Source organism: Parasteatoda tepidariorum, chromosome 1 (assembly GCF_982258835.1).
Source record: "Parasteatoda tepidariorum strain Cologne lab strain chromosome 1, Ptep-v5.0, whole genome shotgun sequence".
NCBI classification, from domain to species: Eukaryota; Metazoa; Arthropoda; class Arachnida; order Araneae; family Theridiidae; genus Parasteatoda; species Parasteatoda tepidariorum.
In genome coordinates this window covers 78582321-79705110 of record NC_141755.1, presented here as the reverse complement: position 1 = coordinate 79705110, position 1122790 = coordinate 78582321, and the positions used below count along the sequence as shown (strand labels likewise).

General features: G+C 30.2%; 10 protein-coding genes, 4 long non-coding RNA genes and 1 pseudogene across 21 annotated transcripts in view; 8 read left to right on the top strand and 7 right to left on the bottom strand.

The window, feature by feature from the left end:
- The window catches only part of LOC107453545 (orexin receptor type 2-like), a 102068-nt gene extending 89227 nt beyond the window's left edge, over positions 1-12841 (top strand). Inside the window, exons 3-6 of the mRNA XM_043048897.3 lie at positions 3281-3674; positions 5019-5187; positions 10458-10570; positions 12355-12841. Coding sequence (XP_042904831.2) covers positions 3281-3674; positions 5019-5187; positions 10458-10570; positions 12355-12515 — 837 coding nt within the window. The 3' untranslated portion in view covers positions 12516-12841. The remainder of the gene's footprint in view (positions 1-3280; positions 3675-5018; positions 5188-10457; positions 10571-12354) is intronic.
- A 121962-nt stretch (positions 12842-134803) lies between these two features.
- LOC107441817 (WD repeat-containing protein 55) lies at positions 134804-142815 on the top strand. 2 transcript variants are annotated; one of them, XM_016055201.5, is made up of 2 exons: positions 134804-134951; positions 141617-142815. In XM_016055201.5, the coding sequence occupies exon 2, from the start codon at positions 141620-141622 to the stop codon at positions 142748-142750; it is 1131 nt and encodes a 376-aa protein (XP_015910687.1). In that variant the 5' UTR covers positions 134804-134951; positions 141617-141619; the 3' UTR covers positions 142751-142815. The 2 variants fall into 2 exon arrangements, with proteins under 2 accessions (XP_015910687.1, XP_015910693.1); XM_016055207.5 differs by having other exon boundaries at positions 134809-134956.
- Positions 142816-148781: 5966 nt separating this feature from the next.
- l(2)k10201 (zinc finger protein 511 lethal (2) k10201) lies at positions 148782-151309 on the bottom strand. Its single transcript, XM_016055109.5, has one exon. The coding sequence runs from the start codon at positions 151033-151035 to the stop codon at positions 150334-150336; it is 702 nt and encodes a 233-aa protein (XP_015910595.1). The 5' UTR covers positions 151036-151309; the 3' UTR covers positions 148782-150333.
- Positions 151310-151546: 237 nt separating this feature from the next.
- Positions 151547-184408, top strand: LOC107441714 (Phosphatidylinositol glycan anchor biosynthesis class N). Its single transcript, XM_043047734.3, is given in 27 exon segments — positions 151547-151963; positions 153968-154188; positions 154990-155093; positions 157421-157545; positions 159428-159555; positions 160622-160738; positions 161636-161736; positions 162589-162737; positions 164557-164578; positions 164656-164712; positions 166158-166237; positions 168454-168641; positions 169137-169209; positions 170212-170314; positions 171475-171567; positions 174334-174425; positions 176578-176628; positions 176712-176790; positions 176867-176975; positions 177874-177976; positions 179187-179274; positions 179378-179476; positions 181062-181117; positions 181238-181313; positions 183091-183207; positions 183991-184147; positions 184150-184408. Coding segments are annotated over 27 exon segments (2829 nt in total). The 5' UTR covers positions 151547-151742; the 3' UTR covers positions 184170-184408.
- Positions 184409-187337: 2929 nt separating this feature from the next.
- On the bottom strand, positions 187338-189146 carry LOC107437005 (general transcription factor II-I repeat domain-containing protein 2B-like). The gene is made up of 2 exons (XM_087156830.1): positions 189044-189146; positions 187338-188947 (listed from the first exon to the last, which is right to left on the bottom strand). The coding sequence occupies exons 1-2, from the start codon at positions 189144-189146 to the stop codon at positions 187338-187340; spliced, it is 1713 nt and encodes a 570-aa protein (XP_087012956.1).
- A 9767-nt stretch (positions 189147-198913) lies between these two features.
- LOC107441729 (ADP-ribosylation factor-like protein 8B pseudogene) lies at positions 198914-200539 on the top strand (annotated as a pseudogene). The gene has a single exon (XR_015435020.1). The product of XR_015435020.1 is annotated as an ADP-ribosylation factor-like protein 8B pseudogene (transcript).
- Positions 200540-205635: 5096 nt separating this feature from the next.
- On the top strand, positions 205636-213089 carry LOC107441707 (UPF0462 protein C4orf33-like). Its single transcript, XM_087167404.1, has 5 exons — positions 205636-205846; positions 207822-207879; positions 208004-208055; positions 211200-211390; positions 212921-213089. Exons 1-5 carry the CDS (start codon positions 205666-205668, stop codon positions 213024-213026), a joined length of 588 nt encoding a protein of 195 aa, XP_087023530.1. The 5' UTR covers positions 205636-205665; the 3' UTR covers positions 213027-213089.
- A 1654-nt stretch (positions 213090-214743) lies between these two features.
- On the bottom strand, positions 214744-227662 carry 128up (GTP-binding protein 128up). The gene is made up of 9 exons (XM_087167394.1): positions 227495-227662; positions 226488-226653; positions 225853-226053; positions 223802-223971; positions 222779-222964; positions 218797-218909; positions 217321-217443; positions 215894-215989; positions 214744-214810 (listed from the first exon to the last, which is right to left on the bottom strand). The coding sequence occupies exons 1-9, from the start codon at positions 227534-227536 to the stop codon at positions 214804-214806; spliced, it is 1104 nt and encodes a 367-aa protein (XP_087023520.1). The 5' UTR covers positions 227537-227662; the 3' UTR covers positions 214744-214803.
- Positions 227663-229075: 1413 nt separating this feature from the next.
- LOC107441798 (uncharacterized) lies at positions 229076-236514 on the bottom strand. 3 transcript variants are annotated; one of them, XM_016055179.4, is made up of 2 exons: positions 236392-236514; positions 229076-233462 (listed from the first exon to the last, which is right to left on the bottom strand). In XM_016055179.4, exon 2 carries the CDS (start codon positions 233455-233457, stop codon positions 231469-231471), a length of 1989 nt encoding a protein of 662 aa, XP_015910665.3. In that variant the 5' UTR covers positions 233458-233462; positions 236392-236514; the 3' UTR covers positions 229076-231468. The 3 variants fall into 3 exon arrangements, with proteins under 3 accessions (XP_015910665.3, XP_042903688.2, XP_015910661.3); XM_043047754.3 differs by having other exon boundaries at positions 236375-236496; XM_016055175.4 differs by lacking the exon at positions 236392-236514 and adding an exon at positions 236066-236339.
- Positions 236515-246135: 9621 nt separating this feature from the next.
- On the top strand, positions 246136-246600 carry LOC147816561 (SCAN domain-containing protein 3-like). The gene has a single exon (XM_087156824.1). It carries the CDS (start codon positions 246136-246138, stop codon positions 246598-246600), a length of 465 nt encoding a protein of 154 aa, XP_087012950.1.
- Positions 246601-260719: 14119 nt separating this feature from the next.
- LOC107441771 (protein tiptop) lies at positions 260720-669991 on the top strand. Of its 3 annotated transcripts, none has more exons than XM_016055156.4 (2): positions 260720-260904; positions 662263-669991. In XM_016055156.4, the coding sequence occupies exons 1-2, from the start codon at positions 260865-260867 to the stop codon at positions 665703-665705; spliced, it is 3483 nt and encodes a 1160-aa protein (XP_015910642.1). In that variant the 5' UTR covers positions 260720-260864; the 3' UTR covers positions 665706-669991. The 3 variants fall into 3 exon arrangements, with proteins under 3 accessions (XP_015910642.1, XP_015910649.1, XP_015910633.1); XM_016055163.4 differs by lacking the exon at positions 260720-260904 and adding an exon at positions 647524-648160; XM_016055147.4 differs by lacking the exon at positions 260720-260904 and adding an exon at positions 647668-648164.
- On the bottom strand, positions 450102-458505 carry LOC122270437 (uncharacterized). Its single transcript, XR_006225796.3, has 2 exons — positions 458362-458505; positions 450102-450579 (listed from the first exon to the last, which is right to left on the bottom strand). It is a non-coding gene; the product is annotated as an uncharacterized LOC122270437 (long non-coding RNA).
- A 361-nt stretch (positions 669992-670352) lies between the features above and the next one.
- On the bottom strand, positions 670353-746201 carry LOC122270441 (uncharacterized). Of its 2 annotated transcripts, XR_015435340.1 has the most exons (4): positions 745787-746201; positions 718654-718853; positions 699371-699449; positions 670353-670892 (listed from the first exon to the last, which is right to left on the bottom strand). It is a non-coding gene; the product is annotated as an uncharacterized LOC122270441 (long non-coding RNA). The 2 variants fall into 2 exon arrangements; XR_015435348.1 differs by lacking the exons at positions 670353-670892; positions 699371-699449 and adding an exon at positions 713136-713431 and having other exon boundaries at positions 745787-746191.
- Positions 746202-750872: 4671 nt separating this feature from the next.
- Positions 750873-796184, top strand: LOC107441792 (uncharacterized). The gene is made up of 3 exons (XR_006225804.3): positions 750873-751065; positions 782934-783036; positions 795999-796184. It is a non-coding gene; the product is annotated as an uncharacterized LOC107441792 (long non-coding RNA).
- Positions 796185-797777: 1593 nt separating this feature from the next.
- LOC122270444 (uncharacterized) lies at positions 797778-826859 on the bottom strand. The gene is made up of 3 exons (XR_006225802.2): positions 826748-826859; positions 800297-800338; positions 797778-798215 (listed from the first exon to the last, which is right to left on the bottom strand). It is a non-coding gene; the product is annotated as an uncharacterized LOC122270444 (long non-coding RNA).
- Between the last annotated feature and the right edge of the window lie 295931 nt (positions 826860-1122790).

Genomic DNA, 1122790 nt, shown 5'->3' with positions numbered 1-1122790 from the left:
TGATAATATAAGCATAATAGTTACCTATCAATATTAAATATACAGTTTTAAAATAAAATTTAATTTTATTGAAGTATATTTATTATTCTTTACCCAATTTTAGCATTCAGACTCCAACATTTTGAAAAACGAAATTGTAACCTTAGATAATTAATCAATGCTCTCGCAATCCCCTATATTGATAATGTTTAGAAAATATAATTTAAAATAGCATGTTAGCCTGTTTTTTTTTCTTTCTTCTTATTTTCTTTTTTACTTTCTGCAACTGTACGACCTGACTACTCTACTCTTGGAGCCTACTAAACATTTGTTTTACTAGCTTGTTTTATTAGCCCCACCCCCCTCAAAAAATGTATTTAAATTTCACTACTAAATGGAGGCATTTTCAAAGTATTCCGTAGGCATCTTCCAAACCTTTTTAGCAATTTAAGTTTACAAAAATTTAAGAAAATGTTACTGTGAAATAAATAAATCATGCACTCAAAGAGTTAATAGCGACAGATCTTTTGCATTGTGATCAATTTAATTCTTAACTGTGACCATTCTGTGAACTGTTATAAAATGCCCCATAATGGTTTGGATAATACCGAAAGTACATTGTTTCTAAATTCTTTGTTCCTTTCTCCCAATTACGAAATGATAAATGAGCATACTTGAAATTCATTTCTACTTCTGTAATCAATTATAAACGAACCATAAAATTAGAAAGGTGGGGAAGAGTCGCATTTAACATAAAAGGATACTCCTGTTTTAACTATGAAACTCCTGCCATAAACATACCTTTGAACGTCTGCTGTGAAAGCAGTTATTTTACAGTACCATTGTTGAAAGATAAGATCCATGGTGATGTCATGGATCCATATGTCATATCAGTGGAAAACAAAGATAAACACCTTTTATATTGTCATTAATTCACCCTTTTATAACTCAGTACCCAATGTTCTTCCGATGAGTGGTTTCTGTGAGGGCCTGTTTTTGATGATAGTTGTTCATTGTCAAACAATTTGCATGAAATCAAACAAAACCGATTACTTACAAAGATATTTTTGTTCGTTTCAATTTCTATAATTAATCAGCAAACTCTGTGTATAATTTTCTCCCGAACTATCTCACATTTTTAGCTTGCGAAATGAATGTGAGGTTCATAGCATCGTTTGTTAATCTTTAAATTCCAAATAGAAAACACTGATTAGCATATACTTTTTTTGTTAGAGACTTGAAAACAAAAGTTATTTTTCCCACTTTTGGTCCTTTGAATATAAACACAGGGATGAATTAATACTTTCCGGTTAACGAAAATAAAAATTTCATTCGTCACATTTTAAACATCCTAAGTATAAATGGATTATCTTTTTTTTTAAAATTAGCCCAGTAAAAAATACCATTTGTTACCTTTCAAACTTCAAATGCACTTTTTTTAAAATTGGGACAGAAAAATTAAACGCCATTTATCACTGTTTTAACATCAAATGTTTAAGGGGGAACAAGTCATTGGTAAAAAAAAAGGATTTTTTTAATGAATTTGCACCGATTGTGATAAATAATTTATCTTATTGTACATTTTATCATTCTGCAATTACAAAAAGTAAAAAATTAGAGCTTATATAATACTATATTTATGATTTATTTTTAAATTATCCATAAATTGCTGTATTCAAAAGTTGAAACAATCCTCTAAATTTGATTCCGTTTTGATTGTTTTTAACAACATGAATTTAGTTTTCGTAACACATAGGAAAAAATAATTTTTTTCACAAAAGGGCGGAATTTTAAAAAAAATTCAAAAAATTACAAAAAAGTTACATTTACACGGATTACTCAAAACCAGTCTATCCAATAAAAAATTCCTACTTGCAATGCAAATTATATTTATTGCAAACATTAATCAAAGTTTGAAGTATAACAGCTAAATAAGTTACAATTTTAACTAATTTTATTGAAAATACCATTAATTCTTTTTCTTACATAATTTAAGCAAATTATTTCAATAAAATATTTGAAATAATCGAACGTTCCTAAAATGGTTTGATAGGAGTGAGCACACATGTTCATTTATTAATACATGTCACACTCGTCCCGCGTCTGTGACTTTTACATTTTTACGAAAAGCAGATCAATATCTTGATAAAATAATCTTAAGAGGATTATCTATCAAATTATGCTATATTTTTGTTTTCATTCTTTGAAAATAATTTTACTGTGTTGTTCACCCTTGAAGAATTACCATTTTTTGAAATAAGCTAAAAAAAAAGGAAGCGTAATTTGTTACCCTTTTAATTCCAATTAATCTTGTTCAGATAGATGAATAAAATTTAAATAATTATTTTTTATCGCCTTTCAATTTTTACACATAAAATTAAAACTGTTGCCATTCACCATATATTTCTCGATATATAAGTACGTGTACTATTTGTATATATGTTACGATGAAACACCGAAATCTGGAGAATGTCGACGTTCACCGGTGAATGTCAACATTCACGTAGTCGCTTGGTATATGTCCGAAATATTTGCTAAATACCCTTATTTCTGACTCTCACCGGTGAATGTCAACAATCACATAGTCGCTTTGGTGAATGTCCGAAATATTTGTTATATCCAATTTTATATTAATTTATTCGTTAATATTATTATATTTATTTGATATATTTATATTTATTCTATATTTTAATACTTACTGACAATAGATTAGGAGAAACATCAGTGTTTGGAGTATCGGACAAATATATACCGGGCAATGGCACTTGACCTTAAAAAAAATCAGTGTAGGGTATACCGGGCAAATGTATACCGTGCAGTGGCACGTAACCTTAAAAAAACATCAGTGTAGGGTATAACGGGCAAATGTATACCGGGGCAGTGGCACTTAACCTTAAAAAGATATCAGAGTAGGGTATACCGGGCAGTGGCACTTAACCTTAAAAAAACATCAGTGTAGGGTTAAAATATCGAATAAATGCAATTATATCCACGAATAAATTCATATCAAATCGAATGTAATAAATATTTCGAACATTCACCAAAGCATATCTGTGGTTGTCGACGTACACCGGTGAGGGTCCGAATGTACAAGAATGTAATGAGATATTCGATCTTTCAACGACGCATTTGGTGTTTGTCGACATTCACCGGTGAAAGTCAACAACCACCGATTTCGGTCTTTCGCCGTGACATGTATAAAATTGAAAGTGTTTCTGAGGTGACTGTGACTTCAAATAACGTGTTTTTTTTTTTTTTTTTTTTTTTTTTTTTTTTTTTTTTTTTTTTTTTTTTTTTACAGAGTGTTTCAGTTAGTGTGTCTGTGCTGACTTTAACCTTCATTTCCATTGACCGATGGTACGCCATTTGTCACCCCCTGAGCTTTAAAAGCACAGCAGCACGTGCCAAAACACACATCTTCCTCATCTGGTTAGTCTCATTCCTGGTGGCGTCTCCAGAAGCCATAGTTCTGGATACAAAAAGGCATCCAATCCCTTTGGAGACAATATATTTGACAGACTGCACATACACATGGAGTGAGAGCAGTACCAGAATATATCAGCTCTTTCTGTTGCTGTTCTTGTATGTTGCACCATTCGTGCTGATGATTGTAGCCTACTATCAGATTGCCAAAGTGCTCTGGAACAAGAACATACCGGGATCATCGGAAATGAATCATCATCCTACTCATACAAGTAAATCCAAGCCTTGTTTATACTGTAATTGCAGTAATATAGTGGAGGGTTAATAGTATTAAGAAACGTGCTTAGTGCACAAAATGGAACATCTAAATGAATTTCGATCTAATAATAGAATCTTCGTGCATTAACACTCAATCTTAATGGTCTGAGGGTCTTACCTTAAACTTGCAAACAATCTTTATCCTGCGAAATCAAACACAAAAACTGACTATTTTTTCTGAATAAACATGCCTTTTTTCAAATTCAGATTTTCGACCCTCAAAAATACGGGAGGGAAGGGCTGTAAGCTGGTAAATGTGATTCAAATTCTTAAGAGTTTAGTCAGGAAATAGTTGACCCCTAATTTCTATTTTCTTATTTGAGCGTATTTCACCAAATCTGATGAACTACTAAAGCAAATTAGAAGAAAAATATAGATAAATAATAAAAACTATATTAGTGAATGATAATTCTATGCAAAAAAATTGTATTTTATAAATATTTCTTATTATTCAATTTAATAAAAAGTTTGTATATTAAGGCACATTATATAACATAAGGAATAATATATAATATAATATATAATATAAATATGTAAAGTATAATAGATAATAAATATATAAAATTTATATAATCTTAAATGGATAAATCCATAATTTGAACGGAATCGGTTGTATTGTTTCTCAGGAAATAAAAATTTTTCAAAAAATATTCCTAAAAGCTTTAAAGCTCAAAAATTATTCAATCGATTCCTTTATATATAATTACGTTTATTCTATAACTACGTAACATACACTGAAATAAAAATTATTATACCTTACAATTCTGACTTCACATTATTAAATTTCATATTATTAAATTTATTAAATTTCATATTATTAAATTTATTAAATTTAATATTATTAAATTTATTAAATTTAATATTATTAAATTTATTAAATTTCATAGTAAATTATTAGTCACATGATTAAATTTCATAGTAAAAAATAATAAATATAATTATAAAAATTCCTTTTTTGCATCTTCGGATAAATGTGTTTCATAATTGTGTACGCTATTTTCAGGGTGGTGTTAGTAGTTCTAAACATAATCCATAAAAGAAAATAGTACTAAATAGTCTAAAAATAACACTGTTCTCACTTAATTATTGAGTAATATTTTTCTGTTTGCCACTACCTCCAATACCATATTTTGTGGGTCATAACAAATCCGTTGAGAGGAAATGACTAAACTTAAAATATCGCCTGCAAAAATTAATTATGAATGAATATTTATTATACAAAGAAAAATTAAATAAGTTTAAAATACACTGTTTCAATTCATGTGCAATAATCTCAAATCATTTTTTTTTTGTTTCAGCTATTTCTAAACACAAGGGTAAGAATGGTACCACAGTACGATTAATTACAGTGAATCCAAGTTGCGAGGGACAGATCCAATCTCGCCGAAAAGCTGCAAAGATGCTAATAGCAGTCGTAGTTATATTTGGATTATGTTATCTTCCTGTGCATTTGATTAACGCTTTAAGGTAAAAACAAAATGCTTCATGTGTTTAAATATTTCAAAAATATTTTATTTCACCTTTTATATTATTAAATTCGGGAGCTATATTATAAGATTCATGAACTACGTCAATTATTTCTTGGCATATATTACAAATTCCGTGAACTACATCATAAACTTTGTGAAACAATCATAGATTTTAGGAGCAATATTATGAATCTCATGAGCAACATCCTGGCTTATAATATGAAAGCGGTGATGAGCTATTTTATGAATTTCATAAACGTTACTGTAAGTTTCATTGTGTGTATCATAATTGTCATGAGATATATTATAAAGTTCATAAGCTGTACTGAAAATCCCATGGCTTATATCAGGACACCCGAGAGCTATATGACCAACTTTTATCGTCATATTTAATGACTTATAAAATCATAAGCTATATTAGGAATTCTCTAAGTTGTAATGAAATTGTTCATGAGGTAAATTATTGGTTCTGCATTAGTGTCGGAAAAGTTTTTGACTTATAATTTTTGTAACGAGAATTTTTCACGGGTACAATTCATCTCACGTATAAGTAGCTGAATTACTTATATTGAAAATAATTTCATGAAAATAAGTTTCCATGATGCTAAGTCATGCTAGATACTTTATATCTTATAGTTACCGTAGAGTAGAGAGGAGCAGGCATAACGTTTCGCAGTGCGGTTATACCATAGCCACCGTTCTTTGCCATGAACATAGCCATATTGAGTTATCTCGAGGGCAAGGTCAAACCAGAGAGAGGGTCAGAAAAAAAGAGATGGAGAGTTATTTTTAAGAGCAGCGATACAGTTACAGAGTTAATACGATGTCATGTTCCGCATTTAGAAAGCTCTGACAGTAAATTCGTATTTCAATGTTGTTTTTATTGCCTGATTAAATGCAATAAAGAATACCATAAATATTTTAATACTTGTTCAACAATGCTTTTTCCACTATTTACTTTGATTCATTATAATGCTCCTGATATTAAGAGTATTATAATGGAAGAAATTAGAGACATAGTTTTAATAAATTTGCTCATTTTTTAGGAAATACAGTTCCTTGCATTCGGAATTTTTTACCGGTTTTTACTATAAGTCTTCACACTTTTAGAAAATTTTTATTAACATGTGAGTTCAACAAATTATTTAAGGAAAGGATTTTTTTTTCTATCTATGCGAATATTCAAATCAAAATAAAGCGCTTAAAACATACAAATTCAAAATATGTATCCAAAAATATTAAATGTATTCAAAATTTTAGGGAAGCTCTGAAAAAGTTCACTCTTAGAAAATATCTGTTATTCTAACTCCAACTAAAAGAATTCGTCTTTTGTTCAAAGATATCATGCATAATAGAATTGCATAATTTGCTTTCTTAATTCCAATATTTAGTTGAAAAAATTAACATTAATAATCCTGAAATTCTTGACTTAAATTCTCAGAAAAACATGAAAATGTAAGACCATAAAAAAACACATTTTGCTTAGTTAATAAATGATCCAACTTTAAAAATATTTATTTTATAACTAATCTAATATTTTTTCCCCTTTTTTTTCTCAAAAACTCTCATTCTTGAGTTTGATAAATGCACTTAATTAATTTTAATTTACTTTCCCGCAAAGATTTGATGCCAAATTTTATTTTAAATATGAAACAAAATTTCAATTTAATCCCTGTTATCCACGATGTTTTAAACAAAACTTGTTAGATGAAAGATAATAAGTTTATTAAATGAGTTTCATCTTTTATTTAAACAAAAATTCGCGTCACTTTGAAGTTGCCTTGATAGCTCCTATCAAGAATCCTTATTCAATGATATTTTCATTTTTCGGTATTTGTATTAGTTAATTATTACAAACTGAAAAATTTAGAAATAAAAATATTCATTAATTAAATTCTTCATTAGCTCAGCTATGTATCGACTCTCTGGTGATAAAAAAAGTGACTGTTTTCTTCGCTGACATATAAAGGTACAGTTATTTTCAAGTAGAAAAAAATGTTTATCGCATGTCTTTCTGCGATAATTAACTGACAATCGAATTAAGAAACATTGTAAAGATAATTTGTTATCTTATGAATATTAAAATTGAAATTATAAGACAATACATTTTATTATTTATCCTTTTACTCATGTCAATACTTCACTTACATTTGACACGAAAGAAATTTATTCAGGGAATATTTTTAATATATATTCTTTATTACGCTAAGAATGCATGAAGGACAATCTCTCCTGTAAAATATTTATCTACTAGCATTTCAGCTAGAGTTGAACACTGATTCGATTATTTGAATCACAAACTTGAAGCTGATTCAAATCAGAAGCAGTCATTTGATTAGCTGATTTGAATCTGTCGCAAGTTAGTGGTACGTATCCCCTATTCAGTGATTCAAATCAAAGTGAACTAATTCGATTATTAACATTCACTTTAATTACTCGTATTCCCCAACGAATCATTGAAGTGATTCGACGACTCCGACAGCTTCAAAGCTTTCCGCTCACTTGAGACGTTGTGTTGATTCCTCTTCATCTATATCATAATTACTGATACACTTATTGCTTATAGCGAAATCTAACTATTGAATTATGAATCTTCAAATTAACTCTATTGCATTATTAAATTATTTTATTTTGATATTACACCGTTGATATCGATATCAAAAATCATTGCTTTAATGATTTAAATTATTGAAACCACCTAATTTCAGAAATTGTTCCATCTATTAAACTGTATTTTATTTGTTTGAAAAAGTATTACACAGCTTTGAATGTAAGGAGCTTTCAAATCATTTAAATTAAATTATAATCATATAGGATTTCAGAAATAGTAGTAGTTTTTGAGTTTGTAGTAGTAGTAGTTCAGTAGTTTTTGAGTGTCATTCAAATTTTATTATATTTTTAAAAACGAAAGCTTTTGAATATTTATGGTATTGTAACTACGCATAGCTCACTTCACCCTACCATGGCCAAACAATTAATTTATGATGCATTGTATAACCATAAGCAATGGTTGAAGCTGTGTGCAACTTAATTTACATGGTGGACATATGATGTGGTCAGTGACTATGGTATTCATAATATTAACACTGTAAAAATAGAAATTTTTCAAAAACCAATAAATTAAATATATGCCAGTGGTTACAGATATACACCGGATCTTTTATCTGAAATGTAATAAATTGTCTTTCAATTATTTTCTAAGTTGAAGATTGAATTTTTGACTGCAATTATAACCATAGATCCACTTTAATAACAAATTTAAATACACAACATAAGGCTGGAATGTACTCAGTATCGCTTTTCTCCTCTTTCTGAGAACAAAATTTTCTTCATAGAAAATCAAGTTATAAACCAGAGTAAAATTATATAAGAATTAAATCATAAAATGTTAATTATTTACTTTGCTTTATTTAAGCAACAAAATTTATAGAAATTCACATTATTTGATTTGCACAATTCAATCTAAAACTAACTCATACAGTTCTAGTTGTATTGTTATTCAAGTTAAAAAAGTCGCAAAAGGTGAAATATTTAGTTTACACTTTTCAAGCAACTATATTCATAAAGGATTAATTATTTTGTTTGCACAATTCTATTAAATTAGGTATAGCAAATAATTTACTTAGTTTTTCATATTTATAAGTGGAGGGGTTAAATCAACAATTAAGTTTTTTCCATCGAAAAATCTAAGCATTCATTAAATATCACTTCAAATAAAGGAGCGAGGATAATAACTCCTATGTAAAAAAAATTCGTTATAATAAGAAACATCCAAAATGTAAAAATATGCAAGAAAAGAGAAGTTAATTTCTGATGTAATTACTTTTAGATTATAGCTTTCCCTACCAATCCTATAGTAATTTACGAAAAGCTAGCTTGATTTACTTCAGTATTCATGATTTTAGGCAAGATGCTAACAGCTTTTCCATCTTGCCACGTGACATCTGGCATGACTCATTGACCAGTGTGTAATTTCTATCTTCCTACGTTCTACATCCACATGAATGGGGGAGGTTCCTCTGAGAACAAGATTCCACTCGTAGAATAATCATTGTAGATTTCCTCTCTCGAGCGAAATCAAAAGAAACGTTAGAATGTAAAAGGGTAAAAACCGTAACTTTTTCGTAATCTTAGAACTCATTCCAATGTTGGTTGCCATAGAGCCTGACAAGAGGGAAAAGTTGTTGGTAACTGACCTTACTTTTAGTTTTGTCGGCATTACTTTAAGTTTACTTACTATAAGTTCTTTAGAATTTCTTTTCTATTGATGGTCCTTTAGATAGACCAGATCGAACGTCCTTACCCAGGAAATAGTCTAGGAGTTGATTGTCAATGCTGCGGTTGGTGAGGAAACAATAACTATCTAATAAACAAAAACCATATATTCCAAAGCTTGAAAATACCGAAATAACTGCTTAACATTTTCTGGTATGCACAGACAGTGCTTTACTTGTAACAGTAAAGGATTCAAATCACGCAACATATAAAAGAGTCTGGAGGCATGGTAGCATCTTTCAAAAGTAGACGTGAGTGAATATTTCTCTCTTTCTTTCTTTAATAGTGGTAAATCTAAGAAAGTTCATTTTAACTCAAAAATATAAAAATTATTTAGTAGAAGTGGTTCCATGAGTTAAACTAACAATTTGGATTGTTATTAAATTTCACTATTGAGAGCTTTGATACTGTTTCCAGATACATTCCTCTTCCAAATTTAGTTCCATTCATAGGTAGGACCAACTGATTCTCCTATCATATGCAGCCGACAAAAAAAAAACTCAAATAATCTTCAACAACTGTTGAATTCATACTTATAACTGTTGAATTCATACTTGTAACTGTTGAATTCATAATTCAACTACTTGTTGAATTCATCTGCTATAACATAAAAATAATAGATGGTCAGCACACTATTAGATGGCTACTGAATACATTTCTATAAATTTAAGTCACTAATTGCTATCTTTTGTTTACCTATTATGTTTTGTTTGTACCTATAGATACACAGTTGGACTCCCACAAAATCCAGTTACCACAGCTGCTTCTCTATTATCGCATTGGCTATGCTACGCAAATAGCTCCATCAAACCTATCATCTTTCTATTGTCGAATCCATCCACTGAAGAATTTCAGATGTGATCAAAGATAATAGGTGATCAACTCAGTGTTTGATGGTGTCCTAAATGTTTTGGTTACTGAGTACATTCCAGAAACATAACTCACTAATTAATATTACCGTTTATTACAAATAGATAATTACTTATCCTATAGGTATACAGTTGGACTTCCACAAAATCCAGTTACCACAGTAGCGTCTCTGTTATCTCATTGGCTGTGCTACGCAAATAGCTCCATCAACCCAATAATCTACAACTTCATGAATGGTAAGCAATTTATTAAAAAATATTTGTTAATTGTTCTAGTATGAAACTGTACAGTTATTTTGATTTTAAAAAAATTGTATCCATGACGACGTATGGGCTACGATGAGACTTTCTTGTATAGTGTAAAAAATTTCCATTGATTATATTTCCTAAACATTTGATCAAATGTTTTTAATAATTTTACTCAAATCCACTTTTTAATGACTTTTTTGTGGGTTCATTAATTTAAAACTATAATTAATCATACCATCTGTAATGCACTCTATTTAGGAAATGCATATTGATTTTTTCGTGGTCTGTTCAGTCACTTGAGCATGAGTTGTGCTAAAGCATCTATTTAGTAGATCATAATCATAAATGGTTTGATAACCCAGGGTGGTTCATAGTCTTATCCATAATTGTTTTCCATCTAAACATGGTCTTGAGGGGTACATCGCTACCAATTAACTAATGTGATAGCCTTGTAGATTGTCTCAACACAGTCAATGTACCTGATCTTCCTGTTGAACATTTCCCTAATGATCTAGCATTAAGAATTGTAAAAAGGGTGCTTTCGGTTGGCACGCAGACCACATGACCAGCTGATATCATTCTATGTTGTTTTACGAACTTTAACATGTCATTCTTTTCTTAAAAATATTGCAAATATTGAAGATTTAGTGCTTTTCATCACAAGCCATTATCTCCTGGTACATTAAAAATGTTTAGGACCTTTCTTTAAAAAATTGCTAAAAGACATTCATCTTTTACGATCATGGTAATAGTTGTTTCCAATTATTTATGCTTCCAGTTAAATTAGTTAGTTAGTTAATTACGGCAATATAAATAGCACTACGCTAGTAGAAATGCAGTTTTCGATATACGAATGAAAGATTGAGTTCTCTTTTATTTAATGATTAAGTTTCCATAAAATTAACAAAGAAACACCTGCTAAACGTACGAATTCATGACAAAATATTTCCGTGCATTTCACGCCAGTTTTTTTTAATCGTTTCGATTGTATAAAATAATTCAACTATTTCCATACAAACACTTTCAAAGGCCCGTATTTGAAAGACTTTGAAACTTCAATTTGGAGAGATCTAAGTGATCCTTGGACCCATTTAGTTTGTTTTTTTTTACCCATCGTCAAAATGGGTGTTGTTTTGGGATTGATGGCGTGCGCACCTTATTGGACGTTACCACACTTTTCAACTGTGTTAAGAGTAATTGTCAACAGCGTGCATGCGTTGCTATCGCTGCTGTTTGATAATTTTTTTAGAATTCTTTTTTACGCTTATAATTTTGTTATGCATTAAGTTGGTGAGTTTATTTTTGAGATATGGGACCAGAGAGATCCCATAAATACTTCTTGAGTTGTGAATAAAAGAGAATTTCATCATTTGAACGATATTTTTGTTTTCATTGTTTTAATTAAGAATCAGAAATTCTAACCTACAGTTCAAACTGGATCCTATTACAGTTTAACTGGAACTAGACAACAACCATTTTGCCGATGGAGAACCTGTCATCGCCTTTCGACAATCACAATTTTTAAAATTTTGTTTTAATTTTTTTTATTTAGTGTTATAGTTACATTTCACATGGTAGTAATAGTAATGAATAATAATAGTAATGAAACGTTTTTATTAATGCAAAAAAGCGTGTCTTAAAACTGTTTATTTTTTTTATTCATTTTTTAAAAAACAAAATAGAGGAACGATAATAAATGTTGCATAAATTTACAACATAAATCCGGCAATTTATTCTCTGTGTTTATATTCATTTCCCCTTTTTGTTTTCAGGAAAATTCCGGAAAGAGTTTAAGAACTTTTTGTGCTGTTATTGCTGCAAAAACTCTTATAGAGGATGGAGAGGAGAACGCATGACAGGAGCTAAATACAGATTTTCCACGTCTGTGACGCAAATGGAAAATATAAATCTGAATGCCATTGATAAATCATGACGTTTACCTAATTTTTTTCGAAAATCGAATTTATCCACATGCAGGAATAGGCGTACTCCCTCACCAGCAGTGATCAAACCTGCTGAAACGGTGATTAATAGGTTGCCCTGATGAGCTGATATTTTTTGGCATTTATTTTCCTGTTCCTGAAACTTTTACGAGCAAGTTTAATAACAGAAAAATAAAAGCATTTATCAATTAGAGTTTGCGAGAAGTTTTATTTTTACCCGGTACAACTGGTCAGGTGGAAAAAATTAATATGTTTATAAATATGTAAAATCTTTTAAAGTTTATGAGACTTTTTAAAGAAAAAAGAAAAAATTATTTGTAACTTAATATCATTGACTGATATTCAATTTAACTTGTGTCATATATTATTGAAATTTAAATAAAAATGATTAGTTGCATATGGCGAGCCATGCATTAAGCTAAAATAATTTATAAATACAATTTTAATTATGAATGGTTAATTTATAAATAAAATATGCATAAATTATTCCTGATATACATATATGTTTTTGTTTTATACATTATTACAATATATACAATAAAAATACAATTTTTAAATTCTAATAAAATGTACTTTTGCTGCAGATGTTTCAAAGACATTTTAGATTTGATAATGTATCGTTATATGTATATATAAATCAATCAGAATGTTTATATGTGTGTGTGCATGCATTTGATACAAATTCGCTATTCTGAATCCATCCGCACTAAATTTGTTGTGTACATGTTGAAAGATACTGATTGTCTACTTTAAAACTCTCACCGATGACTGATTTGCGCACTACATCCCAATGAATGAATTTTCCATAGAATTTAAAGCATATTTTGTGACATAAGTGATTGCAGCGGTAATCAAAAATTAGTTTTATCGAACGTTCTTATGAATTCTTTATCTTCTGTTTCCTACGTTAAGTAACCACAAGTAAAATCAACGTTAATAATTTTGCAATTTATGGAAATGACGTCAGCGAATTCATAGCTCAAAAGGTATGTATCGATATAAGAATCACGTGTTTCTTATATTGATACTCTTTTTAATTGTGTTTCTATAAATTCAATTAGTGGCAACTCAGCAAGAACCAATGAAATAAAATTGAAGTTATCTTTTAAGCCATAAAAACAATACCGTAAAATCTAAATATCACATTTATAATTATAATATATGGGTAAAATCCTAGAATAGCACTCCTTTTGGCTACTTTTTGAAATCTCGCTAATTTGGTGATTATTACTTGGATCACTGTTGGGGTTTTATTATTAAAAAAAATTTAAATTATTGCATATTAAAATATTTCCAATAAAATAAAGTAAAAATTGGTTGCAACATACCTCCGCGAAATATCTTCGAGAAACTCAGTTTAGCGAGATTTCAAAAAGTGCTTGGCGAGATTTAAAAATATCGCCACAGGGTGGGCTACTCTAGGATTCACCTACTATATGTATAGTTAATCATTCTTTTAATGAGTTGAAGTAACTCAGATTATGGTTAATTTTATAGTATAAAGTCGCACCGGAGTATACAATAAATAATAAAAAAATAAAGGTTATACATTAGGTGGTTCAATGTGATACTTGGTGATACTTGGGTACTTATCCGTTTCGGAAGGAGGTAAAACTTTATTTCCACAGTAGTTTACATTACGCATCTTTAATATTATCTCATTGCCACAAAATTCAGAATGACAATACCAGAATTATTTAATTCCTGATTTAACTAAGCATTACTGCGTCAATAATAGTTTTAGAGAATTTTTTACGGCATTCAAAATAAGTACCAATATTAGTTCGTTCGCCAAAAATTATTATAAAAATATTCGTGTCATTGGTTATTATTTTTGAAAATTACGATTGACTAATTTTAGTTGTTGTTGTTGTCGTCGGACTTTAAGACAGAGGGGTTGTTTAAAAGCTAAATTAATGGAGAAAAGATGCTTCCTCATTTAGAAAAATCTTAAAAAATCGCTTTATTGTTATTGACTCTAATGATGCTTAATTTTAGTAATGGGTATACTATTACTATTATGTTAATTGGTGTTTTCTAATAAATATTAAATATACTAATGTAGGTACCCAGATACCTCTGAGAAAATAGGTTTTTACTGCCCACCGAAACGGATTTGTGCAGGAGAAAATTGGCGATTATCGTAATTTTTAATTATCAGGAGTTGACCACAAGCAATAGTATTAAGCCAAATGATACAGAATATAATTATTTTTATTTTGAAGGGCTGAACTCTCCTTGAAACACGATTAGCTTAATCTAATAACATAAAGCCACCGGGAAGAGCAACAAATACTAAAATTTAAAAAAATGGAATTGTTTTAACTTAATTAATTGTGTCAGTATGTATGTCATTCAGTTTTGATTTTGTAGTGTTGATCAATACTTATTTATTAGATGATTTATTTTTCTTCTTTTCTTCACCCCGTAATAAGAACGGGTATTAAGTTAGTCTATATAAAGAAAATAGAATGTTTTTATGTATATGTGTCTGTATGTATATGTGTATGTATGTATATGTGTATGTATCTACATGTGTATGTATGTATACGTGTATATATGTATATGTGTATGTATGTATATGTGTATATATGTATATGTGTATGTATATGTGTATATATGTATATATGTATGTATGTATATGTGTGCATGCATGTACCCTATGCAAATCCACAATTCTGAATCTATCTGCAACAAATTTGATGTACATATGTTCGAAAACACGTCGGACTCAATTGCCTACATTAAAACTTCACAGAAAACCGAAAGACCAATACTAAAAACCAATTCATGACGAAAATTGAAAATTGAGGTTAATTTTTACAATCATGGTGAAAAAATACGTATAATATGTTTATTTATGTAAATGTAAATATGTAAAGTGAAGTATTTTAGCTACTTAAACTCTTATTTTTTAAAAATGTTACGAGTTGGAAAGATAATAGAAAAGGACTACAAATAACAAAAAATAAATATTTTGAAGTACCAGTTCATCGAGATAATTTGCAGCAGGGCTAAAATATATTGCAGTATTATGATATTATTTCTAAAAAAATGATTAATGCCATTCGATTAGTGCTACTGGTTAGTATAGTCTCAGGAGGCATTAAAAAATTACCTAACTATTATTGACACGAATCGTATTAGTTAGTTCATGTGGTGATAAATGCATACAGAACTAACATTTTGTTAATTCAATTTTGGAAGCTAGTAAAAATTGTCATGCCTTTTCAATATGGCTTTCCGAAATGAAGTAGTACCATGATTATTTTCATGAATTACAAGTACGGCTTGGTAATAGTTTACAATTAGCGTGTTATTATGTTTGGTGATTTGAAAATAGACATACATATGAAAATGTATCAATAACTAATCACGTAGAGGTAAACAAAAGTTGTGGTTACCCGAAGGTGACATCTTTAAAAGCAAGAGCCGCGATGGCTGAGGGGATAGAGCGTTCGCCTTCCAATGAAATGAACCGGGTTCGAATCCCACCGACTGTTGGTCGATACGAATTCCTCATCCGGTTTGCGCCGACCACAGAGCTGACGTGAAATATCCTCAGTGGTAGACGGATCATGGGTTAGAGTCCCTTTGCAGTCAGGCTAACCGTGGGAGGTTCTCGCGATCTTCCTCTCCATGTAACGCAAATACGAGTTAGTTCCATTAAAAAGTTCTCCAAGAGGACAAATTTCTCCCAATACTTGATCCAGGAGTTTCCATGTCTTCTGGATCGGGTTCAAAATTACAAGTTTAAGGAGTTGAACATTAGTAGTCGAAAACCCAAAAAACTGGGTCGGCTGTTCAGCGAAGATTATAAAATAAAGTTAAATCATTAAAAGCAAAGAATATCACGGTAACAAAAAAACGGATTTTCAACAAAATTGAACAAAAATTATCATAAAACCAAAGGGCCCTCATTTTGACTCATTAATCTTTACTAAATTTTTTTACTTTCTTAAAATGACCGTTATTTAAAATGGCCGTAAAAAAAGCTTATTACAACTTGTACTTATATTAGTATATTAGGTAGTTATTACCACAACTTATTTCCAAAATTAAGCATCTATGGCGTGAATTGGCAATTTTTTAAGCTTCCCTGAAACTAAATAGTTCTGTGAAATCTTGACTCTTACGACAGTACTGTAAAACAAAAATATTAAATAACATAACAAAAATATTAAAACTACGCACTAAAATGCCAAAAAAAGCTAAATCGACAATTTATATTTAAGCATAAACCGTTACCTGCATTAATTAATTAACTTTATAAAACGAAAAATTGAAAAACACTATGAAATATTGTAGATGTTTTTAAATTATCTATCGATTACAAATTTCTAATTAACTTTGTTCTTTTGACTTACTAATCTGTATTCTTTAGGACGTAAGAGGTACTGTGGTAATAGGCTTTTTACATCTCCCCTGCAAGCCATGAACTGAATAAGTATAGAATTGCGCGGTAAATTTTGAATATCATGAGTTAGCGCCTACCAACGACACTATGCCAGATGATACTGAAAACAGTTAAACGTTATTTCGATGGCATGAAATTCTAAAAACATTTTTTCCTTATTCTCACAACGTAAAGTCACCAGAAAGGGCAATAAATAATAATATATGAAAAATATAAGAGCTATTTTATCTTCATTATTTGTGTTGGTATATGTCTCTTAGTTTTTTGCATGATTTAATAGTTTTGATAAATGCCAATTTATTGATGATTTATTTTTTTCAACCCGTATGAAGAACGGGTATTCAGCTAGTTCGTACATTAAATACATTCTCTTAAAATGCAGTACAATAAATGTGGTAAACGTCATGATTCGAATAAATGCTAATTTATGGACACACAATAAACGATTTTTTGCTTTAATTATTTTCTTTGAACATAACGTAAGAATATGTACTTCTTAAATAAACGTAACTAGTAATATAGTTTTATTATTATACTTTTATCTCATTCAGGCAGATAAACAACCAAAGTCTGTACAATGTTTTCCCATCATCCCATAATATATAAATATATTGTTGATATATAAGTATATTTTTGTGATTTTAACAAACATAAATAATTTCCAAAGATTGTGTCACCCATGATGTCATTTGCACGCATACCTGAAAAAAATACTTAATAACACATGATTTTATGTAAAATGGCAAAATGTATTTTACACGAAACTATTATTGATGTGAATATTGTATAAAAATGTATTTCCAATAAAATTTTGTTTTGTAAAACAAGGATTCTCTTGAAACTTCATAAACTTAAGTAGAAACACCACTATATTTTTTATTTAAAAAAAAAATCTTTTTTAACATTTGCTACGTAGTTTGACAGCATTGTCTATAGCAGTTCTTAAAAAGTAAAGTGTGATCAAAATGAACTAGGCGTTATTTAGAAACTTTAAGCTTCGATTCTATAAAACGAATACGAATTAAATTACATTGTAAGAACAATTGGTGCTTAGTTGCCACTATTTTTAATGTTAAGGTACACTAATTTTTTTTTACCGTGCATGCAGTCACTGTTATAGTTTTACTTATCTATTCTTTCATTTTTGGTTGCTTGATTACTGATAACACAGATTTTCATAAGCATTAGGATCAATTTATAGCTTAACTGCGAAAACATTTCGTTTTAAAAAAACTCATTTTTAGTAATATATTCTCACTAATTCCTTCAAACAACTGATATTTTGTCAATTTTGTATAATGTTTTGTGCAGTAACTAAAATTTTCTAATTAAAAACTTATTTAGCTTACCTTTACACCAAAAATTTTTTTACAGCGTACGATACGCTATTTAGATCATGTGGCCGAGATTTCCATCCGAAAGCGAGTGTTCGAAATTTTTTTATCGATTGCACTGTACTACTAAAACAATATGTAAATTATGCAAATATGCAAGTATTTGCGTAATGTTGACCACCAAGGTATGCAAGTAGGGCATACTTTGACGGTTAACATTAAACAACGCTGTCAATGGTGCTGAAATTAATGAAATATTCTGTTTTTCAGATTTCTAATTATTATTTTTCTTTTCACTGCATTATGTGTCCTTGTTTGCGAAATGTTAACAAAACAAATTCTGATGTAAACCTTGGTTCTATAATCTAAATAATTTACATTTAATGTTTCATTTCGATCCATTAAATAATTTAATTGCCACGAGGCTTTAAGTACAACCGCACTGTAAAAATTTCCTGATCAAAATAGGGTATTAAGTACCGGCAGCACTTATAAAATCCATTTTACCGTAAGATATTATGATATAATTTTTATTTGATCTGGAATTTTTTTACAAAGCAGTTTCATGTTGAACATCCCTGTATAAATATAAATCCACACAATTCAGAAACATACATCTCTAATAGATGAAACAAAATATTATACACTTGAAAACTACGCTTTTTAAAGTCCGTTTTGCTCGCAGTCTCGATAACTTAAATTTCTATCAATTTTATTAAGCAGTACATTTTTTATTAGCAGTATCTATCTTCTTATTATATAAAACGCTAATACGTACGTATGTGTGTATGCATCAATAAAACCGATGATATTTCTTTTCTCGCGCTGGCAACAGTTTTCATTTTTAATTGATTGGATTCGGCGCGCAAGAGCACGTAGTGAGCAACCAGATAACAATAACCAGAGTGAGCATTATCAGGTTGTTCAATTCAGATTCATGCACTAAAAACATGACAATATTTAATTTAAACTCAATTAGGAATTAATTAATTAAATGAAGTGAAAATGCTTTAAAAGGCCGCTGTTGAATTGATATTTTTCTACTGCGAGCTACCTAAACGTCTAAAAAACGTTTAAGTGTTTGTATTGAATGCATTGAATTTTTTTATATTTCGCGTTTATTTATGGATTGAATTTTCGCGCTTTAAAATACAGAATATTAGTGAAGCAATATTTGATAATTTATTTTGCTAATATGTTTCTTATTTAGCTAATGTTTTGATTTTTTTCACCATGTACAATCTAAATAGCTAATATACTTTTTTAAAATCCAATAAGAACATTGATAGAATTCTTCTACATAAGTACAATTCTATGTCTTTGATGATAAAATACTATGTCTTTGATGATAATATATTATGTCTTTGTGCTAGAACATTGTGTTTATTGGCGAGCGAGAGCAGCGAGCCATGGTTCACGGCGTGAACCACATAGGATTGCGTAGCAATTCTCGGGGGATGGAGAGCGTTAGCGAGCAGGGGGCGGAGCCTCCTAGTATATTTTAATAATTAACTTTTCGTTGCTATTAAGCTTCTTGTGAAATTTTCAGTTTCCAGTTAATTAAATTGTAACATTTTATTTTCAAAGCATCTATCGTTCAATATTTTCACATTTTTCAAAAAAAAAAATATTCCACATGCAACAAAAAAGACACAACATTCATGCAGTTAAAAATTTAAGTAAATTGGGTTGAATTAGGTGAGATTTCTGTTCATTGTAGGTTGATGTGTTACGTCGTTGGTCATTTAGTTTCACAAAAAAAAATTTCCACTACTTTTAATGTATTTTACAATTTACGATATATTTTTTTAATTAATTTGTTTAATTGAAAATGTCGAAGCTATTGCTTACTAAAGCCATAGTCATGTTTTGTTTTCATAAAGTTTTGATTTTAATTGTAAGTTTTTATTTTTATCTTTATAATATTTCAAAAAGAAATTGCAAAAACTATAAATATTTAAAAGTTTAAATTATGTTTTTTTGCACATACGTTTCTTTATGTAAATAATTATTATGAAAACCTGAGCAGTTAAATGTCGTTTTAAAGAAGATGTCATATTTTTTTAAGTGGTAAGTTATTAAGTTTCAAAAAATATTGCAAAAAAATGGAATTTTTAATATTCTCATTGATTTAATGAATATTTTAGATTTCATTTTTAAAAATTCCATTGAACTTGAATCATTAAAATATTGGGTTAATTTTCAAAATTTTTTACTGTTCAGAAAAAAATCAATTATTGATCGCACTTACATTTTTTTATCTTTCGAACAAAAAAATGTCAGATTTATAAATTGATATTCATGCAAATAGATGCAAATAAAGGGAAAAAAAACGCAAAATTAGATGCTGAAAAATTACAGCCGCAAGTCTGAAATATTTTGAAATAACATCGTGTGTAACCCTTTCAAGCAAAAAAATTTATTAAAGATATTTTTCATACTTTTTACATTATTTTTTGTTAATTTAAATCTAAAAAAGTAAAAATATTAAATTTAGAGTTCTAATAATTTATGGCTGTGAAATCTAGCATGGAACACCGGTGTTTTTTTTTCTGCGTAAAAGTGAAATCTTCCAAACACGACTGGCTTACTTCCAAACAATATTTTTTCCAATTTTCTCATAGTTACTATTATTTATATCTAAAAGAAATAGTTATGTATCATTGAAATTTATTGAATTTACAAAATCAAATATTGATAACTTTTTGAATATGAACTCTTTTGGTTAGATATTATATTTTAGTACAAATATAATTCCGATCATCTAACAAATCTTTTTGGTAATTTTTAAACTGTTTTTTATTGTTAAAAAGTATCAAATATATTTATCAAATATATAAAATATATTTTCCTTGTAATTCGAGTGTTAGAAAAGACATATAAAAGTAACACCACTGTTCAATCTGTGTCAAAGAGTTAAGACTCATAAATTAATAATGTTAGGTCACATAATTTGGTTTATAATTGTATTGCAATTTATAAGTTTATTGGAGAGATATTTAATGAAGAAAACAGAAGAAAATTTAAATCTCAAACTTTATATTGCCCTTTGACAACTAGGATTAGAAAAAATATTGATTAACTTTTTCAACGATTAATTCCCAATCTCCATAAAATTCAAAAATTACGTAATGTAAATCATTTATATTCAAAACTATATTGATACAATACATTACCTGCAAACTGTTTTTCATATTATTTCTATAAAGGTTACAGTGTTTTAAAAGAACTAGAAATTCAATTATTTAAGTAAGTTCTTAAGGTCACTACTTGAAACTGTCAACTCAACAAGTCATTTATTTTCATTACACCGTGTTACATGAGCAAGAGTTTTTAACTAAAATTAATGACCACAGTTAATGCTACATTTTAAAGAAGTTTTTTTTAACACAGATTAATAGCGCTCATTTTTATTCTTTTAGAAATGATTTTTTTCTTCGATAATAAAAATTAAAATGTATATTTTTTTCTCAAATGCTAACTAAAGTCTAACTTAGTTTCGTTCAAACTTGTGAGTCCCGTTTTGAGAATTTTAATTTTGTCAGAATTGGTTAACAAAATAAAATCATTAATTTAGAGTCTTTGTCAAGGATTAAAAGAAAACCAATAGATAATAGAAAGCAATCCATAACAAAACAAAAGAAAAATACAGAAAAAGTTCTTTATGTTTTCTTTGATGAAATATTTCCAGGGATTAAAAGCAAATACAAGATCAACAGAACATAATTAATGGAATTTATTTTTGAAAAATGCAAGTCCCATTTTTCTTCTACATTTTACAATTCCTACTATTAGTTAACACTCTCCCTATATCTTGTTCAAATTTTCAATCATTAATAAAATACTTTTTAATCATCCACTCAAGTTCAAATACATTTTTTTGAACTTGTACTAGATGACACTTGATGTTAATACAGTTTTTTTCCTAACATTAATTCATTAATTAAATTAGGATGAGCAAAAGACGAAGTGGAATTTTCTTATTGGTTATGCGTTAGTCGTTGTTTTAAATTTTTCTATAGGCGATTCAGTTTTTCACATACTTTAAAGCTAACATCAGTGATAATTTCTAACTTTTATCTCTAATTGAACAAAAAAAAAGTTAATTTGCACATTTGAATATTTAATTATTCGCGTCCACAACGCTTGAGTACGCCCTCTAGCGGGAACCTGAAAAAACCCGGCATTAGTTCCATTATAACCATTGGCAATGACGAACGCCATTTCCTTAGCAGCAAATAAGAAACATAATTTCCCTAAGGAAAAGGCAGAAGAACTTGAAAAAACTAACCAGAACATGCCAAACATTGAAGCAGAACACGCCAAGCATTTGAAGAACAATTTCTCAATAATTTTTACCTTTCTATTACCAACAAGATAACTTCCGATTTCATGATCATTTGCTGTTACAGATGTGTGTATTACGGTAAAAAAAATTTCTGTCTTCAATTCTTTACAAACTAAAGTGGAGTCAACATTGCTTTCGTCATTCCAATGAATAAATGTGAATTCAGAACGTACAGAATTGTAATAGTTATAGAATATTCTTCTTCGTTATAGAATAGTACATATTTCTGTATCTATATAATTCGGAAAACAACAATAAAGAATCATCCGAATTACTCTAAATAGTATCATTTGTGCTGATAATTAATAAATTTTTAATCGTTTTCTTGGTAAGTATTTCTTAGTTTTGATAGAATAATCTCAACTAGAATCCAGCTATTCTGTTTTTAAGCTACATATTCAAATTCATATCGAGATCTTACAATTACAAAATTTTGCTGTGGTATGTCATCTTAAAGTAATGAAGGGATAAACTATGTACATATTATTTGAAAATAAAATTTTCAAACGAAGAGCATTTGATTTGGAATTCTGCGGATTTATAAAACAGGTGAGTGCTATGATTTTTATAATAAAAAATTTGTTTGTAAAAAGTTTTTTTTATCTGATTTGATGATAGTTCTCTACAGAATGGGTTTTACGAATGATTAAGAACTATAAGAATAAGAAAACAGAAACAATATGAAAGTTTTTCTTTCAATATGAGGAATTTTTAAAATGATTTTTTATCCTAAAAATTCTTTATTTTACGTTTTTTAATTTATAATTTTTTGATAAAAATGGCTACGTAAATAGTGGAAGTCGTCTGCAAACAGAAACATGCGGAGAGCTCTTTACCTCGAAGTGCCACTTATAAGGGCTCAAATAAGCAACTTCAAATATGCTAATTAATTACTGCTAACTATTAATTAGGTTATAGAAAATATCATAAACGTCTTTTTTTTTAAAAAAAAAAGGAAAAAAAATAGTGTATGGAGTCCCTTCGCGCGGAAGAAGTGAAACTTCGTAATGTGGAAATGAAAATAGGAAGGGGTCGAAATTGATTTTTAGTGAAATCATATTGTTTCTTTAAGACAAACTTTATTAACATTGCTTACAATTCACAATTGATCGCATCTTTTAATTATCATTTTCGAGTGGAGAAATATCTAAATCTATAACATTTACAATGGGATTATGATAACTAAAGTAAGATACGAAATGTTTGAGTTCTATTTCTTCAATATTTCTTGCTAAAACTGCATCAATGGTAGTTCCCCCTTTGGTTGTTGGATCATTCCTACCATTTATCATTTCCAATCCAAATTTGTCTTTAAGGAAGGTTAATAATGTTTCTGCTTCAGATAACGAGAAATTCACATTAAAATCTCCTGCAAGGATCACAGTCCGCTCACAATAATCAATTTCTTCACCAGTAACGTCTGCCAGAGCTTGTGAACCTGCAGTGGATAGTGGCTAGAGTCCCTGAATTAGTATAGTTGCTAGAGTCCCTGAATTAGTATAGTAGCCTTAGATAGTGGCAATAAATATGTTCCGTCATCAATAAACAGTTAGTTTGAATTAGAGCCCCTGAATTAGACCATGTATAGGAGTATAGGATAGTATAGGAGCCTATTGTTTTAAATCGTCTGCTGATGTAATAACTGCAACTCTAGCTGGTTGCTAGGCAACCAAACGACTTTTTCTTGTTATTAATGTTTTGTTTTGTTTATCGTTGCGTTAAACGTTTAACGCAACCTTGTTAGAAGTCGCATTAGAAGTTTCACTTTAAAAACCGCATTTTTTGTTGTTGATGGATTTGACGTTTTTACAATCAAACAACAGGCAGATAGCTACAATTCGAAAATAAGATCCCGATAATTTAGTCAGGAAAAGTGCTCGAAAGTTTAGGCTCCTTAATTTTAATTTCACTTTTTACATAATTTGCCAAATATAGGGAAATTCTCGTAAATAATCTGAAAATTTTGCACACAGTTATCGAAAAATACCATAATAATCCACAATTATCTATATAAAAAATAATTTATTATTATATTTTCATAATTTTAGTTAATAAGTGGCTAGGAAATATCGAATTGTAAGTTATATGCAAATTTTTACATCATTTTAAAGTATAGAATTTTAAATGGCAAGGAACAAAATTTGAATTAAATTAGCCAAGTAATTCTTGATAAATAAAATTTTCAGTAAATAAAATTTTTAAATAAAATTTTCTTTTGAAATTTTATAACTCAGAATCTATTCTACCGATTTCGCAGGTTTTGTAGTTAGAAGTAAGCGACAAATCGTTTGATAAATCTATATATCAAAATAAATATTCGTAGAAATGTTTAAAAAAGTCTTGGTTCATTCAAAACTCAATTAACATATTGCATTACAATAAAAAGAAAAGATAATAATTTGTGAATTTTTACAATATTTTGTAATATTTAGTTTTTTCAAAACAAGCTACATTGAGAGCATATATATTGCTAATATATGCTGCCAGGTTGCAATTTTTATAATTTATTACAATGAGAAAATCGTTTGTGATTTGCTTTATATTATAAAATGAGAGTCAATATAAAGATATACCAAGAAATATAAATAGAAAATTTTTAAGAAAAGGGTTGTTGAGTCCAAAAATACCTACACTGAGAGCTTATATATCTTTAACATAGAGGCGGACATTTCCGAATTTCTTATAATTTCTTTTACTGAGTAAATCCTCTGAAACTTGTTTCATATTAAAAAGAGCACCTCAATTTGAAAGAAAATACAAAGATATTCTATGAAATCTATATAGAATATTTCAAAAAGGTTTGTTTCGTCCAAAACACACAACATTGAGAGCTTATCTTTAACATAGAAGCAGGCATACTGTTTGAGAATTTCATGTAAATGTTTGCAATGAGGAAATCGCTTGAAAAATGTTTTAAATTAAAAAATGATCGTTAACTTGAAAGAAAATACAAAACTATGTTAATAAATCTAAATAGAAAATTTTTAAAAAGGTTTGTTTTGTCCGAAACACACAACACTGAGAGCTTATCTTTAACATAGAGGCAGGCGTACAGCTTGAGAATTTTATATAAATTTTTGCAATGAGGATATCGTTTGAAAAAAATTTTAAATTAAAAAGTGATCGTTAACTTGAAAGAAAATACAAAACTATGTTAATAAATCTAAATACAAAATTTTTAAATAGGTTTGTTTCGTCCGAAACATACAACACTGAGAGCTTATCTTTAACATAGAAGCAGGCGTAATGTTTGAGAATTTCATATAAAAAATTTTGCAATGAGGATATCGTTTGAAAAAAATTTTAAATTAAAAAGTGATCGTTAACTTGAAAGAAAATACAAAACTATGTTAATAAATCTAAATACAAAATTTTTAAATAGGTTTGTTTCGTCCGAAACATACAACACTGAGAGCTTATCTTTAACATAGAAGCAGGCGTAATGTTTGAGAATTTCATATAAAAAATTTTGCAATGAGGATATCGTTTGAAAAAAATTTTAAATTAAAAAGTGATCGTTAACTTGAAAGAAAATACAAAACTATGTTAATAAATCTAAATAGAAATTTTTTAAAAATGTTTGTTTCGTCCGAAACACACAACACCGAGAGCATATCTTTAACATAGAGGCAGGCGTACAGTTTGAAAATTTCATATAAATGTTTGCAATGAGGAAATCGTTTGAAAAAAATTTTAAATTTAAAAGTGATCGTTAACTTGAAAGAAAATACAAAACTATGTTAATAAATCTAAATAGAAATTTCCAAAAAAGGTTTGTTTCGTCCAAAAATATTTATCGATACAAGAAGAAAATAATTTTTTTTAGTCAATAGTTTTCATGTCAAGTTCAGTTTAATTATGTAGCAAATAAAAGGGAGATCAATTTGCAATTTTTTTTATACTTTTTCGCAATGCGGAGTGAATTTAAAACTGGATTACTGTTAAAAAGTGAGAATCAATATGTTTGAAAACATCAGAAATATTTATAAAAAATTTCATAAGTAAACTTGTTTAGTCCAAAACATGTCATGTTCAGAGTAAGCGTATCTCTAACGTAAAATCTCTGTAAATTCTAAATAATTTTTTACAACTCATTTAAACTGGTTTCATATTTAAAAACAAATGTCAATTTGTTTGAAAGCACCTAGATATGTCAAGAATCACTTACAGATATTCTTTTTTTAAAAAAAGAATTTGTTTAGCCAATGACCGGCCAAGTTCAAAGAAATTAAATAGCGAAGAAAAAGGGGATCATTTACAGTTTTTTTTTAAATTTTTCGTAATGCGGAATTAGTTTCTAACTGGTTTCCTTTTAAAAAAGTAAGCGTCAATTTGTTTAAAAACACCCATATATGCCAAGAAAAATGTATAGATTACATTGAAAAATGAATTAGTATAGCCGATGACAGGAAGAGTTAAGCTTGAATACATATCTAACAAAAGGGAAAAGCCCTTGTGAATTATAGAAAATACTTTTCAGTCAGAACTCGACTAATTTAGAGTATGTGTATCGCTAACATAAGGATGGTCAGTTTTTGATATTTTATTAAACTTTGTAATGCGAAATTTATTATTGACTGGTTTCATATTTAAAAGGGACCCTAAATCTGTTGGAAAAACATTCTATAAGCCAGGAAATTATTGTAATACATTTAAATTGAGCTTAAAAACACGCCAAATTCAGAGTATGAATATCACTAACATTGTAACAAACCAGCATTCGTGAAAGTTTTTTTTTTCGTGGACTTCATAGATGACGCGCATTTGCATTATATAGAGAGAAAAACCACGATCTACGCATCACAGTTGATAGTTTACATTAGCACTGTGGTCCGTACAAGCCAGAAGCAGTATTTGAATTAATTGACTAGCCCATTTCAGTGCGATGTGAGCACTCAATTCCCTGAGCCAATGTATCTCGAATTTCATTTCTTTACTTCCACTTATCCTGCCTTAAACAATCGATGTACTTTTTTATCTGCTAATTACGATATATTTTTCTCCTATTGATAGCTAGTGGATACGAATTTTGCACCCGGATCGCACCGACAAGAGTGCTGACTTAAAATATCCTCTGCGGTAGATGGATCATGGGGGAGAATTTCCTTGCGTTCGGGTAACTGTGTACGGTTTCTGTGGTTGCTCTCTCTATGTAACGCGAATGCGGGTAAATTCTAACAAAAATCCCTCCTCTAAGGCTAGTTTGTTTCAATGCTTGATCCAGGAGTTCCCTTGTTTTCTGGGTTGAGGTCAAAATTACCAGACTACGGAGTTGAACATTGCTATTCGTTAACTCAAAATTGGGCCGACTGTTCAATGCTAGCAATATAATCGATGTATATTTTATGTTTTAAGCCTATCAATGTACATATCCTCGAATTTTGAACCTAATCCAAAAGTCAGGTGAACCCTTGGATCTAGCTTTATGACAAACTAGCCTTCTTGGAGGACTGTTTAATTGTAATATTTAATGTAAAATCTTTAAATCCCTGTAACTGATAAATATTACTGCAAAAACTACAGTATAAAATTTTACGGTAAATATGGATTTTACGATAAGATGGACTCAGGTGCCATTATTTTTTACAATAAATTGATCCGAGATTTTTACAGCATAGGACAAGGGCGTAATTAAATTTTTTATTTGTGTTTTGCTACACTCCTTATCTTTAGGTTTTTAATTTGGATATTTAAAAATAATTTCTATATTATTCAAAATAACTGAGACTTAAATTATTATATACTATTTATACTTTGTAACTATTTATACTTTATTAAATTTTATCAATGAAAAATTAAACAAAAATTTTAAAGTGATAATTAAAATAATTTGAAATAATTGAAAATTTGTTCCAATAAGAGTTTTTTCTTCTTGTAAAAGTGAGAGAAAATTTAAAGATCATTCACTTTCGATTTTTAAAAAAAAAATGACAAAATTACTTCCACACTCGTTAGTTCAATTTTAGTAATCTATATGCTGCATTAAACTTACTACTTTTGATGAAATTATAGTCATCAAATATGTGAAGCTCCTCTTTTCATTAATTAAGCAAAAGATTTTCTTCAATCAATTTCCAGGAAAAAGTTTCATCATACGTGAGATTTGAGTATCTATTTCTTATAGTATTGATAAAAATTTTAAAGTGTTCTGAAGTATAGATGCGGTTCAAACTCCCTACAACCTTTAATATTTAGACAAGTAGAATCATATCGTTTTTCAAAAATATGATTACACGATAATATTTGTTTATGTCATGGCTAAATTTAGCATTGTAATTAATATCGCAGCAAATTGTAACTCTCTTTCTCTCTTTCTTTCTTAACCCGCAACAAGTCACACTCTTAAAAAATTTCGCAAAATTCTGAAAGTTGGTAGACTATTAATTTATACTAATAAATTCCTCTTTCATAAAAAAAGTTCGTTACCTATTTTTTATATTTCACATTTTATAACCGTCGTTGAGCAGCCGACGAAATTTTTGGGTTTACGACTGCTAATATTCAACTCCGTAGCCTTGTAATTTTGAACCCAATCCAGAAGACAAGGGAACTCTTGGATCAAGTATTGGGAGAATTTTGCCTTCGTGGAGGACTTTTTGATGGAACTAACCAGCATTTGCGTTACATGGAGAGGAAGACCACGAGAACCTCCCACTGTTACCCTGACGGCAAGGGGACTCTAACCCATAATCCGTCTACCACTGAGGATATTTCATGTCAGTACTGTGGTCGGTGCAAGCCGGATGCGGAATTCGTATCTACAAGCCATCGCCTGGATCGAACCCCGGTTCACCTCATTGGAAGGCGAACGCTCTATCCCCTGAGCCATCGCGTCTCCTTCGTTACCTATTATAGTAACGATCTTTCTCAGCAAAATTAGAAGAGTTAACCGTTGATTTATGCGTCCAGCTTCCTTCTTTGAGATAAAAGCACAGTGACCGTAATTTTAACTAACTTCAGCAAAATTAGTAGAGTTTACCGTTAAATTAAACAACTAGTATGATAAAGCTTCCTAACTGAATAGGAGGTGCACGTTACTCCCCTATAGTGGTTCCAACAGAACGTTACGTAAACAAAGATCATGGGTTCGAACTCAGCCGGCACCAAGGAAAATCTCTCTCGCATTTCCTCCATATTGGTGACAACGGACAATTATCTCAATCCTCGACAGGTGACTACACTGCACTACTTTACCTCAGTTCTCATTCGAATAATAAATCACCTATTATCAAACAACATAAAAGTCCTAACTGAAGATAATTTTTACGAGAATAATGTTAGTAAATGGTCACATATTTTATAAGAAAAAATTTACAGGCGGAACTGTATTTTATGGTCATAATTTTACATGTTTCACTTTTTCGGTGAGAGACAAGTATGTTAGAAGTTGCTAGACAGTTGGTTAGAGTCTATGGTTAGAAACTAGACTGAGTATAAAAATTCATCTTTACAGTTCGAGACTGGAACACTTTTCGTCTGTCACTGACGGTTATTCAACGGTGATTTTTTTTTTTTTTTTGCATTATATGGGTTTAATATTGAACCAATTCTTAAGCCTTCAAAAGAAGTTTACTGGTGCGCAGAGCCTTATTATTTATTATTATTTCCAATCGCACGATTAATAATAAAATAATTTATAACAAAGAAAACTTTCACTTAGATTAGCTTCAAATAGAATTTCGCAAGCTATTTTTAGACCTTTGAACAAGTTTAAATCGAATTTTCGTTCTTAAGAAATTCTTTCCAAAACAGCATTTGAAAAAACGGCTCTACTTTATTTAAGTAATAGTTTCTTTATCAAAAGCTTTCTTAAAATTCTTAATCAAGTTTAAGTTTTAGATGCGAAGGGTAAAAGCAAAAAACATTACAAGCTTTTTATTTTCCTAACTGAAACTTTTTTCTAACTTTGTTTTAGTTTGTTTCCTTCCTATTGTGTAATTATTTGTCATAAAAACCACTGATTCAAAAGCATTTTTCATATAAATCATAATAAACAAGATGTTTTTCTCATTAATTACTTTTTTTTTACCTGTTTAAAATGTGGCTACAGCTGATCAATGCTGCATAAATGTATCATTTTTCCCTTAAATGGATTCATTACAAGGATTTAAAATATTGTCTACACTATATATATATATATATATATATATATATATATATATATATATATATATATATATATATATATATATATATATATATATCTTCCTAGTTTCTTTTTAGAATCACCAGACGAGATTCTTAAAGCAAAACTAAAATTCTTAAAATTCAAGATGTCCTCCTTTGCCATCTTGGATTTTTGCTTAAATATTTTATTTTAGTGTCCTTAAATTTTCTTTTATCCATGAAAAAACTTTTGCTGACAGATTATCAAATGTGGGAAAAGCAGGTGATAATAGAAGGATTATTAATTATTAGAAATATCCAATTTTTTAAAAATGTTTTTCATGTGTTTTAAGTATTTCTATACAGTGTTTGATGCGTTTAAAGCTTTTCTGAAATACGTAGATTTCCTAAATGAGAGTGAAAATGTGGATAATCTATATAAAATACTTCCGATATGTTTTTGGCGCTTTGAAATACCTCATAGAGATTCTTGATATGATTACACTGAAGAAAAAAGTATGGTCTAAACTACCAGAATATGGTAAAAGGTACTGTGTACTGTAAAGGTACTGTTCTGGCTCTATGGGAACATCAAAAAGCTAGGTGCTCTTTACTGCGGAGATTTCGTAATGATTTTGGGTAAAACTGATAATCATTAGTGGTAAAATTTAGATAATCATGATGACTTAAAGCATGACATAAGAAACTATTCATTTGCTTAAATTCACGTTTGTTGTTTTACTAAATCTGGGGTAAAAAAAAAAACTAGGATTTTGGAAACCATTTTTTCCGGTAAACCATTGCCATATGAACAGAAGCCGTTACCATTTTAATGGTTTAAGTAACGTATACTTCGTTTTTATTACCAATATTATGTTTTTTTTACCAGAAATATCATTACCATACAGTACGATAATTTTACCAGAATTTTTTTCACCTCGTAAAATTTATCCGTAATGTTTTTGATGGGAGTGGAGCGTGAAAAATTTTCTGATTTTTGTCTTCATATGTTTAAAATACCACGCTTCAGAAACATTTAGAAAATACCGTTCCAAAAATGCTTCATTGTCAATCAAAATTAAACTTTCATTAGCTTATGCTTCAGCAAGATTTCTGAAAAGTATATAGTATTTTCTGATACATTTTCAAATGATTTAGAACGCAATTGCTTGGGCTGAAAATTATAAGCAGGGCAAATTAGAGAAATTATTACTGTTACTAAAGTTTTTCCTAAGTAATTTGCTTATAAACTACTAGTTTCAACTTTTTAAAATTTACTTTATAACATATATAATTATTTATAATATATATATTACAATTATATATATTATTTATAATATAATTACATCAATAGTTATATCATAATTATTGATACCTAATTTTTAAACAAATTTAGCAACTCGTTGGACCAAGAAAATGACTTTGCCTTGCAGAAGGAATCATATTCGTTGCAAATTGCACCACGAAAAATTATGTTCTACAGCATACCATTAGATATACTATAGCATAGTAGAGTGAGTAAAAAAACTTGACGTTGACAGCAAAAAAATTTTTTTTTGCTAATTATCAAATAATCTATCAAAACTATTATTATATAATATTTGATCTCAAAAACATACCCTATTTTGACTATTTGCAATGCCGCTAGTATCAATTAATAATTAATAAGATAAATCAAGCCCCGTTCTTGTGCGATGAATTTTAGTTGTATGTTCCCCAAGGCGGGTTAACTATGTGCAAACTATACATCAATTAAATTAATCTATCAAAACATATCAAAATAAATTATCTAATTATTTCTTACTTTTTTTAAACTCAGGGAAATTATTTGTGCCAATTATGTACACAATACACAGGATTTCTAATTAATGCTTTTACATTTTGTTTGATTAAGAATATAGTGAAATAACTATTTCAGCTATTTAAATAAATATAATATAAATTAGTTAGTTATTAAAGGCTCAAATTAAATTAGATACTGTCTTGAAACTGAATTTTCGTTAATAGAATAAAGAAACTTGTAAAAAACAGATTTTGAATAGTTATGAAAGTAAACTATTAGTATTAATAGATTAGTAAAAGAAAGGACAATTTTTATGATAGTACATTTGATGATGAAATAGTATATGATACAGTATATGTAAATGACGGAATTTTTAAATTTAATTATGAATAAAAAGTTTTTTTTTTTTATCTTATTAAATCAAAAGAACTCAAAAAGTTTAGGAATGACTAATTCTTCTTATTCATTAATCTAACAAAAAAATTTTAATCAACAAGAAATATTAAAAGTTTTAAAATGACTCTACCTTTAAAAATTATAAAATACATTCAAAAAAATTTTTTTTTCCGAACTCAACCAAAGACTCTGTACCTGTTGATTTATAACATATTACGTACACTAAGAAAAAATTCCTTAAAAGAACAAAAGTCAGCACAGTTGCCTGAAGTTTACCGTTCTGTTAAATAATTTTCCATGCCTTTACAGAAATTCCATTTTTTATTTTTCCGTTAAACTATATTTCTTTTTTTTTATTTTTCCGTTTCCTTACAGAAATTCAATTTTTTATTTTTCCGTTAAACTATATTTCTTTTTTTTTATTTTTCCGTTTCCTTACAGAAATTCCATTTTTTATTTTTCCGTTAAACTATATTTCTTTTTTTTTTTTTATTTTTCCGTTTCCTTACAGAAATTCCAGTTTTTATTTTTGCGTTAAACTATATTTCTTTTTTTTTCCGTTTCCTTACAGAAATTCCATTTTTTTATTTCTCCATTTGGTCATTTGTCCCTTTTGCATTTTTACGTGTCCTTACAGAGATTCCATTTCTTAATTGACAGCTAGTGTATTTTCCTATTTTGTATTTATGTGTGCAAGTTCCGTTTCTCATTTAAATGCGCTTTTAATGAAATTCTATTTCTTTTTTCCATTGACTGATTCTTTCATTTGTCATTTTTTTCTGTCATTATTCAGTTTTCTGAGGATGGTAGATGCTAAAATTAAATATCAAGATTTTTTTTTAAAAAATTAGAATTTCACATGGAACTAATTAATATTTAAAGAGAATCTTAAACAGGAATTCAAAATTTTAAAATTAAATATTTTGATTTTAAAATATTTGTAAAATAATTACAAGATTTGGGTTTTCATTTCATTAAAAATGAAAAACCTTAAAATGACGTCTGTTTGATATTGTCTCGCATACAATCTTGAAATATTGTTTCCTATTATATATAAATTATTCAATTATTTTTAAAGGAAATTTATCATTATACTACATATATATATATAAGGAGATACTGCATATATATCATTATACTACATATATATAAGGAGAGGGTAGAGAATCCTTCAAATGAAATCCTTAGAACTGAACAGATGAGGGACACAACATAATTTAAGAAGTTAAAGAATTAGAAACTTTATCAGAATCCTACAAATCTATATCCTCAATTCAGCAAGGATGCATTTAGGACAAATCATTTTATTTATTGGATAAATCTTAAAAAAGTTGTAAAAAATATAAAGACAGTTTATTACGACGGTTTTACAATTTTGTCATACATGTCAAGAAAGGAAAATATTTTGACCAGTTAGATTCTTCTTGAACTGTGATGAATGGTACCGAATTTTGACAATCTAAACAATCCTTGAAAAAACTTTTAAAAATTGAAAAAATGCTTTTAAGAACATCAAAAGCTTCCTTTTGAATTCGCTTTTGATAAATATAAGAATTAAAGCCTGAAGAAAGAATTAAAATCTGAAAAGAGTAAAAGAATTTAAATCTGAAAAATTTCCTTCCTAAATTGTTGCATTAAAAAGGTATATTAAGAGAAATCGAGATGTAATTTTCATTTAAGTTTGAATTTAATGTTAATTAAAAAAAATGAAAAAGAAAGAAAACTATGCACTCTGATAATATGTAAAATTTATATGTATTTTGATATAAATCTAAAGTATAAATTTGTGAGATTTTAAGAAATCAAAATTGCATTTTATTCAATGCTTTTTTATATTTTCAAATCTGAGAAAAAAATCTTTCGTCCGAAATTAAATTTTAATACCTGGAAGAGTTTCACACCTACAGATATTATTGGTACATATTTGAATACAACTAATTCACTTACTGGAAGATCTTTCATATTGATTGAATGTCATAATACTTCTCTAAGAGCTTGTTTTAGTACTCTCAAAGAGATTTTAAAAAAAAGTGCCCGAATGATATATATATATATATATATATATATATATATATATATATATATATATATATATATATATATATATATATATATATATATATATATATATATATATATATATATATATATATATATATATATATATATATATATATATATATATATATATATATATATATATATATATATATATATATATATATATATATATATATATATATACTAATAGACTTACAATAATAATAATAGAAGAAAAAGAGGTAACAGTAAAAATAAAATTAAATATAACTTAAAAGATTTTGATAATGATTGCATTAATTGCTATGATCAACCCAATGCTATTAAATCTATTAAAACTAAAATTCTAGGGGTTAAACTTAATTTTCACAACAAACTTTTAAATTTTTTAAAGTTAGATCAAGTAAAAATTAATTTAAAACAATATTTTTCTAATTTTTTAAACTTAGTTGAAGATCTAGCTAGATATAGGTTTAAAAATAATTATAAGCACCAGGATTTACCCAAACCAGATTATTTTGTTTTAGATTTTACCAATAAAATTCTTAATAATCTTAACATAAATGCAATTATAGGTAAAAATAAAAACCCTCTACCTATCCAACTTAATTGTAAACCAACCTTTAGATACACTAAGAGTCTAAAAAATTTAATCTGTAATTATAGGAATTTAGCTACAGATAATTTAAACTATGTTTGTAATTGTGATGAATTTAAAGATACTCCTTTTTTTGATAACTTCCATAAACACGTTATTACAGGGGATTTAGATATTATTGATAATGATAAAATTAAAAAATTTATGTCTTTAGGTTCAAAATCTAGACCATCTTTTCCAACTTCTAAAAACAAAGTTATTTCCATTTTTATTAAAAATCTGGATGATTTTATTTTAAAATTATCTTACAAACATAATTTCCCAATTGAAGGTTTCTTTGAATGGAGAGAGAATATTATTAAAGATTTTAAAATCAATATTAAAAGGGACAAATTAGTTTTTCATAAGGATTTAATTTTTAACTCTGTTCTAAGACAAGATATTAAAAATATTCAAAATAAATTTTGTATTACCACTGTTGATAAAGCTAGTAATAATTCTGAAATTATTTGAATTTTTTTTTACAAACAACTTCTTTTCAATGAACTTAATAGCAATATTACCTACAAAAAACTTAACACCAACAGTGATATTATTATTAATAAAATTAATGCTATCTATAAAAGACTTAAAGTTAAACCAAATAATATTAACAATTTTCCTTTTCTTTTTGCCAATCCAAAATTCCACAAGACTGCAACCAAATTCAGGTTTATTGCAAGTGGCGTTAATAGTAACATGAAAAAAATCGGTATTTACTTTGAGAACATTCTTAAAAAAGTTTATAACAAAATTAATAAACTTACTAAAAATAATAACTATTTAAATTGGAATATTAAAAATAGCATTCAGGTTTTAAATACACTGAAAACTTTAAAAAATGTTGATTCAATTCACTGTTTTGATTTCGTAAACCTATATACTTCCCTTCCAACAAATAAAATTCATGATGACCTTCTTCAAATTCATAGCATGTTTAATCTCAGTGATATTATTAATGAAGATAACTGGAACTTTCTAGTACATATTAACCTTAACAACAATTATATTCTTTTCAATGACCACCTTTTTCAACAAATTAATGGTATTCCCATGGGAAATAATTTTAGTACTAACATCTACAATATTTTTCTTTTTCTACAAGAATATAGATGTGTAAAATCACATATTAATCTTCCAATTAATTCTCTCTTTCTCAGATTCATTGATGATCTATTAGTTATTAATTTTAATGATTTCGATATTCTAGCAAAACATATTTATAAAAATGAATTAATTCTTAATAAAACAAATAATAGTAATTCTTCAGCAAATTTTTTAGATTTGACTCTTAATATTAATGCAGATAAAAATATTACATTTAAACTTTTTGACAAAAGAAATTATTTTAAATTTCCAGTAAAAAAATGTATTGATTTTAACTCTAACTTATCCAATAAGGTTTTTTCTAATATTATTGCCAATCAAATTCATAGATTTTACAGGAATAATTCTAACTATAACGAATTTTTATTAAATACTGATATATATAAAAACGATTCAATTAATAGCCATTTTCCTAGTTCATTTCTTAAATTCTATTTTAAAAACATCTTAAAAAACTTGGTACATTAATTTTTAATTTTTATTTAATTTTTCTGTTTTAAGAATGAGCTCTGATTCTTTCAAGGTAGGAACTAACTATGATAAACTATTCCTAAAGCCACTGGACGGAATGGTTTGGATGTATGACCCTTTATACTGGATTAGTTAAATATTTTTTAGTTACTTTTTAATATTTATAGCCTTTTAAAATTAATTTAATTTTAATTGCCCAGTATAATAAACAGTTTATTTATTTATTATTTTTGTATAAGTGTAATGGGCTCTGGTTCGTAAAGAACCACCCCAAATGAATGCAGGTGATACGTGTATACTTTAAAATTATGTAAGGTTGTATGAATGAAGGATAAAACCTATAAACGGTTTTCTATTCCTGTATGCAGGCTCTGATTTTTAAATAAGTCACCCTATGAACGATGGATATGTGTATTCTGTAAAATTATGTAAGGATTTTTGAATGAAGGATAAAGTCTATAAACAGCTTTCTATCCAATTGTACAGACTGACTTTTAAATTAATTTCCCTATGAATGATTTTTTTTTTTTTTACTTTGCTAATTTAATCAGTCCGTTAAACTTTATTATTATTATTTCTATTTTATTACATTTTTATTAATTGTTTCTCATAGATGGCAGCACTAATATTTTACATAAAAAAAAATTTTTCTTCTTCTTCGATCAAATATATATATATTTTTTAATTTTATTTTATTCGATTCAAGCTATAAGCACAACTTCCAATATTTTACATCTTCGCGATTTTTGTTAACTGTTTTATTATTGTACTTTTGAACCTAAACCGCGTTTTAATTCACGCCGGTAAGTTTGATTTCTTCTTACATTTTTCTTTTATTTCATGATTTTTTTCAACATAAGGTTTTTTGCGATATCGACACATATAAAGAATAATTTTTATCATAGGATAATTATTCTTTATTCAGAAATATCGCATTTATAGCAATAGATGTGTCTTGATAACGACTATCTGCTTTTACCATTCTTGTTTCTCTACAATTTAGTTTTTTATTTTATTCATGTTTTTCATGTTAATTTGTGTGTATATATATATATATATATATATATATATATATATATATATATATATATATATATATATATATATATATATATATATATATAAAGAGAAAGATAAGTTCTCGAATGCAAAATATACAGAAAAATCCAACACTCATCTAAATCAGGGACACAGCGCTTAATATTTATATCTATAATGCAAGCATAATTTTTGTAATTTTTAAGAAGAACAAAAATTTATTACAAAATTAATAATATGCATAACAAACTCAAAGTTGGTTAAACTTCGGCTAGCTAAGGCGATACAATTAAATCCAATAAATCAGATTATACACGAAATTGGGATACGATTTAGTTAGCGAATTTGGAACAGAACGTTGTCAAATATAATCCTAATATCTTCTCAACAATGGCTAAGAGCCTCATAACTACTTCAAGAGAGTCCTTCAAAAGATTTAAAACTCAATCGTGAATCATTCATTAGAAGAGCATATGTAAACACACTCCCCACAATAAGTGCTCCTACAAAATCAAATTGTGTTCTAAGAACATTTTTTTTCCTTCGAGATGAGTATTGTCATTAGCGGTACAAGGAGGAAGGTTCGAAATGAGCTGAAATACAAAAGCTCCTGTGCTGTTGACTTATTTTTGAAAGCTTCAAGAAGAATTTATAATTAAAAGTTCTCAAGGCATGTGAATGAGTTAAAAGTTTAAAAGTTGAAAGTTTTGGAATATACGAAGAACATAATTACGAAATTTCTCTTGAATAATGTAGAACAAATTGTTAGTTTCAACCATCAACGAAAAGAATCAAGTATTTTGACTTAAAATCGTTAAGCATAGTTCCTAATAGTGACAGCAAAAATATTGTCGCAGTTTTGTCCTAATAATTATTTACAAACTGTGTTCAAATTGCTTCTAACATAGTTTTGCAGTAAGTGATAATAATAGTGTAAAAATTGGATTATTTCTTTAATTGTTTCTAACTTAGTAAATAGTGATTGTTATAGTGAAATCAATCGATTATTATTTTTTATAACTTCTAATGTAACTTGCAAATAGCGATAGGGATAGGAGCATTAGATTATTTTCTCAGTTGCTTCTTACATAGCATATAAAAAGCTTGTGACAGGACTTTTAAGAAAGCAAGGCTGTCAAAAGCAAGAAAAATCATGAAGCATGCAACGCAGTATTCGCGATCGCAACGAACTATAGGGGGCGTTGTTGTATGAGACGCTTACCTGCGATTTCCATATGAACCGTCATTCAGTTACTCTGGAGACGTCGTTAATGTAGCGTGTAGCATTGCAACGTTCCTTCTTTAATGTGGCTTATTAAATTTAAAAAAGAAAAATGCTTGATCTTCTTTCTTGTACAACCGAAAACAAAATGGTATCTCTTTTTATTAGAGAAGGAATATCCAAAACACATCGGAAAAATATTTGTACATTAACAGAAAAAAATATGTATATTCTTATAAGAGTTAAAACCTAATGCCCGAGAAATAGTATTACTAAATGTAATGATATAACATGAAAGGCCCATTTAAACTTTACATTCTATAGTTTTAAGAATCATATTAGTTCAAAAATTAAAATGAACAAAAAGTATACATAAGCCTCATAATTTTATGAAATTTAATTTTGTAAACAACGTTTTTTGACAACAATTTTTATCAAAAAATTTCAAGTTTCAATAAAAATCATTATTTAGAAACTAAGAAACGTAAAATAAAGAATGCTGACGAAACAAAAACAAAAAATCAATTCTTTTTTGTCGCCATTTTTAGTGCTACGAATATTCGTCTTTGGGATTTGCCAAAAACAAAACAAGATGCAATTTTATTTTTTCAGGAGGGAAATATTTTACCGAAAAAACGAAAATGTACCAATTCCCACAACATAAAACTTTATCTTGGCAAACGTACGTTTTGGAAATGTTATTTCATTTGGAATCTTATTCATCAGAGTTCATATGGCGATATGATTGTTTTGAATCTATGCTAAACTCTATATCGGCTCATTTTCCACCGAAATCCAATTAACTATTTTGATTTTAAATAAAGTGTTTTATTTTATGAACTGTCGCAAAAATTTTAAGTGTAGATTGGCGGCACTTAAAAACCGCCAAATCTGTAGCGGCGGTGGCGTTAATACGTCGTAAGTACCGAATTTTTATTCCATACTTTTCTGAATCATATTATTTCAAACATTGGAATATACAAGAAGTATACATAAACACATAATGTTATACCATTTAATTTTTCAAAAGTATTTTGAGAACAATTTTTATCAAAAAATTATAAACTAAAAAACGGAAAATAAAGAATTCTTAGGATAAAAAAAACGATTTTAAGAATTATTAACATTGAAATAAAAACTTTCATATTGTTTCTTTTTTTATTATTCTTATAGTTCTTAATCAGACGTAAAAAACCATTCTGTAGAGAACCATCATCAAATGAAAAAAAAATATTTACAAGCAAATTTTTTATTGTAAAAATCATTGCACTTACCTGATTTATGATTCCCGGAGAATTCCAAAATGATAAGTTCCTTGTTTGAAAACTTTATTCTCAAATAATAGATACATAGTTTATACCTTCATTACTTTTAGATAACATACTACACAGCAAAATTTTATAATTGATATGAATTTGAATATGTAGGTAAAAACAGAATAGCTGAATTCTAGTTGAACTTATTCTTTCAAAATTAAAAAAAACTTACCAAGAAAACGATTTAAATTAATTAAGAATCAGCACAAATGGCACTATTTCAAGTAACTTGGATAATTTTTTATTGTTGTTTTCCGAATTATATGGATACAGAAATATATACTATTCTATAACGAAGAAGAATATGCTATAACTATTACAATTCTGTATGTTCTGAATTCATATTTATTCACTGGAATGACGAAAGCAATGTTGACTTCACTTTAATTCGTAATGAATTGAAGACAGAAGAAATGCATTTTACCTTAATACACACATCTGTAACAGTATCCGAAATCGGAAGTCATCAGTTGCAAGTTTGTTGATAATAGAAATTAAAAATTATGGAGGAATTTTTCTTCAAATGTTTGGCGTGTTCTGTTCCTGAAAGATTTACCAATATTCTGGAGATTTTTTTCAAGTTCTTCGGCCTTTTCCTTAGGGAAATTTTGTTTCTTATTTGCTGCTAAAAAATGGCGTCTGATTCAGTCAATGACTTTGATGGAACTAAAGGAAAACGTGATAAATTAATGTCCGATATTTACAGGCTCCCGCTAGACGGCGTACTCGAGCGTTACGATCGCGAATCATGAACCTCAAGTGTAAATTTTATTTTTATTTTGATATTTAAATTTTTTAAAACAGAACAAGACTGGCGTTAGTTTGAAAAGATTGCAAGCTATTTTTAAATGTAATTAGTGTGGTTTAATATATTTTTTAATTGTCTCTATTTCCATTTACACCAAATCAAATTTTTAAATAAATTATTGGTAATTCTGCTAGTCTAGACCCAGACGTATCGGCAATATTATGAGAGTTCAATAGTGTAGTTTTATAGCTTCTAACATAGTTTGTAAATAATGATAGTAATATTACACTGTAAAAAAAAAGTTTTCTCAAAATTGAATAAAAATGTTACGAAATAACTCCGAAAAATATATAGACGAATTTGAAACCCCATAGTTTAGTGAAAATTCAAACAACATGTGAGTGGCGTAACTACCACTACATTATTAAACATCAATTCACTAGTATATAAGACATACTAACTTAATTCAATCTTGGGATATCTTTTCACAGATGAAGGTTGATATTGTAGGTAACTCCATTCCCCACATTGGTAACTTGCGGACGTGATATGATCCACACATTAATTCAATGGATGGTCCACACTTAATAGTGGACTTGCTAATTGTGACTGCGTCATGGTAGTCCTCACGCTGTTGCTTCTCAGTCTCATTTACACACAACTGGTTTCCGCACACACACGACTGCTGATAGCAACACAGGAATGACCTCACACACAACCATTAACTTAATATAGCTCTCATGTCGAAAGCTCAAAACCCGGTGACCTTAATCCAGCTCTCACGATCTTTCACAAATACAGCAACTAGTGGTATCCATTCATCGAATTCCATCTCTGATAAAATTCTGGTTGAGGAGTATTGTGGCGTAACTACTACTACGATTATTAAACATCAATTCACTAGAATATAATACAGACTCAAAAAATCTGTAAAAGGAGTAATGTGCGAGAAAAATGTTCATTGACTGCCGTCAAGATTCGAACCAAGGACTTTCGAGTTCATAGAAGGGTGTTACCACCACAGTTGTACACCCTAGCCCTGGGAGAATTAGCAATATTTATGTAGTAACCGCTTCAATGACAAATCCTGACATATTAATTTCCGATTTAAGTGTTACAAAGGATTGAAATTTTAGACGTAGTCTCAATAGCTTAGTCAGGAGATCGGTAATTTTAGTTTCACTTTAAGAATATTTTGCTTTATCTTAAAAACTATTAAGAGAATGGGATGTATGTTCTTTTTACTTTCATCTAACATTGTAGTTCATTTTTTATAATTGATACAACCGTATTCTAAGTTCATGAATAACCAAAATCTTTTTTTTCTGCAATAGTGATTCGTAATAGTAATAATGATAACGATATAAATTATAATGGTATTCGTAATAGTAATAGCAGAATATAAGTGGCAAAAATATTGTCTTATTTTAGGTCTAGTAATTCAAAAGTCAAAAATCACTAGTTTTTGATCATTGATGTAAATAGATATAATGATAAATAATTGCGAGGTTCTTAATAGTGATAAGAGCAGATATGGTGTCCTATTTTTGTTCTAATAATTATTAAAAAACTGTGATAATCATTAGCTTGTTTTAATTGATTTTAACAAAGTTTGTAAATAGTTTCAGTGATTGCATGATCATTAAATTAATTTCTAATCATTCATATCTGTCAGAAACCTCTATTTTCTTAAAAAAACCAATTAGATTTTGTACTTTTCTCCTTAGTTAGTTAATTAAATAAACAAGAAAGTTTTGATTTTTTCTTAAGTAAGGTTATTCAAATAAAAACATGCACTTAAATATATCCAAACTTAAAATATTGTGAGGATTAGTTATTGCACTCAGTTACTTAATTTAATACTTGCAAATAACTTCACTTTTAAATATTTTCTTTTCATATTTTAAAAAAACGAAAGCTAGAAAAATAAAGAGATTTTATGTTTGTACATCAAATATTTACTTCAATAAGGCTCTTTAATATTTTTCATTTATTTAGAAGACTAGTGTCAGGTTTATATCAAAACGATTGTCAATAAAATATTATTTTCAGAAAAATTTCTAAAAATTCTTCACTTTCCTGTAAATCATTTTCGGTTCTCTCTAACATTAAGAAAGGAAAAGAAAATTCAATACTATATGAAATTTGTAAAAAATTTTTTTTATGTTTCTTTCCTGAAGTCCTTATTTTTGAAAGAAAAAATTATTCCATTCTGACGCAATAAAGAATCGTTTGACGTTCTATTCTTTCAACCAAGCGACATAAAATTCCCGACGTAATGACACATTCGAGAGGCATACCTATCAAATCAAATTTCATCGGAACCTGACGTTTAAATGTATCTTAACCGGAAAGAAATAAAGAGAATATTTTGTGAAAATTGGACTTTATTTGCGTAGGAGTTAATAACATTTATGTGGATCATAACAATGTTTTTAGGAAAAAATGTTGACAGTTTAATAAATAAGGAAGTAGAAAATTTTTTTCTTTGCTATCTCTCTAGCTTTTCATAAATAAACTGCATCAAAATAAACGAATTTTTATTACGTAAAAAACTGGAATAACAAATATGCGTTCTCTATGTTTAAAAAGTAACTGTTTTTGATTTGGTAATTTGACACACATATACACGACTGCATTTTTATTTTACTTAGAAACGAGGAATTTGAAACACCATCATAAAAACGTACATTAAATAAATTAATCTGTTTTTTTTTAAAAATTAATTTGAGAATTATTAATTGGTAAACTGATAAAAACATCTATCAAGCAAAGGAAATTTAAAACTTAGAAATACATAGTGAACACACGAAACTTAGAATATGTAAACATTTTTTCCTGTGTTTCGTATAACGGAGAAATTATTATGAGAAATAAAAATTTTTAAAAATAATTTTAAAGACAATTTTTTTTAAAAATAAGAATAGTTGATTCCTGGAAGAGTAATAAGATAAACCTGAAAAGATAAAAATAAGATAAACCTCTAAAACCTGAAAAAAATTCAGTTATATACATGGAATTTACACAGAAAAAAGGAGGAATTCATTAAATTGTATAATGGTGAGGTTTTTTCTAAGGAAAAAAAATTGTGAATTTTATTGAAATAAGAGTTGTTGATTCCTAGAAGAGTAATAAAAGTAATTATTCAGCAAACTCTAAAATTCAGTTAGCTACATGAAGTTTATATAAATAATGATAATTTTTCATATGTATAACGAAGAGATTTCTCAGAGAAAAAAAATCGCAGATTACATTTCAATAAGAATTGTTGATTCCTGAAAGAATATTAAAATTTAGCATGCTCCAGAACAAGGAGGAATGCGCATAGATTCGTAAAGTTTGGTATGTATTAAATAGGATTTTTTTTAATACATATACACTGAAAAAAAAATTCCGTATCAAATAACAGTAAAAAATGCCGGCACTCAGGGCGACGATACTTTTTTTGATGAATAAGTACCTCGATGAATAAATGCCATACAAAACTAAATTTTCTTTCTATTACCAAATTTGTACCGATATCCAAAATTAATTAGGCATCATTGGTGCGTCAATGAAAACTTGGCAATTTTATATATTCTAAACTCGAATATATATATATATATATATATATATATATATATATATATATATATATATATATATATATATATATATATATATATATATATATATATATATATATATATATATATAATATATATATATATATATATATATATATATATATATATATATATATATATATATATATATATATATATATATATATATATATATATATATATATATATATATATATATATATATATATATATATATATATATATATATATATATATATATATATATATATATATATATATATATATATATATATATATATATATATATATATATATATATATATATATATATATATATATATATATATATATAACTTGAGTATCTTAAGTGTGCTAATGATAACTTGGCCATTTTTTATATATATTCGTTCTCATATACGAATAAGCACCTTTTCTTCGTTAATTTAGCTTTATAACGCGAAACTTTTTCTTATTTTAATTTGTACCTATTACCAAAATTAATTAAGCATCATTGGTGCGTCAATGATGACTTCGCAACTTTATATACATAAATTCGTTTTCATATAAGAAATAAGTATTTTTCCTTCATTAATTTGGCTTCATAATAAAAAAACTTTTTTATTTCAATTTATTTCTATCATCAAAATTAATTGAGCTTAATTGGTGCGTCAGTCATAACTTGCCTATTTTTACACACAGTTATGCTTAATTAATGTGGTATAAAATGCTACACGTATTGCCGTTCTAAGTACTGTGATAATAAGAAGCTATTATACCAATATAGATGTTTAATATAGGTTCAGTGATAATAAGTTTTTTTACCTCACTCCAAAACAGATAAATACCCTAGTATCATCATACTACATTCACAGCTTTTAATGCACAACTTCAGTCTTTTATTATTTGTTATATATTCAGATAGGGCTTTATATTAGATTTACATTACTGTGAATTAAGAGTTGAACTCACCAAAAGAAAGATTGAATTTGCATATAGTATGATTTAAAATGTGATATTCATAATGTACCATAATTTTGCCGTGGTTTTATTGATAACTTCAAATTTATTTTATTTTTTCTTACTGAGTTTCAATTAAGGTAATTACTTCCATTACTTATAAGAAACACACAGTTTCATATACCATTTAAAATACGAATTCTGTGACTTCATTACAATACATCGTAAAATTATTAACGTTGATTTGTCTTCTGATGACGTAACGTCGGAAACCATAGATAAATAATTCCTAATTTTTGATTGATTTGAGCTGCAAGCAAGAAAATCACTCATATTATAAAATTTTCAATAAATCCTATGGAAAAAGCGTTCTTCGGGATGTAGCGCACGTACCTGAGAGAGTTGTAAAACAAACAATCAGGTCAGCCTTGTCTTTGAAGGTATTTTCTTCAAATTTGGAACGGATCAGTTCAGAATTGTGGATTTGTATAAGGAACATACACACATACATATAAACATTCTGCTTTAATAATATAGTTGAAACCTATAATTATAATAAAAGTTAGATTTAGACTGTAACTATTATCTAAAATATTTTTGCTGTTTATTTAGCCATTTTAATTATAATAAATTAAAAATAAATAGTATAAATTTAAAAACATAAATTCCTATATTCCGTCTTATTTAAAGTATCTAAATGTTTGAACTTGTAAGCAAACAATTAATGGAAATATAATAAAATGATAAATTAAACAAGCTGGTTACATGTAAATATTAGCTCACTTAAAGTTAGAGTGAAAGTTTAAATATTTAACTTATTTTCAAAACTGGCCTTCGCAAACCAAAACATTTGACACAATCACCCGATGAATTAATTACATTTCGTTTATCCTACGTACGTCAGAATAAAATAGTAATAAATAATTCATTATTTAGCTTTATTACGATACTTAAATTTCTTCCACGCCATAAGCTCATTCATAGGAAAACTTAAAATCATTTTGAAATAGTTTCAATGTAGCTAACGTCAATATATACTTAACCGTGAATGTTGGAAATCTACGTATAGTAGCAATTTTCTTTAAAACTTAGTAGTTATTAATTTCCTACGTATCTAGCTTTGTAAGCAAATTGTGTGCGTTATAATCCTGATGAGACATTTAGAAAATTAGTAGCTTGAAGCTATTGATTACATATCGAAATGTCAACAAACAGAAGTTTGAGGAGAAGGATTCTATTTAATAAGTATAGGTATAAGTTATAGTTTTGGGGAATTTGGAAGAAGATATGCGTTCTGTAGACTTATTAATTAGTATATAGCTAGGGTTAACTTGTAATCTGACATTTCTTTTAATTTTTTTAATATACTTAAGTGCCATTCCTTGATTATATCTTCTTGAATTATCTTAAATAACAATTGGAAAGCAATCGGATCATCTGCAGATTGTTTTGTCTTTTCAAAAGTTACTAAAAAGACGACGCCCCTAAAGGAATTTATCCAAATGAGCCACATCACATTACGAATTTATTTGTTTTTATTGCGAATTTATTAAAAAAAGGAACAATACTCATAAGAGAAGTTCGATAAATGGGGAAAAAATACCTCCATTCTGTATAAGTACTCAATTCCAGTTGTGTCCATTTTCTTAAACACGCATTTCCAGCTGTGTCTATTTTCTTAATCAAGTATGTTGAACTGCGTTCATTTTCTAAAAATACGTATTTTGAACAATGTCGTTTTCCTTTAACAAGAATTTTGAGCTGTGTCAATTTTCTTAAACAGGCATTTTGAACTGTATCTATTTTCTTAAATACGCATTTTGAACTGCGTTTATTTTCCTAAACACGTATTTTGAGCGGTGTCCAGAATAAAAAGCCTATCGACGACATATTATTACTTCAAAGATTGTTTTTATTTAGTCGAATCCCACATTAGTCTAAATTCCTCCAGTTGTAGCTAAAGCCTTGGATACGTAGCTTAAGTAACGACATGCCGCCATATTGGTGACTGTACTTCTCTTGTAACCGCAACTCTCAATGTAAAATTCGGGAATTTCGGTTCTTAAACGCCACTTTTTATAGATCAAAATTTTCATATTCTATTCAGTGAAAATAAGTTAAAATTTTCGTAACTAAACTTTATAAGTTAAAACTTTCTCATTTCGTCTTCCATAATCTGTTTAAAAAAAATTTCTTGAAATTTGTATTTAATTTAATCCTTTAATAATTTTATATTTTATTAATGAGTGAAAATGTTAATAACAAATCTTTAAATAAGAAAATGTTATGAAAGTATGATTTCATTTAGCCACCGTTTATTGAAGTAGACACATTATTCTTTTATAAAATAAAACGAAGCAATTCAAATTTTCATTATGGACATTTATAGAAATATTTCTTAAAAACTAAAAAGACAAATTTCCACGTAAACAAGCAAAATAGGGAGCAATTTAACGAGACAATTATTTTTTTAGCTTTTCTTAATATAAATTTTATCGTATTGAGGTACATTTATCCCTATCAATTCCATGCAGCCATAATTTCCGTCGTTCTTTATTACCATCTCCAGCAAGTAAATAATATAATTTATAGCCTAATTTGAAATGCGATGACACTTCACTGTTCAAACCAGTCAACAAAATGGCGACTGTTTAACCATGTGATTCGCGACAGCCAATCAAAATCGAAAACGGCACAAAAGTCGCAAGGAAAAAGAGAGACGCTACTTTACTAAGTAATCTAGGGCTTTAGTTTTTGACAGTAAAGACAACTAATTGATTATCCTTTAACCTTTAATAAATTACAATTCAATGGCTTTTGGTGGCTTTGGAAATCAAAATTTCCAATTTGTGACAAACAAACAAAAATTAACACGTGATAATAAAATTTCACTGTTTTTCCTGAAATCAACATCTAAAAAGGTATTAGAATCAATATTTGGTTTTGAAACACTGTTTTGGTTATAAGCTTAAATTATTTAAATTTCTTTTCGACATGTTTTCCTTCAAAAGGGAAGATTTAAATTTATTCAAACAAAGAAAAAAAACTTAAACAGTAAATTCGATATGAAAAAATGATTTGCAGAATAGAGACCTTAAACTAACACATTGGAAAAGTAAACAAGGGACACACTATAGTCGCAACATGCATAAATTCCGAACCTGTCAAATTTCGAAGAAATAAATGTTTACAATTCTTAACTCAATATATATTTGTGTGAGAGCTTTCAAATCACTAAATAATATTTTCTTAATATACAAAGAGACATGTTATTTTCATGTAAGTTTCTTTTAAAAAAATATTTAGACTACACAACTTATATACTAAAGGCAACGCAACTTAAGCATTTCTAAAGAATATATTTCGAATTCCAGATAAAAATGGAAGAACTTTATGTCAAATAAAGTTCTTTATGTGCAGATAAATCCTCAGGCGCTAATATCGTTACAAACTATACTTGCGCAAATGTTTATTTTCAAGTCTAACTTTAGAGAACTAAAATGAATTTTATAAATAGTTTTAAGAAAGAAGAAAAATATTTAAAAGTTATTGAAGTAACATAACATGCTGATTGCCGGAAAAGGACTAGAAATGTCGGACATCAAATTTTTTTTTTATCTAAATACTCTTTGAAATAAATTTATATGCAAAAAATGGCATGTTTCGGCATAATTAATAACATATTTACTCTCGATTATTTAGATTTCAATCTATATATTAAAGATTCTAAATAAAATGCTTTCGCCAAGGAAAAAAAACCACAAGGCCAGTTAGTGTGGAAAGTTCTAAATTTTTGAAATTAGTTGAAATCGTTAACTCATAATTAAATTTGATAATTGAATAAAGGAATGAAATATTGCAGCAGAAGTCAGAATTTATAAAGAAAATCAGTAGGGGGTATCATTTTCGTAATAAGCTCCTACACTGTTAAAAATTTATCGGTCGAAATGGTTTAATTGCAATTTTTTTGTTATTTTACCATATTTAACCAAAGGAGTCAAATAACCATAAGAAAGTTTATATTCAAACTGTTATGTGTGGGAATTTTTTTTAGATTTTTTTTTACCTAATATGATTTAACAACCAGAATTCTATCAGTGCATACAAGACACACCGTATGAAGCCGTTTTGTTCCATGCAGTTGGGTACATACTGTAGCTGAGAGAGCTAATCGGTCAATCTCATGACCGGCTGAACAGGGGCTAGAATCTCAGCGTTGATACCATAATATTTCTTTTATTTCCTTCAATATATGAAAAGTTTCTAGTATTCTGCACTCTTCAATCGGTGATCCTAGACGATTAGAATACAAAACTATCCTTCACGCATAAATGGCGCTGCACTCACAGTGCTCCAATATCTGTTTTATTTTTACGGTTTCTAAATTATGCAAGTTGTAAATGGTTACAAAACCGTAAAGTTTTGTACTCACGGATTTTAACTGTAACAGTTGAAAACTGTTTCCAAACCGTAAAGGTAAAGAAGTGTTCCTAACTAAGCTCACCGGACAAAAAATTATAGTCACCCTAGTGAGCAAGCACTGATAAATCCTTAGGTTTCTTTAGATGACGCAGTGGCCAGGTGACGTGCTCAACTGCAAACACACTGCTTCAACCTGATCAAAGACAAGTAGCTATCAGTGAGATATCTTTGTTTGAAGCGGAAATTATGTGTAAATATGGGTAAGAGTAAAAATGTGATAGAGTGGCAAAAAGGGGCAATTGTGTTTGGCCGTGCCAATGGTCATATGGTGAATGAAGTTGCTAGATTTGTTGGCGTTTCAAAGCTGACTGTTAAACGTGTCTACAAACAGTTGTGTAATATACATGGTCACGAAAGACGCCACCAGAATTGTGGTCCGAAAAAGATCCTGCATGAAAGTGACCGGAGACGTGTTTCACGACTTTTCAATAAAAATCGCTTCCAAATTGGACAGGAATTGCTTCAGTTACTAAAGGAAGATCCATCCCAGCCTTTTTGTGAGAAAACATTGCGAAGAGAGCTGCATGCAATGAACATATGCAGTCGAACATCTCGTAAGAGGTCATTGCTGACACGGGCACATAAAACTACTCGACTTCAGTGGGCTAGAACTCACCGAACGTGGACAGTTGCTGACTGGCGGAATGCAATATGGTCTGACGAATCACGTTTTTGCATTTATTCAAAAGACGCACGTCTGCGAGTGCAACACAGACCAGATGAAGCATTTCATCCTGACTGTGTGCAAGCTCAGGTTCAAGCCGGAGGAGGGTCAGTCATGTCTTGGGGGTGTTTTTATTATTGTGGATTGGGCTCCCTCACTGAGGTGGCCACTAGCATGATCCAACAGGTTTATTTGAACGTTCTGGAAAAGTAGGAGTTGCCTCAGTCACCCTCTTCATGCAGAGTGTGTTGTCGTGATCCTCAACGAGGGGCTTAAACTGGATTCGACGTACTTGCAAAACCTTGTGAGTTCATTTCCTAACCGAATCCAGATGGTTATCAAATCCAGAGGCGTTGTTACACGTTATTAAATGATCTTTTTCATGATTCCTCGGGTGACTAATTTTTTGTCCGGTGTGCTTACAAACTTTATAGTTTATCGGATGGGTAGACTGCTGCCAGTTATTTTACCGTTTATTCTGGATGAAAATTCTAGCAGTCTATTACCACACCATGAATTTATAGGACATCTTACATTTTAAGTTTTACAAAAATGAAATTGTTTTCTTTTTTTTCGATAAACTTTATAGTTTATCGGATGGGTAGACTGTTGCCAGTTATTTAACCGTTATTTCAAGATGAAAATTCTAACAGTCTATTACCACACCATGAATTTATAGGACATCTTACATTTTAAGTTTTACAAAAATGAAATTGTTTTCTTTTTTTCCGATAAACTTTATAGTTTATCGGATGGGTAGACTGTTGCCAGTTATTTAACCGTTATTTCAAGATGAAAATTCTAACAGTCTATTACCACACCATGAGTTTATAGGACATCTTACATTTTAAAATTTTCAAAAATGAAATTGTTTTCTTTTTTTTCGATAAACTTTATAGTTAATCGGATGGTTAGACTGTTGCCAGTTATTTTACCTTTTTTTCAGGATAAAAATTCTAACAGTCTATTACCACACTATGAATTTATAGGACATCTTACATTTTAAGTTTTACAAAAATAAAATTATTTTCTTTTTTTTTTCAGTCTAGTAGGAAAACGTAGCTTTTAAAATTTTGGATTTACTTTATTATTCTGGATTACCACTTTTCCACTTCAATTAATAGAAATACTTAATCCATTTACTTATATTGCACTTTCAATGTACAATACAGGCGGTTGAATTTATTTACCAAGAAGTTATAATTTTATTTGAATATCACTTAAGATTTTCCTTTTTAAAAAAGATCGTGAAAATAAAATTGATTTAAGAACAGCTGAGAGATGAAATAAAATAGCCTTATTGAAAATATTGCTTTTATCGAAGTTTGTGTCCAAAAATAGCATTCTTTTCAATATCTTGATTTATGGTTCAGTTCATAGGAAGATAACTATTAAATGCATTTGTCAGAGTTAGTTTTAAAGAAATTACTGTTCTTGAAATATTTGGAGAAATCTATTCAAGATGCATGATAGAATTTATTTCATCTTAACAAGTTTATGGTATTTCTCTAAGCCTTATGCGTTTGTAATAAATTCTTACAGTATTTCGATTTCAGACACATATTTGAAGATAATTTTCAGATATTTCTAACCGCATCTAGAAATGTTTTTTTTTTAAAAAAAGAAATATACCTTATGCAGAATTATACTTTTTTATTTTATTTATTTATTTGCTTTTTTGTAAATCTCTAATCATTATAATAATGATTTGTAAAATGCATGCATAAATGAATGCTTTGTTATATCTTTTTTATAAAAAAAAAGTAAAAAACTAAAGAACACTGTTCTACGTTTTACTATTTTGTTATTCTTATTCTTTAGGTATAAATATAGATAGATAGATATTTTTTTAAAAGTCCTATCCGTTGAAAATAATTATTTGTGAAAATACATATACATATAAATGTTATATAAATACTTGTATTTGATGTTGAAAATAAGAACTTAAATATAGCTATTGTACGTTTGACTATTTTGTTGAAATTATTCTTTTAAATGTACTCTTAGTTATTAACTTTTTTATAATTTATTTTTATTAAAAAGTTTATAAAAAAATAAAGAAGTCTGTATGAAAATTTTATAAAAAAGCTTATAAAAAGTTTTGTAAGAAAGTCTATAAAAAAGGTTTTATAAAAAAAACTGTAGAAAAGTTTTTTTTTTTTTTTTTTTGCCGGCCAGATGCCCGAGCGGTCAGCGTACCTGACTGTAAAGCCAATGGTTGTAGGTTCGAATCCATCTCATGGCATGGATGTTTCTCTCTGTGTGTTGTTCTCTATTGTGTGATGTGTGAATGTCCCCCCACCCTATAATCGGGTATCTGAGGCAGTTTGGCGTGCGTTATGTTGCTCGCCCCAGTGACTTAGGTTCACCGGTACCCAATAGGTAGCGTTTAAAGAGCAACACTTCCGTCATCTTCAGAGTGCCTGCCGTTCAGTGCCTGCTGTAGAAAAAAAATAATTTTTTGAATCAGAAATTATTCAGGCTTACACTTCTTCATTCATTATGCAATCGTTATGTTAATTACCTTAAATAGAACCCTACGTACAACTTATACGTTACATTAATTGTTTTAATAAATTGATTGATTGATTGTTGTTGTCGTTGGCCATTAAGGCAGACGAGGAGATTGTTCTTGTTTTTCAGTAGCGCCATCTATCTATGAGAATTCGACTTTCGCCACACAATTTTTACCTGAAGAAGAGAACGATCAATCTTCAATTCAGGTTAATAACTCGTTATGGAAGCATGGATGACTTTGTGACCCGACAGATTTAACGTGCACTAGTCTCCATTTACTACAAGGGAAGCCTTCGGCCGGTAGATTCGAACTGCAGTTCTCGCGAAAGTGAGTCCAGCGCTTTATCAACCAGGCTATCCCGGCCCAATAAATTGATTAAAATAAAATGAAAAAAAAAATTGAAAAACCTTTTTTTAACTTTTGTATAAATTTCCATTTATTTTTGTGAAAATTTAAGATTAAATAAGCGTGTCTAAGTGCATGTTGCGTTCAAGCGCATTTGAATATTTCACGCACTTTAACACGCACGTTTTCATATCGCCATTAAAGGATTCCTTCAGAAAAATGTTTAACTTATTTTCGTAAACTTGTTCAGTCTTGCAAAATAGTTTTCGCTAACATGTCGAGCAAAACATGTAGAATAATCTATTGCTATTCTTCAATTTACTCAAGCACCTTCAATTTATAAGTATAGTTGACTTCCAAGGCCACTGATGACCATCGATATACAATTGTGCAGGCATCGAGCAGCTATCAAGGATAGAACCCCAGTCCTTTACTAAGGCATCATCAATTTTTAAGAATGGTTGACTTCCTAAGCAACTGATGACTATCAATATAACGACATCGAGCAGCTATCAAGGGTAGAACCCAAGTCCTACACAATTATATTTCAGTGTCTTAACTATGACGTGCATTGATTTATCCAATCCAATCATTTGATGGACTTAGAAAAACAATCATTTTTAGGAAATTCACTTCTTTATATCAATTTTCTGTTTTTTTATTTTTTATTTTAAAGTGTGATTGGAAATAATCTCAAAATCTAACTTTACACTCAGAATTTCTGTAAAAACAAAATAAAAAATATATTATTAAAATTAGCTTTCAAATCTTACTTAAATTTAAAAATACAAATGTAAAATTGTTTATAGTATAAATCTATTAATTAAAACAGAAACAGAGAGTTTCTGAACAAATAATTTTATGAATAATTAATAAGGATAATTTTAGTGTTTCAACTAATGAGAGTAGTAAAAATGATACAGATGAGGATATTTTCATAGTTAAACTTACGTTTTTATTTAAAATTTAATACACTAAATATTTTAGTGAATATAAATCGTTTTGCAATACTATTTAAGCTAAATCTGATTGCAAATTTAAGCATTTTTTTCCAGAAAGAGCAATGAAAAAATAATCTGTATTTTAATTGCCGTAATAGTTCGGCGCATTATTTTAATGAGCCAAATATTTCCAATTCCTTAAAGCTACACTTTTGACATATTATACTTAGATTATTATTTAAATGAAGTATAATTCTTCGTTTTTCTTACCCCCCCCCCTAATTACAACTGCCAGCAAAATAACTTATACAATAGATAGTGAATTCAAAACTAAAATAGAAAACAAAATTGTTTTTTTCTTCTTGCTACATAGCACACTTTAACATGACAGATTTTAGAAAATTTCAGTTAGTTAATAACCATATTTATTATATAATTGCGTTTACAAATTTTAAAACCTGAAATTTTGTTTATTCTTCTGCAACAATGAATAATTGAAAAACACTGTTAGTTCAAAATTGGATCGTTTCACTGTTAACTGGGTCTCAAAGCAGTCTATGAACAAAAGTTTGAAATCCCCTGATCTAATATTTAAAATTTGCGCAACAGCTTTCTACTAAAAAAAAGGAAGAAATCCTTATAAATAAGAAGTTGAAATTTAAAAAAAAAATTTAGAAAATAGAGAGTAAAACTGAAAAAACTGGAACAAGTTTTTGAATTTTATAGAAAATGATACGTGCGCAAAATATCTTAAAAGAAAATGCGATTTCAATCTATAAGTTGAAAAAGTAGTTTTTTTAAGAACTAGCTGCGGCTTTCTCCAAACGTTGTTATTTGATTTGCTTCAGATAACAACGTTGGATAAGCAGAAATGGCGAAAAAAGTTAAATGTAAGCGTATTTTCTTTCGATAGTGTTATGATTCTTTTTTATAACTAGCAGCTTTATTTTTTACTCAGGCAAAAAGAAAATCGAAATAAAACTTTCACACTTATAAAATCAACGGAAATATATTTTTGAATTAGCAAAATTTTAATTTAGTGAGGTGCAAGACGTATTTTTTTAGTTTCCTTTTAATGAAAGTACTTTTTTTGATATAAGCTTTTCTTTCCTTAATAACTATTAATCTAAGATCGGCATTTTACTGTAAAAATATGAACATTTTGTAAAAGCAAACAATGTTTTTCTGTGGCCGGGATAGCCTGGTCGGTAGGACGCTGGGCCCGTGTCCGAGAGTTCGTGGGTTCGAATCCCGCCGGCCGAAGGCTCCCCGTGTAGTAAAGTGGCTGAGGCACGTTCTGTCTGTGGATAAATGAGTCCATTACGGTCTGTGGATAAATGAATGGATGTATGAATGGGTCCGCCCTATAAACGGGTGTGACGTATGGTTTGGCAGAAGTCGAATTCTTGACTATAGATGGCGCCACTGAAAAACAAGAAACGCTCACTCTGTCTTAAATTTGCTCGGTTTCACCAAGCAGACTTGTCCGTGTGGCAAGTGACATTAGAAACAACAACAACGTGTTTCTCTGTTACATGTTTCACGTTTCTTTTCTGAACAAAACACTGTTTCTTTTCTAGATAGAGTTATGGTTTTTTTTTCCAACCTTTCATTTACCTTTACTCAGTATTTTAGTCTGTCCACGATGTCGGTACGCTATGTCGAATCTTTTATATTTGTCGATTCTCATTTGTGCTTGGGTACTGAAATTTGAATATCGGCTATAAAGAGCGATTTCAACCTCCGATTCTAAAAATCATTTTAAAAAATCTTACTAGTCTGTTAGAAAGAGATATTTGAAAAACGACGTTTTCTCATTGATTTAGAATTAGTCGGTATTATAAATGAAACTGTAGACGATTCTGTTTAAGAGTTTATTTTTACGTTCACTAATGTTTAATTATTTTTTATTCAGTTCATTGATCGAAAACCGTTTTCTGAAACTATGTGTTTATTATGCTTATAGTTCTGGTTTCAAAACGTGTTTCCGTAAAGCTAAATGATTGAAAATAAACGATAATTAAAATAAAGAAAAGTAAGTAATGTACTATATGTAAAATCAATTTTTAAAAAAATGTACTGGTTCATTAAGGGGTAGCGTAAACAAGTCGCTATAGACTAATGCCTAATTAATTTAGGCAATTAGTACTACTGGTGGGTGGCAATCGGTGCGGTTTTTAATGGTTACAAATTATACTATTATAGGTACTACTGTACTGTGGTAATAGGGTTCCACAGTTCACCGAAAGGAATAAGTACGGGAGAAAATTTCTTGATTGTGTTCAATTTATGATTTGTGATTGCGGTTGATAGAGAGACTTCTATCATGAAATGTTTTTAAGCAACAGCATCATGCCAAAAGATACTAAACACACACAGAAAAATAAATTTTAGTGAAATTAGCATACTATATGGTAATGATATTTTTGGCAATAAAACCTATAAGCCTAAACCAAAACCTAAATCAAAATATACGGTATTTAAATCATTCATTTAGTAGTTTTTCCTTTCATATGATAACGGTTTATCAGAGATTCTGATATTAGTATTAGAAAACTATGCTTTTTTGTAAGTTTTACCAAATTCATTACCAAAGTGCTTCGGGTAAAAAAATTACCGATCTTCTTGGTGTGCCAATTGAGCCAGAAACACTGTAAATTTCGCTCCATTCTGGTAGTCTTTACCATATTTTTTTCTCGGTGCAAATTTATGTTCAGGAGATAAACTTCGGAGGAAAGTATTATACTTAATATAATAACGTAAATTTATCGGCAACGACAATAAATCTGAAAAAATGAAAACATTTTAACTTTATTAATTTATTTCATACAAGATTTAGCTGATAAGTTTAGTTGTAACATTTCTGCAGACAGTATTATTAAAAATTATTACCTTTCACACATGCGTTCTCAATTTTGATTGGCTGTTTTGTGCGTTTCTAACCAGAAGTCTTCTGTGATTGGCTATGTGTTATCATTCCACTCTCTTCTTATATTATATAAAGATATGCCTTTCTGTTTTGTGTATAGTGTTCATTAGAGCTGTGGTGTCGATAATTGAAATGTTCAACTCCAACTCCAGGGGCCCTATTACCAGCTTCACGGAATCTGATTCCGATCGAAATGAAGCTCCCGTGACGTCATAAATCCGTGAATGTCAGTTAGGCCGTATTACAAGCTCTTGATTCCGATCGGAACTAAATTCCGATGCGAAATAATTACGAATCCGATTCCGGCAGGTTTAGAGCAAGCGAAATCTGGATTCCGATAGTAGTTTGTTTATTTTAGTGATCAAAATGGCGCTGTTTTCTGTCATTGCAACCGACTAAAGCCAATTTGAAAAACATTTTTGTAGTTTTTTTTTAGCGTGTAACATAAAATTTGATAAAATACAATTTAATTTAATTTTGATTTAATTTTTATTTAAAATAGGATATTTTTATAACTTTCATAAATATAATTGTATTTCGATACTTAAATTGCGGCTTATTTTGTTTTACGGATTGAGTTAAAAAGAAGAGCTTTCGTTATATTCAGAAAGATGATAACTTATCTATTTCATAATTTTATAACCGTCGTCGAACAGCCGACCTAATTTTGTGTTTACGACTACTGATGTTCAACACCGTAGTCTAGTAATTTTAAATCCAACCCAGAAGACAAGGAGAGTCCTGTATCAAGTATTGGGTGAAATTTGCCTCCGTGGAGGACTTTTTGGTGGAACTAACCCTCATTTCCGTAACATGGAGCGGAAAACCACGAAAATCTCCCACGGTTAGCCTGACCTCAAGGAGACTCCAGATCTTCTGAGCCACAACGGCTAGGTCTGATTAATAATAAAAAATGATTGCTTATGAAAAAATAATTTCAGTGAGATAATGATGAACATTTAGTTTAAATCCAATTACCGCCAAGCAATCTGAAAAACATTTTCGTGAAACATTTTCTCAAAAACATTTTTCTTTGCGTGCAACGCAATATTTGATCTCCTTAATTTCAACTTAATCACGGTTAAAATAAATTATTTTCGTAACTTTTATAAATATTGTTTTTCGCCGATACTTAAATTGCGAGTTACTTTGATTTTTGGGATGAGTTATAAATATAAATAAAAAAAAAATATAAAGAGCATCTCATTATATTCACAAATACAATTGGCTGTCTGTCAAAGATGCTAAAAAATGATTCATTATATAAAAAAAACTTCATTACGAATCTTGAACATTAAGCTGGAACTCTTTAAGCGTCAAGCAATCTGAAAGATATTTTCGTGGTTTCCCTTTACGTGTAACGCAAATTATGATTGTTTTCTTTAAAAAAAAAAAAAAAAAAAAAAAAACATAAAGGCAGCAATGTTTAAATATTTGCATAAATTATGAGTTATTTTATCTTTCTTCCTTGTTAAAACAAAACAAAATGAAGTGCATTTGATTGAGGGCAATTCATTAACAGGGTAGATAGTCTTTTGTGGACGTTAAGAAATGATTTGGCAGATTTCTTCATAATAAATGCTACAAATAATTATTTTCATGAAAAAGATTTTTATTTTTAATTCTCATAGGAAAATTTAACAAGTTTACAGTTACATTATAATAGAACTAGACGCTTCAAACTAGTAATTATGGTTGAATAAGCAAATATCCTTCCTTCGGTTTTAATTAACCCAAAATTTTAATTAATCCCAAAATTGCTTGCAATGAAAATAATTATAGGCAACCTTGATTTTCTTTCTGAAATTTTATTGTAATTGCATTCAGTGGTTGATATTGCTGGCGAATATTCATTTTTGTATGGGAAGCCATTTTTTAAAATAAAACATATGAATTTTTAAGTTTTCAGTTCTAAGAAATGCGATTTTAGCTCGCATAGAAGAAGAGAAAACAAACATATCGTTGCCAGATTAATAAATTATAATTATAGTAATTTTCTAATTGGTAAAGTTAGTCCCGCCTACAAACTCCAATTTCACCGGAATCGTGCGTAATGGCGATTTCGATTCCGGATTCCGATAAGCTCATGTTGCGGCAAAGTGGGTTTTACGAAATTGGCAATCCGATGAAAGCTAGTTTCCGATCGGAATCGTTTCCGAGCGGAATAAATTTCGATGAGTTGGTAATAGGGCCCCAGACTTCCTAGAAACCTCTGAATGCGATTCCGACCTATACCAACACCTCCTAGCACGGATAAATTTAGTAGTCCGATGTGACGAAGTTAACTGCGCAGTAGATGAAAAATAAGAAAGATTACTTTACGTTCGGGTTACTAAGCTGCGCAGTGGTTGAAAATACGAAATATGTCATTACGTTTGGACTACTAAGGGATATTTATGGTAACCCGTGCTGAGGCCTGCTCTTTTCTAGGAGGTGTTGCCTATACTCACTTATACCTATATCATCTATGATATCATCTTTATAATATTTATTGTAGTGTTACTCATTTGACACTATTAGTTTAACTAATAATTTTATTGCTATTTTATCAACAAAAACCTCTACCTTTAGTTTCCATCTACACTATAAAAGTACCCGTTGCTTTTTTTTTCGAATTTCTGCGTATATTTAACGGTTTCAAACCGTTTTGCTGACAAAACAGTTTTTCTCCGTTTTTCATTCTAATCACAAATGGATTAAAACCGTAAATTGAAATTCTAGTCTTTGCCATACAGTTTTGCATTCCGTAAGATAACTTTACCTTTTCTCCAATCATTTTATGATTATTTTCTATACTTTTTAGCAATTACTTTATGGTTTTGAACATCGTATATATAAAACCACTATTCGATTTGATTATCAAATTGATATTATATATTATCAAATTGATATTATATATTATCAAATTGAAATTCTCACTATCATAATTTCTTCATAATAAACGACTTAAGCCACAGTGACTCAGGGACCAGAGCGCTCGCCTCCCAATGAAGTGACTCAGGTTCGAATCCCTGTGATAACCGATCGTTACAAATTCCGTTGACATAGAATATTTACATTTGGTACGAGTACAGATTTACTTCAAAACCTTTACAAAGAAAACTTCTTCTCATATGGTAAAAGTATGTTGAGACAACAGATTTATATCTGTTGTAAAAACATGTATTGTTATGGTTAAAAACCCAGTCTCATTTCGGATTTGCTTTGTAATTTTTAAAGACAAAATTTGTTCTTAAATTGTCAATAACCGTTATGGTTACGAATTTACTTCATAGACTTTGCAGTATTGCACAACCAACCCAGCGGCCAGTTTAAAATCCTAAATTTTACGGATCTTTTTTTACAGTGCACTATACCTAATATATAAGTACCTAATATAATAATAAAGTGCCTAAGCAGATTTATATAAGCTCTTCACTCTAGTTATATTCAATACAAAAACATCTGACGTCATATCGAATTTTATGGGCAGTAATAAATTTACTCTCCCGCAGTGGATTCTTCGTAATGACACAGTTTCCAGTTGAACACTGGGGTCAAGCATCACTTGCTGTGGTCAGTAAGCGGGTGGGTGACCACTTTGGTCAGCCTTCGTTGAAACCGAGAGTGCGGAGCATCGGCTCTTGTTAAACTATTCTACCGCAAAGTAAACGAATTCGCAAGCAGGAAGTCGGGCTACCAAAACGAGGAAAACCATCCCCTATGCAAATGATTAAAATTGCGATTGCATGTCTTTATATCACCCTCAGAGATTTTTCCTAGACCTTTGCCAATAGCCAATAGTGGGCCGTGATGTCTCAGAGAATAGAGCGTGAGGTGAACCGGGTTCGAATCTCAGAGATGGCTGGACTTTACGAAGTCTGCATCCGGCTGCACTGACCACAGTGCTGACGTAAAATATCGTCAGTGGTAGACGGATCAAGGGTTAGAGTCTCTTTGCGGTCAGGCTAACCATGGGAAGTTTCAGTGGTTTTCCTGTCGATACCGCTTCTGCTCCCGGTTATAACCGACGAGAGTGCTGACTTAAAATATCCTCAGCGCCAGATGAATCATGGGTTAGAGTTCCCTTGCTGTCTGGCTAACCGTGTAAGATTTCTGTGGTTGCTCTCTTTATGCAACACAAGTGCAGCTTAGTTCTGCCAAAATTCCTCCACAAAGGCCTATTTCACCCTAAGCTTAGACCAAGAGTTCCCTTGTCTTCTGGATTGAGTTCAAAATTACAAGGCAACGGAATTGAACATTAATGGTCGTAAACCAATACATTGGGTTGGCTGTTCAGCATCGGTTATAAAATTTACAGAGATGACTAAATTACTGGGGGAAAAATGAAGCTCAATTTTTCAAATGACTTAATCCTAAAATAAAAAAGTATAAAATAAAATAATTTCAAAGTTCTTTAAAAAAAAAAAGCAAAAACGTTTTTGAGATTCAGCGCAAAATATGTAAAAAATTAGAAATACTAGTGGGCTGCGCCCCCTGCTTTCTTACTCTCGCCAACCGGGGAGTTGTAATGAGGCGTTTTTCTGTCGCCGTGTAAGAGAAATATATATATAGATTGCGTATAACGTGTTGATATAGCTTCAGTTAATTTTCCAGGTATTATGTTCATTTTATATAAATTTTATCTTAAAATGCGTCGAAGGAATTTTTTATAAATTTTTTAAAGAAAGTTGGTGGTTTATTTGATGTTATCACCATCATCCGAAAGCCACAGATTTTTCATGGTGATGATATATTTTCAATATACAGGTACATCACCATCAGCGATTTATTTCAACATAACAAAATTGTAATCTCTTTCAGGAAGGAAGCTTCGTGAATCTCTTATTACAGAAGGGGTGTATGTTTGTTAAATCTCGAATATTCTAAGTTTAATCTTGAGATGAAAATCAATTTAAAAGAGGAATTTCAATTTAGAATGTATAATTGGTTGGTTTATATTCTGGGAGCTAGAATTATATTTTAGAGAGATACTCGCCAAGCAGTGCAAATTGAATTTAATTAAGCGTACAGTGATAGTTATTCCGAGTAAATTTATGAAAACTGCCTTGTATCCCTAGTAATTAGTATTTCACATTATTACATTTAATTACCTTTGGTTAAAAAATAAAATCAAAATTTTATTACATTAAAACTAAAAGATCAAATAGAAGAAAATATTTTTTTTTGTCTGACCTGAAATAAAAAACACAGGGTGAATCACTTTTAAAAATGAAATTGTTGAACCCTGAGGCTGCAGTTCACAAAAGGTGTTCCTCGGAGCCCTGGGGCTTCGAAAGTTAGAATTTTTTTTAACCAGTAATGATAACATTTATTTTTCATCAAAAATTCATTATATTTTGGTTGTTTATATAGAACTATTTATGTAAAATGCCAATAAAAAAAGCAGCAAAAGTTTATAAAAATATCTTTTTCTATAACAATATATTAAATGAATTATTTTTTTCAGTAAGAATATACTGCAAAATTACGAAAAAAATATGTATTTATAAAAAATAAAGTTTTTATCATTAAGCTTTTCAAAATAAAATAACTAATTACAAAAATAACAAATTGCGTTTCAAAGAATTAATTTTCAACGCTCATGACGAATTTTTTAATTCCTTTTAACTAACACTCACATACTTAAAGCAAAATTCTTCATATTAAGTATTTTCATAATAATTCGTAGTTTTTGTTGTTGTTAAAACACGGTTAGAAATTTCTCGGAAAAAATGGTTAAATAACAATTTATTTAATAGTTATTTCACCATATTTAAACAAAACAGTCAAATAATCATAAATAAGATGGTATTCAAACTATTAAATGTGAGAAAAACCGCTTAACTGCTTTCACAATACAGTTAAACAACCAAAATTTTATCGCACCAAATACACCCAACTAATGAAGGCTAATCTGGGAATCTCATGATCTAGAGAACGAGGATTCAAGTCCCGACCTTGACACCACAATATTTCCAGCACCCTGCACTCCCCAATTTGTGACCCTGGACTGTTAGAATACGATACTTTCATTCACGCATTGGAGGCAGCACCATGAAGCTGCTAAACTATCTTCAATGTCCAGTTAAGTTTCTTTTTTACGATCTTGAAACCGCGCTTGTTGTAAATACAGTCAAACCCCGCTATAGTAAACACGGCTTATTGTGAACTCCTGGATATAGTGAACGAAATGCTCGGTCCCGTGCCTTGCTATACACGTATAATGTTATTTTCAGTGGATATAGTGAACCAAAAAAGTGAGGAAGTTGGATATAATGAACTTTTTTCTGTCTTCGACTGATTTCCAACCCATTTTCTTTGTAATAATTTTGAAATTTCTACTTCAAAATAAATACATATACCGATTTTCAAAACCATCTATAGAAACTACTTTTATGTGCTCGAATGGCAGGTTAGACAGGTTTAAAAAGCGGAATAACAGAAATTCAGGAAAAATTATCTGAGAGTCGGGAAGTGTTTCCATATTTGATGTTGAGGATTGCTCATCAGCTAACGATTACTAATTTATATTTGTACGCAACACGAAGAGTGATGAAAAATAACACATTTTTTGCTACTACATAATATTTTTCAGTCATTTATATGAATATAATGTAATAAAAGGGAGGAGTTTGGGAAACATTAGTGAAATTGCCTGCGTAACGGATATAGTGAACTCCCGGTTATAGTGAACCGAAATTTCGGTCCCTTGAAGGTTCAATATAGCGGGGTTTGAATGTAGTTAAAAAAAGTTTTGCATTCATGGTTTTTTTAACCATACAAGTTGCAAACGGTTTCAAAACCGTAAAGGTAAAAAAATTTTCTTTATCGTAAACTTTACGGTTAATTGTATGGACAGACTGTTGCCGATTACTTTACCATAATTTTAGAATGAAAATTCTAACAGTGTACATTCACACCTACTAATGAACATTTTTATGATGCCAAGGTTCAACTAAAAGAAGCTCGATCATTTAGGGTTCCGTAGCCGATATAAATTGGGAACCGCAACCCTAAGGTATTGTTAGTATTAAGTAGTATTAAGTATTAGGTTAGTAAGAGGGTATTGTTGAACTCTAATATTTCTGAACCACGATGACTCAGGCACTAGCTTACAACAGGTTGTGCTTTACTTTTACTCTGTATTCTTGTTTTGGGCGTGGCAAAAGTAAAATTGTATCTTTCTTTTTAATCTGCTTGAAATACGTAGATCTTATTTTTTTCTTTATTATTTTCTTCTTTTTTTAAAATTTTGTATCTGTTAGATGGAAAGTGGTTGAAACTTGGAATACCACATTAGTTAACGATCAATTCTACAAATTTTGCGGAAGTTCATTACAGTTACGGGTTCCACACTATAATATTTCCGGATAAAATTACGGTAAAAAGTACCGGCATTCGACGTGCCAGTACTTTTTACCGGAATGCAATTTTATCGGAACATGTAACGGGACAAAAATCTGATGCACCGAAATTTTTGCAGTAATAATTATCGTAAAATCACTGAATCACTCTAATTACATAAATATCACTGTAAAAATTACGGTTTAATATTTTACGGTAAAAAATGAATTTTACTATTAAAAAAATGCTATGGATGATGTATCCAAATTCGGCATTTTTCTCGACAAAAGGAAATAAATATAAAGTAACGGCCAATTCTCCAAATTTTACGGAAATTACTCACAGTGTAATAAAAATAATTATTACTGTCAATGATTTGATACCTTGAAAATTACAGTCCGTTACATATACTTCTCATAATTTAAAAAATATACTCTAAAAAATCTTCGGTATTCCAAAATCATACAAAAGTGATATGCACAGATATGAATTCAATAATGAGCATAAGTTTATTTTAAATTTCAGCACTATAGGCCTTAAATTATGCTAAAATGTTGCAAATATTTTCCATTGCAATACAGTTTAAATGTATGTTAAGTTATACGGTAGTTTATAGCTTTACGTTAAAAATTATCACTTGTTAAAACATAAACAATTTTATTATTTCCAATTTTTATTTTAAAAAAAAGTATTGATTTTATTTTTATATTAATGTTATTTAAACCTGTAAAAATTTTATTTTAAAAAGCCAAATAGTTTCTGAGTTATCATACGTGCAAAAGTTTCAAATTTCAAATTTTCCCATTCAATATTTTTTTTATCATAATAAATTCTTTTATTGTATGAAATTGCCAGAGGTGTTAAATTATTTTGAATAATATTCATTTTTGGCATCTAAAAGTTAATTTTATTTGATTTTGCTAAGAAGTAGCTGTTGTTTGTCCCTTTGATGAAAATTAGGAACTGGTGTCCCTTTTACACATTTTTTTCTGACGCTCTAATTACAAGCAAAAATATATTTTGGTGCTTTTTAATTAAAAAAAATAGCCTAGTAATTACTAAAAAAATCAGTTGGATTATCGGAACTATTAAAATATTTGTATAAACTCCAAAAGAGTAGTTTGAAAATTGTTTTCCCTCCATATTTCAAATTGATCAATAACTAATTTTGTAAATTAAAAAAAATTTCAATGATGAATAACTACTTCTGTTAGATCTAAATAACTGCAAATAAGTGCAAATGGGAAAAATTATTGTTTGAGAGTGAGCAGTGTTTGGAAGATTCTACCTTTAATGCAGAAAAAGACACCCGTGTTTTAGGCTATATTTCATAATCATAAATTATTAAAATGCTAAATATTTTCCACTTATTTTAACCTAAATTAATACAAAATAATGAAAAAAAATATCAAAAAATATATTTAATAAAAATTCTGATTCAAAGGGTATTTCGTCTCCTTCTAGGTTTAAACTTAAAATATCAAAAATACTGAGTAAAAAATTCAAGAAAGAATATAAATAAACAACTATATTGGAGATAAAATTCAAACCAAATGCCTAACTAAATAAAAAAAGCATAGTAAATTTGTTTATTATTATTTTATCTAATGCTACACTACCGAAAAAAAGTTTCTTTTTTCATTTCCAATGGCAGAAATTGACAAACTAATTAAAGAAGCATAGACCGAACAAAAGTACATAAAATAACTCTTATATTGTTCCGCTTTTGAAAGAAGAAATCTATTTCATTTTAGAAAGAATGAAATACAAATAACACCATATATTTCTTTACCAAAATAATTTATGTCCCAGACGAGTGCCAGCAATATCGAGTTTTTAAAATAATGGATCTGTCCAACTGGTGCCAAGAATGGGTCTGTTTGAGAGGGTGCCACGAATGAGATGGACAAAAACCAGATTTATATTCCCAATTACATTCCTTGAAACGTATTACTATATTATTCGTAAGCTATTGCTGACTTTAAACCCTTAAATCTTGCATTCAAATCTTGAGCTGAAATTGGCTTTCAACAAAAGAATTCTAACACAAATTGTGCCAATAAAAGTTCAGTAAAAAGGATTGAAACTTTTGATCTCGTTTTATTTCTATTGGTGTTTGATTGTAATGTTAAAGGGGTTATTTATTCTGAGACTTAAAAAATTGAGAAAGAAAACATCTTTTGCTTAAATCGTTTCATATGTGAAAGTTTATAAGAAAGAAGAAAAATACTTTTTGGTTGGAATAATATCTAATACGCTTTTATGCAATGAAATTTTATTTAAATCAATTGTCAAATTGTCGGTAAGCATTTAATTTTGGGAAAAAGCTCAAGCTGCTTGTCTGAAAAATGAAAATAACTTAAAATACTTTTTCGAAATATAGAAACTCTTCAAAACGCATTTTTAAACGACTTAACATAGCTCAAAAAGAGTTTTTAAGGAGATTGACTTAGTTAACAATCTGTTTTAAGAGAAATGGGCATAGCTCAAGCGTTTTTAAGGAAATGAACTTAGTTCACAATGCGTTTTTGAGAACCAGGGCATTGCTCGAAATGTGTTTTTAAGAAAATCGACATAGTTCAAAATACGTTTTTAAGGAAATAGACTTAGTTCACAAAGCGTTTTTAACACTAAACGTACCATAATCGGTCAAACGACCGTTTAAGAATTTTTGCATCGAAAATGTGCTTATAATCTTATCGTCTTTCCATATTTGACTTCATGACTTTTCCTAACAATTGTATACAGGTAATATTCTATTATTATTATTTTTTTGTAATTTGTTTGTTTCTGATAATACTTGTAGTATACCAATTTCTACCACAACCGGTCATTTGACCGGGAGAACAATTTATTGCCTTATAAGGTTATCGGATCAGAAATTACGATGTAATGCGTGTTCAACGTATTGCGTTCGCTTAGTTGCACATTTCTGCGAAGACTGTTGCATAGTTAGTTCAATCAGAATAACTGTGAATTCAAATTTCTGGAAAGTACCTAAAATTTTAGATTGGCACTTTTGTGTAGGAAAAAGTGACAAAAACTAAATGTTTTGGTAAGTAGCTTATATTTTATTTTGATGACTTTACTTCATTTCTAACTAACTGTAGGTTTTTACCCAGAAAAATGTCGAAACAATCAAGATAGCACAAATTCTTAGAAGAAATAATATCAATTATAAGAATTATAATTCTTGCATATTCTTATAATTACAGTGGAGCATCGTTTATACGACGATCACTTATACGACGTTTACATTTATACGACGTTTTAGTGTGGTCCCAAATCATTCCTATTCATTTTAATGTAAAAATATATCGTTTATACGACGCACAGAATCGGTTATACGTCGGTTTTTAGATTTTGTTCACGTTTATTTAATTGTTTTCTTTTTTCTTGTGTATTTTAAAAAAGGGCGTAATTTGCCAACATGAATGATACAGAAAAGGGTGCCAACAAGAATGCTTGGATGACGACCGTAATTTTTACTAGATGACTGAATAAACTAGACAATGTTATGAAGAGGCAAAAACGAAAAATTTTGCTATTCATCAACCAATGTCCAGCGCACCCATCGATACTAATTATTTTGGAAAATGTTAAAGCTCTCTTTTTTCCTGCAAATTGCACAAGTGCACTTCTGCCATTAGATTTGGCCGTGATTAGAAATCTACAATTGCATCATACAAGTAGAAAGCAATAAGTTCAACTCGCTATTCAAAGCATTGTAGAGACTAATAGCAAGAAAATATAATTAAAGCTAACATACATTCAAATTGCTCACTGCAATTTTTCTTCTTTGGTTATTTGTTTGTTTTGATTTGTCTAATTTAGAAATTTATGTAAATCATTACGTTAAACATTAAAATTAACTGAAAACAGAGTAAGTTTCAGTTTTAGAAGTAAAAATCGATTATACGACGTTTTTCGGTGGTCCCTTCGGCGTCGTATAAACGATGTTCCACTGTATTAGCATAATTATGCGAATAATTATAAAAATTATAGAAATAATAATAATTAGAAGAAATGTGTTTGCGGAAAATGTACAATGGAAAAAATGTAAAAAATGCGTTGAGCAATGAATTAAAAATTCTTATTATTTGTGTTTGTAATACATCAAAATTGGAAGTATACAATTTTGTTTAATTATAATAAAGTTTTTTTAGTTTATTTCCTTCCTAACATCCATATTTCATGCATTCAATCAAGAAACATTAAGTCTGGTCATTTGACCGATTATGGTAGAAATGGGTATACATTAAGTGTTGGTATGTTTAGTGTTAAGAGAAAGGACATCGTTGAATTGGGCTTTTAAGAAATCAACATAGCCCGAAATGGGTTTTTAAAGTAATAATAAATTTTAATTTTTATCACATTTTATATATTTTAAGACTTTTATAGAGCATTTCGTCAAATTTTTGTCATGAAGCGCAACCCTTTGAACTGGATTAATAAGATTTTATTTCCGTAAAACTAACCACATGATTGCTTCAATCAAACTTCTAATCTTTCGATTAATTTTTCCATGTATTTGAAAATTCCGACTGATGAAAATTGTATTTTTAAGAGGGCAATCTCTTTGTAAAAGCATACATGCAAAAAAAAAATCTTAAACTATTACTTTTTAGATGATAAAAGTATACACAATGTTGTATTGTATATCTTGGTCTGAGGTCCCCACACTGTAGTAAAAAGCGACTAAGGAAAAATCTTTTTAAAAAAGTTGCTTTCATTCCTGAACTTACGTGCCACCTTTTTTAAATCAAGAAAGAATTTCTGAAAACTTAATATTCAAAGCATGACAATCATCAATTCAAGGATTTTCATAAGTTCCAAACGTATTTTTAAAAGTTTCCAAAGAAAAGTTTCTCTGATACTAGAAGGTTTCTAAGGAATGAATTTTTTTTTTTCATTCTCAAGAGTGGCATCAATCTTTTACGACGCATTATTTATAAAAAAAAAAATTAAAAAACTTACCATTCAATAATGTTGAAGTTAGTTCGATGTTTTTGACAACTGCCAGGTAAATAAGACTTGAGTAATGCTGCAATTTATAAACAAATATAGTTCGTTCAATAGGAGATGGCACTTGGCTCCGCCTACATCACGTGATATCCGACGACACTATTTCGCTATTTTTGGAAGAAGGATGTGAACAATCCTTATCAAGGTTGCTGCTTGGCGATCGTATGACAAAAATATTTATTTCGCAATCTTTATGTTTTTTGAGACATTTTGCTGGGAAAACACCAGTTTTTAAATGTAAAATATTTTTAATTAGCTAGAGTAACGAAAGGTTCAATAGAATTCCCTGTTTGCGTTTGGCACGCATTAAGGGTTTTCTCAATTTCAAGCGCGGAGATGTTTCTCCTCATACTCCCGCGGTGAAATGAACTCAGCGTCCATGGAGGTGGAGCCAAATGCCAACACCTGTTGAACGAACTATTTGAGTTTTTCTACCCGAATTCCACCTTCGACTGGCATTATTTGAAGAAAATATATTTTTACATTCACATAAGGCAGTGTTTCCCAAACTTATCACTTTTGTGTACCCTTTCTAAATGTTTCGTAACGCTTTGTACCACTAATAAAAAATATGAGTGCATTTCTTACATGTGCATTTTTTACAGTGCATTTTTTTAGTGCATTTATATGAGTGCATTTTGCACAAGATTTAAAAATCACAACTGACTGTTGACACAACTCATTATTAACTACTAACTCTGCAAAAAATTGCCAATAGAAAAATACTTAATCGTAAATTTTCATTGCTAGCTTTGTTTCTAAATAATTTGTTTTGAAATTTTCGTTTGTTGCAAGATATTTCGCATAACAACGCGTACCCCCTCTAAAATGTTCCCGTACCCCTGGGGGTACGCATACCACACTTTGGGAAACACTGAAGGTATCTAATGAACATTCAATTCACCAGTTTGTCACTCTGGTTAAGGGTCACAAAATTTAATTACGAAGGTTGTGAAACTATATACATTTCATTTACAAAATATTAGGGTTATATTTTAAGTGACACAAATGTTTCATACTAAGCCTACTTTAAACGGCATGATTATTGTATATCATTAATTGATAGTGAAATTCACTTCAACATTTTGTGCATCAGTTAAACGTAAAAATAAGCATCACAGAATTTAATGTGAATGATTGAATTAATTTGATGTTGATAAAAAACAAAAAATAAGGAAATTAATTTGGAAAACTGGATCTTATCATGCGATTTTCTATCCGATTGCCTTATGCAGTTTTTATCCTGATATGATGTGCCTTAAAAGTTTGTTGCAACATTTATGCAACCCCTGTTTTATATAACGTTTTTTAAACTTGTACATTTCGACAAAAAATCAACTAAAAATGCTATTTATGAATAACTTTAGCTTGAGGAGAGAAACTGAATGCAGATTTGAAATCAACTATACGAAGTATTTAAGATTTGTTAAAAAATCTCGTGCAATAGAAAACAAAAAAATAGTCCCCAGTGTAATTGATAATGATTATTTTCTGTATTTAGCTTCAAATTCTGCATAATGTTTCAAAAAGTTCATAAATTTTAAATAATCGGAAAAAAAACAGAATCGTCTGTAGTATAATTTATTAAAATGCCTAATGTCAAACCTATGATTGAAATTCATTTTTTAACGCATTCATTCCACCTTAATAGATTAATTGGTCCAATTAGTCCTAATCAATTGTGAAAAAATCAATTAGTTCTTATTTCAAGAGGTTAAATTCAATGGTTTCATCAGTTGATAAGAGAAAAAACGCATACAAACATGTTCATAACTATTATTTAAGATGGATATAGCTTCTTACAATAAACAACATAATTTTTAAAAATTACTTTTGAAAGAAATTAATATGAAATGCTTTATTAGCAGAATTAAAATACTCTAAATTTTAAGCAATTAATCATAAATTAAAGTGCCTTGTGTTTAATATTCAAAATACCACTGATATATTTCTGTTTTAGCTTTCAAACTCATTTTGATCACAAAACCTGCTTACATAAAATCCCTAAAAATTTATTTTAAATTATTTGCTGCTGGAAGCAAAATCACGAAAGCAATTAATCCCTTTTTAAACACAGTTTAAAGCAACAAACTCTTATCGACCTTTATTTAGAGTATAAAAATAAATACAAACCAAAATTACTCAGCAGAATAATTTGCCAGAAATATTTAAACCTTATTTTCAAGTTAAAAGATTATTTTTTTAGTATAAATATGAAAACGAAACGTGCGCGAAATGTAAAATTCATTTTTCTTAAGAATTTTTCACGTGAAAACAAAAGACGTTTATCTTGACTGACAAAAATTTTAAAGTTTATGTTTAGCTCAGTATATTTAAGAATTATACTCCCACGATACGTTAAATAAAAGTTCTTTTGAGAACTCGTGCCTCCCTCAGGAAAGCCTTCCATTCTGCTGAGATCTGGGCTTTATATTTACAGTTCTCAATTTTAATCTTTTTCGGATCTTCGTCAACAACTTCTATCCATTATTTTTCTTTTTTTGGTTTTCTTTGTGGCCTGGGGTCACCATTTTCAGATTCGAATACCCTTTTCACATTTCTTTTAGTAACCATCCACTGAATGCGACCCAATCTCTTTAATCTCCTTATCAATATGCTGACATTGATTGCATTAAAAGTATGATATCAATGTCTCCATACTTTTTCATCATTTCCAATTTTTTTTTTTTACTGATTCCCCATATTCCATTATCATTTAAAGTTAGAAATAGCTTTGATCACATTCTAAGGGCCATTATAGTTTCTATAACTTTGATTATCATCCTTTATTTTCTTCAAAATATGATGAAAGATTTTTTTATATGTATTTTTGTTTGTTTGTTATATTCTGCAAGATTATCATCATTCATTTTCTTTAATTTTTTTTTTTCAAAATTGATGAAAGATTTTTTTATATTTATTTTTTTTTGTTTTTTATATTCTGCAAGATTATCATCATTCATTTTCTTTAATATTTTTTTTTCAAAATATGATGAAAGATTTTTTATATAATATATATATATATACATATATATATATATATATATATATATATATATATATATATATATATATATATATATATACATATATATATATATATATATATATATATATATATATATATATATATATATATATATATATATATATATATATATATATATATATATATATATATATATATATATATATATATATATATATATATATATATATATATATATATATATATATATATATATATATATATATATATATATATATATATATATATATATATATACATATATATATATATATATATATATATTCTTTATATATATATTTCGACTGTTCGTGTGTATGTCACTGAACTCCTCCTAAACGGCTGGACTGATTTAAATAAAATTTTCTGTGTACCTTCAGAAGGATTCGAGAATGGTTTAGATTCACAATAGAACATTCTGCCACAAACCGTTCCAGCGGTATCAGCGAAAATCGAAATGGAATTTTCTGATTGGTTAAAAGTTAGCCATTGTTTTAAATTTTGCTGTATACGAATCAGTTTTCAAATATCTTGAAGATAACAACAGTGATATTTTCTATCTTATAGCTCTATTCTTTTAGAAAAGTAAATTACATATACTTTAATATTTAATCATAATTCGGTTCTTTATTTCAGGTGAGCACAAGCACGTAAAATCAACGAGAATAAGTTTCGTAATTATTGGTCGTATCACGGATTTAGTATTGTGAAAACTGTTTAATAAAAATCAAGGCAAAAGCAAATTTTATTCATCTTGCACGCTTTTAATAATTATTTATATTTAGTATGCAATTTTAGCTCAATTCAGTATGCAATTTTTCATTGCTGACAGTTGTCATTTGAAAACTATTAGATTGTCTATTATTACAAAGTTTGCGAATTCACATTCATTTTAATTATTTCATTTAAAAAATAGGAGTAGACTATATTTGAGGGTGCCCCTTGACTCTCACCAAGTTGTGATAGCGGTTGATCTCCAAGCTGGCCGATGTTGAATCCCAATCGTGATTCTGATTCGTTTAAATTTCAGCGTTATTTTTAAATCTTCAACGGTATATGTAATTTCAGAAGTCCGTTAGTTCTATGTTGGATACCGGCTGATTAGGTTACTTTTGCTTCTGATCAATAGGATCGAAGGTATGTGGGCAGTCATAAAAAAAGGACTTTAGAAAAAAATGTCACCGCCATTCCGATACCACAGACGCCATTTTCAATTCGTATTTCGCCGAATTTATGTGGCGATGGAGGAACACAGATTCTATTCATGATAAATTTAGACAGTATCTAACTGCTATTAGAGAATTCTGTGCACCTAAAACTGAGGAAATTCAAGCTTAATGAATAAGTGAGATGTTTTTTTTTCCTTTTCTTTCTGTGCTTACTCCATTAATTTTTATTTCGATTCAAAATGCATTTTATTGGATTTATTAATTTTGCTTACATTGGGTTCATTGCAATTTTATAAAGTTTTGGCCGATGTCTTGCTGAAATTTTCCAATGTATTATTAAAATATCATTATGTTTCGGCAGCCATTCCTGTTACCGCGGTGTTCCGTGCAAACAGGAATGGTGATAAACATAAGTTACCAATTTCGTCAAGGAGCACCCACAAGTATATTTTTACCAAAAATAGATTTTTGTTTTAAATTTTATCATTATTATATTTCTTATTTAATTTATTTCCTTTTTATTGCTTTTTTATTATTTAAAATAAATACGTGAATTTTCGAATTAGCAAATTTGCGACCACTGTCAACTTCTACATTTCTTTTTGTTTGAAAGAGAATATTTGCAAAAATATGCCGCCTAAACGAATCGCTCTTAGTCGATCAACATCTCAAGCACGCAAGAAGAGAACTAACCGTGTTTCAGAAAAATCGGAGCAACGGGAAGAAAGACTTGAAACTAATCGAGAACACAATGCTTTAGCCCGTTCCTTAGAAACGTCTGAGAAACAGGAAAGAAGACTTTTAACAAATCAACTACGCACTACTCAAGCCTGTTCCTTGGAAACATCAGAGCAACGGGAAAGAAGACTGTTAAAAAATCAACTACGCACTTATCAAGCCCGTTCGTCGGAAACATCAGAGCAACGTGATGCAAGAATAAAAATCAATCAAGAACGCACTTCGCTATTCAGACGCTGCCAATACTCTGATTCGAATCTGAGTGCATTTCACTATGATCCGACAACCAACTATAGTCTTTCACCCAAGCGTCATCATCGGAAAAATGGATCAATTATGTATGTTTTGTAGTGCTCTCAAATTTAAGAATGAAACAGCTGGAATTTGCTGTTCTGGAGGCAAAGTATAACTACCAGATTTAACGTCGCCAGCCGAGCCATTATCAACGTTGCTATCGGGTCAAGCAAATCAATAGAAACTTTTCTTGGCGAATATAGGTCAGTACATTCGTGTTTCCAAATGACTTCATTCGGTGCTGCTACAAGTATCGGTGCGCATATGGACAGCTAGAGTTATTTATTACATTCACATGCAATCCTGCTTGAGCTAAAATTAAAGAGCTTTAGTAACTTAGGCAAACATCATCGGATCTTCATGATACATTATCACACGTGAGTTAAAACAAATATTAAGCTCTAAACTTGGTTTTATTGCGAAAAGTCATGTTTTTAGAGAGACACGGTGTTTGATGCATTTTATTGAACGGCAGAAAAAGAGAATTGCCACATGATTTGGCTTATTGAAAAACTCACACCAGGACAAATTGGTCAGCTCATATCAGCAGAAATATTCATGACGCCATTGATCCAGAATTATTTCAGATCATCATCCAAAATATGTTTCATGGTCGGTGTGCATCACCATACATGTCTGTTTGAAAATGCACTAACGATATCCTGGAGAATTAACTGTTGAGACTATCACTGGTTTTTTCACCATTAAATAAAATTCTCTATTCAAATCATAATCACAAATCCACAAATCTCATTTACACACTTAAATACAAAATTTAAATTCAAACTGAAAGCGTTGCAACGCACGCAGGGTACAGCTAGTATATATATATATATATATATATATATATATATATATATATATATATATATATATATATATATATATATATATATATATATATATATATATATATATATATATATATATATATATATATATATATATATATATATATATATATATATATATATATATATATATATATATATATATATATATATATATATATATATATATATATATATATATTGCTTGTTATATTCTACAAGCCATTGCAATATCGAAAACATAGATTGCAACTGGAAAAAATATTTTATATTTCTGTAGTATGATATCTTTAACAGTTGTTGTAGTTAAGTTACGTCACGCTAGAGCTGCACAATAAATAGACCATTGGCGACGGTTTGAAAAACATCCCTGAGGATGATCCGAAGACAGCCATCACAATTTTGATTCTCTGCAGAGGGAATGCACCCCTGCTTCGGTAGCCCGATGACCTACACGCGAAGTCGAGCACTTTACGGTAGAGCAGTTTAACGAGGACCAATACAGCACACCCTCGGTCCCTACGCAGACTAATCCAAGTGGTCACCCACCCGCACACTGACCGCAACCAGTGATGCTTGTCTTAACGATCAGTCCATTCTGATTTTTAATCATTTTCCTTTTGGAAAAGATCGATTTTCATTAATTGTTTCGAAACATTTATATTCCAGAATTTTTGTTTAGTTCTTTTATAAATTTGAAAAGTACTATTAGCTCAGCTGGTTTTGATATCATTCGGATGGTGTTCGTTAATTTTGGTAGAGGAATTTTTTCCCTTCTTTTAAAAATTCAATAACTGTTCTTGCTTGAACAAGTTTAGATATCATCTGGATGATTTTTAATAGTTTTGGCAGGAAATAATTTAATACTTTTTAAAATTCAATAAGTGTTCTTGACTGAGTTGGTTTCGATATCATACGGATTATTTTATTATTTTTGGAGAGGAATTTTTCAGTTCTTATAAAAATTCAAAAAGTATTCTTGATTGAACTGGTTCAAATATCATCCGGATGGTTTTCATTAATTTCGGATAGGACTTTCTTTTTTCATTTATTACTTTTTGCTCTCATAAAAAGTTTTAATGAATGTCCAATGAAAACAAGAAGAATGAGATGATTCTGGTTTTTACTAGATTGTTTCGGTAAATTATTTTAATTCTTATAAAAATGCAAAAAGTATTATTGACTAAGCTCATTTCGATATCAACCGAAAGATCTTCGTTATTTTTGGTTATTTTCGCCATTTTGGTTTTTTTTTTAAGTTCTTGGAAAATAAAGGAAATCCAAATAAAAGGACTAGGCTGATTTCATTTGTAACTTTATTGTTTTTGATAATTTTTGTGAAGAATAGTTTTAGTTCTTATAAAAATTCAAAAATTATTTTTGACTAGTTCGGTTTCAACTGAATTATTTTCAATAATTTCAGTAATTTCGTTTTGTTCTTATCAAAACGCAATAATTGTTTTTGACATAACTAGTTTCGATGTCAACCCGATGATTTTCGCTAATTTTAGCAAGGAATTTTTTTTAGCTTATAAAAATTTAAAAACTATTTCTGACTGAGCTGGTTTCGATAGGCCTTGTTCTTGCTAATTTTGAATTTGCTTAAAATGTCAAATAAAATACTAAAAGAACAAAATAAAATGAATGAGATAAAAAAGCATAATTATTTGCATTCAATGTCGGTGATTTCAAAGCTACATTGCTTAGTGCTATTACATTTAACTGCAAATCAAAATTAACTCTTAATTGTTCTTCATCAAAAATTTTAAAATACTTTTTACTAAATTTAATTTTAGCTTTTAGCATAAGATCAATTATGAATTACGTAAATGAAATTTGGGTAAGGAAATGAAAATTATGCAATTTTTTAGATCTGAAACTCAGGAAACTATTACTGGAGAGGAAATAATTTTTAAGATTTTGCTTTAACGAAAAAAAAATTTCTTTTGAATTAGTAATGTTCTTAGATAAAGTGATGCTACAGTACGCTATTTTTTTATATAATTTTTTCCAGTAATGACTTCGTTTCAGGAACACGTTTTTTATTTCCTGAAATAAAATCATAAATAAATTCTCTGAATTAATTTGTGTGTACTAAATATAGTAAATTTTCTTTAGAAAAGAAGTACTGTAATATGTAGCATGAGGTATTTAATTTTTTAAAATTATTTTCTTCATTTTTACGTGTAATGAATGTTTGTTTTAATTAAAAACGCATAAAACACAAGTCAGGTTATAACAATTTACTCAAAGTTAAAAAATTATTTTCGAATTACATCAAAAACAGCTTGATTCAATATACTTTTTTTTTATTTTAAATAACAACTAAAGGATTTCACGTTTTACGTAATTAAAAATTTTTTACATAAAGCTTGTTAATAAAGACGAAGTATGAATAAAATTTGCTTATAAAGTATTTAAAGCTAAAAATAGTTTTCTTGAAAATAGATTGAATAAATGTTTAAGCAATTTTCTCAGAATAAATTTCTTTTTTTTAGAATTGCATCAAAAACAGGTTGATTCAATATACCTTTTTCAGTTTACATAACAACTAAAGGATTTCAAGTTATGAGTCGATAAAATTTGTTTACATAAAACTTGTTAATAAAGGCGATGTATACATAAAATGTGCTTATAAAGTAGTTAGCACTGAAAATGATCTTTTCAAAAAACACATTAAAAAGAAATTAAAATTATTTAAAATATCCTACTTTTAATAAATTTATATCTACATGCAAAACTTAAAGAAGAATTTCTAAATGTTAAAAGTGCTTTTAAATTATTGTCTTTAAAATGCACTCTAAAAATAAATTAACAATTAAGTCTTTTACTATGCATGTTAAAAGCAACACATTAATAGTTTGAAAAAAAAAACAAAGAAGAAATTAAAATTACCAAAAACCACTTCATTTTTTCCAGGGAGATTCTGTAATGTATTCACCTTTTGCTATGAACTGTCTCTAATTTGCATTCTTCTTTTAATTTAAGATAATTTTTAATTAATAGTGATTGATCAGGATTTAAAAATAGATAATAGTTTAAAGTTAAAAAAAACAGTTTTAAAAAAAAGGAATTAAAATGATTAAAACCCAATTTATTTTTTCTAGTACGACTCAGCAAATTGCTCAGTGTTTTTTTAGGAACTGCTTTTGAGCTTCATTCTCTACTAAGCATAATTTAGATTATTTTAATTGAATTCTATTCTTAATCTTATTAATGATTCGTCAGAGTTTGGTCGTATATGTTATTTTCCATTTAAATACAGATTTAGCACAAATGAAAGAGATGATTTCAAGAATCGATACTTTGAAAGCTATTATGCATATAACAATGAATGCTGCAAAAACTAACGAAAAACGTGTCAATTTTTTTAGATGCAAATGATTGATGTGTGAAACTGTAGTTGTACGACTAAACATAATAATCTCTTGTTAATTCATTCCCCACATTTTGTAGTTTTCTACAGTCAGTATTTCCTAATATTTTATAAATGCGTTCTTATTTGATGTTTTTGGCATCAGTGGTATATACACCGAAGAGCCATTACATTATGATCACCCTGCTAATAACATGTAGAACCACCTTCAGCCCTCAAAACTGCTAACACCCGCCGTGGCATTGATTCTACAAGGTGCTGATAGGTAGTCTGAGGTATCTGGTACCAGGCGCTCAGCGACTGGTCCTGCAATTCCCTCACATTGCGAGGGGGTAGCGTGGCAGCACGAATTTGGTTTTCCAAGTAGGACCACAAATGCTCTATTGGATTAAGGTCAGGTGAATTTAGGGGCCAAGACATGACTTGAAAGTCACTGGAATGTTCCTCGACGATACAACCCTTATGACATGGTGTATTTTCCTGTTAGTAAACACCATCCCCCGCAGGAAAAACTGTTGCCATGAATGGGTGAGCTTGGTTTGCAACTATGTTCAAGTAGCTTACAGACGTCAGGGATTGTTCTATGAGAATTATGGGTCCTAATGTGCCCCATGAAAACATTGTTCCTGGGCGAGAGACCATGAAAACCTGGGCGATCCCATTGTTATAGATGGAGGATGGTCATAATGTAATGGCTCTTCGGTGTATATAATGTCTTATGGAAGCGAGTAACAGTGCTTTACATTTAATATGATTACCAAGCTCCCCTGCCCTTAAGCGATATAACTTCACGATTCAAAGTCACGTCACTATTTGTGTTTATAAACCACCGAAATTAAAAACACTGAAAAAAAATTTAAAGGAGACTTTAAGGCTACATTAGGGTAGCGTTGACAGTGAGAAACTACAAAATGCTTGAAACGAAATTGATTATAGATTAGATATTTCCGGTGAATCAAAAAACAAACTAGGCCTACCTAAGGAAGACCCTCAGCTCCCTGCAACTGGGTACATATCATAATCGAAAGGACTTAATCTCTCAATCTCATTTCCGATAGAACGGGATCTTTGAGTCTCAGCGTTGGCATCACAATATTTCCTTTATTCCTTTCTAAACATTAAGAGTTTCCAGTGTCACGCACTCCACTTTGTGACCCTGGGCTATTGCAATATGATACTCTCGTTCAAGCCTAGATGGCAGCACCATAAAGTTGCATTACACAAAAAGGTCTAGTATTTCCATGTTAGTTGTAAATGGTTAAAAACCGATTCGTTTTGTATATATGGTTTCTTAACCATACTAGTTGTAAGCGGTTTTAGAACCGTAAAGGTGAAAAATCTTCTTTACTGTCTTTTAAAATCTTCTCTTGGATAGGCACACTGCAGTCAGTTATTTTACCGTAATTTTAGAATGAAAATTCTAGCAGTGCAGGTTGACCACTGAATAAAGTTGACTACTAAAATAATACACCACAAGTGGTTAAGTTACCCAGGTTTCAACTGCATATCATTTATTTTAAAGAACCAAAATTATAATGTATACTATTCCAATAAATCTTATTTCTATTCTCTAAAAGTTTATAAAGGAATTAGACTTATCAACACAACTTTACTCACAACAAGAAAAAAAATAGTTTTTGACATTTAAAAAAATATATTATACTCAAATTTAACATTTGTTGCATTTCCTTAGAAATACAAATGTAATCATTGCGAATTCTAGCACTCAAATTCAAATATGAATACAGTTATTTAATGGCAATGAAAGCAAAAGAAGTAATAATGTCTTATTCAGGAAAATTTATTTAAAAGTTTACCGAAACTAGCAGCATGATTTTTTCTTTTACTGTGTTCTACTCTCTATAACGTTTAAGGCTACAAAAAATATTTTATGTATCAGCAAAGGACCTCAATAACCATAAAAATAGTAATATACAACATTCTGAAAGCTTTAATTTTGTAGCCGAAAATGTTTATTATAATGACTTCTTTAAACATGTCAAGATAAAATTCAAAGAAAAACTCTTACGCTCGAAAATACGAAGGGAACCGTTTTATTTAGAGGACATAAGCTAATAGTAAAAATCATGAATACTACATTTGTAATGGCTTAATTATGCAAATATATTTTGCACTTGCGGTTTCTGAAGAGAAGTGTTATCGATAATTTTTATAATTTCTTTCATTTACTTTTATTTATTTATTTATGTATTTTCTGGGAATATTCTCCTTTTACACTGCTTGAAAGCTCCAACTTTCTTTCTCTCCGCTCTCTAACCCAACTAATTGCTACTCTTTCATTATTATTTTAATAATATACAGCGATAACTTTATGTCATTATATCAACTCATCAGAGTTGATTTTATATTTCTTGAACTCTTGAATTAAGTTTTTTATATATATTTTTAAAATATTAAAATGGCGAATAACTCCAGAACAGTGTGTTCTATCGCCCTAAAATTTTAACAATGTTTCAAAAGGACAATTTTAATCCAAAATCCCAATCCTAAAATTCATCTTAAATTTTCAGTTAGATCGCGCGGGAGTGCCATTTGAAAGAAAGAAATTTTCTCATTGGTTAATCGTTAACCTTTGTTTAAAATATAGCTGATTCTATTTCTTTTTTCAAATATTTCAAAGATAATATCAGTGATATTTGCTAGATTAGCTCTATTTTATCAAAAAAGACCTTATTATCCATACTTCAATATATATTTTTTATTCATTACGTCAGATAAATTCATTGATTAACTTTGACGTGATAGCATCCATCTCACCAGACCATCTCACCTGACCATCTCACCAGAATTATATTTCTAAAATTATCTGTAACCACGTGTTTGTGGTATCTCCTTTCAAATGCATTTCGATAAACTAAATAATTTAAAATCACTGTTAGTTGAAATGAGAAAAAAAATTCTGCATTGAAAAACAAAATTCCTGTGAAAGTAATTCTATTTCGTTTAAGAGAAACGTAAAAATCACCGTACTATTATCAACGCTCATGACGCTTAATTAATTGTGGAAGTAGTTATATATCGAAAGTAAGCAATATACAAAAAAGCAAAATTAATGGAGTAAAAATACTCTTTTGTAAAGCGAAACCGTAAAAAACTGCCATTATTTATTACTTCATTTTGGTGATGCGTACAAAAAGTGTTATGGCAATTGCACTCTAAAAAAAATCGCGAATATTTACAGCCAGTTGTCTACAGTTACAAGTTGCTGGCATCGAGATTGCCAACAGGTGCTATGAAATTTACTCTAAAGTTGCTGCTTCGAATATCACAGTAAAACTGATGTCAAATTTTCAGCTAAGTTGTTTTTTTTTCCACAAAATTTCACAATGTAAATTTCAATAGTAAATTTCCCAAGGTGCTGTGAAACAGCTGTTGCGGTCTCAATGTGCTTTTTCTGAGATCGCTGTAAATATAACAGCACATTGCCAGCAACAGCACGAATTGGAATTTACATAGGTCTGCTGAAATATTTACAGCATTGTTCAAAACAGCAACTATTGTTTAATAATTTTACATTTATGGCAATATTTTTAGGAATATTTCCAGACATTTGGTTAAATTCTTTTATTTAGTATATTCGCTTATACGGAGCTGTTCATATTTCATGATAGTACGAGTAAATTGAGGGTCTACTTTAGCAATATAATTTATAATAGAATATTTCAGCTATACTTCGGAGCGTCAACACTTGCTGCATATAAAAGTGATACATACTTAAAGTGCAGCATGTTTATATAATTTAATTTACAAGTCATTGCAATAAAAATATTAAACTAATTTTTTGAAAAAATATAATGATGACGAATGTCTACTATTATCAAACGAATATATCAAATATGATATGATATATATCTAATAATTTATACGTAATTTCATAAAATATAAATAATTATATAACAATCGAATTTAAGCTGGGGATCTAGCACATGTGATTGTTTCATGAAATTAATAAAATAAATGTATGGAATAAAAATACAAAATATTTTAAATAATATTCCACATGCTTTCAAATATTACTGTAATTAAATATACTATACAAGTTAACTCACCGCATATACAAGCACTACATTCTATATAATAAATATTAAAAACAATCGATACAAAAATAAAAAAACTCACTTGACAATCTGTTCAGTTAGCAATAAATTAATTTCGATTTCTTAAATATATTCTTCTCATAGCGATATTTAAAATAACAGTTGTTCTTTTTTTAAGTTTTAGACCTTAATAAATTAAATGTTTGTTTCAAAACCACTAACTTTCATCAGCTTCAACAAAATGTATTAGGATTTCAACCTGTACTGCTGCTGTATAATAAAAGTTACTGAATAGTTGGTAAAAAATACAAACTAACCTTGAAGAATATTTTAAAACCAACCGAAAATGGTGACAAACGATTTCAGTCAGCAGTAATCGCTTTGATTGGTTATCTGGCTCACGTGACAAAAAACAACCAAACGTTCACAGCAAAAAGTGCTTTTATTAATCGTTACAAATTAGATACTGTAAAAAATGCAGCAGAAGTGTTTGTGAAAATTACAACAATTTTTTACAATGAGGTGCAGTTTTAATAAGAATTTCCATTACGGATTGTCCGTTGCTTCAGAATTAAAAGAACTTTTTATCACCTCTACTTATAAATATTTTAAACCGTATATTAAAGGTAAGTATAACAAAATCATAAAAAGGACAAAAGTAGTTTAAAAATTTCATATGAAATAAATTAGGAAGCGTTTCTGAGGAAACTATAGAAGTTTAACTTATAGCTAAACTTAAGGTTCTCTTTTTACATAAGAGAATGCGGGCATAATTAACGTTTATTAAACAGAGAAGGGCTAAAATTTGCTTTTGTATTAACCTATAATTTTCAAACTTTGCCCCCTTTAGAATTTTAATATTAATAAACATAAAAACAGAGCGCAGAATTATAGACGAAATAGAGGTTGCAATACGAGGCTTAATATGGTTCCATTTTGCGCCCAATACAAAGCTGCGACTTAGAAGCTTGATTACCGTTAAGCCAGCTATATTTTCGTGGTCCCGTTGGTTGGTACAAAGCACAAAACTACTAATCCCAAGAGAGTGAGTTTGGATCCTGGAGCGGTCTTTTGTATCGTATGTTGAAAAAAAAAGGCTAATAATTTATTCTTTTTATACAAAATAAAAAATCGTTTTTTTTTTTATCATTTTTACAATACAAATACTAATCCTTTCTTTCTTAAAAAGAATTGAAAAAAAATTCTTTTGCATATTTTTTTACTTTATGGGATTTTTAATACATTATTTTAAATTCTCAATATTTCTCAATATTCTTTTTCGCAACGAAAGTGTCGGACATTATAAAAAAATTCTTGTGTTCAGTGAATATACAGAAGGCCATAGAATCTGATTTTATATCGACATATAATGTTCAAGCTTTGCTCGATTTCTTTATTTCAATATGAAAAAAAGAACTACAAGGAATAGACTCAAAATTATAGACGAATACATTGGGGCACGAAGAGGCCTAAATGAAGTATCAAACTTTTTCTTTCTGTTTGTGTTCTCTGCATATACATAAAAAATGACATTTTGCGTTTATTTTAACCCATAGTTCTCAAACTTGGCCCATTTATTATTTATATTTATTATATTCACGGTACCCAGTGGGTACCTATGAGCCAAAGTCACGGAGGCGAGCAACATTACCCACGCCACACTGTAACAAACTCGTTTAGACGTTGGGCCACATTCACACATCACACCCAACAGAGGACAACACAAAGAGAGAGAAACATTCATGCCCAGAGCGGGATTCAAACCCGCAGCCATTTACCTCAAAATGTCATCAGATAGCAAATAACCGAAAGCACATCATTTCGCTCTAAAAAAAAGTTAGATTTTAACCAAGTTTTACTGCTAGGATTCTAAATTGCAATCTTTCACACAAACAGTTCCATATAATTTTTGGAACAAAAAGAAAGAGATTGTACTTCACTCATCAGGATAATACAAAACCAAAAATTTTAGACAGCTTCTTCAGGAAGGAAATCCGTATTTTGTCACCAAACGAGTAGTCATTCTGTTCAGCCCACCACAAAGTAAAATAAACGAATCTTTCAGTGCTAAAATCATCTAGCGAATAAAGATAAAACCTCGGAAACCATTGCCTCAAAAAACCATGCTGTCCAAAACACGTTTTAGAGCTCTTCTGCACTGAATCTTAGATCCTTGTTGGAAATCGTTATTTTAACAATACCAATTTCTTTTACCCCCCCCCCTCTTAAATATCTTAAATAGCTATGGCTACAACAAATTTAGTTAAATTATCAAGCCACCGAAATTTTTTGTTTTTCGATGTTATGTTTTTATACAATCGTTTAGTCTGACAAAAAACGACTAAACGAAAAGTTCCATAAAAAATTTGCCAAATACAAATAATCAAAGTCTCACAATTTTTTTTTTCTGAATCCGCCTTTTATGAAACTTTAGCCTATACCAGCTAGACCTTGCTCTATCTACCATAGCTAAAAGAAGTTAAACTTCTAACTTAAACTTTTAACTTAAATTTTTCTCGAATTTCTCTTAAACATTAAATCGAAGAATGGGAAGCTGGCATAAAAATTTCGAATTTTGCAACAAAATATTATTTTCCCTTGAAAAAGGTGTGGCAAAAAAAAATTTATGAAATCCTAAAAAAAGTGAATTTTTGCTCTACAATTATGCTCATTGCTGGTGATCGTAGTCTTACCTTAACCTATTTTTCTTAACACTCCCCTAGAAATATTATACCCAAAGCAAGACTAAGCTAATTTATTGTATTACTAAACTAAGCTCAGTGGAGCGACAGCCCATAGAGGGCCAAGGCCTACTGTGCCCATCTCAGTTTTCTTGAACTTCGGCTCTGGATTGCAGAAGCAGATGTTCCGGTCAGGTGGTCAGCCGAACCCGGAATCCCCAGTGTTTAGTTCCCAAGCATGCTTGGTACTCATTTATCGACCCACTGAAGGGATGAAAGGCTGAGTTAACCTTGCCCGGCGCAAGGATCGAACCCAAGACCTGTGGCATGGTAGAGCGAAGCGCTACCACTCAGCCACCAAGCGTAATTTATTGTATTAAAACTCAAAAAATGAAACGTTGCCACCAACTATTAGCCTGCCTAAAATGATCTAGATATGATTTTGCTCATAACGGTTGCTCATTGTTTCGAAGAAAAAAGAATCTCATGGCCAAATTGAACTTAAAATAACCCATCATAAGTAATTGCTAACCAACCAATAATTGTTTGGTTTTCTAACCCACCGTTAAAAGCATTTATTAAAAAATGTTTTGTCTAAATTAGACCCCTAAAAACAGAAGAGAGTTAGCTACCACTGAAATTTCAGATTATATGAAAACATTTTTGTCCAAGCTAGATAATCGTTTGCCCAAACAAAAGTATTTATCACCTCCATTTAATATGCTCCATTTAATATTCTACTTATAGGCTAAAGAAAAAAAGGGAGAAAATTAAGAAAATTTTTTCTGAAAACAATGCATTTCATGAATTTGACGTAGACCTGCTTTTATAAAATAATTCCTTAGTATTTTCGATTGAACTTTTTAATTCAAAATAATAAAAAAACCTAAATATAACTTTACAGAAATGTTTTCCTTGCAACCATTTTCAACATTTACAACAGTTCTCTTTAATTTTCATTTCATACGAAAACCATGATTCAAATCTTTTTATTCATTTTAAAATGATGTATATGCTTAAAACAAATTTAAACTAAGTGGATGCCCCTCCAAATCCACATGTTCAACTGCCTGGTATAAAGCCAAATTTTAAAAATACTATTTATAAGACGATGAGTTTTTATTTTTTATTTTTAAATAAAACTCTTTCTATTAAATGTTTTCAAAATAATTAATAGTCTTACTTTGGCTATCATTCATGCATTTGCTTGAGAGCTTTATTAAATAGGGATTCCTCTGAAAGTAGGTCGATCAATTAGGATTCCATTTCCGAAAAAAGTTGAGAACAGCTGCGTATCCTCTCCCAGTCATCTTTTTCTTTTTAAAAATAAAAACTTTTAAAATCATTGAACTTCTAATTTAAATTTTTACATTAATCTGAAAAATGATAAACTAACATGCACGCACATTTCGAAATGTACCACAAAATGTTAACCCAATGTTAATGTTAACCAACTGTTAGCCCAACGGAAAAATTTGCCGTTTCCACTAAAAAGCATTAAACTAAAACATGCTGAAATCAGTACCATCAGGACAGCTTCTTAGATAAAAATTAAAATGGTTTTCTAGAATTAATTCATGTGCATCAAGGAGGACAAATTATTTTAAAAAAATTATTAATATTCTGTTTTAGTTAAAATAAAAACTCAATTTTCAAATTTAACACTTTTTGTTACATATTTTTCAAATTAGTTTTATTTTATATTAATGATAGCCATGATCAATGTTAGAAATCTTGGTATCTATCTTAAATATAAATATTTTCCATGAGTTAGGTGCTGAGGCAACAAAAAAAATTCATGAAATATCCATCCACTCAGAAAAGCATTTTGTAAAGCTTTCAGCAACTTTTGAAACACTTATTAAATGCTTAATTTCATTCGATATATCATTCGGATTATACAAAAGAGTTTACAACTATCAATATTCCACACAGCCTTCTAACCTAGCATAAATTGAGTACTCAGGCCTAGACTTAAGTGGCATTAGTAAAAAATGACATCAAAAATATTTTTGCTCATTTTATGTAATTAAAATGTATGCGTGGTGTGTGTCGCTATTGTTCCACCTCAGCTTACAAGCATCCTTAAATTTTAACAAGCATAGAATTTTTTTTCGAATGAATCTTTTCACATAATGATTTAGTAAATTTTAGTAAAATATTTATAATATATTATTAATAAATGATAAATATATTATTTATGAATGATACCTGAAAATTCTCTTGCTTAATACAAAAAAAAATTTTATTTGTGATTATTTACGCATCTAAAATTGCTACCTACAAAATAAGACATTGTTTTTTATGTAGTTTGTATCATTTCTTACGTTGTTTTTTATGTAGTTTGTATCATTTATTGCGATGTTTTTTGTGTAGTTTGTATCATTTATTACGTTGTTTTTTATGTATTTTGTATAATTTATTACGTTGAATCGAATGGGACTGTACAAGAATGAATAGTTTGAACGTTAAAAGCGCTTTATGTATAAAAGTACTACGCTTTTACATTGCATGTGAGGTGCATTTTCCAATGTAATTTTTTATGTAAAATTGAATGAGATAAAATTCAAGTAGTTAGGATAAATAGCTTTGGATTTCTTTAAGGATTTCATAAGGAATTTCATAACAAGTACAGCTCAAAAAATGGTACTCTTAATTTTAAAAAACTGTTGCAACTTTTGTAATATTAGTTCTTTCCTTTTGAATAGTTTGAACGTTAAAAGCACTTTATGTATAAAAGTACTACACTTTTACATTGCATGTAAGGTACATTTTCCAATGTAATTTCTTATGTTAAATTGAATGAGATAAAATTCCAGTCGTTAGGATAAATAGCTTTGGATTTCTTTAAGGATTTCATAAAGAATTTCATAACAAGTACAGCTAAAAAAATGGTACTCTTAACTTTAAAAAACTGTTGCAACTTTTGGAATAATAGTTCTTTCGATTTGCGTTTGTTTTCAAGCAACAAAAAATACACAGAAAGCAATGCCTCACTTATCTGTATGGCTAGGTGAGATGTGTATATAGTAAGTGCATATACAAGATTTTAGTTTTTGTATATTAAACTCTTATTATCTATACCTAGTCAATTCCTGTTTTGTTTTATTTTAATCAATTCATCATAAAAAAAACTTACGTAGAAAAATTCACCTTACAAATAGAAAAAATTCAGTTCTTTCCTCCTTCTCCCCATTTGCGCCGAAGAAAAAAAAAGGAGAAAGCGATCAGAAGAAAGTATATAAGAATTTAGGTATCATTTTTGAGAGTATAACAAGGTTTCCTATGTAGAAATATTATTAGAAATATTGGGTATTAATTTTTATGAATAAAATGCTCAATTTTACAGAAATACCGATTTCTGGAGACTAAACTCTTCTATTGTTTATAAAAGCTGAGAAAATATATAATTTGTGGTCGTTTAAATAATACGAAAACACTTAAAGGGAAAAGCTTTGGTGATTTGCTTTTTTGTTACTTATAAAGGGGCGGCGAGATATTAGCAATGCTGGAGTAAAACACTGAAATCCACTTATTTTTAATTTATTTTAAATACAGAAAGTGTAACAAAAAATTTGGAAAGGTATTAAACTTGAGAAGTTTTATATTTGCAGATAAAGTTAAATTAGGGATTGGGTAAAGAGTTGAAAAAAAAGTTGCTTTAGCAAATTTTAGAGGCATTATTTTGGAATATACAGTAGGAATTTTAAAAATAAAAGTATAATTTTTCTTTTGTTGGGAAAAACATAGCTTTCTCGTTGGTTGAACATGCATTATTTTATGAGATAATGTGTTTAAATTGTAAGAAGGACTCTTTTCTGCATTAATACCTGGAAAAAAATTAAAATGCATTCGTTTTAAACCTTTATCGTATAATATTGGTCATCTAAACAGCAGAAAAGTGCATTTTCCTAATAACAATTCTGTCGTAAAGGAAAAAAGCTAGTCATTTTCAACTCTTTATAAATATACATTTTATGTATCTTTAATATTAGAATTTAGACTATGACTTGGAAATGAATCGTAATAGTACGTAATAATTTACGTAATTGTAGAATTATCGTAATATGCCGTACTCCTAATATCGAGATTTTGCTGTGTGTGTTCATATGATTTCATAATTTATCCACCGAAGTCAAGCATCACTGGCTACGGTCAGTGTGCGGGTGGGGGACCACTTGGATCAGTCTGCGTAGGGACCGAGGGTGTGCGGTATTGATCCTCGTTAAACTGTGCTACCGTAAAGTGCTCGACTTCGCGCGCAGGTCGTCGGGCTACCGAAGCGGGGGTGCCATCCCCTCCGCAGAGGATCAAAATTGTGATGGCATGTCTTCGGATCATCCTCCGGGATGTTTCCCAGACCGTCGCCAATAGCCCATTGTGCAGCTCTAGTGCGACGTAAATTAACAACAACAACATAATTTATCCATCACCAGCAGCGTTTAATTAGCTCAATTTAAATTTTCCTTGAATCATTGAGATAGCACTATTGTGAGTGTTTTTCATATTGTTTAAAAAAGTTTTTGTTTTAAACTTTCATTTTTTCCTTGAAAAATCCCAGTTTCCACGAAGAAATGCCGATTGTTTCTATTGTAAAAGTTTTCAAATTCTGTGTGAGGTAGCTAATTTTAATAACCTTTTTTGGACTCAAAAATTACAGCTGCAAAAACTGAAATTAAATGTAGGAAAAATAAGAAAAAAATTAATAAATATATGTTTTGTTGTTGTTGTTGTCTGAAGCCACTTATCAATACTGACAAGCCTATCTATTATCAAGCTTCTTTAAAGCAGAGGGGTGTGCTTCCTCTTGTTTTCTAGTGGCGCCAACTATGTAGCAATATTTGATTTCTACCACACACTTACTTCACATCCCGTTTTACAGGGAGGACATATTCACACACTATCCACTCGCAGCTCATAATTTTGACCCTAACCAGAGCATGATCAATCTCCGATCTAGTATCCAATGAATTAATGAGGGAACTTGGAGGACTTTGTGACCCCGACAGATTTAGCGTTGCACCAATCCCTAATTTTCGGTACAAATTGTGACCGCTGGGGCATTTACCACATTCCTTGGAGGTGATACCTTGGCTACATCGGGAAACTAAACGCGCTTTAAAATTTAAACTTAAGGAGCATAATAGATATGTCCATTATCAATAATTCGAGAAATCTTCATGTCCAAGAGTTCGTGGGTTCGATCCCAGCCGACCGAAGACTCCCCGTGTAGTAAATGGTGATTGATGCGCGTTAAATCTGTCGAGTCACAAAGTCCTCCATGCTCCCATAACAAATCAATACCTCTGGGGGTACTGATCTAGGAGTTTCCTTGTCTACTGGATTGGTTCAAAATCACAAGGCTACGGAGTTGAACATCAGTAGTCGTAAACCCATAATATTGGATCGATTGTTTAACGACGGCTATAAAATAAAAGATATGAAAAAATTTCATCATATTGTTGTAATCTTGAGCATAAATTCAATTTCTGCAATGCTAAAATTGTTTCCACCCCAACTACATACTCTCATCTTGATGCTCTGGAATCTTGTTTTATTCATTTGAATGCTAATTCCCTTGTTAATGACATTAGTTTCTTTCCACCTCTCCATAACGCATGGAAGTGCATTTTACCCTGATTTGGCTCTAGGCTTCTGTGATTTTTCTTGTTCTGTTACTCTTTTTTTTTCTCTCTCGTCTGTGGTTTTTCTAGCTTTGTTTCTCGCCTTTATTTTCCCACTTTTCGTTGGCAACTTTACGTTTTTATTTCAAATCATTTTTGATTCTTTACTTTAACGTCTATCAAGTCTTGGTAATGGGCGCCTATTTTTGAAGCCCTTGAAACATTTCTTATTTGCTTATTTCTGAAGTGAATGAAGTTTTCAAACAGGTAACAACTTTATTATTATGCTTTTTCGAAATTTTTCTTATCTAAATCAAGCAAAATACGGTACTCTAATGTATATAATATTCCCTTGTAAAATTGATTTCATTCATTATTATGCTGTTTTGAAATTTCTTCTTATCTATATCAAGCAAAATACGGTACTCTAATGTGTGTAATTTTCCTTGTAAAATTGATTTCATTCATTATTATGCTTTTATGAAATTTTTTCTTATCTAAATCAAGCAAAATACGGTACACTAATGTATGTAATATTCCCTCGTAAAATTGATTTCATTTATTATTATGCTTTCTAGAAATTTTTTCTTATCTAAATCAAATAAAATACGGTACTCTAATGTGCGTAATATTCCCTTGTGAAATTGATTTCATTCATTTCTATATCAAACAACGTTTGTAAGAAATGCAAAGAAATCTATTAAACAGATTATCTAAAACATATTTCAGATTTTAAAAAAATTTAAAGCAAGGTTTTGAGCATTTCATTATAAATAAAATTCGCCTAGCGTTAGGCAAATCATTTGTTTAAGTGCATCAAGCATATGAATAGTCTTACTGTAAGTCAGAATAATGTGTTACTCAATGCATTTAGAATTACATTGAATCCTAGACTTTCGATCAATTAGACAATGTAATTAACAATTGTGAGGCTTTTATTCCTTCTAAAGCATTGCTTAACAACGACACTCCACATTAATAGTTAACTGATTCCAGTCGATTCTGTTCTACATTATCTGATCTGCATTTTCATTAAAACGCCACTTTCTTTATCTGCGTAAAATATTGCAAATTATGAAATTTAAAATACATTCCTGAACTATTATGTTACCTGCATATATTAATAAGCATAATTGAAACCAAATTATTGTTCAGTTTATTTTTTTATACTAACTGTTTGCTTTTAACTATTCTTTTTTGCATAACGTGCAACTCGATTTCTTTCAACTCTTTGTTGCCAAATCCGGAAAAAAAATTTCATCTGTTTTGCCGACCGACCTGTGTAGGGGTTAGGGAACTGCCCTTGCATCAGAAAGATTCTGGGTTCGAATCCCGAGCAAGGCATGGATGCTCTTTCCTTCTCTGTTCTATCTGCCTTTACTGTGTGAGCAACGTTGGCCCACCTAATATGGTGCCCCTGAAAGAGAGGCCAACAAAAAACTGCCCTGTAAATGCCTGAATTGACGAAAAATATTAACACAGCATTGGAAAAGAAAAAAAAATTTCATCTGTTTTATGACAACACAAGTATTTGTGCTTAATATAATATAGATAATGTTTAATTCTCGGAAGAACATTTTAACAATTTAAATTAAAAATAATGACTAAAGAAATACAAAAGTAAACAAATAAAAGTTAAATGAATAAATATCACAAAATATACAAATCTAAATATAAATATTTTTCAATACACTGTTATCATTTAACGACCCGTCTATTGTAAATTAAAGATTTACTTAAACTTTATAAAGTTGTCATGAATACATGAAATTTTCAGTTAAATTTAAAAAGTTGTGATAAGCAATACAAAAGTAGATTCTAAGTAATATTTAACTTAGTAAACTTTTGCTCAATAATATTTTAATGCTTACTAACAAAATCGTTTAACTTTTGGACGGTAGAAAATGTTGTTTCCGATAGTATTGTTACTATTTTATGAATAATTCATAAGGCTTGCTTGGAAAGTAGTTTATTTTCGATGAATAAATAACTGAACTTCATCTATCTTTAAATAGCTTCCGAAGGACTTTTATAGAGGAGAGGATATCTGAAAAGTTTAAATATTCTTATGTTATAATATTGCAACGTATATTTCTACCATTATGAATAAGGAAATCAAAGCATTTGTAATTTTTCCGGAACAATTATGCAAATGAAATTAATATAAGGTGTGACTATTAATTTCCTGGACTGATCTTCTGAGAATTTTATGCAATTTATATACTCATTTAACGTTACTCTTGGCTATTAATTATCCTTAATTTTGAAGCTATACAGCGGAATATTCTGGTTCACCAACATTTAAGGTTGCTTTTAGAAGGCTTCGTCTTCGTATGAAATTATGCCTTAAAATATGCTATTTTCATAACTGCTATTAGTTTGCAACAATTACTTATGACTGTAAGGACACATTTAGCCTATCTAAAGCTATAGCTGCTTATCCTGTAAATGGCTCAAAATTCCAGTAAGGGGAAAAGCGACAGTTTTATGGAAATAAAAAGCGTTTGTGGTCTAATTTTTCAATATTTAAAAGCTTCCCCCAATGCTGCATTTTCTGGGTCCCAAAAAATTAGAAAAAACTGAGAAAAGAACAGTGATTTTGATAATTTGCATCTAGGAGAAAAAATTTCGCCAAATTGGTGATTTTTAAAAAAGTTAATAACTTTTAAAATACTTAAATTATTTGTCCGTTTTAAATCCCTGGTAAATTTTTTCAGTAAGATGATATATAGTTAAAAATCATCGTTTTACTTTAAGTGTAAGGCACTTAAATTGTGACTTTTTTTATTTTCCTTGGCAACATAGCTTCGAAAAACCATGTTTAAATGAAGAAAACCCTAGCAAAAACATCGAGGTGTTTTTGAGGTATAAATGAAGTATTTTTCAAAGGTATGAATGAGGTTGTTATTGAAATTGGTCGTTAGTTTGAAAAGGGTGCAAATGAATACCTCAAAATTTACCCGAAATATACCTCCAGAGGTATATATGCGTCAACCTGAGGTGTTTCATTTTCCATCTGAGAAGAGTTAAATATTTACTACTTTAAGGTATTTCGTTCTCAACCTTAGGTTATTGCTTATCAACCTGAAGTATATTTTTTACACCTGAGGAAGTATTTATTCAACAACCTAAGGTGTTTCATTTAACACTTCAAATTTTTTTGGATCAACTTCAAGGGTATTTTTTGACAGTTGTAAAGGCAATTTTTTACTAACGTGAGGTGTTTTATGTTCTACCTCAGGTTATTATACTTCAACCTCGAGTATATATTTTTATGCTTGTAGAGGTAATTTCTTACTAACGTGGGGTGTTTTATGTTCTACCTCAGGTTACTATACTTCAACCTCAAGTATATATTTTTATGCTTGTAGACGTATTTTTTATCAACTTGAGATGCACCATTTTACACATAAAATTATTATAAATCAACCTCAAGTGTATTTTTTGACCGTTGGATAAGTTGTTTTATAGGAACGTGAGGTGTTTGATGTTCTACTTTAGGTTATAAGTTTTAACCTTAAATATAGATTTATATAGTTATTGAGGTATTTATTTATCTACCTAAGGTGTGCCATTTTACACTTCTGGTAATTATAAATCAACCCCAATGGTGTTTTTTGACGGTTGGATAAGTTGTTTTTTATTAACGTGATCGATGTTCTACTTTAGGTTATTAATTTGCAACCTTAAATATAGATTTATATAGTTGTTGAAGTATTTATTTATCTACCTACGGTGTGCCATTTTACACTTCTGGTAATTATAAATCAACCTCAAGTGTGTTTTTTGACACTAGGAAATTTTATTTCTGATTAAGTTGGAGTGTTCCTTGTTCTACCTTAAGTTATTATTTCGTAGCCCCAAGTATATATTTTTGTATTTTTAGAAGTATATTAATTTATCAACCTAAGATGCGACATTTTACACTTCATGCTTTTATAGTTCCACCTAAATCTGTTTTTTTAATTCTTACGAAGTTAATAATTCACAAACGTGAAGTGTTATAAGGTCCACCGAGTTTATTAATTTTTAACCTCACTATTATATAAAGATATTATGTATATTATATAAAGAATAATGTATATCTTTACTATTTATCACTTGTAGAGATCTTCATTTATCAACCTGAGGCTTTTAATATTATTATTTTTATGAAGTTTTTAGTATTAATTACTTCTTTTGTTAAGTCAAAAAAGAAAGTTTCAAATGCATAATTCTTCTGTTATTTTAATAGATCAATTAAATCATCTTGAAATGATGTTTATCCGAATTCTACAGTTAAAAAAATTATTTGTGGGAAGTCACATTTTTATAATGACAGATAATAATCTAAAAAAATGTCTAAGGGGCATGAATTTTTAAAGCTATAAAACTGCAAATTTAAATAATTAGTCAGCTGAAATTCAAAATACTTTTATTTAAAACTTAAATATCATTTTTTTACAAACAAACGAAATTATTTTAAATATTGAATCTGTCTCCCTGTTGAAACTTGGAAGTATTGGAACCTAAAGGGGAAAAAATATGAATTAGTAAGAAAGTCATATTTACAATAATGGCGGTAAGTTTTAAAATATTAAAATATTAGAAATTGTTTTTTTCATGATTTGAATTAACTGGATGAAATTAATTTTATTTTTCAGATAAATGGCATTCCCCTTCTGTCATTTCTATTCAATACTCGTAGCTAAAAGCGTTTAAAAGTGTGACAGATGCTACAGCCTCAAAATAAAATACTCTGAAGAGAGTACAACAGTTAACAACAGTTAAGAATTATATATTTCACAGAAAGTCAAATATATAATTCCGATCTTTCTAGGAAATTTTAACACTTTTTATTTTCCCATAATTGAACCTACATCTTTCATTATGGTACTTGTAAGTTTGATAATTAGATTTTCTTTCCTTTTTTCGTACAAATCTTAACACAAACTCATTAAGTCTAGTCTATATTTTTAAAATTTTTGTCAGACTTCAGAAAAAAAATAAGTTTTTAATATATTTTTGCCGCTGATTCTGAAAAGGACGAAACTTTTCGATGTTCCTTTTAATCCCTACTTCTCTCTGAGCAATTGACTCAATTCAAAACAATTTTGATGTTTTTAAGAATGTCTTTCTTGTTAAAAACTTGCTCTGTTTTCTTGCTTTAATATTAATTAGCTTTCTCTAATATGTTATTTTTTTCAATAAGCTTTTGACAAATGTTTTAAAAATGCATATAAATGGCGATGATTGAAGAAGATCCTTTAAAAATACAACATATTCTTTGCGTATAGGCGTTGAAAACCGTCATTGATTTTGAGATAAAATTAAATTATTAATTAATTAATTAATTAATTATTAATTGAATTGATTAATAAATTAATTAATTATTAATTAAATTAAGTAATAAATGAATTAATTATTAAATTAATTAATTAGTTAATAATTATTTAGGTTAATTAATAAAATAAAATTAAGCATTTTATGCCATAAAAATGCTTTTACCATTAAATTAAGAGCTGGGGTTCGCGTATCTAGCCCTCGCTCCACATAATATTCCTATCCTTAAATGGTTCGTAGATTGGCTGGCAGTGGTATACTTCTGTGATTTCCCACACTTTATGATATCAATTCGTGTTAATATCCCTCAAGCAAGTAAAGTAGACTTTGTCCTTATAAATTACTGTAGAGGCGTGACTACTCAAAGAAAAGAGCGTTTGCCTTCGAATGAGGTGACCCAAGTTCAAATCCCAGTGGAGACTGTTAGGTACGAATTATGTTCACTGCTCGCACGGACCCCAGTGCTGTGCTGATGTAAAATATCCTCAGTGCTACCACTGGATCATGGGTTAGAATCCCCTTACCGTCGGGGCAGGTGGTTTTCGTGATTTTTCTCTCCGTGTAACGCAAATGCGAGTCAGTTCCCTGAAAGAGTCCTCTAAAAAGGCTAGTTTGTCCCATTGCTTGCTTAATGGGTTCCCTTGTTTTCTGGGTAGGGTTCAAAATTACAAGGCTACGGAATAGAATATTGATAGTCACAAACTCAGAATTGGGTCGTCTGCTCAACGCCGGTTGTAAAATTAAATAAATTACTATCGAATTTCTTTCTTCTGAGTTGGCTTCAGAGTAATAGAGTTGGCTATAAAGCTTCCGTTTTTTTTCCCTTCAAAATTTCGAATGCCATTAAATTTTTTGGCATAAAGTTTTAGATCATTCGGAAAAAGATATTTTGTTCCACCAATATCTTTTTTTTTTTTTTTAGTTCGAGTTATTTTATGTTTATTTCAGATTATTGAGTGAACTGTCAAGATGAGAAAAAGTAACTTTTTCAACATCTTTTTCTTCTTTTTTTACTGTTTAACAAGATTCTATGTCCAAAAAAAATTGCTCGTGACATTTGTGCTGTGTATGAAGAGAGTGCCAAAGCTGAATAAACCACTCGTGATTGGTATGCAGAGCTTAAAAATGGTAATGTCACCCAGTTGATTTCGATGAAGAGCGATTGAACCAACTTTTACACGACAATTCTCATCAAACGACAAGAGAATCGGCAGAGAAAACAAAAGGCTTTTACACTTCAAACATTAAAAAAATAATAATAATGAAAAAAGAGCGGAAACTTAGTTGCTAACCTAACATGGCGGGTAAGCACTTTTTACATTAAATTCCTTACATCAGTGTTCCTTAACCTGGAGGTCTCGACCCAGGGTCGGTCATGGTAGCAAATCAGGGGTAGAAAAATTAAAGGCAATGAATTTCTAAATAAAAAAATTTTAAAAAAATAATAAAAAAAAAAATAAAAAAACATTTTCTCAGACGCATATTTTAAGAAAATGACAAAATGAAATTTTTCGGGAATTTTTTTTCCTTTTTTTAAAAATAGTTTGGAGCAGGGGATCGCTAAGTATCCATTTTTATTTTATTTATTTATCAGCATTTAAAAGGTTGAGAAACATTGCTTTAAATGGATTATCTATTGAATAGATACAACACTTCAAACAAAATAGCTTTTAACAACAAATAAGGACTTATTTTACTTATTTTAGAACAAATTTTCAGATTAATAAATAAATAGCAAAACAGAAATGAGTCTGCATGCACCACATTTACTTTTAAAGTTAAAATACTCGTTTGTCGCATTAATTAACACTTCTATTACTTCATTTGAAAAATAACTCATATAAAATTTAAAAGCATCTCTTAATTTACTTAATGATTAAAACTCTATATTAATTTAAATAATTAAATAGAACTTATTTTCAGATCTTTTAATCTAATTACATAAATTTATTTCGAAATTCAGTCTGGATATTATTATTAAGATTTTTCGCAACAGCAATGTAAATTCTATTATTTTTCACGCCTACATTCCTTCAAGCACCCAATTACGATCTAAATCTTCTTAGAAAGTCTTAAGAAAATTAATAATAGAAGCTATACAGTTTAAGAAGGTTGGGAAAGTAAGTTATCTGTATTGATTTTTTAGACGAGGAGAATTTTTATACAAATAAAATAAATCGTTTTCCTTTAAGCAATATACAAAGTTTTAATAAGAATGCATTTAACGCGTTATTTTTTTTTCCTTTATCGCCTACACAGAGTTCAATACATTCTTTAACTCTGATATTCTATTTCTAGATATAATCCGGAAATGCACTTTTGTAAAATAATAATTATCTGTAGGGGAGAGTGGGGTCAATTGTAACATTTTTTACTTAACCATTTTTAACTAACAAAAAATCCAATATATTATTAGTATTAATTGACAGACGAGTAAAGTAGACTATCCTCTACCAGAAAAAATAAACAAACATCTGATTTTAAATGTTATTATATTAGTTATTAACAATTTTTGACAGTCGTGCACTTTTGTCCCCACTTACGGGGTCAATTGTAACAGTTCATAAATTCAACTGAAACATAGTTAATTATACATATTATCATAGTTGTGATATATTTTTTTATTGATCAAAATAGTAGTGATAATTTAGGAGTAAAAATAATAATGAGCAGAGACCTAAAGGGTTAAACTTTTAACTTTAAGGGGTTAAAAATTTTAATTTATGCTGTGAAAGGCGACAAATAAAATAATGCACATGCAACATAATATAAATGATATAGGAAACTATTGGTGGTTCTTAAAGAAATAAGTAATGGTTTGCAAACATAAGATTATTTATTTTCAGCTGTTACAATCGTCCCTTTACTTATTGCTACAATCGTCCCCAAGACGCCATTTCTGCTTCATTTGTTAAAAACAATGCTAGTTAATTAGCAAAACTAATCTTTTTTTGATTGAAATGTTAATTAAGGTGTCCACTTACATATTCGGTTACTAATTTTTATTTGTTTAAACAAAATTACTTTGTTTCAATATAATATTCTAATACCAAAAAAAGTACTTGCGTAGCGTGAAAAAAGTACATTAAAATTGTTGCCATCAGGGGTGTACATGTAGATTTATTAAATACACCTTCTGCGCCACCTAGGAAACAAATTTAGAACCCGATACTCGAAATTTTTGCTCTGTTACAACCGTACCCTGTTACAATTGACCCCACTCTTTCCTATACATTTCCTATTCATATCCTTTATGTGGCATCATAAACTCTGATATTTCTCTGTCTATTGGCAACACTTAAGTTATAATTCCTTTTGTTACGTTGCCTTAAGTCAGTGTTTCCCAAAGTGTGGTACGCGTACCCCTAGGGATACGGGAACAGTTTAGCGGGGGTACGAGTTCTTTGCGAAATATCTTGTAACAAACGAAAATTTCAAAAAATTTTATTTAAAAACGAAGCTAACCATGAAAATTTACGATTATGTATTTTTTGCAGAGTTAACAGTAAATAATTAGTGGTGTCAACAGTCAGTTGTGATTTTTAACTTTTGTGAAATTTTTTATGGTAAAAAATACATTCATTTTTTACTATAAAACACAGCGCTACGGTACACAGCGTTACGAAAAATTTAGAAAGGGTACACAAAAGTCATAAGTTTGGGAAACACTGCAAGTAATAATTTAAGTAAAGTTAAAAATTAGTTATACGTTATGCATTAATTTAAATTCATTTTGCTAGGTTGACTTAAGTAATAATTTAAGTAGTGTTGAAGAGTTAGATGTACATTAAGTATTAATTTCGAATAATTGTGTATTTTTATAGGTATAGAAACTTAGTTCTGAAGTAATTATTTAGATTTTTGATATTTTATAAAATGACTGCAGAAATTTAAAATGATGTCGAATACTATCATACCAATTAATGGTGGCGGAGCTTGCCTTCTTCTAGAAATAGCATATTTATTTTATAAGATAATTACGGTTCAATTTGCGGTTCGAGAGGTGTGCGAGGAAGTAGTACAGCTCGTGATGGAGCATTGGGATGAGTTTTCTATTTTATCTCACGAGACAGAGATGCTAATAATGGGATACCTGCAAGTGACGTAGTGTGGGTATCTCGATTCTGATTGGTTGTTGAAACTTAGCCTTTGTTTACGTACTGTTCTTTCCATTCTATTTAGAGTAAGCTGTTTGATGCCAAGCCCGTCAAATATCAATTCCCTTAAATGACACATTCTATTTTTTTTCCACAAAGATTTCAATTCCTTCACTATATATTTCTTACTTAACACAAAGACAGGCACGAAGCCTTGGGAAACATAAACAAACTAATTATGCGTGGAAAGTGCCAGGTACACAAAACAAAAATATATCGCTGTTACAATAAAATACACAAACAAATAATAAATCTGAGTTTAGTAAAAGTGGTAGAAGAGAAAGAATTCTATTTCAACAAATTTGATGTGACTTTTTTACGAATAATTTAATGAAATTTGATGCACCGTGTTTAATTAACTTCACGTTAATTGACATTTTAACTTGTGTGGATAAATTTATCTCAACTTTAACACTCCAATTTGCTTATAAACGATCAGCTGACGCCATAGGTCACATGTGTGGGTATCAGTGATCTTCTTCTCGAAATGCAAGCTACCAATTTTAATATTTCTGCTGCCTACTGTGCGGAAATGTCCCGAACTCATACTTAGAGTTTCTTATGCGATTTTATAACTGCCAGATGGGTTTTAAATTATTGCTAAAATGCAATCTATAAAGAACTTTGACAAAATCACGCAAATCTCTTGAAAATAGTCAAAATTAAAATCAAAGTACTTCCGTGTGTGTAATCCCTTGATCAACAGCTTGACTTATCCTCTTCTGTCTTGAAGGAACGTAACAAAAAATTATTTTGCAGTACTGAATTTCTATTTTTTTGCCATAAGTCATAATAGGATAAACAAAATAGTGTTTATACTGCCAGGAGGACAATAATTTTAGGTACATATCCGTTTAACTAAGCAAACGAAAATAAATATTTCAAATGTTAAATTGTGCCTGAAGTGGGAACAAACATGCATATTATGCTCTGTTTAAATACAATGATGAATAGATTTAAGCATTATTTAGAAGAAAGAAAATAAATTAAAAAATATCTTTACATAAGCACAAAGTTTTATCTAAGTACATTGCAATACAGCATTAAATCTCAGTTTCAAAACTATTTTAATTATGCAAACCAGGAAAACTAAATTATTATAGAAAAAAAATCTAGCATTAATTGGGTATACTATAGCTTACGTCACAGGTTGTGTTATTCCTACTAAATTTAACCCATGAACGGCATTTTCCGAGAGCCTAACTTCAAGCCACAAATAAACAAACGAAGTGTTTGATCGTTTAAATAGCTGCTCGCCAGATTTTATTGCATTATAAAGAAAAGTAATTGATATTCGATTTTTGATTAATAATTGATTTATGTGGATAGTGGCATTTATGTGGATAGTGGCATAGAATTTAGCATTGCGTCATGGTAAATGTTATTCCTACTAAGTGGAAGTAGTTGTGTTTTTTTTTATATTATACCCAATTATAAAAAAAATATATTTAATTCTTGGGGATAAAATTTCAAAGTTATGGCGGGAAAAAACACAAAAAGTTCAAGTTATTAAATATATGCATGTGCGTTAACGTAAAACAATTAATTAAAATGCGCATAAAAATATTACTAAATATACATAACAAATTATACATAATAATTATACATAATAATTAAAAATATTAAAAAATATACGTAAAATATTACTTATACAAACCTCGTAATACTATGAGATTTCACTTGACTATTACGCTGTCATAAATTTCGCCACACATATACCAAGGTACACATACATGAACCTGCATTTTCTTGACTACATTATTTTTAAATGAAGTAAATATAAATTTAAAAGCTTCATACAGACCACATAACTACTAAATCAAAAGAAGAAAAAAAATTTTAGAATAATTATATTATTTATATAATATTTACAATTACTTACGTTTTGAGCACGTGAATTTAGTTTCATTTTTCGAAAATCACTTCTGTTAATGCGTAATTCTAACAAAACATGTACATAAACCATGGGGATTCCATATCTATTGGAATCCCCAGAAAGCTTAAACATCCAAAAATGTTTCAGTGAGAGTAAAAGTATAAATTCACCTATTTCGTGTTTTTAGAAGATAAGAATAGAAGGTCCACATATGTGGACCTAGGTAATGGGTAATGAAGAGGTTCAGCGCTCAGAAACCATTTCTTCCTTTTAGGATCATTTAGCTCCAGATTTAATCCATTTCAAAGCTATTCGTGTAGCATCGGTTGAGCTGATGATGAAAACATTTGGTACATACATTATATTTAAAACTTATAAGATGCTAATTAGAATATTGTGTGGTACATTCGGCTTGGTTATCATCAAAGTTTATACATTGTGCAAAATAACTCCATAGCCGCAACTCCACAACCATATCCCTCCAGTTGTAATCTTTGCAACACAAATAGAATTATCATGGAAAACTTCCAATCCAATCGCTTACTCAAAATCATTTTACAAATCAATCAGTTTATCACAGGTAAACTATCACTAAAAACTAAACTTCTTGGTGAATTTGAATAGCTTCTGTTTGTCTCCCACTAATTGTACAGTCCGCAAAAAAAAAAACGAATCACCCTGAATAACTTTCGTTCTAATGATCGGATTTTCACGAACTAAGTGTCAATCTTAATGGTTCCTGGGGGTGACCTCAAATATGTTAATTAATTAGTGCTAACTATTAATTAAGTTACGAAATCAGACACAAAAACGTACTTTCTCTGAATAAACATATAATTTTTTTTACATATTTGGAATCTAGACCCTTGAATTAGTGGGGGTAGACAAAATTTTAAAAAAATTGGGTGGTAAATTGGGCCGCAATAAAGGTTTATATATTTGGCGATAGTCCAGAAAGCCGCCAAAAAAAGTCGCCTGCGCAAATAAATATTTTAAGATAACCCATTGACTAATTCAAAAGAGGAGTGCTTAATTTTACTAGGTTGCTACGCAACCAAACTATGATAGTAAAAAAATTGAAATAATGTTCAGTGATTGCTCGGAGGGGCTTAATTTATTGTTAATAGAAAATATCTCGAAGTTTTCAGGCCATAAACAATTTTTTTAGGGGATTTCTGTCCAAAAAGCAAAAAAAATATTATTTTAATCTCCTTTGAAAAGCAAATTTGAATCGATTTATAAATTATTTATGATAGTTTTTAGAATTTAAATACATGAACTTTTTATCTGATATTGTTTAGATTACACTGTTTTTACTATTTTTATTCGAGGATTTTATACTAAAATAAAATGAGCATAACTTATTATAGCTATATACAAAATTTTATGGATAATCATTTTTAGTTTTAATCGAATCTTCTAGGCAAGAAAATTTGAAGAAAAAAAAAGTGCTTGAAAAATAAAATGTAGATTGTATAATAATTCTAATGCACATTCACAAGGCTTTCTATAATTTACGATATTTCTTTTTTCTATAACTCAAGGAATTGCTGAATGTTTAGTGGCATTTTAAAAAGATTGAAATATGTTATGTTTAAGAATAAGATATTGAAATAATATGTTGCAAATTGTAGGATTCATTGCTTAAAAAATCGTTTCATTCTACTAGATATTTAGGTTACATCGTTTCCTTTGGATAAAGATGATTAGCAAATAGCATCCTCATGTTTCGACACATTCTGAAACTTATACGTTCGCAAATTCACCATAAAATGTCGCACAGCATATTCTTCAATTACGATAAGCTACATTTACCACCAAATACTGCTACTATGGTTATTTTTGCTTTCTTATATATATCTGATGATCTCTTTTTAAACAGAGCTCGTAAGATCCTTAAGATACTGAAATGGGGGCACAAAAACTTAAGAGATAAAATATTTAATTTCATTAACTCAAAATATCTGGTGTCAAAATGTTAATTTTTAAGTTAAATATAACTTTTACAATATTGATGTTCTTACATTTTTAAAGACCATATGAATCCTGATAAAATATTAAAATGCATATGTTTACTTTAACTAGTGTAAAATCCTTATCAAAATAATGATCAAGACAAGACCCAAATGTAAAACAGTATAATTGACGATAAAAACTCAACTGGCTTCAAAACATATGAAGAGGGAAGTAAAAGTCGATATGTTTCGAGTTTTCAAATATAATCGCCCATTCTCAAGACTTGTCAGGCATGGATAACTTGTGACTTTTATTATTGGACGCTCAAAACATGTCTATTTTTATTATCATCTATTAATCTCCTAATAGATGATAAATTATTATTTTTTAAAATCAATGAAGTTTTTATATTTTCGATTCAGTTTCTTGGGATTATCCATTTAGTTACACAACATATTAAATTATTTCACTCGATATTAAAATAAGTTTTACATATGTTATAAGCACAGGTTCTTAGATTGAAAAAATAATAATTCACTACTTTGTAAAAAAATTAATGCAGTAAAAAAAAAAATTTTTTTTTGCTGCAAGCCTTAACATTTTAGTTTAAGGTCATAAAAAAATTCCGTTTACAATTGAAATTTCAAAAGTCGAATGTGAAAATGGAATGTCCCCTATTACCAGGAATCGAAATTAAATAGTAACAAGGACAACTTTTTTAAACAAGTTAGCGTTTCCGTCCTACTCGAGGTTGTTTGAAAAGGTATTTTTTATATATCGATTCCAAAGTTTATTCTACATATATTTCAGGGTATACTTTCGGAGTATTTCGATCGAGTTTATTTTTACACCCTTATTTGCTTAAAATTATTAAATAATTTACTTAAAATAAATTATTCAAGCTACATGATTTAATGCATTTATAGTATAATAATAAACGGAGCTTCCGACGCATATCCTTAACCTTAATACCGCTATCATTAAATAAATGGAATATGCTTAGATAAATAATAAAAGTTAATTTTTCCCTCGTGTAATTTTCAAGGAATAATATGTTTCGATCAAACAGATTTCATTCTGGAAATAGCGAAATTATTGAGTAGGTCCCTTGGAGCAATATCATTCTTATCCTCTTTTGAAGAAATATAGGAAAAATTAGTTTTCACAGTTTCTGTAAAAAGTATGTTAGCCTACTTGACACGTTTTTTTTAAATTTTTTTTTTTACTAAAATAAGGTCGGAAATTGTGTATTGTGTGCACAGCTTCGGAATCCTTACAAATTTCAATTTTTAGTATTTCCTGATTAACAAAATAAGGCATTTTCCTGATAACAAATTATACTACAATAATATCTTGGAAATCATGCTAAAGTAAAAAATTAAACAAAATAGTTTAGTATATTATCAGAAAAAAAATCTACTTGGTATCATAAAGAGTAAAAGATATAATGAAATAATTAGCGAATCACACGTGGTCAGATAATTAAAAATTTAATTTCACAACTAAGATAGTAGGACGACATTTAAGATACTGAGATATTTTAAGACACTAAAAAAATTGGTTACGTATTCCACAGCTTTTTTTGTTCGGTATCTTTATTCACTTTGTAGTGACTTATAAAACATCAACACTATTTTAGATAATCTAAGTTGAAGTCACAAGAAACAAAAAAAAGAAGACAATCAATAATTTATATTCTTTTTTCAAAAAAATAGTATGCTAAGTAAATAATCAGCTGTTTTGCATTAAGTAATTTTAAACAGCTGAATGTTTTTAATTTCTTAACAAGGTTTTATTCTTAGCTAGCAGACAATAATTCTTTAAAAACAACTTGACTATAATTTGAAAAGGAAACCTAAATTAAAGAAAATCTAAATTAAAGTTCTAAAAAAATTATTAGTATATTAATGAAGAAATAATAAACGTAAAATGGAAAAGAATAAGAATTTTAAAATGTTAAAATTTTATTAAATAGTTGGTAAAATAGTTCTGCGATACACTTCCGGAAATTTCTTTTAAGATTAGGATGATATAGGGTAAACCAACAAATGAAGGAGCATTTCATAGATATTTCTTAGAAATAAGATTTTAAACGTTTTAATTTAGATTGATTGGTAAGAGTAGCTTACTACCTAACAATAGGAAGTCCTTTAACAATGCATTTAGTTATCTGGTCTTTGAGTCTTCTCTGGAAAAAGTTTTGAATTTGTTAGTATCTGTTCAACGCCTTGTTTCTTTGACAAAATTATAAGGTTAGTGTTTGTTGTTATCCGTTTAAACTACAATTAATTGCATATAATAATGCTTTTTCTTTTCATTGTGAAAAAAAGAATTCAAAATATGGTCATTGAAGTTACGTTTTATTTATTTTAAGCATCATAACATAAGCAAGTACTGAGATTAGGGGGTGTTTATTAACTGGATTACAGAACAATAAAAAACCAATGTATAAACAAGTGTTCCTTTACTGGGATTTTTTCGAGTTAATGAAAATAAAAGAAAAATTTTAATTTTCATGTATTTTTTGTCATATTATAAATCAAAATTATGTTAAAAATAAAAAAAAACAACTTCTAACCAGTGAAGGAACAGGCATGTTCCTTCACTGAGAATAGATTTCCCAGTGAATGAATAGTATGTGTGAAATATGATTTTACTTGGATAATTAGTAGTTCAGCGACATAGAGGACTCCTAAAATTCAGTTAAATGTTGTATGAATAGTTCCTATAACTATTTCATTTAAATATGCAAATTTAATTGCTAAATTTATTTAAAGAATTATAATAATAATTAATTTATTATTTATCTTTATAAATGTAGTGATTAGTTATTACATCATACCCTAGACTCCTTAATAAACTATGTTTATTAACTAAATATAACAACTAAATATAATAATAAAAGCTTGAATGGAATCTTTGCAGGATTTTGTGCCAATAATTAGCTAAATTATTATCCTATTGTCGTCTTTAATGTCCTAACGGGAACTGGTAGGAAAAATCCATTTAAAGACAATTATCTAGGTGAAAAATGGGTGAAGTTTTTTTAAGGTGACATCCACCGATAACTCAGTGCAATGCGAAGATAATTTCAAAAGGCAAAACTTCCCTTAGAGAATAATATTCGAAATACTGGTTTTAAGAACTTCAGAGAATATTTAGGAGGGAAGTAGCCCTGGCATCCTTTTATAAAGTGATTGCATTTACAATGCGAATGAAACAAGAGTTGAATACTGCCCTTAAACGGGAAAAATCTGCGGCCTTAAAAATTATAAGGATTTATATTCTGAAGTACCTAGGAAAGAAAAAGTACCTCCATTGGTAGTTTTTCCTTACAGAAGAATTCGTAGAGATATTACAGAATCAGTCCCTGCTACATATTTCATTGGAAAAAGCTATTCATGAAATGAAACGATGACCGCAGCAACATTTTACAAATATATTGCAAATGTTTCTACCCATGGCTAATTAAAAATGCAATCAAATTCCTAATTTTGCTTCTTCTGGATAGGTATAAATCTCATATCAATTTAAAACTGAGCAAGTTTTGTTCCTCAAAACAAATTTTCTGGTTTAGTTTTCTACGTAATTCTTGGAAATCTCGTTAGATCTTGAAAACAAAAGAATTGTAAAACAATATGTCTAGAAAATTTTACATCCATTTTTAAATAAGATTTGAGGCATCAACTGATGAAGTTAAAATGCTTTTATGAAATGCGATATTTTTTCATTCGATGTAGAAAACGTTGACTGTAACAAATGCATGCAAAACAGACACCAAGAGTTAATGAGCAGGACAACTTATCAACAAAACACATGCTTCCAGAATAACGATGTGCTATTTTTTCAGAAGCTTGAGAAGGAAATCTCACAAGTTATGTTGCAAATTTTTGAATGAGCATTGACAGAAAAGTTTAATCTCCTAAATATCCAATAGCCTGCGCTTTTCTCAATATTGAAGAATTTATTTCAAAAAGAACAATTGTATAATCAAATTTTGGCTCTGAAGCTGAGACAACTAACATTAATAATGAAAGTATCTTGAAAACCGATTTTGAGATAAGTCCTCTTGAGGCATTGTTAGTTGCAAAAACGATTGGTTTCATAAGTAACTACTAGATATAAGTCACTGAGAGATGGGTTTTACTCAAACTTCGAAACTCCTTTTTCTCATTTATTATCCAGTGAGGAATTCTGGAAATGGAACTGGAAAATCAAAAGAAATTTCGAAGATACATTTACATTGGTCAAAAATTTGGAAAAAAGAGGAAGGTTAAATCAAAAGAAAAAGATATAAATTACTCATGACGAAGAGAAAAAAAATACTTAAGAAGATTTAAAAAAAAACTTAAAAAATATGAGGAAAAGATTAAACAAAAAAATGATCGAATTATAATAATAATAAAAACATCATCAGATTACACAATGATAAACATTCATAATTTAGAACGGACTATTAAACTGTGAGAAAAAAATGAAAAACATTTTTTTTAAATTATGTATTCAAACATATTTTACTTTCCATTCCATGACTGAAAAAAAAAGTAAAATTTTCCACATTAACTATGGTTATATGTCGTAATTCCAAGAAAAATCTTGTTTTTAGACATTTGTGTGGCCTATGGATTCCTAACGAGCATCAAACATTATCAAAATTAAGTGTTCATTCTCTGGAAAATTTAGTGTTTATTCCCTGGTAAGAACTGTTCCTTCACTTAGTCATCTTACTACTTATTATTTAAACCACCAAAAGCTTAAAACAATATTATGTAAGTTATCTAACTTTTTTTTTACATAATTTGCATTTAATAACAAATATGTCGAAACCATCATTTAGCTAAAATTACAAATTTTGAAATTTTTATGAATTTTTTTTAAAGGCAAGCTAAGCTTAAGTGTTCCTTCATTGTTTAGTTTACCCTATAAGATGTTGAGAAATTTGTGATGTTGTGAGAGATGTTTAAAAATGTTGACTGCGTATTTTTATAAATATTTATAAAATATATATTCAAGAAATTGATAAATATATTATTCCAAATCTATGCATACGTATATATATTATTGAAATTGTATCAGTTATTGAAAAACAAAATAAAAAATAATCACATTAAATAAGCACAATCTGGTGTATTCTATCAGAAGCACGCTTTTTTAAAACTAGACATTTGTTGAATAAAGTGTTTTTTATTCAAAATTCTTTACTAAATTGCAAATAAATTATTAAATGACTAAAAAAGAAACATCGTATTTTATAGTGTGAAAGAAATAAAAATAAAAAGATTAGCAAACGATTATTAGCGAAAAAAATATGAATGAAATTTTACGCTACGCGCGCGAAGTCAAGTTCCTCCCAAGTTTATCACATTTTAATATTAATCGCCCCTATTGGTTATTTCTTTATTGTCGCCAAATTATTTTTTTAAAAATAATTAATTTTAATTTTTCTCAGCTTCTAATAAATAAAAACAGTTGAAACTTTAGATTTTTCAATTGAAAAATATGTAGATTAATATGGTATAAAAAAATTCATACCTTATAATTCAATATTTTTTCATCATCACTTTAATTAAATAATAAAAAATAATAAATAATTATTAAAAATTATTTTTTGCATGAAATTATCTTTGGGTAAATGAGTTTTATGAGTGGGTGCAATTTTTTTGGAATTGCTTTATTAGTTTTGAAAATATGACTGAAAACGCAAAAAGCGAAATTAACATTAAGGGGTACGAACTTTGAATCGCTCTCCTGACCAAACTATGGGGACCACATTTCCCAGATTGCGGCTACCCCCTATATTTTGAAGATAAGAAATCCAAATATGTAAAAAAAAATGCATGTTTATTCAGAGAAAGTACGTTTTTGTGTCTGATTTCGTAACTTAATTAATAGTTAGCACTAATTAATTAGCATATTTGAGGTCACCCCCAGGAACCATTAAGATTGACACTTAGTACGTGAAAATCCGATCATTAGAACGAAAGTTATTCAGGGTGATTCGTTTTTTTTTTTGCGGACTGTACTATTTTTTTTAAATATGTAGGCGAATTAGTCTCAACTGATGTTATGAGAAATTGCGAGTTAAGCTAGATTTTGTTGTATGAAAGGATCGTACACGGATTAGCTTCCGGTAGTTCGTTAGTTAACCGGGTTTTATAATGTTTATTATTCAAGTAAAATATCTGCACTAACCAATGCAAATATTATTTTTTATACTTATTGTGAAACTTTTCTAAAAAGTACCTAAACATTCTGGGTAACCTAGAATGGCATTTATACAATTAAACATTACCGCTATCATAAATCAATGTTTTTACATTTTCCCCATTGCTCGTTAAAATGAATGATATTTATTTAGTGTCCCAAAAATAGCCAAAAGTTTTGAAAACCAGTTAAAGAAAAACGAAAGTATATTGGTAAGCACTGCCTGCTTAGAAAATCAATTATTTATTTTCTAAAAATTCCGGAATCAGTAAGAAAATGTGTCCGAAAAAAAACTTGTAATGCAATATTTTTCTACCTATGAGACTATAACAAATTTCATATTTACATATATACGACAGTTAAATTTGCTTATATTAACTCAGTAACTAATTAACTATTAATTCTTTACGTTGTTGCTGAGAAGCGTTGCTGTTTTGAACGCATTAAGCAGTGTAATCTGTAGACACATTTTTAAACTAATTTTAAAACTTGGTGAGGTCAAAATCACGAGTTTCCTAGGCAGTCTCCAGCAAACTGTGCATTTCTATCTTCAATTTATAATTTTTTTTCCTATTCAAATCATCGGTCATTTTTAGACCATCTTACAATTTTTTTTCTTCTTAATTAAATGCTTGATTGCTCATGTTGTTGTTGTTATTGTTGCACGCCCCCATTGGCCAGCAGTGCTAGACCAGGTCCATGACGTTATACACTCTCAAAAAATCCAACACCGTCAATGGGTCATCTGCTAAATCCTGTTTGGTGAGCCCCAGGCACGCGAGGATGTGAAGAGGCGAAGCCTGGTCTGAAGAACAGTTGGTACAAATTTCAAAGATCTTGGATCCTTCCGAAAATTTCATTGATTTAAGGTGACCACATCGAAAGCGGGCAAGAATAGTTTGTTCTTGTCTATCAAAACCTTGGGAAAGGGAGCCTCCAGTTCGAGAACACTGATACCATGGGTGCTTTGGGGGGACAACGGCACAGAGAACTCACAAGCACCAGCTTTAGCCAAAGTGTCCGCAATCTCGTTTCCTTCAAGATCGACGTGGGAAGGAATCCAGTGCAGATGAATCTGATGCGAAATGGAAATTGATTGCTCATTCATGCCCGCAATAAAAATTTAATTCAACCTATTTATACGAGGCTTTGTTTCAACTTGTAGAGTTCCACTTCGCTAGATCGAAGGTAATGCCGAACCTGCAACCTGTCATAGAGCACATCCTGATTTTTTTCTGCTGTCGAAAATTAACTGTAACCGACTGCAGGATACAGATGTCATTTTTGATATCGCGCACTTTTCCCAGCATATATAACTCTGTGAAATCACTTAGCCCAGCGGTTCTCAACCTTTCAGTATTCGCGGCCCAGTTTTCAATCATAATATTCATCGCCCCCCCCCCCACTTACAGTAAAATGTATACAACAATAATGTATATTGAGTATTTTGAATTATGTCGTTAAAATATTTTTAACTAACTGCCAAAACAAAAGTAAAGTAAAAGCCAGCAGCAATTGATATTGCAGAAACTATGTTTGGAGTTAATTTTTCAAAAGAATTACCGTCCTCTTTCAAACGATACTGTTGCTCCTCGAATTGGTGATACAGCTGAAAATGTAGTGTCAGCTTTTCTCGATGTTGCGTGACAAAATGTTTTCAATACAGTTTGATGAAGCATAATAAAAATGCTCATTTAATTGTCTATGTTTGATTTTGTGATAATATGTCAGTAGTAAAATTACTTTTCTGCAAATCAATAGAACTCAAAACAACAGCGCTAGCATTATTTGCTATTTCAAATGAAGTTATGAAAGAGGCAAACATAGAATGCAAAAATTGCATCGGAATATGCACCGATGGTGCTCGTTCAATATCCGGAAGGTTCGAAAGTATACAAGCACTTGTAAACTTGTAAAAAATCGCCTCCATGCGTCTGGACACATTACATGATCAACAGAGAAGCTTTGGCTTCAAAAGAAATGCGTCCCTGGTTTTAATTTTTTGTTAACTATGGTTGTAACGATTACAAATTATATAAAAATGCGAACCCAGAGATAAAGAATCTTTTCCGCTCTTTGGGCCCAAGGAAGTCACTAAAAATTATTAATTTCTTTTTTAAATTAAGTATGATTTGATTAAGTGAGGTGGATAAGCCAAAGGTGGTCAGTGCTCCTAACGTAGCCCACCCCCCAAAGTAAAATTAAATTTATTTTGAATCATAAGACGTCCCTGCTGCATTGTAAATCTTGTATTTGAGGTGCACGAGGCTGAATTGAGAGATATTTTCTTGAATGGCCTCCACTCTATGAAGTGATTTAATTTTTTGCAGTTGTTCTAATTTCCGGATGAGAAGATATTGTAATTTATATGAGTTCAAATTCTTAGAACTTTGAAAGTTTATTTCTTTTTCTTTAACCACATTACTTTAATTCTAATTAATCTATCAGATTAATAGTTTTAAGTCGTGCAAATGGTGACCATATGCATGTTCCCAAGGTGGCCCGACACCGGTGCTATTTTGGGGACACAGGGGACACCTTCGGAAACAAACGTGAAGTCTATAAAAGAGTTAATTATAAATCATTACGTAGCATATTATTTCTCAAAGAGGAATGATTGAATTGAATGCCAATTGATTTATTTCATTTTAAGCAAATATGGAACTTTGGTATTTTTTAAACTTTTATAATATTTTGACGTTCTCTGCATTTTAGCAGAAATTGCGATAGTTTGTTACAAGTTTTTTGTATTGTTTGCATCTCAAAGTAATTTTTCAGGTATTTTTTTATTTTTCTGGTAATTATGAGTGTTTTTGTGGTCGATTCTGGTATTTTCTTGTAAATATGGGTATTTTTATACTAGTTATGGGTTAGGTTAGTTAACTCTAGTATGGTTATTTAATTCTTGTTAGTTAATCCTTTTGAAAAAATTAACTCAGTAATAAAGATTAAAAGAATCGCTAGTGACTTCACATAAGAACTATCAATGTGAAATCAATAAACAAATTATACACTCTGAAAAAACAAATATCTTTTTCAAAATCGGGAAACTTGTTCCTACCAACAAAATACTTAAAGTGCCTTTTTAAAAGATGTTTGCCAGTCTAAATGTTTTTTCCAAGGATAATTTGAGTAAGTGAAAAAGTGATTTCAATATATGGCTCACCTTTGGAACCTGTGGGAAGCTTTAGGCGCAGAAGCTACAATTTTGAAATTGTACTATAAAATAAATGAAATTTTATTTTACAATTAAAAATATACGTGATATATATTAGAGATAGGTGTAAGATGTTACAAAAAACATTTCAGCCATACAGACTTAACCAGAAAATTAGGAAAAATCCTCAAAGCAAAGCCATTTTTGGCTCCCTACCTTAAGTTTGGATTCAATAAGTTGTTTCACTTTAATAAGTTATTAAATATGTCGAAACGTATTTTCTTTTCTATGTGTTTGAGCGCTTTCCTTTTATACAGTTAATAATTTTTTTTTAAATAATATTTTCTCTTGCATATTCTCGCGCCACCCCTCTAGTGTTCTCGCGCCCCCCTAGGGGGGCGCGCCCCACAGGTTGAGAATCACTGACTTAGCCCATTGTGCAGCTCTAGTGCGACGTAAATTAACAACAACAACTGTGAAATCACAAAGTATTTACTACTACTCAGTGTGTTATGCACTTTTGTATTTTAATTAATTTTAAGTTAGTCACTCAGTTTTCTGACTGCACCTTTTTCCGGAAAATAAATCTTTTATTTTTATCCTCTGATTTTAATCATGTTGTCTCTGAATACACAAGTGGGCGACCTTTGTGCTAAAATACAAACTAAGGTAGACAACGTTAAAGAGCACAAACATATTATTAAAAGCAGACAGCTGTTTCGGATGCTCAAAGGGCAACCTTCATCAGTGCAGCAGAGATGCACTGATGCACTGATGAAGGCACCTGTTGCACTGATGAAGGTTGCCCTTTGAGCATCCGAAACAGCTGTCTGCTTTTAATAATATTTTTGTGCTCTTTAACGTTGTCTACCTTAGTTTGTATGTTGTCTTTGGTTCCCTCAAATGTGAGAACGTTATATTAGTTCTTACAAACTATTGCTTTTGACAAGTTAGGTTATTACTATTACTAGCAAAAACGAAAAAACTGGCACTAGCTATTATAATCTTCCCATTAAAATCGAAACGAGACATCAAATATTTAATTTTAACGTTGTAACACATAAATAGTAGTTCTGCAGTAAAATCTTCAAAACAAAATATTTTAATAAAATCATTTAAAAAAGTTAAATTGTTTTTATTAAAGATGTCTAAGTCTTTTACTTTCTTTTTAAGTCTTTTATTATTGCTCAGTATGATACCTGCATTTTCGATTAATTTCAATTACTAATATAATATCAGCTTCCCGTTATAAAATAAAAATAGTTAATCTAATAAAATAATTGTCAATGCTAATTTAAATCGGAAAACTAATTTTGTACATCATTACATTTTAACTATTTCTTATCGGAATGTTTTTGCATTAGGAATAAAAATTATTTGAGTTCTTATAAAATTAAGTTTTCATGGTTTGAAATATTAGTTTTACTGAATAAAGGCTGAATTAAAAGCATTTTATCTTTCCACGTACTACATTATAAAACAACTAAAATGTTGAAAATAAATTTAATGATAAAACACAATTAAAATTCCCAATATTTTTTTTCTTTTTTTGCTTTTAAAATACTTATTTTGAAATATCAAAAACTCGAATCGCATAAATTTATAATTCTTACGGTTATAATTATTCTAAAATTTAAATCGATCAGAAAAAAATTTAAAAATAAATAAGCATTAAATTGTGATAAGGCATGCGTGTAGTTAATTTCTAACTTTTTTGTGCAAAATCATTTTTTTTAACGACAGGCACTGAACTTATACGTTCTTCGCCTAGGAAGATGCCGGAAGTGTTACTCATTTAACGTTACTCAGTGGGCACCTGTGAACCTGTCACGGAGGCAAGTAACATTACCCACGCCACACTGCCACAGATACCCGTTTTACAGGGTGGGCCGTATTCACACAATAGAGAACAACACACAGAGAAACATCCTTGCCCTGAGCGGGACTCAAACCTGCAGCCACTGGCTTCACAGTTAGGCACGCTGACCGCTCAGCCACATGGCCGGCTTGTGCAAAACCATAGAAGAATCGTTTTCTTTTTTTTTTAATTGTTTTACTGTTCAATTCTGAAACCTTTGTTTAATATTTTTCCACTCCAAGTTTTATGCAACGTTCAGGGACTTATTAACGCAAGGGCCTGGGACCCGGGACACAGTGTCTGAAAAGACACTAAATGTCTGTAATTAATCTATTTTAACAGGATTTATTTTCCTTTTCTATTGGAGGATTTATTTTATTTCTTCAATATTTAATATGTATATTTTTGCATTTTGTAAAAAAAAAAAATTCGTTTAATTTACTATCAAAATCCTTAAGAAAAAAAACTTTCGGTTTCAATGCTATTTACATATCAGGTTTCGAGGTTCTTGCCTATTTTTAAGAAATACCATTAATATTCTTTACAGGATTTAAAACTTCTTCATTGCATTAAAATATAATATTTTTAAGATTTATACAGGTCTTGCGAACATTTTGGATTCTTTTAAGAAAATAATTTGACGTTTTTAACGGAGACATTTTCACTTTGAGAATTCAAAACAGCACATTTCCAAAGGAGCCACTGTTTCGAATTGATCTGATTGGCGAAAAACTTCTAACATGTTTTTATAGCAATCAAACGTTGAATTAAAATTTACGGAACAATCTTGTGGGAGAAATTCAAACCGCAGCAGAGCATATTATTATAAATGTTATTCTGTGGAACGAAATCTGTGTTGATACAATAAGAGATTTTTAAAAAATTTGAACTTAATACTTTTTAGCTCTGATATATCAATCACTTTATAGTAAGGAAACAAAAATGATTGCAAAGCAATCGTGGGAGTTAGTGTGCAAGGGGAGGAATCCCTCAGTTGCCAATTATTTTATGAAACATAAAACTCCACAGTCAACCATCATTTTATGGTGAAAGTTATTGCTCAAACCCAAAGTGCAGTGTAACATTTTAAAGACCGGTCCTCGTAGAAACTATTTATGTCCTAAAAATATAGGTTCCGTGATGAAACCTAGTGAAATTAAGTTTTAAAGTGCCCATTGTAACGTTAAAAGTTTAGCCACGTTTTCAAAAAAAAAAAATCTTGCTTTAAAATATTACTAGCAGAGCAACTTTAGAGTAAAACTGTAACATTTTAAAAAAAAGTAGCCGAAATTTTTGTTTCTCGGAGACCTCACCCCCTGCTTACTATGCTCACCAACCCCCTCATTTGCTTCTCATTCATTTTTGTTAAGTTGTTATTTTGCTTAAAAGTTGATATTTAAAAGTTGTTATTGGTACTTAAAAGTTGATATTTTCCATAAAAACAAAGAACATGTAGTTATTAACTCTAGATTGCCCAAGGAAGTCATTTTGACTGCTTTTTAATTTCAATTAGAAAAACAATGACGTATATAATGACACAATTTCTTAGAATTTTGTGACTTTTATAATTATTTTTATTGTTGATATTTACTAATAATTTGCTATATAACTAAAAATAATATCAAAAATTAATTTTTAACAAATTTCTTTGTAAATTAGTTATTCTTTCACAATGCAGTCATTTTGACTGCTTTAGGGCAATATAGGTATTTCAGTCTTTCTAGTATTAAACGTGTTAACTATTATAATTTTGTGTAAAAATATTCTGTTAATATGTTCTAATCATATCAAAATTAATGAATGGCGGGCTTAGAAAAATAACCGAATGAACTCGAAAGAAAAAATTAAACTTAGTAAAGATTATACGAACTCAATTCGAATAAATAAAGGAGAAGTATATTTTACTAGTTAACAAGATTTTTATATCATTATGACGGTTTGAATGGAAAACGGCTTTTATCCTTTAAAAAAGTTAATAGAAATGTTACGATTTATATCTGGCAACGTCTAATTTCTTTCTTTCCATCTCTCCCTCCCTCTCTATCTCTCACTCTACTTACTTTCGACATCAACTCAAGCACAAGCTTATGAAATAAATTTTTCGAGAGAGGCAAATAAATTTTAAAACAACCATAAATAAATAGTCCTTATTTAAAGCAAAAAAGTAAGAATAGATTCGTGAAAAAAGCGCTTAAAATTTTAATAATTTTCAGGTAAAATGTGATTTTGAAAAAACTCTCGTATAATTTTTAAGTGAAAATGGCCTTTTCAGCACCTCAAATTTTAAATTTATATAAATATTATATTTATATAAATTTATACAAATATTGAATTTATAGTTGCATTTCTGGGGTCTACAGAGCTGCTGGCATGGTATTTTTTATTACAAGTTAAATAGTTAATAGTTATCAAATGTTAAATTTTTTTTATTCCATCGTACTCCCTGTACATTTTTCTTCACACCTTCTTAGTTTCAAATTTATAAGTCTTTTGGGTTTCAGATTAATATTCGATAATATTCGAGCAAAAATTAATTTCGAAAAAACTCTCGCATAGTTCATGATTAAAAACTGCCTTTTCAGCACCTCAAATTTTAAATTTATAGTTGCATTTCTGTGGTTTACAGACAGCAGACCGACTAGCAAGGTATTACTTATTACTAGTTAAGTAGTTAATAATTATCAAAGGTTATATTTTTTTTATTTTATCGTACTTCCAGTACATTTTCCTTCACATCTTCGTAGTTTGAAATTTATAAGTCTCATTGATTTTTGACTATAGAATAAAATGTGACGTTATTCCATCGTACTCCCTGCACATTTTTCTTTACACATTCTTAGTTTCAAATTTATTAATCTTATGGATTTTAGATTATAAAATAAAATGAAGCGTAAAATTTGACATTCAGAACAGTGGCACCCCTCACGTGTTTTTAATATAAAAAGAATTCAGGTTGTTTGTAAATTAACACAAAATATTTATTTATTTATTTTCCAATACTGGCATTGCTTTTATATGTGCGATGTTAATATTTCCAAACAGAAATAGTTCTTTAGAGTGTGTTTCAAGACTTAAAATTAAAGTCTTATCAAAATTACAATAAGAAAATATGCAAGAATATTTCTAATGAATTTCAATGATTTAAAGATAATTGAATAAAAAGAGTCTTTTGGTAAAACATATTGATATATTATTCCTTTTTTTATGCATTAACATCGTATTCTGAAAAAAAAGTATCTCAAAACATTAACCCCTTAACTTGTGCGCTTGAGTTGATTTGAGCACTCCAAACAGGCCAAACTATGCACACTAGAGATAATTCGAGCAGCGTTGTATTTTATGCTGCTATAATTTTTCACACTCGAATATAATTGAGAATTGAAAATAACAATGTGAAAGCTAAGAAAAAAAATCGTTCTATTGATATTTATCATTTACATAGGATTGTAAGCTATAACACTTATTTATTCAAGAATAAAATTCAGTCTTTTTACCTGGAACAAAAGCGTAGTACATCAAAATTGTCCACCAAAAGAAAAGTTGAACCATGAGAGGAATAAATTTTTTTCCATAAAAAAAAAGATTTTTTTGGCCGGTTTTTTTCAAAAAATCTGTGCGTTAAAGACAAAGAAAAAAATAGAGCGTGGAGTCCCTCCGCGCGGAAGAAGTTAAACTTAGCAACTTGCGACGTTAATTGTAGAAGAATCAGCAGTCGTGGAAGGATCACTAGTTTTATTTAACGATTCATTTTCCTGCTCCGCTCGCTTCCGTGCTCTGTAATCACGGTAATATTGTGCATTTTTCCCTCGTGGACCTCTTGAACCAGTGGAAGTGTTTGTGGTTGTCTTATCGTCTCGCCCTGGAAAATGTATTTGTATTAATAATGTATGTGAATGCGTCATAATGTAATTTCAGAAGAGAAAACCAAACAATCAATTGATATTCACAAGAGACGTACCTTGACATAACCTTAAATCCGTCGCATTGTCCGTTGTTTTCACTCATTTTTTACAATTGTTATCCACTAAGTTTGAAAGTAAAAAATACTACCCTATTAAATTATACTAGTCCTTAATTCCCATATTGGATCTGAATGAGACTGGATCATTCCATTTATTTCAAGGGTGGGGAAAGTAGAATTTACTTTCATACGTAGTATTTTCAATAATATTAATGGCAAGTATTGTTTGACTTAAAATAGGAGTGTGGTATTTTTCGTAGTATTTTTTTAAAGTGTTGTACTTATGCTTTTGTTTTTTAAATCAATTTTTATATCTGTTACCGACAAAGTATGATATCCGGCATTATATATAATGCCTAAAACTAGCCGGCAAAGTATGAAATGATTAATATTTCACACATTGCCTAGGCATTATATATAATGTCAGATGTTATTTAGGCAAAGTATGAAATAAACGTCCTGATGAGGTTATTATGTGAATGATGCGCATGTTACTGTGAATGACCGAAATCGGTGGTTGTTGACAATCACATACTCGCTTTGGTGAATGTCCAAAATATTTATTACATCCGATTTGATATTAATTTATTCGTGGATATAATTACATTTATTCGATATTTTAATACTTACTGACGATAGATTAGAAGAAACATCAGTGTAGGGCATACCGGGCAGTGCCCCTTGACCTTAAAAAAAACATCAGTGTAGGGTATACTGGGCAAATGTATACCGGGCAGTGGTCCTTGACCTTAAAAAAACATCAGTGTAGGGTATACCGGGCAGTGGTCCTTGACCTTAAAAAAAACATCAGTGTAGGGTATACCGGGCAAATGTATACCGGGCAGGGCAATTCTATACTATGATTAATCTTTCTAGATTTTACTTAGATTTTCTTACCTCAACTTCATAAAAATACATAAAGAGATATAAAAAATATTTCAGACACTATATGAAATCAGTTACGATTTAAAAAAATGTAATCAGAGTGTAAAAAATATTATCTTTAAAAACATCTGATTAATTTAAAACTTATTAGAAATGTATAAGTTGATGTATTTATAAATCCAAATTGGTAAATGGCGCCATAATTTTAATTTTAAAAATCTGCTTGCAGAAAGAATAGGAGCTTATGTGTCTTCAAAGAAAATATTGCAATCGGATTCACTGTATAGTTCCTGCGCCGAAATGATGCGCAATAAGTTCTACTTTCCCCACCTTTGAAATAAATGGAATAATCCAGCCTCATTCAGATCCAATGTGAGAATTAAGGGCTACTATTAAACTATATGTGTATCAAAACAAACTGAAAAAATATTTATAGAAAAACAATACTTTTATGACTTTTATTATTTTCATGCTAGTGAGAACCAAAACAATATGGAAATGAATGAGGGAAAACTGGATCCTACCACGTGATTTCCCGGCCAATAAAAATGTAGCGTTAACGTTTAACGCAACCTTGTTGGAAGTCGCATAAGAAATATAACTTCAATAAAAAAAAAAGAGATCGATTATTTAACTGATATTTCCATTTTATACAAAAGATTAAAATACGAAAATTATTTTCAGATTTACGAGCATGAATATTAAATATCAAAATTTAAAACATAACTACATGTAAAATCTGTTTCAATAGGTATTAGGGTTCGTATATTTTAAATACATTCGCATATCCATACCAAGGAAACGTAGAAATCTTAAACTGAAGAAAAATTTATTATATTTTTAATAATTTCTTTTCTAAATAACGCCAATCGAAGGAAAGCAACAAAACAAGATTCTATTCAGAAAAATATAACCAAAGTAATAGACTTTTTTAACATTCCAAAAATTCTTATAGTTTACAAAATTGCCCTAAGAATGTACTTTTTTTTTTAATTTTTTTATTGCTGAACTATTTGAGGAATCGGGTTTGAGTATGTTTACAGTTGAATACATGAGAAGTTTTATGCCTCTTTTTTATCAGAGTTTTAAAAAAATATAAGATTTTGTCAAACTACTTTCAAAAATAACATAATATATGTCAGTGGTTTGTTGTCTTTTGACTTTATGAATATTAATTAAATGTGATATAGTTCGAAAAGCAGAATTATTTTGATTGGTGGTAGACTAAGTAAAAATGTAAAAAACTTTATTATTCTTAATTAAAAAGTTGATCTTTCACACCTACAACTGTGTGTGTTAAACCTTAATGTATATTTTTACAATCGTTGTTAATAAAAAGTAAAAAAAATGGACATTAGAACCAAATTAATCTCAAATCAAGGACAAAACAAAATCGCCATCGAAATCCACGAATCACTAATGAAGAAGGCAAGTTAAAAAATATCGAAACTAGTTTGATTTTCTAATCCAACTTGGCAACTTGGACGTAATTCGAAATATTGTTCAATTCAATCTCTCTTTCTTTCATCCAGCAAGCAAATTGGTTTTTATGTTCTAAACCTCGCCTTCCTCATAATTCATACGTTAAGGTTAAATAGCGTTTCTTTTCTCACTAGCTTAAATAATAATTTGAGATATCTAATATTTTTTCACTATGATTTTAAAAATTTACATATTAAGGGCAGCCTTTACGGGACACGATGAAAATATTAAATAAACAATCCCATGAAACAAAAGAGGTAAGATATATTATTGATTAAAAAACTTTATTCTCTTCAAAAATATACAAATTGGAATTAACAGTCAACACGATTCAAGTGCTCAAAAACGGGTGCCCATTTTCAAGACTTGCCAGACGTGAATGAGAAGAAATAAAAGTGATATTTTGAATATATGATTATAATCCTGGTTTAAAATCAGTTCAAAAAAGTATGTCCCGCAGTGGACTGATCGTTAAGACACGGTTCCCAGCAGATCGCCGAAGTCAAGCATCACTGGCTGCGGTCAGTGTGCGGGTGGGTGACCACTTGGATCAGTCTGCGTAGGGACCGAGGGTGTGCGGTATTGGTCCTCGTTAAACTGTTCTACCGTAAAGTGCTCGACTTCGCGTGCAGGTCGTTGGGCTACCGAAGCAGGGGTGCCATCCCCTCTGCAGAGGATCAAAATTATGATGGCTTGTCTTCGGATCATCCTCAGGGATGTTTCCCAGACCGTCGCCAATAGCCCATTGTGCAGCTCTAGTGCGACGTAAATTAACTACAACAACAACAAATCAAAAAAGTATACCCATTAGGGTTCGCAAATTAATATTCGAACGATGAAAAAACAAAAACGCTATTGAAATCAGTCGAATCACTAGTGAAAACATCAAAATTCGTTTGATTGCTTGATGAAATTTGGAGGAGTTCTAATGATTTCCTTTCGACTCTTCACACTTTAAACCGGCTATCGAACAGAGGTTTTAGTCCGGATTTTTTTTCTTCAAGATTTTAATTTGCAGCCTCTAATGTGTGTATTTTCCGTTAATATTTTTGTTACGGATCTCAAATATCTGTATTAAATGTTTTGATTTCGGAGCACAATGTAGTTTAAAAAAATTCTCTTCAAATTCGATTGAAAGCTGCAGTAAATAGCTAACCTATACTTTTTGAATTAAGATTCGACATGGCAAAAAAGAACAAAGTTCGAAGTCGAGAAAATTTATTGAGGAAGTGTCAATAAATGTTGTTTACTAGAACCCGATCGAAATCGCAGAAAGTGAAAAACTTTCAAAATTTTTTTTTTCTTTTCATGAAAACTTCTCATTCTTTTGAACTAGTTTTTCCCTCAGTATCGAAACAAAAAATAACTCTTTGCGTGTAAACAAGATCAGCTTTTATGTATTCTTTCAGCGTCATACCAACGCTTATCATGTTTAAAAAGGAACTTTCTAAGTCGAAGCGTTCAAATAACATTTAAGTTCAATATATTTGAATGTGAAACTTATGAAAATTTGAAATGAATGTTTTTCAGAATGGGATAAAAAAAAAGAAATGTGACGAAGTTTAAAATTGTTTTCGTGAAGATCCATTTGTGTTGTTTATCCGCATATATATATATATATATATATATATATATATATATATATATATATATATATATATATATATATATATAAACAAAGATGTAAATCTTATGTGTCGAATACGCATGTGCATGCGCGTGTGTGGGCAGAGCTAATAGAGGAATAGACTTTAAATGCGCGCATGGCAAAATCTGCATTTCGTTCACTCCCACATCTTGCCGACTTTTTTCTTTTTTTTTTTCTTTTTCTGCAGCAATTTTAACCAATTCTTTTAATTTAATTTCAGACAACAAAAATGAATAATCACCAGATGTTCGGATGAAAGTTCGGGGAAACTTGAAGCAGGAAAATTTCAAACCCAGATTTTACGACAATCGTTGAACAGTCAACCCAATTTCGGGCTTACGACTTCTAATTGTCAAATTCGTAGTCTTGACATTTTGAACCCAATCCAGAAGACAAGGAAACTCCTGACACGAGTATTGGGAGAAATTTGCCGTCGGGAAGGACTTTTTGATGGAACTAACCCGCATTTGCGTTACATGAAGAGGAAAACCTCCCATGGTTAGCCTGGCGGAAAGGGGACTCTAAACCTGTGGTCCGTCTACCATTGTGGATATTTTACGTCATCATAGTCGTCACAAAAAAAACTGGGTCGGCTGTTAAACGACGGTTATAAAATGAAAAAATAAACAGATTATTCCAAATTACGTATTTACACACATCACACTTATTTTTTTTAATATTAACCCTTTGTATCACCGCGTTACATATCTGCAACATACATGAAAATTCTATCCTCTAATGAGGTGGATTTACCTATAAAATCGAACTAAATTCAGGTAAGGAAAATATTGCAAACTCGGGGGAACCAAATCTTGGTGCAGCTACCAATATTATAATGCGTTTAGCAAGAATTGTTCCACGACATAATTGCAGGATATGCAATTTTTTTACAACAATCCCCTTGATTGATGGCTAAGGAGGAATTGAAAAATGTGGTGTGAGACTTTGTTACCATTAAAAACAACAATTTCAAAATTTTTCACATGAAGTTTTAAATATATTGGAATTTTTGTGCTATTTTTCACGATATTGGAGATGTTCAACAAATGCTTTTTGTCAATAAATTTTTAATTTTAAGGTGTTAATTTTTCATTATTTTTACACGCTTAATATGATGTATTCTAACATCCGCGTAAATATTTCTTAAATCAGAGTTGTTGAGTTACAAAGGGTTAACTCTGTAACTAATTAACTATTAATTCTCTACGTTATTGCTGAAAAGTGTGGTTATTTTGAACACTTTATTTAACTGCTTTCTCATTTTACAGCGTTACATCTAGGCAAAGTTTTAAACTAATTTTAAAACTTGGCGAGGTTAAAATCTCGAAATAATCACTAGCATTCGGATGAATTTTCCCCATAGCGAAATTCTAAATTAAAAACGAAACACGTTGAAACTTAATGAAATATTCTTCGTTACAATTAAATGCTCGAGTCGCTGTGTGTATATTTGCTATCAGAAGCTCCTGCAATACTAATGAATGCTACAAATTTGACAGAAGAAAGCAGCTAAAATTTATTTTGTGATGAGACGTTTTCATAACATTAGAAATTTTTATTTAAGCTCTTAATATTTTAAATATTCGTGTTTTATGTACTGTCAAACTTTGATTTCTTAGATTTAATGAGAAAAACGACAAAAAGCTTCAAATATTGAAAATTCGAGTTATAAAAAAATCTTATATCAAACTCTGAGGGAAGAAAGAATTAAAATTTCCTTACATATCTTTACAAAAATTTATTCATTTTTTTAAAATTCTCAAGAAAATGTTATTTAAAAAGGATTCTATTTTTAGTTGCTAATGAGAAGAGAATGATATTTTATCAGACACTTCCGAAAAAGAAAGTAATTTTAACCCTTTAAGCTCGTAGAAAGTATGCTTTCAATTAACTGTATTAGTTTTTAGAGGTCGATTGGAAGCTATTCCCTTCCCTATGACTTGTGCAGCCAACTGCAGATAACTTCCAAAAATGAAATCTTCAAATTAAGAGCTTTATTTGCATAAATGTGAGTAACAGTAAAGGCCAGCGAAGAATAAGTGAGAGAGGCCCTTCCGAAAAAAAAACGATTTTGAACGAAATGAATCGATTTCCGATAGTTTACCACCGATAAAAAACGATCTTGTAAAATGATAAAAAAAAAACAAAATCAGCAAAGCAAATGAGGATAGTAAACTTCATTCCAATCAACAATGGTCTGCTAGTGTTTTGATAATTTTTTAATCCCTTCTGTGAAGAACTGTGGCATGCGCGAGTCCAGAAAGCTATTGACCTCATTTATGACCTGGTCATTTGAATGGAAAATTGTGCCATCAAGATGCAGGTGCAGATGTGAAAACAAATAGCGATTTGAGGGCACTATGTTTGGGCTGTATGGTGGATGTTTCATCCAATCTCATTCCAGAGTTTAGAGCGCACAGCCTGTCATCGCACTAACATGCGGCCGGGCGTTATCTTGATGAAAGAGAATCACCTTCTGAACTCGTTTTTTCGTGAATGGCATGGCTAACTTTATTTAGTATATCATATTGTACTGTTGATAGCCTTCCCGCTTTTCAGGTACTTCTTAAAGATAATTCCACGACAATCCCACCAGATACCGAGAATCAGCTTCTTGTTAGTTAACGTTCGTCCGAACCTTCTGATTCCTCGGGGGCTGACCACTCTCCTTTACGGCGTGTAGTACACCCATTTTTCATCACAGGTCAAAATTCTGTCCAGAATGTTCTCTTTTTTTTTTTATCTCTAAGCAGGGTCATTTTCTTGCTCTTGTCTTCGGCAGTCAATTCGTGGGGCACCAAGCGGCTAAACTTAAACATTAGATTTATGCGATCAAGAGCATTAACTATTGTTTTTTTTTTTTTTTTTTGGCAGATGTCAAGCTCTTGCACAGTAATTAATTTTGAAAAATTTCTGTACTGATCAATAATTTGCTTTTACTGGTTCCAATCAACCTCTTTAAGGCAGTCGGAACGTGGTTCATCCTCAATGTTGAAATCAACTACTTTTAACTTTCGAAACCTATCTTTTACTGTATCATACGAAATAAAAAATTTTACCGTACCGTATAAATATACCGTATAAAAAATTTTAAAATCAGCAAATATTTCCGCTTACGAATTGTACTTAAAATTTATAAGAACTTGAAGAAAAAAATCACTCCTCTTTTAATTTTTTTTTTATTTTTAAGTTGGCCAAAACTTTTGGAATAAAGACGCTTTAGTTCCTTACGTTTGCTTGATAGTTTGAAAAACGTGAATAAATTAAATTCTGATCAATAACTTAATTTTGCACGTTTGCAGAAGGTTTTAGGGGAAAAAATCACGAGTTTCATTGTGTAGCTCTTCACTCATTACCATTCAGAAGAACCACTATAAGTTCTATTTATACACCCTTCCTGACAAACCACCCATTTTTTTTGGTGGGGTATTTATATTGTATTTAAGACTATACATAATGATTTTTAATAAAGTAAGATTCTTAGGCTTACTGCATTTTAAAGGTTCCTTTTTAATACCTACTACATACATAAATTCTGGTCTTTCTCAGAAATGTTCTCAAACCATTTATTAACAATAGGTTTATTACGTTAGGCATCTAAAGCATTCCAAAATTCAAGGGAAAAAAAAATTTTTTTTTTCAGCCCATATTGTGTTAAGAAAAAATAGTTTGCTTGAAAACTCCTGACATTCCATTTAAGCATAAGAAGTAAAATTTAAATAAAATCGTGAATTTAGACGAATGAGTTACCAAAACATCAATAAATTGCTTAAACTAAACTCAGTGGCACGACAGCTCATAGAGGGCCAAGGCCTACTGTTCCCATCTCAGTTTCTTGACCTTTGGGATCTGGAGTGCAAGAGCAGATGTTCCGATATGATGATCAACCCAACGCGGAACCCCCATTGTTCCCAAGCATGCTTGATACCCATTTTATCGACCCACTGAGAAAAAAAGAAAGGCTGAGACAAACTTGCCCTGTCCGAGGATCGAACCAAGGACTTGTGGCATAAATTGCCTATGAAACTATTTTTAAAAACACTTTCAGGGTCAGAAAATTCTTGTGATTTTCGTTAGAAAAAGCGAATTTAAAGGAAGGAGAAATCAAATGTGATGGAAGCTAGAATTTTGCGCGATTTCAAAAACTTATTTTGGAGAAGAACTGATTAAAGTTGAAATAAGATATCAATGGTGTAGGTTATGTAAAGTTTCATTCCTTATTATAACTCTTTTTCCCACCTACAAAACTTTTGTCTCCTTATTCTTTAAATCTTATTTAAGCAAAAACAATGAGATTAACACTTCAACAGAAAATTGTTTCTAATTAAAATTCATTTGATTTCCTGCATATCTTTTAACTTTTTTCATTTATTGCGTTGGAAACTATTCAATTAATGATGAAATTATAAGATTGTCTTACAATCGGAAATAAAGGAAAAGAAGACCATGGATTGAATAAAATTATTTATAGTGTTTATATAAATTAATTTAATTTAGAAATTGTTTGAGAATAACAGGAAATTAAAGCCATTTTTCTTAATAAAATATTATCGTTTTGATGTGCGTAGCGGACACAATTTTGTAATATTTCTATCTGTTGTTTTTGGATCCATGAATTATTCGGTGTCCATAAATAGAACAATCTAAATTAGTTCGAAACAATAAATCTATTTATCTTTATCAAATAATAATCGTTGCAATGAAAAAATTCGATTTCTATTTTTAGGAATGCAACGGCCTCTTTAAACACTATCTTGTTCATAAAAACAACCATCATTCGTAGAAATGAATCGGGCTGTGAAATTATGTCTGCCTGAAAACATATATCTCTTTCAACATATAATTAGATTAATTTTCTTAAAAGCTTCTTTGTAAGATAATTATCATTTTATCCATTTTTATGTTTAATATAATCAGAGTAAAAAATAAAAAAAAATTTTTTTTTTTTCGTTGGCAGATAAAATTTTTTTATTCATCATTCTCAATTGGGAAATTCTTATCCATGCATGCAATGCTAGAAAAAATTGCTAAGACCACACCAAAAACTAATAACTTTTAGAAGGTAAGAATTTTGAAAAACTTGGCACAATGCAGAAAATTAACAAATTTTAACATTTTCTAAGAAAACGCAAACATAATTTGCAATTTTGTGTTAAAAAAAATTCCTCTTTCTTCTTTCTACGCGTAAAATACTTAAAAAAATAAGAAGAAGACAAACATCAAAAACACATAATATTTTCTTTATAAGACTTCATAATACAAAAACTTTTTGTCCATCAAACTAATCATTAATATATAAACCAAACAGAAGGTGCAGCACAATAGTTTTAACAAAAAAAGATTACAAAATGAAACAGAAAACGGAAATTATATATATTTGTCATTACGTATATAATTTCCTTTACAAATATTTTATTTAAAAACCGTCGTTGAACAGGTAACCCAATTTTGAGTTTATGACTACCTATGTTCAACTCCGTACCCTTGTAATTTTGAACCCCATTCAGAAGACAAGGTAACTTCAGGATCAAATATTAGGAGAAATTCGCCATCAATGCAGTATTTGTAATGGATCTAAGTCATATTTGCGTTACATGGTGAGGGAAACCACAAAAACCTCCCAAGGCTAGCGTGACGGCAAGGGGATTCTAACCCATGATCTAACCCAGGATATTTTACATCAGCACTGTGGTCGGGGCAAGCCGGATGCGGAATTCCCTTTACAAATATAGTCGTATTTCAGCCATCCATAACATAGTTTGGTAAATTATAAGCTAATGAATAAAATAACAGCGTAAGCAAATAGAGGGCGCAGCCCGATAGTTTTAACAAAAAAATTATAAGCGTATTTTGAGATGCTTTATTTCCAATTATTTTGAGTATCAGCTTTACTATTATCCAGTTATTTGAGTATCAGCCAATTATTTTGAGTATTTGAGCTTATAACAGTACAGCTACAATTTTGCCGCTGTTTTTTCCATAAACATCAAGCAAAAAGAAATGCTCAAAATTAATACAGCGCTTATTTTTAAATCATTTCGAGAATTTTAAAAATTACATTACATTATTTTTAAAGAATAGTTAATATATTGTTCTTCCAATTTTATTTTTCAGTTTTAGTAGAGCATTTTAGGGGTTTTTATACCTTTCTCAGTTTACGAACAGAAACGCTTTATATAGAAATGCATATCTAGTATATCTAACAAAATATTTTTCACTCAGTTGAGGGGAAGATAATGCACAGGGTGTTCTGTCTGTAATGACTACCCCCTATATATCAATATTGAAAATACTTGTCAAAAAATGTTTCAAGAAATTATTGGGGCGAGTGTCGAGCCTTAGATCATATCTTCTCGGAACCAGTACTGTTAGAGATGAATTTTTGCATTAATTTTTTATTGTTAAAGCCCCTACTATGGACTGAACAGGAACTATCTTCTGTGTTAGCCACCGTTTCAGATTTTTCCCGGTTTGTGTTAGAGAACTTTTATGATTTTCTATTTGCTGAGTAATTTTTTCCCATTCTGTTTGATTTGATAACAAAGCCAATTAAATGTTACATTTCATAACATGTCATTTATGTCAACATGTCTTTCTCTTTAAGATTTTTTTCCCAATGCCCACCTGGATAATTACCTAGGTCATACAAGCATCTGAAGGCAGATTTGTTGGCCACTCTCGCAGGGACACCATATTAGGTGGGCCAAATTTGCTCCCACAGTTAGGACAGATAGTACAGAGAACGAAAGAACATCCATGCCTTGCCCGGGATTCTAACCCAGAACCTTTCTGATGCAAGGGCAGTTCCCTAACCCCTACACAGGCTGGTCGGCAGTTTATATAATGTGAAAAATGTCATTTTAAAATTCTCCTTGCTGGTAATATACGAAAACTAATTTAGAATGACATAGGATATTCTTAGATTATTGTAGATTTTTACCTCTGACTTCATTTTGTTTTTCAAATAGTGCAGACTTTTTAACTAAGTGAGTCGGACAGGCGAATCTGTAAGATAAAATATCAGTATATTTAGAGAGAAAAGGTTAATTTCTGTTAGGCTTCATAAAATCAAAAAGTGTATGGGTGTTGTACTTTGAACCAGTCTCAGTATTGTATTTTGGACCTGCGCAAGCTGTGTGCAGCACAAATATCTTTACCTGGTAAATGGCATTCACAATTCGCAAAAAACTTTAATATTCTTAAGAAAGCTGAACGTTTTTTAAATAATACAGTGATACATTTTTTCTTATTATTTATATAGTTAATTTGATTTGTTTCACTATACAAAATACCAGATAAGCAAATTTTCATTCCATGAATATCCAAATTCAATCAATTGCAGCATATCTGAGATAATGTTATGGTAATTCAAGTCATATTGTACCTTGAACCAATTTTTCTTCCTTCGAAAAAAACTTTTTTTGAAGTGTAAGAATTTTTTCACAGAATAAGTATACTGATAATACAAACGTATATTTTGTATTTCCCGCTTTAATCTCTAATTTTTTCTTTAAATTATTCATTTAATTTCGACATAAAAAATTTAAAACTGATCCAAGATGTAACAATTTCTCCCTTGAGCATAAAGAGTTGAAAATGTAAGCAATGTTATACAAAAAAACCAGGAAAGTCAGTGAATTTATACTAAGGAAGGTGGAACTAAAAATCTGTTCGAGTACTGGAAAAAACAGAGTAGTTGAAACGCGAGTCACCTACTTTATTTTTCTTCTGTTTTCGGTTCAGGTTTGATTGCTTTATGCTACAACTTGATTGCTACACCTTCAAATTTCATGAGGATATAAAACTAATTTTATATTTTCAGATCCATCTTCCTCAATAGAGATACGCTAGAGTATAAGAGTAGTTTTTTTCTATGAAATACTTGTTTTCAACCCTTTATATGTATACTTTTTTGGATTCATTTTTGACAATGATTCTGTAAGTATTGATTAAAGGGGATCAGAAGGAGACATGACTGTTCAGAACAGAAAAGTTTTATTGTTTTATTTTCTGTTGATGAAATTATTTTTTCTTTTTTTCTCACTCTTATATTGTTTATCAATGCTAGAACTACTAGTATAATCCAGCGGATCCCAATTTTTTTTCTACTATGTACCTTTAAATTATCAACCTTTTTTCAACGGAACCCCGACTTTATTAATAAAGTATATAGGGTCGTGGTGGCTCAGGGGATAGAGCCCTCACCTCCCAATGAGGTGATTCGAGTTCGAATACCATCGATAGTTGGTCAATTCAAATTTCTCATCCGTCTCACACCGACCACAGTGTTGACGTAAAATATCCTCTCCTTTCCAAGTAACGCAAATGCGGGTTATTTCCATCAAAAATGACCCTCCAAGAAGGCAAATTTCTCCCAATACTTGATCCTGGAGTTACCTTGTCTTCTGCATTGGATTCAAAATTACAAGGATACAGAGTGAACATTTCCGCCCAGCTAGTTGTGGGAGGTTTTCGTGGTTTTTCTCTCTATGTAACGCAAATGCGGGTTAGTTGCATCAAAAATGTCAATCAAGAAGGCAAATTTTCCCTCAATACTTGATCCAGGCAGAAAATCCAGGCTTGATCCAGGCCCTTGTCTTCTGGATTGGGTTCAAATTACAAGGCTACGGAGTTGAAAATCTGTAGTCGTAAATACAAAATTGGAAAAGCTGTTCAGCGACGGAGATAAATAAATAAATAAGAGGAATGAATGACAAGGTGGCTCAGAGGATAGAGCGGTACTGTTTACGATTGGTTGGTTAATTATGGTATTTTTATGGCATTAATATGGTATTCTTTGAAAGGAATTGCTATAAATTTTGAAAATGTTTGTTAGGGAACATATTTCTTTATTAACGAATATAGTTATTTTTATTTGAAAAGCACGAAAGAAAATACTTATACAAATTTTTATTAACACAACTCCTTTTCATAATTTATTCTACAAATTGATAGTAAAAAATATATATATGTTTGCTTCATTAAAAAAAATTTTTATCTAAATTTACTACTCCTTTTTCATTGGCATTTTACTTTAAGTAATTTCATAAAGGCGCCGGAAATATTAAATAAATAATGGATTATTCATTGAATCTAACAATAATTAAAGTTTTCCAAAAGCCATTATTGAGTATTTAAAAAAAATTCTTACTCTCAGAACCACTTCAACCCATTAATGATCACATAATTTTGAAGAAAATGAAGACAAAAGTAATTATCTTACTATCTATAACTTACAATCTAAGCCACAATAAAGAAGGGACGTTATCATGCTACACGAAGATTTCTCCAGTGTAGCATGTAACGTTCCTTCTTTATTGTGGCTTATTAAATTTGAAAAAGAAAAATGTTTGATATTCTTTCTCATACAAGATAATATTTTTTTTTTTTTTTTTTTTTTTTTTTGAGAAGGAACATCTAAAACATATGAGAAAAAATATTTGTATATAAACAGAAGCAGACAAAAATATTTATCTTATCATCTTATTAGAGTTAAAACCTTGTGTCTGAGAAATCGTTCTATATTTTCGCTAGATAATTGGTAAAATATATAACAAAATTTTTTAATTGTAAGATCTCGATATGAATTACAATATACAACTTAAAAACCGAATAGCTGATTTTTTGTTGAAATAAATCATTCAAACTTAAAAAATACTTACCAAGAAAACAATAAAAAATAATTATTTGTTATGATTCCTTATTGTTAGATTCCGAATTATATAGATACAGAAATATATGTCATTCTATGAACAAGACGAATATTCTATTACTATTACAGGTCTGCTCGCTCTGAAATCACATTTATTCATTGGAATGAAGAAAGCCATGTGGACTTTATTTCATAATGAATTGAAGACAACAAAAAAAGTTTTACCGTAATACACTTATCTGTAACAGTTTACAAATCTGAAGTTATCTATTGCAAGTTGGTTGTTAATAATAGTTGGTCGTTAAAACATTTAAGAAATTATTAATCAAATGTTTGGCGCGTTTTGTTTCAGAAGGATATACCAATGTTCTGAATCATCTTTTCATGTTCTTCTGCCCTTTCTTAGTCAAATTTTGCTTCATATTTGCTGCTGAATAAAAGCGTCCTACTCTGCCAATGATTCTGATAGCCTAATGAACCTAATAAATAGGTTTATCGCCTGAAAACCTAATAAATAGCCTGAAAATATCATCCCACTAGAGGGCAGATTCGAGCGTTAAGTTTGTAAATTGCAAAAGTTCCTGTGCCTTAGTGCATATGAGCTTTTAAATAAAAGAAATAGGCAGTCGGAAACGTTATCTGCCATTTCCAATTCATTTAATTATTGTTTACTATTGACGTCGTTCACCAAACAACGTGCCGTTAAAATATTAAAGTTGAAAATTGCTATTTAGTAAGGTTACATATTTCATTCAATAAATTTTATTTAATTTTATAATACTATAGGGAAAATTTTTATATTCTTGAATAGCTTAACTAAATGCATATAATATGTGCCTACAATTGCTTAATAATATCTTGATTAAAATTTACTATGTATTTAATCGTATTTATAACTCGTAGCCAAACATGAGCAAATCTGTACAGGCTTTTTTTTGCAAGTTTAAAATCCATTTGGTGCCTTGGCAGTTATAGTGGATGCAACAGATCATGATATCCCCAAAATTTTAAGTATAAAACTATTGTTCTTACTGAATTCCATGCATTCTTCATTTTGGAGACATTTCCCGATCATGATCTGTTGCACCAACAACCCTCGCCAAACCGCCAAGTAGATTTTAAGCTTGTAAATGGTTTTAAAAAAATCATGATGAGGTTTTCCTGATAGTGTGTAAAGAGTTATTCCCTTTTAAGTTGTCCCCTTTTGGGATTTTTTTTGTTTCCTGTGGCCTGCTGGGGGAGATTTCCGTATCGTGATCTGTGGCAGAATAATCGCCAAGTCTTGGAAACTTCGGGCAGTGGCCCGCAAGAAACTAAAAAAACATCACAGAAAGGGACCAACTCGAATGGTCTAACTCGTAGTAACCCCCGGGCAAACATCTACATGATTTTTATAAAAAATCTTCAAGTTTAAAATCTATTTGGCACCTTGGCAATTGTAGTTGGCGCGACAGATCACAGTATGAAAATATCCCCGGGCGCTGCTCGGAAGTTACCAAGATTCGGCAATTATTCTTCTACAGATCATGATACGGAAATCTCTTTAATTTGTGAGTAGCCTTATACTAGCAAATATTTGTATGGGACATTCATAAATCTTCCCTATTAACTTATCCCAGGGGTGTTAAATCTTTTACACTTTTAGGAGAACTTTAAAGGAAGATTTACCGATCATGATCTAAATGAAAATAATCAATAAACCTCCAGGCAGTGGTCTGCCAGGGAAGAAAATATCACAGAAGGGGACCACCTTTAAGGGTATAGCTCGTAGCCAACCACATACCAACCTCTACATCATTTTTTTAAAGCAAAATGTGCAAATTCAATGTTTATTTGGTGATTGTAGTTGGCGAGACAGATCAAAATCTGTCATGCAAACTGCAATTACCAAGAAGTTATATGGATTTTAAAATTGCAAATTAAAAAAATATATATAGTGGTTTACCCAGGGAAACTTTGATCACAAAAATACCTCTTTTAGAAAATTTGATCACAAAAATACCTCTTTTAGAAAATTTGATCTCAAAATATCAAGATTAGATAATTTTTCCTTCCTTAGTTTGAAAGTTATAAATTTCCTAAGTTTTGAGAAATTATTAAGATGGTTTTGACTCCTTCCCACAAACTCTTTTCGACGTCTGTGGAAAGAAGATTCAGCATGAACAAGAACATTAAAGTTTTAAGAATTTTTAAGTTATGTATCCTATATTTTGTCGTGAAGTATTTACAATAATATAATAAAATGTAGGGGGCTCTGGGAAGTAAAAATAACCAGAGAAATGGTTATTTAATGTAGCAGTACACTTGCCCAGTATAAAGTGTATTTAGAATCTCAAAAGGCTAGAGAAAAAGAAAGGAGAAAAAAATATTGGGCTTAAAAAAGAGTAAAATAGATTTAGAGAAAGAAATCGAAAATTGTACAAAGAAACGAGCAAGCTGGTTCACCGAGCAGAAATAGAAAGTTCTCTATATTCTTATCCCTTATTGCAATAAAGTGTTCTCCTTATTTTTATACTTGTAATTATTCTTATCAAGCTACTGATTTATCTTATAAAAGCTGAATATGAAATTATTTGCTATGAAAATTTTCCGTTTTTAATGGCATACCTTTCTCTTACTGAAAAAAAAATGATCTGATGCTCAAATTAAAATTCAATTTAGTGTGTGCGCTACAAACTTTTTCATGAGCAGTGTATACATCAAATATTTTCAGTATCTATGTATTGAATTATATCAGTTAAGTGAGTAAATATCACACAGTTGTTATATGATTGAAATCAAAATACCATTTTATTATTTTAACAAGAGAAAAATATTATATCCTGCTTAATATACATTAAATATACTATTCATTCAACTAGAAGAAATTATATTCGTTTGGTTAAGTCATTTGTGATGTCATTCTATCATTTAAAATTATTTCAAGCATTTATGAAAAGCACAATAAAGTGTTGTCTTTCATAAAAGAATAATTCAACACAATCACTAAATGAAATATTGTCATTTTTATACCATATATTCAAAGGAAACAAAATCTATTAAATAATTACTCTTTTAGAAAACTTTTAGTAAATTTATTGATTTTATTTTAAGGTTATAATTTTAACCAGGGTTGGCAGGTTTTTGACATGTGACAGTTTTTGACAGTTTAAACCATGGTTTAAACCGTCACGTCAAAAACCTCACTGTCAAAAATGTCGAAAATGTCAAAAACCTATATTCATATGTGAAATTTAATTAATACATAAAATTTATATATTTTTTATTAGGGATAGTGTTTCTAAATATGTTCTAGAAAAAATAAATTTAAAATTTTGAACACTTATATTTTGAGTAGTAACCAAAATCTTGTACTTAAAACTCACATCTTATGTAATATTATGTATTCATTTTCATGTGTTATTGAAAATCTGCAGTGATATTATTAAGAAATTTATTTATAACCAAATTTAGCGTATAGTATAGATTATACTAAAAATTAGACATTTTTAAAGATAAACATTAGCAGTTTTGTACATTAGACATCTTCTTTTAAAGAAAAATCTTTTTAATATTCTTTTAAATCTTCTTAATAATCTTTTTAACATAAGACAATACAAATTTAAGTGCTTTCTGTTAAATACACCGAGTAGTTAGTGTCGATTTACAGTATATTCAGCCTATTCATTTACTATGCTGAAAATTTAGTTTATCCAAATACTTGTGAATTTCATTTTGCTGAATACGATATAGTTTTGTTGAATATCTAAATATTCAGCTGTTGAATAATTACTTCTTGCTTTCAAGATATGCATTATTTGCATTAATACAAGTGGAGAAAAAAAAAATTAGGAGATAAAAATTGTTTTAAAATGATAAGTGTAATAATTATAAATAAATATAATAAACAATATGAATTATATTTATCATTATTCATAAATATAACTACTTTTAAATTCAAATTAACATACTGGATAATAAAGATATTCGGTATAACATTAAAAAAAAATTCATACACTTGTATCAAGTTTGTATTTATACAACATAACTTGTAAGTTCTTTATAAATATTAGTTATATGTTCCTTATATGTCAAAATTGCATAGTAATAAACTTTTAATTTTCGTAAGTATCAACAAAAAAAATTTTTTTTTAAATATAAATATTTAAACAATTTTTGTGCAAAATTTTTCTGCACATGCATTTGAATATAAATTTCTGAGATTTTAAATCTGTTATTTTATCTTAATTTTAATTAAAATATATTTTAAAACCTGCTGATTACCTATAGTATAATTAAATTTCAATCTAATGCATGGCAACTGTTGGTAGTTTTGAAGTTTATATATTTTCTTGGCAAACTTCAGTTTTTGACATTTTTGACGGGTTTTTGACGGTTTAAACCAGTATTATACCCTTGTCATGTCAAAAACCACTTTTTGACGTCAAAAACCCAACCCTGATTTTAACCAAAGTAGATTTTATAGAATAAATTCTTCATTAAACTCGATCACCTATTATATATTTTAAACCACTGAGTTATCAACAAAAAGTTGTTAGTAAAGTATTTTTATATATTTAACATGATTAATCATAACTTTCTCTATGATAAATCTTAGTTTATTGATCAAATCTTTAAAAATAAATTCAAATGTTGCAAATGGAAAATGCAGCAAAAATTGAAAAAATATATATTATGCATCATCAGAATAAAACACTTCACAACAGGGTGTATAAAAATCATGATTTTTTTTAAAAAATCAAAAAAATCGGATTTTTTTTATTTTAATCGGATTTTTTTGATTTTAGTCATGATTTTTTTATAATTTCAATTCTATGGAATATAATCAATTTTGTGTACCATAGATTTAAAGTTGTATTGTATTACTATTGTTACTTATGGTATACATTGGAAATAAACATTACTAACCATTATCAACAAAATATTTCTTAATAATTTAAAAGCAAAAGGTGAAATAAGAAATAAACAAAAACAAAGTGATTTCAAACTACAAATCAAGAAAGAAATTGTTTATCAAACAATATGTGATAATTATTAATTCTACATCTACAATATCAAATTATTTAAACAATCATTTAATTAGTTTTATTTAAAGATTTAAACATAAGGACTAATTTAGCTGCCTTTTCTACACCCAATTGATTCCGGAGTTTAGTATGTACAAGTCCAAAAGTGGAAAACATCCTCTCTATCCCTGCAGTTGTTCCTTTTGCAGTACATAACAACTGTATTGCATCAAACTCTTTTTGACCTACACAGTTCTTAAGAAGCGCAATTGATTTCCACCATTCCAAGATGTTTAAAGATTCTAGAGATTCTTTATCAAACAAAGTTCCATTAAACGGAGGAGAGCATACAATGAATTTTAGCAAAATACTTAATAAGGAGGTTTCTCCATACTTTTCCTTAACAAAGTTTACAGCTTGATCTTTTTCATTTAGTGTTAATGTAGTTTAGTGCAATCATATGTAAACTGTTCAGTGAACTATAAATATAATATGTAAACTGTTTTTAAAAGCAAATGAGTCACATTGAAAGTAGAAATGTTGAATTATTTGAGTGAGATCTGAGAAATATATAGAACAGTCTACTTACTTGTTTATGTTTGAAACTTAGAAAAATATACAAAAAATGTTCAAGACTATACACAAAATTGTTTTTTTTTTAATTAAAATCAGTGATTTTTTTAAAAAAATCATGTGATTAAAATCATGATTTTAATCATTTGATTAAAATCATTTACACCCTGCTTCACAAAGTTGAAAAATGTGTGTGAAAGAGAGTATAAATTCAAAAACATTCCTTAAACCAGTGTGCTGGATTATCTTCTATTTCTTTTAATATCTAAGAAAAGTTTTAAATATAGATAATAATGTATTGTGTGTTCATCAAAAAAAAGTAATAAAAAATATTCGACGGCAAAGAAAAGTTCAGTGATTTTTTTTTCTATGCTTATTTCTTCATTAAGAGCACAGGCGGGACAAGAAGTCTACTCTTAACCAGTAAATCTTTAGTAAGGTAAAACATAAGTCCAATGACAATGGGAAAAGCAGACAGTTTAAGAAACTGTTGATCAAGGAAACTGGAGAGAATCATAAAATCATCCTAATAATGTTCTGATTTTTTTGTGTGTGTGTGTTGGAAAGCCATCTTTATTATCCATGTCTAGGCACCATGTATGTGAAAATAATTTTGTAGTTGGTGTTGATAAATATTTGAAGTAAAAAGATTTGTTAATTGTGGCAGAAATGACAAGTTGATGGATGATACTTCACATAGCAATTGTAAACAAAATATCATGAAAACAAAATAGTTAATGATGAAAATGGGATGTTACTTAGAAGGAAGCTTATTATTTGGAAGTAATAACAATGAGCTCAAGCTGCAATATTAAGAGGATGTCTTATCCAAATAACATTTTAAGTAAAAGAATACATTTTGATTGATGATATCATTAGGGGCAGGCCATGGGAGACAAATCCTCCATGATCATAATCCAATTCATAAAGTGAGTACTTAATTGGCACTTTGTAGTACATGAGAGTTCCATTACAGTGACGTTGTTGAAAAGGGATTCTGCCAAAACTTATAAGCTAATTCAGCTAACCATACAATATCTAATGTTAATATATAAATGAAGGCCAAAAAGTTTGTTAGAAATTAAAGTAAACCTAATTATGTATTACTAGTGTTTAATGTGGTTGAAGAAAGAAAGTTTAAAAATAATAGATTTTGATACTCAGTTGCGACATTAAATTATAATTTATTGCTGTTGCATTTATTAAAGAATTAAAATATTTGCATTTGCTCTTTATAAAATTGAATAAAAATTAACTACTTCGTTTATTTAAAAAGGAATTAGGATTGATTAAATATGTATATGATTTTATAAAATGAGGGAAATTTTAAAGCTAGGAAATATATCTAACTATAAAGGTCTGTCATACCTATAATGGTGTGACAGACCCGCTATCACTCATAAGCAGAGTTGCTGCTCTTTCGAGAGGGTTGGTATTATTTTCAAATAGAATCTTCCAATTTTTCTTACAAATTTGAATTATCGAGAAAAAAAGTATATCAATTCTTGGTGGTTTTTTCATTTTAGTTTGCTAGCAATCTAGGCCTATAACCAGCAAACTAAAACTGTGCTAATTGTTTCAAATCTAAATAATTCAAGAAATGCTCATCAGAGCAAAAATATAAACACAAGCATATTCGATTTTCTTTTTTTAAAATTAAAAAAAGAGCCCAATTGCTCAAGAGTATATACTTCCCATTATTTTATGATCTAATTCTTAAAAGCCATGACCATTTATTCATAAAATTCTGTTTCTAAAAGTTAAAATGACGAAATATTTTTTTTGTCCCTTTTATCTCATGTTTCTATTTCTTTTATAGACAATGTCTTCTAACGATGATGAGCTTGCTGACAACCAGCCAGATGTCTCTGGTGATGACAGTTTTGATGACTCTGATTTATCGGATTCATCTGACGATGAAGAGGGTTTTCATTTTGATGAAGATGATACAGGAGATATAGAGCAAAAGAAAGAAGTTCCTAAAGATATTGATTTCAAATATATGGTAGTTGGCATTTGTTGTCATCCAAAGAAGGATTTGGTAGCCGTAGGTACAATTAGTGGTCCAGTCGATTTATACTCCTTCAGTCGAGAGAGTACTAACAAAGAAATCCTTTCATATGTACACCATAAACATTCTTGTAGGGCAGTTAAATTTTCTGAATCCGGTGAACATTTATTTACTGCCTCCAAGGATACCACTATATGTGTTGTAGACATGGAATCAAATTCAGTGTACCGTAAGTTTAGCAGAGTGAGTGGACTACCTATCTATTCTCTGCTTCCGATTGATAATTACCTTTTAGCAGCAGGAGAAGATGAAGGTCAAGTGGTGCTTTGGGATTTCCGAATGCAAAATCCTATTCAAGTATTTGAAGATTGTGAGGATTTTATCAGTAGCATGGCGATGAAGAAAGAAAAAAGGGTCGTACTTGCAGCCAGTGGTGATGGAAGAATTGTGTCTTACAATCTTCGGGCCATGAAAATGGATAAACAGTCCGAATATCTTGATGTTGAGTTGTTAAGTTTGGGAATTTTTAAAGATGGAAGTAAAGTTGCTGTTGGAGGAGGTGATGGAGCTATAAACATCTTCAATTTTGGTGAATTTGGAAACATCAGTGATAGATTTCCCGGTCATCCAGGCTCTGTAGATTCAATGGCTGTTCTTTCCGATGATGTTCTTTGTACAGGATGTGAAGATGGAAAAATCAGAGTGGTCCAGTTATTTCCTAACCGCTTTTTAGGAGTTTTAGGGGGACACAAAGGATTTGCTGTTGAAGGACTCTCACTATCTCACGACTCTTCTTTACTTGCCAGTTGTTCTTATGATCAGAAAGTCAAATTTTGGGACTTGTCCAGTGTGAATGAACTAAAAGAGCAAGATGTAAAAGAAACTAAAAAGAAGCATCAACAGGTTAATAAACAAGTCAACAGCTTTTTTGATGATTTGTAATTATGTTTCATGGACACTGGACTCATTTGTAAAAATTAGAAATATTAAAAGAGTTTTAAAATATATTTTTTTGTTGTTGTTGTTGCCTTAATGTTTGATAAATTTTATATAAGTGTGCAAGACAGTTATCAATCAATAAGCATATTTTTAACGCCTACGATAATTCTTTTTACTAACTTTAATTTTTTAGGTTGCAAAAGATACCAAGTATTGATATAGCTTTTTCTTATAAATCAGTAAGTTTTGAAAAATATAATTTTACAATGAAACTTAAAATGTTTTCTTTTCTGCAGTATAATTTATACTAGTGATGCAAAGAGCTGTGATTTAGCATAATAATGGACTGCTAAATATGATTCATATATTCTAATATTAGTGATATCATCAAAGTTCTTAGTAAACATGTTCAGCAAACAAGATATAAGTAGTACTAAAAATTTTATTTAGTATTCATTTTATTAAAATTAAACAAATATTGTGACTTAAAAAAAAAATGGTTTATCAGAAAAAGCTTTGTATTATCACTTTTAATGTAATCTTACCAACTTATGAAATGGGTCTTAATGGGCTCTTATTCAGTTATACTTCAGTTTTTAGAGAATTTATTACTTTATTTTTACTTTAAAATATTTTATTCATAAAATTAAAAATTATAGTTATAAAGTTAGATATAATATTAAAAAATATATTATTTATTACTTTATTGTCTGAGGTCAATTAAGTAAAGCTTTTCTTTTCAGCTATTTTGAAATAATTTTTCTGTATATTTATATATATATATACAGGGTGCGTAGCGTTTTTAGAAAGTGTTTATTTTCGTTTTTTAAAAGCCTTTAAAGGTGCATTTTTCATTGGGTGTTTTTAAAAAGAGCTTAATTTCCCTTTTCCAAAATGATATTTTTTCCTTTACCATGTTGATTTTCGCTACGAATTATGCAGAAAGACGCTGTTCACATTGTTCTATTCAACGTTTTCACAATTAAGTCAACCCCAATCTATTTCTGCTTATCATCAGTCCGTATCGTATGAAAACGCTATTCGATTTACATGATTTAAAAAATTTGACAATTGTAAAAAACAATGCTGAAAGTTTTTTTATGTATTTTTTAATATGACGGTTAAAACCGTCAATCATCAAAAACTTTTCAATCCTACCTATTGTATGAGTGCTTGAAAAGTGCTTAATAGGTGCTTATTTTTTGTTGAATAATTTGGCTACGCACCTTGATATAATTGTTCATTTTTATGTTTCTGAAATAATTTCCTGAAAATTATTCCTTTAATTCTCTTAATTGAAATGGAACAAATATTTCTTTTATAAATAACCTTTCCCTTAAATATTTTCCTGTCTTACATTTTTTTAATTTAAAATACAATTATTTTATACAATTTTTCATGTATTGCACATTAAATAAAATCATGTTAAATTCGTTATTATAGAAATAAAATGTTATAACAAATTTAATAAATATTTTTATTGTGCAGTGCTCAAAAAAAAAAATAATAAAACCACCCTGAATAACTTGATTTAATGATTGGATCTCTACTTACATAAACTCAATCTTAATGATTTGAGGGGGTAACCTCAAATATGCTAATTAGTTTGTGCAGAGAATATTAAAGTTAAGAATCAGTCACAAAAATGTACTTTCTATGAATAAACATAGTTTTTTTTTTAAATGGAATTTGATTTCTGGCTCTCAAAATCTAAGAGGTTGCTACAATCTGGAAAATATCTGAATAGTTTGTTCAGGAGAGCTATTCAAAGTTGATACACCTTAATGTTAATTTAATGTTTCGCATATTTAGCCATATCTGGAAAAAATTTTAAGAGAATTGATGAATTATGTTCTTACAGTCATAAAATTCATTTATCCAGATCATTTCACGCAGAAAATAATTTTTCCTTATTACTTTATTTTATATTGTCAAAAAAACTTTTGAATTGCAATGTATACAAATTTTTACATTATTTTAAAGAATGTAATTTTATGTGTCAAAACTTGAACGAAATGTTTTAACAGTTCCTGAGAAATTGAATTTTAATTAGAAGACTTCTTTAAAATTTGATTTCTCAGGAACTATTGATTTTGTTCATATTTTGACTTATAAAATTACATTATTTTAAATGTCAAAATTTGTATACCTGACAATTAGAAATTTTTTCAACTATGTTAAATATAATAATTATTACAAATTGTTTTTGAACAAACAAATTTTATAATTGCACGCAAAAAAATTTGAGATATAGAGAAATATGCAAAAGGTAAAATTAACATTAAAGGCTCCAAACTTAGAATTGCTTTCCTGACCAAATTATTCGAACCATATTTCCCAAATTGTGGTTACCTCCTATATTTTGAGGATCAGCAATCCAAATCTGTCAACAAAAAAAACGGTATGTTTTTGAAGTTTTGTTTTTGGGCTAAATGTTCCTTGCATCCCTAAATCATACTTTTAGTGATGAAACAATGAACTACGATTGCTCAGGCTCAGTGATTAAGGTACAGAACTGTCTTAGTGAAGAACTGCTGTTTGATCCCCAATGGCGGCTTGAAGCCCATCCAGCTTCGTATGAGTGGGCATTAGCTTGTCTGGGAAGTAAAAGCAGCCTGCTGTCGCTCAATGCTGACCACATTTGTCACAATCATGACGTTGGCCACAAAATTGTGGAGCCTTAACCTTACTGCAGGGCTGATTGTGCTCCGGAAAAAATCCGGATTTCCGGATTTTTCGCTAACTGTGATCCGGAGGTCAAATTTTCAAAGGTGGAACTTATAAACACAGTTTATTTTATTAGTTTGTAGGGGAAAGCCAGATACTTTATAAGCTTATATTCAAGATTAATATTAATTTTTTATCAATAAATAGTTATTATAATCACAAACTCAAGAAAGAAAGACATATTTGTGAATTTCAATTACTTCTCCAGGTCATCATAGGTATGTGTAAAATTTTAAATATATTTTAAGTAAACTAAGAAATATTGAAAAAAAGGAAAAAACCTTGTTAAATTTTTTTCTAAGTTTCCGATTTAAACTTTTTTTTTCTTCTTTTTTTTTTTATTTAAGAAATTTTCCGGAATTTTGACTTGGACTCACAATCACCCTTGCTTACTGGCCTACAACGAGCTGTAGCATAAATGTTTCAGTGGTGAAAGAAAAAACATTAAAATGTGTAAATGCTTAATGGTACAGAAACCATTTCAAAATTGGTTTTGATTTAAACTTGAAAGGTTAAAATTGCAAAAAATTAAAAAAGCTTGAATCATCTCATATTTTGACCCAGATTAATTTTCGAACCCTCATATTTATGTTGTAGTAGGGGTGCACAGCCTATGACATCCTACTTTCTAACCAGAAGTTAATTGGATAAAACTATTTAATGAGAAAAAAGTATTTTCTACAAAAGAAATTTTATAACTTTCCAAACTAATTTCAATAAGCTTAAAAAAAATTATAACATTAAAATTCCAAAATACAGAGTTACTTATTCAAGCTGATAGCCAAGACGGTTTAGTCAGGTTTAAACTATAATACACAGTGCGAGTTAAGCACTTTTTGTTGAAAATTTTATCCATGCGTGTTAGGGAAAGAGTTAAGACCATTTATAAAATGATTTTCCAGTGTTTAAACATATAACCATGTGATTATTAAGTCTTTGTTTAAATTTGAATTGTTTATATGTTATGTTGGTCAGTGGGACCGCCATAAAACTTTTTTGAATAGGGTTTTAAAACTGATAACTATCTATAAATTTTCAATGTGTCAGTTAAAATATGAAAAATTTTAAATAATAAACTATTTTTTATATAATTCTTGAATTATATCTATAAATAATTAAGCATTAATAGCTATATGAAATATTTAATAAATGCTATATCATGATAAAAGTAATGAAATAAAAATTCATTCTTGTTTCTCAGTGAGTTGATTTTAAACATATTTTTCCGATAAATTTATTTCCTTGTAAGAAAATACAGCAATTTAATCAGATATAGAATATTTCAGAAATGACTTCAAAATTTTTAACATCGAAAGTGTGTTTTTATTTTGCATGTCCTAGGTCATAAACAAGTGTATTTCAGATGAAAGACTCTAGCTACTACAGCTAAATACTTATCTCCCACTTTAAATTTTGGTTCAAAGTCCAGTTTATTTTACAATTATTGTACCTGGTGAAATGTTCTAGTAATATCAAAATGATGCCCATCTCAAAACAACTGGAATTTCTATTCCAGCTGACTTAGCTAAGCTGAAGCCAGGCTGAAGTTTATCGCAGATCCCTTCCTCATTGATTAACAAATCTTAATTTCATATTTTGAAGAGCCTTAAAACAAAATTGTAGTTTTTATATTTTCTCGTAGAAGTATCAGAGGATTCTCTGTAATCTTTTAGAAAATTACATGAAACACACAATATTTTTTGACAAAGGCACCTTAGCAGTTCCATGCCCTGTGACAGTTTTCCACCTTGAATATGGCCTTGTCTGTCTGCTAGACCAAAATTAATCTGACAATCACTGTGTTAACTATGCTACAAAAAAATTACTTTAAAATTTAGTATCAGTCAACTTGTAAAGTAAATTTTCATTGTTGTAGAGCCATTGAGTCAAGTGCTTGGTGAAATCAAAGCTGAACAAAAATATATCAATTTTACATATTGTGTTTAAAAACTATTAACTATATTACAACACATAATAATGACTCATTAAATTCATGGGGAAAAAAATTAGTCTAGATAAGTATAGTTTTAAAGAGTCATGCAGGGGTAATTATGAGCCCAATTCAAAAATCCTGAAAATGTCTCGAAAAAAATCATTAATAACCCATTTCAAAAAATTGTCTTTATAAATTTAAATCATTGATATTTTTAAAATATGAAATTTCAAATAAATTATATGCAGCATAATTTAAATGAATAATTATGTATAAGTTTACTTTTATAGCTAATCACATTTATTATTCGACCAAAAAAATATTTACAAATGAAAGAGATGCCAAGTATAAATTCCAGTTCTTATATTTTTAAATAAAATATACAAGGATTTTTATACATAAATGTGATTGATTATTTCTTGAAACTTCTGGATCGCGGTTAGCACAATCATCTCTGGTCATATATGTCAGAGGTCTGTTTAGAAGAATAACAGACCCTTCACAAAATATCTTTTCATAAAAACGGACCCTTCACAAATTTGTTTATCTTCATTATTGTTTTGTTAATCGAATAAACCCTTCCCGAGGGAGAGAAAGACGGTTCGAAACGAACTAAGTTTTCCAAGTTTCCGTAAGTTTAAATTCCACAAGAAAATATATTTCTATATTTACACACATCCGTGTGCACATTCTTATTGATACTAAATTATTATTTTTTTTTTGTAAATAAATAATTGACCAGTTTATATTTATTCATAAAATTAATTAATAGAATATTATGTAAATAAAAATTTATTTCTGGCAATTTTTCAAATAAAATATTATAAATTTAAGAATTGTTTAAATTTACTTAATGCTTAACACATTAAAATTGATACATAACTAAGTTGTGTTATTTAAAATATGTCAATTGGAATTATTAAAAATGTGAGTGATTTTGTTTCCATTATTTGTCCGAAATGAATATTCTGTGTTGAGCAGTGTAGACTAAAATAACAGCAATTGTAGAGCAGAATCTTTTTACATTTAAAAACTTTTTAAAAAGGTTTTTAGCAATTTTTGCAATAACAAGACCCTATTTGCACAAATTCACAAAAGCAGGACCATGGTTGAAAGAATGTGACTTAACGCTTATTTTATGTTCACAAATTATGAGTAGTTTTTTCACAATTTTAAAAAACAGGAGCTTTTACAAAATGTCTGGATCGACCCCTGTATGTATAAATCATAAAATTCATGACATACCAATGTGAAGAAGTAGCATTAACTCGAATTGCACTTTTTTCAAATGTGAAAAAAAACAGCTGGGATAGAGCATGCTAAGAAGACAGCATAGGTTCATTTGATGGACAGTGGAGACTGATGAAAACTTCAAAGATTTTAACATATTTTTAATGAGGAATGCGATACAATGAAGAATAAATGACATAACATCAAACATTGTTAACTTATAAACTTATTCCAATGATGGATGCAAGACAAATAAAGACATTCACAATAACACATAAAAACAATGGTGACAGAAACAGCATGTATGAGGTAAGGTTTATTTATATGCAGCCTGATATGCATAAAGTCTATGCAAAGACAATCTAACCAAAATAAACTAATATATAATTAACTCTAAACTTAAAACAAATGCAAAATTTCAAGCTATAATGTTGCATCTGGCAACTCTATCCCTCGGTGACATATGACGTGTTCACTATAAATGAGTAAATAAAAAATTCTAAAGTAAGCAAGCTTAAGAATTTGATTGGAGATGTCATCAGATCGGCATGTTTGAAGTCATCTATCGATGGAACATTATGAAATATAAATTATATAAGATTCAAAGCAAATCCTAGAAGATTTCCTTATCTACCAAAAAAGTCACCAACTGTTAAAAAAAAAAAAAAAAAACAGAAGAAATTTTGCAATAAACTAAAAAACACATCACAGAATGGCTATAACTCAAAGCGTAATATTTGCAGCCACTCCCAAGCAAACCATTACATATTTTATGTTTAAACTTTACAAGTAAAAATTCCTTTAGCGTCTTAGCAATGGTGTGGACAGTTACTGAGATGAAAATAACCCGACAAACCCATCAGAAAATAAGTTAGTTTTAAAATATAAACAGCAAAAAAAATCAAGGTACTTTTCGGTTAGCCAGACGCAAACTAAAAGTCACCAAAAAATGTAGACGTCAACCAACTTTTTTTAGTATTTTACCTTTTTTTTTAAATTTATTTTTTTAAACGCAGAATAAAGAAAAATATTCACAAAAAATAAAATGAAAAAAAGCAAAAAATATATATACATATACGAATTATCTTGCACCCGGCTAACCGAAAAATACCAAAATTAGTATATTATGTACCTATTATAACATTTAATTAAACATTATCGGTATTAATAATAGTTTTTCAATTTTTCAGGCTTTTTAAAAATGGAATAGTATCTCAAATTTTAATAATGTTGAATAATACACAGGGTGCATAGCCAGATTTTTCAACAAAAAACAAGCACTTTCCAACAACAACAATAAAAATCATAATTAGGATCTGTGCAGTAAGAAATTTTTTTTCTCACCATTTAAAGTTCTTAATTTATAAACATAGTATAAATAAAATTCCAAAACGTTTCCAAAAACTTTACATAATCACGATAGAATAAATAGTTTCTGATAGATATTGTAGGGAAACGATAGATATTATATTAGATAGATATTAGAACGACAAAAAATCTTTTTTCAAAAAGATAGAAAATTAAGCACTTTTTACAAATCCTGAATAAAAAAAAGAACCTTTAAGGACTTTTAAAAAACGTAAATCAAAGATAAGCACATTTAAAAAACGCTACGCAGCATGATACAATACAACAATTAGAAATAAATTATATATCAGAAATTTATTTAAGAAAACAGTTAACATTTCAATTTATTCTATAAGGCATCTCCTAATTCTTTCATAGAAATATCACGTACGTAAGGTTTTTTGTTCTTTTTATTAAAAGCTCTTTGAGAACCCTGTCCAAAACATATGAAATGAGGCACTTTCTTTGACCCAGAAGCCTTAGCTTTTGTATTAGTAGAAGTTCCAAGTTCATCACTTTGAGACACGTCCATAGCTTCGAAATTCCTTTTTGAGTTCTTCAAGGATTGGAATTTAAAATCGGGTGGGTATTTGTGCACTCCAATTATATGTTCATTGCGCATTTCAATTGAAGAAAATTTGTGGTCACAACCCTCAACAAAACAGTCATACAGAGCAACACTTTTGCATGCAGCAGCTTCGTGATAAGAATCATGTTTTTCAATTATGTGTGCGTCAAGCAAATTATACGATGGAAAATTCCGTTTACATTCCATACACACAATGTGATGTACACTGTTGTAATGAATTTCATAATCATGAATAGAGGAAAATACAGCACGACAACTATCTTTACCACAAGGAAATTCTTGGAACGATCTATGAAGTAGACTCTCATCATCAATATCAATCGAAAGTTGCTTCTCTCCAACTTTGCAATATTTATTCCCTTCGTGAAAATAGCCACTCTTTATGGAATAAATTATTTTCTTGGGTTCGAAAGGATATTTAAGTAAGGCTTCAAAATCACTAATGTCTTTTATACAATGCATTCTTAATAGAAATATATAGTTACAATGTTTAAAAGAAATATTAATCAATTAATTTGCGGGTCACTAAATGTCTTCAATGAAGCACAAACTTTGTTATTATTTAACCTATTTTGACAGATACTAAGATCGACGATATTGAATTCTAATACGGTATAAAAAGTTTTCGTTCTTTATAGTACAACTTTCAAATGCAAATTTTTATCAAATACTCCTCAAACACAACCAAAATATTCTTTCAGTTGATAATTACGAACGAATGTGATTCTTACTTCTGGTTGCCTCAGAGATTCTTTGAAGTTTAAATTTCTTGCTTATGTTAACCTGAATATTATATTTCCGAAAGTCATAAATGTAAACATTTCTTGATTTTTCCTTATTATTTATAAAGAAAATATTTTTGTAAGAAAAATATATTAATTTAGAAAATTTTCCTACCCTTTTCCTCAAGCGAATTTTCCGAAAAGTTTCCTTGCTTTTTAAATTTTTGGATGCCAACTAAAAATTGAAATGAATTTAATAAATTCGGCTGCTTGCTGACAACTGGAGAAATCGAAAACACGCGTGAATTTTTTGGAAATACTAACATTTATCTATCTAAAGAAAGGAAAGACTTGTTGATCGAAGATTATGTCTTAAAACATTTAAATTACTTTTGTGTGAATAATTTTTCTTTATGTTTATGGAATAACTAGTTTCATAGTATCAAAATGATACTCTTTGGTATTTTAGCAATTGTCTTCCATACTATATTCTTATATTCAGTATTTGATATCTATTTTAAATCCCCCATTATCCATGGTATGACCCCATATTCTACACCTCTTTCACCTCCTGCTAAAAGGCTTGTTCTCTTTGTTGCTGACGGTCTCAGGGCAGATAAATTTTTTGAACTCAATAATGCTGGTGATACTAACTCTCCATTTTTAAGGTAGAAATAAATGTGTCAATGATTAAATGAATTGTTGATATAGTTTCTTTTTCTAAAACTTCATATTAATTTAACATCATTTGCTTAATAGTGCTTAATTGTATAAGCATGATTTAAATTTAATAAACAATGTTTTTACTCTCTTGTATAAATCTGATTTAAAAACCTCATGTTTCTATGACGTGAGCTTTGCTATTCTGTTTGGAAAAGTCTCCGAGTAGTTGCTTGCGCAAAAATAATCTCCAGGTCAGTAATCGGAAAAACTACATTATTTTTGTAGTTGCTGCAACTACTCCGTTTCAAACGTTGTTAATTATAACTACTTTTTTTTTATTGTAGGGACTAAAAAGTTTTCGGTATTTTAGTAACTACTTTAAGGAGACTAACTTTGCTGGAGAACTTAATTTACACCTACGTTTAAAATAGTTTTGAATAAGAAATTGACTTACATTAAATGTAAGGGAATAATTAAGAAATACTTATTGATGCTTACAAGAACAAGCTTGTTATTCCAAAAAAAAATTTTCAAATTTTTTCATTTAGCCTTCAACTCCTTATGCTATTTGTGACAACAAATATATAATTTAAGAAATGCAAAATTATCAAATAATTGGGATTTTTTAATTGTTTGATGCTTTTTTATTTCCTTCAAAATTAAGTGCACATCGAAAATACATTAAGTTTCTTTGAAATAACATGAGTGTGCATTCGAATGTGAAAGTGTGACCAAAGTTATTAATTATCTATTTTTCGTAAAAGCTACTTTAAATATTAGTTATACGTTATGTGATTTTAAAAACGTAATTTCTGTTGAAGCTCATAAGTGCAGGTTCATTTTCATTGATGTACCTACGAAGCCATCAAATTCGAAACATTTGTTATGATAGAACCGTGATTCTTTTCTAAACTAACATTAAAAGTAGTTGCCAGGAATTGCTAAAAACTACTGTTTTTTGTATTGCACCTCTCACTACACTACTTTTTTTAAAAAAGTATCGCACTACACAACAAAAAAAGGTAATGACTACAGTAGTTTCAAAACTTGTAGTGCGCTTCTTCCGACCACTGAACCAGTCAGTAGAGCATGAGAAATTAAAAATAATCAAATAAACAATACTAAATTGGGGTGAACTTAAAAATTGTAACCTCTTGTTAGCATGACCTGTTTACTTTTTTTTAAATTAATTCCATACATAATACTGTAGAGTTTTAGTTATGGTACCTGTATGTGCCAACTACATTCAAGTTTTTACTAGCAAAAATTTAAATTATATTAAATTTTTGTTATCAAAAAAATATGTGATCACACATTGAAAATTGAAAGTACTCCTAAAAAAATTAGTCAGGTATATTTTCATCCTTTAATTTTTTTTAAAAAAAAAAAAAAGCAGCATTAAAATTAAAATTTTTTTCCTCTGCTCGAAACACCAATAGATCAGTTGCCTCATCAAACTCCACTTTATAAAGGACAGTATCCATGTCAACTGCTATATTTGAAAGAAGGTTTTCTATCCTAAATAGCACAAAAAACTACTAAAAGAAGCTGACAGAAAAACTGTCAGAACTAGGACCTGAATGTATAGAACCAATATTGTTTCAAGTTTGATAATGTTGTAAAACCGTAGAAGGTGAAAAAAAAGAGATGCTATTGAAATTTTAAATTTAAGTAATAAACCACCCACTCTGTGACATTTTTGTGTTGGGTGAATGTAAAATAAATAATATGTATGAAAACAAGGTGTATACCATGAGCTCCTCACGTTATTTATATTTTCTTTATTAAAAAATTTACTATAAATCTCATTTGAAAGAGTAAAGTAAAGGTATCTCTTTATCCAAAGCTAAGTTTTGCTTTCTACAGCTTAAAAAATGTAAGACTGTATTTTTTTTTCTCCAGATTTTCAGAATTTCGTAAAAAAACTCTTTTATTTTGACCCAAAAGCATACTACAAGAAAGAAAGAAATTTTTTAATGCTTGTTATTAAATATCCTTTTTTGTTTCAGAGAAATAATAACTAATGTTGGAGCTTGGGGTATATCTCACACACGTGTTCCAACCGAATCTCGTCCTGGCCATGTGGCTCTTATTGCTGGAATTTATGAGGATGTCAGTGCTGTTACCAAAGGATGGAAGGAAAATCCTGTTGAATTCGACTCAGTCTTCAATGAGAGCAGGTATACGTGGGCCTGGGGAAGTCCAGATATTTTGCCAATGTTTAGTAAAGGTATGTATACAAAAAAATCCTCAAAATATAATTGTATTTATTTAATTTTAATATTCTTACTTGCATAAATGTACATTTCTCTTTATCAGTGAATTAAAATCAATGACTTGATCATATGGCATAGGTTTGAATTCATGACCTAACAATTTCTTTTGAAATTGGAAGTGTAAAATGTTTGTAGAATTTCAGGCAATGCTTCTAATGAAAGTTTTTTTTTTTTTTACATCAATCAATTATTAAAATGGGCGATTATTATTTAAAACTAGATATATAATGGTTGTTGCTAGCAGGTCTAAGATAATTAATTAAGCTTAGTTGTAATTTTATCTTCCTTCTTAAAACTTTTATAATTTGGTTGCCACTTGGACGTCGGAATTTGCATCTGGTAACTAGCAAATAAGTACCCTGTGTAATTTATAAAAATAGTTGAAAATAAATATGAAATATTTCATTCAAAGTCGGCCAGATATAATGTGTTGAATAAAAGCTGGATGAATCTACAATACTGTTTTACAAAAGAGTAAGGAGGGTTCTATCTAATTTCATCTAAATCAATAAATTTGTTTTGAAAATGCTTTTAGTTAGGCAGAAATATGGTTTTTCACTGTAACTCAATTAATTACTGGAACAATCAAAACTTAAGTTAATTATATGAATTTCGTTGAAATATTATATTTAAACACGAGAAATGTTTAAAATAATATTCATTTCAGATTAATAATTTCCTTGTTTCAATTAAACTAACCTGTATCTTCTTAAATTCTTTCTAATTTTATTTTTTAATTAAATTGTTTATTTTAGGAAAAAAGAAAAATGTTCTCATCGATATGTATTCTCCAGCTGAAGAAGATTTTGCTTCTGCAACTCCACATCACCTAGATGAATGGGTTTTTAAAAAACTTGAGGTTTGTAAACTGGTAACTAAATGTTTTGAAAGTGTTTTTTTATTTTATTTTTTATTGAAAATGAAGCCATCTAGTAATGAAATACAATTACATTTGTTTGTGTACAGATGTATCTATATATATACATATATCTTCTTATCTTTTCTTTATCATATCTATATATCTTCATGTATATATATATATAAATCCTGTTGTGTTTTAAGCAATTTTGTTTATCGTTATTGATCTAAATTTTATACAGTTGATAACTAAGGATCTCATCTAGAACAGTACTAAAAAATGTTATGCAGAGAGTTATCAAATCAGGACCAGTCTGTGCTAATTTTCAATTATAAGCAAAAATATTCTTGGCGCCTCCCTACTTTAAGGATAATAATAAATGTATGCAAAGTAAAATAAATTTTATTCATAATTTTAAAAATAAGTTAATCTACAAATTTTATTTATTTATTTTTTTTATAAAAATGTGGTACACACTACATATATAATGTATTTTTATTTAAATTCCATAGAGCAAAAAAAAAAAAAAAAAAATGTCCTACCCTAAGAAATTCCAGAAGAGCAATCAAAATAATAGATATCTATATGCATTTACATTTTTACCTACTTATCATTTATGCCTGGTATTCTGAAATGTAAGAAGTATTGTTTGCATACAATTATAAATCTTACCTATTTATATTTTGAAATTTATTTATTTCATAAGGATCAAAAAATTTGGATAATAAATTATATCATTTTGTTTTGATTTATATTTTAACACAGCAAAATACAAGACATGAACAAAATATTGCAAAGAACTTAATATTGCTCAAAAGTATGCTCATTGGATTATTCAGATGTATACAAATGTTCTTACTTGATTATGTGAATTAACTGCTAAATATATATAATAAACATTAGTACATTTCTTTGTTTGAATAATCATGTAAAATTGAATGAATAAAGGTAGGACTATTTTAATCACCCATCATAATTAACCGACTTTACACAATCAAATTTCCATGTATTCTGATCACTGTAACATTTCAAAAATACCTCTTCCTAATATTTTGCTCAAGAATACAAATTATTTTCATCAATCCAACATTTAAATTTTGTAGGCTGGATAAGCCAAAGATTTCTGATAATGTGGACATTTCTATCATTAATTAAAACAAAAAAACTATTTAAAATATATTGTACAATTTAATGTAATAAATATATTAATTTCCGGTACACCTAATATATAACCCAAAAAAATTTATTTTGAGACTTATTGAATAAATAAAACTTAAAAATTAAAATTTATGTGATGAAGGTCTTAAAAAGTAATGTCTTAAAAATAAAGTCAAAATTTGAAGCTTTTAAAAAATTTCAAAATTTTTATAGGATAATAGAAAAAAAACTAAATCATTTATATTAATATTAATTTATGTGTTATAATTTTTACTTTGTTAATATTTTAAAAAATTTTAAAAATATTACATTTGAAATAAAAACTTTTAGAAAGCAAAAATAAACTAACTCAAATATAAATGTAATCGCTAAAATTTAAAACTGAAATAATGATAATTAAAAATAAAAAAAACAATACATTGAAATTTTTAAAAAAAAAAATTTTTCCATATATTTAAGATTTTAATTTATCGATAGGAGAGGTTATAAGCAATATTACAATTTCTAATTTTATTCAAATTTGACATAAATTTAAGTTAAGTATTGAAAAAATTACAAGCAGGGAAAATTAAGACACAAAAAAACACAATCACAAAAAAATAAAAGAAAACCCAATAGATAAAAACAAAAAACTAATTTAATAATTAATTTTAGAAAATCTATGTTCATCTAACTAGCCTGCATTATTTCATTCTAATTAAAAGTAAAAAAATTTTATATTTTTGAAATTTTTTTTAACTAAAAATGAAGCATTGTTAACAAATTATATACTGATAAAGTAAAAGAAAACAATATGATTATAAAGCTTTTAATTTAAAATTACATTTTGAAAAGTGAAAATTAAAAAATTATTATTTAATTTTGAGGAAAGTAAAAAAATTTTTTATTTACTTTTAGAATGAAACTAAAAGTAACTTGAATCTGAAATTAATGTTATACTTTAGAATTTGAAAAATTAATGAAATTTTGGATGGATGCTTTCTTTAAAAGAACTCTGCAGCTGGAAATTCAAAGAGTCTCTTTCTCTAACATAGTAATTATTAATTTTTCTGTCAAATCTGAACTACCTGTGCTTCTTATTATAAATTCTAAGTCACTATTTTTGTTATTATTGCTATGCACTTTTGTCAGAAAGACAATATTATAAAATATGTGTCTTCTTTGTTTAGGAATTTTTGGAAAGGTCAAAAACTGATTCAGCATTGAGAAGCATGTTGGCTCAAGATAAAATAATCTTTTTCTTGCATCTGCTGGGAATGGATATTAGTGGTCATTCATATAAGCCTGGTTCCCAGTAAGTTTGAAGCAAAGCTACCTCATTTTCCTTCTTCAACTTATTTATCAGTTACATACATTTTTATCACATGGTACAGCTATTTACTTTCAAAACTAATCAGACAGCTCTTGAAAATATTATTTAAATTACATTTCCATTTAAATTGTTTTGAAGTAACCTCCACCTGCTGCAATGCACTTCTATTTAAGGTTCTGTTTCAAAATGCTCTTCATCTCTAATATGGATGGTGTTTTCAACACTATGGAACGATGCAAGCTCGATGCCACCTAAATTTCCGGGTTACTGTTTCCGTTGTATTTTAAAGCCATTTGGCATCATTGTGTTTTGAGATTCTTGCAAACGTGGTATTTGATTACTTGTGTTTAGAATGCTGACAATACTTTTGTGTGTGTGTTAGCACTAGCGTAAGATGGTGCACAGCTTGCAACACGAACAAACAATAATAAACAAATGGAAAGAGGCCAAATCAGGACTGCCAAAAAGCTAGTTGTTCAAAATCTAGCAACCATGTCACCTTTTTTAACTCTATATCTATAAATAACTAAAACAAATTTTCACTTTAAACTCACCGAAATTACTTAATAACATTAATATCTTATGAAATACGGCAGATTTGAGGTCAAAAATTATCTAATTTATTTCTTTTATTGAAAACAAAATTATCCGTTTGAAAATATCGCCTCGCAGAATAGCATGTAGTAAGCAGCTGCAAACTTTCTAACCGGAACTACAGCAGGCATACAGCTCGAGATTGTTATTGTTTACATTTCTGCTGAAAACACCATCCATTGGGGTTCCTTTAATGCTTTCAACATTTTTAAATCTTGTTCCGTTTATAAATTTTCCAGTTTCGGAAATGAAAAGAAGAAAAATTGTACCAGAAATTTTTTAAAGTGGGAATTGTTTCATTTTCATTACCTCCAACACCAAAAATATGCACAAAAAAAAAGTTTAAGAATGAAGATTTTCTAAGACAGCTAAAGATTACTTTGAAAACTTATTAAATGGGTATGTTATTTAACGTTTTCAGGAGTTACTAAACCGGTCCACCAGTCCTGGAAATTAATAGCTGTGCATTATATTTTGTTTAACTGTTAATTTACTTTTATGAGAAAATATTTATCTTTTTTTTTTCTTTCATTTACTATACAATGACCCCTCATTATTATGAAACGTCTGTTTGGAGGTAAAGGGATTGTTATGTTGAGCATCAACTACAACTCGGTTGTTTAAATTGTTGTTTTTATGATGTTATAAAATGATCTAATCACTCAAAAATTAACCATATGTGCGGAAAAAAATCTGTACTAATACCACCTTTAAGTAAACTTTTGAGTCTTGCCCAACTGTAAAATTTGCTCTCACAGTTATAAATTTCTGTAACTGAAATATATTGTTTCAGTTTTAAAATTTCTTGATAATTCTAAAATTTAAAGCAATATATTTCTAAAAAATTTTTAAATTGTCATCAGTTGAGAAAATCAAACTACTGAAAAATTTTTGTTTTGAAATCTTAGCAAATAAAATTGCTTTAATGGTAGTTAACTGGGATTGAATACAATTATTATTATTTGTATATAAAGTTATTTCTTTGTCCTAATATTTATTAAAAAAAACTGATTATTTCTTGCAATATAGTGATACTTTTAATTTTGCAGTGTATGTTAATGTTGCACTAAAAATAAAGCATATATTTTTAGGAAGATGCTTATTTTATTATACTTTTTGTTGTTGTTAATTGTGTTTCTCTAAATTTATGTAGAAATTACTTCTACTCTACTATCATTTTCATATTTTCTTCATTACAAACTATGCATTGTCTAAATGAATAAGGAATCTAAAAAAATTTGAAGTTGTATTATTTATTTATTTTTTATAGAGAATATATAAGAAATATTAAAGTAGTGGATTCTGGGATTGAAAAATGTGTCGGCTTGATTGACAGCTATTTTAATGATGGCAGAACTGCTTATGTGTTCACATCAGATCATGGAATGACTGATTGGGGTAAGTTATATAATATTTCTCTAAGTTATTTATGTTGTATAAAATTTTTCTGATGAATAATTTCTTAGAATTGAGCATTATAATAAAGAAAACCTGTTCAGCCATTTAAAAACAGTCACTAACTTTTAAACTTTAAATATGCCAATATGTATATAAATAAATCTTCTTAAATTTCCGTTTTTCGTTCCTTATTTATTACCTCATATATATATACAAATTATCTTTTACTTTTTTGTTTTCTGATTTATTTTATTAAAATTAATAATTGTATATCCCTTGTTAGTTTTCTGTAAACAGAAAGTGCAAAGATATAATAAATGGTTTTTAACAAATTTGTAGAAATAATAATACTGTTCAATTAAAACGTCAAATTAAATAGTATTATTATCATATGAGCATTAAACAGTATTATACCTGCAATTAATAATTCTAAGAACGCTGAAGCGATATTATGTACTTGAAAATTAAAATAATTAAAACGGAAGAATGGTCAACATGTTTCGGGCTCCTGAAGCATGAAGTTTCTGATCATGATCAAATTGTTATCTATCTGTTCATTTATAATTAATAATTAATTTGGAATTTTGGAACTGCTGTTCGAAATATGAAATATTGTTCTTGTTTAAAAAATGTTACTAGTTTTTACCTTGAAATTATTTTCATTTAACATAATTAAGTATTCAACGCAGGAAAGGGCATGCTTTGTGCTATGTAGACTAAATTAAAAACCATATGGATGAAGCACAAATAAAAGTACATAAATTGACAATACTATAGTTTCAGTTCGATAAACAAGAACCTTCCTCAGTACCTAAATGTCAAATGCAACTTTGCTATTTCCAATTTACATACTTTCATTTGTGCTTTATTCACGCTATTTTTTGCTTTAAAATTTAGTATTATTTTAAGTGTTTAGTTTGATAGAAAAATAAAACTTTGTAATAAATTAATGAATTCAACATTGTTCTTATTTAATTGGTATTGATAGCTGTTTCTTCCCTGTAGCATTGTTACAAGTATTTCTCGATGTTATAATTGTTTTGTAACTTATTTTGATATTTTTCAGGTTCTCATGGTTCAGGTGATACTCAAGAAACCTACACACCTTTTGTTGCATGGGGATCTGGAATCAGAGGTCCTATGGGTGAAGGCAAAGATATTTATCATGATGGATTGTCTGAAGGTTGATAATATTGCACCTTCACTCTGTTATATTTAATTTTGACATATTTAAGTTAACTATAAGTTTAACAATAATGTATTTGATATTTCTCAATTATTATTTGGCCCAGAAATTTTTTTTATTGAACTGCTTGATTGAAAGTAACTAAGCTTTTATTTTTTCGCATTGTCATAATTCTCATGAATTCCACATGGATAACCCATAATAAACCCATTATAACACAATTTAAGTTAAAGTTGGATATACAATTTCCTGAATTATAACAGGTTTGGATTTGAATGACTGCTCACGAAGATCGAATTAGAGTTCTTCTTTTGTAAACTGTCATATTGTAGGCTTTGTAGCTGTCCTGATGAAAAATATTTTTTCCTTAATTGTCCTGATTTATTGCTTTTTATCCTGATATTCATGATTTTCATAACTATATTTTTTTCGACACTATGACTTCTAAAGTAACAAAATTTATATCACATAAAATATTTAATGCTGTCTATCAGTTTTTTTTCTTTTTAATTGCGAGTAAAATTAAAAGTGCATTTTTGTTAAATAGTTGATCATAATTTAAAAATAAGCAATAAAATTTTTTTTCATATGACGATTTATCATTAAAAAAATATGACGTCAAGTTTTAAAATGAAATTTTTTTATGGAACATATCTATATTAACAGATATGTTCGATTCACATCTTTGACATATCATTTTAAAGATGTTACACTTCCACATGCTCTTTTGCACAATAGCGGTTAAGGAGCGTAATTGAAAAAGTAGCTAATTTAGATGTTTATGTACTTTTATGTATATGTGCATGTTATAGTAGAGTGAAAATTTTCAATTACATTACTTGTTTTGATTGTTAAATTAAAATGTAGAACAAAATTTTATGTCCCCTATTTCAGAATGGAAACTTGCCCAGATTAAAAGAATCGATATCAATCAAGTGGATATTGCTCCTTTGATTTCCACTTTAATTGGAATTCCTTTCCCTATTAACTCATTGGTGAGTTATTATTTTATTAAATACTCTTGCAGTTTGTGTTAGTCTTAAAAATACTTGATCAACAAAAAAAAAAATTTTTTTTCATATTGCTATTTAATTTACTAATTGATTAGACATGTAAATTTAACTGAATTGAGAATCTAATATTTGTCTCTATTTCAGAGAAACATTTCAGATTTTATTTGATTTAGAATTTTGACTCAATTTACATAAGTTCATATTCTTAAAATAAAGTAGTTGTACAACTAAGCTAGTACTTTATTATCAGGGGTCTGTCCAAGCCAAATTTACTACCATTTAGAGGTACCTTCACAAATTCAACTTTAGGAAAAAACGGTAGTTTCACAAAATACTTTTTCTTCAAATTTTATTTTTGTGTCTCGTAAGAAATGATAAATCAATGTTTTAACCATATTTTTGTGTCGATTTTTTAATATGATTTTTAATTTTCACAAATTATGTATAAATTTTCACAAAATAGGTACCTCACAGAAAAACCTAGACGAACCCATGATTATTGCATTTATTGGTTCAACGTCTTTGTTTAAAAAGCATTTTAAATATGTTTCTTTTATTTTAAATTATTGTTTTTAGATTTTTAAAAGAATTAAAATCTGAGCTTTTTCTGTATCATTAAAAAAAGTCTATACAAACTTGATGATGGATTGCTCATAACAGAATTGTATTGAAATATTTTTATTCTTAATCTGAAATGATCAAAATTTTCCCAATCGTTATTCATGAATATTTATTTTTAAGCATTGAAAGTTTCTGCCCTGTCTGTTTCATCATTTATGAATACAAACATTTATGAATTTCAATTGTTTTCTTATGTCTGTTTTATGCTTTTAGGGAATCTTACCTGTTGAATATTTAGACACAGAGTGGCCTCATAAAGCCCTCTCTTTATTAACAAATGCTCGTCAAATTCTTGCTAATTATCAAAGACAGATGCAGTTGAAGAAAGAAAATACAATACCATTATTCTTTTGGAGCTTTAAGTGAGTTGTTATCTAAGTTTAAAAGTTCTTGATCAAAATAGATACTTAGATGTTTTGGGGGTCATAAGAAAATCATAACAAATATTGATGCTGGTGATGCTTAGTATTAGTAATAATATTATAGATACTGTGACTATAAATTTTTATGATACCTCAAAACAGATAAGTTTTGCAAACTGTTCAAATACTATAAGGCTTATGAATATAAATTCATATACTATTCTAGAATTTTTTTTTTTTTAATTTTTACAGTAGGAGATCTTTATAACACAAAGCTTCACGTTTTATTTAAAAGACTTTTAAGTTTCATAATGCAAACCTTAAAATGTGAAGCTTTGCATAAAGTTTTGTGTTATATACAGATCATTTTTTCACATATCTTTAAACTTACCTACTAAACATGCTAATATTTGTTTTGAACAGATCAATCTTAAAAGACTTTTAAATAATATTTAGTTACAAATACTTAAAAACACAAAATTAAGTATTTATTATTTAGAGAAAAAAATTTACATTTTCTAGAGCATTATAACTAATAACAAAAATATTTATCAATTTTAATCTGCTTAGATTTTTGAAATTGTTACCTATTAGTAAATAATGTTAAAAGTTAAGCCCAGTTATAGAGATTTCTTAACTGCAATTCTTATTGTTTACACACAAAATTATACACTTTATGGAAAAATTTAGTTTATTATAGAATTGTATTATACAGATCTTCTACTATATTTGCAAATAAATTTTAAAATTTTACTTAACAAGCTTTCTTGTTGTGTAGAATTTAGAATTGTTATATTTTTTCTTGCTAATTTCATTTTTGTTTATGACAAGGAATTCTCGGTATTTCTCTAATTTAATTAGCATTCCTCCATGTCTGCTTAACAGGCATGAGAATTTTAAGAAAGGTGTAATGTGATTCGTTTCATAATTTTTTCATGTTTTTTTTCTTCTTTTTTTTTTTAATGGAATCTAGTGCAATGCTCTAGCTAAAAAGCAAAAATGTCTTGTTCATTTTTGCATTTTTTTATTATTTATTAATTTTTTCATAAATATTCTAACTGAAACTCTGGTTTTCTTACGAATTTCAATAGAAAGATCGTAATAATTTTAATCAAATAAAAAACTACCCAATTTCAACTTTGTATTTATACTTACTTCAAGCAAATTAATTAGATGTTTTATTGTTTTTAATTTCCATCAATATTGATATCCAAGCTTAGATAAAATAATAAATTTTCTGCGAACACAAAATCTAAATTTTCAAAAAACCTTCTGAAAACAATTTTTCTGACTCTTGTAACTAATTTTAACAAATATCACTGATTTTTTTTAAAAGTGTTTTAATTTTTATGAAACTCTATATTGATTCCTACATATACCACCATGCCAGCATATATCTTTTTAATTTATCAATTTTTTGATGATATAACACTAGTTATTGACTTACTTCATTTTACCTCAACCTTGGATTTCCTTGTATATCTAAAATTTGAGTTACTCAGAAACATTTCAATGCAAACATTCAACAAATATTTTTTTAAAACTCAGCTGCTCATTCAATTTTCAATACTTGAAAATCAAATGCAATTTCAGCCGCTTTATATATAATGAGTAGTACTAAAAATATTTCTATGAACAATCCTTGCGCTTTCATGTATATTATTCATATCTGTTAATATCTCTGTTTAAAAAACGTTTTTTTATTTTTTTTATTATTTAATTTTTTTTTTTTTATATATATAAATTATTTTTATAAGTTATTAATTTTCATTCTTATGATTTCATTATTTACTAATAAATGATTAAATTTTTCTTTTAGAGATCTTTCGACTGCTCGTCAGGTAACTATTTCCATAAAGATATCTCATTTTTATTTTTATTATACTATTATATAAACCTTTATTTTTTATTCTTATAGGGAGAACTTATGGCAATGGTGGACACTCTTTTGAAGCAAAATCGATATAAGGATGTTGTAAGCTTTATTTCTTAAAGTTGAACTATGTCATTTTCACTTAATTTTTCACATTAGTTTTTTTTCAGTATTTATATTTTATTAGTTTTAACAAACAACCCAAAGCATTTTATTGACGTGGTTTAACTTTCAATTATCTAATACCATTTATTATTGCAAGATTAATTATCTATTTTTTCTAAATTCTCATTTGCTTATACCTTTTTATTTTTACTGATGATTAACTTAACTTAGTAAATTCTAATATCTAATTGAGGAGGGAAAGATTACTTTTTAGTTTTTAACTTAATAATTATCTAATACTTTTTGCATAATTGCAAAATAATTTACATATCCTTTTCTAGCTTAATCTTTTTTCTAGCTAGTGTTGAAACTTATTATCTTGTATTTGTGTAATTCCAGGAAATGTTACAAATAATCTTTTTATCCTAATTTAACTTTACTTTTTCCTTTATGAGGAGGTACATTTAATTAATTCAATAAAAAAGGCATACTTTTAAGTAAGTAATAACTTTTAACTTAATTTGTTAAGGATATTACTTAACAAATTTTCTTTTAAAATGAACTATTGATTTAATAATTATATTTTCACACATTAAGATATAATCCAAATTCATGGAATAAAAAATATCTATATTTAGAGAAAGCATGTTGTGCATTGTATGTAATAGAAAGTGGACTGTAGTGGTTTGATTTAACATTTATTAAACAAAACTTAATAAAACAAATTAACTATGTACACGAAGAAAATTATTATGACTGCTGCAATAGACGTAAACAATGAAAGGTAGCTCAGGAGAGAGCTGGCAAGTGAACTTCCTTGTTCGAATTTCTTGAGTGAACGAATGCTTGCCTCTCTGACAGAGATGCAAAGTGGAGTGGGGGCGAGATAAGGGTAAAACGCGTAGGCGTATATTTTTGAGATCTATAAGATTTGAGATAAATAAAATTGTGTGTTCACAGAGCAGCACTTCATCAGGGGATTTTTAATATTAATTTTATTTTAATATTATTTTTACAATATTTTTTTAAAAAAAATTTTAAATCATTTTTAAGTAATTTTATATTGCTACTAGTTTATATAATTTGAATTTGGTTTTAGTTGCCTTGTGCGCTGTTCTAATTTGAATTAGTGTAGTAATGGTTATTTATTTTTCCTACCTCCTGTTTAATAATTTTGACTTAAGAATTTGAATTTATACATGTTTTTTTTTTTTTTTTTTTTTTGTCTGATTTCTTATCTTAAAATATCATGTATACAAATATTTTATCATACTTAAGGTTAATTTCTCTAACAATTAAGATTTATATCTTAGAAAATAAAAATCCAATCAAAAGATATTAAAGTTATCTTTTTTATTTTGCACACTGTGCACAAGCTTTACTTCACAACAGAGACTAATTATCATAATTCAAATAAATAATTTTATTTATTTCTTCCTCAGATTCAAGTGGGTTTAAAATTAATTGAATTGGCTCTAAAAGGGTTAAATTATTACCAAAGACATGACAGAATAGCACTCTGGTAAGTACTTATTTTATTGTTATTGATTAATCTACAGAAAATTATGGAAAGGCATTAGCTATTTATTTTTCATTTTTTCTGCAAAGAATTAAAATTTTTGTTACTTGAATATTTTTGAAGTTAATATTAAGTATTATTTAGAGAATTCTCTAATTCATATTTTTAAAAAAGATTCAGTATATTTTAACGCTTTTTAAATTATAAAAAAAAAGGTGAAGTTTTTTATAGTTATCACAAAATATGCTTTGGAAACTAATCTCTTTTGTTTGTTTATTTTAATTTTTATTATTACTAAATTTTATTATTACTTTACTACTAAATTTTACGTCTAATTTATTTTGCTATTTATTACTACTAAATATAATTTTTCATTACTATAATTTTTGAATCCATACCCAAATGGTGTGAAATTATAATCATTTTAAACTTTTGCTTTTAGGTTCAGAATTAAGACATTTTAAAAAAGCATTTTATGAGATTTTACTATACTTTACTGTTTATAAATGGGTTATGCTGACATTTTAATAGCTTCATTTATAAGCTATATCATCTTTATCAGAAATTCACTTTTTAAAGAATATAAAAATTCATTAAAAATGTAAAAATTGAAAACTAATTTAGCATGTGACAATGATGATATTAACTTTGAAGTGAATTAATTCTTCTACAGAATGAATGGGCTGTCAAAGATACTATTTATAAGATACTATTATTAGTTGGTAGCATATGCCAAGTTAAATATTGAAATCAACCATATATGTGTTTATAAGTAAAGTTTACAGATTATCTTATTTTACATTATGTATATAATTTGTTTAAATCTATTTAAGTAACTAAAACTACTTAAAATTAATTTAACAGTGCATGCTTTCTAAGCTACAAAAAGCTTAAAAGTGCATGCTTACTAAGGATGGATCATTAGCTACAGCAAACATTGGTTAACCTGGAAACTATCAGCAAGTGCTTTTGATATCTCTCAGAGCACTTTTACATTTAAACTACTCCAAAACACGCTTTTTACTCATTACTTCTGTGCTGTACCCTTTAAGTAACATTCCACTCATTTTTGTTGCTGTTTTATTTAATTTGAAAATAACTTTATTTCACTTGGCTATTATAATTTTAACGATGGTAGTCCTAGTTGTCGTGTCTCATAATGCATGTGCACAACATCCTAGCCAGCTTGCTTATTCTACTATGGAGCCATTCACCAAACTTTTTGAACATACCTTGTATGATAATATGATAAATTCTCATTATAAAACATATTAAGATAGGTAGAACTCCAACCCACTCCAGGGAGATATACGGAGATAAAAAGTAAAATTATTACATTAAAAAATTACCCTAAAAACTAAAAATACAGTAAAATTTTGCCAAATGACAGTGGTAGTGATCAGTTAAAAGTGAATTAACTAAAAATATTGACAATTAAAAACGTGTTTTCAAAGCAATAAAAGCTAAAAGCGCCGGTGTAAATGTCGAGAATTAAATGATTATAATAATAAGGAAACAAGAGATGAAAATAAAATCTCAAAACTAAAATCAATGAGAACTAAAAGTCCTATCTGTAAATGTCTAAAAGTAAAAGTCTGAATAGTAGTCGATGAAGTCTAGAATCACAAGTAGATAAAATTTCAAAATGTAGGCTAAAAGTTGATCAGTATAAAATGATGATGACATCTTCTATTGTTGGGGTTCATGACTGGGGTCAATTGATCTGGGGCTAAAATGTCCTCGAGGGTTTGTCTTATTAATTTGAATCACAATTTTCCTGCAACCCAATATAGCAAAGAATTGGTGTTCCTCTTCGTAGTTATTCATGCTGGTTCCACAAAGTGCCTGGATAGTGCTTAATTAGATGTTTAATGTCCTGTCTCACTCCACAGTTATTGCATGAAGCTGATTTCCTAAAATATTTTTGTTGATAGGTCCATGACCAGTAAGGAGCTGGTTTAAGTAAAAATTGGCCTGCAGGTGCTTTATGCTAGGGTCTTTAAAGAATTTATAGGTTTGTCTTCCCTTGTAACTAGACCTCCAGTCATCTCTCCAGTGGTTAAAACTGACGTATTAAACAAAACTTATTAAACAAAAAACGCTCTTAATGTCCTTACATTTTAAAATGTATTCTCTAACCATTTACTTACACTTCTGGTCTACTTGTTATTCTAGCAAAAGTTCAATGACTGTTTTCTAAATAACATCTTTTCTTCTAGCATAAGTATATTTCTTGGCTTTATTGGATGGATGAGTTATGTCATCGTGCTGCTAATGAGAGATTATACAAACTTTGGTCACAAATCCATTGAATCAAGTATTATAAACGAGGAAGAAAACTTCTTTACTGTCAAATGTGTTCTATCATATGGTTTTATAGGATTTCTCATATTTTTCCTCCTGTATGGTATGAATTTTTCCTGCTTATTGTTATTTTTAAAAAATGATTGAAATTACATAGATATAATAGCTGTCTTTATTATGCTGATAAAAATATACATTTTTTAAAAAACTTGATTTTTTTTATAATTAGTGGTCTTGAAATATTAATAAAACAAATGATATTTGATTCTTTTTCTTAATAGTCAATTAAAATTTATAATATTTAAGTTAAACAAAAATTTTAAATGTACAAATTATTTAAATATAAATATATTCTTGTTTTCAAAAACTGTTTTTAAAGGTTGATGATTTTTTTCTCTTTTCAACAATGATTAAAAATTCATTATAAACTACACCTACAAGTTTTTTTTTTATAGAAATTTGTTTCAAAATATGAAAATATTTTAGTTATTTATTTAGTTAGTATATATAGTTTACCTAAACTAATGAAACACTTCTTTATTATTATCCATATGATATTATTTTTTGTACTTTAATTGCTTTATTGTACTTTTTTTAGTTCAAAATTCTCCTTTCATGTACTACATTTATTTCTTGATTCCTGTTTTCATCTGGCTTATGGTCAATTTGAAGTAAGTTTCATTTCCAAAATGTGTTTTTATAATAGATGTTTGTTTTATGGTGTTGATTTATGTGCGAGCCATCCTTAATTAGACTGGCAGCTTTCAAAAAAAATATAATGTTAAAGCAGCCTTGACTTTTAAAAAAAATTAAGGTTACGGGACATGATTTTTTTAATTTTTTTATCTAGAGTTGTAGTTTAAGTTCAAAAATTTTCTATCAGATGAAACTGCAATCTCTTTAATTTGATTGCTTTTTAATTTGGTTCTCCAATTAAGGACTTTTATATCCAGTTAATAAGAGGCATTTCAAATATATTATAAATAAATTTTTATTCATTAAAAGGTTTCAGAAATGATGTGATTTTCAATTTTTCTCTTCTTAATTTAAAAGTTTTGTATGTATACTCTCATCTGTTAAAAAAGTTTGAACTAAAACAAGTATTTCTGTAAGCAGAAAAAAATTTAATGTGCTTTGAATCTGCTGCAAAAATTGCTATTTTTTAAATTTTTTGACTGTTTGTAAAGTTTTTGAATCCGTCAGGCTAATTTAGAACACCCTGTAGAACCTATATTTACTTTAAAGGTGAGCCTAAATATGCAATGGATTAGATCTTTCCACCTAAACTTAATAGATCTTTGTTTTATCAATAATCTTTGCAAAAGAAAAAAAAGACTTCTTGTATATAAAATAGCAGCTATTTATTAAATATTACCTATTCATCGAAGTTAATGTTTTATTCACTTCAAGGTGAAAAGGTAGCATTCAATTTACCATTAAAATATAACCTTTTTACAAACATATATAGTACCTTTACTTGTTAAGAAAAAACTTCCTGGATATTTTTATTTGTGGTAGCTTTCCACTTAATTTAAATTTTCAATTTATGATAATTTATGTTGCTTGTGCTTGTCTGCAGTATTTTTTTTAATGTAACATTATAAAATAAATGCTACTTGTTTAAACTTATTATATTGTTCTTTTTGTGTATAATAAATATATTATTTTTGCAGCTTGGAAATATTTTACTCTGCCAGATTGCATCTTGAACGTCGAAATACATTCTACAAATTCATTGGATTTTTAATTATCAGCTTAATTGGAATGGAATTTTTGGTAAGAATTCACTTTTAGAAGTATTCTTATTAGTATTATAGATATGCGTATTATTATGTACAAAAATTATTTCTTAATTAAAAATTATTAAAATTATTTCTTATTAAAAATTATTTCTCTATTTATATTTATAGATGATTTCATATTTATAGGAAATACTTTTTAAATGAAATGACACTATGATTGTCATATAAATTTAATTATGTTCTTGTCATTACAGCTTGTTGAGAAAAGCCTATATATGCTTAAAAATTTGACTTTTTTTATTTATATTGTTTTCATTATTTTTATCTTCAATAATATATTATCAAATTTCATTAAAATCATTATCTTATAAAATCTTAATAAAAATGATTTTAATATTTAATTCAAATAAGCTACATGATATAATTTACTTTTGGGTCAAACTTTCTCAAAAATTTGAAGCTGAATTACTACTTAAATTATTGTTTTTGGTTTGAATTTCATTTTACTTGAATTGCTGTTATTTTGAAATTTTCCTTTTGATATACCACTTATTTTGTTATGTATGACCCATTGATAAGCGACATTAAAAAAGGCTTACCATCCTATGCACACTTTTAAAGGTGATCTATATCTTTACTAAGGACCTTTACTATAATGAAGACAATATTATGTATGAAGAGGAAGAAAAATTTAGTATAGAAAGTATTTAAGTCTTGATGTGATGCAAAAAGATATCCCATTGGATGTGTTTAAATTTTGCTAAATATTCTGCTCGAATGCTGATTAGGAAGAATTTATGATACTTTTTTCCTTTTGATGAATTAGTTTTCTATTGTTATATTTTTGTAGAATCACTGCACTGCAAAAGTATTATATTTTTGTTATTGTAAAAAAATACACAATAAACTGTAATATATTTTTATATTCCTTTCATTGCGGATTTTTTTTTTTTTTTTTTTGAACACAGTATTTATTTTTGCTGTTATTATTGCTTGCCAAAGTTTCACATGTGTTGTGGTAGGACTTTATTAATTTTATGACATTTTATTCACATTGTGCAATGTTTTAGTTGCTTGTCGCTAATAATTTCTCATTACTTGAATCTAATACATAGTTATTAGGCATTGTCTTAAAATTTGGTATCCATAAATTACTTTAACACTAATCATAAATTAAATCATTGATTCATCTAGGTTATTTCTTTCTTCAAAAGAGAAATACTGTCTTTCATTCTTTGGGCTATTGCTTTTTGGCCATTCATGTCTTCTGAGTTGCATTGTCCTAAAGTAAGATACTGAGTTTTTAATAACTTTAAATATTTAGTGTTAATAGATTTTTATTTACTTATTTATTTATTTTTTATTAAGTAGGTATATCTAATTTATTAATTATGAAATAAGTTCACATTGTATTATTTTCTATGTTTGTACCTTGTTTTTTGTTGAAACATCTTAAAATATGTATCTTTAATCTCCAGTAAAAGAAAACTCTTAAAATTAAATGAAATTAAAAAAAACTTTATAAAATTATACAACTTTTAAAAAAAATTTATTTCAAATAAAAAAATGTACTAAGCTGCTCACATTGTTGAAATGAATGAAAAAAAAAAGTAAATATTATTGATTTTAATCCTTTAGCTTTTCGGAAAAGAGGAAGGCCAAATTAAAAACAGCTTGATTCTGCGTCATCAGACTTTAGAGTGATTGGTGTAAAAAACTGACAATTCAAATTAATTGTTCTGGAAAAATCTTTAACAGAAGATCTTATGACCCACCCTGGGATGTAATGTAAATATTATGATAAATGAGCTTTATAATTCTCATGTCACTTCTATTGCTTTAATCTCAAGTCCTTATGTACATGTCAGGAGTGTAGTGAAGGGGTACTTGGAAGGGTGACATGTTTCCACTGGGTTTTCTTTTCTTCAATTTTGCAGTTTTTTATTAATTGTAAGTTTTATTTATTTGTGTCACTTTTTTATGTACTGTAAGAAAAAAAATTTTCAAAATCAAAAGTTCTGCGTTGAGTAAGTAACTAGAAAAAGAAATTTCATCCCACAATAACTTTGTTTTAATGATTCGACTCTCTATTTTCAAGAAAATAATCTATATTTTTCAAAGGATTAACTTCTACCATTGTGATTAATCGATTAAATATAGATTACTATATAAATGTTAGAGATCACCATCATCATCATTTTTTGGTAAACTTATTCTTTCTTCAATATCACGTTGATTATTTAAAGTATCAAACCAATTGTTTGCATCAAACTTCATAACCTTTAGTAAAACCTTTTCCTATCACCACTATATAATATAATTCCAGTTTTAAAAAACTATATCATGGATGGAAACCCAAATTCCGATGATTATTTTCTTGATTTTTCTCTAATTTTCTATTTTTGTCTAGTGTTGACAGAAATTCTTCTAAACAGCATACATAAGAAAACAAACTGAATGTTTTACTAAAATGTGTGTTAATGTAACTAGCAGGCTATTAAAATATGGTTAAACTGAACACGCTTTTAAATATAAATCATTTTTGTTAAATCTCTGCCATTTACATATTGAAATCTCTATTTTTCAAATAGCATATATAAGGAAAATGTGCCATTAAAAGCTCTTATAGGATTATGTTAGGGCAAAGTTCTATAATAAAAAATACCTTAATACAACTCCTACTATCTTTGTGAGTAAATATCCTTACTTGGACCCAGATAGCCTAGTGGGTAGGGCACTGGGCCCATGTCCAAGAGTTTGTGGGTTCGATCCCTGCCGGCAGAACATTCTCTATGTAGTAAATGGCGACTGATGCATGTTAAATCTGTCTAGGCGCAAGGTCCTCCATGTTCCTATAACAAATCAGTACCCCTGGGGGTACTGATCCAAAAGATTCCTTGTCTTCTGGATTGGTTCAAAATTACAAGGCTACAGAGTTCAACATTAGTAGTCGTAAACTCAAAATTGGGTCGGCTGTTCACCGACGCATATAAAATATAAAAATAAAAAATATCCTAACTTAAGGATTCTCTTATTAACTTTTTCAAATTTTGCTGTGTTTAATACTAATGAATTAAAGAATAGTGTTCTTAAATCATCGATCAAGGAAGAAGTATAATCTATCTTCTGCTGTAGAGGACCTTGAACAATCTAAACTTTAGTTGCACCTAAAAACAACCTTAAACTGTTTTTCCTGCTGAGAAACCAGTTTTCTTCTATATTATTCACACAAAAAATTAATAAATAATTTCTTTTTGCAATTTTTCTATACAAACTTACACATATATGGAATAGTTGGTCTATTAAGTTCTATGCATAATTTTACTATTTGAAATTACATACTTGTATTTTTATTTAAAACCTAAATGAATTTTTGGTCAGGTATTTGGACAAATAATAAAGATTCCTTTATAAAATGAAAAAGCAAATTGTTTTATGATTAATTTAGTTATAAGGCATGCTTGTGCATTCCTGATATAATATGTTGTTTGAAATATGTTGTTTGAAATATCCTGTTATTATGTAACATTTTTTCCCTTTATTTGTTAGAAATTTTCATTAGCTGTTAAAAATTAAATAGAATATTAATTTAAAAATTTTTTACTTTGCAAGCAGCTATAATTATTAAGATTGTATCTAGAACATTTCTGTAGTAAATGCTACTAAATATTTAATTTTCTTTATTTTTCAAATGAAATATTGTAAGAATAAAATAATTTTATGATATTTTAATTAAATTTCACTTTAAAGACAATCTAGTTTGCGCATTTAAAAAATATAATTAAAAATTGCTTAGATTTCTTTTGTAGCTATTTTTTGAAGAAAACATTGCATTTACAGATTTATTTCAAGCTTTTATTGTTTTTAAGTTAAAATAATAGTTATTCTTCTGCAGCTGTCCCAGTTTTTGGTCCATGTAGACTTTTAAAAAAATATTTGTAATTTTTGAAATGAATCATTATATTCAAAGCTTTTAAAAAAAAACTTTATTTGACTCGATTTGTACAGATTATATTTATATGAATTTCTTATAGATATCTTTTTTTTTTTTAGAAACTTAGTCTCGCATGGTGTTTAAGTTCTTTTGCACTATCAATATTTCCTATGATGCCTGTCATTGGAAAAGATACTCATTATAACTCTGTGTAAGTATTTGAATTACAATGAGACAGTGAGAATAATTCTATTTATAAAATGCTGTTTTGTGCTGAATTTAAGTTTAAATAACTCATAATTTTATAAAATTTAAATTAAAAAAATTATATGTGTGAGGCATTTTATATTAAAACCAATTTATCTTTTTTAGTATTTTTATTGGAGAAAAACAAAGATTACTTTAATAAACTTTTAATTCAAATCAAGTTTTTTATTGTCTTAAGAAAAATTGGATTCTGCAATTTTTTGTAGTTTATTTTTTTAAAAACATTTTAGTTTTTATGTAAATCGTATTGTTTTAAAGTTATTGGCCTAGTTTGTTCAGTTGTTTTCATTTGAAAAAGAGCGAAGTTTTAATATTAAAAATTATGTAATTTAATTTTCATATAGTCATTTCACTTAATTGTTTTTATTAGTATAATGTTGTAAAAAGATGAATTTATTATGTGAAACATTTGTGGGAGAGTAGATATTGGCAATGTCAACCTTCTTCTTTAATAAGGTACCCCAACATAGAATCGAGTTAACGTGTCTTATATACTAGGAAATTGCAATTGTATTTTTGTAGTGGTAGATATACACTTTTTCTTTTCTTTTCTTCCAAACGTGGACACGTACCTTGGTTTGCAAAACCCTTAACCATATAGTCCACGTCTGGACAACAGTCTAGCTCGCACAATACGCGTCACATAAGAAAACCATATACACTACTGTACTCCCCCACAAGAATTTTATCTGTGATAGAATTCGATGAATGGGATACCACTAGTTGATTCATTGCTGTTTTGTGAGAAGCTGAGAGAGCTGTATTAAGAACACCGTACTTTTTGAGTGCTGATCGTGACAGCTGTATTAAGTTAACTGTCTTGGTCGCTCCTATGTTGCCTATAGCAGTCGAGTGTATACGTTGTGTGTAATCGAGACTGAGAGGCAACAGCGTGAGGAGTACAATGTCACAGTCACAAGTAGCAAGTCAACCCTCCAATGTGGACCATCCATCGCATCCGGATCACCAATGTGGGAGAGTAGATATTGGTAATGTCAACCTTCTATGAAAAGGTACCCCAACGTAGAATCGAGTTAACATGTCTTATATACTAGGAAATTGCAATAGTTTTTTTGTAGTGGTAGATATACTCTACACATTTTTTAAATAGTTCTTTCTCCAGAAGCAGCTGCTGTTAGTCATTCTATCTCAAGATGCCTAAAGTTCAGTTATATAATTTTCAAGAAATGAAGGGGAAAAAATAGTTTTTTTTTTAAGTATATATATTAAGATTGTGCTATCATCTTTTAATTTCAGTCAAGAAAATGGTTTTATAAAACCAATAAAAATTGAAAAAACATACTGGAATTCATTTTTAAAGTACAAGAAATTTTTTTTTAAAAAAAATCATAAAAGAAAAAAAATCTTGGTCATAAAAAACACAAATCAATATCTTAAAAATCAGCAGCTCAAAAAACAGCACTGAATAACTGAAAAACAGCACTCTATAACTTTTTCATGTATCTTTTCTTAATATGTACAGTAGGTATAATTAGTTTCTTATTTGGCATGTATATTTACAAAAAAATGTTTCTTCTGATTTTTGTTTTTTTCTGCCGTATTTTTTTTACTATAACCTAATTTAAAAAATTGAAAATTAATAAAAAAAATATGCTTGAAAATTAATTATAAAATTTTAAAAATAAATTCATCCAAAATTTGGCAAAATAAGGGCTGTACACTTTAAATACGTTCGAAGGATGTAACTAAAGTGTGCAGCACTAATAATATATTATTTATTCATTGTCGTGGATCTCGTCATACTTTTTTTATTGTGAAATTTATAGTTCCTAACATCACAATTTTGAAATTGAATAAATTCAATTATAGTGTTTTCAATGGTTTCGTATTATGACAAGACACACACACACAAAAAAAAAAATAATAATTATGTTACTGATCAATGATAACTTCTGAAAATTAACATCTTAAGATTTAAAAAATCTTTATATTCATTGAGCTATTTAATATATTATAAATTTGCATTATTTAACAGTATTTCATTGGGGGTGTTTTCTTCCTGTTTTTGGCACTTGAATTATGTAAATAAATACATAAGTTGTTTTAATTAAAAGTTGATTTATTTTGTGTTTTAGGCTCTTAGCTGGATGGTTGTTTGTGTTTGCTGTTGCTTTCTGTGCTAGAAGGTAAATTTCTAAATCATAAAGTTTGCTAAATTTTATCAATATTATGTTAAAATTATATTTTACGAAACCTATTATTTATGTAGGCCAGAAACTGGATTAATTTTCAATAATCGATTGTCTAAAAGAGAGCCCCATAGAATTGTTGTTTTAACTGCAATGCAGGTAAAGTTCACTTATAACCTTTTTTTTTATATCATATTATTTTTTTTAGAAATAAATTAATTTAATTCTAATTTAGGTAGTGATCCTTTGCATTTCTACCTTTACTGTACAAAGTACTTCTCAAAGTATAGCCATGAAAACTGGCCTACCATTTATAAATCAAGCAGTATCCTGGCTCATATTAGGTGAGTCATTAAAATTTATTAAGAATATTGATCTTGTTTCATTTTTTTTATTTACTTTTATATGTTATTTGGTTGTAATCATTTGATTCAGATTTGTATTATATTGAACAGTAATTTCAGTCCTTAAATATATCCATTATTTGAAAAAATTTTCATTTATAGTTTTATTTGCAGTAGCTCCTTTAATATTTTTTAATTCTCAATATCAGCGTTATTGAGGCAACAGCCTAGCTTTAGAACAATAGGTACCATCTAGTCTAGGAAGTAAAAGCTAAGGGTGTGCTGTTGTTTAAAAAATTATAGAGCTTTAATCCCCTGACCGGCTTACAATTGACTGTTGCAGAAGGCCTTTTTGCTTTGCTAAAGTTATATATGGCTGTTCTCTTCTAAAGTTTATAATTGTAAAAAAAAAATTGGAAAAAAAACTGCATTCATATTTATTAATGTTAGAATAATTTATTATCCAAAAGTTTTATTTTCTTATTGAGTAACATTTAGGGGTGAAAAAGGGTGCTCTTTTTTTTGCATATTTTTTTAAAATTATTTATTACCATGCAATTTTCTTTGATAATTATGTTTTTGAGTAATTCACAGTATACTAAGGCTAAGCTTGTGGTTTTGATTTGTTTTACAATAGTTTATGTGTTGCTACTTGCTTTAAATATTGTGATGGTTTGTAAGTTGTGGAGTATAATTTCTAATAGAAGATGTAAAGGTTGCTTATACTTTAACATTTGATAAAATAATCTTAAATCCACACTACTAAAACTATATAAATGTTACATATTTGTGTTAAAATGAATGCATTTTTTGAAGTTAAAATTTTAAAATTGTTGTTCATATTTAACTGTTGTAGCTTTATGAAGTATTGTAGCTTAAAATATATATTTTTTTATAGGTGCATCTCTATTGCTTCCGTTGTTTGGTTCTCAATCAACACTAACGCGTCTCTTAAATGTTTCCACTTCTTTATTTGCCCCTTATATACTTCTAAGCATTTCGTATCCTTTACAATCCAAAATTGTTTTTTGTTATACTTTGTTTGTACAAAATGCACCATAGCATTAAAACTCATTTTTCAGAAACTACAGTAGAACCTATCTTAAAAATTCACTATCGAGATAGTATCCTATATAAAATCTTGCCGTAGAGAATTTAGAAAAGTTTTGCAATCATTTAGGTAAATGTTGCAAAAAATGTTTAGGGGTAAGTTCAGAAGAAAAAAAAATTTTACTTTTAATTAAGAATAAAATAATGCATGTTATATGTTATATAAATCTAAACATGAAATTCTCCTATTGTTATGATTCTTCAAAATTATATTATGGAAATCTAATTTTTCTGTTTTAACTTTCTTCAAAATTGACAAAAATTTAAAAAAATATTATTCTATATTAACCGCTTTGTTATATGGAGCATGTTTTAAATAATATTTAGCATTCTAATTAAAAATTTCTTTATAGAGAGATTCCCTTGATCGGGAGACTCTACTGATTTTACAATCTTTGTTTCTCTCTGTTACAAAAGTACTTCTAAAGCAAATAGATAATAAAATAAAGAAATAAGAGAATATATATTATAAAAATATAACTTATTCATTAAAATCATAGTTTTTCTTAAGTTTTCTAATTTTGTTTTTAAAATTACATTTTAAAATTGTTTTGTGTTATATTAAATTAAAGATATTGTCTCAGTACCTCTGCAAAAGTAGAGAATAATGAGTACAAAATTATTTGATATATTTTCTTCAGCTCCTAGTAAAATATGCATCTAATGACTTTTTTATAACTGATTTGATTTTTTTTTTTTTTTTTTAAATTTTTCAATTGTCACGTAAATCATTTAACGCTGATAAAGGCAAAGTAACAGTAAATCCAAATACTGGCAAACTAGCAGTTGTATCCAAACAATGTCTGTTTATCCAATACTTTATAAAATTATATTGATTTTCTTTCTATTGCAATATATCTTATTAAACTTATATAAATTATCGCTCAATATTTTTTAACTAAAACTAGTCATAAGAATTTACTTTGCTACTTCCTTTTATTTGCCAGTGGTATCCAAGTTTCATTTGTGATTTTTAAAATAATTTAGCACTTTGTACATCTATTTTTTTTCATAAAGGCATGTTGATGGTGTTTTAGTTGTAATAAATCTAATGAATTGCATATGTTATCACTTGACATGTTATCTTTAATTATAAACTAGTCATGAGGGATTATTTTGTTTCCTACTTTGTATCCAAATGGCATTGTGGCTTACACTTGAGCACTTGGGCTCTTGCAATTATGTGAAGGTAAAGAAATATTTAAATTAAACCAACTTATATGCACTTTTACATGTTTGTCAATAGTATTAAGAGTTAAAACCAGCATTTCTTTGTAATTCTGCTTGTTTAGTTACAGGACATGTGCTTTACACATACTGCTACTGACTTATCCAGAAAAGCATTAAGTAAACAAATATCTTTTGGTGATTTGAGAAGAGCTTACTTTTTTGTATCCTTTTCCTTGTATAAGTTTTAATTAATTTTGTTTTCAGTTTAATTTTGCTAGTTGCTAAGGTTTAATATGATTTAAAACACTTAATGAAATCACAATTTAAATCAACTGTTTTTAAAAAAAAAATTGATTTAAAAAAAATCATAGATGACTGTAGAAAATATTTTTCTACCGTCTGATTTCTTTAATATTGAGGATTTTTTGCAGAGAAATATTGCCTAAATTATTATTCGGTGTTTAAAATAGACTAATAAATAGAACAAAGTGAAGATAAAAGTACAGTGAAACTTTTATATTTTAATTATACGTAAATTGTTTATGCAAAATACTTTACTGTTTGATAGACATACAGCTCAATTATAATCCATTTAGTTTTATGGTTATTAGAATTAAACAGACTTCCTTTAAAATTTAATAAATATGTAGTTAGCATTTATGAATAATTAAGATGGACTTGTTCCAGCAACGTGTACTTCAAAATAATTTATTATTTTATGTTTCCTAATTTAAATTAATTTATTTTTCATTTGAAATGTAACTGGCAAATTCTGCTTTGTCATTCCCATTACATGAGGATGTTTAACCTAAATAAAGATTAATATGATTTTTTAATTAGTGGTTAGTTGTAAGAATAATTTTAACCATTTTACTGAGAAATATTAAATATTTTAGTTATAATATTTTTTTTCGATAATATTTTGCATTGCTAATACATTTTATCAGTGTTTTTAATGTTAAAAGACTCTGCTTTAAATGTATTAAAAAATCATGATTTTAGCCAATCTAGCTTGTTGTAACATTTGTCTTTTACCTACTTGAAATAAGAGTGTTTCAAATATGATAAAAATATATGATCATGCAAATTTCAGATATTCATAAGGAAAAAGGACCTATTTATTAAATTTCTTAAATTAAAATGAATATTATGCTTGTTACAAACTCATTGAAATGTCAAATTCTGTGTTATATTTTTTAAAATAAAATTCCTTTTGCTTTTCTATAATCAATATCTAAATTTAATCTGGCTATAATTCTCTACTTAAAAACCACAGTTTTTAATATTGTTTTGGTGTACTTGTGAAATTAAAAATTTAGCCGAATACCTTTAAATGCAATCATGAATTTTTTTAAATGTTTTTCTATTGCTACTTAATAAGAATCTCAAAATTTTTATCGATAAATTTAAATATTTAATTTAAATAATCTTTACTAATCTAAGTTTACCCAACCCAGTAACTAGAATAAATGTGGCACAGTGGAGGGCACTTCATTTATTTTTGATTTTTTTCCTTTCAAACAAATATTAGTAATTACAATCATCTTATCACAGATGCAGAAAAATTATAGTATTTTTAAATAGTGTTGAAAATCAATAACGAATTTTTTACTATTAAGATACCCAAATAAAATTACTGTAATTTAATTTTATAATTTCCAAAAAATATACTTGATGCATTAAAATCCAATTTAAACTTTTTGTTGTTTGTTAGCAAAAATATGTGTTTCATTTGTTTAATAACTAACTTGAATAACTAAGTCGAAGCTTTTACTGAGTTTTTATAGTTCCTTAATGTTTTGACAGATGTTTTTCATTTTACTATCCTTTTTTGGTACTGGAAACATTGCAAGCATCAATAGGTAGCTGAATTTTGTTATTCTTCTTCAATTTTATAATAATTTTATTTAAAGATTTGTATACCTATGCAATTACATTTTTAAATATATATATTAAATATTGATGCAATAATTGTTTTTCAGCTTCAATCCTACGAGCATTTATTGCTTCCTCACTGTGTTCAATCCATTTGTTATGGGCATCCTCATGCTTATAAAGGTAGTTTTGCTTTTAATTTATTTGTTTATTTAAATTATATACTACAGTTCACTCTTTTATTCAAAATCAAAGGAGAACAAAAAATTTGAACTATTTTAAATCTAATATAAAATTATACCTTATTGGAAAATACAAAAAAAAAGTGTTAACTTTATTTGAAGTAAAGTATTAACTTATAAGGATTTTAATTATATTAGTTGGTAGTTATACTTTTTCATAACTATATATTTCATATTTTTAAACTGTGTTACTTTTCTTTTTATGCCATTTCTCACTTTAAGAATTTCCATTTCCTCTTTGAAATTTATTATCTTTTTTATTGATTTCATTCTATTACTTCTGCTCTTTTTCTTTAATAATAGCTTTCCAAGACCTTAAATAAAACTGATGTCTAACTAATTTTAAAAAAGAAATATTTATTTATGAAAGCCTATTTATAACAGCATTGATTTTTCATTTTTGTCTCATCTAAATTAAAAGTTTAAACTATAAATTTTATGAATGAATAAAATTTGTATAGTTTTTTTTATGTTTTAAGTTTTATTGTTGTAAGGAATTATTTATTCAATCATCAAAATAAAATTAATATAAACAAACTGTTATTAATATGCACTTATATATCTCTATTATTGCTGACTTAATGACTGTTTTAATAACCAAACCGTTTTATTTCATTTCAGCAATATATTTGTTCATTATTGAATACACTTAGCACCTTTATTCTTTTTTCATGTACGCTAACGAAATTCAACTTAAATTAAATAACTCTTAATTATTGTCTTTCCTCCAGTATAATGTTTGTGTAAATATAAGGGTAGCCACAAGTTGGTTGTATGGCGGCTTCAAAGCGTCAAAGGGTCATTCTCCATGGTGTTAATTTGCTTTTTCACTCTCAGTGATGTCTTTCAAATTTCATTGTGTAGAAATGTTAATGGAAAGTTTATTTACTTGAAGTTGTTTTCACATAAAAACATTCTCTATTTATTAATTGTTTTATTATTTTTATAATGTTATAAAATTATAAACATAAGATTACAATATTTTTTATAACATGGTAGTTGCACTCTGTTGAAGGAAGTATAGGACGTGATATAGTTTTTATGTATACTATATTTTTTATTATTATTATTATTTCCAATGGCTAGGCAAAAATAAAAATAAATGAACAGGAACAGAAGTAAAGATGACACAACAATAAATTGACCGAAGTCATTGCCTCATAAGTTCTCTGGCCTTCCAATAAAGCTCAGTCTCGGAGTCGCCTCTAAGGACTGCACAGTGGTGGAGGTGGTGTCTATCCATAGCGGGGGGGCAGTAAGGGCTTGAGAAGATCCGAATACGGTGAAGGTGATCTGCAAGGCAATCATGTCCGGTTAGTAGACGGAATCGGGCCACACCGTGCCGACATGGACTGCCAGAAACCCTCAAAAGATCTTCAGCTTTCCAGCGCTTAGATTTTACTCTATTATTTATTTGTTTACTGAATTGCCCTTTAAAGTTTGCTTTAAATAAAGCTTCACAGAATGAAAAGAAAGTGGAGAGGAACTCGATTGAAGAAGCCTCGAGCCCTTTTTTTGTATACTATATTAACATATACAATTGATTTTCATATCTTTTTTTTTATTTGTGAGATGCCTTTGACATTATTTGTGAGATGCCATTGACCTTAAAAATCTATCTTGTAAAATAAAGTGTGTACATTTTGATTTGCAGAAATGTATGCAAAAAAAAAATGGTTCTTGTTGAATAATTTTGGTATGTATTCTTATTTTTGCAGATTCTCATACCATTTCTAATCGTCAGTTGTGTTTTAAGAGCAATTAACATAAGTCTAAAGGCATCACCCAGAGCACTCTTCTTACTAGTGCTGCTCATGGGAGATTTTCTAGGTTTGGTGAGTATCACGTCAATAAATTATGTAAATTTTATATTTATTTTAAATTTGGCTGCTGTTTATTGACTTGCAAGTAGGCATATTTTAGAATATGGTTCAACTATTTTTATATTTTTTAGCATTTATTTTCTGTTTTAAATTTTTATTTTGTTAAAAATCATGGGCTCTACAATGAAATCTGGGTGAAGTTTCACTAACAATGCTCCTCGAACCGCGTGATAATAAATAGAAAGAGGAGTTTCAAATTAGGTAATAGTGTTGTTTCCTAATCTTGAAAAAGAAAGTCACTAACCTGAGAAGACAAGAATGGGGAATTCTCATTATTATTTTTTCAAGAAAAGAAGGAATCTTTTATAATTGCCCTTTGTATTTGTTTTAGTGTCCCTAAGCCGTTGAGTTTATGTTCTTTAGACTTTATTTTCTGTAAATTACATGAAATCTTAATTTTTGCTAATTAAGAAGTTTTTGTTTACTTGTTTAATTAAAATTCTGAGAATGCAATGGCTTTTAGAATTATTATTTATTTTCATCAGTGAAGACTTAGATCGAGATAAATTAATTTAAATATGATTTTTTTTTCTACAACTTGGATTGCTTTCCTATATATTTAATTTAAATAAAAATGATAATTTTATGTGTCCAATATTGTAAAAGGATTTATTTTTCTGAATGATCATTTGAACTTTTTATATTCAGTTTACTTTATTTCGAAGATGTACTTTCTTTTTTAAAGTTTTGTTTTTCACTGTAATATTGTTAGAGATGTTTTTTTTTATTTTTCAGCATTTCTTTTTTATGGTTAAAGACAGTGGCAGCTGGTTGGATATTGGAACTTCTCTGAGCCATTTTATTATTAGTATGACAATGGTTATTTTCATAATGTTCTTGTATGGAATTACTTGGGTACTTACATCTGTGTCTTTAACGTTGCCATCTTTAAAAGAAAACGACACTTCTTATGATTATTGATTATGCTAAATGAAAATATTTGTAATATCATTACTCACTTGATATTTGGAAATAGCTCAATACTTGGGCACTTCTCAAAATGTGGGAACAATAATGTTAGCAACAGCTAATTACGAATTTAATTTATGTTCTATGCACAACAATAATGTTAACAACAGCTAATTACGAATTTAATTTATGTTCTATGCACTAAATATTTTTTACTTATGCAATAAATTTTTCTTTTTAAATAATTAATAACTTTGAATATCGGATTAAAATTACAAGAAAAACTATTCCCTCCATTATATGATTTAGACAATGCTATATTCACGTGTTAGAAAATGACATTTTATTAGAGAAATATTTTATAAAAATATTTTAAAAATTTAATAAATAAGTTTAAGGGACTAGCATCAAAACACTTATTTGCTTTTTAAAAACACTTCCTGACAGTAAAATATATTTTATTATTGCTGCATCTTTAAGGGTGTTATCAAGTAACTGTCCTTTTTAAACTCTATATTCTTAATCTTGTTTTTAATGATCAAAACGCTATGTTTCTAAAACAATTTGTAATAATTTCACTAAATAGAATTATAATTTATTCATGGTGCATAGCGTTTTTAAAAAGTACTTAAAGGTGCTTATTTCCAACTTTCATTTTTTACAAGCCCTTAAAGGTGGTTTTTTCATTGGGTGTTTTTAAAAAGTACTTAGATTTTTTCCTTACCATGCCGATTTTCGCCACGTATTAAGCAAAAGCATGCTTTTAACAGTGTTCAATTCAACGGTTTCACAATTCATTCACTCACCATCTATTTCAGCATTCCCGTATGAAAGCGCCAATCATTTGCATGTTTGATGAAATCCTTGAAAGTCCATATGTGCGTCTGCTGAGCTAGGGGGTTTGATGAGATTCTTGCACCTCCCATGTGCAACTCTGCTTCATTTTGAAAGATATTCTCAATTTCAGAATGCATTTTCAACCGTCTGATATCGAACAGAAAAACTTCATCTTTTTATAATGACTAATATAATCAAGAAAAGATTTATTTGTCAGAAACTGGTTGTTTTATCATGATCATGTAAAGTCTTTGAAAATTATTTTGCACTTTGTCAATGTATATAGTGCTTAAAAATATTTGAGTGCTTAAAAAGTACTTAAAAGGTGCTCATTTTTTGTTGAAAGATTTGGCTATGCAATTTTAATTGACAGAATTTAAAATTAAGATCTGTGTTATGCTCCCTTTGAGAACTGCCCACTTACATCTAAGATCGATGAAAAATTCTCTTATTATTCTATATATTGATTTTCCAAAACCGTATGTTCCAGCTTTATTTTGCCATTGTTCTTTTATACAAATATCGATGTCTGTTTGGCTTCACAATGTTATTGAAAGGTATTCGATTTTAATGCACTTTGTTACCAGTGATATCAACTTTGATATTTACAATTATGTATGTATGAAAATTTTTGTTCATAAATTATGTATAAAATTAATAATTTTTGAAAATTCAAAAATTTTCTATGAAAACTTTTTGGAAATTTTTTAACTTTCATTTTTAAATTTGTTTCAAGGTGAATATTATCATTTCCCATATTTCTATCCAAAAAAAATTCTATATTAGTTATTCACAAAACTGGGCAGGAAAGTTATTCTACAAACATATGTATATATTTAAACAATGTTATATGTCTTAGGCTATAAACACAATATTTTTCATTTTTTCAAAAGATTTTCACTTTTGTTAATTATATACCTTTGGTATTTATTTTCTTATTCTTTACTATCTATTTATTTTCTATACCTTTCTGTATTTGTTATGATATTTGTGTAGGTACCAGTTTAAGACATTTTACTACTATAAATAATGATAATATTAATTATCGTAAAGATTTTTATAATTCAATAATATCATTAAATTTGAAATTTTGAAAGTTAAAATTAAAAAGAATTTAAAAAATTATATTACATATTTATTTAGTTTGCAAAACAAAAAATGTTATCAGTTTATATTTATGATAATGTTTTTAATTTTTATAATCTGTCCAAAACTTTCAATCACAAGGTTGTATTATTAAAATTCATTTAACTTTTCTATTTAAGTTATTAAAATAATAGTATATAGAAATTTGATGGAAGTTGTAGATATATTCTTCTAGTCATTGTGAATTTTGCACAAGTATTTAAAATGTTTATTTATAACTAGTTTATTAGCGGACTTGATGCCTGTTATTTTGTTATATGTTTTTACTATTATTAGATCTGAGTTAAAATTGGAAATCCGAAAACATTTCATTGTGATTGTGTCCTTTTAAATTTGCTGAACCTTTCTGAGTTTCTTGCAAAAACTTTGCGTTTGTTATATTTCATGCATGCTTTAAAAAATTATATATTTGTTTTCATGTTTCTTTTAATGTTTTTATATTTTTCTCTAATAATTGAGTTGTTGTTTTTTTTAAATGCTTTTTTGTAGTGAGTGCATTTTTAATTAAGTTTGAAATCAACTATATTAAGTGAAGTGCCATAGAATAATAATAATTCAAAGCATTCCCTACTATCAAATCTACAATATATTTTTTATTTGGGATTTTTAAAAAAAATGTCGTACACATTAAATATTCAAACTTAATATTTTTTTTTAAAAAAGTTTATACTTTATTATCAAAAAAGTTTAATGAGTTCACTATTAAAACTATTCTGACACTCATTAACTTTGTTCAGCATTTTAAATTAGTAAAAATACATTTCAACCATTTAAGCAGCATAATCAGCAGTTATAATTTAATAATAACTGCTGTAACTTTTTAATATTTTTCTGTATTTAATTTTTATTACTATTTCTCAATGTTGCTTACATATTTACTACAGAACTTAAGAGGCAAAATAAATAATAATCTATTGAATAACCTCTCTTGGTATATGTCAGAGGTGGGGAACCTTTTTACCATTAGAGGCCACATTTAAATTAGGCAGCAATAAGAGAGGCCGCATAAGCTGATTGACCTAAGAAAGTGACTTTTGTGAAATTATTATAGTTTTTCTATAGATTTAACAATTTATTGCATTATATAGAAAAAATAAAATATAATACTACAAAATTTTAAATATATACATATAAAATAATATAAAAATATTATAAAAAATACAATAAAAAATATTTTTTTATTCACTAAGTTAGTGACTTATTTGGCTTTGTTTTTTGTTTGACAGTAATTGTATATTTGGATCAAGCTTCGTAACACACAGTTTTAATTGATCCTCTAAATGTGCATCTGTAATTTGCGTTCTTAAATTTGTTTTTATTTTTGACATGAGAGAAAATGTTGTCTCGCAACAGTAGGTACTTCCGAAGCAGGAAAGTAAACGGCGAGCATGTTCTCGAAGGCATGGATATTCAACAGCATTTTTCCAGATTTCTATGGGATCCTTTTTAGCGTTAAAAAGGGATTTGATGATACTATCTTCCCCTAAATCAATTAACTCCATTTGTAGTTCTGCAGGAGCCTCGGATATATCTATTAAATGTGGTTCAAATGCCAGTTTCATAGCAGGAGTGTGCTCGTCAAAATCAGAAAATCTTTTAGTATACTCTTCTATTAAACAATCCAAGACACCTACATATTCATCGAATATTTTATTTTCACAGTTCTGCTCATTTAACATTTTAGCTAGCTCCGGGAAGTGTTGTGCAGATATTTCCGATCGACAAAGCAATGTTTTGAAAAATGATAATTTTTTTCTAAACGCTTGGATCTTTTGCCACATTTCATAAATATACCTCGTTTCACCTTGCAGGCAAATATTTAAATTGTTTTGTTTTGTCATCATATCAGACAAAAATGCAAGGTTTCTGAGAAATACTTCATCTGATAGATCACATTCTTTTCCTTGTTCTTGATAAAAGTTTAAAATTTGTCGTCGTAAAGACAAAACTTTTATCAAAACCTGACCTGTTGATAGCCAGCGAACCTTGCAGTAGTATGGTAGGTCAACACTATACGTTTCCTCATCTAAAGAGAGCATCTGCCGAAATTCACGATGACGCATTGCATTTACGCGAATATAGTTGACAATGGCAATGGTTCTATCCAGAGTGTCTTGCAAAATGGTAGATTTTGCGCAAAGATTTTGCTGATGCAAAATGCAGTGAAATGATATCAATTTTTTCAAGTTTAAGTTTTCCTTTTTTAACAAAGCAACGAATCCTTCTTTTTTGCCTCTCATGGAAGGTGCGCCATCGGTGCAGACACTGACTAAATTACTGACATTCAATTGTAATTTATTACATACTTCTTTGAAGTTTTCGAAAATATCGGCTCCGCGAGTTCTTCCAGTTAGTGTACCCAACTCAAGTAGTTCTTCGTAACATTGAAAATCTTTAGTTATAGCACGAATAAAATATAAAACTTGTGCCGAATCTGTTTTATCAGTGCTTTCATCTAAAGCAATTGAAAAATAAACATCTTCATTTTGTATAATTGTATGAAGTTGCTCTGTTACATTTTGCGCTAATTCGTGCTGTCGATCTGTTACAGTTCTTCTTGAAAGAGGTAATTGTTTGTATTTGTCGAAATTTCTTGGATCTAACATACTCACTGCTTCAACAATACATTCTTTAATTATTTCAATGTCACTAAATGGTTTGCCCCTTTTTCCAAGTATATGTGCTATTTTATACGTAACAGCAACTGCAGCGGAATTTTGATTTACAAAGGCACTAAAAGATGCCTGCTGATGATGCTTCTCATTTTTCAACTTTTGAAGTGCAGCTTTTCGTGATTCACCTTCTAAAGCGAAATATTTATGTTCTTTATGAGTCAAATAGTGTTTATTTGCATTCGCTTTTTTTAAAGTATTTAAAACTGTATTGCACAACAAACACATCATTTTATCTTTCTCAGCAGTAAAGAAAAAATCTAACTCCCATTCTACATTAAATGCTCTGTTTTCATCACCTAATTTTCTTCTCTTACTATTTGACATGATGGATAAAAAAACGAATATCAAATAATATCTTCAACAACTGTTATAAGCCGTGTAACTGTTATAAGCACGCACTGTTAACTACAGTTTGCTGAAGATCGCAACAGGGAAACGTTGAGAGATGCGAGTCAGAGAAGCCAAAGCAAGGTGTGACACTCAAATGGGAGATCTGAAACCAACAAATTTCGTAAATAGTATTTTGTAATTTTAATTTATTTTCAAATAAATATTACATAGAACATTATTCGTTTCTTTTAGATATGTAAATTGCATAAACATTGTGGAATTTTCAGTAAAGAAATTTGTGGAATTTTCAGTCTTTGGCGGGATTTTTCGCGCAACTGTCATGGCGTTGATGTACAATAGTTGTTTTTTGAAACGAACTCTACCATTTTGTACTAGGTGGCAAAGGGCCGCACAAGAACCTCGCAGAGGCCGCAGGTTCCCCACCTCTGGTATATGTGTTTGGTCCTTAATATACCAAAATACTGATGCAAATAGTCTTAAATATTTAAAAGTTACATTTAATAGTTATATTAACATATGATATTTAACATATATTTTTAATAACACATTTTATTTTGAATATTGTTTTGTGAAATATTTTCTTTTTATTAAATCATTTATTTGACTGAATGCTGACATATATTGGCTGTAAAAAAATTTTATAAATATATTATCAAAATAAATATAACTTACCTGAAAATTGACTAACATGTTAATTGTATAGTGATTTAAAAGTGATTATTCAGTGTGTTTATTAATAAATGTGCAGTATTGTAATATTATTTTATAATATTATAAAGAAACATCATTTTTAGTTTTTAACTACTAATTTTTAATAAGACTCATGGTTGTTACTTAACATTTTAATACAAATGTAACAAAAAATAGTTGAAATGACAAAATAAGTTAAATATTAATAGTTACAATAAATTCAGCAAATGTTTATTAAAAATCTCTCTAATCAAAATAGAACTGCATAAATACATTGTTAATAAGAGATAAATCGATAGATAGATAAAAAATAAACACCATTATAACTTATATCAATTTTATTTTGATTTCTGGAACTCATTTGTTAATTGAAGAGCCATCATGTGATTTTTTTATCCAATACGAATGCACTGACTGCAAAAAGAAATAGTTTTCGACCATTATCTTTTTATGTTATATAGTAATGTTTTTCTTCAAGTAATTATTGTTGTTTTAAATCTTAGTCTTATATTTGTTTTTATTCAACCAATCTATATCATTTATTTTAGCTTAAACTTAGGTTTCAATTTTATTTTGTAATTCTTACCTGAAAATAAGAATTTCCATTATTTTTAATATGCTTAGATATTAAATAATCATCAACTTTAATATTAATTCTGTGTTCACACTTATCTAAATATAATTTAGATAAGTGTGGCTTTTATTTCTCTTTAATTTGTTTTTTCTTTAAATGTAGTAAGTAGGTATTTTATTTACCTCACACTAGAGCTGCACAATGGGCTGTATTTACATTGTTTAAAGAATTAATGTAACATAAGTTTTATTCGTGTTTGTTTTTATCAGGCATAATAAAACGATTAATTTTATACATAAATAGCAAATATAAATTTATAATATTGGTTATCATATTTTTTCTGTTGATTTTAATATCTAATAAAGTACTTAACTAACTGATTTATAACCCAAACTTGAGGCAGGTCCAGGCTAAGATGGTTTGACGGTATTAATGAGAATTATAAAGCTGTGAAAGTAAACTACTGGAACTCTCCGGCAAGGAACAGAGCAGAACGGAGAAAAAAATTTGAGGAAGGGCTTGGTCTATAAAGCTTTTTTATGTCAGTAAAAGAAATACTTAAGTGTGTTGCAATTTTTATACATATTTATACAGTTTACTATTCGAAAACAATAATACGTTTTGTTTTAATTTTATTTATTTTGAGTGTATTTTTAAAGCTAATGAGTACTTAACTAATTTTTGACATATATTAAAAATTGTTTTAACATGGTCTTTTGCTTTAAAGAGTATAACTAAACTGTTATAAAGGATTAAAACTAAGAATATAATTAGAGCAGCAGAAATTTATTTTTATATCTTTTTATCACTGCTACTAAGATTTTATTTTTCAAAATAAATTTTAACATTTTGAAATTCTGAAGGTAATAAATTTTTAGCTCATAAAATCAAAAATATTTAGTATTTCAAATTCTTTTAAATAATTCATTGACACATTTCTTGTAGCTTTCTTATAAATTATTTTATAGTTAATTTTTTTTTATAATCAATTTTTGATTAAAAAAATATTTATACTTAATTTAATAAAAAGTTAAGATACTGTGATTAATTATTACTCTAAGCTCTTAAAGATTTTAACGGTAAAGATTCTAATGGTATTTGAATAGTTTTAAATATGTTTAACTATGTATTTTTTAATGTAAAATTATGGGAAGATAATATAGATTTATGTAACTTCTTAACTAAAGTGTAAGTCTTAGGTAATTTATCTAATCATTCATATGAAACATAATCCAGTCAACTCTCAATTAACCAGGATTTAATTTTCCTGGACGACACCTCCCCCCCCCCCCCCCCCCCGAAAAGAAAAACTCATATTTTTTAAACTTGTCCATTATCCGAACAGTAAAAAAGCTGTGAGATTTTACACAAGCGAAGAAAAATCTTAGGAGATTTAAGAACGTTTTACTGTTCTAAACATATTTTAAGAGTATCTTCTGCACATAGGACTGTTCTTCTTATCTAAAAATGTAGGTTTAAAAAAAGATTTGACATTGAAATGCTGTGAAATTATAAGTGGTGATTATATTCTATCCTGAGTAAATTGCTAAGTAGAAACGAGTAATTTGAAAATTGACCTGAAAATGATCTTTTAATTTAATTTAACTAATAATGTATTTTACATTTTCTTTCCTTTTTTTTCATAAATCAAGTTATTCTGGATATTCGCTTATTTGGGACAAAGCTTTTCCCGACCATCCTGGTTAATTGAGAGTCTACTGTATCATATGAATATTTAACTATATTACTAATTACTTATTAATAATTATTAAAAAAATTTAATTGATAACTATTTATAATTATAAAGAACAAGGGAGCTGACATTATTTTGTTTCAATTGAGTCATGTTCAAATTTAATCATCTCAACTTCATATGCAAGTTGCCAAGATATTAACCAAGCATATTAATATTTTTAGAATCCTTGACTAATAAAACTTGGATCTGTTCCTTCCTGTTTCCTCCTGGAACCAAACAGGTTTTGACATGCTCAGTCCCTCTTTCCTTACTTGTAATTCCCTAAGATTTTAATTGCGTTTTTGTTTTTTTCCCTCTTAAATATTGATTTTCGACCACTAATGTGTATAATTTTTAATTAGGATTTTAAAAGCTTATGTTAAAGTTGATCATGAGAAAACACGCTTTATTTTTAGCCAACAGGCATGCATACTAGGTTCAATAACAGTTAGTCTATTTTTTCCCTCCCCTCGAAAAAAAATTTTAATTTATATAACTCTGTAAATAATAATAAATAATATATCTATTAGTTAAAATGCTATAATTGATTTCTTCTGATTCACAAACTTTGATTTTCTCTCAAACTTTAAAATAAATATCAGCTTCCTTGTTTTTCTCTAAAAATCACAGATATGAGGCAAATAGAAGGCCTACATAGTCTATATAAATTTATTTAAAAACGTACTGAGGCTTAATTATGTGTGCCAAATACTTAGTAGTAAAAATAATTTAGGTAATATTTGTATTTCCAGGGGTCTTAAAAACCTATAAGAATAGTACTATTACTGTCACAATGCCTATTACCACAAGTAGGCATCTATGGTATCAATAATAGTTAGCCGATTTTTTCGGCCTCCTGAAACAGTTCTGTCATTTATATCACTTGTAAATAATACATAAATTAGGCAATATACTTGTAAGTAGTTATAATCTTTTTTAACTGCATTAAAAGATCCAAATTCAGAATTTTATAATTCGTTTTTGCTCTAATATGTCGTCTTTACTTTCCAAACTTTCTCTATCTGTGATTAAATCTATGCTTGTGAATATGGTTCCTATTTTTATGTATTTCCCATTTCTTGATAGTCTATTTTAATCAAGTTGGGTCTCACTTGCTATCTTTAGTACAGGAAATTATTTAAGTTCAGTTTTACATGCAATTGTCTTCCAACTGTGTAATTAGTACTTTTCTGTGTGTGAAATTGCAGTGCCACTTGTTTATTCTGTCCATGAAAATAGTAATAATAAAATCAAAAAGTTTCAAATTAATTCCTGTTTTAGTTTTATTTATTCTTAATTCTTTGATGATTTAAAAGACAAATTATTTCTTGACATTTCTAAGTAAAATTTTAGGTATAACGTAATCAATTTGAATCGTTAAAAAAGTGGATTAATTATTATAGCTGTTTATGTAATTCTAAATTTACCAATTCAATACATTAGGGTTGTAGCTTCTGTTAATTCTAAAACTTCATTGTTATTACATTTTGTTTGCGTTTTTGAAACTTAATTAAAAAAATAAGTTTCACAAAAACTGTTAATGAAACTTGAGTTATCATTAGCAGACTTTTCTTGTAGTAATATTAATTATCTTAACAGATTTAGAAATTCCTTAATAAAAAATTTATTATTAATTTTAAAAAATTTCATAATTTCAGATAAAAAGAAGTTTGTTAAAAAAAATCAATCTCTATAATAAGAAATGTGACAATAAATAGAGTAGAACTACGATTATCCGACACCCGGGGTATATTCGAAAATTGAAATTGTTGGATAATCAGGAGATCTTTTTTAAATCAATTTTGTGAGTATATTAAACATTGCACTACACTATGAGTGATATTACTCAAGGCAATGACTAAAAAAAGTTTAATTGAAACCCTCATTTGTTTTTTACTTTTTTTAAAAATTGATACAATATCATGGGGGAAAAAATCATTGATAATTTTTTGTTCTCTTTTTTAACCCCTTCTCTGCCGGATTATTATTATTTATTTATTTTCGAATTTCTGACTCAAAAGAAAGCACTTTTATTGCTGAAAATTAATTTATGTTCTATCCTAAATTCGAAAATGCAAAATATTTTTGTCATCAGGCAGTTTTTTGCTTGACCTATTGATGTCCCATCAACTGATCTCCAGTTTTCCTGCAATTCACCCAAGTTTTATCTTAAAAAATACACTGTTATAACATATTTATTAACTCTATTGCTTTAAGTAGTTTAAGATAAATATCTGCTTAAAATAATGATTAAAATTTTGGAAAATAATTTTCCAACCTTACTGTTAAAACAGTTTTACAATTAGTCTTCGGCATCAGAGCGTGCAAATCATATTTATCACAAAACTATCATAACTATTTTGACTTGCAAAAGCAACACTAATAAAAGCAAAAATACAAAATGATATTGATTTCAATTCAAGGCTGAAAATCTCACTGCGTAAATTGTGAAGAAAGAATTAGAACTAGTTGCGCCATCTCTTAGCAATAATCAGAAATACAAAAATAATTGTGGGATTTAAAGCGACGTATAAGTAGCAACGAATTGAATTTTAAAGATTCAGTTTTTCTGTTCGTCGCATGACATGCGACGCCGACACAGCAGGGGTTAATTGAGATATCACCGCAATATCCTGGCAGCAGCCAGCTGGACAGCTTACGCGATTGAAAATTATCTGAAATTTTTTTTAAAAAAAAAGTAATATTAAATTTTTTTTTTTTACATTTATTCTATGATTGCAAAATTTTATAAAACAATAAGAGCTTTCGAAACAGATGTTTAAAATCACAAAAACGTTCTGACTTCAAATTATTTCGTACTCAGAACTTAATAATAATATATAGAAAGAACCACTCGGAAAATAATATCAAAAGAAAATAAAAGTGGGCACGTTTTAAGAATGTCTCGAGCTAAAATTCCACCGGTAGCCTCCCAGATGGTAAAAGGAAAAGAGGAAGACTCATAAAACGCTTTTAAAAAAAAAACAAGGAGAACGATAGGAACCAGACTGGGTGTTCAGAATCGATGGAAAACCTAGGTGATCTCTTTGTGTGCCAGTAGGCACGAAGAGGTTAAGTAAGTAGGTAAGTAAAATATTACTGGAGTATTTTGAAATTATTGAATACTAATAAAAACCTTTGTCCGCCAGCCTCGCTTCGCTCACCAATTTCTGCGACTGCTTTTCAATCATTTTAAACTGATATCTGAACTGAATTCTTAAAACAGATTGTTACATTAACATTAAAAATTATTTAATTGAAAATATCCGAAAATTTTCTTTCAATAGAAATTTAGTTCTACGGCTTCACTTTGTGATTCTGTTGCCGCTATAGCTCGAAACCCGTTGCTATGTACCATTATTTAACTAATCACCAGATTACTTGATTTGCTCCAACAAAGTGCGGAATTAAGAGTCTTCACATTTTACCTAGGTAATGTGCACATTACAGCTTTCATATCTTTAAAATTCAATAGTTTGTTTCCCTCATTTTCTTATAATATTCTCAATAATTTATTTATTATAATATTTTAAACCGTTTGATTTTATGTAATATAGTTATTTAAATGATTGGTGATTGATTTTATCAACTAATTTGTTGATTGTTTGCTTATATTAATTTGATTCGTTAGATATCGAAAAATAAATAACATTATATTAATTTAAGCTTACAGAAACATCGCGTTCTTTTTTTTTTTCATGGTATACGTTTGTATTTACGATTTTCAGGTTACTATTCTCTAAATACTATTTGCCTACGCTAATTCTGGGCGACAACCGTAAAAACGTCGTTTTGTCTTTAGCTACAGTTTTGCGACATTTTTCATGGATGTAAACGAGCTACATATAAATTTTTATGACATACCGTATTAAAATTTATAATGTTAACAGGATTACTTGATAAAATTACGAATTTTAACAAGAACCATTTTTAAAATAAATAAGCGAAATCGAAAATATATATATATCATAGCAAGTACAAATCTATGTATTAAAAAGAAAATCAAATGAGTGCAGCTTTATTAGTTTTCTGCTAATGACAGTCTAACATATTTGTAGCTGTTTTGTTTTTTGAAAATATCACGTGAGTGTTCTACTCTAAGATAATTCGCGATCGCAACGCTCGAGTACGCCGTCTAGCGGGAGCCTGTAAATATCGGACATTAATTTATCACGTTTTCATTTAGTTCCATCAAAGTCATTGACTGAATCAGGCGCCATTTTTTAGCAGCAAATAGGAAAAGGCCTAAGGAAAAGGCCGAAGAACTTGAAAAAAATCTCCAGAATATTAGTAAATCTTTCAGGAACAGAACACGCCAAACATTTGAAGAAAAATTCTTCAATAATTTATAATTTCTATTATCAACAAACTTGCAACTGATGACTTCCGATTTCGGATACTGTTACAGATGTGTGTATTAAGGTAAAATGCTTTTCTTCTGTCTTCAATTCATTACGAATTAAAGTGAAGTCAACATTGCTTTCGTCATTCCAGTGAATAAATATGAATTCAGAACATACAGAATTGTAATAGTTATAGAATAGTATATATTTCTGTATCCATATAATTCGGAAAACAACAATAAAAAATTATCCAAGTTACTTGAAATAGTGCCATTTCTGCTGATTCTTAATTAATTTGTATCGTTTTCTTGGTAAGTATTTTTTTGTTTTGAAAGAATAAGTTCAACTAGAATTCAGCTATTCTGTTTTTAGCTACATATTCAAATTCATATCAATTATAAAATATTGCTGTGTAGTATGTTATCTAAAAGTAATGAAGGGATAAACTATGTATCTATTATTTGAGAATAAAGTTTTCAAACATGGAACTTATCATTTTGGTATTCTCCGGGAATTATAAATCAGGTAAGTGCAATGATTTTTACAATAAAAAATTTGCTTGTAAATATTTTTTTTCATTTGATGATGGTTCTCTACAGAATGGTTTTTTACGTCTGATTAAGAACTATAAGAATAATAAAAAAAGAAACAATATGAAAGTTTTTATTTCAATGTAAAGAATTCTTAAAATCGTTTTTTTTTTATCCTAAGAATTCTTTATTTTCCGTTTTTTAGTTTATAATTTTTTGATAAAAATTGTTCTCAAAATACTTTTTTTGAAAAATTAAATGGTATAACATTATGTGTTTACGTATACTTCTTGTATATTCCAATGTTTGAAGTAAAATGATTCAGAAAAGTATGGAATAAAAATTCGGTACTTACGTATTAACGCCACCGCCGCTACAGATTTGGCGGTTTTTAAGTGCCGCCAATCTACACTTAAAAATTTTGCGACAATTCCTTAACATAAAACACTTTATTTAAAATCAAAATAGTCAATCGGATTTCGGTGGAAAATGAGCCGATATAGAGTTTAGCATAGATTCAAAACAATCATATCTCCATATGAACTCTGATAAATAAGATTCCAAATGAAATAACATTTCCAAAACGTACGTTTACCGAGATAAAGTTTCATGTTGTGGGAATTGGTACATTTTCGTTTTTTCGGTAAAATATTTCCCTCCTAAAAAAATAAAATTTCATCTTGTTTTGTTTTTGGCAAATCCCAAAGACGAATTTTCGTAGCACTAAAAATGGCGACAAAAAAAGAATTGATTTTTTGTTTTTGTTTCGTCAGCATTCTTTATTTTACGTTTCTTAGTTTCTAAATAATGATTTTTATTGAAACTTGAAATTTTTTGATAAAAATTGTTGTCAAAAAACTGTTTACAAAATTAAATTTCATAAAATTATGAGGCTTATGTATACTTTTTGTTCATTTTAATTTTTGAACTAATATGATTCTTAAAACTATAGAATGTAAAGTTTAAATGGGCCTTTCATGTTATATCATTAAATTTAGTAATACTATTTCTCGGGCATTAGGTTTTAACTCTTATAAGAATATACATATTTTTTTCTGTTAATGTACAAATATTTTTCCGATGTGTTTTGGATGTTCCTTCTCTAATAAAAAGAGATACCATTTTGTTTTCGGTTGTACAAGAAAGAAGATCAAGCATTTTTCTTTTTTAAATTTAATTAAACACAATAAAGAAGGAACGTTGCAATGCTACGTGCTACATTAACGACGTCTCCAGAGTAACTGAATGACGGTTCATATAGAAATCGCAGGTAAGCGTCTCATACAACAACGCCCCCTATAGTTCGTTGCGATCGCGAATCTACGAAGCAGGCATCATTTCATTGGATTCTTATGTAAAGTTAGATTAACCCCTCTATGGATAAACTTAAATTATTAGTTTGAAAAGAAATAATCTTCTTAATTTCAGCTGTAAATCCTATATTGAACTGAAGTTAGATTTTAGGAACTCTAATTTAAGCCAACGAACGATTTTTAAAATCACAAGTTTTAATTTTTTCCGTTACCATGACGACCTTTTCTTCCTTTTTTAATGTATCACACCAGTGCGTTTTTTCCTATTTTATTCAATGTTTGTTTAATATTTTACGCATAGTTATTTTTAAGATTGTTACAAATTAAAAGCCTAGCCAAAGAATATAGAAAGACCTAGCTATCATTTATAAATAGCATATAGCTGAAACGAATTGTGATTCTTGATTTTGATGAAACTACTACATGTTTCCAGTTACATATCCAAATCAAATAATACATGTTTTTTTTTTTTTTACTGAAATTTGCAAAAATGTAATGTTTTTTTTTTTTAAAAAAAAAATCGTTTTTATTTTCAGAAGTTATGATTCGAAAAAATTTCTTTAAAAAAAATAGTGCGTGGAGTCCCTCCGCGCGGAAGAAGTTAAACTTCGCAACCTGCGACGTTAATTGTAGAAGAATCAGCAGTCGTAGAAGGACCACTAGTTCTATTCAACGACTCTTTTTCCTGCTCCGCTAGCTTCCGTGCTGTGTAATCACGGTAATATTATGCATTTTTCCCTCGTGGACCTCTTGAACCACTTGTGATTGCCTCATCGTCTCACCCTGGAAAATGTATTTGTATTAATAATGTATGTGAATGCGTCATAATGTAATTTCAGAAGAGAAAACCAAACAATCAATTGATATTCACAAGAGACGTACCTTAACATAACCTTAAATCCGTCGCATTGTCCATGGGATTGTTTTCACTCATTTTTTACAATTGTTATCCACTAAATTTGAAAATAAAAAATATTACCCTGTTAAATTATATGTGTATCAAAACAAACTAAAAAAATATTTATTGAAAAACAATACTTTTATTATTTTTATGCTAGTGAGAACCAAAACAATATGGAAATGAATGAGGTAAAACTGGATCCTACCACGTGATTTCCCGGCCAATAAAAATGTAGCGTTAAACGTTTAACGCAACCTTGTTGGAAGTCGCATAAGAAGTATAATTTCAAAAATATTTTCTTGAAAATTAAATGCTTTTATTTATATTTATTTGCTTATTATGAAGACGGATAAAATTTTCTATTGTTGTGTTGTGATGTATATTAATTAAACACTCTATAGTTCAAAAGTTGCCTCAAGCACTAGGTTATTTTCGCTTGTGCTTGGAACAGTTAAGTTATTGATCTAGTTCAGCCTTGGCATAATTTCGCTTCCAAAATATCCTTCTGGTAACTAGATTTGAAATCTGAAAATTTTAGTAACATGTTTGAGTTTATCTGGCGATTGTGGGAATGGCTGATAGGCCTTTTTTGGCAAACTGAAATGGAAGTTTCCGTAGTTGGTTTGCACAAAGCTGGCAAGACAACGTATGTGAACCTAATCTCCAAAATCGACTGCACTAATACCATTCCAACTGTGGGATTCAACATGAGAAAGATAAGGTGTGGTAATACCTCAATCAAAGTTTGGGATCTTGGTGGAGAGAGGAGATTTCGTGGAATGTGGGAAAGATACTGCCGTGGTGTGAATGCAATACTTTTCATGGTGGATGCAGCTGATGGCGAAAAAATTTTCGAAGCCAGGCATGAACTACACGAATTACTGCGAAAGCCTCAGCTGACTTGCGTTCCTATTTTGATCTTGGGCAACAAAACCGATTTGCCTCATGCTTTCAGTCAGGCTGAGCTTATAGACCATCTTAATTTAAAAAGCATCGAAAATCGAGAAGTTTCTTGTTTCATGGTATCTTGTAAATATCGTGAAAATATCGATATTACATTACAGTGGTTAATTGCCCATTCTAAGCGACCCAAATAGTTCTTATTTTTACTAGTGAGTGAACTAAGTTCGTTAAGTTTTAAATAAATATATGAATAAAGTAAAGCTTATGTGATTTGATTATTAATGAATTTGTGTTAAATTTTATAGTTCTAACACCAAGGCTTTGTAATTTCACCTCACTAAACTAGAATAAACGATTTAAACAACAAAAAAAATTTTACTTTGTTAAACATAACATTGTGGTGTTAGGGCGACTTTGGTGATTTGTTTCCCTTTAAATACCTGTTTTTAGTAGTAGTACTTTAAATGTCTTTACAATCCATAAATTATGCAATTATAATTATCAGAAATAGAGCCGTGATGGCTCAGGGGATTGAGCGTTCGCCTTCCAATGAGGTGAGCCGGGTTCAAATCCCAGCAATGGCCGATCGATACGAATTCCGCATCCGGCTTGCACCGACCACGGTGATGACATAAAAATATCCTCATTGGTAGACGTATTATGGGTTAGAGTCCCCTTGCCGTAAGGCTAACCTTGGGAGGTTTTCGTTGTTTTCCTCTCCGTGTAACGCAAATGCGAGTTAGTTCCTCGAAAAAGTGCATCACGAAGGCAAAATTTCTCCCAATACTTGATCCAGAAGTTCCCTTGTCTTCTGGATTGGTTTCAAAATTATAAGGCTATGGAGTTGAACATTAGAATATTACTTTGCATTGATTTTAAAATATGTAAAACCAAGAATGGTCGAGGAAAGTAACACACTTAGTGACAGTTTTTTAAACTTTTATGATTCTTAAATATTTTCTTTATTTTAGTTTTTAGCCCGTTAGTTAATTTTTTTTTTTTTGTCGAAAAGTATAAGTAATTAGTTCTGCCTGTTGCGATCAAGAAAAGATGAAATTTATATTGTCATTTCGCACTTAATGAAATTTGAAGACTCTAGCTAGTCGAAAAATGGTCGAAATTTCCATTGCGAGTTTTGCCCCTTAAAAACGAACACGGGAGGGATTTAAATATAACGTAGTAAAAAGGATGACAATTTTAATAGCATTCCTTAATTTCGTGTGTATGAAAATCATCAATATCATTGACGCGACAGCTTCGGATGGTCCTTCTCCAGAATATTTCTCCATGCTGCTCTTTGTCGCCAGATCTTGCCTCTTCAATACCATGGTTGCTTGGAAATCCACGTTCATGAGATCCAGCTGTTGAATAATTTTTGGACGTCCTCTAGCTCTACTACCAATTGGTTTATAACTGAAAATTTGATGTGTTTAGCTAGTTGTGGCAAATGTGCCTTTCAAATCTGTTCAATCGTATTCCCTAATTTCGTGTTCGCGTGTATAAAAATAATGGGATAAAATTGAATTAATCGCGATTGCTCAAAATCAAGGTATTAATAAGGTTTGGTAATTTTTCATGCGAATATGAATACAAATGTACGCAATTCTGCAAAAAGAAGTTTTAAAAATCTTTTTTGGAGAATTATCTATTACCCCAACAGAGCAAACAACTGTTTTTTAAAATGTTAGTTGACCAAAGAAATCGGAAACTTTCTACTTAAAAGCAGATAATTGATTTTAAACTCAATAATTTATTGAAACGCTAGCAAAAATTAGTCCAGCATTGGATTACCTTTCGGAGAAGGACAGTAAAAAATCACTTTTCTCAGTATCTGTATTAAAACTGCACCAGTTACCTTTATACCAGTAGTATCTGTTTCCAAAATTAATTAAGCAGCATTGGTGTTAAAAAAAGTATGACGATTTTCGACTTCTCTCCTAAATGAATTAGTATCTTTTCTTCATTAACTTAGCTTTTTAGTATGAAGCTTACTTTTTTTTATTTCAATTAGTACCTGTTACCATCTCCAAAACGAATAAATACAATTTCTACAGTTTTGTTTTTTAATACGTAGCTTAATTTTTATTTCAATTAGTACTTATAACCAATATTAATTAAGCATCATTGGCGTCAGAGTTAGCATTGTGAGTTTTTATTTTTCTCTGAAATGAATTAGTACCAACCTTATTTTATTGTTTCAATTAGAAAATTTTACCATCATCATTAGCGTCGTAATAAGAACAGTTATTTTTCGCGCTCCTCATAAATTAATTAATATTTCTCCATTAATTTTGCTTTTTCGTACATTAATTTTTTAGTACCTATTACCAAAATTAATCAAGCAACTACGTCAGTAATGGTATGGCAACTTACGTAATTAAATTAATCTTTGTTATTAATCCCTTGATTTTGCTTATCAGTGCACATGTTAATTTTTTTTATTTCAAAAACCATTGATTTTAAATTATTTACTTTTATAGAAACGCCTTTTTAAAGCATAACTGTAAACAAAATAAATGCGTGGTTTCGTATAAGTTTAGATATACTAATTTAATGACGCAGACCGCCTTTGTCACCTCTTTCATGGTTATCATTCAGTTTGAAGACTCTCCGTGTAGTAAATGGTGACTGATACACGTTAAATTTGTCGAGTCACAAAGTCCTCCATGTTCCCATAACAAATCAATACCTCTGGGGGTACTGATCCAGGAGTTCCCTTGTCTTCTGGAATGGTTCAAATTTAAAGGCTACGGAGTTGAACATTAGTAGCCGTAAACCCAAACATTGGGTCGGCTGTTCAATGACGGTTATAAAATTAAAAAAAATAAGGAATGCGCAATAAATGCCTTTTTTTTTAAATGAGAGCTATAAGCTAACGAACAACACTGATGTCAACTTTAAAATATTTGGAAAAAAAAACAGAATCGTCTGCAGTTTCGTTTATATCAATTGCTAGCTCTAAACCAACGAAAACATTCCATTTTTCAAACATCCTTCCCAAACGATATAATTGGATGCCTGAACGTGACATCATCGTAAGTGTTTCGTGGCATTTGTCGGTTCAGAAGCTAATCAAGGTCGACACATACGAGTAACGTCGCCTACAGGTATCCAATTAAATCTAATTTAAATTTCATTGTTAGGGATAATAACTTTACTTCTCTTATTTTATAACGGTCGTTGAACAACCGACCTAATTTTTTGGGTTTACGACTACTAATGTTCAACTACGTAGCCTTGTAATTTTGAACCCAATCTAGAAGACAAGGGAACTCCTGGATCAAGTATTCGAAGAAATTTGCCTTCGTGGAGGGCTTTTTTGATGGTGCTAACTCGCATTTGCGATACATGAAGAGGAAGACCACGAGAACCTCCCACGATTAGCCTGATAGCAAGGAGACTCTAACCCATGATCGCTGAGGATATTTCACGTCAGCACTGTGGTCGGTGTAATCCGGATGCCGAATTCGGTTCACCTCGAGAATAAAATTGCCACTTGTCATCCACTGTTCAAATTTTAGGACGCTAACATGAACAGTTGAGTTATAAGAGAGTGATACATTTATTCATTTTATTATCATAGGTAATTTACTACTGATGAAGGGAAATATCGATACTACTTATATTTTCAGTTGTCATCAGCATGAAATTATTAAAAAGTTAACCTTTTCAATCTTGTTTATAAAGATTAGAAGATTAATATTATAAAAGTTAAAGCTTAAAGAGGTATGTCTACTTTTCTACCATTTTGTAAAATATTAAATCGATTTTATTTATAACAAATTTTACATTTAACCCTGTGGCCAGTCGTAACGTGGATTTTGAATGCTATAAAATAAGTATATTGAAGTTCATAAGGATTCAGTTTTATCAATGGTTTTAAATAATTATATTGGTGATAAAACATATAATAAACAAAAGGCAATTAATGTAACAGGCAGTTGCTTGGATGAAGTTACTGAGACTATATTTTTTTACTATGACCATTTTTTGATAAATGGAGTTTTTAAACCATAAGTAAATTAACCAAAATTATGGTAAAATTACTGATTTCGTTCGAAACCCTCTAGTATATGTAAAAAAAAAAAAGTAGCAGTTTTCAGAAGTGTCTGATTTTTAATCGGTTTCGAAAACGAACAGTCGTCATAATACTGAAAATGTTAAATGACTCGCGTTGTTATCAAGGACTGAAAAAAAATTTTTATTAATGGAAGTATGGGATAAACGGTAAACTTTAAGTAAGCAACAGATTCGCATTGATTATAGCAAAGTAGAATGTAAATGAAAAAGGGAAAAAAAAAAGAATAAATGAGGGAGTGATGATAAATTGTGTCAACAAAATTATCTAACTAATATGAAAATAAGAGTAGGTAAAGTCAAGTGTTTTGGAAGCGAATAGTACTTGGGTGAAATATTCGAATCAAATTCACTTATGTGAAATTCGAAATAAAAAACAAAAATCTTAAATATTGTAAAATCACAATTGCGAAAAAATTATTTTTTAAACATAAATTAATTTCAAATTTTTTAAGTAATAAAGAAAATCGTAAGCCTTGTCAAACAATGTTGTAAATGTGGCAAAAATTAACGTAAGATGTAATTTATTTTAACTTTTTCTAAAAAAAAAAAGCAAAGTTGAGAAAAAGAAATACTGTATACAATATAGGGTTATAATGTATGGGATAGTGATGGGGGGAATAACTTAAAAATATAATGGAATGTCAAATTGAGAAAAATAAACGGTTTTTTTTTCATCTTTATTATAAGGCTTTAAAAGAAGCTCGTGAAATTTGTATTGTGCATGGAGAGGTTGCCATAGCTTAAAAAAAACTGATTATAATTTGCAGGCTGTGTTTAAAAAATGGAAATTTTGACCTAAAGACGCATACACCTCGTTTTAGCCTTCCATAAGTTCCATCATATTTTGCAGTGGCCCCCATCCCCCCCAAGCTCTTGGGCTCATTCATCCCCCCCCCAAAAAAAAATTTGCTAACTTCCCCCTTCCATGTTAGCTTTTTTTATTTATGTACTTAAAAAAAAACAAATTCTCTCGTCTAAATTCCCCTCCCCCAAACTATCCGTTTTATTTAGTGTAAAAATCCCCCCCAAGCTTTAAGTGGGCGCATCGTGCGCCCACCTTCCCCCCTGATGGGGCCCTTGATAATCTGCACAAAAATTCCAGTCAAAAGACAAGGGAGCTGGCAAGTAAAATAAAATGCTCTTACACTTGAACCTTACAAAAAAAAATTAAATAAAAAGCGGGAACTTAGTTTTAGTTTCCAACTTAAGTAAATCCAATTAGTCCTCGGATGCCAACCCAAACAGTGGTCGGCAAACTCAGTTCCAAAATCTCGTTTGCCCGCGTTTAATTCAAAAAGAAGCTGCTGTCCATTTGAAAAAATACCACATGCGAATCAAGAGCCAGTTTGCCGACCATTGGTCTAAAAGTATAAATTTTTAATGAAAAAAATTATTACCAAGAGATAAATTTTAATATAACAGGATGGAATTCTCGATATTAACAACTTGGGATGATAAGCCAATCGATCATGAAGCGACTATTATAAAATTGCATTCTGAAGATGATGTTGTGATTATGGAAATAAAAGCTCCATTTTATGATGATCCACCACCAAATCCCAGGGGGACTGATAAATCCTTTAACAAATTGTGGGATTATGAAGGTAAACTATGTCTTTATTGCACTTAATATTTCCGGAGTTCAATGCTATAATTTTTTATCAATATACTTTTGTGTATTTCAAACATGACTATCGATTTGAAAAATCAATTAAGGAAAAACGAAAGGAACCAAATGCTACGTTCTGCTTAGGAAACTAGTATTTATCCTCAAAGCTTTTATAATTAGTTACAGTAGTGTTGCCAAGTGAAAGTCCTAAAAGTAAGTTTTAAAATAATCACTGTTTTTAACATAAAGCACACTCTGAAGGTCAGAATTAACAAACTGTTTGTCAATAATGAGACATATCGACGGAGAGTAAGCTTACCACTAACCTGAACCACTTAACGATCTCTATAGATTACAGTATTGCTGATACAGAGTAACTTGAACTGTTAGGCTTAACTCTTAACACCCCGAGGTTAGGCTTAACTCTTAGTTCGAACGATCTAACCCTTAACGATCGGTTAATTTTCAAGAAAACGGTAATAAAAGTGCCTATTTTTTGGCTTTTGTATTTGTATTACGTATGTGATTAGTGCTGACATCTAGTTTAAAATAAACTGACTATCTACAATTACCATAAAAATATCCTGGTGCTGCCATCTGGTGTGTAAAATGAGACATAATTTTTTTCCGGGCAAACGAAATGAATTAGTTTTCTTCTTATTGGCGCGTTACTACTGAACACTCCATCCCGTCAATATCACGGGAGGGAGAAATAGAGGGCGAAACTTCACCTCGTCATTTTCACGGTCTATTGGCGATCGAAATGGGCTGCAGGTGGCGTAGAGCAGAACTCTTTTCCTATGGCAACACTTCACATGCTTTCCCCATTAGCGTGTGGAAAATCATAGAGGAAAGAAGTACGTTAGGTTCTCTCTTGATTTTCATATAGATTGAAATCTTTTAACTTGAAAAACTATATGGAACTGAAAACTACATTAAACATAGTTCTAAAGAAAATTATATGGAAATTTTAAAAAATATTCTTATTAAATAAAAAGGAAAAATATTAAGAAAAGGGAAAATACCGTAGTACATTCCTATACAACTGAAAAGAGGAGGAGAGGGAAGGGAGAAGGGCTAAAGGCATGAAACCGGTCTCTCCCCAGATGGCGTATTCGAGTGTTGCGATCGCGAATGGTCGTGATCGCGCTCATAAAAAATATTTTAAAAATGCCGAATCGTTTTCATTTACTATAAAAACAATAACCGGTTTTTAGGTAATTCTTATTAAATTTCTGTATAATTTTACTACTGTTAAAAAACATTAAGATTCGCTCTTATTTATTGTTAGAAGTAAATTTTGTTCAATAGTTCTAGAATTCTCGGCAACCTACGCTTCTCTTCACCGGTTCTCAACCACAATGGGCTTAAAGCATTGAATCTGTTATTCAGATACCTAGTAGAGATCAATTCAAGCTTTTTCAGTGTTTACCTCATAACAGATATAGTTTGTCTAATGTAAGAACTCCCCTAGCTACTCGTCTGGGCCCGTGGTGGTGATCATGGTAACGAGGTAAAACTATTTCACATAGGGGTGTGAGATCACTGTTTAGGACAGGTTTTGGCTCGGGTCGGCGAGCTAAAGGGAATATTTTTCTTCGGTCTATTGTGTTAGTTCTAGAGTGAAGAGAAGCTACTCTCCCTGAAATACGCTATTCTTGTTTCCAAAGCAGCAGAGACGATCTCAGACTTAGTGTCGAGGGGAGTTCTTACCGTAGACAAACTATATACGCCAAGCAAATATTTACAATTGTGAATGCTCTGACATGCAGTTTAAAATATTGTTTTTTAGTCAGTAGCACCATCTGTTGACACTGATTTCCAAACTTTTGATGAAAAGAGGTTTCTGATTTCTTAAGCAGAACTCAGCTAACCATACATTTTTGTCTCTTTCTGATTGATTTTTCAAATTGTAAGGGCATATTTAGGATACGCAGTAATTTAAAATGCATGTTTTTCTTTTTGTATAGTCGTTGAAGCATTTTTTCTTGGAAAAGCTGAAAAATACCTTGAGCTAGAGTTTTCTCCGTAAGTTATTAAACTTCGACTAATATAGTATTAACTAGGGATATATATAGTCTTAATTTATTGATGCAATGTATAATAAGTATATTCTGATTTACTTATATCCATAAATTGTGATTCCTTACAGGCATGGATTTTATTTTGTATTGCTGCTCGCAGGGAGAAAAAATGCAATTAAAGTAAGATAGGCTCATATTCATTCAAATTTCATTTATTGGCTAGTTTCATTCAGCATTGTTGTAAAAAACTATTTGATCTTCTTAAACCCAGAGTCCAATATAGTTTATTTTTCTCTTAAAAGATAATATTGTCTTTACAGATAATATTATCTTAAAAGATAATATTGTAAAAAAGATAATATATGTCTTTACAAAGCGATTGTCTACGTAAAAATATCAATGGATTTACTAATTTTTCCAAAATAGAGGCAAAAATGACTAATTTTGCAGTCAATTGTGCAAAAAATTAACGACATTTTCAATAAATCAATTCGCGCTTTTCTTTTTCTCGCACAGTTTTAACTTAACCATATTTTTATTGGCGTAATTTCCTCTAATCTTTTAATCACATAGCTGTCATATTTAATTTGGAAAACTGATCCATGCCGCAATCGAGCTTAAAAAGATCGCTATTTTATTATTTTTAATTCGTAGCTATTTTTTTTTTTAAGTTTATAGTAATATTTATTTAAATGACATATTATTCATGCAGGGCCAGATATATTTTATCTCTACAGTGTAATTGAAAATGAGCTCTACTATTCTGTTATATTATCCCCATGTGAAGCAATATATGTGGGAAGAAATCAAATAGATAATTATTGATCAAAAATTTCTGTAATTCTTGAGGAGAAATAATTATTCAGAAAAGAAAATTAAAAAATATTATGAAATGCTCATTAGTTTTAGAATATGCCAATTTTTTATTTATTTAACGCATTACAGTTTATAACTCTTAATTTTATCTTCTTAAGTTTATAACTCTTTGTTTGAATCCAGTAGATTCTACTTTATTACCACTAAAAATATTCAACAATATACAAAAAAAAAAAATCGTAATAATTAAAAAAGTCAAAAAATTTTGAATCGAATTAATTAATTTTGTTGATTAATTTTAAAGCTCTAGTTTCAGGAGGTTAAATTAAAATTGTTAGAAGGTGAATACTAGTTAAACTGTTTGGTTATAAGTTAACTCTTATTTACGATTAAGATTTAATCTTTCCTGTAACTATATTGTCTTGTACTACATTGTTCACTCAAGATCCCTTAAAATGCCGAAAAAATTCACTAAATTCTACAGAAAGAATTATCTAAGCTTAGTAAGGATTATAGTAAGGATATAAGTAAGGATTATATGTTAAATTTAGAAATACATCATAAAAATTCTGCCCCCAGCTAACTTCGCTTACCAACCCCCATGATTGTTTTACTATCATTTTTGTTTTGTATCATAAATTGATACATATTACTTTAAAAGATCCAAAAAATATTTTTATTGTTTATTAACAAAAATTAGGCTTAACTGATTTTGAAACCTTTTTTTCTTTTGCTTTTAAACCATTACGATTTCATCCACAAACTTGATTTTTAAATTCGTTATAAATTATTGGCAGATATAAAAATTTGTTAAATGTTTTTCTACTACAGAAATAATTTAGCAATTGTGCAAAAATTTAATTTATAATTTTTTACCATTTTGTATTCATTACTAGACGGCTCATCGCCAATCCCCGTAATTGATTCTCATTCATCATTGTTTTATCCCCCTCCCCTTTAAACGTTAATATTTTCCACATTTTGTTTTCAAAATAATACAATTATTGTAACTTTTTGTAAGAACATTTTGTTAATATGTTAATCGTAACGAAATAGACGGTTTACTAGATTCGAAAAATAATCTAAATAGTACGGATTGTGTGATTCAAATAGAAAACGACTTTTATCCCTCTTTATGAATTTTTTTATTTTTATAATCAATGTTAAGATTTATATCTGGCAACAACAATCTCTCTTTCTTTCTTTTTTTGCTACATTTGATTGAGATCTATTGGAGCACGCCTATAAAATTAAAGATCTCGTCAGGAAAATATAAATTCTCAACAATATATATTAAATAGTTAATATTCACAATAAAAAAACAGAAAAAATTACGAAAAAGCACTAAAATTTGCAATAACATTCGAACGAATGACCTAAAAATCACACATTTTGAAACACAATTCGCGTTAAGCTCACAAATAAAAATGGATCTTTCAGGTTTAACTAAGTGGTTGCATTACAGCGGACTACAGATCGACCAAAACATTATTTTTTCCTACAAGTTTAACAGTTGATAATTCTCTAACTAATAATCGAATCTATAAGTTTTTTTTCCATCGAATTTCTTACACATTTTTTTACGCATCATCGCAAATTTGAACTTTTTAAATCTTATAGTTTTGGCTTTGTAAAACAAAATGCATCTTTAAAAAAAAAGTGCGAAAAAAATTCGTGAAAAAGGCCTTGCAGAGCGGCTCGTACGGTATTTTTTACGTCCAGTTTAACAGTTACTAATTCTCGAATTAACTATGGAATATTAATATTTTTTATTCTATCGTTCTTCGTACATTATTCTACAATTCTTCGTAATTTCAAAGTCATAGTCACTTCGCAACGAAGCAAAATGAAACATCAAGTTGAACATCCAAACAGCGGCGCCGGCCCTTACTATTACGATTAAAAACGGTGTAAAGTGTTTTGATTATTAAATTTAAGGTAATTCAAAAAGTGTATCGATTTGACTTTATTTTGAGTGAATCGCTCAATCGTTAATAAAGAAGTTGAAACTTATTTCTAGTAATCAACTTTCAACTCCTCTGTTTCTTCTCTCAATTAATCCAGTATTGTTGTTTATTACACTCCCCTTCCTATACTATGATTTATCAGATTGCGATGGCTTGTTGGTTAAATATTAATTTGCGACCCCAAATGCGTATAATTATATGCTCTCGTTTTTTATTGGGATTACAAAAATACTTATTAAGGGAGGTGTTTATGGAACAACTTGCATAAGAATATATAACCCTGTATCAGCCAATTAGTTAGGCATTAATGTTTTTAAGTGTTGGTAATTCAGCTTATTTTTTAGAAAAACTCCTCCTACTTGTTTTTTTGTAAACTCTTTTTCAACAACTGTACAAGCTGGCAGCTTACAGTTGTTGCAATTATGCTAACTGAGATACAAGTAATCTGCTACACAAGCAATTATGCTAAATGAGTGTACAACTGCTTTTGCAATCCTGACATGTCAAGTTTTTCCTATTCAAATTGTATTCACTATTTTAGGTTGGTCTGCCTTTAGTTTATACTGCAAATATTGAAGGAAATAGTTGGACAGGCATAGCAAGAATACCAAAATCATATTTCCCTCCAAATGTAAAACTTTTCAATGCATACGCTATTCACGGTTCTGGTAAGAATAGAACGTATGAGGCATTAAACCCTGTTCCAACTGGGCAGTTTCAAACTCCAGATTTGTATGTATACATATTTTATTTAGATATAATATAGTTCTTAAATAATTTTGTTAAAAAATAATCTTCACATCATGTTATTAAGTTTTAAAAAGATAATTTTCTTATAACTAAGGAAAAAAGGTACTGCGAGCCAAACAATACATCTTGAGACTAACCACTGCTTGACAGAATCATTAAAAATGGTACCTACTTTTAGGTTAGAGACACGCAAAAAGCGATTATACAAACGAGCGATTTATCATTGTTTGCGTGTATAATAACGTACTGAGATTTTAAAAACCATGTAGAAATCCATTGTAGTAATAAATCTGGAAAAAATGATCGACAAGATTATTGGAATTTAGGAAGGTATAGTTACGAATCGAATCCACCCAAAAGTTGAATATTTAAAAGTGCAATTTGTAATATCAGTGCTGTAATATAAACGTTTTAAAAAGTATGGGAATTTTACAAACCACAAAGAAATCAGTAATTATAACGATGGAATCTGCTCAAACTGAGAGTATTTTATTTTCATATATTAAGTCTGTAACATAATCGCCACTTTTAGCGAATAGGGTTTGATATTTTGGTAGCCGTGTTCTATATAATTTTCACTAGTTGGTCACTGGCAATCGCAAAATGAAGAGATATTACCTTTGTTACAGTGACTTCTTGTAGATTAGCATTTAGTTTTAAACGTTAGTATTAGAAAAGAATATATACAGCATGTTTAAGGTTAAAAAATACTTCTTTTTTATTATAACCCATATAAAAAATTATTTTTACCATGAGCCCCCCCTCCCCAAAAAAAAAGGATATTACATGGAATAACTTTAGTTATGATGATTAGATTTTCATATTCTTAGTTTTTCATGGACTTGATTACCAAAAAGATAATCTCATGCAAAAAAATTTTTTGTTAATTATTTAATTTAATAATAGTAGATAAACTTTTGAACTGTAAGGTGCTTATAGCTAGTTAATTTTAACTGAAAAAATTGGAATAAAATCACCCCAACAGTTGCGTTACAAAGTTTTTAATAAAGTTCCACTATAAAATTTTCTCAAGAACTATGTAATTGATTTTATTAAGAAATATTTTACAATTTAAAATTATCCTAACAACTTTTAAACAAAATAATGATTAAAAATTATTTTTTTCATTCAGTTCAGTTGCTTAAAAAGTTCACCAAGATATGGAAAAATATGCAAAAGACATTATTAATTGACATCAAGAAAACTTAACTTGTGACTGCTCTCCTAATAATTTGAGAAAATACTTTATAGATTGCAGCCATCTCCCATTTATTCAATATCAAGAATTTGAATCTGCTGGCAAAAAAAAAAGAAAACTACACTTGAAACTTAAAATATTGACAGCACAAATTAGAATATACACCTTGAACTATTCATATCGGGCATTTGATACATGAAAACCCCATTAATTATGAAAAGTTATTGAGAGTACTTTTTTTCCTCGCTTACAATATAATATGCAAGTTTAGCATTGTGCAGAATATGTCATTAATTTCATCATTTATTTTACAGTCATAGATTGGAATACTTCCGTTACATTCAGTTTGAAAAAATTTTGGATTTTGGAGATAGGCTTTCGGATGTATGGAAAGCAGCTCTTGAGGAAAAAGGTATTTAAATAGCAATAGGATGAAAATTGTGCTTAGTTGGCAACGTCTCTGAAGAATATGAGAGAAAAAAAAATTCATTTTGAATATTATAGATAAAATTCAAATTAAAAAAAGCTTTTAGAATTATTCCAGGCTCCTGTTTTTAAAGCTTCAAAGGAAAGAAAAATTTAGAAAAGAGATGGTTTTGATACCAATTTAACCCCCAACTTAATGTTTTAATGATTCACCAGACAATGACTTTTATATGCAGAGGCGTATTTACCACTTCAGCAGCATAGGGGAGGCACACTTCGAAAATATAAATAACTCTGGTTTATAATAAAAATATTTTTTTAATTCAATTTATAAATAATTCCTCTACATTGAACATTGAATATAACTTTTGAAAGATAGCGTGCTATTTTTATGTATTATTAAAATAAATTTCATTTCAATGTGATAAATGTATACAATGTTCACGGCAATTACAATTTTTACTATCCTAAATTACAATTCAATTAATGATCATAAGTACCTGAATATACCTTTACCAAAAGTCTAAGAGAGGGCCTGAGAATTTTGGGAAGGGATGTATCGAAATCTATGTACAGTAAGCAAAAAAAAAAAAAAACAAAAAAAAAAGGGGATCACTCTAAATAATCTTTGGTCTACTGATCACATCTTTACATTCCAGGTCTCAATCTTAATGGTTCAAAGGGTAAACCCCAAATATGCTAATTAATTAGTGCAGACGATATTTTAAATTACAAAATCAGATACAAAAATGTTCTTTCACTGAATAATTTTACTTTTTGCGTATTTCACCATTTCTCGAGAACTTTTTAAGAAAATTTTGATTCATTTATCCTAAGATAGTTCCATGCAAAAAATAACTTTTAGTAAATATTTATTATTTTATTTAATAATAGCAAAAAATATTTGAATTTTAAGGTATACAATTTTCTTTACATCATTTTGTGCGGCAAAATAAAAATTGAGAGAAATCTGTCGAATAGTTTCAGAGAAATCAAATTTCAAAATTACTACTTTTTAAAATTTCATTTTTCAGGAATTATTTGATCAGTTTCTTTCAAGTTTTGCCATGTAAAATTACATTTGTTAAGATGTCAAAAATTGTATATCTTAAAATTCAAACTTTTTTCTACTATTGAATAAAACAATAAACATTTACTAAAAGTTATTATTTTATTTGCATGAAATTATCTATAGATAAAAAAAAATTTAGTGCAAAAATTTTTCCTTTCGCTTAAAAATTCTCAAGATATGCTGAAAGACGCAAAAAGTAAAATTAGCATTAAGGACTCATAACTCTTGATAGCTCGCTTGCCTTAACTTGTAACACATTTGAGTTTAACCCTTTGAATCATTAAGATTGAGTTCAAGAAATTGGAGAAAAGTTAATCTGGACTGCTTTTTTGTGTGCACTTTACACGACTGATTATAAGTTACAATACATTATATAGCCATAAAACTAGAAAAGTGCATACACAGAAGAAACAGAGGTAATATTTTGCAGGATGCCATTTTAAATTAGCATAAAGTGGAATGGTGTCATTGCTTGAATTTTCTTGTAAGGCAGCGTTATTTTTACAGTATAACAGAGATGGTTTATTAGTTATTTTCACACAGTTATTAGTTATACTCATTTCTTAACTGTTGTACTTGTATTGGTTCAAATGCATTAAATTAAGAGAAATACACACATTTTGTAATAATTAAGACAAATTAAGCAGTGAATATAAATTTCACTTTATTACAACATTTCTTCCTCCGCCGGAATCTCTTTCAAACTCTGCAAAAAAATAAAAGAATACATATATAAAATCGGTAAATAAAATAAACAGACCTAACATTGAAGCAATTTCTAGAAAGATTTAATAGAAGGAAAACTTTTAATCATAAAATATCTAATGAAAAAATATATTATGTAGTTTGAACTAAAAAAAAAGGAATTTATGTTGGCGAGTTTTTAAATCTTGACAAAGCTTGAAATGCTTGTTTATGAAAATAGATACTTCTTAAATTTTGTTTAGGAAAATGGACACAGTTATTAAAGAAAATGGATACAGCATTTGATTTTGTTTTCCAAATTTCTTTCACGAGTATTTTAAAGAATAAACTAATGAATTTAAATAAATTGGAAATGCATCTATTCGCATAAACCTTTTTTTAAAAAAAAAAAATAAGTCAACAGTCACATCGACTCTGCAGTCTAATTATGCTTGGTGATAAAATATGTAAGGTAAAGTAAGCAAGCATATACAAAAGTCAAAATGTGTCGAGTGCTCAAAAATAGGCACCTATTTTGAAGACTTGCCAAATGCGAACAAGAAAAAACAAAAGATATTTGAAACAGAAAATATGAAGTTGCAAACACAAAAAATGGAAAATAATAAAGAAGAAAAACTGATTTATAAAACTTGCAGTAGCCAAGGGTAAAATTGAAAATGTAAAGTACTAACAAAAAATGAATAAATAAAGTTAAAAATCAAAATTAGAAAAACAGTGGCCAAGAGAGGCAAATCAGAGCAGTATAAAATTTCACAAGCTAAAGAGAGGTGGTTAAGAACTCATATCGTGAACAAAGGAATCAGCATTAATATGGAGGAAATAAGATCCCAGGATATCAAGATGAGCTGCAACAGTGTTTGAAATAATTTGTCATTAAAAGAATTGTTTTACACTAATTTTATTTTGTCTTTTGTTTTAAATCTATTGTTTTCCTCATTTACACCTGGCAAGTCTTGAGGATGAGCATCTATTTTTGAGCTCTCAAAATATGTCTACTTTTTCCACTTTTACAATTTTTTGAAGTAAATGAAATCTTATATGTAATAATCACACATTTTTTAATACTACTACTAATAATAATAACCTTTTAACAACTTGGACTACATCTTCATCATTTAAAACATGATCTTTTCCAACTTTCTGAGGATTATACTTTACAGATGAACCCCAAACTAAAGCACTATAAAATAAATAAAAATTCTTTTAGTTACAAAAAAAAAAAAAAAAATGACACATATAAAGCACTTAGAAACACAAAATTTCCGGACTTTTTTTTAACAGATGAGTATTAATAGCTACCATTCTTAACAATAAAATATTATTTACATATAAAAAAAAAATATCAAATATATTTCACATTCTACAAAAATATCAAATATATTTCAAATTATTCGAATTAAATATCATTTGAGCGAAAGATAATTTATTATAAATAATATAATTACGTAACGTAATGCAAATTTGATTAAGACTTGAACAATGCTATAAAATTTATGAGAAAAATAGAAAATTTGGAAAAACATAAAAGATATTCCTGATAAAATTGCTACACAAAATTGGATAAGTAGATAACATTAACCCTTTGCTTATGGTGTACCATTACATGTGGTCCACATGTTGCACCAGCCCTAAGCAAAAGGTTAACAAGCAAATCAAAAATCATGAACATAAAATTTCAAAAATTAATGATATTGAAACTAAGCCTCATATGCTAAAAATTTGTTTTTGCTTTATTAATGATGCACCAAAGCGATTTTAAAAAAAAAAACAATGAATATTCAAATTTCAACACAAATTTGAGAAACTTTGTAAAATGGAAAATACTTTTAAAGAAAATATAAAAACTGCAAAATGTCTTTAGTAAATAATGATAAGACAAAGATAATGTTTTATTTTCAAATTTAAGTGGATAGGACAAGAAAAATGTAAAATATCATAGAAAGGAGAGTTTATTAAATAATGAAAAAATTGTCTTGCTCTTCATTAAAAAAACAACAACAATTATTTAAGTACTATCATATGCACACCTAAACCAATTTTTTTCAGTGTTTCATCATTCCATTGCAAGTAATCACTGATTTTTTAACCTTAGCTAAATACTGGTTCAGTAAATATAGTTACTAACTATATAGAATCAATTTTTCCCCCCTTTGTTTTGTAATTATTTACTCTAATTGTACAAATTACTTTTTGACTATCAATTTGTAATACACACAAAAGTAAGGTTTCCTAATTAAATTTGAAATATAGAAACAGGCTTGTCTTTCCATATTTCAAATTTACATTTCTTTTAGCATTGGTTTCACAATTGAAAATTTTTGCTCGGCACATGTAACATGCAAGGGAGATTTTCTATTTTCTCTCCACAAGAAAAAATTCCTACTTTTTGATGAATGTTAGAAAAAAAATTGTTTTAAAAGCAGAAAAAAATGAACAACATCAAGGAGAAAACTGCAAATCAGCAAATCCCTGATTATAAAAGAAAACATCATGCAAATAATTGATACCCACTATTTAAATTCTTTCATAATTGTTCGATGAAGCTTATTACAGAAGGCTTCAACAGTACATCTATCATGTGTTAGAATAACAGGAGATTCATAATCGGGTAACTGTCCTTTAGGTTTAGTGTATCTAGAAAATAAATATAGCTTTAAGCAAGAGGGAAACAAAAAATAATAAGATAAAAAATATGTTAATATCAATTTTACAATTCTAACAGAAATACACAATAATCGAAAGAAATACAGAAGGTATTAAGATAGGCAATAAAACCTAAAAATGAAGTTTCTTAAACATGTAACAATAAATCTTGTTTTGGGATAAAAAAGTCAATGACACATAAATATAATTAACAACATATATATTAACACAAACATAAATCAATTGTTTTCTGTTGCTCATACATACACCGCAGCTTAACAATCTTAGAAATATTGTGCTTCGAAATTGTATGTATAGATATATATATGCTATTTGGATCTTCTTGAACTTAAAACTATGATAAACTTATAGTTAAAGAACAAAAAAAGAATCGGAAAGGATTAAGGTTAGGAAAAGTTAAATTAAAAAAGTAAATTTGCAGGACAAAAAATAATTCTTCAACCGAGAACAAAAAATGGAGAAATTGTTAAGTTTCCCACTTTGTTAACTGCCCACTCTTATAGATTTTAATTTTTATTGGTTAACTTTAGATCAAAAGAAGAATATAAGAACAAAGAAGAATATAATATAAGAAACTTAACCTTTCACACGTCTGTGGATGTTAAGCTTTTTATAGTTATAATAAGTGACAATAATAATAATAAAAAAATTGATAATAACTTTAATAATTCATTATAGAATCCCTTAACAAGACAAACAAAAATTTTATGATTTGGCTGAACTGATATTAGTTTTGATGTACAATTAAAAATATTAAAAAAAAAAAGGATGAAGTAATTGTTTGGCATTTAGTTAGGTATTTTTTTTTCTAACAGAACCTTAATAGTTGATAAAAATAATAGATGTATTAAACATATTATGGTAGCTTTTATTTTAATAAGAAATCAATAAACGAACACATTTGTAAATAGTTAGTAATCGAGGTGTTTTTACTTAAATACAATTAACATTCCGGCAAGTGTATAAAAAATATTATATGTTTATAATTTTATGTTTCCAGATTGCAACAAAAGTAAAATTTGACTGATATCCAATTTATTACAGAAAGGAAAATTATTTCACTCACAAATTAAGATTAATGCTCAACAGCCATAAATGTGTTCATTATTTTCTTTTGAGAATTTTTATTATTTCTCCCCCTTTTTCTGATTTGTCAATTCCTATTAATATAAAAATCAACAAATTACATTTGAATAAATTAAGTCTTTTTTCTTCACACCACAAAGCAATCAGCCCTGAAGAGATTATTTAATATTAAAATCAGATTTAATTAACAGGCTGTTAAAATTTACAGGATCACTCACTATTGGAAAATCGTCTTACATTCTAATTAGCTTTAGGTATTCCCAAGTTTTCTCCAATAGGTCATCAAAATTCCATTTATGATGAGCTGATAATGGAACTGTATGGGGTATTTGATAAATTATGTCCAATTCCTATATGAAAGAAAAAGAATAAAAGATCAAAATGATTAAAATTTTAAATGTAAATATACTAAAAAACCACTAGTAAAACAATAATGGATTGTAATTCAAATTCAACAATTATTTCACAATTTATTTCAGATGTCTATTGATATTACACTAAGGGTTTCCACTCAATTTTAGAAGCAAAATTTCCTCACTTTCCCATGCTTTCCAGGATAACTTCAAAAAATTTTTAGATTATATTTTGACTAGGCACTGCAATATTTCATTAGAAATATTTTTTTTAATAAAATACACAATTAAACTTTTTAATAGAAAATTTATTAAATGATACATATTGTAAAATATTAAATTTCATGAAATGAAGCTTTGATAAGTAGATTTCATAATACATAAATTATTGATAGAAGCAATGATTTGCATGAAAACCAAAAAAGTTTTAATAAAGCATAGTTTATTCGAGTTAGATTTGTCATATAGTTACAGGGTTCCCACTCTATGAGATTGAAATTCCAGGACTTTTCAAGGACCTCAACAAAATTTTCAAGGACCTTAATCTAAGACCAATTTTAAAAATTATTCTCTTCTATTTTACTAGAAGCAACAATGCTTGTTGTGGCAATAATTAATTTCAAATATAATACCTAAATGCTTTGCCTATATAGAGAGAAGAGAGTATATGTATTATGGACTAAAATTTATATTTTTTTAAAAACAACCCTACTGGTTTTGCATATTAATTCACAAAATCATTTTCAGCACAATCTATAACTAATGGTAATGAGGTGTTAATGGTGAAATCCTTTAATCATGTGTATTTCCATGTGAAGGCTGCATGAAAGACAGAGCTAAATCTTAGGTATTCCACATTCCATGACTATTCCATTACCCCCTCCTCTCCTCTATTAAACATCGTTTCTGAAATTATTCATCCATAATTTACACAACCTTCTCTAAATGTTATGCAGCAACAATTATTTCTGAAAATAAAAATTAGAAGGAACATATCCCATTTTCACCATGTTTAAAAGCATTATTCGTTATGTGTAATCCAAAATTGCCAATGAATATGACCTGGTGGGAATATTTCTCTTTTAATTCAAACTGAAGCTTCTAATAGAATTTCCAATTGACATAGGGTTCATCCATGGATAATTGAAGTATTTTAGAGAGCTTCTAACCATCATCCATGCATTTGTAAAAAGAGGACAAAATATTTTCTGCAGTTCCATGACCCATAAATTGGGAGGTAAGATACTCAGTGCAAACTTTATTATCAATTCCTTACCATAATGTCCATCTGCTTAGATTGTAGAGACTGATTTAACGTCTCATCAAAGAGTACAGTGTAGCAATCAACATTCTTCAGCTCATTTATAAGAATCCCTTTGAAGTATAGTGCCAATCCAAAGGAGCCCAAATAGGCTCACTTTGTGGCACTACAAAAAAATTGTTTCACTATACAGCTATCAGCAAACATTTTGGAGAACAATTTACTAATCCCTTCACAGGAGTTACATGAATAATTATTAGTGATGCACTTCAGACTCCAGAGAATTTCAGCATCAAGCACATTCCTTTTGACCAGATAAGAAGACAATGTTACCTCGGCCACTAAAGTTTCTGTTTCACATGGGGCACACGATGTTGAAGGAGTATTTACACCAGATGAATTAGATGTTGATGTCTTTGGAAAAAGAGAACTCAGGGCATGAGACTGCTTTTTTGTTTTACCTTTCTTTCATGTGTGATTTCAGAGCAGATTCTTCCATTTTCGCGATATCGATCTCCTTCATGTATAATCGGCACTTGGCTCTGAACTTCTTTTCGGGCATCGATAAAATCCATTCTTTATAAGCTTTATTATCCATCCATTGGGGATTAAAATAGCACTTCCCAGGCATAACTAATCTAAACTACATAACACAAATACGAAGTCGTGCCTTTGCGAATACGCTTTACAATAAAGTTTTGAAATGACGCAAACGTAAGGACAAGTGCGGATGGTAAAACGGCAAATTTATTGAAAACTACAAGGTACATATTGTTACGAAATTCGAGAGTATTCCAGTTTCGATAAGAAAAAAGAAGATCTAAGCATATGCGACAGAAGATGAAGTGGAGTTTCGCCCCGAACGCATTGATTGTCTGCTGTGCTCTGCGCGCTTGGCAGACACCAAGACGGTAGGCCCGGTTAGAAACAGTGGCGTAAAAAACCACGTGAGAGAGCTCGGGAACAAAACAGAAAGAACGAGAAAGATCCGCGGGTGTTTTATAAAAAGGGCCGTCGGCAGTATTGAACAAATTCAAGGACCTATCAAGTTTTTCAAGGACCTAAGACGTTTTTCAAGCACTTTCAAGGACCTAAATTTAGCAACAAAAAAATTCAAGGACTCTCAAGGACCGTGGGAACCCTGAGTTAGCTATCTTATATCTTACTTGTGAAACTTGTTACTTGTAAAAACCATTATATATATATATATATATATATATATATATATATATATATATATATATATATATAAATTTCACATTTAGTAAAAATAAAAGCAATAAATTGAATTAAAATTAGCTACTTACGCCAAATTTTAATCAAATAATTTTTGCAGTAATTGTAAAATTAATTTATGCATGCATTCTATTTGCAATGTGTTCTATTACAGAATTTTGATAAACGCTAATTTAATGCTTCTAATGTATAATAAATTAATAGACGTAATCTTTATCCTTAGACATTAAAATAACCATACATCCCACTGTATAAAATGACCCACTATTTTTAATTAGAAGATAAGAAATTTATGGATATGTCGGGTGTGTATGATTGCTGAAGTAACCAAACATAAAAATTTCTAAATTTTAAAAACAAAAATTTAGTAAACAAAAGTAGCTTAATAGTAAAGTAAAAAGTAGTTTAGTAGCTTTTTGTAAACAAAAGTCGCCATCCCTTAAAAACACTGCCTTTTTAGTCATATTTCATTTCAAAAAGAATTATTTGACTGTTTAAATAATAACTACACATTGGTAAAATTATCTGTGTTTATAGGTATAATTCTGATTACAATTACAGTATTTACTTTGTTAAGATTATTTTTAACTGGCTAAATTTTTATAATTATCTTTTTTTTCGGAGTTTGTCAATATATATCCCACACTGATGATTTTTTAAGGTCAAGTGCCACTGCCCGGTATATCCTACACTGATTTTTTTAAGGTTCAGTGCCACTGCCCGGTATACCCTACACTGATATTTTTTTAAGATCAAGTGCCATTGCCTGATGCTCCAAACACTGATGTTTCTTCTAATCTATCGTCAGTAAGTATTAAAATATCGAGTAAATATAATTATATCCACGAATAAATTAATATCAAATCGGATGTAATAAATATTTCGAACATTCACCAAAGCGATGTGATTGTCAACATTCACCAGTGAAAGTCAACAACCACCGATTTCGATCAATCACATCATTTACATAATAACCTCATCAGGATGTTTATTTCATACTTTGCCTAAATGGCATTTGGCATTCTATAGAATGCCTAGGCAATGTGTGAAATATAAATCATTTCATACTTCGCCGGTAACATATATATAAAATAGTATAAGAGGGTAATTTAAAAACTGTTGAGGATCAAATTCAGTTATTTCATAATATTGCACATTTTGATACATTTCTACAGTGCTAAGTGATTGCCCTTTCAAGATTCAAAGTGCCCTTTTGTGACAGGAAGTGCCACTGCCCTTTTTATTTCTAAGGAGACCTCTGCAGTAAATATGCATGTATCAATCATTCTTTTAAAATTATAGAGTATGTCACAATATTTAAATTCAAAATAATGTAAGACATATTTTAAACTTCAAAATATTTACTTACTTCTATAGATATTTGATCAATTTTATTCAACACATAAATACATGGGATGTAGACTCTGTTTCCTTCAATAACATCAATAAGTTCATCAGAAGTACAATCGCCTTTTAAAACAACATCTGCATTGTGAGCTCTGTATTCTGATAAAATAGTTTTAACTGTCTCCAAATCCAACTCACTTTGAGGCACCTAAAGGAGAGATTAAAAAAAAAAGAATATACAGTCAATTAACCAGTCAAGATATCTTACAGGATTTACTCTTTTAAAAAAAAAGGGCATTTTTGTTTTTAAAAAAAACGCCATTAATCCTGCCTATTTGAATTAATGTTTATCCCAGCACCTTATTCAATGCAATTTAAATCAATCAATTAAAAGAATAAAGTAATTAGTTCAATAAGTTAAAAACTTGATAGTTGAGGACTGTAAATAAAGTAATGGCAAATTGCTCCTGGAATATACATATATTTTTTACTGAACGTACAAGCAAAACTACTTTATATTTCTTCAGTGTACTTAATGACTAGCAAAGTTTTGTACCTCTCTCATGATAGGTACTTTATTTATGCCGAGCTAGAGCTGCACAATTTGCTATTGGCAATGGCCGGGGAAACATCCTTGACAATGATTCCAAGACATGTCATTGCAATTTTGCTTTGGTAGCTGGATGAATTGTGTGCAAAGTTGAACACTTTCCACAATAATATCTCTTTGAAAGGTTTAAATATTTTAAATGTTTAGAAATAAATGGAAATATGTGATAAAGTTATTAAATAAAAAAATATACGGTTGCATGTTAGTTTAAACTAAAATCTATTTTGTTAAAATGTTAGTATTTTTGTGTTGTATTAAATGTTTTTTTTTCAGCATAAAACATTTTTAAATTGTTGCATAAACTTTAGAAAAAGAAATTGGCAAAATATCAAGAATTTCTAAATGGAAATTAAAAAATTATGAAAACAAGAACAAATAAAAACTAAATGAATAACATATTTTTAACGAAATAAAAATGAGAAAGTATAGTTTTACCATGGTTTGAAGATTAATTCCACCTTTGTCTTTTTTTCTTAAAACCATTTGAGGCAGCTCTTTATTTAGCCTGATACCAAAACCTTCTAATTCATGTTCAATAAGTTTTTTGTGAAGTAATGGTTTCAAGACATCCAATACGATAAAGATTAAACTGCAGGTACGTGCCACTGAAATACATAGACCAAAACTATTAGTTGATACAATAATAAACAATATTAAAGAATGGAAAACAGAAACAATAATAGGTAGGATACATGAAGCATAAAAATGACAATCACTATTTTCAAATATTTTAGAAATTCTGAGGGGGGGAAAAACAAACATAATTCCAAAAAGATTTATAAACAAATTTTTTAAGATTACTAAACATCCTATACATCAGGTGTTCTGAAAATGACTAAGGAATTCAAAAATCAATATAAGAAAAACAGAAAGAAATAAAAAGACACATTTTGCTAATTTCTGCTTAAATAAACCAGAGAATTATTAAAGTTTGTCAACAGATGTCACTGCTAATTAAGAAAAACTATTAAAATCTTTTTTAATAACTATAATTTGCAGCAACCATAGTCTGAGGATAAAATTAACAGACCTTGGTACAAAAATTTTAATTATTATGATGATTTGATATGCGAAAAAAAAAAATAACATAGCTAGCAACACTTTTGTAGAAATTTACAACTAGATTTGAAATTTTGTAACAGTAAATCATCTGATTTCTCAACAGAACGTAGAAAACTGTGCATTTTTTTTTCTTTTCTTAAATCGTCTTTTCAAACCATTAGTAATTTTAGGAGTAGGCAATATGATTTTACTTTTTAAACTTAAATTCCCAAATTAACTTTAAAATGGAATTTTACTCTTCAAAAAGGTTCTCACCAGTTATACAGCCTACTTTATTACTAAGAAAAATGCATACTCTTAGCTCATACTCTCATACTAAACTACAAATTCTTTAGTTTCTTAAGAATAACCAACATGCAATTTATTATTCCGCACATTGGATTATACAGTATTGGTAGGATAGCCAGCTTGTAGTCAGAAGCCAGATTTGTTTTATTTTTCCAACAGCTACGCCAATGTATTTATGTGCTATTTTACTACACCTAGTGGCTGAACTTAAAACCCCCCAAAAAATATGAATCAACAAGAACTGATAAGGAAGAGAGAAAATTTATCCATTTCTCTTCTTTCAATGGAACAAGGAATAAAGAGTCAACGCTGATAGCAAAATTTGGTTGAATGTGCTGGCTGGCTGACAGAAGCATCAGCGACAACTAACCTGGCCATATACTAGTCTTTATTCAGTAAATCTAGAGAGCATTGATTCAAGAAATCACAGAATAAGATAATTCATAAACTTTCTCCCTGGTTATAGAAGTAATATCTGTCACGTAAGAAAAATACGGAATATCAAAAAGTATTAGCGATGATGAGTTTATTTATACTTAAAAAGTATTTATGGTAAACTGGCACTCATAAATATTAAAAATAAAACATAATTTTCAATATTTTCATTATGTCAATGTGTATACGTTCCCTTGAAACTTATTTGATAGATAACACTGTTTAATTTGAAAACCACTATAACAGAATAAGCTTAGACCGTCCTATTTCTCGCATTGTTTGAGCAGCAATCCTAACTGGAGTTGCCACTGGCAATTAATTTAGTGATCGGTCAAAAAGGCTATCCTCAAATTGCACTGATATAAAATAACATATGCATGGAGGTTATCAAAGCTTACTCAGTAAATAACAGCCTAATCAGTGACACATAAGCAATGCAATCTATTAAAAACTAGATTTATTAATAAGTAAGAAAACAAATATTATGAACTTAAAAATATAACGAATTATGACATTTCAGTTAGAATGAAACAAATATTTAAAATTAAATATCTTTAAACATATAATTAGATATTTATTGCTTACATGTAATAAGTAACAATAATTGGTTAAAAACTTTCAGTTTCTACAGATTAAGAAAATTTCTGTCAGTAAATCTCACATATCTTCTCCAAAATCTACAACATTTATAAAGATCTTACCAGCTATTACTTGTCTTCCTCTACCTTTACCATCTTTTGCACCTTCTATAATTCCAGGGAGATCCAAAAGTTGCATCTTTGCCCCTTTATACTTAATAACACCAGGCACCGTAGTCAATGTTGTAAACTCATAAGCTGCAACTTCAGAAAAGACACCAGCTAAGGTATTCATAAGCGTTGATTTGCCAACAGAAGGAAATCCTACAAATAGAAACATTAGTTAGCTTGATCTAAGGTTTTGCCATTTTTATTTGAATTCTATTAAACATAAATATATTACCAAGTAGAAAAGTCTTAAAAATGATAAAGAACCGCAGAAAGAGCTATCATCTAATAACATAAAGTCACAATAAAGTAGTTGCATACTAAGTGTGTCAAAACACTCAAATTCATATCATGTAATAACAGAGTAGCAAGAAAATCCACATTAAAAAAAAAAACAATAAAATAATATAAAAGTGTTAATTTTTTAACACTTATTTCGAAAAAAAAAAAAAAAAAGCTTTAAGCCCAAAATAGGGACTAATGTGTTGGATGTTATGATGCAAAATTAAGTCTTTTTAAGGCACGCATGAACTTTTTTGAATACTTTATATTAATCCCGCAATAAAAATATGTAATAAAGTTCCACTTACCAACAAATCCTATTCTAGCGTCACCAGTTTTAGCAACATCGAAACCTTCCCCTGGACCTCCTCCGCCACCTTTTGGAGTCATCAATTCTCTTTTTAATTTAGCAAGACGAGCTTTTAATAATCCCAAATGACCCATGGTTGCTTTATTACGCTGAGTTCTGGCCATCTAGTAAAGTTAGAAATAGGATTGATTGAATTAATATATTTTTTATTTAAATAGTTTACGACTAAAAGTAATAATATTGATTGTCAACATTGTAAATAATACAAAATTATCTGTAATTATATTGCACATTAAGTTTGAATTTTCCTAAGACAAGAACGCAAACATACTTGTAGAAGACTTATACTATTATTTTAAATAAATGATGAAAATTTTCATAAATGATAATTTTAACACATGAAAGGTAAAAATTTATTAAGAAATTCTAAAAAATCCTTTTGCAAACATTAATAGACAGGAGAAAAAGAATTTATTGGTGGAATTGAGAGAACTATTGTTACTCCATGTTCTGTTACCCCCCCCCCTAAGGAAATGATCGAAGCCTGTGATAAGAATGTGCAAGAAAGAAAAAAATTCACATCAATCATCACATTATTCTAACTTATCATCGTTTGTCTAACAAATAAAGTAGGACATTAAAAAAAAAAAATTCCTTTCATAAATCTTAAAAATAAGCATAACGGGCATTAAAATTGTGACTAAATTAAGTAACTTTGAGATGAAAACTATCAAAATTTTAAATAACTTCAATCAACAGACATTTATATGTTTCGTTTATATGACACGCTAAAATTCCATAACCTTTTAACATTGCAAAATGATTACTTCAAAACTTAGTGTCCGAAAATATTAAACCTATTACTAAATTAATGAAGTATAGAACTGTAATATAATCTCCTTATCTTAAGTCTCAAAGGTAATGCAAATTTTTCTAATTCATCATGGCTTAACACATTTAATGAAACTTAACGTTTACAGACACAAAATAATTAAAAACACAAACCTCAGCCTCAATCGCCGTGATTTTATCGACCACTGAAGCCATTATTAAAGGAAACTGTCAAATTTCGTTTGATGAATTTAAAAAGTTAAAAGTTTACAACACATCAACAACAATCAAAAGGCATGTAATTTCAACCAACCAGCAACTGAATAACAATTGGTTTTGAACTGCCTATTTTTGTATGATCAGGGTTCCTCTTGAACATTACACTATCAATTAAAATGATAGATGGCGCTTCACCTAAAGTTGTGCATTCAACAGGGGAATGAGGTGTTTTTAAGATGTGTTCTCATCATTTCAAATATAATAATTATTTTATAAAATAAGTTTGACGCTGATAAAAAAAAAGACTTTTTTGTGAAAAGTGTAGTTAAAATGTTTTGATAATGTAAATTTTTCATTGTTAAGATCTTATTATGTAATTTATGATAATCTGAACTAAGAAATTCTCAAAATTATTGAATATTATAGCTTTAAATGATCTTTATGTTTTACTGAGTTAAGTTCTTTATTGTAATTTCCCATGTTATTTTTATTCTTTGAAAATCGTTAAAGAAGCTAATATAGCTTTTTATTTTCTGTCCTGTGATTAAGAATTCTTAAAAGAGAGAAAAGCTTTTTTTCAGCTGAAGTCGAAAATTTCGCTTTTATCTAGATTTTTTTAAAAATATTTTAATTAATATATTTCCTGGTGGCACCCCAGGAAAAAATATCTCTAGAAACACTTCTGTTATTAATTTTCCTTGCACAGAATGATAATGATGCCATAGACTTATTTTTTCTCTTTCAGAATTTTGTTCAATTACAGAGACATTTTCTAATTAAAAAAAAAACAAAAGTTGCATCATCTGAAATAACTGTAAGACTAATTTTTTTTACTGGACATTAGCTTAAAAGCATGTAAAGTATTTATGATATACATTTTCCACCCACTGGTTGAATAAAGAGAATTTTTTTTTTTTTAAATTTAGTTACGCAGAATAATTACCATTTCGTAACTTATTTTTGTACGAAGTATGTCTACATCTTTTCAAAAATTAAAACACTTAAAACAAAAACCACATGACTGGTAGTGGAAGATTTATTTTATGCCTAAGCCTAAGATAATTATTATTTTTTGTTTTCAGTATTTATTGCCAATGCTTTAATTTACATCTTGATGAAATTCAAAATGCTTAAATAATTTTAATTTTTCTCCATTAATGAAGACAAATAATCATAATAATTCTATATATGTATATCTTTTTTAAAAGTTATAATTTTGAGATTTCATGATTGAGTTAACTTATTTTAAACCAGACACTCGTGCTTGTCATCCTTCAAACTTTAAGTTTTATAGTTGTGTTTTTCTAACACTTTTGTGTTTGCCTTCATGTATGTGTTTTCTATTTATCATAATATATAAACTCAATTGTGTAGTCCCTGACTTGGACAAAGAGATCTGGTTTATTTCTGGTTTTTATTCTGTATTTTATTGCATTGTATTGTATTGAATTAATAAATGTGTTTGTGTTTCATTCATAACCAATAATAATAATCAAGAATTGAATAACTCTTTTGCTTCTAAGAATTCGCACACACTATTCTGAAATGTCAATTTATTATTAATTAATTCAGAATTATCCACTAAACAAAGATAAATAAATTTAGAATAATAACAGTGACAAGAACTGCTGAAAAATGTTTTTCTTTAAAGTACCACAAAACCATTTAATGATAGAAAAAACAATAGTTTTGAGTTAATACAATATTTTATTTTTCAGGACAAGACACATTAAAATGAAACTACATGACAAACGTGCAACACAAATAAATAAGCTATACAAATTTATAATAAAAAATAATGAGCGTATAAAATATATAAATTCTGCCATTAAAAATAAAAAAGAAAGATTTAGTCGTTAACAGGCAAACAGTTGATTAGCCTTGAATGAACAAGAGTTTGAAATTTTAATCTAAAAATAACTATCAAGCTTCAATGGATGTTTTGAAGGATGAACAAATCTCAGAATATTGTTTAAACAATTGGTTTTAAGAAATCAGAATGCTACATACATTCAAAACCACTTCGTTTAAAAAGACGAAAAAATATCAAATTAATTAAAAATTATAATTCATCAAACAGGAATTATATGATTTTAGAAATTATGAATCAGATTAAAATAGAACCCTAACAAATAAGTAACTCAAATGATAATAACATTCATAAATCAATAAAAACAATTTAAGTTTTAAATATAACAAACATGATTTATTTTTTTATTTAAAAAAACTTATTTAATTTTATTTAAGAAAATCTCTTAGAAAATTTGAGGAAACTTAATACAACATAGAAGTCACTGTTTTGTTAAAAGATGAGATATTTCTGCAGTTTGTTTCATGTGAAGAGAAAATAACTATAACTACATATATATATTATAACAAAAAAATGACTATCACAAGAAATAAACTACAGTGAACTCTCTCTATAACAATAATAATTTGTGGGCTTGGTGAATTTGCATATCAATTAATGTTACCTTCTCCTAAATATTGCAATATTCTCTAAGGCAGTGTTTCCCAAAGTGTGGTACGCGTACCCCCTGGGGTACGGGAACAGTTTAGAGAGAGTATGCGTTCTTATGCGAAATATCTTGCAACCAACGAAAATTTTATTTAAAAGCAAAGCTAGCCGTGAAACTTTACGATTACGTATTTTTCTATTGGCTATCTTTTGCAGAGTTAACAGTTAACAATTAGTGGTGTCAACAGCCAGTTGCGATTTCTAACTTTTGTGCAAGTTTTAAAAAGTAAAAAATACATTCATTTTTTTATTAGTGGTACACAGCATTACGAAAAATTTAGAAAGGGTACACAAAAGTCATAAGTTTGGGAAACACTGCTCTAAGACAATAAACCCCTGTAAAACAATTCTTAAAAAAAAAAAATTAAATACTATTTTTTCTTTTTATTATGATCTTTTCGTTTTTGAACACTGAAAAAATTCTTATTTATCATCTTTCACCATTTCTCCCATCTTTTCTAACTCTCTGTTGATTTTGTACAAATATCTTTTCTATTATATAAGAAAGGCTATTTTTCAGATTTCAATATAACCCCGTCCTTTAAGAATGGAGACTACCCAGACCACTTACTTTCTAGAAATTGCTTTCCTTATCCACTAGAAGCAGTGCTGGATTGCCCATTAGGTCAGACTAGGCTATGGCCTGAGGCCCCCAATGATTAGGGGTGAATGAATACTCCTTAAAATTCTTATGATTATTTTTTATGATTATTATGATTATTTTTTAGTCCTAATTTAACAAAATAAAGTAAAATTTAACTTATTATTATTTATGTTAATTTTAAGTATGCTTTCTTAAATGAAAAGATATATAAATACTTTTATATTTGAATAAATACAAAATATACGAGAAAAAAAATTTAATCTAATGGCCCCAAAAATTTTAATAGCCTAGGGCTCCGCGCACACTTAATCCGGCACTGACTAGAAGTCACAACAGTAACATTTCTATCTGAATTCAAACTTTTCATGCTAAAAAATGATTAAGAGTCAGGAATGACCATGCACAAAACAATACTAAAACAAGCAATTTCTGGCGTTAGGGTAGAAAGTTGGATGATTCAATGAAAACTTTTTATCTTTTTTAAGACTTCAGTGTGTTTGATTGTTGCAACAAGGGGGGGGGTTGCTACACTACTTTTGTCCCGGTGTAAAATGATAAATTTAAATTAAACATGAATTCACATTTCTTTCCTCAAAGTAGGTAATTAAAAGTTTTTTTTTCTAAAAAAAGATTAATTAGATTAAAATGAAAATATCATTCCAAATACTTAAATGAAATGAAAAATACATATCTTAAAAATCATAAAGTCAGCAATAATAATAAATTTTACATAATTACAGTTAACAAACCAATGAAGAAAAATTCATTTGACGGGCAAAAATGCAAGGAACTTTGATTGTAAATAGTCTAGGAGACCTGATTTAATTTTGATTCTGTACTTAAATGGATATTTTTGAAGTCAGAACAAACCTGAGAATGATCCTTTAACATATGAGTTTGATAATCAGAAAATTCATTGCACTCAAAATTACAAGTTTTGCAGGGATACATCTTCCTTCCAGCATGTTTCTTCGTTTTCAAAATATGTTTTCGCAAATTTTCTTGATTGTTGCACACATATGAACAATACGGACAACTATAAGGTTTCAAACCTGTATGAGTTCTTTTATGCCTTAGCAAGGAATTACTCACAGCAAATGAAAGATCACAGTAAGGGCAGTTGAATGGTTTTTCTCCAGTATGATATCTTTTGTGTTTAGTCATACCATGAAATGTTTTGCACACATAACCACAAGTTTCACACAAATATGTTTTTTCTGTGTCACTAGCTTTAACTGAGTCATTTTTCTTATGAAGTTTCAAATGATTTTTAAACAAAACTGTATTTTTATATTCTGTTTCACACTTAAAACAGAAATGCACTTTTACTTTTGGCTTAAATTTTTTTGCATTTACAGATTTCTTCTTTGTGTTTAAATAACTAAATTTCTTAAGAAAACCATTCTTCACGGAATCTACTGAAACAATTTCTTGATTTTCTATAGTTTTATCAGAACAGTTTATGAACAAGTTATCAACACTTTTCCTTAGTTTCTTTTGTCTACACAGAGATTTAAACAGCTTAAAATGCGAATTTAATAAGCCTCGTTTAATACCGTAAGCACAGTGGATAACTACCCCCAATTTAGTAGACATGACTAAGTCAGTATTATTGATCGAATTGTTATTGTTGTTTGAAGCTGAGAGGATGCAAGCTTTGACTAGAGCAAGACAGTGGCAACAATGAATATTTCTTTTCTTTTCCATCACTATTATTGGATGTATAAACTCTTCTGAAGATAGATGATTTTTAGAAAAATGATTTATCATATCATCACTAGAAGAAAACTCATCTCTACAAGGTAAACATATTAAGGGATTTTTAAGTTTTGCCCCTTTTTGACAGTGGATTTTATTTTTTAAATGTTCAAGAAAAGCAATTCTATCATTTGAATAAAAAGAACATAGGTTGCATGTAAATAAAACATTTTTAATGAAATGAAGTTCATTTCTAAAAACTTCTTTTAACCACTTCTCTTCATTCGATTCTTTATACTCACACAAAAGTAAATGGTTCAAAAAAGTTGATATAAAATCAGATTTGAAATTACATAAAGAACAAACCAATTGATTTTTATCAGGAGTACAACATTCAATATTAGAACTCGTAGAATTAGCTTGGCGCTCTGAAACTCGCTGTTTGAAAGACAAAACAATGGCTGAGGAAGGAGTTGCAGCTTGTTTATCGGTTTCAAAGCTATTATCTTTCCCACATGTCAAAGTGCTGGATGGAATAATACCAATTTCACAGTTAGATTTTGAATTAGATACATCATTGATGTCACATAATACATTCTCATCGATTGAAAATGCATTATTTGAAGTTTTAAATACAGATTCTAACTTATCAGATGATAATAACAATCTATCTATATTCATACAAGAGGTATCGGAAATTATTGTTTCAGGTAAAATCTCCTTATCATAAGTAAATGTAGTATCTAAATCATTATCTAAAGTGGTAAAACCAAGTTTGGAACAAAAATTATCACTAACATTGCTTAATGCTCTTTGATTTGTACTTCCTGTGTTAGCAATGCTTTGTAAATTTAAAGAAAGGAAGAAATCATCTGCAGAGAGTTTATAAATTTCTGATGTAGTAAAGGAAGGTTCTTGCAATTCTTTAACACTTGAATCAACAGATGTTAAAATATCTGAGCCCTGAGACAGAAGAGGAGATGATACTGGTTGACTGATCTTAAAGCATCCTTGTTGTCGATGTGAAACGTAATTATTGAGGCCTATGATTGTTTGACCACATCGCAAACATAAATGATTGTCATCATCTTGCTCCATTAGATCTAAATAAGAAAAAAAAATTCATAAAATCAAAAATAAAAATATTCAGTGTTTACAGGCATTAACATGAAGAATAAATTAAAATTTTAGTTCTTCTACGTAGGCAGATCAAAAAATATTTCTTTACATTTGAGCAAAGGAAGATTGTGGTCACTTAAAATTTTAAAACAACTTGTACCAAACAAATTTGATATTTCTAACAGTATAAACAGCTTCAGCCAAAGAAATTTTTTTTTTATAAACATTTAACTTTTTCACAAAATAAAACACATGGGAATGTAAACAACACATGAATTCAAGGAAAGAAGCAAATAACTTAAGAGTTTAAAAATTAATCACAACACAAATGCAAAGCTTAATCGGAACTACTTGGTGACTTTGAAATGAAATAGATTAATTTTTGAATGTGTATGTCCTTGGTAAACTGAAAAGCAAGCTGTTTACATTTTGCAATTCACCAGGCTAACTAAGAAAGTCCTCAGTAATTTTTAATGACCATAATATTTTTATGCTCCTACTATGTCATTAGGAAATGTTTTAAGAATTATTCAGCCAGACAGAAATTTTTTAGGCTTAATGCAAAGAGTCTTTAACAAAGCTTTTTACAATAAGCATTCACTACTTTGGTTTTATTGTCAACTTGCTAAAATAATTTAGGCAAATTAAGCAACTAATAAATTTTTTAATTAGACTAAAGGTATAAAGGCTCAGTGCAATAAATCTAAAAACTGCCAGGCTGATTAAAAACTACTGGAAACTTTTCCCATTGGATTGGTGCATTGCAAAATAATTGCTGTCGTTTGCAAAGAGTTGATCGTTATTTAATTAGTGTCTGACATATATTCAATCTTTTTATACACAAATTCTAATGAAAAGATGAACAGTATTGAGGTTGGTAATACAAACAATATTCACAATTTTTTTCTTTTGCACAATCAAGTCATTCCCCATAAACGTTATCATTTTGTGAACCGCTATGACTTAATTCATTCTGACTAGTTGAGTCAGTCATAGAATGTAATAAAAGAGACTGGAAGTATTTACCTCCATGGTTGCAATTTTTTAAAATTCTATTCAATAAAGATTGAGTTATCTTTTAAAAATTTCAAGTTAATGGGAGAACAAATTGATTAATCCAGAATATATAACATTAAAAATAAAAGAACAAGGCCTCATAAAAAATTTAATCACTGCATTTTTCATTCATACCAAATTGGACCATATAATTTCATTTGTAAATATGAATAAACCCTATCAGCAAAATAACTTGGGCCCTCATTTTGCCAATATTCATGAGTCTTGGCTCAATAAGGGTTTAACGGGCTGTTATATAGAGTTGTCCGATTCACCATATATTTTACAGTCACTTTACAACCAATATTAGCCCTATATAAAATTAACAGTATAACCTGATATTTTATGTTTATTATTCAGCCAATATAGGTCCTCTATTGATCTTATATAAGACTAATATTGAAAAATCTAGACATCCCAATTTTGGTCCCTCAGTGCATGTTCATATAGGATACATATTCAGCCAATTTTGAGCTCAACTGGGACCAAGGTAAAATTGTTGCTTGGGAAGAAAAAACTAAAATGTCATAAGTATGTAGTTACTTTGGGTATAATATATAGAGAGATATTTACAAGTGGTTCTATACTATATTTGCTATTGACCCACTACGTCATAATGAATTACACTCAATTTAAATTTACTTTAATGTATACTACTATTCTTAACAGACTTCACATTTTAAGTTTTCTCTCTTGTGGTAGATTTCCTTTTATTCCTTGTGTACCACTTCCGTTTTTTTTTTTTTTTTTTTTTTAAATTTTTTCTGAACAAAAAATGACAAAGTTGCAACCGTCTTGATGCAAGATGACCCCTTGAATAATTATCACACAAAAAAAGTTAAAGAAATATTCTTATATTGGCATCTGTTTATGTCAACTGAATAAAGTTATCTTTAAAACTCTCAATAAATATAAACAAAAATAAATAAAAGCGTGCTCAAAGGGAACAACATATCATTTTGGAGATAAGGAATACTTAATAACAACAAAAACACTACAGCGCACAATAATAAAAAATATTTAAGAAAACAACAAAACACAAACACAATTTTATTTTGTATAACTTCTATTAATCAAAATAAATCAACTGAGGAATGTCATAAATTAATAAATAGATATAAATTTTTTTATATTTCATTTCTCGCACGTGTAGTTTAGAAAGATTTCAATATCTAGATCAGCATCAAAAATGCTGTCAAGTTTCAGAGACAATCAAACAGTGGCAAATAATATTTACAGATGGGGAAAACTTGAAAGGTATTAGCTGTTTATTAGCTTATAACGGGATCTGCTTTAAATTTATTGTATAGACATGAACTGGGCAGTAGCACTTTGGCAACAGGTATATTCTTAAAAATGCAATACTTTGCTTACTCACAAACAAATTATCTTCTAACAAACAAAAACAACATATGAAAAACTAAAATGTTTATAGCGATATTTTAAGTAACGCCAAAAATAGGCAAACATATAAATGATACATAATAAACATTATTTTTGAAACTACAAGAGAATATAATTAAATCAATACCATTTTTTTAAAAGCTCAGGTTTAACGAACAGACGTGTTTTTAGCTTCTTTTTTTCATAAGAAATTTGCGAAAAGCAACGACAAAATGATCATGGTAGAAGGTAATTTCAGTAATAAAATGAACTAATATACAGAATTTGAAAAGTATTTTCTCGCATTTCCCCCAAAAGATGTTAGAAAATCAATAATGACTTATGCTTTTCAGTCTTCGATGTACAAACAACTTTGGCTGCGCGAAATTGATTAATTGATAATTCACGAATAAAGCCAAACTACTTCTCTTGCAGTTACACGTAAAATAATACTTACGCTTTAATTACACCTACCAGTTACCACTTTTTCAGAAATTGTTGCATAATCGTCCCGTCAACGAGCAACGCTTCTGCTCAAACTGGTTGGTAACGTTTTTTCAGAAGATTGCAATATGAGGGACATTCACACTGGATGAAACAAATATCATGTATGCGAAGTTGGAAAATTAAATTACAACATAATTAGCGAGTTTTTTTGCTGGTTAATACATCTCGTCCTTAAAATTCTCGGTCGCATCTCCGAATTCGCATACGTGAACTTTCAACATCCAATGTCCGGTAGACTTTGCTTAGCTTAATTAGATAAGTAACTTTTGATCTGAATAAAATATTCATAATACTTGTGTGTGTACCACTGATGTAGAATGTTTATACCTTTGAGAAAGTAACCGACTTAAATACTTTGGGATAATTGTGACTAAATGAAATTAAAGTTGACATTGATCACCGATTGGTAAATAAATGCTACTCTGGTTGATGTTGTTGTTGTTCATTTATTACGTCGCACTAGAGCTGCACAATGGGCTATTGGCGACGGTTTGGGAAACATCCCTGAGGATGATCCGAAGACATGCCATCGCAATTTTGATCCTCTGCAGAGGGGATGGCACCCCCGCTTCTTTAGCCCGACGACCTGCACGCGAAGTCGAGTACTTTACGGTAGAACAGTTTAACGAGGACCCATACCGCACACCCTCAGTCCCTACGCAGGCTGATCCAAGTGGTCACCCACCCGCACACTGACCGTAGCCAGTGATGCTTGACTTCGGTGATCTGCTGGGAACCGTGTCTTAACGATCAGTCCACTGCGGGAAGCTACTCTGGTTGAAGAAACTAATTAATAAGATCACGATTCATTAGCAACAGAACAAAAATTAGTATGTATAAAACACTAATTTGATCAGTAGTCCTATACATCAGCGAAAGTTGGGCATCAAGTAAACCTAGCCAATCCAAAACAGGCAAATAATTTTTTAATTAAAAATTCTATGTAAAATTTTGGGAGCTTTAATAAAAATAACATCAAGAGAATTTACTAAAATCATGAAATATATAATCGATGCAACAACCAGACATAATCATCAAATCGAACCGAATAAGGTATCTCGGTAACTTATTTTGATCAGAGGCTTACTACCCCACAAAGATATTAACTTTCAATGAGCCACAAGACCTTTACTCAGTGGCTTGATGGCATTGAAAAACTTAAAAACATTGCAAATAACTAATTTGAAAAAACAGGCATCTAACAGACTTCGTTGGAAGAAACTCGTTGGAACGACTGATGCCTGTTCTGGGCTGTCGTACCAAGAAATAATTACGTATATATTTTGAATCATAAGTTTTTAATACAATAAAAGAAGAAAATATCTTATTGTAAATTTCTTTCGCTATAAGTAATTAATAAATCTATACAAAATATATATATAAAATTTATAATAAATTAAAATTTTTATGTTTATGTATACTTTATTGTGATACTTTTATGTATTTCTTTTATGTAGAAAATTAAATTTTTTGAACCAGTCGTTAAAAAACTAAATTTTATTGTTTAGTTTGATTATTTCGCTAAAAATTATATAGCATTTATTTTCACTTTTGTGTTGTATTTTCTCTCCTCTAAAACACGCCTAATAATGCGTTGAAAATAAGAAACGAAAGAGTATTAGACCACTTAGATCATGAGCTCTAAATCAGGAAGAAATTTCTCAGTTTCAAAGAAAGAATAAGGCCAGTTATATACGTTAAACAGAAACTAAATAATAGCATTCAAACAAATCTGGGATCATAACGGACAGCACACTGCAACAGAACTGTGACACTTTCAGAGCTACAGCTATAAATTTAAAGTGAAGGTAAGGATGTGTGTGGACACTTGCTTGTGCACCTCGAGGGATTTTTGAACTTCTGCTTAGAATTTCTTATAGAGATATTTGAATTTTCAAACTTTTCCATAGGATGAATGGTGGACCATTCTTGTCATTTTAATTGCTTAAAATGACTATTTTTTTTTTAGATAATTTTATTTAGAATGGTGATATGTAATGCTTTGATTGCTTAATAATTACTATAACAGGATTGAATTTTTATATTGAATACTTAATTTTTTATCTACTTTTTAAGAATCTCACACCGTCTAACACATAAAGTATTCAGCTTGTCCCTCTTTACCATCCTGTCTCTCGCCTTGTGCTTTGTATCCTTTAATCCAGTTAATCGTATCATCTATAAAAGTTTTCGCTAATATGTCTCTGCCGTGTCATTCTGGGTCAACTTCTTTACTTTTTGCCTTTAGGATCTTAAATGAGAGAAACATATGCATATGATATAGTCTCTCAACGTTTATTCAAGGAATAACCAATTTCTTCAAGAAATAGCCATCTACATATTTCCTCCTGAATAATTGGCACTTTGGCTCTTTCCAGTAGGTTTTCATTTCTGATTTTATATGGAGGAAATATCTTAACGATAGTTGTCAAACACATCAAACAGTTGTGGCCATGCTTCCATTTTTAAGGGCTCTATCTTTTTATGGCCATGATAGGAATGTCATGTAATTTTGGCTCCGGAGAAATGACGTGGGCAGTAGTTTGAACCAGTACCTCAATTTCCAAACTTCCACACTGTAACCAACGAGAGGACTGTAAGCTTCTAACTCTTGTGGATCTTACTGCGTACAGACTCTGGTTCTTAAGTCGGCTGCCAGGATCCTCAGCTTTCCATCAGAGGAGAGAGGACGATGTAACAGACTGCACTATTTCAGCGTTCGTTTTTTTCTAATATCTATTATGAAACTCTGGTTTATCAATGTCGGGTTTTTTCAGATAAGGTGATAGAGCGTTCACCTCCCAATGAGGGAATCATGTTCGAATCCCAGCTAGGGCTGGTTGATACGAATTTTGCTCCCAGCTCGCACTCAGTGGTAGACGGATCATTGGGTTAGAATCCTCTTGCCGTCGGGCTACCCGAGGAAGGTTTTCTTGGTTTTCCACTCCATGTTACACGAATGAGAGTTTATTCCATCTTTAAGTCATCCACGAAGGCTATTTTGTTCCAATACTTGATCCAGAAGTTCTCTGGTTTTCTAGGTTAGGTTTAAAATTTCAAGGCTATGTAGTTGAGCATTGATAGTTGTAAACTCAAAATAGACAATTCAACGCCAGTTTTAAAATAAATAAAATAAGATAAAAAGTACCATGAGTCTGCTCCATACAATACTGTAGTGTGTTCTTTCTGTGTAGAGTCTCAGGCATGACGAAGCTTGAAGATCAAAGCGATTTAAAAATTAGCATCATAAGGAATTTAAATTCTTGAAATGTGTAATAAACCCACAATGTGCGTTTGACTTTTTACCAGGTTGGTCGTTATCTCTTGCCATCAATATGCAACGATGTTGCCACTTTATGAAATATAACTGTCAAAGAACGATTAACAGATAATTTGCATAGCACATAAAATATTTCGAATAAACACTTCCTAGATTATTGTTTTGGATATAATGAATTTGTTTTTGTTTTGCTTTTAATGTTTAAAGGTTCTCCTATTTTCCCTTCATTAATTTTTTTCCTTCTATAAACTAAACTGTTTGGTTGAAAATAAGCAATAATAAATAAATAATAATAATAATAATAAGCTAGCTATTGTTTGTTTCGTTTTTTTAGTACAATTCTGAGCTTAAAACCCTATTCCCTTGAATACAATATAACAAATATAAGTTCGACTGATAAACTGACGAGATCTTTTCCTGTTTTTAATAATACCTTTCGTTCAAATGAAAGTTTTGCTGTGGCAGGTGACTATAATTTTTATTATTATTATTGACTCTTATGCTCTTTAATACGCTCTTTTTTGTCAATGGAGAGCTGAAAATCAGAAAAGCAGTTTTACCGCCATTTTCCGATATTCATTATGTTTCGATTTACGCATAGAAATTAGTTCTATTAATATTTTAATTTCTTTTTCTTTTTTTTAGAAATTCTTTTAAATATTTTGTTGTTTTATTAGATGTTTTATTAGAAATTTGAAATTATTCTTTGACAATATTTGCAGCTAAGTCCTAAGGATATTGTCTTCCGAATTGTTTATTTGCTTTCCCGGAAGAGGAATTTTTTTTATGGAAAAGATTCTAATAAAATAGTTATTACGGAATACACTGTATATTGGCCGACCGGCCTGTGTAGGGGGCAGGGAGCTGTCCTCGCATCGGAAAGGTCCTGGATTCGAATCCCGGGAAGGGCATGGATGTTTCTTTCTCTCTCTGTGTGTTCTATGTCCTTTCTCCTTTGTGTGTGAATGTGACCCACCCTATAAACGGGTTGTGGTTGTGTGAATGGCGTGGCAGAAGTCGAATTCTTGGCCATAGATGGCGCCACTGAAAAACAAGAACAATCGCACCCCCACTGCCTAAACGACGAAAAAAAAAAAAAAACTGTACATCGATATAGTATATCAGTTCCGTTTTGTCCCTTTTTTCACGTCATTTTTTTTCCGCAATGAATATTATTTATACTTTCTCGGAAAAGATTCTAACGACGATGCTCATTACGGAACTCACTGTGTATTGGTAGATGCTGATTCTGCTTTCTCATAAAATGTTTCTCTTCCTTGTAATGTGTATTTTAACGGAGTTTTAATTTTATTAGAAACGATTCCAACGAGGATGATCATTGCGTAATACATTGTTTAGTGATTGATACTGATTCCGCTTTTTACCACCGTATTTGATTGAAAACGATTCCAACGACGATGCTCATTTCGGAACGCACTGTATAGGGATTAATCCTGATTCCGTTTCTTACTGCTGTTTGCCATAATATGTTTTCCTTTCCAGTAAAGAGTGCTTTTTTTAATTTTATTGGAAAAGATTCCGACGAGGATGCTCAATACGGAATACACTATATAGTGATTGATATTGATTCGGATTTTGATACACTGTTTTCGTAAAATGTTTTTCTTTCCCACTATGAACATTGTTTTTTATTTTTTTATTTTCACGGAAATGATTTCAACGAGGATGCTCATTTCGGAACACACTGTATAGTGATTGATACGAATTTGAAATTTTTTTTCATCACTGTTCCCGTGATATGTTTTTCTTTCTCGTAACGTGCATCGTTTTTTTTTATTTTATTAGAAACGATTCCATCAAGGAAGCTCATTACGGAAAGCACTGTATAGTGATTGATCCTGATTCCGTTTTCACCACTGTTTTCGTAAAATGTTTTTCTTTCCCGTAATAAACATTGTTTTTTAGTTTTTATTTTAACGGAAATGATTCCAACGAGGATGCTCATTTCGGAACACACTGTATAGTGATTGATACGAATTCCAATTTTTTTTTTATCACTCGTTCCCGTGATATGTTTTTCTTTCTCGTAGTGTGTATCTTTTTTTATTTTAACGGAAACGATTCCAACAAGGAAACTCATTTCGGAACACACTGTATAGTGATTAATATTGATTCCGTTTTTTACCACTGTCTCCGTAAAATGTTTTTTTTTTTCTCGTAATGTGAAATCGTTTTTTTTTTTCTTAAAATTTTATTAGAAACGATTCCAACGAGGATGCTCATTTCGGAACACACTGTATAGTGATTGATATTGATTCCGTTTTCACCACTGTTTTCGCAAAATGTTTTTCTTTCCCGTAATGAACATTGTTTTTTATTTTCTATTTTAACGGAAATGATTCCAACGAGGATGCTCATTTCTGAACACACTGTATAGTGATAGATACGAATTCCAATTTTTTTTATCACTGTTTCCGTAAAATGTTTTTCTTTCCCGTATTGTGTATTGTTTTTATTTTATTGAAAACGATTCCAATGAGGATGCTCATTTCGGAACACACTGTATAGTGATTGATATTGATTCCGTTTTTTACCATTGTTTCCGTAAAATGTTTTTCTTTCCCATAATGAACATTGTTTTTAATTTTAACGGAAATGATTCCAACGAGGATGTTCATTTCTGAACACACTGCATAGTGATTGATACGAATTCCAATTTTTTTTAAATCACTGTTTCCTGTGTTATGTTTTTCTTTCTCGTAATGTTTATTGTTTTTTATTTCATTTTATTAGAAACGATACCAACAAGGAAGCTCATTACGGAACGCACAGTATAGTGATTGATCCTGATTCCGTTTTTTACTGCTGTTTGCCATAATATGTTTTTCTTTCCAGTAAAGAGAATTTTTGAAATTTTATTGGAAATGATTCCAACAAGGATTGAAATGATTCCAACAATACGGAACACACTATATAATGATTGCTATCGATTCGGATTTTTACCACTGTTTCCACAAAATGTTTTTCTTTCCCATAATGAGCATTGTTTTTTATTTTTTATTTTAACGGAAATGATTCCAACTAGGATGCTCATTTCGGGACACACGGTATAATGACTGATACGAATTCTAATTTTTTTTTTATCACTGTTTCCCGTGATATATTTTTGTTGCCCGGGAAATGAATAGTGTTTTTTTATTTTACAGGAAATGATTCCAACGAGGATGTTTATTACGAAACACACTGTATAGTGATTGATACCGATTCCGCCTTTTGCCACTGTTTTCCTGTAATGTGTTCTTCTTTCCCGTAATGAGTATTGTTTTTCTATTTAATCGGGAAAGATTAACGAGGTCGCTTTTTACGGAACACACTGCATATTGATAGATACAGATTTCGTTTTTTTTTATATTGACATAAATTTCAATTATCTTATAATTTGATGTATATGGATAATGACTGTTTGAATCACAAAACATCAGTTTTCCCTTTTCCGAGGCTAAGGAATGCTTAACATTCAAGGATTCAAAGAAGAAAATAATTTACACAGCGGGCAAAATTGTACAATTAAGCGTTTTATTTGATACGATTAAATGCTTTTTAAGTTAAGGAAGCTCGACTGACTGGCATTTTATTAGCTCACGTGTTACTAGATAAACATAACTATTCTTTTGTTTTTAACTTAAAACCACCTCATACATCTCTTTAAGATAATTGAGCTTAGAAGATACTTTTATCTTTTTGTATGTTCAAAGCAAAATGTTACTCTATGTATTTTCGTGCTCCTCGAATTTGTGATCTTTACTGTACAAACCAATAAAGAAAGAGAATTGTATACTTATTCGTTTTTGCTCATTCCTAAGTGCTTACTTTTTAAGTTGATAAAGGTAAGTAAAATACTAATTTTTGCCTCTTCATTTATGCATAGTTATTAAAAATATCAAAATATTTTCTTTATTTATGAATACATAAAAAAGTCAAATTTTACTGAAATATTTATTAAAAACGTCATATTTTTTTTCGTTATGTTACCAACTATATATATATATATATATATATATATATATATATATATATATATATATATATATATATATATATATATATATATATATATATATATATATATATATATATATATATATATATATATATATATATATATATAAATACAATAAGGACAAAAAGGATTAAAAAAAAAGAGGGATTAACGAAGAATATTAAGAAAAATAAGTACTATTTATTGCGCATATGCTGCAAGTATATAGAACTCATAAAATAAGTCAAAAATATGGTGAAAACATAAAAAATTATGTAAAGATTTTTTTTTAAAGGAGAAGAAAAAATATTAAAAAAATTAAAAAAAAAACCTTATTAAAAAACTTTAAAAAAAAAAGTGGAAAAAAGATAAAGAAAAAATATTACCTCGTCTCACACGATTATTATTCACACCATTATATTGATATATTTTGCTTTGGCTATATTAATACAATATTAGAAAGCACATTTTTTCGGATATAATCGTGTGAGCTGATAACGAGATTATATCTTTTCTTTATTTTTTTAAGGTTTAAGGTAATTCAAAAAAAAAACATTTTTTTTTCTTCTGAAAAAATCTTTACAAATTTTTCAATGTTTTCTCTATATTTTTAACTTATGTATGTATATATGGATATATATATATATATATATATATATATATATATATATATATATATATATATATATATATATATATATATATATATATATATATATATATATATATGTGTGTGTGTGTGTGTGTGTGTGTATTATGATTTATGATATTAACGTTTCGGGGAGAGATCGGGTAAAGGGGTGAGACGGTGTACCTCGATTGTGTCTAAATTAGTTCGATTTTCTAGCGAACAAACTGAATTGTACTTTATTGGTATAGAACAAGAATCTAACGTATTCCGGTATTGTTGATTAATTCACGGCGTCAGTGTAAATAAGTTTGTTTTGCTACGTCAACTCTGGAATGTTCTGGAATGTTTTAAACTAGCCTTAGTGAATGGTTATTACAGTTATAAAAATTATTTATTTAGTCCAGCTTATTATACATTTAATAAAGATTTATTCCATATCAAAGAATAAGTATTTAGTCTGATGTGTCGTTTAACCGTGTTGTTTTGAGACTCTGGACGAACCATGGATTGAAAGAAAATATTATAATGCTGCCATCTGTCGAAGAGTTAGATAGTTACGCATTCGCTGACATTCGAAAGTTTGGACTGTATTCGAAAGTTTGGATCCCTAAATGTTTAATTTTAATTTATGAGATTGTGCGTATCTCGCCTCGCATTATCTCGAGAAATTTTTTAAGGAATCGAAATGTTTTTAAACACAATTATAAATTTCGTTTTTTCAAAATAAAGAATAAAAAAAATTTAATACGAGTAATTGTTTAGCATCTTTTTCTTAATTTATTTAAAAATCGAAAGAATTTTAAATTGTGAAGTATACAAATTCTTGAATTAAGGAATTTAATTTTAAATGACAAACTTTAAAATTTAAGCGCAATAAGTCATTCGAATAGTTTCTGAATTAAAAATTTTTAAAAAAAGCGCATAATCAAAACTGTAATTTTACAGGAATTAATAAATAGTGTAATCTTCCCGCTGGTTTTACAATTCGAATAGATTTTACGTAAGCGTCAATAAAATCATTGACTGGTCTGTAAAAGGGTTAAAAATAAGGGTGTATTCCTTGATTAAAATTATTTTTTTAAGCATTTTTTTAAATGTTTTATTATTTCTTGAAGTTTTCATCTTGTTGCTATTATTTTACAATCAAATACTTCTATTATTTCTGTTAGCAATATAAGATGCATAATAATTGTAAAGAAATTGAAAATTAACAAAAGCGGTAAGCCTTGGTAAATTTATATCAACCTATTCTTATTTTTATATTATTTTTCTTATTTTTAACATAGAAGAACGAGTTTATAAAATGCAAATTTCAAGAGATAAATAAATTTACTACATACTTCTCTTTGTAACAAAGGATATGTGGTCATGGTTTAAAACAAAAAGCGAGAAATAAAAATCGTTAAATAAGACGTTGTCTTTATATTTTATTTTATTTAATAACCATCCTTGAATAACCGACCCAATTTCTTGGGTTTACGACTACTAATCAAAGCTTAACCCCGTCCCGCTCCCGTGAGGGGGCATCCGGAGAATACTGTAGACCATAGGTTCCCAAAGTGGTCCAGGTGGACCCCCAGGGGTCCATAGGAGACCACACGGGGGTCCATGTATACGTGAAAAGAAAACAGGGGTTCACCAGTTGTAAGTGGGGGTCCACGAAAAATTTTCTGGTTTTCATAATAAAGAAGAAAAATTTTGGCTTGGATTTACCTATCAGCGTAGGCAGATAGCATCATTCACTAAGTATGTACTCAAAAATATTCGAGACTCAGTTCAAACACAGAATTGAATAGAACAATGGATAATAGTACAAGTGTAAACCACATGTCGAGACTTGCAAAGTGCCGCCTGTGCGTTTGCTCGCATTTAAATACCCTGCATGATGACTTCAAAAATAGATTTGAAGATATTCTGACGATGGAAATACCACCATGGATCATAACCCCATTTGATGAAACGGAAGAGACGAATGTGGTATTACAAGAGGAGCTACTTGAGCTCAGCACCAACGAGGAACTGAAGGTGAAATTTAAAAAAGGCTATCAAACTTTTTGGCTGCAGGCAGAAATCCCCGAAAAATATCCTGGGCTGTGGGAAATTGCGAGAAAATTTTTGATAGCATTTCCCTCGTCATATCTTGTCGAAAGAAGTTTTAGTGCTGTTACCAACCTGTTAACAAAAAAAAAAAAAAAGGAGCAGATTGAACATCACAGAACGGGGAGATTTGAGATTACTTCTTACAAAACTGAAGCCAAATATTGATAATTTGCTGTCAATTCATCAACTACATCCGTCTCATTAAAAGTATGACTTTTTTTTTGTTGATTTACATTTCAGAGTTCATTGTTGATTTTTTGTCAATTGTTGATTGCTTGTAATAATAAATGTGCATAATTTTGTATAACCACAAGTATTATTTTAATAAATAGGACACAAGTAAATGTGCTACTTTTTTTTCTTCTTAACACCCCCAATTTAGGGTGATATTTTTTTGGAATTTTTGGAATACAGTAGAAATGTAGCAGCAGGGGGTCTACCGAAAATAGTAAAACTTTGAAAGTGGTTCACGAGAAAAAAAAAGTTTGGGAACCTCTGCTGTAGACTCTAAGTGCACGCCACGCACGTGACCTCTCAGTAAAAAAAGAGGATTCAAAAAGGTAGTCTTGGTGGCGATTCATAGCAACACCAGAAGGCATCAAAGAATTTAGTGAAATCTTAAAATTGACAATAGTAGTTACTCAGAAAATAGAATTTAGGAGTTTGAGTGTTCAAACATAATCGGAAAGGCATCAGAAAAAGAAAAAAAAACATTGAAAAAAGGTAACAAACAAATTATAATGATGAAAAGTACCAGAATTTGTCCAAAGCCCATGAAAACAAATACAATTTCAAAAAGAAGATTTACTTTACGACTACTAATGCTCAACTCCGTAGCCTTGTAATTTTGAATCCAATCCAGAAGACAAGGGAACACCTGGATCAAGTATAGGGAGAAATTTGCCTTCGTGGAGGACTTTTTGACGGAGCTAAACCGCATTTGCGTTACATGGAGTGGAAACCCACGAAAATCTCCCAAGGCTAGCCTGACAGCAAATGGACTTCAGCCCATGATTCGTCTACCACTGAGGATATTTTACGTCAGCACTGTGGTCGGTGCAAGCTGGATACGGAATTCGTATCTACCAGTCATCGCTGGGATTCGAACCCGGTTCACTTCATTGGAAAGCGAGCGCTCTATCCCCTGAGCCATCGCGACTCTACTGGAATATTTCTATTTTATTTTATAACCGTCGTTAAACAGCCGTACAAATTGGAATTTCGAAATAAATAAACAAAATTTCAGTCTTAAGTACACAAATAAAAATGGTTAGTCCGTCAAATTTCAAACCTCTGGTTGCAGAACGGCCCACCTGATAATTTTTTTACTACAAGTTCATTAGTTTAAGATTACCAAATTAATTATCAATTGTCAATTTTTTTTTATTTCCACGTACTCTCTAAAAGATTTTCTGAATATATGTGTATTTCAAAGTTTCTATGTCTTATATTTTTTACGCTACGAACAAAATGTAATGGTAATTTGAACACACAATACAAATTTTCAACGTAGGATGAAATAAACTTATTAAATTTCTGAATATAGGAACATCGAAATTTCTTTTAAAAGGAGTGGTTATGTAACTAATGATTGGGTTTTATTCATTTCTGGCATTGAATCCGGTATGTATATATATATATATTATTTATTTTGATTCATATTCCTCTTTACATGTATATCTTTTTCAACGTGTCTTACGAATACAATCATTTCCAAAACGAGGGAATGAAATTATTTGGGGTAATTACAAAAACATTCAAATACAAAGACTTTTACTCTAGCGACAATATTAACCCCAACAACTCTGAAATAAAATAATTCGTGTTTATGTTGGGATTAATTTTTATTGGTCAGCGTACTGTAAGTGTTTTGAAAGGAAATCTATAGACTGTCGGTTTTAATAATTCAAACAAAGAATCTTTTCTTCCTAACGAAGTTGAATTTAGCTTAATATGGTTCCAATAAGTCGGAATCTGAATATTTAATTATACGATGAATTTAAATGGTAGTCATACTTACCTGAGTAATTTAAAAATGAATTTATAGTGAATATGAATATAGAAAATGAATTTATAGTGAATATGAATATAGAAAATGTATTTTTAAAAATGAATTTTATGGAAAATGAATTCTTAAAAATGCATTCTTAAAAATGCATTTTATTAGTAAGTTACGAAAGCATATTAATGCTAAAATCAAAATGTAATCTTAAGAAAAATTATTCGGTAATTATCAACTATTATTTTATGTTTGATTCGACAGTTTTATTTGAATAAATACAACAATACTATTGAGGTAGGTGTTTGTATTTTATTTACGTTGCTCTAGAGCAGTGTTTCCCAAATTTATAACTTTTGTGTACCCTTTCTAAATTTTTCGTAACGCTGTGTACCACTAATAAAAAAAATGAATGTATTTTTTACCATAAAAATATTGCACAAAAGTTAAAAATCACAACTGGCTGTTGACACCACTAATTATTAACGATGAACTCTACAAAAAATAGCCAATAGAAAAATACATAATCGTAAATTTTCATAGCTCGCTTTGTTTTTAAGTAAAATTTTTTGAAATTTTCGTTTGTTGCAAGATTTTTGCATAATAACGCTTATCCCCTCTAAACTGTTCCCGTACCCCTGGGGGTACGCGTACCACACTTTGGGAAACACTTCTCTAGAGCTGCATAACGGAGTATTGGCGATGGTCTGGGAAACATCAGTGAGTATGATACGAAGAGATGCCACCACAATTTCGATAATTTGCACAGGGGATCGTTCCTCTGCTGTGGTAACTCGATGACCTCCACGCGAAGTCGAGCACTTTACGGTAGAACTGTTTAACGAGGACCAAATGAATAATATAGGTTATCACACACACATACATGTTTTCTATATTTCCCATTCGCCGGCCAGGTGGCCGAGCGGTTAGCACGCCCGACTGCGAAGCCAATGGCCACGGGTTCGAATCCCTCTCTGCGCATGGATTTTTCTCTCTCTTGTGTTGTCCTCTGTTGTGTGTGATATGTGAATGTGGCCCACCCTGTGAACGGATTTGTGGCGTGGGCAATGTTACTCGCCTCCGTGACTTTGGTTCACAGGTGCCCACTGGGTAATGCGAAATGAGTAACACCTCTGGCATCTTCTAAGGCGACATGAATAAAGTTCAGTGCTCAGTGTCTGCCATTCGGAAAAGAAAAAACATTTCCCTTTCGCCGATCTACATTGAATTCCTCTTTTTTACGCTTCATTTGAAATCGGTGTAAAAAAAAAAGATCTTCGCGGAAATAATCGAATGCGATTAAGACTGCTAAAAAATGTATATTTAAGTAAATATTTTTTTGAGGATTGAATGACTGTGGACGTTTTGAATACTTATTTTTTTTCTTTCTTGGTTTCGCTAATCACGGTTGTGCGTTGTTCCAATTCATGCCATTTTACGGTGCCTGGTTTCATACAGTATTACTTAAAGAGATGTGTGTATTATCTGCGATCCAAACGGCTGCTCGCTCAAAAGCGAAAAACGTCCAAATGGAAGCTAAAAACTTGAATGTTATTGTTAGGGTAGCGGACAAAATTATACTGATTTGCTTTATCCAGTTATTGAGTGTCATTTAATTACCTGATTTAATTCCTTGTCTATCAGGCAGAACGATAAATTTGCTTTGAGTAATTTCATAAGAAAACAATGAGTAATGTAATGGTAGATAACTCATTGTTTAAAAGTACATTAGTTAGTGTTCAATAACATAGTTTTCAAAATGAATATTTTTTTGAAGTTAAACAAGTGAGTTCGGTGATCTTAGATGCACGATCGTAAAATGTAAAATGCAAAAAAAAAAAGAAAAAGAAAAAGAAAAACGAAACACCTTAATAACTGTGATCTAAGCGCCACCTACTAAAATGCAATCTTAATAGCTCGATAGCCCTAACTGAAACATGTAAAACGTTTTGTGAAGACGACATTAAAATAACAAAGACAAAAGCGTACTTTCTCTGAATAAACTTGCCTCCCCCCCCCGACGTTTTGGGGTTTTTGCTTAAAGAAGTATCTTTAAATTTTAATTTCTCAAGAACGATTCGACTCATTTTCTTCAAATTTTGGATTATGGTAATTCAAAATACGCAGATTTCAATTCTGAAAAATTTGTATGATTTAAAATGTAAAGTTTTTTAGACTAAATATTTTTCGACTGATCAAAATGTTTTCGAATTACATAAATAAAATAATGAAAAAATTATAAACAAGTGCTAAAATTATTTTTACATAGAATTATCATTCGATAAAACGAATTTCAAAATTGGGAGCAAAATTTGTTAGATTTTCTTAAATAATTTTACAGATATTTTCTGTGTAAAGAAGGCAATGCACAGAAAGTGAAATTATCATTAAAGGGGTCCAAATTATCGATCATTCTCCTGGCTAAATTATGGGGATAATTTGTAGGTTGAGAGTATAGTGGAGTTGTTCCAGTTTTCTGATGGAAGAATAATTATCGTAGTAGTGATAATGTTGTATTGTACGGATGCGGGTTGTGAAGAGACATTATTTCAAATTATTTATTTAGAAATTTTTTTATTTATTTATTTATTATTATTATTATTATTTTTTTTTTTTTTTGCAATTTGCATCCATGGCTATAAAAAAATCGCAAAATAAAAGTCTGCTTCCTTTATAGGGATGAATTATTATTTTTAAAATAAAGAAGAATTTTTGTAAAGTCAATTATCCCCTCTGCAGAGGATCAAAATTGTGAACCTCTCGAACCATCAAGAGGATGCTATACTATGGCGAAAAACTTTTCATTTCAAATTCTTTTTCACCTCTGTTTGTATTTTAATACTGAAAGTTAAGAGAAAAGCGCGTTCTGGTAAATTTAATGTAATAATAATGTTTCAAATACCAAAAAGTGTTTTCTAAATGTCAAAATGAAAACAAATCATTGAAGGATCACTTTCCCAGGTATAATCCTGAGTTATCTCCTGCCGTAATTTGCTTCCATTTTGGTAATTTGAATATAAATAATTAAATAAAGTAGTATTTGTTGTTGTTGTTACTTGTGACACTTGCCAATACCAGCAAGCCTGCTTGAAATCAAATGAATTTTTAAGGCAGAGAGGGTGCGTTTTTCGTTTTTTTCATTGTCTCCACCTTTGGACAAGAATGCAGATTCAGCCAGAAACACGTCACAGCTCGTTTTACAGGGAAGACCCATTCATTCATCTATAGATCGTAATTTTGACCTGAACGATCAATATCCAATTCAGTACCCCCAGAGGCATCGATTTGTTATGGGAGCTTGGAGGACTATCCAACTCCGACAGATTTAACACGCACTAGTCACCATTTAACACACGAGGATTCTTCGACCAGCTGGATTCAATTTTACGTTTTCCCGAACACCGACTTAGCGTCTTACCAACCAGGGAGTTAAATCTTAACACCGATAATTGATAAAGCTTACACCAATCAGCCGCTTGTTGATGAAGAAGGTCGTGCTTTTGCGGAGCTCCGTAAATTTGACGAATATTTATTGTATATTTGAACTATTTAACTAAATTCTTATGTGAAACTATGGTAGGGCACTTTTTAAACATTATATTTATTTCTTTATTTCTTTTTAAGCGCTATGGTAGGGCACTATTGGACCATTTAAGGTTTAAAAGTGAATAATTGTGCAATTTTAAGATAAGGACAATATGGTGGTTTGTTTACATGAAGTGCACTGGTTATATTTGAGTTCGCGACGGATTGAATTGACAAACTCGTCATAGTCACTTTAATACCAAGTAAGTTTCAGTTCTTCTCTGATAGATTAAGAATATTGATTGTGGACGATTATTTTGCGAAGTAATTTCAATTTTCTTGCCAGATTGATATGACAAACTACTCATATTTGACAAGCTACACATGTATGTTTTTAGTTGTATAATAAAGACATTTATGTTCTCATAAGATTCACATAAATTTATCAATTGTATAATTTTTTTAAAAATATTTAACTTCTCGGTTTTGTTCTTATTCTAATTAATATTCTGTGTGTCCTGTGTGCATGTTTTGATTAACAAAATAATTTTATTATTAAAAAAAATATTGAATTAATGTAACCTAAATTTATAATTCTTGCTTTATATTATATCGTAAAATTAACTTTACTGATTCTTATGTGTATTATATCGTAGCGTAATTGAACATTTTAGTTTTACTGAATAAAAAACATAGGGCAGCTAATTTACCACAAAGGTGGTTACTTTTTTGTAAAAGAGCATTCTGTGTGTTTCACTATACCAGGAACTATCTTAAGTTTTGATGTAGTGGAATACTTAGGGAAACACCATTTTGGTGCAAAGCAATTGTCATTTGGTGTTCAGCTACGCGAAAATTGCCTGTATGTAAAAACGTGTATACTCTAGATTTATGTTGTACAAAAATTATTGGTTGCCAAAAAGAGTGAATAAGAGTTGCCAAAGAAGAGTTGCAGGCTAAAGAGAGAATAGTCTCTGGAATAGTCTCTAATCTCTGGAATGCTTGTGGATCATTCACTTTGTATAATTTTTACATGCTCTTCAGATGCCTGTATGGCGAAAGGTCATTCACCATGTGGGCATTGGAAAAAACAACAACCTTTTTTAGGGGTTTGTAATTCTTTTGGAATAAGTGGTACTGGGCAGAGTGCATGGGATTGGAAAAACGATGGAAAACATCTTCAGACAGCTTAAAGAGAATTGGTCTCTAATTTATGATCCACTCATCACCCATAATCTATGACTGCTGATTATTTCATGCCAATATTGTGACTTTTACTCCAGAGGTATTGATTTGTTATGGGAACGTGGAGGACTTTGTGACCCGACAGATTTAACGTGCATCAGTTACCATTTACTACACGGGGAGTCTTCGGCCGGCTGGATTCGAACCCCCGTTCTCCCGAACATGAGTCCAGTACCCTACCAACCAGGCTATCCAGGCTTAAAGTATTGCATTGCATATTTTGAAACGAGTGATCCCAGTGTAAACTAATTGCAAAATGTATCAAACTTTCATACACTCTTTTAATTGTATATAAACGCTCAATTTGGTGTTAACTTGAAAAAGAAGGTTGCTTCTCTCAACTCTTAGGGGTATTTGACATTAAATTCCGAGGGACATTACACCACAAAACCCCTAACACAGCTGTGTGCTTACGTAATATATCAAACGTGCCTTAATTTACAAATGTATTCACAATTCATAAATACATCATTTATAAAGAAAATCTTCTCGTGTTCACTTTATCGTTTTGATGAATTGGTCAAACTTTTAATGTTTTTGCTTATCAAAAAAAAAAAAAAAAAAAAAAAAAAAAAAAAAAAAATCTGAATAAAAATGAATAAGAATTAAAACGTTGAATAAAAGCTTAAAATCTGAATAAAAATTTTCATTTGGTCGAAATTTTATTCAAACCTTTTATTGAAACAGATATTTATTTCTTTTCGAATTTGATTTTTCCTGAAACAATTCGTGAAACACGAGCTTGACTTGTGTGACGGAAAAAGCATTGTAGAGACTTAAATTCGAAAAAGGGCTCTGATCAAACAAAATGGAAAATTATAGTTTTATTTATTGATTTATATCATGCGCTTCATTTTTGATAAGTGGTAGGGAATAGCACGCATAAGGAAACTTTTTTTTTTTTGCATCATAATATTGAGGCTGTGTTTCTAAAGTTCTGTCATCGAATGAAATAGCGCTTTTTAGAAAATAATATGCTAGTGTGTTATGCTAGTGTGTTATGACTAGTGTGTTAAATTTTGCCTATCTTCTATGATACTCAAGAGAATTGATCAAAATTTGGATATAAAAAAAAGTCACGTTACGTAAAAAAAAAAAAATGTTTGTGATCTGATTTTTAAATATTTAAAAAGTTACTTCAAAGCTGCTTTATTTGGATTTGTAAAAATAAGCAAAAGAGGAGACTTATTTATTGATTTTGATAATTTTCATCTATGTGGGAAAAATCACGCCAAATTGGCGGTTTTTAAAAAAAATTTTAAAAATTTTTTTAAAAAACTTTTTCTAAGGAAAAGTTTTTTTTAAAAGAAACTTCTTAAATTTTAAAAAAAAGTTTAATTACATTTAAAATATTTTATTTGTTTATATTAGTTATTTGTCCGTTCTTAAGCCCAGATTATTCTTTATTTCAAGATGGTATGCATGACTTGAAATTATCGCTTTGTCTCAAGTGTTACTTTGCTTCCTTGGCGGAAAAGATTCGAAAAAAAAAAAAAAAACACTGTTAATAATTTTTATCTATGTGGAAAAATCTTCCAAAATAAATGATTTTCAAAAATATTATAATAAGCTCTTGAACACTTGAGCTAAAGCCTAAATGATTCCTTACGGGAAGATGATATGTTGGTGACTTGCAAACTTGGAAAGATTTGAATCGTAACATTTTCTAAGTTAATAATTATTTGTACTCAGCAGAGCTTCAAATTTAGTATTTTATTCTTCCGTTTGTATATTTTTACATGTATTTGAATGGCAACAAGGGCATTTTAATGACGTCAGAGAACATGTCAGTTTCAAGGTAAAATTCACATTCTTGCTGTACTTATTTTCATACACAACCCTAAATTTATAGAAGAGATGCTTTCAGTTTTTGACATTTTTCAAATTTCTGAAAAATTACTTCGGCTGTTATTCGTAACTTTATAGGTGTTTAAGTCATGCGATTTCTCATGACTATCAAGAGAGTTTAAACTTTACAAATGTTTGAGAAATCGGTAATAAATTAGGAACGAAAACAATTATTTTTGAAATCCCTATACCAGAAAATATAGTAAACACTTGTAACTTGTATTGTTTATTTTGAATGCTATTTACAATAATTGCTTGAAAGTTTGTAAGCTTTGCTTAGATATTTATGGAGATATGGATATTTTTTATAAAAAAAAAAGTAATCTTTTTTGTCTTATGTTTTTTTTTAAATTTTTTTTTGCTGTAACTTTAAAAATATTCAATCCAATTAAACCAAAATTTTTGGAGCAATTTTGATTAATTTCAAATTCAATAATTTCAAATTTCTTAGTTTCAAATTTATTATTTTAAAATTCGAAAATATTCTATAAGAGTTGCGCAAAATATGAGCATTTAAAGTAGTCCCTTAATACTGCGCATGCGTATAAAAAGAAAAAAAAAATTTTATTCTGTGGTGAATCGTATTTGGTAGCTAACGAAATTAGTCCGATTTGCAAATCTTGAAAATTTAAAAAAAGTTTCCAACAATTTGCTAAGTAGTTTTTATACTTTTTAAATGAAAGTTCAAATTATAGGGGGTTGTCAACAAATTTAATTTTTTGTAAGACAAAATTTAATAACAAATGATAATACCATACAAAATCGTCAGCACATCATACGTGATGGTATAAGGCAAGAAAACGTGTGAAGGAAAACATACTTTTATGGGATACGATCTGCCAAAATGTTGGGGTTATTTTTAATAAATCTTGTTTAATAATACAAAATAACATTTGTGAAAATTCCTTATCATTCAGGTTTTTCTTTAAAAACGTAAAAAAACTACTTCGAAAATTTATAAAAGCTTCTAAAATTTTCAAGAAATTCAAATCGGATTTGTTTTTATAAATTGCGAATTATAATTCACTGCAAAACTATAATTTTTTTTCTTTTTTAAATTTTTACCAGTATGAAAGAACTACTTTTAAATGCTCCTATCTTATTCAATGTTGAAGGGTTCTTTTTCTTCGAATTTTAAAATATTAATTTTGCTGTTGTGAAAGATTTGTCTAAAAATTTTGTTTTATTTCATTAAACATTTGAAAATTTAAGGAAAAAAATACGAACGGCAAAAAAATAAATAAATAAATAATTAGTTTTTTTTATTATAAAAAATGTCTGTGTCCCCATTAGCATTTAAAATAAGTTAACGAAATGAAATGCTATTATCACAAGTAACAACCTAAATAATCGATGATACAAACCACAATTGTTGCTATATTTTCTGGCGCAGAATGCTTATAAATAGTTTTCGTCGTAATTTATTACATCCAAAAGCTTTAAAATTCATCGATAATTAGGAAAAATTGAATGATCTAAGCATCTTTAAAGTTATAAAGGAATCGTACAATAATGTTAAAAGCTAAATGTGTCTCTGCCACTATTGTAGGTTAGTGCCATTTTGTATCCAGGAATATTTGATAAAATTAACACTATTCTAATACATATTCATCATTCATGTGGCCCATAAATCATCACTATATCTTTTATCGAGCCGTTTCAATAGCGTGAGATAAAGCACAAGTTTATAAGAAATCATAATATTTTTGTGCTATCAACAAGCCATATCAAAAATTATATAAATTTGTTTTTTTGTCTGGAACTTGGATTTACAAGAGTTAACATTATACATAACAGCATAACTAACTCTTCGCTACTTCTCTTTGTATGTCTGGGAAGTTACAGTTTGAAGCTATAGTTTCTTCCATGGATTTTTTAATATCCACTCAAGTAAATAATACTAAATGTCTTCACTTCTCTCCTAGGTAGGGAATGGTAGGAAGCAGATGATAATACATTTCAGACAATGTCATACGTTGAAGTCAAGTGTTTTTTGTCTTAAGTGTTATTTTCAAAAGAGCAGACAAGACTCTCTATAAATATAAACCAATGCGGTCTTTATTAACTTGTATATTCATATAAAAATAAACTAAACCAAAGCATCGTTTCGAAAAAAATTCTGTAGCTTTCAGAGCAAAACTGATCTCAATCCTCACCCTCGAGTGAGTTAAAATCAAGTAGTAATTGTATAAATGCAGCAAAAAATTTGGTCTCGTCTCCAGTGCTATTTACCCCTTTTAAAAAGTGCGTAGTTAAGGGTTATTATTAAATTGTACACATATTTTACCTTAATGACAAGGGTTAAAAAAATTTAAAGTGAACATGAAGTAAATGTTACATGGTAATCACGGTACTTACCAAGAACAGCAAAGTGCAACTTCATTCAGAACAATATAAACTGCAAAGCATGTAGTCTAAAAGTGTTGCTGCTCTTAAAAATTTTAATCTGAAAAAACAAAATATATTAATACTATTTAACCATGTGGATGACTGATAAACTGTGGGAGAGAATATTATATCATATTTGGTACAAAATTACAATCTGATTTTACATTTTTTGTTATTAATGTTTTTTAATACAATAATATTAGTTGTCAGTGAAAAATTGAATTTAGTTTTAAGCTCCTTAAAATGAAATTAATTGAAAACACTGCATATACAGTATATGAACATTAAACACATTTAGTCTATTAAATTGCTAATCTAGATCAAGAAATTTAGATCTAGTTAAAGTGTAAATTTTAGAAATTAATGCTTTAAAAAAAATCGGAAAATAAATTTTACATTAAGAGCATGACGTAAGTTCCGCGCACTATTTGCACATTCTGAAACAAAAGTAAAAACCTCGCTCAAAAAACTTTAACAGAAAAAAATGTCGACATCAATTTACACTATCTAAAAAAATTAAAACAATATTTATAGTTTTAAAAACTATTGTAAATTAATACTAATTAGAATCATAAACTCGTAACTGTATTTAATTTTCGTTTCGTTGAGGAAGTTGCATTCGAATTGTTGCATTTTGTTTTTAAATCTTTAAATAATTTTAAAGATATCACTTGTATGAAAGCGATTGAAATTAAATTATTTTGTTAAATTATAAATAACAATTTTTTAAAAAGTAAAAAAATTGTTTTAAAATTACATATAAATGGTAAACATTTTTAAGCAATTATTTAATTAGTTACACATTTTTGGGTTTTATTTCTAAAAGAATATTGCATTCTAAAGTTCTTAAAAATTGTTGAAAGGCAAGCTCTTCGTTCACCTCAAATTCTCCATTACGCTAAATATAAGTTAGATATATGAAACTTTTTAAATTATTTATTCTTATAGATTGTGAACAGTTTTCCGTTTTCAAGATATTACTCATTAATGTCAAGGTAACAATTTTTTAATCTTTTTTATTTGAATAATAAAAACTACAAAGTTTTTAAATGAATCACTGAAAGTGATTTTGTTAATGACACTTCCGCGCAATAAAATCCTGCCAACTGGCGTATTAAAAGGTTTCACTTTCAAGGTGTTTTACGAAATTCTTTGACTGAGGAAAATATAAAAGCCACATTTTAACTGGTTTAAATGGTTAAATGTCTCGAGAAATATACATCGGATCGAAAGTGAATCAAGACACATTCAATATTTTTTTAAAATCTATTCAATAATATTAAACTCAATCTTTCACCTCCACCTTCTGGGGGTGGGAGGAAGAGCAACTTTTAAATTTTGAATGTGGACTCCCATTTTTTATTACAGTTTCGGATTCTCCAGAAAAAAGTTACCCTATTCCAGGCGTAAGTTTATGCATTTCGCTTCACAGATGGCGCTGTAACTCGGAAAATTTGAATAGGGCACAAACTGTTTAAAATGGTGGAATCTCGAGACCCATCAGATTAATGACAAAAATTTAATAAAACTAAAAATATTCAGATATTTTTTCCAAAAAATAATTCTAAAAATTTAAATGTTTTATCTTTTTATCTTCATAAGAATATGAGTATTTTTTTCAAAACATTTCCATAAATATTTTTTCATTTTCAAACCTTTTTACTCCTTTTATACACTATTTTAATGTGAAAAATTCCAGGTTTTAAAACTAGCAAATAATATTAATGTTTAAAAAATTATTTAACTTTTTTTCAATATCATCAATTTAAGGAGATTTTTTCACCCAGGTTAAAATTATTAAGATCAATAAATAATTCTAAATTTTTTTTAAAATTCATTTTTACAAAACTACTTGGACCTATTGATATATTAAAATATTGAAATTTTAGTTCATTTCCATAATGGATGCTGTCTTTGGGCTAGAAAAATTCAATCTAACAGTCATGAACAATTGTTAAAGAACTCATAACAATTATAAAAATAGCACCTAAAATGAATACAACATGATTTAATTGACGACAGAGTCTTAAAAAAATAAAGAGATCAGACTTTAAACATTTGATGTTAGATAATTGACTTATTTTTTTATTTTTAAATTATCCAATTTGTATCTATGATTATATGACGCATCTATGATGTGATTTGTGGCACTTATAAATTAAAGAAACTTAAAATTGATGAAATATTTCAAATATCAGCTTAACTTTTAACTATTTCATCTTACTTAGTATTAAATAGTACACATCTTGCTTTCTGTGTATGGTTAAATATTCAAACTTCTTCGACAAGAGTCTCAAAAAATTATGAATTTTAAATTTTGACTTATGAGTTATTTGGAATAGATGTATAGGTAATGAAAATAAAAATTTAAAAATAAAAAATTGTATATTGGGTTAATAACTAAGCTCCTGCTGTACTTTTTCAAAGTTTAAAGTGTTGGAGCATTGCCGTGCTGCAGCTCCCTTGTAGTTTCAAGTGAAAATCGAATTTAATTGTTTTTGGAACTAAATAAAATTTTTTATTTTATTTACAAATGTTTATTCTTATTTAAAGATTTCCCATTTTTAGAAATTTTTTTTTTGGAGTACTAAATTTATTTTCTTTTGCACATTTTTCGTTTATTTAAGTCAGATAATTAGAAAATTTTTGAAAGGCTATATAAATATTTGAAAATAATTTCACACAGTATATTTTCCTAAATTTATATTTCTTTAACAATTACTTAGGAAAAAATTATGTTTCAATTCGTCTAAAAATTAGATAAATAGTTTAGTTTTTTTTAAAAAAAAAAAAAACAATTTATTTGCTAAACAAGATTCTCAGTTTTTTTAAACAGTGTCGCTATTTTTTTCACAACAGTTTAATTTTTATTAGATGTAACATATAATATAATTTTTTAACGAGTAGTCTTAGCAGTAATGAGTTTTTTTGATTAGCATATTACGTTTAAGTCATGTATTATTGTACTAGTGATAAAGATTTTTTCCTTGTGACTAAGATATAAATTGCTGAATAATTTTTACAAATATTTCCTATAATTCAGTTTAGATCTTAACGTTTCTTTAAAAGTTTACGTTACTAGTAGGACGGAGCGGAATTCACGCCTAATAGATCGCATTCCTGTATAATACGTTCCGTGTGTACTTTCTTTTTCCTGCCGAACATCTCTTTAATCCTTCACCGAGTTACATCGATAGATGGCGCCATGAGTACGCAAACGAAGATGCGAAAGAGAAGAGACGAACTCCTCCCAAGATGCAACTGGCGAGCGGCTGTCTATCTTTCTGACGTCACGAGAGCTACTCGCAGTTTACTGAATGGAAGGTCAGCAGCGGGAAGCGCACCGTGATCTGCTCGCTTTTGGAACGCTTTTTAGCGTAAACAGGCGCCCGCCCCTTTCTGGAGTTTGTACCGACACAGCAGCATGCCTAGAAGGAAGCAAGATCGCCCAAAACGCATGAAATGTAAGTGAAAAATTTCAACCCCTCTGCGTTAAAAGTATGCGGCGCGCAAGGCTTAGTTGAGACGCTCGATTGTCAAATCGGGGCTCCCTTTCCCCGTCAATACCTGACAGCTATCCTTCGCCCTTCCGTCAAACATCAAAACCTTAGCTACCGTTTTCGCTCTTTCCCTGCGCACAACACTCGAAACGGGTGGATCGGGGGACAGATATTTGTTTTGTTTTTATTCTTTTGACTCCCCCATGGAAAGTATCGTCTGAAAAAAAATGTTTTTCGGACAGGGGTGGATGTGGAAACATTTTGTGCAACTCCGAGGGGGACTGAAACATTGTTTAAATAAATAAAAATGGAAGAAAAGTTATGTTGGCTCCCGTTAGCTACGTGTGTGGTCGCTTGTTGGTGTTTATATGCTTGTGTTTTGACGAAAATCGGTAAATATATGATAAATGTTAATAAATGAAATAATAAAAAAAAATATTTGAATTAAAATCTATACTTTTAAAAGTTATTTTACTATTTTTTTCGTATTGTGTGTTGGATTTGAAATGTAAACAAACTGTGATACTCTATTTTTAATGTTTTTTAATAAATGTTTGGATAATAAAAACTATATATTATTTTAAATATAGTTTTTTAAAAATATATTTATTATTTATAATAAATATATATTTTTAAAAGAATTTTAAAGTTGAGGATTCATGAAAAAACAGATAAGTTTTAGAACTTTTTTTGTAAGTGCTCAAATATGAGAGTTAAAAAATATATTAAAAATTCATTAATTAAAAAAAAAAGTACGTAAAAGACTATTGTAAAATTTAAAAAACATCATTCTGTAAACTAAGATTTCTTTATTATAATGGAATGCTATTTCTTTAATTTATTTAAAAATTTATAAACATAATAATCGTTTTTAATGAATTTTAATCATTTTAAACTGTTTTAAAAATATATAGTCAAAATACAAGTACAATTGAGAAAAATGCCATTCTGTTAGTAAAGATTATTAATTTAAAAAAATTTAATTTCAAATTTTGTAAAAATTTAAAAATCTATTTCAGAAATTAAATTCTACATTTGCAAAAAATGTGATTGATTAAAGTTTCGTTGAAAATATTTTTAAAAGAATTCATATGTGAACATGAAAATAATATGTGCTTTAAGCATAAAGAATATTAATTTAAACATTGCAATATGCTATAAAAAGTAAATAAAATTACCTCAAGCATGTTTCAGTTAATGTCGAAAAAAAATCAAATTATTATAAATGTCATACTAATTGAGTTTCTTAAAACAAGTTATGAAAAATAATCCCTTAAAAGGGTGAAAATATCTAAAAAAAATTAAACATTAAAATATTTATAGTATATAATAATTAGTGCAAAATTAAACTAAATTCACAACTTTAAAATATTTTAGTTAAAAAAATATTGTTCCCTAAGTTACTTACATTGCATTTGTTTTTAATTAATTATCTGTTTTCTTCATTATAAAATCTTGGATTTTTAAAAAAAAAAATTCAAAACCATTTTAAAAATTAAAAGCCAACATTTGCAATACATTCTAAAGTATATTATTCTGATATTTTTTATTTATTATCATTATTTAATTATCATTGTAAAATAAATAAATATTAAAAAAAAGCTAATATAAAGTTATTAGCTAGAAATTGTCATGAATTTGCATTTGATTTATTTTAATATAATTTAATTGGTGCTTTAATGCTTAAATTGTGTTCAGTAAGAGCTTATTTGAGCTTGTAATTGAAAGATAAATTTATCCAATTGAAATATTAATTTATCCCAACAGTTGTCATTAATTTGCAATTCATTTTAAAGCATATTATTATTATTTTTAAATGCATTATTGTTAAATAAGTAACAGTTAAATATTATGATTAATTTATCTGCCATTCTAAAAAAGTACTTAAAAAAAATCAAAAAATAATTATTTTAAAATTTGCTATAATTTTTCTTCATCTAATTCCATTTAATTGGTGATTTAAAATGACTAAATTGTGTTCAATAAAATTATCTAAGTGTGTCATTAAAAGACTAATTTATCGTTTTGAGCTCCCATTGTTTAATAGATAAATTTATGATCGCCAAACAATTACTTGAAACAAATAGTGAATCAATTTTATTCATCAAAGATTTAAATGGCTTTTTAAGTTTTTTAAAAGATACCTCCTTTTACTTAATATCTAAATCAAGATAGTATTTGTCTGAGATGTTTTTTTTTTCTTTCTATTTACAGAAAATTATTTTCCCTCTAAGAGCTATTTAGTTATGTTTCTTAGGTTAATTATTTGTTTATTTTTCATGTTTTTAAAAAGTTATTTTTATGATTTTTATATTCATCCTTATTTTTTTATTTTGATTTTAGCTGCTTAGAATTTTTAAAATTGTCCCCAATTTAATTATTAATATTATTATTTAAATTTTTTTTCATAGGGATACTTATGTCTTGTTGGGAAAACATTTTAAATAGATAGGAATAAATAAATAAAAGGAAAAATACTCGCTGGTTATTAAAGTGGATATTTAGTTTATGATAATATATAAATAAAAATGTATCTTGATATAAAATTTTATTAATTGAAATATATTTGTTAAATAAATATTTATCTTACATCAAATAATCAGGATAACAATTATCGAGTAATAAGGATAAAAATTTTATATTAACTTTCTTGTAAGTTAACTTTCTTAATTATTGGGAACTGTGCTAAATAATTCTCTAACTACTTTATTTCTAGAAAAAAGTTGAAAATGAAGTAATTAATATGTAATAGCCAATAAACCTATATTTTGCTATAGTAATGATTTATTATCTGAGAGTAATGAATAATTTTCTGAGAGTAATGATTTATTATCTGAGAGTAACGAATAATTTATTATCTGAGAGTAATATGCACTTTAATAACTATTTGTTACAGTAAGCAATAACTATAAATGTTTTCTTTTATAAATTTTAATTTTTGAATCTAGCAATGACTAAATATTTTCATTAGATTTTTTTTAATTTGTTATTAATAATATTTAAAACATTTCTTTGGTTTTTCAGTTAACAAGAGTAATTAAAAAGTACAGTTCGTTTTGATGTATGACTAATGTACATAATTTATTCCTAAAATTGTTTCTTAACAAAATGAAGCAAAAGACTAATATAGGAACGTATATTAATTTTTCTCACTAATTTTAATATCGCAATAACAAATTCAGATCTCGTTCCAGTTCTTTTCCAATATTTGTTTCATAGCCGTGGTGGCTCAGGGAATAAAGCACTCGCCTCTTAATGAGGTGACCCGGGTTCAAATCATTTCGAATTCCGCACCTGGCTCGCACTGATCACATTGCTGATGTAAAATATCCTCAGTGGTAGACGGATCCTGGGGTTAAGAGTCTGACCGTGGGAATTTTTCGTGGTTTTACTCACCATGTAAATGCAGGTTGGTTCCATCAACAAAGTCCTCCAGGTAGACAAGCTTTTCCCTATACTTGATCCAGGAATTCCCTTGTTTTTTGGATTGGGTTCAAAATTACAAGGCTACGGAGTTGAACATTGGTAGTCGCAAACTTAAAATTTAGGCGACTGTTCAACGATGGGTATAAAATAAAATAAAATTAAAAATATTTGTTTCAATTGTAGCTTTTACAAAATTTTAACTTGCCTACTTAAAGATTATTATGTTGGAATATAAGTCGTTTTTTTTCTCTTCACATTTACAGTTTTTGTATTGTTATTATTATGTCATATCGGTATTATATGCAAAATTTTTTAATACGTATCAAACCAACAATTTTTAGTTAAATATTCTTCAAGATGTGTGTATTTAGCTTTGTTTTTGGCGATCATGCTTGTTACAAATTTTGTTACATTTATAGATTGTAGGAATTCTTTTATTACTGATCTTTCTTGGATTAGTATAACTTAGTAACTGTTTATATACTGCCCACTAAATAATAAAATAAACCAGTAAATTTTTTTACCATCCGTAGAGCTAAAACTCATCATTTCTCGGTAGTCTTAATGGTATAAGTTCGCAATTTGTATGTTGAGGTGATTACTAAAGTTTTCAAAAAATGTCACCAATTTGGTGTCACAGTGCAATTAAATGCCCGTCAGATGTGTGTTAAGAATTACATGTTTGAAATGAATTGAACTTTATGATACAGCTATGTTACGAACATGAAAGTAATAAACACTCGATATAAATTTAATTTTTTTAAAATAAATTAAAGCTTTTGAAATGCTCTTGACTGTTTTAGAAATTATGAACTACAACTGCAAATTCTTCTATTGACATTAAAAATCGAAATATTTATTAAATTAAAATTTATAATTCTTTAATTCTTATTTATTTAACTCTAAAACTTCCATTAAATATGTTTTTGAACAATTGCAAAATGCTATATTTTGCTTTTATAGGGATATAATTTTTAAAAAAAAAAACGTGTTAAATTATGAACTTAGTAAAAATTTCACTAATAATAATAATAATTTAAAATTTAATTATTTTCTTTTTATAATTTATATTTTGGTTTTTTTCTAGTAAGTGGTCAGAAAGATTTTTCTATAGAATTTATGTGAATATGATTATGAAAATATAAGTGAGAAATTCATTTTCAAAGAGGAGAATTAACTTTTTAAAAGTACATTCTACTCTAAAGTGTTTTTTTTCTCTTTTTTCCTTTTTCTTTTTTGTATTGATAATTAAAAATATCAAGAGGCGTGAGTATAAAGTAATAATTTTAGAAATATTTTTTTATATATGTGAACATTTAGCTAGTTTTTAAAAATAAAATTAGTTTTTAGAATTATTGTTTTATGAAGAAAAGAAAATGACCCTCATCAAACAATAATAATAATAAGTATAATAATATATTTTATCTTTACAGAACTTGAGTCCCTTATGTTTCTATATTTGTTCTGATCCCTTGATTATTCTTTATTTCATAATATTTATTAATTATTAAAAACATTACTAACTTAATTTAAAAGTTTTACAATCTTTAGTGGACAACTTTCACTTCAAGCAAAATATTTCATAATAGGTTAATGTGAAAGAAAAATTTCAAAACCTAGAAAGTAAATTTAATAAGAATGGTTTTGATATTTTTACGTATTCATTTTTTCAAGATAGTTTGGAAAAAAAATTGAATTTATGCATTTCTTTTTTTAAAATTAAATTTGTGTATTTTCCATTAATATTTTGAAAGTTTTAATTCTCTTTTTAAAATGTGAAATTTTTTTTTTAATTTAGTAAGAAAAGCATACACATTTTTTTTCCTAAATCAAAATTGAAAAATTTTAATTTAAAAAAAGTCAAATTTTCTTATTCTTTTTATGAAATCCTAATCACGGAATAGGGGGTAGTGATTCTACCAAGCAATAAAAATTAATAAAAAAGCTTCTTATTTTCATAAAATGAGTTTGGTTCTTTTAATTTCAATATAATGAATTCAAGACATTTATAAACTATTTAAGACATTTCTTCTTGGTATAAATGTTTGATTTACTTGACAATAAGACTAAATCATGTGATTCAGGAAGTTCATTTGAGATCGAATAGCCCTCCATAGATTTTGCGCACTGATGGAGTCTCATAAATTTATTATGTTTATTTTATGAATAAATACATTTTCCAAGGAGAAATTAAATCATTTTATGTATAAAAGTATTAGTTTTATTTACATTCATTATAAAAGGAGAATTCGCAAAAGAAATTATTTTAAATTTGTAAAACAGTAGTATAAACATATAATTTTAAACATAGCTACTGTGTTCTAGTAGACTACTGGATTTTGCCAGTTTCTCCTACATTTTTAGAAAATTCCCTAAAATTGAGTAAGTTTCCTCAAAATCCCTATTGAAATAGCATTTTTGCACTGACTATTGCTTGCTTGAATATTTAAATACGCATTACTGATACATAATAATGCCAGCTTCATTTATAGGAATCAGTTTAAAACTATTTTTGTTCTAAAATGTTCAATTTTTTTTTTGTAATTTTTTTATTTTGATAACCATAAAGGTCCCCAAATTTCCCTACGTGTTAAATATTTAGTACATTATGCAACAATTATCATAAAATTTGTATTATTTCGAGAAATCTACTGGATTTTTTCGTATTCAACGTTGGCAGCAATGGTATAAATAAAAAAAAAACGTTAAGGACATTTTTGAACTTTTATTGTATACCAGATTTATACTTTTTAAGAAACTTTAAAACTAATTTTTTTTATAGTTGTTTAATTAAATAAAAAAAATTTAATCTGTACAAAATGCAGTGAAATAGAATTCATGTTAATAAAACCTTGATATATTTTATTGTTAAAATGAAAAACTTCGTTATTTCAATGAATAACAAAAATAACATCACGTTCGTATATTGCACTTTAAAAAAATAATATAAATAAAATGTAATAAATCTACTAATAAAATCTTTTAATTAATCAGTCTTACTAGTAGAATCATACTAGTAAGACAGTAGAATAATCTAGTAGAATCTGTAGAATTAATAAAATCTAGTGGAATCTGTAGAACTGTCTAGTTCTAGTACTGATTAATAAAATCTGGTATATTCCTAGTAGATAAATATGTTATAAAAACGTTGCTCTCTCTCTCTCTCTCTCTCTTTTTTTTTTTTTTTTTTTTTTTTTTTTTTTTTTTTTTGGTTGTTATCTATAAAATGATATAATGAATAAAATTTTCAAAATATATTACCAAAATAAGTTGCGCATTTAAATGCACTCTAGTTTGTATGATATTATTGAAACTTCGAAAAAATAAAGAATACGTGAATTCAATGAAAAGTCTGTCAAACTTAGTGTTGAAGTTCTATTTTTTCAAAAATAAATAAATAAAAATAAAATTGTACCAGCAGAAAAGTTTTAATTTGTTTCTCCAATCAGTTGTAGGCTGTGATAGCCATGTTGGTAGGACGCTGGGCTCATGTTCATGAGTTCGAATCCCGCCGGCCGAAGAATTAGAATAATAATTAAATAGTGATCAGTATACGTTAAATTTGTTTGGGTCAGTAAATCCTCCAAGTTCCCATAACAAATTAATACCTCTGGGGCACCACGATGGCAAATTTCTTTCAATACTTGATCCAGAAGTTTTTTTGTCTTCTGGATTGGGTTCAAAATTACAAGGCTACAGAGTTGAGCATTAATAGTCGTCAACTCAAAATTGGATCGGCAGTTCAACGACGGTTATAAAATAAAATACCCCTTGGGGTATTGAATATGAAATTGATCGTTTTCTGATTCAGATCGAAATTACAATCTGTGGATGAACGAATGAAGTATGAATGGGTCCTTCCTGTAAAACGGGCTGTGACGTGTGTGTGTGTGACTGAAGAAATATTCTTGACCATAGATGACGCCACTGGAAAACATGAAACGCACCTTTGCCTTAAAAATCGCTTGGATTCCCATAACAGGCTTGCTAGTATTGGCAAGTGTCATTAGTAACAACAACAACATAAATCAGTTGTACTTTAAATACCTAAGTTTCAAGATTACCTTTCGATTATAAAATTTGATTATTACTTTTATATTAAAACGTTAATATTAGTTTAAAATAATAAGAATCTCTTGAATTCATTATACTAGAATTTAATGAAATGTTCAATGAGTACAATAGTGAAATTCAACTTTCTTTAAATAATTATACCAGTTGTAACATCGTGAAATTCTATATGATTTTAAAACTTTTTTTTAAATCAGTCAGCTTGATTGAAAAATCCTTGTTTATTACTTTGAGTACGCCTTTCTTGTAAAGTTGTTATTTTACTATTGTTTTTGTTTTTAATTACAAACATCTTCTCTGCGAACTTAGAACTTCAAAATCCACTTCTTTTTTATTTATTTTTTATTTAACTTTTAAATTGTTATATTTAACCCTTTAATAAACATTTTATCTTTTACATTTAATCCTTCAATTTTTTAAGAACCGAGTTGTGAGTTTTCCTATTTTGACTGCCAAAACTGAGTTATTTCATCTAAAAAATTTAAGACCAAGGGTTTTGTTCTTTACAGCTGTTGAATTTCAATTTTTTAGGTTAAATAAACGTAATCATATAACGTTTTAAGACGCATGAATTTTTCAAATGAATTCAATTACATGTCAATTTTAATGCGGAACATTAGGTTTTTCTTCAATTTTAAATTCAGCTTCTATTGTTTTCGGTTATCTAATTAGATTATATTTTAGAATGAATTAAACTTTTTTGTACTATCTGTTTAAAGTATCTTTAAAAAGTTGTTTATTTTAATAATGTTATTGAAATTTCCAATTCATTGATCTATGTGCAAAACATTCATGATTTCATAAACTAATGATGTAAAATGTTTTCTTTTTCATGTATTTTTCTATTCGATCAATCATTTGTTAGGAATAAATTGTACAAGATAAAAACGAACTCTGTAGTTAAAAGAAAATAACGACTTCCAGTCAGATGAAGCGTAGAAACAATGGAATAACTTACCTTTTTTCGAATGCTTTCTTTTGAAAATTTTTTAACCAAAGAAAACTTACTCATCTAGATTTTACTGTGTGTGGATTTTAGATTTCTCTTTTATCCGTATGTTATAGACGGATGAATGTTTTGAAATAATATAAACATACTGAGAGAGTTTTAAGTATCAAAAACAAATACTATATTTTTGAAAATATTGAATGTGGCCATTTTGTATTTGTTTCTTCTTCATTTCTGATCATTTTCCATATTAAATCTTTTAAAATATTTCTTTTACTTGGATGCTTTCAAAGAGTTGAAACCCCTAAACAGAACTTTTTTTTTCAGTTCTTTTCGTTAAATTTACGATTTTAAAACTATTGCTTTTTGAGTTTGGGAACCTCAAACGATAAATTTCTGAGAATACATAATTTTAACTGTGGCTATCGGTTTCTAAAACCTGTCAATCGTTATTTATTTATTTTATTTTTAAGATAAAATTTATTTGTATTATTAAAAATTGTTTGGTGTGAATTTAGGAAAAATTAATCCATTGTTCGTTCTTTTGTTTTAATTTTCAAATTTTTTTAAGGAAAAAAAAAAGAAAGTTAAGGGTAAACGTGGTATAATATAGCGGTTTACTCTAACCATTTCATGTTAATTATTATTAACATTTAACTGTTAACCATTTAATCATTTGATGAGTGTATAAATCACCAGTGACGAATACTCGATTTCATTGCAATAATAATATTCTAAACATAATTATAATATTCATAATTTTTTTTTACATATTTTTAATACATGACTGACTAATTTCGTTGTAAATAAAAACGTTTACATTTCTGTACATATTCGTCAAATATCTCAAAACAACAATTTTTTCAACAAAACATTCCTAAGGATTTAAACGAATTGTGGTTTTTTTGTCGATGACCTGTTATTCAAGAACATTTCCAACACTCACAACACGTTCTATTCTAAACGTTCTATAGCATTTGATTTATGTAAGATGGGGGCCGGTACAATACATATGTCCGTGGCCCGCACTTTTGTACCAGAGAAGAAATTTATGTCTTCCGGTGGACATAAGTATAGGTAGGTGTCATGGGAAAAAACTTGGGCGAGATTTTGGCAAGGTAAAGGTGGATATCTATGCCATGTCATAACGTGTCAGTTACTGATCAGAGGAGTTAAACTGACGGCAGATTTGGTTTCTTTTCTTGCCACAGATTTATAGCGATCGGAAGTCACACAATATTCCTAAAGTATGGAGAGGAAAAAAAAGAAGGATGTTTAATCGGGATGGGCCAGTCGAAAAATGTGAAACGTTCTCGATGATGCGTGAGGGATTGTTACCTGGTACATCAGCTAAGGGTCAAAGATATTTTTTCCACCTATTGTATCGAATTTGCAACCAAGATTTATGCGTTTGTTGTCTGAGAAGAATTCTCGAGTAAATCTTGGATTAGATATTTTCCATCCTCGTAAACAAGGCACGAGTTTTAAGACACCTTTACGGAAGATTTTTACCTTCAAATTTTGGCTCAACTAATAATTAATTCTCTGAATTCTTTATTTTCTGAATTCAATATGTAAATAAAAATTCTGCATGACTCTTAATTAACATTCTTGATCCAAAAGACACTTTTTTCTACTGTTTTTCCATCTAATATTTCGCATTTTCCTGTAATTATATCAAACAAAAATATTGACAAGGGAAATAGAGACGGCAATTGAGGGACATGGTTTGCAAGAAGAACAAGTGAAATCCAGGTTCAAAATTTGTTGGAATGAGCCAAATGAAGCAGCAACAAAGAAAAGACGATAGGTTTATTTAATTTTTCTTCAAACCACACAGGAGACAATTGTTTCCCACCTTTTAAACAGTTTTTGCTCTAATCAAAGTAGCTATATTTTTGATAGTGAAGATCAAATTTTTTAAAAAAATTATTTGCTGTAAAAATATTTTATTCCTTTAAAAAGATAGTCACAGAAAACGACATAAATTCAAGAGATCCATTTAGCAAACCTCTTGATGGTGGAAAAAAAAACCTTTTATGTGTTATTAAAAAAAAATTTTTTTTTAGTGTTTTTGCACTAAACAATTTAGCATATTAATACTGAAGATACTTTGTGAATAGCTTTGTGGTAGAGGGTTAAATGCTTAGTGGAAGAAGGTAACAAGTGGCATTCCGAAATAGTGCCGCAAAATATTGAGTTTTGAAACTCGTTATGGTCAAGTGTTTTCAAAGAACTTCATTTTTTTCTTCTTATGAACCTATTAGTAAGAGAGTTTTTAATAAGAAAACTTATTTCTATAACTGCTTCCATCTGTTTTTAATTTTTTTTTTTAAAGCTGAGGTTCCTCATTTCATTAAAATGTCACTTAGAACCTTCGTCCACTAAGTTCTTCATTTAGTAACATGTAATGGATAATGCTATATAACTGATACTAGCTAAAAATGGAGCTACGACTTTTTGCAATAAATCTTTCAATTTTTACTAAAAATAAAAGATGACTAAAACCAAGCTCTTTTTTTTCTTTCTTTAAAAAATAACCTTTTAGTTTTTAAACAAATCTGTTCCAACCATGAAATACAAAGCTTACATGTAAAAAAATTAAATCAAATTAAAAAATCAAATTATGTTAATTATAAAAACAATAAAACGAACCGTTTTTGTATCAAAACTAACTAACTTGATTTCGAAAGAATTTTCAGTTTAACGCAAATTGTTTTTTGAACCTTCTTTTATTGAGATCTTCTAATATTAATAATACAACTGATAACGTTACTTAATTGCAAACAGTCAAAAATCAGGCTACACTCGCGTGCGAAAGTTCTTGGTCTAACTCAATATAATGAATTATTGATTCGAAATGTAGTAAAATAATGAATAATTCTATTTCTTAACTTGCTTAGTATGCTTAGCAATCAGGAAAAGAAAATCAGTGCTTTGAAGGTCATTTTAAATTAAATACAATTTTTATATTAGTCAGGTATTAAATTAATAGTTTTTTTTATGTGTTTAGAATTTTCGTACATGAAGTAAGAATATTTAGTTAAAGTATATTTTTCAGCAAAAAACCATACACTGTAAAAAATTTATGATAAAATTACGGAAATAAAGTACTGGAAAAATTGAGTGCAGCATCCGTAAAATCCATTTTACCGTCAAATTAATTTTTATCGTAAAATTTTATACCGTAATTTTGCATTAATATTCACTTAATAGTAATGATTCAGTGATTTTACAGAAATATTACTGTAGAAATAACGATATATATCATATTATTAGTTCTCTAAAATTTTACGGTTAAAAGTTTTGGTCGGTACTTTTTACCGTAATTTGATACAAAATTTTTTGAAATGCATAGGTTCTGCACATTAATTGACAGAGTCCTAATTGCGATTTTCAGTGTACACTATTTATTTAATATTGACGTTTGTTTTTGTAGAATTTATTCTTACATGACTCAAAATCTTAAGGAAAAAAAATGGAATATTTCTTTGAGCTGAATACAAAGACACAAATGTTATTAGAGTTATATTTTCGATTGAATAGAAATAACATTTAAAATCTCGAAATCAAGTGAAACACATATATTGGCTAGATTAAGAACAATGAAAACAAACGATAGTTAAACAAAACTCTTTTTTTTTAAATTGACCTTTTTGATTAATCAGATATATCCGAAAAATAGCTCAAAGTAAATAACTATGCATGTAATTACTATCAGCTAAATTTTGTATCATTTTCATTTCATTTTTCTTGATTTTTTTTCCTGCTTTATCCATAATTTTTAGCATATTATTCTATATATCTAAAGTATAGTATAAATAGTAAAGTAAATAAGTAAAGTATAAATAGCAGTGTCTAAAATAAGTAACTTAAATGAATGGTCCAAAAAGACTTGCCAAAAAACTTACTCTCTCAATCCGTGCGTATTTGGTCAGCAGATTTTAGGTACTTTAATTTGTAAGAAAACTACTTATTTACTTAAATTTATAGCGAGAATAAGTTAGTAAAAATAAGCTTTCTTAAAATACAAAATCCCATTTGGTTTCATTTTCAACTAATTATTTCAATTATTACTAGTAACTAGTAATTTTATTTTTATCTTTTTTTTAAATTATTAATTCATTATTATTATTTTTTTTTTGAGTTTTATTGAAGAATTTTTTGAGTAAATTACAAAAAAAAAATGTATACTTAAAGTTAATTACCACGTTTATATCAACTTGCCTTCGTGTATGTCTGTTCGGGTGGAATTTTGTAATCGATTTTAAACTGACTTCCCGACTAGCTACAGACTTCAAATTTGGCACATAGTTCAGAATTGGATGACAATGTATGAAAATGAAGATAAAAAAAGACATACAAAGTAAAATAAAATTAAAATTAAAGAAAAATTAATATTTTCGCCATTGTCTTTTGCTGTCGATTCGATTATTTCAAATTAATGTCACATGTCAGTTGAAAAGTTTTGTGTACAGTGAGTGAAAAAACTGAGATTTTGGAAGTGAGTACAAAGAAAATAGAAAAAAAAATCAAAATAAAAACAACATTTTTAAAAACCACGTTTTTGTAGTGGAGAATAATAATTAAAAAACAAAAATTTGAAAAACGAAAAACTTGGGGCGCATGAAATGCATAACAGTACATATACACATACATATACACATGCATATACACATTTTCTTACTTATACACATGCACACATACACATATTCTCATGAGCACACATACTGTTACTGTTATGTATTTCATGCGGCCCACATTTTTCGTTTTTCAATTTTTTGTTTTTTAATTATTATTCTTCTCTACAAAAACGTAGTTTTTAAAAATATTATTATTATTATTATTATTATTATTATTTTAAATTTTGTTATTTAAGAATTAATGGTAATGCTAGTTTTTAATCATGTTCATTTTTTATTTCCTGGTTTGATTCTATCATTTTTTTAACTGCTGCTAATTTTCTTTTTAGCAATTTTACTAGTTAATTTTTTTTATCTATACTCCTGTTGAATTTTTAAACTCTCATCAATGTCTTCACCCGCCCGTACGTAACGTACCGTCTACCATACGTAACGTAAACCGTGCTGTTGTTACGTTACGCATCCGCAACGTTATTTACTTTAATTTATTGTTATATTACGCATCCGCTACGTTATTTACTTTTATTTATATACATTTGGACTTTAAAGTTTGTTTCAAAGAACTTGAATGTTAGGATGTAATTTTATTGCTCCCAAATAGCTCTGATCGTACTTTCCTTTTTCAAAATAAAAGTAAGACATATAAAATAATTTTAAAAAATCGATAAACCCCGAGTTTTACTCTGATGTTATTTCTAGCTCCAGAGTTCTTGTCGATTTGGAAAGTACAAATTGTCCGGTAGTTTGAATCCGGCAATACTCACTTCCCTTATTCGAACTCAATTTTCCCCACCCCTCCGAAGAAAAAGTGTTGAAACTGAGAATGGATCGTTTTGTTTCTTTTCGTAAACTTTGTAGATAAACTTGTCAAAAATAGTCTAATAAAATTGTTTCAGTGGTTTCAGTTAAAGAAGTTATTTTCATTCAAATTTTTTATTTTTGGTAAAACTTAATTCTTAAATGATTTTTTTTTTTTCTATGAGAAACTATTTTTTAAATCATTTCGATGATTATATTATTTTCACTTAGTTGTTTTTACTGATTTTATCAAAATAAAGCTTTCATTTTGTTTCTGAAAATTTACATAAATATTTTTATTATGCCCCATATCTTTTTGCTTACATATTTTTTACACGCCAATAATCATAAAATTAAAACAGTTTTAAATTCAGCTTTTATCTTAATTGATGTTTTAAGATTCTTAGCATAAGAGTCATTTGTGTCTTCGTAAATCTAAAATAAATATAATTATATTTTACATTGTGTTCAATCTGCTTTTGGCTTAATTTTACATTCGGACAATAATAAAAATAAAAAGTTTTGCATCCTTAGTAAAAGTTTTGTAACATAATCTTTTTTAACGTGTGAATACCTTTTCAAAATATTGTTCATAGCTTAATTTACGTTGTACTTGTAATAGTTTTAATTGGTATTTCTATAAACTTCCGTCAATAATTTATTGTTTAGCACATTTTAATAAATTATTATGAGCAATAATTGATATTGCTGATTAGAATACTGCTAGTATCAATTATTAATGGTAGTTTAATTAAATTTCAATAGCTAGCTTTTCCTTCTCTTTTTCTCTATCGTTTGATATTTTTTTTTATACTAATATGCATTTGTATAAAATATGATGAATGAATTTTTGATTGGAAGAATTGGATTATTTTCTAATTGTCAAATTTGATGTTTTGTTTTTCGTAAATAATTGTTTTTTTTACTTAAAACTTGCAGTACATACATTATTTGCGATATATTTTTTGAAAAACTGAGTAATGAAATAAATATATATATTTTTTTTAAAAAAATATTGGAAAAAAAAAGTTGGAACAAGCTTGAATTTAGTAAAATAGGAAAAATGTAATTCATTTCTGCCATTTTTTATTTATTGAAATAGTTTATCATATTCACATTTACTACTTCATCAAAATTAATTCATTTTCCAGATCTTTCATGTTTTTTTTTTTTTTTTCAAAAAAGTTGGGGAAACTGTTGTGATTACTTATTATACTATCCAATGCAGCCATTTGATTTGATATAACCAGATTTATATCGGTCATACGAACAATATTTATGATTTCCTTACTTTTTTTTTATGAAGAATAATTTATTTTGTTATTTCTTTAGAGTTATTAAAAATCTTCCTCCTTTACTAACCTCAAATTTTAACAATAATCCAGTGTGCTTTATCCATCCTCTTAATATTTCTTTTCTTCAAACATTTATTTCATTGTTTGGTTGATGCAAAAAAAGAAAGCTACTTGTTGTCCGTCAAATAATTAATTCAATCACCAATGATTGTAGAGCAGTCTTTTAATGATGCAATGTCGTAATTGTACAAACGTGATTTTATACAATGTTTGATGCAAATTACAAAGCACACCGCTTGTCTGACCAACGAGAAAAAGGCTTAAAATCCTTTTCGAGCTGTTGACCTTTCTAATTAAACGCCTTTTTGTTATTAATCACCATTCATGTTCATCACCAATTACAAGCAAATATTCGACCTAAAACCCTGACTCAAATAAAAGGTGCCTTTTGAAAACAGATAAAACGAACCAGAACAAAAAAAACGCTTTTAATTTTTCATCATTTCTGTACTGATGATTCGAATTTACGGTGGATATTCGCCGCCTTTCTGTATGTTATTGATGCAATAAACGTGATGCTAGTTGTTGGAGGAGAAGGGGTTGTATTGTTTGGATGCGACCATCAAGCGCATCTTTCTTTCATTATATTGGGAAACAACTCGGCGCCTTTTCAAAAAATTACTCACAATAAAACGGCAACGGGTTAACAAACTTAAAAAAAGATCACGTGACTTTGGTCACGTAACTTTTATTCCCTCTCCTTAACTCCCACGGAATTGGGAAGTATTATTGTACAGCTGTCATCGAGAACATGTAATAAATGTGCTGTTACAATAGCAAGCATGTTTCTTCAATAAATCATTAGAAACTCTAAACTAAGAAGGCTTATTAGAGGATATGAGAAGGTTTGTGAGAGGTTTCATACTTGGAAAAGTGAAAACTGAGGTTTTCGAAGCACCCCAAGTGATAATGGACGTTCCAAATAGATTTTAGCTACATTGTACTGAACGTTACTACTCAATCCAACGCTTAAAAACGATTTTGGGTGCATTACTGTATAAATAATCGTTAAATTAGCCCTTTCAAGTTGCAATTACGTTTGTAAGTTAATAAAAATTAAAAAATAAGTAATTCCATTCAGCGCTAAAGCTGCAAAAATGTAGTGCTTAGGTAAGCGTAAAATGAAACAATGAAAAAAATTTATTTAATAATGTATATTTTGCTTTTTTTTGGAAAAAGGAGTTGGATATTTTGCTTTGGTTATTTTAAGTTTGCACTGAGAAAAAAAGTATGGTAAAAAATATCAGTATATGGTAAAATTTACCATATTTCTGGCTCTATGGGAACGTCAAAAGGATCTAATTTTTCTCGAAGTGCTTTGGTAAAACTAATAATAAAATATACTTTTATAATCTGTGATAAAATTTGGTAATTGTGGTAAAATTTGGTAATTGTATCGTACAGTTATCTTAGAGCATGGTATAGAAACTGGATTAAGCATTGAGACAAACTAGCCTTCGGGTAGGGTTTTTTGATGGAACAAACCCACATTTGCTTTACATAGAGAGGGAAACCACGAAAACATCTCATGGTTAGCCCGAAGGCAAGGTGATTCTAACCAATGATCTGTCTACCACTGAGGATATTTTACGTCAGCACTGTGGTTGGTGCGAGTCGAGTACGGAATTCGTTTCAACCAGCCATCTCTGGGAATCAAACCCGGGTCATCTCATTGGGAGGTAAGCGCTCTATCAACTGAGCCACCGCGACTCTAGTAGTCAATACGTGAAACTAATGTATCCAACGATTGGAAGAAATTAAAACCATAATGTATTTTAAATTTTCGAGGAAGGAATTTTTTTTTATTCGTTGGCATATTTAAAGAATAAAAAATGGAAAAGAAGAACACTACTAGAAATTGTATACTACGGTATTAAATAAATTTTAATCACACAGTATTGTTTTAAAGAGAAAATAACTTTAAAATCACGTTTAACATTTGATATTTAAAGTTTTTATTTTGACAACATTTTTAAAGCAAAAATATTGAAAATGATGAAAAAAAAATTTTTTAATTATGTTTTAAATATTTTTTGCTATATCCTATGCAAAATAAGCTTTATTTTTGTAATAATAATGTCTCTAAATCTTTTTCAATTAATGTTATAAGTTTTCTAGAATTGTCAAGTTTGCAGATTGCAGATTTAGATTCTTTGCTTTGAAGTTTGCATAAAATTTGTAAACTAGTCTATAGAGGCTTTTTCCACTCCGATTTTAGTTGCTAAGAGTAAAATCACATTTACATATTTTTTGTTATATCTTAGACTTAATAAACTTTATTTTTGTAACAAAAAGCCTTCTAAAATTTTTCAATTAATGTTATAAATCTTCAAAAATCGTTAAAAAAGTTAATTTTACTATTTTCGCGACTAAATTACTCAATACAAAGGAAGGGAGCTCAAAAAGTTAGCAGAGCCGGATTTTTTACCCTAAATCTTTTTAAAATCAGGTAATAAATTAGAGTTTACTAAAATTAACAAATCTTTTACAGTTTGCTATAATTAACAAAGAAACCTATTGAGTTTACTAAAAGTTACTAATTAACCTACATCGCTGAAATTAACAACCTCTCAGATTCAGTTTGTTGTATTTAACAAAAGTATCTTATTGAATTTACTAAAATTAACAAATTAACCCTTTTAGTTTTCTTAAGTAAACTTATCATATACATATACTCTGCATAATGAAAATTATAAATATCAAGGAATATAATTTTTAGCTCAAGAAGGTTTAAAAGTTTTTCGTATTATTGCTTAAGTCGGCATAAATTAATACTTAAAGACAAAATTGTACTCAGGAAATTGATGAAATTTGAAAAAAAAAGGATAATTGAAAAAAAAATTGAAAAAAAAAAGGAAAATTGAAAAAAGACTTGAAAAAAAAAACCAGGAAAATTGAAAAAATATTTAATGAAATATTTTGAATAATTGAACAAACTCCTTTCTTCAAACGGATTTTATTTTTTCGTTTCAATTTAGTACTTGTATATATTTGTTTCGTATAATTTCTTTCACTGTACTTTTCAATGAAATTTTGTATACATTTATACTAGTTTGGTACATTTTCTAATTAAATTAATTAGGAATTTAAATAATTTTTTACAAAATGAAAATAATAAAGTCTGTTGATTCAGCAAAGAAATTTGTTTAACAAATAAAACAGTTTGCTATAATCATCTAAATAGCCTATTGAGTTTACTAAAATTAAAAAATTAACTCTTGGAGTTTTCTAAAAAATTTTCATTCTATCCTAATTTTTTTTTTCCGTCAGAAAGAAATTTTATTGACGTTAAATATTTGGTTATAGGTGATTGGAAAATGGTGATGTTTTGAAAGTTATCATTTATTTTTTGTTTTTGACAAACCCTTCAATTTCTTTCTTTTAAATTTTTTCCCTTTCTACCTTGCTGATTCAGTTTGAGTTTTCATTGTCAAAAATGTATTTCATTGTACATATAACTTCCAAAAGGTTAAGTATATATACCAACAAGGAGAAGTGAATCGAGCATTCCAAACAATGCCATTTAGTTCTGAGGAAAGCAAAACCATGACCAAAAACATTCAGTGAACCTTAAGCGAAGTTTAAAACAAGTTAGGCTGATGCAAATGATTAACGGTGCGCTGCTATATATGTCCATCCAACTTTTTTTTCTTCTTCTTCTTTTTTTTCTTACTGATATGGCTTAAATAGTATTTATATAGGACTTCAGCAGAAAAATCTTTTCAAACATAATAATGCAAGTAACGACCTCTGAGTGTCATCAAGAAAAGCAGTGGAGCTTGATAGTTTGAATTTTAAAGTTCAAAAATTCCGGAAAAATAAACAAAATTTCTAAAATGAAAAAAAAAAACGTTAATACTTTTATTCGTTTTTTTTTTAAAAAGGGATATCTTTTTATCGTCTCAAAAAAAATTGTCTTTGAATAATAGTTTTTACTATTGCCATTTATCGTGACATGAACTGAATCTGTTTGAATTTTTTTCCCTTCATTTGGAAGAATTGTAAAACTGTATAAAATTTAAGAATGCGTTCATCTTTACTCTAAGGATAACTATCCAATGTAAAATAGCCATATAAAATTAATATATTGGTGTTTCTCAAACGGTGAAATCAAAATAGCAACTGCAGCTAATTTTAAATTCTGTTGATGCTATCAGCGTTGCGATAGTTACAGTCCTGTATTTCACAAGTAGGAAAATGGTATTTTGTTGCAAAAATATTTCATGAAAACATGCGAAAGTGCTTCAAAATATTTAAAGTAATATAAATACGCTTAGAGTACTTACTTTAATTTATTCTCTGTTTAAATAATAGCTGATTGGATAATCATGCTCGTTGCAAACTGCCGTTGTCACTTTCAATGCATCTACAAGGCTCATAGCAATAAGCCTAGCAAACGACGATCAGCAGTTTGCAAGGTGCCGGATTTTGCAATTAGTCAATAACGCTTCCATCGTTGCATTTGGGCATGCATCAAAACACAATTTTTTTTTCCTTCTAAAAACTTTACACTGATTTGTGCTGCAATTTGTTAAACATATAGATTATATTAAGTAATCATTTTATTTATAAACTTGTAGACTCTATTTTTTTTAAAAATAATTTTGCTATTTTATATTGGTTCTGTTAAAGTCATAAATGTCCGAAATTGGTCTTTTTGGTTAGAAAATTATTTATCTTATAATAATTTTTAGAAAACTATTAAAATGAATTATATTAATTCCTGAAACAAGACAAATTTACCCCCTAAAAGTTTTACATCGAATTAAATTTTAACTCAAACGATCTCAAAGCCTTAGTTAGGATCTGTGTTACGCTCCCTTTTTTAAGAACCACTCTTTTAGAATTTTTAGCAGAACTTTTCATCGCATATCTGTACCCATTTGCATTTCTAGGTTAGATTATATACAGGGTTCGATAAATGCATTCAAAATAGGAGCGAAAAAAAAAATTTTTTTTTGACACATCGTGATCTTCTTTACGTGAAGATCTTTCCTTTATTCGGTGTATCTCAAGTTTTTGGCTCAATCCTTCTGGAGAACAATCCCTTCTAGGGATGCTGAAGAGAAATCCTTCTACCATCTGCATCATTTCTATCAATCAGCCAGGGATGGTGTGACTGTCAGTCATGTGTCATGGTCTCTTTTGTACACCAGTCTGTAATCTATCCCTCTGGCACCATCCATCACACCCAAAGGCTATTATACAAATCACACTTGCTCTGTTGCCCTGCCCCTATATATACTATATGTGGATAGATCTTTCCTATATATCCCTCCATCATGTTATGCTCCGCGTATGTTTGGATAAATAAAGGTGGAGAGGCTTTCAAATAATTCATTCTTTTTTGCTACCGTCTAAAAATAAAGAAATATTTTGGTTTCTTTAATATAAGAGTCGTTCTTTGAAAGTTGTGTCATTATGTGGAATAATGCTTTTTAGCGAATATCGAGGGTCATTTTAGGAGTTGTTTTAGTCCGTTTACTGACCCGTCATAAAATTTTTTTTTTCGTTAAAACGGACTTTTGACTTAATATTTTATTTTAAAAACGGCCCTTCACAATATTTTCAATGGATTTTATTTTGTGTCGTTTTCCTAATCAATTCGTTTATCGATAAATAGATGCTCTATTAATTTTATTTCATAACACGGGCCGGCGTTGAAACGCAGATTTATTTTACCGGTTTGTGGCTATTAATGTTCAACTCCGTAGCCTTGTAATTTTGAATTCTACCCTGAAGACAAAGGAATTAATGGATCATCTAGCCTTGTGGAGGATATTTAGATGGACTAAACCCACATTTTCATGACACGGAGAAGAAAATTGCGACAACCTCCCACGGTTAGCCTGACAGCAAAAGGATTCAAACTCACAATCACCTATGAGAATTTTTAACGCATGCATCAAAACGATCGGCCATTGCTGGGGTTTGAACCTTGGTCGCCTCATAGGGAATCGAGCGCTGTAATCTCTAAGCCATTATAGTCCAGCTCAATAAAATTTTTTTTATATACATAATCGTTGTTTATCAGCTGACCCAATTTTGAGTTTCAGACTATCAATGCTCAACTCCGTAGTCTTGTAATTTTTAACTTCATCCAGAAGACAAGGGAACTCCTGGATCAAGTATTAGAAGAATTTTAGCTTCGTGGAGGACTTTTTGATGGAACTAACCCTTATTTACGTTATATGTAGAAGAAAACTACGAAAACTTCCCACGGTTTGCCTGACGGCAAGGGGATATTAACACATGATCCGTCTACCACTGAGGATATTTTACGTCAGCACTGTGGTCGGTGCGAGCCGGGTGCGGAATTCGTATCTACCAGCCATCGCTGGGATTCGAACCCGGCTCACCTCATTGGGAGGCTAGTGCTCTATCCTCTAAGCCACCACGGCTCAGTTAAAGTTTCGCGAATTCCGTACCTTCGAACAAGTAAAGTTTGTAATCGCTTCAATTAGACGAAACTTTCGCATGGTATATTTCTTAGTCAACGCTTTTGTCTAAAATCGAGGAAAATTTCGTGAGGTTTCAGCATCCAATTTTTTTTATGCCGTATGTGTGAGTATTGAAACATATTTTTCAAGTGCTACTCACAATTGAGCTATTCTTCTCTGGAATATATTTATCATGGAATATTCGCTTATTATGGATATGATTCATAATAGGGCATAAAATAATTCATATGTTTCAACTAACATGTTAAAACTGTGATATTTGAATACATTCTAAAAATTTATTAGAAAAAAAAAACTGCATTTTAGAAGAAAAAAAAAATTACATAAGGATAAGTTGTGTATCGTATTTCATACTTAATTGAATGTTTTTCATTTAATTTACTTAAATTTTATAATTCCTTATTCAAAACGCCAGTGTTGCATTACTCACATCTTTATTCATGAGCACATGAAACAGATGTCACATCCTCTGAAAAAAAGAAAAAGAGAAAAAAGTAGGAAACATGTTTTCTTGTTTAACAGGAGAATTCGTCCTCGTCGTCATGAAACGCGTCCAGTTTCTCTTCAAGATTCTTATGCTTGGCATGTCCCATCCAAGTTGAGATGTTTGTCCTCTCGTCTGCCCAAAGTGTCATTTTATTTCTTTAGTTTTTATTCCATAGTGCCCATTCGATTCTATTTTCTTATTATTTGATTTATAGCTTCAAATTTAGTTGGTAATTTTTGACTATTTACGTTGGTTATTCGTCTTTTGTAAGCAATTTCTGCACATAAATAAAATGTCTCATGAAAGATATTTTACTAATCTTCAAAGAAATGTATTTAAAATCTGTAATCTGTAAAATCTGTCTATGTTTTTTTCGTACACTGTTTTACTTTTTCGTACGCTGCTAGATTTTCTTTCATGTTCTTGATTTATAGTTTCAAATTTTTTTTGTAGTTTTTGACTATTTACGTAGGTTATTCCTTTTTTTTATGATTAATTTTAACACATTATCTAACTTTTAATAATATTTAAAGCAAAAATAATTTGTTTCAGATTATAATGTAATTATAATCTGAACTAATCTAACTATTTTACTTATACTTTTATTATATTTTCTGTTTTTTATTTTTGTGCACTGTTATTACACTTCTTTGTACACTGTTCTATTTTTTTCTTTCATATTTTTGATTAATAACCTTAAATTTAGCTGTTGATTTTTGATTATTTACTATTAGGTTAATTGTATTTTTGACGACTTTTAACTGTGGTTACTCCATTAAAGCAATCTTGCGAAGGTTTGAAAAATTTATTATTGGAAAAAAAAAATTGAATTGCTAAAGAAATGTTAGAATAACGAATGATTTTACATTGATACGATAGTTAACAATAGTTTTTCATATCAAGCTTTTTGCATGTATGTTATAAAATAAATAACATAAAATAACAATCACACCTTGTATTCTAAATAGCTAAAATATTATGTTAATTCAGCGTGCGTAGCGTTTTTAAAAAGTGCTTAAAGGTGCTTTTTTCATTGGGTGTTTTTAAAAAGTGCTTAATTTTCCCTTTTTCAAAATGAGATTTTTCTTTTACTGTGTTGATTTTTGCTTCGAATTATGCAAAAAGACACAGTTCACATTGTTCTATTTAACTTTATCAGAATTAATTCAAACCCAATTTATTTAGGCTTATTGTCAGTGCGTAGCGTATGAAAACGCCATTCGTTTTACATGATTCGAAATTTCATGATTTTTTACAATTGTCAAAAACAATGCCAAAAGTTTTTTTTTTTTGACATGACGATTAAAACAAGATAAAACCATCAATTTTCAAAAACTTTCAAACCCTGCCTAATTATAATATTTTTTTAAAGCGCTTAAAAAGTGCTTATTTTTTGTTGAACAATTTGGCTACGCGCCCTGTAATTTCTTTAATCCTTACGAAATGATTTGATTGAATTGATTTTAAATTTTTCATATATTTCGTGAAAATTATCGTGGGAATATCCATTAAAAACAAGTTAACATTCAAATTGTTTACAGCATTAAGTTCTTATCTCGTTATTTTTCAATCCTTTCTTTGATCATTTCGCAATTTTTGATCACAACCTCAATCAATCACTCAATTAAAACTTGAAAAATTTTCCTGTAAATTTTTTAAATATCTTGTAGAACTTTTTTGTGGGATTATCTTTCAAAAATAGAAAATCTCATGTTCTGAGTTTGGAACATTATATTCTTTTTCTCGTAGTTCCCTTTCCAATTTTTGCTATGTAAATTGTTGTGTTGCTTTTCCCAGTTTAGCTGTTTTTAATTCAGAATAGGCATTCTTTTATTTATTTTGTAAATCTTTTCATTCTTAAATTATCATTTTTAATTAATTTATTTATTTTTGAAACCTCGTCAGGGAATATTTTTGAACAATCAAAAATCTCCGCGTCTAATTTCCATTCCTACCTATTAAGTTACACAGCAAATATTTGGGTTTTATTATGGACCAGGAGATTCTTGGCAATAAGCACATCGAACTGCTGGAATCGAGGTGTAGAAAGAGGTTAAATATCCTAAAATATATTTCTGGGCAAGACTGGGGAGCAGATGCTACAACTTTGAAATTAACATACACTGCACTTATTAGACCCATACTGGAATATGGGGCACCTATTTATTCCTGTGCTTCAGAGACAAACCTGAATAGATTGGAAAGAGTCCAAATTAGTGCTGCAAAAATTATTACAGGTTTGAGGCGTAGCTGTCCAGATAAAATTGTTCTGTTTGAATCTGACCTCCAACCGTTATACATGAGAAGGAACTCCAGTCTCAAGAAATACTACAATAAGCTCATCAGTTTTGGTGACCAGAACAGAACCTCTTACTATCTCAAAAATTGGAAAAATAACCATAGACTGAAGAGAAACAGTCCCTTCTCTTTGGCTGTTTCAATTCATCTTGTAGACTTGCAATATCCCTGCCGAATTGAGCCTCACTCCTTGAGGTCACGTTTTAGCCCTGTTACTGATTTTTCAGGTATCCATTTCCATACGGAGCTGTTGTACCCGGCCTACAAAAGTAAAGACAACCCAGAATTTATGAAACAAATGGCTCTTGAAACTATTAGCCAAATACCATCAGATGCTTTACAACTATACACAGATGGCAGCAAGAGCGACGAAGGTCATTCAGGTAGTGGGGTTTTTATTAAAACACCCACGTACACATTGAGTCTCAAAATTAGAAATTCTGAATTTTGCTCAGTTTTCAGATCTGAGCTTATTGCGATTGAAAATGGCCTAAGACATGTTGAGAATATTGCTGAGCCTGACTTTAAGCATATATGGATACTGACGGATAGCAAATCTTCAATCCAACACCTTAGCAACTGGAGGAATGTTGGAGACAGGGCTGCGGCTTCAATTTTGGGGATGCTCTTCAGGCTCTCTGCGGACTTTGGAGTACACTTGCAATGGATTCCATCACACGTTGGAATCAAAGGTAACGAGATGGCGGACTCACTGGCTAAAGATGCTTCTTTGGAACCTCTACAGCCAGATCTACCTTCCACTTTCAACGAGGTCTTTTCAGAGTGCAAAAAAATGTTTATGGACCTCTGGAGGGTTCCTCCTCCGCATAGTTGGTATTTCAGAAAACGACCTGGAAGTGCCTTGCTTTTTGAGGGACCTAGAAGCCAGCAGACTTGTTTATCTCGCTTTGCAAGTGGACACTTGAGGTGTCTCTCGTATGTTCAGGGGCAAAAGACTTTTGGACTTTGCACTAAATGTAGGACTGCTCAGGCTTCGCCCGAGCATATTCTAAACTGTATCGATTTTAAGATCGACGAGGTTTTTTCAAAACCTCATCTGTTTTTAGACTTCCTGGACATTTTTGGACTTATGGAATTGGTCTAATTGGGATGGACCTCTTGGGGATTAGAAACAACAACAACAAGTTACACAGTTACATTTTAAGTTACACTGACCAGTCGAAGTTTCCTAGCTATTACGAAATCACTCGATTTAATTATTGTGAAACTTTTTATGCACAATTTTACATACATTTTGTGAAACTTTGCTATTGAATAATTTTGAATGACATATTTTTTTATGTACTTTGTGAAGCTACTCGTGTAAATATTAGTTAAAAAGATCCTCATTTTCAAAGTCTGGAATATTATGCTCTTTTTCTCGAATTAATTGTTGTAAAATATTTCTTAAATACATTTTTATACATTTCGTTAAAAATTTTGTGAATAACTTTTCATATCTTTCTTGAAACTTCGTGAGTGAATAATTTTGAAGAACAAAGTAATCTTTTAAGAACAAAATAGTCTCATGTTCTAAGTCTCGAACATTATATTCCTTACTTCGAACATTCTTACCTTCTTTCAGCTATTACGAAAGCACTCGATTTTAATTATTGAAAAACTTTTCATTCGCAATTTTTTATGCTTTTTGTGAATATTTGTTGTTGAATAACTTTGAACGGCATATTTTTTTATGTACTTCTTGAAACTTTTCGTGTAAATATCTTTAAGAAAAAACGAAAAAAAAAAATTATTATGCTCTAAATCTGGAACATTATGCTTTTTTTCTCGAATTAATTGTTGTGAAACGCTTCTTAAACACATGTTTATATATTTTGTAAAACTTTTTGTGAATAACTTTTCATATCCTTTTTGAAACATCGTGAGCGAATAATTTTGAAAACATACTTTTTCATGTCTTTTGTAAAACTATTCATATGAATATCTTTTAAGAGCAAAATAACCTCATGTTCTAAGTCTAGAACATTATATTCCTTAATTCGAACTTTTCTACCTTCTTTTATCTATTACGAAATCACTCGATTTTAATTGTTGTAAAACTTTTCATTCACAATTTTTTATATCCTTTGTGAATATTTACTATTCAATAATTTTGAACGACATATTTTTTTAAATGTACTCTGTGAAACTTTTCTTTTAAAAACAAACAAAAAATTCTCATGTTCTAAATCTGGAACATTATGCTCCGTTCCTCAAAGTTCCAATCTCCTTTTAGCTACTTACGAAATCACTCGATTTAATTGTTGTGAAACTTTTTTCAGAGCTAGATCTTGTCCAAAACCAGGTAGTCGTTGTTCCAAATGTGGTACATGCCTCATAGATGAGTGTTTGTGCTGTGACAGGTGCTGAGTTAGTGACGGAGCACCATGCATCAATGTCACCCCACCGGGTGCATTAAATTACACCTCTTGGTTTGTGTACCCTTGAACATGGTGGGCGTCGTTGCTTCAAACTGCTCACGTGATTGATAGTGTTAAATGAGAATGATTAAAACGTATAAAAAAATAAGTGAAGGTAGAACTTGCCTCTGGGTTGAATTAGACAAGAAAAAATGGATTTTTTATTCAAGGTTTTCAGCGTGAATAATGAGTTGTTTTGTTGTCGAATAGTAATTATTTGAGGTTGTTTACAGCTAGGGAAGGAATTAACACAAACCGCTAGCTCAGCCAAATGATTAAAGAGTGGTTACGGTATCAATTTCGATGGAAAACGGCCATTTTGAGCTTAATTAACTTTAGTGATGATTCACTCGATGCAGAATAAATAGACTTGATACTTCACCTTGTCTGCCTCGCCGTGGTTGGACAATTTATAGATTATCTATGTTAAGTATTTTGACGGGGAATGTGTTGGATTATTATGAATAGCATTTAAACTAATGTAATAAAATGTTTAACGGATTTGACTTTGACCTTTTAAATAATATTTTATAATTTTCTCAGCGAGAAGGTTATGTCTTTGAATTTAATTTTAACTTCAAAGGAAGATAATTTTAGGATGCTTTTTCTATATCCGTATTCAATCGTTTTATATCCGTAATTTTTTTTTTTTAATTTAACATTCAAAAATTATTTTTTTGACATTAAATGCTTAATATGTTAATACATAAAACTAAAAGTCTTATGTATTAAACATTTTATAATTTTATGTAATTTGTAATCTGACAAACTTGTTACAAAAATATTTTGAATTCTATTTGAAAGATACCTGGCAGTAAGTGGAAGTACATATGAATTCGATACTCGCTTTGTATATTATATTTTGTGTTTTATTACATTTTGTGTGTATTTCCTTGAATTTTTATTTTCTATTTTTTGCTTAGTATGCTTTATTTAGCATTTTTCGTTCCAATTTTTTTGGTGCTTCTCGCACTATTGTATTAATATATTTTGCTTTGTCTATATAAAAACAATACTAGGAAGCACTCTTTTTCGTGATATAATCGTGTGAGCTGATGACTATCTTTTTCTTATTTTGTATTCCAACTTTTTTATTGTTTTTTAAATTTTTGGCTCGGCTATATGATGGCCATAAGATGGCTCGGCCATATCTGGAGAGGCTCTGAAGATAGTCCTGTAAAAATTGCCACCTTCAAGAACCCTCAGGGGTCCCGCTCTAGAGTAAGAATTTTAATTTTAAGCTTATTTTAAGAATTTTTTTCTTCCCTTTTTAAAAATATTCATATTTTTCCCCTTATGTTTTCTCTATATTTTTTACTTTTCTTAAGTAACACTTTTGGGAAAGATAACCTATTAGATATACCTTTATTTATTATCAAATTTTTAACATACACATAAAAAATTTAGTGTTTTTTGCAACATATTAAAGTTTTTTCTATTTCAAGAGTTATTAAAAAGTTCAATGTTTTCTCTTTATTTAATTTTCATTTTTTTTAGTAGGCATTTCTATCTAAACATGTAACGGAACAGAAAATCGTATATTTCGTAATTTTTACAGTAATAATTACCGTAAAATCACTGAATCATTCGAAATAAATATTATTTTAAAACTTTACAGTAAAAATGGATTTTACGGTAAAATAATACTTTAAATCATGATTTGACCCAGAATTTTTTACATTTTATAGAACATTTAAAATTAATTTAAAGGAATGAGAATGATGGTGAAACCCAGTAAAAATAATATTTTACTTGTCAAATATTTTTTTTATCTTTTTTTTTATCATTCGAATGTCGATTTCAAACAATTGCTAAATTATTCATATTTCTTTATAAATTAAACAAATTTCTATTCCTTAATGATCCAAATTACGATTGTTTTTTATTTATAAACATTTTCTCCATATTATTTTCAATTTTTATACGAAAGTATGTAAAATATTATCATTTTAATATATTTTTACTTATATATTTACGAAATATATATTAATGAAGCGCAGCTGATTGCAAAATATATAATTTTTCAAATCCCGATTCTTAAATTCTCATTGTTTTTATCGTTAATAAGTAACTTAGTTTCAATTTACATTTATTTGTTTATTATTTTTTAAACAAAATTGTTATACTTATGTTGAAAAATTTTGATTCAGATTTTATTACAAGCTATGTAATAAAAATGAATACAGTAATATGCATGCATTTAAAAGTTTTTTTTAAAGCTATTTTATATTAAATTAAAACTGTAGAATTAAGTGAATATTAAGTTCTAAATTTGAACTTTGCGAACAAAATAAGAATGAAACTTCTGTTTAGGTATTTTTGAAAACGTAAATTTTGTATGCAAATTTGAAGTATACTTTATATTTTTGTATGCTTTTCATTAACTATTTGTTTTAATAATTTCGTTCGGTTCTTATTTTTTTGTATTCCTAAAGCTTCCGAGATTTGCCAGTTATAAAATACGGATGAGTCTTCGTGCAACGAAGTTTTCCTAAATCGAATTTACTCCAATAACGTAATTTTTATCGTAATTTCAATAACATTCAAAATATCCTTCCTATAACGAAATCGTTATTCCCTTATAAATAATTTTTTAGATTTTTATTCATTATTTTAAAAAATTTCCTAAGGTTTATTTTTTCAATTTTCGTAATTTGTGAAAAAAGTTACAATTAAAAGTTAAAATTTCTGTGAAACCAATTCGCTCTCTTTTGTGCCTAGGGAATTGTGTTAACTTTTTGAGTTGTTTTACATTTGAAAATTTTATTAATACAATAAAAATTAATAAATTAAATAAATTTACCATATGTTTTGCTTCATTTGTAATTTAAAGTTATATACTTTTCATAACACCAAGATAATTTTGTTACAATTGCAAAATGTCTCTATGATTCGTTTAAACTAAATTCGTATTTAGCAGTTTATTTTGGTACGAATCGATTTCTTTATGGACACATTTCACTATATCTGCTATATTTTATCACAATTTGAAATTTTTTTTTTTAATTTTATTAAATATTTTTTTTTTTTTTTTTTTTTTTTTTTTTTTTTTATCTTTCCTATTGTGTCAAATTTAGTATCATTGTAAATCAATGATTCTTAACACTTTGATTCAGAATTTTTATTTAACATATAATTGAGATCAAAATAAGTGATTATAAAATACCTTATAAAATGTCTTTTTCTGCGTTAAAGGTAAAATCTTCCAAGCACGACTCACTTCCTAACAATAGTAAAGGTAAAATCTTCCAAACACGACTCACTTCCAAACAATAATTTTTAAAATTTGCACTTATTTTCCGTTATTTATATCTAAGAGAAACAGTTATTCACTATTGAAATTTCTTTACTTTACAAAATAAATAACTAATAAATTTTCGAATCTGAATAGAAAAAAATATATTTTTTTTTTAAAGAACTTTTTTTGGTTTTTACATTTTAGTACTAATATAATTCCACTAATTTGAAATTTTTTTGTAACTATTAGATAAAAACATGAAAATATATTTTTACTTCTAATTAGAGTCAGAAAAAAAATATATAAAAAACGAACCAGTGTCCCATCTGCGTCAAAGGGTTAACCTGTATTCTAGGATTGTTGTCCCGTAAGAGAGCGAAAAATGTTTTAAAGTTTAAATATTTAGGGAAAAAATTTAGGGAAAAGTTATTGAACAATATAGAATATTTGTAAAATTTTGTCCCAAAAATTGCCGATAATTTAAGAAAATTCGATTAAAGAAAAACATAAAAATTTAGAAATGAACGGTTTGCTGCATTCTATTTTGAGAACTAAAAATTTATCCTGATTCAATTTTAAAAATAGTTTTAAAGTCTGTCAGCAGATGGTGCTATTGTCCAAAAGCTATTAATCAATATTTCATGCTGCATATTAAGAATTTTTCTTAGTTCTATTTAGTTTGAAAGATATGAAGTATTTGAAAATAAAATAAAAAGCAATAGTAATGTTGAAAAAATTACGCCGTTAATTTACTTTTTTAACAACCATTTTTGAAGTTAATTAGTCTTTAACTTACATCGTTCAATTAAAAGTAATCAAACTAGGTTTATTCCTCTCTTTTTAATTGATTTGTATGTTATGCAAAACCGAAAAATGTTATTTAATAAGTTTATAATGTAGAAAAAAATTGAGAACTATTACTAGCATCTCAAATATGTTTCTATTATGAAACAGAATACCTCCATTTTCCCGATATTTGAAATAAACGAATCAACTATTTCTTCAAGTGATCAACTTAACAGATATTAAGTAATTATAATTATTTTGCAAGTATTGCTCCGTATCTTTCTCTTATTAACAAATACTTTTAAAATTTAACTATTCTCTGATTACATAGCTTAATGAAAAATAATCAAACTTGTTTACGTTTTTCTATTTACTTAATTTACATTGTTTCAGAAGCTCTGTCAAGGCCATGAATATCATTTAAATGTCGAAAATGACCTTCAAATAAATTTTGTCATTAATAAACTTCAAGTCTCTTATTGATTGATTGGTTAAATATTTCATTACAATTCTTTTTTCTTCTTTTTTTTTTAAACATCATGGGACTTTTTTTTTGTTTAAAAACCTATTTCTTCTCAACTTTTGAAATTAATAATTTTGTTTTAACACTAAAAGAAAAACAATTTTTTTTAAAGATTTTAAACAGTTATTCATTATTATTATTATTATTTTGAGAAATTGATTGATGCGGTTTGTGAAAAAAGCTTTTAAACACCAGGTGATTTTAATTGTTTTAACTCAAGCACATCCAAGTGTTCAACACACTGTCTCCAGTATAGTCAATTATGGCCTTCTAAATCTGTAGAAAGCGAATTTTTTTAAAAATTTATTATGTTCAGAAATTAAAAATTTTACCATACCATTTCAAAAATAAAATAATATTTTAATTATATATATATATATATATATATATATATATATATATATATATATATATATATATAAAGGCTTATTAATCAAGTTATGAGTTTGTATTAATGTATAATTTCGGACGGTGTTTTGTCCCCCTAACCTTCTTCAAAACTACGCCATTATCTGGACACTACTTGACTTCGTGACCCCGACAGATTTAAAGTGCACCAGTTACCTTGTAATGCACGGGGTTTCTTCGGGATTCGAACTCCCTTTCTCCGGAACACAAGTCCAACGTCCTACCAATCATGTCATGCCGGCTCGCTTTGAAATAGTAAAATGAAATAGTTGTTTTCTTGTAATATTACACGCTCAGAAAAAGTCTGATCGTGATGCCCTGTCGAAAACAGCCGCTGTCAAAATGAAAGGAAAACTTCACTAAAATTTTTAAAATATGAAATATTTTATGGTTTTTGACAATTATTGTTAAAATAAGTGAAAAAACTTAACCGTATATGCTTAGATTATCTATAATCAAACACAGCGTTAGGACTTCAGAGTTGTACTTTCTAACTCTGTAAATGTCGTTTCACCGCAATTATACTGAATATGTAAGAAAAATTGATTGCAGGTCAAGTTTTGTATTTGTATAGCTGCCAACATTTTACGTATGTTTTTCCTAGAGGTAGTGATATAGAAATTTCTTTGACAAATATAAGTAGATTATTATTATTTTTTCTTTTTTTAAAATTTTGCTTGCATCTGAAACGGCATCAATTCAAAATCAAACATTTTATATGCATAGATATGTTTGAATTAGTTAAATATAATCGTGTTCATTATCTTTTTAAATCTAATTATTTTGCTACCACTTTAGATATAAAAATACAATCTTTTGGGTAAACTGGATGAGCTAGTAGCTTTGCAAATTGTATCGTGTTTTGCAAAATAATTTTGATTAATTCTGTTATATTTTTTTAACTAATTAAAATAAAATATACCAATTTTTATTTAATGAAATGAAAAACAATTGTTTAATTCAATGATCTTAAAATCTTGTCTATCATTAGCTGCTTCGAAAATACGAAGAATATGGTTAAAACTATATATTTGATTTTAATTTATTTTCATTTTATTAACCGACAAAAACTTATCATTCAGTATAAACTTATTATTCAGTCAATTATTCAGTAATCTTTTAACAATTATGTCAAAATGAAATAAATCGGTCAATTAAAATATTAAAAATAGTATTTTATGCTTGAGAGCTTTGTTCGAAAATTTTTTAGAAATTGTAAGCTTGTTAATTTTTAGATTTTTAAGTATATTTCTTATTTTATTTTATTTTATTTATAAAAAATTTACGTTTATTATTGAAAAACGAATATCCCTTTTACTTGATTTAGACAAGAAATAATAATTATCTATATAACCTCTGTAGATCATTATTTTCAACAATATAACAATGTAAATAGCTTTCCTATGCATTGTTTTCCTTTTGCATGATAGGTATTTACATCTTTATTAATGGGTAAATACAGTTTAAATTGCTTCTAGTATCACAGGTGTACATTTCAGAAAATACAAAATTATATCATTAAAAAAAAAATATATATATATATATTTTTCGAATTATTATTTATTTATAAATTTTTTTGATTATAAAGATACATTTATTTTGTAAAATTTAAATTTTTTATTTAAAAATTATTATTTTTAAAAAAATATATATTTTTTTGTTTAAAATTCATTGTCTGCACTTTTAAAAAAAAAAAAATATTAAACATTAAAATTGAAAAAATGAAAGTTTAACGTTAAATAATTTTTTAGTCATATTTCAATTTTGTTTAAAATTGTTTAAATTAAAATTATCTGTAATTTTCAGGTAAAGACAAATTCTGAATATTTTTATTGATATTAATTATTGTAAATTATTTACAAATAAAAATATTATATTATTAGTGTTTAAAAAATTTAAAAAAAAATATAAATTGTTATTTATTAAAAATTATTATTAGTTTCTTTTATTAATAAAGGGAGGTATGAAGTTTAAAAAATTGTAGTCAAAAAAGCCATTTGTGAATATAGTTATATGGTAAGCATAAACCTTGGTAAGCATTGTAGAGTACAAAATTAATTATAAAATTTTTTTATTAAATATTTAATTTACAGATGAGATTTTTAAAAATTGTTTATAAAAAAAAAAATCAAATAGTGAATATTGTTTTATGTATAAGCCTAAACATTCGTTAGTATTATATAGGAAAAAATTAATTTTTAAAAAATATTATTAATTTTTAATATAATAAAGAAAATGTGAAATTTTAAGAAACTGTAGACAAAAAAAAAATCGAATTGTGAATGTTGTTTATGGTAGACCGTGAACATTATATGATAAAGCATAAACAATAAACATTTAGTTTGACAAAAAGCTTAAAACAACTACATTGAAAAAAAAGGAAAAAAAGAAAAAGAAAACGAGAAAGCGAAAGAAAGTGAAAAAAAATAATCCCTATCCCCTCAAAACGTAGATCATCAGGAATAAAAAAAGACCAAAAAAAATATGGACACAAAAGATAGAATGGTCAGAAATGGATGTGAAAGTATACAATTATTATGAATAATGTAGTGATAATTATTATAAATTATTTAATGATGAAAAATATTATTAATTATTATTTACATTAAAAATTATTTTTTAAGAAACTATGTAAATAATTATTAAAAAGTATCAATTTTATTAATTAAATTGATAGAGGAAATCATGAAATTTAAAAAAAAATCGTAATCAAAAAAGCAAATTGGGAATATTATTAAATGGGAAAGCATAAAACCTCGGTAATTAATATGTGAAAATCACGTGCTATAAACCATAACATCTTGATTCCCCCACCCACACCCCTCAAGGGTAGCTGAGCCGGAGTTGAAAACGATCACCAGATTTCAGGTACGATTGCACAGAATGAGAAAGCGAAACCAAAAGGGAAAAAAAATCCCTGAAGCCAGGAATAAAGAGACCGAAGAACAAGGCAAGAAGGAGGAAGGTGCTACTAGCGAGTTAACCCCCTAAGAAAAGGATAGAATGGTAGAGGGGGGTGGTATGTGAAGGTAGGAGTACCAGATACATCCATCCCTTTTTGCCATGTGCCACATTTCTTTGGACGTTTACGCAACCGGGAATGATTGAAGAAAGCGGCTTTTCTGGCATCGGGTCACGTTTGACATTGTTCTGAAAGATAATTTATGATAGAGGCAACGAAAAACACGTCACTCCGAAGTTTCCGCAGGCCCTACGTCCATTATGTGTTCAACAAAGCTCTTAAATCATCGTCTGAAATATTTTTTATTCCCCCCCCCCCTATTTCATCTCGCGTTGCAGTACTATTATTATTCGTTGGGGAGAATGCCTTATAATACTAAAAACTCTCTCACATAACTCCCCCCCCCCCGACGCATAAAATCCTTGTCTCATTTCTCCCGGAGTTCCCTAATTTTTAGTCACTCTCTGGATTTATGAGTGTTTCCCCTTGATCGCTGGCTATTAAAGCTTTTCTTTTTTTCCCATATCGGGTATCTTTTTTTTATAATTATGTTTATTTTTTAATTTGACTTCTTTTTTTTTCTTCCTTTTATGGTATTGAGTAGTAAGGGGGAGTTTTGACATTCTTTAATTAAGCTCGATTGGCTTAATCATGAGTGAGAAAATGTCGTTGCTGATTTTGAGTGCGTTTTGCGTTTTTTTTTTTTTTTTATGGCAGAGTGATTACACTAGGCATGCGTGATTGTGTTAATTTCAATTAACAAGAAAACAACAACAAAAAAAATATGCAGATTCATAGCAGTTTTTTTATTACATATAATTGATTACCTTTATATTTGTGAAATGGTGGATTTCCATGAATATTAATCTTCAACTCAATAAAAGTTGTTTTTTTTTAATCGAATATATATGTCGATAAAAAAAATACATATCGAATATATTATCGAATATATATCGAATATATTCTCAAATTAAATAATTAATAATTCTTAAACTTTTTTTTGTAGGTGAGAGAAAACATTTGATTTTCTGCAGAATTTTATATAATATAAATAATGCTCATAATTAATGACATATTTAAACATTTTATGTATTAAACACGCCTTTATGTTCCGTTGTTCCTAATCTCTCCATTCTCAAATAAATAAAAATAAAAATATTGGCATATAAGTGTTCAGTCTTGCTTAACTAAAGTTTGCTAAGTTATAGAGAGAAAAGCTTGAAAGCTTCAAATCTGCTATTGTAAAAAAAAAAGTTTTGCGTAAAAAGAAAAAAAAACTGTAGGAAAAAAATTAGATTAAAGAATATTTTATTCAAACTTTAAGTATATATATAGGAGAGTGATAAAAAATTAGACAATATTTTATGGGAAATTTTTTCTAAAAATCTCAAAACATCATCTTTTTTTAAAAATACAATTTTACATAGTTTTTTTTCTTCATGAATATGAATAAAATTATTTTCATGTATTCACATTTGGTACTAAGCTATTTCAGGCATTAATACATATTTGACAAACAATTTTATAATATTTCTTTCATTAATTGAATTTTCATGTGTCACATGCTGGTAAGATATGCAATATTTATTTCATATTATTGGTATGCGATGGTTTACTAGTTAAGGCAAACTGTCATTTTGAACTAGGGTTCGCTCCCCAGAGAAGGCTGAAAGTTCAGCTAGTGTTAGACAGCTTGCCTGGGAAGTATTGCCGGCCCTGTGCATTACTGTCACATTGCAGCAATTATGTCATTGGTCCCAAAATTGAGGAGCTTTAACCTCCAGGACCCTCTCTGGTTCGCAGTGGGTTGTCTTGATAATGCTTTATTGTTTTATTGGCTTATTTTATTTCACAATTATACATATTAATAAATAATGCAACTTTTAAAAAAATAATTTTTAAAATTAAAATAATACTGAGGTGATGGTTATCACTTCAAATCCTCTATGTAACTAAGTGCAAAAGTAATTTTCATTTTATCACTGGCAGTTCAATCACATTAATTGATATCCGATATTGCTTCTTCGACATTCTATTGAAATCCAAAAATATTTCTTTCTTTAAAAAAAAAAGCAACCTAAAAGTAAGTTTAGGAATAATTTAAATTTATTTTTTAATTTAAATAATTTAATATGCTTAGATTAAATATTTTCCATTCGGTATACTGAAATTGCTGTCCAAACTGATGGAAGTGTATGCTGTTGCCAATATTACTTTTTCTTTATTTTTTTCTTTGGCACTTATTTATTTAATTTCCTCCCAACTAAAACTCACTGTTTCTGACTGGCATTCATTCTATTTGATTTATACTTATCTTTTTTTCTTTGTGTTTGTATGAGTGCAGTGCTATCAATCAATCTATAAAGCGCAAACTCAAAATCACTTCTTTCAAGGGAATGGAAGGGGGGAAGAAAAGTAATATGCGCGCACACATACGAGACACATTGAACTTCGGGGCTTTAATTCGAACTAACATAATTAGTGGAGAAAGATCCCCAAAGCTGCAAGTTTGCAAAGGGAAGTGGGGGAAAGGGCAAAAAGGAAGAAAAAAAAATTACAAAAAAGAAGCATCATTCGTTTAGTTTGAAGGCTTTCATAAATTCTTTGATCAGTTGTGGGTTGTATAAGCGACAGACGGATAGCTGTTCGTTATCTGCAAGACCATTGTTTACCGAAATCGATAATAGGGGGGAGGGATTTTGACGGGGATTTTTTTGTTTATTTCTCCCTTCACTTCATTATTTTATTATTATTCTAAAGATTTACGCACGCATACCGCACAGTAGAGAGGGAAAAATGAAATGAGAGTTAACTCAAAGAGTAACTGTTTTCTTACTTTTTTCCCCCTCTTCTTTTCTGCCCCCTCCTTTCTTTTGTTTATTTCTTTATTTAGTTATTTAGTTGTTATCTCTTCTTCATTCCTTCTTTTTTTTCTTCTTCCCTTTTCCCCGATCTCGACTCCTTTAAAATGCTTCATTTTCTTCACATTGTCTTGGTTTTAGCCGTGAGCTTTCTTTTCCCTTTCATTCAAACGATTTCGATTACGATATTTTTTTCCCCTTTCTTTTCCGTTCGTTTGCTTTTTCGAAATCGTTCGTTTTGTCGCTCCTCCTACCATTGCCGAATCGATTTTCATCTCCCTCTTTTAGTTGTTCGATATATTTGCATATTAAAAGAGGTTTAACTTAATTTTTTTTTAGACCTGAAGATCGCCGCGATGAATGTTAAAAAGCCAAGAGTACAAAATGTTTAGCAAGGATTCGAAACTTCATCCCATTTTTTCCCCCTTTTCTAAGGTGCCGCCGAACTTATCGTTTGGCGAGTGGAAATGATTTAATTGGTTTCAGTAACAAAGAGGATTTTTTTAATAAGAATTATAGGAATTGAATCAGTTTTCTGACTGTCTAAAAAAATGAATATTTTTTTTTAAAGAAAAACTTTAGTTAGTAAAACAAATATAGATAAAAGGGATTAAAATATTTTTTTTCTACATTTTAAGAAATGTTAGTTTTTGGAAACAGAGCGACAAATTTAATTTTTATTTGACAATTGCTACTCTTTTTTTTTGTTCATAATTGTAGGACAGTTATTTTACTGAATATATATATATATATATATATATATATATATATATATATATATATATATATATATATATATATATATATATATATATATATATATATATTATGCACGCACACAATTTTTATGTGGGATAAGTTTCCGAACCAGGTAGAGGGAGACATTAGCTTCCTGCTGGTGATAAGCCTCTTACCAAAAAGTACATGAAGGACCTAACAATACTTTTTTAAATAATTGTTTTACCAATTAAATATTAGGGCAACTAACAATGTTTTTCCAAGCAATTTTTGTACCAATGAAACCTTAGGAAGACTAACAATACCTTTTTTTTAACAATTGTTAAACTAATCGGACAGGACACGCGATGGCTCTCTCCAAGCAATTTTTCACCCATCAAATAGGAGGCTTGACAATGCTTATCCGAACAATTGTTTAAACACTTGAGAACCTAAAGATACCACTCTTAACAAATGTTTACCAATATGACACCAGAGAACCTAACAATGTTCTCCTAACGATTATTGACCAATATAACACTAGAGAACCTAACAATGTCTCTTCTAACGATTGTTTTCTAGTATAACAGTAGAGGACCTAGAAATTGTTTAACAAGCAAACAAGTGAGAAGGCAGTTGTGTCCAGAAACAATTGTCGATTCTTTTGCTTGCTCCAAGCACTTTTCTACTTTTAGACACTTTAAAAATAAAGAAGAAATAACTGGTAGAAAGCTCAACAACTTATCTATACTCGCAAAAACAAATCCTTGTAAGATATGCCACAATATTAAGTTTCGTTCAACTGTTTTATGACGATTCTCAACTAAGCTTTCTCGTATTATGGCGCTCAACTTTTGCCTTCAGTGAGTGCAATCCCGCACAAATAAATAAGTAAATGTCATAAAAATAAACAAATAAATTAAAATAAATTATTAAAAAATAAATATAACTGAATAAATAAAATAAAAATATTAAAGTACATTAATAAAAAATAATAAAAATAATAAATTCGAATCAGAAGAATCGAATAAATTCGAATCGAAAATCAGAATAAATTCGAATTCATTCATTAATTTTTTTATTAATTCATTCAATCTTTTTTATTAATTCATTCAATCTTTTTTATTAATTAATTCAATTTTTTTTATTAATTCATTCAATCTTTTTTATTAATTCATTCAATCTTTTTCATTAATTCATTCAATTTTTTTTTATTAATTCATTCAATCGTTTTTATTAATTCATTAAATTTTTTTTCACACATTTAAAAATTACACTATTTAAAAATGTTTTGTTTTTGAGTGAAAAAAATATATAATACTTAACTGGTAAGCAAAATGCTTTGTCCACATCAATAAGTATTAAAAGTTAGCTTAATTGATATTTTGGGGGAAAATAATTTAAAAAAAAGACGACAGTAATCCCTAAAAAAAAAAAAAAAAAAAAAAATCGGTAAACGAAATATTTATAAGCTGTTTCTTGATCTAATATTATAATACTTTGATTAAGTTGCTGCGAATTTATTCTTAAGAAATTAATACAAACTAATATTTTGACTTATTTAATATGAATTTTTATTCAATAGCCTGATACTGAAATGAATACTTTGACTAAATTAATGTAAAGAAATGGAGTCTGATCATTTTACACTCGCGATATTATCTCTAAATGTCACATTTTAAACATAACTTTATTTTAAGTGCATCATTTTTCCTATAAACTCCTTTTTTCTTTGTATTTTTAAGAATTTTACACTTAATTTTTTTTCAAGCTGTTAGTATTTATCTCTTAAATCCCAGTTAAAATTTTAAAAAGCCTAAAAAGTTAGGTTAAATTAAAAAGAGCGTCGAGTTGAAAAAATTTACTTCTTTTTTTGACGTGAATTATGACTTTTAAAACCAACAAGTCCGTCGTTAGTTAAGATTAAAATTCACGACGCAAACTTTTATTTCAGTTTTCCGTAAAGTGATATTTCACTTTTTTTTTTATTCGCGTTCGTCGTATACACTGAATGAGTAACAACGGGTAGTTTTTGCGTTCTTATTAAAGTTCACGCAGAGAAAGAAATCTGGAATTTGTAATTTTGTTAATTAAGATCACAAAAGTAATTAAATTACAAGATCCTAATTAGTCCTTTCTTCTAGTTCCAAGTTTTAATTTTTTAGAACTTTCCTTTAGAATTCAAGATGCGTAAATAAAGGAAATGAAGAGTTTCTCTAAAAATATTTGATTTTATTTCTAAATTACCAATGTTAAAACTATTCAAATTTTCTAAATTTAACTTCGATAAAATGTTTCAAATATTTATTAAATTTACATATGGAATAAAAAATTATTTCTTGGATGTATTCTAATTTTATTTCGCAATAAAGAATATAATTTTTAGTACATGATAAAGGTTGCTGCCAAAATCATTGCATTTGGTATAAATAATAATTAATTTGTAATTTATTTATGTATATATTGCTCAAATGCATTTATTTATTTTAACAAGAAAAAAAACATAAAAATTTATTTATTTTATTTATAGTCATTCAGGCAACTTGTCACTGATTGGCTTTAAGTTTTTTTAAAATTAGAGTTAAATCGGTATTCATTATGTTTTTCTCTATTTGAATTTTAATTTATCTGTTGTATAGTACGCTTTTTTATTACCCTCTAATACGTAAGTAACAATATCTAAGTTTAATGCTTTTTGTTTTCTTTTTTTTGTAATATTTTTTACCTCTTAAATTTTAAATTCCCAAAGAAAACACGAAATGGAAGAATGTAAGAATTTGTGAAAAGAGAAGAGAAAAAATTATTAAAAATTAATTAAATTATTAAAAATTAATTAAATTATTAAAAATTAATTAAATTATTAAAATTAAGAAAATTAATTTTAAATATTATACAATGAAATAAATTTAAAACAACTCAATTTATTTCAATAAAACAGAGCTTATGAAATTGTGGATGTAGACTGTGAATAAAGAAGTGCTGTTGTATTTCTGTACGAAGCTAAATCGTAATTTGTTTTCGATATTTTCTATCTTTAAGTGCTTTTTTCAAACTTCTGAATGGTGACTGGTTGCGTGCTAATCGGTGGACAAGCACTGACTACACGCTTTCAGTTCGTGAGAGATCACGAGAACGTGATGGTCAGAGTTGTGGACAGTATGAACAGCATGCGGTTGTGGATTGTCCTTTTGAAACATTGCTTTGAAGATAGGGCAGAGCCGCGGGACTTTAGCGTCCGTTGTTCAAAACGACGGGAATGCAAATAAGAGTTGACTGAAATATGTATCCAAAGCAACCCCCTATATCATCACTCCAAGTGATGTGCTAAGATGGCCGATGTTAAAAGTAAGACAGCAGTGTGTATTCTCCACGATGCCACAGATACAGCCATCAAAATGCTGATTACAGAACTTGTACCTGTATTCGTCTGTAAAGGTAAAGTGCTTCCATACCTGTGCTAAGGTTCGTCCCTGATGATTATGATATCAACTAAGCGATATAGCGTTTACATATCTGTTTAGTTGGAAAGTGGTAAGAAGAACTACAAACTACCCTAAGGTCCTTCTTTTGTCAAATGAGTCTGTATCGGAAGCTTGTCTTATTTCTAGTGGATACTTGGAATCTTCATTACACGATTTATAACATTTTCGGCTGCCTATATTCAAGTATATTAGAACCAAACTGGCATAAACTTAACTTTAATGTCCAGCTGGCAAGTAACAACCACTTAATTTTGTTATGTTTTTACTAAAAAAAAAGATCAGCTTTATTTTTCCTTGAGCCTTATGTGCAATTGTAAGTAGTACATGTATTTATTTTATATGTATCCTTTTGTGTTAACTTTTAAAATATTCTGCTAAGGCTCGTTTATTCGTCCTCTAGAAATGTTTAAAATACTTCTTGGATTGCCCTTTCGAAAAGGCTCTTGATCCAAAATATTTTTCCCCGTCCACTTGAAATCACAATTTCATTTCAAACTGAAGTGGAAACTGTGTTTCTGTCCCATCCTTTTAAAATGCTTATTTAAAATTACTCGAGTAAAAATTTCATTTCCAATTTTCCTCAGCCTCACCCCCTTTTGCAACCTCTTCTTCCCGTTCTTTTCCCGATCCTGTTTCCTTCTCCTGTCGACGGATTTGATGAGCCACAGCGGGAAGAATCCGGCATCGTGGAAGCCACTAATTAAAAGTGTACACATCCAAACTATCCGGCAGACAGTTGACTTGAAGTTCGTTGTGCCGTTCCTTTTACAGATATATATATACCTCTCTAGCACATCTATATATACCTGCGGTCCTTACATTCCTGCTACGACATCTAGAAATCAATAGCTTCGACAGACAGATCCTGGTATAGCCACCGACCTTTTCCGACCCCTCCTTTTACTTCTTGATGTCCTGGAATCTTAGGACGGGAAGTGTACACGGCAGCAATTAAAAGTGCACTAGGGAGCTCCATTAGAAAACTATGTGAGAAGGACAGACAGACAGATTAATTTCGTATCCTCACCATGTGGATATATCTATAAGGAGAAAACTTAGAGGATCGTTCGAAATTTGGGATTCGTTTTGGTCTTTGGATGTTGTTCTTGTTTGGTTGTTATTACTGTTAATCGTTGAAGAGGTCCGTTGTTAGAGGATCCTACTCAAAGTCCGTTTGTTCATTAGTCAGATGTTGATTGCAATTTAGCAATTGCCGTTCGGAAAGACTTATCTTTCGCTGTTGTTCTTGTTTGTCGGATTGAGTTTAGATGTACTGTTGCTTGCTCTTTTCGTCTGTGTTTTGCGCTGGAGTGGATAGAGAAGGAACTTGTTAATCTCTTAAGAACATTTCCAGTTATTAAGTGTGAAGTAACGCTTTTCATTTCTTGAGTTGATTGGCAAAGTTTATTTTGCTTTGTAATTAAATGAAAGAGCGGATTCCTTACGTTTAAGGAGATAACTTGTTATTTATTAAGTTGTTGGCATTTTTTAGATTCCATTTTTTTAACCTGTCACAGTATTTTTAGTAGTTAAAAGTAAACACTCCTTCACCAACGTGTATGCTGGTCAGAGTGAGACTGCTTATAGAGGTTGAGAATTCTCGGTTCCAAAAAAAAGCGGCCTGATATTGGCAGCATTAAGTACCAGCCACCTTTACTTCCCAGACAAGCTAGTGCCTTTTGAAAATATGCTGTATAGGCTTCAATTTGCCACCAGAGATATATCGCATATCGTTCACAATAACAGACAAGTACCTCAACCATTGTGCAATATCTGTTCATTTCTAGTTGTGTAGCTTTCGTGTAATGACAATTTTGTAGATTTTCTGATAATTTTTGGTATTTTTTTTGTCACGCATGAGAACGTATGATTCTTACTTTATTTTGGTTTGAAATGACTTTGATTTCAGTTCTATTCTATGGCATCGTCACTTGTATCTCGATCTTTTACGATCAAAGCAAAGCGAAAATTTATTCATTCAAGTTATTGAAGTGTAGTGATATTATTTGTTGCTTCATATAAAATAAAACAGTTCCTATTTTCTTCTTGAATATGTACTTGAAAGATAACAAGGTCAAGCATCCTATTCCTTGTTATGTTTCCAGTGTGGAATTTTTATACCATACCACTTGGATTACATGTTAAGACGCTTTAAATGTACGGATATGTCTGTTTGCACTGTGAAAGGCTTCACATGGGATGCAACTGTTTGAGTTTACATTTTGAATATGTACTTAAAAGATAACATGGTTTAACATCTTATTCCAAATTATGTTTTCAGTGTGGAATTTTTTATACCATACCATTTGAATTGCATGATAAGACGATAAAAGTGTGCGGATCTTGGCGGATATATCTGTTTGCACCGTGAAAAGTTTCATGTGGGACACAACAGTTCGAAGTTTACATTTTGAACATTCACTTAAAAGTTAACAGATTCAAGTTATGATTCCAGAGTAAATTTCGCCACTCGGATTTCGTGATAGAACACTTGAGGTGAGCGGATATTATTTGTTTGCTCCAAGAAAAGTTCGAAACCTCTTTAATGGTAAAAAATATTCCAATAATATGCATTCTGAATTGAAATGAAAAAAAAAATATAGCCAGAAACATAGCTACTCATTTGTTATTAAGTAGTGTTTCTAGAATAGAATTTCTGATACAGTAGAATTCAAAGAAATCCTTGATTTACAGCTTATTTAAAATGGTGCTTGGCTTCACCTGCGAAATTTTCAAAGATTATCGGATTAGATTTTTAAATAAAAAATCTAATTTTGAAGGTTTGCTTTGAATTTAAGTCACGCAAATTGTAGTTTTTTTTTCTTTCTTTTTTCTTTTAGTTGCCAAAGTTTGAGTGCCAATTTTACTTTTCGTAGCGAAAAAGATTTGAAAGACAATCCTTATGTATTCTAAACGGCATTGTTCAAAACAAAACTCTGTCACCCCCTCTTTTGTAACCAATCACGTTCCTTTAAAAATCATCTTTCTTTTGGAATTCGATGAATATATAGATATATTTTTTACTTTCTTCTTACAGTATTTATTTAGCTGGAATTTCAACCAAAGCATGCATAAAAAAAGATGGAACCTGTGAATTATAGCCCTCAATATCCACCCACTGCCATCTGAAGAAGGCCCATAATTCATTGCGCGTAATTGCGTCGTGCGGGCAGACAAACGGACAGGGCTTCATAACAATATTCGTGTCGGAATATATATTCGTGATTGAAGGGAGGCCCTCTATGCCCATTGTCCAGAATTCTGCTTGACAAATGGCCTTCTCCTCTCTTTGACGGTTTCGGAGGAATGGTAGTAAAAATACAAGAACGACATTAATGTGATTTACAACCTTACATAACATGTAATTTTCCTTCTTTTGCTGCTGCTTTAAAATCATTTCTTATTTCGATGTTTTTATTTTTTTTCTTTAAAAAAAATCCTTTTCTTAATTGAAGCAAGAGGCGAAAATTTCCATTTATTTCTAAATTAATTTCAAGCATTTGGTTGCTAAGATGTTTGCTCTTTATTTTGTTCCTAGAAGATTGAACTCTTTCGTATGAACGGTTAACCGTATAAAGATAATCGCAGGTAGCGCTAAGAGTTAGAATTCCTTATAAAGTCTTGTTATTACTTCCGATTTATTTTTACGTCTAACCTCATATTGTTATAGTTTGTCTAAAAGAAGAACTCCTCCAGACATTGGTCTGAACCTGCGGCGGTGACCATGACAACGAGGTATGACTATTTCAAATAGGGGTGCGGGGTCACTGTTTTGGAGTGGTTTCGGCTCGGGATCGGCGGGAGAAAGGAAATCTCTTACTTCAGTCTATTGTGTTAGTCCTAGAGTGAAACTACCCTCCCTAAAATGCGTCATTCTTGTTTCCATAGCACCAGACGGCCTCCGACTTTGTGGCGGGAGGAGTTCTTAGCTTAGACAGACTATATTATACTTATACTATTTACAATATGACTGCAGTTCAAAACATGCCAACCTTATCTAGCTGTGGTTTCAATGATAGAAGTTTTAAATTTTCAAATGGCAACACCAACTTAATTTTCATCGAAATATTAAAAAAAAAAAATGAAAAAATATTGATTTTTTATTTAATAATAAATTTAATTTTTTTCGTACGCATCTTCATATCTGAATTTTTTCGAGGCGTTTTTTTTTTTTTTTTTTTTTTTTTTGGGGTCTTCACTTTTCCTTTCTTCAAAAATAGCATCGAAATAGCAAAAATGTGACTATTATTTAAATTAGGTCAAAAAATTTTTTTCCGAAATAACTCTAATTATTTTTATATAAAGATTTGTTTTTAAATTTCCATTTTACTGCTTTTCTATGCTTTTTCATTTATTTTAAATTGGAATGTTTCTTTTTTTTCCTTCCTATTTAATAAACAATAGTAATTATAAAAAATTTACGTTTTGCTGACCAATTTCTGAGCCATAATTTCTTAAAATAAAGTTTGTTTATTAACATCTTTTTTTGGCAAGAAATATTACAAATAATCTGACCTCCAATGAGGTTGCATTTTTATTTTTAAAATAAGAAAAGCAGTGGGAAGAACAAGATCAAGTTTGATTATGAAACTAAACTATCGAACAAACGTGATAAACACATTTAATAAGAATTTCAATTCTTTTTTTTAATTAAAATTTAATTCATTTTTAACTGATGATGCTACTCCAAAACCTTCATTGACTCATCAACACTGTACAAAAATAATGTATCTAATTTATTACGTCTAAATATCATGTTGATAAATCATTAATTATTATGAACCTTTCATAAGACGTTGCTTAGATATTATTTAGAAACAACTCTTATCATTAATTTTCACAAAACTTTTAATGAGTGACTAAACCCTCAACAGTTTTGTGTTCGTAATCTATTAATCATTACCTGAGTTTTCTTTTTCGTACGCCAGAGATCAAAGAGTATACTGTACACGTCTAAGCTTGACGTAAGAATCAAAAGTGTTATTTGGATAATTATTTATCAGTCTTGAATTACCTGCTTGGCTATTTCGTGACGGTGAGTCACGTGCGAGCAAACTTTTAAAAAATGCTTTTTAACGTATTTTCCATCGATTTTTCATTTAATTTTAAACGTCTGTTGACTATTCATCAAAGTTTTAAAATGGTTGATCAGATGTGAAAATGCAAAATTGCAGATAAAAATTTGGATTTATATGAAAACTGAATCATTCAAAAATTTTTTTTAAAAATACTTTTTAATGGTTTTTCTTCTATTTCCCCTTATTTTTAAACGTCAGTGGACTGTAGATCAAAGTGTTAAAATGGTTGTTGGTCATATGTGATTTATGAAAAATCAAAACTGAACACTTGGACTAAAGTTTGAATCTATGCAACAAAGGAATCATACAGAAAACATTAAAAAAAAAATTTTTTTAACGTCTTTTTTTCTTTCGATTTTTTACTTAAGCATACGTTGACTGTTGATCAAAGTGCTAAAATGGTTGATCAGGTGTGTAATATGAAAATGCAAAACTGCACTCTTAGATAAAACTTTGAATGTATACAAAAACTGAATCACACAAGAGAATTTTTAAAATCTGCTTTTTAACGTCTTTTTTTTCTTTCTATTTTTCACTTTTTTTTAAACGTCATTTGACTATTCATCATACGGTAGAAATGATTGATCAAGTATGGTGTATGAAATTGCAAAGTTGCACTCTTAAACAATAGTTTGTAGAAAAACAAGAACTCATAATACAAGAATTTTTTCAAAAATACTTTTTAGCGTCTTTTACTTTCTTTTATTTTTCATATAACATTTGACTATTGATCAAAGTGTTAAAATGTTTGATCAGATGTGGTGTGTGAAATGCAAAACTGCACTCTTGAGCTTAAGTTTGAATACATGCAAAAATTGGATCATGCCAATAAACTATTACTGTGTTTAAATTTTCTACGCTATAATAGTAATTACTGATTTATTTCGCGCAACGCAGTCCAGATTGTGATGGGTAAAGTATTCGCCTGCCATGGTCTCGGCTGGAGTTCGATTCCTCGTGCTGAAACCTTGGTATCTGATTGGAGTACACTTTCTGCATGAGTGTTTTAGTGGTTTGATTACATTCTAATGCAATGTTCCTGGTGATTTTAGAACCGGAAATGTTCCCGCATGGTTAGATGGTCGTCAAGTAGTGGAGTGCGGAGGCGCGGTAATTTCTACTACCATATGTCTCCTCATCTAAATTATGGTAATTCTAGTGCGTAAGTAATTCTAGTAATTCAGCGTAATTCTAGAGTGACAAAAGTAAACTCATTTCTCCTTTCAAAACCAGCTTTATTTAAAAACATTTTATTTATTTAAAGAAAATCAAATTTTTTTTTTTTTTTTTTTTTTTTTTGTCTAAGACTTATTTTATCGTAATAATATTTTTATGATAAAACATATTTTACCTTACTTTTACTGATTCAATATATTTAGGAAAAAAAAAGAGATAATTTGCACTTTATCATTAACTAATTTATAGATGAAATTTTCAAATATGCCGCACAAAATTTAAGCCGCGCATATGCATATTCCATTGTAATAAAATCATATGAAAACATATCACGTGCGTCAAAAAAGAATAAAAAAAATTACAATCAAGAGAAAACGTTCTAAATTTGATCGTAAATTTGCAATGTAATAATGACATTCGTTTTCATTATACAGCATCAGGTTATTCTGGGTAAATTAATCATGGATTTTTATCTTTCACATATTTTAGGATATTTCTTATCAATTTAAAATTAACGGATAAGACATCTATCTTTCTCATTCTATTTTGTATTAGCATTTTATAATACAATCTAACCCCGCTATAAGGAACTCGAAATAAAGTGAAACCTTGGTTGTAGCGAACGTTTTCGGTTGTTTTAGTTTTTACTAATGTTATTTCATATGCTTAAACATGTTCCCAGTTTCTCCTGGTCTGCTAGTTTTATTAAAATTCTCCTGGTTTTTGTACATTTTCAAATATTCCCGAAAATTGAGTAATTTTTAAAAAAAATCCCTATTGAAATAGAATTTTTGTACAGATTATTGATTGCTTGCTAGAGTATTTAAATAAGTATTACTTATACATAATGAAACGAACCTCATTTATAGAAATCATTTCAAAACTTTTTTTGTTCTTAAATGTTCAGTTTATTTTTATTTAGAACTATCTTTTTAAATTAATTAGAAAAGATCTTTAAACTATCTTTGAGGAATTAAATGCCTATTAATATTCGAAATTATGAGTTAACATAATACAAAACATTTCAAGTATGTTTAATGTCAATCACAACTGGAAAATATTGCAGTTTTTCCATTTTGATGGCTATAAAAATTCCTACGATTCCCCTATGTGTAAAATTTTAGTACATTATGCAACAGTTATCATGAAATGTATATTATTCCGTAAAATCTACTGGTTTTTTTTCCTATCCATGTTGGCAGCAAAAGTACCAAGTAAACAGCTAAGAAATTAGTAGTTCGCTCATAGCGGACTGAAATTTCTCTTTTGCTGGCATTTAAATAAATGTTTTTAGTCGGTGTGATCAGTTCAAACGCATGTAATTTTATCTTTTAATTAAAAATATAGTAATACACATTATAAAGAAGTGTTGAAAATGAGTCATTTCGCTGAAAGGATAAATGCAAGTGGTTCCAAAAATAGGAACAGAAAATTCCAAAGAAGCGAATCGGTTGAACAGAGAATTTCAAGGCTGACATTAAAAAATTCCCAAACTGACAGACATCTGATAAACATTTAAAAAGTTCGTTATATAGGGAGACAACCACTTCGAGTTGGAAGATAATTTTGGAATGCTTTTTAACTTACCGATAAAAAATTTCGTTATAGGAAAATATTCATATTTAGGAAACTTCGCTATTAAGAGACTCTACGTTATAACAGAAGCTTTTAACGTCATACAAGTCAAATTCTTATAGTAGGAAATTATTTTTATGACATAGTTAAAAGTAAATGAATCTAATTATGTACTATTTCACTAACTCGCTATTTCCAACAATATTAAAGCAATAAAAATAATGTTTTTTCAAAGATTCTGTATAAATTGAACCATTGTTTATAGTTAGCCTTGTCGGAAGGGCGAAGCCTGTAAAGTGGCTGATGCACGTTAAATCTGTCGAGTTGCAAAAGTCCTCCATGTTCCCATAACAAATCAATACCTCTGGGGGTACTGGATTGGAGATCGATCGCTCTCTGATTCAGGTCAAAATTACGATCTGTGGATGAATGAATGAATGGATGTATGAATGGGTTCGCCCTATAAACGGGTGCGACGTATGGTGTGGCAGAAGTCGAATTCTTGTCCATAGATTGCGCCACTGGAAAACAAGAGCAATCGCACCCCCTCTGCCTAAACAGACATACGTCAACATTGTTTATAGTGGGTATTCGGTTCTCTATAGCGAGGTCTGACTGTATGCACCTTTCTCCGTGCTAGTTTATCATTCCTTTTAATAACAAATTAGTTACAAATTCTTGGTCTCGTAAATAGCTTAAATCTGATTATTATAAAAGCTATTAAAGTCATGATCGATTTTTTTTTTATAGCAATACACAATATAACATAGTAATTTAGTTAGTCAAAGATGTATAAATATAATTATGTTTAATTTCACTAACTTGCTATTTCTTACAATACTAATGCAATAAATTAAAAAATGTTTTTTCCCCCAAAGATTTTGTATATAGTAGGCATTGATTCACTATCGCAGGGTCTAACTGCATGTACCTTTTCCCATATTAGTTTATCACTCATTTTAATAACAAATTAATCACAAATTCATATCCTGGTCGCGTAAATAACTTAAACCTTTTCTTAATCAGCATAATTTGCTTATTTTCTTTCACAGTAAATTAAACAGAAAAAAACAAAACTCTTTGACTAATAAACAACACCGTGACCTGTTATGGAATTCGCCCAAGACGCCATCCCCAATAAAACAAACATCTCAACTTCTCTCGATGTATTGTGACGTAATTAAATAGTCGGGAATAAATGTTAATTGCGAGAAAAGGTATTAAAAACCTGATGTAAATCGAGCCATTGATGCTATGCTAAGTTTCATCTTCTGTCTTCTCGTTAAAATTCTTGGCGAGCTGTTCCAAGTCTCGTATATCACAACTATCCTTGAAATAAATCGCTCGCCAAGTTGTCTGTGTTACCTGCCTCAATTGTCTGAGTTAATCACCAGTGGGAAAATTTTCGAAAAACATCGGAGGTTGTAAAATGTTTACGATTGTACGCGTCAAGTATGGGAAGAATAATTGAATATTTTCCGCTTCTTTTAAAATTCCAAGATCGCAACAGGCACCTGAGGGATTGGCGTTCGCCTACTGTCTATATATGCAAATTGTTTCATAAATGTGCTGACCAATTTGTATTAAGTTCAAAAACAATTATGTGGTATTTTTTTGTAATGTGTGTCAAGAGTTAGAAATTAAATTATTTGTAGAAAAAAAAACGAAAAAAAACCTAAATATATTGACGTGAATATGGCCATGCAATGATTTGAGGATTTTTTTAACTGACTAGAATTTACAATAACGAACTAGACTAACTAACTAGAAAAATTTAAAGCTTTGTTCCCTTTTAAAATATCATGCTACAGCTATCGAACTTTTTATAAAACAATTATTATTATTATTGATTAATATTAATCCCAGTGAAAATAGTTTAATCAATCAAAAACCTGAAGATTCTTCAAGCCTGCTTATTGGCTCTATGAAAAAAAAAGTGTGCGTAATATTGCTATTTTCGTTCAATGCTGTAAGAATTGTAAATTTATTTATTTATTTACTTTTTTAAAGTTTTATGGTGTAGTTCATACAAAAATCAAATACATATGACTCCAAATAAACCTTCTTACAACACTCAAAGCAAAAGTTTCAGTTAAAAATTAAATTTATTTCTTTGTAACTGCCTACAATTTGCCTAAAATATCGATAAAATTAAATCTCTACATATATTTTTTTAAAAAAACATTAAATACTTTGATAGAACAGCGTAAAACAAATATATGATTTTAAAACGAATTATTGGTCGCAATTATGACTAATAAAAATGTTTTTTCGTCAAAAATACAGTCCTGCCTGGATGTGTCCGGTTTTGTTTCGTGGCAACTAGATTCGGCCCAAATTTATCGTTAAGGGTTATAAGGGAAATTCAAAATTTAACTTGGCTATTTTGAAGCTAAAGCGATTAAACTTGTGTCAAATCGCAAAAGAAAACTGAAAAATCAGCACTTCGCCAAATCGCTGTAAGGGAAAAAAAAAAAAAAAAAATTAGGGATATATTTCGTATGCGGAAGTGTTTGAAGCTTAAACGATTAGATTTTCCCCGCTTTTGAAAATGAAATAATACTTCATTTTTTAAATTATATAGCCATTGGGCATGACTAGTTTTGAACTCATGGGACAAGATTTGGCCTAACTAATTAAGAGAAAATTATGATTTAGAATAGAAGGTTGAAATTGAACGTCTTACTTCTAAAATTAAAGTTATTTCATTTGGCTAGTTGGTGCAAATGAAACTTATTTTTTGACGTGAAATTTTGTAGTTACATAAAAAATGAAGGCTATTCTCTTCCACTTCCGTAGAAAATCTAAATTTTTCCAGTTTTCTTTTCGAATTTGCCGAATCACTCTTTTTTGATTTGAATTCCTTTTATTTTCTCGTAAATAGAAGCGTTAAAAATCGTGTCTTATTCCACGACGAAATCTTTTATCAAAGCTTTATTTTGCATGATTCAGAGGTCTCTGTATTCTCACCAATATGATTAAAAATGTTTTTTCCTAAACAAGGAAAAGGATTTGACCAAACTATAGTTGGAAAAAAATTAGGAACGAAGATCAAAATCGAACGTAGTCTCAGAAAACTGTAGCTTATTGGACATGGCCAGTTGGAGCAAATGAACCCCATATTTAAACATGAAATTTAGTAGTCTCATAAAAAATGAAGGTTATTCTCTTTTTCTTCGCATGATAGCTCAATTTTTCTTCTTCTTTCAAACTTGACGAACCACGCTTTTTGTTTTAAATTCCTTTTGTTTTTTCTCTACTAATCTCTTTAACGCTATTGAAATTATCGTCATTAGTTGTAGACCAAACGATCTTCATGAGAAATAAAAGCTTACAGCTTATTCCACGACGAAATCTTTTATTAAAGCCTTAAAATATTTCTCTTTTGCATGATATAGCGGTCCCCGTATTCGCACCAATATGATAGAAAATGTTCTCCCCCAAACAAGATTCGTTATTAGAAGTAAAAGAGCAGCATTAGATTTCCTTCAATTTACCTCCCGTTTATTCCCAAACAAGAGACGTTAAATCATCGCTTGGATTTTCCGACTAACCCTTCGGGAGTCTTTTGTTACGCGCGCCCTAACAATGTAACCACGAGCAGCCAATCATGAAGCAATAACTTACCCCGCTCCGCCGACCCTAATGGACTTTCCTGTATCTACTGAAAACGATTTGCTTCTTTTTCAGATCATCGCGCCATTTTGTTTCTAGTTGTCTCATCAGATGATTTTCATCGAATGCTTATTTTTCTTTCTCTGCATAATAGTGACTGCTCATGAAGTGAAGTGAAATGCGAAGTGATTTGTTTGTTCCCCCCCCCCTCCCTCTCTCGCCCTTCCGCCGTTGGATTTTGAGATCGGTGTCTATTTTTTGAAATGCGCATGTAGAATGTTTTTCAAATAGTGTATCTGGATTTTTTTTTCTTTCTTGGTAATATCGTTTTTTATTTTAATTAAAATAAGAACGAGTATTGTTTGTTTATTTTTATGATTTGATAAGCTGTTATTAGGTCATTAAAAAAAGAATTATTTTATTAAAAATAAAGTTACTAGTTTTAATTATCAGATTTCGAGATTGGCGTCTATTTTTTGAAATTCGCATGAAGAATATTTTTCAAGTTGCATAGCGGATTTTTTTTAATTATTTATTCATTTTTTATTAGCTAAATAGTATCGCTATTTATTTCAATTAACTAAATTAGTTTTCCTTCCTTATTTTTATGACTGTTTTTTTTTCTTTTTGGTCATTTAAAAAAATTATTTTATTAAAAATAAAGTTCTTGCTTTTTTTAAAATTATCTTTAGAACAAGTGTAAACAATTTTTATCATTCAATGAAGTCAATAAAGTTTCTTTGTTCGTTTAGAAAAAAAAAAAAAAGAAATCTTTTATTAATTGTAAATATTTAAAAGTAAATATTTATAATTTTACTTGGTTTGTCAAACATTAAATATTTTTAAATCACGAATGACTGAATCTGTTTGTTTTCCTGACTGAATCTTTGTTTTTCAGACATTATTCCATCTTTTTTAAGCAAAGGCTTTATTTTCGAAAAAATTTTGATCAAATGATTTCAGTACTTGTCTTATTAGTTGTTATTGTATAATTGGTAAATAAAAGAAATAAGTTACATTAAGAATACTATAGTTTCAAAACATTTTATCAATTTATAAAAAACGGCAATTTAATGACTTATTTTATATTTTATGGAAGGAAGTTATTTTTTTAATTTAATCAATTCGATGAAATTCCGTGAAGGGCAATATTTTTCTTAAACTATTTCACGTGCCTATTTTGTTTAACAGTTAGTGTGTATTGTTAAATTAAAATTATTGTTAAATATTTTTTTAATGACTTACTTAATGTGAAGCTTTGTTTCCGTTTTTATTTCCTTCCATATTTAAAAGTAACTCTCGTTGCTAAAATATGATTGATGGAGTTAGATTTTTGATTAAGTTTGCCTTAACTGTAACAAAGATGCGATTTAGTACAAATAACTTTGCAGAAAAAGCCCAAATAACAGTGATAAGTAGTAACACTCATATTTTAATTATATAAATTTGGTGTTACATAATTTTTTAAAAAATATTTTTGTTAGTTTAAAAATCAACAATTGTAGATTTTCGACTGTACGTATACATTGTAAAGAGGATAAATTTGATTTAAGTTTCAGAACATTTTTCATGTCTTGTTGACATACAGGAAATTGTAAATACGCATTGTTACAATTAATCGAATTTTTAGCTTTATCTGTGTGTTGTGTGCTTAGCTTTATCTTGTTGTTGGATGCATTGTTGAAAAAAGTGGTTCCTGTTGAATTATTAGGTTGGAATATTGTAAAGTTAAACCGAAATATTCTTTAAAATCGCTGTTAACGTAGTGATAATATTATAAGCATGCAATTAACTGCTCTTTAAGGTTTGCGTGCAGGATAATTCTGTTTAAATTGAACTTGAATAATGTTTGAATTTTTGCATCCAAGCAAGAGAGTAGTAGGATGTAAAATTTAATCATATTACTGTTATATTAAATGATATAATTGTAAGAAATTTTGAAGCATGCTGAACCGTAACATCGCTTATCTTTGCGGCAACCTTAATAACGTGTTAAACTAAACTCAGTGGCGCGACAGCCCATAGAGGGCCAAGGCCTACTGTGCTCATCTCAGTTTTCTTGACCCTGGGCTCTGGGGTGCAGGAGCAGATGTTCCGGTCAGGTGGTCAGCCGAACGCGGAACCCCCAGTGATTAGTTCCCAAGCATGCTTGGTACTCATTTATCGACCCACTGAAGGGATGAAAGGTTGAGTCAACCTTGCCCGGTCCCAAGGATTGAACCAGGGACCTTTGGCACGACAGCGCAAAGCGCTACCGTTCAGCCACCGGGCGTCTAATAACGTGTTAAGTTGAATATAAATTATCTTAATTACTCGATATAGTTCAACTTAAATGGGAACATGGTCCATTTTAATACCTTATTTAGGTTGCAAAAATTTTATGATCTGTCCTTGGATATATTGTCCCATATTTTAGATCAAAGACCTTAGAAATATTGTCCCATATTTTGGATCAATGTCCTTGGATATATTGACCCGTATTGCAGATCAAAGTCCTTGGATATATTGACCCATATTATAGATCAAAGTCCTTGGATATATTGACCTATATTATAGATCACAGTCCTTGGATATATTGTCCCATATTCTAGATCAATGTCCTTGGATACATTGTCCCATATTCTAGATCAAAGACCTTGGATATATTGTCCCATATTCTGGATCAATATCCTTGGATATATTGACCCATATTATAGATCAAAGTCCTTGGATATATTGGCTCATATTATGGATCTAAGTCCTTGTAGTTCAGCGTTGAACTATGTTTTCTAAGAGTGTATAAAAAGGAATACTTGCTCATACAACAGATGTCTATGCCTATACTACTAAGTTCTTCATGATGTATAGGAAAAGGGTCTATCTCGGACGAGAATGTTTATCCAAACCTCATTACAGACGTCAAGACATTAACTCAGACAGTCAATCATTTATTGAGAGATATCTTATTACAGTTACACAAAATTCGGTTAAAGATACCAAACTTAAGATTCAGCGTTTGAAACAATATTTCTATGAATTACAAAAAGGAACATTTACTCAGAGAACAGATGTGAAAACATTTACTCAAAAACGTCTTATTACGATTGCACTTGCTCAGAGATGATTTATATAGAGACGTTTAATTTTGGTCACACAAAACGTTATGGTTCACAGCGGCTCAAAAATTGTGGTTTAAGGTGTTGTAATTATGGTTCAGTGTTGGAACTGATTTTTTCTGAGAGTGCGTAAGAAGAAATATTTACTCACAGAAAAAACGTCAAGACAGGATCTCGGGTGACCGTTTACTCAATGACGTCAAACATTAAAACCACGAATGTAACGTTACAAAAGAGACATTGCGGTTGAATAAAATAGAAATGATATTAAATCTCTAATTATTCAACTTGAAGTAGCTTATTTTATTAGTGCAATACTAAAAATGTAGATCTTCTCGACATTAATAATGAGTTCGCCTTTAGGCTTTAAAAACCAGCTGTTTTTTCAGTCATGGTTAGAAGAAACGCTAAGTTTTTTTATTAAGGAAGAAAATGTTGAAATCCTGCGCAATAGCTGACATAAATTAGCCCAACTTGGCGCAGGGACCATCACTCTTTGACTGATTCTGGTCCTCCCACCACAAATTATCTGCATAAAAAATTAACATGCTCCCTCCATCAAAAAGTGGAGGGGGGAAAAAAGCCTTTAAATTAAACTTACAGTATATACAAAGGGCGAAAAAGAGTAATAACTTTTTTTTAAGAACTTTTAACGAAAAACAGGCCACATAACTACTTCACAACCATTATTCTCGATCAGATCTTGAAGCTTCTAATCAAGAAAACGTTCGAACCAGCACACACACAAACTACTGCGCCAAAGTAATAACTTAATGGGACGATGAAATATAACACTCCAGGTTCTGGAAAAAGGGAAAACAGGAGAGGGGGCTTCCTAAAAGACGTCCGCGGGACTTGATGAGAATTTGTTTCAATTAAAGACGAAATTGACGCGTAATAGATCACGGTCCAAGAGTGAGCTCGTTAATATGTGTTGCTTGTCTAAAAATGGCAAATTATAAATCGATGTAGCCGAATCAGTTTTTCTTAAGTCTTTTTTTTTTCCTCAATCATAGTTTTTTCCCTTTTTTTTTCCCCTTCCCTTTTTAAAAGACATCGCAACTAATCTTTTTTGCTGAAATCTGGGCATGGAGCATGGGTTACCGTGTTACTATAATTTAGAAGTAGAAGACGGACAGATTTTAGGTAGAGAAAATTATTCAGGATTCGGACAGATTTTATTAATGGTGTGTTCTTCAGGCTGTGCCGTCTTTCATTTAGGATGAATCTTCCATTTTTATTTTTTGAGGTCTTCCACTATGTTTTTCCCTGCTTGCCTGTTAATTTTTTTTTCTTTTAAAAATTCTTTTACAATTACTTTATGATTTTTTTTTTATAAACAATGACCGTGACTTGTTTTCTTGTCTAATTGTTTAGTGATTTAAAAAAAGGAACTTACAGCTCAGTTTGATTTTTCAATTCAGTCATCATTTTTAGTAAGTTTAAGAGATTTTGGTTTGTTTTATGGTGATTGCTTCATCCTAGTTGAAGCAATAAGCATGGCGAATTATTTACCAAATCTTTATTCGAAAGTTCAGCGGATGAAGATTATAAGGGACAATTTTGTGAAGTTGAGTAAATTTGCTTAAAAGCTTATAAATTTACAACAGGAAATAAAGATTACGCTTAGTCTTTGTTATCCTTACGTTTTCAATCGGGTACTTGCAACTCGAGAAAAAGTGAAATGATCATGCCTAACTATGTGATTTAAATCAGATTTAATTGGATACCTGTAAGTGACGTCACGCATGCGTGTCAAACCTAATTGACTTCTGAATCGATAAATGCCGTGATTTACCTACAATGACGTAGCTTATCAGGTATACAGTTGACAAAATATCTTAACTCCTAATACTCATTTAAACTGTTTACTTCATAGTGTTCGCACTCTCAGCGTTTTAATTTTCTGCCATAAAAACAAGTTTTCTAATGTCACTCGACGATAGTTTGTTACCATATGCTTTTGCAACCTTCTTCCACTGCGAAAACACTCCAAGATTTACACTTAGTACCCTGCTTCCACTGATTTTCGAAATTTGGAAGCTTGGTAAAATAAATCAATGATGCGTTTACTCTGTTCAGCGTGAACTGATAGTAGAAGTAAGCATAAAGGTTTGCTATCAATCGCCAACAACCACTTCTGTCAGTTCTTCACTGTGTCGACGATTCTTTTCTTACTGATCAATAAGTCAGATTAGCTCAGTTTGTCATAGCCTTGGCGTCAATCAGCCAAAAATAATAGCCTGTGACAAACGGCTGTGTTTACTTACGCTATCAGTTCCAGCTAAACTGAGTATAGTTAAGTAAGACATAGTTAAGATTTTCCTCGAGAAATTTAATTATTTTGTTCAAAGAACCTTTATCCACTAAGTAATGGCAAGCCATATCGAAATTTCGTTACCGCCATATTGTTAGAAAATATATATATTTTCCGATATGTCCCAATATTTTCCCAATTTTTGATAACTTAATGAAATTAATCAACATCGTTATCGATAATATGTGTGACTTTTTCGTATTCAACATTTATAGTTGTTGATATTATCGTTATAGATTATTACCGTATACTATAAGACTTGGTATACATAATATATAATGAGAAAAAAAAATTAAAATTACGTCATCACCAATTTAAAAATTTTTAAAAAAAAAAGGATATTTTACGACATATCGATGTATCGCTTAACTCTACCACTAAGTTCTTCTAATATTGCTTTTTTGACTCCTAATGAATTCTCTTGAATTGACCTGTAATAATGGCGGTAATTACGGAAGACTTTTTACATCTCTTCGTATACTAACGTGGCATTTACCTCTAAATTTTAGAAGTCTTGACCGTTTGAAATAGTACACGCGTGGAATAAAGAACTCAACTACAAAATTTCTTTTAGACACAAAACTCCTGCCATCAAATATTCTTAATTTCTTTCTCTTCTTCTGTTTCTCTTGGCTTAGTTACTTGGCGATATTTTTCTATCTTCCTTGCGATGGTGACAAGCGAATTCATTCATCCAATGAGTGGAATATTGAAGAACTCGTTTATTTGATTAAAATAACCCCTCTCACTGTGGCAGCAGGTATCCCTCAAAAATTTCCAAACAACAACAAAACGGAGAGAAAAAAAAAGTTCTTTTTAAGAAACACACGATGACTAGAAAAGTTGAGAGAAGAAAATTCTAAAGAGAGAATTCTTAACAAATGAAGGGGAGGTTAAGAAAAAATATTCTTAACTCAGAATGCTGGAAAGAAATTGGTATGGGTTGATGGTCGGGATGACTTTAAGAGATATAGGTCTCTTTTTTTTTTTTTTCGTTCATTCTTTTCTCTTCTGCAGATTCTCCGTCTCTTTCTTTTCTCTTATTCTTAGCGGCACCTGCGCAAATCTCTGCATGCAAATGAGTACGATTTCTGATTGCGAAAAATCCCCCGACCCCCCATCTCTGATTCCCCGCTTTACTCTCTCCGCCCCCCTTCTCATTGCTAACAGCCGAAATGACAGCAGATTTGAATCAATCAATAGCTTTCCTGGCCCTCTTTTCCCGAAATAATAAAAATAATAATATCTGAAATAAGGAAAAAAAAACGAAGGAAAAAAGGAACGATTTGTGCCTTATTTCTCCTTCCCCGGGCGTTCCAATTTTTTTTTTCATTCATATAAATCCATATTTTGTTTTTATTATTATTATTATTATTATTTTTTAAATATATTATTTGTTCGTCTCTGTGCGTATTTAAATTTTTACCGTCGATTTTCGAACAGTAAGCAAATGGGAAAGCTTGGATTGCGGGCTAGAGGGGAAAAAATAAATAATAATTCTTTTGAAATGAAATAGGAAGGAAAAAAAAGGGAAACATTTTTTTTCACCGGAAATTTTCCCGTAATAAGCGGGTGGTTACGGGTGTTTGCGTCTTAAATTCTAGAAGACTTATAAATCTCATAACAACCGGAGTGACAGAAAATAAATAAAAACTTAGACATTTCTTTAACGTTTGGGTGGTAGAGACAAAGTTTTCGAAAATCAGATTACGTTTTTGCATATTTTAACGTTTTCCCTACCGTTTTTGTGTATTTATTTGTCAAAGTGTTTCGATTCCATGAGACAAATTAAATATCGTGGATATATCGCGATTTTTCTTAACTTATCGCATAATCCTCAAACCTTTCTCAAAATTGAAACACGGAGAAGAATATCAGACCAAAGGCATTTATGGAAGAAGATTCCTTGCGATTGTTTCCTAAAAATGCGATCTGAGTGCTTCTGAATCTTCAATCGCATAAGTTTTGGAGTTTCATAGCAATTTAAATATTTTAAAAGTATAAAAATTTTAAATTAAATAATTTGTAACTTTAACTCAATGGAAGCAACAGTCCTTCTTTCTACAGTTGCTCTTGAAAACTTTATCAAACATAATCTACTCAAATAATCTTGTTTGTTTTGTCTGAAATTGTAATCCGATAGCTTTTAGATCTTCAAATCTGAAATCCCATAGAAAATTCCTCATTTTGCCGACATAAATTGCAAAATTTTTTGCTAAAATTGCTAAATTGCAGAAATTTAGAATTGGATATTTTGTAACGTAACTCAGCTCTTTCTGCAGAAAATCTAGAAAACTTCATCGATCAAATCACAACCTACGTGAAAGTTTTCTAACTATTTATATCTGAATTTGCTATTTGCTAGCTTTTAAATCTTTAATTAACTGGAATTTGGAGTGCCATAGAAATTTATTTGTAAAATATATTAGCAAAAATTTAGAATTAAATATTTTGTGACGTTAATTCAAAGAAAGCTTCTTCTTTTTACAGAAACTTTAGAGAATTTTATCAGACTTTAACTATTTGAAAGATTTTCCAGATTGTTGTGACTAAAATTGTGACTTGCGAGTTTTTAAATCTTTAATTACCTAGAATCTAAAGTCCTAGAGAAATTTGTTTATTTTACAGCAAAACTTTAGAATTAGCTATTTCGTGACGTAACTCAATGGAAGAGCAATGTTTCTCCTTTGTTCAAAAACTTTAGAAAACTTACAAACCTTAACTACTTGACAGATTTTATGCCTGATCATTATGCCTGGAATCTGGAGTACCATAAAAAGTTGCTTGTTTTACAGATTCATCAGCAAAAATTTATCAATCCTTTTGTGGCATTGGCTTATTTTGTATCGTAAATCAACAAAAACATTTCCTACAGAAACTTTGGAAAATTTTCATTTATCAAACCATATCTGAAAGATTTTCTATATTGTTGTGTCTGAAATTATACCTGAATCCGTGAACTTTTAAATATTTTATCATCTGAAATTGAATTCAATTGAAATTTGTTTATTTAACCTTACATTAGCAAAAGTTTAGAATAAGATATTTTATGACGTTAACTCAAGAAAAAGGTAATTCCTCTCTGCAAAAACTCCACAGAACTGTCATCTCTTATATCTTTGACCATAAGAAAAGTTTCTTTACTTGTTGTTCCCTCAAGTAGTGATCTTTAATTTCCAGTAATCTTGCGTACTGTGGTAGTTTGCTTTTTTAATTCAGAATATTGATATAAATTTGGAATTAAACTAGTCGTGACATTAACTTTAGGGAAGTAATATTTCCACTGCAGCATTTCTGGTAGACTGTCTGTCAAATCTGTAACTATGTAAAGGGTTTTTTAACTGGTTGTTTTTAAAATTTCTAAGTGAGATCTTCTTAAGTTTTAATTGATATTTAGAGAGTTTCGTATAAGTTCATCTATTTTTTTTACAAGATGCACCGGCAAATTTGAAAACTAATTCGAAATCTAGCCTGTTAGAAATTGAGTGGTGTGTTGGACCCTAACATAGTTCAAATTTGCTGCAACTTTAGTTGAAACCTTAATAGTTGTAATGCAAAATGCTGCAACCTTAGTAGTTGAAACGTTGAAAGTTGCAATGCAAGATGATGCAACTTTAATAGTTGAAACCTTAACAGTTGCAATGTAAGATGCTGCAAATTTAATAGTTGCAATGCAGCCAAACCTTAACTCTAACCTTAGCAAACCTTAAGCCAAGCAAACCTTAAACCTTAACCCTAGGTGTGTCAAATCCTAACATAGTTCAAATTTGCTGCAACTTTATTTAAAACCTTAATAGTTATAATGCAAAATGCTGCAACCTTAATAGTTGAAACCTTGAAAGTTGTAATGCAAGATGATGCAACTTTAATAGTTGAAACCTTAATAGTTGAAACCTTGAAAGTTGTAATGCAAGATGATGCAACTTTAATAGTTGAAACCTTAATAGTTGCAATGCAAGATGCTGCAAACTTAATAATTTCAAATTAAGCTATGTTCAATTTATCACTTAATTTAAGTTGCAGCAAATTTGCACCGTATTATGTGGCAAGGTACCGATATTATAATTCAATGTTGGTCCAATTTTTTTCTAAAAGTAGATTTTATTTGATTTCTATCTGAAGTCTCCTTCCAATGGAGATTTGAGGTTGAAAGTGGGGGTAATTTATATCTTCTCCTTGTACACATTCAAAAAAAAAATTGGACTAGTTTTTGGAATCATGTTTGGTGCTCTGAGCTAACATTGGTTTCTTAAAATAGTTTATTTTCTTCGTTCGGCAAATTTGACTCTATTTTGTATTTTTATTTTTTGCTATTTACACATTCACCCAGGATTCAAATTGTAAGCATGGTCACATGGTTTACAATCATCTCCGTGTACGACTCTGGAAACTGGACCTGCTCTTGGATTGCACTTTTTTTAAAAATCATATTTGGTATTCTCTGAACTTTTATTGATTTGTTAAAGTAACAATTATTTCTTTGGATGATTAGTGTCCGATTTGATTATATATCTCTGGCTGCTGCTTTTTTATCTGGTGGTAAATTGTATTCGGAACGTAAGCATGGTGACTTGGTTGGTTATCATCTGAGTGTATGACTTTGGAAACAGTAAATGCTTTTGAATCGAACTTATCTAGACTGAATTTTTGGAATCATGTTTGGTATTCTCAGAACTTTTATTGGTCCGATTTGGTTAGTTTTTTTGTCTCTGATGTTTACTAATTCATCTAGTGGTTCTTGTATTGGGAAGATAATTATGGTGACGTGGTTGGTAATCATCACTCTGCGTGACTTTGGAAACTGGGCAAGCTTTTGGAACTATGTTAGGTATTCTTTGGATGTTAATCTTAAAATAGATTCGTTGCGATTGACGATTATATAAGTACGCACCAACAATCGATATTCTTTACATTCTGTTCCACTTCAAAAACGTAAACTTTTTACTAAATGACTGGTTTTTTTTCCTTCCGCATCTCTCATCTTGAAAGCGCGATCAAATTTTTAAGCGTTCGTAATCTACCACCGCACTCCTCGGAGTAGGTAAGTAAATGGTGCAATTTCTAAACACAATTTCATACTCTGTTTCGTTGATGCATGTATATAATGCTTGTGAGAAGGGAAAAGATCAATAAAGTTTGGATTAACTTCCGATGTTGCTTATTATTCTAAACTGCTCATTTGCGAAAACTCTAATCATTTACTTACAGTTGCTAAGCGCTCCCTGTTTTAAGAGGGAGCTGACTGCGGTTGGACGGAATACGTAATCGAAGTATTCATTAAATCTAACGTCTTTCAATTACACTGGGGGCGATATTTAGAAGAGGACCCGAGGGGGGAAGAGAGTGAAATTGGGAGGGGGTAAATCGAAGCCCAGCGAAAATTGATCTCTTCAATTTTTGCTCCGGCCACTGCGTTTTGTTTTAATTATCACCGACATGAGATTAATTTTTGAGGCCCTGAGTGACGCGTACTTTTACTTTGATTGATGACGTCATTTTTATTCTCTCCAATTATTCCTTTTGCTTGAAATTATGAGTCGCGTATTAATTCTGAACACCACCTTCCCTCCTTAACCTCGCACTTTTCGAACGCGGATAATAGCTTTCATTCTTCTCTATCGGCGCGAAAATTACGTATGGGAAGGAATTTGTTTGGTAAACCACTATATATGGATATAAATTTTGTTCTTTAGACTTTTTTCGACATCGTTTATCTTAGTGCAATTTTTTATTCTTTATTGCTTATAGTTTTAAGAAGAAAGAACATTGAAGTTGCATAGACACCCTTTGATTGTGTAAATATCTTAATACTTATGATTTGCACTTAAATTTTCAATCATACACCCATTCAAAATAAATCTCTTTCTTTTACTGTGAACAGCTCATTTTTGTTAGCATCAAGTTTTCCATAGTACACGAATTCAACGTGAATTTCTTCTTTTTATTGTGAGCAGTCCATAAATTTTTATTTGCATCAAGTTTTCCATAATACACGAATTCAACGTTAATTTCTTCTTTTTATTGTGAGCAGTTCATTAATTTTTATTTGCATCAAGTTTTCCATAATACACGAATTCTACGCGAATTTCTTCTTTTTATTCTGAGTAGTTCATTAATTTTTATTTGCATCTAGTTTTCCATAATACACAAATTCAACGCGAATTTCTTCCTTTTATTGTGAGCAGTTCATTAATTTTTATATGCATCAAGTTTTCCATAATACACGAATTCAACGTGAATTTCTTCTTTTTATTGTGAGCAGTTCATTAATTTTTATTTGTATCAATTTTTCTATAATACCCGAATTCAACGTGAATTTCCTCTTTTTATTGTAAGTAGTTCATTAATTTTTATTTGCATCAAATTTTCCATAATACACGAATTCAACGTGAATATCTTCTTTTTATTGTGAGCAGTTCATGAATTTTTATTTGCACCAAGTTTTCCATAATATACGAATTCAACGAGAGTTTTTTCTTTTTATTGTGAACAGCTCAATATTTTTGACTTGCTCTAATTTTTTCATTATACTTGTTTTTAAAAATACTATTTTTTTTATTAATTGTTTTACAGTGAATACTTTTGACTTACATCAGATTTTCAATTATGCACGTAGTCAATATAATCTCCCCCTTTTTTTACTGTGAAAGCTTAATACCTATGATTTGCACAAAATTTGCAATTATTCACGTATTCAACATAATTTCCCTCTTTTTTTTTTATCGTGAATATCGTAATACATTTCACTAGCTTGTGTATAACATTAATTTACGTATATAGCATTGTACTAGCATTAATTTAATGTGTATTCTGTATAAATTTATCTCAGCTTTTTCAACATCGGTACTTAATTTGACTAAAGTTTTTTTTTGATACTCTTTGAATGAAGCAATGAAGCTTTTAACGAAGCAAAAAAGTAGCATTTACATTACTTTAAAAAATGAAAAAGTAAATTATGACTCACTACTCTTTATCCGCACCAATTTTACAAGTTTTCACTTATTTAATATGAGTTTATTTTATTATTTAGATAATATGTGAGTTGGTTTTTTTTATTGAGTATATATTAGATAGGATGGTAAATTTTCTATTATGCAAAGTTGATATTTAGTATTCACATACCTTATCAAACGATTTAATTTTAAAAATTTATAAACGTTCTGTTTAGCAGTTAATAATTTCTAATATTTAAAAAAGCTTCGTTTTTTTTTTCTTACTAAGACTTGTTATCAATTAATTAAATTATAAAAATTTTAGAAATATTTTAATTAGTTTTTTGCATTTATTCATCTCAAAATCATGGAGGTATAGTAAAAATTACTAAAAAACCCTTATTTTAAGATGATTATCAAGTTTATAAATTGTGTGTGATTATTCCACCTAAAAACGACTTGTGGGTTTTACATTATAACAATTTTTCTTTAGAAGTGGGTCATTTAACCTCTGATCGGAGAAGAAGATATTGTATAAAATATTTTTATAAAAAAGAAAATTTAAGAAAGACAGATAGGTAATGAAAAATGAGCTGCGTCACACAAAATAATGATTGAAGTAATATGTAAACTGATTTAATTCATCAATCAACTCGACTTTATATGGTTGCATGTGATTGATCCTGTGACAATAATAATGTATCATGTAGTTGTAATATATTATATTGCATTTAAATACAATCTAAATGACGTATTAGATTTTTCACTGTGATTCTATTAAATTTAAATTTTTTTTTTACTCTAACTCTCTTTGAAAACAATCTAAATTTGAATCACAGTTCTCCTCATTTTTTAGAAAAATCAGATCTATGAACCATATTACCTATTATACGGTTCAAATTCTTAATTAAGATGTTAAATTGAATCGTGTTTTCGATTAAGTTGAACCGTGGTTACCTGCAAGAAAGTTTTTCAAAATTACGTTTATATGGTTAAACCTCAAACTATGTTAGGCTAACTGTTGAACCCTTCTATGTATAACCATAATACGGTTCAAATTTGCTGAAACCTTTATTAAGGTGTTATTTTGAGCCTTGATATCGTATAAGAACACTAGTATCCATAAGTTAATTTTTAGAATTACGTATATAAGGTTCAGCTTGGTTCCATATTATGGTTAATGGTTGAACTTCTTAACCATAATACTGTTCAAATTAGCTGCAGCCCTAATTAAGGCGCTAAGTTAAACCATGTTTCCACAAACATTTTGTAGTATCGTGTAATTAAGTTTTAGAATTGCGTTAATATGGTACAACTAGGCATAATATTATGATTAACGTTAAAACCGTATAACCATGATCCGATTCTAATCCACTGCGATCTTAACTGAACCATGTATTTGTACAAGTTGAATTTTAATATCGTGTAATATAGTTACAGAATTTTATTAATATGGCTCAATTTGGAAAAATACTACAGTTGAAAATTTCCATTGTCGAACCATATACTAGCTATAATAAGTTTATAGTTAGTATTAAGTGTTAAACTGAACCACGTTTCTGTCCAAGTTGAACTGTATTATTGTGTAAATAAGTTTCAGTAGTACGTTTATATTAAACGTAGTAATATCTTAAAGTTGCAACATATTTAAACTACATAATGGTACAACACACTCTAGAATTTCTAACAGTATTTTCCGTCGACGTATCTACGAATCTTTTTTTATTTTATTTTATTTTATTTTATTTTATTGTGAAATTGTTTCCAAATGGACTAGAAAGGCTGAAAACATATCTTCCCAAAAATGTGAGTATAGTTTCCTATACCCAAGAATAATGATTGACGACATTGATGACTAAAAAAATGTCATGGGTACTGGTTTGAAAACACTTATTTAAATAAACACTTTAATTCAGCGCTTAATATTAAGCAATAAGTGTTTAATGATTTACTATGAGTGTATAGTGCAGCAAAACTTATATAATGAAATGTTTCTCGGACATAACTCATTGAGACAAAATCTTCCGTAAACAGAATCTCTTGTAGACCTAATTTTGAGTGAACTAAATTACTTTGAGGCAGAAACCCAAAATTTTTTGTAATGCATCTCCTTGGAGATATCTAAATAAGATATAGCTCAGTCCCTACAAGATTTTGACTTGATTCGGATGCGATGAAACAAAATACAAGAAGTATTCTAAGGTCATTGAAAAAAATCTAGAAAAATATCCAAAAATGATCCAACTAGTTAGATTCTCAAAAGAAAGCCACAAACAGATTAATGGCTTCCATGCTGTTAATGGATTTAAATTGTTGGGTTTTGGGTTACTTTTTACCACTTTTGCCCCTTACTTTTAAAAAGCAATAAGTAGTTATTAATTTAACTTAAAAGCTTCAATTTAGATCCAGATACTAGCTGAACTTTTTATGGATGGATTGGCTGTAATTTCGATATTATGTGAGATAATTTCTTGCGCAAGAATATAATCTGTTTCATTCCCGAGGCTTTATTTCCGCATTTACTCCGACCCCACTATCAAACTTCGGAGGCCGTGCAAGGTTTATATGACACTAGATATTGTCTATTGCATCATCAAAATACGTCCAAAAACGAAGACGAAGACTCATATGACTGAAATATGAGAATAAAGAGCCAATTCCCGCGGTTACAGCTAATTAATAAACGATATAAATGCGCAGGGGCGTTGAAGCCCTACGATACCCCATCTTCCAGAAACTGACAGAGAAAATCCAACATCTGATGTCCCGTGCGGCCGTGGGGCGGCGCTAACTGCCGTATTTTCATATTTTCGCCCTTTTCTTCGCTGGGGCCGTAGGATTAGAGGGCGGCCAGTTGGGCAAAGTGCGGGCCATAAACAAACTCTGATGGCAGGCCGCTGTCAAGGGTGCCTTTACAGTGCCGGGGCTTTAAGCCGTCGTCCCCGCAAGACGTGCGAAGGATGGATATGGTAGTTTTTCGCTGTTGGAAAGAAAGTTTCCGGCTATGGTGATTCCTTGGGAATATGGGTTTGGTGTATGGGGCAGGGGGAATATAAGGGCCCCAATGTCAGCCCCCACCGGTGATTTATTTTTTCGGAAGGACGGGTTTTCTTTATTCTTCGCCGTCTGTGAAAAAGCGTTCATGACGATAATAAACGCCTGAAGGAGGTAGTGTTGAATGCCAGATCCACTCTTATTTCCCATCTCTAATCCTTCAAGTCGTTTCTGGAAAGCCGCTATAGGCTATAGAATTTTGACGTGCTTTCTTTTTTTTTTTTAGACCTGGCCACTATCGAGATGAAATAGCGTTGTTTTGGGGATGCTCGCTATCGCTAACGTTCTAATGATTTATCGTCGTCGTTTTTTTATTCTTAAAAATTATATATTTGGGTGTGAACGATTTCTTTTGAAAAGTTTTGCAAGTTTAAGAGCTGTATCACTTTTTATAGAAATCTGAAAGATTTTTTTTTAAACTAAAGCGTTGCTCACGCCTGAGTTTTATACTTTAAAATTGATTTAACCGTGACACATTATCAAGATGTATTTGAGACTCATGGTTTTGTGTTTTTGAGGGCTGTATGTCTTTGAGCCGGAAGTTTCAATTTTCGTTATTTTTTTAAAATTTCAATTTTTACGTTTATTTTTTTTATTAAATTTGATACAATTGAACTATTTTTTTCAAATAATTTAGAATTATTCGGCACCATCTTACTTTTACCAATGATGTATAAAAAAAATCTCAAATTTATTTTTTGCTATAACTATAAAAATATCCAGCATTGTTCTGATCTATAAAACGATAGGAAAATGCTCAAAATCATATTTATCTTTCTAATGATAAAGTCTCAACATCATTTATTTGTACAACGATATTAAAAAGGGTCAACATTATTGTTGGAATGATGTCTTTAAAATAAATTAAACTTTTTCTTTACGATGATAGAGAAAAGCTAAAAATATCCTTTTTTCTCAAATGATACATGAAAGATGCTCAACATTATCATTGTAATATTATCTAACAATATGCAATAAAATACTTATAAAGTATAATGCAATAAAAATCTATTATTTTAATAATATTAATATTATTGCATTTTCTCAATGATATACAAGGAGGCTTAGCATTATTTTATTTTTGAAAAATATATAAAAATGTTCAACATTATCTTTGCAATATCTATGAAAATATTCAACATTTTCCATCCATAGGAAAAGTCTCAACGATATCTTCTTTTCAATGATGCATAAAGAGGCTCAACATTAACTTAGCAATATTATCTATTTATTCAAAATTATCTTTCCAATGATAGGAAAAGACGCAACATTATTTTATCTTTTCATTGATAAGAAAAGGGCTCAAAATTATGATTAATTTTCATAGTAGAAACAAAGTTTAAGTAAAGAAGCTATTAAGGACTAGTTTGTTCGGAAAAGTTTCAGTCTTACTACAAAAGTAATGTTTTGTGCCACAGTTGAAAAATTACCATTCTATTTTTTTCAAATTTTTTGCAGCTACTTTTTCGAGCCCCTAAATTTCTTCCACTAAATTCTTCAATAATAGATATAATACTGGAATATGTAGTTTAAAAATTTGTCTTTCCGTTTTGAATACAAACTCTAACACGTCTTTTAGATTCCATAATTACTGCTGTGCATATTAACTTAGAATTTCGGAAATCCCACGGTTTAGCAACTTTAAAAATTTCTATAATAATAGAAATGAATATCAAATGACCTAAACTTAATTATTTCCCTTTATCCACTACTGCAAATGGCAACTTTCTGCATAATTCAAAAACAGGAGGTATTAAGGACTACTTTGCTCGAGAAGATTTCAACCTTGCTTCCTGAAGCCGCGCTTTCTACCCCAGACGGAAAATTAACACTTTAAAGTGATTGAGTTTTGTCATTACCGTATTTAGGGTAGTGGAAAAGTACAGATAACGGGACAGGTTGAAATATTTGATGCCGAAATGTCTCTAGGAATTTCTCGCTAGAAATTAATCCCGACCTTATCAGACCTTCTAAAAGGGAAAAGTCTCTTTGCAGCAGAACTGAATTGAAAACGAATTGCTGCCATTTATTTCTACACAATTCGCCAAATTCCTGCGACCATTTCTAACTTTTCCCTCTAATTTCCAATTTAGGGTCTGATTCGAACACTTTGTTTTTGTGATGTAGATTTAAGAGTTTGTCATTTGTTTTGTTTGTATCTAAATGATCCCATCCTTTTGTTGTTATTAGTCACGCGTTTCATTGATCAAGACAGATCGAACATCTCAATCGAAATAGCGCGAATTTGGAGGGGAAAAAAACAAAACATCAGTTTTCCACTTACTTTATAACAAACTTGCCGCCCCTGACGACCAGTCTGGTCACCTCTAAAAATTAACTTATACAAAATATTTTATTTTATAACCGTCGTTGAACAGCCGACCCAATTTCATGGGTTTACGACTACTTACGTTCCACTCCGTAGCCTTGTAATTTTGAACCAATCCAGAAGACAAGGAAACTCCTGGATTAGTACCCCCAGAGGTATTAATTTGTTGTGGGAACATGGAGGACTTTGAGACTCGACAGATTTAACGTGCATCAGTCACCATTTACTACACGGGGAGTCTTCGGCCGGCGAGGATCGAACCCACGACCTCTTGGATATGGGCCCAGCGCCCTACCGACCATGCTATCCCGGCCTGTACAAAATATTAAAAGAAAAAAAAAAATTCACAGAACAATTGTATTGAAATATTTTAATTCTTTAACCCCTGAGCTGTGATGACTTAGGGAGAAGAACGTTCGCCTTCTAATGAGGTGAACCGGGTTCGAATCCCAGAGCTGGCTAGTCGATACGAATTCTGCATCCGGTTTGCACCAACCACAGTGCTGACGTGAAATGTCTTCAGTGGTAGACGGATCATGGGTTACAGTCCCCTTGCCGTCAAGCTAACTGTGGGAAATTCTCGTGATCTTTATCTCCAAGTAACGCAAATGCGGGTTAATTCCATCAAAAAGTTCTCCAAGGAAGGTAAAATTTCTTCCAATATTTGATTCAGGAGTTCCCTTGTCTTCTGGATTGGGTTGAAAATTACAAGGCTACGGAGTTGAACATTCGTAGTCGTAAACCCAAAACAAAATTGGGTAGGCTGCTTAACGACGGTCGTAAATAAAATTCTTCTACCCCTCCTCCAATCCTAATCCCCTTGATTAGTTTTGAACAATATATTAATCAAATTTTTTCACCGTTTAGCTCTCGCCTTCCTTGCTTTCTCTTCAGTTCAATTTTTACTATTTTTAAGAATTGTCCGCGATATGGTCAAAGTTCTTTACCTATTGAATTTTAGTAATCATTTAAAATCTGCCAGGCAGCTATTTAATCTCGCAAACCACCATAAGTATGAGTTAGGTGTATTTCAGTATAGTAGGCAGCAAAAGTAGTAAAGTATTATTTCCACACATTTCTGTCATGAGATAAAATAGAAAACACATCCCAATGCCCTATTACGTGCTGTATTACTTCCTCGCTCATCTTTCAAACCATAACCTATATACCTATATACCTTGAACCTATATATATATATATATATATATATATATATATATATATATATATATATATATATATATATATATATATATATATATATATATATATATATATATATATATATATAACCTATAATATATATAGATAGGTTTTTGTCTAAAAATGGCAATCTTTGTCGCCAATAATAATTCTTACTAATTATTATTGACTCATACCAATTATTGGTATGGCAGTATATGGCACCGTTTGTGTTTAAAATTTCTACAGCCATAATTGAAATCTATCTAAATAACTACTTCGTAACTAAATGTAACTTCAAACTAACTTCTTACAAAATGAATAATAACTGTAGCGTTGCTAATAGATAGAGAAATATATATATATATATATATATATATATATATATATATATATATATATATATATATATATATATATATATATATATATATATATATATATATATATATATATATATATATATATATATATATATATATATATGATGCCACGCTTGTTGGCAACCATGTCGTTATGATGGGATTAAGTTTATAGGAAATTATTTGGTTTAGACAAGCGCAATATGTATTTGAGTTAGCTGATTTATATTTGAATTAATATTATCATAAATAATGGAGCTCAACAATCCATAATGCTCAGAATCGTTAAAGGGCTTCTTTTCTTAGGACTGAACTTAACCGTCAAATGGATATGGATGGAGTCGGAAAGTTAAATGCTTGAAAGTTGCTTTTGAACACACTCACTCATACACAAACAAACTTTTTGTTATTTACTTATCATAATTCCAAACATATATCATTTCCAAACATGTAAAATACAAGCAGTCGCCCAAATAAAGAGAATTAGTGTGAATTTCGGTTGCTTTTTTTTTTTTTTTGACAAAATTATGTTAACACAATTTTGCAATTCCCATTTTTTGAAAGGTAGTTTATTAATATACCTAATTTTTTTTGTATTTTTTTGTAAGATTTTTGAAAATTATCTTAGTTTTTGCTAATATACTTTAAAAGAAATTTCCATCCTCCCCCAAATTCGTTTTTATCAGTTTAAACAAAGAATAAATTTTTTAAACCTAAGCGTAGACTAATGCACAATATGAAACTACCCATCAAAAATTTTTAAATGCATAATTTTTATTTTAAATTTTTGAGAAAAAGTCCGTAGAGTTCTAAAACTTAACAGCTGTTTTTTCTATTCTATTATACCGTAATTTCTTATACTCCTCTACCATTAACAGGACTTCCATTTTCAGAGTTTTTACTCAGCAAAAAAGAAAAAAAATTCTCAAAAATTTTAGAATTTTTAGAAAAAAAAACTGAAGAGAAATTTTTTTTGAAAAATACTGTTGTTAGCTGGACTGAAGAATGAAAGTGAAACGCACGCTAAAATTTATTCTAATTCCGGTTGCATTCTAACTTGTAATGCGTTTATATGTTTTGTACAAATGCGTTTACATGTTTCCACATGATTATTTTTGTCTCGTTAAAAATTTGAAATGATTAAAAGTTAAAAATTTGAATTGATTCGTTTATTTGAATATTTTATTGATACATCTAAATCTAATATTCATCATTTATTTAAATCTAATGCCCACATACAAGCATTTAAATCTAGTGTCGCATTGAAACGTTAAAATCTAATAGTCACAACTTATTTAAATCTTTTGGAGGAATCTGAATCTAGTGGTCAAAATTTTTCTTAAATCTATTGGATCATTGAAACATTTAAATTTAATAGCCATCATTTGCTTTTATTTAATGATACTATGCTTATGACTAATAGTGAATACCGGTAGTTACCATGTACTAATGGTAACATTGTAACATCTAAATCTAAAACAATTTTGGTGACCACTAGTTTCAATGAAACATTTAAAGCTTGTAGTCACCATTTGTTTAAATCTAATAGGTAACATTTAAACATCAATATCTAGTGGTTATCATAACTCTAAAGGTACCTTAAATCGTGAATTGAAACATCTAACTCCTAAGATTGATGACACATCTTTAACTAGTTGTCACCATTTATTTAAATCTAATGACAACATTGAAACATCTAATTTCATTGGTTACCGTGTAAGGCAATCTAATGGTAACATTGAAACATCTGCGTCTTAAGATTACATTTTAAAATTGTAAATCATGGTTTAAAACGAGACAACTAAAACTAGCGGTCACCATTTATTTATATTTAATGGCAACATAGTTACCAAAGCTTCTAAGACTATAAATATAGTTTCGTTCTTTTTTTTTTCTTTCTTACTTTTTCTTTCTTTTTTTCCCCTACTTTCTTTCCTTAGCTTTATTATATGTAGCCTTATTTTGTGAACAAAGTTTATGATACTGCTTGAATTTTCTTGATACAGTAGCAGTAAAAACTATTCTTAAACTTCTCGTGACAATATCTATTATTCATCTTATTCCAACTGTCATAATGATGACTATTATTCATCTTTTGCTGCCTGTCATTTTCATATCTTGACGTCTGTTTCTACAAGATTTATAATGCAAATTTACCAACTTCCTTTTTTTTATGCAACCTCTTAAGTATTTTATGATAGAATGAAAAGATTTCAATGAATTATGATTTAAATTACTATACAATTAATCATCGATTTAAGTACAGGTTTTACATCCCACCAATATCTACTCTTTACCAATCAGATTCTTTCCCATGGAAATAAAACAGTTTTTTTGCTGCTGAATTTTGCTCATTTGCAAATAAAATACGTATTATAGTGATTTATATAATCAAAGAAGTTTTCGATTATATTTGCACTACAATTAATTTGTCATTTTTTTAATACAAAATTTATAATTTTTTTTTTATCGGCTGCGAATATTTAACTAAAAAATTTATAATTCCTTAAGCACCTTTTTTTGTTTTTATAAAAAAAAGGGAAAGAAAATAATTATTATTCCTAACAATAATGCGTTAAAAATAAAATAAAATAGGGTTCATATCATTCACCTTAATGCAATGAATTGCCAAAACTCATTTCTTTACAACAAAAATTAGTACTCCTTTTCATTATTTTTATCGGTAATAAGTCTTTAACTCAAACAGAAACGAGTCTTAGCACGCATTTTTTCGTCGATTATTATTGACTAGTTGAATTCCCGTTTTTAAAATGTGGTGATAAAAAAATAAAATTATCAATTACCAGTACTGAACAACACTAAGAAATCACGCACAAAATTGGAAAGCATATGTCAACAAAATTAATTAGTAAAATAATTCGAATTTTATTCTTGTTTAATATTATATTTTGCCCTTCGCTGTGACTTTTCGTTATTAAATTAAGCAAAACACGTTTTTAGTTGCTCATCTTATCGAAATAAAGCTTAACTGTTTTCATTTGACATGGTACTCGAGATTAAAAATGAATTTACCACTAACAAGCAATTTTCTCTGGTGCGTATCGCTTTTGAGGAACAGCAAAAAAAACATTAAAACTGTACAGCATTAATGCAGCTTCAACTGGTACTAAATAAACTATGATAATATGTTAATATACTCTGCTAATATTAGTATATTTGTAACCTATAAATATCGCCCTATTTACCATAATACCAGTAGTGTCTATTACCAAAACTTATTAAGTATCATTGGCGTCAATAATAGCATAACGATTTTTACTTTTCTCTTAGACGAATTAGTACATTTTCTCCATTAATTTTGCTATTTAGTACATAGCTTTATTTTATATTTCAGTTTGTACCTGTTAACAAAATTAATTACGCATAATTGGCGTCAATAATAGTTTTGCGTGAATTTTTTTTTTTCTTAAATGAATTAGCACCTTTTCTCCAATTAGCTTTGCTTTTTAGTACAAAGGTTATTTCTAATTTCAATTGGAAATTATTCTGGCATCATTGCCGTCAATAATAGCATGGAGATTTTTTTACGCTTATCCTAAATTACTTGTACCATTTTTTCATTAATTTTGCTCTTCAATGCATAGCTTATTATTATTATCTTTTTAATTTCTAGTAGTTCTTAGTACTGAAATTAATAGTACTGAAATTAATGAAACATCATTCGGCGTCAATAATAGTATGACAATATTTTACGTTAATTAGTTCTATATTTCCATTAGTTTTGCTTTTCAGTACTTATATATTTTTGTTTCGAAAACCGTTGGTTTAAAATTATTTAGTATTATGACGTCAGCTTTTTAGAGCATAACTCTAAACAAAATAAACACGTGGTTTCGTATAACTTTATAAATACTAATTTGGTAACGTAGTTCGCATGTGTCATCTTGTTCACCTTAATCGCGTTAATTTTCTGACATAACGAACTATAAAAATATAAATGAAAAACTTGCAAAACACTTTTTTTCTTCTTTTTTTTTATTAGTGAGAGCTGTAAGCTAGTAAACATGGCTGATGTTATCATTAAAATAATTGAAAAGCCAGAATCGTCTGCAGTTTAATTTTAATCAATGGCGAGTTCTTAGCCAATGGGAAATGTCTTTTGCAAATGTCTGTTAAAAACGATCAAACTGAAATTTTTAAACGATTTTTAGGATTGGGAACTAAAATTATCCCTTTCATTCACTGCCCATACTTCGGAATACGGTTTAAACGCTTCTGGTGTTATAAGCGAGACACAAAGACAAATTCTTTATTTTATTACTATAGTTTATTATTTTTTTAACACATTATCACTAGGAGCAATAATCATTTTACTTCCTTTTATTTATTTAATTAGAGTTAGTCGCGTTCTCCTTAGCGTAAAGAATTGCGAAACTAATTTATTTGTTTCAAAATTAAAAATTTCTTAATATTTTATATCGGTTGTAAGCCTTTAATTTAAGAAACGAGTTTATGCACAATTTTTTTTATTTTTCTTTATTCATTTTTTATTTATAATCCATTATTGTTCGGGACAATAATTATTTTATTTTTAGAGTTCGTATCCCTCGCAAAGAATTGTGAAACTAATTTATTCTTCTTTTATTAAGTATTTTGGCTATTGATCAAAACCCCTTAAATGTTTTTTTTTTTAAACATTACATACTTTTTATTTGCTATGTGATTATTGATATCACCATGATATTATATATTTATTGCGTAATCAATAAATTACTTTAATTTTTAAAATTTGGTTTATTGTGCATGACTTTTGTAGTAACTTTTATTGCTCAATTATTTTAATTTATTTAATTTGTATATTTTAACTGTACGGAAAAAAATGTATTTAGATAATTTTAGAAATATTTTTTTTAAGCTTAAACTTACGAAGTCAAACTTGTAAATGGTGTAAAAATAAGTAATTTATAGTAATAATTTTTTTTTTATTATGTTTTGTAATAAACTTTTTATTTTTGCAATTGATTATTTAGTAGACCAATGCAATTTTTACCACTTATATTCTAATCTTATTTTTTCTCTTTTTTTGCAGGTAAGTAATGTTTTTATGATGAAATAACTTCAAATTTATGACTTAGAATATGTAAGTATTTTATTTTCCGCATTTGAATTTACTTTGTCAAATAGCTAAATAAATAGAATAAACTAATTTTGCTTGGATGTTTTAAAAAAAGAATTATTGCATTGCGAACAAGAATTATTCAAACATTTGTTACCAAACCCGCTCAATAGATGGCGCTGCTTTGACTGAATTTGGTATAGTTCATCCCAATCCACTTCACACTGATGACATCTCATCAGCGCTGGTCTTCACTTTCCCGTTTTGTGAAGTTTTAAAGATTTCCGCGTAGAACAAATCAAGCGCTAATTATTTTGCTTTTGTTTGGCGTGGTTACAAATTAGCGCTGCTGTTCACTAATTATTTCTAATGAGCACTCGACGGGAAATTGTGATTGTTGTGTGTTGGCGGAAAAATGACCCTCGCCTACCCCCTTCTCTCGGACACCTTTTCCTTCCTCCACTCTCACTGCCTGGATGTCCGTCTTGCAAATTTTCAGTCAGCATTTTATCCTATAGGAACTGCCTATAGTCACTTTAGAAACTTGTGATAAGATGATAAGACTCGACGCATCCGCAGTGTTCCTTTTGTTGAGGCAAAGTGACTGATAACCTGACATCGTTTTAATATAAAGGAAAAGGAACACTGATCTTGTAAGAGGCTCGCGGAGTTAAGATATTGTTACAAATCTATGAAAGATTGCAGAATGTAATTTAATGTTACTTTGTGTAGTTAAGATTTATTGCTAATGATGCAATTCAGGATGAATGCAAACTTGTAATTTTTAAATTGACTTTTTAAAATTAATTCTTATACTTGAGTTAAAGTTATTTATTAGAGTAATTTGATTAATGAAGAAATTTTTTAAATTTTTTTTTGTATCATCGTTTACATAAATTGAGAGCAAGTTATTTTTGAAAATAAATTTTTTGCTGATTACCCTTAAATTTGTTTATTTCATATACAATATTTTATTATCTTAAGAGGCCTCTAACCTTACATTCTTGGATTCTAGGCTTAAATTTATTAGTGTATTTAAATTTATGGAAAATCTTTGCTCTCAATAAAATTCGTTTATCTAGCGATCCCATATCAAGATTTTTTAAAAAATATTATCCTTTTAACTCTTCTATTCTTTAGTGAATTCTAAGAGACACAAATTTTCACTCATTTTTAAGGTTCAACCGATTCTGTGTAAATATTTGATTAAAATTACATTGTTTAAAATTATGTATTAATTTGCATGTTTTAACAATTAAAAAAATGTTCGCTCATTAGGAGGCCTCTACCCTGGCCATCTTGGATTCTAGGTTAAATTTTTAATTTGTGTTTTGGCATAATTTTTTGAGAAACAATTTAATAGAGAATCTAAAATACCACTCGCTTTATATCTCAAATTCTGATTGGACGTCGGCCTTATGTATCTTACATGTCTTGAAAGATGGTGACAGATAGAGTAAATATCCGTCATCTGTTAATGAAATGAAAAAGATTAAAAACATATTTAGAATTTTCCCTTTTCGTCTACACCCCTTCCACGTTTGAGTTCGGTATTTTGCACAATTACATTTGGTACAATTAACATTTGGTACAATTTTATCATTTTAGAAGTAATTTGTTTTTCTTTTCGTATATCTTTACAAACCGATTGTCCGTGAAAAAATTTAATAGGATTTACTCTCATTGTTCGGAGCCTTTAATCTTTTAGAAAGTTTTAATACTTTAACGCAGACTTTTCATTAAACATATTTTTCAAACTTTTCTCATTTCTTTGTATTATTTTAAGTAAAAATATTATATTTATAATTTTAGTAATTTTTGATTTGTAAAATACAGCATCGGATACCGGTGTCCCTGTTTGCGTTAAGACTATAATTTTCCTAACAAGGCTCACTTGCAAACAATTAATAAAAACAAAACAGTAATTTTTGAAATTCGCACTTATTTGCTGTTATTTAGATCTAAAAGAAACAGTTATTCATCATTAAAATTTTTGAATATGAATGAAAAAAAAATTATTTCGAACCATTTTTTTGTGGATTTTATATTTTAGTACAAATATAATTCCGATAATCTAACAGTTTTTTTGGTAACTATAAAACTATTTTTATAATTAAAAGATATCAGAATATATTTTTCTTGTAATTAGACAGTCAGAAAAAAATGCATTAAAGCGACACCGGTTACCATATACGAAGTTTAAGGCTTATAAAAAAATTATTATTTGATTCTATTGTGGATAATTATTTGATTGTGGATTTTGTTTCACGATCTAGTTGCTGAACTTGTGTCCAGTTTATTTTGTTTCAATTTGAAGACACTATAAAAATATCTTACAGTATTCAGAAACGATTACCATTTTTTATGTTATAATTAGAAACTAATGAAGTTTAATTAACTGAATTTTTTCATAAAATAATATTTTATTGCATTTTTGAGGTATACTTTATTCTACGATACCAATTTAAAATAAAATTAGTATTTTCCGTCGTTTTTTAAAGCTTGAGTTTTCAGGATGCTAAAAAGATTGATTTATTGTTGATTGAAAATTGTAATGATTTGTTGTTGATTGAAAATTGCAATGATTAATTGTTAATTAAAAAAATTTTCTTCTTCATATAAAATATTTTTAATTTTTTTTTTTTGTTAGTTCACCTATAAACTTTAAAAAATGCCAGGATTTCACCAGAGGAATACAAGCGTAGATAAATTATATATATATAATATAGTTCAAACTATAGTTTTTTTTTCTTTAAATAATATTTATTTTGGAGCTAAAAATTGCAATTAATCATTAAAAAAACAATTTTAACATAACTGTTCGAAAAAAAAAAAAAACTGTAAAACTTAAGGATTTTGCTCTATATATTTTTATTTATTAAATTTTTTAAATTTAATTTTATCTTTTATGGCATTTACCTAGACATTTTATTTTTCATACAAAGAAAACTTTCAAAAAAAAAACAAAAAAAATTCTATATTAATAAAAAAAAAAGATTTTTCCGTTATTAATGTGATGATGAAAATACATTAATAATAAATTGTAAGTTGATGTTAATCAAAAAATGCGAAATTACAATTTATACGAAACTAATAAAGATAAAGACTACAAAAAGTGTCAAAGAGGGAAAAAACACATTTTTAGATATTTATTACATCACAATATCGAATAAATCTTGTACTAAGTTATGGGTATTAAAGATTTATAAATACTGAAAACCCTGATGAAGTAATAGTTTTAATAATGATACTCACGATTTTATTCTATATTGTGCGATATGTCATTAAGCATCGGCTTAGAACTTTATGATTATAAATGCTGCAAACCTTACCAAAATTATAGTTTCAGCAGAATGAATTGAAAATAATGATTATCGATTGTGACAAATGCATCTGTCAGAATACGTTACGCAAAGCTGATTACACGTACCTATCTTTGTCCTTATGTATTTTCCAAATACATAGTAAAACAATATTTAAAATAGCCTAACGAAACAATGATACAATATTTTTGGAAGTATTATTATATGGTATTAATCTGCATTTATCTGTTTGATTGCTTATTTGATGAGGCTGGTAGATTTGACCAATTGAATGAGTGTAACGTAGAATTGATTCGTAAAATGATGATGGATTGAATGATTGGATTACTTGTTTAATTCATTGTAAGAAACTTTGTATCTTTTTTGAGTGTCGATGTCCATAATGGCTTGTTATTATCTATTTTTTACATTCATATTTTTAGTCCCTGAATTAATTTCGATTTAGAAAGAAAAGAAAACCTTTTTTTTTATTGTTTTGTATTGCCAAGAATAACCTAAATGTTTTAAATATGAATTATATTATTTAAAATTTTCCGTATACAATCCTATTCACTAAAATTTAATGCATTTTGTGAAATTTATGTTACAAAATAGTAAAAAAAAGGGGGGGTTCGGGCTAGAGACTAGAAAGGTATTAGACTACAGACTAGAAAGGTTTTTTCTAGGTTTTAAGACTCGAAAATTTAAAAATTGAGAAGTAAATGACGTGTTCCAAAAATTAGTTATAAAGATCCCATAAACATTAAAAGTTGAAAAAAAAATAACGAAATAAGCGATAATTCGATCTTCTAGTTCTTATAACGAAATAAGCAATAAGTGACTAAATTCTCAAATTTGTTTTTTAATTTTTTTTTCTTTTGGTGAGCAATTTATTGCGTTATCTTTTCGGAAGTTATTTCTCTCTCTCTCTCTCTTTTTTATTTTTTATTTTTTTGCAAAACTAGATTTAATGTGATAATTTCGTTTGTAACATTATCACACTAAATCTAATTTTATAAAGAAATATTTTACAGATATATTTTATCCATCTCTCTCTCTTTCTCTCTCTCTCTCTCTCTCTCTCTATATATATATATATATATATATATATATATATATATATATATAGCAGATATTATCCATCTTTATTTTTATTTTCAATGCTTTAATGCACAATTTACGGCAAATGCGAGCTCAATTTTTATTTTACTTTATAGTGCGATGTAGTTAGAACGTAGTTTTCTGTTCTCCCTGTATAGTATGTATAATTTATTTAATTTTACGCAGATGAAATGTATTTAAAAATATTTCTTTATTCGACTCCAAACAATAAAATGACACAATTTTACAAAACTCTAGTGAAAACAAAAGTATTCCTTTTTCCTACAAAATACTTTATTGTATTTATTTCAAAAACATCACCATTCCATTATTATCAACATTTACCTAACGAGCTCCGCATTGACATATTATTTTCGCACTCTTTTTTCAATATTTACTTTTATATTCTTTCCACATCTAAAGTGAGAAAATGATGCATTGAAAAATAAGAAATGGCTGGAAAGTAATATTACACTGTTGTCTGACTGATATGACATTGATAATTAACTCTTCATGGTGCAAAAAAAAAAAAAAATGAAAAATAAATAAAAAGTTAGGAATTCTGCAGAATACGTTATACCGCTACAAAAAAGTAATACATATCCCCCCTCTCCCCCCCCCCCTTGTCAAATTTGTTTGCTCAACTATGACTTACGTTGTCACTTCGATCTTAGAAGTGTGTCTATTTTTCCCTTCTACTCTTGTAAGAAAAGTCTTAGAAAATAGTTATAATTTTTTTTTTGGCTGCCTTGGCGAGAAACATCAACACCTGAAATTAAACATCTTGACGCGTAAATGACAGCGACTGAAAATAATTACTCGGTCCACGTTTTACAACATAATCACTGCTTAGCAGGCGGCATCATGTTGCTGCAGTGGCATTCTCTGAGATTCCACCATCCTCCCTTCCTCTTTTGTAAACTTAAAAACTTAAAATGAGTGAGTTTTTTTCTTCTTTTCTTTTTTTGCATTTTTTAGTTGCTTTTCTTCAAGATGCCGACGTCCTCATCATTTGAGAGGGGGTTTGGGCTTGTCAGTCCTCCCCCTCAAATATCCTTTTCTTGTAGCATTCGTTGATTGCTGTTCTCTGTAGCCTAGGTAACCATAATGATCAGCTGGTTCAAGAGAACGGTGATCTTCTTTTATCTATCTTAGCTGATGGATAGATGAGAGTTGGCTACTGTTCTCTCTGTTTGGCGAAATAAAAATTGGAATTTTTCGGCGTAGTGAAATAAAGTTTCAAATCCGGATGTACTAAATAGACAAAGATAAGTGAATGTTTAGTATTTAGAAAGTTTCTTTCGTGAAAGTATTTAGTTGTTTAATTATTTCTTCCATACACTACCAAATGTCGACATTTAACATGAACTGATGCTGTATGTTGCATAAAATATTTTTGTTAGATACACATCATTATATCTCACTTTCACCGACGAATGTCGATATTTTGCAAGTACTGATGATGAATGTTGCATACAATATTTTTGTTAGATATAGTTGTTTTTCTCTTTCACCTGCAACTGTCTCTTTCATTTGCAAAATATTTTTGTTAATTATACACAATTTTTCTCTTACATCGGCAAATGTCGACGTTCAGCTTGCACTGATGGTGAATGTTGAATAAAATACTTATGTTAAATATTATTATTTCCCTCTTACATCATGAAATGTTGTCATTCAGCATGAACTGGTGGTGAAAATTGAATAAATTATTTTTATTAAATATACATTATTTCCCTCTTACAACGGCAAATGTCGACGTTCAGCATGCACTGATGGTGAATGTTGATTAAAATACTTTTGTTCAATACTATTATTTCTCTCTTACATCCGGAAATGTTGGCATTCAGCATTAACTGATGGTGAAAATTGAATAAATTATTTTTATTGAATATAAATTATTATTCTCCTACATCGGCAAATGTCGACGTTCAACATACGCTGATGGTGAATGTTGGATGAAACATGTTTGTTTAGTATCATTATTTCTCACTTACATCGGCAAATGTAGGCATTCAGTCGAGTATGCACTGATGTTGAACAAAATATTTCTGTTAAACATTATTTTTCTCTTACTCTAACAAATGTCGACATTCAACATGCACTTAGGTTTCACTGCTGAATGTTGACGCTTGCTGGTATGGGAGCGAAATAATTATATTAATGTCCGAATTTCGACTGAATAATGATTGAATTTCGGACATTCTCCGTATTTTCACTGTAATAAAACTATTTCGTTTGGAACAAAATATTTTTATCTGTAAATGCAAGATAATATCACTATAGAACTACGTATGTATGGCAAAATGTGATATTAATAAAAGTCCGATATTATCTTATTTTAGAATAATTTATGATATTGAAAACGTATATTTTTTGTGGCAATAAAAGCTCCTTGCATTAAATTGCTCTTTTGTTTTCATTTTTAAATAGTATTTTAATCTATTTATAATCCTTTATTGTAATAATTATTTTTGATTGATTTTTCTTGTTTTTTTTTCCAATTATAACTCTTTATCGGTCTACTTCATTAGAAACCTTAAGTTTCTGTTTTTTAATTCTTAATTACTTAGTTTTTACTTTTGGTTTTTATGGTAAATTGCATTTTATGGTAAATGGTTAATGAAATTTTGAATATTAATGAAATAGAAGGGTGTTTTTAGAATATAGGCAAAAGTCTAAATAAAATTTAAAAAAAATTATATATATATTTTTTAAGTAAGGGCAAATTTAAGCATAAAAACTGCAAACTTTTTACTAACAGCTGTGCAACAAATTGTAATGAATTAATATGAAAATAATGTAATTTTTATAAGAAAAATTCTGAACATCTAAAAGCAGAATAAAAATATTAAATTCACGCTTAGATCTTAGTTTTTACGCCAAAACATAGCTGATGCAAAACATGATTATACAAAATCTACACCAAAGTTTCAAAAAAATTCCATAGTAAATTTTTTTTTTGTTATGTGTGTTAGCGTAAAGTGACTGTCTCAAAATCAGTGTAATTTCTATTCTATTTTGACTGTCAACATGCGGAAAAGCAACTATAAAATAGATTCTAAAGATCTGAGAAAGACTTTAAAGAGATTTATTGTAGAAAGCTAATTAACGTAAGTTCAATTAAAGATAATGAAAAAAATTAATAATTATTGAATTTTTTTCCCTTCCGATTTTAAGTTTGAAATAACATTTTCTGTGAAATAATGTTTTTAGAAGTCATGAATCCGAGTTCATGCCCATGTTCTGTAATTTCATGACAGAAATAGAATGTTTGAGCCAGAATTACACAACAATATTTGTATAATAATATAACTTGATTACTTGATATTATACTGGTAAACAGAAAAAAGGAAAGAAAAAAAAGAATATCTTTGTAAAATGTACCTCAATCGAAATTATATGAATTTAACAACCAATTCAAATTTCCAATAACAACCAATTCAAGAAAATCAAATTGCTGTGATAATTTGGCCCAGTGTTTTAATTCTAGGTTATTTTGTTTTCATTATCATAAATAAATCTGTTACAAATTGCAAACAAATATTGTATGTTTATTATCCAAAAAAATTATCATGAATTCTTGTATACCTTACATCGTTAATATTTGGGGAGAAAATCAAATCGCTGTAATAATTTGGCCCAGTATTTTAATTTTAGATTATTTTGTATTCATTGTCATAAATAAATCTGTTACAAATTGCAAACAAATATTGTATATTTATTATCTAAAAAAATCGGACTGAGATTGATAATTGTAATGCAAAGCATATTAAATTCTTATCGTGCTGAATGCTATACCAAAATTCATACTGTCACAAAATCTTGTTTTTTAGTTGGCGACGTATTTTTACTCTTTGGCGCTAAAACGCAAAGGGGAGTAAAAAAAACGCACATCTCACGAAATTCACTCGGAAACCCTGATTCCTCCGCATCTCATGATGGGCAGCATCAGTGAAAAGCACTTCAATCCAGCGACACATCTCGCTCTCCCCCTACACCCCCCAAAAAGTTTCCTTTTCCCGCGACAGGTATTTAAACACACCCCCACCCCCTTAAAGGAGGACTCTTACCTTCTTAATTTGCTAAGGTTTAGTCACGCCACATGCGGATCTTGATCGCCCCACAACACGTCCGGAGAAAGGGCTCCAGAATCTGAGAGGGGGGGGGGCTTGATTAATTTTAAACGATCCTGGTTAAATTATCTTTCTAGAATGCAACGCCCACCCCCTACCACCCTTTTTAAGTATGTGTATATAAATATGGCGTCACAAGCTTATGTCACGTTGACGTATGTAACTGTCTTTAGGTGCACTAGCACGATTTCAAATTGAGCTAATTCGACTCATATTTCTTCACCCCCCCCCTTACCTCAAACGTAACGTTAGCGTAGTAATTAAAGAGCCAGCGTTTTAGGTTAAAGTCGATTCAGTTTCTTTTTATACCTCTCAGTTAATACGGATGTGTGTGTATAAGGTATTTTACCCTTGTAATTGCCCGGGTTTTAAATACGGGGGTCGGAAGTACTGATTATTAATTCTCGTCGTTTATATTAGTATCTTGATATCCTTCCCAGAAAGTATCAAGGATTAGACGATCCGCGAAACGACGAAAGTTGCCGTATGTTTTATTAATCCAAAATCTTTTAAAGGCGATGATTGCGGCAATATGTATTCGGGTTTATGTTAAGAGCCGCAACTCTTTGGAGCTGTGATTATGATTTTTTTTAATTTTATTTTAGTTTGGGTCTCTCTGATTCATTTCTCGCTAGCGTTTGCACTTAAACGATCAAGATCCTTAATTCATGAGATCTCGTTTAAACGTGATTGCTTTCCTCTCACTCAAGTGTGTGCTTTATAAGTTAGAATGCTTATTTATACGAACGAAAATTGAAAATTTTGTTTTGAGGAGTGAACTTGTGTAATGAAATTTGTCAGTTGGTTATACGAAAAATTGTGTGTACTTCTGAGGGGTTCTTTTTTGATTTACTTTTAAAGAAATTAATATTGAATAAAAATTGTACTTTCTTCATAAATGACATCAGAAGAAGACCAATTGTTTATTTATTTAGTTGAATTTTTATTTAATGAAAATTATTTAACATTTTTATGTTTGGAATTTCTTTTCTTGTCAAAGTATTATTTTGAAAAGTTTTCATGTGATATTTTATTTGAATAATAGCATGAGACATTTTATAACGGTTCGTTACATTTTTCTAACGAAGAAAAATTAATTGTTATTTTTTTTTTCTGAATTTTTGTTTACTTTAGAAAATTCTTACATTTGGTTTTGAAAATTCTTTTCTAATCAAATTGTGATCTTTCAAAATTTTTCGTTATATTTTATTTGAACAAGGTAAAATTGTATAACGATTCATTAAATTTTTCTAATAAAGAAAAATTTATAGCTGATTTTTTCTCTTAATTTTTATGTTTGGTTTTGGAAATTCTTTTCTAATCAAATTGTGATCTTTCAAAATTTTTTGTTATATTTTATTGGAACAAGATAAAATTTTATAACGATTCATTAAATTTTTCTAATAAAGACAAATTTACAGCTGATTTTTTCTCTTATTTTTTTGTTTGATCGAAAGAATCTTTTATGTTTGGTTTTGGAAATTCTTTTCTAATCAAATTATAACCTTTCAAAAAATTTTGTGATATTTTATTTGAACAATATAAATTTTTATAACGATTCATTAAATTTTTATAATGAAGTCAAATTCATAGCTGATTTTTTCTCTGAATATTTTGTTTGATCAAATAAATTTTTTATGTTTGGTTTTGAAAATTCCTTTCTGGTTAAATGGTTACTTCAAAAGATTTTCTTGCAATATTTTATTTGCACAATAAAATGAAACATTTTTGTTTAAAAATCTTTTTGACAGTTCATTAAATTTTTATAACGGAAACAAATTCATTGTTGGTTTTTTTTCTTGTAATTTTTGTTGAGCTAAAAAAGTTTTGTTTATTTATCTGGAAAGCACTTCTTTTAGTTTAACAACTAGTTTTAAAAAAAATTTGTGGCGTTTTATTTCGACTGCAAGTTTAAATATTTAAAACTTTTTATAACGGATTAAATTTGTCAAACTTTATGGAACTTTATAAATCATTATTGTAAATTTTTCAATGGCGATGTTATGTTTTATAGTAAGTTTAAAAGGAACCATTAAACAAGTGCTATTTTTAAATTTTGTGTTTTAGATTAGGTCTAAATCAAGAAATAAAGTGCGTCGCAAGCTATTGCTGTAAATTTTTTTTTAAGGAAAGGATATTTTTTTGTACTCAGATTTAAATAGTATATTAACTAGGGATATTTCAAACTTTGCATTTACGACTATAATACATTAAAAAAAAACTACTTTAGTTAGTAAATACTTAGCCGTATTATTTGTGATATTTTATGCATAAATAAAAGTAAATTAAATATTAACTAGTGACTTTTTCAAATTTTGCATTTACGGCTATGATACACCAAGAAAAAAAGGGCTCTATTAATTACCAAATACTTTGACCTGATACTAGTGATAATTCGCACCTTTTCAAATCTGGTATTTATGGTGTGATATACAAGGAAAATAAGTGATCTATTAACTATTAAATGCTTTGACATACCCTCTAGTGATATATTGTGCATTGATGTTTTTATAAAATGTAAACAGGTAACCTTTTTAAATCTTATATTTATGACTGTGATACGTCAGGTAAAAAAGTACTCTATGAACCATTATATATTTTATTACTAATCGTTAATAGAGCACTTTTTTACCTAATATATCTCAGTCATTAATACAAGATTTAAAAAGATCACTTATAAGCTTTATTTAAATGAAATGTTAACAAGTGAGCTTTTTTTAAAATTTAAATTGTTTTTTTGTGTGATGAGTGGCGGATTACCTTTAATCTTACTTCTTTAATTTTATATTTTATTAGGGAAGTTCTTAAGAATATACGGAGTCAACCGTAGTAAACGCCTTTAATGGAGAAGTGGTGGCTCAGGAGATAGAGCGTTCGCCTTCCAATGAGCTGAAACGGGTTCGAATCCCAGCCATGGCTTTTCGATACGAATTCCGCACCCGGTTCGCACCGACCACAATGCTAACGTAAAATATCCTCAGTGGTAGATGGATCATGGTTTAGAGTTCCTTTGCTGCCAGGTTAACGATGGGAGGTTTTCGTGGTTTTCCTCTCCATGCAACGCAAATTCAGGTTACTTCCAACAAAAAGTCCTCCGCGAAGGCAAATACTTGATCCAGGAGTTCCCTTGTCTTCTGTATTGGGTTCAAAATTACAAGGCTACGGAGGTGAACAATAGTAGTCGCAAACCCAAAATTGGATCGGCTGTTCGACGACGGCTATAGAACAAAATAAAACACACTTATTGAATATTTTTAGAATTCTTTTAAAAAGTGAAGTAATACTTAAGCGAAGAAAAAGCGTAAACGCTATAGAAAGCTAGCGAATTCAGGATAACTGGACTAAAAACATTGAGACCTGTTTCAATGATGGAGAAAACAGAGAAGATTTGGAAGAAGATTGTTGGAAACACCTTCAAGTTTCTTTAAATGGTTTTGATGTTTCTTATCCCGTTTTCCTTTTTCGAATACACTTGATAGTGTTTTCGTATTTTTTGGTTCCCATGTATGAATTTGCTATCCCTATTATTTATTATGTACGAAAAATAGTACATTTCACGCTATTGCATGTTTTTTGTGAATATGTTATTTGGACAATAAAAAAAAGGATTAGCAAATTTTAAATACTTCTTAACAATCAAACCTATATTAATTTTAAAGAAAGTGGCATAGTTGTATTTTATAGTTTCCTCCATTTTTCTGAAACAGGTGTTTTTAATCGCAAACTTAGAATCAGAAACTCATCTTTAAACAACGACGTGATTCAATTTTTATGAACTTCCGTATTGCATCGCCATCTTTTCTTTTTTATATTCTCTTTAAATAATCTTCCCTCTTAACAAGCTTTTCACATTTATCTGTCCACCTGCCCAACATTTACCCGTGCAGTTGGTGGTATCGTTGCTAACAATAAAAAAGAAAGGAAAAAAAATCATGAACTATTAGCACTGAAATAGCGTTGAAACCTGTTTCTAGGAAATCGTATTTCAAAGACTGCACAATTCTAGAATCTTTATAGATATTCCTTAGCACGATAATGACATTTTATTTGAATGTTTCGTTCTATCCGCTTGTGTTCGGCCCTTTTGAACAAAAATCAGCTTTCTCCAAAATAAGAATTCTTATTTTTCGATGCGATTTCTAGTATGTGGGTAGCGTTTAGCGGATTATTGTTTCTTTAAATTTATTTGTGTGGGTGACACGTGCGTATTTATTTCCTCATTATATTTATATATTTAATAAGTTTATTTTATGCATTCTTTTAAAGTCGCTCTTAAAATATGTTATATTTATGTTCTTATTATTCGTAAAAAATTATCGTTTGGTGGTTTTGGTTGATTGATATTAAATTAGAATATTTTTGAACTTAAAATTTTATTAGCACATAATATTTAAGAGTTAAGGAATAGTAAAACAGTCACTTGTTGGGGAAGGGGTTTGAGGCTGGGGTTCCTGAATTTCGTAACCAAAGACGTAATGATGGCAATGATGTCAGAATTTTGCACCGGTTGTCTTTATTTATTGGTAATTTCTACCAGTTTCTGCAAACAACGGAGGTAAAAGATAACAAAAAGGATAAATTGAGTTAAAAAAAAAAAAAAAAAGAAAAGCCAACTTTCGTGTACCATTTTTTTTTTTTCGTATCTAAATTCCACTAGGTTTTTTTAAAATTCATTTAAAAAGATTTTCTAGTTTAGATAATAAAAAATGTTACTTGTCTCGACCATGAAAGATATATTTTTAAAAAAATATTAGTTAAACTTTTATGCTTTATTATTTATAGAATATTAACGCCACCCTTTTTGTACCTTATATTGCTCCTATTTTCTACGCAGTCAAGAATAATAATTTGTTCGTGCCAGTGATTGAATAATTCAATAAATAATGATAGAACATTTTTTATTGAATTATTCAATCGCTGGCATAAACAAAGTATCCAGGTAGTCGACGAACTTCGCAAAAAATGAAAAAAAAAAAAATTATGTAAGGAAAAAAAAGTTATCATAATTCAAAAAATAATGATATAACATTTTTTATTGAATTATTCAATCGCTGGCACGAACAAACTATCCAGGTAGTTGACGAACTTTGTAAAAATTGGAAAAAAAATATGTGAGGAAATTTTTTTTTTATCATAATTCAAAAAATGATGATATAAAATTTTTATTCAATTATTCAATCGCTGGCACGAACAAAGTATCCAGGTAGTCGACGAACTTTGTGAAAAACGAAAAAAAATATGTAAGGGGGAAAAAAACGTGTAAACAAGATGTTAATAATAGAAATTAAGATAAGAAGTAAAATAATAGAAATTTTTCGTTCTAATATTATTCTTCCTAAATACTATATACCATCACATAATATCTTTTCATAAAAACGGACCCTTCACAAAATATTTTAACCTAAAAACGGACCCTTCACAAATTTGATCTTCTTTATTGTTTTGTTAATCGAATAAACCCTTCTTACGGGAAAAAAAAAGAAAGACGGATGTAAACTAATTAAGTTTTGTCTTCGGCAGACGTTCTTCCATTATTCGTCCGAAATGAATATTATACGTTCAGCAGTACAGGCTAAATACCAAATATTTGTATGTTGCGTCTCTAATTTAGTAGCAGCAATTGCTGTTTACTTTTGAAAATTTAATTTTTTTTTTAATTATAATTTTACAGTATTGAGCGTAATGTTGTATCTATTTACAGTATGAAAATTCTTTGAAAAAGTTTTTTGCAATAACAGGACCCTATTTGCACAAATTCACAAAAGCAGGACCCTGATTGAAAGAATGTGACTTAACGTTTATTTTATATTCACAAATTACGAGTAATTTTTTCACAATTTTACAAAAACAGGACCTTTCACAAAATGTCTGGACAGATAACCCTGACTATCTTAGTTTTTAAGAAAGAGGTTTTATCACTGCAACTTCTTTCATCATCAAAAAATAATCGAATTTCTATTCTCTGTCATTTAACACTACATATAACACATTTACGTCAACATTTTCGTACCTTATATTAAGCCTAATTTCTACACAGTCAAAAATAATGATAATGTAACATTATATACTGAACTATTTAATCGCTGGCAATCATTCAGGTACTCTTTCTTAAAAATTCTTTTTGTGACGATGAAAAACGAGTTAAAGGAAAGAATATGCGTAAATAAGAAGCTAAAATGCGTTGTGACGAGAAGATAAAGCGAAGTAAAATAAGGAAAACTAACTTTTGTCTGAAGTTATTCTGCATCTTAATCCTCCAAAGATTTTTCAGAAACAGGTTTTGCAACTGCAACTTCTTTCGTCATCAAAAATAATCGAACTTTCTATCTTTTATTATTCAACATAACACATTTACGTCATCATTTTTGCACCTTATATTAAGCCTAATTTCTACACAGTCAAGAATAAATGATATAACATTATTCACTGAATAATTCAATCCGCTGGCAAGAACAAATCAGTTTCAGGATACCTCGGTGAATTCGCAATATAAGTAACGACGTCAACGAAAAAAACTGAAATTACCCGGATAACTCCATCACAGAACGGCTCTATTACACGCGCAGTTTAGTGAAGACGAAGTTCGTCCCCCTAAATCTAATATTCGATAGATTGAAAGCAACAATTCGCGATCCTTTCCTAACATCATAACGTCCCCGATTTAGGTAGATTCTATAATAAATCGTCTCCCTCCTTTTTAAAAATTGTCTGGCGCTTTAAATATTCATCTTTAAATTTCCCCCATCCTATTACATTGTTTTTAAGGGGAAATATTTTCCGGTTTCTCTCTTAGAAAAGGGTTGAGGGGGTGGGGATGCTCCTTCCTCTCTAAATAACCTCTTCACCTCCCCCCCCCCTTCATTCACTCTCTACCTCTTCTTCAATCGTTTTGAAGAAGTAATAGAATGTAATCTTTAAAACAGTATCTCTTATAAGTTAGATTTCAGGGATTGACTCACGCTTTGCTGTTAGGAAATTTTCTATTTAATTTCTGAAGTGATTGAATTTACGATATTGTGGAAGTTCTCAATAATACTTTAAATGTTATTAAAGTAGTTGATTAGATTATTCTATTTCAAGTTAGGTGCCTATCGTCAGATGAAAAAAATTATCTTTTGCTACTTTATTTTATATTTTATAACCGGCATTTACCATTTATGAGTCAACGACAATCAAGGTTCAACTCCGTAGCCTTGTAATTTTGAACCGAAACCTAGAAGACAGGGGAACTCCTGGATCAAGTATTGGAAGATACTAGCCTTCGTGGAGGACTTTTTCGATCGAACTGACCCTCAATAGAGTTACATGGAGAGAAAAACCACGAAAACCACCCATGGTTTGCCCGACTGCAAGGAGACTCTGGCCCATAATCAGTCTACTACTGGGGATATTTTATAGCAGCACTGTGGTCGGTGCGAGTTGGGTGCAGAATTCATATGGACCTGCCATTGCTGGGATTCGAGCCTGGATCACGTAATTGGTAGGCGAACGCTCTATCACTTGAGCGACCGCGGCTCGATGATCTTTTGTTATTTTATTTTATAACCCTCATTGAACAGTCGATCCAATTTTGAGTTTGCAACTATTATTAAAGTTCAACTCCATAGCGTTGTATTTTTGAACCCAATCCAGAAGACAAGGGAATTCCTGGTTCAAGTATTGGGATAAATTTGCCTTCGTGAAGGACTTTTTGATGGAGCTAACCCGAAGTTGCTTTACATGGAGAGGAAGACCACAAGAACCTCCCACGGTTAGCCTGACGGCAAAGGGACTCTAACCCTTGATCCGTCAATCACTGAGGATATTTCACGCCAGTACTGTGGTCGGTGCAAGTCGGATGCGGAATTCGTCTCGACTGGGGTTCGAACCCGGTTCGCTGCATTAGAAGGCGAAACTGCTGTGAGTTTGCAACAGTTATTCATGACTGTTAGATAAATTATTAAAGAAAGTGTAATAATTGTGCTCATCCGAAAGTACAATCAATCTCCAGTGAATCTCGTTTTTGATAAAATAGAGCTGTAAGTTAAAAGCATTGATGTTGCAAATGAATAATTGCACAACAAAATAATAACACTTTCAAATTGTTGGAAATTTGGAATCGTCTGCAATTTTTATGCAACAGTGCGTAATGGTAATCCTGTAAAAAAATTCGTTTTCCACCCTTACCTCTGTACTTTATTAATTAATAGATTTTTAAATCTATCATTTATTTCAGAGAACAATTAACACGATTTTTTTTTAATTTAAGTTACGATTGATTAAAGAGCTTACATAAAGTAAAGAAAAATTATTTTTCGTTTTTTCTCCTCACTTTCAATAGTGATTTATAATCTTTTATGTTTTCCATATTTTTCTCAGTATTAATTTTAGAGGGAATTGTCTATATTGTTTGTTTCCTTATCAATAAATAAAAAAAAAAAAAAAAATTACGCATTTTCAGTTTTTTTATTATCAATCAAGTCCATGCTTTACCATAAGAAAGCTTCAATATGCTCTCTTTAAATGAAAGGCGTTTAAAAAAAAATAAGCAAATTTGAATCGCCAATAAAAGAACATTTTTAGGTTTAAAATTTGTTTAATTACGTTTTAAAATGATGTTTCTTTCAAAGATCGTAAACATCACAAGGTCCATCGCCAGTATTCTCGCCGATACACGGGAACAAGTCCAAAGTCCAAGTGACCAAAGAAAGCTTCATTATGCTCTCTTTAAATGAAAGACATTTAAAAAATAAAAAATAAATGTGAATTTCCAATAAGAGAAAAATGTTAGGTTTAAAATTTTTTTTATTGCATTTTAAAATGATGTTTCTTTCAAAGATCGTAAACATCACAAGGTCCATCGCCAGTATTCTCGCCGATACACAGGGACAAGTCGCCAAATGTGCCAACAACTGTCCATGGAGTTATTTTCTTTCTTTCTTTTTTTTTTTATCTTTTTAAAAGAGTGGGAGTGAAGTTCCCTTCATTGAAGTTAATGACCAACATACAAGGGCTCGATCAATGATTGCAATGGCAGGAAAGGGAGGGAGGGTGTAAAAAATCGAAAAAGGGAACGTATGTGCGGGGGTGAGAGTGGTCTAAAGACCCTTTTCGGCGCTTTTCCTGATTTATCCTTCGGTATTCCCTGGAGCGAAAGCTTTTTCTGTAGATCTCAAGAAAAGCATTCAAACACGGGAGGTCTGTTAATAGGAACGCCAAGGGATGGAACATGCGGTGCATCAAGCGGTCTTTTAGATCTTTTTCTCCCTATTAAGCCCCTCCCCCGATTCCCCTTCAATCATTGTTTTTGACCTAACAGTGTAGTGCGAATATTAAACATACGAAGTAATTTGTTTTATATTACCAAAATACTGATATACAAAAATGTTTAAAAGTATAATAATATATTAGTATGCAATATGCATAAGTTATTTATTTATTGCTATTATTTTTTAATGTGAGGAGTAGTAGAGTTTTTTTAAAATTTTTTTTATTAAAGGAACCGGAAAGTAATGTCGTTTCTGTGCCTTTGACATTTGTTATCAAGATTTTATTTTTAATCAATAATGTATTCACCCTCGTTAGCAACAATCCCCTTCAATCATTGTTTTTGACCTACCAGTAAAGTGCGAATACTAAACATACAAAATAATTTGTTTTACATTACCAAAAATACTGATATACAAAAGTGTTTTAAAGTATAATAATATATTAGTATGCTGTTTGCATAATTTATTTATTTATTGCTATTATTTTTTAATGTAAGGAGTAGTGGAGTTTTTCTATTAATTTTTTATTAGAGGAACCGGAAAGTAATGTCGTTTCAGTGCATTTGACATTTGTTATCAATATTTTATTTTTAATCAATAATGTATTCACACCCGTTAGCGACAACCTTCCAATGGCGGATCGAAAATGAATAGAAATGGATCGAAAACAATGAATTGGTTTTTAAGACTGACAAATAATTAATGCGCTCAAACGACATTACTTTCCGGTCCCCCTAATATTACATTATGGCTGGTTGCAAAATTTGAGTCAATATTCAGCAAGCTCTTCGTGTATTTAAGTTTGTCTGCGATACTATCTCAGTTCAACAGAAAATATAATTACAAAAATTAGGTAATTTGAGGTAATGTTGTTGTTATTGACATATGCCTGTTTTAGGCAGAAGGGCTGCGATTGTTCTTGTTTCCAGTGGCTCCATCTATGGTCAAGAATTCGACTTTTGCCACACTATACGTCTCACCCGTTTATAGGGCGAACCCATTCATACATCCATTCATTCATCCACAGATCGTAATTTTGACCTGAATCAAAGAGCGATCGATCTCCAATCCAGTGCCCCCAGAGGTATTGATTTGTTATGGGAACATGGAGGACTTTTACGACTCAACAGATTTAACTTGCATCTGTCACTTTACTACACGGTGAGTCTTCGGCCGGCGGGGTTCGAACCCACGAACTCCCGGACATGGACCCAGCGCCCTACCGACCAGGCTATCCCAGCCAATTTGAGGTAATTCAAAAATGATTGAAATTAGATGAAATGATTGAGCTAAAGATGCCAATCAATTTAGTCGAATTGATCTATATTACTTTAAAGGAATCTAAAGCCTCTGTTTTGATCCGGAATGATTTTTCAGAAACTTTCGGCATCAATGTGGGTGTTCGACCGTGACCCCCGAGAAGTAGGACTCACGGTTCGACAGGGAGATGCATTATCGGCGCCTCTTTTTAATTTAGTACTTGAATTCTTCATTAGAAAATTAGATCTCAGTGGCTTGCTTACTAGTAAATTTGTTCATTTGCTGATGACACAGTAATCCTGAGTAGAAACAGAAATGCTTTAATTGCATCAACAACAAAACTAATAGAAGCAACAGGCATTTGCTGGCCTTTAACTTAATGAACAAAAAACCAAAATATCTGGAAAAAATTAAACTTACCAGCAACTACTGTGATTATTAGATTGTTGATAACTTTAAATTTGAAACTGTGAATAGCTTTACGTATTTTGGCTCATTTATAAACAATTCAAATACAATTTCAGAAGAAATTAATTGCAGAATCCTTAAATGGAACCGGTGCTATTTTTCATATTATCAGCATCGGTTGAAAAATAAATTGACCCCGAGAGCAATTAAACTAAATATTAACGTAACAATCATCCGTCCCATGGTGGCATATGGCTGAGAAACTTGGACTTTGACACAAAATGATATAAATAATTTACTAATTTTTGAAAGAAAAATACTTAGAAAAATTTATGGCCCAATACAGCTAACGTAATAATTATTTTATTTTATTTTTATAACCGTCGTTGAACAGCCGACCCAATTTTGGGTTTATGACTTCTAATGTTCAACTCCGTAGCCTTGTAATTTTGAACCCAACTCAGAAGACAAGGAAACTCCTGGATTAGTATCCCCAGAGTTATGATTTGTTATGGGAACATGGAGGGCTTTGAGACTCGACAGATTTAACGTGCATCAGTCACCATTCACTACACGGGGAGTCTTCGGCCGGCGGGGATCAAACCCACGACCTCTTGGACATGGGCCTAGGGCCCTACCAACCAGGCTATCGTGGCCTAACTAATAATAATTTTATAACCGTCGTTGAACAGCCGACCCAATTTTGGGTTTACGCTACTAATGTTCAACTCCGTAGCCTTGTAATCAGAAGACAAGGAAACTCCTGGATCAGTACCCCCAGAGATATAATTTGTTATGGGAACATGGAGGACTTTGAGATTTGACAGATTTAACGTGCATCAGTCACCATTTACTACACGGGGAGTTTTTGGCCGGCGGGATAGAACCCGACCTCTTGGACATTGACCTAGTGCCCTACCAACCAGGCTACCCCGGCCTAACTAATCATTATTGGAAAATATGAACTAATAATGAACTGGCAGCCATTATCAAGCATAGAAACATTGCAAAATTCATCAAAACACAGAGACATTCATGGTTTGGCATATGTTAAATGTGTATGTAATTCACATAATACGTTCAGGAGTTATTAGATTAGTTCTGAAAATTAATAGATACAGCTTGTATATGTTTTTTTATAACATTTTCAGGAGTTACTGGATCTGTCTTGGAAATTAATGTACGCACCCTGTATTTGTTTCACATAATATTTTCAAGAGTTATTAGATCAGTTCTGGAAATTAATCGACACACCTTGTATATGTTTCTGTCGAAGAGATATTAATATTATTTCATTCCTCCATTGTTACAGCCCATTATAAATTTTTATCTAAAAAATTTAATAATAACAAATTTAATATTAAAATTATTAGTGCAAATTGGAAAAATACTAAGGCATGTTTAGGTTGGCATCTTTTCAAAACTTACAACTATCTCTCATTCTAACTCTCTTATTTAATATTCCTTCAATGACATTCTTTTACGAAAAAATATAGGTCAGAGTATTTATTTTGTATTTATTGAATGGGAGGACTTTACGAAAACATATCCACAAAAAAGACATAGCTAAAAAAAATTGAAACGCAAAGTTTCGAAAAATAAAATAAACAAAAGATAATTAAGCAATAATATGAATAATAAAATCAATCTAAACAATAACAACAGAACTATCTAAACAAAGCAATCTACACTATACAAAATTACAAACAAGCAAGCGAAAATTGAAGCAAACTATTGTTAAGATTTGCCTGAAGGAAAAGGGGAAATTGAATAAAACAACATCATAAAATAAAATAATAAACTTTTTTTTTAACGTACTACGGCATTAGTTCACGAACAAACATTCTTAAGAACCAATTAAACAAAAGAAATATTATATTGTTTAAAATCGAATCTTTCTTAGATTGTTTTAAATACCGGTCGAGGACAAATTAGTAGTATTAAATTAAAATATGAAAATCTATTTTACCTCTAAATAGGCAGATAATTAGTAGTTCTGTTGTGAAAATTTCAAAACATCAAAAATGGCGTTTATCTACATTTTTAAAAAAAGAAATGGTTTTCGTATTTTAGAAAATGTTTTACTTTTAAAAATCGACTGTTCTTGTAAGTTTAAGGTTGAAATTATTTGAAGTTTCGAAGGTTAAAAATCTTACATTCATTCATAAATAGCTGAAAAATATATTTAATAATTTTTCTAAAATTTCGAAATGTTTTTATTTTTTTAAACATCAAAATTATCTTTAAAACAATCGCATCCTGTAGTGCATTCTATGTACTTTCAAAAATGGATCATTTCTGAAACATTGATCAATAGTATAACAGAAGATGCTTGTCATTTTTAGAAAATTCGAATGGCCAGGTTAGTCTGGTTGGCAAGGCGTTGGGCCCGTGTCAAAGAGGTCATGAGCTCGATCCCCACCGGCCGAAGTAAATGGTGACTGGTGCTCGGTAAAACTGACGGTGCACAAAGTCCTTCGCATTACCATTACAAATCAATACCTCTGGGAGTACTGAATTGGAGATTGATCATATTGTTGTTGTTGCTTATCCCCTTGGTTTAGAGCCCTAGACCAAGTTCAGACGATCATGTCGCATCAGCAAGTCATAGACAGTCTCTCCATCACTCAACAGTTGCCTCACAGAGGCACCAATGTTATCCAAGAGATGAGATGAAGAAGCGATTTCCGAGCAATGACAATAGGCATATGTCTTTTCTTTCGCTCTAAAGGTCAAACACTTTATATGGCCGGTCCTAAGTCTTGACAAAGCGAGATTGATCATTCTCTGGTTCAGGTCAAAACTACAATCTGTGGATGTATGAATGGGTCCGCCTTTTGAACGGGCTGTGACATGTGTTTGACTGAAGTTGTATTCTTGTCCATAGATGGCGCCACTGAAAAAAAAGAAACGCACCCTCTGCCTTAAATTTGCTTGGTTACACCCAGGGCTAAAGAGAATAGAAGGGCTGGTTCACTCCTTTGAAGTAGCTCTCGCCGCGCCACTCCTCCGATTTTCTCTAGTGACGTCACTTTGGCGCAAAGCTCGCACTTTTACTTCAGGAACGGTCGGCCTTACTATCTCTAACTAATATTGGAGCATTTCTTTCTGCGAGATATTCTAAGACATTTGTTATTTTCTATAATGCTTTCCTCAGTTTTTGCAGTGAATTTACAAGAATTTAATACTATTATCGAAATGCCAGTTTGCGCGATTGCAACTTGAAAAAATTTTGATAGAAAAACAAAAGGAAAAAATATAATTTTCCGCGTGTTCCCTAAAGTAAATGAACAACTATGTAAAGAATGGATTCCGAAATGACACAGTTAATATAAAACAGCAATACGTTTATTCTGCCGTTAAGAACTTTTATAAAAATTCATTATCTAAATAGAAACCGCCTCGTTACTTCAAAAAGAAAGGCAGGTGAAAAAAATTAAAAAATGGATAAAGTCAAAGAAAATTAAAATGTAAATAAAAAGTATAAATAAAGTATATAGTATATAGTTGGAATTCTCCTAATTTCATAACATATTTTTTAATGTAGTTATTCTAAATATTTATGATTTTTTTAAAAAATTATATTCTCTTAAATTTAAATATCTATAATTATATCATCGTAAATTTAAATATCTATAAACAATTGTAAAATTTCTAATGTCATTATGAACCTAAATTGTAATTTGTTTCAGTAATTAGCGTTTAAGGTTGATGTTTCCTAATGATTAAGTATGAACAAATTGCTATTAACGACATATTTTAAAATCAGGGATTCTAAATTTAACTCAACTTATTGTTACAAAAGAATATGTAGATAAAAAAAGTGTCAATATATGGTTTCATTTTTCTTAATAATTAAAGTTAAAACTGAACTTTTTAAAATAAAGTATTTATAGTGTCATTTTCGCCAACTAGTAAAACATTTTTATAAGTTTAAAATGGTATTTTTTTTTTAATATAATGGCCAAGAAAGTTTTTTTGAACTATGTTTATGAACGGAAATAATGTGTTAATTACATAAAGTTTGAAAGCTAATAACCAGAAAAAGTCTAACTTATTTTTACAAAGAGAAAGATGCAAAGTTATCATAATATCTTTGCTTGCCATCTCCGAGATCTGTGGACACAGTGACGTCATGAGGAGGGAAATCGTAGCTTCAGCTCTAAGAGCGGAGTGAACTAGCCCTTCTATTCTCTTTAGCCCTGGGTTATACCACGCAGGCTTTCTTATATTGGCAAGTGGAATTAGAAACAAAAACGGAAAATTTTGAAGAAACAAAAACGGAAAATTTTGAAAGTTCTCGGTTTAATCTTAATTGATTTTTAAATACCTTGCCAATTGAAACTTTTATTAAGAATTTCGAAATACTATTTCAATTATGATTTTTAGATTTTTTGGGCCCTCTTAAATAAAATTACCTCTTTTTTTCGAAACCCACTTTCAAACAGAATAAATAAATAAAACTTGTATATACTTTTTTCATAGCAATCATCAATTTAGTTTAAAAGTTCTGCTAAAATTATATTTTTCCCTACTGCTTTTCTTAGTTTATTATGATATTGATATAGAATTTTATTTATATAGAATATTTATTAATAAAAAAAGATTTGAAAGATTTTGAAATTTCCTTCATACTATTATTCATATGAAGTTACATATATACAGTGTCTAATGGTTTCTTATTTTTCTAGTGTTTAAGGCTTTATTTATTTATTTATTTTTTTTTAAAGTTTAGAAGATTTTAAAAATTAGGAAGTTTAAAATGCTTTCTTATTTTTTGCAGACACTTGTTTACTTTTTCGTTGATTATGATTTTTTTTTGCAATGTATGGAATTTTTTTTTTACATTTTGTAGAATAAGAGATCTGTTTATTTTTTATAGTATAGGTGGGTTTCATACTTTTTGAAGTTTATAAAGCTTCTCCATAATTTTTTTCGCGGTATTTGAAGCTTCCTTACTTTTCGTAGATTCTGAAAAAATACTTCTTTTTTTCCTTCCTCTTCGTTTTCACCGATATTTCGGAGACGGACAGTGGATTTTTTGCAGATATTTGTTTACTTTTTCGTAGATTATGAATTTGTTTGCATTGTATGGAATTTTTTTTTCATTTTGTGGAATAAGAGGTCTGTTTATTTTTTAAAGTATAGGTGGGTTCCATAATTTTTGAAGTTTATAAAGCTTTTTCATATTTTTTTCTCGGTATTTGAGGCTGCCTTACTTTTCGTAGATTCAGAAAAAAACTTCTTTTTTTCCTTCCTCTTCGTTTTCACCGATATTTCGGAGACGGACAGTGGATTTTTTCCGAATCTAATTTCATGAATTGATTTTTGATTCAAAATGAATCACACGAGTTCGTTTAAATTGATATCAACAGTTCCATTTTATCTTACAATATCAGGTGAAAGGGACCTCTATTTAAAAATATACTGTATTTGAGGCTTCCTTATTTTCGTAGATTCAGAAAAAAACTTCTTTTTTTCCTTCCTCTTCGTTTTCACCGATATTTCGGAGACGGACAGTGGATTTTTTCCGAATCTAATTTCATGAATTGATTTTTGATTCAAAATGAATCACACGAGTTCGTTTAAATTGATATCAACAGTTCCATTTTATCTTACAATATCAGGTGAAAGGGACCTCTATTTAAAAATATACTGTATTTGAGGCTTCCTTATTTTCGTAGATTCAGAAAAAAACTTCTTTTTTTCCTTCCTCTTCGTTTTCACCGATATTTCGGAGACGGACAGTGGATTTTTTCCGAATCTAATTTCATGAATTGATTTTTGATTCAAAATGAATCACACGAGTTCGTTTAAATTGATATCAACAGTTCCATTTTATCTTACAATATCAGGTGAAAGGGACCTCTATTTAAAAATATACTGTATTTGAGGCTTCCTTATTTTCGTAGATTCAGAAAAAAACTTCTTTTTTTCCTTCCTCTTCGTTTTCACCTATATTTCGGAGACGGACAGTGGATTTTTTCCAAATCTAATTTCATGAATCGATTTTTGATTCAAAATGAATCACACGAGTTCATTTAAATTGATATCAACAGTTCCATTTTATCTTACAATATCAGGTGAAAGGGGGACCTCTATTTAAAAAATATAACTGATCAATACAAATAATCGAAACGCAGACGATGAACGGCCCCTGATCATGACCCAGGGGTGCGCGGGCGGTGATGGAAGGGAGGATACGAAATGAGACTGATGAAGAACGTGGTTAAGAGGAACAAGATGGGAGAAAATCAGGAATCTGATGTGTGGCCCACCCCTACCCTCTCCTGGAATCTCCTGTCTCCTCTTGATGTCTCCTAAAGAGCGCCGGGGGACCTTTCACTCCTGAATGAAGGTTACCCTGCACTCCAGGAGAGAAACACCTTAAAAATCAAAAAGTTTTCGGGCCTTTACATTCAGCACTCATCATCAAAAATAAGAAGCGGGTGGGAGGCATTGAGAAAAGATGGGGGGAGGGGGGACTGCTGTGGTAAGAGGAATTAAAATAATTAATCACTAGACATTAGGAAAACGAACCGATTTCTCCTTCCACGACGTTTTCGCATCTAATGATGTAATTCATTCTCGTAATTTCTGCTGTCATATTATAGTATGCGTGGATCAGTAACGGTGGATGAGGCTATCAGATTTACACTTTGCTTTTCAATCATTTGGATGAGGGTTTCGTAAAGGGAAAAAAACAAAAAATAGGGATTTTGCATTGCACATGCGCAGCTGTTCAGCCAATTAAAATTGATTTTCTTTCCTGTTTTTAGAGAGTGATATGTATTGTTTCGATTATGCTGTCGTTGTTGGTTATTTATTTTAAGATGAATGCCATAAAAATTGTTTGGATTAATTGCCGGATATTTATTGCTATAATATATTTAAACTATGGTTTTTTCTTCACTAAAAGTAAATATATTGCAAAAAATGGTGTTGCTCAAAAATCTGTTTATTTATGATGTGTATGTCGGATCTCGTGTAGGCTAATTGAAAAATCCGACTCTTGTTGCCAGCATTTTGCAGTGAGTTAATCTAATTGGAAAGTTTTTCACTTTTTATAATCAGCTTGATGCTTTTTAGGCTGATTATATTCAGTCTATATGCCTTGAGGTTAATTATTAAATGTGCGACGAATTGCTCAGTTACATTTAATTTACTAAGGGTTATTGTTTAGTAGTCCGTATTATTTAACTAGTATACGACGTATGGCGATTCCTAACACATTTCACTAAAATAACGATTGTCTTTATTTCGGTTTTACCTTTGCAAAAGCGTAAGGAACAAGATAATCATACAGTATAAGGGATAATGATAAAGCGTTTCCGACTATTTAGTTCTGAGTTCTAAGCTCAGGCAATGCGGAGTGCATGGTGTGAATGCTGTTCTAAATCTTTTCAAAAACTTGATGTTTCTTCTAACTTGTCCCAAATCTCCTTTTTTATTTTCCTCGATGACAGAGCTCCGAAAATTTTTTTTAATGATTTTCATCCAGGGTGGAAATATCTCGCCAAATTGGCAGCTTTTAAAAAAAAAAATTTAACAACTTTTTTATTTTAATATTTAAGCTATTTGTTCGTAATAAGCCTAAATATTTATTTTACGACAAGTATATATATAGTTGAAAACTATAGCTTTGTCTTAAATTTAAAGCTCTTTATAACTTTTTTATTATTTTCCTTGGCGAAAAGGGCTTCGAAGAAAGCTCTTCAAGCTGCTGATCATATAGAATTCCTTTTACATTTATTTTCCTCCCATATTCCGAATTTTAAGTGCGTGAGAGTGCGAGAATATATATTTGTTTTCTATTTTGCTTTTGTTCGTAAATTCTTCTTTAAATAATAGACTCAGTAGCCCGCGGCTCGTGGTAACGATTTCGGTTGAATAGGAAACAAAGAAAGTCCCGATTTTTAATATCATGACAGCAATATCACCAAAAAGAAGCCAAGCGTGTCTTGTTGGCGATTACCGCATTTCTTTCTCGCTCTCTCTTTACCTAGTATTCTCTCCTACAGAAAAAAACTTGTTTCGACGTCCCCCTATCAATCTGCAGAAGGTTCGAAAAGATGGGTGGAACATGAAAGAATCTGGCAGGAAATATAAATCAGATTGTTTTCCCTTGAAAGTGTTTTTATACGCGGATTTTGAAAAGCTCTTTTTCTTTTTTTCTTCCTTTTCATCTTTGTGTATTCTTTTTTTCAGTGTTGATAACAATTTATACTACTCGCCAACCACTTAGCATTTCTGTTTTAGTCATTTGGCGAGTTTTGCTTTGAGTTGGTAATGTTCTGTTGTACGATGAGTCATACATTTACTACTAGGGGCGCTCTTGTCAAATTGTTTTGCAGCAATTTATACTAAAGGAGGAACCTCAATGTTAAAATTACAATGTTAAACACTGTTAATCAATGTTAATAATATAATGTTAATCGCAATGTTAAAATTACGTTTTTTTAAACCCTGTCATATTTTTTTAAATTAAATATTCAAAGCTTTGCTTCTATAAACTGGTATCAGTTCCAGTACTTTGAAAGAGAAACAAGTTTCGATGCAGGAAATAATGAGAGGAAGAATTGAGTATTTAAATACAAACTTTTTTCTTAAAAAAGAATAAATTAGTATTTTCCACGCAAGAAGTTAAATTTTCAAGAAATTCTTAGACATTTATTCAGAATATTGTGTTGTCAACAAAAATGAACAATGCTAAAATTAGATTGAGATGGCCCAGTGTCTGGAATATTCGCTTCTGACTCAGATGAACGAAGTTCGAAACCCGTCGATAAATAGGGGGATTTATATGTCTTCACCTGACTTCTGTGTTTGCACAAAATATACTGTGAAAGGTCATGGGTTTGAGTCTAATTACCATTAGAGACCTCTGTTTTTCTCACGTGATAACTCTAATAAGGGATAATTTCACTCACTAAAAGATGTCCTCCAAGAAGATCTACTTTTTCTGAGCTGTAGCTTAAAAGTTTCTTAATATTCGAGTCTGTTTCGATGTTACAAGATTTGTACTGTCCGGTTGTCAGGAGAACTCCTCCTGACACCAGACTGGCATACTTTCGTTTGCGAAACTCAATAACTTCGAATAGAATTGTATGATTAACCGTCGGCAAATTGAATTAGTTGGTTCTGCCAGCTGTTTGCAAAGTAACTCTTCGGTTGTAAGATTTTTCTGATTCACATCTGATGACGCGGTTAACTTTTCTTCCATGTTAACTTTTGTCTGATGGCTGATGCCTAAAGTGGTTTAAATACCGTCACCCAAGACCTCTGAATCGGACATTTCACATTAAATAATTTTTATTGGTACTCAAGTTTACCAGATGCATTCCAACTGTTCAACAATTTAATTGAAAAATCAAAAATTTAACTGTTAGCTATGACCTAAGTCATACCTTTTATTCATATTCATTTCTCGATTCAAGAAATTACTCTACCGTATCTCTGTTATGACGATGGCAGCTTCGATCGTTTCCTTGCCGCGCTACAAGCAGAATTTATCTTCAATCGAAATTTCGATCACTTTAACACATAAGGTAACAGTAAAAAACTCATAACCAAATTTGGGAAAAGTAAAATAAATTAAAATTTAAAACTATGTTTTTTAGTTGAATAAAAAGGAGAAAATGATTTATTTAGGCTTAAAACGAAAAATGAAAGGAGCATCGTTTTCATAATAAATTTCGAGCACCACCAAAAACTCTTTCCAGCACTTTCAAAAGTGGCTCACCTTACTAATTTTGTTTTAGGTCTGATAACAATTTAAAGCTGATAAACGTATATTTTGTAATAAAGCTTTATTACACCCGAAAATCCCCCCACCGTCTTTCAAAAATGATGTGTTTTTCGTTTTCGGTCTGTTAAGAATAAAATTATTTTTTCCGCTTTAGCCTACTTGGAAAAGTAATTTTTTTAAAATTTTTAATTTCGCTTTATTATTATTTTATAAATTACAGATATAATTGTACACCATTATACTTATTGAAGTATATTTAAGTACTGCGAAAACATATTTTGGTACTTCTTTATTAAACTCTTCTTCTAAAACATCAAGTCGATCAGAGATACGTTTCTGTTTGAGTACTATGTAAATACAGTTGAAAGTTTTTCAAATGTTCAGGGACTAGCTCCCAAGAGTACCAAAAGAGCAAACTGAGCAAACGCGGAAATTTGTTCGCCAAGTTTGGCGGTCCTCAGCAAATATTTACCAAACCTGGATCTTTTTTTATACTGATTACATTCTATGAGAGATAGCTTTGACATTCTCACAAAGAAAAATGACTCAGAAGAAAAAAAAATGAAATGAAATTTCAGTGAATAAAATTAAGGTAGTGGGAGGGATTGGCGAGTTTTTTTTTCCTGGAAGAATTTGATGGATTGATTGATGGGGCTGACAGTCTTTCTGTCTTTCTTTTTCTCTTTATTGCTTTCTTGGCGTAATTTCTGTACACTGATGCAGTGGAAACTGTCCAAAAAAATTTATGTCCTACCTTCGGGGAAGAGAAGGTTTTATGAGAGATGATGCCATTTGCTTTGCTTTTGCAAAAGACCGACGAAGCTTTAAAAAAAAGAATGATTGAAATTAGGGATTGTCTCCAAATTCATTTAAATCATTCTGACAGTTGAAGTTGTTTCTCCTTTAGAATTTTTTCCCCTGGTGATTTCCTTAACATTCTTTTAAGTTTTCAATGTTTCATAAACTCAACCTCACATAAATTTTTTGTTTGTTTGTTAAAAGCAATAAGCGATTATTTAAACCCATCAATTCGTTTTTCAGTCTTTCGCTATTACTTGTTTTATCTCAGTTTTAAAACCATTAATTTAAATTTGATTTATTTTGACCTGGAAAGTTAGTAAACATTATTACATTTTCTGATGTTACTCTCCTATATGTTTGAATAACAGTTTAAATATAGGGAATCGTTACTGTATGAATATCTAGTACTCTAATTAAAGCTATTTTTAGAACATTTTTCGCCAAAGAAAATTAAAAAAGTCACAGTTAACGTGCCTTAAACTTGAAACAAGCTGTAATTTTAAAAACTATAAGCACCATCTTTCCTTATAAGGATTAAATATAAAAATAATACTATAAAACGACCAAATTTTGCTGGATTTTTCAGCTTGAATGAAAACTATTACAGTTAAGGAATAATTTTCAATTTTGGCATATTTTTATAAGCTCAAACAAAGCAGTGCTGGAATATATTTTTTTAAATGTTTATAATTTAACCCTAAAACGCTTCTCATTCACAAAAAACTTCAGATTTTTGTTTTAATTATTAACATAAATGATGATAGTTAAAGATGAACGAAATATAACTTAAGAGTCATGAATAACTGCTGCAATCGCATAGAATGAGCAGCAGTGACTCAGTGGATAGAGCGCTAACTTCCAACTAAGGTCCAGACTCGAACCCCAGCTTTGGGTGGTCAATAATTATCCAGCTCCTGTCTTGCACCGGCCACACCATACAATATTCTCATGGTTAGAGTCCATTTGCCATCAGGCATAACGTGGGAAGTTCTCTTTTGTTGAAGTTCTTTAATTGTTTTTATGAGTTTGCATAAAGTCTGAAAATTTGTATAACGAAATCAAATTGTTAAGTACTTTGCCAAGTCCATCGATTGAAATACTAAGCGCATAAGCTGTCATAAACATAAAACCGTGCATGTTTACAAAATTCAGTATTAAAATTCTTTTCTCATTTGAATTACGAAAAGTTGAAACAAACTGAGCTATAAGTTGGGAAGAATTGAAAAGCGAATAGTTCATATCAGCAAAATTGTTCTAGACTGTGTTTTTAATTGGGTATAATATTAAAAAAACACAACTACTTCCACTTAGTAGGAATAACATTTACCATGACGCAATGCTAAATTCTATGCCACTATCCACATAAATCAATTATTAATCAAAAATCGAATATCAATAACTTTTTTTTATAATGCAATAAATTCTGGCGAGCAGCTATTTAAACGATCAAACACTTCGTTTGTTTATTTTTGGCTTGAAGTTAGGCTCGCAGAAAATGCCGTTCATGGGTTAAATTTAGTAGGAATAACACAACCTGTGACGTAGGCTATAGTATACCCAATTATACTTATGCAGGTAAAATAATAATAATTTTATTAATTGTTATTGTTATTCATTGAAAAATGAGTATTAGTTGTACTATTACACTTTTTAAGTATAATGAGAGAAAAGTGCGCTAGAAGAACAGAAGAAAGTGTTGATTACATTTATGAAAAACATACAATTTAAAGAATGCGTAAGAGAAGTGCTATCATACATATTGTTTTTAGAAGCATAATTATTGTTTTGTTTCTGTAAATGTTTCTATTGCATGGCATTTATTTCAATTTTAAAAAAATTATTTCAATAACTTATTATTGCAACTTGTATTTGCTTAGCATGAATAACTTATATTTGCAAAGCAAATCATATAAGATTGCATAGCAATCTTCTGGTTTAGTGTTCGCAATCAGGGGGCTGAGCCCATTTGTCTTTATATAAAACACCCACGAATTTGCAGCACAAAACGCTTCAATTTACCCATAGTTGCGTTGGACAATCAACTTCAATTAATTCGACTAACCTATTTTCCATTTGTAGGCGACCCCTACTCTGCTGCATTGAAATAACAATGTAGTTTGCTGTTACTTTAGGCCTAATTACATCGGTTGCTTCCACTAGGACCACTCTGGTCGCCCGATAACGGGCGGCGTAATGGTGCGCCCTACGCCCCGACACCCCGAATGCACGACGGATAATTAGATAGTTGTCGAAACACAAATAAGGCGGTTACAGGGAAGAACATAGGTCTGATTAGACTCCCCCGCACTGGCACTTCTTTAACATTCTGTGCCGGAATGTGTTCAGGTATTTTACGCAGTGCAATCCCCCTGTACTGGTAGACCACTAAAGAGGCCCTCTGGCCCTGGTGTAGTAGGGCAGTATTTTGGTTAGAAGTGGACAGTTCTGTGTTAATCGGCTATTTCGTAATGAAGTTGATGGTGTGGTTGTGAGAATGCCCATTTTGTCCTCAGCTGGAATGTGCAAGACAGCGAGAAATCGAAACGTAGTTAGTTCTTCTTGTAGAGATCTCATTCTCATTTTGCTTTGCCATAATGGAACGTGTATCGAAACGTTTTTGTTTTTTATCGCGGTATTCAATTTGTTTTTTGTCTTAATGCAATTATTATGTTGCCTAACCAATTTTTATGAGGGTATATTAACAATTCTACTGGTTGACTGGCATTCACAAAGCGAAACAATAAATAAATTGTGTTATACTACGCAGAATATTAATCTTTTAATAGATTTTTCACCTCTTTTTTTTAAGCTCAGTTCAATAGTAAAATTGAATCGCCAAAATACTTTAGAATGCTTTTTAAAAATTGTTAAAAATATGTTTTTTTAATTTAATTATCCAAAAAAGTATTTTGGAAAAACAATTGTGTCGTTGAATTCAATACATATTTTGCGTAGTATATTACAATACGCTTGTATAAACGGATGCATGTGTTTTGTTTAGGGAATGTCTGCTAGTTACCTGTGAAATTGACCGTCAATAAAATTTTATTAGCCCTTAATTGTTCCATTAAATTTTCCTGAAGAAATGTCAATGCGATTAATGCAATAGCGTACTTTTAATGTGATAGCTTACTTTCATTATACTTCTTTGAGCTATATTTTTCATTAACTTCATTGCCAGAGAAAAGGAAGATCACCAGAAGACCATTTTTCAACCTTTGATTTAATTGACATTGGTCGTATGTGTGCGTAAAAATGAATTAAGTATGAAATTTGTCGATGGTCCTGATGATGCGGTCCTGAATGTATGCTTTTAGCTCACTTAGAAACATGATAGTATTCTGCCACAATGGATTAAAATGATTAACAGCGCTTAATACAGCCACAGCAATAACAAGGTGTGTTTGGTCTTTGATTGCGTACACTTTTCATTGATTATAAAATATTTGACAACAGATTTATTGAGACAAACAAAATTTCAGCTGAACTATAATTAACCTACTGTAGTATGTTAAACCAAAACTAAACAACACTTTCACCCCTTACCAATTAATTAACAAACAACTTCTAGTTTTATTCAACTACTATAAGCCTTTTTTTCTATTTTGCTCTCGAGTACGGTTTTTGTGTTAGTTCCTTGTGCACAATTTTTCGCCGATTCAGAGTTACCATAGAGTTACAATTACGAATAGTTTCTGCTCGTATTAATTTTGGTCTAGGACGAATTGTGTCCTTGACGATTTTTGTTTGTGATAAATTTTAGGTTAACTGATGACTCAGCAGGTTCACTATCTAGAATTATTAACCATGGAAAGTTACAATCAAGCTAAGAAGAAGTTTTGAACTCAGTTTTGGTACTCCATTCATGATTGCCTTCTATGGAGTTGTGATGTTCAAGCGAATTCTGTTCAAAATCATGAATTCTGTTTGTGACGAGATTCATGGTAACTGGGGAGTCATCAGATTAACCATCCGGCATGGAAAGTTACAGTCAAACTAAGAAGTAGGTTCGAATTCTGTTCTTGGTCCTCCATTTACAATTGTCTACTTCGAATTTGACGTCATGCGATTTGTTGTATTGTATTTAAGACGATGAATTCTGCTTGTAGCATGATTCATGTTAACTAATGACTCATCAGGTTATCAGTTAACATGAATACATCTGTCATGATCTGGCCGATGAACTGGCCAAGGAGGGCTCCAATGATCCCATAGATAGTAGTGGCCTTCTAGCATACTCCTGGACTTGGTGTAGCCTTGTTCTGGGCCAAGAGGACTAAGTACCACCGCCACCACCACATCTGTCATAGGCAGTAGCATCAAGCTAAAAGGGAGGTTACATGAAGCTAAGAAAAAGGATTTAATAGGCACTGTCTGTTACGCTGTTGTGCCCATGCGAATTTTGTTCAAGAAGATGAATTCTGCTTGTGACGGGATTCATGTTAGTTGATGACTCATGAGATTAACTATCTCTCATAGAAAGAAGCATTAAGCTAAAAAGAAAGAGGCTGTAACTCAGCTTCTGGTACTCTTTTTCACCATTATCTGCTACGATATTAGGAAGTTGTTTCCATGCGAATTGTGTCCAGACGATTTGATGCAACACCCGTTTTCTGAGTGATATGTGGAATGTTAGAGTCTCCGACTTTATGCTTTTAAGGATGGATAATAATAAAAGAAATACGAATTCTTTTTCAAACATCGAAATGGAACAATTTAAATTCCATCTCAGTCGGTATCATAGTAATGTATCAAGCCAAAGATTAGCTGAACCTTCCCGACTTTGCGTCTTTTTCGTTCATTGTTCTTCCAGAACTGATGGAAATGTGTAAAATCCCATAGAATGTTTCAGACGGAGTAAAATGAAGCAGATTATGATAAATTTCAACCTTTTATTTCTTCATCCACCTTTTCAATTTATATTCAGCCCCCATGAGTAATAAATGCCGTTGTCATAACGGCTAATGCGCTAGTCGATCAGAAACGGAGCCTTATTGTCAATTGATTCGTGTCACTTAGGTAGAAAATCTACTTTTAATAGATGGAAATATGTGTTTTCCACCCTAATGTACCCCCCTCTTAGTCCTTTTTAAACACTCTAACTCCCGGAAAAATAGTGTATTTTTCTCGAACATTTTTCCGGCATCATCCTTAAACAAATGAAGGAGAGATATTTTCAAACGATGTATCATTTCCAGAAAAAAAAAGAAGAAAATTATGCTCATTTCTGCGTTCTCATTCTCTCTGCTACTGAAAATGAATGGCGTTTAACGAATTTTCATTTTTTTTTTCAATCAAATTTCGCGTTCGTAATGTCAGAGGTTGAATTGGAATGGGAAGAAAATGTGTTTTGTGAATAATTGTATATCATAACAGGGATCTCTCTTTGCCGATGAACTGCCGTTTATTAAAATTTAGGATTTGTGATATTGGAATAACAAAACCGTGCGCTTGCTAGAGTTCTGTGCGGTAAAACTCATCGACAAAGCTTTGAATTAGAGCAAGGCTATAGATATTGTTTTTAATCCGTTAAGGTTATTGTTTTACCCAAGTCTGAACAGCTGTTAAACTGGAAGGCCTAGTCTCTGGTCAAGTTTTTGACTAACACCTCACTTATATTGAGGTCTTTATGTGGGTTTGTTGATGCAAGATAATGTAGCTGGATGTTGTTATATTAAGCCAATAAACTTTTATGTATCGATATTAAAATAAATCGAGATAACGCCGGAAATACGCAGAAGACTGTCACAGTTAGTTTTTAAAGAGCATGCATTAAAATAATAATATTAATAAAATAAGTACAAAATAAAAATAATAAAACAATAATTTCAAGTTGACTAGCAAAATGAAAATAATTTATTTTTATTTTATTATTTGATTTAGGTCTGACAAAAATGTAGTTATTTACTCCTTTTTTTCCACCTAAAAACTATTTTTTAGCTTTTCATTTTAATTTATTTCGTTGTTTTCTTTCTTTTTTTTTTAGGTTTAATTCTTAGGTTTTTTTTTTATGTTTGAAACTTCTGAAATTTTTATCGTAATCCAGCACAGAGCTTTAATTAAATTTAAGCACTCTTAACTAGTCGGACGATGGTCGAAATTTTAATTAAAGATAAATTTTTTTCGGTTATAACCGAACAACGATTTTTTTTTTTTTTTTTTTTTTTTTTTTATCTTTTGTATTTTCTGGTTGGGATTGAGCACTCTAGTCAGTCTGAAAGTAATGGACACTTCAATTATAAAATTCCACCCTCACAATCACGCTAGTTAATTAAAACGCATAAAAAAAAAACTCTATTTTAGACTTAATTGTAACAGTTACATACGAGCTCTAAGTGTAAGTGATCAAAATTCGCAATTTAATGATTATTTTATAAATGAAAAATTAAATATTTCCTATTTTTATGTTGCTTTTTGATGAGTAAATTGACAGACTACTCTACCAGTGGCTTTCTTACAATACATTTTACAAAGCGATATTTTTTCTTCTTCCCTGTCTAATCTGTTGTAATCTCTCACGATATCGTGTTGAATAACACACGCTGTCCCAGATCTTCCTCATGATATATAGTTAAAAAAAATAAAATAAAAAACGCTGGATTAGAGCGGGCAATTTAAAAATTATACTGTTTTCGTTACCTTTGAAGTGTTTCGTTATGTTGTGGTATTCCCTCTGAAGTAAAAGATTTATGAAAATTTAATCTATATTTCAAAACGTGACGACATAAATTTTTAGTAGCCAAGATAGGTGTTTATATGTAGAAACGAGAACGGGTGAATTTACTGATGCATTTTTATTATTCATTTATTCTCGGTTTTTGACTGTTCTCTGATAATTTATTTTTCAAAATGCGTGAACTACTGCTTATTAGAGGATTTTTTTCTTCATGATACTCAGATTAGAAAAAGATGAATAGCTTTATTTTTATTGATAAATTTTAAATAAACATAGCTATAAGTATTATAAACAATTGGGTAATAATTATTTTCACGTTGGTTTTTATATTAGCTTTTATGAAATTGAATTGGTGTAACGGTAAGTTATTTCTGAAACATAATTTTAATCGCAAACGTTTCGATAAAAACAGGCAAATTAAATAGAAGAACATGTTAACGTTATGAAAACGGAATACTATAAAAACAATTAGCCCTGTTTAAGAAAAAGAAAAATAATATTTTGTAGAAAAAAAAATTTAAAAAAATAATATATATATGTATATATTACTTATTGAGTGACTTAAAATTGAACGAAAAAAATGAATTAGGGAGAACTCTCAAATTTAAATTAAAATGGAAAGTTCATCTTTAAATTTAAATAGTTATACAAATTTTTAGGCAAAGAAATAATATTAATGGTTTAAAATTATTTAGATTTTTTTTGTATTAAAATCATTAAACAATATTTTCAGCTAAATTTTTTTCGTTTTTTTTTTGTCTAAAAAGTTTTGGTTTCAGATATTGTTTCCCATTATCTGAAAAAAATAGTATGATTTTGAAGAGTCCATATTTTTAATTATCCTCTTAATTGCAAAAAAAACTTAGTTAATTAAATTAAAAATAAAAAACTACACTATAATTTATTCAACAGCAATCTAAGCATTTAAAACTATAAAAATATAAATGTATGAAAAGGTATGTAAATTAAAATATAACCAACATTTAAGTAAGTAAACAAAAAATAGTATTCTTAATTACTTGTAACTGCAAAATCGATTCATTGTATACTTTCTAAAAGTGATCTTGACTCCAAACTCAGATGTAACTAATTAATTCGTATACATGTAAAAACATGCATAAAAACATTCGTATACATGTAAAAACATACATGAAAACATTCGTATACATGGTTAAAGTATGAGACTCCGCCCCCTGATCTACCCTCATAATTTCAATTATCTCCAAAATTTTATTGAAAAAGTTTTTTCTATTTTCTAGTTTTTTCAAAGTTTTTTCTAACTCATGACCCGTCCTTGTATTTCTTTTCCTTCTTTTTATGTTTTTAATATTTAAAAAGTTACACGGTCACTGCATCATTTTTAATCATAAAATATTTGATAATTTTAAGAACTATTAGATTATTTAAACTTTTTTTCTGTGTAGTGAAAAAAGAATGTCGCCAAATCAGTGATTTCTTAAAAAGTTAAATAGTTTTTTTTAAGCACATTTCCTTATTTTAACAAAGAGTCAATTTTTTTAGAAACATAGTTCATGGTATATAAAATTTAAGCGTTACTTAGAGTTACGGTTAGGAAACTATAGCTTTTTTTTAAATTTTCGTTTACTATATTTTTTGTTCTTATAATTTTATATATTTTTATCTGTATTCCTGATATTGAAAAAAATTATTATCAAGGAAGTATTATTCATCAATTGTGTGTTGCGCATCCGAATGACGAGTTTGATGAATGTTTTTTGATGAGCACCTGTTCAATTGTTGAACGTTTTCAACCGTGGGAAACATTTAAGGTTGCAGGATAATTCAATTTCATTTTTTTCTTTTATTTCTAATAATGGGATTATCATAAAAATATAAAAAAAATAAAGAAAAATTCGGTTGATTCATTGTTCTTTTCTCTCTCTCTCTCTTGCTCTGATCGCCATCAATAACGCATCGTATTTCCGCTTAAAATAATTTACACCAGGAAAGCGTCAGCAATTTAAACTTTTACCTGCACATTAATCATTGGATCATACAACTTGAATAGATTTAATTGGGAAGCAAGCACAATTATGTGTGCAAAAACTTATTAATTCGTTTTCTTGAGTTTAATATAATGAGTTATTGTGAAATGTGTCTGAATAATTTATATATTTTGTTGAGATAGATCATCAACAAAAATGAATGCATGTATATATATATATGTCGAATTTTGCATCGTCAATTTTTTATTGCTAATTTCTTGATTATTTATTCGAAGTTAAAAGTATCCAATTTACTTATTATTATTGTTGTTATTTTTAAAAAGACATTTTTTGCACCGTCAATTTTTTTATTGCTAGTTTCTTGATTATTTATTAAAAGTTGAAAGTATCCAATTTACTTATTATTGTTGTCATTTTTAAAAAGACATTTTTTGCACCGTCAATTTTTTTATTGCTAGTTTCTTGATTGTTTATTAAAAGTTAAAAGTATCCAATTTACTTATTATTATTGTTGTCATTTTTAAAAAGACATTTTTTGCACCGTCAGTTTTTTTATTGCTGGTTTCTTGATTATTTATTAAAAGTTAAAAGTATCCAATTTACTTATTATTATTGTTGTCATTTTTAAAAAGACATTTTTTGCACCGTCCATTTTTTTATTGCTAGTTTCTTGATTATTTATTAAAAGTTAAAAGTATCCAATTTACTTATTATTACTGTTGTCATTTTTAAAAAGACATTTTTTGCACCGTCAATTTTTTTTATTGCTAAATGCTTCAATATTTATTAGGAGTTAAACTTATCCAATTTGCTTTCATATTTTACTTTAGAATTATTTTACTTTCGCATTCAGGTTTTTCTAATAAATGTTGAAAATAATGTCTGAAAATTTTAGTATTAGATTTTTTTTTTTTTAAATTTTATTTTATTTTGGAATAATTAGAAACATTAGGACGTATTATCCTGTTGACCATTTTTACCAAATCTGAAAATAAATTTGGAAATGGTTCAAAATTTAATGTTATTTCATTTTTTGAATACAATAATTTATATTTGTACTTCGTCAATATCTTTGTAATCAATTACTATATGAAAATAAATCTGAAAGATACTAAATCAATTTTGGCCCGATGGTGGCGAAAATGGTCGACGGGATAATACATAAGTACCACTAAAACAAATTGATAACATAATTTATGTCCTAAAACGTGAGGAGGGCGCCAAAGATCATATTTTTCAAAACATAACAAATCTGACCTAGTTTATAGCATAATTGTGCTTTTGCATGTAGATTGTTGTGTATATTTATCGATAAGTACGCTTATATCATATTTTAAATTTAAGTTATTAATTTGCAGTTATATAATTAAAATAAAGAGTTCCTAATATCATGTGTTTCAAAACTAAATGAAATTATCTAAATTTGTTTTATATGTGTTTACTCATGTAGAGTAACACGTCTATTTACGTATATCTATGCTAGTTATATATTATATAATTTATTTGTACCAATGCTCGGGCATATTCCAGAAAACGGTTTCGTCAAAAGCAAAGAAAGTTTCGTGATATTTGGCAATCCATTTTTTGCTGTGTAGTTTACTTTTTATAATCATAAATGTAATTTTTTGCATGCATGTTTTGCTTATACGTAAAATAGCATCTGCGCTTTCAGCTGTTATTTATCGTTTATTATCATTATTTTTATGACATGTCTGTAAATGGGTAGAATTTTAAAATTACATCTGAATCGTTAATATTGTTTTGAATTATAATGCTCGGGAAGTGTACATGTTTACCTTCGCCTTCTGGTCTTAAACTAATGCTTCAAACTCATCCCAAACTTGAACTTCATTAGAAGATTAACTAATTAATTAAAAATAGTTCTTTTTTTTTTATGGAACAAATTCAATTTTCTCCGCGCTTTTTTGATGCTTATGAAACTTTTTTACGACAAAGAAATTTTTTATGATTAAAAACTGTGACATCAGACTTATCTCTTGTCATTTCTTAGCTGTCACGTGACGTCATATCTTACTAGCTTTGATGCGAAAGACGAGAAGGAATGAGGGTAAAAAAAAAAAAAAAAAAAAAAAAAGTATTCTAAAAAGCCCCCTTTGCGAACATTAAAAAGCAAAGTGCCTTAGGGAGAAAGGCTAAAGCGGAAAAAGTTTAATAACTGCCGATAATCAAGCCTTCTAATACTCTACAACCCCCCCTTTTTTTTTCGGCCCTTCATACCTTCAAATTTTTCGTCGTCATTAGCTGTAGGTGTGTCTTTAATCACGCCGGTTTTGTAAATCCCCCCCTCTCCTACCTGTATTCGCATTTTTTTTTCGTCAACCCCCCTCCGATGACTATATTTATACAGTAACACATAAAACAGGCAGTAGCCGGGATTATTGGATTATACCAACCAAAAGCGCGTCAGCTTAATTATCCATGGCGTAATATGGGTAAAAAGGTGAGGGGGGGGGTGAAACAAGAAAGAGCGAGCTCTCGAAGTTCGAAGCCCAAAAGAAACATTTAGTAGCCATTTTTTATTATTTTTTTATCTTTCAATATTTCTTTCTTTTTTTTCCTTTTTTTTTCTATATGTATATTTTCCTCGAAATGCATCGTTAAAAAATGTTTCTATGGGGGCAGATTTTACGTTGTGTCGGGTAAATTGTGGAGGGTAAAACTGATTGAATTATGGCGTTAATATGCGGCGAGGTAATTTTATGTTTACTTACATTTTGTCTGTTTTTTTTATTTTTTATATTATTAAATCATTTAATGCCCAAATGGATGTGTTTAACTTATTTGAAAAATGTGTTAAACGTTCGCACACATAGTTACGTCCTGATCGTTTCATCAAAAGTTTTGGTTGGTTCAAAAAAAAATGTTTTTGGTTTATATGTTTATTAAAAGGACTTTTTATTTCACATGTTTAGAATAAGGATTTTTTGGTTTATCCGTTTACATAATAAGACTTAACGGTTTACGTTTTTATAATAAGGAACTTTTTGGTTTATATTTCTATTTTCAAAAAATTTTTGGGGTTCTGCATGTTTCTAAGAAGGTCCTTTTGTTTTATAATTTTATTTTTAAGAATTCTTTTGATTTTTTGCTTATAAAAAGGACTTTTTAGTTTGTATTAATAATTTTTTGGTTCATGAGTTTTAAGAAAAAATGTTTTGGTTTATATGTTTTTATTATAAAGACTTTTTGGTTTGTATGTTTACAATAAGGACGCTTTTGTTTATATGTTTACAAAGACTTTGGCTTGTGTGCTTAGATAAGGACTTTTTGGCTTGTATGTTTTGAATTAGGACTTATTGGTTTTTAATGGTTAGTATGTGGACGATTTGGTTTACATGTTATATTACGAAGAGTTTTCGTTTGCATATTACTAATAAGAACTTTTTGGTTCATATATTTAAAAGAAGGCCATTTTAGTTTATAATACGAAGACTTTTTGGTTTGTATGTTTATAATAAGGGCTTTTTGATTTATATGCTATTAATAAAGACGTATTTGTTAATATGTTTATATATTAAAGACTTTTTGGTTGTATGTTTATTATAAGAATGTTTTGGTTTTTATGTTTATATTAATAATGATTTGGTTTATATTATAAAGAATTTTTGGTTTATATGTTCATAATAAATAATCTGTTGCTTTGTTTTAGAACTAACCAAATAGGTTTTCAAATCAATGTATATTGCCTTAACTTCTTAGGTGATGAGAAATTAAAAAAAGACAAAAGAATTGAAATTTTGTAACTTATTCGAAATCATTGTACGAAGGCTTAAAGTAGCATCTAAAATTATTAAGATTCTTTTTTTCTCTGATTTACTAACAATTTGAATACGAATTATTTATTATACATGCATATCGTACTAAAAATGCTTAAAAACTGTGTTTTATGCGAGTACAGTTTTTATTTTGTTTTTGATGCAATTTTTTTGGCATGACGGTTTTATCAAAGGTTAAAACCGATAAAAAAAACTTTCATTATTAAAATTTACTAAACTCTATAGTTATCAGACTAATTGTGACAGAAATGCATGCCCAAGTAACTGTTCCACTAAAGTAAGATCCTTTACTTAACCCATTTTGTTTAATACTTAAATAAAAACCCTGTTTTCTGAGTAGAGTTCAAAACTCAGTGGTTAAGGAATCACTTGTTTAAGCTCCATTGTCATCAGGTAACTGTGATATGGTTTTGTGTTCATTTAAGTGTTTTACTAAGGAAAGATCCTCTACAAAGGTTGATTGAGATTAATACTATATAGAGACCTGTTTTCTGACGAGGGTTCAAAACTCAGCGTTAAAGGATTCGAAGCTCCATTTTCATCAGGTTAACTGTGATATGGTTTTGTGTTCTTTTAACTGTTTTACTAAGGAAAGATCCTCTACAAAGGTTGATTTAGATTAATACTTTATTGAGATCCCTGTTTTCTGACGAGGGTTCAAAACTCAGCGGTAAAGGATTCGAAGCTCCATTTTCATCAGGTTAACTGTGATATGGTTTTGTGTTCTTTTAACTGTTTTACTAAGGAAAGATCCTCTACAAAGGTTGATTTAGATTAATACTTTATTGAGATCCATGTTTTCTGACGAGGGTTCAAAACTCAGCTTTAAAGGATTCGAAGCTCCATTTTCATCAGGTTAACTGTGATATGGTTTTGTGTTCTTTTAACTGTTTTACTAAGGAAAGATCCTCTACAAAGGATGATTTAGATTAATACTTTATTGAGATCCCTGTTTTCTGACGAGGGTTCAAAACTCAGCAGTAAAGGATTCGAAGCTCTATTTTCATCAGGTTAACTGTGATATGGTTTTGTGTTCTTTTAACTGTTTTACTAAGGAAAGATCCTCTACAAAGGTTGATTTAGATTAATACTTTATTGAGATCCCTGTTTTCTGACGAGGGTTCAAAACTCAGAGTTAAAGGATTCGAAGCTCCATTTTCATTAGGTTAACTGTGATATGATTTTGTGTTCATTTAAGTATTTTACTAAGGAAAGATCCTCTACAAAGGTTGATTTAGATTAATACTGTATTGATATCCTTGTTTTCTGAAGATGGTTCAAAGCTCAGCGGTCAATCAATCACTTGTTTAAGGTCCAATGTCATCAGGCTAACTGTGACAGGGTTCCGTGCACAATCCTAATAACTAAAAAAATTCTAAATACTTCATTAAGACCCCTGTTTTCCGAGTTGCTTTAAACAACACTGTACGGATCAGTGGTAAATTAACATTAATAAAACAAAATATCCCCTGTTGGCTTCATATTTTTACGTATTCATGGAAATTGGATGATAGTTTTTATACTTACTGCGATATATCAAAACCAATTATTAAATAAACGAAGATCTTGTTACAGAACTAACCACTGCTCTTCAAACAAACCTACTAAAAAACACATAAAGTGAACCAAACCGAAAAAAACTCAATAAACGCAGAAAACACATTCGCTCACAAACCTTCACTCATTCAACGTATCAACCTCATGTGTAACGTTTCCTGCTTTAAATGTCACACAAAAAATAATAATAATAACTAAAAAGGACCAAGACCATATGCCGTATTAATAAATATTGCCTGTAATCTTTTGTTTTTCGTGTTTTAATAAGCATAGTGGGGCTAAATCGGGTATGTACGGGGGGGAGTAAGTAAACGCCACAATATGATTTAGTGGCTCTATTTCTGTAGAAGCAGAGCTCATAATTACTCATATAGAAGAAGTTTGTTCTGGTATTCGTAAAGCGCTATTATTTGTAAATGAGAACTGGCATATTTTTGGGGGATTTAATTACTTTTATAAAGCTTGGCTTCTTCTTTGCCTTTAGTGTGAAAAAGAGAAGTCCCCTTCTGGCGAGAGAGTAATAACAAACAGTGATTTATTTTGAATAAATTGTATAATTTGCCGTGAAACTTACGGATGGAGTAACTGTTATTTTATTTATTTTTTTTACCCGTTTTTATTAAAGGTTTTTTTAATGCTATTAAGAGCTTCGGTAGGAATGGTATTCAAAACCGGTAATAGCCTTACAAAAAAAAAAAAAATGGTTGAAAATTAAATAAAAAATTTATTTTTACGTGAACTTAATGCTGTAAAGCCTGTCGAGTCTGATTATTTTGTAAAAAAATGAAATTGCGGAGATGACTGTTTTTCTTTATACTTCATCTTTCATATAAATCAAACTAAGGTGAGTTTTTTTTTTTTTTTTTTTTTTTTTTTTTACATCTTATCGTAATTTGTTGGCGAGATTTTTGTGAATTTAAATTATTTAATTTGTCAATACGAGTAACAATTATTTTTCTGTGATAATAGTAATAATAAAGGTTTTATTTTTTTAGAAGATGTATTTAAATTGGGAATGTTTTCACAAAGTGCTGAAATGTCAGTTGATTTTGCTTTTTAGTTTTACTCTAAAAAATTGATTAAAAGTAAACTAAAAAATGTCTAACTGTACTTAACTATCACTGATATGAAACTACATTTCCTTTACTTGAGGTTTTGTCATTTTTGATAACTATTCACTATGATTGGTTGATTGCATCGATTAAAAAGTTTTATTTTTTGAAGTAAAAATTTCGAACGCAATATACAAAAACACATATAGTATTTATTAAATTACTATACTTTTATTAATTTGTTTTGTAGTCTATTATAATGAAACTTTTAAATCGAGTTTCAAGCATTTTCTAACTAGCTTTAGTACTGAAATATCTACTGGAACTCTGCCTGATGGCAATACAAGTTTCAACTAGTTTTCAACTTGTAAAATAAAACCGACTACTTTCAAACTATTTAAGTTTTGCAAAAATGAATTGGAGTTCAGTGCTCCAATTCATTTCACAGTGCATGATTTGAAAGTTTATAAATGTTTTGTAACTTTCAATATTTCTTTTTCTTTGATATAAAGTTCGATTAAAATATAAATAAAGAATTTTTCGAATGTAGCTTAGAGTATATTACTCAAATACTAACTATGGTGTAGAGTAGAGTTTTTTGTTTCCGAGAAAAAAAATTTTAGTGTTTATATTTAGAACAGCTGTATTTTCGATTCTTCAACGAATTTCTTTTAAATACTAAAAAACACCTTTAAAGTTATAAAATAACTCCCTAAGTATTTTCAGAGAAATTTAAAAAACGTCAAAAACTTAGTATTTCATCAATTATTGTACGGTATAGATGAAAAACTTGAAACAATAGAGAAAAAATGTATAAGTACTCATGACTATATTATAATTTTTTTTTTTTTTTTTTTATAAAAGAAAATTGACAAGCTTATTTTTGTTAAAAGATTTGATTAGTAAAACCCTAAATTATTTTTTACCTTGGTCACTATTTTCATAACTCAAATAAAAGTTATCAACTCTCAATAATATTGTATGCAATAATTATCGTTATGATAATTATTGCATCTTTTTGATTTGTTATAAATAATGATAGCGGTATTATCGTATTCGATAAAGTTATCAAAAATAATCGCGATATTTTTTTTGTTTGTATTCGATATTTATTGTTATCATTAATGAACATGATATTATAGTATTTGATACACCTATTTTTTCCAACAATTATTTTCTATATAAGTTAGATATATTACATAAACATTTTTTGAAGAGTTTATTATATCAGGTAAACTTTTAAGTTTCTTAAACTTTTTTAAAGCTAGTTAAAGAAAGCCTAAACTTTCTTAAATTCGCTTAAAAGGCGCAATTGCGGTTTTTTTACAAAAATTGATAATAAAATTTTTTCGGTTTTGATAAAAATTACTTATAAAAATTTATTTTTGATTTTTTTAAAAATTACTATTTTATTGAGCCTCCTAGGTTTGACAAAAGCTACTAATAAAAATTGCCATTGGGTTTGACTAAAATTGCTAGCAAAAATCGTTTTTGTTTTTAATTAATTAATTTATATATTTTTATTTTGACAAAAATTACTGATTAAAAGTGCTTTTCTACTCTGAAAAAGTTATTAATAAAAACTGACTTTCGATTTTGTCAGAAGTAAATAAAAAATTGTCTTTCCGAAAAACGAAAATTGCTCATTAATAAAGAAAACCCCATTTTGGGACATTAATAGGATTACACTGTCCGAAAAAAAAAAGCTTTATAGCGCATTAAAGAAAAAATATTACATGAAGCAAAAACTTAAAAATCATAAGTTACTAACTTTTTGATTCATGTCTATAATTTCTATTACTTCACCTGAATAAAAAAAAAAAAAAATCAATTAAAGCTAGATTAGCAAAAAAAAATTTTTTACCTTTTTTTGACGTAAAAAATAAAAGAAATCTCTTAAGTGGTTTTAAGTAAAGAAGGCTTAGAACCAAGCACGTTCATTGCTTATAAATAAAAAGGGTATTTATAAAAATTTTCACCCAAAACAGACGAAACTTGTCTTTAACATCTGGTATGATCAGGCGGAAAAAGTATTTACAATTTCCTCTTTCTTCAACTTTTTACTTTAACTTTACTCCACACCATACTGTCGGATCATTCTTTTTCTTTTATTTTATTTTTTTAGAAACCTAATTTTTTTCACCCCTTCTGAATTCAGTTTGTAGTGAAAAAGATTACAAAAACAATTATGTCACTGCCCCTTGGTAATTAGTTTTTTCAGCTACCAGTAATGACCCTGTATTAAAAAAATAATAATAAAACTGTTTGGCGCAGAAAAAAAAATAACGCCAAAAGAAAACGTCTACCACCGTTGCAGCGGCAGACTTTAAGAGGTTTTCATTGTAAAATGTCGTGTATCCTTCATTTTGTTTTTTGGCTCATTTAATTAGTTTTCTTAAGCAAAAAAAAATTTGTTGTTTTTTTTTTTAACTCTTCCATCTAAAAATTATTTTTTTCCTGTTTTCTCCAGATCCTCTGCCCATCCCCCCAACAACTTCTCGTGGTCCGTTTTGGGGAAGAAATTGGGTTCTTTTTGGCGTGTAACTATGTTATCGTCTGTTTGTTTTTGCACTCGCAACCCCTCACCCATCCCTCAGAGGGAATTTTCTTCATCCTTTCTGATTACGTCTACTTAAGTTGGCGGTCTTTGCAAATGACGAAGCAAATTCGTGTGTTGAAGACAGCTCTTTAACGTAAAAAGAGGTTCGGAAAAAAAAAATAAAGAGGAAAAAAATCTCGCCAAGCTCAGGATAATTCGTTAGAAAATTTAAAACCATTTTTTTGCTTAAACCAGGGAGGAAAAAAAAAGTAAAGAATTATATTATTTAGCTTTTTAATCGCTCTTATATGAAATAAAGGAGATTAAATAATGTATTTACTGTCACCGTCTTTTTATCCATAATTCTTTTTTAAACATGTTACGACCCCCACCCCCCTAATAAGTTTTTTTTGCCCCGCGAAAACCGAGATACGCTCAACTATTAAATTTGGAACGACATAATTTTTTAGAAAATAATTCACGAGGAAAAAAATTTTTTTTTTCTATTAAACATTACGATCGTTGTTCACGTTAAAAAACATAAAATAATAATTTTCTTCCCTGTACTTCAAAAATGTACAATTTAAGTACAATCAATGTACACTTTTGATAAAATGATGAATCACACTTTAAATGTAATATGATTGTTTTTTTTTTTTTTTTTTTTTTTTTTTGTTTCGTACATATTGGTTATAAGGACTATGAACCCATGTTCGCCAACATATAGGAACATCAAATTCTGATTTATACAAATAACCAGCTACCGACTTTATTTGAATACTTTACAATTTTTTTACTATAATTGTGATATAATTGACTGAATTTTCTGTACATATGCAAAAGTTATTGATTTAATAAAAAAGTATTACAAAATTCATTAGTACATTAGAGGGATATTTAGTTAAATTTATGATTTTTTTTAAAATGTAAAATATTTACATGTAAAAAAAACTTTGTTATAATTGAATACTTTATTACTTAGATTTATTTGAGCAGTACTTTTTTGAGCTAGTGAATAAAACTGACAAGCAAAAATATTACCATTTTAAATTAAGCATTTTTGTTTATTTATAATTAATATTTTGTTGCACTTTACTTATACATGTTTTTATCTTTTTTATAGGTAAGTCCAAGATTTCTTCCTTGTGAGGGTATATTGTTTGATTGTTGATGTAAAAAGCATCTATTCCTTATGAAATGAATTATTTAAATCGGAATGGATTTTTCTAGTTGATTTCGGTAATAGTATAATTATTTATTTATCTTTTTTTCTTACTGCCGTCTTACATGCATGATTTTTTTCTATCATATAAGGTTCCTTTGGCTCGGGTTTAGAGTTAATTTTGAAGCATATATAATTGTAGCCTTGCAATGTAAATAATTCAGGTCTCTTGTTAAATTTTTAATATTTTTTTTATTTGACAAAAAACAATTTTTTTTTTTTAGATTGCAATTTATATTTGTGTAGAGGGTCATATATTGCCTTAAAACAAAAACAAAAAAAATTTAATAAGTAATTTTGAGGTATAAATAATTATTTTGATAAAAAATAATTTAAAAAAAATCTCTCGTAATGCGTCAAAATTTTTTCGAATAACTACTTCGTAAAATTTTGTCGCTCAATTTATCCTCTTCATCAATTTAAGTACTACTCCCCGCACTGAAGCATGATGAATAAATTTAAACGTCTTGCACAGTGAGCCGAAATAAAGCGATTATCATGAATAGCTTTTGATCTAATTATCGGATTTTAATCTTAATTATTGGATTAAGATGTATTTGAAGATACATATGAACAATAAAAGTTAGCAATAAATTGAGTAATCAAATCAGACATAAAAACACACTTATGAATGAATAAACATCCTCCTTCCCCCTTCCCGGGTTTTCGAATTTTAGAAAATCTGGTTCCAGTAGTTTAGTCAGTAATGTTAAGATAAAAATAAATAAATATTATTACTTAAAAAAATAATAATAACAATAAAAAATACTGATAATTATTATTTTTTATTTTGTAAGATCGTAATTCTGGAGACCTGTTTGATTAGTGGCAAACGTTTTGAAAACACGTTTCAAAAGCATTTTAATATTTTGATGGTTGACCAAATGAAAATGATTAGATATTAATTATAATTAATTAAAAATTCTATGTACCACTTTGCAATTGGTTTCCCACATATTAATTAATTATTATTAATTTTCTTTCGTTTGCGGTTGGTAAAACAGTTTTCAAACTTTTGGATTAACTGTATAAATATCAAAATAACTGATAGTAAGGGGCACTAGCTATTTGGAGAGATCGAAAAAAAGTTTCTGAGGATTTTTAGCAGAGTTGTTTCTGAAAAAGTAGCTTCTTGAATCACCAAATATTATTATTACGAAACAAAATATTGCTTGTAGATAAACGTGGGCCTTAGAGCTAATCCTTTATCAGTCTACTTCAAGCTTAGTTTAGCTGTTTGTTAGTTTAGTTTTTGTTTAGCTGTTTGTAGAATTGAAAATTATTTCTTTTGAATTACTAATTCTTATTATTTTTAAATAAACTATTACCTGGTAGTCTTAAGTCGGTGGATATCCTAAACCTTATCTTTTATTCGACCACCTCAACATTTTGTATTTGATCGTGTTGTCATTTAACATGTTTAGGTAAGCTATAAAATGCAACGTTTTAGGTTTATAAACCTTTTTTTTTATTAATTAATTTGTTTTTAAAATGCATTGATAGACTTAAACCTAAACCTAATCCTTTATCCGAAAACCATATATTATTTTGTGTATAATTATGGTATTATCTTACATTTTTAGGAAAGCTGTATTGTCATGGTGCGTAGCATTTTTAAAAAGTGCTTAAAGGTGCTTATTTTCGTCTTTTAAAAGCCCTTAAAAGTGCTTTTTTCATTGAGTGTTTTTAAAAAGTGCTTAATTTTCCCTTTTCGAAAGGGAGATTATTTTTTTTCCCCTGTCGATTTTCGCCACGTATTATGAAAAAGCCTGCTTTTCACATTGTTCTATCAACATTTTCACAATTCATTCAACCACAATCTATTTCGGTGTACTGTCGCCCCATAGAGTATGAAAACGCAAATCATTTAAGATGTTTTATGAATTACTTGCGAATCTGCATATGCGTCTATTGAGCTGGGTTCGGTGAGAATCTTACACTCTCATGTGCATTTTGCAAGATATTCTCAATTTTAGGCTTCATATTTAGGCCTCTGATATCGAACCAAAAAATATCTTGATCATTTTATAATGGCTAATATAATCAAGAAATGAGTTCTTTGTCAGAAACTAGTTGTTTTATATGATCATGTAAAGTCTTTGAAAATTATTTTGCATTTTGTTAATGTATATAGTGCTTAAAAATATTTTTTGAGTGCTTAAAAAGTACTTAAAAGGTGCTTATTTTTTGATGAAAGATTTGGCTACGCACCCTGGTTGTACTAGTAAAAAAGTAAACTTTTTGAATTACCGATATCTTTTAAGTATATTATAAATTTTTTTAAGAAAAAAAATTGTCTAAATAGACTTAAGCCTCTTAAATCTAACCTTTAATCCGATCACCTTAACATTTTATATTTCTTATTATCATCTAAACATTTTTAAGGAAAGCTGTATGTTATACCATTTAAAATGTTAACTTTTTTGAATAACCACGTTTTTTTATTGATTATATCTCAAATAAAATATTGCCTTGATAGACTTAAGCCACTGATACCCTAAAAAATAATCCCTTATCCGACCACCTCAACATTTTGTAGTTAATGGTGTTGTTATCTAACAATTAGCGAGGCCCAAAAAACAGGGTTCTTATGCAATTTGTCACCAACTCCTGCTTCGTCCATTCTTCCTGACGGGTCTATGTCATCTATCCACTTTCTAGTAAAGAGGATTTTGGAGCTGAGTTTAGTTGTAGTGGCTTAAATCAAAGCAACGCCTGCATATTATTTTCGAACGCTCAGTTGGGTCTAGAAATGAAAAACAGATTAAAAACTTTTATATATCCGGCACCGAAATAATTACTAGACTTCAAATAGGAAGCGTTTTTGGAGGAGGGGAGTGGACGTTATAAATTACTTTGGCGAAAGAAAAAGAGGGGTCCCTATGTTAATGCATTGTGCCAAAGGGGAAAAAAGGATGAGCTTTTCCCTTTTTTTTTTCAAAGAGGGAAAATTAATACGAGCTTATTTGTTCTTCAGTTACAATTGGTTGGAGTGAGATAAGTTTTAAAATGTTTTGCTTGTGCCAAGTGAGCGGCAATTTGTGCAGTGTTTTTGAGAGTTTTAAAAAGAAAGAGTGGACGAGGGTAAAAAAAAATGAATTTGGCAGAGGAAATTAGAGATTTCGTTATAGCGTGACAAAAATCTCCCCAACTTGGTGAGGTTTTGTGTAAAGTTGGCTATCGATTTTGGATGTTTTATCTTCAACCATGATCTTTAAATCTAAACCTTTTTGGATCTTTTTTAGCGAGTGTTAACGAATAGGCCGTTACCCTAAAAACAAAGAACTTGATTTATAGAGATTTTTAATTGTGCAGGAGTACGACTAAAGGGATTTTTTCTCCCTATTTTTAATCAGAGAACTGACTTGTATGAATGTTACCTGCTTTATGGTGTGTTCTCGTGAAAACTGAGATTAAAAAGTTCAGTTAATTTATCATGTTAATGATATATTTGGTTCTTTTTAGGGATTTTTTTTTTGTTATACCCTTGTGTCTTTCCGAAAGATATGTATTTAGGGAGAAAAAATAACAAATTCCCTGTCTTGTTTGAAAATGATTTATAGATCTGTTAACCCTTTTCCGGTTTTCCGAATAGTTTTTCCTGATTGTCGGATTTATGACGTTTTGATAAATGTTCGGTATTTATAATATTCATTAAATTCAAAATATTTGATTTTTAAGCCATAACCATATTCATAAAAACATACCCTTGGGAAAATGTTGCTTTTTAATGAATTATTGACTCGTAGTAAAATATTTTCTGATGGAAAAAAATTCTATTGTTTCCGGCAACTGCGCCCTCTTTGTTTTTCATGCTCTAGGCATTGCAATTAATTAAGTTTTACTTATTGTATAGGCTTCGCGAGCTATTAGTTTTTTGTTTTTTCCTTTTCTTTCTTTTTTTTGTGTGCAAACTCTAAATGACAAATATGTAAAGATGAGAAGATATTTTTTACCGTATTTATTAATTATTTTATTTGAACAACAATTTTTTTATCATTGAATGGGTCTTAAATATTAGTTTAAAGGTATTTTCTTCATAATTATTTAATAGTTTTATTTTGCTATCTTAGGCTGTGTATTGTATTTTTTTTTAAAAATTTGAATGTCTTTGTAGTGGAATTAAATAGAAAATTTAGTTGACGTAAAAAATGCAAAAAACATTAAAAAATCATGCTTTTTTTATTCGTAAAAAATATATAATATTTCAACTTGGAAATAAAGATGTGTAAAAATAATTACATTTTTATAAAATTTTATAGTTAACAAAATCCAATTTACTTTCCTATAATACATAAGAAAAATGCGACGTAATCAGAACATAATGGTATGATGACTTAATGTATTGGTTTAGGACAAGTTTTCAGTGCTGATCAGCTGGACAAGTGACGCTGGTCATCTGGACAAGCAAAGCACTCAGAAATTTTAATGATCTGCCTCAAAAATATTGTAGAGCTCGAGAGTTGATGACATGATATTCAAGGCTCGGCACTTTTCAACAACATGCATTAATTTAGCACTTAAATTCTTCCTTATAAGATCAGTAATTTTCTTTAGAAAATATACCGTTTTGAAACTATCGAGGAATTGGGTTCACTCCTCAGTGGCGACTTGAATCCCTGCTTCAGATTGATGGGTACCAGCTTATTTGGGAAGCAAATGTGGCTAGTGTACAATGCTGACTACAGTGCCACAGTCATGCCGTTGGTCACGAAATTGTGAACCTTCTTATCCATGAATCCTTATCAGCTGTCCTTATTATCCATCTATCATCAATCCATCATCCTTATTATCCCATCATGTGAATCCTTATCATCAATCTAAATCATCCATCCTTACCATCCATCCTTATGATTCTTATCGTCCATGGCCTGCAATGGACTGTTGAGAGAATATTTTGGGTTTGCTTTTAATGAAATAGTAGACTGTTGCTTAACAATCAATAAAAAAATTCTCAATAAATACTTTTTTCATCCTTATTATCCCATCATGTGAATCCTTATCATCAATCCTAATCATCCATCCTTACCATCCATCCTTATGATTCTTATCATCCATGGCCTGCAATGGACTGTTGAGAGAATACTTTGTGTTTGCTTTTAATGAAATAGTAGACTGTTGCTTAACAATCAATAAAAAATTCTCAACAAATACTTTTTTCATCCTTATTATCCCATCATGTGAATCCTTATCATCCATCCTTACCATCCATCCTTATGCTTCTTATCATCCGTGGCCTGCAATGGACTGTTGAGAGAATACTTTGGGTTTGCTTTTAATGAAATAGCTGTTGCTTAACAATCAATAAAAAATTATCAATAAATCCTTTTTTTTTCATAATTAAAATTGCCATGTTTAATATTAGATATGCATTTAACCTTTGAAATACGAAAGGAAATGAAACTGCTCCTGGTACTCCATTCATGCTAATTTGCTATGGTGCTACTCGCTATAAACAAATAAATAATATGGAACACTACACGAAAAAGAGCGTACACACAGTTTTCTATATTTATTACTTAATGTATTTGTATGCAAAACTAAGGCTTGATTGGTGAATCTTTTCATACTTCTCCCACAAGGATGCAACGTCGTGTTTATATATATATATTTTTTCTATATCATCTTATAATTTAGAGCCATAAAAGCTGCTATAAACCATCCAGTAGTCATTTTCGTTGTAATAACGGCAAAAATATGGAATAAACATAACAGTAAAAGTTTGTGATCCAGAAAAACCTTCTGTGAGATTGAATACAAAAAAGTATTCTCATCACTATTTCGTATCTCATGGGACTGCCCATACTACAGCGCCCTTTCCTTTTGATATTTTTTGTGGAACGCCCCATGAGAAGGTGAACATTCCCGGGGCGTAAAATACCCAGTCTTTTTCGATATGCAACGGTATTGAAATGTTATGGTCCAGGGAATGGGGTCTTCCTCTTTTTCTCATTCTATTTCTATATGGTCTTGGTGATGTTCTCGAAATCTCTGCCCCAAGCCAACGGGGTGCTCCCCCTATATGAAGAATAAGAAATGGTCTCTAGTTCCCCATACCCTGAAGAGAATAGCTTTGGCGCGTGCGACATATGAAAAGTTTTGATATCCTTTTTCTGGAGCCAAAGCCCCACTCCTTTACCGGTTGTTTTTGCTTTTTCATCACTTCGTCATGTTCGTGGTCAATATCGAAGGTTATTCATCACTCTTAGAAATGATTTTTTTTTTCCTTTCCTGTCTTTGGAATTTCTTTTGAAAGATTTACTTTATTTTGTTCTGAAAGAATTTTTACTTTTTTGGAGATTGAAAAGGTCTTAAAATAATTCGGGAGTCGAGTATCCGGGTTCAAAATAGGCAGTGCAACAAAAAATATGCAAGATTCTTTTTATATTTGTTTGTTTTTTAAACATAAACCTTTCGATGGTTTAGTGAAAATAAAATCAATTTTTTTTATTATTAACAAAACAAAGAATCTTATTTTTTAAAAAAATCTTGAAAAAGTTTAATGTAATGGATGTCTTAAACTTGAGAAAAGATATCCTTTTGTCAGTTACCGAACAAAAATGCTTCTTATTTAACATAAACTATCAATAGTTTTGTAAGAAGCAAAGCAATTTTTACTATAAACGAAGCCATCGATCTATTTATAAAAATAATCACTCACTATCATGAAATCTTATAGCTAAATTTCATCCATGTTCTGAACACTGGAAAAGATATTGATATTATTCTTATCTGGTAATATTTCCTATTGCATCAAGTAGATTAATGGAAGACAGAGCTTATGTTTCTTTCGGCTATATGTTTAAAGTTGGATTTAAAGTACATCATTCACGTAAATATGTACTATGACTTTAAAGTTTTCCAAAGTAATAGTAATACTTTGCAAGACCCTAATAAAGTTTTAAAATCAATTAAATATAGTTTTAAATTTGATAGAAGAAATGTTTAAAAACCTAAACAAACAATTCTTAATTTTACTGATTTTTGCAATCATATATCTTCTGTTAACTTTGGGTATCCGCTTAATTAATTTGTACTTATTTTCTTCTTGGAGAACTATTAGTAGCTTGTATTGCTGGAAAACAATAATGAACTAATTTGTATTGAAATTTCTCCTCAACACAATTTTTTTCCGTTTGGAAAATAATAAGTAGTTCGTATATTGCTTGAAAACAATCCTCGCTAATCGAATTTACTAATTTTGTATTGAAGTTTCTCTGCTATGCATTATTTCCACCTATAAACAAATAACTGGTTTATATTGCTGGGAAACCATCTTCACTTATTTAATTAACTAATTTGTATTGAAGCTTCTCCGCTGCACATTTTTTTTTTCCATTTGCACATAATTAATGGTTAGTATTGCAAGGAAGCAAACTTCACTTACCTGCTATATTAAATTGTATTAAAGTTTTTCTCCCAACACATTTTTTTTCCACTTGGAGATGAATAAGTGGTTTGTATTGCTTAAACTTAAAATCCATCTTAACGTATCCCTTTAACTTATTTGTAGTAAAGTTTCTTATCAACGCATATTTTTTCGCTTGAAAAAAATCAATGGTTTGTAGGTTAACTAATTTGTATTGAAGCTTCTAGGCAACACATTCTTTCCACTGGGAGATAAATTATTGGTTAGTATTGCAGGAAAACCGTCATGAATCCACTAAATTAACTTATATTGAAACTTTTCTTCAACATATTCTTGCCACTGGAAGGTAAATTCCTTGGTTAGTATTGCAGGAAAGCGATCTTCACGAATCCATTAAATTAACTTAAATTGAAACTTTTCTTCAACATATTTTTGCCACTAGAAGATAAATTCCTTGGTTAGTATTGCAGGAAAACGATTTTCGCGTATCCATTAAATTAACTTAAATTGAAACTTTTCTTCAACATATTCTTGCCACTAGAAGATAAATTCCTTGGTTAGTATTGCAGGAAAACGATCTTCACGAATCCATTATATTAACTTAAATTGAAACTTTTCTTCAACATATTCTTGCCACTGGAAGGTAAATTCCTTGGTTAGTATTGCAGGAAAACGATCTTCACGTATCCATTATATTAACTTAAATTGAAACTTTTCTTCAACATATTCTTGCCACTGGAAGATAAATTCCTTGGTTAGTATTGCAGGAAAACGATTTTCGCGTATCCATTAAATTAACTTAAATTGAAACTTTTCTTCAACATATTCTTGCCACTAGAAGATAAATTCCTTGAACATATTCTTGCCACTAGAAGATAAATTCCTTGGTTAGTATTGCAGGAAAACGATCTTCACGAATCCATTATATTAACTTAAATTGAAACTTTTCTTCAACATATTCTTGCCACTGGAAGGTAAATTCCTTGGTTAGTATTGCAGGAAAGCGATCTTCACGAATCCTTTAAATTAACTTAAATTGAAACTTTTCTTCAACATATTCTTGCCACTAGAAGATAAATTCCTTGGTTAGTATTGCAGGAAAACGATTTTCGCGTATCCATTAAATTAACCTAAATTGAAACTTTTCTTCAACATATTCTTGCCACTAGAAGATAAATTCCTTGGTTAGTATTGCAGGAAAACGATCTTCACGAGTCCATTATATTAACTTAAATTGAAACTTTTCTTCAACATATTCTTGCCACTGGAAGGTAAATTCCTTGGTTAGTATTGCAGGAAAGCGATCTTCACGAATCCATTAAATTAACTTAAATTGAAACTTTTCTTCAACATATTTTTGCCACTAGAAGATAAATTCCTTGGTTAGTATTGCAGGAAAACGATTTTCGCGTATCCATTAAATTAACTTAAATTGAAACTTTTCTTCAACATGTTCTTGCCACTAGAAGATAAATTCCTTGGTTAGTATTGCAGGAAAACGATCTTCACGAATCCATTATATTAACTTAAATTGAAACTTTTCTTCAACATATTCTTGCCACTGGAAGGTAAATTCCTTGGTTAGTATTGCAGGAAAGCGATCTTCACGAATCCATTAAATTAACTTAAATTGAAACTTTTCTTCAACATATTCTTGCCACTAGAAGATAAATTCCTTGGTTAGTATTGCAGGAAAACGATTTTCGCGTATCCATTAAATTAACTTAAATTGAAACTTTTCTTCAACATGTTCTTGCCACTAGAAGATAAATTCCTTGGTTAGTATTGCAGGAAAACGATCTTCACGAATCCATTAAATTAACTTAAATTGAAACTTTTCTTCAACATATTCTTGCCACTAGAAGATAAATTCCTTGGTTAGTATTGCAGGAAAACGATCTTCACGAATCCATTATATTAACTTAAATTGAAACTTTTCTTCAACATATTCTTGCCACTGGAAGGTAAATTCCTTGGTTAGTATTGCAGGAAAGCGATCTTCACGAATCCATTAAATTAACTTAAATTGAAACTTTTCTTCAACATATTTTTGCCACTAGAAGATAAATTCCTTGGTTAGTATTGCAGGAAAACGATTTTCGCGTATCCATTAAATTAACTTAAATTGAAACTTTTCTTCAACATATTCTTGCCACTAGAAGATAAATTCCTTGGTTAGTATTGCAGGAAAACGATTTTCGCGTATCCATTAAATTAACTTAAATTGAAACTTTTCTTCAACATATTCTTGCCACTAGAAGATAAATTCCTTGGTTAGTATTGCAGGAAAACGATCTTCACGAATCCATTATATTAACTTAAATTGAAACTTTTCTTCAACATATTCTTGCCACTGGAAGGTAAATTCCTTGGTTAGTATTGCAGGAAAGCGATCTTCACGAATCCATTAAATTAACTTAAATTGAAACTTTTCTTCAACATATTCTTGCCACTAGAAGATAAATTCCTTGGTTAGTATTGCAGGAAAACGATTTTCGCGTATCCATTAAATTAACTTAAATTGAAACTTTTCTTCAACATATTTTTGCCTCTAGGAGATAGATTCCTTGATTAGTATTGCAGGAAAACGATCTTCACGAATCCACTAATTAGTAGTTTCAATAAATTAACATGCATTGAAACTTTTCTTCGACGCATTTTGTCCACTTGGTAAGAAATTATTGATTTGTTATCCTGGAAAAAAAAATCTTTGCATATCTACTTTTAATTTGTATTGAAGTTTCCCCTTTAACACATTTTTTTCCTCTTTAAAGATATTAGTAGTTCGTTTCACTGAAAAACCTTCTTCACGTTTTCACTTAAATTTCGATTGACGTTAGACCGTGAAACATTTTTTTTTCACTTGGAAAAAGTGATTTCTAATGCTGGAAAACAATCTTCTGATATTTGCTTAGCTAATTTGTATTGAAATTTTGATGCGAAACTTTCTTTTCTCTGGGTAAGAAATTGGTGATTTGTATTGCTGAAAAACAGTCTTCACATATCTACTTAACTCATTTGTATTGAAGTTTCTCCGCAATATACATTAGTAAGACTTGAGGAAAAATCAGCAGCTATTGAAAATCAATAGCTTGGTATTAAAATTGCAACAAAAAAAAAAAATAAATAAATAAATAAATACTCAGCACATTTTCTATTATTCGTATTTATAAGACTTTTAAGTATTTTACCTAAAAATATATTTTCAAAATTACCAGTTTAATAAGATTTTTTAAATCAAAGAATTGAAATGTGACCTAAAATTAAAATTTAAAAGGTTTATTTTTAGAATTGAATTTGGAAATAATTATTGTACATATTTCAGTGCTGCGAATTTGTGACAGTTACTCATGATTGTTAGGGCAAGTTTAGCCTATCTAAAGCCAGCGTTGTCTATACTTATTATGAAAATGGCGCAAAATGTTAATATGGAGAAAGCCACACTTTTGTGAGAATAAAAAGCGTTTATGGTCTAATTTTTTAATATTTAAAAACTTACTTCAATGCTGCAGCATTATCTTGGCGAGAAAAAAAAATTTGCAAAAACTGAGAATATGGCAGTATTTTGTAAATATTCATCCAAGTATGAAAATGTCGCCAAATTGGCGATTTTAAAAATTGTAATAACTTTTAAAATATTTCAGTTATTTGTTTGTTCCAAAACCCAGATAATTCTTCACAGCAAGATTATAAATATAGTTTAAAGTGATCGCTTTGTTTAAGTGCAAAGCGCTTTTTTTATTGTACTCGGCGACAAGAGCTTTGAAAAATTGCGTTAAACTTTAATAAACTCTTAAAAATCACCAATTGGGTGAGATTTTTTCCACTTTGAAAATCATTTAAATCGATGAAAAATTCTTAATTTATGCAAATTTTTATAAGATGGCATTGGAAGTAACTGTTTAAATTTTATATGATTAGATGACAAACACTTTTTATTTTCACGAAACTGTGACTTTTCTACCTATTGATGTTTTGTGCCGTTTTCAAAATTAGGATAGATGGCGTTTGCTGAAGATAGGTAACAATCCTGAACAACTGTTGGCAAACTCAATAATTTAGTAATGAAAATTCGCAAAAACGTAATTTCGTTTAACGTCAGGGCTTTCGAAAAACAGCCTTAATTTTTAGTTTTGAATGTAATTTTTAAATAGATTTTTTTTGTACTGCTTTACATTTTTAAACATTTATGTTAAGTGCTGCTGGGTTCAAGTACTATCATTTCAGTAAATTTAAGCTTGACAGCTATGCCTCGTATTTTTCCCCTTTTGCTAACCACGCCGCATCTGTACAGCAGTTGATCTATTCTAAAACTTTCTAAAAGAGGAAAAAATCTATAAAGAACGCATTTGGTCTGGTAAAAGCTACCACGCATAAAACATTACATTCAGGACTTAAAAAGAAAAGGGAAAAAAATGGGGAAAACGTAAAAGCAAATCTCCCAGACGTTTGGCTTCTAGATTGAGCCGATACCGTAGTGGGGTTCCCAGAAACTTCAGAAAAATGTCGAAAAACTAAACCACAAAACTCCGTGCGCTGTTTTTATTCAAATTCCTTCTAATATTCTAATGGGGTCAGAAGATTGGCTGTAGTTCAGTGGGGGGAAAGGGATGGGATGAAAGGGGATAAAAATGGAAGAATAACCGTATGTTCTTCTCTGTTTCGAATATTTTATTGGGCTTCAGATTGCATCTTACCGCACAGTTTGCCAAAAGGGTACACGAACAAATAATAGTAATAAAAAATAAATAACGAACATATCAAGGTGGAAGGGTGTATGGATACTGATTGGTTGTTTTTATCTTCCGGCTAGGGGGGTGGAGGAAGTCAGAGACAAGGGGTTTTCAAAAATAAAGAAAAAGATCTGAAACAAAACAGATGCAAAATGTCAGATATGCAAAATATAACGAGATATGGTTCTAGCTCTGGGAGCAAGGTGGTAAGTTTAACTCTCTTCCGAGTTGTTCTTATTGATATCTTTCTAGAACAGTTTATTTCGAATTCGAAAAATCCTTCTGCCAAGTGGTGGTGTTTTTTTTATTATTATTATTTATGCATGGCTAGAAATTACACGGCAGGTGCGTTCCAATTCAAATCCGATTTATGTTTTGGTGTGTGTTCGAACAAATTTGAATTTATGGCGGGTTTGATTATCTACTATTGAAAATGACGCACCAAGTTGGTTCTATATCCAAATATTTGACTGTGTTGCCTTATCCTATAAAGTTGAAATTTGGATATACATAACCCATATCATCCCCTAAAGGCTTTAAATGGAAAATTCTCCCCTTGCATATTTTGTATTTTGTTATTATTCGTGAATAATACCGAAATGATATTGTTTTTATCGTTTGTGATTTGATCTTCGTAGTTCAAATAAGAAAGTTGAACGTACAGTTATACAATATAACTAATGATTTTTCTGGAAATATTTGAACTCAGTTCTTTTTCTAAGGTGATTAGTTCATATACGGCGCATTTAAATTGAATTTTCTGAACTTCTGCTTTGATTTTTATTACATTTAAGTTTGTGGCAAACTTTTTAGCCTTAAAGGCCACACCGATTCCTCCAATAAGTATCTATGGCTATGACCTAGTCAGCAAAGGAGTTAGTTATGAAGGAAAGCGTTATCCTCAAAGATTCAAAAGTTTGAAAAAAAATTGTTTATTCTTCATGAAATCAAACCCATGATTCTTCATGATCTAGATTGAATTACTTCTGAAAATATTGCTTTTGCGTTCCCAATTATATATTTATTTAATATGTTTTGATGTAACCTCTACCTGCCGTAGTGCGTTTTAGTACTTGGCTGTAAAAGTTTCAGAAAATATTTTAAGGACCTCTTTTGGAATACTCTTCAATTCTGACGTTGAGGTTTTTCTAAGTGACTTTAATATTCTAAAACCTTGTCCCCTTACAATTTTTTTTTTTACTATCGGAAGTTGTGGAAATGAATCACACCATACTTCAGACAGAGACTGATTCTCTTGCTGACTTTCTGTTTCCGAAACTAAGAAAGGAAGTGTTAAGGATGTCGAAGTCATTAAAGAATCTTCAACGTCCACATAGAAGAGTATTCTGAAAGAGGACTTTAAAAAATTGTTTCTGAACCTTTTACAGCCGGGTACTAAAATGCACTGGTGTTTACTTCGAAACATATTAAATGGATAACTAATTCACATAATATAATCAGGAGTTGCTAGTCCTGAAAATTAATGGGCTGTATTGGTTAATAAAATAAATAATAATTTTGTAAAATCTACTCAGATTGTAAATTTTAAAAGGAAATCGAAGTATGCTTTGACCGGCCATCCCTGCTACATTTCCTTCATAGCAAGCGTAATATGCCACGTATCTGATCTGCCACAGTTTATTTTGATTTGACAGGCCAGCCTTGCTACACTTCCTACATAGCAAGCGTAATATGCCACGTATCTGACATGCCACAGTTTACTTTGAGGTGTCCGCGTTCCGAAATTAGAGATCTTTTCGCTACAATATCAAAAAAAATTATTTAAACTTTTTTTACATTAATCTCACATTCATCACAGCTGTCTACATTTTCAACTTCACTTTTCCTTTATCATATATAGTAGGTTTCGGACTATCCAGTCTAATATGGCGGAAAGATGTGCCGGATAGCAAAAAGCCAGACAGGAAGGAGTTCCTGATATTTCCCTCTCCTATATAATTAGAAACTCATGTGACACAGTTTTGGAACTTCTGTTATTATATTAATATAATATGTATATTATTAATATTATTATATTTTATTATAAATTATTATTGATCCAAAAATACCTATTGTTTATCAATAAACTAAAGTTTGAAATCTATGTCCTGCTGGTCGCTTTAGCATTCCTCATTTTTTTGTGCCAAGTCTTGCACAGGGTCGGTTCGAAAATTTCTCTTTTTTTTTATCAGACCTGTTAATCGCGAGCCGGATGATCAGGAAATAAATCTAATTTTCAAGATACCACGTTGATAATACTAGGAAATAGATTCGATTTCACTGTAAACAAAAGCATTGTTCCCACAATTTATTTCTCGCTTAGAAACTTGCATTTTCTAGTTAATAAAAATGATCTTTCAATTGGAAAATTAAGTATAGGAGCTTATGTTTTAAAAATATTAATTTACAAACTCTTCAATTTATTATTAAAAATGTTATACGAGTAAGATTACTTTAAACTTCACACACTATTTTAATACTTTTAATATAAATAATTACGTTTTATTTTCTCTTTTATCTGTTCTGCAGTCGAAAAATATTAAGTAATAGAAATTCTTTTCGAATTATCCATTTTTTCCCTTCAAAGAACCATAAATCCTTTCAAGAAAATCTTCTTTTGAAGAATCATCGTCTAATGCCGAAATCAAAGATCTTTCCAAAACTAAGACGAGAGGATGATGATGATGCCCTGGAGCAAATGATCTGCTCCTGCTTCTTCTTCATCAACAGAGGCTGCTCCCGGGCATCAAGAAGATGCTCGCATCTTCTATATCGGACTTCTCTGTCTAAATCGGCTGCTAATCTTGTTTGAGCCGTTGCAGCTGAACTTGTGTGACACAAACCAGCCGCCATTTCGAATGCCTTTCTTATCTTCCGTGATTGAATAGTTTTGAGGTGTATGTTGGGTGGGTGCGGGAGGGGGGGGTTGATAATTTTCCGTCCCCCACGTTGCTGCATTTGCATAGGAAAGACGTCAAACTCCCAGTGTTCTATTTGATTAGAGGAAGATGAACGCCTTTCTATTTTGAAGATGCTGGACTTTTCTTTTTATTATCTCTTTTCTAATTTCCCGCATCACGTGATTACTGTGCGGTGCCAATTAGGCCTGATTGAAACCACTGTCTCTCCATCCAACCTATAATTTGTCACTGGGACGGTAAAGATGCTTCGGAGATGGATGCGGATGGTGTCTGCTGATCTTCCGCTACTTCTTATGGATCTGAGAAAGAATCTCGTCTGGAGTTGCCTTCATTATCGAATTTATTTCGCAAAAGAAGTTTGTTTTAGGAAGTATTGTTTTTTTTTTTTTAATTGAGAGTTGATTTTTTTTATTCTTTTCAGAGTATTTAAATTTGATTGCGATTTGCGTAGTCTTATTAAGTATGAAGTGCATGAAAAATAACGTTTTAAAATCTCTCCATATAGTATTTTGTCCAGTAAGAATTCTTTATATTTATTTATTTATCCACGGTGCAAGTGGTAGTCTACCGTCAAAACGGGTTTAAGGCTATTTAGTAGCCACTGGAAAGCAGGAAATATTTTACCACCAGTGGGAAGTATTGTTAGCTAGTTTACAATGTCTCATTATTGCGTTACATTGGTTAGAGGGTTCTGAATGATTTCATTTAACAAGTTTTACCAGCATAGCGAACAATGGTTTGCTGGCCCACAATAATCCAACATCACCTTACATTGCTTGGCTGATCCTAAATGAATTCATTTAACAAGTTTTACCAGCATCGTGAACAATGGTTTGCTGGCCCACAATAATCCAACATCGCGAACAATGGTTTGCTGGCCCACAATAATCCAGCATCACGTTACATTGCTTGGCTGATCCTGAAAGAATTCATTTAAATGGTTTTACCAGCATCGTAAAAAATGATTTGCTGGCCCATAATAATCCAACATCGATCTACATATAACAAGTTTTACCAACATTACGAACAAAGGTTTGCTGCCCCACAATCCAACACCATTTAAGGGTTCTTTATTTTTATTTATCTATATGTACCGCAAGTGGCCAGCCTACCATCGAAATGGGTTTTAAAGCTTTTTAGTAGCCACCTCATCTATAAATTAGAAAAACAAGAAATCTTTGACTAGCAGCGGGAAGTATTATTAGCTGGTTTACAATGTCTCATCAGTGCTTTACATTGGTTGGCTGGCTCTGACTGAATTCCTTTAGCAAGTTTTACCAGCATCGAGAACAATGGTTTCCTGGCTTGCAATAATCCAACATCACGTTACATTGCTTGGCGGGTTCTGAATGATTTTATTTAACAAGTTATATCATCATCGCGAACAATGGTTGGCTGGCCCACAATCCAACACCACGTTCTGCTGGTTGGCTTGATATTTTTAATAAAATAATTTTGAGTTATTGCTGGTTCCTTGTCTTAGTTATTGCTTCCTGGTGTTTAGATAAAAGGATTATAAAAAGGATAGATTTAGAAAGCTATTTAAAGTAAAAATGTTTTTAAAAGTTAATAATCTTATAATGATTGTTTTTTTCAGCATTTAATAATTAAAGAATGATTAAAACAACTAATTATCAGTTTATTTACCTAACATAATGAAAGCAGATACCTTTTTATTTGCAGCTTTGTTGATTTTTTTTTTTTTAAAGTATGAATTATCTTTTGTTTCTAACAATGTTTTTCGTAGCTCCTTTGCCATGAAAAATTTTTAAAAAAAGTCGCAGTTCAAGTTTTTTATAATTTAAAGCAAAACTACAAATTTAAACTTAATAGCAGGGAAATAATGAAAACGGAGATTTGATCAAAGCCCTAAGGTAGCTGATCAATTTACGAAATATATTAAAATAATTAATCTGTGGGGTGAGTGATTTGATCAAATCTCTTCTACGTATTAGTGAAAAGATGAAATAAAGAAGTCGGATGAAAATAAAAAAGATGAAATAAACAAAAGATGAAGACGATTAAAAAAAACATACGGATTTTACTAATGTTTTTTAATTTAAGATAATTGCTGAAAAAGATCCGTTTTTTTTCTTCTTATTATTTTTTTGTATATCATCATATCTATTGATGAATGATAATTTTTTAGATCTTGTGTTTATAAATTTAATACCGTTACGTAATATTAATGAAAATATTAGTTTATGAAATGCGGCTATTGATTATAATCGTTGTTTATTATTTTAATAATTAGATTAGTCAAGGAAAGTGAGTGCCTTGTCCGGTTTACCCTAAACTGATATTCTTTTAAGTTTAAATGTCACTGATTGGTACTCATTTACCCTACACTGTTATTTTTTAAAGTTAAGTACCACTATAATATTAATATCATATATCCTATATTAATAATAACCGGGAAACGGAATAATTTATGATAAATTATTCAATTTAACTGTCTTAATAGACTATTAATAATAATTAGCTGTACCCTGTGTACTTTGCAACGCAGCCAGTCTGAATTGTATTTTAAGGAAACTACATATATAATTTACATCATTTTAATGTAGCTTTCGGTGTATTTGTTAGGGAATAAATATGACAATTTCACATTCTGTTGCAATTATGCTTATTCAAGTGCTTTTGGATACACCAGGTGTTTTGCCTTTCCTTTCAGAGTGTACACAAATAAATTAGGTCTTCAAGGATTTTCAAATTTTAGTCCACATACTTTTTTATTTTATAACCGTCGTTGAACAGCTGACCCAATTTTATGGGTTTAAGACTACTAATGCTAAACTCCGTAGCCTTGTCATTTTGAACCCAATCCAGAAGACAAGGGAACTCCTGGATCGAGTATTGGGAGAAATTTGATGGAGCTAACCCGCATTTGCGTTATATGGAGAGAAAGACCACGAGAACCTCCCACAGTTGATCACCACTGAAGATATTTCACGTCAGCACTGTAGTCGGTGGAAGCCGGATGCGGAATTCGTATCGACTGGGATTCGCACCCGGTTCGCCTCATTGGAAGGCGAACGCTCTAGCCCCTGAGACAAATTGGCTCAATTCAAAGATATGGTAGAAAATGCTGATGGAAGCCGTGCGTCCCGCATTATGTGATGGGTTTAAAAAGAGACTTAGGTTTGTTAAGAAAGTAAAAGGCCGTATTATTCCAAAGCATTTATTACAAAGGTACCTAATATTTGCTACTTTAATTTAACGCGACAATTTTTGAATAATTTATTTTGTATTGTAATTAGAATTTGAAAGTGCATGAGAACTTATTGGTCATCGTATATTTTATAATTTTTCAAAATACTATACCAAGCTATGTATAAAAATAGCTTCGAAAATTCGGTGACGCCACTATTTATCACGAAAACTATTCCCGTAGATTTTGCTTGTGCTCACCTAACATAAAGATACAAAAAGAAATAATTATTAAAAACGTGCTATGAACTCTCGCTGAAACCAAGTTGTTACTGAATTGAAGCTGTAAGCTAAAATAAAAATCGTCTGCTATTTAAATTACAACAGTGCGTAATGTTAATCCTATGAGAAAATTCGTTTTATTTCATCTCACTCGAACGGTTTGCAGTAGAATGTTCTATTGTCGACTGTGACCATCCTCGTCGAACTCTCTGTATTCCAAATTTCATCACTCTCGGTGGTATGGTTTCGGAGTAAATAAAGGACGGACACCGATTAATTACATTGACCGATTGAACATCTGAGCAATTTTGCTTCATCTTTCGGTAAAACAATTAAAGTATTGGTTCACATCCCTTACTTTCCTTAGGGAAGTGACCCTATAGAATTGTTATATTAACACCTTCTATGTCACACAAACCAAGTCTCCGTGTTTATCATCTCCCTGTGACGGATGTACACCATCTAGCCTTAAAAAATATGTTGAATGGAAAACAATTTAAATATTTAAAAAAAATATTGTTTTTTTTTGTTTTTGTTTTTTTGTTTTTTTAAATCCATTTTCGGCGAAATTTTCCACTTAAAGGAAAATTATTAAAAACATGGTGCTTAGCGTTTGTAAAAAGTGCTTAAAGGTGCTTATTTTCAATTTTCGTTTTTTAAAAGTCCTTAAAGGTGCTTTTTTCATGGGGTGTTTTTAAAAAGTACTTAATTTTCTCTTTTCGAAAATTATATTTTTTTTTCTTTACCATGTCGATTTTCGCCACGTATTATGCAAAAGCTGTGCTTTCACATTGTTCTATTCAAATGTTTTCGCAATTTATTCAACCACAATCCATTTCGGCATGTCGTCGGTCTGTAACGTATGATAGCGCCAATCATGTTACATGTTTGATAAAATACTTGGGAATGGCTACTGAGCTGGGTTCCGTGAGATTCTTGCAGTCTCATGTGCACCTCTGCTACATTTTGCAAGATATTCTCAATTTCAGGCCTCATTTTCCACTCTCTGAAATGGAACCGAAAAATGTTTCGATCTTTTAATCAAGAAAAGAGTTCTTTGTCAGAAACTGGTTATTTTATCACAATCATGTAAAGTCTTCTTATTTTATTTTATAACCGTCGTTAAACAGCCGACCCAATTTCATGGGTTTACTATTACTTACGTTCAACTCCGTAGCCTTGTAATTTTGAACCAATCCAGAAGACAAGGAAACTCCTGGATCAGTACCCCCAGAGGTATTGATTTGTTGTGGGAACATGGAGGACTTTGAGACTCGACAGATTTAACGTGCATCAGTCACCATTTACTACACGGGGAGTCTTCGGCCGGCGAGGATCGAACCCACGACCTCTTGGATATGGGCCCAGTGCCCTACCGACCAGGCTATCCTGGCCCTCATGTAAAGTCATTGAAAATTATTTTGCATCTTGTTAATGCATGTAGTGCATAAAAAGTACTTGAAAGGTGCTTATTTTTTGTTGATAGATTTGGCTGCGCACCCTGAAAAATAATTAATAATTTTGTAATTTTTTTAAGCCCAGATAAAATAGCGGTGCATTGTCATACTGACATTTTGCACCATTTTCAGAATTAGTATTGAGAATGCTTAATAAAATTAGTCTAAATTAGAACAAACAGCCATGATGAACTGTTACAAACTCACGCCACTTGTGAAAACAGCATACTATTCGCAAAAAAAGCATAGCTGCTTCAAGAAACATCATCAAGTAAATTCTTGACATCTATATTTCAATAGATTTTCAGTAATTTTAATTTAATTAATTCTATAGTCGATCATTATTGTTTTCCCATCAATTTGAAACCCTCAATACAAAATTACCACACTGCTTCTTTTTCTTTAAACAAACGTCATGTCTTTTAGTCTAAAAATATCGTATTTTATAAATATTTTAATAACCAACTTATGATTATTTATTTTCTATTACTCATACCTTTTATATTATATTTTAAACACAATGAACGATAAAATATGAAGCTAATTTTTTTTTAAATACGCAAGTGGCATTTAAGTAAAATCTTCTCTATTAATAACTCTTAGGGCAATTTTAAAGATTAAAAATCTTAATTTTATAAACGCAAGATTACAGCTAATCACAAACAAATAATTTAGTCTAAAGAAAACGGGCTAAACCAAAAAAAATTATCTTTTGATTTCCTTTTCTACAATACAAACAATTTGAAGGGAGGGAGGGGGGAAGTCGAGTTGGAGCTGACGCGAGCGCCGATGCATTTCGAACGTTTGTATAGCAGCTAATTGGCTAAACACTTTTAATTTAATAAAGAGGAAACTCCCCCCTTACCCTTTTACGTACTCTGCGTCCCCCCCTTTCCCTACTTTTACTCCTTAAGTAGGGAATGAGGCACATTTACCTGAATGGGTAGTAAAAACAAGGGAAAAATTCGTTCAATTTGTGGGGATTTCTCTGGCATTCGGATTGTCTGTAACGCGATACGTTTTGTGCATTGCAAAGAAAAGGGGACTATTGAAAGGGAAAAAATTGTTTTATCTGGGCAATTAGCAAATAAGTGTAATTAGGCTTGCGGAGAAATAGCTAAATTTTGTTTTCTCGAACGCTATTTTGCAACAATTATTCCTACGTAGGAAGCGGATTAAAGGGCGTGCAATTTCGAACGTGGAAAAACGTTAGTTAAGTTAAGGCAATTTAAATTTTATATTTTCCGCTGGTTGTATTTTTCTTGTTGCTCTAACTCTCTGATTAGGGACCCACAAAAGCGCTTAAATTATTTCCTAGAAAAAGTTCTGCATGTGAAGTTATGTCTAAAATGATTTAAGTCTTGAACGTCAATTGAAAACTGTACTTTGTAATGACTTTGAAAGTTTCTTCGTGTTTTTCCCCTTCGAGGGATTTTTATGATAAATTTAATAACGTTTAAAATAACGATTCTTTCTGAAAAAAAATTTTGAAAAGTAAATTCGTTCTATGAAACATCTATTTTATAATAGAACATCCATAAGGTTTTACCTATGACTGCAATTAAATAGATTTCCATACATAGAAAGAGAGAAACGTTATTTGAAAACTGCACTTGTAATGACTTTGAAAGTTCCTACATGTTTTTCCCCCTCGAGGGACTTTTATATTAAATTTAATAACGTTTAAAATAAAAATTCTCTCTGAAATAAAATTTTGAGAAGTGAGTTTGTTCTATGAAACATCTATATGATAGTAGAACTTCAGTAAACTTTTACCTATGACTCCATAGATAGAAATAGAGAAAGTGCTAATTTCGAGCAATTAAACTTTGAGCATAGCAAATAGTACAGTGAAATAGTACAATGTTAATGTACAGTTTTTTTTTTTAGTTTTTTTTATGTGCAAATACCAGATTTTGTTAGATTCTTCTTTACACAGATATTACTTGATAAATAGGAAAAAATAATGAACAAATAGAAATTTTGATGAAAAATAATTAATTAATTATTAAAAATTATTTCGAATCTTCCTAAATTACATCTCTATGATTCTAAAACTGTTTCAATGTATTAATTTAACCCCGGAAAAATATTTACCTTTAAAATAATATCCCTTTAGCGAAAAATATCTTGAATAAGTATAGCAAACGATATTTTTTCACTGAAACTTTTTTATTCTCGTCTGAAATCATCATAGTACATGAAGGAAGAAAAAAAAAAGAGAGATAATACGCTTTAACTTTAAGACTTTATATTTATTTCCTTTGTCGTAAATAATTATGGGAATGTTTATTTTAAATTCGATAAATAAATCCAAATTTTTTATCCTATAGGTTGACATTTTTAATTTTTACTTTATTTATTTATTTATTTTTGTAGACTTGTACAATATTCTGTAATAGTATAGAAATTTAGTTAAACTCAACCTATCTTGCGTTAACATTTTAAAACAATTTTTTTCTCTCTATGTGAAATCGAATAAAAACGAAAGAAAATGTGTGATTTAATAAATTACAACTCGTTAATTTCAAAACTGCATCGAAATAAATTCTACAACAGAAAATTTTTTACTTTTAATATAAAACTAATATACGCAATGTATCTTGAATTATTGTGTATTAATATGTACTGCAAACAATATTTTCTTTTGAACATTTTTTTCTTGTACAAAATTATCATAGAACCTGAAGAAAGTCGAAAAATAACAAGTTTTGATGCTTGTTAATTAAGGTTTTTCATTTATCCTCTCTATATAATATTAGGGTTGTTTGTTTTACATTCGATTTATAAAAGTGATTTTTTTTCATCCTGTCGTTAGAATTTTTTTTTATTGCCTTCTGTCTGCAGACCTATTGTAATATTCTGTACCAAAGCTGAAATTCAACTATGTTATCTTGCATCACATTTTAAATCCACCCAAAATAAAAATTTAAAAGATAACTTTCCATTTAACTCTTAGATACTATTCCTAACCCGAAAGGTATCTTACGATTTCGAACTATTCAAGCAGACGATATTTTTCAATGAAAAAGATTTTTTTACCCCCCGTCTAAAATCGAATAAAAACGAAAGAAGATCGAGAAAGGGGGAAAAATGGGGAATTTCGAATCCGATGAAGACCACAGATTCACTCACTTTGTACAGACTTTGTCAAAGTAAAATACCACACGATCTCTTCTCTTTTCTGACATGTTTTCAACAGAAGCAGTTCACTCTCGGCTCAAAAGAAGGGAAAAAGAATATAAAAAAAAAAGAAGGAAAGAGAGAAGGGAAGAAGAAAAGTTGAACCTTCAGGTTAAGTTACCGTTTTGAATTGATCGCTGGGGAAGAGAGGAAGGTTTGAGCCCGTCTCCGCCCCTCTTATTTTATATATATTCTCTAGTTGAAATACAGAGCTCCCTTTTTTTTTATTTGTAAGTGCAAGAAGAGTCCTTTTTTGCGTTCGCAACTTGTGTTCGCAATTCCTTTTTTTCCCCTCTTATTTCCCTGTCCTCCTGATACTTCCACTCACCACATTTGTTCAGCTATTGATACAACTCTGTGGTTCTGAAACCATTAGGGGCCGTTCACAAATTACAACACGGGGTTTTGACTTGTCCGCTGCTCCCTAATAGAAGATAATAATGCTAATTGTTTTGATGGAAGAAAATATATAAAACCATAGTTCATTCATTTGTTGCAGTATCCATCTGACGGTGCAGAATACTGGCACTACCACTTCAAACTTAGACTTCACTTTTAAATGTATGAATAAACCAGGGTTGGCAAGTTTTTCACACATGACGGTTTTTACCATGGTTTTTACCGTCATGTCAAAAACACTAAGTTTGGTAAAACTGTATTTTTATTTGAGTTTAACTGCTTATAATTTAAAATTAATTCATTTTGGGGCAATAAAATTAGAAAAAAAGTTGTTAAAAAATATTTAAGAACAGATTTTTGCATTTTCCCAACATGATTATATCAAAACATACTATTTGAAGTAAAATATTAGGATACTAAGCAAAATTTTCAACATTTCCAAGCCTCATTTTGTTTGGCATATTACATCACTGAAGAATGTCAAGATAGATTACTTTCATTCATAAAATCTTGCTTTGAGAAACACATGTACACATGAAAAGAAAGCATCATAAAATAAACCTTTCCCATCAATTTTGCTTTCAATATTTTATACAGAAATGAGGCATGAAAAAGCCTGAGAAATCCTGTATGAATGTATATCCTTCTATAAGAATACATGTATATAGATGCAAAATCAATAGCAATCGTTTACAACATTCATTTATAAAGGCAGTTATGTGAAAATAATATAATGTCCGCTTTATGCCATAAACTAAAGAAAACAGTAGGTTTTTGACCGTTTTTACCACTGTCATGTCAAAAACCCAACCCTGGAATAAACACATACATGAAAAAATGTTTTCTTTTTATTCCGAGCTACATAGCAAACGGTCTTTTTTGATTTTGAAGGAACGTTTGCGTTTTTCAAAAAATTACTATGATTTTCTCATCCTCTATGCTATGTTATTTTTTAAATACCTTACTGGTATTTTTTCTTTCTTTCAATTTTGTCCTTAGATTTAATTTTTTTATTTTATTTCCGAGATTTAAATATCGTTAAATGTAGTTGAAGTGAGTATGGTAATTTTGTGAAAAATGTATTTCCTAATAATTTATTTTGGTCTTGATTTTAAATTACTTTCAAAATATTTTGAACCATTGCAATGTGGTGCTTCTAAGCCACTTTTTCTTTTTTGTGCTTTTAGTAGATTTTGCACAACAGTACAATAAATGGGTTGAGCAAAATCTCTCGTATTTTAGGAAATTTGCAATGTTACTGCAACTTTTCCAATTTTGCAGTATCAAATTTCCACATAATAAATTTTTTTCCCACATAAAATAATTTTAAAAAAATGCACGAATCGCAACTTTAAATTAATTATTTTCAGCGCGCAAATTTCGTTGATTTTATATCATAATAAGGAAAATTTAATAATATTTTACGATTTTTTGAATTTAAATTAACAAATGTGCACAAAATTTTTGCCTTGAGAAAATTTTTAAAAGAATTTTTGTTTCGTTTCAAAAAGAATTTTGCGCATGTTAACGTAGTAACATTACTATATTGTTTTTATGTAGCAATTAATTTTTCTAATTCTTTAAAATAATAATAAATGATTCTAGAAACAAATTACGTAACATCTCTATATCGCATTTAAATGTATTCCGTCTTCAAGGTAATGTTTGTAACATGAGTCAAGTAATTATAATATTAGTTTTAATTTGTTGGATTTGAATCTGGTCTTTGTGCAATTAAATTTATATTTCATCTAAGTAGTAATGGTTTTGATACTAACTTAATTCTTTTTTTCTAGTTGAAAATGTTTTATATTTTCAACAATATTACGTAAGGTTGTTTATATTTCATTTTCAATAATCACAAAATGTTACATTTATTTATGAATGCATGTTCATTAAAAATTATCAACAAAAATTTTACAAAATTTTTAAATAATAATATAATTATAAAGATGACTCAGCATAAATTTTTATTTAAATATTTTTACAAAATATTTAAGCTAAATCTACGATCAATTACGTTTTACTTTTCAGTAATAGTAAAAATATTAACATTTTAGCCTAAAACTTACTTAACTTATTGACGTTTACATTTTATCTTGTGAATGCATAAAATTATTCATAAAACTTTTTTTTGTAATATTTTGTTAAAACTAAAATTTTGCTTTTTTTATTTTAATAAACTAATAGCTTGCTTTTTATATTTTTGAATTTATTTGAGTACCATTGCATAAGAATAGTCAACTTAGTTACTAAATTTACAACAAGAGTGTTCGAAAAAAAAGAACTACCGGAAAAAAAGTACTCTGTAAAAAGCTCAATTTAAAAAGTTATGATATGCAATTAAAAAATATAAAATAACAAAATAATGTGTATAAGGGGATATACATTTAAAAGATTTAAAATAACAAAATAATGAAAATTAGAAGACTTACAAAAAAAAAAAAATAATAATATGGATAAAGCGTTACACAATTAAAAAATATTAAATAACAAACTAGTATGAATATGGAGATACACAATTAAAAAGTATATAATAACAAAATAATATGGATAAGGAAATATATATTTTAAAATGTAAAATAACAAAATTATATGTGCAAGGAGATATACAATTTAAGCATATAAAATAACAAAAGGGACTTAAATTTTCATACATTTTTCAATTGTATATCTCCTTTAATATTATTATTATACATAATGTACTAAGTAACAAAAATCTCTCAGCAAAGTTAGGTCTCTCGAGGTCTAGGTTATTTTATTAATAGTTAAAAATGTCACCAAAATAATAAAACGTTCTATTTTAATACATTTAAAAAAAATTACTTGTTGAAAAAGTATTTGTAAACAATTTCTACATGAAAATACAATCAGTGAAGATATTGGAATTAAGAAAAATGTGAAAGCTTCTTTAGAGTTCTTATCAATTAGTAAAGAAGTATGAAATGTTTAAGGTGTGAATGTAATTAAATATTTTTTTTTTTAAAAATTATATATATATTTTTTTTATGTATACATTCGAATAAATATTTAATCACATTAATAATTGCTAAAATATGTTTTTCCTCGATGCTCTTTTTTCCAGTGCTTTTTTTCTCTGGTGCTCTTTTTTTGTTAACGACCAAATTTGAAATTTTGATTATTACTCAAAAGATACTATGAAGCTGGGCCAAATGGCATTTGATAAACAAAAAATAAATAAATAAATGAAATAAAATAAATTAAAAAGTAAAAGAAAAGATGAAGAATCAATAAAAAGTTTTCCACAAGATGTGGCAACGAGACTCTTAATTTATAGCAAGGCTGTTATAACGTTATAAACGTTATTTGCTGCTTTTAAATTATATTCCTCTTATTCGATTGTATAGCAAACGATTGCAATGTTTTGACAACCCCCGAAGTCCAGCACGAAATTTCCTTTTGAGATCACAGTTAAGTAGCTGGGAAGGAAGACGTTCTGAGGGTGGGCGGTGAACATCAAAAGAAGTGCTTGGGGGTGAGGGGCAAAAATGTTCGAGCTGTCGTTTGGGAAGTGGACTTTATGTCGGAAGGTGTTTAACAAGGGGGAGGAACGAAAGCAGTTTTGCACCCATTTCGACATCCTCCATCCCCCCTCCGAATACAAAAAGAACACCCAGCGTAGCGGTCTGCATTTGTTGTTCTGCTTGCAAACATTCCCCCACTTTTTCGTTCCGGAATCGACTTAAAAAAAAAACACATTAGGGCTTTATATCTATACACTTTTTATTTTTTTATTTATTGTATAATATACCCTCAGAAAAAGAAATACTTATTTTCGTTATGAACACCGCAACTACATATGAGTAGTTATTTTGTTCATATTTCTAGTGAATTTTCGCCTTTCAAAGTTTAAATTTATGACTTGCATAAAAGCCTCTCTCCCCCTACTCCCCCCCCCGAAAAAAATATTCGCTCTTATATACCGTGATAGTTATAAATATTTTAAAAGCATGTTAAAACAGAAATTGTAATTTTATTGCATAAATTCGCGGAGATGAAACTTTAATCGCGGTATTAATATCGATAAATGAAAGAAAGAAAAATAAAAATCACCAGAAAAGAACTTCGAACGACGCAACAGGGAAGAAAAAAATTATGATGAAATTTTTAGATCGCAATTGAAAACTGACCCCGAATTTAATGTAATTTTAATTTGAATTTGATTAAATAATATTCTAAAACTCAATTTATTCATTTTCGACTTATTGCAATATTTTCCCCCCTGTGAAACTATTGTTAATTAATATATAAATATGTCCTTAATATGCCTAAAATTTTCTCTTTCACCTGCTGTCTAAATTTCAAGACCCTGTTCTTCTATTACTATAGATAACATTTATATATTTATTTAAACATATTCTGACGTAAACACATCTGAAAACTAAGGTAAGGTTTACAAAATGAAAATAAGCATAAAAACACAGTAGGGGGAATGAGGGAGGTTTAACCCCTTCCTTCTCGCTCCCGTGATATTGACGGGCTGGAGTGTTCAGTAGTAACGCGCCAATAAGAATAAAACTAATTCATTTCTTTTGCCCGGAAAACATTTTATTTCTCATTTTACGCACCAGAAAGCAATACCAGGATATTTTTTAAGGTAATTGTAGATAGTTAGTTTATTTTAAACTAGATTTCAGCACTAATCAAATACGTAATACAAAGGCCAAAAAATAGGCACTTTTATGACCGTTTTCTTGAAAATTAACCGATCGTTAAGGGGTTAAAACAGAATTTGGGTGGAATCAATGAGCAATGCATTTCATACCAATCTCCGTTGATAAAATGCATCTCTCTTTTGCGTTAACTAACATGCATTGCATTATTAATTAGTTTTATTAATATTATGCATAGATATTAATTCATTATCAAAACATAACTCTGAATTATCATACTACCTCAATTCAATGAACATGATTAAGACAAAAATATAGCTCCGTCTGTTTATATGAACTCTTCACTTTTAACCTTTCATTTCTGCCTAACTTATAGCTCAGTTTGTTTCAGATTTTCGTTGCCAACGAGAGGAAAGAAATTTCCTCTGTCGTGTGGCAATTTTCATGTTAGAGTTTTATATAACATAGTTAATATGCATTAATAAATAAGATTATAGGAAAACTGGATTCAGGTGCATTAAGTATAGACAATTCAAATATGTGAATTAGATTCTAATTACGTTGAGAGTGCATATTTGTCGTATTAAATCGAGAAATAATTTTTCTCGCGACCACACGCAATTATTTGGGTGGCCAATTTCTGAAACAATGTAACCAAATAGAATGTTTGCGTGTGCAATAAAACTTGCATTCAGAACACACTGCACCGAAATCTTTTATTTCAGTAGCCACAGGGGTGTATTCATTTTATACACATTTCTCACGGTGATCCGTCTTTCGCTCTTTTTACAGACGGAAGTTCATGAAATATAGATGAAGCTGATCTCAAAAATCTTTGATATTTACCTAGTTCTAGAAAGTACCGTTTATCGCTCTGATTGGCGATTTTTTCTTAAGCATTATTTTGTTAAATGCGAAAGTAACCACTATAGAATTTATGTATGAATACGCGCCTCGCGAAATTCTATTCACAATTTAAATTCTTCAGTGAGCTTTTTGTTTTTCACACAGCTCAAATTTCGTGTTTTAGAGAATGGCCATAGCTTGAAATACACTTTGAAAAACTATTTAAAGGAAGGGGCATTAGAAAGTTTACAACATCCTGCCCATGTTATTTGCTCTAATTTTGACCACTACTGTAATTCCTTCTAATTTTGAGAATTTTAGATTTAAATTCAAATGAAAAAAAAGTAACTTAACAGAAAACGAAATTTGAGTTCTATTTCACTTATGAAATTTTAATACTATTTGAAGAAATTTTTTTCCTACTATTTATTTTTCCAAATTTAATTTTTATTTTAAATAAAAAATTTTCCCAAGTAAAATTGTTTCTTACGATTTTTTTTTTCAAGAAAAAATTCGAAAAATGAAATTGTACCATTTTCTTTTACCCTTACTCTCCTTTAAGTGATTGCGTAATACTCAAACGGTCCCTTAAGCAGGTGCGTGTTTAAGAAAATGAACATAGCTATAAATGAATGTTTAGAAGATGACCATCGCTCAAAAGGCGTGAGTAAAAAAGTGAACATAGCTACTTAAGAAAAGCATTAGATTCTAGAACTGAAGTATAACTATTGTTAGATTTTAAAAAATTTAGCTTGTGAATAATAATTTAAACGCGCCTGTTTTAAGAATAACAAAAAAAGTTCAGTAATTGGCTGATATTTGGCGAGCAAATAACTAAATATTCGTTAAAAAATGATATTCAAAATGATGGTTGTGTCTTTAAAGCTATGTTTATGATAAAAAGTTTCTACCTTTCTCAATGATACAACAAACCGGTTTGGGACCTGGCTTTCCTCGGAAGTTTTCTTTAAGCATTCCCATTTTTTGAAAAAAAGTTTTTAAGAAGATTTTTAGATTTTAAAAGATTTAGCTAGCGAATAATAATTGGTACGTGCCTGTTACAAGAGTAACATAGGTGCTAAAAATTTGAGTTCATTCTTTTTACACTGGTAAGGCGTATTTTGTGCTTCATTAAAGCGTATTTTTAGCTATGTCCAAAACGGATAAATAAATTATATTTGGCGAGCAAATAACAAAATATTCGTTAAAAAGCGATATTCAAAATGACCGCTGAGTCTTCGAAGTTAGATTAAAATAAAAAGTTTCTACCTTCCTCAATGACACGACAAATCGGGATGGGTCCTGGTTTTCCTCGGAAATTTTCTTTAAACTTTCCCATTTTTTGAAACATTTTTTTAAGATTTTTAGATTTTAAAAGATTTAGCTAGTGAATAATAATTGGTACGTGCCTGTTACAAGAGTAACATAGGTGTTACGAATATTTTGCTATTTGCTCGCCAAATAAATTATATTTGGCGAGCAAATAACAAAATATTCGTTAAAAAGCGATATTCAAAATGGCCGCTGTGTCTTCGAAGTTAGTTTAAAATAAAAAGTTTCTACCTTCCACAATGACACGACAAACCGGGATGGGCCCTGGTTTTTCTCTGAAGTTTCCTTTAAACATTCCCATTTTTTGAAACACTTTTTTGAAGATTTTTAGATTTTAAAAGATTTAGCTAGTGAATAATAATTGGTGCGTGCCTGTTACAAGAGTGACATAGGTGTTTCGAATATTTTGTCATTTGCTTGCCAAATAAATTATATTTGGTGAGCAAATAACAAAATATTCGTTAAAAAACGATATTCAAAATGACCGCTGAGTCTTCGAAGCTAGTGTAGCATGAAAAATTTCTACCTTCCTCAATGACACGACAAATCGGGATGGGCCCTGTTTTTCCTCGAAAGTTTTCTTCAAACATTCCCATTTTTGGAAACTTTATTTTCTTTATTTTGTTGTTATTTTGGGTTGTTAAGGTCCCTTTGGATAGAATCGGTTCACCTTTGCTGGGGTTTTCTTCTAGGTCTTATCCTTTAAGGGTCCAACCACAAGTATTCTTTTGCTTCCGCTGTCCTCTTGCATTTCAGCTGCATGAACAGCACAAAATAAAAAGGTCACTGGAGATTTATTTTGCTGATTTAATCTACCGATTGTTTAATGGTTTTATTTGTAGCTCTTTTTTCTTTCTTTCGAATGTTGATAATACTAGTGTTTCTTTCAGTCTCAGGTGTTGAATCAGTGACAAGCTGCCTGACACTGACCGGAAAAATCAGTGAAGCGTTTCGTGTAAGTCGAGAAATCAGTAGACACGGAATGATCTTAAATTACTAACTTCCGAAAATCATTCATCTTGCTTTATACCAGATCTCTTTTAAGCATTTTCTTTTACTTACACAAAGACTTTGTTTCAAACACCTGTTAATTCAAAGAAAGGATTTAATTTATGCAAATGGATTTTTTCATCATATTATCACTTATATAACTATAATTTCAACTCTTATCATTGTAATTCACTTTCTTTTAACATCATTTGACCTGTAATTAAGTATTATTTTAGGGTGTTTTTTGGAAATCTTTCGCCGAGAAAAATGAAAATCTTGCTTTATACCAGCTCTCTTTTTAAGCATTTTCTTTTACTTACGCAAAGACGTTGTTTCAAACACCTGTTAATTCAAAGAAAGGATTTAATTTATGCAAATGGAGTTTTTCATCATATTATCACTTATTATAACTATAATTTCAACTCTTATCGTTGTTATTCTGATTCACTTTCTTTTAACATCATTTGACCTGTAATTAAGTATTATTTTAGGGTGTTTTTTGGAAATCTTTCGCCGAGAAAAATGAAAATCTTGCTTTATACCAGTTCTCTTTTTAAGCATTTTCTTTTACTTACGCAAAGACGTTGTTTCAAACACCTGTTAATCCAAAGAAAGGATTTAATTTATGCAAATTGAGTTTTTCATCGTATTATCACTTATATAACTATAATTTCAACTCTTATCATTGTAATTCACTTTCTTTTAACATCATTTGACCTGTAATTAAGTATTATTTTAGGGTGTTTTTTGGAAATCTTTCGCCAAGGAAAATGAAAACGCCATAATTTAACCCTTTTAAGGCCAGTTCTTTCTTTTCTGTTTTCCAATAAGAGAACAAATTACAACTTTAATGTATCAAATGAGATAAAAATAATATTCTGCCAATTTGACTATCATGGTAATACTATTACCTTAGTAAGCAATTGGGACCTGCGTTCGTATAAAATTCTGGCTTATTTAATCCATAACTTTTTTTCTTCTAAGTATTTGCGGACATATGCGTTCCGGTGGGGCTGAAAGGGTGGAGTGACTTATTACTTTAAGAAAAGCTATAGTTTTAAACTGCGTATACCATCTTATCGTGAAGAATTATCTGAGCTTTAGAACGCGCAAATAACTTAAATATTTTAAAAATTATAATTTTTTTTTTTAGAATTTCTGAATTTCTAGAGATTTTTGGAGATCAAAATCAATGAATAATTCTCAAGTTTTGCAAATTTTAATGATTTCAGACAATACAGCGAAGTAAGTTTTTAAACATTAAAAAATTGGTCCACAAGCGTTTTTGCCACTAAACTGGGGCTTTTCATATAACGTTATGCATAATTTTCAGAATTAACTTTGAAGGTGCTGGCTAAAGATAGGCTAAGCTTGACCTAACAGTCTTGGAAAACAGTTGCAAACCCACATCTGTTATGAAAGTAGTATCTTATTATTCATATCCTGACATTATTTCATGTGATGACCTCGATAGCGTAGATTATTATTACTATTTTTTATATCTCAATAAAAAACGTGAATTCTACTGAATGAAATCTCCAATTATACCCTTGGCTTGTTGGGAGAAAAAATCACTTCATCTTTCCCAACTTACGCGTCTTGTATTACGCAATAATAGCTATTCAATTTACATTTTCTCTTTTTTCGAACAAAAAATGAACCACCAATCAGTGAGTCTAACTCACTTCGTAAAAGAATAATTTGCTGAATTTGAAGATAATATACATGTAAATGATCGTCTTAAAATATCAAAAAGATCCACTTCTGTAGCCGTTCCAAGTTTCTTGTAATGTTCCACTGAAATATTATTCGGGTTAAATTTAGTGGCTTGGCCCGTAATATGATGAAACTAAAACGATAGTTCACTTGTTTGATGCCATTGTATTATTATTGAAGATCAACATAAACTACTTTTTGTTTAAATTGAAGCTCTTTTTTATGTAGAATCAAATCTTCAAGATATCGTCTGCGTGTTACGTAAAAATCAGTCCGCCACCATGTCCAGCTAACGAGACTTGCATTTGTCTACGTAATGACGCTTTTCAAATTACATTTCCTCATTTTTCAAACAACAAATGATCCATCAATCAATTAGCCTAACTCAGTTTGTATTAGAATAATTAGCTGAACTTGAAGTTAATGTAAATGTAAATGATCATTTTAGAATGTCAGAAAGGTTCAGTGATCAGAATCAGGCTTCCAAGAGAGTTCCATAAACTTCCAAAAGAGTTCCATAAACTTCCAAAAGAGTTAGAACTTATCAAAATTTGAATTGTATTAGGACTCATGTCCAGAATCGGTATCATACGCCGCTGGAGCGTTTCTCTATTACGAAGAGTTAGAAAAGAGTTCCATGTATGGAACCCTTTTCTAACTCTTTTGGAAGTCTGATGCATCTTTATGTGCTTTGTTGTAATGTTCAACAGCATTCGGGTTAAATTTGGTGTTTTGGCCCGTAATATTGTAAAACTTAAACGCATTGAGGTATTTTTTTTTTTATTAAAGTCAGCTTGAAAAAAAAAAGTACTTTTGATTTAAAACGAAGCTCTTATTTATATAGAATCAAATATCCTAGATACATCGTGCCTGTTATGAAAAAATCAGTCCGCCACCTTGTCCAGCTTACAAGCCTCGTATTTGTCTACGTAATGGCAGCTTTTCAAATTACATTTCCTCGATTTTCAAACTAAGACAGACTGTTTAACGTCTTAAGGACCACCAATCAATCACTCTAACACAAATTCAATGTGATTAGATATCGAAAGGACCATCCTTCCGTTTAGGCTAAAACCGAGCATTAAAGTTGTCCAGTTTCTTTTTCTTGTTTAATTCTTGAGTGTGCCGATTCAGAATTAATGACATGGCGTTTTAAGATTTGTATTTTTCCGAATCTCGGTCTCTTTTCTGATAAGAGCCAGTTAATCGCCGTCTCACAATTCATAACCATTTGGCTGTCAAAACTTCCAAAGTGATACCTGAAAAGGGGATGGATTTGAATACGACAAAATTGGTTGTCAAGAAAGATTGGCTTTTTGCGGTAGCTAATCGTGTTGTGAATAAATAACTTTTTTTGACATTGAGTTGGAATTTTAAAGGGAGTGAATTTGTAAATGGGATTCAATTATTAACTCTTAATTTTTTTCTTTTATTATTATTTCTTATCGAAGCCGATAAAAGTTTTAAATAGGAAAAAATTAATTACTTCATTTTTTTTATTTGCATTGATCTAGAAATCGCGTTTCGAATAATATATTTATAAAGCAATGTAAAGTAATTTTGATTAATGATTCTCGGAAACTATTCTTTTAAAATTTTTTTAAGCAGTTTTTTTTTCCAATGCCCGCCTGTGGAATGAACTTTCGGCATCTGAAGGGCAGATTTGTTGGCCACTCTTTCAGGGGCACAATATTAGGTGAGCCAACGTTGCTCCCACAGTAAGGACATAGTACAGAGAATGATAGAACATCCATGCCTTTCCCGGGATTCGAGCCCAGAACCTTTCTGATGCAAGGCCAGTTCCCTGGCACCTACACAGGCCGTTCCGCTTTTTCAGTGGTTATGCAATTACACTAATTACACTGGCGTACTAAGTTCAGTAAGACTAAGAACAAAACATCATAAAAACATGAAAATTTCTACAGATTGGGCTAGAAAATATCAAAACTGTGGCAACTGTCTTAATGTGGAACTGACACCATATCATGTTTTTAACTGCCCTGCAGTCGCTGCAGGCCTTCACCTTTTAAACTACCTCGCAGAAGAGAATTTGTATTCATTTAATGCCATAGAAATAACAAAAACTATTCAAGCACACCATGAAATATGATTCAATAGAGGATACGACACCAGCCAACCGACCAACCAACTGGGGTACAAATTTTTTGTTGTATTTGTACAAATACTTTATCTTACCTAATTCGGGCGTGGGGTTTTCAAACCTAAAATTTGTTCTGCTCTTAAAGTTACAAATGTTTTTAAAACAAAATTTTTAGTCTATTTTGGTTGAAATATACAAGTTTAAAAAATTTATATCTAACAAGGGATCGTATAAATGCTGTAATAAACTTTTAGGAGATTTAAGGCATATCATCAGGATTGAAATTGCATGGGAAGTCATTCCCTGAAATTCTGTAGTACGCAGCTAGTGGTGCTTCACACTTTGGCCAAGGCTTCACAGCTATGAACTGATCAAAAGCACTCCACGAAGGAACAGTTCATAATAGAGAAACGCTGCAGCGGCGTATGATACCGATTCTGGACATGGGTCCCTATGCAATTAAAATTTTGATAAGTTCCAACTCTTTTGGAAGTTTAGCACAACATTTACATGGCCCCCTGTAATATATAAAGCTTTAAACTTGTACATTTTGAAAAATAAAATAGACTAAAAATGTCATTTATGAAGGAAAAAAAATGTTGCTTGTAGACAGACACCCATTGTAGATTTGAAATCAGCAATACAAAAATCTCATGCAACAAATTTCTCAAAAAATCTCATGCAGCAAATCTCTCAAAAAATCTCATGCAACAAATCTCTCAAAAAATCTCATGCAGCAAATTTCTCAAAAAATCTCATGCAGCAAATCTCTCAAAAAATCTCATGCAACAAATCTCTCTGAAAATCTCATGAAACAAATCTCTCAAAAAATCTCATGCAGCAAATCTCTCAAAAAATCTCATGCAACAAAAAAAGTGTTCCTTAGTATTATTTTTTTACAGGGAGAATTGTCGACCAACTTTGACACGCAATTACTTCTGAAAAAAAATAATAAGATAGTTAAACTGCGAGTACATACAGTATTACATTAGATTTTATTTTTGCTCTAAACAGTGTACAATTGCATTAACATCAAAATCTTTGCCACATAAACTGACAATTTCACAAATCCTGCTATAGGTTAACGATTAAAACCTGTACTGTTTTCCAGTATTATTCAGCTCCAGTTGAAAATTGAGCTCTCTTAACCAATCAGGCAGTGATTGACGATTGACAATAAATTTAAAAATTTGATTGACGATAAATAAGTACCCTTTCACGATAAATTATTTTTGTATGAGTTAAGAAATGATTGAAACTTGCATTAGCAATAGCCATGCATAGATTTGAGTGCTCTGAATTCTCAGAAAGTGATTGAAGTTTTGATAGCCTCATTTCACTGTCACAAACAAGTTAATAAAAACATTGTTAAAATGAGAAAAATGCCACAAGTGTTTAAGAAAAAAACACACTAAATTTAAAGCCATCAATTCTTGGTCAGTTAGTTTTATCTTAACGACTAATCAGGTCAAATGAGAAAGTCTTTTAATACCAACTTTTTCATGATTATGTAAAATTAACGTTGATTGATGTTATATTTACAGCCATTAGAAAATGACTGAAACTTGCATTATTATAAGGCATGAATAGATTTGAGTGTTCCAGAAAGTGATCGAATTTTTTAATAGCGTGACCTCACACAAACATTAAAACGAATTTTTGATTTGTTGGTAATGACCAATCAGACCATATGAGAAAGTCACTAGATATCGACTTTTTCATGGTTATGTAAAATTTTGAATTTTTTATTCTGTGAAAACGGCGTAGTATGCTTTCATATAATCTAATCACAATAAACAATAATCAAATATATTTTATGCTGAAAACTGATGAATACAATAAGGATAGAAACAATCAGTTTGAGCCGCGATGACTCAGGGGATAGAGAGTTCGCCTTCCAATGAGGTGAACCGGGGTTCGATTCCGGCGATTGCTGGTTGATACGAATTCCGCATCCGGCTTGCACCGCCCATAGTGCTGACGTGAAATATCCTCAGTGATACTCGGATCATGGGTTAGAGTCCTCTTGCCGTCAGGCTAACCGTGGGAGGTTCTCGTGGTCTTCCTCTCCATGTAACGCAAATGCTGGTTAGTTCCATCAAAAAGTCCTCCTGGAAGGCAAATTTCTCCTAATACTTGATCCAGGAGTTCTCTTGTTTTCTGGATTAGGTTCAAAATTACAAGTTGAACATTAGTAGTCGTAAACCCAAAAAATTGGGTCGGCTGTTCAACGACGGTTATAAAATATAAAACAAAAAAATCAGTTTAGTGTTATCATTAAAAAAGAAATACACTAAGACTAATCACATCAACTTTTGGCCAGTAGGTATTATTCTTATGACCAACCAGACCGAATAAGAAAGTCACCTACTTTTTCATGGCAATGTAAAATTATAAATATTTCATTATATGAAAATTGCGTAGTATTCTTTTACATAATATAAGCGCAATACACATTATTCAAATATATTTTTATACTGAAAAGTGAAGAATGCGAGGAAAGGATAGAAAGAATCAGTTTAATGTAATCATTGAAGAACATCAGACAAAATACATTTATTTTAAGCACATCAGTCTAGCCTAAGCGAAAGCTCTCTTTAGTTTATGACATCATTTCCAGAGTTTTAGATTTGGAAATGTATTCCACGGTAGCATGATTACTTAGCATTTTCACCCTGATCTAAAGATACCGCTTGTCTCCTAAATAAACGATTCTTTTTTTTTCGTATCGCAATCGCCGCCATTTTCTCCCAAGAAAACGATGACCGCTCGTCTCTTCGAAGCAGCTTATAGCTCTCTCGCGCTCATAATTATTTTTGATTTATATTCAAGGTGGACGTGCATCTGAGGCGAAGGGGAAAAGACGGGCTTTTACTACAACAATGACGGATGTTATGCATCAATGTCATTGTTGTTGTATTTATGGGTGTACTTTTCCTTCAAGCTGCAACAATGCTTTTGGCTATTAAATTGGAAATGCGTCTGTAGTCGTAGCTATCAATCACAACTAACTTTCTGGGATTTTTTTTCCCTATGCATTTTTATTACCAAGCGGGGTCGAAAGTGTGTAAGGAGTTGAGAGGAAAAGCAGCAGCCGTTTTCTTTCCCAGTTATTAATATTCATCTCATTTGTTTTGTTTCGCACTGTAGTCGTGCAGACCACTAAAGACAGGAGGACTTGTTAAGGACGAGATTGGCGAATTGAATTTCGCTACCATCGTGCGTGCTGGCGTGAAGATTGAATTTCGCCAACAAACCTTGCTTCCTTTTCATAATTGCATCATTTGACAGACTATTAGATATTACATAGATTAGTTATCACTTCATCAAAGATATCACTATTCAATGGATGCAAAAGTTTCAGATGTGCTGCTTAACATGTTTTTCAATATACATGTTTTCATATTTGAAAGGAAACTCAGCATCATTTTTGGTTTTATTCAAAATAGACGGAGCTTTTTTAATTTTTTATTTGTCAATAAATGCTTAAAAATATTAAAGAAACGTTAGAAACTGGAAAATTAAATATTATTCATTATATTTCAATTTTGATGAAAATAAAATTATAAAAGCGGTTAAAACTTCTAAATTGTGCTTTATTTTTCTTTTTATTTATTTATTTTGAATTAAAAAATTTTAAATTTACTTTCAAACTTTTTAACCCTTTACTGCGCAATGTTTGCCAGTTTGGCAATACTTGTTCCAAAAATGCTCTAAACCACTAAAAATATAAAACTATTCGCTCCTTAAGTCCGCGTTTTTTTAGTAACCACTATTTTTTAAAGAGCACAGAAATCAAATATATCTGTTTACTTAGAATTTATGATCCTGTCGCAGTAGCCTGCCTAAAATTTTCAGTCAAAATTTGTTTATTTGGTAGGATTAAAACGAACCTAAAATTTATGTTCAGAAATAATAGGAACTTTTTTTTTCTATTTTGGAAATTAAGTAAAATTTCCAAGAATATTTTTTTATTTAATATTCAGATTATTATTTTTAATTCTAAATATTTTAACTCAGATTTTTAAATATTCTGGACAAATTTTTTAAAAATATATTTGTTTATACTTAAAAATAAAATACCTAAGAAAAGTAAAGCTAATTAAATATTAGTTCATTCTAGTACCAATATAATAAAAAAAAACGGTGTAACAAAAGAAAAAGTTTTAAAACATACTTCAAGCTTTTTTATTTAATTTTAAAAATTTTTTAAAATTTCCTTAATCCTCTCACACGAGTCAAAAAATTGCGACTAAAAATAAAGGAAATTATATTTTTATGTAATATTAGAAATATAGTTGACTTTATTTCTATATATTATAAAGCTTATTTCTTTTTTAATTCATGTAATTTTTCAGCTATAGATTTAAAATATGCGCAAGTTCTAAAAAATTTCAAAATAGTTTGTTAACTGTTAAAATATAAATCTTTTCTTTCCTCTTTTTACTTGTATTATTTTATGTAATGACCATGTAATTCATAATTCAAATTTTTGTATTTCACTCGTTCAAATTTGCTTGAAAAATTCTTATTTACTTTTAATGTTCGTCAAAATGTTAAAAATACTTAAGTAAGGTTAGAAATAAAAATAACCAATTTTTAATTCTATCTAAAATCACTTCGAAAGAAATAAAATTATAAAAGATACTTAAATCATACTTTTAACTTTAAAAAAAAAAAATAAATAAATAAACATTTTTAAAGCTATATTAGAGTTAGAATCCATTTCATTTAAGGTTAATAAATTTATATATTTCAAATTTCATTAGTTTTATTTCAAATCGTGATGATTCTATTATTTCGTAATTATTATTCTTGAGCATGTAATTTATTATAATTAATTATTTTTTGTCTTCAAATGAACTGTTGTTCTTTTAATCAAAATAACCTTAACTAATTGTAATTTTTTTAATGAATTGTTTGAGGAAATGATTTTTTTCTTCGATTTGAAAATTAATAATCAAACGATAATGGGAAAATCAATAAATTGGAGGGGGAAAAATTTTTGAAATATCTAACAATAAAAGGCCCATAAACTATCTGAAAATGTTTGTTGTATATATATATATATATATATATATATATATATATATATATATATATATATATATATATATATATATATATATTAAATGTTCATTGTTTATATACTATTATTGTTTATTGTATAATTTTTAATGTTTATTTAAACTTTATTTTATGTAATTATTAAAGGGGAAAGTTGCGAAACTCTCTCTCTCTCTGGAATGTATGAAATTTTCTTTTTCTTTTTATTGCAACCCTTAATGATTTTCGAAAATAATTAATATATATATAATTAAAAAATCTAATACTTTAATATAAATGAAAAAAAATTAAGGGCCAAGAAAATTTTCTTTCACATAAAAATATTTTTCTTCAATTTTCTTTATTGTTAAAAAAATCATTACATTTTAACTTTTTTTTTTTTTTTTTGAAAAATTGCTTACTATTTGTTTTTTTTTACTAAAATATCTGTATATATTTTTTACTAAAATAGAAAAAAGATGGCAGCACACATATTCTATGTTAAAACAACGCATAAACTAAAATATAATAGCGCTAAATCAATATCTTGTTCGTGACGAGTGCTGACGATGTTAAAACATGACGAGCGATTGACGGGCAAGGTCAGGCTAGTGTCAGTCAGACTTTAGATGAAGAAGATCAGTGTTTGGGGGAAGGGGGCGAGTTTATCCGAAAACAACCATCGACTACACCCCCAACTCCGATCTTCTCTCTCATCAAATCCATTGGTAGACCTGTGAGAAAGATTTCATCTTGTACACGCCAAAGTCCTCCTCTTGAGCTTTTCTTTTCTGTTTTCCCTCTCTTTTTCTTCATGTTTTTTGGAAGAGGATTTTATTTACTCTTCGGGGACTGTACACCCATTGTGGAACTAAATATTTAGGTCATTTAACTGCGTTTTATTTTTGAAATTAATACAGAAACTGAGAGGCTCCGGTCACCAACCATTATGATTGGTTTTCAATAATCATTGTTTTTTTCTGTTAAAAGTCGATATTTTCCAGGAAAAAAAGAACATTATGATTATAAAATATATGATCATTATAATTAACATATTGTTAATATGTTCTTTGTAAAATATTTAAGTAATTTGTGTAGTAAATATTTCTGAAATAAAATATTGTATCGGAATGAAATTAACTGTTACTAGGATTTGAAAAAAAAATCAACTTACTCGAAAAATAAATTAAAATTTAGGAATTCAGATTGTGAGATACAATAAGAACACACAAACGTTAATTAATTTTATTTGCTGAGAGACTTGAGTCACTATAACAGTTCGAATTGGATGCAGTTTTTAAACGCCTTGACTTAAACTTTTTATATTTTTAAAAACTTAAAAATAATAAATTTTGAGTTCTTTCTTCTTTCTTATTTCCCCCCTTTTCCCCCCTTTACTTTTGACATTAACTCGAGCACGTGTTTATAATATAAAGATCTCGAGAGAGATAAATAAATTTTTCTCAACAAATTAAATTTTCTTAAAACAGACCATATAATCTTTACATGGTTTATTTAAAATATCTGTTTATTTAAATGGTTGGTAGTAGTCTGGAGGCAATTGGTTATTTATTTTCCTTATATGCTTCCTAATTATAACAGAGAGAAAATTGGCCTAAACTATACTTTCAAATGTTTTAATGATACTTAAACTCGGTTCGTTCAAGCAATGATGCATATTTTATGCATCTTTTATAGGGTACAGTCGGATTTATTTATTTATTCACATACATATGTGAGTTTCTTTGTAAACACAAAAAACCTTTTGACAAACGCTCTGAAACATAGAAATATCGGGTTCGATATCTTTGTACTGTCTTTCTAAATTTGTGCTGTATGTGCTTCTATCTGACACGAGGCAAGCCATTCTTGGAATTAAGAACTAAGCGCACGAGCCGGCAAATTTATTGTAAAGTTTGCATCCAGAGTTACTGCAAGATTCGAACCCACTACCTTCATTCTACAGAGTTTGTGGTGGAACGACGAAACTACTCGGCTAGACAGGGCCGTGTAAAACGAACAAATGAGTCAACCATTCGAAGTACCTATTTATTGTTACACATTCATATGCAGACTTGTATATTCATTACAAAAAAAAGTTTTTAAGCCCTACTCAAATTGAAGATTAGATAGCTTAAGTTGGAGAAGGACATTATAAAGATGCATCTATACATATGCCGTACATCACAATAGATGCATCTATTGTGATGTTCTTCTCTATCTTGCTCTATCTGTGACAATGGCTTATAAGCTAAATTTTGTAATGATCACGCAATCCCGCATGTGTATCTGTAACAATAAGTAAATAAATACAAAGAGAGTTGCAGTTGGATTCGAACCCATTTCCGCCATGCTTCAATTTAATTTTATTGATCTATTATCATTATTAGTTTGGTACACATTCATATGCTGGCTTATGTATATGCTCTACTACATAAATACGGCTTGTAAGCCTTTCAATTATAAAATGTTGGGACAGTCTGATATGTAAGTTACTGATTTAGTTCAAACTTAATCATACATTTTTCTATGTACAAATTTGATTATTTTTTATAGTTTTAGCGGTTGATATAAGTTAGCTTATTGTGTACAAAGAAATAAAGAAACTAACCAATCGAAAACAAAGTCAGCAAGCTTTTACTTAATAAAATAAAGATTATCAAACTAAACAATTTTTTGCTTAATCTAGAAACTATACCAGCCCTGGTAAAATTACCAAATTTACTACCAAACATAACAATATCATATTTTCTTTTTGATTTTACCAAAAGTCATTACCATCGTGAAACACTAAAAATTACCATACTATTGAGGTTCCCATAGAACCAGAAAACGCGGCAAGTTTTACCATATTCTGATGAATTTGGCCATATTTTTTTTCTTCCGTGATATCCAATTGCTAGTTTTTATTGACAATTTTTCACTTACATTTTCGTTATAAGTCATGCAAAATACTTACATTTAATTTTGTTCATTTTGATAACTTGTGACGTAAAGACAAATTCCTAATAGGGTATTCTTATTTAGAATCTAATTTATATCGTCAAAAAAGCTCAAGTTTACTCTTATTTGTCTATTTCTAATTTGGTAAGTGAACTTTTATTTATTTATTTTTCTTCAAAATAGTTATGTTAAGGACAATTATAAACTTCATTTGTATTGAAATTGTACAAATTTTAAAAAATGTTTATAATAAATAAACATAAATAAGATCAATTCTAACGTTCTTATTTACTAAAACAATATAAATTCTGAATTTCTTTATCCACTTTATATAAATAAGATCATTACTGAATTTTGTTTTTTTTAACTATAAATAAGGTCAATTCTAAATTTTTAATTTACTGAAATTTAATCAGTTTTTTATTTACTTAAATAATAATTCGAATTTTTTTTTCACTGAAATAATATCAATTCTAAAATTATTTACTAAGCATAAATTGTTGCGTAAATTTTAAGCATTGTTTGTATTATTTAGGTAATTATGAACAATATCCTTAATAAATTTTCTTCTCATAAAATTGAAATAAACTATTTAAATTCTATAACTTGTTTCAGTTGACTATAAATATAATCGTAACTCTTTCAATGAAATAAATTATTTTACGATATTTCATAAATGAAATCAACTCTGTTAAGTTACGTGTTTTTTTGCAACATGTTATTACAAAGTTTCAACCATAGTTTGATATTAAGCTAAGTTATAAAGGGTTAAACGATATTACAATTTATTATTATTGTTTAATATTTGCTTATAGTGTTGAATGCTTTTAATTAAGATCCGTTTTTTTTATGAGTTTTTGCTGAATTTATGCCTAGCATCCTTTCAAGCGTTTGTGATTTTTTATTTTTTTTCTTGAAATTTTAGTAAAAATTCTATTGAAGTATTTTTTGATATATTTCGCTGCTTTTATTTATAATTAAAGCATTTTTTTAAAAAAATTCTTTTGTTTTTGTTTGTTTTAATTGTGTTCGTTTTTGTTCTAAATTGTAATTTAGAATTATTTTTATTATTAGAATTTTAGAATTTCAATTTAGAATTATATCGTCAAAAATAGTTATTTCTAATGCTTTTTTCTTTTTTAAATTTCAATTATTTTAATATTTAATATTTTTTTTACATTGTCGAATGTAGGTTTTGGCGATGTGATTAATTGACTTAGTTTATATTAACAATGCTTAGTAGTTATTTAAACTTGTTATTGACGAAATGTCCAAGGGCAATAATTTTGGGGGCAATTTATTTGAATCCCAAAATAATAATTACGTTACTTAAATTTAAACAAAAAAAGCAATACGACTGTTATTATTTATTAACTAGTAATAACGTTATATTTTATTCAAATATTATTCAAGCAACGCTATAAAATATAAATTAATTAGTCATGTCATACTTTATTTTCAATAAAGAAAAAAAAACTCCAATAAATATATACATCTTTATTATCGAAAATTAGAATTTCTCCTGGCAATCATTAAAATTCTATTCTTATCATGAAATAATAATTTCCTTTCGATCACATTTTCTAATTAGTTGATTTTCATTTTTTAAACTCTCATTTTAGAGGTTTTATCCTAATTATACACATTATTATCGGAATTCGCGACCATTATTCGAAATGATGACACACAAATAAAAAATAAAAAGCATTTTCTCTTGTGCGTTTTTATTCTATATTATTCAACGTTTCCCCCAAACTAATTATTATAGCACTTGAAGCCGTTTTCAGTAATCCCTCATAAATCACTTAAACAACCCCTCGTCTGTGATTCGAAATTGCCCTCTTTTTTTCACCCTTTCTCTTACGGCCTTATTTTTTTGGGTGTCCCGCTTTTCTCCGTTGACAGCTGTCAGTTACATAGCAAGCTTCAAGATGAATAGGTCGCCATTAGTGCGACTTGGAACAAGGGGACGAAACTCTGGTCAGCCTCATCTTCTTCTCTTCTTTATCTTTTATCTTCTCTTTCTTTTTTTTTCTTCTTCTACTCTCTCCTCTTCCGTCTTTATTTCTATCTTTTTTACTTTATCGACGAAATACATAAAAGGAGAGACTGAAGTTACGATGTTGAGCGTCCGGTTCCGAATATCCAGCTGCCAATCTTCTCTTGGCAGCTTCTATCCGGCTTGAGACGGTTTTTGGCATTTCTTGTCATTTTTCTTATTATTCTTCGAATTTTGCTTTTTTTTTCGTGAATGAGGCTGAATTTTGTATCTGTCATCATGATTTATACTAAACTTATCATATAGATAATACTACTTAAAATGATTAAAAAAAAGTTTTAGACAGTGCAATTCATACAGAGTTTATATGCATTTGTATAATATCATAGCTGCCAACTGTTCAGAATTTGTCGGATTTGTTCCTAATTTTTAAATCTAATCTGAAAATCTGATATTTTTTTATAAAAAATACGAATTTTCGCGAAGTTGCAGTATTTTTGCTTTTAAACCAATCCCTTGTTCTGATCGCTGCAATCATGCTTCCTGTGATTATTGTGCAGAAGTAAGTTTTAATAGCTTTTATTGGAAAATACTATTCCAATAGCTGTTGCTGATTATTTCACTAACTTGAATCTTAAACAACTATTATTATTATTTAAAAAATGTTTTGTATTATTTAAACATTTGCATCAGAAATATTTGTTTATGATGTAGTTTAATATTTACCTGTGTCTTATAATTTGGCGAAGAATAATTATATATTAATAGGTAATGGTTATTTTTTTTTAACTATTATACCGGTATGCCTAGTTATAAAATATTAATATTATAAATTTCCCACGTAAGATAGTGTTTATATTTTTTTTTACTAATTTACATAAACTATTTAAATATATTATGTCTATTAATGTTTATTTAATAGTTAAATTTTGGTCTTTCTCTCGTAATTGGTGCGTATAATTTTGTCACATATAGTGTTCGTAATTTTTTATTCCTAAGGTTGGCAGCTATGTAATATGTATCAAACTGTTCTTTTTTTTAAAGAAAAAAATATCAAATTTTTTTCCTTCAATGTCGTGTTAAGGATATTTTGAAATATATTTTCACGATATATCATGATTTTTTTACGATGCATATTTCCGACAATGCATATCAATAACAATTGGATTACAATGCATATCTATAACAATTGGAAATAATTATCTTTCATGGAAAAAATATCTGGTAAAACTGCCGTACTGTATAATAATAAGCATTTCTGGTTAAAAAATAATAATAATTTTGGCATTGAAATCATAATATACGGTATTTAAACCATTCATTTGGTAATCTTTCCTTTCTTATAGTTACGGCTTACCCGCAATTCTGATTTTCAAAATTATAAATCTTATTACCACACATTTAGTATACAATACAAAACTGAAGAGAAAATATAATCGAATAAATGGTTTTTATGACAATGCTCTGAGGTATCATGATGAATTTACAAAATTTTACCACATTTATCAAATTTTATCACACATTATAATATCATATTTCCTTGTTAATTTTACTAAAATCATTATCACAGCTCTAAAAAAAGTACCAAATACTGGAAGTTATAGTTTTAAAGATCGATATTTTTTTGTATTTTTTCATTATCATGATAACGATATTTTAAAATGTATTTTTATGATATATCGTGAATAGAATGTCTTGCGATAACCATCAAGCATATGATAATCATCAAAAACGATAATATTGAGATCAATATCGAAATATTTTTTTAAAGTGTTGATTAATTTAATTTGCATACAAAAATTTTAACCAATTATAAGTAATGTAAATTGGTTAACCTGTAAAATTTCGTGATGTATCGTGAAATATTAGTATTTCCTGGAGGCATTTCACGATATTGAAATTTTAATATAGCTCAGTTTTCTGGCGAGTCGTTTTAGTTAATTTGTGAAAAAAAAATTACTATTTTTTATTTGCTGAAGAAGCGATTAGATTTCGTTTTCTTTTCTTTTAACTCTAATAGACAAAAGACACGGCATTTTCGCGAGATATTATATTTTTAATACATCTAGAGAAATGTTATTAAAATTTTTACCGCTTAAAAATATTTTTACACATTTTTCGTCGTGCAGTGCTTGATTTTTGTGCATAAAATATAACATTATTAATATTTCCTTTTGGGATTCATATGACAATAAATCTTATAATAAGACTAAGAATCTAACACGACAAAAGATTCGTTCTATTTTATCTATAATATCATATCTTTATATTTCAAGGAAATCAGTCTTTAAATTGTGTTAAAATACTTACGAGTATAGTTTTCAACGATGGTTTTCACATATCTTTATGAAATGACTTCAATTTTTCGAAAAATATTTGGCGATAATATAAATTTCTGAGCTTTTAGATTACAAATTCTGCTATAAAGTAATTGACGTTTCAAAGAGATTAAACCCGTAACATCGTTTTATTTTTTGGTGTTATACTTGGTTTGTAAACTGAAAACATTAATCATTTCGTATGAATCATTTAAAACCCCCATCTTTCTTATTGTGCGAAATTATAAGAATAAAACTTGCATATAATCTTCAGCAATAATCGCATGGAAATTTTCATATATGGAACAAATATCTTTAAAAAAAAAAAGAACAAAGAACGGTGAGACGTTTAGCTCAATATTTTATTCACAATTGGCGACAAAGATATCGAATGGTAGAAGAAGAAAATAAAGATGAAAGGGGAAGAACAGCAAGTTGGCGCAAACGAGCTTGCAAAGTAACAGCAACATAATGAGGTGGAAAGGAACAGTTTGTAGAAATTCCAAAACTTAAGGCTCCCGATTATTTTTTTTCCCTGGGTACTTTGCTCTTAACATTAAACATCTTGCTTGTGATGGCGTTTTTCAAAAGGCATTACTAAAATTTTGACGAAGACGACTTTTTAAACTAATGGTCTATTGTTATTTTATTCTCCATGTTAGAGAATACGAACGTTCTCCAGAGTAAGTTCCCTTTATTTTTACTGTTTTTACACACACTTTCTGACGTTATTGCACAAGGTACAGTTTCTCTAGAAGTAATTGTGTGTTCCAAGAACACTGTATTTTAGAATTCCGTCTTCTTTTTTTTTTTTCTTCGTAGGTTTTATTTGCTTTGTTTTTATACCATGCCCTTATTACGACTACAGGAATCTTTCGTAATATTTTGTATTATGACAACTCTTAATGATATACCATTTCCAAGATTATAGAAAACAGGCTTTCTTCAGCAATAGAAAGCAACAATGGATAGATATGAATTTTTAGTTATACATTAAAAATCACGTTCACTTGGGCTGACTGTGCGATCAGTTTTATTTTGCGAACGTGAACTTAAAAGCTACTCTGTAAATCTATACTTTGGAGTAATTGGAACTCGTATGTTTTGTTCAAAAAGAAGATTTATTGGAAACAAATTCAGAAGCTCCCTCAAGTATTTTCTCCATCTGTAATCGGCCTAAATTATAAGTGATATGGTGCTTATGCCAAATAAGCTTTATCTGTTGTAGCTTAGATTTGGAAGATCAAGATTTTTCCATCTTATCTAAATTTTAAAAAATTTAATGGCTTATTTTTAAAGGCAGGTTAAGTTTGAGTCTAGTTTTTATCGTTCCAAGCGTGTTTTAATAAACTTAATTTCCTTATAAGCATTTTGAAGGAAGAAGTTTAATATTTTTGACGCTTTAAGCGAATTGTATCGCATTAACTGTTACGCTTTAAATGCAGTTATATTATTTTGTGTATAAATTACTATTGTGTCTTCTGTTTTCTGAATTACTTTACTCCTTTTGTCAACAAAAAAAATTTTTTTTTTTAGATTTTTTAGAAAACAAAACAATTAAGGTCGGTTTTTTCTTAGTATTAAAATTTTAGAAAAATGCCTCGATTATATTTTCTAGTTCAATATTGGATTTTAATATTTGACGTGACTTGCAATCGATTGCTTTAAAATAATTTATAACCCCAAAATTGTCTTTAAATCTCTTATTTCATTAAAAATAAGATGAAATAAAAAAAATCAATCCCTGAAACAATTATTAAAAGGATCATTTTCAGAATCATTTCCTATTTTTGAACTTTTTGTTGCGGAGTGTTGTGTTAAAAGGGATCTTGAGTAAAATAAGAAATCTCTAGACCTTTTTTTTGGTACAAAAGTATTCTATAGTGTTAGATTTAATAGGAGAACTTCTCAAGCTGAATTTAGCTTTCTTATAGAAAATTACCTCTCAAAATTCATTTTGCTGCATTTTCAGAATTACTTTTAAATTTTAAGTTTTTGTTAACAATGAATAATAATAAAATAAAATAGAAAAACCTTTAATGGGAAAATGTAAAGGTCTTCATCAAGACACATCCTTTACAATAAATGCGATATTTCTAAATAAAGAATAATTATCTTAAGATAAAAATTACTCTTTATAATGTATTTCTCTCTCTCTCTCTCTCTCTCTATATATATATATATATATATATATATATATATATATATATATATATATATATATATATATATATATATATATATATATATATATATATATATATATATGAAATTTTGACTAATCTTTATAATCAACTTTTAATATAAAATGAAACAATTGTTTAATTTAGAAGAAGGTTACAAATTGTGGTATATGTCTTAGTTTTCAGAATTGATTTTAACGGCATGGGTTAAAATTATCTCCTAAACTTTTTAATTTTAAAGCAGTGTTTATAAAATTATTCTACAATGACTGACAAACTTTTGTTTCAATATGGACAACATTGTTACAAATTGCTGTTTGAAGTTTCAATATGACTCATTGCAATATTTTACTCTTACCTCTATCTATTCCGTTCATTATTTTTCAAATAGAGAAGAAATTGTTAGTTTGAAGTTTCTTAAACTGACAAACACGGAGAGATTTAACTCAGCATGAAACCTGATTGTTTCCGACAATCAGTAGTTTCGAAAAGAAAGACAGAAGTCTGAATTTAACACGGACTCTTCTTCAAATGCCTGTCCCAATTTTGTTCCAAACTTCCCTTCGAATATTCTCTGAACACTTTCTTTTTTTCCCTTTAGTCTTCCCCTTTTCTTTCGCACTTCCAATCCATTTCCTTCCTGCAGTGCTAGTCTTTATTCTTTTTTTCATGCTAAAAAAGTGAAGAGAAAAAAAAAATCCCCATATTTTTTTCTTCCTCCAACAGTTATTTATACACTCCTGTCATTTAATCAGGGTTTGAACTTATTGAAGAATCGTTTGTCCGATATTTTTTTATTGCACCCCCCTTTTTTTTCTTGTTTGTGCTCATTATTATTTTACATTCTCGTTTTCTTTGTTATTGTTCGTAAAACTAATTCCTTAGAAACAAAATGAGAGATGAATATGTGAGGCTTTTTGATGTAAGTTGCATTTACTTTTTATTTTTATTGTGTACAATGCCCCCCCCCCAAAGAAAAAAAAGAGGATCACCTTCTAGGAGGAGGACGTTCTAGGACTTAATCTTAGTTCGAGGGGGTGGCCTCAAATATGCTAATTAATTAGTGCTGACAATATTTTAAGTTACGAAATCAGGCAACAAAAAAAAAGGTACTTTCTCTAAGTAAACATACCTTTTTTTTTCTTTTGAAGGATTCGAATTTCTGACCCCCAAAATATTGGGAGTAGCCGCTTCGTAATATCCTCGCGAATTTCATCAATTTAATAATGCTGCTTTCTCTTAAAAATTATTTATTGGTAACGTACTTTCCTTGGTATCTAAACGAATTACAGTAAAATAATAAAACATAAATTCAGTTATTTTATTAGATAACATATTCTACTAGATAGACACCAGAATTTCGTTAAAATAATAAAGCCTAACTTCAGTTACATTATTTGATAACGCAATCTACTTGATTTCCTAGCGCATTTCAGTTAAATAATAAAACCTGAGTTCAGTTATTTTATTAGATAACATATTCTACTATATAGACACGCGAATTTCATTAAAATAATAAAGCCTAAATTCAGTTATATTATTTGATAATGCTATCTACTTGAATTCCAAGCGCATTCCCGCAAACTAATAAATCCTGAATTCAATTATTTTATTAGATAACGCTATCTGCTAGATAGACACGCTGATTTTAATCAAATAATAAAGCCTAAATTCAGTAATAATATTTGATAGCTTGATCTACTTGATTCCCTAGCACATTTCAGTAAAATAATAAAGTAATGAAACCTAAATACAGTTATTTTATTGGATATGCAAGCGAGTTTCACCAAATTAATCGGATCTTAATTTAGTTTTTTATTTCATGTACCCGATTTATTATTTACTTCGAATTTCTCTAGATGAACAAAAAAGTTTTTGCTATCTGCCGAAAGTTTTATCATGCGGGGCACTCATTTAAATTATTTTTTTTTAAAAATTGTTCCTAAATCGTTTTTCTTAAAGAAACTTCGTAATCTGATTATTTAGAATTTAATTTGAACATTTAACTGATTCTAGTTGTTCTTTTATAAATAAAACTTTCAGCTTACCGGCATTGTTAAAAGCGCCTTTTAGTTTTTGCAACTTCTATTGTTGTCTGTCTTATTTTTTTTCCAGCTTAAATTCTTGACGCTAAGTAAGATTTACGTGCTCAAAGCGAAACCTAATTAGTCCTCTCTGCCACTTTGCTCCAGCGTACTTTATTTGTAACGAATTTGATGGAAAGGGAGTCAGGGTTCGAAACCCGAAAGGGAGGGAAGAAAAAGTTTTAGGTACAGGGTAAAAGAGGAAAAAAGAGGAATTTGTTGTTTCCTAAGACTTACGGCTTTTCCAAACTACTCCAGATTTTTTTTTAGAAGAATTCCACTGTGGTGTTTTAGTTGTTTGTGCTGATTGATTGGTGGACTTGGGGTGAGGAGGGGGGGATAGAGTGGTTGAAAAATTTCCGGGAGGAAATTTTTCTGTGAACACAAAAGGAATGCGATGAATGATGAAGTAAGATTTCTTTAAAAAAGAAATGGAAGAAATTGTATTTCATATAAACAGAATGATTTCAAAAATGTTCTTTTTTTTTTTCTTTCTGGAGAATGACCTTTCGTCAATACAGGCACCTGAAAGGCAGGTTTGTTGGCCACTCCTTCAGGGACACCATATTAGGTAGACCACCGTTGCTCCCACAGTAAGAGCAGATAGTACAGAGAATGAAAGAACGTTCATGCCTTACCCGGAATTCGAACCGAGAACCTTTCTAAAGCAAGACCAGTTCCCTGGCCCTACACAGGCCGGTCGACGATTTCGAAAATGTAGAATTTTCAAACTGAGTGTTTTTACTATATTTCATAAATGAAATAAAATTAAAGTTATAGTAAGTGATACACCATTCATTAATTTCTGAAGAAATGTTATTTTCAATAGCATTAATTAAATTCGATACGTAGTATACCAGCAATAAAAGTTATTTTTATATTCCGTGTCTTATTGAATTCTAATCGTATTTATTGGATAAAAAATCCATACATACAAGTTTATATGGTAAATGAAGGCATTTTGCTAAAATTAAACTTTATGCGGATATCGCACAATTGAACTCTATATCATAAAGTTCATGTGTATGCAAATCATAATAATATAAAAAGATGATAAAGGACTGCAGCATCTGCAGTAAGCATTCATATAGATATACATATATGCATATTTTATTTGATAAAAAGATGATAAAGGACTGCAGCATCTATAGTATGCATTAATATATACATTTAATAATTCCCACTTCTTCAGCTATTCTCTATTATTTAATTTATTTATTACTTTAAGAATCAGATTTTCGCATACTTTATTTGATTAAAAAAAAGATAAAATTCTGCACCACCTATAGTAATTATAATACACATTTTACGATCCCGCCTTTTCAAGCTATACTCCATTTTATTTTAAACTTTATTTATTTATTACTCTGTAAGACATAGATTTTCGCATATTTTATTTGATAAAAAGATAATAAAGGACTGCAGCATCTATAGTATGCATTAATATATACATTTAATAATTCGCACTTCTCCAGCAATTCTCTATTATTTTATTAATTTATTTATTACTTACTTTAAGAATCAGATTTTCACATGCTTTATTTGATAAAAAAAAAAATGATAAAAGCCTGCACCACCTATAGTAATTATAATACACATTTTACGATCCCGCCTTTTCAAACTATATTCTCTATTTCATTTTAAACTTATTTATTTATTACTCTGTAAGACATAGATTTTCGCATATTTTATTTGATAAAAAGATGATAAAGAGCTTCACCATCCGTAGAATATTACCGCGTATTTAACTACTTTCTTTCTGGAGTTAAGTATTCCCTGATGAAGAAGCACTTAATAGTCTATGAAGGCTGTCGAAATGATGTATCTGTTAATATCTCACTATACACGTTATATCTTTTGACCATTCAGAAGCCACGTAAAAAGGACCAAGATTAGAATCATACTCATTTCCGAATCTTTTGTGATCCTCGATCCATCATATCCCATCACTTCATATCAAAAACTCCCGGCCTCACCATAACCCATTCCGAAAGAGGATACGTGTCCAGCATATAAATATTATTCCAACTCAATTTTTTCCCTTTTTCTTCAACACTTTTTCCCCATGATATCAAGTCATCTGGCTTCAATAGCGTGATGCTATAGTGCCGATTCTCTTGGTCATCATAAAGCTTTAAAAAATTTGCCGTTTACAGCTTAAAGCTGTAATTTTTTTTTAAAAAAACTTTGAAGGATAGAAGAATGTATTATGTTGTGAAAAAATATTTGCTCATTTTTATAAAAGTGAAATAAATGGTGTTGTTCTAAAACTTTAGATAAACAAAAAAAAGAGGGAGAGAGAGGGGGGAAGAGCTCTGGAAAAAAAAGCACTACGTAGATTTAACAACAAATTCTGGCCACAGAGACCGAGTTCAATCGAATTATCAGGGTGCGTAGCGTTTTTGAAAAGTGCTTAAAGGTGCTTATTTTTTATTTATGTTTTTTAAAAGCCCTTAAAGGTGCTTTTTTTATTTGGTGTTTGTAAAAAGTGCTGAATTTTTTAGCTTTTAAAAAGAGATTTTTTTCTTTGCCGTATCGATTGTCTTTCTAAATTACGAAAAATTCATGATTTTTATAATTTTCCCTGCAATGTTTATCAGAAACTAATTATCTTATCATGATTAAGTAAAATTCGTTTTTGAATTTTATTGATTTTATGCTTATAAATTAAGAACTTTAAACGATAGAAAAAAATAATTTTTGTTACTATGCAGATCATAGTTGTGATTTTTTTTCTGGAAAGTGATTAAAAATATTTTTTGAGTGCTTAAAAAGTACTTAAAAGGTGCTTATTTTTTCTTAAAAAATCTGGGTACGCACCCTGATCATATAGTTATTGGAATGCAATTAAATATTTTTTTATTATTGTACAAGGATTAGTTTATAGTCATGGTTTTTCACTTTATACTCTATAACTAAATAATTAGAGGAGCGAAATATTATGTAAATAAACCTAAAAAACTGAAGCTATATAAGTGAACTGAAGATATTATCTGATAGAAAAATTCATTAGCTTCAAAAATATATAAATAGGAAATAACAGTCGGCATATTTCAAGCGCTCAAAAACAGGCTTCCATTTTCGAGATTTGCCAGAGGTAAATGAAAAGAACCAAAAGGGATTTGAAAAAATGATATTTCAAATCACTTTTGTTTCTTCTCTTTCTTGCCTGGCAAATCTTGAAAACGTTTTTGAGCTCTTGAAACCTATCGAATGTTATTTTCTATTTATATATTTTTGAAGCTAATGAAGTCAAATAACTGGCCTTGCATCAGAATTGTTCTGAGTTCGAATCCCGGGCAAAGCATGGATGTTCTTTCCTTCTCTATACTACCTGTCCTTACTGTGGGAGCAACGTTGGCCCACCTAATATGGTGCCCCTGAAAGAGTGGTCAACAAATCTGCCCTTCAGATGTTTGTATGACGGAAGGTCATTCTCCAGGTGGGCATTGGAGAAAAAAAATTATTCACAGAACTTACAAAGTTATTTGTTGATGTTTAAATAAAGTTATCTGAAAAATATTTTTTTTTTAAATATTTGTTTTGAAAAGAATTTTTTTTATCTAAAATCTCTATTGTTTAATCAGTTTAGAATTAAATTAACAACAAAATCGCACTTTTTTATCTCCATTTTTTCATCATATTTCATTACCACGTTCAAAAAGCCTTTATTGCTCAACAGAAGTTCCTTTTCACGGAAAAATTCCCTACGTAGGTGGGGAAAAAACATACGTTCCCTTTGTTTCCTACTTTTTTTTCCCTTTTACTGAAAGCGAGAAACCCTTTTTTGCCATTCTTTGGCCGATGGACACTAGAGTCCTCTTTGACAATAAAGATGCGGAAATGGAAGCATTAGGGAGCGAGCAGAGATTTCTTCTTCCACCCCCGCTCACCCCATGTGACCGTTTCGAGCATTACCGATGAACTCTTGTCCCCCCACCCCCCCTGCTGTTGGATTCTCTTTTTTGATAGATATCGGGACTTCTCCTCATCAGTCCGGAAAAGGATGAAAGGGGTGAGGGGGAGAAGGGATGGTAAAGTTTTGGCTATTTCTATCTCCCCCCATCCAGCTTACCACCTTTTTCTTTTGCTTCTTTGTGAAAAGTAACAAAAAGGTTACCGTTAGAGAATAATGATCATGAAATTTCGCCAAAGTTAACCTTTAATTTTTTTTTACTTCAAAAAAAAAAAAAAAAAAAAAAAAAAAAAAAAAAAAACTTATGAAGAAATTTTAAATTGTAGGAATGGAGAATTTCTTAATTAATGAAATTTGTTTTCGAAAATGTGTTCTTAACGAAATTTATTTTTGAAAATGTGTTCTTAATGAAATTTATTTTTGAAAATGTGTTCTTAATGAAATTTATTTTTGAAAATGCGTTCTTAATGAAATTTATTTTTGAAAATGTGTTCTTAATGAAATTTATTTTCGAAAATGTTTAAGGATATTTGCAAAACATTCTTTTATTTTTTTTCTCTCTCTCTCTCATTTTTTTTTTTTTTAAATAATTGATATTTTTAAGTTAATAAGAAAATTAAATTTTTAAATTTGAAATTTTATTCTCTTGTATGCATTGCGATTTTCATAGTAACTTTCAACTCATAAAATTAATGTGCATGCAAGTTTAGTAAAATAAGAAGAATAAAAATAAATTTGTGAAAATACAAAATTTGATTACAACTCAACGAGAAACCAAAAAAAAAAATTCAGTAATCTCATTTTCCCTCCCAAACCACAGAAGTGATGTATTGAATATTTTATGGCGCCTATGGAGTAGCTTCTAACGATTTTCATGAAAAATATATGAAGTTATGTATGAAAAATTTCATTAAATTATTAAGTGATATAGGAAATTTTTTACGAAAAATAAATAAGAATTTATTCACGAAATTAATTAAGGAATATGATGCTATGAAATTCATAATTAAAAATATTAAGTTTGTTATAAAAGTATTCACGAAATTAATGAAGCTATATGTGAAACTCTTAAATAAAATTATGAAGTTTAATATGAAATATTCACGAAACTAATGAATAGGTGTATGAAATTTTTAATTAATTTTAGGAAATTATTCTTAAAGCTTATTCTGGCATTAAATAACTAATTAGTAAGTGTCACTTTATTTATAACTTGTCTCTTTATAATCAATCAATTATATATCTCTTTATAATCAATCAAAAGAAATTTGAGAGCAAAACATTTTCTATGCAAAGATTATAAATTTTAAACCATCATAGTTTTTAATCGTCATTTTGATTCTATTATTTCTGTTGAGCTCTATAAATATTGTATTACACTTCATATTAATTTGTGAGTATAATTACTAATATTGGAATTACTACAATCTCTATTTCGGGCTTTTATCAAAAACTAAAGAAGTTAATATGCAAAATTTTGTTTTGCCCTTTTTAAAAATTTAAATATTTTTTTAAGGGGTTACATTTTGTGTAACAAATTACCGTTTTAGATATATTGAATTCCAACCAATAAAATATCATTGTCTCTCAAATTAAATGTAATACATTACGTTATTAGTAATATTCAAGACCATTTTTTTAAAAAAAAACAAACATTATTTTACACATTTCTGTAATGATAATTTCGTATTCACTGATTATTTATTGCCTATTATCATGTGGTATTAAAATTTTCTCTGAAATCTTTTATCTGAAATGACTCCGCCAAATATTATATTTTTGTCGCCAAGTTGGCAACCTGATGGGGGTCTCAGTCTCATTTTACCGTTGAGATTGATCTGCTGTCATCTCCAAGCCAAAGGCTAGATTTGACTCACCCTTTCCCTTGTCTAGCAATACATAGTTTCAAAGTAAATGGCGTGTGTATACGTTGAAGAGGACCGACTATCGGTTTTCTTTTATAGCTCCTGAATCGGGATAAACCGGATTTTTACAGCTCCATCTCCTCTTTTTATCTTTTCTCTCTCTCCTCCTTGACCTCCACCTTTTCTTCTCCTCCGTGATACTCGCCAACTCAGTTTGCACAATCATTTTTTCCCCGTGGCATTTATTTTCTTTAAAAAAAATACGCCAAAAAGTAGTGCTGTACTTCGTAGTTAGGAGATGGATTTTTGCGCAGAATGTGTACAAGTACAATTCTCTGGAATTGAAGAATATGTATTTTAGAAAAAACAATGTTCTTAAATTCCATTCTTGACGCTAGATAACAATAAAATATTATTTTTTATTTATTTATTTTTAAGTTTGCCGCTTTAATTTGTTAAATGTGCGTGGAAAATTTAAAAACTCATGTTCTGTTAAACCATATACGTAATTTTGCCATTTTTCTCGTATGTGGATGTGAATAACGAAAAAAGCACTGGAAATAAATGTACAAGAAAATATGGGCCGGAAAATAGCGCAATTTTAATTTCTATTTAATGACCAATTCGATTCTGTCCTTTGAGACAATATTTAATGTAATTAATATTTATTCGAATGCAAACTATTACTTAGTTTGTTTAAAATATAATTAACGTACATAAATTAATTTGAAGTTCATGAAGTTTTAATTATTATATATTTTTTTAATGGTACATCGCTAATAAATAGCGTTATTTAATGAATCAACTAACAATAGTCTCTCTAAAAATTAATCTTGTCATCTGCTAATATTAACAAAAATTTCGAAATGTTTCACTTAATACAATTTTTAAAAAAAATGTCTTGTTGAAGAAGCATTAGTTGTATACGATTATAACATTATAATACAAAAAATGTAGTTATTGAAATTTAGAACGATTTTGGAACTAATAGAGAATTCTAATAATTTTGTTAAATAATATGATGTGGGAAAAGTTCCTTTCCATAAGCTTATAATAATTCCTTGTCAATAAATTAATTCATTAAAAATAGCTAATAAAACATTCAAACAAATATAACATATAACAGTTAAAGAGGTGTTTTTTACCGAGAGGTGTTTTTTTCTATTTCCTGTTTACTGTACTAATATACTATTATTCCTGCATCTATCAATTAATTATAGAAGTATTTAGAAAATAATTTAGCCAAAATTTATTGCATTAGAAAATTATCAGAAATTATTTTGTATAGTTTTATTCTAGGCCGAGACCTAAAGAAACCAATTAGAAATTGGAGAATTATGTTTAGATGTGTAAATATTTTGATTAACTTACATAAAGCTGTATAGATATTTTGATTAACTTACATAAAGCTGTTTAAATATTTTGATTAACTTATATAAAACTGTATAGATATTTTGATGAACTTTAATAAAGCTGTATAAATATTTTCATTAACTTATATAAAGCTGTATCATGCGAATAACCCATGTTTACTAAGTATTAATATTTAGTAAACCCTCGCGCCACTTTATTGTTTTAATTATTTGTGATTTGGCTAATTTGAAATTATTTACATGAACAAAAAAAGGTAAAAGTCATCGATTTATATTTCTATTATTTTTATTGTTTAATTACGCACAGTAATCGTTTAAGTTTTTAACAAATGTCATTTATTTTGTCAGTTTTATAATCTCAAAGCAATTGTCATATAATTAAAAAGAAATTTATAAATAGGAAAATTAATATAAATTGCTTATGAAATCAACAAACGTCACTTTAAATCTAAACCTTTCCTCTTAATTATTATTTTTTTAAAAAGAAATCATTTAATTGATATTTTATTTAATTGATCATTTAATTATTATTTTGAATATGCGCTAAGTCGCGACGCATATATCCGACGTACAGTAAATCACGACAAACATTTCATATCAGACTTCTTCTCGCTAACTATCAGTTACTGAAAAAAATCCGATATTATTAATAAAAAGAGCTCCTATTTAACTTATTTTCGAAGATACATAAAGTAATGCTTTTAAAAATTTTAATGCAATTTTTAACGAACACAATAGTTTCAGACCTGCAGGAATAAACAGCCAGTGGAATAAATTTTGTGGAAATCAAACATCATATTAGAACATACAGCAAGAAAGCAAAAAGCAGCAGCACTATTAACCCAAAAAGTGTTTCTCTTTCTTTGTTTTATGTTAATTGTGAATATTTTTTTATCATTATCTAATAAACTTCGATTGTAAAATTGTATGCATAACACGTAATAAGTGTGTAAAGCAAATTGTATATTTCATGTCGTGTTTCTATAATATAGTCTGGTTGTTATACTGAAAGATTTAAATAAGCTAACAATAAAAGAAATAGTAAAAGCTAATAATAAAAACTGTAGATTAATTAAGTTCATAAAATAATTATTCTTAATTGCATGATATCAAGCAGTTTAATTTTACACCTTTCAGTGTACGTTATTAATGCTTATTGATTCTTATAGCTGTTATTGATGCTGCTATATTTAGTTATTAAAAAAATTAAACACGTGATTGCAAATAAATACAAATTACCAGAAAACTCGATAATTTTGTCGTTTACTCGTGATTTATATCTTATTAAATTTATGATATCTCTCAGCATTTTTGAAACCAAATATTTGGTGTCATTAATTTTGATTATTTATTTACGCAAATGATCTTACAAATATGAATTTGATATTTCTACTCATAATAAATCCAATCATCCCTCCCGGATAAATTATTTGTGTACAGCAAAAAAAAAAAAAAAAAAAACTTTAATTATGTAATTTGATTTAACTACACTTCATCTCAAGTACTTGGTGGGGGGAAGAAAAAAAAAGAATTATGCGAAAATGCTTCTTTTTATGACATAGTACTCTTCAATACTGTTTTTAGATGCCCCTTTTTCAGTACCTGAAATATCTATTCTAGAACAATTCTAAACTCTAAGATTTTGACGTTTATTCCTCCTTAAATTAATGCCCACTAATTATCGTCGTTTTCCCGCGAGCGCTACTAATTATCAAATTATTCTATTTTCCGTAATTGGGAAAGTCTGGAATTAAAGAACTCTTGGGTGGTGTAAAAAACTGGAATGAGGAAGAAAAAAAACAGGGAAAAGGGAGAAAAAATTAGAAAATCGAGTACTGCAATAACAACGAATGAAATAAATGTTGATTCGAAATTTTTTTTCCTTAACGGAAAGCTTTTCCAGTACTTCTGTAATTTTTTATTCCAGTTTTTTTTTCTTTAAGTCGTTCTTTTAAAGAATTACGATTGATTGTCGGAATTCCTATGACTGCGAAGTGACGGGTTTTAAGCGTTCGTATCAATCTGCGAAAGAATTCGAACAAAAAACTGCAAATAAATCAGAAATAAGAAAACAAAAAAAAAAATTCTCAAATTTTTTTTTCTCATCAAAGAATGATGCTTTTGCTTTTCTTTAAATTCTCGCTCCCCTTTTTTTATTCGTGTATGCATCACAAGATTTGCAACCCATTTTAATTTTTATTTTTGTCCAAATAAACGAAATAAAAAAGCGTTTAATTGTTATCGGGAAATATACATGTTTTTTGATTGGTCATCTTGATTATTGAAGGCGATTTTTTTTTTCCTTCTAAAAAATTCATTTTCTTTTTACTGCATTGTTTGAAAGCGTGGCCTCTGATAAATTTATTACTTAATATTTAAGGTAAATTACTTAATATTTAATGTTTTTTTTTTCTTGTAGAGCAACTTTCATTTTAGTAATTGAAAACATTGAACTGTGACGTAATTGAAAACAAAATCAGATTTTTCTTTTTTGCAATTTTTGAAAAAACAATTTTGTAATGTAAAAAAAGCAAAATATTTTCTAAAAAAAATCATAATTTTGAGGGTTACTAATCTACAACGATCGATATTTACGCATGCAAATCAGCACATGCAAATTCAGCATACTACTGCACATATGAATCGTAAGACAGGGCTCACACTCAGGGCCTAAGACAGGATTGCCTAACCTTTATACACCTTCGCAATTGTACCACCCATTGCCTTTATTCTAATGATAATCGAAAAATCGCTTTTTTTTTTTTTTTTTTTAATTTGGTGGCTCAGGGGTTAAAGCGCTCGCCTTCCAATGAGGACAACCGAGTTCGAATCCAGCGGTGTTCGATTCGAATTCCACACCCGACTCACATTGACCACAGTACTGACGTAATATATCCTCAGTGGTAGACGGTTCATGGGGTAGAGCTCCTTTGCAGGCAGGCCAACCGTGGGAGGTTTTCCTGTTTTTTCTTTCCATGTAACGCAAATGCGAGTTAGTTCCATCAAAAAGTCCTTCACGAAGGCTAGTTTCTCTCAAAACTTGATCCAGGAGTTCTCTTGTCTTTGGTTCGGGTTCAAAATTACAAAGCAACAGAGTTTTGAGCATTAGTAGTCATAAACTCAAAATTGGGTCAGCTGTTCAATGACGGTTATCGAATACTTTTTACGATTTATATGATTAAAATACGAATTTAATGTTAAAAATAAGAAAAGAAAGAAAGAAAAATAAAAATACGATTAACCCTTATTTTTTAGCGCGTATGATAATAAATAGCTAACTATATTAATTGCTAAAAACCATTTGATAAAAAAATAAATGATATAAAAATTCGAAAAGAATACTGAATAAAAAAAGTGAACTTATTTATGAATACATAATTGCTTACATTTATAATTATCAAACCTTACTTGTTAGTGTATATGACACAAAAATAAATTATTTACTACAATAATAGCATGGGGGAAAAAACATTATATAGCAGGGAGAGAAATATGCATATTTATGATTACATAATTGCATAAATTTATAACCAACAACATATATTTTATTTGCAGTTTTTTATGCTAAATTCGAGGATAAAAGATGAAGACAAAGATTGCTAGTTGTAAGAAACATAAAATCGTATTTAGTTCCTTCTTTATTTTTTTAAACGGCTTTTTGTGATTGTTTATATTTTTTATGATATTTTCACTAAAAAATCTTAAACATTTTATGAAAGATGCTAAAGTTAAGTGCATTCTTTCAAGTTAAATTTTTCGTTACTTATTTATAAGTTGCATAATTAATAAAATAATAGATATCATAAGAAGAAAAAAATAATAAAAAACTATTTCATAATATCCATTTTTATTAAATCTACAAACGTAAACTTTTATCATTCATGTTTCGTTTTATCAGTTAAAATTTTATGGAAATCATAAACGATTCCTTGTATGAATCGAAAATATCATTCTTATTCCGTCTTTAGTTTTTAAAAAATAAAAAATCTTAACTATTTCCAAAATAGCGTATTTCCTCCGCGGGAAATTTTTTTTAAAAAATGATGCAAAAGCGGTAAAAATCTCATTTTTCTTCAAAACAAAAACAATAAGAAGCACTTATGATACAACCCCCGTTGCATGAAATAGATGAAAAAGAAAAATGTGTTCTTCACTTGGTTTGCGTGAGGAAAAGCATTTCCCGCCAATTGCTCTCTCACGTGATGGTTTGGGAGCCCTTCGATTGGTTCGGCCGTCATTTCAGCAAAGGATTAAATAAAACGCGTTGGAAGATGCTGAATTTTCAAGATGGAGATTCCTCAGAATTACCTGGAAAAAAATAAATAAAACTAAAAACTATAATATAAAAAAAGGAAATCAGACAGAGGTGGAAAATAAATAATTAATTTTGGAAGCAATAAATGGGGTGCACTACTCCAATTATGAGACCAGGCTTATAAAAATGTTTTCTGAGAAGTGTATTTTATGTAAATGTTGTAAATAAAGGAAGTGTAAATGACGGTTTTTTCTTCTTTCGGTGTGTTTTATCCGTGTTAATGTACCTTTATTTATACGAATATATTGATGCATATTTTATATCTAACCTTAAAGATTTTGAAACAGTGGCGTGAAGAGGTGTCCGAATGTTGGGGTCAAACGCCTCTTCTAAATGCCCCCCCCCTCCCTATCAAAAAGAGATGTGTAATCGCTGGAGGGGGCAATAATAATGACGAAAACGCCATTCGACTGAAGTAAAAATAAATAAATAACTTAGAATAATATGTATTTATGAAAATTTAAATTCATAGTTTAAATTAAATTCTTTTTTTATGTAAATGTAAGCAGAAATTATTTTTCGATAAAAAAAAAAAAATTAAAAAAAAAAAATTATTTAGTAACTAATAGTAATTTCCAAAAAACTAGTCTTTAACTTTTTTTCTTTAAATGCAAAAACTATGCATTTAAATTTTGTGGATGATTTTTCTTTTCAGTAATTGTATTGCCTAAACTTTTACTATTAAATTTGTTATGAAATCTTTTTATCCTTTCCGTATTTTCCTTGCGAAAACTTAGGAAATTAATTATTCTTAAGAAAAATGGAAGTAATAGAAATATTTGTGTCCTTAGTTTTCGATTTGATGCCTTTTTCGACATGATGTCTGTGGCAGTTGCCCGTCCTGGGTCCCTCTCTAACATGTCTTTTAACATGTCATCCACTGCAAGTGGTAATCATTGCTATCTTTGGCTTAAATTTTCATTAACTTATCGACTCTTTTCAAATTTAAAGCATTTCATTTCAATCCTCCATGCGATTCTCTATTTAAATATATTAACTTTTTATTTTCCAGTGGTCTGGTACTCTAATTATCAGTATCTTTAAATTTTTTGACGCTCCTAGGTATAGGCTATCGCTATGTTAAAATTAGTATTTTGTAAACTCTGACTTTGGACACTCAAATTTTTATCTTAGCGTTTTTATTTCTATCTAAATTTTTTATATGTTGTTCCCCCAAATGTTTTCAATTGTCCGCCACCCTGTTTTTAATTTTTCATCCATTCTTTGACTTTATATTAAATTTCAAAGAGACATCACTTTCCCATGTTAATGGTGTTCTATTCGCCATAACAAAATGTAAACAATTTCTATGATCACAAACACAGTTAAGTGCTTTAAATCACACCATATTCATAATTCTTTAATCAATTAAATTTATAATCGACATTATTCATTTTAATAGCTTTTCCTATTCCATGCTGTTTTTAAGTTAATACCAGAGTCATTGTTTACAAACCTTTATTAAATTGATTCGATCATACATTTGTTGTCTTAGTTCATTTTTATTTCTTTTTACATAGATTAGGGCCATTTTATTTATCTTTAAGTGTTTTTTTTTAATTATGTATCATTATATTATTGTCAAAATTGTCTCCGAGTGCTTTATTTTGATTTTTCTTTGCATTTTTACAATGTTTTTTCTCAAATAACAAAGCTCAAGTTAGATTTACATACTCATTTATAGCTTAAGGTCATTTAGCAATATTTTGCATCAGCCTACCAGAAGTTTTTGGATACTACCAACCAATGGAATACCCAGGTCAACTCATCAACAGTAGTACTTATTTATACTTCGGTTTGTTTACTCTCACCATTTTTAAGCACTTAGAAATTGTTTGTTAACATAGCGATGGCCTATCCTCCCTTTATTAGTATTGATATAACTTTATTGATATAACTTTTATTGATATAACTTTTACCGGCCTAGTGCCAGTTGTTATCTACTGTTTTTTCTTATCTTTTTAGCACTAAATTTGATAAATAGTTAACTGTCTTAAATTATCACATATGTTTCTAGTTAAATTTTCATTAGGCAACTTTTAGTACTTGTATGCCATCGCCAGTGTATCCATTAATGACTGATCATTCTGCTTCAACCAATTAAGTTTCCTCACTCTGCCTAGAGCCGCCTTCATTGTTTCCTGCATTCTATCAGGTCTTCAGCACATCTAATACGCATTTATCCTCCCACACCTCCTTTCTCTGGCGGTGACATACCTTATCAATGGAGCATCGGTTCTCAATTAACTTCTATTCTGGGTTTTCTCAGGGGCCAGGCTTTGACTCACCATTGCCACTCTTTTTAATTTGTATTTTTACATTAACTAACGTTTTTAAAGAGCTCTATTTACCCTTTCTGCTTACATATTGACTACCTTCTTTCATGGCTAATTCACAAGTTACAGATAATTTTCAAAATCCTGCAAGGTCAGCAAGATCCCAACGCAGAGTTACACAAAACTTTCAAAGAGTTGACAATAATATTTCACTCACAGAAACTCCTTCCAGATCAAAAAATTCTCATAGAAAAGATAATAAAACCATACAAGATCCTGATTCTAATACATCACCTTCAGTAATCGTTGATCTCACTTCTGTCTATGAACATACTTCTCCGATAACCAACGACTGCATCATCAGTGATACTCCAACTTCTACCAACAAAAATACCTCCATCATGTCACAGACTAAAGCGGATATAGAACGCCTTCTTCATATAATAGAGAAAAACATCAACTACAGCAATCATAAGAAAATATTCCTTCCGCAAGAACCACGATCTGCTTGTATCAACGCAATTCAACAAATAAGGAAGATAATTTCGGAACAAGAAACTCATGACTTGATAAATTCTAGAAACTCCCAAACATCTTTGGACAAGAAAATTGACTATATGCGAATAAAACTTGATGACTTTTCATTAAATGTTCACTCCTCAAACCCACTAAATCAAATTGAAGAGAATCTAAAGACCATCAACGCAAGACTCGAAAAATTAGAAAATACCACCTCTATCAATGTTGATGTTCCACGAGTAATAATACCACCAAAACCAATAATAGTAAAACCACAAGAAGACTGCTCCACAACTGATATTGTGGAAAGGCTGATTCAGGAAGAACCTAAACTGCCCGTGAAAAATGTCTATAGAAGCAGCAAGATACTAGAACTAAAGTTTCATAACAATCAACATAAGGAAACGGTCCTCTCAACCTTGCAAAAGACAGGTATCCAATATCACGACAAAGACGTAAAGTTGTTCTCTCTAATTCTTCTTAACACACCTGTCACATTCACAGAAACTGAGATTATTAACTTGATTAAAATCAATGGCAATTTCAACCCTGCCTATGATATCATCAAACTGACCAAAGAAATCCCACATAAAAGAGATAATTCTAAGAGACACGTCATCATAAGAGTCAACAGAAAACTCTCCATCAAGCTTTTGAATCTTAATTATTTCTACGCTGGTCTACAACGTTGCACAATTAAAAAAAGACTGGTTTTATTAAGGTGCAGAAAATGCCAGACAATAGGTCATCACCAAAACACATGTATTGAGTCATACTGTTATCGTGAGAAATGCGGATACAAAGGTCATAATATCGAAAATTGCACAGAAAAAGAAGAATTCTGCATAAACTGTCACTCATCCAACCAAGACTCCAATTTAAATCTGGACTGTAATCACAGAGCCTCCTCACCTTCCTGTCCAACTTACTTGCACGATCTAAAAGAGCTACGTCAACCCAATCAAGCCTATACACATCCCTACTAAAAAGACATACATTTATATATATATTTGTTTATTAAGATTTCTCTATATCTAGTAATACTTTCATCTCTATTAGTCTTTTTTAACGCTATATTTTTTTTTCTCTTTCTTTCTTATTAATTTATTTTATTCATTTCTTTTTACTAATTTCTCATTTCACATGTATATTTTTTTGGTCTTATTTCTTCTTAAATTCCACACATTCAGTAAAAAAAAAATATATATACATATTTTTTTTAAATATCATGTTATGTAGGCTGGAGTGGAGCTGGATTAGTGGCCAAGTCTTGGGCTATATGGTTAAGGGTTTTTCATAACCTAGGTACATGCCCAGGGCCTGGAGGAAAGAAAAAAAAAGAAGAAAAAAAAGTCACAAATCCTATTTTTTATTTTTCAGTAATATAATAACATATTTCCACATTAGATAAAAAGTCAGCAATAATGTACTTTATAAAAATCATTATAAAAATAAAATTGCAGCAGTTTCATAAAAAATTTTTTTTAAAAATTAAAAATCGTTTTTAACATCTTGTTTGAGATACATCGAATTTCGAAATAATTTTATCGTCTGATGTTTTGAAAAATGAAAAAAAAATCTGGAATTCAAAATTGTCTTATTTTTTTTCATAAATGTTATTCTATATTATAATTATTTCTTACCATTTCTTTCTCCTTTCTCTCATTGGTTGATTCAGTAATTTTTATTTCCACTTTCTTTCTCTTAGTGTAAATATTCCTTGATTTAATAATTTTATTTTTTTGTGCATTTCTTATTCATTAGTTTAAAAAATAATTCGGTTAGTTTTGCGTTTCGTTTTCATTCTCATTATTTAGTTCATTTGACAATTCTGATCTTGCTTTCTTTTACACAGTTCATTGGCTAACTTGATAATTTTTAAAATTTGATGCTTTTTCTTTTCCGGTTGATTTAATAATTTACTAATTTTTATGTTACATTTTTTCTCAAAGTACATTGGTTGATTCAATAATTTACTAGTTTTGTTACTTTAAGCAACCCAAGTTATTCCATTACCGATTCTTATATTCATGCATATGAATTTTTCTTACGACTTTTTTTTCCTTCCTTGAGCAGATGTTCCAAAAAAAAAAATTTACAATAGTCAGACTGTGAAGAAAGGACAAATAATAGTATGTTTCTGACAGAAGATATTACAAAAAATTCGAATAAAAAATCGTTTGGGTTTGTGGGAGGATTATGAAACTTCAAAGTTCATTCAGGACTGGGAATTGGAAGAATGCTAATATTTCAGACCAATACATTTGATTGAATATAGCTACTACTGCCTATGTTCATATCCTTATAATCGCAAACCCAGGCCGCTCCGAGCCATTTACATTTCTACGAGAAGTTAATCTTAAGAGGAATAATCATTCTTTTTTTTTTTTTTTTTTTTTTTTTTTTTGAAATAGAAGCTTAGACGATAATGCTTTACAAAACCATATCATATATATAATTTTTTTTTTTACCTAACTTGAAGAATGAAATAGACTCTAACAAATATCACTTTACTTGTCTTCGCTTCCATTAATTACGGATTATTTTGTAAAATATTCCCCATACACAAAATTAGAGATTTTCGATTTTGTTGAACCATAATGTTCAAATTTGTTGCCATCTTAGGAAGATAAACTATGTTATGAAATTTTTTTTCTTTTTAAATTTTATGAAATTATACTGTTATTCAACTTGAATTAAAACAAAGACAACTTACAGTTGCAGGAAATTTGAATGGTATTACAGTTTAAAGCATTATTCGATATTACTGTTTGACTTTGAACCGATTTTTTGTGAGACTGTATTTCACTTTAAATGAATAATTTTAATTTACCCATAATTATGAATTGACCCATTCATTCCCAAATCACAATTATCACAATATAAATTAATGTCAATTTTATTTTTTAAAAGCTTTTTTCTGAGAAGTGTTTGAAGTTGGTAGAATTTAGAAACGATTTTCAAATTGCCGAAGAACTATTAAAATTTAATATTACATTTTTAGAAATTTTGCAGTGTTTAAACCATAATATCGTTCAAAATTATTGCAATCTTAATGGTTCCAAGTTGAACTGTATTATAATAGAATTAATTAAACCATGATACCATACTTCTACTGAAATAGAAGCATAATATAATTTTATACTTTATTATGGTTGCAGGAAATATACGTTTTATTATTTTTAAGGTACTGATATTACAGTTGAATGTTTTATCATTTAAAGCCTAATTTTGAAAAATTACTGCTTGAAAGTGATAGAAAGATTTTACCTTTAGCGCAGTTTTTTTATGCTGTATTTCATAACCATAAATTATTAAGAAGCTAAATATAATATTTTTCACTTATTTTGTTCTAAATTTAATCAAAATAATGAAACATGTATGAAAAATATGGTTAATAAAAATTCTTCGTCATAGGGTTAACAGGTTTTTCTGAGAGGTGTGTAGGATTGTAAGAATATGAAAAGTATTCTTCTGATTGTGTTTATAAAAATATTTTCTGAATATTTTAATTTCAATTTATGACGCAAAAATATTATTTATAAATCAAACTTAGAACTTTTTTTTTAATTTTGCTGAAAATCAGATTCGAATTGAATTTAAAATTTAAAAATGCAATATCGTTCGAACTCTCTTAAAACATGCTAAGATAAAATTCAAAAGAAGTGAATACTTATAACTAATTTTATTCAAATTTATCTCGAAAAAAAAATTCCTATTTGCTTATAGTGCACTTTTGGAACTGTCCCAAAGAGGGACGATAAACTTTGTGTTTCAGTTGGGATCATAATGGGACAGGATAATACCCGGATTCCAGAAATTGATTAATTTACTGCAAAAGGAATTTTCAGATTAGGAATTGAAAACAATTAACAGTCATAAAAAGAAAGAAAAAAAATCCGAAATGGAAAGTTAGTCCTAATAAAATGTTTAAAGTTCTGTTTTTTTTTTTCTTTTTCTTTTATTGATTTATTATAATAAAATCTGTCATATACTAGTTGAATGATGTGATGTACTAAAATATTTTATTTTATTTATAGGTAAGTCTGAAATCCTTTTCTATGTTAACAGAAGACGCAATGTAAGTAGATATTTTTAGATTTGAGTCTAAATTTGACTTTTTTTTTTAAATGCAAAAATTATTTACTGAAAAAAATATTTATTAAAAACCTTTTCAAGAATGAGAATTTCTTTTTTAAATACTCATTTGTTGCTTAATATTTAGATGCAATGCATCTTTATCTACATATAGTATATTGAGTTCATTGTTATAGAACATAGATTTTTAAAACTATTTTACCTGGTTTACTAATAATTTTTCGGCTATTCTAGTCATATGGATGTATAGTATAGATCTTAGCATAAAATATAAGTTAAAATTATAATGGAAGTCGAAATATGGGTTTTTCGCGTTCTCCAAGCTTATAGCAAAGGCGCCAACTATTACGATTTATCCATAATTGTTACGCTTCGTAGTCAAGATTACGATTTCACGGTTGAGTAATAAAAATTATGGCTTGTTTTCCCTCTCTTTTTTTTTTTAAAGATAGTTTTTTTCTCCTAAATTACGAAGAATTATTAAATTTTGCTGTTAGTAGCGAATATTCGAAAAAAAGTACTTTGTAACTTGTACTTTCTTAAAAGTACAACTTTTAAATGTTGCCTTTTTATTTAATGGCAAATTCATGATGCATTATTTTATTACTATTAGGTGTATAGAATTGAAAAACACCTTAAAATCGCGCTAATTTGGATTTTGTTGATGTTATACGTATTATTGTACTTACTACGTTATTTACTAGTTATCTTGTGATTACAGATAGTAAGTTTAAAAAGTTGACATTCTGTTACACGACGAAATTTTGGATCGAGACCCTCAACATAGCCGTGATAAAATATAATAGTCATGTGACTTTTTCATTTTGTGACGCAGAAAGTTTTACCCTTAACCAACTTTTTAGACCAAATAAAAATATTTACCTCCATCTTGTCCAACATCCAACGAAACCACTTTCCATATCTCGATAGTGTATTTTCTTCCTGACGCACGGAGAAGCAGAACTCATTACGAAGTTACTATGTCTCAGATACAAACATTGAGGCAAATGTTTACATTGAAAACGAAACAGTTCGGAGGCTCCGCCCATCGCACGTTGTCTATTGTTTTATAGAATTTTTTTTAATACTTAGTTTATTAAGTTCATCTTTATCGTTATCAAAGCGAAACTATAACGGTTTTTCGTATAGAATAAAGCGTTGATCTACTTACAGTTTTTTTACAAAATTATTTAAAAATATTGTTTTAATTGATGTTGTGCAGCTGTTTTTAAGTATCATATTGATTAGAGATAATTATATATACATTCCCCGAATATATTAAGACATTAATGCCAATATTAATTATTATTCTAATTACGTACTTCAAAAAATCGTTGCGAGATAATAATTCACTTATCTCTTAAAGAAGCAATTCCAATTAATATATCGATTAAAGCAGGTCTTCTATGTCGCCAAATGACTATTAAAAGCAACAGTGGGTACAGGGGCAAATTTTTTTTTTTCGCCAACAAAAAATCCTTACGCATATTAGCTTCATTTGTTAGAATATCGCTTAACATACTTTAGCTTAGCGAAATTTTTTCCCTCTCCAAGCTCAAGTATTTTTTTTTTTTTTTATTCCCTCTCTTTTTTTTTTACCCTTTTAATGTTGATGTGCTCTAGACATTTCCGTTGCTTACAACAGAATAACTTTTTTTCTCATTTTTTTCTAACCTTTTCTCTTAAATAAAAAAAAAACTATCGAGTTAAATAGGAAAAGAAGCGTAACTAAAAAAAAAAAAAGTACAATTAGCAATAATAGTGCATACCTACGAGGCGCGGCCATTAGCGAAAGGTAGGGATTTTTTTTCCCTTTTTTTTTCACCGTTACGGTAGCGCCCTCAAAGTGCTGTGATAATAAAAAAACACAATTAATAATTTATGGTTAATTGCACATTCGGAAGCCTAGAGAGAAGTGGAAAAAAAAAACTCATTGTAAGTGTAGGAATGTATTTTGTTGCTTTTGTGAATATAATTTGTGTGGGGTGAGGCGCTGTGAAAAAATGAAATTAAACGAGGGAAAAAATTTAATGTTCAAAGAAAAGTGATGAAAAACTTAATGTTAAAACTAATGTGTGAGTGGGGACGGGATTTTTTTTTTCTTTCCTTTAAGTATAAATAACTTCTTAGCATTTTTTTTTTCTTCTTCTGCATTCTTTTCTGGGAGATTCAAAGTTAAGTGAAAAGTAAGATTATAAATTATAAGTCATCTGCTTCGGACATTCTGCGTGTAATAGGAAATTATATGGCGGTATTTTGTCCGCATTTAAGATATGCGTTTTTAGACTGTTCTTCAAATTATTTCTCTTTTCCTTACTTCGTGAAAGTTTTTTTTGGTTGTTTTTTTAATGAATTTAATGATATTTTCTTTGGATATTTCTGGTGTTTGGATAGTTCAAGCGTAATAATTAAATTCTTTATTTCCTTAGTAGTATAATATAATGTTTTTTTTCTGTGTAATTTATTTTTTCGCCATTTTTGGTATTCTTTTTTTTTTGCGATATAAAATCAAATGTACTAAATCTATGACAATGGTTAAAGCTGCACAATCTCTGTTTCATCGATTTGTTTATTATCTTGTGTATGCCGTGTTTTATTTTAAGAGTGAAAATTGTATGCATTAAATTTAAAGATTTTATCTACAGTAATAGATTTCAATCCTCTGAGCTCGGCAATTTTAAGTATAATAAAATGCTTCCTTTATTAGAATAATAGTCTCGCAGTGGACTGATCGTTAAGACACGGTTCCCAGCAGATCACCGAAGTCAAGCATCACTGGCTGCGGTCAGTGTGCGGGTGGGTGACCACTTGGTTCAGTCTGCGTAGGGACCGAAGGTGTGAGGTATTGGTCCTCGTTAAACTGTTCTACCGTAAAGTGCTCGACTTCGCGTGCAGGTCGTCGGACTACCAAAGCGGGGATGCCATCCCCTCTGCAGAGGATCGAAATTGTGATGGCATGTTTTCGGATCATCCTCAGGGATGTTTTACAGACCGTCACCAATAGCCCATTGTGCAGCTCTAGTGCGATGTAAATGAACTACAACAACAACTACTACTTATTAGAAAAATAGAAGATTTTTTTTCTGTATAATTTCTAGTTATTGTTTACCATTCTTTTATCTGTGACATAATATCAAATGTAATTAATCAATAATTGTGGTTGGAGTACCAATTTAGTTACCAAATTTTGTTGCACCGTTTTGTTTATCTTGTATAAGTTTTTGAATTTGCTGTGCACTCAGAGCAAATTCAGAATCAAATTACGGTAAAAAGTATCGGCATTCTGAGTGCCAGTACATCTATTTTTACCGGTACAATGTTACGGAACAAAAAATCTGATATACCGTAACTTTTACAGTAATAATTACCGTAAAATCACTCTAATTAAAGAAATATTATGATAACATTTATGGCTTGCTATAGGGTGCGTAGCGTTTGTAAAAAGTGCTTAAAGGTGCTTATTTTCGATTTTCGTTTTTTAAAAGCCCTTAAAGGTGCTTTTTTCATTGGGTGTTTTCAAAAAGTGCTTAATTTACGCTTTTTCAAAATGAGATTTTTCCTTTACTGTGTTGATTTTCCCTTCGAATTATGCAAAAAGACACAGTTCATGTCGTTCCTTTCAACGTTTTCACAATTGATTCAATCCCACTCTATTTCGGCGTATTGTCAGTCTGTAGCGTATGAAAACGCCATTCGTTTTACATGATTTAAAATTTCATGATTTTTGACAATTGTCAAAAACAATGCCAAAAGGTTTTTCTTTTTTTGACTTGACGGTTAAAACAAGCTAAAACCGTCAATTGTCAAAAACTTTCCAACCCTGTCTAATTATGATGTTTTTTAAAGTGCTTAGAAATATTTTTTGGGTGCTTAAAAAGTGCTTATTTTTTGTTGAATAATTTGGCTACGCACCCTGTGTTATTTTACGGTAAAAATTGATTTTATGGATGATGGATGATGCACCCATGCTGCCGGTACTTCATACCGCAATTTGGTACTTCTTTAGCATATTTTGTGTTACAAGGATTTGAAATTATGCAAATCAGTAGGCATTGTATAGCATTTTAAGGTTTAAACCGCTAACTTGATTTGAAGTCTGTTTTTTCGAAGACTCTGTTGTCGTCCCTTGAAATAATGTTCTTTTTTTCTCTTTTTTTTTTCGTTCTTGTTTTTTTTTTTCAGCACGGCAAATAGTATTCAATATCCGTAACTACTGTGACTTTTTCACAATTATTAATGACTCTTAGGCCAAGTTTAGCTTATCTTTATCAAGTGCCTTTTTTGTTAATTCTGAAAATGGCACTGAGTGTCAACAAAAAGAAAAAGTGAAAATGGAAGGCTTTTGCGATCTAACTTTTTTATACTTTAAATGTTATTCCGACACTGTATTATCTGAGATCCTGATAATTTGAAAAATTTAATAATTTAGTGATTTTGATAATTTTTATTTTGGTGAAACGCTTCCGCCAATTTGGCGATTTTTTTAAAAAAAAAAAAAAGTTTAACACTTTTTCAAATATCAAGGTTATTTTCCCATTTTGAAGCTATTAAATCGGATTAGATTCTTTACGCAAGATGATTCATACAATTGAAATAATAGCTTTGCTTCAAGGGTGAGGAACTTAAACTGCGGCTTCTTTTTTTTATTATCAGATATTTAATTGCTAATATTAGATGGGTAATTTAACACTGCATATTTGCCTATTTTTAGATTCCTTAAAATTAAGTTTTATTATTGTTTAAACTCATGAAAACCGATTTAAATGATGCGGATAAATTCTCTTAATGCAAATTAGGCTTAAACAAAGCATCAAAAACTGAAAAACAGACAAATGCACGATAAACTACCTTTTAAATAATGCTGATTGAAAAATTGTATATGTATAATTTTGTCAAAGAAATCGATAGAAAATATAAGCACTTTCTTAGCTGTAAAGATTTCCCGAACTATAAATATTTCATTATTCGCATAGAATAAAAATAATTCTTAAATCCTTGTTGACTGACGGTCTATCTTGTGTTTTCTGTGTTTCATTTGTTAAACTAAATAAAGACGATTAAAAGAATATTTCCGAATTTTTTCCTACGTTTTTATTCCTTTGACGGTTGAGTTTGATCGAAAAGAAAAAAGTCTCTAAAACTGTTCCCTGCTATAGTCCAAGAATAACATTAATTCCTTTATTCCAGAATATCTTCTTAAAACTCAAGTTTTGTATTTTTTTTTTCTCAGTTTTGTTCTAATTGCGCCATTTTATTGATGATTTTTTTTTTTTTTTTTTTTAAAGATCTAGAATATGCTGACAAATTCTTAAGTTAAACACATATTTCATAGATGTTCAGATAGATCCAAAGATATGATATCCAAACAGATCCAAATTCCATGAAGTCTCTGAAATGTGTATAATACGGAGGAATAAAGCGGAAAAGAATAAAAATGTTAGTTTTAAAAATTGTGTTTTTACTTTCAAAAAAGTTGGCTACATAATTCATATACTTATCTGTTCTTTACATTGTATTTGTGACGTTGTCAGTTCTATAGTTAAACTCACATTTGATAGTTTTCTGACACTTTTATTTAAACTCATATACGGTCCCCAAATCTATCCTTAAAGAAGCGCGTTAAATGAAACAATAATAAGAAGAAACAAAGAGCGAGAAAAGCAGGGTATGGGGGTACAAAGAAAGAAAAAGAAAAGGGGGAAAATCAGAAAATCCAGTTCCTACAAAAATGGCTGTTTACACTGCGCATGCGTGGACGATTCCGCGTTGCCCTGGGCAACCATCATGAAGCACCCGTTGATAATGAGCCCGTGTAGATTGCCAAGATAGACAGGAACTATAAATCACAAGAAGTGGGTGTAGTGGGGGGATGCCTACAAGAGAAATAGGGGGGTAGCAAAAAAAAAAAAGGAATAAAACCTTCATACAGCCGTGCAGCACCTATGGGCTATCTGAAGGGTGGGCTTATATTTACGAGTCGGCAGCTGGATTGTTGTCCAACTCTACTTGAGGGCCTATATCACCCCATAGGGAGAACTAGGCTGGGAATCTGTTATGCCGGATTGGGCCATATCCATCACATAGCCGGACTGACTTATAAATAGCCAAGTAAGGATTTATCCGAATGATTTTATGTGACCTTTCCAGTTCCCTGATTGGTCATTGGCCGGGAAAGGTACTAACGGTCAGGAAACGGTTTATTTCTACGAGGTGATGGGGATGGTAATTTTTTTTCTTCACTTTTCCATCTTACCTTATCCGAGAACAGGGATTATCTACAAGCAATCTGCTGCAATCACTGGTGATGGATTTCTTTCTATGGGATGCTTTCTAACTGCTTCAAGTCGACAAAGCTTTCTAGTCCATGGGCATAGTACTTTTTCCTACGGTGAAAAATAACATTTTTAGGTAATCCTAGTTGAGTTTCATGTTATGGTACAGGACAAAGCATTTATATTGAAAAGTTAAGTTTTCTCACATTTTTTTATGCGTAGCTGTGTCCAACTCATTTTTAAATTCCGATTGAATCTTTAATCATTGAAATTTTGAGCAAAAATGCACGGGAATCCTGAATCATAGGACACAAGACTTTCAATTTAACTTGTCTTATAATTGGATTCTTTATTAGATTTCCACTCTCCAGAAAAAAAAAAGCTAGTCCCACTCAAATTCTTAATAATTATCCTGTGGTTTACATTCAAATTAAGACGATGTCCAATTAAATTCCAAGTTTTAATCAATAGCGAAACTTCTGAAATAAAAGAAATAATCAAAAGTATTGCATCAAAATATTTTACTTGTAAATGGGCTATAAAAGATATAAAAATTTTAAGATTATGACAGCCATACTTTTAAATAGTTCAAATATGTTTTAAAAAAAACCCTTGTTTAAAAGAAGGAAGAAAAAAATTGTTGACAAAATTTTTGCAAGGCATATCCTAGACCTAGAGTAGCAACATTTTATGACTAAGAAGAAATTATGAGAGAAAAATTTAATATAGAAATATATTTTTCGCCTTTTTCCATGCTAAATCTTTAGTTGTAGAAAATATTTTAATATAGTTAACTTAATCAAAAATAAATAAACTAATGCCTTAATAACACCACACGCATGTTTATCTTAACTTTAAATAATTATCAAAGCAATAACAATAATAAAAAATGTTTGAAAAATTGGCGAAAAAGAACCTTTTTTACTAATAGTTAAAGAACTACTTTTTCGCCAAATTTGGCAGAGTCGAAGTGATCTCTTGGCAACCCAGTCAGTGTCAGGAAAGAAAAGAGAGCGAAATTCGGGATTCAGAAAGGGATAAATGACGGACGTGAACCAATTTTCAGACTAGAAAACAAAGGAAGATCTGGAGTCGTCAAGGAACATGGCTGCAAATGAGAAGCAGAGGACTGAAGCACAATTTCGGAAGGATTTTTTTCTTTCCCTTTTTACAATCCTTATCGATTCCCTAACTCTTCTGTTTCTTCCCTCTTTTTACTTTACTTTTTTTCCCTTTTGTGTTAAATGGTTGCCCGCTTTTCCACTGGAATAGTGTCTTTCCTGTCATGCCACGGAACAACTGTGTTCTACAACATTCTTCCACTTTCGAGCGATCCTTTTTATCTGGCCTTTCTTTTAATTTTTTTTCTTCCTCTTTTAAAGTAGACCTTGTATGAAGATTACTGTAAAAAGATTGAAAAAAATAAATGTTCTATGTTCCCGAAGCTATTTTAACGCATTGCGTTTTTTTTTAATTTTAATTTTTGTTCGTTTTTTAAAATCTCGTCTGAATTCTTAAAATTATTGTTTAAGCGAAGAATGATTCTCGTAAAACGCATGAATTTTGAACATTATTTCATATTAGCTAAAAAGAATTTTTATGATACGATTTAGAGCGTTTATTAATCGTAGATAACTAAACATTCATTTAGAATAGACAACCGATCTCTGGCAGTTATGCTAATTCGATATGTTCCCGTTGAGCTCACACTTCCTAACTCATAGTGCCTACATAACTAGTGAAATTATATACTTTTTGAACTTTGCTGTATTCGTCGTCCAATGGCCTAATGATTTGAATATTAGGAATATTGAAGTTATTTTGAATATTAAAAAGCCCAGAGAAGACACGAGCAAGCGCAGATTTTGTACCTTCTGTCCATCTAAGAAACGCAGAATGACGAAGGCTACGTGTGGAGATCTCCCTGGCAGAGCGGTATCTCCCGCCAAACGCTGGGCGAAGCTTGAAGGTAGCGGGTTCGAATCCCGTTGTTACCCTCAATGTATCTTCGTGCTGTGCATTGCTGTATTGTGCCAGCTGTCCTTCTACTTTACAAAGGTTTATAAGCCTTAATTGAGCACACAAGTCTGCAAATGTATGTTGAATCAATGAAACCAATAAAAAGGCTATGCGTGGTGAGCACACTTTTAACATCTGCCACGACTGCAAGCTTTTCGTATTTCTATTTTTGGATTTTAATATTATAATAGTTTTTTTTTTCTTGTAAGTTACGCTAATTTGTTTAGATTGGATATGAAAAAATACCTCTTTAAAATTCGTAATTTATTAGTCTATTGATTAGTTACAGATTAACACTGATTTAAATTTAATAATCTAGGGTTAAAAATGCTGACCTAGTATGAAAAATATTCTAAACAATGAGAGAAAGGCATTTTTCGGTACAACGTCTTTTTTACTGTCTCGCAATTGAAAAAACAACATTTAGAGGCCGTTCAATTGTAACATAAGCATGTTTCTGCCATTTTTGGACCCTCTTTTTTTGTCAACAAAATAAACCAATTACAACCCTCCTCCCCTCGCTTACGTAAGAAAGTCGCAACACCACTTTGTTTTTTTTAAATTTGACTTTTACTGCAATAATCTATTTTTATAAATTTTTGAATTCGTTTCAAACAAAATATGTAGTTTTGGATAAAATCAAAGTTATGGTAAAAAATTTACTTTATATAATTTACAAACTCCTTGAAGAACTTTTTTGCAATTTTTTTTTTCCTCCAATAAAACTTTTATTTTGAATTTGAAAATTTTGCAATTGTAATTTTTTTCAATTGTTCTTTTTCTTTACGTTCAATAATTTTCTTCACATTCTAGTAAGGGAATTTTAGTGTCTTACGTAAGCATTGCTCATACCCGTCTTCCCTCCTCTTTTAAGGCTTGCTTAGTATTTTAATGGTCTATGACTTCACGAGGACTTTAATTTACGTTGTTTTTTTTTCAATTTTATAGCAGTGTATACTGTTTTTTTAATAGACTTACCAGTAAATCGTCTCTTAATAAATTGGTTGATTAGCAGAAATTGGGCACTGTACCAATTATATTTGAAAAATTTTAAATACCTTTGCAATACTTAATAATCCTTACAATTTGTGTATTTTATTAAAAAAAAAATAATAAAAATGGCTAACTACAATTTGTTTTATTCAATGACATTCAATTTAAAAAAAAGCAGATTATTTTCTACAGTTAACTGTAACCATGCCTTGAAATTTTAAAAACTCGAGCAACTCTATAACAATTTTAAAGAAATTATGTATTTTGTTAACATAAAACTAGATTTAACAAATATTTTCAACTGAAACGGATTTGTTCCAATTTATAAATATTTAAGAAACTTCCAAGTTTCGACAACAATGCTTAAAATTTCCTTTTTACTTTCCATTTCAATTTTTCAATAATAAATAATTAGTTAAACTGAATTTTAGGTACAAAATGCTTTTAAGTATTAAAAAAAAAGTTAAATCGTATTTATTGAACATTGGCAAGCAGTATTAAAAAATTTAAGTTATGCTTATTCATTTTTACTTTTTAAAAGTTGCATTTAAATGTTTATCTTTTCATTTAACTTTTTCACTCTGAATATCTATTTTGTCATTTAAAAATATTACTATTTAAATGTCTACCTTGTTACATAAACATTCTACTATTTAAATGTCTATCTGTTGCATAAACATTCTACTATTTAAATGTCTATCTCGCTATTTGAACGTATGGCTTGCTTTACAGCTTAAACTAATATCGTGTTTCTATCGTGGCGTAGTTTGTTCAAAAAATTCGGTTGTAATTGGAACTGTACTTTCCAAGTTTCAGAATTCCAAATAACTAACGTTTTTTAAAAGCTCAATACGTTAGAAAAATAATTGAATTATTTCTAATTGCAAATATCAATATAAGAATGACCATTTTCATTCATTAATTAAAATGTATTAATTAATCAATGTGAAAAAAACTCTTGTAATCTTATGCTTTAATTAAATTAAATTTAATTAAAGGAAATAAATGTAAAATTAGGAAATAAAATATCTCCCCTCCTCCTTTCGATCATCAGAAAAATTCGAGAACATTCTGCCACCATTGTCAGATTTCATCGATCGCCCGTCATAGAAATATCGTCTCATTCTAAAAGGCCACAAACAGAAACACGCGTCACTGCGCACGAGGTCCGACAGAGGGCGCACTAAACTACCGTGGAAGAAATTTCATTTTTGCATGCGGCGTAGAGGGCGCTGTCTTCCTGAGTAACATCTTTACGTCTCCCGCTGCTGACAGGCATCACTCAAAGATTACTGCAGCAAACATGGGGGCTTTCTACAAATAGCGATTTTGAAATACTGGTTAGATTAAGCTCACTAATAGTTATTTAACTATCACTATTATATTTTTTTTCCTAATTTGACTGTCATTTTTAATTGATTTTAAATTCTTAGATCTCTTAATAGAATATTTCCAAGCCTAAATTAACAGATACTTTTAATTTTATTGCTGTGTCTTAGAAAGATTGAATTCTAGGTGTGGGAGAATTTAATCGATTACCGTCCAAATTTCGTTATTGATTATTCTGTATTTCTTTTCATAACCTTCTAAATTTCCTGAACTTATATGATTTAGTTTTGTATTATTTTATATGAATATTAAATACCTTAAATTTTGTTTAATATAAATTTATTGTGGGTAATTAGAGATTTTTTATATATCCCCTCTTTAAAAATTATACTAACACTTAAAACATTCAAAAGAAATATAAACGGAAAAGGTATTATCTTTTAGTTTTTATAAAGTTTGGAGAATTAGAGTTATTTATTTCTATAAGTTCTTTTTTAAGCATTATTTTTAAAAAAATTTTTCTTTTCAAATCTATGAATTTAATCATTTATTGTTAGTTGATCAAGTATTTTATCTATTCTCATAAAATAAATTAAATTTTTAAGTGAATTTATACCAATGATAGGGATATCGTTGTTCTTAACAACATTCATTATCTAGTGTAAATTTCGAACACTTTGGACCAGTTTTGACTCTTTCCCCGGAATTATTAAATTTATTTATTTATTTTCATCAAATGTAAGATTTTGTAAATATATTAAGGCTACACGGTACCCTTTTTTAAAAAATTTTTTTAAGGCCTGTAATATTAAAAGTAATAATAGATTTTCATTTGTATTATATTATTAAACTGATTTTCAAAAAGAAAAGGGAAATCGACAAACCACAATTTAAAAAATTTAAATTTTTTTAAAAAATTCAAGATTTTTTTAAATTTTTATAACTTTTTTAATTTTCAAAATTTTTCAGTTATTTTAAATAATATAAATATCTTAGATTATTAGGAACAAAAGTTAGTATGGATTTGATGCTCTGATACTTAGTTGAATCTTAATTATTTTTATCGTTACTAAACACGTGGAAAACCCGAAAATTCTAAGAACTCCAACTTCAAATTTTTATTTAAAAAATTGTATACATCTCACACTGAAATCCATACTAACTTTTGGTCTGTATATACATAAAAGTTTCTACAAAAAATTTCAAGGCTTTATCTTTAAAGGGAAAAAAGCCTTAGGGAATCGAAAACAGTGGCATCAACAAAAAAGAAAGTCTGAGAAAATGACATTTAAAGTAAAGAGAACCATAAAACCAAAACTAAAAATGCTTGTACAGTCCTACTTTCTTAATATATTATAAACAAACTTATTGCTGGTCCAAAAACACTAATTTACTTGAATATTAATAGTATTATATTTTTTCACATTTAAAATTTATATGTAACCTGTATCGGCTAAAATACACGTAACATTGGTTTAAACAAACAAAGCAATAGGATTAAAGAAATAGCTAGCATAATTATATAAATATTCAGTCAATCAAGTATAACAAATATTCTGTTACGAATGTATTTATAAATTAAAAAATATTAGTCTTTAAAAAGACTTTTTATAAATAAAAATTTAGTAAAAACACAACTTTAGAATGTATCCATCGAACACCGAACATAACTAAACAACAATGCTTCTAGAAGTGAAAGTGAAATTTGATAACTTTTGGAGAAAGTGAAAATTAATAATCATCGAAATAAAATAAGTCTTTTTTTGAAAAAAAAAGTTTTAAAATTAGATTTAAAAGAAAACGAAACTAACCACGCCCCCTCGCTTGTCAAATTGTGAGTCTGACACAACTCGGAAAAATCCTAATATCTCTAAAACTAATTAGATCTCAGATTCAAAATTTTTCAACTTGCTTCCCAACCACATTAGCCACCCAAAAATGCAAAAATAATTTTTTGCATATTTTTGCGAATTTTAGGGTACTGTGTAGCCTTAATCTCAATTATCAAATAAAAATTATTGTAGTAAATTTGAACTAACACGTAGTTTTTTGTTCCATTTTTATCTTTATAATTTCTGTTCATTTCTTCTATTTTGTATATTTGTGTTAAGTGACGTACGATTATAATTTTAAATATTAAGTCAATGAAAAAGTTTTTTCATTCACTCCTTTTATCCCCCCCCCCGGTTGGTAGAAAACTCTAGAAATTTTGATAATATCGAAGCATTTTTTAAAGTTTAAAAAATGTATACAGTTTTTAAATGTTTTAAAAATAAAATCTCGTTTGTTAAAATTACAAAAAAAAATTTTTTTTTCATTATTAAATGCATTTTTAAACCATTTTTTTCTGCACGTTTTATTTAATTTCAACAGATGGTATTATGAAATTTCTGTGTTACATTTTCTTATCATGAATTATTTAAAATTGACCACGACCGTGGTTCGAACCATCAGCCCTCGGGACAAGCAATTTGTTACTCAGCACTACCGGTTCATCTGGGTATCAGACTTATTACAAGATTTTTAAGTAATTACTGCTGTTTGTCGAGGTATACATATTATAATTATTTCCTTTGGTCAGGTAGTATATTATATTTAATTCAATCTCTAAAAGCAAATCCGATATATTTTTCTGGGCGAAAAATGCCTCTTACATTTAGAAATTAGATCGAAATATAGCGTCATTTATACGAACAAATCATTACAATTAAATAATTTTTTTTTTCAGAAATCAAAAGATAGTTGTAATATTTTAGAATTATTTGAGTATAATTTCATTGCTTTTTTATTGCTTAAAAAATCACGTTTTTCAACTATTAAGAAAATATTAAAATAAATTTTTATAGTAACGTGATCAATATGTATTATGTAAAAGATTTTTACGACTCTAGGCTTCTACTATCAACCACGTGTTCCGTCAAGACGAACAGAAACTGAAAACCCTTTACGTTTGTGTATTACAGAGAAAGGTTTTGCGGAATATTGCTAACTAATATTTTTTTTCCTGTTTCTTTTTCTTCTTACTTTATTTTTAAATAAAGTATCAGATAACGTGTTTGAGTACATTTTATAAAGGAGAGAATAAAATGCATTTAGAGATATTAAAAAAAAAAAAAAAAAAAAAAAAGCATCAAATATAAAAGAAAATGTAGGGAAACATGGTATTCGCTAATTATTGTCAAGATTAAAAATAATAGAAAGTTAAAAGATGAATGATAGTTAGATGAAACTTAAAAATGTGTATGCTAGTTACCTCAATTTTTACCTGCAATCAAATACGTTTTTGATATTTTTGATTTCGCATTCCTTATATTGATTCGTCAAGTTTTAATGATATTTATTTTCCTTACTTTAAAATTCATTTGAGACTCTTTAATTGTCACGAAATGCACTGCCGTGCAATAGAAAAGTGAATGTAAGCGACAATAATTTCATAATCGATAAATATTATTATTATTATTATTATTTTGCCTATTGAAAAAAAAGGAGAAAAAAAGTCAGTTTTTCTGAAATTCTATTTTATCGTTGAATAAGCAAGAGAAGGGAAATAATTGAAGATCAAGAGGTGAGAACTGCTTTATGTCCGTTTTCCGTACATATGACGATTAGATAGCAATTACTAAGTTTTGCTAAATCGGATATCCCCGAGAGTTATTACACAGTAAAGATCGGCAATGCTGGGAAAAAACGGTTTCTGCCCACGCGTTTTGCACACGCAATGAAGAACAGAGAAGAGTATCGTAAAGAAAATGACGGGAATACCAGTGCGGACGTTTTGATTGGACTTTTCTTGTCCAACTCAATTTTCATTTTTTTCATCATCAAAAATTTTAGTTATTTATTTTTTTTAATTTTTTGGGAAAGTAAATAAATACGTGTGGCATTCGTGAATAATTTTTTTTTTTTACGATTTCATTCGAATGCTTGGCTTTCGTGGACGTAAACCGTTTTATCCCTTAATCTTCAGTTGTCAAGCCGTTTTTCTTATAATCGGTCGTGAAGTTCTTACGTTGTTTTTTTCAATTGCTCGGCCGTACAGGAGAAACTGGAAGAAAAAAAAAGTAAATAAATAAACGTCAAGAATGATAAATAAATAAATAAAAATGAGTTTATTTAAAAGCACGTACTATTTGCCATTTGCAAAGTAAATAAAATTTAGTCGGTAAAAATAGAATAAATTATACATTCCACAAAGGGTGTGGAATCGGTTTGTTAATTATTAACTGAAGAATTATTTTACAAACCAGTGAGTGTTGCATCTATTAATCATAATCCATATCGTCATTCGCGTAATTAATCTTTCATTTATGCTCCCAAAAATCACAAAACGTTCTAAAACACAGAATAAAATATGTCCCATTGACGTCGTTGATGTTAATAGTTGATAGCATTCAATATACAAAACTTTCCCTTCCTATCCTATGGGCATGAGTGCTTTAAAGTGTTGACATTCTTTATTATGAAATTAATCGCGATGAGTTAAGCCTTTGGGGTTACGCGAGTTATTGGCATTATTCTAAAGAAAGCCCGAGTAAGTAACATTCGATACGTTCTTCTACCGTCTGTCCCTCCTCACCACTTCCTTCTTTAACTCGAACCAAGTTATTCCTTAATTTTTCATTCGGTCTTTCGATTCGGTTATTCGAGCTTTTTGAATTCATAAGTGAATTTCGAAGGAGTCCCCCGAATTCGACACATGCCCGGGGAATTCCAATTTTAATCCTCCTTACCTCCCCTTTCTGTTCGAAAGTCAAAACATTCTCTTTTCGTTCGAGAAATAAATAAGTGTCTGGCAACTATTTTTAAAGCCACCAAATCAGTCAAGCCGCTTGCTGATGACCCAGGGGACTAGAGAAACCTTGCAACCAGTGTGACAGCGCGAATCCCACACTTTCTGGCAGGGGTGCTCCACCCGGAGGTCGAACGTCTTGAAGAATGCAAATCATTATTAAGTAAAATTGGAGCAGGGAAAGGGAATACTCCAGAATGAAGGGCAGGAGTTAAAAGTGTGCGACATCACCTTCGAGGACCCCCACGCTCGATCACCTTATAAATGGACCCTGGGATTTGTGGTACACCCGGGTAGGTTGACACATTTTTAAGTCTTTTCCTTTAATTTTAAAAGTTTTCGAATTCTTTGTCGCCCGCACCTCTTTTCATACTTATGGCGCATTTTCAATTTCTTTTCGGAGAAATAATTACCCAATCGTTGAGGGTTGTTTGTTAGGGTGTTCAAAAATTAATGTGCAAATTAGGTTTAGTGATTTATGCAGAAGTACTCATTTATTTGTGTTCGGTAATTAACGACTATTTAAAATGGTATTTTACATACATCCATAAAGAAATGTTAATAAATTTAGAATGAATTGTCTCTCAAAACGATCTCTCGTCGACCTTATGCTTCGATAACTCAACACAAACCTATGAACTCTCAGAAAAATTTATTCAAATGTTCAAACATGAACTAAAAATATCGGTACTACGAACCATAATATTGTGCAGATTTACTGCTAACTTAATAGCGTTTTAAATTAAAATTTATTTCCCTTAAAGTTGAACCATAATGTCATCTGATCAAGTTTATGAAATACGATAGTATGGTTCTACTACTTGGTACCATATTAAAGTTTCAGTATATTTGAACGATATTGTGGTTCAACCTTCCCCAAAATTTCTAACAGTGCTTGTATCCGACAATATTATTAAACCTATTCTTTTTTGCTATCAGTGCAAAGGTTTATCAAATTATTATTTCCATTCATCAAATTCTAATGAGTAAAAAGCAAACGAAACTACTTTTCTTCATCCTATTTGTTTTTTTAACTGAATGATTCTAGTTTGAATGTTACGAATGTTATTAATTTAAAGTACAAATATTTATTTCGCAAATAGAAATAATTTTTACCATAAACCATAGCATGAGCTCAGAAAACGACGTATGATTAAAACGCAGAAAGCATATTATGATGTCTCCCGCTGTTCATTAGAACTCTGAAAGATTAAGAAACATTTAAAATATGCATCTTATTTGTCATCAAATTGAATATGACACTGCAATCTACAATATGACTCAACAAATACATGTTTGTATTTGCATACATATATATATATAAACATTTTGGTCCAGCCTATAGGAACAGGTGGTTGTCCGCCCACGTCTCGACTTCCGTATTTCGAAGGAAAATTCCGAAGAAGACATTGAATCGAAACCTGTTCTGGGATGTCCTCGCCTCATGTCATCATAGAACGAATTATGACCATCCTGGAATAGATTAATTTAATCACATGATGATGATATGGCGTCATCTGAGGTAACAGGCAGGTGAAACGCTAATCATTTATCTTCAGCCGCCATTTTGTTTCGACATAAAAGGAACTCGAAAAGGAAGATCACCCCGCAACACTATCTATCACTTTTTTCTTGTTTTCGAATAGATAAATTTATTTAACCATCTGCCTTACCTTTTTGATTACGTTTTTTTTTTAATGTTATATTAAGACATTTTAGCACTTGGTTTCTTGGAGTGAAAATGCGCTTTACCGAACAATATTTCTCAAACTTGAGAAATAATTTGTGGTTAAACATGTATATTCTTAAAGTGAATTCGTCCTTATGTCAAATTTATTAAAATTTTACTTTCGGACCTTCTGTAAAAAGCTGATAATAGCTGACTCAGATTTCTCACACTGATTGTATCTTTGTAAAGTTCAATCGTTGACCGATTTCACATTCGCGTGGCTTACACATGATTGAACTTTTATTAAGACAACGTATTCACTCTTTCTACATGTACTTACAGCAAATTTGTCCCTATGCAATCAAATTGTCAAAACTTGACGCAGGTCAAAACCTGATTAAAGTTTTGTCATGATAACATTTTCACAATTTTTACATATGCTTACACTAAATTTGTCGCAATGCGATCAATTTCTCATAAAGCCGGTGCTGTTTTTCGCTTGGCTACCCATTATTAAAGTTTTGTAACCGCATTTTCACAATTACGGTATTTATTAAAATTTTACTTTGGGACGTTCGATTATTTATTTGTTGTTAACAATTTGTTAAATAACTGGCTCTGAGTTTCCGAACTGTTTTTATTTTTGTTCAATAGTTAACCAATTTAATTTTCGCGTGGCTTACTCATGATTGAACTTTTATCAAGACAACATATTCACTATATTTACGCGTACTTAAGTAAATTTGTTCCTATGCAATCAATTTCTCAAAAGCTGGCGCAGGGTTTCGCTACACATGACTGACATTTTTTTCGCTATATTATTTTTACGATCTTGTACATGCAGTAAATTTGTCCCAATATAACTAATTGACAAAAAGCTAATGCTGATTTTCGTGTGGTATACACTTGATTGAAGTTTAACAGCGATATTTTCAAAATCTTTACATAACATTTGATGCAATGCAGTCAATTTGTCATAAAGCTCACGCTGAATTTGCGTGGCGACACATTTTTAAAGTTTTATAACTACGGCATTTTCACCATCTTCACATGTATGTACAATACATTTGTCACAGTGTAATACATTTGTCCCAATGTAATCAATTGTCAAAAAAGTTAATGCTGATTTTCGTCTGGCACGCTCAAAGTTGAAATTTTATCATGACAACATTTGCGCAATCTTTTCATGTACTTATAGATAATTTGTCAAAATCAATTCACTTTGTCAAAAACTCATTGCAGATTTTCGTGTGACTTACATCTGATTGAAGTTTCATCACGATAACATTTTCACAATCTGTCGAGTATTTGCAATAAATTTGCTTCAATATCACCAATTTGTCAAAAAGTTGGAGCAGATTTTGACTTGGCTTACGCATGATTGATGTCTTATCACAATAAAATTTTCACTATCTTTACATGTACTTAGATTAAATTTGTCAATTTATTAATAAGTAAACGCAAATTTTTGAACTGGTTGTATACTTGTTAAGTTCAATAGTAAACCAATTTTTTATTTGTATGGCTTACACGTGATAGAACTTTTTGTCTTGACAAGATTTTCTTTTGCATTATTCGTACTTACATTGAATATGCCCTAATGTTATTAATTTGTTAAAATTTAGCCTCGAGATTAGCATGGCCTACTTACGATTGAAGTTTTATCATGACAATTATTATAATATTTTAATCAACTTACAGCTTATTTGATTTAATGTATGAAATATGTCAAAAAACTGACGTAGATTCATTGATCTAATTATACAATTATATATTGCCATGGTCAACGAGTTAATTACAAATCGAGGCTTTATTTGTCATTTGTGTGAAGTATCTATTATTATTTATTTATTATTTTTGCGTTATTAAAAGTACAGTTAAATCAAAAAGAAAAAAACTAACTATACCGTTGTTACTACTAATAAAGTTTTTATGTTAGAAAACATTTTATTTTATTGAAGGAGATGTTTTTTTTCCAAACCATTAGCACTTTTATTGACTTAGGAACAAAATATTTTTCTTTTAAATAATGATATTTTAATATATTTCTATTACGTTTTACTTAGCATGCAGTTTTTTTTAATCTTGAATTTCTTCTTTCAATTTACCCTTTGCTCTTGAAAACACAAAGCTCTTCTATAATTTATTGCTTATAATTTTTTTCAACACGAACGCAAAATTCGAATTTTAAAGTTAATATTTTGTTTTCTATTTTCCTTATTTTTTATTAAACATGGAAATGTTTCTTAGCACATTTTTGCACCATTTCAACAACTTATTCAGCTGTATCACACACAGGCTTAGGCTGATTTTTATTGTTATTTATGTATTCGTAGATTAATTTTTTACTTAGCATTTTAACTCTTTTCTACGTTTTTGTTTCTTTTAACTACCTAGAACGACAATTTTAATTTATTTTATTTTTGTTTCTTTAATTTTCGAGTTTTACTTCATTTTCCATCGGTTTTTTTTCCCCTTTCCTCATTTTTCCTTATTAAACGTAAAATTTTAGTAAAATTATTCCCTACACTTTTCTAAGAATCCAATAAAACTTACTTAACCTCTAATCGTTCTTTACTTTAAACGCTTATACTCTTTAAATTCTTGTTTTTCTTTAAAAAAGTGAAAAGGTGGAGGGGGGTAGTCATGTGAATGAACTAGTAATTTTCCTCTTGAGCTAAACATGTAACATTACGCCAGGCTTGTATAATTTCGTTGTTCTGGTAAAAGCCACTCTCTCAATCACTATAAAAACTTACAAAAACAAATGAATAAGTTGACTTGTCAACTTAATTGTTCTTTGTGGCTGTTGTGTACGTAACTTGATGTGAATTTTAAGTAATCATGGACGTGTTTTTCTTCTTGTATAACGTGATAGCTTTTGACATTTCAAGGACAAATGTATATTTCGAAAGTGATATATTTCTATTTATCCGTTCCGCATTAGAAGGTAGAAAAATATCTTAATTTAAAATGATTGGTTTCGCCGCAATATCCGCGAGGTTTTTATTTCGTTTTAATCCTTGCTCCGATCCTAAGAGTTTTTCGTCTCGTTGCGTGTAAATCTATTGTTTTTTGTAACTTTGTTCTTTAATCATTGTGATAAATAAGGCTTGGGTAAAACAAACATGCCTAAAAGTGATAACAATATGTATTATTTTGTTTTTTAAGTAGTAGTGTTTTCCATTGTTATTTTTTTTATTCAAATCGAAACTATAGTATAAATTGTCAACATTGTTACATTGTTAGAAATTTCTCGGGAAAAAATGACTAAATAATGATTTATTTAATTGTTATTTTACCATATTCTAACAAAACAGTCAAATAACCGTAATAAAAGATGGTATTCAAACTGTTAACTGTGAGTAAAACCGTTTACTAACTGCATTCACCTAATATGGTTAAACAACCAGAGTTTTATATCACCAACTAGTCCCATATTATGAAACCGCTTAGTTCCTTGCAGTTGGGTACATATTATAGCCGAGAGGGCAAATTTGTCAATCTAATGACAGGCAGAAAGTGGGTTCGAGTCCCTGCGTTAACAGATGGAGAGTTTCAACTGTCCTGCCCTTCTCAATTTGTGACTCTGGACTGTTGAAATAATATACTCTCATTCACAAATAGATGGCAACACCATAAAGCTGCTTAACACAAAAAAGTATAGTATTTCCAATCTCTTACGATGTGTAAAACAATCATCAAAGAAACTAATTAAATGACATTCCACAGTTTGTTTGATAAAACACAACTCAACCACACCTAATTCTAATGCCCATTATCTAATGAAAAGCCTAGCTCCAATGTCCAGTTAAATTTTTTTATGATTTTAAAAATTTCTTTTTTATGATTTTAAAGCCGTACAGGTTGAAAATGGAAAAAACCGTATAGTTTTGTATTCATGGTTTTTTAACCTTACAAGTTGTAAACGGTTTCAAAACCGTAAAGGTAAAAAATGTTCTTTACCGTAAACTTTACGGTTGCTTGGATGGGCAGACTGCTGCCAGTTATTTTACCGTATTTTTAGAATGAAAATTCTAACAGTGTTGAAATATGGGAGCGTGTTATCATAATGAGGGGTTAAGTTGGATCACATTACCGTACTTCGTAACAAGCGATAATAGGGTTCATATGGTTCATTTTATCACCATATTAAGGCTTCGTATTAAGGTTGAATATACACCACTATTATGGTTTGACATTGGGCCGATTTTTATATAAGTGTATTTATGTATTTTTTTGTAATAAACGCTAAATCTTAATTATTTGCAGTCGAAAGCAGCAAGGCAACTTTAGAATAGTAAAAACTCTGTTTTTACTAGAATTTCAGAGTTGCCATTAAATTTTTTCAATAATTATCAAGATTGTTGATGAAATTTTCATCACGAATCTGTCTGTAATTAAAAACTAGAAGACAATAGCTTGGAACTAATTTTAGTGCGGTCATTTAATTAATTATATGGCCATGCATTTAATTAATTAAATATAAGAAGGCTATGAATTTATAAGATTTTAAGCATTTTATTATAGAATAGTTTTTACTTCATATTTCTTAAAAATAGTTTTTATATTTAACATGTTTATGTTCCTAAACCTTCATGCATTTTCTGTAGTTTTCATGAATTTTAGTACTTTCTTCGGAATTACGGAAAACTTTGGAGAAACTTGCCTCGTTTTTTTTCAATTTCAACTTTTTTTTAAAAATTTATTTTTGATTTTTGAACGATTCCTGATTTTAAGTTACAGTAGTTACAAACATTTATTTATTTATTTTGTGTATGGATTAACGTATATTTATTTTTGGTATACTCTTAAAAATTAATTTTTTATCCGTATACGATTAAATATATCGGAAATTTTGTTTCTCATTTGTAAAAATCTTTTATGTGAAATACCAGTTAAATTTTTAATTTGCTATTTAGTGCCTATTGTAATCGTGAGTAGAATTTCCTTTCGAATGAAGACTTTGCCTATTTAAGGAAAATTATTAAAAATAGCTTCATTACTGTGAAAAAACAACTACGGGCTGTAATTCCTGGTAATGAATCACAAATTCCAAATTTACATTTCTGCAGGCATTACATTTTTGTTACATTTATTACGCAATGAAAAATATTTTAAATGGCACATTATCAAAACCTTTTGTTCCTTGCATTACTTACTAATAACTTAAAACACTTTTGGAGGAAGATTTTAACTGTTATTTTAGTGACGTAAAACTTTTTCTTTTTTTTTAATTATTTAGTTTAGAGAGCATTTATCCTGTCACTTATTATTAGATATATCTAATTTGCCGTAGTTTTTGTTTTAATATTCTACATTATTTCGTAATCAGTTTGACTGTTTTTATAAACAAATGAAAGCTGATTGAGTAATTTTTCGCACATTTTCTAATTAGCCTAAAAGCATATGGAGTGATTGTAATGATCTTAAAAATTACCGGTCCGAATAGAAACATAGGAGTTTTTTCCTATCAGCCTAGCACTATGCAAATGGCCGGCAACATTTGTAAAGAGCTGGATTACCTAGTTAGTATACGACTTATCCATTTTACTGTTAAAACAGATCAATTATTATGGAGAAGATAGAGTAAAGTTTTAAACTATCGTTAAAAGCAATTTATTCGCCATTGAAGTTTTTTTTAGAAATTGTGCCATATAGGGCAAAAATTATTCATTTTAAACTATATTGAATATGAATAATATTAACACTAGAAAGACTGAAACTTAGTTATATACCTATATTGCCCAAAAGCAGTCAAAATGGCTGGATTGTGAAAGAATAACTAATGTGTAGAGAAATTTGTTTAAAACTAATTTTTAATATTTTTTTATATTATGTACAGTTATATAACAAGTTATTAGTAAATATTAACAATAAAAAAAATTATATGTTGTACAAAAAGTCAGAAAATTCTAAGAAATCGTGTCATTATATACATAATTGTTTTTCTAATTGAAATTAAAAAGCAGTCAAATTGACTTCCTTGTGCAATTTAGTGTTAATTAGAGCCTGTTTAGACAATATAAAAATTAAAGTTTACTATGCCCATAGCGCCGCAATCAACTGGTGTTGAGCTTCGGATTAAATAATTAGTTTATGTATTTTAAACAAACATAGTTTCAATTTCTAAAATAAAATATTTATTGGTCAAATAATAAAAAATATTATATTTTATGAATAAAACATTAATCTTTGGGATCGAAGAGATACAAGGTAAGACAAGTACAGATGTAAAAAGTTTGCCTTTATATATTTTTTTTCCTCTTCAAAATCTCTCTTTCAACTTTACTTACTCAACAGTTATAAGTAGTAAAAATAAATATTGAAAAAAAAAAATCGAAAACTTAATTGAATTAAATATCTTATTTTAAATCCCTCTCTTAACTCATTCCCTCATTTAAAAAGATTTATTTAATGTTGTGTTATTTTATCTCTGTTGTAACTATTTACTATTATCATTTGAAATTAAAAATATTACCGTAATATATTACCGTTGATTTATACTTTCAAAATAATCATTTGTTATAACATCTTAAAAATAAAATAGAACCATATAAAATCTATAACCCCATCGGTTTATATATTTTAAATAATTATTGAAATCGTCTGATCATTAAATCACTAAATCGTCTGAAATCAATTACTATTATTTTATATTTTGGTAATAATAATTTAATATGCTCATTTTAGATTTAAAGTAGAATCATTTGAATTTTATTGCCATTGGTTTATATTTTTTAAATAACCATTAAATTTCAAATTCAAAATATATTAATATGAAATATAATACTATTGATTTATGTAAATTAATTTTTCTCTGAAACTGATTTAAATTGAGCTACTTTAAAGTTCTGCGTAATTGAAATACAAAACTCCAACTATATTCGACTGTTAATGCCGTTATTTCAAAATCAAACGATATATTTTTTTCAAATATTTTGTTATTGATTCATTTTGTTTCCTTTAAAATATACTTCAATTGAGTTACTTACTGCAAAGTTATGGGGAGCTAAAATGTATAAACTTCCTTAGGTTTTGAAACAATTTCAAAATAATGCAATTAAGAACTTACCGCGATAACATTAAAATTCCTTTACTAATTCCTTAAATTACGGACCACGGACGAAATGTCTAGGTAAAAATATCCGCGCGTTTTGTTGAATAAAAAAAGTTCCACAAAAAGTCGTAGCTGGAATTTTAATGCGAGATTTTTTCATAATAAGCCCTTAATTGACTCTTTTAATGCAGCTTTTGTTTATTTTTTTTATTTCCTTCCGAATTTCTTCGCCGGAATAATTTCAAGCGGGATTATGGTATGCAACAAAATCTTGCCTTAATTTTGCTACACACAAAAGACTATTACGTCGAGAAGTATCGTCTGCTGAATAGTTCTTCGATTTCGAACTATTAGAGGGTGAACATTAAATTAAAATTTTTGTTCTGGTGCGCGAATCATATTAAGATTGTGCACAATTTTTGTAATTCTATCTTTAAAATTAATGTTTGCTATTTAACTAATAATGAGGCAAGATGCAAAATTTGTCGAGTTTTTTTAAATTGCGTTATTATTTTTTTAGAGCATATTTATTATTCCTTGCTTTTATGCATTTTCAGCATTTGTGTGATAATGATATTTATTAAAGAAGAAATTGAAGTTATTTCTTCAAATTTTATGATACTGATTCTAAAATTGGTAAAATGAATATTTGATTGTTTATTATTTGCTAACAAAGGTTACGAAAAATTTGAAAGGAACATTTACTTATAATGAATAGCTTTGTTGTTTAAATAAAGAGAAAAAAAATATTTATATTTTAATCATTTTAGATCAGTTAGATTTAAAGAATTCACATCACTTTATTATTTTTTTTAATTTTTTTTTTTTTTAAGTCTTGAATAAAATTTATTTCAGTTGAAACTTTTCTGGAAGGAAAAAAAAATTCTGTAAACATTTTAGTTATATTTCTAAATATTTATTTCTGCATTATATTAACATATTCATTCGATTTTAAATGCATTTAAAATATTTTATTTTGATTTTATATTCAGTTTGTTGAGGAAATTTAAAAACCTCAATTTTCAATTAGGAAATTAATTAAATAAGTGAATATTATAAAATTATTATTCATTGTAATTGGCTCTGTGTGAGAATTTTTTTTCCACAATTCTAAAATCAGTAAAAAAAATAAATCATAAAATTTGGATGAATTTAATTGATTTCCAAATTATCATTTTCATCAACCGCCATTCTAAATCGAAAACCAACATGGAAGACATCCCATCACTCGCGAGAGACGAGAAGACGCCAGCAAAATGGCTGAAAAATATTGATTATGCACTTGAAGGGGCAACGGTAGCTGAGCCAAGCAGCCATTTTGAGTGATCCACGTCACATGATTGACAGCTTCTGCCACAGCGCCATCTCGTGGATTTCGCCTTAGGGTCCGTTTCATGACGTCATCGTTCCTCTTCTTCATCTGCCATCCTCCTTGGTTTGCCGCCATTGTCGCCATTTTTAATCAAGCAAATGATTCTACAATTGTAATTTTAAAAAAATATATAAATCAGTCTAGTAATTTAATAGCAATTGACATTTAAATAGAGAGGGGGAGGGGGGTTCTTTCATTGCCATTACTGAGGCAGCATATAGTGAATAAAGTTCTTCACTTTCAATTGCAATAATTTTATTACTATTTCCACAGAAAATATTATATTACTGCTTTTTCTTCTTAAATATGATTTATTATTTTTTAAAAATAATTTTTTTTCGTAAATTCGATTCACATTTGCTCAAAATGTATATTAATCTGTTTATCTTACTACTTAGTACTAATTTTAGTACTAATTTTATTGTTTTGCTAAATACGTGCTTCAGTTAATTTTCTCCCTTAAGCTGGGTATGATATTTATTTATTTATTTTCTTCCTTATTTTTCAATTGCGATTTTCCCCTAATTGCGTAATTGCAATCGTTAATCGCAGTTAAATGCATGCTTGTAATTCTCAATTCCCACTGTGTTATTATAATTGTTTGTATATTTTCTGTTGCGTTATACAATATTAATTATACAAAGGAATTTTTTTTACAGTGTTTGATATATTTTACTTATTATGATTTTAAATTTTGTTTAAATATACTCATAATCCAAGTTAATAACATAAAAACATGCTGTAAAAATGATAAGAATATAAATTGAAACGGCTTTTTTACACTGTTTGAACGATTCCTATACTTAAGGAAATCGTATTTTTATGCACTTGCTAATTAATATTTAAATTTGCCAAAATATGTTTTTCGCAAGGCAAATTTCATTCTTTTCTTCTTTTTTAGAAAAAATAAGTAAATTTGGAGAACAATAGAAATTACGCATCGATAAAATATATTTTTAGAAATTTCAATAAAGAATAAAACCTGCATAAAAAATATGTGACAAAAACTTCTTCGATGGTAAAGTTTATCTTAAAATTTTTAAGTTAAAATTCTTTAAATATACAAGAGTAAATACTAGCATAAAAAAAAGACGTTTATGCAATAATCCTTTATTTATACTATTTTTTTTTTTCCTTTAAATTTTGTGAAAAATTTTTTTTTAATTGGTTCAACTGGAAATCATGTCCTTCTGATATACGAGTTTTAAATTCTGCAAAATATGCGGTACTTACTTAATATTTAGATTAGAAGAAAGTAAACTCAAAATTGCGATAAAAAATTTTAAAAAAATATTTCAATGAATTAAATTTAATTATTATTTTTAAAGTTCTTAATTATTTCATAAAAAAAGTAATATATTTCCTTTTTAGTATTTTTTACGTGTTGTAAGATTTTTTCTTACAATGTATTTCTTCACATTTTGGTTATGAAGCAAAATCCACTAAACTTAAACAATAAGAAATTTAATTGCCATGAAATTTTCCAATAAAATTATACTCGAATCAAAGTTCTTACCTTTCTTGTAATTTTTCTTTGCAAGTATATATTCCCATCAACAAGAGTACAAATAATTATGGTTTTACTCAGACAATCGATTTGTAAAGGCATACAAACAGTGGAACAGGGAAGGGGGCCTTAGCCCCCTCACATTTTATAAATGAAATGACGCGGCCCCTTCTAGAATTAAAATTTTTCACTCCATATTTGTGTATTTAAATTTAGAATTAAAAAGAATAAATAATTTTGTATGCCTGAAATCTTAAAAAAAAATAAATAAATAAAAAAAAAAATTACTGTTTCAAGCAAGTTTAAACATTTTCTTGATGAAAACTGCTACCAAATCATCCCTTACCATGGTGCGTAGCGTTTTTAAAAAGTACTTAAAGGTGCTTATTTTCGTTTTTTAAAAGTCCTTATAGGTGTTTTTTTATTGGATGTTTTTAAAATGTGCTTAATTTTTCCTTTTCGAAAATAAGTTTTTTTTTTACCATGTCGATTTTCGCCACGTATTATGCAAAAGCTTGGTTTTCGCATTGTTCTTTTCAGCGTTTTCACAATTCATTCAAAGGCAATGCATTTCGCCGTACAGTCTGTACGCAGCGAATGAAAGCGCCAATCATTTTACATGTTTGATGAAATACTTACGGGTTCGTATGTGCGTCTACTGAGCTGTGTTCGGTAAGATTCTTGCACTCTCATGTGCAACTCTGCTGCATTTTGCAAGATATTCTCAATTTCGGGCTTCATATTCCACCCTCTGAAATCGAACTTACTTATCTCTCGATCTTTTTATGGTGGCTAATATAATCAAGAAAAGAGTTTGTTTTTTTTAATCAGAAACTATTTATTTTATCATGATCATGTGAAGTCTTTGAAAACTATTTTGCATTTTGTTATTGTATGTAGTGCTTAAAAATATTCTTTTAAGTGCTTAAAAAGCACTTAAAAGGTGCTTATTTTTTGTTGAAAGATTTGGCTACGCACTCTGAATAAATATGCTCTAGATTTTCATTGAAATTTACCCGATATACCTGGAAAACTCAAGGAAATATACGTCCCCAGCAGAGGAAATATACGTCCCTATTGCTGACCAATGGGGGAAATTCTTGGTTTCATATGTCACAACCATAAATATAAAGGTCACAACGAACAGAATAAAATTTTTAAAAAATAAAAAATGATGAAACAGAATTTTTAAAAAAAATCTTTATATGGGGGATCAATTATTGACAGGTAAACAATACCTTTTATTAATTTAATTTTAATTTTGAAACAATTCAAATCGTGAAGTTAAAATTGCAAGTTTGAATTCCTGATTGCATTACTGTGCATTTTGTCAGGTTCAGATAATTTGGACTCGGTTTGTACTTATTTCTTTCTTTACATAATTCAGTTAACCTACTTGAAATTTTTTGAATATAACTCTTATTTAATTACTCTTTATAAAAAAAAATATAATGATGATTTGATTTGCAAGCAATTAAAGCTTTTATTAAAAATTATTACAACCATACGACATAGCATTTCATATAGTCAATCAATCTAAGTATAATTGTTATATTGTAAAATTTACCACACACGGTGATTTCTGGAAAAAGCATTTTTTCGGTCTATAGGAAATAATGTTTTAAAGCTTTTCCTCTTGTTTTATTGCATAATAATTCGGGTTAATAAGGCACCCTTTGTCACGAAGACTACAAAAATTAATCATAAAACATAATTGCGTCCACATCTAGTCCAGACGTCGTGATTCAGAGTCCATTGAATCATATTTCGATGGCTCTATTTTTCAAACTTGCTCAACTTTATTAGAAGTTAATTAATTATAAAAATATTTACTTCAAATTTTATTACTTTCACGTTGTTCTAGTCGGAAAAAGTTTCTGAATGAGTTTATTTTGTTTAATTTGCGTCCGTAAAATATTTCCGGGAAGTTATGCACCAGTTCAGTGTCCTGGCTTTTAATAGGCTTTTATTGTTTGGAAATAGATTAAATAAAGTAGATTAAATTAACTGATGAATAAATGGAATGCTTAAATATCATTGTTTTGGAAAAAAGCGTTTTTGTAATATGCTGGTTTGGATACTTATGAATTCAATCTAATTGGATTTCATTTGCATTTCTTCATTTAATGGGATTTGAGCAATATAGTAAACAGTCATGTTTTTTTCCATTGAAATTTTTTTCATGAAGCTGTTATTTAGTTTTGTTTCCCGAGAAGTATCTTATAAAATTCCTTTAGACTTGGAACTACAATCAGACTCGTGAGATTCTTCGGAAGATGAGGAAATAACTTGGTTTGGTCTTGGATTTAGATTTGTTAATAATGTTCTTTAATTTTTCAATCTATAAAAAAAAAATGTTTTCAATATTTTTAAACTTCAAATTATTACTTATTTTTTTAAATTTTTTATTAATCTTCACCTGTGAACCACTAGCTTTCAAAAAAAAAATAATTTTTTTGGAGCTTTATATCTTCGGTAGATATAAATAAAAATTTGGATTAAATGTGGGCCACACGATAGGCCAGCTAGTTATATCTCTAGATAGCAACACAATACTCTGAAACATCTTATTACCCATATTTTTTTTATTTTATAACCGACGTTGAGCAGCCGACCCGATACGACTATCAATGTTCAACTCCATAGCCTTGCAATTTTGTGTCCAACCCTGAGGACAAGGGAACTTTTAGTTCAATCATCAAGACAATCTAGCCTTCATGGAGGACTTATCCGCATTTTCGTTACATGGAGGGGAAAACCTCCCATGATTTGCCCAACCGCGGAGAATTCTAACCCGCTATCCGTGTAATACTGAGGTTGTCTTATGTCAGCACTGTGGTCGGTGTGAGCCGGGTGCAGAAGTCGTATCTACCAACCACCTCTGGGATTTGAACTTGGTTCACCTCATTGGGAGGCGGAAGTTCTATCCTCTGTGCTACCGCAGCTTCTTATTACATATATGGAGCTACCTATATGTATCCGTCGTTGAACAGCCGACCCAATTTTCGGGTTTGCGACTACTCATGTTCAACTCCGTAGCCTTGTAATTTTGAACCCAATCCAGAAGACAAGGAAACTCCTAGATGTTCCGTGGATTCCGAGTTCATCAGTATCCCCAGAGGTATTTATTTGTTATAGGAACATGGAGGACTTTGCGACTCGACAGATTTAACGTTCATCAGTCACCATTTACTACACGGGGAGTCTTCGCCCGGCGGCGATCGAACCCACGAACTCTTGGACATGGGCCCAGCTCCCTACCGACCAAGCTATCTTGGCCTGGAGCTACCTATATGGAAATTGTGGTGCTGTTCACGAAAAATGTTCTTCTGCACCTGAATCATTTGAAATGAACTTGATTTGCGCAGATAATGCATTTAAAAATCAATTTTTGAATGCATCAATTTTTTTTTGTTGTAGATAAGGCATTTAAAAAAATGCATATAAAAATCAATTAATGAATTACTTAGTGCAATGACCAAGCTAAAATTTTATTGATTGCCGGTAGTTCCTCACAAGCACAAACTGTAGTGAAATCCCATATCTTAACTGCAGAACAAAGCTGGACGTTTGCCCAACTCTGTCATCTTCTCAACGCCCTACCATGGCCATGCTCAAGCCCATTTCAAGATTTTTTAGCAGTCATGATCACGCAATTTAGACTCTGGTCAAACGACGTGGATAGCGCCTGAGCTATAAAGACTCCTCTATAAAGACTTCCACTCCACTACCAGCAATTGAACCTTCAGCCACTACAGATTTAACATTGCTGAGTATATGCGTCGGTTGCCTAAAATCGAACTCACAACCTCCAGCTCTTCAGCAGTGGTGTTATCAGCACTGCGCTACCGAAGCGCTCTCATCGTCGATCATGCCTGAGTCGTGTATTGCGAACAACTATCTTCTGTAGAGTAATGTTTTTAATTTTTGAGTAAAATCAACCTACATTTGAGTTACTTGTTGGGGAAACCACGAAAATATCCTATGATTTTACCAACGCGATTGTGCAACAACCCGTGTCCCGCAGTGAACTGATCGTTAAGGCACGTTTTGCAGCAGGTCACCAAAGTCAAGCATCACTGGCTGCGGTCAGTATGCGGGTGGGTAGCCACTTGGATTAGTCTGCTTAGAACCGAGGGTGTGCGGTATTGGTCCTCGTTAAACTGTTCTACCGTAAAGTGCTCGACTTTGCGTGCAGGTCGTCGGGCTACCGAAGGAGGAATGCCATCTCCTCTACAGAGGATCAAAATTGTGATGGCATGTCTTCGGATCTTCCTCAGGGATGTTTCCCGAACCGTCGCCACTAGCCCATTGTGCAGCTCTAGTGTGACGTAAATGAACTACAGCAACAACAATCCGTGGTTCATTATCTACTTGGATATATTGTGCCAGCAATTACATACGTGGCTACAACAATCATGTTACTAATTTATACATAATATGATGCTGTCCAAGAAAATCAATCTAGGGTTGTCTCTGTAAAAAAGAAAAAAAAATTTTTCATGCAATTTGTTTTCTTCTATTCTTTAATTAAAAAATTACTGCACAGACCAAAATCATGGGGAAAGAAGTCCTTCTTTCCCCCCTCTCTAATTGTCATAATCACCGGCCATTTTTTTTCAAATATAGCATTTGATTGCCAACTACAAATTTATCTTTCTAAACACTCGCTTGCCTCTGTCATTCGTTTTCGATACAATATTTCATCCGACTTTTCCGCCTTATTTTACAGTTAATCAATAACATATAAGACAACCCATCAAAACAAAACTCATCTCCAATTTAGAGCAATAAAAATAAAAAAAAACGAACCTTCAAAAATCTTTTCCAAGAAATCAATTGTCCTTTTAGCAAGAAGGAAAAAAAATAATAAATACATACGAATTCAAACTTCATCAGTCACTATGCTCGAAACCTAACTCGCTCACCATTTCTAGAAATTCAAGATACGACAATAAAAAATAAAAAAAAGTGTACGTTAAGTGTCAAAACGATGAAGTATTAAAGTTTAGTAATTATTTTACTTGCAGTCTTGCGTGTATATCTTTCGAAAAGGGATTATAAAAAGGAAAATAGAGGGGGGAGGAATAGTCGAAGAAATCAAAAAATGGGAGCTGGTTGTATTGGCAGGATTGATAAACTTGGCTACACACTAGACAATGCCTCTCGATTTATTATATTGGCAGGTGGAGAAGACAAGTTGGACTCGCCAATCGGAGCGGCGCATCTTTCCTATTTTATCTATCTTTGGCACGATCAAGGATCAACGATAGCTGTAATTTTCGGTTCTTGCCACTTGGATGCTTTTACATGTTTCTTATGTTTAGCGCTCGATTTGGCGAAATATCGATACAAATCTACCGTTTTTTTCCCCTCTATTATTATTGGAAGCTTGCAAAATATATGATTCGATCTGTAACTTTCTATCGTAAGCAATAATTTATCTTATTTGATCTAATTATTAAGTTTACTAATTATTCTCAGTTTGCTTGTCGTCAGAGTTAGATCCTATATGTGCAACATAGGCTGATCACTGCTAATTAAAAATATGAAATAAGATTTTAAAAAAATATGTTTGTCGTAGGCTTAATAAATGATTCAGCTCTCTGCCAACCATCGCCGTCATTTTGTATGACTATTTCGAAATGACTAGCGTATTTTTTATTTAGCCTGACACTTTTTAGGCTTATTGCAGTTAGGTCACTTATTATTTGGTTAATTATAAAATTTATCATACATTGCATAGTTAGGCTGATTTATTTTAGGCTGCTGTTTGCAATGAACTCAGAATCGGCAAGTTTTATTGCAAATAGCCTTATTAAGGGCTTATTGAAATAAGCCTAAGCAAATTCCGACTGATTCAATAATTCTTTGTCTACATATAGTTGATTGTCTTTAGCCTAAAAAGCAGCAGGTGATTAAGAAAGACTGAAGACTTTTCCAATTTAGCCTGGCGCTGGCAAAGAGCTGGATTTTTCCTTCCTACGGATGAACCTACGACATGGATGTAGAATCCCACTTTCTGAAATCCATTTACGAGTTTCCCTTCACAGTGTAGATACTTTTTAATTATATACTATATAGGAGTTTCTTTGTCTTCTGAGTTTCATTTAAAATTGCAAGATCTTAGAATTTTGTGTCAAAACTTGAATTTCTGCTATGCAGATTGACTAGTTGTCCATCATATCCTCTAGTGGCTTATGAATTCTTACTTCAGACATGGGTGATCCTAGCTTAAATCCTGGCTATGACAGTTTATATCAAAGGGTTTTTTCTGGACTGTGTAGATCTAAAATATTCTAAACGATAAACTTATAATTATCTAAATTCCATTGATATTCTCTATATTTAGAGTCTGTCTTGACTACTTGATTAAGTTACCAAGTAGCTCCTTTGTCTTGTGCGATAAGGTTCAAACTCACATATGAAGGATACTGATTGCAAGCTAGAATCCTTGGGTGGATTTTCGATAAAAATAAAATATTATTATTTAGCATAAATATTCGATATTGCGTTAAATCCTAGCTGCTGGGTATATCTCCGATTATTTTATCCCCAAACATTATGTTTATCCCATGAATCTATATCATATCATAGTCTATATTACATGTGTTAATATCATGGGTTACTTTGAAACAAAGGCCATACTTTTGCGTAGTGAAAAATTATGTCCTAAGGATTATCGAAGAAACTTATTTAAGTGCAGTTTAGCCTCTGTCACGAAATACGCGTTATTACACTTTTGTCAATTACGCGGTATTAATACCTATATCAAGCTGTATAGTACTTGCGTGATACCAACACATATTTCATGAAGTTCTCTGAGTTCACGTTTTATCAGAGTTAGTTTTTTAGCGATTGATATTGAGGAGTTTCCAAATTATTTGGACTTCCCTACAGCGAAATAGCTTGGACTCATTTGAATTATTTGTTACAGAGAGAAGTTCGTAATAGTGAGGTGAGAAGTTTGTATCACATAAAGTTTTATTGTTATTGAAGTTATTAGTGGAGTAAATAATACGTTTAGTTCCAGACAGGCTCGAATCGGTTGCAACTTTCTTCAAAATTAAAGAGAAAAGCAACTGAAAATTCAAAAAATGGCGAAAATCGAAAAGATTTAAGTCTGAAAAATTTGTTATGATCAAATACTTCGTTATATGGAGATTATTATAAATGTTACTTAACGTTTCGTTGAAAAATTTTTGTCGCTGTAGGGAGACTTCGATGTAAGGTAATTCTACTATAATTTTAATTAGCTGCTGTTTTTCATTTTTCTTGTCCAGTTAACGTTTTCATAGCGTAAAAATTGTATTATACTCGTATATGCCAGAAAATGCGTATGTAAACTTGCAAGAATACGGAACGTTATTGCTATAAGCTGTTATTTATAAACTTTATTGTATTTCCTCGTTATATATTATTTAGCGAATACTAATAGCATTTAGCGAATACGAATAACACCAAATATTCATTCGAATATTTGGTGCTATTCGCATGGAGTCCCAAAACTCTGTTCTTGTTAGTTTTTTGTATCTGTTAAATTATTTCACTGCGAAAAATATTTCTTGTTTTATATATTTATATATTTTAATTAAAAAATTATTTATTTATTTTGCACCAGGAAAAAAAATACCCAGCTTATAATTATAAATTTTAATAAGAAATGAGGAAAAGTTGGTGAGGTTTCCCGAAGTTAAAGAATTTTTTATCCTTAAGTCAATGCATGGTCAAGACAATGCTATTGAGAAACATTATAAACAGTGGAAACAGGATATAAAACGATTAAGGTCAGGATTATCACTGGAATCGATATAATGCTGGGATTCGATAGTTAGCAAAATGGTTTCTTCCGATTTAACTTTTGGTTTTATTTCATTCTTTGTTTTGTCAGGAATGATAGATAATCTCATACATATTTGACCTACCACTCAAAAAGTGAGTAAAAGCAGTTACAATAAATAAAATCTTATGTTAATATCAGTCGATGATTAGATAAAATTTCATATGAATGTAAAGGCGACTTTGAGGAGACACGTGGAGGTTAACGCGACTCCTAAAATAAAAACATATAATGAATAATTAAGTTGATTGAAGAATAGAAACAATTAACAGAATGCCAGCCATAATTAAATAATAATAAATTTAATAAAAGGATAACAATTAAGGTTACAAGTTAAGTTCTAGATTAAACATCGTGGCGGACAGGTTGTCCCAGTAACATACACAGGCGTCGTCACAGACCGAACTGAGGAGAAAAACAGGTGCAGTTAGGTCTGCAATCGTGATTGTCCGTATCGCCAACTGGCGACGTAAGTTTGCCACATTTCGGCGTTTAGCTTGAAATTGGCTCAAACGCAGCAGCCGCTGCATACTCCCTCCGCAGTGTAACGGTTAAAAATGGACATACCGTTGAGGTCTACGAATTGTTCTACCGGTACGAGTTGTATTGGCTGGATCAATCGGTTTCACTGTCTCTGAGTTTTTTGCAGGAACGGTTGATTCAATCGACTCGACTGGAGAAGGATAAGTATGTTGATTAGTCTCTTTGGGCAGGAAAGCTGGTTTAAGCCTGTCTATGGAAATGGTATACTTTTTCCCCTTAAGTTCGATGTCGAAAAGTTTGTTACTTCTTTGCAGAACTCTATACGGACCATCGTACGGAGCTTGGAGTGGCTTTCTAACAGCGTCGTGTCTGACAAATACATGTGAGCAGTCCTTCAAATGTGGGTGAACAAAAATTGTTCTGTGTCCATGACGAGACATCGGGGCTGGTCTCACATTTTCGAAGTGGGATTGCAAGTCCAGGATAAGTTGATTTTGGGAAGCACTGGTCGGTGAAGGAACGAAGAGTTCGCCTGGTAGTCTGAGAGGTCTTCCATAGACCAATTCGGCAGTTGTGGCTCCTAGATCCTCTTTAAAGACTGCACGGAAACCTAGTAGCAATGTAGGTAGAGCTGAAGACCACTGCTCGGTATTATAGGCCTTCAGGGCTGCCTTTAGCGGACGATGAAACTCCTCGATCAAGCCATTTCCCTGAGGATGATACGGAGAAGTCCTGATGCGTTTGATGCCTAGGAGTTGTGACAGGGCCACGAAAAGTGAGCTTTCGAACTGCCTGCCTTGGTCAGTAGTAACACGGACAGGACAGCCAAATCTGGAAATCCAATGAGTAAAAAAGGTCTTTGCAACTGTGTGTGCAGTTATGTCAGGAATAGGGACAGCCTCTGGCCACCGAGTAAATCTGTCGATCATAGTTAAACAATAGTAATTCCCGTTGGATGGTGGAAGAGGACCCACAAGATCCAGGTGTACATGCTCGAATCTTTGTGACTGGTCTAAAAAATTACTTACTGCAGATTTTGTGTGGCGAGTTACTTTTGATCTTTGGCATGGGACACATTGTCTAGCCCATTCTGCACAATCTTTACGTATGGACGGCCAAACAAATCTAGATCGCATCAATTTTGAGGAAGCGCGAATCCCAGGATGGGATAAATTATGTAAAGTAGTAAAAACTTTTTTACGAAATATTTCAGGAATGTATGGCCGAGCTGTGCCAGTTGATAAATCACAATAAATTGATTTACTACAATCAGGCAAGGTTATTGCTTTAAATTTTAAGACGTCAGAATTTGTCAATAAATCATTTAGTTCTTCGTCGGTTGTTTGTGCCTGTGCAATTTCGTTATAGTCGATTGTGTTGGGCATAGATATTGCTTCGATTCTCGATAGTGCGTCTGCCAAAACATTATCTGATCCTTTTATATGATGAATATCGGTCGTAAACTGAGATATGTAATCTAATTGTCTCGCTTGTCGTGGAGAACAATTATCAGAGCGCTTTCGGAATGCAAAAGTTAGAGGCTTATGATCTGTGAAAAGAGAAAATTCTCGCGCTTCAAGCATATGTCTGAAATGTTTGATTGCCGCATAAGCTGCCAATAATTCTCTATCGTATGCGCTATAAATTTTTTCAGTTGGGGAAAGTTTTCGAGAGAAAAAAGCAAGTGGTTGTGCATCATTGTTAACTATTTGCGCTAAAGCCCCTCCTATTGCGAAATCCGACGCATCCACGTGTAAAATTAATTTGGCATTCGGTTTAGGGTGCGACAACAGCACAGCGTTTGCAATTAATTCCTTACACTGTTTAAAATCATTATTAGCTTGATCTGTCCATTCAAGTTTCGTTTTGTCTTTCTTTTTGGCTCCTTTTAAATACGCCGTCAAGTGTATTTGATTTTGTGCTATATTCGGTAAAAATCTACGGAAAAAATTTAAAATTCCTAGAAATCTTTGAAGTTCATTAACGGTTTGAGGTTGGGGATAATTTAAAATTGGTTTGATTTTGTCGGGTAATGGTTTTGTACCATCTTGAGAAATAAGGTGTCCTAAAAATGAAATTTCAGGTACACCGAAAACACATTTGGAAGTTTGTATAGTTAATCCATACTTGTTCAAACGATCAAAAACCAAACGTACGTGTTTTCTATGCTTTTCTTCAGTTTCACTGAAAATTAAAATATCGTCGAGATAAACGTAGCAAAAGGAAAAGTCACCAAGAATTTCATTCATAAATCTTTGGAACGTTTGAGCTGCTCCACAAAGACCGAAGTTCAAATAGGGAAACTCAAAAAGGCCAAATGGTGTACATACCGCGGTTTTCTGTACATGTTCCGGGTGCACTGGTATATGAAAATATGCTCTCACAATATCGAGTTTTGAGAAAATTTTCGCACCATAGAGAGAGTTTGAAAAGTCCTGTATGTGCGGGATTGGGTAACGATCAGGAGTTGTACACGTATTTAATCTGCGATAATCTCCTACAACACGAATACTACCGGAACTTTTCGGAACCACGTGGAGCGGAGAAGACCACGGTGACTTGGATGGTCGACAAATTCCCTGCTCCATCATGAATTGGAATTCTTTTTTAACGGAATCGTATAATCTAGGGTTTAATCGCCTAGGCTTACAATGAACGGGCGGTCCGGTGGTTTCTATATAATGCACAGTACTATGGTTAGAATCTTTTAGTTTTAATGACAATTTAGTTAAATCTGGGAATTCTTTTAACATTTTATGATACTCTGATTCTCCGGAGATGAGTTTAATTGAACTAATAGGTTTAGGTTGGGCAAACATACCCTGTATTTCTAACTTAGTTACACTGTCAACAAGTTTTCGACGTTTTAAATCAACTAAGAGGCCAAAATTCTCTAAAAAATCAGCACCTATAATGGGTGTTGGAATAGTTGCAATTAAAAAATGCCATTTAAAATTTCGTCGAATACCCAGATCAACATTGATTAATTTTGAGCCAAAAGTTTTAATTTTCGTGTTATTTGCAGCGTATAATTCCAAAGGCTCAGGTCTTAACTTTTTAGATACCTTAGGCGCGGGGATACAAGATACATCGGATCCTGAATCAACTAAAAATTTTAAATGAGAACGTTTGTCGTAAACATAAAGGCGACATGAGTTTTTGGCTATCGGGATTGCAGTCGCAGACACTTGTTTTTCGATAGCCGAATCTAGTTTTCCGGGTTTTTAGTTTGATTATAAGCACAAGGCTCTCTACAATGTTTTGCACGAGCGCCAAATCTGTTATGGTAAAAGCAAAATTTTGGGTCGCTTCGCGATCTTGAAGGAGTTTGATGTCGGTGGGGAGATTTGTTATATCGTGATCGAGACTGATCTCTACTACGCTCGCGAGATAATCTCTTAACTTCTGCACTCAACGAAGCTATCTCGTTTCGCAAAACGCTTATTTCAGACGGAGGATTGCGCTGTGAGCTTTCCGTAGTGTGTTGCCCAATAGCAAACACGCCAGTTTCTGTCGGAGTCGTACGGACTTCTGAAATTTTGTCAGCCATTTTGGCTAAATTGTCCAAAGATTCAGAGCTAATTGATAAGATTGTTTGAATTTCTTGAGGCAGTCTCTGAAACCATAAAGTTTTCAAAAAATCATCGTTGACGCTTTTACCCCCTAATTCGCGCATTTTTCTCAATAAATGGGACGGCTTAACGTCTCCAAGATGCAATTCAGAAATTAATTGGCGAATTTGTTCGTTTTCCGAAGCAGAGAATTCGGCTATTAACCGGTCTTTCAAAGTGTTGTATCTATCCGCAGCAGGTGGCGCAAATAAAATATCGGACACTGAGGATAAAGTTTCAGGATCTATTGATGAAACGAGGTAATTATATTTCGTTAAATCATTAGCGATTTTAGCTAGCTCAAAATTACTCTCTACCTGAATAAACCATAGTTTAATTTTTGATTTCCATAACGGGGGAATTTTTACTGAAAGATGGGAGACCTGAGATGCATTTGAAGAACGTGCAGCATTATCTGCATCATTAACCTGCTCCACCACATTCGGCATTATTTTAAAGTGTTAGGGCAGCAAATAAAATTAAACAATTTGTATGATGTAGTGATAAGCGCAAAGATCAAATTAAACTCGAAAATAATGCAAATACATTTACTAAAAATGGTAAAAGGTTTAAATAATTATTGCAAATGAAAGTGATTTTCAAACATTTCGGAAGATAATGCAGTATGATAGCAGACTCCGTACATGCCGTAGATCAATACTAACAGTAAGTTTAAATCAAAGATACTAGCAGTAAGTTAAATTAATACATTAATTTAAACATATTAAAGCAACAGTAATTTCGAATTGACCAATCACAAAAAGACAGCAGAAATTCGATAACATACCCTTAAAATATCCATGTGTCCATCCATCCATATCTCCTTGCGATCACAAATTTGTAAATAAAATAAAAAAAAAAATTTCAAAAAATAACGCTAAATTTTAAATTTAGTTCTAAAGGAGCAAAAGTTATTAAAACTTTAAGCTGGTCTTCGCATAAATTTAGAAAGATTGCATAGATTCAAAGCCGGGTCACCAGTGAGGAGACACGTGGAGGTTAACGCGACTCCTAAAATAAAAACATATAATGAATAATTAAGTTGATTGAAGAATAGAAACAATTAACAGAATGCCAGCCATAATTAAATAATAATAAATTTAATAAAAGGATAACAATTAAGGTTACAAGTTAAGTTCTAGATTAAACATCGTGGCGGACAGGTTGTCCCAGTAACATACACAGGCGTCGTCACAGACCGAACTGAGGAGAAAAACAGGTGCAGTTAGGTCTGCAATCGTGATTGTCCGTATCGCCAACTGGCGACGTAAGTTTGCCACATTTCGGCGTTTAGCTTGAAATTGGCTCAAACGCAGCAGCCGCTGCAACTTTAATATTTAAAAAAAAAATCTGCTAATTAAATTAATTATATTTCTGCTATTCAATTTTGCGCATATTAATTGCTCTATCCGATCTTTGGTTTAGTTTCATTCTTTGTTTTGTCATCGATGATAGATAACCTTTGTTTGTAACTTCGAAATAGATATTTGTGCTCAAATTCGTGCGTTTATGCTTAGCCTTTATATTTGATTTACCACCCTTGGAAATGCTTAAAAGCGGTGACAATAAACAAAATATTGTAATGCCAATCGATGTTGTGTTCGAACAAAATTTAATATGAATATAAAGGTGACTTTTTATGAAATTTAATTCTGCTAATAAATTAATTATGTTTCTGCGATTGCATTATTTTGCACATTAATTGCTCTCGTTTGTTTCATTCTTTGTTTTGTCATCGATGATAGATAATCTTTATTTATAGCATCGAAACAACAATTATCTGTGAATAAATTAGTTCTTCATTATTTGAATTAGTTCTTCATAAATTTTCTTCTTAGCTTTATAAAAGTGCATTACTTTATATTTTATTATTTAGCTAAAAATTAAATGCCATTAGGTGTTCTATTTAGATCAAATTAAACATAAATATAAAAGCTACTTTTTTTTAAGAAATCACTTTTTATAGTTATGGTAGGCTTTTATCTGTAAAACTAATAACGATTTGTGTTTTTTTTTATCCTAAATTTCATTAGCAAACCCCGCACGACATCTTCCAAAACGATATGAACCAGTAATCGATGTGATTTGGACGGGAAAGAAAAATTCGAATTGATGAACCCGTATGTTCATAATCTTTAGTAGGAGTGGAGGAAGAGGGCGAGGACATATTTCACCTTCTTCCTATAATCCTCAGAGATGGATGCTCTTGCTCCTTGTGCTCATTCCCATTTCCTTGGCGTTAATCTCTCTTGGCATCATTTCAATCACTGATATCTGATAATCTTGTGATGATATTGCATTACGTAATGGCAACCCCTTTTCCAAGAGAGAGTTTTCACAATCGCTCTGGAGTGAGATTCCCCGATACCCCAATAAAATAAAACCACATCTCTAACGTCAAGGGGGGAGTATTGGCAAGAAAGGGGTGTGCGAGGGGAGAGAAATCGAATGTTCTTTTTCCTCCCTTCAAATCCCTGCTTTCAAGAGATCGAACTGTTTGTAATTGTGGACAAGTTAATCAGGCAGCTTATAATCTATTTATTTGCGCCAGGCGTTTTAATAGGCGACCGGCTAATCAGGCCGGCCCTACGATAATGAATTCTTGCCGCTTTTAGCTACCCCCGATTATTGAGCTTTTCGGTAGAGCAGAATCTTCATATTTGGTGTGTGCTTATAAAAGCGATATTTGGTAATTCTTGCTTTGGTGCGGAAGGGGAAAAAATAACAATTAGGATAGGGAAAAATACGACAATAATGATTCTTGCTTGTATCGGATTTGGGGACATGTAAAAATAAATAATAAGAGTAATTATTATCCACATTTTCATCTTCCGCTATTTTGAAGCTTGAGTTAAGTTTTTCGGTAATTATTATTTTGAATTGTGAGTGTTTGGCGTGATGGACCATTATTTGTGCTCGCCAATTGATTTCTTTTGTTCCATTTCGGTCTTTTAGACCCAGGTGTTACAGATCTCTTTTATTTTATGTCGATGTGGTCACTTTTTCGCTTAAATTAAAAATTGAACTTGGGGAGTTGTGTTAAGAAGAAAAACAATTCTAAGCTTAAACGCTGGAAATTGATTTAATTTAATTTGATTTAATTAATTTGAATTTGCTTGTGATTGCTTTGCGATAGAACTCTTGCAGATGGTTTTGATTGTGTTTAGTTTTTTTTTTTTTTTATTTATCGATAAAATTTGAGTGCCGTAATAAATTCTGAATTTGTTTTGAGTTTGACGATAGTTTAACGAACACTCATGATTAAGTGTTTGATTTTTCTCAAAATTATTAATTCTTTGCCATCTATTTGTGCTTCGTTGAAATTTGTTCAAATTCTACTTTTTTTTATTTACTTCATTACTTTATTTTTTACTCATAAGTTCTGCGTGTAGTTAATATCAAGTAGTTTAAAGCCATTATCGTTCTTAAAGTGTTGAATAATATTAATTGGTTGTAAAAGCTCAATTTAGTTTTAAAAAACGGGTTAAACTATATAAATATAATGTTAAAACTATATAATGTTAACTATACAATGTAAACTATATAATGTTAAAATTTGTGTTAACATCTCCATCATAATTTTGTATCAATCACAATTTTTCAAACATATTCTTATTTTACTTTAATATTTATGAAATTAAATCTGAAAATTAAAAAAAAAATTTTGTTTGAATTTCAAGTAATACTGCTTTGATTAATCAGAGAAAAATATGACTATATTTATGTATTTATATCAATATTTTTCTTTGATATTTTCTTTTACGTATTTTTTATTTATTTATTTATTTATTTTTTTGAAATAATAACATAAAGGTTTTATCTCTATATAATGGTGGTTCCACCATTATTTTACTATAATTACCACCATTATTTCGTTAAAATCCAATTCCTAATTATATTCTGGCAAGGTAATGCGAATGAAATAAGTATTTGTGGAATAAGTGGAACTGTGGAATAATTGGAATGAATTAATAAATTGAATTGTTAAAAAAATTAATGGAATAAGTGGTATTAGAATTATTCCATTTATTTTAAAGAAGCAATTTAGTTATATTAGTACAGTTAATTTATGAATATAAAAATGACAGTAGTTGAAATGGTAGCACATTTTAAAAATCTTTTGTTCTGTCAACACTCGTCAGCTAGTTTTGTTTTTGGGAAGTGTTTCGTAATGCAATTTTTTCTTCATTTCATTTCGATTCAATCATAAAAACTGATCTTTCGTTTGGCAGTTGACAAATGAGTTCATATATTTCGAACGGGAAAAAAAAATTTCTGTTAATGAAGACACAAAGAACGAATTGAGAAATCGTCAGGAAATATAAAGGGTCAACACCTGCTGGGTGAGGTATATGTGAATTTTACTTGAAATCGATTATTTAAGATAGTGACAACAGGTTTTAAACAGCTGTGACTAAACTAAGAAAAAACTGAGTACAAACGGAAACTGATTTTTTTTCTTCTTCTGTTAAACAAAACAAAAAAATTGTTTTCTTCATGTCAAGATGATAATGTCTGAAATTAATACTATTTTTTGAAAGCCATAGTTTCGGTTGGCTTGCTTCAATACTTTACCAAAACACAGTTCTACCTTCCTCATTAGAAATCGTCTGAGCAACATTAATGGAACGTTGCTTCTTTGAAAAGTCTTTTGAATTGGATTCAACTAAGGTATTTATTTGTTATTATTTAGTGAAAGTTTGCATGTTTAAAACAAAAACAAAAAAAGGTTTTTGTTAATGTGAGATTTACTATGTTTAATTAGAGTATTACCTAATGCTGCAGCTTTGTTTTTCTTCAAAAGCGCTGATGCCCAACTCTTTTTTAAAAGAAAAAAATCTATTTGCGTTTGTTTATCGCTTTTCGTAATTGTATTTACTTTTCGTATTTTTAAAATAGCTTTTAAAAAGGCAGTAAATGCCCTTAATTTAAGTTAATAAACCTTTTAAAATGAGATATTTTGAGAATTGTTTGCCAATATGTTTATTCTAAAGCTATCGTTATAAAATAATTGTAATATCATTAAGACAATAGTTCGTTTTTTAGTATTATTATGATTTTACAACAAAGTCACATAACTACATCAATCGCTTTAGCTACAATCAAATGCAATTATAATGCTTAGTAATTAGAAGCAACAAATTATTATAATAATATTAAAACAATAGATTTTTTTTTTAAATATCCCTAAGATATTATTACAATGAAGTGTTATCTATACATTAATTGAGTTTACTACTCCATTTCCGCAAAATTCTGGATTCTTTCCTTTTTCGTTTTTTTTTTTTTAAAGTTGACTTTGTACGTTATTCCTGGTATAATTATCATTTCTAAAAATACCTTAAACTGTTAATAAAAATACCAAAAATAAAGTTATTAAATGCTCATGTTTATTAAACTTAAGCTGTGTTTAAGACTTCTTTGTAAAGGAACGCTTAAGATAAAGTTGTTGCAAAATATTTTAGTTGTGATAATTCTTATGAAATCCAAATTTTTAAAATCCATCGAAGCCCTTCTTTATACTCTTTTAACCTCTTTATACTTTTTTAACCCGATACTCTTTTAACCCGTTGATGCAGAATTTTTATTAAGCATATTTTTCTTAAGTTTTTCCTTCTTTTCTATTAATTTAGATCAAAATAAGTAAAAAATAAAAAATATTACGTTTAGCATTTTGACAATTTATGGTTATATGGTTATGAATTACAGCATAAACCGCCGATGTCTTTTTCTGGCTTTTTCTTCCAAACACGGCTCGCTTCCAAACAATAATTTTTCGAATTTGCATTTCTTAGCAGTTATTTAGATTTAAAAGAAATAGTTATTTCTCGGTGAAATTTCTTTACTTCACAAAATTAATTATTGATAAATTTTTGATTGATAAATAAAGTTGATAAATTTTCGATTTGAAAAAAATTTCAAACTATTTTTTTTTCCTTTTTGTATTTTATATTTTTGTACAAATATTATTCCGATTATCTGATAATTTTTTTTAATAATAATTATTAGATTATTTTTTTATAATTATAAAATACCAAAAATAAAGTTTTACTTGTAATTAGGGAACCAGAAAAAATATATATGAGAGGGACACCGAAAATATATATGAGAGGGGCACCGGTGTCCCTCTCATATATATTTCAAACTATTTTTTCTATCAAACTATACTATACAAACTATATTTTTTCTATCAAACTATATTTCAAACTATTCTCATTTCAAACTATTTTTTTTTTCTTTTTGTAATTTATTTTTTTGTACAAATATTATTCCGATTATCTTATAGATTTTTTCTAATAATAATTACTAGATTATTTTTTTATAATTATAAAATACCAAAAATAAAGTTTTACTTGTAATTAGGGAGCCAGAAAAAAATATATATGAGAGGGACACCGGTGTCCCTCTCATATATATTTCATATTTATATATACTCTTATATCATACAAAAATTTCAAACTATTTTTTTTCTTTTTGTATTTTATATTTCTGTACAAATATTATTCCGATTATCTAATAGATTTTTTAAAAATAATTATTAGATTATTTTTTTATAATTATAAAATATCAAAATAATAAAGTTCTACTTGTAATTTGAGCGTCAGAAAAAATATATATATGAGGGACACCGGTGTCCCATCTGCGTCAAAGTGAAAGGGTTAACAGTTTTTATCAATTTACTTATAAGTACTAAACCCAACGTAAACCTCATTTAATTGCGACTATAATTCAAATTTTTTTTTTAAATGTTACACACTTCCTTCATCCAGTTGCCCCCTTTAACTATTAACCGTCTCGTCGTCCTGATTTTGTAGCGTTATAGGACGTCCTTCTCGATGTATTTTTGGCAAAAGACAAAAACCAAGAATGATATATACATGTAACGTTGCCGAAACAGTCGTATGATAGATTAGGACATCTCTTCTGACTGACCGAATGACAGTTGAGAAATGGTGTCTGGCCCAAGCTCCAAGAACAAATCCATAGTATGGGATACTTTGTGCTGTGACATCCTAGATGTATCTGTCACGTGATAAGGCTTCGGTACAACCAATGATAATCCAACGTTTGTGTTTCTGACTTGCAGCGTATTTTCTACTTGTGATTAATATCTCTCAGCAGAATGATGATTCCTCAGATTATTTTTTTTTCCCTTTGCTTTCCGGTTCTTTTGTGTATATGCTTATCTACATTAACAACACAAATTTGTGATACATTTTGACCGTACCTGTTATTTTTGGAGATGAATAATTGTAACTGTTATCTCGTGATTTGATAAATGTTGTTTTAACTATCATTTCTCTGAGCTTAGTTCGTTTTAGTGCTTATTTATATTAAAAATATGAAACTATATTTTTTATGACGTCTGCGGGAGCTATTTTGATGTGTATTGAAAAATTCCATTCATATTTTTAAATTCTTTCATATTTATTAATATGTTGTTTTTTTAAAATTAAGCCACAAATTATTAATTCTTTCCAATTTTTAATTTGTAATTGATTTTATTTTATTTAAGAATAAATTTTTTTTTAAATTAAGACACAAGTTAGTACTTTTATAAAAACATTTTTCTTTTAGCTTTTAAATTCTCCGAGTTTTACAAAATAGGTTGCGAAATTAATGTAAATGTTGCTAAATTAATATAGTTTAGGTGTTTTATGTTGTTTTAACTATCATTTCTCAAAGCTTAGCACTTTTAAGTGTCTTATTTATATTAAAAATATGAAACTTATGGGTATATTTTATAACGTCTACGGGAGGTTTTTTTTTTTTTTTTTTTTATTTTTTTTTTTTTAAATATGTATTGGGAAATTTTGTATATTTATTAATTCTTTCAATTTTTAAGTTACGATAACTTTTTTATGTAAAAGAAAAATAGTTTTTAAAATTAAACCGCAAATAAATTAGTACTTATATAAAAATATTTTTCTTTTAGTTGTTAAAAAGTTTTCCCAATTTTATTAAATAGTTTGCTAGATTAATATTTTTTAGGCGTATTGAATAAATTGTAATAATTCAAAGATAAAATTATTATAATTCTAAAAAATTTTAGTTGTTGAGTTGAATTTTTTCAAAACAAAATCTCAGTAGTTTATTCGAGTTTGAGTCTTTGTTATTAAATGCTTTCTACAATTGCTAATTTAAGTCAAACCTAGTTTACTCTTTTTATACTTTACGATATTCAGAAAATTGTTTTATTTTTTTATTTTTATTTTTTTTTATTTTAAATGTTATATGTAGTTGTCTTGTCTATATCAGTGCTAAATATTTCCAAAAGAATTAAATATGGCATGATCTATAGAAGATTATTCGTTAGAGAAGATTATATATTTGTATAAAAGAACTCTTATCTGATTCATTTGGAAAAACATCTTTTATTTTATTTCTGATCTGTATAATCGGAATAATGGACATTTTTATTCTTGCTTATTAATTCTGTCATTTTTTTAAAATTTTTATTATTATTTTAATTTAAAAATTAATATATTTAAAGGAAATAGAGCCGCTAGTTTGTTTTGTTCAAAAAGATTTTTTCTTTAACCGTTGAAAAGTTTTCCAAAGTTAGCAAAATAATTTGCAAAATTAATGGTAGTTTAAAATAAATTGTATGAATCCAGATATAAAACATTTGCCTTTTTATTATTTTACAAAAAAATAACAAAAACTAATTAAAAATCTTTCTTGAATTTATAATTCTGGCTAATTTTAGTTGTTGAGTTGAATAAACAAGATCTCAGTAGTTTATTTGAGCAGATATTACATAGTTTCAACAAGTCCCTAAATTAAGTCAAACCTTCCTTTCTCTTTTTATACTTAACGACATTCAGGTAATTTTTTTTTTATGTAGCATGCTTGCAAAAAAAAAAAAAAAAAAAAAAAAAAAGAAGCTAAAATTTAGACTCAGTTGGAGAAAAATCTTTTAATCTATTTCTTATCTGTCTAACTTCTCGTTCTCTAAAAGCTAAAAGTGGCACAAACTTGTAAATAAATCCATTTCTTTTAATTCATGTAAAGAAGTTTGCATTTGCGTACCTCTTACAAGAGAGTCGCCCGTAGAAAAAAAAAAATTAAATCAGAATAATTTTTAATGCATGACACATAATAATTAATATTCTTATAAGAATATTTAAAAGAACCTTTCTCTCTGATTAAATTCATTATTTAGAACTTTACATGTCTTCGTTCTTAATTAAAGCATGAAACTTTTTTTAATGGAATTCGGTGAGGGTAAAGATTTGCGAGTGCATTTGTAAGAAAATAATGTATGCATTTTTTTCTTTCCTTTATTTAATATTTAAATCTTAAGACTTATTTGCATTTTTTTTACCCTTTTCTCTCTTCCCCTACCCCATTCGCATTACGAGGTATCAGTCACAGTCGAAGTTACGCATTTTACTTCAAATCGAAATGTCAGAAATATTTTCCATTATTATTTCTCCTCCCTTTCCCCATTTGGATTAATTTATCCCTCGATTTAGGGAAAAGTGAGGTGAATCCGAATACGAAAATTGTGTTTAAAGATATGAAAATTTGGTCTCATAATTTTATGTGTTCGATTAAAACAAGGTATTGTCTTCAATTCTTGAATTACGAATCTCTAATTGCAACTTATTAAAACTATAATTAATTTAATATTATTAACCAGATTGAATAGTTATGCAAAAGTTGGGTGTAGTTCAGCGTTTATAGTACGTTTATTAACATTTGCAGTAAGGAATATTTATTTTGGAAAACTACTCTGTTAAAAATTCCGAATTAAATTACGGTAAAAAGTGCCGGTACTTCATACTGTAAATAACCATTTTTTACCGAAACGTGCTACGGAACAAAAAATATCTGATATACCGTAATTTTTAATGCAATTACCGTAAAATCACTGAATCACTATACTTAAATAAATATCATTGTAAAAATTACAGTATAATATTTTTCGATAAAAATGGAATTTACGGATGATGCACCCAAAGTGCTAGTACTTTATAATTTTTTCTTCTGGAACTTTAATAATTTAGATTTACATTATAATTACGCAAAATTCGTTATTTATTTTTAAAATTTCTACGAAACACATAGTTTATAGATGGTATTTTTTACATAAAAATCGTAACGCAGTTTCCGCTAAGACTATAAGTTATTTATCAATATTTAATTTTACCAATGATTTGTCATCTTAATTTTGCCAATGGTTTTCTATTGTAAGTTAATTGTAAGTAATTTCTAAGTTAAAGGTAAATTTATATTGAATGTTAAATGTGAAAATTATTGCCTTCATATTAAACTGTAATTGTAAAAAATAACTTGAAACGTAGAAATCATTACGGCCATTTTCATAGAAATAAACAATCGCCAATATTTCTATGATGTTTAATTTATAATTTCATTATAGTTATTATTTCAAATATAATTCAAATATAGTTATATTTCAAATATAATCGAAATATTTCGAAATATTTCAAATATAATTATGTTCACAATTTACTGTTTTGTTCTGAATAAAATAGTTGGTTTTTAAATAACTAATACGTGAAATTAATAACAATTAATAGTATTTAATAACAAATAATAAAATGCATAGTTATATAAATTTAAAAATAATTTTTGGTTAATTTTCGTGGGAGAAAATATTATTTTGTCCGGTAAATAAAATTTTATCATATATTCCTACTCCTTAAAATCAGTGATTTATTTTAAAAACTCACATTATGCTAATCAAAAATATTAGCGCATATGATATAAATCATTTTTTAATTAAGGATTTTTAAAATTAGGATAATTTTTCCATAAATTAGATCGGAATAAATAAATAGATTGTTTGTTTTTTTTCTTCGGAATTATGTACACCTTTATGAAAAGTTTTTGTAAAAATATTCTTTTTAGTGAAAGAGATAATTTAACATTAAATGTAAAATTATTTATATTTCCATCAAGTTTGTTTCAAATTTAATACAAATGTAGTTAGATGTTGAAATTTTATGTAAAAATATTCTTTTTAGCGAAAAAGATAATTTAACATTAACTGTAAAATTGTTTATATTTCTATCAAGTTGGTTTCAAATTTAATACAAATGTAGTTAGATTACTGTTTTAAACTTTTTTTTCATAAAATATTTTAACTTTAGTCAAAATATTGAACACGTTTACACTGTATGTATGTCTTTAAACGTACGAAAACTTATTAAATACAGTCGACGCTCAATATAACGACCTCTATTATTCAGGAGACAACATACGTTATAATGCGAGATCTTTATATTGTGAATGCAGAAAAAAGCACTAATATTTATACATAGCTAAAGAATCTAAAGGGTCATGTGACTCTTCCTTCAGTCCATAGAAATTTGAGCTGTTTCGCATTCAATGTGCAATGACATCAAAAATTATTAATGGTTTCAATAATATTTTTGATACTTTTGCTATGTCTAAATTTCTTTTGCTATATTGGAATTAAAGATTCAATGTGTACGCTCTAATGAGAGTTGAAATATCATTGAAGCAATGATATTTCAACTCTCCATTGAAGCAATGGAATAGAAAAGCGGGACTTTGTGGGTCATTCATTAAAATGGAAGGTTTGCTTTAATGGGGTCATACTAAAAATCATAAACTGTTAATAACTTTTGTAATGATTTTCCTTATTTGAATATTCAAGAAATAATAGATGGAAAAGAACAATAATCTCTTTAACTCCATTCTTTGGTGATGGTAAAAATTTCGCACGCACTTGTCCTGAGTTCGGTTACCATTACTTATTCCAGCGAAAATATATAATAACTGAATTTGGTGTGAAGGTTTCTGTATTCTTATTTCAAACACTTCTTAATATTATGCATATTTTTATTTTTAATTAAAAATCATAATTATACACTTTTGAACTTAACACTTTGACTTAAAATTTGTGAACATACTCAATCCATTAATGACTAACTTTTTAAAGAAGTCTATTTATGAAAAACGTCTAAATAAAAAAAAAAAAATTTACTACATATTTATTTATACCAAGTGAAGTTTCCTTTCTGATACTTAGCCTTTAAAAAAGTCTTTTCCTTTGATTTCAGACCCAAATATTTATCGTATTAATGTGATACTATAAATACAACTCTCTTGCTTCTTCGAAATAAATAGCATTTAGGAACTACCTGTTTTGCTACTTTTTTCTCTTTTGTTGGGAAGAACCGTTCTTTAACAAGATTTTTCGAAATAAACTTTCGCCAAGATAAATAAAAAAAGCCCTAATTTAAGCGCCTTACACTGGAAGTAAAGTTATAATTTTATACTGTATATGCCATCTTGCAGTAAAGAATTATCTGGGTTTTAGAATGAACAAATAGCTAAAATATTTTAAAAGTTATTTAACTTTTTTTGAAAAATCGTCAATTTGGCGACATTTTTCCACCTAGATGAAAATTATCAAAATCAATGCCTTATTCCCCGTTTTTGCAAATTTTAATGAGCCCAGATAATGCAGCATCGGAATAAGTTTTTAAATATGTTAAAAAATTAAACCACAAACGCTTTTTCTTTTTCCAATACTATGGTTTTTCTCCACATTGATTTTGTAAGGATTTCTGCTTTACAAATTTTATGGAACCACTTGATAGGTAAGATTCTTCTTAAACTGTCATTAATAAATACCTGAAGTTTCCCCCCTTTTTTTTATTGCAGTGCTATGTCTCAGATAAATTTTATAAAATATCACTTAATCTTCGTCCACTTTGCTGTTTAACTGTGATTATATTTGTTCTAGTTAAATTTATAATTCATTAAAAATATCAACTTTTCTTATTCGTATCAAAATTATTTTTATTGAACAGAGCATCGATTGTTGAACTTAATATCGTCAATTTGTAAATGAAACTTTATGAAGAGATAATAGTAATACTATTAATAATGATTATATTCAAAGATCTAGGGCCGTTTTTGCTCATATTTTCTTTCCTTAAAATTACATGAATTTTCTAAAATATCACTTAAACCTTTATCCACTTAGTTCTTCAATATTATTACGTTTATTCTATTTCAATTTATCCCTGAAACTATTTGCAATATCTAGTTTTATATGTGTGTCAAAATTATTTTTATTAAACAGAGCATCGATTGTTGAACCTAATTTCGTCAATTTGTAAATGAAGCTTTATGAAGAGATAATAGTAATACTATTAATAATGATTATATTTAAAGATCTTGGCCTTTTTGTTCTCATACTTTCTTTCCGCAAATTCACATGAATTTTTCAAATTATCACTTGAACCTTCATCCACTTAGTTCTTCAATATTATTACGTATATTCTATTTCAATTTATCCCTGAAACTATTGGCAATATCAAGTTTTATATGTGTGTCAAAATTATTTTTATTAAACAGAGCATCGATTGTTGAACTTAATTTCGTCAATTTGTAAATGAAGCTTTATGAAGAGATAATAGTAATAGTATTCATAATGATTATATTCAAAATGAAACTGTATGAAGAGATAATAGTATTAACGATAAGTATTTATTCAAAGGTGCGTTTTGTTTAGGGGGAAAAACAACTTGCACCGTTTTTGCTCGTATTTTCTTTCAAGTTTTCTTTTTCGCTGTGAATCTAAAAATATTTTTTTGGCGCTTTCCCCGAATTCTAATCCATTAATTAGTGACGTTTCTGTGATACTTTCGTTTGAGGGAGTTGATGTATTCATCAATGTTTTCTTTAATTTTGAAAACGCAAATCTCGAAAAAGATAACGCAATAGCTGAAAAAAATATGCATAAAAATCTGCTTATTTTCCATAACTTTATTATACATGAGCAATTGAGTTTATTAATGAAATAAAATCCCTCTTTCTACCCCCTTTTCCCTTTCTAGAGGGAAAAAAAAATTCGGAGTGGAGTTAAAACACGTGTGCACTTTCCATTTTTCTCATTAAATATTCTGGATTCAAATAACATGTCCCGCTTTTTTTCCAGGCTTTTTCCCTGTTGAAAAATATTTGAGATTTGCGATTTGAAATGGCTACTGATATCTTGAAATGCGATACCCGAATTAAATATGTATAATCAATTTCTTTCCCTGTTTTCTTCTTTTGTAGAATATTTTTAATTTTGTGCGTTAATTACTTCTGCGTTTGTTTCTGTTTCTTTGATATCTACTTATATGTTTTGTCTTTTTTTTTTCTTCTTGAGTTTTTGTTTCGAGTTTGTAAAGCAAATGAAGGTAATGATATAGTTCTGGATTTGTTTGCTCCAGAATTCTGAAATTAATTAAAACCTTTTGCGACAGATGAAATCAATCTGATTATGTAGTTTTTTTTTTTTTTTCAATTCCTTATTTTTAATAACTTTTGAATTAGTATTATTTTATCAATTTTATTTATTAGTTTTTGTCATTAAATATGTAAATGACGATTTTAAAGGATGGATTCTGGAGTGCGATGACAAAGTTATGTAAAGAAAACAATAATTATAAAAATAACGGAAAACTACAATAATTATAAAAATAACAGAAAACTACAATAATTATAAAAATAACAGAAAACTACAATAATTATAAAAATAACAGAAAACTACAATAATTATAAAAATAACGGAAAACTACAATAATTATAAAAATAACGGAAAACTACAATAATTATAAAAATAACAGAAAACTACAATAATTATAAAAATAACGGAAAACTACAATAATTATAAAAATAACAGAAAACTACAATAATTATAAAAATAACGGAAAACTACAATAATTATAAAAATAACAGAAAACTACAATAATTATAAAAATAACAAAAAACTACAATAATTATAAAAATAACAGAAAACTACAATAATTATTAAAAAAACAGAAAACTACAATAATTATAAAAATAACAGAAAACTAACTAAATTATAACTTATATAACTAAATTATAACACAGAGCAAAGGGTCACTACTCATCGCGAATTTTACCCCTAATGCTAATCCTACATATATGTAACGTATGAATTTGATACTAAATTTCGTCTAAAGTACAGATATATTCTCTTTCACATGAAGTTAGAAAGAAAACAAATAATTTTTTTCCTTGCAACCGACCCGTGTCTCGGTTGAACGATTTTCTCTTCTGAAAATCATAATAATAACACGTCGTCAGCTACTAATTAAGACTAAAACTATTTAAATTACATGTAATTAATCGATACTAATTAAATAATGTGTAATCAACTGCTAATATTGATTCCAATTCACTTCTGTTTTTAAAAATTATTTTAATGCTAATTTCTATGTGATTTTATAACATTCAGGTTTGGACTTTTTTTCCTTGTGAAGTTAATGTTCTCTTTTCTCATGAATAGGAAGGATAAGATTTATTTATTTTGTGTTAACTAACTCCGACCCTTCTCTCGATCGAAAGATTTTCTCTTCTGAAAATCATATTTTGAAAAACACATCATCAGCTACCAATTTAAAGTGAAACTATTTAAATAATCTGTAACTAATCAATAATAATTGAATAATGTGTAATCACCTGCTAATATTGATTCGAATTCATTTCTGTGTTTTCAAAAATTACTTTAATGCTGACTTCCGTGTGATTGCATAATATTCTGGTTTGGACTTTTTTCTTCATGAAATTAATGTTCTCTTTTCTCATGAATAGCAAGGAGAAAATTTTTTTTTATTTATTTTCCTTTAGTTAACTAACTCTGGTTTCCCTTAATGCATCGAAATTACTAGTTGACGCATTTTAAATAATATACGTCAACCACTAACTAACCTCTACAGAGTGCTCACCGTTTTTAGAAAGTGCTTAAAGGTGCTTATTTTTTATTCACATTTCTTAAAAGCCCTTATTTTATTTGGGGTTCGTAAAAAGTGCTTAGTTTTCTATCTTTTAAAAAGAGATTTTTTTTTTCTTTGCCGTGTCGATTGTAGTTCTAAGTTACAAGATTACATATATTACCGCAATATTTGTCAGAAACTAGTTATTTTATCAAGATTATCTAAAAGTTTTTGAAAATATTTTTGAATTTTATTTATTTTTATGTTTATAAATTATGAATATTTAAAGATGGAAAAAAATAATTTTTATTACACCACAGATCTTAATTATTATTTTTTTGAGAGGTGAAAGTGATAAAAAATATTTTGTGAGTGCTTAAAAAGTACTTATTTTTTGTGCTTATTTTTTGTTAGAAAATCTGGCTACTGCACCCTGCTCTAGTAATGATTCCAGTTAATTTCTATATGTGTAAAAATTATCATTGTGCTAATTTTTATGTGACCTTAAGTTACTTTGTTCTCTTTCAACGTGAAGTTAATTTATAGAAAAGCATATTTTGTACTTTCCTTGGCATTATGGGCTATATATATTTCTTTCTTCTGGGCTATAAATAAATTGCCAAAACTAAAAGAGTAGCCAAAGAGGGGATCCTTTTGTATTCTGAGAACGTGAGCACTAACAGGCGATTTCTATATATCTCTGTAATGTCCAGCAACTTTCGCCTGTCATTTCTGAGGTAGATATTTTAGGGCGCTTAGACTGGACTCGAGATGAGAGAAGGAATTGCAGAGTCCATTGCCATTCTCTGTGGGGTGTGTTTGTTTTGAAGGGGAGGTGAGGGGCGTTGGAAAAAAAGAGAAAATTCTGGGGAAGAGTCACAAATTTTGGTTTGCCGATTTCGATTATTATTGCTGCCTTTTCGCGTATTTGTTCTAAACATTCCATGAAAAATTCTAACGGAAAGATAAAGAATTTATGAGATTAATATTTGTAGAAGAAAATTCTAAGTGACGCGTTTTTAGCAAAAATTGGCATTGAACTATCTTATTTAACTAAACAATAGAGTAATTTGTATACTAAACTCAGTGGCCCGACAGCCCATAGAGGGCCGGCCTACTGTGCCCATCTCAGTTTTTTTGACCTTCGGACTCTGGGCTGCAAGAGCAGATGTTCTGTTTGGGTGGTTAGCCCGACTTGGAACTCCCAGTGTTTAGTTCCCAAGCATGCTTGGTACTTATTTTATCGACCCACTGAAGGCATGAAAGGCTGAGTCAACCTTGCCCGGCCCAAGAATCGAACCAAGGACCAGTGGCACGACAGCGTGAAGCGCTACCACTCTGCCATCGGGAGTCAGAACCGGGCGGAGTAATTTGTAGTGAGAGAAAAAAATAAATTGGGCATATATAAATTGATTCATGTTTCAATACAGACCTCATAGTTGAATGTACAATTTCGACCTTACCCTGTTGTTTCTATTTGAATAAATTTCTTGTTGAGATTGCACAGATAGTGTACTTAAATCTTCCATTGCGCACATTATTTGTTTAATTTACAGGCATGTAAAGATGATACAGATTAAAGTGTGAAAGTACGTATAGCTTCGTAGAAATCGTTTTAAACTAAATAATAAAAGGAACTTTTTTAATTCGTTTTTCTTTGTTTAAAATTAAAACTAAATAAATAAAACAAACATATTTAATATTTGTTCAGTTTCTGTAACAATGTTTCAAACCTTAATTACCTTCCAGTTACATGTTACGTGGAGTGTTTTACGTAATGGGAACACCACGAGATTCAAATGCGCACTATGTGAACGACCCCCGCCTGCTTGACTGAGCGGTAGTTAAGCAGAGATGGGGAAGAGGGATGCGGAAGAGGAGAAAAGCAGTGCGGAAAACAGGGAGACACTTGTCAGGCAATGACGGACGTGAACCGCAAGAGGAGTGCCGAAAAATTCTAAGCGCAATATTCTCCCAGCAAGAATAAACGTTGCTCAGCGAAAGGAATAAGGGGGCTGTATGCTTGGATCGCCCTCACTAAAATAGCGCCGCTGCTATTTATTTATGTAGTTTTTATTGGTGAAACTACTCTTTGGCCTGGACAGCCGAAACGGTCGGCATTTCCATAAATCAGCTACTTCTGTCTATCTTTCCTTACCACGTACGTACATAAATGTTTATCTGCTTCTCCCTTTTTTTATATATAAATAATTTAATACCTACAGTTTTTTTGATGTTATTCATATATATTTTTAATTGTTAATAGATTTGTTTAATGGGAATTTTGTTTTGTCTTTTATTACATTTTTAGACAGAAGGTAATAATGGAGATTATTTTTCTAAAGTTTTAATTTTCGTACTTTTTTTCATTTGTTGAGCTAATTTGAAATCTGTAGAATTATGTGTAAAAGTATCATTATATTGATTAAAATAATTAAAATACTTTTACGGAGATTTATAACTTAGGGAGATGAAGTTTCTAACATTGCAGCTTGACTATAGAGCCTCGAATTCATTTATTTATTCTGGAATAGGTGTGCAATATCGAATTAATGTTTAAGTTGATGTCTGTTTTATTTTATTTAGCTGCAAATCAATAAAGAGCAATGAAAGAAAAAAAAAAATCTTTTTTTAGTTTTTAAGAGTATGACAGAACATCATTGACAAGTTTCGATAAACATCTATCTGTACGCACTTACGGAACGCAATTTAAGGCATAAAATGTTCGAAATTCTATAGAAAAAAATAATCACTATTTAAGGCTTAAGATGATTGCATATGAAGAGGTTTGGGAAATATAATAAGCCACATTTCCAATTTGTTCCAGAAGGCATTTTTAAGACCGTTTTTTTAGGAAATTGCATTACGATTTATATGCAGGTAACAGATTCTTACCATGCATTATGTTGCTATTCAGAGGAAGTTTCAGAAAATTGTTAAGTACCTGTCAGGAAACAAAATTAGGGGGCAGTTATGATGTAAAAAGATTGTCATTGGAGAAAAATGCGGCTTATCATTTTATCCCCCCGAACCCTTTATAATAAGAACATCATGATTCCGTAAAGAAAAAAAATAATATTTGGCTAACTTTTTTTAGCAGAAAAAAAAATAAAACATGCACACGAATTTAAATTTGCATTGTTTTTTTTTTTTTTAGAAAAAAATTCGAAAAGATATTTTTATCATTTTCTTTCTGTGACTGTTCTAAACTATTTTTTAGTTTGTATCTTCATTTTCACTTGCAAGAATCTAAATAAATGAATCCAAAAACAAAAAAATCAGTCAATTTGTGCAAACTCTATTAGGTGTTTTTAATTCAAAAAATATATAAATGTATAAAATTGCAAAAAATATAAAAATGACGTATTTATTTCCCTGACGCTACTTCTCTTCGTATTGTTATTTTTTCCATTCAAGTATAGCTTATGTTTGGCGTTGGCTTATTTCGTAGCACGTATTGTTCATATACATTCCAACCCTTCGTCCGGTGTCATCAACAGCACTATGGCAACCCTAGAGATCACCTTGGTAAGAAGCACATCAAGCAATCTTTCCAACCCAAGATGGATCAAAAGACAGCAGGAAGATACAGATCCCACTGAATCAGCAGCAGCCAACGCATCCTCAAGACACAGTTAATGAAGACCTGCCCAGAAGCCAGATTTATTTCCGCCATTCTCGCTCTGAATTATGGGATGTATCCGGTGTCCTCCTGTCCCACCCGAAGCACCCCTTTTCCAGTTTTATTCCCTCCATCTTTTCTGGAGTAATGCCTCGTCAGTCATTCGTTCACTTTATATGAAGGCCCTGGCTTATAAAGCCTTCCTTTGCCCAAACAGTTGAGGCTCTGGATCCTTTATAGATAGCCAGTCTAGAGCCCAGATAAATTATGTCCCCCAAACCTTACTTTTCAAGAAATGACCTTTAAAGAGAATTCTACTTCTATAAAGCTGGCATTTGTAATTGTAAATGAGGTTTGTCCCTGTAGAATTCTGTAGAATAACTATTGTGTGGCTAAGATCTGTTCGAAGTGGAAGTTCTTTGAAGTAATGCAGCCTTATTCCTGACGTACACTGTGATGCACTGTTGAAACGTTATCATTATTGCAGAATATGTAATTTTGAATGATTAAACAAACATGGTATGATCATTAAAAACTGATTGATAATATATATCGCCATATACTAAAATATGAAGTAAAAATTTATTAATCTTACTAAGAGTTAAGTTACTATGAGTGTGGAATGGAAATTAGTTTATAAGGAAATATGTATTCATACGGTACGAAATTAACCTATATGTATATTGTAGTCGGATACGGAGTAGAAAAAATAACCCTGATGTATCACATGCTTGAATATGGAATGGAAAAATAATCCACGTGTATCACGTACTGGAATATAAATAAAATTAATTTTAATGTATCATGTACTTGGGTATGGAGTATATCATTAATTTATTTGTATCAAGAACTCAGATATGGAATAGAAATTTAATCTTAATGCCTCCTTTAGCGAAGTAAGGAGTAGTAAATTAATCTATTCGTACCATTAACTCCGGATATGGTGCGGAAAATAAATTTATTGGTATCATGCATTTGGATGAGTAGAATATATGTATCATGTTCTCAGATATGGAGTGGAAAACTTATCTGTAAGTATCATGTACTCGGATATGGAATTTAAAAAAATTCATCTAGTATATGTAACAAGCATTTGGTTATTCAGTAGAAAATAAATTTGTAAGCATCATAATACTCTAAAACTTAAATATCGTCGTTAGAATTATCTTTTATTACTGCATGTCATTTGGGCTGTTATTTGGCGATGTAGATTTTGTTCGATTGGCGTGTTCACAGTTGTTGGAAAAGCAATACATTTACACAAATATAGAAACAAAAATTTTTTTTAACTAGAACAGTATTACAAGTCTCAAAAAAAGTTATAAAGTAGGAAACTGTAACGTTACAATATATCACTTGCATTTAAAATTTCCTAAGATAGAAATTTAGGTTTAAGTACAGGTTTAGGTTTAGGTACAGGGTTTGCAAACGATGTTGGAACGACATAAATACCAATCAAGGCTAATGAAGAATCTTACTTTATTTTTGATGATTTATATTAGCTTAATCGTCATGGTGAAAAACCGTCGCATGGGTGGTCTGGCACATGATCAAGTTCTTTGCTTAAACTCTTTATGTTTTCGACGTTGATAGAGCTCTGAAAGTGGCACAGAACGTGTGGCACGTGTAGTGTTGGATTCGGTAAACAATCAAATTCATCTTATTAGTCGTTGCACGCCATGGTTCTGTCAAATTTGTTTTAAATCGCACCTTATAACGAACGAAAGCTTTGTTAGTCAACTTTTAGTAGTTAATTAGAATTAAATACTGGAACATAATTTCTTAAACATACAATCTTAATTAATCTTCGTAACTATTTAGACATTCGCTCTTAATAGTTATTTTTAACTATTTAGAGCTTCTTTTTTTTTTCCTTCAAAATTTTCAAAAGCTGCTTAGAAAATTGCTTTAACATTTTAAAATTTTCAAATCGGACATTTTTCATTTGTTGCTTAATACGATTAGCTACAAAATTATATATAAAAAAGTTTTTTTTAATTTCTTTTTCCGCTTCAAAGCAATATGAAATAATTACTTTAAATGCTCAAAGTTTGCGCAATTTTTAACGATTTTTTTTTTCAAATTTTAAAATGACAATTTTGATTGAAATTGCGTCAAAAATTTTGTTTCAGTTAGAAGAATATTTTTAAAGTTATAGCAAAAAACGTTAAACAAAAAAAATTTTTTTTTTATAAAAATGTCTGTATCTCCAATAATTAAGAAAGGCTGACGAAATTTCATGCAATTATTGCATGTAGTAACCAAAGTAATCGATACAAGTTTATTGATATATTTCATGTCATAGGGTGTTTAAAAACACTATTTTTCGATTGTAGTTTATTGAAGTTTATTTAGGTATTATATTTAGTTTACTTCGATTGTAGTTTATTGTAGTTATATATTATTGTAGTTTATTGAGAGCTTTAAGCTTTATTCATAAGTGTGAAAAATAACATCTAGCACATAAACATCTCTAAAGTTAGAAAATAATCACTAAATATTTCTTGAGAAATTTGCAAGAATCTTGAAAACTGTATAAGTCTCTTCAATTACTTTAGTGTAATGTAAATGTAAGATAATTATAGGGTAATGCAAAAAAAAAAAATTTGGTAAACGTCTCTAAGGTTAGAAAATAATCACTAAATATTTCTTGAGAAATTTGCAAGAATCTTGAAAACTGTAAAAGTCTCTTCAATTATTTTAGTGTAAATGTAAGATAATTATAGGGTAACGCGGAAAAAAAAAATTTGGTAAACGTCTCTAAAGTTAGAAAATAATCACTAAATATTTCTTGAGAAATTTGCAAGAATCTTGAAAACTGTATAAGTCTCTTCAATTACTTTAGTGTAATGTAAATGTAAGATAATTATAGAGTAATGCGGAAAAAAAAAATTTGGTAAACGTCTCTAAAGTTAGAAAATAATCACTAAATATTTCTTGAGAAATTTGCAAGAATCTTGAAAACTGTATAAGTCTCTTCAATTATTTTAGTGTAATGTAAATGTAAGATAATTATAGGGTAATGCAAAAAAAAAATTTGGTAAACGTCTCTAAAGTTAGAAAATAATCACTAAATATTTCTTGAGAAATTTGCAAGAATCTTGAAAACTGTATAAATCTCTTCAATTACTTTAGTGTAATGTAAATGTAAGATAATTATAGGGTAATGCAAAAAAAAAAAAAATTTGGTAAACTTCTCTAAAGTTAGAAAATAATCACTAAATATTTCTTGAGAAATTTGCAAGAATCTTGAAAACTGTATAAGTCTCTTCAATTACTTTAGTGTAATGTAAATGTAAGATAATTATAGGGTAATGCGGAAAAAAAAATTTGGTAAACGTCTCTAAAGTTAGAAAATAATCACTAAATATTTCTTGAGAAATTTGCAAGAATCTTGAAAACTGTAAAAGTCTCTTCAATTATTTTAGTGTAATGTAAATGTAAGATAATTATAGGGTAAAGCAACAAAAAAAAAATTTGATAAAATTTTGTTCTGTTATTTTAAGTACTTTGCTAGTACTTTTTTTTTCCATGGAGTGCTTTTTTTCTCAGAATACATTTCAAACAGTACGTCAGTTTCGAGCGTCGTAAACTGGTTGTCGTAAAGAACAGTCTCTATCGAATTCCTGCCATGTATAATCATGCTAATGCATAACCCTTATAAACAACACATATTACATTTTATTTGAAAGGGGAGAAGAATTACACGATCGTGTCAATTTCAAAGAACAAAGGAGCAGGAACAAATGCTGCTTTTTGGAAATAAATCTCGAAGAAAGAAAGGAAGGAACAGGTACCAGGAACCACGGGACATCATCAGAATTACCAATTCTATATGCTTCTACCTACAAATACACGAATGTGGCAGAAATATGAGCCAATCTCTCCGCAGGACGGCGCCAAGAAATTTCTCCAACTTCCATGTCGACGTCGTTGTCTTCTCATCATTGCTCTGTCTTTATATCTATCACCTTTTCCCTTTTTTTTCCCTCAGTTTTTTCCCTTGAATAATGCATCGACTCAAGATGGTGACTTATGGCTCGAACAACCTCTCACTTTTCACCTCCTGTCTTCTGAGTCACATCCTTTGTCCGTCCAACAGACAATCTTATCCAGGTTATTGCCCAGCTGACGGAATGTCTTTTCCATTTTCTTTCCACCTCCTCCCCATTTTCCTTCTTTAAAATTTTTCTTTTCTTCAATCTTTAGTTGATGTCCCGAAAGTCATTTGTCGCTTGGAGAAATTGATTTTAAAATATCAGGGTGGGATATGACGAAACGGCTAAGGTGTTGTCAAACTATGCCTACTTGGAAAATGCAAATTTGATTGGATTTAAATTGTTGATAGACATTACATTAATTATTTGTCCATATTTATTTAATTTTTCCAACTTTTAAAACGAATTATTTTTGTAATTATTCAGCACTCAAGTGAAAGCTTCCAAATTAATTGACTCGGTATTAGATCACCAATTATGAAATTTGTTGATAAAAAAAAAACACAGTTGATTGATTATTTACAAATATAAGAAACTATTACATTCATCAAGAATTCAAGCGACAGACTATTCAGGCAAGTGGGATAAAAACAACGAATTCCGGGTAAGGCTAGTTTGACAGCATTTTCGAAAATTAAATTATTTTCATATTAAAAAGCTAATTAAATTTTTGAAGAAGTAGAGTAGTCAGTGTTCTAGTGAATATAGAGGATGATGAAGAAGTTTCAGTTATAATTCCTTCGGTTTTACAATACCGGGCAATAAGTCTGAAGACTATCTGTCAACCAATCTAGGCTATTTTTCTTTTAAGTTTTTGTATCGTTTCGTCTAATCGATTGCATTTAATTTCTATTGTGGCCGATGCGCCATGTTTCATAAATACATAATGGATCACTCTTGGTTAGAGCACTAAACACGCACCATCAACCATTTTGGGTGAATATTACTCTTCGGAATAAGATTTGTTAATTCATTCTTGTTCATCTGACCTAACACTAGAGCCAAATATATACACTATTAATGTTTTGTGTAGTCTGCGATGTCTTAGTTTCACTTAAGAGTTCTTACTTTTTGATTCGAATTTCCGACTTCTCTTTTCAACAAAATTGATTTTCTTGAAAAAAATTCTTTAAATATATTTAAAGCTTACGTTGATTTTTTTAAGTAAGTGAGGTAAGTAATTTTTTAACAAATGAAAAAAAAACTGGAATATTAAGGCATTTAAAAAGCAATTAAAGTTGTCTTATCCAACTTACAAATTTCATGCTTGACGACCTAATAGAAGCAACAATAATGGAAAATCTTATCCAACCTACAAATTTTATCCTTGATAGCCTAATAGAGGCTACAAAAATGCAAAATCTTATCCAACCTACAAATTTCATCTTTGACGACGCAATAGATGTAACAAAAATGCAAAACCTTATCCAGCGTACAATTTTTATCCTTGATGATTTAATAGAAGTTACAAAAATACAAAACCTTATCCAACCTACAAATTTCATCCGTGATGACCTCATGGAAGCAACAAATATGCAAAACCATACAAATTTCATCTTTGATGACCTAATGGAAACAACAAAAAGGAAAAACCTTATCCAACCTATACATTTCATCCTTGGCGATATAATAGAAGTAACAAAAATAAAGTGCTAGTTCATCAGACAGTTTGTCGGCAATGGGAGTTATAGAGATAAAGGCTCCTTAATTCGCCTGATAGTGGTAATGTAGTCAACTTAGCACACTGCAAAATTTGTTGGTGCTCATTACCCCCGAGATTGAATATCACCCTTTCACAAAGATAGCACAGTGCAATTACTACTGTGTTAACGTCTGATTTGCTATTTTTTTTAAATTTATTTTCATTTAAATTCAGCGTTGTTTTAAAAACTTCACCTAAGGTTGTGATTTTATTTCCTTGTGTGCTGAAGTTGGAAAACTAGATCTTAACAAATAGGATGCAATTAATTGCATAATATTTGGTGTAAACCCTCAATTGTATAATATTTGGTAGTACTGTTAGACACCGGTAATATATTATGCAGTAACTGATTTACCATAAACAAACTTTTGTTTATTGGAAATTTGTCCAAGATTAGCCTTTTTTGTGAAATCAATATCTTTAATCGGTAGGTATTTTATTTACGCACCAGAGCTGCACAAAGGGTTTTGGTGACGGTCTGGGAAACATTCCTAAGAATGATCCGAAGACATGCCATCACAATTTTGATTCTCTGCAGAGGGGATCCTGCGCGTGAAGTCTAGTACTTTACGGTAGATCAGTTTAACGAGGACCAGTACCGCTCACCCTCAGTCCCTAACGCAGACTGAGCGAAGTGGTCATCCCGCTTACTGACCACAACCAGTGAGGCTTGACTTCGGTGTTCTCCTGGGAACCGTATCTTTACGATCAGTCTAGAAATAAAATTTTGTCCTAAAGACAAATCAAAATAATTTCTTAGACTTTAGACTCTTTTTAATTGTTTAGCTATTATTTGATATCCAAGTTTAATTGATAAACTTGAACTTAAATTTAATTGGACTTGAGTTTAATTGAAAAAGAACTTATATTCCCTGCAAGAACTGCACCGATATCCAACTTACCCCTGATCACATTCTCGAGTGCCCAGCTCTTACCCCATATGTTTTACAACTAGGTATGGTACCACTGGCTTCAGAACTTCCTGAGCTCCTCTACAGTAATGATGTATTGGAGCTTGTGGGTGCAGTTTTGAAGGCACACGTGGCCATTTAATTGTATATGGACACGATTAAAAAAAAGATTTAAAAAATTGATAAACTGCTATTTGATCGAACAAAATACATATTTGTAAGGTTTAAGCGTACACTTATATAAGATTAAAAATTACCATAAACCAGCGAAAAATGTTGTATGACTAAATGAAATGATGTTCTATTCAATGTACTAAAGACGCGGTGCGTTTTCATTTTACAGATACCATTGATGCTTTTTTTTTTTTTAAATTCTTGTTTTCATTGTACATCATTTTGCTAACATTTTATGTTTCAGTCTAAAAATTCCTACTAAGTAGCATTAGTGATGACTTTTTCCCTAAAAATAGGGGAAAATGTCTGACGTCATATCTTATTCATGATTATTTCTCTCAGTTTGACGTACGAAACGATGTTGAGGATTTATGGCTCACTAGGTAGCTGCAAAAACACGATTCCTCTTATTCCAGATATTCTCCCACGAAAAAATTCCCTCCCTCCTTTAGAGAAGTCGAAAGAAGGGGAAAAAAGGTGTCATTGTGCCCATTGAGTGGTAATTTAAAACCCGGATTTACGTTTGACGACCAGTAAAATATAGATATTGGTGAAACTGCCCTTCATTCTTTTTTTTCTTCTTTCTTTTCGCATTTTTTGTGCTCAAAAATACTAGTAGAACAAGACATGTAGATTTATGTCTTAAGGATGTCATTCTGTGGGAAAAAAGCTTCTTGTTTATCTCTAACTGGATAACATTCTGATGAGGCTTTCTTGTGTATTATTTACATCAACATCTGTTGCTTTAAATTCTTGCTAGAACAACATCAGGATTAGCATTTTTGAGCTGTTTATTATCGAAAGATAGTTAAGCATGTAATTGTTAATTACGTATTATTAAAGCTTGCTAAATCTTCATAGTTGAGGTAATAGGGAGAAAGGTTTCCTTCTTCCATGCTGATTATTACGATAGATTTTAAAGCCATAAAATTTTTGAAAGTGGAAACTGGTGTGGAGCAATTTCCTAAGGAACATTTTGGCATGTTATGGACTTTTTGATTTGATGTTTAATTTTTGAGAGTTTGATAACGTTTCGTTTTAAATATTAAGAATGCGATACAGGAGATTTTTTTTTAAAGAGCGTTTACTCACTTCATGATTTGTGTGAACTTCTTGATACGTGCTATCTCATGTGTTAAGAAAATGATACAAGGGAAACTTCGGAAAGGTTATTTAATGCTTATCACTTCTGAAAATTTTTGCGGACTTGGTACTGTTTGATACGCTTAACTTACGCGTTCGATACGCTTAAGATATTAAGAACTTGATACAGCAGTAACTTTCTTAAAAGACATTTACACACTTCTTGATTTGTGTAGACATGGCCTTGTTCGATACGAAGTCCAAAAGAGAGGGGTTTTTATTTCAGAGGGGGAAGTCATTTTTGCGTAACTAATTTCTTGATTTTTATGGACTTAGTATTATTTTTCATAGAATGAATTTCACAAAATATTAACTCGTCTTTCTTTTCCTTTTCGCTATAATGTCACTTGATTGCTTTTAACTGTTTTTATAATTATAATTTTTTAAAAAAATTAACCCTAAAGTGGTTTCACGCTGTAGCAAATCACCCTTTTTTGAGCTCCTAAATCTGACATTTCTAGTTAGTGTTAGTAGTTATTATTACATCACCATGCTGATGGAACTATGCTTGCTTCAATTACTATTATTCGGTATGAAATGCATCGTATAAAACGTTTAACTTATGTATTGTAATTGTAGGGCAATTTTGAGAACCGTGTCTTACAGAAAAAAGGTAAACAAGATAGTAAAATTTTGCAACATTAACGATACTACTAAACGGAACTTAATTTATTTATAATCTTTGCATTAGAGTCACGTGTGAAGAAAAATATTAACGCACCTATTCAAATTCTTCAACTGCACTTATCAGGAAGTTTTTCGGCAGCTTACTTAAAACCATCTTTTATTTATAAGAAAATAATACTCGCTTGGAAAATAAGTTATTGAATTAATTTACGGTTCAATATTTATCCTGTCAATTACAAAGTGTTTTATGTCATCTCGTTGTCCAGTTCAAGAAAATCAGTTAGCCATGACAAGCAAAACAGGCTAAATCTTTTTGAGTCAGGATTCCTGTTAAAGCTGCCAGTTTTCCCGCTGATTAAGGTAATCTTTGTCTTTGCCCCAAAACGACAGAGGCCGCCCTAAAAAGAAGATGTCGACTCGTTTTCCCTAACTGCCGCGTGAAGTGATCATAATTATGTCATAAAATAATGCGACGTGCGGGTAAACAAAGGAAAAGCTCCTCTTTCGTCATTGGATAGAAGACCTACCACCCGAGGCAACTTTGCGATAGGAATACATATTTGCCAAAGGAACCTTTTGAACCAATCAGGGGGCGTTTAAATAGATTTGAGACAGAGAAACGTCGAACTTGGCGACAAAAGAGGAAAAAAGGAGACAAGAAGATAAAAAGAAAGGGAAAAACACACGTATACGTAATAAAAGATCCTTCTGGAAAAAGAACGCCAAACTCAACACAACTGAGTTCACTAATGACTGGAGTTATTAGTTTAGCCAACAATGACATGGCCGGGAGGACATGAAACGAGATAACTGACAAATTACCACATCTGCGCATGCGTTGGCCACGAATCTGTCCCACTAGTACAGAACCTTTTTGACATGGTATGGAAAAGTGACAAGGACGTTATCTCAAAGGTGGTGTGTTATAGAGGGAGTTGGTTTTGATGACTGTACATTAAGGAACGTCGTTTGTTAAAAAAAAGAGTTCCTTCTCGCACCACCCTCTTTCTTAAATGGAATGCTTTCCAATAGATAACGACTTAAGCAAATGACAGTGTTTTGTAGTGCCGCAAGCTTGTCTCTCATTATAAAAATCTATCTTCGGCAACCCCCTCTTCGAAAATTTTAATTAAAAACGAAATGCCCTAAGGGCAAACAGGTATTGAATATTGAATGGCAAGGAGTTGTGAATAAGGCTTGGATGTCTGATCGAACGAGATTCTAAAGCCTTCAGCTATGCCCCCTAAATTTTTCGCAAACAAATACGCTAACGACTCATTTTTTTTTGTTGTTTATTTATTTATTTTTCTCACCTATTCGAGACGGCGTTTTTGTTATTGCTTCTTCGAAATTGATAAGCTTCAAAGAGCTTCCTTTTGCTTATTATTATTTATTTTATTTTTTTTTACGTGCATGGGTATTATTTCACTTTGCGCCATTTTGTTTAAAATCGCCGTCTCAGAACAATGCTTCGATGTCGTTAGCTCTGTGCTTTCTCTTGAATGGGACAAAGTTTTTGATTGTGTTCCAGGGGCGTGGGACAACTAATGGATGTGAGGCCGTTGGACAAGTCACCTGATCATTTTTCAATCCGATTTAATTCTTTTTTGTTGCCCATTTAATTATTTTGGGGCAATTTTCCTTTTTCATTTAGCAATTTTGCTTCGAAGTATTTCAAAAACTTTAAACCGAGCAAGTATAGGTCTGAGATTTATAAATGGATGTTCGGGTAAAATAGAGATCGCGTTTCTAATATTTTTTAACTGCCTTCTAGCGTTAAATGCAACACCAGCTAGACTAGAATAAGCATTTAAGACTCACTTTCAAAGAACAGTCAAAGCTTGATTTATAAGTACATTAGCCTAAAGCAAAGTAAAATTTTTGGACACCTTAACTGTCCCGTTCTCATTTGTTAATGAAATTTATTTATATGAATTTGCTTTAAAAAATAAGTAGAAATGGAGTTTAAAAAAATAATAATAGCGTTATCTTTTTTTTTTTTAAATGTATAAAAATAGGGATATGGTTTGTCTAATAAAACAAAGTTAATTCAAAGGATTGTTTCCTTTTATTTTTTTATGTTTAGCTTTGTCTGAAAACTACACTAGAGAGAGAAAAACATTTTGAAAGCATTTGCTTTGTTCTTATGTACAAGGTATTAATTAAATTGTAGGAAATTTATTGTTCTGTTGAAACGCTGGAGTACGAAAAGTTTACTATAAGCATGCTTTAATATTAGCCCTTTTTTTTTCCTTGTATTGATGTGTTGGATAATCAATCATACATAAGTTAAACATTAAAATTTCTATAAAACATAAACTTGTAGAGCAAAAGTTTCCAAACTAGCAAATATTGTGTAAGAAATCGTGATGTTTTATATTCTGCAAAATAAGGTTGTTATCTATACTGCAGTCAGAAATAAAAATATTGACTAAAATGTACATCCCATAGAAGTTAATGTATATTTTTATTCATAAAAGTAATAAACACAAGATGTAGTACGAAGTTGCTTAGACCTGGAGCGTTAATAAAGCCTATTGCCCCAATTTTGAAGTGGTCGGAAGTTGCGCACTGCAAGTAGTGAAACTACTATAGTCTCTACTTTTTTTCGTAGTTTGTAGTGTAGTGTGCTACGTTATTAAAAAAAGTAGTGTATTGAATAGGGCGATAATAAAAAACAGTATTTTGTAGCGATTACTGGTAAGTACTTTTAACCTTAGTTTAGTGAAGAAACACGGCTCTTGCGTAACTAATATTTCGAATTGGTGCCTGGTCGTTAGGGCGCTGGGCCCATGTCCAAGTGTTCGTGGGTTCGATCCCCACCGGCCGAAGACTTCCCGTGTAGTAAATGGTGACTGATACACGTTAATATATTGTCAAGTCGCGAAGTCCTCCATGTTCCCATAACAAATCAATACCTCTGGGGGTACTGATCCAGGAGTTTCCTTGTCTTCTGGATTGGGTTCAAAATTACAAGGCTACGGAGTTGAACATTAGTAGTCGTAAACCAATAAAATTGGGTCGGCTGTTCAACGACGGTTATAAAATAAAATAAAATTTTTCGAATTTGATGGGTACGAATCTTCGCGGGTCCATCAATGAACGCAATGAAAATGAGATATTTCTATTTCTCCAGATAAAATATTACACAATCAAGGAAGCCATCTAGTCCAGCGGTTCCCAAATTTTGTTCCGCGGACCCCTAGGGTTCGGTTGAAAAGTCGGGGATTCTGTAAATTGGGATTTTTTTTTTTTAACCAATAGTGATTTTTGAAACTTGTAATACATTTGTATCCAACCAATATTCCATTATTTGCTTAATATTAAGGTTATTTTTATGAAATTATTTGTGTAAAGTTGCAATAAAAAAGAAATAGTAAGTTTCCGAAATATTTTTTTCTCGAATACCAATATATTGAAAAAATTTCTAAAAAAAATGTGAATTTACAAATGATTATCATCAGTATTTCCCATCGAACTTTGAAATTCAAAATAAAATAAGCAAATCCAAGAATAAGAATTAATTTTCTCTGACAACCAGTCTAACAGTTTTTAACAATTCTTTTTCAAAAACCATAATTGAGCTTATTTTATTCAATTTCAACTTATGCGGCAAAAACTATACTTATACAGCACATAAGAATCCGCTGAAACTAGCGAATTCAAATTTCACGAACGAACATTAAGTGTATTCTGCCTAATATAAATCCTAATTTTAAAGACTTAATGATGAAACAATGAAAAAATTTCATTCACATTAAATATTCATTTATTGAATTAATTTATTGACACCTGCTAATGAACATTTTATAAAAGTCGGGGTTCCGCCAAAAAAAGTTCGATTATTTAGGGTTCCGTAGCTAAAAGAAGTTGGGATCTAGCCAATAAGTATGATATTCCTGAAAATGGCAACTCCGCATTTTCGTCTTAAGATAATGCGTCGAATTCTAGTTGATTTGCTCTATACTTATGGTCAACCACATGAACCCATTCTGAAATAATTTAATGAAGAATCGTTCTGCCGGACAACTGCCTTCAAGGCAAACGGCCCCAAACTTTCGACAATAGAGTTGCCAGATTTATGGAAACCTCTCAAATACCATTTCTGCGGATGAGTGAATAAATCACATTCATTAGGCGGGTTGTCTGTTCGATTCTCTTCCGTGCCATCCCATCGGTTCGATTTCTGGAACGAAAAGTATCAATCGTTTTCCCGGAGACAACCATCGTGGGTGACGCCCTCCGACCGTTCATCAAGTCAACCAGAAACCAACAAGGACTGCAATTAGAAGGGCCCCCAGAAACATCTATACATCAAACTAATATCTACCACAAATCAAAACCACCCGTTTCCAAAACGGGACAATTGACGTTTTCCAAACAGCAAAGCCCTTCGTCCACTGACCGCATCAAAGCAAGTGAACGAAATCAATGCATTAGAGTAAAGGATGCGGAGGATGGGGATCTCAGCTTTAGTGATCGGGAGATTGATAACGCTTTGCTCCTTCGCATCTTCCAGCATCCCAATGATCACCATAATCTCAATTGGAGAGTGAACGAGAACTTTCGGAATGGAGAGAAAGAGGGGCTTAGATGCTGATTTGTTGCCGTTGCAATTATTATTTCGGTTTCGGAATGATGTCGGGGTGTTGTGGCTGGAGAAGGGGGGTTTACTCCCCACCCCCGCCTATTTCGAGCATGATTAAGTCGGCGAGCGATAATTTACAATGCGAATTTCAACAGTTGCGGGTTTAAATGTTGGGTGGTTTAAATTTTCAATCGCGGTTTACTGGAATAGATAAGAATTGAGATAGAACAGACTGGTTAAGAGGGAAGTTTTGAAAGATGAGGTTGATCTATATTGCAAACGAATTTATTTAATTTCCAGTGGTCGTTCGAATTCGGGAAGTGGCATTTAAGGGTTGTTTATGCTGTGCTAGTCATATTTTTTAGCTTATTATTGAGACTACTGTTTTGCACTGTAATATATCATCAGTCAAAGGCAAGTTTCTGCGATATAAATCTTTAATTGTGTATAAAATTATTAAACTTAAAACTACTGCCGTAGAGGATATTTTTTATCTTATTATTTGACGAGACTACAGTTTTGTACTGTAATATATCACCAGTTAAAAACATTTCTTTGCGTTATAAAGCTTACCCCGTTATTTATAAATAAAGTTATTGAACATGGCTGTATTGTCAAACTTGTAAAAGTGATTGCGAATATTATTAATTGGTGGTACTTATTGCATGCTTTTAAGTTATTATATTTTACTTAAAATTATCTACAAATATCAGCAAAAAAAATGCATCGGTACTTTGTTGTGTAATGTGAATAATTATTAGGATAATTCTACTTTGTATATACTAGTACCAAATAATCAGACATAATGCCAACGACAGCTCTTCTTTCTTTATAAATAATGGATAAAGATTAATTGTATGAATTTTAATTGTGTGAATTAAAATTTTTATTACATAACATTTCATTGAAAATATATTCATATTGCAAACAATACACAAATGATTATTTTCTGTTTTCGTTTCATGTATTTCGTTTTAAAATAAATCAAAGAGAAATCAATTTTGAGTTACTTTAAATCTTTAAACTAACTGTTGTATTTTATAGCGTTTTATGATAAAAATTTAAAACATCTCATAATACAAAATGTTCTTAAGCATTTTATCGAATGATCAGATTAATTTATGTATGAAACTGATGCAACACTTGGAAGAATTCTATCTAATTTTGCATCAATTTTAAAATTTTATTATGTATGCTTGTTGTTATGTCTAATATCATATTTGATCATACCGATGTAAGTAAAGATTTTAGTTCTTTTAAGTTTGTTCTAAGTTTTAAGTATTCATTGTTTGAATTGTATTGATAAGACGTTATTGTCATCTTAATATATATTTGTATTTAAGGATGCATTTCAATGACAATTAAAATAATTTTAATTTTTGATTGAATAATATTATTTGTTCTTCGTTGATGATAACAATACCTTCGAAACTTGTTTAAAACATGCATTAAGAACAGTATTTTGGCGCAATTCATGGTCACTGAGGCATGAAATTTACTCATGTATTTTTTCGCCTTGGCGATCTTTAATTAACCATTAACTTTCTGTCGAGATGTAACTTAGAATTTTAGCAAACAAACTTATGAAACTTTCTTTATTGAAAGATCGAATGAATCGGAAAACGCATCTGTCTCGAAAATTCTGTCTTAGAACAAATAAATACACAAACGTGCTCATAACAAAAGGAACTACAGGTAGTATTTGGTTAAACACGCCGAAACCACCGTTTATTTTGTGCTTTCAATTGTATTCCGCCATTTTTTTTCTTTCTCTTTTGATACATTTTGTAATGCTAACACTGTTTGCTGATTTAATTTTCGCCCCCAGAATTATGCCGGGTAAGTTTTATTTGATTGACGAAAAGAATAAAAATGACAAAAATTAATCAACTTTGGATTCTAGGCGAGGAAATATTACATTGAAAAGTATGGGAGAGAGAAAAGAATGCTTAGTTCTATTTTGTTCGCTTGCAAATACATTCACAAAAGATGGGATGCTCGCCAAAAAGGTGCAATCCTTTGTCTTCGCTGCAGTTTGCGCTGTGCGACGCTATTTGAAAGGTGCGATTTGCATTTGACTGGTGCAGGTAAAGTTCGAAATCAAAAAGAATACGAATCGAATGATTCAAGGAAAACCTTTTAACTAACTGTGAAGAGAGATTGAATCTTGCGAGGGAAGAGCTTGGAGTATTTGCATATTATGAGTTATTTTTCTCGGAAATCCTTTTTTGTATGTTTTTGTTATACATTATCTATAAGGAAATTGCTTTTTTTTCCTCGCTACCTAAGCCAATGAGAACTTTTGTGGAAAATTAAAATATTTTAATTGCTTTTTTAAGGTGTTTTTGGTATAACAAATTCTTCCAAATGTTTTGGAATAATCCAATTTAGTGTTTTGTTGAAATTATTATTTCATTCGAAGGATCTAAACTTATTGAATGGAAAAGAAACTGTTTCCTTTAAATCTGTTGTGTTATTAGTTTGTTCCGGATGTGGCAAAAGGTTTTCATTTGTAATGGAATGTATTTCAATCCTTCTTAAAATGAATGATGTAGTAAAATTAAAGAAGGTTTCACCTAAAATATGTTTTAAAAAAAACTTTTTGAATTTAAAAAAGCTGCATAGAATAACAATACTGTGAAATGAATGTACAATGGAACCTGTAAAAGTGACCACCTGGGTAATGTGAACACCTGAGTAAGATGATCATTTTCTACAAGTTTTATTTAAAGAGTCCTTTTTAAAGAGTCTTTATAAAGTGACCACCTCTATATAATGATCATTTGGCTTTGTCCCGAGGGTGGTCAATTTATACAGGTTCCACATGCAAAGTTACGTAACGTAACTTGGCATTTATACTTTGGAATTCACATGAGGTAAATACGATGCGTAACATTACGTTATGTGAAGTAAATACGTTACATAACATAAATAAAAGCAAAAGATATTTTTCAATTCTCGTATGAACGAACCAAAATGGGAAAATCGGAGAATTCCCGATTCCAGTATCTAGGTAAACTTGTCTTCATTGAAGAGTTATGGTGTGAAACTCACCTTTACGTTGTATGGAGATTCGTAACAAAATGAAGAGATGTAAAAGTTTCCGAATTCTGTTTTCAGACAAACTCGTCTCCACTGAAAAGTTTTGGAGTAAATCTAACTCATCTTTACGTTATAAGGAAAATTGTTACCAAAATAAAGAGATAGGAGAGTTTCCTAATTCAGTGTTCAGGCAAACTCGTCTTCATTGAAGAGTTATAGAGTAAATCTTAACTCATCTTTACGCTATAAGGAAAATTGTTACCAAAATAAAGAGATAGGAGAGTTTCCGAATTCAGTGTTCAGGTAAACTCGTCTTCATTGAAGAGTTTTGGAGTAAATCTAACTCATCTTTACGCTATAAAGAAAATTGTTACCAAAATGAAGAGATAGGAAAGTTTCCAAATTCAGTGTTCAGGCAAACTCGTCTTCATTGAAGAGTTTTGGAGTAAATCTAACTCATCTTTACGCTATAAAGAAAATTGTTACCAAAATAAAGAGATAGGAAAGTTTCCAAATTCGGTGTTCAGATAAACTCGCCTTCATTGAAGAGTTTTGGAGTAAATCTAACTCATCTTTACGCTATAAAGAAAATTGTTACCAAAATAAAGAGATAGGAAAGTTTCCAAATTCAGTGTTCAGGTAAACTCGTTTTCATTGAAGAGTTTTGGAGTAAATCTAACTCATCTTTACGCTATAAAGAAAATTGTTACCAAAATAAAGAGATAGGAAAGTTTCCAAATTCAGTGTTCAGGTAAACTCGTTTTCATTGAAGAGTTTTGGAGTAAATCTAACTCATCTTTACGCTATAAAGAAAATTGTTACCAAAATAAAGAGATAGGAAAGTTTCCAAATTCAGTGTTCAGGTAAACTCGTTTTCATTGAAGAGTTTTGGAGTAAATCTAACTCATCTTTACGCTATAAAGAAAATTGTTACCAAAATAAAGAGATAGGAAAGTTTCCAAATTCAGTGTTCAGGTAAACTCGTTTTCATTGAAGAGTTTTGGAGTAAATCTAACTCATCTTTACGCTATAAAGAAAATTGTTACCAAAATAAAGAAATAGGAAAGTTTCCAAATTCAGTGTTCAGGTAAACTCGTTTTCATTGAAGAGTTTTGGAGTAAATCTAACTCATCTTTACGCTATAAAGAAAATTGTTACCAAAATAAAGAGATAGGAAAGTTTCCAAATTCAGTGTTCAGGTAAACTCGTTTTCATTGAAGAGTTTTGGAGTAAATCTAACTCATCTTTACGCTATAAAGAAAATTGTTACCAAAATAAAGAGATAGGAAAGTTTCCAAATTCAGTGTTCAGGTAAACTCGTTTTCATTGAAGAGTTTTGGAGTAAATCTAACTCATCTTTACGCTATAAAGAAAATTGTTACCAAAATAAAGAGATAGGAAAGTTTCCAAATTTAGTGTTCAGGTAAACTCGTTTTCATTGAAGAGTTTTGGAGTAAATCTAACTCATCTTTACGCTATAAAGAAAATTGTTACCAAAATAAAGAGATAGGAGAATTTCCGAATTCCGTGTCCAAGCAAACTTTTCTTCGTGGGAGAGTTATGGAGTAAAACTAACTCGCCTTTATGTTGCATCGTGAATTATTACTCAAATTAGAAAACTGTTTAAGAATCCAGTTTCCAGCCGAACTCGCTTTCATTTCAGAGTTAAACTAAACCGCATTTATGTTATATTAAGATGAACATTCACAATTAAAGTGAACTTTAAACAAGTTTTGAATGATATTCAATAAAGCTATTTAAGAAGAAAGAAAAAAGAAAAAATAGTATAAGAGAAACATAACTATACTGAAAAAAATATAATAGTAATGGTTTCATGTTAAAGAAAAATATTACAAATGTTGCAAAAATCTCATGGGTGACTATAATAAGTGTAATGCGGAAGAAAGGTCCGATTTGATTGCTGAAGGCAGGACATTTTTTTTTATAGTTCTGATTGCTCTGAATGACAAAAATCGTTAAATAGTTTTCAGCGTTAAGACTAGATCAGTATTATTTAATCATTTTAATCTCGGAAAAGTCTTTTTCTTTAATTTAATCATGAAACATCTGGTTTTATACGTGCGTTATCTAACTTTTAAAAAAATGTTCCGATCAAACTTTATGCCTGTATTATTATTTAATGTTTAACTTTTGAAATAATATTCCGATAAATTTTGTAGTTGAAGAATGTCCCGATCTAATTTTATGCTTGTGTTCTTGTGTATTATTCAATTCTTAACTTTTGAAAAAAGGAACTTAGTTGAAGAATGTTTCGATCGGATTTTATTCTTGTGTATTATTCAATTCGTAACTTTTGAAAAGGGAACTTAGTTTAGAATGTTCCAATCGGGTTTATGCTTGTGTTATAATTTAATTTGTACCTTTTAAAAAATTATTTTAGTTGAAGAATGCTCTGAAGTGGCCAAATTTTACGCTCTATTCTTACATTTTAAGAGATTTTATGCGAATTTGTGTAAATTTTTTTTAATAAAAAAAATTCTCATGTGAACTGGTATTTATGTAAATTGGTTCAATTATTGTGTTTACTGAAATGAAAATAATAAAAATATAACTTTATGATTTTAATTTTATTTTATCTTTTTCTTTCTCTTTTCAGGTAAGTGTTTAATTTCCTTTTCTGCCTTTGCCATTTTGTTTTTATGGGTAAGTGAAAATTAATCATGTTGTTTTATATTACTACCATGTTACCAAGTTATTAATTGCTCATATTTTAATTATCTTCATTAATCGTTTTTTTATTTTAATTTATTTTTTGAAAAGTTAACTTACTATATTTATTTTGAATATTTTCAGTCTTTATTTTTCACGAAAATGAGGTTTTATTAGGAAATCGCGTGGTTTGAAATTTTTCTTCAGTCAACCTACTTTTTTTTTTCAAGTTTATGTCTGACTGGATAATACTGTACTATGATAGTTTTAATGATAGAAATTTTTTTTAAAAAAAATCATCTCCACTCGAAACAAATGAACAAAATAACTGGAAACTAGCCAACAATTTTTCTATTAATCAAACAACTACTAATCTTGAGTCTGTTAACAATTCTCTGATGTTTAATATTCGCTAGAAATACTAAAACTAAATTAACCTGCGAAGCATCAATCAATTTATTCACAAAATATTTATTCTTTTCTTATAAAGTAATCAACAAAATAGTGAGGCTTAATTTTGAATTTATTTAAAACTAAAATACATTTTTTAACTTCAAGTGTGTTTTTAAATTTAGATTTTGCTCAAAAATATTACGTTAAGTTTATGTTTCGTTCTATAGAAACTGTATTGACAATATTCTACATTTTATAATAAGTGTGATCGATTTTCACATTATTCTTTGTCTATTATTAGTATAATTTTTTTTTAAAAATTCCAATTATTTCTCTAACTTATTTAGTTAAATTTATAGTTTGATTGATAAAAGCTGCAGTGACAAGTTTCTATGTTATTTCTCGATAATGTCATCGATTATCAAACCCTTCTTTGCAATCATTATAATAATTCACTTATTAAGTAGCGGCTTGAAGTCCACCCAGATTCAGATCGATGCGTACCAGTTTTTCGGGGTCGTATGGGTGGCCTCTGCGCAATTCTGACCACATTGCCACAATCATGCCGTTGGTCACGAAATTATAGAATCTTTTAACTTCCATGACCCACCACGGGCTGTTGCGGGACTTTTGCAACTTTTAAACTGCGATATTTTGTCTATATCTGTGATATTTATCTCGCAGATAAAAAACAAAAAAAGTCGATTTGTGTCACTGCGCACGTGAGTTAGATTAAATATAGTATTTAAGACCGCAATACCCTGATTGGTAGAGGGCACTGGGCCCATGTTCAAGAGGTCGTGGGTTCGATCCCCGCAGCCGAAGACTCCCCGTGTAGGAAATGGTGACTGATGCACATTAAATCTGTCGAGTCACAAAGTCCTCCATGTTCTTATAACAAATCATACCTCTGAGAGTACTGATCCAGGAGTTCCCCTGTCTTCTGAGAGATTCAAAATTACAGGACTACGGAGTTGAACATTAGTAGTCGTAAACCCAAAAAAACTGAGTCGGCTGTTCAACGACGGTTAGAAAATAATTATAGTATTTAGCTAGATTCATTTTTTTAAAAATTCTTTTGATATAATGAAATTTAACCATTCACTTAGATTTTTTCCTATAAATAATTATTGTGCAATTTGTGTGAAACCCCCTATTCAAGTCCCCAACAAGCGCTTCCAAAATGACAAACAGAAAACGGAGTCTCTCTCCTTTCGTGTATGTGTGCGGATCAAAAGGGTAGAGAAAAGAGCGTAGAGATCACGAAATAAGTGTGAGCGGTGTGTAGATGGGGATCACGAGGATAAAGATGAGAAAGGGAGGGGGATAGGCGAAGAAAAAGGGGGGCACCGAACACGGTCGGAAGATTCTCTATGTTTCTGGGGGACCTGTCACTACATAGTGCAGTGATTGGCATAGTTTGTGTAACCCAGCTGTTTCGCCTCCCCCTTCCCCCATTTGCTTGTTTTAATGCGACTGCAGAGTTTAGCAGTCACTTGTCTCCAGTCAACACACCACCACTTCTTTTCCCCAATCGGGGAAAAATAACACCTTCGCTTGTCTTCTCAGTCGTGTGCAAGCGCGTGCGTTTTGTGTTTGTTGTGTGTCGCGCAGTGAGGATCGTTTGCCATGTCAAACGATCTTAATGCCCTTTCTTCTGGAATTGTATTCTTTGGTATGGTCCAGAACGCGAAGTAAAGTTTGTCGCGGAAATTTTAATGAAATCATTCCTTCCCTTGTACCTGCTTTGTCACTCGATGTGGAACGAATTCGGGGGATTGCAGCTTTTCACCGAGTTGAATCGTTTTAATACCGCCGCGATTTCATTTTATTTTCGTTTTATGTTACTGCCTTGTAAATGTCTTCCAAATAGAATATTCCTCCGAATTTTGATATCACCTGCGCGTTTGATATTAAATATGGATATCATTTCTCTATGTCAATAACTATTAGAATAGTTAAGATTTCGTTTGCGAATGAATTTACGAGGCCTTTTTCCTTCCTACGGAAATCAACTTTTGTAGGAGGGTAAATTCTAAATATGCCTTTAATTCTTTTTAATTTAATTTCCCCAAATAAACTGATGGTGGATATTTATTTCATTTGGCAGTATCTTTAGAAACATGTAGAATACAAGGTCTTCATTAAATTGAAATTTGTGATTATAAGGTGTGCGGTATTATAGATAGTCGATTCATTTTTTATAATAAAATAAATTTTTCTCATAATTCACTTTTTCTGATTTGAAAGATACAATCGTCTATTTTCGGATTTTTGATGAATATCTTAGTTTTTTTCATAATTTACGTTAAGAAAATGTTCATCATCCGAATATGTTTTCATTACTTTAAACTGTATTAAAATGAAAAACAGATTAATATATTTTGTTTAAAATTGAATTCCCTTAAAGCTTAAGGCACTAGGAATAAGTCTCTTATGTTTACTTTGTTTCGAAAAACACCTTTAATCTGGGGTTTATTGACCTCAAAGTAGTTGAAATTTATACGAACTCGTCCATTAACTTATATAAAATCAGTATACTATTCACATTCGTTTTTTTTTTTAATGAATAATTAAATTATTTTTCATATTTTGTAGTCTTTGCTTAGTTATGCCTCGATTATGAATTAAAACATGTAATTATTCAAAAGGAAAGCATTTTTTATGAAATATTTATTCAATTTTTCAGCTTAAATAGATTTTAAAAAAATATTTATTTAAATATAAGCCTCTTAAGATAATTATTTTTAAACAATGTGTAACTTTATTACAAATTAAAATATACAGTTGTTGAAAAAAAGGGAGAGAAAAAATATTTTGCACGAAATAATTATTTAATTCGCAGATTATATAAATTTAAAAAAATTAACGAATTTATTTGAATTTTATCCATTTAAATTAAATAAATTTTAACAAAAATTATTACTCGGCTACAAATTCAAATATATGGTTGTTGGAAAGAACATTGAAGGAAAAAGCATTTTGTACAGAATAATTAATTAATTGGTTATTTCAGATAAATTTTTAAAAAAATTAAATTTATTTGATTCTAAGCCATTAAATTATTTTAACTTTAAAAATAAAGTTATAACTCGTTTCCAATTTAAAATTGAAAAGGAGGAGGAAAAAGCATTTTGAATAGAATAATTATTTAATCCGCAAATAAAATAGAAAAAATTATTTATTTCAATTTAAACCCTTTAAATTATATAAATTTAAAAAAAAAACTTTATTTGAGTCTAAGCCATTTAAATTAAATGCATTTTATTAAACGTAAGCTCTTTAAACTTGATGAATTAAAAAAAAAAGTCATTTGCATATGAACCATCTAAATAGTTGCTGTTTAGTAATTAAATAAAATAAAAAAATTAATTTCAATTTAAACCCTTTAAATTATAGAAATTTAAAAAAAAATACTTTATTTGAGTCTAAGCCATTTAAATTAAATACATTTTATTAAACGTAAGCTCTTTAAACTTGATAAATTTTTAAAAAAAGTCATTTGCATATGAACCATTTAAATAGTTGCTGTAATTTCATTAACTGAAAGCTTTTCCATACAAATATATTTAAAATTTCCTTTTTTAAAAAAAATAATCAAAAATAAAAAAATTTCCCCGAATTTATGGCCGTTTAAATCGTGAACAGATTTAAAGAAGTCTACTGAATAAGTCTTCATAAGAGAGAGAACCTATTACAATCCTACTCTTTCACATTCGAGGTTATGTCTTTAAAGAATATATAGCCCAGATTTTTCCATTCCGCTAATGACATTGACGTATATTATACGGTTTTCTTTTTTCTTCTCTACCCCGAGTCATTGCTCTTTTTCTTCTAGTTATTGCATCAATATATACGAGTGACGTATCATTTACCTTTAGAAGCTTGAGCTTGAACAGAGAAAAACTGTTCCTGAACCCATATAACTCACTCCAAAACACTGAGAGAATCACATAAATCGCTATTGCATGTCTTTGGCGAGTTAGTCACGGCTCTTGGGAAAAAATTTAAGATGGGAAGAAAAAGAGGACAGAAAAAGACATTTTTACGCTTTGAGATTTACTACAAAGTGTACTTCTACCCTCCCCCGCATCCAATGTGACAGCTACAACGTTTCAGTTCCTTGACCTATGGGGTGTTTTCTTGACGAAAGCACGTCACTGGCGATTGAAGATGAGATTAGTTTTTTTCTTTTGTTGGAGGTCTCATCTATTGTCGCCAATATCATCGCCAAGTGTAAAAAAAAAAATAGTGTGTTTATATTTAAATGGGAAACTAATTTGAATGTCAAAACCAGTTTTATGGTGTTATATGCAGCTCTTTCGAAAAAAAAGCTTTTAACATAAAGCTAATTTATAATTACAAACTTAACGTGATGTCTTCGCATAAAGAATTATCTAGGCTTTAAACCAGACGAATATTTTTTAAAGAAACATTAAACTTTTTTAAAAAAACTTCGATTTTTATTCAAAAACGGTTACCTTTTAATTGAAATTTTCTTTAAAAAAAAAAAGCTTTAAGACCGTTATTTTGTCTTAGTCGCCAAAAAGCAGCCAATAGTCTGAACCTGTAATTAAAGTTTACGGTTTGTGAACCAAAATCTTTGAATGGTTGAGGAAGGAAATGATTTTTTATTATAAAAAAATAACCATTCAAGTTAACTTTTTTTAATTAAATACATATTCAATTTTTAAAAGTCATTATTTTCTTATAAATTTTCAGTAGGTAAATTATCTCGTCAGATAATCGTCCATCACCAAAAAATTGCCTATTCCTGCTATTAAAGTTTACGAATTAGGAAATAAAATCTTTCAATGGTTGAGGAAGGAAATGACATTTCATTACAAAACCACTGCCAATCAAATTAAATTTTCTTTAAAAAAAAATCAAATGCAAATTTAATTTTCAAAGATCGTCGTTTTGTTTAAGTAGATCAAAGAAAACAGCCAATTAAAGTTTACGGTTTTGAAAATAAAATCTTTCAAAGTCTAAGGTAGTAAATGGCATTTTATTTCAAAACGTCAACCAATCATATGCAATTTTCTTTTATATTTTTTTTTAAAGCAAATTATCTCGCCAAGAGATTCCTTTATCGCCAGAAAGCAGCCAATACCCGTAATTAAAGTTTACGGTTTAGAAAATAAAATCTTTCAAAGTTCAAGGTAGTAAATGGCATTTTATTTCAAAATGTCAACCAATCATATGCAATTTTCTTTTGTTTTATAAGTAAATTATCTAGCCAAGAGAGTCCTTTATCGCCAGAAAGCAGCCAATACCCGTAATTAAAGTTTACGGTTTAGGAAACAAAATCATTCTAAGTTTAAGGTAGTAAATGGCATTTTATTTCAAAATGTCAGCCAATCATATGCAATTTTCTTTTGTTTTATTTTAAAGTAAATTATCTAGCCAAGAGAGTCCTTTATCGCCAGAAAGCAGCCAATACCCGTAATTAAAGTTTACGGTTTAGGAAACAAAATCATTCTAAGTTTAAGGTAGTAAATGGCATTTTATTTCAAAATGTCAACCAATCATATGCAATTTTCTTTTATTTTTTTTAAAGTAAATTATCTCGCCAAGAGAGTCGCCAGAAAGCAGCCAATACCCGTAATTAAAGTTTACGGTTTAGGAAACAAAATCTGAGGAAGGAAATGACATTTCATCACAAAAGAGCAAGCGTAACGTGATGACCGTTGCGCGACACCACATCTTCAACAACACACGAAACCCTGATACACATGCTTAGTCAACTGTTGCATAAATGACACACACTTGAAGTTTGCGGGATTAAATCTAAACGCATTGTTACACTCTTACTTATTTTTTTTCCCCCTAAAGAGTTGTTTTGGCTTGTACCATGAACATGATCTCCTATTATTTTGCTTTAATTACATATAAATTTAATATTACGTTAAAACTGTTGTTTTAAATTGAGTTGAGCTGCTGTTTAATTCATAAATTTAAGTGTGTGAGTGTTGTTCTTGTTATCTTTGGGCGAGGCGTAGTTGTTTTGTAATAATTAATGGTTTTATTTATTTATAATAATTCTTTTAATGTAATTCCTTTAATTTCAAAGTATATTCAAAACGATTTGGTCAATAGTCTTATAGATCATTTTTTGTTTGATTTTTCGATTGCAATGGTTGAAAAAAATGGTTTAATTAATATGGTATTATTTGATCCTTTTGAGTACTATTTCACCAATTAATTAAAACATAAATTATAGTTTTCATTTGTCATTAACGGTTTGAACATTTTTTTTACTGATTATATCAAAGTATATTAAAAATAATGTTGGTAAATGTATTGTAGCTTATTTTTTTTGCTTGCTCTTAAAAAAAAGAAAAAAATTGTTAAATGAAAATAAAGTTTTTTTATATACTTTTTAATGTGTAAGTTATTTCTTGAAATAAGAAATGTTTAGTTTATATTCTAGTTTTTATTATTGATTGCTAGTTTCATAATTGTTGCGATAATTTGTGCCTGGGATTTTATTCTTCTTATTATTATTTTTTACTGTTTATGCAACAAAAAAAAATTAATAATGATAATAATCATAATAATAATAAAAAATTACAAATAAATTATTAAAAAAAATAAGATGATGTAATGTAAGCTATTTTTAATACCATCATGGTTTCAAAACTTTTTTACAAACTAAATACAGTATATATTTTTTGTATACATAAAGTAAATTATTGATAGTTTTACAAATCTAATTTGATTATTCATATTTTTAGATGAATGGCTTTACAATTAAGTGGCTTAACTATTTTGTTTGCTTTATCTCTTTATTTTTATATCTCAATAAAATATTAAAGTAAAATCTTTAAAATTATAATTTTTTTTCATGATGTCAGTTTGATTCTTGGTAAAGCATTAGTATATAAAATTGTAGCAGTATTTTTATTTTAGAAACATTAGAAAAACCTTAAAGAAAACTTTGTTATTTTTTTAATTAGTATTTGTTATTAATAGTTTTTAAATTTTATTTATCATTAAACGAACTATTTCGTTATTTTACACTTTTCTCCTTTTATCTTAATACAACATAGCATAAAGTGAAAAGAAGAAAAAATATATTAAAGAGACAGATCTTCAAAATTATTTCTTCCTCAAAACCGGTGATTTTAGTTGATGGGCATGTGAGGGGGGGGAAGGGCATTAAATAAAGAGAAGCCGTGATGAAATTTTAATAAAAAACCGAAACTTTTTTCTTTATGGAAAAAAAAAATTAAAGAAATCACCGACAAAAAAAAAAAAACAGCTTTTGCTTGATGTGTTTCAATTTTGTGTGTCCTTTCCTGTTCTCCTTCCACTTTCAACTTCAAATACTCAAAACTTGGACATTCTACTAAGCTATTTCATCCTAACGTTTCACAGTTGATTAAAAACTTGAGTTTACGCGAGCGCGAAATATCTTTTAATATAAAACCAAGTTACACAAAAAAATACAGCTCGCCTTGCCTTGTACTTCTAGTAATAATAACCTTAACAGCGCCCGACATTAAATGACGTACCGAGATCCTACATCACGTGACAGTCATCTGACAGGCTAAAAAGATCGCTTAAGAACGAAGAGAGTGAGTTCTCTTTTTTTTGCTGATTGTTTTCTATCTTTTACCTTTCTACATTTTATTTGTTATTTTTATTTGCATAGCACCTTCATTATCTGCTCTTCTTAGTGATGTTATTTGTTTTTGTTTCTGTTTTTTCCACCCCTTAAGTCCCTCACTCCTTAATGAGGCTTCTAGCTAAGAACTAATTGGGGATCTTGTATCTTAGCTTCTGCATCTGGCAACAGCTTGAGATTGAAAGTTGAGGCTGACCTCTACCGACGGAGGAAAACTTTTGACATGTCATGGAAAGTAGGCGATGTTGATGGTGTAATTATTTAGAGATGACGTTTAAGGCGAAAATTATTTAAACCATTGTCTTAAAATTTTAGATTTGTGGTTTTTAGAGTGGATTTTAAATTTTTTACTGTGATCCTCATTTTATTAATGAATGTTGTTGTTAAAAAACTAGCAAAAAATAGTATTTATTCGGTAATTTAAATGCACTTGAAGTAGACTGATTAATTTGTGTTTAATGATAAAGTGATATTAATTAAATATAATGATTTAAAGTATAAAAAGATTAGAAATTGGTGTTACGTGAAAATGATATCAATGTAATCATGACAGCACAGTGCAAAATATGATTCAATTTGATATATCTTGATAATTATCTGTGATTAGTATCAATACTTAGAGAAATCGATACTTGGTATAGTATTAACCATTATTTGATTTAACCTTATATATCTTGATAAATATCGATATTTAGTATCGATACTTGGTATTCAATGTAATCGATACTTAAGGCTCAGTATAGTCGATACTTAGTATAGTAGTCATGAAATTTTTTTTTAAATCATATAACTTGATAATTATCGATACTTGGTATAGTAGCAGCTATTAATCTTGTTTAATCTCATATATCTTGATAATTATCGATTCGTAATATCAATATTTTGGTACTTAGTACAATCGATACTTAATATAGTAGTAACCATTAATATAATTTAACATGATGCATCTTGATAATTATCGATACTTTATATTAATACTTAGTATTATCGATATCATTAATATTTTAACCTGATATATCTTGAAAATTATTGATATTTAGTATAATAGTAACCATTAATAGGATTTAACCTTATATATTTTGATAATTATCGAAATTTAGCATGATAATAGTAAACATCGATATGATTTAACCTGATATATCTTGATATTTATCGATATTTGGTGTTATTGTAACCATTAATATGAGTTAACCTGATATATCTTGGTAATTATCGATATTCAGTATAATAGTAAACATTAGTATGATTTAACCTGGTATTTCTGATGCATATTAATGACATTTTACTGAATTAGAAAACTGCTTTAGAATATCTAAGACTGTCTGGAAATTATATTTAAATTAAAAACTTCGTCAATTGAAATCGTAATTAGATGGAATCTTTGCTACGATTATTGCGTGAGTTTCAGAATGAATTAATAATCGACTTAAAAAGGATGATTTCAACCTCAAAATAATGCCAAGGTAGCCAAGGCTCATACCCTTTGACAAACTCATTTCTCCCCTTTTGCTACATCCCATGGATGTAAATATAGCGTGTGGCAAAACTGCTTGAAGAAGAATCACTAACCTTGATTTATAGTGCCTTCTTCGTTATCTGCCGTAAAAACTTTAATTTATTAGACTTTTCTTCGTGCTTATAACAGACACTACATATTCATTTCTTTCTTCTTCTTCTTTTCTTTCTTTTTTTTAAAAAAAAAATTTCTTGCTTCTCGCCTTGCTTCTTTGAGAAGGATGCTTGCCAAAAAGGGGGTCCTGGACGCATATCCTGAAGGACACTAGATGAAGATGATTTATAAATGCTTGAAATGAGCGGAGGGGAAGAGTTTGGTGCGGTGCTAAGACTGAAAGTGGTTGTGTAGTTATTATACATTTTTTTTTAATCTTTTCTTTTTGTTGTAATTAGGGGTGGTTTGTTTCATCTTTTTTTTCCTCTTCCTTTGCTGACTAATTTGAAGACGAAATGTGCCGTGCCAAAAAAGTTTAATTTTGCGCGCGCTTTTAAGCGCTTTCTTTATATTTTCTCTCCAAATGTAAGAGTTTGAGAAATTAGTGCGTAGAGTGTCTGCGGGATTATTTTGTTAGTGTGAATAAAAAAAATTTAAACGTTGTGCTCCGGACGTGTCGGAACATGTTGTATTTCTTGGGTTTTATTTTTCGTGACAGTTTGAAACACTGATATTAAATGTTTTATTAATTGTTTTAGTTTTACTAGATTAAATTTCTTCGGCATGTTTTAACTTGCTGTCGTAAAATCTACAATTATTGCTTCATCTTTCTTTCACATTGTGATGGATTCGCTTTTATTTTTCTTCTCCCCTAACTCGTTCAATATTCTAACTTATTATAATTGTTTACAGACATTTTAATAAAGAGTATTTCCTGTTAGTATCGCATAAAAAACACTCAAAATTAAATACTCAATCTGATGTTCTAGTTGTAACATAACTAGAATATAAAACTTTTTCTTTAACTTTTTATAGTATAGTTATTTTTGATTTAATTTATTTAATTGGCTTTAGTGAATGATGATATGAATTTACGTGTTATTATGACACGTAAATGAATATGAAATATTATTAAAATGCAATTCAAAGAAATGTTTTTTTTTCTCCGATGACCGCCTGGGGAATGACCTACGTCATACAGGCATCTGAAGGGCAGATTTGTTGGCCACTTTTCCAGGGGCACCATATAAGGTGGGCTAACGTTGCTTCAACAGTAAGGACAGATAGTACAGAGAATGTAAGAACATCCATGCCTTTCCCCGGGATTTGAACCCAGAACCTTTCTGCTGCAAGGCCTGTTCCCTAACCCCTACGCAGGTCTGTCGGCATTCAAAAAAATGTAGCACATTTAAGACATATTGTTAAACACATTGTAAACATATTGTTAAAGACATTTGTAACTATTGAGTAGAAGTTGAGAAAAAGATTCAATGAAAACCTGGTTCTAAGAAATATAGTTCATTAAAAACATATAAAAATTATTATGTCTAAATTTTGCGATGACTCATCAGTTACAATGATTTAGACATGTTCCAACAGATGTTATTGCTCAAAAACATATTTGTGATTATCAAACCAATATTATGAGAAGATTTGTCAAAGATAATTAAACAGAACCAACTACTGGTTCCATTAGATTTTGTTCATTAAAAACATATTTGTGATTATCAAACCAATATTATGCAAAAAATGGTTCTAACAAATGTAGTTTATTAAAGATATATGTGTGACTATTTAGTGAAAGTTGTGGAAACGATTTTAAAAAAAAGTGGTTCCAAAAGATGAGACACATTTGCAATTATTAAAACAAAAATTATGAAACAGATCCAGCAATTGATTCCAACAGATATAATTCATTAAGAACATATTTGTGATTGTCAAACCAATATTTTGAAAAGGTTTAATATATAATGGTTTTAACTTACGTATAGTTTATTAAAGACATATTTGTGATCATAAATTCAATATTTTGTGCAGCGAAAAAACTCGTTCCAACAGATGTTGTTCATCAAAGACATATCTTTCATTATGTCGTTGAAATTGTGAGAGTGATTCAGAGAATGTTTCATTTCAACAAAAATAATCATTAATACCATTCAATTTTTGGAAGCATTGTTAGGATTGTGAAAACACTGTTAAGATAAGCTTTTTAGTAAAAAGTTTATTTGCAACGGTTACTGTAATGTTACGGAACAGACAATTTTAATTTAAAAATTTAGTCAGGAAAAGCCATAAGAATCGTGTTTATCGTATGCACGTCCGCAATCAAGCCATCTGCTTTCTATTTTAAAAAATTGAGAGTTCTTTATTAAAAGAGGTTTTGCTGAGTGGATTTCAGTGGTTTATGCTAGCGTCAAAAATTAGTTGGGCAGTTTTTAGCCCACTGCCTTTGAAAAGCTAAGTCCGTTACATACCTGCCAACTTTCACTCTTTCCGAGAATGGATTTTCAGAGTGGTTGTAAAACAATAAACGAAAAACAATTTGACTGAAAAATATATTTATATTTTGATCCCGTTGAAATTCGCTTGCGCAAGGATTATTATGCTTTTATATATTTATTGTAATTATTTATATGTAGTGGTGGTCAAACTCATTTATAATTATCATTATAATTCAAAAAGTTAATTGGAATAACCTGAGTATTGCTACCACTTTAAATATGAAAATAAAATCTTCCGGAAAATCCGGAAGAGTTGGCAGGTATGCCGTTACTAGTAAACTGCAAAGCACATTATGCCAAGTTAATTTTTAAAACGAGATTAATTGAAAGTTGCTTTCTACAAATTTAACGAATCTTAGAAAAAGAAGTACCGAAAAAAAAAACTCTGGTAAAGAGCGAACCTGAAAAAAGCACAGGATAAAGTGCACCTCATTACCTATTATACAATTGCAGCTTTTGTTTCGATACGGGTCGATGAACTCGAATTTAATGTAATTAAATAATTATTAGATTATAATTAGATATTTTAAAAAGAAAATTTTTAGAATACAAAGTTTAATTTGCTGTCGGCAGAACGGAACTTTTAATACTTATTCATTTTAACGGAACTTTTTAACTGTAAATACAACCATATGATGTATAACAGTATTGTTATAAATACTTTATCAGTAGTTTCTCAGGGGGTAAATCTATTAATGAGTTAAAAAATATTAACAAAAATGATAGAGTATTTCAATTGAATACAATTTTGAAATATCGAATCGTTGAAAAAGCATTGTTTATTTTTGTTATATATCACAATACAATAAGTGTAATTAGTGAAATTTAGAACATATTTAGAACTGCTGAAGAATCCAAACCAATTTGTTAAATAAAATGAAGTGGCAGAAGTTTCTTCCCTTCTTTAAATTAATCCCTCTGCATGAATTAATTTTTAAATAAATATCAAATTAAGTTCGAATAGCTATTTAAATACATTAAATAATTTCGGGCACAACGGCCCGAGTAGAATCGATGGTTACATTTTTATAATTAATGAGGTGCTTTTTTTTCTCCTGTCAGCCGATTTTGACAGCATTTTCCTAAGATCACGGTGAATCAGAGTTGCTTTCGATCTCTCCAGTTGGTTTAATCATCATCTTAATTTGACATCAACTTCTGGCTATAGATTAAAAAGAATGCAATTTACTACCGTTTTCCAAGAAGAAATAAATCGCTCCACATTCCCAGCAACCGTATCAAAATACAAAACGGCTGAGAAGCGGTGAATGAAATATAATGATGATAAAACAGAAGCAGAAAGAGGAAAGAAAAGTACATCAGCGCTGGTGCTAGTGTTACAAATAGATATTCGGAATGCTTTATGATACAAATATGGCCACTCCATCCAGTTTCAGGCTGCGCGTGCAGCGGGCATGATAAGGCGGACAGAGAAAACCCGGGTTTTTTTGGGGTAACTTGTGGTTGCTCACACTAACTCTCCGGGTAAAGGATGTGTTATCTGCTTTTTACCGGGCAGAGAAAAAAAATCTTTTTTTTTTCTGTTGCCATCTCCAGGATAAATAAAATAATATCCACGGTAAAAACCACTGAAACAGGCATAAAGAAATACCCTTGCCGCATGCTTTATAAATTTTTATTATGTACAGTAAATTTTAGTTCCCGTTTTTTTTTTCCTGGATATTGCTGCTGACCATATGTCCAATAAATCAGAGTGGTCGAAATGTCACGTGGTGGCGATGAAAAAGCGCATTTCGAAAGTGTGTGGTTCTCTCTACTTTGGCGATTTATTTGCGTTGAGTTTGGCGTGTATGTACGAAGGCGTTTAAATAAATGTGCGAATGAGTTAGTGGAACTTTTTGGTGATGGAGCGTAAAAATATACTTGGAATGTGGTTCGATACCCAGGTGTAGTGGCTTTGGTGTATAGGGATTTTAGAGTTGGAGAGTTTGAATTGTTGCTGTTTTCGAAGCTATTTTCTTTTATTTTAATCTTTGACATGTGGTTAAAAGGATGTGTTACCACAAGATAATATTGGCGAAGAGTAGAATAAAATTTTAAATTGTGTATGAACTTTTTCTTCAAAGCCAAGGGGGAAAAAGAGCTACAGTTTGAGTGAAGTCTTGTTGAGTGCACAAGAAGCACTGCTTTAATTTTAAACTTAGATACAATCTTCTTCAATAAAATTGTCTAAATTTTAAATCTAACAAACAATTTGTAAATAAATTTAAATAAAAAAATAAATAAATGAATTTAAAATATTTAAATAAATGTAATTAGTAATAAATTAATTTAAAATATTAGTAATAAATTGTAAAAGTTATTAACATATTTTATCTTTGTCGTCTTGAGATTTATTTTAAAAGATTAATAAATCTTAGGATAGTTTTGACTTCTTTTGTAGAGAGATCACTATTTTTCTCTGTCTCAAAATATAGCGAACGGGTCAAATAAATGTTAAAAGAAGAAGAAAAAAAAACTAGGAAGATTATGTTATATATTTATTTTTTTTCGAGTACTTTTTTTTTTCGTCCTGTTTTTACGGAGAATATTTTTTCTGATACTATTTTTTCCGGGCTTCTTTTATTATTATTTTTATTTTCGGTGCTTTTTCCTGGAATTGGTTACCATTTAATTTTTCATAATTTTTATTCGATTTCATAATTTTTATTTTCGTTCGATTTAGTCTTTGCCTAGTTATCAATAACTCAATTGACCCTTTTTATTTGTAATTAATGATGTTTTCATATCCATTGTTTATAGTGTCAATTAATTAACTAAAAGAAGCAACTGTCTTTGAGGATATGAAAAATCACGTGATTAAACAGTCTTTCGTCAGACGAGGAAACTCGTTCCATCTTTCTTCCAAAATGACGAATTGATTAGAACTCTTTGTTCACTGATCCAACCTTCCTGAGCTTACAGGCAATTTTTACAGGCAGCCGACAATCCTCTGCATTCTGTCATAGGGGCGTGCTGCCATTCCGCTCTAAACAATGGACAGATTCATCATTGCCAGTCTTTCGATAATTGTTACAGATCTTTGCCAGAAGTCTGAACTAGAAAGGAAGAAAAAAAAAATTTTTTATTATTATTTCTTACGCAACTTTTCTGATATATTGTCCTGCGCAGTTGAGTTGACAGACGTCTGTTGTACTCCCGATTGTTTTCTGGAAGAAGATTCCCTGGACAAACTCTGTCAGCGAAGAAATTGTTGCGAATTGCATCCATCTACCCGTGTTAGACTGTATCTAGACCCCGTAGAATCGCGCGTGTTGTGATTGCCAATTTTCTTTTTAGGGTTAGCAATAAAGAGTGGATGATCTTTGATTGATATAGTATGAAGATTGGGGAGACCTTGTTAAGAAAATTCGTCTGTCAGATTGTTTATTTGCATTTAGAGGAAGTGATTTAACCGTCTTTGGGAGATAAAAGATAAAATCGAAACTTCTGATCTATGAGCATTCGAACAATAGAATTCAATCTATTAATTCTGATCGTATCTTTATGAGCCAGTTCTTTTATTTTTATATGGTAATGTAACCCATATTTACCTATTAACTTTTCAATCTTGTTAGGGATTATTTAATCAGGCAGGATGTGATTTAATCGTATGTCATTCAAGTTTTTATTCTCTGAAAAAGAAAAAGCTCTGCAAATGTGAGGATAATTGAAAGCTCTGATTGACTTAGACTGATAAAATGGCATATTCCGCTATCGAAAATGAACAAAATTCATGTAACTGAGTTTCACATAAGATTTTCTTGTATTTTTTCTGAAATTTTTGAAACATGGCTCTTTAGTGGCTATTCGGCATTTCCCCCCCCCCCTCTCATTTATAGCTTTTTGAAGAAGAACATCTTGAACTTCCAAAAATTTAGTATTTGAATTGATGAAATATTTTTGAATACTTCTACGAAAATCTTCTTCAAAATCTGACAAATCTTCAAATCTGACAATAAACTTGTGCATATGATATTATAAGTTACGAAATGAGACACAAAACCATACTTTCACTGAATAAACATACCTTCTTTCGACGGACTTGTATTCCTTACCCTCAAAACATAAGAAGTAGCCACCATCTAGGAAATATGGTCCCAATAATTTGGGTCAGGAGAGCTGCTCCAAAGTTTGGTCCCTTTAACGTTAATTTTATTTTATTTTTTTTTGTTTGCCCTATCTCGAGTACTTTTTAATCGAATGGTAAAATTTTTACTCACAATTATAAAACTTTCTTATCCAAGGGAAATGTCACGTAAAGAATAATTTTAATAATTATTTATCATTTAATTTAACTATCAGAAGCATTTTAGATTGCAAGGCATATAAATTTTTTACATAATTTTAAAGAATGTAATTTTATTAGGCAAAATTCAATGTTTGAATTAAATCGGCCGAATAGTTCCTAAGAAATTGAGTACCTGAGATTAAAATTTAATTTCTCAGGAACTATTCAGCTGATTTCGTACAAATTTTGTATTTTGCCTCATGAATTTACACTTTTTAAAAATTATGTAAAAAATTTTATGCTTTGAAATTTAAATTTTTTTGTGACTATTATTGAGTTAAATAATAAAAAATAATAAACAGTAATAAATAATTATTTTTGAATGAAATTATCTCTGAACAAGCGAGTTTTATAATTATTTTTAATATTGTTTTAAGTCGTTTAAAAAGTTCTGTGATATAATGAAAAAAGTAAAATTAACATTAAAGGGTCCAAACTTAGGGCCGCTCTTCCGACCAAACTTTTGAAACCATATTTCCCAGATTGCGATTACCCCCAATATTTTGGGAGTTAAAAAAAAAAAATCCAAAAATGTTGAAATCCATTCCGTTGTCCAAATTTAATCCAACACGTGGTGTAAGAGAAAGTTATGTTTCATTGAAATTACAGAACGCAGAAGTCCAATAACAATAATTTACTCCGGTTGCTTCTTCAATATCTTTATGAAAATAAATTCAAAATTACTTGATGCGACATATCAGCAACGTTCTTGTTTCTAAATAAAATGTGTCACAGCTTCTCCTTGCATACGTAAATTATTTAATTCACTGCTCTGAAAAATGATGGAACTAAATCTATTTTTATTTACTCACTGTTCCAACTTGAAAAAACCATAATGTTGAATTAAAAACAAATACCTCATGAAATAAATTGGTTCTATCTGACATATGCAATAATTATATTACTTATATAACTAAGATAAATGGTATAAACATTTATAAGTATATAAATTAATCTCAGATTTCACATAATCGGTATTAAAAATAGAAACATCTAAATGTTCAATGAAAAGGAGATAAAAATGATTCCCAATGAACAATACAAAAGTAATAAAAGTACCTGATTGATGGTAAACACTTGCAATAATGAAATATGAGTACTGGAAAGCATTATTTTTGTCATAAATCTTTAAATAACAAAGTGCAACAATTTAGAGGTTCTAATTTTAGAATCCGTCACTCAATTGCTTGCTTTTTGTTCTTTTTTTTATTATCGAAGTCCGAATTAAATGGTGACTAAAGTGATGGACCCGGGGCAACAAAAAAATAAATAAATAATGTTTCGGACTAGTAGTTTTTTAGATTTAGCGGTTGAGTGGTTTTTGTTTCTTAAAATGAGCAATTGGTTTCATTGCTAGTGCAATTTCCCTATTAGCTTCTTTTTTTTTCCATCTGATTTCAATTATTCTTTGAGAAAAATAATATACTAAGTAATTTTGTGCATTTATTTAATCTTATATATTCATTGGGATGTCTCTGTAAAGTTCAGTTAAAAGGTTCGCTATAGAGAAAATTTGAGTGTACAGTGTTAAGAGATTTTTGCAGTTATTTAAGTAAATAATAATTTTTTCTTATCTGTATGATAAGTTCAAATGTATACAATTATACCATATAATTGAAAATGAAGTTATACCATATAATTAAAAATTATACCATATAATTAAAGAATCAATAATTAATCTCTCTATGACGAAATCGATTGATTCCATTTAAAGAAATCGTTATAGAGAAAATTTCAATGTACGGTGCTAGAGATTTTTGCAATTATATAAGTAAATGTTACAAATTTTTTAATCGGTATGTTAAGTTTAAATGTTAAACAATTATACCATATAATAAAAAATGAAGTTATACCATATAATTAAAAATTATACCTTATAATTAAAGAATCAATAATTAATCTCTCTATGACGAAATCGATTGATTCCATTTAAAGAAATCGTTATGAAGAAAATTTTAATGTACGGTGTTAGAGATTTTTGATTTTTGCAATTATATAAGTAAATGTTACAAATTTTTTAATCGGTATGATAAGTTTAAATGTATATAGTTATACTATATAATTAAAAAATTAAGTTAATACATATTATAAATGTTATTGAAAGAATTTGATTCAGCGAATAATCAATAAGGAATTGTTTCGATTTTTCTTTCTTTTCAAAATGGTACAAGAGTTCCATATTGTTTTGTAAATACAATAACGCATTGTTTCTCTTTTACAATTTACCTCTGAACAATAAATACTATTGCACATTGTTACTGAAAAATTTCATCCAAACGTTTATTACATTTTTTATGACATTTTATTACTTTTTAATAATATTTATTTTATATGAAACTAATGCCTTAAATTTAAAAAAAATTCATCTTCTCCTAGTAGTATGAAAAGTTACAAATCTATTATTACGTATTTATAATATATATTATAATTCAATTATAATTATAAATAATAATATATATTATAATTATAAATGATAAGAATTATAAATATTATATTTTTTAATTAATTTTTTTAAATTAGAAATTAAAATTAATCATTTTTTAAACTATTTTCTTCTTTTTTAAATAAGAATTGTAATAATTAAAGAACATATTATTGTTTTGTAAATAGAAAAATACATTGTTTTCCCTCTTGAATTGGCGTCAAAGTAATGCCTTCAAACATAGTTATTATTTTTGATGTTTAGTAAAATAATGTTTTAAACAATACAAAATAAATGCATTCGTTTTGCTGTGATAAATTGCGTGCCCAATGTTTAATTTCTTTCAATATTTTGTCAGTTTTTTTGCATTATTTATTTGTATTAAAAGTACATTTCAAATTAGTGTTTAATTTTTTAAAGAAATCCATCCATTCCTTGTAATACAGAGAATTTTAGATATTTATTAGATATTATGTTTTTTTTTTTTTTCCAAATTAGTATGTTAAATAAAAAAGAAAGATAATCAATTTGTACTATAAATAATTTATACTTCCATGTAGTACGAAGTGTTTAGATGTTTAGTTATCTTATTTTTATTTACTAATTAATGTTTTAAATTTAAAAAAAGATGAAAATTAATCAATTTTTTCTATAAATAGTTTATATTTCCTCGCAACCTTCCGAGAGTTTCCATTGTTTATTATACAATATTTTATTTTTATTAAATTAATACTTTAAAAAAGGAATTTAATCAGTCTGCTCTATAAGTAGTTTATAGTTCCTTGCAGTATGAAGTTTTTTAAATGTTTATTATAGATTACTGTATTTTATTAAATTAATACTTTATATTAAAAACAAAAAATTAATCAGTTTATTTGAATTAGTTTATAGTTCCTTGCAGAACGAAGTGTTTTAGATGTTTATTATATATTATTGTATTTTATTAAATTAAGACTTTATATTAAAAACAAAAAAATTAATCAGTACATAATAGAAGTAGTTTATAGTTATTTGCAGTTAGTTCGAAGAGTTTTATATATTTATTATATATTATCGTATTTTTATTAAATTAATACTTTAAATGAGAAAAAAAATAGAATTAATCAGTTTGTACCAGAAGTAATTTATAGTTCCTTACAGTACGAAGAGTTTTAGATGTTTATTACATATGGTCGTATTTTTATGAAATTAATACTTTAAATTAAAAAAAGAAAGTAAATTAATCAGTTTATAAAACTTTCTTTCTTTTTAAAATAGCCTACATAATTTTTGCGAATAGCGAAACACATTGTTTCCCTCCTTCAATCTGCGTCAAAAGAATATTGTGACATATTTGTGTGGCAGACCTAAAAAAACCGATGACTATTTTTTACTTTGACACCTGCCCTGGTTTCTCAAGTACACGGAGAAAGAAAGGGAGGAATTAAAATACTTCTACCTATATGTCGTCAACGTCTCCCGAAAGTGATTGTGACAGTTGATGCATCGCGTGTCACATGTTCTGCATAGCGCTTCATAATCTGTCATTGTCTCTCTTCTGCGAAACTTTGGCGGCACGAAACGAGACAAAAATATATATTGCAATTAAATTATACAAGGAAAAACTACACGCCAAAAAAAGAACAAAATAGAGCCAAAATGTGTCATTTTCTCTCAAGAACAGTTGATGCATTGTCGAATCTACTCACCCTTTGTTAAGCCTTGTTCTATGTGATGTGTTTATATTCTATGCCAACAAGATAGGCTTTGTAATGGCTATTCTCTCTTACGAAAATCAATCATAAATTATTATTCTGATGTCCTTAAATGTATTCGGTTTAATCATTTAAAGTATTTGTGTGACTTTGTTGATATTGGTGGTATTCTAAACACTTTTTTTTAAAGGGATCATACATTCAAATTATTATTGTTATTTTTAATTATTATTGTATTCAAATAAAATTCAAAAAAAAAAAAATATTCAACAGAGAAAACAAGTAAAAATAATAGAAAACAAACATCTATATGTTTATTTTTCTTACGTGGCCTCAAAAACGCGGGTATTTCCCTATCTAATTTGGCGACGCTATAGCCATCAATAGTAATTTTATGCGGCTGCCTTAAGTAATAATTTAAGGAGTGTTAAATAATTATACTTATAAATATTATAGTTACACGTTTAGTATTTGGATAGATTTATTTTGTTTGGTTGCCTTAAGGACGTGTTTTTATGGGTTCGATCCCTGCCGGCCGAAGACTCCCCCCCCCCCCCCCGTGTAGTAAAGGGTGACTGATGCACGTTAAATCTGTCGAGTCACAAAATCCACCATGTTTCCATAACAAATCATACCTCTGGGGGTACTGATCCAGGAGTTTCCTTGTCTTCTGGATTGGTTCAAAATTACAAGGCAACGGAGTTTAATATTAGTAGTCGTAAACCCAAAATTGGGTCGGCTGTTCAACGACAATTATAAAATAAAAATATAAAAATAAAATAACTTAAGTTGGGTTAAATAGTTAGTCATACACGTTAAGTATTTATTTAGAATAATTTTGTATTTTTTTATGGAAATAAAAATTTAGTAACGAAGTAATTATTTAGATTTATTTTTGATCTTTTCTAAAATGGATGTAGAAATATTACACATAAACGTTGTTATGATGCTACTTACTGTCATATCATTTATTAGTGACCGAGTTTGTCTTTTTCAAGCAATATCATATATTAAGCGATACTCAATTTAGGGCTCGAGCGGTGCGTGAGGAAGTAGTACAGAACGTAACGGAGCATTGGTATGAGTTTTCTATCTTATCTTATGACAGAGATGGAAATAATTTTAATATTTCTGTTGTCTATACTATGCTGAAATGTCCTGAACTCATACTTATAGGGGTTTATGTGATTTACAGGGTGCATAGCCAAATCTTCCCCCCAAAAATAAGCACCTTTTAAGTACTTTTTAAGCACTCAAAAAATATTTTTAAGCACTATATACATTAGCAAATTGCAAAATAATTTTCCAAGACTTTACATGATCATGAGAAAATAACTAGTTTCTGACAAAGAACTCTTTTTCTTGATTATATTAGCCGTTATAAAATGATCGAGAGATTTTTCGGTTCGATATCAGTAGGGTGGAAAATGAAGTCTGAAATTGAGAATATCTTACAAAATTCAGCAGAGTTGCACATGAGAAGGCAATTATCTCGCCGAATCCAGCTCAGTAGACGCACATACGAACTCGCAAGTATTTCATGAAACATGTAAAATGATTTGCGCTTTCATAAGCTATGGACCGACGGTACGCCGAAATGATTTGTGAAAACGTTGAATAGAACAATGTGAAAAGCACACTTTTATATTACACGTTTTGAAAATCGACATGGTAGCGGAAAAAAAATCTCATGTTTAAAAAGGCAAAAATAAGCATTTTTTAAAAACACCTAATGATAAACACCTTTAAGGGCTTTTAAATAACGAAAATCGAAAATAAGCACCTTTAAGCACTTTTTAAAAACGATACGCACTATGATTTAATGGCTGCCGGACTGATTTTAAATTAATACTAAAATTCGATGCATACTCTGGAAAATAGTTAAAAGTGAAATCAAAGTACTTCCGACCGGACAAAGCCATGAGTATAACTAGTTTTATTATTATTGTTATTTGAGACTTGTCAGTACTCAAACTTTATTTTTTTAAATATTAAAGAAAAACATTATATTTATAAAATAAAGTCTTAATTTTTTTTTCTAATGATGACTCAAAGACGAAAATATCGTAAACGGTATCGTAAAGATATCGTAGACGGTATCGTAAAGATTGCTTTCCTTAAAATTTTGTATGAAAAAAGGAAAATAGCAAACATAGAGTTCGTTTTTTCGTTACGGTACTCCGTTATTACATTGGTGACCCCCCCCCCCCAATACTGACTGTAAGTTCGTAAACAGTCTTATTTTAAAAAGGCAGAAGTTCATAATTATGTGAAAAATATAATTATGAATTTTTTTTATTACAAAGTGAATTATGTTGATTTTTTTAATGCAAATAAATTTTGTAATGTAAAATATTGTAAGTTTTTTTTTTTTTTTTTTTTTTTTTTTTTTTTTAAATTTTTTTTTTTATGCAATGGAGTATTTTGAGTTCCTTTTAATATTAAATGGAGTGTTTTTAATTTTTTTTATGTAAAATGAAATCGTGAATTTTTTGATACTAAGACAGTGTGCGTAGCCAAATTATTCAACAAAAAATAAGCACCTTTTGAGCACTTTTCAAGCACTCAAAAAATATTTTTAAGAACTTTAAGAAAATATCATAATTAGGCAGGGTTGGAAAGTTTTTGACAATTGACGGTTTTAGCTTGTTTTACCCGCCATGTCAAAAAAAGAAAACCTTTTGGCATTGTTTTTGACAATTGTCAAAAATCATGAAATTTTGAATCATGCAGAACGAATGGCGTTTTCATACGCTAAGGACTGACATTATGCCGAAATAGATTGGGGTTGAATTAATTGTGGGGTTGAATTAACGTTGAATAGAACAATGTGAACTGTGTCTTTTTGCATAATTCAAAGCGAAAATCAACGTAGTAAAGGAAAAATCTCATTTTGAAAAAGGAAGAATTAAGCACTTTTTAAAAACACCCAAAGAAAAAAAGCGCCTTTAAGGGCTTTAAAAAACGAAAATCGAAAATAAGCCCCTTTAAGCACTTTTTAAAAACGCTACGCACCCTCTAAGTAGTGAAGTTTTAATATACGAATTGTATGGTTTTAAGTTTTATTTAAAACCTGTGAGAAAAGAATTTTAAATTAAGTATGGGGAAAAGAAATCCTATTTCTTTTTTTTTATCCCCCCCCCTTTTTTTTAAGAATGCGATATTTTCTTTTCTTATTTTCTACTCTTATGACAATTTACCTTCGACGTTTATATAATTAAAAAAAAATCTTGATGTTCAACTTCATACCTCAGAAGTTCTATTGAAATTGCCAACTTCAACGCTTGATTTGAAACTCTTCAATTGATTCAGTTAATTAATTTGAAAGATATTCGAGACCATTACTGATAAGGAGAGATTGAGGGGAAAAAAGGCTAATGATTAGGGACAAAAGTGATAAAGATTAGGGTGACAATGGTGAAAATGCCATCATTGCCAATGATACCGACATCTAGTTCTTGACTGTCATTCGAATCGTCCCATCCAAAAGCGAAGGGGGATAAAACGATGACAGGCTGACCCAGTTTTCACTCAAACAATGGCGGCTCTTTTTGACAGATCAGCACGTTAGAGTGACATTGAGGATATTTGAGTTGAGAGAAGTGGCAACAGCTCGAACAAAGGACGATTTCCTAGAAGTGTTCAAATGATGGTGGAAACGCCCACACGGGACTGAAATAGAATGTATTTCATTATTCTTTTTTACCCAATTCTTCGCTTTTAAATGCTGGAAGGTACCTGAGGCGTAATCACACTTCTACTTCGAATTTATTTGATTGCTATCGATTTCATTAAGTTGACAATTGTTCTTTTTTTAAATTTATATCTGATCAATTTATTCAAATTAGGCATGAAAGTTAACTTATTATTTTTTAGCTTAATTAGACCAGTTAAATTAAGTACAGTCTTACACAGAGAATAGTCCATAATAATATAGGTAATTGTAAAGTAATAATACATGATTTGTACTTTCAGCTATAATTTTTGTAAGATCAAACCCCAGTATCGATTAGTTTAAGTTATATTCGAATTATATACATTCTGTGACAAGGATGAGTTCGAATTCGGAGTACTTACTTCGCTGAGAACTTAAATCGAAATTTTATTTTAGATAAATTTTATTTATTACCTTAATTTAATTTTGAATATCAGTGAAAAAGAGTATGTACATAAAATCATAATACTAAATGAATTATTATTTTAAGGATAAAACTTTAATTGCTAAATGTTTAATTACAATATCGTTTAAGATCATCTTGTAAGATTCTTTTATTTACTTTCTTCCTGTTTGTTGAATACACTCCCCATCTCCTATCTTTAAACTTACACATTTTTTTTTTCTCCATTCTCTGCCTTAATTAACCGACTTAACTCTTTTTCATCTCTACTCAATTATTTTTCCAACAACTCTTTCCATTTCTAATCAATCCTCTTCGAAATTCCGGGAATCCTTTTTTTTTTCCTTGTTTTTTGCTGTCTTATTAAAAACTTACTCACTTAAAAGTTAAAACCCAATCATATTAGGTTAACAGTCAAGATCCACTCAAAGTTAAAATATCAAAGGTTATCCTAAATCCCTTAATTAATATTTTTTTCACAGTTTGATTGGAAATATAAATATCGTCAGATATTATATTTCATAATTTTCATATAATATTCGAAGAACAAGGTAGGACCGGAAATGCATTTAATCTCAAATCTTTACTTTAAGTTAAGAGAAAGGCAAATAAGCAAACAGTAGAATCGAAATAAATATTAAATTAAATAAGTCTATAAAGATATCGTTAAAATTAAAGATAATATCGCTTTTTTAATCGTAACAGTACGTGAGGTCCGAAATATCTAATGTTTTCTTCTCTGCTGAGCTTCAGAAACCAGCTCCATGTTTGAATCCAGCTAAAGGCACCAACATCTTTTCCTTTCCTGCCCAATGCTAATCATATAGTGTTCAAACGATATATTTGAAGTTAAAAATATGGACCAAATTTTTTTTTTCTTCGGGAAAATTGCCAGTTATCGAGCCTTATCTAATCGAAGATTATGAAACATATCCAAAATTATTGATGTCTAATCTTATTCAATGCACTACTCTATTACGCGACGCTGGCATAAATAATCCGTAACTTGATTTTTCAAAACCTTATCATTGTATCTTATTAAAAACATACATTTTAAGCTATTACGAAATTATGATAAATTGCGCATTTTACTATCTGGTTTTAATTTGTGAATTCCCCTTTTTCTTCGTTTTAAGTACATTAGTTTCAAATTTTCATTCTATAATCTACGATTTTTATTTTCTCAAAGTTTAATTATAAAGTTAATTTATTTAAAAAGTCTCTATCGAAAGTAATGCATTTTTTATTATTTAAGTTTTGGAACCAAAAAATACTTTCGATTATATGTAATAATCCTAATAAATGCTAGAAACGAAATATAAAAATAAAATAAAGATTAAAATTCATTTTAACTAGATTTAAATAAACCTATTTATTAAAAAATAAATTTGAATGATGCCTCTTGGAACTGGAAATTTTTTTTTTTACCCTCACGTTTTACGAATTCCCTTTTTTAAATATTCCGAATTCCCTATAAATATTTCGTCACAGTTTTGGCGCCATTCGATAACTTTCGTGACAAATTTTTACCCGATGAATCAGAAGGAATGAAAATATATTTACTTTGTTACATATTTTCACAGTCCCCGACGCGAAACATCCTCTTTAACTTTTCCGCACGCAACGAACAAGGAAAGAAAAAGAGTTGTTAAAAAAGAACAACAAAATAAACCAAATGTTTACCTACAATATTCCCTTGTTGCCACCTGTTACGCGCTCTCCTTACGTCACTAAGGCGGATATCCGGCAGCGTGCGCCACCTTTTGTATCCTTCCGCGCTTTTGTTGATGTGAGGAGGTCGCTGCTCGCGGAGGCCGGTCTTATGATTTATTAGTTGCCCGTCCACAGGAGTGGTTGCCGGGTATCTAGTCGCTCCTCCTGTGGCTGTAGCTCCGACGACGCCTGCCTCTCGAATCAAACAAGGCTGTTTTCGAAACGGGAGGTTGTCCCTAAATACAGAATGTTTTTATTCTTCATTCGAATTGAATATATTATGACCAGGAAAATTCTGTCAATCATTCGAATTGTTTTGTTTGTTTATTTTTTTTTAGCTCTGACTAGTTTAACCAATCGTATTTCAAGTAGGAAATAATTTTTTTAAGGCCATTTTAATAAATATGTTTTTTGTTGCCATTATTAAATTATATCTAGTATAGCGTTGCATTAAACTCGTGTTTACTTTGTTCTAAGAGTTATTACTTCAATTTCGTTAGGTGTTATATAATTTTAATTTAAGTCCGTTCTAAATATTTTCTATCGTTTGATTTTATTTACCTTACCATATAGTGAATGTTTTTAGCTGTACGGATGTATATAGTTTAAAAAATAATAATAATAAATCTTGGTAAATGAAAATTTTCATCGTAAAAAAGTTGCATTTTTAAAAATTTGCTTTCGTCTAAATCTTATGAATATAATTTTTTCCTCATTGTTGTTAGACATGAAAGAAATTAAAAAAACTTCCAGCAGTTAGCTCAACATCAATATGATCTATCAGGTCTATAGTTTATTTTTTTGTCGAAACGCACAAGTTTAAAAAGCACATATATGAGGGGACCGCATGGAAGCGTCCCTAGCCACGTATGACGACATTTCCGGATTTGGGTTCCTATGCAATTTTTACCCTGATGATGTGCCCTAACTCCCCAAAAAGTTTGTCTCAACATTCGCGACTCCCTATCGTGTATAATGTTTTTAAACTTGTACATTTTGAATAAAAATGCTATTATTAAAAGAAAAAATAGATAAAATCCTCATATCCGGATGAAACTAGATCAATAATTTGTATAAGTGGAACAAGAAATGCATTCCCCGTTGTTATCGATTTAAACTATGATAGGAAGATAAATGTCTACTTATTCTATGTTAATAAGATTAATGCCTACTTATACTACGGCAGGAAGATAAATGTTTGCTTATACTATAATCGCTTATACGTTTGCTTATACTATAATAAGAAGACGAATATTTCTACTATCATATGATGTTAGGTGTCTACTTATATTTTGATAGAAAGATAAATTACTTTACTAAATTTTACAACTTGATAGAGGTGCGAATTTCTAATTATACTACATGATAAAAGAAGAATATTTACATTTATTATGGGAGGTGAATATCTACTTAGATTATGTGATAGAGTGGCAAGTATTTCCTTATACTATAATAGGAAGTCAAATATATACTTATACTATAATAGAAAGTCAAATATATACTTATACTATAATAGAAAGTCAAATATATACTTATACTATAATAGTAAGTCAAATATATACTTATACTATAATAGTAAGTCAAATATATACTTATACTATAACAGAAAGTCAAATATATACTTATACTATAATAGTAAGTCAAATATATACTTATACTATAACAGAAAGTCAAATATGTACTTATACTATTATAGAAAGCCAAATATATGCTTATACTATAATAGCTGCTTATATATACAAATATATGCTTATATTATAAAGAAAGTCAAATATATGCTTATACTATAATAGAAAATCAAATATATGCTTATACTATAATATAAAGTCAAATATATATTTATGCTATTATATGAGAAGCGAATATCTATTTTGATATGATTAATAGAAAAATTTCTACCTTATAGGAATTAAGAGGCGAACATTTTCTTCTAAAATGGTATAGGGAGTTAATTGTCCCATTCGATTGTGTACTTATACGGTGATGGTGAGACAAATGCAGAAGGAATCGAATGGTTAAAATGAATATCTTGGACCTTAACTTAAACAAGTTATTAAAAAAAATTCTTTCCCTATCGTTGAATCTTTGTTATATTAAACCGTTAGAACAATGTCTGAAAAATAAATAGATCATTTTTGTATTGATCACGAAATAGCGATTAAGAATTCATTGAGAGATCGCCTTTCGTTAATTTTGAGTAGATGAATCATTATTGCATTAAGGTATTAATACAATAATGATTCATCTACTCAATAGATTTAGTAATCAATTTTGATGAATAAACAAATCGTCTTGTTTATTTGTTAATGTAAATTTCTCTAAATGTAAATTTGAATTGACTGCTTAATATTCCGATCTAAACTAATTTAGGAAGTTTTATTCTGCTTGAAAAATTAGTTAATTTTTATCGTTGTTATGAAGTGGGCGCACTTTTCAGTTTCATTTTATATTTTATAAACGGGGCTGCGAACAGCTGACCTAATTCTGAGTTTACGACTATCAAAGTTCAACTTTGCAGCCTTGAAATTTTAAAATCCGCCCAGAAGACAAGTTAACTCTATTCAATGTAGCTTGACTTTTCTATGGAATTACTCCGCATTTGCGCTACATTTGAAAACCTCCCATGCTTAGTTTGACCGCAAGGAGATTCTAACCTATGATCCATCTACCACTGAATATATTTTATGTTAGCACTCTGGTCGGTTCAAAACTGGAGCAGAATTCTGACCAGCCAACGTTGGGATTCGAACATGGGAGGCTAGCGCTTAATCCCTTGAGCCATCGCAGCTTGAACTTTCCAGTTTTAATTCTTAGTTTCTCCAATTCTTATTTTTCGACTATCGATGTTTCACTCCGTAGCTTGTAATTTTGAACCTCACCCGGAAGATAAGGAAACTCCTGGATCAAGCATTGGGATAAACTAGCCTATGCAATTTTGAGTTCACTCAGTAGCTTGTAATTTTGAACCTCATCCGGAAGACAAGGGAACTCCTGGATCAAGCATTGGGACAAACTAGCCTTTGCAATTTTGAGATTTCGAATATTTATTATAATTCGATTTAAAATGTTATTTATTATAGATATTATTTTGATTTTTGTAAAATCGCTTACTAATCCAAAATTTAAAAAAAAGGATATGCGGGTATACCATACAGTTTTTGTAATATTTCATATCGTATATCTTTACACTGGGTGCTAAAAATGGACGTTTTTCTTTTCCAGGTTAAAACGTGTTGTATGATTAGTTATATTACCCGATATATATCGATTCAAATCGATTTAAATCAAAAATTTCCATTAAAAAAATTAAATTAATAATTAAAGTTCAATATATTTCATTGATTTCATCAGAAATTATGACTCAAACCACATTTTGCCTTACCCAATATACAGTTATTAATCTAACCATACATATTTCCGTCATTTCCTTTCCCTGGTTAATATTCAATCACCGTAACAAAAGCGCCAAATGTGGGTGATGATAGTGTTGGAGGGCGCTATCATCGTTTCAATATTTGTCGTCTACTCACTCCCTTCAGATTGTTGGCGAGAATAAAAAAGGAGCCATTTCCGGTTGAAATATTCTTCTCTCGCGAGCCGTGAGGTGATCCACGGAACTGTCTACAAGAGTTTTTCTCTCAACCCCCCTCACTCTCTCATCCTATTTCTTTCTTCTTCATCCTTTTGCTCCCGCCTTGTCGCTTATCCTATGAAACTCTCTACCAACAGATAAAGGAATGATCGAGGGACTGCCAGCAAATTTATTACCATCAATAAATAGGTTATTATTTTTCGTTGTTTGGATCGATTACAGATAAAACCGCATTGCAGGAATAGGGTATAGAAATCAAATATTAGACTCTCTTAAATCTTTTTATAAGTTAAATATCGTTCAGTAAAATTTCGCTAGAACGAAATGAGGATTTTATTTTGAGGTATTTAGAAAATGTGGCAAATTTTAAAAGATTTGATTTCGATTTTAGAAACATTTAAATGTTGGTTAATATTCATTTTTTTTTTCTAAGTTAAAAATAACAAGATTTTAACTTATTTTAATGGCCGACCGGCCTGTGTAAGGGCAGGGAACTGCCCTTGCATCAGAAAGGTTCTGGGTTCGAATCCCGGGAAAGGCATGGATGTTTCTTCCTTCTCTGTACTATCTGTCCTCACTGTGGGAGCGACGTTGGCTCACCTAATAAGGTGCCCCTGAAAGAGAGGCCAACAAAATCGCCCTGTAAGTGCCTGAATTGACGGATGTTAACACAGGTGGGCATTGGGGAAAAAAAAGGAAAAAAACTTATTTTAATGTATTACATAAAAACTTTATGTATTTAATTAATAAGATTCTCGCTATTTTTACGTAACTTCATATATTAATATTTAATAACTGAAATATTCTCTTTTTTCCCCTTCAATATCTCGGGTATTTATGCTCTATTATCTTTAAGTTCGTAATTGCAAGGAGTTACTGTAGTGTTATTCTAAAACTAAACCATTACTCTTCTCAACTTAAACATTTTTATTTCATTTTAAAATCGGTGTTGAACAGCTGAGACAATTCTGTGTTTACATCTGTACTCCGTAGCCTTGTACTTTTTAAACCCAACCGAGAAAACAAGGGAACTCAGGGATCCAGCATTGGGAAAAAATAGCCTTCGTGGAAAACTTTTTTTAATGGAAATAACTAACGTATGTTACATGAAGAAAAAAAATCACGAAAACCTCACTCGGTTAGCCTGACAGCAAAGGAACTCAAACCCATGATCCGTCTACCACTGAGGATATTTTACGTCAGCTCAGTGGTCGGTGCGAGCAGGGAGCAGGATTCGTATCCACTAGCCACTGCTAGGATTCGTATACAGCTAACCTCATAGGGAGGCGAACGATTTATTCCTTGAGCCACTACGCAGACCTATAAGCATTTTATTTTATAACCGTCGTGGAATAGCCGGCCCAATTTTTGGGTTTACGACTATCAGTGTTCAACTCCGTTGCCTTTTGGTTTTGAACCCAATCCAGAAGACTAGAAACTTCTTGATCTAAGTACTGGGAGAAATTTGCCTTCGTGGAGGAACTTTTCGAAGGAACTAACCCGCATTTGCGTTTCATGGAGAGGAAGACCACGAAAACCTCCCATGATTAGTCCGACAACAAGGGGACTCTTAACACATGATCCGTCTTCCACTGAGGATATTTTACGTCAGCTCAGTGGTCGGTGCGAGCAGGGAGCAGGATTCGTATCCACTAGCCACTGCTAGGATTCGTATACAGCTAACCTCATAGGGAGGCGAACGATTTATTCCTTGAGCCACTACGCAGACCTATAAGCATTTTATTTTATAACCGTCGTGGAATAGCCGGCCCAATTTTTGGGTTTACGACTATCAGTGTTCAACTCCGTTGCCTTTTGGTTTTGAACCCAATCCAGAAGACTAGAAACTTCTTGATCTAAGTACTGGGAGAAATTTGCCTTCGTGGAGGAACTTTTCGAAGGAACTAACCCGCATTTGCGTTTCATGGAGAGGAAGACCACGAAAACCTCCCATGATTAGTCCGACAACAAGGGGACTCTTAACACATGATCCGTCTTCCACTGAGGATATTTTACGTCAGCGTTGTGGTCGGTGCGAGCCGGGTGCGGAATTCTTATCGACCGTTCATCGCTGGGATTCGAACCCGGTTCACCTCATTGGAAGGCGAGTGCTCCGTTCCCTGAGCCTCCACGACTCACCCCTGAGCATTTGCCGAATTTAAAGTATTAGTTTTTTTTATGTATTTATTGAGAAAATAGAAAAATCGCAGCAAAATTGTTCATAAAATTTTTTCTTCGCGCTTTTTTGAAATTTTTATGTAATTTAAATGCTATTGGTCGTTTTAGATGATATATGGAAAGATAAAGTGTTTTAAGAAAACGTTACAGATGATAAACTTTTTTTAGTTTTAGATATCTGTGTTAACGAGTGCATTAATTATACGCTGGTAAGTGATAATAATGATATTAAAAAAAATAACGTTATATTATTTAATTGCAAATGTAAAATAATGAAAAAATAAGCATCTTTAATTATCATTTTTAACTATCGCATTAAAAAGTATTAGTTTTACTTAAGAGATAAGTAATTAATTTAACCGCGTTTATGATCATTTAAGAAAAAAAAGTAATGCACCAATTTGAAATATAACATTAAAATAGCATAAAAAATAAAAAGCAATGCTTTAATTTTTAAAAAAAATTATTGCGTATAAATTTAAAAATGATGATACACATTTCTATTTATAAAAGCTAAAATAAATAATTAAATAAATAAATTGGAGAAAGAACCTGCATCGTTTAAAAATCATTTAAAATGAATTTTATTAAACAGAATTCCACCTAATCTAGTAGCTTTTATCAGTAAATACCAATATTTTTTTCTGGCCTTCTTTAAATTCTTTGCAGATCCTCAGTTTTAACGTTAGTTATACCATTTTTAGTTGGCTTGTAAAATTGTTTTTTCCTTTAGAATCATCTGCAGGCAGGGAAAATTAAGAAAGAGCTTTTGAGGGACTTTGATGTAGGTTTGTTGAATTGTAAGAATTTAAAAATTCATCGCTACAAAATGAATTTAAAAAAATACGGACAGTTTACCTGTAAAATTTAAATTATTAAGACATTTATTAGAAATTTTTGTTTAAGCATTAACTAACGAGTAAAATTATTTACTTTTTTAATCTTATCGGGGTATTTTTTTTTCACTGTTTGAAATTTTAATTCATAACATTATAATTCGAAATGCTGTTTCATTTTATTTATATTTATTGAAAATAAGCGTATCTTAGAGAATGCAAATAAAAGAAACCTGTGATTCTACGAAATCACTCGAGTTGCATTAAGATTAAATCCAAAAAAGAGTCAAAATTTGACTTATACATTTTTATGAATTTCTAAATATATTTTATTTTATAATTTAATCCACATAATTTATATTTAAAAGCTGACAACTGTGTTTCTTAAAAAGAATTCATTTTTGGGATTCTTTGAGTCTTAAGTACAAACTTTTAATGTGTAAAATCTAAGTAATAAAAACATTTTTAACTATTTATAATAAGCCACTAATTGTTAGTATAGTTAGCAAACCATATATATAAATGGTTTATCCACTAAATTAGGCTAAATGAGGACATTCACCTTATAATTATGTAGTTTTCAAACCAACTCACGAATAAAAAGAACAACTCCAAATTAAATATTTGGGTTAACTTGACATTAACAAATGGCGTAGTAAGATCACAAAGATTGGCGACATCTAATTTTTTAGAGCCTTAACGTAAATTGTATAATTTAGTGTTTTTTGAATGCATTTACTCACTTTTTCTCAGTAGCGTTGCAACAAAGAGGAATTGGATAAAATTTCTTCTAAACGCTGGCTTGCTCAACTAAATTTCCCATAACTAGTGGAATATTTGACAAAATTTCTATTAAGCTGTGGATTTTTTGGCAAAATTTCTCCTTAATTGTGAATTATTTGGGAAAACTTGGTTACCGGTTAACAATTGTACAATTTATTGACGAGCATTTTACTTCTTAGAAAACTTACAATCACAATGCAGGTTTGCAAACTGAATTAAGAAATTAACTTTCAAGCAGGCACGTCCTTCATGCGAAAGGTCACACGTATTTCTTAGACAAGCTTTTGTAAAATGTGAATTCTTAAGTGCATAAATATTAAAAATTGTTACGTATATAATTAGCTTAAAAAATAAGAATTACAATTAATTTGAAAGAAATTTTACTTAAAAAGGAAAGGAAGCATAAATCATAATAATAATATTTATGACCGAAGATTTACAGAAAATTTGAAAACGAAATAAAGGAAATTGTCGTATTTCAAATTAATTGCTAACATTAGCTGCATTGAAGTGCAAGAAAAAGCAACAGAGAAATAAGAAATATAATTTATATGTTATATAAAATATAAAAAGGGAGAAAATAGTTTCATAGTTATTTTATAACAAGGTTGCAATCACGCTAATGTGTTTTGAAGGAGCCAAACTTATTAAATTGAGCTATTTTAAAAGGACGCTATAGCATGCTAGAAACTTTTTATGGCAAATTCTATCACACCTCCATTGCATTTTAAAGTTTAGAAAATGCTTGTTCTGGTAAACCTAAAATAAACCATATTGTTTCAAATGCTAAAAAAATGCTTTCAAGCTATCAAAATGCAAACAAATTATGAGGGGATTACTCCCCCAGTGCATAATCTTGTGTAATCCTGTCGTAAGTCATTTTGAAAGCATTTTTTCAGCAATTGAAGCATTATGGTTTAGTTTTGGTTTACCAAAACGCACTTTTTCTATTTAAATTTTAAATTAAATCTGCAGTTTATCGAAATTTGCGATTTCCGAGGTATAGCATCCCCTTAACGTTGCAAATCGCAGACGACGACTGAAAGTACACTGTAAAAAATACCAGTTTTTACTTCGAAATTTCACTGTATATTTAACGGTCTAAAGCCAGCCATTTCGTTCACAAAGTGGTTTTCTCTATTTTTCACCCAAATCCAAACGGATTAAAAACCGTCAGTTTGAAATTCTAGTTTTTACCATGCAATTTTCCGTTCCGTAATATAACTTTATCTTTTCTCCAATCATTTCCTATACTTGCTCTTATTCTTTAGCAATCACTTTATGGTTTTGAATAACGTATAAATAAAACTGCGATTCAACTTTCTGGTCAACTTGATACAATATTGAAGCAAAATTCTCACTAGCATAAAAATAATAAAAGTCATAAAAGTTTTGTTTTTCCATAAATATTTTTTTAGTTTGATTTGATACACATATAATTTAATAGGATAGTATTTTTTATTTTCAAACTTAGTGGATAACAATTGTAAAAAATGAGTGAAAACATTCCCACGGACAATGCGATGGATTTAAGATTATGTCAAGGTACGTCTCTTGTGAATATCAATTGATTGTTAGGTTTTCTTTTTTGAAATTACATTATGACGCATTCACATACATTATTAATACAAATACATTTTCCATGGCGAGACGATGAGGCAACCACAAGCACTTCCACCGGTTCAAGAGGTCCACGAGGGAAAAACACACAATATTACCGTTTTTACAGAGCGCAGAAGCGGGCGGAGCAGGAAAAAGAGTCGTTGAATAGAACTAGTGATCCTTCTACGACTGCTGATTCTTCTACAATTAACGTCGCAGGCTACGAAGTTTAACTTCTTCCGCGCGGAGGGACTCCACGCACTATTTCTTATTCTTTTACGATGTAAATCTTTTAAGGGGTGAGGAAATCGAGGGAGGGAGGTTCGATTATCGCGGTTTCTCAAAAATTGAAGAGACAAGACGAAATTAATCTCTACTTATCTCTCATCACATGCGCTCTTGATGGAAGGTGTTAAAACTGAACTAAATTACGAAGTATCATCCACTTGCAATTTGTGATTGGTCCCCTCGTCGATTGAACATCGAGAAATATAAGAGAGCAGAGTGTGGACGACGAGGTTTGAGATGAGGAGAAAACCGCCGCGAATAAAGCATCAAAAAGAGAAGGAGTGTCAAAAAGCGAAAAACAAGAACAAAATATATATATAACGGCATAAAGCTCTAAAGAGAAGATCGCCAAAAAATAAAAAAAAGATGAAGATCGTCAGAGGAAGGGAGAAAAAAAAAATCAAACCACGCGTTGTTGTATATGTGCGCCAATCTTCAGGAGCAAGAAGAGGCATGTATGTGTGTGTGGATCGGTTTTTGTGGGGAGTGACAGCACTGACCCCAACCCTACTGCATCATTGACTCGGGGCATGAGACACTTGACAAAGTTAACGTGCCGCTATTGATCCGAGTCACTCAGCGAAGAAGAAAGAGAGGGGGGCTTTTCGAATACATGCCCAAATACATACACATACACGGCCCCTGCCAACAAATAGTACGTCAAGGAAAATGTGGGAATGTATGGATACTTTTTATCTTTCATCCCGTTTGTCTGTTTATTTCTCTTTTGGTCTAGTTTTTATGGTTCATCCGTCTGGGTTTTGAATTTTTTGGTTCCTCCCTCCCCACGGTTGAGAATTTTGTTCAATTTTTTTTTGTTTGATTTGCTGTTTATTTTTAAATATCGTTTTTATGCACGAATCCGTTTCTATTTACAAATATATAGCGAATAAATATTAAGAATTGAGTTTAAGAATGTTTTATAAATATTAAGAATTGTATTGCATACCATGACAAAGATACGTAAAAGGACGATTGTGTAGCAGACCATTAGTCTGTTAATAATAGCCTCAATGTTAGTCTGTACAATAGTTAGTTTGTTACACAATGTTAGTCTGTACAGTAGTTAGGTTGTTACACAATGTTAGTCTGTACAATAGTTAGTTTGTTACACAATGTTAATCTGTACAATAGTTAGTTTGTTACACAATGTTAGTCTGTACAATAGTTAGTTTGTTACACAATGTTAGTCTGTACAATAGTTACAATAGTCTGTTACTTAATTCCATTGTGTAACAGACTAACAGTTATCAATGAAAAAATAGCAGTACTTGATTAAAAATAAATTTAATAAAAAAGTTATTCCATAATGGTTTTAAATATGGTTTTTATGCACGAATCCGTTTCTATTTACAAATATATAACGAATAAATATTAAGTATTGAATTTATAAGAATGCTTTATAAATATTAAGAATTGTATTGCATACTATGACAAAAATACGTCGAGGAACAATTGTGTAGCAGACCATTAGTCTGTTAATAATGGCCACAATGTTAGTCTGTACAATAGTTAGTTTGTTACACAATGCTAGTCTGTACAGTAGTTAGGTTGTCACACAATGTTAGTCTGTACAATAGTTAGTTTGTTACACAATGTTAGTCTGTACAATAGTTAGTTTGTTACACAATGTTAGTCTGTACAATAGTTAGTTTGTTCCACAATGTTAGTCTGTACAATAGCTACAATAGTCTGTTACTTAATTCCATCGTGTAACAGACTAACAGTTATCTATGAAAAAACGGCAGTACTTGATTAAAAATAAATTTAATAAAAAAGTTATTCCATAATGGTTTTAAATATGATTTTTAAGCACGAATCCGTTTCTATTTGAAAATATACAGCTAATAAATATTAAGAATTGAATTTATAAGAATGCTTTATAAATATTAAGAATTGAATTTATAAGAATGCTTTATAAATATTAAGAATTGTATTGCATACCATGACAAAAATACGTCGAGGAACAATTGTATAGCAGACCATTAGTCTGTTAATAATGGCCACAATGTTAGTCTGTACAATAGTTAGTTTGTTACACAATGTTAGTCTGTACAGTAGTTAGGTTGTTACACAATGTTAGTCTGTACAATAGTTAGTTTGTTACACAATGTTAGTCTGTACAATAGTTAGTTTGTTACACAATGTTAGTCTGTACAATAGTTAGTTTGTTCCACAATATTAGTCTGTACAATAGCTACAATAGTCTGTTACTTAATTCCATTGTGTAACAGACTAACAGTTATCTATGAAAAAACGGCAGTACTTTATTAAAAATAAATTTAATAAAAAAGTTATTCCATAATGGTTTTAAATATGATTTTTAAGCACGAATCCGTTTCTATTTACAAATATACAGCTAATAAATATTAAGAATTAAATTTATAAGAATGCTTTATAAATATTAAGAATCGTATTGCATACCATGACAAAGACACGTAGAGGGACAATTGTGTGACAGACCATTAGTCTGTTACACAATGTTAGTATGTGCAATAGTTAAAATATTCTGTCACATAATTCCATTGTGTAACAGACTAACAGTTATAAATGAAAAAACGGCAGTACTTGATTAAAAATAAGTTTAATAAAAAAGTTATTCGCCAATGGCTACATTCAAATGTGATCCATTATTATTTTATTACTTCTCGCATTTTCTTATTAAACGTTATTAATTTTTAACTTTGCAAGCAGTTCTTGCAGAATTCGCGTGTTTTCAACTGCTGTTTAAAAAAAAAATCACAAATGCTTATGAATAATCAAAAATGAAATATTATTTTGATTTTTTTTTATTTCTTATTAACAATAGTCTCTTCTTATTAACACTAAAACCTCGTGTTGATAAAATAAATTAAATCCGATTAGGGTGGATATAAAACACCCTACGCCAAGAATAAATCCTCGATTCCAAGTTCTATTTACGTTCGAAAATAGAATTAAAGCTTTAAAGTAAGCAAAACAATTTTCAACACACAATTCCCTTATAGCGATGCTTTTCCCTCGCATATCAAATCTAAGAATTGCTTTAAATCTCTATCTTCTCCTTCACGCTTTATCCTCACCTTACATACACTTTCCATCTCACAGAATTATCTGCACTCCCTCCTGCTCTCTAACTGCAACTTCAACTGCCTTCGCTGTATTAAGCAACCCTTTTAACACCACCATTTTAGTGTCAGGAAGTCAGTAATGGTTTTGAGGAACAGTTGACATTCAACGTACGAATGACAGTATCCTTGAGATAGTAAGAGGGGGTGTCCTAATATTCACGCTCCCCTTTCCTTTTGATTGGCTGACAACTATGTAGTTTCGATGATGCCCTAGATGACTATCATTGGTATGGCATTGAGGCCTGATTACATTGGAAAGGTATTGAGTTGAAGATTTAGGGAGTGGAATTATGTGTTCGTGGACATTATCTGATCTGGATTGGTTGGCAGGTGCTTTTCAAAAGCGTGAGATTGAAATTCACATCTTTTCTTAATATTGATTTAAAGAATTTGAGAGAGAAATACAGTATAAAGCTATCGAAATAGAATTGAGGATATGTAATGAATTAATTTTCTTTGGTCACAACACCTCACAGTTTGACTATTTAAGAGTTATTAGTTTCCTCAAATTATTGTCTTTAAATAAATATATCAATGAAATCGTTTTGCTAGAGTATTATTTTCTACTCCATTTTAGTTTCTTTTTTCATATACTAATAACATCATACTATACTTTTTGTTAATAAAATAGGCATCTAAAGGTTATGCGATTTTCCCACTCTCTACCATTGTTTCGATAATTCTTGTTACTTTTCACCTACAGTTCATTCCAATTTCTTACTGAAAAAGCTTCTTGCGGAAAAAGCAAGATTTGTCGAAATCGTGGTAACGGACTGATGAAAAGTATGTAGGGTGGGAAAAGGACCATAACCTTGAGACAACGAGACACCTATTCTATTTTCAAGTAATGAAACTGATAATCTTTCATCAACAATGCATATTAACAGATTCAAAATATGTTATATTATCCATATATAAATCAGCACAATCCAGAATCTAATTTTAATACTTGAAATTATTCAGCAAGATTCAAATTATTCTTCAAAGATATGAATTATTCTTCAAAGATTTAAATAGCAAAACTGGTCAATCTTTAATTAACAATGCATAATAACGGATTCAAAATAGGTAATAATATCCAGGCTTAAATCGGTTCAATCCAGAATCTAATTTTAGAGATTGAAATTATATAACAAAGATTCAAATAACGAAACCCACTAAACTTTCATCAAATATGCATAGTATCAGATTCAAAATGGGTAGTATTTATCCAGGTTTAAATCGGTTCAATTCTGAATCTAACATTAAAACGTGAAATTGTTCATCAAAGATACGAATAACGTAACTCGTCAATCTTTCATCTACAATACTTTGCAACGGACTCAAAGCAATTGACATTATCGATGTTAAAATCATTTCAGTACAAAATCTCATTTTAAAACTTGTAAATCATTCTAGAGAAATATAAATGACGAAATTTGCACTTTTATCAACACTGCATACTATTGTAACAAACTCAAAATAGGTAATAACATCCATATTTTAATCAGTTCAGAAAACTGAAAATTATTCGCCTAAGATTAAATAACGAAACTTGTTAATCTTTCTTCAACAAAGCATAGTAACAGATTCAAAATAGATAATTACTTACTTAGGCTCTTCACGTTGTTTGACTGGGGCATAAGACATTCAGCCTACTACTCCATACCCGCCCCCCCCCCCCAGGTTTGGGATCTGATTTCATCTAATCCCATTAAATTTTTATGTTTTAAAAATTTAAAGTTATTCTTAGGAAAGTTATTCTTAGTCTTCCCTTTTTTCTCTTACCCAAAATACATAATAATTGTGCTTAAATTAATTTAGTTTAGAATCTTATGTCAAAACTTGAAAATATAAGTCAAATATTCGAATAACGTAACTCACCAATCTTCCATCAACAATGTACAATAATTCGCCCATCTTTCATCAACAATTGCATTAATGCGAAGTGATAGATTCAAAATAGATAATATTGTCCACGATTAAATCAGTTCAATCCAGAACCTATCATTAAAACTGGAAATCATTCGTTAAAGACTCAAATAATGGAATCATGGAATTCGCGAACCATCATCAAATTCATCAATATTGTCCACGATTAAATCAGTTCAACCCAGAACCTATCACTAAAACTGGAAATTATTCGTTAAAAGACTCAAATAATGGAATTTGCGAACATTTCATCAACAATGCCAGACTCAAAACTATCAGTCATTTGTAAAAAAAATTAAAAAAAAAAATTTGAATTTTACATCTTTCATAAACCATGCATTAATGCGAAGTGATAGATTCAAAATAGATAATATTGTCCACAATTAAATCAGTTCAATCCAGAACCTATCATTAAAACTGGAAATTATTCGTTAAAAGACTCAAATAATGGAATTTGCGAACATTTCATCAACAATGCCAGACTGAAAACTATCAGTCATTTGTAAAAATAAAAAAAATAGAATTTAATATTTGACCAGTGCTTTATGCATTACGTTAAAAGCATTAATTTCAGTTTATTGCTGCTGGGAAACCTATTTTCTTTCCGTTTTTGCATGGATAATTAGTTTCAAGTGAATAATGTATACCTTAAATCATCAACATGAAAAATTCTTTAAAAACTTTAAGCGTTATTCTTGGCATCTTCTTCGACTTTGCTAACTCAATTCCATAGGTTTTAAATCAAGCTGTAAAATTAAAAGCTAGAAGGTAGTAGGCGAGAAAACCCCCCTTTCCTGACGAAATTTACACCCTAGTCATGAGATAACCGTCTCTATATATCTATCCTCGCACAACCATATATAAAGTGAGAAATGTTCAAAAATTATTCCTTCTCTTTCCCATAAACGGGGGGTCCAATAAATAAAAGCACCCTTTGCAATAAAAAAAGACGTAAAGTAGACGTATCTGCAGCGAGAAAAAGGAAAAAGCAGACTATAATTTAATTGCTTTAGCTGTGAACGAACGATTTTACGGTAATGAAGAGAAGTGAAGAGGCTTCGTGTTGATTGAAAGAGAAAAGAGAATGTTAAAGGCTGCGTCGCAACTTACGGTTGGAATGTTTTTGTGTGTAGATTGTGCTACAGTAACGAACTGTCCTTTCTACACACTTTTAAAGTAAATTGGGTTACGTTGAACGTTAATTAATTAATTTTGGTTTCAACCTTACAAATACATTAACAAGTTATACCGTAGTTATTATTCTGGAGCCTCAGGTTGGTATCAACTTTGAATAAGTCACATTTATTCGTTAATTGATCTGAAATTGTCGTAAATCAGGTTGAATCATTTTCGACTTTTACCTTTGCAGGATGTTATTCTCCTACACCATAGTTATCATTTTGCAGTCAGTTTGGTATCAACTTGAATTGAGCCATAATTGGTAGTTATTTTTTTAATTGTTATTTGCTAATCAAGTTTGATCATTTTCGACTTTTACCTTGGCTAGATTTTATTACGTTTGTTATCATTTTGCAGCCTCAGTTTGATATCAACTTAAAATTGATCTCTATTTTGTTTATTCGTTAATTTTGTGAAATTGTAGCAAATCAAGTTGAATCATTTTCAGCTCCAACTTTTGCAAGATGTTATCATTTTGTACTACAATTATCATTTTGCAGTCACAGTTTGGTATGAACTTGAATTGAGTCATAATTATACATTAATTTTGTTGCATAGTAATACATCAAGTTGAATCATTTTTTCCTTCTTTACTTCAGCAATATTTTATCACGTTATACCATCGTTAATATTTTACAGTGTCAGTAAATGAAGTAAAATTGAGCTATAATAAAGTATATTCATAACCTATCTTCCAATCAAACAACAACCTTATGCTATCTTAGCTAGCGAACTGTGTCAAAGTAATTGATTAATATACCTACAAATTTAGTAAGGTATCAACTTAAACCATTACAATTATTCATTGAACCACAATTAGATAAAATTTTCTGCGTGCATCCTTCTGGCAGTGTGGTGGGCAGGGTATTCGTCTAACACGGCTTTAGCCGGCGTTCGATTTTTCGTTCTAAAGGCTTGATGTCTAATTCGATTGCAGTCTCTCCGATTGTTACTTAGTGGTTTGAAATCACTCTAATTTAATGTCTCTGGTGATTTCAGAATCGAGCAAAAACCCAAGCACGATTTTGAGGAGCATGATTCTAAGAACAAATTACTACTACCACCATCTTCAATCAAAATTGTGCGCATGGACTTCAAATTTCTTAAATCTTGTTCTTGTGATTTTTTCTTTTCTTTTCGTGGATTGTGTGGAAAAATCATTCACCAGCAACTTCGGAAAAGTCTCTCGGAAACTTTTTGTGTAAGAAACTTTAAAAAAAAAAGTTGCTTAAAAAGCTGTTTTTTGTATGCTCTATCGTCACATGAAAGAAGACTTTTTTCCGACTAATATGCTATTTTCGTAACTGCCGTTAGTTTGCAACTGTTATTCATGACTTTAGGTCAAGTTTAGCCTATCTTTAGCCAACCTTCTCTGCGGTATTTATAAAGCATCGCAAAATGTCATTGTAAAGATGTGATATTAATTCTTTCCAACCAATATCTGATGAGCAATTGAAAAGACATAGAAATCGGGTAAAATTTACAAGTCTTACCCCAAGAATAATTTTGTAATTGATAAATTTTTTCCGTGATTCTCCTTAAATCTTCCAAGTTGGTGTTCTTAAGATTATTATCTTTTGTCAATATAGGTTAGAACACAGAACTCTATTAGATATTGGATGGAATTAATATTAAATTTCTCACTAGATGTTAATTCTAGCCAATCAGTATCTCATAAACAATTTTAAGCATATATAAACAAAAGTTGCAAGTACTACTCCAAGAGTAATTTTGTAACTGGATGCATTTTCTCTGCGATTCTCCTTAGAAAATCTTTCGAGTTAATGCTTTTTAAGATTCTTATCTTTTTGTCTGTAGAGGTTGAGACTCAAAATTCTATTCGATTTTGGATCAAATTAATATCTAGTTGCTCACTAGATATTAATTTTATCCAATCAGTATCTCATGAGCAATTAGAAACACATGCAAATCATGCAAACGTTGCAAGTACTACTTCAAGAGTAATTTTGTTACTGGATACATTTTTTCTGTGATTCTCCTTGGAAAATCTTCCGAGTTAATGCTCTTAAGATTCTTATCTTTTTGTCTGTAGAGGTTGAAACACAAAATTCTAATAGATTTTGGATCAAATTAATGTCTAGTTGCTCACTAAATGTTAATTCTATCCAATCAATATCTCATGAGCAATTAGAAACACATGCAAATCATGCAAAAGTTTCAAGTACTACTTCAAGAGTAATTTTGTTACTGGATACATTTTTTCTACGATTCTCCTTGGAAAACCTTCCGAGTTGATGTTCTTAAGATTCTCATCTTCTGTCTGTAGGTATTGGAATGCGAAGTTCTTTCAAATATTGGCTGAAATTAACATCCAATTTCTCATTAGGTATTAATTATATCCAATCAATATCTAACGAGCATTTTAAAGCGCATACAAATCACGCACAAGTTGCAAGTACTACTTCAAGAGTAATTTTGTAACTTGATACAATTTTTCTGTGATTCTCCTTAAAAAAATCTTCCAAGTTGATGCTCTCAAGATTCTTATCTTTTGCCAATAGGGAGGAACAGGAGAAAAGAAAAATGCGAAGTAGAGACACGCACTCAGTATAAACTTTACACTTTGCATGCAAATCCCTTCTTTTTTTCCCCTCTTCAATCTATCTCTCTTTTTTTGATACGCTTTTGTCTCCAACAAAACTTTTCCCCATTTCGTCCTTTCGTTCTATCTAGTCACGAACACGTTAAAATGTCTTTCCTGCCGAAGCAAGAGAGCGAGGGAAGAGGAGAAAGAACCCGGATGACATTTTGGACTGTCAAGAGTGACGAATGATTGACAGCACCGCCTCAAACAATAGGGGAAATGCCCGGATGTGACTGGCGTACACATGCCTCGCTCAAGCAAAAGGAAAACCGGGTCGATATTGCTGCTGTGAAGGCTGACTGTCCTTACAGTTGGATATCTGTCTGTCTGTCCATCTTTCTTTCTCTTCTGTCTTTCTGAACGGTGATGTGGGGGTGGGGGACGGTATCCCTCTTGCAAATGTTCTGTTTGGAGGTCGCCAATGACACATTTGTGTTACACAGTACATAATGACTGGAATCGTTTAGTTTGATTTGAATCAATGAAATGGAGGCGTGGTTTTGGCGTGATTTATTCTCAAAATCGCCTTACGTGATCTAGTTTCATAATTGTTAACTTTGATTTGGTGTATCTGAGGCGCGAAATGATCGAGTACTTAGTTCTGTTTGATTCATTTTGGCCGCCATGATTGGCGAATAAGTTTGTGCAATCCATACCCTCATTGAGAACGCAGTAATGATAAAAAGAAAGATAAGAAGGTTGTGTTTAAATTTATAACTCAATGAGTATACTTGAAAATTGCAATAACAAATCGGATTAATCATATACAGTGATATTAATGTACAATAATATTAATACCGTAATATTAATCGGATTAATCATCAATATCTAATAGTTCTCAATTTTATTTTTTTGTGGAATATTTTTTTACAGTGGTAATAAAATAATTGTTACATTTCTTTTTTCTATCAACATCTAAGGCACCTTCCTTCAAAAGAGTGCAAACGAAGGAGGTGATGTTTTTTATCAGTAATATTTAATTTTCACAACTAAATTGATAATTGCTATTTATCTTATTCGACAGTATCTTTCGAACGAGTAAATTAAATTAGATTTGCTTATTTTTGCTGACAAGGGGAGGTGAGGGAGGGCTATAAGCAATGTTTATGTAAAACTTTGTCTATGAGTCCTGTCTGTCTTATGAGTCCTATGAGTGCCTATGAGTCCTCTAATGAGTCTGTCTATGAGTCCTGTAATGAGTCTGTCTATGAGTTATGTAAAACTTTGTTTATGAAAGTCCCATTATTTTCAATTTTTTTTTCTAAAAGTATAACAAAAAAGGATACACGTGGAAAAATTTATCGTTTGAAATAAAATTCGAATTCAGAGAAAGAAAAAATAATAAAATTCTTTTTAGAGGTGAAGACTTTTGAATTCAGAAAGAAAACACAAAAGATGCCCATTGAATATTTTACTCAAAATTTAATAAAATAAATTAAAACGTAAATTTGGTTCGATGCAAAGTTACCTCTTTTAATTGAATTTCATCTTAAAATTAGATTACGACCAAAAAAGTAAAAATTCAAGCGGAGTGAGGAGGTGATTTTTGTGATTCGCTTATTTTTGCAGACAAGAGGGAGAGGGTTTCCAAAATTGCCTAAAATATGCTTACCTAGTATTTGAACGACCCTTTAAATTATATTATAAAAAAAGCAATTGATAATCTTTAAAAATTGTCTTTCGCAATCTTTGGATTAATCAGTTTTCCAATTATGAATCAATTTTTTTTAATCTGAATGCATAAGTTTAAGGGATACAGCGAAATACGCTACGTCCAGAAGAGGTTAATACGCTACGAATTAACCTCTTCTGGACGGGCGAGCCATAGATGCATTCGCATGGATTGTAAAGTGACTAAAATTTCTACTAAGTACGTTTTATTGTCTGGTTTCGTAACTTAAAACAAGTCTTCCACAAATTAATTAGCAACTTCAAACTCTCGAACCATAGAGTTTTTAGCTTTGTATATAAAAGCCCCATCATTAAACCAGAAGTAATTAAGATGTCCCTTTTTATTTTTTCACACTGTTCGTATAACAAAAACACAACATACTGCAGTTTGAAATTTTTTGTAATACTTAGACGCAATAAAATACAGGGAGAAACCCTCAGTTCAAACTTGATGGATTATGCATTTTCAGAAATAGATGGATGGATCGCCTCTCTGTGACCAACACCATTCTTCCTTGGTGTTATTTTTAGGCTTCGTAAACAAACCTTCCTTTTTCGAGTGTCTCTACAGTGCCCACCCCTTAATAAATAAATAGAAGGGGAAAAAAAAAGTTCTAAAAAGAAGGAAACTGGGCACGTCTGTGACGTCTGATGGATTGACGCTACACCATCTGTGCATATGTGCAATTTTAAAACCCTCGAAGGGTTTCGGGAAGCCTTTAACTTGACAAATGCGGGATACGGACCAAGAACAAGCAGACCAAGAATACTAAATAAGCGGTTCGATAGGCAGCCACATGAGTGATGTGGATGCAGGGGTGTTGGTTTACTTTCTGACAGGTCGTCTTCTATGGAAAAACATTCATTTGACACATCTGCAGACGTTTTCAATTGCTGGTTTTTTCGCTTCGGGGAACGGCTGTTTTGTTTCTTTCAAATGTCCGGTGGATAAAAAAGTGAAATAAAATAAAAATTGTTGTGGAGAGAAAGTGATGCGGTACTTTCTTCTCTGGATGAAAGATTTTCCTCATACAAAGTTTATAACTGTGTCTAAATAAACATGGCTGAACCATGAAATTTATTTATCCCTTCATGCATTCTTATTTTAATTTATTTTGTTTAGTTATAATAACAAGATTTGTGAAAGTATTGAAAATAGTTATGATCGCCTCACTGTGTTGTAAAACAATTCGTATTATTTTTTTTTTATGAAGTTTTGAATAAATGAGTTCAGGTGAGCTTAGAATAAATCATAAAGTTTGCAATGAAAAAAAAAATTAAAATATCTGTCGGAGCTAATAGAGTCTAGTGGACTGTAACGTTTGGTAATTTTTTATTGAATGAGAAAAGAATGTTAGAAAGCTACGCTTGGCGCATTACAATCTCGCCAATGAGGGCGCGGACATCCCGGCCCCCATTGAAATATTCTGACATTTGAATGTTTCAATAATCATAAAAATAACAATAATAATAGAAATAATAATAAAAATACAAATTTAAGCAATATTAATACAATTATTTTTTCACATTTTGAATTCAACATATAAATTTAAGTATTGTTAACAATTGGTAATACAGCAATATTTGAAATGCTTCTTTTGAAAATTCCATGAGGTGTGCGTACGAAAACCACACGGACATTATCATCCTTACCAGTGATAATTTCAGAAATTCGTCCTATAACCCATTTACATATAGGTAAATTGCTTTCTTTTACCAGAACCATCATACCTGGTTTTACATTTTGTTTTTGAAACAACCATTTTGATCTTTGTTGTAAATGACTGAGATAAGAGTTACACCAATTTTTCCAAATTGTTTGAACAATTTTTTGAGTTTTCTGCCATCGGTTAAGCAAATTTTCTTTAAAATCAATCAAATTTTGCTCAGGAAGTGCATTAATTGCTCTTCCAATTAAAAAATGTCCAGGAGTTAAAATTTCATAATTTTCTGGATCAGATGACATAGGAGAGAGAGGACGAGAATTAAGTATACCTTCTATTTGAATAGTTATAGTTAAAAATTCTTCTATTGTTAATTTCGTAGAACCAATGGTTCTTTTAAAGTGATACTTGAATTGTCCGACTCCTCTCTCCCATAATCCGCCAAAATTTGGTGAACGAGGGGGTAGAAATTTCCACAGTACTTGCTCCGATGAAAGGAAACCAGATAAATTATCTTTTTTAGCATTTAAAGACTTTAAGAATTTGCTTATCTCCGCCGAAGCGCCAACAAAATTGGACGCATTGTCACAAGATATAGTACAACTTTTACCTCTGCGGGCAAAAAACCGTTTAAGTGTAGCTATTAAAGCACTAGCTGTTAAGTCAGACAATAATTCAAAATGTACAGCTTTAGTGACCATGCATATGAAAATAGCTACATATACTTTGTTATATAACCCCTTTCTCTGGTTACGATATTTAATCCAAAATGGACCACACAGGTCAAGTCCTGCGTTCGAGAAGGGTGGGCTAGGAATCACCCTCTCAGGAGGGAGATCACCCATTATTTGAGAAGAGACTGTTGGCCTTATTTTAAAACACTGCACACAATCATGCACAACTTGACGAGCTAATTTTCTGCCACTAATTGGCCAAAAAATTTGTCTTACCGTATTTAATAGTCCTTGAGGACCAACATGCAAATCTCTCAAATGAAAGTAAGAAAAAATAATCTTAGAAAGTTTATGACCAGGTGGTAATATTATTTGATGAACAGAATTATAATTCAAATTAGAATTGGTCAACCGACCACCAACTCTAAGCAAACCATCCTGATCTAAAAAGGGATTCAAAAATTTCAATTTACTATTTACAGGAACAGGCTTACCTTTTTTTAAGGCTGAGATATCTGCAACAAAGTACTCACCTTGCACCTGTTTTATAATAACATTTCTGGCTTTATCTAATTCTTTTACATTGAGAGGACCCCTAAATTTATTCACATTTCTACAATTTGAAAGAAACCTAAAAATAAAAGCTAAAATTCTTATTAGTTTCATGTAATTATTTGAAAGATTTAAAAAGTCATCAATAAAGTCATTGTTGGTGATTGAAGTCAGTAGCAGAACTGGTTTCAGTTCTTTCTGAAAAGGTTCACAATCAGGAATTAAATCTAGTTCAGGTTCATTGTTTTTATTTATGTTCTCACTCAGGAACACAGGGCCTTTCCACCAAAGTTTATTGGTAGAAAAAACAAAGGCATCTTGACCTCTGGACAAGGCATCTGCCGGGTTAAATTCTGATGCAATGTGTTTCCAGAGAAAGTCCTTGGACAGTTCTTGTATCTGTACCACTCGATTGCTGACGAAAGTCTTAAGAAGATGGGGTGAGGTCTTGATCCAAGCTAATGCGATCGTGGAATCGGAGTACAAGATGACTTGATCGAATTTTAATTTTAGAGATGAAATAACTCGATGCACGAGTTGACACAATAGTAAGCAAGCTGAAAGTTCAAGTCTGGGGATACTTATGGTCTTAATAGGAGCCACTCTGCTTTTGCTGCAAATTAGCTGACTGGAAGGCACATTGGAATTGGAAACAGTTTGTATGTAGATGCAGGCACCGTAGGCCTTTTCACTGGCGTCTGCAAAGCCATGAAGTCGAATAATCGTTAGTTCCAGGATCATAATGCATCTTGGGATATGCAAAGTCTCTATGTAAGAAAGAGATCGTAAAAATTTGTCCCATTTTTGGTAGACGTGAGGTGGAATCATTTCGTTCCATTCACATTTTAAAAGCCACAATTGCTGCATGAATATTTTAGCACTGCAGATAACAGGACCAAGTAGGCCCAATGGATCGAAGATTTTGGCAATTTGGCTTAGCACTTCACGCTTAGTGTAATTCGAGCTTAAAGCCGTTGTGACATTGAAGTGAAAAGTATCCTTTCTACTATTCCACAGTATTCCCAGAGTTTTTATGGTAGTATCTGCACAATCTTGTTTGAAGGGAAACGATTGAGATGATTCCGTTGAAGTATCAATGGCATTACAACGCCATTTATGTAATTTCATTTGTCCCTTTTGAAGGAGCTTAGTTAGTTGTTGTCTTAGTTCATTAAATTCCTCAATACTGCTTGACCCCGAAAGGCAGTCATCCATATAGAAATCCTCCATTAGAACCTTAGAGGCAATAGGAAAATCCTTTTCTTCATCGGTTGCAATTTGATGTAGAACTCTTGTAGCAAGATAGGGACTGGATGCACAACCATAGGTAACGGTTTTCAAATTGTACACCTTGAGAGGTTCCTCCCTCCCCTCTTTCCACAAAATTTTTTGATATTTAGTTTGCAACGGATTTATTTCGATTTGCCGAAACATTTTATTTATATCGGCCGTAAATGCGAAAATATGCTTTCGAAAACGAACCATAATTGTAAAAAGATCGTCCTGTAGGATTCCGCCTTTACATAAAAAATCATTTAAGGACATTCCATTCGTAGTTTTACAACTCCCATCAAAAACAACCCTTAATTTAGTTGAAGTGCTGGACGGTCGCAATACACCATGATGGGGTAAAAAATATCCTTCATCCGGAATTGAATCATCGCAAATTTCTTCCATGTGACCTAAAGATTCGTACTCGCGAATAAAACTAATGTACAATTCTTTTAATTTAGGATCACGATCTAAGCGATTCCATAATTGTTTTAATCTCTTAGACGCAATTTGTTTTGAATCACCTAATGAAATATTAGCTGAATATTGTTGTTTAATCGGCAATTCAACCACGTATCTACCATCTGTTTTTCGGTAGTGAGTATTTAAAAAATGCTCATTACAATAGTTTAATTCGTCATCAACCATTGGTTTATTTTCGTTTACGTGTTCTATTTCCCAAAAGGAAGTTAACGCCTTATCAAGATTTTCGGTTTCAGCAAGTAAAAAACACGAATCGTTAATTTTCTCTAAATTAGAATTAAAGTTGTTCGCAACTCCCGATACAACATGACCAAAAAACGTTTCAATTAATATTAATTGGGAATCTTTAATTTTAATTTTATTCGTACCCAATAGTTCGAAGAATAATTCTGCTCCTAAAAGAGCATCAATTCGTTTTGGTTTATTCCAATTATTATCGGCAAGTTTTATTCTTTCAGATAAACTTAAATTCGATATGTTTACAAATGTGGGTGGAAGAACCGCAATTTTTGGAACTATTAACAAGTCTAAATAATAAGATTTATTATTTTCTTCATTTGTTAACTCGGTACGAACAAATGATTTAGCTGTAATGCACGAGTCATTAACACCAGAAATCGGAACATTTGTTTTTTGTTTCTTTAAACCCAATAAATTAGCAGCTCTACTGCTTATTAAATTCGAACTTGAACAGCTATCTAAAGTGGCTATTAATGGTCTAAATATGCCCTGCCCATCTTTAATATAAACAACCGCCGTATTTAAAATCACGCAATTAGCATTTTCGTTTTTATTCGTAAACAAAGTGTTCGAAGGAATGAAAGGAGGGGAGAGGGGTGACAAGATGTCTGTCTCCCTTTTCTCTTCTACTGCTGTATCGAATGTAAATGACTCATTTCTCATATTTTCATGAAGTAAAGAATGATGATCTTTGCTTTTACAAAAGCAAGTGTATTTAGACATGCAAGGATTAGGAAAGTGCTTATTTAAGCATGCAAAACACAAATTATGAGTTTTTACTATTTCAATTCGCTGATTTACACTCATTCGTTTGAATTGATCGCATTTATAAAGTTTATGACTTTCCCTACAACCTAATACACATGGGTTATTCACTTTCGATTTAATTAAATACATTTTCTCTGTATTTGGCCTTGAACTAAAATGGGGCTTCTTTCTTTCCTCTTTAATATTAAGACCTTGCATAATTCTAGAACGTTCTTCCAAAAAACTTAGAAAATTGTCTAGTTTGGGTATTTCGTTTTTCGACAATTTCATTTCAAAACTTTTTCTAACTTCTGGATCGAGTTTTTGGAATAAAATGTGCATTATCAATGTATCTGATAGTTCATTTGATTTAAATTCAAGCAAGTTTAATGCTCGTAAATTACATTTAGTGTTATCGATTAATTGCATGAGCTGATTAGGAGTGTCAGGGACTCTTGAAAAATTTAATAATTTATTAACATGGCAATCGATAACTGCTCGTTTGTTTTCGTATCTATCTTCAAGGGAAGACCATAAAGATTCAAATGTATCTTGGGCTGACTCAAGGCGTTTTGCTTCACCTTTGAGGCAACTTTTAAGATAGCACAGTCGTTGTGTGTCGCTCAACTCTTTATTATTTCCAATAATAGAATTAAATTGAATTTTAAAATTTTGAAATTCTTCATATTTTCCGGAAAAGAAAGGTAGGGGTAAATCCGGAATTTTATATACATTGGTACATGAAGCATTTGATTCCGTTTCATTAGGTTTATTATTATCAATTTTAGAGAGTAAAATATTAATCTTTACCTCTATTTCTTCGATTTCATCTTCTATATCTTGAGCAACATCTAGATTATCTTTCAGATCAATTTCTTCCGGAAGTAGCGTATATCCTTTTATCAGTTCTGATATCGATGCTTGTAGTTCCATTGCTACTTTCAGTTTCTTTTTGAGAATGATGGCAGCGGCGCTTGCATCCTGCTGCGTTGAATGTTCTTCCAAAAATTTTTGGATTTTGTTTATTTTTGTTTTAATTGCCCCACGTTGGCGATTAAGATTTGTTATTGAGTTAATTGTGCTCATATTGAGGCTAGTTCTGCTCCAGGTCGCTAGGACCAAAGATGTCGGAGCTAATAGAGTCTAGTGGACTGTAACGTTTGGTAATTTTTTATTGAATGAGAAAAGAATGTTAGAAAGCTACGCTTGGCGCATTACAATCTCGCCAATGAGGGCGCGGACAATATCAAAATGCAACAACTTTTTTTATATGAGAGAAAACTTAGGATTACGTAGTGGGGAAGTTATTTTGCAATAAACCGTTTGCATTTTGATATTTTGAAGAAGAAAAAAAATTCATAATTTAAACTGTATGCAAGTTATTTTGCAATGGGAAAGCTATTTCGTCGTGGAGAAGTTATTTTGCAATAAATCGTTTGCATTTTGATATTTAAAATAATAATAATAACAATGAATCATAATTTGAAACTGTGGGGAAGTTAATTCGCAGTTTTGAAGTTATTTTGCAAATAAATCGTTTGCATTTCGATATTTTGAAGATTTTTTTTTTTCATAATTTGAAACTGCGGGGAAGCTATTTCTCAGTGGGGAAATTATTTTGTAATAAATCGTTTGCACTTTTATATTTTTTTTAAAAAAAATCATAAATTGAAACTGTATGGAATTTATTTTGCAATGAGGGAGTTATTTCGTAGGGAAGAAGTTATTTTGCAAATAAATCGTTTTTTATTTGATAGTTAAAAAAAATAAATAAATAAATCATAATTTAAAACTGTGGGGAAGTTAATTCGCCGTTTTAAAATTATTTTGCAATAAATCGTTTGCGTTTTGAAAGAAAAAAAAAATTATAATTTTAAACTTCCTGGTTTTCTGTAGTTTTACCTGTGCTTTCTTTTCTTTACTTTAAATTACTTATGTAAATAAAAGAGAATTCGGCATCAAAATTTTTAAAAAAAATTTCGTGGTATAGCTTTCTCTTAAGTTAGCATATCACTGAGGATATTTAATGCGGGCTGGCAACTCATGCTGATATGCACGGACCATAACCAGGATTGCTGCTGTTTAGTTATGTCTAAATGTGTTTTTATTATTACTTTTAAAGTGTTTCTTTTTATATACATGTCTATATAAAATAATAATAATAGAAATAGTTAAATAAAATAACCCAAATAAATTAAATAAATAAACCAAAAAATATTTAAATAAAATTACGAGCTTTTTTTTAAAAAAAAATTTTGTAACTAATTTCTTGTAAATTTTTTTTTATTTATTTATTTATTTTTTTGATTAAAAATAAACATTTTAGGAATTCAGTGATTTGAATTTATCCGATTTATAGCTTAATCAGATATTCTATTTTAAAGCATCACGCCTATTTTTATCGCCCATTACAAAATATCATTAGTTTATTTGGCGGTAAATGCTTTGGAAGCTACAGTGCTACTAAAATAATGTGTGTCATCGAACTTAATAATTATCCAACACCTTTGTAGCCCAAGTTTATATTTCGCCAAAAAACGACTTATTCACTGTATAATAAACGCGTAACTCTTATGATAAGGGCGGGAGCACAAATTAAAAGTACACTTCTCTAACCTACCCTATAAAAGCTAAATTAATGAGAATAAACCCGTGGGTGAGTTGGCTGCTTTTTTTCCCGTTCCACCATGGCACAATCCATTGAAATCACCATGGATGAGCATGTTTCTAGGAAAAATTGAATGGCGAATCCCCTCTTTATTGCGATACAAAAACAAAGTGAACTTTTTTGTGGATTGATTTACGATGCCAACTGAAGAGGTCACCTCGAGGAATAAAGAAAATTGGCGGCAGGGAAAAGCTTCATTAAAACACCTACCAGATGATCCTCCTTCATTTGCATCCGGGCCACCTTCATTAAAGAGACATTTCTTCAAGGCCACCATATAAAACTGAATGAAACCTGCCAATCACCCAGAATGATTGGTCATTCTCACGCAGAGAGATTAGAGCGAAGGTAAACATGGTTGCCTCTGCCGGAAAAGGGGTTTATTATTGATGGAGAAAAAGAGCCAAGCTCGTCGCCAATGTGGGGAATTTTTTTCTTTTCCTTTTCCCCAGCTCGGGGATTTTCCTCTTGTTTCTTGGGGATTTGAAATGAATAACCTATTCACAGTTTCTTCAGCCTTAGTCATATTTTTTAAATTGTCCTACTTAAACTTAGTGTAAGATCTTTATGTTTAATGCAATTTGAGTATTTATTTTTTAATTCATTAATTAAATAGGAAGGACACTGGCGAAATATAGTTCTAAGACAAGTGTTTGTTTTCAATTTTCAGAATTTATTTATGTTTTTTACTTTTGATTCCAAAAATTTTATAAATAAATTCATGATTTCTCTTTCATGTAATTGATAAAACATAAAATAAAAAAGTAATAGTCTATTTTTATTTATTATTATTTTTACAATTTCAGCGAACACAAAATAGTATAATTAATTCTGAACTATATTTTGCAGTCGTTTTACCCGGAAAAATATTTAAATTTTCAGGTTTAAAACAGCACGTTTATAAAATATAGGGCTCTAGTTTTGATTTTTTTAGCAGCCGTAGAGACCAGGATTTGTTGACCTCTGCTCTTAGGCCTTTGAAAAATAAAATATTCCCTTTATTTTTAGTTTAACCTATCTCCATGTTTTACATTAATTTGAATTCAACAAACATCCATTTGACTCTTTAAACAGGTAGCTCAATTTCGCTGCCAGAAAAAGATATTTCCCAGAACTGCAGTAATTATTGGAATTGAAATTAACAAACTAAATGGACAGAACTCGCATTTGTAAAATAAAGGGAATTATTGCTGTGATTTAAATTTTTGTTTTACTCAATGGGTCTAATTTGTTTGCACTAATTCAGCAGTTATTAAATACGTATTATCTGTTTTATAACCACAAAAGCGGACTGCCTAACGTTCAAAGAAACATTATCCCTTTTACTAAGACACGTTATTTTTCACCTTGGTGTGTTTTGCTTTGATTTTTGATTTTATTTTAACAAAAAAGAATTTATCAACAAAAAAAAATATGTTAAAAAAGTAAGACCATCTGTCAGCTAATTTTTTCCCCAAGCTTGATGGATTTAAGGGAAGGGTAAAGGGATAAACAATAAATGTGAATTTTACGCCTTTTTTTTTCTTCTTTTTTTTTTTCTTCTTTTTATTTCTACTCTGTTTCATCTTTAATTTTTCCAATCTTATTTTTTTATTCTCCGTACAATCCGTTTCCATCACTCTCCAACGGTGTTAAGAGGGAATTTTTGGAAAGCTTCCAATATTCAGTTCGTCTGACACTTCCTGTGCACAGCGATCCCCCCCCCCCTCCTTTTCCCCTTTTTCTTTTTTTTTTTAAAAAATTTGTTTTTATTTATAAATAAATGTTTTTATTTTGTCTGTCTGCGTTTCTCTCAAAACGTGACTTAGTTACGATTAGGGGAGATGGCAAGGGGGCGGGAAGAGAATTGAGAGAAGTGTTCTCGAATTGAGTGTGGTATTCCAATCCCAAACGAACTGTTACTGAACAATTTTTAACAGAATTCAGATTTTCTGTGTAACGTTTTTTTTTATCACCTTAAATGTTGTTATTAAATTCTCTTTTAAATGGTTTATTATAGCATTTTATTGAGTGATCTAGTTTTATCAGGCAGCAGGTCGCCATCATTTTATGCTATCTGTTTAAACAAATATTTATTTATTTACGTAGATGGATTAAATATAAATGAGACTTGTTTAATAGCAGCAGACGATTTTTTTTCGTTGTCATGGCGACAATAGAACTTTATCTAGAGTCTAAATAATTGTTCGGTAGTGTTTAGTTCTTTCTTTCTTTTTTTTTTTTTTTTTTTAATTTATTTATTATTTTTTTTAGTTGCATTAACCATGAGTGAGCGTACAGTTCCTATTGCAGTTATACAACATAATAACTAAATTTTTAACAAGAGAAAATGACAAGCCTATTGAAATTTTGCACAGATCATAGACTCAGTTTGACAATGAAACCCTATCGAGGACTCAAGTATGAAAATGATGCATGCAAACTTGTGGGTGCATCAATACACCCCTGAAACAAAGCGTGCCAGTATTGAATAACGTTGGGGGAAAAAATGAATCTGCTCCAATCAAAACAAAGTTTCGGTTATTTCCTGGTGAAGTACTCACCAGTGTACGTTGATTTCCTTCCATAAACGACAAATGAGCCCTATTAGCTCAAGGGGTAGAGCGTTTGCCTTCAAGTAAGGTAAGTCGGGTCGAACCCCAGGGATTGACGGTCGATACGATTCCGCTTCCGGCTTGCACCGATTACAGTGCTGCCGTAAAAAATATCCTCAGTGGTAGACGGATCATGGATTAGAGTCTCCTTGCCGTCATTCTAACCTTGGGAGGATCTCGTGGTCTTCCTCTCCATGTAACGCAAATGCGGGAAGTTCTTTCAAAAAGTCATCCACGAAGGCGAATTTGTCCCGATACTTGATTCAGGAGTTCCCTTGTCGTCTGGATCCAAAATTACAAGGCTGTGGAGTTGAACATTAGTAGTCGTAAACCCAAAAAATTGGATCGGCTGTTCAACGATGGTTATAAAATATATATAAAATTAACAACAAACATTGAATGTAAATTATTATTGCTAATTGTTGCAAAAAGTCAAAGTAGCCTATCTGTCCGAGATACGTAGCATGCCGATCCGATAAGTTCTCTTACAACAGGACAGTGCGGCACCTTATGAAGCCGCAGTAACGCAATAAAAGTTACAGGCATTTCACTGGGAAACAATTGAACATTCTTCATATAGTCCGGACTTGGCACCTTCAGACTGCCAATCGTTTGAAACACTTAAAGAAGTCTTGGGGACGAGATACTTTCATCCAATGAAGAGATCGAAGATTTTGTGCACAATTGGGCCTACTTATTTCTATACCACTGATGTTAAAAAAAAAATTACAAAAGCGTAGGGAAAAGTGTGTAGAAGTTCATGGAAACTATGAAGAAAAATGAAATTTTTATATTTTTTGTGAGAACTTTTATATGTTTAAAAAATGTTGATTTTTGTGATTTATTTCCTGCCTAATATTGCAAAAATGAAAGAAAATTTCATTTTATAAAAATTGCGTCATTATTACTCAACTGTTTAAAAGGCATTAAAAATTACTTTTAATTATAATTCTACGTGGAATGAATTTTTCACTCGAAATGGCGATGCTAAAAGTTTAAAATCAACACTCCAATTTGTTCCAAAATCGTAAAAATAGAGCTTCGTAATCGATGAAAATTTCTATAACGAATTTCTTCGAAACTGTTACAAATTAGATGCTTCAGATTTAACTCCTAAATCCCTTAATACATAATCATACCACTAAAAAAAAGAAAAAAAAATTCTATTAATTTCTTGGCGTTAAATCGCCAAATCTCGAATCGCTATTACAAAAAGATCAGCTTTCTCAACAATCAAAGGAACCGGCATGGGTATACGTAAATCAGGTCGCCGCAATGTGTATTTATGTATAATTAAAACTATATACGAGCGACTTTCTAGAACTTCTGGTCGTTTTTTTCACTGCATATTATGGCAGCGTCTTATTACGAGGGCAAAAATCCGGCTCCACAAAAGATTTCTTTGCTGGATTTATTGATAATAAATTCTTTCCTAAAATATGAGCTTTTTATTACAGTCGCTGGACTGCAGTCTTTAAAAATTGCCAATTATGAGTCTACCAACTTCCTTCTGGGGGATGATCTACTAAATAACACTTTTACTTCACCAAAAATTCCGCCTAATCACAGCGTTGGACTCCGCAGCGCTGAAAATTTATGTCTGCATTAATGTCGTGATTTATTGTATGTCGTGCCTTGATCAACGTTGCCTGTGAATAAACTGTTCTTTATTTCACGAAGAATTATTATTGATGATGTTGTTGATTGGAGTCGATGTTTATTACCCTTTTATATCTATTTATGAATCCTTTTCCTCGTTGACACAGTCCAAAATCTCTGTCTTTCTCTGGAGACTTCGGAATTAATGGGAATTGAAGTCGCCAAAGGCGTAATTTGATTCTTTGTAAAATCTGATTTGGCGATGATGAAGTGTAATGTCGAAGTTTCATACGTGAAATAACGAGAGAGTTAAAAGTCGAGTATTCTTTTAATTGCAGAAAAAACTTCCAAAGTACGCATGAAGAAGATAAGAAGCCAGCCATTTTAATGTGATTACAGCGGTTTCTGAAAGTTTTGATTCCAATAAACGGCTGATACCACAAACCGAATATTTACTTAGAATTAGAAATGAGATAAACCATTTAATGTGATCGTATCTGAAAGTTTTGATTCCAATAAACGGCTGGAACCACAAACAGATTATTTACTTAAAATTGGAAATGAGAAACGCCAATTAATGTGATCGTATCTGAAAGTTTTGAGTATGCATGAAGAAGATAAGAAGCCAGCCATTTTAATGTGATTGCAGCGGTTTCTGAAAGTTTTAATTCCAATAAATGGCTGATTCCACTAAACGAATATCTGTTTAGCATTAGAAAATGAGATAAACCAATTAATGTAATCGTATCTGAAAGTTTTAATTTCAATGAATGACTGATTCCACTAAACGAATATTTACTTAGAATTAGAAATGAGATAAACCAATTAATGTGATCGTATCTGAAAGTTTTGATTCCACTAAACGGCTGATACCACAAACCGATTATTTACTTAAAATTAGAAATGATATACCCCGTTTTATGTGATCGTATCTGAAAGTTCAATAAACCACTGATTATTAAACGAATATCTGTTTTGCATTAGAAAAGGAAATAAACCAATTAATGTGATCGTATCTGAAAGTTTTGATTTCAAAAAACCATTAATTCCATTACTCGAATATCTACTTTGCATTAGAAATGAGTTAAAGCCATTAAATGTGATCATATAGGTATCCCAAAGTTTTGATTCAAATAAAATTCTGATTCCACCAATCTAATATCTACTTTGCTTTGGAAATGAGATACGCAATTTAATGTGATTGTATAGGTATCTGAAAGTTTAAATTTCAATAAACGATTGATTCCATTAAAAGAATATCAACTTGGCATTTGAAATAAGATGTACCGTTTAATGTGATCGTAGAGGTATCTGAAAGTTTTGATTCCAAAAAAAGGTTGATTTCGCCAACCTAATATTTACTTGAAATTAGAAATGAGATACACCATTTAATGTGATTGTATTGGTACCTCAAAGTTTGGAATTTCAATAAACAACTAATTCCATTAAACGAATATCTTCTTTGAATTAGAATTGAGATACGCCGTTCAATGTAATCGTAGAGGTATCTCTAAGTTTTGATTTAAATAAATGGCTGATTCCACTAAACGAACATCTTCTTTGCATTAGAAATGAGACTCACCGTTTAATGTGATCGTATAGGTATCTGAAAGTTTTGATTTCAAAGAACAACTGCTTCCATTAAACGAATGTCTACTTTCAATTAAGAATGAGATCTTTTGTTTAATGTGATCGTATAGGTATCTGAAAGTTTTGATTTCAATAAACGACTAATTTTACTAAACGAATATCTACTTTGCAATAGAAATTAGACAGTATTTTCTCCTTTTTTTTCCCCCACGGCATTACGCGTATGTCCATTATCACTCATTCAATGAAACTCATAAACGTAAATAATTAAATTTTCAATTTATAATTGTATTATGTAATTGCCAATTAACCATCATAAAGTTAGTGTAAATATTTAAATTTAATGATAATAAAATTAAAGGTACGCAAACTAAAGTCGATTCTCTTCATTAATTTTTTTCATGCTGGTGAAAATGAAAGAAAACATTTACTCTATACTGTAAAAAGTTAAGCACATTTTGTTTTAGTTGGAAGGAAAATCTATCTTTTTCGTACACTCCTTTATCTAACCGTTCTGAATTCTGACAAATTCCAAAAGCATCATCTTCATAACAAGGATTAAAAATAAATATTCATTAAGGCAAATGCGATAAACAAACATAGTATTGTGATTCGGCGTTTGAAAACGGACTATTTCTTAGAAAACAAAGTAAAACACCGTTATGAACATTTCTGATCCGTCAATTCAAAGACTCTTATCTCATTTTTAGTTCATTTCGATGAACGAAAAAAATAGTTTTGATTCATCGGAATTATCACATATAATGTATATATTGATAATTACGTTCTTGAAAATCTGATAACAATAAGCAACTGATTCTACTTACCAGTGATAATACAAACTGGCGGGAGCTGAAGAAATGTCGTCTTAGTCGGTAACTTCATCTTCAAATGAAAAATAAAAACTTCTATGTATTATGATTAAGTTTTGAATGTTTTTAAGTGATTTCAATACATTATTCAATGTCAAAAAAGTTAACCTTGTTCGGTCGAATTCTCTGATTATTGTTATTTCTTTAGAATATCAAATTAAGTGGTTATAGCATATAAATCTGTACCTACTCATTTGTCAGCGTCAATTTCTAAGTATTTATATTAAGGGCGATAGTTACGAAACACCATGCATACGGGCTTACACGATATCTTCGGTAAAAATAATTTTGAACCAAACCATTATATATAAAACCTTATTTATAAAACCACGAACAAATAATAATAATAACCAATATAATAATAATAAGTCAATAATAAATTTTGCTGCCACTGAAAAAAAAAAAAAAAAAAACTACTAAATTGATAGTTATGATCTGTGCTATTACTGTCATTTTTTATGACCGAATAATATATTTTGAGTTATTCTTGTTTATTGAATATGAAAGCAATTTAATTAAATCCCAGAAGTTTTGTACAGTTAATTAATAACTGTATAAAAATTCTTCAATTCTTTTCAATGTTTTGTTACTAAGTTTAGTGAGCAGCTTTGCACTTTCTTTAATTAAATAGAGTTATCTTTAAGAACGTATTTACGTAGAAACACTAATATGAAGTTTAAAAAATAGGTTAAAGATATATATATATATATATATATATATATATATATATATATATATATATATATATATATATATATATATATGCACCAGTATCAAACATCTAACTCCCTCCTCCTGTCGATATTGATATCAAATATTAATTCAGAGTTGAATAAAAAGTTATATCAATAGCATGAACAATACATCTATTTTTAATATAAGTTAAAATTATATGATAACTAACCGAAAGAATTTAATATTTGTTTTAATATTTTGATTGCTTTAAACCTAAAAATAAAAGATTTTTCTAACATTATTTTTTAAAAACGTTACATATTGCACTATACTTCTAGGAAAAGTCATCAATTTCCATTTTCGATTCATCTTGGGGTATTCCCAGTGAAATTTCCCCGCTTATCTCAGAATTGACCGCTAATAAGTACACGACCCCTTTTATGCGTGTATTTTCCCAGCTGTGAAGCCGAGAGAAGGAAAGGGAGGAAAAAGTCCTCTCGCGATAAGCGAAGGGACACGGGGGAGTTGTTTGCTCCCCCCTTCCCTTTCTCCCCCTTGTCAGTCTCCCTGAGACATGTGCGTCAGCTCGCTGTCGATAGCCCTTCAGAAAGTGATGGTCGTCAGTATGCGCAGTGTGTTGTTTGCGCATCGCCCTACGGATCACTTTAGCTCTTGAGCTTCCTCATCCCCATCACATTCTTCCTCTTCTTTATCCTTTCTCTTCATCCATTCTTTTCCTTTCGGTGAGGGATGCCTTCGTGTAAAGAGAATTGTGTGACATATTGTCTTATCAGTCTCATTCTGATCTGTGTTAGGGAAAAGCGTAGGTGGGATTTTTTTACTTGGGTTATTTTTACAATTTGACGATGATTAGAAATATTGTTTAGGGCAGGGACTGTAAATGAAAAAAATATTTATTTATTTATGTAAATTTTAAAAAAAATCTTTTATTTTTATTTCATGCATTTTTTTGGACGTGCTTAATTTTTATTTCTTAAATTATACTCTAAATTTCACTGCGTTTTTATTAACTCGTTTTCGTTTCCTTTGATGTCGGAAAATTGTGATCATTTCCCACGTGCTAGAGTACTAAAATCTACATTACAACCCTTATATCTGATGCCAATTGAAGTTTCAATTGTTTCCTAAATGCTGCAAGTAAAATTTATTGAAGTTTTAAAATAGCGATTTTTTGTGTGACTTAGACGCAAATCTAGAAAACGAAAAAATAATAGAATAGTTTGAAAAAAAAAAAGTTTTTATTTCGGAATTAAAACGAAAAAGCATCGGGAGCATCACTTTCGTAATAAACTTCTATCACCTTCTAAAGTTTTTCCTCACGTTTTTCGAAAATTCTGTACCCAACGGTTTTCTTTATAGATCTGACAAAAAAAATATTTTTTTAAAAAATTCTTTTCTTACTATACTAAAAAAAAAGTTTTTAAATTTTTTATATTGTTTCATAATTTCTATCTTATTTTTAAAAAAATTATTATCATTATGCTACAATATTCGTGTTTATGTCATATCACGGAAAAAGTTATGACGAGTATCATTTGTCATATCACGAATATCGTTTGATTTGTAACGATATTCGTTTGATTTAAACGATTTAACGTTTCAACCGATTTAGGTTGAAACTGAAACAAATGGGGGGGGGGGAATAGGCGTAACAAACATTAAATACGAAAAAGTTTCCGTATTTCTTTCTCTCCTATATATTTTTAGTCTTTACTATGTTGAAATAGAAAAATTATTTTCTCAAGTGAAGTTCAATTTTCAATTTTTACTAATAGAATGATATTGACTGGTAATTTTGGTAATTGTTATAATTAACCGCATTAGCAAGAGAAAAGATTCAAACAAGGAACTTGTCTATTTTAAATATTTTAAAGAAGATGGATTTTGTTATCTGTTCTTCAACAATTTAACCTTTAAAAAAAATTATCAGTTTTTTAACACTCTATTAATTAGATTCATTAGTCTTTTAATTTTTGTTTTATAAATCCATCAATCAGACTTTTAATTTATCTTTCATAAGTCCAACCATATTGTGTACAGTCTAAATCTATCTTCCAATTAATGTCTGCTATAACTACAAAATTTAATCCTAACTACACAAATCCATCATCCCTAACTACGAACTTTATAAACCATTTAGAAACTAAGTTTCATTCGACTCATTAAGTTTTATCATTATTTTGATTCGTTTTTGAAGTTTGTATCGTTTTATTTTGTTCATTTTGGCTTTTACGTTGGTTTTATATTATTTTAATCGCAATTAAAATGAAAGCTTCGATTTATTTAAAATTATTTATACGCCAAAATACAACACTGTTTAAAAAAAAGAAACAAATGTTATATTTTTTTTTATATTAAGGAAAAAAAGGTGTTTTCTAATATAATTTTGAAACAAAATAACATAGAGTTCAAAAAATCTGTTGTTAAATCATAATGTAAAAAAAAAAATTCGTAAAAATTCCGCCCTATTTTTATCTAAGTTCACACAATCTGAGTTATCTAAAAGCTGCTTAATGTAAGACTTTTTGGATCAATAAATAATTTTTTTTATTAACCATTTTTTTTGCATTTTATTGCATAACCAGGTAAAATCTATGCTCGCTCTCTAATTCTTTATTTAAATGAAACAGACATATTGTTATTCTTTTGTTATGTTTTAATTGAATTGAATCTCTGTGTTCAATTCAATATTGCCCATTTCAAAGGAAATGAATATTTTAATTGTAAGACTGGCACGCGGTGTTTGCAGTTGCTTAAGATTGATTCTTTCATTATTTATATTACCTTTGAACAGTTCCCATACCAATAGGGTGGGGGAACTATGTTCGCACTCTTGTTCGAATCCCCCCCCCCCTTGAGCAGACGACATGGGAAAAAGAGAGGGTGGGTGTAGTTGCGCAAACACTTCAAGGTTTAGTTTTGAATGCAGAAGTGTGTATACTTGTATGTGTGTGGCCCAAATGGTAGATCTAGAAATTTTGGAGGGACTTTCTCTGAAACTATAGAATTCGGAATATTTTAGATTTTTTGAAACTAACTCGAAATCCGATTTTTTTTTAAAATTTGAATCGCACATTTTCGTATGATTTTTTTCCCCCACCCGATTTATGAAGTTTATTTTTTGAAACGATGAATTTTCCAAATTATATTTCCTGTCAAATTTTACTTAATTATTTTCATTAATACAAATAAATATATGAATATCAAAAACAAAATTTTAAAAAGGGTGCTTTATAAAAATGCTATCGAATTCTCTTATAATGAGCGCGAAGTGACGAAGTGATGTTAAGTCGTTATAATCGAGTGCTTGTAAAACGTGAATTCGTGAACACATACATGCCTATTAAGTTGGAAATGTAGTACGTTTTTTTGCATATCTGTTCAGTACTAAACAAGTTAGTTAATTTACTTTGAACTGTCTAATTGTTTCTTTTTTGTGCTTTGGAAAAGATTCATTGCCCGAAAAAAATTGTTGACATAAAAAAAGAATCTTTTTAACGAGCGATTGGCTGAACTAGAAAGATAGATTTAATTAAATATTTTTAAAGTCACAAAAACATTGCTCACAAAAATCGTGGCTGGCTCATTAAAAGCCAGTACAAACCAAGTATTTCCCATTTCATCGTTAAATATGGATTCTCGTTAAAATAGAAACGAGATCGACTACATTCTTTACAAAATCACTAACTCAAACAATTCGTTTTTCATGTAAAATAATTGAGAATAAATTATTATTGATTAATTTTTAACAATAAAAGAGTTTAATCTATTTTGAATGATTTAGTTCAACAGCATCTTTTTTACAAAATTTTTATTCACCTCTAACCGTTAAAAATTATAAATCGGATATTATAATCCACAATTTATATAACCATTTGCCGGGTTGAAAGAAAGACGGGAAGAATATTTTTCCTCGACACACTCTATATTATTATTAATATTATTTTACTGGATATTTACTAGTAAAATAATCCTAGTAAAATAAATAATAGAGATTTACAAGTAACTTATTTACTAGAGATTTTTCAAGTCTTATACTAACTCATAGGTAATTTGTTTATGTTGCATCAACAGTTATTTTACCCATATGTTTAAAAATCGTAAACGATTACATAAATTCACTACTTATAAAATAAAATTAAATTCTTTGATACACATTGTTTTGTAATGTGTTACAAAGAGACTTGATGCGTCACAGAGATGATCAATAAGGGATGTATCACTATCTGGAATCGCCTTTACTTTTCATTTTTCGTTTGTAACGTTACATTTTAGATTTCAAATAACTTATGATGTTTCTTTTCATTAACGTCATGCAAGTCTTGTAAATGGGTGTCTGTTTTTGAGCGCTTGAAGCATCTCGACTATTATTTCCAATTTTGTATATTTTTGAAGCGAATGAAGTTTTTTTAATCTACTAATAACCTAACTCTTTAGTTTTTGGGGATTATTAATTTAATATCGTTTCCTAATTTTATATTAGAATGTAGGTCATAATTTGGAGGCTAGTTTTATATTTTTATGTAAATGTCCTATGCTTGCGAGGTTAGCGCATGTGCTATATGATTTTTTACACGAGAGAATTATTGAAACACAGCTTTCCAAATTAAATGAGGAGACGGTCCCTCAATCCTCATCCATGGCTACTGTTTCGAGTGGCGTAAAATCGTCCCTTCTCTAGTCCGCGGGGGGTAGAGAAGAATTATTCTGAAAACAAGTCTTTGAAGAAGCGGTGGCTGTAGCCCTTGGGTGGCAAGGACTTGAACGAAGAAGTTGGTTTATTTGATATGATAATTATTCCCTTCTTACAACAGCTGATGCCGTCTATTGACAGGATGCCGTCTATCTGCAAGATTTTTAGAAAGAGAGTGATAAGATGGCAGTACCAAAACTTCATCCGATAATGAAATTTTCCTCGTCTGCAATATTCTCTTGTGCTCTGAAAAAAAAAATTTTTTTTTTCCACACTCGTCTCCGTTTTCTTTCTTCTTTTGCATATTTTTATCGTTTTCTTGAAGGTTGGCCCTCCCCAAGGAATATTCCTTCTGAGAAATTTTCGTTGATTTAATTGAGTACGAGTTTGTTATTTTTGATTTCTTTGTTTATTTATTAATTTGTTAAAGAATATTTTTTTGTGGTGATTTCTAGTCTTAACTTTAGGCTGAATTTTTATGTTTAAGAAGTAATGAATAACTGTGAATTCAACGAGCAAAAAGCAAACCAATATTCGAATTTTTTTTTTTACCATCCCTTATTTAAATCTTATCCAAATATTCGATTTTATTTATTTTATTTTTTTCTTAAGGTTATTAAATTTTTTTAATTTTTTCGCTCTTTTTTGGTACCACATCAGCAATGCAGCTGTTTAATTCATTTTCGTCATGCAATTTGTTCAAATATTGATTATCAATTCCTCATATTTCAGTAAATTCTTTTGTTACTAAAGTTTAACATTTGATTTCTTGTGGTGTATTCGCTCAGAATGTCTTCAATAACTTTGCACCCAAAAGAAATATTTTATACTAGTACTGTTAATAATTAGCACAGTACTGTTTATAAATAGTGCAAAAATGCAGCAGCAAATCAACCATAAGTAAAGGGAGCAAATTTTCCTTACTCTGCCGAACTCCACTAGTCAACCGTAAACTCCAAACCGTACCTGCCGGACCAAACCGGACCAACTCCAAAACCGTACCTGCGGAACCGCGACTGGTTTGTATTAGGTCTATGACAGCTAACCTTCTTCATCACTTTACCCAAATCTACGAATTTCTAATTTAAAAAATTGCACTATAGTTTCTAAAATTTGGTAATTTAAGTTTGATAGTTGGGTGCTTGTTCGCTATTCACTCAGATTAAAAAAAAAAAAAATTGTCGATACCATCACCGACTTTTTAACCAAAATCATGGTGGTTTAGTTTTTGATCTTTAGTTATTGAAGTTCAATAATACTATTCGCTCAGAAGTTTTCCGATAACTTTGAACCGAAATTCATGACTTACTTACTCAAAACTTGGCTGGGCTGTTTTAGTTACGAATCTTTAGTTATTGAAGTTTGATTGTTGAGCTCGACTATACTGTTCGCTCAGAAGGTTTTCAATATTTGGTTTCAAACCCTCGATTTTCGAACCCAAAACGTAGCGCTTTAGTTTCTATTATATATCTATTTTATAATCACAAACCAAATTTCTTTGTGCTGGCAAATAATTCTCAAATGCGTTTACTAAAGCATCCTTTACTGCTATTCGCCGATGGATTGCAAGAATCTGGAGAATCTTTCTTATTTCTGAAATACGCACCACGAACGTTTTTTTTTTTTTTTTTTTAAATTATTTTCCTTCTATTGTGTGTGTGTGTGTTTTTTTTTTTTTTTTGTTATTATTATTTTAAAAATTATTTTCATTTCTGTGATAATTGCTTACCGACGTCCTGGCATGTACATCGTTGATGATTTTGTGTCAATGGGGTTTATTAATGACTATTGTTCCTTTAACAAATTTTATTTGTCATCTATATTGTTCCTTTAGTAATTTTTTTTAGTTTTGAAGGTTGTAGAAATTCTCATTTACCATACTCTCTTACTAATTTTTGTTTCTAAAAGTTAATTTTAAAAAAAAAATAGCAAAAGCATTCAATATTTATGGATTAATTCTAGAAGTTTATAGCAGTGCCTTATGTATTGCATTAAACTTTTGTGCAATGTGATATGTTTAACTTATGAAGTATATTATGTTTTATAGTTTTGATACCTAAAACATGTTACTGTAGATTTTTATTAACATGATTATTTTTTTATTTTTAGGTAAGTACAATTGCTTTTATGATGTGTGGAAATAAGGGAAAGGTTAGTTAGCGTGTTTAAGGTAATGTTATGATTGGTAGTCCATTATAATGTGAGTAGAAATTATGAATTTATCTTAAAAATTCAATTCTATTTCTATATAAAAACATTATAGCTCAGAATTAATTCTAGATTAAATTCATGATCATCAAAAATCAAGAAAAAGTAGATTTCAGACCTTAATTTTCTTAAAATTTTTCGCAGTTTTTATTGAATAAAAAATTTGAATGACGAGCACCGTGGCACATAGCCAGGGGAACGCGCTCCATGTAACTTTAAATTTTAAAATGAGTATAAAAAAAAAAAAAAAAAAAAAAAACCTTTAAACCTTAAACCTTTTTAAACGCTTGACGTCACAAATATTTATTGATAATAATAATTTTATAAATGTTTCTCGGAATTCTATGAGAAAAAACAATCTGTTGCAGAAAGTTACAAATCTTAATAAATAATAATATTAAGTTAACGAATTTTTGAAAATTTAAAACAAATTCTTACATGATTTGTTTCGATTTTTCTTAATAAATCTTCTTAAATAAATCTTTCTTAAATAAATCTTCATTTCAATGAAAAAAGTTACTGCATTAAACTACAGTCAAATACAGAAAATATTTTCTAGTACAAATAAAAGTTAAGTTTAAAAACATTTTATTCAAAACAAAATTGTTTGTTTTCAAAAACAGAAATGGTATTTCACCACACTACTCTTCTGATTGAAACTGCGTTAAAGTGTTTATACTCTTTAAGTACGCAAACTGTTGTAACCTCGTAAACTTTTGAAACTACGTAAATATTCTGAACGCACTCCATTGGCTCCGTGTCACATATCAATCCCCATTGACTTAATGTGCGAGAAGAAAAATTGTTTGACACGATTTGCTTTTAAATGGTCTTTAGGGAGCCGTGATGGATCAGGGGATAGAGCACTAGCCTTCCAATGAGATGAACCGGGTTCGAATCCAAGCAATGGCTGCTCGACACAAGTTCCGCACCCGGCCCACACCGAACACAGTGCTGGCGTAAAATATCCTGATTGTTAGACGGATCATGGGTTAGAGTCCCCTTGCCGTCAGTCTAACCGCGGGATATTTTCGTGGTATTTGTCTCCATGTAATGCAAATGCTGGTTAGTTCCATCAAAAAGTCCTCCACGAAGGCAAATTTCTCTCAATGCTTGATCCACGAGTTCCCTTGCCTTCTGAATTAGGTTCAAAATTGCAAAGCTACGGAGTTGAACATTGGTTGGCAGCCGTAAACCCAGAATTGGGTCTGCTGTTCGACGATGGTTATTAAATAAAATGGTCTTTTGTAGAATGCAACAGTATTATTGTTTTATATCAGGGCACGTGAATGAGAAAAAGACATGAACTAAAAGAAACCAAACCAATCTTTTTAAGTTCTCTATATCCTGCTTTCAATTGTAATATAGCAAAATATTTAACCTAACGCATAACTCAATTTTCCCATTTTAAACAGACATTTATTCTGTATGCAAAACATGGAACTTAATTTTATTATTCGTTTAACCTGACAACAGAGGGATTTTAACCCATGATCCGTCTACCACTGAGGGTATTTCACGTCAGCACTGTGGTCGGTGCAAGCCGGATGCGGAATTCGTATCTACTGGGATTCGAACCCGGTTCACCTCATTGGAAGGCGAACGCACTATCCCCTGAGCCATCGCAGCTCATGGAACTTAATTAAAACATTTTACCATAACGAAATATGAATACAAAAAATATAAGTTAACAGCAATCATGCAAATTCTCTCCGCCCAGTTTTCATTTTTATAACTATAAAAATATCTAATTTACCACAAGGAATGTTAAAGGGCAAATCTTTTTTTTTTTAATTTGGCCTTAAATAAAACTGAGTTGTCATTTAAATAATCAAATCGATTGTACAATCGGGCAGAAACTGTGCACAGTAATAACAGTCATCTTGTTGAGTTGTTCTTCTAAATGGTAATTAATTACAGGTTTTTGTTTATTTTTCGAACAGTCCAGTTTTCTTTTTTCAAAAAAATTTTCTCTTAACCGTTCATTATTCAAGAATGCAAAATCAATCAAACTCAACAAAAGAGTTACTTTTTTTTTCAGTGAGTCTATTTGAATAGAAGGATTATTCTAAAAGGCGTATTTCCTTGGCGATCTATTCTAATTGTATGTGTTGCATAATTTGTGTGGTATTCATTTTTATCCAAGCGAGACTTATGACCCCAAGTGTGTCTGTGAGGAGCCGCTAGAGGGCGCCCACGTCTTTTGAGAGGTAGAAAGAGTCCTTTAAAAAAATCATAGACCACAACATTTATAAACAAAGGTAGCTCGAACATCTTGACTACCTCCGGTATTCAGTAGTTAGGGGATCGTAGTGAAATATTTCTGTATCTGTTTTTAGGTAGCGGCAAAAACTACTTTTCCTTTATTTTCGATAAAATTTAAGGTATCTTTATATTATATCTATAAAATAATATAACGTATTTTTAGGATTTAGCAACTGTACATTTTCTTAAAAAATAACCTTCGGTGGGATTTAAATTAAAGATTTAATTTCATTTCATTTAAATTCGTAAGTATATCTATACAAAATAAAAACTAATTTAACTAATTTAAGAACTATATAAACTAGTCTACTTCAGGAATCGAGCCGAAAGAGGCTAGTTTTTTGAAAGGTTTTAATTTATTTTATTTTATTTATTTTATTTATATATTTATTTATTTTATTTATTTATTTTATTTATTTATTTATTTATTTATTTATTTATTTTCTATACAATTTCAAATTTATAGAAATATAACAAGCTATTGAAAATTGAAATCCCGCAGTGGGCCTATGCCTTTCTAAAATATACCAATATACCTGATCTATAGAATATATCTGATATATAAAATATACCTGATAAAAAATATGTGTAACAAATAACAATGTGAGGAAAAAATGATTAACTAAATATTAGTATAATTAGCTTAATTTTTGTTGAGCTCATCGTCGTGTATTTTTTTTAATTCAAAATGGCATATAAAAATTTGTCATATTTTGACCTCTCTCACCAAGATTTAAAAACACTATTACATTCAAAGATTCAAGTTATTAGCCTCCCTACTTGTTAACGTCTATCAAATACGTTGTGTCTTATACTTCTTGGAGTAAAATAGTTAAATTAACACACGTTAATATATTTTGCCTACAATTACTCGTTTTTTTTAGTTATTTATTTAAAAAAAATAATGGTCAGATCAGTTAAACTCTTTACCAGCAAAATTTTAAAAATTTCCCTACCTGACTATTTTGGAAAAGTATTTATCAACTTTATTTCAGTAATAATAAACCCAAAATTTGATATAAGAAATAGAGTAGTTAGAATATAGTAGAATAGAGTACGAATAGAGCTTCTAGGAATAGAATAGTTAGTTGTTATAGTTACTTTATTTGTTAATGTAGTTCGTGAAATGTCTAGTTACATATATATAAATTTATTTATTTTTAATTTTTTTCTCTTTTTTATTAATTTTTAATAGTTATTTAGATATTGTAGTGGTAATAACCACGGTCAATTAATTTGAACTTGAAAAATATTTTGATCTAAGTATCCTCCATAGGTATCGAGCTATGAAAAAGTAACCATTTCCTAGTCCTTCCGATTTTCAATACTTGGCGACAGTTGGAATAGTTGGCGAGGTTTTGATTCTCTGTAACCCCAGAGAAGTTTTCTGTTGTCATGGAAACGAAACAAGCTCCGAAAATTTCTCATCTGTTTTATTCTGCGTTTTCTTATTCATCAGATCTAATTTGCCGCGTTGAATTGTTGAATATTTCAAACGGTGAAAATAATTTTCTTTTTATAATACGTGAACTTAATATTTGAGTAGTATTTATCTAAAACTATTAAATGATAAAACAATTCTTTAAAAATAATTCAATGCAAAAGCATTGTTTATCTGTCTTTTTTTATATCAAGTACAGATTCGAACTAATATTTTTATTTTCTACGCAAAAATTTTTATTCATGGAAGCTTGAGATAACTTTTTTTTTTTCGCTTTTCAAAATATTTATTTTGATTTTTTAAAAAATTATTTTGAAATTTTTTTTCTTTATAGATTATGAAAATAAAGTGACATTTTTAAAATAATTATTTTAAAAGTTATTTTACACCCTATTTAGAAGTTCACTGCAAATACTTCTTTTACATAAGTGCTAGTTTCATGAAAAGAAAAAAGAAGAAAAAAAATGCTAAAGTAGGTTCAAATAAAAGATCAGTTGAAATTTTTACTAAATTAACGATATGAATATGCTATTCTATATCGAAAACAACGAATGAAAAAAAAAATTTAGATAAAAAGAAGCTATTTGTTAAACGTCAGTTAATTAACATTTTTTAAGGGGGCGTTAAAAAAGTTTTTGAGTAAAAAAAGTTTTTCAAACTTGGCAGTTAAGTTAAAATAGGTTGGTACCTGTGACGATCTAGATTCTAGATCGTCACAAGTACCCAACATCAAAAGTACTATGTTTTATATTTTGATATACGGAAATCACTTAATATATACATGAAATAAAAAATAATATAAATATTCTATCAACAACAAGAAATTCTCATTGAAAAATCAATTTCTGTTATTTCAATACCTTTTGTTAAACTATTTTCGAAAAATTTTGACATTCTAATTAATTGCAAACTTCAAAGACTTTTAAGCTGCAACAATTTGACATCGTTAAAAGAGGATATTTGTTTCAGTTTATATGTAGAACTTTATGCGAAGCAATAATTAACCTCATTTAGATATATTTTTATAGTTCTTAAACAAAACTTAAAATTTTGAATTGAAATGATGTGGTGTCTATTTCAAAACGCGATATTTGTTTGAGACTTGTTATTGTTTCAAATTTAAAAATGGACTTAAATTTAAAAATGGACTTCGTATATCTATAGCAGTCTGCAGTCTTTTTGCATCAAAACGATCTTTTGAAGAAGAAGAAAATGTTATTTTGGGAAACACTTAAATGCAATAGGACAAACATATTTATAAACCCTAAAAGATTTTTTAAAAAAAGAAAAAGGATTTATTATTTTTTTTAAAACTTTAAGTAAATGTTTTAAGCTTTCTTGCACGTCATGAAATAAATCCTTTTTTTTTTTAAATTTTTTTTTTAGTAATTAAAAAATAGAAAAAAATATTAACCTTCTGTTTGGATCACAAACGGTATCTCTAAACCACGGGTTTTCAACTTACATGAGGCTGGGGGCCCCAATTAAAAACACCAGTCAAATGCCGACTCGCAACTTTGTCAAAATTTTATATAGGACTCTTTTATGTTTGAAGGAAAATTGAATATTACAGTCAGATTTTTATCAAGTTGTTCAAAACAAAAGTATTGAATTACAAATAATATTGAATATTTTCTTGAATAAATATTTTCTTGGGTGCAAAACATGAGAAAAAAAATTTTTTTTGCACCGTTGGTATGTTAAATTTCACAGAAACGAAGAAATTATTATTATTATTTTTTTTTTTTAACGAAAGAAAAGTATTTTAAACTCATATAGATTTTTTACGAAAATTGTCCACAAAAAAATTACAACTAATATATTTTAGTTCGCAAGCCACTTGGTAACCACTGATCTAAACAATAAATAAGCGAAGCTAAAGCCATAAGAGAAAAGGTAGTTAACATAAAAGTAGCGTTGCCATGTTCTTTCAAAAATATATATTAATCCTCCAAATAACAAATACAGACACATCCACCTATGTTGAATTTTTCAATAGCAGCTCTAGTCGTAAAAGGGTTCAATTTGATATTTTGTTTTCAGTAAATAATTTTTCTGGTGTCAGTTACTATTAAGGTCAACTTCTATTTCGATAACTTTGCCACAATTTCTGGCGATCACATCATTTTTAAGGCCACCTATTTCTTCAATGTGTAACGTATGTCCATCAAGGAAGTTCGCGTACACAACATGACCTGAAATACCCGCAACAATTTTCACCTCGAAAAGAAATCGTCGCCCCTAGCGAAACGAAACCCATCAAAAGTCAATTACGTGCCATACTAATGGCCTTGATGCCGGGGCCCTATCTGGGGGCGCCCCACGGTCTTCGCACAATTGCAACTCTTGCATTACATTTTTCCCTTTCCCAAGAAACAATATTCGGAATGAAGGTGAAAGAATAAAAAATAAAAAAATTGGTAATGAGTGATTTTTCTGTGAAACTATTATGAGACCGATTTGACTTCTTTTGATCATTTACCACATTCGAATAAAAGAAACTGGTTTTTTTGAATCGGCTACTTACTACTCTCTACCGTTAATAATATTGCTGCTGAGATGACAAGATCTTGGTGAGTTGTGGTGCCCCCGAGTGGCTGACGAACCCAGTTTTAAAAGTTGAGAAAATTTCTTTGTATTTCAACAGCCGAAAATGATTAAACTGATTAAACCGATGAAAAATAAAAAGTTGTTGAAAATTACTGAAATAAAAATGTTTTTTAAAAACACATTATTAGCACTTATAGGATAATACTGGTGAAATGTGGTGCCCCGAGTAACGGAAGGAACTATTTGAAAACTTCTGCGTATTCAACATTTGGAAGAGAATTGTAAGACTAAAATGATAAAATAAAACAAGTTATTAAAAATTAAATGAAGTAAAAGTCTTTAAAAAATACATTATTAGCATTTATAAGTTGATCTTGGTGTAATGTGATGCCCTGAGTAGCTAATGAACCTTGCTAAAAGTTATGAAAATTTCTCCGTATTTAACCAGCTGAAAAAGAATTATAAGACTAAAATGGCAAAATAAAACAAGGTAATAGAATAGGTGAAATAGAAACGTCTTTAAAAATACCTTATTGGTATTTATAAGATAATCTTGATTAAATATGGCTGACGAACTTAGTTTAGAAGTCCTGAAAATGTCTGCGTATTTAACATGAAAGTAAATGTAATATTAAAATGATAAAACAAAATGGAACTCTTAAAAAATGACGAAAAAAATTAAATAAAAGAAGTGTTTAAAAACCACGTTAAAATATTGTTGAGATGATAGGAGGACCTTGGTCGAAATGTGGTTCCCCCATTTATTAACGAACCTAGTTTAAAAGTTTTGAAATAAACATAGCTTTAACTGAGTTTCATTTCACGTAATATCGGTTAAGATTCTTATTTCTAAAATCAATAATTTCTGCTAAATATTATGATTTAGAGATTGTTCTGATAGAATTGTTTTCTCTTCTTAATTTAGCAGGGGGGGGAGGGGGAAACTAAGTTAATCCGAAGGTTGACACACAAAGACTTGTAAAATCATTTTATTATTCATACATTTTAAAATGCTTAGCTAGTTTATATTTAAGCGTTATTATATTTAAATATTATCTATCGGTGGGGGGGGGGCACGAGCCCTTCTTTTTTCTCCCCAACTATATTCATTAAGAATTGGACTCTTGGCACTAAATTCAATTTACAAAAGCACTGATTTTTTTTAATCTTTTACACAGTAAGATTTAATATTAAGTATGCTATTTTTAGTACATATTCGATAATACTTACATAAAATTTAGACATGTCATACCATAAAAAATTTACTATGCCATTTATGTTACTTATATCGTATTAATTTATTGATCAAAACACATTTTAGAATAGATTTAATAAAGATTATGCATTACCATGAAATACATTAATTTAATTATACATTACCATAGTTAAAATTACATTTGCGTGCCAAATATATACGTTTTTAAAGCAAAAACATTTTATCTTTCTTTTAATTCTGTTTTTAAAAATTGATCTTCCAAAATCAGCTTAATCCGTCAAATTATTATTATTTTTTTGTTTGCCTATCTCGTGCAAAACTAGATTAAGTGAAAGTTTCGTTGCAATTAGTACGAATTTATGTTCTCTTTAAATAAAATTTTGATTTGTGTCTGCAAATTATTTAACTCTAAAATAGAAGTATATTACCATAATCGCGTGTCAGATTTCATGTTCAAACATGTTATTCAATAAAATAAAAAAAAAATGCTCCTTTTTTTCATTACCCTACGTTTTTGACATAACAACTTCCTCTTTTGTTAATTAGCAACCGCTAATTATTCTCCTTTTAATTAAAATATCCAAACTTTAATGCTCTGCTCGCATTTCTTTGGGCTACTACTTTTTTAAATATTTTTTTTCCCTTGCTTAAATTTTCTTTTATCTTTTGTAAAACTAAAATAAACAAATTACTTTTTATTCTTTTTACATAAAGATACATATTAATGAATTAATAGAGTTGTCAGTACCATTTGAATTAATGATATTTGTGTTAATTTTTAATTTTTTTTATTTTTCAAATGCTTTTGCTATGTTGATGATAGGTTTGTTGAATATTCAGGAGAAAATGCTATTAATTATTTATTTTTTTCATAATATTTTAAAATGAATATAAATCTTGTTTTGTTAACTATATTTTGTACAGGTTTTAATAACACTACATTCATAGTTGTTGAACCGTACCTTTTTTGTCTTTATTTATTAAATATTGAATTTTGCAGACTGAATTTTGCTTCAAGGCTGTCTTTTCAATGGCTTAAGGTCTGGTTTCTTAGGACAAGCGCCTATCTGGGCGTCAGCGGGACGTCAACGTCACGCTGACGCCAACAAAATACTGGTTTGTTAAGGCTTGGTTTCTTAGGACAGGACGCCGTCAGCTGGAAATCGGCGTTAACCTCTGATTGGTCCATTTGTGAGTTTGATAGTATACGTCATCGAACGCTCATCTTGAACTACAATTGACGTCCAACTCAACTGCAGTTGGATTACAGCGTGACGTTAACCACAGAAGCAATGGCGGACAACATCCAACAGCACATTGAAATCAGCCAAGATTTTGATTTTGACATTAAACATAGTTTCTTCATTAAACATAGCACTCTTCATTCAGCTCAGCTATAATGTGTTTTTTCTTGGACAAAGTCATTATTTGTTCTCTAAAACACTGGTCGGCAATAACAAAATCAATACAAATTCAAAATAAATATTTGTTTACGTTATTAAGGCATGCGCAATGAGAGATAATGTCTGCGTTGGACTGATTGCTCACGCTGAGCTAACAAAAAAGTATTTTTTTGGCGTATGATCTACGTCAACTTTCCGCTGACGCCCAGATAAGGCGTTAGTTCAAAGAAACCAGGCCTTGAGCTAACAAACCAGTATTTTGTTGGCGTCAGCGTGACGTTGACGTCCCGCTGACGCCCAGATAGGCGCTTGTCCTAAGAAACCAGACCTTTAGCTCAAGGCCTGGTTTCTTTGAACTAACGCCTTATCTGGGCGTCAGCGGAAAGTTGACGTAGATCATACGCCAAAAAAATACTTTTTTGTTAGCTCAGCGTGAGCAATCAGTCCAACGCAGACATTATCTCTCATTGCGCATGCCTTAATAACGTAAACAAATATTTATTTTGAATTTGTATTGATTTTGTTATTGCCGACCAGTGTTTTAGAGAACAAATAATGACTTTGTCCAAGAAAAAACACATTATAGCTGAGCTGAATGAAGAGTGCTATGTTTAATGAAGAAACTATGTTTAATGTCAAAATCAAAATCTTGGCTGATTTCAATGTGCTGTTGGATGTTGTCCGCCATTGCTTCTGTGGTTAACGTCACGCTGTAATCCAACTGCAGTTGAGTTGGACGTCAATTGTAGTTCAAGATGAGCGTTCGATGACGTATACTATCAAACTCACAAATGGACCAATCAGAGGTTAACGCCGATTTCCAGCTGACGGCGTCCTGTCCTAAGAAACCAAGCCTTTACAAGGGAAACTAGGGAAGTGTGACTCGCCAATTTTGAAATAAACTAGTGGGATGTATGCCTTATGAAGAATAATTTTAGGGGGCAACATTCGTTTCGGCCCATAGAAGGTCCTGTGAGAGATAAAAAATAATTCAATATATAGAAAAATCGGTGTTTTATTACTTGTTGTTGTTGTAGTTCATTTACGCAGCACTAGAGCTGCACAATGGGCTATTGGCGACGGTCTGGGAAACATCCCTGAGGATGATCCGAAGACATGCCATCACAATTTTGATCCTCTGCAGAGGGGATGGCACCCCCGCTTCGGTAGCCCGACGACCTGCACGCGAAGTCGAGCGTTTTATTACTTCAATGCAGACTATTAGTTATTGTAATTGTCTCATACTCCAATTAATTTGTAATTAATTGGTTAATTAATTACTTTTCTAATTAATAAATTAATTGGCAAATATATGAATAATTATTAATTAAGTAATTATTAATTAATTATGCATTAATTAATTATTAATTAATTGATTTGATATTACATGCTCCAATTAATTTAGAAAAAAAAATTTTTAATTTTAAAAAATTTGATGCTAATTTTTTTTAAAATTAACCTAACAGGTTTTTCTGAAAAACTACAGATATATAAAATTTTCGAAATCAATTTTGACAATAAATATGCATTATATAGTACGTGAAAGTATCACAAAATTAATTGGAGTATGAGATAATTACAATGACTAATTGTCTGCATTGAAGTAATAAAATACCGATTTTTCTATATATTGAATTATTTTTTATCTCTCACAGGACCTTCTATGGGCCGAAACGAATGTTGCCCCCTAAAATTATTCCTCATAAGGCATACATCCCACTAGTTTATTTCAAAATTGGCGAGTCACTCTTCCCTAGTTTCCCTTGTTAGTCGTATCATGCATCTTTGCGAATACTGCTATTTTCATTACTGCTGTGGGTTTGGCTGTTAAGTCAAGTTTTAGACTATTTAGCTATCGCCATTTATGCTAATTTTTAAAATGGACGAAAGACTTTTGTGAAAAAGAAAAGCGTTTGAGATCTAAATTTTATAACATTTACGAAGTTACTTCAACACTGGATTATCTATCCTCATAAAAATTCCTAAAAATTAGATTTTTTTTTGTTGTTATTTTTATTTAACAGTGTTTTTCGAAGCTCTGTCGCCAAGGAAAATAAAAAAAGCCACAGTTTAAGTGCCTGATATTTGAAACAAAACGATGATTTTAATCTATATATATCATCTTGCTGTGAAGAAAAATTATCTGGGTTTTAGAACGGTCGAATAACTAAAATATTTTAAAAGTTATTAAACTTTTTCTAAAAAAAAAAGTGCTAATTTGGCGACATTTTACCACCTTGAAGAAAATTATCAAAATCACTGCCTTGTTCTCAGCTTGTACAAACTTTTATGAGCCCTGATAATGTAGCATTGAACCAAGCTTTTAAATATTACAAATTTAGACCACAGACGCTTTTGATTTCCACAAAACTGACTTTTCTCCATATTAACGTTTTGCACCATTTTCAGAATAAGCATAAACTGCGCTAACTTTAGATTAGATAGGCTAAACTTGCCCCAACAGTCATGAGTAACGGTTGCAAACTTATAGCAATTATGAAAATTGCATATTATTTGCATCATTTCATATGACGACGAAGCCTACGATAAACAACCATAAGGTTGTAACTATATGTTCTCAAATCTTGTGGACAGTCCTCGAATTTCATTGCTTGTTTTCAAAATTTCAAAATCTTTGAGGACAGAAATTCTCTTTAAATCTGAACATGTGTTCTCACATGTCCTTGAATTTCTCCGAAAGCATATAATCTTTTTTATATGCAGCAAAATATAAAAAAAAATCTTAATAAAAATGTTGTTGTTGTCGTATGCCATTAAGGAAAGGGGAGGGCTTCTTGTTTTCCAGTGGCGCCATCTATGACCAAGAACTATGCATACTAAGAACACACATACGTCACAGCCTGTTTATAGGGCAAACCCATTCATGCATCTATTCATTCACAGATCGTAATTTTGACCTGAACCTGAGAGAGATCAATCTCCAATTCAGTACCCCCAGAGGTTTGATTGAACATGGAGGACTTTGTATCCCGACAGATTTAACGTGCAATAGTCACCATTTGCTACAAGGGGAGAATTCGACCGGCGGGGATCGAACTTACGACCTCTGTGACGTTGGCCGTACTTTCTACCAACCAGGCTATCTGGGCCCCAATAATAGTAATAGATTAATAAAAAAATGAACATTTTTTAATCAAAATACTCATGTCTTTCAGCAAATATAAATGAAAAAGGAAAGAAATAAATAAATTTTAATCCAACAAAATATTATATATTTTCAAACTGCTTAATAATGAAATCAAGTTTGATGAAGATGGTTGCATGCACTTGATATTAGCAATCAAATTTTTTTTTTTGTTCGGCACATATGAATCAGTATTTGTTGCACATATAAATTAATATTTTTCATAAACTTACGATGTTTTCAAATCGTAAAATTTTTCGATGACGCTCAGCTAATTTGGTCTGAAATCATGGTTTTACTAATCTGATCAGCTTAGATAATTTTCATCTATAAAAATTTCACTAAAAGTGGTTATTTAAAATGTTTAAATTATCTGTCGTTCCAAAGCTCAGGGTGTTCTTATGAATCGAGGTTCGTTTAAAAGGATACTTGTAGTATGCTTCATTCTTCGATTTTATGTGAGGGTTTTTCTGGATTCCTTGACTCTAAGTTTCTGATGATCTTTTCTCTTTAATTTCGTTTTTTCCATTTTCAATTTTTGTTTTAACCTTAAATTTTGTTCATATAGCACCGTTACATTTTTTAATCCTTCTCTTAGAGTATTATGTTAAATTAACGCAGTTTAGCCATGTCCGAGTCTTGTGCCATTCAACATTACAACATCCAATTCAGTTCATCTGACATTTCCTCTTTTGATTCATCTTTCATCTTAAGTTTTAAAAAGAAAAAGATTGCTCTTCAAAATCTAATGACATTTAACCGAATGTCAAAGATAGAAAATGAAAACCAGAACATTTTTCGATATATTTTTATCTCACAAAATTCTTTAAAAACATAAAAACAAATAAAGTGTTTTAAAAGAATAATATAATATCTTTTATGATGCCCTCAAAAATGTTTAAAAAATATTTAATTTTTAAATACTGATAATATTTTTTTTACGGTTTATTTTTTCAAACCTAAGATGATATGCTGTAAAAAACAGTAATAAATAGAGAAAAACATTTTACAAATGTTAAGTCTAATTGGGTATTTTATTTATGTGAAAACTGAAAAATGTAACGTGCTTCAACAATGCGCATTAAAAAAGTATTTATATACTTTTTTTAATTCGATATGATATCGAATTATGATAACTTTTCATACATATTTTTCTCCATTCAGTACTATCCCTTGGTAGGCCAGCCTGACGCAAGTTCAAATTCAAACGGGGGAAAAAATGGTAAAATCTTCCTATTTTGCCTTTTTTGAATGCATATTTTCCTTCTTATTCCCTGTCTTGTCACAATAAATAAATAAAAAAAAGGAAGAAAAAATGTTCATCGTAAAAATTAAAACGATAAAAAAAATTTTGAAATCTGTCAATAAGACTGTTAACTTTTTTTTCTTTATCGGAATGATAAGGAAATAAAAAAAAAATATTCCGAAGACAAAAGATAAGTTAGGGAAGAGTGGGCGGGTGGTAACTTTTATTTCTTTCCCGCGTGATGATTTCTTAGAGGGTAAACCAAGACGATAGATCTGCATTTGTCACATCTTTTAGATATTCGTGCCATTGCCGAATTCCTAATGGGCTAAACAACAGAGACGAAAGGCCCGTTATGAAAACGCTGGCGCCAAGTCTTAATGATTCCGCCAAAAAAAATAAAATCTAAGAAAAAGACGGGGCAGAAAGAAAAAAAAAGGATAAGGAAAAAAAAAATATAGGAAATCCTGAATTTTGCTCCCGACTAAATCCGTTTAATGGTTCCAGTCAGAGTTTCTTTTTAACTGCTACTGAAAGATTATTTTTTTTAATATACACATATTTTTTGTGCATGTCAAATCCAGAGGGTGCCTATTAAAATAAAGTACGAGTTGAAGACTATGGCGGGAAAAAAGGGGGTTGGCGATAAAACAAGAGCCAAATTCAGGGGTGAGGGAAATAAAAAGAAAAATAAGGTTTTATATATAGATATATGTATAAAAAGAGATTTGATGAGATATATATATATATATACATATACAGCATAAAGAAGTAAAAGATTCTGCCGATGAAATATGATGCTTAGATGGGTGATTATGCAAAAAGAGAGGTTTTGTTTGAATACGGATTTTGATATTGATTGTTTTTGAACTACCTCCTCTCTCTTCAACAAGTTATCCCCGCGAGAGGGGTGGACGTCAGACATTCTGAGACAGAGAGTAGAGAAAATAAATTTCGAATTAACTCTCTGGGAAGGATTGAGGAAAAGGGTTGGTTGGGGGTTGGAGAAGAATTTTGAAGAAATAAAAAAATATAAATAAAGAGAGAGAAATTTCCATTAAATAAAATTCTTCATTTCCGAGTCAAAAATGTTGATCGGTACCATTTGAGATGTCTCCGCCACCTCGCTTTTACCTCATCATCTAGAGAATAATTTGCAACACAGATAGCAATCATCCAATCCAAAAGTTGCAGTTTGGACTCGCTTTAGTCTCTGTGTGGGTAAGCAGTTTTTTTTCTTCTGGAATTGCGTTGCCGGTTTTAATAAAAGACGATATGCTTTTTTTCTTTTTTTTATCTCGTATTTTCGAATGCTTTTCTATTTGCATTTGTGAGATGTTGATGGAAAAATAATTAAAAACAAACACGTTTTTACCAAGTGTTTAAAACGTGTGCATACCTTTATAATTTTTAAAATAAATTTTAGATTACTCTTATCTTGAATTTATTTCTGTTAGAATGATTCGTATCCAAGTATTTACCCACAAAAATGTAAAGAAAATTTTAATTTCGTTTTTGTACGCGAGTTGAATTATTGTACGATTAATTAGGAATAATTGGCGTGAAATAATTTAGAAAATAACTCCTGGAGAAAATTATTTAAGTGCAAAATTATTATTTTAATACTAATGCAATATTTATGTATCAAAAACTTAAGGGGATCTTGCACTTTAAAAAAGAGCATTGTTATCTGTAACTTAAGTCTTTAAAAAAAGGTTTTTTTTAAAAATCATTTTTATCTAATACTTAAACAAGGCATTAAATTTAACTTTTTATTTTTTATAGTACTTTAAACCTATTTTTTATTATAATTATTATTAATTAATTATAATAGATTTACAAAGTACCTGATGTATTAAGTATGGATCAAAAAACTCAAAAACTATATTAATTAAAATTATAAAAATCGAGACATGACTTAATTTAAGTAAAAATTTATTACATTTTGTTTTATATTGCTTAGTTTTCCATTTTCAACATATATAGAGATTTGTTAGCCCTGACTAGTCAAATATTAGATTTTTTCTTTGATTAAATCTCATGAAGATTAAACTATGATAACAAAGAATATAATTAATAAACTGAATTATCAAACTGAAAACCACGTATAATGGGTTAATTTGGAAAATTTACAATTTATTCAACAAAAAAAAAAAAAAAATTATTAAAAAAAGGAGTCTATTTAACCGTATGAAATATAACTAACAATTTAGGAATAAAAACTATTTCTGCAGTTCTTGAAAATCTTTTAGTCAATAAATGAATTTAAACTCAATATATTAACTACTGTCGAAAATTTTTTACAAATTTGCTGTAATGTAACCTCGGTAAGGACCTTAATTAATTACCTATAAAATATTATTTACTTGTATAACTATATATTGAAGTTCTCAAATTGATTTTTGTTATAAAAGTAAACATTTGAAATAAAATTTTGTTTGTTAGTTTTAGCTTATAATTCCGAAATGGATTATGGCGCTTTTTTCCTCCTCGAAATTTTTTTTTTTGAAATATTGTTTACGAAGTCACATATGACTATTTTCCCGACAATTTTATGTTAGTTTAAATAACCAGAAAACTATCATAAATGCACAATTTAACTTAAGTTGAGCTTTTTATGTTTACGCCAACTGTATCTTTATGTGTTTTGCTAACAACTGAGGTGCTCTAAATAGCCATCATCTCATTTACAAGCTTGTGATTTTGAATTTTGCTCGTTGTTGTTACATATAAGCCTCCTGCGCATCAACATCTTATGATTCTGATTGAATAGAATTTTTTATTATTATTTTGGTGAATTTTAGTCCAAATTTCGTTTGGTGTATTTTACTTACAGTCTCAGAGGAATCTAACCAATCATGATATCGATGTCTTAAACCATAATATAATTCAAATTTACCGCAACTTTTAGAAGATGTTAAAATGAACCAACCGTTCGTTATTATCTTCGGTACTGTTAGAATTGATGATTTCGGTTTGTATCGCTCTGTCGTGGCATGAAATATTTATTTTTTTGAGATTAAAATGCTATTTTCTTAACAGCCGTGAATTTGCAACGACTGTTATGTCAAGTTTAGTCTAACTTTAGCCAGAGCCCTCTATGCTTATTCTGATGCAAGACGTCAATATGGAGAGAGACCTCAGGATATTGATAAGAATTTGTGGTCTTATTTTTTAATAATTAAAAACTTGCTGTATCATCTGAGCTCATGAAAATTTGCAACAAAAAAAAAAAATAGGAATGAGACTTTGCTTTTGATAATTTTCGTCTAAGTGGAAAAATGTCGCCAAATTGGCGATTTTTAAAAAAAGTTCCTTTACTTTTAAAACATATTTAAGTTATTTGTCTGTTTTAAAGCCCAGATAATTCTTCACGGCAATGTAGCATACATAGTTTAAAATTATACCTTTGCTTCAAGTGTAAGGTATTTAAATTGTGGCTTTTTTATATTCCTTGGTAAAAGAGCTTCGAAAAATCATGCTAAAAGTCGAGAACTAACTTAATGAAGGGGGTTGAATTGGACCATGTTGTTTCCATTAAATAAACCATAGTATCGTGTTACCAAATTTTAAAAGAACGATAGTATCGTTTAAACTTACCTCCGTGTTATGATTGCTGCAAATTAATTTTCAATTGTGTACATTGCTGTAATATATTATCCTCCAACTTGTGATAGCAACTTTTTATCATTATATTCGTTGTTTTTAATTTAAAAAAAGAACAAAAACTTCTTTTTCCGGTGGATTTATTTTTGAATACGCATACATTTTCAGAAAAATCTGTTCAACGTTGAACCATAATATCCATGCTTAAACAATGATATCATGCCAATTTTTCGCAATCTTAACGAAGTGTTAAATTGGACCCTATTTTTTCCATTCATGTCCGTGAATATTATGACAAAAGTACAAAAACAACGAAGCCCATTCTTGATGGCACCAAGAGGATATTTGCAATATTTATATATCAGTTTTTGTGTTTATCACATTTCTAACTAATGAAACACACACTCAAGTTCTTAACAATTTTTTTTCCAGTGTTTTATTAGACCACAGACTTTTAAGAGCCAATGTAAACGACACTCTATTAAATACGCCTGATCTGGTACCTACCTTTTCTAAAGCTGGTCCCTCACAATCGAATCTGAATCTTTCCAAACATAGCATACTTAATATGCATTTTGTTTCATATACGCAGTGGATTTTAATAACAATAAAAATCCTGATTGTCCTGATTTAATGAAATTTAATATAACCTGATTTTAATGGCTGAAGGTCCAAATGAAACATGCTGTACCAAACCACACGAATAAATGTAGATTAAGAGTTACTAACACACATAAGTGTCCTTATGTTTCTTTGCGAAGGAATGTGTCAAGCTTCCTTGACAAATACCGATAATTATTTCGACAACGGTATACCAGAAGGAGTGAGTAACAAAACTTTGAATTTGCAGATTGTGTGGTCTTGAGAAGAAGACAAGGATTAGACATTGCAGATTTATACTACCTCTTATCCGCTCGAAGAAAAAAAAAGTCTTAAAATTTATCGGTAAGGCCATCAATCACGTGCATACAAGATGCTATTCTGTGATAGTTGAAAAGAATTACCCACTGAATATCAATCTTTGCACTTCCTGTGACGAATTTAATGTGGGTTGACGAATTTATCGATTTGCTCTCACCTGTGCAGTGTGAATTTTTTTTTATTTATTATAATTTTTCTTAAGGGAATCTGTTTGATGTCATAAATTGGGAAGCACGATTATTCCTACTTTTTCGAACTGACGTATTTAGATATCTGGAGATATCTAAATACATTTTAAACTATCTATTGTCTCTCCTCGGATACTTACTTCTCCGCTTTTACAATTTCCCTATATTGTAATATAGTATCATTCTCACTAGATATTCGATAAATAATTTTTTATACCCTATTTCTGCCTCGTATAGTTTTTTTGCTTCCTCGACTATTTGAAAAAGTACGATGTTGACAAGCAATTTTTTTTTCTCCATATAAAATCAGCAATCTATCCAACGAATGGAGGCATGACATAGTATTAATGGGATAGTCTTTTTTCCATTGTACCGTTTCTTTCTTTGTACCCACTTCTATCTCATTTATTTTTTCTTCTTCGATTTTTTGAGAAAGTACGTTGTGACAAGCAGTGCAATTTTCCTTACCATTATAAAATTAACATTTGAAAATTAATATGAAAATCAAGAGCTTGAAGTAACGTTACCTCAGGTACAATTCTTTCTTTGTACCTCTAAAAAGAAATTTTTTTGTACCCTTTTTTTTTCTCCTGTATTTTAACTATTTTATCGACTACTTTAAAAAAATAGAGTTGACTAGCTTTGCGAGTTTTTTACTATTTCGAAATCAGCAATTAATATCAATTCAATTCTTGGGAGCATGAAATCGTATTAATGGATCATTGCTTCGTTGTACCGCTTTAGAAAGGACTTTTTTGTACCGTCTACTGTCTCATGCATTATTTTTCTCTGAAGTTTTGAAAAAGTAATATATGATTTGCTACAAAATTTTTTTTTTATCATTTTAATATCAACACACGAAAATTAGTCAATTATAAAATAATAATTATAAATGGGAACACAAAATAGTATTAGTGTAGTACGCTTTTTTTTACCCTTTCAAAAAGAAATATTTTGTTTCGTGCATCTTTTTTTCCTCCCATTTACCTGAAAAAGTACACTGTAGTTAGCAATATCGCTTTTTTTGTCCATGGTTAAATAAGTGTTTAAAAATGAATGACAGAGAGAACACGTAGAGTTGTATTACTATAGTAGCCCTTGTTTAATGTACTTCTTCCACTATTAAATTTTTGTACCCTTTTTCTCTTTTACGAGTACCTCTTCATCAGAGCTGAACAAAAAGTAAATAGTCATGCATTTTTTTGGTACCATTATGAAATAAATATTATAACATAAATCCAACGAAGAAAAATACATTCGATTTAGAGTTTAAAATTAATAGCAGCAGCCTTTACCATCTAATGCAAAAGGAAAGTATGGATGTTACGGTTTGATAGATTAAATAATAATAGCGTTTGTTTGACCTAATTTAATTTGCAGAATTAAACTTAGTGTATCTTTTCTCATAATTGAATTGTAATTAATTACAAAACTGTTCGAATGAAACAATTCACACAGAGCGACGAACTCAATTAAAAATAAGAATGAAAATTAAAAAAAAAAACTACAATATAAATAGATCAAGACAATTGCACAATGCCAGATTTTTTTCTTGGCATGATTGACATCAAAACTGCATATTTTTAAAAGCGCATCAAAAGGTTAGAAGGATTGTAAGAGTTATAATAGACATTAAAAGGGGAAAGGAAGAAGAAAAAAAACGTTATTTTTGTCTATAACTCTCCACTATTCTTTTGGTGAAGAGAAGTGAAGTAAGAGGGGTTGTAGCCAATCTGAAATGAGTAGGGAGGGGTGTGGTGGTTGAGATTGCCCGGCGCCATGTTTCGCCCATCTAGGTGATTGATAGTTGTGAATCTTTAGAACAAAGGCCATCTATAATGCTTGCAACCAACCTTCGCTCCTCGGGTGAGGGCTGACTCAGGCTGCGGATTTTGTCTTATAAATTGCGGTCACTCTCAGAGAGCGGACCGACATATCAAGTATTACGAACCACCTCTCTATTAGGGACCATATACTCAAAGCGTTGTTCGTTTAAATTTAGATCTAACATAGTCATGACTTAGCATAAATTTGAATTTTAGATAGAAATAAAATGTATTATGGCAAAAAAAGTTCTTGTATATGTTACTGCTACAGCTTGAGAGCCGTTAATTTGCACAATACCTAACTGATCTTAAGAAGATTTTGAATGACTCGTTCAAGTGCGGAACCAAGAGTTTCCCACAGTTTACTAGGTAATGTGCGCATAAACTGTTTTCCATATTGTTTAAAGTTCAAAACCCTTTGTATATGATTCCGCTAAAGCTTGAAAGTCATTAATATGCACATTACCCTGCTGATTTACAGATTAACTAGGATTATCCATTGAAGAAGGGCGGAGTTTTCCGCACTTTACTAGGTTATGTGCTCATAAACATTTTCTATCTATCTATCTCTATATCGTTTTTTTAATTTTATTTTCTTGAGCGAGAGGTACGAAAGTGTTGTTTTTCCAAAACAAATTATAAAGCCACAATTTAAGTGTCTTACCCTTAAGGCAAAGCCTTAATTTTAATATGTACCATCTGCGCCGCGATTGCTACAGGGAAAGAGCGCTCGCTTTCTAATGAGGTGACCTAGGTTTGAATCTCAACGCTGACTGGCCGGAATTCTGCTCCCAGCAAGCTCCGACCACAGTGCTGACATTAAATATCATAAATGGTAGACGGATCATGGGTAAGAATCCCCCTGCCACCGAGTTAACTGTGGGAGATTTCTGTGGTTTTCCTGTCCATGTAACGCAAATGAGGGTTAGTTTCATCGAAACGTCCTGCACGAAGGCTAGTTTATCCCAATGCTAGATCTAGGAGTTAAATTGTCTTCCGGATTAGGTTCAAAATTAGAAGGCTATGGAGTTGAACATTGGTAGTCGTAAAAAAATTAGATCAAAAACTACATTTTCAGAAAACTGTGGCTTTACAACACATTGACATTTTGCGCTATTTTCATAACTAGCACCGGAGGCTCACAATAGCTATATAAATTGCTTATTGATAACGCGTCAGTTATATTACTTCATATTAATAATGCGTGTAAAATGCGTCATTTCATGCATGAGAAGACAGAGCCTGGGAAAAACAGCCTCGAATTTTTTTTTTGCATGTTTAGAGTAAAAATTAGAAATTTAAATAGATACATGTTTCACTTTCAGAAGGCAGCATTTCTTCATGCTTTTGTGGCCCTTGAAAATGCTATATACGCAGGCGCTGATAAGACATCTATCACGTCCATGCAAAATTGGAAAGAGCAGGTGCTTCAAGTGTTTCTAATTAGTTATGAACTTCTGGATGAATGTTTTCTTTTGTATACATACTACAAAACGTGTTGAGGCAAAGGGGCCGATTTGTGAAACGTTCTTTTCTTTCAGGGAGTCAAGTTTCTTGAATTCCCTTCCCTAGAGCCATACTATACAATAAACTTAACGTCTACTTAACATTGGATTTACCAGAACTGTGAAATTGATAAATCCTGCTTTCCTTTAAATCCGAATTAGACGAGATGATTTCCGTTGCTATTTTTTTATGTTAGCAAACAGTATTTCTGATAAATTTGCAATAAAAAAAAAAAAAAAGCTACGTTTGGGACACTACAGTTGGTTTAAAATTTGTGATAGGATAATACGTTTTTGAAACGTCAAATTAAAATTTTAGTTGCTAGATTTTCATTGCTATAGTTATGGAAATTGTTTATTTTTAATATTTGAGTAACAACTACTACAATTATTTAAAAAATAACTTGCCGACTTTGGGGACCAGCTTGGTCACTTTTCAAAATTACTTTGTACAACGTGTAAACTTTTATAGAAACCAAGTCTAATGCACAGCAGCATAGCTGTATTTAAATATTCTAATTCTTCAACCCCTCCTTCATTCGTAACACTTAAATTAGTTTTAAACAATATATTAACCAAATTTTTTCACCGTTCAACTGTTGCCCACGACTTCGCCCGCACGGGAATTACTTTGATTTCAATTACTATCAAGCAAATTAAAATATTTAAGTAATACTATTAAAAATTACTATTTTAAGCAATTGACCGTGATATTGTCGAAGTTCTTTTTATGTATTGAATTCTGTTAATAGTTAAAAATCTGCAGCCATTCGATCACACAAACCACCGTAAGTATATATATATATATATATATATATATATATATATATATATATATATATATATATATATATATATATATAAAAGGCATAAAATGCTTGTGCAGTAATTTGTACTTTAGTCGCGTTGTTTAGCTTTATTTCTAGAATTTTGTATATGGGTATATGTTTGTACCAGACTTGAGATAACTGTATGGGTGTGAATTGTTATCAAAAGCTGAAAGGTACATTTGAACCTATCTTTTCTCTTATACCGTTACGTTTCGCAGTGGGCCTTTGTCTTACTTAAAAAACTTTTGTTCTGTTATGCTTAGAGCTTTTGCTACGTCATCTAACTATCTCTTTTTGGTATCCCTATATCCATGTTTGGTATTCCTATGTCTCTTATATCCTTCTGATCTTGAGGTAATTAGTTTTCAGTTGAAGATTTTCTGATCGCCTTGATTTTCTTTCATTCTTTCTATATTGCCCAGCCGTGGCAAGTGTCTCAATTTTATGAATTGAATGAGATTTTTCTGTTTAGTTAAATGTTCATTACTGTTTATAATTCTCCATTGTGAATTGCTAGTTCGAGTTGAATCGATGCACATAAAATCAGAGAAAATCTTAGAAGGGTCGGAATCTTTTTGAAACAAAGGGGTCTGAATTCCCAGAAGACCATGAATTCTCTTTGCAAACCAGACAGAACACTTTAACGCCTCTATTCCTCGAACCCTTATGATCCAAATTATTTATGGTGGCAGGTTCTATCAGAGACGCCCAGGTAAAAAACCAAACCAAAAACATCGGGAAGATTTAAAAGAGCAAAAATCACTTTTTCTTTTCTCTAATCATTTATCTCTTAACGCCGAATGCCATCTGGAGTTGGAAAGCATCCTTCCCATCGCCAAAGAAGCAACAATCAAATTCTAATGGTTGCCAAATGAGCAGGTAGACATCTATAAGACGTCCAAGGAAAGTAAAAAAATAAAACCTATTCATCCAACCTCTAGGTTCGAAGATCGTTTGTCATCGACTAATTGCCACGTTTAGAATCGAATCTCAGAGAGTCCTTCTCATCATCATCATCAACGAAACCCCCTTCTCTTTTTTTTTTTTTTCTTTTCTATTTTTTTCTTTTCTTTCTTTTTCTCTATTATTTATTTGTAAAGCCCGAGAGGAATTGTTACCAAAGACTAAGTCACCGGCATATCGTATAGGAAATGTTTTTACTTCTTTGACTGACAGGTCTTGGGCTTATAGGTCTGATATCTTCTCTCTTACTCGTCATTAACTTTCAGGTGACTTTCAGGCTGTTTTAATGATCAAACTGGTCTGATTTTTTTTTTTATTCATTTGTTTTGTTTCCTTATGTTGACTTCTCATTTTTTTTTCGGGGTTGTTGCGTTTCCTTACTCCTCCCTTTCCTTTTATTTATTTTATTTTTTCTTTCTATCCAACTCTTCATGTATTTAACATTTTATCCTTTTGTAGTTAAATGGTCGTTATTTTGTTTTAGACCGAGTCATTTTACAATTTTTTTTATATATTCCATTTGGTTTATTTGAATAGTTTTTACTCGTACTTACTTTAAATATAAGGAAAAAAATTCGATCTCTTTTTGTGCTCTTCAGACTATTATTTATTTTGGCGATATTGATATAATATTAGAAAACACCTTTTACGGATATAACCGTGTGAGATGAAAAAGAGGTTATATTTTCGCGGTTATTTATTATTATTTATAATAATTATTTACAATCTGCTTTAAACTGAAAAAGATAAAGTACCAAAATTTTTGTAAAAGATGCAATAATATTTTTATTTGAGTGATTGACTTTGTAAGAAACTTTTAAAGATTTTAGAATTTTATGTATATGTTTTGAACAGAACTAAAATGTCAGAACAAAGTGAAAGTCACCCTCCCCCTATACCGATTCAGTTTATGAACGCTGATTTTAGGAAATTTTCTGAGATTGTTGGATATTACATTTTTTTTTATTTTTTTATCTGAATATGTATTTCCATAATTTGTATTAAATGTTATAAAAATTCTCCCAACGATTATTAATAACCCTATTTTTAGGAATTTATTGTACAGATAGAAATAAAATAGAACAATTAAAGGAAGTTTTTAAAAAAGTTTTATGAATGGCACAAAAAGTTTCGAAATGTATGGAACCTTAATATATACATAGCTATAGAACCGTAAATATATGGTAATAATAAATGGGGGGGGGGGGAATTAGTCTCTTTTTTTTGTGCCCTTCACATCATTGTACTAATATATAATTTGCTTTGGCGATAGGGATATAATATGAGAGAACACCTTTTACTGGTATAACCACCTAAGTTGAAAAAGAGGTTACAACTTTTTGATTAATTAGTAATTTAATTAATCAATATTTAAACTTATTACTTTTTTTAAACTACTTTTATTAATTTCTTGAGATTTTTTCCTAGTTTTTCTATTTGTTACTAATTTGATACGTATGTATCGATTTTATAAATAACATAATCAACAATAAGATAAATATAAAGTCATTTAAGTATGTTATTCTATTTTAAATAACTCATCAATAATTATTTGTTTCGAGTTATTTTCATTTAAAAAATTTTTTTTTTAAAAACTCACTCGAAAATTTTTTTTATATAAGCTCTTCACGACAAAAACTTCAAAATCCTCAGCACTCCATTAGATATGCCTTATTGCGGAATCTACAATCCGAATTATTGACTTCTAAAAGATTATGTGTTGTAAAAAAAGAAAAAAAAAGAAGGTTAAAAAAAAAAAATCCTTTTTTGCTATCCTTAACTCGTCTTTTATTAGACTTCCAAAGAAAAATTACTCTGAGAAGGAAGGAGGAGTGTTCGAAAAATAAAAATTCTTAGAATAACGAAAAAGGTGTAAAAGAAGAACAAAAAAAAATATTCTGAAAAAGTCGAGTAGATTTTTCTTAGAGTAAGAGGACATAGTTAAGATCAAGAGGTTGATCGCTCATGTGTAGAAATAAATGTATATGCGGTCCGCTGAATTTGCTAGTACAATGTGACACTTGTTGCAGATTGGTCGGATGTAACCTTCCACAAAAACAAAACGACGTCCGTGCGCAATGATACACCGGATCGGCGAAAAAAATAATAAAAAGGTTGAGTGAAAAAGGAAGCAGACGATGAATGAGTTGTTGCCACAAAAAATATCAACTTGATTTATTTTAACTCTTCTAAGGTGTAAAACTATCATTTTTCTATACAACGTAATCGAGCTTACGGTGGTTATGCTTTTTAAAAAAAATGTTTTTGCTCTCAATATTTCTGTATGGAATAGAAAATAAACTCTGAAAGTATAGCATGGTTTATTAAATAAAATGTAGTTCATTTTTAGAATCTTGAATGTTTTTGTTTTTTTATTTTCCGCATGATTATGTAATTGTGTGACTATTGTGTATTTTAACCTCGTGATTTCTGTGATTATTATGATTCAGCGGGCAATTGCATCAGCTTTTATAGTCATTGAAGCTTTCGAATTTTGTCTCCATGCGTAATTTCTTCGATTGCGTCAAACGATTGGATTGTGTTTTTAGGAGATGAGGGGTGAAAATATAACAATTTACGACATTTTTGCATCTGTTGGTAGCTTATCAATTTGCTTATATTGTGTTTATAACGTTATTATTTTTGTTGAATCTCAATAGAATTAAATTGTTTTGCATATTTGATAAGGTATAGAGTAGAACTAGTGTTTATAATGCGATTAGAACTATTTATGTCAGACAGTAAAGAAGGAGTTAACAATTCAGGGTCAACTATGTCGTTTCTACTTGGCGTGTTTTGAAAGCTGTCAAAATATTAAAAAAAAAAATTACAAAATTATCGTACGATTTTTTTTTTTTTAAAAAAAAGGAAGAAAGAAAAGGAAGAACATCCTTTTGAGTACTGAAGAAATTTGTGACGCATCTTGTGTATGTAATTGTAATTAAAGCGTCCTTATTTAGTTAAGAGGGATTTATTTTGCCTCGGCAATTTTATGTTATAGATAAGAAGAAAATTTTTTAAAAAATTAAACGCATCTTTAGAGCTTTGGGCTTCTTCTCGAAATTTAATTAAGAAAAACGAAATAGCTTATTTCCTTCGAAACGTCACAATATCAGAGGAGAAAGTACGGAGGAAGGACAACACTGAAGAAGATCCGTCACTCAAAACGGTGACGGACGGACGGAAGCGGAGGGAACCGGAACCGAATGGGAACAGTCCTGACAGTCAAGCTCCCTTTGTTGTTGGCAGGGGAATTGTCAGACGATAAAAGCAGAGAAGAGTAGAAAATGTCAAGTCTAACCCCCCCTCTCTTAAGATTTAATTATCGATCCGGTTGGAACGTCACCCGGACGGACGCGTAGCTAGACAGGTAAAAGCTAGATAGTGCCAAACTTCCTAACGAAGATTTCGATTAAGAAAGGACGTTTCAATAGAATGCAGGGAGAAAGAGGGAGGTAAGAAAATCGAGTGTTCTCGGAATTGAGATTGGGGGTGGCGAGGGTGGTGTTGGGAGTTGGTTATGTTGTAAATTGGGTAGGCGATACTCTGGAGTTGTTAGTCCCCCGCTGCGTGTTGTGTGTTTTGAGGATGAACTTTAAACTGGTGAACAAGTCGGGTGCCAGATTAGGCGGCTTTTGCGAGAAGGGATTTTCCTTCGTCTTCCGCTTAAGGGGCTAACTATTAATTGCATTGCGATGTAAGCCTTATAATGAGAACAGAACTACACTTGGGATATATTTTTCTTTTTTGGGTAATAATAAAGTATGGTTTGCAAAAGATTTAATTAAAATGCTCAATTGTAAGGAATTTTCCTTAACAACAAGATTTGCCTTAATACCGTTGAAATGAAATATTTTATGCCAGTTGGGTGTGACTTTTAATGGCCAATACAAATTGGAGTGCCTGGTCAGGTAATCAAACCAGGTTGATGCTGTTGCCAAACTTAACATAGTTTACACTCTTTAGAACGAAACCCATTATAGCGATCTTCCATTATAACGCGACTGATGCATTAAGTCTTACTTTACATGGACACTATGTTTAATGACTTTGTATTTTAATGACTTTGTATTTTGATGTTTTGGAATGTTGCATACTTTCTTAAATACTATTTCAAATAAAGCAATTTACTTTATTAAAGCAGTTGATTTTAGTTTATTATGGTTCGCATAAAATAGAATTCAAATATCTAAGCAATAAAAATTATGAAAACATTAATTTATATAATCGAGGAAATTTAATTGAATTTTTTAAACATCATTTGGAAGTTACGAAAGCGTTAGAATTAAATTGTACTTTTAGCAAAAGTTGTAGTACAGCTTTTTAATTAGTTTTTAATTAATTCATGTGTTTATTTTTGTAATCGAAGTCTATAATATCACGATACGCATTTCGTGGGCTAATACAAATATCCAGCTCTTTGCAAACAGCCGTCGTTATTTTGTAATTCTCCAGATCAATTGGAAAGGTCTCCACAATTTTCTAATCAGGCTGGAATTTTTTACAACTTATTTTAGTGTATCTGCATATCATGAAGCTATTTTATTTTATAACCAGCGATGAACAGCCGACCCATTTTTGGGGTTTACGAATGTCAATGTTCAACTCCGTAGCTCTTAATTTTGAACTCAACCCAGACGACAAGGGAACTCCTGGATCAAGCATTAGGGTGAACTAGCCTTCGTGAAGGACTTTTTAATGGAACCAACCAGCATTTGCATTACATGGAGAATACCCCCCACAGTTTGCGCGTTGACAAATAGATTCTAACCCATGATTCGTCTACCACCGAAAATATTTCATAGAAAATATACCACTGAAAATATTTATCGACCAGCCATCACTGGGATTCGAACCTGAATCTCTTTACCTGAGTGATACCTTCAGACCTGAGAATTCGCTATTAGAAAATATATCATTTATTACTCGGTTAGATATATTTTAAACAGTTTTAAATAAGGCTGGAGAAGTTAAGGAATAACCTTCTTTATGGTTATATTTCAAAGTGCTCAAACAAAATTCAATCTGAATAAGTAATTCATCACATTTACCTATTTAGTCTAAGGCTGTGTAGACCGATTGCTATTAGCCTAAGAAAATACACTGGTTATCATAAATTAAGGAAAAATCACAAAAATAGCGATAACTCTTTCAAAAGTAAGCCAAACCGTGCAAAATTTGCATATGTTGTCCACTAAGAGTAGCTGAGTAAAATTGCAATATGCAAATTAGTGGCGCTGCACTCGGCTTACGTCATCTGCCTGGAGCATAAAAGTCCAAGTTTGAGAGAAAGCACACAAATTTTACTGTGATTGCGACATTGAAAATCTGAGATAGCCAATTCGTAATAATGACCTCTAGGCATCATTTGCCTGAAGAACTACGATGGAGAGCCATCGGGAGACTAGAGGCAGGGCAGAATCAATCAGAAGTGGCCAGATGGCTAAATGTGAGTCCATCTGTGGTTCATAGACTTTGGAGGCAATTTCAAACCACAGATTCGGCATCTAGGAGGTTCAGTCAAGGACGGCCAACTGTTACGACCAGTGCCGATGACCGATATTTGACATTAAGTGCACGCAGGAATAGAACCGCTACTCCGACACATCTTAGATCCTCTCTTGCTGCAGCCACCGGAAGGTTGGTGTCAACGTCAACTGTGCGCAGAAGGCTCCACGAAGGTGGTCTGTATGCGAGACGACCAGCCATTTGCGTGCCGCTCACATCACGCCATAGGAGAGACCGTTTGCAGTGGGCCCGACAACATGTCCACTGGACGTCAGATCAATGGAGGCCTGTTCTCTTTACGGATGAGTCCAGGTTTAGTCTAGAAAGTAACAGTAGACGTTATTTGATATGGAGAGAACCTGGGACCCGTTATCATCCATCAAACATCCGTGAAAGAGATGCATACGGAAGAGGCAGTGTCTGTGTTTGGGGAGGCATATCCTTAGGAGGGCGCACATACCTCCATGTCTTTCCAAGGGGAACCGTGAATGCTCAGGTTTATCGAGACAACATCCTTGATGCTTATGTGCGCCCATATGCCGGGGCAATTGGTGATTGCTTCCTGTTACAGGACGATAATGCAAGACCACACAGAGCTCGCATTGTTGATGATTATCTTCAACAGGAAACAATTACTCGCATGGAGTGGCCAGCTCGATCCCCGGACTTGAATCCTATCGAGCACGTTTGGGATGCTCTAGGGAGGCGTGTATCTGCCATCAATCCGCCCCCTCAGACCCTTGCCACGCTTGCAACTGCTTTACAAGAGCAATGGCTCTCACTTCCTATTGAACTGATAGACCGCATAATTGAAAGCATCACACATCGCTGTTTGTGCTGTATTGCTTCTAGAGGCAATCATATTCCATATTAAAGGTACTTTTTCTATTGCAAACCGATACTTCCAATTTGTTTATTTTATACATGTGCTAATTTCTATACTACTATTAATGTCTGATAATTTCTTTTTATGTTGTTTAATACCTTACTATGTGTTGTATATTGTGGGTAAGTTTCATAAAATTCCATGTGTAATTTCTTGAGTTATCGCGATTTTTGTGAATTTTCCTTAATTTATGATAACCAGTGTATTAGATTAGAAAACACTGAAGACTTTTCCAATCAGCCTAGTGCATTGCCGCCAACATTTACTAAATGACAAGATTTTTCAATTAGTCTGCAACGCATATACGCTGGCCACAGAAAGTGGATTATTTCAGTCACATCCTTCAAACAGATTGTTTCAATTTTTAAAAAAAAATGTATCAATCAATCAAAACATTTCAATTAAAAATATATATCGCAATTCTTATCAAATTACTAACTGAATATACGAATATTGCTTCTTATCTTTTGGGTTTCGAGATATCTTTGAAATTTAGTAATCGATTTTCTTTCCCTTCATCTTTTTGCAAAGTATTATACCGTATAGTAGTATTACATTTATCTTTCTGTCAATTTCAATTTTCCCCTTATTTTTCTGTCAAGATTGCCCATTACTTGAGTATTATACTGTATAGTAGTATTACTGTCAATTTATTCTGTCAATTTTCAATTTAATAGTAATAATTCTTGTGAATTTTACTGCTATTCTTTCATCATTCTTCACTCATGTTCTTATTCCATGACTTTTTAAATGAGTGTGAAGATTTTTTATTATACTATTATTTTATCATATAATAATAATTAAAATAAGTATTTAATTTATTTTATAATTATTTGCTTTTATTTTTGGTGAATAAATCCTTAAATGTGTGTAAAGATATTTTTCTGTGTTCAGCTCTAAAGCAATCGCACGGAATATTTATAAAAAAGAAAGAAAAAAAATCATACGAAAGTCAAATGAGCTGTAAATTTTCTTATTTTTGCTGATAGGGAAAAGAGTTCAGAAAGCATAAAGGTATTTGTTTTGTAATAAAACCTGTTTTCCTTAGCCCATAAATGTTATAATAAACACATTTAAAAATTGAGTGTTAAGAAAATATCTTGAAAACTTTATAATATTTATTGTTAAAAAATACTAACAAACCATTGTTACATAATAGTCTTTTTTTTTTAAACAATTCTAAAAAAAATTCTCGCTGAAAATTTCTAAACCGATTTGGAAGTGATAAGTAATTTTTTAAATAAGCGTGTTTTTTCTTTCGCACTTTTAAAATGTTCGAAATAAAATTTTCAAATTCTTAACTTTTTTCATTTTCACTTTTTTGTAAAGGGGAAAGTTAAAAAATTTGATTGTAAAGAATTTGAAGCTATAAAATATAAATTTAAAACCAGCAATATGGAATATTCTAAAGCGAAAACGTTATTTTTTTTGCGAATAATTTAACTTTGTTCTTTCCCTTCTTTTCAAACATCATTTCCATTCTCAATCGAAATATAATATCAAAAATATCCCCTTTTCCTTTAAAGTAAAATCGAGTTAGTTCTTTTAGTTAAGATACATTATTTGTTATCTCAAATTTTAAACAGTAAAACTGCACTACCAGAGTATTTTTTAGTTTTTTTTTTTTTTAGTAATATGTATTGGTGTTTTAGAATTTTAAAGTGTACTTTAACCCTTAATTAAATTTACAGAACGTGTTTAGGAATTTTAAAAAGCAAATTATGAATTTTTCTAAAACGAAATTAATGAAGTAAAGCACTTAAATAACCTTCACAACAAAGCCTGTTTTCAAAATTATATTTTAAATCACTCGCCAAGGAATTGTAAAAAATTTTGCCCGATTTCTAGTGACAGTTTTAGGGGATGAATTTTGTCAGACAAAGTAGTCATATTTAGTATTTCAAACATTTTATTTATTTATTTAATTCGACTTTTTTCTTAGATTATCCATTTCAAGGGGCGGGCGTTAAAGTAAGACTTTTTTTTATCAGGGATTCAACAGATTTCGTTTCAGAAAATTGCTGGATTGTAAAATGGTATTTTAAAAAAAAAAATTGCATTTATTTTCTGCTTCTTGCCGGAGAAGATTTATACCCCAATGTCTGATGTTATTCAATCTTTTTCACTATCTTAATTCTGGATAGTTGATACGAATGATTTTTTTTTTATTGTTTAAATAAAGACAGGGCATACTTTACGCTATGTAAAGTCACAAAAGCAAACACGAACAAAGTTCAAAGAAAACGCAAGAAAAATCAATAATTTTTTTCGCATCCAAATGAAGAAGTTTTAAACTTTGTGCTATGTATGAAAATAAAGCTTGAACAACGTAAAAGAAGTTAAAAAACTGGCATAAATAAATCCGCTGAAACGGACACAAATTTAGCGCTACCAAATAAAAATAAAAAAAAATAAAAACTCAGTTTGTGTTTTATTTACGTTGTCTAGCTTTATCTTGATACACAGCGTAGTATACCCTTTCTTTATTTGGACATTGAAAAAATTCATTGGTATTGGTCTTTTTTTATGTGACTTAATATTCGTGTTTGTTTTTATGGGTTTCTGTAGCATAAAGTATACTCTTTATATTATTTGTACACAAAAATGTATAAGAATTTGTCTGTTTTTGTGCTTTATTCAGGTCTGTTTTTGTAGCTTTATTCGTGACTTTTTTGTGTTTTATTCACACTTGCTTTATTCGTATTATCTAGTTTAATTCTAATATTTTTATTGACTCTAAGGGTATTTAGATTGATCATGGTAAACATTTTCTATTTGATTAAGATTAATCTTTGCATGATTGCTACGGAATATTAGTAACGTGCCAAAATTATCGCCATTGGTAGGGGGAGACTGAAGACGCCCGCTGACTCACCTTTTTGAATTGAGTGTTGGGTGTGAGAAATTTTAGGTCGCCCACGGAAGTGAAGATTTGATAAATGATCCACTGAGCATTAGAAGAGGTAACAGTGGAACCAACACATTTTCCACTTCTATTGTTATATCCCAGAGCTATTTTGTTTCAGACTTTTTTAAAATTCTGGATCTTACATGGGGTTGTGTACCAGCGGTTCCCAGTATCTTTCAGCTACGAAAGCTAAATAATGGAACTTCTTTTGGTGAAACCCTGACTTTTAAAAGACGTTCATTAGCAGGTGCAGTGATCGGAAGTAGTGCATTACAAGTTGTGAAACTACTGCAGTCACTACTTTCTTTTGTAGTTTTTAGTGCTCCTTTTTTTAAAAAAATGTAGTGTAATGAGTAGTGCAATATAAAAAAAAGTGTAGTTCTTAGTGATTCCTGGGAAGTACTTTTAACGTAACTTTAGTAATGAAACAGGGTGCGTAGCGTTTTTAAAAAAGTGCTTAAAGGTGCTTATTTTCGTTTTTTAAAAGCCCTTAAAGGTGCTTTTTTCATTGGGTGTTTTTAAAAAGTGCTTAATTTTCCCTTTTTCAAAATGAGAGTTTTCCTTTACTATGTTTATTTTTGCTTCGAATTATGCAAAAAGACACAGTTCACATTGTTCTATTCCACGTTTTCATTATTAATTCAACCCCAATCTATTTCGGCGTATGAAGGCGCCATTTTATATGATTCAAAATTTCTTGATTTTTGACAACTGTCAAAAACAATGCCAAAAAGTTTTTTTTTTTTTTTGACATGACAGTTAAAACAAGATGAAACCGTCAATTGTCAAAAACACTCTATTAAGTAACTAGATTATTTCTTAACCTTATTTCATCTTTTATAGCAGTGATTTTATTTTTTTTATTAAACTTTTATTATAATATTATTAGCTTGTGAATAATACAACAATACCTATTGTATTACTTAAGATTGATTGATAATTGTCTATCTTAACTAATAGTGCAAACGGCAATCCTTTTTTCTAAATATTTGAAGAATAACCAGTTATCAATACGATAATATTCTTTAGTGAATGTTTAAATTTTTTCTGAAATGCTTTGATGTTTTTTAATGATGATTATAATAGTGTAGATAGATTTACTGATTTTATTTGTTGAAAAAACGTAATAGTGACCATCGATAAATCAATACGCTTAGATGTTCTTGAATCAGTGTTTTCTGTAGTGACAATTGATTTAATTTAAAATATTTACATACTTTTACGAACCACATTTGTTAACATTTTATAATTCTAAAAAATGATTCAGCTCCGCAGGGTTAAAAAAATATAAACTTAGCGAAATGTTAATTACGATTCTTTCCACATTAAATTTAAATAAGTGCATTTATTTTAATTTGAACATCGAGTGATAGAAGTTATTAATGTTACCTTTTAAAAAAAAGTGCAATTTTGTGCTCTTTGTTCTGATTTGGATATTTTTACTCGTCTGAGATTGCCAACTGGACAAGTGAGGTAATATTATGTACTTTTTATGCTAAGTTCAATAAGATCAAAATAAAGTTGATAGAACTGACAAATAAAAAGAAATACGGGTTCCATATATAAAAATTTTGCTTTCAAATTTATACCTGTCTACGTATTAATTTTTTTTTTTTTAATTTGAGCATCGAATGGATATCAAGCAATGACATCTCAACATTTTTTTTTAATGCACCCGTTAATTATTAACCTCAATACTTAAGTTATTTGCAGATCAAGTACGATGTATGGCCTGGCCAGAAACCCCAATAGGTACAGGAGCCAAGTCACGAATGCCAGCTCAAGGAGCCATTGATTTAGGCCATAAAATCTTGATGGCCGAAAATCCCTCCCGTCCCTCTTATCGTCTGCCGATGGGGAGGAGAGGACCAAATGAGGCACGTAGACTTGGGCGGCTCTCTTCTTTACAAATGGACAAATCGTGACCCCTCCACCCTTGTCTTCTTCTTCTGCATAGACCATTGAGTTCGGGGTGTATTCACAAAGAGAAAAGAAAAAACATTGACGATTTTTTTTTTCTTCCTTGAGCATCAGTGATGGCAATTCGATGAACGTTCTGTAACCAACCCGGAATTTATATTTTAGATCAAGAGTATTAAATGAATCAATAGTGACATCTTAAGTTATTGTTGAATTTTTTTCTCAGAAAATGCTAGATTTATTATTGGGATGAATTTTTGTTTGTTTATTTGTTTCTAAACTCAGTTTCTCATTTATCTTCCTTTATATATTTCATTTATATATAGGTTTTATTACTTTAAAGATATTAAATTTTGTTGAATTTAATGATATTTTGAGTTTTGCTGAATTTATTTATTTATGTTGGAAATATTAGGTTTATTAGTATGATGTATTATATATTATTGTATATATGAATGTATTTATTTATTTATTCGCTTCTAAATTTAATTTCCCTGACGAGCCTTCTTTCATTCATTCTTTTATTTTTGCGTCAAATATAGTTTCTGAGCCGCGATGGCTCAGGGGATAGACCTGTCGCCTTCCAATGCGTCGAACCGGGTTCGAATCCCAGTCGATACGAATTCCGCATCCGGCTTGCACCGACCACAGTGCTGACGTAAAATATCCTCAGTGGTAGACGGATCATGGCTGGGTTAGAGTCCCCTTGCCGTCAGGCTAATCGTGGGAAGTTCCAAAATTGCAAGGCTACAGAGTTGAACATTAGTAGTCGTAAACCCATAAAATTGGGTCGGCTGTTCAACGACGGTAATAAAATAAAAAATATAGTTTCTATACCCCAAAGGTAGACGGATCATGGATTAGAATCCCCTTGCCGTCAGGCTAACCGTGGGAGATTTTTGTTTTTTTCCTCTTCATGTAATGCAAATGTGGGTTAGTACCACCAAAGAGTCCTCCACGAAGGCAAATTTCCCCCAATACTTGATCCAGGAGTACCCTTGTCTTCTGGGTCCAAAATTACAAGGCTGCTGAGTTGAACATTAGTAGTCGTAAACCAAAATTTGGGTAAACTGTTCAACGGTGGTTATAAAACATAGTTTCTAGAATTGCCTTATTTCATTTGATTGCTATCCGCTACCGGTTGACTGTGCCATGAATTAAATTCTTGCAAGTTCAGAATAATTTTACCGAGATTTGACTCAATGTTGACAGTTGTTCAAATTGATAGACATTTGTTGACATTTGTTCAAATTTGTTCAATAGATGTCTGTCAGTTTTAGGTGTCGGAAAAAGAATATTTGTTAGTTTCAGTGTTCTATGACGATCTCATTCTTTCAATAAGTCGTCTGCTTAAGAGGTAATATTTGATACCGTTTAAATTCCTCCCTCAGAAAAACTTCCTCTCTCTGTTTGCTCCTTCATTTTTTGCGTCGAATGTTATTTTTAGCATCGTTTGATTTAGCTATTATGCAATCTGGTACAAATTGACTATGATTTGATTATGCCATGTTATAAATTTAAGTTCAAAATAATTTTATCGAGATTTTTTCTTAATCCAGCAATCTTAAGAGAATTTTAGATGTGTCAGAAAAAGAATGCTTTCTGTAAGCATTATTAGTAGCGATGTTCTATGGCGGTTTCATTCCCTCTGTAAATCGTCTGCTTTAAATGTGTTATGTGATATTTCATCAAATCAACCAGACGAACTTTGAGTTTGCACCTTTTATTTTTTGTGTCAGATGTAATTTTTAATATCGTCTGATTTCGTTACAATGGCAGTCCGATACGAATTGACTATGATTTGACTACGTGTAGTAGTCGTAAATTTTACGAATAATTTTACCGACATTTGGTCCTCTGTGATGACCCAATGTGACTTTTATAGAATATTTTATATGTTTATTAGTCTTAAATACCGAAAAAGTAATACTTATAGTCAATAATAGTTTGCAGTGTTCTATGACAATTTCATTCTTTCAGTAATCGTTAGCTTTAAAGATGAAATGTTAATCGAATGATTGTTGACAGTTTTTCTGTGTATGAACCACATAATCCTTTTTACAATGTCTCATTTGAATGTTTCAGGGAAGAAGAAAAAAAAAATGTTCCAAAACGTTCTTTGCCTAATTTATTATTCTTATATTTCGTCGAATTTAAATAGACAATTTATCAAACTTAAAATGCGTCTGGCAGTTCTCTGGGAATGTGTCGGTATCTTTTGAATTCTATGCCTTCTGAACACGGACACCATCCATCCATTTTGCATAAAAATCATAAATAATTATATCTAGTTGTCAACGTACATTGTTTATTCTCTTCTCCTTTTGGCGACATGTGAAAAAGGGCCAACAGCGTGCTAAAAATCTTGGTGACCATTCGTGCGTAACGTCTTGTCGTGCTGTCAACTATATATACACACTAACTGTGTTTCCTAAAATAATATATCTTTGTCGGTTGGGATTAAAAATTTCAACCCAACTCTTGCTATGAACAGCTGGTTTACCCATACCACAAATTGAACACTCTTTTTTTTTTTATTTTCAATTACAAACGCGCATAGTGTTTATTTTAGTATCAAAGTGTGCATTAAAGCGTGGAAAATTACACACAAACGTTCTTTTTTTTTTCAATGTGAAATCCTTCATTTAGGGATGGTATGGCTAAATTTCCTGGAAGCTGGACGATTTCGGTGATTTTGTAAAATTGTATATTTATTTATACAAACTTGCGTATTTTTTATTTATTTCTTAATTTGGACTGTAACGCTTCAGTTGTATCGATTAGATTTGACTTTAAGTAATGTTATTTACAAGATTTTAATGCAAAATATTGTTTGTGATACTGCCAGTTGCTTGGACATGTATGCAGTAGCAGGTGATCATTAACATTGGAGTAAATTTTTTTATTTTTTTTATTTCCTTTAAGGGATTTGCGTAGAAATTATTTTCTAAACTTATTCTTGTTTTCACAAAATTTGCCGAATTCTCGCATCCCTGCATTTATATTGGAAATTATATATTATTAGTTTCTTGAGTGGTTCTTTAGGAAAATATATCAAAATTGCTTCTGACATGCCGATATTTTTTGGATGTGAAAAAGTTCAAAAAATTTATTGTTGACATTGAAAAAAAGTATGCAGCTAAGGAATTCAACAGGAATTATTTTCAGAAAAAAATAGGAATAAAAAACGTAATACCTGTTGATATTTAATCACAAAGTTTCATGTTTACGAATATTTTACTTTTTGCTCATAAATGTTATATTTTATGATTTAAAATTGTTGTTTCAAGTTAAAATTACCAGCAATTTTTCTTTTTTTAATATTTATATTTTATGTGGAATGCTAAAATTAAAGGGCGTAAAATATATTAAAATTGCCTTAGCTCAATTTTGAATTTAATGCGTGTTAAAATAAACGTACTAATTACGCATACGCGTTGGTTAATAAATCACAGTATAAGCAGATAAAGTTTTTATCCGCTATTTTTATTCCTTCTTTTAATTAGTAAATCTTTTAATAAAAATTTTTTTGTCAATTTATTTTCAAGCTTAAAGCATACCGTTGCACATGCGGCATTAAACTGTTTAATTCTGTAGTTTATGATGTGTTTCACTAATAAAACAAATGTATAGTAACAAATTCTGCACCAAATTACTTTATAAAGTACCGGCACTTAGTGTAATCCGTAAAATCCGTTTTTACCGTAGAAAATTAAAACTAAAATTTTAGAGTAAGATTTATTTAATTAGGGGGATTCAGTGATTTTACAGTAATTATTACTGTAAAAATTACGGTATATCAGTTTTTGTTTCGTAACATGTGGATTTTACGGTAAAAAAGTACTGTCATCCTGAGTACCAATACTTTTTGCCATAATTTTATTCGGATTTTTTATAACATGAAATGCATTTTATTTTCCCAGAATTTAATATTTCTTTCTTTTTTCTCAGTAAAATAGTACTATCTAATATAATAGCATAATCTCTACTTTTTTTTTTTCATTAATTTTGTTGCTTTTCAATATTTTGAAACCACCCTGTTAAAAATTAAAGCAAAGAAAAAAATCTCTATTATTTATTTAATTGTTTTTTTAATATTTATTCATTGTTTTTTAAATGAAAAATAACATTTCAGGTGGAACAAAAACTACAGAAAAACGAAGAGGATATCTTGTTTATCAATTCTATTTCGAAAATTGACAGTAAATAATTAAAATTTTTATAAATGACGTTGAAAAATAATTAATGATCCTTTTCGACGTTTTATAGTATTGATGAGAGCGATTACAACCATATAGTCATTGTTTGTGAAGGCATGTCTGCTCATTGTTAACGCTGACAAGTCAGACGTTACAAATGGACGTTGCAATACTTACCTGCTCAGAGATGATTGACGTTATTGGCGTCAAGAAAATCGTTTGTGTCGTTTGGTCTACAGCTGTCGTGAGTCACTTTTTAAAAAGATAATTATGATAGTTTACAGAAAAAGTATCCTCACAAGCGGGCCAATTTGTGATGTAGCGAATAGACGTAATTTGGGGAAAGTGGTAAATAACTGAATAAATTGAAGTTGATTACAAAATGTTAAGTGTTTTGTGACAGGATGTCGTACATTCTCTTTGCTAGTTTTCATTCTAAGAAAATTTCTTTTAAAATTAACTGAATTTGTTTATTAAACCTTCCGTGTTCTAAGCAAACGATTTTAAAGCATTTTCCAAAATTCCCAATTCCGATTGTAGGATTTTTTATTTATTTATTTTCAGTTTTTTTTTAATTATTATTTTTTATTGACTTAGCAACAGTAATCTCGGAAGTTGTGCAACTTGTATATTGTTTAAATTTTTTATAATAACCTTAATATACTGCTAAGCTGAACCGTATTTTACTTCTCAAACATACATATATATATATATATATATACTAGCTGACCCGGCAAACGTTGTTTCGCCATATGAATTATTTCTATTGAATTATTTCAAGTGTGGTATATGAGTGAGAGGCATGGAGAGCTGTGAACGATGACGGAATGTGAAACAACACACCAAATAATAGTTTTTTTTAAATTTATTGTAACTTTTCTTATAAATTATATATACAACGAATTCTGAAAATATTAGTCAACAATATTAATCTCTTAGTGCAGTGGAGTGAACAATATTTTTTTGTCATTCCATCTTTAGCTTACACAAATAAACTGGATGGTTTGCCTACTCGAGAGCATTCCACGTATAATTGTCTGAGCGAAAAACATGGTGTGCTCAAATCTAAGACACAAACAGACATTGCTTGGCCTTATCAATGCAAATGCCAATCTAATGGGGAACTGAATGCGTTTTAATTGAATTGGCACATCTGTGGGTATAATAGAGATTCGTGGAAGTAATACTTTCACCCCGGAATTTGTCATTTAAAATAATGACTTCGACAACGTTGTTCATCAATTCTTTAACGACCAATCGCGTGCCATTGCACAACCGTGGTGGTTTCAAATGAAGAAGCAAAATAACCGGAGATCCAAATTTGAGTACTAAATTATGCGGTGGTATGCCTGGTAAATGCAATGAGTTTAAAAACTCTGTTGGAAAATTTGCAGCTTCAATAGGATCGCAAACTGTATCAACGGATTTATATGTCACCAAGTTACCTGGCAATAACTGTTGTATCTTCAGATTCAATTCGTTGACGTGCACATTTTTTGCTGCTAAAATCGCCCTTTCTGCCAGTGAACATCGGTGTGTGTACATCGGGAAATATTAGGTTAATGAGAGCATCTTGTAAATCAATGATTGTGCAGAAATCGTCCGGTAATTTTATGCATCCAGTCTCATCCTTAGTAACTTTTTCATCACAGATATCTAACAATTATTTTGAGAATGTTTCAGCAGATGGATCTTGAAGCATTTGGACGCGCATATTTACTTTTAGTTGAACATTTTCAACATTACTCCACAGTGGAGATGATTTCAAGCAAGCATTGATCTCATCAGCGTCCGTTGAACGTGGAATGACGGGAAGTGTTTGTCAGAAATCACCTGAACTGCCGCCAAATTATTTGTCATTGTTTATTATATCTTTCAATGTCCTGTTCAACGCCTCAAGCGAATGTTTGTGTGCCATAGTGCATTCATCCCAGATGATAATTTTACAGTGTTTCAACACTGTGGCTATAGAGCCATAGTAGCTTCATTGGAGGTGATGTACCGGCCAATTTGGTACAGCGTTACTTCATCGTTGTCATTCACTGGAAGAGCAGTCACATTGGTATTTTCAACTCGAAATACTGCCATATCATTGCCTTTATTCACATACTTGCAAGTATATTTGGTGTTCTTCTTTTAAGGGCGAGCATAAGTATTAGAGTTTAATATGACTTGTTGCAACGTGCGTGAATATTGTTTTTGATTTATCATGTTTCTATGTCTAGTTTGGATTGGAATATGATTAAATAAAGATATATTTAAAACATACGTTAAATCTGTCCAAAAAATGAAAAAAAATTAGTTATAAACCTATTCTCAGATCTACTGAATATGCATATAAAATTTCATCAAAATCGGTCGAGCCGTTTAGGAGGAGTTTAACCACTAAAACTGTGACAAGAGATTTTTATATATATAGATATATATATATATATATATATATATATATATATATATGTAACATCTAAAATACTAGCTTAATAAAATTAAAAGGATCTTTTGAGTTCATTTTCACATTGAGTTCATCTTTTGAGTTCATTTTCACAATAACAATTCTTTTATCAAAATCTATTTTAATATTAAATAAGTACATGTCAGGTAGTGATAGCAAACAATAATCCAAATTCGTATTAATACTGTCCATTTTAATTTTATTTGTCAATTTATCGATACAAGCATCTATTTCAATTAAATCAAAATCGTGAATTGTGCCTTGTGTTTGTTGCAATGGCGCCTTATATTTTTCTTCAATTTTTCTATATTTAATATTTTTTAATAATTTTGATGGAACAATTGATATTGTTTCTCCCGTATCACAAATGGGCCGGAAATTCAAATTTTGAGCCATCACTTCCCGACATATATATATATATATATATATATATATATATATATATAATAAAAATAGAAAAAACAAGGAAACAACAAAATATAGAAAAAACAAGGAAAAAATTACAGAACAATGGAAAAAGGGAAAAAGATAAAACTTATAATATGGTTTTATTCTAAATATTAATATATAGAACGAAACTTATTGTTTTTCTTAATTTTCTGCGGTTTTTTTTTCTTTCTATATATAGTTAATAGTACAGTATGTTATAATAGTATTCTATATATCGTATGTTACAAAGTTTGTATCAATTTATTTTGAAAAAACTTTTGATTTTCATTTGCTGATTCTTGTGACGTTGTTTTTACGCCATTGTTTATCGCAGTTTTAGTGGCTATTTTTACATGACATTCTAAAAAACATTGTTTTTCGATGTTTTTTTTCGCACAAAGCATACATAACACAATTCCTTTCTAATTTTTTTTTTCTGTTTCATTATTTGTGTCGTTCGCAAGCATGAGCTCTGAATACTGAGATATTGTTCAAATAACTATATAGGTTTCGAAAAAGGACTGAATATTTCTTGGTTTTATCTTTCTTTGTCTCTTTCAGTAGTACGTACAATTTTTATTGCATATTAAGTAAGCATACAATTATAGAATTTTTTTTCGATTAAAAAAATTTGTTTATTTTTATTTTTAAAATAGCTTTAATTCCATACAAATTTAGCATGAATACTTACCATATATATTATAAGGAGATTTAACTATAATACGGTAATCTTTTTTGCTATATTATAATTGGATTTACGTTTGTATAAATAAACTCGACATACTAATTGTTTAAAAACTGTATCCGCTTTAAAAATATACAAATTGGATGTAACTGTGGACATGTTTTAAGCGCTCAAAACTAGGCACCCGATTTCAAGACTTTCCTGACGCCTACTTTTGAGCTCTGGAAAAATGTCGATTGTTATTTCCAATTTGTTTATTTTTGAAACGAAAGACGTTTTAAATCAGGTTAAACCTTACCGTTTCAGTTTCTTGGGATTATTTATTCAATTAAACTAGATATGTACTTTTATTTAATAATGATTGTTAGTTTTAACTACTCGATATTTAAAAAAAAAAAAAAAAAAATGGTATATCTAAAAAAATTTGAGTAACGTTCGTTAATGACACGAAGTTCAGTAAATTGGTTGCGTGATTATTTCTTTTGGTTTCAACTCAAGTTATATTTTCCTTTTTCAGAATCAAGATATATTTTCCTTTCTACTAATTTAAAACTTAATTTTTATCAGCTCTGAATCTCTGGTGTATGTAAAAGTTAACGAAGTATGTAAAATAAATAAATTTGGTAAATGGTATGAAATCTGGTGTGTGGCAGTTTCTTTTGTATAAACAAACGATTTTCTGCTATATTTTTTTCATAACTCTAAATCAGTGTTTCCCAAACTTATGACTTTTGTGTACCCTTTCTAAATTTTTCGTAACGCTGTGTACCACTAATAAAAAAATGAATATATTTTTCAAAAAAATCTGTTTATTTTTCTTTTTTGGTACAAAGTTTTGTTAATAAGTTTATTTGCATCAGCGATCTATATTCTTTGTTAAGGAAAAAATTATATTTTATAAAAATAATTAAAATAAGTAGAATTTATTTCAAACCTTTACTATAAAAAAATTTCACTGAAGTTAAAAATCACAACTGGCTGTTGACACCACTAATTATTAACTGTTAACTCTGCAAAATATAGCCAATAGAAAAATACGTAATCGTAAATTTTAATGGCTAGCTTTGTTTTTAAATAAAAATTTCGTTTGTTGCAGGATATTTCGCATAAGAACGCTTACCCCCGCTAAACTGTTCCCGTACCACTGGGGGTACGCGTACCACACTTTGGGAAACACTCCTTTAAATAATCAAGTTCTTAAATTTTATTGATTCACTTTTTTTAAAAAAAAAAACTAGTTTATTTTTTAAAAGTTAATGAAATATGGTCATAAAATAAATGGGTGAAATATATGGCAAGAAATTTGGTACTTTGATTGCGTGGCAGTTTCTAGTAATGTCAATGTCCAGTTTATTGGCTAGAAACAGTTACTTTGTCGGGCTGCTCTTTAATCATCAATCACCCACCCCTTTCATCGGATCAATAATCGGCCAATGGTTCAGTATTCGAACAGGTCCCATTTAGAGAAGATCAGGCTCCAATTGGCCCTTCCACGCCTACTATTTTAGCCAATGGTGACTGAACGCCTACTCTACTGAAGACCGGCGTTGGTGACCTACCGCGCGTGGCGATGACGTCATTCGCTCCACTTGTTTGCTATTATTGGCGAGAAAGCGGTTTTCTTCCTTTTCCTCCAAATTCACGCCAGTTTATTCTACGTTGAGTAAATTATTCGTCATGATTGGTTATAATCGGGTTCGAATGTTTTGGAACAATGTTTATTTCGCAGAATGAATAAATTAAATTAAATATTATTTTTTCGATAATCACATTTATTCGTTAATTACAGATTAATTGTTGGAAAATAAGTAAATTGTTGAATTGAAATCAAATGTAAGATTTATTATGAACTTGTTTGTACAATAATTTAACGGTTAGATTGTTATTTTACTTTATCAAAAAAAAAAAAAAAAAAAAAAAACTATTCTTTATATTTCAATATATCAAGTTTATAATTGTTTATATAAATGTGTAAGAAAATATATATTCTTTTCGAAATTGTTTTTAAAAATTATTTTTTATTAACTATAATAATATATTGATTGGAAAATCAATTTGAATGAAATTATTTATATTTAATAATTTATCTGATGAAAATAATTTTTTATAAAAAAGGAAATAATTTAAATTTTAGTGGTTAGTCACTTTCTTATTAAATTTTGTTATTTTACTGCAATATCGGAAATGTTCGATATTTTATTAAAATACAATTCTTAATACTATTCTATTAAATAAACATCTTGTTAAAATTGAATATAAAAAACTCAGATTATTATCAATTTTGACTTTCATATTTCTAAAAAAAATGATATCTACAATCCAAATCACTGATTGGTGAAATTTTTAAAAGTTCCAAACGTTCGCCAAACGAAGCGCTTTTAAGCCAAATGTTGGCGTACTTCCAGTAACCTATGGCGTGTGTTGAATCCCCGTGAGGTCGCCGGGAACGACCCGACCGTCGCGGTGATTCCGGACCGTCTCTAGTTGGAAGCCAAGAGTAGCGACATAAACATCACTCCCGTGGCATGTGTTGGTGAAAACTCGCCGGAATTGCTCGCTCCGCGTGTTCCGCATGAACTCGATTCTCCGTTGCCAATATTCTTTTGACAAAATCAACCAAAAACTATAAAGGATTTTTCATCTCCAAAATAATTTCGATCTGAATTGTGTTTGTTGACGAATTTTGGAGAATTATTGTGGCGTGGCAGAGGAACGATAGCTGATTTCACCGTTGAGTGATAGGTGTGCGGTGTGATGAGGTGTGAGTCCGCCAGAGGGCGTTGCTCGACAGTGCTTCAATGAAACTGTCAGTCAAATTGCGACCGACTGCTGAAGGTCGATCATCCGAAATTTTGCCGCTCGTTTTCCCACCTTCGCTGCTTTTGTTGCCGTTTCAGCGAGAAAAATGTTACTCAGTAGGTAAGCTGATAATATTTCTCAATTCCAAACTATGCTATTCTTTATTTGTTTAATATCGTTTTCAACTTTTAAGAAGGCTTGATTGGTTGTTTTACAATGTAAACAAATGAATTAGCGTATGTTTTGAGGGTTGAGAAAGAGGTTTTAATGTTTATATTTTAAAAAATATTATATTTATGGCAGTTTTTTATGCATTTATTTTGAAAATTTAATAAATTATTAAATACAGATATTATATAAGTGTATTTTTCGATGATTATTGAATTGTTAAGGATTACTTTCAATGAATATTAAACTAATTATGGATATAAATTTTCAATATGCATCGAAGTTATTTTTTTAGATATCTTTATTCAAAAGCCGACGAAATAATTTCACACACATTTAAAAATGTAATTTTAAAAAAATAGTCGATGTGTTTATCTCTGAGAACGATATTGTGAAAGATTATCTTCGATTTGAAGTTTTCTTGTTTTAATCTTCGATTTAAAGTTTGAAATGATCTAACAAGACTAAATTTAATAAAAGAAATGTTTTTAATACCCTAGTGCTAATCTCTGAAATCATGAACAATCTTTTAAGGTGTAAGTTCGTATTGTTGTTTTTTATTCGAATAATATGACATGATTCTGAAATTGGTATTGAATTTGTATCGATTACGTAATCTGTATAGTTTTTCTAACAAAATATTGACATTGATTAATGTTCATAATTATGAAATGGAAGAGCGGATTGCAAAACGGATTTTGTTCAGAGTTTATTTCCCCAGATATGTGTTTGTTGAGAATCAGGTATGAATTTGTCTAAAAGATGTGAGCATTGCTCGTAAAAAGGAAATATAAGTATTGATATTTGCATAAGTTATTGTTATAAGTTATAAGCTATTGCAAGTTTGAGGCATTTCATAAATTCAAATCACAAAATATTTCTAGTTCCTTTTTAGGAACATCTTTTTTAGGTAAGCATGCAGGATGTAGTTTATGTTTGGCGTAGTTCAGCCGATTTCGGCTCTTGTTATTATTAAACTCTGTATAGCATTAGCTGTAAGCAGCAAATAATGACTCGTTCCTTCTAATTCTTATGATATTGTTAGTAATACTAATGTTATTCTAATTCCTCCTTTACCTATATCCAAAGAACTTACCTGAATTTACCTGGGGGAAAAAAACTTTATTTTTTAATGAATCTGAAGCCATTTTTTCAGTTCAGTTTCTTTTAATCGAAATATTTTTTTTTAGAAAAAAGACACATTTATTAATTTATTTGTAGGTTGTTATAAGTCAAAGAGTAATGCATTTTTCGGCTCTGATATGGAAAAATCTTGCAACAAATCTGTAAAATTACCTATTTCAAAATATGTGGTAATAATAAGTAGATATTAAGGCTCTATCTATTTTTTTTATTTGATGTAAAAATCTACTGTAGCGTTGTTAAATGTTTTTACTGTTCGTATTTACGCGTAAGGGAATACTTTTTATTTAACGATCTATTTCAAATTTTTTCTTAAATATCACATTTGCAGTTCAATAAATTCAAAAAATTTCAGTTCGAAAATTTTTTGTGTAAATCAAAAATTTGATCATTAATCATTTGTAAAGTAAATAATGACAGAAGTAACACTCTAATAATAAATTATTTTTCATTAAGATTTTAATTTTTTTCTTCTTTCGTTTTTGTATTAAATATTGCTTTTATCTATAATTTAATGTGTATTAAAAAATCTTCATGTTGAAGCAATGCCTAGTTCTGAATTTAATATTTGGTATATTAAATTCCTTCCTGGGTAGCATGAAGTAGAATTTTATTTCTAGCATTCAATACTGACCTGTGTAATTATTGTGTTAGGTATTGATTGAGTTTTCCGCTACTAAGTGTTTCTGCTTTCTTCCTTGTGAGTAGGACAGGCTTTGGCTACTTCAACTACACCCAATTCACAACTTTATTCTTTGATTTTACTTCCGCGAAATATATTCTAAGATATGATTCTTTTTTTTAAAAATTGTTTATGAACCTTTTAAATAAAAATAATCGGTGAAATATATATATTTTTACTTAAGTTTAAAGATTGTTTTCAAACTATTTCTTTTCGATTTTGTTCTAAAGAAGTTGGCATCTTTTATGTAAACACAGATCCCATGATTCTGATGTATCTGGGTGATTTTTTTTTTTTTTCTTTATCTTTTTAAGTCAAATTTAGATTTTTCGCTGTTTGATTAGTCTGTGAAGAGAAATATAGTTTATATTATGAGTTGCATTACTGATTCCGACTCTTGCTCCTTTAAACTCGTTAACATGGTTTCGTAATTATCGCATAGTGTTCAGTTTTAACCCTTTGACGCAGATGGGATTTTTTTTTCCTGACTCTCTAATTACAAGCTTAAAATATATTCAGTAATTTTTTCAATGTAAAAAACAGTTACTAAGAGAAATCTGTTAGTATAGCGGATTTATCTTTGTACTGAAATATCCAAAACAAAGTAGTTTGAAAGAATTTTTTGTTCGTCATTCATATTCAAAAATTTTTTTTCTTAAATCCAAATAAGTGTAATTTTTAAAAAAATTATTGTTTGGAAGATATACATTATTGCAAAAATGACATCAGTGTTTCATGTTGTATTTCATAACCATAAATTATTAAAATGCTAAATATAATATTTTTTACTTGATACCACAATAATAAAAAGAAAGTATAAAAAAATACGTTGAATAAAAACTATGCGTCAAAGAGTTGATTTTAACCTTGTTACACTTTTAATTGGCTTTTTTTTTATTTTATATATTTGTTTATTTTTCATACAATGTTAGCTGACAAAGAGCTAAGGCTGTTACTCAGTTACTGTTTTTCAAATTCAACTGACATTTGCTAGTCAACTGACATTTTGCAACTGACTTAAAAATACTTCCTAAAAAATCTTAACTTTTTTCACGTAATTACATCCAGATAATTTCTTGATTTCGTGCAATTAGACTATTATATATTTAATTTTATCAGGTCTTGTGCTCAAAATGTTTTAAATATTGTAACTATTTCCTCCATAACTGAATAATAACCTCCCTAATTTGAACAAAACAATGCTGTACTTTAATAAGTGTTAGTAAACTAACAGAGAAATTGATAATAATTCAACGTAATTGTTTAAAAATGTTAATATACACGCATAAAAGTTCTGTTTGAAGAAAAATACCTTAAGAACATTCTCTGATTCAGATGATTCCCCTGATAGCTGAGATGACCACAGGTTTTAACTGGAAAGTAACCCCCCCCCCCCAAGGGAGTGAACATTTCCTGGGAAGAGAAGATAAAGTTTTAAACAAGAAAAATATGTTTTACTGTTTCCCTTGATAAGAAGTTTAAAATTGTGATTGTATTTACCTATTGAATACATACTGGAGGCTCCCACACAGATTTCCATATGACAGTGCTTAATTGGCAGTGTGAAATATTCCATCTTTCACTATACCATAACTTTTGCCCTCTTACCCAATTCATTCTAAGGTTAATATAGATATAAGATAAGTTAAATGTAATGTATAGGCGGTAACATCAAAAGAAACAGTGGTTTTATTAATATCTTTGGAATTTATGCCTTGTTGACTCAGGGGATTACTGGGGGCTTGGTAATTTTCAAAAAGGTACATAGTTTCAGACCTTTTATAAACGCATTGCTAGTTTTTGTTTTATATTCTTAAATTTTTTTTTTGTATCATTTGATCGGTATGCTAACAAATTGAAGTAGTAAGTCTGAAAGTAAATGGGTTAGATTATAACAAATATTCAATTGTGAAATTAGTCATCTATATAACCCTATATTTTTAAAATTGGGATTATGATATATTATACCCTTATAATTTGTTTCTAGGAATTGTGGTTGATAACGAGGAAAACAATGACTCAATATGGTTCATTTTTTAATCGTTTAAAGCAGTTCGTGGAATAAGTTTTATCGATAAATATTTTCTCAAAATATGAATTTAATTTATATTGGAATTTGAGTTTTAAGAAAAATACAAATAAAATTATAATATTTATTTATTTGTTATTGGAGTTTTAGTCCATTTGAATCTAGTGGAAAGTGGGGTAATAATTTCTGATTCCACTTTGCTCTGACTTTCGTTCTAGTAAAAAATGATATATATATATAAAAAATTCTTAGGGCTAAAGCGCTGTTCATTATCAATAGATGCCTTTTGCTTTAAAAGCGCAAAACTGAGTGCAATTTTCAAAGTGATTTTCAACTGAGGGAAAAAAGGAACTTCATTGAAATAACGGTTCAGTACCAGTTACTCCAAAGGTCAATCGACTCATTGTTGATGAAAACATTTTGTTTTGAAACCACGGTTCAATACCGAAAGTTCCAATAAAACTGCGCATTTTTTACACTTTTTAAGGGTTTAATTTTATTAAAAGTTTAAACTAATAAAAACCGATTTGGAAGAAACTAATAATTTTTTTAACGTAAATTACGCAGTAGCAAGTATATTTATTTGAAATCTGTGTATAATTACTTAACTACCCATCAAAAAATGCGGATTGCAGAATTGTATAGGTATGATTTTAATCAGAAAAGGAAATGAATACAGCCTATCTTAAATTGCTGCCTAATAAATAATAGCCTTATATTTTACATGTTTCGATAATGAATATCTACCATACTAATAAATAAAAAGTATTAAAAGCATGTTTAAGAATAATAATAAAAAAAGCTTAAGTAACATTGCAGATATGTTATAGTAAACGGTATTTTATACAGGGTGCGTAGAGTTTTTAAAAAGTGCTTATTTTTGATTTTCGTTTTTTAAAAGCCCTTAAAGGTGCTTTTTTCATTAGGTGTTTTTTAAAAGTGCTTAATTTTCCTTTTTTCAAAATGAGATTTTTCCTTTACCATGTAAATTATTACGCTACGAATTATGCAAAAAGACGCAGTTCACGTTGTTCTATTCAACGTTTTCACAATTAATTAGACCCCAATCTATTTCGGTCTATTGTCAGTCTGTAGCGTATGAAAACGCCATTCGCATGCTTCAAAATTTCATGATTTTTGACAATTGTCAAAAACAATGCCCAATTTTTTTTGTTGACATGATTTTTAAAACAAGATAAAACTGTCAATTGTCAAAAACTTTCTAACCCTGCCGAATTATGAAATTTTTTTGAGTGCTTAAAAATATTTGAGTGCTTGAAAAGTGCTTAGAAGGTGCTTATTTTTTGTTGAATAATTTGGCTACGCACCCTGCAAGTATTGCAGCATAGAGAGTCGCACTGGTACGTGTACAATTTAAGTATATAATATTACCATGTAACAAGTTTTTATTTTTCTACAATAATCTATTTTAAGTACTATTTTAATTGCTATTGACAAATATATATGCATATTTGGCGAAATTATTTATATTTGGCGATATTTATAAATTTAAGCGAAAATTCTTGATTTCTAAATCATGTAGCTGCTGTTTTAATTACGTACTATAAGACTTATGTTTTAATTTCAGAGAAAAGAGAGCATGGAATTATTATAGCTTATTTTTTTCCCTCCCCTTCCATTTACTTATATTTTTACCAACTGAAATTAATGGATTTCTTTGTTCTTAAACATTGTCTTTTCCTTTGCTTTAAATCATGTCACCACCTAATAGCTTCGTTTATGTCTTCTAAAACATCTGTTAGTCAGCTTGAACTTCAAACCTATTGGATTATAAGAAAAAGAAAAAATTTCAACTCGAGCAAGTGTCGTATTTTTTGCTATTATGTTTGGTTGATTTATATAACTACCGGTTGATCTACCCTCTTTTTTTGATTTCCCTTCTTCGCACGACCATGTGCCTAACCTACTTTTTATGAGCGAATCTGAAATTATAGAAAGTAAGCGATATTTGAAAAATTATTTTATAGAACTTTTTTGCGAGCGATTACTTTCTTAAAGTAGAACGTGAGAGTAGTTCAATTATTGAGGAAAATTAAATATAGCGACCTGTTTATTTTTTTTGGAAAGGAAGAAATAGAATCTCTCACCTTGACACTGAGCTGTAGAAAAATACCTTTTTTCATGTTCCGTTTACATTTATTTTTTTAATCCAGCTGTTGGGTTCATATTTTTTTTATAAACATAATCGAATAAAGTGGAAAAATGGCTCTAGATTAATTGCCAACCTGTAGCTTTGATTGTTATAATTAAGGGATGTTGTCAATTTTAATTTGGTATTTATTACAAGTGAAGGATTATTTTTTCAAAAAATTCTAACTGATGAGTTTATTTTTTGGTATAAGTTAATACCGATTCACAGTCGGGATTATATTAATTTACTTAACAATAATCAGTAATGACTATAACTCGATTTTACCTACTCTTGACATCCAAATCGCAATAACTTCTGATGCTTTTTTTAACTTTTTTTCTTTTAAATTTCAACGAGCTAAGTTTTTAACATGCTTCCGCGATAAGCTTTAATCATGCTAACTTTTAATTTCAACAGATTAGTTTTTAACTGATTTGCCTCTCTCAGCCACTGTGGTTTTTCTTGTTCATCATTATTTTTATCCACTCTCGGCTACTGAGGCTTTTCTAATTTTGTTTCTCACTTTTATTTTTCTTTATTCGTGGGCAACTTTACGTTTTATATTTCAAATTACTTTTGTTACATTTCATTCTACATTTCAAATTACTTTTGTTACTTTTCATTCAACATTTCAAATTACTTTTGTTACTTTTCGTTCACGTCTGGCAAGTCTTCAAAATGGGCAATTGGAACGTGACATATTTCCAGTCTGTATGTTTTTGAAGTTTTTTAATCGAGTAGTAAATGAGTACTTTATTACTTGTAGCTGTACCCTGGACTTTTTATTGAAGTGACATTTTAGTAAATTTCAGTAAAATTATCATAAAAAAATTATATATTGACAATGGACAATAAAACGCTTTTTTTTCCTTCTCTCTCGCAAGTTTACATTTCATAAAATCTAAAAATCACTACAACACTTGCGTTCACTTTTTAATTTGCTACCAAATGAGGCTTTTTTTTAACAAGCCTTTTGCTACCTTGACTTAAGGCTAAATTATGACACGTTAAGCACTTGGAAAACTGCGAGGTTTCAATGCATGAGTTAAAAAAGATATGCATAGTTTTGTATCTACTGCCACATTTTTAACCATGCTTAACGTCGACTATCTTTTCCCCTATCAAATGTATTAATAAAACTATACTTTAATCCTGAAACACGCAAAAATTGTCGTTTAGTGCTTCACCTACTTAGGTTTGCGAGTTAATTAATGTTGTGTAGTCAAGGTTAAAATGAGATTTACTCTGCAAGGTTTCAATGCAAAAAAGATATGCATAGTTTTGTTTTGTATCTACGCTTAACGTCGACTATTTTTTTCCGTATCAGATGTATTAATAAACCATACTTTGATCCTGAAACACGCAAAAATTGTCGTTTAGTGCTTCACCTACTTAGGTTTGCGAGTTAATTAATGTTGTGTAGTAAAGGTTAAATCCATGAAAAACTTTTTTTTTCACTTAAAACCTTCTTAAAATCAAGCTCTTCGTATACTCATCATTCATCTATTTTTTCATAAATAGAACAGTAATAAAACCATTACACCCTGGTACTGATCATTACTGATTTTTATAAAGTTTATTTTCTTATACCTAGTTAAAGTTTCCAGTTGAGCATGTCATTGCTTTTATAATCAACCTGCTCATAAAGCCAATTGTTCTGTTTTATTTATTTAAAATTGTTTATGTATTCTAAAATAGGGTGTTGTTTTTCTAGTCTGAGGTGGTTATAGGAAGTAATATGACTTTTTGAATATTTTTTTAGGGAATGGGGGGTTGTTCAAATATTATGTAAGCTTGTTTTAAGCAATTTTGCTCCCCATGTCATCAACCTCCTGATGCTTAGTGACATTACTTTATCCCTTTGTGTTTGCTTTGATTTTTATTGTCGTAATTTAATTAAAGGAGTAAAATCAAATAAAATGTGCATGCGATTTGGCATACAGCAACATTTACTATTTAATTCATGTTGTAAAGTTTTTAGCGGAGTATTCTTTGATTCTTTAGTGTTTTCTTTCTTTGGTTAGAGCTCTTGATCTTCGAAACTTTTTTCCCTATCCTGAGCTTTTCATTTCAAATTTTTTACCTTTTTTTTTACACTTAAAGAAAAGAAAACGAAAATAGAGGAATTACAGTGTCTTACGTAAACATTAATCTTTTATCAGTAAAAATAAGCAAATTACTACCCACTTCCACAATATTCTTTTAAAAACTTCTTATTACCCCAAAAGTATAAGCAAAAATTAATTAGAACACATTTCCTGTGAGAAATAAGTAATAGAGAGTTTTGAATCATGTTAAATCTGCTGATTACCGGTAAAAATTTTCTAAATTGTTTTTGAAAAAAATCAGAAATATTTGAAGGCCTTATTTGAAGAGTCCTTTGTTCATTTTGAAATTTAAAACTATAATGCCTAGAAATTTTTTTTTCTCTCTCGGTTCTATTTTGTCTGATTTGTGGTGCCCTCTCTTTGGCAACAGATATAAGCAGGAGATGTACTAGTTTTAAAATAAGATAAGAATAACTTGTTTGGACATGAAAGTTAGGCTGACTGAATTTTTTGGTGCCCTCTCTTTGGCAACAGATATAAGCAGGAGATGTACTAGTTTTAAAATAAGATAAGAATAACTTGTTTGGACATGAAAGTTGGGCTGACTCAATTTTTTAATCAGAGGACTTGGACCATGATTCAAATAAAACCTTCGCTTAACTAATCAGAGTTTTTCATTTATTTAGTAAAATAATGTATTTCGACACGCTTTTAGTAAAATGTATTTCGATAATTTTTAAGTAGTCATATTATGTTCGGGGTCCGCTATCGACGAGGGCACCCAGAATATTTTTTTTTTTTTTAAAGAAAAAAAAAAAAAGAAATCGACTCTTGTAAAAAGTGACGAGAGTCATAGTTTTTTATGTCAGCTATCATTTCGAATGATCTAAATATGACTTATTAAATTTTTTGATATAACTTCACAAAATATATATTTTTTTTCTTCAAAATAATTATTTATCATTCTGACTGTTCATATTATAAAACTCAATGCAAGCATTAAAAAATAAAAAAAATCTACGGATACTGTGCTGCTGTTGCTATTTTTCCCAAATCACTAAAAATAAAGACTGCCATTTATACTCCGGTAATTATTCTTAAAATCGGACGATTAAAATACCGGATATTCTATTGGTTAAATTGATTTCATATTTATGGGAATTTAATAAAATTTAAGAATTTTCTTTAGAAAAGTTGTCAAGTATTTCGGTTGTTTGGTACTTTAGTAGGATTTAAATTAGGTATGGTGGCTCAAAAGTTTCACTGGTTTATCGTATACTGTTTTGGATTCCGAATAATTTCATCGTTGCCCAGAGTTTTAAGTTTATATTTTTATCGGTTCTTTGTTAAATTCGCATTTTTATTTTTCAACGTAATCAATAAATCTTGCGCTGCGTAACATTTTAACTCTCTTAAAAACATTATAATATTTCTGGCGCATTTGAAAGCAAATAACTAAAAGTTTCAAGATTTTAATTTCTTATACCTCAAATATTTGCTTAAGGATCGCTGTTTCCGCTGTTGTCTCAAATATTGTTGCTAGAGCCCTTTTTTTCTTCTTCTTTAATAATTCTAATCCTGAAATTTCTTCAACCCCACTTCAAATCTTCGTCTCAATTCTTCTTATCCTTAATGCAACCATCTTTAAATAAATCAAATATTAATTGAAATCAACCGAGAACTTTTCTTAAAATAACAGTTTCTCTGAGGAAAGATTTGTTTCATATTTCTTTAAATAAATATTTTTATTCTTTTCCGAAAATTTCAAATATTCTTTGAAAATATTATCACACACCGTTTAAAGATGCTTTTTAATATTTATTGTGTGTGGCGATATATATGCACGTTTTCTATTTTCTGTATTTGCTCTAATTGACAAATATTTTTAACGACTATGTTTTATTTATTTATATATATATATATTTTTTTTTATCGAAAATTTTGAGTCTTACCTTTAAGGCTTGTCAAATTCTTAAAATCAAACAATACGCGTTTGTGTATCTCTGTAAGAAACCGCTATGTCAACAGTCTTTGTTTCTCCGAAATTACCCAAATAACAACTTTTTTAAAATTCTCGTTTCGTGAAGGAGTTAAAAATATAGTAAACGAATTTATTGGAAACTCTTTTTGGTAATCTAAATATTTATCACAAGTAAAAGACGTTTTATTCTTAATTTTATCTTTTTTTTTTCGAGTAATTTCTCTAAATATTACATCTCATTTTTTTTCTCCCTCCATTTTTTTTTTACCTTTTTTGATATAGTTTTACTTACTCTCATAAAAAATATAGTAAAGGAATTCATTGGAAACTCTTTTTGGTAATCTAAATATTTATCACAAAGAAAAGATATCTTAATTTTATCATTTTTTTCGAGTAATTTCTCTAAATATTGCATCTTATTTTTCTTCTCCCTCCATTTTCTAAAAACTTTTTTTTTATATAATTTTACTTACTCTCATAGTTCTGTTCTTCTCGTATATATAATGTGAATTCCTAGATAATAAGAGTAGTATGGTAGTAAAGCCATTAAATTTTTTTTAGATTTTTTAAAAAAAAGTAGTGTGAAAACTGTCACTATTTATTCCACCACTAAAACAGTCCTGTTATGCTTTGTAATAAGTCTTGATGGTTGAGGATATTTTACTCCAGAAAAGAAGGCAGATATGAACTGGTTTTTACTACCAGTTTTTTTCTCTTTTTCGGGACACAAACAGCCCTGGTCGTAAAAGTTAAGTACTCATGTAATAGCCAGTTTTTGAACGAGATGGCTTGGCGGTAGAGGGTTTACAGTTTCATAACCAACAGCATGGTGGCGGCAAGGTGGTCAGTGTCGCGCTTCATCCACCTTTACTTACCAGGCAAGCCTTTTTTGTACCCATCTTTTCGGTGACAGAATCTTAATCCTTTGCAGTGATGTGTCAGTGTTTTAACTATTGTGCCATTGCCTTGTGTTCATTAATAAGAGTAAGCAAACATAAAAAAAAAAAATGCTAGTGTTTGAAAAACATTAGGCAAAACAGTGATAAGTAATATTTTTACATCTTACTGTTCCCTAGTATTGTTTATTAGTAGGTATTTTAAAATTTCCGGAATTTTCCTTTGATAACGCTGTATTTCACTGAAACATTTTATTCGCTAAATGGGTATCGTGGCGTTATTCACGTAAAATGCGCTTCTCAGCAATTTGAAAATGTGGCTTATCATTAATGATTATAGTAATTTTTTTTTTCTAAAAAAATTGCGAAGTTTTAAGTGTGATGCGAAACAATGCTGCGTTTTTGTCACTTACACCAATCGTGAAAAATAAGTTTTTTAAAATGTTAAAAAATTGAGATAAAAAGGATTTTTTTTAAATAATTACAAAGAATTTAGTCTTATTGTATGAGACCTTATAATGCCATTTAAAAACAAATGGATAAAAATAAAGCGCTATAATTCAGTCATAAAAAAAAATGCTGCTTTTGGTCATTTTAGATCTAACCATATCTTTTAAAGTTTTTGAAAATGTTAAAAAATTGAGATGAAAATGATTTTATAAAATAATTATGAGGAATTGAGTATTAATGAGATTCAACAGGTATTGTAATTGACAAATTTATAGGACAATTGAATTATTATCTGTCGTTTGCTGTCAGTAGTAATCATTGTTTTAACAATAGCTTAATTGATGAATATAATTGTCCTAAGATGTGATGACAAAAAGATGTAAAATCTTTCTTTAGATGATTTTGTAATGATTTAATTTTTGTGTAAAAAAGGAAATAACTAGCGTTTTTGATGTTTTGAATTTAACAAAAGGAAAAAAAGTATTGTATTTCGTTTTCATTTTCTCTCACAAGTATCTTAATTGGGAAAATTAGGATAAAATATCTATTTTTATATGAATATTTAAATACAACTCATATTCAAAATGCCTAAGCTTAATTTAAATTTCTTTAAAACCGCGTTCTTTTTATACCTTTTATTTTTTTCCTATTTTGTCTTAAAAATTGAAAGATTTCTTTCTCTCTTTTTTTTTTATGTTACCAGAATTTTTTTTTATTGAACATAAAAGAGCTGCTTTCAAATAATCTTGTAAGTCAAAGCGGATTTTTAAAATTTGAATGGTTGGAAAAAAAAGGGAACTTTTTCATCTCAATTTAGACATTATTCTTAAACTGTGACAGTCCACCCTATTTAAAGTTGACATTATATTCTGCAAATGAGATCACATCAGCCTAAATGATACGCGGAGAGAGACCTTTGAGATTTCATTTGAGATATCCGCCCCTTTTAAAGCGTCATTATCCCATTAAATATAATATTCCAAATCCCTACGCTTTAGAGAGTGTGTGACATCAGGTCTAATTCTCGCTTTTTGCCCTAAAAAAACTTAAGAACACAAAAAAAAAACCGTAACAACTTGTTTTGCATTTTCGATTAATAGCTGTATTAAAGAAATATGAATGTCATTGTTTCTTGTTATGTTTTTTATTTGTAAAAAAACACCTTGAAAATTGGCTTAATGTCGCTTTTGCCAAAATAGGCTTATTTTTCTGACATAGAAATATATGCGTTCTTTTTGAAGTCCGCTAGTAAAAAGTGTCTCAAAAAATTACTTTGTCATCATACGTTAACTTGTAAATTAAGATAATTTTTTTTTTGTTTTTTTTTTTTTTTTGTATGTGTACATAGATTCATGTTTAGAATGTTTTTGGACATTTTCGTGTAATCTGTTTAAAGTATGGCATTTCTTTTGAAGCGGGGAAAAAAAGGGAATGTTTTTACACATTAGGTTGTGTGTTATTATTTATTAATACGTGAAATTATTTATTTCGTTTTAAGTTTTTGACAAAAGTCCCTTATCCTATTTTGTTAAAAATACGAAGAAGAAAAAATTATTTTTAAAATTATTTTTTTGTAGTTGAGATTTTGAATTATTAAAAATTAGAAAAAGATTGATGTCATATGTTTTTTTTTTATATTGCATAGACATTCAAGACTGGAATATTGACATTAATTTATAGTACAATGCACTTGAGAAAAGCTTGATATGCTACTTTAGCCCTCAGGGTCTGATTATAAATAACTTGCACTTAAAACCGAATTCTAGGTTCACCAGGGACTGAATATGAAAACCGAATTCTAATTATGTTATTCATATAAATATAGCATGAGGATAGAAACTGAAAATTTGTTCATTAGTGTAATTAATTATAAATTCAACTAATAATGTTTCAAAAATTGTAGTTTGGGTTATGAATGAACTGAATTTCGTTACAAGCGTTTAGAGTGCTCTCTTACATTGTGCTTAAGGCTCAGTATGCAGTAAACATTGATTAATCAGAAAATGAATTTAAAAAAACTGTTAAATTGAGTTTCATTACTAACGTTTAGAGTGCTCTCTTACATTGTGCTTAAGGCTCAGTTTACAATAAACATTAATTAATCAGAAAATGAATTTAAAAAAAACTGTTAAATTTAATTTCATTACAAACGTTTTGAGTGCTCTCTTACATTGTGCTTATGGCTCAGTATGCAATAAACATTAATTAATCAGAAAATGAATTTTAAAAAAACTGTTAAATTTAGTTTCATTACAAACGTTTTGAGTGCTCTCTTACATTGTGCTTATGGCTCAGTATGCAATAAACATTAATTAATCAGAAAATGAATTTTAAAAAAACTGTTAAATTTAGTTTCATTACAAACGTTTAATGCGTTCTCTGACAGTATGCCCAAGACTCACTAGGCTTGTGTATTTATAAGAATCTGTTAATCCTTAACTAATGGATATATCACTTATTTATTTATTACATTTTGTTTTCAAGTAAATACAGATTCCACAACCCTGAAATTCCTGATAATTTTTCCTATTATTCTTTTGCTGCATGAAGATGTTTATTTGTCAAGTAGCTAGTTTATAGAAAAACACATGTTAACTTTTTAACTTAACATGTTAACTAACGATATTAACTTTTTAAACGTACATTAATTGCTCATATTTTATTTTTAGGGGAAGATGGTGAGCCTGGGAAAGAGGGCAAAAGCTCTGAAGACCACTCAGACACTGCTTCTGTTGATGGTGATGACGCGAATGAGCAGCACTTAGACAATAATAGTAATTCTTCTCACTCCAGTCGTAGTTCAACTCCTGAGCTACCACCTCCAGCGTCTCCACTTCTTCTACCTCCACCACCACCTCCACCTCTCTTAAAAGAGGATCGAGAGATGGAATTATTAAACAAAGCCTCATCAGTAATGGACATATCAAGAAACGCGGTCCCTAACCCTGAGCTTATACAGACCGCAGACGAAGATGATGACGATGCTGACGAGGACATGGCCTCGAGTGTGGCCACAGAAGACGAAACACCTCTCGATTTTAGTGTAAAGCGAAGCACTGAAGACGAGAGTACGGATGATGACCGGTCAATAACACCAAATGGACTCAACCCACCTTCCATATCTCAGGACGGTCCCCTCGATCTGTCTGTGCCTCGGAGACGGAGTAGCAGAAGTGGGGGTCACTTCGAACATCCAAGGCAAGCTAAAATGGCCAAGTTGGACTCTGCTCTATCTGTGCCCAGCAGTCCTTGGGGTTATAATGCTCCGAAGCATTTACCCAAGACAATGGTCAAAGCAGCAGTGGTTGAGGTTCCCATGTGGAATGGTAAAGTAAAGTCTGATAAGCGTGATAAAAGCTATCATCACTCTGTATCATCCTCCAAACATTCTTCGCTCAACAGATCTAGTGCTTATAATCCTGTAATGCATAAAAATGCGAGCCCACCTTTAGACTCTTTAAAAGTGAGCAATAAAAGTTCTAAAAATGATCCCTTCAGGCCTGCAGGGAGACAAAATCCTTGGCAAAGTCAATGGATGAGTCGTAGTAGTGAGCAGACTAGGGACGTATTCACATGTGTGTGGTGTAAAGAAGCATTTCGAAGCTTAGCTGAAATGACAGTGCATATGAAACAATCACCTCGATGTGGTATGGCTGGCATGCAAAATACCCTTCCCGCAACATCCCCCACTTCAACGTCTTCAATGAATCATCAAGCAAATCTTCACCAATCCCCATTACCCGCTAAATGTTCCACTTCATCTGCATCATCAGCTGGGCCAGCAGCAAATGCTGTCATAAAAGAAAACGTTTCTCTTCCAAGGAAGCTTGTTAGAGGACAAGATGTTTGGCTAGGTAAGGGGGCAGAACAAACTAGACAAATACTGAAGTGTATGTGGTGCGGACAGTCTTTCAAAACTCTTGCAGACATGACTACACATATGCGTGTAACCCAGCATTATACGAATATCATCAGTCAAGAGCAAATAATATCTTGGCGAACACCTGAAGACAAAATGGCAGCTCAATCTCAAGTAAATGCGGTTCTCACTTGCAAAGTGTGTGACCAAGCATTTGGTAGTCTTAAGGAACTAAGTTATCATATGGTTAAAAATTCTCACTATAAGGAACATATTTTGCGCTCAATAACTGAGGGTGGAGGTAGACGTAGGCAGACTAGGGAAAGGAGGAAAAAATCTCTTCCTGTTAGAAAGCTTTTAGAATTAGAGAGGATGGAGTTGAACAAGCAAAATCCTACCAGTACAAACGATCTCATTACTCAGGCGAAGAATGAGGTTGTTGATGGTAAAATATCGTGTGAAGAATGCACCGAAAAAGTAGATGCCAAAGACTTTGTACAGCACATTAAGAACTGCGCTCAGGGATCTAGATCTCAACACTCTGTGAAGTCTTCACCTGGCTCAGAAGGAGCTAAATCCATGAGTGAAAACAATTTAGACACTCCCACCACATCAGGAGCTGTGCAAAGTTCTTCACCCGTTACATCCCAGGATCTTCCATCTGAAGAAGGAAGTAAAACACCAGGTGGTCAAATTCTTCCTCAAGAAGATAGTATGTGTGATAGCGTTGAAAGTACTGGTAGTACGTCTGTTTTAAATGCAATCGAGAAACTAATTGAAAAAAGTTTTGAAAGTAAGGGTCGACGAAATACTGTTTCTACAGGAATTTTGCAGCGGTTGGGTATTGATGAAGAAGTATATCCACCATGGCATCCATCTAGTTCACCCAGTGCTTTCGGGGCTTTACGCAGCTCATTAGATTTTCAGAGAAAATCTACATCTCCCTTAGGAAGGATGCACGATTTTAAGATGGAAATGGCTGACTTTTCTGGTTCTGAAAGTCGAAGTAGAAGTTCCTCTACCTCTGAGAAACATCCTAGTTTTGACGAACATTTAAGACTAACTTTTGGGCTTTCAGCAAAAGATGTAATGAATCGGGTATCCACTCCTAGTAGTGCTTCTCAATCTTGCTCACCTGTTCATTTTCAGCCAGAATCTCCTGCTGAAGATCGAAATGCAGTTTTCTTAACCAAAGAGATCACAAATTCCAATATAGCGTCTACTTCTCAAGTTGTTAGTAATGCGTCACCTAAAACCCGATCTACAACTCCTTCATCTGATCGAGAAATTCCAGAAAAGAATTCAGCCAAAGAAAATGAGCAAATGGAGAAATCCAAGGAAACTACAGAAAAAGAAGTTGAAGTTAAGGTTAAAGAAGAGCCAGAAGACAGAGCTTCTGACGACGAAAAGCCAATGGACTGCAGTAGCGCAATATCGCCTAAGAGTGAAGACAGGCGAACGCCTTTATCTAGAAGCTCGAGTGTCGAGCCCGAAATAGCTTTACCTACTAGTCCTTCAGCAATAAAAAGTGAAATGTCTCCAAACAAACACTCGAAAAGCATTCCGAAAAAGAAACGAAATCATGAAGTCCACCGAAAATCACCGTCGTCGAGCAGTAAGCGACGTTCTCATTCTCATCGTCGAAAAGACTCTGATACCGGCAATAACGAAGGTTGTGATAGTGTTCTTGGCTCACCTTTATCAGCTCATAGTTCTGACGTGACTTCACCCCGTCAGAAGTCACACAATGACTCTGCAGCCGGTGACCATCCTCTCAAAGAACTCCAAAAGTTGCTAGACAAAACCGACGCTCACCTCTCTCGACCAAATTTGCCTGCAACTCCTGGTTCCATCCTGGCTTTCAGTTGGGCATGCAGCGAGGCTACAACGTCAGACTCTTTAATGAAGTGCGCCTTTTGCGACACTCACTTCATATCCAAAGGTGCGTACAGGCACCATTTAAGCAAAATGCACTTTGTGAAAGACGGTAGTCTGGCTGAGATAGCTGCAGCTTCTACTTGGAAGCCGCCACCTTCTTCCTCAGGTAACAAAAATTCTGCTGGAGCCAGTAATAGTAATGGCTGCAGTGGTTCTGGATCTGCCTCTGGCAGCCGGACAGGCAACAACGAGCCAGGACACCCAGCTTCTCCCCAAAAAGAACTTGTTGCTCCAGCACCAGCTGATGAAAGTCCCCATTCCAAATTTCTCAAATACACCGAACTCGCCAAACAACTATCGAGCAAATATGTGTGATTTTGTGCATAGACATAATTCATTAAGTGTAAAAAAATTGATAAAATGGTGCCTCCATTACAAATGCCAAGTTTTTCTCTTTTTATTGGGATTCTCTTGACGACCCAGTGATATGAACAACTGGTGCTGCTACCCTGTTTGTGTACATCCAGTTGATAAACAAATGCATGAGACATTGACACAGACGCACAATGTCTGCTGGAACCTCTGTACATAGTTATAAATACACACTCCTATACATAGATCTATAAATATTATAAATAATTACGTACGGAACTCGAGTCTTACAATCTCAGTCTTAATCACCGACAGGTTATACAATTATTGAATTCTTAATAAAAAAAATTCTTGGAAAAGTAAGCACTCGTTTTAGAAAGCTTTCTTTTTGGTATTCTTTATAAAAATTTTGATGGGAGATAATCGCCTCTCTATATTCCAACATAAAAAAGCAAGTTCTGCTCTCAGGTTATTGCCAATAACAATAAAGAAGCACATTTTAGCAATCTTTGATTTTTATTGGTGCATCTTCTAATAAGGTCTGCAGCCACAGCCTTATTGTGTTTGATTACCTATTGTGATATTGCAAATATTTTATTTTAATTTAAGCCACAATTTTTTTTTATTATTATTATAATTCCACTTGTTAATTTTCTCTTAATATCTGTTTTTTTTGTTTTGTTTGATATGCATTAATTTTTTTTAAAATTATTTTTATAGGTAATAGCAGCGATTTAATCAGAAGAAATTAAATTGATATTAATACTAAGGAGTATAGACAATTTTTAGTGGGATTTCTTATTCTTATCTAATCATAATCTCCAACCCAGCATTAATATTTGAGATAAGTTGTAAAACATACATTAATGTAGTTTTGGTATTTAATTATTACCAATGTTATGAGTTTTTACGAAACCTCAATTATGAAACAGTAATTCAATTTAAAATACCGCAAAATCCATCTTTCTAAAAATTATATTTTACTTATATTTTTTAAGCATACTTATATTTTCCTATAAGCCAATTAAATTTTTATCTTAATGGTAACTTGCATTACAATTTGCTAAATTTAGGATTTTAGATTTCGCGCTTTAAACAAATTAAAGTAAGGAAAAAATCGTTCTTGTGATTACTGGAGATATAAATGTTATTATTTTGTTAACTGTAAAATGTTTTTATGCAGTATGAGTGAGATACTATATTGATACATGACAATTCATTTTAATGTGCAAAAAATTCTAAAGTTCTCAGTTCTGATTATTTCAAAACAATATTTCTAATTATATTAAGTCACTTTTTTAATAACTATCAAACGAATTGAAAAAAAAAAATGCTTAAATGAAACTCTGCAAATCATATCTTATATTTTACAATTTTAATATCGTTTCAATATTGTATTTAGATTTGCGAGCTGTGCTCGACTAAATGTATGAAGATTTATTTATATGATTAGAATATGCAATTATTTAAATAAGATATTAATTTTAGGGATGTAATAAAAATTAACTTTTAACATAGAAGTTATAGTTCACAAAAAAAAAGAGTCTGATTATTTCCAATTACTTAAATTATTAAAATAAAACGTAAAATGTTAGTTAATAATGCTTATTTATATGTTTTCAAGTGTTAAATTTCTCAGATATATTGCATAGAAACATTATAGACTAATATTGTATCGTTAAATTTTGTCTCTTTGTTGCTCAATATGTGGTGATGTTACTCGACGTTTTCTCAGTATTTTGTTAATTTGAAATTGACGTTTCTTTAAATCTGAAAACGTAGATTGGGTAGTAACTTGGCTGAAAATGACATATTCTAAATTGTTCTTTTTTTTTCTTCTCTTCAATCGTTTGCCAAATAGACTCCTGACATCTGTCAGTTGTGCAACGTCAAGTTGTTAAACGACAACAAATAATAGAAATTCTGTGTTTTCAGAATTAGCAATGTTTTTAGTTTTATAATGCCTTGAGAATAATAAAACCATTCTAATTTTATTTCAATATAACTAGAATATTAATGAAATTCTTAGTTTTAAAAATCAAAATTAGTATCATTAAAGTTATCTTTTTTCTATCAAGAGCAAAATTTTTTATTTAATCATTTTAAAAATTCGTTGAAAAATTACAAAGTATAAGTGAGAATAATTTTAAAGTAATTATTAAACTATTTCTATTAAATAATTTTTTTTCACTTATGTTACTTTGAAATTATCTAGATTTAAAAACTGTGCTTTTTAAATTACTAAATATTCGTTAAATGGACTTGGGAGTTTTGCGAAATTGGAGTGTTACTGTAATACGAAAGACAGCAGGCACATACGCACTTTTCCCTTCATTTATATTTTAATAAAAAGTTATGAGTATTTCATTTAAGTTACGTTTGACATATATGAAAAAAATATAAAAATAAGCACATGTTTTAATTTATAGAATAAAAAATCTAATTATTAGTGCTTAAAAAAACAAAACTGATTTAAGTTCAGATTAAGTTTTTATTGTTTAAATATAAACTAGGACTGATAGCTCTGCAACCATCTTAATCTATATTTCAAAACTAAAATCAAACTCAAAATCTAACGTTTTAATCTACGTTATAGTTTAAAAGCTTAAGTTTTTTTTTATTACCCATTCTACGTTTTTGGCTTACAAGAATATTCAATGTATTTTAGGGGTTGATACTCAAATGTGATTGTGTTGTAAATTTGGTTGTGACAAAAATAATACTATGACTATTATATTTTAATTTATGGATGTTATTTAAAACCACACATTAAAACATTCCGTTTAAATGTTCTCAAAAAGTTGTGATGTCATTTATGTGAAATGTCTTTTTAAAAAAATGTGATTATTTTTTCTGTCATAAGTAACGTGCTTTTAAATTTAATTCTAGCGTCATTCTCCTTAAACGTCTTTTGTTTGTTTAGAGATTTTATTTGTAAATGCTAATTGGCTGGCAGAAATATATTTTGTTTGATTATTTTATTATATATAGACTTAAAAAAAAAAAGTAAATACATATCTTCAAAGTAGAAAATAAATGTACAGTTTTTTAAAATTCGTTTGTTGATTGCATTGGAGCATAACACACCTCACCTTCGCTGTGTACAATATTTTAAATTTGTCTATTTTTTCATTCGAATTTTAATTTCACATAAATTATGTACTATTTTAACTACATGTGTTTTATCTCATGTTGTCAATAGTTCAGTTATAGCTAACTGACAGAAGGAAGAAAAAAAAATTGTGATTTCGTATCTTGCACTTAGTGTGTCAAATTTGTTTTCCGGCAAATTATTTGTTGGAATGCTAACATGGAACAGTGAACTAATGTTTAAAAGCTACTCTCAGGATATAATGTTTTGTGTGCTCTTGAAAAATATCCCGTCATCCTTTTCGCCAGTACTTAAATGTTCAAGTATATGAAGAAAGACTCTCTGACGTTTACGACGTGAAAGTATGCAATTTTTCCTTAACTTTTTTTAATAACATGAAAAGTGACGCTTGGATATTCCTAATTAAGTTGAAATTTTAAAAAGTTCACTGAATTACAAATACTTTTTAAATATTCTGGTAAGTTTTTAAATGTGAAAGATTTTTCTTTTTAAAATCTAAATTTTTTTAAAAAATGAAAAAAAAAATTTTTTTTGCAAAGAAAAATAAAAAATTTTATTTTCTGCATTTTGGAAAGGAAAAATCTAATTTTTATTTTAAAGAAGAAATTTTTAATTTCTCCATTGTTTGGAAACTGGAACCTATGTGTTCTTTTATTTGAAAAAAAAAAAGAAATTTAAAGCCTTAGTTTTAAAGAAAAATTTCTTAATTCCCTTAATTTTAGTAAAAAGCTAAATTTTTATTAATTCTAGAGAAAAAAAAATCTAAATTCTCTCTAATCATTATTTGAATCTGTGGGGGTGTTATTTTCAACCTTATCAGTGTCACTTTTCAATTCTATTTTCATAAGTTACATTTCAAATACTAAAAATGAGCCAAATTCATGTGAGCTGGTCCTCTTAATGAATCCGTTGGTTTTATTATTTTATCCACTTAAAAGTTTGTTGTTGTGCAATGATAGGCGTCCAAGAGTCTTTCCAAGTAAATACCCCATATTCTATATTTTTTTTCTGAGTTTATTGGGTGTGTTCTGAGGAGTGCTTCCATTGCATATTGTCACTTGTATATACATTCATGATTCGTTATCAAATGTACATCTTTATATTGTTATTATTTATTATTAAGGTCTATCATCAATTTTCATACCGGAAGATCTATTAAAGAGGCTGTTTCCCGCTCCTCAAGAGAATATGTTTTATTTCTTACTTCCATTACACATGCATTTCACTCTTAAATCTACACTACAGTTGTACTACGTTTTTAATTAACTCGCTTTCTTTGATTGCAAAATTCTACTCATTTAGAATTTTGCAATCACCTAAACCTCCGATGATCAACACCTCCTAGAAGAGAGAAAGCCTCTACACGGATCAATTTAGTAGTCCGACGTAACGAACATAAACTGCGCGGTAAGCGCAATTACGAGAGATCCCTTGCAACAATTATATCTTGACCCCAGTTGGGCTCTAAATTGGCTCAATATAGGTCCTATATGAACCTGCTCCGAGGGATCAATATTGGAATGTCTAGAGTTTTTAATATTGGTTCTATGTAATGTCAATATGGACTTATATTGGCTGAATAATGATTATAAAATATCGGGTGTATCGGACAATTCTATATAGGGCCCATATTGGGAAAATATAGGGCCTTTCAACCCTTATTGTACCAAGATTCATGAATGTTGACCCAGTGAGGGCCCAAGTTTTTTTTGCTGCTAGGGACGTCAAAACATCTGTACTACTAAACTGCGCAGTGAGGGAAAGATAATGGTGTCACAACGTTCGGATTTCTAGTTTGAGGTAACAAGTGCGCTGGCTTTCTTTCTCCTATGAAGAGTTGGCTGGATGACATAGCAAATTTGAGTCTTTTTATTACAAACAGAATTTGTCACAATTTTTATCGCTAAATAGATTTTTACGCTAAACAAAACTATGAACACTTTTCGAAATGACTATGGCTTTCATATTTCTATTAGAATTATATACCTAAGGCTGATTCGCAGGCGAATGGTGCAGGTAAAGTTTGACGCCAATCGAAGTTTCAACTACTTCCCGAAATAAATTGACAGACACAAAACCTAAAAGTAAATTTTCATAACGTTTTCAAGTAGATTAAAAAGAAAATTCATTTTATTTTCATCAAGCATGATGAATTGTACGACGCATCACTTAATTGATCAAAAGTGATGCTTAATACGTTTTTATGCCTGAAAAAAATAAAATTCTGTTTTTCTATGTTCTTGGAAACATAGTTTTTAACGTTTTTTTTTTTCAGATATTAAAATCAATTGTGAAATAAATTGGAAAATTACTTTATAATAATCTTGACGGATAAGTTTGCTTAAAAAATGTCAGAAACTACCACAAAATTAAAAAATTCCAGAAAATAATGTATATTATATTCATTAAACTATTTACTGACTACAAATAAATTAATTAAGAAGTGAGGTAAATACTTTTTCTGCACATTGTAAATCCATACAACCACTTTATTTAAATTTATTTTATGTGACTAGAGAATGAAATAAGCTACCATAATCAATCGTACACGATGCTGTTATTAAAATTAACAGATAACTTAACAATCATTGCTTATGTATAAAAAATTTGGTGTATTTTTTTAAAAAACAATTCCTAAATTGAGACACAGAATCTGGATTAAACTATTAATCGTTATTATTTACACAGTTATGGTATCTTGATATTTTGTTGAAAAATCTGGTTGTAAAAAAAAAAATGGATTAATTTTACGGAACTGGACTTTCTTAAGAGGTTCTTTACAGTAGTCTTTTAAAATGTTGACACGAGGTAAAAATTTAAAAGCTCATGATGGAAATAAGTGCTTATCATTTTCATATATGACGGTGAATTTTTTTTTAACTTTTGAAATTTGCCTGTACTAAGATCGTAGCGAAATCCATCCCGTTGCAAAAATCACCTGCATTTTGCAATGTGACAAGCTAATTGCAAACGTTTCAGTATATTTAAATCTGTCTGAAAATTTTTGGCTTATTACAATCAGCCTTTAAACTAATTTGCGAAGAATCTGTCAAACTGAATTTGCTTAAGCTTCTTTCTAGAAATCTTTAAACAAAGCTACTTACGGTGAGCTTTAAGTACTCTGGGTCTACAACAGGCAATTTTATTTTTTAGAAATTTACATTTAAAAAAAAATTCCTGGGCTTTACAATCCTTATATTCAGGACTAATGTCTATGGCAGAATAAAAGTAAAATTTATTATTTATTTGCTACTTTTTTAAAAGAAGTATACATGATTTTCGTCAGGGCAATTGCTCTTAACGTTTCCACAATACTAAACTAATATTGAACCTCAGGCAATTTTAACAACTGTGATGATTCTGAAGAAGTGAATCAAATTTTTAACAACCTCGCCTGTGTTTCAAATATGCCGTGCAACGAGCATTGTATGATGGATTCGTCATCCTCTAACATAGATCCATGCGATTCATCAATACCAGGAAACGAGACCGGGGCGTCTTCTGGCAATTATGCTGCCCAAGCCCCACTGAAGTATGACAGTATACGCAGAGGGTGGTGTCTAGATATTCGGACTGTCAGCAACCCAAAGATGGACTGACAGTTTCGGGTAAAAGAAGATGTAGAGGCCCATCAAACAATCCATCATAATCATCAGTTGACAAGAACAAAAGAAGAGAGAGAGAAAAAAAAATGGCGAAATGCGTGGGTTGTCCTGAGCTTAGAATTTTGAAATTCTTTTGGGTTTGGCTCAAGAACACGCGAAAAGGCAATTAATAGTTCAATTGCATTTGGTTCTGTCATTCTGATTGTGGGTATACCGTGTTTACAGAGATTACGACGTCTTCTTTGGAAGTTTTCGTTTTGTTTTCGACAAAACCGCCACAATTACCATCATGGGAGTGATTGCAGGTGTCGTTGAAGGGCTTGTTTTGTTTCATGCGGAAATGGAGTTGTCTTAATTTTACTCAGTTTTAGACAATCGTGGTTGGAAATGTTTTTAACACATGCCACCTTTAAATCTCCACCCTCACTTATTTATCATCGTAAAATAGTTTAGTTTGATTTTAGTGCTTTATACATAATTAAAAATTCGTTCATGCTAAGTTTATTTTCGTTTACAATTCTTACTAGTTTTCTTTTTTTTTTTTTTTAATTTTTACCAAAAATGTATTATTGTTTAAAAATAAGCATCTTCTTTATCGAATAATTACTGTAGAGAAAAAAAAAAAGGAATATTATTCCCGTTTATGCACTATTTCGAAGAAAACATTTTAACAGAGTTTTGGAACCAAATGTGTTGTTATAAAAAATTTTGATACGAAGTTATTATATTTTATTTCCTATTCCATTGCATCGTTGAGTGACTGATTTTTGTGGAAACGCACCTAGGTTGCTCATAATTCTTCGCAATTCATAATTTATAAATCTACCAGATGAAAAATCTTTGTAACATTATTGCTTGATCTTTCGATTGAGATTTGGCATTTTATTTCATACAGATATTTTTTTTTTTCAAAAATGCACTTGTCTTTGAAGCTTAAGTTTTTTCTCCTCCGATTTTTCTCACTTGCATTTAAGTTTCCTATCATTTTCAGCTGTTTTTTCACCTATGTTTTCATTAATTCATCAACCTTAAATGCGTCTAAATATGCTTCATACAAATAAGTACCATTAGAATTCAGAGCCAAATGTAAGAAAATGAAACTAAGTTCTCGGATTTTATTTCCAGTTTCATTGTATCGTTGAATGACTGATTTGTGAGGAAACGTACCTCTTTGTAATTCAATATTTACGAACCCAGACATTTAAAATACTATTTTTATAACTTTATTATTTAATCTTGTCATTTAATACCGATATATTTTTTTTCTTCAAAAATGTATTAATTTTTGTAGTTTTATAGGTTTAATCACGTGTTTTCTTTCTCGTACATTAGTTTCCTATAATTTTCAGTACATTTTTCACCTTTTTTTCTTCATAATTCATCAATGCTAAATGTGCCAGTATAAAGCACCTTCCGAAGTTCTCGGATTTTATCTCCAGTTTCATTGTATCGTTGAATGACTGATTTGTGAGGAAACGTACCTATTCGTAATTCATTATTTACGAACCCAGACAGTTAAAATACTATTTTTATAACTTTATTATTTAATCTTGCATTTAATACCGATATATTTTTTTTTCTTCAAAAATGTATTAATTTGTGTAGTTTTATAGGTTTAATCACGTGTTTTCTTTCTCGTACAGTAGTTTCCTATAATTTTCAGTACATTTTTCACCTTTTTTTCTTCTTAATTCCTCAATGTTAAATGTGCCAGTATAAAGCACCTTCCGAAGTTCTCGGATTTTATCTCCAGTTTCATTGTATCGTCGAATGACTGATTTGTGAGGAAACGTACCTCTTCGTAATTCAATATATACGAACAGTTAAAATACTATTTTTATAACTTTATTATTTAATCTTGTCATTTAATACCGATATATTTTTTTTTCTTCAAAAATGTATTAATTTTTGTAGTTTTATAGGTTTAATCACGTGTTTTCTTTCTCGTACATTAGTTTCCTATAATTTTCAGTACATTTTTCACCTTTTTTTCTTCTTAATTCATCAATGCTAAATGTGCCAGTATAAAGCACCTTCCGAAGTTCTCGGATTTTATCTCCAGTTTCATTGTATCGTTGAATGACTGATTTGTGAGGAAACGTACCTATTCGTAATTCAATATTTACGAACAGTTAAAATACTATTTTTATAACTTTATTATTTAATCTTTCGATTGAAATTTGTCATTTAATGCGATATTTTTTTTCCTTCAAAAATGTATTAATTTGTGTAGTTTTATAGGTTTAATCATGTGTTTTCTTTCTCGTACTTTAGTTTCCTATAATTTTCAGTAGATTTTTCTTCTTAATTCATCAATGTTAAATTCGCCAGTATAAAGCACCTTTCGAATTTGGAGCTAAATGCGTGAAAATCAAATCTTTTGACACGAATCTTCAGATTTTATTTCTTGCTTCCACTGAACCGTTGGGTGAGTGATTTGTAGGGAAACGTACCTTTGTTATAATTCTCCGTAATTCAATGTTTTCGGAGCTGCTAGATAAAGTGTCAAAACTTATCAGAAAGCAATCACCGTCTGTCTCTAAGGATGAACGATACAATGTTTGCATAGTCTCCTCAAAGATAAACAAATCACACGAAAATTTGACATTGTATTCAAGTATTTCAGTCAAACCGGTGCCATCGATTCCTCCCCTGCCGGGTTGTAAAGATTGTCAATTATCTTTTGACTGAAATAGTTTGAATCGAACATTATCATTCCAAAAGTAGAATGAAAAATTATTTCTGGTTTCTTATCGTAAACAGCAGTGTTTTATTGTAAAAGATAATTTATTTTTTTATCTGCTTCGCGTGTTTATTCTTTAAGTATTTTTAAATTCACGAATACCGTCATTCGTGGCTGCTTAAACCATTTTTCAGTTTAAGGCATCTGCTATTACAAGATCATTTTACTTTAGATGTTAATTCGCTTAAAACTTCTGTCTACAGTTGCAATATATGTTTATATGTATGAAATTTTCTACAATATGTGTTTAAAAGTGGCTTAAGTTATTCCTCAATAAAGACAGGGCCGGATTAAGCATGCGCGGGGCCCTAGACCATTCAAATTTTTGGGGCCCTTAGATTAAATTTTTTCTCTCGTATATTTTTTATTTATTCGAATATAAAAGTATTTATATATCTTTTCATTTAAGAAAGCATATTTAAAATAAATAATAATAAATTAAATTTTACTTTATTTTGTTAAATTAGAGCTAAAAAATAATCATTTTGAAAAAAATTTGAAATTTATTAACACTTTACAAAATCAACGCTACTATAAAATAGATATTCAAAAATCTTTTTTTCTGCTCTTGCTCAGTTGAGGCACTAAGTAACTTCTTTTTCATTTGAAACGTCTCAATAATAAACGTCTCAACATTTAATTCTTTGCTTCTTGTTTAAACAAGTCTCAGCTCACTATACTGCCTTCAATTTTTTCGCTCGCAAATGAAAATGACAAATTTGTACTTAAAAAGCATTGATAAATCTTATAATACGTAAACTTTAAAAATACTTATAAATAATAACTAAACTAAGTAATAAATAAATATGTAAAAAAAGTATGTAATAATTATGTAAAAAAAAATTATAGTATTTTATTAATATTTATTTGAAATTTATTTTTTTTTAAAAAAATCATTGTTTTTCTTAATTTTTTAAAATTTATTTTAAAAATTTTTTTTAAGAGGGCCCCTAAGCATTGGGGGCCCTAGGCCATGGCCTATAATGGGTAATCTAGCCCTGAATATTGGGTAACTAACAATTCATTGTTAGTTACAAACTAATGAATTGTTAGTAACTAACAATTCATTTGGCGATATGATAACAAAAGGCTAAAATAAATGTTTAGAAACTGCTTAACATATTTAATAGTTAAAATGTATAATAATTTTTTTAGAAATAACAAGACCTTAAAAAAATATAGAAAGAAAATCGAACTGCAAATACAGTGCCTGCTGTTTAATGTGATTGCTTTGGTACTTAGAAGGTTTTGATTTTATTAAGCGGTTGATTCAACTCACCAAATATTTACTAATATAAGAAAAAAAATGAGATAATATTAAAAATTAGATAGTATTTACTTATTTTATATATACACAATCGGATTGCTTTAGGCAAATTTATAGAGTTCAATTGTCAATTAGAAATCCTAATTAAAGAAAGCGTAACTATTTTAATTTACACCTTCTGTTAATAAGTTTAGAGATAAACAAATTAAAGAAAAGCGTTACTATTTTAATTTACACCTTCTGTTAATAAGGTTAGAGATAACCAAATTAAAGAAAGGCGTTACTATTTTAATTTACCCCTTCTGTTAATAAGGTTAGAGATAACCAAATTAAAGAAAAGCGTTACTATTTTAATTTACACCTTCTGTTAATAAGCTTAGAGATAACCAAATTAAAGTCAACGCTTTTGCTGTTTATCCGATTTTGAAAAACGTCACGGTTTCCCCAAATTCTAACGCTAATGCTGTAGAAACAATTTAGATGCTTCAAGCATGCATTCTCACAAAAATTTGTACAACGTAGTGTCGTAAACTATGATTCGGTGCAAATCTACTAGAACCTAAATGAGGTGTTAAATTGAATAAGGAACCGCTTAAGATGAAATGTAGTATTGAATAATTAAATTTTAGAAGTAGGATATTATGGTTCTACTATATTGAGATTGCAGCAAATGTAAAATATATTATGGTTCAACTTAGTACTATACTAAGGTTGTAGCAAATTTGATCGATGTGGTTCCACTTAGCATTATATTTAGGTTTAAGTGAATTTCAAGGATATTATGTTTCATTTTTACTCTATATTAAGGTTACAGCAAATTTTAACGCTATCATGGTTCAACTTAGCACTGCATTAAGGTTGCAGTAAACTTAAGCAATATTATAATTCAAGTTACAGAAAATTTTAACTATATTATGATTCAACGTGCATCAAATTTTCTAGGAGTTTTAGTTCAATTGCAAGAAACCTTTTCAATGAAAAAAAAAGCAGTTCTTAAATGCATTTAGGTGTGTTCCATTATAATTATTTCGATTATGTCAAAATTAACAGACATACTCTTTACCAGTCAAGAAGGACCTACCATATCGACGTAAGGTTGTTAATTCACGCCGTCTATGTAGATAAGTATGTTTTATTATATAAACGATCTAATAATATTTTGTTTTAAACTATTCTTTTTTTATCAGTGATTAGAAATCTAAACATTATTTTCAGTCCAACTTATAAAACGTTTACAAAAGATTCATACCTGACAAACAATAAGGATTTAGTGTGGAGAGAGTAGCACTGTTCTGTTTTGTTTCGATAACCTCTGCTATCTGGGTAAAATCGGATACTATCAGGTCTTGCCCCTTCCCCTTGATGTGAGTCTATGCTGGGCCCATGAAAGCTGCAGTGCAGCAGAGGAAGAAGATTGCTACATTGCATAAATAAAAAGCAAAATAATGTGTTGTTGTTTCTAATGTCACTTGCCACACTAGCAAGCCTGCTTGATGAAATCGAGAAAATTTAAGTCAGAGGGTGAGTTTCTTGGTTTTCAATGGCGCTATCTATGGCCAAGAATTCGTCTTCAGTCACACACAAAAAAAGTCAGTCACACACCCGTTTATAGGGCGGTCCCTTTCATGCATCCATTCATTCATTCACAGATCGTAATTTTTGACCTGGATCAGAGAACGATCGATCTCCAGTCCAGTATCCCCAGAGGTATTGATTTGTTATGGGAACATAGAGGACTTTGCGACTCGACAGATTTAACTTGCATCAGTCACCATTTACTACACGAGGAGTCTTCGGCCGGCAGGGTTTGAACCCACGAACTCTCGGACATATGCCCAGCACCCAACCGACCAGGCTATCCCGGCTTAAATTACCATAAATAATAAGGTGTGCTATTCTTTTCACTGAAATTCTAGTATTTTTAAATTTTCCTTATAGTTAACGTGTGTATCCGGTTTAACTCCGTTAGTAGGGTAAGACCGGGTAATAAGACTTTTTTCTTAAAAAAAAAAAAAGTATTTTAAAAAAGTAGTACGTTTATGATTTTTCAGGAATGATTTATTGTACACAACCAAACAATGAATATCTTGATTAAATCGTTTTTATGATCGAAAAGTTCAGCTCCAACGCCTTCGAATCATAGCTACTCGGTCTTACCCCTCTTTCCCCTATATTTTAGTATTAAATATAATTTCGGGCACGTATTTTAAAAGTAATTACTACCATTTATCCGTATTCTGAATTCAATTCAAAATAAAAAAGATTATGCAAAAAATCAAGTTAAATAAATTTATTACTTGTTTACCACTCAAAAATAAATATATTTCGACAATTACAGTGGCAGTCAAAAGTATTCGTACAATGAATTTTGAAGTGCTCATCGCTTCATAGTATTTTATTAATTATACTACGTCATTAAACACAGATACCAGGCCTTGTATCCTTTATTTTTGAGCAATTTAATCAAAAGAAGTTTTCTTGTAAAACAATTGCAGAAAAAAAATATAAAAAATAGAAATTAGTGATCAAAACTTTTGTGTCAAAAGTATTCGTACACTTAAGAAATTTCCCTAAAATTATATAGTATATCACAGTTTAATACTTAGAAGGATACCCTTTCGCCTTAATTATTGCTTTCATTCGACTTGGCAGTGAATCTACCAACTTTTTTGTAATATCTGGTGTAATTGATGCCCATTCTTCTAATATGGCGGTTTTCAGCTGATTTTTATTTTTTACTCCTCGATTTTTGATTTTATCGTCTAAAATACTCCACAAATGCTCAATAGGATTCATGTCTGGTGATTGTGGAGGTGTGTTGAGTCTTTCGGGAGTGTTATATAATACCCAGAGCTTAGCATTATAAGCTGTATGCTTAGGGTCGTTGTCTTGTTGAAATATATAGTTAGTTTGAAGACCCATTTGTGAAGCGCTAATTACTTTTTAGAATGTCAATGTACTTTTTGTGATCCATAATCCCATCAATGATGTGCAATTTACCCACTCCATGTGCGCTCATACATCCCCAAACTAGAATGTTACCACCGCCATGCTTTACTGTCGCACTCAAATTTTTTGGTTGTAGCTCTGTATTCTTTTTACGCCACACAATTTGTCTGCCATCAGATCCAAACACGTTAAACTTGCTCTAATCCGAGAATATAACCCTGTTCCAGAAATCAGGATTTTTATTAACATGCTGTTTGGTGAAAGACATTCGTTTCTTTCTATTAACTTCCGACACAAAAAACTTTTTTCGAGATACTCGACCATGGAATCCTGATTCGTTAAAAGTGCGGCGTATAGTACTTACCGAGATCGAAATTCCCTGTTTGAGGAGTTCTGCTTTTACTGCCGGGGCACTCAATTTTGGATTTTTTTTAATCAATCTTACGAGTAAGCGTCTGTGCTTAATGCTGAGAATTTTTGGGCGTCCACTTCGTGGAATATTTTCAAGAGTATTGCGTTGGCAATGTCGATCTATAACACTCTGCACTGTAGATCGGGGTCTTCCAATAGCAAGTGATATCTTTCTTAAAGAGTTACAGTTATTATGTAGTTTCATTATCAGTTTTCTTTCAGCGAGAGAAGTTTCTTTTCCCTTCCGAGCCATCTAAATTTAAAGCTGTATGATTGACAACAAAAAATGCGAGTTTCAAGGCTAGTAAACATAAGAATGAAACAGATAAAGCGGTAAAAGTAAGAATAATATAAAATCTCGCCAAATATATTCCCACAAACGATATTTGACTCACAAATTGTCTTAATTTTATTATTTTACAACTTGAAAAGTGGATGTACGAATACTTTTGAAGCACGAGGTTTAGTGGTGAGATTCAAATTCTCACTCTATCGAGGAGCTCTTTATGACCAAATTAAAAAATTTCCTCTTAAAAATTCAAATCATTCATGCAACAACTTGAAAAACATTAAGATTTTTTGAAAATTTCAATTAATTTTTACGCAATTTGAATTTTTATTCACTTTTGAAGTTAGTAATTTAAGTGTACGAATACTTTTGACTGCCACTGTATATCAAACTGCAAACTTTTTGTGCTTTACGGAAAAATTTCTTCTAGTGGTAGCTAAGTTTATGTTTTAATGACTGATTCTTTGTTCATGCAAACGCCAATTTGTTAAGGTTTTTAAAATGTTTGCGAAATTACCAAAAGTTCTAAAAGCTTAGGTATTTAGTTGCTTATCATTCTATAAAATATTTTGCAGAAAGCACAGTGAAATCCAGAACACGTTGTTTCCCTCATATCCGCTATGATTAAAAGCTCTAAAAAAATTTCTGGAACAAACGAATGAACATTATTATTTATGATTTCTTTTCGACTTATTTCATTTCACATAAAAACAAGTTTTTGTCAAAAACGCGACAGAAAAGTTAAAGAGCTTTATTGATTTGGTTAGTATCAATATTGCAGCCGTAATAAAACTTTTTATTTGTTCTCTTCTCTGTGTTATGAGTGAGAAATAACAAAAGTAAAAGTCTGCTGTTGTTGTTTGTTCTTATTATTATTAAGACTCGAGTTAGAGTACTCATTCTGTATTTACATCTTTATTTAGAGGAATCGAAGAAAAAAAAAATCCAGTTAATATCATATTGACGTTTTGTTTAAACAAGTTTGTTCATAAGTAATTTGAGTTGGAATTGCATTCGACTCGAAACATGTTGGGTTATAGTTTATAATTTTCTCTTCTACTTCAATATTTGCTTAACCTTCAGTGTTTTTTCGAAAACAAGAGATTTACGAAACAGTACCTGGATGTTTTGAATAGATTTGTCACGCTTAGACATTAGTTCGATTATGAAGAAGGGAAAAAAGTATGTATCTAGATTTTAAGAGTTAAAATGATTATCTTTATTAATAATGTAGAAATTTACAAATTGGACCTTTTCATGTAGGGGAATATGGTTAAGATTAACCGCTAATTACAGCCAAGATATAACAGCTTAACAACAGAACCAGTACTAATTATAACAACGATGCTAATTATAATATAGTATTTATTAATTAATGCATATAAAAAATTGTCAGACTAAGTGTATGAAGTGTAAAAAAAATATAATCGGAATTATCAAATAAACAGTTAGATATTTAGCAGAACAATTAAACTGCAACTCTCAGAATTTAAGTAACAATTATATAAATTAACCGAAACTACCCTTAAACAGGTCTTTGAGTGGTTATAACCCCTTTGAAAAAAAAACAGAATCTTGACTCCAATCAAAATGAACTTTTATTTCCCGAAGACAAAGTATTTTATTTTATTTTATTTTATAACCTTCGTTAAACAGCCGACCTAATTTTATGGGTTTACGACTACTAATGTTCAACTCCGTGGCCTTGTAATTTTGAACCTAATCAGAAGACAAGGGCACTCCTGGATCGAGTATTGGAAGAAATTTGCCTTCGTGGAGAACTTTTAGAGGGAGCTAACCCGAATTTGCGTTACATAGAGAGGAAGACCATGAGAACCTCCCACGGTAAGCCTGACGGCAAGGGGAGAAGACAAAGTATGTCATAATGAATGAAATTAGAGCCGCGATAGCCTGGTTGATAGGACACTGGGCCCATGTCCAAGAGTTCTTGGAAGCGATACGCGCTTGCCGAAGTCTCCCCGTGTAGTAAATTGTGACTGATGCACGTTAAATCTGTCGAGTCGCAAAGTCCTCATGTTCCCATAGCAAATCAATACCGCTGTGGGTACTAATCCAGGAGTTTCATTGTCTTCTGGATTGGTTCGAAATTACAAGGTTGTCGTTACAACGACGGATATAAAATAAAATGAATGAAATTAAAAATTACGACTTATGATTGGGTGTTTAGTGTGAAGCAATTATTAGTTTTGGAGTAATTTTTTTTCCTTCTTCCTTTGGAGACGTATCTTCCCTTGAATTGTGATTTAAAAAAACTGATTTTTTTATTGTGATGTAAATATATTTGTAATGACAAAAAAGTAACTTATCCTGTCACGAGAATTTTTGAAGGAAAAAACCATTTAGATTTCAGGACATGTTGTTGCAAATTTGTAATAAGTTACTGATATTTGTTTATTATAAGGGCACAAGTACGCTGAATTATGGGAGGAACAGAGCTTGATTCATGCAATTTTTCTCAGCAGAATAGCTAGGATTGATTACAGAGAAACAGATAATTTTAAGCAATGGTGTTAGCTGGATTAGTTAGAATGGATTGAAAAGTAAGCATGCAGAGCAGGATTGAGGCAACTTTGAGCAAAACTAATGATTTTTCTGCAAGTTGGAATAGCTTTAACGCCATTTTTCGAAGCTCTGTCGCCAAGGAAAATAAAAAATCCATACTTTAAGTGTCTTACACTTGCAGCAATGCGCTAATTTTAAACTGTATAATCTTGCCATGAAGAATTATCTGGACTTTAGAACGGTCGAATGACTTGAATATTTTAAAAGTTATTAAACTTTTTTAAAAATTGCCAATTTTGTGACTTTTTTCCAACTAGAGGGAAATAATCAAAATCATTGCTTTATTCTCAGTTTTTGAAAATTTTTATGAGCCCAGGTAATGCAGCAATGGAGAAAGTTATTAAATAATAAAAAAATTAGACCACAAACGCTTTTCCTTTTCACAAGGCTGTGGGTTTTCTCCATATCGAAGTTTTGAAGCCATTTTTAAAAGAAGCATGGGCAGCGCTGGCCTTATAGGCTAAACTTGACCCAGCAGTCATGAGTAACCCTTGCAAACTCGCATCACTTAAAAAAAAAGTATACTATTCGCAAAAAAGCATTATTTCATAATACAACGGAGCCTTCGAAAAACGGTTTTTCGAATTGAGAAAGAACAAAACGGGTTTGAGGAATTTTTGCTTAAAATTTATGTTACGCCGTAGTTTGTGACGAAAAAGGAAAGAAAAAATGGAACAGGAATGAAATAGGTTTGAGGCAGTTTTGTGAGAAAATTGGCTTGAGGCAAAAAATTTTGGTATAAGTTAGGACAACCAGGACAGATTGGAGATATGTATGAGCATTTTTACGCACAAAATTGAATTTGTTCAGGTGGATTGATGAAACAAACAGAACAAGTTACGAACAATTTTTGCAAGGTTCGTGTTGGATTAGCCTTATAGACGTGCTAGATTAGCTTTAACTTGGATTATCTAGGATAGATTTGAGAAAGATGAAGCAGGTTTTTGACAAAATTTTGCACGATGTTTTTGTTTTGGTGAAAGCTGGAAAAACTGAGATAAATTGGATTGAATTGGATGTAGGGTTTAATGGCACAAAGTCCACAGAAGGACATGCTTCGCTGAACAAACGGTTTTAAGATACATCTTAGGTAGAGATAAATTGGAAGACTAGGTCTGAAATAATATTGTGAAAAATTTTTTGTGCAGATTGGAATAACTTGACTAGATCGGAGAAGGAACAGATTAGAGTTACATTTGCGAAACCTCTGCATTTGGTGGAGGTTGAAGTAAATTGGATAGATTGGAAAAGAAACAGGATCAGCTTAAGAAAATTTTCTTAAAGAAAAAGATTGTTAAATTAATTATTTAATTTTTGGCATTTGTTTCGCAAAATTAAGATGCTTGTCTCCACTATAATACATTACTAATATAAATCGATTTGATATCATTCGATAGCAATATTTGAAAACTAACGGTGGTAGCTAATGATAGAAAATATCAATTTTGTTTAGGTTCCAATGTCCCCACGAATTTTTGATTAAAACGGTTTCCTTCTCATTACAAAATATTCCATAAGCGCATGGAATGTTTAATGCATAATTTTTTCTTTCTTGCCGTCGTGTGCCTATTTAGGCAGTGGGGGTGCGATTGCTACTGTTTTTCAGTGGCGCCATCTATGGCCAGGAATTCGACTTCTGCCACGCCATTCACACAACCACAACCCGTTTATAGGACGGGTCGCATTCACACACAAAGGAGAAAGGACATAGAACACACAGAGAGAGAAAGAAACATCCATGCCTTGCCCGGGATTCGAACCCAGGACCTTTCTGATGCAAGGACAGTTCCCTGCCCCCTACCCAGGCCGGTCGGCCATTAATTTGTTAAAGACTGGGTAAGAATATTTTTATGTCTTGTCAGATAACTTGAACAACTTAAAACTAAAAGTCCTTTCACATCAAGTTGTGAAAGAGTCAGATCAAGAGATAACTTTAAAAACCTAAAATTAAGACTGTTTATTAAATGTGAGGAAGCGTCCAGATCGTAAGATTACTTTGACAAATTAAAACTAAAGAATGTTTTTTTTTAAACCAAGTTGGTGAAGAGTCCAGATCGTGAGATTACTTTAATAAATAGAAACTCAGAATGCGTTTTTTTTTTTTTTTTTTTTTGAAAACCAAATTTGAAGAGTCTAGATCGTAAGATAAATTTAACTTAAAATTGAGAATGTTTTTTTTAAACCTAGTCAAAAAGTTCAGATTCGGGAGATTACTTTAACAACTTAAAACTGCAATTGTTTTTTTTAAACCAAGTTGTTGAAGAACCCAGATCGTGAGATTACTTTAAAAACTTAAAACTGCAATCGTTTTTATACCAAGTTGTTGAAAAATCCAGATCGTGAGATTACCTTAACAACTTAAAACTGCAATTGTTTTTTTAAACCAAGTTGTTGAAGAACCCAGATCGTGAGATTACTTTGACAACTTATAACTGAGAAAGTTTCTTAAACCTAGTTATGGAAGATCGTGAGAATGATCTTATGTATATTATGTGTTGTTACTGAATCAAAATGACATATCAAAGAAAGCATAAAAAAAGGCGATATTAAGGTATAAATATATGTGTCATAGTGAACACACAAAGTGACAGGGTAGGTAAAGAAGACATAGGGTCCCTAGACTAACAATCCATCAAGCTCCACTTTAACCTTGTCAACAGAGCAGGAAAAAGAAGATAGAAAAATGACTTTTTCGCTCACCATTTTTCCTTTCTCTCCTCAGCTATCTGTTAACCTCTTTTGGTTTACTTGTCCACTATCTTGGGGAAAAGAAGAAAAAAAAATAAAAGGGAAAAATATTCCAAAAATAAGCGAAGGTAGGGAAAAAAATGGTGGATGTCAGTAATCAAAACTGTCTGTTACCCGCGTCAATCAATCAGGGGAAAAATGGTTCTTTCTCTTCTACTTCTTCGATTGTAATTTGCTATTATTTCCGAGGATGATAAGAAAAATATTCTTTTTTTTCTCTTTTCTTTTTTCTTCTTTTTTTTTATTGAGGATGCGCCTTCTGGTGTTTATTTTAGTCCAAGGTGGAAAATGAATTGAGGGAAATTGAAGCTGGGGAATTTCCTTTCATTTCTTGAATAAAAAAGTATACTGTTATAATAATTTTATCCTTTCTAGAGTTTTTTTTTAATATTTTTTTTAAATCTAGATCGCTTGTCTGAAATATGAAGAAAAAAAAAATCTTTACGCAAATGAGCGTTTGAAATTATTCTCTGAATACGATTTGAAAAATTAATTTTATTAAAAACATAAATTAAAATGTTCTATTTTTCGCAATGATTTGCATTGAAAGCTTTCTTTATTATTTTCTTTACAAACTTCAATCATGCTTTTTGTTTCAAAGTTATCATTGGCCAGGTAAATATAGACTGCTTTCTCTATTTTTTTTTTTTTTTTTCATATACTTCAACGCTTTTCATTATTTTCTCGATAGACTTTAATTGCCTTTTTTGTTTCGAACTTCAGGCCAACGTCGACTGAATATCTTATACCAGTATTTCAGAACTTCTGCTAAGTGTTTAATTACTTCACTTAAATGAAAAATCAATTAAGAATTCAGAATTAAGTATTGTTGCACGATGAGGTTCTAAAAGTAAAAATTAATGCCCCCGAATCGCTCCACAACCGAATAAAAAGTTACAGTTCCGAATTTCTCCGAAAACAAAGAAAATTGCTGTTTTGTATTCCAAAACCATTGAAGATACCCTAGATAGTTGAAAAACACAATGAAATTATTTGTCTTGCATTGTTTCAAAATCAGATAAAAATATTTTTGAAAAAAAAAAACTCTTTCCTGCCATGTTTTTTTTTTAAATAGCTACCATGAATTACTCTTAAACAAATAAAAATTGTTGGGCTCCGAATCGCTTCTAAATCATGGAAAAATGCTTGTACGAACTGCTTAAAAACTAGCTCCGAAATTATTCAAAGCTAATACAAATTGTAACTCCGAATCACTCCAAAAGCAACAAAAATTGTTGCTCCGAATTACTTCCAAAGCAACAAAAATTGCTGCTCCGAATTACTTCCAAAGCAACAAAAATTGCTGCTCCGAATTACTTCCAAAGCAACAAAAATTGCTGCTCCGAATTACTTCCAAAGCAACAAAAATTGCTGCTCCGAATTACTTCCAAAGCAACAAAAATTGCTGCTCCGAATTACTTCCAAAGCAACAAAAATTGCTGCTCCGAATTACTTCCAAAGCAACAAAAATTGCTGCTTCGAATTACTTCCAAAGCAACAAAAATTGTTGCTCCGAATTACTCCAAAAGCAACAGAACTTGCTGTCCTTTAATGATTCAAAACTAATAGAAACTGTTGCTTCGAATTACTGTAAAAGCAAAGAAAAGCAAAAGTGTAAATTATTGCACTCAATCGCATTAAAACCGATGACATTGTCATCAGTGTTGCTACATTTCGTTGTAAGAATTTTTTTTAAAAATCATAACTATTTAGATTTAGATCACACATTTTGAGCAGCTCAATCGAAACTAAAAATATATAAAATATTTATGAAACAAAGAAAATTCTATCCTGTACTGATCCCTTCTAATGCAAAATATGTGTGGTTTCTATTCACAAGATTCGTTTCGAAGTCTAGTTTGACAATAGCCTCCACCCAAAGTAAATAACGATATAGGGGCTTGGCGAGGTTTTAAGCAAACTAGCAGAAAAGATAAGAGACTGTTTGTCAAATCATGATTTGTTTTGGTTTTTGATTGCAAAATTTCAGTCAGGTTGGCCTCCATTTCCGATTCTTTCACAATTACCTTTAATATTTTAATCTTATTAGAAATTGAGCATATTAGCAAAATTTATAATGTTCGTTTCATTCTTCAATACCTCTTTAATTGCTTTGATTCATAAAATTTCCTTCTGCTATCTATTAGATCTAGGAGAGAGAAGTTAACGAAAATTCAGGATTTCTAGAAGTCACCATGTTTAGTTTAAAAACATTTTTCTTTTATGAAATTGCTTAAGGACAATTATTATTTTAAGCTCAATATTATGCATGTCAAAATAAAAAAGGTAGTCCAAGTATAGTTTTACCAAGTATCAGGGTACCTTTTCATAGATGAAGGTTGACATTATCGTTAACTACTATCGCCATATTGGTGACCCGGACGTGATATGAACACGCCTACCTTGACAGAAACGCTCACTACGATTTGAATAAGCCTACTTCGATGCATGGTCGAGAGTGAACAGTTGACTTGTTACTTGTGAGTGCGACATTGTCCTCCTCACGCTATTGCTTCTTAGTCTTGGTCACCAATGTGGGGATAGTAGTTAACGACAATGTCAACCTTCATCTATAAAAAGGTACCCCAACATAGAATCGAGTTAGCAAGTATTATATACTAGTGAATTGGAATTGTATTTTTTTAGTGGTAGATACACTACAATAAATTACCGTTAAAGAGATTCTTTAAACGATTAAGAACTTAACGATCAACTTCTTGCATGATGTGATGATATTGCAGAGAGGGCAAAATCCTAGAATAGCCCAACTCTTGGCGACTTTTGGAAATCTCGTAAAGTTAGCGATTATTATTGGCATCAACGTTGCTTTTTGATTATTAAAAAAAACTGTTTAAATTATTGCAAATTTACTGAAACATTTTTTAATATAATAAAAAATAACTTATTTAATAACCTTAAACTACCTTAACTTAAATAACCTTAAATTATTAATTTTAAGTATTACAAATTGATTTAATTAAAAATTCACTCGTTCATTTTCTAGCCATTTTCAACCGGTACCGCGCAAAAAAAAATTAAAAAATGAAATATTAACGATAATAAATGAAATAAGGGTTAAAAAATGAAATAATAACGATGATTCTAACAGGAAGATATCAGAAGTACAAATGGCGAAAAAATAAACCCTTTTACCTCTTTCTTAACGAAATCCAACTTTCGCGTAGGTATACATATCAAATAACTAATCAGGTTAAAGAATTTTGGTGGTGTGATCAGACGTTCAAAATAATCTCTTCCGGAAACATAGTTTGGTGAAATTTAAACTTGCTTGGCAAGATTTAAGAAAATCGCCACTGGGCGGGCTATTCTATGATCCACCCTATTGGGGAGAAATCGACAATGCGCCAACAAGGGGCCGGGATAGCCTGGTCGGTAGGGCGCTGGGCCCATATCCAAGAGGTCGTGGGTTCGATCCTCGCCGGCCAAAGACTCCCCGTGTAGTAAATGGTGACTGATGCACGTTAAATCTGTCGAGTCTCAAAGTCCTCCATGTTCCCACAACAAATCAATACCTCTGGGGGTACTGATCCAGGAGTTTCCTTGTCTTCTGGATTAGTTCAAAATTACAAGGCTACGGAGTTGAACGTTAGTAGTCGTAAACCCATGAAGTTGGGTCGGCTGTTCAACGACGGTTATAAAATAAAATAAAATGCGCCAACAAGGGGCCGGGATAGCCTGGTCGGTAGGGCACTGGGCCCATATCCAAGAGGTCGTGGGTTCGATCCTCGCCGGCCGAAGACTCCCCGTGTAGTAAATGGTGACTGATGCACGTTAAATCTGTCGAGTCTCAAAGTCCTCCATGTTCCCACAACAAATCAATACCTCTGGGGGTACTGATCCAGGAGTTTCCTTGTCTTCTGGATTGGTTCAAAATTACAAGTCTACGGAGTTGAACGTAAGTAGTCGTAAACCCATGAAATTGGGTCGGCTGTTCAACGACGGTTATAAAATAAAATAAAAAAATGCGCCAACAATCATTTATCAAAAGGTACCTCAAGATGAAATCGAGTTAACATGTCTTTATATACTAGTGTATTGATATTTATTAATTGTAGGGGTAGTTACGCCACAATACTCCCCCACCAGAATTTTATCAAGGATAGAATTCGATGAACGGATACCACTTGTTGCCGTGTTTGGGAAAGACCGGCTGAGCTGTGTTAAGTTCACCGGATCTTGAGCGCTTGTGGTGTGAGCTGTATTAAGTTCACCGAGTCTTGAGCGTTTGTTGTGAGAGCTGTACTAAATTCACGGTAGTGAGTGTGATCCTTCCTGTGTTACTATTGGTAGCCAAATGTGTGCAGGATTCCGTAAATGAGTCTGAGAAGCAACAGCGTTTTATGCAAACAAGGGTAGAATCAGGAGCCTTTTGGTTTGGCGATAATTTTCATTCAGTTTTACTGAAATCTCGTTTCTGGTTACCATGATGTAGTTTGCTTTCAATGACGTCACCTTCGGGTTACTACAACTTTTGTTTATCTTTATGTGATTGGTTTTTCGTTTTTTTACATAGATATTCGTTTATTTGCAAATTGCCAAAAATGAGAGGAGCCCGCGATTGTAAACTATTGCCAAAGTTTCGGATACAATTACGATAAAATAATTTATTACAAACAAAAAATAATTGCGTAACAATTACGGGGAATTGGCGAGCGAAAGCGAGCAACGGGTGGCGCCCTCTAGTACACAAATAAAAAAAATAAATAAATAAAAAAAAAAAAATTGAAAATAAAAAAATAAAAATAAAAAATTTATAAAAATAAACTGAAATAAATGAAAAATAAATAAAAATAAAAAGTAAATAAAAATAAAAAATAAATAAAAATAAGAAAATAAAAAATAAAAATAAGAAAATAAAAAATAAAAAAAATTATTAAAAAATAAAAAATTAATAAAAATAAAATGAAATAAATAAAATTATAATTTTTTTATGACTATATTGCTTTGTAATCTGGAGCAGTGAAAAAAATTGATACAAAATAAGTATAAAATAAAACAATCACACAGATAAACAGACTTAAAATTCCACATCATACGGAAATATCTATAAAAAAAAATCGAAAAGATCTAAAGAAATAACTATTTAACTCAATCTAACAAAATAACAATCTCACAGATACATTTTCTACCCACAAACATCAATTACGATCGAAATAAATGTTTATTTAGCGAACATCTTCTTAAGATGACTTCGTGTGATGATTGAAAATTATGATCCATCGATTCAAGTAATTCGTCAAGGTTTTATAGATGTCTGTGTTATGCGTGGGCAGCTGATAGTAAACTACTGATTGCATTATGAACTCATTTTTTTTAAACAGAAACAATAGACTAATACGTTATGTTTTTATTCCATTTCAGACATGAAAAAGAAGGTCTCGTTCATCGCCATTCGTGACAACTGATCCAACAACTGCCAATTGGCTTGATTTTAGGGACCGTGTGATAATCAAATATAGAGTTTGTGTTTTGCTGATGTTAATCAACATCCGTTAGAAAAAATAGATACTTTTTAATATGTATCTGGTGAGTTCGTTTTTATCAAATTGAGATGAGGGCTATGTGTCAAATTGTTCTTTTTACAGAAAATATCTTTTGGAATGGTTTTATCAGTTGATAGCGGAGGTAATTTATCAAATCAAGTTTAACTAGAGTTATTTTGCGCTGTATACAGCAAGGTGTATTTATTGTCAAGCTGCGTAGATAGTTTAATTTAGCCTTTTCGCTAGTTGCCTGAAGATGGAATGATATACTACCTGTGTATTGATGCATCGCGAAATATCGATATAATTCAGACGTGCAACAGCGGTACTTTAAAAGAGTATTTTTATGATAAATCGCGAATTTCATGTTTCGCAATAATTATCCAATAAGATAATGTCGCGATTTTTATCGATATCAATAATTATCGAATACAATAGTATCGCAATCATTTTAGACAACGATAAATTAATGATAATATCGCGAAAATTATCGATAAGGCTGATTACCGCACAATGTATTAGCTTCATCATTATCGTCTTTGATAAAGATTGAAAGCGATATTATCGTGCGTGGCAATAAATTTCATTTGGATAACGAAAATATTCCTTAATGTAAAAATATTGTAAATGAGTTACATTTTTTTATAACCGTCGTTGAACAACCGACCCAATTTTTGTGAGTTTACGACTACTAATGTTCAACTCCGTAGCCTTGTAATTTTCAACCCATTCCAGAAGGCAAGGGAACTCCTGGATCAAGTATTGGCAGAAATTTGCCTTCGTGGAGGACTTTTCGATGGAACTAACCCGCATTTGCGTTACATGGAGAAGATCACGATAACCCAGGACTCGAAAAAACTCAGAAATTTTACCCGTCCCCGAGGACGGCATGTCCAACAATGTACCCGTCCTCATTTGAAACTAACCCGTATCTTCTAAATAAATAAAAACATAATTTTCTCCTATTTATTACAAATATTTATATAAATTGCACAATGAATTAGTAGTTACTAGGATTACAAATACTATGATTACATTATACAGTAATAAGAGAAATACTAGTATACTAATAGTAACCTAGTATTTATTTTATGAAATAATTTAAATGACTAAAGTCAAGTTATCTGGAATGTCAATTTATCCGTGGATACTGCGTTTTTTTAAATGTATCAAATATGTCGTTTGCCAGTTCCACGATCAAGCCAATGATTTACAGAGGTTTCTGCACAGAAATCTGAAGGGGGTTTTGCATTTAGGTAGATGTTCATAATTGCGTTTAACGCTTCTTGTTTAAGACCAGTACGTAATGTTTTTTTTTTTTTTTTTTTTTTTTTTTTTTTTTTTTTTTTTGTAAGTTTATTGCTGAAAAACCCCTTTCAACCGCTACAGTACTCCCAGACAGAGAAAACATCAATTCCACCATACGCAGTATGTTGCTGTATTTCTAGATTAGAGGGTCATTTTAGAAGTGAGGCGCTAGACTCTTGTAAGATAACAAAAATTGAAAATGTATCACGAACATTAACGGGAAAATGGCCGTCCGTGCGGACGTCGGATTCGAGAAATTCGTTGTCCGCGGGGAATTTTTGACCGCCGAGGACGGGAGGACGGGCTGTTTTTCGAGCCCTGCGATAACCTCTCACGGTTAGCCTGATGGCAAAGGAATGTCTAACCCATGATCCATCTACCACTGAGGATATTTCACGTAAGCATTGTGGTTGGTGCTAGCCGGATGCGGATTCATATCGACCAGCTATCATTGGTAAATTTAGTGCTGTCAACCATAATAAAATAATTGTATAAATATTTGCATTTAAAATCAAAGCATCGTATTTTCTGCGAGTTAAAGTAGCCGGCAATCTTCTATGTTTCAGAGGCTGTTTTTGGAAAGCTCGAAATTTCAAATAAGGTAGGTTGGTACTTTAATTCGCACAAGAGCTACACAACGGGCTATTGGCGACGGTCTGGGAAACATCCGTGAAGATGATTCGAAGACATGCCATCACAATTTGAGGCTACTTCCTCAATTTAGACTTAGCTCTGAAGGGGAAGAAAATTTCCTCCAGATCCCAGTACCCATGGTATTGCTCATTGACCGACCGCAGGATTTTCGATTCCACAGATTTTACGAGCACGTATATCGTACATATTCGATGGGTCTTAGTAGAGTCTAGATTCGAACCCTGGCTCTTCCGAACCGGATTCCGATTTTCTAACCATTCATGTACCAATGGTCAAGCTTCTCGGCAAATGAAAGAACGCATTATTGCAAATAGTATGTTTCATAACTGCTGTGAGTCAGCTGCAGTTATTCAAAATTGTTAAGTCAAGTTTAGCCTATCGCTTGCCAGCGCCCTCTATGCAAGTACGGAGACTGACGAAAAAGTCAATAAAGAGAAAGGCACAGTTTTGGGAAAATTAAGAGCGTTTGTGATATAACGATTTGGTACTTTTCCGTTAACAAGCGAAAAATCGCCAAATAATGTAGAATTCCGCCAAATTTCTTGCAACCAAATTTTCGTTCAATTAGATAACAAAGGGGTACTACATCATTTGGTGAGTTTTCGCTTGAGTCCGGATAACGGAAAAGTACCAACGTTTCAATAATTAAAAAAGTATATGACCGTTTTTATTACTTTCCTTGGCGAAAAAATTTCATCTAACTGAAAAAAAATCTCGCCAAACTGTAGATTTTTAAAAATTTAATAATTTTTTATATATTTAAGCTATTGGTCTGTTCTAATGCCCAGCTGATTCCTTACGGCAAGTTATATAGTTTAAAGTATAGTTTTGCTACGAGTTTTAAGCATTTAAACTGATTCGAGTAAAATTAAACATAACAATTAAACCTGACGTTTAACATTCAAGGGCAGTGGCTGTAGGCGGAGTCAGTTCTTTTGTTCGGTATCCGCCTTCAGCCATCTACGAAGGTGTAAATTTATAACCTAACTGGATTCCTAATGCAAAGCATGACAAATTGCCAAACAAACAAAAAATTTGGTATTCATTGTAAAGTGCACCTTCTGATAAACAAACAAAACAAAAGAAAATGTCATTATGCAAAGGAAACAAGCGAGACAAGTCTAATTTTCACTCAAGGATTTTCACTACACATCAATGGCTGAGAACGATTTCTTGTTCTGAGATGGACGAGATCTGCATATTCTTTTTGTTTTATTGCTGTCTGATTTGAGCTATCAAAGCACTCAATTCAATTTATTTTAAAACCAACGAAGAGAAACTCTAAACCAGCAGTGGAATTTGTTTCTAAATGGTAATCTACCGTAACTAAATATTTATTTATTTTTTTGCTGTCGTCAAAGTTGCTACTCTTTAAATAGTATAGCGATTCTTGACAAAGACTGATAGGGTTTGGTGATGCGTCAAATTAGATTTCAAATTTTTCGGAATATTTAATAATATTCAGATTTGCGATCGTATTTTTTTTGATAAAGTCGAATATTTAATACGATTATTTAGTTGGTTTAAACTTCTTTTTTTAAAATTAAAACTTAACTCGGATGATTTCTCGTAGATTGTCCAGATTGATATCGCATTTGATTAATCTGGTTAGTTACCTGAATCTGATTAGTAATGGATTGTGATTTTGTATTTCTATTCGACTTAATAACGAAATTAATTTTTATCTGTATTCATTGTATATTTTTGTTTTCTTTATTCACTTTTAAAAAAAATTAAAGCATTCCCTCAACTGCCCGCTGTGGGCCAGGGGACGGGGCATGGAGAAAGGCTCCACAATTTCGAGACCAGCGGCATGATAGCGGCAATGTGGTCAGTATTGTTACAGGTCGCTCCATTTCCCAGATACGCTGGTACCCATCAATCTGAAGCTGAGTAGATTTCAAGCCGCCGCTGGGGATCGAACCACAGTTCTTCACAATTACAGCCCAGTGCCTTAACCACTGAGTCATCGCAGCTCTTATTCACTTCAAGAGCAATTACAAAAGAAAAAAATAGAAAAAACAAAAAAATAGAATGAACGTTTCAGGAAAAATTAGTAAATCGTCAAAATTTCTGCTTGATTACGGCGCACTATGCGCAAAACTAATTACGGCACACTTTAATAACTTTTATTCTAATGATTGATTTTTCCTAATGATTATCGGATTCCAAGAGTCCGAGGTTCAAAAGTTAATAATGCTAATTAATTTGTGTTTATGTTATGTGAATCTGAATACTGAAACATTCTTTTTCTGAATAAACATGCTATTTTTTTGGGATGGATTTAGATTTATTTGATTGACCCTTAAAATGTAGAAAATATGGTCCCATTACGAGAACACTCGAAATTTTGAACCTCTCAATGTGCATTTCTCCATATCTTTAGAATTGTGCAAAAACAAAGCGCAAAATTATAAAATATGTTTAGCTAAAGACAATTTCAATCAAAATATAATTTTTACAGATTATTAATCATTTTCCATTATTTAATATCATAATTGTCGAAGCATTTTTGAATTGTGTCCTAATCAGTCAAACGGTGGTTTATAGCTGCAAACAAGAATTGCTCATTTAAATGAAATCTTTTTACCAAAAAAACAAAACACGTTAAACTATGTTATTTTCTTGAGATTAATCTAATTGGAAGAAGCTATTAAACGCGCAAATATTATTTACTATCTATTTCTTAGAATTTTATTACCTGTATTGCGGCACAAAGTTGTTTTTCTTACCCATTTTACATCGATGAGTTATTACTCTTATCTTTAATTTCTGAGAAAAATATTTTTCTCTTCGTTCAATATAATGGTTTTTGGCCATTGGACATAAAAGTCCTTTAAGTTGTTTTGATTTATATGTTATTTAATGTTGTTTAACCATTATTTACCCTCCTTTATTTGTTCAACAGAGATTTGGCACATTGTAAAAACTTAATTGCAAAAATGTCTGCTAAGCTTTTATTTCTTTTCTTAATATGGACCTATAAAAATGAGGCTTTCACTGAAATTTCAAAAGTGATTTCAATAAAATGAAATGCCTTATGTCTAAATAATAAAACTTTTACTAGTTAAACATAATAATAAAACAAGCAGGCGTTGCTCGGTCAAAATAGTTCATAAGTAAAAGTAAAAAATTGATTTCGAAAAGAAGTTCTTACATTTTTGAACATGGACAATTAGATCTTTTTTTTTAAGAAGAAATTTAATACAAAAGGCAATAAAAGTTTCCAAAATAGCTGAGACAACCTTAGTGCGCGTAGTAAAATATGTTTAATAGAAAAGAAACAGGTTCATGGAGTTAATGATCTTTTAAATGAACGGTTACGATAAACGAACGAATTGGAACCGAAACGATTATCTGTTTATGAACCTGTATTAAGCTTATATGAACAAGATCAGAAATCAGACAAATCGTTTTGATGCAATACAATACCGTAATGATCAATATATTTTTTGTATAATACCGAAACTACCGCTCGTATTTTAAACTGTAATAAACACAAATAATTGTGTTCATGAAGTAGAAAATTGTTTTGGTACTATACCATACCGAAACAAGCGTTTTTTTTATTTTTATTTTTTTTATTTTTTTAAAACCACAATAAGCACAAATAAGCAGCAGGTTATAAAGTAGACAATTATTTTGGTACTATACAATACCGAAAAGACCGACAGTATTTTAAAATGCAATAATTTGGTTCATAAAGTTCACAATATTTTTGGTGCAATACAATAATCAAAACAATCGTCTATTTTTTAAACTACTACGAGCACAAATAAGCAATTTCATAATTAAACAATTGATTTGGTACTATACAGTACCGTAACTACCGTTCGTATTTTAAATTCTAATAATTAGGTTCAAAAAGTATTAAATAGATTTGATGTTATATAATACCAAAACAATCGTGTTCTTTTTTTTTTTTTTTTTTAAACTACAATAGGCACAAATATGCAGGTTCATAGAGTAGACAATTGTTTTAGTGCTATAAAATACTGAAGCGATTTGAATATTTTTGTATAATACCGAAACGGTCGTAATCGAACAATTATATTGATGGCGTAACGACTCTGTATTTCAAATTATTAAAAAACGCAAATAAACGATAAATGTTACTTACAAAAACCTCACTCAATCAACGACTCAGAACAAAAGTAACTTTTTCATATTACTTAATTGCTTACGTTGTTTTTACTTATTTAGTTTTGGTTTCGACTTTTTATAGTTAAAATACAAATCAAGATAATTAATAAAGCATAAAATAGCTTTATCATTAAATGAATTAAATTATTAATTAAAAATATAATTTATTCCAACAAAAAATAGCTAAGTTATGTCTAAAAGAAGGCATGTACTATATTAAAGATAACGTTAGCCACCAGGCTCGTATCTGGACCACCCACATTAAAAGTACTTTTTTTTTAGTTTTCAAACGAAATATGAAAGAGAAGAAATGGGGATGGCTAAGTTAATCGCTCACACTTTCATTTACTTTCTTGGTGACACTTTTTATATCAAGCAATAATTTATTTATTTTTCTTTTGTCATTTACACACAATAACTCGATTTCCGTAACATTTTAAGGTATATTTTAATGTTATTTAACTCCTTTGATCAACTTATTCTTCCAACTGTTCTTAGGATTCTCAACAAAAAATTTACGATTTACTCTAAGAGTAGATTCAAAAAGAATATTTTCTTCTGAAATAAATAAAAGTGGATTGTGTTGGCTTTAAAATCAACATCTCCTTCCCAAATGCGGACCGGATATACTTATATTGACCGGATATAAACATTTGTATGAATAATAGTAATAAAAAAGAAACAGTATCTCGTATTTAAGTATTTAAATTTTTCAGATAATTCTAAACGAACTTATAAAATTTCATCTGCTATCACTTGTTCTTTTCTTAAAATTAAAGAACAAAAAAATTTCAATGGAATTTTATTAGCGGGACATTTTATCGAAAGTAACACTACACTGACATACAGGGTCCTGTTCTGGTAAATGATTGTCATTTTTATGCCTAAATAAATTACAATTAAAAAGTAATAACGTGACACATTTAGCAACTGTGACACAGATAATATACGATCCTTAAAAATTTAAGTCGTAAACGTAACAACGACGTATTAGTGACTTAATCAGTGGCATTTAGAAATAGATGCGGGCACAAATTTGCTTACAGCATTTTATTGCCAATGCTGGAAGACATTTATAACATTTGTATAACAACTAATCCAGCATATATGATGCGACAGTGCGTCGCCCTGCCAGAAGTTGTGCTTCTGATTTACGACACATTTCGCATTGTGACCAAAATGAACAGTGTCGCCAACGAATCTGTCATGCGCCTGGCATCAACCTATTTTAGGATCGTTCTCGCAAATCTTCTGCCCACTCTGCCTGAGGACATGTTTCGAATAGTGACAGTACGTGAATTGCCTTGTTTACCTTCCGGTTAGCGCTTACTCAGAATTTGCATTGAGATAAAATAGTGAGATGGTTGCCTACCTGATTCATCGCCAAATTGGCTGAAAGTCACCAAGACTATTAACTTTTTTTTCAGAATGAATTACAAGAGATTTGATTACATAGGAATATTTAGGACCAATGAGGGATAACAATCACAGATGTCTGTTATCTAAAAACAGATACCTTTTAACTGTTATATTTTTGGAACAGCTTTATAATACCATGTTATTTATTAAAAGCGTTTTGGATTGTCTTTAAATTTTGCGATATCTGTTAAAATTCATTGATAGATATTTTTTAAACATATCAAAATGCACTTCAAAAATATTATCCTGGTTCATAAATGACTTAAAATCGCAGATTTTGAGTGTATTTAATTTCTCATAATATAGACTGATTTGTTTTCAGTAATTTTTTTTAACCATTCGATCATTAAGAGTTGTAGCATCTAACTACACAAAAGGTTAACACCAAGAAAATATTGCATCTTCATAAAGTATAATTGAAGAGCATGTAAATTATACAAATGTTTCAGTGGTGCAGGGTAAGGGGTTAAAGGGATTGTTCATCCCCTCCGGTGGATAGCTAGGGGTCGTGTGAGTTCTCTCGTTGATTGTGGTACTGAAGTTTGGAAAGATGAATACCAGTTCAGGAGCTGAACACGTCATCTGATCCCTGTTGTGACATTCCTACCATGGCCATTAAAAGATAGAAGCCCTTAAAAACAAAGTTAAATGCTTAGACATAATTAAGTGATCCATAGATGATCCATCTCTATAAAATATAAGAGGGAAGAAATTTTTTAGAGCTAATAATTTTTTTTTGTTTTTGTTCTAGAAGGAAAAGAAGCACTGGGTAGATTAAAATAATGTCTGGTACCTACAGATGACCGAAACATTCTTTCAGACCTGCGAAATTAAATATTATTTTCACTGCATAATTTGATCAACCATAGAACGCTTAATGTTTCAACTTAACAAAATAAATCACGTAATTGATTAAATAAAATATCACCTCACCTGTTTTTCTAACTCTTCACTTTATAAGTCCCATAAGTTTCATAAAACAGTCCTTGAAAACAGTAGAACAAATTGCCTGCTGGATGCAGATATAAATACATTACCATACAAAAAAGCGGCTGTAAGTTAGACAAAAATGTAAGAATGCATATGGAAGGTAGTGCAGTATAATTAATTAGCAATTTAACCATCCTTTTTTTTAAATTTTAGATTGATGTTCGTGTGTTGGTTTATACTAACTAATCATTGAAAGATAACATTTGCACTGGTACCAAGGTATAACTTTACCAAGTTACAAGCAATGTGATAAATTTACCATAGGAACTTTACCAAGGCTATGTAAAGCATTATAATAAATGAATCAAATCTATCTTAACACGTTTTTCTTCAAAGCTCTACAATTTAAAATATCATAAAACAGTGTTTGGTAAGCAGTAAGCCAAGTTAACAGCTTGATAACATAAACATATTAACATTGCAAAAAAAAGTTGCAATTTAGACATCAATAGCAAGTATACATATTTTAGGCTAATTGAATAATCCGTATTTTTTTCAAACAGCCTCCATTTTTTTTGGATGCACCAGGTTTACGATAGGATACTATACTTTTATATACGCCTCACTAGAGCTAACACTATGGGTTATCGGCTGCGGTTTGGGAAAAATCCCTGAGGATGATCCAGAGACAACGTACATGCGTCACATCACGTTTCACAGAGACGACACATTCACACGCCATTCATCCGCAGATTGTAATTTTGACTTGAACCAGAGCACGATCAATCTCCGATCCAGTACCCCCAGAGGTTATGATTTGTTAAGGGAACTTGGGGGACTTTGTGACCCAGACAGATTTAGCGTGCACCAGTCACCATTTTGTACACGGAAAATTTTAGGCCGGCGGGAATCAAACTCACGAGCTATCCGAGATAGGCCTAACGTCCTACCAGCCAGGCTATCCCGGCCCCCATAAGGTTTACAGTAGGAATAATGCAGGGAGCTCACATACCTTAAATTTAATAAGACAATGCGTTATTCATTGTTAAATTAGCCTGATATATTTCGGGCAGTTTGCTATAAATGACAAGTGAATAGTAAAGGCTAATTGTAAGATTTTCTGCTCTATCGTAGCAAATGCTTTTTATTGTAAATCGAGTTATTGTAGGTTTATTTCGATATGCATAAGCAAATTCAACACGAATAATTTTTCAGCAATTTTTTATTAGCCTAAAGGTATATAGGCTGATTGCAACAAGAATATTCAAAATACCGGTGACCTTTCCTAATGTGCCGGATTTTTCAATTAGTCTACGACATACACATGAAAGGTAAAGTGCAATTAATCTTCCGTGTATTCAGCTATTTTGATGCACATTTAATGTTAATTTTCAGTGATTATTCATTGGAATAAAATGTTTGTAAGGTAAAACTCCACAAAGGATAAAATAATTGTCATAAGCAAATCAAATAAAAGCCAATGATCCCTGTCTTAAATAAATCAAGTAATCAATGATGGATCTTTTCTGGGGACAGAGGAAGGAAAAGGATGGAATTATTTATGTGACTTTCGGAATCTTCTAAATCCCACCCTCAAACAAAACTCCATCCGGGCTCTCGATGAGTGAGAATCTTCATCCTTAGTTAGACTCAGACCATACGTCACTGCTTGAAATCTCTTCAGGATTCCTTCAAGATTAAAACCTTGAGAGGGTTTGTGGCACGCGCGCCTGCCCTTTGACGCGCCAATTACTCAGGAACGTGCGCGCTAAAAGACAAACGTCCTGCACGTGTCTCGCAGGTATAATTCGATTGATTCCAGAACCTTTTTCCTATTTATCGAGTTGTTGTTGTTGTTCTCGCCCTCAAGGAGTTTATTGAGTCCGCTGTTGAGGTTTGACGCTGAATCCACTCCTTTTATTTGTCACTCCCACGCTTGTGTGATTTTTAACCTTTCGCTGATCAATTGAGATTAAATGCGTGGTGGCTAAGTGACGTTCTTTGTCAATTCATTTGTAGAATTATTTATAAGCGTACGAAAATAGCTTTGAAAAGCAATGGGATTTAAATGAAGGCAAATCGATGTTCAAGTCTTCTTTCCAAAGAGCTGCAATGAATTATATCATACACATTTTTATACTTTCAGATGATCCTAAAATATCCAGGAAAGATTTATAATCAATTAAAATAAATGGTTGGGGGCAATAAAATGACAAGCCACACTTTCTCCTAAGACACTTTTTATTGTTTGTATATCGAAAATTTTTCAGTTTTTAGAATTTGCATTCGGAATTTTAGAAGCTAGTATTAAATAACATCACATTATGCAGACAGATCTTACCGTCTACAAGAAAATTCTATGATGGTTTTACCAAATATACTCTCCTAAACTACTCAAAAATGGGGCCTATCATTATATATATTGGGACATATATAGTCATATATATGTCCCAATCCCAAACTAATCCATCAACTGATTTAAAAAAAAAAAAAAAAAAAAAAAAAAAAAAAAAAAAAAAAAAAAAACGCAGGAACAGATCAAGTTAGAGCTCAAGCGTTATTTGGGACAAATCAAACTCCAAATTTATCTGGAACTCATTTCATTTGACATCTAATGAAGTCAGGAACAAATCTAATTCCAACTCTAGTCAAGAACACATCTAACTAGACAAATCAACAATAATGAACCAGTACACACATTTTTAATCCTAATGAATCAAAATTATCCGTTAAATAACACAGGGCAGGAACAACTTTTACTCAAACATAATTAGGAACAAATCTAACTAATAAGGAACTTATTTTATTTCACTTTCAATGAAAACAGGAACTAGTCTAACTCAGTCTCTGGTAAAGTCTGGAGCAGCAGCTCTAACTGTCACTCAATAAATCAAGAAAATATCCAATTCCATCTAAGTCGAGAACAAATCCAATTTCATCTCCAGAGAAATTAAGAAAATTTCATGCCAATGTGGACTATCAAGCATAGGACAAACAAAAAGAGTTCTATGTGTGCGAAACTATGTGAACGAAACGAGTTCAAACATTAAATACCGGCTCAAAGAACATCAACTCATCGAGAAGCATTTCTGAACAGAAGGTCGTAAGTTCGGTTTTTCTTCACCTCATAATATCCATAAATGTATTTCAGTAGTTCAGTACCATATTTGTCTAACAATCCGAAATCATTAATTTTTTTAATATTTTATTTTTGGACTCTTCACTTTATCACTAATAATATGACGTAATTTCGGCGGGATTTTTAATCATCTCTGTCTTTACCATTTTTGTCTTTTATCCTACTGATTAAGATGTACCATTGTGCAATTGAAACTCGTATAGGTTTTTAATAAAATTTTTACCATATGTGATTTTAAAACTTTTTAATTAAATTTAATTTCAAAGAATTAAGCATAAAAATTTGAAATTAAACATTTGTTTGCAATAAATATTTTTACCTAATATTAAAACGATGATAAAAGGATGCATGACGCAAACTCCAATTATGTCAAATTGCAGATTTATTTATTGAAAATTTAAATATTTAATCTGAAATACCTTAATCAAAATATTCCCGCTTCTATTGTAATTCTATAAAGTACTACAGAAAAAAAAAGTATTTTGTTCTGAAAGAAAATGTTGACATTGACACACACTAAACGTACATCGTATGTTTCTCTGACACCAATAAATAATTAATTATACGTGTACCGCCGATGTAACGACTGGCGATTCTTTGCTCAATTGGGCAACACATTTAGGCGAGGGCAACGCAGGAATCTCAATGACACATTCATTTTATGCCAGCCTCGCCAAGAAGAAGAACACCACTTCGAAGAGTTACAATCATGTCGTCCTGAATCACTTCTGGAACAAAAGGACACCCAATTCACCTTCTTAGAAAGAAGTCCTACCAACAAATGAGTCGGACAGAATTAATCGAAAACCAAACATAAACCTCCTCGCCAAAAGCACCCTTGGCGGTCAATGGTCCGGAATACCTTGATGACTGGACTGGGGAGATTTATTCAAATAGTCCGGCAACAGAATGGTCGGAGGACTTAAGATAACAGTAGATGCCTCGCCATGTTCTGATGGCTCTTACACGCTGCAATGGGTCAAAAAACGATTCTTGGTGAAAAAGTGGGGACATTCCTTTCAATGTTACGTTCTTCCGGCGATGTGTGGCGATTGGATTAAAAAAAAAAGGGAAAGAAAGATTCTTTTCAGGTGGCTTATGCCATTGGTTGATCTGTTGAGAAATGGAAGAAAAACGTGAGAAAAGTTTGTCATTTGTGATTTAATTGGAGAGTTTGGTTACTTTATGCAGTGTATAATCTAAATATTACTCGCTGCCTAATGTAATCAGCAGCTTTCATAAACTAAATTTTATAGTTATACGGCACAACTGGAATTAAAAAAAGTAAAGAATGGTTTTCAGGTGCCTTATACCATTGGTTGAGAAATGGAATAAAAACGTGAGAAAAGTTTGTCATTTGTGATTTAATTGGACAGTTTGGTTACTTTATGCAGTGTTTAAATTAATATTACTTGCTGCATAATGTGATCAGCAGCTTTCATAAACTAAATTTTATAGTAATAACGCATAACTGGAATTTAAAAAATATAAATTAAAAAATGGTACTTTTCAGGTGTCTTATGCCACTAAGTGATCTGTTGAGAAATGGAATAAAAACGTGAGAAAAGTTTGTCATTTAATTGGAGAGTTTGGTTACTTTATGTGTAATCTAAATATTACTCGCTGCATAATGTAATCAGCAGCTTTCATGAACTAAATTTTATAGTTATACGGCACGACTGGAATTTAAAAAAAATAAGGAATGGTACTTTTCAGGTGCCTTATACCATTGGTTGAGAAATGGAAGAAAAACCCTGATTTGTCATTTGTACTTTTTTGTGAGTTTTTGACATTTTTGCTGCTAATTTGATAGCTCGGTTGCACTGTGCTGTGTGTAAATTAATACTAGTTGCTGCATAATGTAATCAGCAGCTTTCATAAACTAAATTTTATAGTTGTACGGCACAACTGGAATTTAAAAAAAATAAAGAATGATACTTTTCAGGTGCCTTATACCATTGGTTGAGAAATGGTAGATAAATGCTGCTTTGTCATTTGTGCTTTTTTGTGAGTTCTTGACATTTGTGCTGCTAATTTGATAGCTCGGTTGCACTGTGCAAATTAATATTACTTGCTGCTTAATGTAATCAGCAGCTTTTATCAAGTGAATTTTATAATTATACTGCACGATATATTCAATGCTATTTATATTATTATTCGGTATAATATTATTATTATTATTAACATTCATAATTTAAGAAAAAATACTTAGTTTAAGATATTTAGTTTCATATATAATAAGTAAATTATTTCACATTGCATAGTGATATTAGTAGCTTTTATAAATTGCTTATCACAATTACATTGCTTTATAATTTCAGTAATGTTTATAATAATAAACTATATAATATTATCTTAAACATCGGTAATTAAAAAAATATATATTCAGTATCCTTCATTCAGTACCATACACAAACCAAATATTGCACGCTGCTATAATAATATGTATATTTAGTAGAATTTAAAAATAAATATTTTACTTTATTATATACTTAGAAACATTTATAATTTAAGTACAGTATTTTTTATTTTTTTTATTTTGGAAAAGTAAGGATAATCTGAGTTATGATAGTTTAAAATTGTTTACTTAATTTAATGCAAATACTTTGGGAAAAGCATTTGAAAAATCATTCATAATAACAACCAAGAAAATATTATTGTTTCAATAATAATAATAATAATAATAATAATAGTAAAAAATCAGAGAATTTCTGGAATGAAAAAAATTTTGCTAATCATAAAAAGTTTTAGTGTAGCTTTATCTGATCTTATTTTTATAAGGGTATAGACGTTCATAAAGTCATCAAAGTTTCGACGATTCTTTAATTACTTTAGTGTTAATATTCATACAAATGCATTCTAAATATCATTTATGAACATAGCTAACAATCAAGAAAATATTATATTTCTTCAATTAAAAAAGAAATCAGACTATTCCTTAAATAAAAATTAAATTTTGTGTAAAATGAAAAGTCTGATTAGTATAACTTTTTCTAATTATATTCTTTTAAGGACGCTGGCGTTCATAATGAGATCATAGTTTTGCCAATTTTCAATTTAATTAATATTTGTATAAAAGTATTTTAATTATCATTTATGAACACAACTAGCAATCAAGAAAATAATATTGCTTCAGTGAAGAAAAGAAATCAATAGATTTATTGTATTACAATAGAAATCTGGTTAGTGTAACTAGTTTTAGATTATAGTCATTTAAGGACGCTGACGTTCATAATGGCATCATAGTTTTGATGATTTTTTTAATTAATTTACTGTGAATATTTGTACAAAAGCATTCTGAATATCATTTATAAATATAACAAACAATCAAGAAAATAATATTCTTTCAATGAAGAAAAAAAAAATCAGACGATTCATTGAATAAAAATAAATTTTGAACAGAAAAAGTCTGATTAGTGTAACTTTTTTCTGGTTATATTATTTTTATCAGGACGTGATACGAAGTAAGATTTTCACATTTCACGGCTCATTCTCTACCTAAGGTAAAACAAGATGGGGTGTTGGACAGGAAACGAAAGTTGAAGAACAAATTTGAGACATCCTTAATGGTCCGGAGCAATCAAATTGACTTAAAAGAATACTACAGGAATCGTCTGCTCCGAAAAAAAAAATTAAAAGGTCACATTGATAACAAAACACATGTTTCTTTTAGCATTATCACCTGAACATTAAAAAAAAAAAGGAATACTAATGAAAATACCAGACGGAATAATTTTATTACATATCATAAACAAAAATATATTCCTTAAAACAAAAAAAATTTTAAAAAAAAAAATCAAAAGAAGTATGCAATAAAATAAATTAATTTTTTTTTATTAACTCCAGGAAACTTAGAACAAGGAAAAATAATTGATTCAAATCGAACATGCTTAGAATATTTTACAAAAAATTTCATAAAACTAGGTTAAAGTTTCCTTTAATTTGGTTACTTGAAACAAAAGCAAACCATTATTTCGAGATTTTGATTTCATAGTCTTACGCTTGAATTAGTTGAATTCATGTCATAAATATTAATGATTAAAATTGTCATTAATAAAAATAATAATTAGAGAAAGAGAGTGAGAGAGAGCTTAGCTGTTGCCAGAAATCTTAACATTTATATTGAAATTTCTAAAAATATGAAAGGTTACGAAATTTAATAACCCTCTGTTATGATAGCATAATTTTCATGAACTAATAAACTTACTTTTCATTCTTCTTACTGAGCCATGCAATCTGAATTTCTGAGTATAAATCTTTTTTCAAGTGGAGTTCGAAAAAAAAAAAAAATGAAAAGAAAAGAGCCGGTAAGCGAAGCGAAAAGGAGTTGATGATTACTAGTATAATAAAAATGAATATTTTCCAAAAAGATATTTTTTCTTAAGTTCATATTTTTAATTCAAAACTCATTATAATAAAAATTTATCATTTTGCATAATTGAACTTAAAATTTTGAACAGCTGATTTGAACGATTTCGTCTAATAATTTAACACTAATTCTGACAGATTGACGAATTTGTAAGATTTCAAGCTTTCATTTGAATTATGTATTTAACTCTAAAAAGACTGAAATACCTATATTGCCCAAAAGCAGTCAAAACAACTGCATTGTGAAAGAATAACTAACGTATAAAGAAATTTGTTTCAAATTAATTTGTAATATTTTTGATATTATTTTCAGTTATATAACAAGTTATTAGTAAATATCAACAATAAAAATAATTGTAAAAGTCACAAAATTCTAAGAAATTGTGTCATTTTCAATGCATCATTGTTTTTCTAATTGAAATCAAAAAGCAGTCAAAATGACTACCTTGGGCAATCTAGTATTAATTAGTTTATTTAAAATTTGAGAACGGACTCAATTTTCATAAAGACAATTAACGCAAAGGTAACTTTATATCTTTGAATTATTGAGCTTTTTTTTGATATTTAAAAGCACACTAAATTTTGGAATTAGTGTGCTTTTCCAAAAATATACTATTTTCAAAAATAATATTTAAATATCCTATAGTATTTTATTTACTATGTGCATTTTTTCCCCAAAATTTATTATTTAAAGTTTTATTGCACTGAAATATTTGTTTAATTTATTACTACTATTATTTATTGTAACTATTTTATCAGTTTTACAAACAAAATTACATGAAGTAAGAAAAGTAGTTTTCGCGTGATATGCAAAAAATCCTATATACCGTGGTTATAAAAAATCCCATTTTCAAAAGTAGTTTTTTTTTATTTTAAGTAAAATTTCCCAAATAAAAAGTTTTAAAAGATCAGTAAAACAAAATCAGAAAATGAACAATATTTTCATGTAAACTCAAGTAAAATTCTTAGTCCCTTGCGGGGAGCAAAAGAGGTATTCTATGACTAAAAAATAATAATATACATTCCATATGTAAAAATTCTTATAGATACCATGATAAGCCTTCAACATCTGGGGGTTTGTATGAAATTTCCTCAAAATTGATAGTTTACATGGAGCGCTAAACCTTTAAAAAATATATAAAAAGCGTATAAATATTTTTATTCCTCCAGGTAAAAACTTCCAGAAAACGAAATCAGAGGTTAAAATCATTGAAAGAATTTTCACTTTTTCGACTCCACCAGAGTTTAAATTTCATCCAGATCATGTAACAGGTTGAAAAAAAAAAGTGCGTAAAAAAAAACTAAACTAAAAAAACTAGTACGAAAAGGAAAACTGAAAAAACGAAAGGGAAGAAAAAAACCCATTCAATAAATTGAACGGATGGTTGGACAGCCTGAACCCACGTCTTTAACCACAAGAAAAATTTTCGTACTGCCCTGTAGCACCTTATATGATCACACTTCAAAAATGGGATATTTATATATCGATATATATATATATCTCGAGTAAAGAGGATTGAGATAAAAGTGTAGCAGCATATAAAAATACTTTCTTCTTTATCCATTTATTTTCCTGCTACACTTTCCTTTTTCATTCATCTTTTTGGAGCGTAACTTAAGAAGTGATTTTCTCTCTTATTATTTTTGCTTCGATTCAGTTTAAAAGAAGGAACCCAAGTGTGATTTTTAAAAAGGAAAATATTTTGGTTCTAGTACCTTATTGCTTTATGTTATTTTTGGGCCTCTGAAGAAAATGGCTTCCCTTTTTTTTTGAGAATTATTATCCTATGTTGAGACAAAGTTGGAATGTTATTTAATTTTTTTTCCTCCCTTCTCGTACGCGAAGTTGTGAAACATAATTGTGACTATAGGCTTATTTGGGGGTTTAAAAATTTGGGGGGAATTTGAAAGCAACTTTTCTATTGGATTGTTTGGTATAAAAGTTGCTTTTGTAAACAGGAGTATCAATGTTAAAAAAAAAAAAAATCTATTGCTTGGTATTGTATTTTTCAGAAAATCTTGTTTTCAATTTATGGACGGAAACTAATTTTAACTGTATTTTAAGAAATTTAATCACTATATTCAGACTTTGCAGTTACTTTTAAATAAAAATCTATTATATAGATATATATCTATATAAAGAAAAAGGGCTTAAGTTTCAACCTTTTTCGTTACGAAAGTGGTTCAACTTAAGTTAGTTTTTCAAAGGCTCCGTCGTAATATGAAATGCTTTTTTGAGAATAATGTGCTAATTTTATAACTGCTGTAATTTTGTAACTATTACTCATGAGTGTTAGGTCACGTTTAGCCTATCTAAAGCCAGCGCTGTGTACTGTTATTTTGAAAAAGGCTCAACACTTCAACATGGAGAAAGTCACAGTTTTGCGAAAATTAAAAGCATTCGCGATCTAATTTTTTAATATTTAAAAACTTATTCCAATACTGCATTACCTGGCCTCCTAAAAATTTGCAAAAACTGAGAATATGGCAGCGAAGTTGATTATTTTCATTTAGGTGGAAAAATGTCGCCAAAATGGCAATTTTTTAAAAAATTTAATCAAATATTTAAGTTATTTGTCCGTAATAAAGTCTAGATAATTCTTCACGGCAAGATATAGCATACAGTTTAAAATCATCGCATTGCTTCAAGTGTAAGGCACTTTAAACTATGGCATTTTTTTAATTTTCCTTGGCGACAGATCTTCGAATAACAGTATTAAGGCATGGCATGAAAAGCAATGACATGAAAAATATGCATGAAAAGCAATGATATGAAAATAAATTATTTTCTCCCTTTTAGGTGATCGGAGAAAGGTAATCTTTAAAAACTACGTTATAACATTTATTCTCTTTATTTTAATATAGTGTTAGTCAGGTTTTGTCGGAAAGTTGACGAAATTATGATTGGCTGTAAATTAGGTTCTTTGGTTAAAATTTTCAGCTTTATTAGCTATTATTGAACAGATTTCGCTCATATTTTATATAAATTACATTAAAATGGATGCAAAAAATTTTTAACTTAAAATTATTATTAAATAAAAAAAAATGATTAAAGTTACTTTTTCATGCAATTATGTATGAATAAACGAACTTCACAATTGTAGTCAAGCTTTCTTTTATTCATTTAAAAAGTTTGAGGTATGGCAAAATATGCAGCAAGTAAAACTAACATTTAAAGGGGTCCAAAGTGTTGGCACCATATTTCCGAGATTTGCGACTACCCTTATATTTTCAGATTAAGTAATCCGAATCCGTCAAAATCCATCGTTTATTCAGAAAGTATTTTTCTTAAATCTGATCTCGTAACTTAAAATACAAACCGCACTATTTAAGTAACATATTTGAGGTCATTTCTTAAATCATTGAGTCCTAGTACGTGAAGATCGATTATGAGATCAAGAGTTATTCATTTTTTTTCCTGCACTGTATAAGAAAGAGAAGAGTTATAGTAACTATTATTAGTATAATGGGAAAGAAAATATGGAAAAACATATTTTCTTATTCTGTAGTATATTATTTAATACTTTAAAGATATATGTGCAATGAGAATTATAATTAAACTCTAGGCACTAAATCTATTCCGCAGTTTCTCCTTTCAAAATTTTAAGCGAAATGTGCATTTATTTTGATTCTTAGGCTTTATATTAACAACGAAATGCAACAGTCAAAATGTAGTTTATTGTCTATTACTTAATACAAATTTTTGTTCAGCTCTTAGCTTGATACATTAATAACTGTACGAATTTTTTATTTAAGTTAAAGCTTAATCCTGAATAAAATCTCAAACATTAAGGTCATTTGAGAATTGAAAGTTCTCAACAGTTCTAACAATTTAATCAAAAATAAACAATAATAAATGAAAATAAATGAATAAAAATTAAAAAAAGGAAACTAAAGGTCTCAGTTTAAGGCGATTTCATAAGGTTATTAGGTAAGATTACTTTTGATATATTTGGGTGATATATATTTTGTTATTAGGTAAGATTTTAATTCATCCTTTTAATTTCATTAATCCTTTAGCGCAAACATAGATAACCAGACAAAACGTAGCTCATTGTCTATAACAAGACACAAAATTTTTTGCCTGGTTTTAAATTTGAATTTAATAAATGTAACAATCTTTCGTTTTATTAAATTCAACAAGCAAAATAAAACTTACAGCCTATTGCTCGATAGGAATTTTTACCAAGCTCTTAGTCTGATACACCAGAAACAACTATACAAAGTTTCCGTTAAGTTAAATCTTAATCCAAAATAAAATCTCGATTCGATAATTGAAAGCTTTCAGCAGTTCTAACAACTTTTTTATTTTTTTCAATCGAAGCTAACGGTGCTAACAGTTAAAATAATCACAGAAGCTCCTCTTCTGGCCAAATCTATAGATTTCTGAGAAAATACAACATCTAGAGAAGGAAGAAGGCTTCAGTATTATCGAACTTAGATCCAAACTCGTAGTAAGGATTTATCGGGCGCTAGCGATAGCAGTACGAGTCTCCAGTGACTGGGCATGGAAGAAGAGAACGCCCCCCAGGAAGTACATGGAGGGGGGCGTTAATGGTGCCGGGGCGCCACTGTTGTTTCCTTTAGGCCCCTTTCCCTACTTCTGTGTTTATTTTCCCCTGTAGGCAATAAAGTAGCAGCAAGATCTTTTGAGTGATATTTGGCGATGGATTGTGGATTTGGCGTGAAAAGAATTGGCTTTCAATCGTAAAATCTATTGTTTGTGTTTCTTATTATCAAGTTTGTAATCTCCTGTTGAAAGATTGATTTTTCTGAACGCGATAAATCTGAAGATCAATTTGAGAAGGGAGCTTTAACCCTTTTTACTGTATAACCTACATTTCATCTCATTAAAGCCTAGGAGGGGAACATTATTCGTTATTTTGTAGAAGTCTTTTGTTTTATAAAGAAAGTATAGTTAGTTTTAAGTCAAAATTTGATAGCATTTCGATTGTAAGTTTTTATTATGAAGCTTTAAGATTCTTTTTTTTTAAACACCATTGTAAGTTTCAGTCGTAAGTTGATAAAAAAAGAAAGAAATGTATGTATCATAAAAACAAAATGTAAATTAAGGTCATATAGGTGTTTGGATGTGCTACGTGACCAGTAACGCTCAACTGCTGGTATGTGTACCAGTGAGTCTACATATTAATCAATTAACAAATATCAATTAAGCAATTAATAAATGTCTCTTAGCCTGTTAGTTGCATTATTCGATGCAACTATTCAAATACCGGAAGAAAAAAAAATGTGCGTCCTTACTAGGAAATAAGCTCAGCAAGTTTATTGCAGCAAATATTCTCCTAAGCTCACAAAAGAATTTTATGTCAAAAAATTCTAATGAAGTTAGTCACGTAATCAGTTGAAAAAATATATTGTAAATATTGAATGCGACAATAAACAATCTTTTTAAAACTTGAGCTTTAATAGAAATACAATAGACAAAAAAGTTTTATATATTTTTCTTGCTACCAAAATAAAAGACAGTCCTATGGGGAAACAAAGATCTCTCTAATATTACCTTAAATTCATATAAAAAAAACTCATAACTTCACACACAACGGCAGTTGAGCATATTTGGAGAATAAAGTGACCAATATGAATTAACTCAGGATAGAGCTTCTTTAAGTGCTTGTTTGGCATTTAATAAATTTTAAAAATATGTTGTAAATATCGAATACTTCTATAAACAATCTATACATAACTTAAATTTCAGTAGCTATAAGAAGAAAAAAAAAATGCTAAAATAAATGCCAGTTTTGCGGTGAAGCAAACAATCTACTATTCCCTTAAATTTACATAAGAAACTCCAAATGCAACGCACAATGCCATTTGAGCACATCTAGTGGCGAATAAAGTGACCAATACAAATTAACTCAGGATAAAGAGAGGCACTTAATCAACTGAAAAAGAATATATTGTCAATATTTAATGCCTCTATTTTTATTCAAATATTTTTTTTTCACATATTGAATGTCTATGTCTTTTCATAAATTGAACTTCATTGCATTCACTGCAATCCTCAATAATACTTCTTTAAATTCACACACAGGAAACTCATCGTTTTAACAACATCTCCATTTGGACTAACATGTGACAACGTGAAGTAAATAAAAATTCTGGTTCATTTGGTATTCAATCAATTAAGAAAACATATTTTAAACATTGAATACCTTCAAAAATAATATTTTCACCAATATATAAATCGCTATTATTACAAATAATGAAAAACTGAAAAACATTTCTTCAAAAATTGTCAATCTTTATTGTAATAGTAAAATCAACAGGAAACTAATCGTTTCAACATTTCCACTTGGGCATAACTGGCGACAACGGAAAATAAATAAAAATTCTGGTTTATTTGGTATTTAATCAATTAAGAAAACATAATTTTAAACATTGAATGTCTTCATAAGCAATATTTGCTCCATTATAACACGAATATACACAAATAATAAAAAATGAGAAATCCTGGTAAAATAATTGTCAGTCTTTATTGCGATGGTAAGCTCAGCGTCTGGTTTTTTGCAGTGAAGCAAATATCATTCCATTATAACCTGAAATTCACACGCGAAATTCAAACATAAAAGAGCCTAAGTGAAAAAACAACAACACTGGAATGCGACAAACAATATTTACATCATTAGAAATCGCTATTAATGCTAACAAAAATTAAATACAAATGCTCGGCCAACAATAATTGTCAGTCTTCTATTGCAATGATAAGCTTCAGCGTCAGATATATTGCAGTGAAACAAACATCACTCTAATATTCCCTTAAATTCGCATAGGAAACTCATCATTTCGACAACATCGCCATTTGGACGTTAACTGGCGACAAAATTAAGTAACCAATGACAATAAACTCTGGCGAGATTGAAGCTCTATTTGAAGGAAACCCCCAACGGACGTCAGGACAATTTCTGGAAATTTGCATATGCGTGTCCTTCTGCATTAGAATGATATGAATCCTCACGATTCTTGACGCTGGGATATTCGATACAATTTTACATTCACCCTAAGATAAGTAACGCATCAAATATATCGAATTATCAACTTGTTTCAACAACAATGCGTTATATTCGTGAGAAAATTACTTGGCGCACTTGTTATGAATGCGTTTCCGTTCCTCAGTAGTAATTTCACATCAATGATTCTGCATATGTGATTAGGTATTATAATATGCTGGCCGTAACCAGTCGATGACGCTGCTAAAATTAGAATTTTCTCAATGTAAAAATAATAACTGTAAGCTTATAGGACTTAATCTGGCTTATTTTTACATAATCTGTTACTAAATTATCAATACTGCAAGAAACTTGTTTCTAATAAGAAGTTCTATAATAATTGTTTTAATAATTTAAATTATTAAAACAGAAATTAACAGAAATAATTTAGACATATATGTTTGAATTTTAAATTTTTAGCATGATATATATTTTTTACCGTTTTTTATCCTTCAATTCCTACTATTAGCTCATACTTATATTATATACATACATACTTATATTCTTATATTCATACTTATATATATTGTTCAAATTTTCAATCGTTAATAAAATACTTTTTATTCATCCACTTAAGTTCAAATTTTTTTTTTTAAAAATTTGTAGTGGATGATGTTAATACAGTTTTTTCAAATATAATTTTAATTAAATCTAATTAATATCCTGCTAAATGTTATATCCTGCTAAATATCTCATATAAGAGAAAAAAATTTTCTCCCATATAACAGGATATAATATTATAAGGGAGAAATTTGTTTTCTCTTATATGAGATATTTAGCAGGATATAATATTAGCATCGTTTTTTTTTTAAATGCCTACTATTAGTTCACGTTTTCCCTATATATATTTCTATATCTTGTTCAAATTTTTATTCGTTAATAAAATACTTTTAATTCATCCACTCAATATCAAATAAATTTTTTAAAATTTCTAGTGGATCACACTTGATGTTAATACAGTTTTTTCAAATATGAGTTCATTAATTACATTTAATTAATTTTAGTTTTATATGGGAGAAATTTTTTTCTCTTATATAAGATATTTAGCATGATATAAATAATATTTAACAGGAATATATTAAGTAACTAAAATGTTTCTTTGTTGGCCTTGTGGGGATTTAATCTTAGACTATGTCAACCTTCATCTATCAAAAGGTATACCTCATGATAGAATCAAGTTAACATGTCTTATATACTAGTGAATTGGTATTTAATATTTATAGTGGTAGTTACGCTACATTACTCCCCTTCCAGAATTTTATCTGTGATAGACTAGTTTATGTATTAACTTAAATTTTTGCTCATTATATTTTTTTATTTTTTTCTTCCAATCATTTCGCTCGTTATTATTATTTTTTTTATAGCTTTTCGCTGTTTTTTCCCATCATTTTTTTAAAGCTTTTCGCTATTATATATTTTTTTTCTAGCATTTCGCTCATTATTATTTATTAACCAGGAGACTTAATTTACTTCACCGGATTTTTTTTTTTTTTGAGCAGTATATATTTTTTTTTTAAAGCAAATCAACTGTTTAATGTGGATTCATCCATCAATATTGACAATTTCTTATCACTTCCGTAGGTCACCAATGTGGGGATTTAATTTTAGACTATGTCAACCTTCATCTATCAAAGGGTATACCTCAAGATAGAATCAAGTTAACATGTCTTATAAACTAGTGAATTGGTATTTAATATTTATAGTGGTAGTTACGCCACAGCCTCAATAGGAATTGACTTTAAATTTCTTTTTTTTTTTTAATATTACTTGTTTTAACTAATTTTTAACGAGCTTGAAAGGAACTGTAATAACTCTACATGTATGATTAGGTAATATATGCTAGTTATGTCAGCTGATGACAATGCTACAATTAGAATTTTCTCATACTAAACCGGATAATCATTGGATTACATTAACCAAACAATCCTAGGAAACTAGTCAATAAATTAGTCAATCCTGGGATGACCAAGGATGCTAGGACCGATCAATCCTAGGATTAACTAAACCAGCCAATTGGATTAACCAAAACAGTCAATCTTAGAAAACTAAAACATTCAATCCGAGGACTAAACAGGACAATCATTGGATTACATTAACCAGATAATCCTAGGAAACTAGTCAATAAACTAGCCAATCCCTGGATGACCTAGGATCGAAGGACCGATCAATCCTAGGATTAACAAAACCAGTCAATCCTAGGACTAACTAAGCTAGTCAATCCTGGAACTAAACCGGACAATCATTGAATTTCATTTACCAGACAATCCTAGGAGACTAGACAATAAACTAATCAATCCTTGGAAGACCTAGGATCCTAGGACCAATCTATCCTAAGATTAACTAAACTTGCCAATTGGTTTAACTAAAACAGTCAATCTTAGAATTAACCAAACCGGTCAATCCTAGGATTAACTAAACTAGTCAATCCCAGGATTAACTAAACTAGTCAATCCCAGGATTAACTAAACTAGTCAATCCTAGGATTAACTAAACTAGTAAATCTTAGGACTATACAAAGAAATGTAGATAAATTGCTTTGGTTTATTTTTACATAACCTGTAACTAAATTAACAAAACTGTATGAAATTCGTTTCGAATTAAGTTCGATGATAATTATAAAACAGATGTTAACAGAAATAATTTAGACATAAATGTTTGTATTTTAAAACTTTTGAGTGATATATATTTTTCCTTTTTTTCTGATTTTTTTTAATAATCTTTACTTAACTTGTAATTGCTAAAAGAATTTTAATGACTTTGCATGTATAATTAGGTTTTGTAATCTGATAATTATGTCGGCTTACGACAGTACAATTAGAATTTTAATCTATAAAATAATGTGTATAAATTATTTTGGTTTATTTCTACATTTATTTGTCATTTAATTATGAATACTGCAGTAAAATTGTTAATAAAGTTCCATTATAATGGACCGAAAGCAATTAACAGAAATAAATTTCTGATACTTACATTAAAATTTAAGCACGCAATACATTTTTCTCTCCCCCCCCCCTTCCTTCGTTTTTTGGAGATGAATTTGTAATTTTCAAAAAAAATTCATTTGTAAGCATTTTGATTTTAGTGATTCAAATAAATTTGAATATATCTGAATAACATAAAGTTTTCCAGTATATTGGAATCGTATTTCTTACACTCTGCTTTTTTTTTTTTTACTACCAAATCTTTAAATTATTTATGATTGTCATAAAAACACTGGTTAGAATATAGTAGAAAAATTAGGTGATTTCATACAATCTATGACAAGTTTATCAAGGCTGAAATACTTTTATTCTTAAAGTTTGATGTAATTGAAAAACGAAATTATCTGAGATAGTTCATACATTTATATTCTAAAATTTTAGTGCGTAATATATTTATTTCATGTTATTCGTTTAATCTTTTGCGAATTTGTAATTTTCAAGAGAAATTTATTTATAACTAAATGGAATTAGTTATATATTAAAAACTAAAGAACTTTTTTAATGTATTCTATACCTATTTCATTTAGTACTAAACTAAACCAAATAAGATATTTATAATTGTTAAAGCAATTTTATTTTAGAGTGAAATACATGATCAGCCTTAAAAAAGAAATTGATGTGTATATCTTTCTTTTTCGAAAAATAAAAATATTTGATCGGTTTTAAAATTGCTATTTTTCTGAAAAAGCTTACGTAGCTTTTTATAAACGGGTAATCATTTCCGTATTAAGATTAAAAAAAAAAAAAGCTGATATATATATTATGATCAATTAATACACAGAGATAAAAACGCAATCGCTAGTATTTTAATATTACTAGTTAATTGCTAGAACTTAACTTTAATAAGAAATAAAACTTCTCTTTATTTAATTTTATTCATTTATTTATTTTATATCTTCAGAAAAATTCTTTAAGGATTTCTTTTCTGAAATGAATTATTTAAATGAGAAAAGAACCCAATTTTTTTTTTAAATATTTATTTTAATTATTATTATAAATTTTCCTGTGACATAAATTCGTATATTCCACGCTAAAATTTAACTGTTCGAATTAAATAAAAAACATTTATTTCTAGAAGTTATTTGCTTTAAAAGGTAATTTTCTTGCTTTGAATCTCATTTTATAGGACATTAAAATTCTCACAACCATAATAGCGATCTTGCAATAATAAAACCGAATAAATCTTTTTATGATTGAAATACTTCTACGAAAGAATGTTTATTTCAAAGAAAACTATTTTATACCTTGTATAAACCATTCCCACCAATAAATAACAACCACACATATCAACGCAGACAGTAATCAGTCAGCGGGCTCTTTTTATGTCTGGAAATTGATAGTTTAACCTTACTTATCCAAGCATGCAAGATGGAACAGACGAATCCCCGCGAGTCAAATCAGACGAAAGCAATTAACTATTCATACCATTATCACGGTCAAATAAAATGGAATTACTCTCTTCAAAGGTAAGGCAACTATCATTGTATTTCATACAAAAGATATAACGGAAACAATGTTTTCAAACACCCCTCCTTTAAATCATAGACTTTAGATAAATAGGTACTTGTCATCAAATTCTGACATGTCAGTCGGCATGCCCCATGAATAAATTTAAGCATTTGAAATCGTGTTTTCATTGTACAATTTTTAACATAAAAATCAGAGGAAGATGGTGACCGCACATTGGACAAATAAATCACATGGTGTGATCTAGTTTTCTCACATGAGGATTCTAATTTTTTTGGTTGTCATCAGCAAAAAATTAATAATAGTTATTATGGTGTTGCTTACCTGTTAAATATTCCTTCATCTCTAATTGGATGCCTGCAAGTGACGTCATCGCAAATAAAATATGGCATTTGTCGATTCAGAAGCTAATCAGGTTCCGACAGACATGCGTAACGTATCCAATTAAATATGATTTAAATTACATGTGGTTAGGTATATTCACTTCACTTTTCCACGAATTGCAAGTACCCAATTGAAAGAACCTGCAATATTTTTTTTTGGAATAGATCAAAATCAAAAACGCAATTTGCAGATAAATATATATTGCAGATAATTAATTATCTTACAATTAGAGATAAATAATATTACAGATAATTATCTTACAAATAGAGGTAAATAAATATTGCATATAATTATCCTACAATTAGAGATAAATAAATATTGCAGATAATTATCTTATAATTTGAGATAAATTAATATTGCAGATAATTATCTAACAATTAGAGATAAAGAAATATTTTATAGGTATAATACCTCCATAACTGTAATAAATTTTATGTGGATGAGAACTAAGGACACCTGGATCTTCATGTGAAAAAACTGGATCATACAATGTGATTTATTTTGTCCAATGAGAATGCTCTAACCGGTCATCATCTTTGCATGATTTTTATGTTAAATAGAGAAACATTGTACGATGAAAACTGCTAATCAAGATTTTGATTTCTATTTCAAATTAAAGAATTAAAAGTACAGACGGTATTGCTTTATTATAAAGCAATCCTGTGATATTGCCTTATTGTGTGTGTGTTTTTTTTTTATGATAAAAATATCTGAATCAACATCTGTTTCACAGTAATTAAACAGTAAACAAATGAAATTTACTTTTATTATAAGCTTTTTGTGTAAAATTGTGCCCAATAAACATATGCAATTAAGGAGAGTTTTTATTGTTATCAAAAATTAAAAACGAATTTAAAAATCAAGTTTGTTGATGAAGTTGAAAGAAGCAAATTCCGTAAACGTATGTACAAAAAACGACACAGCTCGAAATGCGTGTTTACAAAAATATACTTTGTTCAAAATACGTGCTTACGATACGTGCTGGACACAGCTCAAAATGCATGTTTGCGAAAATGTATTTAGCTCAAAATACGCCCTTGCGAAAATGGACATAGTTCGAAATGCGTGTTTGCGAAAATATACTTAGCTCAAAACACGCCCTTACGAAAATGGACACAGATTGAAATTTCGTTTGCAAAAATGGGCACAGCAAAAAATATTCCTTTTCAATTTTTAACCAAAATTTAACTTGCTTAATTTTCCTTACTTCTTTAAGCACTAAGCATAACCATTACGGGGCAAAATCTCGGATTTCGGTGCGGGAAAGGCTAGATATATTACAGATGTTGTTACTTTTCAGGTGTTGTCTTCGTCTTTAGAACTCTAACCGATAAAGTGAGTCTTAAAACTTGAAAGTTTATGCCACGTAAATTTACCACCATTATTATAAATTTATAGCACACGTGGAAACCTCGTAAAAGCAACTCTACTTTAAAGTTTTTTCTTTTCTTTGAAAGAAGAACTAATTTAATGTTCAAAATGTTTTCTGCAAACTGACGATATCAAATCTTGAATTTATTTGTATTCTTGAGTATATTCTAAAAAAAAAACATTACTCATAAATGAAGTTTAAAAATTTGTATCAAAGAGTGTGTCCATGCTTTTTGAGATGCGTCCAGATTTAAAAACGACAAAAAAGATTTTGTTTTGAGAAAGGGAGAAAAACTTGTTTGGCGCATTGACAGTTACGAGAAAGGGATAATTGTCGCCAATTATGACATTTCCGGCAACCCTTGATTCCTCGTCAAGTCATCAGAGAGGCGATTCCCCAATGCATAATTCGAAGCCAAGAGCGCCGTTCTTGTAACGGTAATTATTGGCCAGTGATAAAGTCAACGGTACTATCTCTCTCTATTTCTCTCGCTCTTTCGTTTTGGCATCTCTTGTCATAAATATGAGCGACGTATATGCCCTCTGTTTTCCTCCATGTGTTACGTTTTGGCAATACCACCAAAAACAGGGGATCAATTACAAATAATTTCATTGCTGTATATTGATATAGTGTAAAATTTGAAACAATGTATATTATGAAAGTGTAACAAGGAATAAAAAAGATTTCAAACATTCAATATTTTAGAGTCTACTAAATTTATTTTGTGCATAAAATGTTGCGATTTTTATTTAAAAATATAGTGTTCGCTTAGGACTTCGGATTTCAGGATCTGAAAACAGGCCTCCCTATAAAGCAACCCGGGTTCGAATCCCAGCAGTTTCTAATTGGTACGAATTCTGCTCCAGGCACGCACTGGATCTGAAAACAGGCCTCCCTATAAAGCAACCCGGGTTCGAATCCCAGCCGTTTCTAATTGGTACGAATTCTGCTCCAGGCACGCACTGAACACAGTGTTGACATATAATACTCTCAGTGGTAGATTGATCGGATTGTTGGAATCCTCTTGCCGTCGAACTAACCATAAAAGTTTTTCGTGGTTTTTCTCTCCAGGCAGCTCAAATGCGGGTAAGTGACATCGAAAAATCCTTCAGGAGGACTAATTTGTCCCAATGCTTGCAATGCAGGAGTTCCCTTGTCTTCCGGGTTGGGTTTGAAATTACAAGACTACAGAGGTAAAGATCGTTAACTCAGAAATGAGTCGGCTGTTCAACACCGGTTATAAAATAAAGTAAAGTCAGCCTACGATGGAACACTTGCTCCCAATTGAGATGACCCACGTTCGAATCTCAGCGATGACTGGTCGGTACGAATCTTGCTTCTGGCTCGCCCCGAATACAGCGCTTACGATAAATATTCTCAGTGGTTGAAGGATCATTGGATTAGAATCCCCGTTCTGTTGGGTTAACCGAGATAGGTTTTCGTGATTTTCCATTCCATGTAGCACAAATTAAAATTTCCACCATAGGCGTCCCCCACGAAAACTAGTTTGTCTCAAACTTGATCCAGGAGATCTCGTCTTCTGGATTGGGTTCATAATTACAAGGCTATGTTGTTGGACATTTTTAGTGTTTAAATCAGAATTGAGACGACTGTTCTACGACGGTTGTAAAATTAAAAATTAAATTAGTCGACGGCATTTACATACTGCAGAAAATTAGTAACCTATCTCCTTGCGGCCAAGAGTGAAAATTCTGAATGCTATGCTATAGCGCAATGTTAACAGTCATTTCTAAATATAACAATTGGCTACTAAAAAAAAGTTGTCTGCTAATAGCCAGCCAATCACCGTTTTTTCGCCAAATTTTTTTTTATCTTTTTGATTTTTTTTCCATCTATGTACTTTTTATGATAATCTGAAAATTGCTTTCTTCACGCTTATTTCTTCATTTTAGAAATAAATATTATAATGTTTACCATATTTTGAGAAAAGCTTCAAAATAAATAACTTAAAAAATAAATACCTTAATATGATAATATAAACATTCATTTTTTTCAACCGTTTTAAATTATAGGAAAAGTAGCCACCTTTTAAGAACTGGCCACATTTAAAAATGCTACAACTAGCCTGTAGCAAAATTTCCCAATTTTTCCCAATCTATGCTGTTTTTTGATTATTATCATTTGCTAGTAAGAAAAATTATCTTTTCCGTGAAGTTTTTCCTAACGGGAGGACAGATAATAAAAAAATTACAAATGTCTAATGAAATTGTAAATTTATAAAAAAATTACAATTTTATAATAAAATTGAAAATTTATTAAAAAATTACAAATTTATAATAAAATTAAAAATGTATGATAAATTTAAAAATTTTTTTAACTAAGTTTTTTACACATTCTAAAATTAAATTTTTTTAATTTACAGAAAACTTAATTGTAGTAATATTTATGTTTGAGAATGAATTATAAAGTTTACATTTTAGAGTTATTAATTTGTTTTTGAGAATTTATTGTAAAATTTATTATAAAAGAACTTACTGAAAAATTTAATCTTTAGTTGTTATTTAAAATTATATACTTAGTTTTTATTAGTAAAATATACTTTTTAGAACATACTGCAGGCATTTAATTTGAATAATTAAATGCGATTAACTTTGAATAATTTGATTGGCATTTTAATTGGCAATTGATTGGCAATTGATTGGAATTTTATAATAAAATTGAAAATTTATTAAAAAATTACAAATTTTTAATAAAATTAAAAATTTATGATAAAATTAAAAAATTTTTTAACTAAGTTTTTTACACATTCTAAAATTAAATTTTTTTAAGGCTACAGTGGACCTTTATATTGCCAAAAATTGATAAAAATTTCGTTTTTTTTTTTGGACATATTTAGACACTTGTTTCATTGCTTTTTCAACTGAATTTCTTTTTTTTTTAAATTTCGTCATTTTTTGAGAAGTTATAGGGTAGTTTCGTTTTCACATTATGAAGCCGCGTCCCTTTTCTTACACACAAAGCTGTTTTTCTCAAAATTGAAATTTTGTTTTGTTTCACGTATTCAAAATGTTCCAGTCGACTTTGTTTTCATCCTATTGAGATGAAATTTTTTTCTAGTTATTTATATGCATATTAGATTAAGTTTATGCATTTGTTTCTGTTTTATAACAAGTAATAAAAACGTTATCGGGTTTCATGTACCTAACGACCTTTATTTTGAAGCAAAAATCTACATAAAATTTGTTTTTTGGTCATAAATTTAAAATAAATTTAGGAAAATTCCTATATAATGCATAAAGCTTTTAACATTTATCTCTAAAAAAAGAATATTAAAAAAAAATAAATAAAAATTTTAATTTAAGCCGCTGGGAGCATTTTAAAATTGATGAAATTTTTTTTAAAAAATTTTAAATTTCTCAAAAATGGACCAAATATTTTGGACAAAAATTTTTGCAAGGGCATATCTTGATAGAATACATAAGTTATAAAAAAAGTTTTAGTGTAGCATAAAAATTAAAAAAACTTTTTTTGAACGTCCACTGTAGCCTTAATTTACAGAAAACTTAATTGTTGTAATATTTATGTTTGAGAATGAATTATAAAGTTTACATTTTAGAGTTATTAATTTGTTTTTGAGAATTTATTGTAAAATTTATTATAAAAGAACTTATTAAAAAATTTAATCTTTAGATGTTATTTAAAATTATATACTTAGTTTTTATTAGTAAAATATAGTTTTTAGGACATACTGCGGAATAGATTCGCATTTTAATTAAATAACTTAGGATTCACAGTATGATTTTAATCTGGAGAATTAACAGTACAATTGACTCAACTTTGACGGCACATAAAAACTGTAAATTAAGTCACTATTAATTTAAGAAAAAATGGAGAAAAAAAAGTCAACAATCCAAGTCATTCCATCCAATTTCCATAAATTAACTCGAGCATTTAAATATCAAATAAATTATCCGTTCTAGTTGATTTAGTTCAACGAAAGATTTTTGTCTTGAACTATATCTATGCTTAAAAGAACAAATTTCAATCTCTAATATTTCTAGTTAGAGTTTTACGCTGAAAATATACTAATTTGTTATCTGCATTTGCGATTAACAACGTAAAATTAAAGAATCTTAAAAGAATTTTATATAAACATACATTTAACCTATGTTTTATCATTTATGTTACATAAGTTTCTTTTCTAAAAAAATTCTTTTTCTTTTTTAATTTAAAAGAAAATTACTGATACAAATCACTGTAAACTAACTTACTGGAATTTACTGCAAAACCGTCTTTAGTTTGACGTTACATGAAAATGCAGTTTATTTACACTAAGAATAATAAAAATCCACTATCCAGTTCATTCCATCCAATTTTCAAAATAGCCAGAATCTGATTTAGTACATTATAGCAAAAAGTATCATTCACAGTATATAAACTCGATCATATGCAGTGACCTTTGATCTATGAGAGTGACCGTTCTGATTGATATAGTTCAACGCCTACCTCCTACAATTTTAGCCTCGAACCTTGCAAAGAACCATTTTCAACACTTATGATTCTAGCATAACTATCGTTTGGCGAATATTTTTATCATCTACATTTGCAATTAAACTGAGATGAATTAAATAATTCGTGAAAAAATTTCATGGAAATATATATTTAAACATGTTTTTATCATTTATATAAAATTTATATTTATACTTTTTTTTATTTTTAAAATTTACGTTTTTTTTATAGAATTCTTTTGCAACATTTACTTCTTAATAATTATTCCAACTAACTAACTGGCATTTACTGTAAAACTGACTTCACGAAAACGCTAAATGAAAAGCACAGTTCATTTAAAGTGAGAAGAATAAAAATCAACAATCCAGTTCATTCCATCCAATTTTCAAAATAGCCAGAATCTGATAAAGTATACTATAGCAAAAAGTATCATTCATAGTATATTTACTCAATCATATAGAGAGACCTATGAGTGACCTATGATCTATGAGAGTGACCGTTCTGATTGATATAGTTCAACGCCTACTTCCTACAATCTTAGCCTCGAACCATATCTACCTTGCAAAGAATGATTTTCAACACTTGTGATTCTAGCTTAACTATCGTTTGGTGCATAATTTTGTCCTCTACATTAGCGAATAAAATGAGATGAATTAAATAATCCGGGAAGAATTTCATAAAAATACATATTCAAACTTGTTTTTATCATTTATATAAAATTTATACTTATACTTTTTAATTTAAAAAAATTTACGCTTTTTTTTATATCTAGAATTCTTTGCAACATTTACTTAATAATTATTCCAACTAACTAACTGGCATCTACTGTAAACCTGACTTCACTTAAACGCTACACGAAAAGCACAGTTCATTTAAAGTGAAAAGAATAAAAATCAACAATCCAGTTCATTCCATCCAATTTTCAAAATGGCCAGAATCTGAGTATTCATATATTAACTCGAACATTTAAATCTCAATTAGAGTGACCGTTCTGATTGATATAGTTCAACGCGTAGCTCGAAAGATTTTAGCCTCGAACCATATTCATGTTGGAGAGAATAAATTTCAACTCTTGGCGATTCTAGCTCAACTACCGTTCGTACGTGCTATGCTTTAACAGATTTATTCGTTCTCGTGTTTGAATTGTTTGGCGAATATCCTAATTTGTCGCCTACATTTGCGATTAAGATGAGCTGCTTATATGGCGTTTAATCTCTAAAAGCTGCCTTCGTTCCCGTTGGCGCAAACGTGAGTACATTGAAATGTGTTTCGTGTTTCATTAGAGCCATATTTACTAGTCGTGATAGGTTTGTGGGAAATTGAGAAGTAAAAGAATGAACTATAAGTTTAGTTTTGACTAAATAATATAAGATAAAATAAGTTATTCTAATTTTTTTTTTAGTTTTCGGACAGAATTTCTTTAGGGGGCACTTAAGGGAATACGCACACATACAGTTCCAGTAACAAATGTGGTCATAATAGATTCCAGATTTAATCATAGATTTTAAATTATTCTATTTATTGAATAAGTTAGTTATTTATTTATTGAAAAATTTTCTCTTTAATAAATGAAAGTTGTCATCTATATCTTTTCATAAAAAGTTAAGTAGTCAGTGAAATAAAAATGTTAAGGTACTTAAGCTGGTATTTTATTTACGTTGCATTACACCTGTTTAATGGGTTATCAGCGACCGTCTGGGAAACATCCCTGAAGATTATCAGAAGAAATGCTATCACCATTTCGATTATCTGCACAATAGATGGCTTTCTGCTTTGGTAGCCTGCCGACATGCGCTCGAAGTCGAGTACATTACGATAGAACAGTTTAACGAAGGTCGATACCGCGCACCTCCGGTTAATTCGCAGGCTGATCAAAGTGATCACCTACCCGCTTACTGATCGCAGAAAGTGATGTTTGACTTCGGTATTCTACTGGGAATCTTGTCTTTACTATAGGCCCACTGTGGGACATAAAAATGCTAAATAGTTTAAATTTTTTTCAAAGTAGAAATAAAAAAAAAGTTATTACGTTAGAAAATAAATGTAATTAGCTTTGTTTTGTTTTTAATTCATTAATATTTTCATTAATGAAACACTTAATATGATTTCGTTTCATATGCGATGAAGAATTCAAAAAACAAAAAAAAAAGCGAAAAAAAGAATAAAAAGACAATGATTTGCCGATTTTTGAAAATAATTAAAAGAGAAGCAAAAATGGCTAAAAAAAAACATACCTGCCAACTTTTGCGCATTTGGTGTAAAATTTCTTATTTCTATCTTTAAAGTGGTAGTAAAATGTATTCTTTCTGTATATTCCTTGCATTTATAAACTTAATTTATAATATTTTCGATCACCACTATTTTAAAAAAAAATATGCATGTATACTAATATGAAATACTTATTGTGGTACTCCGCATAAGCCTTTTCAAAATATAGCGTATGTTTCTGCTTAAAATATAAATTTAGATTCCATTCCACTGTCACTGGGGAAAATCATCCTCGGAAGGATTAAAAGTGGGCAGGTATGAAAAAGTATGGTCAAATTGCAAGAAAGTAGGGAAGTTACATTATACAATATAAACTTTGGAGGGATAATGATGGAAACTATATTAGGAGTCTATATAAATACATATATTCATGCCAGTGTTAATCTTAATCTCATCACGAAACAGTTTGCCAGTGTTAATCTTAATCGCATCACGAAACAGTTTGTCAGTGTTAAGGTTAATAGCATCACGAAGTAGCTTGCCGGCATCAGCTTAATCGCATCTGTATAGTTGTAAATTGTAAAACGACGGACCAGGTAAAATTAATTACCAAAACAAAAAAAGAGAAAGAAAACAAATATATATTGTAAAATTTAAACCCTAACAAATTAAGAATCTTAAGAACATTTTATTCTGCAAATAATATATTGAACAATTAACAATACTGGATATTAATTGATTTCACAAATAAACTTAAATTGAACTTTTAACAGTAAACAAGTTGAAAATAAGATAGCAGCAAATTATTTAGTTAATTAAACATGAAAACGATTTCAGACAGTTCAGCACAACTAATGACAACAAAACATAAAAACGACTCACCTCGTAAATTAATATAGCTAATAGCTATCGATAAATAACAATTTTGAATGTATCATCGTAATATCTTTGGGAGCTGGTCCCGAAAAGAAAATTATAACCATCTACAACACATCGAATTCGTAATAATTTGCTCCGTGACGAAAAACAAAGTAAAAGTAAAGGTTCGAAAATGAAACTTACTACTGCGCAGACTCAAACAAAAATTGTGCTGACATCTCTGAATTTGAATTAAACAAAATAAAATGATATATGATGAATTGATGCTGCTAGCGTTTAAAGTTACAATTAAGAATTAAAAAATACTATATTCAGATTGAAAATTAAATAGCAATGAATAATAAATTTTTTAAAACTAAACATCCTGCCGGCCAAGGCGGTGGAGGAGTCAGTTCTTGGGTAATGGGCAGATTTTTGTAATGGGTCTGGTGAATTGTCCACTAGAAGTCTTGACTTCTATGATCCGAACCAGTCCGTCACTGCCAGGAAAAGTCCTTACTATTCGGGCTGAAGTCCATTTTAAAGGTGAGGAGATCGAGTCAGTTTTTAAGAGAACTAAGTCCCCAACGGCAACATTCGTTGATGTACCAGTCCACTTAGATTTAGTTTGTAGAGTTTGGAGATAATCTTTACTCCATTTGTTCCAAAATTGAGCACGAAGTTTTTGAATTAAAAACCATCTAGACTTGAGACACATGGATGGTGATGGGTCTCTCTCAGGCAATGAAAGAAGTGGAGCACCCACAATAAAATGTCCAGGGGTAAGAGCCTCTAGATCACTTATTTCTGAGGTTAAGGGACATAACGGTCGAGAATTGAGGCAAGCCTCAATTTGGCACAAGAGCGTAGCCAGTTCTTCGAAATTTAGTATAGCTGAGCCGCATACTTTTAGCAGATGTCTCTTGGTTGATTTAATATTAGACTCCCAGAGTCCGCCAAAATGAGGTGTTGCAGGAGGAATAAAGTGCCAAGAGATTTGAAGATTGCTGGAAAAATCTTGAACTGAATTGTCTCGAACAATTTTGTACAGAGACTTCAAATAGTTACTGGCTCCTTTAAAATTTGTGGCATTATCACTGTATACATCAGATGGAAACCCTCGTCTAGCAATAAATCGACGAAAGGATGCTAGGAAGGTTTCTGTTGACAAATCAGAGACAAGTTCCAAGTGGACAGCCTTCGTAGCAAACAAATGAAAAGTGCAATGTACGACTTTAAGGTGACTTTAGATCTTGGTAAATTTGGTTTGGTTGAAATTGGACCTGCAAAGTCCAACCCAACACGTTGGAAAGGTTTAGATGGAATAACTCGATCACGTGGCAAATCGGCCATGAGCTGGCTTGAAGAAACAGCATTTACCTTTAAACAAGTTATACAGCCTCTGAGGATCTTTCTTACTGTGTTTCTCCCAGCTGGAAACCAAAATTTTTGCCGAATTAAAGATAAAACTACAGAAATGCCAGAATGTAACGAAAGCTTATGATAATATTCTATAATAAGCGTGACAAAATGATGACTTTTCGGCAAAAGAATAGGATGTTTAGCCGACAGTGGCAGATTTGAATTTTTGAGTCTCCCACCAATTCTTAAGACCTTGTCAGAATCTAGAAAAGGTGAAAGGGTTATTATTTTAGAGTTTCTTGGAACACAGCCTTTATTTTTGATTGACTTAATTTCAGCACTGAATTCCACCCTTTGAATTTCTTTAATAATTGCGATAAGAGCATTATCCAGTTCACAAACTTGAAGGCAACCGTTTATCCGATTTTCCGAATTTCTCGAGTTGAACACGAATCTTTTACACCAAGCAATCACTCTTATTAATTTGCTGAATGATGAATATTTTTGAGTTAACTCTTGCATCGAATTACTTTCAACTGCTGAGGCATGTATTAAAGTGTCAGGGCTGGAAGTGTGAACAGAGTTTGGTTTAACCTCTTCAGTGAATGCTGATTTTGCATTAGATAGCCACTCCGGGCCCTGCCACCAAAGTTCCAAGTCCATAAGCTTCTTTGGAAAAATTCCTCGAGTGGCGCAGTCGGCAGGATTGGTAATACCAGCCACATGGTTCCAGTCGCCAATATTAGTAAGTGATGTTATGGCTGCAACTCTATTTTTTACGAACTGATCCTTTAAAGAGTCTGATCGAATCCAACTCAGAACGATTTCTGAATCCGACCATAAGAACACTTGCTTCCAAAATTGATCTATCGAAATTTGAAGATTACTATACAATTTTGCCAGCAAATGAGCTGCACACAGTTCGAGGCGAGGTAGTGATACTGTTTTCAAAGGGGCGACCCTGGTTTTTGCTGCCACTATGTTCACTGAAGATCTATTTTCGTTATCCACTACTTTCAAATAAAAAACAGCTGAATATGCTTTGAGTGAGGCGTCGCAAAATCCGTGTAACTGGGCATCAATGATTATATTATTTATAGAGATCAGTCTTCTTTGAATTGCTATTTCCTTTAGAGCTTGTTTTTCAGCCTGGAAGGTTTTCCAGACACATAAGAGTTCTTCGGTTAAAGGTTCGTCCCAAGTTAATTTATTTTTCCATAGGCTTTGCATCAAAATTTTTAAGATGATTGTGGCAGGTGAAAGAAAGCCCAGGGGATCAAAAATCCTAGCTATGACAGAAAGCAGTTCTCTTTTTGATGTAACTATCTCTGGAAATGAAATGTTCACCTGAAAGGTATCTTGCTGTGTATTCCAATACAGTCCTAAGACCTTCTGACATCGATTTTCTTCTATAGTAACATTGTGCTGCTGTGCAAGAGAGTCTTTGGAAAGATCTGATAGAACCTCTGGACAGTTAGACGACCATTTTCTGAGATTGAAACCTCCTCGTTGCAAAAGTGATTTTAAGTTTGAAACTAGATTTTTGGCATTGGGGATGGAATCTGTACCTGATAACAGATCATCAACATAAAATTCTTCCTTAAGAACTCTTGAAGCATCAGGAAAAGCTTTCTCTTCGTCCTTAGCGAGTTGTTGAAGTGTTTTTACAGCAAGATAGGGAGCACAGGCTGTTCCATAGGTGACAGTTAATAATCTGTATATCTGGATTTCTTCTTCAGGTTTGAACCTCCAGAGTATTCGTTGGTAATCAGCATCCTCTTCATGAATACGAATTTGGCGAAACATTTTCTCGATGTCAGCAGTAAATGCAACTTTGAAAGTTCTAAATTTTAGTAATAGAGAAAATAATTCGGGCTGCAAACGAGGACCTGCATGCAATGCATTGTTGAGAGAATTCCCTGAAGAATCCTTAGCTGACGCATCGAAGACCACTCTTAGTTTGGTTGTGTTGCTGTCTTCTTTAATAACGAAATGATGAGGTAGATAAAATGTTGGTTCCTTAATCAGTTCGTCGGAAGGAACTCTTTCCATATGACCTAATTGAAGATATTCCGACATGAAAGTTGTGTACTGATGTTCAAGTTCATTATTCTTACTTAGTTTTCTTTCAATGTAGTTGAATCTTTTACTTGCTTGAGTAGCTGATTCACCAAATTCTATAGAATGTTTGAAACGTATTCTCACAATATACCGTCCAGATGGATCTCTAGCAACCGTTTTTTCGTAAAATGCTTCACAATCTATATCATTCTTTGATTTCAGTTCAGCTTGAGGTAAAGATTCGAGCTCCCAGAATTTTGCCAACTGACAATCCAAAGATGAGGTAAGATGACAGTTCACAAAGGAGTTTTCCTTATTGGAGTTTGAGAACACTCTTCCTGATAATAGCCAGCCTAGATGAGAATTGAGTGCAGCTGGAGTACCTTTCTTCCCTAAAATTGGTTCTCCAATTAGCAAGTCAGCGTATAAGTCGGCTCCTAACAGAATGTCTATTGGACCAGTTGCATGAAATGTTGGATCTGCAAGCATTAGACCATGCAGGTGTGGCCAGTTGCATGAAGAAAATGTGAAGTTCGGTAAATCACTTGTTATGCAGTCTACAATTAAAGCTTTACAGCAAAAAATTTTCTCATTAAAATGTGGAGAAAAGACCAAAGATACTTCAGATAAAGAAGATTTTACTAGCGTATTATTAATTCCTGAAATCGAATGATTTGTAACAGTCTTTGATAATTGCAGTCTTTTAACACAGTTTTTGCTCACTAGAGATTTCTGACTGCCGTTGTCAATCAGCGCTCGGCAATTAACGAAATGTCCCTTAGCATTTTTAACCTTTATTAAAGCTGTTGATAATAAAGTATGTTCCTCACTTTTAAAGTTTTGTTGACAAGTTGTGCTGAGCTGAATATTATCCCTAGCTTCAACTAAATTTTCAGATCTGGCTGCAGTATTAGCAAATGAATTTGAATTTTGCCTAACTGAATTGTAAACATTAGAATTTATAGGGTAAAATCGATGCAGTGAAGTGTGATGTCTTTTTTGACAAGATTTACAAGTAGAGTTCGAAGAACAAGAATTCGGAAAATGACCCTTCCTTAAACAATTAGCACAAATTTTGTGGCTTTTTATGAGATTCCACCTGTCATCGATGGTCATTTTACCATAAATAGGACATTTAAAAATTGGATGACTTTCACTGCATGTAAAACATGAATTTTCTTTTTTATTCAGAACAATATTGTTAACGAATGCTTTCTTAGGAATCGAATTTTGTTTTATTTCCGTTTGCATTCCATCCTTACAAGATAAACCTTTCGCCTGTTGTTCTAAAAATTTAGCCAAATCAGAAAATTTTGGAAAATCTTGATTTGTCAAACTTAGTTCCCATCTTTGCCAAAGTGTTTCGTCTAATTTACCCAAAATAAAATGAATTAAAATTAAATCGACAAACGAGTTTACTTCTAAACCTAAAGTTAATAAAATTCGCGTAACTTCGTTACAAGTGTCTAAAATTTCAAAAATAGACTTAGCTGAATTCGGTTTCATAGACTTCAATCGAAATAATTTGGAAATTTGAGCAAACGCTAATTCTCTTTTATTATCAAATCTTGAATTTAAAGTTTCCCAAGCATGCTTATAATTTTCTTCGGTAAGTGAAAAACCTGAAATTAATTTAAGAGCGGATCCCTTTACGCTAGCGTATAAATACTGAAATTTCTGAAGTTCCGTTAAATCAGAATTTTTATCGATAGACGTCAAAAATAATTCTTTAAATGACAACCATTTCTCGCTTTCACCAAAAAACGTTGGTAATTCAAATTTTGGGAGCTTTAAACAAGTTTCCGAAAGTTTCGATTTATTATCATTAACATTAGCAGCATTATTACTACATACTTCCGTTTTACTCTTTGAAAATTCACGAGCAATTTTGATTTTTAATAAATCAATTTTAGATGCGATTTCATCAAATTCATTTGAATTCGTTTCAAATTCATCTTCTTTACATTGTAACATAATATCGTTATGTATACTATTTAATTCAGACCAAATTTCGTTAATTTGTTCTTTAAATACTTCTAATTCTGCGACATCAATAGAAACAACATCAAATTTCGGATGAAGAATGTTTGAAATTCTAGTAATTTTCCCCTTTAGCACACTACGCTTCTTTTTTAACATATCCATATCGAAATCGAAAATACGAAATACTAATCAAAATAAACAAAAGACTCAGCGTCGTTTCCGGTACGAAATCAAAAGCACGAAAATACAAATTCTCACGACAAAACAATAGCTCAGTGGCCGTCTCCCGTCTCGACGAGACCAAAAAATGTATAGTTGTAAATTGTAAAACGACGGACCAGGTAAAATTAATTACCAAAACAAAAAAAGAGAAAGAAAACAAATATATATTGTAAAATTTAAACCCTAACAAATTAAGAATCTTAAGAACATTTTATTCTGCAAATAATATATTGAACAATTAACAATACTGGATATTAATTGATTTCACAAATAAACTTAAATTGAACTTTTAACAGTAAACAAGTTGAAAATAAGATAGCAGCAAATTATTTAGTTAATTAAACATGAAAACGATTTCAGACAGTTCAGCACAACTAATGACAACAAAACATAAAAACGACTCACCTCGTAAATTAATATAGCCAATAGCTATCGATAAATAACAATTTTGAATGTATCATCGTAATATCTTTGGGAGCTGGTCCCGAAAAGAAAATTATAACCATCTACAACACATCGAATTCGTAATAATTTGCTCCGTGACGAAAAACAAAGTAAAAGTAAAGGTTCGAAAATGAAACTTACTACTGCGCAGACTCAAACAAAAATTGTGCTGACATCTCTGAATTTGAATTAAACAAAATAAAATGATATATGATGAATTGATGCTGCTAGCGTTTAAAGTTACAATTAAGAATTAAAAAATACTATATTCAGATTGAAAATTAAATAGCAATGAATAATAAATTTTTTAAAACTAAACAGCATCAAAAGCAGTTTGTGTCAAGCGTAAGATTTCAAATAGCTTCTTCATTTAAAATTGGCTTTATTTAGAGATTTGACAAAATTAATTACTTCTACAACTGAAAATTTTAGTATTTTTAGAATGCTGCTTAACATGTTCTTTAGTTTAGCGTGTCTTTGAAAAATTACTTTAATTAAGACTTGGCAAAATTAATTATAGCTTTGTATTTGTCGGTACAATGAGTATCGGTAGTATGAGTGTTGGTAGCACGAGTGTCGGTAGTACGAGTGTCAGTAGTAAGTGTGTCGGTAGTATGTGCGTCGGTAGTACGAGTGACGGTAGTAAGAATGTCGGTAGTAAGAATGTCGGTAGTAAGTGTGTCGGTAGTACGGGTGTCGGTAGTACGAGTGTCGGTGGTAAGAGTGTCGGTAGTATGAGAAATGCTTCTTAAAATATTCTTAATTTAACTTCTCAAATATTGCTAAGATAAGGGATAAAATCATTTTCAGATATAAATTGGGGCTGGTTAATAATGAAAAATGAACTGAAATTCATATTTTTATAAACTACTGTCGTCAACTCTTATATTGACCAATTCTAACGGTGACTGTCACTTTATTTTGTTAACAGCCCCCATCTCCGTTATAGAGAAAAGGTGTAGGAGGATTGCTTTGATGGCTGTCGAAATGAGATGGTCTTGGAGCATGATTTACCTAGCTCTGTCTACCTTCAGCATCTTTTCCATCTCCCCCCCCTAGTTTGAAGTTTTCACCCCTTTTCTCACCCTCCTTTTCTTCCCCTTTATCTGTCTATCCATCTCTCTGCGTCCACCCTAGCTCATTCTCTCTATCTCCTGCGAGAAAGGTATCTTCTGATTTATGAAAATGCGCCTCAGTCCTTCTCTTGAAATTGAAACCTGATTTATCGTGACAGACAAATCTGATGGTATCGTGGTAATAGTGTGCGGTTTATTATACAATAGCGAGGAGGAGGAGAGGATGATGAGATGACGATCTCCATCGCTTCGTGTGGAAAGGGTCAGTTAGTTGTGTTCCTGATGCTCTCGCGTATCATTTTTTATGAACAGAAAAAGATGCTCGGAATATGGAGATGATGAAGAGCACCGGGATGGAGAAATCATGATAATAACAATAAAAAAAGGAAGGGATATTCGAGGCAGTGTGCATTATAAATAACGTCTTCGTTGTGGGAGTTAATTAGTTTTTATTATGGAAAAGGGGGATGTCTGTGGGGGGTGGGGACTAGACGATAGCAAAAGCGACCAATGAGAATACGTTAATTTTTTTTTAAAAAGTGATGAAAGAGAATTTATGTGTTTTTCTTTTTCTTTTTAAGAAATGCTTTTGATGAGGTTTTATGCTGCAAATGTGGGGATGGTGTTTAAAATGATATTGAAGAATGAAGGCGATATTGTTGTATTCCTAAAATATGTTTACATAATTTAAAAAAAAAAGAGTACATTTTAATATATTTGTTGCAGAACATTATATCTTAGAAAAAATGTACTTTGAACCAATGTAAATATTTGCGCTCTCCGGTGAAGAAATTTTTAATTCAGTAAAGGCAGTCGATGCCTGTAACAAAAGGCATGCATTATCTGCTGAGTTGGTGACCGTTTCAGGTTTTTCAGGCATGTGCTAAGGCAGCGATTGATTAAAAATTTTGTATGCAATGGAACCAATACAAATTAATTTAGAAGTATATACTGTAATGAGTAAATATTTTTATTGTTTTATTAATAACATTCATAAAATTTGGTTTTATGTCAGGCATTTGAATGAATTCACAGTTCTAGAGAAGTTTGTAGTGTCTTGTTCACAATTTTCTTTTTTCTTTTTAAACAAATGCGTAAGAGGAAATTGAATAAAATCGAAAAATTGTTTCAAACAGTGAGAAATATAATTTTTCATTCTTGAGTTTGGTTTCACTGATAAAAACAAAGAAGGAAACATTTTTTTTCCTTAAAAAAGAGCAAAATAAGTCATGCTTATACATAAATAAAGTATCAAAGGATAGTTAAGCTCTTCACAGACACTTTTGCCACGTAGCCCCAGTCCAGGTTTTTTTTAATTTTTTTGTTTACCCATCAGTAGTATGGCCAGTCGTCATCGTCTAGATGATGCCACAAGATGGCTGATAGTTGAAAGACTCGAGGCAGGTGAATCGCAGGTTACCTGCTGTAGGGGCTTCGAGGTTTAGAGAGCGTGGTGTTCATTTTGTGGAAGTGGTTCACAGAAACAGGAACAGTGGTCTGCTCACCTGGTCAAGACTTCAAAAGACAAACATTGCCGGCCAAAAACAGTTGTTTCGAGACATCTTGGCAGAAGGTGTACGACAACGACAAAATTGTCTGGCAACTTGCATAATGAAACAGGAACATCCATTTCACGAATAACTATCACCCAATGACTTACTGCAGATAGCCTGTATGCCAAGCACCCTTTGGCTTGGATCACTTTGACTGTAAACCACAAAAAGTACAATCTAGCATGGTGCCGAGCGCACCTGTCTTGGACAGAGGATGACTAGAGCTGGTTCTCTTCAGTGATGAGTCGCAATTCAGTCTGTATAAACACTCGAGACGTGTTCTCATTTGGAGAGAACCAGAGGGTCCATATCGGCTCTCTTACATAGTCGAAAAACATCACTATGGTCGAAGTGGTCTGAGCAGGCATTATGGCAGACGAGCCTCCTTATCTTCATGTGCTCTATAGAGAAAATCTGACAGGTCAGCAGTACAAGGAGGAGATCCTTGAATACTATGCGCGACTTTTCCGTGGAGCATATAGATCAAATTTCAGCTTCATGAACGATAAAACAACGAAAACCTCTCACGAATTAGCCTGACGGCAAGGAAACTCTAACCCATCCATGATCCGTCTATCACTGAGGATATTTTGCGTCAGTACTGTTGCAAGCCGGATGCGGAATTCGTATTTATCATTCATCGCTGGGATTCGAACCCGGTTCACCTCATTGGAAGGCGAAAGTTTTATTTTATTTTATAACCATCGTTGTACAATCAACCTAATCTACCCCATATTGGACATTTTTTTTTAACTGATAGGATGTCGGTCAGCTGGTATTCTGGATTAGTGACCATTTTTCTTATTTAGGGTACAGATTGTGCGCATTTTTTTAGAGTAGTATCTTAAAGCAAAAAAAAAAAAAAAAAAAAAAAAAATTGTCCCTTTAATTGCTTTTACCAGTTTATTTTATTTTGAATTGAAATGTTTGATGAGAAATACTGATGAAATAGTTGAAAAATTTGTACCGTTTCAGTAGTTTATTTAATAAATCTTTCTTAGAATCAGTACATTGCTATTTCTCTTATTATTCGAGTTTTACTAGTCTTACAGTTTATTCAAGTTTCAATTATGTCCTGACAGTTCTAATGTTTATCACTCTGTTATGCCACCTCGCCATTGGCGATCTCATATTTTGGAATGGTGAGTAAATTTTGTCTCGTAAAATGTTGTGCCTTAAATCAAACTACCTTTATGTCTAGAATTGACAGTTTATGAGCTGAATACTTTATTTGAATATTACCTGGTTGTACTTTATTTGAATATAGCTTAAAAAATTCTTGTTTAAACTATATTCAAATGAATATTTCTGTATATTTGTAAACAAAGTTGTAACCTTCTTTCTTTTGAAATTTTAAATAATTGCCACTGATCAAGCACGTTCCTGGGGTTGAAGTTGGCTGGAATAGTGGCCAGACGCGGATTATACGGGTTTTACTAACCTAGGTACGTCCGGAAGGGAAGGAAGATAGCAGACAGAAAACTGAGACACTTGATGATTTTCTTAGAATTTTAATAAATAGAGTCACTCCTTAATCGAGTTTGTCCCTTGAATTGCTACTGGCAAATGGTATTCCAATGCCGAAATGAGAGGTATACAAACACTCAGTGTTGAAAGTGTTTCTGATGCCTTAATTTTCCTGTATATTTATTATTTTAATAATTTTTAACGATAATAGAACTATTGAAACTTTATGGCAATCTTGAGTTAATATTATTATTCTTAAAAATATTAAAATGTTTTTGAAAAAAGTATTTAATTTTTCAGTTTTTAAATTTTTTTTCTTTTTTTTATGAATTTGGTCACCAAATAAATCTTTACACCACATCTGTAATCAACATAAAAAATGAAATTTTTCAATTTTGTATTCTATTTTATCATTTTTTAAAGTGTAATCCACTTTGTCTCACAACTACTAGAGTCGCACTACTTTCATTATAAACATATATCACCATTGAAAAATCCCTCCACACCTTTTGAAATTGACGTACCTTACCCTTTTCGAATTATAAGTTAAAATGTGAAGTTGATAAAATTAAACATATATATTTTTTAAACTCTTTTTTTTTAATCAACATAAAAATGAAAATTTTAAATTTTGTATTCTATTTTCTATTTTATTATTTTTTAAAGTGCAATCCACTTTGTCTCACAACTACTAGAGTCGCATATAATAACTATAAACTTATAAACTTATATCACCACTGAAAATTCCCTCCACGCCTTTTGAAATTGACGTACCCTACGCTTTTCGAATTATAAGTCAAAATGTGAAGTTGATAAAATTAAATGTATATTTTTTTTACTCTTTTTTTTTAATCAACATAAAAATGAAATTTTTAAATTTTGTATTCCATTTTATCATATTTTAAAGTGTAATCCACATTGTCTCACAACTACTAGAGTCGCACTAGTTCCATTATAAATTTATATCACCACTGAAAATTCCCTCCACGCCTTTTGAAATTGACGTACCCTACGCTTTTCGAATTATAAGTTAAAATGTGAAGTTTAAAAAATATATATGTGAAATTTTATCAACTCTTTTTCTTTTTTTAATCAACATAAAAATAAAATTTTTAAATTTTTTATTCTCTTTTATTATATTTTTAAAGTGTAATCTACTTTGTCTCATATCCCCATACATAGTTGTTTTAAGAAAAAAAGAAAAAGTGATGAATTAAGACAGCTTACTATGGGATGTTGAAACTCAATAGAGATATGTTATTCATGGAACAAAGAGAATTACTACTGCCAATCAAAATCTTGAAATGACCCCCCTTCAACAAGAAATGACAGTTGTTGGAGATATTCTGTATGTCATTGGAATTTTCTTTTGAGTTGTACACATATTTGAAATAGAGGTGGAGTTGGGAATGTCATGATTTTTGAAAGAAGATAAATAGATGATGCATGTTCTAAAGTCGCACAATTTTTGAAACCTTGTTAACAGACAAATTTGTTTTTGTGTTACTCTTCTTTGCAGTGGCAATAGAGATATTTAATTTTTTTAAATACTAATTTTGTTTTTATTTTTAAATCGGTAACTTAATGACGCACACATAATTTTTTTGCATATTGTGTATTCTATTAAAAGGAGATATGTGAATGTTATAATTTAAAATTATAATATTCACATATCGACTTATTCAGGCGATATGTGAATATTATAATTTTAAATATAAATTATGGTCTTCATTATAATATGAATATTATAATCTTCAGTGATAATTATAATATGAATTCAGTGATTATTATAATATTCAGTGATTATTATAATAGTCATAATATTCAGCGATTATTATAATATTCATATTATTCAGTGATTATTATAATATGAATATTATACTGAATATTATAGTCTTCAACGGTCATTACTTTGAATTACCGTAATGTCAAAACTGTAATTCAAAATAATTACTGTTTTGACATTAATTACATGTGACTTTAATGACTGTTTAATGATCATGATATGACCTTGCCATCGATATACGTAAACTTTTTCGATTTTTGATCTTAAGTAGTAAAAAGGCAAGTGTGAACAAATAATAAAATTGATTATTTAAGGTATTGTTACTTTTAAAAAGCGTAAATGTAATGAAAATTGAACGGATTTTATCCTAAAAATATAGTCTGAATTAAATAATCTTAACATTTATTTTATTTTATTTAATCTTAATTAACAAGTTAATTAACTATCAATTACTATTAACTATTAAATTATGAAATTTATTAACTATTATTATTAATTATGATAATTAACTATGATAATAGCATGTGATTCTAATTCCAAATATAAGTAAAAAAAAAGTTTGTTTCATTAACATCATCATTTTAAATATTTTTTTAGGAAAAAAAATTATTTTTTATTAGTAATGAAGTCGAATTTGATTTTTATTTTATTAACTATACTTTGCTAATTAATATTAAATGTCAGATGAGCATCATTTACAGCATTTCAGAATTACTCATCGTAATAAACGATGAAAAAAATAAAATTTCACAGGTAATTATTTTGAATTATTTTTATTAAATGTGTTAAATCATTAGTTTCTTGTAAATTTTTTATTGTACAGACATTAATTGAAATTGTATAGGAAAGTAAGGCAAAAATTATAATGAAATTCTATACTTAAACAAATGGTATCTAATTTTGTGGCGTTTCTGCAATTTTTTTATGCGCTTTTTTCTTAGGTGCTCTTTTTTCTGGTGTTTTTTGGGGTGCTTTTTGTCCTTCGCTCTTTTTCAGGGTGCTTTTTCGTGTGCTCTTTTTTTTCGGTTATTTTTTCTGGTGCTCTTTTTTTCTGGGTTCTTTAATCAGGGCTTTTTATTCCTGTGCTCTATTTTCTACCAACCGAAAAATTATGCAATATGTATAATAAACTAGTTAAATTAATATGCCAATTATATTTGTTTTAAAATTTACCTTCATATGCAGGTAACCGCTTTGACATTAGTATATATATATATATATTAACTCTACAGTTTGTAAGCATTAATTTCTAAGCGTTTAAAGCATTTTTAAGCAAACCAAGCTTGTAGAAGTCTATGCGAGTGAAGCGTTTAAGTCTTACAACATCTTTCACAAGGTATACATACATCTGTACACCTCAGAAGCATAAAAACTTGAAATCATTTCCTTGACTTGATGGGTCCGAGATTAATATTCTCACTTTTAAAAAGGTGAAATGAATTTGTACCCCGCAATCATCAATTTCTAAAAACCCAATTTTCCGAATCACTCTCCTCAATCAGAATGTGGTAGGAGGCAAGTTGCTTTGGGTGTCTTAGGGGTCAATGTTTAACACTTCATAAGGCCCTGGAAGTATGTTACGCCTTTATGTATTGTACGCAGAAGGTGACGCCTCTTCCAGAATTGAACATTTGGAATCATAAATCTTTGTTAAGAGAACGCCCAGTATTTGATCGCTTTGAAGGGCCACTTTTCAGAATTCAAACACAACCTTTTTCTTCCTCTTCAAAGAGATTTTTGCGAATAATTATCGTTTTTTGAAGGCAAATAAAGCGGAAGCATTAGTTATTCTTGATGCACAGTCAATAGAAAGAATGAAAGGAAAGTTTTTTTTTTTGGTGAAAAGAAAAGATTGATTACGTTTTCCTTTCATTCAAAAATCAGCTATCTGTTTTGTTTTATTTCGACAAAGTGATGTTATTGTGAAGTATTGAATTTGTATACGTCGCAGAATTTGAAGCATTACCTTTGTAAATTCAAATTTGTTTGCAACCTCAACACAGTCAGACAGAGATTTTAATTGCAAAAAATCAGTGCAATATTACATACACGTAACAAAATTTTCAAATATAAAGTTTTTAAAAATTACACAAAACTTTAAGTTGTTTAAATTTATGTTGCATTTTAGATAATGATACTGAAAAAAAAAATTTATAGATCTCTATAAGTTAAGAAGATGCTTTACCACATTACAAATGTTTCATCTCCATAACTTATAGAATTAGTGAGAATTTATAGAATATTGACGTATATTTATAGAATACTTGAATTGACGAATACTTGAATTTACAATACTTGAATTGACGTATACTTATAGAACACAAAACTTTATGTTGTTTAAATTTATATTGCATTTTAGACAATGATGCTGAAAAAAAATTAATAAATCTCCATACAGTTAAGAGGACGCTATACCACATTACAAATGTTCCATCTTCATAACTTATAGAATTAGTGAGAATTTATAGAATATTGACGTATACTTATAGAATACTTGAATTGACGAATACTTGAATTGACGAATACTTGAATTGACGAATACTTGAATTGACGAATACTTGAATTGACGAATACTTGAATTGACGAATACTTGAATTGACGAATACTTGAATTGACGAATACTTGAATTGACGAATACTTGAATTGACGAATACTTGGATTGAGAATACTTGGATTGAGAATACTTGGATTGAGAATACTTGGATTGAGAATACTTGGATTGAGAATACTTGGATTGAGAATACTTGGATTGAGAATACTTGGATTGAGAATACTTGAATTGAGAATACTTGAATTGAGAATACTTGAATTGAGAATACTTGAATTGAGAATACTTGAATTGAGAATACTTGAATTGAGAATACTTGAATTGAGAATACTTGAATTGAGAATACTTGAATTGAATACACAAAACTTTATGTTGTTTAAATTTATGCTGCATTTTAGGTAATGATACTAAAAGAAAATTAATAGATCTTTATACAGTTAAGAGGACGCTATACCACATTACAAATGTTTCATCTTCATAACTTACAGAATTAGTGAGAATTTGTAGAATATTGACGTATACTTATAGAATACTTTAATTGACGTATACTTATAGAACACAAAACTTTATGTTGTTTAAATTTATGTTGCATTTTAGACAATGATGCTAAAAAAAATTAATAAATCTCTATACAGTTAAGAGGACGCTATACCACATTACAAATGTTTCATCTCCATAACTTATAGAATTAGTGAAAATTTGTAGAATATTGACGTATACTTATAGAATACTTGAATTGACGAATACTTGAATTGAAAATACTTGAATTGACGTATACTTATAGAATACTTGAATTGACGAATACTTGAATTGAGAATATTTGAATTGACGTATACTTATAGAATACTTGAGTTGACGTATACTTATAGAATACTTATACTTATAGAATAGAGAAGTATAGAATTAGTGAGTTCAGGTACATCTAGAGTAAGCCATCAAGTTTCAAATACTGAAGAAAAAAAAATCAAAATATCAAAATGAAAACAAATTAAGGAAAGTTCCTTTCCAATAATTTGTTTGTATTTTAATAATTTGAAATTTCTTTTTCAGCAATTGAAACTTCATGGCCTACTCTAATTTTGTATGAACTCACTTTTTCTATACTTAAATTTTGAAATTAATTACGGAAATGAAACAAAATTTGCTATAAAAAGTTTCTTCTGTTGTATTAGCATCCTCTATTTTTTCGAAGGCTTCGTCGTCACATGAAATGATGCGTTTTTGCGAATAACATGCTATTTTCATAACTGCTGTGAGTTTGCAACAGTTATTCATGACTGTTAGGGCAAGTTTAGCCTATCTAAAGCTATCTATGGTTATTCTGAAAATATCCCAAAACGTCAAAATGGAGAAAAGCCACAGTTTTGTGGAAATGAAAACCGTTTGTGGTCCAATTTTTAATATTTAAAAACTTATTAAAATGTTGCATTATTTGGGTTCATAAAAGTTTGCAAAAACTGAGAAAAAGGCAGCGATTTTGATAATTTTTTTCTAGGCGGAAAAATGCCGCCAAATTGGCGATTTTTAAAAAAGTTAAATAACTTTTAAAATATTTAAGTTATTTGTCCGTTTTAAAGCCCGGATAATTTTTCACAGCAAGGACATATATATAGTTTAAAATCATCGTTTTGCTTCAAGTGTGTGGTACTTAAACTGTAGCTTTTTTTTATTTTCCTTGGCGGCAGAGCTTCAAAAAACAATGTTAAAGCAGTTTTTCGAAAGCTCAATCGTCGCATGAAATATTCTTTTTTCGAAATATCCTTTTTCTCAGAGCTTCGAAAAACCATTTTAAGACTGAAATTAAGTAACAGAAGAAAAAATTTTTTAATTTTTGTTCTTTGCTGTGTTTTCTCAATTCAGCTCTAGTTTTTATTCTAAAGCTGTTCTAAAGCTATTCTTGAGCTGTTTTATAAAGGAGTCACACTAAATTTCAACCTTTAGTTTGTTTGCTTTTTAAAAAGTGAATTAAAACGCAGATGAAAAATAATCTGCACATTAAAATTTATGTCTTCAAAGTCACAGACAAATACAAAACAGACAAAAAAAAGTGGTTTTGTGAGGATTTGAATTATTTTTAACTAATATGCGTGGTTGCACAAAGAAAAAATTACATCTGTTGCGCTTACATGGGCCCCTGATGGTAAAATAACAAGAGGAAGACCCAGACTTACCATCCAGCGCATGTTTGTGGGCGAATTAAAAGAATGTAGAATATCTGGCTGGGAGGAAGCAAGATCTATTGCTAGAGACAGGAGGCGTTGGAGGGATATGCTAGAGGCCTTAAGTGCCCAAAGGCACGTAGAGGATAAGTAAGTAAGTATAAATATGCGTGGTCCAATGCACTGAATTCACTATGACTTGACAGTACAAGCCACACTTTTTTTAAAGTGGATATCTTTGCTCAAAACTGTTCCTTAATATTGTTTTCAGATAGTACTAAACAAGTTATTTAAACTAGATGTCAGCACAATATGAAGAAATGTTTTTTAACCTGCGTAGAAATACGTAGATAGTTTTTATAACCAACGTGCTCTTTTTATACCAAAATCAGTAAAGAAAAATAGTCAATTGCCTTTCTATAGAGAAAAAAGAAATTATGGTTTGTTGCTACAATTGATTATCGTGGAAGGAAATTTAAATAAAATGTTCTTGAGTAATTTTTCAGAGTTGAAGAAAGTCTTAACAAGATTATTATGCTTTCATAGTTAGTGCTGCTCTAATCGTAAATATGTATCATATCGATTATTACATAGAGATGTTTAATCATTTAGTACTTTTTTTTTTTGGTTCTACTTCTAAAAATTCTTACATCAAAAACTCTTTTAGTACTTGCATATTTAGCTCCAGTTCATTAACTGCGGAAAATAATGCATATTTTGTGAATCATTAGTTTAGACTGCATATGTACACTAATTCTTGAAATAAAATGAACTAGTAAATGAAACGTACGCATAGTGCAGAGAGAATATTAAAAATGAATTCGAACTAGGCTAAACAGATCCGAAGCGGACAGAAATTTTACATTATAAAGTTATTTAATACAGTTCATCGAGTTCTTATTAAATATAAAAATAAATATCACTAGTACAACTAAAAATAACATGCTCATTTTAGCTGCGAATATCTGTTTTGGAATATGCATAGCAGCACTGAAGACAACTGCAGACTTTCGCCAACTTGTATTTAAAAGTAATATAAGCAATCTACAGACGATATGCAAAGTGCGATTTTTGAAAGCGAAAATATTTAACGGAAGTTGTCAATCTAGTGAGCTTGGTGTTTGAGCCATTTAAAGGGTTTAAATTTTATTAAACTCTTTATATACGAAAATTCAATTTGTCGTACAATTCTTTGGGTTTTGGTTCCTTTATACAATTGTTTGGGTTGAAAAACACCAAATTCCGAGAGATAGTACAATGGTTTTTAGAGTGTATGTAATGTACACATTACCAAGATAATCTGTAGAATAAATTATTTTTACACTCTCCAAAGAATATATTTAGGAAAATAGCTAAAAAATGTAGGTAGATTTTTTTTTACCAACTTTTGAAAAAATAGTAACACATAGAAAAACATTCAAATTTGATCTCAAAATTCGCCAGGAAACTGCTTATAACAATTTAATAATAACAATAAATAAAATTAATAAAAAATCTTACTTACGTAAAAACTGTCAACTTGAAAAATGCATTCTGTAGACTGTGATAAGCTGCGCAAAAATCTATAAATTCAAATACTTAGATGTATTTTTTGCTCAAGCCCTTTTGAATAAATTTCAAGGCATTAAAGTTTGATATCCCTGTTTGATCAATGTCATCAAGTTGATAGCTGCATGATTTGTCAACTTTCATGTACAACCTGTCTGAAGTACGGACCTTAGTGATGTAAACTTTTGAGACTGATCATACTCACATTTGACTCACATTGGTTTAGTGGAGTAAAGAATGTCAGAATATAATTTCAGCAACTCATTTGACCAGAAGTCCAACTAGTGGTCTAAGCGTATGTGTAGGTACACCCATTTTTTTAAAATTTATTTATTGGTTTTATTGCTACAGCATATATGTGCTCAATTGGGGCTTATTAACCTTTGTCAAGTAGAAAGACAGATAGCACAATACAGAAAAGAACAGGACGAAGATACATCCAGGGTAACGGAGGGATTCGAACCCGCAACCTCCATTCTTCTCACAGTGTTTGGCAGACGATATCGCTCGTCCAGGGAGGCCCCAATCCAAAATTTTAATGATGAACAACAATATTTACATTTGCTCGCCGATTCTCCAGACGATTGGTTAGACGTGAACTCGAGTTTACCTTCCACCAAAGATTTTATGTCAATAAGCAAAAAGATTTATGCCTCTTTAGTAATATATAAGCTGTCTAAATTGGAATAGTATTAAGGGATAATTTCCAATACGAATTCCAATTAATAATAGGAAATGTATTGGTCTTGAGCTTGGCAGAAGCATGTGACGTGAAACTTAACTACTTGATAAGCTATACTCTGTAATAAACACACTATGTATGCGTAACCATAAATAAAATGAATAAAGACAAATTAATCATTATAAATGGTCTCTGTTTCTAAGGCTTATTGTCCTACCCTAAACACTCTAAAGCGTGGTGGTAGTGGGTTCGAATTCCGGTAATTCTAAATGCATTGTTGTATTTCCCTTCTCAAATTCGTGCATCTGTTTTTCAATTTGACCAGGGTTTATATCCCAGTAGATCACTGAAGTCAATCGCTGCTGGCAACGATCAGTGAGCGGATATATGACCACTTTAATCAGTTTGCAAAGAAATCGAGAATGCGTGATATTGGTCCTCCTTAAACTGTTCCATAATAAAGTGAACAGGTCATCGGGTTACCAAAGCGGGAGAGCAATTTTGATCACAAACCTCTCTTTGATCCTCTTCAGAGGGAATCTCTGCAGAGGATCAAAATTATGATACATGTATTCGGATCATCCTCAAGGATGTCTTCTGGGCCATTGCCAATCGCTTATTCTACATCTCTAGTCTGACGTAAATAAAGTACTATAACTACTACTACCAGGGTTTACAAGTTGTTCTTTGAATATTTAGCACACAAGCCTGCATATAGTTTTTATTTATTTGTTATTATCCAGGTATGGATTAATCGTTAAGATACGGCTCCCAGCAGATCATCAAAGTTAAGTAATAGCCGCTGTTGATTTCCGCCACTTTGATTAACCTGTGAAGAGACTGGTGGTGTATGGTGTTGATCCTCGTTAAACTGTTCGACCGAAAAGTGCTTGACTTCGCGCGTAGGCCATTGGGCTATAAATTGGGGGCCCCATCTTTTTTGCAAAGGGTCAAAATCGTAATTGCATGTCATCGGATCATCCACAGGGATGTTTGATGTTTCACAAACCTTCTCCAATAGCCGAAAATTAAATACTATTAGTTCTTTCTTATTGTTATGCATACATATACACGCTTGTGTGCTCATTACATAGATGGCTTCCAAGTCCACATCGAGATAGCACAAATTCGAAAGACATTTGAAACATATATTTAATGTAACGGTTGGATTCGAACCCAATATATCCACGCTACAGAGAGGCCACGTGGTCCCCACCTGTATGTGTATGTGTAACAATAACTAAATCATTACAGAATTAATATTTCAAGTGCATGATGTCCTGTCTTGATAGTGAAAAATATTTAAGGAGTTAAATATTTTCTAACTCCTTAACTAAGCAAGTAGGTTGTAGGTTGTTGTTAATTTACGTCGCACTAGAGCTGCACAATGGGCTATTGGCGACGGTCTGGGAAACATCCCGGAGGATGATCCGAAGACATGCCATCACAATTTTGATCCTCTGCGGAGGGGATGGCACCCCCGCTTCGGTAGCCCGACGACCTGCGCGCGAAGTCGAGCACTTTACGGTAGCACAGTTTAACGAGGACCAATACCGCACACCCTCGGTCCCTACGCAGACTGATCCAAGTGGGTCACCCACCCGCACACTAACTAAGCAAGTAAGAAATAAGCAAAGACTACTAAGCAAAACTAGATGACAAGTAAGTAAACTTTCAAGGAGTCACTGATTAAAGCGATCCGAAGAAATTGTTTCAAATGACTGTTCTTCTTCATAATGCGTTTTTCAGCATGTGTATAACCCCAAATATCTTAAAAACACTTTAGTCTCTTATCGATAAAGACAATGAAATATTACTAGTTATATTACCCCCCAAAATAATATCTGTAGATATAAGTTAACTTCCCTAGCGGACACACCCCTTAAAGTGCATCCTTACTCATCGGTTACAGGTAGGAATATCGAAAAAGGGGGGGGGGGGAGAGAAGTACTCTATTCCTGTTTTCGAAACAGAGAAGTAAGGAAGGAAAAACCTTGTTTTGACCTTTTTCGGATGCTGCCAATGCTGAGGTCAAAATCTCAGTTAAAAGTGATGGATTCGAAGCAGTGATGAATCGTCTTTTTGTTGTCTTAGTGCGATCCGCCTCTGCTCGGCACGCATCACCAGCGGATACTGCACGGGATCTATCAGGGGTTGAGCACAAATTTCGTAAAATTTAAATTTAGATTGACATTATCTGGTGGGTAGAGAATACTGATAATTATAGATAGGATGTTTTTTAATTGCATTCTTTTCCGTTTTCACAACAATGTTGTCACTCGCGAGTAAAAGTTATTAGTTTAATGCTTAGTACTTCATTTTTAAGGGAGAACTTGTGGGTTTTTGTGACTTAGACAATTTATTGTGAAGTACTGATTATATTTAAAATGATTCTTGTTTCGCCTTTTGTTTCAAGATTATAGGGGTATTATAGATTATAGGGATTATATATTGCAGTCGGGCTAACTAATGGTGCTTTTGTTTTCATTTCCTTGCATCGGGACGAAATTCTTTTCATGGAAGAATTATTGCGTATAACTTACCCACACTAGCTTTGCACGAAAGTTAAAATAAGAAAAATCTTTCGCGAAAGGGGACTCTAACTTCATTTGAGTCTAACTGAGTCCGACTCAGGTTACCTCAATGGAAAGGAAACACTAAACCCCTTAAAACTGTTTACCCCCCCCAACATTAACTCGTATGCAATCGTCGTTAAATAGGCCCGAAAAATTTTGTATTCATTTGTGTAACAAGTGTTGCTCTTGTATTCGGAGAATTCTTTAGAAATACCTTTGCAAGGGTCGTGGTGGCTCAGGATTAAGATCACTCGCCTTCTAATGAGGTGACCCATATTCGAATCCCAGCGATATCTGACTGATTCCAATCCTACTACCCTCCCGCACCGCCAACAGTACTGATGAAAAACATCCTCAGTGGTAGATGGATCATGGCTAACCGTGGAAATTTTTGGGATTTTTCCGCTTTTTACAAGGCAAATGTGAGTTAGTTCTATCAAAAATTCTCCCACAAGGGATAGTTTTTCACAATGCTTTAACTAGGACTGCTCTTGTATTTTGTGTTTGGTTCAAAATTATAAGGCTAAAGAGTTGAACATTCATACTCGTAAACACAAAAATGGGTGGGGTGCTTAAAGCGGTAATAAAATAGAACAAAACACATTTACGAAGGAACATCACAAATAACATTATTCATAACACTAGGTCTCCACACCACGCTTCCCAATAACCAAACTCTGCATAGACTTTTCTGGCTCTTAAATAGCTTAACACATTGTATTAAGATGGATTCCGAATTTAGCCCATATTGTAACAATACAATCAGACAACCACCCTTTAGCGTAGAAAATCAATCGAACCTCTGCCTCAATTGAGGCAGGTGAACTCTCACCCACCACATCGATAAGGTTACTAAATATCTTAGGCCCACTATTTTTCGCAAATTTGTCCTGTGATTGCAGTATTTTAATCATATCGCACTAAAGCTACATTGGGCTATTGGCAACGGTCTGGGAAACATACCTGTAGTTAGTTAGTTGTAGTTATAGTTCATTTACGTCGCACTAGAGCTGCACAATGGGCTATTTGCGATGGTCTGCAAACATCTCTGAGGATGATCCGAAGACACGTCATCACAATTTTAATCCTCTGCAGAGGGGATGGCACCCCCGCTTCGGTAGCCCGGCGACCTGCACGCGAAGTCGAGCACTTTACGGTAGAACAGTTTAACGAGGACCCATACCACACACCCTCAGTCCCAACGCAGACTGATCCAAGTGGTCACCCACTCGCACACTGACCGCAGCCAGAGATGCTTGACTTCGGTGATGACATTCATAACGAACCGTGTCATAACGATCAGTCCACTGCGGGTTCATACCTGATGAGGATCCGTAAGCATGAGAGGCTTCCCCTGCCGAGCGGGATCGCCCATCAAATGCAGTGTGAAGCATGGAGGTGGCGGGTTCGAATCCCGTCGCAACCCTGGATGTATTCTTTGTGCCCTGGATGTCCTACTCTAAATTGTTCTAACTGACCTTCTACTTGACAAAGGTTTATGGGGCTAAATTGAGCAAACAGGCCAGCAAATGTATGTAATTTCAATAAAGCAATAAAGACATGACATCGTAATTTAGAGAGGATGGCTCATGTGCTAAGGCAGCTCAAATACTTGCGCGCGAAGTCGAGCATTTTACGGTAAAAAAGCCTGACGAGAACTTGGTCCCTTCGCAGCTGGATCAAAGTGGTTACCCATCTGCTTACTGACCGCTACCAATGATGCCTGACTTCGATGATCTACTCTGAACCGTGTCTTACGATTTGTCCGCTTAATTTCTGATGTATTGTAATTATTCTCCTGCTTAACACAATTTCCATGAATTTCAATTTTTTTTTCAATACTGGACAATTAATTTTTTAAACAATTATAGTTCAATAAATAAAAAGTTCCTGGTTAAAGAGGTGATATTTTACAAGACTGGGTTGAATTTTCAAATGAAATGGTCGACGCTATAAATTGGATTTTTTCTCGAAAAGGTAAGAATGAAAACTCGTTTTATATGAAAATCTCCTTTTGATTCTAGAGAGAGTTATCATTTATTAAAAATTATTTGAAAATAATGAAATTGTTTCCAATGAAAAGTAATCAAGCAAAGCTATTAAATGTTTTAATGGAGTTCAACTCGATAACTCCCCCCCCCTTACTAAAAAAATTAATAAATAAATAAACTATGTAAGAAAAAAACGGAAGGGAAAAAGCGAGGGTAAGAGAAGGAGAAAAAAGGGAAAAAAAGATATACGTAGCAGTTTAATTATTTCGTCTCTAAAAGAAAAAAAAAAAGATCAGAAAGTTACAATTCAATGAATTTAAAACATGAGAGTTTTGCTCTGTATTCGAGTTTGAATAAAAGGTTGAGTAAATTTAATATTTTATCTGTGCGCAGAAATTTTTGTTTTTGTTTCTTAAGGAATTAGCCAGTGATTATTTATTCTTAATTCCAGTAGGCATAATCCGTACGAAAGCTTAGGCTTTAGAAGCTTAAGAATAAATAAATAAAATAGCTAGTTCACTCCAAAAGGGTCTAAAAAATGTTGTTTAAAATTAAACTATATTATTATTTTTTCAATGTTCAGAATAAAAGTATTCTTGTGTTTTTAAAAAATTTTATGTTCCGTTAAATTATAAGAAGTGAATATCAATAATTACAAAATTAAATAAATAAAATAAAACAGGATTATGAATAATCATACTTTGAAACTGATATCTTACAGTATAGCTAAGTAGTAATTAAATGAAAGCGATCAGTAAAAAATGCTTTTTGTGGGAAACAAAAAGATAAAATAAGCGAAAACTATTTGTGAAATGAATAGAAAAAATTACACATTAACAAACAACTACTAGTTGAACGTTACAGCATTTGTGCGTTATATCAGTTATCAGTTGTTATTGACATGGTGCGTAGCGTTTTTAAAAGTGCTTAAAGGTTCTTATTTTCTATTTTCGTTATTTAAAAGCCCTTAAAGATGCTTTTTTCATGGGGTGTTTTTAAAAAGTGCTTAATTTTTCCTTTTCAAAAATGAGGTTTTTTTCGTTACCATGTCGATTTTCGTCACATATTATGCAAAAGCGTGCTTTTCACATTGTTCTATTCAACGTTTTCGCAAGTCTACTGAACTGGGTTCGGTGAGATTATTGCCTTCTCAAGTGCAACTCTGCTGCATTTTGCAACAAGATATTCTCAATTTCAGACTTTATTTCCCCCCCCCCGATATCGAAGCGAAAAATCTCTCTATCATTTTATAAAGGTTAATATAATCAAGAAAAGAGTTATTTGTCAGAAACTAGTTATTTTCTCATGATCATCTGAAGTGCTTGAAAATTATTTGGCACTTTGTTAATGTATATAGTGCTTAAAAATATTTTTTGAGTGCTTAAAAAGTACTTAAAAGGTGCTTATTTTTTGTTGAAAGATTTGGCTACGCACCCTGATTAATTTATACCACTTGTTAAATAATACTACATGTCATTAACGTTAAAATCCACATGTAGTACAAAATACTATTTGTTCAAGCACAAAAGACTGCTTCTTAAATTATTGCTTAAATAATTAGCGTTTAAAAATTTTCAAAATAAACTTTCTCTTAAAGAAGGTAAACATTACTTTAAATAATAAATATCCATAATATAGAATGAAATTAGTTTTCAATTAATTAAAGGGTATAACAAATCACAATTGTACTGTTTAAATTAGTAATGAAATAAGTTAAAATTAAGAAGAAAAAAAATCTTAGTTACAAAATCATAGTTAATTAGAAAATTAAGAACACACACACAGAAGTCACAGATAATTAGAAATCTTAGCAAATAGTTAGAAAAATTGTAATAATATTTATAAAAGCATTAAATAGTAAGCATTGCAATAAATATTAAGAAGATAAAATAAATAATTTAAATTAAAATGCGAGTGATTATTAGGAATAAAACTAAGAAAAATTATAAATGAATGTTAAAAAGAATGCGAAAAAGATTACAATGAAAAATTATTCTTATAAAGTATATGAGAGAAAAATATTATTATAGAACTTGATGGTCCTCCGTAATGATCATCCTTAAAATATATTTATAAATTTTTTGTTAAAAATGAAGCGGGAAAAAAAAAAAAACATAAGCTTTTGAGTGGGACGTTATCGAAATCTACGAGTCATTGCTGCGGAAAGTGGAAATGAAAACTCAAAACCTCTTTGATTGCCGGAGGAAACAGAGTAGGGTTTAAAAGCAGTTATTAGAAAAATCTCTTAAGTTTCATGAAGGAATGGAACTGGTGATTCGTAAGACTAGTGATTCGTAACAAGTGATTCGCAAGACTTAAAAGTATTTTTGTTTTTTTCCATGCTTCAGGCTTGAATATTAATTTGACCCCAAATGAATAAATGTTTTGACTTAATATAGTACAGCACCCGATTATTCAGACACATTTGAACCGAAGCCGATCTGGACAACGGTAAATCCGGATAGTTGGACAATTTTAAAAAACGGTCAAGAGAATATTAAGTAACTTCCTATAAAAATTTTTCTAGGCTTAGAATTAGCAATCGTAGTAGTGCCTATTGTTGAATAATATAAATGGCGGGTGTTTAAAACTTAAAATTGTTTAAAATTTGATTAGAAATTTATTAAAATTTTAGGTTTTTTTCGAAGTCACTGAGAGACAAAAGATATTTTTCGACCCCTTTCAGATATTCTAAAAGTAAAAAAGTACTTCTGCAATTCTTTCTTTTTTTTGTGTGGAAAAAATGCATAAAAAAAAAAAAAACCAAAAAAAAACATGGTCCTTGAACAATCCGGATAATAGGTTTGCCGGCGTTTGAATAATCGACACTCTTCTGTATTTAACAAAAATTCTAAAAATATTTATAAAAGAGGGGGATTACCGAATATCATGTATTCATAAATGTATGAAAAAATAACAGCATTAGATATAGTTTAAAAATAAAGGAGTAGCAAAATAAGAGGAATAATTAAATAGTTTAAAATAATTAACAAACGAAAACAATATGTATAATTAATGTTCAAAAATAATAATTCCACATAAACTTATAAGGGAAACTAATTCAATTCTCAGATTCAAATTTGCTTGAAATTATTGAAATCAGTTCGCAAAATACGAAAAACAATTCTTTATTCGAAAATAGAATTTTTGGAAGATTAATCGTCGGGAAATTATATTCTTCACGCTTTTAAAGTCTCCTTAACACTAATGCTTAATTTCAACCACCGAAAGCCGTAATTATGCTAAATGCTCGCTCTTGAATCACCACTTCGTTAATTTAGAATTTAAACTTCGTAAACTGGAAAACCCTCGGAAAGGATTTGATGGTTAAACCACCAGTATGAATAGTAACAAATCCAGTTTAGACAAAAGCTTTCGACAAAGTTTCCCGTCAAATCGAGACAAATTATGTCTGTCCATCCGGCCTATTGTTCCAAACGCATCACGTCGCCCATTGTGGGCTGGAATGGCGGCGGTGAATAATGCGCCAACGTGATGAATTGAAGCCAAAAGTATAAGCAGAAGTAATTTTCGGGATTGATGGTTCGCGTTGGTCAGAGAATCACGCATTTGTGTCCGTTGGTGAGAATAATTTAACTCATTTACTTTGCGAGGTGCTATGATTTGAGAAGAGACGGGCGGAGTTCAGGGTCTATTTATTATCAGTAACTGATTGTTGAAAAAAAAAAAAAATACTTAATATTTTGTTGGCGTTGAAGAAGAAAGGTGAAGCGATAGGTTTTGGAGAAAGTTTTTTACTTTTCTTTCATTTTTGTAATAGGGATTCTGATATAAATGGTATATAACATTCTCTTAATTTGTGATGCCCAAATTATAATAATGTTGCTCGCTTTTAATTTTAATTTTAAAATAATGTTGCTATTATATTTCGTTTTTAATGTCTAGTTAGCTTTCTTTTTCCACTGTGGTAGAAATAAAAAAAAATATATATTTGAATGATATCTGGGATTGATTTTCAAGAACTTTACTGTAATGTTTTGAACTAATGCTTGAAATAGTCTTAAAATAAATAAACAAATAAAATAACTAAATAAATAAACTAATTGATTAACATTATCTATGACGTTGCAACAATAGAATCTCTTTAGTAATGGAATGCTATGTATGCATTTGAGATAAAATAAATAAGTAATAAATAAATAAAAATGTAAATTAATAAATTAAATAAATTGATAAAACAAATAAACTAATATATTAAAGATCACATTATTTATTACATTACAACATTAGAATCTCATTTGGAAAACTCTATATGGGGAAAAGCCACAGTTTTATGAAAAGGAAAAGCGTTTGGGGTTTAATTTGTAAATATTTAAAAAACTTCCAATGTTGCATTTTCTGGGTTCATAACAATTTGCAAAAACTGAGAATGAGTTAGTGATTTTAATAATTTTCATCTAAATGGAAGAATGTCGCCAAACTGGCGATTTTTTAAAAAAGTTAAACTTTTAAAATATTTAAATTATTTCTCCGTTTCCAGAGGATTTCTCACGGCAAGATGATATTTATAGTTTAAGATTATCGCTTTGCTACAGGTGTAAGGCTGTGGCTTTTTTATTACCCTTGGCAACAGCGGTTCGAAAAACCATGTTAAAAAAGAAAAACGAACATCTTTAAGAATCACATTCAAATTCTGACTCACTTGATGTTCTATTAAATGGGAGATTGACAGTCCTATTTGAGATGTCATGAATATGAGGTTACAGTGATGAAATGGAAAATTCTCCGACGACAGTCCACATGTGGTTTAGTTAATAGTTTAGCAGGTGCCCCGTAGAAACTAATATCTCTGAAATTCCACAACAGAAAGCATCTAAATTTCTCACTTTTGTTTAACCTTCCAAGATTCAAATAATGGTTGGAAATGCTGTTTTTGCTCTTTGAACTATGCAACTCAGAAACTCATTAATGCGACGAAATACATTTAAAAAAATTTTTTAAATAAATTCAATTAATCAAAGTTTAATTTTTTTCAACTGTTTTTACTTGAAAATTAAAAATTTAAATTTTCAGCATTTTCTGCCCAGTGTAGAATATAGCATTATTCTTCAATTATATATTTTTTTAAATGTTTCTTGAGTGAAAAAGAATTTACTAGACTTAAATAATAAGATATTTATATGCCATTAAATTTCACGAAAGGTCACTTGAATTAAAGTTCCTACCTTTCTTTTATAATTTTTCATTGCAGTTCAAATCTTTGACCAACTAATATAAATCCAATAATATTTTTATCTAAGCAATCGCTTTGTGAGAGCATTCAAATAGAAAAAATAATCTTATATCATTTAAGTGATAAAATTGCACAAAATGTTGTTCAATATACTTGACTTTGGGTCTCAGAGGTTAATATTAAAACTAATGATATATATTTAGTTCGTACTTAGTATGCTAGTTAGTATGTACTAATAATATATATATATATATATATATACACCGAGGAGCCATTACGTTATGACCACCCTGCTAATAACATGTAGGACCACCTTCAGCCCTCAAAACTGCTAGCACCCGCCATGGCATTGATTCCACAAGGTGCTGATAGGTAGTCTGAGGTATGTGGTACCAAATGCTCACCAACTGGTCTTGCAATTCCCTCACATTGCGAGGGGGTAGCGTGGCAGCACGAATTTGGTTTTCCAAGTAGGACCACAAATGCTCTATTGGATTAAGGTCAGTTGAATTTGGGGACCAAGACATGACTTGAAAGTCACTGGAATGTTCCTCGAACCAATCCATGACGATTCGACCCTCATGACTTGGTGCATTATCCTGTTGGTAAACACCATCCCCCGCAGGAAAAACTGTTGCCATGAATGGGTGAACCTGGTCTGCAACTATGTTCAAGTAGCTTACAGACGTCAGGGATTGTTCTATGAGGATTATGGGTCCTAATGTGCCCCATGAAAACATTGTTCCTGGGAGAGAAACCATGAAAACCTGGGCGAGCCCATTGGTATAGATGGAGGGTGGTCATAATGTAATGGCTCATCGGTGTATATAGCTCTAATAATATATGCCTAGTTCTAATAATATATACTTTACTATACATAAAAATACATTATATTCTACTATAAAAAATTTACTTCTATACATAGTTTTGACATTCAACTTACTTAGTAAATTTGATTTCTAGTAAAATTTATTTAATTTTTCCTTTGTAATTCTGCTTAGACGAGACGTATAGTTGCCCGTTTATTATATTACCTTCATTATATTATTTATATTTAACTTTATAGACACTATGAATTTTTGAAAAGGATATCGAATGAAGTAAAATTGTAGCATTTTATTTGGTAAGTCGTTAAAACCAGATACGTGATTGGTTACATTTCAGTAGATAGGTGGCGTTTGGCATAATATTATAAAGGACGTAAATCAAGACTAACTTGCATTTTGAGATGGGCCATAACAATTTCTTTTAAGATGGCATGGATGATGTGACGTTAACCTGTAAAATCATATGTGTTATAGTAGGGGTGTTTCTCTGGACAAGCGATATCGCCGTTTCGCCAAGTACTCTGTTTTGTAGCTGTCTGAATACTGCCGTAGCCTTGGACGTATCTTTGTGCTGTTTTTCTCTAAATTGTGTCATTTATCCTTCAGTCAGACAAAGGCTTACAAATCGTTCTATATATTGAGCTCGCAAGTTTGCATACGTATATGAACCAACAAATAAAATAAATTTTCTTATTAATTACACCATACAGACATGTTCAATTCAAACTATCATCACTTGGAGGTACTTAACCTTCAATCCTGTATTGATTGATTGATTCCTCATAGTTGCAAGAATGTGATTTATTGTCAACCAGCAGAAGAAGCAATTAACTTAAGTTCAACCGATGTAGTTCAGCTTCATTAGCTAGAAATGTTATGCAATGGACAGTTTGTCACAATTGATATTATTTAAACTTTATCAATTGCATATTCTCTTTCATGATTATTGAGTGGAGATCTGATATTCAATTCAGATTTGGGTAGACACTATATTTGAGAGTGCCCAGTACCGTCTTTACGCATGGGCACACCCGGGCAGTGCCCAGGGGCCCCAGGCACTCAGGGGGCCCTTGAGAATCTTACTTTTTATAAATTGTATTAAAAAAGAACAACTAAGAATAAACAACTTTGCATTATATAATTTTTTAAATAAATCCCAAATAGCAAAATATGGTTTATTTTCACTCAGCAAAAACCTTTTAATGTAAACCTAAAAAGGTTGGTTATGCGGCTAACGTATAAATCTTCTAACTTTAAAACGAGATCTGTGACAATCTGCTCTATTCTGCGTACATTACTCTAATCCAAAACCTTGGAAAACAACCTTCTATATAAAAACCTTAAATCGAGGTTGACTTAGAGTTTTCAAGCGTGAAAAAAATCCTTTAATAAAGCTAGTCTGAAGGTGAAAATACTCTTAAACCTAGGTAATTATAAGGTTTCTTTTCACAAAGTCTTGCATGCTCAGCTAAAATCCACCTTGTCATGAAATTTTAATGAGCAATGCAGTTTGATCCTATCGTTAGTGTGACGTCAGCTAAACCGTCATTATGGACCAAAGTGACCATTTTACTTAAGTGACAACACTTATTTAAAAAAAAAAGTCCTAAAAAGTAATTTGTAATCCTTTTAGGATGAAAGGTTTAAAAACTGCAATATTTTTGCCTTATTAAAAAAAGTTTTTTAGTACAAACACTTTCGTTCGACAATAAGAAGAAAATTCTGACAGAAGGTAGCCGTAAGGTTGCATGCTTTCTGAAATATATACTAGCGTAAAAAGTGCGCATTTTTTTTCTAAGAATAGTGATTGATTACCATGCAAACACCAATAGTTTGAATAGTTTATCACTAGGAAAAATAAAAAGTCAGCCGAAATCTATTTTTCTTCCTTAAAATGAAGTTTTTAGGTGCTCAACTCCCTAAGTGATAATGTCTCTGAATATGCTAGAGATCACTGAAGTCAAGCATCACTAGCTACGGTCAGTGTGAGGGTGGGTAACCACTTGGATCAGTCTGCGTAGGGGCCGAGGATGTGCGGTATGGGTCCTCGTTAAACTGTTCTACCGTAAAGAGCTCGACTTCGCGTGCAGGTCATTGGGCTACCGAAGTGGGGGTGCCATCTCCTCATCAGAGGATCAAAATTGTAATGGTATGTCTTCGGATCATTCTCAGGGATGTTTCCCAGACCGTCGCCAATAGCCCGTTGTGCAGCTCCAGTGTGACGTAAATGAACTACAACAACAACTAAATATGCTTGACAACCAACTCTGTTTAGTATTTATAGTTAATTAAAGTAATAATTGAGAGTGTTTCGAATCATACGACAGCAACTTTTAAACTGGTTATGTCTGATATGCATTGAAAGATGCTTAAATATTAATGTTATAATAACTGACTTTTTAATAGTTTGACGAAACAATTCATACCTTTTGAATTTTTTTAATTGCTATACCCTAGCCGTGATGGCTCAGGGGAAAGAGCGTTCGCCTTCCAATGAGGTGATCCGGGTTCGAATTCAATGATGGCTGGTTGATACGAATCTGCATCCGGCTTGCACAAATCACAATGCTGACGTGAAATATCCTCAGTGGCAGACGGATCATGGGTTAGAGTCCCTTTGCCGTCAGACTAACCGTGGGAGGCTCTCGTGGTCTTCATCTCCGTGTAATGTAAATTCGGGTTAGTTCCACTGAAAAAGTACTCCACGAATGCAAAATTTCTCCCGATACTTGATACAAGAGCTCCTTCGTTTTCTTTATTGAGTTCAAAAGTAAAAGGCTACAGAGTTGAAGATTAGAAGTCGTAAGCCCAAAAATTGGGTAAGCTGTTCAATGACGGTTGTAATAAAAAATGAAAAAATTGTTTAACCCTTGACCGGGATAGCCTGGTTGGTAGGGCACTGGGCCTATGCAGCCCATGATCGTGGTTTCGATCTCCACCGACCGAAAACTCCCCGTGTAGTAAATGGTGACTGATGCGCGTTAAGTCTGTCGAGTCACAAAGTCCTCCATGTTCCCATAACAAGTCATACCTCTGGGAGTACTGATCCAGAAGTTTCCTTGTCTTCTGGATTGGGTTCAAAATTACAAGGCTGCGGAATTGAACATTGGTAAACCCAAAAATTGGGTCGGCTGTTCAGCGACGGTTACAAAATAAATGCTTTTTAATTTACTTATTTTAATTAGCTTCTTCGTTTTGAAAATTACTTACTATTTGAGGATTTGTTAGCATCTCATTTTTTTAAGAAAAATTATGCCTAGTTTAAAAATGCTTTATTTTATGTGCATTGAGTATATGGGGCTATAAAAATGTGTTTAAAATTATTGCATATCTTAAAAAGGCTTAATTTTATGCATGTGAAGTTTTTTAGTTCTATTTTAAACAGTATGAAATGTAATAGGGGCCCAAAACATTTCTGTGCCCGGGGGCCCTGCTTGCTATTAAGACGGCCCTGAGGGTGCCCCTTGATTCTCGCCAAGTTGTGATCGCGGTTGATCGCCAAGCTGGGTGATGTTGAAACCCAATCGTGTTTCTGATTGGTTTAGATTTTAGCATTATTTTTAAATGCTCAACGATTAATGTAATTTCAGAGGTCCGTTAGTTCTACGTTGGATACCGGCTGGTAAGATTACTTTAGCTTCTGGTCAATAAGATCGAAAGTATGTGGGCAGTCACAAAAAGGGACTATAGAAAAAAACGTCACCGCCAGTCCGGTACCACAGACGCCATTTTCGATTCGTATTTCGCCGAATTTATGTGGGGATGGAGGTACACAGATTCCATTCATGATAAATTTAGACAGTATCTAACTGCTATTAGAGAATTCTGTGCACCTAAATCTGAGGATATTCAAGCTTAATGAAGAAGTGAGTTGTTGTTTTTTTCCTTTTCTTTCTGTGCTCACTCCATAAATTTTTGTTCTGATTTAAAATGTATTTTATTGGGTTTATTAATTTTGCTTATGTTGGGTCCATTGCAATTTTATAAAGTTTTGGCCGATGTTTTGTTGAAATTTTCAGATGTTTTATTGAAATATCATTATGTTTCGGCCGCAACTCCTGTTACCACGGTGTTCCGCCCAAACAGGAATGGCGCCGAACATAAGTCGCCAATTTCGCCAAGGAGCACCCTCAAGTATATTTTTACCTCAGATTCAGCTCATATGTTCCCTGCCATCTCGTTTGCAAAATAGACGTCTGAAAAGGACAGATCTACTACCAACGCTTTCAATCGTCTAAAAAGTCCCTGCACTGGAGTGAACTGTAGCAGGTTGTTTCAAGTTACGAACTGTTTTTGCTGTTCGCTTCTGTAAGCGCTGAGATTCCTCAGAGATTTTGCACACGGATCTAAAGATCTTGTTGCTCAAGGTTTAGATAACTATGAAGCCATACGCAGACTTTAATCTGATTTCGCCTACCACACTGCTAGACGTGAGGTTTTATTCTCGGTGATGAATATTGGATGTCTGATTGGACTCTCTTTCTCTGATCATGTCTAAATGAATCGAAATCCAAACTAATGGGTGTTTGAGATCATTCGCTCAGTAATCCATTCGCCTAGCTGCCTTATCGCTGTTTTTCAAAGCTCTGTCACCAAGGAAGAAAAAAAAAAGCCCTTGTTTAAGTGCCTTACACTTGAAGTAATACTATGACTTTAAACTATATATATATAATCTTACCATGAATTATCTCGGCTTTAGGTACTTCGTGATTGAATCAAGTTAGCATGTCTTATATACTAGTGAGTTGATGTTTAATTTTCACAGTGGTAGTTACGCCACAATACTCCCCCACCAGAATTTTATCAGGGATAGGATTCAATGAACGGATACCACAAGTTGCTGTACTTGTGAAAGATCGGGAGAATTGGATTAAGGCCACCGGGTTTTTGAGTGCTGAATGTGAGAGGTGTAGTAACTTCACGGTCGTAGTCGCTCCTGTGTTGCCTTTAGCAGTTGAGTGTATGCAGGCTGACGTTGTGTATGATCGAGACGAGACTGAGCAGCAACAGCGCGAGGAGTTGGTCAATGTCACAGTCTCAAGTAGCAAGTCTACTGTTCACTGTGGACCATCCAGTGAAGTAGTAGTTACCAGATCAAAGTGGGCGTTACTGTCAAGATTACGTTAGCATGTCTTATATACTAGTGAATTGATGTTTAATTTTCGTAGTGGTAGTTACGCCACAAGAACAGTCAAACAACTTAAATATTTAAAAAAAAATATTAAACACTCTTAAAAACCAGTAATTGGGGGATATTTTCCCACATAGATGAAATTTATTAAAATTAATTGCTTTATTCTCAATTTTTGCAAATTTTTATGAGCCCAAATGAAGCAGCGTAAGTTTTTAAAATGTAAAAAAATTAGACCACAAATGCTTTTCATTTTCCCAAAACTGTGGCTTTTCTCCTTATTGAAGTTTTGAGCCTTTTTCAAAATAACAGTAGACAGCGTTGGCTTTAGATAGGCTAAACGTGACCTAACAGTCGTGAGTAACAGTTGTAAACTCACAGCTGTTATAAAAATAACATATTATTTGAAAAAAAGCATCATTTCATACTACGACGGAGCCCTCGAAAAGCTGCCTTCATGTCATCTTTCCAATTTCAAAGATGGAAATATCCCTTCACGGTTGAGGAGAATGATGCGGAAAGTCACGTGATTGCAACCACTATCTGCCCTCTAATCTAAATAGTTTTAGTGTAGTAAGCATATTGGGACCAGTATTGTCCCCGGATCATTAGTAAGGATGTATCCTAGTCCGTCACAAATAGCCATTAGTGTAACTCTAATGTGATAGCCGAACTAAATCAAAACAATAATTTTTATACTCATATTTTCGTTTTTTTTCAATAATCAATTAAATGGAATATACTTCAATTGCGAAAAGTTGGCGCATTCTACATAAGAATTCTTTTTGGAAAAATGCTTTGTTATGTAACTACATATGTAAACAGTTGTGTAGTTCTTTTTAAATAAAATTGATTGATTGAGATAGGGCGTTCGCCTTCCAACGAGGCGAACCGGGTTCGAATCCCAGTCGATACGACATCCGGCTTGCACCGACCACAGTGCTGACGTGAAATATTTTCAGTGGTAGACGGATCATGGGTTGGAGTCCCCTTGCCATCATTCTAACCGTGAGAGGTTCTCGTGGTCTTCCTCTCCGTGCAACGTAAATGTGGGTTGGCTTCATCAAAAAGTCCTCCACGAAGGCAAATATCTCCCATTACTCGATCCAGGAGTTCCCTTGTCTTCTGGATTGGGTTCAAAATTACAAGACTACGGAGTTGAACATTAGTAGTCGTAAACCCATAAAATTGGGTCAGCTGTTCAACGACGGCTATAAAATAAAAATAAAATAAAGTTGATTAATTGTCTAAACGTTTAGTTATAAATTTTATTTACTGTTTCCCCTTAGAGAAAGAAAATGCCATATGAAAATGTAGATGATTTACAACATGTGTTCTGATAAAAATACTTTCTAAATGGTCACATTAAATAGGCAGCTATTCTATTTAAAATATATTTATGTATATATTTCCTTAATAACAAGTCATTCTTAGCTTAAACCTATCGCTCCTTTTCGAAGGGCATTCAGCCTTTAAATCCTTCTGCATTCAAACGAAACTCTAACTTATGAAAGAAAAGGTTAAATAATAAACCTTTTATATAGTAAGTCATTACGACAAATATCAAAAGTTTCTTAAAATGTCACGCATAGCTCATTAAAACTAACATTTTACGTCAGGCGTAACTGCGTGTTTAACATCAATGAAAACACAGATAAGTGTTCTCTAAAGTTAAATAATGGGACAGAAACTGGAGCCATTGACGGCGCTTGTCAATCTATACTTACCTATTTCTTCTATTTCACTGTCCATGAATACCATTTTCCTTTCTTTTTTTTTTATCAATAGACTCTTGCAGATTGACGAGCAGAATCGTTGCCAAAAGTTTCTTCAAAAGTTCTTTTCATGAGTATATCTTTTAGATCGCTGTCAGAGAAATGATTGGCAGTTTCGATTGCCCAATTGGATTTCGTTATTATTCGAGCAAACAGACGATTTTTTCCTTCTATTCCAGTTTTGTTTTTACACGTAAGATACGTTTTTCTTTCTTCTTTTTTTCTTCTCTTCTTCGTCAAAAAATGACATCAAAATATGACGCCTGCCATTCAAGGCGCAGAAAACGATATCCAAACAAATCTTTGGCATAATAATCGTACACGTCAATATTGCTATCCAGCGCGAAACGAGTAATTATGTGGTTTGAATGGCTGTTTGTAAAAATAGTCTGCTTTTTCCTGGTATCTCTGTAAAAAGTCAATTAAACGTGATTAAATCTTTTTCTTTTAATTGTTTCTTTTATTAAATGTATACATTTTTATCTCTTATAAGCTAGTTAAAAGCGTAGTGAATAAGTAAGAAAATTACAAATATGAATAGAATATTATTGCTTTATTAAAAACATTTCAAAATCTTTTTGCTTCTGAATTTAATTTATATAAACTATTATGATGTACTGTGGAATTGGCTTTTAATGTTTATATTCGAATTACTAAACTAATTAAATGATCAGAATCATAACCGAGCGATTAGCGTGCCTGACTGTGAAGCCAATGGCTGCGGGTTCGAATCTCGCTCTGGGCATGGATGTTTCCCTCTATGTGTTGTCATCTGTTGTGTGTGATGTGGGAATGTGGCCCACCCGATGAATGGGTATTTGTGGCAGTCTGGCGTGGGTAATGTTGCCCACCTTCGTGACTTAGGTTCACTGGTGCCCACTGGGTAACGTTAAATGAGCAACACTTCCGGCATCTTCCAAGATGAGGAACGAAAATTCAGTACCTGCAGCTACGAAAAAAAAAAGTCCTGAATTTTATTCAATTCAAGGATCTTAATCACTTGATTTGAATGACTTATTTAAACCACTAGTTTGTCAGAAAATCCTGAAGGCAAAAGTATTGAGGGGCGTTAAATATTGATTCCAGAAATCTGAATGATCAGCTTGAAATTTATTTGGGTTATGGATTTGATGGATTTAATCAAATCGTTGTTTTTAACCCATGCAGGTTAAAACCATTAATTAAGCAAATTGGTTAAAAAGGTTATTTTAACTATTTTTTTTGTATAATTTTAAAATGTTTTTTATTCCAAAATTTAGCTTACATAATAGATAGTAGAGTTAAGTTCTCATTTGGTGATTCGAGTCACTGAGCTGGCTTGGTGCTTTGAATTATCATTAGGAAAGTGATGCAAATTTTCTGATCAAATTAATGTTTATTTCTTAAAATCTTTTTTTTCCTAAACAGATTTATATCAGAATCAAGTGTATTTACATCAAGCATTTTTTTTCCTTTAAAAAAAACTTTTATTTTTAATAAATGTTTCTCAATCTGTGCATAAAGCCAAACAGAAAGGCAAGTTTCTGTCATTTATTTCTTTTATGAAATGCAATACAGCTATATTTTTTTAGATATTCCTGGAGAAATATAAAGAGCTTTTTTTTTTCGTTTTTATTACTGAGTTGATTTAGAGATTCTAGTAAACTAACTTGAATCACATTGGTTCGTATTATTTAAGTACACTAATTTGAATCATCTTGGTGATTAATTTTGCCTAACTTTAAAAAGACATTAGCAATGCCGTGTAAAAGTATTGGGTATGAAACCGAATCATTTGCTTTGTACCTCAACTAGGGTTTAAATAATCTAATTAGATGGATTATGATCCTAAGGGCGGAATGAAAGCAAGAAATTGCGAGTTTGATTTTTGTCATAATCCAAAAAACCTGCAAGTGCACAAATCTAGATTGATTCCAGAAATCCAACGAACCTGCTAGTGCACAAGTCTGGATTGATTCCAGAAATCTGAATCATCTTCCTCAAATTGATTCGAAACAGTTATTTGGATCGCTTGATCAGATCACTCTTTATATCCTGAATAGGTTTGAATCATTAACCATTAACTCAAAGAACAGTTTATAGAAAATTGTATAAAAATAGTTCTTATTATCGCTATGTTTTTCTTAACATTTCAAAATCTATTTATTTGTTCTGAAATTTGACTTTTACAAACTGATAAAGTGGAGTTGGATGCTGGTTTGCTGATTCGGCGATTCGAATCCTCCTTATTCGAGTCGGCGATGCACTCAGATCACTTGATCATATCACTATTATTTTCTGATTCAAATCATAATCAACTGCAGTTGCTTCAATTTAGAAATACTTTTACTACAAATTAATGCTACGCAATAAAAAAAAAATAAAATCCGAACATGTCTTACAAATCGGAATACACATTTGCACGTTGAAACATCCCAAAGAACTCTTTTTCCCGCTTATTTTCCGTACTTAATAGTCCCAAAAGACAGACAAGAGAACACAACCAATCTAGGGAGGGAGGGAGAGTAAATGAGGTTTGGAGGAGGATAATCCAAATCACGTTCTTATCCTCCCTCTTCATTACTGTACCAGAAGGAGATCAGAGCAGAAGTATCTCCTTCAACCCCAATTAGCCAGGTTTGTTAACGAGGTTCACTGTAGGATGATGGTCAGCCATCAAGCCATCCGGTCACTCAAAGGTTTCATCTCTTTTTTCTTGTCTCCTCTGTTGCTCGTATACGATGTCGTTAAAGGGCACAGAAATCGAAACATTTGTAGTCTGGAGGGACCACCCTTTCCCCCCTGTTTTCTTCTCGAGGGAGGTGAGTGTTGGGGTTTTTGTTTTTATGCCCGTGGAATGGGAATGAGGGTTTTTAGGCCTGTGCCTTGGAAGAGAAAGGAAAAACAATTCCAGAATGGTTGGAGTTCAACGTGGATTTCTCTCTTTTTGTTTCACTTTCCGGACTCAAATTTGTTCTAAATGAGACGGGGTGGACTTTGTTCCTCTTTTCGCTCTGGAATGGGAAAAGAACGTCTCTAGAGAAATGGAAGCTGAAAAGAAAAATAGAAGCGTTTGTGTAAAAGTGTAATCGTGATGTGGTGTATATTGATAGTAAATTTGCTCGAGTAAAGTTAATGATTTAAGTTATATGAATACATAAGAACTTTATTGAATCCAGTCTGAAGAGTTTACATTAAATTACACTGTAACAATATTTAATTCGTTAGATTTCAAATACAGCTTACAATAGGCTGCAAATATAGAACACCCATTTATACTATCATTCTTCTTTAAGTAAAGTAGTAATCAATGTAAAATGTTTCAATTATTAACAAATTACAATCATGTGTTTATTTAAAAAAAAACGATATCTTGATTAATTTTACTATATGCTGATAGTTATCAGTTATTAACCCATCATTGGTTGCAAGCTTAGAGCATCTATTTAAAGTGACACACGTTTTGAAATAAAGCAGTTATCAATGATAAAAGATGTTATGGTTAACCAACACATCATTGTGTTTTTATGAAAAATCCTGTTGAATTTGATCATTGGCTGTAAATTCTATAGATCATTAACTCACTATTGGCTGTACGTATATAACATTCATTTATGCTGTCACACTTTTCTTAATAAAAAAATTACCTATGAAAAAATTTTGTGATCAATCAACTCAACAATCACATTGCTTTCACAAAAAACCATGTTGAGTTTCACAATAGGCTGTAGGTATAGAACGTTCATTTACACTGTCACACTTTTCTTAATAAAAAAATTATCAACGAAAAAATTTTATGTTCAATCAACTCAACAATCACATTGCTTTCACAAAAAACCATGTTGAGTTTCACAATCGGTTGTAGGTATAGAACGGTCATTTATGCTGTCACACTTTTCTTAATAAAAAAATTATCAACGAAAAATTTTTATGTTCAATCAACTCAACAATCACATTGTTTTCACGAAAAACCATGTTGAGTTTCACAATCGGTTGTAGGTATAGAACGTTCATTTATATAACAAAAATTCTATAAATAAAGTCATTAACAATGGGAAAAAATATGTACTGTTATTAATACGAAAATCAAATTGATTTTTGTAAAAACACCATTTTTGGAATGACATATTAAAATTATGACCTTGTAAGGATATTGATCATGATAGCGTTATACTTCTGTGAAAATGATGAGGTCTATAAAAATTCCCACAACTCTGTAGAACAGTTAGAAGTCACTATAACTTCATAGGTGCAATAACTAGCTGCTTCACCATAACTTTAAAGATTCAATAAAGACATAAATAGCAAAAGAAAAGATATGGAGACAGAGTTAGAGATAGAGAAATACACAGAGAAATACGTAGAGAGATAGATTCACAGATAGATTCACAGATAGATTCACAGATAGATAAACAGATAGATTCACAGATAGATACACAGATAGATACACAGATAGATAAACAGATAGATAAACAGATAGATAAACAGATAGATAAACAGATAGATAAACAGATAGATAAACAGATAGATAAACAGATAGATAAACAGATAGATAAACAGATAGATAAACAGATAGATAAACAGATAGATAAACAGATAGATAAACAGATAGATAAACAGATAGATAAACAGATAGATACACAGATATATACACAGATAGATACATAGAGAGATAATTAGAGAGATGCATAGAGAGATCAATGGAGAAATACACTGATAGAGAGATACAGAGATTGAGAGATAAAAAGATACACAGATAGATCGATACAGGGATAGATAGAGGTTATAGATAGAAGTGTAGATAGATAGAGGGATAGTTAGATAGAGGGATAAAGATAGATAAAGAAATGACGAAATAGATAGATCGAGAGAAAACTGAAAGAGCAACACAATATTAAGTACTAACTTAATAATAAATACATAATAATGCAATTAAGTATAATTGCATTACTTATCAAACATAAATAAAAATAATAAATTTAAATAAGTTTCTAAAAACTATGCTTTTTCATTGAAGTAAAAAGAAAAGAAAATAATTTTATATGAATTTTTGCTTTTAGTATAAAACATAAATTGTACAAAATTTATAATATAAAAATGGCACTGTATTAAATTATAGCATATTAGTTTTGAATTGTAACCCAAAAGGAAAACTACTTTAATCTACGGTAGCAGCAACTCAGCTAAGCTGTTATTTATTACTGATAATAATTTTAACTTATTTTGTACTTTTGGTAACTAAATTTTAAGAAACACGCGTTACGATTCATTAATTTCCCGTGCATTCAAGATCTCTGAATGTCATATCATAACCAAGATGACTTTCACCAAAATACATCAGAAGACACATTTATACCAATCCCAACAATAATTTAAATAGCTTTCTCGAGCAGCCCAAAGTGTCAGTATTCCAAAAATGACCGCAAGTCATGGTCTAGAAACATAAGATATAGAGATGATCGTAGAGATTTCGCCGAGGATTTCATCTCCAGCATCTCCCATCCCCTTTTTCGTTCTTTCCTCCCTCCGCATCCCCATCTCTTTGGAGCATCTTCATTTCATAACAGAGGCCCTTTTCTGACACCTCGGTGACGTTAGAGGAGACTTTATGGCTCTCATTTTACATTAGGACTTGAATGACTTTTGCGGGATGCAGTTTTGTATCTTCCTCTTCGCATCTTTTAATTACTCTCTAAAGACGCGGTACCAGAAACATAGGATGCTGCACACAATACCAATATATCTGAATCTGCTCTTTTCGCCTCTGGGTTACTCTTTTAGAGTTTCAGAGGAAAAGTGACTTTAAATACTGCTCGAATAAATTTGCTTTCTAGAATTGCGGATGTTTTGTTTTAATTAATTCGCTGAATTTTCTTGAATCTTTTATAATTCTACTTATCTAAAAGAATAAAAAGCATTGTCTTAGAAATTACGTACATAAATTTAACTTAAATAAACGTTGATTGTTTTATTCCATTGGCTCATTTTAAAGTGTTAATTGCAGTGGGTGCAAACTCAGCTCTAGCTATATTAATTGCATCTGAGATGATGTTTCTTGACATATTCGTGGGTTTTGACGTTTTGGAAATTTATTAGTATTAATTGCACCAGTTTGATAATATTTGTATATATATTATTTTTGGTAGTTATGAGGTTTAGGATGTTTCAAAGTATTAATTGCACCAGTTTGATAATATTTGTATAAATATTATTTTTGGTAGTTATGAGGCTTAGGAAGTTTTAAAGTATTAATTGCACCAGTTTGATAATATTTGTATAAATATTATTTTTGGTAGTTATGAGGTTTAGGAAGTTTTAAAGTATTAATTGCACCAGCTTGATAATATTTGCATATATATAATTTTTGGTAGTTATGAGGTTTAAGAAGTTTTAAAGTATTAATTGCACCAGCTTGATAATATTTGCATATACATTATTTTTGGTAGTTATGAGGTTTAGCAAGTTTTTAAGTATTAATTGCATCTTTTGTAGACATTTTTGTAGACATATTACTTTGGTAGTAATGAGGTTTTGAAAATTTTAATGTATTAATTTTATTTCATATGTTTCTCGACTTATAAGTTCTTCGTGGGTATGAGGTTTTGGATATTTTAAAGTAATAATTGCATCAGATCTGATCACGTTTGTTGACAGATTGTTTTTTTAGCAATAATGGGGTTTAGAAAATTTTATAAAGTATTAATCGCATTTGTATATTACTTTTGGTAATAATGAGGTTTTGTAAATTTCAAAAAGAAAGTTCTTTAAAAATCATTGTTCTAACAACATCATTTGAGAGCGATTTGCTCAATTTTATTAAAGTATTACTTTTGTGAGTATGATGTTTGGTTCATGATTATGTCTGATGATACATTACATGTTTGGTGGTATGAGTTTCTGAAATTAAGAAGTATTAGTTGAACCAGATTTGATTATGTGTGTAGACTTATTACTTTTCTGAGTTAAAGGTTTTAGAAACTTTAAAGTATTAATTACACCGGCTACGATCATGTTTGGAGATATATTGCTCCTTTGATGAAATGAGGTTTTGAAAATTTTGAAATATTAATTGCCTCGGATTTTCCCACGTATGTAAACATATTACTTCTTTGAGTAATGAGTGTTCTGAAATTTTGAAGTATTAGTTATTATGCTGGACCCGACCATGCTTGCAGACATATTGAACATTTAATAAGTATGAGATTTCAGAAATTTCAAAGCATTAATTGCGTCGAATTTTTAGAAATATTGCTTCGTTGTTGGGTATGAAGTTGGACAAAAGCTTCAAAATTCTTCTAAATCGAAGTTGCGAGGGAGAAAAATAGCGAAGTCAATTACTACACCAGGCGAAGTTTTTCTCAAATTCTGTTTCATTTATCCGTGTTGGAAGCTTTTCGCTTGCAACGTTGTTTTAATTTTGCGCTACGCCATCTTTGGTATAGATCCTGGTTGACTGCTGAAACGTGTCCTTTGTCTATGTTAGAAACTGTTCCTTCCATTCTATTTCAATAAAGTCTAGCCGGTCAAATATGAATTTTCTAAAGTTACTCATTCTATATTCTTTCACAGAAAAAGATTTTGTGACTTGTAATAGTTATAGAGCGCGCCATTCAATTGTTAAGGCTAATTTTTAAAGAAATAAAAAGGAATACACACCTAAAATTTTGAGATTTAGTCGTATAAAAAGGCCTTGTCAACGACTTCATGTTAAGCTTACGAAAAAGTTTGTTTTGTCTCTTTTCCGTAAATTTTGGCTTTCAATCAATCAGAGAATGTTACTCGTACACCGTAACGCTCAAAAAGTTAGATATAGGAAATCTTGTTCTTTTTTTTATGAACTTGCTTAATTTTCTCAGATAGTCCACTTATAATGTTAACTACACGAATCAATTTTTCTAGAATTTTCTATGACGTAATAATGTCCCCAAATTTAAGGCAGAATGTGTGGAAGACTAATGCTATAAAATACAGGTTGATCTGGTATCAACTCTCTTAATATATATTGTTGGAACTCTTGTCAAAAATAAAGAGAAGTTTATACATTAGGAAACGCAATATAATATTTAAGAAATGATTGAACAAAAACGCTATCAAATTTTACAGGTTACAACTAACAAAGTCTAGAGAAGAAACATGTTTGTTTGTCGGATAAAACAGGGAGTTCAACTCTCCAAATATACAACTAAATAGGGAAAATTCTCAGTGCGGGATGTTATACCAGAAAAAACACCTTACAAGTAGATTAGTATACTCAGATTTAACGGAGCATTTTATAAAGATTTAGAGCAAGTATACATTGTAAGCTAATTGTCAATCGGGTATACAAAAAAAGTATAAAAAAAAGAAAAGAAATGCAAAAATACATAGATACCGATTTGTAGTTAGGGTCTGATATGTTGCTGAAAATTTAGAATGAACTTTCTACTTGCATTTCTTTATCAACTGAATTCTGTTAAGTGCTACTGGCCGTGACAAGATCACGTGTAGCTGGTTTGCACCTGGATACTTCATAGAAGCAAAAATTTTACAGAAATAATAATAACGCTTGCAGTTGACCTTGCTTATTTTCATAAATGACGGGATTATTGTATCTTGTTGCATTAAAAACGAATAAAAACGTTGTGGTAAAAATTAATAACCGGTGTTCCCTGAAAATTAATTTTGTCTATGTATCTTCAACAACTGACGTGAGAAATCAAAACGATCTTCAGATTTAAAATTAGCATAAAAAACTTCGTTAATAAAGGTGAACAGCAACACTATGTTAGATATCTTTAGCTTGTTTATCAGTGTAATTAATCACAATTTAAAATTACGATTATAGCACACACCTATGAATGAAAATGCTTAATTTTCAAATTAGATTGAAATTCTGGTTAAATATTTGTCATAGACATTTAGTCAAAAGTTATATCTTATATGCCTTTGTAAAGTCACGCAAGCAGAGAAAAAAATCTTGAAATATTACTGTAATTACAGTGATAAGATTGTTCTAATATATTTGACACTGGATCTCAGGTTAAGCAAAGATCACGTTTAACTTAAGACCATAAATAGTACACTCTTGTCAATAAACTAAGGATAACTCAGAACCGCACGGAAATTGGACTCTAAAGTAAAAATTTTACTTGTAGAATTATCACGCACATTTTGAAGAATAATATGCAAATTACAGGAAGCCACCAGATAACGCCGATAATACGTCACAATAACGGGAGGGTAGAAGAGGGGTACATAGGGAAAGGAATGGTGGCAAATAAGTGATATTGTTCACAAGGGTTCTATAAGTCTATGGTTCCACAGCCGAAAAGAATTTGGAACCGCTGGTCTACATCTGGCACACTGAGAACACATCTGACAAGCTGGCTGGCTAGTCAGATGTGTTTCGATCACGCAACTGTAGCCAGCGAGTAGCCTGGAACATGCAATGTTGGACATTGCCACAGTGTGCTCGTGTGATGTATTCAAACTAGTCCAAGTTTAGCTCGCAGTCTGATTCACGCCAGACTTCAATGTAAAGAACGCTAGGAGAACCCATTACTTGGAGAACAACCACCATGACCAGGACAATATCATTGCACGACGCCGTTACGGTGAAGCAGGATTGCTAAATCATGGCAGACCCAATTTATCAGGACATCATTCTGGAACAACATATACGATTCTTTATTGGCATCATGAGCGCAACATTTGTGTTTATAGATAACAATGCCAATCTTCACCAAGCAAACATCGTAAACGAATGCTTTCAATGTAAGCATATCACCTATATGGAATGGGCCAGCATTCTTACCTGTCTTGAAGCTGATAAAGCATATGTGGGACATGCTTAGCTGACAAGTTGCAGCCCATCAATATGTATACCGGAACTTCAGAGAGCATGCTTGCTGAGTGGAGTAATCTTCTTCAGGATGAGCTCGATACTCAGCCTGCCTGTAGGCGTTGTATGGACTGTATTCCATCTCAAAGTAGACACATGATGTATTAACCATCATGCCAACCATGTAGCATCAAGTTTTTGTGAAGGAGAAACATAATTGCTTCAGGGAGCGAAAATTGAAGTTTTTATAAATGGTGTCCTACATACTCTATTCTTTTTGTTCTTCATCTTTTGCTTAACAAATGGGCTTTATGATTTAATCGCGTATGTTTTGTTTCTGTACCTTTATTTGCCTCCACTAACATGATCCTTAATTTATCGACTTGAGCGTTAAGATATATGAAGATCATCTATATCATCAAAGATATTTTAACATCATCATCAATAACTCAACAGTCCTGGATGAACCTTGATTTTCTCAAGAAGATGAGACCAATCCTTTCTTCTGCGAGTCACAGCCATCTAGTCTCTGCCTTTAATTGAAACAAAGTAACTTAGGAGGCAGTTCACCCAGCTCAATCTGGGTTTGCGTCTTCTTCTAACTCCTATTGGCTTCACCAGAATGATTTTTTTCGTCATTTGATTATCCTTCATTCCTGAAATGTGTCCGGCACATTTCATACATTGGACTTTATGATACATCAGAATGTCCGGTTCTCTGAATCAGTTCAGAGCTAGTTCTCCAAACTCCGTTATCTCAAAATCCACCAAAAATGGATCGGAGAATCTTCCTCTAAAAAATTGCCTGAGTTCTCTCATTAGCTAGGGACTAAGTTCACGTTTTCACAATTTCATATTTTTAGAGACTAAATAAGTTGTATATTTAAAATTCGATATTTCAAAGACCATTCGACCGATTTCACTCGAATTTTGTATTTTGCCATGTAAAATTACATTCTTTGAAATGATGTAAAAAATTGTATACCTTACGATTTAATTTTTTTCTTACTATTATTAAATAAAATAATAAAAAAATAATAAATATTAAGTTATTTTTTTTTCCATGGAACTATAGTTGGATAAACAAATTTTTTAATTTAGTGCAAAAATATTTCAATTATTTAAAAAACTTCTCGATGCATGCTAAATATACAGATGAAAGTTAGCATTAAAAAGTCAATACGTTGGATCATCTCTCTCCTGACAAAACTAATGGGACCATATTTCCCAGATTGCGGCTACCCCCTATATTTTGAGGGTCAGTAATCCGAATCCGCAGAAAAAAAGTGTGTTTATTCCAAAAAAGAGGGTTGTGTCTGATTTTGTAACTTAAAATACAGTCTGCACTAATTAATTAGCATATTTGAGGTCTTCCCTTCGAACCATTGAGATCCTAGAACGTAAAGATCTGAAAACTTATTCAAAGAGGTCCGTTTATTTTTTTGCACTGTACATTTTCTTAGAACAACTGCACATTTTTGCAACAGACACAGATTACTTATGAAATTCTGCTAAATTTACTACTTTATGGACATTCAATGTCGAGTGTCAAGCTTCGGGATGGAACACAATAAAAACAAACACCGGCTATAAATTCTACCTTCCTGGAAGAAAAGTATGAAAATATGTCACTTCTTGAAAAAATACGCTTTCGCGATTAGAAATGGCGTACCTTTGGCGATTTATAAGTATATGCCAAAATGGTGCGCCAAGTATTGCTGTTCTATCAGCAAATGGGACTTTAGATATAGAAAGTTTTAGTACATGATGAAGAAAAATTTACCTATTAAATCATAATGCAGCCCTGAAATTAAAATGCCAGTGATTGACCATGACAAAGTTATCATGTATAAAGCTGATCTCGAGAAGATACTTGACACAACGACGCTTTTAGGTACCGCTGTAACTAATTTTGGTAGTTGAGTTATCTGGAAATGCTCATAGGATCACATGTGTAAATAAGGCAATTGATGACACCAATTTTCAAATCTTACAGACTGATGCAGAAAGAAATGCATGGGCGACCTTTAAAAAAGTTATATCTAATTTTCTTTGAAATTATAAACCTCGTGATTATGAAAATTTCGAGAAAAATTGCATCTGGTGTCAACATGTGTACTCAAAACTATTCTCTTGAACATGTGTCGTGACTCCATCCCCTCAAAATAGGTTCTGACAGCGACAAACATGGATAACACTTTCACGAAGAAATCTTGGAGTTATGGTACCAGGGTTTATGGAGAGCAGCAATCTTGGCACACTCTGCTAGGCAATTCAGTGTGACATGCTCAGCGTAAATGCCTTTACAGCCAAAACCAAACTTGCCATATATTAGCCAAATATTTTCACTGTGTATGGATTTTATAATGGTTATATACCTTGAACTACATATTTTTAAATAACATTGCCACGTCGTTTAATCTCACTATTTTCATTGCTAATGCCATATTTATTTACATTCCATCATGTAACAGTAATATAAATATCTGAATGTAATATAAATATGTAATATAAGTGAAATATAAATGTAAGTGTAATATAAATATCTGAAGGATTATATGTAAACAAGTTATGAATGAGACAAATGGTTTTCATGCTTTTAATAAACAAGGTTTGAATTATCGTAGAATATTCGTTAGATATCAAAACATCCGCAACTTTTCCAAATTTGCTTCTCAGTGTTACAATTGTCAAAAATACTTTTAGCACTAGAGAGACTGAAACTTAGTATATACCTATATTGCCCAAAAGCAGTCAAAATGATTGGATTGTAAAAGAATAAATAATGTGTAAAGAAATTTGTTTAAAATTAATTTTTAATATTTTTCATATTATTTACAGTTATATAACAAGTTATTAGTAAATATTAACAATAAAAAAATAATATATTGTACAAATTTCTAAGAAAGTGTGTCATTATATGCATCATTGTTTTTCTAATTGAAATTAAAAGCAGTCAAAATGACTTCCTTAGGCAATCTAGTGTTCTGTTAAAATTTTTAACTTTAAATCTTTTCTAAATATTGTTATTTCATGAAGGCATGTTTTAGGGGAAGAAGTCTAGACCAATATTTAGATTTTATCCCGTAATACTGACGATTCTATAATTCGACCGAAAATTTAACTTTTTTTTCTTAAATACTATCTTAATAAATACAGCCTTAATTTCAAGCTTTGTTGCGTACAATAGTGTGTTTAAACTGTTAATGTTGCGTTTGTAAAGACTAAAGAGTGTGGCTAATTTGAATAAAATGAAACTTCAAACTCCTTAAACCACTGTTTCTCTTAAATGCGGGGGCGTCGCGGCATCGTTACCCCCCCCTCAAAACGGTATGACTTATTTTATCGCATCAAAACGACGTATGGCGGCCAGGAAAAGAGCGTTACCGTTACTTAACATTTGTCATGTATACTCGTCCGCGCGCGCCTCAAAATGGGGATAGAGGGGACGCCCCATAATATCTTGCGGTCGGCGAAGAAAGCTCTAGAGAAAGGGGGCAGGGGCGGCTCGGCGGAGTCGAAAAGTCATCCTCTCAGGTCGGACATTCGTCATTTTCCACCGGGGCCAGATGAAGTTTGCCTCATTTGCACAAATTCTCGAGTCGTTAGAGCCCCTAGGCCTTCGGAAAAGATGGCCCCTGCATTGAAGGGGTGGAGGTGTTGGGGCTACATGAGTTGTAGCCTCTGCTCGGGGAAAGAAGAGTATAAAAGGCGGCTATATGCAAATTTATACCCTCTTTTAAGAATGGTGGTGGTTTGTTTCTTGGCGTCCGGCATAGCAGTAGCAAGTGACAGGAATGAAATACAGTTATGAGTTCTTCATTTCTCTTGATGAGATAATGTTATAGAGGGAGGAGGGTGCAGTCGCGGGGTGGCTCCCTATTGCTCCCTAGAGACATCCGAAACAGGGGGGGGGGAAAAATCATCCTTCCTGATACTCCGGGTTTGGTTATTTCATTCGGCTTTGTCATACCTTTTGGGAGGCATAGGTTATGTATTTCATTCGGGTAAGGTTCATTAATAGAACCGATGGAAGGATTTTTCTGCAGGAGATGATGGGTTTTGTCCAGATTGAATTCGAAAAAGAAGATGGCCGTCAGAAGATAAGTTCTCCTTTACGACATGACTAAGGATGGTAATGGCAGAAGAAATAAAAATGTGGTTATGGATAAGGTTGTAAAAAGATGGCTAAGATTTGTTTTAGGTCTCGCATTGTGTGGTGCAATGTCCATTTGAATGTGAGGGAAAATAAGAAAAGGAATAAGAACTAATTTTTCTCCCTTGTTGGAAAAGCTTTCTCATCTTAAATAATCACATTGAATAATGGCGGTGAGAACACACATTCATCGTAGAAAAGAATATTCGAAACAAGTTTACTAATTAAATATATAATACAAAACGTCTAATATAAATGAGTTGCCTTTTTCTAGCTCAATTTATGAAACATTTCTTACTGACTAAGTCTAACATTAAATAGTGTTTGTATTTAGGTTCGAAATACAACACTATCTTGGACTGGTTGCTGTTTTGGGGCATGCTGTTCCTTCCACGGAGAACTTTAGGTCATTGGTGACCTCTTTTGTGATAGCCATACACTCTGATGTCTTGCTCCGAAATTATAATTCCTTTTGGAATTATGATTGATTTTATATTTCATAAATCTCATTGGTATATGCTGAACTATCTGTTCTTCCACGGGCACATTTTGCCTTCATTTAACCACTTCGTATTTTTTACTTTCCTACATGGTTTAAAATATTTGATTTATTGTTTTAAATCAAATATTAAATAATTTTATCTTACTGATCGAAATAATAATTATATATTTATCAATTAAAGCTTTTCGAAAGTTATTTTCTTACTTACGAGGAAGGAATGACTGATGAAATAGTTTCAAGATGCCTGTTGCCAATATGGGTCCTTAATAAGACTATTGCAGAGCTTGAAACAATGCACAACATGTGAAACATGAAAAACTCTCTTTAACAATTACTTTCCTGTGTTTTTGTAACGCGATATTAAAGTTTTATTTAATTGTAAACCATAGAGCGCCAATGAAGTCTTAGCACCAGTTTTAATAAAAATTTTATATTTTTGATAGAAATATTATTAAACATTAATTAGTTAAAGCTTTTAATGGCTTATTTTTTGAAACGAGATGGCTCAGGGGATAGAGCGTTCGCCTTCTAATGAGGTGAACCGGGTTCGAATCCCAGCGATGGCTGATCGATACGAATCTGCATCCGGCTTGCACCAACCATAGTGCAGATATGAAGTATCCTCTCAGTGGTATACGGATCATGGGCTAGAGTTCCTCTGCCATAAGTCTAACAGTGGGAGGTTCACGTGATCTTCCTTCGGGTTAGTTCCATCAAAAGTCTTCCGCGAAGGCAAATTTCCCCCAATACTTGATCCTGGAGCAGGATAGCCCAGTTGGTAGAGCACTGGGCCCATGTCCAAGAGTTCGTGGGTTCGATCCCAGTCGGCCGAGTACTCCCCGTGTAGTTAATGGTGACTGATGCACGTTAGGTTGAGTCGCAAAGTCCTCCATGTTCCCATAATAAATCAATACGTCTGGGGTTACTGATTCAGGAGCTTCCTTGTCTTCTGGATTATAACAAAATTACAAGGCTACGGAGATGAACATAAGTAGTCGCAAACCCAAAAATTGGGTCAGCTGTTCAACAACGGTAATAAAATGAAATAAAATAAATTAAAATAAAATAGCTTATTTTAACTCTGACGGGGGAGTAGTGAATAATGACATATTTTCAAAATACGCGTTGCCAACTCTGGGTCCTTAAAAGGTTATTACTGAACAGTGCGCAACATGGTTTGTTTTTAAGGATGGCTGGCATCAGTCCCTCGTGATCCATCGATCACTCCAAAAGCTGAAGAAGAAGCAGCATGTGTTGTATCGAGTTTCGTCTGAGAATGTCACATTGCCGTCAAAAACCGCAGTGACAGATGTTGTGTCACGGATTTTGATGAGAATAACTTTATCTTTGACGATAACATCTCAGAAATTTTCACTTTATCTTTCGCGATCGAGGAAAATGTTTTCGTTTCCATGTTTATGAGTGGTGCATGGAACAATTAACGAGAATTGTTGAAAGGTATCCTTGTTTGACATCGCATGTGAAAATAAAAAGAAATGAGGCACTTGGTTTCCAAAACCAGATCGGAAATATATTTTTTTTCCCACTCTGGGTTTCATATTCATTCAGCGATTTCAATCAAAAGCAGATTCTTATTATTTAAATTTTTTCTAAACATAAAATTTAACATTTTATGTTTTAATTTTGTATTTAATTTTTGTATATATTTTTTTTTGTATTTAATTTTTTCTCGTTTTTTTTTCTTTCAGTGATTCTGATGAAAAGCATTTCTTTTTCGTTTTTCATTTTATTCATTATTACTAGTATTAACATTTTTACTTTTATGTGTTATTTTAATATCCTTCTGATTACTATTATTATTACATATTAATTACGATTTACATTTATATACATAATTATTAGATTTTTAAATTTTTTTTAATGAATTTTGCTATTTTCTCGGTTTCCTTCAGGGATTTTGATCAAAAACAATTTCTTTTCGTTTTTTGTGATTATTATAACGATATTTTTTATTAGATTTTTAACTTTAGGTGTTATATTTTATTTATTTCTAGATTTTCTTCGGAGATTCTGTTGATATGCAACCCTCTAATATTTATTATTTATCATTGCCACTGATGATAATTTTTTTTTATCTAAAGTATTTTTCTTTTTACATAATTGTTCAAATTCTTGTTCTGATTAAGATCAAAAGCTCCTTTCTACTTTTAATTTTAAATATAATCATTATTATTAGATATAGTTGACGTCATTGATTTTTATTTTCATCAAGTATTTAAGCTTCTTACCTTTCACATGATTGCTATTAATTTTTTTACCAGTTATTAAAGAATATAGGAACAAGTTTGAGCAAGGAAATAGCAAGGAGGAGATAAGAAACAGATATAAGGGGATTTGGCAACAGATTAAACTTAACAGACTTTGAAATATTCTTCAAATAGTCTTCCAAATTGTTCTTGTTTATAGAATTGAAACTATAGTATGTCCCTTTATGTATTTTCATTTGTGATTTATTCATGTTTTTTGATTTAGTCTACATAGCACAAAATATACCCTATTCTTTGTTGGATTTAAAATATCATGTTGATATTTTAAAAATAAATTTCCTATGAATGTAAGCTAATGTGAATTAATGTTCAAAAAATATTCAATTTTAAAGCATATTAGATAAAAGTCAATTAAATTTAATTCCAGACACAAAATACATTGATCCAAATTTACTAAGCAATGCTTTCTTAAAACATAAATTTGCTTTTCTTCACTGTCCTTTTATTATAAATTGTCCCAAAACCTTTTATTTCATTTTTTTAAAGTTTTAATAGATTTTCCTCTCATGTAATTTTAAAATTTACTCATAATGCATACAAAAAAACATTTTATATGTCACTTTGTGATCTTAGCCGTAAAGGTATTAGACAAAAAGTAAAATTAATTCATCCGTGAGAGAATGCATTCGCACTAAAAAAAAAGTAACTGTTTATTCGTAATCTCGCATAAACTTTGCCTCGTAAATTAAAAGTGATATAAATGACAACTAAGAAAATAAATTAAACTCATGAAGCGTATATGAAATCCATTAATTTGCATTCAAATCAAGTTGTATAAATCAACTTCCTAGAAATACCAAAAAAGGGAAAAAAATTTCTTCATCGGACCTTGTCTGTACAATTTCAAACTTTGTCTTCTATAAAAATATAAACACAAACACAAAGGCGAGGCAGCGTTTATTCATCATCATATTCCCTTTTTTTCCCTTTTCCTTTTTCCCTTTTTAAAAACATTTTCCGATTCTCATCGTCCGTATTAATGACTTCCTTATAATTATCTGTCTCAAGATTCTTCTGCTTTTCCGGAGATTTTAGCAAATGAGCGATGACAAGGCGTTGCTTTAAATCTGCGCCAGCGTTTCACATAAAACTTTGTTTTTCTTTTACAAAGTTGGCACTTTTTTTTCTTCTTCTTCCAGTGCCATCGTCTCAATCGGTCTTTTCTCTCTCTCGAAATGGCACCTAAAGGGCATCCTTTTCTTGAATGCGTAATTCGGCAAAACGTCTTTTCCAGCCAAACTCTTTGCTTTCCGTTAACTTAAAACACGAGAAAATAATTCGCAGAAATAAGAACTGACAATCCGTCTTCTTTAATTCAGTCCCTTTTGTTTTGGTCTAGCGTAGAACGGGTGAAGGCGTGCCAGCCAAGCTCTCTCCCCATCTGCTACATCGCCAAATACCTTTTGACATGCCAGCAAAGAAGATGTGTGGAGAGAGGACTTTTGCATTTAATTGAGAAATGAGAACTCGCCTAGTTCGTTAAAGAAATCTCAAGTTGCCCAAGCGCATTACGACTGTCTGATCGGATTTATACCAGGGCCACCCCATCCGCAAAGACTCTTTTTGGCGCTGAGAAAAAGAAAGGTTGGCTTCCTTTTTACCTTTCACTCAAATTTAATAGAATCTCTTCTGCGTTTGAAGGTGTCAAGTTGCAATCAAGGAGACATTTGCATGAGGACACAGACGTTTTTTTTTCTTCTATCACCTTGGGGTGTGTAAGCTGGGAACGTTCTAATAAAAGTTAATAAAGTGGCCGAGAGTCGCACGTTTTTTTTTCTGTAGTTCTCTTTTGCTTTATACCGTTTTTTTTTATTTAATTTTCTTTATTTTAACTGTCTTTCAGGTTTTGTTTCACTTTTCTTAAGTTGTTGAAGACATTTGGAAACTTAAATAGTAAAAGAAAGAGATGTCAGATTTTTATCTTCATTTCGTTGAGCTACAGTTGCGATTTTGTGTGACTTTGCAATTGTATACTTTATTCGTATTTCTTTTTTTTTTCGGTCTGAAATGTTCTTAACCAATTATTTTCATAAAGTTAATCTTTCTGAAAAATTGAATGGTTTTAAATGAAGGAAACGGTAGTTTGTGAAATCTGTATGCAAAATTTAAATGAATTATAGTCCAGAAATTAGTTTTCAAACAATTATTTCAATTACAGATATTTTTTTAAACTGTCTTTCAGGTTTAGTTTCGCTTCTTCTGAAGTTCTTGAAGACATTTGGATACTTAAATAGGGAAACGAAAGATAGTGATGTCCAGATTTTTATCTTCATTTTGTTGAACAGGTGTGATTTCTATTTATTTTATTTATTTTTGGTGAAAATTATTTCAATAAAAATAATCTTTGTGCAAAATCAAATGATTTCAGATGAAAATAAAAGCAAAATTATAATTAATTATAATCTAAAAATTAGCGCAGTAATAGTTAGCTCAATGATTAGCTCAACATTTTGAATAATACAGTTCATTCTTTTTTTACACTTGAGGGAAAACGTATGACATATGAGTGTTTCTGATGAAGAAACCTTGCTGAATCGTCCCAAATCACGTAATAAATAAACTCATGTCTTCTTTTTTACACAAATTTTTGAAGAAATTGAATAATAAGTTCTGCATTTAACTATCAAATTTAATTAATTAATTATAACAATATTTCATTAAGACTTATTTAATTCAAAATATTTAATAAAATATATGAAAATTAAATTTTAAATAAAAGAGATTGTGTAAAAGGTGAAGAAATTTCAAAGAAATTCAAGAAATTCTGTGAAACTAAAAATTCTGTGGAACTAAAATTTTAAGAATTTCTGAAAATTCTGGGAAAACTCCGAAGGAAAAGAAATTTTGTGAAACTAAAGGTACGTGGTGATAAAGGACTTCTTTTTTAAATATATTTTCTAACGGCTGGCAAACTTCTCGAATTTTTATTACTGTTACATAAAACTGTAACTATATATACATATTGGTGTAGTTTCTTTTCCAAAATGTCTAGGATAGCTTATTTTATAGCATTTTTGGTGAAAAATATTATATTGTCACATTACTGCAATTCCTACCGATAATACCTAATAACATGTTGAAAATAAGTTATTTCTGAATAATAAAAAAATAAAAATCAAGTTTTTTCAAATTTTTTTTTATTGATATGAAAGTACAGAATATTTCTGTTTGAATCAAAATTGACGGGCATGATTCTAGATTAAAAATGACTTTTTTTTTAATTTTTAATTTTTAAAAAAAAAAAAAAAAATTCTGCCGTAATATCTAAAACAATAACCCCATACAAAATTTATTCAGTTTCCGAATGATGCGATACTTCCAAAGGGGAGATGTTTTCCCCGTCACTTCTTAATATGAGTTTTCTAAGAAACTCTTTTAGCTACAAAATTAACAAGTCGGTTTGTCGCGGAACATTCCGGGACAAAAGATAGCAATAACACTAAGAGACCTTTCGAAACGAAGAACGTGCTCAAGAGCTCGAAAGGAACTCGTAATGAATTTTCAGACAAAGGGTGGTTACGAACAAAAATGTTCTGTGCAAATTCTGACGGCTTCCCCCATACCCCTTTCCAGGCACGCTTTTCACCAACAGACAGACAGAGAAATCTTACTCTTCAAGACTTTGTGTGAGTTTTCGAATCATTTCAGAAAGAAGGGAAAATTATCAAACTGTGAGGATTTCCAATTGCGACCAAGTTTAATTCAGGGCCACGCGTTTAATCATTAGATCAGGCGAAAGAGTTTCATTTTTACGCAATGCTTCCTAAAACTTTTTTACATCGCCAACTTAGTTTCTGCTAGGATAACGGCACTATTTGAAGCCGTACATTACCATCCAAGCCAAGGTGGGGAACGATTAGTGAGGCACTTAGTCCGCAGAACAAACTTTGAGGGATGGACTAAAAGGCAATATGGCACGTTCCTGAGCAATTAGCCGCTGATTTACAAAGTTTAATCATGTCTCCATGTGGGATTGGTAACCACCACACCACCGCCTACCACCACAATCTTCTTGGCGCGATTATTCTGCCAAGACATTCCTGATTCCCGTCTCCAGAGAAGAACCATTCCTATGTTTTACTATCGGTGCTCAAGTTTTATTGGTGATTTTTAGCACTTTTTCTCTTCGAAGCCAATAATCTTACTTCTTTTTGGCGGTGGCGGGTGGGAATGGCAGGATTTGCAATCGGATGATATTACCTCGCGCAAAAATAACGTAAACCCTTATTAAAGGACGAAAGTGGGTTGGTCATTAATTCAAATTAAAAATTTTGTTTGCCTTAGCTGAAGGATAAAGTGGTGGCGATGTTTTGCCTCGCCTGCTTTCCAGCGCCTTGGGTTTTAAATAAACCTTCTTAAAAATTTTTTCTGTCCTTTCTGAGAATACATTTTGGCTCTCATTTTGCCGTATATTTACGGTCTTGGCGAAGAAATGGGATTCGGCAGTTAAGCGCTATGTAATCACCATTTCTTCCGGACAGGCTGGACGTTATGAAAGTAATGGGTTTCTTTTCCGTCTCCTGAATGGCCGCTTGACAAATAGACCCGCGAAAACTTCAAACATAATAACGAAATATGAAAGACGTAAATATGATGAGACGAAATAAAAAAAAAAATATTAAGATAAATTTATTTTTTAGCTGAAAGAAAAAAAATGCGGTGAATACGAAATTGCGTTATCAGTGATTAACAAAACGGAAGACACTATAAAAACTGGTTTTCCACTCTTCATTCAAAAGAGTTATTTTTAATGATATCATTGAGAAAAGAGGATTTTCATGATTAAAAATTTTTGTAGTAGATTTGGAAATAGTATGGCAATCACACTTGAAGTAAAAATTTAATTATGCTTTAAAATAAAAGTTCAATTAATTATATTTGAGCAAAAGTTGTGAAAATTAAAGGTGGGAATTGTTTGTATTCTAGTTTGATATCATATTCTGGTCATAAAAAGAATTGAAGAAATATATTGAGCTCTTAAAAAATTTATTCCACTGTAATTAAATCTATACGAAATGAAAAAAAAATTGCATTGCAACACATGAAAAGAAATAGAATTACTTGCAGCTCGGTAAAAATATTTTATACTAAAAACGTAAATTTCATGCTATAAAATTAGATACTTTTCATTTGAATAATAAAACTGAAACTCAAGCGGTAACTTTTATTTTATCATCACAGCATTATCATAGAATTAAATTTTCATCATCACAGCAATATCTTATTACATTTTTATCATAATCAGAAGAGAGACCTCCTTCTAAAGATAACTTGTTCACTTCAAATCTATTCTAAATAATCTATTCCAAAGCAAACTAGTATTTGCATTACAATTCAATGAATCTATCCATAAAATTGGATACTTTTCACTTGAATAATAAAACCAAAACTCACTCAGTAACTTTTATTTTATCATCACAGCATTATCATAGAATAAAATTTTCATCATCACAGCAATAACTTATTACATTTTTATCATAATCAGAAGAGAGACATCCCTCTAAAGATAACTTGTTTACTTCAAATCTATTCTAAATAATCTATTCCAAAGCAAACTAGTATTTGTATTACAATTCAATGAATCTATGCATTGAATCTACCCATAAAATTGGATACTTTTCACTTGAATAATAAAACCAAAACTCACTTGGTAACTTTTATTTTATCATCACAGCATTATCATAGAATTAAATTTTCATCATCACAGCAATATCTTATTACATTTTTATCATAATCAGAAGAGAGACATCCCTCTAAAGATAACTTGTTTACTTCAAATCTATTCTAAATAATCTATTCCAAAGCAAACTAGTATTTGTATTACAATTCAATGAATCTATGCATTGAATCTACCCATAAAATTGGATACTTTTCACTTGAATAATAAAACCAGAACTCACTCGGTAACTTTTATTTTATCATCACAGCATTATTGTATTGTAGAATTGAATTTTTATCATCATCGCCGCAATATCTTATTAATTTTTTTATCATGATAACAGGAGAGACATCTCTCCACAGATAATTTGTCTATCCAGATCAAATCAATTGTATTCTAAATAATTTATTCTAAATCAAACTGCTTGATTTATAATTCAATCAATCTATAAATTTTGAAAACACTAAAATCAGCTGCAACCTAAATTTGTCTCTAAGAGTTATGCTGAAATAGAGCAGAAGAAGACATAAATCATTCATACCAAGATTTTAGTGCAAAAAAAAATTAAATTTTATACTGCACCAAATGCAAAGAATTTAATTTATGGAGCAAAGTATTTAAATTAAAATTCACCAAATACAAGGATTTAAGACATTCAGATTAAGGTTTAAAATTTTAAATAATCTGCAGCCTTTATGTGTTCCAAAACAATAAAGGCTGCAGCTGATATAGAACAAGAATTGAATAGAACAAGAAATTAGACAAGAATCTAGTGAAATAGAACAAGAATTTAGACATAAATCATTCCAATCAAATTAAGCTCACTGTACAAATGCATCAGGTTTAAACTGCACAAATGCAAAAGGATCAAATTTATTGTGCAAAATATTCCAACTAAAATTTACCAAACGCAAGGATTTAATTTAGACTGCAAAATATTCGAAACCAATCCGAATTCAAGGAATTTAACTTTAAGTATAAATCATTCATATTTAATTTGTACCAAAATTAGCTGTAGCCTTTATTTGCTCCCGTCACTAGTGGTGCTTTCATTCTCGTCTTTTTTAATTATGATCTGTTAGATCTCATACGATTTTATTTAATTTTTTCCAACTTAAACCTTATTTTGAGTGTCCTGCTTTTAAAACATATATTCGCTGTGATCTTTACAGTACATTCTATGTAATACTTTACGCTTAATAATAATATTGCTTATTTTTTTTAAGTACAGTCGAACTTTTTTAATGAGCTTTAAGGGACCACTCGGTATCGAATTGCACAGAAAGATAACGAGCTGTTCTAAGGAACGGGCCCACGAAAGGCTCGTAAAGAATGGGTTCGTGGAAAATCATTTACTTTCGTGCATACTGACTAAATAATAAATATAGTGCTTAATTTATTCATTTATTGATTTCTCTATTGTAGAAAATAAGTTAATTTTCTTTTAATTGTCTCTTTGTAGTGTTATAGTTCTTCAAATAAGATTCATGGCCTGAAAAACATCTTTATTTGCACCCCTATATTCGAAACCCCTATACAGATCTTTATTGCACCCCTATATTTTCCTGCTCACTCAAAAGCAATTCAGAGAGTTCGGGACGGTTCGGCTTAAAATTTTAAAATTATCATCATCGTTTTCAATAATTTTTTCTTCTGCTTTAGCTAGAATTTCAGTTACAATATCCTCGGGAGCAGGTTTTCTTGGAAGTGATAACATTGGTGTCAACGCAACTTTCAAATTCTTCTCCACTCATTTTCAAATGTTCGAGGTCGTCAACTTCGTCGAAATATTAATCGCTAAAACCGAGGTTAGTTCTTCGTTAAATCGGGATTCCTCTTAAATCAGAGATCGTTATAATTATTATAGAGATTGGTTATAATCGGGTTCTGTTATCCGCTTTTCTAAATCAGGTTTCTTGGAAATGATAACATTGGTGTCAACGCAAATTTCAAATTATTCTCAACTCATTTTCAAATGTTCAAAGTCGTCAACTTCGTCGAAATATTAATCGCTAAAACCGAGGTTAGTTCTTCGTTAAATCGGGATTCCTCTTAAATCAGAGATCGTTTTAATTATTATAGATATTGGTTATAATCGGGTTCTGTTATCTGCTTTTCTAAATCAGGTTTCTTGGGAATGATAACATTGGTGTCAACGCAAATTTCAAATTCTTCTCAACTCATTTTCAAATGTTCGAAGTCGTCAACTTCGTCGAAATATTAATCACTAAAACCGAGGTTAGTTCTTCGTCAAATCGGGGTTCCTCTTAAATCAGAGATCGTTATAATTATTATAGACATTGTTATAATCGGGTTCTGTTATCTGCTATTCCAAATCAGGTTTCTTGGAAATGATAACATTGGTGTCAACGCAAATTTCAAATTATTCTCAACTCATTTTCAAATGTTCAAAGTCGTCAACTTCGTCGAAATATTAATCACTAAAACCGAGGTTAGTTCTTCGTCAAATCGGGGTTCCTCTTAAATCAGAGATCGTTATAATTATTATAGACATTGTTATAATCGGGTTCTGTTATCTGCTATTCCAAATCAGGTTTCTTGGAAATGATAACATTGGTGTCAACGCAAATTTCAAATTATTCTCAACTCATTTTCAAATGTTCAAAGTCGTCAACTTCGTCGAAATATTAATCACTAAAACCGAGGTTAGTTCTTCGTCAAATCGGGGTTCCTCTTAAATCAGAGATCGTTATAATTATTATAGACATTGTTATAATCGGGTTCTGTTATCTGCTATTCCAAATCAGGTTTCTTGGAAATGATAACATTGGTGTCAACGCAAATTTCAAATTATTATCAACTCATTTTCAAATGTTCAAAGTCGTCAACTTCGTCGAAATATTAATCGCTAAAACCGAGGTTAGTTCTTCGTCAAATCGGGGTTCCTCTTAAATCAGAGATCGTTATAATTATTATAGACATTGTTATAATCGGGTTCTGTTATCTGCTATTCCAAATCAGGTTTCTTGGAAATGATAACATTGGTGTCAACGCAAATTTCAAATTATTCTCAACTCATTTTCAAATGTTCAAAGTCGTCAACTTCGTCGAAATATTAATCACTAAAACCGAGGTTAGTTCTTCGTCAAATCGGGGTTCCTCTTAAATCAGAGATCGTTATAATTATTATAGACATTGTTATAATCGGGTTCTGTTATCTGCTATTCCAAATCAGGTTTCTTGGAAATGATAACATTGGTGTCAACGCAAATTTCAAATTATTCTCAACTCATTTTCAAATGTTCAAAGTCGTCAACTTCGTCGAAATATTAATCACTAAAACCGAGGTTAGTTCTTCGTCAAATCGGGGTTCCTCTTAAATCAGAGATCGTTATAATTATTATAGACATTGTTATAATCGGGTTCTGTTATCTGCTATTCCAAATCAGGTTTCTTGGAAATGATAACATTGGTGTCAACGCAAATTTCAAATTATTCTCAACTCATTTTCAAATGTTCAAAGTCGTTAACTTCGTCGAAATATTAATCGCTAAAACCGAGGTTAGTTCTTCGTCAAATCGGGGTTCCTCTTAAATCAGAGATCGTTATAATTATTATAGACATTGTTATAATCGGGTTCTGTTATCTGCTATTCCAAATCAGGTTTCTTGGAAATGATAACATTGGTGTCAACGCAAATTTCAAATTATTCTCAACTCATTTTCAAATGTTCAAAGTCGTCAACTTCGTCGAAATATTAATCACTAAAACCGAGGTTAGTTCTTCGTCAAATCTGGGTTCCTCTTAAATCAGAGATCGTTATAATTATTATAGACATTGTTATAATCGGGTTCTGTTATCTGCTATTCCAAATCAGGTTTCTTGGAAATGATAACATTGGTGTCAACGCAAATTTCAAATTATTCTCAACTCATTTTCAAATGTTCAAAGTCGTCAACTTCGTCGAAATATTAATCACTAAAACCGAGGTTAGTTCTTCGTCAAATCGGGGTTCCTCTTAAATCAGAGATCGTTATAATTATTATAGACATTGTTATAATCGGGTTCTGTTATCTGCTATTCCAAATCAGGTTTCTTGGAAATGATAACATTGGTGTCAACGCAAATTTCAAATTATTCTCAACTCATTTTCAAATGTTCAAAGTCGTCAACTTCGTCGAAATATTAATCGCTAAAACCGAGGTTAGTTCTTCGTTAAATCGGGGTTACTCTTGAATCAGAGATCGTTATAATTATTATAGACATTGTTATAATCGGGTTCTGTTATCTGCTATTCCAAATCAGGTTTCTTGGAAATGATAACATTGGTGTCAACGCAAATTTCAAATTATTCTCAACTCATTTTCAAATGTTCAAAGTCGTCAACTTCGTCGAAATATTAATCGCTAAAACCGAGGTTAGTTCTTCGTTAAATCGGGATTCCTCTTAAATCAGAGATCGTTTTAATTATTATAGATATTGGTTATAATCGGGTTCTGTTATCTGCTTTTCTAAATCAGGTTTCTTGGGAATGATAACATTGGTGTCAACGCAAATTTCAAATTCTTCTCAACTCATTTTCAAATGTTCGAAGTCGTCAACATCTTCCTTGGCCACGAAATATTAATCACTAAAACCGAGGTTTGTTCTTCGTTAAACCGGGATTCTTCTCAAAACAGAGATCGTTATAATCGGGTTCTGTTATCAGCTTTTCTAAATTACCAAATTTCAATCATGAAAAGTATTTTTTCTTTTCTTGCCTGTTACGTTTTCTAATTTTTGAGAAAAAGAAAAGAAAAAAAAAGCTCATAGTTCAACAGGATACATGAATGATTTTGAAAGACATTAAACGCCAATTATGCGGCTGGTAATCATCATTTTTTTAGTGGAGCGTATGACGCGCGTGTGATTTTCCTGAAACGAAAATTAGCCTTCAAACATTTGACAGATTTTTGAATCGGCCTATGAAGAATGATCATTCAAAAGAAGAAGAAAAAAATATTCGAATTTACTATTTCTCGCCACGGGTTACCCGCCTATTAGTACCGCGTTTGAGCAAGTCCTAAGATATCCGTTGTGATAATGAAAAAAAATGGCTAGTTTTTGCTTTCTATTTTCATTATGTTGTCAAAATATAATTTCTCTAATAGCCCGTTTCAGAAGCTTGAACTATTGCCTGTTGTAAGTAGTTTAACTGCAAAAAGAAAATTGGATTTTCAAGTAGAATGGTTGAGTTGCTCCTGGTAATTAAGAACAACCTTTTTTTTTTTCAATTTAGATGCAATTTGCAATGCAATATTTATTCAATTTAATTCGGTTTTAAAGTTTTTTTTTTCCTAATCAGATTTGTTAACACAAAAATCAATGGTGATAAAATGAAGAGCTTGTATATCTGTCTGTATGCTTGCAGTTCTTCCTTATAACTCCAGAACTGCTTATTCCATTGTACTGAAATTAGGACAGCGGCTGCAATGGCAAATTTTAGATTCGATCGAAAATGAAAGGAGTAAAGGTTTTGCCAGTTAGTCAGAAAGTAGTCAAAATTTCGATTTGCAAGATCTCTCACGTACAAAATAAAAAAAATAAAATAAAATTTAATAAAAACGGGAATAAAAAAAATATATTTAGTTAATTCTTTTTGCCAATACTATTTTATTCCTTCACAAGTTTTTAATGTTGTGTGTTTTTGAGTATCGTGTCTAGTATCGTAAAATCAACTGAAAAATTACTAAGATTCCGCCTGAAAAATTTATATTCTATTTAAAAAAAATTAGATACGTTTTGAAACGTAAATCAAAAATTTCCGTAATGATAATAATCTAAAATTATTTCAGATCCCGAGAAAAAGTATTCCTACAATTTTGTTTCCAGTTATTTGCAGAACACAAAATAATAAATTGTTTTTTGTCAATGCGTTTTGTTACTTCAAGCAAAATAAACAATTGTCCTAATAGCTGGATTGTAATAGCTAGAATATGAATGTTGTAATCTTTCCTCTTGGCCGGAATAGCCTGGTTGGTAGGACACTGGGCTCATGTCCAAGAGGTCGTGGGTTCGATCCCCGCCAGCAGAAGACTCCTCGATAGTAAATGGTGCCTGATGCACGTTAAATCTGTCGGGTCACAGTTCTCCATGTTCTCATAACAAATCACACATCTGAGGGGAACTGATCCAGGAGTTTCCTTGTCTTCTAGATTGGGTTCAAAATTACAAGACTATGAGTTGATCATTGGTAGCAATAAACTCAAAATTGTGTCGGCTGTTTATCGACGGTTATATAATAAAATAAAAATCTCTTCTCTAGAGCTGTGGTGACTCAGGGGATAGAGCATTCGCCTTCCAATCAGGTGAACCGGGTTCGAATCCCACCGATGGCTGGTCGATACGAATTTTGCATCTGGCTTGCACCGACCACAGTGCTAACGTAAGAACTCAGTGGTGGACGGATCATAAGATAAAGTCTCTTGCCGTCAGTCTAACCAGGTGAAATTTCCGTGGTTTTCTTCTCCATGTAACGTACATGCGGGTTAGTTCCATTCCATCATAAATTTCTCCACGAAGGCAAATTTCTCCCAATACTTGATCCAAGAGTTCCCTAGTCTTCTGGATTGGGTTCAAAATAATAAGGTTAAGGAGTTTAACAATGGTAGTTGCTAACTCAGAATTAGGTCAGATGATCAACGCCGTTTATAATATGAAATAAAATCTCCCCTCCTCAAAATTGAATGTAGAAAAATATTCAGTTACACATTTAGTAAAAAAAAAAAATTCTTACTATTTTATAAATATGCAAACAAGTATGAACAAAATACAAATCTTATTTTATTGAAAACTATTTGTCGATCGAATTTTATTTTATTGAAATTATTTGATTTATTGTATTCTATAATTATATATTAATACTTAATTTAAAAATTAATAATTCAATATGACTTGCCGAACTCCATAAAGGGGCATTACGAATCTCCCATCCCCTCACCTTTACATTGATAATTTGATTTCGCAATGTGGATCCCCAATTATTGAAGTTTTATTTTAATGATATGTTTTCGACTAAAAATCAGAACATATTTATTCCAAAAAAGGGACTATGATCAGAAACAAATTAGCTTTCGAGGTTAGTTGTCAGTTCCCATCTATAGCAGGGTGGTGACAGACAGCTGGATTTAGGGATGGTCCATAGGCGTCATCCTTGCGTCATAAATAACGCTGTTTCACCTGCCTATTTTGTGTGACGGTCCCTCCCTATGCATCGTTCTAAATCTTAGAAGTGATTTATTTTTATTTTTCAACCGTCTTCCTTTGACACCATATTGTGAAGAGGGCATGAAATCAAATACAATAAATCTAAAGATACATTGAATAGTGTCACTGCTGCTTTGTAAACAGCCGCAGAAGACCGAATACTATTATGTCACGCAAAAATATTACATCGAGCTTAAATTTGGGTGAAATTCTAAAATGCTATGTATTCAGAATTTATTTTATTATTCATTGTTATTCTACTTTTTGGATAATTAAAAAAGACATTCAAAATTATAATTCAAACGATGTTCTTTGTAAATAAGGGATTAAATTAAAATAATTAGTTTTAAATTATGTATCTAATTCGATTTTTTTTTCTTTTGAGTACGCGTAGCTAAACGATAACTGTTGTTTACATAAATTTGGAATTTTGATTTTTGAAACAGTTCATTTTTTATTTAATCATTTTAAATAGTTTAAGATCAGGGGCTTCCAATTTACATGATGCCTGGGGCCACAATTAAAAACTCCAGTCAAATGTCAAGTCGCAATTTTGTCAAAATTTTATGTAGGACTCTTTTATGTTTGAAGGAACGTGAAATATTATTGTCATTAAATATTCTGTTCGAAACAAAATTATTGAATTACAAATAATAATAAATATTTTCTTGCATGCAAAACCTGAGAAATTCGATTTTTTGTTATGTTAAATTTCACAGAAACGGAGAAATCAGTTTTTTTTTCAACGAAAGAAAAGTATTTTAAACCCATATAGATTTTTTTGAGAAAATTGTCCGCAAAAAAATGTTAACTAATATATTTTAGTTCGCAGGAAACAAAAAGGCCTTTGCGGGCCAGATGCGGCCCGCGGGCAGCCAGTTGGTAACCACTGGTTTACATATTAAAATATCTAGCTCGTAGGGGAAGGAAAAAAAAGCAGTTTTTATCAAAGCAAATTAGGGTTTGTAAATTAATATTTGAGCGAAGAAAAAAATAAACGATATCGAAGTTTAATAATGCACTACTGAGGAAGACGGGTCTAAAAACATCAAAACTTGTTCGAAATGAAGTAAATGATAAAACTCGGGTAGAAAAACAGCCCAATTTACTGGTCTCGTCAATATTTAATGGGAGAAAAAAACGAGAAAGCAATTGAAATAAAGAACATCTGAGGAAAGAAGGATTGAAAACAACAAAACCTGATTTATCACCAGTGAAAGCAGGTGAGCTTATAAGAAGGCATTACACACCTCTAGAAACACCCTTAAGTTTCTGGTAATAAAGTTGATGTCTTAAATACCGTCTTGTCCCGCAGTAGACTGATTGTTAAGACACGGTTCCCAGCAGATCACCGAAGTCAAGCATCACTGGCTACGGTCAGCGTGCGGGTGGGTGACCACTTGGATCAGTCTGCGTAGGGACCGAGGGTGTGCGGTATTGGTCCTCGTTAAACTGTTCTACCGTGAAGTGCTCGACTTCGCGTGCAGATCGTCCGGCTACCGAAGCGGGGGTGCCATCCCCTCTGCAGAGGATCAAAATTGTGATGTCATGTCTTCGGATCAACCTCAGGGGTGTTTCCCAGACCGTCGCCAATAGCCCATCGTGCAGCTCTAGTGTGACGTAAATTAACTACAACTACAACAACAAATACCGTCTTACTCAGTAGAGTTTTGTTATACCCTTAGTTTTCAACATTGAGAAATTGTAAACCGAGTTTCGCGCGATCAAATAACTTGCGAATTACATTAGCTCCCCGAAACACTAATTTTGGCATACTTTGGATAACACCAATCGAAAGGACTGGGTCCAGTTGGATAATCCGAAGGATTAAAAAAAACTTAATTTCAAGTTAATCCCCAATTATTGCCAATTGTTCACATGATTTTTTAAACAGAGTAATCAAATCTAAACACCAATGATTGAGAAATCGTAAACCAAGCTACACACATTCAAACAATTTATGATTTATTTTCACTTCCGAAAACATTAATTTTGACATACTTTGGATTATAAAGTCTAAAAACATAAAAAAAATAATTGGCTTGCAGAAGCATTAATAAAGTAAAAATATTGCAAAAATAACTGGTTAGCAAAAGCATGAATAAAATAAAATAAACACATAAGGAAAAAGCAAGCGATAAAATTAGAATAGCAATTTTGATGGAACAACAGAGAGTTGTTGATATTTTGGAGTAGTTTTTGGTTTTTGGAATTTGTAAGTTTATTCTAACCCGTTGCGGGATTTTCTATATTTTATTGAAAGATTATAATTAACCCGTTACGTGTAACTTAATCTCGTTACTGTATTTGTTGTGGTGTGAAGTAAATGTTTCTTTTAAAAAAACAAAGAACTGTTTCTTAATATAGCTTGATACGTTACAGGATATCGCCAAAAGATTGTTACAATCGAATACGAGATGGCGTGATTTGTTGCTCGCTTTCATGGCTCTAAACATTTACAGAAAGGAAAGTTCGCCATTTAAAAATGTAAGTAGGTTTTTAGTAGTGTAATATGGATAGTTATTATTTAAATTTTAAATATCTGCCAATTATATTTAATTTCTATTCGCTTTTATTCTGTTAAGCCTAGTTCAAATTAACCTTTGTATTCTATCTGTTCTCTGAGTATGTTTGATTTGCAAGCTTAATTTTATTTTTAAAAAAATAGTACGCATGTATTCTGAGCTAACAGTTCTTAGTTTCAGTTGAATCGTAAAAACAGCTTTACTGACTCTTAAGCTTGACATACCTTAATAATAAATCTTACTGTTTCTGAATAAGTGCCGAGATAGCCTGATTGGTAGTGGGATAGCAGTTGGGCCCATGTCCAAGGGGTAGTGAGTTCGATCCCCACCGGTCTAAGACTCCCCCGCTTACAAAATGGTGTCTGGTACTTGTTAAATCTGCTTGGTCACAAAGTACCCCATGTTCCCATAACAAATCAGTACCTCAGGGGATACTGAATACAAAATTGACCGTTCTTTCGTTCCAGTCAAAATTACGATAAGCGGAGGAATGGATGTATGAATGGGTCCGCCCTATAAACAGGCTGTGACGTGTATGTGCCTGAAGTTATATTTTTTTTTGCCGTAGATGGCGCCACTGAAAAATATCTCAAAGAAACGCACCCTCTGCCTTAAATTCGCTTGGTTTCACCAAGCAGGTTTGCTGATATTGGTAAGTAGCATTAGAAACAACAACAACACAACAGGGCCCCCAAATATTAAAGATTGTGACATTGAATACGAATTCTGTGCTGCTGAATTAATATGTAATTACAAATGTTATTAATACGTAGTCTATCTATATGATACAAAATACTTGCATGTATGTTGGAGCAAAAATAATAATTTCTTTCCTCGCGCTGGCAACGAAGAGTTGATGAGCTCAGCGAGTATGTGATTTGTTCGTATACTGTTACATTACTACCCTACTTCGAATGCCATTGCATTAATAGGTAATACGAACACCATAATATTGATGCGTAGCAAAAATATCATATTTTAAATTACATAATGCGAACACCATAACAATAATGCGTAATAAAGGCCAAAGCATTAATTACGTAATGCGAATACAGTAAAAGTAATTTGTAATACGAATTCTATTCTATTAATTTGTTATACGAATACGATAATACTAATATATAATTTGAATATTATAATATTAAAGCGTAAAACGAATGCAAATGTATTAATTACGTAATTCGTACTCTAACATTAATACCTAAAGCAAATACTATATTATTGAAGCGTATAAAACAAATACTGTAACGTCAATACGTAATACAAATACTATAGCGTTAATAAGTTATATGACAACTGTAACTTTGATATACGATTGATATATATTCTACGAATAATATTGCATTGCTACTAATGTGATCTTATTGCTAATTAATCTAATTACTACAAATGAATCGCCACTCAAATCATAAAATATTATTTTAAAACTAATTCTTCCAAATAACTGACATTGATATTTTTAATTGTATAGTTCCGAGTGAAAACTTGTTAAATAAATATCTACAAATGATTGAAATTAATAACAACGAACTCAATTCTAACAATAATATAAAAGAAACAAGTATTAGAATAAGATATGAACTTTTTTTCCTTAAGCAGAATTTAAAAATGGACCTTTTCTATGAAATGACTTGTATTAGGTTCAGTAGAGTATAATAATTGTGTTAAAATAAGTTTACAGACAGAGGCAACATAAATTCAAAATACCATATAAAAATGCTAACTCTAGTTTCAAGACCAATTGAACATTAAAAATGATCGAATGTTTCAACAGAAAAAAGAACTCAATGGCATTTCTCACGCAATCAAATAAGCTAATTATTTTTTTTAAAATACTCTTTACCTGATCATGATTGCAAAATAGCTCAAAAACTAATCGGCATTTAGAGTCAATCGTTCTTTTATTTCGTCATTTATTGTTGGAATAATGAAAAATTGACGAAACAAGTCAGTGATTAATGATATTTATTAAAGGAATCAGGATATGACTGGTTCGAGATCCAGATATCAGTAATTCGATCGCAAAATTCTGACTAAGACAGCAAGCCATATGAAGCCGTCCATCAATATGCTTCTGAAAAAGAATGAAGTAAAAATTAAAATAATAAAAAAATCTAATAGCCATCAAACAAAAGAGTAATGAATAACATTTGCATAAGCCATTCATCAAAGAATTTTTTTAAACTACCAGAATTGCGATTCTAGTGGAAGTTTGAGATGTTGTCTTTGGCAACAAGGTCATCGTCAAACGATAGTTTATGACCGGATGAGATGAAATGTGTGGTTAATTTCATTACTAAAACTAATATGACAAATTATGTGACTTTAAATTAAAAAAAAATATTACTGTACTTTTTTGTTTATTTAATTCGCAAATAAAATTATGAAAATAATATCAATTGTAACATTTTAATCTTTCGTAATTATAAAATAAATTTTATGCAGTCAACTGACATGATTGTTAAATTCGATTTTTCTACTTTAACTCAATTTTTTACAAATCTGAAATAAATTCTATACAGTTACCTGACATGACAGTTCAATTCACTTTTTCTATTTTAATTTGGCGTGAAATAGCAGTATAAAAATAATAATTATTATGATTGAAAGTTCTGAAATGAGAAAACGTTTACAAGAATCTTTTTAATCTTTTAGAAGAATTATTTTAATCTTTTAGAAGAATCATTTTAATCTTTTAGAAGAATCTTTTTAATCTTTTAGAAGAATCATTTTAATCTTTTAGAAGAATCATTTTTATCTTTTAGAAGAATCATTTTAATCTTTTAGAAGAATCATTTTAGTCCTTTAGAAGAATCTTTTCAATCTTTTAGAATAATCTTTTTAATCTTTTAGAATAATCTTTTTAATCTTTTAGAAGAATCATTTTAATCTTTTAGAAGAATCATTTTAATCTTTTAGAATAATCATTTTAATCTTTTAGAAAAATCTTTAGAAAATTTGAAATAATTTTTATCCAGTTAAATGACATGAATTAGACTGTTAAAGGAGACTATAATCGCTTGTTTAAAGAAAGCCCTTCATAGACATTGTCAGTTAAACATTTATAAAAATGAGAAAATAGTAATAGCTAGACGATCCAAAATTAGTTAAAAAGGGTTCAAGGTCAATATTGTTGCTAAGATAAAGTGATTGCATTCTTTCTGTACTGAAAATAGTACTGAAAATTCCGTATCTAATTATGAAAAAGTGCAAAAATTAATCAAATACAGATGTAATATTAATCACTGCTATCAGTACCTCACTTATTTAATGAAAAATTTTTTAAGACATTATTAGTTAAATAGCTATATAGAATGTAGAAAATGGTAATTTCAAAAATTAAAATTGAGTTAAAATATTCCAAATCAATGTTGTGACGGTAAAGTAGTTTTCGATTAGTGCTGAAATATTATAATAATAGCAGTATAATAATAGTGAGCAATATAATAAAAGTTCAGTAGCAGAAATAAACACAGATGTCATTAAAATCACGAATAATTGCTCATTTATTTGTTGTCAGTTGTAAAGACAAAAAAACTTCATTTCAAAATTTTTCATAAAAATTTCTAGATCAATATTGCTGATAGATTAGGTGATTGTGAATGTATACTGAAAAAATGCAATAAAATAAAACAATGTGGTATTTACTATGTCATAGTGTACTAAGTACAATAACGAAGAAAAAGAAACGTAAAAAAATCACTGACAAATCATTTATTTAGTGAAAACGTTTGAAAAACATTTTTAGTTAAATACACATTAAAATGAGAAAATTGTTCTGAAAATGATAAAAATTAATAAAAAATATTCAAAATTAATATTGCTTTCTAAGGTGAGAAAAGTTGAAAGTGAATATTGAAGCATTACAGTAATGAAAAATAGTGAAGCACAACAAAATGCAATAAAGAAAAAACACAATTCATAAAATGCATTGATAACTCACTTCTTTAGTGAAAATTTTTCCATTAAAAAGTATAAATAGTTATTTCAAAATTTCTCCGAAATAAAAAAAAATGCTCTAAGTTAATGGTAAGATAAAGCAATTGAAATGAATACTGCAAAAGTACAATTAAATAAAACAATTTAATATAATAAAAGTACAATAACGAAAAACACTCAGTTGTCATAAGAATCGCTGATAAATCAATAACTCACTTCTTTAGTGGAAACTCTTCAAAGACATTTTCAGTTAAATGCCTATAAAAACGAGAAAATAGTTATCTCAAAATGATCAAAATTAATGAAAAAGATTCCAAATCAATATTGTTGCTAAGGTAATTGTAAATGAATATTGAAAATTACCCTTTACAAAAATTACCCATTTCCTATCGTCATCATCTTTTTCAAACGATTGAGCAATTTCTAATTGAAAGACTGCATTGAAAAAATAAAATAGAATAAAATTGAAAGACCAAAACTATTCTTCAGTGCTTTTTAAATTAACCGTTTAAAAGATTCGCCCGATTAACTCACAGTTAATGCTTAAGTATTTATCCGAGCTACTAATAATGCTTAGTAGAAGTTGCTATGGTTGAGTTTTATTCTTTTTCGAATAATTTAGCATACAGTAGAAATTAGCAGTCGCTTGAAAAGGACAGTTATTACGATTCGCTTTTCGAATTGATGGAATGGTTTCGGAAAATTAGAAAACTGGGAAAAAAACGAAGAAGAAAAAAAAAGCTAGTAGCGAAATCTTGACATTTAATGAATAGACGAAGAAGAGTTTAGATGTCTTTGTCAGCTTGTCATTTATGTTTTTTATTGTTTAGCTCCGTTCTGTCTAATTATTTTCCAATAGTAAATTGCTTCAACACTAGAAAACGGTTAATGGAGACTTATTTTTATTTTTCTTAAAATTTTAAAGGTAAAGCGTCACATTTGCTAATTTAATTGATAGTTTTGCTTATATAGCGACACAAGAAATCACTTATTTTAAAGATAAACCCGGATACTTTTTTCTTTATTAAGAACGTTTTAGAGGAATTAGATATTGTAACATGAAATTTTAGCTTTTTTAATTTTTTTTTAAAAACAATTTTGAAGAATTATTTTTATTTCTTAGTATTTGAAAGGAACATTTGTTTGAAATTTTAAAGACTAATTTTTTTAAAAAAAAGTTATTACTGTTTACTAATTTTTTAATATATTGAAAAATAATATCCCTTTGAATGGCATATTTGTAATATATATATATATATATATATATATATATATATATATATATATATATATATATATATATATATATATATATATATATATAATTTTTTTACGGCAACTAACGCATTTCACTGAACTGAAAATTCTTTTGAATAAAAGAGAACAAAATGAACAATATCAAAAAGTGTACACTGGTCAAAATCTAAAAAGTTTTGAACCACAGCATCGGTTCAATTTGCTGCAACTATGATATGGTACACGGTATTACCATATTAGGATTGTTATATGGTACTTTAATATGTTACATGGCACTTTACATGGTACTTTAATGTGGTTTTCATTTTCTTCGCCATGCAAGTTGTTAGATGGTACTTCAATATGGTCTCAAATTAAACAACATTATCATGCAATTTGATTACACGTTATTATGGGTTCATTTGAACGGATTTCTGGTTCATCTTAATAAGCTAACAATTAATTTGTACGATTTATTAGTTAAGGCACCAATATTACGGTTCAACACTGAATATTTTTTTCTGAGTGTATAATAAATCGGGACAAGGGTTCTCAGGGAGGGGGGTAAAGTCCACCTCCAGTGAGATGACCCAGGTTTAATTTTGTCAAAAGTTATCAATTTGTATACTTATCTCATACACAGTGCTGATATAACAAATCAAAAGAGGTAAATGAATCAAGGGTTGGAATTCCCTTGTCGTATGGCTAACCGTGGGTTGTTTTCGTTATTTTCTTCTTTATGTATAATGCAAATGCGAGTTAGTTTTACTGAAAGTGACGTATACATAAAGGCAGGTTTGCCCAATACTTGATTTTGAAGTTATCTTATCTTCTGAGATGGGTTTCAATATTATGAGACTAAGGAGTTAAATGTGATAAACTGAAACGGATCCCCTAGCCGTTGGGTTAACTGTGGGAGATTTTCGTGGTTTCCCTCTATTTGTAATGTAAGTGTGAGTTAGTTTCATCAAAAAGTCCCCCACAAAGACTAGTTTGCCTCGATGCTTCATCCGGGAGTTCCGTTGCCTTCTGGGTAGGGTTTAAAATTACAAGAGTGCGCAGTTGAACGTTGATAGTCATAAACTCAAAATTGTGTCGGCTGTTCAGAAGACTCAAAATTGTGGCTGTTCAACATTGGTTGTAAAATGTATTAAAAAATTGAATCGGCTGTTCAACGCTGGTTGTAAAATGCAATAAAAATTGTGTTTTCTGTTCAACGCCTGTTGTAAAATGTAATAAAAAAATTGAATCGGCTGTTCAACGCTGGTTGTAAAATGTAATAAAAAAATTGAATCGGCTGTTCAACGCTGGTGATAAAAAAAGAAAAAACTTGTTTTTAAATGCTCGAATTTTGCGAGATAACACAAATATATCGAACTAAAGGGGGGAAAATATATTTACTACAAATGGAAATCAGATGTAGATATGTGTCAAACAAACAGAAGCCACACCTCAATTTCGTAAAAAGAAATGCTCAAAACCAGAAACAAATATTTTCTTCAAACGTGGCCTACATATGAGAAAGTAAAATATAGGATAAAAAACAAGCAGTCATCATTTCAACAGGAAATTCGTATCGCCCGTCATTCCTAATAGCGCAATATCAACCGAATGACTCATCCTCCATCATTCCAAGCAGGTTCATCAGGAGGCGAGAATAGTACCGGCATGCCTGATGTCTCCCAACAGACTGCCAGCACGGCTACCCATCAAAACTTCGACCATTTAACATTGGCGTGATAAACATCTGCGCGGAAAGGGGCCCCATAAACATGCTACGACTCGGCCCAAGGTAAACACCGTGCGAGTACTTTAGTAGGGCCAGACGGCCCCATTCATAGTAATGTAGGCTCGTACATTACATCGTTTCGCCTCTAAACCTATAATATATTATATACATTATGGTTCGAAGGCGAATCATTTGTGTCAGGATATGGCCGGCTTGATTAAATGTTAGATGTTTCACTTGGTTATGAGTAAGCTGGGTTCTAGCCTTTGACGAAAGATTGGTCTACAGTGGAGGTAAATGGTTTCAAGAAACGACAACATGGCTTATTAGAAAGGTGAAAACTTATCCGACTGTGCTTGTTAGCAAAAGATTGTAAGCTAATCTATGGAACTAAATTTTGGAGTAAATAGATCTTGAAGGGAGAAAATTACTGCGCTTAATTCAATTGGAATTGAACTAAATAGAATATAATGCCGGTCAATAATCTCAGTTTGTATATATATTTTAGAGTCTATTATTAGGAGGATATATTTACTCCAAGAGAGTCATATCGGCTGGAGAATTCAGGTGTTGGGAAATTCACGCTGTTTTTGCAAGTAGATTTGGTTCATAAGAGGTAATAAATGTAGGAGCATAAAAAGTGAAAAAGTCATGGATCTAATATATAACTACGATATCAAAGATCTACAGAGAATAATTATTTTTGAGTTGGACATTTGAGTACGTTATTAATGGTTCTAAACATTCAAAGGATGTGTGGTTTCAAATAACTAATTCGGCTTCTAATTGGAAGGTATCGATTTGGTTCAAGTCAGTAGATGAATTAATCATTTGATTTCAATCAACTATAGATATAGATTGGTATCAAATTCGATATCCAATTGGTTGGTATCAAATTTAAATCTATTTTGGACATTAAATTGTTTATCAATTGTTGTTATTAATTGTTGTTCTGTTTTTTCTCTAACATTATTTCGAGGTAACTGTTGATGCTTTGATGCGAAATGTTTTATAAATGGAGAAAAATAGCTTTTGGACAAACTAAGGAGGTTTGCAATGTGTAATATGTATTGCCGCAATATTTCAGATCTGTCTTTAATTCTTTGTAATAAAAAATTGATTAGCTAAAAAGTCTCAAAATGCCATCTGGTAAGTCGGATGGAGCACTTTACATGGTACTTTAATATGGTTTATTTTCTTCGCCATGTAATTTGTTATATGGTGCTTTAATATGGAGTCAAATTGAACAACATTATCGTGCAATTTGATTACACGTTATTATGGTTTTATTTGAACGCATATCTGGTTCATCTTAATAAGATAGCAGTTAATTTGTACGATATAATAGTTTAATAACTAACTGTTTGGGATGATACAGTTTGATTTGAGTTCCAAGATTATCGCAATTCAAACTACTAGGAAAAAACAGACAGTGTGAATAACAGTGAATTATCAATTTATCAAATAGACTAAAGTCATGTAGGCTCCCTCCAAAAAGCCTGAAAAGCGTCAGGCTTATTTGAAAACAGTGTCTTTTCTAACTAGTCTGATATAAGGCAAAATAACAGCGGCTGTTAGCAAAGAACCAGAGCTCAATATTAACGTCAATGACAAAAATAATCACAGCTCTGTAAAAATAAAAAGTTATTAATTTCTTTTTTTAGTATTTAAAAAGTTACTACACCGTTGTATTATCTGGGTTCATAAGAGTTTGCAAAAATGGAGTATTATTCATTGAGTTTGATAATTCTCATCTAGGAGGGAAAATGTCATCAAATTAAAAAAAAAAAAAAATGTTTGGTACTTCTAAAACGTTTAGTTTATTTATTGTCCGTGATAAAGAACAAAATTTTTTTTCTCCATAATATGGTGCTTATAGTTTAAAATCATAGCTTTGTTGAAAGTCAGAATAAATTGTTGTTGTTTTATTTTCCTAGGCGAAAGAGTTCCATATAAAGCTGCTAATTAGAAGGTTGAAGTATGTATGTGGCGATTATGAGCTGCTATACTTCTGTTGCGCATAGAGCTTTGTTTTATTTCTCAACAAAAGCCTTGTATACATTCATAAACTACAAGAATGTTATCTGGGAACTTTGGGACCATTTTTTTTAAAAGATGCCCATTATATTGACACTACAAGTACTAGTTTCTCAATAACATAGGGAATGAACGTTTAGTACAGTCAAATCACAATTTGTTTTTGCAAAACTCTAGAAAATATTTAACTAAATTAAAATTATAAACTGAAAAAATATGATAAAAAAGCCATGGAAATGGTAAGGTGAATACGCTGATGTTTATTCTGTGTTAAATAATAAGAGTTTTACCTGACAATTTCAAGAAGAGTGCTTAGCATTAATACACTGTTCTGTTTTAATAAAAAACTTGATTGTCATGGATTAAAACTGAAATTGCATTAATATCAAACCAATTGAAAAAAAAATCATCTGAATGCCTCTCAAATCTAAAATATATTCATGAATACCAAGCGAGCAAATCAGAGCTTGTCAAGCTGATTTCCACTTCCCCGTTTGCGCCATTTTTTCGAATGGAATTTACATAACAAAATCCTATTACCAATCCAGCCCTCTCCATTCATCATCGCTTAGGAACTGCACTTAAAAGTGGTGGTTAAACGAACCTAATGAATTTAAAATCTTCGAAAGAATATCCTCGGTGATAGTAAAGACACTGATGGATCGATGCAAGACATCAAGAACATTTCAAGTTTTGTCATTTTCAAAATGGCGCGTTCAGAATTCTGAAAAAGAACGGCGAAAAAAGAGAAGCCGTTCGTAAAATGGAATAAACCAAGGTTAAGTGAGACTGTTCAAAGAATACAATATTAGCTCAAAACAGTTCTATTTCCTCAAACAAGGCTAAGATTGAATGACAGCATTCAACTAACAAACCTTCTCAGGGAAAAAAAAGAAGACTTTTAACTACCGATCTATTCAGAAATGATGTATGACTTTGACAGCTGCATTTGGCTCATTTAAAAGACTCATCAAAAAGTCTTTTGTTCGCTTTTAATTGATACGATTTTGTGCTGCTTTGCTTGTGAAGTTTTTATTGTGCTTTTTTTCCTTGGAACGCTTAAATTCTAAGATTCGGATTCGATTTCTCTGTTTCGTTGTTTTTTATTCTTCCATGTTTCAGGGTGGTCTTGATGTGTTACTTGTTTGAAAGAAGATAGGGTTAACTTTTTGTTCCAATGAACAACTCTAAGGATTATTTTTAAAATATTTTTTAATAATATCTTAAGGAAAATAGCTGTCAATCTTGAACAAATTCTCAATTGCTTTTAACTTGGTCATGGATATCATTCGATGGAAAAACACTGATGAAATTTAAAAAAAAAAAAGTTAAACATCTGTATGAGCATTTTTTGTTAGCTTCTTTCTCTTAAAAAATATTTTTGTAACCCGTCAGTTTTAATACATAATTCTAATATATAATTTATCAATTCATTTAGTCATCAATGAAAATAAATATTCAAAATTAATTTTTATCGAGATAAAAGATTTTTCTGCAACAAGCATATGTGAGCCAGGTTATTTTATAATGAAATATAATACATTTCCTGAAAAAAATATTTCATATTTTAGATTAACTAGTTTTCAGATTTAATCTTAAATTTCTATTATTAATAGGCTGATTAATATAAATTTCATTTAAATAAATGTTTTTATTTGCGCTTTATATTAATAACTTGAATTCACCGCATAATAAGTACAACATATTACTTAGAAAAAAAAATAATAAAATTATAACGAAGGAAAAATATAATTCAGACGAAATTTAAAAACTTATCTTACTTTCTGCGCTTTTTTTAAAAAAAAATTCAGTAGAAGCAAATTAAAAATCAGCGTAAATTAACTAATAGGAGTAAACTGATTTATTGCACAAATTAGAGAGGATTAGTTATAAAATAATTAGCAATTAGTTTGGTTTCTTATTCGCATATGCTTTCCAAAAGTCTTCTAACTTTTCAACCATATCCGAAAAATGATTCGATTTTTCTTCTTCTTTTTTTGCAATTTTGTTTCGTGATTTTTTGTTGTTGTTTCGTCAGCATCCATCATAGGAAAGTAAACTAATTTTTTTTTCTATCCAAATTTAAGAAAAATTTTAAGCTTGACACTACTTTATCTGCAGAAATGCAATTCAGCACAATCAATTTCTTAGAACAACCCTATGAGAGTGTGGGAGAAATCACTACCCATATGAAACAACAGATCAATATGGGTGGTCATTTCTCAGGAAAACATGCATCATTACATTTATACCCATGAGACATTCCCATTAGGTGAAAGAAAACTCTATTCACATTAGAGTACAAAAGGGTCTCTGTTGTTTCCTGTACTAAACACCCCTGATAGTTTTAATTCCTACAACTCTTTCATTGCTGTAATTTTGCAAGTATCAACACTATTACAAAGCATTGAATAAACCTTCTTTTTTAGATATAGAACTATGAATAATCAGTTTTCTACCTCTCAGAAAGGAAATAAATGTATATATATATATAAAGTTCAAAATGAAGAATAAAACAAAGAAAAATTATAGACATATGAAAAAAAGGGGGGTGGGAAATAATAAGTAAAAAAAATAACAAACAACATTTTATTAAAAAAAGAAAAAAAAATGAAATGTTAATTAAAAAACCGGAAAAAAGCCGAAAAAAAAAGATATAATCTTTTCTTCAGCCCACACGATTATATCCGCAAAACAGAGCGCTTTCTGATATTGTATCAATAAAGCCAAAGCAAAATATATTAATACAATAGTGTGAGGAGCACTCAAAAATTTTTTTTATAAAATAACTACAAATAAAATACATCATAAAAAGTAAAAATAACATGTAAAAACAGATAATAAAATAAAAGAAAAAGAAAAAACATTAAAAAGGGGGGACTATAAAGCGAGTAGCAAAATCATAACAACTTACATGGACGGATATTTTTCAAGAATGATTTAAAAATGTTTTCGCAGAAAGATTGCCAGATTACAAAATATGAAAACAAAAGATGAAAATAAAAGCGCAAATTGAGTGTAACAAGAGGGTTTTAAAGTGTCGTTCTCACTGCACTGCTGAAGTGATTTGTTATTCTGAGTTTTGATTTGTTAGTTACCAAGGATGGGCCCGAAATGGATGTGCGCAAGGTAATATTATACTGGATAATTTTAAAACTTGATCATAAATAGTTTTAGAAGATAGATGTTTATTTAAGAAAAAATATAAAATAGAAAAGAGAAACATAAATTGCCTGCTTTGCAAATAATTTTAGCCGCGGATTTGCACGATATGGATTAGCACATAGAAAAATTATTTAAATTATCAAAGAAAAATTTTAATAGATAATTTTAACACGGATTTGCCCGAAATGGATTTGCACATGGAAAAACTGTATAGATTAACAAGGGAAATTATTTAGTAAAGGAATTTTTAGTAAATAATTCTAACCATGGATTTGCCCGAAATGGATTTGCACATGGAAAAATTAACAAAGAAAAAATTTTAGTAGATAATTTTAGCCACGGATTTGCCCGAAATGGATTTGCACTTGGAAAATTGTATAAATTAATAAAGAAATTTTTAGCAAACAATTTTATCCACGGATTTGCCCGAAATGGATTTGCACATGGAAAAACTGTATAGATTAACAAAGGAAATATTTAGTAAAGGAATTTTTAGTAAATAATTCTAACCACGGAATTGCCCGAAATGGATTTGCACATGGAAAAATTATATAAATTAACAAAGAAATTATTTAGTAAATAATTTTGGCAATGAATTTTGGCCTGAAATGGATTTGCACATGGGAAAATCATGAAAATTAACAAAAAAAATGTTTAGTAAATATATCCACCAAAATATACGATTAATTCAATGATTTCATAAAAAATTTTATTACATTAGTTGGGTATCCATTGTTTTTTATCAGATTTTGAAAGAGTTTATCGATTTGTTTTTTGGATAAATAAATATTACTACATATTCTTTTAATTCTGTTCATTTCATTAAAAGTGGTATTTAAATAGATGCTCCTAGAAACATTAGAATTCCAAGTAACTAGTTTATTAATATTGAAATTAAAATCATTTCTTTTATCGTATAAATCAACAAAGCAGATATTTTCAACTTTCATAATACCCAAATCCAAAAAATTGAAATTAATATTATCATCATGATTACGAAGTAAGATTAATTCCTCAGGGTATATATCACTCAATAAAACAGTAAAATCTTGGGAATTAAAGATAATTAAGTCATCAATATATCTAAAAACAAATTTAATACTCAGAGTATAATTTTTTTCATAATAATGCAAAAATAAGTTAGCTAAGAGAGATGAATAATTAGATCCCTGTGGTATTCCATTAATTTGAAGAAAAATATCCCTTCCATTATAATTTACTAAAAAGACAAAAATTAATCAGAATTTCCCAATAATCAAAATCGCAACAAAGGATATTTTTAAAATCATGGTAATAATTCAAAAGGACATCTTTTAGTTTAGAAAGGGGGATGCTATTGAAAAGATCCTGGAAATCAAAAGTCGCAATAGAATTAATTTTATTATGTTTAATGAAATCTAAAATCGGTTGATTATTAGTGATAATCCAAGAGAAACCTTCTTTAGTAATATAGTTAATAATCTTATTTAAGTAGTTAGAGAAAATGGTGCCAGGTTTAGTTAAATAAGTATTAGACCCACATGTGATAGTTCTAAATTTTACTGGAATTTTATGAAATTTAGGACTGATAATTAAGTAAGGAAATTGTATATTGCTAATTTTAATTTTTAATCTCTTGTAAAAAGCTAAAATTTTTTTAATGGCAATATTATTATTGAAATTACTAAGTTCAAAATTTTACTATTTTTTAATTCCATATTTAAAAGTTCAGCATAGACTTTTTTACAGAATATAGCATAATTATTGTTAGCTTTGTCTATGGGAGTAATTACAAAATTTTTTTGAAGTTGCTTAATTGATTGAACAATATTAGAAAAATTTGTTGAATTGTTATTCTTATTTAAATTATCCTTATTATTGAAGATAAAGTTTTTAAAGTAATAATAAACTCCCCATTTCCATTCTGTTAGCATACCTAAAGGTAAAGAGAATCTATTTGATATCTTTAAACAAAAACTATTGAGATCATTAAGAAAGTATTTTAGAATCTTATTGATTGATATATGGTAAATGGGTCTAAATTTTGTGCCTTTTATCATTAAATTCCTAAGTTCCAAGTTTTCTATAATATTTAAATTACCAGTAATAATATGTTTATGATGTTTATCAACAAAATCAAGATATTTATCCCCCTCACAGTGACATTCATAATCGGATATATTAATACTCCCTAAATTTTTGCTTATATCATTATAGTTAAATATGGTTCTACCAAGAGATTTGTTATATTTAAAACTTTTAATTATGTTAAAATCTTTTAATGGAAATAAAGCTTTAAAATTTTCAAAAATGTTGTGAAATTTGATCTCATCGAAAATAGGATATTGAAAGTTAATAACGAAATATAAATTATCTAAACTTTTCTTATTATTAGGCAAAATTTTGCTCATTTTGGCTTTTATAAGATCGAAACAAAGAATTTTGAAATGTAAATTAATGAAAGAAAAGTTAATAATAAGATCGTAGAACTTATATATTTCATAATTCTTATTGTCTATAAAACTTATTGTTTTTCTTAACTTTCTTAGTGTTTTCTTGTATTTATTTATTTATTAATATTTATATATATATATATATATATATATATATATATATATATATATATATATATATATATATATATATATATATATATATATATGGAGTATTAATCTACTAGTAAAAGAAAAACAGACTTATTCAATCATAAATAGTAAATTTAAGAATACAGCATATCTATAAGTAAAAGGACAATGAGCTTTTTCAATTTTATGTACTAAATTCATGAAAGCAAAAAAACAGAACATTAATCTACTAGTAAAAGAAAAACTAACTTATCTATCTATCAATCTTAACTATCTATCTTAAATTTTAAATTTAAGAAACCAGCATATCTGAATTTCAACAATGGACAAATTAAGTCTGAATTTGGGCAACGAATTTTTTCAATTAGATGCAGTAAATTTAAGAAAGCAGCAAAACGGATTATTAATCTACTAGTAAAAGATCAACGAATTTATTCAATCTTAAATGGTAAATTTAATAAACCAACAAATCTATTAGTAAATGGATAATGAACTTTTTCAATTATATGTAGTAAATTTAAGAAAGTAACAAAACGGATTATTAATCTACTAGCAAAAGAAAAACGAACTTATTCAATCATAAATGGTAAATTTAAGAAAGCAACAAAACATAATAATCTATTAGGTAAGAAGTAAATGAATTTTTCCAATTATATAATAATAAATTTAGGAAACAACAGAACGAAATCTTAATCTGTTAGGAAAGAGGAAAATGAACTTTTTCAGTCATAAACGGTAAATTTAAGAAGAAAACAAAAAATATAGGCAAAGAGGAAAATGGAAATTTCAATAGTGAATGAAAGAATTATGAAACAAGGGCAAAGAAACGAAATTGTGAAATCCCTTTTGCAATAACATTCCTTTTTTTCCCTTTCATACAAATGGCGTTCTTAAACATTAAATCATAATTGTTTCTACTTTTTTTTTTGGTCATTGTTATTCTAATATCGAAGTTTGAGTAACCAATGACAGTTGATTTTGAATAAGTAAGGAGGAATATTCATAAGCGAAATAAATGACGTGTCAGTACAATGACATTTGTCAATATGACTTAATGTCTATTATTTTAATGAATGTCTCTGATTGATATGTATGCCAAGTTTAACTGTTTAAATGTCAAAATTGACGAAAATTAATGACGATATTTATGACTAGAAAAGTCGAAATCAACTGTAATTAAAGATGAAATAAATGTTTCTGAAACTGTCGATGCTCGAAGTTTGAAATTTCTAAGAAACGGAATCATTATGTAAATTGGTAAGTTTAGGTGTAACGAAAGTTGAGGGAAAAAATTACTTTTGTTAACCGTAACTAGTACTAATTTATTATTTATAGCTGCATTACTATTTTGTTTATGCGTTTTCATGACCATTTTATGCTACAGTTAATAAGAAAAATGCATGGAAACAAAACATATTGAAAATGAAGAAAAGACAATTAGTTTCGAAACTGTGTCAGTTTTTTCTCTCGAAATTCATCTTTTTTTTATTTCATGTTTCCTCAGCTTTATTGATTAGTCTCATTTTGATTGATTTTGAGAAAATAATGAGATTTTTTCTCTTTAGTTATTTTACCATTTATTACTTTTTTCGCCTTTCTTTCCTGCAAAATAAAGTGAATGTTAGTAAAATTTGTTTAATTGTTATCTTAAGAAAATTATAATATAAAATCAAGGTTAAAAATTTCAGTTCTAAAAGTGCTATTCAAACTAAAAATTTTGCTCTCCCCTATTCTTATAAAAAATATGAATAATTTTTAAATTTTAACAAATCTAGTACAAAGAACTTTTTAAGACCAAAATCATACAAGAATGCATAAGAAATTCGACACATTTATCGCCAAAATTATGATAACCTTTTATGAAAATAGGGTTGTTCTAAAGTTTCAAGGAATCCAATGCCATTAACAATACTAAAAGTCATTAAAATGCGAAAAGTTTTCATACTATTAACATTTCATGTTTGTATACCGCTGCCATGAAAATACCGTTTGTCAGAGCCAAAATTCATAAAAAGAACTTACTTATTGAAATTTTTAAATAAATAAATGATTTACAGTACTGAAAATAATAGGAAAAGAAATGTTACCTTTTAGATTTAAAAAAAAAAATTTCGGCTAATAAATTAAACAGTTTATTATTTCATCATAAAACTCAAGTTACCGAAAAAAAAAAATAAATAAATAATAATAACTGTTAAGGAAAATATTTAGCTCGTTACAAAATAAGCTTCATTATTATCTCAATTTAAATTTTTAAATGTATAAAAAATTGGAGAAAAAAATTAATCTGTATTTTCTGTTTTTTCTTAAATAAATATAGGATATAGGATGATAGGAATTCAATGTTTTTTTTTTTTTTTAAATTTTAAGTCATCCTTAAAATAAGACTGATATTGTACTCTTAACCAATGAAAATCCTTAGCTCTCTTCAAAGCTATTTGAATTTGTAACTTTGTATAAATATTTTAGCTTTAAAAAAAGTAAATATTGAAAAATTTTTTGCTTAGAAAAGGCTTTCACATTTTTTTTTCTATACATCTTTTTTCTCATACATTTTGAAATAAACATAGGTGAAGTGAGAAAACAAACAAACTATTAGCAGCTGCTTCAAATAAAAAGGAAATAATAATAGCTCTTAAATTCCATAAAAGATATATGATTTAGTCCAAATGAAATGCAAATGCAGTTTTTATTAAACTTTATATTCATTAAATCTTATGAATATAATGAATTAAATCTCATGAATACAACAAATGCAGATTTCTTTAGGATTAACAGGAATTTTGTTTTACTCCGACCAGTAATCTACAATCAAAATTCCATCTGACAAACTAAGTCACTATCCTTCTTAATCCGTCTCTAATTTTTTTGGTGTACGCAAGATGGCGCATCAAATTCAATGTTCTCTTTGTTTATATTTAGTTCATTTACTTTAGTTTCATCATAACATAGGCATCAAAAACAAAGTAACGATTCGAAACAAGGAGAAAAAAAAAGGAAAGATTACGTTTACCCTCACATATTCTACAAATCTACGAGGAAATTTACATTCCAGAAAAAAAATGGAAGAAATAAAAAGTGTAAATCGTTAGTTGGAACAATGAATTTCCAAGAAAATGGCTTAGGCCATAAACAACAGATTAAACGAGAAAAATGAAAAAAACTAAAGAGTTGTTTTGCAGTTCAGGATGATATATTTATGATAGCACAAAACCTAGTTAGGTGATTTATTTTCTTCAAAGCGGTTATTAACACTTTTACTTTTTTTTAAAACTCGATATCTCCTCCTACAACTTTGCGAACGCAAAAACAGTAGATCTGTGTGATGTGATAAGATGTCCGGATGTTTTAGAGTTTTTGGAAAAGGTGAGATAGGGAAAACGTGTAATAATCTTTTAAAGGGTCAACAGCGTGTTGTTTCAAAGTTATGATAAATGGAGAGATTTTCTATACGATGATTATTGATAATCAGTCATTGGAAACGATGTAGTCCTTTTCCTTTTTCTTCGAGCTAAGGAGACTACGAGAACTTTCTGATGAAAATGATGGACGTACAAGATTGTGAAAGATGATGAAAGAAACATTGAGAAATGAGATGAGAACAAGAACGTTTGAGGAAATTGAACCATAATACCAGAATGTTGAACAATAAAATCATTCAAATTTTCTCAAATCTTAGTAAAATGTCAACATTATTATAAAGTGTTTATATTTTCGTCCATTTCATTGTTTTCTGCTCGGTGGGTCGTGAAACTTTAGGTCCTAAGTTCTAAATATTTTTTTAATCACAGCTCTACTTATTATGTAAAAACAATAAAAAAATTTTAACTCCCCCTTTGCAAGAAATGAAAAATGGAAAAAGAAAGGAAGAATGATACAAAAAAAAAATGTTTTTTTTGTCCCGTTTTAAGCCTTTTAATATTTTCGTTATGATAAACTTTTATAGCTTTCTTGATTTTCTACCGCCCGAGAAATTTCATTTAGTTTGATTTTAAAATAAAATGTTATTAAAATTATATTTGAAAACAGATGAAAAGTAGATAAGTACAAAATTTTCTTGACCAACAATTTTTTTTTTTTTTTGAAAAATAATTTATTTGTTAGGCTTAGCAAAATCACAGTGTATGCACGTCGCTTCTTGGAAACGTCTCTGTATTGCACCTTAAACTGGTCCAAGATTTGTGCAACAGGTACAGTTAGCACAAAGATATTTCCCTATGCACTATACTACTCGCAATATGTAGAAAATTTCAGATTTTCTGCAAAACTATAACTATACTATACTAATATGAATATATTAATGTACTTATTGATTGGTATTACATTGATCAGTTTGATCTGTTTTAATTTATACAGGCGACATTGAAGATAACGTTTAATTACACGAATATATTCAAATTCAATCAATTAGCAAGTTATGACAAAAGAATTCAAAATGAGTGTTAACCAAAAAGTAAAATCCAATGTTTTTAAGCACAATATGTGGTAGTCTGAAATACAAGACCATGGTGTATCTTGGATCGACAAGTTTAAAAAAAACTGACTTAAAATTAGTGCTATCCAAAGGAATAAAATCTAATGATCCAAAGTACTATTTATGGTGGTCCAAGTCACAAGATGATTTTGATCTTGGACCACCATATATTGTACTTTGGATCATTAGATTTTATGCATTCATTTTTAGAAAGTTAATCCAAAGTACAATATGTGGTGGACCAAGGTCAAAATTATATTATGACTTAGACCGTCAATTTTTAAAGTAAAGAACAGAAAATGGTAGTTATCTAAGGAGCAAAATCCAATTTACCCGAAGCACAATGAGTGTTGGTCCAGGGTGCGCGTGTCTGGCGCAGCATGTCCTCTCTGGACCTTGTGCCATTAAATCTTATATTCAATTCAAAACCATGTGGAACCTTAGACTGATTTTTCTTGCTTCAAAAATATTTATTCCTGAAAAAACGTGACAGTACACACTCACAAAAATTTTTATTAATAGGCAAACCTATTGTGTATTTCTTACAAAACTTCTAAGTTATTTGAATTATTACATTTTGCATAAAAAATCGATCAGATATTGGTCCAAGGTACAACCACAACACACTTAAAATATAAATTTTAAAAAATTGTGAATTAAATTTAAGGAAAAATACCGATACTCGTGAGGGGGCAGTACTTTTTATCGTGAAATCTATTTTTACTGGAACATTTCACAGAGCAAAAAAGATAATATTTCGTAATTTTCTCAGTAATAATTGCCATAAAATCGCTGAACCACTCTAACTATATGAATAATTTTGTTAAAATTACGGTATAATACTTTAAGGTAAAAATGGATTTTACGATTGATGCACACGAAGTGTCGGAACTTAATACAGTAATTTGATCTAGAATTTTTTACAGTGCTTGTTGAAAAATAAATGAGGGAGTAACTAAGAAGATACAGAACTCTAACTAAACTCTACTGAGTGAAACGGGATTCAAAACATCAACTTTATTACGAGAGATTTAAAGATGCTTCTAATGGTAATACTTTACGGTAAAAATGAATTTTACGATAAAATAAATTTTATGCATAATGCACCTTAAGTGTCGGTACTTTATATCGTAATTTGACCTGAAATTTTTTACAGTGAAAAGGGTTTTTTCTTTTTAGTTTTTTACATATTGTTTCTGAGAAACAATAATTAATAGAAATATTTTTAATAAAAAAAAACTTTAATTATTTAAAACTGTTTACTTTTAATTTTATTATTAACTTTATTACGAGAGATTTAAAAATGTTTCTAATGGTAATTCTTTACGGTAAAAATGGATTTTACGATAAAATGGATTTTACGTATAATGCACCTGAAGTGTGTGTACTTTACATCGTAATTTGACCGGAAATTTTTTACAGTGAAAGTTGTTTTTTTCTTTTTATTTCTTTACATATTGTTTCTGCTAAGCAATATTTGATAGAAATATTTTTAATAAAAAAAAAGCTTCACTTATTTATAAATGTTTACTTTTTATTTTATTATTTAACATCTTAAATCATAAAGCGCAATTCCCTAAAAATTTCTCTTGAAGAAATTTTTATCGATAATGTGTTTTATTCTTCAAAAATGATCCATTTAAAATAAAATAATACTTCAAAGCAATATATCGATCTAAGCATCTAGTAATTTCAAACTAAAAAAGAGTCTTATAAAATTGATGATCTTTTAGAATTCACGATAATTTAAAGATTGGCTTTTTATTGCTGGCATAATAAGTTCGAATCCTTAACTGATCGAATCGTTTTCTATGCGCTCAGGTTACTGACCGCCTTAAACCTCATCCAACGTGGACCCACCTACTGACGAAACGTGGCATATGATAAACAGATTAACTGAATAATAACAAAAAGGAAATATGCGTTTTTAAGATTTCATCAGCAATTATTGAACAAATGGGTTCTAGAACAATTTTCCTTATTGCAGATAGTATAAACAGTATCATTTCTATAAGGCTTAATGATTTGCCGATTAAGACCTGTTTTTTAAATTTTCTTGTTAGTTACGGTTGTGGTTAGATGCCATTTTCTGTATTTTTTCTTCTCTCTCTCTGGCATTGAGTTCCTTAATGTCTTTGTTTTGATGTTTTCAATTTCGTGATCGTGTGCGGGATTTTATTTGAGTGTTTGCTCACATTGATCTTGTTTTGATGTTTTTGGCAAAAAAGAAAAAAAAGAAACATTTGGAATGGATGTTTTGTCAGCAAACCATTTAATAAAGTCTTGATAAGCATTCTTTTTAAAAATAAAATGTTTTTCCTCTTTGTTTAAATTTTTTGAGGCTTCAAACGATAAAACTTGCTAGCGTCGTGTTTTAACAGATATTTTTTGTAATTATCATGCATTGATTTTATTTTTTTTTTCAACCAAAAGTTTTCTTTATAAACACGCAATTTGTTTTAGTTTATATATTTGTTTTTAAAATTTTGAATTAAGCAAAAAAGTAACATTCATGATCAATTTATAAAAATAATTAATTCCACTAAAAACTCCAATTCTATTTTCCATGAAATTTAAACTACTGAACATTTTTTTATAGAAAAATGATGGAAGAATTATTTACAAAAATCTATTTAATAACAAAAGCCTTCTTTGCGAGCGAGCAGTTTTATGAATAATATATAAAAATTTGTTAAACTTAATTCGTAAAAACAAAGTATTTTTTAAAAAATCATGGAGCAAGAGATGTAAGATGTGTACTAAAATCGAAAAGTTTGTTTGCGCGAAGGCAATTTTTTAATGTTTCATAGATATAAATTTGTTAAACTGAAACCGAGCATTTTTAAAAATTGACATTTTTTAAAAATAATCGTAGAATTGTTTGCTGGAAATCTATTTTGTAATAGATGCATTTGTTTGCATGACTTCAATTATATAAATATTTAATAGATATACAGTTGTTGCACAACAAAACAAATAAGGTTTACGCGACACTGCAATTAATGTTTATTGAATATTACGAATAACGTTTAGATAACACTACGAATAACGCTTTATTACTCTTTATTTGACTAATAGTTATTCTGTTGCTTGCGTTTGTTACTATATTTGACTCTTATCCTAGATAATATTTTTATCAATACCAGCCCATTAAAGTCATTACTTACAGTTAAAAACAAGTTGTACACTTAGTTAATTCTGTCATAGTTGAACTCCTGATGAACTACCTCTGTTTGTTGAAGGACAAAAAAAACGGGGGGGGGGAGACAAAAAATTATCTTCTGGAGAAAGTATAAATATAATTTTCCTCTGCTCTTCAAATATGAAAACACTTGTATGAAAGTAAAAATTAGTTGTAAAGGCTAAAAATTAAAAATAAGAAAATCCTAGATAAGAAAAAAAAATTTCCAAACATAAATTTTATTAAAACAAAAACCATGGAAATATTATTGCTCAGTATTTTGCTAATTGTTACTTTGTTGCTTGTGTTTGTTGCAATTTTTTTTCTTCTTTTTGAGTTCGGAAGTTACAGAGGAAAATATAAAAATGCTATACATGCACAATAAGGAATTGGTTAGTTTATCTCAAATAGAGTAAGAAAATACAACATGCTAATCAATACTAACCCATCAACTTTGCTTCATTTATTACATAAAATTATAGATTCATTTTCCGTACATAAAAAAACAAAAACAAAATATCACATTTTCTAAAGTGCGATTTACTTTCTTTTTAAAGTCATTACTCACTTACAGAACAAGTCGTACACTTAGTTAATTCTGTCATAGCTAACTCTTGATGAACCATCCCTGTCTGTCGAAGAACAAAAAAAAGGGGGAAAAAAGACGAAAATTATCTTCTGGAGAAAGAATAAAAATAATTTTTCCAGACTCGTTAGACGTGAAAATGCTATAATTAGGCTACAGCGTCCCATTCCAGTATCATCATGACATAATGATCTTTCAGGCTTCAAACAAATCAACTTTGCTCGCATGAAGCAACTGAGTGAAGTTTGTGACTAATTATTATACATCGAAGTGAATAATGATTTATGTAACATTTCGTGTCTGCTAGCTGTCTCAAATTCCTTGTATGCTCACCTAATAAAGTGACACTCACTCTAATTTGCCCTTTTCCTAAAATTTAACAATGAAACTTAATTGAAATAACGATGATAATTTTGGATTGTCAATGTTCTCCAGTCAATTATAGCTGAACCACTGAATAATATTGTTTCAGAAATGTTTTCCCTAATTTAAATCCATTAAAGTCATGCACTGAAAGTATGATAAGAAAATGTGTCCAGATCGTGTCAAATAAATGAAATAAAATTGATAACATAATTTGTGTAGAAAATATGATGAGGACGATGCCTTAACAGAAAATAGAAACTCTTTTTTGCATGGTAAAATCACAAATTTAAGTAAGATCATAATTGAAATAACTTAATTGAAATAACCATGATAAATTTGGATTGTCAATGTTCTCGAGTCAATTATAGCTGAACCACTGAATAATATTGTTTCAGAAATGCTTTCCCTAATTTAAATCCATTAAAGTCATGCACTGAAGTATGATAAGAAAATGTGTCCAGATCGTGTCAAATAAAATAAAATAAAATTGATAACATAATTTGTGTTGAAAATATGATGAGGACGTTGCCTTAACAGAAAATATAAAAAATTTTTGTGTGGTGAAATCACAAATTTAATTAAGATCTTAATTGAAATAACCATTTTGGATTGTCAATGTTCTCGAGTCAATTATAGCTGAACCACTGAATAATATTGTTTCAGAAATGCTTTCCCCTAATTCATTAAAGTCTGCACTGAAAGTATGATAAGAAAATGTGCCCAGATCATGCAAAATAAAATAAAATAAAATTGATAACATAATTTGTGTTGAAAATATGATGAGGGCGTTGCTGTAACAGAAAATAGAAACTTTTTATATGGTAAAACCACAAATTTAAGTATGATTCGTTAAAAATTATCTATATAATAGTTATTATATCTTTGTAAACTATTTAGTTCATAAGAATGCCGCATCCGAAAGAAAAATAAAATTTTTTAAAACTTTATTATAAAAAATACTTTTCCGAAACTTTTAGAACAATCTAAGTTTTGTTGTATATAAGTGGTTGAAAATAAATTTAATTAGGATCGGCACAAAACTGCTTAAATAATAGTTAAAATACCTTTAAAAACTATTTTATTCATAAAAGCCAAATCCGAATGGTATGCAAAAATTTTCTTAATTTTGTTACAAAAATACATAATTCGCAGATTTGGGGAAATTTGAAATTGTTTGTCCCCTTAAATGGTTAAATATAAATTTAATTGGGTGAGAGACCCCAGCAATATTGAATCCAATTTAACAATATTGAATCCACTTTAAGTGAATTTTAACTGGATAAACTGAATGATCAAAATAATGGTTTAAAATTAAATTTATTTGCTTTAAAAAATTTAGTCTAAACTTTATCTAAGCTTCTCAAATTTCATTTTAAGCAGAAAAGATTTTTAGTAATAATAATATTAATAATTTTATGTTATTAATTTTTGTTAAAAATAAAATAGGCGTTTAGATTATTTCTGCAGGAAAATAAAGATAGAAAAAATAGCACCAGAAAAAAAAATTTGGAATGAAATGGCCGGAAAAAAGTACCGAACAAGATCACCTCATTTATTATTCAATAAATGTAGCAACCGATTCGAGTCCGTAGTTAATATAATTCGTTAAAGAAAGGAACGTTCACTTCATTCTATTTAGCAAATTGATTAGAACTTTTCATAAGTTCAAAATTTGTTTTAAATTTCACTATTTACAATTGTTGTATTGTGCCGTACAGTTTAAAAAAGGTTTCTTCAAAAACCCGATATTACTTAACTTTATGAATACTAGCATTGGATTGATGAAAATTATTTTACCGATTAAAATTATTTTAAAGACTTATGAATAAATGTTATTCTCGAAATGACAAACTGAATCTTAAAATATGAGTAAAATATGTTTCTGAAGTACCCCTAAATGGTTTAGTATCTTTTAATAATTATTGCCTACAATGATCTATGGGTAGAACAACGCAAATAAAGTAAGGAATAATATTGTTTAATATAAAACAATGTATAAAACACTTTTGACAGCCCATTTTTGCCAAACTTAAAACTTATTTATCAAAATGGTAGGAGATAGGTACTAAAAGCAAAAGGGTCAAGTTTTTAGAAGGTTCTAGTTTTTTTCCTAACCTTCTGATTGATTTATTTAAAATATAAAATCACAACTCTTTAAATTTCATTCAAAAAATATATCATATTCCGAATCATTAAAGTTCAAAAATTTAAAAACCAGTACAATCCGCATCTGCAGATTGCCGCATTACACTGTAAAAAATTCCGAATCAAATTACAATAAAAAGTACCGGCATTCAGAGTGCCAGTACTTCTTATCGTAGAATTTGTTTTTTCTGGTACATGAACAATAAAATCTGACATGCCTTAATTTTTGCAGTAATAATTATCGTAAAATCACTGAATCACTCAAAATAAATATTACTGTTAAATTCCACTGTAAAATATTTTATGGTAAAAATTAGTTTTATAGATGATGAACCCAAAGTGCCGTAGCACCGTAATTTGATTCGAACTTTTTTAAAGTATACTACTCTTCATATTAAAGAAACATGGGAGTTATGATCCTTTACCACCTTTTATAATCTTTTACCACATAAAATATTTTTCTAATTCATTTAAAGTTATAAAATTTCCAACTTAAGATTATTTGGTTAATAATTGGGGAGCATTATTAATTATCACATAAATTATAAACTATCTCTTTCATTAATAATTTTTCCTAGTTGCGCAAATATAGTCAAACCACACTATTTGAGGGTGATTTGACCCACTATAAAGAAGGTTATACCTACTATAATTACATATATACTTCGCAATATACTTATAAAGAAATATGCAGCAATATATACACCAATAGTTAAATGTTTACAGAAATGTTACTAACAAAAGTTGTGTAAAAAAATCAAATGTATATTTAATGATTAAAAATAACAAATTTGAACTGAAATTATAAAATGAATGTAGTTTTCAGTAAACCAATAGCAGTCCCATTCTCTCTCTCTCAATTTTTTGTGCTTTTTTTTTCTTCGTCTCTCCTTTTTCAAAGTTTGATCTTTTTTTAAATTTTTTTCCCAAGTGTTTCTACTTACTTTTTTCTTTAAAAGTGGGTCAAAAACCATGATTTGATATGATGCGATGGGTAATTATCCCCCTTAATAATGTTTTAACATAATTTTTTTCACAAAAAATCACAAAAAGTACACGGAGGGAAAAATTCTGGTAAAATTACCTCACTGTATAGTAATGACTTTTATGGTGTAAAAAAACTCCATAATTCTGGTTAATAAAACCGAAATATGCATTATTTAAGCCATTCATTTAGTAATGTTTTCGTTCATATGGTAACGGTTTTCCGAAAATTTTGGTTTTCAAAATTATAGTTCTTATTACCACATATTTAGTAATTTTTTACTAAATATGAAAAAAAAAGCTGAACGTACAAAACTGAAAGTAAATTTAACCAAATAAATGATTTTATATGCCATGATCTAAGGTTGATAAAGTTTATTTAAAGGATATTAAAGTTGCTAATTTTTAACACATTTACCAAATTTTATCACATAAAGCATATTTTATTGTTCATTTTACCAAAATCATTACCAATGCCCTTCGGTAAAAATTACCGAGCTTTCTGGTGTTCCCATAAAACTAGAAACACGGTAAATTTTACCATATTCTGGTAGTTTTGACAATACTGTTTTTCTTTGTGTATATTTGCTTTCAGTATAGTAATCTAAGTACATATAAAATTCAACTTCCTTTTTGTAAGTATGATAACGTGGCAGGTGTCACAGAATAATAAAACTATCAAAAAAGAAAAAAAAAACTTTTTAGATGAAAATGATATTTATGTGATTTCCCCTTTATTTCAGTTTCTAATAGCAGCTGTCATTCGATAATCAGTCAAATAAGGATTTCAAAAATATAGCTTCCATCAAACTTTACATGTACAACATACAACATTTTATCTACCATATTTTCCTTGTTGTTAATCTAAAACAATTCTAATAAGCCACTGCACAAAAGATAAACACTCCCATTAATCAAAAACTCCAAATAATTCATCATAATTACATATTTAGAATCTTTTCTCAACATTCCAAAAAGTGGAAAATTGCTTAATCTTTTAAACTACCACCCTTGGAGGTCTAAATAAAAAGCAGCACCTGGGGTAATATTTCACCCATACTTTATCCATAAAGATTAATTTTTTTTCTAATAATGATCTATTAGCCATATAGAATAGTAGAACATTTTTTGGCGTCTATTATCCCAAAATAATAGCAACCCTATGCCTCGCCAAAATCTAGGGCGGACCTCAGCATCTCTCACCCTTTTTTTTCCTTTTTTATTTATTATTATTTATTATCAACCCCCTTCCATTTTACTTCCCTACTTTTTATTACTATTATAACTCCCCCTTTTTTGCCCCCCCCCCCTTGTGATATCCATCCGACATCTCATGGCACTACTATAGATTCAATCTATTCTTTCTCGTTTGACATTTCATCAATCAGGCAGGGTAATTTCGGGCGATAATCGTCCGAGTCTTTCTCTGCTGTCACACTCGGTTGACTTCGCATTTTTTTGGGGACTATTTTATTTATTTATATTTTGATCTATGTGTATGTATGTGTGTGCAGAAAATAATTCTTTTTGATGTTGTTGTGTTCCTTTTTTCTCTATGGATTATATTTTTTCCTCTTTTGGGCATTTTTAGGTTGAACATCTGCCAGGGAAGTACTTCTCTTCATCTCGTTTTTCTCTTTTTTTTTCAACTGGTCAACCCCACCCTCTTACGTATCATTTTACCCTTTTTTTTCTGCCGGCAATCGTTAATAGATGATCTCAATGAAGCGATGGTATAATTTTATTTAAAAAAAATATTTTTTTTCATTATTTTGAAATAGTTATATTTTTCTAAACGGGTTATTCTAATTTCATCAAGTACTATAAACGCTGTATGTTACATTTTTTTAAATTTATGAATTAACGGTTATTATTATTTTATGTAAAACAAGAATTTAATGCATTTAAATTTTTATCTTAAATATATTTAAAATAGATACCCTTTAGAAAACAAGTCTCTCTTCTTTTATCAATAGTCACACAAGGGACAGTCCAAAAATGATATCACACATTTCTTTCGATGTTTTTAATCCCCCCCCCTTTTACGCAAAGTTTCACACTTCACCTTAACCTCTCCCCCTTATTGTCACTTGTCACTCTATGTTACATAGATTTATACCTTAATTTCTGGAACAAGCCTTATCCTTATCCTTATACCTTATAACCTTATACCTTATAACCTTATACCTTATAACCTTATACCTTATAACCTTATACCTTATACCTTATAACCTTATACCTTATAACCTTATAACCTTATACCCTTATACCTTATAACCTTATACCTTATAACCTTATACCTTATAACCTTATACCTTATAACCTTATACCTTATAACCTTATACCTTATAACCTTATACCTTATAACCTTATACCTTATAACCTTATACCTTATAACCTTATACCTTATAACCTTATACCTTATAACCTTATACCTTATAACCTTATACCTTATAACCTTATACCTTATAACCTTATACCTTATAACCTTATACCTTATAACCTTATACCTTATAACCTTATACCTTATAACCTTATACCTTATAACCTTATACCTTATAACCTTATACCTTATAACCTTATACCTTATAACCTTATACCTTATAACCTTATACCTTATAACCTTATACCTTATAACCTTATACCTTATAACCTTATACCTTATAACCTTATACCTTATAACCTTATACCTTATAACCTTATACCTTATTACCTTATAACCTTATACCTTATTACCTTATACCTTATTACCTTATACCTTATTACCTTATACCTTATTACCTTATACCTTATTACCTTATACCTTATAACCTTATAACCTTATACCTTATAACCTTATACCTTATAACCTTATACCTTATAACCTTATACCTTATAACCTTATACCTTATAACCTTATAACCTTATACCTTATAACCTTATACCTTATAACCTTATATCTTAAATTTATACCTTAATTTCTTCTTGCGTCGTAGATTATCGTTCATATAGTATTTTTCAACTTAAACTATATTTTAAATACATTTGCATGCATAACAATTATTATGATCTACATATATACTCATGTTTATGTAAAAGATGGAAAAAATATACAAACAAATAATATAAAAATAACTTATCAGCTGATTTAAAATGTTTTTACTTTGTCCTTAACTGTGTCGTCACACTTCTTGCTACACACTCCCTCCTTTTCACAAACTGTCACGATTTCATGAACCTCTCCTTACCCTCCAAACGTGAAATTATTTGTGAACGTGACAGTGAATATGAACACAAAGTCTTTTAGATTTATTGGGAAGTTTTGAACATCCGGCATACTCTCCGAATATAGCCCTTTCCATTTGCTCACATTTTCCTTTTTAGTAAAATTTGTCCAAATTAGAAAAATTAAAAATGCAAGTGATGCAAATAAATTTTCGTCTTTCATTATTAAATATAACTGAAAAATATATTCCAAAAATATGCTATAATATTAATCACTAAGTTACGAGTTATAGATAATTCATGTTATTATAATTAATGTTATGGATAGTTCATAACGTAAATTTGAAAATTAGAAAACTTTTATAATCGATCCAACATATTTTTTCATTTTGGCAAATAATTTTCAAGTATTTGAAACTTAACTCTTGCTTCATATCCCAAAAGTTTTTAAACACAATGAATTTCTACTCTCCAAATCTCAAAGCAGTCATTTTTACTTTTTATCCGAAAGCAGTAAAGAAAAATAATATTTCATCCGTATTAAACATGACTCCCATATCAAATATCCCGATATTGTAAATATAATAACAATCCCTACATAATTCCCATGGACATGTCCACCTTGATCTATTACCATGTGCTGTGGCACTTTTAAAAGGGAACGGTAGCCCCATAAGCTGAAAACTAGCCCATAACTCATCGCCAGCTATTTTCTTCCGCAGCGGATCAAATCCCTCTATTGCTCACAGGATCATTCTGCAAGACTACCCTCTTACAATGCCTCTCTAAATGCCCGGGTATTGTCCGAACAAACTATACAGGTGGCGTAAGTGGAAGGAAAAAAAAAAGATGCCAGGTACCAAAAAAAAAAAATTATCTGTGATACGGTACGTTTACATATTGAAGCAAAGCACGTTATACTTTATGGTCACTTTTGTCATACGGTCTTTCAATATATAAGAATAAATTATGTACCAAGAGCGAGTTATGCTTTACCTTTTTTTTGCCTCATCTAAGTTTGAGCTCTACCATCACTCAAAGTCAAGGAAACAAAGAACCAAAGATGGGTTGAGGAGCTGCAACTTCTATGGGTTAGTTTCAGAATAAAAAAGAATGACGATATATATCCTTTAAAGAACGAGCCATTTTGGTGTGTGTTTTGGCTGGAGTATTATTATTTTTCACACCAGTTGGCGAGTGTCATCGCAAATCTCTCACCTTTTTTATTATTATTATTATATTTTAAGCTATAAACTTGAAAAAAAAAAGCGGAGAAGAGGTGAGAAATTATTGCCAATATCTTTGCAATTCGCCTTTTTTCTTCAAGAATATGAAATATGATGCCAGGCTTCAATTGAAGCACGCAGGGTTTTAAAGGGATAGTTTTAATCCTTACATAGCTCGTTATAGTTATTGTTGTAGTGCTTTTTTTCTCCACCGAAAGATGATATTGATAAAAAAATTTACCTGTTACTTTCTCAAGAAAGCTGTTTAAAATATAAAACATGAGTGTAATAAATTTTAAGCACTTTTATCGACATTTTTTTTTATTAATTTGAATTATGAAATGGCATCACTTAAATTTGAGCTTGAGTATCCGGTTCTTTATTTTCCGGTTTATGTTTTATGATACATTCTTAACTTGTGAGAAATATTGCATACATAAGTACTTGGCATAAAATTCTGTAATTTTTTGCTGCGTTGTAAATCAAACAATTGTGAAAATTTTATGGATTTTTTTTAAAAAAAAACTTACTATACTTATGCCTGTGAAAGTGAAATGGGCTTCTTTCAAAGAGGATATAAAGAACACTTTGGTTCAGCTTTTGGTAAAATCAAAACATAATTTTAATGATTTTCATATTATAATCAAGAAATCCTGACAGTAAAATCTAAAAGCAAACAATTTCGCATTTTTATCCAAAATGTTTAAATGTCTTCATATTTATTTTCAATTCGATACCAATAATATGATGATATATTAATGTAATATAAATGGTTATTTAAATAACTATTGTAAAATTGAGATTTAATTTTTCAAAATAATAATGGTAATAATAACCTTGACATCTATAACATTTTAATGAAATATCCTAATGAAATATCCTTCATTGAAATATCCTAAAATAGTTATATTTCAGAAATATGAAGTATAATTTGTAATTCGTTCCAATGTAATACAGTCGAATTCGTTCCTAACGCAAACGTAGAAATTAATCTCATTCGTTAATAAAATCAGAATACTTGCTAAAATTAATTAAATTATTAAAAATTATTAAAAAATACTGAAATTATCCGAAATAGAAAGTATAATGCACAAAAATTAGTTAAAAAATAATTAAAGATGAGTTTCTTTTATTATTATCTGTTAACACAATTGTGAAAATTGGAAAGATTTTGATAAGTTTTGTTTATGATTTAACTTTGTGCCATTTTACAACAATTGTATAATATTAAAATCTTGATGATCTACTATTGATGAAAACTGCACAGCATGGATTACGAAATTATTTTATTAAATCTCATCCGTGTTTTTTTTCCCCTCAAATATTTTTAAACATTTACAATCTTATATTTGAACATTAAAAACTCTCTGAAGCTTCTTCTAATTTTTCAATTGCAGAACTAAATCCTACTTTTTTCAAAGGTAAACATTTTCGTAGCGTATTCGAAAATTGTTAATTTTTTAATTCTGTGGAAAATCGTTACGTTTAACCATCATCAAAGATGTAGGTTGATAAAATGAATGGAACACTAAAGAGAAGATCAGACCGTATGATTCACGTGTTTTTATGATTTGAAAACCTTTAGGTAAGAGGTAGAATCTATTCAATGGTTTATATACAACATCTTCTTTTAGTCATTTTAATGACCATCCAACATTTCTTATTCATTTGTTACCGCAACTGTTACTATGGTCCTCTTCTTGCTACTTTTCAAAAGTCGATATAGATTGTTTGTATTTATATTATGTATTTATATTATATATTTATATTACATATTTATATTACATATTTATATTATATATTTAAATTATGTATCTAACGCAAACAATTTGCATGCAATTTTTGAACACTTTGATTTTTTGAAGATTTTGAAACCCTTTCAAAGGTAATGCGATTTTCCCAAACTGCCTGATACTTTTTTTACTTAATTTTACAGTAGCTAAGAAAAACGCTTCGTTAAATCCGAGTTTTGCTTGTATTAGTTTTATTTCATGACCGTCATTATACAAACGACTCTTTTTTAGGGGGGGGGGGTTGCGATTACTAATGTTCAACTCTGCAGCCTTATAATTTTGAACCCAATTCAGAAGACAACGGAACTCCTGTATCACGTATAGAGAGAAATTTGCCTTCGTGGAAGGCTTTTTGATGGAACTAATACGCATTTGCGTTACATGTAGAGGAAAACCACGGTTAGTATGACGGCAAGAGGACTCTTACTCATAATCCGTCGACCACTGAGGATATTTTACATCAGCACTGTGGTCTGTGAAGCCGGATGCGGAATTTGAATCGATCAACCATCGCTGGGATTCGAACCCAGTTCACCCCATTGGAAGGCGAACATTTTATCCCCTGAACCACCTCGGCTCTGTTTGTATTGATTAAGTTTTTATGTTTATTAATATTAAATGAATATTTAGTAAAAATTTCAATGTTGAACTCGGTATCCCGTTAAATCTGGTCTTTCTATCGTAAATGAATTATGGGCAATTAAAATAAATTATAAAGTTAAATAAAAGGGATATAAATGATATTAAATATAGCAAAACTATTGTTTTATTTCTATAAGCTTAACTAACACATTAAAGAAAGGAACCGAATGGCAGACAAAAAAAAAATGAAGAGAAAAAGAAACAATTTTATTTCCTTAAGGACAAACAAAATTAAAATTCTTTAAAAAAAAATAAAAAAAATCAAATAATACAATCATTAGAAACCACTTATTTCAGTGAAAAGCATCAGAAGTTAATTTGAAACGAATTACAGAACACAACAGGGTACAGTGAAAGTTGAACTGAAACAGAGAAAATTCACAAACGATCTTTTAATGATGCATCTATTGTGTACACTGTTGCCGTAAAATAACTGCTTAATTGTTGCAAACAAATATTTTCGTTTGAGGTTTTATCATTTATTGACAGAAAACGATATTTAATTGTTCATATGCGAATGGTGGTTTGGAAAATATTATTTGATGCCCCAATTTATAAGCGTCAAAAAATAATAAGTCGGAGAAAGATAATTTTCCAAATTAATTTTAAATATTACATTATTTTCCAACAATTTATAGAAAAAACATGATTATTAAATTTTAATGAACTAAGTGAAAGGAATTTAAATCTATGAATGCTCTATTATAAAACTGATTTCTTGAAATCGATTCCTTCATCAATTTTAAGAAAATTCTTAATTTGTATCGATTAAGTTTATGTAAACAGTGTTACGTAAATCTTATTCAGCGTTACGCAAGGTGAAACATCTTGTTACATAAGAATCAGCATCAGTATTACATTGCTGTTTATTGCGAATGCAGTAAGCGTAAAAATAGTACAGTTATTTGTTTTTGTCTTTCTTTTTTTATTATTTTTGTCTGTAAACCTTTTCTTATACGATTAAAAAATACTAATCCAAGTTTGTGTCTTTATGTTTCATATTTGCAAAGCTTAGTTGCAACCAACGTTATACGAGAAAAGCGGAATATTCCACTTTCCGACAATTCTTGACATCTGATCTAACATATAATAACCGGACAAATATCCGATTTGTCTGAGAACCTTTTCTCATACGATTAAAAAATACCAAACCAAGTTTGTGTTTTTATGTTTCATATCTGCAAAGCTTAGTTACAACCAACGTTATACGAGAAAAGCGGGATATTCCACTTTCCGACCATTCTTGACATCTGATCTAACATAAAATAACCGGACAAATATCCGATTTGTCTGAGAACCTTTTCTCATACGATTAAAAAATACCAAACCAAGTTTGTGTTTTTATGTTTCATATTTGCAAAGCTTAGTTGCAACCAACGTTATACGAGAAAACCGGAATATTCCACTTTCCGACAATTCTTGACATCTGATCTAACATAAAATAACCGGACAAATATCCGATTTTTATACAAAGTGGCAGAACTAAAATACTCACATAGAATAGTTTTTAATACCATAGCAGCGATTTATCGCCAAACCCTTTCACCAAATCCAGAGAAAGGAAAAAGGGGGGCGAGGGGAGTGTTATCCGCTGTTAGGGTCGGGTGAACTGTCGCGGCCTTCAGTGGGGCTTCTTGATGGAGTGATGGCGAGGTGGGGCGGCAGGGGCGCAAAATTTCGGAATGGTCCGGCAGTCCATCAATGCCTGAGACAGCTAGAACCGGTGCCTCTCCCTTGCGAGGATGTCCGCGTAAAAAGGACATATTTCAAATTAGTCATCATTCAGTTGACAAGCCTGGGTCATATTTTATCTGTCCCTGTAATGTGTAGGTGACGCTTGAAAGTCCTTTTCGTCCCCCCCCCCTTTCGAATTCGAGATCAGCCCCTCGAAGCTTCGGAGCTCGACAAGGGGCAACGCAGCTTGAAAGACAAGCTCACAAAGCTGTTTGACATATGAGATGCCTTGCTTGCTTGCTTAGAGACGGACATAGACTGCGATTTTTGGGATTGGCTGCTTTTTTTGTGTGTGTGTTGGCTTCTTTTTTTTCAAGCGGGGGAAAAAAGCTGGAAGAAAGTTTCTTTCCGCGTGTTTGGTTTCTTTTTAGTTGACCTCTCATGGAGTATTGATGTAACTTCTATCTTTATTCTTGTGTATGAACCACCGTATGATGTATTTTACTTCTTTTTTTCTTCATTTGACGTGAGGGATCATGGTTTATACACTCTTTGAAAGTAGAATAAAAATTTATGATGAGTTGATTGTGAAAAATTATCTGTGAGGAGAATAATTCTTCAATAAACTTCAAGGAATAAAGAATATTAGTAGAATGTACAAAATATTCTCGACGTATCGCTCTTAAAAACTTTTATTTAAAATATCTTCCATCTTATGAAATACATTTTTTAGCAAATATTTTGGTATTAATATAGCTATTATGCATTTTTAACAGTTATTCAGGAATCTTGAGTTTTGTCGATATTTACCTTCCATACAAGAATTGGAAATTATTTCAATTCTTGTTAAGAAATTTATTAAACGACGAAAATTATTGAAATTACGAAATATGATGAAAATTAAGAACTATTTCAATAGTTTTCACTTTTGATATATTTTATTTTATAACCGTTGTTGAACAGATGACCCAATTTTCGGTTCACGACTACTAATGTTCAACTTCATGGCCTTGCAATTTTAAATCCAATCCATAAGACAAGGGATCTCATGGATCAAGTATTGGGAGAAATTTGCCTCTGTGGAAGACTTTTCGCGTGCAGGTCGTCGGGCTACCGAAGCGGGGGTGCCATCCCCTCCGCAGAGGATTAAAATTGTGATGGCATGTCTTCGGATCATCCTCCGGGATGTTTCCCAGACCATCGCCAATAGCCCATTGCGCAGCTCTAGTGCGACGTAAATTAACAATAACAACAGCAGCAACAAGACTTTTTGATGGAACTAACCAGCTTTTGCGTTACATAGAGAGAAAAACCACTAAAATATCCCACGGTTAGTCTGACGGCAAGGGGATTCTAACCCATGATCCGTCTATGAACCATGAGGATATTTTACTTCAGCTCTGCGGTCGGTGCAAGCCGGATGCGGATTCTTATTGACCAGCCATCGCTTGATTCGAACCCGGCTCTCCTCATTCGAAGGCCAACCCCTTATCCCCTGAGCCATTCGCGTCACTGCGAAAATATTTACAATAAATGGAGATACACCCGAATAGTATATAACTTAGTAATTGATGAATATAATTGCAAAAGAACTTAGTTGACAGAGATTTTTCCTTGATCGATATGAAGAGTTTACGAAACTAATCACAGTCACAGCAATAAATTATAATAACCATTTACTTAATAACAACAATCAAATATTTATTACTTCATCGTGAATTTTGTAATGGGAAGATGTATTACCTATTACACGATAAATATAGATTCAGCAGAATAGTTTATAATTTAACAATTGAAGAATGTAGTTGCATTAGCACTTGGTTGACAGAATTTTTGCCTTGACAAATGTGAAGAGTTTCGAAAAGTAATCACAATATTTCACTCTATTGATAACCATTTTGTAACTGACAAATCAAACATCTTTTTTCTCTTATCTTTGAAGTTTTTTTTTTATCCTCTTCACTTCTTCGAAGATATTGGATATTGGCTGTGAGTTTTTGAATAGCCATGATCTCCTGCCAATATCGAGTTTCTCTTAATTTCTGAAAAGGAAGAAAAAAAAACACAACTTGATTTGTGTGTATTTTAAAAGAGATGATTAATTTGTTTGTGGCGCATTGTTTAATTTTTGATAGTGTCAGTATAATTAGAAAATTTCGAAATCTGGCATAGTTTACGTAAAAATTAGTTATTTAGTTAAAATTGTCTGGTAATTGAAATTTCGTTTTACTAGCAAATTAAATTTATAACTCGAACTCTAAATGTGTAATTATTCGGCAAAACAATATTTTTTATTAATGAAGTAAAAGCGAGAAAACAATTTTGCTGTGTGCAAATCATAGTTTTGATGGATGTATTCACTTTGTTTCTATCTTCTCAAGAAATGTTTTATGCAAAAACCTGCTTTTTATTTTAATGTTAAATGCATTAAAATTAAAAGCAGATGGATAGTAAAAGAATAAACTAATAATAAAGGAAAAAACTAATTTCAAATAAACAGTTAAACTGAAAATTTAATAATAAATTTAAAGGCAAAAAGCCGTTTATAAATTATTATAAGTTAAGTAAAATTATTGTAAGTTTTAAAAGCAAAAAATAGTCAATAAGTTAAGAAATTAAGAGCAAATTTCATAAATAACAAAGTTATTAATAAAGAGTAATTAATAAATAATTGAAAATAAATAGAATGCATTATAAGTAGAATAGAATAAACGATCAATTATATTAAAAAAAAAAGAATAGAATAAATAAAAAAAATATTCAAATAATAAAAATTAGAAAAATTATTGCATGAATTTGCTTTAAATAAATTATTGTGAGTGTGCCTATTAGAAAAATTGTGTATAAAAAGATAAAAAAAATTTAAAAAAATAAAGTAAAGTTATGCAAATGATAAATTAATAGAAAGAGTTCATAAAGCAATAAATAAAAGTTAACAAAACTTTAATTAAATAATGCATCATGCCCAAAATCAATAAAAAAAATACAAAAGTAATAGGAAACTAATAGAAAATTGATAAAAAATGCAAAATAAATTAAATTTCCATTAAAATAAAAAAATAAAAAAACTAATTTATGAAAATTATAAACTAATAAAATTAAAAATTACTTAAAGCTTAAAAATAATGATAGCTTTTGAAACTAATGAAAACTGTAAAATACTAAGTTAAAGTTAATTAAAAATTGTAAAATGATAAATTAATTTGATAAAAATGAAATTAAAATAAAATTATTTAAATAAAAATGTATAAACTGCAAAAGTAAATAGCATAGTTATCAGCGAAAAATATTAAATTTTAAATTAAAAGAAACTAATAAAAACTAAGAAATAAAAAATATTAAATAATTTACAACGAAATAAAAAATATCAGAATAAATAAATAAAGGAATTGATAAAAAATATAAAAATAATTCAAATAACTAATTAATTTATTCATATATCTGCACGTCCTTTAAAAGTTACTAAAACTCTAATGCAGGTAAATCTTAATCGCAAATTCCCCTATAATATAACGAAGACAATAAAATTGCAGATTAAAACTACGATCGAAGAAACTAAAAACACTAAAAATTCGTTACAGGCTAGATTGTGTAACGGAGTTTTCGCCCACCGCAATAACCTTTTAATTTGTTTCCCTGCCAGCTTTAGTTTTGAGAGGGGAAAACCACTATTTGAGGAGCTTTCAGTAGGAAAGATAACAACTAAAGCAAGTTTTTTCCGCATCTCTTGCAATTTGTCTTCTTTTGACTGGGTATATGTGGAACTGCTAGTTTTAGTTAAATCAGCTTAGGATTGGTTAAAAACTGAATGATAGGAATATTTTTTTGATTTAGATTCGCGTATTTGAAGTTTTATTAATTAAGTAATATTTAGGTTTGCGTATATCTGCTATTTTATTTATTTATCTAATCATTTTGAATTTGGTATGAATTTCATTATACGAATTTTTGGGAATAGCTATAAACATTAACTTTCAGCACTTTGAAAATCTTCTAATTTAAGTGAAACTGTTATTTTTTTCGTTGAATCAAATAAATTTGTTAATAACTAGACTATACGAATTTTTATTAGTATAGATAAGAAAATCGCATAATTATTTTAATATTTTAATTATTATTTTAATTAATTTAATTATACCAAGTTTGAGTAAAACTGATATGGTGATATTAGTTTAATTAAACACGATTTAATTCAAGTTAAATCATGTTTAAATAACGAGATAATCAGAATTATAGGAATATTTGTGAATTTCAATAAAAATTCACATTTCACTCATTTGGGGATTAATTATATGAATTCAAGTAAAATTGCAAATATTTTAGGTTTGGTTAAAAACTGAATTGTATGAATTTTTGTTAGCTTTGATAAAGGTCCATATTTTATGCATTTAAAATTTAAAGATTTGAGTAAGATCGGTTTTTATGTAAAACTGTTAATATCTTTAATAAAATTTAATTAAAAATTTAATTACGCACATTTAACTTATTTTAATGAATATTAATGCTTTGAATATTTATAATTTAAATGTATGTAATATAAATTTTACGCAAAACTGATAATTGTAATATTCAAATCAGGATAGGACAATGCATGAATTCTTTTCAATTTCAGGATTTTGAATGCATGATTTTTTTATATTTGGGAAATTTGCGCGTTAAATATGTATGAAGTTTAATTGTTTTAATTTGCCATTTTTTAGAAGTTAATTTAAAATTGGTTAAAACGTGGATTAAAAAAATTTAAGTCAGTTTCGATAAAAGTAATGGAAAACGATTTCTAGCTTTCTAATTTTTTTTTTAATTTTGAATATTTTGAATATTTTTTTTATATTGTTTCTTAAATAATTTTTAAAGAGAAAAAAAACTGTTTTTACCAGGAAATAAAAAATAATACAGAGAATTAAACAAAGCGATAAGAAAAAAAAGTATGATCAAAGCTATCAGAATATAATAAAAATTACCTAATTTCCTGTTTTATGGGAACACAAAAATCCTTGGTAATTTTTATCGAAGCATTTCGATAATGATTTTGGTAAAATTAATAGAAATATATGGTGATAATTTTTTGGAAAATGTGGAAAAATTTGATAATTTTATCATGATATCTTAGAGCATGGCATAAAAACCATTTATTTGGTCAAATTTTATTTTCAGTTTTGTATTTTTGCTAGACGTGTGGTTATAAGAACTATAATCTTGATAACTAATCTTGATAACTAATAATTTTCGGTAAACTGCTACTGTATGAAAAGAAAAATCACCAAATAAACGGTTTAAATATTGTATATGTTGGTTTCATTAACCGGAATTATCTTTCTTATTTACGAGAAATGTCAGTACGATAAATGTACCAGGAATTGTTTCTCATAGCAATTATTTTTTTTAAATATTTCAGTGGAATTTAATTGATAAGGGATTCTAAATTAAAAAAAAAAACTGAATTTTCTCATTAAATATTTTTTTAGCTTCTTTTATTACTAAATCTTTTATTACTAAAAACTAAAAGAAGATAATTTGATCAAATTAAACTGTACATGTTATAATTTTAAAAAGAGGTACTGTAAATGATTATTATAAAGTGACATAAAGCTGAAAAAAATTTATCTTAAACAAATTAAAAATCGAAATTTTGTGTTGCATTGTTAAAAGTATAGCCCTGAGAAAAATCTTTTCTAAGCTCATTAAAAAAATAAAAATTTTTTTTTTATTGAATTATTAAAATTATAGCACTGGTAAAAATTACTTGTTAGCAAAATTAAAAATGTAAATAAATCTTTTCTGAATCATTGAAATTAACGAAAATGGAAAAATTAACTTTTAAACACATCAAAACCAGAAGCAAGTTTTCAGTTATTTATTGAAATTATAACACAAGCAGAAATTTTTTTTTTAATCACATTAAAAACAGAAATTAGCATTTGCTGAATTATTTAAATTAAAGTGATGGACTCCGGATAAGATTACGGATAAAATTACGGTATTAAGTATCACTTTCAGTGTATCATCCGTCAAATAATTATACCGCAACTTTTACAGTTATATATATATTTAATTAGTAATTTTATGATTTTTGGTAATTATTACTGTACAAATAATGACACATCAGTTTTTTTTTTTTGTTTTTTTTTTTTGTTCCGTAACATGTTCCGGTAAAAATCAATTTTATGATAAAAAGGTACAATGAGGGCCAGTACTTTTTACTGTAATGCGTACGGGGATTTTTTTTTAACAGTGCATGAAGAAATCAGTTTAAAGCAAATTGATAATCGAAACAAATTTTTGCTGAATTATTAAAATTATAGCACTGAAAAAAAGTTTTAAACAATTAATAATCAAAAGAAATCCTTGCTGAATTTTTAAGTCATGTTCCTTTTAGATGTATAGCTTAAGCTCTCAAAATCTAGTATAAAGTAAAGAATCTAAACTGTTTTCTGTAAATTGAATTATTCTTTCCGCATCACGATCATCCTTCGACGTAAGCCGCAAAAATCTATCAAAACATTTATTCCTCAAACTTCCACCTAAATGCCACACATATTTGGCAAGAATCTATTTTCCCCCAATCCCAACTTCTTCGAATCTTAAAGACTTTACCCTACACTCCACCCCTTTAACCCTAACCATTATTTTGTTGCAGAACTTACTTTTACCCCTACCCCTTCTTCGAAACAAAACCATAAAAGGCACATAACAGCAATATCAACTGAAGATATGAAAAGCTTTTACTCGTAATAATAAACCGTCAAAAACAGGAACACCGATCCACTACGTAATTGCTGCGGATATATCTATCCTTTGGAAGAGAGAAAATTCATTCCTTGAGACCCTCCTCAGACCCTCCCCCCTCTCCCGGATTCAAGAGTGTCAAACTCAGGAACAGAAATAAAGCGCGACAGTCTAGAAACGGCAATTACTGATTGAAGCAGCGGCAAAGTTGCATTTCTTAAGTTGCCGAAGGAGTTGCAGGTTTGCTGCACAAAGCCAAAATGCCATGCACAAATTCAGACAGACGGAATAGGAAGTGGTTAGGGGCTGCTATTGTTTGCAAGAATTGAAAACGTTCGAGAACATATATGCGAATTTTGTAGGGGGAACTTTAAATTTCGAACTAAATATTTTAATTTTAGTGAAATAAATTCCACTCTTTCTGAGGAGCAAACACTTGAAAGTATATTCGTATCTTATTTAAGTGTTTAATGTAGTTTGATTTGTATCTTTCTTTTCTTTGAAGGTTAAATAACTGCGAGTTAGTATAGCGTCGCAAATAACCATAGTCATAGTCATAGGCATAGTCAAGGACTCTCTAGTTGTGCCATTGTAAATAATTATCAAGTTTCATATTAATTCATGATTTTAGAGGAAAGACAGTTTACATCCCTTTTTTTTTTTTTTTTTTTTTTGTAAAATGGGAATTATGTTTTTAATTTATAACAAATTTGCTACAATAACACAACTATCAAATCTTGTTATATGAGTTAATGCAGCTAAAATTGTTCATTGTATCTGAAAATTTATACAATAGGACTTTTACAAACTACGAGTCTCGGAGGTAAGCTCACAAACAAGACTATGAGTTACAATAAAATTTTTTTTTATTTACAACATAATTTTTTAATTTCACTTTATATAAATTTAACCTTAATATAACTTTGAATAGTGAGCAATTTTCTAGTATTATAAAAATAAATTTCATTTCAATGTAGCAAGTGTACACAATTTTTCAATTCAGTATCTTTACTAAATACCACCTTTTCATCTCCCTTACGATTTTCATTATCTTAAATTGAAATGAAATCAATGGTTATAAATACCCGAATATCTTTCTACCAAAGCGGTTTTGTTTCGTATCATAATTTTAAAACTTTTGTGGGAATTCTCAGAAGGAGAAAATTTACCAATCTTGCTGGAGGAAGTGGGGGTGAACTTAAGTCTGTGACTGCAACTGTATTTGAGTACGCTAAATTTTAATCGATAATATTGGTAACTTATCTTGATACAAATTATCGTGCAAGTTTGCTGTAACCTTAATGAAGGGAAAAATTCTACAATGTTAACCAAGCTAAACCATGATTCGTATAATCAAGTTAAAGATGGAGAAATTTGCACAATAGTATGATTCTATTGAGTGTCATATTAACATTTTAGCAAATATGACGATATTTGACTTAAAATTATCCAAAATTTTGTAAATGTATTGAGAAATATTGTATTTGTATGTCAATAAATATACCAATAAACATATATTTGAAAAAAGATAAACAAAACAAATAAAACAACAGCAATTCTGTCAAATAGATTACGAAATAAACAGTTTGAAAACTTTTTTCTTTACAAGAGAAATTTACATAGATACAATTTTTGGTGTTATTTAAATTATTTACCCAATTAAATTATTTAATTAAATATACGAAATAAGCAAATAGCTGTTTCTTTCATTGAATAGCAGTTTCTCAATCTTGAAGTTCATAAAATTCTTCTGGGTTTCCAATCTTCGATTTTAAGAATTTAGGAATTTTTAATACAATTTACACTGAAAGCCTTTTAAGAATTTAAAATCTGATCCTCTTAGTCAAAAAAATAGGCGTAGTTTTAGTAAGATGGTAAATTGAAGTCATATTTCGAGTCTATGCCAAAAAAAGTCATGTTATAAACAAAATTTTTAAAGTCAGACTGACTCAATTAAAGGCAGTATTGAGCATGGCAATTTTTGAGAAAATTGTTTAATTTTAAAAGTTTACTTAGAGTTTACTTAAGTATGGTTTTATTCAATTTTATTAAGTTAAAATTCTGTTCAAAGTGATCCCTCTCTTCCTTTATTTTCCCTTGAAAGAATTTTCACAAAAAAAAAAAAAAAAAAAAAAATTAAGAAAGGAAAAAAAAAAGAAAAAATTACTGAATGAATTTTACGCTGCTATAAGGAACTATTATTGAATTAAAAATCTGTTTAATGATATTTAGTCTTTATCTGAACGGTATTACCTTTTTCTCTCTCTCTCCTTTTATGCAAAGAAAAAAAAGAAAAAAAAAACTACATAATGGCTAAAAACTTCACAACACTACTTAAAACTATACATCGTGCTTTATGAAAACTGGATCTAAGCTAAACTGACTGATATCAGTCAGTAATATAGTACATAATATAATATAGTTAGTATAATATCAGTCAGCAACATACTTGTTCCTAAACACAGCTTAATTAAAATGAAAATATCATAAAAAATTATTTAAAATAATATATTTAGATTTAAAAAAAATTAGACCTTTAACATAGCACCTAAATTGTCAAACTGATTCAGTCATTATTTTTTACAATTTTTTTTTTATCAAAACTTATTTGTTCGAATTTGACTGATTGATTGCATTTATACCTAAAAAGAACTTATTTACCTTCTTATATAACCCCTAGCATTCTCAAACGGATTAGAAACCAATATACTTATCCAAGAGTGGTTCAGTTGAGATGTTTCCCAGTGAATATTAAGCAGATATTTCAGATGAATGCTTTGTTCAAATCTTATTAATATAGACCTATTAACATTTCTTGTTTTGTTCATTTCCCTCCAACTCTTTGTAAAGATTTCTATTTGCTTTGACACCGCTAATCTTTTATTGTTAGATATGTGTCAATATGAGATTTCAGGGATGATTTTTCAGCTTGCTGTCAACCGTTGCAAATGTCACTTTTCGATTACGATTAATATATCAACTAGTTTATTTTGATGCAGTTTCGTAGACAACACTTCACCGCAAATCACTGAGACATCGATTACTTGATATTTCGTCTATAACGGGACATCATTCTCTGTTAACAATAATCTTGTTTCATGACGGTCTTTTTAATAAAATACGTAGACACCTGTTCTTTTTTTTTTTTTTTTTTTTTTCCGAAAAGAAATAAGAAATATTTAATATGTTCTAAAAATTATAAACGAAAAAAAGAATATCCCGCATATAACGGTATATTATTTTCGATGAAAAAAATCACACAAAAATATTTAAGGACATCTATTATTTCTTCTCTACGAATAGAAACAAAATGTGACTGAAATTGCCGTTATAAGCGGAAAAGTAATAACCCGTTTATAACGATATTGTGTTTACTGTTAACATGAACACTTGCTTAAGCATAGTAATTTTTAAAGACATTTTAAGTTACACTTTATATTTTTAAAAGAAAACAAATTTAAATTTATTTCGCCAGATCAAAATGTTCTCATCAAAATGTAATTACTAATTAAAGTTTACTCATCTGATTTAAGTTTTTTTTTTTTTTAAATTATTAGAAATATCTAGAAAATAATTAATTTTTCATTGAAACTGTAGTTTAAATTATTTTTAACTGTACGAAAAAGCAAAGAAAATAAAAATTTATTTTAATATTTAAAAATTTCTCTTCAGTACAAAAAAAAAAAAAAAAAAAAAAAAAAACTCGTTGTTGAAGAACTTAGTTCTAAAAATAACCTATAAATAGTTCTAATAATACGTTAAATTATTTTTGAATCCCTTAAAAAGATAGATTTTATTAAGGAAAAAATCAAAATGTTCTCATAAAAATGTAATTGCTAATTAAAGTTTACTTATCTAATTTAAGTTTTTTTGAAAAATTACTAGAAAAATCTTGAAAATAGTTAATTTCTTATTGAAACGGTACTTTAAATTATTTTCAACTGTACGAAAAAGCATAGAAAATAAGCATTTATTTTAATATTTAAAAGTATCTCCTTAGAACAAAAAAAAGCACGTTGCTGAAGAATTTAGTTCTAAAAATAACCTATAAATGGTTCTAATAATACGTTAAATTATTTTTGAATCCTTTAAAAAGAAATATTTCATTAAGGAAAAGAAATTCAAAGAATATTATTGGAAATTTTAACAAATTTATTAAGTGGAAAATTACACAATTTTTTAAACATTATATTTTAAACTCAAGCTAGATACTGCTTAATTGTATTGTTTATTTATTTTTTGTTGAACTATTTAAGCTACTAGAAAGTGTACTGAATGTTTATTTATCAGTTGAATGTTGCGTGGATTTAAAGACTCCTCCTTATCAACTAATTAAGAGAAGGAATATATCTTAACATCGTCGCTAGATTAGAGACAAGCAATTTCCCCTATCTTTGAAGCAAGGTTTGTTCTACGATCCCAGACTAGTTCGTATCGATTTGGTCTTAAATATACTTGTTGACTCATTCCTTTCTAAATGAAGAGCCTATGTTTGGACAGCGGTCTCTTTCACTGACCGTTAAATCAAATAGAAAGGTTAGAATAATGAGTTGATCTGGACATGCAATTTTTTTCTTTTTTTTTGAGTATAACAAGAATGACATATAGTAGCAATTTCTATAGTTTTTTTTAAAAAAACTTTTCATTTGATAAGATGAAAATTGTAAGTTTAATAAATTAATGAACAGTAAAAGTTATCGTAACTGTTTTGTCATGTCCGTGTATGGCAAGGTTAAGCTTAAGACACAATTTTTGTTGTTGCTTCTTTTAACATAACTACATTTGGTTTGCTTGGTATTTAAATATCTAAATTTTTTAAGTAAAATAGAATAAAATAAATCAATAAATAATAATGAAGTGAAAAATAATAAAAAATTAAATTAAATTAAATTAAATGGATAAAAAAAGCATAACTTCAACGCATCAACTTCAACGCAACAGACTAACAGTTATAGATAAAAATTACTGATATTATTTCCTTAAACAAAACTAAAATAGATACTTGCAACTCATAGCTACATTTTGTTCGTAAATTTAGAAACCAAAAAAAATGTATTTATAATTAATAAAAGAAATATTTTAAACAAATGCAATCAAAAATATGCTGCTGTAGCATATTTTCAGATACCTTAGCTGTATTTAAGCATATTACTTATAAAATAATGCCTGTTTTCTTATAAAAATAACGTATTTTAATTAATGGAAATTCATTAATATTCTTTTTACGAAATTCAATTGCTGCCACAACTTAAACCATCGAAAAATAATCCTTACCTGCCACAGGTTAACATCTAGAAAAACAGATAAGTTTTCAGCCTATTTTTAACAACTTCTGCAAATGATATATTGTCATTTATAGAATCGTATATTTTTCCTATCTAATCTGTAACTCAAAATGAATTTTATACGGATATCCGACGCATGGATATTATTATTAATTTTAAAATACCAAAAATTGCATCATTGGTGAAAGATTGCCCGTTAATATATGTATAAAAAATTAGGCCATGAACTAAAAAAAAAGGTAAAATTAATGGAGAAAATATATTTATTCGTTACGTGGAATCATGAAAAGTCGTCGTACTATTACTGACACCAATGATGTTTAATTTTAGTACTGAACACACTGACGTCATGCTAATTTGTGCATTTTTAATAGTTACCAAATATACTCTTATATAGGCACAAATTATCTTATGTGTAAATTTGGTGCCGATTACAGCTGCACCAATGATGTTTAATTTTAGTAATAGGCCATCATGGTATTTAGTGCACATTTAAAAGTTACCTAATATACTCTTATATAGGTACAAACTATCTTATGTGTAAATTTGGTGCCGATTACAGCTGCACCATTTTTGATGGATTTCTTATAATCCCTCAATAAAGAAGAAAGCAGTTTCTTGGAGATAAATTTTAAATATCATGAGTCACCTCGAACAACAGCATTATACCATATGATACTGAATACAATCAATCTCAATTTTGATGAGAAGAAGTACTAAATACGTTTTCGCTCATTTTAATAACGTGAAGCCACCGAGAATGGCAATAAATTATAAGTGAATAAAAAACATTGGAATTATTTTAGCTTTATATTTAGTGTCGGTATTTGTCTTAAAGTTTGGAGCATGGTTTTCATTCTTATTCAATTCATGGTTTTAACTCATGGTTCATGGTTTTATTCAATTCTTATTAATTGATGTTTCACTTTGTACGAAGAACAGGTATTCCTCCAGTAAGTAATAAGCTAACTACGCTATATAGCCATTATCATAATGTTCTTTAATGTATATTTTATTGAAGAACTAATCAGTTACCGTTTGTGAGGGAGGAAGCGAAACGTGTTTATCAGTGCACACAATTAAATAAACAATTAAAGAAAGAAAGAAAATTCAATATTGAATACAACTCTTATTCAATATACTCTTATTCAGGATTATTATTTGTGCCTTTGCTCACTATAAGGGAAGCCCCGTCGGCTTCGGCACTATAAGGCGGGACTCTCGGAGCATTTTAATTATTTTACTGCTGTTGCCATCAGACTCTGTAATGTTTTCGTATTTTTGCACTTTTTGTATTTTATGTACTTTTCTGTTTTTCTTGATTTTAATAAACATTTACCCGTATGCCCTAAATTGGGGCAGGTCGGGGTAAATATTTCATACAACTCTTATTACTTAGAAACAAGAATAAATGGTCATAAAATAGAAAAATGTATCAACGTATCTTTTTTTACCTGGCGAAGTTTTTCATTCTTTAAACTTTCATGGTTTTTTTCGTCTTTTTTTCTTTTCCCAGTGTTCTTCCCCCAGTGATTATCAGTTATCCCGATAGCGGGATGTGATTCGGTATTTCTTTTTTTTTCTTCTTCTTATCTTAGAAAATGATACACTATTAAAATTTTAAAACCTATGACGATTATCTTGCAAAAGTTGAAAAGCAAAATAGTAAAAGTTTGATATCTTTTTTTAAAAAAAATAATGGGGGCATAAAAAAAATAATTGTAATTTTTTACTTTTAATTTTCTGGGAATTATCAATTAAAATTTTCTGAAGTTTTCAACAATAGACAAAGACATTATTTTGTATAATTTTAATTCATTTAATTTTAGATGAACTATAGTTTTGTTTATTGTTTTTGTCCTACCGTAATGTAATTTAATTTTACCGCCAAGATGTCATCATTTTTTAAAACTGTGCCACATATAAATGGATTCGCGTGAAGCGATGATGAAAAAAAAGGCAGTCATAAAATCGGTCCTACCAATAACTATAAAAAAAAAAGAGAGCGAGAGTTGAAAAAGATGGTGAAAATTCGCCAAGAAGCATCATGCTTCTGCTTCAAATATGCATATCACTAGCTCTCGTTTTGACAGTTCTACGACTCACAGGAGGATTAGAGCGGTCGGCTCGGGCACTTCTTTCGATAGTGGCGCCCTCTATTGAGTAGCGGCGACTGCAAACTCATACATCAGGTGTCACGTGACCGATACTTTGTCAAGATGAAAAGCCGCGGTGAAGAGAAGGCAGTTGAGGGGAAGGAGGTTCTAGAAAAGAAGATATCGAAAACGATGAAGAGGGGGGTGAAGGTAAAGGGTGGAACGAACTTATTGTGGAAGAATCCCAAGGATTAGATCGCGCTCGCTTTTCTTTTTATGGTGTCTTTAAAGTGTCAACTGCAATTCATAAATAAATTTCTAATCAAATAACATAGTTTTAAAGAGTGCTGGCCAAACAGCGGTAAAACCTTTTTACGTGTTTCTGCATAACTTTTCAAACCCGTCTTTCCCCGCTGAAAACGCTTTTGAAAAATGTTCTTCTGTGAGGGTAGGAAGGGTGGACGGAGAGTGAAAGAGAGAGAAAGAGATATTCTATACTATATTCGTAGGTGATGTAAACTCATTGCCGTTGCTTGCTTTAATAGCGAAAGTATTTCACCACTGTAGGTGACAGATATTTCAACATTACGCCCGGTCGCCAAGGCTCAAAGCCCAAGCCTCAGCCTTCCTTATTTATGAATGGGGGATACGGGTTATATCCACGAACCTTAAATTGCCCGCGCTCATGGTACTTAATGCGCCAACTTCCTTCGCCATGATATGATCCACCGAAAAGGATATGGCGCACATTCATTTGCATTTTCTTCGTGAGTTACTGCAACTGGCAACTTTGTTCTCATTTACACCTCTTCCATCCCACCCCCCTATATAATAAGGGGCGTCTTGGAAAAGGGAGACATAAAAAACAAAAGAGAAAAGGGGGTACTCCAGGATCTTATTCCATCCAAACCCTCGTCCAAAGAAGAAAATAACCTTTTGTTCTTTTCGAACGAAAGTTGGAATTTCTCTCTTCCTTTACCGCCTTCTTTATTGGTTTGGATTATATATTATATACTTTTTGCCGTCGTCACCTCCTTTTTCTCAATCCAATCATGACTCCCCGCTCTAAATCGGTAGGCTTGAAACTGGATTAAGTCCGATGCAGGTCCAGTTACAGTTACAGGTAGAGGCTTCAAAAGCTAACTTTATTTTCCATGCCGAAAACAGCCAGGCTCGTAATTCTTTTGGGTGAAGACACTCTGCTTGCTTTCAATAAAGAAATAGTAGCTTTAAAAATGACACTGAAAAAGAAAAATTAATATTTTTATTTCTTTCTAAACTTGAGACTATCGGAGAAACTTAAAGAAGTTTCAGATATTTGGTAATACTACAATTTTAGTTAAGGAAACCTATATCCCAACTGAGAAAATTTGATTTATCTCTATATTTCTTAAAATTTGCAGTGTTTGAAAAAACCGCACAGTTTAAGAGATTAACATTGTTTTTTTAAGCATTTGGTATTTTGATTAAAATATTTTCTAAGTAGAATTCTTAATAAGAAGGAAGTTTGAGCTGGCATTTACTTCCCATTTAGTCTACAACTATGACATCTAGAAATAGATTTTGATAAGAAATGACTTGCACACATATAATACAATAAGCTATCGCAACACTTTAAAAAACATAGACAAATTACTACCTATGTCATGTTAAGAAATTTTCTGTGACCAAGTTTTAGATATTTCAAATCACAATTTTAGTAAAGAAAACTTATGTCCGAAAGTAGGAAATTTGTTTCATCTCTATTCAAAATTATAATTTTGATAAAATGAAAAGCATTTAAAACATTAAACTGTTTAAGAGATAAAATCTATTACTTAAGTGGTTTAGGTTTAGATAAGTTAAGATTTTGATGGGTTTACAATTAAAACGGATCATTAAAGATACTTTTTTAGTAACGCAGCAAATTTAATATAACAAAATAAAGTACAAAAAAAATAATAAATAAATCACGAGCACGTATACGTTCGCAACTTATTCCATCTTATGTTAAAAATCTAAAAGAAAACTGTTCTTGTTTGTTTTTCCCACTCTGGGGAAAAGTCTAATCGGTAAGAACTTTTATTTTCCCCGTTATATAGCTCCAAATCTCACTAAATTACTGCCAAAAAAACAAGCAGTTCCATTGCAAAATATTTGCCTAGCAAAGGGTTATTGAAGAGCAATAAATTTGTTACATCCATATACATTCCAGAAACAAGTATTAAATATTTCAGCACAAATCCTTCTTTTAAGATGGACCAAACAGAAATATCCATTGGATTGAAGTCTGGTAATAAGATGGCTATTCTAATATTGTCAGGAAATCTGGAAAATTTGTCTAATACGATTGTCAAGTGCGCTTAGCTCTGTGTGCGGGAGCAACATTCTGTTGAAAGGTTAATTTTTTGTTTAGAAGAACTTTGGAAACCAAGTCATCATAGTCTTCTAAAATGAGTTTATGATATGATACGAGAAAATAATTCTTGGTTTTCAAACTTGTATAAGTTCTTTGAAGCGTGAAGTTAACGGGTTTGGGTCCCACCTAATCCCCAGAGGTCTCTTTTATTCTGCTTTCAGTAATTTCCCCAAATCGTGTTTTAATTTGACAAAGGCTCAGCAGTTTTTTTGTATTGAGGACATACATATACTGACTTGTGTATAAATTAATAAGTTTTGGAGTCTGATTTTGAGTTCGTACAATATCTTCGTAGAGATCGTAAACTCATGTTTCAGAAATTGTGAACATGCATGAACAAACTATTTTAAGCGAAACCCGTTTTTATGATATTAACGAGATGTTCACGTACAAAATAATATGAATTATAACTAAAGAAAAAACTTTAAGTATCTTTTGGGAAACAAAACAACCCTGTTTTCAAAAATATAATTTAAATTATTCTTATATTGAATTGATAACCAAACGAATGACAAATACAAAACAAGAAAAATAAAAATTATTTGGTTTTGGAATTTGTGTAAATATTCTTTCTGCAATGACTGTAGAGATTCTAAACGTAAAGAGTGCTATGGTGCCGCATACAGTCATACAATTGGGTACTTATAAATCAAGAAGAAGCGAAGTGATTATGCCTAACCATGAGATTTAAATCAGATTTAACTGGGTACCTGTAAGCGGTGTAACGCATGTAAGTGGGGCCAGATTAGCTCCTGAATCGACAAATGCCACGATTACCTACTTGCAGGTATCCAATTGTCAAAATTTTTCCGAGGAAAAGCATATAATGTATTATACGATACTCACGTTATGACTCGAACAGTGGGCGAGGAAGTAGTACGTAAGGGACGTAATGAAGCATTGATATGAGTTTTTTCTTCTTCTTATCTCACAGAAAAAAAGGAAATTATTTTAATATTTTTGCTGCCTACTAAGCCAAACTCATACTTACGGTGGCTTGTTTGATTTAATGGTTGCCTGACAGATTTTAAACTATTATTAAAATTCAATACATAAAGAACTTCGACAATTTCGACGTCATCTCTAAAAAATAGTTAAAATTGAAATCAAAGTACTTCCGCGCTAGCATCGCCGAGGGCAACAGTTAGATGGTTAAAAAAAAATTGGTAAATATACTGTTTAAAACTAACAAAGGTGTTAAAATTGGAGGAGGGATTAAGATTTAGAATACCCAAATACAATTAATTGTGTTGTGCATTCGGCTTGATTACCGTTAAAGTTTATTACTTTATTGCAATTACATACATTTGCAGGGTCCCGCAGTAGACTGATCGTTAAGACACGGTTCCTAGCAGATCACCGAAATCAAGCATCACTGACTGCGGTCAGTGTGCGGGTGGGTGACCACTTGGATCAGTCTGCCTAGGGACTGAAGGTGTACGGATTGGTCCTCGTTAAACTGTTCTACCTTTGCTCGACTTCGCGTGCAGGTCGTCGGGCTACCGAAGCGGGGGTGCCAGAGGATCAAAATTGTGATGGCATGTCTTCGGATCATCCTCAGGGATGTTTTCCAGACCGTCGCCAATAGCCCATTGTGCAGCTCTAGGTGACGTAACTGAACTGCAATGATTACAACAACAATACATTTGCAGGCTTGTTTGCTCAATTTAGGCTTATAAACCTTTGTCAAGTAGAAGGAGAGATAGAACAATTCAGAGAAGTGCATGACAAAGAATACATCCAGCGTTACAACGGGACTTGAATCCCCCCTCCACGCTTCACACTGCGTTTGACGGGAAATAGCGCTCAGCCAGTGAGGCCCTGTTGAAGTTTATATGCTGCACAACGTAATTTTTTTGAACAGTCATCTAAGGAGGCTAGTAGAAATTGTTAAAGAAAAATATTTTTAGCTCCTTTCCTTTCAAACCATGTTTTAATCAAGCTCCCTTCATTTAAAAAATACTGAGTAAATGTTTTTTTCTTATAGTTACATTTTATTTTATTTTACAACCGTCGCTGAACAGCCGACCCAATTTCATGGGTTTACGACTACTAATGTTCAACTCCGTAGCCTTGTAATTTTGAACCAATCCAGAAGACAAGGAATCTTTTGGATCAGTACCCCCAGAGGTATTGACTTGTTATGGGAACATGGAGGACTTTGAGACTCGACAGATTTAACGTGCATCAGCCACCATTTACTACACGGGGAGTCTTCGGCCGGCGAGGATCGAACCCACGACCTCTTGGACATGGGCCCAGCACCCTACCGACCAGGCTATCCCGGCCTTTTATAGTTACATAGTAAAAAAGTTAATCTCGAGGACATTTTATTCCTTTTTATTTTCTATGTATTATTTGCTTTTCAATTTTTTTAAATATAAGACCGCTTTTTTGTACGAAATAAATTATTTAATGTTAAACTAAATCTGGAAGTGTCCTCGTTCCATGCATTTTACAAAATTCTATAAAGTATTTTATTTATTTATTTTTTAAATAATGAAAGAGCTTTAAAGTGCAAAATTCAAAGTCTCATAACTTAGAAAATATATATCTTTCTTGAAAAATTTCTTAAGAGAGGGTATTTCTCAGTATTCAAATTATATTATCTACAATTTTAAATTTCAGTGGTGCTGTTTCCTATCATCTGTATTTTCTTTATGTTCTTTGAAACATCCGAAACGATTGCAAATTATTTAGGCCCTAGATCAAAAACCCTTTCTTTTGAAAATTAAGATGCGAGACACGTTTTTTTTTTCTTTTCGTATTACTACATCTAGACGACTGATGTGTAAAGGGACTGTGGGTACCTAGTACCCCTTAAGCAGAACAAGAGCCTAAGGAATTTCAGTACTTTAGCATAGCTTCGTAATTGTTTTTTCATCACAGCTTGGATATTATGTCTTAAATTTCAGAACGCTTTCGAATAAAAGGGTTATCTGACTTTTTTATGCTTTGCTTCGCTAGTTTATGGGCAGGGGTTATTGCAGAAAGTCAGGGAAGGGCCCGCCACTTTGGGCTGTCCAAATTAAAAACTAGTGCCGTGGATGCGTTATAACCAATTTTCTTCCGATTCTGTTACTAAATGGCGACGTATAGAGATTCTTCACTTACTCCTATACGTGCACCCCTTTTTTATAAAACTTTTTATAGGTTTTTTAAAGTGGCAAAAAAGTTTTTAATTTTGTAAGAGAGTGGCAACAAATTAAAGAGAAGGTGAGAGGAAGAAAGAAGTTTTTGACTTTAATCATGTAACCAACCCTGAATATATTATTTTTCGGGGTGTAAAGTTTCAAGAAGGTTAGTCAAATTAAAAGAAGATATAAATTTTTGAAAGTTTTTCTAAATTTATTTTTTAGATTCTGCAAAAACATTGCTTCTCAGAGTAAAAAGTTTCATGCGAATCATTTGAAAAAAAATCTTATTTAGATATTTTTTCTTAAATATATTATTTAATTTTATTTTAACTCATTTTTAACTAGCGTAACATATACATCACGCGAATTACTATAATTCTATGAGAATGTTCCTCATCAGAAACAGGACAGTTTTCACATCAAGCAAATGTTTTTCTTATTTTTTTCAAGAATAAAGTAGTGGCTAACAGAAGAAAATATTCATTTAGGCAAAACATATAACCACTTTTTTAATAGGAACTTTTTTGCGTTACGGCTTATAAGAAATTCAGGTTTAGTGAGTTAAGCCATTATATGAAAACCTAAGATTATATGATTTTCTTTAACGAAAAAAAGTATTCTTTATAATAGTTTTTTTAAACATATTTTTAACTAGCCGAATACCTCTTCTTCGTTCAGGGAGAAATAGGAAAAAAATGATAAAAGAATCAATAAATTAGTTCTGAAAAACACTGAAAAATCATGTATAAAACTAAGACATATTCCGACACAATTAATAAAGATAAATAAATTTCGTTTTTTTATTTTATTTACTATTATGTGTTGCCCTTTACAGTGGCTTTACGTTACGAAATTAAGAAAAATCTTTTTTCTTTTGTAGTTCATCCTATCAGAATAGAAATTAACTGTATTTAGCATCGCTTGGCATAAAACTATTGATTGCGGCCAACTCATGATAGTCGAAATTTGTCGCTATCAAGTAATTCTTTATAACACTCAGCCCCTTTTGAGGGTTTGTAAGTCACTTATTTCCGCAGTATCTGTATTTTTACTGCTCAATATTGGTTCAGTTTTTAACAATTACCAAATATATCAATATATAATACCTATATTAGCATATTTGGTACTTATTGCATAATCCTTCAACATTTGAGTTTTGTGCGAAGTTCATTTATCAAGTAGCTCTAAGCAAAATTCTCTAGAGGACTGTCAAAATCTAAAAGTTTATGGAACTTTACGAAATAAAATATATTCTACAATTGTATTAGACTTATGATGATTCGGTGGTTGGGGCAGGCATTGAGTTGCTATTTAGAGAATATTTTTACTGCGCAATATTGGTTCAGTTTTTAACCATTACCAAATATATCAATATATAATACCTATATAAGTATATTTGGTACTTATGGCATAATCCTTCAACATTTGAGTTTTGTGCGAAGTACATTTATCAAGTAGTTCTAAGCAAAATTCTCCAGAGGACTGTCAAAATCTAAACGTTTATGGAACTTAAGGGAAAAATTTTTTCCTACAGTTGTTTTTTTTCCCGAATAGCACTGAACTTTATTCGGTTCGCCATAGAAGATGCCAGAGTTGTTACTCATTTCGCGTTTCCCATTGGGCACCTGTGAACCAAAGTCACGGAGGCGAGTAACATTGCCCACGCCACACTGCCACAAACCCATTCATAAGGTGGGCCACATTCACTCATCACACACAACAGAGAACAGCGCAAGAGAGAGAAACATCCATGCCCAGAGCGCGATTCGAACCCGTAGCCATTGGCTTCGCAGTCAGGAGCGCTAATCACTTGGCCACCTGGCCGGCATATTTTCTACAATTGTATTAGACATATGATGATTCGGTGGTTGGACATTAAGTTGTTATTAAGTTGTTGAATTGGAGTTCGATTCCCGGTGGCGTTTTGAGCACCGGAATTAAACATCAAAGGAAGCAGCCTGTCATGATGCACCGTAAAAGTAGCCCATAAAAAAACACGGAATAAAAACCCAAGAAAAAAAACACTTAAAAAAAAACTTCGCTAAAAAATACCCTAATGAAAATCAGGCTGAAAAAAAAAACAGTTAGGAAAAAAAAATGATTAGAAATAAAGTCATTATCTCGTTATATGAGTTTTTTGGTAAAAGATACTTATGCACCTAATTTTATCAGTAACATCTTAAAGAATTAATTCAACCTCAACTGTATATCGGTTTGAATACTTGAAGCTTTTACTTTATTTCCCTTGTATTTTCATTTATTGTGTCTTTTTTTAAGTCAAAAATGTACGAAACATTTATATTACTCAAATTTACATTTCTGCCTCTACCCTTCCTTGCCGTGTTTCAGAAAAGAATTTTTGCATTTTTAGTTAATTGTTTTATTTAACTACAGTTCCATAATCATCTTATCATCTACAATTTAATAATCTCAAAAATAGGGAACTTTTAAAACTTTAAAAAATAAAAAAATTAATCTAATGTTCGGTATCAGTCTAGAAAACGCATTATGATGATTAGCTTTAACTGCAGAAAGCTAAAACTGTCAAATCCGCTTCTTACCCATTTCCCCGTACTAAACTGAGAAATCTTTATAAGAAGTGAAAATGCCGGAGCAGTTTTGGTGTTTCTTATTTTTAACTCACGCTCATTGGTATCTATTATCTTAAGCCCCGGGAAGACTTTGGGAGAATAGTTTCAAAGAAATTGAAATTTCCCAAAAGCAAACGCAAAAATTCTTGTTCCTTGCTGGAAGAAAATAACCAAATAATGATCATTTCAATTGAACTCACAGCAAAAACTTATTCAAGATATCTGGGGAAAACTATAACAAAAATGGCAAATGATTTCAGATCTTTTCTTGTTTTTCCGAATAATGTTCCACTTCTTTGTTGGCGGGCTCCAGGGCAAATTACTAGTTCGAGAGGTTAGAATCTCATAGATAAATGTAATAAAAATCAAGTACCCGTAATCTAATTTATTCCAGACTACAACCAGCTATCTTTTTCGCTACATCCCTCCCCACTTCTCCTCCGCAAAACGCAGGTAGATATTGAAAACAAATGCAGATATCACGGATGTGCAATATGAAAAAGAAACAACCAATAAACTTGGCTTGAAATTACGGCACCACAAAACGGGAATTGGGGGAAAAATGCGCCAAATAAAAAAACAAAAAACAAAAATCTATTTGACATGATGAAAAACTTCACTTAACTCTTTAATAGAACTGGAGAACTTGAAAAAAGGCAGAGTAGATTAGAGATTATCAGAGATATTGACGCGTTTTTAAAAATGTATTTTCCAAGGCATGAGATAGCGAGGATTGGTGCATATTGGCTCATCTGTTGTTGGCTAAATTTAATTTCTTTGGTTATCGTTGGCGTTCATTTCGAATTTCTTTTTGACAGTAAGGATTTGTACATTCGATTCTGGTTTTACAAATTTCTTCTAAGAAAATATTTTTAAAATATCTTGAGAATAAAGAAATATATATATATATTTCTCAAATTTCCGTGGTGCTTATTTCGGTTATTATTACATTAAGGTGGAAGTAAGTCTAAGATGATTTGAAAGTCTTTTTTGGAATATAGAGTTTTTTTTCTTCTTTTTGCTCTCGATTTGCGTACCTGTCAAAATATATCTCTTAAATTTTTGATTCCCGTTGAGACTGCTGGAATACAAGAAGCGGGGAGATTCGAAGAGATTTTTATGAAAATTTTATAAATGTGAAATGGGTGTGATATGATTTCAATGCTGTGTTTTTCGTCAAAGTGTTATTTGAGTGCTACCAGTTAAATGTCATACACTGGTGGTGTTTTGAAATGTCATTATAAAGTGTGAAAGGCTTTTTCCTAAATCAAACATTTTTAAGTGCCTTAGAAGACGGATATTTTCTCGCATACAGAATGTTACATATATATATGTCAAACTATAAAATTTTAAATGTTTGGTTTTTCACTTGAAATGCTAAATGCATCAAATTTCAAGAGAGATATTAGTATTGCGGTATTATTATAGATTATTTTGCTATATTTCATTTGATATGGGGGAAAATAAGTGTTATAGCTTATTTTTTTACACTAGCTTTCTGATTTTGTTTTTTAAAGGAAAGAAATCAGCGCATGCAATTTCTTGCATTAAAGACGGATGTTGAATCTCATACGAGTTTTCTTTTTATACATTAAGAAAAAAATTTTTTTTTACTGTTTATGCACAAAACTACAAAATATTTAATATTTTTACTTAAATTTGCAGCGCTAAATGCATTAACTTTAGATTAAAATAATTGTGTTTGAATTTAAATATGCATTATTTTGATACATTTAATTTTAATGGTGAAGAAGATTGTTTTTATTTTTTATTTTTTCACTAAGTGTCTTCTATTAAAAAAGCAAACTGATGTACTTTTTTTCATACATAAGAACATTAGAAGATGGATATTTAATCCCAAAAGAAATGCTATTTCTGAGTGTTATTGCGTAACTTAATAAATTTCTTAGTATTTTGATTTAAACTTTTAGGTCTAAATACTTCAACTTTAAATTAAGATGATTGTGTTTTTATGCAAATATGAATTATTTTATGACATTTCCTTTGTAATAGTGAAGAAATACGTATTGTTTATTGTTTTTCATAAATTCTTTATTAAGTTTCTTACTTTGAAAAAAAAAATATAGTTTTTTTTCCGAACAAAAGAACGTTTAGTAGACTGATATTGACTCCCATGAGAAACGTAATTTCTTACCGTTTATGTGTAAAACTATGATCTCTGCTTCTGATTAAATTTCGAGTGGAAAATATATCAACTTTCGATGACGATATTTTTAATAATAATATTTTTTTAATGATAAAATGAACTATGCTGTTGTAATTTTAAATAAATTTTAATATTATTTAAAATTACAATATTAATTTTTTTTGTAATATTAAAAAATATATAATAGTAAAAAATATGCAATAGTAAATAGTAGAAATGAGTGCTATGTATTTTTTCTTTCATTAATTTTATTAAACTTTTCTAAAAGAAAAAAAAATCGAGGCAATTTTTTTGCAAAAGTTTATTTGTTTTAAAAAATTTTTATCATATCCTTTTCAAATTCGATTTCTAATGTCGCTATCCTCTCATGTAGCTATTATCATTGTTTAACTTTTATATTTTATTCGGGATAAAAAAATAAATTGCATTTATATATTCGCTTATAATATAATTACATTTCTTTTAAAACCGGCAAAGATTTTTCCGATATTAAACATTTCGGGCACTTTAAAAGGTGGATATTCCGTTCATGCAGTGTAATTAATCTATAAATCGAGACATTTTGTTTAATTTTATTAATCACTGTAGAGTGCAATGGCTAGATAAGGACAAGTTAAATTTTAACCTAACAATCACGAAGAACTGTTACAAATTCACAGCAATTATAAAAATAGCATATTATTTTGAAAAACATTTCATCTCTTACCTCAGAAACGTCTACAGAAACCAAATAGAAATGAAATTTAATTGCTTTGCTCTTGTTCTAAGCGATTGAAAATTCCTTATTTCCGTATAAAATTGGAGTGGGTAGTGCAAAAAAAAGTATATATATTTTAAATAAGTTTTAAAAAATAATTTTTGCAGAAACATTCTTGTCATGCAATAGCCAAAACATTGTAAAACTTTAAATAAAGAAATATCTGATCATAATGAACTAGCTTATATTAAAATTTCTCAGGCAAAGGAGAAGAAAAATAAAATAAAATTAATAAAAATTGATGAAATAACGGAGATATTTAAATAAATACCTATACCGTTATGGCTTGGGCGTTGTAGAAATAAAGTTCCACTTGAGAACGGTAAAAATATGTTTTTTTTATGTTCTTAAAAAATTATAAATGATTTCCTGCTTTTTTTCAGTCTAGAATTCGTAACAACTTATTTTAAGGCGGCAATTTTAACAGGAAATATTTTTATAAAAAGGAAAAAAAGTACTGGCTAATCAACAATGATCCTCCCATCCTTTATTTCATATCCAAGACTGGCAACAACTTTTAGACGTTTTGCAATGAATTATAATTCGATAAATCAAAAACTTTATACAATAGATCTTCCGGATTTTTCAGGAAAAAAATACTCCAGCTTTTCCCATTTCCACAGAGTTAAATTTAATTTTGCATTCCATCTCTATACTAAATATGAAAGATACGCATATAATAAAAAGGAAAAGAAAACGTGCTTCCCGAAAAACTATTTATGCGAAAACTACAGAAAAAAAAAATTACTAAAAAAAATATTTGAATCTGTGCCGGTTCAAAATGTAAAAATGACATAACACTTTTTTTTTTTTTTAATTCAAAAGGTTGTAAGGTTTTTCATTTAGAAACTTAGCATTTATTTATTTCACTTTCTGTAAAATAATGAATCTGTTTTAAGGAAGGAAAAGGGTAGATGACATCATTGTGCAATGTGAAATGTTCAACAAAAGGATGGAAGAAACGGTTTCGGATCTGAACTCGATTTTGGCGACCAAAAACGGATATTTTTTTTACAAAAAAATTTTTCTAAAACAATTTATCTTTAAAACGGGGAGAAAGTATCTCAAATACCCCTTGTTGAAAGTTGCTGTTCTTTTCGAAAATTCGACCGGAACCGGAAGTGCACCTCATCACTCACATAAAACCTTCCACGATTTTTGTAGGGATTATAAATAAAAGCGCCACACGTTTTTACTATTCATGATCATATCGCCAAAGTAGTTCCATGTAAGCGCTTTTAAAACGTCATAAAAACGTTCTCTGAAATTACTTTGTTGATTTGTCTTGTGGTGTAAAAGTGTAATCCAATACGTTTTTTTTCTTTTTCCATATGAAAGAAACGTTTCCCACTTTTTGAATAGGAAACTGTGAAAGACAGATCAGTTAATTAAATTTTCTGTATTCCAAATACGCGCCATTTTTTTTCCAACTCAGATTCATTCTTTAAAATGTAGCTTCCGCCTGATATGAACTCAATGAAAATAAAGAGTTTTTTCAGTTTTTTTTCTTCTGAAAAAAAGGAAATAAACTGCCAATTTTGTATTTTAAAAAAGCTGGATAACATCTGGCTTGGAATTGAAATATATATTAACGACACACATTTGTTTGCTTGGTGCCACAAGAATGTGCTAAGCGATTTATGAGAGATTAAAAAAAAAAAAAAAATCTAGCTTCAAATTTGATTAAAGAACAGCCGAAAAGGATAAAGCAAATATAGAACAACTATCTTATGTTTGTTCCAAAGCACTATGCACTAAAATTTTGGTTTAAGTCAACGTTGAAAAATATTTAGGCTGATTTGGTTATGATTAACAGAACCATATAATTTTTAGTTTTTATTGACAAAGACTATATCACTATAACGACTACAAAGGTCACCACAAACACGATTAAGTTTAAATAATTTTAGTAGATTTGCTTAGAAAAGGGATAGCCCCTTTTTTTATCTTTAAAAACTACAACAAGATATTATAAACGAAATAAAATCAATATAAAAATTTAAAAAAATATTAGTTTCTTCAATAATATTAGTTTCTTCAATAATTATTAGTTTCTTCAAATAATTAAATAGCAGTATAAAGACATTGCAGCACTGTTCTACGTATTTATTAACAGTGAGTTGAAAACCCAATGAATAAAAATTAAAAAAATCCAAATCGTAATAATAATCCTAATCGTAAATAATAATAATAATGTGGTTATTGTAAACATCTTTCTCAGGCACTTATATTTATAAAGGAATTTACGTTGCTATTAAAAAAAAATCTAAGAAAATTATTGTGAAACAAAATATAACATTGATTTCTTCATCGTTTTTGAAAATATTGATGCATTTAGAGCTGCAAGTTTACAAAATTTCATATTTTATATTTAGACTTAAGTAAAATGGAGGGAACACCTAGTAAAATTATACTTTTTCTTAGAATCGAAAGAACCTCAAACAGTTGATTTTTCTTATTTTCCTTGGTGAAAGAGCTATGAAAAGTATTCTCTAACCATTACTCGAATCACAAATCGATGATAGTTATCCTTCATGATTTCATATATATCATGATACTATTACTAATTCTACTATTAAATTTTGATTCCATCATGATTCCTTAGTTTTCATTGAATTCAAAATGATCCCCTTTTGTTGGTATCAGAGTCAAAGTGGTTCCCACTCTTAATATTTTTAATTCGGAGTTTTTATTAACACATTAATCAGTGTACGTTTTTAATAACAGATTAATTAAAGCTATTTCTTAAAATTGCGATGGTTACTGAAATAAAATAATACTAGCTAATTACTATTCTTAATTTTGACAATAATATATTAATGATTTTGACAAAATGGGAAAATATTTTAAGTGTAACACTTATAAAAATGTTTACAATATGAAACGGAGAAAAGGAGTTTTTAATAACATTTTTGCATACATATCTTATAAATAAACTCGAATTAAAAAGTTCACTGTTACTATCTAATTTTTGTATTATTTAAATTTGAATCATTTATTTTTAGTGGTATCTTCTTTCTCGTTGCATTTCTTTGAATTTTAGATATATAAATGTAATGTAACAATTATATTATACCAGTAAAATAAAATAAAATATGTAATTTTAATTTTAACAGTTTCAAGAAATCACGCACACTAAACTATTGTCTTATAAATGCCCTTATTATTTCGAGAATGCTTACATTTCTGTCAGGGAATTCGCAGATCGTTTATTCTCATCAGACTTATAAACAAGGTATTGTTTGAATAATAGAACTATTTAGTGATTCTTTATCTGCTGACCTACCAAACGGTTATGGAATCTCGGGAAACCCCCAAAATTTCTAAGCCAACATTTTGGAATGCACTTTTGTACAGACAATAGGATAATAAAGAACATAATTTAGGATCACCCCAAAGATTCGACCACCGAACAAATCTGTCATTCCTTTTCTCTTCCACTCTCACTTTCTTCATATTTTCATCATGATCTTTGCCTTCCTCCCTGAACATTCCTTTTCGGGGGTAGTCGAACGTCACTTTCATTCGAGTTCTCTTGTCATCCTAATCGTCGCGAACCGTCGAAACTGTCACTCGCAGACTGCCCTGAAGGATTACGGACCGATGGCGTGTGACAGCGACCTCATCTGCCGGACCGCCCCGGTCCGGCTGCAGAAGACGATCCCGCCTTCTTCCACCTCCCCGACCCCCAGTTCGGGGTGCTAAAAATCTTCCTTTCTGTCCCATCCTTTTACGTCATTTGTCGCTGGAGATATGTCATCCTCGCTTGTCATCTTTACTTCTAACCCCTTCCCTTTTGCAGACTGGTGTCCAGAGTTTTCTTCTTCATAGAGTTCTTCATCTGAGGCACAATGTCACGAAGACTGAAAACCCCTCTTTAACCGCCTGTCACAAATTGTGTTCGTCTGTCGGTCAGTTGGGATGTGAAAAAAATAAATAAATAAAATAAGAAGATTGAGAGTAGATTTCAGGGTGGGAAGAGGTACATACCACTCTTTGAGAACTATTTATTTATTTCTAATTCTATACCTTCCTAAGGTTGTCCTCAAAGTAAAGAAGACGTCACATGTAAGACTTTAAATCGTCCGTGACATGCCGGGTCTGCGACAGAAATGTGAAATGGCTTAATGCTACAAATGCTGTCATCTCTAGTTCAACTAAAAATAAGTAATTTTTTTTCATTTCTTTGGATATTTCTTTAAGAGTGTATAACAAATTTCCCCAAAATTTATCATCTTATATTTGTCATATTACATTGTCATTATAAGGTGTTGTAATATTAGGTCACGCGATAGTTAAGAAACTATCAATTCACTAACATTATTGTAAAATTGTAATTTTTAATTTAGTAAAGCTAAAGTTTATAGTTATAGTATGTTGCGCCAGTAAAGTTATTTTTAATAGACAATCTAAAGTAAGAATCAGTAATTTAGTATATACACCCACATACATTAATTTATAAAATGAAATTAGTTTGTAAATCAAATAAATATACGTGGAGCAGAAAGACGAATTTTAACTAGTCTTACAGAGCAGGAGCAGATAGAAATTATACATTATAAAATTTAATACAGTTTGCAGAGACATGAAAATTAAAATATAAATATTCTTAATACACAACTAAAAAAAACATACATATTTTTTTATCGGCTAACTTTAATTATTGTTAATGAAAAGAAGCGTTGAAGACAAGCTGTAAACACTTGCCAAATCGTTATCGATTGTAAATCACAAACGAAATCAAAATGCCACAACATTGGAATTTTTGGAAGCAAAGATATTTAACACATAGTGTAGAGGCAAATGTCATTTTTTTTTAATTTTTCGGTACTTAGAGCTTTTCTACACCCTTTAGATTGTATATGAAAGCTCTAAATGGTAGTTAACTTGAAGAAAATAGTTCCAACACAACTTTTAGGGTTGCTCAACATCAAATTCGGTAAGATATTACACACCCATTCTTACAACGTTCTGTTTACTTTAGAAACTTGTTTTTGTTTTTTCTTGCACATTTGAACAATGAAAATTATGGTAGAACCTTGCTTAAATTATAGTTATTTAAAAATTGCATAGAACTTTTGAAATTCACTTTTAGTTTTTAGTGTATTAACCAACCTAAATCTCTTCAAATCTGTTCTGTTTTTGTTGCACTTCACTCGTGCCTTAATTTGAATTATACGATGATTATAGAAAGTAGTTTATATTTTTAAATAAAAAAGTTCTGAAAAGGTTTATTTTATTTCATAAACATTTAAATATTTGATATTGCATTCAGATTTTCCATCTCAATCTAAAAGATTTTCAATTTGCGATTATTCCCCAACAAGCCACAAGCTACGCGAAGATCTTTTAAATATTGCTCGTATATCGAAGCTCGTAATTAGCAAGGGTGGCCCAAGCCCATCTGACAAACATCCCGGCACTTAACTAAAGAAGGACATGCCCTGGCTGACTCTTCAAGAGGCATAGATATATGCGGTACACTTTACCCGGGCAAGCTCAGTTAATAAAGGCTGCTCTAAGGCCCACAAACCCTGAAGTTAAGGGTTATCTTTCGCTGGAACGGGACGGATCATGGTTAGGACCTCTCTGGGACACTAAATCTAGCGTCCCGTCGTCCCGCATGTGATCCCAGGGAGCTATCCATCAAGGATGGATGGGGGCATTTGCCCTCCCCACCCCCAATTAATGCCGCCCACCCGGAAACCGGGTAATTTGCTGGTGTGGAATGTGGGCATTTCTTTTTCGAGCGGGCTTAACTCGTGCATAACTCTTCCAGATACCTTCTACATTCTCTCTAGCAATTAGAGATTAAAAAGGGATGGAAGGTGCTACGTTAATCTTAGTACAGTGACCAGGGTGTTTTAGAAGAACAGGGGGTTTCTTTAAGGTAAAAAACGATGGGCATAAATAGTACTGCGAATTAATGAGGAGGCGAACTTAATTTTGGAATTACAGTAAAGAGTTGAGTGAAGCTCGTTAGTGACGGTTTGAAAAATAAGGAATCTATTGATGAAAAATTGATGACATTTAAAAAAGTTTTTTTCTTAACAAAATTAAATAGCAAAGCATATCGTATTTCTGTTTCTTTCTTTTATTTACTAAAACTTTAACTCATCAAAAGTGAAATTTTGTATTTTTTGTGCAATATCTAATTAATTTATGAAAGTAAAATAGCAATTTATTTAATATTGTCATAGAAACCGAAGTGAAATATATTATTGTAATGTAGAAATGCTTTTATACACAAATTGAAATATATTCTTTAAAAAATACCTTAGAGATTAAAAAGGGATGGAAGGTGCTATGTTAATGTTAGTACAGTGACTAGGGTGTTTTAGAAGAACAGGGGGTTTCTTTAAGGTAAAAAACGATAGGCATAAATAGTACTGCGAATTAATGAGGAGGCGAACTTAATTTTGGAATTACAGTAAAGAGTTGAGTGAAGCTCGTTAGTGAGGGTTTGAAAAATAAGGAATCTATTGATGAAAAATTGATGACATTTAAAAAAGTTTTTTTTCTTCTTAACAAAATGAAATAGCGAAGCATATTGTATTTCAGTTTCTTCTTTTTATTTACTTATACTTTAAATCATCAAAATTGAAATTTTGTATTTTTGTGCAATATCTAATTAATTTATGGAAGTAAAATAGCAATGTAATTAAAGGATTGCAATAGAAACCGAAGTGAAATATACTATCGTAATATAGAAATGTTTTTATACACAAATTGAAATATATTCTTAAAAAAATACCTTTGTGTGATGGATAATATGAGAAAAATAAATATATAAAAATAATCCAACAAAAAATTTAGATATATTAATGAAGCAAATAAAATTGTTTTGTTCTTGTACTTATTTATATTATAAAATATTTATGTGATTGCGACTGCTATCTACTTTCTTCAGTTTAACTTCTTTTAATCAAATCAAGTATTATTAAGATGGGTATTGGCCAAATAATTATAACAGTTAAATATTTATAGTGAAGCAAGTATAATAGTAAATGAGTATAATAGTCAAAACGTTTTTTTAAAAAAATGCATACACGTAAACATAAAAAGTTTTCGAAATTTTTCTTATACGATTCCCCCTTTGGAACATAAAATACACATGTTTTTAACTTCCAAAATTAGTCATTGATCTACTATAGTTTTAAGCATGCTTTTATTGAAGAAAATTTTCTTTTGAGAATTTAACATTCTGAATCAGTATGTCTACATTTTAGAATTTTAATGCTTTATTTTCCGTTTTTTTATTGAAGTTACATTGTAAAAAATTTTTAAAATTTTTCATGTTGGTTATGCAAGCTTATAGCGTTAATTTTTTGTCTATGAAATGGGGTGCGACGCATTGAATTTTCGACGGCCGCATCTGTACCCCAGACCCCAGGTACCAAGAATTTTTTGTTTACAATGCGGTAAAAATTCCGTAAAGTCAGGGATTATCTTATGGAAGTTTCAGATTCTCACGAGTTTCTATCAGATATCTGTAAAGAACAAAAAGTTTTTTTGCGAAAAGTTTCTCGATTTCAGTGATTAAGATTCTTTTCTTTTCTTCTCTTTTTGTGTGTGTGGGTATAAGTAGTAACACCTAAATACATTTGTTATGTATTTTTTAATTACTTGAGATTTATGCTGCATTTTTATGCATTAATATTAAATGACAGATATCCAGGTAATTTCATTCGTTACTTTTCTAAATGTTGTAGTAAAGCTCTATGTAGGCACTTGTCTTCTTGAAGCTGGGTATGTACTTTAGTTGAGAGGATTTAGCTGTCATTCGGTGCATTTAGCTGTCATTCGGCTTAATCGGTGGTTCAATTTCCATGTGAAAATTTCCACTATTCCTTATATAGATGAAAAATTTCTACATTCTATTGAACCTGGAGTACAGGAAAAGCAACAGTCTCAAGCAGATATAGATGGCAGCACCATGGCTCCTCTCATCCCCATCCGACTCACTAGAAGACCATTTTTTACTATCCATCTCTCACACTAGATGGCACCACTGAATAAAAATAACTGTACCACGTTCCAAGAAAAAACATAAACACAACTCATACGCTACTCAAAGTTGCTGATTTATTTCACAAACGTTAGTGGCTCTTAATGTGAAAGTTTCTAGGTTTTTAAAGTTTCAAGTTGTTCCATCAATGTTACTGACTAGTGGCAAGATTTCTGAATTCTCGATTACTTTTTGCTAAAAATGCTACGAATATAATTTGGATACACTAGCTGCCAATTTTCAAGGCATATTGCTGAATTCTTTTTACAGTATATAGGTTGTAAACTTCTTTTTCAATTAAAAATACTTAATACTGTAACTGCTGTATGTAATTTTGTTATCCAATTTAAATAAATTGAGTGAATTCAAAAGATCGATCTCGATTTAAACTTCATTCAATCAAAGTGTCCCACGTTCCATACATTTCCAAGGGAATGACTTTTTTCACTATGTTTTTCCACGTGGCAATTAAATTATTGCGGATATATATTATGAGCAACTACGTGAGTTGTGCCAACTGACCATTAATTACTTTAAATGGATCGCTTGCTGACCACGTAGTTACTCAAGGCATTAGACTTATACCTGGTGCGTAACCTGCAGCTCTCAATGTGGTCACCACTTACGCTGCCTGTTCGAGCAAAATCCCCACAGCGCAAACTTTTGTCTGTCTTGACTTTAGCTCCATGCTAAACTATAGAAAATATGACCGATATATAGCCAGACCGATGTCAAATTCCGACAAAGGTGAACTCAATTGCAAAACTATGACCAAAGATGGCCACCGCGTCTGAGTGCTCAGCATGCAAATCCAATCTGGAAGGATACCTTGGAGATGAGGGAAGATTTCCAGGAGAGAAAAGGGAAGGGACAACTTGCGGTTTTGACATCTTCCTGTCCCGAGTCCTGTATTTAACGCGGTGGAAAATATCCGAAATTAATCTTCGTTTGGAAAAGCACGTTTAATTTGCGTTTGTCACCGGAAATACCCGGCAATACTGACGGTGACGGTAATGACGTGCAGAGAAGAGAAGACGGGCCCAAGACCGGCTTAAAGTTGCTCAGGAAGAAAATCTACACGAGTGAAGGAATTGACGGCAGACAAATATCCTCTTCTTTCCTCCCGACAACCCCCTTTCTCTACCCAAAACGGAGAAAAGGGGGGTAGCACGACAGAGAATGTCGGTCGCCGGCCACACCGTTTGGTGACAGCGACTTGTGGCCACACTCACTTCCAAATGTTTGATTTTAAAAGATTGCTCAATCTTCTTCGTCCTCCTTGTCGAGCTCCGCCATCCTTTTCCACGAGGTGTCAGAAAGATGTGACTGCGTGCCAGAGTCGGTGAATTCTTCTTGGTTCTGGATGACGGGTCGTCTTCTCAAGTTTTGTCGAAGCCATGACTCAAAAGAATTCATAGCGACGTTAAACTTCAACTTGTTAGATGACGCAGCATACTTTCACTTCGTTGGATCCGCTCTTTAATGAAAGGCCGACTTGCAAATTGAAAGATGTTCACGTCTTTTAAATCTGTTGTGGTGTGGTTAAGAGGTGAACGTAGATTTGATTTATCCGTTCATGTGAATAAATAAGCGCATTTGTATTGTAATTCTTAATCGCCTTCATATAAATGTTTCAAGTTACTTGGAGTTGAATGAACGAGCTTATTTCTCTCCAAAGGAGATCATATATTTTCTGGAGATCGTTAATGCTAGGCATCCTCTTTTAAAAATAATTTTCCAATATGTGCGGGAAATTTTCATGTAATCAAAACTTTCGATTCTAGGCTTGAACCTTTCGTATGCTATTATTCAGGAAAAAAAATTATATTCAATGCAATTTATGTTTAATGATCGAATTTATGTTTAAGGATAGAAAACTTATAATGCTGCAGTTAAAAATAAGTAAAAGGTTAAATATTGGATTTGCAAATTCATTATTGTAATACCAACTGGAAAGGCAACCATTTACTGAAAAAAAAGGTGCAAATAATGGTTTTGAAATTCCGTGATTATATTCCTTGCTGAAAATACAAAATTTCGTGAAAACAATGTGTAATTTCGAAATTTGCAATTTTATGACGCTAACTCAAAAGGCAAAAATTTAGAAAAACGGAAAATGAGCAAATAATATTTTAAGAACAAGCTGAATACCTTCGTACAGACTTGAAAAAAGGTAAATAATCAATAAATCTGTATTGATCAATACTACGAAATCATGCACAAAACTAAAAGAAATATACCGACACAATTAATGAAGCTAAAACATATCCATTTATTTATTTACTATTATTTATTGTCCTCCCTGGTGTATTTACGTTATTAGATTAAACAAAACATGGTTTTAGAAGTTAAAATAAAGATTAACTATGTTTAGTATCTTTGGCATAATTCTATTTATCGAGGTCAACAGTAGTCTATAATCAAAAATTATCATTATTAACTTTTTCTTCCGGTACTTTTCGTTGAGCCGTACGAAAACTATTTCCACAATAACTATAGTTGATACTAGTTAGAACTGGACAGGGACTAAACTGAACTAGAGGAACTAGATAAGTACTAGATAGATACTAATTGACAATAACTTGGTACTAACTGATATAATAAAAGTTGTACTTATTACCAAAATTACTTAAGCATCATTGGCACCAATAACAGTATGACAATTTTTTACGGTTCTATTTCTCCATTAATTTAACTTTTGAACTCAAAATTTCAATTCTCACCCGCAGCCAAAATTAATTCATTTTAACACTCGGAAACAATTAGCGATGTCCTTAATATTTTAATTATTTTTGGTGAATGAACAAATATCGGTACATGAGCAGAAGGACGTAGAAAATCGTCCAACTATTATTGAAGCCAATGAAGCTTAGTTAAATGTGGTATTAACGTTACAAGAGCTGTCGTAACAAGAATATTTTGTGCAAGAAACTGTTGTTATAGGTACTATTGTTATAGGTTATAGGTATGTGATGTACAGATTAACAATTTTGTCGTGGTTTAAAATATTACTTCAGTTCATTTTATTAGTCCTTGTTGAGTTCCGCCATTTAAGTTTATAGACACATGCTTTAAAGGCCTAAATATCAATAAAAATAAATAAGTAAAAAAGTATGTGCTTTCATATACCCTTTAAAATACGAATTCGATGACAATATCACTGCATTTTGCAAAATTATTAACATACCATTTTTTTTTGGTGATAATTTAACGTAGGAAAATGAAGATAAAAAATTCATAGAAACGTGCGATACAACTTAATGTTGATTTGAGCTGAATGCTAGGAAATAAAATATTAAGTGTCTGAAATTAAGAAAAAAATATAGCCATCATAATTAATTTCAGTAGTATATTTTATTTGGCTATTCTCCTCTTCTGTTTGGATTTTATTTTGTTTCTACTTTTCGTCAAAATTTTTCCTATTACAAACTGAGCTCGAACCTCAAGTTGTGAACCTTAAGTGAAAGTGGAACTCTAGCAGGATAAGATTTATTTTAAAATTATTTATGCCATCTATATATATATTTCTCTTACACGGCACCAAAAAAAAGCCTCATTACAACTCCCCGAAAGGCAACATTAGAAAATCAACCAATGATTGTTGCTAAAAATGTCACAGGGCAAATGTCACATGAGGTGGCTCAACATATAGCACTTTTCAAGACGGAAACAATAACCAGAGTGAGCATTATCAGGTTGTTCAATTCAGATTCATGCCCTAAAAACATGATAATATTTAATTTAAACTGGCTCAACATATAGCGCTTTTAAAAACGAAAACAATAACCAGAGTGAGCATTATCAGGTTGTTCAATTCAGATTCATGCCCTAAAAACATGATAATATTTAATTTAAACTCAATTAGGAATTAATTAAGCTGGCCTTCTCCATGACTATAAATAAGTCGTAAGGTCAGACTTTTGAGAAAATCAGTTTAGTATTGACTAAACAAGTTTTTAGTCATGGACAACTTTATGTTGGCCTGTCAAGAGTTAAATCATTTGACAGCTTTTCAGTAATTGCTCCAAGATGCCAAATCTATAATTGTGTTTTCAAAGAAATTCTAAATGCTTAGTGTTAATTTCTTAGAGCTTTGCAGAAGAAAATGTTTTTTGGAAAAAATTTAATTGAAACTTCTATTGGCTGTAGGCAAGGGGAACTGCCAAAATCAAAACTCCCCGATTAGAAATGCAGCATGGCGACCTCCACGTGGTATTTCTCGGGTAATGCTAACAGCCATGCATTTTAATTTATTGTATGTAAAACATCCTTATTTTGTTCTAAAATGTTATGTACTTTATCACAAATGTTAATTAATATAGAAATTGATTTCAATAATGCTGATCACCAAAAAATATTTCATTTGGCGATAAAACAAATTTTTGTGTTCTTGAAAATGAAAGACTTTTTGAGGGTTATTATCTCACAAGGAGAAGTTAGGGTTTAAAGTTTATATTTTTAAATAATGAAATTTTTTACTAGAACTTTCAGAATTTCTAGCATTAACTAATTTATTATACACATTTAGTTGAATTTAGGTGAGTAACTGTAATATTTGATAATTTATTTTGCTAATATGTTTCTTATTTAGCTAATGTTTTGATTTTTTCACCATGTACAATCTAAATAGTTAATATACTTTTTTAAAAGCCAATAAGAACATTGATAGAATTCTTCTACATAAGTACAATACTATGTCTTTGATGATAAAATACTATGTCTTTGATGATAATATACTATGTCTTTGTGCTAGAACATTGCGTTCACTGGCGAGCGAGCGCAGCGAGCCATGGTTCACGGCGTGAACTTCATAGGATTGCGTAGCAATTCTCGGGGGATGGCGAGCGTTAGCGAACAGGGGGTGGAGCCTCCTAGTCTAATATGATTATCTAACCTTCATATCAGCGAATTAAATTTGAATATAAGCTCCTACAGCTATTTTTGTTTCATTTTATATATGAACTGACTGCATTATGTGTACTATATCATTTAGAGCTATACTCGAAACACTACAAAACTGTATCTAGAAATGGATAAGAATATCATTAATTGCTTTCTAGATAAATACTGAATTGTTAGCTTGTTTTTTGAGTTGGAATCAGTTGAAAGGTTGGGGAAACGGATATACAGGCTGTACACACCTGCGGTTTCAGATGGTCTTATTTCAATGTTATACAATTACATGTAAAAGTTCCATATTAAGTATATAACAATAAAATATATTGCAACAAGTCAAGTTGTTAACTTAGAATGAAAAAAATAATGCTGCAACTATTTTATGACGGCATTTAGTGTTTAAAATACAGAAAAATAAGTGAAAAAGTGTTTAATTAATCCCTATTAATACTAATTTAATAATTTTCAGCTTATTTAATAAAAGGGAAATAACTTTTATTTTGACAAAGCTCTAGTTTTTCGAACATATTTGGGGCCCACAATACTGACTAATAAATTTAATCCCGAAGGCGTGACCCAGGTACAAATTCTGGCGAAGAATGGTCGAGTTGTAAGCTACTACCGGCTCGCATCAATCACAATGTATTCATTAGTAGACGAATCTTGAGTTAGTGTAGAGTACCCTTGCCATCGAACAAAATATGCAAAATTTTTGGATTAAGTAACGCATGATGGAGTCATTTTTTCTAAAAATGTCTTTCTTAATGGCAATTTTATCTCAATGTTTAATTTTTTCTTCTTGGTTGGGTTCGAATCACAATTAAAATGAATATTTTTTTTTCAATGCCCACTAGGAGAATGACCTTTCGTCAAACAGGCATCTGAAGGGCAGATTTGCTGGCCTCTCTTTCAGGGGCACCATATTAGGTGGGCCAACGTTGCTCCCACAGTAAGGACAGATAGTACGGAGAAGGAAAGAACATCCATGTTTTGCCCGGGATTCGAATCCAGAACCTTTCTGATGCAAGGCCACTTCCCTAACCCCTACACAAGCCGGTCAGCATTAAAATGAATAGAAAATAAATAGATTTTAGGTTTAATATAATTTATACTGATGAAGTGCTCGCCATAACCATGATTAAAGTACCTGTTACTTTAAAAGTCTTCATCAGCTAAGAATAGTTCATATTTATTTAGTGAAATTTATTAACTTTTTTTCAATGCAATGCACTAAAATTTTAGAATATGTTCTGTCGAATTACCTAAAGACGAAAACTTAGAAGAAAAATCATTTCGTTAGCCTTTGCCATTCTCTCTTCACAAATTTTAGATACACAAGAATGAACATTGAAGAACGCGATGATAATGTCAGCTCATCAAAAATCCATAATAAGTAAAAGAAATCAAAATTAGAACAATCTTCTCTATGAATTTGGAATCTTAGGGAGGAGCTAGCAGTCCATTTTCTTCATCTTCTTAAAATATGATAAAAGTAATGAGAGACTTCTTCTTCAGCATCCTTTTCATCTTTTTTTTCTTCTTTCTTCATCATCATCTTCTTCTTCTCATTGTTAATGAAGGATCAGAGTGCCATGGATAATCCATTAATTACTAACTAGCGGAGCTCCTGTCTATGTCATCTGTTTCGTCATTTCATCCATGGTTGACTGCTTTCCACAAAACTGTTGTGTGTGATAGGAGACAAAAGATGAAGATGCGGAGCGATTCCTGCTGATGCGGAAAGAGCAGTTCTCCTTCTTCGTATATGCTCCAACCACTGATAGGATTGTTTATCTCAGCATCATTATCTACAGATAAGTATTTTGATATCCCAAACATTTGGATTTAAGAAAAGGGTTATCCTTTGAACTGGTTGAAGTTTTGACTGCTAAAATTTAGTAGAAATCTTGTATTTTTCTTGCTATCGGTTTTTTTCCTTTGTTTACTTTAGGATTTATTGATTTGATTTTTCATAATAGCAGATTTGAAAAAAAAAAATCTGGTTTTTGAGGAATATTGCTTATTAATATTTGAAAGAAAAATTTTACGAATATATTAGGACCGATACAAATAAGCAATTTTATTTTACTTTGTAACCGTTGTTGAACAGCCGACCCAATTTTGGGTTTAGGACTTTTTGGTGGAACTAACTCGCATTTGCGTTACACGGAGAGAACATATAAGAAAACCTCCCACGGTTAGTCTGATGGCGAAGGGACTCTAATCCATGAGGATACTGGGACTGAGGATATTTTTATTTAAGTCAGCACTTTGGTCAATGCAAGCAGGGGGTGGAATTCGTATCGACCAGCCATTCCTGGGATTCAAACCCGGTTCACCTCATTGGAAGGTGAACACTCTATCCCCTGAACGGCCATGGCTCATGATTAGATATTTATTTATTTATTTATAACCGTCGTTGAACAGCGGACCCAATTTTGGGTTTACGACTATCAATGTTCAATGCTGTAGCCTTGTAATTTTGAACCCAATCCAGAAAACAAGGAAACTCCTGAATCAAGCATTGGGAGAAATTTGCCTTCGTGGAGGACTTTTTGATGATACTAACCCACATTTGCATTACATGGAGAAGAAGACCACGAGAACCTCCCACGGTTAGCCTGACGGCGAGGGGACTCTAACCCATGATCCGTCTACCACTGAGGATATTTCACGTCAGTACTGTGGTGGGGGGAGCCGGTTGCGGAATTCGTCTTGACCAGCTATCTCTGGACCTCATTGGGAGGCGAACGCACTTTCCCATGGCTCATAATTAGATATTGTTAAAAAAAGATCTAACCATAATGAAAATTACCATGTTAGAAATCCAAGGCTAAGAACATGGAGTTTCGGAGCAGCATTGTTTCGGCAAGCCAAAGCCCAAGTGGGCTGTAGCACAATAAGACAATGAAAGTAAGAAATGAAAACAAGGATGTTTTTCTTACAGGGCAGAATTTAAAAATAAGCCATTTTCTTGTGCAATTCCCTGCAAATTTAGAAAACAACTAACTGATACAGTGTTACCAACACGGTATATGTCAGGTCATTGTCTACGAAGAATAATAGACGGTGCTCTAAAGCTACATAATATATTCTTTGGAAGAGGAAACACTTTTAGTTCATTTTCTAAAGGGCAGCAAATCGGATTAGGACATTCAATTTGGTCCTAAAAAGTTTCATTAGTTTAACTTTAAACATAATTTTCTGAAAGACACACAATTTTAAAACAGACGTATATATTTTTTTAAAGTTAGTGCCCGTAAATTACTCTTTATAATTGTCTGAATGACGAATGTAACGTCTTCATTGTTTTCTTATTTTTTAGTATAAATTAAGTCCTGTTTATATTTTTCAAAATTTAATCTCCCCACAAAAGCCAATATCTGACTCGGATGTTTTTTCGTTTTCTGAGTAAGATTTAATTATACAAGGTTATGAATACCTAAAGTCAAAACCCAGCTCCTTGATATGTGGGCCATCTGATCATTGCTGATTTAAAATAAGAAAATAAAATATGTTTATAAATCCTACTAAATGTCAATGATATGATTATGTTAATAAATTGTGAAAAAGTTTCTGATAAACTGATGAAACTTTCTGAACTGAGGAAACTTTCGAGATAAGTATTACTGTTAAATGAAGTATTCAACTTTTACAGTCAATTGTATGGAAAAATTATCAAGATTGATGTAAATAATTGGCCAATGGTAGCTTTATTCTCATCCACAATGACATAATTAACATATTTTATTTGATTTTGAAACCATTTACTTTGTAGGAAAGAATAGCAGTTGACTGAATAATTAATTTAACCCGTTCAAATTCTTGGTGGTAGCTGATTGACTGTTCTATTCTGTCATGTATATTTTTTTTATTTTTTCTGCTGTAATTTTTTACAGTAAATATTGAATTGACAGTAAAAATATAGAGCCGTGATGGCTTAGGGGATAGACCGCTTGCCTCCTAATGAGGTGAACCGTGTTCCAATCCCAGCGATGGCTGGTCTATACGAAATCCGCACACGGACTCGCTCTCGCACCCCTCGACCACAATGCTGACGTAAAATATCCTCCGTGGTAGACGGATAATGGGTATAAGTCCCCCTGCCGTCAGGCTAACCATGTGAGGTTTTCTTGAGTTCCCTTGTCTACAGTTTTGGATTAGTTCCATTTTATCATAAAGTTCTCCACGAAGGCAAATTTCCCCCATTACTTGATCCAAGAGTTCCCCTGTCTTCTAGATTGGGTTCAAAATTACAAGGCTACGTAGTTGAATATTGGTAGTCGTAAACTCGAAATTGGGTCGGCTATTCAACGACGGTTATAAAATAAAATAAAAACCGTTGACACAAAGATTGACAGTACATTTGCCGAACTGCATACCCTAATTTTTAATGCTCCACCCCCAAATTTTCTAGATTATTTTTTAATGAGTAAGTTATTGTTACTCAAATAGTTATGAATTCTCTATCTTCATAAACTAATAATTAATATATGTCTTAATATTACGAAGAATTGTACGAAAAGATAGAAAAGCAATTTTTTTCTTTTCTTCAAAATACATAAAATGTATAAGCATAACAATGAGATTCTTGGTGTGATTTACTCTTTGCTGTAAGTATTAGAATGAATGCAATTAAAAATTCTATCCTTTTTTTTAAACCAAATAAATCGATCTAACAATTTGGCACTTATCTTTCGTAAGGCAATAATTGAGACGTGAGTTATAACACATCGGTAAGGGGGTCTAGGGGGGTCGAATGCTTATTAACCAGCCTAGGAAGAGAATGAAAGCAAGGGGGAGGGGAGGTACCGAATCCTCGCCATCAAATACGATCAAAGAAAAGCCGTAACAAAGATAATTGATATTACACCAAGGAGTCGTTAGGTGGCAGCACTGAAGAACTAAATGGTTGATGCCACCCCCTCCAGGATAAAGTTAATAAGAAAACAAGTTTTATGACCTCGTGAAGGAGGAAGAGGTTTTCTCAAAAATTAAGACTTTAGTTTTTGGATGACTTGAAAATTATGATTACTTGTACGGTGTTGAATTGGATCTCTAGTAAGAATGGTTCATGTCCATTTCCTCCACTGGAATAGGGAGCGAGGAATAAATTTTTGTTCTAAATTAATGTCGAGTTTTTGATTCTTGAAGATAAGCTATTAAATATTAGTTTGGTTGAGATTTTCTTACGGTATTGTAATGCGATTAGTTAGAACTATTAAAATAGTTCTAAATGGGGGTTTATCGCTGAAAACAAAACTTTTTTTTCTTTTTTCAAACCTGCTACTTTTGAGCGAAACTTAAGTACCTGAGAGGAGAAAATTTAGAGATGAAGAGCTATTAGTTCTTGAACATATGTTGAGAGCTTTTAAATATCGTTTTATTGTATTCCGTGTTAGCACAAATGTGTGACCAATTTTAAAAAGTTATGTTTCCAAAACTGTTATGCGCAATAATAACTGATGATAGTCACGAAATTAAAGAAGAGAGTACCTAGTTTTTCTTCTTTTTTTTTCTTTCGGTTGTACACTTTTGATATGCGAATCTTTTTTGTTACGAGACAAACATTCAGTGTGTTCAGTCAAATCCATTTTGCACATTTTATAGCTAATAACTGTCAACGATTGCATATTTGTGTTCCTTATGTTCTCGCAATCTCTTCGACATCAGTGCTTCATAAACACAGTCAACTTAATGTAACTTAATGTAATGACTAATGTTAAGTTAACGTAACTTAATGTAAAGAATTCCTATGGTATAATGGCACCACGTGATTAAGATTGAATTATTTCTCACACACACGCCCAAGTAAAAAAAATGTTTAGAAATCAAAATAGAGGCCATCAAAAAATTATAGAAAAAGTAATATAAATTTTGAGGTTATATACTTATTAGCTAAATATGCGTACTTTGAACATGTTGAAAACAAATTATTACTCAATAAAATCGTGCGCAAAACTAAAAGCTATATGCTGGCACAATCAATAAAGCTGAAATACTTTTTTTTCTCAGTTATAATTATTTGTTACCTTTCAGATGGCTTTACGTTATTAGAATAAGAAAAGCACGTATTTTAAAAGCTCATCCCATCTAAATAAAGTTGACTAAGACATAATACTTTAAAAGTTTAAAAAATGGAATTAAACAGAAATGAAGACCAAAATTTTAAATACAATAAGTGAAAATGGAAAAGCGCTTTAAAGGCAGCATAAAACTGAAATTGTCTTTAGTTATCAATTTAAATTAATAGGGGAGAACTTAATAAAAACCAAATGAAATTTCAAAAATAAACTTGTCAGCAAAACTGTTAGTGCTGTTTTTGCTGACATGCTTATTTTTGACATTTCGTTTGTTTTTATTTAAGTTCTCCCGTATTAATTTACATTGGCATAATGCAGTTGCTCGAAACCAATTCGTGATAGTCAAAATTTATCACAATCAAGAAATATTCTCTGATATTTATCCTTTTAAAGGGATCGTAAAATCTTATTTCCCCAGTTTTCATATTAATACTGCGCAGTTTTACTGTATTTGAGACACATTAAAATAGTACCAATTACCATAATACCTGTAGTAGCTATTTAAAAAAAATTAATTAAGCATCATTTCGCCAATAACAGTGAAGCGATTTTCTTACGTTTCTCTTAAACGAAAAATCATCATTTCCACATTAATATTGCTTCTTAATACATAGCTTATTTTTTTAAATTTCAATTCGTTAATATGGGCCAAGATAGCTTGGTTGTTAGGGGACTGGGCCCATGTCGATGATATCTTGGGTTCGATCCCCTCCAGCAGAAGATTCCCTGAGTAGTTGCATGTTAAATCTGTTGGGTCACAAAGTCCATCGTGTTCCCATCTTAAATCAATACCTCTGGGGGCACTGATCCAGAAGCTCCCTTGTCTTCTGGATTGGGATCAAACTTACAAGGATCCGGAGTTGAACATTGGTAGTCGTAAGCCCAGTGTCGGCTGTTCTATGACGGTTATAAAATAAAATAAAATTAGTTAATATTATCAAAATTAGTTATTTATCGTTGGCGTCAAATTTGTTATGGGAATTTTTTGCGTTTCTGCAAAACGAATTAATACTATTTCACCATTAATTTTCTTTTCCGTGCACAACTTATATGTTCACTCAATTTCCGTTAATTATAAGTTATTTAGATTGATATAAAACATAATGTGATGGGATGAAAAGTTGCCCACTGTAATACATTGGGGCTGTTGGGACTTGTTTTTTGTATTTTTGTGTACTGTTGTTCTGGGTACGTCAGAGCATTTCTGATTTTGCATGCGATATTGACTATTTTGAATATAACTTTCCCAACAGCGATTAAATTCCAGCACCCTTAATCTGTCTATCACTGAGGATATCTTATGTCAGTCCTGTGGTCAAAGTAGTACAAAGGCAGTAAACAAATTGACCAATCGTACCTGAAATTTGAAGAGAGGCAGAAAGAAACGAATCGAAGCGTATTATCTGAGTCGTTCTGATTTTCCATATTATTAATTTAAGTGTGAATTTTAACTTCCTCAACGGGAATTAAATTCTATACTCTGTTGTATGATAAGAAAAAACAATTATCCTCATAGAGAGAGCCTGTTTGCATCTAAGTGCACGCCAAATGAATGTCAAGCTTCCAGAGCGAACGAATACTAACGCAGTCAACTCTTGAAACGACGTTGCACTCACTTCTTTTTTGTTTGCTTTCTTGAAAAGCGTAAGAGGAGAGGAAACCAAAACTTATTGAATAATCAATTAACAAGCAATAAAAATTAATAAAAATGTTACCTAATAATCGTAACAAATATATGCCTTTCTGTTAGCATTTAAAGAAACTGTTGAAGGAATAAGAAATATTGTTTCTTGCAAACGATTTTTTTCTACAAAGAAACAAAAATAAATTTTTTTTTGATCTAGCATTTGAACAAGGGCAGTCAGCATAAGACGTGCCATTTTTAGTGGTCCAATCAAATTCAATGCTCTTGCAACGTCATGTAGTTGTTTCTTTTTCAAGAATGAATGTTCTTCTCGAAATATGTCGCCAAGTCAAGGATTCCAGTAAGACAACGAAACTATAATCTTTTTTAAATAATTCTATGATATATATCGTAAAAGATAGCACGAGTTAAATTTCTGTCTGACGTGTTTAACTTTTAAAAGCTTTTACATTGCTTTGAAAGCATATTTTTTGACAACGAAATAAAACGGAACTATATGCAGTTGTGGATAATTGCTTAAATTCTATACCGTAATGATCTTTTCTTAACTTGTAAGTACAAGTCTTAATCCGTCTCTCACTGGAGATTTGTCAATTCTACGGGCATAGTAGTCCAAAGGCAATAAACAAATTGGCCAACCATACCCGCGATTCGAAGAGAGATTGTGAAAAAGATGTTTGGTCTGAGCCATCCTAATTTTCTACGCTATATTAGCTACTGCTTAATCTTCGCGGAAATCTCCATTCAAAAACGAAGATTTACAGGATTTTCAGTTGTAGGTGTTTCGATTTTTTTTTTTTTTTTGCAAATTTAAAACAATCTGTAAGGCTTATTCTTCCCTTTAATTCCATCTCTTAGATGGATATTATAGTCTTATTACAATCATAAATTTCACAATTAGATTACCATCTGAGAGTCTTTTGGGAAAGGATTGCTCGTAAATTTCTTTCCTCTTCTCCTGTTAGAAAAGCTAAGTCAACATCTCCGATACCTTAACCTCCAGGAATCATAATCAACGTAAGAGATTAGTACACTTCTCAAATCTTCCGTTCCTTTGGACTAAAACGGAAACAATTAGGCCCGGAAGCCGTTTTCCCTGATCGTTAAATAGATGGCGCTAATTTTCGTCAACTATAATAACCGGACATTTTAAGTCTTTAGATACTATTATGGAACCAGCATCTTGATTTCCTGGTTCAATATCATTCAAAATTCCTTGGACCTTCCCATACTTTTACACTGTGAATTATGCCGGTGATTACTTTTATAAATTGAGCTTATAACAGCGAATGGCACGGCTAGCCTTGCGGGCTAATGTACTGCTCTCACTGCAACCGCTAGTTATAATTGAGAAAAGGGAGGGAGGACTGTCGTTACAATTTTGACTTTTCCTTACTTTGAAACTTATGCGCCTTGATTTGAATGACTGTAGCTATCGCGATATTAAGCAGTGACATTGGAGGCTATTTCATTAGAGAGGCCCTCACGGTTACAGTTACAATGTCAGACACGGGGCCTGTCGATAATGCTCGCATATTTAAGATTTTCCATTTAGAACATCGGGGAGGGAGGATGGAATTTAAAAGAGAACAAGAAGCAATGAAATAGCTGTATTCATCATTGGTAGATATTATTTCCTTCATTTTTGGGAGTTTTGTTTCTTTTAACATTATGTAAAATACCTCGTAATCATTACTTTTAATGTATATTTCTAGATTTTTTTGAGAATTGAAGCCAAAGTAAAATATTCTCATCAAAGGTGACAAATTAATATTTAAGGAAGACAAAAATAAAAATGTGATTTAAATCTGTCAAGTCACTGTAGTGATAAAGGTGTATGAATAATATTAAATCCAGTTTGATTGTCTGGTTAAACTGGAGGTATTATTGTCACCCTTCAAACCTTTTTGTTTGAAAGTCGTATGGTGTCGTGTTGAATTTAATTGTACTATGTGCTATTAAAGTGAATAAACCTCGTACATCAAAGTCAAAAACTTTACATTTAAACTTTACTCTGAAAATTTATACTTAAAGTTTAACATTCTAGTCTTTATTTTCACATGCGACTTAAGAAAGATCGTTTAAAATGACCTAAAACTGTGTTTTACTTATTTGTTTTTGTGTACTTAAATTTTTTAAAGTAATTTATAAAAGTAAAATTTACTTGATTAATTGTAAATGTTAGACGAATGTTGATAAAAAGAGGCGGAAGTGACGCATTTTCACACATACTATCTAATACACCGGAATGCAAATTAAATACATATAAAATGCACAGTATGAATGCATAGTTTGAATGGATTCTCACGACTTGTCACAATAGTGATGGAGACAAAATTAAAACTTTGTCTATCTCAAATAAATAAATAAAGAAGACTCAAGCGAGGAAATTTTCCAACATATATAAAAAAAGTATTCCAAAATGCATTTAGTTTACATGCATTTGTCACTACATCTTACTTTTTTGTTTCAGAAGTATTCCCCGTTTCATGCATTTTATTCCCAGAAATTAAATAAATTTTATTATTGGAATCCAGCTTGATGTTCGCACATTCAATACAATGGTTTTATGCTTGCTATTTTTTTCCTTTAATCAAAACATTCATAACTTATTTATTAATTGATGATGATAACTAAAAGCAATAGATTTTGTCGATGAAATCGGCGATGATATTTATTTCGCATGAGACTATTAATTGCGAGAATATTTATACTTCATTCCACTTTGCAAATTATATTCCGCATTCGTTCTTTTTCACCCCTCCAACAAAATCCAATTGGAAAGGAAGAAAAGAAGAGTAAGAGAAATGAATGTCCCTTTCATCCCCTAGGGATGCTCTTGAAAATTAATCCACCTCTTATTTCTCTCTCTCTTGCTCTCCTTCTCACATTCAAACCCAATCCAATGAATAACAATCCTTTATTTCAAATTTTGAAATTCGAATGTACTTTTGTTTTTTTTCTCCATGCTTTCTCTCATTTTAAATTAGAAAATCCCATAGAACATTCTTCATGTTGCCAAAACAACAATCACGAATGCCCACAAGAATCCCCAATCGTTAGCCTTGTCATAATACGAGATCACGTGACAGGGCACCCCTTTGATGCATAGGCGGCTGTCCATAGGCCGAAAGACAAACGCATCCTAATCACGAAAAGGTTCTAAGTAATGACATGGCCATGACACCCCCTCCCATACCCTTAAGCCTTTCTAACTTCTCTTTGCCTTCTCAAGCTTCGATTCACCCCTCCCCTCCCCCCACTACCCTTTTGTAAATCATAACCGTGACTGATGCGTGTGGTAGTGTAAATTGTAGATCACGTAAATGAGAATTTGATGTAGATGGTGTAGTTAAATGGTAATCGTTGATGAAATTTAATGAGGTACTCTTCTGATGAGTTAAAAAGAGTTTTTGAATCTTGTCTGCTGTTGCAAGCTCGAAACTTTTCGCGGGGCAACTCACTAGGGGAAAAATTTACATGGGGGGCGTCCTATGTAAATTTTTCATGATACTAACTAATGAAAAGCTTATCGCCTTGTATTTATCCCCAAGTTTGCTTAAAAAAAGTAAAATACATTTGCAAATTTATCTTCTCTCAACTGGAGTACACCACCCAAACATGGCAAAGAAACAAGCCTCACCTTTTTTTAAGGCTCTAACGTAATCAACGAGTGGTCTTTCAATCAAAAAAAATTTAACGTACACCTTGCAGTCGGCTGCTACAACTCTCCATCAGCGAAGTAGGAGACGCCGTTACCAAATACGTTACCTGTACGCCTGGGGCATCGGTCAGCCCCGCACCTATTCAAGGTTTGTTAAAATTTAGTACAGAAGTGACCAGGGCAGTCGAATTTAGGTTTTAGAAAGTTTCAGACTGACAAAATAAACGCAACTGGTTGTCCCTAATAATGGCCGATGATCAATAAAAAAAATGCGTTAGGAAGTAGGTAAACAGGTGTTTGCAGCGTTCTATTTAAAAAAAAAAAAGAAAAAAAATGGTCTGAGATACAGCAAAGAACGAAACATTTTGTTATATATTTTCCCAGTCTGCAGCGCCATTTATTAATAATTTTTGTTAATTTTTGTAAATTTAGCGACTAAGAGAAAAAAATGAAGAAAACCGAACATTATTTCCTTTTCATTTAACATGACATTTGACCCTGGCATTTTTAAATCGTCAGTCAGTTTTGAGACACCTGGTAAAATAGTAAAGGGACTGGGTTGAAAATTTTTGTGCAAACTATGATAAAGAAAATGTTAAGCTAAAATTTTTCTTGGAGACAAAAACGAAAAGTTTCTTTAAAAATATTTTTCCAGTCTTCAGCGCCATCTGTTAATAACTTTTTTTTAAAAATTTTTGCAAACTAGTGCTTAAAAAAGATGAAGAAAACCGAACATTATTCACATTTTTATTTAACTGACATTTTTAAATCGTCGGTCAGTTTTGAGACACCTGATAAAATAGTAAAGGGGTTGAGTTGAAAATCATTGTGCAAACTATGACAGAGAAAATGTTGAGCTAAACTTCTAGGCTAACTTAAGCAATTTAACGGGAAGTAAGAATTTTCACATTGAATTTTGTACAAGAATTTGAAACATGGTCTTTATTCTTCGATGAAAATTCTGATTTTATGAGGATAAATAAACCCTTTTAAATCATTCCAACTTTCAAGTCTTTTCATTAAAAAAAATTTAAACGGTTTCTCAACTGTTTCACTTTGATTAAATAGATTTTCATTTTTAACTAGCATTAGAAACATCAAATTGTTATTTATGTCTGAATAAAATCTCAGGATGATGAATAATAATTAAATAAGATCTAACTGAAATGAACACTGGTTTTAAAATTTATTTTTAAATAAATTACTATTTGCTTTTTCAAATATTAATAGAAGCACATTAATTTCAATTTCTGAGAAAACAAAACAGAAAAAAATGCAGGGAGAAAACTAGACAACCTATCAGAAATCATGATGTGGCATAAGCAAAATTTAATCTATTTTTTTTTTTTTTTGCTTGCAATGACAACCATGATTGTATTTATTTTTTTATGTATTATTATTAAGTCACAAAAATGATCCTATCCATCACATGCTCTGGTTAGATCTTTAAACTCAAATTGTTTCATTAAAGATCTCAGTTAAATGGTATGGTCTTATTGTTATGGTATGGTTAGATGGAGCAAATATATTCCAACCAAAATATCGCCCAGAAATTGGCTGTTATTATTTATTAATTTTCTTTCCATAAGAAAATAAAATAAGATTAAAACTTTTGCGCAAGAATAAATAATAAAAGAAATTAGAAGAACCCTTTTAAGCATTAAAAGAAATAATAATAATAAAGTAGAATAACTATTAACAACAAAATAAAACAATTACTATTAATTCACAAAAATGATCCTATCCATCACATACTCTGGTTAGATCTTTAAACTCAAATTGTTTCATTAAATACCTCTGTTAAATGGTATGGTCTTATTGTTATGGTATGGTTAGATGGAGCAAATATATTCCAACCAAAATATCGCCCAGAAATTGGCTGTTATTATTTATTAATTTTCTTTCCATAAGAAAATAAAATAAGATTAAAACTTTTGCGCAAGAATAAATAATAAAAGAAATTAGAAGAACCCTTTTAAGCATTAAAAGAAATAATAATAATAAAGTAGAATAACTATTAACAACAAAATAAAACAATTACTATTAATTCACAAAAATGATCCTATCCATCACATATTCTGGTTAGATCTTTAAACTCAAATTGTTTCATTAAAGATCTCAGTTAAATGGTATGGTCTTATTGTTATGGTATGGTTAGATGGAGCAAATATATTCCAACCAAAATATCGCCCAGAAATTGGCTGTTATTATTTATTAATTTTTTTTCCATAAGAAAATAAAATAAGATTAAAACTTTTGCGCAAGAATAAATAATAAAAGAAATTAGAAGAACCCTTTTAAGCATTAAAAGAAATAATAATAATAAAGTAGAATAACTATTAACAACAAAATAAAACAATTACTATTAATTCACAAAAATGATCCTATCCATCACATACTCTGGTTAGATCTTTAAACTCAAATTGTTTCATTAAAGATCTCAGTTAAATGGTATGGTCTTATTGTTATGGTATGGTTAGATGGAGCAAATATATTCCAACCAAAATATCGCCCAGAAATTGGCTGTTATTATTTATTAATTTTCTTTCCATAAGAAAATAAAATAAGATTAAAACTTTTGCGCAAGAATAAATAATAAAAGAAATTAGAAGAACCCTTTTAAGCATTAAAAGAAATAATAATAATAAAGTAGAATAACTATTAACAACAAAATAAAACAATTACTATTAATTCACAAAAATGATCCTATCCATCACATACTCTGGTTAGATCTTTAAACTCAAATTGTTTCATTAAAAATCTCAGTTAAATGGTATGGTCTTATTGTTATGGTATGGTTAGATGGAGCAAATATATTCCAACCAAAATATCGGCCAGAAATTGGCTGTTATTATTTATTAATTTTCTTTCCATAAGAAAATAAAATAAGATTAAAACTTTTGCGCAAGAATAAATAATAAAAGAAATTAGAAGAACCCTTTTAAGCATTAAAAGAAATAATAATAATAAAGTAGAATAACTATTAACAACAAAATAAAACAATTACTATTAATTCACAAAAATGATCCTATCCATCACATACTCTGGTTAGATCTTTAAACTCAAATTGTTTCATTAAAGATCTCAGTTAAATGGTATGGTCTTATTGTTATGGTATGGTTAGATGGAGCAAATATATTCCAACCAAAATATCGCCCAGAAATTGGCTGTTATTATTTATTAATTTTCTTTCCATAAGAAAATAAAATAAGATTAAAACTTTTGCGCAAGAATAAATAATAAAAGAAATTAGAAGAACCCTTTTAAGCATTAAAAGAAATAATAATAATAAAGTAGAATAACTATTAACAACAAAATAAAACAATTACTATTAATTCACAAAAATGATCCTATCCATCACATACTCTGGTTAGATCTTTAAACTCAAATTGTTTCATTAAAGATCTCAGTTAAATGGTATGGTCTTATTGTTATGGTATGGTTAGATGGAGCAAATATATTCCAACCAAAATATCGCCCAGAAATTGGCTGTTATTATTTATTAATTTTCTTTCCATAAGAAAATAAAATAAGATTAAAACTTTTGCGCAAGAATAAATAATAAAAGAAATTAGAAGAACCCTTTTAAGCATTAAAAGAAATAATAATAATAAAGTAGAATAACTATTAACAACAAAATAAAACAATTACTATTAATTCACAAAAATGATCCTATCCATCACATACTCTGGTTAGATCTTTAAACTCAAATTGTTTCATTAAAGATCTCAGTTAAATGGTATGGTCTTATTGTTACGGTATGGTTAGATGGAGCAAATATATTCCAACCAAAATATCGCCCAGAAATTGGCTGTTATTATTTATTAATTTTCTTTCCATAAGAAAATAAAATAAGATTAAAACTTTTGCGCAAGAATAAATAATAAAAGAAATTAGAAGAACCCTTTTAAGCATTAAAAGAAATAATAATAATAAAGTAGAATAACTATTAACAACAAAATAAAACAATTACTATTAATTCACAAAAATGATCCTATCCATCACATACTCTGGTTAGATCTTTAAACTCAAATTGTTTCATTAAAGATCTCAGTTAAATGGTATGGTCTTATTGTTATGGTATGGTTAGATGGAGCAAATATATTCCAACCAAAATATCGCCCAGAAATTGGCTGTTATTATTTATTAATTTTCTTTCCATAAGAAAATAAAATAAGATTAAAACTTTTGCGCAAGAATAAATAATAAAAGAAATTAGAAGAACCCTTTTAAGCATTAAAAGAAATAATAATAATAAAGTAGAATAACTATTAACAACAAAATAAAACAATTACTATTAATTCACAAAAATGATCCTATCCATCACATACTCTGGTTAGATCTTTAAACTCAAATTGTTTCATTAAAGATCTCAGTTAAATGGTATGGTCTTATTGTTATGGTATGGTTAGATGGAGCAAATATATTCCAACCAAAATATCGCCCAGAAATTGGCTGTTATTATTTATTAATTTTCTTTCCATAAGAAAATAAAATAAGATTAAAACTTTTGCGCAAGAATAAATAATAAAAGAAATTAGAAGAACCCTTTTAAGCATTAAAAGAAATAATAATAATAAAGTAGAATAACTATTAACAACAAAATAAAACAATTACTATTAATTCACAAAAATGATCCTATCCATCACATACTCTGGTTAGATCTTTAAACTCAAATTGTTTCATTAAAGATCTCAGTTAAATGGTATGGTCTTATTGTTATGGTATGGTTAGATGGAGCAAATATATTCCAACCAAAATATCGCCCAGAAATTGGCTGTTATTATTTATTAATTTTCTTTCCATAAGAAAATAAAATAAGATTAAAACTTTTGCGCAAGAATAAATAATAAAAGAAATTAGAAGAACCCTTTTAAGCATTAAAAGAAATAATAATAATAAAGTAGAATAACTATTAACAACAAAATAAAACAATTACTATTAATTCACAAAAATGATTCTATCCATAACATACTCTGGTTAGATCTTTAAACTCAAATTGTTTCATTAAATACCTCTGTTAAATGGTATGGTCTTATTGTTATGGTATGGTTAGATGGAGCAAATATATTCCAACCAAAATATCGCCCAGAAATTGGCTGTTATTATTTATTAATTTTCTTTCCATAAGAAAATAAAATAAGATTAAAACTTTTGCGCAAGAATAAATAATAAAAGAAATTAGAAGAACCCTTTTAAGCATTAAAAGAAATAATAATAATAAAGTAGAATAACTATTAACAACAAAATAAAACAATTACTATTAATTCACAAAAATGATCCTATCCATCACATACTCTGGTTAGATCTTTAAACTCAAATTGTTTCATTAAAGATCTCAGTTAAATGGTATGGTCTAGGACTGGGCGATATTAGAAATTATATATCGTGATATATCGTCAGTTTTGCATCGCGATATAGCGAAGTATCGCGATATAGTATTTTTGAATTTCATTTACTTTAAGGCACAGAAAGTCAGATTTCTATCAAGACTTCATACGCATATTGATTTAAATCAATTTATAAATTTGAAAATATATATGTTTTGCTAAAGAAAGATATTAAATAAATTGACTAAGATGTACAAATCTTACTTAAAATATTTTTTGAAAAAATGTGTGTAGATACAGAATGAAATATTTGCACTTCTTTATCGTTTATAAGGTATAAGCAGTCTTAATTTAAGTTAACCCCTAAAACACCCTTAATGAAAAAAAATATTGTTATTAAACAAAAGCTGATTTTAAAATACATTTTAATTAAAATAAAAGTTAGATTGACTAAAAGCCGAAGTTTAAAATTAAAAATGTTCGAATTTTAAACTAAAAAGTAAACATAAGAATTGTAATAATTTCTTAAAATTTTCGTTCTCTGAAAGATTTCTCAGTTTAAAAATAAAAAGGGAATTTTATAAAGATATCTAGCTGAAATTATTGAAAGAAAATTTAAAAAATTAAAAAAAAAGTTTGTTAAGAAATTCATTATACACTTGAAACAAAGTGTTAAAAATATTTTTTTTTTTTAAAAAAAGAAACTTTTCTTAACAAATCAATATTTGCTTGTACTATTATGCGTAAATAATTACAGAATTATTAAGTTCGATCGTAATGTTCAAATTCTTAATGAAGAAGTAAACACAAGTTTTGTTATATTTTCTAAAAATGATCACGCAAATAACAAAAGATTTCTTAGTTTAAAAATAAAAAAATAAATAAAAGTGAAATTTATCAATATATTTACCTAACAGCATAGGAACAAAATTTAAAAAATAAGTTCGTTAAAAAATTATTTGTATGCTTAAAACAAAAAGCTAAATAAATTTTAGAAAAAAAATGCTTCTTAAACACTATTTTTATTATTATTTCATATAAATAATTAAATTAAATTAAATAATGAACGAACGAAAAACAAAGTAAGGCAAAGTTTCTTAATTAAATTCTTAAAAATAAAAACAAAAGAATTGTGATATTCGGTAATATATTTAGCTAATTAACTAATAATATAAAACGAAAATTAAAAAAAAAATAATGATTTTACTCTCTAATAAAACGAAGTAGTAATTGATTAAAAAAAAAAAAGAAATGAATAAAATTCGCAAGCTTTTCAAATTGTTTTGAACAAATAAAGTTTATTGACTTATGTCCAAAAAATAAGTTTTGTTTTAACTTTATTTCTAAAAATAAAAACAACTCAAGATTTATAAATTTAAAATCAGTAATAGAAGCCCATTAAATTATTAGAAGTTTTATCCGAAAGGTTTTTAATAAATTAAAAGAAAGTAAAAAAATAACCTAACAAATTTATTTACTTTGTAATTTAATTCCTTATGGGTGCCTTAAATTAGATTTCCGATAATTTTCACATTTAAAAATATAAAAAAAGTTTTGTCAGAAAATAAATAAAAAACTTACCTAATTAATGAAGAAACTTTTCTTTATAAATTCTTTTCAATAATAGATTGCGTTCAGAACAAGGTTACGACGGCGATCACGAAGTAAATCCCATTGAAAATAATCTACAAGAAACGATTTCAAATCGCGAAGGTGCGAAAACGAACATGTGATATAACGATATAAGGTCTCAAAAGTGATTCTGATTCTACCGCTCATCAGTCAAGGCCGTCTCAACATAACGAAACAATATCGTCTTCCACAGCGCGAGTTGGCATCGGAACGTAAGAGAAAGTCCTTGCGTGTATCGCTATATCGTTATATCGTCTTCTTCACTCGACGGCTTAAATCAGATTTCTGATGCATCGCTTGGAATGAAAGTTGCTGTATCGGTTTGCCGATATAGGCGTTAAATCGATATGTCGCGATATATCGATTTATAGCCCAGTCCTAGTATGGTCTTATTGTTATGGTATGGTTAGATGGAGCAAATATATTCCAACCAAAATATCACCCAGAAATTGGCTGTTATTATTTATTAATTTTCTTTCCATAAGAAAATAAAATAAGATTAAAACTTTTGCGCAAGAATAAATAATAAAAGAAATTAGAAGAACCCTTTTAAGCATTAAAAGAAATAATAATAATAAAGTAGAATAACTATTAACAACAAAATAAAACAATTACTATTAATTCACAAAAATGATCCTATCCATCACATACTCTGGTTAGATCTTTAAACTCAAATTGTTTCATTAAAGATCTCAGTTAAATGGTATGGTCTTATTGTTATGGTATGGTTAGATGGAGCAAATATATTCCAACCAAAATATCGCCCAGAAATTGGCTGTTATTATTTATTAATTTTCTTTCCATAAGAAAATAAAATAAGATTAAAACTTTTGCGCAAGAATAAATAATAAAAGAAATTAGAAGAACCCTTTTAAGCATTAAAAGAAATAATAATAATAAAGTAGAATAACTATTAACAACAAAATAAAACAATTACTATTAATTCACAAAAATGATCCTATCCATCACATACTCTGGTTAGATCTTTAAACTCAAATTGTTTCATTAAAGATCTCAGTTAAATGGTATGGTCTTATTGTTATGGTATGGTTAGATGGAGCAAATATATTCCAACCAAAATATCGCCCAGAAATTGGCTGTTATTATTTATTAATTTTCTTTCCATAAGAAAATAAAATAAGATTAAAACTTTTGCGCAAGAATAAATAATAAAAGAAATTAGAAGAACCCTTTTAAGCATTAAAAGAAATAATAATAATAAAGTAGAATAACTATTAACAACAAAATAAAACAATTACTATTAATTCACAAAAATGATCCTATCCATCACATACTCTGGTTAGATCTTTAAACTCAAATTGTTTCATTAAAGATCTCAGTTAAATGGTATGGTCTTATTGTTATGGTATGGTTAGATGGAGCAAATATATTCCAACCAAAATATCGGCCAGAAATTGGCTGTTATTATTTATTAATTTTCTTTCCATAAGAAAATAAAATAAGATTAAAACTTTTGCGCAAGAATAAATAATAAAAGAAATTAGAAGAACCCTTTTAAGCATTAAAAGAAATAATAATAATAAAGTAGAATAACTATTAACAACAAAATAAAACAATTACTATTAATTCACAAAAATGATTCTATCCATAACATACTCTGGTTAGATCTTTAAACTCAAATTGTTTCATTAAATACCTCTGTTAAATGGTATGGACTTATTGTTATGGTATGGTTAGATTGAACAAATATATTCCAACCAAAATATCGCCCAGAAATTTGTTGTTATTATTTATTAATTTTCTTTCCGTAGGAAAATTAAATAAGATTAAACTTTTGAGCAAGAATAAATAACAAAAGAAAAAAAAGTAGAAGAAATCTTTTAAGCATTAAATGAAAAAATAATAACAATAAAAAAAGAGTAGAATAACTATTAACAACAAAATAAAACAATTTCCTTAAAAAATCACGATGCCTAGAAGCGGAGACCAAAATTCTCCAATTAAAAATTACTCAAACAAGATCATTAGGCTCTTGGGGTACGAAATATCTTTTCGGAAAACAATTAAACACCATCCTCTATATCGTTATTAATGACCTCAAATTTCAGGTAACAGTAAAGTGCTCCAACCACAAAATTAATATTCTAAAGATGGGGGCGAGAGAGGAAAAAAAAAGCAAAAGCTGGTCGTAAGGATGGGATAACGCTAAAATAAAAGAAACTTATAATTGAAGTAAGATCGTTATTTAAGTCCTCCCCCCCTCTCCCGTTGCCGAATATCCACCCTGATGTTAATGTTTGTCGGCATCATAAACACACTGGAGGAAAATTATAAATTCATTCGTTATTGACAGAAGCAGTTGCGTGACTAATGGTTTTGTAAAAGAAGGCTGGGGATGTGATATTTGCGAACAATCATGCTTCGCTATTCACGCCAGTATGAACTTTTACAAGCATCTTGTAATTCTTCATGCAAGCCTTTGAACAAGACTCTGGCAACAGCTCCTCACTGAAGCAAGAGAAAATGAGGAAGATGAGGTCCAAGCGCAGATTTACGCCATTCTTCTCACAAAAAGTAGATATTAAAACGATGAAGTGGACTGTTTTTCGAAAGCTCTGACGTCACATAAATTAATGCTTTTTTTTTTAGAATAATGTGTACAGTAGTAACAGTCAGTAACAGTTATTTAACCTATCTATAGCCAGTACACATTAAATTATTGAAACTTGAGAAAAACGTCAATAGTACATTTTTGAAACTTTAGCAAAACGTCAATAGTACATTTTTGAAACTTGAGCAAAACGTCAATAGTACATTTTGAAACTTGAGCAAAACGTCAATAGTACATTTTTGAAACTTGAGCAAAACGTCAATAGTAAGAAAAGTCACAGATGTCGTAAAATGAAAAGCTTTAGTGATCTAGTTTTTTAGTATTTAAAAGTTACTCTTACGATCCATTATTTGGTCTCATAAGGACCTGCAAAAATTGGGGATTATTTGCTGATTTTGATAATTTACGTTTAGTCAGAAAAATCTCTCAAAATTTTCGATTTATATGATAATTCAATAATTTTTTTAAATATTAAGTTCTTTAACCGTTCTAAAGACCAGAAAATTAATTTACATCAAGATAATATACATAGTCTTAAATTATATCTTCACCTCAAATGTAAAGTACGGAAACTGTTTCTTTTCTTTTTTTTTCTTGGCGAAATTGTCGAGAATGCCCACTTCTCTGTATCGTTCCAATTTTAGTATATGTACTGCCGAAGCAAGTACGAGACTTGCAAGTACGAGACCACTTGTCAACATATCGCTGCTTCAAAACTAAAACGACACATCTGCAGGCATTACACGTTTGCAGATGTGTCGTTTTAGTTTTGAACCAGCAATATGGCCACATGGTACTTAACGGGTGGTATTGTTGAGCTCTTTTTTTCTTCAGCATCATATAGGTGAATCATGGCCCCCCCAGTCCAGATAGAAGGGACGGATAGAGAGAAATGGCAGCCATGCCCTATGTGGATTTCGAACGCGGAACCTTCCTGAAATGAAACTTACTCCTTGACTACCATACAGAACGATTGATAGTTGATTAAGTAAATTGCTATTTGATTTAAGTATTCAATTTAATTTTATTTCTTTCATTGCTCTTAACTTTATTTACATGAGGAATATTGAATATGATTCAAATTTATATTCTTCTCATGCGTCTTAAAAAAATATTAATATTTTTTTCAACATAAAAACATTTTTCTGCATAGTAGTGAAGCAAGGTTTGCCTTTATTTTCGGCATATAACAGCAAAAATGTGGCAAATTTTTTTTTCGTAAATCTTGTGTTTAAAACAATAATTTGATAATCACATGAGAACTCAATTTTTGTAAAACTGAGAATGGAAAAAAATAGCATCGTGGTAAAATTAATGTATAATGCTACGATAAGATGAGTTTTACTAACTAACAATCATCATCAACCACCATGACCAAGCACCTAGCCCCATCTTTTAACAACTATGATGTGACTGTCACGTAATTTTGATCCTAAACAAACGACACGGATTGAGCTTAAGCTGCTTTCGCAATTTCCAAATTTACACACTACAACACATGAGAGGACGTTTAGTCACGACAAATTTAACGTGCTACGTATACATTCCAGTTGTTTAGTCGACTGCCAGGATCGAACTTACAACTCCCTGTTCTCCACCAGCGGAGTGAGCGAGGCTCTTATAGACCGTTATTAAATGTTGTTGTCCTATCTATATCAGTGCTAAATATTGCCAATGTTTAGGAAGATGAGTTTTGCGAGTTCTGTCACCTGAGGACTATATAGGATGTTCTCCGGTGTTGAGCCGAATTTAAAGAGTGCAGCTAAAATGATCTGGCAGTTGAAAACCTGTTTTGGCGTAAACTGGGTTTGGAGGTAATGTCTGCATATTGGGTAGTATCTGGTGGTCTGATCTAAAGACATCATCCTGCCCTTGAAGTGTCATGTTTAGTCTGTTAAATAACTGTGCATAATAAAAATACGTAGCTCCTGAAATATTGTAAAAGGGAAAGAATTTTAAACTGATATCTTATTAAATTTCGTATTTGAAATGTACATAATATGAGTTTCCCCAACGAAAAAAAATTCGCCGAGACCTAAGGCTAGCTTCATGTTTCTTTTAAGACTTAATTATCTAGCAACCTACCTAACTTCTATAATATCATAATTCTTTGAAGAACTTAGAGCACTTCATACAGAACCTGCAGACGCTAACACAATCAAGAAGAATTTAACTGGAACGCATAAAACGTAGAACGTGTTACTTCCATCTATTCGGGAATAAGTTAGAGCTTCTTGTTGGTATCAATATTCCGTAGCAATTTTCCCCTTCAGCCTTTGCTACTCATCCAAACTCACGGATGGGCCGTTAGTTACCGTTAATTCCTGAACCAACATTTTCTGGGAGAATGCCACCCATGGGAGATGGTGGGAGAAAGATTTTTTCTTTTTTTGGCAATGCTATTTGACGTAGAGGCCACCTCTGGACTGCAAAGGGCAATTAAAAGCCAAGACACGAAATAAACGGTAGTTTCTCTTCCGAATTACCAACGATTTGGGTCGTAAACACATTTGTAATATGGGGTACCGCTTGTGATATCTTTGCAGAAACAATTCTTCGGGGAATTGGATCACCACAGATGATTGTTGGTCCCTTGGGAGACTATCGACATTTCGACATAATTTTTTTTTTGGTTTTTTATTTCGTTGTTGCTAATGACATCTTGAAAAGTCACGAATGCTAGGAAGAAATATTTTTGCATTAAAGTGTGCTATAATTTTATTTCGAATAGGTAATTTGCATTTAAACGAAATCATACAATTAAAAACTACTTCTGATGAATCCTATATTGTTTTTGGCCTGAGTAATGAAACAAAATATCCTTAGTTTCAGTCAGTTTATAAGTTAGTGTACAATTGATGTGGGGGCTTTCTCCAGGAAGTGTTTTTCTCCATGTAACGCCAGACGGTTTCATTTTAACCTTTCATTTTCCAAACGAAGCAAAATCTGCTTTGACTCTTGAAGTAATTGAAGTTCAATAGAATAAGATCAAATGAATAAGGGAGTCACTGAACATTAAGAACATTATATTCGATTCTTTATCTAAAAGTTCTTTGGATTCTTCATCTAAAAGCATTTGCTGATGATATAGATATTGTATGTAGAACTAAGAAAGATGTGACCAAAACTTTCAGAGACCTTTTGCATCTAAAAATTTTGGCTTCATTTCCGATGAAGATAATACAAAACGCATGGCAGTTACAAGAAAAATGCTTGTTTCATCACCACTAAAAATGAAAGAATATGTTTTTTTTTAAGAAGTCGGTCACTTTAAATACTTGGGGACAATTTTGAACAATAATAATGGCATTAAAACAGTTTTTAAATACAAAATAAATATGGCCTATAGGAGATGCTTTTGATTAAGAGGACACAGTTCAAATCAAAATACTTAAGTAGCGAAACAAAAAGAACAGCTATATAAGACCTTTGTAAGACGAATATGTAAGGAAGTAAGTGAAAAAAAACAGAAGAAAATAGGATACTTTCATTTGAACTAAAGATCTGGAGAAAATTTTTTGCGTAGTAAAGGAAAATAACGTGTGAAGATTACGATACAACTTTGTGTAATACAAAAAATTCAGAGAACCAAATATAATGAAGTTTATAACAATTTAACATATGAGATGGCTAGATCCTATCTGTACATGGGACAATGAGAACCCAGAAGGAAAAAGAAAGAGAGGTAGACCACGTACAAGATGGTTATATAACGTGGAAAAGTTTCCAAGTAGTGTCCAGATGGAGAGTAGTGGACAATGATAGATCGAGATGAATAAAATTTCTTTAGACATGCATGGCGAGCAATCGGCTGTAGTGCTGGTAAAAGTAGTTACTATCTTCTATATCTGATGAGGTAATCATAATACCTTTTTTAATTTAAAAAAAGGTAAAAATCTTTAAGTGTAATCTTACAAAGCACGCATACATTTTGATTATAGTTAACTTAGTTTTCTCCCTTTTTTCAATGTTTAAAATTAATTTTCTCTACTTCAAAACAAGAACACAATATTTAATTTATTGACACTGTCATTCACTTTTTTTTTAATGAAAAGAAATCTTGGTTTCTTACTGATGGGATTACGGAGTATGAAAATATTATTGAATGTAATGAGAAATTCAGATTAATTTTAAAACAAGAGGGGTGATATGAAATTCAAATTATATTTTCCTAACCGCGGGCGATCGAAAGACTTCTAAGTATATCGAAAAGTGCAATAAAAAAGACAGCAATAATGAAAATCCCTAAAACGAGATCTGAAACTATTTAAAAGATGTCATTCATGATTTAAATAATTTCGAAAGAAGAAACTAAAAAAACGGAATAAACTTTTTCATCGTTCCTCGCTGTAGCATTTTTCAAAACCTCGGAAGGAAAACGAGATTAGGAAAAATTAAGAAAAATAGAAAATATAATTTTGTAACATCATACTTTTCACAATTCTTAATAGGATAAATAAAACTGGATCAAATAATTTTTTCCCCCCATTCATGGTGAGTTTCCCCTACAAAAGAATCCCTAAAGGTAAAATATGATTGGGGAGGGTTTTTATACGAAGATTTGAAAGAAAGAAAGAAATTTGTTTGTGAAATGTGAAAACCAGAAGATAAGCTTTCCGCGTAGTTGATGGAAATGAGATTCATAATTAAGCCTGAAATCTTGAAATTTAAATGTCAGATATTTAGAAATTAAATTTTCTAGTAATTTCTCAAATTTTTTTTCTTACTTTTATTTTTCAAAAGTTGGCATGGGGAAGTTGATGTTTTGGATATATATTTGAGCTTTTTAAAAGTATAAAAGTCAATTATGCTTTAGTCTAATTAGATTAGTTTACTTTCTTTTGAGGAATATTTGATTTGTATTCAAAATTTAAAAAAGGGAAAAGTAGAAAATGCGATAAATGAGTTTTTTTCGAACTGGTGTTGATGGAATTAGTTTTAGAACGAAATCTTATCAAATTAAATAAACACGGTTAATATCTTTGTAGTTCTGAAAGTATCGTTATTAACTTGAAACATTTTTCTTTTTAAAGTAAACAATCCGAGGATTATTTTCCAGATTAAAAATAATATTTAGTCATTCTATTCATAATTAATTTACATTCAAAATATAATTTTTTTTAAAAAAAATTACTTTACAATTGTTTAAAACCCCATTTCATTGCGTTGCCTAAATATTTATTCAATTTATACTTTAATGCAAACAAATTTATTTTTCGAAAAGTAAATCGAGTACTTTTGTTTTCAAACTAGGTTTTTGAGTATAGTGTTTAATTTGAAAAATTGATTAAATCTATCAGCGGTAGTGAGAAAAAACAGTTATTATGTGTATTGAGTCTGAATTATTTTTATGTAAATGTTAATTAGGATTCACAATGAGTTTAAAAGAAAACAGCAAAACACCAGGATATTCATAATGGTAATAAGTATTTGTTGTTAGGTTATATCTGGGAAGAAGCTAATAAAGAAAGACAAAGAGACTAGCATATATTTTCTAGGAATCCATGCCACTCTGTATTCTATATGAGTTAGATTCAGGTTTCATATTGAGTGGAGAAAAAAAGTTGCAAAGATATTCATAATAATATTAAGTTAAAGTATTTGCTGTTTAGTTACATTTGGGAGGAGTTTATGAAGAGAAACAAAGAGACTAGCATATTCCTCACGGAAGCTAGGCCACTCTGTATCCTACAAGCTGTATTCAGCTTTCATATTGAGTTGAAAACAAACTGCAACGATATTCATAGTGGTCATAAGTTAAATTATTTGTTTAGTTATATTTAAAAGTTCATAAAGAGAAGCAAGGAGACTATCATATTTCTTACGGAAGCTATGCCACTCTGTGTATCCTATAAGTTCAATTCAAGTTTCATATTGAGTTGAAAACAAATTGCAGGGATATTCATAGTGGTAATAAGTAATAAGTTGAAGTATTTGTTGTTTAATTATATTTGGGAAGGAGGAGTTTATAAAGAGAAACACAGAGACCAGCTTAATCTTGAAGGATACTATGCCACTCTGTATCCTATAAGTTCAATTCAAGTTTCATATTGAGTTGAAAACAAATTGCAGGGATATTCATAGTGGTAATAAGTAATAAGTTGAAGTATTTGTTGTTTAATTATATTTGGGAAGGAGGAGTTTATAAAGAGAAACACAGAGACTAGCTTATTCTTGAAGGATACTATGCCACTCTGTGTATCCTATAAGTTCTTTTCAAGTTTCATATTGAGTTGAAGAAAATTGATGCGATATTTATCGTGTTCATAAGTTAAATTATTTGTTTAGTTATACTTAGAAGGAGTTTACTAGGAGAAACAAAAAGACTAGCATATTCCTTACCGAAGCTATGCCACTCTGTATCCTAAAAGTTCTATTCAAGTTTCATATTGAGTTGGGAAAAAAATTGCAGCCATATTCTAAATGGAATTAAGTTGAAGAATTTCTTTAGTTATATTTGGGGAAGAGTTTATAAGGAGAAACAAAGAGACTGGTATACTCCTATGCTACTCTATCCCATAAACTATATTCAGGTTTCATACTGAGTTAATAAAGATTATAGATTACAATGATATTTATAATACTAATAACTTGGAGTATTTGCCGTTCATTTGCAGTTCGGAAGGAATTAAGCATGATTTTTAAAGGAAACCAATACATTTGCCGCGAGAGTTATACCACTCTAAATCCTATAATTCTGTTTTTAGATTTCATGACAAGTTAAATAAAATTACCATGATATTCAATATATTCTTTAAGTGACATATTTTCCGTTAAAGTGCAGTTCGGGAAGAATTGAACTGATTATTTATGGAGATCAACAAACATTCTAATACCACTCTCCATCCTATAGTGTTATTTCTGTTTTTCAACTTGAGTTAAAAAAAGAAAGAAAAATACAGCGGATTTTAATAAAGTGAAATATTTGCTGTTAAAGTGCTGTTCGGAAAAAGTTCAATTAACTATATTAAGAGACCAGCATATTTTTTAGACATAGCATCATCTAACAGGAACAAAATATTTTTGAGAGGAGTGATTCCCCTCCGTATATATTTAGGCCATATTTAGGTTTCATGTTGAGTTATGAAAGAATTAGTGCGATATTTCTAATATTATTATAAAGTTGAGTGTTTGCAGTTCAGCTGCAGCTTGGAAGGATCTTGAGTTTGAAATGTGACCATACATTTCTTGCAAGACTTTTTGTCAATGTTCCGTTTCCTCAAAAATTGGTTTTATGAATAGAAAAGCTCGGGTATAATGATTATTTAATGAAAGGAAAGTTTCATTATGCAATTTTTTATACTTCTAATGATTTGAGTCTACTAAGCACAACTTAAGACAGGTCCTATTTCTTTTTTATGTTTCATGCTCTCCTGAGCCGATTCATTGAGTTTCTGACTTGTAGATTGGTTAAGAAAGAACTTCCACTGATAAGCAAAAATTTGTTCCTAAGGTTTTTCCCAAGTGACTTTCTCGCTTAGATCCTACTTGGACCTTGAGTCATAAAACCACAGATTCAATATTTGCGTTATTGAACCTATTGCATTATTGAAATATTTTCAACACACACATTATGTCGTTTTTGACATTTCTACAGATATTAAGCTTCTTAGGTTAATTTAAAAAGGATGGACCATTTCTGTGTGAGGTTCCATGCTTTTCAACCTCTTCAATGAGTTCCTGACATAATTCCTGACGATTATTCCTGATTATTCCTGAATTATTCCTGACGAAAGCATTCAGAATTCAGAAATTTTTGTCTATGGTATTTTTTTGACTCTTTTACTCTTATATCTTACTTGTATTTTGTGCCATTAAATCTCATATTTACTCGATAATGTTTTTGTAGGGGGGGGGGGATCTTTTAAAAGGAGTAAAAAGAAACGCTCACGTGTTTAAGATTTTACAGCATACATTCGTTACATGCTTTTTTTTTTATTTCCAATGAGCTGCACAATCGGTCTTGCCGATGAGCAGACCTAGTGCGTTCTCCAAAGGTGGTATCCACTCTTTCAGGACCATCACAATGGGTGAGATACCGTTGGTCTTGTTAATTTGGACGTCTAGTTTCTGCCACACTAGATGGTAGCACCGAGACTCTATTTGGATGTTAAAGTGCATCGTTACATGCTTTATCACTGTATTTGTTCTAAGAACCATATAATTTTAGAATTTGAGAAGACAATTCTACAAAATATTAGTAAACGCTTAACTTACGCTTTATCCAAACATATTTATTTATTTATGGCAGCCGACACAATTTCTTCTTCTTTTTTTTCTTTTTAAGGTTGTGCCTTCCAATGTTGTGTTCTTCCAATGTTTCTCATCTCTGTAGCCTAGTAGTTTTGAAGCCAGTCTTGAAGACAAGGCTCTGATGCACCTATGTTCTGGTATTTTAAACCATACCTTGATCCGGAATTTTTTAGAGTGTAGTTGTTGTTTTTTGCTTTCAAAAAGCTTAATAAAACTTATCTGAGTAATAAAACGGAACTTTTTATCTAAACACTGTAAATTGGTGAAACATTGCCGATTAACGTTTTGTTCTATTTATTTTTTAGGCAAAATTTTTTTTTTTAAAATTAATTTTGTTCTTTAGTAAATTAGCGAAACTAGGATCATAAATAGCGTTTTATGCTATTCATTTGTTATGAAAGAAACACACGTTCTCATTATAAGGATAGATAAAGAAAATTAAAATATCATTTTTTTTACTGTTAACTTAGTTTCTTTATCAAAATTAATAATTATCTGCGTATTCCTATTACAACTTTTTCATACTTTTCCGTTTGAAGTTGCAACTCAGTTAAGGAATCTCAATCTTTTTCAATACTAACAATACGATGTTAATTCATTTACACTGAAATCAAATTAAAAACTATTTCCATAATCTCATTCATTACATTATAATATATTGATTTCTTACTATGCCAGATCTCTTTTTTTTCCTCCAAGGAAATCAAAATCCAGGAATAAAAATCCCCATAACTTTTCCCTAGCATTGTAATGTCTTCCGATCAGTCATTCGCCATCTTGAATATCATTACCTTACAACGAATTAAAACCAGACGAGCTTGCGGGCGCCGATTTGTAACAACTGTCAAAGGAATAATAACTAAGCTTCTGAACTGGAAAGAAAAAGGGAAAAACGAAGAATGAGGAAAAAGGGAAAAAAAAATATTATAAAATATATCCTTGCCATTAATTAGTCTTTGTTTCCTCTGCTGCGTTCTTTTCTTACAATTTTTCCGTCCCACGATTTGCATTCTTTTAAATGAGTTATATCATCGCCCGAACGATGATTTCTTAGACATGTGCGGTAATTAATCTGAATTTTCGTTTATCCCGAAAATAAGATTTTTTTCCATCCCTTCCCCCCCTTTTCGTATCGTCTCTTTTCCCTTTTCTATCTTTGCGCCTCCCCCCCGCCCCTACTTTCTTTAATCTCAGAAAGGGAAAAAGTTTTCGAACCGTTAGGCTAAAAATCTTTCATAACCTTAATGACAGAGACAGAGAGGACCTGCAGTTGACAGCTTTAATTTATTCCAGAGTGGAAGAGAGGAGAGCGAGGAGCCAATAATTTGAGCTATCTGAGGCATGCTTTTTTGTGGTCAATCATTTATTATACAGTGTGTGTCAGTTAGAGCTCTAAGCTAGGATCCATACAAAAGTTGGAAAACACATGATGAAAACGACGACAGAATGAAAAGCTTTTCTGGGGAAAATATACAGAAAAAAAAAAGATATCGTCGAAGCGATATTTAGAAGGATAATGTATTCTTTTTTAGTCCCTTTTTTAATCTTCACTCGCAGAATTTTTAACGTAATTAATGACTTGTGTGAAAGTAAAAACCCCTTTCTCTTGCCACTTGACTGAACGCAAACGATTTTTTTTTCTTTTTCTTTTTTCGTCTACTATTGTTTTAGATATCACCATCCCGCTAAATTAGGCTTATCTTTAAAAACTAATTTCTCGCTTTTATAATGCGAAGTACAAAATTACACATGTTGTTGTCGGTTTTAAATATGGGAGTGGGTGTTTTCGTTTTTGTTATTTTATATAACACTATTTTCCTGTTTTTCCCCCGAAAAGAAAACTACCCAGAATATTGTGAAAGTTATTTTAATAAATGGTTCTTATGATCTCTAGTTTTAAGGAAAATATTTTTTTCTTCCAAATTTTTTTTATTTTTTTATGTTATGTTGGCATAAAAGGACTCGAAATGTTAATAAGAAAATAGATCTCCAATTGTTTCTGACGTATTATATATTTCGCATATTTTAAGTTTTTATGTTCTAAGAAAAATAAATTAATTAAAGCAAAAAGGATATTCATTCTTGTTCAACAGCTTTTAAAGATCCTAATTAAGGCTCATTTAAAAATTCATGTAGCTCTTTCTCTCGCGCTATTAACAAGCTATCACCAATTAACTATTTAAAATGTAAATAGGTAATTTAAGATGAATAAAAGAAAATTCTGGAACGAAAACTAGTGAATTAATTTAAATGGCAAATTTTTTTTCCCTTTCACAAAGCTATTAACAAATGCTGTATTTTAAATTTTAATTGTTGACTTATGTTTCGACTAAGGTAAACACGCTAAAAATTTTTTAAAATAACTTCAAAAAGAAATAATTAGCCTTATATATCATTACTGTGATTTTTTTTATTGTTATGCAGGATTTTCATGTTATACTCTCCTTGACAGCTAAAAATTAAAAAAAAGGTGACTTGAAATTACCTTTCCAACTTTTTAGTACAATTACAGATCAATAAATAAGATAATTAAACATGTTTCAGCAGTAATTTCTTGGACAGCTTTTTCTTAAAATTTTTTTGCGAATAAAAAGTCCAAGCTCTAGAGTAACTCTCGATTATGTTTGAAATATTTCACTCATGATCCTGGCTTAACGGAAAATTGCATTTGCTATTATTTGGCAGACGCTAAATTAGCTTTGGTGGTGAACTTTTTGTAGTGGTCAGGAAAAGATTGAAACTTGTATTGTCATTAAGGCTGTTTGTCCTGAGGAGATGCGATTGCTCTAGCTAGTCAGGAAATGGAAGATACTTTTTCTAATTGGCTTTTAAAAATCAGTCTTCAAGGGGCTGAGTTTATAAAATATTTTTGATGGAAATTTATAAAATACTGCTCAAACATCATCATCATCATAGTTGCCCAGACAGCCCAATGTGAGCCAATGCCTTCCTCTGAAGATTTCTCCATGACGACTTCCGCTTCATCTTTGATCTCCAATTATTTTCATTAATTGCGAGAAAATCAGACTCCACTGAGTCAGCCCATCTCAACCACGGCCTTCCCCGCTTTCTTTTTCCAGTGGGTCTAAAAAGCAGTATCTTTTTTATTGTGTTGTCGTCGCTCATTCGAATCACGTGGGCGGTCCAATTCATTCTATTTATTTTTATGCATTTAATAATATCAGGCTGCTTATAAATCTTGTACAATTCAAAGTTAAATCTCCTTCTCCAGTTTAACTGTTTAAACACTGTTATTTTAAATGTTAAAATATTAATAATATAACTCTTTATTACGCTTAAAAAATTTAGGAAAAATACTCTTTCTTCGCCCTTCAAAATGTACTGAACTACTAACTACTACTTAACTACTAAATGTACTTACTTAAATGTACTTAAACTTCTAACAGAATTATTTTTTGAATTCTGGACATACTACTTAAACCAAGTGTTAAGTCGAAACTCTCTTTTCCAAAGTTCTAAACAAACTATTAAAAGAAACAGTTCAATAGAAAGATAAAAACTATTTGTAAAAGGAAAGAAAAAATATCAGTGATTTTTTTTATACAGTTATTCAAATTTGACATGCTATATTTCGTGTCTGTAAAAAAGTATATAATTTTATATTGTAAAGAAAATCAGGTATAAAGTTCAAAGCAAGTATTTGCATTCCTTTAACCGGCTTAAAGATTTATCTTTCTCGATTGAGAATACTATAAGGAAGAAAAAAAATATTTCAATTTATTGCGCTGTAGTTTATACCTTGATACGCATAAAGACTTTAGCAAGCATTGAAAAATCCTTCAAATAGAATATATCATCACACAGATACAAAGTACAATGTAAACTATTGAACAGTAGGGATTATTGCTATCTGAAAAGGAAAAATCAGGAGGAAAAAAAAATTCTTGCAAAACATATCTTATTACACTAAAGGCAACCTAGAAGTAATATATAATCAGACAACGTCTGCTAGTTTTTGTGAAAAGAATTCTTTGTCGGAATCGCTGCCTGATGACGAATGAACAGACAGGCGATGCAAGGTTTTGCATCTGAAAGAACACCGGCAGGGGATAGAGGTTGAATTTTTTCACCCCACAAAGAACAGAATGACATATTACCCCCCTTCTATGCAAATGGAAGAACATGAACATACCATTTTTTTCTTTCGATTTTGTTACGAGTCTGTAGGTTTGTTCCCGTCGAGTGGCTGATACAGTTGACATTGCTCCTTTCAAATCATAAGTTGATTTAAGATACTTGATCCTGCCTAAATATTGAAAGAAAAAACCGGTCATAAAATTACTTCCATGTGTTGTACGGTAGTGTGCAACTTACCATACTTTTTTTTTATGAATTTGAATGGTTGAGTATGTAACTTTAATATAAAAAGAATTATAGTTTATGTAAATCCAAAGAGATGTTTAACTTTATTGGTTTTATTGTTTTACTTTATCAACATTATTGTTCAACTTTATTGGCTTTTTTCTTAACTTTATAAACATTTGATTTTTTAACAAGTCGGTAGGCTTGTTCCCGTCGAGTGGCTGATATACAGTTGACATTGCTCCTTTCAAATCATATGCTGATTTAAGGTACATGATACTGCCTGAATATTGAAAGAAGAATCCGGTCATAAAATTACTTCCATGTGTTGTACAGCAGTGTGCAATTTACCATACTCTTTTATGAATTTGTATGATTGATTACGTAACTTTAATATAAAAAGAATTATTGCTTTTACGAATCCTAAAAGATGTTTAACTTTATTGTTTAACTTTATCAACGTTATTGTTTCACTTAATAAACATTTGATTTTTTAAGAAGCCTATAGGCTTGCTTCCGTTGAATGGCTGATATACAGTTGATATGGCTCCATTCAAATAAGTTGATTTAAGGTACATGATCCTGCCTGAATATTGAAAGAAGAATCCGGTCATAAAATTACTTCCATGTGTTGTACAGCAGTGTGCAATTTACCATACTCTTTTTTATGAATTTGTATGATTGATTACGTAACTTTAATATAAAGAGAATTATTGCTTTTATGAATCCTAAGAGATGTTTAACTTGATTGTTTAACTTAATCAACGTTATTGTTTAACTTTATAAACATTTGATTTTTTAAGAAGCCTGTAGGCTTGCTTCCGTTGAATGGCTGATATACAGTTGATATGGCTCCATTAAAATAAGTTGATTTAAAGTACATGATCCTGCCTGAATATTGAAAGAAGAATCCGGTCATAAAATTACTTCCATGTGTTGTACAGCAGTGTGCAATTTACCATACTCTTTTTTATGAATTTGTATGATTGATTACGTAACTTTAATATAAAGAGAATTATTGCTTTTATGAATCCTAAGAGATGTTTAACTTTATTGTTTAACTTAATCAACGTTATTGTTTAACTTTATAAACATTTGATTTTTTAACAATCCTGTTGGCTTGCTCCCGTTGAGTGGCTGATATACAGTTGACATGGCTCCATTCAGATAAGTTGATTTAAGATATATGATCCTGGCTAAATATTGAAAAAAATTCCACCCATAAAATTACAGCGATACACAACTTGCCATATTTTTTAATAAAGTTTTATGATAGATGCGTAACTTCAATTTATGTAGAATTATTGAGTACATAACTTTAAAGAGATGTTTAACTATATCAGCATTGAAAAACGATTCTATAACTTTATCGGCATTATCGCTTAAATTTATTGACTTTATTATTGAACATTTATTGACTTTTTTATTTGATTTTATTGGCTTCATTATTTAACTATATTGGTTTTATGTGTAAGAAGATTTATGTCAAGAAATATAAGAGATATAGTACAAAGAATAATGCATATAATTTCAAAAAGGTGTTCAAATTTAATTGTTTGCATTAAAATGCTAACTTACTTTAATAAAGTACACGCACTCATAAAAATATAAAAGAATTGCTTAGGGAATGATTTGATTTTGTTGTAACTGTATGATTTGATTGATTTTAAATACATAAATTTATTAATAACATAAATTAAAATTATTAAGTAAAATAATTGTACAAAATTCAGAAAACTATTGACTTTAGTTTTAGTTAAAGCTGCAACTTTAAAATTTCTGTAAAGATGCAACTAAAAGGTGGAGTAATTTTTCCCTCGAAATGAAGTGAATAAAATATTGCAGTAAAATAGTTTTTTACATGTATGTTAAGAGTGGGTTATAAATTTAACACAAATTACAAAATCTAAATAAAATAATTTAAAAATTAATAAATTAAAAGTCATTGAATGAACAAATAAATAAAACTGTTTTGATTCTAATACATAAATAAATAACATCAATTAAAATTTGTACATGCGTTTAAGACATTAAGCTATTGTATAAAAGTTATTTGAATGCAAAGTAAAATTTGAGTTATAAATCATACATATTTTTGGAGTAAATATGCAAAAATATTGTACGTGCAAATTTTGAATGCAAATTTTGAAATCACTTATATTTATTTCAGTAAAATTCATTCGACAATTGTTAAAAATAAGTAGATAAGACCAATGGTTTTGGTTTAACTGAATAATTAAATAAGACTAAAAATAAATAAAATGCATAATTAAAAATACACAAATTCGTTGGGATTGTAAGTTGTTGAATAAAAATAATTTGAAAGTAAAATAAAATTTAAGTCATATTTTTCGCAAAATTTCTATTGGGTTCACATTTACTTCAGTTCTATAAATAAGAACTTAGTATTAACAAATTTATGTCAATTATATTATATAACTTATAATTTATTGATATAACTTATAAAGATAAACATAAAATTTAATTTAACAGACGGAGACATTGAGTAATACACCCCGAAAATATTTAATTGCGTATATTATGTATTTATATATGACTAGTGTATATAACTTACTTACACAACTGTTTAACTTCAACTGATAGAAAAAGGTATCAGGTTCTACATCCAGAAAATATTTAATTCAGGTATATATTAGATTCTTTTATATAACTTCTTATATACATGTAACTTATAAACATATATATAGTTTTAATTAACAGGCATAGAAATTAGGTTCTAGGCCCCGAAATTATTGGAGGTAAACATTGTAGAATTTTTACGCAACTTATATACACTCGTGTTCAAAATTAAGAGAATTTTTATATTTGGTTGATTATCCCCAAAATAACTACAGGACAAAACTGTTTGAACGTTGGTTGATATAGAACAAAAATAATATCATGCATGATCATGTGTAACTCTAATCGCGGTTGAGGTCAAGAGTGGTTGAAGAGTTGAATAAAAAAATGAATTAATAGGATGTATGGCCCTTCGTACAGATAGATATACAGGCCTCGTTCATATGAACAGATATACAGGAAATAAGGTAGTTAATGAGCAGCAGTTTGTCCCTCTCGTTCAGTAACGCTGTTTTTCAGGCCGTGGCTGGTTTTCGGTGGGCGAATTGCGTGTTGTGATTGCCCTCCCCTAAGCGTCCCAGACATGTTCTATATGGCAGGTAGAGGTTTGGAGATCCATCAATCCCTTCAGTGAACATCTCCATTTTCCAGAAAATGGTCAACCAGAAGTTCTCTGTCTGGTGTCACGTTGTCATCCATTAAAATGAAATCAGGACCTACTGCTCTCCTAAAAAGGCGAACATACGGCTCCAAGACTTCATCCCTATACCTCAGACCAATCACAGTACCTCTTTCAAAGGTATGGAGGAGTGTGCAAGAAACCAGAATTATGCCTGACAATATTATCAATCATTGGTCGCCATAATGGTTGATTTCTCGGTCATTAGAAGGCTGGTAAGAGGTACCTGGTCCTTGAAAGTACGTCAAGAATCAGTCGTCAGGCAGATGCAACTCATCAGTGAAGAGAACATTTGACCATTGATCTATGCTCCAATTTTTATGATGTCGGTACCATTTTAAACGGGCTTCTCTATTAGCAGAAGTCACTGGGACTTAAACAGCATATCTTCTTGCAGACGGCGTTCTCTCTCTTGAAGCATTTTGGAAACTGTAACCCTTAAAATTCGGATTCCTGTGGCCGCGTAGAGGTCACAAGAAAGCTGAGAAGCTGTAGCATCCCTGTTAAATGCTTTTGATAAATGCCTATTTTCGTTGATTGTGTGGTTCTTGGTTGACCTTGCCCAAGCTGTCTCTTACAGAATCCTGAAATTGCCTGAGACTTTGGGTCATTCTATCATCTAAACATTGGTGGTTTCTCATTTCTGTTGTTTGAAATTAAAATATAAAATCGGTTAAGATTAATGCAAAAGAAAAAAAATAATAACTCTTAGAAATTTAGCAAGTTGTTGAAATGCAGATTTTGCCATTCCTGTATTAGTTTCGCCCCCACACACGTATTTGAAACACCAGATTTATGTCGTTGTTTTGAAGTAGTAGTTAATTTCGCTCAGTGGTTTTTCAGAAAAGTCAACAAAATATGCAAATTCTTTTTGAACGCCAGTGTACATATAACACATATACATATAGTTCATTTTAATTAAATGACACAGACACCGTATAATACGCCCAAAATATATTTAGTTGAGATCACACATGGAAAATAAATTTAAATTTCCATCCAATTTTATTACACATACCACAGTATAGAACGCGAAGGGGAATCATCAAAAAAAAAAAAAAAAAAAAAAATTGGGTAATAAATCCCACTGTCAAACGTGGAAAAGGAAATCAAATCGCCTGATTTGCTACTCAAACGTAAAAACGAAGGTGAAAACAGACCGACTCCATGTGAGTATATTTATGGAGTCATGGGTGACGTGACGTACCTGGTGTGCTTAGATGGGCTAAAAAAGAATAAGTAATGGATATAAGGGAGGGAGAGATGTAATATTTTCTGGGATTTCCTTGTTTAAAACCTTTCCATCAACGGATGGACATAAATCTGCCAAAGAGAAAATCGAGCTTCTAAAGATTACAGTCTGAGCCCTGAGCACAACCCCCCCCCCCCTCCTTGTTATGGGTGCCTGTTTGACCGTCTGTTCCCACTTGAGCGAAGGAAAGGAATATATATTTTCCATAAACTGGGCCACCTGGTTTAAACGATAAATTTCATAGCATCTCGTATTTCTAACACACAATAAAACAGATGCCTTGATTCCAAAAGTTATAAGCCGTCCGTTAATTGTGTGTTCTAGAAGGGAATTGTTCCAGAACAGGTGAATGGTGGACTATGGAATCGGCACTTAAATTATAGAAAGTGAGAATGGGTGAGACAGATGGTTCTGGTTGAGATCATTTTAACCTTTTTTTTTGTAGATTACCTGATAGATATTATATGGATATGTATAGGCGAGATAGAAGGACTTTCAAATACGATAATAAAGATGAGAAATTTTAACAACAAATCATGTTTAAGTAAAGATAGTCTTTAATATAACATTCCAAATGATTCCGTCTTTTGATATTTATCGTAGTTATGAAACTTATTGCGCTAATCATCAACGGTCTGAGGAAAAAAGTGAATCTGAAAAAAAAAAAAAAAAACGTAATTATATGAGTTTAACAACGGATTCAATTCAGGCTATATAGCCAGAATTTAATGTAATTAAATATTTATTTGAAGGAAATCGGAATTTTTAAAAAAAATAATGTCTAAGAATTAATTTAAAGTTTAAGGGAAGAACCTTTCTCACTACATGCGAAATGATTACAACTTTTAAGCAATTATAAATTTGCCACAATTTTAATTAATGCTCATATTGCACTGTAACACAGTAATAATATACAAATTCTACTTTTTCAACTAGTCATTTTTTTTATAAATTTTTTGAATAATATTGAAATAATACAATATTTTTGTTTACATTTTCAAGTTATCAAAATATTATGATCCTGAGATACTATTGCTAATTAATTTAATTGATATGCTACTTAGACGCTATTAATAATTATATCATGCATTATATAATTGCATTAAAATATATAAAATAATAAAACAACTTTCCAGTGAACTTGAAATTAAACTTTGTTTATTAATTAATTACATAAAAATTATCTAGACACCTTCGAATAAGTATTAAATTACTTAGGTGTTAATGGCTGGAATGAAATCGGATGTTAAATTTAGGATCGGATGCTCTAATATCGGATGTTGTTATCGGATGTTAATAGTAAATTATGTGCTTCTTTCCGGTGTTTTTTTCCCCATGATTCAAGTCATCATACTAAGTTCGTCATTATTTCTATACTAACTCTCAATTGTCATTTTTTGTTTTCTTTACTAAATATTTTAATTAATTACATTGGTGATCATTTAGTTTTTTAAAAGTATTAAAAATATGCAGACGTGAATCATTTGCAAATAAATTTAATTCTACAGAGCTATGTATTTATTAAATAATAAATAGATAATGAATAATAAATAATTCACAAATCTATCTATTATATAATATCTATATTTTTATTATGTAATCTATCGCTTTTATAATGTAATTAAAAACAGCTAGGTGTACGTTGTGACGAAAAAATGACTTAATTACATAAAATTTTGACACAACGACAAGAATTGAGTTGTTTGTTAAATTCATATACTTACTAACGAGGTGCTTTTTTCCGGTGAATTTTTTTTTCACCTATTGTCACTAAACTGATTCAATTTATATTCTCGAGTTAGCAGCGAAAGTTTGAAACAAACTGAGCTATAAGAAAAGGTTAAAAGCAAACAATTAAAAAAAAAGAAATCTTGAAATTTTTATTTAATTACTATTATTAATTAACTCTGATAACATAATATTTATAAATAATGCTCCAAAGTTAACGCGAGTGAGAGAGAGAGAGAGAGAAAAAGAGAGAGATCGTCTTAATTATAGATAGATAGACAAAAAGAACGATATTCCTTGATTCAACCTAACCTCTTTAACTGTAGTGTACTGTATCTTTTAACTTGGTTTCTATTTTGATTCTTTTTCTTTGATTTTTATATATTTTACAAGTTACTGTTAAGATTAAAAGACTTAAAACTGTTGTATTTCTAATCTATGATATTTATAATTGTGTTTAAAAGAATCTCGAATCTTCTGTGAACCTCGCATTTTAAGGAAATAATTTACAAGAAATATATATATCTATTTGAAATTTTTTTAATGTTGCCGAAGTTTCAAGCTTCGAGTAAAATAGAACAAATACATGTTATCTATTACTAAGTTGAAATAAAAAATGTCCCAGGAAACCACATTTTCAACTGTTCATGTAAGAGTGGATGTATTAAATGTAGAGTTTTATAAAACAATGGCTAGAATTGGCTATTTATTTAAGCCGAATTTTATTTTTAAGGAAAAATTAAGTTTTGCTGTTTAAGATGTTTCATTGTTAGCTATGAATTTTTGATTAACTATGTATGTAAATAAAATATTGTCATACTTAATTTGTTATCATAAATTTTGACAATGTTTTTTGTAAATCAACAGTTTTGATTGTTGGCTAGGACTGGAAATTACTTGAGACCACGAAGTGGAGAGTAGCAGCAAGCAAGGCCAATCTCATTCAATCAAAAAGAGCAAATGTGAGAAAATTCCTATCCGTATGTTAATGTTTTTCTTTATTATTATTTTTTTGAAATATCTAATTTTGTTCGAATAATTATTCAACTACATTAAATTTAAATTCAACGGCCATAATCGAATCAGAAGTTGCATTTATAAAGTAGTTAATAAAGTGCCTTTTTATTCTGGTGTTTTTTTCATGGTGCACTTTTTTCCAGTGCTATTTTTTCGTTTTTATTTTTAGGTACTATTTCCGGTGCTCTTAATTTCGGCCATTTTCTTCTGATGCTTATTTTTTTCTTGGTGCTCTTTTTTTTCGCAATTCTGAAAATATTCTTTAAACAAGAGGAATATAACATTCAAGCATAAGTCTTAAAACTTTAAAAATTTTAAGTTAGATTTCAAGCTAAGTTAGATTCCAAAATTATTCTTACTTCTTTCCCATTTTTGATTTAAAGTAAACATTAAAGTACACAGTTCAAGATGACATAAAATCAAATACATACACATTGAAGAAATTTTTCTAAAACTTACTTTTACTAGTAACCATAATCTCTCATGAGTTCAATGCAATTAGTATCAGAATATTTATTTTGCAAATGTATCATTCCATCATGCAAGCCAAAGTCAAACACAGAATCCAATAAAATGCCTGTTATCTTAACCTTACCTTAATTTTGCAGCTTTCTTTATTAAGTTTTAGTTATAGTATAACATTTTCTTTCTTTGAAATCCCTTATTAATTTTAATGCACTGGGATTCAAAATACTGAATTTAAGAATAATATAGCATCATACAAAAAGTATAATCCCAACATAAATCAGTTATCTAAATGATACCTTATTTTAAAAATTTCAATACAATTATTTTTTAATTCCAATTCAATTGGAGTCAACATACAAGATTTTAGAACAACATGGCATGATGTCAAATGCAATAATCCAAAAATATGCCCATTATCTAAACCTTACTTTATCTTAAATAGTATCCCTTATCCTTTTTAGTGTCAATGCAGAATTTAATTTTAATGCGATTCTTTTTCTTTAAATTTCAATTCAATTATAGTCAAAATACCCAATTTAAGAACCTCATGGCATCACGTCAACCGCATAATCCCGTTATAAATTAATAAATATTAAATATCATTTTAAATACTCGCACAATTAAGAATTCTTCGAGACTTTGCTTTTGGTAATTGCATATCCTTAATCCTTTTTAATTTCAATGCTAAAAACAATTATGAGTAATTTAAATTCTATTACATATAAATCTATTACATTTATAAAAAATATAAATTCAAATTAAATACAGTAAAACCCCGCTATAGTAGACACGGTTTATGGTGAACTCCCGGATATAGTGAACGAAATGTTCGGTCCCGTACTTAGCTATACACGTATAATGTTAATTTTTGTGGATATAGTGAACCAAATAAGTGAGGTAGTTGAATATTATGATCTTTTTTCAACTGATTTTTTTCTTTTATTTTTTTGTAATAATTTTGAAATGTCTACTTCAAAATAAATACTTATACTGATTTTTAAAACCATCTATAGAGTGGAAAGTAGCGATAAGCATCTTTTCTTGCTTGCTCCTTATGTCTCACTTTCCCATCCTAAATAAATTCCAACCCAGGCATGGACGAAATTTTCCCTGAATCAGCTTCGCATCAGCTAAAGATTGCTAAATTTTTTTTTGTACGCAAGACGAAGAGCAATAAAAAATAAAAATAAGTTAACACAAATTTTGTTACAACGTATTATTTTTCAGTCATTTTTGCATTTCATTTTATTGGTCATTTATTTAAATAATGTATAATAAAAGGAAGGAGGTCGGAACCATTAGTTAAAATTTTTTGAGGAACGGATATAGTGAACTCCCGGTTATAGTGAATAGAAATGTCGGTCCCTTGAAGGTTCACTATATCGGGGTTTGGCTGTATATATATTAATAAATATTAATAATATATTAATAACGATACACTAATAAATATTAAATGTCATGTTAAATGCATACATAATCAAGAATTCTTCTAGACTTTAAATAACGCATATTTTTAATCAGTGTTAATTCAGTGCATATACGTGATTTAATTTATATACCGACCCTCACCTTGTCTTTCTTTTTTTTTCCTAACATCCCCCCCTTCCTAATATACCACCTTCTCAAGTTAGGAGCAGTGAAAAACGCGTGAGCTATAGCCCAGACTCGCACACCCCAAACTCTTGATTTATTAGCGGCTATCCTACACAAATGCGAATTCACGCTCACGCAGTTTGAGCTGAAGGAGAAGGAAGCGGAGGATGAGGAGCAAGGAATGTGCACATGCACATACACACATACATCCCTTCTTCTGTCACTCTTTGTTGGTTCTACAAAACAGACAGACGTCAGCTATAGATCAAAGTAATGGGTGCACAGACGGAGCGCCTCGACAGTTACTGGACCCTAGGGAGACCCCAGAGGAGTGGGAGAAAGGGAGGATGGAGAAAGAGAGGAGAAAAAGGGATCAGTCTTTTATATCACTGAGAAGAGAGTTTTTGGCTGGACATCCAGCAATCGTCAATTCAGGGTGATGTTTATTTGCTTCAACCATTCCTCCACAATTTTTGTTTATTCACTTTATCACTGTTTTTTTGCCTCCTCCTTTTGGTTCTTTTTGCGAATTTGGCGTGGATATGGTGACGAAAATGGTGTCTTTGGAATGTGTTTGGCGTAACAGTTTTGTTTTGTTTTCAGTTTGGATGCATTTTTGTAGCTGCTTGGAATAAACAAGTATTTTTTTTATTTTTTTTTCTGGGGAGAATAAATCGAAGATGCTATTTTGATTACGTTCTTTGTTGTAATATAAGTGAATATCGATTCGTTCGTTTCGAAAAAGTATTTCGGATTGAAGTGTAATAACATTAGTTCAAACATTTATTAAAGGAACCCGAATAATAATCACAAGAAATAATTATTGAAAAAAAAAACAGGAGAAAAAAGCGGAAACTATAGTAGATTAATAAAATCAGCAATTGTAAAAGGCACTTTTTTAAAAAAAAATATTTAACATTTGGTGCACTCAACGTTTATCATTTAAAAAAGCAAAAAAAAAAAAAAAAAAAAAAAACAGGGAGGTATTGAGAATAGTTTTGTTTTTGTTTTCCATTGGATTCATTTTTGTAGTGGCTTTGAATAAACAAGTATTTTTTTCGAAGAAAAATAAATCGACTATGTAATGTTGATTATTTTCTTTATGGAATAAATGTGTTCTTTCGCTTAAATTAAGAACTTCGAGTTTAAGTGCACTGTAAAAAAACTTAAAAAAGTTTTCAAGTAAATTATATAGTAAAATAGAGTAGTTACAGCGCTATACAGAGAAAAATTGTAAAAAAAAAAATCGAAGAAAAAATCGTGTATTTTTATTTTCGTAGACACCTTAAACAAAAAACAAACATTAAATAGACTTAATTTTTTTTTCTCTATATTTGATATTTTTTAAATATTATTTCGAAATTGTTTTTTTATTTAACTTTATATACCAGAGAGATTAATATTTCCCCCAATATCTCGGTTTTTATAAAACATGATGGCTTCATCTTCTAGAAACTAATTTTTTGAGAAATTGTGACACTTTTCCAAAATATATTTTAGAATTATATTGGATTTTTTTAATCAGCTATTGCATGGCTGCAAAAGGTTACATTTGTAACAAACTTGAAATATTAAAAAGAAAAAAAAAACTCCTAATAATCTTTTATATACTTCAAAAATGCTATAGATTTAAGGGACATTGTCACAGTCAAAAAATAGTTTTGAGTAAAAAAATAGACAATAAAAATATGCAACGTTTTTGATAAGATGTCGATATTACTTTTTTTTTGAGAGAAATTTTTTCAGAGCATGCAGAAATTATATTTTGGCAGACATCATTTTTGAGAAAATATAGATATTACTCTCTATGTTTTGCAAAAATTTATTTTTTCGAGGATGTGGAACTATGCCGATACTAAGTTTTGTTTTTGTGAAAAAACATTTTTGAGAGGGTGTGGCGGTTAAATTTTGGTGAGATAAAATTTCTGAGATTATATAGGTGTTCCTCTATGAATCGGGAGATAATATTTTTTAAAGGAAGAAGAAAAAATATTTTGGTGAGGTAACCTATCTAAGAAGATATTGATATTACTCTCTATGTTTCATAAGAAAATATTTTTTAGAGGATGTAAAAATTATATTTTTGTGAGATAACCTTTTTGAGAAGATATAAAGCTCTCTGTTTCATAAGAAAATATTCTTTAGAGGATTTCGAAATTATACTTTTGTGAGATAACCTTTTGAGAAGATATAGGTATTACTCTCTATGTTTCATAAGAAAAATTTTTTTAGAGGATTTCGAAATTATACTTTTGTGAGATAACCTTTAGAGAAGATATAGGTATGTTGTTTCATAAAAGAATATTTCTTAGAGCATAGATAAAATTTTATTTTCGTGAGCCAACCACTTTGGAAATATTTAGTTATTACTCAATGAATTTGTTTTGTGAGAATACATTTTTAAGAGGATATAGAAATTATATTTTGGTAAGACAACATTTTTGAGAATGTGTAGATGCTATTCTATGTTTTGTGAGAAAACATCTTTGAGAATGTGTAGAAGTTTTGTTTTGGTGAGACACTTTTTTGCGAGGATATATGTGTTACGTCGTGTTTTTATGAGAAAACAATTTTAAAGAGATGTGGACGTAAAGTTCTGTAAAATAAATTTATTTTAATTCTTGTTTTTGTGGGAAATTTTTTTTTGAAATGGCTTCAATGTTATGTAGTGTTTTGGAGAGGCAATGTACTTTGAGAGAATGTAGAAATCATTTAATGATTTTGGATGATAATATTTTTGAAAAGATGCAAAAATTCTATTATGAGTTTGTGAATAAACTAAACGCAATTCTGTGAACAGTTAGAATTTATTTGCATATAAAGAATTTATTAGAAATGTTTTATAAAATTTTTATTTGTAACCAGATAAAATGAGCTTTTCTTCTACATTCAGTAAATTTGCGAATAATTTTTTAACAGTAAAAATGCTCTATTTTTTTTTCTTTGATAAATATTTGTAAAAATTGAAGATGAATTTTTATTATGAAACTGCAGCATTTTTGAGAGGAAGTAGATATTATGTAATGCTTTTGGAAGATAATATTTTTGAAAAGATGTAAAAATTATGTTATGATTTTGCGAAACTAAATATAATTCTAATTATTTGTATATAAAGTTCATAGGTATATAAAGATTTTATGTATCAATATCTGCTTGAAATTCATTTGTGTATAAAGAATTTATTAGAAGCATTTTTATAAAAATTTTATTAGCAACTAGAAAAAATTTGTTTTTCTTCTACATTCAGTAAATATTTTTCAACAGTAAGAATTCCCTGATTTTTTTTTTTTTTTTTTTGAATAATTATCTGCAAAAATTAAAGATAAATTTTTATTTTGAAACTGAAGTGAAAATTTTAACTGATTTTTCCTATATGAAAGCTGAGTTGTCAACTTAACAAGTTATTGTATACTAAGTTGCAATTTATTAGACAATGTTATACAATGTAATTATTTTAATGATCATGTAAGAGTATCGTCAGTTGCATGTCAGTGATAAATTGTAAAGCAAACTTACAGTTAATGAACTATACAGGTGAATGATGAAATAAAATCATAATTTATTTCACATTGATAATGAATATCGGGACAGTGATAAATTGTGTCTTAAAAATGACAAAAAAAAAAAACAGATGAGAATTAACGATCAAAACGCTAAGAAATTTTTATGTAATTTATGATATATTGTATGAAAGGTTCCTGAAATGAATATGAAACCTAACTGAATAATAAATTAATATAAAGTAAGCAGTGCTTTAATTATTATAAAAATTTGCAAGGCAAATTTTGTTTTTCTGTCTGATTACATAAGTTGCACGCAAAAGAGTATGAAAGATAAGTATTTTGTAAAGAGCTTATACTTTATTATAATGATTTATTTTTAATTATTATATGTTTTTTGTTACTTTTTAACAATTTTTTTTCTCCACTGCCCACCTGGAGAATGACTTAAGTCAGTGTTTCCCAAAGTGTGGTACGCGTACCCCCAGGGGTACGGGAACAGTTTAGCGGGGGTACGCGTTCTGATGCGAAATATCTTGCAACAAGCGGAAATTTCAAAAACTTTTACTTAAAAACAAAGCTAGATGAAAATTTTCGGTTGCTTATTTTTCTATTTGCTATTTTTTGCAGAGTTAACAGTTAATAATTAGCAGTGTCAACAGCCAGTTGTGATTTTGGAACTTTTGTGCAATTTTCTTATAGTAAAAAATACATTAATTTTTTAATTAGTGGTACACAGCGTTACGAAAAATTTAGAAATTGTACACAAAAGTTATAAGTTTGGGAAACACTGACTTAAGTCATATAGGCATCTGATGGGCAGATTTGTTGGTCACTCTTTCAGGGGCACCATAGTAGGTGGGCATGCGTTGCTCCCACAGTAAGGACAGATAGTTCAGAGAAGGGTAGAAAATCCATGCCTTGCCCGGGATTCGAACCCAGAACCTTCCTAATGCAAGAGCAGTTCCCTAACCCCTACGCAGACCGGTCGGCTTCTTTTTAAACAAATTACATATAAGAATAAATGCAGTCTTTTAAATTTCAGAAATTATGCATTTGTAAAGAGCTTATTACACTAAACATTTAGTGTTCATTATTACATACTTTTGTTTCCTTATCACCGAAGTAAATATAAGAATAAAGGCCATCATCAAGTATTAATAGAAAAAAGATACAAAGGGCTTAGGCTTCATAACAAACATTTAGTTTTCATTATTAAATGTTTCGATTACATTTTTAAAGAAATAAATATAAGAATAAATACAATAATTAAAAATAAAAGACACATTGTAAAGAGCTTAACTTTAGGCCATGCATTTAATTTTCTTTTTTAAATAATTTTGCTACTTTTTAACGTTTTAAATAAAAGAATAAGTGCCACCATTAAACTTCAAAACAAATAAATAAATACATTGTAAAGAACTTTCACTTTAGACAAGCCATTTTTTTGGTCTAGTTTTCAACGAAATAGATTAAAAAAGTAATGCAGTAATTGAAAATTTCAAAAAAGATACTTCGTCAAAATCATATACTTTGTGCTAACAATTTAGTTTACATTATTACATATAATTGTTACTTTTCAATGAAGTAAATTTTAAAATGAATGCTATCATTAGAGTTTCAAAGCAGATAAATTCTAAATAGTTCAGAAATAGGCTTCAGATAATACATTATAGCATACATATTTTTTATTCCTTTTTTTAAAGAAGTGAACATAAAAATTCATGCAATCATTAAAATTTCAAAAACTTCATTGTTAAGAGATTATGTTTTAAACCAACAATTTAATTTTCATCATTACGTGTTTTTGTTACTCTGAAAAAGATACATTGCAACGAGATAGTACTTTAGGCCAACCATTTAGTTTTCATTATTAAATAAACTGCTCAAAGGAAGAAATGAATAAATAGGTTAAGAAAAAATTTCAAAGATTTAGCGAAAGAGAAACACAAAAACGGGAAGCAAAACTTCAATTGTTACCGAATCGAAACGTATGGGTTTGTAAGCCCGAATAACATAATGCACTGATGGATATATATGTGCATAACAAATGCATAAATTTCATTATGAGAAGGAATCATTTATCATGATCTACATAAAAGAAAAGAGCTTCGTCTTTGGAATATAATAAATAAAAAAAAAGAAAAAGATTCCTTTCTAAAGTGAAAAATGAAGATGAAAAAAGAAAAACTAAGGAAACTAAAGAATTCATGCCTATGTCGCAAGACGTCAAGAAAAAAAGAACTTTAACTTTAACTTCGAAAGACACTTGGACGCTTGCAAGAACTTATCAAACTTGTAATAGCTCAGCCGTCCGCTGCCTTTTCATTCGCGGAATTTTCATTTTTTTTCTTCCCCTTTTAGTTTTATTTTGTGTACAGCTCCGTTGAAAAACTAAAATAATGAAAAAAAAACGGTTGAGCCCAGTAAATTTGTCATATCCCCATTCAAATGCTATGATTTGTTAATGAAATATGGGTTCGAAAAGTCAGTTCTGAAAAGACTCACGTCAAAGTCTCCCTGAGTCACATCACTCAACTTATTGTTAAACTTCAAAGGAAGATGGATTGAAACGGAGAGGGGGGGATGCTATATCACTGTACTGTTTTCACTGTAATAATTTATCGGGTAAAGATGACTCCGAATACATGAAAAAATTTTTATCACTTGTACAGTTTTATTATTGTTATTTTTCCTCAGCGAAAGGGAACACGAAGTTTCATTTTTATTATTCACGGATACCATAGATCACCAGTTTTATAAATCCTTCCAGCTTCTCTTCGAACACTCCCGCCCCCCCTGCAAATATTAGGGGTAGAGAGGGGTGGGCACTCTTTTAAGAATTGTTTTGTGCTTTTCATGTCACTGGGTTTTTATTTTATAATAATTTTTTATGGGGGCAACATGAAAGACAAGACTTTTCTGGTTTTGTGCAATGTGCTGTTAAGGGATGGGATTTTTGGGGTGGGAAGTAACGGAATTGTCGGGAAAAACAGGAATAGTGGCTAACTTTGGGGCATTTTAAATCTTCACTCATGTGTAAGTAAGAAAGAAAAAGTGACTGCAAGTACTGCGCGAATTCTTTTTCTTACTTTTTTCTTTCTTTCTTACATTGTGAAACATCGTCCGATGTTTGACGTATTTATGCTTTAGCACAAATTCTCAGAAACAGTTCACTTTTGTGATTATATATGATTTGTCACAACTAGTTCAAACTGCAAGTTGTCAATAAAAATTTTATTTGAAGACTTAAGAATTTAAGGTTTCCTTGCTGTGGTATTTAATGAGTGCTAGCAACTTATATAATGTTGTTAAAAGTACCACACATAAAGTAGGTTGAGATCAATTTAGAGTGTAATTTTTTATTCCAACTCAGAAGACAAATGAATTCTTGGCTGTAGCAACGTTACAAACTACGGAGCTTTTGATTAAAGTTTCCCGCATTAGCATTACACGGAGAGGTAAACTCTAGAAACCTGACGGCAAGGGGATTCTAACCCATTATCCGTCTACCACTGAGAATATTTTATGTCAGCACTATGGTCGACGCTAGCCAGAAGCAGAATTCACGCCAACCAACCGTAGCAACATGGAGAAAAAAAATCTGGCAAAATTATCGTACTTTATAGTAATGACATTTCTGGTAAAAGAACAACATAATTCTGGTGATAAAACTAAAATATTCCGTATTTTTCTGTTCATACGGTAACGGATTCATAAATTCTTGATAAATTCTAATTTTTAAAATTATAATTCCTATTACCACTTATTTTGCAAAAAATACAAAACTGAAAAGTAAATTTAACCGAATAAATGGTTAGGATGTATAATGTTTTTTTACGATTTGCCTAGAGTATCATAATAAAATTACCATGTTTACCAAACGATATCACATATTATAAAACCATATTTTATTATTAATTCTGCCAAAATGATTACCAAAGAGCTGCTGTCAAATTACCGTGCTTTATGGTGCTCTCATAGAGCCAGATACACTGTAAATTCTACCCTACTGTGTAGTGTTGACAGCACTTTTATTCTCAGTGTGAAAACGGAATCTGGGTCAGTTTATAGGGAGATGACGAATTGTATATAAATAAATTCTTCGAATTTGCTTTTGAATGTTGTAATTTTTATTCTTTAATAGATTTAAACAAAAAATTGGCTTGAAGGTGAGCCACGCTGTATGCTAATTGGGACAGGGCAGCCAGATACAATAGTTTAGAATTAAGAGATATGGTTTTAATTGGCAAATACGATTGCAGCAAATTTGAACGATATTACAGTTCAACTCAGTTTAAAATTTTGAATCGATTGTTTTTGAGCATGATTTTCGATTGCTATAAGTACCTGCACTCATTAAGTGAGTTGCAATCACTTCAGAATAACCGGTGCATATATTTTTTGAAATTGTATGGATGGAGTGTAAGAAATTATTATAATCACATTCGCACTAAAAGAATGAGGTTCAGATCATCTCAGAATAAGAAACTGGTGGATATTTACTTTAAAATTGCATCAATGTACCTTGATTATAAATTACTACAATCACATACACTTTTTAATAATGATTTTAAAGTTAAGTCATAATATGAAATATGATGGGGTGTAAATTTACTGTATCCTTAATAAGTTGAGAAAATTGAATCACGTTTCAATTCAGGTGGACGTTTCAATTGAATCACGTTTGTATGTATGATACAATGAATTGAATCACGTTTCAATTCATTGTATCATACAATCAAATTTAAAGAGTTAAATCTTTAAATATATTGTTGTTACCGTAAATTTAAATAATATTATGGTAGAAGTTCGTAGAACAAGCAACCTTTTCATTGAAAATAGATTTTTACGATTTTTAAAAATGCCAACACACATGAACTTACTATGGTTATCTTAGAATTCAAAACAGTAAATATACATATTTACTGTTTTTAAGTACATGTATTTTAAATTTTACACTTCTATATAATACTCTTATTACGGATTGTTAAGACATTCATTAATAATTCTCATACCATAAGATTAAAGAAAAAAGGAACAATTTTCCGAAAATTAACTATTGGTTTATTTTTCTTATAAGCCAAGAAGCTTTATTTGTCAGAAGTTACCCAGAGGAAAACCCTTTAAGTAATTGCAGACAAAATAAAAATTTTCGCTGATGAAGAAATTGTAATGAATATGTCAGTTGACCATTAATTTTAAAACCATTTTAAAATCCGAACACATTCCTACACCATAAATTTAATGATGAAATTGATTGACGGTTATATATGGCCTTGGTCAGCTATAAAATAAAAACTCTATCTCCGATCTATAATTATCGGCCGAAAAACCAACCCAGTGTTGTCTAATTTATCTAAACGTTCTTCGTCTAACAACAGCATCAGTCCGTTTACAGACAGAAAGTGAGAGAGAGATTTAATTGGTGGAGACAATTATTTTTCGAGTACTCACGCCGCTGATTCCTTTCGTCTAATAGGTGGGGCCCATCAAATAAATGAAACGCATATATCTGTCTCTAGTGTGACAGCAGGAATTCGAAAGAGTCTAATACCAGACAGATGATTTATTTATGTTTTCTGATTATTAACTGATTTCCTTTTGGTGTTTTGTGATTTATGACGATATGACTCGGCAGTAAGTGCTGCATCTTTTAAAGTCGGCTCTAATCACGGCATCATTAAACGGATAGATCAGGTAAATGTGATTCATGGTTTTAAGGAAATGGATAGTGCGAAGAAATATTTATGCGTTTTGATTTGCGGGTACCTTGATATTATCACGCATACGTCAGGGATTGAGTCGATATTAATGATGTGTTGTTTCAGTAGCTGTTTAAGAATCAGCCATTTTTTAAAACGTCATTCGGAAAAGAACAAAAAAAAAACAGGATTAGATACTTAATTGGCGTTTCTTGATAATTCTAAAAGTGCCTGTTACACAATTTCACCGATTGCAGCACTGTTCTCTTAATTAATCGAAACTTAAGAGAGCATTATACCACAGAAGAAACTCTTAATGGCGAATTCCCTATAATTTATATATCCTATATAATATATCTATAACTTATATATATATAATATGTACAGTGTGCAAAAGAAAAAATGGACCACCCTTAATAACTTTTGATCTAATGATTGGATCCTCACGCTCTAGGACTCAATCTTAATGGTTCGAAGAGGTGATCTTAAGTATGCTAAATAATTAGTACAGAGGATATTTTAAGTTACGAAATCAGACACAAAAATGCACTTTTTCTGAATAAGCATACCTCTTTTTTAACAGTTTCTGATTTTTGACCCCCTAAATATAGGGGGCAGCCATAATCTGGGAAATATGGTCCCAATAGTTTGGTCAGTAGAGTGGTTCAAAGTTCCGATCCCTTAATGTTAATTTAACCTTTTTCGTATTTTGCCATACCTCAAAAAGTACAGAAACTTCTGACATCTTGCACAACGGTTAACAATTAAATTTCAAAAAGATTTAAATTAATTTCTTGCGTGAATAATAATCAGATACTGACTATGTTCATATAAAAAGTTTAAGTAAAAGTAACTCTCAAATTAGCTTAGTTATTTATAAACACGACAGTATTTAATTGGTGCACAACCCTTTCCTAAAATTCTCATTTCAGACAATGTAGCGATAATTATTTACAATTTCTTTCACACAGACAGGCAAAGAGTTCTCTAGAATATTAAGAAAGTAAAGGGTGAGGGTGTATGAGCTTTGTGACCTTTTTCACAAAAAAAGAAGGGACGTCCTTGGAATTCTACAGACATGGTAAAAATGCCATGGAGGAGGAGGTCGGAAAATAAGGAGACAATCCATAACATGTCTGACATTTGCATTGCAAGAAAAGTAAAGGAGAAGCCATGGTTACAAAATTACAGTTCCCGAAATCCGACGACGACTGATTGCAGGCTGAACTAAGGACTCTAATAGCAGGTCCTCGGCTTTAACTTCTGTCAGCGATGATGATTGATTGAGCTGGAGTTCTCCGATTTAAAAGCCTAACTCTATCCGTAACTAGAGTTCCAGTCTGTTGAGGAAAAAAAAAAGGAACAAATAAAAAATTCCAAGTGTAGAATTGTTTTCTTGGGAGCAATTCTCTTATTATCAGACTGTTACAATGTTATACTTTTTTATTAGGATCTTACACAATCGGTTTTATGCGTGATATCTGTTTTTATTAAGTGAGTCAATTGAGCTCTTGGGGATGTGTAGTTGTTAGAAATGAGAAAATTAAGGTCGTTTTCTGAATAATAAAAATTGCATAATTATTTACAGCCGTTTAAGACAACGTACAGATGTCCCAGTTTCAGTGATGTATCATAAAAAAGTTTAATTTAGTGTATTTAAATAAATCATGTGTCAAACTTAAGGTAAACTATTATGGTTTTTTGTACAAATGTTCATTATGCATAGTATTAGCAATACGGTTTCACATCTAGAAGTTTAACTAATCTTCACTTTAACTAACTAATGTGGTAAGAATCGGACTTTAATTTGGATGAGTGTTGGCACATATTTCACATTTGTAAATAAAACTAGTGTAGTTAACCTTCAGTTTGATGTATGATTTGTGGTAAGAAGTCTAAATTAAACTGTTGTAATACTGTAATACACAATTGAAAATGGAATATTTTTTTTAGATTCTCTTCATTTAATTCGACCCAATATTTCGTATTAGATTCAACATTCAATTATAGCACTAGACCCAATATTTCTTATTCAATATTTAAATTATAGTATGCAAAAATTACCACGATATGGCAAGTTTTATATGTTCTCACGAAATTAAGCAGCGATTAGAATTTATTTTTTAAACGGAATATTAATTAATCCTTCTGCAAATCAGATTTAACAAAATTTGTCGCATTATTCTTAAAATGCCTATTGTATTTTAAGAGTACAAATTGTTCTCTTTTTAACTTCTTTTACAGTGATATAATAATTCAAATAATGTAAGCCAATGGATTTAAAAAATATGTGGTAATAAGAATACGAAAGGATTATTAGGAAGTTATTTAGCGTGAAGGACTGTTTCTGTTATTCAATCTGAAGATGTTTACATGAAAGTTTTAATTTACAAATTTAACTGATCATTCACTATCTGGTCAAAAGTATCCTGACAACCGGATGTTATGGTGGTTTGCATGAAAGTTTTAATTTAAAAATTTAACTGATCATTCACTATCTGGCCAAAAGTTTCCTGACAACCGGATGTTATGGTGGTTTGCATGAAGGTTTTAATTTGCAAATTTAACTGATCACTCACTATCTGGTCAAAAGTTTCCTGACAACCGGATGTTATGGTGGTTTGCATGAAACTTTTAATTTGCAAATTTAACTGATCACTCACTATCTGGCCAAAAGTATCCTGACAACCGGATGTTATGGTGGTTTGCATGAAAGTTTTAATTTGCAAATTTAACTGATCACTCACTATCTGGCCAAAAGTATCCAGACAACCGGATGTTATGGTGGTTTGCATGAAAGTTTTAATTTGCAAATTTAACTGATCACTCACTATCTGGCCAAAAGTTTCCTGACAACCGGATGTTATGGTGGTTTGCATGAAAGATTTAATTTGCAAATTTAACTGATCACTCACTATCTGGCCAAAAGTATCCTAACAACCGGTTGTTATGGTGATAAAAGCATAATAGTGTGGGGTGTTTTTCGTGGTTTGGCCTTTGTCCGTTAGTTCCTGCGGTTGGAAACATGAACTCTGAGTTGTATGTGGACATTCCGGACAATGCTCCACTCCTAACTCTATGGCAATATTTCGGGGAAAGCCCAGTTCTCTTCCAGCAGGATAACTGCTTCATTCACACATCAAGGTTCTCACATACGTGGTTTCACGAAATGGGTGATCAAACACTGGGCAGGCCTTCTTAGAGCTCCGATCTAAATACCATGGAACACTTTTTGGACTACTTAGAGCACAGATTACGCAAGCAGCCAAATCGACTATCTTCACTGCAAGCAGTCACTTCAGCTGTGATAAGCCTGGAAGTCAATTCCCATGGCCACCTATCAAAAACAGGTGAAAAGTCTTCTCAGAGGTGTGCAGGCAGTCATCCATACAAAAGGGGGACCAATATCATACTACTTTTTGCCACAGGACGCTCTAAGTCCATACAACTGGGTGTCTGGATACTTTTGGCCAGATAGTGTATATCATTTAACACAGAGGTGTGCAGGCTGTCATCGATGCAAAAGGAGACCAACATCATATTAATATGTGCCTCAGGACGCTCTAAGTTCATACAACTGGGTGTCCGGATACTTTTGACCGGATAGTGTATATCATTTAACACGGAGGTGTGCTGGCTGTCATCGATGCAAAAGGGGACCAACATCATATTAATATGAGCTTGAGGACGCCTTTAAGTTCACACAACTGGGTGTCCGAATACTTTTGACCAGATAGTGTATATCATTTAACACGGAGGTGTGCTGGCTGTCATCGATGCAAAAGGGGACCAACATCATATTAATATGTGCCTCAAGACACTCTAAGTCCATACAACTGGGTGTCCGGATATTTTTGGCCAGATAGTGTAAACCATTAAACGGAATTTTTATTGAACATGCATACCAGCTTATAGAAGCTACCGCAGTATCTGAGGAAAATTCCTCAAACATGAAACTAATGCTCAGGTTTTAATTTAACTTTTGAAGGTGTAGCTATTGTATGGTCTGAAAATAATTTCAAATTAATTATAAAATGACGAAAAATATAAGTGTTCTTTAGTTAAAAAAAATTGGTTAATTTAAAAGAATTAACTATACCATTTATTTGATCTTACTTCACATCAACCACAGCAATCCTTTAAAATTTCACGCAAATTGGTCAACATTTTGGCATAGAAGCACCAACACACTAAATTCCGGATCAGATTACTGTAATTTGTTTTTACCTGAACTTGTTGCGAAACGATAAAATCTGATATACCGTAGTTCTTACCGTAATAATTAACGAAAATCACTGAATGACACTAATTGAATAAATATCACTGTAAAAATTACGGAATTATATTTTGCTATAAAAATGAACTTTACGCTTGATGCACCCGAAGTTCCGGTACTTTATACGGTAATTTGACCCGAAGTTTTCTTTTTTACAGTGTAGTTTGGAAAATATGGTTGGTATTAGTGATTTAAGTGGAGACAACAAAAATAAAAGTTCTTTTAAATGTCAAATTGCGTAAAAACACACAATTTTTCCTATATATTCATCCATAAAGACATGAATTGTTTGTTTTTCTGTGTCACACAATAAATTCCTTCCAGTCAGCCACGGGAGGTGTATAAAGGAAAAGCTTTTTCTCCTAGGCGATTTACTTAAAACGTATAAAAATGAAAAGTTGTTAGCAATTAATTTCTTATTAATATGAGATTAAATATTGAATTTAATAGACTATTAGAGATCCTCTCATATTTTTCTTTCGAGATCCCTTTTTGATCATTTTAAATTTAACTCAGATTATTTCTTGTAGATTATTTTTTCCTTTTATTTCGCTTATATGTTACTTTATTCCTCTTTTATTTCCTTAGATTTATTCCTTTAACTTATTTTGTCATCTTTCTTTTATATGTATATTAGATATCTTAATATAGTTTTTGGATGATTTTAATTTTTTTAAAAATTGATTTGAGATTTTAATTATTTATTCCAGTATCCTCAAATATTTATAGGCTTCTTTCTTATTTTGCTTAGGTTTTTCTTGATACCTTTGTCATTTGTCATTCTTTTGTATTTATATTAAAAACTTATTTTCTTCTTCTTGTATTTTTTATGCTTATTATAAACACTTTTTACCATTCTTGGATTTATCTATAGGTCCCATTTCTAAATTATAATCTTAAACATTCCTTTTGTTTAATGCTTAATTCATCAATAATCAATGAAATATTCCAAGTATTAAGAGTGATTAAGTCAACTGGAAACTTATTAAAATCTTTCACGTTTTTTTATATAGTTGATAAGCTAAATGTCATATATTATATTATATTTCATATATATATATATATATATATATATATATATATATATATAATAGGCAATAATAATAATATAAAATCGATGCTCTTCATTTCAATAATTGGTGCAATTTGCAAATTCCTCATTGCGATATTCAACAAATTTTCTTTAATCGTCAATGATTAACATATATATATATAAAAAAAATAATTCTATATATAGTTTAAAAATGATAGAACTGTTTAATTATTTACCTCTATTTTTTTCTTTCTTTCTAAAAAATGCACTAAGAAAGGTGCGTAATTGGAAAAATGTTTTTGCTCCCTTTGATGAAATTTAATGTGGAAAAAATCGTTACATTTTCTTAAATTTCCAAATAATTTATTTTTAGTGAGAGAGTTTTGTTCTACTGTATCCTTTTCTTGTAATCTTAAGAATACTAAACTTCATAACTAATATCTTTTCTGTAAGACAGGAAAAATCAATCTTTCCAAATCAAAACTCTTTAAATTGCTTTTATAAAGAAAAAAAAAATTATCCCTACGGTTAACAAAGATTAGTATTTCTTAATCAATTTTTCAAAAAAGCAATCCATTACAATATTTTTAATTGTTTCACTACTTAATCTCTTAGTAGCAATTATGCTTTTGATCGATGGCTGGTTTTGGACAAGAAAAATTCAAAAAATGGCAAATAATATTCTATTCACATATTTACCGGTGCAGATTTAAAAAATAGCTAATCAATCAAAGAAAAATTATTTCGAAGAAAACAAGGTCAAATGTATCAGGTCAATATATGGTGCGCAAGTGTTGGCTCTTTCAAATTAGACTTGTGAATCTGATCACGTGATATTTTCATAAAGTGGGGAAAAAAATTTTCTTGTCGTAATTTTCCTCTGACTGATAACAAATTTGTTTAATGATCACGTTCTTTCTCTATTTAAAAGTAAATGCTTTCTTTTTTTTTATGGTAAAAAATTAAATTTTATTCTTTACACATTTTGATTTTATCTTAAGACTAAAATATTAATTGTGCGGAATATTTAAATTAAATTAAAAAATTTATCTCGGTTAAAAAATTTTTTCTTCCGATACTCAAAAATTTTTATTTTTCGATAAGCAAAGGTTTTAAATTTTTTTAACGCCTTTTATTGGTCTTTAATGGTTGTTTATTTACCTTCGAAGAGTTTTTCTTGGATTTTAAAACAGCTATTAAATCCTAATTAAATCTCATTATTCTTATCAATTTAACTTTTGTTTTGAAAAATGTATAAATTTATTCGAACTATTTACTTCAGGTTAAAAAAATTTTTTTTTTCAATATTCAAAAGTTTTTTTTTTATAAAATTTTTAGTTTTTTTTTAATGAACCTTTAATGCGTTTTGCTGATTTTTAATTTTTTTAATTAACTTTCGAAGAGTTTTTCTTATATTTTAAAAACTCATCAATTTAATTTTTGTAATCTATAGTTTTTAAATTCATTCAAAATATTTAATTTTTGTAAGAAAGTCGAATATAGCATGATTTTGGAACATGTTAGGACCATGTAGGATCATTTGAACCATGTAGTTCTTAATACTGTTTCTCAAATGAAAAAACAAAAGGTGAGAGGTACCATATCTTACAAAACTTTAAACCCAAATTTGGTTTTAAAATTTTTAATCGTTTCATTATTTGAAGCACTTTAAGAAAAATCGGTCCAACGCTGGACCACAATATTCGTTCCTTGTAAATGGTGCAAATTTTCTTCAGTCTTAATGAAGTATTTAAATAAACCACAGTACCCAATTTAAGACGTATTATAGTTTGGTTAATTATTGCACCATAATCAAATTTGAAGCATATTTTTACGATGTTTTGGTTCACCTTAGCAACCATAAATAAGATTGCAGCAGATTTGTGAAATATTTTAGTTTACTTTAGCAATATAGCTAAGGTTGAAGCAGATTTGCACAATATTTTGGTTTACAGTAGAGTCATAACAAAAGTTAAAGCAGATATGCATGATATTTTTCTCACTTTAGTCCCATATCTAAGGTTAAATCAGATTTGTACTATTATTTTTTTTTTTTTTTATCTTAGCATCATAAATAAGATTCTAACAGATTTGTACAATATTTTGGTTCACCTTTTCACCATTACTAAAGTTGCTGCAGATTTGTATAATGTTTTGATTTATGTGGAGATTAGTTATCGACTACGTCAGCTTTCATCTGCCAAAAGGTACCTCAAGACAGAATCAAGTTAACATGTCTTATATACTAGTAAATTGGCATTTTAATATTTGTAGTGGTAGTTACGCTATTGTACTCCCCTGCTAGAATTTTATCTGTGATAGAATTCGATGAACGAATACCACTAGTTGATTTATGCTGCTTTTTTTTTATTATTTATTTTTTGCTCATTATTTATTTATTTTTTTATTGTCCGGGGATGTTGTATTTACTTTACCGGGCTTTTGAGCACGATTTCGAAAGTAAATCAACTGTTCATTACGGACCATCCATCGATGACGTCCGCAATTCACCAATATGGGGAAATAAGTTATCGACTATGTCAACCTTCTGTTAAAAGGTACCTCAAGATAGAATCAAGTTACCATGTCTTATATACTAGTGAATTGGTATTTTAATATTTGTAGTGGTAGTTACTACACAGGTTCCTTTCACCATAACTAGGAGCAGATTTGCATGGTATTTTGGCTCAACTCTGTACCTTAACTTGAGTTAAATCATACATATTTGTTTAATATTTTGGTTAACTTCAGTACTATAATTAAGATTCCAAACAGATTTGTTCGATATTTTATTTCCCCTTAGAGGTTGCAACAGATTTGAAAGACATTGTTGAAAACGCTTCAAAGTTTATAACATTGAAAACATAGCTATGGTTACTGCTTTTGCTATAACTACTATTACTACAACTATCAGTACAACAATTACTATTTACAACTATTACCATTATTATTATGCCATTTCTGCTATTGATATTATTACTATTAATACTAATATTATCCCAACTGTGTGATTTTAGTAATTTTTGATGCTCCAGACATTACTTTTTGTACACGTAATCCTTTTTAATACATTTTTAAATAAATTAAATGCGTGTAACTCAAAAGTAAAGAAAGAAAAGGTAGTTTTGCGTGTATCAGGTGATTATAGGGAATCAGTCATTATTTTAATTTATTACGTCTCGCAACACAGTGGTAATGATAACCACTGTGAATGATTTATAAGTATTTGATTCCCCCCCTGATCGCGGACGGTGATCTATTCGATACGACCCTAGGGCGCACAAAGAGGGCTCCAAGGGAACCTTAAAGGGGCGTGGTGTGCCCATACATTGATGGGCGTTGTCAAAAGATCCAGATATCAAAGTGCTTGATCGAGTGTCTGAATATTATTGAAATTAGTTCCAGCAGACGCTCGCCAATCCATCATTTTCTCTGGGCTGTTTATCGCCAAAAAAGCGTTACAAGGAAAAGCAACGGTCAAAATTTCAAAGTAACAAAATTAATTTGGATTTGTTTTTGTTTACAAGATATGAAACTTGTGTTCGGGTTAAACGTTGCCAAGAGTACAATAGTTGATCTTTACGGGAAGATGCCAATCAGTGAAGTTCTTAATCACGTGATGATGCCATGGCGAGAATTTTTCGTGACTCCAGAGGGAATCTTCGTGATCAAAACATTTTTGATATTGTGTAAAAATGAAGTATTCTAATGTACTGTTCACTGAAAAGAGATGTATCATGACTGACGAGGGGTCACAGTTTTGTCTTGACCTCGAATTACTCGATATTCCATTCAAGATAAATGAGGAACTTTTAACTTAGAATCATTAAGAAATCATGTGTATCGCGTGCAAAATTTTGTATAAGTATTAACATCAAACTAAAGAATTTGTTGCGAAAAAAATTGCATGATTAATTAAAATATTCATCAAAAAACGTCATTACCAATTTTGTTTTCTGACGAGGCAAAGAATACTAAGTGTAATTCAGAAAAAAATTTACAAAATGTGGGAGCTAATACTGATCTAAACTTAGAACTCTAACAACAGTGAAGTTTAAATTGAATTTGTACTTATTTTTAAGGTAAATTTATGATTTGGTTTATTGAAGGGAATTAACATAAGTTATTTCAAAAGTTTTCTATTAATAGCTTTTAACAAAAATGCCGATTTCGGACTTTATGTAGTTAACTGAGTCAATGAGCAAAAAAAAAATTTTTTTTAAAAATAGTTTTCAGTCATATAAAACAAAAAAGATAAGATAATAAAATTTCATTTGTAGAATTACTTGATAAATGTAGCACAACATAAGTTATATTTTTGCGTGTGAAAGACTTTAACAAAAAATAATCTGTTATTTTGGTGACTGTCTAATAATCGAGAGAAGGTAATTATTAATTTAGGAGAAAATAGTACAAGCAATTACTTTAAATTTGTTTATTCATCTTTAAATGACCTTTCAAACACTTTCAAGTATTTTCTCAGATTTTTACGAAATATTTTAATAATAAAAGGAAAGTTTTTTGACTTATGAAATAGCAAATAGTCTAAATCGCGTCACGATCGTGTAAACCGATAGTTTTTTCTTCCATAAATTTCCATTGCTAAATTTCATCTGATGTCATAAAATTCAATGAAAATAGTTACTGTCATAACGCAAATTTTTTTTCTTTGATTAGTTAGCTATTTTACACAAGTACTGAGCTTATCTAATGTGTATATAACATAATCACTGTAATTCACAATTACCTTAACATTATTGTTCTTTTTAAAAGAGAGCATAGATGTTTATTAAATCTTTAGAAATTTTTATAACTGGCTGATAATATCGCTTAAATTTTCCGAAACTTTGATAAGTTTCCGTCCATAAGCAGCATATCATACAATTTAATGCACCTTAACCTTGATAAAATGTTTTAGTGCTCAATAAACATGGAAACACAATTCAATTTAACAATTTATTAAGGTTGCAAAGAATTTGAAAAGTATTAAGGTTCAAGGAAAGGGCATTTTAATTTCAGTTTGAATTGATATTTTGGATTGAGTTGGCGCTAAATATCCATTTCTTAATTCTAATTTTCCTTTCAATTTTAGTGGAGTCTCTCTGCGTTTGGTTTCAGTCGAAAAATTCGTGTAGTGGTATGTTCGCAACATGTAGTATAGAGATATTTTATGTATTTAAATAAGTGTTAAAAACCAGATATGTATAACACTGAGGATCAACATGAATGGAAACACGATTCAATTTAACGATTCAGGTTGCAGCACGAATTTGAACAGTATTATGGTTCAAGGTTTCAATATCGTAATTTAAAGTTTTTCCAAAAAATCCCTGACTACTCTTTTCTTCTGGTCTTTTGCTTAATCAAAAAATTTGTATTCGATGGTACAAAGTTTTTTTCTTTGGAGTTTGATGCAAAAGACTTCAGCCACCTAATATATGCAGAAAGTTTTGAACGTTATTTGACGCTCTGATAAAAAATTTCGTGTTTGAGGGGAATTCGTTGTATGGAAACTTCGTTTTAGTGAGATTTTACTCTATAGTCTAGTTTTATAAAAATTCCAGAAAATTTTCAAAATTAAATTTAAAAAAAAATTTCTAACTATTCTTTTCTACGGGTCTTTTGCTTGACCAAAAAATTTGTATTCGTTTTTTTCTTTGGAGTTTGATGCAAAAGACTTCATCCACCTAATATATGCAGAAAATCTTGAATGTTATTTAACACTCCGATGAAAAATTTCGTGTTTGAGGAGAATTCGTTGTATGAGAAACTTCGTTGTAGTGAGATTTTACTCTATAGACTAGTTTTATGAAAATTCTAGAAAATTTTTCAAAATTAAATTTAAAAAAAAAAAACCCTGATTACTCTTTCCTACGGGTCTTTTGTTTAACCAAAAAATTTGTATTCGTTGGTACAAATTTTTTTTATTGGTAGTTTGATGCAAAAGGGTGCGCCAGAAGTTAACTGAACCATCAATAAAATATAGGTTTGGTTTGCAGTCCTCTCTTTTACCTGAATAGGTTGTCATGTGAGGGACTGAGTTGCGAATTCTTTGGAGATGCCCCAAGATTGATACACTTTTTCTTCACTATTGATAAATAGTCACATAGATAGGGATAAAGACTTGTATTCATCATTATATCACAGGTGTTTGCTGTTTAGCGACTGCTACTTTTGTAGAGCTAAACACAGCATCAATTACTGGTTGTAATGACAGAGACTTCAGTTTGATTCATAGTAGGAAGATGGAAAAAGAGTAATAGCGTTGCAAAAATGCTTGAATAATTTTGTTTGATATTATTTATACAACTGAGAATGGCAACGGAAATTTTTAGTATGGTAATCCAAAGAAAAAACATCAGATAAAATAGTTTTAAAAAAAAGAAAGAAAAAGAATGACTAGTGAAAAAAAAAAGATTTAAATGATGCTCGGAAAAAATTGTAACGTAAAAAAGCATTTTAAAACTAAAAAATTTTTAAAAAAAGTGAATTTCCATATTTTACATTAATTTATCTTTAAAACGTTCACCATACATAGGAAAGAAAGGAACTAAAAGCAATAATATTTTAAAATAATAATTTGCGAATATTGTTTAATAATTCTTTATATATATATATATATATATATATATATATATATATATATATATATATATATATATATATATATATATATATATATATATATATATATATATATATATATATATATATATATATATATATATATATATATATAAAAGCATCTGTAGCTGCGGTCAGTAAAAGGGTAGGTTACAGCTTTAATCAACGTGCGAAGGGACCGAGGTTGAGCGTTATCGGTCTTTGTCAAACTGTTATACCGTACTGTACTCGAATTGGGGGGGGGGGCAACCAAAATGGGGAAGCGATCCCCTTTGCAGAATGTTTCCGGATCATCCTCAGGAATGCTTTCCAGACCGCCGTCGCCAATAGCCCATTATGCGGCTCTAGTGCGATGAATATGAAGTATTACTATTACTACCATTCAAAGAATTGTTTCCAAAGTACATTAAATAGTAAATTGAAAAAAAAAATATCCGGAGATTTTTATTGTTTTTTGAAGTAAAATCAAAATTAAGATCTATGATTAATAACATTTTTGCCGTCATGCTTTGTATTGTTAGTAAAACATTTTGTTAAATACCTACTTATACTAGCAGAATATCTTAAGTATATACTTGTACTGGCTGAAACAGAATATTCGATTATGCATGTATTATAAAATATAAGTTCTCTATTTTCATTTTTACTTGATTTGATGAGCAAATATATTTTATTAAAATATTATTTTTGCTAAATAGAATATATATCCTTCGTCATTTCATCGATATTCATTGGCTATGGATAGTTTTTGTAAACTTCACGCTTCATTTTCTCAAAGTAAAGTTTTATATCAAATCACGAGTTTAGTCGTTTTATTTCTAATTTAAACCCATTTAAACTTTAAAATGTACTGACTTCGTTACCTATAAAATATTACCTTGTGTTGTACTATTACCACTTTTCGCAATTTAAAAAAAACTAAAAAAAGAAATCAATGACTAAAAAAGTATGTTTATGATCAACTAAAATGCAGTAAGCACCATGAGCGATTAATCTTTAAAAAAAAATTATATGTAACGTTGTCAATTTATTATATTTTTTGAACTAAATAATTCATATTACATATTTTTACGCTAATGTTCATTTTCGAAATCAAATCTATTCATTGAATGATCTGAAAATGATTCTTAAAAATTACGTAGTTTATGAACGTAGTTTAATTTTCAAAACGTAGTTACGTTAATTTCGTAGTTTAATTTTCATTTACGTTAATAACGTTTTTACGTAGTTTAATTTTCAAAATTATTTTCGGAAATGAATAAAAAATAAACTTAATTTAATTTACGTATTTAAATGAAATCTTTTACAAAAATGCATTATAACTTTTCAAATTTCCCTTAAATAAGAAAAAAAAGGACAAATATAAAAATTAATTTTTATAAATATATTTTTATTGCATAATATATTTCTCTCATTTTTAACTTTGAACTTCATTTTAACTCGAAAGAAAATCTCGATTAAAAATAACCTCAAAGATGGCAGTAGTTACAAAATTTTACCAAAAAATTTGCAAGATATTGGACAGTACTAAAAAAAATATATTAAGGAAAATTTGGCTTTTAAATTGGTTGTATGACATTTTGATAGATTTTTACCTATAAATGTTATTCAAAACTCAAAAGGCAATTACAATATTATATAGTTAATAATTTAGTTTAATAATTAAGTGGTTTGAAGCAATTCAATGATAAGCCACATTTTTAAACTGCTCCGAAGACTGGTGTTGCTAAACACCATAATTTCCATACAAGCCATAAGTGTATATTGCGTTTGTGTATATTGGGCTATTTTCGAATAAAAATTAACCTGAAGCTATTAAATTACCTATCTGACATTAAGTATCAGTTTGATGTAAAAACATTGCATAAAAGTATGTACTGACCAATATGTTGCTTCAAGTCCACAACAGTTCATCACAAATAATGTGAGTTACGAGATAATTAAAAAGGATTTTTTTTTTCGTTGCTTTTTTATTTTTTAATTTGCGTTTTAATATAATAGCACTATTTTTAATTGTTTGTAAAAAATAAGGGCTTTAAATGCTGAAAGAAAAGAGGAAAAACGAGAAAATCTTTTCGAGTTCACTAATTATGATGCACATGGAAAAAAGTACACTTTAAAAGCTCAGTATTTCAGAATGTTTAACATCTTATAACCTATAAAAATAGATTGAGAATATGATTGCAAACAAAACGCCATACAAGAACTCTGTTAAAAAATTAATGCAAGCCAATATTTTATGCAACATTTGACGTAACCTATAATAAATAATCTAAATCTATTTTCTGAAACAAAGTTATGGACTCAGGTTTCAAAGGTGAAATTTTTTTCCACGATTTCAACTCTTTCAACAGCATAAACGAAGTAAACAATGGTTCAGGAAGATTTACGAACGTGTCATATCAAAGCTGTAGACAAATTTTTAAAATTCAGATGTTGAAGCGTAAATATATGTGATGTGGCATCTTTTCTTAACTTTCAAAGGTAAGAACGGAAATGGGTGTTTAAATCACTCACCATGTCAACGAAAAAAAGAAAACTTTCAGGTAAAACATAAGGCATCAACAAAGATAACTTTTCTTGAATGCTGTTGCGCCATTTTGTTCCTTGCTGACACATTCTGTTGGAACAAAAGTTGAAAAGTCTTGAAAGACACAAGTCGTTTTAATGCGATGTCATAAATCTTGAAAATTTAAGATCTCCTTGATAGTTGGCTTTCTCAGAAAGAGTGAAGAATCTTCAGTTTATGCAAACATCAAGTTATCTCCAATATGAAATATAAGTCAACGCGTTTTGTTTATATGGTTTGTTTAGGAGATTAGATATTCTAAGAATTTCAGTTTCCTTTTTTTGTATTTTAGATTCTTTTTCTTTCTATTAAATGCCAAAATATCCAATACATTCATTATTTCACTGCTTTCTTAAATACAAACAGTATTTTTTTAAAATGTATGTTACGTGTGGCGTAACTACCACTATAAATATCAAATACCAAATCACTAGTATATAAGAGATGTTAACTTGATTTTATCTTGAGGTACCTTTTGATAGATGAACGTTGGCATAGTCTGAAATAAAAAATCTCTTCATTGGTGACCCGGACGTGATATGAACTCGTCAATATTGATGGATGATCCACATTAAACAGTTGATTTGCTTAAAAATATGTACTGCTCAAAGGAAAAAGAAAAAATCCGGTGAAGTAAATAAAAAGCTCCCGGTCAATGAACAATCTTGAAGGAAAAAAAATAAACAAAAATGCTATGACGAAAAAAAAAAAAAAGAGCTAAATGCTTTAAAACAAGGAAAATGAAGAAAAAATATAATGAGCAAAATTGATATAAATAAATAAACAGCATGAATCAACTAGTGGTATCTGTTCATCGAATTCTATCACAGATAAAATTCTGGAAGGGGAGTAATGTGGCGTAACTACCACTATAAATATTAAATACTAAATCACTAGTATATAAGAGATGTTAACTTGATTCTATCTTGAGGTACCTTTTCATAGATGAAGGTTGGCATAGTCTAAAATAAAAAAAACGGACCAAGTGCCCCAAAAAATCAATTCATGAAGAACGAAAGGATATGGAAATTTACAGTTATGCCGCTTTCTGATCAGGAAACTACTTCTTATTTGTCTCTAAGTTTCAAAGTTCGTTAATAGGAGGCGCTAGTAACTGCGAAAACTATGAAGCAATGTTTTCCGCCTGTGCCAGATTTTTCAAATTGAATATTTTCAAAAGCGTTAAATAATTTTATCACGTGACTGTGCCATTTTGTTGTCACAAAATTTTGATTATTCCCAAAAAGGTTGTTTTATTGTTATTCTATTTCCTATTAACATACAGATTTTGCATAGGGTTTAGAGAGAGCTTTTGCGTATTGTTTGTCTCATGTTATTCATAAGACTAAGTTTATTTACCTACCCCTTAGAGAACCGGTGATTCATAGCGAAATTTTGTTTTTTTGTCTTATTGAAAAAGGTTGTTTTATTGCTATTCTATTTCCTATTAACATACAGATTTTGTATAGGGTTTACAGAGAACTTTTGCGTATTGTTTGTCTTATGTTATCCATAACACTAACTTTATTTACCTACCCCTTAGAGACCCGGTGATTCATAGCGAAATTTTGTTTTTTTTTAGTTTTATTGAAAAAGGTTGTTTTATTGTTATTCTATTTCCTATTAACATACAGATTTTGTATAGGGTTTAGAGAGAACTTTTGCGTATTGTTTGTCTTATGTTATCCATAACACTAACTTTATTTACCTACCCCGTAGAGACCCGGTGATTCATAGCGAAATTTTGTTTTTTTTTGTTTTATTGAAAAAGGTTGTTTTATTGTTATTCTATTTCCTATTAACATACAGATTTTGTATAGGGTTTAGAGAGAACTTTTGCGTATTGTTTGTCTTATGTTATCCATAACACTAACTTAATTACCTACCCCTTAAAGACCCGGTGATTCATAGCGAAATTTTGTTTTTTTTTGTTTTATTGAAAAAGGTTGTTTTATTGTTATTCTATTTCCTATTAACATACAGATTTTGTATAGGGCTTAGAGAGAACTTTTGCGTATTGTTTGTCTTATGTTATCCATAACACTAACTTTATTTACCTACCCCTTAGAGACCCGGTGATTCATAGCGAAATTTTGTTTTTTTTTAGTTTTATTGAAAAAGGTTGTTTTATTGTTATTCTATTTCCTATTAACATACAGATTTTGTATAGGGCTTAGAGAGAACTTTTGCGTATTGTTTGTCTTATGTTATCCATAACACTAACTTTATTTACCTACCCCTTAGAGACCCGGTGATTCATAGCGAAATTTTGTTTTTTTTTAGTTTTATTGAAAAAGGTTGTTTTATTGTTATTCTATTTCCTATTAACATACAGATTTTGTATAGGGTTTACAGAGAACTTTTGCGTATTGTTTGTCTTATGTTATCCATAACACTAACTTTATTTACCTACCCCTTAGAGACCCGGTGATTCATAGCGAAATTTTGTTTTTTTTTGTTTTATTGAAAAAGGTTGTTTTATTGTTATTCTATTTCCTATTAACATACAGATTTTGTATAGGGTTTACAGAGAACTTTTGCGTATTGTTTGTCTTATGTTATCCATAACACTAACTTTATTTACCTGCCCCTTAGAGACCCGGTGATTCATAGCGAAATTTTGTTTTTTTTTAGTTTTATTGAAAAAGGTTGTTTTATTGTTATTCTATTTCCTATTAACATACAGATTTTGTATAGGGTTTACAGAGAACTTTTGCGTATTGTTTGTCTTATGTTATCCATAACACTAACTTTATTTACCTACCCCTTAGAGACCCGGTGATTCATAGCGAAATTTTGTTTTTTTTTAGTTTTATTGAAAAAGGTTGTTTTATTGTTATTCTATTTCCTATTAACATACAGATTTTGTATAGGGTTTACAGAGAACTTTTGCGTATTGTTTGTCTTATGTTATCCATAACACTAACTTTATTTACCTACCCCTTAGAGACCCGGTGATTCATAGCGAAATTTTGTTTTTTTTTTAGTTTTATTGAAAAAGGTTGTTTTATTGTTATTCTATTTCCTATTAACATACAGATTTTGTATAGGGTTTACAGAGAACTTTTGCGTATTGTTTGTCTTATGTTATCCATAACACTAACTTTATTTACCTACCCCTTAGAGACCCGGTGATTCATAGCGAAATTTTGTTTTTTTTGTTTTATTGAAAAAGGTTGTTTTATTGTTATTCTATTTCCTATTAACATACAGATTTTGTATAGGGTTTACAGAGAACTTTTGCGTATTGTTTGTCTTATGTTATCCATAACACTAACTTTATTTACCTACCCCTTAGAGACCCGGTGATTCATAGCGAAATTTTGTTTTTTTTGTTTTATTGAAAAAGGTTGTTTTATTGTTATTCTATTTCCTATTAACATACAGATTTTGTATAGGGCTTAGAGAGAACTTTTGCGTATTGTTTGTCTTATGTTATCCATAACACTAACTTTATTTACCTACCCCTTAGAGACCCGGTGATTCATAGCGAAATTTTGTTTTTTTTTAGTTTTATTGAAAAAGGTTGTTTTATTGTTATTCTATTTCCTATTAACATACAGATTTTGTGTAGGGTTTAGAGAGAACTTTTGCGTATTGTTTGTCTTATGTTATCCATAACACTAACTTTATTTACCTACCCCTTAGAGACCCGGTGATTCATAGCGAAATTTTGTTTTTTTTGTTTTATTGAAAAAGGTTGTTTTATTGTTATTCTATTTCCTATTAACATACAGATTTTGTATAGGGTTTACAGAGAACTTTTGCGTATTGTTTGTCTTATGTTATCCATAACACTAACTTTATTTACCTACCCCTTAGAGACCCGGTGATTCATAGCGAAATTTTGTTTTTTTTTTAGTTTTATTGAAAAAGGTTGTTTTATTGTTATTCTATTTCCTATTAACATACAGATTTTGTATAGGGTTTAGAGAGAACTTTTGCGTATTGTTTGTCTTATGTTATCCATAACACTAACTTTATTTACCTACCCCGTAGAGACCCGGTGATTCATAGCGAAATTATGTTTTTCTTCGTTTTATTGAAAAAGGTTGTTTTATTGTTATTCTATTTCCTATTAACATACAGATTTTGTGTAGGGTTTAGAGAGAACTTTTGCGTATTGTTTGTCTTATGTTATCCATAACACTAACTTAATTACCTACCCCTTAGAGACCCGGTGATTCATAGCGAAATTTTGTTTTTTTTGTTTTATTGAAAAAGGTTGTTTTATTGTTATTCTATTTCCTATTAACATACAGATTTTGTATAGGGCTTAGAGAGAGCTTCTGCGTATGGTTTGTCTTATGTTATCCATAACACTTACCTTATTTGCCTATCCCTTAGAGATCCGGTGATTTATAGCGAAATTTTCGCTCATGCACTGTGAAGTCTCAAATAGCATTAGCGCGAAAATTAAGGGGAACCGAAACGTTTATCAAGACGTCTCTAAAGATTTTTAATTTAAATGTAACGTAAGGGATTAAATTTTGTAATTAAAACTTTCTTAAAATAAAAATGGATTTCACAGATTAATTATTTACACGAGAGCACTCAAAAAGTTTAGATCAAATACTTATAACTTTTCCTAGTGCTCTGTATATGCCTTTTTAGCAAAAACAGTAGAAACGACTTGTTATTTTGATCCTGGTCAGATGGCATTTAACTTGGTACATTCTCTCTAAACTTCCACCTCACATCAGTGACGTAACTTTTATGCGTAACCAGATTAACGTTAAGCGGATAAGTTATTGTGTGCGCAAGATATATTGTCATGCTGCAATAGTTTCAGTGCTGCATTGGCTATAAAATGCATGAGTTATCGTGCTGCATTGGATATAGTGCTGCATTAGTTATCATCCGGCATTAGTTATCGTGCAAGATTTACAGTATATTACAAGATTGCAGTATCATGTAGCTACAACTATCATGCAAGATTTGCTCCGTGTTGCATTAGTTATCCACGAAATTAGTTATCAGGCTGCATATAACACCTGATCTTTTAGTCCGTCAATTAGTACAAACATGAATGAAAAAAAGCAAGAAAGATAATTTTTAAGTTTTGCCCTTTTATTTTACTTTAAACCGTCTTTAAACAGCTAACCCAATTTTGAGTTTACGGCCACCAATGTTCAACACCGTAGTTTCATCATTTTGTACCCGATCCAGAAAGCAAAGGCAACTCCTGGATCAAGTATTGGGAGAAGTTTTGCCTTTGTGGAGCACTTCTTGAGGGAATTGACACGCATTTGCTTTACATAGAGTGGAAAATCACAGAAACTTCCAAGAGTCCGTCGGGTGGCAAGGGAATTAAGTATTGTTGTTGCCATTGCTAAAACAAACGACACTTTTACGTAAAATAAATAAAAGTGATCGAGGCATGGAAATGGTAAATTACTGCTCCGGTGGTGCGGTTTGATTAAAACGTAGCTCATATTACTGGTTAATGAATTTGATTCAGGTGGGGGTGGTAAGTTCGATCCTGACAAAACAATCGAAGCGTATATGTGGTAAGTTGCATGTTATATCTGGCAGTCCTCTTGTTGGTTGTGGAATTTTGGAGAGAGGGTTACCAACTCAGACACTGTCCACGTCGTCTGTCAGGGTCAAAATTACGCGGTATTCCTACCATGGACGTTAAAAGATAGAGCCTTAAAAAAGGGGCAAGGTGCCTGGCCGTGGTTGAGTTATGGGGATCGGTAAATTATCAATTTTTGAACACTTTTTCAAATATTCGATCAATCATGCAATTTCTCTTTTAAATTTATAGTAAAATGAGTTATGTCTTAGAAACGTTCATTCCCATATAATTTCTTTCAAAGCTAAAAAACGAAAGGGACAAAAAACTGAGTAAGGAGGGGGCTTGTGATGGAAGGTTTAAAATAAAATAGCATTTAGGAAGGAAAAAAAAGTGCACTTCTTTTAAAATCTCACAAGCATAATTCTTGCACTGTTCCAACAGAACAAAACTGTCTCATCAGTCACACACTCGACCAAAAGGTGAATGCAAAAATAAAAAGCCAAAAGAAAAACTGTTCTTGGCGGGGGACAATATAAAAAAAATATTGCAATAACGGAGGCATGAGTCTGATTTTGAATGCACATGCTGCAAAGAGAATGAAAACCGCTTCAGTTAAAAAGAGGCGGTTTGTAATTCCTTCTTGTCTACAGAAATGTGCCATCGATACCAAAATGTAACGTGCTTTTATTTTGCTTTTTGGCGGTTTTTTCTTGCTTCAAAAGGCACACATGCATCAAAAACCTTGGTTGTACACTCTCACTTTTGTTCGCCATCGATCAAAGATGACATGTTTCTTCTTGCCAAGGCATATATTTCCAAGTAGGGGGTTTGTGAAGCAACCAGGAGCTTTTTCCATAGAAGGGAGGGATTTTGGCGCTGTTTTTACTTGACGTATGAGTTTTTACTCTTTCTTGATAGAAGATGGAAAGGTCCTGTTCTGTCCGTGAAATTTGTGCTGCTTTTTGTGAGACAGGACCGTTGCTTGTTAATATCAGTAAAAAAAAAAAATAACAAGTGCAACAAAAGAATGATCATTTTAAAAACGCCCAAAAATGCCATGACGGTTTGGGGGATTGGTTAGTTATAAAATTATATTCGTTGGATCTTTCGAAGGCTCTGTCGTCGCGAGGAATAATAATTTTTGTAAATAATATGCTACTTTCATAACTGCTGAAAGTTAGTGAAATTTATTCACGACTGTTAGGTCAAGTTTAGTCTATCTTTACCAGCGCCCTCTATGCCAATCGTAAAAATGACGTTAAACTATTTTTCTAGCATTTAAAAAGATACTTCAATGCTGCAATATCTGGGATCGAAAATATTTACAAAAGTGGGAAAATTATAAATTGATTTATAAAAATGTTAATAACTTTTAAAATTTAGTTATTTGGGCATTCTAAAAATAGATATTTTTTTACGGCAAGCTCTAATTACAGTACGCTTTTAAAGAGGAAACAAAAACGATCAACATACAATATCAGTTGTTATAAAATAACGAAACTTATAGTGAGTTTAGCCCTTGCTTCTGATGCTGGATAACAAAATGGATTCACATGATTATGATATAAAATGGTTCCTTTTTTAACTTTACTATGACAATTGGGTATACTATAGCCTACGTCACAGATCGTGTTATTCCTACTAAATTTAACTAGTAAACAGCATTTTCTGCGAACCTGATTTCTAGCAACAAGTAAAAGCATCAAACGAAGTGTCTTGTTTATAAGTCGCTACTCGCCAGGTTGGAATTGTATTAGTCTAGTTCCTTTGGAAATAATTTATATTGTTGTTTTACCGAAGTTTATGAATTTAGTAAACATATTTAAAACTCAGTTTATTAATTAAACTAAAAGGTAAATGTTTTTCCTAGTTAGTGGAAGTAGTTGTGCTTTTTTCATATTATACCCAATTATAAAACAAGCATTTGTTTTTATGAAAAAATCTAATTTTTCATATGCAGCAAATAGCGATTTTTATATTTATGTAAATTCATGCGATTACTGAATTTCTCATTGCGGTTTATATTCACGTGATGAATGAATTTAATCTGGAGGTTCAAATTCTCAAAGTTATTAAGCAATCCTTGGACAATATAGGAATTGGATTGCAAGCGGCATCACGTGTGGGCCAACCAATCAGGTTCGACGCAAGAGCGTGACATTGTTTGCGGGTATCCAATAAAATTTGATTCGAAAATTGCTTTAAGGTGTCAATGTAATAATAAACACAATGCTTAAAGTTGTAGCGTTAGCGCGTCATTTAAGACAGCGTGATTAAACACAATCATGCGATTAGTTACAAGTACCCAACTTGGTTACACCGAGAGTTGAGAATTATTGATGTTCATTATAATTAAGAATTATACACGGAGAAAATATTCTGGTAAAATTACAGTACTGTATAAAAATCCTGATTAAAAAAAATATTCTGAAAAATAAAACCAAAATATGCGGTATTTAAACCATTCATTTGGTAATTTTGTCTGCTCATATCATAACGGCTTATCGAAAATTTTGGCTTTCAAAATTATTTTTCTGATCATCACACATTTAATAATAAATACAAATCTGAAAAGTAAATTTAACCCCTTAACGATCGGTTAATTTTCAAGAAAACGGTCATAAAGATGCCTATTTTTTTTCTGACATCCAAACATCTTCTGCTGACATCCTGTTTAAAATAAGCTAACTATCTACAATTTCCTTAGAAATATCCTGGTACTGCCCTCTGGTGTGTAAAATGGGAAATAACGTGTTTTCCAGGCAAAAGAAATGAATTAGTTTCATTCTTATTGGCTCGTTACTACTGAACACTCCAGCCCGGAAATTTCACGAGAGCGAGAAATAGAGGGCGAAACCTCACCCCGTCATTTTCACGGGAGCTTTAAGGAATGGGTTAATCAAATAAATAGTATTTATGCCATGATCTGGGGTATCTCGATAAAACTACCAAATTTTCCAAATCTTATCGCACATTATAAAACCAAATTTAATGTTAATTTTTCCGAAATCATTTTCAAAGCGCTTTGGTAAAGATAACCTAGTTTTTCGGTGTTCTTACACAGCCAGAAATGTGGCAAATGGAAACATTGGTAGTTTTGACAATACTTTTTTCTTAGTGTGATAACTCACGATATGTAATTGAATGTTTTTTTTATTAAAATCAAAAGCTAAGTCTTCTGAAATATTCTTTAATTATGTCAAAAGAGGTGTCGAATAATCAAGTGGTCAGGTGCCGGATAATCAGAGTTCTATTTTAAATGTTTAACGTAACGAGCTTTTTTTCCTAATACTATATTATCCGTCATATTATTTCCTCGTTACTCCTTTATGGCAAATTATATAATTAACAGAATAATTAAACAGACAAATAATACCCATTTATATACACGCAAATAATAAAAAATTCAAAGTTTCAGAGATTAAGATCACAAATGTGTTACCGGTCTCGCTTTTTGAAAAAAGTCATCTCAACAGGTTTTTATTATCTCAAATCTAATACGAATAGACTTGCTTTTTAGAACAGCACCTTCATTTATCACATCTAAATCATCTGATACATTTTTTTAAAATTCATCACAAAAGAAAAACAACGTTTTCTATTAGGTCACTCTATTAAGTATGGCTCATTATTAGAAGATATAAGCATAATTTAATGAACGAGGTCATATTTGTTTACGCTTTAAGCACTGTCAAATGAAAAATAAAATGCGTTAAATGTTAAAAGTTTCCATTCACGTCTTTTGGAATGTGGTTAAAAATATTGTTTTTAGACATGCTTGTGTTCTAAGGTTTTTGAAGGAAAAATGAAACTCGTTTCTTTACTGATCAAACTATGAGCTAAACTAAAATCGTAATACCTCATTTCACATTTATTTTTTTAAAATTTTTTGTGGTAAAAATTAAATTTTTTTTTAAATGTTGCATAATGCAGCTTTCACAGTTTAAAAAAAATGTAGGATATTTCTTTTTCGTTTGTCTTCCCCCCCCCCCGCACCGTTTTATATTAAAAATAATTAAGAAGTTGAGAACAATTGAATAAACAAAAATATAATAAAAAAAGCAATTGAGACAATATTTTTTTTCTTTTTTGACTTAAGGGTTTGCAAACAAACAATGAAATAAAAAAATATTAAGGAAATAAAAATTACAACTAATTAAAAATATGACTAAACATTAAGATATTATTTTTCTCTTTGCTTTCTAGGCTGTATTATAGTATGTGAAATAATAAAAAAAAACGAACTCAAAAATATCGTATTTTACAGTTATCTTCCTCAGAATATGGGGGTACATAACGTCAATCCTAGAAAAAAAAGTATAATAATTTTGTTTTGTTTTTAATTCGTTAAAATATATCTATTAAGTTCCTCTAAAACATTATATTTTATTATTGCGTTAGTAATCATAAAGACCAATATTCAAAAAAAACTTTTTTTTTTCTATCTTATCTCATATATTTTTAAGAATTGCAGAAACTAATTTTATTCCATTTCGCAATTTTTTCAAAAAAAATTTTTATGTTCTATTGCGAATCATACAATCGATTCAATAATTTAGTAAACATTTATATCCAATTTTAAGTACATCAAACAGTTATCATAAATATTCAGTTAAAATTTAGTGCTGGCTACACTTAAAAAAAAAAGCAGTTGTTAATTATTTCTCAACTAAACTGTATCTGTAAAAGAGTTTTTTCTGCTTTACTAGAGAAACGAAAGGGAAAAATATTTCTGTGTACTGCGGGAAAGTAATTAGGTAGTAAGTTTAGCTGGCGTCAAAACTCCACAGTTCCAATGCCCAGCGGAAAAAAAATTATTGAGATCAACATTTGAGTAGATTGTTTGCTTGATATTTTTAAGTTGCTCAAGGTTTGACCTTTTCCGTAATATGGCAACTATACCCATAAAAACACTAAGAAAAAAAAATGATCAAAGCTAACAATGTATAGTAAAATTTACAGTGTTTCTGGCTCTACGAAACCCCCAAACAGCTCGGTACCGAAGACCTTTGACAAAATTAACAATGGAATATGGTTTTATAATTTAGCATATAAACCATTTATTCGGTTAAATCTACTTTTCAGTTTTGCATTTTTTTTTTTCTCAGTGCATGGTACTAAGAATTGTAATTTTAAAAACCAGTATTTTCGTTAAACTGTTACCATATGTACGGAGAAAGTACCGAATGTACCAAATAAATGGTTTAAGTATAGTATATTTTGGTTTCATGACTCAAAATTACGTTTCTTTATTTTTTTAAGAGATCGAAATGGTATTATTATATAATACGTATTTTTACCAGAATTTTTTCTCCGTCTATTATTGACACTAATGATGCAATGATGATTAATTTTGGTGACAAAACCAAAAATACTCTTATATAAGTACCAAGTATTTTAAGAGTAAATGTGGTGACTATTAATATTCGAGCAACCAACTCAATACATTTAATGTTTATTTCGATAGGATGAACTACTAAATATATGTTTTGCTTTATCTAATAACGTAAAGCCCCCAGCAATGGCAACAAATGATAATAAATAAATAAATAAAAATATTGGAATTATTGTAACTTTATTATTTTGTCGGTATTTCCGTTTTATGCATATTTTAACAGTTATAAGTTCCGGTTTTATTAATTCTTGTTTTTTTCAGTATTAAATAGATAATACTTTCATAAACATTTCAAATTTTATCTTTTCATAATTGATAGAAAAGCAAAATAAATCTATACTGTAAAAAATAAAATTTTAGAAAATCCGATTAAAAGTTAATAAAAAAATCCTACCGTGCTTATGGTATATTATCATTCTTAATAATTACTTTTAGAGCTAGGTAAATTTAGGATAGCTATCAAAACCAATAAACTTTCTTACACCAGAAAAATTCCTGATATATCTTGATATCAAAATTAAAAAAAAATTCAATTTTTGGAGGATTTTCTGTTCAGTATCCCTTTAATAAAATATATATTGCACTTTTAATAATCGATAATTTTTTTTCTCGTTATGCCACGTATGCTCAAGATTCCCGAAACAGTAATTCTAAATTAATTCGAAATCATGAATATATTTTGCTTATATTTGCGTTTTAGAAACCTGTTTCGATAAAACTAAATATTTTAAATCAACGGTAACTGATATATATATATATATATATATATATATATATATATATATATATATATATATATATATATATATATATATATATATATATATATATATATATATATATATATATATATATATATATATATATATATATATATATATATATATATATATATATATATAAGCTTTTAAAGTAATGATAAGGAAAAATTTTCAAGTGTAAATTCATCTAATGTAAACATTTCTTTAATGAGATTGTCACAACCGTTTGACCCCCATAAGGATGAGATATTTTTGTAGCCAAATTATGTAATACTTTGATTTTTCTTTTCAATTGATTTTGATTTTCATTTCTCTTATTGCAAAAATAAGTATCTTATTTTTAAGTTATTGATTATTGACGGCATATCTATGAGTTATTGATGGCATATCTATGGAAACTAGTTGAATCGGAACTGGTAAATTTAGCGAAAGAATTAGATTTAGATGTAAATGAAAATAGCACGAAAATGAACACGAAGATGTAAATGTAAATGAGAAGAAAAAAATCTAATGATCAGAAGTTCTTGTTGGGGGGCAATTTTAACTATCATGAGTTGACTGCAAGGAATAGAAAATCATAACAAATGGAGTATAATTAAAATTATTCCTTATTTTGATAAATAATAAAAAAAAATTATTTTGCCTACTCTTATAGTACGAGGTCACAGAGAAGGGTAACAAATAAATAAAAAAATAATTCAATTATTTTAACTTTATCATTTGTTTTGTTTAATGAATAAGCAATAAAACCCAGCGTTGCCAAACTATTTACTTCATAAAACTGCAATGAAAATACGCTCCCCGCATGCTGGCCTTGTGACAGAAAGCAGACACTGTTGACGCTGACAGATGTGGCCCGATATGTTTTCTCGCCCTCTTCCCCGTCTAATGACTGTTGTCCGTAGACACCTATCCATCAAGCGCCCTTATATATTTAGTCCTATCAGCCCCAACGCCCCATTCCATGCACGCACAAACGACGGACGAAGTTATTAAACATATTAACCTACTCTAAGAGCGAGGGTAAAAAGTCTGAAGCTTTTCCCTTTTCCTCCATCTTGTTCATTATCTTCATCCCTTTTTTTTTCCCTTTTTAATCGCTCAGCAGCTGTGCTTCGGTGGAGGTTGCGTTAGTAATAATTGCAGACAAAGGAATGCGCTTATGAAAGATACGTTCGTAATGTTTGAGCAAGAAAACTGACTGTTCTCTTGCTTATTCATTTATGCTGTTTGTTTATCGGCCCAATCAGCGGAATGGAGGAAATTGCGGCTATTAAGATTTTGTTTTGTAGTCTCGTGATTGCCCCGAATATAGACTTTAAACGTATTTCATCTTTATATGTTGCGATTTATATCGTTTTTAATTCGTTTTTTTTTACTTATTAATTTCCGAAAACTATGTATTCTAAATTCTTTATTTGATAATGAGTTAAATTTCTATTATTTTAATTCTTTTCTTGTTTTATTTAATAAGTGTGCACTAGGTAAATAAATAAAAAAAAAAAATAGTGCGTGGAGTCCCTCCGAGCAGAAAAAGTTGAACTTCGCAACCTGCGACGTTAATTGTAGAAGAATCAGCTGTCGTAAAAGGATCACTAGTTCTATTCAACGACTCTTTTTTCGTGCGCCGCTCGCTTCCGTGCTCTGTAATCACTGAAATATTGTGCATTTTTCCCTCGTGGACCTCTTGAACCAGCGGAAATGCTTGTGGTTGCCTCATCGTCTCGCCATGGAAAATGTATTTCTATTAATAATGTATGTGAATGCGTCATAATGTAATTTCAAAAGAGAAAAGCTAACAATCAATTGATATTCACAAGAAACGTACCTTGACATAATCTTAAATCCGTCGCATTGTCCATGGGATTGTTTTCACTCATTTTTTACAATTGTTATCCACTAAATTTGAAAATAAAAAATACTATCCTATTGAATTGTATGTGTATCAAATCAAACTAGAAAAATATTTATAGAAAAACAATACTTTTATGATTTTTATTATATTTATGCTAGTGAGAACCAAAACAATATGGAAATGAATAAGGGAAAACTGGATCCTACCACGTGATTTCCCGGCCAATAAAAATGTAGCGTTAAACGTTTAACGCAACCTTTTTGGAATTCCCATAAGAAATATAACTTCAAAAAAAAAAAAAAAAAAAAAAAAAAAAAAAAAATCGAAAAAAAACGAGGAAAAAAAAAACGAACAAAGTGAATAATTCTTAATCTATTGATCGGATTTTCACTCACTAGAACTCAATCTTAGTAGTTCGAGGGGTCTAACCTTAAATATTCTAACTAACTAGAGCGGACGATAACGTACTTTTTCGGAATAAACAACTTTTTTCCCCTACGGATTTGGATTTCTGACACTCAAAATATTGGTAGCAGCCGTAATCTGGAAAATACGGTCTCAGTAGTTCGTCATAGTTATTCAGTTAAAGTCAGGATAAGAGAGCTGTCGAAAGTTTGGACCCTTTAATAAAAATAAAGAAATTCTGCATATTTTTCCACATTTCGAGTATTTTTCAAATGAATCGAAACATTTTTCATCATTTTTTATTATTTCATCATTTTTATAATAATTTTTTATTCATCATTTTTTTTCATAATTTTTTTAATCAATTTTTTATTATTATTTATTATTCCATTTACTAATATTCGAGAATATTTTGAATTATAAGTTATATAAATACAAAATCTGAGAGCATAGGGTTTTGATAAATCAAATTTTGAATTTACAATTTTTGAAAACCTAACTCATAAAATATTCAACCGACTTTTGCGCAGATTTTGATTTTTAACTCATTCAAACGATATAAAAATTTATAAATTTATTTTTATTATTTTGCATAGTGTGCATTATCAACTACATGTAATTGGACTCAAGATTTTTTGTTAGTATAGAGATTTACAATGTAATGATAAGGTCACGTACATTTCTAAAAGTACTGATTCCTGGATTTTTTTTTTTTATACAATATCACTTTTTTAGAGAAAAACAGGCATTGTAAGATGCTATGCTTTTTAAGAATTCCAACGATATTTATTTCTTTAAATTAAAAAAAGTGGTTTTCATTTGATAAGAATTAATCTTATTATAAATTTTTAGGTACATAAATTTCGGGTAGGTAGGTACTTTATTTGCGTCGCACATGGGCTATTGACGACGGTCTGAGAAACATTCCTGAGGATGATTCGAAGACTTGCCATCGCAATTTTGATCCTCTGCAGAGGGTATGATTTCTCTGCTATGGTAGTCCGACGACCTGCACGCGAAGTCGAGCACTTTCTGGTGGAACAGTTTGACGAGGACCGATACCCTGCAACCTCAGTCCCTATATGCAGTCCGATCAAAGTGGTCACCCTCCCGCTAACTGACCTCAGCCAGTGATGCTACTGGGAACCGCGTCTATACGATCAGTCCACTGCGGGACTAGAGGTGTTGGAATCCTAACATAACGGACAGTCTTTAATAGCAATGGACACGGTACTCTTCTTAAAAATGTTTTTATCTTAAAAATGTTTAGAAAAAGCATATCAACGCAAATTAAATAACATTATAGTTAACATAATAGTTTTTTTTAATTAAATAAACTATAGATTAATTATCAAATTTTTCTGATTTGTGAGTTTCCTGCATTGTACTGAGGTGCGATTTTTCTGAAAAATTAAATAGGCTGTTTTAGTGCACTTTCTTCATGTTAGGAAGGAATTTTATAATGAATATTAGACTAGGCTATTAGAAAGGGTGCAAAATAAAACAGAAACAGGTACTAGTCATTAACATGTGCGCATTTTATTAGACTAAAAAAGAATGTGTGTGAAAAATGGCAGCAGTAGTTTTATTTCTCATTTACGTTAATCTACATATTTTTAAGTCATACAAATTCTATATGTTAGTGCATATTTTAATTTTTTCCCCATCAGCATGACGCATTAAGGAAACCTAATCTGCAACTAAATTTTGAGCACTTTCTTCATATAAGGCAGAAATTTAATGACATGAAAATTAGACAACATGAGTAGACGATTGTAAAATGAAACAGGTACTCAGTTCATTCGTTATTAAATTGTTTATTATTTATTAGGCTAAAATTATACGTAATACCGGACAGTAAGGCTTTTATTTACATTTTACACATTCCATTCTAGCGTTAGGTTAGCAATTTGGTATTTCTTTTAATTCTTTATCCACGTAAAACCATTTTTAATTATGTCAGAAATTTAAAGATACAATAGCTACGATGGCAAACTGGTTAAGGCACTAACAAGGGAAACTAGGGAAGTGTGACTCGCCAATTTTTAAATGAACTAGTGGGATGTATGTCTTATGAGGAATAATTTTAGGGGGCAACATTCGTTTCGGCCCATAGAGGGTTCTGTGAGAGATAAAAAATAATTCAATGTATGGAAACATCGGTATTTTATTACTTCAATGCAGACTATTAGTTATTGTAATTGTCTCATATTCTAATTAATTGGATAATTAATTAATTTGCTAATTAATAAATTAATTAACATTCTTTTCGGCCCATAGAAGGTCCTGTGAGAGATAAAAAATAATTCAATATATAGAAAAATCGGTGTTTTATTACTTGAATGCAGACTATTAGTTATTGTAATTGTCTCATAATCCAATTGATTTGGAATTAATTTGCTAATAAATAAATTAATCAAAAAATTAATTAATAGTTGATTAATTATTAATTGATTGTTAATTAATTATTAATTAATTAATTGATTTGCAATTACATACTTCAATTAATTTGGAAAGTTCTTTGAAAAAAAAAATTTAAAAAATTTGATGTAAATTATTTTTTTAAATTAACCTAACTGGTTTTCCTGAAAAACTGCAGATATATAAAATTTTCGAAATCTATTTTGACAATAAATATCCATTATATAATACGTGAAAGTACCACAAAATTAATTGGAGTATCAGACAATTATAATAACTAATAGTCTGCATTGAAGTAATAAAATACCGATTTTTCTATATATTGAATTACTTTTTATCTCTCATAGGACCTTCTATGGGCCGAAACGAATGTTGTCTCCTGAAATTATTCCTCATAAGGCATACATCCCACTAGTTTATTTCAAAATTGGCGAGTCACACTTCCCTAGTTTTCCTTGTAAGATATAATTGCATAGGAACGAGGTTCAATCTTCGGGGATTGCTTGATGCCTAACCAGCTCAAAGGAGATGCTTGTCTAGGAAGTAGATGCAGCCGGTGCGCAATGTTGTCACATTATGTATTACTTGGTAGTGTGGTCACTTATACATATTATCTCGAATTTATAGATTTATCGATATGTAATTTTTTTTTTCGAATTTATCGATAGATAATTTTACTCCTCACCCCTCATTATTATTACCATGGACAGCAACTGTTTCAGGAGTGGTTTTCTCTACTCACATGAAAACCTAGTTGGTTATCTCAATATGGTATAGTTCATTTATCGTATAGTTCGAATTTATGACGGAATATTCAAAAAATGTTTTGATATTTTACGTTCAAACATTATTAATTTGTTTGACTTCCACATTATAATTTTATTTATTTTAAATATTTAACTGTTTAGAATTAAATTTTATATATCATTTCATAATTACCTACTAAGCCATAAAGTTCAGAAAGAAAAAAATATTAAAAACAAAACCTTTAGCTATCTCTTAGCAATATTATTGAAATCTGTTAAACGTATTACAGTTTTTTTGGCATCAAAAGCGTTATTTTTGAGAGGAGGTAAATTATTTGTGAAATTATGCATTCATTTTCAGCTGTCGGTCCATTATCATTCCTTTACTCATATCCACCGACGACTTTATTAAGAATTCGAAAGCAGTGAAGGTAAAAGCGTAACGGTTCATTTCAAAGAACCACGGTTTCTTCTCACTCAACGTTCACGTTTTGTCGACAATTACAGAACAAGTGAAATGTGGCAAAAAGAAAAGAAAAGGCTGAAAGAAAAGAAGAAGGAACAAAAAAGAAAAAAAAAATCTTTTGAATCGCGGTAGTAAAAACGAAGAGAAAAAGCGACACAGGGACAGCATGAACTTTTCAAAGGGGAAAAAAAAAACTCTTCAGCAGCTCTTTTTCCCTTCAACCATTTCTTTATCTTTTCTTTGTTTAATTGCTTCAAACTAAAAAGAAAGGTACAGTACCTATTCCGGGTAAAAAAATAAAGGAAAGATAAAAAGAAATGCGGACCTTTCCCCGTAAAGGGTAACCCATTTGAAATGGCTTATTTAAGAGACAAAATGCTTGACAAAAGACTAGCAAGGGTCTGTCCGCTGTCTTTTTTAACTGAGGTTGAATTAAAGAAGGGAGAAAAAAAAATGGCGAAGAACAATTACTCGGTTAAACATTTTCTTTTATATGGTTCAATTGAAAAAACTAATTGAGCCACTGTTAAGGTAAAGAAATAATAGAGAAGAAAGAAAAAGGGCAGAACGGGTAGTAAAAGCCCATTTTCGACTAATTTGTCAAGATCTTTTGCAAAAGTCTTTACGGGGGCGCTGTCAGCGTTTAACATGGGCCATCTTTTAAAGGCATGGGGAAAAAAAAGGGAATTTATGATAAGATCGATTAGAATTCTTTCATGACATCATGGTAAATCTTGTTCCAAACATTGTCCAATCGTAAAAAGGAATATTTTGATGGCTATGTTTTTTTTTCTTTCGGTGTGCAGGAATTAAAATTTAAAAAAAAATTAAGTGTCACTTTTTGTATTTTATGAAAAAGTCAAAGTCATCATTCGTGTGTATTTTCAAGAAAGGGATTGTTAAATCGTTTTTGTTTTTTTATGAAAATATAAGATTTGTTAACATGATTTTCAAATTCGTAGAATATTCATATTGTAAAATCAAATTAGGGATAGAAATCTGTTCCTCCGAACTTGTGATTTCTGGCCTCTTTAGCTGATGATCGATAAATTTTTCTCAGAACACTAAATCAAACTTTTTTTTAATATTTTGTTCTTAACATCAGGAACATATTTATAGCTAAATAAACACACCTGTAGAACGAAATTGCAATGACATTTTCCATCGTTTAGTGTGCCAATACTTTTGACCACAAATTGAAACTTTATTTTACAAACTTTATGGAAAAATGAAAAAATAAATATAGGTCAAAATTCTTAAGGAAAAGATAGAATGCATAGCACAAAATCTAAAAATCTAACGGAATTTTTTTGAAGAATCTTTGAAACCAGCTTTAGAATCGAAGTCTGTAATCTGTTGGCTCGTTCCTTTCACCACGCTACAGAATTAGTTTTAAAAACAGAAGAAATTAAGTGAGGTATTAAATAATAGAATAAATCCACCAGAGTTTTCTACCGATGCTAATAAAAGCTATTCTTCCCGCGTAATTTACTAGTAAATTTTAATAAGAGTTTTATATGGACTACATTTTATAGCAGTATTTACCTAAAAAATTTCCACATTTTTTACAGTAAAGCAGTGCGATGCATCATTTTCATTTATTGACTTATGTAATATATTGAACTGTTTTATAGACATTTGGCCTACTTAATAATCATTTGTTTATTTACTGCATTTTCTAATTTTTGAAATGTAAACTTCTAAAACAAAGTTAGTCTGTATTTACATTTCTTTTACGTGGCACCAAAAACTCGGGTAATTCTCAATCTATAGGCAACACTATACTTATTATTAATTTTGTTAAATTGTCTTAAGTAATAATTTAAGTAGAGTTGAATAGTTAGTTATACGTTAAGTATTTAGTAATTTTGAATTTTATTGAAATGAAAACTTAGTTACGAAGTAAATTTTTTAGATTTTTATTTTTGGTCCTTTCTAAAATGGCTGCTGAAATTTTAAACATAAACGGTGCTTATGTATATTGTCATACAAGATATTGGTGACAGAGCTTGCCTTTTTCCAGTAATAGCATATATATGACACGCGATGGCTCAGGGGATAGAGCGTTCACCTTCCAAAGCGGCGAACCGGGTTCGAATCCCAGTCGACACGAATCCACATCCGGCTTGCACCGAACACAGTGCTGACGTGAAATATCCTCAGTGGTAGACGGATCATGGGATAGAGTCCCTTCACCGTCAGTCTAATCGTGATAGGTTCTCGTGGTCTTCCTCTCTATGTAACGCAAATGCAGATTAGCTCCTTCAAAAAGTCCTTCACGAAGGCAAATTTCTCCCAATACGCGATCCAGGAGTTCCCTTGTCTTCTGGATTGGGTTCAAAATGACAAGGCTACGGAGTTGAACATTAGTAGTCGTGAACCCATAAGATTGGGTCGGCTGTTCATCGACGGTTATAAAATAAAATAAAATAAAATAAAATAAAATAAAATAAAATAAAATAAAATAAAATAAAATAAAATAAAATAAAATAAAATAAAATAAAATAAAATAAAATAAAATAAAATAAAATAAAATAGCATATGTATGATACACGATAATTAAAGAATGGCTCGAGAGGTGCGTGAGGAAGTAGTATATCACGTAATGGAGCATTGTGATGAGTTTTCTATCTTATCTCTCACAAAAGAGAGGGAAATAATTTTAATGTTTCTGCTGCTGCCCCAAACTAATACTTACCGTCATTCGGGGCTACTTTGTGCAGGATTTCGCAGTTTTTGAACTTTGACAAGTAAAAAAACTATGTTAGTTCAAACTTTATTAAAATTTATCGATATTATATTCATAACTGGACACAGACGAGTGAATTTAATCAATATTGGCATTATTTGTATGTAATATTTACGAATAATAAGTCAAAACATACCTTGCACAAAGTAGCCCCCAAATGGGGCTACTTTGTGCAGCGATAGGAATTCAGTTTAATAATCATGTTTTTAGTAAAATATTGAGATAAAATTGTTAAAAAAGTTAATTGTTGACATTTTTAAGGACAAAAACATCAAGATATGTAAAGATATTAGTTTGAAAATAATTTTCAGCGTTAAAAAACCATTTTTTTTGAAGAATTTTTTCTTAAAAAGAATGTTTATTTCAAAACATTTGAGTTTAAACAAAAGGAAACCATATACATTTTTGAGCATTGAAATGGATAAAATATAAGAAATAATAATTATTACACATTCATTAACATTTATAATACTGATAAATTTGAACATAACATGCTTGAATGAACATGACAGAACTTGCTCTTCAGTTTCTGTCAAAATCACCTGATGTCCTATAAAATATATTTTTATGTGTTAAATCATTTGATTAATTCATTAGAAAAATCTTTGTAGAAGAAAAATAATAGTTTACCAGGAAGTTTCACGTGTTTCTTGTGAATTTTATTAGAGATAGTATTTCTGTGGATTTTGTACTTCCGAGAAGCTTCTGCAATCGACATACCACCAGCAACTGCTTGCAAACATTGTTGCAGCTTTTCTAAAGTGTAATCACGGTAGTTTCTCGTTCCAGGTATTTTTTTATAACGTCTGACCATTTTTCTGTCGAAAAAAAAAACGAATGAAACTTTGCACAAAGTAGCCCCAAAGTGCATTTTTTTTCATTTTCAGTTTATTTGTTATTAATTTTCAAATTTTTTTAACGCTAACATGATATAATTGTTTATTAATATGTAAATAAAGAATTTTGTACTTACGACAATTGTTTTATCAACGTCTTTGCATTTCACAGCTAAAGTTTTTCCACTCACACTTTTCGACATCCGACGTCCTCGGAAAGTTGTTGACATTGGATGAACGAAACACACTCTGAGATTGTTTTAAAATTCGAAAAAATGTTTGTAGTAATAGAAGAGACTTCTATCTTCAAATTCCACACATTTTTAACGTGAAATAAACATAATACTTAATAGCAGCACTTAAAAAAATGCCAAATTCGAATTTGCACAAAGTAGCCCCCGCTGCACAAAGTAGCCCCCGAATGACGGTAGGTACTATGTTAGTTTGTGTGATTTAATAGTTGTTGGACAAATTTTAGATTATTACTAAATTTTTATGCATAGAGAAGTTTGCTAATATCGTGAACATCTCTTGTAAATATTAAAAAATGAAATCAAATTACTTTCACGCTGGTAACAGTTAAGTGGTGAAAGGAATTGGTTTAAATACAGGTAGAAATTATAAGGAGGAGTGGTTAGAGAATTAGAATATTTTTAATAAAGTTGTGCTATGTATTCGACTGTAATATCATTAAAGTTTATATTATGCGGAAAATAATTTTTAAAGATGACCAAGCTGGTCTTCTAGTTTAGAAATGAATCGTTGGATCACGTTTAGCCATGGTAAAACTGATCCAATGACTTATATAACAAGAGGTTTATGCAATCCAAATAAAGATTAATTATTGTTTATTAATCTTCTACGCAATCCTAAGTACAATTTAATTATCTGGGCACTTTAATGAACTTTAGCTGCATTTGGTATATAGTTAAAATCAATTTAAAAAAAAAGTTAAATATGCATAACATGTTTATTAATTTTGAACAAAATAATTAAATATGAGCAGTAATTTTAAGCATGAATAACATGCTGATGATCTTGCGGAATATTTTACCATTTTAAATAGGATTAATTTTGAAAAAAATTGCCCTGTTTACCAAGAGAGCTCGCTTCCTAATAGGATTATCCGGGTTCGAATATCAGAGATGACTGTCGATTAATATTTCACACCCGGCTCGCACCGAACACAGTGCTGAAATAAAATATCCTCTGTGGTTGACGTATCATGGGTTAGATTCCCCTTGTCACCAGGCTAACCAGGGAAGTTTTTCGTAGTTTACCTCACCATGTAACGCAGATGTGTTACGTGGAGAGGAAACGCAAATTTCTAACTATACTTGATTCTGGTGCTCCCTTGTCTTCTGGATTGGGTTCAAAATTAAAAGACTACTGAGTTGAACATTTGTAGTCGTAAATCCCACAACCTGCTGTTCAACGATCGTTATAAAATAAAATAAAACAATGTAGACTAATACAGCTGAAACATTCATTGTTTGTGTAAAAGAAAATTAAACGTTGTTATGTTTACGATGTTAACTAACCAATTTGTAGACTGTGTTTAGACAGAAAAAAATTTCCCTTTTATCAAACATTGCAACTAATATCTATAAAACTACACTTCTTGCTTGTGTAAAAGTAGTTTGAACGATGTTACGTTTACGATGCAGCAAAGCCAATTTGTTTTAGACAGTGTAGATATTTAAAATAGTCATAAATCATCCACGAGCCGCAGAGAAATATCCAATTTAATTCTTATTATGCGCATCTAATACTTGTTTTTGTAAATCCTGAAATGCATATAGAAATAAATCACTGCATTTATGCAAATTTCAAATCAAATAAAAAAGAAAAGCCCTTTTATAGTATGGGTGTTTGAAGTCACGAAATAGATTTACCAACGAGTTCACAGAACCTTTCGTCATAAACGCTATTGAAATTACCACAAACGAGGAAAAGAACTGAGCTGCGAGATTAAAAATAAAATAAAAATAGAATGTATAAAATATTGATGAATCAATAAAGCTTTCCGCACCCACGTCTCAACCAAAAAGGTGCCCAATTTGTAACTCAGACACCAGCTGCACCTGATGTGACTTTTAATAGCCAACAAGATTACCACTTTGTCTCAGGTTGCCAGATGAAAAGAAGTCATCATAATAAGATAGCAAAAGGAAAATACGAGCAATTTATTGGGCAATCTCCTGGCCTCAAAAAATTTCAAGTTCTTTATGAGGTATGAGACAAAGCAACAAGACGATTACGATTTTAATTCTACCTGGGCCCAGCCATCTTCTGCACATCAAAATATCGCTCATGATGTTGCATACTAACCAGAGCAGGGTTGCGGAAGTTTTTGAACCTCTGGTTGATTTGTGTTGCTGGCAAAGATTCTTCACCATTTGAGAGGCTTCCAGGTTCTGAATGAACTTGACCTCCACAAGACGTTTATTTACAGAGATTGGTTTCGTAGGAGTTGACGTGTTGAGATGGAGATGGAGTCAATGTCTGACGACATAAATCAAATCGTTCTCCTTTTTTACCGAGATGACATACCGTAGGCGGGTTGTTACGTGTCTATCATTGAGGCGACGTGAATAACGAGTTCAAATTATTTTTCTGTCTGAACTCTTGGGGGGGGGGGGAAAGGAAGTGATTCTGGAGTCGAGGGAAAATTTTTGGAACATTTTGTTGATTAGTGTGACATTTATTTCTTATTTTTAAAGAGGCACGCTAATTTTTTCCTTTATTGTTTCTGACTGTGAACTTAAAATTTTTCATTTATTTTTATTCAGTAACCTAGTTTTTTTCTTTTTTTTAAATTTTATTTCCTTATTTCTAGAGAGATATCCAAGCATCATACATTATGCTGTGAAAAATTAAAGAATGGAAATATGTGTCCGGAACATTTATGGGTCATCAACTAACGAATTAAACTAATTATTCACGAATTAAACTAATTATTTCTCTTAATTAATTCGAAATTTGAGATTTTGACAAGCGGATTTTTATTCCAATCAATGGATTTTAATCATTAAATTAGAATCGTTGTTAAAATGGTTTCAATTATTTATTTGATCAAACGGATGACAATCAATTGATTTAAATCTCCCATGACTACAAAATTAGTCAATTAACTTTAATTGTATTGTATTACGAATAAGATTGTTACCAATCCACATCATTTACGAATCAAGATTAATTATTAATTAAACAAGATTAGATTAATCAACATTAAACAAGATTAGAATTAATTATTAACTCTAGTTTATTCTAGATAATAAAAAAAATACTGATTTAAACTAAATTAAGAATAGATCAACATATTTTAAATAACACAAACTATGAATTATTAAACAATTGATTAGAATTCACTGATTACAATCGCGAATCCAAATCAACATAATGTGGGATTCACATCAACATCAGAATAACTGATTCAAATTATAATTTTTTTATTATTATTATTTTTTTATTATCATTATTATTTTTTCTTTTGATAAAATAATATTCACGACGAAATCATACATATGTATTTTTACATTTATTCCCTTACTTTTTGCAAATTTGTTTTCTGTCAAGTTTTATAAAATTAATATCATTCATGATGCGAGTTTATTTGCTCTGAAGCTTTATTAACAAGCTTGGATAATTTGTTTTGTTTTATTTGTAAGACAAAAGTTCATATTGCACTTACTTTTCCACAATAAGTAATTAAAAAATACATTTTAAATGCATTTGCAATTTCTGCTTGGCAAAATACTGACATTTATTGAATAGGACAAACCATTAGCAGTGTAGTTCGAACTTAATGTTAATGCTGATTATTCCAACGAAATGACAAGTTTAATATCATTTGTGCACTCCACTACTCCTTAAGTTTTTGTGAAAAGTACCGTAAGTGATTTTTTTTCCACCTCGCCAAATGCAAGCAATTAAAAAAGCGACAGTTTTTTTCCCCCTCCTTCACTGTGATTTCACACCTTCTTATCTAACTCGCGACAGAGAAAATAAATTTTAACTTAAGAAAAATCGTTGCCATTTCTCAGTACAAGAAAAAAAAACATTTACAACGAAAAGGAATATTTGATAACGTTTCAAGAAAGAATCGTTTGCTCCAGAAATCTCAGATACTATCAAGTTCATAAAGCAAACGAAAAAAATGAGATGAAAAAAAAAAAAATTACGCGTAACATTATCAACTTAAAACAAGCGTACTCTAGATTACGTACTTTCTTAACAGATTACTTACTTTCGAAGTTGAAAAAAAAAATCATTGTCAACCGGCATCCATACATTTCACGCACATAAAAAAGACTTTTTTTTTCATCAAATATTCAAATAAGACGCAAAAAAGTCGTCTGCGAAATTTTCACCTCTGAGTGTTTTTGTGTGTTTTTTCGGTGTTATCAGGAGTAATTCAATTCAAAATTTAATTTACTTTTTTTGGTAGCGTTTTTTTTTTATTTTGTTATTTTTTCTTTACCATATTTGTATCTTTTAGTTCCTTTTTATTTGAAATTCTGACTGGAATTTCAGTTTTTTTTTTATTAGCGAGCTCTCCTTAAATTAGAAAAATAATAGGGAAAGCAAGAGAAAATTTCGGTGTCAACTTCTTCCTAACACTTATCTTTTTCATTTAACATCTAATACACTTTTTCCCCATTTTTCCCTAATCAAATCTGAAAACTCCTCTTTCATGCAACCTAATTGTTTTATAATCACAAACTTGGCGAACCGATGACGTAGGAAACAAAAACAGGCAAACGATAAAAAATGAAAAAAATGAGTTGTGAGAGAGGGGTGAAGAAGCAGAAAAAACAGAAGAAAAAAAAATTCGAATATGTGATCATAAGTCAAAGCATTAATAACTGCTGCTGACAAGATATATTCGAATTTTTGACATTCCTTCAAATAAACTGTTCAGTTTCCTTTATTTAATTAAGTTTCCATTTACTAGACAACTTCATGAGATTTCCTCTTTTTTTCCTATTACCACCCTCCCCCTTTTAGACAATGCAGACGATCTTTTAGAAATGTAGAAATCGATTTTTAATTTTTTAGATACTTTTAGTTTGTGTGCATACGTTATTTTTGCTTGTCTTCTTTTTTTTTCAAGAGAAAATAAAAAAATAATGAAATATGTTCTACGGTTCATTCTTTGAGTGTTTCCTCAAATATTTTTCTTTACTTTTTTCCTCCAAATTCGTGTTTTATTCACCCGCACTGGTTGTCTTTACAATAAAAAATTTTCTGGAATAAAAAAAATTTTTTTTTTTTTTGACTTTTACCATATCCATTATCCGTTTTCTGTCTTAGTTGCAAAATAGCGATAGTTATCTTTTGATAAAAACATCGTCTTTCCTCTGTCGATGATTTGAGAACTTTTTTTTTTCAAAACGAACTGAACTGAATTAATCTAAAAATAAAACTGTTTAGTGAAATCGTTTGAAAGAATTTTCCAATAATCACGGTATCTTAATGTATTAAAAAGTAACTTTGAAAAGAAAGGATACTGGAAAAAAAATCGAATTTTTCTCTGGCTACTTGTGTTGTTAATTTTTTTTCTAACCGGAAGGATTTGATTCATTTATAATTTGGAAAAATGATATTTTTTATGCAATTACTCTTTTTTTTGTGGTCCGATTTTCATGCTTTTATATTAATAAAATTGACTATTTCCAATGTTATTTTTTTTCTAATTCATTTTTTTAAAGATATTTTTTTATATATTTTGTATTTTATTAGTTTTAATTCAAATTTTATAGGTTTATAATGTAAAATGTTGTAAATCTATATGATTTTCTTTACATATCGAAATATATACAGTTGGACTTCTATTTAACGAATTTCAATTTTGCGAATTTCTCTATTTTGCGAATTTTTTCGAGGAGCCAAGAACATTTTGGAAATTTCGTCGTAAAATAACTTCCAAATAGCGAAGTAAATTTTCTATTTAGCAAACTTTTCTTTGAGATCCACTTGCCCTATTTCCCAAAATATTTCACAACATTTTAGAATTTTTAGCGCATTTAATGGGGGAAATTATCTAGAATTGATTTCAGAAGCCACTTAACTTTTAGAGAAAGCAGTAAAATCCGCTTCCCTTTTTGTTTGCATTTCGAACTAAAAACTCAGACAAAATTAACGGATTTTATCAGTAGAAATTAAACTTAACGCATTTGATAATGTATGTTTAAAATTACTTTTATAATAAATACATTTATAATTTTATGCATAAATTTAGCTTTTATTTGTTGAAAATATATGTAGCCTGATAGTATTACACTGGATAATGTTTTGCTCTATTCTTGCTTTTCATGCAGATCTCTTTTATGGTTAAGATTTATAAAATAAATAGTTAATACTACTTTACAAGATAAAGGTGTATCGATTATGTCTAGTGTTTATGAATTTAAAACCTGTTTTATGTCTTTTAAGCATTTCAAAAGGCGATTTTCTATTTTCTTCTATTTAACGAATTTTTCATATAACGAACTTATTTTCAGGATTTAGACACTTCGTTAAATAAAGGTCCGACTGTAATTTAATTTTTAAAAAATGCATTTAAGAAAAGCATAAAAATTTTTTTACCATTTGATTCTAAGCTTGATAAAAGATCTGATTTGAAAAAGCGTTGTAAAAGAATTCGATCAATTTTAATATTTAATATTAAACCTGATTACTTATTCGGAATCCGAGAGTCTTTACAATGTAACATTTCAAAAACTCTTACACATTCAACTTTCTGCCTGTAAGGGAAAAAAAAGCTTTTTATTACAAAATAAATGTATTATCAAGTAGGTAAATATTTAGAATATGATAATTTTACTTTTATAACAACGAGATAAGCGAGTTTTTTTAAAAACAATTACTAACCATGAACAAGGATTAGTTTAATGGTCATTACATTTTTCACTCTTATTCTTTTGTTCTATAATTCAATTTTATCATTCCGGGATAAATCAAACAGCTTCAAACGTAAACTCTCATTATGAAAGTCCAGTATACTCATTGATTCATATTAAACTGCAACCGTTCAGCGATTCAAAGGGCGGTATTAATCGTTAATTTCCAAGGAATGACCAAAGTTGGTCCTTCCCCGAATTACACTTGCAGCATTTTCATCTGTCATTAAGAACAGAGGAGAATGCTTAGCACTTTCAAAAAGATTAAATATTTGTTCGAAATAGAATATCCCTTTTGAAGTTACCGCCTCTTTTTCTGTCGACTCATATTAATGCGTCAAATTAAGAAGTTTTGGTCGGCGAGATCTGAAACCGTTTCGTGAAGTAACGTGATTTACGATTCAGACCTATTGTCATATATCATTGTTTTATTACGGGAGGAATCGTGTTTCCGTCTATTAAATCATGTTATTCTTCAGGTAAGTGCCTAATTTACTTTTTCTGAGGTAAGTTGCTTGATTATTTAGGAATCTTAGTACCTGGAATTTAGGGATTTGTATTTTATTCAATAAATTATGAGTTGGCACTGCAGGTTCTTCAAATAAGTGTTCTCTTATAAAAGTCTAATGCTACCAATGCTAAGAACTAGATTTAATTATTGAAACTTTAAACTCGGTTTCGTAAGTATAACTAATTACTCAAAATACATAACTCAAGTAAGTATACGGAAAACACATAAATTAGTTGCAAACTTAGAGTGTTCAATAGTTTAAACTAGTTCAATAGTTTTGGGGTTTTGCAATCGTTTTTAGGTATCTTAATTCATGGAATTTCGTGATAGGGATCTAATTTTTAACTATTGAATGTTTCAACTTTATAAAGACGTGGAATATAGAGGATTTTTCAAAATTTGTGTAAAAAATATTAAAAAGCTTCTAAATTAGAATGAAATGTTAGTTCCATAGAATTGGGATTTAGCAATAGATTTAGTTGTATTTTCTGGATGGGATCTAATTTTTAATTATTGAGTGCTTCAACTCAGTCACATAGACGAGATTTCGAAATTGGTTTAAAAAATATTAAAAAGCTTCTAAATTAGAATGAAATGTTAGTTCAATAGAATTGGGATTTAGCAATAGATTTGTTTACCTTATTTTCTGGAATTTAGTGATTGGGATCTAATTTTTAACTACTGAATGTTTCAACTCAGTCACATAGACGAGATTTCAAAATCTGTTTAAAAATATTAAAAACTTAATAAATTAGAATGAAATGCTAGTTTAATAGAGTTGGAATTTAGCAATCGATTACGTTATCCTATTTTCTGGAATTTAGTCAGTGGGATCTAATTTTTAACAATTGAATTTTTCTACTCAGTCACATAGACGGAATTTCAAATTTAAAAAAAAAAAATACTAAGAAGCTTCTAAATTAGAATGAAATGATAGTTCAATAGAATTGGGCTTTAGCAATGGATTTAGTTATCTTGTTTTCTGGAATTTAGTGAATGGGATCTAATTTTTAACCATTGAATGTTTCAACTCAGTCACATAGACGATCGAGATTTCAAAATTTGTTTAAAAAATATTAAAAACTTAATAAATTAGAATGAAATGCTAGTTTAATAGAGTTGGAATTTAGCAATCGATTACGTTTTCTGGAATTTAGTCAGTGGGATCCAATTTTCAACAATTGAATTTTTCTACTCAGTCACATAGATGGGATTTAAAATTTTTTTTAAAAAAATACTAAAAAGCTTCTAAATTAGAATGAAATGCTAGTTTAATAAATTTAGGATTTAAGTCCCTTTTTCCTAGAATTTAGTGGTTAAATCTAATTTTTAAATATTGAATGTTTCAACTTAGTCATATATATAAAATTTCAATATATACTTTAAGAAATATAAAAATACTTCTAACTTAGAATGAAACACTAGTTTAATAGATTTGGAATTTAAAAATCATTTTTAAATAGTTTTTAGTTAGAATTTAAGTTTATTGATCTAATTCTTAGTTCTTAAATTTTTCTACCCAATTATTGAGGCGAGTTTCAAAATTTATAAGTTTATAAAAAAGAAATTGAAATAGCTTCAAATTTAGAATAAAACATTAATTTGAAATCGCTTTTTATGTGTCTTACTTTTTGGAATCTAGGGATTTGCATTATGGTCTATAAATCTATCTATTAGGATTATCCGCTATTTTTCAAATCTTTGATCGTTTTGAGAATATATAGTTTCAATTGTTGTATACATATTGCTTAAGTACTAAACAGGGGAATAATTAAAGTTTAAATAAACTTTCTATAATTTTTATTGATCTTAAAAATGCAGATAGATTTTACTTTCTCTTAAATCAAGGTGACAAAATCTCCCTCTTGTAACGAAATATTCCAATCTTTCTACCGTATTTACATTTGAAGGAACAAGAAAAGAAAATAAATATTCCTAATATTTTAAAATGATTTAAACTACAGATAAGTTCAAAAACCATTTGGGAACACTGAAAAAATTCACCCATAAATGATTCTGAATTGTTAATAATCTAAAAGATTTCCTTTAAAAATAAAAATAAAAAGATAGCAATTAATATTTAATGATTAGGGGCGCACTGTAGATTAGCATTTCAGCAAAACTAAATAATAAAATTGTAAATAAAAGAAATTGATGTGCTTCAGTTAATTCTAATTTGTTATTGGAAAGTACGTTCAAAATTAAATTTTATAAGAAATTATTACTTCAGAACGTTATAATTAAGTTTTAACCGTAGTTTCTGTACTCAAGAGAAATTATTATATATTTTTAAATAATTACTATAATTAAACTTTGTTTAAGAACTAGTTCCAACTTTAATCCATACGGCATATATTGAAATTTTTAATTCGAGTTATTCCTAAGAAAAAAAAATTTTTTTATACAAAGAAAGAAACAAAGGTTATTTGGAATTGTAAGAAACCAAAATTAATCAACACTATTCTCTAAACTTAAAACTAAAGAAATCACAATGTTTTGAAACTTAGAAACTGAATAATTATATTATTTATTTTAGAAAAGGCTTAGGATTTCATTAAATGAATTATAAACAGAAAATATGATTTTTTTTTTAAAAAAAAAAATTTAGCCGTACTACTTTGACGAAAGCTGCAAACCTTGTTCTTGTCAACTCCATAGTGATGTATCTTAACCTTCAAACGTTTTGATAAAAAAGAATCTGAGAATATTAAATGTTGTTTTGCGTGAAGCTTATTTTTCTAAAAATTAAAGTTTGGTTTCTAATTTTTTCTTTTAAACTTATAAGTACTAAATTATTCAACAAAAAAAAATTTACTTTTGTAAACAAATAAATGCAAAATTAAGAAACAATTTAACTTAATTATTCAAATATGTACGGTGTAAAAAATGAAGGAAATTCCCAGAAAGCAAAATATGTTTCCCAAATGATTCTCTTAATTATAAAATAAAGCTTTTAACAATTGATATTAATATCAACAATTTGGTTAACAATTAAGACTTTTTCAACATTTTCAGCTTTGATACCGAATTTGACTTTTATCAATATCATCAATAAAGTTTTTAAAAATTCATATTTCACTAAAGTCATCCGTTTGATTAATAAACATAATTTCCTTCAACATCCTTAACTTATTTTTTAAAAAAATTGCTTTTATCATTATCAAACATCAGTTAAAAAACATTATTTGTATCAATATCATTAACTTAAATAACAAATCTGACTTTTATGAACTAAATTAGCCAATAGGACTAGTTTATGAACGTGACTTTTATCAATCTCATTAATTTAATTAACCAATATAACTTTTGCTAACATCTTTAAAATATTTAACAAACATGAATTTAATGAACAAGATATAACTAACATGCCTAATATATCTTTAATATATCTTCGAACATTAATTTTTCGCTTTCAATAGGTGAAAAGGAATATTTCCCTTAAAAACGGCATCATAAACTTCGAAAGTTTTAATAAAAAGTTTCATATCCACAATTTTTGTGTAACAATATGTTTCAACACAATTGTTTGTAATTAATATGAAATTAGAAAATTATATTTAATATGATCGTAACAGAAATTAAGAAAATATGTAATTCCAACTTTTTATTAGTAGGAAAAGGTAACCTTAAACAATAATGCTTAACGAGTTTACATTTTATTAGCTGCAACATTTTCATGGTGTCTAAACAATATGTTTCAACACAATTGTTTGTAATTAATATGAAATTAGGAAATTATATTTAATATATTTGCAGAAACTAGGAAAATGTGTAATTTTAACTTTTTAATAGTAGGAAAAGGTTACCTTAAATAATAGTGTTTAATGAGTTTGTATTTTATTAGTTGCAACATGTTCATGACGTCTAAATAATATGTTTCAACACAATAGTTTGTAATTAATAAGAAATTAGAAAATTATATTTAATATGATTGTTACAGAAATTAGGAAAATATGTAATTCCAACTTTTTATTAGTAGGAAAAGGTAACCTTAAACAATAATGCTTAACGAGTTTACATTTTATTAGCTGCAACATTTTCATGGTGTCTAAACAATATGTTTCAACACAATTGTTTGTAATTAATATGAAATTAGGAAATTATATTTAATATATTTGCAGAAACTAGGAAAATGTGTAATTTTAACTTTTTAATAGTAGGAAAAGGTTACCTTAAATAATAGTGTTTAATGAGTTTGTATTTTATTAGTTGCAACATGTTCATGACGTCTAAATAATATGTTTCAACACAATAGTTTGTAATTAATAAGAAATTAGAAAATTATATTTAATATGATTGTTACAGAAATTAGGAAAATATGTAATTCCAACTTTTTATTAGTAGGAAAAGGTAACCTTAAACAATAATGCTTAACGAGTTTACATTTTATTAGCTGCAACATTTTCATGGTGTCTAAACAATATGTTTCAACACAATTGTTTGTAATTAATATGAAATTAGGAAATTATATTTAATATATTTGCAGAAACTAGGAAAATGTGTAATTTTAACTTTTTAATAGTAGGAAAAGGTTACCTTAAATAATAGTGTTTAATGAGTTTGTATTTTATTAGTTGCAACATGTTCATGACGTCTAAATAATATGTTTCAACACAATAGTTTGTAATTAATAAGAAATTAGAAAATTATATTTAATATGATTGTTACAGAAATTAGGAAAATATGTAATTCCAACTTTTTATTAGTAGGAAAAGGTAACCTTAAACAATAATGCTTAACGAGTTTACATTTTATTAGCTGCAACATTTTCATGGTGTCTAAACAATATGTTTCAACACAATTGTTTGTAATTAATATGAAATTAGGAAATTATATTTAATATATTTGCAGAAACTAGGAAAATGTGTAATTTTAACTTTTTAATAGTAGGAAAAGGTTACCTTAAATAATAGTGTTTAATGAGTTTGTATTTTATTAGTTGCAACATGTTCATGACGTCTAAATAATATGTTTCAACACAATAGTTTGTAATTAATAAGAAATTAGAAAATTATATTTAATATGATCGTAACAGAAATTAGGAAAATATGTAATTCCAACTTTTTATTAGTAGGAAAAGGTAACCTTAAACAATAATGCTTAACGAGTTTACATTTTATTAGCTGCAACATTTTCATGGTGTCTAAACAATATGTTTCAACACAATTGTTTGTAATTAATATGAAATTAGGAAATTATATTTAATATATTTGCAGAAACTAGGAAAATGTGTAATTTTAACTTTTTAATAGTAGGAAAAGGTTACCTTAAATAATAGTGTTTAATGAGTTTGTATTTTATTAGTTGCAACATGTTCATGACGTCTAAATAATATGTTTCAACACAATAGTTTGTAATTAATAAGAAATTAGAAAATTATATTTAATATGATTGTTACAGAAATTAGGAAAATATGTAATTCCAACTTTTTATTAGTAGGAAAAGGTAACCTTAAACAATAATGCTTAACGAGTTTACATTTTATTAGCTGCAACATTTTCATGGTGTCTAAACAATATGTTTCAACACAATTGTTTGTAATTAATATGAAATTAGGAAATTATATTTAATATATTTGCAGAAACTAGGAAAATGTGTAATTTTAACTTTTTAATAGTAGGAAAAGGTTACCTTAAATAATAGTGTTTAATGAGTTTGTATTTTATTAGTTGCAACATGTTCATGACGTCTAAATAATATGTTTCAACACAATAGTTTGTAATTAATAAGAAATTAGAAAATTATATTTAATATGATTGTTACAGAAATTAGGAAAATATGTAATTCCAACTTTTTATTAGTAGGAAAAGGTAACCTTAAACAATAATGCTTAACGAGTTTACATTTTATTAGCTGCAACATTTTCATGGTGTCTAAACAATATGTTTCAACACAATTGTTTGTAATTAATATGAAATTAGGAAATTATATTTAATATATTTGCAGAAACTAGGAAAATGTGTAATTTTAACTTTTTAATAGTAGGAAAAGGTTACCTTAAATAATAGTGTTTAATGAGTTTGTATTTTATTAGTTGCAACATGTTCATGACGTCTAAACAATATGTTTCAACACAATAGTTTGTAATTAATAAGAAATTAGAAAATTATATTTAATATGATTGTTACAGAAATTAGGAAAATATGTAATTCCAACTTTTTATTAGTAGGAAAAGGTAACCTTAAACAATAATGCTTAACGAGTTTACATTTTATTAGCTGCAACATTTTCATGGTGTCTAAACAATATGTTTCAACACAATTGTTTGTAATTAATATGAAATTAGGAAATTATATTTAATATATTTGCAGAAACTAGGAAAATGTGTAATTTTAACTTTTTAATAGTAGGAAAAGGTTACCTTAAATAATAGTGTTTAATGAGTTTGTATTTTATTAGTTGCAACATGTTCATGACGTCTAAATAATATGTTTCAACACAATAGTTTGTAATTAATAAGAAATTAGAAAATTATATTTAATATGATTGTTACAGAAATTAGGAAAATATGTAATTCCAACTTTTTATTAGTAGGAAAAGGTAACCTTAAACAATAATGCTTAACGAGTTTACATTTTATTAGCTGCAACATTTTCATGGTGTCTAAACAATATGTTTCAACACAATTGTTTGTAATTAATATGAAATTAGGAAATTATATTTAATATATTTGCAGAAACTAGGAAAATGTGTAATTTTAACTTTTTAATAGTAGGAAAAGGTTACCTTAAATAATAGTGTTTAATGAGTTTGTATTTTATTAGTTGCAACATGTTCATGACGTCTAAATAATATGTTTCAACACAATAGTTTGTAATTAATAAGAAATTAGAAAATTATATTTAATATGATTGTTACAGAAATTAGGAAAATATGTAATTCCAACTTTTTATTAGTAGGAAAAGGTAACCTTAAACAATAATGCTTAACGAGTTTACATTTTATTAGCTGCAACATTTTCATGGTGTCTAAACAGTATGTTTCAACACAATTGTTTGTAATTAATATGAAATTAGGAAATTATATTTAATATATTTGCAGAAACTAGGAAAATGTGTAATTTTAACTTTTTAATAGTAGGAAAAGGTAACCTTAAACAATAATGAGTTTGTATTTTATTAGTATGTTCATGACGTTTATTATATGTTCATGACATGTTCATGACGTCTAAATAATATGTTTCAACACAATAGTTTGCAAATAATATGAAATTGGAAAATTATATTTAATATGATTGTTACAGAAATTAGAAAAATATGTAATTTCAACTTTTAATAGTAGGAAAAGTTAACCTTAAACAATAACGCTTAATGAGTTTGCATTTTATTAGTTGCAACATGTTCATGATGTCTAAATAATAGATTGTTGAAAACGACAATTTATATTTATAGAGTAAAATTTCACGTAACAAATTAAGAGAGACTGTTTCGCATTTCCTATCCTATTACTGAAAATGCAATTACATTCATAACTTAGTTTACTGCTATTTGTAAGCTTACTTTTTCTTTCAAACTAATGAATTTGATTTAAGAATAAAAATAATTTCTTCTATATTCACCTGTCTCAATCGAAAAATAAATTAAATTAATGTCCAACGTTCTTCCTCATATTTTGACTATTCTTTTAAAGTTCAGTTTTTTTTATTTTTTTTATTGAGAAAGATAAAATTATTTCCATACGCATTATAGATTGAAAATTTAATTTAATAAGACTGTATCGTTTAGAATTTCAATTGTAAAATTAATTATTTCCGTTCAATATATGAATACAGCATTCACTCATAACTTAATACATCTTGATCAATTTATTCAAGTGCTGAAATACCCATAATCCTTGGCGACAGATCTAAGATAACGAAGAATAAAAACATTACTTTCATTTATTTGTTTGAAATATAAAAAAAATGGCAACTTTCAAAATATTGTTTGCGCAAACGATATTTCGTCGCAAAGAACGCTGTCACAATTTACTGGATGACCGAGCTTACCTAAGTGGTTTAGTCGTCTGCGACGGTAACAATAGAACCTTTGTTACAATCAATCAATCTTAATTATTATTATTTCTTTGGTTTAAAAAGAAATTCGATTCTTCGTTAGAGAGACTCGCTAACAACAATTCGTTCGATGGAACGAAGTTTAAAAAAATAAATAATTTATTACCGTTTGAAGCTAATATTCTTTTTATTGCATAATGCTTGAAATTTTTTTTTTTTTAAATCTGTTTTTTTAAAAAAAAAACTAAAAAAAGTTAAGAGAACTGTTGGGTTTGTTATCGGTAATATTTGAAAAGATAGCAGTTTGTACAATACCAAAGTTTTTTACGGAATCTCTGGAGTTTTAAGCAAAGTATGAAACATGACAGTTATTGTATACTTTATCCAGGTATTGTATAGAATACCTATTCAATCTATAGTATGTAGGTATTGTTTATAATATTCTATAAAATGACAAACACCTTTCATGAAAAATATGAAATATAGTTATTAAATACTTTACACAGGTATTATATAGAATATCTAGACATTTTATACTTTTACAACTAGTACATCTAGACATTTTATACTTTTACACTTTTTTACATTCTAGACAAATACTTTTCATTTAAATATGAAATTGCTATTACGAAGTCAACATTCTATAGAATGCATAGATATTTTATAGAATATTTTATAATAGGTATTTTATAGCTTCACATTAATAGGTATTTTTTAGTTTCATACTATACTAATTTGTAATTCGTCATTTTACAAATTAGAATCTTCATTGTGAATTGTTTTCTTGCGTCATACTTAGTTGGCCAGCTTTCTGTTTTCTTTAAAATGCCTATATTTTAGAATACCAGAACTTTGCCGATAGGAAATAAATGACAAAATTGGCATTTTAAAGTTTGCAATTTAAAAAATATTGCTTCAATGTCACTCAAAAAGAGACCAGCATGTTTGTTTGATTAAAAAGTGATATTTTAAAACTTTAGCTTTCTAATAACACAAATTTTATGCAATTGATTAAATTAAGAACCTGTTTTTAAAATCACATTCTTATTTTCAGTTTAGAAATTTACATAAATTTTATTGGAATTTTTTTTAATCTGCAGTATATAATAGGATATGTGGAATTTAAAAGCAAGTTGAAAAATGTTTTTTTTTGGGGGAATTAAATCATGTAATTTAAAGTAAGCAAAATAGTCCTTGTGAAATTTTTTCATCTGACTCCCCTTCTCTTTTTCTCTTCAAAGATTTGGTGGTTTTTATAAATTTTTTTAGTGACTACATATTAGCTATGGAAAAAAAAGACTTGCGTGGAGAATTTTCATTATTGTATACATACAGAACTGCTTTAGTTCTTTAATGAAATGAGCCAATATACTTTTTTTTTTAAAATTTCTATCTGTGAACCTGTTTCCTGATGACAAAACTGTAACATCTTAATTTTGTAGTGTAATTACAAAACTATACTGTTATCAACCTTTTAAGATTGTACAGTGCATCAATAAAAAAATTTAGCAACTTAAATGACTTTTGATCTAATGGTTATATCTTCACATTCTAGGATTCAATCTTAATCGTTTGAGGGGGTGGCCTCAAATATGCAGATTAATTAGTGCAGACTATATTTAAAGTTACGAAAACAGACAAAAAAAAACATTTTTTCTCTGAATATGTTTAGCTTTTATAGCCATAATCTAGGAAATATGGTCCCCATAGTTTGTTCTGGAAAACGCTCTAAAGTTTAGATACCTTAATATTAATTTAAGTTTTTTGCGAATTTCGCCTTATATCTCGAGAACTTTTTAAGTGGATTTAAAAAATTTTGCACACAATTATAAATTTTTTTTTAATCTAAAGTTCGTTCGTTTTACTTCCATGCAAAAAATAAATTTCAGTAAATACTTTTTATTTTTTATTATTTTATTTAATAATTGTCGAAAATTGTTGAATTGTTAAGTACATTTTAACACGATTTTAAGGAATTTATTTTTACATCACAAATTAAACAATTTGTACGAAATCAGTCAAATAGTGCTTGAAAATTGTACCACAAATATACGAATTTCTTAAAATTCGATTTCTCAGCAACTGTTCATGCGATTTCCCACAAATTTTGCATTTTGTCATGCAAATTTAGATAGTTTGAAATGATGTAAAAAAATTGTATACCTTACAATTCAAAAATTTTTCGACTATTATTAAATAAAATAATAAAAAATAATAAATACTCACTAAAATTATGATTTTTTCTTTTATTTGCATAAAATTATCAGTGGCCAAACGAATCTTATAATTTTATACAAAAAATTTTCAATTCGTTTAAAAATTTCTCGAGATATGGCGAAATATGCAAAAAGTAAAATTAACTTTAAAGGGTTTAAACTTTGGACCGTTCTCCTGAGCAAATTATTGGTACCATATTTCCCAGATTGCGGGTAGCCCCTATATTTTGAAGGACAGAAATCTGATTCCATTGAAAAAAGATTATGTAGATATTATGTAAAGATTATGTAGATTATGTATATTTAGAGAAAGTATGTTTTTGTGTCTGATTTCTTAACTTAAGATACTGTTTGCACTAATTAATTAGCATATTTGAGGTCACCCCTTCAACCCTTTAAGATTGGGTCCTAGAACGTGAAGATAAGATGATTAGATTAAAAGATAGTCAGGATAATCCGTTTATTTTATTGCGCACTGTATGCTTGATGTTTTTTGCTTCTCTATGCTAACTATATATTATAAATTATGTAAGAATAAACCAATGATCATTATAATTAATTATAATCCTATGAATTTGAATAGAAAAATAATCTCTGGTTATTACGATCCAGATTCACTTATTAAAATAGGGCTTAACAACCTACCTGTAGCAGGTAGTATAAAGTATTAAACATTATTACATTTGACAAAATATAAAAACTGTACATGTACTGTAAGTACAAAACTTTGCTATTGCGATGTCGAGCATTTTAAGCTTGTACACTTGATGTTTTCTGTTTCTCTATGGTAACAATATATTATAAATTATGCAAGAACAAACCAATGATCATTATAATTAATTATAATCCTATGAATTTCAATAGAATAATAGTCCATGGATTATTATGATACAGATTTGTTTAATAAAATATGGTTTAACAACCTACCTGTAGCAGGTAGAATAAAGTATTAGAAATTATTACAGTTGACAAAATATAAAAACTGTACATATACTATAGGTACGAAACTATACTATTACGATTTCGAACATTTTAAGCTTATACACCTGATGTTTTCTGCTTCTCTATGGTAACAATATATTATAAATTATGTAAGAATAAACCAATGATCATTATAATTAATTATAATCCTATGAATTTCAATTGAAAAATAATCCCTGCATTATTAGGATGCAGATTCATTGATGAAATTAGGGTTTAACAACATACCTGTAACAAGTAGAAAAAAGTATTAGACATTATTACATGTGACGAAATATAAAAACTGTACACATACTGCAAGTATAAAACTTTACTATTACGATTTCGAACATTTTAAGCTTGTACAGCTGATGTTTTCTGCTTCTCTATGGTAACAATATATCATAAATTATGTAAGAACAAACCAATGATAATTATAATTAATTATAAACCTATGAATTTGAATAGAAAAATAATCTCTGGATTATTAGGATGCAGATTCGCCAATGAAATTAGGGTTTAACAACATACCTGTAACAAGCAGTAAAAAGTATTAGACATTATTACATGTGACAAAATATAAAAAAAAGGGTTGAAAAGGACATTTTTCAGTGTGTCAAGGCGCACATCAAGACACCTGCTTTCTTTTCCACGCTTTCATCATTAATCGGGAATTTTTGAGAGAGAGAGAAAGCAAAACAAACGGATAATTAATCCTTTCGAAATTAGAACAGGAAAAGGGGCGGTGAAAAAGATTAAAATCGGTCATAAAACAAAGCCCACCCCTTTGGTTTTGGATGTGAATGAATACTTCGAGTTGAGTTGTAGATGTCATTTTTCACGCTGCAAGTAAATATTTTGTTTTTGAAGACCACGTATTGGCGATAAAAGAAAAAAAAAATTAAGACAGGTATGGAGGTTTTCGCGCCATCTTAATGCAGCAATGCTTCATCAATTCTTTGATCAATTTCTCGTGACTAAGAAAATGAGGGGGATGGGGGGCATTTGCGCTCGAATTTCTATCTATGAACTATTATAATTTTTTTTTTCTCATTCTGCTCGGTATTATTTAATCAGTTCTGTCCCTGTTTTGTCATTATTATTCAACGAATTTTTTCATGCATTTTTCGTTTGTTTGTTTTTGCAAGAGAGCCTCTTTTGTTCTTTCACGAAATCGAAGAATCAAAGAAAGAAAAGGGGATTAAGAAAAGGGGGGGGATGTTGACATGAAAAGAAAAACAGGGAGGGATGGATTCTTCATTAATGTAAATAAATTAATCACGCCCTCCCCTTTATGCATCATTTCACTTTCCATATATGCAAGTTTCTTATTGCGTGCTGTCCGAGAACTAGATGTTCTTAAAAAGGAATGAGAAAACGTTCTATTTGCTGATGAATGTTGTGTGAGAACATTCATCAACACAGCATCTTCGAAGAAAAAAAAAATTAAAAAGAAATTTTAGAAATGGAATCTTTTGAAAGTAGAATATAGAATGAAGTATTTTCCATCATTCTTTTCTTAATGAAAGTTCTCGGAAGTTTAGCTGTTCTAAGAGAAAAAAAATTTAAATTCTGTATCTAATTTGTATATTTTAAAAAATTTTACATATTTTTTAAAGGAAAAAATATTTTATGTTCATTTATATGCTTAAAAATTAAAATAATTTGTTTTTTAAAAGTAAACATAAATAGTTTGCTTGTCTATTGCTGCGAAATGAACCGAATGAATTAAATAATTTGATTAATAAACATAGATATACTGTCAACTGGGGTTACTTTGAAAATTCTTTAAAAACAGTTTGAATGGAAACGAACAGTTCATTGGTGAGCTTTTTATTCTAGATACAGCTCGAAATTCGTGTTTACGAACATGGATACAGTTCGAAATGCGAGTTAAAGAAAATTGACAAAGAGAGAAACGAAAAAAAAAAAAAAACTTTTTTATTTAGTTGTATGTTTATAACTAAAGACAGATTTGTAAGTTTTATGTTGTGAAATGTCAAAAAAATTTTTTTTGAACAGAATAATTTTAATTTTAATTGATTACTAAATATGGATATACCATCAACTGGGGTTTACTTTTCAAATTCTGTAAGAACAGTTTGAGTTACAAAGAACAAATTCGTTGGTGAGCCTTTTATTCTAGATACAGCTCAAAATTCGTCTTTAAGAACATGGACACAACTCGAAATTAGAGTTAAAATATTGAAGAAAAAGTAAAGAAAGAAAAATCCTTTTTCGTTTAGTTATATATTTAAGACCTAAATGAAATTATGTTGTAAAAAGTGAAAATAGATTTTCTAGTTTTTTTGTTATGAAATGTTAAAAAGAATTCTTATGAACAGAATGAATTTAATTTGAATCGATTTCTAAACATGGATATACCATCAACTGGGTTTACTTTTCAAATTTTGTAAAAACAGTTTGAGTAGCAGAGAACAAGTTCGTTGGTGAGTTTTTTACTCTGGACATAGCTCGAAACGCTTGTTTAAGATATGTTTGATAAATGATTGTGATGAGTGAAAAATGTGATAAGTAATACAGGCCTCCATTAGTTTACTCTTGTGATATTGGAACCAATATTTATTTATTTAATTTTTTTTTTAAAAAAAGCTAATTTTCATAAGAGAAGTTTGAAGAACGAAATCAAAAGGGTATGTTCATTTTCTTAAATACGCTTTTCGAGCAGTGTTCATTTTCCTAATCACACATTTTGAGGTGTGTGCAATTTCTTAAATATACCTTTCGAGTTGTGTCCACAATTAAAAGAAATTACCGATGACTTCTTACTCATTGGCTTTTGAGTTCTCTTTAAGTAATCAAGTTTGTTAGTTGTGGCGAAATCGAAGTTCAGTTTAATGGGAATTTCAGTCATAAAATAATTAGTTATTAAGATATTTGAGCAAGTAATTTGAGTACATTATGAACTCTGATTCGTGAGGCCTATAGTAATGTAATATTATTTCTGTTTTTGTTTCGTATGATAACCATTGGGGGAATGATAGTGAAATTTTTGTACCTTAATTTACATGTTTTTTTCTCCTTTGAACAATGTTACCCCTGATCCGTAACTCTTAGGTCTTAATTTGATTGTAACTAATAGGTCTTAATTTGCCCTCCTCTCACTAGCTGTCACTGAGTGACAGGATGTTTAGTATGTTCGTATGTTTAGAATGTTTAGTATCACCGTTAGAATGTTTAGTATGTTTAGAATGTTTGTATGTTTGGTTTATTCGATAAAATATTTCTATTTATGACCTTCAATTTCTGATGAAAAAAGTAATAAAAAAAAGATGGTAAGGAAACAAAACATTCGAAATAAAACGAAGTCCCTGAGCTGTCTAACAGGAGACTTTGCGATTGTCAAATTTTCCTGAGTGAAGTTTTGAATCACTGCCTGACAAAATTTTTAAACATTCGTTTAAGTGTGGTTTTGAACTTTTCTATCTTAGAACCAAAGACAAAAAGAGTTAGTATAAATTTATCTTCTTTTTTTCCTGGCAAAGTGTATGAATTCAGCATTTCCTTAACAGACAGTGTTTCAAAGTTCCATCTCGATGGAAACTACGCATCCAATTCTTTTCGATGAAGATTTCTCGTGAGTGTCCAAACTGCGTAATCCTACTATGTACACGAAGAAAAAAATTCTGGTAAAAGTACCGTACTGTATGGTAATGAAATTTCTCGTAAAAAAACACACCATAATTCTGGTCAATAAAACCAAAACATATATTGTATTTAAACCATTCACTTAGTAATTTTTCCTTTCATATGGTAACGGTTGCTCGGAGATTTTTGCTTTCAAAATTATATATCTCATGACTACACAACAATTAGTAAAAAATACAAAACTTAAATGTAAATGAAACCAAATAAATGTTTTTTATGCCATGCTCTAAGATAGCTTGATGAAATTGTTAAATTTTATCACACGTATTAAATTTTATCTCATAAGACACTATATTGTTGTTAATTTTACCAAAACCAAAGCGCTTCAGTTCACTATTTGGTGTTTTCATAGAGCAAGAAATATGGTAATTTTGACTATATTTTCTTAGTTTTGATTATACTTTTCTCCTTTTCCATTCACTTTACTAATGTTTATCTACCTAGTTTTTTATAAAAATAATAAAATAAATGAATTAGTAATGAAATTTTTCATCTGATCTTATGTTATCTGTGTTTATCTTCGCCTCGGTGATTTTGACATTGAACAAATAGAAACTAGTGAATAACGTTTTCTTTAGTGAGAGTACTTCCCTCTGCTGGTTTTTGAAATTTGACTGAAAGAAGAAAAATAAAAATAAATTTAAACATTGTAAATCAAATCTATAAGTCCTAACAGAATACCAGACATAGTCTTTTTTTTTTTTTTTTTGATTGCTAGAAAAGTACGCGATTTTTTACTGTAAGTTTAAAACTGGATAAAACAACTCCTGTTGACGAATTTTAAGACTCAATCAATTCTTTTACGTGTTCTGCGCAAAATAAGGAACGGACCACCTTGGACATCCTTTGATCTAATGATCGAATCATCACGTTCTAGGACTCAATCTTCAAAGTTCGAGGGGAGGACTTCAAATATGCTATGCTAGTGCCGAAGCTATTTTACATTACGAATTCAGACACAAAAACATACTTTGTCTGAATAAGCATACCTTTTTTTCGACGGATTTGGATTCTGACATCAGAAATTTAGAGGGTAGTCGTAAATATGGTCCCCATGGTTTGGTCAGGTGAGAGGTTCAAAGTTTGGACCTCTTAACGTTAATTTTATTTTTTTGCGTATTTCCCAATATCTCGAAAGCTTTTTAAGCTGATTGAAGTTTTTTTGCACACAATTAAAAATTTCGTTTATCCAAAGATAATTTCATGCGAAAAATAACTTTTAGCAAATATTATTTTTGATTATTTTATTTAATAATGGTTGGAACAATGTTGAGCTGAAAAGTATGAAATTTTTATTCATCATTTTAAAGAACATAATTTTATATTGCAAAATACAAAAAATGAGCAAAATTGGTCAAATAGTTCCTGAAAAATAAAATTTTAAATTATTGACTTTTTTGAAATTCAATTTTTCTTACGATTTTCACATACTTTGTATTTCCTTCGTAAAATAATATTCTTTAAAATTATGCAAAAAACTACATGCCATACAATTTAACATTTATTTAATAAACATTTACTTAACATTTATTTAAAATAATAAAAAATGATAAATATTTACTGAAAATTATTTTTTGCATGAAATTATTTTTGGATAAACGAATTTTATAATTGTGTGCAAAACTTTTTCCATTCTCTTGAATAGTTCTCGAAATATAGCGGAATACGCAAAAGGTAAAAATAACATTAAAGGGTCCAAACTTTGGAGTGCTCTCTTGACCAAACTATTGGGACAGTATTTTCCAGCTATCCTCTATATTTTTTTGGGAGGGGTGTCCGAAATCTGAATCCAAGGTACATTTATCCAGAGAAAGTATGTTGTTGTGTCTGATTTCGCAACTTAAAATATCGTCTGCACTAACTAATTAGCATATCTGAGATGAATGCCTAGAATACGAAGATCCTATCATGAGATCAAAAGTTATTAAAAATAGACCGGTTTATTTTCGGCTCGCTGTACGTGTTTAAAAACATTATATATAACAGAGGGTAATGTTGCGACAAATGTTGCAGCTAAGGGTGTTTCCCTATTATGACTTGGTCAGAAGCACATGAAGAAACAGTTTATAATAGGGAAAAGTAGTATTACGACTTTTTCTTGCATGAGTTCCTCTGCAATTTCAATCCTAATGATGCTCCTTAAATCCGTTAGAAATTAGCCACAAAATTTTGCGGGACCCCTTGTTATATGCAACGTTTTTGAGCACGTACATTTTGACTAAAAATAAACTAAAAAAGCGATTGAAAAAAAAAACGTATCTTGGAGAGTGAAATTGATTACAGATTATAATTCAGTGATACGAAAATGTCTAAAATCTGTTTAAAAAAATTTCATGCAAGAGGAAAAGCAAATGTTCCTCAGATTAATTCATGACAAATTCTCACTTATCAGAGTAATTTCAAGTGAAAGTTTTAAATTGTAGTTCTGTAGTTTTAGGATTAAAAGTAGATTCAGATTTGAAATCCTCATACTCGAATTCGTCAAGTTTTAAGTATTTATTTAAAAGCCACAAAAAATTTATTCCCGAGTGGGATAATAAATGGAATTTTTTTTATTAATCCCTTGTGGTTTTTTTAAAAATGTATTAATAATTCAAGAAAACATTAAAAACATTATGTGTTTTATTTTTTTTTTTAAACGTCGTTGAACAGCAGACCTAAAATTTAGAGTTTTACGAACACTAATTTCGTAGCCTTGTAATTTTGAACCCAATCTAGAAGACAAGGGAACTCCTGGATCAAGCGTTGGGAGAAATTTGCCTTCGTGGGGAATTTTTTGATGGAGCTAACCCACATTTGCGTTACATGGAGAGGAAAACCACTAAGACCTCCTACAGTAAAACCAGTAGAATTTATTTTTGTCTTATTTTTCTCTTTATTCAATTTTCAAACTTTATTGCCGAATTTTTTAATGAAAACAATCTCACTTATTATGTCGCTGTTGTAATTTTTAGTCTTTTTTAGTATAAGTGTTTTGAAATAATCACTTAATAATAAAGACAAAAATTTTCCTCCTTTAATCATTTAATTTTTTAAAAAAAATATACTGATAATTCAGTGACTGAAAAGATAACCTTTAGAAACAATGCGTTTTATTTCTGTCGAAACATTAACACATTCTGGAACTTGTTTCTATTGAAAAAGCGAAAAAGAAAGAAAAAGGAATCGGCATTTTCGCCAAATGCGCCAATCATTTCAATGAACATCTAAAATAATTCAAATAAAGTTTCGAACATGCAATTGCCCAATCTCATATCAATGTCCTCTGATTATCTATTCAGTTTTGCAACAATGTTGTAGGCAAATTTTCAATTTGGTGAACCGGGTTTTCTCATGGTCATTAACAAGCCCGTGTCGTAGGTCTGAAACCACACTGTGTAATCAGGATAATGAAATGCTTCCTACAAGAGGTTCATCCAACATTGCTATAACGTTGCTGCAACATTGTATCAAAATATCCCTTTGATGGCCAACCGAAAAGAGGACGTAGCCTGCATGATGGATCTAAGATAATTTCGCAAGTATGATGGATTGGTTGATTACATATCATCGCGAATTTTTTGTTCCGCAAGCTTTCTGACAGTGATAGATACCAAGGCCAAAAAAAGAAACATCCACTGTTTAGAGTCTATAATTTTGCACCAACTGCGCATGCATAAATAGTTCGACTAAAAACAATGTATAATTGCTGATGATGTATCTCTTTTTGTGACTACATTTGAACTAACGAGCGTTAAGTTGCTTAGTTTTTCAGAAAACTATAACTGTGACTGTGACCAAGGAAGAATAACTATTCATTGAAACTGCAACTTCCATGCACGGAGGCTTTGTTTATACACCTACCCTAAAATTATCAAAAATATGATTGATTGCAAAGAATCCAAAATTATAATTTAGAGTTTAAGAAATGTCATAATCAATACTTTTTTATATAACAATCATGTAACAGGTTTGAGAGTCTTTACCTGCATTGTCTAAAATTATTCAAGCATTTTTTGAATCTGACAATGATCAAGTCCTGAATGTATGGGTTACAGACACCATGAAAGAAGTTTGAGATTCATTAACTGTATTTTCTAAAATTAAAGATATTTTTGAATCTGATAATGATCAAATCCGAAATGTGTAGGTTATAGGCACTATTAAGAAGTTTAAGAGTCATTAACCGAATTTTCTGAAATTATTAAAATATTTTTGAATCTGATAATGATCAAATCCTGAATGTATGGGTTATAGACACCATGAAAGAAGTTTGAGAGTCATTAACTGTATTTTCTAAAATTAAAGATATTTTTGAATCTGATAATGATCAAATCCTAAATTTGTATGTTATGGGCACCATTAAAAAGTTTAAGAGTCATTAACTGAATTTTCTGAAATTATTAAACTATTTTTGAATCTGATAATGATCAAATCCTGAATGTATGGGTTATAGACACCATGAAAGAAGTTTGAGAGTCATTAACTGTATTTTCTAAAATGAAAAGTATTTTTGAATCTGATAATGATCATATCACAAGTGCATAAGTTATAGAGGCTATAAAAGAGGTTTCAGAGTCTTTAACCATATTTTTTAATTATTTTTTTTAGAGTTTTCGAATCTGATAACGATTATATCACAAGTATATCGGTTATAAGCACTCTGAAAGAGATTTCAGAGTCATTAACCGTTTTTTCTAAGAATATTTAAGTATTTCTGAATCTGATATTATCATATCACACCTACTATAATCACCATAAGAGAGGTTTCAGAGTCTTTGAACGTATTTTCTAAGATCATTTAAGTATATTTGAATCTGATAATTTTCTCATCAAAAGTAGATTGGTTATAGGAACCATAAAAGAGGTTTCTGAGTCTTTAAATGTCTGATTTATTTGAATCTGATTGAGATCAAATCACAAATATATTTGTTATAGACGCCCGTACAAAAAAAAAAATCAAATTAATATAAATAAATCGAATTGATCTTTGAATATTCTGAAAATATATATAATCATGTATATCATCGATTTCATCAATTAAATATCAAATATTAGTATATATATATAATAGTTTGTGTAACGTTCATAGTGAAAGATTGAAATGTGTGGTGCTAGTAAAATTCAATAGTCGTGAATTATTATTTGATAAAAACTTTAATATGTTTTAAAACTGTAACATATTGTTAAATTATATATTTTTAAATTGAATAGTATACATTTTTAAAGGAGTAATCACTTATTAATGTTCTCAAATATTTTCAATATTTTTACAAATTTTTAATTCAATATTTTCATTTATTTATTGAAACAAAGTAATTATAATTTTAGATAATCTGTTAATAATTTTGGGTAACAATGTAAATTTGAGAAATTTTGATTAGTAAATTCAGTTTTTTTAAAATTAGGAAATCTTAGAATTATTTTTATAATATTTTACAAAAATAAATGAATAAATAAATTTTGAAATATTTTTTTAATCAAATGATTAAAGATATTATTCCATTTTTGAGAAAAATCTAAATAAAAACTCCGTAGAAAATTGCTTTAATATTTTGGAATTAACTTTCAAAGTGGTACTATTTAAAAATCCTCATTTTTCGTTTTCTAAAAATTCCGCCTTCAAACAGAGTGTTTCAAAGTAAACCGCTTCAAGAAAGAAAGTTAAACAAGTAGATATACTAGTGCCATCTACTGCCGTTACTTAAAAATAAAATCCTATCTTACAAAATGTAGCCGTTAAACATTAAAAAAATCTACTTTTACAAATATTTTTTAACATTGAACTTGCAAATGGAATTAAAAAGAAAAATCTAATACATTCAACAGTTATTAATATTGGGTTTATTCTACTTCTTAATTTTTTTTTTTTTTTTTAAATTTTGTTCTTTTAATACATTTTATTAAAAAATATAATTTTTTTTTTATTAATTTGATGTATCTGGTTGTTCACGAGTTTGATTTTACAAAACCAATAGCTCATTTAATAAGAAATTTGAATTTCTTTTTCATCGGAATATTTTTACTCTTTTAAAAAAAAATTAAGCAGTTAGAGATTGTGATTCTCTTTTATGAGTATTATTATTATATTATTATTATACTTTTAATTTTTAAATTTTAACCTTTTTATGCCTAGTACTGCTTCAAAACAACGAGTTGTACAGCTCAAACAAAAATTAACTAGCCATTTTCTTTTTTCTTTTTCTTTCTCTCTCTCTCTCTCTCTCTCTCTCTCTCTCTCTCTTGTTCTTTCTTTTAATGTATGTTCTGTGAAAAGTATTATTAAAATAAAAGCTAATTCATCTTCTCATCAAAACCTTAAATATCTATCTTAAATTATAATTAGACATTACTAGTAATTTTCATTTCTCTTCCTTCATATAATTAATATAGTTGATAAATAAGAAAAAGCTTGGGGGTGGTCTAAAAATTTAAATTTTCAAAACCGAAGAAATAACTTATATCTTTTGTTAACTATTAATGTGAGGAGAAATTGGGACAACTCTTTATAAGTCTTATAAGTTTTTTACAACTAGTATATATAATTGTTAATGTATTTTCAAATGCAGTTGTCGAATTAATTAAGTTTTATACAACTGCTACAATGTGCAACACTTTTGTTTGATAGCATCTGAATACTGAATCAGAGAATATTTTACCAGAAACATATCGAAAAATATCTTCATTAAAGGTAAGCATTCATATATCTTATTGAAGTGAATATTAAATATTTTAGCGTAACAAAATAGTTTGAATTTTCGATTCTTTTGAACTTAAAAAGTGTAAAATGTGTATTAACAATGAAAGGTCTTTGTCCCAGGAATCCAAAGAACATGCGAGTACCCAACGAGATAACTACATTTAAAAGTACCAAAAACATTTGCAAATTCTGAATCTACCAAATTTATTTTTTAATACTGGTTACAATTTGACTGTCAGGGACCGTTCAAAAATTACAAAACGGGGGGGAGCCGCAGTTTCTGATTTGCTTATTTTTGCTAATAGGGGAGGGGAAAGGTTATGATCAATGCTTACATTAGATATTAAACTCACCCTAATTTGAATTTTTTTAAATGTAAAAAATAGTAATAAATATTTTGAAAAAATTTCATATTGGAAATAATAAATCTTGGGAAATGAAATAGAGGGAATTTTTTTTTCCCTAGAAGTTTCAAGGGTTAAGTGTTTTTACCACAAAAGGAATAAAATCGAAGGTTCCTTCAAAGGATTCTTCTCAAAATTTCACAAATTGAGTTTAAACACAAGTTTTGTTTCAATTCAATTGAAACGAAACTTCCATAACTCAATAATGAACAAAAATTTGTAAACACTTTATATTGGCTAAAATCATAGAAACATTTTGTAAGGAGGTTATAAAATAACTTAGCAGCCACAAAAATACAGGATTCGAAAACTCAAAGAGAATATTTCATTTACTTTTTTTTTTTTACGAGAAACTAGAATTTGTAGTTTATTTACTATTATCATTCAGTTTTGAGGGATTTATAATTTCAAATATATACGTTTTAAGACTTTTTTTAGAAAATTATTTAAATTTTTTATAAAAATTTTGATAATGTTTAAGAAAGTTAGCGCTGGTTCGTATAATTCATAAAATACGGACTCTGTGACATCATCACAAGACCTCCAGAAATCATTAACGTTAATTTTATTTTTGATTATCTAGCATAGGAAACCCCCAATAAACAAGTCATAAAAGCGTTCCAAGAAACTACTTTTTTTATTGATTAAAGATGCAAGGTAGAAAATCTCTCATATTCTAAAATATTTATTAAATCCTATGAAAAACTCTTTCTTTGGGTTGTAGTGCGCGAACCGGTGGTCGGAGAGAATTCTGAAGAACTTTGAACATATGATCAGTTCAGAATTGTGAATCTGAATACGGTACATACATACGACACATACATACATTCACACATACATGCATGCATAAATACATGTTTACATACTTATAAGTATTCTGCTTTATTACAGATTTTTTATTAACATTTAAAATGATGCAAAAGTTCGAATATTTGCGTAATGTGCTACAAAGTTTTGGCATCATATTAATAACCGATTATCAAACATTAAAATGAAATTTTTAATCCAAACTGAAACCTTAAATTAAAATAAATGAAATGCTCAATTCCCATCATTAGGCTATAATTCCAGACGATTTCCATCAAACTTTCGAATAATTTGAAATAATCATCAGACAAATACCTCATAATTTTAATCTCCAAAACTCTTCTATCACCACCATTCCCGTCTCTGGATCACCCCATAAAGTCATACGGAAGACAAATTTAAAGTCGAGAAAGCGTTGACAACTGCAACCATGACATTTTATAGGGGGTGGGGGGGCGACGAAATTGTTGACGAGAAAAGATAGAATAAAGATTTTGATTTATCCAATGTGGTCAGCGAGCAATTTAAACTCTTCTGACAAGATATGGTCATATGGTGGGGAAGGGGGAGACTGTGACAACGAGCTTTAATCACTACCTGATTCAGTAAAATTAAAGACTGTATCATCAGAACACTGTAATTACAAAACGGTATTTCCCTTTTAAAATCCTCCCTTCCCCTCGCCGCTCCTCCCTGTCTGGATTTGGATGCCACGGGATATGAGCATTCTAAGAGGGGGACTTAATTATTAGCATTTAAAAGGGGGTGTTTGAGGGGAAAGAAGTGCCTTGTCAGTCTCTTTTAGGGGGGTTTTGGTGACAGCGCATACTAATCAACTGACAGGAATGCGGTCTTCTATGTGAGCAAGCGATCAATAGGAAAAGGAAAGGAGTCTTATCAGGGGGAGGGGGGATGAGCCGGAGATTCATTGGAAAAAGACGATTTCCTTTTCAAGAAAATTGAAAATGAACATTTTTTTCTCTTCTTCTATTTTCATTATAAAGGTAAAGAGCTGACTTGTAGATGAAAAAGTAATTGAAGATGTTTTATTAGTATTATTATCATTTCTTACTTGATTTCAAATGAAGAAAATTTAAAACTGACTAAATAGCTTTGCTTTTATTTTCTACTTTTATTAAAAAATAAAGAATTGAGTTGCTGAAGTAAATTCGAAATTATTTTCAAGGTCTCTCTCTCTCTTTTTTTGAAAATAGCATTTTTTATTTTTATTTATTTATTTTTTGGTTCGATGGTACTATAAAGTACTATACTATTTTCTCTTCAAAAATAGCTTTAATTTATACCTTTTTTTATATGTATGAAAATTTAATATCTTAATTGCTGCTATACTTGATTGCTGCTATACCTGGCAATTCAAACAATCGATACAAATTGGCAATTCGAGCTCTTATAATTATATATCCATTTTTTTCAACTTTCCACGTATTTATTTTTCATGATTGAAAACGTAGAAAATAAATTGCAATCTCAACATGCTATTTCAAAACTTTACAATTAAGGGCTAGTGTTAAGAACTTTTGGTTATAATTAGTTAAAAATAATACAAAAAAATAATAAAACAAATCTACGTTTTGATGCTATAATACTTGCTCCGTAAAATTAGTAATATTGTTCGTATAGCTCATAGTTAAATTCAATTCTATTATTTTTATCAATTAGTGAAAAATTTAAGAGTGGATTTAGACGAGTTGGTACAACAAGGATGAGCGAAAATACTTTATCGGATTTGGTCAGTATTTTACAATTTTCATAGTTCAAAGAGCTCACTTAACATATTCTAATTAACGAATGTATAATATTGATAACTTAATTCTGTCACGCGACAGGATATGGAGGGCCAAGGACTGGCCAACTGAAACTTCCAGTTGGTCAAGACCTACTGTGCCCATCCAAGTTTTTTTGACCTTGGATGTGCCGTTTGAGTGGTCAGCCGAACAAGGAACCTCCAGTGTTTAGCCCCACAAGTATGCTTGGTGTTCATTTTATCGACCCGCTAAAGGGGTAAAAGACTGTCAACCTTGCCCGGTCAGAGGATGAAACCCCGCACCTGCGATACGGGAGCGCTAAAGCTATCACTTAGTCACCGGGTTTAGTAAATTATTAATGCTATACTAACACTGTAACTACAAAGTGGGGCTATTATTGTCATATCCTATTATTGTTATTTTCTATTATTGTTATTACATTTTTCTAAACACAATCAGTATTCTTAACAATATCTTTTGTTACCATTTTTACGGTAAGTTTCTGACCGAACACAAAATTTTTAAGCACTGTCAACAATGTTTACTTGACTATTTTCCTATATTTTAGTATTTTTAACAATCTTGTTTCAAACAAATAGTGCAAGGAAAAACTGCAATCTATATAAAAGATAATTTAAGAAGCGTTTCTGCAACATCGTTTATTTTGATTAAACTTTTTTTTCAATACGTTTAGCAATTCTTTGCATAATTAAGGCGTACTCAATACACAAATAAATAAATTAATACACAAATAAAACTGATTATCGACAAAAAAATTTAAAAAGAAAAGGTATCCTTAAAGTTTTATACTGTTTTTTGACACTATGGGTAAAATTTCGACTAGTAAGTTACTTGTCGTACTTCATTTATAATAAATATAAATTTCTGAAGGAAAATTAAGAATATTTTCCTTCAAATCTTAAATCTGTCAGCAATGTTTACTTGACTATTTTCCTATATTTTAATATTTTCAGCAATCTTGCTTCCAACAAATAATGCAAGGAAAAACTGCAATCTATATCAAAGATAATTTAAGAAACGTTTCTGCAACATCTTTTATTTTAATTAAATTTTTTTTCTCAATACGTTTAGCAATTCTGTGCGTAATTAAGGTGTACTCAATACACAAATAAATAAGTTGTTAAAAACTGATTATCGACAAAAGAAAAAGGTATCCTTAAAGTTTTATACTGTTTTTTGACACTATGGGTAAAAATTTCGACTAGTAAAAGATTTGTCGTACTTCATTTATAATAAATATAAACTTCTGAAGTAAAATTAAGAATATTTTCATTCAAATCCTAAATACAAGTTTAAAAAAAATGCTAATATTAAAATATTTCTGTCTCTTCTAAATCTATTTACTTACCGAAATGAAACACAAATAGCAAATTCTCATAAATTAATAAAATACCGAATATAAGTTTTAATTGTTTCATCGCTGCATATCATTTTTGACGTTTACTTTCTTCGATATATGTGCGTCAACTTCAACTTTAAACTCCCTCTTCACGTAAACTCTTCATATCACAACCCCCCTCCCTCGGTACTCCCCCCCACTCCCCTGTCTTCTGTGTCTCTTTCCCTATAAAACCAAACCACCCTAATTAAAACGAGAAGTAATTAAAAATCATTAGTGAAAATATGATTAAAGCGCAGTCACACACATCAGTTCGGGGCAAAGCAAATCGGGCAATGAGTTTAATCTTCACCTCAACCCCTGTAACCCCCTTTACCTCGAAACCCCTGTTACACTTTGAAAAAGATAAAAGCCTGTGAAGTGTGAGAGAGAAACGGTAACCATGGCAACTCTCACTTGACCAGTAATATGTTTGGGTGCTATTATAACACTCAAATTACTTTCTTAAAACTTTAATTGAAAAGCTCCGGCGATGTTGCATTACAGTTATTTGGATAAATTCTCGACAGCGCGTTCGTTTATGTAATATTTTAAATTCTGAGGGCATTGTAGTTTAAAATTTTATAGTTCGTAAATGTGAGTTGTGATTTTGGTCGATTTATGCTGTAGTTGGAGTATGAAAGTAAATTTTGTGTTAAGGGAAACTGTAATCTAATTTATACAGCGCGTTCCAAGTTTGTAAGAATTTGCTGTGTTTCAGTCAATATGGAAGTTGGTTTTCTTTTAATTTACAGTAAATTTGGTTGCATTAGTTTGGTAGTAGGTGGGAGGAAATATTTTTTGAAGATCTATACCTTGAATAAGCAACTTTCGTTCAGTTTGTTCAAAAGTACACTTAAAAGTACTGTTGCTTTAATTTTTAAGATTATTTCGCTTGATAATCTTCATTTATGGGAAGAATTTTTTGAATCCTTTCTTGAAAAATATGGTTTGTTTCGACAATTCATTTACTACCTATTCAGGCACCAATTTCTTTTTCTTTTTGCGCACTAAATTTGTCGTAAGAATTCATACGCGTTTGTGTTTAATTAGCCGTAAACTATTTTCCATATGCACAGACCTAAAATTAATCTGAGTAAGTAATGTCACGTGTATATATTTTATTTGTTAGTAAGTAAAGAAAAGGTTGGAGCTAAGATTTCGAACATATTTTTCGTTGTTACTTTTTTTCTAATGCTCACCTGGAGAATGACTTACGTCATACAGGCATCTAAAGGGGCAGATTTGTTGGCCACTCTTTCAGGGGCACCATATTAGGTGGGCCAACGTTGCTCCCACTGTAAGGATAGATAGTACAGAAAAGGAAAAAACATCCATGCCTTGCCCGGGATTTGAACTCAGAACCATTCTGATGGAAAGGCAGTTCCTTAACCCCTTCACAGGCCGGTTAGCTTTTTTTTTTCGCAGTTATTTATTTAGTTCATATTTAAGAGCACACATTTCTATTTCTTGCATGAAAAACTGATGATAGATATAATATCCGTAACGCACCCATATCAAAAGCACCTTATAGTAAAAAAATTATGTCTAAGAACTTTTAGTTTATAAAACGGAATTTAGCTTTACTAACTTAAGCGATGGTGTTGTGGTTGAGGCACTGAGCTCTCATTACGAAGGATCGAGGTTCTATCTCCAGTGGTTGTCCTCTATTTATTTTATTTTGTGATTTTCTTCTTTAAGTTTTGTGTCTTATAGGTTGTTTATGATAGAAGTTGAAAGAAGTGAAGCTTTTTATTGTTAAAAAAACTCCTGTGGCAAGAATATAATGATAAATTCTACTTGCGGTGATGCTTGTTTTTCCATCTAACATGTTTTTCAGTTCAAATCGAGCATTCCTTCTAAACAGAAAATTACCAAAATTTTGGTCGACAGGTGATCCAGGTTCAAATCTCAGCGGTTACTGGTTGATACAGATTCTGCTTACTGTTCGCACAGTCCACAGAGCTGACGTAAAATTTCGCCCGTGGTAGACAGATCATGGGTCAGAATCTTTGCCATCGTGTTCACCGTGGAAGGTGTTCGTAGTTTTCCTCTCCGTGTAACTCAAATTCCAGTTAGTTCTATCGAAAAAATCCTCTACAAAGGCTAGTTTGTCTCAATGCTTGATCTAGGAGTTCCCTAGTCTTCTGGGTTGGGTTCAAAACTGCAAGGTTCCGGAGATTGACATTGATAATCGTATACTCAGAATTAGCTCAGCTGCTTAACGCCGATTATAAATTATCATAAGATAAATTCCTTTTAACAATTATATGGTTATTAATTTTGCACTTATAGCTTTTAAGAAATAAATAAAATATCTATTTTCATCAAAGGATATTACAATTGTTACATTATCATTACAAAAATGTTTATAACTTTGAAACATAAACAAATTTACCTCCACGTTAATATTTATTAAAGCAATGCTATTAAATAATATTGTTAATTAAAATTTATTAAAATATTATTATTAAACATTGGTATTAATTAATATTTATCAGAATAAATACACCACATTCGGGAGCTAAATGATGAAATACTTCGTTCGTAGAGACCAGGAAACGCAGAGCTAGATGAGGTCTGAATGCTCTAGATCCCAATTTTTTTCTGCTACTGAACAATAAAAGTATTAAACTTTATCTGAGCGGAACCCCAAAATTGAATTTTAAAAATACGATTTTTTCAAAGTTTGATTTCTCAGGAACTATTCGACCGATTTCACTCAAATTTTGTATTTTGCCATTTAAAAATGCATTCTTTAAATGATGTAAAAATTGTGTAACTTACAATTCAAAATCTTTCCGACTATTATTAAATAAAATATTAAGAAATAATAAATATTTACTAAAAACTATTTTTGCATGAAATCTAGGTTCGTATCCCAGGCTCTTTCCTTCTCTGTACTATCTGTCCTTACTGTGGAAGCAACGTTGGCCCACCTAATATGGTGCCCCTGAAAGAGTGGCCAACAAATCTGCCCTTCCGGTGCCTGTATGACCTAGGTCATTATCCAGGTGGGCATTAGAAGAAAAAAAATTTGCACGAAATTGTTTTTGAATAAACGAATTTTATAATTCTTTGCAAACTTTTTTCCATTCGCTTTAAAACTTCGCCAGATATGGCCTTAAGCAAAATTAACATAAAGGAGTCCAAACTTTTGGACTGGCGTCTGACCAAACAATTGGGGTCATAATTCCCAGATTGCGCAGGGTCATAAAGCCGATTTTCGTAACTTAAAATATCGTCTTATTATTATCATATTTGAAGTCACCCCCTCGAACCATTAATATTGAGTCCCAGAACGTGAAGATTCGATCATTAGATTTAAAGTTATTCAGGGTGGTCAGCTTATTATTTTGCGCACTGAACGTACATAAGATGAAAGTGAGTAAAAAAAGCCGAAGTATAGTGTACTTCGAAATGAAAACTCAACAATTGTAAACCGTTAGCCTGGTTGATAGGGCACTGGATCCATGTGCAAGAGTTCGTGTGTTCGATCCCCACCGGCCGAAAACTCCCAGTATTGTAAATGGTGACTGATGCACGTTAAATCTGTCGAGTCGCAAAGTCCTCCCTGTTCCCATAACAAATCAATACCTCTGGGGGTACTGATCCAGGAGTTTCCTTGTCTTCTAGATTGGTTCAAAAATTACAAGTCTACAGAGTTGAACATTGATGGTCCTAAACCCAAAATTGGGTCGACTGTTCAACGACTGTTATTAAAAAATTCCAAACGCTGAAAATTGTTATTAGGAAACATACGCATATGGTTTAACTCATATTCTTATTAAAGAATTTAATTATTTTATTTCTGTTTGAAAAGTGCGATAGGTAATCCTAATAAAATATTTTATAAATTCTTGTTCTTTTCATTACTTATTATGAAAAGAATTTATATTCATATCTATTATCATATTATTCATAATTTATTATCGTGATCAGAGGTTTCAAAACTCATCACTGCCTTTGAAAGAACGTACTCGAGGAAAACCCTTTAACTTTTCCGCAGGACCCATGGAACAACATTTAGGAACTGCTGCTTTAGATCAACGGTTGCTAAACGCTGTTCCGCGAACCACTGGTGGTCCGTGAAAGAATTGTTAACGTTAATTATTAGCGTTACCAATAATATAATTATTAATAATCGTTAACGTTACCAATAATAATTAGTAGCATTAATTGTTAATGTTACCAATAATAACTAGTAACGTTAATTGCAATATTACCAATGATATGGTTCAAGATCAAATCGATTTTTCTGAAAATGTATAAATTAAGTATAATAAAATAGACAGAAGGAGTAAATTTGCATCGATTCAAGTGCCGGTATTATGGTTCAACACTGATTCAATTTTTCTAAGGTTATTCAAAATAGATTTTTTTATTTTTATTTTATGAATTGAAAAATTGAAAAATTTTTCAATTAGTATAAATTTTTTTAGAAAAGAATAATAGGGGGAAAATGTATTTTCATTTTTCAAAATAAAATAAAATATAAATCAAAAAGTAAAAGTGAATTAGTTTAAAGTGGGTTTTGTGTCTATCAGTTTTTACAAGTATCTTTAAATTGTTTCAAATTCTACTTATTCAAATTAGAGAAGTAATTTTTAAAAAGCGAATCACCAAGTAAATAAATAAATAAAAAAGGAACAATAAAGAACATTTTGACCCATTACAAAAAAAAAAAAGAAAAAAAAAAAGAAAGAGAGAGAGAGAGAGAAAGAAAGAAAGAATATTATAGGAACGAGCTGTTCAATGCTAATCGGGGAAATTCTTTTATGTTAAGATGGAAATTTTAATCTGGAAATATATTTGTGTATTGCTTACATTAGTTTCGGTAAATAAAATGACCAAGTAACAGGTACATCGTAAAGTTGAGACAGACTCGTAAATCCAATCATAATACTCATAAAAGAAAATACTACTTAACTAATAAGTACACAAAAAGACACTTAAAAAAAAAGAGATTGAATTGCATTATATATCTACAAAAAAGTATGATTATTGTAAAAATTGAGTTGAAAATTTTTTAATTTAAAAAAAAGTGAGTTCTAAAAAAATTTTAACTAAATAAAACATACCTCACATTACAAAAAACAAGCAAACGTCATGTTAGAAATGTGTCAATCAAGTAAACTAAAACTTTTAAGAAGCTAAAAAAAAATATTTTTTTTTTGTTTATTAGCCAACGAGTATCGTCAAATTATTCCGAAATTTATTCATTCAAATCACCGAAACAATTTAAAATTACAAACCAAAAAGCAAAAATTTAAACTCTTAATGGAAAAAAAAAAACATTAAAGAGATAATTTATTTAATGTTTGCCGAGAAAAAATTTTTATGTTGAGAAGAAAATTTGAATCTTGAAATAAATTTTGCTTGCTAAATTTGTGTTGCTGATAAATAGATAAATGCATGGTCAAGTCTTAATACCAAATCGAAACTCATAAATGCAATCCCTAAAAAAGAGCGAAAACAACACAGCGCAAAATGCATCACAGCAGTTGAGCACAAAAGTAACAGTCAAAAAAATACATTGTATACTTACGAAATAGAAAGTAAGATCTTTAAACGAATTGTACAGAAAAAGTTTTAAATCATAAAAAATGAGCTCTGAAAATACTTATTTTACATTTCAAAAAAGAATCACATATTCAAACTGTATCAATCAAGCAAACAAAACGGTCAAAAGAAAGAAAAAAAGCATCTCTTTTGTCTTTTAGCCAACAAGTATTTTCAAATTGTTTCGAATTTTACTCATTCAAATTACAGAAGTAATTTTCAAAAAGCAAATTTTTTGACCCATCACCGAAAAAAGCATTAAAGAGACGATTTATTCAATGCTTATCGAGGAAATTCTTTTATGTTAAGAGGGAAATTTTAATCTGGAAATAAATTTGCGTATTTAAATTGAGTTGCTCGTATAAGTTTAGATAAATACATGCCGAAGTGACAGGTACGTAGTAATCATCACCGGGGACGGAATGAGCATGCATTTAGAAAATTCGCCAGAGACTCATAAATTCAATCAGTAAAATTCTTAAGTACTTCAGGATAAAAAAAAAACTGGAGCTCGTTTGCTTGTTTCAATCATCGTCGAAAATTATCTTATAATAAAGTACGCAGAAACCGTGAGTTTCGTCAATAAAAGAAGATAAAATGGTATTGGCCACCAGGGTGTTGCAAGTTTTTTTTTTTTTTTTTTTTTCCTTGATGATGTTGTGAGGAAAAAAATGTGATTTTCGTTGTTCTTTATTAGATACAAAGCATTTATCAAATGTTTTTAATGCAAAAAATCTTGTCTTTATATTTGTATTTTTGGATGGGATGTCTGGTAGTTTTTATGCAAAACTGGGTAATATATTAGGCCTGAAAAATTAAAAACAATAAAAGAAGACAATTATATTTTTTGAGAAAAAAAATTTGGTCGGCTGGAATTGGTTTTGAATGTTAATTAAAAATTGTGCGATATTTTTTTAGACTTTTATCATAAATCTATTTGGTGCCATCTCAGAACGATTCTTAAAAGTAAAATTTAATACAAAAGAAAAAATTAGCTAAGGAATTAATAAATCATGTCATTTTAATAAATGCTTGTTCATAATATCTATTATATATAATTCTCTTACGTGGCTCCCAAATTTTGGCTGTATTTCTTTTCCGCCGGTGGCAACGTTTGCTTTGTTTTGAAAACACCAAAGCATTCTGCCTTTTAATGATGTGTTTCTGATCTAATATATATAATTCTCTTACGCGGCTCCCAAATTTTGGCTGAAGTACTTCGTACAACTAATAAGATTCTTTTCACAACAGTTAAATATTTACTTTATTTTCTTCATTCATAGAGAAAACAGTCGGCAAAGAATTCTGTTAGGTTAAAAAACATTTCGCTAAAAAAATAACGAATTCTAAAAGAAATAGAAATAAACAACCTAAAAAATAAAAATGCTGTTGCCAGCCATAGAATATTTTGAAAGTTAACTTAGCAACATAAATCAAAATGACATAGAAGCGCAACTAGATCAAAATTATGATACCTGAGCGCTTGACGTAACAAATCCTTCAATTCTAAAAGTGTTGTATCGCCAAATGCCCAAATTAACAATTGCGTTCTTAAAGAAATTCTATAAAAAGTTTTAAATAAAACAACCTACTTCTACAACTGCTTCTTGAAGAACTTGGCTCATTGATTAAAAATATTGTTTTAATTTTACAGTACAAACTTTACTGCTACTTTCATTATTGCTATGGCCCTCTTTCATTACATTTTACAACTTCATGCTAAATTTGAGGACTTTAAGTTGTTTTGTGGTTGAATACTGACATTTAGAAATGTGTTCATAAAAAAAATAATATTTAGAGGTTAAGAGTTGCCTCAGAAAAATTTGAATTGTTGACATTGAACTTAACAATGGAAACAATCGTTTTTGTGAAAAATTGAATTGTATTGTTGACATCAAAACTAAAAATATTGTGTTTCAACTTAACAATCCTACCTTAATTTATACTTTAGAATTGCCTCGGAGAAATTTGAATTGTTAGCAATGACTTCAGCAAAAAGTTTTATTTTAACTGACAAATACTATATTATAATGACTATACTCATTTTCTTACTCATTTCTTTGTTTTTTATACATTTCATTTTTTTGTGATAAAATAAAAAACTTATAGTTGTTCTGCTTCTGAACACTGATGAAAACACAAAATGATGGGCTTCATCAGCAATCAAAAATATATACATTTATTTTACAAATTCTATATTATTAAGGTGGCACCCTTCAGAGAATTAAAAATACAAAATTATCTTCATCAAAGCCGATGCTTTACATCCGGCGTTCAGTGGCAGACTACTATTTCATATTGTTTTACAACATATGGCTTTAGCTCTCTGGTGGGAAAGACTTTAAAACAAAACTTACGACAGTTACTTTTCTCAACAACTGAAATTTAGAATAGTGTGATTAAGAAAAATATGTGAACTGTTTGCAATTTCAAATTAATATTGAAATGTGCAGGTTTAGAATTTTCTACAGGGAAAGTTTTCGGAACTTCAGTATTCAAAAAAGTATACAAAAACTAGACGTTAAGAACGTATCCAATGAGCGAGCAAAGCGAGCATTGGATTGCGAAGCAGTCCGAAATGAACTGTGAAAGCAGTTCCGGGGGTTGGTGAGCGTCAGCGAGCAGGGGGCGAAGCCTCCTAGTATAAATAGAATAAGCTGATATGCTATATCGCACAATAGCATTACACTATAAAATAATTTTAATCATTGTTATAAATATTTCATTAAAGACGATATAATGAACTTTATTGAAACTGTTTTTGCTCCATTTAGTAACGGCAATTTTTTGTTTAAAAATAAAAAAAAGCAACTAAACTATCATATTTATAATATGATTAAATAAATGTCTTTAAAGTTCATATTTTAAACAAAATATTTTTACTATCATGCATTGATATTTCCTACTATGTCTCTGAAAATGCTATTGATGCGGTTGTTAGTTTTTTAGTTATTTTCTGTCAATTTTTCTTCCTTTTCTTTCTCTAATTTTTTATTTATTTAATAAATTTGGAGCCACAGAAGTTTGTTTAGCAAAAAAAAATTATTATCATTTTTTATTTTTAAATTTTGCGTATGATTGAATTATATATGCAGCGACGCGTACTCTTTTGATTGAATGCCAAAAACATTTTCCCTATTTCGCATTTTTTAGAGTTTTAAATTTATTATTTTTTTTTATTTACCTCCAAATATATTTAATTTTATAGATCCGAAAAATTAACCAAAAAAAATGGTGTTTCGAAAACGTATCCAAAAATTCTACCTTTATTTATATTGAAAAAAAATCGAATTATTTTAGTTAACAGCTCGATGGATTTATATAACTATTGAAGAAAGATTTTTAAAATTTTCTGTTGCCTCCTTCTATGGTTATTATATCTATCACTCGTCACAGTGGTGGTACACCATGCTTTTCTATTGTATCGTTCGATTTTGCAGACTTTTTAATTCCTTTAAGGGGGGCCTATTTTCAGCTTGAATTTTTACGATTAGAAATTTTAACCATTAATATTTTATTTTAATTTTTTTTTCAGTGTAGGTTGATATTTTGAATTATTTTATTGCTGGGTGAAAATTAAAATTATGAATTTAACTTTTATAGTCTTTTAATTTTTATCTTGATTTAAAATTTTTATTTTTGAATATTAATTGCACTGCTTAACTTTATTTAGTAACTAGATAGATCACCTAGTTACTAAATATTGTAATTAATCGATCTATTAGCTCACACATGATGGATATTTTAATATAATAAATTAGTTACGTTACATAATTAGATGCAGAATTTTTTGCAAACCAATAGAGAATTATAATAAAGGATAGAAAATGTTCTTAACATCATTAAAGAAAAATCAAAAGGTTATCTACTATTAAGGATTAGATATTCCATCATGACGATGTCATGATGATATATATATATCTGCATTTTATTATAGATGCAAAACATGTATCTACAGATAAAAAAATCTTTTCCTGAGGTGTTTTTTGATAGGCTGTTGCTAACTTCGCTATAAACTTTTTTTATGCTATAGCAATTTGGTTATAACGTTGTGACTGCTTGATAAATTAAGTAAATACTAATTATAAATACAATATGCTACAGATATTTATACAATATGTACAATATGCTACAGACATATTTTTTATAAAAATATATACAGCAGGGTGAATATTGATTTGAATGGTAATTAAAAATTTTACTTACTTTTGATCTTTATCCAAATGAAATAAATATAAATTTATTTTGAAAAAATAAAATAAAAATATGTATATATATATAAATGCATAAGTCAGTTAAGCAATTTATAACTGCGAAATGCTGATAAGAACATACGTAGAATTAACTTCAGACAAATATAAATAAATGCAAATACATATAAGGTGGCTAGCATAATAATGAAAAAATCATGTACTGAATACCGAAATAAATTTGTAACGTTATAATAATAACGCTTATACAATGAATTAATTTCAAACTTATCGAAAAAATTTTCCCACCTCATTCAAACGTCTCTTAAATTTTGCAAAAACAAATTTTAAATATTTTTTTTAATTCTTTTTTCATTTTTTAAAACAATGCTGATCTTCAAGAAAGAAAAAAAAAACAGTTTCATTTCAATTTATAAGTTTTCTTTTTTATTTTAATTTCTTAAACATTTGGACCATAATAGCTGTTTTAATTTTTTTAATTGCTTACATAAATCAGTGTTTTGAACTATTTCATCAATTGAGTTATACACGATACTTCGAAATTTGACAGCCCAATTCAAAGAAGGTATAAAAGGCATCAAGATTAAAATTTTCTTCAGAACATGAGATCGCTTCGCTAACTGCGAGAAAGACGCAGAATACGCATGAAAATTTTAAGACTTGAGGAAACGAAATAGTGGAGAGCAGTTGATATCCAAGGAACTGAATAGGACGTAGGGAGGGCCATTGCATGATCTCTGCGTGCAGGATTCAAATCCATACAAATTTTTCCCATGGTGACTACCTAAAATCACTAGTTCATGCAACGTATATGGACACATCGAAGAATCTCTTAGTGTGGATTACCGTTGCTTCGAAAGAAACTAATAGCACATGAGATCTTAAATAGTTTCCAGGAATCGTTTTTACGTCGTTCTACAGGGTAACAAAAAATTATAGGGATCATTTTTGAATGTTTTTATTTCCAAAATTTATTACATAAATTCAGCGATGTTTCTCAATATGTCGACCTCCGGCATAATAGATTTGTCTACAACGCTTCGGCCATGATTTTAAAGCCCGCAAAATGATTTCCTGGGGGATTTTCTTCACCTCTTCTCTAATAGCTCTTTGAAGGCCTCTCAATGTAGAAAATCTTTTCTTATTCAGTTTGTTTTTCAGATGTCCCCATAAGAAATAGTCGCATGGTGAAGCATCAGGACTGTTTGGAATCCATTGTTCTGGTCTCAGGAATTTCACTTGCTGATCTGTTAGAAATTTCTGGGTGACCTTAGATGCATGCGATGGGGAGGAGTTCTGATGGAACACAGCATCACTATTAGAGTACAATCTGCAGTAATAATCCTTAAAAAAGGGCTTTAATATCTTCTGTATAGAATACTCAAAATTTATTTTGGGCCCCAGGTTTCACAAACCGAGGTTTGGTCACACCATGGGCGGATATGCCCATCCAAACCATTACGCCTTTGACATGAGGCACCGTGGTTGATGGTGTCAAGTCTCGCCTGTTCTGTCCACGGCTAAGATATTGAACTTTAGATTTAGCATTGGTATCAGATAGATAGATCCAAGTTTCATCAGTTGTAATGAACTTTCGCCATCTGTCCTTACAGAGAAGCTTGTAGAGAGGCCATAAGCGTTGCCTCCTAATCTGCACCGATCTCTCACTTAAATGATGACATTTAGGTTTTTTATGGCATTTTTTCTTCAACTTTTGTTTTAGTTGATAGCTTACAACTTGCTGACTCCCGTTAAGAGCTTTAGCCATGCTTGTCTGTGTTGGAGGATCCGGTTTTGATGTCATCTTATCAAGCTTCTGCAAATCTGATTTCTTCAATTTGCTTGACCGTCCACTTCTTTTCGGTTTTGCATTATTTTGCATCGATCCAAGTTTTGAATTCTTGATGCGACTGATATGGCTGAGTAAAATCGCAATACCTTTCTTTTTAAAATGGGTTTCTATAATCTTGTGGCTCCATCGAAGTTCTAAAAATGCTTGTACTTGACCAATTAGCTTTTTGTCAAATTTCTTCAAAAGCATTTTTGTGATTTTATGAAATAGTATTGCAATTGAAAGTCAAATAGTAGAGCTTTAGATCAGTATGCTATATATGGAAAAAGGTTTTAAAACTTTAGTGGTAGATAACCACAAAAGTGATCCCTATAATTTTTTGTTACCCTGTAGTTGTAATGATCTCCGACAAATATTACAGTAGTCATTCAAGTTGATTTTTTTGTACTTATCAAATTTGTAGTATCTCTGGTTAATGTTTATCAGCCTGACGTTAAAACTTTTACCTGCTCCTCGAGATTAGTAATTAGTTTTTCAGCCAAAGTTTGGAACACAGTGTTAATGCGCCAGTTAGCAGAACACCAATTTGAGCCCATACCTAGACTCTCCTGGGTAAGCCAGTTTCATTGAGATAGTGCATCTTAAAACCTGAGATCTTAAATAGTTTCCAGGAATCGTTTTTACGTCGTTGTAGTTGTAATGATTTCGGACTAATAATACAATAGTTATTCAAGTTGATTTTCTTGTAGTTATCAAATTCGTAATATCTTTGGTAGATGCTTTTCAGCCTGACGTTAAAACTTTCACCTGCTACTCGAGATTAGCAATTAGTTTTTCAGCGAAAGTTTGGAACACCATATTAATGGACCAGTTAGCAGAACACCAATTTGAGTCCATACTTAGACTCTCCGGGTAAGCCTGTTTCATTGAGATAGTGCATCCGAAAACTTTGAAATATCTTGAAATAAACAATTAAATTGTTTTTGAGTTCATATATTCACATCTGAAGACTCACAATAATATGGTTTTAGTTTTTTAAAAAAAGATGACTCCAATAAGCATACAGATTATTAATCAAAGAAACCCCATCATAAAAATCCGATTCATCATCATTCAAAATGCCATTTGATAACGATGTCTCCTCTATTTGAACTTGCTACATAGTTTTTACTTGCTTATTTAACAGTCTTAACTGCGAAAAAACAGAGAGAGTATTTAAAATAAAAGAAAAAGAAAAAACACTTAAACGTATAAACAGTCAAAACCATTAATAACCGCCATTTTTCCATCATTCAAATTGATACAAGAATGGGCTTGTTTTTCCTTTTGGAATTTCATTCCAGACTTTGATAAATTTGCTTACGTCTTATTATACAACCCACATCAGCTCAATGCAATAAAAATAAAAAAAACAGACTGAGAAACCCTTCATAAACTGAAAACATCTGCTGGCGCAATTTAGCCACCATTTCTCATTGTCACATCATAGGATGCCATCTGCTACACTATTGATGGATCTCGAAATATAATTCACGTCGGATTATTCCGCCAAAAATAATTGCGGAGTAATTCATCTCTGCTGTTTATAATTATCAGACGTGCACACATGCAATCGGTAAGGGCAGAAGAGAGAAACTGAAAAAAAAAAAATTAAACCTGTCCGATTTTTGATGGTCTGGTACGAATGTGACCATTTATCATATTCATGGTCATATCCGGATATCCTTGGATATAACTAATGTGCCTATTATGCCCAGAAAATGGCATACGCCTAAAAACAACTTTAACGCGTCCATCCAAGAGATGCAAACCGATAATGAGTTTCTCATTTATTCTGGTATTCTTTTTATGAGAACACTTTATTTTTCTGTGGGGCTCTTTTATGTGATGAGCGTTTCGTCAGCGCTCATCGCGTGAAATGTTGGGTGTTGCTTTCTAATTGCTTTCGACCCTCCTCCCGTTCCTTGTGTTTTGGTTCGGCAAATCGTTCGGATTCGATGCTTTTTTTGCAAGAATATGTAGCGCTTTGATTGATGGAGCAATAGAAAGATTCATTTTTTAAACTGAGTTATTGTATCATTATGAACTACGGCGTTAAACGTATATCGCTCGTTTATTTTAAGGTAACATATTTAGCAACATGTAGACATTCAATGGGATTATTAATCTTATTAACTTTTCAATTTCTTTTTTTTTTTTTTTGAAATTTTAATGGATTTTTATTAACATTTTTATGAACATTTTCTTTAATACCAGAAATATTAGAGAATATTTCAATAAAATCTATGGTGTGAGGAGGAAAAAATTAGCAATTTTGGAATGTTGTAGTTTGGAATGTTTCCCAAAGTGTGAGGGGGAAAAAATTATCAATTTTGGAATGTTTCCCAAAGTGTGGTACGCGTACTCCCAGGAGTACGGGAAGCGTTTAGCGGGGGTACGCGTTCTTATGTGAAATATCTTGCAGCGAACGAAAATTTCAGAAATTTTATTTAAAAACAAAGCAAGCCATAAGAATTTACGATTACGTAATTTTCTATTGGCTATTTTTTACAGAGTTATTAGAAAATTTATTGAAACAGTGATGAAAAAGTTTGTTCATATATTATGAAGTTCAATATTTTACTTGAATGCAAAGATATAATTACTAAAGGAGAAAAAAAAAAAAAAAAAAAAAAGTATATATATATATATATATATATATATATATATATATATATATATATATATATATATATATATATATATGCTATTTGCTATTAATAGATATTAACAAAAAAATTTCTGAATTTCATTTTGTGTTAATTTTACAAAAGATCGATATAGACGTAATGGAAATTTTAAAATACTATGAACATTTAATTTTTATCTCAAGCACGAAGTATTTAGGATTCTAAGTATTTAAGATAAAGTATTAAGAATTCCTTTGCATCCATACTAAAAATTCGATAGGAAATGAAATCCTATGCTTTAATATTGAATTCTAATAAATCAGTTCAGAGCAATCATTTGTGTTAATTTTTATCTGTTGAAAAGTGACGTAAAAATTACAATTCTTAACAATACAATTCTTAAGGCTTTCAATTTCTTAATGTTTACAATTCTTAATGTTTGCAATTCTTAAATGCTTTCTGAAAAATCTCAGGTTTTATTTTGATACAAAGGTAGAATAGTTAACAACTTTAAAAATAATATTTTCTACAAGAAAATAACAATTAAAAATCAACACAAATTTGAAAAATTACATAAAAGGAAAAAATAACGTAAAATAGAAAAAGTATATAAAATCCAAAAATATACATAATCAAAATTATAAAATATTGCAGATTGGTATTAATATTAAATCATTTTAAAAATGTTATTTGTCATCACTTTGTTATCACATCATTTCGTTATTTGTTATCACATCATTTCGAAACGATATCAAAGAAATTTAAAATTACAATATACAGTCTTGAATATTTCATATTTGACAACAACAATTTAATATAATGTGTGTTAATCAATATGAAAAATCAATAAATTAATCAATGCCAAAAATTGTTTCTTAATCGTATCAAAAAAGTAAATTATGAAATCAAAAATTGCATTTTACATAAACAATTTAATATTGAATACCAATAAATCAGTTCACCGCACTTTCCTGTACATTATTACGTTTTATAATGGAGCAATAATCAATAATATTTAAAATGGTCTTTTTTAGTTCTTCTTTTTGAAAAGATGCGAAAAATTTAAACTACGTTTATTCTGCTACGATGTTATAATGCACTGAGAAAAAAATATGGTCAAAACTACTAGAAATTTGCTCTATGTTAAAATGTTACGATAGATGACTATGTTAAAATTTATTCTTTGGCTCTAAGGTAACACCAAAAAACTCGGAAATTTTTAAAGCTTTGGTAATAATTTCAGTAAAATTAACCGTAACCATGTGAACTGAAATATTACCAAATTAATGGTTTAAATACCCTATGTGTCCCGCAGTGGACTGATCGTTACGACACGGTTCCCAGCAGATCACCGAGGTCAAGCATCACTGGCTGCGATCAGTGAGCGGGAGGGTGACTTCTTGCATCAGTCCGCGTAGGGACCGAGGGTGTGCGGTATTGGTCCTCGTTAAACTATTCTACTGTAAAGTGATTGACTTCGCGTGCAGGTCGTTGGGCTACCAAAGCAGAGAAGCCATTCCCTCTGCAGAGGATCATAATTGTGATTGCAAGTCTTCGGATCAGCCTCAAGTATGTTTCCCAGACAGTCGTCAATAGCCCATTGTGCAGCTCCAGTTCGACGTAAATGAACTATAACAACAACAACAACAACAATTACCCTATGCTTCAATTTTTAATACTAAAATTATTATTTTTTACTAGAAATGTTGTCACCATACAGTACGTAATTTTATCAGAAATGTTTTTTTCACATAGTATTTATAATATTAAATTATACATAAAGTTAAAAATTGTAACGATAAATTATTCGATATAAATTAATAATTTTTAAGTCGTAAAAAATTGTATTATTTACCGAATTGCAATACAAAAAAAACAAAAGTAAATTTATATCACAATGAAAAATGCGCAGCGTTTTCTTACGTTTGTATTCAAAACTTAAAATATAGTTTGTTTGAAGCGCAGTAGATATTTCACCAGAAGTAAAGATCATCCTAATCTTACTTCACTTCAATTCTGCCCACGCATCATATTGCCAAAAAGTGACGTTCAATAAGAATGAACTCGTAATTTTTTCTGACTTCAAAGGAATTTAGATGTGTAACAATGCATTCCCAAAGCAGTTCTTGGCTTAAAATATGAGAAAAGTGCGTGTCAGAACACTTTAATGCCGTTTATTGGCGAAAAAGATGATGATTGAAACGCCGTTAAATAGAAAAGTTTCAGATTTTCAAATGCAGATTGACGGGTAATCATTGTGGCAGTTCACAATGATGCCACACTTATTACCGTAATAATGCTTTTTTTAAATTTGATTTATAAGTTACTTCCTTTCTTATTACCTTGTAAATGATTTTCTCCGGTTATATATAGCTTTTTTACAGCATAAGTTTTTAGAATGCATTTATGAATGAGATAAAGTGACGGATTTAAAAATTATAATGGTGGACCATTATGAATAAGAATCAAATCAAAACCAATGTCAATGAGTGGAGAGAAAAAAATTGTTTATTTTTCTCATTTCTTCGTATTTGAAGTTGTATTCAATCATTATGATGCATGAATGAATTTAATGTTTGCGAATATGATTCACGTATCATTTTTATTAAATGAAACATTTAATAACAATGATACGTGATGCATGACGTACGTACGTGAATGATCCGTGACGTACATTTCATCATTTTTATTAAATGATTAATCTAGAGAAACTGAGGCAGAAAGATGTACTTGATAATATAACATTTTTATTTGTTTCACAAAATATGAAGATTGCAAAATTCGACATACAGGGTGTTTATAAAGTCCCGGACCCATTTTGATGCTTAAAAACTCATAAAATAATAAAGATAGATTAAAATTAATAACATAAATGGTTAGATAGACTCAAAAAGTTTCATGATCCTTGTCAATGAACTTCCACGTGTGCCCCTTTCGTCGCACGAAGAATATCAAGTCGATAGTCAATTTCAGAGCCAGGCAACGGCAAGCATGTCGGCATCCACAGAGGCTACTGCGGTTTTCCGAAGCTCATAATGTTCTCCAACGAAGTATCCTTTCATGTTTCTGGTATTGTTAATCGCCATAATGTGCGCATATGGGGATCTGAAAACCCCCTTGAATATCGTGAGACACAAAGGGATTCACCAAGGGTTAATGTGTGGTGTGGACTAATGCACGACCGAGTCATTGTGCCTTTCTTTTTTACAGAAAAGACGGGCTCATCAGTTGTATACTTAGAGACGCTGGAAAACTTCGTATTTCCCCAACTAGAAGAGCTTCGGCCACATGTCTTTTTGCAACAAGATGGTGCACCACCTCATTGGGGTATCATCGTTCGCAGTCCTTTGAATGACCATTTTCCAGGAAGATGGATTGGGCGAGGAGGTTCACTTCCTTGGCCACCCTGATCACCTGATATAACGTCGCTGGACTTTTTTCTTTGGGGATTTATAAAGGAAAATGTTTACAGGAGGATCGTGTCGAGCATTGATGACCTTAAAGGCATTATTACAACCGTAATAGCCTCTGTGGATGACGACATGCTTGCTGCTACTTGGCGTGAAATTGACTATCGACTTGGTATTCTCCGTGTGAAGAAGGGGGCACACGTGGAAGTTCATTGACGAGGGTCATAAAACTTTTTGAGTCTATATAACCATTTAAGTTATTAATTTTAATCTATCTTTATTATTTTATGAGTTATTAAAAATCAAAATGGGCCCGGGACTTTATAAACACCCTGTATTATGAGCCTTCAAAAATTGGCACCCACTCTCCAGACTTGTCGAAGAGATCAAGATCGAGTCTTGAAAATGAGTGCCTATTTTTTAAAGTTTGAGACATAACGATTTTTACCATCTTCATATTTTCAAAACATACGAAATTTTGACGGTATAAAGTGGGTTTTGAGAATGGGTGCCTATTTTTGAACTCTCAAAGCATGACGACTTCACAAATTTTGAAGTAAATGAAATTCATTTTATCAAGTATATCATTTTTGTTGTTTGATTCTGCATTTCCCAAACGTATACTAGAACAATCTATAAATCTATATTGTTCTAGAATGCTTAATATTATTCCAGCACACTGTTTTGTAAACATGAATCCCGTTGAAAAAATTTCTTTAATTTTGCAATATTTGTCTTCTATTATTTCTATTGCATATATTTTATGCATTGTACGGGTTGCGAGATTGCAAAACAATAAGTGAACAGCGCTAATCCTTCAACTTTAAGCTGTCTCCCTAAAAGCAGTCGATCATTACTTTTCTTTTGCAGGTTCACAAAGGTCGAAATACATCATAATCCCATTATAGATGTCCAACGCCCGGTTTTTGTTTGAGTTTGAGAGCCATTGCCCGGTATTGCCTACATTGATGTTTTTTTTTCTTTCCAAAAAGCAATTTCATGGGAACACTTGTCCAGTAAAAACATCCATTGCTTTGTTTGCAAGCTTAAGTTCCATTGCTCGGTATTTCCTACACCAATATTTTTTTAAATCTAAAATATCTTCGTAGTCCCCACCAAGGCAAAAAAAAATAACTTTCTCAATTACTGAAGAAAAATATATGAATATAATGTGAGAAATTTATTATAAAAGTAAATAAAATTCATTTGATAATTATAAACTGCTCATAAATTTAAAAAAAAATTAAATATGTATATAATAAAATGTTGCATTATAAAATAATATTATAGGTTATCTTCGAAAGACCTTTTAGTAACAATAAATTAAATTTAAAACTTAATAATAGCAGAGAATAATACTAAGAAACGATGATAAATTAATATTATAAGAAGACTAAATAGATATGTTGGTAAAAGTACTTTACCACTTTTGCAAATTTTATACTGATTACAACGGAAGACATCTGGATCATCAGTATTGGTTTAGGAATTATACTACGTGATTTACTGGCTACTGAGAATGCTCGAATCAAAATGAGAAAGAATTTTAGACCATCATATCGTTACATGATGCAGAATATAAATATTATTTAAGTATCCTCGCATTGAATCATACATTTACATATATTAGAATTAGAATAAAAAACAACTCGAAAAAATTTTTGTTAAAGAAGTAAATGATATATTCTTGCAAAAATAACTTGAAATATTTTTTGTTCCAAATTTTGCTAAACAATACAATACAACTCAGAAACCGCATTTCATAGATACCAAACGCACGATACCTCTATCGATATCTCAAACACGAATGATTGTTCTTCAATTATTTAGCCCCCTTTTTTAAAAAAACAAATGGGGTGATAAATATTTCTCCTTAATCGAAAAATATAAATTTCGTAACTCATGGATGCATATATCGGCATTGATGGCACCAATTTCTATTCTCTTTTTTTCCTGTTACCCAGTAACGCGATAAGCCTGTCACGTATGATGCCGTCACTTGCCTACCCCCCTCACAAACATAATATCTCTTTTTTATGAAAAAAAAGAGAAAATATCACGCCGCGAGACTTTTATACCACGTCAGGTTATGATTTAAATTCGGCAATACCTGTCATTGAGTTCCATTTTGTTGAAGATCTTACGTCTTGATGTTTGGTAAATTACGAATCCCCTTAAGTCCTGACCCAGAGTTTCTCTGCACTCCGAAGATCCATTTTTTCCCCACCAATCCAAGGTCCTGGTGCTCTGACTTCAGAGGAAAAGTGGTCTGAGAAGCAACTTTCTCAGAGATTTCTGTTGGTTTAAGAGTTGTTTTCAGTTCTTAAACATTTTGTTGGAGGAATGCGTAAGAGAGTGGACCACTTGTCTCAGTTTGATAAACCCATGGAAATCACAGCAAAATAACCAAAAGAATTATGCAGCAAAATGATACTTGGGTGTTTAACCCATTCAATGAGCCATCCTCAATGAGAAAATGGAACTGAAAGTGTTCCCTTTTAGTGAAGTTTTGGAGAAGGGAAATCTCTGGTCGTCACACTTTTGTACTAGATTGATTATACGTCCGAACTGCATCGTTAAACTGTTTTGGATAATATTGGATATACGTTCTTTGTGTGTCTCTTACGTTCTTTGTTTGGCTCACAAATATTTTGGACAATAAACCCTACCCCTACATTAAGGCAGTTCCTAACCCTGAGAAGTTACTGTAAAGGTGGTGGTTAACTGCAATAGCTCTGCCAAGGGCATTTATGACATACCCTTCAAAATTAAAGTCTGGAGAGCTGACTGGCCACTCCATTTTTGCTATCAAAGTCGGAATCAAGTTATTACTCGATCAGCTAATCCTTATTTGTAAGCGTGTTGTCAACTATAAAAATGCACTGCGAACCAAAAATGCCTAATGGTAATCTTGCATAGGATTCTAAGATCTTAGCAGCGTTTCTCGATGAAATCATAGTGCCTTCTTGAAAATGCAAATCTGTACTTCTGTTTACATCATGATGGCCCAGTCCCTAATAACTCTATCGCCAGAGTGCTATGAATTCCTTCTTCTGGTTCTTTCTGTAATTGGGCAGACAGAATCTTTGATCAGACAGAATCAAGACTCTTCAGTTAAAAGAGCACAAGTCCAATGCACCTGTGTCCAAGGTTGATGTTGCATGTCCTAGATAAGGTGGACTACTCTTTCACTTGAGCTATCATGAAAGCATCTTGATTTTATTTAGGCATAGGCTGAGATCTGTGTAAGATTTGTTTTTTTTTTTGAGCACCTAACGGCCGCCAGTTATGGATTAACAATTTCGTCCACGTGTAGCTGGGTTGGTGGATGAATATATTAAACCTAAAAAAATTTAAAGGAAGAAGTGTCTAACCAAATTTTCAGACCTTATTTTCATAGTGCATACCTGAAATGCTCTTTACATGGCTATTGCTGCTCGCCACCTGCTTCCAAAAACCTACCGGGGCAAGAAAACTGCTTTAATTGAAGAGTTAGGACAATAAATCTCACTCTTCAATTAATGTAGATTTAATGTCCCAAAATCCACGTAAACAGTTTATTGTGAATCGACCTGGCATTTTGATATAGCATTGAGGAAATATCTTGCTGCTTTGTCCATTAACTCGCAAATTTCAGTTCGCGCCTTTATTTATTGATACATTTTTATCAGACTTAGATGCATTTTCATAAAAATTTCACTTGATTTGATTCGTTATTTTTTTTGATTATTCGCAAAAATGTTTTTGTTCCTTAACTTTAGAAAAAGAATGTAGTTTATACAGCTATCCATTTATAGGGGATATGCAGTTCACTAGAAAACCATTGTGGTTCGAATGATTGGCTAAATTATATAATACGCGTAGTTTGAACTGCCAGTTTGAATAAGAAACATTTCCAGTGGTTATGGGTTTGAGTCCCTTTGCTGCCAAACTAATTGTGGAAGGGTTTTGCTGTTTACTTTTCAATGTAAGGTGAATTCAAGTAAGTTTCACTGAAAGAGGCGCGGTTTGTCAGGGGATAGAGCATTCACCTCCCAATGAGGTGACCCAGGTTTGAATCCCAGTTGTGGCTAGTTGAAACGAATTATGTTTCCGAATGGCACAGACCATAGTGCTGACTCAGTGGTAGACTTATCATGGCTTAGAATCTCCTTGCCATTGGGCTAACCGTTGGTGGTTCTCGTGCTGTTCCTCTGCATGTAACTCAAATGCGGGTTAGTTCCATCAACAAGTCCTCCGCCTAGTTTATCGCAACACATGATTCAGGAGCTCCCTTGTCTTCTGGATAGGGTTCAAAATTACAAGGCAAAATTACAAGGCTACTGAGTTGAGCATTGAAAGTCGTAAACTCAGAATTGGGTCGGCTGTTCAACGTCGGCTATAAAATAAAATATTAAAAATTTTGCTCAAAACATCATTCCCTGGTTTAGATATGTAACCTAATTTTTTTAATTTTTTTTTTATTTATAAATAAAGAAAAAAAATCTGGAACAGATTTTAAAACTGAAGAGTTGAATACTTATAAAAATAACAAGCATTTAGCCTCTAAGCCCTTAATATCAGTCTTGCCTACCAATATTTAAGAATAGAATAAAAAGCTGATAGTGCACTCCATTCTTCAATACGCTTCTCACCCCTAGACTGACTACAATTACATAAACCATAAACAGGATAAAAAAAAGTCGCTCATCCACTATAAAAGGTTGAATTTTCAACACCTATAAAAGAATAATGTTAAAAAATGATCTAGGAAAGCAATATCTTCATTTCTGATCTAGAAAGGATCAATCAATGATCATTCAATGATTTCCATTATCTGGGAAACAGTGTTTCATCATCCATGTATGCGTTAAGGCACTACTGCCCGCAGTGGTTCTTGGCTTGTTGAGCAACTTTTTTGTTTTAGCCTAAGTTTTTTCAGTTTGCACTTTTTATTGTAGTTAGATATTCTGTTGCATCGTTCAACAATTCCATTTTAGGCTTTTCTCTGGGTTGTTAAGTTCACTGGCTTTCAATTTACGATTTCTCTCAAACCCTTATTTTTATTCATTCCTTCTATTGAATCAAATTGTGCAAAACGTCTAAATTAAATCGATCAAAATTTTTTTTTTCCTATTTAATTAATCAATCAAGCTCCCAACTAGCTAATCAACTAACCACTGCGAATAGTTCATTTGAATAGTTCTTAATTCTATCGAAAAATAATAATGGAAGTAAATATAAATTATAATTTTTAAAAGTAGTTTCACATGGGGTAGAGAGCTCGTATCTGAATGAGATGACTTGGGTTCAAATCTCGTAAGAATTCCGCATCCGGATCGTACCGAGCCCTGTACTAAAGTAAAATATCCTCAGTGATAGACGATCATGGGTTAGTGTCCCATTGCCGTCAAACTAATCGTGAGAGGTTTTCGTGGTTTTCCTCTCCATGCACAGAAATGCAGGTTAGTGCTACCTAAAAGTCCTCCACGAAGGCAAATTTCTCCCTATACTTGATCAAGGAGTTCCCTTGTCTTCTGGATTGGGTTCAAAATTGAAGGGCTACGGAGTTGAGCATTAGTAGTCGTAAACCCAAAAATTGGGTCGGCTGTTCAGCGACGAATAATTTGCTCAAATTTGATCACAGTCTCTTATCAAAGACGATCATAGTCTCATAACAAAGTAGATCATAGTCTCATATCAAAATCGATCACAGTATCATATCAAAGTAGATCTTAGTCTCATATCAAAGTCGATCATAGTCTCATATCAAAGTCGATTATAATCTCATATAAAAGTCTATCATAGTCTCATATCAAAGTCGATTATAATCTCATATAAAAGTCTATCATAGTCTTATATCAAAGTCTCAAAACACTTATTCTTCACTACCGACAGGAGGATAGGCAAAATATTTTTTTGGTGCAATATTTACCCTATTTCGTCTGAAGAATGAACACGATATTTCGAAAAGACCGCCTTTAGTAGATGTTTTCAGAATTTTTATCAAAAGATAAATATGCAAAGAAAAGCAAAAATATAATTTAAGCGAGAGAGGAATAAAAGCACTATCGGAGTCTCATACATCATATTTGATTTGTGTTGGAAACACAAAGAAACCTGTTTGATTGAAAGACAAGACAAATAGGAGACGATTATTAAAAACTTCTTCAAGTTTCAACCTGCAATCAATTTTATTTTGCATTTGTTAAATGCAATTAATTGTAATGCGTTAAAATTTTCATAAGGTTTTAGTTTTTTCCTAGCTTAAAAATTAATTTATCACCCCCAATGTGCTCATTTTTGATATTAATTCATAAAGTATATGTTAAGGGATATCTTTATGAAACATCTTGTTTGCAGCTTTCTTTTCTAATCTTGCTCTTAAATTCATACACTATAGAAAATTACAGATCAAAATACGGGATACTGGTATTTTGGGTGCATAATTCGTAAAATCCATTTTTAACGTAATATATTTTACCGTAATTTTTACTGTAATATTTATTTAAATACAGTGATTTTTCGGCAATTACTACTGTAAAAATTACTGTATATCGGATTTTTTGTTCCATAACATATGCCGGTTAAAATGGATTTTACAGTAACAAATACCGGCACCTTGATTGCCATAACTTATTCCGAAATTTTTTACAGTGTATACAGTTTGACTCACCTCGGCCACTTTATTTTGTTGTAATATTATTCAAAAACAATATCTTCTATCTTAGAAATGTAATTATATAGTTTCAGTTGTAACATATAACGTAACAGACTGTATAATAAAATTCCAAAAAGCAACTTAAATGTTGTTTTCTAATCATTTTTATTTAATTTTTCCATTTAATTTTTTTTTATTCAAATATAATTTACATTTATCTCGAGAACAGTTTTCGTTTTGACTGATAATATTCCATAAAAACTAACATCTTCAGGTCATTTATTCATGCGGATTTAAGAAAATATCGTAATCGATTGATACAATTGACCTTGTCATGCATGGAATATACAAGACGGTTTTAAATGAGAATTTTATGAATAGCTTTCTAATATTTCTGTAAATTCTAAACTTGATTTTCCAAACTTACTTTACATCTTTTTACTTTAAGCTGTTGAACTTATTTAGAAGGCGTATTGGTAATTCAATTATATATTAAGATTCAGTAGATGATGATTTTTCTGGTTTTGCGAATTATTTATAAAACATTTTATTATTCGGACTTATTTTGCATGCGTATTTTAATTTATTTTAAAAATTATTTTAAATTAATTTCATTTGAATATTGCCATCCTCTATTTTACGCAAAAGATTCTATTACTTATTTGAACGGAATCCTTTCCGGAAACAAACCATATAATTCTCGAAAATAAATTAATAATTTCTATCTTTATTTGTTTACTAAAGACGAAATAAAATCAGATGTTTTGTTAAGTGCTTATCAAAACATTTACTTCTTTCTTCAATAACACTGCTTTTTCTTAGACAAATAATTAACTGATAATCCTATTTTCAATCTTCCTACTCCAAAATGAATGAAATATGGCGCTTATTCCCTTTCAATCCAAAAAAATCATAAAATAAATTAACTCGTATCCAAGATACATAATCCTAATCAGGACAATTTGAATTACCGGAATAGGGGGATTGGGCATCGACTGACTCACATCACTTCGATTCCAAAGACTCCATCTGGCAAGAGGCAGTGCGGTCTGAGCTTTCAAAAATTATGGATAGTCATAGCTCATGATCTTATTTGTTCCCCCCTTTTCTTCCATCTCTGCAGCCGTCATATAAAATACAGTTCTCGAGCATTAAGCCTTGACGTCTACCACCCAACGTATGCAAAATATGGGGCGGGTGAAATTTACACGCACACAACACATATCATTTCGTGCTGGGGCGGTAAAGCCCCGATAACGGCCGGTGGGGGCCCGATATGTTTCAACCGTTGCTGATATATATCGGAGCGGCCGTGGCCCATAAATTCGCGGCGTTGCAGGATATTATTCCTATAAATATGTCCGTTGTCCTACTCTTGTGTCGACTTGAGTTTCTTGCTGGAGTCCGTTGCCTAGCAACCAGAGGCGCAAGAGCATCTCTCTGAAGTAAAAATTGCAAGGTGGTGGGGGGTGGGTTGATGTAATTGTGCCGTGGTATTTATTACGACACCTTAATGAAAGCGATGTGGCGGCGGCCTATGCTTGTAAAGCCGACGACAATTCGTCTACAAAGCCCCTCCCCCATTTCGCGTGTGCCATAGGTATGATTTATACTCCATCCCCCATATCTGCTCCTGACGTCCAATAGGGTATATGGTCTGTCACAGGGGGGCACCTACGGAGCCTGGGATGAGTTGGATGGGGGTCTTATTTTATGGGGTCATCTTCAACTCCTGGTACTAATAACTCACAAGGTCCCGTATGCAGCATCGGCTAGATAAACGTCAGAGGTTTTGTTGGAAATGCTCTATGTATGGCGAGCACGTCTCAGAACTAGTAAAACTCGCAAACTTAAAGCCCATTTTCCTCTGTTCTATTAGTACAGACGCGCTGGAAAATGTCGTTAACACACGAGTTTTGAATCACGAGCCCTTCAAGTTTCCCAGTTATGTCACCTTTTGCTATGAATGAAAACACACGTTTTTGTTCCTAGCTGCGAATTTTTGATCTTTTTCTTTCGGCATTCTAAAACGCTACCATTTGTTTTCAAAATTAGTGACATAAGGATGACAGGTGCGAAAAGAGATGCCTTTTCTTTTTGAGGGACATAAATTGACAAAATGGGGATTTAAAGCAAACTGGTGTAGGGATGAGTGATTTGTTTGAAATTGCAAACAGAAAAACGTCATGAAAAGAGAGGTCTTATTTTTTTTATTGGACAAAAATTAAAGGAAATAGAGCTCTCTGAGAATTAGTCTAAGATGTTTTTTTTTCCTTGATAATTATTGACAGAACTCATAAATTAGGTCAAGAAACTGGCAAAGTGATTTATTTATGTATTCTTTTTAGATGCCTTTTTCAAATTTATCCTCTCGAGGGAAAATTGAACGCGCTTATTTAATGCATATTAAGCAGTTTGTATTTCAGTCGAATGATTGGAATACTACTTATATTGACGAATCGGTTCACTCTGAGGAAAAACCATTTAAACATTAAACCGTACTATCAGTAACCTAAAGCCAACAAAGTTGCAAATCTGTTGCAACTTTGAGAATGTGTGAAATCGAGCCATATCTATGCTCAAAGTGAACCATAATATCGTGCTATCCCATTTAAGCAGTACGATAATATGGTTTATGTTAGCACGTTGTTAAGTTTGTAGCAAATTTGAAGGATTATTATGGTACAAGAAGCTGCAAGTATGTATGGGGTTAATATAAAATAAAGACTTAAAGTATGAGTTTTCTTCATTGAAATTTTAGGAATGCTAACCAAATGCAGCACACGTTTTGAAGTGTAATATAGAACTGAAGTAACTTCGCTGGGTAATAATTTTCAGGTAGGGAGAGATGACAATTATTTATTTAATGTTTGGTTCAGGAAGTTGTCTGCGCGTCTAAAACATACAGGTTCACCGGTGGGTTAAAATATTTTGGAAACATATCTTTCAAAATGTGTCTACTTCAATAAGATAAAAAGAATATATTTAGTTAGACCGGAATTATCAAAATCTGTAATGCCATTTGTTTAAATTTAGTGCCTTATAACCTTTGTAGTATAAAGTTCAAAATATATTGCTAAAATTATTACGACGGGGTTATATTAATCCCATAGGTATAAGCACATGGTCTTAAATTAGACATTTTTTTAAAATTGTTTACAAAAAAAAAGAGTCAAAATAAAAAAAAAAATTTTTGCAGCAAATTTATCTATGCAAATTCCACCGATGGTTTCTAGTTTTAAAGTTTAAGATAGATGGCACCGTAAGCTGCTTCTAACGTTTTTTCATAACGTTTTGACGTGATGTAGCGCATTTTCTAATTTTGACATATTATTATGGCTGATCCTGGACATCTTGGAAATACCGTGATGTGATTTTACCTCAAGAAAATTTTTCGAAATTCTTTAATTTACATTCAGCAATATCAAAAATGCTCTTTAGATGAAAATATGTACTTCTGTTTATTTTTGGCTGAAAATAACGAATTTGTAATTAGTTTTGGTTTATCACGAGCAAAAAATCCAATTTAGCCACCCCAAAAAATCTTAATTTTAGCTAAGGTGACTTAACGTATTTTAACAGCACATAATAATAACTTACAAAAAAGAGGCACTTTAGCTGACATTGGGATCATCGCCAATTTGGCGACTAAAACCTGATTTACCTTCACGAAGTATCGAACCTCTGGATCTATTAAGAAAGCAAGAAAGCCGATAAGTCACAAGAAGTTTGGAAGCTTTTTTCCTAAATGAACAGTGCGTAATGCAGCATATTATCTGAACCAAACATTTTTCGTTTATATAGAATTAGAAAAAAAAAGACGGAAATTTGTACAGTGTTATTCACTGCATCATTTTTCTTCTATATTTTTTAAAGCAACATTGCTCGGTGGAATACAATTCGCAAAGTATTGAACTATAGAATAACCGATTGGGTGCAAGCTTACCGGCGTTGAAACTTTGTCTTAACTATAATAGAAAATTAATATCGTGGTTACTTGTTTCTATGGTTAATGTCTGGAGTGAAATATGGGTTTTACCTTTACTGTAGATGTTATGAACCCCTGTTTCAAAGACGATTCATGTGTTTGCTAATTGTCGATCTACTGTCTTGTTACAATTCACTATGGGAACCGTAGAGAAACTTAAAGGAAAATCTCGAGAATTGACTTACGTGATACAGAGTTGCAGTGTCTCTAAGATCTGATTATTAGACAAAAAGTTTTTCGAGGTAGTCCGTTTTTTTCCCTGCACTGTACGCTTACAAGCCCTGACATTTCCCTGTAAATATACAACAGGTCTTCTACAACCTTCATGGTTCAGTCTTCGGATTTAACAGCTTTCCCAGTGTTAGTGACAATTGGTTTTTTGACAGGCTTTTGCATGTTGAAGGTTGTTTTAATTTAAGCAGTCAGGTACAAAAGTGCGATCCCACAATTAAGGGATAACTTCTCAGTTTCACATTCTGGCACCTGATATTTTGATCAACCCCTTAATGATTGGTTCATTTTCAAGAAAACGGTCATAAAAGTGCCTATTTTTTCTATACAAGCATATTATACACGTATTTGATTAGTGCTGACATCTAGTTTAAAATAAACTAATTACCTACAATTACCTTAAAAAATATCCTGGTACTGCCATCTGGTGTGTAAAATGAGAAATAAAATGCTTTCCAGGCAAAAGAAATTAATTAGTTTTATTCTTATTGGCGCATTACTACTGAACACTCCAGCCAGGAAATATCACGGGAGCGAGAAATAGAGGGCGAAACCTCACCCCGTCATTTTCACGGGAGCGAGAAGGAAGGGGTTAAACTTGTTACACACACTAACATGATATTTGTTCGAAATCTAGGACTAATTTTACTACATCCCATACTCTCAGAGAAGATTTTAGATGTGCTCTCATTGATTAGTCCCCCAGGTTGTGCAGTTCCTCGCTGCAAGCAATGTAGCATAGAAATCGGCAAGCTGTAACACTTTCATTTTGGAGTAAAATGGGCCAATTCAAGACGTTGAAAAACTAGAAACAAAACGGGTGGATCCTTAGACTTTAAGGTTAAGTTACAAAACTATTCATGGGTTCTGATTCATTGTTATACAGAATGTACGACAACTGTTGTTCAGAACCTAATACTGTGAAATCTATGCAAGTTGGTCTTAATGCATGACAATACTTTTGTAATCAATTTAAACAAGCAGTCAAGTTATAAAGGGAGAATTTAATTATTTTTACCTGCTTGGTACTTCATTGTCTGATAATAGAGGCAGTAAGCTAAAGAGATTTATTTTTAAAATTTATATCAAATAAGCTAGTCAAATTCTGGTACCAAAACTTCATCTGAGAGTTATATCTCTTCTTTTATGTGTTTTCATAAATTTTTGCATTCTATTTTTCACCGTTGTTTTAATTTGTAAAAGCAACATTCAACATAGCTCAGCTAACTGGCAATCCATTAGGCTTCATTGTATGTCAAAAGCAAATCTTAAAATTTGAGCTTAGTGGAAGCAAAGTGACCCTCGTTCTTTGTTTCCCCTAAACAAAATCTTGGAGTTAGACTTGGCAGCAAAAGTGTGTAATTCTTAAAAAATCACATTTCAACGTATAAAAAAATCCAGGAAGTGGCTTATAAATCATATTGAAGACCGCCTTATTAAACTTGACAGAAATAAATGTTCCATACAGATCATAACGTGTTCATATTCCCAGAAAATTGGCTGCTTTATATTTTTATCTTAACATGCTCTTCTACTAAATTCTTTAATTCTTACGCTCCTTGTAAAATGGATTATAAAATCAAATACTGATACATTGAAAAAAAAGTTCTTTTCTTTTCTGAAGTAAATAGATCAAAGCATGCAACCCTCTTGTATCATGCAATCACGTGTCCTGAAAAGAATTCGAAATTCGGGAGGGTAGCCAAAAGAGTGATGTCTAGAATTGATGGGCACAGCGGTCTTAAAATGGATGAGAAAAAAGAGGGTTGGCGTGGAAGACAAAAGGGCAGCATTTGAGACACTGTCCGTGTTAATTTATCTCAAACTTGGCGTTGGACAGCTGGGACCAATAGCAGAAGGCGAAGCCTTATATTTCGAAGAGGAAACTCGTACTATTTATCAGATCAAGTAAAAGAAGCAGTTTGATGTGACTGACGTTGACGAATAGCTCAGGATAGGTTGTCAGGTGGCGCAACGTACCCGCCCACTGCAACCTTCATAGTCAATTCACTTCAATTTATTTTCGAGCTGTAAAAATAATATTATTTTTGTTTCAAGTAGAGCTTTTTCCAGACTGGTTAAAAATGTATAGCATTCAGAAATGCGTTTTTTTAGAGTTAGCCACGATATATTATTTACTCAGAGGAGTTTTTTAAATTTATATAGATGCCAAATGTACCAAAACACTAGGCATTTATTAGAATATGTTCTTGAGGGGGGAATAATAGGAAAAAATAATAATTCTAGCTAATTCTTTGGCCTAAAGTAAAAGAAGTCAATTTTAAAGTTTGTTGAAAGGTTGTGTGAAGGTCTATTTGAGTAATAGGCCAACTCCATCTTTGTTCATTTAGAGTAACATAGCCTCTAAGTGTAATAAGTGGGTACAATAGACCTCCGGTCGATGTGCCTGACTCTTCGGAGCTGTCTAATCTCTAAGTGTAGTCTAATGAGTATTTTTATATCGGTAAAGGTATTGGCAAGGTAGATTCAATCTGAAAGGGTTGTTTGTACTTTCTTATTACGAACCTCATACAACATAAATTACCATAGTGAAATTTAACATTGTTTCAAGACTGCATGGTTTATTTGCCAATCATCTCTAAGGCTTGTAGATCTTTGCGATTAAAGGTTGTTACTGATATTAAAACCTACTTTACACTGCAATCTGGAAATGATAAAATTGAATAGCTACAGATATGAATACCCAGGTCGCATTTTCTTCTGTTGTTCTATTTCTTTTTCTAATACAGCAGTATTCAAAATAGTCTTTATTAAAATGTTTATCCAGTTCTGTGTGTATTCATTATGTTGTTTATGTTATGAAATCTTTATTCACTGTTAGCAAAGCTAAAACGACATAATCTGGAAAAGAGTTAAGTATAAGTGCAATAGGAGTAAAATATGTAACAGGTGCAAATTGGTCAACCGAATGTAACAGGAGTAAAATTGTGCGACTATCAGAAAAAAATGTTTTCCCTTTTTGACGAAATAATGGGGATGAACTTATTTTTCTTCATCCATCTTGCGATGAAGACAGAATAAAACCTGAAGATAGAATGGAATCTGAAGATAGAATAAAATCTGAAGACAGAATAAAATAAAATCTTAGAATGACTGTAAGCTTTCATTATAATTCTAACCGTTTTGAAATAATAACTGCAATAAATTAATTAATTACACGGTTTTATTTAGTTTTTGTTTCACATTCGTAGGTCAAAAATGTTTCATGTGATGATATGATGAAATTTTTGAAAATCTTGTGCTGTTTAACTTCCATTCCATTGATCAAATAATATAAAAACCTTTTGATGCTTTTTCTATCAATTCTGTTAAAAAAAACATTTTATTTTCTTCATAATTACATCGGAATGATTGCAGTTTTAATTGGGAAAATATGACATTTCAGTTTGATTTCCTTTAATATTAAGCTTAAGACTTTTCAATGTAATTTGATTTTCGCCTCAATTCAACTTTGAATTATTGAAAATTGAAAAGCAACGTTTTTAAAATCTTGCTTAAATAGCATTTATCTTTCATTTGATAAAGAAATTTTTTTGAAACAATTATACAATAATATTTACGGTAAAATTTAAGAGTGTCTTTTTTTTATTCTTTTTATTTTAAATTTATTATTAATGCGTAGTGAGATGAAGAGAGCATACGTCAAATTTTAAAAAACTCAAGATTATGAGGAAAAATAAATAGATATATGCAATTTTAATTGTACTCCATTTTTGGAAATAGCTTTTGTCTTAAAAAAAAAAAAAAAAAAAAAAAAATTACTAGATATAATTGATAAACTCGTTCCTCTTACCTAAATATTAATAAAGTTTGAGCGAGTTAGGCGAATTGCGTAATGGGCAAAACATACCAAAGAAAACGTTGTAAGCTTTGTCGAAAATGCTAGATGAGTGTAAGGAAAAAAAAGTTTTTTTTAAAAAAATAATGAAGGGAGAAAAGAAAAAAAAGAAAGGATAGAAAGAAAGGCAGAAAACAATAATTTAAGGAAGGAAGGAAGAAAAAAAGGAAGGTAAAGGGAGGAATGAATTAAAAGTAAAAAGGAATGAAGAAAGGAATCGAAAAAAAAGTAAGAAAACAAGGTAAAAAAAAATAAAAGAAGGAAAGAAATAAGGAATAAAGTGAAAGAATGAATGGAATTGTAGAAAGAAAGAAGAAAGGGAAAAAAATGAAGTAAGGAAAATGACAGAACAGAAGGAGAAAGGGAGAAAAAAGCAGAATTTCGATAATGATAAAAAGAAAAGAGAAATAAGGAAGAAAGGAAAGAAGGAACAAAGAGGAGGTAAGAAAGAACGAAGAGAAGGAAAAATCGAAAGGAAAAGAGGAATAACGGAAAGAAAATGAGTAAAGAAAAAATTAGAGAAGAAAACAGGAAAAAGAACAAAGAGAAAAAAAGAACGATTGAAAGGAAATGAGTGATAGAAAAGTAAGCGAAGAAACTGTGTATTGTGAATAAAATATTTGGAGATAACTCTTTACTTTTGTTTAGTGCGATGTGTCCGTAAATAACCAACGATTTAAACAAATACAATACATATAAATTAAATGAAAACGAAAGAGCATAAAAATATAGGGTCACATGTTATTGTCTGAGTACAAACTTAGCAGACGCCTTTGCAAAGCTTTCTGTGGGAAAGATTTGACGTTCTTCAGAAAATATTGTATTACAGTTTTTTTCAGTTAGCAGTTCCATCTGTTGATGAACTTCTCAACTAATTTCCAATTTTTTCAGAAAACATACATATCTAGATTATTGCTTCCATCATTTCAAATGGTCATTTTTGGGTAGAGCGATGTTTCATAATTTATGCACATTTCATTTCAATAACGAAGTGAGGAACGAATGTAATTATAGATTATTAAATAAAATTTAAAAATAAATAGGGTAAAATAATTTTGGGGTTTGCGAGAATTTTAAAAAAAAGGCAGTTACTTTCTTAACATCAATTGAAACTGATTTTGAAAATTCAGTTTGTACAAAAAGAATAAAAACCTAAAATTAAAATAAACATTATTCTTAGACATAAAAATTGGAATAATAATGTCTTTCTTTCAAATAAAGCAATTTTTAAAAAAAAATCTAAAAATTTAATAAAAAGACTAAACTAAAATAAACATGCTTATTAGATATAAAGCTTATAAAAGAAATGCCTCTCTGTTAAATCAATTAAGTTTTAAAAATAGTTTAGAAAAATTAAATAAAAAAGAAAAGAGAAATAGAGTAGAAAAGGTTAGAAAGAATAGAAAAGGTTAGAAAGAATAGAAAAGGTTAAAAAGAATAGAAAAGATTAGAAAAATAGAATAAGATTAAAATAAACCAGCATCTTTAGAAATAGAACTTGGGACAAAAATGTCTGTCTTTCTTGTAAATCAATTTAAAACATTAAAATTTAGAAAAACAGAATAAAAAACCATAACTAATACGAAGATGTATCTCAGAAATGTAACTTGAGACAAAAATGTCATATTTTTTTAGGAAAAAAAAAACTTTTTTTTTCTTTTTACAAATCTCGACAAATGTAGTTATCAAAACAAAATCTTTGTGCTCTAATACCCATACACTAGAAACATAAGGAAAGAAAAGAAAGAAGGGAAACTAAAGATCTAAACGGTTAGTAAATCGAATAATATGTATCATTTTATTTCAGTTCTCCAGCACTCCTAATTACGGGTTAAAAAAAAGGTCTTGTCAAAACTTGAAAAGATCGCCAACTCAAGAAAAATACCTGTTTTTTAAAGATCTTACAGAGGTAGCATATCATTTTAAAGCAAACCTGTCAAAGTTAAAAGCAAAATTGTGATGGATTGCACGCGCCATGACAATAATTGTAAATACAGCGCCATCTGGTGAATAGTAGAATCAAAACATTTATTGCCTCTCTTTTTCCATGGATATCCGGAGATACTTGTTTTTCTCATGAAGAGATGTGTCAATCTCTTTACTTCTTCTTGGTTGAAAAGTTATTTGATTAAAAGAATTATATGGTTATTCACTATTTTAGTACTATTGCAAGTTTTTGTTATTATTTTATGCATATAAAATTTAAATTTTTTTTTATTCCTCTTATTATTGTTATTTTCTTTTTATTTTATTTTAGAAGAGGAATATTTCTGGAATCGTTGTTAACATTATTGCATTTTAATTATTTTCGAAGAAATTTACCAATACTGCATAATTTTCAACTTCAGGTAAATATAGCTATATAGCCACAATTGTCTACTCATTTATAATTTCGAGAACGTTTATTCATAAAATTTTAATTTTTTTCCGAATATATTTTTCAAGCTATGTTAGCAATATGATAAAAGTGTTATTCGCTTTAGAATTGGAATTAAAACACGCTTTCTTTTTAGTCTAAAATAGGATTAATAATACGCATAAAAAATTAGCAAGCCTAACGAATCTGACTGCAAAAAAAGAAAAAAAGAAATAAATACAGAGTGTTTTCTATAGGCAACCCTTAAGGTATAATTTTATAATCCTTTTTCAAATAAATTAAAAACATTACACTTGTTAGACAACATTAACTGATATTTAGGACAGGAGAAAAGCTTAAAAAGTTATTAAAATATGTCAAATCACTAGTGAGGAAGGCAGGATGACAATGTCAAAATTACGTGAGGATATCTGGAGGTGTCTCGAATTAAAGCTGATAAAAACCTTGCTCTTTTCTACAGAAATCATACTCATTTTGATATTTTTAGTCCCGATTTCTTGTGAAGCGATTTCTAAGATTTCGATAATCCTTTGTGTTGTCCTTTCTTATGCAATCACTAGGGTGCAAACTTTTTCTGATGTTTAGAAAGGATTTAAAATCTATACATTAATGGCTGTCTTTATGGAGCACCCTTTATTAAACAAGATTTTTACATTACTAATTCATTTTAATAATTTTTTAACAGACAATTGTAAAATGCAATTTTATCATTTATGGCGTAATACGCTATAGATAAAAGAAAGCAAATCAAAAATTTTCTCTGCTGTCTAAAGTTTTCTATTGGTTTTAATAAAATTTTGTAATTGTGAATAAATATATACACATTTTTTACTAATATTTTCTTAAATTAAACACACAGGTGTCCAAAAAAATTGTGAATACGATTTTAATACGATTTGAATATGTTTTCTTTTCTGAATTATGTATTATGAAATGTGTAGGTATGTTTTCAATTTTTAACATTTAAATATATTTTTAAAATTGATGCAAAATTATAATTTGAAAATTTATTGCATAAGTATCTCTATATATTGAAAAATCGTAAAAGCCTCCACCGACCCCGCTGTTTTGGGTTTATCTAATTAACGTAACATTTACTTTGTTCCTCAAAAACTATAAGACTCACTTAGCTTGAAGTTATTAAGGTGTGTAGCAAACTGTACAGAGAATAGCGATGAAATTAAAAAAAATTAACATTTGATAGTTTTTCGAGAATTATTAACTGTTAAACTTGATGGAAAAAATACCATACTGCACGCGCTCTACAGGCTGCAGGAATGCAACTATAAAGTTAAAATTCAGAATGCCCAGAGGGCCATGCAGACTTATTAAGTTTGTTTATGAGATTTTTTTTTTCGAAACTCTAATTATTTGAATGCTACTGCAGTTTAAGTGCTTTTTCATTAATTTTTTCTCACTTTTTTTTTTTTACATTACGTTACATTTTGCTTTACTGCAAAACATCTAAAAGACTTAGAAATTTAAAATTACGAGGGAGAGTAGAAAAGTGTACAATTAATTTGATGGAATAGAAAAGGATACGATTCGATTTTAAGTTTAAGAATTATTAACTGTTAAACTTGAAGTAAAAAAAAAAAAAAAAAGAGGCTTTGCATCTATCTAGCCATTGAAATACACCTACAGAATTTGGATTTAATGTGCTGATAAGACCATTTTGTATTACATTTTTAACACGATTAACCTTTCGAAATTCCCATTTGTTTGAAAGTTGTTGCAAATGAATGTTTGAAAGTTGTTTAGCTCAGAACTCCACGGTTAGATGGCAGCACCACTCATTAGCGAGGCCACTTTCTTAATTTAAACATAGATCAAGGGGAAGGAAATTTACTCCTGATCTCTGTACGCATGATACTGCTCAACGACCGATCATAGAACTTTCGATTCCACAGATTTTACGAGCATGAATATTGCATGTACTCGAGGATTGAACCCAGGCTCCTCTCAACCTGGGTCCGATTCTCTAACCAATGGGTTATCAGGACAAAAAAATTACTTTAGTCAAGTGTAGGTTGGGAAGTGCGTTTAACTGATGTAGAGTTTTGATGTAGAGGAAGCAGATTCTTGAACTATGTAGATAAGGGGGAACAAAAACTCCCCCCCCCCCTTATTTTAAAACTCTCTCACGATAAAACGCCATGCATGGACCAAGGGTGTCATGGAGGTTAAGTCTCCTCAATTTCTTGAACTCCAACATGATAGTCACAATGTAGTTTGCATTGCTCACCATTTTCCTTAGTTTTTTTAAGCTAGCAGTTTTTTTCAGTCAGCAGTTCCATCTGTTGATGAAATTCTCAAGTAGTTAGAAATTCATTAAGAAGACATATTTATCTAGATTATCTATGCAGTTCACAACAAACTGTCATATTTATTTATTTCTTCCTTTTTAAATGACGCCATTTTTAGGACAAGAGATGTTTTATAATTTTATGCATATTTTATTTACGTAAAGGAGTGAAGAACATGTGTAATTTAATATTAAATTTAATTTAAAACAAAAAGAGTAAAGTAATTTTGGAACTAGCAGGAATTTTAAGAAAATGCAGTATTTTTTTAACATCAGCTGAATGTAGTTTTTGAAAATGTAGTTTATAAAAATAGCACCACTAGGGTGAAAGTAGGTCTTCGTTCAGAATTCCTCGGATAGATGACAGCACCACTCATTCGTGAGGCTACTTCCAAAAATAGATGGACTTAAATCATATGAAAATGGATATGGAGTATTGGAAAAGGGGGAGAGTAACATAATTTTCTGTTTAATACTCTTTTTTCTTTATTTTTATTTTCTAATTTATCGTGAAGTCAGTAGTATTATTTATCAGCAATAGGTATCACTTTTTAAACATTAGTATGGCATAATCAATATAAACAACAGTACTTTCGTGTTTATTCTTGAGTGTTATAAAATTTATTTTGTTTCAACTAAGTTTCATTATGAATTATCGTAAAATATCTTTTAAAACCATTATTTCTTCACTCATGATTTTTTTTTAAATGAGGTTTAACCTCTCTTTTTTAATTTTTTTTCAAAGTTAAATTATCTTATTAATTTTATTTCTAATTGCTCTAGCTGTGTTGATGGACGGACTTATTCTTACAGTTTTATTATTTAGGTATATTTTTCATTTAACCTTTAGTTTATACTTACATTAATTTTTGAAAGCATTCCTCTTTTTTGCATCACATAGTTGCATAAACAATAGGATTCGTGTAAAGGTTTAAAGAAAAGAAATTTGAATTTCACCCAAATTGGAAAACAAAGAATAATGCTACATATCTAGAAAATTTTTTATTTAATTATATCTAATTTTAAATTAAATTCCTTCACTAATTAATTTCTAAAAATATAAAATTTTTACATTAATTAATTAATAATTAATTAATTAATTAATAATTATTTAATTAACTAACAATTATTTAATTAATTAATAATTATTAAATTAAATTATAATTATTTTATTAATAATTGATGAATTAATAATTTGATTAAATTATACATAATTATTTAAAGTAGCAATAAAGAGTAAATTATTTTTCATGGAGATACGAATATAATTTTGTAAATAATAGAAAATTCCTCTATTTAAATTTACTTTCCTTGTTTAGTGCGAGTGTTAAATAATTAAATTGCATATTTATGTAATTTCAACTAACCATATATTTTAGATTAGCATTCTTTCGCATTTAATAATAATGTTTATTTCTAAACTTCTAATTTTACTTGCTAGTACTAAAAATATTGTATTTTCAAAAATTATTTAAATACATGTTTGTGCAACTTTTTTTAAATTTTTTATTTATTTTTCAGATGTTAAATGTTTATTTAGTTGGTTTTAATAAAGTTAATTATTTAAAAATGAGAGTGCAAATTTCTTAGAATTTTCATATATATATATATATATATATTAACCTAAAATTTTGTAGAGTGAACTAGACTTTTCCTTAGAGTAAATCTTTTTATGAGAATTACAGTAATAACAATAATTGGTGTACGAGATTCTAGATTTTTCTACGATAAACATAAATAATGCCGCTGACTTTCTATTTAACTCCCTCCATATTCTTTAAAACACAAACCATAAATATAATTTACAATAGACAGTTTTTTAAAAAAAAAGTACAAAATTAGCAAAAACACATGATCTAGCGACGATAACAAATTACTTTTTCACGGTTTCGGCAAACAATAAAGAAATCACCGCGTAAATATCCTCCAAAGATTTTGAAAAAAAGAAAAAAATATTCTTCCTGGAAACATTCCAGATTTGGGAGGTACCCAAACCAACTTAATGTCTGCACATCCCATTCTGCTTATGCTTGCTGGCGAAGGTCACCAAAAGAATCAATCAAAGAAGTTCACTAGTTCTGCGAATCTTAAGTCTGTAATTAAAGCCATGACTGATGCGACGTGTGCATATTTTGATGGACGTTCTTCCAAGTACGGATAATGTATTGGTTCTGAAAAAAGAAATCGTCAGGAATCTCAACATCATTTTTACAGAGAGGGTGGCAACCGTAGTTAGGGACCCCAGATAAACAACATCCCTCCATGTTTGTCCGTCTGGCCGTGCAGGATCGCAATTTTAAATAGTATATCTAGACGTGTTTGAAACATTGATGGATGGATGCTAAAGTTATCCCCTTTTTTTGCGGAAAAGGGAAGGTTTCGAAGATTTCCCTCCCCGTGTTTAGCGGGAATCCGCTTATCAAATTGGAAATTCTTTTGAAAAAATGATTCATCAATGTTGCCAAAAATGAGTAGCCTGCCTATGGAACGTTACGCTTGACGTGTTGGGAAATGCCCCAAACGCCAAATTTAATTTTTAAGAAGAATTGTTTCTTAGAAATTATGGTTTTGGTTATCAATATTGGTAAGATGGGTAACAGAAAAAAAATGCAAACTTAAATACTCAGTTGCCAGCACGAAGATAAATCACTCGTGCTTAAGTAATTGACTTAAATTAATAGTAGGGAGACGTCCACGTCCTGAATCTTGGAAATATTATGCATGCAAGATCTTAAATAGATAGTATTCACAAAATCTATCAAGACACTATCTTAAAACATGTTTTTAGTTAGTTAAAAAACGATTCATTTAACGACGCTATTGGTAGTTGACTGGTTCTAGTTAATCGTTGATACTTATCGTATACTGGAATACTTCGAAATGATAATATGAAACAGTTATGAAATTTGTTACAGTAATTGCTGCAAATTTCGACATCTAATCCATTAAATAATAAGGAGTTTATTAAAATAATTTCATGTTCTTATCAAAATTTTCGGTAAAAGATACGGTAAAGAGAGTAGAAATTAGAGAGAGCTCGTTCTTTCACGTGGTATTACGCACGTGGATTCCGCTTAAGTTTTAAAGGCATTGTGCAAACTCTGTAGGTAACTGCAGAACTTACACACGTAAACGTGCTGGATGTTAACTGAAAGTTACTTCTTTTTAAGAGTAATAAAAACTAGGAAAATAAAATTGAAATAATTAAGATTATAAAGAGGAATAAAATGAGGAAGAAGATGAATAAAGTAATGGAGATGAAAGTCAAAGTTAAAATTTATAAATCCTATATTTAAGTAGTTAAAATTTTCAAGTTTTTATTCAACAAAGAAGTAACTTACATAAAAAAAGGTGCTAATATTTTTTTTTCATTTATATATCTTTTTTATTCTTATTATTTACTCCTATAATGTTTGTTTCATTTTTTTCTTTACTTTTCTTAATGTTTGTACCTTTTTTTCCTATTTGATTGGAAAATAAAACGTTAACGTACCAGCTTTCACTAGCCCAAGTTACTTGAACCAGTCTCACTTTGGACCAATCCAAATTATGTGCATCTATTCCAATTAAAATAGATATATTTTCCTGTAGATTTCACCAGTCATATTAAGTCAAATATCTAATAACAGTAATTTTTGAAATATTGCAGCAAAATAACATCTGCTATAAAGCTTATGATCCTTTTTTTTTGTTGCTTATATGGGCTACACATAACATCATCTAACAACGACATTTAACATTAATTTCATAAATATCTAAATTCAATTAACTAATAAGCTTAAAAGAAAAGAATTAAAAATGTGAGTTATATTAAGAGTAATAATCAATAGTTCTAGATACAACACCATGTTGTACTTTAGACTGATTTTTCTTACTTAGGAAAAAAAATATTGAGTTGTATGACAGTATTCGTCCAAAAAAAAATTATTAAATATAATTATTAAATTCTACCTAAAAAGAAATAAAATGTCAAAATAGTTATTAGTTTTTTTAAATTTTTGTAGAATTTCTGACGTAATTCCAGAATTTTTACTACTACTATAATTTTACTTGTAGTGCTATAAGAAATTATATTTTGTGTTATAGTGTTTTTAGTGTTATAAAAAATTTAAACGGTGAATACACTTTGATAGTAAAATTCAACTATGCACAAAGGAAAAAATTGTGGTTAAATTACCACACTGTATGGTAAAGACTTTTCTGGTAAAAGAAGTCATAATTTTCTGGTAATAAAAACCAAAACATACAGTGTTTAAGTCATTTGTTTGGTAAATTTCTCCTTTCATATGGTAACTGTTTATCAGCAATAATGGTTTTCGAAACTATAGTTCTTTTTAGCACACATTTAGAAAAAAATATAAAACTGAAAAGTAATTTTAACCGAATAAATGATTTTGATTTTATGCTTAAATTCATCGTGATAAACTTGCCACATTTACCAAATTTTATCACCTATTACAAAACAATATTTTATTGCTATTTCTATCAAAATCATTACCAAAACTCTTCGGTAAAAATTACCGAACTTTTTTGTATCGCCATAAAGACAGAAACACGGTAAATTTTACCATACTCTGGTAGTTTTTGTGCTACTTATTTTTTCTCAGTGCATAGTGTTCTCGATAGTTTCTCACACAAGGAAGAATAATAATCAGTTTAATCTTTCCACTATTTAAAATGCAGTTAAATTCTTCCTCTGGCAACCAAAAATAAAGTTCCTTCATCCTTATAAGGTATCGATAACTGTAACTGTCATATCCTTTCAATCGATTTCATTACTAGATGGACAGCAATTCGATGATCTCGTTATCAACGTCATCCGGGCATCAGTTGTCTCTTTTCGCTTCACTTCGTATCGACAATCATAACGAATTTCTATGGTTCAAGGGTCTTATTTCTGTAATTCGATAAATGGATTGCTTTTTATGGTTGTCCAAACACCTTGGGATATTGAACGATTGAAATAAATACTTCCGCATTCATTGGTGATATTTTCTTACTGTGAATATTAAGAATTTTTATAACAAGTTACAATCAAAAGATCCACATTGAATGAATGTTTAATGACTTAAATATTACTTACGTGATTTTCAAAACAAATTAACAACTTTTCAACATTAATTAATGATCGAAAACAAAATTTTATTAATTTAAGGGAGTCCAATACGCATTTTCGAACTAATTTTTAATATTAATTAATGATGGAAAACAAAATTTTATTAATTTAAGGGAGTCCAATACGCATTTTTGAAATAATTTTCAACATTAATGTTCGAAAACAAAATTTTCTTAATTTAAGGGAGTCCAATACGCATTTTTGAAATAGTTTTCAAAATGAATTCTTGGAGTCGTTTTTCGTAACACCGAAACAAGTGTTGCGCTCTTTGATATGTTAAAGCGGTTCAAACCGTTGCCGAACATAAAAAGTTCAAAACTTCTTTCAGTTTTAACTTTGATCAAGAAATTAGAAATATTTATAATATTTCCTTTTTTATCGATAAATTATTTTGTTTTATTTATTTTAATAAGAAGCTTTTATTTTGCGAAATATTTCTACTAAAGTACCGGCTGTATGTCTTATTATAACTTCTTTAATTGAAATCAAAATTCCTATCAAGTTCGCAATGGAAACAGTGAATTCCATTTAAATATATACAATGAAGAACTAAGAATTTGAAGAGTGTTATTCAGCAAGTAAAAGCATTGTTGGCTGTTATGGGTAAATTAAAGTAATCTTTTATATCGCACAATCTTTTATTCGTTTCAGCATTGAATTAAACTTGGCTAACGACTTAAGGTAAAATTTGCAGTTTTTGATAATTTATAACTTAATAATTACTTTTAAAATAGGGAAAATAAATTTTCATGTATGATTTCACAACTCTGATGTATGATTTCAAACTATCTGTAAAAAAATCACAACTCTGATGTATGATTTCAAACTATCTGTAAAAAAATCACGACCCTGATGTATGATTTCAAACTATCTGTCAAAAAAATCACAGCTCTGATGTATGATTTCAAACTATCTGTCAAAAAAATCACGACTCTGATGTATGATTTCAAACTATCTGTCAAAAAAATCACGACCCTGATGTATGATTTCAAACTATCTGTCAAAAAAATCACGACTCTGATGTATGATTTCAAACTATCTGTCAAAAAAATCACGACTCTGATGTATGATTTCAAACTATCTGTCAAAAAAATCACGACCCTGATGTATGATTTCAAACTATCTGTCAAAAAAATCACGACTCTGATGTATGATTTCAAACTATCTGTAAAAAAAAATCAGTTCGACTGGTGAGTGACACACTTTAGAAAAATACCGGATCAATTTACGGTATAAAGTAACGATACTTTGAGTGCATCATCCGTAATATCAATTTTACTGCCAAATCCATTTTGACCGTAAATTTTCACTGTAATATTTGTTTAATTCGAGTCATTCAGTGATTATACTTTAATTATTACAGCAAAAGTTGTGTTATATCAGATTTTCTGTACCGCAACAAGAATTTTTACTGTGAAAAAAAATCGTACAAATATTTTTTTAATTTTGCGCGTGGATAACTTTTTACGTTTTGCCACTCACAAAATTTAGTTATTTTGTAATTTTTTAAACAGTAAAGATTTCCTTACGAAACCACCTGACATCTGAACTGATGTTGGAGTCGAAGAAAATTTTGAAGAGTCGTGAAAATTGACTCGACTCCGGCTAGATCAGGTCTTGTAGGTTAAAATTTAACAAACAGTTTTCTTATCTTATTAAAATTATTTATAATTATGTAAATAAAAATCTTACTCTAATTAATACTGCGACAATTATTTCGATTCTAACTTATCACAAGCTTAATTAGACTTATTTGAGCCTATTTTTGCCTACACTATTGCAAAAAAAACGTAAGAAACTGTTAAAAAGTTCGATGGTAATGTGTTATCAATAAATTATTTATTAAATTTATGAATTCCAAAATTAAATTTATTTAGACAAGTTGCAAAGTTAATTAAAAAAACATGCAAATTAATGTTTTATATGTAATAATTTCTCAGTTCATGAATATTTACTTTACAATTTCTTAATCATAACGATGTTTGCATGTGCGTGTGTGAAATGATATTCATATCTAGCTCTATTCTTAAAATGCTTTTACGCAATTGCAATATTTTGTAGAACTGTGCTTTTTTAAATTTGTTTTTATAACTGTTATGTTTTAATATAAAATGTAATTTATAATAAAGTATCTGTTACTTTAATCGTTCGTATGAAGCAACAGAAATACTTTGCTTGAAATTAACCTTTATTTAGTTGCATAACATTTCCTGGTATTTGGGGGAAATTTTAATTGAGTGTAACTCAACTTCGCAGTTGAAGTTGGACATTTCAACTTCTCAGCTGTTGTCCGTACAAGATTCATAAAAATAAAGCCCTCACCAATTATGTGATTATGTGACTTAAAACTTGGAAAGCTCTGCAGTACTCAAAAAACAAAAGAGAAAATTAAATTGCTGATTTTTAAAATTTTCAACGCAATACGAGGACGAAAAGAATTTTTGATTTTTGAAATGTCTTTTTTGTATCATGTGCAAATTTTATAGCACTTAGCGATTGTGAAGAAAATAAGTGAAAGCGAAATTTAACTCTTTAAATAGTGAAAGTGAAGTTTAACTCATTAAATAGTGAAAGTTAACTCATGTAGTGAAATTTAATTCATTAAATGCTGTTTCTCAAGTGAGAGAAATATAAAATTATTTTGAGCTTCTGTTAAATAAATAAATACGATAAAATTGCGCAAATTGCAATTTAAAGTTTTTCTTCCTCAAAGTTTTTCAAGCAATACGTGAATAAGAAAAATGTTTGATTTTTAAATTTTTTTTTATTTATTTATTTATTATATTTTTTGTATCATATACAAATTTTATCGCACTAAATGACAGTAAAAAAAATTACAGTAAAACTTAATTCGTTAAAATATAGTTTCCTCGGTGACAAAAATACTAAATCATTTAAAAAATATATGACGAAATAAGTAAATAAAATCAAAAATCGTGCATTTTAACGTTCTTTTTTTTCTTTCTTTTGCAAAATTTTTACAGCAATACTAGAACAAAAAGAATTTTTGATTTTATAAAATATATCTTTTTATAACAAATTTTATCTCATTTAAGTGCAGTATCTAAAGTGACAAAAAATATTAAATTACTTAAAATTTTTGGCGAGATAAATTAATAAAATCAAAAATCACGTAATATAGCGTTTTTTTTTTCTTCCTCAAAATTTTTAACATTATGCGAGAACGAAAGGAATATTTGATTTTTAAAAAAAGAATTTTGAATCTTGTGCAAATATTATCGCACTTTGCGATAAGGGAAAAAAAAAACTTTAATAATTTTCCTTCCACCTCAGCGTCGATTTTCTTTTCTTTTTTAAATAAAAATAAAATAATAAAATAAATTCTTAATTTTTTTAAAAAAAATATATAGATAAAAGTTTTTGTTGGAAAAGAATCCTATCATATATCCTTTTAGATCCAGCAGATTTGATTTTTAGTCATAACTCGAAGCTCGGGTATGTGCTTCATTCTCTGCTTTACCATTCAGTAGGTGGAAATCAATCAAATGCGTTGACGCAAGAAGAGGCATCAATCCAGTGATTGATGATTTAGTCGGGTCATTCCATTGTAACGTCAATCATCCGTCATTCAATTTTAGGGTCTCAGTCATTGAACTGTAATGGAGAGGAGGAATTTTTTTTCTTCTGTTCTCAGCTACATTGTAGGTAACCTCCAAAATATGACCTTAAGGTTTTCTAAAAACACACCGTAAATCGTTTTTTATGGAGGAAAGTGCCACTTTCTTGATGTGATGGCTTGCAAATTCTTCTTTCCGATGCAGGAATTACATCAGTATAAAAAATATAAAAAAATTCCCTGAGCTGACAATTTTTACGCCCACAAATCGCATTTTGCACGTTTTGTGATTTATTCTTGAAAAGGAAGAATAATTCACTTGTTTAGAGACTCGTTGGTGGTAGAACTAATCTTTCGTTTTAAATCGCAGTTCAGAGGGCTTAAATAAATAACCCCGTGACAACATTCTAACATGTCAAGCTTGAAACTTTTGTGGTTTGATGGGGAAAAAAGCGAAAAGACAAAGAATTCAATATAAATTATCCTGACATATCTAAACTTTCAATTTTTGTTTTTAAAAGTATATTCTTACATTAGTTCTTAAAGTATTTGAAATATATATATATATATATATATATATATATATATATATATATATATATATATATATATATATATATATATATATATATATATATATATATATATATATATATATATATATATATATATATATATATATATATATATATATATATATATATAAGAACAATACATAATCCTGAAATACAGAGAACATAATGAGAAAGGTAAAACATTTTATTCTAATGCAATTCTTGATTTCATAATTTGAAAACAATTGGCGCCTTCATTTAGGTGATACTGCCCTTTATTTGAAGTTACTTGCGTTGAAGTATTCTAGGTCAACAGAACCCTATTCACATGTAGCCTAGGTTAAAGCTGACTTCGACCTGAAGTCCTTCGAAATATCTATTAGTATTGCTCAATATCCACCACTATTGTGCAATACTGTTATATTAGGTGGTTACTTGCTGTTAAGGATACGATCAGACATACAACTGAGAATGTTTTAAAAAAATAAAAATAATTAAAAAGGTAGTTGTGGACAAGACATCAAAAGAAGTAAACAATTTTTATCAGAAAATATTAGCAATTTATTTGTTATGTCTAAGAAAGTCGATAATCTTAAAAGGGATTTGAGTAAACAATCATTCTTCTTTAATTGTAGGTTTGAAACAACATTAATGAAGGTTGGAAACCTATTTATCGGTGAGTTACATAGTTATCGGTGCGAAAAACAAATAATATACCATGACGTTAGATTCTGTAATGTCATCAAGAGCAAAATAGATAATCATACACAACAATGCTGGTTTCGTAACCAAACCTTTTTCTTCAGAAATTGGAATGGGAAGTTCTCTTTCACCCTTCCTACTGCCCGGGTGTATCACCGTGTGATTTGAAGGTAAAACTTTTTTTAGTGGACATTGCTTCTTGAAACCTGTGGTTCAGAGTAGCAACTCCAAGTAAAGTAAAATATTTTACGACCAAGTTATTTGACCACTCATTATTCTTTTGGTATAAATGTATACAATATTTTTACTTTTAACTAATGGCTTATTATTTATTAAAAGCTTTTTATATCTTTTGCTTTTAATAGTAATTTTTATTAAAAATAAAAATTAAAAATCTATAATCTATGATGATACATGTTTCTTAGAATATTTAAAAAAGGGTAAAAGAAAAAGAAAAGAGTTAAAAAAAAGTATGATGTATGACTAATTATTAATTAAGTTAGGATGAATTTAGTATGAATTTTTAAACAGTTCAAATTTCATGTTGCTTATTCCATCGAATTGAAGATAATTTAAAGCTCTGGGGAAATACTAAAAAATATAAGTATTTTTTTATTAAATTCTTTAGAAAAAATAATAGTTATAAATAAGAATATGAAATACATGTGGATGTATGAACAAACGATTTTGCCAATTTTCTGTTCTAATTTAAAATAATTATTGAAGTTCACATTTAAAGAAAATCAACGAAGACTTCATTTTGCCACGTCTCGTAGCAACGATTACCTACAATTTTTAGAAGATTTACGATTAAAATAAAAAACCGAGAAAAAGAAAGAACAACTTGAGAATGTTTAGCTTAAACATGGTTACATCTAGAGGCTTTAGGCACTGTGCTATTGGAGGCTGAACTATATCCGTCATATTGAAATAAAATACATTTTACTTATGAATAGAATGTTTCTGAAATGATTTAAGCAAAAGATAAGCATGATATATTAATAGAACTTAAATCTATGTTTATTTGAATTTTTGTTAATCCAAAGGTTGTGCTGTCTAGCTCTTAAAATGAGAACATTGATTGCAAAAGTTAAGGTGCCCTTCAATTTTGAGGTCAGAACTTTTCAAATTTACGCAAAATATCTGAATATGAGCTTAAAAGTATAAAACAAATAAATAAAGACGTTTTTAATGTTAAATGCATACATATCATGTGGCTTTTTTATCTCTCTAAATTCAAGAAAATCAATTGGTTAAAATTCATTTGTATTAAAGTTTAGTTAGTTTTTAAAATGAAATTGTTATATAGTTGCAAGGAAATGGAAATTTTTTTCGCAGAGTGAACGATTTTACTAGCAAATATTTCCAGCTGTCAAAATTAAAGCGATAAAAAAAATCGGAATCACCTGCGTTTTATTCGATCACAGTTTGTAACGACCATTTCATAGAAATTTTGCATGGTTTGCATTAGCCAAGAAACGCAGCGTGAGAAAAATAGCTCTGCTTTAAATAGATTTAATCACAGAAATAAATAAATGAAAAAAAAGGAAGACATTTTCAATGCGTGAGCTCTATATGGCTTTTTTTTTAACCCTCCAAATTCAACAGAGGTAATCATGTCATCTATTTAAGTTGGATTCCGACTAGCTTCATTTGAATGAAAGGTTAAAAATCTGGCATCATTTCTATAGACGAGGTACCTCTTCAGATGTATTAACATCAGAAAAGAAAGTTCTTGAAATTCTAAACCGCTTCCGTTGTTAGAAGACCCTTCCATCTGCATTGTTACTGAAGTGACTGTCTTTGGAACAATTTTTTTTTACAGTAATGTGTTCTCGACTTGACGCGCCACCTGGTGACAGTTAGAGAGAATTGAAGCATTCCAGCTTTTGTTTGGCATGACGTCGAACAGGGAACGTTCTACAAGCTGTGTGACACTGTCATTTCGAATTCGTCCGCTTGACGAATTCTGCCAGCTCCTGGCTGTCCTGACGTTTGACAACCTGCTTGAGAGGCTTGCGGTTGAGTCCTTCTCGTTTTGTATGTAGGACATTGTTTGAATGAATGACAGATTTTAGGGAATTCTATACGGGCTTCGAAAGTGCTTTTTTTAAGTTTTTTTTTCTGTTGCCCCATTTGGTGTTTATCTTTCGTATTATATAGTCAGAAGAAAAAGGAAAATATTGCTTTAAGTAATAGATCTTTTGATATTAAAATCAATACTTAAGTTAATAAAGTTAATTAAACGAGCTTATATTGTTGTTGGAAATTTTTTGATGTTTAAACATTTATTATATTGCGGGGTGTGCGGATAGAATGTTTTTAAATAAATGTTTAAAATTAATATTCAACCAAAAAAAGAGCTACCTGAATGTGCATTAAAATTATCGAAGCGAAAGGTATTGTTTCTCGTGTATATTTATTTTTAAGCATATTGGTACATACTTAAATATCAAAAATATCTACGCAACTGTTAATAAATACATTGCGTATTTACTCATTCCGGGGTGGATAAAAAACTGTTCCACTTATTTTTGACAATAATCTAAACCACTGCAATTGTTGTAGTTTACCTTTGTAGTTACCAGCTGTTTTTAATCAAAATTTTTAAATTTAAAAAAATTAATCAAAAAGATAAAGCAGATCGCTTAATTTTAGACTCGCTTTCGATTAACGCAATTTTATGATAATTCCACATAGCTAAGTAAATAAATTAAATTAAAATAAAAAATTAATAACTGTGAGCATTAGATTTAAAACAAATTTTATTACTTCATTATTATTTCTCTATTGAAAATGAAAGGTTTAGTTATGGAAAACTGTGTTCTTAGTTTACTTTTTTATTTACTGTTTCTTTTTCATTTGGATAAGAAAAATCCCGAAATAAAATGTTTTTCCAAAAATTATAATTCGATATTGCCAATCTTAAGTCATTTCCATTCTTGATTTGCCCAATAATCCCATTTTAATTTATAAATAAATTCAACTAAATATCGAAGTCACAAATTAAAAATAAAATCAAAGACACAAGGAAAAAAAAGACGCAAAGCAAAAAAAAAAAAAAGATGAGGTCATCTTACTTACTGAGGAGCCTAACTTGCCCTTGAATGACAATTTTCCAGATATATTCGTCAAACATCAGATAAACAGAAAATAACCCATTTTTTTGAAAGAAGAAAAAAATGATACTAACTCTGAAAAAAATCATTCAATTTTTATAAACTTTCCGTTTTTATAAATGATCTATATAGCTAATTCTATCATTCCAAAATTTTCAACACTTTCTTTCTTTTGAGATACAGTTTTCCAGATACAGAAAATCCCATTTCAAAACAAGTTTATAAATTTTGTCAATATTTATATTTGCATTCATGATTTACTTGTAAAACTTTTTTACTGCATGGCACTGAAACCGTACAGTAAAGGCTATATTAGGGTAACTTCATAATTAGAAGCAGGAAATTTCAGATTTGTAAATTTTTACAAGAAAGTATACAGGCTTATATATTTTAAACGGCTGTATTATGCCTTAAAAATATATAACTCCAATCTCAAAATAAAATTATATATATATATATATATATATATATATATATATATATATATATATATATATATATATATATATATATATATATATATATATATATATATATATATATATATATATTTTCGAAATTTTTCATTGAAAATAAGTATATATTAACATTTATATACTTTAATAATAATTTATACATTAATAATGATTTGTCTGTAAAACTTCTTTACTGCATGGCTCCGAAACCTTACAGAAAACGTTATATTAGGGTAGCTTTCAACTTAGAGTAGGCTAACTTTAAATAATTAAGAAATATTACTATGATATAATTTATTTCACTGAAAACCATGAAGGTGCAAATACCTGGTGCAAACGCTGAAATAATGTTTTCAAAATTTCAATAAATAAATAAATAAATAAATAAATAAAGTTAAGGCAGCATTATTCAGGATAACGCAGAGATATGTAAATCCCATATATGTCAGTACTTTTACTTTCGTTACTTGTGCCGCCGGAACAAGTAAAAAGTACGTACTTTTACTTATACTTCGTTACTCTTTAAATTTAGTACTTTTACTTGTACTTTCGTTACTTTTTTAGGGAAAAAGTACAAGTATTTGTAACGGAAATGTCGAATGAAATCGTTGCTTTTTTCTGAAGCTCGGTAAGCTTTCAAAAAGAAAAAAAAGAAAGAAAAAAATTAAATTTAAAAAAATGCTTATGCTTTTTTGATTTATAAAATTAATGTGCAATATATATGCATTCACAGTTAACTTCGTGTTTAAATACCTTGACCTCCCGTGGAGCGCTTATTCAGCGTGGCTAAGCACGTTCTGAGAAATTCTCGCAGCAGACTCAGTGACCCCACTTTCGAAATGCAATTATTTTGCAAAATGAATAAAAATATTAATTAGCAAGTTATTTTCATTCATTTTCGAGTTTTATGCATTTATTTATTACATTTTAGATAAAAAATGTTGGATTTTGTTATTACGTTTTTCAATTTTCTTTTTGAACTCACATTTTTGTCTTAATACATTTTTTACTAAATACATTTTTACCTCGTTCATTTTTTACTAAAATTATGCTTATGCCCGACCTTGTCAAGCAACGCCCAGTCAAATCTCTAAGAACTTCAAAACTATTTGTGCTATTGAAAACTATTATAATTACTATTTTAACTCATCAAAACTCGAAGGTATTAATTTAGCCGCTGATACTAAAATTCGTTTACAAATTTTTATTATTCCACTAGGCAGAAATGCCGGCCAGGTGGCCGAGCGGTCAGCGTGCCTGACTGTGAAGCCAATGGTTGCGGGTTCGAATCCCGCTCTGGGCATGGATGTTTCTCTCTGTTTTGTGTTCTCTATTGTGTGATGTGTGAAGGTGGCCCACCCTATGAATGGGTATTTGCGGCAGTGTGGCGTGGGTAATGTTGCTCGCCTCCGTGACTTAGGTTCACAGGTGCCCACTGGGTAATGTTAAATGAGTAACACTTCCGGCAAGTTAAAAATAAAAAAAAAATAAAAAAAACTAGGCAGAAATGTTCGGAAAATGATTTTCTCGCATGACTTCAGCATACAAATAAAACTGTAGACTGTTCTGTTTCAGCTTATACTGCACATTCAATTATTTTTTACTAGCTCAAACATCACAAAGCTATCTGAAAATGCTTATATATGCTGGGTGTTTGCTTTGTTTATGTTTGCGCTTTTAAAACGCGTTTCTATAGAGTAAAACAACTTTAAATCAATGATAATTTAAATAAATAAAAATAATAAACTGAAAATTAAAATCAATAGACAAAATTTCTTTTTCGTGCAAATCCATAAAAAGTTTGATATTAAAATCTTAATTGATTTTAAAATTATATTATACGATTATATTATAAGATTATATTATAATATTCTTCCGAATTTAAAAATAAATTAATGCCCATAACTTTCAAAATTAAAAATAATTAAATAAATAACAACAATTTTGTAAAAACATTAAAGAACATAAGAATATTATTCAATAAAATTTTAGGTTACTTTGAATTTTCGATTTCCTAGAAATGTACTTTTAAATCGTTACTTTTTTTGTTTAGTACTTGTACTTTTACTTGTACTTTTTACTCGTTACTTTTTAAAATAAGAACTTTTTACTTTTTTTGAAAATACTTGTACTTTTACTCGTTACTTTTTAAAAGTAACGTTGCCATACATGGTAAATCCTGCAATAATTTGTTTACATTTTGACATTTTGAAAATCTTATTTCAGCATTTGAAACGTCATGGTTTGCACTAGGTTAACTTGAATTTACTTTTCTCTAAAACTTAGATTTTAAATTTCAGCATTTGAAACTTCATGGTTTGCACTAGGTTAACTTGAATTTACTTTTCTCTAAAACTTAAATTTTAAAATAAAAAGTAAAATTTGTAATAAAAAGTTTTTTTACACACATTTAAAATATTTATGATCAATTCCGAAAATAAGATATCTTACTCACATAATTTTTACTTCTTGCTTGCAAATGGAGTGGATTTATTTGCAGATGTATTCTTACATTTCGAGTGCAATACCACAAAGTATTCGGGGTTATATTCATTTTTTTTTCTTTCTGCTTCTAACCTGTGCATATCAAATGCCACAGCAAATCAAATCCGAAACTGGTGTGCATGACACCTGAAAAAAAGAAAGAAAGAAAGAAAGCCAACTGATTCTAGATCGAAACCAATCGCCCTTCCAAACCACAATCCGAAACCTAGCGTTCCTCAAACCCAATCATCTAAAGTGGCTTTAAGGAATTCGATAGAAGCCGGACAGCATCAAGAACTTGAATAAGTATCTTCTATCTTGGATATTTGAGACAAGCAAAAGACAAAGACATGCCTGGAATCGACATGACATTTGCAGATTGCTTAAAAACTCTTCTGCTCCACCCCCGACACATGTCTGCTGGAGGGGTGGACCAGAGAGCAAGAAGAAGAAATCACTCGAATTCCTCTGGATATGTTTGTATCTTTATTGTGGAAGGTTTGAATAAAATGAAAGGTTGGTCTCTTCTGACAGTTCCCTCTTTGGGTTGCGGACAAGAAACAGGTGCTCCTGATCCGTCCGCCCTTTTTGCCCGGGCGAAAGGGTAACGGACATTTGACATCTGAGATACTCTAGACTGGGTATTAAACAGACAGGGTGGGAGATCCTGGAGATATCAAAAAATTTTTAAGTCTGGAGTCTTAAGAAAAGAGGAGAAATTCGCCTTTTTTTTCCCCTCCGAAGTAAATGTGGGAGAAAATAAGATGAGATGTTCTAGAGTGAAAGAGATTTCGAATGTATCCTATCGAAAACCGCTCGCTCAACCCCCTCCTCAAATGTTCATTTCGTCATTTTTGAGGTATGGAACGTTTTTTAGCGATTTTCGTTTGCATTTTTTTTTTTAAATCAAATTTTTTACTTAAGCGTTTTGTCATATTTTAAAGGAACTTCACTCTGTATGAAAGCATCAATTTAATAAGCGGAAAGTTTATTTATATACAGTAAAAGTCCATTATAACTACAGTTCATAATAATGGATGGAATTGCCTTTTTAGCGAGATTGCTGTTATTACTAAATATCCATATTAAAAGTTAAAATAGACGTAAAAAAATTAAAAATTTAAATAGACATATTTACCAATGTTTGCTTTATTTTGAGTAAATATTTTGATTTAAAATACAAATCTAGAGTAAACATCTTTTGCCTATAGAATGTGGATTGAATTATATAGTTCTGTACCTCATCTAAAGCAGAAATGTCTGTGACATGAATTGTTGATCAACATGTTTCAAAATGGTAACAAGTTTTGTATGAAAGAAAAGTGCAATACTTTTTAATCAGCATTGATAACAGCGAGTGTTGATTTTAATTGTAAGTTGTCAAGACTGGAAATAAGTGGGCAAGGAAGATATGTGGTTAATAAACAGCATATCATTATGAAATGCATGGCAAAATTTTTAAAATAACTGAAAATAGACCTTCTTTTGTTGATAAAAATATAACTTTGCTGGTGGTCGCCCACACATTGTTTCATAAAATAAAAGTTGAAAAGTGTAAGAAGGAAACGAAGATCGTTTTTTGCTTTTCCATATTGATACCAGAAATAAATAAAATTTCTTCCGTTTAAGCCTTTTGCTTTTAATATTGCAGAAAAAATATTTTATTAAAAAGTATTTGTCGTAATTGTGGAATGCTAGTAATTTTCAATTCTTCATGAACATAAAATTTTGTGTATGTTTAATGTTAGCATTTTAACTGTTACTTGGAAATTAGTCGCACCTGTTTAAGATTGTAATTTTATTAGGTTTAGATTGGTAATTTCAATAATAGAGTGTTTTGCTTTTTCTTGTATTGGCCCATTCAGTTGGATGACTTCCGGTAAAATTAAATCCATCGAAACAAATTTTAGATTTACCTAACCTTAGACTGATTAATTATGTAAAAAAATCATGCCTGAAGAACCTGGAATATAAGATTCTTTTGCGTTTTTTGAATTGACGCACATTCAATTGCGTATTTTCTTTTAAAAATAAATCTCACGAAATAAATCTTAGCTTTACCTAACCATAAACTGATATAAAAAAGTCGTGTCTAAATGTAGATATAAGAAATTTTTGCGTTTTTTGCATTGACACATTTTTGGTTGTGTAACTTCGGGTTAAAATAAATCCATTAAAATAAATCTTAGCTTTACCTAACCATAGACTGAATAATTATATTTAAAAGAAGTCATGCCTGAATGGAATGTTTTGCTTTTTTTTTCCATTGACACATATTCGGTTGTATAACATCTGTTAGAACTAAGTCTATCGAAATAAATCTTAGCTTTATCTTACCATAAGCTGAACAATTTATGTGTGTGTATATATGTTATATGTATATAATTCATGCATGAAGAAGATTGTTAGAATCTTTTGAGTTTTTTACATTAAGACACATTTGGATGTGAAACTTCTAGTAAAAATAAATCCATTGAAAAAATTGTTAGCTTTATCTAACTATAAGACTAACTATACATGATAACTAAATAAAACAAATCATGCCAGAAGAGGTTCAAATGTTTTGCCTCCCTTATAAGAACACGTTTGGTTGTGTGCCTTAACGTAAAAATAAATCCATTGAAATGAATCCTAGCTTTATCCAATCATTGACTGAATAATTATGTCAAAAAATTTTCAAAAAAAGGCACGCCAGAAGGGGGATATTTTTGAGGGTAAGGAAGGGTAACTAAAAATGACCTAGTCATAAAAGCAAGTGATGCCACGTAGAAATAAGTGGCAATAACTTTGGGGACAACTTGTCACATCGTCTCCCCAATTCCTCATTGATCATCGCTGACAAGGGGTTCGATTCTGAAGTGGGGCTTAATCTTCCTCCCCCCCCCTCTGCAATATCATAGAGAGAGAGAGAAGCAATGATATAAAAATAGAAAATTTCATCCCCTACTCTATGGTGTCATACTGCTAATTCTGATGAATCTGTTTGGTTGAATCTTTCTTTTGTGACACACCATCTGGATCATGGAAGATTGGGGGATTGGTCTGCATTCAGTGGACGGTAAACATAGATTTCAATGGAATTTTCTTATTAATTTCATATTACTGGGGGGTTTGTTCACTCCCTGAAGCTACTGCTTGCATGGCTGTTGGGAAGAATATATTGGGAAAGCAAAAAAATACAGAGAGAGGATGTTTTATGGATGATGACTGTTTTGTGGGTGCAATAGAACGTCGGTGAAGTTTTTATTTTCGACTCCTGTCTCGAAATGTGTGGCTGTTTTTCAGGGGCTCTGTCCTCACATGACAAAACGCATTTTAGCGAATAGCATTCAATTTTTAAAATAGTTGCGAGTTTATTAGAGGTATTCTTGACTGTTAGGTAAGGTTTTGATCCTGTTTAGCCATTGACTTCTATGTTAATTATAAAAGGTGGTGCAAATTATCAATATTAAGAAAAGTCGAAATTCTGCGAAAATAAAAAAGCTATTATGATTTAATTTTTTACAGCAAAAAAGTTACCCCAACGCTGACTTATCTAGATTTATAAAAATTAACAAAAATGAGAGGTTATTCGTTTTTTTAACTCATGTTTTTCGAAGCTGCATTATCTGAGTTCTTAAAAATCAACAAAAATTTAAAATTACTCATTTTTTCTACTAATTTAAATTTTGGTAGAAAAAAAATTCATAACAGTGGGCATTGGTAAAAACTTTACATTTTTTTTTTTAAAATTTAAGACATGCGTCTGTTCATAAAGCAGAATTGTATATGTAGTTTAAAATTATAGTTTTGATTCAAGTTCGTGGCATTTAACATTAAAACTACGTTTTTTTTTTTTTTTTTAATTCCTTTTCCTTTTCAAAAGACCTTTGAAAAACACTCTTAAGGAAATGGTTTTTAGTTTGATTTGCTTGATAACATCGTCCCACTAATGGGCTATTAGCGAAGTATGGTATTCTGCTTTTATGCCGATCCGAAGACAATACTGATGCATGCATGTGCTGCACTCTCACAGTTCAGATTGGGAAGCAGATACTGGTAGTACTCATCGTTCTCCGCACCTTGCCTTCCAACTACCTAGACATGCTTAAACTTTTTCTGGCTTCGAAAAAAATTATTAAGCAAAAATTACGTAGCATAGAAAAATGACATAGGACTTAAGCCGTTTTTTAAATTTCTGTTTAATTGCATTTTTCAAGAGTTAATTATTGAATCGAAATAAACTCGTAATGACGTCTTTCTTAATATAAGTTTTTATCTAACAAACTTTAAATGTGTGCAGTTCTCTCGAATTCTTTTTCTGCGGGTAATATTGAAAATATACATATCACACTGAGTCAAACATCCTTAACTTGCGTTGGAAACTATATCATCTCTTAACCTTCACCGTTTTTCGAGCTATGTCTGTTCTCTTAAACATACATTTCAAGTTATGTCAGTTCTCTTAAACATACATTTCAGGCTATGTCAATTCTCTTTGACATACATTTCGAGCTACGTAAATTCTCTTAAACATACATTTCAAAAGTCAATTCTTTTAAACATACATTTCAAGCTATGTCAATTCTCTTAAACATACATTTCAAGTTATGTCAGTTCTCTTAAACATACATTTCAAAAGTCAGTTTTCTTAAATATACATTTCAAGTTATGTCAATTGTCATAAACATACATTTTAAGTTATGTCATTTTTTCCTCAAATAAACCTTTCCAGCAAATATTCATTTTCTTAAATGCGCAGTTCAAACTTCTTTTTTGTTCAAATGCAATTTTTCAAGCTATGTTTATTTTTTTCAACTAACCTTTTTAGCTATACTCGTTTTTCATATACGTATTTCAAGTAGTGTTTGTTTTCTTAAATACTCATTCTTAGCTGCATCAAGTTTAAAATAAAGAAAAGTTCAGCGATGGCAAGCTAGATTTGAATATTTTTGTTTTAATTTTTAAATCTTTTAATCCCTTTCACTTAACATTTCTAATAATTTAGCGAAATCTTAACTCATATCCATCTTTATCACAGGGAAATTGTTAATTTATATTCGTTATAATATATTATACTCTTTGCTTTTTTTTTACGTATTTTGTCCTTACAATAGAAGAATCATTCCTCATAATTTTTAAACCCAAAATTGAATACATTTATAAAATGCGCTGCACATGATTATTTTTATTGTTGAGTTATTTTGTATGCTTTAAGTTACAGATTATATATTTATTTAAACACTAATTCAGTTAGATTCCCTAAAACTAGTAAATATACTTTATTTTCAATGTACAAAGATTATTTACATTGAATTTTGTACAAAAAAAGAGCCGTCATATTTTTTAAGAATAAATCTTTGTTACATATCACCTAAATATTATTAGTTAAATATTTATAATCGTTACAATATGATTATGATAAATATTCATTATCATATTCATAATGTAACAAATTGTATACAGTATCAGGAGTGAAATTTTCTTCAAGTATAATTACAAATCAGAAAGTTTGAAAAAAACTTTCTATTGTGATCACTTTTAGTTTCATTTTCCAAAATTGCTGTCTTTGGAATTATGAAATGAGTAAATTTATAAAAGACGTACAAAAATAAAATAAAGCTCTTCAAGTTACACGATCCTAAATTAAATTTTTTCCAACTCATGTCTCCGGAATGTCAAATTAAATTAAACTTTTTTTATTTTCAGTTCATTTTATTCAGAAAAGTAAAAATGAATGCAAAAATTCTCTTCATTTAAGAGCTGATGATTGACAAGAAAACAAATAAACCGGTGCATCTCTTCCTTCCTAAACTCCTCCAAGAGAAGCGTAGTGCTGCCATCTATTGGCATGTTGTCAATCTAATCACATTTTTTAACATCAGTGACAACAGCTGTTTCCCTTGGCTGTCAAATTTTTGACAAGCCCCTCAAATCTCGCCAGGGAAGCGGAAGAGAGTCGTGTAACGAAGTTAATTATCATACAGAATATTTTCGATGATGAAGGAAAACCATAGAAATTGTTAAAATAAATAATAGTTAGTTGTTAAAACGAAGTATTAATTTGTATTAGGTTAACACATTGACATTCTGTAATTATTGACGGACGTTATAAATATGACATTCTGTACATATTGACGGAATAATCCTGTAAAACTTGAACTGGTGCAATGATATTTGACTTCAATTTAATTCATTTTCTACAATTAAAACAATTTTTGACTGTACACAAAATAAAAAAGACACTGAATCACTTTTGCTCTGATGATCGGATTTTCACGAATCAAGTGCTTCCCAAATAAGGGTAATTATTAATTAAACTGCAAAATTAGATGCAAAAATGTTCTTTCTCTTAACTTGGAATAAATATGGTCTTAATAGTTTAGTCAAGAGAGCGGTTGAAAGTTTAGCTCTCTTTTTAATTAATTTCACATGCCACCTACAAAACATTTTTACACACAATTATAAATTTAGTTTGTCCAAAGTACGTAAAAAATAATTTTTAATATTTTTTCATTACTTTTAAATATTTATTGAAGGGTGAACAATTTTTAAACTGTAAGGTACTAAAATTTTTATGGCATTTTAAGCTATTTTAAATGTCAAATAAAAAATTTGGGTGAAATTGATAGAATAACTTCTAAATTATGAATTTTAGAATAACTTCTAAATTATGAAAACTGCATGACGCTTTTAGAATAAATTCTTCATAATTATGACTATTCCTATCAATGGAATCTATATCTATTTGTTTGGTACTTTTTTAAATAAAACTATGAGCAATATTGATACGAACTAATATTAAATATTCGTTAGTCTTAAAAACCAATTCCTTTTTTTCGATCCGGTATTGAAAGGTTGTTGCTAACGAGGGTGAATATATAATTGATTAAAACTAAAATCTTGATAACGAATATCAAATGCGCCGAAACGACGTTACTTTCCGGTCTCCCTAATGTTTTAAAATTTTTAAAAAATGCAATTTGGGTAATTAAACTGGAATTTAAAACTTGAAATACCCTCTAGAACTATTTAATCAACAACGGAAATTGAGGAATAAGTGAAAAGACATATTATGTAATATTTTAATATCTTCATATAATTTTACTATAGTTTGTTTCCTGGTGTCCGAAAATTGGCAGATGGTTTTAAAATAAATTTTAAAAAAATGGAATATGGTTAAAAATGTATGATTTGTTCGTTCTATTTGGAAACCAGTGAGTTATTCCTATCGAATTTTGAAAATAGTTAAAACGTTTCTCAACAGATGACGCTGTTATGACTGCAAAACTCGAAGACAATGTATTCTGCTCTGCCGAATTCAACTGAAACATTTATACAAACCGTTATGAGTTTTCTTCGCAGAGAGAATGACGTTGTTTTTTAAATAGTGTCCTTTTAAGCATTTTTTAATAGTTTTTCTCAGTTAGAAACGACATCTGTTGGTGAAATTTGTAACAAATTTTTAAAATTTGAGAGCAAACAGAACATTTTTATCTACGTCCGTTTTTCTTCACTCAATTATTTTTAAACCGTTGTTCAGTTTTGATCAGTTAGGATACCTTCTTGATGGAATTTTGTAAAACTTTTTTTTTTCATAGTAAACCAATTTATTTAAAGAATTTGCTTAAAAATTAATAATTATTTTCAGTAATAAGACACTCGTCCGCGGATTGTTTAGACACTTAGAAAATAAGAAATTTATATTGAAATTTGGAACGTATCTATCTCGAAGATCCAGAAATTAATAACGTCAACTCTTAATGACGTCAGTGATGCTTAATTAATTGCAGTAATAGGTAATAAGCTACTAGCTTTGTGGTAGTAGATGTAGTAGGTATAATAGTTGCGGTGGTAATAGCCATCTAACATACTAATACTATGGTACGGAATAAAAAATTTTAGACCCCTCCCCATTACTGATAAGTACCTTAAGTCTTCCTCTGAATTTCTGAACAAAGTTAAATGATACATATTTTTACAAAATAACAAGCTAATATTTATTTATTTTCTTTATTTAAAAAATTATTACAAAAATTGCTTTAAAAAAATTTATTTTAATAAAAATCAAAGAACATTTTGATAAAGCAAATATGTTTTTTATATAGTTATTTCTTTTTAGCTAAAACATTTTTTTAAGTTTGTTTCTTTAGCACAAAAATTTTCCTGAAATATCACTTAGTTAAAAGAAATTATTATACATATAACGTTTGCTAGGTTATAAATTCTAATTTGTATTAAAATGTACACAATGAAATAATGCTGTTTGCTGAAAAATATTTAAAAACCATAATTTGTTTTAAAATATTTTCAAATTATGCATTATAATATATCACTCGAAGATTTAGACAACGCATAGAATAACACTAGGCGCACGACTTAGCTGTGATGAGAATCATATTTTTAAATGAAAATAACCCCCAGACAGTTAAGAAAATTACTGCTTAATAAAGAAGCGAGTTATACCAAAAGAAAAGAATTATATAGAGGTATAAATCGTCGAAAAGCTTGACTAGCTTTTCAGAAACTAAAATTTTAATGCCTTGGCGCATAAATTTGAACCGGCGTGGTCTCCTTGAAAAGGCTCTATCATAATTCTTTGATTTGTCAACTGGTTCCCGTTACACTGGAATATAAATAATGATTATTACGTGATGAACTATTTATTGAAGTGCTAAATTTACCTATACGCTGCTCTCTCATTTAAATACGCGAATAAAACAGACTCCGTTCGCTTATTTTCTGACAGGGCAACCCTTGGCGAAGAAGGGGGAAAAAAAAGAGCCAAGCGCCACGTAATAAAAAATTATTGCCTTCGGTATTTATTGCCATCACTGCAACACTGAACGATTGTTTTAAAATATAACACCTTCCAAACGGGGTATAAACCCGAAACAAAACACAAGCTTAAAAATAAATAAGCGAGTGTAAAAATAACAAATAAAAAAAATAACTCCAGGACTTTTAAGGACACAACATATTTCCATAAATTACCCGAAACCGTAACAATTATTATGATCTTTGAAAAACTTAATTTTTTTTTCCTTTTTGTTTTCTCGTCTTTTCGAACTTTTAAGTCCCCCTCCAGAAATAAGAGACGAGGCAGCATCTGAACATAAAATTGATTTAGTGAGCGCTTTATGTTACGCTCGCTATAATACAGTTGGCCCTCTTTAATACTGCTTTGCACAAAAATCCGCGCTTCTGTGTGCTTTTTGAGGAAGGTTTCAAAGTTAGGAGTTGGGTGGTGTAGGGAGTTAAGACATTGATTTATAAGTCTTGGCGGCTTGGCATATTGCTAATACTGAATTACTGACTAGTCTCTTTTTTTCAGTGGGTTAAATTGTCAGAGAATGCAAGGTTGTTTAGAAACGGCGAGAATTTAGAGCGAATTAGGGCGAGTGGATTTTCTAGCAGTGGCGAAGGTGTTTATTCATATTTTAAGTTTATTTTATTTTGTTTTTCTTTTACTCACAAGTAATTTCTTCGAAAATCTTTGTCTTTTGTTTGTTGAAAGGGAATTTGAAACTCGTAAGAATGCCTATTCGAAATGGTGATATATGCGTGAGGATAATTTTTTTTCCCTTGGCTCATTTTAATTACCCTACCGTTCATATGTGTTAAAATATATTTTTTCCATTAAATTATGCTTTACTGTCGAAATTCTTTCCAGTAAATGTTTGTTGTAAGTAATATTAAATATTGGTTGCATGTTTTTTTTCTTCTACCAGTCACGATAATCATTTTAGTTTGAATGGAAAAAAAACATAATTTATTTAATTTTTGTTGTTGTTAGGATTAGCTAGAATAAATAATATTGGAAAGATTTGAATTCCTTTTATTTTTACTATATTAAACTTTTTTTAATCAAAATTTTCTAACTTTAGTTTATTGCTTTAAGCTCTTAGCTAACAGTTCGATGTCAGCATGGTTCTCTAAATATTACACTACAAGTTAGTGAATCTTGCGGGACATTCTCTTAACATTCCATAAGGGATAACTTTCTGAATATCAACGTCAACATAACTCTCTAAACGCCATATTTACTATGTAGAGGTCCTTGCTCAACATTCTCTAAGTGTGATATTTTAAACACTACATACTACACTTATTAAATGTCAACGTCAACATAGCTCACTAAGCGTTATATTTCTCACCTGGAAAGTCTTGCGTGACATTTCTTACACATAATATTATAAACGTAATGGGATACTCTCACCTTGAGAAGAAGATCGCTGATATACAACCACCTGACCTTAGAACTCGCGACAGCTGGTTGTTTAGAAACAAGATGGCCGGTTAATGTTACAGCTGATAGGCTTGTTTTACTATCAGCTCCTTTTCCTCAATAGAAAAAAAATTTAACCTCTTTTGGTTTTGCTAAGTATTAGTTATATATTTCCTTAATTTACAAGAATTCCTTATTTACGAGATTATCGCAAGATACGATAATCGATTTCAGATCGCATATTGAATTGATGAGCTAGTCTTTGTCGAAATAGAATGGAAAGAACAGTTGCTAACATAAGCAAATGCCGCGTACAACAGCTAACCAAGATTCATACCTACAATGACTTTGATTGGGCCGGGATAGCCTGGTTAGTAGGACACTGGGACCATGTCCAAGTGGTCTTGGGTTCGATCCCCGCCGGCCGAAGATTCCCCGTGTAGTAAATGAGGACTGATGCACGTTAAATCTGTCGAGTCTCAAAGTCCTCCATGTTTCCATAACAAATCATACCTCTGGGGGTACCGATCCAGGAGTTTCCTTGTCGTCTGGATTGGTTCAAAATTACAAGGCTACGGAGTTGAACATTAGTAGTCGTAAACCCAAAATTGGGTCGGCTGTTCAACGACGGTTATAATAATGACGTTGCTTGGGTCGTGGTGGCTCAGTGAGTTGAGCACTCGCCTCTCAATGATGTGACCAGGATCAAATTCCAGTAATGGATGCTCGATACGAACTCAGCAACCGCCCCCCACTTACTACATCGCTGACGTAAAATATCCTCAGTGGTAGATGGATCATGAGTTAGAGTCCCCTTGCCGTCGGGTTAACCATGGGAGATTTTCGTGGTTTTCCTCTCCATGTACCGTACTTGCGAGTAAGTTCAAACAAAAAGTCCTCCACGGAGACAAATTTATGCCCTTGCTTGATCCAGGAGTTCCCTTTTCTTCTAGATAGGGTTCAAAGTTATAAGGTTACGGAGTTGAAAATTGGTAGTCGTAAACTCAGAATTGAGTCTGCTGTTCAACGACGGTTGTGAAAAATATAAAGTATTATACAATGAATTTTGCTTGCTGGTATTCAATAACTTTTTAAGCGTTAACATTAGCAAGACTGTCTACACATCCTTTTTAGCTTTACAAGGGTCTTGAAAACATTCTCTAAACTTGCTATCCCAAATGTGATTTTTCTTTAAATGTCAAAATATCTATAAACGTCAAATTTACCATTTAGAAACTTTAGCATAACGTCTAATGTGATTGCTCATAATAACTTTATTGAGTCTTACGAAACTCGATTGAGTCTAAACGCGATGGCTTTCTAAAGGTCAACGCTATATGACAAATATGTCCTATTTCCCATTTAGAGAGTCTTGTGTGACATTCTGTAAACGTGATTTCTCTCTAAATGTCCAACATCTTTTAACTCCATATTTATAATTTAGAGACTCCTTCGTAATTTTCTCCAAATGTGATATTCTAAATGCAATAACTTCCTGAAGGTCAACGTCAACAACGTCTTATGCTCTTATGACAAATATCAGAGTTCCCATTTAGAGAATGTGATATTCACAACGTAATTTCTCCTTCAACTTCAGCACTAGCATGATTCTCTAAGAGTCATAATTGACATTTCGTGAGTCTTGCGACATATTCTCCAAACATGATATTTTAAAAGTAAATCGAAATTCCATATTCTTAAACAACAAATTATTCAATTTTGATGTTTACATCAAAATTTTTAAATTTGGCGGCGATTCCATGTTTAAGCCGCTAACCCAGTCTTCTATGTTAAATGCTTACATTATGCAAATTCAACAAACATCAACCGTAAGCAAAATTCAAAAACGCTAAAACTGCCTCCTGGTTTTAAATTAAAGTATGAGTCCCGATTGCAAGCTAAGCCCAACGATTATTAAGGACTAATAAGAATTTTACACCCACTCTAAGCACTCCATTATAAGGCCTAAATGAAATAAAATAAACTGCTTTATTTAATAAGGTGGAAAATTAGTCGGAAGACAAAGACAGTAAAAATTAATGTAATAAATTACAGCATCAATTTTGAACATATTTGGTAAAGTTCAGAATATATGACCTGCAATTGACATCACAACAATGAACGCTCCAGCGATTAAGTTTTTAAATATTAAATAACTAATTTAAGAACACAAATAATGATTAAGAAAAACAATTTTAAAAATATTTAATTATGTTTAGAAGTTCTAATCCTAGAAGCGGCAAGTATAGTTGACCGTGGATATTTTCAGGATAAAGTTTTCAGTTAATAAATAAATAGTTCATGATCTTGATAATCAAATAAAGAAAATAGATTGGAAATATGAAATCATACAAAAAAATTATATGAATTTAAAAAAAACGCATTCCTTATTCTTATTGGTGACAAATTGTAGCAAAAAATAGTCCTTATTAGTTTTGATACTCTGAGGAAAAACTTTATAAAAGCCTCACTTCAATTTTTGTTAATTAATTTTGTAAAATTAACATTTGGTACGCAAGTAATGGACAACGCGTGATGGGAGGAGTCTTATAACTGTTTCGTTTCCAATGTAAACATTTTGCTCTATCTTTGCAGTCAGAAACGAAAGTTCAGTCTGCTATATTTCGGAATGAGTCCTACTTGTTCAAAGAAGAAAAGGAAACCTCAGTTTCTATCCAGGCATGAAAAGTGGTTTTTCTTGGCATTAAACGAAAGAGTGGTAAGTATTTACGTTTTAGTTATAAGATCGGTTAACAGTTAACTTTATTACGTCTCAGAATGAAAAAGAAAAAAATCATGCGTTGTCTACTGCTTAATTCGGTCAAATTAAATTCAGGAGAGCTCAAGGCTCAGAAAGTAACGACTGTTGTAGAGAGAGTAATTGAAACTCTCTTTTTAAATACGTTTACTATACTACAGTATTTATGAAATTGAATCGAACTTTCTAGCACAAGTTTACGAATTAATTCGCTCTCGCCTCATACACTCATTGGGTACTTTTGTATCTCAGTCTAGCCTGATATGTATGCTGATACTGTTTAGGACTGAAGTTTTGAAAGTATGCAACATGCGTATCCTGTGAAACCTTTGATTTATATGCATTTCAGTAATATTACAATTTTGCGGGTCGTAAAAACCTCGTACCACAGTAGTATGGAAATCAGGGCTCGAAGAAAGTCAGAAATTTTACCCGTCCCGAGGATGGCTTGTCCAACAATGTACCCGTCCTCCTTTGAAACTAACCCGTAGCTTCTAATTAAATAAAAATATAATTTTCTCTTATTTATTACAACCATTTATATAAATTGCACAATGAATTAGTAGTTTCTAGGATTACAAATAGTTACTAATAGTAAAACCTAGTATTTCTTTTATGAAATAATTTATTTCTTTTATGAAATAATTTAAATGACAAAGGTCAAGTTATCTGGAATGTCAATTTATCCGAGGGTACTTCGCTTTTTAAATGAAACAAATATGACGTTTGCCAGTTCCACAATCATGGCAATGATTTAAAGAGGTTTCTGCACAGAAATCTGAAAGGGGCTTTCCATTTAGGTGAATGTTCATAATTGCGTTTAACGCTTCTTGTTCAAGACCAGTACGTAATGCGTTTTTTTTGTAAGCTCATTGCTGAAAAGCTTCGTTCAACGACTGCAGTACTCCCAGACAGAGAAAACATCAATTCCACCAAGCGCAGTATGTTGCTGTATTTCTAGATTAGAGGGTCATTTTAGAAGTGAGGTGCTAGACTCTTGTAAGATAACAAAAATTGAAAATGTATCACGAATATTAACGGGAAAATGGCCGTCCGCGCGGACGCCGGATTCGAGATATTTGTTGACCGCAGGGAATTTTTGACCACCGAGGACGGGCGGACGGGTGAATTTTCGAGCCCTGATGGAAATATTTCTTAATTTTTAGAATAAATTATTTCAGCATGAATTAAGATATCAGTTTTAAGGTACCTTTAAAGATATCTTCATTTCAGCAGGAATTAAGATATCACTTTGGCCTGAGGTCCTAAAGTTGAACACAAAAAGCCTCAGAGTTCTCCTGTTACCCTAATCAATTAGTCTTCATTGGCGTCAATAACAGTTAGGCGATTTTTTTAACGATCTCCCGAAATGGAATAATAGCTGCATTTCTCTCGTATAATATACAAACACAACTGTAAATTTTTAGTCCGTTATTAAATAATGAATAAAATGTATCACCATAAGTAAGACATGATTTAAAGCTATGGTAATTGAAAAGTCATGACTAAATGGAAACAGTTTAAGCCTGAATTCAATGTTGATGCTGCCTTTAGTAGATGTAGTTATTTAGATGCTGTCTTGCTTCTTGTGCTTATGACTGCTCACTCGCTTGATATTTCAGTATTTTGTTGCCAACATGAAGAAGAAAATTTATCGGTTTTTTAACAATCTACCTATTTAGATATATACGCATTAGGGTTTTATATAATATAATATTGATTTTAAATTACATTTTCTCAAATTTATTAAGCTATCACTAAACATATTTTAACAATGAGTCTTCATCCTCTTCGTATTTTCATCCTCTAGCGATTTTTTTTATGTTTTAAGTACCATCTTAATTTTTATTATTATTATTTTTTTGAATCCATAAATATATAGATATAGATAAAGATTTCGTATCATTTAACTTAATGTTGTAGAATAGTAAAACAGTTTGTAGCAAAGTTGAATGTTGTTATTTAAATATTTTATTCTAAATTGACTTGAATCATTTATCAAAAAAAAAAAAAAAAAATGCATTTCCCTACTAATCGGTATAAGGAAATCCTATCGTGCAGTTACTTGATTTGTTTTCAAACACGTAAATGATTTATTAATGAAAAATAAATGAATTGGCTCATTTATCTCTGATTATATTAAAATTCTTCCTTCGTTTGTCATCCCTTTATATGCCGTAAAAAAATGACTTCTCGAACATTGATTAAAAACAAATCATTGAATGATAATCTCAAAATTGAATGGATATCAAATAAAGGTTTATTAATTAATATCCACATCCGCATTGACCTACAACAAACGAATAACCATTTATCTGAGTTGTAGTTTTCATATTAATATCATTTTGACATTTTCTTTGACAACTTCAAAAGAAAATGGTAGATGTTTGATAACTTTGCTCGCCAAAAGCACGTCGCCATCAAGACATCAATACAGTTTTCTTTGAAGGAAGAAAAAAAAAGAAGGGGGGGGGGGATAGAAACTGTACATAAAGACAGGGACTTATAAATCACGGCGAGCGTATATTAAAATGTTTGAGACGTGGCGTTGAGCCTCTAGTATAAAGATGACAGAGGCAGTGTGTATACATAAAAATTCAAGTGATGTCTTTCGCTCTGGATTTTGAAGTGTACGCATTTCCGGCTATGTCCTTCTGGCAGTGAAGAAAAGAGGACAATTTGAAAAATGAGGATTCCGAGAATAACAAAACCTTAAACGTGACACGTCATGGTCGCGACACTTTCTGATATTTGGTGTCAGTTCTAACACTATTCTATCAAAGGAACCATGTTTGGTCACAAAAGTACTTTTTTGAGTCCCACCATTTTTTACTACATTCACGCCTTTTCTTTTATTTCTCTTGATAACACTCACTCATTTTTTCCTTGATTGCAGTCAGATTTTTTTCGTAATTTTTCTTGATCGCATTCTCCTCATTCTTTTAATTTTCTTGATTGCATTCTCCTTATTCTCTTGATTTTCTTGCTGGTATTCTCATTTTTCTCTTAATTTCTCTTGATTGCATTCTCGTTTTTCTCTTAATTTTCCTTGCTGCTACCGCATTTGGTCGAATTCTCTCGGTTGCATTCGCACTTTTCTCTTGATTACGCCCTCACCTCACTCTTGATTTTTCTTTATTGCATTCACATTTTTCTCTTGATAGCGTTCACATATTTCTCTTTATTTTTTTTTCTTCATAGCATTATATCTTTGTCTTCATTTTTCTTGATTGCATTCACACTTTTCTTTTGATTTCTCTTAAGTGAATTCACAGCTTACTCTTAATTTTTCTTGATTACAATCACACTTAGTTGAATTCTCTTGTTTGCATTCACACTTCTCTCTTCATTATATTTCCTCCTTTTACTCTTGCTTTTCTTTTTCTTCATTATATTCGCAACTTTCTCTTGAAACCTTTCTTTTATTTTCTCTTAATGCTACCACAGATAGTTGAATTCCCTTTGGTTGCATTCATCAAATTATCCCTTGATTATATTCCGACCTTGCTTTTAATTTTTATTGATTACCTCTCAGCTTTCTCCTGATAGCATTCACACCTTTCGCTTAACTTTTCCTGATTGTATTACATATTTTTCTTAATTTTTCTTGATTGCTATCATACTATATTGAATTCTTTTGTTTACATTCACACTTCTGTTTTGATTATATTTCTCCCTTTGCTCTAGCTTTTTTTTATTGCATTCACAATTTTCAAGGTAGTATTCATATTTTTCTCTCATTTTTTTTCTGGCATTCACACTTTTTCGCATTTTTCGCGATTGCATTTACACCTTACTCTCGAATTCCCTTGATTGCATTCACGCCTTTCTTTGCTGTCTTTCTTTTGAATTCTCTTGCTAGCATGTGTACTTTTATCTTGATTGTCTTTACATCTTCTTCTTGATTTTTCTCTAAAGCTTTTGCATTAATATAATTTGAGTCATAACTATAATAACATCATTTTGAGTCATAGATCTCTAATAGATTATTTTGAGTCATAAGTTATTTTAAAGTAACTAGTTCGGGATGGTTTTTTTTCTGAAAAAATAATATAAAGCAAGAGTTAAAAATAAACCTCTTCTTTCTCTGTTGCACTATTCTCTTGATAGCTCACTTCTCGTTTTGCACTTACATTTATCTCCTGATTTCAATCAATTGAATTTTTATGTGTTCAATTAATATATTTACATGTTTATGTCCTTTAATTGTCTTCTCAACTTTCGCTTGACTTCGCCTAAATAAATCGTTGTATCCTTTTCTTGCTTCATGTTGGTTAGATCCTTCTCCTGAGCACAGTTTTAAATTTATTTTCTTTGATTGTTTTGTTATTTAAACTAATAATATTTTATTTTATTTTATTAGCATTGTTGAAACAGTCGACCTAATTTTTGGATTTACGACTACTAATGTTCATCTCCGTAGCCTTGTAATTTTGAACCCATCCAGAAGACAGGGGAACTCCTGGATCAAGTATTGGGAGAAATTTGCCTTCGTGGAGGACTTTTTGCTAAGACTAACCCGCATTTGCGTTACATGGAGAGGAGAACCACGAAAACCTCCCACGGTAACCCATCGCATCTCAATTAATATCATTCTCTTGACTCAATTGAATCCTACTCTTAGTTGCAATTCTCTTTAAGTTGGTCTCGAAGTTTCTTACAAGTGATTAACCCTTTTGATCCTTAAAAGACCCTTTCTCTTATGGCCGAATTCAACTGTCAAAAGGGTGGAGACGGGGAGGGAAAATTCTAAATATGTTTTTAATTCTTTTAATTTAACTGTAACAAATAAGCTGATAATGGATGTTTACTCCATTTAGAACTATTTTTCGATGCATGAAAATATAAGTCCATCACCCAATCAGAATTTGAGACAGAATTGTTAGATTAGATTCGTTACAGTTTCGTATTCGTTTGCATATTAGATTCGTCATTCTCACATTTTCTCACAAAATTATGCCAATACAATTCTGCAATCAACAGTTTTTGAAAGATATTTAAATAGTAAGCAGTTGTTAGTTTTTAGATTTTTTGTAAACTGTCTTTGTTTTTATACAATTAACACAAAGGGAAATTTTCAGTGTCATCCGAATCGCTTTTCATCAGTTTAAACTGCAATAAGATCAGATTTTTAAAAAATTTAAAGACTGTGAAATGTGTACTTTTAAATTATTTACTGAAAATAATCATTTTATTGCTTTAAAATTTTGAGGGGAAAAAATTCATAGAAATTTCAAAAATTATCAAATGCTGTTTCTTTTAATCTGATGATGATCCCTTTACTTTTTACCTATTTTAAGAAGTATTGTGCTGCTAATATTATTATATCATCAAAAATTTAAGTACAAAAAATATCGGGAAAACACAAATTAAAAATTTGAACTAGAATCAAAGACGGTGAGGGTAGAAGCCTCTTAAGGCCTGTTTATACGGTCCACGTTCTTGAATCAGAGAAATTGGAGGAATTTCTCTGTCCAAGAAATTGGATGATTCGTGGACACCATCCAAGTTCTTGAATGTCACTGATTGATTGGAAGAAAAACTTGCGCATGAGCAATGTTCATATTGAACATAATAAAATAATACTTACATAAGTTTAAAATCACTAGATATATTCAAATAAAATCATAACACAAATAAAACGTAACAGATCAATTTATTTGGACTAAAATACAGGAAAACAGGCAAAAAAAGTGACATAATGTGATGCCTGCTTGTTGACGTCACAAAACCTAAGACGCTGATTGGTTAAGGGAGAAAAAATTTGGATGCTAAGTAGAACATGCTCTACTATCGTCCGTCCTAGGACTTGGACCAAGTACTTGGATGATCGTTTACACGATCCAAGCTCAAAGCAAAACAAGTTTCCATCAATATCAATCAATTTTTGTCCAAGAACTTGGATCAGGCCTTTAAGTTCATAGGTATCAAACCGCTTTCTCATGGAAAAGCAGCAAAGACGGGAAAGAGTATAGTACAAGGAGAAAATTGCACATAACCTAATAACTATCGTATACGAGTATAACTATCCAAGAATAATTATCGAATGATTGCAGCAAATTCGCATGGAACTATGGTTCTAAATAGTTCCTTAGTGTAAAACAATTTTTGTCGTTATATTTCACTAAAAATAAATTTTTTTGTTTACTTATTGCTAATATTTCACTAAAAATATTTTTTTTTGTTTACTTATTGGTAATATTACGCAGGGGAAAATAATTTTTTCATGAGATTTTTTAACAGATTTTAGATAGTTTCGTATTGCTGATTTCAAATCTGGAATCGGTTTGAAATGCACAAGTTTAAAAACATCATATATAACAGGAGGTTGCATAAACAACTGCGATAAACTTCTACGGGAGTTAGGACACATCATCAGGGTTAAAATTTCATAGGAACCCATGTCCGGAAATGTACACAAAGAAACAGTGCAAAGCACATAACAGTTCAGAAGCACGAAAAGAAACAGTGCAAGCCACATAATAGTTCAGAAACATAAAAAGAAACAGTTCATAATAGGCAAGCTCTCATACCGGTATATGACGTTATTTCGGACCATGGGTTCCTATGCAATTTTAATCCTAATATACCCTAATCCAAATAGAAGTTTGTCGCAAAATTTATGCCCCTGCCTGTTTCTTGAAAACTTGGATATTTCGACAAAAAATAGACTAAAAATGCTATTAAAAATTTTTTAGCCATAGGAGCAAAATTGATTTCAGATTTAAAATCCTCACATAAGAATAAAGCAAGATCATGCATTTATATAAATCCAAAAGCAAATTTATTCCCTAATGTTATTTACACTTTATTTTTTATTCAGGGAGTTTTATAATTACCACCCTTAATATGTATTTTTTAGAATGATTTTCAAATTTGAAGTTTAAAAAAAATGCTCGTGGAGTAAAATTTAAGCAAGGTTCAACAAACAAAGCGTCCTGAAATCCTATCGAATCATTACTGAAAATTTAAAAATCTGTTTGATTGTCGAAGAATACAGAGAGGAGTTGAAAGATGATTATTTGTAACACATTGGAATAAGATTAAACAAACAAGGCAGATTCCCTATTTAGCCTAAATATCAATTTGCTACTTCTGATGTACATATTTTTTATACTCCATTTCTGACATGGATTCCAAAAGTATATGTTGAGGGCTGTCGTTTCGAACAACTGTTTATGCCGGTTATCGTTTCTGTGTCCTTGTGATAATTATTTAAGTCTTTTCTAAATGTTTGCTGTTTTAATGTGTTTATTTAAGTGAATTATTTCTCTGATTTTTAAAAGTACAATTTTTTTTTGTGTACTAATTATTTTTTCTGTTTACGTGTTTCAAATATTTTTCTGTGTTATTATGTGCTAATTAACTTTTTGCGTTAAAATGCTGTAAGCATTTTTTTTCCTTTATGCCGACTAACTATTTTTTTTTAATACTTATTAATTTTTCGCATTTCTTTGTGTTAAATATTTATAACATCTGCAAACGTGTTAGATGGAACAAACATGGCGCATTTTTGCTACGAATTGTCATCATTTTATGTTCGTTCTAATAATTTCTGTGTCTTTGTGATGCCTTTTTTAAATGTCTGCTGTTTTAATGCGTCTATTTAAGTGAATTATTTCTCTGATTTTAAAAGTGCCATTTATTTTTTTTTTGTGTACTATTTATTTCTTCTGCTTACGTGTTTCAAATATTTTTCTGTGTTAATATGTGCTAATTAATTTTTTGCTTTAAAATGCTGTAAGCATTTTTTTTTGCCTTTATGCGTGCTAATTAATTTTTTTAATACTTATTATAAATTTTTTGCATTTCTTTGTGCTAAATATTTCTTACATCAGTAAAGATGGAACAAACATGGCGCATTTTTGCTACGAATTTGGCATCTTTTTATGTTCGTTCTAATAATTTCTCAAGGGGGAAGACCGCTGCAAATAGTAGCTCGACCAGGCCACGCGTGACTGATGGTTGAAAACTGGAAGGTTGTGATTGATTGACGCGCATTGAAGGGACAAGGGAAAGAAAGGGGAACCTTTCTGCGCATGCGCACATCGCAGCACCCCCACCTTCAAAAGACGTATGCCCTCTTCTTTTGACGGATCACCACTGTCACAGCATACGCGTCGGACATTTTTCCCTTTTTTTTTCCTCCCTCTTTTCGAAATAAAAAAAAATAAGTAATGAAATACAATAAAGAACGACGTTCGGGCGGGTTAAAGAGACGAATGAGTTTATTGTGGAATGAAAATGAAGGTTTGGATCCATAAGTAATTTGGGATTTCATTTTTATTTTATTTAAAGCGCTTTAATGATGGAGAGGAAAAAAATGAGTTCCGTTCTTAGCTATTGTCAGGAGAAGTTTTTCTTTTTTGCTTGAGGTGCTGTTTCAGGGATCCTGCTGCTGGCCGCCATTGCATATGTGTCTCTTATGTATAGCATTTGAGGATACAGTTGACATGCCAGTGATGGATAGATAGTGAGCTTGGAAGGGAAAAAAATGAAAACAGGAATTAGAATTTCCTGCTCTCTCCTGCGTTTTCCTATCAGTCTTGGCATCTATCAACTTAAAGAAAAAAAATTTAAGTTCTTTTGTTCTGGAGAAATGAAAGAACTGTTGTGATTAAAACTGTTAATTCTATCAGGATATCTACTCATTTATTAATATATCAATATCGACTCTATTTGAAAATATTGTATTTAAATATTCTATTGTTTTCTTATACATTTATTTTTCTAATGTTACGTTGTTATTGGACGCCCGGTGGTTGAGTGGTAGCGCTTCGCGCTCCCGTGCCACAGGTTCTGGATTCGATCCTCGGCCGGGCAAGGTTGATTCATGATGCGTCGATAAATGAGCACCAACTAACACTTGCTTGGGAAAGCTTGGAAACTAAACACTGGGGGTTTCGCGTTTGGCTGACCACCTAACCGGAACATCTGCTCCTGCACCCCAGAGCGCAAAGTCAAGAAGACTGAGATGGGCACAGTAGGCCTTGGCCATCTATGGGCTATCACGCCACTGAGTTTAGTTTAGTTTACATTATTATTGAAGAATTGGATGTATCCAAACTAGGTGAATAAAGCACAAATAAAGGCTAAAAAAAAGGCGAACAAACACTGGATTGTTTAGGAGCACAAACCGTTAAGGAGAAACGAAAAAAATCGCCGTACTATTGCATATTTTTATGACAATGATGCTTAATTAATTTTGGTAATAGGCACTACTGGTACGATAGTAATTGGTGCAGTTTTAATAAGTCCCAAATATACTTTTTTTCCCCATGCCCACTCGATTGACACTCGTCTTTCAGGTATCAGTAGAGCAGATTTCTTGATCACTCTTTCAGGGCCATCATATTAGGTAGGCCAACGTTACTCCCACAGTAAAGGCCTGGTTTCTTAAGACAAGCGCCTTCTCTGGGCGTCAGCGGGAAGTTGACGTACCGCAGACGCCAACAAAATACTGGTTTGTTAGCGTTCTCAGCGTGAGCAGTCGGTCCAACCAGACATTATCTCGCATTGCGCTTGCGTTTATAACGTAAGCAAATATTCATTTTGAATTAGTATTAATTTTGCTATTGTCGAACAATGCTTTAAGGCCTGTTTACACGGTCCAAGTTCTTGAATCCGAGAAATTGGAGGAATTTCTCTGTCCAAGAAATTGGATGATTCGTCGACACTATCCAAGTTCTTGAATGTCACTGATTCGTCGAAAGAAAAATTTGCGCATGTGCATTGTTCATATTCAACATTATAAAATAATACTTACATAAGTTTAAATTTACTAAATAAATTCAAATAACATCATAATAACACAAATAAACCGCAACAGATCAATTTATTTGGACTAAAATATACGAAAACAGGCAATAAAATGACATAATTTGCTGCCTGCTTGTTGACGTCACAAAACCTAAGACGCTGATTGTTTAAGGGAGAAAAAACTTGGACGGAAAGTAGAACATGCTCTACTATCGTCCAAGAAGTTGGACCAAGCACTTGGATGATTGTTTGCTCGATCCAAGCTCAAAGCAGAACAAGTTTCCATCAATATCAATCAATCTCTGTCCAAGATCGTTTAAACAGGCCTTTAGAGAACAAATAGTGACTTTGTCCAAGAAAAGACACATTATAGCTTAGCCAAATGAAGAAGCTATGTTTAATGTTAAAATCAAAATCAAAATCTTGTCTGCTTTCAATGCTCTGTTGGATGTTGGACCGCCATTGCTTCTGTCGTTAACGTTGCGTTATAATCCAACTGCAGTTGATTCGGACGTCAGTCGACGTTCAAGCGAAGCGTTCGATGATGTATGCTGTCTAACTCACAAATTGACCAATCAGGGGTTAGCCCTCGCTTCAAGCTAACGTTTTGTAAAGCCGACCTGCCCTAAGAAACCAGGCCTTTTGGAGAGCTAGTGTAGAGAATGAAAGAACATTCATGCCTAGCCCGGGATTCGAAACAAGGTCAGCTCCTTGACTACTACACAGTCCGGTCGGCTACAGTATACTAATATAGACACAGTGCGTTATTATATTATATTTTGGTATATGCTAAAACTGCATTAATACTGTACAGTTTTAATACAGATACTGTAGAAAGAGTTTCTTTTACAGTCCCTCGAAAGGGATACGTACCGAAGAAAATTGATTGTAGTAGGTTCATGAGTTGACTTCGAGCAACAGCATCATTCCAAATAAATATAGTCAATCTTTATTTTTATGGGATGAACTAATAAAAACCTGTTTTGCTTAATGTAATAACGTAAAGTCACCGAGAAGAGCAAAATATGATATTAAAACGAAGAAAAATTTGCAATTATCTCAAACTTTGCCTATAATTTTACGCCTTAATTTAAGTAATTTTTTAGTTGGTAATTGATTCTGTTAATTATAGTTTTAATCAAAACGCACAAACTCTTTACCTGTAATTATTATTTTACCCAACCAAAAACATCTCTTTGAGTTCAACTGAAATTTAACGAAACATTAAAAGTGAGAAAAAGAAGTTTTGATTTTTCTTGCACTTTTCATTTTCCCAGTTATTTTTAATTTTTATATTCCTTTATCTCGATATTTAAAACAAATTCAGTCAAACGTCTCTAAAATTATATTCATTTTTACCTTCATTTAAAGAAGAAACAAAAAAATAACAGTTTGGGAAAAAAAGTTCATCTGTCAGAAATATCTGAAAGTGTAACACATTAAACATTTCAAACAGGCTTACTCAGAAATCTGAAATGAAAAAAACAAACCAAAAAAACTTTCCAAGTTCTGTTCCCCCCAATTTATGTAAATCCCTCGCGTCATAATAAAGGAAGTATTTAACGAAATAAAACTGAAGTTCGTAAATTTACCCTCTTAAGATGTGTAATGTAGCGTTCCTAATATCCATGACAAGGCTAATATGAAGGTGACATTTATAAAAGCATTTAACTTTTTTCACACTTTTAACTTTTTTAAATGAGCCTAATTACACTTTAAAGTGATTTCTGATATACTTTCTTAAGTATTTCACATTCAGGTAAATAATGGTACAAATGACTGAATGTATTAACTTCAACTTCTTAAAATGTCTTTAGTTTATTTATTTATAAATTGTTTTAAATATCTTGTGTCTTTAGAATATTTTTCTTCTCTAAGCTGAGTTAAATCAAGTATTTGTTTTATTTAGGCAAACTCTTAAGAAATCTTTTTGAATTTCCAATTTGGAATAATAAAAATTCAACAAAAACTGCAAAATATTGCTTAATGACCCCCACCTATAATGTATATTTCTTAAATCTTTTCTAAGAAGTGACGTTAAAAAGTAAACCTATTGGGGCCACACATTAATTTCAATGTTAATTTTAAATGAATATTAAACTAAACACTGAAATATGCCGAATCACTAGTGAGGAAGGAGAAGTAAAAAACATCAAATACTGTTTTACTGTCAGGAGGAAGTGTTTATAATTGTCTTCCAATTTCTTTCTACTTCTATTTTCTGCAGCACTCAAACAAATTCTGTTTTTATGAGTTCCATTCAAGAGTTCTATTATGAGTTCCAGTTTGATGAGTTCCAATCATTTTCGATTTTCAATTCAAGGAATTTAGATTAAAAAAGAGAGCAACATACACGATAATTTTTGTATTTGAATAAATATTTTCTTGGATGCAAAACCTGCGAAATAAGTTTGTTTTGCACCGTTGGTATGTTAAATTTCACAGAAACGAAAAAATTAGTTTTTTCTTTTTCTTAAACAAGAAAAGTATTTTAAACCCTTATAGATTTTTTACGAAAATTGTCAGCAAAAAAAATTAAAACTAATATATTTTAGTTCACCGGCCACAAAAAAAGCAGCGGACCGCCAGTTGGAAACCCCTGTATTAGAATATGCACCGAAGAAACCAATATTGGAATGTCTAGATTTTTAATATTGGTCCTTGAATGGCCAATATAATACCTATATTGGTTGAATAATGAAATATCGGGCGAATCTGCCAATTCTATATAGGACAGATATTGGTTCTAGAGAGGGTTTACAATATCGGGTGAATCGGGTAATTCTATATAGGGCCAATATCGAAGAAATAAATGCCTTTTGAACACTTGTTGAACCAAAATTCGTGAATATTGATCCAATGAGGACCTAAGTTATTTTTCTGCTAGGATTTTTTCCCCACAAATTTGGAGTGTTGTCAAGTGTCCAAGATTACTTGATGCTCAGTAAAACGATATCTCTCGCGACGCCCTCAATTGGATACCTGCAAGTAGGTAAATCGCAGCATTTATTGTTGATTCAGAAACCAATCAGGATCGACACACAAGTGTGACGTCGCTTACTGGTATCTAATGAAATCTGATTTAGATCACACGGTTAGCATAATCACTTCATTTCTTCTCAAATTACAAATGCCCGATTTTCCATATGAGTTTAGAACTAAAAACAAATACGCAACGTATTTTTCTTCCAGAGTGTGTAATAGTTTTTACATCTAATTTTAAAACCTGTCTTAGTAAATGAAAATGCGTTTTTGTGAATAATATGCTATTTTTATAACTACTGCGAGTTAGCAACACTTATCCATAACTGTTAATCAAGTTAAGCCTATTTATAGCCAGAGCCCTCTATGCTAATTTTAAAAATGATATAAGACGTCAAAATGAAAACGCCACAGTTTTGTGAAAATAAAAAACTTTTCTGATCTAATTTTTTATATCACTTAAAAAGTGATCCCAACGCTGCATTATCTGAGCTCATAAAATGTTTCAAAAATTAGGAATTATTCATTGGATTTTGATAATTGGGTACTTGCACTTCAAGAAGAAGATCACAATACCGAAACATGTGACCTATGACGTCAGCTCCAACTGATCATTTAAAAGTAAAATGAAGTATTAAAGTTGAGCTAAGTTTCTCCATATAAGTCAGAGTAATAATTAACGTGAAGTTGATTGAATACTGAACCGTATCGCACATCGAATGGGATACCTGCAAGTGACGTAGTGTGGGTATCTCGATCCTGATTGGTTATTGAAACGTGGCAATTGTTTACGCTAACAACTGTTCTTTTTATTGTACTTTGAGGAAGCCAAGCCTGTCAAGTACCAATTCTCTTAAGTAACACAGCCTATATTCTTTCACAAATATTTCAATTCTACCACTATATAATAACACAAAGACAGGCACGAAGCCATGTAGAACACAAACAAACTTATTACGCATCGAAGTTGCCAGGTACACAAAACAAAAATATATGACAGTTACAATTAAATACATGAACAAATAATTAATTTAAGTTAAGTAAAAGAAGTAGACAAGAAATAATTATATTTCAACAAATTTGATTTGCTATACGGCTCTCTATTTAATTAACTCAACGTTAATTAATGTTTTAAGTTATGTAGAGAGACTTAGCTCAACTTTAATACTCCATATTGCTGATAAAGATTAGCTGGTGCTGACGTCATAGGTCACATGCATGGTCTTTGGTTGTCTTCTTCTTCTTGGAGTGCAAGTACCCAATTGGTTGAAATATAATTTTTTCTCGTCTACTTCTTGTACTTAACTTAAATTTATTATTTTCTTATGCATTTTATTGTAACCGTGATATATTTTTATTTTGAGTATCTAGCAGCTTCGATACATAATTAGTTTGTTTGTGTTCTACATGTCTCCATGCCTGTCTTTGTTAATTCAAATTACAGCTTTGCCCCCTAAGTGTAAGAGATTTAAATTGTGGCTTTTTTTTATTTTCTTTCGAACTACACTGTTAATGAAATTCTAAGTTCATCCGTTGGTAGTGGGAAATAAAGAATCCTTTACTTCTCTTACGTTGGCTTCCAACTGGCAAAATCTATAAATTTTAAATACTACGAGTCTTGGTTTTCACATTCTTGGCGCTTTAATTTACTTATAAAAGACAGGTTTTCTAACATTTACTGTTCAATTGTTTATCGCCAAATGCATTCAGATTCCAATATTAATATTTAAAATTCCTATATTAAAATTAAAGCGAAAAAAATTTTCATTGTCAATATTAATCCTTTTAGGACAGATAAATGGAGAAAAAAGCGCTTCCCCAAGACCGCAAGCTTATGCGTACTAATACGATACGCAATATGAGTGTACAGTATTGAGAATACGTCAGTGTTATTTTAAACTGATAGAGTCTGAAATGCTCATTTCATATATGATATCATGGGCCGTAATGAGGTTAATGAAAGTAAGACTTTAAAAAATTAAAACCACTTTGATTGTCGGCTGAAACATTGAAGTGTTTCTAGGGATCACTTTTATTTCTTCTCTTCTTTCTTCACCCACTAGATAGGTTTTAATCTCGTATTTCTTATTAACGATTTGTCAAGTTTTGACAACGTTTTTTTTCCCTAGCATAAGTATTAATTTCACATATTAATATGTGCATTTTTTACTGCATTTTTGAAACAAATATTCTAAAAATATATCTTAAGGTTAGTGATTGTGGAACACCTTGCATATAATGTAATTAAAAACTGTTATAATTATCTTCCAACCACCTTACATTATCTTTTACATCTCACTTACCGCTAGCTACGACAACTATTATGGAAATACATTTCGTTTCATTATCATTTACACTTTTACACAATCGAACGTAACTAAATCGATAGGGAAAGTTTTTTCGGAATGGAGGCTCGTTTTTAGTCGTTTTTTGGTAAACTATCCCCTTATGATTTCATATAGAAAATAAATTTTTTCTCATCAGCATTTTAAACCATTCGGAAACATTAGCAAATGTTCTTTTAGTTACACCATTTTCCTACATAATCGTCTGCAAATTGAAATTATCAGATAAGAACAAGTTTCATTATCATTTGCATTTTGTCTGAGAGAAAGATAAGTATCTTTAAGGCACTTTCCTACGAGGCAACCTCAGTAGTGTGCGCCTCATTAGAGTAAAAGACATTTTTTTTTCCTTAAAGGGGAGGATGAGCGAGGGGAATCTTACATTTTAATGAAATTCATTTTAAAAAAATCATATTCCATTGTTTAATGAAATCATTATTTATCAAAACTTAGAACAAGTTAAACATATGTTTTAAATCAAGTAGTGTGTTGAATCTCGCTACAAGGAAGTCTCCCTGCATCGAATTTTTCCTTATTACAAAATATGCAATCGAAGCGTTAAATAGCATTCAAAATGTTCTCCTTATAACGAAAGTGTTGCCATCCAATTAAGAATTTTTCAGGCTGTTATTTTTGCAATATGTTTAGACGTTTATCTTTATAATTTTCGTAATTAGTCAGAACATTAGATGGAAATATAAAAATAACAGATGACGTAACTTTCTTCGATTTTTTAACAATGAGCAAAGAGCTCTTTAACTGTTTCATACTCCTCAGATAACGAGACTTTTTGAATTGAGCAATACACTTTACAAAATTTCAGATCAAATTATGAAAAATGTGTCTTAAAGTAGCTGTACATTTCACCGTAAAATCCAGTTTTACCACAAATAATTTCACGCAACAAGACATTTGCTATGTCGTAATATTTACAGAAATGTTTGTAGTAAAATCCCAGTAATTACATAATATTGCTCTAAAAATTATGTATAAAATTTTATGGTAAAAAAGGATTTTGCAGTAAATTGTATTTTATGAATGCTGCTCACGAGGTGCCAGTGCTTTTTATCATAATTCGATCCGGAATTTTTTACAGTGTAGATAACGATAAAGGCTCGGGAATACCGAACATGGAGGCCCGATAGAGCCAAAATCACACAAGATTGAAATGATACGATTGTTTAAACTCATCAAAAGAGATTTTCAAATTAAAAAAAAATGAACCATACTGATTCTTTAACCAAATCTTAAAAAGAAAAAATTTTAGTGGAAATTTTTTTACTCAAAATGTAAATCAATGTATTTTCATGGAATTTTTCTAGTAAAATGGGCCTGAGGTACATTTTTGTACATATTATTCTCCAACCTTATAAAGTGACTTCATTTTACAATTTTCATTCTAATTTTTTTTTTCAATTCGCAAAGCTAAACTTTTGTTGCATTTGTAACATTTTTAATAATTCAAAATCGATCGTTTGTAGCTCTGATTTCTGTTCCCGGCTAAAAAAAAAAGTTTAGGAACCCCAATTCTAGAATAATTAAACATCAAACAGAAAGTGAACATCTGGAATCAGCTTTCACCACTTATCTGTCCAAAACCATTTAAATCTGTACACAATCATCATAAAACCTTAATTTCTCTCTTCTTAACAAATAGCCCAATTTAACTAACACCTTTAATATTACCGCTTTAAAACATCCACTCTATGAAGGGCTAAAAGAAAACCACAAACACATAATACCAATCTTCCTAATGATCATCATCTCTTCACTCCCCCCTATCCTTATTTTATTACAAAATTACAAAACACATTAAGATCTCGAAAGGCAAATAAACATTTTGAAGTCTTCATTACCAGCGGAAAGGGTTGGGGAGGAGGTATTAAAGCTCTCAACAAGGGCGGTACCACAGAAATGCAGCCCTCGCGTAAATTGTAGTTACATCTCTTGATAACGCGATTTAAAGGTCCCGAAGTAATGCACACGGTGATGTCTTCTAATACGTAAAGGAAAGAGGCTATGGCTATAGCAACGGAATGTTTAACCATCCAATAAACTGAACTGATTTGTGCATTTGTCCTTTGGGACTAACGGAGGATAGCGTAGATGTTTAGGGACTGTACATTAAAGAAATATTTTTGCTTACAGCTTCCAGCGATTTCTGAGTTTCTGTGGATCTAATGAGTGGTTCGGGTGATTCAAAAATCCCAGGTTGTTCGAGGGAAGAAATGGTTGGGAGGTGTGAAAACATGATTGGATTTTGGGGTGATTAGAAATGATTTTATACGTTGTTTTGAAATAGCAAATAACTGTGTCGATATGTTACAACTAGGGGGCTTTATACTGCCGTGCAATTAAAAAATCAACGTAAGCGACGAAAATTCACAATTGAGATTTTTATATATTTGGCATCTTTATATGGTAAGTTACAAATTACAAAATTGAGATTTTTATATATTTGGCATCTTTATATGGTAAGTTACAAATTACAAAATTGAGATTTTTATATATTTGGCATCTTTGTATGGTAAGCTACATATTACAAAAGAAAAGTTTTCAAAAATAAATTTTGATTGATCAGTTTTTTGAAATTCTTTTTAGGGTTCATAGCATTAGCAATAGAAGGAGAAAAGTTATCAAGCTACTTTTCTCGGAATCAAAAGAGCCTACTTTGTTTTTTCAATTGCACTGCAGTACAACCTGCTCGCTTCGCTCACCAATCTCAACCATCGATGCAATAATTTTCTTTTCGTTTCGTTTCCAAAATTATTGTTACATCTAAATCAAAAAAATATTCAATCGAAAGATTTTTAAATGTTTTCTTGTATTAATATGGATCTAGATTCACAGAATTAGTTTCCAATTTTATTGAGATAAAATTTTTTGGTTTTTATGTCATGTTCTTAGGTATCATGATAATATTACCAAATTTTAAAAATTTATAATATTTTGCCGCATATTATAAAACAATATTTTGTTGTTAATATTACCAAATATAATAACATTGCTTTTAGTAAAAATTACTGAGCTTTTTCATGTTCCCATAGAACCAGAAGCACGGTAAATTTTACCATATTCTGGTAGTTTTGACTATACATTTTTTCTTTGATTTTCTATAATTATACTTTGTGGCGAGTATGTTCCCGACAATGTCAACCGTCATCTATCCAAAGGTACCCCACGATAGAATCGAGTTAACACGTCTTATATACTAGCGAATTGGAATAGTATTTTTGTAGTAGGAGTTACATTACAGCTTTTTAAATTCCTATTTAAATTTTGGTAAACTAGTTGGTTAACTCCGATTTAATTTTTCATAAAACTCGAAAAATGTTTTTTGCTTAAGAAATTACGTAGCAAGAGGGCGAAAAGTTATTCCGAACAATTTTATAATTTTCAGTTCATTATTTTAATTGCATTATGAACACAGCTTTACATAACTTTTGTAGTTAAAAAAATAAATAAATAAGGCATTTGTTCAGCATTTGACTCTAAAACGGTCACTAAGTTTAGATACCGATTTAAATACGTATCTTAAAATGGTGCTTAATTAGGTTATTTCATAGGATTACTCTATAATAAGCAAAACGTTCAGTTTTTAACTTTTAATTCAAAGTAGTAATCATAATCAAAAACATAATGAGAAGGAATGATAAATAAGTATTACAGGTAAATCTCTTTAAATTAGGGATGCCGATTTTTAAAAAAAAAAAAAAACAAAACAATATCTTAGTAACTTTTATTACGAGGCGCATCCAGAAAGTAAGTTTCCCTAATTTATAAAAAAGAAAAAACGAACTCGCACTTTCAGGAACATATTTATTGGCAACAAGTACACCAATGTTTCAGCTATTTTTCAACATAGCCACCACCAGAATTGAGACACTTGTCGTATCGTGGAATCAACTTTTGTATCCCTCTGTCGTAGAACTCTGCCGCCTGTGAATGGAACCAACGTGTGACAAGCGTCTTCAGTTCTTCGTAATAAAGCCAAAACGCTCACCGGAGCACAGGAATTTCTTGAGGTGCAAGAGAACGTGAAAATCACTGGGAGCAATATCAGGGCTGTAGGGTGGATGATCAAGCAACTCCCAACCAAATTCTGTCAAAACAGCTGCCGTGCGTCATGCCGTATGTGGACAAACATTGTCACGGTGGAGCTCAACACCTGCAGTAAACATTCCACGACTCTTGCTTTGAATGGCAAGTCACAATTTCCGCAGTGTTTCGCAATAACGGTCACAGTAACGGTAAACGTCTGCCACACGCTGTTCCATTCGCAGGCGGCAGAGTTCTATGACACAGGGATACAAAAATTGATCCCACGATACGACAAGTGTCTCAATTCTGGTGGTGGCTATGTTGAAAAATAGCTGAAACATTGATGTACTTGTTGCCAATAAATATGATTATAAAAGTGTGAGTTCTTTTTTTTTTTTTTTTTTTTTTTTTTTTTATATTTTAGGGAAACTTACTTTCTGGATGCACCTCGTAGTTTTATGCTGATGACAACTAAAGAAATCAGGAATTTTACCCGAGAAAACTATATAATACCGTTTCGTTAATTTATCTGTTTAAGAAGAATGCATATATGCATTACCTTCATCTGATTTTTTATGTATATAGAATAAACTATTAACCTGATGTTATTACTTATTAGAACATAAAATTAAATTTTGGTATGGGGTAATTAAAAAAAAAAGTCATACTCAATTTAAATTTCTAAAGCAATTACAATTGGTAATAATTGGGTACTTGCATTTCAAGAAGAAGATAACGGATACCAACACATGTGACCTATGACGTCAGCGCCAGTTGATCGTTTATAAGTCAAAGTGGCCCCATCAGCCTATGAATGTTAATTAACGTGAAGTTAATTAAACACTGCGCGTATCGCGCATCGAATTCGTCGAAATATAATTCGTTTTCGCCTACATTTTTTGCTTAACTTAGATTTATTATTTGAGTATGTATTTTATTCTAACAATCATATATTTTTGTTTTGTATACCTGGCAGCTTCGATGCGTAATTAGTTTGTTTGTGTTCTTCATAGCTGTATGTCTGTCTTTGTGTTAAGTAAGAAATTTATAGTGAAAGAATTGAAATCTTTGTTAAAGAATCTTTGTGTAAGAATATAGAATGTATCACTTTAGAGAATTGATGCTTGACGGGCTGGGCCTTCTCGAAATAGAATGGAAAGAACAGTTGCTAATATAAACAAATACTACCTTTTTAACAGCCAATCAAGATCGAGATACTCACACTACGTCACTTGCAGGTATCCCATTGGTAATAATTGGGTACCTGCAAATGTCATCACGTGTGAGTATCGAACCTGATTGGCTGCTGAATCATGATACTTGTTCATGCTACGATTTAGCAGCATAAACAGTTCAACACCTGCTTTCAGCGTCCTTCTTCTTCTCGAGTTGAAGGTATCCTATTGCCACTTTAATTTGGATAAGTGGCAATTTGGATCTTTTCATTTTTCCTTGAAATGTGAATTTAAACTTTAAAATTGACTCAAATATTTCATTATTTTAATTATTTTAGTTGTCTATTTTTGATCGCACATCCTTTCTTGCACATCCTTTTCTTTAACAATCTGTTGCGTACCTCCAAAAGAACTTTAAAGATTTATTTTCTCCAAAGAAAAATTTTTTTTAATCTGTAAAATTCGTAACTCGAACGAACCATTACAGATTGACTTCAAATTTAAATTACATTCTCTACAGAAACCTGTATGAGCTTTTCTTGAAACTGTGTAGTTCTTTGCTACACATAATTTATCTGAAGGTTGTTTTCTTTGGGGGGGGGGATTCGAACTTATTTCTTAAAACGCACTTATAGGTATATCAAATTAAAATAATAATGATAACCCTAAATATTTCTGTATTTATTCTTATAAAAAAATTTTAAAAAAAAATCAATTCTTTTATCTTAGTTTAAAAAGTCTTGACATGCACAGTAAAAAATTTCGCATCAAATTACGGTAAAAACTACCGGCACTCAAGGTCCCAATACTGTCAAAGCCATTTTATCCGAAAATTTTATGCAACAAAATATCTGACATACCGTAATTTTACCATAATATTTACTGCAAAATCCCAGCAACTAAATAAATATTACTGTTAAAATTACGCTGAAAAGTAATTGTACGCATGCTGCATTCATGGTGTCAGTAATTCTTACAGGAATTTTTTTCAATGTACGCCCTGGATTTCTTCAGAGAAAAGCTGCTGTTAAGCCACAATTTTGTTTTGTTTCACTTTTGGAAAAAATCAGCATTTGCAGATCACTAGTTGTATAAGAATATTTTCGAAATTTTTCTGCATTCTGTTGCCTTCCTAGCAAAAATTTCTAAAGTATGTTTATTTTTACCACTATTAGAATGGTTTAATCTCTCAAACTAATGTTACTATAACTAAACTTATTCAAACATGTTGCATTCAATATCTCCACGAATGGAACGTATTTTGATCTATTTTTGTTGTGTGTAAAATTAAAAATACCATAACTGACTTATTTTATCTAGCAAATACTTCACTAGAAACTTATAAGACGTTCCCCAAAATACCATCAACAGTTTGATAAGCAATTCAGAGACAACCTTTCGAAATCTATCCATTACTAAACTAAAGATCATAGACAATGTCAGCTCACTTGACTTTATGATTAATTTAAATCTTCTTCAGAATTACAATACAAGAGGTGCCTCTGGTGAGGTGTTATCGATTGTTCCAATTGCCTCTTAGAATTCGTCCCTTCCCATTGTTCAGGTGAGATGTCCGTTCTAATTATCCTTCTCCCTACACCCTTTCGAATGTCCATTTCCTTCTATTCGAACAAATTCTCAGAAGAATACTTTACGATGATTAACATTCTTGCTTTGATGTTAATCGTTACAAACGAAAATGATGCATTAAGACTGATTATTGGATACAATTCTGAATTTGATGCTTTGCTTATAATTCAAAGCAAAACTTTGCAAACTATGTAAAGTGTGATAAAAGCATTACGTTTATTTGTTTATTGATATTAGTGAAATTTTTATTTATTTTTTGCTAGGATCGGTTCATGTGTTGTTTGTACCCTTAAAAAAATTACTAATATTGATATTGTAAGTATGATAAAAAAAAGGCATCTAAAATAAAAACCGACAATTTCCATTCATTTAATATACTGTTTTAGCAAAATGGTATTCTATGCAAAGCACTTGTCATATTTTAACTTTTAACGAGCTTTTACAGAAAATTTCTTTTTTTCTGATTGATAGAAATCAAAACGTTTTGTGTTTCAAAACTTTAAATAAAACTACTCGTCTTATGACTTTTCTTAGCACTGTATTAAGCAATATATGATAAATATAGCAGCAAGAAAATTTAATCATGCAGCCGCCAGAGCGATGGCTTAGACATTTCGATTAAAATGACCCCAACTTTGACTATAACTATGAGAATTCGTAAGCTTTTACTTCATTTCTATCCACAAAAGAACTAGAAAATTGTGATGGTAGATAAATTAAAGATTTGCCATGGTTGTGAGTGTTTCTAATGTGATTACGCTTCCAAGGACAAATATAGTTTGTCTACGGTATGAACTCCCCCACCACTAAGTCTGAGACCGCCTGCTGAAAAAAGAAGAGTACATTTAAAAGAGGGTAGCTTCTCTTCACTCTAGGGCTAACACAATAGACTTAAGAAAAAGATTCCCTTTCTCTCGCAGACCCGAGCCAAATCCTGTCCAAAACAGTGACCCCACACCCTTACTTGAAGTAGTTATACTCCGTTACCATAGTCACCGCCACGGATCCAGACGAATGGCTTGGGGAGTTCTTACTCTAGACAAACTATACCACCGTTTCGTTAAGAAAAATGGTAGTTAGTTGCAATGTAAAAGGGGCAAAAGTATAGTGTACTGCTATCTATATGTGAATGATCATTTTGCGTCCAGACACCAGTAAGTGAAGGTTGAGTGAGATGACAACAACGGTGAAAATAAAATCTACAAAACAACAATTGGGAGAGCGAGAACTTAGTCTTATCAGCTAAAGTGTGAATTAAGTGATAATTATCTAGGTGGTTTCATAAAAATTTCTCTAGAATACTAGATTTCAGTTTTATTGCGATTTTTTTTAATGTTTAGAAAGAAAAGTAAAGCATCATTTTTTGAAAATAAATTTTTAAAAAATGGGAAATTTTGATGGTAAAACGAATTTTAAATTCTTTTAGCAATCGTATTACTTTAAAAACAATTTTAAATTCACAATAATAGATTTTCATACTTTTAAAAAAGGCCTGAATTGCCATATTCACTTTTAATCGGTGCTGGAATTCGGAATAATTTCGCCTCTATATAAATTGCAAACTAGTAACAATTTAGGTCTTTGAAACTCGGATATCCCATTTATAAAAATAGTTATAAAAATGGCATTAATAAAAACGTTTATAACTCGAAATATTTAACGAAAAAGCTGCCTGACTTAATTATACCCATCAGTGTTGAAGAAAAAAATTAAAAAATATTTCTCGAAAATTTAGTTGGGAGGTATCTACTATAACATTTGCATTTTTTTAATAGATTGAATCAGTACTATAAAAAAAATCTCATCCTTTTTCATCGAGAAAAAGACATTTAGATATCAAAAACCTAGAACACTGCATTGAAACATTTTTCCCTAGTCTCTATATAAACTACAAACTAGTAAGAGTTTAGGTCTTTGAAACTCGGGTATCCCATTTATAAAAATAGTTATAAAAATGGCATTAATAAAAACTTTATAACTCAAAATATTTAACGAAAAAGCTGTCTGACTTAATCAGTGTTGAAGAAAAAAATTAAAAAATATTTCTTTAAAATTTAGTTGGTCTGGATCTACTATAACATTTGCAATTTTTAAATAGATTGAATCAGTACTATAAAAAATCTTATTTTTCCCTTTTCATCGAAAAAAAGGACATTTAGATATCAAGAACTTAGAACACTGTATTGAGACATTTTTCCCTAGTCCTCTAATATATTTTTTCTCTACCTCTTCTTTGAGTCTTTGCCCACTTCGGAAAAGAAAACGAGCCATTTCAGATGAAAGATAAGCTATGGGTGAGAAAGAAAAAAAAGAAAGCGTGAAAAACACAATCTGAGACTTTTCCTTTATTTCCTTCTTTTTTGAGCAATATCACGAAATAAATTTGAGTAGACGCAATAAAGAACGTATATATATATTTAGACAGATAGATGGATAAATGGAAAGGAAAGAACAAAAAGTCTAAATCTGTTTGATATTCTGGCCATTGCATTGTATCTATCGCATTTTTTACCTCTCTTCTCTCTTACCATTGTCACACAGACAAGAGCGCCGTCATTTTGGACCGGATTCAGCGTCCGGCAACTTCTGGAATAGGTTGCCATTCTCTGTCGTCACGCCAAAAACAACGCCAAAATTAAACATAAAGCAAATGATCTGCACTCGGCCGAAACAATGAAATAAAGTTTGTTAATAAATATTTATTATTTTAAGTTTTAGATATGATTATTCGTAAACATAAGAAGTGACATAGGATTCTTAAATATAGGAATTTAAGATCTTATTTCATATTTTCATTGCTTTTCACTAACCTTTAACTATGAAGTGTTCTTTTTTAATCACGTTCATATATATTTTTCCTATCCAAGCCAAAAATGAATACAAAAAACATACAATTTAAGGTAAGATTTAGCATTTAGGCTCGGAGAAATATAAGGAATCACTTCTGAGGAAGGGGGATCCCTAACAGCAAAACTTGTTTGATTGCCGGCTTACTCAAAAAGAAATTCAAAGCTGCTTTTTAAACAAACCTAAGCTTATAACCAGGCACTCAAACTAGTTTTGAGATTTTTCAACAAGTCTTCCTCACTAGCTTTGAGTTTTTTCAACCTATCTTCGTCATGAATGCATCTTGAAGAGAACCTTTATGTTAATTCCATCAATCATTATATTAATCCTAATTTGTTTCAAATTATATTTTTATATAAATATATATATACCCACTTTATAATGTGAGGAAAAGGATGACATGAAACTTTATTGCTTAATAGTCTTTAATAGAGGTTTAGCATACCTTTTAAATATCTGTAACATAAGCTACTAACGTCATAGTTGGCCTCGCGAACGTAAGCTGTATGAGATTGTCCAAGATTATTGTGCATTGATTAAGTAAGCTCTCAACTCAAGTCACTTCAAAACAAACGTCACAAAGTATGTGAAACATTCCTGCATCGTTTTAAATGTTTCGCACTCCTTCGCAATTACATATGCATGTTATAAAGTATTATTTACTTGTGACACAGATTGCTGAAAATTGCACTTTCGCAGCTATTTCAGAGCATGTGCATATTCTGAAGTAACAGTGACTTGTAACTTGACAAATAACTTGATACGCTTGCGTAGTTACTTCAGAACATGTGTACATGAACGTCAAGATCGGCATTGTAATCGGTTAAAGCATCACTGACATTGCTGGTTGGGGAGCTGTGGTAGTGAGTTCGATCCTGACATCCTGCAAAGCATCCGACAGGTATACACAGCAAGGTGAACGCTAAATCTATCGTGGTAGAAAGTTCTTTCGTTGGTTGTGGTGTGGAAGTGTGGGGTACCAGTTCAGGTGTTGCCCACTCTGTCTAACCAGGATCAAAATCACGTTTCATTTCTACCATGGCCGTTAAAAGATAGAGCCCTAAAAATAGGACTTGGTGTTTAGCCATGGTTCGGTGACGTGATGAGAACGTCCAAGGGATGGATAATTTTTACTGCTAAAATTTTCTAATATCCATGCTTTTTTTTAATCAGGCTTTATGGTTAGTTTTATCTCTCATACAAAACTTCGAACTTTTTAAACCTGTTTTAAAAATGGTTCATATATATATTTTTTGGTTAAATTTTAAAACTAACATAACAAATAAAAATTTTACGAAGTTTCTTTTAAAAATAAATAAATAAAAGTTTGCTGATAATAACAAGACCGAATTATGTTTATACGGAAAAAAAAATCTTTTTTATTCTCTTGAAATTAGATAACAGAACATTGAAATGCCATACTATGATCGATCACAAAATTGTTTTAATCGCTCGACTTTCTGTACTTGACTGAAAAGAGATTGATTTGATGTAATTCATCTTAAATAATAAATAGCGTTCATAAATTCAAAGAGAAAACCTCGTTGCTTTTAGCCCGTTTTTTAAAAGAATATCTTCTGCAATCTATTTATTTATTTATTTATATTTTAAAAAAATCTTGTATTTTTTAAAGTTGTATATAGCCTATTTTATTTCGATTATTTATCGATTTTGTGAAATAAAAACTACTGCATTGACGAGAACACAAAGAATGGAGGGTAAAAAAGTATTTTTGTTTACAAAGAAGTGAAATAAATAATGGTGTATAACATATATTATACGTACGCTCAAATATAATTTGCATTTACTTATTAACCGACAGCCATCCACGACAAACTTAATTATTATGCATTTCTAATAATTCGCTTTCTAGAATGTAACCAAGGAAACTTTCAATCAGAATTTTGAATACTTTCTGATTAGCTAGAATTCACGAAAAATATTATTATTAACTTATACATTATTTTAGTATTTTGTTTTCTAAATTGTAAAGATGTAATTTTTCAATCAAAATTTTGAAATATTTTCTGATTAACTAGAATTCACGACAATTCTTTTTACTAAACATTTTCATTCATTAGTTTTCCAGTTTGTAACAATGGAATCTAGCAATAAAAAGTTTGAAAACTTTTGGGCTAGCTAGAATCCAAGACAAGTCTTATTATTAATTTATACATTATTTTAGTAATTAGTTTTCTAATTTGTAAGGATGTAATTTTTCAATCGAATTTTTGAATATTTTCTGATTAACTAGAATTCATGACAAATCTCTTTACCAAGCATTTTCATTCATTAGCTTTCTAGTTTGTAACAATGGAATCTTGCAATCAAAATTTTGAACGCTTTCGGGCTAGCTAGAATTCAAGACAAATCTTATTATTAATTTATTCATTTTTTTAGTAACTTGTTTTCCAATTTGTAACGATGTAATTTTTCAATTAAAATTTTGAATATTTTCTGATTAACTAGAATTCACGACAAATCTTTTTACTAAACATTTTCATTCATTAGCTTTCTAGTTTGTAACAATGGAATCTTGTAATCAAAATTTCGTATATTTTCGGGCTAGCTATAATCCAAGACAAATCTTGTTATTAATTTATACATTTTTTTAATAATTCGTTTACTAATTTGAAACGATGTAATTTTTCAATCAAAATTTTGAAATATTTTCTGATTAACTAGAATTCACGACAAATCTTTTTACTAAACACTTTCATTCATTAGCTTTCTAGTTTGTAACAATGGAATCTTGTAATCAAAATTTCGTATATTTTCAGGCTAGCTAGAATCCAAGACAAATCTTGTTATTAATTTATAAATTTTTTTAATAATTCGTTTACTAATTTGAAACGATGTAATTTTTCAATCAAAATTTTGAAATATTTTCTGATTAACTAGAATTCACGACAAATCTTTTTACTAAACATTTTCACTCATTAGCTTTCTAGTTTGCAACAATGGAATCTTGCAATCAAAATTTTTAACACTTTCGAGCTAGCTAGAATCCAAAACAAATCTTATTATTAATTTATACATTATTTTAGTAATTTGTTTTCTAATTTGCAACGATCTAATTTTTCAACCAAAATTTTGAAATATTTTCTAATTAACTAGAATTCACGACAAATCTTTTTACTAAACATTTTCATTCATTACCTTTCTAGTTTGTAACAATGGAATCTTGCAATCAAAATTTTGAACACTTTCGAGCTAGCTAGAATTCAAAACAAATCTTATTATTAATTTATACATTATTTTAGTAATTTGTTTTCTAATTTGTAACGATCTAATTTTTCAATCAAAATTTTGAAATATTTTCTGATTAACTAGAATTCACGACAAATCTTTTTACCAAACATTTTCCTTCATTACCTTTCTATTTTGTAACAATGGAATCTTATAATCAAAATTTCGATTATTTTTGGGCTAGCTGAAATCCAAGACAAATCTTATAACTATAAATTTTTTATGAGTAATTTATAAATTTTTTTTGTAACGACGGAATCATTCTATCGAAATATTTAATACTTTTTGACTAACTAAAATACGCGACAAACCTTAGTATACATTTCCATTCATTAGTTTTCGAGTTAGAAACGATGGAATATTGCAATCGAAATTGTGAATATTTTCTGTTTAGCTAGAATCCACGGCAAATCGTATTATTAGACTTTTTTTATTAGTAATTCGTTTTATTTGTAAAGATGGAATCATTCAATCGAAATTTTAAATACTTTCTGACTTTACCTAGTGCTCAAGACATATTGCATTATTATGCATTCTCATTCATTAGCTTTCCAGTTTACAACTATGGAATCTTGCAATCGAAAATTTGAATTCCTTCAGACTAGTTAGAACCAACGACAAATCTATTTATTATATATTTTAATTCTATCACTTTCCTGTTTCTAACGATGGGTTTTTAGTCGAAATTTCGAATGCTTTCTGATTAGCTAGACTCTACGACAAACCTTTATATTACACATTTTTACTAATTTCTCTCTTTTTTTGCAGATTCAGACAAACAGGAATGCTCAAAATTTAAATGATGTTGGATGACAATACCAGTTATAATTATTTCTCGGCCGTTACAATCAGAATTTATTCTAACACTATAACTGTAAATTTATGATTATTCAACATTTTAAACCCTTTCAGTCAAGTTAAAATTTTGACTGAAACTATTGTTGAATAACAATAACATTTTCAATCGTTTCCTGATAGCTACAAACAGAATTTATTGCAATATTATCGCCAAAGATGACTTATTCTAAATTTAAATTTCGACCAATTTCCGAACAGATAGAACATTCTAGTTTTAATAGGAGTTCTGTGTTGTATTGAGGAGTAGTAATACAATCTGTAATAGTTTCTTGACTGTTACAAACAGAATTCATCGTTATATTACCGCTAAAAGGGTTTTCATCGTCAACCGATATTTTGACCACTTTTCGAATAGCAGAGTTCTCAAATTTTAATTGGTGCTCCGTGCTGAATAGTTCAACAAATTCAAATCCTTTCTTATCGTTCTTTTATTCAAAATAAAAACTTCGATCAGTTTTCGAATATCCAGAGTATTCAAATATTAATCGGAGTTCTGTGTTGGGGTGCAATATAAGCTGCAATCGTTTCTTTACCGTTACAAACAGAATTTGTTGTGGTATTATCGTGAAAAGCGTTTTATCGTCAACCGAAACTATGACTACCTTTCAAATAGCAAAACTCTTAAATTTTATTTGGAGCTCTGTGGTGGATTAAAATACAAATTTAAACCATTTCTGGCCTTTTTTTTTCTATATCAAAATTCTGACAAATTTGAGAAAAGCTAGAGCATTCAAATATTAATCGAAGCTCTGTGTTGGTCGACAATATAAGCTGCAATCGTTTCTTGACTGTAACAAACAGAATTTATTGTGATGTTGTCGGCTACAGGGTTTCATCGTCAACCGAAATTCTGACTACCTTTCAAATAGCAAAACTCTCAAATTTTATTTGGAGCTCTGTGATGGATTAATATACAAATTTAAATCCTTTTTGGTCTTTCTTTCTTTTTTTTCTAAATCGAAATTCTGAGAAATTTCCGAATAGCTAGAGCATTCAAATATTAATTTGAGTTCTGTGTTGCGTGACAATATAAGCTGCAATCGCTTCTTGACTGTAACAAATAGAATTTATTCTGATATTATCGGCAAAAGGCTTTCATCGTCAACCGAAACTCTGACCACCTTTCATATAGCTCTCAAATTTTAATTGCAGCTCTGTGTTGAAGACATTACAAATTCAAATCATTTCTATCCTTTGCCGTATCCTAAATTAAAATTTCGATCAATTTCCGAAAAGCAAGAGCATTCAAATACTGAATGGCGTTTTGCATTTTGTTTCTATACAAGCTGTAACCATTTTCTGACAGTTAACAAACAAGATTTATCGTGATATTATCGTCAAAAAGGTTTCGCCATAATCTGAAATTTTGACTACAGATCACTCAAATTTTATTTGGTGCTCTGTGCTTTATGTTAATAAAAATTTAAATCATTTATTTAGAAAATACAATTTTCAAAAATATAATTTATTGTCAATTGCGATTTCGCCCACTTTTCCAATTAGAGTGTTTAAATTTCAACTGAAGTTGTATGCCTGATGATAATAATAGTTACAATTGTTTCTTGCAAGCACTTAACTTAGAATATTTATTTTTCATGTAATCTGTGAGAAAAGAAAATCGCAAATTATTGTTAATGTTGCTGTATTGTATACTTACAAAGTTATATTGTTTTCTCAGAAAGCACCAAATTTACTACATTCGCTTAGAAAATATTCCTTGCGATTAGCTAGAAAAGAAAATTGCTGTATTGTTTACTTACAAAGTTATATTGCTTTCTCACAAAGCACAGAACTTGCAACAAAAATTTCGAAAATGTTCCATGTAACCTACTAGAAAAAAATATCGTAAATTGCTAATTATGAAGAAAGAAAAAATTATTACATTGCTAACTCGCTTTATTTCAATTCTGACAACTAAAAATTTCAGTAACGATGCAAAAGATTTTGATGACTAAATTTAACCGCAGCCTCAAACACCGACTAATCGTTTAATTTGTTTTATTAAAATTCGCCTCAAATATAATCATTCTCAACTCTTCTAAAGTTTTTATTGATTAATCGAACAACTCCCACGATATCAATCAATAAAAGCTCAAATCAAGTTAATAGCATTTCCCTTCGTCAATTATCGATTTCAGTTGCAGAATCCGAGGTTTGAAATGTTTGCCATGGACTTTACCATCCTTTTGGAAGAATCCATGTTTATTTTTCAAACTATCGAATAAACAGTCGTTTAAATCAAGCATCATTTTTTTTATGTTGGCGATAGCATCGCCAAAACAGCAACCTGGCAGTAAAGACAAATAACGTCCTGCAGTCCACTCCGCGCCCTATCGAAACGAAATCCGTAGCTCATGAGGGCCATTAGGCCCTGCCGTTATGCCTAATCCCCCGCACGTGATGAATCCTGCGCCCCCGTTGCCCCTGACAACCGTCTGTCCGTCATTCGTCACTCTCCCAACTGTCTTTTCTTGAAAGCTTGACCTGCATTGTCGATCGTTCTTCCCACGTAGGTTGGAGCAGGAGAAATTTCATTCTCCTGTTTCATTTCTCTAAATGAGTAGTGCCATCTGTTGTCGAAAGAAGAAAATGAAAACGGACTCGAGGAATAGTGCGGTGCCACAGGACGCTGCCTTTAAATTTTGGAATCCTATCTAGCAATTAATGCAACTATTTTAACTAAAAATGAGATTTTTATGTGAAAAACTATTATTATTCAAGCAAAAATGTTTCAGAGACTTTTCAAATACAGTTGGGTAGTTCGAGACACAATTAAGGATTAATTTTTTTTTCAAACTAAAAATTATGTTTTTGTAAGAAAAACAATATTTAAACAAAAGAGATTCGGACTCTTTTCAATTTTTTACTTTTGCTTTATTTTATTTATTTACTTATTTGCTTGCTCAAGACACAATTAAGCAGTTGATGCAGTTATTTTCAACTAAAAGTGAAGTTTTTATGAGAAATATAATTATTATTCAAACAAAATAATTTAGAAGTGTTTCAAATTATGTTGGGTTGTTCAAGACACAATTAAGCAAGTGATGCAACAATTCGTAACCAAAAATGAGATTTTTATAAAAAAAATAATTGTTATTCAAACAAAAATGTTTCAAAGACTTAAAATACAGTTGGGTAGCTCAAGGCACAATTAAGCAGTCCATGTAACTATTAACTATTATTATTATTTTCATTTTTTCGTTAACTAAAAAGGAGATTTTTATGGGAAAAATAGTTAGCAAAGAGTTCCAGGGGCTTTCCATATTGTGTTGCGGATTGTACCGTTACCCCTTTGGCTGTGATCTCAAAATTTAAATTTAGTAACGGTTACCCAGGTTATTTAGTAGACAAATATCTAATGAATTACAGAAAACTGTTAACATTTAAAACTCATTTTTATTGCACCTCTAAATCTTCAAAAAACATAATTTCACACATTTCCAAATGCCAACATGGGAATAAACATTTATACATTAATTAAAACAAAAATGCAACCTTAAAACACTCAAGCATAACCTTCAACTTCTACAGTTCAAAAAAAAGACATTTATAAAATAAAAACTTCATTTAACATTTCTAAAAACCCAGACTTGGTTTATGATATCTATAAATTACACTTAAATGCCGATTGTTCTCCTACAAAAAAAAACACAACATAACAGTTCAGAATTTTCGGTAAATGATTCCTCTAAAATGTTAACGAAATAAAATTTAAAGTTTTATAAGTACCCTACGGAATTTACTGCTTTCACTCTGGAACCGCCCACCGGAAAGGTAGATGAACTCATGGACAAACTCCTTGGCTAGGATCTCGAAATTTCTCCAGCTATTTTAATTTCAAGCGACTTAGGCATGTAGAAGGGGGACACCGGACGTCCAGCATAGATTCCTTCGGACTTGGCCCATCGTCTCAAAGATATCGGCTTTTGGCTAATCCCGGTAGTCCTTCCCGCTAGAGACTTCAGTTTAGCTTTCCCTAAGGTTACGATCCACCATCTCCGAGATACTGTCACGAACCACTCCTTCAGCGGACAAACTCCGTATCCCCAGGATACTGCTCTGATTAACTGCTTACTACTGGTACTGCAACTGCTACTAGCCACATTCATCGCTTCTCTTTTATCCTCCCGTCAACAAGGCGAAAGAATCTAGACTGACCTGTTTACCACGTCCAGAGTCATCCCGCATCCGGCGTACGTCAGAACCAAAAAAAAAGATCCCTGAGAAAAACCGTCATGAATCCACTAATACCCTATACAAGTTATAATACCATCTTCAATAAATATTAATACATTTAGTTACATAGATTCTACCCAAAAAAATCCCTTTTTAAAAGACTAATTCAAAATTTCTAAAGAAAATATCATTATGATTGAATTTAAACTTTACCGTAGTGGTGCCATCTACAGACAAATAATCTATCTTTAAAAGTATTACAAAAAAAAACTTATAATAAATTTCAATTTATTACAATACCATCGCCTCACCGAAAAAAAATTAAAATACTTTTAATTTTTTGAAATACTATAGCACTATGTTAAAATGACCTGGAACACTATCAAGAAATCAAGAAAACTAAATTATTGGTTTCACATAAAAAATTCCGTTTTTTCCTTTTCTCTAAGCTGTTCATAAATAATTCCTACTTAAAGTTCAAAATCTCTAAAAGCACCACGCGGCTTTAAACCTACTTTTAGATCTTTATCACTAAAATCAAATCTGACCCTAACAATGTGCACCTTGCAAGGAAACAGAAAAGAGGAATCAAATATGCGCCAAAGTAGTTTAAACTACACTTAACTTTAAAAAACATTATAACTCAGATTTACACTTAGCAATACCTTTTCCAGCGGCCCATAGGGGGTCAGGAAAAGATTGTACAGCAACGTTATCAATCTTCAGCTTTCAAATTTTAAACATCTAAAGATTCATAATCTGCATTTTCAAAATAACATTAAAAAAACAAAAATGGGACAAACCCAGTTTTGACTGATTACATACATCATTACAAATGCCAGTGGAGACCTACACTTCACACTTATGTACATAAAAGGACCGTGGTCCACCTGAAAACAAAAAACAGTCTCCACCGACCTACTACATTCCGGCTTATGTAACCAAAATATGCACCGCCAGATATAAACTCCTCCTCCATATTTGGAGAACATTTGACATTCCACCCCAAAACATTTATAACCCAATTTAAAACAAGAAAAATTTAGTTGCACCCCCCTCTTACAAATTCTAATTTCTTATGACCCGTCCATTTACTCGTTGTCTTAAGTTATAACGAGGTTGCGGAAAAGGCACGAATTTACCTGTCTCATACAGTAGATTTTCTGGAGCAGGTGTTTCTACTCTTTCCCTATCTATACTGCCACTGATTTGGTCACCGAACCCACTATCTCTGGATCGCAAAACTTCCAATCTTTGCTCCGCCTTTGCCACATTCTCCACATGAACAACCCTAGTATAGCCAAAATTTTTTGTATGTTGGATTTTCAAAGTGACCGGAGATAAGACTTCAACCACCCTGAAAGGGCCCTCATTAAATTTAGCAAATTTCTTGCACTGGTTTTTCTTTAACACAGGATTGAACCAGTATACCTCACCACCTACTTGGAAATTATATTGCCTGATGTTTCTGTCTCTACGAGCCTTTCTATTTTCCGCAGAATTTTCTAGATTTTCCCTCGCTGATGCATAAGTACTATGCAATTTACCAAGTAAATCTTTGGCAAAGTCCTCAGCACCCGCATAAGAGAAAGGTTCATGGTTCCTACGAAATTCCAGCTGTAAAGTTAATTCCCTACCATATGTTAACAGTGCCGGAGTACTTGCAACGCCAAAAGAGAAAAATGGCCAGGTATAAACACACCCGTTTGACCATCCTGTGGCGAAGGCTTATCTTTAAGACACATATTCGATTATAACTCAAATATCACAAATACACTATTAATTGAATATACCCGAACTTGTTTACGTCTATTTCAAAAACTGGGAATACATGAATACACTCAAATATGATACAACTTTAAAACACATAAAAAGTCAAATGTTAGCATCTGGAAATGCAAAAGATTGCAGCACCAATTTAGGCCCTCTCTATTAAATTTGCCTATCCTGGTCACGGCACCAATTTGTACCGTTACCCCTTTGGCTGTGATCTCAAAATTTAAATTTAGTAACGGTTACCCAGGTTATTTAGTAGACAAATATCTAATGAATTACAGAAAACTGTTAACATTTAAAACTCATTTTTATTGCACCTCTAAATCTTCAAAAAACATAATTTCACACATTTCCAAATGCCAACATGGGAATAAACATTTATACATTAATTAAAACAAAAATGCAACCTTAAAACACTCAAGCATAACCTTCAACTTCTACAGTTCAAAAAAAAGACATTTATAAAATAAAAACTTCATTTAACATTTCTAAAAACCCAGACTTGGTTTATGATATCTATAAATTACACTTAAATGCCGATTGTTCTCCTACAAAAAAAAACACAACATAACAGTTCAGAATTTTCGGTAAATGATTCCTCTAAAATGTTAACGAAATAAAATTTAAAGTTTTATAAGTACCCTACGGAATTTACTGCTTTCACTCTGGAACCGCCCACCGGAAAGGTAGATGAACTCATGGACAAACTCCTTGGCTAGGATCTCGAAATTTCTCCAGCTATTTTAATTTCAAGCGACTTAGGCATGTAGAAGGGGGACACCGGACGTCCAGCATAGATTCCTTCGGACTTGGCCCATCGTCTCAAAGATATCGGCTTTTGGCTAATCCCGGTAGTCCTTCCCGCTAGAGACTTCAGTTTAGCTTTCCCTAAGGTTACGATCCACCATCTCCGAGATACTGTCACGAACCACTCCTTCAGCGGACAAACTCCGTATCCCCAGGATACTGCTCTGATTAACTGCTTACTACTGGTACTGCAACTGCTACTAGCCACATTCATCGCTTCTCTTTTATCCTCCCGTCAACAAGGCGAAAGAATCTAGACTGACCTGTTTACCACGTCCAGAGTCATCCCGCATCCGGCGTACGTCAGAACCAAAAAAAAAGATCCCTGAGAAAAACCGTCATGAATCCACTAATACCCTATACAAGTTATAATACCATCTTCAATAAATATTAATACATTTAGTTACATAGATTCTACCCAAAAAAATCCCTTTTTAAAAGACTAATTCAAAATTTCTAAAGAAAATATCATTATGATTGAATTTAAACTTTACCGTAGTGGTGCCATCTACAGACAAATAATCTATCTTTAAAAGTATTACAAAAAAAAACTTATAATAAATTTCAATTTATTACAGGATTCAGAGATAGAATAAATAATTAGCAATTATTATTGTTTAACTGAATTTAGTTCAGGCAAAATGAACCTGTTTCTGGCATATATATTGTAAAACGAATATAATATCAAAACAAATTCAAAAATTTTTATATATATTTTTTAAAATTTTAGGAATTTCATGATACAATAAATTGTTTTATGTAGTAGATTGCAAAGAAAAATTAAAAATAAGGTGAACACATTTTTTTTTCAAAAATTTTGTTAGGAATTTCTATCTGGCCAACAGGAGGTGTTGTAATCACTCACAATAATTCCGTATGATCGGAATGGATAGCTTATTGGAAAGCTCTGAAAATTTGTTGTTTATTTTTGCTTTACTACTACTACAGTTGTTTATTATCAAATATGTTCTCCGTATTCAGTGCACCCATTCGCCACTGAATCACTTTGCAAAAAATTCATAACAAAATAACAATTATTCATATTTCGTTTAAAAAAAATTGTAAAATATTAAAAAAAGGTACATCACTAAATTTCATATTTGACAAATATTACTTATCTATATATAGCTCATTCTGAATTGAAATTAATGTCAATTTGAAGTTTTGCTATGAGTTTTCCGAATAAAAACTTTTTAAAAATTCCAAGATACTGAGAATGCAATCATGAGATGTCAAAGAAATTTCGTTTTCAAGTTAAATAAAAAATTATCAAGTCAAAATCAAGTTTTTTTTTTTTAAAAAAAACTTAACATCAATTGTTTATTTATTTATTTTTTGTTAAATAATATTATTTAAGATAAATATTATTATGAGTATTTAATAATTACACACTTGTTTGTTTCTACGTATTGTTTACAGAGAGTATTATTTATTCATATACTATTGCCCTTAAAAAATTAAGTTTAATGAATAATTTAATATTTTTTTAAAATCGTCATTGCACACAAGTAAAAAAAAAAAAACAAATCAGACCATCATTTTGGTACAGGAGGATTATTCGGAAAAACAATACAGCACCAATATAAAACCAAAATAACTGTTCCTTAGAGAGGAATTATTTGTAAAATCTATGCAGCAAAAATAAAAAATCCGAATCAGGCAAACATTTCGTTGCAGAATTAATATTCCGAAAATCTTTACAGCATGAATAAAATTACTGAAACGAATAATATTTCGGTACAGAGCAACTATTTGGAAAAATCATTACAGCTCAAATAAAAACTTATCGAGTAATCATTTCAGGGCAGAGCGAGAGAGTATTCAAAAAATAATTGTGATTAAAAATATGATAAACAGTTTGGCACATAGGAAATATTATTAGATTTCGTAAAATTTACTTTACTTTTACTTAACTTCCTATTTGCATTACTTAACAGTATTCCTAATTCTGAATATCATTTTGCTGTTTGCCTATTTATTAAAATAAGGTTATCAAACACTTGCGAATTATAACAAAACCAATTTTAAGAAAATAATTTACTTACATCTAAATTGTGCCAGTTAATGGAGTCGAAATAAATAAATAAAAAAAATCACAATCAAATTTTAAACAACAGTAAAAAGTAAGATTGTTAAAAAATATTTTTACCAATTTATGATAATGAGTTTACTTTCTATTTAATAATGACGTAAATTATTTAGAGTTAATTTTTTTTCAGTTATCATAAATTCTTTTTACTGTATCATTGTAGTTTGAAAAGTAAGCGAGCAAACTATCATTTTCACTTTCAGCCTTAAAGGAAGTGGGGAAAAAGTAGTTTGGTTAGGGTGTTCCTTGAGACGGCTGTCCATCAAACGGTCATCGTGCAGGGGCGCAGTCAGCGGTAGGCCCCTCAAGGGATAAAGCCCCTTCCGTTTGACACTAAAAACAAACTTGATGGTCCCATCACTCAGATGTCAAGACTCGTGGGTGGGTTCTCAACTCAAAATCACTTCTTATTTCGAGGTCTGTTGAATTTTTTTCAGCAAAAAGTCGATTATTATTGGGAACAGTTTTGGATAGTAGTTTTGGAAGAAAAGCAGTAATAGTAGTTATGGTAAAGACATTCATAATAACGTGTGATTACTGATATTTGTATTTTTCATTGACTTTAAGTTATTTTTCTAATTTATTAGAAATTAATTAATTAGAAAATTTATATAAACTTTCTGTACATTTCAGTTTAATTTTAAAAATTATGTGCACAGTTTTTATGAAGGAAAATTAGAAAAATATTTTCTTAAAACCTATATAAAAGATACTTTATTACAATGAAAGCAACAAAAGCACTCTTAATCTTTTCGCATCTTACCAGTTTATGGCCGTGGTTATTTCATTAGTTTTATTGCATTAATTTTTGAAAATTTAATGGCATACAATAAATGTTGGTTCGCCTGTATTAGTTAGGAATAAAAATAATCTCAAAACTTAGTAGTAGTTTTATTTAAAGAAAAAAGAAGATGCTTTTACTCAAATTTGCCAACATATCTTACACTAAAACTTCAGCCGTTCTACTCTTCTGACACTGATAAAAAAAATTCTTTCAGTGTTAGTTCAGTCAACAATTATGAATTCGAAGAATCAGAGTCAGAAGTAAGTGCAAACTCTTTTCAATTTTTAAGTTTATTCCATTTCTTTTTCTTTTTTTCTTCTGAATTTAATGAATCATTCTACTCTTTAAAAAGATATAATGGCTTTTTATTTAGCTGTTTGGTTCGTCATACCATTTATAGGTCCTCGTCGATTCATCCTATAATTCTTAAATAACAAACGATAATAAACCACATATTAAATAACCGAGGAATTAGTGAAAAATATTGTATGATTTAAAGCGTCTTTGACTTCCTAATACTAATTTATTTTGCTAGATTATTTCATAGCTGCGAATCCCTTAGCAAAATCAATCAGCAAAGAAACTCTAGAAGAATTTAAATTACCTTTAAAAGATTTCCACAATCACCGAAACGGTTATTGTTTTCTGGATGATCCCCATCTTTTCTTTGAGTCGGGGGAGGGCATCTTGCAGAACACTCTGGGTGTCTTCCGAATCCTCCCAATGCTTATAGATGACATTGATGGCCAACCCTGTCTTCGGATTCGAAGTTGACAGTCAGAAGTTTATCAACTCAGCCTCCACAGAGAGTTGACGATTATTGCCATTTCACACAAGATGGCGGACGTTATCTTATACCAAGCTTCTAGCTTTATGCTCTCTTTTTCCTTTTTTTTCTTCCATTCGCTCCTTTCTTCATTTCTTATATACTCCACCATATTTGGCGAAGAATAAATAAAATATCACTCCGTCATTTTAAGCTGAGGGGTTGGCAAGAGAATCTTTCTGCTTGATTGTTATGCGGTTTCTGTTTCCAATTGTTATTATTCTTGTAAAATGACTCTCGGTCCTGACATTTAGGTGTCGTAGAGGCGTGATAACTCATGGAGGTCTTATGTTCCGTTCCTCCAGTGAGTTACTTTCTAATCTTTTCAAAGTGAGGTTGATGTATTTGAAAGCATTAATTTTCATGCAAATGAAGGGATTTATTTTGGCGACGAAAAATATCGCCGCATAATTTAAGGCCAAATTGAAGAACGGGAAAGTGATTAAGTTATGTTAGGAGAATTTTTCCTCAAAAATAAACGTTAATCATAATTTTTCTGCCTTATTTATTGTCCTTATTATTTGATAAAAAATAATTTATTGGTGTGAAAAAGTTCATTATATTAATTATTTACTAAATACTTAAAACTAGCTTCTCTAAACGAGAAAAATATCGCAAATACTTAAAGAATTGCTATTAATTAACATTACGAAACCTTGCACAAAGCTGAAAGACATGTACCAACTCAATAAACAAATTTAAAACAATATACATTTTTTTTAGTTCTTATTTGTTGATCTTCCGGGAAAACTACCATTCATAGAATTTTAAGAAAAAAGAAAGAAAGAAAGAAAACATTTTTAATAGTTTGACTCATCAAAAGAAATATTAAAAGTAATCAAGGTCTTTCGGTACCAAAACTAAGGCTATCGGTAGATCTTAAACAACACATGATTGTCAAGATTTAACTCAATAAATTTTTTTGATAAGGTTTTCACTTTAGTATATATAGCTTACATTTATTTTTTCAATTATTATTGGCTACGTAGTATTTTGGTTTATAGAAACATGTTTCAAAATCACAACTTAAAAATAATCTAATACATCAGATAGCATAATAACATAAAATAACAAGTTCAAACCGCTTTTTTCGATGAAGTGTTTCTTTTATGCTTACATGATATAATGATTTAAAGATAAATAATTATTGAAGGTAAAGAAATAATCTTCCAGTGAAAACTCGTTTTTATTAAAATAGAGTTGTAAGCTGCAAGCACCGTTTATCCTACCTTTTAAACATCTGAATACGAATAGTCTCTCGTACTTTGAGGGAAGAAAGACTTATGCAGTCTACTCCAAATGTGAAGCCCAGCAGGCCTCTGCCGAAGAACATATCATTGACTGCTTGAGTCTTTCCAAGGAGGACATATAAGCTACTCCACTTCTTGTCATCGACTTTTTGAGGGTCAACAAGATATTTGATCTTGTCTGACTCCATCAGACAATTGGAGGATAAGGAACAACAACAACAACAAATAACTAAAAACAAGAGCAAACAATTTAAATTGTAATAATGCTAAATTTTAACCGGGACAAAAATCCTTTTATCTCAGGTAGTTTTCGAACAGACAAATTTAAATAATTGAACGAAATTGTAAAACAGTTAGCTAAGATTACCTTTTTGCACTGCTGTCCAAATTTCTGGATTCCAATAGAAGCGGTTCTTAAGCTATAACTATTCTTTTTATTATTATAGACTATGCGAATGCTTTTCTTCGTACGAAGTAAAAAAAAAAAAAAAAAAAAGTAAAAATCAATAAATCGGTATTAAACGACGCTACGAAATCATGTACATGAAAATGTCATATAAAGATGTCCATGGCAAGGACTGAACTACATTATTTTACTATTATTTTACTACTGACGTCTTCGTAAATAAATCGTAGCACTTGTCGATTCAAAAAGCAACGAGGTTCGACACAAACGCGAGACGTCACGTACAGATATAAACTTATATCTGATTTAAATCATATGTTTAGGCATAATCACTTCACTACTTCTCGGGTTGCAAGTACCCGATAACCATATTGTGGTTGTTAATGGCAACTGGTTGCGTTTACTATTATAGTTTGAAATGAAACGTATAGTTCAGCTTTCAGGAGAACTCCTCTAGACACCCGTCTCGCGTCGTGGCGGGTACTATGGTTACGAGGAAAGGACACTTCGAATAGGGGTGTGGGATGAATAGTTTTGTCTTAATCTTAGTGTAAGTCGTCGTAAGTAAACCAAGCGACACCTTCTTTCCTCCATTTCACCCCCATTAGAAATGTGCTCTAGCTTGTTACCATAGCAGTAGACAGCCCCAGACTTTCAGTCTGGAGGAGTTCTCCTCAAAGCCGCACTATATTCAAATTGGTTGCTACCATAGTAATTGATTTATCAATGGTAAATTTTCAGAAAGCAGGTATGTAAATTCACGTCATATCTCAATACTCACAAAATTTTTTAAATAATTCCGATTTTTTTTCCGATTTATTATGATTTGTTGCTCTTCTCAATGGTTTAGCTTTAGATTAAACAAATACAATTTGTTATTAGTTCAGGTTATATCTGGACAAAGTATTCCGTTTCTATGGACTTATCTCTTTAACCTTACCACTCAATTTAAACTTAACAACTTTTATTTAAAAATAGAAAATCATTGCATTACAATTAGTCTTAAGTTAGACAACCTTACTCGTTGCCGGTCAGAACACAACTGACTCCGCTTAGGAAGACTGTCCCTAAGAGAACCACGATGACAGCTTCATTTCTGAATTAAAACAAATTATAAACAATGATGAATTCTGATTTTGTACCCATTTCCCAAGTAATGAATTTGGGTTTTAGAAGATCTTTAAAAACAAAACTGATACTAAAGATTAAAATTTAGAATAATAAAAGACATAACACACAGTAATAAAAATATAAACTCGTAAATCCCATAACAGCAAAGAAAAAAGAACGCAATAAATTATATTCAAAATTATACACGTTGGAAATATTTGAAACTCAAGATTAAATAAATATTTCCTTAAATTAGCCACTTGCTTGATCTAAACTATTAAAATTAAACCTAAGTACAACACGAAAACCCGGAGAACGATTTTTATTATAACTTTTTTGTTTTATTTTATAACAGTCGTTCCAATTTTAAGTTTACGACTACCAATGTTCAACACCGTAGCCTTGTAATTTTGAACTCAATCCAGAAGATAAGGGAACTCCTGGATCAAGTATTGGAGCTAACGTGCATTTGCGTTACATGGAGAGGAAAATCATGAAAACGTCCTTCGGCTACCCTAATGGCAATGGGACTCCGCCTATCAGTCTACCACTGAGGATATTTTGCGTCAGCACTGTGGTCGATGCGAGCCGGGTGTGGAATTCGTATGGATCAGACATTGCTGGGATTAAAGCCCGGGTCACCTCATTGGGGGACGAGTACTCTATCCAACCACCATGGCTCAATATTACTTTATTACAAAGAAACAAATCAATAAATATTGGAAATCGAAATGGTCTGCAGGTGGCGTTGAGCAGAACTCTCTACCTATGGCAACACTTTGCCTGCTTTTACCATTAGCGTGTGGAGAGTCATAGAAGAAGGAAGTACGTTAGTTTCTGTCTTGATTCTCAGATAGATTAAAATCTTTTAAGTTGGGAAACTATATGGAAACTACATTAAACATAGTTCTAAAAGATAGCGTCATGGAATTTTAAAAAATATTTTCATTAATTAAAAATGAAAAATATTAAGAAAAGTAATGTAGTAAAAAATATCGTAGTACACTGGAGTCTTGTTGAAAAGTCCAGTTTACGTTGGAGTGCTTTTTGACCCACGGAAGTACAACAGCTTCTATATTGTCCGCTGGTACATTTTTTGATTTATTTCAATGTTCACACACACAAAAAAAAAGAAGTAGAAGTGTTTTTTTGCGTGCGCAAATTCTTCTCCTGATCATGATCGACTTTGGATGTCGGCAAGCTACGTCTTCATGAATAAATCATGGCATTCGTCGATTCAGAAGGGAATCCGGTTCGACACACAAGCATGACGTCGCTTAGAGATATCCAATCAAAACTGATTTAAATCACATGGTTGGGCCTAATCGCGTCTTCTTCTCAAGTTGTAAGTACTCAATAACTAAGGTGCTTAGACCAGATCTTATCGTCCTGGGAGTTATGAGGTTGTGAGACGGTAAAGAGCTTCTCAACATTGAAAAGGAATCTCTCCCAGCTCTGACTTGAGGCCCATTGCTGAAAATTTCCATAAGCGTTCATGCATCTGTATCGCTGCAAAACGCTCCCATTTTTAAACCAATCAAATTTATTTATCATTCCAAATCTACTCTTATTATTATTTATTATATTTTGTAATTTTATTTATTTATTTAATAAAGTTATTAAGTTTTATATTTAATTAAGTTACATTAAAAGTTTTTTGTCCGGGTTTTTTCCCGACACCCTTTATTAATCACCAAAATCAATGGAATAAATATTATTCACACAAAAAGTAAAATTCAGAATTATTATTTATAAATAATACCAAAATTATTCATAAAGAACATTTTTGTTCTTACTATATAATATCAAAATATACAAATCAATAGATATTTCAAATATTTAAAAATGCTTTTATTAAACACTTCTAATGTCAAATAATTAACATTAATATAAAATGAACATAAGAACGAATTTCATCGAGAAAAATCCTTTAATTGTGAATAAGGAATATTAGGTTATATTAACTACCATCTAACTATTTTCAAAATGTAAAGTTTAATTTAATTTCAATTCAGTGATTCCACATAATAAAAATCACGAAAAAGAACATTGTTATTATGAAAAAAATGAAATTGAAAATTTTGTTACCTCGTAAAATTTCCATTACCAATATTTAAATATTTAAGTATTGTTTATGCGTGCTATTAATAGTTAATGGATAAAATATTTACCTTCAGACATGGTGGAAAGGAATTTAAGAAAAGAATGAATCCATAATTATGCACATTGTTTATAAGATGGTCTATTTAATGCATGTGCTTTAGTCAATTTTGATTCTGCGCAGTTGATGACTTGAATATTATATTGTTGAAGAGCAAAAGCCCAGAGCTGTAATTCTGATGATTTTTGAGCATTTTCGCCACAAAAGAGTGTGGCTTATGATCGGTAATTACATGGATGGTGCAATCAAACACCCCAGTACCCCTTTAGTATGTTCAACGTACTTATCACATTCGCCTTCCATATGCAATACATTAGATCAGTCAAATTTTCAATAGGAAAGTCATCAGGTTTCATCGATGCATAGACGCAAACTTCCATCCTTCTTGAAAGCACAAACCAGGGGTTGCGATATCAACATCACTTTCTTCAATCGAATCTGCATTCAACAATTATGTTACCTGTTCATCCACCCATTGTTTCACAGCTTCTGGAATCCTATAATTGTTGGGCTCTTTTCGTTCTTCGTTAGGTTTTAGTTGAACTTTGTGTGTTCTTCCACATTACCTTTCCCTTTTTTGCCGGTGTAAAGTATTCTGTAGGCATTGAATAGTTTTTTTTTCTTTCTTTCTGGAAGCGATACGATCTCTTCAAACTCTTCTTCGTTTTCAAATATTACTCCATTCGCGTTAGTTCGAAATTGATATTGTCTCACTTTGTTTACGTCGGCATGTTTGATTCGACCGCCTGGTAACTTGATCATATAAGAATGTGTCGAACAGTTATTGTTGACATCTCCAGGTGCAGTAAATCGAGCATATAATTTATTGATGGGGTCATATAATTTATTGAAACTTTTACATGTTGTTCTCCGGTTTGTTTTCTTCCCTCTACTTTTCCTTTTTGTTCTGCCACTTGTTCAAGGTTTATTTTTAATTCTTGGAGATAATCAGCTATGTGCTGACTCACATTTAAAGGGATGGGAATGTGTCCCAACCAGCCAGATTCCAATACACTGTGTGGTCCTCTCGCTTCTTTACCATGCATAAGTTTGAGAGATGATGCGCCAGTTGTGCATTTGGTAACTTCTCTGTGGGCGAATAATATGAAAGGTAAACATTTATCCCAATCGCCTTCAACCATTTTGTATTTTTTGTTCGTGTGGTAGCTTTTATTTTCAAGTAAATTTTCAATGTTAAGGAGGGTGAGAATGCAACTTTTTTGAATTTTATTCGTTACACCAGCATGAATTCGATTGGTTTTGAAAATATAGTATTTTCTTTATTCAAATTTACCTGGCATAAATTTTTTTTTTATTCATAAGCACTTTTATTCATAAGATAAATTTTTCCTTTTTTCTGCTTTTGATTCTGACTCTAAATTCGCATATATCACCCGAATTCGACATTCACTGTCAATCATGGCTTTTGGCCGTGGTGGTTCAGGGGATAGAACGCCCACCTGGTGACACTTGTTTCGAATCGCAGCAATTCCACACCCTGCTCACAGCGACCACAGGGCAGACACAAAACATCCTCAGTGGTAGATGGATCATGGGCTATAGTCCCCTTGCCATCAGGCGAACCGTGGGAGGTTTACCTCTGCATGTAGCGCAAATGTGTGTTAGTTCATCAAAAAGTCCTCCTCGAAGGCAAATTTCTCCTAATACTTGTTCCCGGAGTTCCTTTGTCTTCTGGATCGAATTCAAAATTACAAGGCTAACATTGGTAATCGTAAACTCAAAATTGTATCCGTTGTTCAACGACGGTTATGAAAAAAAAAATAAGGTCATGAATTTTGATGATTTGTTGTCAACTAGAATATCAACAAATTGTAGAGCCCTAATTTCGAAGCTAGATTTTCCATTTAATTAAACTTCAGATTATGTGTCGTCCTACTACACTGGTGTTCAAACTTTAGAGAATTCGCATATTTTGTTGAATTTCCTTAAAACAACTGAGTGAAATGTGAAACTACTGCCACGAAACAGCGATATAATTGTGCGTTGCATACGAAAGCGTTTACGCGTGGATGGGTGGCGCAATTGAGGAATAAACTTTATAGGAGCGCATCTTGCCGAATTTCTTGGTATTTTTTTTGCAGCAATCTTGACTGATTCTTTCAATGTAATTTCATACAACAAAAATGAGTAACCACTGACGTTTTGACGATGGAATGAGATGAGGTGGCTAATTGTTGGGTGACTTGAAGCAGGTGAGTCATAAATCCAGATATTTAGAGAATTCCGTTTAACGTCCAATGTCGTGTGAAATTTATGGAAACAATTTTAGAATTCTGGACCTGTCGAGGGAACCACAATGGCCAACGAAGATCGGTATTTGTTGATTACAGTTAGGTATAACAGGGATGCTACATCATTCTCTTTCGAAATGGATTCGTTACAAATATGCAATCCTTCGAAATTATTCTCGCGGTGTTTTCTTCTTTTTTAAAGCTTATAATTTTTTGTTGTCTAGCATGTGAAGGGGAATATAGCTGGAATCTGTTGAATTTTTGTGTTCTTCCGGTTCTAAATTGGATTTTTTGAAATTTTCTTATTGAAATCTTGCGGTTTGGTTTTAATATTTGTTCCTTCGTTTTCGTAGTTTTTCAATTTATGGGATAAATCATACGGAGTTTTAAAATTCGACCACACATCGAAGCAGTGTTCTTTCGTTTCTAAAGGAACTTTTCTCTAATTTGATCGGGAATCACTAAGTCTTTAAATTGTAATTTCTATTCCTCTTATCAATTCATTGAAATTATTTTTCTGTTAGTGTCAAAAATTGAATAAATTTGTTTCCACTTTTTTTCTAATGTTTAGTAAAGAATTATTGGAATTTCTCAAGAATCATTTTGAATCAAAAGTTCTTTTACATTATCGTAATCATCTGTTGCTCTTTCTTCTTCTCATGTGATTACTTGTACAACATTGTATGATAGTAAACATATTAAATGCAATACCCTTTAGTTTTTTTAAAAAACTTGTTTTGCTTATTTTTCGAACAGTTTCAGGTATAAACTAATGTCATTCCCTTCCTGTTAAAATTTTTGAAAAATATTACGAAGCTCCAATTTCTGCTTTATCAATTCAGTTTTGATCAATCGGTTTCGCTTTTCTCATTTGTACTATGTTTTGCTTCATTTTGTAAACACAGTTTTTCTAATTCCAAGTCTATTTCTTGAGTACTTTGTTTTCCTTTCCCCTTTTTGCTTTTTCTTTTCTTCTACATTTTTCTAATATCTATCCACTTTCTGCATTTCGAAATCATGTTTCCGTTTTTGTTCTTGAATTTCTGAATTTTACGATTTATTTATTTCGTCAGCGAAATTTCCATTGCTTACAGCGTTCGCTTTACCCATTTCAATAGTGATAGTCTGGAAGCCATTCTTGCTTCTCGCAGGGAGCGTCCTCTTTTAATTGGAATAGTAACAGCTCAGTGCGAATATAATTGATAATAAAATAAATCCATAAAATATCCTGTTTGCTGCGCTAGTGTCATAACCGAGGTTCGGTTTCCGTGGACTTATAAAAAAATATAAAAAACTAATATTTAAGCTTAACAAAACAATCATAACATAACAAATAATCTTAGAGCAGATACCTTACTCGTTGCCGATCTGAACAAAAATGACTTCGTTTAGGAAGGAGGTTCTCACCCAAAAGACAATGGCAACGCAATTTCTAAATTAAATAATAAACAAAATTATAAATTCTGATTAAAAAGTCAATTTATGGAATGAGATATTTGATTTCAAATATAAAATAAGATATATCACGATAGAAATTATAAATGTTCAAATAAATATAATTATAAAAGCCAGTTTAACTTTAAAGAAAAATCAAAAGAAGGTTAAAACGAAATTTCACCTGTTTTCTTCGTATAATTTTTGTTAAAAAACAATTCAATGTTGCTAACAAAATAAGCTAAATTTTCGATAATAAAATGGACAAAATTAGAAATAAAATTTAACAAAATAAACTAGATATTCAATTAGTCTCTTCAAACAAGATTAAAGCTCGTATTCAAAAGGTTTGATGGCATTAAATAACGCATAAGATAAACATTTTATTTAAAAGCTTAACAATTTTATTTTTTATTCGTCAAAATCATTATTATTACAAATAAATTTCGTGCTAGTGCAGGGAAACAGCAAAAAATTTAAGGATTTTTCTAGTTACTAAGTAATAAAAATAGCAAATACATTGCTATAATATACATAGTAAAGATGGTTTAAGGAGTTTCTCTGAGAAGTGTAGAAGGTAATATCAGAGTGAGCTTGACTCTATCTGATCGCCTGTTCATAAACTAGCAAATTAGATTCAATAAATATCCTAGTTCCAGTATAAATACAATGAAGAAAATTCTAAATAGTATCAATGTACAGTCCGCAAAAAAAAAAGATATCACCCTGAATAACTTTCGTTCTAATGATCCGATTTTCACGAACTAAGTGTCAATCTTAATGGTTCCTGGGGGTGACCTCAAATACGCTAATTAATTAGTGCTAACTATTAATTAAGTTACGAAATCAGACACAAAAACGTACTTTCTCTGAATAAACATATATTTTTTTTTACATATTTGGAATCTAGACACTTGAATTAGGGGGGGTAGACAAAATTTTAAAACAAATGGGTCGTAAATTGGGTTGCAATAAAGGTTTATATATTTGGCGATAGTCCAGAAAACCGCTAAAAAAATCGCCTGCCCAAATAAATATTTTAAGATAACCCATTGACTGATTCAAAAGAGAAACGCTTAATTTTACTAGGTTGCTAGGCAACCAATTTCTGACTGTAAAAAAATTGAAATAATATATATACTATAAAATACGAAAAGATGAAAAGATAAGCAAACGATTATTAGCGAAAAAAATATGAATGAAATTTTATGCTATGCGCGCGAAGTCAAGTTCCTCGCAAGTTTATCACATTTTAATATTAATCGCCTCATTTAATCATTTCTTCATTGTCGCCAAATTATTTTTCTAAAAATAATTAATTTTAATTTTTCTCAGCTTCTAATAAATAAAAACAGTTAAAACTTTAGATTTTTCAATTGAAAAATATGTAGATTAATATAGTATAAAAAAATTCATACCTTATAATTCAAAAATTTTTCATCCTTAATTTAATTAAATAATAAAAAATAATTAACAATTATTAAAAATTATATTTTTCGTGAAATTATCTTTGGGTAAATGAGTTTTATGACTGGGTGAAATTTTCTTCGAATTGCTTTATTAGTTTTTAAAATATGACTAAAAACGTAAAAAGTGAAATTAACATTAAGGGGTACGAACTTTGGATCGCTCTCCTGACCAAACTATGGGGACCATATTTCCCAGATTACGGCTACCCCCTATATTTTGAAGGTTAAAAATCCAAATATGTAAGAAAAAATACATGTTTATTCACAGAAAGTACGTTTTTGTGTCTGATTTCGTAACTTAATTAATAGTTAGCACTAATTAATTAGCATATTTGAGGTCACCCCCAAGAACCATTAAGATTGACACTTAGTTCGTGAAAATCCGATCATTAGAACGAAAGTTATTCAGGGTGATATCTTTTTTTTTTGCGGACTGTACATTAATGCCATTTTATAAAATGTTTCACAGCATTTTCTGAAAAATCAAAATTTTTTTCTCTTAAAAAAAAACAAAAACAAGCTATTAATTATATTTATTCAGTTATTAAATTTTTAAACTATTTAAATACACATATGTAAATAGAAAACATAAAGGTTTCTTTTATTCTTCTCAAAACAAAATTTAACGTCTTGGGAGAAATAAAAATGTTTTTATATTCCTTATTTAATCCTTAATTTACGACCGAGTAAGAAATCTTAGTAGCTCTTTCCGCAGAAATAATCCTGGCTATGTCCTTGGAAAACAATTCGCGATCGCAACGCTCGAGTACGCCGTCTAGCGGGAGCCTGTAAATATCAGACATTAATTTATCACGTTATCATTTAGTTCCATCGAAATCATTGACTGAATCAGACGCCATTTTTTAGCAGCAAATAAGAAACAAAATTTCCCTAAGGAAAAGGCCGAAGAACTTGAAAAAAATCTCCAGAATATTAGTAAATCTTTCAGGAACAGAACACGCCAAACATTTGAAGAAAAATTCCTCAATAATTTTTAATTTCTATTATCAACAAAACAAACTTGCAGCTGATGACTTCCGATTTCGGATACTGTTACAGATGTGTGTATTAAGGTAAAATGCATTTCTTCTGTCTTCAATTCATTTCGAATTAAAGTGAAGTCAACATTGCTTTCGTCATTCCAGTGAATAAATATGAATTCAGAACATACAGAATTGTAATAGTTATAGCATATTCTTCTTCGTTATAGAATAGTATATATTTCTGTATCCATATAATTCGGAAAACAACAATAAAAAATTATCCAAGTTACTTGAAATAGTGCCATTTGTGCTGATTCTTAATTAATTTTAATCGCTTTCTTGGTAAGTATTTTTTAGTTTTGAAAGAATAAGTTCAACTAGAATTCAGCTATTTTGTTCTTAGCTACATATTCAAATTCATATCTATTATAAAATTTTGCTGTGTAGTATGTTATCTAAAAGTAATGAAGGGATAAACTATGTATCTATTATTTGAGAATAAAGTTGACAAACAAGGAACTTATCATTTTGGAATTCTCCGGGAATTATAAATCAGGTAAGTGCAATGATTTTTACAATAAAAAATTTGCCTGTAAATATTTTTTTTTCATTTGATGATGGTTCTCTACAGAATGGTTTTTTACGTCTGATTAAGAACTATAAGAATAATAAAAAAAAGAAACAATATGAAAGTTTTTATTTCAATGTAAAGAATTCTTGAAATCGTTTTTTTATCCTAAGAATTCTTTTGCCCTGTTAAGGTTGGGTATAGAAAAAATGAAAAAGTTGCAAAACAAATAACAATTTAGAAAAGAGAAAAAAACTAAAAAATAATGGCCGGGTGAAACATAGTTAGTTGTACATTTTACGAAGTTTGGCTAACCCAGACGAATAGCAATTCTTCTTCTTCAAAAACAGTTCTAGAAGATACCAAGTATATTTAAAGCACGTACCTTTTTTTATCCATAAAAAGATATCCAGTCCTGGATCGGAGATGAGTTTAGGATGAAACAAACAAAAACTTTTTGGCTAGGGAAAAAGAAAATCAGTCCAGTTCTTTTTTGAAAAAAATCACTATTGTTTTATTGGAGGAAAAACAAACTAGACGAATCATTCTGTTGAGGCACTACATCATTTTAGGAATGGCTCATGCCAAGGATGTGGAACTAGTGATGACTGGAACAGGAGTGAAAACGGACTGTGGGGGATTTCCATCCCTGACGGTAGTTGGTCAGCGGATCATCCTTTAAAAAAACTGGAGATTTTATCAGGAGAGTTCTTTAGTAGGCACTAAAAACCGATTTATCAGGAAAATTCTTTATGAAGCATTAATCCAATTTGTCAGGAAAATTCTTTATGAAACATTAATCCAATTTGTCAGGAAAAGGAAAATTCTTTATGAAAACATTAATCCAATTTGTCAGGAAAAGGAAAATTCTTTAGTAAGCAATTCATCAGAGGCAATGAAAAAAAGACAGCATGGCTGTCGGTGAGTTATTTCCAGCGAACGAATCCCAACATCAAAAGAAGATGGCGCAGAGAGGCCATCCTTCGAAAAAAAAGCTTCTCCACCTTAGGGAGGTGGGAGCAAAAAAATGTTAAAAACTCCGTTAAGCGGAGTGCAGCAACTTATATGACATCAAATTATCGAAAGCTAATCGTCTTTCGCGCTCATCCTTTTTATAAGATATAAAAACTTAAAATTGAAGTTGTAGTGCATGTTGTAAAAGTTAAAGTTAAATTACCTAAAAATCACGAGTTGAGATGAAAAAATGATTATGCGTTAAAAGTTACGGTTGAGAAACACAACAAACACGCGGAGATGAAAGAATGCCGACGACCAGTGGAATTCTCAGAAAAAAAAGGGTGGAAACTTCTCGAAATAAAGGGGCTCTTTTAAGGAGCTGGTAAGGAATTTTAGGGGGAGAATGTCCAAATTGCGCTACCGCTTAAGGGGCTAAAGAAAGATGACGAAATAAAAGAATGTATTACAAAGTTAAAAGAATTAGTATTATTGATTAAAAAAAGGATATTTATAAATTAGGCTGTGACCTAATGTCACATTATACCCCCCACTGCAGAAAAAAATTTTTGAAGAAAATTTTTTTTTTTTTGTTTTTGCCAAAAAATATTAATCCAAAAAAAATTTATAAATGAAATTAAGTTCTAACAGCCTGCAACTCCAGTTCACCACTACTCCACTTACAAATAGACAGATGTTTACATAACAATCTATATCAAAACTTTTGATAGTAAGAGTCTGAAATGAGAAAAGCTGTGCCTCAAACATAAGACATACAAAGAATTAGTAACACATAACAACACATACATATAAGCAGCTTTACATGGCTGCATCTTGATTAGTGAAAAGGCAAACAATGTTAATTGTTTGATAAATGGACGAAAAAAAACACAAAACAATCTTAATTGTTTGCTAAATGAAAACAAACATTTTAACACAGAATCGTCAACACATGTACTATAAATTAAACTTAAACAACATATGCCTTGATGCATGTGAATGCCTATAAGTGCAATAACACCCGTATAAAAAAAATTCAGGCTACATGAAGTAGACTGAGAAAATCTTCCTCAAATAAAATAACATTAAGGAGGTAAAATGGATAATTGATTATTCAAAAAAGAAAATCTCACTTAGTAATAGTGGAAAAGCAAATGTTTTGAGGTAAAGGACATTAACTCAAATTATTCCTTGTAAGAAGGAATTGAAAAGAAATTGATTTGTTTGCTGGAATTTATTATGAAAAAAAAAATTGAAAAATTGCAAACAAACGAAAAAAATCAGGCTACCATTGTAGACTGACAATACTCCGAGCTTAAACGAAAAACTTTGTACAACATTTTGTACATCAATCCATTAAGTGAATTTTGAGAAAAAAATTGAAACCAATCAAACAAGATTGATAAGTAGTAATTCGAGTTAAAACGACAAAAAAAATTTTTAGTACACATCAAACTGTATACCTGAAACAAATCAAAGTCATTAGTGAGAGCAATAAGTGCATTAACATTATTAATTTTAGACTTGAAAAAAAAAATTTAAAAAAATTGCAATTAAATTTAGTAGTTGTAACAGGAAAAGCCTAGGCAAAACATTAAACTTAACAAAAACTGCAAGGAATTTTAACACTTAAAAAAACAACAAATTGACTCACAGAACTTTGACCAAAAAAACTGCTAAAAACAAAACAAACACAAAAACAAGGCCTTGACACATTGCTTACAAAAAGCATTACCTAACAAAAATTGCTGAACAATATACAATTAATGAACTCAGCATCAACAATTTTGTATGAAACAACATAACACAAAACAATAAAAAAATCATAACAACCGTTGTGACACCTTGAGATGTACAATGAGGTGTACTTGTATACATTACTAATGCAAAGAGAATTCACACTCTGCAAAAATCCAAAAAAATTTGTATGTAATAATAGTGACTTATGACATACTAGAAAAGGAAAAAAAAATACTGTACAGAACTACAGGGTCGAAAAACAAAAAAATTGGCATTCGATAATCAGACGTCATTAATTAATTACAATTATGTGTTTACGTAATGTAAAAAAAATACAAATATTAACATGAAATATTTGTTAAAAAAAATTGCAATCAGTTAGACATGAACAACCACAAACACGAACCCATACTTATAAAGTTTGTAGAGTCGCAAAAAGGAGGGCACTGCTCATCATCCACCATAAGAAACCATATCACAATTTGAATACCTCATTCAATTAAAAATTAGAATTCTTGACAAAATTAGTTACAAGAACTGTATATCAAAAAAATTTAACCAAAAAAAATCACTGGTATTGCCTGACAAGTACTACAGGATCCCGATGTTCCGCGGATATGACGGCCAGCATCATATACACCGATACCCAAATAACACCCATCACACATATCAATGTTACATTCAAACAAATTTATTTAGAAAAATTATTTACTTCTTAAATTGTAAGGACAAGCCTTAGGGAGAGTCATATCACTATCAATTACACTAGGGGAGGTATCCAAAGAGGGATGAAAAAGCAAATTTTGCCTCCTATGAGGACATAGACGTAAACGGTCTATATGAACAGTTAGTTTAGGTGCCTTCGTATTGTCCAAAAGTTGGATTACATAATCTACATCATTAAATTTTGACAAAATAGTAAACGGACCATCAAATTTAGGTTTAAACACATTAGTATGTTTTAAATAGACAATATCACCAATATTTAGTGATCTTAATTTTGCTTTTGCACCTTGTCTCGAATTTTGTTTGACTTGTGCTCGTTCAGAATTATGGTAAGCATTTTCATATGCAATATTGAGCTCATTTAAGGTCTCCAATAAATAGTGAGATTTATCCAAATGTATTGGTTCAACACTAGTTTCAAAACAATCAAAAATTAAGGCCAAATTACGACCAAAATGAAGTAAGTTAGGGGTGAATTTAGTTGAAGAGTGAATTGAACCATTGTATATATTTTGGTGAATTAATAAGCTGGTTGCAAATGAAACACCTTTCTCATGTAAAGTTAAAACAGAAGACTTAATAGCTTGATTAATGCGTTCACTCATTCCATTACTTTGAGGATGAGCAGCACTGCTATGGGCTAGTTTTATGCCTAACTTTTTATTGATTAATTCAAAAACCTCAGCTTTAAACTGAGTGCTTAGATCTGTTAATAGGTATAACATTCTACCATACTGAGTAATATAATTCATTAAATGTTTAGAAACAGTCTCAGTGGTTAAATTGACTAGTTGGTTTAAAATTAAATGTCTAGAGAAATGATCTATGAAAGTTAAAATATATCCACAATTCTTAATGGGTCCTACAATGTCCATTGAGACAAATTGTCCAGGCCTCTGAGGTAGCCACATTGATTTTAAAGGAGCAGGCTTGCTCGCAGACTGTTTATGTTTAATACATAATTCACAAGACTTAACATAATTACAGGTATCACTGTAACAACTTTTCCAAAAATATCTTTTAGACACAAGCTCATACGTCTTTTGAATACCAGAATGGGAAACATGACAAATATTTAACACTTTAGATTTTAATGAATTTGGAACTACAATTCTGTGTTTATGAGGAAAAACCTCAGTAGCATACATTAATATACCATCATTTAAAAAGAAATGTTCAGTCTTAGATTGATTAATTAACGTGGGATTGTTTAAAAGAGAAATAATTTCCTGAATATTTTGATCTTTATATTGTTCCGATTTAAATGTGTCTAAAGAAATTTCAAGAGGGGAGTCATTATTAGTTAAAGCATGAATTACATGGTCTTCATTTATATCAATGAAAGGTAAAATTAGTTCAGATTCATTGCTATTTAAAGCAGGTTGACAAAAATTAGGATCAGGAGAACGACTAAACCAGTCGGCTAACACATTCTCATGACCAGGTATATGTATAAACTCAAAAGTATATTCACTTAAAGCAAGCAACCAACGTGTGATAATATCAGCAGGTGATGTAACCTTGCGATAATGTTTTAGGGGTTTACTATCACTCAGAATTGTAAAATTTCTATTATAGAGGTAAGATTTAAATGCTGTAACACCCTTAAAGATTGCATAAAGCTCCAATTTGATGGCGGGATAGTTTTTCTCAGACTTGGACAAAGCCTTACTAAAAAAAGAGACAGGGCGAAGAGATCCTTCATGCTCCTGCATCAAAACTGCTGAAATGCCTAATTTGCTCGCATCAGTATTTAGGAAAAACGGTTTACTGAAATCTGGTAATTGAACAAAAGGTTTCGAAAAAAATGCATTCTGTAATGCATCAAATGCCCGCTGTTGTTCGTCACTCCATTTAAATTTAGATTGCTTTGTAGCAACTTTAGTCAACACAGCAATTAATTGGGCGAAATTTGGAATTAAATGGCGATAAAAGCCACACACACCTATAAACTTCTTAACCTGTTTGGCATTACGAGGGGTAGCAAATGAAGTAATTTTGGCTATATTGGATGAAGTAGGGGTTATACACTTATGGGAAATTACAAAACCGAGATATTCAACAGAATCTTTAAAGAAAGAACATTTATTAGGAGCTAAAGTTAAGTTATATTTAGTTAAAATTTTAAGTAACGCTGATATTCTATTAGTCATTTCTTCAAAGGAATTTGCTCCGATTAGGAAATCGTCTTGATAAGCATGTATACCTTTAATACCCTCAGTATTTAATTCCTCAATAATTAGGTCTACTAAAGCCTGGAAAGTACTCGCTGCCGTTTTGAGGCCAAAAACGAGTCTTCTATTAGCGAAGGATCCAAAAGGAGTAGTAAATGTTAGTATGTCCTGTAGGTGTTCAGGAAGCATAACCTGCCTATAGGCTTCTCGAATATCACACTTTGTGAAAAATTTATATGAAGAAATTTCATTAATTATCGTGCTTATTTTAGGCAAAGGGTAAGTGGAGCTTTCTACCACTGCATTAAGTAATCTTAAGTCCAAAGCTAAACGATACTTAGGTTTTCCTTGACTATTCTCTGAGTTTTTCTTTTTGACTAAGACTAGTGGAGCAGCCCAATGGCTAACATGCCTATGAATAATCCCGGCTTCCACTAATTCATCTAATTCTTGTTTAATGTCATCCCTTAAAGCATATGGAATTTCAAATGGTAAGGTTTTTATTGCATTGTCATTTTTCAATGTTAAAGAGGGAACCACACGATCAGTACATCCTAAAGTTTTTATGGTTTTAGAAAATGCAGCAAAATTTTCCAATAAAATGTTTTGAAGAATTAATTTTTGATCAGTGTCTAAATGTTCTAAATCAAAATCAGTAGATTTTAGTTCATCTTTTCTTAAATTTAAAATATCCTGAGAAGCAGTAATTAAATTACACTGTTCTAGATTAGTACAATCATTTAAATCTACATTATTACCATTATTACTATTTTGGACAACAAAATTACAAATAATATAACCTATATTCAAGCCTTTATTTAAATGAACAGTGTTATCAGAATTATTTTGGATTATTGTATTAAACATATTATTGTCAACAACATTAAGAGAAGGATGAATATTAATTTTTGAATTATAAGTAGGTGTGAAATACACTTCTTTATTTGTTTGATTAGCAAAAGAATTAATCCTTAAATGGGCAATGGCAGTCTCGCCTGGCTCAATTGTGAGTTTATTTTTTAAAACTACATCAATCTGTTCATTATTGGTATGATTAGAAGCTAACTTATCAAAATTATTTAAAGGAATACAAAAATTACTAAATTGCACCAACTCGTCTTGGAATTGAATAAGAACATTATGTGTTCTTAGAAAATCAAAACCTAGAATTCCCTGAAAAGTATCACTCTTAATATCTGCAATAAAAAATTGATGTCGAAAAAAATTATTATGGATTTTAAAGGAAATTTCAGCACACGCCGAAAATTGAAGCTGAGAATTAACTGTTCTTATTTGGACTTTTCTTGATAAGAATTTTACTTTATTATGAGCCCTAATTGCATTGAAAGTATCTAATGTCAATAATGAGACTGACGACCCACTATCGAGTAGAAAATTTACATTAACATTTTTAAAGTTAGAAGCAATTGTAGGAAGGTTAATTTCATGTGAAACAATATTTATGTGTTCAATGTTTCCTTTATAGTTACAGTTAGTCAAAAATTCCCTAATAGTAACATTTGAATTATGCATCGATTTTGACATAAACTCATTTATATCAAAGATTTTGGATGGTTTGGTGGATGAGAAGACAGGGCCATCCCCTACTGCCTCCTGCGAGAGTTTAAAGGATTGTTACCTCTATAATTAGTATTATTAACCCTCGGTCTAAATTGTTCATTTTGACTAGGAATCGGTGGTGGTGGATACTGCGGTGCAGTGAACCTGGGAGAAACCATGGGGAACTGTGGCGGAAAAGAATGCATCGCCAATGGCCCGAATGAATTTTGTCTTAAATGTCTGAGATACGTTCGACACACACTCATGATATGCCCAGACCTATTACAGAAAACACAGTGAAGGTTTGGAGTTGGTCGAGGTTGTTCATGTCCAACCCGATCCTGGTTCTGTACAGGGTGAAGTAAAAGGGGACATAATTTAGTGCTGTGGGGTTTCGAACATATATTACAATTAGACTGCATAGTCTCAATTTTTGTTGTCAACATTTCAAGTTGTTTTGAAATTAAGGTGAGCTGATCAGGTGCAGCAGAAGCACACTGAGTCACCGCATGAGCTGCGACTAAAGGAGTAGCCGATCCAGCTAATGATTGTTGAATTGTCACAATATGATTGGCCCTTTTGACCATCTCGCGGTAATCTTGTATTCCCTCAATGAGAATAGTCTCCTTAAGGTGCAAAGGGATTGCAGATAAGAACTGCATGGCTTTTATCCGAGACAAAGCAGTTTGGTCATTTATAAAGTTATATGCCTTATGGGCAAGAGAATCTATCCTATATTCTAAATTTTTGATAGTTTCAGAGGGCAAAAGGCTGATTGCCTGAAATTTTGCCAAGTCAGCCGAGGAAGAATCTTCTTGTTTGAAAAAATTTTGAAGCAGCTGACATGCATCCTCGAACTTTGTGACCACCCTACATTCAGGTGAATTCTGAAAAAAAGTGAGAGCAGCCCCAGACAATTTTGATTTTAATAAGTATAAAGCAGCCGGATTATCAAATTGATTTAATTTTACTAGATCTTTAATTTGGTTCAGGAACCACTCTACATTCTGAGAATTTCCAGAAAATTCTGGACTATTGAAATTGAATTTAGGGGTTTGCCTATTGGCCTCTATGTTATTTACGTTGTCAGGCATAATTATTGGATTAGAATACGTTCTATTACGGGTTTGAATTGGGGTCATCTAATGAGAAAAAAAATTTAAATAATAAAAGTATCAATTACACAGGTATTATTACTAATTGTAACCTTTTGATAACCTCATGAAAATAATACATTGAAATATTATAAATTCTAGTATCAAGAAAAACACAATTAAAAAAATTAGGTAACCCTTCAAATTAATCATATAACGATATACTTGCATAAACAAGAAATATCAACCATTAGAAAAACAATATTGTCATTAATTATTTCAAAGTGCAAATAAATACCCAAACATTTTCAAAAACCAATCAATTGTAGTATAATATATTAGAACACTAATAATTTAGCAATATAGGAGAGTAAGACATTGGCAATACATATTAAAAATCAATTCAATAACCTATCAACAAAATAATCAATTAAATTATTAAACATGACCTATTTCAAAAGCATACGAAGCAAAATTTTTAGTACACATAGAATTTACCAAATATTAAGTAATGATTATTATTGTAACCAATTGCTGTGAAAAAAATATTTTTTTTCAAATAATTTATGTAAACATCACTTTTATAGAATAAAAGGAATCTTATTTTTAAATTGTTATATGAAAAAATTATTTACCAAATCTTATCCAATTACTACTTATTATTTAATCAAAAATATTTATATTAATCATCCTAATCAGAATCGTTATTTTTAATCACTATTATAAAACAATTGTAATATTCAATTACAGAAATTATGACAAATAATTATTATTATCTCAACTTAAAAATTATCTATTTGGTTATTGTATGAAACAAATTAGTAAATAACCAAAACAAGATATTAATGAACTAATCAAAACATAAAGTCTATTAAAAAAATTTGATTACATTGCATAATTTATTATTGTTTATTTGGCTATTCTATCAAAAACTATTGAAATAAACAATTCATTTCCTACTCCAAACTTAAAGAAATTTATTGAAATTAAATGTATTAAACATTGAATAATAATATCTTACTTTACTCATAGTAAAAAATTTAATTTGAAATAATACACATTCCTCGTTACTGGTCAACATAAATATAGTTAAAAACTATATACACCAACCGAAAAGCGGAACGGCACCAGATGCCCTGTTAAGGTTGGGTATAGAAAAAATGAAAAAGTTGCAAAACAAATAACAATTTAGAAAAGAGAAAAAAACTAAAAAATAATGGCCGGGTGAAACATAGTTAGTTGTACATTTTACGAAGTTTGGCTAACCCAGACGAATAGCAATTCTTCTTCTTCAAAAACAGTTCTAGAAGATACCAAGTATATTTAAAGCACGTACCTTTTTTTATCCATAAAAAGATATCCAGTCCTGGATCGGAGATGAGTTTAGGATGAAACAAACAAAAACTTTTTGGCTAGGGAAAAAGAAAATCAGTCCAGTTCTTTTTTGAAAAAAATCACTATTGTTTTATTGGAGGAAAAACAAACTAGACGAATCATTCTGTTGAGGCACTACATCATTTTAGGAATGGCTCATGCCAAGGATGTGGAACTAGTGATGACTGGAACAGGAGTGAAAACGGACTGTGGGGGATTTCCATCCCTGACGGTAGTTGGTCAGCGGATCATCCTTTAAAAAAACTGGAGATTTTATCAGGAGAGTTCTTTAGTAGGCACTAAAAACCGATTTATCAGGAAAATTCTTTATGAAGCATTAATCCAATTTGTCAGGAAAATTCTTTATGAAACATTAATCCAATTTGTCAGGAAAAGGAAAATTCTTTATGAAAACATTAATCCAATTTGTCAGGAAAAGGAAAATTCTTTAGTAAGCAATTCATCAGAGGCAATGAAAAAAAGACAGCATGGCTGTCGGTGAGTTATTTCCAGCGAACGAATCCCAACATCAAAAGAAGATGGCGCAGAGAGGCCATCCTTCGAAAAAAAAGCTTCTCCACCTTAGGGAGGTGGGAGCAAAAAAATGTTAAAAACTCCGTTAAGCGGAGTGCAGCAACTTATATGACATCAAATTATCGAAAGCTAATCGTCTTTCGCGCTCATCCTTTTTATAAGATATAAAAACTTAAAATTGAAGTTGTAGTGCATGTTGTAAAAGTTAAAGTTAAATTACCTAAAAATCACGAGTTGAGATGAAAAAATGATTATGCGTTAAAAGTTACGGTTGAGAAACACAACAAACACGCGGAGATGAAAGAATGCCGACGACCAGTGGAATTCTCAGAAAAAAAAGGGTGGAAACTTCTCGAAATAAAGGGGCTCTTTTAAGGAGCTGGTAAGGAATTTTAGGGGGAGAATGTCCAAATTGCGCTACCGCTTAAGGGGCTAAAGAAAGATGACGAAATAAAAGAATGTATTACAAAGTTAAAAGAATTAGTATTATTGATTAAAAAAAGGATATTTATAAATTAGGCTGTGACCTAATGTCACATCTTTATTTTCCGTTTTTTAGTTTATAATTTTTTGATAAAAATTGTTGTCAAAATACTTTTTTTGAAAAATTAAATGGTATAACATTATGTGTTTATGTATACTTCTTGTATATTAATGTTTGAAGTAATATGATTCAGAAAAGTATGGAATAAAAATTCGGTACTTACTTATTAACGCCACCGCCGCTACAGATTTGGCGGTTTTTAAGTGCCGCTAATCTACACTTAAAATTTTTGCGACAATTCATAAAATAAAACACTTTATTTAAAATCAAAATAGTCAATCGGATTTCGGTGGAAAATGAGCCGATATAGAGTTTAGCAAAGATTCAAAACAATCATATCGCCATATGAACTCTGATAAATAAGATTCCAAATGAAATAACATTTCCAAAACGTACGTTTACCAAGATAAAGTTTTATGTTGTGGGAATTGGTACATTTTCGTTTTTTCGGTAAAATATTTCCCTCCTAAAAAAATACAATTGCATCTTGTTTTGTTTTTGGCAAATCCCAAAGACGAATTTTCGTAGCACTAAAAATGGCGACAAAAAAGAATTGTTTTTTGCTTCTGTTTCGTCAGCATACTTTATTTTACGTTTTTTAGTTTCTAAATAATGATTTTTTATTGAAACTTGAAATTTTTTGATAAAAATTGTTGTCAAAAAACTTTGTTTACAAAATAAAATTTCATAAAATTATGAGGCTTATGTATACTTTTTGTTCATTTTAATTTTTGAAGTAATATGATTCTTAAAACTATAGAATGTAAAGTTTAAATGGGCCTTTCATGTTATATCATTAAATTTAGTAAAACTATTTCTCGGGTATTAGGTTTTAACTCTTATAAGAATATACATATTTTTTTCTGTTAATGTACAAATATTTTTCCGATGTGTTTTGGATATTCCTTCTCTAATAAAAAGAGATGCCATTTTGTCTTCGTTTGCATAAGAAAGAATATCAAGCATTTTTCTTTTTTAAATTTAATTAGCCACAATAAAGAAGGAACGTTGCAATGCTACATTAACGACGTCTCTAGAGTAACTGAATGACGGTTCATGTAGAAATCGCAGGTAAGCGTCTCATACAACAACGCCCCCTATAGTTCGTTGCTGTTATAAATCGAGCATGCTATCAGCGAGCCTCACGCTATTTTTGTTTATCTTGTAGAGTTGCACTTTCGTAATCTGGCAACTTCTATTTCTTGTATATTCCGAGTTTTTTTTTTTTTCTAATCGTTCTTTTCCTTTTTTATTTCTAAGTTCATATTAAATACTATTTAAAATAGCTGTCACCTTTATTTTGCTAATATTTACAACAGGTTATGTGCTATTAGCAACGTTTTACTGCGAGGATAGTTGTTTTTGACGACGTGTAAGAACTTTTGTATGCCAAATCGTGAGTAGTACTTCGTTTTTCATTAACGTTAGTGGTGAAGTGATTGCTCATTTTTGTGGATTAACAGTTTGGCGATGGATGGAAAGAACTTTATACAGTGCACGAAGTTGGAAGGTGCGTCCAACTGGACTGACTGGAAATTAGAAATCAACTCTTTATTCGTCCTTAATGATTGTGTTGGAATTCTGGATGGCTCAGTTGTAGAACCGTCGGTACCTGTGAAAGACGCCAGTGCCGAAGCGGTCAGTGAGTACAACAAAGCGCTCGTATCCTACACAAAGACGAATGCAAAAGCCGCAATAATTATTCGATCAAATGTATCGGCGGACATTTTAAATCTAATTCGTATGCATGGTAACTCTGCACGAGAAATATGGAAGGAGTTGCTGAACAACTTCGACAAAGTGTCGAGTGTAAAATTGGATACTCTCCTTCAACAATTTTTCACTTTCAAAATAGAAAAGGATGAAGACGTAATGAAGTCTCTCGCACGTTTGCGTACGCTATGGGTCGACTTGCAACGGGAACAGGAGGCGAGCGGCGAAGGAAAGTTGCCTCAAAATCTACTCATGCCGCGCATATTATCGATTCTTCCGGATGACGAATACAGGGAGTTCAAGTCACAGTGGGACTCGATACCAAAAGCCGAAAAGTCATCCGAGAGACTGATGGAACAAATAAAGATGCGCCTTCAAAGGCAAAGTGTATGCATGAAAGAAGATGCTACAGCAGCTTTTGTAACAAGCGGTGCAAGGCACAGTGCCAACGGAGAGAAGAAATGGAGGAAGGGAACAAGGTCCCAGATGGCGAGAAAATCTCAACCTTCAACAGCTACAGGTACAAAACTTAGTAAGGCCAATGATGGCGTGAAAAGCTTCCGTGGCAACTGCTTTAGGTGCAATAAGCCAGGGCACATGGGAAAATTTTGTCCTGATTTTCCAGACAAGCCAAAGACGTCGGGTAATAAAACCGAAACCTTTTTTACTCATTGTAGTGCTTTTATTTGCCAAAATGACAGTAGCCGAAATGTGTGGCTCAAAGATGATGGAGCTACAGCACACATCACAAATTCAGTCGAATATTTCAAGACGTATCGTCATTTTGACAAGCCAGTAGAAATCGTAGTTGGTAACAAACAGACAATACCAGCTTATGGTTGCGGAGAAATTGACATGTGCGCAACTGTTGGAACCCTGCAAAAGTCTATTGAGCTCAGTGATGTATTGTATGCACCAGATATCAGCAAAAATTTACTATCAGCTTCAAAGGCGATGAAACGAGGAATCTCAAACTTCGGAGATTCAGATGACATGGTTTGTCGTTTCTTTCGTAAAGAAAACCCTGAAAATGTACTTTTAGAAGCTCCATGCTCATCTAGTGGACTTTTTGAATTACGTGCAAAACCGGTCAAGCCAGAAGGAGGTTCTGCTGCTTCTGCTTACCTGGTCGATGATGACGTAACAACACCTTACCAAGATACAACAATGGTGACAACGACAAAGTTGCCATTATCAGTTTGGCACAGAAGATTCGCACATCAGGGAGTACAATATGTGAAACAGTACTTGCGCCAAAATGGTATAGACTTCATCGATGATGAACTCTTTTGTGAACCTTGCAGGTATGGTAAACAGTGCCGACGGACTTTCAAATCAAAACGATTTAAAACGAAGGAGTCAGGTGAGATCATACATGCAGATTTACTCGAATCGCCAGTTTTATCAAGAGGAGGAAAGAAGTACATGCTAGTGATCAAAGATGATTATTCCAAATTTCGAATTGTGGAATTTCTGAGACATAAAGATGAAGCTGTAGATAAGATTAAATCGTTTCTTACTCAGGCTAATAAGGACGGCATAAATGTGAAAGAACTGGTTACAGACGGCGGTCGTGAGTTCGACAATGCTAAGATGACAAGACTGACTGATGATGAAGGCATCAAGTTAAGAATCACTATGCCGTATACACCAGAACAAAATGGTGCAGTTGAGAGAGAAAACCGCACAATAATGGACTCAGTTCGTACTATGCTCAAAGATACAGGCCTACCGCAGTTTTTATGGGCAGAAGCAGCATCGACGGCTGTCTACATTCTTAATCGAACTGGACCAAGTAAAATCACAGGGAAATCTCCATTCGAAGTATGGTTCGGACGCAAGCCGAAAATCGACAAGTTTCGAATTTTTGGATCAACTGCTTTTGTACATGTACCGGATACCAATAGAAGTAAACTGGACGACAAGGCTGTTAAGGGATATTTGGTTGGATATTGTGATTATGATGGCTATCGTGTCTTCATACCATCAAAGAATGACACAATCAAGAGTGCCAATGTGGTGTTCAACGAGCAGCAGATAGGTCCCACTTCCTTGTCTTCAGAAACGATTTCTAGTGCCAGTACTAGTACATCAACTGGTATGCAGTTTGAAATTTCAGGCAGTTCTGACGGTACTGACTTGCAGGAGGAGGGTAAAAATCTTCGCAATGTAGAAGATGAACCATCACAGATGACGACGCATGGATTGCGTGACCGATCAACTATACGCCGCCCACCCAGATTTAACGACTATGAAGTCTACAGCAGCATCCTGAATTTGACAGAACCCCAATCATATGAAGAAGCTATGAAGTCTTCGATGCATGTCAACTGGAAACGAGCCATGGACGAAGAGATGGCTTCGCAAAACAAGCACGGTACGTGGAAACTTGTTGAACCACCTGAAGGAAGAAAGATTCTTGCAAATCGCTGGGTTTACAAAGTGAAGACTAACCCAGACGGCTCTATCGAAAGATTTAAGGCTCGATTAGTCGCGAAAGGATATACGCAGACGAAAGATATCGACTACGGGGAGACTTTTAGCCCAGTTAGTCGCTACGACACTATTCGAGCTCTAATTGCAACAGCAGCTAAGGAGAAATTAAAATTATTTCAAATTGACGTGGAGACAGCTTTCCTTTATGGTGATTTGACTGAAGATATATACATGTATCAACCCGAAGGATATGATGACGGAAGCGGACGTATATGCAGGATGATCCGACCTTTGTACGGTCTTAAACAAGCTGGTCGATGCTGGAATGCCAAGTTTACCGACGTGCTAAAGAAGCATGGTATGACCCAAAGCAAATCGGACCACTGCCTCTTCACTTGTAAAGATTCGGGACACAAGATGCTGATGGCGATTTATGTTGATGATGGTATTGTCGCTGTACAAGACGAAGCATCATTCCTCACCTTTATGAACGAACTTAAGCAACATTTCAACCTTAGAGTGACAACGTTAAATTGTTTTCTTGGTCTACAAGTTGAACAGTTGAAGGACGGTTCAACCTTTTTGCACCAAGAAGCATTTACAAAAAAGATGCTAGAGCGTTATGGGGATGCTACTAAGACATCACGCATTCCGGTGAAAAAGGCAAATCTGAAAGTTGAATATGAACTTCCGAATGCTGATGGGATGATAAAGATCAAGGAGGCAAATCCTCTTAGCAGTCACATTCCATACAGATCAGCAGTAGGTAGCTTACTTTATTTAGCGATGGGAACCCGACCTGACATTGCTTATGCAGTAAGTTTAGTATCTCGTAAATTGGACAATCCCAC

Coding starts and splice junctions, on each gene's coding strand:
- LOC107441798 (XM_016055179.4), bottom strand. CDS start 233,457: ATGGAGCAAGATGATGACAATCATTTATGTTTGCGATGTGGTCAAACA.
- LOC107441817 (XM_016055201.5), top strand. CDS start 141,620: ATGTCTTCTAACGATGATGAGCTTGCTGACAACCAGCCAGATGTCTCT.
- LOC147816561 (XM_087156824.1), top strand. CDS start 246,136: ATGGATAATAGTACAAGTGTAAACCACATGTCGAGACTTGCAAAGTGC.
- LOC107437005 (XM_087156830.1), bottom strand. CDS start 189,146: ATGTCAAATAGTAAGAGAAGAAAATTAGGTGATGAAAACAGAGCATTT. Junction 188,948..189,043: donor TGAGAAAGATAAAATGATGT/GTTTGTTGTGCA, acceptor TCGCTTTAGAAG/GTGAATCACGAAAAGCTGCA.
- LOC107441707 (XM_087167404.1), top strand. CDS start 205,666: ATGGAATTCTCGATATTAACAACTTGGGATGATAAGCCAATCGATCAT. Junction 205,847..207,821: donor CAAATTGTGGGATTATGAAG/GTAAACTATGTC, acceptor CTTTTTGTATAG/TCGTTGAAGCATTTTTTCTT. Junction 208,056..211,199: donor GGAGAAAAAATGCAATTAAA/GTAAGATAGGCT, acceptor TCACTATTTTAG/GTTGGTCTGCCTTTAGTTTA.
- 128up (XM_087167394.1), bottom strand. CDS start 227,536: ATGGCTTCAGTGGTCGATAAAATCACGGCGATTGAGGCTGAG. Junction 226,654..227,494: donor TCACGGCGATTGAGGCTGAG/GTTTGTGTTTTT, acceptor TAACTTTACTAG/ATGGCCAGAACTCAGCGTAA. Junction 215,990..217,320: donor ATTATGAAAGAATTTAAATA/GTGGGTATCAAT, acceptor TTTATTTTATAG/TGCTTTAGTTTGGGGTTCAT.
- LOC107441771 (XM_016055147.4), top strand. CDS start 648,044: ATGAAACTGTCAGTCAAATTGCGACCGACTGCTGAAGGTCGATCATCC. Junction 648,165..662,262: donor AGAAAAATGTTACTCAGTAG/GTAAGCTGATAA, acceptor TTTTATTTTTAG/GGGAAGATGGTGAGCCTGGG.